This window comes from Chiloscyllium plagiosum, unplaced genomic scaffold (genome assembly GCF_037043375.1).
Source record: "Chiloscyllium plagiosum isolate Xiang-an unplaced genomic scaffold, Cpla_swu_hap1 HiC_scaffold_7, whole genome shotgun sequence".
NCBI lineage: Eukaryota > Metazoa > Chordata > Chondrichthyes > Orectolobiformes > Hemiscylliidae > Chiloscyllium > Chiloscyllium plagiosum.
Genome location: NW_028270145.1, coordinates 77830986 through 78888530, shown reverse-complemented (window position 1 = coordinate 78888530; position 1057545 = coordinate 77830986). Strand labels below are relative to the sequence as shown.

At 40.4% G+C, this 1057545-nt stretch overlaps 3 protein-coding genes, 3 long non-coding RNA genes and 1 pseudogene across 13 annotated transcripts; 3 read left to right on the top strand and 4 right to left on the bottom strand.

The window, feature by feature from the left end:
* Nucleotides 1-43642: 43642 nt before the first annotated feature.
* LOC148149644 (uncharacterized) lies at nucleotides 43643-64058 on the bottom strand. The gene is made up of 3 exons (XR_015757539.1): nucleotides 64018-64058; nucleotides 45894-45965; nucleotides 43643-43749 (listed from the first exon to the last, which is right to left on the bottom strand). It is a non-coding gene; the product is annotated as an uncharacterized LOC148149644 (long non-coding RNA).
* Nucleotides 57753-72071, top strand: LOC122552033 (uncharacterized). The gene is made up of 3 exons (XR_006312272.2): nucleotides 57753-57789; nucleotides 57993-58127; nucleotides 71348-72071. It is a non-coding gene; the product is annotated as an uncharacterized LOC122552033 (long non-coding RNA).
* A 188315-nt stretch (nucleotides 72072-260386) lies between these two features.
* Nucleotides 260387-903446, top strand: nckap5l (NCK-associated protein 5-like). 8 transcript variants are annotated; one of them, XM_043694058.2, is made up of 21 exons: nucleotides 260391-260410; nucleotides 379045-379118; nucleotides 448049-448112; nucleotides 503205-503338; nucleotides 581240-581330; nucleotides 633026-633169; nucleotides 715020-715088; nucleotides 717903-717941; nucleotides 719073-719192; nucleotides 792355-792459; nucleotides 807439-807618; nucleotides 809004-812878; nucleotides 816873-817050; nucleotides 818062-818205; nucleotides 822458-822502; nucleotides 828602-828689; nucleotides 842558-842875; nucleotides 843848-844002; nucleotides 862489-862618; nucleotides 863671-863843; nucleotides 901948-903446. In XM_043694058.2, the coding sequence occupies exons 2-21, from the start codon at nucleotides 379051-379053 to the stop codon at nucleotides 902230-902232; spliced, it is 6405 nt and encodes a 2134-aa protein (XP_043549993.2). In that variant the 5' UTR covers nucleotides 260391-260410; nucleotides 379045-379050; the 3' UTR covers nucleotides 902233-903446. The 8 variants fall into 8 exon arrangements, with proteins under 8 accessions (XP_087845322.1, XP_043549993.2, XP_043549997.2 ...); XM_087989196.1 differs by lacking the exon at nucleotides 822458-822502 and having other exon boundaries at nucleotides 260387-260410; XM_043694062.2 differs by lacking the exons at nucleotides 260391-260410; nucleotides 379045-379118 and adding an exon at nucleotides 411418-411767.
* On the bottom strand, nucleotides 691441-692392 carry LOC122551891 (DCN1-like protein 3 pseudogene; annotated as a pseudogene).
* A 315-nt stretch (nucleotides 903447-903761) lies between the features above and the next one.
* On the top strand, nucleotides 903762-956524 carry LOC122551935 (ly6/PLAUR domain-containing protein 1). The gene is made up of 4 exons (XM_043694507.2): nucleotides 903762-904171; nucleotides 904524-904692; nucleotides 905155-905292; nucleotides 956269-956524. Exons 2-4 carry the CDS (start codon nucleotides 904644-904646, stop codon nucleotides 956502-956504), a joined length of 423 nt encoding a protein of 140 aa, XP_043550442.1. The 5' UTR covers nucleotides 903762-904171; nucleotides 904524-904643; the 3' UTR covers nucleotides 956505-956524.
* LOC148149643 (uncharacterized) lies at nucleotides 933996-948336 on the bottom strand. Its single transcript, XR_015757711.1, has 3 exons — nucleotides 945011-948336; nucleotides 941382-941501; nucleotides 933996-935530 (listed from the first exon to the last, which is right to left on the bottom strand). It is a non-coding gene; the product is annotated as an uncharacterized LOC148149643 (long non-coding RNA).
* Nucleotides 956525-956670: 146 nt separating the features above from the next.
* gpr39 (G protein-coupled receptor 39) lies at nucleotides 956671-1057018 on the bottom strand. Its single transcript, XM_043694068.2, has 3 exons — nucleotides 1056882-1057018; nucleotides 1055895-1056762; nucleotides 956671-957371 (listed from the first exon to the last, which is right to left on the bottom strand). The coding sequence occupies exons 2-3, from the start codon at nucleotides 1056712-1056714 to the stop codon at nucleotides 956806-956808; spliced, it is 1386 nt and encodes a 461-aa protein (XP_043550003.1). The 5' UTR covers nucleotides 1056715-1056762; nucleotides 1056882-1057018; the 3' UTR covers nucleotides 956671-956805.
* Nucleotides 1057019-1057545: the final 527 nt, after the last annotated feature.

The window sequence follows — 1057545 nt, the reverse complement described above, 5'->3', positions numbered from 1 at the left end:
GATTGCATATTTAAGACAGAGATGAGGAGTAATTTCTTTTCTCAGAAGGTGGTAGATTTATGAGGAGAAAGTGAGGTCTGCAGATGCTGGAGATCAGAGCTGGAAATGTGTTGCTGGAAAAGCGCAGCAGGTCAGGCAGCATCCAGGGAACAGGAGAATCGACGTTTCGGGCATAAGCCCTTCTTCAGGAATGGATTTATGGAATTCCTGCAGAGGACTGTAGAGGCTAGGCTGTAGAGGCTAAGCTGATATAGACAGAATTTTAATCAGTAAGAGAATCAACAGTTATGGGGAAAAAGCATAAAAGTGGAGTTGAAATTATCCGATAAGCCATGATCTCAATTATTGGCCATGCAGATTTCATTGGACCAAATGGCATGCTTCTGTTCCTATTCCCTATGGTTTTTATAGCCATCTGTATAGCTATCCTGTATTTGCTTAACAGGCATCCAAAATTGTTGGACTCAAATCCTGACATGGGCCTTAAACTGCAACCTTCTAACTCAGAAGCAGGTGTGCTACCAACTGAATGATAGCTGACTAATGAGAAAAAGGATCTAAATGTGCGTTAAGTTCAAGGGACCCCTGCATTCGGTTTCTTCTGCCATTTGCACTCCCCTACATTCAACCTTCAATAATCTGTGTCATTTCTGCAGATATCTCAGCACATGGGTTAGGTATTCTGAACTCATTATGACAGGGTGTTACAGCGAGTTCTTGATATTGGTGTTATAAATAATATTACAGTGAACCTAGCATTGCATGTCTTGGATTCTTAATAAAAGACAATTTTGCAAGAATGGAAAATTTGAACTTATTGCTAGAGCTGCAGTATTATTTATTTACTAGTCAATTTTAGGACAACATCCTAGATACATTATAAATGAATGCAAGCAAAACTGAATCACTCCATGAAACAAACCGAAGAATGTCATGATGACATCATGGTACTTTAAATATGTCCCACGTTATGCTTTAGGTGGATCTATTCTATTTAACTTATTTCGCATTTATAACTTACTCTTGCTGTTGAGATAACTGTTGTTGCATTTCCAGTATTCTTCACATGGAAATGTACCATCCTTTGATTTTATGATTAATTTTGAGCAGGAGTATTTATCACCATTTAATGAGTTTCAGAACATATGTAATGTGTGACTCACGAATTGTTGCTAAAATATGCTTCCATTTTTACAATAATTTTCTCTGGCAGTTGAGAACATTTGATGTATTATTTTGTCAGCCAACTGTATGCTTTTGTACTACAATACACTAATTATTTGGTTTATTTGTAATGGGTTTTTTAAAGTTGTGTAAGATGTTGCTGAAACAATGAGATCATTCTTTATGGCGACCTTTATGAAAGTTGTATTGATCAGTGTAAAATATTCGATGGAATAATGCATTTACTAATATTGAGAATAGCATCAAGTTCCACTCCAGGCCTCAAGCAGTAAAATCAAGGCTGGTATTCTAGTGCAGTTCTGAGTGAGCATTGTATCATCAGAGGTGTCATCTTTCAGATGAGACATGAGACTGAGGCCCCATTTACCTCTGTAATCAGATGTAAAAGATTAATAGCACTATTTTGAAGAGAAGCACGATCATTCTCTGTGGTATCCTGGCCTGTACTTATACCTCAGTCAACCTCACAAAAAAATACAAATGATCCAGTTATTAGAGCTGTCTGTGGGAGTTTGCTGAGTGTAAATAGCTGCTAAATTTTCTACGTTATAACAGTGACTACTCTTCAATTGGCTGTAAAGTGCATTCAAATGTCATGTGGTAATGAAAAGTATGATATAAATACAGTGCTTTCTATCTTTCTTATCTTCCGTCATCTTAAGTACGCGCAGTCTAGGATTGTGGTCATTATAGTGTGTTATGGACAAGGCCAGACCCCTCAAAACATTTTTAAGCAGGTAGTCTAGATTATAACTTTGCTATTTATTTAGCACTCCCTCCGTGACTCCCTCGTCAGATCCACACCCCCCACCAACCCAACCTCCACTCCCGGCACCTTCCCCTGCAACCGCAGGAGGTGCAAGACTTGCGCCCACACCTCCCCCCTCACCTCCCTCCAAGGCCCAAAGGAAACTTCCATATCCGCCACAGATTCACCTGCACCTCCACACATATCATCTATTGCATCCACTGCACCCGATGTGGCCTCCTCTATATTGGGGAGACAGGCCGCCTACTTGCGGAACGTTTCAGAGAACACCTCTGGGACACCCGGACCAACCAACCCAACCACCCTGTAGCTCAACATTTCAATTCCCCCTCCCACTCCACCAAGGATATGCAGGTCTTTGGACTCCTCCATCGTCAGACCACAACAAAACGACGGTTGGAGGAAGAACGCCTCATCTTCCGGCTAGGAACCCTCCAACCACAAGGGAGAAACTCGGATTTCACCAGTTTCCTCATTTCCCCTCCCCCCACCCTGTCTCAGTCAAATCCATCAAATTCAGCACCGCCTTCCTAACCTGCAATCTTCTTCCCGACCTCTCCGCCCCCACCCCAGTCTGACCTATCACCCTCACCTTGACCTCTTTCCACCTATCACATTTCTGACGCCCCTCCCCCAAGTCCCTCCTCCCTACCTTTTATCTTAGCCTGCTGGACAAACTTTCCTCATTCCTGAAGAAGGGCTTATGCCCGAAACGTCGATTCTCCTGTTCCCTGGATGCTGCCTGACCTGCTGCGCTTTTCCAGCAACACATTTCCAGCTCTGATCTCCAGCATCTGCAGACCTCACTTTCTCCTATTTATTTAGTTAGGTGTATAGTAGATATTCCTGGAGTAAATTATCTGGCTCGACTGCCAAGTTTTAAACAAACAAAATTTATTTACAAAATTAAGGAATGAGACACAAAGAACAGAAAACAGAATACTGGATAACTTGTCCTATCCAAACCTGACTTAATGATGCTGTTCCAGAAATACTTGCAACAGTCCCAATACACACATCCCTTCATACAACAGTAAACAATGGCACACACAACTTACAGTTCGAAATCATATGGGCAGAAGGACAAAGAGAAGGCTTCCAATTTCCCCTGTGATTCTTACTCAACTCACTCCTGAACTGAATTGAACTGCACAGCTAGAGAGCTGGCCATGCCCCCTTGATTATGCCAGTTTTCTAAAAGACCTTTCAAGCTTTTGGCCTGAAGCACTATCTGTTAGGGTAAACAACAAGGCCCCAAAGAACCATTCAAACCTCAGACACAATGGACCCTGTCCAATTACCCCCTCTCTGAAAAAGAAATTCAAGGGCAAAGTAACCTTGTACCAGACCAACATTGTGACAAGTGGCATTAAAATTATACTCAGATCAAAAAGGTTACAGAGTCCTGGAGTTGAGGAGGAGAAGAAGAAAAGTTAGCGGTGGTGGTGGTGAAGATGGGCCAATTGGAGGGTGAGGGGAGGAAGGTGGTGAAGGGTGAGATGTTGTGAAGGATGAGATATTTGTTGCCCAAACTCTGGGAGAGCGAGAGAGTAGACCCAAGCCTGGTGCAGCATTATAGCCCTGTGCTTGGTTGAGGATGCAACTCTGAATCTGGGGGTTGTGGTCCCAAGCCTGGAGATGAGGGTAGAATTGTAACCCCAAGTCAAGGAATGTGTTTTAGTTCTGAGCCTGTGATAGGGAAGGGGCTGGTGGTGTTATGAGAATATGAGAAAGGATAAGGAGGGGCTGTTGTTGCACCAAGCCTGGGGGTGGGATGGTGAGAAATTGTTGTATCCCTGAGCTTAGGGCTGGGATTCCAAGAAGGCTTTGTAGCCCTGAGCCAGAGGATGGTGTGTGAGAGAGGGTATAGCCCCAGATGTGGGTGGTAGTGGGGGTCAAGCAACTCAATTTGATATGATTTCAGCAGACCTGAAGGTGCTAGCCTGAATCTTGAGTAGTCTCAATACGACATGAAGAGGAGAATTAGAGTGCCAGGAGGAATTTCAAGACTGTGTTCTGAAATACGTGAAAGGTAATATAAACTTTCTTTGAGCATTTTTATTTATAACATGATTTTACCTTTTTTTGTCTTGCCCCTTTAAGTGTAAAGTTTGCTGGGGATGTCAGATGGCCTTGAGCAGTACCACACACTGAGTGTTGGACAGAACAATGTCCAAAGTTTAAGGTTTGGAAGATACTGTTAAAGTCGCCTTGATGAGTTAGTAGATTTTATTTTTCCATTATATACTGTTAAATTTAATTCCATTGCATTTTATTTCTCCCAATGTTGCTGTATTTGTCTTGCTTGCCAAATGTTTATCGGCCCTCCCACTGAATATCCCTTGTTTTTAATCACAGAGTTAGTCACCCTAATGGAGTGGCCGAAGGTATTGGAGAATGATCAGAATGAAGAGTATCACAGAGGGATTGAGGAAAGCTGCTGTGAAAACATTTGAAAATACATGATACAATTTGTTTATTTTTGTTGATATTAGGTGCACCTCCCTGCAGTTATGATACCAATTTGCCTGCACACACATACAAGCTGTGATCACTTTGGAATGCTTGATTGTGGAATGATGATCAACCATGATCAGAACTTATTCTAAATGACACCATTTGATGTCAATTGATGCCTGCTGCAGTTTCAAGCACTTTAGAACACAACCAAACACTATTCTTTTGTTTTCTAGTAAGATGCTAAGTGGCTTGTCACAGAGATGCAGCAGAATCTTGTCAAACAAGGCAGGTAGATTCTCATTGGTGAGGTGTTACCATGGGAATGCAACAGAGATTAGCTCTCTTCATGACCCCTTTTCCCAATGAAACAGGTGTAATATAAGTATGAGTTACTTTTGCTGACAAAAAACAGAGTCTTGTGTGCCAAAATATGCAATTTCTAAAATGCACAAGTACAGTAGCGCCTCGACTTACGAACTTAATCCGTTCTGGGACCCGGTTTGCGAACTGAAAAGTTCGCAAACTGATTCAATTTTCCCATTGTTCGGATATCCAAAGCGCGCGTAGCAAAGCCGAACAATGACAATGAAACCACGGGCTTTTTGCGTTCGTACCTTCATTCCTACCTTGAATTTCGTACGTACGTTGAAGCAAAAGTTTACATTCAATCCTGTTCGTAAACCGATTTGTTCGTGAACAGGGTCGTTCGTATGTCGAGGCACTACTGTACATTACCTGTGAGACCAACTGATAAACTTAACCCGATTTCAACTGGAATTCTTAGTAGAGTCTGGATTATTTAATAAATGTGGTCCATTAGCAGAAACACATCTCATGTTGGGCATAATGTTCCAAATCAAAAATTGAAATATTAAAGGATGTGGGGAGCTTGCTTGATTCTACAATAATAGATACAAGAGCAGAAACGGTCCCAGGCAGTTTTTAGGTGCATTTCTGTGTGGGAACATTTCATTAATTTCTAATCTGTACACAAACCATTGAGATTATCTTCATCTGATTAATTTGAAAAAACAGCGATATTGGGTGGAGGATGGCTTAGATTTGCACAAGATATTATGCCATTATGAAGTTAAAAAAACAAATGTACCATTCAAAATTAAGCAAAAATGTTACAGAAAGTAATCTGGAATTTAAACTGAAGGCCAAATTACCAAAAGAATTAAAATAATGCTGCAAGTGAAAATTGAAACAAGTTGAACATTACCACCAGCAGTCAAAACGGAAATGAATTATCATATCAGACTTAAAAGAACAACAATGGTGTACAAGGACATGACCCAGAACTTGACTATCAATTACAAATGTATCCAAGCGTCCTGCTTCAGTAATCATTCTGTTTGCTCCACTAATCTTCAGATGCTGTGTGATTCTTGGTGTGCTAAAAGCTGAATTTGAACCTTTCCTGCAATCCTGCACAGGGTCAAAAGAATGAGTCTGACAGCAGGTCAGAAACCAAACCCAAGTCTTTATGTTACGTTTTGTTCTTTATTTAGATGTGGAATTTAATTACATTTCTGACTGTAGTTCTGAGATTTCATTACATTATAAGATTTGAATGAGTCCAATTTCCAGTATTGGCTGTGCCTACCAACCTGCTTTTGTGCTTTCATTTTAACTTCATTTAAACCAATTATAATTCCCAAACAGGGAAAATCTAAAGGATCATTCTACTTTGCCTGCCTCAAACACCTTCAGTTTGAAGAAAATTTGCCTCTCCACAACCTCTGCATGACCTATATATCTCTAAATTATAGACAATAAGCTCAAAAATCTATGGTGTTAGGGCGAACAAAATGTTTAACAAACTTGAAGACTGCTATCTAGAAATGGATTGGAAAGTAAAATAATTTGGTAAATTACTGTATCAGCCTAAAGACAGTGTAGAGAATTAATTGACATCTAAGAAAAATAAGCAATGCAATTTAATTCTTTAGTAGTCGCTTAATTAAAGTATTCGGGAGAGATTACTTTCCAGAATTTTATTGCCTTAAAATAGGTTCATTGAATATTTGCATCAAAGCCAATAACAATAAAGCCTGTAGTATCTATCCAGAATTGCCCGACTAAATTGAAATAATGCTTCAGACCTAGGGATAATAACAACATAATTCCTTTCTGTATCTTTCTAAGATGTACTGTAATGATATACCCTTTATTTCCTTTCTCCTCATTTAATATCAAATAGTAGAGTCATTGTGTCATACAGCATTGAAACAGATCTTTTGATCCAATTTATCCGCCTCAACCAGACTTCCTAATTTTACGTCATCCCATTTGCCACCATTTGGTACATATCTGTCTAAACCCTTCCTATTCATATTCTCATCCAAATATTCTTTAAATATTGCAATTATACCCATCTCCACTACTTCCTCTGGCAGTCGTTTCATTCATGTAACACCCTCTGCATGAAAAGGTTACCCTTCAGTTCCCTTTTATAGCTTTCCTTTCTCACCTTAAACTATGCTGTCTAGTTTTGGATTCTCCCAACTTTGGATCGAAACCTTGGCTATTCATTCTTTCCACGCCCCTCATGATTTTAGAACCTGCTATAAGGTCACCCTGTAGCCTCCAGGGAAGAAAGCCCAGCCTATTCAGCCTCTCCCTTTAACTCAAACATTTCAACCCTGACAACATCCTTGTAAATCTTTTTTGCAATCTCTCAAGTTTAACAATCTCTTTCCTATAAAAGGATAATCAGAATTGTTTGCAGTATTCTAAAAGTGGCCTTACCAATGTCCTGTACAGATGCAACATGACACCAAAGCATAATAAGTTAAATGCACATGAAACGACAGTGCAGCAAACTACATGGAGGAATGACCATCTGTTCCATTACAAAGTTAAAAAACTAAATGCCAATACAAAAATAAGCCAAAATCCTACTGAAAATTAGTATGGAATTTAAGCTTGATGTCAAATTTTTAAAAAAAATTTTAAAATGCTGTAAATGAAAACTAAAACAAATTGAATCTGACTGCCAGCAGTCTAAATTGAAAGTGATTAATTATATCAGATTAAAAGAATAACTATGGTGTACAAAGATATGACCCAGAACTTAACTAAGTTCAATTACAAATGTCACCATTGCCACTGCAATCTTTCCAGCCTACTGCTAGTTAGTTGTAACAATTGTCTGAGGTAGACAGCATTACCATTTAAAATATAAATCATGCTCCTACGATGTACAGAGGATAATTTTTATTATTTTGAAACAGTACAGGAAAAAGCATGTATTGCTCATACTTCACCCCATCTTAGTGGCAGCTATATCAATTTCTAATTATCTTAGTGGATCTGGGCGAAGCAGGTATAATTCCCTGCAGGGTGTTGAACTCACATGTTGGAGGACTGGGTTGGGGAATAGCAGTTTTGTGCTCTGTCGAAGATCTTAAAACCTGTAATGAAATATTCTCCTTAAGAATAGAGTAAAATCAAGTAAGATGTAAAATCAGTATTACAACTGTTCTCAACAATTTTAACAGACTGGGATCAGGTAATAAGGATCCTTGGCAATCAGCAAGCCAGAAAACCTGTTCCCAGGCTGATAGTTCATGCAGTGAGGGTAATGAAAATGCCTGGGATATGTTTGATGGAATGACCTACTATGCCAAGGGGCAGGGTTGGTTTTGTTGAGCTTGGAGAAGTATTTACCTCTTACAAAGTGTCATGACAATAGATCAGCATAAAGAAGTACTATGGACAATTTTATCATTTAAAAAAAGCACAGAATTTGGGATTGAAATAAGGACTACAGAAGACAGAAACACCATAGATGTAAATTCACTCATGTGGAGACCCCGTGGAATGTTGTAGAGTGTCAAGGAAACCTCAAGCAGGGAACAAGCGATATAACAGGAAGAGATAATTAGAGGGTATACTATCACCACCCTCTCAGCAGAAAGCCACCTCTTGCAGACATTTTTATTTTGCTTTTCTCCTCACCAAGGTCCTGTACCATGCAACATGCCATCAAAGCATAATAAGTTAGATTTTGAGCTACAACCCAATGCGCATGAAATGACAGTGCGGCATACTATATGGAGGAATGATCATCTGTTCCATTACGAAGTTACAAAAGTAAATGCCCATACAAAAATAAGCCAAAATCATACTGAAATTTAGTATGGAATTTAAGTTTGATGTCAAATTAAATTAAAATTAAATTTATCTGCAAATGAAAATGAAAACAAATTGAATGTGATTGCCAGCAGTCTAAATAGAAAGTGATTAATTATATAGATTAAAAGAATAACTATGGTGTACAAAGATATGACCCAGAATTTAACTAAGTATCAACTACAAATGTCACCGTGACCGCTGTAATCTTTCCAGCCTACTGCTGGTTAGCTGTAACAATAGTCTGAGATAGACTAAGGAAAGGATTTAAAAATAACACCAACTTTGGGTCTGTATGTGCTAGTGGAAGACGGCATGATAGTGAATTGAGCTTTATGTTTACTTGCACTAACGTGTGGTTAAATCCACAGTTGACCACTCACTGGTCATCCCTGCATTGTAGGCAAAATGACTTTTACGCTCTGAGTTTTAGATGCCAGTCAGCTTACCAGTCAGTTGAAACAAGATAGAACAGAGGACTTTCTAACTCTGAGTGCTCTCAGCTGACCACCACCAAAAGGAAACAGGACAAAAGAATTTTACCCAACCTGAAACCCAGAATTTATTGCTTAATGATCGATGTTTCAGTATCTACTCTTCATGAAAGGCCTAAAGAGACTAATCCATATTGCTTTAAACTTTTATCATTTATTGGACATATTTCGTTGTCCTAATCTGTGTGTACATATGATTTTTAAAAATTTAGACAATAATAATTTTTTTGCTTCTTTAAAGAAACCTCATTAAATTGACTTGCTGTAAACATAAATTCACTTGGTTTGGGGGAAACACTTTCACCAAGTAAGGATCCTTCCTAAATTAACTTTGTTGTGATCGACCAGGGAGGCAGATGTATAAAAAAGGGGGAGCTATTTCATTTCTCATCATTCAGGTGTTGAACAATTTGGGGTATGTGTCAAGAAGTACAATAGCTTGAGGAACCTCACCTGGGGTCAAATTACAATAATAACAAAAGGTCTCTTTTGTGGCAATTTGCAAAAGTTCCAAATTACTTTAGAGAAACAAAGAACAGTAAATGTTGAAACTGCTCAGCTGGTCTGGCTGCATTTGTGAAGAGAGAAGCAAAGTTTCAGGTCAGTAACCTTTCAGCTAAATTGGAAACTGTTAAAAGAATTAGCTTGAAGCAAATGCAAAGACAGGAAAAGAGTTATCAGGGAAATGATTATTGGTTGTTGGGTTGGTTGGGGGGGTGTTTGGAGGATTGGGGGCTGCTGGTGTTGTGAAGTGGAGGTAGACACTGAATGCAGCTGGCACAGAGGAAAGCTTTAGTTTGATTACAATGTGAGCTCAATAAGTGGGGAGGTATACCTTTGGTTTCTCCTAACCTTTTGGAGCATACCTGTTAAGCTGCTCAGAGCTAGCTTGTGCCCAGTGTGAAAAAATAGACTGAACAGGGATACTGGGTTATTGAATAGATCTATAGAGAAATAGTGTCAGACATTTAAAAACGATTTCAGAATACTCAGAACAAGAACATTTCTTTATCATAACTATACCTGAAGGTGGGGGCGCTGGCAGTCCACCATATTAAACTTAAGGAAAACATATAAAATTGTGTGAAGAATATAAAGAATGGCAGTGAATGAACTAAAACGTTAAGCAGGAAGAAGACATGAGAGAGTGAGAGGAAACTATCTAGAAAGGTACTCCACCTGATGAAGGGCCAATGCTCCAAAAGCCTGTGATTTCAAATAAACCTTTAGGACTATAACCTGGTGTCTACCTCCACTACACGACACCAGCAGCCCCCAATCCTCCAAACAACCCCCCAACCAACCCCACAACCAATAATCATTTCCCCGATAACTCTTTTCCTGTCTTTGCATTTGCTTCAAGCTAATTCTTTTAACAGTTTCCAATTTAGCTGAAAGGTTACTGACCTGAAACTTTGCTCCTCTCTTCACAAATGCAGCCAGACCAGCTGAGCAGTTTCAACATTTACTGTTCTTTGTTTCTCTAAAGTAATTTGGAACTTTTGCAAATTGCCACAAAAGAGACCTTTTGTTATTATTGTAATTTGACCCCAGGTGAGGTTCCTCAAGCTATTGTACTTCTTGACACATACCCCAAATTGTTCAACACCTGAATGATGAGAAATGAAATAGCTCCCCCTTTTTTATACACTTGCCTCCGTGGTCGGTCACAACAAAGTTAATTTAGGAAGGATCCTTACTTGGTGAAAGTGTTTCCCCCAAACCAAGTGAATTTACGTTTACAGCAAGTCAATTTAATGAGGTTTCTTTAAAGAAGCAAAAAAATTATTATTGTCTAAATTTTTAAAAATCATATGTACACACAGATTAGGACAAAGAAATAAGTCCAATAAATGATAAAAGTTTAAAGCAATATGGATTAGTCTCTTTAGGCCTTTCATGAAGAGTAGATACTGAAACATTGATCATTAAGCAATAAATTCTGGGTTTCAGGTCACTCCTACACCAGCTCCTCCACATCATAGAAAGGGAAAAATGGATAGCAAGAGTTTCTAAAAATATTTAAAGTAAAAAGAACAAGTGTGCACTAGTCCTCTACTGAGAGAGAATGGGGAGTTAATGATAGATAAGGGCAGATGGAATGAATAAACATTTTACTTTGGTCTTCACAATGGGAGATACAAAAACATTTCAGTTATAGCTGTAAACCAGGAAATGGATGGTAGAGAGGAATTAAAGTGTAGATTCCCTACAGTGTGGAAACAGGCCCTTCTGCCCAACAAGTCCACACCGACCCTCCGAAGAGTAACTCACCCCTAATGCACCTAGCACTATGGACAATTTAGCATGGCCAATTCACCTGACTTGCACATCTTTGGATTGTGGGAGGAAACTGGACGACCTGGAGGTAACCCACACAGACACAGGGAGAATGTGCAAACTCCACACAGACAGAATCAAACCTGGGACCCTGGTGCTGTGAGGCAGCAGTGCTAACCACTGAGCCACTGTGCTGCTCGAAGGGCAATCCCAATCTCTTCGGCCTTGATTGACCTCATCAGAGGATTTGAAAAAAGAAGGCGGGATGTGACGAGTAGAATCCTGACCTTATCAAAGGGCAAATTAATAAAAGTATTGAGAGGCAGCAAAACAAGTCAGCTGCTGACACTGATTGATCATTCAGTTTGTCTTCCAGGGGTGTTGGTGATGGAGAAATATGAATTGGAAATACACACAGAGATTACAAACCAGTCCCATTATTTAGAGTTCAGTTAAGGAATGACTGAATAATTGACAAAATTGTAATTAAAATCATACAAGAAAACCTTACAGACATGGTGTCTAGGGGCGGCACAATAGCTAGGGGGTGGCACGGTGGCTCTGTGGTTAGCACTGCTGCCTCACAGCACCAGGGAGCCAGCTATGATTTCAGCCTCAGGTGACAGTCTGTGTGGAGTTTGCACATTCTCCCTGTCTCTGCATGGGCTTCCTGCAAGTTCTCTAATTTCCTCCCACAGTCCAAAGGTATGCAGATTAGGTGGAGAGACCAGGCTAAATTGTCCATAGTGTCCAGGTGGATTAGCCATGGAAAATACAGGGTTACAGGGATGGGGTAAGAAGATGCAGAAAGTGAGGACTGCAGATGCTGCAGACCAGAGTTGAAAAATGTGGTGCTGGAAAAACACAGCAGGCCAGTCAGCATCCGAGGAACAGGAGAATCGATGTTTCAGACATAAGCCCGAAGAAGGGATGCTGCTTGGCCTGGGGTAGGAAGATGGGTCTGGGTGGGATGCTGTTTGGAGAACGGGTGTGAACTTGATGGACTGAATGGCCTGCTTCCACCCTGTAGGGATTTGTGATCTATTCTATGATCCATGTGTCTGTGTTGGGATCTTGGGTTTTATAACGTATGTCAATGACTTAGATTAGGGAAGTGAAAACATGGTACTGAGATTTATCAATGACACAGTTGTGTTATGTCTTCTGGTCAGTATATTTTTAAGAAACATGTTTTATCACTTTATTATGGCATGTTTCCTGAGGATGTGAAGGTCTCAGAAACCATTTCAGTTGGAGTAATTTGAAAATGACATGATTCATAGAGTCCTGGAGTTGCACAGCACAGAACCATACCCTTCAGTCCAACCTGCCAATGCTGACCAGATATCAATAGACAATAGACAATAGGTGCAGGAGTAGGCCATTCTGCCCTTCGAGCCTGCACCACCATTCAATATGATCATGGCTGATCATCCTTAATCAGTTACTGTTCCTGCCTTATCTCCATAACCCTTGATTCCACTATCCTTGAGAGCTCTATCCAACTCTTTCTTAAATGAATCCAGAGACTGGGCCTCCACTGCCCTCTTGGGCAGAGCATTCCACACAGGCACCACTCTCTGGGTGAAGAAGTTTCTCCTAATCTCTGTCATAAATGGTCTACCCCATATTTTTATGCTGTGTCCTCTGGTTCGGCACTCACCCATCAGCGGAAACATGTTTCCTGCCTCCAGAGTGTCCAATCCTTTAATAATCTTATATGTCTCAATCAGATCCCCTCTCAGTCTTCTAAACTCAAGGATATACAAGCCCAGTCACTCCAGTCTTTCAGCGTAAGGTAGTTGCACCATTCCAGGAATTGACCTCGTGAACCTACGATGCACTCCCTCAATAGCCAGAATGTTTTTCCTCCAATTTGGAGACCAGAACTGCACACAGTACTCCAGGTGTGATCTCACCAGGACCCTGTACAGCTGCAGAAGAACCTCTTTGTTTCTATACTCAATCCCCCTTGTTATGAAGGCCAGCATGCTATTAGCCTTCTTCACTACCTGCTGTACCTGCATGCTTACTTTCATTGACTGGTGTACAAGAACAGATCTCTCTGTACTGCCCCTTTACCTAAATTGATTCCATTGAGGTAGTAATCTGCCTTCCTGTTCTTGCCATCAAAGTGGATAACCATACATTTATCCACATTAAACTGCATCTGCCATGCATCTGACCACTCACCTAACCTGTCCAGGTCACCCTGTAATCTCCTAACATCCTCCTCACATTTCACCCTGCCACCCAGGTTAGTATCATCAGCAAATTTGCTAATGTTATTACTAATACCATCTTCTATATCATTAATATATATTGTAAAAAGCTGCGGTCCCAGCACTGATCCCTGCGGTACCCCACTGGTCACTGCCTGCCATTCTGAAATGGAGCCGTTTATCACTACTCTTTGTTTCCTGTCAGCCAACCAACTTTCAATCCAAGTTAGTACTTTGCCCCCAATACCATGCGCCCTAATTTTGCTCACTAACCTCCTATGTGGGACTTTATCAAAAGCTTTCTGAAAGTCCAGGTACACTACATCTACTCGATCTCCCTCATCTATCTTCAGAGTTACATCCTCAAAAAATTCCAGAAGATTAGTCAAGCATGATTTCCCCTTCATAAATCCATGCTGACTCTGACCTATCCTGTTACTACTATCCAGATGTGTCGTAATTTCATCCTTTATAATAGACTCCAGCATCTTTCCCACCACTGAGGTCAGACTATCTGGTCTATAATTTCCTGCTTTCTCTCTCCCACCTTTCTTAAAAGTGGTACAACATTCACCACCCTCCAATCCGCAGGAACTGATCCCGAATCTATCGAACTCTGGAAAATACTCACCAACGCATCCACGATTTCTCGAGCCACCTCCTTCAGTACCCTGGGATGTAGACCATCAGGCCCTGGGGACTTATCAACCTTCAGATCTAACAGTCTCTCCAACACCAATTCCTGGCAAATATAAATTACCTTAAGTTCAAGTCCTTCAGCCACCGTTACCTCAGGGAGATTGCTTGTGTCTTCCCCAGTGAACACAGATCTGAAGTACCAATTCAATTCTTCTGCCATTTCTTTGTTCCCCATTATATATTCCCCTGTTTCTGTCTTCAAGGACCCAATTTTAGTCTTAACCATTTTTTTTGCCTTTCACATACCTAAAAAAGCTTTTACTATCCTCCTTTATATTTTTGGCCAGTTTACCTTCGTACCTCATTTTTTCTCTGCGTATTTCCTTCTTAGTAATCCTCTGTTGTTTTTTCAAAGCTTCCCAGTCCTCCGTTTTCCCACTTATCTTTGCTATGTTATACTTTTTCTCTTTTAACTTTATATGTTTTTTAACTTCCCTTGTCAGCCACGGCCACCCATGCCTCCTCCTAGGATCTTTCTTCCTTTTTGGAATGAACCGATCCTGCATCTTCTGCACTATACACAGAAATATCTGCCATTGTTCCTCCACTGTCATCCCTGCTAAGGTATTGCACCATTGAACTTTGACCAGCTCCTCCCCCCATAGCTCCATAGTTCCCTTTATTCAACAGGAATATTGTCACTTCCGATTGTACCCTCTCCCTCTCAAATTGCAGATTGAGATATCATAAATTAACCTAGTTCCATTTGTCAGCATTTGGCCCATATCCCTTTAAACCCTTCCTATTCATGTGCCATCCATATGCTTTTTAAGTGTTGTACTTGTATCAGTCTCCACCGTTTCCTCTGGCAGCTCATTCCATGCATGCACCATGCTCCGCATGACAAGGTTTCCCCTTAGGTCCCTTTAAATCTTTTCCCTCTTAGCTTAAACATATGACCTCTAGTTTTGGACTCCACACCCTCTCATCTTAAACTTACGCCCTCTACTTTTGGACTCCACTAGCCCTGGAAACGAACCTTGTCTATTTACCCTACCCATGCCCCACGTGATTTTATAAATTTCTATAAGGTCATCCCTCAGCCCTTCACTTGTTACCCCTCAGCCTCCAATGCTCCAGGGAATTCAGCCTCTCCCTATTGCTTAAACCCTCCAATCCTGACAAAATCCTTGTGAATCTTTTCTGAACTGTTTCAAGTTTCACAAAATCCTAACAGGGGGATGAGAATTGAACTCAGTATTCAAAAGGTGACCTAAGCAATGTCTTGTACAGGCGCAGCATGGCCTCCCAACTTCTATACTCAATGCATTGCCCAAACAAGGCAAACCTGCCAAAGGCCTTCTTCACTACCTTTTCTGCGTGTGAGTACAGATAACCATATAGATCAATGGATAGTTATTGACCAGCTAGGAGATAGATTTTAATCAGGAAAAGTAATTTTAAGTTCCTTCAAGATAAATGAAATTTCCATGTGCCCCTTTCCTTTAAAATAAAATTCCAAAGTTACAGTACAACCAAACTAAATGCTCCAGACCTCTGCCAAAGAGTTGTCTGGCTGCCTGTCTGAAAAAAACCCAGTGCCTCAAGTTCCAAATTCAAATAAAATGGCAATTCATTGACCCTGATAATAGACTGAAAGTTACAAAGCTCTCTTAAAAGAAAATGCAGCACTTAAATAAGAACAAAGCAGCTTTCTTCATTAACAAGCCTTAACTCTGTCTAGAGATTGGTCAATTTCGCAATTTTCCATGCAATGCCATACAACTTACAACCAGCTATTTTTCTCCCTTTATTTACACATTTATCGAGCAAACAAACAAGGAACAAGGAGTAGGCCATTCAGCCCATGGTGCTTGCTTCACTATTCAATAAGATCATGTCTAATCTGACTTTAACCTGAACTCTATGTTCGTGCATCTCCTTAATGATTTTTCATTCCTTTGGTAATCAAGAGTCCATCTACCTCTGCCTTAAAAATATTTAAACATTTTGTATCCACTGCCTTTTGAGGAAGAGAATTCCAAAGACTCATAATCCTTTGAAAGAAAAAAATGTTTCCTCAATTCTGTTTTAAAAGGGTGCACCCATCCTCCTGACTTTTATGGGTTTTTTTAGGCTGTACGTTCTCCCACAAGGGGATACATCCTTTCAACATGCACCTGGTCAAGTCCCCTGAGGATCTTATATGTTTTAATAAAGTCAGCTCTGACTGTTTTAAATTCTGAAAGATACAGACCTAACATGTCTGGCATTTTTACACTGGCCAATCTGCTCGTTCTAGGTATTAATTGAGTAAAGTTTCTCTGAACTGCATTAACATCCTTTTATAAGTGTGGTGATGGGTTCTGTACACAATACTTAAGCAAGTATCAGCAGTCTCACCAATGCCCTGTATGAATGAGTTAAAAATCACACAACACTAGACAATAGACCAACAGGACTATTTGGAAGTACTAACTTTTGCAGCACTGCTCCTTCATCCGGTGGCCGTGGGGCAGGATCATAAGACACAGAATTTATAGCAAAAGATCACAGTGCCATGCATGCAACTGACTAATATGATATATCAAACAAACCTAGATTGCTATTAAGTCTTTCATCTTTTAGAATAGGGTGCAGGTTTCAGTTCATTAATTTGTAAATTCTGGAACTTTTTTCAAATTGCATTCTTGAGATAACTTAAAGTTTTATTAAAAAAAAGGTGACATCTCAGCTCAGACAATGCATTAAAGGTGTAAGGTTACAGTCTGTCTGTATCCCAATCTTGAGTCAGACTGGTTCTATTTCCAAAGTAAGAATTTATAAAAAGTTACATGGATTGACTGCTGGCATTGACTGCCTGCAAATCACTTGTTTTTGAACAAAATGGAGTGTATCTGCAATTACAATTCTGTAAGTGCAAATTCACTTCATAGACTTATATGTGTGTGTGTTAATGTAAGGGAGAGAGAAAAACAGTGTGTGTGTGTACGTACTGCAGTGCAGTGGGGTCACTTGTATTGTGACGTGAACCCTCGGTCCCGGTTGAGGTCATCCTCATGGGTACTGATGGACTTTGGCTCAATCTACCAACTTACTTTCTTCTATGTGTGAGCCTAGTCCTGCGTGTTCTTTTACATGAAGCAATAGGAGAAGATATTCGGTCTCACACCCTTAATTTATTTTAAACAGTAAGTGGATAAAGCATTCAGAGCTCTGGGTCTAAACCTTTTTGTCTCTGACAAACTACAAAGTGTGCCAGTTCAAAAAGTAAGACCCCGTTCTGTCCCTGACCCAGTCTTTTTATATAATAAAAAACGTCATACAATCACTGAGGTAGAATTATCTTCTGATTGGCTGTTGATCTGACTCCATTCTCCGCCTCCTCACATTCCCGGATGTCCGAACCCACGTGACCTTCTTTTGCCTGTGAAACGGAGCATCACGTGACCTCCTCGGCCCGCGAAACGGAGCATCACGTGACCTCTTCGCACTCTTCCGGGGCGCGAAACGGAGCATCACGTGACCTCCTCGCACTCTTCCGGGCCGCGAAACGGAACGTCACGTGACCGCCTTGCACTTTTCCGGGCGCGAAACGGAACGTCACGTGACCGCCTTCTGCGTGCGTTAAACAGCATCACCACAGGCTTCCGAATGCTGAATACATTTACACCCCAGCCTTCTATTTTACAAGTAAGCCATATATTTACAAGTTCCCCTTTTGGTCTCATAAAAATGAGACCAACTAACCAACCAGTTCTATACATCACATTCACTCTCCGTGCATAGTCTTCCCTTCTTGCCAAAGCCATGGTTTCGTCTCCATCTGTGAGGGCGGGGGAGCCTTCCCTTCAATTGCTGTGATAATTACCCCCTGTAGTCTGACCGCATGGGATGTCCCCTCCACGACCCTGTTAGGTCCTGTCCACCTTGGCTCCGACCACTTCCGTATGATCACCTTCAGCAGGACCCAGTCTGTGGTAGGTGACACTTGGCTCTGTTGGTCCCCCTTTTCCAATCCAACCTGGATAAAGCTGACACCAAAGCTGTTAGTTGATCATAATAAGGTTTGTACCTTATAGAGGCTCCTCCTCCCTCTAACATCTGTATTCCAGCTCCTGGTCCCGGGAACTGCTGCCCTGTTGTTAGCTCGTACGGGGTAAACCCTGTGATGGAGTTTACTGAACTTCTAATGGACAGTAAAGCTAAGGGTAGGGCCTCCGCTAATCTTTTCATATCTTTTTCATGTTTAATTGGGGTTTTTGCTGCTGTTAAGAATCCTGCCCTGATCCATTGACTGAGTTCTACTGTATAGCCCCTGCCACATATGCAGAGTCGGTGTAGATATTTACTCTTTTTCCCTCTGACCATTCTAACGCAGCAATCATTGCCTGTAGTTCAGCCAACTGGGCTGATTCTTTGCCTGTCACTTTTCCTGTCAACACTTCCTCAAATCCCTCACTTGTCTGTCGCACCACTGCATAGGCTGCTTTAAGTCCTTCAGTTGGATGTCTGTAACAGCAACCATCTGTGAACAACACTTCTTCTGGGTCTACTAATGGAATTGCCTGTAAATCTGCCCTAACTTTGGTATCTCTCTGTACCCTTTCCTCACAAGTGTGGCTCTCCTTCTCCCATGTTATCAGCCATGTTAATTCCTTCAGGTGTAAAAATTATATGTGGTGCATTCAAGATTTTCTCTAACCTGGTTTGCCGCAGTGACGTCATTGTAAAGGCTGTTGAGTTCACATAGGCCACTATACTATGTGTCGTCAGTGCTGTTAGTGAATGGCCCATGACTATATGTGCTACCTTGTGAAGAATTTTTGCTACCCCTGCTGCATGTCTTGTACATGGCGGGTGTTTGTCCTCTACTGGGTCAAGGGTAACACTTACATACATCAGCACCTGCCTGCCTCCCCCTTTTTTCTGAAAAAGAACACCATTTATTGTGTGTAATTTTTCAGAAATAAGGAGGAAAAATGGCTCTTTGTAATCCAGGACCGCTAAATCAGCAGCCCACGTTAAGGCCCGTTTAAGAGATATGAAACTTTCATCTGCCTCCGTAGTCCACTGCAAATGGGCCGACAAATTTCTCATACCTTGCTCATTTACCATGGCCCTGAGAGGGAAAGTGAGCTCCCCATATGATGCAATGAATTGTCGACTGTATCCTGCCAACCCAAGAAATGAGAGCATGTCTTTTACAGTGACTGGTTTGGTATGATGCAGAATGGAGGATCTAAGGGGCGGAGACACACCTGTTCCCTTAGCAGAAATAACTCTACCCAAAAAAGACACCGTTTGTCTGCAGCATTGCAATTTAACCCGTGAAACTTTGAAACTGACACTATACAGGTGAAGCAGCAACGACTTTGTGACTTCCAAACAAGAAACATGATCGGGTGCTGCCAAAAGAATGTCACCCACATACTGGATCAATACCACCCGCTTTGGGAGCGTCAGATCCTTCAGCTGCTGTTTCAGTACCTGATTAAACACCCCAGGTGACAAAATAAACCCTTGAGGGACCCTTGTATAACGTAGTTGTTGGCCTTTATAGGTAAATGAAAAAATGTCCCTCAAATGATCAGCTAAGGGCAAACAGAAGAACGCGTTGGCCAGATCAATGCACAAGAACCACTTATGGTCAGGGGTCAGCACAGACATCGCAGTGTAAGGGTTTGGAACTGGAACTGTTGGAGTAGAAACGACACTATTGATCCGTCTAAGATCATGCGCCATCCTATATTTACCTGTATTCTGCTTCTCTACATGTAAGATAGGGGTGTTCCAGGCTGACTGGGAGGGTTCTAGCACCCCTGCTGCTAACAATCCTTAAATTGTGTCGGCAATTGTGTCAGCCTCTGGTTTATGTGAGTATTGTCTCTGCCAAATCGGAGTGTGGTCTATTAAATCAAATGTGATTGGTGTGACGTGTTTACAGTAACCAACGACCGTTGAACTTGCTGACCACAAGGTATCTGGTAGAGTATCAAGCATCGCCGCAGCCTGTGGATGGTCTGTTTTTTCCCTGCTGTGAAACCTTTCAATCTGCCTATGTTCCAGCAGTACCTTGTTAGTTGTCCTGTACATAATTCTATAGGCTTCCTCTGATGGTGAATATTGTAAACCGGGTAACTGAGTCCACACCCAGTCCGTTAGCACCATCAAGCGTTTGGACATAGGTCCCAGATCCTTGGCCTGATATTCAGCATGCACGGCCAATGTGACATGAGGTATAGCTTCTTCAGACATCTCATACCATTCCAACTGTTCTGCAGTTAATTCAACAATACCCGCCACACCTTCTTTTCCGAGCAGAATGCAACTGGAGGAAATATCCCATTGAGTCCTTTCTAGATGCTGATAGAATGCATGCTGATAAATTTCATTATCATCTCTATCATAATATAAAGTAACATGAAGGGGATCTGCAGGAGGAGCATAGGGATGCAGCATCTGAACCCAGGGACGCCATTGGCTGTATAAAGACTGTATACCGTTGTTCTGCCTGCTTTCAGGTTCGAGTAGTCCCCAGTATATATTTGCCCACTGCCCTTCTGCCATTGGTGATGTGTCCGGTGATAACATCATTTGGGATCCAGAGTGAATCATTGTCATAGAACAGTTGACAGAATAGCCATTTGGAAAGGTCACTACCAGCCCGTCTAGTCCGCGCAGAACCGAGACCCCACATCTCACCAGCAAGTCACAACCCATCAGATTCATAGGGCATGCAGGTGATGAAATATACTGGTGACGAAAAGTCTGTCCGGCCACTGATGTGATCAGTGGCGATGTCAAAGGCAGAATTTCTGGTTTACCCGAGAACCCTACTAACTGGACACTAGAGGATGACATGCTTGACCGAGGTATATCACAAGTGATGGTAGAAAATCTTGCACCCGTGTCAACCAAAAAAGACAGGTTCTTGTCCATTACCCTCATTTGCATATAGGGGTCTGTCAACCCCACATGCCCCTGGATTCTCGGTCCCATCAATATTCGTATCCCTGCCCTTCCGGGATAGTCTGGGGGTACTGTCCTTGCACCGGGGCTGCAGCTACATTTGGGGCTTGGTAAGGTTGAGGAAGCTGTTGAAAAGGAGGCTGACTTGAGCGGACATACTGTCCTCGGATCAATCCCTGGCCTCCCTGGGTTCCCCACAACATGGGACAATTCCGTCTCCAATGCCCGGGCTGGCCACATTCAAAACAGGTGTTAAGTGGCTGACCTCTGAATCCTCCGCGGCTCCTTCCTCTACCACACATTCCTCCTGGAACACCTATAGGCCTGCCCCCATATTGGGGGTAGGGTGGCATCCAATCAGGTGTTGGGTCTAAACTCGACAGGTTATTTTGTGGCGACGGTCGCTGAACCATCTGATTAGTTGTCTTTTGGGGGGCCTTCTTTATATCATTAGCCTTCCTCCTAGCCTCATCGAGCTGTAACTTCAGCAACTGCACTTGAACTGACTCATTGCTCTGTTTGCCTTCATCCTGTTTTGTCCTGTAACGCTTCATTTGGTGCGTCAAATGTTTTTCCCACTGTTCTGTAGAACAACCTGGGATGTCAGGATTACTCTCCATTGCCTCTTTTACTTCCTTAGGCATCCCTGCCATAACGGCATTCCTAAATAATGTGGTCTGTAGCTGACCCGACCCTGGATGGCTCCCCGCAGTATCTGTCCACGTGTCCTTACACCTAGCCAAAAAGGCAGACATATCCTTACCCTCCTTCATTGTGAAGGTGAGTGAGTGCATCGCTCCCGGTGGAATCGGGAATCTCTCCCTCATTGCCCTTCCCACACAGGTGGCATGCTGCACAAACGGTTCCGAATCAGGTAGTAAGGTGGTCCCCGCAGACACTTCAATCTGCTGTATTTCCCACATATTCAATTGCTTGCCCAACAATGCTCTCCAATCACACATAGCTAACTTGTGCCCTAGTGTATATTGGCAAAATTTAGTCATCCAAGGCCCACCTCCCTCCATGGGTGGGGGCATTTTATCCAGGATGCAGTTCATGTCAGTAAATGTGAAGGGCTGATAAACATCCCCCAAATAAGAGCCTCTGTAAATTAATGGCATTTGGTGGTGCTGATACTGTACGGGTTGTCGTAATTTGTCTCTGTGACGCAGGTTGTAACTTGGTTCAGGTAGGGGCTTCAGTGGAGGGCTATGTTCGGTATGCATTGTGAGTGAGCCTTTCAAAGTGACATGGTAGGTGTTTGGATCATCGTCTGTCAGAGATTCTTCGTCCTCAATATCTATACTACTTTTAGACTCCTCCCCATCTAATTTCTCTCTATCCCGTTCTTCCCTCAAATCTCTCCTTCTTCTGCCTGAGAACCCATCATCCAATAACTGACCTGAATCATGTAATCTTCCCCTCTTTTCATTCTCAGCACTATACGGTGTTGAGTGAGCATCTGGCTCCTGCACTGATGAATATCTCCCCTGTTTTGGCTGTTCTTTGTTTCTGCTGTGCGTCATTATCACCCTGCTTGCTTCCTCCGCTTCCTTAACTCTCTGTTCAGCTTCTAGTGTTAGTTTTTCTACTTTTCTGATACTTTCTTCTACAGCTTCCGCCAATCTCTGTTTTACTACGTTGTACTCTCTTGTTCCTACTTCTTGCACGGAGAAAGTGAGGTCTGCAGATGCTGGAGATCAAAGTTGAAACTTTATTGCTGGAACAGCATCTACTACAAACCAACCGACTCCCACAGCTACCTGGACTACACCTCCTCCCATCCTGCCCCCTGTAAAAACGCCATCCCATTCTCCCAATTCCTTCGTCTCCGCCGCATCTGCTCCCAGGAGGACCAGTTCAAAATACGTACAACACAGATGGCCTCCTTCTTCAAGGACCGCAATTTCCCCCCCGACGTGGTCGACGGTGCCCTCCACCGCATCTCCTCCACTTCCCGCTCCTCCGCCCTTGAGCCCCGCCCCTCCAACCGCCACCAGGACAGAACCCCACTGGTCCTCACCTACCACCCCACCAATCTCCATGTACAGCGCATCATCCGCCGTCACTTCCGCCACCTCCAAACAGACCCCAGCACCAAGGATATATTTCCCTCCCCTCCCCTATCAGCTTTCCGTAGAGACCACTCCCTCCGCGACTCCCTTGTCAGATCCACACCCCCCACCGACCCAACCTCCACTCCCGGCACCTTCCCTTGCAACCGCAGGAGGTGCAACACTTGCGCCCACACCTCCCCCCTCACTTCTCTCCAAGGCCCCAAAGGAAACTTCCATATCCGCCACAGATTCACCTGCACCTCCACCCACATCATCTACTGCATCCGCTGCAGCCGGTGTGGCCTCCTCTATATTGGGGAGACAGGCCGCCTACTTGCGGAGCGATTCAGAGAGCACCTCTGGGCCACCCGGACGAACCAACCCAACCACCCTGTGGCACAGCATTTCAACTCCCCCTCCCACTCCACCGAGGATATGCAGGTCATTGGACTCATCCACCGCCAAACCACAACAACGCGACGGTCGGAGGAGGAGAGTCTTATCTTACGACTGGGAACCCTCCAACCACAGGGGATGAACTTGGACTTCACCAGTTTCTTCATCCCCCCTCCCCCCACCTTGTCTCAGCCGAATCCCTCCAGCCCGGCACCGCCTTCCTGACCTGCAGTCTTCTTCTTGACCTCTCCGCCTCCATCCTACTCCGACCTATCACCCTCACCTTGACCTCTTTCCACCTATCACATTTCCAACGCCCCTCCTCCAAGTCCCTCCTCCCTACCTTTTATCTTCTCCTGCTGAACACTCTCTGCTCATTCCTGAAGAAGGGCCTGTGCCTGAAACGTCGAATCTCCTGTTCCCTGGATGCTGCCTGACCTGCTGTGCTGTTCCAGCAATAAAGTTTCAACCTACTTCTTGCACATCTAACATCCCTTCTTGCACATACATAAGTGGCATTTGTATTACAGGATATGGAGGCGGTGATTGTACCACAGGCAATTTAGGATATAATGGCGCAGATGGTCCTGCATTTTCTGTCTCCTTTGTCAGTTCTATTGTAGAGGTACCACCTACTCCCTTTTGTAATGTTTCTACCGCCATACAGGCCAACGTCATGTTGTGCAGATGAATCCTCCTCTCTTCTTTCTCCCCGCCTTCTTTTGTCCACTTTCTTCTAACTAATATTGACCCTTTCTTTCCCTTCATGTGTTCTTCTACTTCTAATTTAGCTTGCTCTTCTGCTTTTCCTAAAATCAGTGACAATTTCTTCCTCTCCTTATCTTTAGGGACTTTGCCCTGTTTCTGTAATTCCTCCCAAATCTTATCATATTTCTCCATCATTGTTTTTTGTTTGTTCTTTGCAAGCCCACTGACTAACTGACTTCCGGCTTTACCCCACTGCTGTTTTACGGGCAACATTAAATCGGAAGAACATCCTCCGTATTCTTCACACTCTTTATCAAACTCCCCTTCCATTTTATGTATTTTTATTTTAATCCTCCCGTCCAGTAGTCAGTTGGTTTGGATATAAATATAACCGAGCAACCAACCCAATCAGAGACAAATCCGATGGGTAGTCAGTTTGGATGGAATACACCAGAGCAACTGACCCTTTCAGCGAGATTTATCAGCAGTTTCGTTGTCACCGTTAGGTTTCCACTACTGACTCTCTCTCACTGAAACACCACCGTCTCTGTCTTCAAAACGCTACTGGCTTTTCTACCACCCTCCGTACATTCCCCAATATAAGTTTTAAAACCTACAACACAATCATACACCACAATTTGTGAGCGTTGCTTTTATGAGATCCTGCTCAATGGACTTTAAACCTCCTCACATTTACGTACCTTGTTGCTTTTATGGGGACTCTAACCCCAAGGGACTTTAAACCCGTACGTACTATATCAATACTTTATCCACTTACTATTACTAGGACACTTGCAGTATAATGACAACAATCAATTTAGTATCTCCAATTGCAGAACTTCGATGTAAACAGGCATCTGTTCACCTTTTTTTATGCGGCGCCGCTTGTTGTTGTCATCAAACGTCAGTTGTCCGTTGTTTCTATTTTTCTCTCTTTCCGTCACTTCTCTGTCTTCATCACGTCGGGGTCACCAATTTGATGGACTTTGGCTCAATCTACCAACTTACTTTCTTCTATGTGTGAACCAAGTCCTGCGTGTTCTTTTAAATGAAGCAATAGAAGATATTCGGTCTCACACCCTTAATTTATTTTAAACAGTAAGTGGATAAAGCATTCAGAGCTCTGGGTCTAAACCTTTTTGTCTCTGACAAACTACAAAGTGTGCCAGTTCAAAAAGTAAGACCCCATTCTGTCCCTGACCCAGTCTTTTTATATAATAAAAAACGTCATACAATCACTGAGGTAGAATTATCTTCTGATTGGCTGTTGATCTGACTCCATTCTCCGCCTCCTTGCATTCCCGGATGTCCAACCCCACGTGACCTTCTTTTGCCCGCGAAACGGAGCATCATGAGACCTCCTCGGCCGCGAAACGGAGCATCACGTGACCTCCTCGCACTCTTCCGGGCGTGAAACGGAACGGCACGTGACCGCCCCACACTCTTCTGGGGCGCGAAACGGAATGTCACGTGACCGCCCCGCACTCTTCCGGGGTGTGAAACGGAACCGGCTTCCGAATGCTGAATACATTTACACTCGCAGCCAGCCTTCTATTTTACAAGTAAGCCATATATTTACAGTACTGAACTTGGCCATCAGCCTCTGCTCGGTCACTGTATTGTTGTGTGTCCCATAGTCAGCCTTGGAGGATGATCACCCAAAGGTCCGAAGCTGAATATCCCTGACCACTGAAGTGTTCCCAACTGGGATGGAACACCCCTGTCTGACGATTGTTGTGCGGTGTCTATTCATCTGTTGTTGTAGCATGCGCTTGGTCTTGCCAATGTACCATGCCTCGGGGCATCTTTGCCTGCAGTGTATGAGATAGATAGCATTGGCTGAGTCACCTGAGTACCTGCCACATAAATGGTGGGTGGTGTCCCCACGGGTAGTAGTGGTATCCTTGTCGATACTCTGAAACGTCTTGCAGTGGTTGCCCTGATAGAGTTGTATGGTGTTGTGGTCAATATTGTTCTGAAGTCTGGGAAATTTGCTGCGAACAAACTGTCTGTTTCAGGTTTGTTGGTTGTTTAAAAGCAAGATGTGCAGGCATAGGGCGAGGTGCTCATCCTCACTGATAATGTGTTGCAGACTGTGAAGAACATGGCGTAGTTTCTCCGCTCCTGGGAAGTACTGGACAATGAAGGGTACCCTATCGGTCACATGCCGTGTCTATCTCCTGAGGAGGTCATTACTGTTTCTCGCTGTTGCACGTTGGAACTGTCATTCGATGAATTGAACATTGTATCCGGTTCTTATGAGGACGTTCTTCAGCATCTCCTAGTGTCTGTCATGTTCCTCCTCATCTGAACAGATCCTATGTATGCATAGAGTTAGTCTATAGGGGATGGCTCTTTTAATATGTTACGGGTGGAAGCTAGAGAAGTGCAGCATTGTGAGGTTATCTATAAGTTTGTGATAGATTGCGGTACTGAGGTCCCCGTCCTTGTTGGAGATGTGCTTGTTCAAGAATGAGACAGATACTAAAGGGTCGTCCATGTTAAGTCTGATGATGGGATGAAACTTGTTGATATCACTGTGTAGTTGTTTCAGTGACTCCTCACCATGGGTCGAGAGGCAGAAAATGTTGCAACTATATATGGTGTCTAGTGCTGGTTGGAGGTCTTGTGCAGCAAAGAAGTCTTGTTCTAAGCTGTACATGAAAATTTTAACATACTGGGGTACAAATTTGGTCCTCATGGCTCTTCCATGTGTCTGGATGAAGAACTGGTTGTCAATGGTGAAAACGTTGTAGTCTAGGATGAAGTGGATGAGTTGTAGAATGGTGCTCGGAGATTGGCAGTTGTTGGGATTGAGTACTGAGCCCTTTGCCGCGATGCCGTCATTGTGGGGGATGCTGGTGTAGAGCACTGATACATCCAATGTGACGAGGAATGTTCCCAGTTTGACTAGTCCGTGGGTGCTGAGTTTCTGTAAGAAGTCTGTAGTATCGTGACAGACACTGGGGGTCCTCTGTAGATTGTTTCAAGATGCCTTCAACATAGCCAGAGAGGTTCTCACCCAGGGTTCCGTTGCCTGACACAATGGGACGAGCAGGTGTGTTGGCTTTGTGTTTCTTCAGACGGCAGTAGAAGTCCCCTCCACGAGAAGTACATGAGATGAGAGTACATAGGGAACTCTGTAGGACTGGATCAAAAGTCTTGATCAATGCGTTTATTTCAGGGGTATGTTCTTTGGTCAGATCGGCTGGTAATTGTCTGTGATGTTCCTGGTTGTTCAGTTGTCAGTACACCTCCTTGCAGAAATTCATTCTATTCAGAATGACAATCACCCCCCCATTATCTGTCGGTTTGATGACAATGTTGTGATTGGTTTTGAGAGCATGGATGGCATTGCATTGAGATTGGGTGATGTTTTGCTCTACCTTGTGGGTGCAGCTGATGAATCTGGCACTTACACATTTCCTGATGGCTTGAGCATGCGTATCAAGCACAGGGCATGTTGTCAAGGCCAGGGCAGGTCAAGCCATGTACTCATGTGACTCAGCCAGTGTTATTTATCTCATACGCTGCAGGCAAGGATGCCCCAAGGCATGGTACATTGGCGAGACCAAGCAGACACTATGACAACGGATGAATGGACACCACGTAACAATCACCAGACAGGGATGTTAGATCCCAGTCAGGAACACTTCAGCGGTCAGGGACATTCGGCCTTGGATCTTCACGTGACCATCCTCCAAGGTCGACTTCGGGATACGCAACAACACAGAGTGGCCGAGCAGAGGCTGATAGCCAGGTCTGGTGCCCATGAGGATGATGTCAACAACGACCTTGGGTTCACATCACACTACAGATTATCCCACTGCATTATACACACACAGTCTCATTCTCTCTCTCTCTCTCTCTCTCTCTCTCTCTCTCTCTCTCTATCTATCTCTCTCGCTCCCTCATGTGCACGCATGCACACGTATGAGTCTATGGAGTGAATTTGCATTGACACAATTGTGATTGCAGATACATTCAATTTTGTTCAAAAAGCACACAATCTGCAGGCAGTCAATACAGGCAGTCAATCCATGTACTATTTTATAAATTCTTCTTGGGAAATAGCACCAGCCTGACTCAAGGTGGGATACAGACAGACTCTAACCTCACACCTTGACTGCATTATCTGAGCTGAGATGTCACCTCTTTTTTAATAAAACTTAAGTTATTTCAAGAATGCGACTTGAAAGAGGTTCTGGGGTTTATATATTAATGAACTGAAACCTGCAACCCATTCTAAAAGATGAAAGAATTAACAGCAATCTAGATTTGTTTGATATATCATATCAGTTGCATGCAAGACACTGTGAGCTTTTGCTATGCATTCTGCATCTTATAATCCTGCTCCACAGCCACCTGATGAAGGAGCAGTGCTCTGAAAGCTTGTACTTCCAAATAAACCTGTTGGTCTATAACCTGGTGTGTGTTTTTTAACATTGTCCACTCCAGTCTGATACCAGAACCTCCCCATCCTGTATAACTGAAGCATAACCTACCTAGTTTTGCATTCAATTCCCCTTGCAATAAAACATAACATCCTAGTAACTTTCCTGATTACTTGCTGTACCTGTATACTAACTTTCCATGACTTATACAAAAGACACCCAGATTTCTCTGCATCTCAGACCTCTGCATCTTCTCACTGTTTTTATTCTTTCTGCCTAAATAGACAATTTTGCACTTTCCCACATTCTACTCATTGGCCAGACCTTTGCTCACTCACTTGATCTATCTATAATCCTTTATAGGCTCATTCTATCCTATGCACAGCTCACTTTCTTATCCATCCTTGTGTCATCAGCAAAATTAGCTAGAATACCTTCGATCCCTTCATCCAAATCATTTATGCCATGTAATAAGTTGTCCTTTGGAAGGCGGTGATGAGCTGCTTTTTTGAACCACTACAATCTATTGCACAATGCTATTAGAAAGAGAATTCCTAGATTTCGATACAGCAACACCAAAGAAGCAATGATATATTTCCAAGTCAAGATGGTGAGTGGCTCAGACTGAAATCTGCAGGTGGGTAGTGTTCCCATATAATTACTGCCTTTGTCCTTCTACATACTAATGGTCATGGATTTAGAAGATACCATCTAAGATGTCTTGATGATTTTCTGCAGTACCTTTTGTAGATGGTACACCCTGCTGCTACTGAGTGTTGCTGGTAGTAGAGTGAATATTTGTTGATGTGTTATCAATCAATGGACTACTTTGTCCCAGATGATGTTAAACATCTTGAGTGTTTTATCCACTTGAGGGATATGGGCATCACTGTCTGGGCCAGCATTTATTGCCTGCTCCTGGTTGCCCTTGCGAAGGTGGCACTGAATTGCCTTCTTGCACCGTTGCATTCCCTGTACCACAATGCCATTAAGGAGGTCATTCCAGGATTTTGACTGAGTGATGGTAAATGAATGGTGATATATTTCGAAGGCAGGATGGTGAGTGTGGCTTGGAAAGGAACTTAAGGTAGTAGCATTCTCATGTATCTGCTGCCTTTGTCCTTTGAGATGGTAGTGATAGTGAATTTGGATTAAACATTGCTGTCTAAGATGCTTCAGTGAGTTTTATTCAGTGCATCTTGTAGATGGTATGCACTGTTGCTTCTGAGCATCAGTGGTGGTGGGAAAACAGTTCTAGAAGCTTCACTCATTCATGCAAGTGGGGAAGTACTACATGGTATTCCTGACTTTGCCTTGTGGATGATGGACAGCCTTTTGGGAGACAGAAGATGAGATACTCACTGTAGAATTCTGAATTTATGACTTTTTGTTGTAGCCACAGAATTTATATTGCTAGTCAGTCTCTGGTCAATGGTAAACTCAAGAATGTTGACTCTGGAGTATTTAGTAATTGTAATATCACTGGATATCAAAGGGTGATGCTTGGATTCAATTTTGTTGGACTATTGACTAGCATTTGTGTGACGGAAATGTTACTAGCCACTTGACAGTCCAAGCCTGGATAATTGTCTTGGTCTTGCTGAATTTGGAAAATGAATTGCTTCAGTAACTGAAGAGTTGTAAACAGTGTTGAATTTTGTGCAATCATCAAGGAACACCCCTACTTCTGATCTTATGATGGAAGGAAGGTCATTGATGAAGCAGCTGAAGATGGTTGGGTCTAGGACACTACCCTGAGGAACTCCCGCAGAGATATCCTGGAACTGGGAAGATGTCCTGGAGCTCCAACAACCGTAAACGTCTTCCTATGTGCCAGCAGAGATTCCAATCGGATTTTTCCATCTGATTCAGATTTAATCCAGATTTTCTCGGATTATTTGATGTAAAAAACAGTCACATGCTACCTTGATTTCAAGGGCAATCATCTCACCTCTCCTCTGGAATTCAACCGTCTGTCCATGTTTGAACTGAGGCTGTAATGAGGTCAAAGTCAGAAGTTACACAATACCATGGAGTCATAAATGCATAGAGTTGTACAACCTGGAAACAGACCCTTCTGCACAACTCATACATACTGACCAGAAATCTAAATTAATCTAGTTCCATTTGCCATCATTTAGCCCCTATCCCTCTAAACCCTTCTTATTCGTATACCCATCCAGATACCTTTTAAATGTAATTGTATCAGCCTTCACCACTACCTCTGGCAGCTTGCTCCATACATGCTCCACCCTCTGCATGAAAAAGTTGCCCCTCAGGTCTCTTTTAAATCTTTCTCCTCCTACCTTATCCCTATGCCCAGCTATTTACCCTATCTATGCTCCTCATCATTCCGTAAACTTCTATAAGGTCACCCCTCAGCCTCTGACACTCCAAGGAAAATTGTTGCAGCCTATTCAGCCTCTCCAGATTGCTCAAACCACCCAACCCTGGCAACATCCTTGTAAATCTTTTCTGAACCCTTTCAAGTTTCACACTATCCTTCCTATAGCTGGGAGATGAGAATTGCACACAGTTTTCCAAAAGTGGCCTAAAAAATGTCTTACACATCTGCAACATGACATCCCAATGCCTGTACTCAATGCACTGACCAAAAAAGGCAAGCATACCAAATACCTTCTTCACTATCCTATCTACCTGCAACTCCACTTTCAAGGAGCTATGAACCTGCACTCCAAGGTCTTTTTGTTCAGCAACACTCCCCAGGACCTTACCATTAAGTGTATAAGTCCTGCTCTGATTTGCTTTTCCAAAATGCAGCACTTCACATTTATCTAAACTCCATCTGCCACTCCTTGGCCCATCAGCCCACCTGATCAAGATCCTGTTGTACTCTGAGGTAACCTTCTTCACTGTCCACTACACCTCCAATTTTGGTGTTATCTGCAAACTTACTAACCATATCTTCTACATTCATATCCAAATTATTTATATAAATGATGAAAGCAGTGGACCCAGCACCAATCCTTGTGGCACATACCTAAAGTGTGAAAAGCAACCCTCCACTATCACCCTCTATCTCCTACCTTTGAGCTAGTTTTGTATCCACTTGACTTCATTATGTGGAGGTGCCAGTGTTAGACTGGGATGGACAAAGTCATAAATCACATGACACCAGGTTATAGTTCAACAGGTTTACTTGAAATCACAAGCTTTTGGATCACTCCTCCTTTGTCAGGTGAAGTCTTGAACACAGGCGCAGAATATATAAATGTGGAGGTAATAGCAAGTCTTGTGATTTCAAATAAACCTGTTGGACCATAACCTGGTGTTGTGTGACTTCTGACTTTGCCCATCCCAGTCCAACATTGGACCTCCACGTAATTAAGTCATGTGCAGCATGGCTCTCGTGCAACTCAAATTGGGCACTACAGAGCAGTTTATCGCTGAGTAAAAGCTGCTTAATCTTGCTTTTCTGTTTCTCACTTCTGGAAAAAGGACTCTCCAGGAATTAAATTTAGATTCTGAGCACTTTCTTTGCTGTGGACAGGAATAATTCAGCTTCAACCATTCAGGCAGAATAGTTGCACTACTCTTGACGCAGCAAGAACTCTATTTCCTTCCCTGCCATGACAGCTGATCTATCAGAATGGTATCACTGTTAAAAAAGAATCTTCTTTGCAAATCACAAGGTTTTAAAGATGTTCCAACATGTAAGCTGGGGATGCAAACTGGTAACTGGAAGATCTGCTCAACTGCTACCCCAGCATCAAGACAGGTATCCAGCCTTAGACCTACAGAATGGGTCATCACCTTGTAGCAATCACATGCTTCAGTTCAATAAGTATAAGACAATTCCAATAAAGAAAATGCTTTCAATAATAAGGAAAAGTGCTCCTTGAACAAATGTAGATGGAGCAGGGCTACATTTGAACCTGTCAGTTTATATGGGCCATTTTAAGTGTTTCTACTATACATTGTGTGAGTTGTCAACCTTTCTGTGAAACAGTAATCAATGTTGGATCTGCAGTTTGCAAAGTCGCAAGAATACAAATAGAAAATCAATTTAAATCCAGTTTTTATGAGGAAGAATGATTGATTCTATAACATATTTATATTCACAGTGAAAAGAAATTGCAGGTGAAACTCAACAGGTCTGTCCGAAAGCAGAAAGAGTCCAGTGACTCTTTGTCAGAACTCAGTCTACCTTTCTATTTTATTATGGATCAACCTGCATTGCCTGTTTCCAGGTTTTGTATGTTTCTTTTCTCTATTTCTCTTAGAGCTGCCTGGTTTGATTTTTAAGGAGCTCCAATCTTCTTACTGGTGCTGTGGCTGGCCAGGCAGATATAAAATAATCCAGAAATTAGAAGTTCTTGAAATATAAAATTGAGATGAACCAGATACCTAATTTTCATGATTGCAAAGTGCATTGTCAAAGAATTATTATGGACTACATTTTACAGTGTGAATCAAAATGCTGTGTAACTAAATTGTACTGTAATGAGTTAAAAAATAATTCAATATTTTTAAAAATGTATAATCCATGTAGCATAATTTCAACTCCCTATAGGAACATGGTTTAAGCAAATGATGTTTTGATTGATATAACCATGATTCAGTGTTCTTCAGCATGGCTGAATCAAGATTTTGCTGGAACTTTGGCCTGAGTCACAGCTAGTTATCGAACACAAATCCTCAGCACCATATTTGAAATGAAGATCATAAAGCAAAATGCATTGAGAAATAAAGAAAAGAACAGGAATTAAGTTCTTCTTTTAAAAAAAAAGTCATTGGAATTCCTCAGAAGTAAGGGCCATGTATTATCTTCTCTGTTGTTGTGGTTCTGTTCGCCGAGCTGGAAATTTTTGTTGCAAACATTTCGTCCCCTGTCTAGGTGACATCCTCAGTGCTTGGGAGCCTCCTGTGAAGCGCTTCTGTAGTGTTTCCTCCGGCATTTATAGGGCAAGCCAAACAGAGAACAGCCAGGGAATTCCTAGAAGCATGGCACTCATCCACAAACTCCATCAACAAACACATCGACCTGGACCCAATATACCGGCCACTACAGCGGACAGCTGAAACTGACAACCGGAAGCGGCAGGTATAGGCCACTATAAATGCTGGAGGAAACACCACAGAAGTGCTTCACAGGAGGCTCCCAAGCACTGAGGATGTCACCTAGACAGGGGATGAAACATTTGCAACAAAAATTTCCAGCTCGGCGAACAGAACCACAACAACGAGCACCCGAGCTACAAATCTTCACCCAAACTTTATTATCTTCTCTCTTGATCTTCTGAGATTTGTAGTGGAAAAAAGAAATCCTTACAGTGAAATATTTTTATTTGTTCTTTTTCAGATCCTGGAGCATATTTCAAAAGAACACAAAGTGTAGGTCACGGTCCTTTTTGGAAACAGAGGCAAAAATAGTTAACTTATAAACATGCATTCTGTAACCATGGTCAGTCCAGTTTCATTCCTTTTGATCCTCGCGAATGGTTGATACAACTGAATTGCTCACTCAGCCATATCAGAGGGTAGTTAAGAGTGGGGGAGTTTATAGGAATGTCAATTTTATGAATTTATAGGAATAAGAAAGGACAGGGTTGAAGCATTTTCAGCTATCTTTAAATTGTGAACAACTCAATTCAACCAACAATATGTGAATATTGTTAAGTGCTGATTAGAAACAAACAGTATAGGCCCAGACAGTATTTTGATATAGTACTGAGGACTTGTACTCCATGACTAACTGTGACTCAAGAAAAGGTTCTAGTAGAACACTAATAATGTGGAAAAATTGCAATTCTGTGAAGTCCATAAAATGTAGGACTAATTCAAACTAACAAATTACCCACCCAATGACTCTACTTTTGAACACTGATAGAGGCTGTCATTGCTAGTGCTGTCAATTGCCCCTTTAACCTGCTGACTAACAGTTTGAGCTCCGTCAGGGCCACTCAGCATTGACCTTATTACAGCCATGGTCCAAGCACAGACAAAAGAAGGGAACTCAGGATATAAGAGTAACTGCCCTTGATATCAAAGCAACATTTGGCCACATGTAGCATCAAGGACCCCGAAGAAAATTGAGGCCAATTGGAATCTGGGTGAAGACTATCTGACTGAAATGACATCTGTCACAAAGGAAAAGGTTGTGGTTGTCGGAGGCTGATCTTTTGAATGACAAGAAATTCTTGGGGTTGTGCAATAATCCCAACCACCTTCAGTTACTTCACTAATGTTCCTCTTTCAATTGTGAACCTGAATTGGGCTTCGCTGATGGTTGCAAAGTGTTCAGTTTCATCTGTAAAGGCTCAGACAATGAAAGAATCTCTGGAGCAAGACCTGGGCCATAGTCATCCTTGGATTCATAAGAGACTGGTCTCATTCATGTCACACTAGTGCAAGGTGATGCCTATTCCCTATAAACATGAGTCTAACCAACACCTTTTGACATTCGATGCCATGACCATGCACTATTGATTGCAACATAATTTATATCCTGTGGAGTTATCACTGACCTCAATGAATCAACCAATCAGCTGGCTGCAAGTGTACGTCAGAGCCAATGTGCAAAAGGAGTGTTGAAGAGCATGGCAGAGCCTCATTTCTCGAAACGAAAGCCCTAATACAGATGTGTTTAATAATCATTGATATTTTACTTAAGATTTCAGGGTCAAATGGATACTGAAATCATAGAATAGAATAATGGAAAGATAATGTATTGATGGAGGCCATTTGGTGCATCTTCAGTAGCTAATCAGTTATTCCCACTTCACTGCTCTTTCCCCATAGCACTGTCATTTGTTTCCTTTCAAATATTTATCGAATCCACTTTTGGCAGGTACACTGAATCTTTTTCTACCAGCTCTTTGGGCAGTAGACCACAACAACATGCTGGTACTGTTCTAGTTAATTTTTAAAGAATTACTTTTTGATGTGATATGGATCATGAAATGTGGGAGTCATAAAGACATAGAAAACATACAAAACAGGAGCAGAAGTTGGCCATTTGACCCATCACTAATTGTCCTTGAAAAATTAGGGAGTTTCAGAGGGCAGTTAAAAGTCAGAAATATGGTTGCGCATCTGGAATCACATACAGGCTAAACCAGGTGAGAATAATCTATTTCCTTCCTTAAAGAGTATCAGTGAACTCAATTTTTAAACAATAACCAGCAGTCAACATTACTGAGACCAACTTTATAATGTCACATTTATCCATCAGTCGCCATATTTACAGTGCACTCACATTATCTCTGTGCTCAATACCTCAGACCATGTAATGCTTCCTAAAAGGAATTGAACATAAACACACCTGTTGATGATTTACAAATGTTTTATAAAAGTTTAGCATGGATTTCTTGTTTTTGTACTGTTTTATTAATAAAGCCAAGGATATTGTGTGATTTATTTTATAAACCGTTTTCTCAATACCTCCTGTCATTCTGAAAGATTTGATAGTATATGCTGTCCAGTTTCTCTGTTCCTGAACTCTGCTTCCTTGAAATTTTAACAAATTTTAATCGTAAAAACAGTAAATAGTTTTTGATATTCAATGTAATTTCTGTGGAAAGTTAAATTGCTGTCCGACAAATTGAGATTTGCTGCCACCTGGTGTATAAGTGTAGTATTTTAAATTTCTTTTTTAAATAATAAATGCTCCCAAAAGTCTGCAATTGCCTCATTTGTTTTATAAGATGAACAAAAGTAATGTGGTAATTCATAGACTTGCTCGCATTTCCTTTTTCCTTTGCTATTTGGAAGAATGTATTATTTGTTTTAATTAAACAATTTTTTTTGTAAAAACAAATCACATGATGAAAACAAGTAAAAGAACAACAAAGTATTCAATTTATTACTGATGGTCTCAGTAAGAAGATTTTCACCATAAGCCCTCTGTTTCTTCAATAATTTTATGGGAACTTGACATCCACCTGAACCAGCAGATGGAGCCTTGGTTTAGCAATCCAGTTCCTCCTATGCAAGTAGAATTAAAAACAACCTTCAAAACTGTTAACGATGCTGACATCACCGCATTTCATAGAAAAGCATAGAATAACAGAACAAAAATAAACTATTTAGCCCAACCAGCTACTCAATAAGATAAAAGCCCCTGGTTATAAGGGCAAGGTACTGCCATGGATAGAGGATTAGGCAAAAGTGAGGATTGCAGATGCTGGAAACCAGAGTTTAGATGAGAGTGGTGCTGGAAAAGCACACCAGGTCAGGCAGCATCCGAGGAGCAGGAAAATCGATGTTTCGGGCAAAAGCCCTTCATTAGGAATGCTGCATGGATAGAGGATTGGCTGAATGGCAGAAGACAAGGAGCAGGGATAAAGGGGTCTTTTTCAGGATGGCAGCCGGTGACTGGTGGCGTTCCGCAGGGATCAGTATTGAGGCCACACTATTCAGGTTATGATCTGGATGAAGAAACTGAGGACATTGTTGCTATGTTTCCAGATGTCACAGAGGTAGGAGGAGGGACAGGTAGTGTTGAAGAGGTTGGGAGACTGCAGAAGGACTTGGAAAAGCTAGGAGAGTAGACAAAAGTGGCAAATGGAATGCAAAGGGGGAAAGTGTAGGAATTATGGAAGCCCAGGCTATTTCCCAAATGTGAAAAGCTTTGGAATTCTGAAGCACAAAGAGACTATCAAGTTCTCAGTCAGGATTCTCGTAAAGTTAACATGTAGGTTTAATCGGCAGTTAAATCAGTTTCAAGTCAAATGTTGTGGGAGAAAATATGGGTCCTGGCTGTCCCGTGGCCCACAAAACAGACAACAAAAAATGTCTAGACTTAGCCACTAAGCCTACCCACAATACCTCAACTTGGCCCCAGACATCATACATACCTCAGGACATGACTCATCCAGCCCCAGACCAAGAAAATATACTTCTTCAGATTAACTGATAATGAGTCTCCCACTCCACAATAGCCCAGCGACCTCTGATGTTCTTAGGGCACAGCTGTTCCCACTGGGAGTCAAGCCTTCACAAAGGGTACCAGACAAGGAGGCACCAAAGGTACTTTGCTTGCCCCCTCAACAATACAAACACATTGATAATACCAGGATGAAACCCACTAACACCTACTCCAACCAAGGATCGGAATCTCCTGAGTCAATTAAGAAACTCATTGTCAGACACTGGCCACTTGAATCTTTTCAATGAATGAACTTTATTTTTCTTTGTTGTACAACTCACACCATTGTCTCATAACTCACACTTCATTGTTGTAAGGGTATAAAACTCCACTGTATTCTCTGTTCAGGGAAGATGCTGTGGTTCCTTCTGAACAGCCTGTTCAGTGACTATTTCAATGGTCTCTTCCACAATATCGCTGTTTGTTAGGTAAATCCTTGTCAGTTCTCAGGCCAATCTGTGTGTTTGTGATCTCTGATTAATTGAGCTAAAGTCTCCAACAATATAATGTTAATATTCATTTGAAGAAGGCTAGAATACAACAGCATAAATGCTCAGGATGTTTAATGTGCTGGTCAAACCGCATTTGGAATATTGTAAACATTTTTGAGCCCCATATCAAAGGAAGGATATGCTGGCATTGGAGGGGGTCCAGGGGAGGTTTACAAGGGATAAAGATCCTGTCAATTGAGGAGAGGTTGAGGACTTTGCGTCTGTACTTGACGCAGTTTACGAGGGGGGTTGGGGGCATATCATTGGAATTTACAGGGAGGTCTGGAGTGAAAATGATTAATAAGACCCAAGGACACAACCTCAGAGTGAAGGGATGATCCTTTAGAAGTGAGATGAGAAGGAATTTCTTTAGCCAGATTGTGGTTAATCTGTGGAAGACATTGATGTAGAAGGCTGTGGTAGACAAGTCTTTGGATGTATTTAAGACAGAGATAGATAAGTTCTTATTAGTAAAGGGATCAAGGGTTATGGGGAGAAGGCAGGAAAATGAGGTTGAGAAACATATCAGCCATGATCAAATGGCAAATCATATTCCATGGCCCTGGCCCAGTTCTGCTCCTGTACCTCTTGGTTTTATGACCTGCTTTGGTATCTGAGGGTTCATAAATGTTGCTGAACAATTTGAACCAATCAGTGAACAGCCCCCATTATGATGGAGAAAGATAATTAGATCATTAATGAAGAAGGTGAAGCTGGTTGGGGCGAGGACGTGACTCTTAGGAACTTTTGGAGTATTATTCTGGGAGAGTTAGATGACCTTCAATAACCACGAACATTTTGCTTTGTTGTGTAAGAGCCAGTGTTGGACTGGAGTGGACAAAGTTAAAAATCACACACCATCAGTTTATAGTCCAATAGGTTTATTTGGAAGCACTAGTTTTTGGAACACTACTCCTTCATTAGGTGGTTGTGAAGCAGGACCATAAAACACAAAATTTATAACAACAGATTACAGTGCCATGCAGCTGAAATGATATATTGAACAAACCTAGATTATTGTTAAGTCTTTCATTTCCAAATTGGAATTTACAAAATATTACATGGATTGACTGTTGGCATTGACTGCCTGCAGGGTGTGCATTTTTTTCAGCAAAATAGAATGTATTTGAAATATAATGCTGCAAATACAAATTCACCCTAGTGTGTGCACGTGAGAGAGAGTGCACGTGAGAGGGTGTGTGTTTGTGTGTGTAAGCTTGGTAAAATGTGTATGAGTGTGATGGAGTATAAGCCTGTGAGAGGGTGCATGCATGCATGTGAGGGTAGGGGATGTATGTGTGTGTGTATGAGAAAGTGTGTGTATGAGAGAGGGGCTGCGTGAGTCTGTGTTTTTCTCTCTCCCTTTCTTCTGTCTCTCTTTGCTCAGCCAAGAACCTTCTCTCTCTCTCTTTCCTCTTTATCTCTCTGTCTCTTTCTCTTTCTCTCTCCCTTTATTTATCTTCTAATTCCATTTTTCTTAATTGTAATTTAAGTTTTTCTACCTCTCCTGCACTTATCTGTTTCTCTGACACACCTAAGAGTTTCAGTAATTCACATACAATTTCAGCTTTACTTTTGTCCTTGGTTAAACCCAAATCTAACTTCTTTGCTAATTCTAAATGGATGGCTTTTTTCTTTCCTTCTAAACTTTCTTGCAAATGTGAAAATCATCTTCAAATCCCAGGATCTCTTTAACAATTTTACGAGCCATTTCTCTCACTTTTAATTTAATCAACCGTAAGTCACTGAAATTTAACAAATTGCCTCACCTACGTTTTATTTAAAGAATTAGGACACTAACCTGCAAATGTTTAAATCTGCTGGGATTTTTTTGTAACCTCACATCTATTCAAACCTGTCTAAACCAGTTCAAATCATGGACCATAGCCCTCAAACTGTTACAACATGGGGTAAACTCTCCTGCTTAATTTAAAACCAGCAACACAGAAACAATTATTCCCATGCGGTAATCTGTAAAAATTCGAGTGATCAAGAACCATGCAAAGTAAAAATTAATAACTTTATTTGTTAAAGTATAATAGAGAATAATTAACTAACCACTATTTACAATTTTTTCCTCAACTCCATCTTTTACCTTCCCTTCTATAATACTAGTCTGATAAAACTCCCAATTAAGATTTATAAAACAACACCTCTTATCTCAAAACCAGACAGTTTTAGATTCTTGCCTTTGGATCTTCCTGTGTCTTCTTTACTCCTTGTTAGGAATTTCTGGGTCACAGGTTACTGATTGAAAAGGTACTTTTAAGGGAGATTTTTTTCAAGCAGCCTGTTATATGCTAGGACTTGGCAGCTCTCCTCCCAACTGTTCAATTTCCCCCAGTCTTATACCCCAGAGCACCGGATTATGTCATTGGCTTTTAAGATAATCAATATACTAAATTCAAACTGGATTGGAGTTTGATATTTTTCAGGGTATAATTTAAACTGATTGGCTGAATGCAAATTTGTTTTTGTCTCCAGGCAATAAGCTAATCGAGTTGTTTGACCGAGAGTTACGTTGTTACCTTATTGGGAACACTTGGTGCTTTGTCCAGTAGTTCTGCTTTTAGCTCTCTTAAAGGTACACCCACATCTTCATAATATTTGGAAGGGCTCCTCGATGTCGCAGTCTGTCAAATGCTACCTTGATTTCAAAGGCAGTCACCCTCAAGTTCAACCTTTTTGCCTGTATTTGGCCTCAGACTATAATGAGGCTCAGAGCTGAGTAAGCCTGGGAGAACCCAAACTGAACATCAGAGATCAGGATGGCATGATCACTGTTTACTAACATAAATATTGCTAAAATGAGGTACAAAACTGAAGCTTTTCATCTTGTCCTTATCTCTCGATGAGACGTATAGTTTTATGTACTCCACCAGTCACTGGGATGTGGTACAATGTACAAATTTAGGGAAGGACCTATAGTTACCACTTCTGACTTGAATGGTGCCCAATTTACCTCAGATTAGCCCGGAAGGAGAAGCTGTCTCCTAAATCTGAACAACATGGAAAACTAGCTGTTTTATGCTGCTTTTTTATAGTAAGCACACTCATGGTTTTCTCCACTAACAAGATGTAAGATGACGTGAGTTGCAGTGTGACACCAGATATTTTAATCATCCATCCAAATAACTGGTCAGCTATAATAAACAACATGTCTCATCGACCAGTGACAGTGGGTAGTATTCCAATTGTGCTCAACCACCTCATGCCTGCAAACCTCAGAACTGCATGTCTAACATTTGATGTGATTCTACTATTGAACAATATTCACTAAATAATCTGGGCTAAACTAATAATTACAGTGGAAACCAATTAATGATTCTCAATTGGGCTCACAGTGAGATGCATTTGCATGTGCTAGGAGCTACATATGCAATACCCTGTTTTATGTTGGTAGAATAAATTTGTACATATGTGGCACCTTTTTCACTTGGAACTGGGTCACAAGAGCTGCCAACCTCTGCTGAATTCCCTATTACAGGTAGTTCTTCTATAATGCGATTGTTGCATTCTTGTGCGGTGCCGCATTACAGAAAGTTCACACTTTAGAAACTGCACTTAAAGTATTGGGGGATGTAATTGCATTGCAGCCAACACACATTTTAAAAGTTAGAGCATTTAGAAACAGTGTCCCCAATTCGTCAATCATGTCACAGCAATTTTGCGTAAACTAATCGTACATTATAGCAGAATGACCTGTATTCTATCCTGAGTAATCAGTCCGAATGCCCACCCAACAGTCACCCAGCCCCGACTAGACTGCACACCTAACTCCACACCTTTGACCATCCCAGGACTTGACACCTCCCCAAACTCACCCAACTGCCCACTCACCACTCACTCGTTCATTCATCCACTCAATTATTTATTCATTGCCCATTCACTTGCTCACTCACTCACCCACCCATCAATTCATTCATTCACTCACTATCAACTCATTAAATTACAGCCTTGCACAGAAAAGAGTTGAGACCTTTAAAGATTTGCCTGTGTACAACAGCGAGTGCCAGAAAAAAGAAAGTGTCCTCTCCTGCTTTCATCACCCCCACATTCACTAGGCTTATCCTGAAGAGCTAGACTATTTTTACTTCAGTCAGTATCAGACATCCCAGCTATAAATGGACAAATCCATTGGTGTGCAGCATGTTTTGTGAGCAGGAAGCTCTGGGGTATTTTATCCAGGAATATTTTGTATCCAGTTCTGCCTTCTTTTGAGGCAGGTCTCCATTGTCACCACAACATCATATTTGCATGTGGCTATCTGTGCCAACAGCTCATCGACCTTATTTATCATGCTCCTTGCATTTACGTCTTGGCACTATAAATGTGAACAATATTAAATATTCCCTCTTAATCTGACCTCACAGCTTGCCATTCCTTACTCTATTGCTATTGATTGCCCAATCTTTGTGCACCTTGATTTTTTTCTGATGTTTCATCTTGGTTCTGAACCCTCTGCAAAAGTAGTTGGATTGTCCGTCCCAAAAGCAATAGAAAGCAATCCAAAGAGAACATCACTCCCTGTACTGTTGAGGGGAAATCCATTTGAGTGTATATGACCTGTCTGCCCCATAATAGGCCCCAGTGCCAGGATTATAATGCCCTTTCTCCTGAAACACCTCTCCAAATATGCATCGACTTGTACTATCCTCCCATTTCTATACTACATGCCATGAGGAGTAAATTATAAGCGATTATTTCAAAGATCCTGCTTCTTATTCTCTTTTCCTAACGTCTATCCCTCTTCCTACCCATGTTGTTGCTAGCAATATGGGTCAACTTCTGGTTATTTGCTGTCAGTGACATCTTGGATCCAGAAATTAGGGAGGCAACATACCATCCTCTAGGCATATCTTCTCTTCCCATCAGCCCAATAAGGCAGCTGTTCCTCTAGGATACTGTGCAAATTGGCAGACCCTGATGTTTTTCTGGTCAGATGCTTTCTAAGTCTCAATTACAGATTTTTTCTCTTCCACCAGGGAAAGCCCTGCCTCACTGTAGAAGCTGTGTCTGGCTGGTGGATCCTTTGAAAAGAAAGTTGTTGCTACTTAGAGATTTGCTTTGTATTTGGAGAACATAGCACAATTATTGTGCACTTTCCCCAGTGAAATCAGCTGTACCTCTGGCATTTGGATAGCCTTATAAAAACACTCACAACTACAAAGGAAATTCTAAGGATAAAAGTTCTATCTAAATAAGTTGTGGACATTCTGATTTCACCCAAGTGACCACATAAAACAATCTGGGAGCCAGAGGAATCTGGTAGTTAAAGAAAAATATGTTTTACACTAAAATAGATTATCACTCAAGATATTAACAAGAAATAAAAGAGCAGAAAGTGTATCAGATACATTGATGACAACCTGGAGTTTTATTGTTTTATTGTTTGTTTTAAAACACTTACCTTGTTTAAATTTTGAGTCAGGCCACTTTTGATGGTCATGCTAAAGGACACTTGAAATTGATGTTTCACATCAGAGATTCTATCCAAATCCCATGAGCTCTATTTAATGTTGAGCACTGCAATTGTTGAAGAAGAAATTGCTTCACAGTTTCAGGCCGATTCAGTATCGAAAGACAACAGGCAGTTGGAATTCATAGTATTCAGAAATGGCCACTTCACACCAGCATCTTTTGATCGACCACCTGCGACATTTGGGAGTTTAGTTTTATTAAGTCATATAACCTATTGATTTAAAACTTCTTAAAAATTAAAACAAAATGGTTTTATCTATTTTATGTCACGAAAACAAACCAAAGAATAACTTGATTCTTTTGTTTGAGAAATGGAGAAATTGGACCCCAGAAGGGCTTCAACCACAATCCACAATGATTTTGTTGTCTTCATGTGGATGTCTAAGCCCCACTAATACCTGACTTCAATGGTGACAGGAAGGTTTTAAAGTGTCAGTAAAAATGCTCCCCAATGCTCTGCCTGATGAATAGTCACTTGTCCAAAAACTGCTCGTACAACTATACTGCTGGTGAGTCACCATTTTTGTCATTCACCTCATTGGGTTTGATTTGTGTAGGCATATCTTAAACCTCTGTGCAGCTTCAAATGATATCATCATAGAAAAATCAGTGTTGCTATACATTATGTCAAACTTGACTTCAAAGTAGATATCATCAAACTGAGTTTGCAGTTACAATCAAGCTGTCTTACAATATTCCCCATTCATACCGGACTTTTTCAATACAAGAGGCTCAACTTTGGAGTCAGTTCAGCAGCAGAGGTGTTTCAACATGTAAAACTCTGGTTAGACTTAAATTCAGTTCTGGCCACTAAACTTCAGGAATGATGTGGAAGAGGGTACAGAAAATTTACTAGAATGGTTTTCAGGATGAGATTAGTTTGGAAATGACAAGCTCAGGTAAGGTAGAAACAGAATAGCTCTCCTCACTAGCTATTGCTGCAAGAACTAGGGATGCATTTCAAATTTGGGCTAAAATTCAGGAGACTGTGAGGCTGTTGGAAGCAGAAATAACCAATGATTTCAAAAGGAGATTGGATGGTGACTTGCAAAAACTAAACAGGCTAAGTCTCAGTGGGTTATTTGGTCTCCTTTATAACAAATGACTACCTGGTTCTGTATGATAAAATGTTTTCAGAAGCACAACTTCCCTTCACCCTTAAATCCTGTTAGAAAATCAGTTGCTGAGGCATCTGTTGGCTAATTTTGACTAGCCAAAATCTGGCCAAATGTAAATCATTTTAAACGATGAAATGCAGTTTCACAGATTATTTTGTCAATATTATGAAAGAATGACACATTAATGGAGTAATCCCAGATTGCATGCAAAGGAACTTCTCAGACAGGATTGCCAAATCTTACTCACATCTTAATAACAAAAGCCTGATATGAATCATGACTCCAGGCTTGGGTGGTGATTTTTCTCAGAGTCTAATTTTGTTAATTTAGTCAGTTATTTGTTTTTTGAATTAATTTGAGTGCAGGGACCAGCAATGATAACAGATAAAGGGAGGAACGGAGGGACAGAGAGCTTATTTCATGAATAGATTACACTCCTTATGTTAATTATTTTTGAGCTAATTCCTATTTTCTTCTCTCACCCGAAGACTTCAGGCCCACCGTACTGTGATTTCATTGCCTTCCAACATCCTGTCTCCTGGTTAAAATCAGATTGATATTCTCCATTTCTTAAAAGAAGCAATAATGGAGTTTTATTGGTTCATGGTGAATGTCAGGAGTTGAGTGAGAGAAATGGGCTCAATTTTATTATCAAAGTCCCATTCCTCTAAGTTGAATCATTTTTGGCCCAAAAAGATCTTCTCCAAAGAACTTAGTCATTTGCATGTTGATGGAGGAACACAGTAATGGAAAGTGAGGGGCTGAGTTAGTCCTCCATCCTTGCTGATGTACCCCTCCCCCCTCCTGCAAACCCACTTCTCACTCTCATATACTTGTGGCCTAGGCCCTTTGCCAATGCTGAGCTACTGATAAGCATATATTGCAAGGAGCAGCCATTAATTTCAGTTGTGCTCCCTGCAATGAACACCTGCCATTTCCCATCCCAGATAGGGGCCAATGGGGAAATCACAAAGGCACACCACTGACCACTTACATGCCTGACCGGCAGCTAAAAGGCGAGCCTTACCCAAGGGAGATAACACAAGCTGCTTGTCAACTTTTTTGTGAGTAGAGGTTTATCTATGGTCATGACATTGGCATGAAATTCTTTTCAGATATATTTACATGATAGAATATTACTGCAACTGCTAAAACCAAGTCCTCATGACCAAACATCTTTGCTTCTTCAACACTCACGTTTAGGTGCCTGATATTCCAACTCAAGCATGCTCGAATTCCGACAATCTGCACTTATGAGCATTTATGTTCCTGGCATTCAGTAATATAAAAGAATGAAATATTAATAGATTAATTCAAGATTAATACAACATGACTTGTTAGGCCTATGCGCCAAAAGATAACCACAAATTTGGAACAAAAATCAAAAGTAAATCTGGACTCTAGGCTTGTTTCTCAAGAATACAATTTGAGTGTAAATCACTTCTTAAAAATGTGTTGCTGGAAAAGCGCAGCAGGTCAGGCAGCATCAAAGGAACAGGAGAATCGACGTTTCGGGCATAAGCCCTTCTTCAGGAGATCATTTGTCTAACAAGGAATTCATTGAAATATAAAGACCAACAAAGCAAAACCTCAAGAATGGAGCTGAGAGACAATGAGGTTTCTTCATAAACAAATTTGTTTTCCGGAATTTTCTTTCCCTATTTCCTTTGTACTCATGAAGATTTTGAAACACAGTGACGTTTTGTTCCACAGTCTCCAGGAATCCTCCAATACTTCACTCAAGTGTTGACCTGTATAATCACTGTAATGACTCCAACAGAGACCGATATCCCATCACCAAGTCACCCTTAATTTTCACAGGAACAGTCCTTGACGAGAGTATGCGTCATACAGGGTCAGGCACCAAAGTGTGAGTATGTCTGACAGTCAGCCTTTTTATATGTCAGTCGTGGCTTCCAGATTAACAGCTCAATTAGGGAACTCATATCCTATGAGGTTCAACTGCTGACCTCGCTACAATCACTACAATCACTGTCATCATACTATTGGAACATTCTGATATCTCTATCCAGCCTACATCAAAAATTACACACTTTTCATTATGATCACTTGTGGTGTACAGAAGCTCAATTTTACTTGCTTCCCTAAAATAATGCAAAAGGCCTCAATTCAAACACACCACAGGTAAAAAGAATTCTGGGTAAGCCAAGATGGAGGATGGGAAAGATTTCTGGCTGCAACAGCTGCTCCTTTTTTGAGGTATTTTTGGTGTTGGAGGTGATTTCCTTGTCTTCCAGGAACAGCAAATACTGTTTTATATGTTATTGCGTTGTTTTGGAACTTTGGAGAAATAAAAAGTCAAAACAACAGCAGTTTCAAAAGGGAAAAGAACAGACAAAGGAAGCACATGGTAAGGTCAGTGCAGGAGAGAGAGAGAGGGAGAAAAAAAAAAACCCACATTGCTAACTGACAGAGTTAGCAGCTACAGCCTTTATTGTTGAAATCATGTATCGCTGGACATCGAAGTGCGTCAGGGAAATTAAAAAACAGTGAAATTCACAACTGATCTTGGAGAAACCTGTTTGGGAAAGGTCACAGTATAGAAGCAGATAAGTGGATGTTAAGTACGGCCTTAAAAGAAATCTGCAGTAGTGAGTAGAGTGGGTTATTTCTTGTTTTATAGAGCTATGTCTCTTGATTAAACTTAAAATATAAGCCATAAGTATTAATTTAATCTGGAGTGTTTTGTAGAGGAATAAGACAGTGTTATTTTATGGGTCTGTAGGTTGAAAAAAGCAAAATTCGCCTTTACTGGAGTGATATGCTCTTCTTGTTGGATGTGGGAGTTTAGGGAGAATTTACGGGTTACTGAGGATTATATCTGCAATAAATGCTGTTGGTTGCAAATCCTATCAGATCGAATGGATTAGTTAAAGAGGCAGTTAGACGCAATAAGGAATTTACAAGAACATGGGGATGTGATGGATGGCAATTATAGGAAGGGGGGAAAGTCTCAGATATAGTCGTATAAGTGGGTTTAACTCCAAGAAAGGTAAGAGAGGTAGGCAGGTAGTGCAGGAGTCTTCTGTGGCTATCCTCATTTCAAACAAGTATGCTGTTTTGGAAAATATAGGGGGTAATGGACACTCAGGGGTATGTAGCATGAACAGCCAAGTTTCTGGTATTGAGACTGGCTCTAATGTAATGAGAGTCACGTCAGGTTCCAAGTGATCGATTGTGTTAGGAGACTCTCTAGTCTGAGCTACAGACAGATGTTTCTGTGACCAGCAGCAAAAAATCAGAATGGTATGTTGCTTCCCTGGTGCCAGGATCAAGGATGTCTCAGAGAGGGTGCAGAATGTTCGCGAGGGAGAGAGGGACCAGCAGGAGGTCATTGTACACATTGGAACCAACAACATAGGAAGGGAAAAGTTTGAGATTCTGAGGCGAAATTACAGAGAGTTAGGCAGAAATTTAAAAGGGAGGTCCTTGAGACTAGTAATATCTGGATTACTTCTGGTGCTATGAGCTAGTGAGGGCAGGATTAGGAGAATAGAGCAGATAAATGCATGACCGAGGAACTGGTGTACGAGAGAAGGATTCACATTTTTGGATCATTGGAAGCTGTTTTGGGGGAGAAGTGACCTGTACAAGAAGGACAGATTGCACATAAATTGGAAAGGGACTAATCTACTGGCAGGGAGATTTGCTAGAGCTGGTTGGGAGGATTTAAACTAGTAAGGTGGGGGGGTGGGACCCAGGGAGATAGTGGGGAAAGAGATCAATCTGAGACTGGTACAGTTGTGAATAAAGGCAAGTCAAACAGTCAGGGCAGGCATGGAAAAAACAGAGAACAAGATAAATTAAACAGCATTTATTTCAATGCAAGCGGCCTAACAGGGAAAGTAGATTAACTCAGGGCGTGATTATAAACATGGGACTGGGATGTCACAGCAATTGCAGAAACATGGCTCAGGGATGGACAGGACTGGCAGCTTAATGTTCCAGGATACAAATGCTACAGGAAGGACAGAAAGGGAGGAGGGAGAGTGGCATTTTTGATAAGAGATAGCATTACAGCTGTGCTGAGGGAGGACATTCCTGGAAATACATCCAGGGAAGTTATTTGGATGGAATTGAGAAATAGGAAAGGGATGATCACCTTATTGGGATTGTATTATAGACCCCCTAATAGCCAGAGGGAAATTGAGAAACAAATTTGTAAGGAGATCTTGGTTATCTGTAAGAATAATAAGGTGGTTATGGTAGGGGATTTTAACTTTCCAAACATAGACTGAGATTGTCATAGTGTTAAGCGTTTAGATGGAGAGGAATTTGTTAAGTGTGTACAAGAAAACTTTCTGATTCAGTATGTGGATGTACCTACTAGAAAAGGTGCAAACATTGACCTACTCTTGGGAAATAAGGCTGAGCAGGTGACTGAGGTGTCAGTGGGGGAGCACTTTGGGGCCAGCAACCAGAATTCTATTTGTTTTAAAATAGTGATGGAGAAAGATAGACCAGATCTAAAAGTTGAAATTCTAAATTGGAGGAAGGCCAATTTTGACGGTATTAGGCAAGAACTTTCAAAAGCTGACTGGGGGCAGATGCTCGCAGGTAAAGGGACTGCTGGAAAATGGGAAATGTTCAGAAATGAGGTAACGAGAGTCCAGAGAAAGTATATTCCTGTTAGGATGAAAGGAAAGGCTGGTAAGTATAGGAAATGCTGAATGACAAAAGAAATTGAGGGTTTGGTTAAGAAAAAGAAGGAAGCATATGTAAGGTATAGACAGGATAGACCGAGTGAATTGTTGGAAGAGTACAAAGGCAGTCGCAGTACACTTAAGAAAGAAATCAGGAGGGCAAAAAGGGGTCATGAGATAGCTTTGGCAAATAGAGTTACGGAGAATTCAAAGGGTTTTTACAAATATATTAAGGACAAAACGGTAACTAGGGAGAGAATAGGGCCCCTCAAAGATCAGCAAGGCGGCTTTGTATGGAGCCACTGGAGATGGGGCAGATACTAAACGAGTATTTTGCATCAGTACTTACTGTGGAAAAGGACATGGAAGATGTAAGGAGATCTCAGCTAACTGTAAGAATAATAGGGTAGTTATGGTAGGGGATTTTAACTTTCCAAACATCGACTGGGACTGCCATAGTGTTAAAGGTTTAGATGGAGAGGAATTTCTTAAGTGTGTACAAGACAATTTTCTGATTCAGTATGTGGATATACCTACTAGAGAAAGTGCAAAACTTGATCTACTCTTGGGAAATAAGGCAGGGCAGGCGACTGAGGTGTCAGTGGGGGAGCACTTTGGGGCCAGCGGCCATAATTCTATTCGTTTTAAAATAGTGATGGAAAAGGATAGACCAGATCTAAAAGTTGAAGTTCTAAATTGGAGAAAGGTCAATTTTGACGGTATTAGGCAAGAACTTTCGAAAGCTGATTGGAGGCAGATGTTCGCAGGTAAAGGGACGGCTGGATAAGGGGAAGCCTTCAGAAATGAGATAAGAATCCAGAGAAAGTATATTCCTGTCAGGGTGAAAGGGAAGGCTGGTAGGTATAGGAAATGCTGGATGACTAAAGAAATTGAGGGTTTGGTTAAGTAAAAGAAGGAAACATATGTCAGGTATAGACAGGATAAATTGAGTGAATCCTTAGAAGAGTATAAAGAAAGTAGGAGTATACTTAAGAGGGAAATCAGGAGGGCAAAACGGGGACATGAGATAGCTTTGGCAAATAGAATTAAGGAGAATCGAATGGGTTTTTACAAATATATTAAGGACAAAAGGGTAACTAGGGAGAGAATAGGGCCCCTCAAAGATTAGCAAGGCGGCCTTTGTGTGGAGCCACAGAAAATGGGGGAGATACTAAATGAATATTTTGCATCAGTATTTACTGTGCAAAAGGATATGGAAGATATAGACCGTAGGGAAATAGATGGTGACATCTTGCAAAATGTCTAGATTACAGAGGAGGAAGTGCTGGATATCTTGAAATGGGTAAAGGTGGATAAATCCCCAGGACCTGATCAGGTATACCCGAGAACTCTGTGGGAAGCCAGAGAAGTGATTGCTGGGCCTCTTGCTGAGATATTTGTATCATCAATAGTCACAGGTGAGGTGCCGGAAGACTGGAGGTTGGCAAATGTGGTGCCACTGTTTTCGAAGGGCAGTAAAGACAAGCCAGGGAACTATAGACCGGTGAGTCTGATGTCAGTGGTGGGCAAGTTGTTGGAGGGAATCCTGAGGGACAGGAAGTACATGTATTTGGAAAGGCAAGGACTGATTCGGGATAATCAACATGGCTTTGTGTGTGGGAAATCATGGTTCACAAACTTGATTGAATTTTTTGAAGAAGTAACAAAGAAGATTGATGAGGGCAGAGCAGTAGATGTGATCGATATGGACTTCAGTAAGGCGTTTGACAAGGTTCCCCATGAGACACTAATTAGCAAGGTTAGATCTCATGGAATACAGGGAGAACTAGCCATTTGGATACAGAACTGGCTCAAAGGTAGAAGACAGAGGGTGGTGGGGGAGGGTTATTTTTCAGACTGGAGGCCTGTGACCAGTGGAGTGCCACAAGAATCGGTGCTGTGCCCTCTACTTTTTGTCATTTACATAAATGATTTGGATGCGAGCATAAGAGGTACATTTAGTAAGTTTGCAGATGACACCAAAATTGGAGGTATAGTGGACAGCGAAGAGGGTTAGAGCTTAAAAATGTATTGCTGGAAAAGCGCAGCAGGTCAGGCAGCGTCAAAGGAGAAGAAGAATCGATGTTTCGGGCATAAGCCCTTCTTCAGGAATGAGGAGGGTGTGCCTAACAGGCTAAGATAAAAGAATTCAACACACGGCGAGACATCGAACAATTCTTCCGCCCAGCGGAAGCGAAGGCAGCGGAGGAATTGTTCAACGTGAGTTGAATTCGTTAATCTGGGAGCGTAGGGGAATGAAGGTGAGGTTACCTCAGATTACAACAGGATCTGGACCAGATGGGCCAATGGGCTGAGAAGTGGCAGATGGATTCAGATGGATCGCATTCAGATAAATGCGATGTGCTGCATTTTGGGAAAGCAAATCTTAGCAGGACTTATACACTTAATGGTAAGCTCCTAAGGACTGTTGCTGAACAGAGAGACCTTGGAGTGCAGGTTCATAGCTCCTTGAAAGTGGAGTCGCAGGTAGATAGGATAGTGAAGAAGGCGTTTGGTATGCTTTCCTTTATTGGTCAGAGTATTGAGTACAGGAGTTGGGAGGTCATGTTGCAGCTGTACAGGACTTTGGTTAGGCCACTGTTGGTATATTGCGTGCAATTCTGGTCTCCTTCCTATCAGAAAGATGTTTTGAAACTTGAAAGGGTTCAGAAAAGATTTACAAGGATGTTGCCAGGGTTGGAGGATTTGAGCTATAGGGAGAAATTGAATGGGCTAGGGTTGATTTCTCTGGAGTGTCGGAGGCTGAGGGGTGAACTTATCGAGGTTTATAAAATCATGAGGGACATGGATAGGATAAATAGGCAAAGTCTTTTTCCTGGGGTGGGGGAGTCAGAACTAGAGGGCATAGGTTTAGGGTGACAAGGGAAAGATGTAAAAGAGACCTAAGGATCAACTTGTTCACGCAGAGGATGGTACGTGTATGGAATGAGCTGCCAGAGGAATTGGTGGAGGCTAATACAATTGCAACATTTAAAAGGCATCTGAATGGGTATATGAATAGGAAGGGTTTGGAAGGGTATGGACCAGGTGCTGGCAGGTGGGACTAGATTGGGTTGGGATATCTGGTCGGCATGGACGAGTTGGACCGAAGGGTTTGTTTCGGTGCTGTACATCTCTTTGATTCCAGTGAAGGAAAGTATGTCTAAACGTATCAGATATTAAATGAACTCTTTGAACCAGTCCGTCTGCTGGATTTATTTATGATGTAAGTGTATTCTTCTAGCATAGGTCAAGATTTAACGAATACATGATGGAAGAAAGAAGGAGGAACTTGCATGGAGGAAAAGCAATTTACAAAGGAGTACATAGAGGGACTACAAAAGGATATAAAAATTGAAATTGCAGGAAAAACTCAGCAGGTTGCAGAATCTGTGGAGAGAAAACAGAGTTAATATTTCATGTCCATGTTTTGGACAAAGATCTGGCAAATGGAATATCATAGGAAAAATGTGAAATTGCCTATTTTAGCAGGAAGAATTAAAAATACGTATTATGTATGTTTGCGAGATTTCAGAGCTTAGGTGTAAGGGGTCCTCATGCATGAATCACAATATATTATTATGCAGATACAGCAACTAATTAGGCATATATTGTGAGGGGGAATTGAATACAAAAGTAGGGATGTTCTGCTTCAGTTATGCAAGGAACTAGTAAGATCACATCTGGAGTACTGGTATTTGTCACCTTATTTAAGGAAGAACATTAGTGCATCAGAAGCAGTTCAGAGATTTTCTATACTAATATCTGTGATTAGTTAGTTGTTAGAAGAGGAAAATAAGGGGTCACTCATTTGACATATGTATAAGATTAGGTAAGATAGGATTAGGGAAGAGTTTGTCCACATTAAGGAGGAGAAGGCATTGGATGTCTTGAATATCATTTAGATAGATAAATCCCCAGGACACGATGGAATCTATGGATGGATGGATGGATGCATGATGGATGCTGAGGGAGACAAGGGAAGAGATTGTTGGGATCTTGTTAGAGATCTTTGCATACTCATCAGCCATAGGTGAGGTCCCAGAAGACTAGAGAATAGCCAACATTGTTGCTTTCTTTAAGAAAGATAACAGGGCTCGTCCAGGAAATTATTGGCTAGTGAGCTTTACACCAGTGGCAGGGAAAGGATTGGAGAAGATTCTTAGGGAGGGGGTATGCTCACATTTGGAAAAAAGGTGGATTTATTAGGGATGGCCAGCATATCTATGTGCAGGGGAGATCTTGTCTCACAAACTTGATTGAGTTTTCTGAGAAAGTGATGAAGATGATTGATGATGGTAGAGCAGTGAATGTTGTGTACTTAATTAAAGCATTTAACATAGGTTTTACTGACGAACTTGACAAGATCACTGATGGTAGGCTGGTCCAGAAGGTTAAGTCATATGGGATCTATGGTAAGTTGGTTAATTGGCTTGGTCATAAAAGGTAGTTAGGCAAAAGTGAGGACTGCAGATGCTGGAAATCAGAGTCTAGATTAGAGTGGTGCTGGAAAAGCACAGCAGGTCAGGCAGCATCCGAGGAGCAGGAAAATCGACGTTTCGGACAAAAGCGTTCATCAGGACTTTCATAAAGGGTAGTTGTGGAGGGCTGTTTTTTAGTGACTAGAGGTGCTCCAGAAGGATCAGTGCTGGGACTTGTGTTGTTTGTGGTCTGTACACATGATTTACTTGAAAACGAAGGTGGTCTGATTAGTAAGTTTACAGACAACACAAAAATCAGTGGAGCTGTGGATAGTGAAGAATGATGTCAAAAGATAGGATATAGATCAGCTGGAAAGTTGGTTGGAGAAATGGCAGATGGAGTTTAATCTGGACTTTGTAAGGAAATGCATTTTGGGACATCAAATGCAAAAAGATAGCGTACAATAAATGATAGGACCCTTAGGAGAATTGGTATATAGCGGGATCTTGGGGTGCAAGGCCATAGCTCTCTGAAAGTGGCAACACAACTGGATAAGGTGGTAAAGAAGGCATGTGGCATGTTTACCTTCATTGGTCAGGGCATTGAGTAGAAAGTTGGCAAGTCATGATGCAGTTGTATAAAACTTTACTTAGAATGCTTTCGGAGCTCTGGTAACCACACTTTGCGAGGGATGTGGAGACTTTGGAGAGGGTGTATCAGTCATTGCCAGGATGTTAACTGGATTAGAGTGTACTAACTAAAAGGAAAGATTGGGCAAACTTGATTGTTTTTGCTGGAGTGCCAGAGGTTCAGGGATCACCTGATAGAAGTATATAAAATTATGAGAGGAATGGATGGGGTGGTTAGTCAGAGTCTTTCCCAGGGTGGGCATAGTTTTAAAGTGAGGGGAAGAAAATTTAAAGGAGATGTGTGAGGTAAGTGTTTTTTTGCTCAGAGGGTGGTAGATACCTGAAATGCACTACCAGGGGAGGTGGTGGAAACAGATACAATAGGACAGTTTAAGAAACATTTAGACAGACACATGAACAGGCAGGAATAGAGAGATACTGGCCATTTGCAGACAGGTGGAATTCATGGAGAGTGGCATCATGATTGAACAGACATGGTGGGGCGAAGGACCGGTTCTCGTATTGTACTGTTTGATGTTCTATAAGGGGAATTCTTTCCTCACAGAGCATCATGAAATTTTGCAATGTTCTTCCTCGAAATACAGTGGAAGCAAAATCATTGAATATTATTAAGGTAGAGGTAGATAGATACATGACAGGAAATGATGTGCAAGGTTAATGGTGTAGGTTGGAATATGGAGTAATCAGATCAGCAATGTTCTTCCTGAATGGCTGAGCAGGCTTGAAGGATACTGAGGCTTACTTCTTCTCCTAATTCATAAATACCTAACATTTTCATAACCTCAAGCTGATGCTTCCCATCATCTAAAGATTTTCATTCTCGTTTAAGAGTTTGCTTCACATTCTCTATAAATTGCACAAGCTGCTTTTAACTTGCTGAGAATTATTTATTTGATCATTTCTACTTGAAAAATTACAATATTTGAATTCTTTCAATTAACAACAGGGGAACAATCATTTCATTCAAGTACACAATCTCTTAAAACAGCAAGCATTGTAATTCATTCATTGCTCTAGATCTAACCACTTATAATTGCCTACGAACTTGTGAAATAGAAGGCATCCCACATTGACAATCGATAGTTGTAAAATATATTGTGTAGCAACCATCCAGTAGTCGACTCCATGGAGTGAAATAGCATGCAATCATTCCCTACTTGTCTTATTGACAAATTCTTTTTAATAGTTCTGTTGACGTTAATGGGTTTACACATTTTTTACACATATATGCCTACTTTTAATAATACTAAAGATCACCTTACCAACTCTGAAGGACCTTATCTCTACTGAAGACTAGCTTAACTCCACTAAGGGCAACCTACTGCCATCCACACCAACCCCCGCCTCCCCTCATCAAAGACATTCCAGTACCAGACCCGAAGCCTTTCCTCTTCAATGCCGTGCTGTGGTTATCCAAACCAATGCAGAACGTTCAGACCTGCTCGTACCAGGCCTAATCTGCACACTTTGGTTACATAGCCCAAAACTATGAAAATCCTAATTCAGTAAAGAAACTGATGTTTAAGTGGTTAGTTGCATCCATAAAATTCTCACTTACAATTCATGACCTGAATTCATTCATACCTTCATCAAAATGAGAAGAGTCATCTTTTGGGTTGGGATAACTCATGAATTCATCTGCCATTTTCCCATGATGGATAGGCTTTCTGTTATGGCAGAAATGCAGGCCATTAATGTTGTCTACATATTCTCATCCTTGCATTCAAGTTTCTTCATAACTTGCCTCTCCCTATCTCTGTAACCTGTTCCTACACCAAACTCTCTGAGATCTGCATGTTCCTACTAAGCTGTTTTCTCATATCAATTGCCCTTTTCATTGTTGACTTCAGCTATTTTGACTCTAAGAATCAGAGAATACATATAGTGTAGAAAAAGGCCATTCTGCCATTGAATCTGCCCCAATCCTGTGAAGAGCATCCCATCCAGACCCAGCCCTGTAACCCCAGAATTCTCACCTTGCCATATATCCTTGAACACTATGGAGAAATACACGTGGCCAATCTAACTAGCCTGCATATCTTTGGACAGTGGGAAGAACTGGAACACTTGGCAGAAACCCACTCAGACACAAGGAGAATGTGCAAACTTCACACAGAGTGTCACCCAAGGCTGAAATTGATCCCACGTTCCTAGTGCTGTGAGGCAGCAATGCTAATCACTGTGACACTGTGCTGCCCTACACTTAAGTCTATTTTTCACTTCTTTAACACACACCTTTAAAACCTTGATGAAGCTCTTGGTCTTTTCTCTGGATCAGTATCAATTTCTGTTTGATTATGCTCCTGTAAAATGCTTTAGAATCATAGAATAGTTTCCGGGCAGGAGATCATTCAACCCATCATGCAGGTGCCAGTCCTCTGCAAGAGGGAGTGACCTAATCCAATCAGCTCAAATTCATTTTCTTTGGTTTACAATCCTTCCACCAGTTCCTTCCTGTCTACTCAAATCAAATGCCTCAAGATTTTGAACACCTCTGTCAATTAACATCTCCCAAATCTCTCTTCTCCCAAGGCAAGCAGAATCAATAGACTGAATGCTACATTTTTTATCCAAATGCAAATTAGAATTGAATCTTTTGGAGGCACTCTTGCTTTGATTCCTAGGGAGATTTTATTCCCATATTATGTACCAAATGTGCTTCATTAACTATCTAACCCATCCCAAGGCATTCCTCATGTTGAGTCCTAGCCCCATTTAAACACACAGAATTCCACATCACTCAGCAGATATCCAACAATAAACTAGGATCCCTGGTACCTGGGCCATATTTAAAAAGCTGCTGGCCGCCCTGATGAGCACTGTCATTCTAAGGTTGCCCTGCTTGGTCAAGGCAGAGTCTAAATATGGAGGAGAAGTGAAAGATGGCACTGTAATTTTCCAACAGGGACTTCCAGGCCCCAGTTGAGGGGGTATTGCAAAGGAGAGGAGTCTTCTTCCCCGAAGGACTGGCAAAGGAGGCTACTCCTCCAGACCCTGGCAGCCTGGTCTAAGGTCGCCACCCGAGTCAGTACAGTCTCCATAGTACAGAGGAATAGCCAGTAATGTCATCAGGAGGTTAGTTAATAACTGTGGTATGGGAAGGTGAGCTCAAGTATTTTCACTTAACTCTTATTGGCTCCTTTAAAGCAGAGAGCATGCTGCTTTGTAGCCATACTATTACGTGCAGTCTATTAATAAATATTGTTTAAAAGTAACCTGGAAGTCCAGCCTAAGTCTGTATGATGACTCAAGTAATCAATCTGAGAGTCGTGAGGACAGGAACACAGCCAGACACAGGCAGCCCACAGACACCACATCAGATCCACTTCAGCCGCCACCCAGGCAGTATCATCAGTGGTAATGTGTTTGATTCAAAATATGGTTTTACTAATATATAATCTTCCATTGACATTGATGGGTCACTTTTATCAACAATTATTGCCCTCTAGACTTTTGCCATTCAAATTTTAAAAATAATCAGCAGACAGCCTTCAGTATTAGAAGAGTTTTGCCCAGGCCTCAAGCCTGCAAAATCAATGAAGCTCTGACCTGTTTTGCAGAAAATAATCCTGTTCCATAAATGGGCAGGCACCCGGAGGAATCGATCATGGCCTTGTTTGACATTCTGTTAAATCACAAGTACATCTGCTTTTGAGGTGTAGCAGAAATTAAAATTAACCATTAATAGTGTCCAGGTAAGCATGCCATGTAATGATTTGGTAATTGCTGTAGTTTTACAATTAATGATATGTACCCACCAATAATTGATATAAATTACTACCTTGCTTACTGACTTAATTATGCTATTGTTGAACCACTGTCAATAAATTTGACTAGCCTGTTAAATCCTTGCAGAGAAATCAGAAATACAATTATTATCATCTGGCAAGCTATTTTGAAGTCAAAGATTATCTGTCTGTGTTCAGATGAATCAGTAGCAGGCAGATAATGCATCCCTTTTTGTTTGTAGGAACAGTTTAGGTTTTAAGAGTGCATTCAAGCAAATGTCCACTTTGATGTGAAACAGGGAAATCATGTTAGAAAGCTTATTTTAAAAGATCTTTTTGAGGGTTGTAATGGTGTCATGGCGTAGAGGTGCCGGTGTTAGACTAGGGTGGACATGGTCAGAGGTCAGATGACAGCAGGTTATAGTCCAACAGGTTTATTTGAAATCATAAGTTTTTGGAGTGTTCCCCCTTTGTTAGGTGAAGTGAGAAAAAAACATACAGGCACAGAATTTATAGAGATGAATGGGCAGAGTGATCATAAGATCATACAAATGGTGTGAATGGAGTGTTGATAAGTTGAATAATAGATATCTGTAGGTCATCCTAAACATGTTAAAGAAGCCATTTCCTATGGACAAGCCCTGCATTTACATAGGATCTGCACAGATGAGAAGGAATGCAATAGACTCTTAAATATTTTGAAGGACGCCCTCATAAGAATGGGATATGATGCTCAACTCATCGATCACCAGTTCTGATGAGCCACAGCAAAAATCTCAATGACCTCCTCAGAAGACAGACACAGGGTACATCTAATAGAGTAGAGAAAATGAGGTCTGCAGATGCTGGAGATCAGAGATGGAAATGTGTTGCTGGAGAAGCGCAGCAGGTCAGGCAGCATCTAGGGAACAGGAGAACCGACGTTTCGGACATTAGCCCTTCTTCAGGAATGAGGAAAGTTTGTCCAGCAGGCTAAGATAAAAGGTAGGGAGGAGGGACTTGGGGGAGGGGCGTCGGAAATGTGATAGGTGGAAAAAGGTCAAGGTGAGGGTGATAGGACAGATTGGGGTGGGGGCGGAGAGGTCGGGAAGAAGATTGCAGGTTAGGGAGGCGGTGCTGAATTTGATGGATTTGACTGAGACAGGCTGGGGGGAGGGGAAATGAGGAAACTGGTGAAATCTGAGTTCATCCCTTGTGGTTGGAGGGTTCCTAGCCGGAAGATGAGGCGTTCTTCCTCCAACCGTCGTTTCGCTGTGGTCTGACGATGGAGGAGTCCAAAGACCTGCATATCCTTGGTGGAGTGGGAGGGGGAATTGAAATGTTGAGCTACAGGGTGGTTGGGTTGGTTGGTCCGGGTGTCCCAGAGGTGTTCTCTGAAACGCTCTGCAAGTAGGCGGCCTGTCTCCCCAATATAGAGGAGGCCACATCGTGTACAGAGGATGCAATAGATGATATGTGTGGAGGTACAGGTGAATCTGTGGCGGATATGGAAGTTTCCTTTGGGGCCTTGGAGGGAGGTGAGAGGGGAGGTGTGGGCGCAAGTCTTGCACCTCCTGCAGTTGCAGGGGAAGGTGCCGGGAGTGGAGGTTGGGTTGGTGGGGGGTGTGGATCTGACGAGGGAGTCACGGAGGGAGTGGTCTTTACGGAATGCTGATAGGGGAGGGGAGGGAAATATATCCTTGGTGGTGGGGTCCGTTTGGAGGTGGCGGAAATGACGGCGGATGATGCGCTGTACATGGAGGTTAGTGGGGTGGTAGGTGAGGACCAGTGGGGTTCTGTCCTGGTGGCGGTTGGAGGGGCGGGGTTCAAGGGCGGAGGATCGGGAAGTGGAAGAGATGCGGTGGAGGGCATCGTCGATCACGTCGGGGGGGAAATTGCGGTCCTTGAAGAAGGAGGCCATCTGGGATGTGCGTTTTTGGAATTGGTCCTCCTGGGAGCAGATGCGGCGGAGTCGAAGGAATTGGGAGAATGGGATGGCATTTTTGCAGGGGGCAGGATGGGAGGAGGTGTAGTCCAGGTAGCTGTGGGAGTCGGTCGGTTTGTAGTAGATGTCCGTGTTGATTCGGTCGCCTGAGATGGAAATAGAAAGGTCGAGGAAGGGGAGGGAGGAATCTGAGACTGTCCAGGTGAATTTGAGGTCGGGGTGGAAGGTGTTGGTGAAGTGGATGAACTGTTCCACCTCCTCGTGGGAGCACGAGGCGGCGCCGATACAGTCATCGATGTAGCGGAGGAAAAGGTGGGGGGTGGGGCCAGTGTAGTTGCGGAAGATGGATTGTTCCACATATCCTACGAAGAGGCAGGCATAGCTGGGGCCCATGCGGGTGCCCATGGCTACTCCTTTCATTTGGAGGAAGTGGGAGGATTGGAAAGAGAAGTTGTTCAGGGTGAGGACCAGTTCAGTCAGTCGAAGGAGGGTGTCAGTGGAAGGGTATGGTCGGTACGGCGGGAAAGGAAGAAGCGGAGGACTTTGAGTCCTTCGTGATGGGGGATGGAGGTGTACAGGGACTGGATGTCCATGGTGAAAATAAGGCGTTGGGGACCGGGGAAGCGAAAATCATGGAGCAGGTGGAGGGCGTGGGTGGTGTCCCGAACGTAGGTGGGGAGTTCCTGGACTAAGGGGGACAGGACGGTGTCAAGGTAGGCGGAGATGAGTTCGGTGGGGCAGGAGCAGGCGGAGACAATGGGTCGGCCGGGGCAGTTAGGTTTGTGGATTTTGGGCAGGAGGTAGAAGCGGGAGGTGCGGGGTTGTGGGACTATGAGGTTGGAGGCGGTGGATGGGAGATCCCCCGAGGTGATGAGGTTATGGACGATCTGGGAGATGATGGTTTGGTCTAATAGAGTACCATTCACTGAAGTGGAGAAAGTATGTCATGTTACTCAGCTGTTGACACTTTGCTCACACTGTCTGACACTCTTGAACACCTCCAAATACCTATTATTCGACCTGTCAACACTCCACTCAGACCATTTGTCTGATCTTTTAATCTCTCTGCCCAATGATCGCTCTTCCTATAATGTCTGTGGCTGTGTGCTTCTCTCTCATGTCACCCAATGAAGGGACAATGCTCTGAAAGTCTGTGATTTCAAATAAGCCTATTGAACTATAACCTGCTGTTATCTGACTTCTGACATGATGACTTGTGTAGTATCCCTACCAACGATCCAGGAGGCCTGGTTCAAGTCCCCTTGTTTAGAGATACATAATAAAATATTTTAGATAAGGTTCCCCAAAGTAGGCTATTGTACAAAATGCGGAGGAATGGGATTGTGGGAGATATAGCAGTTTGGATCAGTAATTGGCTTGCTAAAAGAAGACAGAGGATGGTGGCTGATGGGAAATGTTCATCCTGGAGTCCAGTTACTAGTGGTGTACCGCAAGGGTCGGTGTTGGGTCCACTGCTGTTTGTCATTTTTATAAACGACCTGGATGAGGGCATAGAAGGGCGGGTTAGTAAATTTGCAGACGACACTAAGGTCGGTGGAGTTGAGGATAGGGACGAAGGATGTTGTCGGTTACAGAGACACATGGATAAGCTGCAGAGCTGGACTGAGAGGTGGCAAATGGAGATTAATGCGGACAAGTGTGAGGTGATTCACTTTGGTCGGAGTAACCGGAATGCAAAGTACTGGGCTCATGGTAAGATTCTTGGTAGTGTAGATGAGCAGAGAGATCTCGGTGTCCAGGTACACAAATCCTTGAAAGTTGCCACCCAGGTTGACAGGGTTGTTAAGAAGGCATACAGTGTTTTAGCTTTTATTAATAGAGGGATTAAGTTCCGGAACCAGGAGGTTATGCTGCAGCTGTACAAAACTCTGGTGCGGCTGCACTTGGAGTATTGTGTACAGTTCTGGTCACTGCTTTAGAAGAAGGATGTGGAAGCTTTGGAAAGGGTGCAGAGGAGATTTACTAGGGTGTTGCCTGGTATGGAGGGAAGGTCTTGCAAGGAAAGGCTGAGGGACTTGAGGCTGTTTTCATTAGAGAGAAGACGGTTGAGAGGTGACTTAATAGAGACATATAAGATAATCAGAGGGTTAGATAGGATGGACAGGGAGAGCCTTTTTCCAAGTATGGGGACAGCGAGCATGAGGGGGTATTGCTTTAAATTGAGGGGTGATAGATAGAGGACAGATGTCAGAGGTAGTTTCTTTACTCAGAGAGTAGTAAGGGTATGGAATGCTTTGCCTGCAACGGTAGTAGATTCGCTAAGTTTAGGTACATTTAAGTCATCATTGGACAAGCATATGGACATACATGTAATCGTGTAGGTTAGATGGGCTTCAGATTGGTATGACAGGTCGGCACAACATCGAGGGCCGAAGGGCCTGTACTGCGCTGTAATGTTCTATGTTCTATATATTCTCCTTTTACAAATATTTACTGGGATGAGAATTGTTGATTTTTCTATTCTGCCCAACCAAGAATGTGCTGGTGACATGGACTCTGGTGATGCTAATTTCCTGACAGCTAGGATAGTAACAGTTCATTCATTGCTTTCTTTCTATTTCCGACGTTAGTAAAAAATAACTGGCCTCCATTCACACATCCCTTTAATATTATACCTGGTGTTGGATACACACTGGTGTGGGAAGTTTAGTTACTTAACCTGAAATTCAACTTCAACATGGCTAGAATGGATAAAGCAGAAAGTAGCAGTGCAGTGCAATTATTCAGTGTTTTGAAGTGGTGTCTTACAAGGTTTTGAGATTACTGTGCATATTTTGTCCTAGGCCTGGAGGGGAGTAGTGCCAAAATTCACAGATGATATAGCATATATAATTTGTTATTTAAAAGATCAAAGAAGACTGCAAAGGTATAATTATGAAATGAGGGACTGGTTTAAAAAGTAAATCAGCACAACCAGATGCATTTAGATTAATGAAAACAAGACTAATTACACTCTTAATGGAAGTAGCCTCAGTGCTGTGGAAGAGCAAAGGGTTTTGGGAGTACATGGATACAGATACTTAGGACATTTGAAGTTAATAAATTCCTAGCAAGGAGTAATGGAATTCTAAGTATCGGTGTATGGAAGTTAAATGCTAAGAGTCAATAAAGAACCTATATAAAACCTTCAGAGTACTGCATACATGAGCGAATTTAAGTGATGCATAGCATACATGAACTGATGTCAGCAGATGTGGCCATATTTTAATTGATTGAATAAAGGTCCTCTTTAGACTTAGTTGCGATCACATATTCTTCAGAAATTTAATAACTGTTCATGGATTGAAAGAAGCAGCAATAAATGAACTGTTGAGAGACAAGGACAAACTGTTATACAGGAATTTGAAAGCAATTAGCCATGCATGGGCGGAGAAGGAGTCAACGCTGCATGAACAAAACTGTTTTAACAACTGCTTGCTAAATGGCTGCCATAAGTGTAACTGATTCCCATGCAGAAGTGAACTGCATGATAGTTGTGTCTTTACACAGGCAGCTCGGCCAAATGTAACAAGAAACAGGGAACCTACTTCTGACAGGAGGGCTGGTCCAGAGATAATAGCACCAGAGGCAGAATCAATATTTTGGATGGAAAAATCTAATAGATCGTTAATAATGTTACACCATAAACTTAAATGAAAGTAAATTGTATAAGGATTCAACTCCAGCAGTACTTCAAAGAACAATAGTGCACAAGGATTGAACCTTGGACACCCAGAGACAGACACTGTTGTTTAGAATCATAGCTAACTCCCATAATTAATTAGGTTGTAGCTAAGCTGGATTGTGAATCTTAACTTGATCACTCAAAAGAGCTTACTTTGGTTGCTACATGCTGTTACTTTTAAATAATTGTTTCAGTAATTGTTTGTCTATGAGATTTCTTAATAAGTAGTTGAATTAAAGGTAGCTTACCCACAACATTGTGTAAGTTCTGCATATTTCCAAGGTGTAAAATAAACACACCTCATCCAGAATTATCACCCACTAGAAAGGAAATAAATAAATAAAAAATGTTAGTGCAAAGAAAGATAAAAATCCATTACTGAAACGATTGTTAGAATGAGTAAATTAGTGGTTGTTACTCATAGAATGTTCAAAAATTTGTTGATTTTTAGGAATATTTCACTATATTTTCCAACAGCAGCAAATATTGTAATATCTCATATTTTTAATTAGATGGTTTTTTGTAAAACTAATTATGTTTTCTAATAGAAATACCCAGTCATAAAAACATGGAAAGTAAGAGTGGCGTAGGCCATTTTGTCCATTAAGCCTCTCTAAGCCTCTTTCCATGTTTTTATGACTGGGTATTTCTATTAGAAAACATAATTAGTTTTACAAAAAACCATCTATTTAAAAATATGAGATATTACAATATTTGCTGCTGTTGGAAAATATAGTGAAATATTCCTAAAAATCAACAAAAAATGTTAGTGCAAAGAAAGATAAAAATCCATTACTGAAACGATTGTTAGATTTTCTGTCATAGCACCATAGTTTTGGCTCGATCTCTCAACACCCCTTGATGCCATTAGTGGCTAGAAATCAACTATTTTTTCCTTGAATATATTAATTGACTTAAGTGGAGCATTCCACAAGTTCGCCACACTCTGAGGGAAGAAATTTCTTCTCATCTCAGTCTTATTTGGTCTTATCCTGAGATGGCCATCCATGTTTGAGATCCCTTCAGACAGGTGAAACAGCATCCTGACATTTGGTCTCCACAGTCTGATCAGAATTTTATATGTTTCAATGAGTTCCCCTCTCTTCTAAACTCCAGTGTATACTGGCCTGGTCAACTCAATCTCCTCTCATATGATAATTGTGCTATCCCAGGAATCAAATGATTTTTCACTGTACTCCCTCTATGGCAAGTAAATATTTTCTTAGATAATGAAACCAAAACTACACATAGTGCTCCAAGTGTGGTCTCATCAAGGCCCTGTGCAGCAGCATTAGGGCATCCTTGTTCCTGCACTCAAAGTTTCTTGCAATAAATACTAACATACCATTTGTCTTCCTAACTGCTTATTGTACCTTGTTTGCCTGCTTTCAGTAACTGGCTACAAAGACACACATGTCACTTTGTATGTCAGTATTTCACATTTTAAATAATACTGTGGCATTCTGTATTTCTTACCAAAGTGGCTAACTTCACAGTTATCCACATTATATTGCATTCTGTCATGTATTTGCCCACCCACTCAGTTTTCCCAATTGTTGTGTAACCTTTTACATCTTTCTCACTATTCACAATCCTAACTAGTTTTTTTTTGGCACCAGTGAACTTGGAAACATTATATTTAATTCCTTCATCTAAATCATTGATATATATTGTGAGCAGCTGGAACCCAAGCACTGAATCCTACGAAACACTGTTAGTCACTACCTTTCGGTCTGGAAAAGACCCATTTATTTCCCCTTTCTTTCCTGTCTGCTAACAAATTCTCTGTCAGTATACTACCTCCAAACTCATGTGATTTAATTTTGTACGCTCGCCTCTTAAGGGGTTTTCAAAACCTTTCTAAAACTTCACATCCACTGGGTCTCGCTTAACTATTCTATTAGTTACGTACTCATAATACTTTAAAATAGAATAAAGAACTGCAGATGTTGGAGATCTGAAACAAAAACAGAAATTGCTGGTGAAATTCATCAACTGATGGATAACAGTTCTAAAGAAGAGTCACTGGACTCAGAATGCTAACTCTGCTTTCTTCCCACAGATGCTTACCCATCTGTGTTAGGGAAGTTACTTGAGAAGATTCTGAGGGATAAGATACACATGCATTTGGAAAGTCAGGGTTTGATTAGGCTTTGACAAAGAGTCAGTTAGACTCGAAACGTCAGCTCTTTTCTCTCCTTACAGATGCTGCAAGACTTGCTGAGATTTTCCAGCATTTTCTCTTTTTTGGTTTCAGATTCCAGCATCCGCAGTAATTTGCTTTTATTCTTTGATTAGGAATAGTTAGCCTGGCATTGTGAGTGGGAGATCATGCCTCACAAATTTATTATAGTTCTTTGATGAAGTGACCAGGAAGGTTGACGTGGGCAGGACGTTAGGCATAGTCAATATGGATTTCAGCAGAGTCTTTGATAAGATTCCATCATGGTAGGCTGCTCTGGAAGGTTAGATCACATGGACTCCAGGGTGAACTGGCAAATTGGATACACAAATGGCTTGATGGTAAGAAGTAGAGGGTAATAGTGGAAGGATGCTTGTCGGATTCGAGGCCTGTGACTAGTGGAGTGCCTCAGCGATGGGTGCTGGGTCCATGACTGTTTGTTATCTATATCAATGATTTAGATGAGAAAGTACAAGGTATGATTAGTAAGTTTGTTGATGATACAAAAATAGATGGTATCGTGGACAGTGAGGAAGGTTATCAGAACTTGCAGCAGGACTTTGATCAGCTGAGTAACTGGGCCAAGAAAGGGCAAATGGAGTTTAATATACATATATGTGATGTCTTGCATTTTGGAAAGTCAAATCAAGATAAGAGCTTCATGGTGAATGGTAGGGCCTCAAGGTATGTGGTAGAACAGAGGGATCTTGGAGTTCAGGTTCACAGTTCTCTGAAAGTGGAGTCACTGATAGACAGGGCAGCGAAGAAGGCTTTTGGTACACTGGCATTCTTCAGTCAGGGCATTGAGTATAGAAGTTGGGATGTTATGTTGCAGTTATGCAGGATATTGGTGAGTTTGCATTTGGAGCATTATGTTCAGTTTGGTTACCTTGCTATAGGAAGGATGGTATAAAACTGGAAAGAGTGCAAAAGAAATTTACAAGCATGTTGCTTGGACTCAACAGTCTAAGTTATGGAGAGAGGTTGGATAAACTAGGACATTTTTCGTTGGAGCCCGTAGAAGACTGAGGGGGTCTTTATAGAGGTATATAAGATCATTAGAGGCATGGATCAGGTGAAGCACTCAAGTCTTTTTCCTAGAATTGGGAATCGAGGACTAGAGGGCATTGATTTAAGGTTAGAGGAGAAAGAATAAAAGGGAACCTGAGGGGCAACGTTTTTACACAGAAGGTGGTACACATATGGAATGATCTGCCAGCAGAAATAGTTGAGGTGGTACATTAATAACATTTAAAAGGCATTTTAAGGATCGGAAAGAATGAGAAGAATATGGGCTAAGTAGAGGGAAATAAGATTAGCGTTGATGGACATTTTAGTCGGTGTGGACTAGTTTAGGCCAAAAGGACTGACTCCATGCTGTAGGACCCTTTGACTCTATGACTCTAAGCTGACAGACCTGTTGAACTTCACCAGCAATTTCTGCTTTTGTCTCAAAATACTCCAGTTAATTTGTCGAACATAACTTTTTGTCTAATCTCATTGATAATTCACATTATTTGATGTGGAGGTGCGAGTGGTGGACTGGAGTGGACAAGATTAAAAATCCCACAACACCATGTTATAGTCCGACAGGTTTATTTGGAAGTACAAGCTTTCAGAGCATTGCTCCTTCATCAGGTAGCTTGTAATTTAAAATAAACCTGTCAGCCTATATCTTGGTGTTGAAGATGATCACATTGTTTATAATAGACTCTACCACTTTCCTTTAAGGTTTAGGCAAGGCTGTCTTTAATGAGATGAGATAGAAACTGTCCACAGTAAACTGGGAAAATATGCTAATTGGTAAAACAACTGTGGAGGATGCGAAAAGGCTTACATAAATAAAAAAAAAGCAGCATAGGATAGAGACAAAAAGTAGCAAATGGCCTCAAAGCCATTTCTAAGAACTACTAAAAGGGATTATGGAAGGAAAATGCAAGAGACATCAAAATCAATACGAATGGGAAAATGGCAGATGTTGAATAATTACTCTGTCTCAGTATTTACAGTAGCAAAGAAAGATAGCGGCTGGATGTCCCACAGAAATTAATGGTGAATCTGGGACAGGTTATAAATTATTATAAGTGAAGTATCAATAATGAGAAAATTAATGGAAGTGACAAATACCCAGGACCTGACATTTTCCATCTGAGGGTAGTAAAGCAGCACATTATATGTGCCATAACTATCATCTTTCAGAGTTCCCTAGATACTGGAGTGGTCCTGCTGGATTGGAAAATTGCACATGTCAGTCCGCCCCTCCTTTTGAGAGGGTGACAGAGGAAAACCAGGGAATTACAGTCCTGTTGTAATCAAGAATGGGGTAACTGAAAACCTCAAAATTTTCAGTAATCAGGCAGAGAATCCATTTGGGATGGATTTATGACAAGTAGGTCATGCCTAGCAGACCTCATGAAAAGTTTTGAAGAGGTGACTAATGTAGTGGACAGAGAAATGTCTATCAATTTTGTTTGTACGGACTTCCAGAAGGCATTTGATAAAGTGCCACATAAGAGATTGTTAACTAAAGTAGAAGCCAATAGAAATGAGGGCAAATTGTTGACATGGCTGGGAAAATGGTTGTGTGACAAGTGACAGAAAGTAGGGAAATGGATAGCTGCTCAAATTAGCAAGATATGTCCCACAAGGATTTGTGTTATGGTCTCAGTTATTTACATTAGTTATTAATGACTTGGATGATGGCATAGAAAGTCATATGTCTAAGTTTGTTGATGACCCAAAGTTGGTCAATATTGTAGATTGTGATAGTGATAGTGATATTAATAGACTAGACGAATAAATGAAACTGTGGTAAATCGATTTCAATGTAAGCAACTTCAGGTACCAAGATCTTTAAAATACCATGAATAGGTGCAGAAAATAATCAAGAAAGTTAATGGAATGCTAGCCTTTATATCTCGACAATTAGCGTAAAATGATGCAAAAATTATGCTGCAGTTATGCAAAAGAGAAGCAGGAGGCTAGAAGATCAAAGCAAGCCAGGCAGCATTAGGAGGAAGAGAGGTCAATACTTTGGGTATAACCCTTATTAAGGACGAGGGTTGGGTGTAAGGGGAGTTGCAGATAAAGAGGGGAGGGGCATTGGGGATGAGTGGGGTGGTGAGGTGAGTTTAGATGAACACGGGTCGAAAGTACAACCTGGTTGGTTGATGGGAGGAATGAATCCAGTTTGTAGCTGGAAGGAAGGGTTGATCAGAGGAATGGAAGGGAGGGGCAGGGGCTGGGAAGGGAGTCAGGGGAAGGGAAGGAAAGGGAGGTTATTTGAAATTGAAAAACTAAATGTTTAATCCTCTGGGTTGTAGGCTGTCCAGGCAGAATTTGAATTGTTGTTCCTCCAATTTGCATATGATTCACTGTGGCAATGGAGAAAGCCAAGGATGGTCATGTTGGAAAGGGAGTGGAGAGGGGAATTAAAATGGGCAGTGACTGGGCGATCCGGTTGGCCCCTGCAGGCCCGGCTGAGACGCTCTGTGAAACGTGCTCTGAGTTTACATTTGGTGTCCCCGATGTAGAGAGGACAACATCGGGAGCACCATAAACTAAGTTGGAGGAGAGGCAGGTGAATCCCTGTCTCACCTGGAAGAACTGTTTAGGACCCTGGATGGAGGGGAGGTGGGGTGGTGTGCGGGCAGGTTTTGCATCTTTTCCGGTTCCAGGGGAAGGTTCGGGGGGTGGTAGGGGGGTGGAAGGGAACCAAGGATTGGTGAAGGGAATGGTCCTTCCGGAAGATGGTGGTGGTGGGGGGAGGGGAAGCTGTACTTGTGATGGGGTTGAATTAGAGTTGGCAGAAGCATGTAAGGATGATAAGTTGGTTGTGGAAACTGGTGGGGTGGTAAGTGAGGACAAGGGGAATCCTGTCTTTATTGCGTTTAGCATGGGGGAAGCATTTAGAGCAGTGGAGCAGTTATACAAAACCTGTTTAGACCCACTTAGAAGACAGAGAGCAGATCTGGTCACTACACCTTGAGTATAATGGAGGCTTCCAAGAATGATATCTGGACATTAGGGGTTAGGTTATGAGTAGAGATTATATAACTTAAACCAGCTTTCTCTAGAAATTAGAAGTTTAAGGGGTGATCTGATCAAAGTCTTCTATATATTAACAGGAAAAGACAGGCTAGATACAGATAAAATATTTCCAATGGTTGGGGGTTCTAGAACTTGGAGACAACATCTAAGAATTAGGGCAAGAGCATTCAGGAGAGATGTTATGAAGCATTTCTGCACACATAGGGTGATAGATGTTTGGAACTCACTTTCACAAATGGTACTTAATTCTATATCAGTTGTCATTTTAATTATGAAATACATAATGTTTTTATTAAACAAAGGGATTCAGAGATATGAACCAAAGGCAGCTATATGAAGATAGGCCACAGATTTAGCCATTGAATGGTGGAACATGTTGGAAGGACTGAATACCCTACTCCTGTTCCTACATTCTTATGTTTCCTACACTAATGTTGGGTTTAATTGATACTACATCTATAATTTCCAGTTTTCTCACTCCCTTCTCTTTTCAGTCCTAGAAAGCTTTTATCTTCTTGGATATAGGAACATGCTATCATAATTACTACAGCACAAGCCTTCTTCAGTTTGCTCTTGTCCTGGGTAATTGGGGAGTTCTACCAATATAAAATATAATTCACAGGATCCTTTTATTATACTGGTTTTGGCTGTTTCATCTATGAAAAAGGATTGGTAACACTAAAGGGCAGGTGCCTTTTATTTGTTAGCTCTGTCAGATGCCATGTCACCACTATCAGGTCAATCAAATAATGTTAAAGTTCATAAAAAATATAGCTTTCCTATTTTTGAGTACATCAAAGAACTTCTGGAAAGCAGAACCTCTGAATGAGGAAACAACTTTTCATATCTCTGAAGGTCAAGTTTCTGACAGGAGTTATGTTCAATCTAGAATGAAACTGGATCAGGCATAGGTACACTGCATTCTTTTTGTCTTCAAGGTGAGCTTTCATCACTATTTGATGTGAGCATTGTGATTAAATGTCTGCAAAGCCTAGGATTGTGACAGGTTTGCAAAGTGACCTCCAGTTTTAAGCTTATGTGAAAGATTACTGCAGTTGTTGGAGCAACTGGCCTAATACCATTTTAATCTATTTCTTCCTCAGGATTAATTATGCTTTCTTGAGATCTATTGTTCTTGTAAAAGTGAGAATTACATGTTCTCATAAATGAATGTTAATGCATTGTATGAAATCTGTTATAGGTGAAAATAAATTCAAAGGAAAAATTTAAAGGAAAATAACACAATTGCAGTATAAATTTGTTTTAGCAAACTATTTTGAATATTGGTATGTACTTCAGTGTAGAAAAAGGGACAAACTGATTATTCTTTATTGTTTTTCACACAGCAAATGTCATCAACAACCACTAACATGAAACAAATCGAAGAGTCAGTCCCATCACAGGAAGCAAAGTAGCTGACACCACATTGCCAAAGGCTTGGCATTTCCTCTATTAAAACAAACATTTTTTTTCTGCAGTGACCCTTCTGTGTTTTATATTCAGAGATTCCATACTGTGACTAAAGAAGATTATGCAGCATTCCAGTATTGCTTCCTGAAAGAAATGTAATTAAGATAAATTAGTTGAGTTTAATATAATAGCGGTTGAGTTAAAATGAAGGGTGCAGAACACATTTTTCAGCAACAATGTGCATACAATGCCTGAAAAATAACATTTGATGTTCAATATTTTGCTGTTAATAGTACTTTAATAATCTTACATTTTGTCTTTTTTGTTATCTAATTGCAAAAGCTTTGGATCATTACTGTTCCAATATGGCTTGAATCTGACACTTTGAAACACCAAATGCATTTAACTGTCTTAAAATAGAATTTGCAGTCTGAAAAGTGCTATTTCTCAAAGTTTAACATTGAGAACTAATATTTAGCTTCTTCCAAAATTGTCAGAAAATTAGCCCAGCTAATCTGGACTTTTGTTACAGCTGAAAAAGTGCAGAAATGATTTAATACCTTTGCATCAGTTGTTAATTTTGAAGCAAAGATAACAATGTTTATTCTCTGGAGTTTATGATAAGGTTTCAGTGCATAAGTGACAGTTCAGTTTGATCAGCACTCAAGGTTCTGCAAGTTTCAGAGATTCTGAAGACTACAGAGACAGGATAGAACAAAATCATGAAGATGTTTAAAGACGGTTTTTATAATATGTTGTGATTTTTATGGACTGAAAGCAATGCAGGTCATTAAGAAAAGAAAGTGAGCAGGAAATGTTCCAGGAGAGGTCAGGGCATCAGAAGTTTAAATCAGTAGAGAATGATTAAGACTGCTTTGAATCTGGAGGCAAAAAAGAGATGTTTGAGCATTTCAGTACCTGGTCTTATTGAGCAATACAGGCTCATCTGTGGATCAAATAGGATTGCAAGGTTACAAACAGTCTGATTTAGTGTGAGATAGGGACTGGCTAGTGGAATGGAATTCGTGCTACATGAAGAGAATTTGAGATAGCGGCTGAAGATAATGGATGTTGTTATTGGAAAATGGATGTCAAGCATAAATACAGACAGACTGAGGCAATGTCAGCATGAAATGAAGTGGTGGAAAGTAAATATCAGTGTATATGAATAAGCTGAACCTATGTCTGTGGATTATATTGCCAGATATCACACTGTAGATGCGGAACCAGAGTGAACAAAAACAGGTCCTTGAGGAATGAAATACTCCATGGAGGCTGATATCTCATCACCAAGTCACCCTTTATTTACACAAGCACAGTACACAGACTCTAACTAGTCAGCTCAGAGCCAGTTCCTAGAGTGGGGTGAATCCCTGACACTCCTGTTAATATCTGTCAGCCCGGACTCCCTGATTTGCCAAGGTTAACAGCCCCAATCTGTAACTCATACTCAATGAGTTCCACATGGCCAATCTCGTCCTAATCACTACAAGGAATTCCAGAGATTATGTAGTTGAGGGATAGCGAGGAAGAGAGGCCAGTGCTGTATTTAGTGTAGCCATCATCAGGAATGTAAGAACAGAATAAGGTGAGGGGCCTTTGTATTGATTTGACCAATGAAAGAAATGTGTACATAGAGGATGGTGCAATTGTCCAATAGAAATATCACAGACATGCTGAAGAGCACAGAAGTGAATATAAAGCTCTCAAGTCACAAGCACAGGAAATTGTGACTTTGTTTAAGCTAACCTCAAATGCTGTGGAAGGCATGAAGACCTGATTGGTCAGATTTAAACAGCTGAATGTGGGCAAAATAAGCACTAGTTTGAAGAGATGAATAATGATTGTGGTCTTGAAAGAGAGGTAATTAATCTGCCACAGAATGAAAATCATGCAAGTTATCTGTAGAAGGCTTATGCTGAAACAGACATTGGAAGTTTAAATTATCTAACTTAGAGAAATATTTAAATAATCACAATCTTTTTCTATATTCTTTTACAAACCTATGATGGCTATTATAACTGTATCCATTTTATAATTGACTTTAGCTAGTCTGTGGAGTGCCAATTTTCATTACAATAATCAGACTTTTAATTATTACACTGTATTGATTATCTCATCATCACAGCTCCCAATGGACAATTTCGCTTTTATTGAGTTTCTTTTTCACAGACCATACTTGTTGAGAAGTGACTAATAACAATAAAGTTAATAAACCTTTTTAGATGCACATATCAGTGTCTTTTTGTGCAGCTATAAATTAATGTAAAGCATAGTCATCCATACAGTTAAATAACAGGAATCTCGAACTGAAAGGGTGTTATGTTGAATTGAGATTTATACTTTAAGTTAGTAAACCACTTTGCAATTTAAATCTGGATAAAAATCTAAAATAAACATGATTCCTCTCAACAAAATACTTTCAGAAATGCAAGCAGTATCATATACACAATAATCTGGATTTTGAGAACTTCTTATGTTCAATATTTTGGAAATAGCGCAATGTCATAACACTCTTAAAAGTGAAGAGTATAATTGGATAATGTTCACTTTACTTGCTGTTGATTGATTATTTTTTATTTGAGTTAAGCATACCATGCTAATTTAAGTTCACATTGACTGTTTTAAGACTTACTGAACTACATTCCAAACATAAACCTCTATTCACATAAAATGTTACCTCGGTTATTTACTTGTCAAGATTCAGTTACAACATTGACAGGTTTTCAAAATTTTATCTACCATATTAGGGCGGATCTTAAACATTTTAGCTGTTATCGTGCACAAAAATGTCTCAATTATCTTCAAATTATTTCCTGTACCGTATACCCTAAATCCCTCTTGAATGCCTTATGACTGGGCCTGGGGGTAAGTCAGAGGTCATATCCTCCCCTCACTTGCTTTAATAGATTCCTAATCCACTTGACAGGATCTGCTTTTTCTGTAGCAGTTGCCAAAGGAAATCATTGTGGTAAGTTCTGTTCTCAGTAACTTTAACATATAGCTTAATGTGGAGAACTGATCCGCCAAAAAGGAGAAAACAATAGATAATCATGATGCATTTGAGCTATTGTTATTAACTGACAGTATTCTGCTGTTCATTGAATAGAGTCTTTCACTATTAAAAAGCAGTGCAGTGGATTTGGGAGACAAATCCTATTCTTTCATAAATGTAAATTCATTTTCTTTTTATTTTGTTAGTTTTTCATGTTGTAAATCATAGAAGTTAAATGGAGCAAGTATCAATTATTGATCAACTTTAAATAATGAGACAACTTTACAAGTAAACGTATCTCAATAAGCAAAAGATCGTGGGCAAGCTGTAGCATTTCATAACTTGTTCCTCATACATCTACAGAGAATATAATTTTAAATACATTCTTGCAGTGATTCAAGTAAGCATTATATCTTGCGAGATCACTTTACAATCTGACTGTGCTCAGTAATTAAATGAATGACTGTCAAGATATTCAAAACCTGCGACAAAAATCATAACTAATTTGCAGACACGCCAATGCTAAACTTATAACTAAAGTGTGTATCCCAAAGATTCAACTCAGTTTCAATTCGGTCAGCGAATAATGCACTTCTTTAAAATCGGCTAGTAACAAAAGAAAATTGATATAAATTGGCTTATAATCTGTGGACACAATAAGTTCAGCTCATAATACTTGTAACATCAGAATTTTTCAAAATACTTATTTGCATTCTTCTCTGTCAAACTTGTCATTTTATTGATTCCTTCATTTAAAGTGAGCATCACTGATCAGGCCAGCATTTATTGTCCATCCTAATTGCCCTTGAGAAGGTTAAAATGAGCTTCCTTCTTGAACTGCTGCAGTCTAGGTAGACCAACAATTAGAGAGTCATGAGGGGCAGAGGTCAGGTGAATGTCGAAGGCCTTTTCCTTGGGGTGATTTTAAAACTAGACGGAATATTTTAGGGTGAGAAGAGAAAGATTTAAAAGGGACCTGAGGGGCAACATTTTCACACAGAGGGTGGTTCGTGTGTGGAATGGACTGCCAGAAAGAAGTGGAAAATGCAAGTACAGTAACAACATTCAAAAAACATTTGGACAGGTACATGAATAGGAAAGGTTGGGAGGGATATGGGCCAAATGCAGGCAAGTGGGACGAGTTTAGTTTGGGAAAGTTGGTCAGCATGGATGAGTTGGACAGAAGGGTCTCTTTCCGTGCTGTATGACTCTATGGCTCTATGACACTATGTATGCCAGGATTTTGACCAAGCAACACTGAAGAAATGACAAAATATTTATAAGTATGGATGGTGTGTGGTTTGGAGGGGAATGTGCAGGTGGTGTCTTCCCATGCATCAGCTGTCCTTGTTGAATTGGAAACTAGGAATTCTTCTACAGATCCTTGCTTCCCAATTCAATAACTAATAGGTGTGACTAGTCTTTGACCTCTTCCTAGCTTACACTGCTCCTCCTACACTTTTTACTAGGTCTGAAATAAAGGTCTTAGCTTGGAGTATCATTTCTCCCTCACTGGTCTTTCACAAGTTCCTGCTTTTAAGTGCTTCAAACTATGTGAGTACTTCTTAAAGCAATAAAGTCTTTAAAGCTGTAAACTCATGTGGTCTTCTGTAAGTTTCTTTTCCTTAGTCCATTGGATTATTTTTTCCACAGTTGTACCTTGTAGTATTAAGCCATGGTGCCCACTATTGTTCATCATGTGGTATTTGCACATAGAAGGATGATGCCACCATTTCTCAAACAAGATTGGAGTAAAGGCTTATTTGATTTACCTTGGTAGAGGAACAGCCATTAGAGAATCTTAACAAAGAAGAAATTAAATGTAGTTAACATATGATAACAAGACACATTAGCTAGTTAGACATTGTTACAAAGACAATTAGGAGACATAAATGAAATAGATAAGCATTGATCTTATTCAAGGTCCAGAGTTATTCTCCCAATTTCTCTATTCAAGAATCTAGGACATCATTACTTTAGGTGAAGCAATGCAGACTCTAATATCAACTCTTTCAGAACCATTATCTTCTAAACAGAGGCATCTTGCTGATGGGTTGCTTGTGCCCGTACTGTCCTTTACGAATGCTCTTAAGCTGCAGTGCCAGTCAAAGGGCCCCAGTAATATCAGGCATACAGCACCACCTACAGAAGTGGATGATACTGAGGCAGGCAAGTGAGCACAGTCTTTCAACATGGAAGTACAATTGGAATCCCCTTAGATTGATGGGGCAAGCCCTCTGCAGGCATATTAACAAACCGTGTAGTGGCCTTTCATTCTTGTGATCCTGATGGTTGGGACATGGAATCTCTGGGTATGTGGGTGTACCTACTAGAGAAGGTGCAAACCTTGACCTACTCTTGGGAAATAAGGCAGGGCAGGTGACTGAGGTGTCAGTGGGGGAGCACTTTGGGGCCAGGGACCATAATTCCATTAGATTTAAAATAGTGATGGAAAAAGATAGACCAGATCCAACAGTTGAAGTTCTAAATTGGAGAAAGGCCAATTTTGACGGTATTAGGCAAGAACATTTGAAAGCTGATTGGAGGCAGATATTTGCAGGTAAAGGGACAGCTAGAAAGTGGGAAGCCTTCAGAAATGAGATAACGAGAATCCAGAGAAAATATATTGCTGTTAGGGTGAAAGGAAAGGCTGGTAGGTATAGGGAATGCTAGATGGCTAAAGAAATTGAGGGGTTGGCTAAGAAAAAGAAGGAAGCATATGTCAGGTATAGACAGGATAGATCCAGTGAATCCTGAGAAGAGGATAAAGGAAATAGGAGTATACTTAAGAGGGAAATCAGGAGGGCAAAATGGAGACATGAGATAGCTTTGGCAAATAGAATTAAGGAGAATCCAAAGGGTTTTTACAAATATATTAAGGACAAAAGGGTAACTAGGGAGAGAATAGGGCCCCTCAAAGATCAGCAAGGCGGCCTTTGTGTGGAGCCACAAGAAATGAGGGAGATACTAAATGAGTATTTTGCATCAGTATTTACTGTGGAAAAGGATATGGAAGATATAGACTGTAGGGAAATAGATGGTGACATTTTGCAAAATGTCCATATTACACAGGAGGAAGTGCTGGATGTCTTCAAACAGGTAAAGATGGAAAAATCCCCAGGTCCTGATCAAGTCTACCTGAGAACTCTGCAGGAAGCTAGAGAAATGATTGCTGGGTCTCTTGCTGAGATATTTGTATCATCAATAGTCACAGGTGAGGTGCCGGAAGATTGGAGATTGGCTAATGTGGTGCCACAGTTTAAGAAGGGTGCTAAGGACAAGCCAGGGAACTATAGACCAGTGAGCCTGATGTCGGTGGTGGGCAAGTTGTTGGAGGGAATCCTGAGGGATAGGATGTACATATATTTGGAAAGGCAAGGACTGATTAGGGACAGTCAACATGGCTTTGTGCGTGGGAAATCATGTCTCACAAACTTGATTGAGTTTTTTGAAGAAGTAACAAAGAGGATTGATGAGGGCAGAGCAGTAGATGTGACCTATATGGACTTCAGTAAGGCGTTCGACAAGGTTTCCCATGGGAGACTGATTAGCAAGGTTAGATCTCATGGACTACAGGGACAACTAGCCATTTGGATACAGAACTGGCTCAAAGGTAGAAGACAGAGGGTGGTGGTGGAGGGCTGTTTTTCAGACTGGAGGCCTGTGACCAATGGAGTGCCACAAGGATCGGTGCTGGGTCCTCTACTTTTTGTCATTTACAAAAAAGATTTGGATGCGAGCATAAGAGGTACATTTAGTAAGTTTGCAGATTACACCAAAATTTGAGGTGTAGTGGACAGCAAAGAAGGTTACCTCAGATTACAACAGGATCTTGACCAAATAGGCCAATGGGCTGAGAAGTGGCAGATGGAGTTTAATTCAGATAAATGTGAGGTGCTGCATTTTGGGAAAGCAAATCTTAGTAGGACTTATACACTTAATGGTAAGGTCCTAAGGAGCGTTGCTGAACAAAGAGACCTTGGAGCGAAGGTTCATAGCTTCTTGAAAGTGGAGTCACAGGGAGATAGGATATTGAAGAAGGCGTTTGGTATGCTTTCGTTTATTGGTCAGAGTATTGAGTACAGGAGTTGGGAGGTCATGTTGCGGCTCTACAGGACATTGGTTAGGCCACTGTTGGAATATTGCTTGCAATTCTGGTCTCCTTCCTATCGGAAAGATGTTGTGAAACTTGAAAGGGTTCAGAAAAGATTTACATGGATATTGCTAGGGTTGGAGGATTTGAGCTATAGGGAGAGGCTGAACAGTCTGGGGCTGTTTTCCCTGGAGCGTTGGAGGCTGAGGGGTGACCTTATAGAGGTTTACAAATTTATGAGGGGCATGGATAGGATAAATAGACAAAGTCTTTTACCTGGGGTCAGGGAGTCCAGAACCAGAGGGCATAGGTTTAGGGTGAGAGGGGCAAGATATAAAAGACACCTAAGGGGCAACTTTTTCACACAGAGGTTGGTATGTGTATGGAATGAGCTGCCAGAGGAATGGTGGAGGCTGGTACAATTGCAACATTTAAGAGGCATTTGGAAGGGTATATGAATAAGAAGGGTTTGGAGGGATATGGACCGGGTTCTGGCAGGTGGGAGTAGTTTGGGTTGGGATATCTGGTCAGCATGGACGGGTTGGACCAAAAGGTCTGTTTCCATGCTGTACATCTCAATGACTCTATGATTGCTCCATGGCCCACTGCCATGAAGACAATTTGTCTGGTTTGGTAATCTCAGCACACAGTGCCGATGCAAGGTAGCCCTCCTTTGTGGAATATTAAGTGCACAACTTGCATTACGCAATTTGAGGAAATTCACTTGGAAACAAGAATATGTGAGGGAAAAGTTCCAATGCACTTCGTAATTATTTCTCTGTCCAACTGCCCCTTTCATCTTAGCCAAGGAATCAGGAAACGTCAACCCATTAACTCTGTATTATCTCTACAGTTAGAGGCAAATCCACTGATTATTTTCAATGTTTTCGGTTTTAAAATCCAATACATGCTGAGCGTGTTGCAGTGATTGTCAATTACCATTAGCAAAAGGGAATCTGAAATATGTGTGTTATGAATATGCGTAATCTGTTTCTCTGGTTTCTCTTTTCCTATTTCAAATCACTTAGTTTCTTCTCTGACACATTGGCTTCATTCCAACAGTGTTTGTAACAGGTAAAGAATTATTTGAAGACATTAAACAGGGGTTTTATGCAATTCATCTATGAGAATATAATTGTAGGAATATTATATCCAAACTCCCACAACCCTTTGGGTGCAAATGCAAAGCCCATTAAGCTATTAAGAATCTGACACTGGAGTCATGAGTCATGGTTTCAGGTCATAATTTTGGTCAGATATGAAATCATAACAGATATTAAGATTTACGGTTCAAGTTTGATTTTGCAAGGGTGAGATATGAATTTGACCAATGTTGTTAAAATGCACATCCTTCGCATAATAGCTGCCTATTTATAGCATAAATACATTATGGTAAATCTATACGTGCTATGAATTCCCAGGACTTTAAAGATATACTTCATGGAACCTGAGATGTTTAAGGTTGTTTGCATTGATAATCAATATACACAATTACAACAAAATAAACCCCACAAAAGGCAGTGGTGATTTGAAAAGTAGTTTTCTATATTGCTGATTATTCTAACAATTATTTTAAAAATGCTAATGGCATGTTACTTCAATAGACACATGCATGGTATCAACAGGCAAAGTAGAAATGATTTGTTCCTGATAATTCAAATTCATTTTATGTAGGGCCTTATAACATTTTGTTAGTAAATATGAAAATTTTCTGCACAAAAACTTGATGCCTTAGTTGTCAAGATTTGTAAATTCTGAGAGGTGTAGAGTTTCTGAGAATTCTAACAAATTAATGTTGAAAGCAAAGATTCCAACCACTGAATGTTAAAGGAAGTACCTAATTTAAAGAGCAGACAGCTCTACCCTCCCTTTCTCTGTTAGGTTTCCTTACAATGGAATATCTGTTGCATGCAAAGAATTTTGAAATTGTATGAGTCAGGGAATACAAAGCAGTAAAAGGGAGTTATATTGTACCTGTGGAGCTGGCCAAAAATAATTTTGGCTGCTGCTCTCTAGGAGGTCTCGAGGCACTCATTCCATCTAGCCCCCACCCAACTCATCCTGCTCCCCAACCCCACCCTTAGCTGTTGGTAGCTTCAATCTGTTTTCTAGTAATCAATATAGTACATTTTAATAATTTAAAAATAAATGTGATTGTTGTGCCTTTGAACACAATGGGAATAAAAATCAGGTAAGAAGTAAAGTAGGCTTTTGACACACAATCCTGTCCATTGCATAAAGTTAAGATTCTGGTCACAAAAATTCACTGGGCATCACCAGCAGGTCAGCATTTATTGCATATCCCTAGTTGCCTTTGAGAAAGTGGTGGTGAGCTCTTTTTCCAAACCTCAGTGCTGTTTGGGAGAGAATTCCAGTACTTGTCTCACTGACAGTGAAGGAACAGCAATATATTTCAAAGTTCAGGTTAGTAAGTGACTTAGAGAGGAATGTGAGGTTGTGGTGTGCCCATGTATCTTCTGCCCCTGTCCTTTTAGATGGTAGTGGTCATGGGTTTGGAAGATGGTGTATATGGAGCCTTGGTAAATTTAGTGCTACCTGAAGTGAAGCATGGTATCATATTAAAGTGCCTTTTAAACGACTTGAATAGGAGCTAATGAACAGTGATAGTAAATTCAATAATGGAGTGAGAGATGTATGACCACGATCTCTGATTGAGAAGCAGCTGCTGTATAAATGTACTACTTGGCTCCTTGTCTTTTTGCCTGAGTGCTTATTAATACATGAAGCATAAATGCACTTTATAATAAATAGGATATAATGCATTATATCCTATATATAGGAAAAAATAAATGTTACTGTCAAGCAGTTTATAAAACCCTAATGATTGTAAGAATATGAACTTACTGTGCAAAGTACTTTCATATAGATGTGATATGAAACATCTTGAAAAACATTTGGCTATGAATCCAGAATCTGGCTTTTCTAATGATGCATTAGATTGATTGCTGATCTTTGTAGGCGGCATGATGACTCAGTGGCTAATGCTGCTGCCTCACAGCACCAGGGACCCAGGTTTGATTCCTGCCTCAGGCGACTGTCTGTGTGGAGTTTGCACACTCTCCCCATGCCTGCGTGTGTTTCCTCCCCCAGTCCAAAGATGTGTAGATCAGGTGAATTGGTCATGCTGAATTGCCCATAGTGTCAGATACATTAGTCAGGGGTAAATATCAGGTAGGGGAATGGGTCTGGCTGGGTTACTCTTTGGAGGGCCAAAGGACCTGTTTCCATACTGTAAGTAATCTAATCTTTGCAACCCTGATTAAGCATGTTGCATTTGGTAGTCCTGTATGTTAAAATTCAGAACCATTGTTGCACTGTTTTGTTAGCATTGGTGTATTACAATTAAACATGAAATATATGAAAACAGGTAATTATGAAAATGAAATACTGTTTATTATTGGGATGAGAAGGGATAGGGATGTGAGAAGCCATGAAAATATAGGGGTAATGTTTAACTGTATGGCAATTGACTAATTGAGCAGATTGGCTTGTTGTCTGAATATGCTGCGTGGAACATTTTGAGGGCTGTACCATACTAACATTAAGCATGAGGTTCTTGTAATGCAGTGGTAGTGTCCCTACCTCTGAGCTAGGGGGCTCAGGTTCATATCCCTTTGCTCCATAGGTGTGTATTAATATCTTTGAACAAGTTATTAGAAAATAACTATTAACATAAACATAGCTGGTTGTGGACACAGCTATTTTGGGAAATGTCTCGGAGGGATGCAGAGGAGGGATGGAGAGGGTGTGATACAATATTATAGATATACCTAATTTCAGATTGCATTCTAATAACATGTATTAATCACCACCCAAAGACAGGTCTGACCCATAGTAACATGTCTTCCACCACAATTTATATAAGATTAGATTCCCTACAGTGTGGAAACAGGCCTTTCAGCCCACACCGACCCTCTGAAGAGTAACCCACCCAGACCCATTTCCCTCTGACTAATGCACCTAACACTATGGGCAATTTAGCACGGCCAATTCACCTGACCTGCACATCTTTTGGACTGTGGGAGGAAACCGGAGCACCCAGAGGAAACCCACGCAGACACGAGGAGAATGTGCAAACTCCACACAGACAGTCGCCCGAGGCTGGAACTCAACCTGGGACCCTGGCGCTGTGAGGCAGTGGTGCTAACCACTGAGCCACTGTGCCTAAAGCAGCAGGTTCTGAATCCACCCTAGCTGGAGCAGGTTTGAACCTGTACTAGAAGCATTAATCTGATCCACTCCAGCCATTGAGCCAGTAGGTCACCCAAGGATTCTGAGTTGCTGTGGCAACTTACACTTTGAGAGGACCTGGTTAAGTAAGAACCCAAGACAGACAGTCAGCATCACTTGACTGAGCAGGTGAGAAAAGAGCCCTGAAGCAGGCATTCAAAGAAGAGATTGATTCATTCTAGTTGATCTTGCTGTACTACAAGGAAGGAGTTCATTTTTCATGAATCTCTGGAAAATGGTTAAGGTCTTGTCTGTTCTTTAGTTATAACATAGCCTACAAGACAACAGCCTGGTGGATGCAAGAGGAGGCCTCTGGTGACAGTGGCAGCAATGCTAGGATGAGTCAAACATGGGTCCACTCTATTCTGGGGCCTCCTGCCGAGCATGGAGCAGGTTCTGGGCTGACTCTACTGGCCCAGATTTGCAGGCTGAGCCAAGGCTTCAGATCTGCAGCTAGGCCTAGGTGCTGGAACGAGCGGAATCATCAGCAAAAAGGACAGTGGAGGACCCCAAGAACTGATGACCAGCAGCAGCTCCTGGAGGATAGAGAACAGGAGATACAGAACCCACGCATCCCCAGCTTGGACACATTATTGTGATTGTTGTGGCAGCGGTTGCAAGTAACCAAGATCCAAGGCCCAATTACAGAGACCCTGGCTGATGTCAAGCAGTGACTGGAGGAGCAGCAGAGGTGGAACAAGAAGAAGAGAGAAAGATGAACTCTATTGCAGTAAAATCTTGCATTATATCCATTACGTTCATTCAAGATGGCACCAGAATGTATCAACAATCTAAATCCAAAGTTGCCTGTACAATTTTTTAAAAAATTAATTATATAAATAATAAATGAAAAATTATTAAGGATGGCAGGACAGGTGATACATCAAGGCTGCAGCTTTAGGAAGTTTCTATATACCATTGTGATCCAGGAGTACCATGTCTGAAGTAAGCTTTCAAAGTTCAAGCAGTTTCAGTTCAAAGTTTATGAGCTATAAACGGAACTACAGACAAACCAATGAAAGACAGAGAGAGAAATTTACCTGGACTCTCTGTTAGGTGGTAGTTTTAATACTTAAGATAGAGTTTTTGATTTGGACAGTGGTTAGAGACAGGAGAGTGTGACTGTGCAGTAGATAAAAGGACTCAGAGGACAGTGGTGCAGGAATGTCAGCCTCTGCAACTGTCCAATAGCTTTAAGATTGTCTTCACTTGTTTGGACCAGAGTCAGGGATGCAGGGCAGATGGCTGAACCAACATTGGCACCATGCTACCAGAATCCATTCAAGAGTGTGCATCAATAGGAATTTAGGAGTTGTAAAGGATAGAATAATGAGCAGGAGCCCAGCTGACTGCATTGTTGTCAGGTGCCAGGATATGGAACATTTGCCTCGAGCTTGAGAGAACTTACAGTGGATGTAGGGTAATCCAGTGGTCATTGTCCACATGGGTACCAATAATTCCTGAAGAAGGGCTAATGCCCGAAACGTCGATTCTCCTGTTCCCTAGATGCTGCCTGACCTGCTGCGCTTCTCCAGCAACACATTTCCATCTCTGATCTCCAGCATCTGCAGACCTCATTTTCTCTACCAATAATGTAGGCAGAACTAGGAAAGCGGTTCTGCATAGAGAGTGTGAGGAACTGGGCACTAAATTAATAAGCAGAACCTCAAAGGATTTAATCTATTGATTACTAAGAATACATATGATGGTGTTAATTTTCCAAAATTTCTAAGTTTCAGCAAAGATTCCATCAGGCTGGACAATAGCAAATATAATGCTTCTATTAGAGATAGGAGGAAGGCAGCAAACAGGAAGCCTTAAGCCAGTCAGCTTGATGTCTGTCATGGGGAAGATGTTAGAATCAATTAACTATTAATCAGTTAGAATCAATTAATTTTGCATTTGAAGAATTCAAGATAATTGGAAAGAATAAACATACTTCATTAAATTGTGTTTAACTAATGCATTAGATATCTTTGAAGGAGTAACGTGCTGTGGATAACGAAAAATACAGTATTTGAATTTCCAGAATGGATTTGATAAGATGCCACATCAAAGGTAATTGTGGAAGATAAAATGGTGTAATACATTAGCAACAAGAGAAGATTTGCAGGCAAGCAGTAAACAGACTATGTGCAAATGGATCTTTTTTCTGTTTGGCACCAGCGAAATGCTGCAGGGGTCTGTTCTTGGGTCTCAGTTCTTCCAGCTTACATCAGTGACTTGGACAATGGCAATGGAAGTATTGTAGCTAAATGTACAGATGATTCAAAGATAACTTGGAAATTATGTTGTGAAGAAGACAAAGAAGAGATGGACATAAACAGCTTTAGTGAGTGGGCAAACATTTGGCACATGGGGTAAAAGCTGGAAAAATATAAAAGTTGTTGACATTGATAGGAAGATTATAAAGTAGAATATTACTTAAACTGAAAATGATTGCAGAATTGCAATATGCAGAACATTTATAAAATCATGAGGCATCCATACCATATTGGGTAAATAGACAAAGTTGTTTTCCTGGAGTGGGAGACTTTAAAGCGAGAGTGCATAGGTTTAAGGTGAGAGGGGAAAGATTTAAAAATGGACTTTTTCATGCATATGTTGGTTCCTGTATGGAATGGGAGAAATTGAGGACTGCAGATGCTGGAGACCAGAGTTGAAAAATGTGGTGCTGGAAAAACACAGCAGGCCAGGCAGCATCTGAGGAACAGGAGAATCAACGTTTCGGGCATAAGCCCTTCTTCAGGAATGAGGGCTTATGCCTGAAACGTTGATTCTCCTGCTCCTCGGACGCTGCCTGGCCTGCTGTGTTTTTCCAGCACCACATTTTTCAACTCCTATATGGAATGAGCTGCCAGAGGAAGTAATGGATGTGGTTACAGTTACAACATTGAAAAGGCATCTGTTTGGGCAAATGAATAAGAAGAGTTTAGAGAGATATGGGCAAAATGCTGGGACAAGGGATTAGATTGATTTAGGATATCTGGTTGACATGAACGAGTTGAACCAAAAGTTCTGTTTCTGTGCTGTATATCTCTATGACTCTATTTGAGATTGAATCTGTAAAAGGTAGTATGCAATTAAAGGAAGTAATCAAGAAGACTCGTTATTACAAAATGAGTTAGACATAAAAGTGAGGACATTATGCTTCAGTTATACAGGGCATTGATGAGACTGCATCTTGAATACTGATTGCAGTTTTGATCTCTTTATTGAAGGAAGGATGTAACTGTATTGGAGGCACTTCAGAAGAGGTTTATTAGATTGATACTTGGAATGAGTGGGTTGTCTTAAGTTGGATTGTTGGACTTGTTTCCACTGGAGTGTGACTCAAACTCTGAGACTCAAAATCTTAACTCTGTTTCCCTCTTCACAGTAGCTGCCAGACCTGTTGAATTTCTCCAAAGTTCTGTGTTTGTTTCGGATTTTCAACATCCTCAATATTTTGCCTTTATTATGGTACATAGATTCTTGTACAGCAAAGAAATCAAGGGTTATCACAGATGGAATGTAGAATTTGAAATAGAAATGGATCAACCATGATTTTATTGGATTATAAGCCAATGGTCTACTTCTGTTCCTCTTTTGTATGTAAATTTTAATCCGGACCTATGATTAGTCATGGTAATTTCTCCAATTTTCTTTTAATCTCTGGCCCATCCAGGAATCTTTGTTGCTGTTACTCCTGCCTTTGCTATGTATTGGAAAGGTTTCCAAGTTAATTCCCAACCAGTTTTGCTAAGTTATAAACATACTTTATTTCTGCTCAAAAATGACACATTGTGTCAATGCTTTTTGTCTTGAATTTATCAGGACATTTTACAAGAATACAAATTCAAGGAGAGAACCAATAGTTTGAAAGGAAAGGGTTGATTGTTTATCAAATGGTCTGTCATTAGTAGAGGTGTTACTATGGAGAATGCATTTGTTAGTCTTGATTGATAGTTACTAGGTAGGCTTTTTAAAATTTTAGACAAGACAGGTTAACACTGATTGGTTAGGATTTTGCCCTGAAAAATTAACCAGCAAATGAATACCTCCTTTTTTTGTTCAGCTGAAACATATGCAGTACATGCACAACTTCTTTTTGTCTGCAAAGAGTACAGCACTGTTTATTAATTTATATAGCTTCCAGAATATGCGTGTGTGCTGCTCTGTGAGCCTCACTTACAATTCTAAATTTATTATCAGTACTATTCCTGGCATATTCAGAATTATCCAGCAAATGTTGTTCAATTGTTGACTCACATCCAGTATTAGACAATATGTTGTGAAATTTGTGGTCACTTTCAATATTTCCTTATTGTTAGTGGTTCAATGATCATGCTGCTTTATGATCTATCGGTCTTTGGGACATATTCCTATATTCCTGGCATCACACTGATGCTGAAATTCATACACCAGATTATTCATTTGTGAGAGGCAGAATGTCTTTTTGGCTTGACAACAGTATCTTGTTAGGCGAAAGTGAGGACTGCAGAAGCTAAGATTAGAGTCGAGGGTGTGGTGCTGGAAAAGTACAGTAGGTCAGGCAGCATCCGAGGAGCAGGAGAAACGACATTTCAGGCAAAAGCCCTTCATCAGGACTGGGGCCATGAGTTGAGAGGATGGAGAGATAAATTGGAGGGGAGTGGGGCTCGGGGGAAGGTAGCTGAGAGTGCAATTGATAGATGGTGGGGGGGGGTGATGTTGATAGGTTAGAGAGGAGGATGGAGCAGATAGGTGAGAAGGAAGATGGACACTCAGCACAAGTCATAAAGGCAGTGCCAAGTTGGAAGGTTGAAACTGGGATAAGGTGGGGGAGAGGAAATGAGGAGGGGCATTTTTCAGGACCATGAGTGACCTGCTTAGAGCATTTTTTAGATTAGATTAGATGCCCTACAGTATGGAAACAGGCCCTTCAGCCCAACAAGTCCACACCGATCCTCCGAAGAGTAATGCACCCAGACCCATTCCCCTGCTGGATATTTACCCCTGACTGATGCACCTAACACTATAGGCAATTTAGCACGGCTAATTCACCTTACCTGCATATCTTTGGATTGTGGGAGGAAACTGGAGCACCCAGAGGAAACCCGCACAGACACGGGAAGAATGTGCAAATTCCACATAGACAATCATCTGAGGCTGGAATCAAACCCGGGTCCCTGGGGCTGTGAGGCAGCAGTGTTAACCACAGAGCCACCATGCTGTCCCCAATGATATTCAGTGAGAAATCATCTGTTCAGGATAATCACTATCACACAAAATAGCTTTGGTTCATTCTAATTCAGCATCAAGCTTGAGTGTTGAACAAATTATTCAGACCCTAATTTTGAAGGTAACTTACACATGCCCAGGACAATGTGCAAAACAGTTACTGGTAGGCCTTCAAGCAAACTCCTAACATTTCCTGGGGTTTAGATTAGAATCGTGCTGGAAAAGCACAGCAGGTCAGGCAGCATCTGAGGAGCAGGACCTTGGCCTTGTCAGAAATCCAACCACTATCAATCTCTTGGCATTTCACTCCCAACCCAAAGCTTCTTTGCAGTCAAAGAATTTGAATCCCAATAGAGAAGCAAGTGATTTGATGTGTTGTAGAATTCTGTAATTAATTATCTAAATTCCTGCATCTGCACACATTTGTAAGTCATTACTTGTTGCTTATTCTTGGGTTTTTGTCTTTAATTAATACATAAATTGCATTAGATACAATAATTTAATAGATAAAAATCAATTTTAATTTAAAAATTAAATTTTAGGGGCTAATTTATCCATATTACATGCTTTCTTGTGGGAAGTCTTTTATTAGCATGTTTTGTTTAGTAAGCTGCTTTTCAGAAACACATTATTCATGCTAAGGAAGTGATAGCTGTATTCTTACAAAGCCCAGAGGAAGCATACTCTTCCTAATCCAACAGAAATAATTTCACTCTGACCTTTTAGGAGCTCTTCTGCTAATTTGCCAGCTTTTACTAAACATACCTTCTATCCCAGACATGGTACTTAATAGACAGTTAAAATGGCACTCCTATGTCTGTCATTTCCCAATTTGCATCAACTAGTAATACTCCTGACTGTTCAGTGAAAGGTCTTGAATAAAATAGCAGTGGGGAAGAAACTGGGCAAAGTTTACCACCCCTCTTTTATCTATGGGCATTAGGTGATAAAATCTTTCTCCTAGAGTGTCACTAGGTTTCCCATCTACCAATTCAGAGGTATTGATTGTATCTGTTTGTCTATGCTGACATAATTTTCTACATACTCAGGACTTACGTTAGAGGCAGTGGGATCCAGATAGTAATGATATAGTGAAAACAGGAGAGTCGGAATCACAATGATAGATATGTTTCTTGCATCAGAGAAGGTGAATAATTCATTGCATGAACATGAACCTTTATTCTGATCTAGTACTCAGCTCAGCTGGGTTTCTACCCAATTTAGGTTCTGATCCATATATTGTACTGGGAAGGAGGAATGAATATTCCACCCATGTCAGCCAACATTGGGATCTTCATTTGACATCCTAAGAAATATGCCATCATGTCACCCAATAGCACCAGGAGAACCCACAGTAATGCATTGAAGAAAATTTCAATCCTCAAAAACATAGAACCACAGAAAATAGGAGCAGGATAGGCCATTTGGCCCTTTGTGACTGCTCTGCTAATCAGTATGATCATGGCTGATCATCCAACTCAGCACCCTCTTTTCACTTTCTATTCATTACCCTTTGATCCCTTTAGTCCTAAGAATTATAACCAACTCCTTGAAAATATCATGTTTTGATCTCAAAAGCAGCCCTGAAGAAAGATGGCTTGTTGCTGAAAGGATTGACCATTTTGATTTGGAACAAAGAGAATAGTTTTCCAGTGATTCATTTTGACCATGGAAAGTCCCTGAGAATACTAATGTTTCCAAATGTCCTTGCAGATCAAACAGCCTGCCTTGACAACTAAGGTAATACCCATTCTCAACAGTTATAAGGGAAAGTCTCCCATTGGCATTTCTGCAAATTGTTTGATAGTGTGAGAATGTAATACATATGTGACCTTCCAAGTACAGAAAAGGAAACTGCACTATGAATGACAAATATGGTATACTAGGTTGGACAATATAAACATACATTTCTGAGGCTTCAGAAGGAATAGTAGCTCTTGAACATAGTTGGGGAAAAGGTCAAGGAACAGATGGTGTAAGTATTGTAGATTGCAGAAGAAGGGCAGCTCAAAGCTAGAGTGGCAGAAGGATGAAAATGTTCATCTATGAGGAACACCCTTTTGGATAGCAACATTAGTTCTTAATTATCTGTCCTATTTTCCTACAGACAGGAAAATTGTTTTTGGCTGAATAAGGGTTCAGTTCTAAGTGTTTTTATGGGTGTGGATCTTTTGTGAAACAAAGTTGTTTTGTGTTTTGTGGGAAATAATGTAGTTCCAGTATTTCCAATTTCCTGCCTTTGTAGATTTTGTTCCTTTTCTCCATCCCATGCATTTTAATTGGTTTAGATAACTATTTTCATCCTATTGTTATTTGGTAAATCAAAACTTCAGTATTGATGAAAAAAGAAGTCACATTTTTTGTCTTGCACTCATTGGGACACTTTGCAAAAAATACCAAAAAAGGGGAAATCAAACATTATACTGTATCAGAGAATCCTGATTAGTTGGTAAAGTGCATCTGGGAGAGGTACTGTCAAACCTTTAGAGATATTGTCAATATTGTAGATAGGCCTGAGTTATTTATTCATCTTATCAGCTTAATGCAGAAATAGGGTACAAAAAGTCAACTGGCAGGATAATTCCTGATAAGATAAATTTTCACTCTATATATCAAGCAAACTCATAAATGGGACTAAAGTTATCACTTTAGTTCCTGAAAAGTGTCCAGTCTACCTCAGCGTATCATGGAATGATATCTAATCTCAAATGTTTGAACAACAGGTGAAGCTAGATATTTCATGCTGCTCCTCTACAGTAGTAACATGAGCAATGTTCACCACTAATAAAATGCTGCCTTCAAGACAAAATGACATCTGACTTGTCACACAAATGCGTAATATGGTACATTAATCTGTATGCTTGAATGATGTAGGTATGTAGCCATATTACACAGATGACTGGAGGATTGTATCAAGCAGCATGTTCATCTAGACATGGAGAATGTGCCAGTTAAAGATGACTGACAGATAACTGCCAAATCTTTGTTTCAATTTTAAACAAAGCATGTTGACTGGTGAAGGCATTGCCTTGAGAAGTTAGAAGGATAATGGCCGCTACCTATTTTTTTGAGTTGAAATAGGTGCAGTGTATGTACTTGTTCTCTCTGTCTGCAAAAAGCATGGTCTTATATTTTGCTAAATATAGCTTCCATTGCAAGTGCACCACACTGCAAGGTCAGCTGATGACATTAGTTGGTTGCCAAGACAATTCTTTGTACACTCACAATTATTTAGCAAACATTGTCCGATTGGGAAATCACACCTAGTGATAATTTCTGTGCCTTGAATTTTGCACGCATGTGTTGGTTGGGTACAGTCAGTAACCTGCTTGATGCAACAGTGAAAGGAATATCCCATTTAGTACAATCCTTTCTTCTCCAACACACCTGACAAAATTGGTTCATTGAAATTAAAGTACAAATTGTTGTTTCAAATACTCTAAGCAGAAATAAGAACTTGTCTTTTACCTCTTTCAATGCTCACACACCTTCTGTTGTTCCTGATGGACTTCTTTTCAAATTTTAAGCTTTCAAATAATTAGCTCTTTTTAACACATTGAATGTAACGAGAAAAGTGGAAGTGAAGCTGGTGCTAGCAAGCTGTTGAACATCATACTAACTACTAAATACAAAGTCCTGAGAGTATGGGAGGAGGCCTTTTCAGAGAATAATTGAATGTGAAAGAACTTCTGTCTGATTTTGTGGTGCATAAAAGGATTTTACATATAAGGTAATGGCTGTTGGACCTTGCCACAAGATAACTAGATCCTTACAGTCCTTGGAGCATATTTGTTTCAATTGATGGTTCTCTTGCTGTTATTCCAGGTTCAGCGTTGCAATTTCTGCATTGCCTAGATTGTTAAAATTAATATTTTAAATGTTGCATTCCCACAGACTTTTAGCATTGTTGGACTCACATAATACTAAAAGGCTGTAAATAACAGAAATACCTCATATGATGCACTTCCCTCATTTACATGACACATGGGAGCTGAGAAGGCACTGCAGATGTCTTGGATTCTCCTCGCCTTTAGATCATGTGAAAGCTGTCAAGAGAGTAGAGCCAGTAGCACACACCCTTTTGTTGATTATTATCAAATTCCTTAGCATAGATTCAGCTGTAAAAAGTGTGATCTTTGAAAGTGCTCACAGCCTGAACATTACATCTACAATTACATCTCTATATATCACCTCAGAAATGTGATCAGCAGCAAAGGAAATCTGAAAGTAGTTGTTGGGTCTAGCCCTAATTTTCATTCCAAGAAGGGAACAGTGGTTTTTCACCAGTAGTCCAACGAACTTCACAGTTTAAATATTTTCAGCCAAGCGTAAAGTGCAAGTTTTCAGGCACTAGTATAATCTCATCCAGTCTCAGAAAGTATTGGGGTGCTTGCTCAAATTGCTTGACTGGATTATATACATGTTTTAGACTGGGATGTCTGTCCACTTCCAACATTGTTTGCACTGAAGACAAAAATGACAATGCATTCACAACCTAACAATCCCTTCAATGGTCTTCAAACATTCCCTGTAACTACTGCAATTTGTCTATGAATTTACTTATTGCAATATATTTAAATATATTTAACAATATATATACAACAATGCATTGAATTGGTGACCAGTGTTTCATTCAGCATAGATGAGAATTACCTGTTTATTTTGATTGCTAGTTGATCCAATTATAGTGGCTATAGCAATGGGAGTATGACTATTATCTTTTGTTCTTTTGGCAAATTATACAAATAATCTATCTCTTTTTGTACCTTGCTGCAAAAGAAATTGCATTACAAGACAACATCAAATGTTTAGAAAGAATAGAAATTATTAATGTTTATGAACATTCTAAGTGCAGGTTAACATCAACTAGAAGAAAGTGAGGACTCCAGATGCTGGAGATCAAAATCGAGAGTGTGGTGCTGGAAAAGCACAGCAGGTCAGGCAGCATCTGAGGAGCAGGAGAATTGATGTTTCAGGCATGAGCCCTTCATTAGGCATTGATTCTCCTGCTCCTCAAATGCTGCCTGACCTGCTGTGCTTTTGCACCTCCACACTCTCGACCAACATTCTAAGTGCAATCAGGCCTTATTATCCCAGTTCATTCCTATTAGATACCAGCTATTGTGATTAATACTTCAGCTACAAATATAATGCGCTGCACAGCAACCAGAATCATGCAAATACCTTTATTACATGATAGAATTTATTACAACATTTATGAAAATTTTGTGTTGCTGGATGGATACTGCCATCATCTTTCAAGAGATTCAGTATACTTTTCATAGTTTCTTGAGATAATAACATTCTGTTAATTGCCAATGCTGGAGCAAATTATTCAGAAGAAGCTGATTAAGTTCACTTCATGCTTGGAATCTAATCCAGTATTTTTCTAAGCATTCAGCCAAGCAAATCCACCCAGAGTTGGATAGGAAATTGTGAACATACACAGTATTTAATAGATAATTGAAATAACTTGTATCTATCTTGATTTCATCAAATCAATTCAATTTACCAAGTGAATTGCCAAACTTGCAGATTAGGATTGATTCTTGCTCTCTGTAGAGTTAGCATATTTTAGATTTTTAAAAAATCAACCCCGTCAGACACATTTAGAGTGGGTGTGACTGGAACTTGGACGTACAGAGGTACAGGAATTGCCACTGCATCACAAGAGCCCTTGAAGTCAGTAATGCAGACAATTGTAACTGTGAGGGCAGCACGGTGGCACAGTGGTTAGCACTGCTGCCTCACAGTGGCAGAGATCCAGGTTCAATTCCCACCTCAGGCGACTGACTGTGTGGAGTTTGCACGTTCTCCCCGTGTCTGCGTGGGTTTCCTCCGGGTGATCCGGTTTGCTCCCACAGTCCAAAAGATGTGCAGGTCAGGTGAATTGACCATGCTAAATTGCCCGAAGTGTTAGGTTAGGGGTATGGATGCTTAGGCGCTTTGGCGGGGCAGTGTGGACTTGTTGGGCCGAAGGGCCTGTTTCCACACTGTAAGTAATCTAATCTAAAAAAAAATCTGCACAGAGAAACCATAAAGAATTTCAATCTTACGTCCTTAACAAATTGAGAACTGGTGTTGATATGATTTGAACAATTATGAGGAGACCACAATGAATTTTAGATACAAAGTCATAACTGCTCAGTCATAGCTATAGCACTGATGGTTGATTCTAACTATGTGACTTCTTTTGCAGGGGATAGTTGAACAGGTGTTCTATTCTTGATGGTAATCCAGTGATGTTTGTTGGAAGTACAGTACATATCTATGGACATTGGATGAGGATAGGCTTTGTCTTAGGTGTGATAATCCCAAAGTTGAATAACTTGCTCACTTCCACTATAATATTCCTCAAAAATCCTGTTAGTGGTAATCATGAGTCATAGAGTATATAGTTAGAAACAGATCCTTCGGTTCAACTCATCCATGCTGACCAGCTATCCTAAATAAATCTAGTCCCATTTGCCAGCATTTGGCCCATATACCCATCCAGATGCCTTTTAAATGTTTCAATTGTACCAGACTCCACCATTTCCCCTAACAGCTCATTCCATTCACGCACCATCCTCTGCATGAGAAAGCTGCCCCTTAGATCCCTTTTAAATCTTTCTCATTTTACTTAAACCTATGCCCCTAGCTTTGGATTCCCCTACCCAGGGAAAAGGCCCTGTCTATTTAACCTATCCACGCCCCTCATGATTTTATAAACCACTATAAGGTCACCCCTCAGCCTTCGATACACCAGTGAAAATAGCCCATGCCTGTTCACTCTCTCCCTATAACTTAAACTCTCCAACTTTGGCAACATCCTTGTAAATCTTTTCTGAACCCTTTCAAGTTTCACAACATATTTCCTGTAGAAGGGAGTGCAGAATTGCACACAGTATTCCAATAGTGCCCTAACCAATTATTCAAAGTTTACAAAAAGTGCCTAAATATCTTTTGAATTTTTAAAATGTTATTTATTCCATTTATAGAATTGTCAACAACTTATACTTTTTCTTAAATGCTTTTTTCTTTAATAATTTTTAAAAAGATATTTCAGACAGCAATCTCAAATTCCATTGTTTGAAGATCTTCATTTCTGAAACTTATTTACAGTACTTTCTAAGGCCTTGGGATCCTTTGCTAAGGATGACCCACAGAACTAGACAACACATTCTAGCTGAGGATCAGTCAATGATTAATGAATGGTCAACCGTAGAGTCATAGAGATGTACAGCACAGAAACAGACCCTTCAGTCCAACTCGTCCATGCTGACCAGATATCCCAACTCAATCTATTCCCACCTGCCAGCAACTGGCCCATATCCCTCCATCCCCTTCCTATTCATATAGCCATTCAGATGCCTTTTAAATGTTGCCTCCACCACTTCCTCTGGCAGCGCATTCCACACACACACACCACCCTCTGCATGAAAACGTGCCCCGAGGTCTCTTTTATATTTTTCCCCCTCACCCTAAACCTATGCCCTCTAGTTCTGCAATCCCCCACCCCAGTGAAAAGACCTCGTCTATTTACCCTATCTATGTCCCTCATGATTTTATAAACCTCTGTAAGGTCACCCCTCAGCCACCTACGCTCCAGAGAAGACAGCCCTAGCCTATTCAACCTCTCCCTGTAGCTCAAATCTTCTAATCCTGACAAAATCCTTGTAAATCTTTTCTGAACCCTTTCATGTATCACAACATCCTTCACAACACAGGAAGGAGACCAGAATTGCACACAATATTCCAACAGTGGCCTAACCAATGTTCTGTACAGCCACAACATGACCTCCCAACTCTTGCACTTAAAATTCTGACCAATAAAGGAAAGCATACCAAACGTCTTCTTCACTATGCTATCTACCTGCGACTCTACTTTCAAGGATCTTAAAACCTGCACTCCAAGGTCTCTTTGTTCAACAATACTCCCTATGACCTTACCATTGCCTTTCCAAATACATGTACATCCTATCCCTCGGGATTCCCTCCAACAACTTGCCCACCACTGACGTCAGGCTCACTGGTCTATAGTTCCCTGACTTGTCCTTACCACCTTTCTTAAACAGTGGCACGATGTTAGCCAACCTCCAGTCTTCTGGCACCTCACTTGTGACTATCGATGATACAAATATCTCAGCAAGAGGCCCAGCAATCACTTCCATAAGTTCCCAAAGAGTTCTACGGTACACCTGATCAGGTCCTGGGGATTTATCCACTTTTATGCACTTTAAGATGCCCAGCACATTCTCCTCTGTAATATGGACATTTTTCAAGATGTCACCATCAATTTCCCTATATTCTATATCTTCCCTGTATCCATCATAAACACTGATGCAAAATACTCATTTAGTATCTCCCCCATCTCCTGCGGCTCCGCACAAAGGCTGCCTTGCTGATCTTTGCAGGGCCCTATTCTCTCCCTAGTTACCCTTTTGTCCAACAACCTTTCTTTTGTACTCCAATGACACTTAATTATAAATTCAAGGAATTAAGTTTTAAATAGCTTTATCATCTTGTTCTGACATTTTCAATGGTTTGTGAATGTGAACTCCAAGATCTCTCGTTCCTATACCACTGTAAAAATGGTCTCTTTTATTTTACACTAGATTTCTGATCCCTCCTTCAAAAATGCTCAAATCCACACTTTTCAAGTGTGAGGGAGGTTTCTGATGAAAGGTTACACCCAAAACTTTGACGTCTCTACCTCCTGATGCCGCCTGACTTGCCATGTTCTTCCTGCTAAGATTTGCCAAAACTGAGTGCAGTACATTAGATGGGTTTTATTTGAATACATAAATATATGAATATGGAGCAGGCTATTAGGTTACTTAAGCCTACACTGCCATTCAATAAAATCATGGCTGCACTGATTATACAAAGCAAACCCACCCCAATGACCTTTCACTCTTCCCTATCAAGAATCTATTTATACACCTGTGTCTTAAAGAAATCCCCAAAGATCAGTGGCGTCCCCCAGAAATTTAATTAGATTCACATTAATACAATGGAACCACATCCATAAGCATCTACTCCTTCCACCACTGACATTTAGCAGTAGCAGTGTGTACCATTTACAAGATACACTGCAGAAATTCACCAAACATCCTTAGACAGCACTTTTCAAACCTACTTCCATCTAGAAGGACAAGGGCAGCAAATGCATGGGAACACTTTTACTTGCAAACTCCCCTCCAAGTAACTGACTTGGAAATAAATCACCATTCCTTCACTGTCGCTGTGTCAAAATCCTGGAATTCCTTTGCTAATACTATTGTGGGTTTACGAGGTAAAACCAATGACTGCAGAAGCTGGAAATCAGAGTCTAGATTAGAGTGGTGCTGGAAAAGCACAGCAGTTCAGGCAGCATCCGAAGAGCAGTAAAATCGCGTTTCGGACAAAAGCCCTTCATCAGGAATGATGATTCCTGATGAAGGGCTTTTGCCCAAAACATCAATTCTACTGCTCCTCGGATGCTGCCTGAACTGCTGAGCTTTTCCAGCACCACTCTAATCTAGACTATTGTGGGTTTACCTACAGTACACAGACTGCAGCAGTTCAAGAAGGCCGCTTTCCACCATCTTCTGAAGGGCAATTAGGGGTGGGCAATAAATGATTGTCCAGCCAATGGCATCCCATGAGTGAGCGGCACGGTGGCACAGTGGTTAGCACTGCTGCCTCACAGCACCAGAGACCCGGGTTCAATTCTCGCCTCAGGCGACTCTCTGTGTGGAGTTTGCACATTCTCCCCGTGTCTGCGTGGGTTTCCTCCAGGTGCTCCGATTTCCTCCCGCAATTCAAAAACAAAATGTGCGGGTTAGGTGAATTGGCCATTCTAAATTGCCCGTAGTGGGTTTGGGTGGGTTGTGCTTCAGTGGGTCGGTGTGGACTTGTTGGGCCGAAGGACCTGTTTCTACACTGTAGGTAATCTAATTTAATTTAAAATAAAAACCTCTGCCTCCACTTTCTTTTGAGGATGAAAATTCCAAAGACACTCATCTATTTGTAAGACAAAACAACCCCTATCTGCTGAGTCTTAAACAGTATTGTATAGTTTTAGAGTCTTGCACAGGAGAAAACAGCTTTTCCAGATGCAGTCTGTCAAGGCACTTCAGGATCTTACATGTGTTAATCAAGTTGCTTCTTATTCGCCTATGATCCAACAGATACAAGACTCTCCAACTTTTTCTCATAAGCCAACCTGTTCATTTCAGATGTTTGTCTAATAAAACTTCTCTGAACTGCTTCCAATGCATTTACATCCTTCCTTAAGTACAAGGGCTAATGCTGTACACAGTGCAGTAGATGTGGTCTAGATTAGAGTGGTGCTGGAAAAGCACAGCAGGTCAGGCAGCCGAGGAGCAGGCAAAATGACATTTTGGGCAAAAGCCCTTCATCAGGAATGAGGCAGGGAGCCTCCAGGGTGGAGAGATAAATGGGAGGCGGGGGGGGAGAAGGTGGCCAAGAGTACAATAGGTGGATGGAGGTGGGGATGAAGATGATAGGTCGGAGAGGAGGGTGGAGCGGATAGGTGGGAAGGACGATTGGCAGGTAGAACAGGTCATGAGGATGGTGCTGAGCTGGCAGGTTGGAACTGGGTTAAGGTGGGGGGAGGGGAAGGGGAAGCGGTTTCACTCGTGCCCTGTACAATTAAAAGCATAACTTCCAAACATCTGCATTCAATTCCCTCCCAATAAGTAGCAATATTCTATTGGCTTTCCTAATCACCTGCTGCACTTGCATATACAACTTTGTGATTAATGTACTTGGATTCCCAGATCCTTCTGTATCTCAGAACTTTGTAATCTTTCATCATTTAAATAACAACATTTCTTTTTTGACTTTTCCTGCCAAAAAGCAGAAACAATTGAAAGTTCGTTAATCTCAATTCCCACTTTCACTTTCCCACTATCATTCTTTCTTTGGCACGATAAATTTTTAACATTGTCACAACCTGCAATAATAAACCACTAAATAAACTGTTAAATAAATAGCAATCAATAATACTCTCTAAGCTACTAAATGATCAACTACTAATCCTCTTTAAGTTAGACTGTCCAGCTCCTTAATACCTGGGACAAATTATTGTGGATGTCCCATAAAAGCCACATCTATTCAACAGAGTAGAATGTAGAAACATATCCAAAGTGTGACACAGGCTAACAAAGCCATAAGAAAAAGAGAATCTAAGCACTAGGCTTTAGAGACAGAATTGGAAAGTAGGAAAGATATGCTAAACCTATCTCAGACCTGGTTTTGACCATATGTCGAATAATGTGCGCAGTTCTGTGCATCATGTTAGAAAAATGATATCAATGCTCTGCAGGGAAGATTTGATGATTTGGTGATAACAGAAATGGTATCAAGTGTAGGCAAATCAAGAAAGGACTGACAGGTTAAATCTCTACCGCCTTATAAAAAGAAGGCCTAGGCAGACTTAATTTAAGTTTATGAAACTATGAAAGGCTTTTTCTCCGGTGGGGAAGAGTATAACTAGAGGCCCTTAATGTAAAATAACCAAAAAAATCCAATAGAGAATTCAGCAGAAACTCCTTTACCCAAAAACTGTTGTTCATGAAACGTAACAACGCAGAGAATGGCTGAAGTGAGTCATATCAATGCTGTTAAGAGGAAACTAGACAAGCATATGAGGGAGAAAGGAATAGGAAATTGTAATCATTGGTTTAAATAAGAAGTGATTAAGGAGGCCTGAATGGGGCATCAACACACCTCATTCGTGATGAAGGGCTTTTACCCAAAACGTCAATTTTCCTGCTCCTTAGATGCTGCCTGAGCTGTTATGCTTTTCCAGCTCCACTCTAATCTTGACAGGCATGGACTGGTTGGGCCAAATGGCCTGTTTCTATGCACTCCTATGCACTCATGTAATCCTATGTAAATGCACATAGTGTAAGCATGTTTGTGCCAGGAAAATCTATTTACAAGATATTCTGGAAATTATAACATGTAGAAATCTGGTACCAATTAGGTGGCTGAGGTGTCCACTTCCTTTTCAACCACCAATTTCCTTTTAGACAAGAAATTGGCAGTCAGCAGGTGATAATTACAGCATCTTTCCCTTAGTGCCCAATAACCAGCAGTTCAAACATGTGGTAACTTTTCATATTTTAATGGACTTGAACCACTATATCTGAGTTCAGTAACAAAGTGTCTCATAAGTATGTTTCTCCAGTCCCAGTGCGAATATAAGTTGTGCCAGCTACACTCACAAAAGTGAGTTAACTGTTGTTTGTGTTGACTCATGGATTAATTCAGAGAAAGTGCTGGTCAAATTAAATACTTTTAGTTGTTATATTACCCTCCTGCTGCCCCTAACAGTCTTCTGTAAATATTTCATGTGGTTATGATTTAGCACAATGTACATTTGAAGTATTATATTATGCTTTTTGGAGAATACAAAGCAAATTTGTCAGCCAGATCTGGAAATCCCCAACACTCAAACCCCAGAAGGAAAGGAAGGCCTGTGTGAGGAGAAACTACTTGAACACATGTTGAACATTAAAATTACAATACAATACAGCACAAAACAGGTCCTTCTGCCCACCAAAGAAATCAGGATATGATTTTTTAATAGACATTCTAAGTTTTTAGGAAAATTAAGTGATTTTAAAAATATATATTTAGTCGTATATAATAACAAGAGTGAAGAAGGTAAATATCAACTGGTTTAACGCATGTTTGATTCTGATTGTATTTAGTTTCCCAAAGTACTCTTTATTTACAGTTTAATTCGTGCACACATTCTCTCAGCAGTAGGTCAGAACATTTGTTCCTTCCTGTTCTCTTCACTTAATCATGCCATTCTGACATCATTTCATCAGTACAGATTGTCATTAAATATCCTTCTGATGTTAATCCCACAACATTACAACAGCCCAAACGGAAAACCATTTCAGTGATTTCATTGTTTTGAATAGCTGCTGGTTGCAGATTGTAGGATTTCAGAAAAATTGGGTCAATTTTTTGTGTGATTTCCTTGGGTCTGTAAGTTATAAATACTAATATGTGTTGATTTGGCAATACTTTCATAGAGCAGGACAAAGTAAGTTCTGAAATTTAGAACGCAATACTCTCAGAAGAATTATAAGGGGGAGTTAAGCATTGAGAGGTGGAGTTTCCACCCAAGAGCTGAAACGTCAAAACAGGTGGCACATTATCTCGTGCTGGTAACAGAAAATAGAGAAATAAATACATCTAAAAATTGAAACATAAAGATTAGAACTAGAAATCCTACAGAAAAAAAAGGAGACAGAATTCCAGGAAAAAGGAAGAGAGACCAGAAAGGAAAACAAAAGGAGTGCATTCCAGGAAAGGGTAAAGGAGAAACTGAAACAGGAAAGAGGGAAAGACAGAGTTCCATTTGAGATTACTTAAACTGAGAAGGGAGAATAACACTGGTGAGAGAACTACACCAACTCAGACTTTATGACCAAATTTGAATACTTCAACCATTAATCCCAGAGTTTGATCAAGAAGAGGTGGACACTTATTTATATATTTGAAAGGTTAGCACAAGAGTTAAGGTGGCATGTTCAACAAGCAATGCTGGTATGACACGGCAGGCTGACAAGGGAAGCTCACAAATGTTGCTCCCTTCTGTCTGAGGAGAGTGCATTGACTATGAATAGCAAAGGGGGCTATTTTAAATGTGTACCAGTTAATGTCAGAGAAGAAAAGACAAAAATTCCATACCCTCGTATTGGAAGTGTGTTGAGGCATACCTGGACTTTAAACAGCTCAAGCAGCTTGCTTTTAACCATTGGGTATGGACACTTAAAACTGAGAACATCTGTGGAAACCTTTGTGAATTAATTCTCCCCAAAGAGCTGAAAAAGTTAGTGACCTCTCCAATCTGGATGTATGCAGAGAAATAAGGGGTAGCAGCACCTTGGTTGGCCGCCAATCTTGCTGACAGCCAACAATTAACATCCAGACCCATAATTTTAGGGATGCTAGGACCTGGAAATTGTCACAGACCAGAGAGTGATAAGGCCAAGATATATATCCCGAAGACAAGATGGACAGAAAAAGGACACCGGGCAATGAAAGTAGAATTGCCCCTGACCATTAGAAGGCAGGATCTTAATGGTAAACATATGGAAAATGACTCCCAGTGCAGGAATGTAGGGCATGTAAAGGAAAATTATTGGTTTTGGAATTCAATAAAATTTTAAGCTGCAAAAGCATTGTCTATAGCATTAATGGTGGTCAGTCTCTGCTCAGGCATAATAGTTGACAAGGACAGCTATTCAGAGTTTGTGTTTAAAGGAATGCCACTGGTTTAAACAGCCAGAGAGAGAAAATCAACAATCTTGACAAACTGTGCTACTGGGGCGAAAAGAAGATTTTCCATTTGAAAGTAAATTAAGTTCCAGCACACTGATAAAAGAACTCACAAGGAGACTATTGCTATGGTACTGGTTAAGTTTACTTGCAGGATAAAACTTGTTACAGGTTTTGTAACAGTGGGTGAATCTGAAGCTTTCTAATATCAAAAAGAAATTTTATTGGTAAACGTTTGGTTAGCAATATGATACGTCTGTCCAAATGGAAATTTAGAGAGGTTCGGAAGCCTAGAGAGAGCTTGTAAGCAGTAACAGAATGGCAGGGTACCGAAAGAGCTTTGGAAGCAATGGGACAGTAAATTCTTTGTGGGTTGAAGTGTCTCAGAAAGGGTCAATTGAATTAAATCAACAGGAACCAACAAAGAAGCTCAAGAAAATTCAGAAACAAAACTGAAGGTAGCAACGAAGTTGGGGTAGACCTGGAAGGAGATTAGAGTGGTGTTGGAAATGTGCAGCAGGTCAGGCAGCATCCCAGGAATAGGAAAATCGATGTTTCGGGCAGGGGCCCTTCATCAGAAATGAGGCTGGGAGCATTTGGGGTAAAGAGATGAATGGAGGGATGGGGCTGTGGAGAAGGTAACTGGGAGTGCAATAGGTGGATGGAGGAAGGGGTAAAGGTGATAGGTCAGAGAAGAGGGTGGAGCGGATAGGTGGGAAGGAAGATGGACAGGTTGGACAAGTCATGAGGAGGGTGCTGAGCTGGAAGTTTGGAACTGGGTAAGGTAGCGGGATGGAAAATGAGGAAACTGATGAAGTCCACATTGATGCCCTTGGGTTGAAGTTTTCCTAGGCAAAAGATGAGGTGTTCTTCCTCCAGGCATCTGGTGGTGAGAGAGTTGCCATGGAGGAGGCCCAGGACTTGCATGTCCTCAGCAGAGTGGGAGGGGGAGTTGAAATGTTTGGCCACTGGGTGGTGGGGTTGATTGGTGCAGGTGTCCCAGAGATGTTCTCTGAAGCGCTCCGCAAGAAGGCGTCCAGTCTCCTCGATGTAAAGGAGACTGCATCGGGAGCAATGGATACAATAAATGACATTAGTGGAAGTGCAGGTGAAACTTTGATGGATGTGGAAGGCTCAGAAGCCTTCAACCCCAAGGCATCAATGTGGACTTCACCAGTTTCCTCATTCCCCACTTACCCCAGTTCCAAAGTTCCAGCTCATCTTCCTGTCACACCTGTCAATCTTCCTTCCCACCTATCCGCTCCACCCTCCTCTCTGACCTATCACCTTTACACCTTCTTCCATCCACCTATTTTACTCCCAGTTACCTTCTCCCCAGCCCCACCCCCTCCCATTTATCTCTCCACCCCGGAGGCTCCCTGCCTCATTCCTGATGAAGGGCTCCTGCCCGAAACTTCGATTTTCCTGTTCCTCGGACGCGGTCTGACCTGCTGTACATTTCTAGCATCACTCTAATCTTGACTCTAATCTCCAGCATCTGTAGTCCTCACTCTCACGTAGTAGATCTGGAAGGGTCACTTGAATTAAACTGTGCTAAAGATAGGCCAGCTGAATCAGACAAGGTTAGGACATAACTCAAAGAGGCCAATGGCTTTAAAAGAAGACAAAAAAGAACCACAAAAGATAACAAGACAGAGTTAGAGATCTGATTAGCAAGATATTTCATGGTAAATTTAAAGGAAAACATAAGTAGTTCTCAGAGAGACAAGGAGAACATGAGGGAAAAACCTCACTAAGTGGAAGTGCCATGCGAGTATGTCAGAAGTTGAACATCCACCTGATGTAGCCGTTTTTCTACGTTATGTGGAACAGGTTAGAGGAAAATCCATTCCCAAAATGTAAGAACAAAAGGTGAGTGCAAAACCTACTGCAGAAAGCACTGATGGAGATTATCAGGGGCTTGCCAATGAGGTAAAAATAATGCCTCCCACCGAGAGTTCAAAGGAACAAAGTTTCAAACCTTGAAAAGTCCAATCATTTGGATGTAAATTGAAGACAACCTACAGTAGGTAAAGCCCAGATTATCACCCACCAATGTCCCAGAAATAAAATCTGTAAGAAATACCTAGATTTGAGACATGGATTATAGAAGTGGGCAGTGAAAGTTAAAAACTCAGAAACAATACAACTGAGGGATGAAGTTTGGTTGCCAACACAAAACCAAGTTTCAAACCCAGATTCAGATGAGGACAGTGAATGTTAAAAGTGGTTGTGCTGCACATCCCAAGTTTTGTCCTGTTAGGTACACTGACCTTCGTAGCGGAATGCTGACTATTAAGGCAAGGAAGAAATATTGTTCATGTTCATTTCTTGTGGTGGGATAGATGTTATGGTAGTGGTGAAATATGGGCTATCATTTACAAATCCAGTATCTGATTTCATTTCTGAGAAATCATGGATTTGAATGCTTTTTAACAAGGAAGAAATATGGACCTGAATTGGCTGCAGCAATCACCTGATGACAGATTCAGGTAAGCTCAGGAAACCAGTGTGGAATACAAGAAATCACCAGAAGTGAAATTGTTATTTTAAAACATGGAAACCATTCAATTGAGTCAGCCATCAAGATATTTGCAGCTCCTGATTTCATTTATGAGAAGGTGCACATTTTGGAAAAGGTTATGACTATCCAGCTTGGAAAGACAATAGAGCCATACTAAGAGGCATAAATGAATCATATTTCAGTTGCTTTGTGGAGAAGCAAACAGAGAGAAAGAAAATGGTTTGGTACCAGCAAGGACTGGAAGTTTTTCTCTGTCCTTATTTTCTCCCTATTATGTTGAAAGTCCACATCAGTAATCAGAGCAAATTAGAAAGAAAAACTCAAGGATTTTACTAATTTTTCTATTGTTGCGAATAGAAGATATCAACAAAATCAGTCATGGTCTCAGGTTCAAATACAATAACTCAAGGCCTCAAAGAATGCTTTAAATGGCATAATCTTCCTATTATACTAGACAGTCTTCCCTTTGAAAAATGTATAATTTTATTTGTGTGTATAAGGTTGGGAATAAGGTACCTATTTTGATTCATTCCGTTAGCTTCATCTCCTATATATTTGTTTAACATTGAATACCTTCATGAATATTATATCATTATACAATACATAAGAAGTGGAATTTCATGACCTTTTTCTTTCTATGCTCTTCTGGACATTAACTGTTCTCCATTGTGTAGGGTAATGGTCTGGGAGGGTTAATTTTGGAGACTGCATTAGGCTCCACTCAATCTGGTAATGTTACACAGTGTTTGGGTGAAGAAGAAAGAATCCAGCATGAGGTCTCCATGGAGACAGATGTTTTATCTCTGGTTCTTGATAATATTTGAAATTATATCAAAATAGTCCACGTAACTTGCACCTACAACTACCATGCAATAAATCACATCTTTTTGTGTGAAAAAAGTGCCCCTTCTCATTAAGAATCAATAATAATTTATTCTCGAGAACTGCAAATTAGATCAACCCTTAGATTCTACATAGAAAAAGGGTTTCACAGCAGCACTGTACTCCAAAGACAAGTCACCAGTGGCTTGTACTGCATCAAACCACACGCAATACTCTTTTATTGGTATCTGTTTCTTAACAGCATGATCCTTTTTGACATACAATCTATTTATTTAGGCATTGGATGTCATCAGTGTAGATTTCATATTTTATACAATTTTTTAAATAATATAATCATTTTATATTGTATATTAAAGAGCTTTACATAGCATATTTGTAATTGATAGTTTCAGAAACAATTTTTAAGCAATCATAAATCCAATAATAAAATCATTGACCCATTTTAATTAAAATTTGACTTGCTGGTTGATTTTAACTTGAATCAATTCAAATTAATGAGAAGTTCACAAGCTACATTAATCTACTATTTGCAGGTGGACATGCCTGGTTTGTGATAGTAAGCCACTTTGCTGTACTTTTCCATCTTGCATTCCATTTGTCAGTTACCTCACCTGTAATATGTTATAGCTGTACATATAGAACATGAATAGAACAGTACAGCACAGACACAGGCCCTTGGCTCACCATGCAGATGCTGGAAACCAGATTCTGGATTAGTGGTGCTGGAAGAGCACAGCAATTCAGGCAGCATCCGACAATCAGCAAAATCGATGTTTCGGGCAAAAGCCCTTCATCAGGAATAAAGGCAGAGAGCCTGAAGCGTGGAGAGATAAGCTAGAGGAGGGTGGGGGTGGGGAGAAAGTAGCATAGAGTACAATAGGTGAGTGGGGGAGGAGATGAAGGTGATAGGTCAGGGAGGAGAGGGTGGAGTGGATAGGTGGAGCGGAGGAAGAGGTGGGGAGTGGTGCCGGTGTAATTACGGAAGATCAACTGTTCTATGTAGCCAACAAAGAGACAGGCATAGCTGGGGCCCATACGTGTGCCCATGGCTACCCCTTTGGTCTGGAGGAAGTGGGAGGATTCAAAGGAGAAATTGTTAAGGGTGAGGACCAGTTCGGCCAAATGAATGAGAGTGTCGGTGGAAGGGTACTGTTGGGGACGTCTGGAGAGGAAAAAATGGAGGGCTTGGAGGCCCTGGTCATGGCGGATGGAGGTGTAGAGGGATTGGATATCCATGGTGAAGATGAGGCGTTGGGGACCGGGGAAACGGAAGTCTTGGAGGAGGTGGAGGGCGTGGGTGGTGTCTCAACCGTATGTGGGGAGTTCCTGGACGAGGGGGGATAGGACAGTGTCGAGGTAGGTAGAGATGAGTTCAGTGGGGCAGGAGCATGCTGAGACAATGGGTCGGCCAGGGTGGTCAGGCTTGTGGATCTTGGGAAGGAGGTAGAACCAGGCAGTGCGGGGTTCCCGGACTATGAGGTTGGAAGCTGTGGGTGGGAGATCTCCTGAGGTGATGAGGTTCTGTATGGTCTGGGAGATGATGGTTTGGTGATGGGGGGGTGGAGTCATGGTCGAGGGGGCAGTAGGATGAGGTGTCCTCGAGTTGGCGTTTGGCTTCAGCGGTGTAGAGGTCAGTGCGCCAGACTACCACTGTGCCCCTTTATCCGCTGGCTTAATGGTGAGGTTGGGATTAGAGCAGAGGGATTGGATGGCTGCGCGTTGTGAGGGTGAGAGGTTGGAGTGGGGGAGGGGGGTCGACAGGTTGAGGCGGTTAATGTCCCGGCGGCAGTTGGAAATGAAGAGGTCGAGGGCAGGTAATAGGCAGCGTGGGGTGTTCAGGTGGATACGGTGTGTTGGAGGTGGGTGAAGGGGTCCTCGGAAGGTGGACGGGAGTCCTGATTGTGAAAGTAAGCTCGGAGGCGGAGGCGACGGAAGAAGTGTTCGATGTCACGGCATGTATTAAATTCATTGATGCTTGGACAGAGGGGGATGAAGGTGAGTCCTTTGCTGAGGACTGATCGTTCATCCTCAGTGAGTGGGAGGTCTGGAGGGATGGTGAAAACTCGGCAGGGCTGGGACCTGGGATCTGGTTTGGGTGTGGAGCTGGGAGTGGGGTCGGAGCCAGTACCTGGAGTGGGTGTGATGGTGGGGGGAATGGGGGTGGAGGCATGAGCAGGGGTAGTGTTCCCCTCAGGGTTCTGGGGGGTGGGGATCGTGACAGTGGGGTCTGTGGGGGGCGTGTCAGCAGAATGCAGGTGAGTGGCGCTGGTGAGGTTGGAAGTGGTGGCAGACATGGCAGTAAGGGTGGCGGAAGTCACTGAGCGTGTGGCATCGGCGATGATGTGAGGGCCGGAAGTGGCTGTGGGAGTGGCCATGATAGGGGCAGAAGTGACATCATCAATCAGCGTGGGGGTGGTAGCTGCATCAGCCGCGTGGCTAATGGCTTTTCCGAAGCCAGGGGAATCTTCTGGAATGTTTGAGGAGCGCTGGTTATGGAGGTGGGTGTTGTTCTTACAGTTTTTGATGTTTGAGATGGAGTTGAAATACTGTTTGTTGAGAGTATGAATTCTCCTGAGGGTGTAGTACAGAGTGTGTCCTTTGCAATTCTGAGAGAGTGTGGCCCTCAGCTGAGGCATGGCAGACTGTAGAGAGGTTAGGTGCCGGCGCATTGCTGCAAGCGTGGAGTGGAGGATCTTGAAGGAGAACTGTTGCTGGTGTTTTTGAATCTGTAGTCTGTACTGTTTGTTCTGTTAGGGTCCGAACTCTGCTGGTTTAAAGGTGGTCCGGAGTCCGTGTGAGATGAGTTGGTTACGGAGGCAGGCACTGAGGAAGCAAATTGTTTGTTTCACGACATGGTTGAAGAGCTTCAGGGCAGAGGAAATGACCTGGGAGTTGCAGTGGGAGAGGGACTCCCTGAGATTCTTGTAGAGAGAAGAGGAAAACTTCTTTAAGGCAGGCATCCTTGCAAGAGGATTCGCAGTAGGGTTAAAATCAACGAGGTAAAAACTGCAGATGCTGGAAACCAGATTCTGGATTAGTGGTGCTGGAAGAGCACAGCAATTCAGGCAGCATCCGACGAGCAGCAAAATCGATGTTTCAGGCAAAAGCCCTACATCATGAATAAAGGCAGAGAGCCTGAAGCGTGGAGAGATAAGCTAGAGGAGGGTGGGGGTGGGGAGAAAGTAGCATAGAGTACAATAGGTGAGTGGGGGAGGAGATGAAGGTGATAGGTCAGGGAGGAGAGGGTGGAGTGGATAGGTGGAAAAGGAGCTAGGCAGGTCGGACAAGTCCGGACAGGTCAAGGGGACAGTGCGGGCTGGAAGTTTGAAACTAGGATGAGGTGGGGGAAGGGGAAATGAGGAAACTGTTGAAGTCCACATTGATGCCCCGGGGTTGAAGTGTTCCGAGGCGGAAGAGGGGGAGTTGAAATGTTGGGCCATGGGGCGATTTGGTTGATTGGTGCGGGTGTCTCGGAGATGTTCCCTAAAGCGCTCTGCTAGGAGGCGCCCAGTCTCCCCAATGTAGAGGAGACCGCATCAGGAGCAACGGATATCTGTGTCAATATGAAGCCATTCTAAATTAATCCCATCTGCCTGCACTTGGTTCATATCTCTCTATTCATACATCTGTCTAAATGCCTCTTAAATTATGCTAACATACCTGCTTCTATCACCTCCCCTGGCAACGTGTTCCAGGAAACCATCACTCTCTGTGTAAAAAACGTCCCTCACACGTCTCTATTAAACTTTTCCCCTCTCACTTTAAACCTATGCCCCATAGTATTTGACATTTCCATGCATGGAAAAAGACTCTGAATATCCACCCTATCCATGTCTGTCATAATTTTATATAAACTCCTTACTCCGACACTCCCAGTGAAAACATTCCAAGTTTGTCCAACCTCTCCTTATAGCCAATACACTCCAATCCAGGCAACATCCTGAAAAACCTCTTCTCCACCATCTTCAAATCCTTCACATCCTTCCTATATTGTAGTGATTAGAATGGAACAAAACACTAAACATGGTCGAACTAAGGTTCATCCATTTTCTCAAAATTGTAGAACTGGGTGTACAGAGTATAAGGAGAAAGTGAGGACTGCAGATGCTGGAGATCAGAGTCGAGAGTGTGGTGCTGGAAAAGCACAGCCTGTCAGGCAGCATCCGAGGAGCAGGAGAATCAATGTTACTGCTGAAGGGCTTATGCCCAAAAATGTTGATTCTCCTGCTCCTCGGATGCTGCCTGACCTGCTGTGCTTTCCCAGCACCACACTTGTGTACAAAGTATAAGTTATTCTAGCTCTAATGGATATATATTAGAAGATTGTGAACCTAAGGATGTTTGCTAAAGTCTTCCTAAATGCCTTTATTACTTGTGGGTCCAGGACAAGATGTTTTAAACCCTGATGGAAACATTTTATTTAACAAAGAGATCTGCGAGCAAACAGGTTCCTTTATGTTCTTAGAAAAGACAAGCTCGAAAAGATTGTTTTTGACTCGGGGCAATTGGTAATTCCCTAAGTGGAATCATCAGTTTCCAGAATGCAGCAGACTATAATAATATTTCTCTGCAATAAGAGATGCATGACCATGATGTCATTTGATGAAAATTACAGGTTTAGTTAATGGCAGGGGCTTGAATCACCAAATACCAAAGTTATTTGCACCAAGAAAGTCAATTTAACTGGAAGAAACATAAGAGTTGGATGTACCAATTGTGGAAAACTTATTGCTGTATGTGAGCTTATTGCTCAATCTTATTGCTACATATGATGACTTACTGCAACTAATTTGTACCAGCATAGCAACTCTCTAGGCACAAGTGTACACAGATGTTTGATGTTAAGGATATTGCCTCAGCTTCTATAAGAAGACTTTTTCCAACCTAAGTTTCCAATCTCCAAATCTCATGTGATATTTCACTTTAATTGTTTGGGGGTGTTGATAAGTTTCAGTTGTAATATGCTAACACCTCTTAGGATCAAAGTCTTCAGTGTTTCACAAAATATAAGACTGAAAGCAGCATATCTGCATACAATATTAAAAGGTATTCATCTCATTTACTTTATTTTATTACCTACAGAGTGACGACAGTGAGACTTGAATGCAGCTAGGAACAAAGATTGACTTGGGAATTTGCTGTAGGTGGGCTATATCTGGAAAGCTTTTCTTAAGTCATATTGAGATTCTAAGTTGAACTTTCATTTAGAAAATTAAAATTACAAGTCTGGTTTACTAGAAACTGCCTGGTAGTGGAAGTGATGTCAAGCAGTTAAGATTAGTTTGCTGAATAGTTATCAATTACAGTAGCAGGAAGTTGCCTTATCACTTGCATCTTGGGTGTGAGTTATCAGACCACTCTAAAACAGATAGGTCTTGCAGCTATACAAGGTGAGGATGACGAGGCCTGAGTGTGACAAGGAATAAATACTAACTTTGGGAATTTGGTGCAGGTGGGAATTCAGTGTTGAGGAGAAAGGAGGCAGAGCTTTTTATGCCTTTTATCAATCTCTGCCAACTGGTGAATTTTTAAAGACAATAATTAGTTTAGAAGGTAGGTGATTGTGGTGTTATTTGCCTGTGGTGATAACTGCTGGCAGCTTGTCATTGGGGTTCCTGCCACAAATTGACTTTTCCATACTGAGTCTAAGGATCTGTTTGGCTAACAATGATAGCAGATGAACCACTCATAAATCTTCACAAGAAGAGGCAATTGGTTTACCAACAAGATGCAATTTTTTGCAAGATAACAATATGTCAGATGAACTAAACTTGGAAGAATTGTAAACTGAAGAGGGGTGTGTGTAACTCCAAAAGAACATCGACAAGTTGGTAGAGTGGGTAAATAGTAGCAGACGAGATTCAATGCAAAGAAGTGTGAGTTAATGATTTTGGTTGAAAAAGTTCAATTCTAAAGGTGATGTTGGAGCAGAAGGTCCTGGGTATATAAGTGCACAGATCATTGAGGTGACAGAACAGGTGGAGAGAGCAATTAATAAGGCATATAGTGTTCTCTGCTTTATCATAATGGCGTAGAGTACAAGAGCAAGGTGATGATGTTGATATTTGCTTAAACCTCATCTGAAGTATTGTGTATAGTTGTGGGTGCCATATTTTAGGAAATATGTGAATGCGTTCGAGAGAGTGCAGAAGCAATTTACAAAAATATTTCCAGGAATGAGAAACTTCAGTTATGAGGATAGTTTGAAAAAATTAGGAACTTTCTCCTTGGAGAGAAGATTTGATGAATGTTTTCAAAATTCGGCTGGATAGAGTAGATAGGGAAAAGCTATTCTTGTTTCCAAGTGAAAAGAAAAGAGGGGTTGTACATTTAAAGTGATGAAGCAAGGGGAATGTGAGGGGGGAAAAACACCTTTTCATGGAGCTACCAGTTTGGGTATGGAATAGACTGCTGAAAATGTGGTTGAGGCAGCTTCAATTGAGCCATTCAAGAGAGTATTGAATAATTATTTGGAATCTAAATGGTGTGCTGAAATATGGAGAAAAGGCAATGGTTGGCCCCAGATAGTAGAACCAGTGTGGATATGATGACCTGACTGGCCTCCTGCACTGAAGTAATTCTGTGATTCTGCAAGGTTGTAGTTGCATCAATGAGTTAGGCATAATTTCAAGGAGTAGCAGGGGCAAGAGGTGGCATGTCAGACATTGTTGGTATCTCTGAATCTCCACCCAAGACTGTGTGATATCCCTAGATTGGTTTGAATGTATCTTCAAAGATTTGAGAGGGACAAATTGTGTTTTCGTTTATGGAGCATCGGCATTGGTACCAGGGAACAATGGAACTGTAGTGACAATCTTCTCTCAAAGCATGCAGTGAACAGTGACCTGGCAAATCATATAAGTAGGTCTGTAGAGAGGCTTTTAATCAAATAGTTGTGTTGGGGATTCCATAAGAAGAGACTTGAAGAATTAAAATGAAACGACAAAGCAGTAGTGCAGAATAGCATATGTGACGATCAAAGTTTTACTTGCACATCCACTAATATCATTTATTGTATCCGTTGCTCCCGATGTGGTCTCCTCTACATTGGGGAGACTGGACGTCTCCTCGCAGAGCGCTTTAGGGAACATCTCCGGGATACCCGCACCAATCAACCACACCGCCCCGTGGCCCAACATTTCAACTCCCCCTCCCACTCTGCCGAGGACATGGAGGTCCTGGGCCTCCTTCACCGCCGCTCCCTCACCACCAGACGCCTGGAGGAAGAACGCCTCATCTTCCGCCTCGGAACATTTCAACCCCAGGGCATCAATGTGGACTTCAACAGCTTCCTCATTTCCCCTTCCACCACCTATTCCTAGTTCCTAACTTCCAGCTCAGCACTGTCCCCATGACTTGTCCTACCTGCCTATCTCCTTTTCCACCTATCCACTCCACCCTCTCCTCCCTGACCTATCACCTTCATCCCCTCCCCCACTCACCTATTGTACTCCATGCTACTTTCTCCCCACCCCCACCCTCCTCTAGCTTGTCTCTCCATGCTTCAGGCTCACTGCCTTTATTCCTGATGAAGGGCTTTTGCCCGAAACATCGATTTCGAAGCTCCTTGGATGCTGCCTGAACTGCTGTGCTCTTCCAGCACCACTAATCCAGAATCTGGTTTCCAGCATCTGCAGTCATTGTTTTTACCTCCTGGAAAAGTATGACCAGAGCGCACAAATGTAAAAGTGCACCAGCAAATATGGTCAGAGAAGAGAAAGCTTATTTTAAGGTAACAAAGGATGAGGAAGATTCAGGTGAAAGGATTCTTAGAAATCCAAAGTTGATGCAAGAAGAAAGTATATCAACGTGGACAAAGTCAAATTGAGCAAAAAATTGTCAAATTAACCAGATCAGATACTCAAACTCCTCAGTGGATATTTTAGCTGGAGTAGTACTGAGAGTATCTGCTGGTGTGCACACCACTGCCATTTCTCCACAGCTGGTCAAGGAAGAAAGGCATTGGTTGTAGGTTCTGAGGAAGGGTCACTGGACTCGAAATGTTAACTCTGATTTCTCTTCACAGATGCTGCCAAATCTGCTGAGCATTTCCAGCAACTTCTGTTTTTGTTACTATTAGCACTGTGCTGCCTCTGGCAAGCAAGCATTGGACTGCCTCCAAGGGCAGGTTGGCAATTGGAGACAAGACGGTGCCAATAGATATCCAGGCAGAGGAGGAAACACATATAAACCGCCAAGAAGTCTCATCTCAGGACCCTCCTGAGGTGGCCAGGCCTTCCACCTCAACCTTCCTTGCTCCACTTAATTCAAGCCGTAATGGATTCACTTGCTTCTGGACAGGCCACATTCTGCATGACCGTACCCTTAAGATACAAATGCCTCCAGGGTTGACTACCCAAAGCTTTAAGGAGAATGGGCTTCATTCTCAGATCCCAGGACTGTACTGAAATGTAGTGAGAGGGGACACATAGGTGGCATGTGTGACACTTCATTGTATACGACTTATTGCACCTGTTAATAAATGTTCAGCTTTCTCCAACAACTGTGCGAAGGCATGTCTGCCCAGCTGCAACTACAAGAGCCTCACCATCTTGAGCACTGGACAATGTATGATAGTCCAAGCTGTGAATGAACAGTCCCCGTACCATGTACATAATGTGAGAACTTGAAAAGTGTTTGCAACTTTGCCAAATGCACATCACAGCTATGAGTGAATTTGATTCTTATTGCTGTATGATGTGATCAAGAGTGCTTTGGGTTAATTTTTGTAGTCTACCTAGGAGCTTAATGTCGAAGGTTCAGACAGCATATCATGTTCTCAGTTGCCTTTCACTTGCACTGTACTGTACTCCCCAAACTGTTTACAGTGGAGGATGTTTTCCCTGAATGGAGGAGTCTCGATCATGGGACACAGTTTCAGGACATGTTGTAGGGCTTTCAGAACTGGGATAGAGAAATATATTTCTTTTTAGGGTAGTCAATCTGTGGAATTCTCTACCTTGGAGGGCCATGAAGGCTTGATGACAGAATATATTCAAGAAAGGTTTGATAAATGTTGAGACATTTAAGGCATTAAGGGGTATGGAGAGAAAGCGGTAATATAGCATTGAGATAGAGGATCAGCTTTCGTGATATTGAATGATGGAGCAGACTCGAGGGGCCAAATAGCATATTCCTGCTCCTAGATTCTATGATCAATGATTGATGACAATCCCCCTTGATTTTACTGAGAACAATTTTCCTTAGAATTTGAGACGTGGCCACTGCTGTGTGTTTGCTGAGTGCAGGGCTGGCACATAGTATCAGTTTGAGATTGATGTAGCACAGTGAAATACAGCAATATGTCCACCCCTTTGAGTAATCACTGCTGGAAACCATGAAAAGCTACCTTGCTTTGTATCTGCACTAAATGACAAATCAAAATAGAAGTACTGTGAGCATTTAAGTTGCAGGTGAGAGGAAAGTGCAAAAATGCAAAGCAAGATAAGGGCATGGAGACAATGAACATTAATGTATGCACAATGTGAATGAGCGCTAGTAGAACAAGTATGCAGCCCTGAGATGCAGATGAGTCCAATCCATGACTTGGGTGCCTATCCCTGTATGTAAAATGTCCTTGTAGCAGCATTACAATGAAAGGTGCCAACGCACTCTAATGTGTACTATTCAAGAGCAGTACTCTTGAATACTGTAAGTGAACTAGTGGTGCACCATTATAATGGTCTGAGGAATGAACCCTGTGGCACTCCACTCCTCTCTGATTTCTGTTGGTTAGCCAGTCCTCTATCCATGCTAATAAATTACCCTTAACCCATATGATCTTACCTTGTGTCTTAAACTTTTTATGACACTTTAAAAAATTCCCTCTGGAAGTCCATTTAGGATCCTTTTTGCTTGTTACATCTTCAAAGAACTCTAGCAAATTAGTCAAACAAGATTTACCCTTCATAAAACTATCTTGATTCTGAAGGATTGTGTTTTGACATTTCATATGCTGGAGATAGACCCACAATTCTGTTAAGAAGGGAATTCCAGGAGTTTGACCTAACGACAGTGAAGGAGTGTGTCATGTTTCCAAGTCTGGATGGTAAGTGGCTTGGAGAGAAATTTGCAGGTGGTGGTATTCCCTTGTATCTGCTGCCCTTGTCCTTCTAGATGGAAGTGGTCATGTGTTTGGAGGATGCAGTCTAAAATTTTCTAGCAAATTTCTGAGTGCTGCTACTGAATGTTGGAGGGAGAGGATATTTGTTGTCACTTCCTTTAAGACCCCCGGGTGGAGGTCATCAGGCCATGGGCACTTGTCTGTCTTCAATCCCAATAGTTTGCTCAGTACTTTGCCCTTGTGATGATGATTGCTTTAAATTCCTCCCTTTATATAACCTCTGTACTACCTATTACTATTGGGATCATACTCATGTCTTCCACTGAGGCAAGTGGAAAACAAAGGCAAAATATTGATTAAGTGTCTCCACCACTAGATGATGCAAGTAACATACCAGAAATAGTGTGTGACCTTGGGTTTCAGAGATGTGAGGGTAGTGCTATGATGAAAGGCTGAATAAATTTAGTTTAAATTCTCTGGAGGTTAAAGGAACAAAAAAATGTTCTCATTGAAAGATGCAAGTTGGTGGAGTTGTGGATAGTGAGGAGGGCTGTTGTCGGCTGCAAAGAGACTTAGATATGATGCAGAGCTGGGCTGAGGAGTGGCAGATGGAGTTCAACCCTGTCAAGTGTGAGGTTGTCCATTTTGGAATGACAAATAAGAATGCGGAATACAGGGTTAACGGTAGGGTTCTTAGTAAGGTGGAGGAGCAGAGGGATCTTGGGGTCTATGTTCATAGACACATGTTCATAGACATGTTGACACTCAGGTGGATAGAGCTTGTAAGAAGGCCTATGGTGTATTAGCGTTCATTAGCAGAGGGATTGAATTCAAGAGTCGTGAAGTGATGTTGCAGCTGTACAGGACCTTGGTTAGGCCACATTTGGAGTACTGTGTGCAGTTCTGGTCGCCTCATTTTAGGAAAGATGTGGAAGCTTTGGAAAGAGTGCAGAGAAGATTTACCAGGATGTTGCCTAGAATGGAGAATAGGTCGTACGAGGATAGGTTGAGAGTGGTAGGCCTTTTCTCATTGGAACGGCGAAGGATGAGGGGTGACTTGATAGAAGTTTATAAGATGATCAGACGAATAGATAGAGTAGACAGTCAGAAACTTTTTCCCCAGGTACAACAGAGTGTTACAAGGGGACATAAATTTAAGGTGAAGGGTGGAAGGTATAGGGGGGATGTCAGGGGTAGGTTCTTTACCCAGAGAGTGGTGGGGGCATGGAATGCGCTGCCTGTGGGAGTGGCAGAGTCAGAATCATTGGCGACCTTTAAGCGGCAATTGGATAGGTACATGGATGGGTGCTTAAGCTAGGACAAATGTTCGGCACAACATCGTGGGCTGAAGGGCCTGTTCTGTGCTGTATTGTTCTATGTTCTATGTTCTATGTTCTATGTTCTATCATTAAGGGGCTTGACCAGATAGATGCTGAGATATTATTACCCTTTTATAGGAAATATAGACTGAAGAGATATGGTATCAGGATAAGATATGGTTTATTTAGGACTGAGATGAGGGAAATGTCTTCAATCAAAGGTTTGTGAATACAATTAAGGTCAGTGATACAGATTTTGTTCTCTTAGGAAATTGAGGAAAGTTTGAAGTGGACAAGAAAATGGAGTTGAAGCCCAAGATCAGATGTGATCACATTGAATGGCAGAGGAAGTTTGATATGCCATATGGTCCTCTCCTGTTCCCGTTTCTTATGTTCACTCAAAGCTTTATTTTGCACTGCTGAGGGATAGTAGTATAGACCGCCGAAGGGCCTATGTAAATATATTCCAGTATAGCTTTCTGAGCCTGACCATGCCGCCTGGAAGCAAGTGATAGGTTGGAAGATTCTTTCATACAGGAAGGAAAAAAAATTCCAAAATTCTTAAAGGCTAGTTGTGGAACACAAGATGTTTACCTGCCTATCTACTTGGCAGTAGGAAAGTTAATTGCCTGGTTTACAAGAAGAAACTCAGAGTCAATTACAAAAAAAAATACATTATAGAGGTTTGATTTTAACAGTCTAAGTTGAACTCACCCATCAATCATTTTTTAAAATTGTGCAAATGTTTTGAACACTGGCAGCACCTTAAAAGATTAAGACCTAAAAGCAAGACCGAATTATAAAAGACAGACATATTAATTTCTTGCTCAATGAAGCACTATAGTTTTGGTCAAGACTTTATGTGAATCTTTTCATGATCAGTTAAGTAAATGTAACACAGACTGCTTTTATAAACTCAATGGCCTTTTGAATAAAGCAGAGAGTGAATGAACAGTAGTTTCCTTGTTAATCCTTTCAAATTAAATGGGATATTTTGCATCTTGTACTGTTTCACCCTTATCTTTCAAGTGCAGGAGTGAGCAACATATTGTAAACTTATGGTAAATATATCTTGGGGTAACAGTAAGTTTTGAATATTTTCAGTTCAATGATTGAATTTGGCACACACCCTATAAATCAGCATAATATTCCCTTGAAGTTCCTTCACAAAATTGCTACCTTGTGAGCTTACTATTGACATTGGTCATGTTTACTTTTCCTGCTTTAGTTAACTTCTGATGGTTATTTTATATAAAGATTTTCTGCCGAAGTTTATGAACTTCAGAGTCAACAAGCAAATAATAATAAACTGCATTATTTGACGTTATATAAGTAAATAACTTTGGAACTTTTCAAGATCCTTTCAGCATGCTGGCATAATATACCCACTTGGCTAATGCTTTATGCAAGGCGAGGACAAAGCTTCTTTCCTTCCCAACATCCTTCAACCCATTGGCTTTGAAGTTGAATGCTGTAATCTTTAAACCTTCAATCATTTGTGGCGACAGCTTTTGAAGATGAAATTAGCTTTTCTTTCCGCTCATCATTCACAATATGCAAATCGATATTTAAAAGTTGCAATTTCCCATTTAGTGGAAATTAAATTTCTGAGGCTTATAATGAAATTAAAGGCTCAGAAGAAGCATCAAATAAAGTTGGATGCTTCCTAAAGGAAAGGAGAAAGGAAAGAAGAGTGCAAAAGCTCAGCATCTAGTCTGTAGTTGATCATCTGTAGTTTGCAAGTTAAAGAACAGTTGCCAGGGTAATGGATAGGTTGTGTTCACTTTCTCATGTAAAGAGACCATTGCAGCATACATTGGAGACTAGAATAAGGGCTTGCATTTTTTTAAAGAGGCAGTTTGTTATTTAGTATTTGCGAACTCTGTTAAAAGTTACAAGCCAGTCATCTCTTTTGTTTCATAAGACAGTTTGTGAGTCTCCAACATCAGCATACAATTAATAATTTCAGGTAAGAGTTGTCAAAAGTGTGTTTCAGTTATGTCGAAGAATGATTTACTTAACCTTTTGTGCATTAATAAACTCCAGTTTTTTGAAGAGTTAACATTCAAATGTACTTTAATTTATCATAATTTGATATCAAAATCATGGATACTAATTATGTTCCTTAACTATTTGTATAATTTTTTAACACATTTTTCTGAAAAATTTCCATATTAAGTACGGAGCATCAATTTTGTTGTCTAGTTAGCTTAACGTTTTGGACGTTTTATTTTGGGAACATTTCAAAAGTACAATTGTCAGCAAATATCATAATACCAGTTATCCTTCTGTAGATATTAATGTAACTCTTTGATTATATTCCTCATTATGTTAATTTATATTTTTACAAAGTAACTTTGTTTATATAAATTTGTTGCTTGGTGTGCTAAGCTAGTTTCTCTAAGCTGCTGCAAATGCAACAATAGTTTTCTTCATTCTTTCAGGAACTAATAAAAATGTATTTTTAGATTCTAGCAATCTAAACTGAAATTTTTTATTTATGTCTTAGATATAAATATGTACTTTACCAAGGGTTCCAAATGCACAGACTCCCTGAGACAAGTATTTCAAAAAAATGTATTTAATGAAAACCAAATGCTAAATAATTAGTTTATTGTCATGTCAAAATAAAGTTGTGTTAAATTCAAACAGGCAAGAAGAAAAATAAATGATGATTCCTATTTGTCAAATATAGAGTGTTCATTTGATTAACAAATCTAAAGGTAGGAGGAGGATAATAGGAGGTTTTCATGAATCACATAAATAAATATTGATTTCTGGTGGCATCAAAACTATATCCTGTGTGGATTCTCACACTGAGTTCATTTAAGAATGCCACACAGATAGTAGTCATCTGTGGTGCTGTCACCACTGCCAATCCACAAACAATTTTAACCCATTTATTGCTAAAGGCAACTCATTCATTTCTATGCTTTCTTAAAAATAAATAACATTTTCTATTTCCATTAACTATTATAAGAATGAATAGAGAATGCTAATGGGCTAAGTACATCATTTTTTTTCAAGTGATTTGAAAGTATTCAGTCATCTTCTGTTTATAAGGTTCCTGTTACTTTGTAACTGTCATTTAAAAATTGACATGAAATTGTACACCGGGTGCTAAAAGAGCAGTTAAGAACTTCAAAGTACATTTTGGTTTAATGGAAATATATTTCACTTTAATTAATTCATCCAGGGTCCTGTATTTTGCAACAGGAAAAAGCGGAATTGTGGATTAGCAATCCAACATGACATGAAATTAAATGTCATGAGGTTGACTCATAATCAAAACTGGTGATGTTAAGAAATGTTTCTCTTAATAAATGGAGATTTCAAACTTGTTGTACTCTCCGTTCGAAATTATTTTAATCCTTCATGTTTCAGTTTATCAGTGAGAGGAATTTGGTGAGGTCATAGTACATACAGATATGGGCTTCAGTATTTAAAAATAGCTGCATGCAAATTGGAACATCAGTGGACATACATGACTACTTGTTGGCAACTAGAGATGTTAAATTAGAAATAAATGTAAAATATGTAAATAAAAAGGTGGGGGGGGAGGGGGGGGGGAGGGTAGCTTGTTCCTTGCTGTCAGTAGACAAACATAGAATGGATATCCCTAATTATTAATATCATTTTACTTCTTAGTCTGTCCTTTACATTCTATATGGGAAGTCCCTGATACAACTGAAGGAATCAGAACCTTTTCTGGATAAGTGAACTAATGCACCAGATGCCACATCTCATTTGTATCTATCCCAGCATACCAGCTATCACAATTCTTGAGTTGAATATTCAATTGGTACAGAGGCTGAAACCACTGTTTCTTTTCAGCTCGAAGGAAGCAGGAATTATATTTTTTCAGAGTGACATATGTTCCTTGAATGACTATAGAACATGTTTGAGGTAAGGTGATTTGCCAAGTTGAAATTACATCTTTTGTTCCTGGGAGAAAGAAATGTATCAGATTGAGTGTAGTTAGGATTCCCTTCTCTGGCATTAGGCCAGGACATCATGTGGATCTACTGTCTACTGATGTGGTTGTGAAACTTTTGTTTGTGGAGGACTCATGAAACTCTGTATTATTGATACTCCTGTTAACTTCTTAAAGTGTGGCATTCAACCAAAAACATCAGTGTAATGAATACATAATAAATCCTACTCAACCAGCAAATCTAAAGATATGATTCCCTCGAGCTTATGAGATTCCCTTGTGCATACCATTGAATTCAACAATCTTAATGTGTCAATTTATTGATTGGATAGTTTGGTAATTATGGCTTTGTTAGCAATATAACCTAAAGGACATTGCTAGTACCCTATATTTGCAACAGGTATGAGGGAACCATAATTTCCCAGATATGTTATAAAAAAAGGACAAATCCACCTACACTTAATGTCGTTGAGACCTGTGGGAAAAGGAAAGGGCAGATCCTGTTGTGTGGTTCCCTGAGTAGATTGTCAAAACCATTTTGCAAAATGCCTCATCGCCAGAACTTGCCAACAAACATCAAGAGATTGCTTGGCTAGTGTTGAGAAGAGCACTACCCATCAGAATCTAGATGTACACCTGCAATCTCTCCACCACCAAATGTTGCCCTCGAAACAGCTACAGGGTGAGGGGCAGGTGGTGTTGAAATTGCCACACATCTCTTTCTGGAATGTACCTTTGCAAAGAAGGTCTGGAGTGAGATGCAATGTTTTTTGTTGAGGTTTGGCCTGAGCAACTACATGACGCAGGACTCTGCACTCTATGGACTATTCCCCAGATGTACACTGAGCCAAAACTCGACTGAGCCTGGAGGACCATTAATTCAGTGAAAGACACTCTTTGGTCTGAGTTGACATTGGCTGAACGTTGTAGACTGGTATATTCCAAAGTCCAGGACTATGTGCGGAGGGGAGCACTAAATCTCGGGGCAGCTGCTGCCATGGTGCAGTGGCGAAGAACCACCGTCTAGGGTCTTTCTGCCAAAGTGCAAGGAGAGTCCATCAAGATTGAAGATCCCCTCATTACCTTAAAAGGAATGTAAATAGTTTCCTGCTTAAGTCAAAAACACCTTTGTTTGCAACTGCAAGGATTCTCTGAGGCATGTTAAATTCCAAAGTGTTGTTGGTTTTCTGTGCAATGTTTATACAGAACTGTTTTAGGACCTTTTGTATGCACTTATAGATTTTTTTAGAATGTAATATATCTTTGTGATTTAAAAACATCCATCCCAACCAATTACTACACTATCAGTTTACTTTTTTCAATAACCTGTTCACTGATATTCAGTTTGGGTTCTGAGAGTGACACTCAGGTCCTGACCTCCTTAAAGCCTTCATTCAAACATGGATGAAAGAGGTGAATTCTGGGAGTAAGGCGAGAGTGAATGTCATCACGGCACATTTAACTGACCTTGACATTAAGGAGCCCGAACAAAACTGGCGTCAATGGGAATCAGACCGGGGTAAATCCTCCACTGGTTGGAGTCATACCTGGCATGCAGGAAGATGGTGGTCATCGGAGGTCAATCATCTCAGTTCCAGGACATCTCTGCAGGAGTTCATCTGGATATATCCTAGGCCCAACCATCTTCAACTGCTTTATCAATGACCGTCCCTTCATTATAAATTTAGAAGTTGGGAAGTTTGTCAATGATTGCAGAATGTTCAGCACCATTTGTGACTCTTCAGATACAGAAGCAGTTTGTGTCTAAATGCTGCAAGACCGTGACAATATCCAGGCTTGAGCTGACAAGTGACAAGTAACATTCATCTGATACAAATACCAAACAATCACTATTTTTCACAAAAGAGAATATAACCATCATCCCTTTGACATTCAATCTGGCATAACTATCCCTGAGAATGCCACCTTCAACATTGTGTATTTTACCATTGACCAGAAAATGAACTGGCTACAAGAGCAAGGCAGAGAAGAGGAATCCTGCACCAAGTAAGGCATCTCCTGTCTCCCCAAAGCCCGTCAACCACCGACTCGGCACAAATCAGTAATGTGTTGGAATACTGCCCAGTTTCCTGGATGGCTGCAGCTCCATCAAGACTCACAAAGCTCAACACCATTCAGGACAATGCAGCCTGTTTGAATGGCACACATCCATAAACATTCACTCTCTCCACCATTAATGTCTAGTAGCAGAAGTATGTACCATGCACAAGGTACACTGCAGAAACACAACAGGTTTCCTTGGCAGCACTAACATCGATAAAGACAATGAGAGTAATTGCATGGGAACACCGCCACTTGCAATCTGCTCTCCAAGCTATTCCCCATCCTTATTTGGGGTTGAAAAGTATGGTGCTGGAAAAATCAGCAGGTCAGGCAACATCTGAGGAGCAGGACAGCCGATGTTTCAGGCATAAGCCCTTCATCAGGAACGTGGAGGGGAAAGGGGGCTGAGAGATAAATAATGGTGTGATGACAGTCACTCTGACCTCATTCCTGGAATTCAGCTCTTTCATCCATGTTTGTGGGGGTGAGACGGGGAAGGGGAAGGGAGGTGGGAAGGTGATTGGTGGATGCAGATGGGGGTAATTGTGCTAGGTCAGTGGGGGGCAATGGAGTGGATAGCTGGGAAGGAAGATGGACAGGTAGGACAGTTCAAGAGGGCGGTGCTGAGTTGGAGGGTTGGATCTGGAATTAGTGGGGGAGGGAAGATGAGGAAACTGGTGAAGTCGACATTGAAACAGTGTGGTTGAAGGGTCTCAAGGCGGAAGATGAGGCGTTCTTCCTCCAGTTGTTAGGTGGCTTGGATTTAGCGGTGGAGGCAGACCAGGACTTGCATGTCCTTGGGGGAGTGGGAGGGGGAGGTGAATTGATCGGCCACTGGGCAGTGGGGTTGTTTGCTGTGTGCCGACCAGAGATGTTCTCTGAATCGCTCCACGCGTTAACGTCCTGTCTCCCTGGTGTACAAGAGACCACATCGATAGCAATGGACACAGTAGATGAGACGGGTGGATGTGCAGGAAAATCTTTGCTGGATTTGAAATTATCCTTTAGGGCCTTGGACGGAGGTGAGGGGGAAGGTGTGGGTGCAGGTTTTACATTTCATGCGGCAGCAAGGGTAGATGCCAGGTGTGAAGGGTGGGTTGGTGGAAGGAGCGTGGACCATCATTATTTGGAAATGTATTGCTGTTCCTTCACTGCTTATAATCCTGGAATTCCCTTCCTAAAGGCATTGTGGATCTACCTACAGCACATGGGCTACAATGGTTTAAGAAGGCAGCTTACTACCACCTTCTCAAGGGCAATTAGTGATGTGCAATGAATGCTGACCCAACACCCACACTCCATTGGTGAATTTTTAAAAATTATGAAAATATCATATCCAGAAGGATTTAAATGGGAGAAATCCTAGAATGAATTTTAGGTCTTTTGATCATCATCTCTTCATGACATTGACAGGATCTGTCATTGCTGTGACTTTAGAGAAATACAGTAAGGGATCAAAACTGAAAAGTCCTCTGAAAAATAAATAACATTTATAAAGGGAAATGCTCCATGTTCAAATGCAATCATTTTTAAATCTCTCCATGGCATCCCTCCTCTCTGATGTAAGGTCATGGACTAAAATATTACCCACAGTGCTTGTGGCCTCAGACCCCCAGGCTGAAATGGCAGGCCTTTTACCTGATCACATTCCTCCACAGCTATTTCATAGATGTCTGTCCACAATTATTTCATGTTTCGATCACAGGCCCATTTGCAAGGAAAACCCACTACAACATCTGGATAAAAACAAATTACTGTGGATGCTGGAATCTGAAACCAAAAGAGAAAATGCTGGAAAATCTCAGCAGATCTGGCAGCATCTGTAAGGAGAGAAAAGAGCTGACGTTTCAAGTCTAACTGACCATTTGTCAAAGCTTTGACAAAGGGTCAGTTAGACTCGAAACGTCAGCTCTTTTCTCTCCTTACAGATGCTGCCAGACCTGCTGAGATTATCCAGCATTTTCTCTTTTGGTTCCACTACAACATTTATCAGCCAATCAGTTCTTTAGTTATGGCGACACCATTGAGATTGATTGATGTGATTCCTTTTGTCAAACATCACTGCCAGTGTGATGTGGCCTGAGCGCTTCCCTACATGTTAGCTTGAGTAACATACACCAAAAATGTTGATACAGATGTCTTGAAGCTTATTAGCAGGATTTACGCTGTTATTTGAAGCTTACACATCATGGGGGGGGGGGGGGGGAGCGGGGGGGTGATTCTGTACTTGTTGACCAATTATACTGTTACATCATATATATAACACTGAACAAAAGACATTGACTTCATTGCATGAGCATGGAGTCATTGCGAGCTTGGTCCTTTATACTGGAGTATCACCAGTTATAATGTTATGTAGCTATCCTAAAGGTACACAGTTTCTCTGGGCTGGAACATATGTATCAGTAGCCAGTACTGGGATTGAAGTCTGTAAAGAAGAGATGCCATAAACCCTGACCTAAAAATAACTCCATCATACTGGTAACATTTTCGGGGCACCAGTTTCAGCTTCTCTGATTGCCCGTCTGTCCTTCGGAGGTGTAAAACTCTGCCTGCTAACTCTCTTTCTCTCCATAGATGCTGCCTGATATGCTGAATATTTCCTTTTCTCCCTGTTTTAATTTCAGATTTCCAACAGTAGTTTGTTTTTGAATACTTAGACTATTAGCTAACTGTAGAAGAAAAATTTGTGAATGGCACATGTTTGACTTGTTTTGTCAACCTCAGAAATGTGCTCCAGTATGACCAGTATGTTCATTTCCAACTATTCTTGCTTTATTTACTGGCTTTTCCTTCTATGCATACATTCAGAATACATGCTTTGGACTCTTGCCTAATCATTCCTGTCTGTCTGTTGATTATCTACATTCAGCTATTAATTTGTTTATGATAAACTGCGTTAAATAGATCTTTCCTGACCTAATTAAGTTTCACCATCTGTTTGTACTGTACATGCATATCTTCAGAAAACCAAATAGCAATGCATTCAAAATTTGAACTGTAAGATTTTGACAGGTCTTGAGTTATTTCTAAGTTCATGTCTAAGTTGATAATGCAATATATTATTATGTACTATTTAAAATATATTAAAAAAGCACTAAGTTACCCATGGATTTACAATAATTATAAATTCTATTACAGTGTTTTAGAAACAGCAGCTTCAAGTCTTAGGTTCAGCAAGCAGACATTTGCTCTTGCAAATGCTGAGGACAAGATTAGGCTGGTTAACTTATTCCAAAATGCAGGTGTTTCAGCACTGTTTATAATTGTCAATGTAATGCAATGTATCTTATTATCTCAATCTCAGCAAAGGTTTCTGGTTTCTACTGGCTTCTAAGACAACTGAGCCTTCAGTTTTTCCTTATTTCTGTGATTAGTTTGTGGAGGTCAGTTAGTTCAGTTGGCTTGTTTGCAATGCACAGTGATGCCTACAGTCTGATTTCAATTCCGGCAAAGGCTGAAGTTGCCATAAGGATTCTCCTTCTCAACTCTCCCTTTGCCTGCGGCATGATGACCCTCAGTTTCAATCATCACCAGTTGTCTCTCTCTAATGAGAGAGTAGCCCTATGATCTGGTAAGTGTTTAGTGATTTTTATCTCTGTGGTCTGTGTAGAAATGGATAAATGTTACAATTTACGTTCTTAGCTAGGTTCCCAGAGAAATGGAAACATCTCCCATCTTCCATACAGTATTAAACATTTCCCATCATGCTTCACAAAAGAGTCAATTCTAAACTGTTAGTGCATTTAAGTATCAAACTTAATCAGCTGTTTGACTTCAATTCAAAGAATGTTAAAACGTGGAAACTGAGTATTTGGTTCATCAAACCTGAGCTGATGCTGTTCTCCACATGGACCACATGGTTTCAACCAAGTGTGAAAATACTGCTCTTTAACATTAGGTTTTAACAACTGCATCAGTCAAAGTTGTACAGATGTAATTGAAAATGTCATGTGATTTTAGATGTACCATTGTTGAAATAGTCCAGAAGTAACTTTTCTCTTTAACCCTCTCCCATGCTTTACCAAGCAGCAATCGTTATTGACACTAGTTCATATAGCCATACTCTGTTTTTTTTCTGGCACAGTGCATAAAACCTTCTTGATTGAAGGTGTATGTGTGAAATATAATATTGACAAATGTCTCTCACTTCAGGAATCTGATACAATATTTTACAAAGTCTAGTCTGTGCTTAAATACAGATCTTCTATCAAAATGTCATTACCTGAATGAAACCTACAATGCCACTATAGTGACGCGCTGTAGACTGTCAATGCTTTTGTCTGTTAATGGAATCTTGTGTTAAACTGACTCAAAGTATTTGTTCCGTGGCTGTTGTAAATGTATACTGAAATAAAATCTGCCATTAGGACAGTAGTAATAGGGCTTATTCAGAAATTTCAATGGATCAACAATGTAAAGATTTCTTTTTCCTTACCTATTTCCTTTCCCCTAAGGGCACACTCCTGTTCATGGGAACATTGCTACTTATTTTGATTTGGACTGGATCGTCTGATATTGCTGGTGTCAGTTTGGAACTTGTTAATTAAACAGTTAAAGTCAAATTATTCCAGGGTTTGATGACATTTCATATCAAAGGTGATTTTCAAATAATTTCACCATTATGACTCAAGCAAAGCATCCAACTCTTTGTTCATGTTTGAGCTGTTTCACTTTAGTATTTTAGCATTTAAAGTTAAAAAAATGTAATGATGAAATATATTTGATGATATTATCTAATTCCAGTTCCTAAAAGGACCGGTTTGAAATGCCTTACGTTTCCTTTTTGCCATAGAGGAAGTGTAACAAGAAATCACCAATCTGATCTCTGGGAGGAGGGATTGTTTTGTGAGAAGAGATTGAGGAGACTGGGCCCACATTATCCAAGGTTTAGAAAAATGAGAAGCAATTTCAATGAAGAATATAAATTCTTATAGTGTTTGATAGAATTGGTGTAGAAAGGACATCTCTTCTCGCTGGAATATCTAGAATCGGGCATGTTTTCTCACATTAAGAGGTCCGCCATTTAAGAAGAACTGCATAACTGAGGCTGATGAATCATTACAATTTTCTATCCTACATTGCAAGGAGTATATTTAAAACAGACCAATTGATTTCTAGGTATTAAAGATTTAAGGGTTATGGAGATATTGAGGAAGAACAGCAAGCGAGAAAGAGGTGGAGAGGTGCTTCTGTTACTTAATGATGTTGTTGATATGATCGAGAGGGATATTCGAAGTTCAGGAAACCAAAATGTGGATACAGGTTAGGTGGAGATGGGGAGTGATAAAGGCAAAACGTCACTTGTGTGAGTGGTGTATAGCCCACTCACAGTAATCACACATTAAGAAAGGGGCATAAAGGAAGAAATAATATTGTTAGAAAGGTATGATGGTGATCATGGGTAACTTAAATCTACATATAAAACTTAGAGGCACAAGTGTAACCTAGATGAAGAGTTCATGGAATAGTTCCTTAGAACAGCATGTTTTCGAATCATTGAGAGTGCGGATTATATAGATCTGATATTATGCAACAAAATTGGATTAATTAATGATCTCATCATGAAGGCATCCCTAGGTAGCAGCAACTATAATACAGTTGAATTTTACATAGAGTTTAAGGGAGGGAAGATTGGACCTGAGACTAGTATTTCAAATGTTAATGTAGTGTTAATGAAGGCTTGAAAGCTGAGTTGGCTAAAGTAAATTGGCAAACTAGATTAAAGGATAGGTGAATAGAAATGCAGAGTTAGACATTTTGAAGGAATATTTTGGAATATGCAGAATGGATACATTTCAATGCGTAACAAAAATTACAAGGCCTAGATTTGCCAGCTGTGATTAATTAGAAAAGTTAAATATGGCACCACATAAAAAGAAAAATATATAACTGAGCAAAGTTGTGACTAAAATCCGGAAATTGGACAGAACATAAGAAAAAAGTAGAGTGACTGAAGGTTTAACAAGACAGGTATGGAAAATCCTCACCAGAAATCTCAAAACAGATAGTAATGTTTTGTAGAAATGCTTTGAAAAGAAAAGAGTTATCAAAGTGAGCACTGGTCCTATGGAAAGTAAGTTTGGAGAAATCATACTAAATAAAAAGATGGTGATAAATGATTCAAACAGATATTTTGTATCAGTCTTCCCACTGGGGGGACACAAGTAACATCACAGAAGTAGTTAACAATCAGGAAAAGGAAGGAAGGAACTAAGGAAAATCACAATTGTCAGTACAATGATTGTGAGTAAATTGTTGATCTTATAAATCTTCATGTTCTGACAGACTCTAGAAGGGTCTAATAAGTAGTGAAATTATTCATGCATTGGTTTTAATTTTCCAATATTTCATAGCTTTTGGGAAGATCCTATTAGATTGGAAAACAGTGAATGCAATTCTTTTATTCAAAAATGAGATAGGAAGCTAAAAACTCCAGGTCAGTTTATATTTATAAACATTTTTATGTTTATAGCTGGCTTTCTTTTGATCTCTAACTTTTCCAACTTTATTAATTGTTTGGTCATTCTTTCTTGATTTTATATTCTGCCCAAACCTCTGACTTGCTAAGTTTCTTGGTATAATGGTACACTTTTCCTTTTAATTTGATGTATCTTTAACATTTTAATTAACTGCAAATGGTGGATCACTCTCCTGGATTACTTTCTTTCTCAATGGAATGAATCTATTCTGTATATTCTGAAATGTACTCATAAGTGTCTGCCATGACCCATCCTTTAACATTATTTACCAGTTCACTTTAACCAGATTGGCCTTCATGCCCCCAAAATTCCCTTTATTTATTATTTTTTTTAAAAAGTCTCAGACTCACTTCACTCTCCCTCAAACTGAATGTAAAATGGTAAAATCTAATCATGTTATGGTTGCTACAACTTAGGGGACCTTTGCTATGAGATGATTAATTAATCCTATCTTACTGCACAAGACTAGGTCAAGACTAGCCTGTTCTCTTGTCAGCTCCAGAACATGCTGCTCTGAGGAGCTACCTTGAAAAAATATTATGAATTCCCAAGAATTTTGAAAATCTCCTCAAAGTAAAAATATAAAAATTCCAGTATTTAACAGATAAATATTTGAAGAAACTAATTGAAGATTAATAGGACAACAGAGAATTCAGACAAAGGGGGCATTTCATATCCTTCAGCAACTCACTTTCTGTGAGTACAGACAGCTGCACAGGTTTGTGGATAGGAAATTAACCAACAAGAAGTAAATGTTCTTTTGATTAGAATTTATGTTCTTTTGAGACAAAGAAATTTCTAAGATTGCTTTAATTAAGAAAAGGAAAAAAAGAGGCTGAAGTGCCCCTTTGAGCTGTAACACAGTGTATGGAATGAGCTGCCAGAGGAAGTGGTGGAGATATTTAAGACCATAAGACCATAAGATATAGGAGTGGAAGTAAGGCCATTCGGCCCATCGAGTCCACTCCGCCATTCAATCATGGCTGATGCGCATTTCAGCTCCACTTACCAGCGTTCTCCCCGTAGCCCTTAATTCCTCTAGACAACAAGAATCTATCAATCTCGGCCTTGAAGACATTTAGCGTCCCAGCTTCCACTGCACTCCATGGCAATGAAATCCACAGGCCCACTCTCTGGCTGAAGAAATGTCTCCTCATTTCTGTTCTGAAATGACCCCCTCTAATTCTAAGGCTGTGTCCACGGGTCCTAGTCTCCTCGTCTAACAGAAACAATTTCCTAGCATCCACCTTTTCCAAGCCATGTATTATTTTGTACGTCTCTATTAAGTCTCCCCTTAATCTTCTAAACTCCAACGAATACAATCCCAGTATCCTCAGCCGTTCCTCATATGTTAGACCTGTCATTCCAGGGATCATCCGCGTGAATCTCCGCTGGACACGTTCCAGTGCCAGTATGTCCTTCCTGAGGTGTGGGGACCAAAACTGGACACAATACTCCAAATGGGGCCTAACCAGAGCTTTATAAAGTCTTAGTAGTACATCTCTGCTTTTATATTCCAACCCCCTTGAGATAAGAGACAACATTGCATTCACTTTCTTAATCACGGACTCAACCTGCATGTTTACCTTTAGAGAATCCTCGACTAGCACTCCCAGATCCCTTTGTGCTTTGGCTTTATTAATTTTCTCACCATTTAGAAAGTAGTCTATGCTTTTATTATTTTTGCCAAAGTGCAAGACCTCGCACTTGCTCACGTTAAATTCCATCAGCCATTTCCTGGGCCACTCTCCCAACCGATCTAGATCCTTCTGTAGCCTCCTCACTTCCTCAGTACTACCTGCCTGTCCACCTAACTTCGTCCTTCAGGTTCATCAGTAGTTGTTTGTTTGTTGGTAGGTTTGTGGGCTACCATGGTGCCAAGGGGTCGGCGTAGTCTGGTAGTTGTCTGATGTCTTTTCATACATGATAGTGTGGGTAGAGTTTCTGAGCATGTTGTCTTCTTTGGGTTTGTTGTTTAAGAATCGGCTGACTGTGCTTATCGGGTATCAGTTGTTCTTGAACACGCTATGTACGAAATGTCGGAGAATAAACCTCCTCGCTCAGCGAGCAAACTTTAAACCTGGACCTCAACCTGAGCTACAAAAAAACGCTTTCTATCCCAAACATTTTGAAGTGAAAGTTTGAGTTATCAGATCTAAACTTGCAGAATTCATTTTGGGACATTTGACTGCCACCTGCAATTACTTAGCCTTCCTGTCTCAAAAGCACTTCTAAATTCAGGCGTACTCATAGAACGTTACAGCACAGTCTAGCCCTCTATTGCACCGACCTGTGAAAGTAATCTGCCCATCTAACTGACATTGTTCCATTTTTATCCATATGTATATTCAATGCCCATTTAAATTGCCTTCACTTCGGCTGGTTTACTACTGTTGCAGGCAGGCCGTCCCACCCCCCTACTACTGTGGAAAAAACTACCCCTAATATCCAGCCTAAATCGATGTCCCGTCGTGTTAGCCATCATCCAAGGGGGAAAAAGGATCTCGATGTCCACCCAATCTAACCCTCTGATTTATCTTGTGTCTCAATTAAGTCACCTTTCAACCTCCTTCTCTGCAACAAAAACAACCTCTGTTCCCTTAGCCTTTCCCCATAACACCACCTTTGCATATCAGGCAACATCCGAGTAAATCTCCTCTGAACTCTTTCCAAAGCTTCCACGTTCTTCCTATAATATGGTGACTGTAACTGCACGCAATAGTCTTGTACAGCTGAAGCATGACCTTGTGGATCCAAAACTCCATCCCCTACCAATAAACGCCAACACACCATGTGCCTTCTTGACAACACCTCAACCTGGGTGGTAACTTTCAGGGATTTATGCACCAAGACACTGAGATCTCTCTGCTCATCCAAACTTCCAAGAATTTTACCATTAGCCTAGTACATTGCATTACTGTGACTTCTTCCGAAGTAAATTACCTCACACTTTTCCGCATTAAACTCTGTTTGCCATTTCTCAGCCCAGCTCTGCATTTTATCTTCGTCCCTCTGTAACCCATCTGGATGGTTACATGAATAGGAGGGGTTTAGAGAGCTATGGGCGCCAAGTGCTGGCAAATGGGTCTAGATTAATTTAGTCGGCATGGACAGGTTGGACTGAAGGGTTTGTTTCCATGCTGTACATCTCAATGATTCCATGCGTTTAAGTGCACACAAAGCTGAAGAACATTCTGTTCCTTACAGTCAGCAACAGAGTAACTTTCTCATAACAACAGTTACAGAATCTGTGTTCTTAAGGTAGGAAAACTCTTCAATTTACACAAAGTCAAGGACATCTGGGTTAAGATGATACTATACAACATTTCTACACCAGAATGGTGAATATTAGAAACCTCATTTATGAACTGGGTATCCAGTGATATGTTGCTGACCTTCCTTCAATCAACATCAGAAGTGGAATGTATGCTGCCTGAACTGCTGTGTTTTTCCAGCACCACTCTAATCCAGAATCTGGTTTCCAGCATCTGCAAGGAGAAAGTGAGGACTGCAGATGCTGGAGATCAGAGCTGAAAATGTGTTGCTGGAAAAGCGCAGCAGGTCAGGCAGCATCCAAGGAGCAGGAGAATCGAAGTTTCGGGCATGAGCCCGAAGAAGGGCTCATGCCTGAAACATCGATTCTCCTGCTCCTTGGATGCTGCCTGACCTGCTGCGCTTTTCCAGCAACACATTTTCAGCTTCCAGCATCTGCAGTCATTGTTTTTACCTGTTCGCCAAGGATTGCACAATGTTCTGCATCATTGGCAACTCCTCAGAAACTAAAGTGGTCCATGTTCAAATGCAACATGATATGGACAATATCCAAGCATAAGCTGACAAGTGCAAATTCATGCCACACCAATGCCAAGCAATGATTATCTCCAATAAGAGACAATCTGACTATCGCCTCTTGATATTCAATGGCGTTACTATCATTGAATACCCCACTATCATTGAATATCCCACTATCAATATCCTGGGTTATGATTGACCAGAGACTCCACTGCACTTGCCACATAAACATAAGAGTTAGGAGAACAGGTTAGAGGCTAGGAATACAGCCCCTGATACCTCAACAAAGCCCACCATCAACAAAGCTTAAGTCAGGAGTGTGATGGAACACTCTCCACTTGCCTGGATGGATGCAGTTCCAACACTCAAGTAGCTTGTCATCAGATACACTGCAGAAATTTACCAAAGATCTTTAGTCAACACCTTCCAAACCCACGACCACTTTCATCTGGAAGGACAAGGGCAGAAGTTACATAGGAACACTACCACCTGCAAGTTTCCCTCCAAGCCACTCACCATCCTAACTTGGAAATATTTTGTTGTTCATTCACTGTTGCTGGGTCAAAATCCTGGAATTTTCTCCCTCAAGGCATTCTGGATCAACCTACAGTGCATGGACTGCAGTGGTTCAAGAAGGCAGCTCACCAGCACCTTCTCATGGGCAACAAGGGATTGGCAATAAATACTGGTCAGCCAGCCATGCCCAAATCCCACAAATGAATTTAACAAACCCTCTGTTGAAACAATGAATGCAATTCTATTTTATAGCTCAAGCGATAAATAATTCTGAGAAAAGAACTTTAGTAATATTGCTTGCTATAGGCAAGGAGAAGCATCACATAAACAACATATCTAATTATTTCATTGTTAATTGAGAAGATGCAGAAAAGATCTGGAAGGTTCTCAAAGATCAGCTTAATTAAAAAGTAACTTTGAGTTTAACTTTGAGCTGGTTGTCAACCACCTGATGAAGGAGCAGTGCTCTGAAAGCTAGAGCTTCCAAATAAGCCTGTTGGACTATAACCTGGTGTTGCATGATTTTTAACTATTCCTGATGAAGGGCTTTTGCCCAAAACATCGATTTTCCTGCTCCTCGGATGCTGCCTGACCTGTGCTTTTCCAGCACCACTCTGATCTAAACTCTGGTTTCCAGCATCTGCAGTCCTCACTTTTGCCTAGTTTATTTTTAACTTTGCTCACCCCAGTCCAACATGGGTATTTCCAAATCTTGAGTCAGACTGGTTCTATTTCCCAAGAGGAATTTATAAAGTGCTACATGGATTGACTGCCTGTATTGACTGCAGGCAGTCAATACAGGCAGTCAAAAATGGTCTGGCAGGTAGAAAAATCACTAAAGCTTCACCCTGGAGTATGAATTAGAAATACAATTACAAAAACTTGGATCCAAACAAAGATTTTACAAATATTCAACCAGGCTAGTTATTATTACTATTTATAGTGTTACATTGCCAAGGAAGAGATACGAACTCAGACACTTTTGGCATATGCATGAAGAAATACAAGAAAAAATACATTGACGATGATTGTGTGGTGATAATGAGTGACCGCAATCAACAGCAAGACCACTAAGTCATCAAACAAGTGTGTCAGAGAACAACATGTACCTCTCCTAACAGGTTAATAGTCTCAAAGTCAGAACATGTTACCAAACCTAAAAGCAATGCATTGAATTTGAAATGTAAGCCTTGTGAACTCTATGTTGCCTATTTCTTACATTACCAAATTGCCAATACAGGCCTATTAACAACCATATATATCTGTTTGGAATAAGTTTTTATCTTGGGAAAAAGGGGATGTTATGTTATGCCTCATTGTCAGCATGTTAGTTTTCCATCAAGAGGTATTCTTGTGATATTTTCACTGTATTAAAGCATCCAACCTGAGAGTAGAAAGATCTCATACTCTTTTTTACCTCAGATCTTTTGTGTCATAATCGACTGGAAGCATGCTCCTCTGTTGTAACATAATAGCTTAAAGTCTTGACATCTATGTGTCTGAGGAATGTAATATTTGTATGTCGTATTTTGTAATTATAGTAAGTATTGTTAGATTCTTTAATATCAGAATGCCGCCACCCAGCTTCTTATATTACAGGAGACAACATATGCATTGCTGCCTCAGGTCAAAACACTCTGCTGGAGTATCTCAATGGTTAGCACTGCTGCCTTACAACACCAGGGATCCAGGTTTGATTCCAACCTCGGGCAACTGTTTATGTGCCATTTGCATATTTGCCCTATGTCTGTGTGGGTTTCTTCTGGTTCCTCCCAGAGTCGAAAGGTGTGCAGGTAAGGTGAATTGGCCATGCTAAATTGTAGTGTCCAGGATGGTGCAGGCTAGGTGGACCAGCTAATGGTAAATGTAGGCTGACAGGGATAGGGAGGGGGCTGAGTCTGGATGGAATGCTCTTCAGAGAGTCAGTATGGACTTGATGGGCCAAATGGCCTCTTTCAGCATTGTAGCCATCCTATGATTCTGATTGACATTGGAGCACAGACAGTCTATATTTGACAGCAATGTTGAGAGGGTGTTAAGAAAATGGGCAGGCAATTTTATGTAGGAAGAGGGATTCAGGGAGGATATTGTCATTAGAGCCCTTAATCCATGAACTGCCATGTCTAGTTAAGTTTTAGAGCACTTTGAATTTCAAATAGCATGTTCCTTAAAATTAGTTGTGTTCTTTTTAGGATGTTCATGTAATGTTGCAAATATATTGTTGCTTCACTGCAACATCACAATGGCCAGGACAGTTCTGCAATGTTCACAAAGCATCCTTTAGCTCACTGAGTTAATCAAGATGCTTCAGGGGTGAGCTTTAGCTGCCACAGGCGTGCTTCAAATATAAATTACTGCAAATGAAAAAGTACATTCCTGCCCAATTAGAGTCCACACTTAAACATAGTTAGTGTTGTCTATGGGTTATCAGATTGTGCAAGAGATTAAATTAGAGGATTAGAAAAAGAATTTTCAGTTAGAGCAGGAAAATTCTGGGCTCTTCACATAACGTTGTCTGTGTCTTCATGTTAATACAAACATAGTGCATTCCTATTTAATTTTGAGAGGCCTGAGTGTAATGCTATATCACAGAAACAAAGGACGAATGTATTTGTTGGGGGTGTCAACTTTCCATACTTGCCTTTCTAAATCCTGGAAATTTGGCAGCTTGCCTGATGTGGTGGTGCATACAAATATTGACAGAACACTGTGGCATTTGTTATACCCCATTTAGAAAGCAAATTATTAAAGGTCTGCGAGAAGAACTTGAGTACTGTGCCTTTTTCAGTGCTGGCATGACAATTCACATAAAACTTATAGAAATCAGTTTCCCTTTACTAAATTAAGCTTCTCATTCATCAGTGGATTTAGGTAAGTGTGTGCTATTTTATGTTTTTTTAAATCCTATGCTATCATATTTATTTGTTGTTCTTCAGTGCTGTTGTGATGAATTGGTAGCTGTTATAGTGACACTAATTAGTGGTTATCAGCCCAATTAAATTTGCAGTGTAAAAGATAAATTCAAAAATGACATTCAAAATTGCTGAATGCAATTTCACCTTTGGGCATTGTAATTAACAATTACTGATTTGTGTGGTTTTAGCAACTTAGTTAAAAAAAAAAACATGATATGAAACAAAGAACAGATTCCATATAACCAATATACTGATTCATATTCTTGATCCAAGTTTTTTTGATTATGGATTATGCTCTGGCCAATAAATCAACAAATTTGAACAGACTTTTCATATATTCATACAACTGAAAAGTTACTCAAGATGTCTCTTCTCTTCATCATACTCTAATATTGCTCACGTGTCCAAATTGCGTCTAAGTGGTCCAAGATGCTGCAGGGCAGAAGGTAGCCCATGCTATTGTACATTAGATTATATTAATGCTCGCTCTTTTCCTTCTTGCATCAAATAAATCCTGCTTGACTTTCTGCAGTTATTTTGATCAGCAAATTGCAGTTGTGAAATATTATAGCCACAAGTTTTGATTACGAACTCTGTGTTAGATAAGGAAGTGCGTATTTGTACTTTATAGAGTTTTGCAATTGATAAGAATTAAATCACTTTCCCCAGCATATTTCAAAATGTAAATGAGCGAACAGGCTGTACAAGGAAGCCAGGCAATAGTAATTGATGTGGAAATTAGTAAAGATAAAGGGCCATTGTTTTGAGCACAAATTAAATTGTGCTGTGTTGGAGTATTAACATACTCAGAGAACTCAGATGACGTGTGAGCAAATGTGCATTGGCAATCTGTGTAAATGACTTATTAATTGAACCCTGGATTACAAGTGATGAACTTTAGTAGGCCACGTGATGTTTAAGGAACTCTAGTATTTGCTGCAGAAACTTGTTCTGGCAAAGAATTCTGTGATTAAAGTAGAATTCATGCTCCCCATTTTCAAGATCACATTTCAAAAGTCTAGAAAAGACAAATTTATTTTATTCAAAATCCTTTGCCTTATCAAGCTCTCTTAAAAAAAAACTAACAGGCGAAACTGATCTTCAGCAGCAGTTGAAAAAGGTGATTGTAAATCAGCAATCCATCATGCATGTTGCTCAGTAAGGACCCCCTTATGGCACAGTGATAGTGTCCCTACTCCTGGCCTGGGAGGCCCAGATTAAAGTCTCAAGTGCTCCTGAACAAATTGATTAGAAAAATAGGTTAAACAAAAAAAGTGTTCCTTAGTGGAACAGAGAAGAAGAATGCTATTAAATTGGAGAGAGTGCAGAAAAAATTTACAAGGATGTTTCTGGGACTGGAGAGTTTAAGTTACAGCGAGAGCCTGGTAAACTGGGATTTTTATCACTGGAATGTAGGAGGTTGAGGAGTGAGTAGAGGGCATAATTTTAAGATGAGAGGAGAAAGATTTAAAAGGGAGCTTTGCATATGGAATGAATTGCCAGAGAAAGTTATAAATGCAGGTACATTTATAACGTTTAAAAAACATGTAGATAGTGTGTAATGAACTTACAGACGAAGCGGTGGAAGCAAGTACAGTTATGATATTTAAAATACATTTGGATAATAGCATGAATAAGAAATGTTTGGAGAGATATGGGCCCAGCATAGGCAGCTGGGACTAGTTTAGTTTGGGATTATGGTTGACATAGACTGGTTGGACCAAAGGGTCTATTTCCATGCTGTATGACTCTATAACTCTAAACGGTACACCAAAATATGTATCTCGAGTCAGTGTAAAAATATTGCCCCTTATATCTTTTTAAAACCTTTCTCCTCTTGACTTAAAGATATGCCCCGTAGTGAAAAGACACCTGCTACTTACCTTATCTATACCCGCCATGGTTTTATAGACCTCTAGAGAGGTTGAAGGATGAACCTCCTACGCTCCACTGAAAGAAGTCCCAGCCTATCCAACCTCTCCTTATAACCCAAACCCTCTATTCCCAGCAACATCTGGGTAAATCTCTTCTGAACCCTCTCCAGCTTAATAATATCCTTCCTATAACACAGCAAGCAGAACTGGACACAGTACTCCTGAAGAGGCCTCACCGATGTCATGTACAGCCACAACATAATGTCCTAACTTATATTCTCAAAGGTCTGAGCAAAGATAGCAAGTGTGCTAAATGCCTTCTTAACCACCCTGTCTACATGTGATGCAAACTTCAAAGAATTATGTACATGAACTCCTAGGTCTCTGTTCTACATTGTTACCTAAGGCCTTACTTTGAATGAATAAATCCTGCCCTTATTTGTATTACCAAAATGCAAAACCCCGTATTTATCCAAATTAAACCCCATCTGCCATTTCTCAGCCCATTGACCTAATTAATCATGATCTCTTTGTAATCTTAGATAACCTTCTTCATTATCCACTGCACCACCAATCTTAGTGTCATGTGTAAACTTAATAACCATGTCTTCTATATTCTCATCTAAATCACTTATATAAATGATAAATTATTGGGGATGAGGTTTTGTTTCAGCTTAGATACAAAATTAGCAGAATAGTCAACGAAAGCCTGAATTTCTATGCAGAATATGTTACATGTCATGATACTAGAAATCAATTTTATTCAGTGGTCTGTAGAAAAGGTTAGGCAGAAGTGGGTACTGCAGATCCTGGAGATTACAGTCAAGATTAGAGTGGTGCTGGAAAAGCACAGCATATTAGGCAGCATCTGAGGAACAGGAAAATTGACATTTCGGGCAAAAGCCCTTCATCAGGAATGGGCTTATGCCTGAAACGTTGATTTTCCTGCTCCTCGGATGCTGCCTGACCTTCTGTGCTTTTCCAGCACCACTCCAATCTGTGCAAAAAAGGTTAGTTACACTGAATCAATATTGAAACATGAGTAAGATATTTTATGCTGTCCTGGGCATTTCAGTCATGATTTTGAGAGTGAAGAAGGGGTTAAGGTGATGTTGGATGTTGATGAATTGTAAAATAATTACAAATTGCTGACAGAGCAGCTGTTTGTGCAGCAGATTGGTGCAATAACACGTAGCAAGCTGTAAGCTTGTCTCTATAATTCCCTGACCAGTCATTTTCTCAGTTCAGCTGGTAGGTTGGCAGGCTGAAAAGCAGAAATGAACCATTGTCTCACATGGAGAGATGACAGGAATTAATCTTCCCAAATGCCTCGAGGTGGTTAGTCAGACAGCGATATTGGTACAAGCCTTGACCCCTCAGCTGGGGAATGTTGTTCAGTGAAGTCTGGGGATTTAAACAAGTGAAATTTTAAAATAAAATATCTAAACACTAATTTTAATTCCTGAAAACTGTTTCAATTCTATTTTGGAAGATCTGCCAGTTGACCTAGTGTTTTTTCATTTATTTTTTTCCAACCAGATGTTTATGGAGACTGATATTATGCATCTTCACTTTAGCATTTCAAAGTCACATCAATATAATTAGACATCATTACTTGACAGAATTTTTAAAATTCCCTTGTCATTTCTCTCACTGTTAAAGGAGATGTGCTTGCCTTTAAGAATGGGGTATTTGATCAAGTCAAAATTTTAATTCATGTTAACAGCGTGCTAAAAATGTGCCAGTACCAAGAATTCTGGAATGAATACAACTTGCAGGTGACCCATTAAATGTCTTGAGTAAATAGGCTAGATTTTATAAAAGGTGTGTGGAGGGATTAATAACAATCTGTTTTGGTTGATTGTCATTATCCCTTTGAAGCTGACAGCACTTCAGGATACTGGTCTTGCATGAATCAACATGGCAGTCCTGAATTTCCACTCTGTCCTTCTGAGCTCCGATACAGGCTGAGCCATGGTTGTTTTTTCTAGCCATACATCATTAAAATCAGTGAGAATGCCAACTTTCCAACTCCAACATAAACCCATAAGAATTTACACCTTGTTCAGTCTGGTGTTTCAGGGTTTTTAACAATGGTGTGATTAATAACATTCAATGAACATAACTGAACACAGCTTAAAGGAGGCAAGAAGCTGAAGCATTTCATGTTGCTTTCTTCACAACTCGGACACAAGAAGCAGACTTGAGAAAAGGGACACCAATGTATGCAACGTGCAAAGACAGTGCTGATTGGTTGAGACATCACTGACATGGAGATGCAGTGAGAATAGTTAACTGTCAATCTTCCTTTTCAGATTAGGCAGGCATTGTCTGATTGGCAGGATGTTGCCGTGGCAATGCAGCAGAGAGTGGCAGTCTCCATTATCCTTCTTTTTCCATGAAAGGGGTGCAAAGTACATGCTAATACCTTTATCATGGAATTAAAGGGGCCCTGGACGCTGTCCAAATGTTCTGGTTCTCTCAATGTATAATCAATCGTGTCTCTTTGAAGTTTGTAGTTTTCTGTTTGGAGCCTGTCAAAAAACCTTTAATGTGATTGGCTGTTTGGACAACTTGGTGTCCTCACTGCAGCTCAGTGTTGGTATTGCTCAGCTGTAGCAACATTGCATGATGAGATGTGTGAAAATAATCACTCAGAAAGAGTTCATTCATAGCCAGAGGTTTGTGCCCAACCTTTGCAACAGACCCAAAATCCAGCACGAAGTGATTTTACAACCACAAATATGGAACATTTTGGAAAGAGCAAACAGTGTCTCGCAACAATGTTATAGATTGCTCTAACCCATTACAGAACATTTGAGTGAAACTAAAAGGATGTTAAATTAAGCATTTTTCAGGGATTTCTGTAATGTTTTGGGGAAGTTGTAGTAGACCAGTGGGAGAAGCCCTGCAGAAATTCATAGAATCTTAGAATCCCTACAGTATGGAAGTAGGCCATCCAGCCCATCAGGTCCACACCGACACATTGAAGAGCATCTTGCCCAGATCCACACCCGATCCTATCCCTGTTACCTTGCATTTCCCATGGCTAATCCACCTCGCCTCTACATCCCTGGACACGATAGGCAAATTAGCATGGCCAATTCACCTAACCTGCTAATGCTTGAACATTAGTGAAAATACAATAACTGAATAGCATTGCCAATCAAATCTGTTTTTATTGTTTTTAATTAACTTCTATATTCATTTTTGAATCTTTGCTGCATGCTGCATTGCAGAAGGCAATGCAGAAACAACATTTTTGGAATAGACAGCTGGCTTAAACCTAAATCTTTTGTTTACATTTGAAAACTTAAACTGTCAATAGCAACTGGAGACTGGAACAAATTATTTTGAGGCTTACAGTGAAAATAGTATACCATTTAGTAATATTACTTCTCTACAATGAGAAAGTTCAAGCTGTAAGCATTTTATTTTCCCTCTCTCAGAGCATTGTGAATCTTTGGAATTCTTTTCCCCAGAGAAGAGTGGGAGCCATTCAATACTTTTACAGTAGAGTTAGAGAAATTCTTGACTAACAAGGGAGTCAAATGTTATCAACTCCATGGAAACATGGAGTTGGGGCTCAATTCCAGCCAGCCCATTATCTATACTGAATGATGTATCTGGTTTGAGAGTCTGAATGGCCCTGTTTCTAATTCATAGAACATAGAACATAGAACATTACAGCGCAATACAGGCTCTTCGGCCCTCGATGTTGTGCCGACCTGTCATACCAATCTGAAGCCCATCTAACCTACACTATTCCATGTATGTCCATATGCTTGTCCAATGATGACTTTTCCAATGACGAGGGAAAATAAAATGCTTACAGCTTGAGCTTTCTCATTGTAGAGAAGTAATGTTACTAAATAGCATACTATTTTCACTGTAAGCCTCAAAATAATTTGTTCCAGTCTCCAGTTGCTATTGACAGATTAAGTTTTCAAATGTAAACAAAAGATTTAGGTTTAAGCCAGCTGTCTATTCCAAAAATGTTGTTTCTGCATTGCCTTCTGCAATGCAGCATGCAGCAAAGATTCAAAAATGAATATAGAAGTTAATGAAAAACAATGAAAACAGATTTGATTGGCAATGCTATTCAGTTATTGTATTTTCACTAATGTTCAAGCATTAGCAAGTTAGGTGAATTGGCCATGCTAAATTGCCTATCGTGTACTTAAAGTTGGCGAATCTACCACTGTTGCAGGCAAAGCTTTCCATACCCTTACTACTCTCTGAGTATGAAACTACCTCTGTCATCTATCCTATATCTATCACCCCTCAATTTAAAGCTATGCCCCTTCGTGTTTGCCGTCCCCATACTTGGAAAAAGACTCTCCCTGTCCACCCTATCTAACCCTCTGATTATCTTATATGTCTCTATTAAGTCACCTCTCAATCTTCTTCTCTCCAACAAAAACAGCCTCAAGTCCCTCAGCCTTTCCTTGGAAGACCTTCCCTCCATACCAGGCAACATCCTAGTAAATTTCCTCTGCACCCTTTCCAAAGCTTCCACATCCTTCTTATAATGCGGTAACCAGAACTGTACACAATACTCCAAGTGCGGCCGCACCAGAGTTTTGTACAGCTGCAGCATAACCTCATGGTTCTGGAACTCGATCCCTCTATTAATAAAAGCTAAAACACCGTATGCCTTCTTAACAACCCTGTCAACGTGGGTGGCAACTTTCAAGGATCTGTGTACCTGGACACTGAGATCTTTCTGCTCATCTACACTACCAAGAATCTTACCATTAGCCCAGTACTTTGCATTCCGGTTACTCCGACCAAAGTGAATCACCTCACACTTATCCACATTAAACTCCATTTGTCACCTCTCAGCCCAGCTCTGCAGCTTATCTATGTCTCTCTGTAACCTACAACATTCTTCGTCACTATCCAGAACTCAACCGACCTTAGTGTCGTCTGCAAATTTACTAACCCACCTTTCTACACCCTCATCCAGGTTGTTTATAAAAATGACAAACAGCAGTGGATCCAACACCCACCCTTGCGGTACACTACTAGTAACTGGACTCCAGGATGAACATTTCCCATCAACCACCACCCTCTGTCTTCTTTCAGCAAGCCAATTACTGATCCAAACTGCTATATCTCCCACAAGCCCATTCTTCGCATTTTGTACAATAGCCTACTGTGGAGAACCTTATCGAACGCCTTGCTGAAATCCATATACACCACATCAACCAGTTTACTCTCATCTACCTGTTTGGTCACCTTCTCAAGGAACTCAAAAAGGTTTGTGAGGCACGACCTACCCTTCACAAAACCGTGCTGACTATCCCTCATCAAATTATTCTTTTCTAGATGATTATAAATCCTATCTCTTATAACCTTTTCCAACACTTTACCAACAACTGAAGTAAGGCTCACTGGTCTATAATTATCTGGGTTGTCTCTACACCCCTTCTTGAACAGGGGAACCACATTTGCTATCCTCCAATCTTCTGGCACTATTCCTGTAGACAATGACAATTTAACAATCAATGCCAAAGGCTCGGCAATCTCTTCCCTGGCTTCCCAGAGGATCCTAGGATAAATCCCAGCCGGCCCGGAGATTTATCTATTTTCACACTCTGCAGGATTCTAATACTTCTTCCTTGTGAACCTCAATCCCACCTAGTCTAGTAGCCTGTATCTCAGTATTCTCCTCGACAACATTGTCATTTTCTAGAGTGAATACTGTTGAAAAATATTCATTTAGTGCTTCCCCTATCTCCTCTGACTGCACACACAACTTCCCACTACTATCCTTGATTGGCCCTAATCTTATTCTCGTCATTCTTTTATTCCTTAAATACCTATAGAAAACCTTAGAGTTTACCTTGATCCTATCCCCCAACAACTTCTCATGTCTCCTCCTGGCTCTTCTGAGCTCTTGCTTTAGGTCTTTCCTGGCTACCTTGTAACCCTCAAGCGCCCTAACTGAGCCTTCACATCTCATCCTAACATAAGCCTTCTTCTTCCTCTTGCCCAGAGATTCCACTTCCTTTGTAAACCACAGCTCCCACGCTCTACAGCTTCCTCCCTGCCTGACAGGTACATACTTATCTAGGACACACAGGAGCTTTTCCTTGAATAAGCTCTATGTTTCTAATGTGCCCATCCCCTGCAATTTCCTTCCCCATCCTATGCTTCCTAAATCTTGCCTAATTGCATCTTAATTGCCTTTCCCCCAGCTGTAACTCTTGGCCAGTGGTATACACCTATCCTTTCTATGACTAAAGTAAACATAACATATACTCATATGTTCACATATAGAGAGTAAATGACAGACTATTTAGATTTGTTGAACAAGCCCATTTATGAGATAGGTTATTACCCATTTTACCCCAAAACACTTGATTAGTTTTTATTTCTGAGGAAAGGTCACTGGACCCAAAATATTAACTCTCATTTCTCTTCATAGGTACTGCCAGACCTGCTGGGCTTTTCCAGAAATTTCTGTTTCAGTTTCTGATTTACAGCATCCACAGTTCTTTCAGTTTTTGCTTAGTTTTCTATTTTATTTGGGGTGAATTTCCTTACATTTTCCCACATTCTATCCTTAGAAATTCACTCCATTGCTTTTGTAGTAGTGAAATGCATTGGAAAGGAAGTTAACTCGAATTGGAACCCAAGACAACTGAAATGAAACATCAATGTTATAGTTTAATTGTGTTAAAGGATGAGACTTTGTGAAAGTAATGAAAGGATTCTATTTTCACTATATTAAGTACTGTAATCTACCCAGCTTCCAATTTTCAGTGTTTAGGCAATTTAAAATGAAAAATAGAAAAAAAAAACCCTATTGGGTTACTATAGTGCCAACACCATTTTAATTCTGTTGGGAACTGGTTCGTTTAATTCCATTTTCCTATGGTTTTATTTATTTTATTCATGTGCTCTCCCTTGAAATGCCCTTAAATGTAATTTTAGTTGTAATTTTCACAAACCAAAGACTGACATGATCTACCCCAATTCTTCTTAGCATACTTTATGTATTGATGGTCTATTGATTAATTTTATGAATCCTGCACACATTACAAACTAATATGTTCTGCAAACAATATGGAGTTGGTCGACATAAATTCTCTGACTGGATGTCTGTTGGTATCAAGTCGACAGTCGTACACTGAATGCTGCTGATCGCATGTTCAATTTTTGACCAATTGTAATATTAGTGAAGAAATGATGTGCAGGATTTATTACCATTCCCCAAGGCAAGCAAATAATGCCAACTTTAAGGTCTCATCCTGTAGCCCCTGGTATTCAACCAGGGACAGGCAAAGTTCCCACACAGGAAGCCCAAGAAACAAGCTCTCTTAGGATTTGTCATGGCTTATGTTGAGAACCCTTTCTCAAAGATACTCAGTGCCTAATTGAGATACCTGTTATCACAAAGGGAAGGCCCACTGAAAACCATATCACTGCCCTAGCTTCTGACCGCTCCATTCCCAAATAACAGCCAGCTACCCAGTCCAAACCACCGTCCTGCTGATCCTGGGCCTCTGGATTGCTAGCAGCAACCACAGTGGTGTTGGCAGTGAGGATGGGACTTCTGTTCTGGATTCTGGGCCATTAATGACACTTAATATGGCAGAAATAACATGAGGCTCTGATCAGTGCTCCAGCCAGAAGGTAAAACCCCTTCAAAACTAGTGCCACTTGCCTGTGTTTGGCCCATGTCCCTCTAAACCATTCCCAGTTCATGTATCTGTCCAAATGTCTTTTAAATGTTGTAAATGTACTTGCATCTACCACTCTGGCAGTTCATTCCACATATGAACCACTGTCTGTGTAAAAAGGTTGCATCTTTATGTCCCTTTTAGATCTTTCTCCTCTCACCACAAAAACATAAACCCTAGTTTTGCACTCCCCTAACCTAGGGAAAAGACCTATTTGAGTCACCTTATCTATGCCTCTCATGCTTTTTAAAACCTCCATAAAGTCATCACTCAACCTCCTATTCTCTAGTGAAAAAAATCCCAATCTATCCAACCTCTCCTTATAATTCAAACCCTCCAGTTCTGGCAACATCCTGGTAAATCTTTTCTGAACCCTCTCCAATTTAATAATATTCTTCCTATAGCAGGGTGACCAGAACTGTACACAGAACTCCAAAAGTGGACTCATCAACCTCAACATGACATCCCAACTCCTATAGGATGAAGTGTCTGATGAAAAATTATCTAGGTTCAAAATATTAGTTTGCTCTCTCTCCATAGATGTTTTCAGTACAGATTCCAGCATCAGCAGTAATTTACTCCTGTGTTCAATGATCTGAACAATGAAGGTAACGATGCTAACCGTCTTCTGAACCATCTTGTCTACCTGCGATTCAACTTTCAAACAACAATGTTCCTGAATTTCTCAGTCTCTCTGTTTAACAACAGTACCCAGGGCCCTACTATTAATTGTATGGTAGTAAAAGCCCTGCCCCTGTTCACCTCACCAAAATCCAATACACTGCATTTATCCAGATTAAATTCCATCTTCCACTCCTCAGCTCATTGGCCCGATTGATCAAGATCCTTTGGTAATCTTAAAAAACCTTCTTCACTCTTGGCTCTACCACCAATTTTGGTGTCATCTACAAATTTATTAACCATACCTCCTAAGTTCTCATCCAAATATATAAATGACAAACAACAGTCATCCAGCGCCGAACCCTGCAGATCTGCAAGGTCGAACAGCAACGTCATATTTTCCACTTAGTGAGCCTGCAGTGTCTAGAACTTAACATCAAGTTCAATAACTTTTCAACCTGATCCCATCCTTCTGCATTTTTACCCACCCCACTCCAGACTCTAAAATGATATAGGTTGCTTTTAGTACAGTTATCCATTCTCACCTACTCCTAGGCATATTATCACATTCTGTGGGGTGTTTTCAGCACAACTTACTAATTTTCACCTACTCTTAGATCTTATTAAATGCACCTTTAAAATATTTTATCCAAAATCCAATATTTTATACAGGAGGAATTTAGGAACACAAGCAGTCCATTCAACTTTTTGAGTGGGTTCCATCAAGTGTATGAATGAACTCGTTTAACCATGTTTCTTCTCCTTTTCTGACAAAAAAAAACTGCCTTGAAAATGCTTTCAAGTGACCTAGCATCCAACATCACTTTAAAATTATGATTTGACATCCTGGGATAGTTTGTCTAAATCTATCCTGTATTACTTCTCTTCATAAATTTGAAGCTCTCAGTTAGATCACACTCAATCTTCTAAATTCAAGGGAATACAGAACAATTTCAGAAAGAAACTGCACACATAATTTAATTCATTAATTTCTAGTTTAATTCTGGTGAATCTTTCGTCTACCTTTTCCAAGGCTAAACAAAATTCCTGAAGCTCAGTGGCAAAAACAGAACAAGATTTAAGGGCAGAGCTCTAAATCCAAAACCACCATTTTTCACATTTGATTTCCAACATTCTTGAGATGAAGGCCAGAATTCCATTTGTCCTGTTGTTAAGTTCTTTGTATGACATGTTTTTAAAGCTAATTCTTTGTGCTGTGTTTACATGGACATCAAAATGCTGATGCTCCTCTGCAGCATCTGGACATTTGGCTTGAGGAAAGTATTGTGAATTGTTTGCTTCAAATCCAAAGTTGATGACCTCTGTCCTAAGTCAACACATGCTTCCACATTGTGACAGCAACCATGAAAATGTATTTATTCTTAAACTTGAGTAACAATACATGATCTGCTTCTACATATTCTGGTAAAACTAATTTGTCTCTGTTTATAGCAGCTTCTATGATGAACCACCCACACGACATTTACTTTGAATAAATAAATGCTCATTTCCAACATCCCTGATGAATTACAGCAATCAATGTAATTACATGTATTTTCAATCTTTTGTGTACATATTTACTTGCATATCCCTTGACTCCTGCTTCCCATTCCCTGAGGATAAGAAGCTATTGTTAACAAAGTTTTATGCATAGAAAGCTTTTGTGGTTTTGTTTAAAACCCCTTTCAATATATTTGTTATTCAGTTGGGCAGTTGATCCATTTATCCTTGCTTTCAATTCAAACCTTGCCTAGTTTATATGCATTTTAAATGACTAATTACAAATAGTGACTAACATAGACATTCTTAGAGGCTTCATCAAACCATTTGGGAAGTGAAAACAATATTAGAGACTCACATTCCAAAAATGTTGTCTCCTTTGCTCTCCTGAGGGAATGACTAAATGAGGTATAATTTCTTGAGACTGACTTTCCTTTCCAGCATCACAACTTACATGAGCTGGGATAATGTGCTTCCACATACTATTTTATCAAAGGATGTATCAGACATCAGACTCACCCTTTCCTTACTTTGTTTACAGACGTAAATTTTACCGGAGGCACTTGATAGCCATCAATAATTAAGAGCAGCAATCCTAGACAGTGAAGATGACACCATTTATACTGTCAATTTCATGCAATAAAATATCCCAATGTGTTTCAGATGGGAGAAATCAAGTTGAGCAATATTGGAAAAACTGACTAACTATAGTCAAGAAAATCATCCTGATATTTAAAGACAATGACCAAGTTTTGTGAAGATTTCTGATTCTAACCATTGATGACCCAAAACTCTGATTGAATTGAATAGTGATAGGGGAGGGAAATACATGAGAGAGTAATTTCATGCCTGGGACAGAGGGTTGGAGAACTGGAGGAATTTGTAAACAAGAACCAAGGTTTTGAGTCTTGTCAACTTAACCTTTCACAAGTCAATAAGATAGATCATATAAGGTCAACTGCCCATTATACACTCACTTGATATTTCTTTATGCTGGGGAATGAAATGTGCTTTGAATGCGATATTAACTATTTTATATTCCTTCTAAACTGAGGGATATGGAAGCCCTATCTAATATAAGATACATCAGTGGAGACAGTGATGAAAGCCAGGATTTTTCATTGTCATCTAAATCCTTGAATCGACCAACTATTAGGAGGGTATCCTTTCCCTCTCTCCATTCTACCTCTAAACAAAATAGTTTGGAGGTGCATTGAAACTGGGACATTGTTTTGTTGCGAGTGAGGCATTATAATCAGTCCATGATTCTTGGAACACAAATCTACTTTGGAAAAATACAGTGTACTGTGAACAAGAGCAAGAATAAATGTCTGAGGAACTGAAATTTAATCTTTGGCTTGTGTAGAATTCCATTCAGGGCATTCTTTAATCACCTTCACGCAAATAGATTAATAAGAAGCTTTCCTGGGGGTTCACTCACTGTTTATTAGATTTGATTCCCAATAGTATGGAAACAGGCCATTTGGTCCAACAAGTCCACACCGACCTTCCAAAGAGTAACCCGCCCAGACCCACTCACCTCCCTTATACTTTACCTCTGACTAATGCACCTAACACTATGGGCAATTCAGCACAGCCAATTCACCTGACCTGCACATCTTTGGATTGTGGGAGGAAACCAGAGCACCCAGAGGAAACCCATGCAGACACGGGGAGAATGTGCAAGCACCACACAGTCACCTGAGGTGGGAATTGAACCCAGGTCCCTGAAACTGTGAGGCAGCCACTGTGAGGCACCTCATAAACATTCTAGTTATTATAGAACAGTATAACACAGAAGATCATCACTCAGCCCATCAATTCTATGCTAACTCTTTCAAGGAACAATCTAGTAATTCCTGCTCCCAAGATCTTTCTTCATGTGCTTTCCATTTTATTTCCTTCAAATATTTATCCAAGTTATTGTTGAGGGCTACTGCCGAAACTGCAACCATCAACCCTATTCACAGCATTCCACTCATTTCAAATAAATTGCTGTACTCCTATTGCCTCTAGTAATTCCACCAATCATATCGGGACTGGATTAGATTATTTAGTCCCTTGAACTTGTACCGTTTTTCAATAAGATTATATTTGATCTGTGTTCAAATTCCATACACACATTTTCTTCAAAATGCCATAGTGTTTGTGGATACATAAATTCTATTGGTTTCAGATTTAAAAATAACAATCAACCTAGTTGTTTTTATATTATTATTCATTTGGAGGATGTGGGCATTGCTAGCTGACCCAGCATTTATAGCCTACCCCTAACTGCCCTTGAGAAAATGGTGGTGAGCTACCTTTTTGAATTGCTGCAATCCATTTGATGTAAATACACTAATAATGTTCTTAAGGAGGGTTTTCAAGGGTTTGACTCAGAGACACTGAAAAAATTGTAATATATTAAGTCAGCATGATGAATGACAATAGACAATAGACAATAGGTGCAGGAGTAGGCTATTCTGCCTTTCAAGCCTGCACCACCATTCAATATGATCATGGCTGATCATCCTTAATCAGTATCATGTTCCTGCCTTATCTCCATAACCCTTGATTCCGCTATCCTTGAAAGCTCTATCCAACTCTTTCTTAAATGAATCCAGAGACTGGGCCTCCACTACCTTTTGGGACAGAGCATTCCATACAGCCACCACTCTCTGGGTGAAGAAGTTTCTCCTCATCTCTGTCCTAAATGTTCTACCCCGTAATTTTAAGCTGTGTCCTCTGGTTCGGCACTCACCCATCAGCGGGTTTGAAGGCGAACTTGCAGGTGGTGGTGTTCTCATGTATCTCACACCATTTTCTTTCTATTAGTGGTGGGGGGAATGGAAGATGCTGTTTGAGGAGCCTTGAAATCGCCAGTTGAGGAAGAGTTCCAAACTTGTAACCCCTCTGTGTGTAGAAGTGTTTCCTCGGTTGTCATTTTGTCAACAGTTAGCCATTCCAATCAATACTATAATGGAATAATAACAAAATAGTGCTGGAGACACTGTATCAGCAGGTCTGACAGCAATCTGTGGAGAAAGAAACAGAGTTAATGTTATCAGTTCTGCATGACCACACTGAAGAAGACTCATGCTGGACTCCAAAATGTTAACTCTGTTTCTCTCTCCACAGATGCTTCCAGAATAGCTAAGTTTCTCCAGCAGTGTTTTTTTTTTGTTTTTATTACAGGTTTCTAGCACCTATAGTATCTTGCTTTTATTTTAATGTCACAACTAGAACTGTGCGCCACTTCTACTTTCTCTCTTTTTGCTGTTTCCCATTTGGATACAATTAAAATCTTTAGCACCAGAGGTGTGCTCGAAAAACATGTGGGATTCAGTGAAAGGATGAGATTTTCATTGGTGAAAGTCCCTGTCAGCTAACAATGCTGTATCTGTGGTTGGGTTATAATGGAGCTCCTGGTCAAACGGGGCTGTTCTGCACCGGGCCATAATCTAATTGTCCAATTTCATTGTCATGAACATAAACCTCAGAGCATGAAAGTATTTTCCAAATTTAAGACATATTTTTAAATATTTCACATTACACTGGTTTTACTTTATGCATGTGTGCAGCATCCTTTTATTTTGGACGAGATTAATCAGAGAGTTAAGCGTATTGGCATGTTTCATGGTTATCATGCATTGATGGTTACCTGGGAGCGGGGTACTTTTCTTTTACTATGGAGGAAACAATATTGTGTTTTATTGTTCACTCTAATTTTTAAATTATGCCCTTGTCTTTGATGTCCTAGCCAAGGAAACAAGTTTTCTCTATCTAAATTTCTGACCACAGTTACAGTTTACATTCAGCGGGGAGGAACCTTTAAGAAATAGCCTGCAGATGATAGAAATTCATGAAAGATCACCACAAATGTCTCCATTATTTCTTCAGCTATCTCCCTTGGAACTCTGGGATATTGTCCAGCTGGTCCAGTTTATTTACCCATTTAGTTTTTCGAGCAACTTCTCCTAATAAGCTCTGTCCCCTCGCTATCTTGAATTTTTTGGGATACTATTCCTGTCTTTCACTGTGAAATGAGACTTGAAATAATTGTTCAGTTTCTGAGCCATTATTTGTTCCCCATTACTATATCTCCAGTGTCGTATTCCACGACCAATGTCCATTTCTGCCTATCCTTTGCCCTTTACATATCTAAAGAAACTCTTATAGTCTTTTATATTACTGGCTAGCTTACCCTCATATTTAATCTTCTTCTTCCTATTTCTTATTTTGTTGCCCTCTATTGGTATTTGTAAGCTTCCAAATCCTCTGGTTTCCCACTGCCATTTGCCATGTTATCTGATTTCTCTTTTGCTTTTACGCTATCCCTAATTTTCCCTGTCAGCCATTGTTGCCTCATCCTCCCTATACCATGCTTCTTTTAGCTTGGGATGAGTCTCTGCTGTGTCTCCTGAATTACTCCCAGAAACTCCCGCCATTACTGTTCCACCGTCTTTCCTGCTAGCCTACTCTCTCAGTCAATTTAACCCAGTTCCTCCCTCATGCCTTTGTAGTTGCTTTTATTCAGCAGTAATATTATTAATTCTGATTCTATCTTCACCCTCTCAAATTGAAGAGTAGGTTAAATGATATTATGATCACTGCCTCATAAAGGTTTCTTTACCTTAAGTTCCCTTATCAAGTCTGCCTCATTGCACAACTCTAAATCTAGTATTGCCCGTTCCCTTGTTGCCTGCACCATAAGCTGCTCCAAAAAGCCATCTCGTAGACTTTCCACAAATTCCTTTCCTTGCAAACCACTGCCAACCTAATTTTCCCAGTCCAGCTGCATATTGAAATCCTCCCAATCACTGTAACTTTGCCTTTCCTACACATCTTTTCTACCTCCTGATGTGACATCTGACCCAGCTTCTAACTACGATTTGTAGACCTCTACATAACTCCAACTATGGTTTTTCACCTTTGCCGTTTCTCAATTCTAACCACACAGATTCTACACCATCTGTCCCTACTTTGAGTTTTGGGAACTGAGTGATGGGACTGCAAAACACTTTAGCATTGTCACAAGTTCATAGTTTAGATATTAATTAAAAATATTACATTGTCAATTCCACTGGAATGTGGCCACAATCTATTTTTTTGGCCAAATATTCTGTGTGTGCTATGGAAGAATGCAGACTTTTGAAACTGTTAGAAAAGCATCATATGAAGAAGACTTGAATTTATAAAGAGATTAAGGTGGGTCAAGTGAACAGAAAAATATTGTTGTATGGAGCATCATAGGATGTATTGTCTGTGCGCTCAAAGTTGTTGGCGGGTTGAATTGAAAGGCAGTGTATTATTTCAATGGAGAGATTGGCTTGAGGCACAGAAGAACCGGGCACCTGGATTACAAAATAAAAACTTCATGTGTGCATGAAGTTTTGAGGGAGCTAAGATAAATGTAGACATTTTCTGAAACAGAATACATTCAAAATTAGGGAAGATTTTCTACAGTTTTGCAGAGTAGTGGCGAGACCACATCGAGAGAACAATGGTCATACTGACATGCAAATCAGTCCAGAGAAGATTCACTCAACTGACTCTTGTGTGGAACATTTATTTCAGGTGGAAATCTTGAACTGATTGACTCTGGGTTTGCTGGAGTTTAGGTGAACAACATGTGATCTTGGTGACCCCAGAATATTCCAAGTATTCTTTTCAAGTTGAATTCTGAAACAGTATTTCAGCTTGTGTGAGAGATTACCAGGAGTGGATGGACTATGAAACTGAAGGTTATCTCAGTTAAGGAGATGTTGGATGTTTTAATCCTCTCAAAGTGTCGAGTATTTGTGAACTCTCTTCCCAGATAGCAATGGAGGATAAAACATTGAATATTCCTAAGGCAGAAGCAGTCAAATTCTTGACTAAGAATGATGCACTAACATTGTAAGGGCAAAGGAGGAATGTGTGATTGATGTCACAATCGATCATCCACGATCTTATCGCATGACGGAGCTGTATTGGTGACTTACTCCTGATGCTAGTTTATGCATTTCTGTTGACTTTAGATACTGAAAAAATTATGAGATGATTCTCATGAACATGAAGACATTTCCTTTCAGATTATTGGGCACAGTTTTCCATATGTGACTTTTAAACAGCACTCAAAAACACTCAGGGAAGTTTCATGGTATTGGAGAAAGGTCAGGAGCATAGGGCAAAGTGAAAGCCTGCCTTGAAACTGCTTTAGAAATCAGATTGGGTCGAATGGATAACTTTAATTCTGCTCATTCCTTTCAGTTCTTGTTGTGAGGTGAGTTTCATTAGCAAGGCCAGCATTTTGTTGCCTATATGTAATTTCTATTCAGAATATGGTGATAAATCTCAGGGATTCTTGTGGTGCAGGAACACTAACAGGTATGTTACAAAGAGAGAAATAGGGTTCTGAACCATTTAATAGTGAAGGCAGAATGATATAGCTTCAAGTCGGTGTGCTGTGTGACCTTGGAGATTGTATTCCTCACCACTTGATGCTCACAAACTATGGAAATAGTGAGACTACATTCTATTTTTTCAACAATTAAAGTGATAGTCATACAACATATAAACAGGCCCTTCAGCCCAATACAACTACGCCAGCCAGAAAACACCAACGTACATTATTCCCAGTTACCTGAAGACCTATAGCCTACTATGCCCTGGCCGTTTTTGCTTAAATGCTGCATTGTCTTCTTATATACTTAATGGTAAGGTCCTAGGGAATGTTGCTGAACAAAGAGTGCAAAGATACCTTGGAGTGCAGGTTCATAGCTCATTGAAAGTGGAGTCGCAGGTAGATAGGATAGTGAAGAAGGCGTTTGGTATACTTTCCTTTATTGGTCAGTGTATTGAGTACAGGAGTTGGGAGATCATGTTGTGGCTGTACAGGACATTGGCTAGGCCACTGTTGGAATATTGCATCCAATTCTGGTCTCTTTCCTATCGGAAAGATGTTGCGAAACGTTAAAGGGTTCAGAAAAGATTTACAAGGAGGTTGCCAGGGTTGGAGGTTCTGAGCTACAGGGAGAGGCTGAACAGACTGGGGCTTTTTCCCTGGAGCTTTGGAGGCTGAGGGGAGACCTTATAGAGGTTTACAAAATTATGAGGGGCCTGGATAGGGTAAATAGACAAAGACTTCTTTTCCCTGGAGTCGGGGAGCCGAGAACTAGAGGGCATAGGTTTAGGGTGAGAGGGGAAAGATATAAAAGAGACGTCAGGGGCAACTTTTTCACGCAGAGGGTGGTACGTGTATGGAATGAGCTGCCAGAGGAAGTGGTGGAGGCTGGTACAATTGCAACATTTAAGAGGCATTTGGATGGGTATATGAATAGGAAGGGTTTGGAGGGATATGGGCCGGGTGCTGGCAGGTGGGACTAGATTGGGTTGGGATATCTGGTCGGCATGGACAAGTTGGACCGAAGGGTCTGTTTCCATGCTGTACATCTCTATGACTCTATGACTCTATAACTGTTAGGAGAAAGTGAGGTCTGCAGATGCTGGAGATCAGAGCCGGAGATGTGTTGCTGGAAAAGCGCAGCAGGTCAGGCAGCATCCAGGGAACAGGAGAATCGACGTTTCGGGCATAAGCCCTTCTTCAGGCATGAGGAAAGTTTGTCCAGCAGGCTAAGATAAAAGGTAGGGAGGAGGGACTTGGGGGAGGGGCGTCAGAAATGTGATAGGCGGAAAGAGGTCAAGGTGAGGGTGATAGGTCAGACTGGGGTGGGGGCGGAGAGGTCGGGAAGAAGATCTCAGGTTAGGAAGGCGGTGCTGAATTTGATGAATTTGACTGAGACAGGGTGGGGGGAGGGGAAATGAGGAAACTGGTGAAATCCGAGTTCATCCCTTGTGGTTGGAGGGTTCCTAGCCGGAAGATGAGGCGTTCTTCCTCCAACCGTCGTTTTGTTGTGGTCTGACGATGGAGGAGTCCAAAGACCTGCATATCCTTGGTGGAGTGAGAGGGGGAATTGAAATGTTGAGCTACAGGGTGGTTGGGTTGGTTGGTCCGGGTGTCCCAGAGGTGTTCTCTGAAACACTCCGCAAGTAGCCGGCCTGTCTCCCCAATATAGAGCTTGAACCCCGCCCCTCCAACCGCCACCAGGACAGAACCCCACTGGTCCTCACCTACCACCCCACCAATCTCCATGTACAGCGCATCATCCGCCGTCATTTCCGCTACCTCCAAACGGACCCCACCAACCCAACCTCCACTCCCGGCACCTTCCCCTGCAACCGCAGGAGGTGCAAGACTTGCGCCCACACCTCCCCCCTCACCTCCCTCCAAGGCCCCAAAGGAAACTTCCATATCCGCCACAGATTCACCTGCACCTCCACACATATCATCTATTGCATCCGCTGCACCCGATGTGGCCTCCTCTATATTGGGGAGACAGGCCGGCTACTTGCGGAGCGTTTCAGAGAACACCTCTGGGACACCCGGACCAACCAACCCAACCACCCTGTAGCTCAACATTTCAATTCCCCCTCCCACTCCACCAAGGATATGCAGGTCTTTGGACTCCTCCATCGTCAGACCACAACAAAACGACGGTTGGAGGAAGAACGCCTCATCTTCCGGCTAGGAACCCTCCAACCACAAGGGATGAACTCGGATTTCACCAGTTTCCTCATTTCCCCTCCCCCCACCCTGTCTCAGTCAAATCCATCAAATTTAGCACCGCCTTCCTAACCTGCAATCATCTTCCCGACCTCTCCGCCCCCACCCCAGTCTGACCTATCACCCTCACCTTGACCTCTTTCCGCCTATCACATTTCTGACGCCCCTCCCCCAAGTCCCTCCTCCCTACCTTTTATCTTAGCCTGCTGGACAAACTTTCCTCTTTCCTGAAGAAGGGCTTATGCCCGAAACGTCGATTCTCCTGTTCCCTGGATGCTGCCTGACCTGCTGCGCTTTTCCAGCAACACATCTCCGGCTCTATAACTGTTACTTAGACAAACACAAACTTAACGAAAATGGATTTAAGGGTTTGATGCAAAGGATTGTATTGTCGTGATGAGGTAGCAAAGGGGATGGATGAGGGCAGTGAGGTACTTTTCACCCTTTAGCCCAGAATTGGATACAATATACCAACTAATGCCAAAATTATGTTTAATGAAATTCAGTACAATGTTCTGTCTTTGTACTCCTAGACAGTAATTCCATTTATAAAGCCTTGAATTGTGTGCTTTATTAGCTGGTTTGTTAACCTGTCCTTCCTCCTCATCTTTCTCCCCCTGCCTCCATTTTAAAATTGCAACATTTAGAATCTATTGTCTCTTCTTAGCCTTCTTAACAAAATGTATCAGCTCACATAATTTTGTATCAATTACCATTTGTCTGCCCCTTCCACCAACTCCTCAATATTATCTTCAAGTTTGCTAACATCTTCTTGACTGTTTCCTACATTTTGCAAGTTTTGTGTCATCACAAGATTTGGCAATTGTACCTTGTAAAAACTAGATCATTAAAGTCAGCAGTGATCCTAGAACTGAACTTAGCTGTGTTCTAATCTGAAAACAACCTTTCATCTCAACCATTTCCATTCCTTTAACTAATCTTGGATTTGTGCTGCTGCTGACTCTTTTATACTATCGGCTACAGTTTTGCAAACAAGCCTAATAGGTGTTTTTTATTTTAACAAACACCATTTGAAAGTCCATAAACATTAACTTCACTTCCCTCACCCACTCTCTCTGTTATTTCATCAAGAAAACACAATCCTGTGTGTCAAACTGTTAAATTCACTTTAAATACATGTTTGTCCAAGTGGCAGTTAATTTACTGTAGACTATTTCTTAAAGTTTCTCCACCACTGAATTTAAACTGTAATCGCTAAGGTCTAACATTAGTCACCAAGCTGTGACTAAATAAGTTAGATTGTTTCATATACTGACTTGTTCCAGGTGAGTGAAGGCTGCTTTTTGTACTCTCTGAGGAGTGCTACAACAACATTTATGACAAGGTCATGGCACCTTCATTTTAAGCAGATAGGAATTCATTCCAGTCAGGGAATTTAACAAGATTGCTAAGTTTTAACTACCATTACATACAAATATATATTATACATATGAATTAGGAGGAGCATTAGGCCATTGGGCCCATCAAGCCTGTTTTCCTCATAAGATAATTGCTGATCTTATGGCCTTACATTCCCACCTCCCCTCAAGAACCTTTCACCTTTTTGTTTATCAAGAATCTATCTTCTCTGTCTTAAAAATATTCAAGGGCTTTACTTCCATACATTGTGAGGAAGAGTTAATCCAAAGACTCACAGCTCCCTGAGTAAAAAACATCCTCATCTCTGTCTTAAATTGGCAATCCCTTTTTTAAAGAAGTGATCTTTAGTTTTAGTGTTCTTGTGGTTCTGTTCGCCGAGCTGGAAGTTTTTGTTGCAAACGTTTCGTCCCCTGGCTAGGCGACATCATCAGTGCTTGGGAGCCTCCTGCAAAGCGCTTCTTTGATGTTTCCTCCGGTGTTTATAGTGGTCTGTCCTGCCGCTTCTGGTTGTCAGTTTAGCTGTCCGCTGTAGTGGTTGGTATATTGGGTCCAGGTCGATGTGTTTGTTGATGGAGTTTGTGGATGAATGCCATGCCTCTAGGAATTCCCTGGCTGTTCTCTGTCTGGCTTGCCCTATGATAGTAGTGTTGTCCCAGTCGAATTCATGTTGCTTGTTGTCTGCGTGTGTGGCTACTAAGGATAGCTGGTCGTGTTGTTTTGTGGCTAGTTGATGTACATGTATGCGGATTGTTAGCTGTCTTCCTGTTTGTCCTATATAGTGTTTTGTGCAGTCCTTGCATGGTATTTTATACACTACATTCGTTTTGCTCATGTTGGGTATCGGGTCCTTCGTTCTGGTGAGTTGTTGTCTGAGCGTGGCTGTTGGTTTGTGTGCCGTTATGAGTCCTAGGGGTCGCAGAAGTCTGGCTGTCAGTTCTGAGATGCTCCTGATGTATGGTAGTGTGGCTAGTCCTTTTGGTTGTGGTATGTCCTCGTTCCGTGGTCTTTCTCTTAGGCATCTGTTGATGAAGTTGCGCGGGTATCCGTTTTTGGCGAATACCTTGTATAGGTGTTCCTCTTCTTTTTGCAGTTCTGGTGTACTGCAGTGTGTTGTGGCCCTTCTGAATAGTGTCCTGATGCAGCTTCATTTGTGTGTGTTGGGGTGGTTACTTTCATAGTTTAGGACTTGGTCTGTGTGTGTGGCTTTCCTGTATACCCTTGTAGTGAATTCTCCGTTTGGTGTTCTCTGTACCATCACGTCTAGGAATGGGAGTTGGCTATCCTTTTCTTCTTCTCTCGTGAATCGGATTCCTGTGAGTGTGGCATTGGTGATCCGGTGTGTTTTTTCTATTTCCGTGTTTTTAATGATTACAAACGTGTCATCGACATATCTGACCCAGAGTTTGGGTTGAATTTGTGGTAGGACTGTTTGTTCTAACCTTTGCATAACTGCCTCTGCTATGAGTCCCGAGATTGGTGATCCCATGGGTGTTCCGTTGATTTGTTGGTATATCTGGTTGTTGAATGTGAAGTGTGTTGTGAGGCACAAGTCCAGTAGTTTAAGTATGCCGTCTTTGTTGATAGGTTCAGCGTCCTGTTTTCTGTTCTGTATGTCCAGTAGGTTGGCTATTGTTTCTCTGGCTAGGGTTTTGTCAATCGAAGTGAACAGTGCCGTCACGTCGAATGATATCATGGTTTCTTCTTTGTCTATGTGTATATTTCTGATGATGTCCAAGAATTCCTGTGTTGATTGTATAGAGTGTTTGGATCCGCTGACCAGGTGTTTCAGTTTCTGTTGTAGTTCTTTGGCCAGTTTGTATGATGGTGTCCCTGGCAGTGATACTATGGGTCTGAATGGGATGTCTGGTTTGTGTACTTTAGGTAATCCATAGAATCTGGGGGTGTTGTTGCTTTCCGGTTTCATTCTTTGTAGGTCAGCTCTGGTTATCTGTCCGTTTTAGTGTTCCGCAGGAGGGATCATCCTTTCAATGTGTCAAGAACACTCAAGAATCTTTTATGTTTCAATCATGTTGACTCTAATTCCACAAAATTCCGGTGAATACATGCCTAGCCTGTCCAACCCTTCCTCCAGGACAACCAAGCCTCTTTAAACAGCTTCCAATGCATTTACGTTCTTCCTTGAATAAAGACACTAATACTCTACACAGTAATCTGGACATCATCCCACTGATGCTCAGAATCACTAAAGCATAGCCTCCCTATTTTTGAATTCAGTTTTCTCCTTCCTCAATGAACAATAACGGTCTATTAGCTTTCTTGATTACACATTGTACCTGAGTATTAAATATTTGTGATTCATGCACTAGAATAACAGATCCCCCTGCATCTTAGAGCTCTGCAATCTCTGACCATTGCGATAATATGCTTTTCTATATTTTTCTATACGATATTTCATTTGCCAGACCTTTGTCCAATCAGTTCACTTATTGATATTTTTGGGCCATAAGAACACTAGTAGTCCATTCAGCCTGCGACCATGCCTTCCCTTAAATGCCATTTTCCCACAACACCGCTACATCACTTAATGTCATTAGATTGGATTTGAACATGCTCAATGAATGAGCTTCCAAAATCCTCTGGGGCAGAGAATTCCAAAGGTCTACAAGCTTTTGGGTGAAGAGATTCCTCTACATCAAAATGACCTGCCCCTGACAAGGAGATTATGTGCATTGATTCAAGGCCTCTAGTTAGAGGGAGCCCCATATCTGTATCCATCCTGTCATATCCTATAAGAATGTTTTACATTTCAATGTGTTCACTTTCATTCTTTGAAACTCTAGAGAATACAGACCCAGTATATCTCCTCAAAACAATACCACCATCCCATGGATTAATGTAGTTATTGCAGTCCTTCTATGGCAAGTGTATCCTTCCTTTGGTACAGAGGCCAAAATTGTAAACAATAGTCTAGGTAGTCTCTCACCAAGGCTATGTACAACCAGCATAAGATATCTTTACTACTGTACTCAAATACATTGAAATGAACGTCAACATACCATTTGCCTTTGTAGTTTCTTGAGGCATCTACATGCTAGCTTATAGTGACAAGGACGCCCACATTCCTTTCAATCTCTCACCATTAAGAAATACTTTGCTTTTGTTTTCCTCCCAATGTGAGTAACGTCACATTCATTCACATTATGGACATGTTCCAACTGTCGACACAGACAGTTCAAGACTTCTTGAAGCCTCTTTGTACTTACCTGACAATTTACATTCCCAGTGGAAAAGTGTGATGCTGGAAAAGCACAGCAGACCAAGCAGCATCCGAGGAGCAGGAGAGTTGATGCTTCAGGCATAAGCCCTTCTTCAGGCACATGGAGGGGGAGTGGGGCTGAGAAATAAATAGGAGGGTGTGGGTGGTACTGGGGGGAAGGTAGCTGAAGGGCTTTTGCCCAAAACATGACTCTTCTGCTCCTCGGATGCTGCCTGACCTGCTGTGCTTTTCCAGCAGCACACTTTTTGTCTCTGATCTCCAGTATCTGCAGTCTTCACTTTCTCCCAATTTACATTGCCATCCAGCTGGCACTAACAACAACTTTGGAACTATTACAATTGGTTTCCAAGTCCAAAGCATTTTTACAGATAGTTAACAGCTGTGGACCTAGCACTGGCCTTTCCATAATCTCATTTGGCACAGCCTGCTGTCCTAAGAATTATCTGTTTATCCACAGCTCTGACTTGTATCTATTCTCAATCCATACTTGAATATTACCCCAGTCCCATACTCTCTAATTTTAATTACTAAACCTCTGTGTGGGACCTCATCAAAAGTCTTCTGAAGATTCCAAAAACACCACAACCACTGGTTTTCCTGTCTACGCTACAAGCATCATCTTTGAAAAACAGCAAAACGTTGTCAGACATTGATTTCCCTTTCAATGATCCATGTTAACTCTGTCCAATTTTACTATTCTTTCCTAATAATAGTTTTGCTAATAGAATCAAATATTGTCCCTAATATTGATGTCAAGTCAAGAGTTCTGTAGTTCTCCATTCTTCCCTTACTGTCTTGCTAAATGGTGGAAATACAGTTGTGGCCTTCCAGTCAGCAAGAGACTTTTCAGATTCTACAGATCTATGAACATTATCTATCTGTTAATTGACTATCTCAATTGCTACTACCTTCTACACTCTCGGATTAACTCATGTTTTCTGAGAGATTTTTCAAACCTCAATCTAGCCAATTTTTCAATTACTATATTTTTCCTGACACTAATTTATTTAGCTCTTCAGTTTCACAAGTCCCTCAGTTGCCTAGTGTTCCTGGGAGATTTTTTTGTATCTTCCTCCATGAACAAGTAACCATTTAGTTTCTCTGCCATTTCCCTGTTCTCCATTAAGACCAAAAGACCACAAGCTACAGCAGTAGAACTGGACCGTTTGGCCCATCAGGTCTGCTCCACCATTCGACCATGTCTGAAATAAATACTATAAATTCTACTGTCCACACTTGTATTGGCCCACGTATATCCTTGTTATTTTCTCCTTTTACACATCAATAGAAGCTTTACAGTCCACCCGTATATTTTTTGCTATCCAGCATTCATAATCACTTTTCCATTTTCTTATCAGTTTCTTGGTCTTCATTTGCTGGGTCCTAAATTTTTCTCAAATCTCAGGTTTACTACTGTTTATGGAATTTATATAAAGCAATTCCTTATATTAAATGCAAGCTTTAACTTCTTTCATTAGAATAACTTACTTTCCACCCTATCTTTATGGCATGAGCAATGATTTTAGGAGTCAACTTTTGGTCCTTTCATCCAAGTCATTTATAATAGAATCCCTACAGTGTGGAAACAGGCCATTTGACAGAATAAGTCCACACTGACCCTCCAGACAGTATCCACCCAGACCCATTCCCCAAACTGATGCAACTAGCCTACACATCCTTGAACACTACGGACAATTTAGCATAGCCAGTTCATCTAACCTGCACATCTCTGGATTGTGGGAGGAAACCAGAACACCCAGAGGAAACCTACGCAGACAGGGGGAGAACGTGGAAACATCACAGTCACCCGATGCTGGAATTGAACCTGGGTCCCTGGCGCTGTGAGGTAGCAGTGCTACCACTGAGCTACTGTGCTGTCCAAGCGGCCACCCAATATAAATTGCAATAAGTAGAGACCCCAGCCCTGGTTCTCTATAGTACACCACATATGATGTTACCAACCAGGGAATGACCCATTTATGACTCAGCTCTGTTCCTGTTAATCAGCCAATCTTTTGCCCATGCCAGTATGTTACCTTCTCACTGGAGTTTTTGTTTTCTTTAATAGCCTTTGATGTTATACCTTATCAATGCCTTTTAGAAATACAAGAACAGTGATCCACTAGTTCCTCTTGATCCACAGCACATGCTTCCTCAAAGAACTCCAGTAAATTGTTTCAACAAAACCAATTTTAAAAAAGGAAACTTTAAACATATATTTGAAGAATGCTAATTTTAATAACTGAACATGTGTACCTTCTTAACTTTCATGAATATTGTAGCAGACAGAGAAGATGGTTGAATCTTGTGTTTTCTTTGGCTAAGCCTGAGGTATGTTAAGCTTTTTGGTGGGTATATTTGCCTCCAGGCCTAGTGAATCCCTTCACCGTACCTTTACAAATGCTCCTTGTTAATTAACCTCTCTGACCCTGTGGTGTCAGTCATCACCAGTTGTGGACCCATATTACATTGTGTTGTTCTCAGAACAAGTCAGTGCATGCCTGTTGAAACATTGGTATTCCTTGCATCAGTGCCTTCTTTAAAAGACCGCTATGCATCTAAATGAGCAATGGCTCATTGATGGTAGAATTTGATCATGTTGGAGAAGAGGAAGTTGGCACTGTGATTCTCCACAGTGATCGGGAGGTGCCGGTGGACAGGGTGATACAAGGTAGGTGACTACTTTTCTCAGAGGACCAGCAGAGGAGGCCATGCCACCTGAACCTGGCAACCTGGTTTGAGGTCACCACTGGTTCACTGCAGTTTTCAGGGTGCAGAGGGATGGCTAGCAGTATCGAATGAGGGTCAAATGTCCCGTTCTTACAGAGACAGGGTGGTACGAAGAGGGACACATTCAGAGGAAGAGCCACACATAGACCTTCAGGTGTCTCCTCTCAGGACACTGCAGTGGTAACCTACCCTTTCACCTCCAACCTGCCTTGCAAACCCTCCTCAGTCCCCCCACCTCCCACCAACCCTTGTAATTTAAAACTAAGGAGGGTCAACTTGCCTCTGGCAAGAAGACTGTCCATGTATGTGGTCTGTCCAGACGCAAGATTAATTCAGGGTATCCAGAGGCCTGTGACCAGTGGAGTGCCACAAGGATCGGTGCTGGGTCCACTACTTTTCATCATTTATATAAATGATTTGGGTGTGAACAGGGGAGGTATAGTTAGTTGCAGATGAACACCAAAATTGGAGGTGTAGTGGACAGCAAAGAAGGTTACCTCAGTGTACAGTAAGATCTTGATCAAATGGGCAAATAGGCTGAGGAATCACATAGAGTTTAATTTAGATAAATGTGAGGTGCTGCATTTTGGAAAGATAAATCAGGGCAGGACTTATACACTTAATGGTAAGGTCCTGGGGAGTGTTGCTGAACAAACAGACCTTGGAGTGCAGGTTCATACTTCCTTGAAAGTGGAATCACAGGTAAATAGGACAGAGAAAAAGGCTTTTGGTATGCTTTCCTTTATTGATTAGTACATTGAGAATAGGAGTTTGGCCACCACTGGAATAATGTGTGCAATTCTGGTCTCCCTGCTATAGGAAGGACATTGTGGAACTTAAAAGGGTACAGAAAAGCTCTACAAGGATGATGCCAAGATTGGAGGTGTTGAGCTCTCGGGAGAGGTTGAATAGGCTAGGGCTGTTTTCCCTGGAGCGTTGGATGCTGAGAGGTGACATTATAGAGGGTTATAAAATCATGAAAGGCATGGATAGGGTAAGTAGACAAAGTCTTTTCACTGGTTTGGGGGAGTCCAAAACTAGATTTAGGTTAAGGGTGAGAGGGGAACGATTTAAAAGGGACCTAAAGGGCAACGTTTTCATGCAGAGGGTGGTGCGTGTATGGAATGAGCTGCTGAGGATGTGGTTGAGATTGGTAGAATTATAACATTTAAAAGGCATCTGGATTGGTACATGAACAGGAATGACTTAGAGGGATATGGGCCAAATGCTGGCAAATGGGACTAGATTAATTTCAGATATCTGGTCAGCATAGACGAGTTGGATCGAAAGGTCTTTTTCCGTGCTGTACTACTCTATGACTCTAAGTGCCCCAGGGTCACCCGACCAAACCTCCAGACCAACAGGCTCCACTCCTGAGCAGGCTCCCTCCAGGCTTCAACTCCAGAGAGTACTGAGGCATATTGGGAGGGAGAATAAAACATAATAAGGCCATCTTGGTGACACGGGTGATGAAGACTTGCACATAATTGTGAACTTTTGTATAAACGTATGTGCTTTAACCGTACATGTTTAGGTTAGTCTCCCTGTATAGTGGTGAATATCATTGCTTGAGCATCAGGCATCACTTCACAGCCACAGATGAGTTCTATGGATACAGGTCTGTGCTGAGAGACCACTGCATTCCCTGGAAGCAAGAGAATCAATACATAAACACTGACACCTTTGGCCCTCCTCATACAACAACCTTATTATTTTGTTGCCTGTGTTTAAAAGTGTAGCTGTCAATAGGTTGTCCAGTAGCATCTGTGGGAAGGTTTGAAGACAAAGAAGGAGACAATGGTTTAAGGTCGTCAGGGAATAGGGATTCCCAGGTCTGTGTCATGGGTCTGTGCACAAATTACTTTCTCTTTAAAAGCCCTATCACTGATGAGTGCTACAGGCCTCTCTCTCACAGGTAGAATCACTCACCCTGCCCAGTCTGACTGTGGCACAGTCACCTTATTCCCCATTGTGTATTTTCAATTCCCAACATGGAGAAAGGCAATAGTGAACACCTTTTTGCCAGGGGCTTCAGTCACCACCTGAATGTATCAGTGATTCTATGATCATCCAAACCCCTTCCTGCTAGCACCTGCCATAAATCCCACAGGCTTCAACCTTCCCAGGGTTCCCACCATCCAAACCGTTTACACACATACTGTCACCTGGCTACCTTTACTCCTCGGCCACCGGTATATGAGGTGACCATGGTAAGTGCAGTTATTCACTGTCTTCCACTTGAACGCAGAATGTTCCAGACCATGGACCATCTTCCCACTCACAATTCCCCTTTCCCAGCCATGCTTTACTCTATCTCCTCCTTTCCCAGCGTGCTTTACCATATTCCCCCTCGCAGATACTGTTGCCCCCTCCCACCCCCCCGTTCTAATTCTCCCTTCCTCAGAACCTGCAGCTCCTCGTAATGAAGGCCAACTTGCTGAGTCTAATTCAGACTACAATAGTCACTTTTACCCCCATCCTCCCAACCCTCTTTTTCCTTAGTTCCTTTTGACAGTGCCACTGGACTGACCATGGCTCATTCCCTTTGAGTGACTTAACTGGACAGCTCGATGAGAAGTATCCAGACCCCTGGAGGTCATTCATTTACCCAACTATTTCAGTCCTAAATCCAGACTGACCACTATGGAGCCACAGAACTGACTGTTATCCACCCTCTGGACTAGAGAGGCACCAATTCCCTGACTAGAATCACCTCGAACAGATACCTAACCTTGGCTAATTCCATGGACTGGTATGGGTGACTGCTTTTGTCTTACCAAACTGGCTCTCCCTGATTGAATAGTGCTTCCACTGATTTCAATGAGAATGAATCCGTAAGACTATGAGACATCCTTGCTGCAGTGTGTCTGCCGTGGGCACATGGTGTTTGTGTGAGGTTGATATAGCACATGCAGTCCAGCAGGGCAAGCTGCCTGGGTGTGTTACTTCAATAATTGGCAAGACAAGGCATGGATGCTGTGAGTATGCAGGTAGCTGTTAAGTAAGCAAGCGCTAAGAGAGCAAGTGAGCAGCCTGAGATGCTGCCTGGTCTGTTCCGTGAGCGAAGTGATAGCCCTTGTGAGCAAGGAGACCCTGCTGCAGCCTTTCAGTGCTTGTTGCTGCTCTACCCTGAAATCCGATGCTGTACCTCCAGACCCTGTGCTCTGCCGGTGTATCAGGGAGGTGCTATGACAATCATGAGGGATGGCAGATACCAATGTCTCCATGTATGAGGGAATGCATGTGGCTGGTGCTTATCGAACTTGCCTGGGCTTCAGCTTGGTCGTAGGTCATTTGGAGGTCATTCCAAGTCAGCATCAAGCTGAATCTGCCAAATATTTCCATGTTGTGTTTTCTTGACTAAATATTGATGAGGTGAGTTGGGCTTTCATCAAGGTGTTTAACAAGCAATAATCTGCTTTACTTGGCAACTCTTGGCTGTTGTAAAGAGAAACTTGCTGCAATGCTTGTGAAAAGCATGAAAGATAGACCGAGTTTCTCCCAGTGTCGAGGTCGGTGTCACAGAAGCTCTCATCCGATTCTGCCATAAATCTCATCGCAAACCATGTCATTCAGACTCCTATATGAAACCACCCAGTGTTATGAATGCTGTAGAAAGTTTTGTTGTGGTCACATAACACTTGTGCTTCTCAGGCCTCACAAATATCCTTCCTCAGTCAATCAAAATAAGTGTGAACTGCTCCCCAAGTATTCAAACCCACCACCTGTACAATCTATTAGCTAGAATTGTGAAGAGTTTTATTGTTCTTGAGTGACTACAAGCATTTAATCAAGAAATTTCTTCCTTTGCAGAAAGTGAAATAATGAACTTACATAAATGCAATTTAAATAACTGAACCATATTGTTTTATTCAAAAATGAAGGAACAGTACTGGATTTCCATAAACATTTAAGTTTGCATGAAAGAATAGAGCATGTGTTAGATTCATTCAGATTGTTTTCTGTCTTTGTTATGATTTGGAGGAGCCAGTATTGGACTGGAGTGGACAAAGTTAAAAATCACACAACACAGTTATCGGAAAAAAAGGTTTATTTGAAAAAGTGCTGCTTTTTCATTAGGTGGTCCACTTGATGAAGATGCAGCGCTATGAAAGCTAGTGCCTCCAAACAAACCAGTTGGACGATAACCTGGTGTTGTGCGATTTTTAATTTATTTTTGTGCTTGTGTGCCAGTTCTATCTTTTACCACTAGATGGCTCTATAATTTTACAATATCTTTGAAAGAGCCACCATTTCATTAGTGGGTGGCCCTGACTGGGAGCTGCAAGGGTGTAGCCTATTGGAACAGGTAAAAGAGATCTGCAGAAAGGTACGCAAGAGAAAGAAAGGGGAAAAGTTTATTATCAGGTATATTATCCAGATGCTTGTCCTTTCATCCTTTGATAAACCTTTCGTTATTTTTGTAATAGTTCGTGGCAGATTTATGTACTCTTCTACTGAATGCTAACTCTGTGCTGGCTGGCTTGAAGATCCTTTAATGTATCAAAGGCATTTAGCAGCAGTAAAACCTCAGAGTATAGGTCTGCACAGTGGCCTAGAGGTAGGGGTGGCGATGGTAGATGATAACAGGCTACTAAAGCTCTGACAGGTAAGAGTAGCTGGTGGAAAATAGCATACACAGAGAGGAGTGATTGCAGACAATGAATAGGGAAAAAGAGCTGCTGAAAAGTTAAAGGGAAACCTTTAAAGTCAGCAGAAGGAAAGGAGCTATTTAATGAGCAGCTGGTGAATGTTTGTTTAAATCTTATTTCTCTTAGTTACTTGTCTAATAAACAGAAGCAAAGCAAAGCAATTCAGTGCCATGAAATGCACATCCTACCCCATTTGGGAACTCTAGGATCTACCTGTGTCCTAGACATCACCATGAGTAGGAAACATCATCAGTTGGAGGATTTCAAACACTTTAGCAGCAACTGGTGCCACTGAGGTGCATTTGTGAGGCTGCGCACAATAATCACTAGCATACATGCCTGAAGCTGTTTACTATTGTATGTGTACATTACCTTTAAGAGGGATTTTGAGGGACTTCACGTGCTATGTGTATACAATGTTGTGACTCTGCCTGGTTGTTAGTCTATGGTGTGTTTGAAAGCCAAAGGGTCAGAAATCAATTGGTTTACTGTCTTTTACTGTTTTAAATAAACTAACCCATGGAGTTAATCAATACCTGATTGATTGTTAGTTCATTATCATTAATATGACATGGTGAGCATTGGTGGAAACTGGTGCTGATGAAGCCTTTTGTGCTTGAACAGATAACAATCAAGATAATCAACAGGTAGAACACGGTCAACAATCTTAAATTGTACTGTACTGTGCATGATGCTTTGCTTGTTACATAGGAGTGTGTTAAAAACACAACTTGCTCAGAAGCAGCATATCCCTCGTGAAAGGTATGTTTAATTGACTTGAGAAAGGCAAGTCGCTAGGAGTGTACTAAATTGATAGCAAGCAAGGGAATATCAAAGGCATATTGTCTGAACATTCATAAAATTCCATAGTTTTATTTGGGAAGCAATGGACCTCCTAACAGAATTTAAAACGTTTAAACAGATTCAGAGCTATCGTTTCAACATTTGGGTGTGTCAGTTGGAGAAAAGAAAATCATTAATATTTGCTCAACAATTGGGAACAAAGTCCTACCAACTTTAACATTTCAGAATTAACATTAAAAGAGCCAAAAGATCCCTCAAATATATGGACCACATTAGAAGACCAATTCAGAGCCACATTAAACTTCTGTCTTCACCAACTACAATTCAAATCACTTATCCCGAGGTTTACAGAATCTATAGATGACCTCATGAACAGATGTCGAGAAAAGGGCTAATAATGTCATTTTTCAGACTGAGAGCTAGAAACCAAAATTGTTGAGTAGATGGTCCACAGAATATTCCTGAAAAGATTTGCTAGACAGGCAGAAAATGTCCAAAGAACTATTGAAGAATGGGCAGAATTATATACTGATCATCGCAGGTCAATGAAGCTGACAAGTCCTAAGTATAAGCTTGATGGCTGACACAACTACTCGAACACCTAAACATAAAAACCTGTGGAAGGTGTGGCATTCTACATGCAGAAACCAATTTTGTAAGGAATGTGGCAAAAATGGAAAAGGCTGATGGTACAATGAGCAGTGCACCAACTCAAACTAAGAACAAGGAGTACCGACAAGCGACAATACAGACCACCTAGGATCCAGGCAGAGGTGTATTCGTGAAGTAATGACAATGCGGAATCTGACAATTTGCCCCACTCAACAAAGAGTGTTTATGCTGTCACTCTCATTGAAAAGCATGAATGTCACTGAACCATCCAAATGACCTATCTTCAGAAAATGTTTGACTATTCATTAGTGGCTAAGATTGACACAGTATTGAGTAGCAATATAAACCGCCCCTGTGAGTTTGAAAAAAATACAGCAACCACAGGCATGAGAAGCCATGTGAAAACCTACAAATGTAAAACTTTCAGCATACAAGAGTTTTCCAGTGCAATGTACAGGATCAATACCGATGGATTCCAAATACAATCAATCTCCTGAATGTCACAGATGTTGCACAGCTATTTGAACATACCATGATACCATGACCACGTACCAGTCACAGACCACGGAATCAGTAAGACATTGGTGGCACAACAGAAGCTGCAGCATCTATTCAAGAAATAGGGTGGCAAGGTGGCACAGTGGTTAGCCCTGCTGCCTCACAGCGCCAGAGACCCGGGTTCAATTCCCACCTCGGGCAACTGTCTGTGTGGAGTTTGCACATTCTCCCTGTGTCTGCATGGGTTTCCTTCGGGTGCTCCGGTTTCCTCCCACAGTCCAAAGATGTGCTGGTTAGGTGAATTGGCCATGCTAAATTGCCCGTAGTGTTAGGTGTAGGGGAGTGGGTCTGGGTGGGTTGCTCTTCAGAGGGTCAGTTTGGACTTGTTGGGCTGAAGGGCCTGTTTCCACACTGTAAGTAATCTAATCTAACTTGTAGAACTGGATTTGAAAGAAGAATGAAACACTTAGCCTTTTTCTGAATTAGTGGTGCTATAAGGTCAGCCCTCTGCTCTGATTGGTAAAAGCTATGTTGACAGCTCAGAGGAAATCTGAGATGATGAAGTCTTTAGAAGATCCCTCTGCTCATAGAGTCATAGATTTATACAGTGCAGAAAAGGCCCTTCGGCCCATTGAGTGTGTACCATTTTACCACTAAAGGTATGCTATTCCCAATTTCCTGCAATTGTCCCATATCCCTGAATGTTATAATATTTGAAATGTTAATCCAAATATTTTTTAAAGGTTTTAAGATTTTTGGCCTTCACTACCTTCCTAGGCAGTGTATTCCAGATTACGACCAGCCGCTGAGTGAAAATGTTGCCCTTCAGGTCCTTTTTAAATCTTTCCCATCTCACCTTAAACCTCTGCCCTCTAGTTTTGGACTCCCCCACCCCAGGAAAAAGACCTTGACTATTCACCCGATCTATGCCCCTCATGATTTTATAAACCTCTACATGGTCACCTCTCAGCCTCTAATGCTTCAGGGACAAAAAGCCTATTTTGCCTTCCCCTATAACTCAAACCCTGCAGTTCCAGCAACACCCCCATTAATCTTTTCTGCACCCTCGCAAGTTTAACAACATCCTTCCAATAGAAGGGTGACCAAAATTGTACACAGTATTTTAAAAATGGCCTCACCAATGTCCTATACATTTCCAATATGATGTTTCAACTCCGATACTCAATGTTCTGACCAATGAAAGCAAGCTTCCCGTTGCTATGAAGCAATCATCCCAACACCCAAAAATGAAGCTACATTAGAACATTATTTCAATGAGCCAACACACACAACACAGAGAAACTAGGCAGAGCAGAGGAAAATCACCGATACAGTGCATTCGAAAAGAATGGGTACCCAATGAACACAGTCTGCCAATTTCTCAGCAACAAACTCCAACAAGTAGACAAAACATGTCCGGAAACCCGAGCCACCCTCCCCTACATCAAAGACATCTCAGAAATGACTGCCAGACTACTCAGACCTCTTGGCATCATGGTAGCCCACAAACTCACCAATACATTAAAACAGCAGCTAATGAACTTGAAACACCCTGTGCAGACAACAAGCAAAATTAATGTCATGTACAAAATAGCTTGCAAGAACTGTACAAACACTACATTGGATAAACAGGCAGAAAACCCGCCACCAGGATACATGAACACCAACTAGCCACAAAATGACATGAGGTAAAAACAATGACTGCAGATGCTGGAAACCAGATTCTGGATTAGTGGTGCTGGAAGAGCACAGCAATTCAGGCAGCATCTGAGGACAGGCAAAATCCGAGCACAGGCAAAATTGACGTTTCGGGCAAAAGCCCTTCATCAGGAATAAAAGGACATGGCCCAGTCTCACTAGTATCCTTACATACAGATGAGGAAGGACACCACTTCGACTGGGACAACACATCCATCCTAGGAAGAGCAAAAGAGACATGCACGAGAATTCCTAGAAGCATGGCATTCCAGCCAGAACTCTATCAACAAACACATTGACTCAGATCCCATTTACCCCCCTGAGAAAAAGAACAGGAAATGACATCACCACAGAAATGGCGTCACCACAGGAAATGACATCCCTAACCCAAGGAAACCTAAACACATAAGTAGAAAGCGGGCCATGCCACCAGTGATTCATCTGGAGGCTCACTGAAGATGTTACCTAGGATGCTGATGAAACATCTGAAAACGAACCTTTCAGCTCAGTGAGCAAACATACATCCATAAAAAACAGTGAACCCAGCACCGATCATACAAGCCTCCACAATCCAAAAAGCAACCCTCTACCATCACCCTCTGACTCCTATCATCATACCAATTTTGTATCCAGTTGGCTAGCTTCCCCCTTGATCCCAAGTGGTCTAACCTTGCTAACCAGTTTACTATGTACAACCTTGTCAAATGCTTTGCTGAAGTCCATAAAGACAATGTCTACAGCTCTGTCCTCATCAATTTCCTTTGTTATCTCTCTAAAAAACTCAATCAAGTTAGTGAGACATGATTTGCCATACACAAAACCATGTTGACTATCCCGATTGAGTCCTAGCCTCTACAAATGTAAGGAAATCCTGTCACTCAGAATTCCCTCCAATAACATCCCTGTAGAGAATTCTGAGGGGTTCCTTCTGGTACTAATGATATAGGTAGAAAGTAGAATGAGTTCCTGCAGATCTTCGGGCCATAGAAATAAATAAACAGGATCTCAACAGTCACAATTTCCCGATTATTCCAAGTACTACTTAACAGTGAGAGTATAGAAATAGAGTGATACAACAGATGATGGAGTAGCTGCAGTGAAGATGCATGAGAGAGGTGGGACCTTGACAGAATGGATAGGTGCATCTCAATACTGCTAGGATACTGATCTTATGACTGGCTTGCTACTACTTGGGGAGAAACTTTTGGAAGGCAACAGAAGCATGCTCTAGGTTTTGAAAGAAGAAATAAGGCACCCAAGGATTAGGAGAAACAAAACCACAGTAAGCAATAGTAAGGCACAATGTGAATATCCAAAACAAGTGTAAATTAAGTTAACAGCAAGTATGTACTCCACAACTGGGATTGGGCTAGGGAGTTGCAAGCACTGACAGCAACTTGGGAGAATAGAACTCATCAATAATAGTTCAAAAAGAGAGTAAGTAGGCAGTAAATATTCCTGATAGAAGGTGATCAGGGCAGATAGGCTCCAAAAGAAAGGAGCAGAGGTGACAGTTTTGATTGGGAGAATGTTACAATAGACAATAGCTGCAGGAGTAGGCCATTTGGCCCTTCGAGCCAGCACCACCATTCATTATGATCATGGTTGATAATCCACAATAAGTATCCTGTTCCTGCCTTATCCCCATAACCCTTGATTCCATTATCTTTAAGAATTCTATCCATCTCTTTCTTGAAAGTATCCAGAGACTTGGCCTCGACAGCCTTCTGGAGCAGAGCATTCCATATGTCCACCACTCTCTGGATGAAAAAGTTTCTCTTCAACTCTGTTCTCAATACCCTTCTCCTTATTTTTAAATTGTGTCCTCTGGTTCTGGACTCACCCATCGGCGGAAACATGCTTCCTGTCTCCAGAGTATCCAATCCTTTAATAATCGTATATGTCACAATCAGATTCCCTCTCATCCTTTAAACTCAAGTGTATACAAGCCCAGTCGCTCCAATCTTTCAACATATGATAGTCCTGCCATTCCAGGAATTGACCTCGTGAACCTACGCTCCCACAAAAGCCAGAATGTCCTTCCTCAAATTTGGAGACCAAAACTGCATATGATACTCCAGGCGCGGTCTCACCAGGGCCCTCAACAGATGCAGAAGGGCTTCTCTGCTCCTATACTCAATTCCTCTTGTTATGAAGGCCAGCATGCTTTCTCCACTGCCTACTGTACCTGCATGCTTGCTTTCATTGACTGATGTACAATAACACCTAGATCTTACCCTTTACCTAACTTGACTCCATTTAGGTAGTAATCTGCCTTCCTGTTCTTGCCACCAAAGTGGACAACCACACATTTATCCACATTAAACTGCATCTGCCATGCATCTGTCCACTCACCTAGCCTGTCCAAGTCACCCTGTATTCTCATAACATCCTCCTCACATTTCACTTTGCCACCCAGCTTTGTGTCATCAGTAAATTTGCTAATATTACTTTTAATGCCTTCGTCTATATCATTGATGTATATTGTAAACAGCTGCAGTCCCACTGCCAAACCTTGTGGTACCCCACTGGTCACTGCCTGCTATTCCGAAAGGGACCTGTTTATCACTACTCTTTGCTTCCTGTCAGACAGCCAATTTCCAATCCAAATCAGTACCTTGCCCCCAATACCATGTGCCCTAACTTTGCTCACTTATCTCCTATGTCAAAGGCTTTCTGAAAGTCCAGGTACAATACATCCACTGGGTCTCCCTTGTCCATCTTCATAGTTACATCCTCAAACAATTTCAGAAGATTTGTCAAGCATAATTTCTTCTTTGTAAATCCATCTAGACTGACCTATCCTGTCACTGCTATCCAAATGAGTAGTAATTTCATCTTTTATAATTGACTCCAGCATCTTTCCCACCACTGACATCAGGCTAACCGGTGTATAATTCTCTGTTTTCTCTCTCCCTCCCTTCTTGAAAAGTGGGACAACATTAGCTATCCTCCAATCTGCAGGACCTGATCCTGAATCGATAGAACATTGGAAAATAATCACCAATGCGTCCATGATTTCTAGAGCCACCTCCTTCAGTGCCCTGGGATACAGACCATCAGGTTCCAGGGATTTATCAGCCTTCAGACCTAACAGTCTATTCAACACCATTTCCTGCCTAATATAAATTCCCTTCAGTTCATCCATTACCCTGGGTCCTTCAACCACTATTACATCTGGGAGATTGCTTGTGTCTTCCCCATTGAAGACAGATCCAAAGTACCTATTCAACTCTTCTGCCATTTCCTTGTTCCCATAATAAATTCACCTTTTTCTGTCTTCAAGGGCCCAATTTTAGTCTTGACCATTCTTTTTCTTTTCACATACCTAAAAAAGCTTTAATATTTTTGGCCAGTTTGCCTTCGTACCTCATTTTTTCTTCGCGTATTGCCTTTTTAGTTATCCTCTGTTGCTCTTTAAAAGTTTCCCAATCCTCCGGCTTCCCACTCAACTTTGCTATGTTATACTTCCCTTTTATCTTTATACACTCCTTAACTTCCCTCCATCAGCCACGGCTGCCCCTGCCTCCCCTTAGGATCTTTCTTCCTCTTTGGAATGAACCGATCCTGTATCTTCTGCATTATATCCAGAAATAACTGCCATCCCTACTAGGGTATTGAACCATTGAACTTTGGCCAGCTCCTCCCTCATAGCTCCATAGTTCTCTTTGTTCAACTGCAAACTGACACTTCTGATTCTCCCTTCTCCCTCTCAAATTGCAGATTAAAATTTATTATATTATGGTCAGTACCTCCTAATAGCTCCTTTACTTCGAGGTCCCTGATCAAATCCGGTTTGTTGCTCAACACCAGATCCAGAATTGCCTTCTCCCTGGTAAGCTCCAGTACAAGCTGTTCTAAGAATCCATCTCGGAGGTACTCCACAAACTCCCTTTCTTGGGCTCTGGTACCATCCTGATTCTCCCAGTCTACTTGCATGTTGAAATCCCCCATAACAACTGTAGTAGTACCTTTGCGACAGGCCAATTTCAACTCCTTATTCAATTTGCACCCTACATCCAGACTACTGTTTGGGGGCCTGTTGATAACTCCCATTAGGGTCTTTCTACCCTTAGAATTTCTCAGCTCTATCCATACTGACTTTGCATCTCCTGATTCCATGTCCCTCCTCGCAAGGGACTGAATATCATTCCTCACCAACAGGAGGAACCCACCCCCTCTGACCGTCAGTCTGTCCTTTCAATAGCACATAGAGCCTTGAATATTGATTTCCCAGGCCCTGTCCACTTGAAGCCACGTCTCAGTTATCCCCACAACATCGTACCTGCCAATTTCCAACTGAGCCTCAAGCTCATCCACCTTATTTCTTATGCTTTGTGCATTCATATATAATATTCTTAATTTGTTACTCCCCTCACCCTTCCTATCAATCCCTATTTCACTTGACCCTTCTTGAGTTTTCTGCACCATTGATTCTGTTGTCTTTCTTAAGGTGATAGAGTTGGTTGTAAAAGTTTTTTTAAAAATGTATGTGAGATTCTGGGCTTCAGAGACAGAATACAAAAGCAACGAAGCTATCATGAAGCTTATTATCACTAGTTTGGCCTCAACTGGAATTTTTTTGTCCTGTGGAGGATCCAAATGCTTTGGAGAGCACGCAGAAAAGATTTGGAAGAATAGTTGTGGTACATCAGTTATGTGGATGGATTGGAGAAACTGGGGTTTTCTTTCTTCGAGAAGTGAAAGTTAACAGGAGATTTAATAGAGGTATTCAAAATCATTGAGTAGACAGATGGAGAGAAACTGTTCACATTGGCACAAGCTTTGAGAACAAATGGATGCTAACTTTAAAGAGAATGGTGAAAGCTGATAAAGTGAAGATTTATTTAATGTAGTGAGTGGTTATCGTACAAAAAGCACTGCTTGAAAGGGTGGTGAAGGTAGATAAATGTAATTTTCAAAAGGGATTTGGATGTCCTCTGAAAGGAAAGAAAATTGCAAATCCATAGGGAATGACTGGGGAATGCGACAATTACTCTTGCACAAAGCCAGCCTGGACTGAAAGAGCCCAACTGCCTTCTTCAGTGCTGTAACCATTTGGTGATTTTTATCGAGTAAGAAGTTTGAAGTGGCTGACCAAGGTGATGCTGCATTATAGCGATCATTAGGTTGCTTTTAATTTTATAGCACACAGAATACAGGTCTTGATTATTTTTGTATACAACCTTGAAACATTTTTGGACATTTTTGCAATGACATTGTTTTTCTTCTAGCATGATTTAATAAATAACTGGTATTATATTATTTTATCTGCCAAACTATGATCATTCTTAATATTGGAATTGTTTTTACACTGGGGCAATTTAGCTTAAAATATTTAATGTGGCAATATAGTTAATCCCAGCTACAAATCCAAATTGATCATTCTCAGAGTGCTGTCTGTTAATAACTATGGCGTGCTTTACTTAAATGCAAAATCTTGGATGGATTAATCTGCTTATTGAGTACTGCTGCTTTGATCATTTCTTTATGCCTTGTCATAGCATGAAACCTATGTCATAGGTAAAAAGATTCCACGATGTGAACCTTATTCACTGTTGTGTAGGATTCTGAAGGACTCATTGAGACTATTTCCTTCTTTTTGATTTTGCTGTGTCACGAACTTGAGAGATTCTTTATCATAATCTACTGTGTATTTGAACTGTATATTAAATATTAACTGTGTTTTATGGTATTGTGGTAACATTCTGCCAAAGTTTTCAAGCTATTTTTAGGACATACTAATTGAAATATTGAACTTTCCAGGAACTTTTGGCAGATATGGGGATTAGATATGTGGAGCTGAAAATGTGTTGCTGGAAAAGTGCAGCAGGTCAGGCAGCATCCAACGAGCAGGAGAATCGACGTTTCGGGCATGAGCCTTTCTTCCTGAAGAAGGGCTCATGCCCGAAACGTCGATTCTCCTGCTCCTTGGATGCTGCCTGACCTGCTGCACTTTTCCAGCAACACATTTTCAGCTTTGATCTCCAGCAGCTGCAGTCCTCACTTTCTCCTATTAGATATGTGGAGGCAAGGTGACTAAGTAGAGTAAAGCTACACATTAGCTTTGACCTCTTTGAATGGTGGAACAGAGTTGAGGGACAAAATGGCACACTCATATTCCCAAGTGAGCTATGTCGCCATGCCATACATCTTGAAAAATGGCAAATATATGTCAAAAGAACTAAATAGTTGACAACTCTTGGTGCCAATATATTTATTTTTAAAACTTGATTGAGCAGAATAATGTTTTTAAACCACATCTGCCTTTAGACTGTGAATTTATAAACAAAACTCTTTTAAAAAATGTAATTTTCTCTTTGGCGCATAGTACAACCACTTGTTAATTTGTGAGTCTATCACACTGAAATTCTACTTCATTAGAAATCTTCTCTTGCTTTCCCACTAGACATGACATTTATTGGCAAAGAAAACATGAAATATGCAATTAGTGTGCAACTCACTGGCTCTTGTACTTCGGATGGCTGGCAACCGTAACAATCCATGTCTTAATTGATTTTGAAGTTCCTAACATGTTTGCATTATTTACTTAGAACTGAAGGATCTGAGAGTTTTCCTTTTATTTAGATCCAAATAATTCTTTGAGTTTTGCAGATTATTCTTTCATAACTTTCCTTCTGATTGGACTTGTGCCCACAAGATATAGAGAATAATTTTGCTTGTGAAAGCATGTGAGGAGTGGGCTGATTATGGTGGTTTGAAGAAAGAATACTTCAGTCTGTAGGAACAAATTACTGCAGATATTGAATCTGTACTGAAAACAACATGTGCTGAAGTCACCGCAGGTCAGGCAGCGTCCATGGAAAGAGAGCAAGCTAACGTTTTGAGTCTAGATAGCACTTCTTCAGAGCTGAACTGAAGTGTAGAGGGAGCAACATTTATGCTATAGTTTAGTGTGGTGGTGATGGGATGTGAGAATGACAGAACAATGGTGTGTCTCCTGCCAGATTTGAAAGGACAGTAAGTGGGATGGGGAAGGCGATGGAAAGCCACAGACTCCCATAGCTATCTTCACAAAGCCCTTCAAACCCCATGTCCTGCAAGGGCTCCATCTGATTCTCCGAATTCCTTTGCCTACATTGCATCTGTTTGGATGATACCACCTTCCAAAACAGCGCTGCTGACCTGACCCATCCCACTCACTGTTCTTTTGAGTCTGGCAGGTGACGTACCAGTATTCTGCCATTCTCACATTCCGATCACTTAATGTAAACTATGAGAAGATTTGTAGCTCGGGTGCTCGTTGTTGTGGTTCTGTTCGCCGAGCTGGGAATTTGTGTTGCAGACGTTTCGTCCCCTGTCTAGGTGACATCCTCAGTGCTAGGGAGCCTCCTGTGAAGCGCTTCTGTGATCTTTCCTCCAGCATTTGTAGTGGTTTGAATCTGCCGCTTCCGGTTGTCAGTTCCAGCTGTCCGCTGCAGTGGTCGGTATATTGGGTCCAGGTCGATGTGCTTATTGATTGAATCTGTGGATGAGTGCCATGCCTCTAGGAGTTCTCTGGCTGTTCTCGGTTTGGCTTGCCCTATAATAGTAGTGTTGTCCCAGTCGAATTCATGTTGCTTGTCATCTGCATGTGTGGCTACTAAGGATAGTTGTTTCGTGGCTAGTTGGTGTTCATGGATGCGGAACATTAGCCGTCTTCCTGTTTGTCCTATGTAATGTTTTGTGCAGTCCTTGCATGGGATTTTGTACACTACATTGGTTTTGCTCATGCTGGGTAAACTATTAACATCTTTTCTCCACTAGCACCCTACACCCATTGCCCATGCTACCATCCCCTCCCTGAACTATAGCACAAATGCTGTCATTCCACACTTCGTTTCAGCTCTGACGAAGAGTCATCTAGACTCGAAACATTAGCTTGTTGTCTCTCCATGTATGCTAGGATAAAATGAGGACTGCAGATGCTGGAGATCAGAGCTGAAAATGTGTTGCTGGAAAAGCGCAGCAGGTCAGGCAGCATCCAAGGAGCAGGAGAATCAACATTTCGGGCATGAGCCTTTCTTCAGGAATGAGGAAAGTGTGCCAAGCGGGCTAAGATAGAAGATAGCAAGGAGGGACTTGGGGGAGGGGTGTTGGAAATGCGATAGGTGGAAGGAGGTTAAGGTGAGGGTGATAGGCCGGAGTGGGGGTGGGGGCGGAGAGGTCAGGAAGAAGATTGCAGGTTAAGAAGGTGGTGCTGAGTTTGAGGGTTGGGACTGAGACAAGGTGGGGGGAGGGGAAATGAGTAAACTGGAGAAGTCTGAGTTTATCCCTTGTGGTTGGAGGGTTCCTAGGCGGAAGATGAGGCGCTCTTCCTCCAGCCGTCGTGTTGCTATGGTCTGGCGATGGAGGAGTCCAAGGACCTGCTGCCTGTATGCTCCATGTATGCTGCCTGACCTGCTGTGATCTCTAGCATTTGTTGTTGTGAATACTTCAGTCACATTAGCATCAGATTCAAATTACAGAAGTGAAATCAATGTTCCTATTTAATGTCCTATTCAGTTGCTTATTCAAATTCAGTTCAAATAAAATACAAGTTACAAAACTACTTGTTCATATTTATATGCATTTAAATATTATATTAATGTAGATGAACCATAGTTTCTAGTGCAGCAAAATTAAAGCAAGCATCAACACTACTTTACATTTTGAGACTGTTCCCAAAATATATCAAAGTTTTGCCATGCATTTAGGAAAGAATTTGTATTTACCTCATTACCTCAGCCAGTGACATAGTTTTGAAATGTAGTTGCTGTTGTACCTGTTGACCAAAAATGGAAAGGAAGGTGCTAAGGATGAGACAGGTCGCAAAAGAATGAAAATGCAATGAAAGGAAAAGGCCTTCAGGAAATTTTCGGAAGTGTGAAAAAATTGTGAGAAAGTGGAGATGTTGAGGGAGGTCTTAGTATCTACTTGAGAGTAAGAAGTAGGACAAATGCTAATGCTTGAGCAAAGGAGTTAATGAAAGAGGAGTAAATCAATTTTTGGAAGAGTAAAACATATGAAAATGGAGCAGGAGCTTAGGGAACAAAGTGAAGAACAATGATCTGAAATTCTATTTGTTGGCAACAGAAAACCAATAGAATACCATGAGGGGGAACATGTGACGAGGAAACTGAGGATATGTCCGTTGTGAAGCAAAGGGGCATATTATCATGCAATAGCATGAGTTGCATTGCAGTTCAGCATTATATTCCAATCAATATTTGTTTCCCACCTGTTTAGCTCATGCCCCATTACCTTCACTTCTTTAAAGATATTTATTCAGAAGCCAACATGCAGATTTCAGGATTGTTACAAAGTTTTACTAGAAAAATTTATAGTGTTCTGTATTGCATTATTTCTGACCTTTACAACTTGATTTTGTGGTTTTCTCAGTTATTCAGCAGAAAAGACGAATTTGGCATTTTTGTTCAAGAATTTTAGTAATTTCAGGAACTTTTAGCATAATGGAGTAAATGAGTACAAGTAGACTGCAGGTATTTTATATTCCCCATTCGTGCTGAGCTAGCAAACTGTATGTTTGTGCCGTCAGTAACAATCAAATACACTGCTGCTGATGTTGTGAGAGCTGAGGTGAACCTCCTGTTTGCTGTATGAAAGCTTGTTTCAGACCATGCCATCATTTGATTATATTTTTCTCCTGTCTACAGTAGTTTACTGCAGACCAAACCCGAAATAGATTTGAAATTGTTGTCAATAAAGAATTTGTTTTGTCAATTACTGAGATTTTGGCCACTGATACAGCAACTTTAATCCACAAGCCTGAATGAAGAATTTTTGCAGCTTGCATTGATCATGCTGACCTTGTATTGTAATGGCCACCAGTTCCAGCTGACTCCTTGCTTTAAGATTAAAACTGAGTACTAAATTCTTCCCGCTGATTGACAACTCCTTAAACTCAACTTCTATTATGCTAAGGGACGAGGCAAATACTGGAATATGACCATTTTTTCTTTGGAAGACAGTCTTTCTCTGTGAATGTCAAACTCGATCAATTCGATGCAGGGAGATGATGGAATGGAGCCAGCAGCAGTTCTCCACTCTCAGTCCGAATATTGGATAGGATTTTATGGCTGCAAACTGGTGTGGGGCAGTGGTGAGGCACACCCAGCTCACATGAATGGAAAATATGATGTTGGGTCAGCATATGGTCTGCAGACCAATCCTTGAAATTATGCAGTTGGAGCAAGCGCAGAAATTGGAAGCTCATCTGTTTTGAAATTGCAAATTAACCAGCTGTTGAACTTTTTAAGGACCCAATTACCTTCAATTTTTAATTTTACACTGCCTTTTTGAATGTCTGATGGGAAAGTGTTTGCGAAAGTGTTTCCTGCAGCTATGATCAAGTGACACAAAGGAAATGGCCACCAGCGGGACAATGGCAGCATGTAGCAGCAGATTCTGCTGGGGATCATGACAGCATCTATCTGATTCTTGATTCATTTACTGATAGTTATTTGACCTTTTCGCAAAGAGACAAAGACAAGGGGGTGGGGGGTGGGAAGTGGGAGGGGGGTGGGTGGGTGGGGATGGGTAGGGTGGTGGGGAGGGGAGTGGGGTCTTTTAAACTGATTGCCATGACTGACTTCCTACTTACGCCATAAACCCTCAGCCACGTGATATCCCAGCCTAGACTCCAAAATAGATGCAGTGCCCTTGCTTGCCCTGTCATTTGGCCACCTTTATGTTGAGCTGTCACTAATTTGATTTGCCAAATTATGATAATGGCGGTAGAGTGGATGCAAACAAACTATCACTTTCTGTTCAATCTCCCTGATCCCACTGTAAAGGGGAAATTGGGAAAATGGAAATAGTCCATTCAACTCAACTAGTCCAATAATGCTTCTTGTTCTTCTATATAGTCCTCAGCTTTCTTTTTATTCAACTACCTATCTTGTCTGTTATACATTCACATATATAGAAGACATAATGAAAATTTTCATTATGCATTTCAAAGCCTTGAAAGCTCATGTATTAAAAGAAGTTTCTCTTGCTCTGTTCCTGAATATTTTACGTTTAACCCTATTATGTCTCCTGGTTTTAGATCCCTTACTCATATATGTAGCCTGTTTCCACTTACTCTGCTCCATCCATTTGCAATGTTAAGAACTCTTATTACTTCACACGTTAGACTTTGGAGAAACATAGGTTTTATTTCATTTGGTGCACCTGTATCTAAAGTCCTGGATTTGGTGCTGATTTAGCTGGGGCAATGGGAACTCCTGGTGTTGTGTCCCCCTCCTTGTTACATCACCCCACAATGAAATTTGCAGTACCTGGTCCAACTGGAGCCATGGTGTTTCCCAGTGAGTTTGTCAATCTTCCATATTCAGACTTGAAATGCTAACTGTTTTCTCTACACTGCTGCTGTCAGATCTGCAGACTATCTCCAGCAATTCCTGTTTTTGTTCTGCTATTCCACCAGAGTATCAGTCTGATAAACATTTCTTGCACTCCCTCTGTAGTCAGAATCTCCTACCTCAGATAAAGAGACCAGAACTGCATACAATACTCCAGGTGTGGTCTCAGCAAGGTCCAGTACAATTGCAGCAAACCATCCCTGCTGCTGTACTCTCTTATGAAAGCCAACTTACCATTTGCCTTCTTCACCACCTGCTTTACCAGGATGCTTACTTTCAGCAAGCAATGTACAAGGACACTTTGGTCTTGTTACATTTCCCCCTTCTCCAATCCACAGTCATTCAGAAAATAATCTGCCTTCCTGTTTTTGCTACCAAAGTGAATAATCCACACTCATCCACATTATCCTTCATCTGCCATGCATTTGCCTACTCAGTCAACTTGTCTAAATCAAGCTGAAGCATCTCAGCATCCTCTACACAGTTCCCCCTCCCTTCCAATTTTATGTTGTCTGCAAATTAACAGATTCCACAGATTTAGGATAGCATACTTCTCAGTGACAAAGTTTTTTTGTAAAGGAAAGACTTGCTTCATTCCAATTTCATCTGACTGGGAGTTTACAAGCATCTATCAATTTGCAAACTGTGTCAACATCATTTCACAACTAATTGAATCACAATAATTAGACTTTGTAGCATTAAAACACCATTACTTGTTAAACACAGCTGGATTTTTGCAGCAAAACAATGCAATGTGCAATATATATTTTAAAAAATATGCAAAACATGCCATTTATAAAATTTCACATTAGCTGAGCATGATGGATCAGTTAGTTTTCTGCTGAAATGTAGCATGGATATTTGTTTACATCTGCTGTTGTTTAGTAGTGACACTGTCAAAATGTTATGGATTCAAACCCCATTCCAGAGACTTTAGCATCAACTTCAGTGCAGGACAGTTAGATTGTTCAGTGTCATCTTTAAACTGAGCATTGTGGCTGAATGTAAAATATTTCATTTTAATATTTGATGAGGAATATCAGAATTCTTCTGATGTCTTAATGAAAATTTATGTCTCACGTAACTTCCTTGAAACACATTATCTAAATAATTACCATATTGCTGTTTGAGGATCTTATTTTGTGTATAAATCAACTGCCAAGTTTCCTTTTATTATTGTGACGAAAGAAAATTCACTTCAATATCATAGACGATTGATTTAAATAAAATGCCTTTTCACAATGTCCCAGAATGCCTCACATACAATTAAGTATTTTTGAAATGTAGTCACTGATTATGTTGGCTTTACAACAGTGCTGTGAGTTCCTGGTAACTTAGGCTTGTACATTGGGGATGCCAAAGATAGACTAGGTTGTTGCTTTGTAGATCACTCCATTCAATTAGTAACCATGACCCTGGCTTTTAGTGGCTTTTCATTTTACGTTACTGCTTAACTTCCACTCTGATCTCATTGTCCTCACCCCTTCCACTATATTCTCTCAGAACTCAATAAAAGTTTGAGGAGGAGCAGCTCATCTTTTCATCAGGCTATTCAAAATCTTCTGGACTCAAATGACAGCAACAATTTCAGATCATGGTTTGTGATCATTCTACTGTGTCATTTGTTCCTCCTCTAGATTCATAGAACATAGGACAATACAGCACAGAACAGGCCCTCGATGTTGCGCCAACCTGTGAACTATTCCCAGCTAGTCCCCCTACACTATCCCATCATCATCCATGTGCTTATGTAAGGATTGTTTAAATCTCCCTAATGTGGTTGAGTTAACTACATTGGCAGGTAGGACATTCCACGCCCTTACCACTCTCTGAGTAAAGAACCTGCCTCTGACATCTGTCTTAAATCTATCACCCCTCAATTTGTACTTATGCCCCATCATACAAGTTGATGTCGTCATCCTAGGAAAAGGACTTTCACTGTCTACCCTATCTAATCCTCTGATCATCGTGTATGTCTCTATCAAATCTCCTCTTAGCCTTCTTCTTTCCAATGAGAACAGACCCAATTCTCTCAGCCTTTCCTCATAAGACCTTCCTTCTAGACCAGGCAACACCCTGGTAAATCTCCTCTACATCTTTTCCAATGCTTCCAATCCCTTCCAAAATATGGCGACCAGAGCTGTACACAGTATTCCAAGTGTGGCCGCACTAGCGTTTTGGATAGTTGCAGCATGATATTGCGGATCTGGAACTCAATCCTTTTACCAATGAAACCTAACACACCATACGCCTTCTTAAAAGCACTATCAACCTGGGTGGTAACTTTCAGGGATCTATATTAATGGACTCCAAGATCCCTCTGCACATCCACACTACCAAGAATCTTTCCATTAACCCAGTACTCTGCCTTCCTGTTATTCTTCCCAAAGTCAATCACCTCACATTTGGCTGCATTGAACTCCATTTGCCACCTCTCACCACAATTCTGCAGTTTATCCAAGTCCCCCTGCAACCTGTAACATTCTTCCAAACTGTCCACTACTCCACTGACTTTAGTGTCGTCTGCAAATTTACTAACCCATCCACCTGTGCCTTCATCAAATCATTTATAAAAATGACAAACAGCAGTGGTCCCAAAGCAGATCCTTGTGGTACACCACTAGTAACCGGACTCCAGGCTGAATATTTTCCATCAACCACCACTCACTGCCTTCTTTCAGAAAGCCAGTTTCTAATCCAAACTGCTAAATCACCCTCAATATCATGCTTCTGTATTTTCTCCAACAGCCTACCATTTGGAACCTTATCAAAGGTTTTACTGAAGTCCATGTATACCATGTCAACTGCCCTACCCTCATCTACATGCTTGGTCACCTTCTCAAAAACTCAATGAGGTTTGTGAGACATGACCTGCCCTTGACGAAATCCTGTTGGTTATCTGCAATCAAATTGTCACTTGCTAGATGATTATAAATCTTATCTCTTGTAATCCTTTCCAAAACCTTTCCTACAACGGAAGTAAGGCTCACTGGTCTATAATTACCTGGGTCATCTCTAGTGCCCTTCTTGAACAAGGGCACAACATTTGCAATACTCCAGTCCTCTGGTACTAAACCTGTAGACAATGACGACTCAAATATCAAAGCCAAAGGCTCTGCTATCTCTTCCCTGGCTTCCCAGAGAATCCTCAGATAAATCCCATCCGGCCCAGGGGACTTGTCTACTTTCACTCCTTCTAGAATTGATAACACCTGTTCGTAACTTACCTCGATCCTTTCTTGTCTAATATCTCGGACCTCATTCTTCTCCTCTACAATCTTTTGTTTTTTTTGCTTAAACCATCACCATCTTATTTTGCTTTGCACCATTATTCATTTTATCACATTATCTCTTCTGCCTTCTTCTTTATCGGAGAATTTCCCTTTCGTTCTTTCCTCCTCACCTCTTTTTCTTCCTTCTGTACTTGCTTTAAAATCTGTTGTATCTTTAACTTTTTCCAGTGAAACATAACTCTGTTTCTCTCTCCACAGATGCTGATTAATCTGCTGAATATTTTCAGTTTTTTCTGGCTTTGTTTCAGATTTCCAGCAGAGTTTTGAACTTCTCCCATCTTCCTTTGCCTCTCTCAAGATCTAGCTATGAGTTGGATTCACTTCAGAGCTAGACATTGTTATGATTGCCTGGACCTGTGAGCTATGTTGGGATGGTCAGTTGGCATTGGCAGCTTGGTAGTTTTTACAAAACTGAAGCTTGAGATGTAATCTGGAGCAAGTCATAAATGGATACTACACAAGCTCAAGGAAGGCTGAAAAGAAATCTTTGGATCAGCAAGAGCCAACACAACAGGTCATCAAACAAAGGCTACGGAGTGCTTTCTCAGTTTTCCCTTTGTCCCTGTTTATTTTCCCTATTTGTCTCTCACTGCATGTACTTAAGAGGAGTTTATAAGGGGACATTAGTTGTATTAGTAGTGTTATGTACCAGCGGTTTATAATTGTTTATCTGCAGCTAGAGTCGAATTACTTGTAATAAACAGTTACTCTTGTTAAGTACAGAAACCAGACTCCTGCTTTCTATCAACCTGACTCTGAAAATGAGGTAAATTGGGGAATCTTAGTGCATTTTTAAATAATCTTTAACTTTCGTGCTAATTCTGAAAATAGCAGATCTTGATTTTCAGGACACTATCCCAGTGAGTCATGACACAAGACCAAGTTTGGCAGATTTTTTGATCTAGAAGGGATCCAGGGGTTTGAGTATAAGGCAGTTCGCATCTGACGGAATTATTAACATGAGAAGATAATTTCTATCTGTCAAGATGTAAAGGGTTATTCCTGAGATGAGCTAACCAGAGTTGTGTGTGTTCTACGAATTCTCATATGTCCACTCAAGGTGTAGAGAGTACCGAATAATTGTTCTTAATGTTTACAGTGTGTGGCGAAAGCAGTAATGTACACTCAGTCTTAATTGGAGCCTGAGATCTCACAAGAGACAATAATCTATCATAGATGTAATTCAGTTAGCTACTAAATAATATATGACAAACTTTTGCTGCTTGACCAAGTTGGAACCTACCTTTTGACTAAAACATTGTGTGAACATCCTTCCCATATGGGATCAGTGGTCACAATTTTATGATTTTTGGCAAAGTCCAATTGCGTTGAGTTATTTTGAGGTATTTTGCCATGATACCTAGCCAGTTCCTTTGCCATACCCCCTACCAAACCTGCCTCATTATGACCTATCATGCCTCATAGGATCTCTCACATCTGATTTCCAGAGTAACTCACCACTCAACAGATATCCTGGAGTTCACCAGCATTCCTTGCCCTTGTGACGTGGATGCAGCTGAGCTGTCTGTCTAGAGCTGTCCTGCATGGTTGTGGACGTTTGCCTTGGACATGGGGATATTGGTGAGCTTGGACCTGGAGTACATGCTGATTAGGATTTCCACCCACCTCAGTTGCAGCAGTGGAAGCCATACCATCAGATCCATGTCAGTCCGATCTAAGGTTGTCACATGGGTTAAATCAGCCTGGAGGAATGCACAGCAGTGTAGCAAAAGGATCAATGATCTTCTCCACTTTACATTCAACCATCTTTTCTCTGAAACCTCATACTCATTCTGTCTCTGCCATTCTACCTCCCACCAAAACCTTTGCTCTATCATTTTCACTGTCGTCTGCAACATTTGACGAGCTCGCTGTGACCCACCCAATCCTTGATACCACTAATCCTGTGTGCTATCTGCACTGCCTAATCACTGGCTTGAGACCCCTTCCCACTTGCAGCAACAGTAGTGGCTGTGTCGCACACTTTAATCTCCTGTAATACCAAATCAGCTGACAGTAGGGCAGTGAGAGTCAAGACAGGTGATCTGCTGTTCATTTTTCAGCTTCTCACCTCTTATAAGGAGAAGGTCCTAACTCGGACTGCCCCTAGCAGGCCCTGGACTGGTATCGGATGCTGCTCTTGACTTACTATGCTGGAACACCTTAAGCGAAGGCCATCCCCTTTGACTTGACTGAAGACTGCTAACAGCTATACAAAGCTTCTTGGCTTTGTGACTGCACTAAATGGCATAGCAAGATATCATTAATATGAACCTGACCTCTCTGGATGAAGGTCAAAGTGCAAATATGGCAAGACAAGGATGTGAGCATTCAAGTGGGCTCAAAGTGAGTGAATGTTAATAGTCCAAGTGAAGAGCCCTGAGATGCAGCCGGTCCAATTCCAGAGATGGGTTTGTAATCCTGAGAGCACTGTGTCCTTGTAGCAGCATGATAATGATATTTTCTGGCACAGCCCAGAGATACACTATGGAGGGGTCTTAGAATCTGGTATGCGTTCAGTGCCAGTGTATGTGGACATGGTCAGTGTGTGTGGCTAGTGCCCTTGGAGCATGCCTTAAGATTTTGGTGCCCAGTTTCCAACATGAAAGCCATTTTGAAGAAGTGGCAAGCTGCTCCACCAGGTGCTCCCTTTGGGTTTCCAATTTGGTTTTTTCTCTGTCAAGTTTGTTGGTGAATTTGGGAGGATGAGAGACTGAATATTAATCAGGCGAATTGTGCTGTTAACAAGGCATTTGACGCACACTCACAGAATCATAGAATCCCTAGAGTGTGGAAACAGGCCCAATGAGTCTACACTGACCCTCCGAACAGTCTCTCACCCAGACCATCCCCTACATTATCTCTGGAATCCTGTGTTTCCCTTGGCTAACGCAGCTAACTTACACATCCCTGGACATTACGGGGTGATTCAGCATGGCTAATCCACCTAACTTGCACTTGGATTGTGGGAGCAAATCCACGCATAAACAGGAGAACATGCAAACTCCACACAGACAGTCGCCTGGGTGTGGAATCAAACCCGGGTTCCTGGTGCTATGAGGCAATGGTGATAATCACTGAGCCACCGCACTGCCCCATTTGAAAGTTTTCCACTGCCTAGTGAGAATCTCGATATGGAGTTTGTAAGGAGCGTAAAAGATGGTGGGAGTTGTTCCTGACAACGAGTTGGGCCTTGCTGAATTTGCCACCCAATTCTGCTACACATCTTGACATAATCCATGTCATTTGGACCCTTGTAAGATCCCACCCCGTAGCTCACTTAACACCAGCAGGAATCTGCACAAGATATCCCCGATGATTCTGGCAGAAAACAAGATTTACAATGGGCTGGCAGTGTTGCCACATAGCATTGCAATAAGGCATATGGGATTCAGATGGCTATCAGTTCAGCCATGACTGTATTGAACGGCAGAGGAGGTTCACATTGCACAATGCTTATATTCTGCTCTTATTTTTATCATGTGTTAGGGTGTACATTCCTTTCAAAGAACTTGAAACCCAAACTTTGCAAACAGATATATATGTGAAGTTGCACTTTTAAGTAACCGCAACAGAAATTAATTCTGCTAATTATAAATTTTGCTAGAAGCAACATACTTTTGCAGACATTGATTAAGTTAAGATTCCTCAGTTAACAGCTGCCTTTGTGATGCTGTTGGGGAGTTTCTCATTCATAGTTATTAATCCAGCAAAACATAACAGAGACCCACATGAGCACTACATTGGTGTGTCCTCTTCAGGATCAAAATGACATAGGAAATGTTACTTCTCTCAAAGTAAGTATTCCAGGACTATTTTCCTCAAGATTTATTTGGCTGATTGTATTAAGTTCCATGTGTCACAGTTGGATTGCATATGTAAAAGGATTCATTCATTTAATATTTTCTATTGTATTATATCGTGAAGAAGTAGATTTTCATCTAAGAGCAACAGGAAGTAAATCCTGAAACTTTGTTTTGAAAACTTTGCGTGATAGTTGTTTAAACGTTCAGCTAATGGTAGAAAAGTAAACAAATGTATGCATTGGTACAATAAACTTTTTAATCCTGAATGCGTGTTGCCTATGTTTTAAAAAAAAATGCTTAATTTTACCTTGTATTTTGAGCTTTTGTGCTATTTTGAAAGTAGAGATGATGTAGGACAGTGTTTCAGAGCTTTCTTAACATAAACTGCTTCCATTAATCTTACTGTTATGTAAGAATTAAGAGGTGGATTAGTCTGTTTATTCACATAATTGCAGCAACCGCATATAATTGTGTTTTGTGATAGTCTTTGCACACTGCCATTCTGGCATTGTTAATCCAGACATTGGTAATCAATTTACCTTGGTTGTCTGCTTGTCTGAACTATTTTCTAACAGCTAAATTTGCATTTTATAATTTGTTTGAAATACAACATAGATGTAAGGCATTTTTGTGATCTTACAACAATAGCAATTTTTGAGATTATAGAGATTTCTCTCACTGTTTATGGAGGAGGAATTCCCTTTTGAAATTCTGTTGCTTCCCTAAGAGCCCAGTGGTTATATTGCCACCCACTCAGGGAGGAATAAGCAAGTCACAGAAAGTAATAAGTACTTTGCCTAACTACTTCATACAATGCAAGTGAAAATGGAGAAGTTGGAGCAATTAGACAGAAATGCTCTTGATGAAAAAGTGATGCTGAACATGTTGGTGAAAAGGAACGTGCAAAAGCACCAGTTACTGAAGGCATACCTTCAAATGTCAAAAGAAGTTGGAGTACAACTAGCAGCTGATCTGACTGCAATTATTAAACATTCTTGAACATGGATGTTGGCAAAAGACTATTACAAAGGTTGATTACTTTGGTCTCACATTGATTTGTTGTCTGTCTCTTTTAAATCCAGTAACAAAAAAAAATGAAGTAGTTGAATTTTTCCAGAGGATAACCTGGAGATTTTTAGTTGGAGGTTTCTGGATTCCTGATGTATGTACTTTTTTCGGTCAATGATTTCATTCTTCCAGGAATTCAAGTGTGTACCATGAAAAAATCAGGACTAAGGGGTTTCAAAGATAGGTACAACTATGAGACTTATGAGGTGATCACAAACTACCAAGAGAGGAACAAAAGGCATAGCCAGCAAATTTGATGGTATTATTGGATAGTCAGATGCTTGCACAATTGCTCATAAATGTCAGTGTGAAACAGTGAAATGTGCCATATGATCAATGGTGATGTCGAGCATATGGGCAAGTGTTTGAAAGCCAGTTATTCTGCACATCCATCAAGTTTTACTAGGTCAGAATTCATTATCTCTTTGAAGTTGGCTTTATGAATTCAAGATTCAAGGTGGCAAATTCAATATTTTCGGGGCAGCAGCAATAAACTGCAACAGGATGTTCAGAAGGTACAGCTTGAGGAAGATCACCCACAAGGAAGGGTGTCAACATGAAGCAGCATTGTTGTTTTTCTTGCTGAGGGGATGGTTCCTGGGGACATCAGAAGAACATGTAGACATGGAGAAAAGTGGCTAAGGCAGTTAAATCTGACATTCCACACACCACATTTGCCATAGAATTGCCAGAGGAGATTTAATAATCTCTGAAGGACAGCCAGAGAACTGAATGTATAGTTGCTACTGCATTAACTGTGAGAATAATGATTCATCTCAATTACATGCCATGCCTTTGCTGTGACATTAATTGGTAAAAGAAAATTTGCTCTTTGGACCAGAAACTCTGAACCACCTTAGACATAATCATTGCTTCTCAAGCAGGGTTACACTGGATTAAAAGGAGAAGTGTTTGAATAGAGCCTGCACTTGAGAATGAAAGCAAACACCTAAGTGAAAATAAATGAAATTGTTCTTATTTGTAACTTTGTGCAGCTAAGCTATAGTAGATAATTGACAATGCAAGATAGATGAGCATGACATGCTTTGACAGTAGATGCCCTGATAGGAGTAGCTACCGAGCAGTAACTGTTTTCTTCTTGCATAAAAAAAAACTAGTTCAAACAAAGACAAAACACAAGCATGGAAGGAATAGTTATTTAAGTACATTTGGTCAAGGATGACATATAGAAAGTGCAGTGGGAGATGGGGATAATAGGATGTGAGCTGTCAAGTGATTGGTAAATAAATGTAGAGGGAACGGCATAATTGGTTTCTGCTTTCTGTATATCGATGGGCTGTTAGGTTCAGATGATTCTTTATCCAAAGGACATGTGCATGCGTGCAAAATGAAATCAAAGTTTATTTTTCTTGTATCCTTTAGGAAATCTCATAGCATTAACATTGGGGTTGAAAGCATACACTGTCACTCTCTGGTGTTACTATTACATTGGTCACAATATGTATTTAAATATTTTTCCCACATACCAATATGGCCAATTATACACTTTATCTGGAGTAAACAAATCCATCATGTAAATCTCTTGAATAATCAACAACATTATTAATTTATAATAAAATTAATTTGAAAAAATATGCAAAACTGATTAACACGTGCTTTAAAGTCTGAGAAATCTAAATAGTTACCTTTCTAAATAACTGTAAACATGTATGAGCATATACTGGTTAAAGAATAATAACAACACTTGCTTTGCTGATTAACTTTGGAGAAAATCACTTTCGGCGTGATGGTCATTATGTTTCATAAAATAAAAGAATAAAATATGAAATACATCAGATTGCCCTTAGTCTGGTGTCCTTGTCCAATGAGACAGGTGGTTGTTACTAGACACATGGAGTCATCCCTCTGGCATCTCTTTTAAGACAGTTCATTCAGGATATTGAAAGGAAGTCATCTTGAAGCCTTTCAAAGACAAAAGCTAAGCTAGGGATCTTTCTCCTCACAGGCTAGATGCTGACTGAGCTCCAAAACAATATTTAATCGCTGCACTCCTGACAGCCATAAACTCAGACATGTGACTTCCATTAAGTACAAGCTGTTAACTGAAATCATGTGACTCCCAGTAAATCCAAATCAGTTGACTAAAGTCATGTGATTTCCAGTAAACAAATTCAGTTAGCTTAAACCATGTGACTTCCAATAAATACCCTAAAAATGTTGAACCCCATGGTATCCTTTCAGTGACCCCCCTTAAGAAATATATGTCCCATTAATTCAATTGAATCTATTTACACAATCCTTTAGCTTTGAATCCTTAAATAGCAAAATAACTGTTCAAAAGGAAAGTGAATAAAAATATGTACAAAAAGTTTCAAAGAGAATGAGGCAAAAGCAGAACGCTGGACCCCTCAGAGAGGTTCTAGAGGGATAGTGGGACAATTGATTTCTTCTAGGCTGAGTCATGCAGACAAAGAATGCCCTGTATTTCATATCCAATTCATGTTGAATTTGCTGCTAAGTGCAAATTCAGCCAGAGTTTGTTGCTTTGGATCTTTGTCTAGAGCTGGCAGTAGAGGCATGAGTGTGTGTGGATATGGCAATTCAATCAGGATGGTGTTGATCTTCATCATCACCCGCAGGGTGTGAACCTCTGTGGAGGTTCTCCTGTGCCTTTATTGCAAAGTCAGTCAAAGAGCTGAAGAAATTCCTGAAATTGACATGAAAGGCATTTGCCATATCTGCTGGAAAAGCACAGCAGGTCAAGAAGCATCCAAGGAGCAAGATGCTCCGAGGCATCTCCTTTTCCTCGGATGCTGCCTGACCTGTTGTGCTTTTCCAGCTCTACCCTCCCGACTCTAATCAACAGAATCTGCAGTCCTCATTTTCTCCTAATTTACATAATTTGTCCCAGTTTTTCACAGCTCTCCTGTTGGAATTACAGCATTTAACTGGAGGAACCATATGGAAACATAAATGACAAATGATTGACCCTGATACAGATTGTTTTGAAGAGGTTATATTGCGCAGCCACAGCTTTTGTACTGAGACCTCCATATCTGCTTCGTTATGGTAAATAATCAAATTCTACTGTAGTGAATAAATGTGATAAAAAGTAGAATTGTTGACGTACTCATTGAGTACTTAGTGAGCCATGCAGAGGTACAGTACTTGGGATTTGTCCCATGCTTTTATGTCCTCTATTATTAAGACCATAAGACATAGGAGCGGAAGCAAGGCCATTCGGCCCATCGAGTCCACTCCGCTGGGCTGTCTGCTCAAATCTTACTTTTCTGTCAATAGCGGATACACCCTTGCTTGCAGGAAGGAAACTCCAACATATCATTAATTTATCTTACGATGGGCACTTTATGAAACATTTCAATTCTGTCCAATTCACCAACTGCATTTATATCATGGGATGAAGTAACCTGATTTCTTCATGACGTGGGTATCATTTCCCTGCATGGTGAACAGTGGGAGTCTTTTTCCTTAGATGGTGATAATTAGCGTGAGGGGACATAGCTTTACATTGAGAGATGATAGGTATAGGAGAAAGTGAGGACTGCAGATGCTGGAGATCAGAGCTGAAAATGTGTTGCTGGAAAAGCGCAGCAGGTCAGGAAGCATCCATGTAGAGGGAGGAAGAGAGCTTCTTCAAGGAAGGCATCCTTGCAGTAGGTTAAAATCTTCTAGGAGAAAGTGAGGACTGCAGATGCTGGAGATCAGAGCTGAAAATGTGTTGTTGGAAAAGCGCAGCAGGTCAGGCAGCATCCAAGGAGCAGGAGAATCGACATTTTGGGCATTCCTGAAGAAGGGCTTATGCCCGAAATGTTGACTCTACTGCTCCTTGGATGCTGCCTGACCTGCTGTGCTTTTCCAACAACACATTTTCAGCGGATGATAGGTATGGGACAGATGTCGGAGGTAATTTCTTCACTCAGAGAGTTTTAGGGGTATGGAATGCATTGCCTGCAGCAGTAGTAGACTCGCCAATTTTACAGGTGTTTAAATGGTCGTCGGATAATCATTTAGATGAGAATGGAATAGTATAGGATAGATAGGCTTCAGATTGGTTCCACAGGTTGGCGCAACATTGAGGGCTGAAGTGCCTGTACTGTGCTGTAATGTTTTATGTTCTATTAACTTCTGGAATAGTAAAAATAGAAAGACCAGTGTGAGATGGTATTCAGTGCCAAGGGAAGCTATATAATGTGCGACATCAACAAAAATATTCATCAATAGGTTGTGTTAAGTTCAATGATCAAACTTTCCAGTGCTTGGATGCACAACCAAACCACTTTTAAAAACGTCTTCAATGGGGATTCCACATCTAGCAGATAGCATCGAAAGCAAATGGGGTTTTTGGACTTCAGAGGTACAGTTTTTGGTTATGCAACAAAAATATTAGAGTTAATGTTTCCTAAACATGTGTTCATTCAATCCTGGAGTACACACGTTTTGTATGGGCTCCTTATGTAAATAAGGTTGAAGTGGTTCCATTGCATACTGCCATGAATCAATAATACACCAGAGTCACATTATTGATCAAAGATTTGGAGTGGGAATCACTGCAGCAAAGGAAGGAAAATTACTGACATACAATGTCCAAAAGGTGTGGAATCGGGACTGATGAGAATTGACAAAACCATGTAGCTGGGAATGAAAAAACGTGGAACCGAATTTTACCAAAAGTCAGCCTCGTGTCAATTCTGGGGAGTTTTGTGGAGGGCTTCTCTCTGTGAGTGATCTTACAGATTCTCTGTTGCTCACCATGTTATGTATGCATCACATTTCTATGCCACTACTCTTCTGCTATGAAGCACTGACCTCATTATGTATGCACCACATTTTTCTAGTGCTACTTTTGCATTATGACGCACTCACCCACAGTGCAAATGCTCAGTGTTGAAGGGTCCTTTCGGGATTCATGCCACTCGAACCATATTTGAACCCCAGCCTTGCACCACGTCAAATGTTGCCAACCAGGAACTGCCCTTTCTAATTGATATAGTGGGAGGGAAACCAAAAAGAAATATATCCAAGGGCACACAGGTGGTGCAGTTAACATTTTGTTGCAATGTATTGTTATTTTACATCACCACCTGTCTGATTGACTGTCATACTAATTGCAGTTACAAGAATTTAGCTATTCAGGTTACATGTACTTAGCAGCATAACATGTTAGAATCATGTCTAAAGGACCGCGACTCTTTCCCTAATGTCCAGTGAAGCAAAACATCTTGTCGTTATTGAACGTGGGAGCATCACATGTAACACTTCCCATTGTTAACATTGCTTTATTAAATGACAGGAAAAAAGAAGAAACCAAAAAAAGAAGCTTCCTTTGACTCTGTGACTAAAGAGGAGCTGCTTCCTTTGCAACCGACAACAATTTTACAGTCTATGAATGATGGCTTTAGCTAATTTATATCTGTTGGAAGCAAAGGTCAGTTCAATCCAAACTGGTTTGCGCCTAATATTGAACTGCCCTATCATGGTGATGTTCCTCCTGCTCAAGATTCTCACCTTCTTCCTTGGAGACTGTTCCCACTCTCCCAGTCCTTCAGTGTCCATCACATCCCAATGAAAACTATATTTTTATAGATGAACATATATTTTCCCAAGTGACTCTCCATTGTCCATACTGTTTAGAGGCTGAGAAGATTCAGCCAGCAAGGTCGTCATTTACACAAACTAAAAGGGCGTTTAGTTTGAGAGGCCTGTATTAGCAATCTTCTTTCCAAAAGATAATTTCAAGTTGCTGAAGGAGGTAATCGTAATTCTGTCACTTAAAATCTTCATGATCCAATTTTGGTTTATTTCCATGTAAAGGTTTTCAGTCACAGAAGCACTATTTTAGTAGGTCGTGACTGATTTAGTTCATGCTACTCACACAAATGTTAATGGAATATAGACCGTAAGTTGTGATGGCAAGTAGAAGATGGAAATGTGTTGCTGGAAAAGCGCAGCAGGTCAGGCAGCATCTAGGGAACAGGAGAATCGACGTTTCGGGCATTAGCCCTTCTTCAGCCCTTCAATCATTCCTGAAGAAGGGCTAATGCCCGAAACGTCGATTCTCCTGTTCCCTAGATGCTGCCTGACCTGCTGCGCTTTTCCAGCAACACATTTCCATCTCTGATCTCCAGCATCTGCAGACCTCACTTTCTCCCCATGGCAAGTAGAAGCCAGGATTGATTGCTAATAATCTGACCTTGAGTAATAATCTGACCTTGAGTAAAATTGACCAGTTTATCTATGATTTTTATGCTGCCTGTGTTTGAAGCAGTGTTCTCTGCACGAGTCATCTAATGCAGACTCTCCAAGCATTTTTGAACTGTTTAGTGATATCTAACCTTTTGCTAAGATTAAAACGTTGACTAATCTTTGATAAAGCTACTAAAATGTCTATGACAGTTTGAATCATTATAAATAAGTACATTGTTGTGCTGCTTCTTTTCATAATTATTCACTTTGTTTATTTGTAATAATGAAGGGGATACCTTGGTGAAAAATGAGAATTCATGAGCTATGGAAGTTTCTCTGTAAAGATTAAGAATCAGGAAACATTTATTGTTATTGGTATTTCTTGAGAGGGATTGTATTTGGATTTCATTTTCAAACTTGAAATAGATAGGTTGGCATACATGAAGGCATACATCATGGTTAAAAGCTATGCACAGAATTAGGTTAGATATCGAAAGTGTTTCTTTATACTGCGCTGTTCATATTTGTCACTGTACACATGTCCAGCTTGTACAATGAGACTGCACAATTTCTGAAAAGGGCTGGATGAGTTCATTGCTTTGGCAAATATTGGCAAGGTCCCTTTGTGATCTCCTGCAATTTGTTTAGATTGCCCTTGGGAGTTGAAAAAAATGTCTTCATGTTTTTTTTCCCTGAACAGTCCAAACTTTTTTCTTGCATTTCCATAGAGGTTACAAGATGCAAAATGCAAAGGAACTTTGAGAATCATGGAGCCAAATTTTCCCAATTGAGTGCAGTCCTAACATTTCTTTCATTCTTGGGTTAGTAACCCAAGAAATGGTCATGGTAAATGTCAGTAGTGAGGTACTTAAGGAGCAGCCTGTGGGCACTCTGTTCTATTAAAGATGGTCATGGAACAGAGAAGTGGAAGGTTCAATGTTAGAGTCTACAGCAATCTCCAGTTAGGAGGTCCACCAGAAGAGCTACACACTGCTGAGGCAGGTAGGAGACCATGTGACAATATTAAAATGGAGGTGATGTCATCATCCTTCACCAATTGGCCCATAAATAGGCCTATTTAATAATTCACCACTGCTAGACAGATAATCTCTGCTCTCCTGAATTCCTATGTCCAGTATTACCACTTGGGGGTGGAGAGCTATGGATAACAAACCAGCTTGCTTTTAAGGTCTGAGAAAATTTAGCCAATTACATTCAGTTGCAGGGTGACTGTTTATTTGAAATAGGCTTTGTAGACAGATATTATTTTCTTACCTCTCTTTTCACCATTTAGGATAACTCTCACTCAAACTCATTGCTACATCTTCCCAGTTTGATAAACAGATTATGTTACTTATAGCTTGTATTGGCCCTGCGCTATATAGGTGTTCAAAATCAGAATTACGTGTCTATACTCAATATTGACTGCTCTTCTAATCTCACCCAACTTAATTCATGTTCAGCATGACTCTGTCTTCTGTAAGTATTGGAAGGATAGATAATCTAGACAGTACCATCAGTGCACAAAGATGATTCAAGGTGAATATTAAAAATAAAATTAGTGTCAGTTTTGGGTGATGTCATTACTTAACAAAATGAACTAAGTGCTAATGAATAATGTCATTTGTATCAAGGTATAATATTAGTAATAATTCTTATTGGGAAATAGCAGCATAGTGGTAATTTTCCTGGACTAGGAGCAATGTTCCTTCTAAACAGTCTGCGCATGACATTTTATTGTTCCAGAAGTTCTTGCTATATCTAGGTCTCATGGGTTTCTGCAGCAAAATAAAAGTAGAGGAAGCATCGTCTCAGAGACCAGATCCCAAGGTAATGTTCTGGGGACATACATTCGACTTCCACTATAAATGTCAGTGAAATTTGAAGTCAATAAAATCTGGAGCTAAATTAATTGAGTCTAATGGTTAACCAGCAACCACTGCTGTCAAAACACAGTCAGTCCTTCAGGGTAGGATGTCTGATGTCCTTATCTGGTCTGGTCTACATGTGGCTCCAGACGTACAGCAATGGAGTTGATTCTCAACAACCCGCTAACATGACATTGAGAACCAATTAGTTTAAGGGCAATGAGGAATGGGCAGCAAGTGTCAGTCTTCGAACTGATGCCAGCATCTGATAGGAAAATAAAGCAAATAGTTCCCAAAAATAAACACACAGAATATATTTGATATAAAAAAGTTTAGAAGATTCCTAATATGCCTTTATACTTTAATGAATAGTGAGTAGATAGTGAAGATTTTCTGAATGCCAATATTGTGAGGCATATTATAATTAGAATCGTTAAAAGAAATGGATAGTGTTAAAAGTGGATAAATCCCCAGGACCTGATCAGGTGTACCCGAGGACTATGTGGGAAGTTAGGGAAGTGATTGCTGGGCCTCTGACTGAGATATTTGTATCATCAAAAGTCACAGGTGAGGTGCTGGAAGACTGGAGGTTGGTTAACGTGGTGCCACTGTTTACGAAAGGTGGTAAGGACAAGCCAGGGAACTATAGACCAGTGAGCCTGACGTCAGTGGTGGGCAAGTTGTTGGAGGGAATCCTGAGGGACAAGATGTATATGTATTTGGAAAGGCAAGGATTGATTCGGAATAGTCAACATGGCTTTGTGCATGGGAAATCATGTCTCACAAATTTGGTTGAGGTTTTTGAAGAAGTAACAAAGAGGGTTGACAAGGGCAGAGCAGTCGATGTGATCTATATGGACTTCACTAAGGCGTCCGACAAGGTTCCCCATGGGAGACTGGTTAGCAAGGTTATATCATGGAATACAGGGAGAACTAGCCATTTGGATACAGAACTGGCTCAAAGGAAGAAGACAGAGGGTGGTGGTGGAGGGTTGTTTTTCAGACTGGAGGCCTGTGACCAGTGGAATGCCACAAGGAGCAGTGCTGGGTCCACTACTTTTTGTCATTTATATAAATGATTTGGATATGAGCATAAGAAGTATGGTTAGTAAGTTTGCAGATGACACCAAAATTGAAGGGGTGGTGGGCAGCGAAGAGGGTTACCTCAGATTACACCGGATTCTTGATCAGATAGGCCAATGGGCTGAGAAGTGGCAGATGGAGTTTAATTTAGATAAATGCGAGGTGCTGCATTTTGGGAAAGCAAATCTTAGCAGCACCTATACGCTTAATAGTAAGGTGCTAGGGAGTGTTTCAGAACAAAGAGATCTTGGAATGCAGGTTCATAGCTCCTTGAAAGTGGAGTCGCAGGCAGATAGAATAGGGAAGAAGGCGTTTGGTATGCTTTCCTTTATTGGTCAGAGTATTGAGTACAGTAATTGGGAGGTCATGTTGCGGTTGGACAGGACATTGGTTAGGCCACTGTTGGAATATTGTGTGCAATCCTGGTCTCCTTCCAATCGAAAGGATGTTGTAAAACTTGAAAGGGTTCAGAAAAGATTTACAAGGATGTTGCCAGAGTTGCAGAATTTAAGCTATCGGGAGAGGTTGAATATGCTTGGGCTGTTTTCCCTGGAGCGCTGGAGGCTGAGGGGTGACCTCATAGAGGTTTATAAAATCATGAGGGGCATGGATAGGATAAATAGTCAAAGTTTTTTCCCTGGGGTGGGGGTGTCCAGAACTAGAGGGCAAAGGTTTAACGTGAGAGGGGAAAGGTATAAAAGAGACCTGGGGGGCAACTTTTTCACGCAGAGGGTAGTACATGTATGGAATGAGCTGCCAGAGGAAGTGGTGGAGGCTAATATAATTGCAATATTAAAAAGGCATCAGGATGGGTATATGAATAGGAACGGTTCGGAGGGAGATGGGCCGGGTGATGGCAGGTGAGACTAGATTGTGTTGGGATTTCTGGTCGGGATGGACAAGTTGGACCGAAGGGTCAATTTCCATGCTGTCCATCTCTATGACTCTATGTCTCTATACGATTTCTCTCAAATGTTTTTAACTGTGAATGTAAGTCAATTTGAGCCTGATTTGATATCAAAGATTAGCAGAAATAAAACCAAAAAGAAAGATATTTTTATCTCATTCTTGTGGTATTTGGAATGTTGTTATTTATTTCCCATTAAATTCAGTTTGCAAATATTATTTTAATTTAAAAACATGTTTAAGTTCATAAAATTTGAAATACAAGAATTATATTACATCCATTCAGAAATAAGAAGGATTATATTCAATTGTTTTAATCATTCTCCACACTGTGAACAGCAGTTAGACAGAAGATTGTGTTTATATCTCAGGTTGCCATGATGTAAGAAGGGAGAGTGTAGTGAAGCCACTGAGAAAGCTCAATAATATCAATGGCTTGTGGTGAACTCAAGCCTGTTATAGATCCCTTCTCAGGTTCAGTGGTGTCAGTCACTCCCTTAGGCAGCACTGAGTATCTTGGTACTTTGAGATTTTACTGCATACTGCCCTAATTATAAGGCAACATAATCCAAGAATGTATTTATAACATCCTTTGTGGTTTGGACCTTCACTTGTATTTCTTCAATTTCCCCAGTAGTCTGAGCCACAAGATGAAGTTAGGTTTGTTATGAAATGTTAAGTTGCATTGCTTCGCAGCAAGCTAAAGATATATGACAATCTTGGAATCACTTTCACTTCCTTCTTTTAACTATCTTTGTATAATATATAAATCATGAATATTCTCTGCTACCACTTAAGTTTTCAAGCTGTTTGAGCACGGAAACTGGATGAGCAAGGATGGAGTAATCTGAATTGAAGAAAATGAAGAAAAGTAATGATTTTTTTTGTGTGATAATGAGGGTTGGCAATGATTTGCCATGGCAGATTCGCTGCCGATGATTAGCCACTGCCGGTTCGCCACCAGCGTTTCTCCACTGGGGTCGTTTGACCTCTGGAGGCTATTCGCCACTGGAACTATATATATGTACTGATTGTTTTCCCTACCGCCTGTTCTTTCATACTTCTCAGTGCCCTTTATTTATACAACAACATAGTACATATTTATAAAAAAAGAGGAAAATAAATATTATTTTATTGGTTAATTCTAACTTCAGGAGAACATTCTCTCATAGCACTGATAGCTGCCTGCTCAAAGTCACAATGGATATACTGTGGTCTGGGATTAGGTACCAAGGACTTCACCATTTCAAACATGCATACATATGTTGAACGCTGCTTATTTGGTAGAAGTATGTACAATATTGGATGAACCCCATCAAGTCTTTTTGCTAAAATACAATATACAATATGTGGATCCATCCATTACATTGGCCCCTTTGTTCACATCGCCAAAACTTAATCCTTGAACCACTCTTGGATAGTTTATCAAAAATATATATAAAACCATTGTGGTAAAACTTCTTATTTCCACGTTTGCTAATAATTTCTTTTTCCTAATAAAAATTCCTGTTCCAAAAATACAAGCTTAAAAAAAACTCTCTTGTAATGAAAATAAGTTGTTACTGAAACAACGCAAACACTACCTTAGCCAATATAATGACAATTCTATATACCACCAATATTCAAAATATCCGACTTACTTGCTGTGGCAAATCGTGTTCAGTGGCCAATGGGCGGTGGCTAAGCATTCTCGGTGGTCAAAGGGCAGTGGTTAATTGTCGGCGGCGAATCTGCTGTGGTGAATGGCCCCATCCCGGATCATAAAGCTTGGTTAAAGATCAAGGAAGTAGCATTTGGAATCATTTCAACAATTTCTCAGGACTTTCAAAATTGTACTTCATGTGGCATTGACAGGTTGGAAGGATGAGGAGTGTATTGTTAAATGTTAGGATTTTATCCACGTATATTTTACAGCTTCAGGATTAGTGCAGAAGCAAATGTGGACTCATTGGGTTATTCCTCTGGCAACGTTGTTTGTCTCTGCTGCTGTTTCTTAATTCACATCAAGTTCTATTCATCTGTCACCATGTGCATGCTGACTTACATTAAATCCCAGCCAAGCAACATACTGGTTTTAAAATTCTCATCCTTCGTGACTTTGCCCTTTCATATATCTATAATGTTTACCAGCTCCTGAACCTTTCTAAGATATCTGCACTCCTCTAATTCTGGCAGGTTGAGCATTCTTGCAACATTTGCCTGCTTCCGTCTCTCTCACTTTACTCCTCTTAGACACCTTAAAACATATTTTTTGCTAAGCTTTTCACCATTTATCTTGATAGCTCCTTATGTTTCTGAGTATCATATTTCATTTATGTGCCTTTGTGAAGAGTTTTAGAGTATTTTGTTATGTTTAAGAAACAATAGTTTCAAAATAACCCTTTCAACATTTCTGAAATAATTCTTATAGGCATGAACTCAAATGATAAGCTACGTTTAACTAGTCAGTTTTGTTCAATATTTTAGACTATTAAAAAAGGTATTACTGCATCTTTACTGATGCAGAAGAACCAACAATAGCAGCATGAGTACTACTGATACCTGCCCAATTGATTAATATTAACTTGATTCTATAAAAGCAGATAGGTCAGGGATGTAGGTATAAATGGGCAGATGACCTACCCCATCCAATAACCTCTATGAAATTTGGATGAAAACCCACCCTTGTAAAATAATGAATCAGAAGATTTCAGAAGCAAAATTGGAGATTAGGTAATGGAAGATGCTGAAAAGCTAAGTTTAAAGTCTGGTTGTTTAGTTATTGTAACAAGCTATTGCAGTTGTAAGTAAGAAACAGAGAATATACTTGATGATCCAGAAAGAAAAGGTATATTGTGATGAATTTTGACATGGAAACAGTAGCAGGAAAATTTGTAATTACTTCAAAATGTTTGGGGAGTATGTGATTTTTGTCAAAAAGAACTTTGAAGACTTTGATGTATCACAAGGGGATCAATTATAATTTTTGAAAAAAGATAAAAGATCCAACCCTTGACCTGGGAGCTAGACAACAGGAATTAAGGTTTAAAAAAAAAACTGAAGCTGGTGTAGTAAGAAGACAGGAAGGGAAAGGAAGAACTGGAGACCAGAGTGGTCAGCATGCCAAGTCAGAGTGCTGGATTCCTGAGCCGTTAGGAAGCACATTTTGGATTGTTCTGGCTGTTTTTTATTGTCACTTCTGAATGTGAAATTAAAAGCAGTTATGGTATGTTCAGGCTATCATGTCTAAGAGAAGCTGAGAGCTGAGACGGTTTCAGAAACAATTTCACTATTGTGTAGAATAATTGCAATGGCAGTATCTAGTTGCCTTTGGAGAATTTGTTAGACCCTTGAAGGAAGGGACTGGAATTCTGCACAAGAAAAATCCAAACTGTGAAGAACTTTCAGGCTCACATTGGGGTCATAGAGGTAGAATGGACTGCCTAGTAAAAGTGGGAGATTTGTATATAATTTATATCATAATTATATACAATTCATATTTAGTACTCTTTGGTTGACTATTAGTGTGTGTTTAATTTATGTTGATTTGAATTTGTATTAAAGTAAAATATATAAAATATAGAAACTTGATCAGAAATTTCTTCTTTTGGGATCATTAAGTAAATGTGGTTCATTTGGTTTCCCGATTCTCTCAAGGATTTCACCATAATCATGAAATATTTATTAGCTTAACATTGATGAAAATGATAATGCAGGAAGAGAAAGATAGAATTAGATCATAAGGCGATTCCATCATTGTTCAGATGCTGCAATCAAGTGATTGTGCTGTTCTACAAATTGCAAAGAAACAATAATTTTCCAAAGAGATACAGGTGTCAATGAATATCACTGATTGCAAATATGCAATTCAAAATTTCCATGTGTGGAATTCAATGGATGGAAGTCCTGAGCATTATACCATTGAATTTATGATATGTGCCACCAAGTACATGGAATGTTATACCCTTAAGTCAGAAATGTTGAGATAACAGATGTTGAGGCCAATCATTCTTTGTGCCAGTATCAACTGTTATTGCCTGACATGTTTATACCTGAATAAAATTTGGATACTTGCCATTCTGGGCAGATTCTAATAATTCAAAAACAATTTTTGCCAATGAGTGTTTTTAGTAATGATTGCAAGAAAGAAATCATGCAACTGGTAATGTGCATGATAATATGTTTGGATCTGTAGGACACAATACTTTGTTGGGGAGGACATATAATACTTATAGCAAGATTATCTCCCAGGAGGTGCCTTCTCTTTCTCTGAGTGTGGGAAGGCAAACTGGTGGCATTTGAACCTTGGAGGTTGATAGAATCCATCAGTGCTAAGAAATACTATACAGAGCATTTTGAATCAGCCATGATACCTATTGTATAGTGGGTAGGCTCAAGAGCTGAATGATCTACTCCTGTTGCTATTTCTTGTTGTCTTATGGTCTAAAAATCTTTATTATCTCATTCAGTGGAGAAAGAATTGCAACATCATCCCATAAATATGGTTTACCCATACCTGTTACTGTTCTACACAAGATTGATGAGCTCTGAGTTGCTATTGTCCTTTGAAACAAAACTCGACAAGTTTCTGAGAGAAGGAAACATTTCCAGTTACAGGCGATAAGTTGCTATTTATGATTGTGATGAGTCATGAGTGTTCAAGGTTTCCCAGAATTGCATTGGAGAATGTCAGAGGAATTTTCCAGAGCCTTTCTTTGGATTAACCTGCAAGATGTTTTCCTTCATATTTTGACGCTTCCAATAGGTAGTGTGCTTAATGGGTGGGTGCATCATTTGTTAGGTTGCTCTGTTTGTAACATCAGACAAGTTTGTGCCTGCTGAATTAGCTCCTGGGTTAGTAACACCTCAATTCCAAAATTTCTCCTCTTTCTTATGTTCTTCTGTAGTCTTGCCACTCACTATTTGTGAAATCTCCCTTAAGCCTGCAACTATCCCAACCCTCAAGATCTCTGCATTTCTCTAACTCTGTCTTCTGGGTGTTCCAGCATTGGCCTCCCTAGCCTTCTCTGACTCTCTCTCTCTTTCAAGACGATCCTTTAAAACCTATATCTATTTTTGGTCATAGAGTCACATTTCTGTACACACAGAATAAGATCTTTTGGCTCATTGAATCTGTCCCAGTCAAAAACAATCAATTATATATTCTAATATCATTTTCTAACATTTGCCCATAGTCTTGTATGCCTTGATATCACAAGTGAACATCTAAATACTTTTTAAATGTTATGAGGGTTTCTGTCTCTACCAACCTTACAACTTGGACAGCTGTTTTTAATGCAGGTTGTCAAATTTTATTAATTTCTCTTGTGAAGTTCCAAGAGATGTTTTCTAATGTTGCAATTTCTACATAAATGCAAGTTTTTCTTCATTGATTTGAAGTTGCCTTTCTCTCATCCGAATCAATAAGGATGCCCAGGTATTTTTGAACACCAACACTTACTAATCTCTCACCATTTAAGAAATACGCTACACCTCCATTTCTCCATTTCTCCAATCAAAGTGTACACTATCTACATTCTATTTCATCTGCCACATCCTTGTTCAGTCGCTCAGCCTGTCTTTGAAGAGGCTATGCATCATTCTCACAATGCACATTCCTAGCCGAGTTTTGTCATCTATAATCTTGGACTTATTCCATTCGTTCCTGCATCCGTATCATTGTAATAGGTTGTGAACAGCTGAGGCCCAAACACTGATCATCCAATAGCCCATTACTCCCAGCTTTCCAACATGGGAATGACCCAATTATTCTTACTCTCTATTTTATTTCCATTAACTAATTCTCAATCCATGCTGCTATATTACCTTGCATCCCACGTATTCTAATTTGATTTACTAATCAGGAGGTTATTTCATCCATTCAGGCATAAACATTGTATTTCAGTTCTGAACTCAGAGGGTAATGAATCTTTGGAGTTCTGTAAACCAGGGGGCTGTGAAATCTCATTCATTGAGTGTTGAAGATAGAAATCAGCATATTCTGCCAGTGACATTAAGGGATATACACATAGCGAAAGAAAATGATATTGAGGTGGATGATCAGCTATGATCCAGAAAGACAGAGCTGACTTGAGGAACTGAATGGCTGACTCCTGCTGCTATTTTCCTATACTCACAAAGCTAAGTTTTATGTGCTATAGTCATGCATTTTTTTTCCATCCTTTATGTTGGTTGAGCAATTTTTGTATCGAAGAAAGAATTTTTATGTTTGATAAATTGTTCAATTATGAATTTTATTTACATGAAAATACACGGGGATTTTGGTATATTTGAACTGTTCACCATTTACTGACTTCTGTTGATTGATATCCCATATATTATATGTATAATAAGCATTTCATTCCTATTCACTGAGCAGGAAAATTTAAATATTTTCAACATCTGAGTGGGTCTGTCAAGTAATGTCAAAATAAGTGAAACATTGAAGGCAAAATTCAACTTGGACTTCAGTGGGAAGAAAAATCTGGGTCCACAAACAATGTTATAAGTATTTTAACGAAGGCAAAAATAAAATGCTAAAATATTATGCTTGAACAAAAGACTGATTTATGTTTTGTATCATTGATGCATTTTTCATCGATTGTGAAATTAGTATTATTTGAAGAGTTCTAGAAAAAAAGTTTTAAGTCATTTATAATGTTATGGCTTGTGATTAGAAAAAATTATAATTTCTCTTCGCCTAATTGTGTGTTTTAATATAAGTTAAGTTGATCTCGTACATTTATTGCTATCTTTTTCCGATGAATGTTCACGGAAATTGCAATTACAATATGACTGAGTGAGGACAAACTTGCTGATTAGCAATCCTTACGAGTCGGCATTTTTATTAAATTCTTTGTAGCTGAAAATTGAAATGAAATCATGATTAAAAAGAATTTGCCGTCATAGTTTGCAGAAGATTTATTTTACCTTGTTAATCACTTTTCATTCTCATTGCCCTTAATATAAAATACTCGATGCGACATCAGTTAGATTTTCTGAGGTGCTGGAAAGCAATTATATTTTTCACAATGCCAATATAAGATAAAAAATTGCAGTGCAACACTAATAAGACTGGAATTTATTTCACCATGAGGAAATTAAAATTATAATCTAATAAATCTGAAATATTTTATTGTTGAGAAAACTATTCTATTTAAATGAGCTGTGCATTTTGCAGTGCAAACTGTTTTCTTGCCTAATGTTAACAATTTTGCTTCCTTCCCTCAAGGGCTTGGTTTCTTTGGAAACAACAAATTCCTATGCATTCCAAAGTGAGCTCTGATTAGCTCATAACTGATATTTAGTATCATTTCATGCACCAAAGCAACAAACTTACAAAGAAATGAAATGTTGAAATGTTGGGACGATGCAATTGTACACTTTATTTTTGTTTCTACTCTGTTGATTATTGTTGAGATTAAATACATCTTTACCAAAGGTTGATGGGTTTAGCTTATAATATCTGAGAACAGATGTTGATTAGATATTACAACATCATGAAACTTTGCCCCAGGTTACAGTGCATTATGTGAAAGATACAAATTGCACTTGGCATATAGTATCTGTGTGGTGGCTCTATTTGGCTTGTAAGTATGACTTTGAAATCGAAAAGACAAAAGGAAGACCGAAGCATAAGAAAGTAATATAGATAACAGATGGCAAGTAACTTACTTGAGAATTATTCAATTTGTCTGCCACTATTTCTACATTGAATATTTGTTCAGTTTTGGCAAAAATCATGTTGGGACAATGCTGTTTGGATATTCTCTATGTTTGTAATGTCGTCCATTGAAAGTCTGATGTAAACATTTTCCAGTGGTCACTCTCATATTAAAAGTGACCATAAGTACCTGCTAGTCCTACTTATAGCTGCTGTATACATATGCCCACTCACTAAGCTGCTGATGATGAAGGTGTTTACATCATCCTCTTCAAGTGTAGGGAGCTACAAGGCTTGCTTGGTCTTGAGTGGTAGAGCTAAACAACTCCCTGGAATAATGAGAAAAGCTTCTTGAAATCAACAAGATATGCGTCCAGAAACTGCAACTAGCTGTTTCTGTATTATCGGCAAGAGTTGTGTGTCAGAACAAGAAAGCCTGTTGCAGCTCACTTCAATAAATTGCCTGGGAAATTGAGTACTTATCAAAATGGAATTTTCAATGTCCAAAAATGCTCCAAATCTTTTGCTTAATGTGTTGACAAGTTCAGTAGGGCACGACTAGCAGTTAGAGGCAAGGTAGGAGGATTTAAAACCTGCTTTAATGCCTACATAACCATTAAACTAAAGCTCTGGCTCATCAAGGGCTGCCCCCACACAGCCCCTGCCCCCAAATTACACCACATCACCCGATGAGACATAACCTAACTAGACCCCACTGCCGCTACCCACCTCAATGACACCACTGGACCTGACATCCACCAATCTCCATCCCTTCACTCCCACTTTACCCAACAGTGCCACCTGCCAGCCTCAACAAACTCCACACTCCATTGCCTGACTCAACACTGAGCCACTCTAACCACAACACTGTTGATCTGATTCCCACCATCACACGGAGCAGGAGAATCGACGTTTCGGGCATGAGCCCTTCTTCAGGAAGGAGGGCTCACGCCCGAAACGTTGATTCTCCTGCTTCTTGGATGCTGCCTGACCTGCTGCGCTTTTCCAGCAACACATTTTCAGCTCTGATCTCCAGCATCTGCAGTCCTCACTTTCTCCCACCATCACACCCCCACCAGACCTGACACCTGCCTCAACCACTGCCCTAGACAGCTGAAACCAGAATCCCACCCCACAGGACCAACATCGCCCCCCCAAACCAACCCAACACTGCTGTGCCTAACTCCTACTGCCATTACCCACATCAGACCAAGCATTCTCATGTCCTCCCCTAGCCAGAGCTGAGCTCTCCACTCATCCACTTACCTAGCATCCTAACCCTTAACTAACCGGTACTTTACTCCCACTGACCTGGCACCCTACTGAATATGCCCCTCACCAAACTGCTATACACTTACTTCACATAATTAGCCTTTCACAGTAGCTGTCAAAGTGGCTACTGGATGTTTAGACCACAGAATACAACATTTCCTGCAGCAAAGAATTTCTGAGGTATTATTTATTGCATGCTGGCAACTGCTTACCTGTTACATTGATATGATCAACATTGTTACAGAGACTTTGATGAGGACCAAATTTTAGGTCTCACTCCTTTGAAATCCCAAGTTGTTATGTCCACAAATACATATCACCTCATCATAATGGGTGATGTATGTAGCACTTCTCAATAGTTACGCCCTTTTAGACCCTTCCTGACTCATATTGTTGTTAAGCAAAGGTATTTAGGGATTTGAGCCAAAGGCAATTATATGGAGTTACCCACAGATCAGCCAAGATTTCAATGAATGGTGAAACAAGCTCAAGGAGCTGAATGACCTAATACTTATCCTGTTTTCCATATACAACAATAGACATTTCCAATATTACAATATATCCCAAAAGTGCTAGTCTTGCATGTTCACAAATCCTGGAAGGTAGTAGAGCTTCGAGCCAAGGTGTGGAATACTTGCCTTTGTAAATCCAGGAATAGATTACCAGAGCAGGGAGGTTATGCTCTAACTGCATGAAATGCTGCTAGAGCCACAAAAACAGGATTGCACACCAGTCTGGACACCACAATATAGAAGTGATGTAATTGCAATCAACAGGGGACAGAGGAGATTTGGCAGTGTGCCACCTGAGCTGGAGTGTCAAAGATAAGAGGAAAGATTGAATAGACTGGGGTTATTTTCCTTGGAGCAATGACAGTTGAGAGACCGGAGAAAGTTGTATAAGATTATGAGGGTGGAAAGGATGGAAAGGAAGGCACTTTTTCCATTAATGCCAGGCCAGGAACTAGGGGCATTGATTTAAGAGAAGAGAAAAATTTAATTGGTGAGTTGGAGAAATGTTTTCACTCAGACTGGTGGTATCTAGACACATTTCCCAAAAGGGTGGTTGAGTCAGAAACTCTCACAAAACTTAAATTTTGATTCTCATTTGTGCTCCTTATCCTCCAGGGCTATGGTCCAAAAGCTGGAATACAGCTAGTTCCTGCAGTAACACAATGTTATGTTCTTGTGCATCCCCACATTATAGAAAAATATTGCTTTAAAAACAGCGTTTAAAGTGTTGGCTCTGTAATCGCGTTACTGCCAATACACATTATAAAAGTCTGCACTTTAGAAACAGTGTCCTCAGTTTGTCAATCATGTTACAGTGAATTCGCATTAATGAAACACATGTTATGGTGGAACAACCTGTATTGGATTAATATAGATAGCTGTTTGTTGACTAGCACAGACATGATGGACTGAATGGCCTCCTCCTGTACCATAAAACATCTGTTAGAGAGGTGTTCAGTGTGCCCTTGTGATTGAATGTTGAAGAGCATGATAGTGCTGAGAGGACTGGGCTGGCAGGTGGCAGGTGTTCAGACAGATGGCAAGACAATAAGCTGTACTCAGCTTTCCTGCTGGGGTAATGCAACTTGCACTGGCCCTCACAGCCACCTCTATCCAAACTTGATGGATAATTACTCCGGGTATGCTCCTAGGAACGAGTAGTAACATGATCAGCCTCATCCTCGATCACCAGGACCTACAAGAAGTGATCAGATGGGTAGCCATCAACCTAACAAAACGAGACCTAGGAGCGAGGCTGCACGTCATTCAGGTGACAGACAGAAAAGACAGGAGACCTCCCTCCCCCGAGTTTAAAATCGGGGTTCTAATCTGATCCATTAAATCCCTTTGTTCCAATTGTACGACCTTAAACAGAGTGCCTCTGCTCACAGAAATCTGAATTGACGAGACTGCACATTAATATCGACACTCTTGATGGCCTGATTTAAAATGTCACATAAATTTCTTTAGCAGATCTGAAATAATGATTAAAGAGTCTGACTCTATCTCACATGCTTTGCTTCCCCTGGCACATTGTTACAGACCTTCCAGCTTGTTTCGTGTGGTCTACACATGGATGTTTGGAGAGGTCAGCAACAGGTTATATTGACAGAAAGAAGTCCCTTTCCTGATCAAATATCTTCTGTGACTTAGATTAGTTTTCATCTAGCTTAGAAAATCTTCTTTCACATCTCTGTTTTCTAGGGTATCTCCAGTATTCACTTCGCCGGCCTAATATCTGTTTATATTCATGAAGGTTTTTCCATTAATAGCATTAATAGCTGTGTACATGATACACAGAAAATCTGTCATAGTTGATGCAATTAAGTGTGTGATGGAGTTAGATTTTATTCAGGTCAATTTGTAGCTGTCTGAACTGATATTGAGTAACCATAATCACTTGTGGTTTTCAAACTACTTGGACTGAATGGGGAGATTATAAAATAAACCCTGATTCACAGTGATTGGACTGTGGCAACACTTGGAAACTATTTTCTGTTTAATGAAGTAGATGAAATAGATTGTGTTGAAAGCAGGTCAGTTTAGTTTTGGTTTGAGAGTTTCTGTCAAGATATGGATGGTGGAGTATTGAATGAATTGGAGTTGCTGCTGGGTAGTGCAACCTGGACAGTATGAGACAAATCAGATTAGTAAGTGACAAAGGCTGGAAGTGGCAAATATAGGGAATCCTGGAGGATGTTCATTTGTTTTGGTGGCAGATAGAGCAACAACAGCTGTCAGAGAATCAAAACATTGTTATAGAACATGAGGAAGCCATTCTGCCCAACATGTCTATTACTTTTCAATGCAGAAAAACATTCTAAAGTCCTTCACAGGGTCAATGTCAAATAAAATCTGACATCAAGGACACATAAGGAATTATGAAGAGAGGAGAGTTTTAAGGACCATTTGAAAGAAGTGGAGACATTTAAGGAAGGAATTTCAAAACTTTGATCATAGATACCTGAACTACGCCATCAGAAAATTAGGAATGCTCATGAGGCCAGAATTGGGGGAAAGCACTTTTAGAAGTTTCTAAGCGTGGAGGAAATTACAGGGAAAAGTTGGAGTTGTACCTTTGAGGAATTTCCAAACAATGAATCCGAACATGAAATTAAAATATTGCTGTTATGGGGTTCTGAGGTTCACATCAGGGTTAAACTGGTTAAGTAGTGAAATGTTCAGCCGGATAAGGTGGTGGAAAAATACAGTGCAGAGTTTCTGATAAAAGCTGAGACAGATGGTTTAATTCTTGCCAATGTTAAACAACAAAGAAGATGAGAAAAGCAGATTGTGTTGAAAGCCAAAGGGACAAAGGACTTTAAGGTTGTATTGTAAATAATTCACATTGATTTTTGATTGGGTGTATTAACTTACTGCAGTGGTAAATTAATATGTGGCGAATGGTAGAATTGACACCATTGTCACCTGAATCTGAGAACTTACATCACAAAGCTGCTTCAAAGAATCCGTTGGGGTTACCCTAAGAGAAGCAGTGTGATCTATCAGTATCGTAACCAACAATCATCCCTCAACCAATGCCAGAAACACATTTATTGCTCATACTTTCATTATCTGTGAGATTTGCTGCCATTTTGTTCTACACAAGTAGTGATTTCACTTGAATAAATTCACTTACTGGCCTATAAATACATTCTGAGGACTTGCTATATGAACACAAGTTCCTTCTTTCTTGCAATGCCTTCACAATAGGAAGTCAGGAGTTTGTTTTATTTGTTTTCAGACTGTTTTCTATATTTATTGCATGCATGTAGATTGTTAGCAGAATCCTAGGATGGTTGAAATTATATATATTGGAGATTTACATGAAAAATGCTTAGAAATCATTATCATAAAGTCTTTTCCTTGTCATGATTCCAAATTACTAATGCTAGACATTTATAATGTAGTTAACTGAGAAGCTTTAGTCTCATGGTCCATTTATTAAGCTGTAGGATTGAGGTATCCTATGTAAAATATATATATAGTAAGATATTGCACATCTTGAGTAATTGTGTAATTAAAGGTTTGCTGATTTGGCTGCAAGTGGGGCATTCACTTAACAATGAAGACTGCTGTTATAACAGATGTTAGAGGTCCCTTGAAAGGAAACTCCTCAGCATCTAATTATAGAGTGCACACAAGATTAACAGATGTTTTGTCTTCACTGTAGATTAAATTTAATGAATCATTTAATTTGCTTCTTTTCAGGCACTTAAATGTGACCTGTACATACAATTGAAATATGCACATATAATAACATTCACTTAAGACTGATTCTGAAAGGGCACAGGTTCTGCTTAAAGTGAATAAATGCGGATGAGGTGCAGTTTAGCCATCATGACATTGAAAATGAAACAAGCTTGAGGAACCTCTGTCCCTATTCTGTCAGTCAACATCCGTGCAAATGGATTTCCACTCTGCACTGATGCTGAACTTGCCAATGAAGATGCAGAGCATGGCTTGATTTCAGAGTGAAGTGGTATGAAATTCTTTGAAGGCAGCAGACTCAATATTTTTTCCCTCAAATAAAGGCAAAATACTGCAAATGCTGAAAATCTGAAACTAACAGCATGCTGGAGAAACTCAGCAGGTCTGGCAGCATCTTCTTCAGTTCTGTAGAAGAGTCAGACAGCTCTTGAAACATTTACTCTGTGTCTTTCTGCACAGATGCTGCCAGACCTGCCTGAGCTTTTCCAGCATCCTCCGTGTTTGTTTCAATATTTTTCTGTTGAAGTTGCTCTGTTATAATCAGAAGTGAATGCATGTCTTCAATCCCTCTGAAGATCAAAAGAAACAGCCACTTTGGATTGAATCTTACCAGAAATTGGCTAAGTGTCATTTTCATCAAGTTTCATGGTGGGTTTCTCTATGTGAGCCATAACAGGTTTTCTGGCACTATCTTCCTAAACTCATCTCATTAACTAGGTATTACAGGCCAATGGATTTTCCTCTTGTCCATTGATAGCCTGTTTCTCCCACTCTCTATCGGCAGAAATACTCATCATTGCTGGGACATCCCTGGGTGCCTGGTGCTGGCATCATATTTAAAAGGAAGGTGTGTACTTGATCAAAAGCTATGAGTATGGAATTGGCCTGCTTGAATTGTGACATTTGCCCCAGATGTGTCAGAGAAAGGAGATTCATGCCTAACTGTGTGGCAGGAACCCTGGAGACTCTGCTGGATCACATTGGTACAGAGGAGGGAATCATCCTCTTTCCTTAGGACTAGAAGAGGTGGACATGATGCCAGACACTACCAGCCTGATCTGAGTTTGCCATTCAGATTAGCGTGGTGTCAATCATCTGGAGGGACACCCACAATGTGGCAAGAAATTGAACTTTACCTCTCTGCCAGGGAATGTGCCACCATCTTCCCTCTGCTATATTACACTCCTTCTAGCTCTACTATTACACCCACCTCCCAGCAAGGGAAATGCTCTACCACTCTTATTGTTACATGCAACAGCTTCCCTCACTGATCCTTACCCACCAAATCTCCCAGTCTATTGACACCGCATGACCTCTGTCCTGTCTGTTTGTTCACACAGGAAACCTAACCATCTTTCCCTCACCAGCACCAGCACTAGCAACTGTGTCAGTTACTCTCATCTTATACAATCTCTACTTTTTTTTTCATTTCAGAAGAAAATAGCCCACAATCGGGCGAAAAGAGCCAAGATGAATGGTAGGATGCCTGCCATTCAGCTCTTCACATCTCATGAAGAAGGTTACCCCAGATTCCGTATTGATATTGGATAATGTCCTTGTCTTTACTATGGCTGGTCCCTTGACTGAACGCTGCCTCCTTTGTCTTGCCTGAGGATTACTCCCCTTTGGCTTTGAAACATGGCCATTTGTTTGAAACACATGCTGTAGTGCCTAGTTTGTGAACAGATGATACATGGTGTAGATTATTGTTGATGTTCGGTCCCTAGGCTAATTGATGCTGACTACCATGAGAAGCTGAAAAATGTGTTGCTGGAAAAGCGCAGCAGGTCAGGCAGCATCCAAGGAGCAGGAGAATTGATGTTTCGGGCATAAGCCCTTCTCCAGGAATGAGGAAGGTGTGCCAAGCAGGCTAAGATAAAAGGTAGGGAGGAGGGACTTGGGGGAGGAGTGTTGGGAATGCGATAGGTGGAAGGAGGTTAAGGTGAGGGTGATAGGCCGGAGAGGGGGTGGGGGCAGAGAGGTTAGGAAGAAGATTGCAGGTTAGGAAGGTGGTGCTGAGTTCGAGGGTTGGGACTGAGACAAGGTGGGGGGAGGGGAAATGAGGAAGCTGGAGAAATCTGCATTCATCCCTTGTGGTTGGAGGGTTCCAAGGCGGAAGATGAAGCGCTCTTCCTCCAGGCGTCGTGTTGCCATAGTCTGGCGATGGAGGAGGCCAAGGACCTGCATGTACTTGGCGGAGTGGGAGGGGGAGTTAAAGTGTTCAGCCACAGGGCGGTTGGGTTGGTTGGTTCGGGTGTCCCAGAGGTGTTCTCTGAAACGTTCCGCAAGTAAGCAGCCTGTTTCCCCAATGTAGAGGAGGCCACATCGGATGCAGCGGATGCAGTAAATGATGTGGGTGGAGGTGCAGGTGAATTTGTGATGGATATGGAAGGATCCCTTGGGGCCTTCCGGGGAGGTGTGGGCGCAAGTTTTGCATTTCTTGCGGTTGCAGGGGAAGGTGCCGGGAGTGGAGGTCGGGTTGGTGGGGGGTGTGGACCTGACGTGGGAGTCACGGAGGGAGTGGTCTTTCCGGAACACTGATTGGGGAGGGGAGGGAATTATATCCTTGGTGGTGGGGTCTGTTTGGAGGTGGCGGAAATGACGACGGATGATACGATGTATCTTGAGGTTGGTGGGGTGGTAGGTGAGGATCAGTGGGGTTCGGTCCTGGTGGCAATTGGAGGGGCGGGGTTCAAGGGCGGAGGAGCGGGAAGTGGAGGAGATGCAGTGGAGAGCATCATCAACCACGTCTGATGGGAAATTGCGGTCTTTGAAGAAGGAGGCCATCTGGGTTGTTCGGTATTGGAATTGGTCCTCCTGGGAGCAGATGCGGCAGAGGCGAAGCAATTGGGAATATTCCAGCCTCAACAAACTCCACATTCCATTGCCTGACTCAACACTGAGCCACTCCACCCACAACACTGTTGATCTGATTCCCACCATCACACGGAGCAGGAGAATCGACGATTTGGGCATGAGCCCTTCTTCAGGATGAAGGGGTCATGCCCGAAACGTCGATTCTCCTGCTTCTTGGATGCTGCCTGACCTGCTGCGCTTTTCCAGCAACACATTTTTCAGCTCTGATCTCCAGCATCTGCAGTCCTCACTTTCTCCTACCATGAGAAGCTGCCTGGCTTTGTAGCTGCACTAAAAGTCAAGTCAAGATCAAAGTAATGTAAGCCTGTTAGCCGTGGCTGAGAGGTAAAAGTGCAAAGAGAGAAGAAAAGGCAGGGATGCTGTGAACACTGAAGTAGGCACAAAGTGAATGACCATTCAAAGCTCAAGCAAGTAATCTCTGGGGTGCAACCTGGTCCAATCTGTGAGCTGTGCAGCCTATCCCTGTGCAAAATGTCTTGGTGGCAGCATTCAATGTGAGGGCCCAATGTGCTCCGGAGTGCAGCAATAAAGTGAAGAAGTGTGCGGTCAGTGGATTGGAGATGTGTCATGATGATGTGGTGGGGCTGGTAAGAGTCAGATGTCAACGTTCATGGATGAGGCCTGGTCACTATCCATGAAGTGTGCTCAGAGAAGCTGGTGCTAGCTGGCGATCTGAAAGGAGGAAGTGGCGAGCTGGTGTTGCCAAGTAACTGCTCCGGTTTTTATGTCAGGAACTCCTCACATTTAGTTATATCCAGTGGGTGAAAGAATGGGAAGCTGCATATTAATAAGGTGCAATTAGGTCATGATGAGGGTGATAATAAGTGGTAGTCAATGACCTTTTCCAGAATAAAAGAAATGTCCACCAGGCTTTTTTAATAAACTTTTAAAATCTAACTCATTTATTATATGCAAGACTTATTCTTCAAACAAGTGGGAAATATATTATTTAGAATTATTTAGAATTAGAGATGCCATTATTTAGAATTAAACTGGATCTCCTTGATCAGAAGGTCACACATTTGCACACAGATATGACACCACTGCTATACAAAGAGAATATTGGTTTGATAGAAGAAAGACAAAAGGGGAATAAAATGCCTGTAGGTCATCGTTACAAACTCAGAACATACAATAATTGACTACTTGCGGTTCTTCGATTTCCTGTCGATGAGATCAGAATGCTGACAGCAGCAAAATAATGCAAGATCTGCAGACCAGATTTCAGATTCAGATAGGCAACAGTTACGAACTCTGATATTTGAAATATTATTAGGTTTCAGATCTTTCAGTTGGTTTTACTTTGTCTCTCACCAACAGAAAGAGAGAGAGCTTTTTTTCCTTGAAAGCATTTATGACAACCTGGAGCATCGGAGGCTGAGGGGTGACCTTATAGAGGTTTACAAAATTATGAGGGGCATGGATAGGATAAATAGACAAAGTCTTTTCCCTGGAGTCGGGGAGTCCAGAACTAGAAGTCATAGGTTTAGGGTGAGAGGGAAAGATATAAAAGAGACCTAAGGGGCAACGTTTTCACGCAGAGGGTGGTACGTGTATGCAAGAGCTGCCAGAGGAAGTGGTGGAGGCTGGTACAATTGCAACATTTAAAAGGCATTTGGATGGGTATATGAATAGGAAGAGTTTGGAGGGATATGGGCTGGGTACTGGCAGGTGGGACTAGATTGGGTTGGCATGAATGGTCATATTTGCATCCAGATGTCTTTTAAATGCTGCAATTGAATGAGCCTCCTCCACTTCCTGTGGCAGCTCATTCCATACATGCACACCCTCTGCATGAAAAAGTTGCCTCATGGTCCCTTTTAAATTTTTCCCCTCTCACCCTAGACCTACGGCCTCTAGTTATGGACTCCCCCACCCCAAGGAAAAGACGTTATCTTTTTACACTATCCATGCCCCTCATGATTTTATAAACCTCTATAAGATCACCCTTCAGCCTCCGACGCTCCAGGAAAAACAGCTCCAGCCTATTCAGCCTCTTCCTACAGCTCACACCCTCCAACCCTGCTTGTATATCTTTTCTAAACCCTTTCAAGTTTCATAACATCCTTCCAATAGGAGGGAGATCGGAAATGCATACAGTATTCCAAAGTGCCTTAACCAATGTCCTGGACAGCCGCAACATGACCTCCCAATTCCTATTCTCGATGCTCTGACCAGTAAAGGAAAGCATACCAAATGCCTTCTTCACTATCCTATCTATCTGCAACTCTACTTTCAAGTAGCTATGAACCTGTACTCCAAGGTCTCTTTGTTCGTCTTTGCAAACACTCAACAACCTAGCAAGGTTGTTGCTAGGCAATGAACATCACAGGTTTGAGAGCTAAGACCATAAAATCCATATCTTATTTCTCTTAAAAGCTTTACTGAACACGTCACCCAATATTACATGCTTTTTCAGAAAATGGCAGATAATCCACAGTTCTTTTGAATTCCAGTTCCAAAAGAATTCCACAATAAACACTCTGGCCACACTGCTCTATATTCCTTTTTCTCATAGTTCATAAACAGATATGTTTTCTTAACAGCTTTACAGAGTGGCTGCAGAGAATCTATTTCCCTGGCTGGAAAGTCTACAAAAGAGGTTATAATCTCAGAAAATGTGGTTCAATATTTAAGAATGCGACAAAACTTTTTCAGTTCCAGGAGTGTGAATCTTTGGAATGATGTACCTCAAAGGGATTGAGGGACATGAGGACAGGACAGACATATTGCTGCAAAGGTTCAGCTTTTGATCTTAGTGAATAGCAATGCAGATGTGATGAGCTGTATGTTTTACATTTGCTCCTACTGCGTATGTTCTTGCATGTTGTTTGGAACTTAAAGAATTGATATACCAGCAACAATCAACACAAGTGATTGTTAGGTTTACAACAGATCCAAGTTATAACCTTTACTGATTTTAGTTTATTCCAAGTCTTCTGTTGCCTTCCAGTCTGATGATCACAATGTATTCCACATAACAGGAGTTATGCTATGCACATCTGGATTATGCTCAAAATGTTATTAATCCAAGTCTGTGCCAGTTTCTGGGCCAACTTTAGCAGTAATATTGCAAATAATTTTTTATTGGAATATGAATTGTGTTTTAGTTGTAGTACAATCAGATCTTGAAAAAAATATATTGAATAAAGCCAGCTGACAAATAAATTAACTCACAGTTAGTGAAGTAGAAATTCACTTCCATATTTGTAGTTTACAAGTATTCAGATTCATGCAAAAGATAAGTTATTTTTCTCTAACCATCCCAATTTAACCAAACCATAGTCACAACTATGTCAATGGACCTTAACTTTAAGTGAAGTGTAAAGCAAGGAACTGACATGAACCTGTCTGTTAGAAAAAGAAAGTGTTTCCTCCATGAATCAAAACTGAAAGGAATATAACTCAAGAGGGATAAGCATTTATAGAATCACTCAGAAAGGAAACAGAAAACCATTGTGTGATTTTTCTTTCACAACCTTGAGGTAAAGTGGAAGAATCTGGGGTAAAAGTCAGACACCATAAATACGTGTGCCCTTTAAGAAATTTAGGATACACTAAATTGACTTGTTAAAACCACTAATACAAGGCCTAATCCTTAGTGTACTGATTTACTGAACCTCAAGATTTGGCATGTCTGTGCAAACCGTATTGCATCATGTCCTAGCCTGTACCAAAAATAAATGTTCCCAGACCCATGGGTGGGTGGAATGTGAAGAAACTGGTTTTGAAACCACTATCGCATGCATTCATCTGAATCACATTCAACAAGAAGGGTGCAGGTATGTTTATGTAGGCTTTAAGTTCCAAAGTTGGTTTTGCCTTGGACAGTGGTACCTTTGCTGTTCCTCACCTCACCTAAAGGCACAAGTCTCTTTGTTGGGTATAATTCCATAGATCACTGTAGTATCTCTGTCAAACAACAATTATTATAATCTGAATTTAGATTGTGAACTGGCAAAGTGTATTTGTGCCAGCTCCTGATTTTATAGTCATGCTGTAAATGGAGTAAAACTGTTTCATATTTCAGAATAATCAAAAAGATGAAAATTCAAATGGGAAAGAGATGGACAACTGTGTAATTTTATTTATTTAATTTTTGAGAAGTGAGGCCTTAATCTACAGTTGCTTCAAGTTTGCAATCGTGTCTTTGCCGCTGTTTTCAGAGTCAGCTGCAAATTCTGTTCCTTAGCTGTAATCCCCATCTCTCTGCTTGCAGTTTCTGCAACTAAACTAGACCCTGAGATAAGATTACAACCATAAATTCACACCACTGTTAATGCCACCTATTTCTAGCTGTGTATCTGCCAGACCTCGTTCCCATCTCTGTTTATATGTTGCTGAAACCCTCATCAAATTCTACCTGCCATTGTGGTCAGCTGTTGGCTGTATCTTCCCTTGCTTATTTTCAAACTTCTCCTTGCCATGCTGAACCTCCATTTGCTCCTTCTTTATTAATTACTGCATATAAGCGAGTGCCCATTGGAATTCACATATCCTACAGTTCATTTGGAAGGGGCAAGTTATTCCCACAGGCACACTATCTCTCAAAGGTTTTGTTAAGCTTAGACTCTATCTCTGTCACAAGTTGAAATGCATTACAGCGGTAGAGAGTTTAAAAACTAAACAAACTTCAATTCCCATAGCACCCACTCTGGGAACAGGTTGATTACGCTTGAAAAAAGACTGTCTCCATAAGAACAAACGACTTATTGCAATAAACAGACAGCACTGTAAACTTTACTGCAATTACACTGTAGCTCCAGACAATTAAAAGAATATCAATTCCACCTTCTCCATCTTATTTCCACCTTCTCCATCTTATATTGTATCAATAATGTGGTCAGTCATCTCATTCTCAGTGCATGACTGCTGGAGTTCCTCAGGGCCCAAACATATTTAACTGCTTCATCAATGGTCTTCCTTCTATCATAAGATCAGAAATAAGGATTAAAAACAGAAATAGCTGGAGAAACTCAGTAGGTCAGGTTGTGTCTGTGGATAGAAAACAGGTTTAATGTTTTGAGTCCAGTGACCCTTCTTCAGAACCCAAAACTTCAATTCTGAAGGAGGATCACTGGACTCGAAACATTAACTCTTTTCTCTCCACAGGTGCTGCCAGACCTGCTGAGTTTCTCCAGCTATTTCTGGTTTTGCTTCAGATTTCCAGCATCCCCAGTCCTTTGTTTAATTTCAGAAGGAGGGATGTTCCATAATGGTTACACAATGGTCAGCATCATTTTCAACTCTTCATGCAATCTTTCCTCATTTGCAGCCAGACCTGTATTATATTCAGATTTCGACTAAAAGTGGCAAATAGCAATTGTACCACATAAGTGCCATCTAATAGCCATCTTCAAGAAGAAAGAATTGCCATTTAGTTGTAATATATGAACTATTAATCTTTAGATATTGAATTAGTTAATAGAATTAAACAAAAAAACTGAAAGATCTATGGTTGCTGGAACTCTGAAACATGAACATAAGTTGCTAGAACATCTCAGCCGGTTTAGCAGTATCTGTGGAGAGAAAGCAGAGTTAACATTTTGGGTCCAGTGACCTTTCTTCAGAAATGATGGTTGCTCGAAAAAGGATGGTGTTTATGCAGAAGTTAGGGTGGGAAGAGTAAATGATAGGTGGAGATAGAAACCAAAGAGAGAGAAAAACAGTTAGACAGACAAAGGAGTGGATAAAGACCAGTTTAGGAGAATGAATAGCTGCTAATGGGGACTATTAGTAGCTGTATGGAGCAGATATTGAGTCGGTATGGACTCGATATTGAGTCCAGAAGACTGCAGAGTTCCCAAGTGGAAAATGAGGTGCTGTTCTTCCCGCTTGCAATGAGCTTCACTGGAGCACTGCAGCAAGCCTGAGACAGAGATGTTGGCCAGAAAACATATCAATATCTCACCTACAGGAGAGGTCAAGTTTCTAAAAAGCTCTGCTATGAATTAACAGTACATAGGTCTGAGCAGTTCACCTGTGGAATTTTACACATACCATTGTCTATAGGATGGGAAAAGCTCAAGAACAAGGAGCAACAACCATTTCTTCTGTAGAAACTGCCAGAGACAAAGGAAAAGCCATTATACAAGATAGGCATTGAAGACTTCCCTTCTGTTTCAATGGCATCTTGATAGCCTTAACAATAGATGATCAAATCTCCTTCATTTAGTATGGATTCCTTCCAATGTGTACCAGTAGCCATGATCGATGCTCGACTTGGGAAGAACTAACATTATAAGTTTATTTGTTTGTCACAGAACGGCAATAAAATCAAAAAAGCAAGCAGAATGGAATAAAAAATATCTCTCTCAAAGGCTTTGTTAATTTGTGCAAGTTGAAATGCATCACAATGGGAGAAAATTTAAAAAACAAAGAAACTTCAAATGCCATAGCACCCATTCGGGAGCAAGTTGATTACACTTGTAAAGAGACTGCCTCGATAAGAACAAACAATTTGTTGCAGTAAACACAGAGGGCGCTGTCAAATCTATTGCACCTACACTGTCATTTCAGACAATTATAAGAATATCAGAACCATGAAATTCTTACTTTTTTTCCCAATTCCACCTTCCCCATCTTCTAGTTGTTACATTTACTTGATTGTAGCATATGTAATGATTGTGAGATTCAGGATAGATTTTACCGTTTATGTGATGTTTATACTTTAAATAGTGATTTGAAAAAAACAATGCAACAGACTCTTTACTCGCTATCTGAGAACTAGCTGGCTGATTTCTTCATAGTTTTATTTATGTTCTAGCACATACTGAACTGAAAAACATTTGAAATGAAACAGTCAAATGACCTCCCTGTGTTCAATGTTCTCATTGAGAAATTGGCCAGGGGTTTTCACTGAATATCTGTATAAACCTGTCTTCACTGGTTAGTGTACACATAAGGCTTTCTACAATTCCATGTGCTCGAAGTTAAAAATCACGCAACACCAGATTATAGTCCAACAGGTTTAATTGGAAGCACACTAGCTTTCGGAGCGGTGCTCCGAAAGCTAGTGTGCTTCCAATTAAACCTGTTGGACTATAACCTGGTGTTGTGTGATTTTTAACTTTGTACACCCCAGTCCAATACCGGCATCTCCAAATCATGCGCTCTAAGATTAGCCTTATTGACAATCTCACAGATATATCCCAAGGCATGTGTTCACTTCGCAAACCTGATGCTGAAGTAGGGCGTATCAATGCCATCCTGTCGAATAATGGCTGCCTTGGTCAGATTACTTCTCACTCTATGTCACACAAACTCCTTGAAGGCTCTATAGCTGTCACTATTGGTCCTAAAGAACGCTTTGTCTCTTCCAGGCTGAAGGCTAAAAGATCTCAAATATTTGAGCAATAGGTGAAGCCAGTTATTTCACTGCTACAATGCAGTAGCAACACAAGTAGTGTTCACCACTAACAGGATCTTGCCATCAAGCCCATCTCAGAAATAAGTAGTGTGGTACAGTAACAAAAATGGAAATGGCTGGTGAAACTCAGTAAGTCTGGCAGTATTTGTGGGAAGAAAGCAGAGTTAACATTTTGAGTTCATTGAGTCTTCATTAGAACTTGTTAATGTGGTACAGTGTTGGTATGATGCCAGGTGTATAGACCATATATCCAAAACCTTGTATCAAATGATATATCCTTTTGTTGTTTGCAATGAGCAAGGTACTGTCCATACCCAAGCTGCCCGCGCATGCACAACTCACTTTCATAATGGATGAAATTCGGAAATTCGATTACATTTGCCAAGTAATCTTGAATATATGAAGAATTATGCTGACAATCAATTTAGAATTGTTAGTTGGCCTCACAGTATGTCATATTTGAGTGTACTGAAAGTTACATTTTTAATACCTGTTTTCTGCAGAAAGAAAGAATTGCACATGGGTTGTGCCTGTTTCAGTTGAAAAACAACAGATGACAGCCATTCACTAGTTCATTTCTTAAGCCAATATGCTGATTAATCAGCATTAAACTGTTTGATTTAAACTTTAAACAAAACCTAGCTGTTAACTGTCAACCAGTATTAATGGGCTCTCACTCCATTACAAACCCCTCTCACCAATCTGAGTCCACTTGCCATTTACTTTCACTAATCAGCAGTCCCCGGTTATAGTATAAATGTTGGTTTTTCCTTTGAATTTGATTTCTTGTGAAATATTCTCAATACAGCAAAACAAAGAGCTTCCAAAAATATATTTTTTCTCAGCAATACTCAAATTCTGTACTACCAATGACTATCTTCACAAAAATCAAACTTTGTTATACCAACTTCAAAGTGCAAAGAGAGAAATTATCCAGCCCTCAAGACTTAGTCACAACAGAACCAAACTATCTCTCCTTGAGGTGCAAGGGTACTTGCAGCACTGAATTCCCCATTATCAATGTCCTGGGGTTTACTACTGACCATAAACACTGTGACAGCAGAGGCAGATAGAATCTAGGCATTCTGCACTGAGTAACTCATGCCCCGTAGCTTTGTGTAAGTCAGGACATAAGTCAGGAGTGTGCTGGAATAGTTTTGACTTACCTGGATGGCTGCAGCTTCAACAATACTCAAGAATCTTGACATCATCTAGACCAAGGAGAAAGTGAGGACTGCAGATGCTGGAGATTAGAGCTGAAAATGTGTTGCTGGAAAAGCGCAGCAGGTCAGGCAGAAGGGCTCATGCCCGAAACGTCGATTCTCCTGCTCCTTGGATGCTGCCTGACCTGCTGCGCTTTTCCAGCAACACGTTTTCAGCAGCGATCATCTAGACCAATACAACTCGTTTGATTGGCACCCTATTCACCAATCTAAACATTCATGCCCCACACCACTGAGATATAGTGGCAGCAATGTATACCATCTAAAAGGTGCAGTACAGATATTTACCAAGGCTCCTCCTTCCCCACCCAGGACCTCGAACACCTTAAAGGAAAAGGGCAGTTTATACATGAGAACACTTCCACGTAAAGTTTTCCTCCAAGTCTCTCCCCATGCTGACTGGAAATATATTGCCGCTCCTTCAGTGTCACTGGGTCAAAGTCCTGGAACTCCCTTTTGAACAGTAATGTGGGTGTCCGTATCATACCTGGATTGCCACTGTTCAATAAGGCAGTTCAAGAGCAATTAGAACATAGAACATAGAATGTTACAGCGCAGTACAGGCCCTTAGGCCCTCAATGTTGCGCTGACCTGTGAAAATAGTCTGATGCTCATCTAACCTAAACCATTCCATTATTATCCATATGTATGTCCAATGCCCATTTAAATGCCCTTAACGTTGGCGAATCTAATACTATTGCAGGCAGGCCATTCCACACCTCTACTACTCTCTGAGGAAACTACCCCGATACCTGTCCTAAATCTATCACCCCTCAATTTAAAGCTGTGTCCCTTTATGTTAGCCTTCACCATCTAAGGAAAAAGACTCTCACTGTCAATGCTATCTAACCTCTGATTATCTTATACATCTCGATTAAGTCACCTCTCAACCTTCTTCTCTCCAACGAAAACAGCCTCAGTTCCCTCAGCTTTTCCTCGTAAAAGCTTCCCCCCATACCAGGCAACATCCTAGTAAATCTCCTCTGAACCTTTTCCAAAGCTTCCACATCTTTCCTATAATGCGATGACCAGAACTGTATGCAATACTCCAGGTGCAGCCTTCCCAGTATCTTGTACAACTGAAACATGACCTCTGATACTCAATCACGCTACCAATAAACGCAAAAACACCATATTAACAACCCTATCAACCTAAGTGACAACTTTCAGGGATTTATGCACCTGGATACCGAGATCTCTCTGTTCGTCTACACTGCCAAGAATTTTACCATTAGCCCAGTACTATGCATTCCTGTTACTTATTCCGAAGAACTACCTCACACTTTTCCACGTTAAGCTCCATTTGCCACTTTTCAGCCCAGCTCTGCATCTTATCTATAACCTCTGTAACCCACACCATCCTTTGGCACTATCCATAACTCTGCCTACTCTGGTATCATCCACAAATTTACTAACCCAACCTTCTATGCCCACATCCAGATCATTTATAAAAATGACAAACAGCAGTGGCCCCTAAACAGATCCTTGCGGCACACCACTGGTAACTGAGCTCCAGGATGAACATTTCCCATCAACCACCACCCTCTGTCTTCTTTCAGCTAGCCAATTTCTGATCCAAACTGCTAAATCACCTTCAATCCCAAAACTCCGTATTTTGTGCAATAGCCTGCCATGTGGAACCTTATCAAATGCCTTACTGAAGTCCATATACACCACATCAACTGCTTTACCTTAATCTACCTGTTTTGTCACTTTCTCGACGAACTCAATAAGGTTAGTTAGGCACGTCCTACCCTTCACAAAACCATGTTGACTATCCCTAATCAAATCTGAGGCCCTCAAAGTTGTTAATGACAAATCCAGCTCATTGTGGAATAGTGTCTTAGTGTGGTCCTTTCAGGCTACATGCTTCAAAGTAAAACAGTACAAACAGTGTCAGCTCAAACTGGAAACATGTATGTCTATTTTATTTCCTTCTAAGTTACACTTGATGCAAGGGGAGGCAATAAGATTTGTGAATTCTCATTTTGTGCCCATATTAATTTATGCTAATAATCTCTGATTAGTATTACTAAATATATAAACGAGGCCTTGGATCAGTCTAGGAATTATACAGAGCATTAATCGGACAGACTGCTGGCGGAAACAAATCTTGCCTTGGTAACTTGTGGTCAGGTTTGACGTGCCCATATTAGCACATTATTTGTGCTTGTGGAGCTTCTAATCCTGAACATTTTCTTTGATTTATAATTTACAAAAAATACTTCCTTGTTTTAAAGAAATATATTCAAATCATTTTCCTAATTTTAAATTACGTTCCTGCTTTTTGAATCATTAATATTTTAAGGGATAACTATCGGTTATTATAATGAATCATACAGCAGGTTTTAATTTAAAAATCAGAGACATATAGATTGTATATGGTATTGCTCATAGTCATGTTCCAGCAATAGATGATTAACAAGTAGTGTCAAATGCTGCAGGCATAGTTGGAAGATGTAAATCGGAAGTCATAACAAATGGTAATAATGAGCCCAACCCATAGAATGATCTATTTACTCTCCACCTTACTTTTATTCATACTGACAAATCATTTTGCTCTTTGCTCTGTTACTTTTTCACATTTGGTGCATTTATTGCAACAAATGGTAAATGAATGAATGATGCGAAGTTAACAAATTCTTTTGGACCCTTAACTTCTTTTGTACATAAGTATGTACCTCAAATCCAGGAACATTGTCACGTGTTGATAAATTCCAATTTTAGTGCTAAATATTTTGCATCATACAATATATTTGTGCTCTTTTCACAAATTCTAAAAATATTTTATTAAAATTTTGGTAAATTAGGTTTTAATTTCATTTTTAATTAGCAAGAGGATGAAATTTCTGTTGTGTAGAAACAGTGAGAAAAGAATTTCACCTGCTAAATATTGTTTTACTGTGGGATAATGTGGACCCAGTGGTAGTGTCACTGGGCCTGAGTTTTTGATTGTAATGTTCCCCACCCAATACATTGTTACAGGTATGCCAATAATGTTTTCAGAAGTGATGTAGTACAGAAGATCAAATTCCAAAAGTGATAATTTTCTGATGTACCATGAATACTTCTAAAAGGTACAGCTGGAAAATTACACTTTGTACTTTAGCATTCACCAGCTGTAAATAAGTGATTGCCCAGTTACTGGAAGTGACGGGTTTGATAGTAGGTATGATTGGTGTAACAAACTTTTTTTTAACTCTACTGATGTCTGATTGGTTCCATACTGAGTTCATTTATCTATTAATTTCGCAACCTACAAGGAAAACAAAGACCGTAGCAAAGATAAAACAGAACTATATCAACATTCAGATTACATTCAGTGTAGTTATATTTCCTTTCCTATTTCTGGCATCCAAAATGGACACCAGCAGTCCACTAATCCATCAATAAATCAGTCCTTTAGAGAGATGTACCTTAGTCAGTAGAGAGAACATTATAACAATTTTCAGATGAAGCAAATCTCGTGAATGAATAATAATTCAACTATTTTAATGTGACTTTCCTGATTACTTCAGCAACAGAATAGAGAATGCAGAAGGCTGATAAGAAAGTAAATGAACTAATCCATTTCCAGAAGTGTACAAGGAGAAAGTAAGAAAGTGTGAAAGCATCTGTCTCATTGCAGCAGTATTCTGGTGAGTAACTAAAATTCCATTTTAAACATAACTATAAACCACATTAATGTCACTGTTGTTGCAAATATACTACATTTTAAAGTATTGAAAAAGCACTGTTCTAAATCTTTGAGTTATGCCCATCGTAAACGAATTAAGAACTTCATATTTTGACTTGTGAGTGACTGCGGGGCAATGGCAATTACTTCTAATATTTTGCTTTTGAGTTTTAATTTCTCTTTGGATAGGTTCTGATCATTATCATTATTGTTTAGTTTTGTCCAGCTAATTTAAAGCCCTACAAAGATTTTAATGTAGCCATTGAAATTATTCTGAATTCTTTTTAATGAAGATAACAGGAAGTCGATTAATTATTCCATACAACCTATAGGTATTTATGATACTGATGAAATGATTCATTTGCCCATTTCCTCTTTCAAGCTGAGAGATGGTTTAGATGGAAGCTATTCTAAACTGCTACCAGGGATGAGAGTTTGTACATCAATTTACTATTGTATATTGAGGTTAATGTGGTACAATGGTTGTGACTCTACCTCTGAGCTGCGAGAGTAAGGTTCAAGTCCCATGTTCTCCAGTGATGCATGATAACATCTCTGAACAGGTTGATTAGAGAATATTTAATCAATCTAGGATTGCTAATTAAGAGAGTATTACACATTGAGGCTCTTGATGTGCAGTGGTAGTCTCCTTACCTCTGAGCTAGGAGACCCCAATTCAAGTACCACTTGTTAGTTTTAATTTGTTGTTCTCCAACTGCCCCGGTGAATTATTAATTAATTAGTTTGTCAAAAGGGTGATTTGGTGGTGGGCTATTTCATAAAATATATTGAGGGGCTCTTGAGGTGCAGTGTTGGTGTCTGAATGGGTTGCTTTAAGAAAAGGTTGGACAAGACTTTGAATTGGAAGGTCAATAACTGCACTATAACATAGAAAGTGTTATTTTTGTTATAATTTATTCAATCTTCCCATTCATAGGTTTTTGTATCATTAAGCTTTTACTGGATAAAGCATAAAGAAGTGATTAATATTTAAATTGTTAACCATGTGGATTTCCAGTTCTGAGGAATAGAAAGGACTTGTTCTAACTCACATCTCAATTCTGCACCTTTTTTCAAGCATCATTTTTTGGTATAACTTCTGCATTCAGATAAAAGTTCAGCTAATCATTTTACTTTGTTAAGTTCACAGCTAATTTTGTGTTAAATCTTTTGGAGGAATGTTTTGTGCCATTGTTTCAGTCAGTCCAATTTAATCTTCATTGATCTTCTGGTTTTAAAACTTACTGATGCTCCACATCAAGTAACTCTCTTGTCTCTGTAATACCAATCACCAGGTGAAGTCTACAGTTTAACCAGGATTTTTCCATTCTCTAGCCTCTCCCGATTTGTGAAGGTGGAGCACTATCCTAAAATTCTGATTACTGAGACATTGGCTCGGGTACAATATTCAAATGAGAATGTTCATCATGTGTGTGAAGCTGCAGAGTAAGTTTTCCCAGGCTATGACAACATCAAATTAGAAAGGAGGTGGGATATCAGTGTCATAACTAAACCAAGATCGTGATCAATAATAGCATCTTTGTTCTTACTAATCAAACTGACAAGAATTAACTGAGCATTTAAACATGTGACTTTCTATAAGGTTCAGTTTTAGGATAAGGCTTAAATAGATTTTTTTTAAAAATTATGATTATCATTCTGATGTTAATGGTCAATTTTTAGACTTGCAGCGCAATTGAGATTTTTTTTGTTTCATAATACCCAACCCACCTCCCTCTGCCACCAATCCTATGATACAGATAAATTCCAGGCATCAAATGCTTTTCTTTATTAATTCATGAGATATGGGCAACACTGGCCAAGCCAGCATTCATTGCCCATACCTAATTGTCAGGAGGGCGGTTAAGAGTAATCACATTGCTGTGGGTCTGGAGTCACATATAGGCCAGACCAAGTAAAGATAGCAGATTTCCTTCCTTAAAGGATATTAGTGAACCAGATTTGATTTTCCTGACAAGCAATAATAGTTTCATAGTCATCATTGGACTCTTAATTCCAAATTTTCTATTGAAATTAAATTCCACCCTCTGCCATGATGGGATTCAAACCCAGATTCCCTGAACTTTACTTCAGAATAAGGATTAATAATCTAGCAATAATACCACTAGGCATCACTTGTAGCAGTTTTATACCTGAGCTGTGGTCCTTCCTAACCTATCTGTTGCAACACGTCTATCCACATGAACAGGAGCTAATTCATCAATTACTTAAAATCGTTAATCAAATATCTTGCAGTCTGCACAAAAATACTTGAACTTCTTCAATTATTTGAGATTATAACTAGTCAAATGGATAAGGGGCAAAAAGACAGTGTCTTTTTCAAAAAGGCACATATGGGAGAGGTACATGTTCAAGAAGAAGGTGCATGGAATTGGTGTTATAAATTAGTAAGATTTGAAGGATCATGCAGAAAAGGAATTGTGAGAATAAATGATTCATTTTCTTATTGGTAGACTATACTGGATTGATATTGCAAAGATCAGAGCTCCAGTATCCTCTATTTACAATTCGCGCAATACCTTAGAGGCAGCTGAGTTAACTGACAATACACAGTTAAGTGGAAAAGTAAGGTGTGAAGAGGTGCAAAGAGACTGTGAAAGGATTTACACAAATTAAGTGAATGGATAAGACCCTGGCAGATGGAATATAAGGTGGAATGTGAAATGATCCATTTTGACCAGGAAAATAAAAAAATCACAAACAAATTTTTGAGAGAAACAATAACTTGATTTTATAGGGTGCTTTTAATATGATTAAATTTCCCAAAGCATCCTACAGGGGTGGTTTCAAACTTGACACCAATCCACTGGAGATATATGGACAGAAGTTGGTCAAAAAGGAGGGTTTGAAGGAGCAACTAAAAGAAGGAAAATGAAGCAGAGAAACTTGAGAAAAAAAATTCTAGAATTTAGGGAGTTGGCATGAGATTAGAAAATAATGATGGATGTTGTTAAACCAATCACACCAAAGTAACATGTAAATACAGCAAGCAATTAAGAAAGCAAATGATATACCACTATTACTACAAATCGAATGCAGTAAAAAAAGTGAACCACTCTTAGCACAATTGTATTAAGAGCACACCTAGAGCACTATATATAGTTTTGATCTCCGTACCTAAGCACATGTCTCTTTATCTTAGAGGGAGTGGTTTCCAGAATATAGAGTTGGCTTATAGGGGAGATTGAGTACGCCAAGCTTATTTCTGTGATATTTTTAGGAATGGAAGTTGATTTTTTTGAACTGTTTATGATTCTTAAAAATCTTGACACAATAGATGCTTGGGAGACGTTTCCATGACTTGGGATATCTGGAACTGAGACAAAGCCTTAGAATGAGGGATTAGCCATTTAAAACAGACATCAGGAGAAACTCCTCCATGGTGGAAAGGCAAGGACAGGTGGAGTGTGTGATCTCACTGGAGTCTTACATTTCAGGTTTGTTGGTGAACAAAGGCAAACACTTCTTGTTTCTGAATGACATATCACTCAAAAGTGGGATAATACAGCCAATTCTTCTATTACGCTATGGTTCCATTCTTGTGCAACCTCGCATTATAGAAAAATCGCGCTTTAGAAACTGCAATTAAAATGTTGGCATTGTAATTGGTTACAGCCAACATACATTTTAAAAGTTCATACGTTGTAGAAACAGCGTCACCAATTTGTCAAATGCATTACAGTGAATTTGCGTTAATGAAACGCGGTTTATAACAGAACAACCTGCACTCTTTTTTCATGTCCTGTATTGGATAGTTCATTGCCATTAATCATTTTTTCTCTATGCCAAGTCTAGGGTCCACCTAATTGCCAGTAAAAGAGGGTAGACCGCTGATGAGACAAAACAGAAGAGGCACTTGTCTTGTGTAACAAGACAGTTCATTGCCTGAAAGAAATAAGTACAATTTATATTAATTTGCTTGGTTTAATTATTTAGGGCCAGCAGGAGGTCTCCATTAATTCCTCCCAAAGGCTTCACGACATCATCAAATTGGCTGTCGCTCAATCTAACCTGGACATTAACTTTATCAGCACCATTACCTTATATAATATCTGTTGGACCTCAATTACATGATGGATCCAAAAATGCATTTAATTCCTTCAGTGGGAAGCAGGCCATTCAGCCATTGAGTCCACACCAGCCTTCTGCAGAGCGTCCCATCGAGACCCATACCCCTATCCTATCCCTGTAACCCTGCGTTTCCCATGGCTAATCCACCAAGCCTGCATGTCCCTTGGATCTTATGGGGAATTTACCATGGCCAATTCAACTAACCTTCTAGAAGAAAGTGAGGACTGCAGATGCTAGAGATCAGAGCTGAAAATGTGTTGCTGGAAAAGCGCAGCAGGTCAGGCAGCACTCAAGGAGCAGGAGAATCGACGCCCCGGGCATGAGCCCCCCCCCAGGGCAACTGAAGAAGGGCTCATGCACGAAATGTCAACCCTCCCGCTCCCCGGATGCCGCCCGACCTGCTGCGCCCCCCCAGCAACACATCTTCAGCTCTTGAAATGCAGGACAACTAAATGCATCAAAGTTTACTAAGCGTCGATTCTCCTGCTCCTTGGATGCTGCCTGACCTGCTGCGCTTTTCCAGCAACACATTTTGAGCTCTGATCTCCAGCATCTGCAGTCCTCACTTTCTTCTGCATTTCAAGACCCATGTTTTAAAATGTTGCTCTTGAATTCCAGTTTTAAACTTGCAGTTTTACTAAAAAAAAGCATGCAACCAAACTTCAGTCAAGATGTTGCTAAGCAATCTGTCTCTTATTTATACCTATGTAAGTAAACTTTGATGCATTTAGTTGTCCTGTATTTCAAGAGCTGAAGATGTGTTGCTGGGGGGGGGGGGAGGGCGCAGCGGGTCGGGCGGCATCCGGGGAGCGGGAGGGTCGATGTTTCGGGCATGAGCCCATCTTCAGGAGCCCGGGGTGGGGGGGGCGGGGCTCATGCCTGGGGCGTCGATTCTCCTGCTCCTTGGGTGCTGCCTGACCTGCTGCGCTATTCCAGCAACACATTTTCAGCCCAATTCAACTAACCTACACATCTTTGGACTGTGGGAGGAAACCTGGAGTACCCAGAGATGTTCTGACAAATATGTCCTAAGGCCCCCCAAAGAGGTATTAAACAAAATATGACACCTAGCCAAATAGGAGATATTCAAACAAATGATCAAAGGCTTAGTCAAAGCGATAGGATTTATGCAATGTCTCAAAGAGAGAGGAAGGGAGTGAATTCCAGAGCTTAGGGCCTAGGCAGCTGAATATACAGCTACCAAAGTTGGAGCTGTTCAAAATGTAAAATGAATGCAGATATCTTCAAGGGTTGTGGGGCAGAGGAGGTGCATATAAAGGTGCACGGCAGATGGTGGAATTTGAATTCAATAAATATCTGTAATTAAGAATCTAGTGGTGACCATAAATCCATTATCGATTGTTGGGTAAAACCCATTTGGTTCACTAATGTCCTTTCAGGAAGGGAGCTGCCACCCTTACCTGGTCTGGCCTATATATGACTCCAGACCCACAGCAATGTGGATGACACTTAATTGATCGCTGCGCAATTAGGAATGGGCATTAAATGCTGCCTAGCCAATGACACCCTCATCCCGTGGATGAATAAATTTTATAAAAAAGGACAAGGAAGGATTTGAAAATGAAGACAAAATTTAAAATTAGGATGCTGCTTGACTGGGAGCTGATGTAAGTTAGCATGCATAGGCATGATCGGTGAATGGGACTTGCTATGAATTAGAAAATCAGCAGTGGTGATTTATTTAAATGACCTCAAGTTCACAGCAGGTTGAATGTGGGAAAGCAGTCAACAGAGAATTGGAATAGTTCATTTTTGAGGTAACAAAAGCATGGCTAACAGTTTCAGCTCTTAGGCGAGGAGAGACTGAAGTTAGAAGATGCTGCAGAGGTGCAAATGTACAATCTTAGTGATGGCAGAAATATGTGTTCAAAAACTCATTTCGGCAACACCTATGGCTTAGAGGTTGCAAAGAGTCAGCTTTTGCTCAGGGAGGCTAAAAAGAGATCAATTTTAAACATTCTCTGAGACACCGACAGCAGAGCAGAATCACATTTAAACATAAGAAAAATACAGACCCCTTTACTTCCATAGTGTTCAATTTATATCTTTCTTTGTTATGACCAGTTTTTGGGTGAGGTCTTCCAATTTTCTGACATTTCCATTTGGGATATTCCAAATCGTCTAGTTCCTCGGAGAGTGGGAATGAAGTGTCTCCCCTTCTTCATTCACCCACCCCCTTGGTTAGTTGCAGCAAGGTAATTTAACATGGATCCCTTCCCTTGTGATACCTTCTTCCCAGACCAAATGAATTGGTGATTTAAGAGGTGCCAATTTAGACTTTGTTAAGTTAGCAAAGGGTGCGTTTTCTAGTTCTTAAACATGCAAAAGCATAATATTAATAATATGACATGCATGCTCCCAGATTAGAAATCAAAAGTGATTCCTAAAGAAAGTTAAAAAGATATATGGATCAGTCTCTGAGTTGTTCTGAAGAGTGACTGTAGAATGTTGTGGCTGTTATAAATGGAACATTGATGTTGGAATTGATCAATCGATTTTGAGATTCTTGGTTTCATAAAATAGGTTTTATTGATTTTTGTTGGTTCTGCTTCCTTTCAATGATAGCTAGTTGGGAATTTGTTTAACCTTTCTTAACCTGCAGTGCAAGGATGTTTAATGACAGTTTTCAAGTTGTGAACTTCACAGCCTATTAGTATGTCAGAGCATGATCACATGCAGTCTAAAGTTCTAGTCATTTTTTAATCCCTTTTGTTTATGTTTCGCGGGAAGAGTGAAACACAAACTTGTCTGCAGGAGATGGCATTTTGTGAACAGAAAGGTGGGTAATCAGCCTCTGATTATCTTTTCCATTTTAGTCTTTCTCTTTGAAATTCCCCTGACTTTGTACAGTATGACCTTTCATGAGTCCACACAGAACTCAACCGATCACTGAATTCACAGTCAGCTTTTGACTTTAGCAACCCTTTTTTAAAAAGCATATGTTGGGATTAAAAGTGCAATATGTTCAAATAACTTTGACATTCTGATCTGTGGTCCTGACAATCCTCAAGCCCAATTTTCAAAATACTGCTCAAAGGTCTAATTCTTCCGAGGTATTGTAACCACCACCAGATTGCTACACTGTGCTAATTTTCTCTGTCATGCTGCAACTTCTTATTTCTGGCTCATACCTCAGATTCCATCTTCTCCACAACTGCATAGCAAACCTGAAATGCATCTTGCTTTTTCAGATCACTCGATCTTCAGCAGAATAGAAATTATAGCCCTTCTTTTAATGGTACCAGCTGCCATACCTTGGTAAGTATATTTAAATGTCCCAGTGTTTCTTTGGAAAGCTACCCAGGTGTGCAAGTTGGAATTCTCCAAAGTCTCTGAACCTACCCAGAGTTAAGACACTTTTGGAAGGTCCCAACAGTCGAGGGAATTACCCATCACGCTTCTTAGAAAATTTCTGTTGAGTCCTTGGATCAGGATTTCTGAGGTGTCCTGTACTGCAACTTCTGGGAAACCACCAGCATGTTTTCCATGATGTTTCTGGTCTCAGCTTCCAAGGGACACTATCGTCTGGCCACTCAATATGTGTGCTATTGTCATGATGTCAGTGCCTTTGTGCTGGTGCTCTTCCTGGAATATTTGAAAGAGCATAAGAAATAGGAGCAGGAGTAGGTCTTTGGCTCTGCAAGCATATCCCATAACTTCATGGATGAACTGATTATGCCCTTACCTCTACCTTTCTGTCTGTCCTCATAATCCTTCATTTCTTTATAGCTGTGGATTCAGAGCGGTGCCTAATCTTCATGGAACTCAGAATTAATGACACATTCAGCATCAGGATTTGCTCCTTCCATCTGAATATGCATCAATGAGCTGTCTCTGGATGAATCTTGAGATCACATCACAGAGTTTTTGGCCTCAACAAATTCCTCAACTGGATCAGTAGGTAGTGAGCACACTCATAGGCTCAGTGCATCCATCTTTGTCAATGACCTGTCTGCTAAATTTGGGATGGCAGTCCCTGGTCTGATGTAATGAATCTCTTCAATTTTGGGGTCTTTTGAGTACAGCTTCTGCATAATTGTGTATTGCTCTGAAATGTAAAAGCTTTTTGGGCATGCAGGATAGTGAGGGGACTGCTGGGAATAATGCCCCCTCCTTGGTAACTGAGTGACTGACACAATTGCCGACACCTTACATTATGGGGATGGAGCTGTTTTTCTATGTGATATAGAATTAGTTTAAGCAAGTTATTACTAATATTTTCATTTTGTTTTGGGTGAGTTCAATAGGAATACTTAAACACGTTTAGTCGCTGAGCATGCATGGTGAAGAGGCGAGTTTGTGAAGAGGGTAGCTACACTGGTTGAGAGCAGACCAAATGTTCTTCTGTCACCTAAGTAACATATAATTAAAGTTGACCCTAAATTTTTTGACATTAATTACATGTAATTACCTTTGTTTCTCTGGCTTTGATGCTTTCCTGCTGACATGGCAATCCATTCTTCATTTAATAACATGTCAGTGTATTTTTTTTGTGTGTTCCAAATTGCTTTCTTTATCTCCTGGCAAATAATGTGTTTGTAAGCTGTCAGTTCAGGTTTAATAACTTGGTAGAAAATGGAAGCTTGAAGTGACTGACTTCATTGAACAGGTATGCGTGATTGCATAATGTTAGAGCTATTTTGAAGTAAAACTTTGATCATAGGTGCATGTCTTAAATGATTACCAGGCAATATTTTTCTACTTCACCTTGATTACATATTAGTTGTGTTATGCACTAAAGACTGGGCTTATTACAGCTGCCATTTAAATGTCTGATAAACAGTATTAAATATTTGGGTGAATTAAGATTGTTTGGACAATACAGATTTTTGCCATGCCATCATCTTTATCTCTTCCATGATTCAAGGGCATCATTTGTGTGGTTGCATTTTTGCCTAACCTTGATTGCCCTTGAACTGAGTAGCTTGCTGGACCATTGCAGATTGCAGTTAAAAATGAACCATATGGAATGATTCACATGTATGCCAGACAGGGTAAGGATAGCAAATTTCCCTAAAGAACATTGGTGAACCAGATGGGTTTTTACAACAATTCACTGTAGTTTCATGGCCATTACTGAAACTAAGTGCGTTCAAGAAAATTTTCTTTAAGAGGTCTAAAAGGGGTCATGAAATATTTTTAGCAAACAAGGTTAAGGAAAATCCCAAAGCCTTTTATTTGTATATAAGGAGCAAGAGGGTAATGAGAGAAAGGGTTGACTCACTCAAGGACAACGGAGGAAAATTATCTGTGGAATCAGAGAAAATGGGTGAGATTCTTAATGAGTACTTTGCATCGATTGTCATCGAGGAGAAGGACATGACAGATGTTGAGGTTAGGGATAGATATTTGATTATTCTAGATCAAGGTGGCATAAGGAGGGAGGAAATGTTGGGTATTCTAAAAGGCATTAAGGTGGACAAGTCCCCAGGTCCGGATGGGATCTATCCAAGGTTATTGAGGGAAGCGAGAAAGAAAATAGCTGCAGCTTTAATAGATATCTTTGTAGCATCCTTGAACACGGGTGAAATCCCGGAGGACTGGAGACTTGCTAATGTTGTCCCTTTGTTTAGCAAGGGTTGCAGGGATAATCCAGGTAATTATAGACTGGTCAGCCTGACATCATTGGTAGGGAAACTGCTGGAGAAGATATTGAGAGATAGGATCTGTTTGCATTTGGAAGAAAATGAGCTTATCAGTGGTAGACAGCATGATTTTGTGCAGGGAAGGTCATGTTTTACTAACTTAATAGAATTCATGAGAAACTGACAAAGTTGATTGATGAGGGAATGGCTGTAGATGTCATATACATGGACTTCAGTAAGGCATTTGATAAGGTTCCCCATGGTAGGCTGATGGAGAAAGTGAAGTTGCATGGGGTGTACTTGCTCGATGGATAGAGAACTGGCTGGAACAGGAGACAGAAAGTAGTAGTGGTAGTAGAAGTAGGGAGTTTCTCAAAATGGACAACTGTGACCAGTGGTGTTTCACAGGGATCTGTGCTGGACTACTGTTGCTTGCAATATACATAAATGATCTGGAGGAAGGTATAGGTGGTCTGATTAGCAAGTTTGTAGATGACACTAAGATTGGTGGAGTAGCAGATAGTGAAGGGGACTGTCAGGGAATGCAACAGAATATAGATAGATTGGAGAGTTGGGTGGAGAAATGGCATATGGATTTCAATCCAGGTAAATGCGAGGTGATGCATTTTGGAAGACTCAATTCAAGAGCAAACTATATGGTAAATGGAAAAGCCCTGGGGAAAGCTGATGTACAGAGTGGCCTGGATGTTCAGGTCCATTTTACCCTGAAGGTGGTAAACGTAGGTCAATAGAGTGGTCAAGAAGGCATACGGCATGCTTTCCTTCATTGGACGGGATATTGAGTACAAGAGTTTGCAGGTCATGTTACAGTTGTATAGGACATTGGTTTGGCCACATTTGGAGTACTGTGGACAGTTCTGGTCGGCACATTACCAAAAGGATGCTTGGAGTTGTTGGAGGGAATTCTGAGAGACAGGATTGACATGCATTTGGAGAGGCAAGGACTGATTAGGGATAGCATGAATCTGTGAATGAGAATTCATGTCTCACTAACTTGATTACGTTTTTGAGGACATATAACCAAGAGGATGGATGAAAGCAGAGTGGTAGACGTTGTCTACATGGAGTTTAGATAGGCCTTTGACAAGGTTCCACATGGTCGACTGGTTAGTAAAGTTAGATCACATGGGATCCAGGGAGAGTTAGCTAATTGGATGCAAAATTGGCTTGATAGCAAGAGACAGAGAGTGGTAGAGGGTTCTTTCTCGGCCTGGAATCCTGTGACCAGCAGTGATCTGGAAGGATTGGTGCAGGGTCCACTGTTGTTTTGTCATTTACATTAACAATTTGGATGAGAATTTAGTAATTTAGTAAGTTTATAGATAACATGAAAATTCATGATACTGTGAACAGTGAAGAAGGTTATCTAAGAGTACACCTTGATTTGCTGGGCCAGTAGGTCAAGGAGTGAAGATGAATTTTGATAAATGCGAGGTGTTACACTTTGGTAAGATAAACCAAGACAGGTTTACACAGTTATTGGTAGGGCCCTGGGGAGTATTGTCGAACAGAGAGACCAAGGGGCTCAGGTGCATAGTTCCTTGAAATTGGTGTGACAGATAAACAGGATAGTAAAGAAGACATTTGGCACACTTGCCTTCATTAGTCAGAGCATTGAGTAGAGGGGTTGGGGTGTCATGTTGTGGCTGTATAGGTCATGGGTGAGGCCACTTTTGGTGTACTGCATAAAGGTCTAGTCACTCTCCAATAGGAAGGATGTTATTAAATTGGAATGCATGCAGAAAAGATTTACAAGGATGTAACTTAGACCGGATAAAAACAAATTACTGTGGATGCTGGAATCTGAAACCAAAAGAGAAAATGCTGGAAAATCTCAGCAGGTCTGGCAGCATCTGTAAGGAGAGAAAAGAGCTGACGTTTCGTGTCTTACTGACCCTTTGTCAAAGCTAGAGCTGCCAGACCTGCTGAGATTTTCCAGCATTTTCTCTTTTGGTGTAACTTAGTCTGAATGGTTTGAGTTATAAGAACAGGCCAGATAGGCTGGGACTTTTTTCCCTGGAGCAATGGAGGTTGAGGGGTGACCTTACAGAAATGTATAAAATCGTGAGAAACATCAAGAACATGAATAGCAAAGGTCTTTTCGCTATAGTAGGGGAGTTCAAAACTAGGGAGCGCAGGTTTAAGGTGAGAGGAGAAAGATTTAAAAGGGACCTGAAGGTCAACTTTTTCACACACAGGGAGCTGCATATATGGAGTGAACTGCCAGACGAAGTGGTAGATATAGGTGGTAGTTACAACATTTAAAAGCCTTTTGGACATCTGCATGCATAAGAAAGGTTTAGAGAGATTTCAGCCAAACGCAGGTGAATGTGACAAATTTAGTTTGGAAAACCTGGTCAGCTTGGACAAGTTGGACCAAAGGGCCTATTTTTATGCTGTGTGATTCTATGATTGTACAAATTTAAATTACACCAATGGCTGTGGTGAGACTTGAACTTGTGTCTTCAGTGCATTAGTTTGGATTCTTGGTTACTAGCCCACTGATATTACCACTTCTGCTTCACATTTCTTTTGCAACATCAATTCAGTGCTTTTCAGTGAGACCACCTCGAGGAGGAAGATCTTCGCCTTTGCATCCAGCTGGTCTCAGGTTTCAGAATTGAAATGAGTAAAACTTTACATGTTGGAATATTATTCTGCTGTTTTTGGAGTGCAGCCAGAAGGGCCTTGCAACAGGGATTCAAAGCTGCAGGCTATACCAATGATTAGTGTTCCATTAGATTACCTACAGTGTGGAAACAGGCCATTTGGCCCACCAAGTCCACACCGACCCTCTAAAGAGTAACCCACTCAGACCCATTCCCCTACATTTACCACAGACTAATGCCCCTAATACTATGGTCAATTTAGCATGGCCAATTCGTCTGGCCTGCATATCTTTGGATTTTGGGAGGAAACTGGAGCATCCAGAGGAAACCCACACAGACACGGGGACAATGAACAAACTCCACACAGACAATGGAATCGAACCCGGGTCCCTGACACTGTGAGGCAGCAGTGCTAACCACTGAGCAACCGTGCTGCTTTCTTTTCGTTGGGCATAAAATTCAGCCAAGGTTCAGCCTATACCTTTGGTGACCTGAATGTGCAAAGACAGGTTGGGTCAAATTATATGGAACCCAATTTGAGTGCATTGAACAGTGGGCTCAGGTTGAGGTTGGATGGGGGTCGGTTGGTGCAGAAAACCACCATAATTTTGGAAGAACGTACATACTTTGCTTTAAGGAACAGATGCATCTGATTCAAAGCAAATGCACTGGGTTGTGTATTTTGCAACACAATTTGACACAGCTTAAATGTTCTTCATGCAATCACTGTTAATCTCTCATGGTAATCAAATACATCATTGACTACATTATGAAACATGCTTTTTCTTCCTTCTTAAGATTAAAATAAGGTTTCCAATTTGGATAGTATCTTTTTACAAGGAATTAATTTGTGCATCAAATCCCTTCCCCTTACATGTCTTACAGTACAATAACAATATATCTGGTTTTAGCTTGCATTAAAGTAAAAAAATTGCCATCTGTTCAAGTGATAGAATATGCCCTTATAAGGCATTAGCCCTTTTTCAATCAGAAAGACTGTGATTATAAGACCATAAGACAGAGGAGTGGAAGTAAGGCCATTCGGCCCATCGAGTTCACTCCGCCATTCAATCATGCCTGATGGACATTTCAACTCCACTTACCTGCATTCTCCCCATAGCCCTTAATTCCTTGTGACATCAAGAATTTATCAATCTCTGCCTTGAAGACATTTAGCATCCCGGCCTCCACTGCACTCTGCGGCAATGAATTCCACAGGCCCACCACTCTCTGGCTGAAGAAATGTCTCCGCATTTCTGTTCTGAATTTACCCCCTCTAATTCTAAGGCTGTGTCCATGGGTCCTAGTCTTCTCGCCTAACGGAAACAATTTCCTCGCGCCCACCCTTTCCAAGCCACGTATTATCTTGTAAGTTTCTATTAGATCTCCCCTTAATCTTCTAAACTCCAATGAATACAATCCCAGGAACCTCAGCCATTCCTCGTATGCTAGACCTACCATTCCAGGGATCATCCGTGTGAATCTCCGCTGGACATACTCCAGTGCCAGTATGTCCTTCCTGAGGTGTGGGGACCAAAACTGGACACAGTACTCCAAATGGGGCCTAACCAGAGCTTTATAAAGTCTCAGTAGCACAACGGTGCTTTTATATTCCAACTCTCTTGAGATAAATGACAACATTGCATTCGCTTTCTTAATCACGGACTAGCACTCCCAGATCCCTTTGTACTTTGGCTTTATGAATTTTCTCACCGTTTAGAAAGTAGTCCATGCTTGTATTTTTTTTTCCAAAGTGCAAGACCTCGCATTTGCTCAGATTGAATTCCATCAGCCATTTCCTGGACCACTCTCCCAAACTGTCTAGATCCTTCTGCAGCCTTCCCACTTCCTCAGTACTACCTGCCTGCCCACCTAACTTTGTATCATTGGCAAACTTCGCTAGAATGCGCCCCGTCCTTTCATCCAGATCGTTAATATATAACGTGAACAGCTGCGGCCCCAATACTGAACCCTGCGGGACACCGCTTGTCACCGGCTGCCATTCTGAAAAAGAACCTTTTATCCCAACTCTCTGCCTTCTGTCAGACAGCCAATCCTCAATCCATACCAGTAGCTCACCTCGAACACCATGGGCCCTCACCTTACTCAGCAGCCTCCCGTGTGGCACCTTATCAAAGGCCTTTTAGAAGTCGAGATAGACCACATTCACTGGGTTTCCCTGGTCTAACCTACTTGTCACCTCTTCAGAGAATCCCAACAGGTTTGTCAGGCACGACCTCCCCTTACTAAATCCATGTTGACTTGTTCTAATCCGACCCTGCTCTTCCAAGAATTTAGAAACCTCATCCTTAATGATGGATTCTAGAATTTTACCAACAACCGAGGTTAGGCTAATTGGCCTATAATTTTCCATCTTTTGCCTTGATCCTTTCTTGAACAAGGGGGTTACAACAGCGATCTTCCAATCACCCGGGACTTTCCCTGACTCCAATGACTTTTGAAAGATCTCAACCAATGCCTCCGCTATTTCCTCAGCCACCTCCCTCAGAACTCTAGGATGTAGCCCATCGGGGCAAGGAGATTTTAAGACCTTTTAGCTTTTCTAGCACTTTCTCTTTTGTAATGGCAACCATACTCAACTCAGCCCCCTGACTCCCTTTAATTGTTGGGATATTACTCATGTCTTCCACTGTGAAGACTGACGCAAAGTACTTATTAAGTTCTCCAGCTATTTCCTTATCTCCCATCACTAGGCTTCCAGCATCAGTTTGAAGTGGCCCAATGTCTACTTTTGCCTCTCATTTGTTTCTTATGTATTGAAAGAAACTTTTACTATCATTTCTAATATTACTGGCTAGCCTATCTTCATGTTTGATCCTCTCCTTCCTTATTTCTCTCTTTGTTATCCTCTGTTTGTTTTTGTAGCCTTCTCAATCTTCTGATTTCCCAGTGCTCTTGGCCACTTTATAGGATCTCTCTTTTTCTTTAATACATTTCCTGACTTCCTTTGTCAGCCATGGCTGTCTAATCACTCCCCGGATAATCTTTCTTTTCTTGGGGACGAACCTCTGTACAGTGTCCTCAATTATACCCACAAACTCCTGCCATTTTTGTTCTACTGTCTTCCCTGCTAGGCTCTGCTTCCAGTCTATTTTCGTCAGTTCCTCTCTCATGCCCTCATAATTACCTTTTATTTAACTGTAACACCATTACATCCGATTTTGCCTTCTCTCTTTCAAACTGCAGACTGAACTCTACCATATTATGATCACTGCTTCCTAAGTGTTCCCTTACTTTAAGATTTTTTATAAAGTCTGGTTCATTACATAGCACTGGGTCCAGAATAGCCTGCTCCCTTGTGGGCTCCATGACAAGCTGTTCCAAAAAGCCATCCTGTAAGCATTCCATGAATTCCCTTTCTTTGGAACCACTGGCAACATTATTTACCCAGTCCACCTGCATATTGAAGTCTCCCATGATCACCGTGACCTTGCCTTTCTGACATGCCTTCTCTATTTCCTGGTACATGTTGCGCCCCTGGTCCTGACCACAGTTAGGAGGTCTGTACATAACTCCCATTATGGCTTTCCTTTGTGATCTGAATGTCAAATTGCTCTTTGCTGAGTCTCCTTTCTTCACAATCCAGTCACTACATGTGATTATCAAAGTCTATTTAGAGTTTGATTTAGTGTAATAAAGCTGTATTTTCTGGGCTATACAGATTATGTTTGGTTTCAACTTAAAATCAATGGAATTGAAAATTCTGCACTTTCTATATCAGGTGGATGATGCAACACGTTGATTTTCTTCCCAAGCAGTGAAATCAAAAAGATCACCAATATATTTTGAGCCATAAAGTCTGTTCCTGATTCTTCACCTGTACGACTTGTGTATGGCACTGAAAATTTCTGCTTCATTGTAAATTTCTGATTTTGCAAGAGAGGAATTTGTTCTGAACAATGGTGCTATGTGGAATTGATATGCCTGTTTTAAATTGGAAAAGAGTTATCCGTACTATGGGTGGAATCTTTTATAGGGGTGTCAAAGATATGGCTTTGGCAAGAATTGTGGCATAGTCCGTGAGAAATCCACCAAGGCCTATCAAATTTTCAGAAGCAACTCACTGCTTCTTTTATCTATGTTCTAGGAGTCAAGGCGAGATTCTTCTTGGGAGCTGCAAAAGTTGCTAATTAAAGGGAATTATTGCTTGTTAATGACCTTATTAACTGCACATCTTGCTTCTTTAACATGCAGCTTCCTCTCCTCCCACCTTCCTGAGCAATCTGGATGCCAAGAATTCTCATCATGTAAGTCAGAGTGGGTACATGGCGACTTCAGCTCAGTACTTGCTCCAGATGAGCTCTATGTTGGCCGCCACGCACCTCAGGCATATACTCCATGGACACAAGCCTCTGCCACCCTATGTCCACAGCCATTGGCAGCGGACATGTGTCAGCCTCTGAGAACCTTTGTGCAACATCTCCAATCCATCTACAGGATGATTCTGCACTTCAGTGTTGCAGCTCCTGGTGAAACGGCAACTTTCATTATATGCATTAAGGACAGTTTGTAATTCAGGGACCTGTACCAGCTCGTGGACTGGTCCAGACTGCATAGAGTCGTAGAGATGTACAGCACAGAAACAGACACTGCGATCAAACGTGTCCATGCCGACCAGATATGCTAAATTAATCTAGCCTCATTTACCAGCACTTGGCCCATATCCCTCAACCCTTCTTATTCATATGCCCATCCAGATGCCTTTTAAATGTTGTAGCTGCACCAGCCTCCACCACTTTCTTTGGCAGCTCATTCCTTCACATGCCACCCTTTGCATGAAAAATGTGCCCCTTAGGTCCCTTTTAAATCTTTCCCCTGTCACCTATCCCCTTGAGTTCTGGACTCCCCCACCCGGGGAAAAGACCTTGTCTATTTACCCATCTCTGGACTATTTGCTTGCTGGCTTAGTGTTCACTCAGTCTGTCACTTGTCGGATGCTCATACCAGCCTTGCCTTGCCCTGTGCTTTTGCACTGTGCCCCTCAGACAGATGTACCAAACTCACCATACTGCTGTATTACCATGCCATTTAGTACATATACAAAACCAGGAAGTTTGTTATTGTTGTCAGCAGTTTCCATTTAAGTCAAGGGAGACAGTCTTCTGTAAGGGAGTCCTGGCACAATAGGTCAAGAGCAAACAAAAACAGAAAATGCAAAAGAAACTCAGCTGAAGAGAGAAAACAGAGCTAATTTTTAAAGTTCACTGACTATTCTTCAGAACAGAGACACGGGCAGTTTCTGATGCCAGATCAGGGGCTTGCACATGGTCAGTCACAGGAGCATCTCTAAAAAAGGGATAAGGAGCTGAATCATAGGTAGCACACCACTATCCTGACTCTTTTGAGCCTATTGTGGGCCATTTGCCTCCTAGAATGAGAGGCAGGTTTTAAAGAGATGTAAAGTAAGTGACGCAGCTGATTGCTTTGGTGCAGGTGAGGAGGTGTCCTGAGCGAGTGAGTAGGCAACAGAGCTAGCATGCATCATTAATGGTGTCAGGGTTGGGATGTGTTACAGTGAGTGATGTTGCAAGCACCAGTGAGAGTGGTAGAGCATGAGGTCGGTGGGAGGTGGGTACAGGAATAATGATAGAGCAAGAGTGAGGTATTGGAGAGAAAATAGTGGCAGGATTGCTGGCAGAGTGGAGAATGTCAACCTTTTAACTTTGGACTAATATCCCTGGCCGCGAAGCAGGATATCAATTTCTCATTGTTTGCTATTTCTGGGGAAAATGTCAGAAATTGTGCAAGGCAGTGCCAGACTAAAAGTACTTGTCCAGATGCACAATGGCTTTTTAAAGATGGAACCAGTTCCAGAATGTCCCATCAATGCAGAGTTGTTCTGGCTATGGCAGGTGGTGGATTTAGGGCTAGAGTTGGGCGAGAGTGATGCTATAAGGATGAGGTTGACAGTTAATGAGGAGAGTTTGGTAAGATATGGCAAAAGATATATGCCACATGGCGAGAATCCCTCTGTGAAACTTGATGCTTAAAAGTAAATTCACCTGTACAGTGTTGATGAGTTATATGACAATTTGGTGTTTATGACAATTTGGAGAGCGACACAATCACTGATTTGTGTTAACATTGCCTGATGTTAAGCAGAACAGTGATTAAAAAATTAATTTGCTTTCAATTCTTGGTGACCTGTTGATATTACAACATTTCCAAGGGTGCTGCTATAGTCCTTCCTGAAGTTCTTTATTTTGATGGTCATTCTCTGTTTGGCTGTCAACTATCTTCTTGTACAAATACAATTTTATCAAAACATATTTAAAATGCAATTAAATACATATGGAAAATTGAAATAAAAAGTTTCTTACTCCAGAAATCATTATTTCTTGTTCAGACTTTTACGCATGTTTGCTTGGTGAATTCTTTGCCGATCTTTTCTCCCTTTATTAAAACATGACCAAATGTTGAAAAGATTAGCAGACTGATTGTTAACTTGTTGGGCCATGTACAGTACCTTTCATGGCCAACAAATCCTAGAGTGGGACTTGAATCCAGAACTACTGTCCCAGTACCTACTGAGCCAAAAAGCCTCCCGAACAGTATACCATGAGTAACTAATCAAAGACCTTGGGCGGAATCCGATAAAGGCCTGAACAGTGTGGGCTATGATAAGAAAAATGGGACAATTGAGAAGTTAGGCCAGGCCTTTCTCGATATTGGGAACATCTCCTATTTTCAAACAGAGCCCTTGGCATTGAGATGAGATTCTTGATAGGCAGCGGTGAGATGCCTATTAAGGGGCATTATTGCTTGTTAACAGCTTCATTAACAGTGAATCGCCCCTCATTAATATTCCTATTTTACCATCCACTGTCACTTACCTTTTACTGGAAGTGATCTGCAGCCACAAAATGCCTGGCTGAACAGAGTCACTCTCCATGTGATCAGCAAAAGCATGGACATCATTTACTCTAGATAGGAGCTATCATGCCATTGCAAAATGCTGCTACACTTCATTTACAATCATATCATTAAGCATGTGTAATGCATGTGGTCTGAAAATATTGCGCTGCAAATGTTGGTCACAGGCACTGTCCACCATGTCTTTGTAAATTTCACATAACAATCTCAATGCAGCAGATATTATCAACACTGACTTAAGAAGAGGTGGATATTTCTTATAATGTACACAGTACTAGCAAAGCTTCCAAGGGCATTGTAGGGCACAGAACTAATCCCCTCTATATGTGCTCTGTGAGTACAATGACATTCACTACTACATAAAGTGAACTTCCATGTTTGATGTGAGGATAGGATGGGAAGCATTCAGAACTCATGGAATGAGAGAGAGGTAATTTGAACATGAAAAGGAATGCATGAAGGACAGCCTGGAGAATGATTGGTGCTAATGGGGGCTACTAGTGGCTGACAGTGGATTGGTTGCGGTAGGAGCCTGGTGATGATAAGGCCTGGTATATGGGGTTTGGAGTAAGCACATGGGAGAAGGTGCTCAGGCCCTAAAATTATTGAATTTGATATTGAATGCTGAAAGCTGCAACATCCCCATCCAGAAAATGAAATGCTGCTCTCCCAGCTTGGGCTGAGCTTTGCTGGAGCACAGCAGCAAGCCTGAGACAGCGATGTAAGCCAGGGAACCTGACGGTGTGTTGAAGTAATGGGCAATGGGAAGCTCAGAGTTATTTTTGTCAAGAGAACATAGATAGTTTGCAAAACGATCACCCAGTCTTCATTTCATCTGCCCAGCGTGGACGAGACCACATTGTGAGTGTCAAATACAGGAGACTAGATTGAGTAAACTGCAGGTAAATTGTTGCTTCATCTGGAAGATACGTCTGGACTCTTGGATAGTGAAGAAGGAGAAAGTAAATGGGTAGGATTTACACATTCTGGAAATGCATGGGGACTTGCTATGAGGGTGTGGGGAGATGTTGGGAGTGGAGGGGAGTGGACCAAGGTGTCCTAGGAGGAACAGTCTCTGTGGAAGGCTGACAAGGTAGGGGAAGGAAATATGAGCCTGGGGGTGGCAATCTGCTGGTGGTGGTGGAAATGGTGGCTAATGTGGTTGTTGGTGGGGTAGTAAGTGATCCTATTGCTGTTCCGGGAGGGAAGAGAAGGAATGAGGGCTGCAGTGAGAGATGGGTCGGAGAACTGGCTGAGAGGCACTGTCAACTGCGGGAATCCTTGGTTGATGAAGAAAGTGAACATTTCAGAGGCCATTTTGTTGAAGTTGGCATCATCAGAACAGTTGTGAAGCAGACGGAGGAATTGGGAGAATTGAATGGAGACTTTATTAGAAGCAGGGTGTAAGGTTGTATAGTCAAGTAAACCATGAGAATTGATAGGATTGTAATGAATGTTGGTGGCCAGCTTATTCCCACTATCTTCTCCAAACCCACTGACTCCCATAGTTGTTCAGCATGGGCGGCACCGTGGCTCAGTGGTTAGTGCTGCTGCCTCACAGCACCAGGGACCCAGGTTCTATTCCAGCCTTGGGTGACTGTCTGCGTGGAGTTTGCGCATTCTCCCTGTGTCTGCATGGGTTTCCTCCCACAGTCCAAAGATGTGTAGGTTAGGTGAATTGGCCATGCCAAATTGCCTACAGTGTGCAGGTTAGGTTAATTGGGGTAAATGTATGGGAATGGGTCTGGGTGGGATACTCTTTGGAGGGTTGGTGTGGACTTGTTTGGCCAAATGGCCTGTTTCCACATTTCGGGACGCTATACCTGCTTTTCATTTATTCATTTAGTTTGTGGGTGAACTACAGCCTCGAATCATTTTGCTTATGTTCACTTTCAATGGCTGTAAATACAAACTCATTTTTGGAAATAGCTGAGTGTTTGACTGTCTATGACAATCCCCCACAGGACAATGATAGCTTGCAAGCCTGTAGTGAGCATTGGAGACAGAGTAGAGGTGACTTAGAGAGGATGGGAGGATGAGATGTGGCTAAGGGCAGGTAAACTGTGTGACCAAACAGTAATTGGGGCAAGAAAGAGGTGCTGCGTGTGGTAGAATGTGTCAGCTATGTGTCATGCACTGCAGCTCTTGGATTTGCTTTCTCATTAAATTACCAGTGAAGGGCATCTCCACAATACCTAAACTTGGCCATTTTTAGACTGGAGTTAAAGGTGGCCCTGGTGTCAGAGGTTCCAGTCTATTCTGGGATATCCAGTCAGTGGCGAGTTCTTCTGACTATGAGGAGTAGTAGATTTGGGCTAGCATTGTATGCAAAGTGTGCTGTAGAGGTGTGGTTGATAGTTATTGAAGTAAGTTTGGGATGATATAGTGAAAAACTCACTCGGCCTCATGGGAGAAAAGCGCTTTGTGAAACTCGACAAAATTAATATTTGGAGGGATATTGGTGAAGTGAAGGAATGTGGGACTAGTTTAGTTTGGGATTACGGCCAGCATGGACTGGTTGGACCAAGTATCTGTTTCCATACAATATGACTCTCTGAGTCTAAAATTGAGACTTAGCATACTATTTTGGATTTTCCATTCTAATTTATATTCTCCAATAATCTTTCATTATTGAATGAAGTATTCTGAGGTGAATGCAACCTAGAAGCTTCTTTACATTTTCATAAATCTTGTATAATTAGCTTGTTTTGCATATTTCACTTTTGCACAGTGGAAACAGAATTCAAATCATTCCAGGCTTTGGGAAAATGCAAGTTAGAATAACTCAGGCACTAGGAGAACAAGTTTAACTCTTCTTGTACACATATTTATATTAATATCACCTTATGCATGAATAAGAATATATTTATTAGTGATGATAAGGCTATTTACGCTTCAATGGATATTTGCTCATTAGATGAATTTTTCAGCTAAGGTTCAATAACTAAAGTTCAGTGAGGATTTCTTATTCCTGACCACTATCCAGTGAATCATAGGGCTCATTAAGGTACCCCAAGTTAGATGTCTGGTTAGAGGGATGTAGGTCTCTTTAACAAAAGGGACCTTAACAAAGGGGTCTACAGTGTATTCTAAAATGACTGTTTGAGGTCCATATTCTTAACTAATTATGTTAGAATTCAGCTGTTGATTGTCTATAAAGGCCATCATGTAGTTATACCATATACCAGAAAAGCCGATAGTAAATTCTCAATTTTTCATGTGTAAGCTATTCTTTTACAAAAGATGGATGCACTGATTCTACTGAGTATTTCTAGCGGAGGCGAGGGTTAAAATCTAATTGTTGAGTTTATCAATAGCACACATCAAAAGGCTAGTCGAAAAGGGGGAAGGCAACATATTCCTACATTTTTGTCTTTGAATTTGTCAATCAAGAAATTAATTTTGCAGTTAAGCTTCATTGCACTATTCATCTGCAAGATCACCATTTCTAACTTATATTTTTTATATACAGTGGTGTTATCGCTCTATTTGTAGCAGAAATCGGCTCCAATCTTTTCCCGCTTGAGAATATATGCAAATTTCTCATTTGTACTCACTCCTTCTTTTCACAAAATCAATTTGTTTCATATTTATTCATGGGATGTGGGCATTTCTGGTAAAATTATATCCCTAATGGCTGTTGGTCCTGATGGATGAGATGCTACGGTGAAACATCTTAGTAAGCCTCACAGGAGAGAAGCCCTCAGTGAAACTCAACAAAAATTAATGTTTGGAGGGATATAGGCCAAGTGTAGGCAGGTGGGACTAAGTCAGTTTGGAAGTATGGTTGGCATGAACTAGTTGGACCCTAAAGAGGAGAAAGAAAATTGTTGTGATTGAATCCTAGTCTTGGTGACCTGTGTCATGACCAGGTGAGAAGGTGAATTGGCTTTCTTCTTTTTAACTCACTCGGTTGGCTGTAATGAAGATTTTAATTCTTTTTAAGCATACAACAGTATCATATTTTGATGAAAACTCAGTATTAGTCAAGAGTAAGGAGCCAATGACAATATTTCTCTCAAGTGAAAACAAGAGTAATTCTATTACTTTCAGAAAAAATATAAAATATGTACATAAAGTTTAAAAAAAGAGAAGAGCATCTAGTATGAAAACATGTTTTTAACTGCATAAAATCTGTGTCCTTAGAGTTTTTGAGGTATTAGGTTTAACCTGACACCACAATTGTTTATTAGCGACTGGAATCTTCTTCAGTAGCAAACTTTGACTTCATACTGAATGGATGTTTTTCTGATGTGGCTTTCACAAGGTGTTTCTTCTAAGAGGCAGAGAGAGAGAGAGAAAGAGAGTAATCCCTTCAGATTTGCTGTTAAATCCACCAATCATCTCTCTGTTTTACCCAAAAACTGTTGTCTGAAGTACAGTTCAGTTTTGTAATTATGTATCTGGCTTTATTGTTATTTTAAGCTTGATAATCTGCAGTTAAATATTCCAACCCAACATTTGATATGTTCAGACAGTTGTAAATAAAACAGGAGATATAGATCTGAGTGACTGGTTTCAATCATATTGGTGACAAGTTAAGTTCAGACTGGGTCTTGTTTATTGATGATTTCATGAACGCACTCAACCCAAGTCAGGTGATTATAATGGCCATCTTGAGTTAGTGATTTCTCTTTTTAAAATCAGTTTAGTTCATGAAAAGTCAGAGACATTAATATCAGATGAGGGGAATCCAAATTTGATAAACTATTTCTATCACTATCATAAAACATATCATGCTATATTCTTATTTACATATTTTAAATGTTTAGTTAGACCATTTCAGAATCAACCACATTGACGTGGGTCTGACATCACACATAGTCAAGAAGACATAAGAGCACTGGATTGTTTCCCCAAATGATTGTATTATAACCTGTTATCACCAATTAGTTGGTTTTTGTGACAGTTTAGTTTCTTCAGTCAATTTTTTATTTTCAACATGGTCTGCACTTGCACTTTGAAATGACTAAGTTGTTTTAACATATTTGTTAACAAATATTAATCATGAAAACTATATTGAGTGTTAATATGATGGAATGGACACTTACCTCTCATTGAATTTGTAATTACATGCCTGAGTGCCAGTGAGAGTAACATAACCATAACGTACCACATAGATTTATCAATGCTGTTTGTTTGGAACCTATTTATTTTTGAACAATTTTGTATACAACCAGTTCAACATAGACTAACAAACATAAACCCACTTGGCACTTCATTCTATGTCATAATTAGGTCTATTCCATGCCACGTGTTTCAAAGCATTTCTTGTAGCTATAATAATAACCTTCTCACACTAAGCCTGATTATGAATTGCTCTATCATGAATACACTTAACTTGAACAGACAGGACCATTGATTGAATCCTTTCAACTTTTTTTTTGCATTTCTGCAAATTCTTTATCAAGTACTAAGTCAACCGCGAGAAAAGATATCTATCTCTTGCCTGGTAAATTCTTTATTTGTATTTTTTTCCCTTTATTTCTGACAGTATTCAAATAATGTTTTATAAGCTTCCTTATGGATTGATTCTCTGAAGGCAATCAGGCTGATTTAATGGTAATATGCATAACGTACCTTGAGGTGATGGGCTGTGCAGATATGGCACCGTCGCCTTACTGCTGTCGACACTGAATATGTAGGAGTGAATTCTATGGCCCAGTTGTGTGCAGTCCTAATGCTGGAATCCAGGATCGACCATGCCAGGAGTCAATGAAGTAGCCCTTTTGTGGGTTGTTTAGGACACAGGTCAGATAAATACCAGAAGCATGGAAATGAGAAATTATGGCTACACCGTGGAATTAAATCTGTCGAGTTCCAAGTTAAGAAGTTTGATATTGTATGTTGTTCTAATTAATTGCTTTAAGTTATTGAAATGAAAGCCTTGACTGAAGCTTCAATTAAAAAATAAAATAATTTTTCTTGATAGGAAGCCTTGACTACAATGCAATCCAAATGTATTTGTCTAAATTAAAATTTTGTTTTGTTCATGACTTTGTCTATGAACAAGTCATCAGTCATCAGATCCAAATTGTTTTGAGTGATTTTTCAGTTGGGTCTGTTTATTTTATACCTTTATTATTTAATAGGAATCCAGGCCAAACCACTCAGGCAACAAATAATTCATTGCGTCTGTTGAGTTTGTTATTATTCAATCCTCTGAAATATTAATTATAGACTAATTTGTAACATTGCATTTGTTGTTGCTGTCCAAGGAAAGTAAAAACCCTAAAACTTTTGGTGTTTGGCTGCTGGCAAGTGTAAAACTAGTGAGATTTTTCCTTGTCATATCAGTGTTGCTACCAAAGTTGTCTTTCATGACTTCTGCCATGTTTCACCCTTACTTTGGCTGAAGCCCATTCCTGGAACTTCTTCTTGGAAATTCTGTGATTGAATCTGACTTCCCTCAACTCATATTATTGTCATTTTCTTGCTTGAGCTTGGTTTTGGTTGAATGAAATATTTTTGAGCTGGCCATTAGATTAGATTAGATTAGATTACTTTAGATTAGATTAGATTAGATTAGATTACTTACAGTGTGGAAACAGGCCCTTCGGCCCAACAAGTCCACACCGCCCCGCCGAAGCACAACCCAGCCATACCCCTACATTTACCCCTTACCTAACACTACGGGCAATTTAGTATGGCCAATTCACCTGACCTGCACATCTTTGGACTGTGGGAGGAAACCGGAACACCCGGAGGAAACCCACGCAGACACAGGGAGAACGTGCAAACTCCACACAGTCAGTCGCCTGGCGCTGTGAGGCAGCAGTGCTAACCACTGGGTCACCGTGCCGCCCAGTTGTTTTGTTCCACTGGATTACATGTGAGAAAGAAGGATGTAGGAGTGCCTCTGTGCTTTTTCTAACATTGAATTTGAGGGTAAAATATTTGACCATTTTTTCATGTTGCACTTCTTACTGAAAATTGTTGCTTTTATAAATATTTTCTGGTGTAGAAACTTTTGAATAGCTATTGTATGATTTTCTTCATTTGTATTTTTGGTGTAGGCAGTGTCTTGGAGGAAGGTGAATCAGACTGGAAGTTGGAGCAGTCAGGAAAATTGGCGTCAAGGAAGACAGAGGTCAAGCTGTGTTTTGGTTGTATGGAGGAAAGGCAAGGAATGAGAAAGGGCTGAAAGGATACTTGGCAGGGAGGATCTAGGGCATTGATACAATGTATACTTGAACATTGTCAAAAGTCACATGACATCAGGTTATAGTCCAACAGGTTTATTTGAAATCACAAGCTTTTGGAACGCTGCTCCTTCATTGCACCTGACAAATGGGCAGCGCTATGAAAGCTTGTGATTTCGAATAAATGTGTTGGGCAATAACCTGATGTCATGTGACTTTTGACTATGTCCATCCCAGTCCAACACAGGCACCCCACATCATCACTTGGACATTAGTAGATAGAAGGACCAGAATGTTGTTAAGAAGATTAGTGGAGATAAAATAATCAAGACATTCTAAAATCATGGGTTTAGATCAGAGTGGTGCTGGAAAAACATAGCAGGTCAGGCAGCATCCGAGGAACAGAAAAATCGACGTTTCAGGCAAAAGCCCTTCATCAGGAATAGAGGCAGGAAGCCTCCAGGGTGGAGAGATATTCACTGAGATTCTTATGCAGAGAGGAGAACTTCTTCAAGGTAGGCATCCTTGCAAGAGGATTTTCAGTAAGGTTAAAATCAACTACTAAAATCATGTGCAAGTGGAAATTAACATGGCAAAAAAAAATCCAAACCGTTTTGGAAGGGGAATGAAATCTGGCATTAGGCATGGGAAATGCTGAGGGGAAGAAATGGCTGGAAATTGCTGAAGTACATAATCTCAGCATTGAGACTGAAGGAGTTATAGCTTTTCAGAAAATTAAATGATCTTCAAATAAAGATGTTGATGAAGGCTCAAAACATTCTTATGAACAGGTTTAATTGTGGGAATGTTTTGAGCCTTTTTTTTATCCATAAAGGTAAATATCCAAGTGGAGGTCCAAAGACATCAAAAGAATAGTTTGAGAAATTTCATTGTTTCAGTTCTTTGTTTTATTCTTGGTAAATTTTCATTACTGTTTACGGTCATCCCTTGAATCGTGAATCCAATTTAATGGAGAAGCATAATTGGATCTATGGTTGAGTTTCAAATGTCTATGGAATATACATCAGGCAAGTTGTACAATGGGCTATCAGTGAAGATGAAAGATTTCTTAAATTTGTTAAGATTGATTTATTCAGCCTTGGTTCTAGAAATATATTTACTGTCAGTGGAAAGTACTGTAGACATAGGGAGCAATCTGTCTATCTGAACAGATAGGCCTGATGCACACTTGATATTGGGCCTCATGTCTCAATTACATGATATCACTGAGTACAAGATGAGTTGGCTGCCTCCAGGCATTTCCCTGGCAGAGACAAAAAAAGGGAAAAATACAATTAAATGGATAACTGAGACATGCTGATCTGACTTGTCATTTCAAACAATATTCAAGAAGCTTGAAACCATCCAGGATAAAGCAGTATGCTTAATCATCAGTTGAAACTTTATTGCTGGAACAGCACAGCAGGTCAGGCAGCATCCAGGGAACAGGAGATTCGACGTTTCGGGCATCAGCACATCCACAAACATCCACTCCCTCCACCACCGATGCCTTGTAGCAGCAGCGTGTACCATCTACAAGGTATATTGCAGAAATTACCCAAAGATCCTTAGACAGCACTTTCCAAACCCATGATTACTAGTGTCTATAAAGACAAGGGCAGCAGATATATGGGAACACCATCACCTGCATATCCCCTTAGGCACTCAACACCCTAACTTAGAAATGTATTGCCATTCTTTCGTTGTTGCTGGGAATTCCCTCCTTAAGGGATTTGTGGGTCAACTTACAGAATGGGGACTGCAGCAGGTCAAGAAAGCAGCTCGCTGCCACATTCTCAAGAGCAACTCGGAGAGTGCAATGAATGTTCATTCATCCATAACCCATGAGTGAGTACTGTTTTTTTTAAAAATGGAGATCCATTAAAACCAGTACATTAAGTTCCCCTTAATACAGGCTTTTTACAGGTTTTCCCACCAGGCAATTGGGTGAGAGGGAAGAGGATAGGGGATAGAGATGCACTTGGGAAGTGGAGTCGTCTATGGTCATAACGCTGCCATGGACACAGGTTGAGGCATTCTCTGCTCCTGCCAGCTCCATATATAATCGGCATTTTATATATAATTTTCTTCGCGGTCTCTTTAACTTGATTAGTAAGGCCACTTGCAGATTATGTTTTCCTGAATGGATTTGTCTCACTATCAATTAGATTGGATGCAGGCAACACAAATTGTACAATGAAGACCTGAAAACAAACAAACAAACAAACACATGCATACACGCACCATGTCCATAAACCGTAAGGGGTATCTGACCGACAGGCTACAAAAAACAAATATATATGGGATACCTGAAAAGTAAAACAGGCTATAAAGGTCTTAAACCTCCTGAATCTTTCTGCCACTGAGCCACTACAACATCAGTGGAGGTGCAGGAGAAACTGCATATGCAGCAGCTGAAACAACAAATCCAGTGGTGCAATGGCAGAAATTCCAAAGAAACTAGGGCTATAACAGAGTAGTTAACAAAAAAAATATTGGCCCTCTCTCAAGACAATGTTTGCTGTTATTCAAACTACCTTAAGAATATATGTAATTTCTTCACAGTATCAATTACTATCATAGTAATGAAAATAGCATGAGAGGTGTTATAGGCTGCATCATGTTGATTTTAAACAAATAAGCTTCTTGGAAATATAATTTTTAGATATGTTTTAATCAAATAAATGGACAATGTTAGATTTTAGACCTGTCCTTTATTTTAGTAAATAGGCTCAGGGAAGACTAATGGTCTAGTCATCTGTTTTTATTTAGGTACAGCTCTTTTTTTAAGAGATGTTTGGAAAAAAGATAGCAAAACTGACAGATACTTGACTTCTGGATAATTTTTCAAGTTAAACTTATTCAATAAAGAAGTATCTCTTTCAATGAGTATAGATATTCCAGAAAAATATGATTTACTGAAAAAATTTTACAGAACACTGGGGCTTAGTTGCAAACAGTCAACACTGCCAGACTCTGTAATTTTGTTGACATTTGTAAGTAATAGTTTGACTCCTAAACAACACATGAAATGTGTTTTGAATTCACAAAGGGTGTATTTAGTGAAGTCATTCATGGTAGGGAGATGTTTACAGGTGAAACCAATAACTAATTGCGTGTATTACATTCCTGGGGATGCAGGAGAAAACATCTTGTGAAACCACCAACGTTTGGAGAAAATAATTTGTGTTCTTTGCCAGAAATGGGAGATAGAAGAAGTCAAGATTTCTTGCAAATGATTTATCTCCTATTTCAAATGAAGCATAAATAAGCACAAGAAGTCAACCATTTTGACAAAAAAAAAATCAAGCAATTGACTAGTCAACTATTCAAAACTACAACTTATTTACAAACACCCTAATGAATTTTTGTACTAAATCTGCCTTACTTCTGTTATGCCAACGTAATGCCAGTGGAAAATGCAAATTGTGGGCTGGGTTTGGGCCATTAAACTGTGGTTAATTCTTTGCAGTGTGACTGACTGAAGAATGTGTAAGTTATGAATCATTAGTGGGCAAATGAGAAAATACCAGTTTGTATACATTCTCGAGAATGCCACTCGGTAAAACACAGAGATTGGAGAAAGGATTTAAATCTATCTAGCTCCAGTCTTTTTCTTTATGGACAGGTGAGGTTTGTTAATTCACTTGCAACGCATTTGATCTGGATGTTGTTCTCAGAGCACTTTTTGTTTGAACAAAATGTAACTCTAGGCAATTCCTTTCAGTGCAGAGGTAAGTTTTCAATGTCATTTGTCGTCTCAAATATAGACAGTGTAAACATGTTATTCCTGTCTCTGATCTGAAGCAGACTGTCAAAAGTTAAACTCGCTTGTGGGATCAGAATATTGACATTTTGGTATCTGATAAAAGTAGTTCTTTAGTAGAAAGCTTGTAGGTTTGCCAACAGGTGGAATTACCTCCCTGACGCTAGTTGGCTCTCTTGTTTGTTTTTATCTATTTTGGGAAGAGGTAAGATATCTTCCAAATATTTGACTTAATATTTTTAATCAATAGATTTAGAAGTTTTATCCAAATGCCTTTTCTTATATATTTTTCATTTTACTGCAATAGTTTATTCTTTCATTTGAACCTACTGTTTTCTATGTGGAGGATATTAGCAATAAAAGTTGTGCAATTTAATATGGCTTTAGCAGACATCTCAAAATGTCTTTAAATTGTATAAGAAATACACATAGCTAAAAAATTGGATCTTAATTCTCTCCAAAGTATTTCAGAGTAATGAGATCTAGTCAAAGCGTTAGTTGTGGGCATTTCTTTTTCCTTTCACTTTGTGCAAGCTGCAGCTGCTTTTTCTTTTAATTTGTTTTAACTTTCTTTTAAGAAGTCTGCTGTGTTTCGGCTGTGTTGTGCCTCAGTCTTTTGTTATGGTGTCATGGTAAAATTGAAGAAGCAGCATGAAGAAGGTTACAAGGCAAACAAAGCGCAGATTTATGCCCATATTTGCAATGCAACAGCAAAGTTGCATGTGTTGTAAATTTGCAGCTGGCACATAGCACATTGGGTTTACAATTGTTTAACCTATTTGAAGTTCAACATGAAAACTTCTACATTTTATCACTTCATTTGTACTAAACTGTGCAACATGAGTTTAACCTTGTAGCAAAATTCCAATCTACTTGTGAGTCTAAACATTTGAAACAATGGTTTTGAAGTGACTCATTTTCTTTCCGATGTGTGCAGTTGCCAGGCAGATGCTGTACTTTGCACTTTGTACCGGATGTCTTTTCATTTACTCAGATTACTGACAATAAGTGATTTAAAGTTAATGATACATTAAACTTTGAGGCATAATTTAAATTAACATGAGACATTTCACTGATTTTCTTTCATCTCTAGATATAAAGAGTAGCAAACCGTTCTCGTTTTCAGTTCTCTTACCTTCTCCCACCAGCCTGGAAACACGCTTTCATTTATTTCATATTCATAGTGTCACATTCATGGTAACATATCACTTTCGTTAATATGTCATGATTTAATTGGTTCATGGGATGTGAGTTTTGCTGACAAAGTCAGTATTTAGTTCCAATACCTAATTGTCCTTGAGAAGATAGCAGTGAGCACTTTCTTGAACCACTGTGGACCTAATGAAGTAGGCATGCCCAGAATGTTATTCGGAGGGAACAAAATTTACACTTCTAGTGATAGTAGAAATCTAACTTTTGCGTGAAAGCAATGCTTGGAATTAAGAAAAAAACAAGTGTTTTCTTCTTTTGGAGATTGACAACGAATAATGAAAAATAAAGCACTGTACTCGAAAGTATGCAGTGCTGTCCTTCCAAGCCTTATACATTCAGGTAGAAATGTGAATGCACAATGCCTGGATCAATAAATGTTTCTTTCAGCCTTGGTATCTGGCTGTATCATTAAAAAGTGCTGAACAAACACGATGCTATTTGGGGTAATGTTGCTACACAGAAGCCATTTTATAGAAACAAATAGAACTAAAGTAGGAGCTGAATGTACCACCTCGTATTTTCTTTCTGATTAAATTTGAGGCACACAGGATGGTGTATTGCATGATAGACACAACTCTTGGTCTGAATGAAGGATTCTCTTGTATTAATTATGGTGTGAGCATTTTCCAAATTGCATCAAGTTCCACTCATTCTTCACCTCTGTACTTTGTGACTGACCTTAGCTCCAGATCCTGCAAAGCTCTTTGATTTTAACATTTTCATTCTTTTTTCTCAGATTCCTGCATGATCTGACCTCATCTATCTCTGTAATGTCCTCCATCTCTGTAACCCTTAGTGTCTATTCAATTCTGGCCTCTTAATTATCCTCATAATATTACTACTGGTTGTCATGCTTACAAATGCTTAGGCCCTGAACTCTGGCATTCTCTTTGTAAATTTCTCTCTCACTCACTTCCTCTTTCACTCTTCCCTCTTTAAGACACTTACTGAAACAAATCTCTTGGAGCAAATCTTTGGTAACCTGCCCAAATGCCACCTTACTTGACACAATGTCAAATTATTTTCCTAACTTGACTACGAAATGCTTTAGGATGCTTTAGGATGTTTAGGGTTGGCATGGTGGCTCAGTGGTGAGCATGCTGCCTCACAGCAACAGGGGCATGGGTGACTATCTGTATGGAGTTTGCACAATCTCACCATGTCTGTGTGGGTTTCCGCCAGGTGCTCTGGTATCCTCTCACAGCCCAAAGCTGTGCAAGGTAGGTGGATTGGCCAAGCTAAATTGCCCGTAGTGTCCAGGAATATGTAGGTTAGGAGGGTTGGTGCAGACTCAGTGAACCAAATAGCCTGTTTCTGCAGTGTAGTAATTCTATATTAAAGCTACAATGTAAATGCACGTTGAAATATAACTGCAAGACCAATTAACAATGTTCAGTGATGTCCAGTTTGGCTTCCATCAGGGCCATTCAGCTCTTGAACTCATTATAGTCTTGGTTCAAACACCGACAAAAGAGCTGAATTCCAGCTGTGAGGTAAAAGTGACACCGCATGGCATCAAGGCTGCATTCGACTGAGTGTGGCATCAGGGTATCTTGGCAAAGCTGGAATCAATGGGTATCGGGGCAGAGTTTCTGGTGGTTGGAGTTGTAACTGACACATAGGAAGATGGTCATGGTTGTTGAAGGTCAGTCATCTCAGGTCCAGGATATCTCTGCAGGAGTTCCTCAGGGTAGTAACGCAGGCCCAATGATGTTCAGCTGCTTCATCAATGATCTTCCTGACATCATAAGGTCAGAAGTGGGCATGTTTGCCAATGATTGCATTATGTTCAGCACAATTCATGATCCCTCAGATATTGAAGCAGTCTGTGTTTAAATGCAAGATGATCTGGGCAGTATCCAGGCTTGAGCTGACAAATGGCAAACAGCATTCATCCGTTTAAATGCCAGGCTATGACCATCACCAAAATGAGACAATCTCACTCCCTCCCCTTGACATTCAATTGGGTTACCATCACTGAATCCCCCACTATCGATATCCTGGGGATTACCATTGACCAGAAACTCAACTAGACTTGGCACATAAACACAGTGGCTGCAGCAGGTCAGAGGCTAGGAATACTGCAGCAAGTAACTCATCTCTTGACTCCCCAAAACCTATCTGTTGTCTACACGGCACAAGTCAGGTGTGATGGAATATTCCCAACTTGCCTGGATGATTGCAACCCCAGTAACACTCAAGAAGCTCAACACCATCTAGGACAAAGCAGTCTGCTTCATTGGCACCACATCCACAAGCATTTACTCCCTCCACCAGGGACACTCAGAAGCAGCAGTATGTACCATCTACAAGATTCACTGTAGAAATTCATGAAAGGTCCTTAGACAGCACCTTCCAAACCCTGACTCCTTCCATATAGAAGCACAAGGGAAACTTGTGCTCAGCAGGGGGTTGGGAACCTGTGGAGTAGTTCCAGTCCGCAGAAGGATGAGAGTAGGGAGGACAGGGACAGGATTTCACGGCCACAGGAATGTGCTGGCAGACAGCAATCTGGTTTGAAATGTGTCTACTTCAATGCCAGGAGTATTAAGAATAAGTTAGGTGGGCTTGCAGCATGGATAGGTACCTGGAACTTAGATGTTGTGGCCATTTCGGAGACATGGATAGTATTGGGTCATGAATGGATGTTGCAGTTTCCAGGGTTTAGGTCTTTCATCAAGATCAAGGAAGACAGTAAAAGAGGGGGAAGTGTGGCTTTGTTAGTCGAGGACAGTATAACAGTGGCTGAAAGAACTTTTCACGAGGACTTGTCTACTGAGGTGGTATGGGCTGAGGTTAGAAACAGGAGAGGAGAGGTCACACTGCTGGGAGTTTTTAAAAGGCCTTTGCAAAGTCCCAGGGATGTGGAGGAGAAGATTGGCAAAACAATTCTGGGCAGGAGTGAAAGGAACAGGATGGTCATTATGGGGGACTTTAACTTCCCCAACATTGACTGGAAATGTTATATGGTGGAGGTGGGTACTGCAAATGCTGGAGATTAGAGTCAAGATTAGAGTGGTGCTGGAAAAACACAGCAGGCAAGGCAGCATTCAAAGAGCAGGAAAATCAATGTATTGGGCAAAAGCCTTTCATTCCTGGTGAAGGGCTTTTGCCCAAAACATTGATTTTCCTGCTCCTGGGATGCTGCCTGGCCTGCTGTGCTTTTCCAACACCATTCTTATCTTGATTGGAAATGCTACAACTCTAGTAAGTTTGATGGATCAGTTTTTGTCCAGTGTGTGCAGAGGGTTTCCTGACACAGTATGTCGAAGGGCAGACAAGAAGGGAAGCCACACTGGATCTGAACTTGGTAATGAATCAGGCCAGGTGTTTGATTTAGTGGATTGGTGAGCACTTTGGAGAAACTGACCATAGTTCAGTTATGTTTAATTTAGCAATGGAAGGGGATAGATACATGCCACAGAGCAAGAGTTATAGATGGGGAAAGGGCAACTATAATGCGATTAGGCAAGATTTAGGACACATAGAATGGGGTGGCAAAATGCTGGGGATGGGTACAATCGAAATGTGGAGCTGGTTTAAGGAACAGATATTGCCTGTCCTTGATAGATATGTCCCTGTCAGGCAGGGAGGAAGTGATAAGGTAAGGGAGCCATGGTTTACTAAAGAAATTGTATCTCGTATTAAGCAGAAGAGGGAGGCTTATGTGACGTTGAGATGAGATGGTTCAGATGAGGCGATGGAGAGTTACAAATTAGCTAGGAAGGATTTAAAAAGAGAGTTAAGAAGAGCAAAGACGGGATATGAGCAGTCTTTAGCAGGTAGAATAAAGGAGAACCCTAAAGCTTTCTATATGTATTAGGAATAAAAGGATGACCAGGGTAGGAATAGGGCCAATCAAAGACAGAAGTGGGAAGCTGTGTGTGGACCCTGTGGAGATCAGACGGGTGCTAAATTAATATTTCTCATCTGTTTTCACTCAAATAAAGGAGAATATTCTAGAGGAGAAGACTGAGATATGGGATATTAGACTTGAAAGAACTGAAGTTAGTAAGGAGGAGGTGTTACCAATTCTAGAATGTATGTAAGTAGGTAAGTCCCCTGGGCCAGATGGGATTTATCTGAGGATTCTCTGGGAAGCTAGGGAGGAGATGGTGGAGTCTTTGGCCTTAATCTTTGAGTCATTATTGTCTACAGGTTTAGTACCTGAGGACTGGAGGATTGCAAATGTTGCACCCTTGTCCAAGAAGGGCAGCAGAGATGAGCCAGGTAATTATAGACAGTGAGCCTTATGTCTGTTGTAGGAAAGGTTTTGAAAAGGATTATAAGAGATAGGATTTATAATCATCTAGCAAGCAACAGTTTGATTGGAGATAGTGAACATCGTTTCGTCAAGGGCAGGTCGTGTCTCACAAACCTCATTGGTTTTTTGAGAAGGTGACCAAGCATGTGGATGAGGGTAGGGCAGTTGGCATGGTGTACATGGACTTCAGTAAAGCCTTTGATAAGGTTCCACATAGTAGGCTGTTGGAGAAAATGCAGACGCATGGGATTGAGGATGATTTAGCAGCTTGGATTAGAAACTGGCTTTCTGTCAGAAGACAATGAATAGTGGTTAATGGAAAATATTCAGCCTGGAGTCCAGTTACTAGTGGTGTGCCACAATGATCTGTTTTGGGACCACTGCTGTTTGTTATTTTTATAAATGACTTGGACGCAGGCAAAGTTGGATAGGTTAGTAAGTTTGCAAATGACACTAGGGGCAGCACGGTGGCTCAGTGGTCAGCACTGTTGCCTCATAGCACCAGGGTCCCAGGTTCGATTCCAGCCTCGGATGACTGTCTGTGTGGATTTTGCACATTCTCTCCATGTGGGCAGCACGGTGGCAGTGGGCAGCACGGTGGCACTGTGGTTAGCACTGCTGCCTCACAGCGCCAGAGACCCGAGTTCAATTCCCACCTCAGGCGTGGGGTTTGCACATTCTCCCCTTGTCTGTGTGGGTTTCCTCCGGGTGCCCCGGTTTCTTCCACAGTCCAAAAAATGTGCAGGTTAGGTGAATTGGCCATGTTAAATTGCCTATAGTGTTAAGTGAAGGGGTAAATGTAGGGAAATGGGTCTGGGTGGGTTGCTCTTCGGAGGGTCGGTGTGAACTTGTTGGGCTGAAGGGCCTGTTTCCACACTGTAAGTAATCTAATCTAATCTAATCAAATAAAGTCAGTGGAGTGGTGGACAGTGTGGAAGAATGTTGTAGGTTGCAGGTGGATTTGGATAAACTGCAGAATTGGGCTGAGAGGTAGCAAATGAAGTTCAATGCAGATAAATGTGACGTGATTCACTTGAGGAAGAATAACAGGAAGGCAGAATATTGGGTCAATGGAAAGATTCTTGGTAGTATGAATGTGCAGAGGGATAGTGGTGTCCATGTACATAGATGCCTGAATGTTGCCACCCAGGTTGGAAGTGCTGTTAAGAAGGCATAAAGTGTGTAAGGTTTTATTGGTAGAGGGATTGAGTTAAGGAGCGGTGATGTCATGCTGCAACTCTACAAAATGCGAGTGTGGCCTCTCTTGGAATATTGTATACAGTTCTGGTCGCCCTGTTACAGGAAGAATGTGGAACCATTGGTGCAGAGGAGATTTACCAGAATGTTGCCTGGACTGGAGCGAAGGTCTTATGAGGAAAGACTGAGGGACTTGGGTTTGTGCACATTGGAGAGAAGAAGGCTAAGAGGTTATTAAAAGACGCATACAAGATAATCAGAGGATTAGATAAGGAGGACAGTGAGAGTCTTTTTCCTAGGATGATTACATCAACTTGTACAAGGGGGCATAGCTACAAATTGAGGGGTGATAGATTTAAGACAGATGTCAGAGGCAGGTTCTTTACTCAGAGAGTGGTGAGGGTGTGGAATGCCCTGCCTGCCAACGTAGTTAACTTAGCCACATTAGGGGCATTTAAACAAACCTTGGGTAAGCACATGGATGACGATAGGATAGTGTAGGGGGATGGGCTTAGATTAGTTCACAGGTCGGTGCATAATTGAGGGCCGAAGGGCCTGCTTGCGCTGTATTGTTCTATGTTCTAAGCATGGCAACACCACCACCTGTAATTTCCCCTTCAAGTCACTCACCATTCTGACTTGGAAACATATCATAATTTTTTTCATTGTTGTTGGGTCAAAAACCTGGAATTCCCTCCCTAACGGTGTTGTGGATCTACCTACAGCAGGTGGACTGCAACGGTTCAAGAAGGCAGCTCACCACCACCTTCTCAAGGACAACTAGGGACAGGCAATAAATGCTGGTGAGCCACATTCCACAAAAAATGACATTATAAAAAAAGACTGAATAACAAAATTATTTTTTATGCAAGAAGATTTCAAACAACTGATCTAGCAGTAGGTAATAGATGATTAACGTTGAGAATGGACAGTCATTTATTTTTGAGGAACTTATATTGCAAATTAATTGATCTTAGCTATTGGCTGATGCCACACATATGTAATTCAACGGAACCACGAATAATCTTGAGCTCCAACTGCACTTTCTCACCCACTTATACTCTGAGAGGCTAAAAACCTGGCTGTCTGAGCCTGAAATGTATTCAACGATGAAGCATCCACAACGTATGTGGTTGTGAATTCCAAGGATTCACATTCTTTTGAGTGAATTTCTCCTTTTCTCAGTCCTAAATAATCGTACCCTATCCTAAACCTATGCCCTGTTTATAACTCCCCAACTCGGGGGAACAATCTCTGAGTCCACCCTATTGAGCCTCTTCAGAATTTTGTCTGTTTCGATGAAATAATTTCTCATTCCTCAAAGGTTGCCTCTAGGTGGTGTAAAGTGCACGCATGCTCAAAGAGGTCAAATGAATTATCTACCAGTCACCTTTATTATGACGGAGTGTGGAGGTTTAAGCACATTCACAAAGACTCATTTTCTGTGTTTCTCCCAGAAATCATGATTATGGTCTTTGAAAGTGTCCAGCAAAAATGTTACCACATACTGTACAGCCCTTATAACAATGATCGCCAGCCTGAGACATTCCCTTACCTTTGCTGCAACCCCCCACAACCTTAATGCAATTTCATTACCGAAGTGAATGTGACAAACACTGACAGTTAGTGGCACCATCTGTGCAGGTTCAGCAGGTGGTGGCCACTTTATTTCTGGCCATCTTGGTAATTGTAGCAAATAGCCCGTTCTTCTAAACACCAGAAAAAATAGGCTTATTTTTGTCAGCCTGTCATCATAAAACAATTCCCCCATCTCGGGAACCCGAGGTAATGAGCCTCCACTGTATTGCATTCAATGAAAATATTTCCTTTCTTAAATAGGGAGGCCAAACTGTACACAATAATCTATATGCAGTTTCAATCAAATTTCTATATAATTGTGGCAAGACTTCATTCTTCCTGTCCCCTTGCAATAAAAGCCAACATGCTATTTGCGTTTAATTGAACCCCCATGTTAATTTTCTGTTTCATGTACAAGCACATCAATTTGCTTTGAACTTCAAAACTTAGAAGTTTCACACTATTCAAAATATTTCTGCTTTTCTACTCTTATGAAAACTTCAAACTTCCACGCTTTGCTGAATGGGTCATATGAAGAGGGTAGGAAAGGTGTTAAATTTCACACATTGACTTTCATCATTTTCCTGGACAGCTCTCCTCATGACAGGATAGCTCACAGCTTCACTTATTCCTTTCCCTGAAGGCAACTCACATCCCATCTGAGGTTCTAACATTTTCTATTGTTCTCTCACTTTGTGCCATGCAGTCACTTCTTCCCCTTGTCAGAAGAGTTGCATTAGTGCTCCCATGCCATGGTAAAGCTTGGCATCAGTGCCATAAAGGTAAGTGAAGTGCGGGACAGATGAAGTGCCTTCAAACAGGTTGGAAATCATTTGTCAAGAAGCAATGGTACTCTCTGAAAGAAGAGGCATTTTTTGCAACAGCTTCTGAATGGATGTGCCTAGATCTCTTCAGTATAATGGATCAAAGCCCTCTGACAAACTACTGACAAGTGGAAAATGGACACAAATGGATACCCCCTCCCCCAACTCCCCACAGAGACCCTGAAGAGTGCAGTATGTCAGAAAGTGGACCCAATGTCACTTTTACAGGACTTTATTCTTTATGCAAATTGAAACCCACCTCCCTTCACCTGAAAACCAAACCACCCATCTCAATTTGCTATCAGTTGACCATTTCTTTCTATATCTATTATGAGCCTTTTATAGCCTCGTATTTTCAAACTTATACATCTTTTCAGCTATTAGAGGGAGCTTTCATTTCAATATATTCATGAAATGTTGTGTTCCACAATCAACTCCTGCATTAAAATGCCTAAAGGCCAACAACCAAAATGCAATCTCTTAAATTGTAATTGCAAATAAATCTGAGTTATAGACTGCAATTTAGCACAATGAATACTAGCTTGGTTTTAAAAAAATTATGAACTTGGTTGAAGCAATCAAAATGTGAATGGCAATTCTTGATTATAATGAGGAATAAAAGGAGTAGATTTGGAGCTAAGTCAGAACTAAAATGAAAACTGATCAGTACCAAACATGAATGTAAATATTCAAATTTACATAATATTCGTTAGCTTTTCAAATGCCAAGTTGAATTAAGGCATGCCTTTTTTATAACTGCTGCTTTCTTTGACATGATCCCAGAATGCAATTATTGATAAACTAAAATACACAATTATTTTTGCTTCCAGTTCTTCAATATAAATGAAGAGGAAAGGTGCATTTTGTGATAGCAAGGAACTTTCAGCAAATTCAGTTCTGAAAAGAAAAGCTTAGATTTAAAAACGAATAGTTTAAAAGCCAATTATTTTGGCTGCTGGACAAACCATACTCTGTGACAGATGTGATATCAATGATTCAAAAGTACATCTTAAGTCGGATCATTTGCTCTCTCTGGTGCAGAGGGTGGAGGAGGGAAGGGCATTTAATTAGGTGGGGTGATGGCATACCTGATTGCCATTACCTTCCTGCGTCTGCCTGAATTAAATTCTGGATGGAAAGGCTGACCTTCCATGTTCTTGAATCAGGTAATTTGCTGAATGTAGCTCAGGAGCTTTAATTAATGATCTAGAACTGTATTTGCTGATATGTTGGCTATTTAGAAAGATTTGTCAGATTTTATTAACCTAGTGTTAAAGGGTGAAATTGACCAGCAATGCTAAACAGGTTTGTACAGTCATTTTTATTTTTTATTTTCCATTGACTTTGAAATAAGGTGAACATTTAAAAAATTTTGACTGCCAATTCCTTATGAGTCAGCTCATGCTTCTGGAATTAACTAATTTGACTCACCTTAATGACCTGAATGTATCTTCCAGATTTTGTGATAACAGCACTTACTTCCAGAATACAAACAAAATATTGTAAATGATGGAAATCGGAAATAAAATCAGAAAATGTGAGAACTACTCAGTAGGTCTGATCGTGCTTTGTGGAGAAAAACAGTTACCATTTCAAGACAAATTATAACTTTTCCTCAGAAACCTTGAAAGGTTCTGATGAAGAGTTATATTCAGCTCAAAATGTTGAACATGATTTTCTACTTCCCGAGGTGGCAAAGATAATAGCGAATGCAAGCTAAGTGAGAGTGCAAAAATCAAAATTTCGCCTTTGAGGTAAACCTTTGCAATTAAGTCCTCCTCCTCACATGGTGAATTTTTTATTGTCAGCAGGAAGCGAAGAGCCTTTATATGTGCATTCACAGCTCATTAATTACACAACAGATTAGAATTAATTTCCCTTTCCCAATTGAGATACTTCATACATCAGAAGCATGACTCCATGCACTAAGTGCGTGCCCATCATCTTTTCTCATTGGCCTTCAGTCCGGTTAAGCATATCACTTTGTCTGCCTCTGATGCAAATGAATGAGAGGCAGTGTTGAAAGTGACTCAGAATGTCCCAGCCATCATGATCCACTTATGCCACTGCTGGATGCGGACCTATGGTAAAAAGACGTTTTCCACCATCCAGGCCGTTGGCACTACATCCACAATCATCCACTATCTCCGTCACCAATGTTCATTAGCAGCAGAGTGTACTGCAGAAATTTACTGAAGATCCTCAAACAGCATCTTCCAAACCCATGACCATTTCCACCTAGGACAAGGGCAACAGATACATGGGAACACCACCACCTCCAAGTTCTGCTCCAAGCCACTTACCATCCTGACTTGGAAATATATCATCATTCCTTCACTATCGCTGGGTTAAAATCCATCCCTAATGGCATTGTGGGTTAACCCACAGCAGGTGGACTCCAAGAAGGCAGTGCAGCAACACCTTCTTAAGGCCAACAAGGAACAGGCAATAAATGCTGGCCAGCCAGCAATGCCCACATCATATGAGTGAATTAAAAAAAGGCCCAGGTGGCAATCCCATCCTGATAGCCTAAGGTTAGCAGCTATCCTAAATTTCTTTGCCAGGCAATCATTTCAACGAGCTACTGGAATCTCTGTGGCATTTCCCATTCTCTGATGTTCTCTTTACATTTAGCTCATCCCTTGACATGGCTAGTCAAGCACAAGGGCATTTCGACTTTTGGGATTGTTCCACAGGAATGACCAAGATTCATATTGCACGATGGCACCTCTACAGGAATCAGAGGATGCTGCCATGAACCAGAAGTTTTCGTCAACTGAAAAGGATTCTGTTCACTTAATGTTGAAACCTTTCAGGATTAGAACAGCCAGATAATACAGGTCTGTGGTAAATGTCCAGGGAAATGTCACAACTCTCACATTCTTGATCACTCATAGGTACCAGACCCTTTCAAAGGCTTTGGCCATACAGAATGGTAGTTGGGTGACAAGTGATACACCCTTTATCCTGATGGCATCTCTAATAAATCCTGTGATCATCCTCCAAGGAGAAATGCAATGCCAGACACATGTCCTGTATCATAGTGGTGTGCTGCCCTCTCCATAGTCTTTGTTTCCAAAGTGGGGATGTGTTGGCTGGAGAGGAGATGCAAGAATAAGAGCAAGCTTCCAAAGAGGATGAGGAGATTGAAAATACTGAGATAGACCAGATGATTATCCTAGTCCCAGCAGTGCTACAGAATACAATGAGCCTTCACTGAACCTTGTAATGAAGAAGCATCCTTTGTGACTTTGCTACCAGTGCTAATAGTTATAAGTGTGGATATATTCCCTCAATTCAGTTCCACGTTTTCTCTGAGGACCTGAATAACCTACTTGCTGCTCCTAATTTATATGTTCAAATGTTCACCCTTCCAGTCAATTAACAGGTAAATTGGTCATTGTCCACCTCACAGATTTCAATGTTGTAATGTAGCTTTGAGAATCCCAAACATGAGTTCGACCATTTCCTCCCAAAGTCTGTGGACAAAAGATCGAATTCATCAATGCTCTCAGTAAGTGCATGTATAGAGTTCACTAATTGGACATTGAGGTTACTCTATCTTTTCCCTCTCACCAAGTCTAGGTATAAGCCTGACATCCGCAGCAGGGGTGGAGATAGCCTGCTAACTGGTACATCCTAGTGACTTTGAAGGCTATCATGGATGTTCTTTGAGTGCAGTGAAGGGCTGTGGCCTCCTGAGTGTTTCCTGCAAACAGATGCAGCCACACCCTTCTCGACCTGAATTGCTGGAGGCAGAGGGGTCATTGCTAGAGTGGAGGTGGAGAAGAACTGCTGGGGTGTGCATTTGTCACCCCTTCTCCCTGTGTGTGTCTGCAGGCAGCATTCTGTCACCTTGAGAAGATAGGCCACCTGTGTGAGGCTCAGGTATTTCACTCCCTTCCATATTACCATTAATGCTGAACAACCATGGCCAGAGGGCTTAATTGCAGGTCCAAGAGTATATCAGGCAGACACTAAGCACAGACACTCTACTGAACCTGGATCTCCAAGGTGGATGACTATTTTCCATGTAGGCAGCAAAACATTTGCATGCTCGAACCACCACACCACTGAAAGTATGGAAGGGCTCCTTATTTTGCTGTAGTCTGCCTGAGCCTCTAGCAATTTCCTTGATATTTCTCTATCCTTCTCTGCTGTTTCCCCATATGACTTATGGCCAAATACAGAGGCACATCTTCAGCATGAGGCTGAGGGGGTACTAGTTTGCCAACACTTCTCTGAGAGCCAGAGGCCTCCAGCATTCTAACCTCCACTGGCTGTGAAGACCTCAATGAAATGCTCGTCAGATTGTTGCTTGAGTCTAATTTAGACAGAGTACTCATCAAAGTAACAGCCTCTGTGCTGGTAAAGGATGCAGGTACATGCCATACAGGCCTAACCTCTGAAGGTTTGAAGGGCTTCCTTCTCTGAAATGCTGCTGATGTGGAGGATCTCAGGCTACAGTCTCTAATGCCATTTGAAGTCCTATGTGGCACTAGCCCCCACCGCTGAACAGACAAAATAGGGGCAGAATTTGACCTTTTGGCTTCTTGAGCCAGTTGCAATATCCCTTTGAATCCCTTGCTTGACCAGCAAGAATGTATACCTACCTCTGCCTCAAAAATATTTAATGACCCCCCCCCACCTCCACCACTTTCAGAGACAGAGTTCCAAAGCTACACAATGTTACACAAACATTCCCTCTCATTTCTGTCCTAATTTTAAAGCTGTATTCCCTACAAGAGGATACATCTTTTCCACATGTAGCTTGCGAAGACTATTCAGGATCTTACAAATTCAATCAAGTTGCTCCTCACTCTTCTAAATTCCAGTGGAAACAAGACCAGCCTGTCCAACTCTTTCTGGTGAGACAACGCATTCATAACAGGAACAAAAGCAGAAATTGCTAGAAAAACTCAGCGGGCCTGGCAGCATGTGTGGAGAGAAATCAATGTTAACATTTCAGGTCCAGTAATCATGAGACATTTATATCAGATGCTGAAAATGTGTTGCTGGAAAAGCGCAGCAGGTCAGGTAGCATCCAAGGAACAGGAGAATCGACGTTTCGGGCATAAGCCCTTCTTCAGGAATGAGGAAAGTGTGTCCAGCAGGCTAAAATAAAAGGTAGGGAGGAGGGACTTGGGGGAGGGGCTTTGGAAATGCGATAGGTGGAGGGAGGTCAAGGTGAGGGTGATAGGCCGGAGTGGGGTGGGGGCGGAGAGGTCAGGAAGATGATTGCAGGTTAGGAAGGCGGTGCTGAGTTCGAGGGATTTGACTGAGACAAGGTGGGGGGAGGGGAAATGAGGAAACTGGAGAAATTTGAGTTCATCCCTTGTGGTTGGAGGGTTCCCAGGCAGAAGATGAGGTGCTCTTCCTCTAACCGTCATGTTGCCATGGTCTGGCGATGGAGTATTCCAAGGACCTGCATGTCCTTGGTGGAGTGGGAGGGGGAGTTAAAGTGTTGGGCTACGGGGTGGTTGGGTTGGTTGGTCCGGGTGTTCCAGAGGTGTTCTCTGAAACGTTCCGCAAGTAGGCGGCCTGTCTCCCCAATATAGAGGAGGCCACATCGGGTGCAGCGGATGCAATAGATGATGTGTGTGGAGGTGCAGGTGAAATTGTGGCGGATGTGGAAGTGTTCCTTGGGGCCTTGGAGGGAAGTAAGGGGGGAGGTGTGGGCGCAAGTTTTGCATTTCTTGCGGTTGCAGGGGAAGGTGCCGGGAGTGGAGGTTGGGTTGGTGGGGGGGTGTGGACGTGACGAGGGAGTCACGGAGGGAGTGGTCTTTTCGGTACGCTGATAGGGGAGGGGAGAGAATATATCACTGGTGGTGGGGTCCGTTTGGAGGTGGCGGAAATGATGGCGGATGATACGTTGTACATGGAGGTTGGTGGGGTGGTAGGTGAGGACCAGTGGGGTTCTGTCCTGGTGGCAGTTGGAGGGGCGGGGCTCAAGGGCGGAGGAGGGGGAAGTGGAAGAGTTGCGGTGGAGGGCATCATCGACTACGTTTGGCGGGAAATTGCGGTCCTTGAAGAAGGAGGCCATCTGGGTTGTACGGTTTTGGAACTGGTCGTCCTGGGAGCAGATGCGGCGGAGACTAAGGAATTGGGAATATGGGATGGCGTTTTTACAGGGGGCAGGGTGGGAGGATGTGTAGTCTAAGTAGCTGTGGGAGTCGGTCAGTTTATAAATGTCCGTGTCGATTCGGTCACCCAAGATAGAAATGGAAAGGTCTAGGAAGGGGAGGGAGGAGTCTGAGACGGTCCAGGTGAATTTGAGGTCGGGGTGGAAGGTGTTGGTAAAATTTATATTTATATTATATGTCGCTACCACATTTATATCAGATGTCAATCTAGTAAATTTCCTCTGAAGCGTCTCCAATACATTCTTTCCTTAAGTAAGGAGACCAAAACTGCATGCAGTCTTCAAGATGTGCCCTCACTAATAGACTGTATAACCAAAGCAGAACGTGCCTTTATGTTCATTTGAAATAAAGAGTAGCATCCTATTAAGGTTTCTTGATTATGTGCTGTACCTGCATATTAACCTCTGGTGACTTGTGCACAAGAACACTTAAAATTCCTCTGCGTTCTTTCTCCAGGAGGGTAATACACCACTTTTATTTTGCCTGCAGTCAGAAAAGGACAAATTAATTGCTGAATGTTCAGAATATCTTTTGCAGACCATTATGATTATTCAGGAAAGAGCAGAGTGTAATGCTGCTCACTGGGTAGCTAACCTATTTGCAGCTCTCCATCAGTATAGGAACAGTCCTTGTCTTTCTGGGCCTTTCCTCAAAAATAGGTGAGGATCTGCATATCTGCCACCTTCCCACTAAATTTAATCTTCTCAGCATGGTTGTGTGCCAGCTTCTCATGCAGTGAGATGTAGAGAAGGATTGATTGTGATGGGGATGATTGCAGGAGCATTTTATGAACCTACATAACCATGTATGATGGTGAGCCATTCCCAGTAAGTGAGAAGGAAGTGCAGAGGGCATGAAGATTTAGTAACAAGGAGACAATAAGGAGTGCAGATGATGAAGGCCAGAGTCAATAGATGTGGAGCTGGAAAACACAACGGGTCAGTCAGCATCCGAGAAACAGAAGGTCAGTGTTTCAGGCCAAGCCTGAAACATTGACATTCCTGTTCCTAAGATGCTGCTCCGCATGCTTTTCCAGTTCCACATCTATTGGCACCTGAAGAGTAAGTAGCTTGAGAGGTTGAGGTGGATATGAGTCCTTGATTCCACAGAAGCATTGTTTTTAATTATGTACCACTTTACGTCATCCACCACTATTCTGTAATGAATGAAACAATATCTAATTGGCATTTGCAGTAAATATATTAGTCATGCCTAACATTTTTTTGCAATGATACAAATTAGCTTTTGTTTAGTAAAAGCAACTGTGCCTTTGTACTTTTCCCTGTTGGCAGAGCAAAAGAGATTTAAACGATCGTGTTTAACAATTTATTCAATTCTCAAGCTTGGTGGATGAGGAACAGTCAAGAGTTCCAGAAAGGTCCCCAGCTCCCTTCAGGCTGGAGCTTTTGTGCAGAATAATCTGACGTAGGTAATAGAATCTCATTTATAAATAAGATTAAAAAAAACACAGTATGCAACTGAATTACATCCAAGTGCAAGAATAGAATACCTATTCAGATGGCATTTTGGTGTTGCCTGCAAATGTTATGTTGCTTTAATATATATATAATTATATATATCTTTTACTGGTTGCAACCCCAATCTTCTGTGCTGCTTTATCCTACAAAGAATAATAATAGGGTTAGAACAGACAACTCCAGTTCAAGAACTAGCATCAGCTCATTCATTAGTGGTCACAGAGGCCTTTTTCAATGCTATACATTTAATACTGCTTTTGTGGAGTTTGAGCTATTGTACTGTCATATCAAATATAAAAAGAACACCTATATTTCACATTTCAGCAATGCCTGAAATAAGTTGCATTAGAATTTCACATTCACTAGAATAAATGGGGTACTGTATTTTAGGATTTGAAATCAAAGTGCTATTTTCTACATTTATCGTCATATATGCTCATGTCCTTTTCAATTTATTAAGTTCTGTACTCCTACCTGTGGATGGAAAGAATAGTAAAAATACTAAAGTTATGAACAGGGTAGGAAAGAAAGCACTTGCAAATTACAAAGAAGAGCAGCGTGTGAGGATTGAGTGCCAGTGTTATAGAGAGAGGATGTCATGGTTAGCTTGATTGTTTGCCTCCGTGTCAAAACACACAATGAGGTAGAGGGTCAAAGGAAAGTAGCTGTCAAAAGCCCCATTTATACTACAGCTGCGCTGGATGTGAATCATTACAATTTCACATGAAACCCTTCTACAAACAATAGTGACAAAACAGAATCCACAGCTGATGTGGAGAAAGAAACTTCCCTCTAAGTAAGGGGTTCTCTCTACCTTAGTAATTTGAATCAATCCTGAACTTTACTCCTCAAAGATCAAATGTTGGTAAAAATTCCAAGATGAGGTTTGAAATTAAACTGAGCATTTGTTCCTAATTTATAATAGCTTAGAAGGGCTCTTGTGGCACAGTGGTAATGTCCCTATCTCTGAACCAGGAGACATGGGTTCAAGTCCCATCTGCTCCAGTAGTATGTAATAACATCTCTAAACAGGTTGATTAGAAAGTATCATATTGTGATTTAGATGTCACTGATATCCTTGGATATTTTACAGTAAAGAATAACGGTAACAGAAAATGCACCAAAATAGTCTTTTTGTTAGGAAAATTCCCATACAGACTATTCTGAATATGCAGAGCTCGGTTGCTATGACAATTCCTGGCATAATATGACTTTTGGGTGAGCACAGCATACTTTATTCTTGGAATTCCTCCTTCTCCTAACTGATCTGCCAACACTCACCATCCCGATTCCTACATTGAGAAGATTAATTTCCATGAAATTCTTCAGAGCTTTTGGCATTACAGAGGAACATCGATTATCCAACATTCGATTATCTGAATATTGGATTATCGAGCAAGATCCCAAGGTCCTGATGCTTGGCTAAACTATGTTATTGGCATTGGATTATCCGGAATTCAATTAACCGAACAAAATACTCCCCACCTATGTCCTTTGGATAATCGAGGTTTCTCTGTAACTTGTGTCTGTGTCTTTATGATAGGAGATAAAAACAGAATGTAAGTAAGGATTGGTTGTATAGCTTCTTACACCTAATCTCCCATTCACTCAAATCAACTCAATTTTTTCACCATGTCTCTATATAACTTGATCCCTTAATAATCTTAGTCTTGAATATTGGTCGCAATTTGGGTTACAGAATTGCAAAGCCTCACAACCCTTTAATGGAGAAATTTCTCCTCATCTCAGTCCAAATGACTGATCCCTTATCCAGAGAAAACGCCCTCTAATTCTACGCTCTTCAGTCAGAGGAATAACCTCCCTGTAGTCAAGCCCTGCAAAATTTTATATATTTCATTAAAATCAATTTTCATACTTTTAAACTCTAAAGTGAATATATTCTTTCAATCTCTCCTTATATTAAAACCTTCTTATGCTAGGTGATTAAATTGTGAAAGTGTTTTGCATGGAAGGTATATTTTTCTTTTGGCTAAATAATTTTAACTGTACACAGTGCTCCAAGTGTGGTCTCATTAAAGCTCTGCAGCAGGATATCCTAATCCTTGTACTCCAACTCCAATAAAGGCTAACATACAATTTGCTTTCCTAATTATTTGCTGTACTTGCCAAGTTTACTTTGTGATTTATGAACAAGGAAACCCAACTTTGTCAGCATTCAACATTTACTAGTGTCTCACCATTCCTCCAAAGTGGATTATTTACATTTCCTTATTATAAATTCTATCTGCCTCCTTCATTCCCGATCACTTGGTTAACAATAGTTATGACTTATCATTCCATTAAAAATTCACTTTCATCTGAAAAGTACAGGTTCAAGTGTTATTTTTGCTAACTAGCAAATAGATATCTTTCTACTCAGGTCTTGTAGCCCAGAGGAAGGGGCACAAAAAGTACACCAGAAAAGCCCTATTTAATCCGTATAGATTTCTTTTTAAGTCAGCATCATTCAAGATGCTATTACATCTGGGAGGAATTGAAGACTGCAGATGCTGGAGAGTCAGAGTCAACATGTTTGGTGCTGGAAATGCATAGCAGGTTAGGCAGCATCCGAGGAGCAGGAGAGTCGATGTTACAGGCATAAGCCTTTCGTCAGGAATTCCTGATGAAGGACTTATTGCTCAAACATCGACTCTCCCGCTCCTCAGATGGTGCCTGACCTGCTATGCTCTTCCAGCACCACACTCTTTGTTCATGCTACTCCTTATAGTGAAGGTGAGACTTGTACTCAGGCCTGTTAGCCCAGAGATAGGGACATGACTAGTACATCACAAAATGCATTTGGTATTTAATTCAGCTGCACACTGGTTCAGCTCAACTTCAGGGAAGTCACTTCAAAGGAACAGCTCCATCTTTCAGCATGTTCTCACCCATGCATGTAAGTCTCCACTGTTTTTCTGACCATATTTTTCTGTACCATTAGCCCATGGTTCAGGCGGTAATCCAGCAATTGTAACCTTTGAAAGCATGGCAGTTTTGAAAATTTATGGCATAGCAGGAAGCAGTTTGGTCCTTTCGGTCTGTGCTGGCTAGAACAGAGCTATCTGGCCGAATTTTTCTGTTTCTTGCTCCATACAGCCCTCCACACCACCGCACTTCAAGTACATATCCAGGAACATTTTTGGAAATGCATTGAGGCTATCAGCCTCTATCACTCTTTCCTGCAGTGAATTCAACTATCTTCTAATCTTTCTATCAATCATTTTAAAGCTACGACTTTTGTTTATTGATCTCTTTGCTAAAGGAAATAGATCCTTCATGTCCCTCTGTAATTTTCTACATCTCGTTTAAATCTCACACCTGCATCCTCTGTTCCAAGAAAACAACTCCAGCCTATTCAATCTGCCCTCACAGCTAAACTTCTCCACTCCTGACAATATCCTATATATCTCGCTGGTGTGATTGCATGTTGCTTGTAAGAAAGCGATCTGTCAGCCATTTCAAGTGATTTTGACCTCATTTTGCTTCCAGCTTGCAAGTGCCCTTAGATCCCATAGGCTGCTATTTTTCTGACAAGTTTGCCATATGGGACCATGACAAAAATTGATCTAAAATCCATGCAGACTGCCTCATCCCATTACCCTCATTGACCTCCCTTGTTACCTCCTCAACAAATTCAGTCAGGCATGGTCAACCCTTGACAAATTCATGCTATGTCCTTGGCTTCAAAATGTTGGTTTTTACCCTTCCTTAGAATATGTTCCAGGAATTTGTTGGTTAGTTTGATCGTTGACAGTACTGCAAATCCTCAGTTTCTTCTTCTTTAAACAATAATGGAATATAGCAGTTCACTGCCACCACATTTACAGCTAGAATGGATTGGAAAATAATGGTTAAACTTAAGGCCCTCACTAGTTCCTCTGTAGCTTCTTATCACCAGATACATTTCATCCAGGACTGGTGGTTTACATCAAATTTACAGAATAGTGACAGCATTGAAAGAAGTCATTCAGCATGTCAAGTGAATTCAGACTCTTTCCAAGAACAATTTTGTTCATGCTCTTCCTCCACACATTTCTCAAAGCTTCATAATTCTTTTTCCCTTTAGGTGCTTATTCAATTCTTATTTTTAAACAGCAATTGAATTTGCCTCCACTTGTCTTCAATATTCTATTATTTTTCATTTGCAGCCGAGAAGAAAGGAAGTAGTAATAAGTAGTCTTAGCAATCTGTTCTTTGCCACTCTTATAATCACAATTCGGCAAAGCTTTAATGCGTAATTGTTAATTGGCAGCTGCATACGCATAAGATTTAATGTGGCAATATATACTGTTTTATGGATATTGCAGTTTCTGATTACTTTGAAGTCTGTGTGGTGCTGAAATCGCTCAATTCAGACGACATTTTATGGAATGCCTGCACATTTTGTTATCACATCCAAGTAAACACTGCTGCACTTTAATGCTCTTAAAACCCCAAAATAAACTTTAATCTTATCTGACAATTCTGATATGAACAAACTTTCTAGCTGTTAAACTGTTTATTGCATGTGGAAGCCCAAATTATGCATTCAGAAGTGAGCTCCAGCCTCATTCAAGAAGAAAATAGTTTCTCAGTGATTTGACAATTACACCATTACACACTCCAACTATGTGTTGTGTATTGAATGTTGCAATCGCTACAAACCAACTTGGCAGGAACTTGCTTTTCAGTTACTGCCCAAAACAAAGGATAATGAACTATGTGTCAGTACTTCACCCTCACAATCTTTTTCAACACTGAATGATTAGTATATCAACTTTTATTCCACTATCAATAAATTTCCTATTCCCCCATTTATTTTGTAGTTTGGCTTCATACTTCATTTCTTTTTCTGTCTTATGTTTATATAAGTAATGATATTTAGGACTAAATTTTCAATCCAGCATCAGGAATATTAAGGAATACTATTTCGGGCTCATGACATCCCACTGTGTCAGTGACTCAACAAGATTTTTGAAGGGAATTTGCTTGGATGATGACTTGGCTCCCATTTCAGGGCAGGTAGAGTGAGAACTAATTCTGGAGGGCTATTACAAAAGGCAAATTGCAAGCATAATTAGACTTGCCATGCCCTGGGGTAAGGGAGCAGTCAGGAGAGCAGAGAACCTGATGCCTCACGGTCCATATAAGTTTATATATGTTCACTCCTCAGTAGTCCTTAAACGTGTGTGCTCAAGAGACGACAATTGTTTGCTTTTGTTTGAGTGCCTCAGTTTGTTGTTCTTTTACAAAAATGAAACTTTATCAGCAGCCACAATCAATAATGGTTCTCTGATGTGCTCCTGACACCTGTGCACTACTGTACCCAGAACAGAAACTCTTCCTGTTACTAACTTTAAACATTTGATTCTGTTATACTCCAGCCTGACAATAAGCTCTTCAATGAGCCGAGCATGTTAATTAGAGATACAGGGGTAGCCAGCTCTCCCCAACATTTCCTTTAGTGATTATGATGAGGTGAGCCAGGTGGACTTCATAGAATATGAATTTCCTGATTGGGGCTGTTAAGCTAGTCCAATCAGAGGGCCCTGGCTGACAGATATAAACAAGAGTCTCAGAGGTTTCGTCCTCTCTGGCTTTGAGAAGTTAAGCCAGTGTCAAGTTCTATGCACATGTAAATAAAGGGTGACTTGATGATAGGATATAGGCCTCTGTGAAGTTATTTCACAGTACATGATGGATGCAGGTTTCACTATCGCATCACACTTTGGGTAAATAAGTTTCTTCTGAATTCTATTGCTATTCTTGGTGATTATCTCATTTTGATGGCCTCCAGTTATGCTTAGCAGTGCAAGGAAGCATTCTTTTTCTATCAAAACTTTGAACAGTTTTAAAAATCTTTATTAAGTCACTCCTTTTTGTGCAGCGGTAGTTTGTGAGGCATGTGTGTGACCATCTTGGAGAGGTATTATCATATTTAAATCAGGTTCCCATATGTAATAAATATCTATAAATGTTTGGAATGGTGCCAATAATTCATTAACAATGAAGCTAAATACAGATAAATGTGAGATAGTTTTTTTTGTTAGAAAAATTAGGAGGTAATAATTACTTGAAAGGTGTCAGCCTAGGTGGCTTAGAGGAGTAATGGGATCTAAAGTACATTACAGCAATGACAAAAGGTTGTACTACAACGTCTAGACCATAACAAACCGACTGAGAAATACTGAGTTTGGATTCTAAAGGGGTAAAATGGAAAAATCATAAATTGTACTAAATCTCTATTGGAGTACCGTGTGGCAGTTCTGGTCACCATATTAAGGAAACAGATGCACTGGAGAAAGTGCAGACAATTTTTACAAGGATAATCCTAGTGGATTTACATATCAGAAAAGTGTAGGGTGGCTCTTACCTCTTTCGAGAAAAGAAGGCCAAGAAAGACCCTAGTCCAAGGCTTCCTCTCTCCCACTTCAGAAGTTAAATATCAAGTCCATGCTATTACTCCTATGTCTCACTTAACCGAGAAAAAGAAGGACTTACATTTAAAGAATGCCTTTCATGACAATAGAATATTTCAAAGAATATAATATTGAAATATAGAATATTGAAATACTTCTGAAATTTGCACACTTGCAGTAGTTTATTTGTCTACAGCAAATCTCCTCATGACCAGATAACGTGTTTGTGTAATATTGACTGAGAAATAATAATTGGCCAAGTTACTAGGGATAACGCCTGTGGTCTTACTCCGAATAGTGCCATGGGACATTTTACATCCACTCAAGAGAGCAGCCAGAGCCTTGTCTCATCTGAAACACAACACAATAAATGTGAGGTGCTGCATTTTGGGGTTGCAAATCTTAGCAGGACTTATATACTTAATGGTAAGGTCCTAGGGAGTGTTGCTGAACAAAGAGACCTTGGAGTGCAGGTTCATAGCTCCTTGAAAGTGGAGTCACAGGTAGATAGGATAGTGAAGAAGGCATTTGGTATGCTTTCTTTTATTGGTCAGAGTATTGAGTACAGGAGTTGGGAGGTCATGTTGTGGCTGTACAGGACATTGGTTAGGCCACTGTTGGAATATTGTCTGAAAGATGTTGTGAAACTTGAAAGGGTTCAGAAAAGATTTACAAGGATGTTGCCAGGGTTAGAGGATTTGAGTTATAGGAAGAGACTGGACAGGTTGGGGCTGTTTTCCTTGGAGTGTCAGAGGCTGAGGGGTGACCTTATAGAGGTTTACAAAATTATGAGGAGCATGGATAGGGTAGATAGACAAAGTCTTTCCCCTGGGGTCGGGGAGTCCAGAACTAAAGGGCATAGGTTTAGGGTGAGAGGTGAAAGATATAAAAGAGACCAAAGGGGCAACGTTTTCACGCAGAGGGTGGTACATGTATGGAATGAGTTGCCAGAGGAAGTGGTGGAGGCTGGTACAATTGCAACATTTAAGAGGCATTTGGATGGGTATATGAATAGGAAGGGTTTGGAGGGATATGGGCTAGGTGCTGGCAGGTGGGACTAGATTGGGTTGGGATATCTGGTCGGCATGGACGGGTTGGACTGAAGGGTCTGTTTCCATGCTGTACATTTCTATGACTCTATGACCTCTGACAGTGTAGAAGCCCCTCTTCACTGTGCTGGAACATCAGGCTCTAATTTATGTGTGCAACCCGTTAGTGAGGTTTCAACTCAGGGCTTACTGACACAGAGGCATGAGAGCAATGAACTGAGTCCTGACTGAAAGATTGTGACTCCATAAGCAATGTTGGATAATCCTGGAATAAAAACATTTTCATACATTTATGAAGATCCGAGGTACCTTTGAGAATTATTGTGCTTGCTTGAAAAGCTGTTCATAATTTCTTTTAAATCTCAAAATGCATCACAAATATTACCTTGAACTACAGCAATTGTTATCATGTATACAGACACAATAACTGTTCTGCATAGAAACAATGACACAAAAAGCCAACTAAGTAGGTAGCAATGTTGAGGGAGGCTTGTGGTTGAAACTTGCAGAATGTACCAAATAATGTTTGAATGATCTTTTATGAGATCTTTAATGGCTGCAGAAACACGGAGATGATCTTCTCTGTCACACCATATCTGAAGGCATCTCTGACAAGGCAGCTTAAGAGTTGTGCTCAAGTCCTTGAATGGAGTATGACCCTGAATGCAATGCAAGAATGCAATCAAGGAACAAATTCTAACAAGTTGTCATGCAGGCAGAGCAGAGCAGAGAAATACCCTTTCTGCTTTTTATTACCATAATTTCTGGGCTCTAAAGGTTATCAAACAACACAGTTAGAATTCATAATATAGCTCAGGTTGCACATTTTTACGTTTTCTTTTAATAGTTCTGACTCTTAGTATTTCTTCATACTATAAACTTGTGTTTCGACCATAAAATGATTTCTTCCAAATGTATAATTGCTAAGTCACAGTACTTTCAACTTAATTTATGTTGTATGTATTAAGAATGCGCCTTTGTAGAAGGTTAACTAATACTGAAAACTTCATGCCATTTCAATAAGTGCAGCATACATTCTTCTAAGTGTAACTATTTTTACTGAATAGTTCAATGTGAAGTGAAGAAAATGAGTTTTGACCAGTGAATGCAATGTGTAGAATTAATATTGTGAAACGTTGTGTCTTGAGACCATGCATTTTCCTTCAAGATTAGTAGCTTATTCCCAAGAAAAATTGTCTTGTGAAAGTAATGAACTTACTTTCAATAATTATAGATTGAAATCACCACAAACAAATAATTGTAGCTTCTGTTTCCAGAAAACTCTTAGATATTTTATATAAATTGCACTTCAATTCTTGTGGGATTGTTGGAACTTAGAAACATGAATAGCTATTTCATCCTTTCAGTCAGTCCTGCCATTTGTTCTGATCCCTGCTGATGTTATTACTGAACAAATCAGATCCCAGACCAAAGTCTGACTTGATAGATCACTATTTTCTTTTGGTTTTCACGTGACAACCTCTCACTGAACATAAACATGCAATGTTGCAGAGTTGGTTTAAAAAATAAATCAGAAGTTTAATTCACAATAGAAAAGAAGATAAGATAGAAAATCCTAAACGTGATGCATGAATTTTGAGGCTTTGAAGTAGACAGTAAAACATAATCCCATTAACCACAAAAACACTCCTTTATAGATCTCAAGAAATGCTTTTGTACATTCCTGAAAACAATCCTCATACAGTACTCACAAGAGAAGAATCCCTTTCTCCAATTCCTTGATAGGTTTAATTTAACTGTGACTTCAACTCCAGTCTAGAAAATCTGATTACCTTCGCTGGAGCTTTCATACATCTGAGATTAAACTGTCCCAGCTTAAAATACCTCTTCAGGGTTTTATTTAAACAGTACTAGTCTGGAGATATATAATAAACTCCTTTCTTTAATGTAATGTATTTTCCCTTTAGGTCTGCTGCTTTATGCATCCATCTTCTCCCAAGGACTTCTGCAAAACTGTTCCAATTGAAACGGAGAATAAACCCCTGCCCCTGCCAACTTTTCCCATTGCTTCATCGTTAACTGTCTTATTCCATACAAAAACCCATCGCTCTAAAAGCTATCTCTTCATCAAGTTGTTTTACAAGAAATCATCGTGGCTACTGTAGTACTTAAAAAGCTAATCATTAAACACTACAGACATCCAGAAAAAAACAATTGTCACTTCAAAATTCAAATATTTTAAATTAAAATAAATGATACTAAATTGGGAGGTATGGTTAGTAATTTTGCAGATGCCGCCAAAATTGTGGTGCAGTGGACAGCAAAGAAGATTATCTTAGAATGTAAAGGAACCTTGATCAGATGGGCAAATGAGCCAAGGAGTGGCAGATGGAATTTAATCTAGATAAATATGAGGTGCTATATTTTGGTAGGGCAAATCAGGACAGGACCTATACACTTAATGGTAAGGTCTTCGGGAGTGTTGTTGAACAAAGAGACCTTGGAGTGCAGGTTCATAGTTCCTCGAAAGGGGAGTCACAGGTCAACAGGATAGTGAAGAAGGTGCTTGGTATGCTTGCCTTTGTTGGTCAGTGCATTGAGTATAGGAGTTGGGAGGTCATGTTGCTGTACAGGACAGTTAGGCCACTTTTGGAATACCGTGATCAATCCTGACTCCCTGCTATAGAAAAGATGTTAAACTTGTGAAGATTTTGAAAATAACGACAAGGAAGTTACCAGACTTGAAGGGATTGAGCTATAGGGAGAGGATGAATAGGCTGGGGCTATTTCTCCCTGGAGCATCAGAGGCTGAGGGATGACCGTATAGATGTTTATAAAATCGTGAGGGACATAGATAGAGTGAATAGACAAGGTCTTTTCTCAAGGTTAGGGGAGCCCAAAACTAGAGGGCATAGGTTTAGGATGAGCAGGGAAAGGTTTAAATGGGACCTAAGAGGCAACATTTTTATGCAGAAGGTGGTGCATGTATGGAATGAACTGCCAGAGGAGGTGATGGAGGATGGTACAATTGCAACACTTCAAAGGCTGCTGAGTGGGTTTATGAATAGGATTGGTTGAGAGGGATATGGACCAAATGCTGGCAAATATGGTATCATGTTGGCATGGACGAGTTGGATCAAAGGGTTTGTTTCCCTGCTGTACAGCTCTATGACTTTATAGCTCTCTGTATAAATCTCATCTAACCATTCAATTTACATCAGTTAATCAATGCAATCAAGGCTGGACTGTGATCTGACTTCATATGCTGTGTTTGCCTAATTGATAAAAATCTAGCAATTTCAGACTCAAGAATGCCAATTTTTCTGGTATTAATTGTAATTTTTCCAAAGAGGGTTCCAAACGTCTTCTACCCTTTGAGTATTGAACTGTTCCTAACTTCACTCTAGTGTGAATGAGAAAGATAAGGTGCCTTACGTTCAGGTGCATCACTGAGCTAATGTCCCAGCAATGGAGCCAATCTTTTCTCACCCACCCACCTCCATTTCCATCTTTGACCCCATTTCTGCAAGGGTTGACTTTTATTTCAGCCTTTCATCAACACCCGACCATGAAAATGAAATTGATGTGCACTTGTCAGGAAAAAGGTAGAGGTTGCAACACTTGGAAATGACTGTCTCATAATTTCTACCTCAAAGGAGAAAATTCAGCACTTTCTCTCTCTCTCTCTGTCAATTTGATCAAAACCTTTCATATATGCTCATTAGGACACCTTCCAGATTTCTTTTTGCCCATGAATCCTGCCCCTCCCATCTCTTTCATTCGTATTTGAAATGTATACCTTTGCTTTTCCGGTATTATCCAGATTGAATAACTTTTCACTCTGGTAATATATGATCTTGTTAAATCAGACTAAACTTGTGGTGGGCAGGCTACTTTACCAATGTGTTACTGTTTGATATGGATATGAAAACATCTTAATCAGTACAAATTGCCCCAATGGGATTTAGCTGACATAATTTGATCCAACTCAACAAAGTGATTAAATATTGATAAGAAGTGAAGTAATTGAGATAAGAGGAATTTCATGTCATGTCAAAGTATTAAACTAAAATATTTCTAAGGTAAATTGGTGATAATAACCACCTCAGCAGGTGCGTATTTAGGCAAATGGATCAATTACCCTCTCCAGATGCTGATGGTAAATGTCAAGTTATTTTTAGTAGCGCTTATTATTTATATGTTTCTTGGATCCTATTTGCTGTACTTTACTTGTCTGGCAAAGTAATTTAATTGAGCTAAGTAGTAATTATCAACAAATTGTTGGCCAGATTTGCCAACGCATGAAATTTGCATGTCAAACTTGGTTGCACAGACAAAAACAGACAGTACATGTATCTCATGAAGTGATGGAATATATGCACACATCCCACTCCAGAAGTGTTGAAATTTGGTAAAGGCAGAAAAAAAGATATTTTGGGTCTGCCTGAATTTCCAAAATGACTTCTCTCAATCAGCCTGCACTCACTCCCCTTCCACTGAACTCTATTCCAGCTGGGCACCAAGTTGCCTGGGGATGTTTAGAGGGAAACTACAGCTTGCTCATTTCAAGCAAATGAGGACTAATACTCAATAATTGATATGTTTCAGGTTTAGGAATCAATCTCTGTGCTCAGTTTGCCCTGGCTTGCAAACATAAACCAATCTCTCGACTTTGACCTTTTGCCACTATGGACTGAACCTTACTTTTTTTATGAAGTCTGAGTTGCGTCGAGTTCTTTAGAGGGATTTCTATCATGGTGCCTAGCAAGTTTTGTTGTGCATCTTTCCAAATTCACCTCATTAACTATCTACTCTGATTCTGTGGTGTCTCTCACCATTTGATTCCCACACCATCTTGCCATATGCCATTCCCAGAACAACTTGCCACTCAGAGAATATCCTCCATTTCATCAGCATCTCTTGCACTTTTGCCATCTTCAGAATATCCTTGTGCATCTAAGCATGGTTAACCATGGTCAGTCTGAAACTAGTTCCTGACATTTGCCCTGGACATGGCAGACATGGAAATTGTCCCCTGCTGCAGATAGGAATCCAGGCGAGCTGCTGGACAGGATGGTGCAGATGTGGGACTTCCCTTTCCCCAGGACCAGTAATAGAGGCCATATCTCCAGATCATGCCAGCCTTATTCAAGGTAGCCACCCAGGTTAAAGCAAACTCAACTATCTACAGGAAAGCATACCACTTTGGGAAGAAGATCAGTGCCCTACATACTATCAACTTAAGTGAGATCCATCTGTTTCTGATATCTCACATTCAATTTATCTCTGTCTTAAAACTCATTTCCCAATAAGGCTTATGCTCAACTACATGCAATATCTTGCCTTCCTAACTGTCATCCCAAAGCACCAGCACTATTGACCCTGCACACCTTTAACCCTGCCTATTCTTTCACTCCGGACAACGCCCCATCTGCACCAAAGCAACAATTGTGCCAATCATTTGGTCTTCCTTAATACTCATTCCCCTCTCATTCTAAAGGAAATCAGCCCATAATTGAGCAATCCAAAAGATGCACAGGTTAGGTGAATAGGCCATGCTAAATTGCCCATAGTGTTCAGGGACGCGTAGCAAAAGTAGAGTAATAGGGTAGGGGAATGGCGCTGGGTGGGATACTCTTTGGAGGGTTAGTGTGGATGTTTTGGTGAAAAATAATTAATTTTGAAGTGCTTTAATAAAACAGAATTTTATTTCAGGAATGAATAAAATTTAGTATTTCTTTTCAAAACAGCCCAGTTATGAAAATATTCTGACAGTAGATTTTCATTTATGAATGCAGAATGGCAATTCTCAACATTAACGCCTTGATATTCATGAAGTTACTTTACAATTTGCAAATAAATAATGGCAAATAACCATCAGCCTCACCAATGCTTTGGCAGCAAGAGCTGACCCATTGAGTAATTTCTTCAACTGAGTCCAATGAATCCTTGTACTAATCATAGATTGAAGCTGAACGTTTACGGTGAGGTACATGTAGCTTTAATGATCAATTGAGAGCATACTTTGAACACAAAACATAACTTCAAACCACCAATTACATTGCCAATTGTAAAGTAACTTCATGAATATCAAGGCGTTAACATTGAGAATTGCCATTCTGCATTCATAAACATTAGGAGATCATTACTTCAAATTATTAATTTGGTTTAAATGCTTGAGAGACCAAATTTCATTGATTATTGTTATAATATTGAGCTATTATTTGATGGTGCTTTAACTTAAATGATCAGGGTGAATACATTTAGAACAGTTATTTAGTTGGAGACACAAGCTGATTGAATTTGCTTAAGGATCATTTTAAAAATGCTTTTAAGGTCTATGCTTAATTGATTATACACACATGCTTGTAAACTAAAGGAGTCTTAACTACCTAACAATGGAGGCATTAGCAGAGAATCTAACAAATGATATACTGGTATATAAATCAAATTCACAGTGACAAGAGGCAGTTAGTGTTTAGATAATTTACACAGATAATGGATCCCTGCAATTATTTGCATGTTTTATTGCAATACGGAAGGAGACACTGCAGGTGGGACACTATATTGTCAACCAGCAGTGAGAGACATTGTGACCTTTTAATACATATACAACATGGTACTGGTCAGTAGGCTATGATGGCCCATCGTGACCTCCATCTGCTATGCCAGCTGGCCCTCAGACAGATGGAAGAGGACATTATAAGAATGGCTCCGAGACGAGGGCAATCTCAGTCGATGAATGTATCAAGAAGTTATTCAACCTGGTTGCTGAATGGCATGAGCCTTCATTTCCAGATGTCTTTTGTGAGATAATGTTCAGAAAAAGAAACTGCACAAGGTTAGAGTTGATGTCATTTCATGCAGTGCAAAATTGGACAAACTTGATAGATCTATAACTTTTTACATAATTTTGTGGTGTACTTTCATAGAACCAACAATGAGAAAAGCTTAAAATGGACAAATTGACAACTATTAAAACAATTGAATGTAATTCTTCTTGGAATGGCAAACTTGTGTAAAGTTGAGAGACAAATGTTGACAATACTGCGAGAGAATTCCCCTAGTCCCCCTCGATTCGTGCCATGGAATCTTACATGTTTACTGAAGGTAGACAGACCAACAGTAAACAGTCTGATCTGATTGATAGCAATAGATTCAACAATGCAGAATGACTAGAATTTTGTACTAAAGTGGTACCTCTTAAGATGTTCAAGTAAAATTTGATGTAAACTTAAGAGCACTACCACTTAGCCAAGATATCAATATTTTCAGAAATCTTGAGGACATGAAGCCATTATCAAAATATAAGCTTTGTCTAATCCATTACCTAATATCTCTAAGCAATGAAGAATTCACATTTAAATTGATTATTTGTATTGGTTAACAACATATTTAACTGTGATCTTAACATTATTAAAAATCACATGACACCAGGTTATAGTCCAGCAGGTTTATTTGGAAACATTATCTTTTGTAGGTACCTCATGAAGGAACAGCATTCCAAAAGCTAGTACTTCCAAATAAACCTGTTGGACTATAACCTGGAGTTGTGTGATTTTTAACTTTGCCCACTCCAGTCCAACACTGACTCCTCGTCAACCTGACATTATTAAGAATACTTAATCAGCTAAACTGGTTTGAGAAGTCAAAGGCATCAATTAAACAATAAAGTATGAGATATTGTAATGCAATTTACCACTATTTTATTCTTTTGACCATGGCACTTTGAACTGCATTGTCAAAACAAAAAAAAATTGTCAAGAATGTTATGGAGCAGACCACACCATTTCAAAATAATTCAAGGGGATAGCCTAGACCCTAACATTTATCTTATTTAAAGAAAATTATGAAGTACTCTGTTCCAGATGTGATTTGATTTGACCACAACTAGGCTTTAAGCAAACACACTTTATTCTTACAACACAGCTACAATACAAACAAAGCAAAGAAGAATTGGCATAACTTTAACTTTAATGAAATAATTAACAAAATAAGATATATGTTATTTAGTTACTGATGATCAACTGTTCTAATATAGCAGCATCCTATAACCACATCCTTAACAAAGGTAAATTCAACAAAACAGATTTTCTCTCGTACTATCTCCAGTCCAGGAGAAACGTACACTGAAAGAACAATCTAGCAGCAGAGAGAGAGCTCAAGCTTTTTGCTGCAACAGAGAGAGAGAGAGAGAGAGCGAGCTGATGTCTTTCAGCTTCACTTACAAAAACCCCATCTGAAAGCACAACTAAAACCCTCCATCCGTGTGAGCCTGATTCTACCGACTTATACTTCTTTTGTCTAATTCAAAAGCTCTTTATCCACTGCTTCTGAAGCAGACATTACAGCACCATGGTATCAATAACCTCTCTTCAAGAGAAATAGAACACAATAACTCTTAAAGGCACATATTGTCACAGGAACAAAATTAAAAATTGCTGGAAAGATTGAGCAGATCTGACTACATCTGTGAACTGAAAACAGAGTTAAAGTTTCAGGTCCAGTGATCTTTCTTTCGAACGGTCACTCGTTCTGAAGAAGAGTCATTGGACTTGAAACGTTAACTCTGCTTTCTCTCCGCAGATGCTACCAGATCTGTTGAGTTCTTCCAACAGCTTCTGATTTTGTTTCTGATTTCCAGCATCTGCAGTGCTTTGTAATTTTTTGTTTAATAATTGTCAGGATATTAGTATCACTGGAAAATTTTGCTGATTTGTACTATCATTCTTAGTTTTCCTGTGTAGATAGTGGTGGTGGGCCTATTTTCATGTTTGTGAGAATGCTCTCTCATTTGTAGAGCCACTTTTAAATAGAGATTCTTTGGCTATTCACATTGTTGTGACAATGGTTGAAACTCTAAAATACTAATGTATTATTAGCCATTAATTCTAAAATTTGTTTATAAAAAAGAGGTGCTACAAAGACAAAATAACTGGTGGTGTAAATTCAATGGCTAGCTGGTAGAAATTGTATGTGAGACTGATCAGCTGTAACACATAAATGTGTGAAAGAAATTTCAAAGAGATTGGACTGGGATGTTTTGTGACTACAGAGAAGTAGAGGGGCTAGCATCCCTCTCCAACAGCAAGCTATCCCTTGGAGATTATGTCACAAACTGTTTACGCATTTTGTGTTCTCCCTTTGAAGAATACACAAGGACCAAGATAAAAAGATACTTCCAACTCCACTGCAATGTGCTAATGTGTTCTTCTGTGTACTAACCTGAGTTTGAGTGTTACTGTGCTGTGAAGGTCTCCTCACCACTTCTGTGTTTCAGGTCAAGCTGATCTTTCATTCTGCTAGCCGTCAGTTAACTCGCAGCAATCCAAAAGGAAAACAGGACATCAAAAGGACTCACTCTCTCTTTTTCTCACTTTAAATGTTGATATTCAATGATTGTTGAAAGGAATCAGAATGACAGGAGCTCAACCAATCTGCAAAATTAAGGACCATAAAACCAATTGCTTTCAACTTCCAATGTCAATGCTATCGGTAATCTCTATAGAAATAGTGTGACGTTCAACTAACTTTTCAAGACCTATTGGAGACTGATCTCTACTTTTATTTGAGAACTTTTATCTTTTGAACTTGCATACAGATTGAAAATAAGGGTTATAAACAAAGCGTTGTCTTAATATTTCTTTTTGTACATAATAATTAATAATCTCACTCTTTTTATTAATTCAAGAAAGCCAGGTCAAATTGGGTCATTTTAAAACTTAAGTTCTTTAGAGTCATAGTGAAAAGGATCCACAAGAGAAAAGATCATATGTCCTTGTTGCAATCTATTAAGGGAGTGGGAGAAAACAGAATCGGAGCCAGATCATCCCTCATCACCCATGAGCTGAACAGTGTGAGGTGTCCTTTCTGGAATTGGGAACCTCAGCTGGAGCCAATTTATAATGTTAGTGATGTTGTGGTGCTGCCTCCACCTCTAACCTACCGAAGTCTTTGGTTGCAGACAAAAATCAATTATTGTGAGTTAAAAACCATGCCCTTTAAATGAAACGTATCTGAATTCAGGTTATCCAGTTGACATCCATAAATGTGTTACTACTACGTAGAGGGAATTAAAATCCAACATATGCATCAGCTAGAGGGCCTGAGAATGATTTTCAACTTGTATATTCTATCAATAATTAGATAATGGATTAGGATTTTCATGTTCTGTTTGGGCTTTCAACAAGGCATTTGTACAGCAATGACTGAACTGCAAATTAACTCTTTGTTAGTCAAACTTGGAGGAACAGAGAGAGGTAACAGTGTAATATTTAATCATATTTATTGCACTACAAGTTGAAGCCATCATACATTTTAGTCATGTTATTTACAAAATTATATTCTCCTAAAAATAACACATGCTTCTCCATAGAAACTAAATTATCATAAGTGTAATAATTTTTTTTATCAGAGAATGATAATTACTGTTATGATCTAAAGTCGTAGAACACTCAAAATCCATAAAAGCAAGATTGTTGTTAAAGTGATCTTCAATCGTCCATAGTTCAAAGTATGAATTATATGTTTCTAATGCCAATTATTTTTCTTGATCATAATGTACAGGTAACAGTTTAACTATGTCAACAAACAATTATCCCTGTCATCACCAATCTCATGTTTCACTTCAGCGGTATGTCTGTGGTAAATTCACCTGTGGTAGTTTTATTTTGCCTGATTCACTCAACTTCTAACCATCACTTTGCGTGTACTGGAAAATATTGAAATATGTCCCTCTTGTTAAGAACTGCAGTTTCTTTTGGTTTTTATATTGAGATGTCTCTGCTCAGTAAATAATGAGTGCTTTGAGAAATTGAGCTTCTAAGTAAATTATTTACACAGTCATTTGCACACTTCCTTTTTCTTTGAATGTAAAAAAAATTCCAAATGTTTATGTAAACTTTCCAAAATTGTTTCCTAATTTTTCTTTAAGTGTAATTAGGAGAAAAGTCAGCAGTCTATGATAGAGATGATATGTGCCTGGATGTTCTGTCGGATGACTAATGACAGGACAAAGCTATGAAAAGTGCCTAATCATGAGGCAGTGGCAAAAGAATGAAGTAAAATTGAGAGTGAGAGTATGGTGCAATTTATCTTGGTGAATAAGGTGAAATAGGAAAAGTAGCTGAGGCAGCCAAGGGGATGATCAATTATAATATCAAGATGGTCCATCAGTTCCTTAAAACTGATGAAGTCAAAAGTCATACAATATCAGGTTATAGTCCAGTTAGTTTATTTAAAATCACAAGCTTTCAGAGCTGACTTAACCTGATGAAGGAGCATTGCTCCAAAAGCTTGTGATTTTAAACAAACCTGTTAGACTATAAGCTGGTGTCATGTGACTTGTGACTTTGTCCACCCCAGTCCAACACCGGCATCCCACATCATTAAACTTGATGGAGGTGAGTATGGAGGGATCGGGGCTTGGAATTTAAACAAATAGTTGATAGTGAAAAACATAAATTAGGGTTATCTTTGCAATTGAGGTTGGGGCATGTTTGTTCCATTCACAAGGAGGCAGTCGCAGGTGCCTGAATGGATCCTTCACAGAAAATGGCAGTATAGCTATTGGCTTCTTTGAATAGGATTCAAGCCTCGGATATGATGGCAAATAGGAACCAAAGAAAAAGTGATAGGTTGCAGTTTGGATTAAGAGAGACAAATTACTCAGGACAGAATAAAGAAGAGGTGGCATATCTGAGTGAAAGGGATGATCCAAAGGAGGTCAAGTTAAATACAGGGAGATTAAAGCAATTGTTTCAGGTCTAGAACAGTCGCCAAAATGAGCACTCAGTGGGCACCATCTAATTCTAATATGAAGAGAATTGGTTACAACATCATGAATATGCCCCTGTTGCACAGAGAGCCTGCATTGTGTTTTTGCTGTACACCAATATATGCTCCGCAAACTCATGGGCAACAATCCTCTCATTATACTAATTATGTAGTTGCTTGACACCTAAGATACATGCTGAAAAATGTGTTGCTGGAAAAGCGCAGCAGGTCAGGTTAGGTCAGACCTAAGATACATGGTGGTTCCCCTGTTAGGTATCAGGATCCAGTTAAAAGTAAGTGCACATTAGTATAGGTTACATTGTCTTAACACTAGAACAACTCCAATCAAACATACAGGACATATGTACAATGCCATCTAGCCCCTTTCAGGAACAGTCCTGGAATGCTGATGGGTTCAGTTTATTTCAAAATATCAGGTAACCATTTCAGATAAAATTCTCTCTTGCTACATTCTTCTCTGCATGCTGTTAGCTTACATGTCAACAAAACTTTTTTGGCTTCAGTCACACAACTGAAGCAATGGAGAATGCATTGAAACAACTTTCTTCCTATTTAGGTCCCAACAATGGTAATACTCTGAAAGTCATGGTGTTGAATTCAATGGGCATTTTTCCTTCCAATCCAAGCCATCAGGGCAGCACTGTGGCTTAGTGGTTAGCAGCATCAGGGTTCAATTCCACCCCTGGCAACTGTGTGAAGTTTGCACATTCTCCCCGAGTCTGTTTGAGATTCCTCTGGGTGCTCTGGTTTCCTCCCACAGATGTGCCGATTAGGTGGATTGGTCATGCTAAATTGCCAATTGTGCCCAGGGATGTGCAGGCTAGATGGATTAGCCAGGGGAAAAGCAGGATTATAGGATAGGGTGGTGGATCTGTGTGGGATGCCCTTCAGAGGGTAGGTGTGGACTTGATGAGCCAAATGACCTATTTCCACACTGTAGGGATCCTATAATCAGCACTCCTGTCCATATGTTCAAAGAATAACTCAGTGCCTATCTATTTCAGGGATGATCCTTCATGTTCAACACCTGTTGTAAGCCACATCCAAACCCACTTCGATTTAGTAACGGGGCCATGGAGTTAAAATGAGTTTTTCATCTGATGGCTATGTTGCTTTACTTGTTCACCTTAAATAAAAAAAATTGCATACATTACTTCCAAGTACAATCTATTATGGATCCAACACCAAAACTGTTTAGTTGAAAAGATAAACCTGTGGCAAAAAAAGTATATGAGACTTGACATGTATAAATCTTTGACAATAAAACTCAACTTTGTAACTGAGCAGATAAAATAATTTTATATCATTCTTAAATGATAATTTAGATGATCAAGATACTTTGTACACATTTCTTTTAACATTGGGCTTTATATCACATTATTGATTTGTAAGAAAATATTCTAAAATTATTAACCTTCAAGACACATTGTGCAGCCAAAGTTGCATCATGCCAATGTTTAGAAGGCACATTCTTTATCTTGTAGAGAGATTTGACAGAGACTTTCAAACTTCACTGAAATCCCAATATTAAAATGGGACTGCACTATTGCATGCAACAGAAGATTTGCTATTCTGTAAGTTTAGTGAATAATGCATACACTTTACTTCAGCAATTGACAAAAAGAGTGAGATGCTGTGATGCTTGCTGTCACAGTGATATGGAAATCCATCAAGAGATTTGGTTGCTCACCAATGCACCTGCTCAATCTGACTAGCTTTATATTGCTGAAAATGTGTTGCTGGAAAAGCGCAGCAGGTCAGGCAGCATCCAAGGAACAGGAGAATCGACGTTTCGGGCATGAGCCCTTCTTCAGAAATGAGGAAAGTGTGTCCAGCAGGCTAAGATAAAAGGTAGGGAGGAGGGACTTGGGGGAGGGGCGTTGGAAATGCGATAGGTGGAGGGAGGTCAAGGTGAGGGCGATAGGCCGGAGTGGGGTGGGGGCGGAGAGGTCAGGAAGAAGATTGCAGGTTAGGAAGGCGGTGCTGAGTTCGAGAGATTTGACTGAGACAAGGTGGGGGGAGGGGAAATGAGGAAACAGGAGAAATCTGAGTTCATCCCTTGTGGTTGGAGGGTTCCCAGGCTCTTCCTCCAACCGTCATGTTGCCATGGTCTGGTGTTGAAGGAGTCCAGGGACCTGCTTGTCCTTGGTGGAGTGGGAGGGGGAGTTAAAGTGTTGGGCTACGGGGTGGTTGGGTTGGTTGGTCCGGGTGTCCCAGAGGTGTTCTCTGAAACGTTCCGCAAGTAGGCGGCCTGTCTCCCCAATGTAGAGGAGGCCACATCAGGTGCAGCGGATGCAATAGATGATGTGTGTGGAGGTGCAGGTAAATTTGTGGCGGATATGGAAGTGTTCCTTGGGGCCTTGGAGGGAAGTAAGGGGGGAGGTGTGGGTGCAAGTTTTGCATTTCTTGCGGTTGCAGGGGAAGGTGCCGGAAGTGGAGGTTGGATTGGTGGGGAGTGTGGACCTGACGAGGGAGTCACGGAGGGAGTGGTCTTTTCAGAACGCTGATAGGGGAGGGGAGGGAAATATATCCCTGGTGGTGGGGTCCGTTTGGAGGTGGCGGAAATGACGGCGGATGATACGTTGTACATGGAGGTTGGTGGGGTGGTAGGTGAGGACCAGTGGGGTTCTGTCCTGGTGGCGATTGGAGGGGCGGGGCTCAAGGGCGGAGGAGCGGGAAATGGAAGAGATGCGGTGGAGGGCATCGTCGACTACGTCTGGCGGGAAATTGCGGTCCTTGAAGAAGGAGGCCATCTGGGTTGTACGGTTTGGAACTGGTCCTCCTGGGAGCAGATGCGGCGGAGACGAAGGAATTGGGAATATGGGATGGCGTTTTTCGAGGGATTTGACTGAGACAAGGTGGGGGGAGGGGAAATGAGAAAACTGGAGAAATCTTTCGAGGGATTTGACTGAATAGCTTTATATTGCAGCAAGTTATGTTCATGGGAAAGCAATGGCAGTTGAGGTTTTCAAGAAACAAGTTCAGGATATGCATTTTGATTATTTTTATGTTGCTCAGATGATCAAGGCAGGTTAGTGAGGTACAACAGATTAAAGAGTGCAGCTGTTAAATACTCCCCTTGTTCTCCATCAGTGAGACAGAATGGCCCAAATGACAACCTATAAGTAGCAAACATTAGCGTTTCAGGGATCAGTCCACAGGGTCAGTCCATCAGTCCCACACTACTCTAAATGTTTCCAAATGACTGCAAAAGCCTGTGAACATAAATCTCACACAATAGTTGCAATGACAGCAAAATCGTTACAATGTTATTGGTGAAGTAATAAAATCCTGAAATCAATAATGTATAAATCTTCAGTGTTATTTTTATATTGTGGCAAAGGTGTTGTGCTGCAGACTATTCCTCAGGAGACTTGAGAAAAAATGAATTGAGTCAAGGCAATAACAGTTGTATTCAGCATCAAAAAAAAAACCTTTTAAATCAAAATAATTCTAGTCAAAAGTTCCTTCAGTGTTAACATTTAGTTTCTGGAATTTTATCTTTATTCAGGAAACATAGTTTAATTCAGGATCAACTTTTACCATCGATTGTAAAATTGCCAAGTGTAGTTAGGTGCATGATGCTGCTGCTTGAAACTTTCGCTGCCAGATTGCATTGATAAGAGAAACAGACTTGGCATGTTTGTTGCAATCAAGACATTTGAGATTGTTTATGTTTTGTTGAGATATAATTGGGAATTAAGGTTATTTACTAAATATTTGTACAATAAAATGATTAGAATCATAGAATCCCTATTGTGTGGAAACAGGCCATTTGGCCCAACGAGTCCACACCAACCCTCCAAAGAGTAACGCACCCAGACCCATTCTCCTACCCTATTACTCTACATTTACCCCTCAGTAATGCACTTAACCCACACATCCTGAACACTATGGGCAATTTAGCATGGCCAATTCACCTAACCTGCAATCTTTAGATTGTGGGAGGAAACCGGAGCACACGGAGGAAACCCACGCAGATTTGGGGAGAATGTGCAAACTCCACACAGATAGTCTTTCAGAGATATTTATTTTTCTCTCACTTAAATTCACTTAGTTTTAATAAGAGGACCATATCCCTGACCCCTCCTTTTGACTGTGTGGAATTGAAATTTACTGCCTTCTACAAGCAACATGTCAAGTAGAGAATAATTCTTTCGGATTCAATGTGATTTCAAGATATCAATGTGATTTTATATATACATATTTTGAAAATTACGTAACAGGAATAACTAACATGCACTGGTTTAATGCAAAGGAAAGAATAAGTATGAGGAAGTTCTATTTTCACAGTGACTAAGTACTGTGAGAACTGTTCTGATGACATAACTAATTGTACTGAAAATGTAGTAATACTTTTTGTGTGTTTATGCTTGTTATTCTCCTTTATGTGTATTACTTTTTATCTTGTTACAAAGTAGAATTTCAATGTAGTATCAGTTCAAGGTGTTGGAAGTATTAAATAATCTGCAATGGACAAGCTAATATGGAGATGCCACCAATGACTGTCAGTACTGCATAACTATTAGGGAATGTCACTCACTCTTATACCTCATTTATATGACATAATCTTACATCAAAAGCAGTTTTGCTACCTGACTTTAGAAATAAAAAGCAACAAGTCACAAATGTGTCCTTATTCTCACATGTGCCATTTCATTTTAATACATTTAGATAGAGCTCTTACCTTGCCCACTTATCAACAATGATATTTTCTCCTTGCTAACCTGACCAGAATGTTTCCCAAATGCTGTGAAAATCTGACATCGAAGTAAGGTGACCTTCACACTTTCTGAATAGCCATTCATGCACACACAAATGCATTGGTTATTGCTCATCTCCAAATCTGTGTTTCAACAGAAAGAGCAGAAAAATGTGTTGCTGGAAAAGTGCAGCAGGTCAGGCAGCATCCAAGGAGCAGGAGAATCGACGTTTCAGGCGGGAGGGAGCCCACTCCGCCAAGGACATGCAGGTCCTTGGCCGCCTCCATCGCCAGACCATGGCAACACGACGCCTGGAGGAAGAGCACCTCATCTTCCACCTAGGAACCCTCCAATCACAAGGGATGAATGCAGATTTCTCCAGCTTCCTCATTTCCCCTCCCCCCACCTTATCTCAGTCCCAACCCTCAGACTCAGCACCGCCTTCTTGACCTGCAATCTTCTTCCCGACCTCTCCGCCCCCACCCCCTCTCCAGCCTATCACCCTCACCTTAACCTCCTTCCACCTATCGCATTCCCAACACCCCTCCCCCAAGTCCCTCTTCCCTACCTTTTATCTTAGCCTGCTTGGCACACCCTCCTCATTCCTGAAGAAGGGCTTATGCACAAAACGTCGATTCTCCTGCTCCTTGGATGCTGCCTGACCTGCTGCGCTTTTCCAGCAACACATTTTTCAGCTCTGATCTCCAGCATCTGCAGTCCTCACTTTCAACATAAAGAGGGCAAATTCAAATTTCAAATACTTGTACCTGTACTGTATTGTGAAATTACTACTGTAAACTGTAATCCCATATAAAAGACGTAAGAAACCACAAGGTCGTCATTCTGCAATATCTTTTCTGATGTAGAAATCTCAATAAGGTTTAGTGTGGCCCAGGATACACTTGCAGTCTAACTTCATTGCCTGATGTGCATGCTGTTGTTTACATCTCTGAGCCCCTACAGTCCGTCAACTCTAGGATATAGTTGGAGCTTATAAATGCTGATATGACACAGATAATTAATGAGGAGAAAGTGAGGTCTGCAGATGCTGGAGATCAGAGCTGAAAATGTGTTGCTGGAAAAGCGCAGCAGGTCAGGCAGCATCCAGGGAACAGGAGAATCGACGTTTCGGGCATAAGCCCTTCTTTCCTGAAGAAGGGCTTATGCCCGAAACGTCGATTCTCCTGTTCCCTGGATGCTGCCTGACCTGCTGCGCTTTTCCAGCAACACATTTTCAGCACAGATAATTAATGGACAAATGATAGCATATAATGTCATAACAGTATAACAAATGGAGAATGTAGCCTGGTTGTAATGCTATTGGATACAAGAGTGTGGCTACTGAAGGTGGGATTGAAAGCAGTTGGAACTTAATCTTGTATCAGAACTAAGATGCAAATTGTACTGTGTGCGATAGACGCATGCCTTTCCTGCGTTTATATGTTGGGGCTGGTTATATGACACCCATTTCTGCAAACATCTGTTAGTCGGCAGAACTGGTGATAATCAACTAGGTGAAAGTGAGGACTGCAGATGCTGGAGATAGGGTCAGGCAGCATCCGAGGAGCAGGAGAATTGATGTTTCGGGCAAGAGCCCTTCATTAGGAATGAGGCTGGTGATAAGTTTGATTCCAGATCATCCAACCTGCAGGGAAAATGGGTGAACTTGGAAATTAGGTCCAAGCAGACTCCTCTGGTCTTGGCCCTAATAAGCCTATTGGAAATACAGAGACAAGTATGGAGAAATCTGGCAGAGATGCCAGAGACTGTGCAGAACGTTATGTGGTCAGTATAGTAGAGCATCTAGAACCTTGAGTTTTGTCATGGCTCTTGGCTGGCTGAGAAGAGAACAAGACCTTCCTCTTTTTGCCCATTTCCTCCGGGACACACCAAGAAGTTGGAGTGGTGTTAGCCAGCCGCGACAAAGCAGTAAACCCACAATCCCTTTGCCAGTGAACCCAGAGCCTCCAGTAAATGGAGACAAGAAGGATGTCCCGGAAGGAGACCCTTGGAATTCAAGGTTTTCAAGAATCTTTGCCAAAATCATGGCATGCAAATGGGTATTGCTCTGAGCAGGCCACTTCAGTGGATACTTATATTTGACACACACCAAGAAGTAGTGGTTGTAAATGAAAAGCTAAAGCAGCATAAAGACACAGTAGTATCTTGACACACTGTGAAATTCGATATATGAATATTTCACTTTATACTTTTGTTGTTTGATTATAATGCACATTAAGTGTATTATTCGGAATGTCCTCAATCAGAGGGAATATGCTTCATGAAGGTTACTGAAGGACATCTCATTTATAGGAAACGATATGGCAATGTTTTAGAAGTCAGTCAATTAGATGTCTGTGTGTGGAATGTGACATGGCTGAACATTCCATAAATATCATGCTGAGGGATTGACCGAGATTACTTACAAGCTTGAGAAGTGATGTGCTTCTCATGCTCTCATGGCCCTATTGCTATTAATACCTTCAACTGCTTATTTACAAGTATGATGTATTTTCTTATTCATTCATGGGATGTGGGTGGTGCTGACTGGGCCAACATTTATTGCCCATCTCTAGTTGCCTTTGAGAAGATGGTTGTGAGCTGGCTTTTTGAACCACTGCAGTCCATTTGGTATATGTATACCCATGATGCTGTTAGGGAGGAAGTTCCAGGATTTTGACCCAGTGACACTGAGGGAACGCTAATATATTTCCAAATCAGGATGTGAGTGGCTTGAAGGGGAATCTTCCAGATGGTTGTATTTGCGTGTATCTGCTGCGTTTGTCCTTCCAGATGGTTAGTGTTATGCTGTCTAAGGAGTCTTAGTGAATTTCTACAATGGATCTTGTAGATGTTGCATAGTGCTGCTATTGATCATCAGTAGTAGAAGGAATGAATGTTTGTGGATCTGGTGTCAGGAGGTGGAGAAGTCAACATTTCATGTGTAACCCTTCTTCAGGTTATACCCAAAACATTGACTTCTCCACCTCCTGATGCTGCTTGGCTTGCTGTGTTCTTCCAGACTCCTGCCTGTCCACTTTAAATTGCAGCAACAACAGTTTTTTTGTCTCAGTCCTGTCCTGGATACTGTCAAGCTTGAGTGATGTCAGAGTTGCACCCATCCAGGCAAATGGGAAGCATTCTATCACACTCCTGACTTGTGCCTTGCAGACGTTGGCCAGATTTTGGGTAGTCAGGAGATGTGGGATTCCTAGCCTCTGATTTGTTCTTATAGCCATCGTATTTAAATAGCTAGACCAGTTTAGTTTCTGGTCAGTAGTAGCCCCCAGGATGTTGGCAAGGAGTTACTCTATGTAGGGCCAGTCATGTCTTTCAATCTGTGCTAAAGTTCTGTTCCCTGTGATTGTTGGGGTTCGAGGATGTGGGTAGTGAGGTAGCTGTGAATGAAAGCTGTCAAAAGCTGCTGTACGTTAAGTGCAGGCAATGGCTTGCAAGTTTTGGTCACAGTGGTACCTCATTCCAAAGCAAGATGCTCAAAGATGAGCTTGTTTCTGTCAGCAGTGCCACATCTCTCTGTGGTCCAGGCATCTTAGAGTGGTGTCACTCTATCTGCCTTCTTCCCTGTATTCCACACTGTCATTGTCATCTGACGAGGCGTGCAATTCTTCCATGTCGTCAGTTGTGAATCTTCTTCGTTTTGCATTGCATATTTGGCTATTTGAGCAGATAGGTCAAGACATCGGAAGCTGATTTTCAGCGAGCCAGTGGTCAGTTTCCTGATTGGCCTGGCCAGTTTACGTCCTGCCTATTGACACTCCTCCATGGAGGCTGTAACGTCAGCAGCCCTGTCATCAGCAGGTAGCCCTTGTCACTCAAGATCAAACACTGCACTTGGCCAAGGGCCTCCAATAGCTGTGGGAACTGAACATTCTGTGAAGCAATGAGTCATGACAGCTCCCTGAGAAACAGGCACACTATTTTCGAGTGGTCACAATCCAGTTAAATATTAAGAAAGGTAAAACCTCCGCTGACTGAAAATGCATCTGGCTTCTGCCAGTAAGCTCTAATGGCTACTGGAGTGCAGTCAGTTACACTCTATACTCATGGGAATTACACAATGACTCCAAAGCTAAAACTGCTCTGGTGGCCTGGCTGTCAGCATCAATTGATTGGCCCTTCTGAACAGGTCATTGGTAAGCTCTATTTATTGCAGCCCGGGAGATGACACACATCTATTCCACATGGAGCCTTGGATATGCCATTAGTGGTAAAAATGTAGGACCACAGTAACATTGAGGATGACTGATATAGGATTCCTTCAAAATCCATAGGGTTGCATTCTTCTTGAAGAAGTGCACAGGTCAATGACCACTTCCTGGGAATACCTGAGCCATCCCTAGCATTGGACATCTGAAGGTAGTTGGTATCTGTTCTGAACAAATGCTTACATGCCAGTCCTCTTCGACAACAATGATGTCCCTGGTTGTCTATCTCGTGATCTCACACCCCCTCTCCTGGTACAAGTTTCTGGCCTTGTAGTCTATGTTGTTTTACATCTATGACCCTCTTCTGGCAGATCCACACCATCACTTCCTGAAGATGCAAAATTATTGGGTGTATGAGAGCCATTGTGAATCCACAAAGTGAACTTGAGAAGAAGGCAGTGACAGATATGACACCTCTGTTGACATGACCTTCCATCTTCAGAAAATGATCCAATGGAAGTACACGGCCATTCCATGACCACACTCAAAACCCCTTCCACCACACTGTGACCTCCTCCTACAAAACTGATCTCGTGTGAGCTCAAACTTCCTTGGTAGTCCTATTTGTCAATACGCACAGTGATGCTGCAACAGTAGCATCCACCTCCACCCTCCCTCTGATAGTCTACACCTCCTTCTGTTGTATTTCTGCACTGACCTCAGAAAGACTTCTGAGATAACTCGATAACATTACAATATTTGACAGCCTAATTGAAAATAATCAATTTTATTTTCCATACATTACACACACACTTAGACCAAATCATTCCTGATGACGGGCTTTTGCCTGAAACTTCGACTCTCCTGCTCCTCGGTTGCTGCCTGACCTGCTGTGCTTTTCCAGCACCACACTCTCGGCTCTAATAATACAAGTCAGCCTAGTAACCAAAATGAACAACTTTGCAATGTCACATTACTAAGTATAGTTAGCAGTTAGTAAACTTCCAGATATTGTCTCAATATGAACCCAGTCTCTATGGTATGTGCACATGTGCTAACTTGCAAGATACGATATCACATCACATCTGTTTGCCCTTGACCCACTAAACATCACACTGCTCCTTCCCTCATTATTTTGTAGCATCAATTCATCACCTTCACCCAGAGACAACAGCCTGTGCCTTCATCTCAACTCTCCCACTTTACCTACCTGCTGTCAATCTGGGGTTTACTCCTTCATCCTTGACTTGCCGGTAGTATCCACCTCTCAACGATCATGTAGCTACCCTCTCTCCAGCTGAATCAAACTTGCCTCAAGCTTAATATCTCTTCTCTGACTGTTAATGTGGTGTGTATGGTACATTTGGCTCCCTTGGACATACAACATCACATTGCTGCAATGATAGATGCCCTATGTAGGCCAGAGCTCCTTTTTGACATCTCCCCTCCCCCCACTCCCCATTGACACATGATAGTGCCATGTTATCATAATGTTTGAGGCCCTGAACACCACTTGGCAACCTAAATGCTTGCGCCATTTGAGGTCCTAACCACTACCACCGCAACCACCATCTTTTAAACCCCAACCCTTTCTTGCCATCAATAGACTGTCTAGCTTTCTATTCTCCCCTTCCCTGTTGCTCAATTGGCCAATGATGAAACTTAGCTTCAGAGTGCACAAGCTCATCTGGTGTACCTTCAGATTATGAGGAAGCAGATGGCACATGCTTCCTATGTGCGAATGACTTTGTGAGCATTTTGGTACCCAAATACATGATAAATAGGTTCCTGCCTCTGGGTGAGCTGTTGCCTGCTCTGCTGCTGATGTGCCATTGATTGAAATACTATTGTTCAACCTGATGCAGGAAACTGCGATTTTAATACCCTCGTGATGAATACATCGCCCCCACCCTCATTGCCAACCCTGTTTCCTGTTCTTACATGCTCTCATTAAGTAGCAGCCAGTGAGTAACTGAGCTGGATCATATGTGAATGAAACACAACCAGAAGATGAAATGGAAAAGTTAGATGTGTAATATTAAAAATTAGTTTGAACTTGTTTTATTGAATGTATTTATTTGTTGTTAAAAGAATGCAATGTATTGCATGTTGCACACAATTTGATACTAAGTAATTTGAAAACTGATTGTAACAAATAGCTTATCTTGGTGCGTAAGCTGGTGAAGAGGTATCTACAAAGTGTTGAATGATATAACAAGTATTAATAAAATGTAACAATTCTTGTCTAAAACAGTGCAAATGAAACATGAGAAAAAAATCACTCTATTAATGGCCCTGAAGTATCTTTGGTTTATACACAGAATAGATACTTGTGGAATCTGCCTCATGTCAGCAGTAAAAGAACAATTGGAGATTGTTAAGAAAAGACATGGGATAGCATTCTTATAAGGCTATAAGCGCAAATATTTGATACAGCATATGAGAACTTTGAAGCTGTATTTCAGCAATTTATTTGATAGCCCTGTCATCACTCATTCCATTTATTGTATTTTCTTTATAGATTTGGCAGTTATAAATCTGTTATCTTCAAGTACTGTGACTCCTGACTGTTTGCTGACTTCAGCTTCCTTAAATTTTACTTCATGACATTACTACTGCCTTTGAACAGTTTTGGGTCCCTTATCTAAGGGAAGACAGATGAGTATTGAAGATAGTCCAAAGATTGTTCACTCGGCTGATACTGGGTCAGAAGGACTATCCTGTGAGGAGAGGTTGAATAGATTGGGCTGTACTGATTGGAATATAGAAGAACGAGAGGAAACCTAATTGAAACATACAGGACTTGACAGGATAAATGCAGAAAGTTTGTTTCTCCTTGTGGCAAAGTCTAGAACCAGAGCATATAATCTCAGAATAAGGAGTTGCAAATTTAAGACAGAGATGAGAACATCTCTGGGACACACACACTGAACAACCCCATTGCCTTGTGGCTGAACATTTTAACTTTCCCTCCCACTTCACCAAGGACTTGCAAGTCCTTGGCCTCCTCCGCTATCAAACTCAAACCATCCGACACTTGGAGGAAGAATGCCTCATCTTCTGCCTTGGGATCATCCAACCACACAAGATCAATGTCGATTTCGCCAGTTTCCCATTTCCCCTGCCCCCACTTTATCCCAGATCAAACCCTCTAAGTCGCACCGCCCTCTTGAACTGTCCTACCTGTCCATCTCTCTTCCCACCTATCGCTCCACCCTCTTCTCCAACCTATCACCATTACCCCCCACCTTCATCTACCTACCTCAGCTACCTTCCCCATAGCTCCACCCCTTCCCATTTGTGTACCAGTCCCCTTGGCCCACAAGCTTCATTCCTGATGAGGAACTTATGCTTGAAACATCGATTCTCCTGCTCCTCAGATGCTGTCTGACTGGCTCTGCTTTTCCAGCACTACATGTTTCAATAGAGATGAGAAGAATGTCTTTTCTCTCAGAGTTCTGAATCTGTCGAATTCTTACCTGCAGATGGCTGTTGAAGCAGGGTCATTAAGTATATACATGGTTGAGATAGACAGATTTTTAATCAGTAGGGGAATCACAGGTAAGGGAGGAAAGTGGAATTGAGAATGATCAAATCAGCCATGATCTCATTGAATAGTAGAGCTGACTCAATGGGCTGATTGGCCTTCTACTGCTCCTATGCCACGTGGTCTTTAAGTTTTTGATGCAAATCTTTATATGGTATATATTTAAAGGGATGTAACATAGATACCTACAGGTGATGGCAAGACTATAATATGTTTCAAATGCCACAAGAAATCTTAAGACCAAAGCTCAAGTATTTTAAAATAACCTCAAATTATAATTAACCATTGTTGTCTGTTCATGGATGCTTGCATGGTCTTTACTTTCCACTCAGGATGCATACGCAAAAATCAGTTGATGGTTTGATATTACTTTTTATGCGTTGAAAAATGGCCTGCATTAATGGTTGTACAATTTTATAAGGTGCTACTGTTTTTGCTGCAGATTCTTGCACGATTCCTAGGAAGAAGCTTAGTGGCAGGCAAGTTAATTGTGCAGGACACTATAAATCAGCTTCCTGATGGCAGCACCAAACTACAGTATTCAATTCTTGGAAGTTTGGAGAATAGTAGACCCTTCCTGATGGCAAGCTTTGGAAAGCCCCTCTGCAAGCATCTTCATGTCAAGCATTCACATTAAAAGGCAACATCACCAGAATTGTGCATCTTTCTGATTATGTTATCCGTGAGTTAGCAATACATGCCTCAAGATTCCTAACTGCATATAAATGATGTACAGCACATGAGGTGATCTACCTGCTGGAGTTGGAGGGAGTAGAAACTGTTATTTCTTCTTTGGTGAGCATTGTTCAACAACAGGTGATGATTGGAATTGGATGGTGGCAATCAAAAGGCAATAGGGCAGGGTGCTCTGTGGGAGGAAGAAAGTCTGAGAGTTGGAGGCTGTCTGAGGCAGGGGATGGTGATTCCCAAAGTCCTGAGATTTCAGGGTAACTGTGGGCAGCTGAAGTATATTAGAGCAAGTGCTGAGGAGGATGGATAGCAGGTTGTGGTTTAGGAGGGGTTGGGGAGGTTGCCACTGTCCTGGTACCACTGATAGCTGGTCATGGCTGATTAGGGGATTGATAGAGCCTTAACTGAGATCAGGGCAAGGGTGTTGGACTAAGACATGTGCGTGATGGTGGGAAGTTCAATGTTAGAGGGATGGTCCACAGTTCACTGTCACTGTTTTCATTTCTAGGGTCACTGTTCCAGCATCCATGAACATGATACCAGTGAGAAGTGAGTTCAAGAGTGATCCTCCAGGATAGTAGTGATTGCTGAGCAGTGGGTGAAGAGCAGGGTGTTTCTGATGCTGAGTATAGCGTGTCCCATTGTGCTTAAATGCTCAGACAGGAAGGAAGGCCTTGATAATTGGTCATTTCTGGTAGCTCTGTGCAGCTGCAGAGAAACTAACCTTTACTGTGATCTCCATCCAAGTCACCTTGGTTTGCCAAGAGGGCTTTCTGCAGCACAGAATCTGCAGTGGGGTTTTGAATCTATGGCAGGATGCTAAGAACTGTGATGTGAGCACATGATGGCGACACAGTATGGGGAGGGAAGTGCGAACAGATGTGTTTTCCAAAAGCTCCTCACATAGTGGGAATGATACTTCTGATTTAGAGTCATAGAAATGTACAGCATGGAAACTGACCCTTCGGTCCAACCTATCCATGTCAACCAGATAACCCAACCCAATCTAGTCCCACCTGCCAGCACCCAGCCCATATCCCTCCAAACCCTTCCTATTCATATACCCATCCAAATGCCTCTTAAATGTTGCAATTGTACCAGCCTTCACTTCCTCTGGCAACTCATTCCATACCTGTACCACACTCTGGTGAAAAAATTGCACCTTAGATCTCTTCTATATCTTTCCCCTCTCACCCCAAACCTATGCCCTCTAGTTCTGGACTCCCCGACCCCAGGAAAAAGACTTTGCCTATTTACCCTATCCATGCCCCTCATAATTTTGTAAACCTCTATAAGATCACCCCTCAGCTTCCGATGCTCCAGGGAAAACAGCCCCAGCATGTTCAGCCTCTCTCTTGAACTCAAATCCTCCAACCTTGGCAACATCCTTGTAAATCTTTTCTGAACGCTTTCAAGTTTCACAACATCTTTCCGATAGGAAGGAGAATTGCACCTAATACTCCAACAGTGGCCTAACCAATGTCCTGTACAGCCGCAACATGACCTCCCAACTCCTGTACTCAATACTCTGACCAATATAGGAAATCATACCAAACGCCTTCTTCAATATCTTATCTACCTGTGACTCCACTTTCAAGGAACTATGAACCTGCACTCCAAGGTCTCTTGTTCAGCAACACTCCCTAGGACTTTACCATTAAGTGTATAAGTCCTGCTAAGATTGGCTTTCCCAAAATGCAGCAACTCGCATTTATCTGAATTAAACTCCACCTGCCACTTCTCAGCCCAATGGCCCATCTGATTAAAATCCTGTTGTAATCTGAGGCAGTCCTCTTCGTTGTCCACTACACCTCCAATTTTGATGTCATCTGCAAACTTACTAACTGTACCTCTTATGCTCTCATCCAAATCATTTATGTAAGTGACAAAACGTAGAGGACCCAGCACCGATCCTTGCGGCACTCCACTGGTCACAGGCCTCCAGTTTGAAAAACAACTCTCCACCACCACCCTCTCTCTTCTACCTTTGAGCCAGTTCTGTATCCAAATGGCTAGTTCTCCCTGTATTCCATGAGATCTAACCATGCTAATCAGTCTCCCATGGGGAACCTTGTCGAACGCCTTACTGAAGTCCATAGATCACATCTAGCACTCTGCCCTCATCAATCCTCTTTGTTACTTCTTCAAAAAACTCAATCAAGTTTCTGAGACATGATTTCCCTTTGTAAGGGATGAATGCCTACCTGGATGCTCGTTAAATGCAGTGCCCGACCTTTGATACTATGAGATCGAGGTGGGAGTGTGAACTTTCTGTCCATCCCTGCCTTTTGATTTTTTGCACTTCTTGCCCATAAATAACTAATTGAACAGCCACTCTATTTTCAGTTGTCCTACCGTGAAACAGAATAGTCTTTCACTTTCTGTCCTGCTGCCATGTGGCCTCACCATTATCAGAAATTTGCATTTATTATCTGTGTAAAATAGCTTCTGTTGAAAGATTTTAAGCTGATATTATCAAGATACTTTGAAGTGATCCCATATGACAGCATATAAATGTGGTCTACCAATTGGATGAACTTGTAAAAACTGCTGATTTTCATTGTAAAGGTTAAATCCTACCCAATGATTGCTTTTGTTTTCTTTCCCAGTTGAAAATAAATACACCTCTCCTTGAATCAAGTATTTTTACTTTGCTGATTCACAAGTTAATCACAACTGTTAGAAACTCACAAGACAGCAGAATAGTGTGCTTTTATTGAACTCGCTATCGATATTTTATAATTAATCTGTTCAGTGATGTTGTTGTACACCCCTGGAGCAGGTGGGACTTGGAGTAAGTGGAACTTGAACCCAGGTCTCCTGGCTCAGAGGTAAGGATATGCCTCGTGGTAGAGATCATATAACTACATCAAGGCAGAGGCACTTCTGCACTGTATTGCATTTCTGTCCCAAACAATATCCTGAAAATCTTGGAGGAGGCAGTATTGTGGCTAATGCTGCAAGTTTTCTTTTGTTCATGAAAAAATAGGACTGATGATTTTCTCCTAGATTTTCCCTGTTCTCCTTTTCATTAATGAATTCCTACGCCCTTCGTCCCTCAGCTCAGTAACTATTTTTTAACATGTGGATTAGTGCTTGTTGGCAACTATTCAATGCAGCTGAATCTGACATCATGTTCAGGTTGTATAGGACATTGGTGTGGCTTCTTCTGGAGTACTGTGTCCAGTTCTGGTCATCCAGGAAGGATATTATGAAGCTAGAGACACTTTAGAGGGTGTTGCTGGAAATGGAGGGTTTGAGTTATAAGGAGAGGCTGTATAGGCTGGGACTTTTGCACTGGAGCATGAGAGGTTGAGGGTGACCTTACAGATATTTATAAAATCATGGGGTGCATGGATAAGGTGAATAGCAGGTTTTTTTTTGCCTAGGGTTGGGAATTTCAAGATTAGAGTGCATACTTTTAATGTGAGAAGAGAAAGATTTTAAAAAGGATATGAGGGGCAACTTTTTCACATAGAGTTCATGTGTGGAATGAACTTCCAGAGAAAGTGGTGGATATGGGCACAGTTACAATGTTTAAAGAACATTTGGATAAATACATGAAAAAGAACTTTTTGGAAGCATATTGCCAAGCATAGACAGGTGGGACTAGTTTTGTTTGGGATTATGGTTGGCATGGATGGTTGGACTGAAGGGTCTGTTTCTGTGCCATATGACTCTATGACTGTATGATAACATAACAAAGTTGTGTCAGGATCTTCTTTACCTACTTTGTTTGGTATGGAAACACAAACAGTCCACATTATTAAAGAGTTACCTGGGTTTCTAGGCATATCTAACCATGTTTATTTCGAGCCTGCATTAAATTTCTGCAAATTGAATGACACGGTTCAATTTTTGTTGGCTACTAAAATGTGACAAGTAGCATCAGATGGATGTTTAGTAGCTTAATTAAACATTTTCTATGCAGTTGGAGGACTGCCAATTTAAACTGTAACTGTGTCAGTAGAGCTAAAAGTGGCCCATTTGGAAGCAGTGAGATCAGACCGGCCAGACAAGTTGCCAATTGCAAGTCTCTCCACTTTTTGTCTGTCCACCGTGTTAAATCACAGTTAATGATTTTCATTGTTTAGAAAATGTTGTAACTGTGCAGAAGCATGGATCTAGATTACATTCTCTTTACTTTGCATTTCTATTTTCTTGTGATATATTTTGCTTTAAAGACACCATGTTATTTGGTATACACATGTAATCTGATAAGTTAATCATTCAACGGCTATGATTGGTGTTAACCTAGATTGTCATCAGTCCGAGGTCAGAAATGGTCACTAATTAGTAAAAGTTAAACTCAACATGTTTCACATCACATTTATACTATTCTATCACAATGTCTTCCAAAAGATTAGTTAAGTCTTACTGAAACCATGTGGCTGAATTAAACCATAATCAGGTATTCACATTTCATTATTTGTCATTCAATAGCTCTTGCCTAAATGCCAAGTTGTATATATGGTTCTTTTGTATTGATGCTCAATGATGTGGCATAGCATCATATTTTCAAAATTGGAGCTGTAGTGGACAGCAAAGAGGGTTACCTCAGATTACAACAGGATCTGGATCGGATGAGCCAATGGGCTGAGAAGGGGCAGATGGAGTTTAATTCAGATAAATGCAAGGTGCTGCATTTTGTGAAAGCAAACCTTAGCAGGACTTATACATTTAATGGTAAGGTCCTAGGGAGTGTTGCTGAACAGAGAGACCTTGGAGTGCAGCTTCATAGCTCCTTGAAAGTGGAGTCGCAGGTAGATAGGATAGTGAAGAAGACGTTTGGTATATTTTCCTTTATTGGTCAGAGTATTGAGTACAGGAGTTGGGAGGTCATGTTGCGGCTGTACAGGACATTGGTTAGGCCACTTTTGGAGTATTGCATGCAATTCTGGTCTCCTTCCTATCGGAAAGATATTGTGAAACTTGAAAGCGTTCAGAAAAGATTGACAAGGATGTTGCCAGGGTGGGAGGATCTGAGCTACAGGGAGAGGCTGAACATGCTGGGGCTGTTTTCCCTGGAGCGTTGGAGGCTGAGGGGTGACCTTATAAAGATTTACAAAATTATGAGGGGCATGGATAGGACAAATAGACAAAGTCTTTTCCCTGGGGTCGGGGAGTCCAGAACTAGAGGGCATAGGTTTGGGGTGAGAGGGGAAAGATATAAAAGAGACCTAAGGGGCAACTTTTTCATGCAGAGGATGGTACGTGTATGGAATGAGTTGCCAGAGGATGTGGTGGAGGCTGGTACAATTGCAACATTTAAGAGGCATTTGGATGGGTATATGAATAGGAAGGGTTTGGAGAGATATGGGCTGGGTGCTGGCAGGTGGGACTAGATTGAGTTGGGATATCTGGTCGGCATGGACGTGTTGGACCGAAGGGTCTGTTTCCATGCTGTACATCTCTATGACTGTATGACTCTCTTTTCATTTTCTCTTGTTTATTCAGCATCAAGGAGCGTCCATTAAATAGTCAGTAAAATACTCCATTGTACCTTTATTCAATAATTTTTTTCACACAATTTTAGAAAGATATTGCTGCACATAAGAGTCAATTAATGTTTGTCTGAGCTGATGTGTTGATGCTTTTCACATTCTTGATCTAATCTAAGCACATTTGCCTGTGTCTGAACAACTGTGATGCAGACTTGATTTTAAAAATGTAAGCATCTCTATCGGTTCCATTAATCCAAGTTGATCTACAGCTATTCTGTCTTTAGAATGACTGCACCAAAAAATTAATACATTTATGCGGAATTGGATAACATATCAAAAGCTCAGTTTAACATAGAACCAAAAAACATTTATGACTGCTGTTCATTAATGCCCTCGAGCAAATAGCATATTTGCTTAGTGGGGTTACTTGGTTTAAAAAAAACATTGATTTCAATTCTAGAGTAACACATTCCATTTCTGTAGGTAACTATTTCAGACTTGTATATGAAATTCAAGTTAAAAAAATGCTATTATTTAAATACCTAATGGGTGATACATTCTACATCGCAAATCCTAAACTGTAACACATTTGGAGATTTTTTATGGTCCTTCCTGGTTTATCAATTCTAAAATTCTCTGTTTAGCATGCAATAATACAGAACATTCTTTTAATAGGTGCAATAAAATGTAGCAGCAAAGTCACATGCTACATATAAGAAGTCAAATAAAGTTTGCCACAGGAATGTTTTGTGGAAAATCGTGATGGAATTGCTGATGAATTGAAGAGATATGCTCCAAGGGATTTAAATGTGAGTCTGAGGTTTTGTGATTGACAGATGCCTCTCCCCATGTAAAATATGCAGCTCACATCAAACAGAAATCACTGGAGTACAGAAACCTTTTACCAAATATTTAAGGTCATTGAAAGTGCCAGTCTGTGTAAATACTTCTATTACAATGCTTAGAATGTCTAAAGACCTCTTTTAAATAGATTTTTGAGAACGTAATCTTGTGATCGACCTGTTCTATGCTTGATTGTTGAGGTTTGTTTTCATACTTTCACTGGCTGATGAGCATGAGAAAATGTTCAGCCTTAAAATCTGTAAATGCTCATGAGGTAAAACTGTAAACAAATCAGCTATCATATGATACTAACTGCTTTAATCCACGTTTATTTGAAAAATAACTCTGTCCTGTCTGTAAGAATATTGAGAAAAATGTTGACATTAGTGTAACAAGTGATGTAAGTGCTTCGATGACTATGATATTTATGTTTAGCACTGCTTTTACCCCAAATGGCCCATGAATAATGAGAGGAAAGAAATATGTTTCTCTTTCTTAGTTTTGTTACTGGCCAAACAGGGAAAAAAATGCAAAATTGTATAAAGCTCCAAGGAGAACTCCAGACTGAATTTTATACTCAGGTCAGGATTTTGAAGTAACATCATAACAGTAATAGAAACAACAGAATCCTGTTGAGGCAACTGAGGCTCAGCTTCCAGTTAGAGGGACTGTAAAACTCCCAACTGGCCTTTACTGAGGATGACACACTCATCTTGCACCACTCAGGCCAGCAATGGCTTGTTCTCATGCTCAAGGGTCTTGCTAATCAAGGATTGATTAAAATTGGTGATACGCAAGAGTCAATGGATTTGAAAGTTAACTCTGTTTTCTTTCCATAGATGTTAGCAGACCTGTCAATTTGGCCAGCAATTTCAGTTTCTGTTTCTGTTTCAGATTTCCAGTGTCCATAGTCCTTTGTTTTCATTTATTGTTTTCAATTCTGGTGTCTAGATCAATGCTGGATGATCCTGATACTTTCATTTCTTTTGTTTGATGGCGCAGTGGTTGAATACATTGAATGGCTTAGTAGACCATTTCAGAGGACATTTAAGAGTCAACCATATTGGTCAAACTGGTTTTGCATATAGGCCAGACCAGATGAGAGTACCCAATTTTCCTTCCTGAAGTGATATTACAAAATCAGATGGTTCTTTTATAACAATTGATAATGGTTTCATGGTCACTATTAAAGAAGATATTACTTCTAGATTCATTAATTGAATTCAGGTTTCACCGTCTACTGTGATGTGATTTGAACCCATGTCCAGAACATTAGCTTAGTTTTCTGGATTATGAGTCTAGTTTTTAAAATCTCTCTCTCTGCTTCTCTGTCCTTAATGAAAGCATATAACATCAACAAAGAGAAGAATATGGGGAAGTGTACTGGTGACAGAAAACAGCCTTGTTTGACTTCACTTTGCTACTTGAGGACTTTCCATGTTGCTGTGTTTAGCTGACCTTATTCCTCATTATAATAGAGGGGTAAGACAACCTCCATGATAACAAGTTCCTTACTTTGATGCTCACTTCTTAAGTTATAGAGCCATAGAGTTACACAGAATGGAAACAGACCCTTTCGTTCAACTCAGCCATGCTGATGAGATATCCCAAACTGATCTAGTCCCATTTGTCAATATTTGGCCCATATCCCTCTAAATCCTTTCTATTCATATACTCATCCGAATGCCTTTTAAGTTGTACTCGCCTCCATCACTTTCTCTGGCAGCTCTTTCCACACACATAGGAAAATACAGGGGGTGATGGATTCTCAGGGGAACGAGGCACGAACAGCCAAGTTTCTGGTATTGAGACTGGCTCTAATGCAACAAGGAGTACGTTAGCTTCCATCAGTTGTGTTAGGGGATTCTTTAGTCAGAGGTACAGACAGACGTTTCTGTGGCCAGCAGAGAAAAAGCAGATGGTGTGTTGTTTCCCTGGTGCCAAGATCAAGGATGTCTCAGAGAGGGTGCAGAATGTTCTGACGGGGGTGAGGGGCCAGCAGGAGGTCATTGTCCACATTGGAACCAACGACATTGGAAGGGAAAAGGTTGAGACTCTGAAGGGAGATTACAGAGAGTTAGGTAGAAATTTAAAAAGGAGGTCCTCAAGAGTAGTAATATCTGGATGACTCCCAGTGCTCCGAGCTAGTGAGGAATAGGAGGATAGAGCAGATGAATGCAAGGCTGAGGAGCTGGTGTATGGGAGAAGGATTCACATTTTTGGATCATTGGAATCTCATTTGGGGTAGAAGTGACCTGTACAAGAAGGACGGATTGCACCTAAATTGGAAGGGGACTAATATACTGGCAGGGAAATTTGCTAGAACTGCTTGGGAGGATTTAAACTATCAAGGTGGGGGGGACCAGGGAGATAGTGAGGAAAGAGATCGATCTGAGACGGGCACAGCTGAGAACAGAAGTGAGTCAAACAGTCAGGGAAGGCAGGGACAAGGTGGGACTAATAAATTAAACTGCATTTATTTCAATGCAAGGGGCCTAACAAGGAAGGCAGATGAACTCAGGGCACGGTTAGGAACATGGGACTGGGATAGCATAGCAATTACAGAAACATGGCTCAGGGATGGGCAGGACTGGCAGCTTAATGTTCCAGGACAGAAATGCTACAGAAAGGATAGAAAGAGAGGCAAGAGAGGAGGGGGAATGGCATTTTTGATAAGGGATAGCATTACAGCTGTGCTGAGGGAGGATATTCGCAGAAATACATCCAGGGAAGTTATTTGGGTGGAACTGAGAAATAAGAAAGGGATGATCACCTTATTGGGATTGTATTATAGACCCCCCCAATAGTCAGAGAGAAAATGAGAAACAAACTTGTAAGGAGATCTCAGCTATCTGTAAGAAAAATAGGGTAGTTATGGTAGGGGATTTTAACTTTCCAAACATAGACCGGGACTGCCATAGTGTTAAAGGTTTAGATGGAGAGGAATTTGTTCAGTGTGTACAAGACAATTTTCTGATTCAGTATGTGGATGTACCTACTAGAAAAGGTGCAAAACTTGGCCTACTCTTGTGAAATAAGGTAGGGCAGGCGACTGAGGTGTCAGTGGGGGAGCACTTTGGGGCCAGCGACTATAATTCTATTCGTTTTAAAATAGTGATGGAAAAGGATAGACCAGATCTAAAAGTTGAAGTCCTAAATTGGAGAAAGGCCAATTTTGACGGTATGAGGCAAGAACTTTCAAAAGCTGATTGGAGGCAGATGTTCGCAGGTAAAGGGACGGCTGAGGTTGGCTAATGTGGTGCCACTGTTTAAGAAGGGCGGTAAAGACAAGCCAGGGAACTATAGACCATTGAGCCTGACCTCAGTGGTGTGCAAGTTTTTGGAGGGAATCCTGAGGGATAGGATGTACATGTATTTGGAAAGGCAAGGACTGATTAGAAATAGTCAACATGGCTTTGTGCATGGGAAATCATGTCTCACAAACTTGATTGAATTTTTTGAAGAAGTAACAAAGAAGATTGATGAGGGCAGAGCAGTAGATGTGATCTATATGGACTTCAGTAAGGCGTTCGACAAGGTTCCCCATGGGAGACTGATTAGCAAGCTTAGATCACATGGAATACAGGGAGAACTAGCCATTTGGATACAGAACTGGGTCAAAGGTAGAAGACAGAGGGTGGTGGTGGAGGGTTGTTTTTCAGACTGGAGGCCTGTGACCAATGGAGTGCCGCAAGGATCGGTGCTGAGCTCTCTATTTTTTGTCATTTACATAAATGATTTGGATACGAGCATAAGAGGTACAGTTAGTAAGTTTGCAGATGACACCAAAATTGGAGGTGTAGTGGATAGCAAAGAAGGTTACCTCAGATTACAACAGGATCTGGACCAGATGGGCCAATGGGCTGAGAAGTAGCAGATGGAGTTTAATTCAGATAAATGTGAGGTGCTGCATTTTGGGAAAGCCAATCTTAGCAGGATTTATACACTTAATGGTAAGGTCCTCGGGAGTGTTGCTGAACAAAGAGACCTTGGAGTGCAGGTTCATAGTTCCTTGAAAGTGGAATCGCAGGTAGATAGGATAGTGAAGAAGGTGTTTGGTATGCTTTCCTTTATTGGTCAGAGAATTGAGTGCAGGAGTTGGGAGGTCATGTTGCGGCTGTACAGGACATTGGTTAGGCCACTGTTGGAATATTGCATGCAATTGTGTTCTCCTTCCTATTGGAAAGATATTGTGAAACTTGAAAGCGTTCAGAAAAGATTGACAAGGATGTTGCCAGGGTTGGAGGATCTGAGCTACAGGGAGAGGCTGAACAGGCTGGGGCTGTTTTCCCTGGAGAGTCGGAGGCTGAGGGGTGACTTTATAGAGGTTTACAAAATTAGGAGGAGCATAAATAGGATAAGTAGACAAAGTCTTTTCCCTGGGGTCGGAGGTCCAGAACTAGAGGGCATAGGTTTAGGGCGAGAGGGGAAAGATATAAAAGAGAACTAAGGGGCAACGTTTTCACGCAGAGAGTGGTACGTGTATGGAATGAGCTGCCAGAGGATGTGGTGTAGGCTGGTACAATTGCACATTTAAGAGGCATTTGGATGGGTATATAAATAGGAAGGGTTTGGAGGGATATGGGCCGGGTGCTGGCAGGTGGGACTAGATTGGGTTGGGATGTCTGGTCGGCATGGAAGGGTTGGACTGAAGGGTCTGTTTTCATGCTGTACATCTCTATGACTCTATGACTGTATATTGCCCTCTGCATGGAAAAAGTTGTCCGTCAGGTCCTTTTCAAATCTTTCCCTTCTCACTTAAACCTGGGCCTTCTAGATTACTTTACAGTGTGGAAACAGGCCCTTCAGCCCAACATGTCCACACCGACCCGCCGAAGCGAACCCACCCATAACCCTATATTTACCCCTTACCTAACACTACAGACAATTTAGCATGGCCAATTCACCTGACCTGCACATCTTTGGACTGTGGGAGGAAACCAGAGCACCCAGAGGAAACCCTCGCAGACACGGGGAGAATGTGCAAACTCCACACAGTCAGTCGCCTGAGGCAGGAATTGAACCTGGGTCTCTGGCGTTGTGAGGCAGCAGTGCTAACCACTGTGCCACCATGCTGCCCATAGTTTTGTACTCCCCTACCCTGGGAAAAAGACCTTGACTATTCACTCTATCCATGCTCCTCATGATTTTAGAAATCTCTATAAGGTCACCCCTCAGTCTCTGATACTCCAGGGAAAAAAGAACCAACCTACTCAGCCTCTCCCTATTAGCTCAAACTGTCTAATCCCGGCAATATGCTTGTGAATCTTTTCTGAACTTTTTCAAATTTAACAACATCAGTCATATAGCAAGGAGACCAGAATTGAATGCAGTATTCTAAAAGTGGCCTCATGGCTAGTTTTCAATGCAGCGTTATGCCAATAATGTGGGTTCAATTCTCGCATCGGCTGAGGTTAGCGTGAAGGGCTCTCCTTCTGAACCATTTGCCTGAGGTGTGGTGACCCTTAGCTTGAACCACCACCAGTTGACTCTCTTCAGTGAGAGACCAGCCTTATGGTAGGTCAGGACAATGCAAGTGAGAAGTTGGAACTTGTTAGTCCATGGTCAATTCCTCTATGTTGTTAACCTTTCTACCAAAATGCTTTTTTGTGCTTCTAATACAAAGAATCATGGATTTAACCAGATTCACATAGTACCTGGATTAGAAATTCTAGATCTCAAACACTGTGTGTCATAATGCTTTAAGAATAGTTATGTCCAGAAGTCTGGTGATAGTAACACCACAAAAAGAAACTCAACCTTAACTACAAGGAAGGAAATTTGACATTAATTGAAAATCATGAATATGAATGCTTTAAATTAAATCATATAACTTGGATATACAGACCAAGTTGTATTTTCTATTTTGGATACATTTATACCAGTTTTGAATACAAAACCTGTATTGTACCAGTATTGCAGAAAAAAATAATTGTGGGTGCTGAAAATCAGAAACAGGAGCATAAATTGCTAGAAAAACTCAGCAGGTCAGGCAGCATTTGTGGAGAGAAAGCAGAATGAATGTTTCATGTCTCGTGAGCCTTTTTCAGAATTGTTTGTAGTGAGGAGCAGGTTGGTAAACACGCTGAAGATGGGCTGGAGGGAGGGCGAAGGAATAAACGACAGATGCAGATGGAGCCCAGAGGGGGAAAAATCAATTGGACAGAAAGAAGGAATGAGTAATGGTCAGCCTGAGAGAATCAATAGCTGCTTACGGGGAACATCAATGAATTATTGGTTTGTTCTTAGCAACCCATGTGATGACAAGGTCTGGTGTGTGGGGTTTGGCTAAGGACCTGAATAAAGGTGCCCAGGCACCTTTATTGAACTTGACATTGAGTCCTAAATGCTGCAGACTTCCCAAGTGAAAATGAGGTGCTGCTCTTGCAGCTTGCACTGAATTTCGCTGCAGCAAGCCCAAAACAGAGATGTTGGCCAGGGAACATGGTGGTGTGTTGAAGAGGCAGGCAACAGGATGCTCAGGGTCATTTTTACAGACAGAATGTAGGTGTTCTGCAAAACGGTCACTTAGTCTGCATTTCACCTCCCGAAATTAGAGAAGACCACATTATGAGCAGCTAATAGAGTGGTCTAGATTGAATGAAGTGGACGTAAATACTTCATCTGGAAGGTGTATCTGGGGCCTTGGATAGTGACGAGGGAGAAAATAAACAGGCAGGTATTGCACCTCCTGTGATTGCTATGGAGCTGTGGGGAGGAATTAGGCGTGGAAGAGGTGTGGAGCAAGGTGTCCTGGAGGGAATGGTCAATGTAGAAGACTGACAAGGGAGGGGGAGGAATATGCGTCTGCTGGTGGCATCCTGCTGGGTGTGCGGAAAAGGCAGCTGATGATCCTTTGATTGTGGATATTGCTGGGACAGTAGTTGAGGAGGTGGGTGAACCCTATCATTGTGTGGGAAGGAAGAGAAGGAATGAGGGCTGAAGAACAGGAGATTGGTCGAACACAACCGAGGGCCCTGTCAACCACATTAATTGACGAAGAAGGTGGACATTTCAGAAGCCCCTTGTAGAAGTTGGCATCATTAAACCAGATGTGACAGAGATGGAGGAACTAGGGAAATGGAATAGAGTCTTTAAAGGTGTAGGGGGTGAGGATGTTGAGTGCAGTTAACAGTGGGAGTCAGTGAGTTTGTAGTGCACATTAATGGCCAGCCTATTCCCAGAAATGGAAACAAAGATGTCGAGGAAGGCAAGAGAGGAGTCAAAGATGGACAAGTGAAGATGAGAGCAGGAAATTGGAAGCAAAATTGATAAACCTTTCAAATTCTGGATGAATTTTGAAGTGATTGCGCCTTTTCTCTATTCTCTTTCATAAGATACCTATTTAAATATGCTTAATTTATAAATACATAATTAAATGCTAGTTTTCTAGGGGAAGAACTTATTATTATTGTTGTGGAAGAAGTAACACAACTGACTTACTGACTTAAGTGTTACTAATGTTGAGAGTGTGTTGTTGGAAAAGCACAGGAGGTCAGGCAGCATCCAAGGAGCAGGGGAAGCACTGTTTTGGGCATAAGCCCTTCATCAGGAATGAGGCTTGTGGGCCGGGGGCTGAATGATAAATGGGATGGAGGGTGGGGCTGGGTGCAACGTAGCTAAAAATGCAGTAGGTAGACTCACTGAGATCCTTGTAGAGAGAGGAGGAAAACTTCTTCAAGGAGGCTTCCTGGGAAGAGTCTTCACAATCAGGTTGAAATCAATAATGAGAAAGTGAAGACATCATATGCTGGAGATCAGAGTCGAGAGTGTGGTGCTGGAAAAGCACAACAGGTCAGGCAGCAACTGAAGAGCAGGAGAATCGACATTTTGGGCATAAGCCCCTTCATTCCCTTGTGGGCTGGGGGACTGGGAGATAAATGGGAGCAGGATGGGACTGGGGGGAAGGTAGCTGAGATTGCAACATTGAGAGCCTCATTCCTGATGAAGGACCTATTCCCGAAACATTGTTTCTCCTGCTTCTCGGATGCTGCTTGACTGTTGTGCTTTTCCAGCACCACACTCCCGACTCTGATCTCCAGCATCTGCAGTCCTCAGTTTCTCCCTGTTACCCATGTTGACTTGCACTGTGTCACTTCTAAACAAGTGTAGGTGTATCAAAAATGAGGTACAACAATCTCAAAACAAAAATAAAAACTATAGTACAGATGATTACTTTTGATTGATTTGCACTCCAGATAATAGAGAGCTTGGCCAAATATAATATTTGAGCTTCAGTTGTGGAAAGATTATGCAGGAAAATTTTTTGATGTGGACAAATTGCTGTTCAGTGAAGTAATGTTTGTTTTGATTGCTCTATATATTTATCTACCCAGCTTGCTTCCATTATATATTTGGTGAGTGGCATAATCATTCCAATTTTGAAATGTCTCAGCTTTTTCCAGAAAATTAATTTCAATCTATAAATTTTAAGTATTAAATGCAGAGTGAGACTTAAGTACTTAATTATACAGTAGGTTTAATTACAGTGTCTTGTCGATCTTAAGAAATCATCAAAGTCAGCTTTTAGCCACATTGAAGAATTCTGGTGTTTGATGTTTCAAACCCCAAAAATGATTGTCTTTACGGAACGATTGGTAGTCTTCAGAACCTTTTGACTTGACAATCATAAACAGCTTCCATACCAGCATGAAAGAACTGTTCATGCCATTCATTTGCAGTTTAAAAAAGATAAAAATGAGTCGAAAAAAAGGTTTAGTATAGATGAAAGACACAGGGTTAATGATGTTTTTGCAAAATCAATCCAAGTATAGTCTTATACTTTTAAGGATGAAACATGAAAGGGAGGAAGATTTCATATGAAGGGAAAATTATGCAGACAAAATGCATTCACAAGCAGTTAACTCTCAACAATTTAAATGGTTGTTGATAGGAGGAATAGACTAGGACAGCAGCTACAAACACTTGTGGGATGTGGGCATTGCTTGCTAGCCAGCATTTATTCCCTCTCCTGAGTTGCCCTGAGAAGGTAGAGGTGAAGTGCTTCTTTGAACGACTGCAGCCCACTTGCTGTGGGTTGACCCACAATGCCATTAGGGAGGGAATTCCAGGATTTTAACGCAGTGACAGTGAAGGAATGGCGATATATTTCCAAGTCAGGATGATGAGTGGATTGGAGGGAGCTTGCGGGTGGTGGTGTTCCCATGTATCGGTTACTCTTGTCCTTCTAGGTGGAAGTGGTTGTGGGTTTGGAAGGCACTGTTTGAGAATCTTTGGTGAATTTCTGCAGTGCATCTTGTAGATAGTACACACTGCTGCTACTGAGTGTCGGTGGTAGACGGAGTGGATTGTTGTGGATATGGTTCTGAATAAGCAGGCTGCTTTGTCCTGGATGGTGTCAAGCTTCTTGAGTGTTGTTGGAGCTGCGTCCATCCAGACAAATAGGGAGTATTCCATCACACTCCTGGCTTGCGTATTGCAAATGGTAGCCAGGCTTTGGGGAGTCAGAAGATGAGTTCCTTGACACAGTATTCAAGCTTCCGGCTTGCTCTTGTAGCCACTGTGTTTATTTCGCAAGTCCAGTTGAGTTTCTGGTTATTGATAACGCCCTAGGATGTTGACAGTGGGGGATTCAGTGATGGTAACATCACTGAACATCAAGGCAGCTCATCACCACCTTCTCAAGGACAAATCGGATTGGGCTATCATTGCTGGCCAGCCAGCAATGCGCAAGTCCCACAAATGAACCAAACAAAAGATCTGATCCGTTGGTTGTGGGATCGCTTAGCTCTTTCTATCATTTGCTGCTTATGCTGTTTAGTATGCAAGTAGTCTTGTTTATTCACATCACCAGGTTGACACTTCATCTTCAGAATGCCTAGTGCTGCTCCTGGCCCGCTCCCCTGCACTCTCCATTGAACTAGGGGATTGATCCCCTGGCTTGAGACTAATGGTTGAATGGGGTTCTGCCAGGCAAAGAGGTTGCAGATTGTGCTGGAGTACCATTCTGCTGCTGTTGGTGGCCCACAGCATCTCACAAATGCCCAATCTTGTGTTTCAAATCTGTTCAAAGTCTGTCCCATTTAGCAAGATGATAGCGCCACACAACGTGGTGGAGGTTATTTTCAATGTAAGGTGGGACTTCTCTCCACAAGGATTGTGCAGTAGTCACTCTTACCAATATTGTCATGGACAGATCCATCTGGAGCTGGCAGATTGGTAAAGATGAAGTCAAGTATGTTTTTCCCTCTTGTTGGTTCCCATCACCTGCTACAGATCCTGTCTAGCAGCTCAGTGGTCAGCACTATTGCTTCACAGTGCCAAGGACCTGGATTTGATTCCACCTTCTGGCTCCTGTCTGTGTAGAGTTTGCATATTCTCCTTGTGTCTGCTTGGGATTCTTCCAAGTGCTCCAGATTCCTCCAACAGTCCAAAGATGTGCAGGTTAGTGGATTCGTCATGCTAAATTGTCCATAGGATCCAGGGATGTGTAGGTTAGGTGGGTAAGCCTTGGTATATATAGGATAGAGGATCTGGGTCTGTGATGCTAGTTTGAGGGTCGGTGTGGACATTGAGTCTAGCAGCTATGTCATGACACTTCAGGAGGTCTGGAGTCAATGTTGAGGATTCCCAGGGCAACTCCCTCCCAACTGTATAACACTGTACCACCTCCTCTGCTGGGTCTGTCCTGCAGGTGGAACAGGACATATCCAGGGATGGTGATGGTGGTGTTTGGACATTATCTGTAAGGTCTGATTCCGTGAGTATGACTGTGTCAGACTGTTAGGAGAAAGTGAGGACTGCAGATGCTGGAGATCAGAGTCGAGAGTGTGGTGCTGCAAAAGGACAGCTGGTCAGGCAGCATCTGATGTGCAGGACAATCGACGTTTCAGGCATAAGCCGTTCATCAAAGCGGCCTGTGTCAGGCTGCTCCTTGACTCGTCTGTGAGACAGTTATCCCAATTTAGCACTAGCCCCAGATGCTAATGAGGAGGACTGTACAGGGTCAACAGGACTCTTTCTGCCATTGTCTTTTCCAGTGCCTAGGTTAAAGCCATCCATCTGGTCTATTATTCAGTATAATAAAAATGTCAAATGAATATGGCTAAATAGTAGTTGAGAACTTTTGTCCACAATTTCTGTAGCCAAAGGATTGAAAACAAAAAAAACCTTCCGTTTGTATTCATAGTTAGTGTTTTTGTGAGAAATATGTGATCTGGATGGTTTTATGTTACACATGTATTCTGTGTAGCACAATGATATAAGAATATGTCTAGAAGTCTGGTGCATTTAATATTGACAATTCATACATTAAAATTCATTTTCTGGAAAATGCCAAAACATTTCTAAGGTGGTACGGTGGCTCAGTGGTCAGCACTGCTGCTTCACAGCGCCAAGGACATGGATTTGATTCCACCCTCTGGTTCTTATCTGTGTGGAGTTTGCACATTCTCCTTGTGTCTGCTTGGGATTCCTCCAAGTGCTCCAGACTCCTCCCACAGTCCAAAGATATTCAGGTCAGTGGATTTGCCATGCTAAATTGTCCATAGAATCCAGGAATGTGTACGTTAGGTGGGTAAGCCTTGGTATATATAGGGTAGAGGTTCTGGGTCTGGGATACTATTTTGAGGGTCATTATGGACTCAATGGGCCAAATGGCCTGCTTCCACACTGTAGCAATTCTATGATTTCAATTTTTTTTATTAGAGTTCAGAAAAGCTAATCTACTGCCTAAAAACATACTGCAGCACACTCGCTGCTCACAATGTGGTCTCCATTACATTGGGGAAATGAAACATAGACTGCGTGGCTGCTTCGCAGAACACGTACATTCTGCCCACAAAGGTGACTCTGAGCTTTTGGTTCCTGCCACACCATCTGTTCCTTGGCCATGAATATACTTAATAACCTTGTCTGTACAGTCCTCTGTGATAAAGAATTCCACAGATTCACAAACCTCTAAGAGAAGGAATTTCAACTCATTTCTGTGTAAAATGGGTGACCAATTCATCTAAGATTATGTTTTTTTGGACCAGCTCTCCCACAAGGAGGAACAACCTCTGCATCTATCTTGTCAAGCTCCCTAAGAATCTCTCATTCATCTAAATTCCTTTGAGTACAGGCCTAATCTACTCAACCTCTACATAAGGAAATCCTCCGTACGTGGTATCAACCTAGTGAACTTTCACTGCTCTGCCTTGAATGACATTATACCTAAGCTTAGATAAAAGGATCAAAACTGTTCATGAATTCCAGGTTTGGTTTAACTCGTGCCTTGCATAATCTTAGCAAACCTCCCCTATTTTTAAACTCCATTGTCTTGAAATAAAGAAGGGCTTTTATTTACCTGCCCTATTACCTGCTGAACTTGGATGCTGGCACTTTGTGTTTCATGCACAAACACCCAGTTAAGTGATCTTATTTCTGTTTCATTATTCAAGAGTTGAAGCATGAAATGACCAAGAGTACCTTCTGGGCTGTGTATAATATTACACTGAAGCTGCAGTGCCTTATAAATAAGTGATAGTTTTGCTATCCCATGATCTAAATGGAAAGGCATGCAGACAGGATCTGCTGGTGGAGATAATGCTCCTATGTAGCTATCATTTGTAACTGATAATTGTGACTTCTGATTATGTGGAATTGTGGAATTGATAATAATTTTATAAAATTGTGTTAATTATCACAATATGTTTTGTCGTTCTCAGATAGCTTGGAGATAAATTTATCATAAAATCAGACTGTTTTGTCCATATGGAAATTAAGCAAGGTTCCTTTGACAGTACCTTCCTCTAATACGTAGAAGGGCCAGAGAAGGAGATGCATGGGCATACCACCACTTGCACAATTCCCTCCAATTCTGTCACTATGCTGACTTGGAACTATGGCCCAGATATTCAAATTGCCACAAAATCATTGAAACAGCACTGACATCGAGATGTTGGGCCAACACATCCATCCAAGGACAAACCAAACAGGGATACGCCTGAGAATTCCTAGAAGCATGGCATTCCAACCATTCAACTCTATCGACTTGGATCCCATTTACCACCCTCTGAGTAAAAGAACAGGAAATAACAACACCATAGCAAATAACATCATCACAGGAAATGACATCACCAACACAAGGAAACCTAAACACATAAATAAAAAGTGGGTCACTAACACCAGTGCTTCAGCGAAGGCTCACTGATGATGTTACCAAATGCAGCACACTCGATGAGAATTGCCCAACCAATTGAAGTTTCTGATGGAGAATTTGCCCATGTCTGGTACAAAAAAAAATCCCCTTAACATCAGAGAATTCAAAGTGTTCTGCTTCCATTAATTTAAATTGGAGTAGGGCCAATTTTGATTGTATTAGACAGGGACTTTCAAAAGTTGATGGGGGGGGTGCTATTCACAGGTAAAGGGAAGGTTAAGAAGTGGGAGGCCTTTAAAATGAGATGACGAGAGTTCAGAGACAGTATGTTCCTGTTAGTATGAAGAGCAAGGCTGATATATGTAGGGAATGCTGGATGACTAGTGAAATTGAGGCTCTGGTCAAGAAAAAGAAGGAGGCATATGTCAAGTTTAGACAGCTGGGGTTGAGTGCATCCCAGAAAGAGTATCAGAGCATTAAGAGTACATGTAAGAGGGAAATCAGGAGAGCAAAAAGGGGACATGAGATTGCTTTGGCAAATAAAGTTAAGGAGAATCCAAAAAGATTCTATAAGTTTCTTCAGAGCAAAAGAGTAACTAGGGAGAGAATACGGCCTCTTAAAGATCAACATGGCCAATATGTGTGGAACTCCAGCAAATGGATGAGATACTAAACAAATCATTCATGTCAGTATTTATTTTGGAGAAAGACATAGAAGCTAGGGAACTTGGGGAAATATGCAATGTTGTCTTGCAAAGAGTTCATATTACAGAAGAGGAGGTGTTAGAAGTCTTAAGATGCATAAAGATAGATAAATCCCTGGGAGCTGATCAGGTGTTTCCCAGAACTTTGTGGGAAGGTGGGAATGGATTGCTAGGCCCCTTGCTGAGATATTTGTATCGTCAAGGTGCCAGAAGGCTAGAGGTTGGCTAATGTGGTGCCAATATTTAAGAAAGTCTACAAGGAAAGGCCAGAGAACTGTAACATGTTCAGCCTTCCATCAGTGGTGGGTAAATTATTGGAGGGGACTCGAAGGGACACGATTGACATACATTTGGAAAGGCAAGGACTGAGTATGGATAGTCAGCATGGCTTTGTGCATGGGAAATTGTGTTTCACCAACTTGAGTCAGAGAGTGGAGGGAGAGGGTTGCTTGTCAGACTGGAGCCCTGTGACCAGCGCTGTGTCATAATGATCAGTGCTAGGTCTACTGCTTTTTATCATTTATATAAATGATTTGGATGTGAATAAAGGAGGCATGGTTTGTAAGTTTGGTGGATAGTGAAGAAGATTATCTCAGAGAATAGTAGAACAATGAGCTGAGGAGTGGCAAATGGAGTTTAATTTAGATAAATGTGAGGTGTTGCATTTTGGTAAGGCAAAACAGGACAGGACTTATACAGTTAGTGGTATGGACTTGGGGAGTGTTGCTGAACACAGAGACCTAGAAATGCAGGTGCATAGTTCCTTAAAAGTGAAGTTGTAGGCAGACAGGGTGGTGAAGAAGACATTTGGCACACTTACCTTCATGGGTCAGAGTATTGAATATAGGAATTAGGATGTCATGTTGTGGCTGTGCAGGACATTGGTGAGGCCACTTTTAGAATACTGTGTATAATACTGATCACCCTTTTATAGGAAGCATATTGTCAAACTTGAGAGGGTGCAGAAAAGATTTACAGGGGTGTTGCTGGAACTGGAGAGTTTGAGTTTTTGGGTTATAGGCTGAATAGGCTGGATCCTTTTTGCATGGAGTATCAGAGACTGAGAGGTGATCTTATAGAGGTTTATAAAATTGGGAAGGGCATGAATAGGGTGAATAGCCAAGGTCTTTCTCCTAGAGTGGGGGAGGTCATAACCAGGGGGCACAGGTTTAAGGTGAGAGGGGAAAGATATAAAAAAACTGAGAGTTAACCTTTTCATGCAGAGGGTTGTGTATGTATGGAATGAGCTGCCAGAGGAAGTCGTGGAGACAGGTACACTTACATTTAAAAGGCATCTGAATGGATATATGAATAAGAAGGGTTTAGAGAATTATGGGCCAAATACTAGCAAATGGGACTAGGTCAGATTGGGATGTCTAGTCTGTGCAAACGAGTTGGACTGAAGTGTTTGTTCTGTGCTATATAGTTCTGAAATAGTTACCTAGGAAAATAGTTACCCAGGATTCAGAGCAGTCTGAATCCTGGGTAACTATTAAACTTTGATCACTCCTCCGCTGCCTCTGAAATTCCAGTCTCCTGTCAGCCTCAATATGGTCCTTTCCACCTCAATATGACCCTTTCTCACCTGAATATGGCCCTTTCCCACCTCACTAACCTGAAGTCCCATGACCTGAACCACAGACAGCCCAGAAAGCTCCAACATACCTTGCATGGCTGATGGTTCCAATATTCCTCCCTACTGCCACTGGTAGCCCGAGCAATAACCCAACCATGAGGGTCTGAACTGCCAGGGTCTTACAGTCCCTTTGCCATCAGTCTGAACTCGTGGGACCTGACACTCCACCATGCTGTCGTTGAAATCTTCCCAGTGCTATGCCTGATGTATCATCTCCAATATTATCTCAGCATTTCATTACTGACCTGGCATGCTACTCACCTGATCCTCTGTTTAACTGATACCCTGGTGCGCTGCTTACACTTCAGAGAAGCTGTGGTTAGAAATCCCAGATAAAAGTGTGGAGCTCAGCAGTACCATAATGAACTATGAGCAGCAATCTGGCTGTGCTGGTCAGTTCCGGGAATATATGGCCCTGTGTCACTGTTCCCTCTGGATCAAATACCGGACCATCTTTTCTAAGAGCGGACTTAGTGCAAAATCATGATTGATTGTGATGAGTCAAGAAGACAGCTGACACACCATGAATGAATTAAAAATAGATTCTGTGCATTAGTTTTAATTAGTTGGGCACTGTTTCCACTGAGGCTTCCAGAAATCAATCCTGATGAAAGGCTTATACCCAAAACATTGATTCTCCTGTCATCAGATGCTGCCTGACCTGCTATGCTTTTCCTGCACCATGCTGTCGACTCTGATCTCCAGCATCTGCAGTCCACACTTTCTACTTCCAGAAATCAAGTCAGTGGGGGTTGCTACCAGACTTCATTATGGAGTTCAGGGCATTTATGTTAAATTTCACCCTGTATGTCTTTTACTGTACCTTTGGAATGAGCATGATTCCAATCCAATTGTTGAAACTGGTAAGAATTTGAAATGTGAGTTGTGGATTACAGGATAAGTGCAATGCCTATTGTAGAATTTAATTTCAGGTATGTCACTATTTGAATCACATGCATATTACACTAAGGGATAAAAGCATATAATGATTTCCTCTTGTCTGTGTGGCTACAAATGTATTCTGTTCAATATTAGAAACATTACCTCAGTGAGAAGCCAACAATTAAATCATTCTATTTTCCCATAATTTATGTAACTCTGGTAGGATTAATTTCTTACAATGCTTTTGTGTTCGATTACCTAACCAAAGCAAACTTAAAAGGTTGGATGATAATAAATATTGTTATGGCCCGTTTAATAGCTGTTCAAGAAACAATGAGCCCATTCATTCAGCTGTCAGTGCCACATTCCTCACTACCCATTGCTCACCAAGTCAACTTTACTCGGAGTTATTTTCTGCTTTCACACTTAAAATCTATTTCTCTCTTCTCTTCACTCGTGCTTCCCTGAGCTCATCTTGTCCATAATCCCATCCCACTGCTCTTCTCTCATTACACGATTGACCACTAACTTTCACTCCTGGCTAAATGACATTGAGGACTTTTCTCTCTCTTTAGATTTTGTTTCTTTCCCTTCATAGCTGGCATCATCAACTCACCCTTTAACCGTTTTTACCGTGTGAATGACTCTCCTTATCTTTAACATTCATTTTGTCTGAAGTCCTTGAATATATTTTCTTCTAATGTTGCTGTTTCCAGCAAATATACATTTGAACTTTTTCTGGATTTCCAACACTGAAACTCCCTTTACCAAATTCACAGCGGACACCTTCTATATTGTGGAAGTGGTTAAAAGATGACAATTGTTGACTTCCGTCATCTTATTTTTAATAGGACCTTTCAGAGATAAAATGGTTTTAAAAAAGAAAATAAAAAATAAAAACTCTGATGTAATTTGGCCACAATGATCACTTAACCACTGCTTAAAGTGGTTCATGAAACTATCAATTAATGAATCTGAACCAAAATTAACATGTCATTAAAATGATCAAATATTAGTCACTCAGACCCCCTTTGATGTCATTATCTAAAGGCATGGTATCAGTTCTTTCTGGACCCTAAAAGCGCTTGGCCTACTTTTTGTTTTGGAGATTATTATAGTTCCCATAATATTACATAGTGACCTTGATATTTTCCCATATCAATTATTGTTTGACATTTAATTAAATTACTAAATGCTATCTTTTCAAACAAGCAAAAGGCATAAAGCATGATGCAGTAAATCAATTATTATACAGTGTGATTTGATGAGGCCATGGTCCTGACTCCCTAAGGCTTGTGTATGTTTCTAGAATCATAGAATCACAGAATCCATACAGTGTGGAAGCAGGCCATTTATACAGTGATCAACTGAATAATGCAAGCTGGAAAGGTCTAATTCTGAGTTTACTTATTGGATCAGCATTATGTTTGTTACGATTGGTATACTTGCCTTAATTGGTCAATGCATTGAATAAAGGAGTTGGGAAGTCAGGTTGCAGCTGTACAGGACATTACTTAGGCCACTTTTGGAATACTGCATGTGATCCTGGTCTGCCTGCTATAGAAATGATGTTGTGAAAATTGAAAGGGTTCAGAAAAGATTTACAAAGATGTTGCCAGGGTTGGAGGGTTTGAGCTGCAGGGAGAGGCTGAATAGACTGGGGCTACTTTCCCTGGAGTATCCCTTATAAAAAATGTCTATAAAATCATGAGGGGCATGGATATACAAGATCTTTTCCCCAGGGTGGGGAATTCCAAAACTAGGGGGCTTAGATTTCTGATGAGAGTGGAAAGATTTAAAAGGAACTTAAGGGGCAACTTTTTCATGCAGGGGGTGGTGCGTGAATGGAATGAGCTGCCAGAGGGAGAAGGCTGGTATATTTACAATATTTAAAAGGGATCTGCATGGGTATATGAATAGGAAAAATTTAGAAGGATATGGGCCAAGTGCTAGCAAATGGGATTAGATTTATTTAGGATACCTGGTTGGCATGGACGATTGGATCGAAGGGTCTGTTTCCATGCTGTATATCTATGGGCGGCACGGTGGCACAGTGGTTAGCACTGCTGCCTCACAGCGCCAGAGACCCGGGTTCAATTCCCGACTCAGGCGACTGACTGTGTGGAGTTTGCACGTTCTCCCCGTGTCTGCGTGGGTTTCCTCCGGGTGCTCCGGTTTCCTCCCACAATCCAAAAAATGTGCGGGTCAGGTGAATTGGCCATGCTAAATTGCCCGTAGTGTTAGGTTAAAGGGGTAAATGTAGGGGTATGGGTGGGTTGCGCTTCGGCGGGTCGGTGTGGACTTGTTGGGCCGAAGGGCCTGTTTCCACACTGTAAGTAATCTAATCTAATCTAATCTAATCTAATCTCTATGACTCAAAGTGAAATAGGTTCTCCTGATTTAAGGAGCCAAAAATTAATTTTGACTGTGTACTGTTTTGACTTTCATGAGAAATAGTCTCTTTACTGAATTGAAAGAGTAGATTTGGTGCCTGAGGTCATGATACTTTGTATTAAAGTAAATCTACCACTGAGATTGCATATGATGGAATTATTTCTAAAGTAAAGCTAAGCAGTGTTTTGAAAAAGTAAAATAAATGAAAAAATGAGAGAACAGATTTCAACTCAGTATGGTTTTAAAACATAACTCATTAAATGTCATTTGGTACTGGCCTTAGTAATATGACTCAGAAAAAGCTGTCAATCTAAGACTTTTTAAATGAAAATGTGTTCTTTATTTATGTCAAGTTTTAATGATTTTCACACATAGCAAAATACACAGTAAATTATGGGTTCTACATAATAGTTTCATAAAAATGTACACTTTATCAACAAGATTACACTTTATCTGTACCTATGGTTATAGTTTTCCTTGTCGACTAGTAAGGCAGGAACTTTCAGGAAGTTGCCTGAAATAACAATTCAGGCTTTTGATCGGTTATCTCATGAATCTTACCATAACATAATATGTTGAACACTCTGTTCATTACTTTTGTAAGGAAATATTGGGGAGAATCCAATTTAAATGAAGGAAAATTCTAATGATTGCTTGATGAGAAACCACTGGTAGAAAAATTGACCAACTATGTATCAGAATGTTACAATAAAACAATATGTATTCCACAGCAAAAGGTTAAAGTACTGATCATGTTTACAGGAAAGTTGTACCATTAGAATGCCACAGTTCAATGAGCATTATTGTACTTACATAAATTTGCATGGTTAAAACCACAAAAATATATTTGTCCATGATTTTCAAATTTACTGAATTGAGTTGTGCATTTGGCTTCTTTAAGTGCCAGAATGTGGCAAAATATAGAACTTGGGCAGAATTTTATAAAACTCTGGTGGATTTCCTTGTGGGAGAGCCCATAATATCTTCTAAGTAGTGTTCCCACCATCTTCCTGTCCATGCTGTGCAATTTTGCATGGGACAGAGGCAAAATCTAGGACAATGGCTCATCTACTGGTTCTAACTCAAAAATAATGCCTTCAAGTTTTAATTTTGTTATTCATTCATGGGAGAGTGAAAGCTTCTTCAGGAAAGTGAGAGAATTATGTAATGTGACTAAATTTCAATACCATAGAGAGGGATGTCTGTGGGACAATGTAACCACAGTTGTAATTCTCTTCTGCATCAATGACATTCATTATAATGAACTTTCAGCAGCAGATGCTGCTGGTGAGGGAGATCAGCTGGAGCACTTGAATAGAACCTTTCTGGAAAAGTAAGGTTGTGGCTGGGGATGGAGATCTCATGGAAGAAGAGGCCTCCTGGAAGGAAAGTGCAGTCAAAATACTACAGGTTCCATTCCATGCAGATACCGTAACTGCTTCCACAAGTAACCTTAATTTCTTTTCAAGTTTTCAATGACCTGATGCCAATGGAATAAATAATTTCTGCTTGAACTGCCCATGTGTTCAAATCTGATGTTAGAATGACATGTAACATAACAAAGGTATAGAAGAAATCAGTCATTCTTACATTGGAAAACAAGGGTACCACTGGAATCAGTCCCTCAACCCCAGCTGTTCACAATGCAGATGAACCTCAATTATCCAAAGGGCACGGGTGGGAAGTATTTTGTTCAATTAATCGAATTCCAGATAATCAAATGTCAGATAACTTTGTTTAGCCAGACATCAGGAACTTACAATCTTGCCGGATAATCCAATGTTCAGATAATCCAATGCTGGATAATCGCGGTTCCACTGTATATGTCAGTGACTTGCAATTCAAGACCAAACTTAATATTTCCAAACTTACGAATGATTTTAAGCTAAGTGGAGATGTGTGTTGCGAACAAATATAGAATGGCTTCAGAACAATTTGGATAGGCTTAGTGAGTGGGCATCAGCTTTAGCTCTTCACTACCCACCAACCTCTCAATCTTTATCATCTTCCGTTAAAGGTTATGACTGATCTCGTGATTTGCTTTCACATATATGAATAGTTTGGCCCTTATCTATTTTGTATGCATACATACATGCAATGCTCTAAGAGCTCATAACAATGAGGCAAATTATTGCCAAAGCCGATCTTGCCCTTATCAGGCATCCATATGTAGATTAGTGGTACATGGACAATAATAACAAAGACCTTGAAAAGATTTACCTCATGAGGTCAGTAATTAGTACCATGGTTCTTCAGGTTGAGAAAAGAAAGTTTAACATTAACCATGTTGAACTTAAAATCCCCTTGATCTGTACCATTCAGTAACAAACCAGAGGATGGTTTTCTAACTTATTATTCACTGAGACTAAATAAGTGACAGTGTTTGATAATGTTCAGAAGGGAAGGCAAATCTTCCTGTAGCTTTATATTAGAGCAAAGGGACATATTCCTGGAACCAAAGTAAAATAGAGCAAACATGTGATTCTAACTCTCTTTACTCCCAAAAGCAATGTGAAAGCTAAAGGCTGGAAAGGAAAACAATTTAAGCTGAAGCCAGCATTATTGTCACGTGCAGACAAATTGACATTGTTCATTCCCCATGACCCTCTGACAAATGGTTTTAGTTCATCTTGAACAGGTAATGACTGCCCTCGCTAGGAACAATGCAGCTAAATCTCATATTTGAAATAGGTTCAAAGAACTTGTGTTTTACTTTGTGTATTATTATATAATTTGTCATCTGAATTATGTGAGGTTAGCACCGTAGTTATTATCCAACCTTTCAAGTGCTGACTTGGGTCATCTAATCATTAGGGAGTGGAATGCTTATATAAAGTAATAAGTTTATTAAGTTGATGCTTGGGGACAGGATGTAACAGTGGATTGAAGCAGGTGACATCATATGTGGTAAAAGTTAAACTCCTCTGAGATACTTTCAGGAATTTAACTCCTTTTTTTCATTTTACAAGGCTAAAAACTTTCACTTAAGGATGTTCATAAATAAAGGCAACAGATTTGCACCGTTTGCAATGCCTGCATAAAGTTTCATTCACATAGGATGACTAGGAAAATTTTAAAGTTCGTTATGCATTACTGGTGCCCATGCATATTTTTGCTGCTGTGAAAAACAGTCAGAATTAATCAAATAATCTGGAATAAAAGAATATTTTAGTCTGTAGAGTGTAATTCTACAAAAATAGATTAAGGTGGAAGAACATGAATGCTGGAAGATCAGGGTTAAAATTAAAACAAACTAAGTAGGCAAATAGGGTGGAACCTGCCAATCCTGAAAAGAGGGGTAAAAAGGCCAAAGCTGCAGAGAAGAGTTTGATTTCTGCCCAATTCAGAAAAAGCTGTCCTCTTCATCAATTATTTTCAGGTAATGTTTAAGAAAAGCTACATTGAGAATGTTTGTATTTTGCAGATACTTCATTTAAAACATACACTGAACAAAATGGTTGAGAAATCTATGGGAACTTTAATGGGGATCCATTATGGTGTCTCATGTTAGCCCAGCTGGATCAGTCTTAATGGCCATTGCAAAGGTTGACATTTACCTACAAATGTGATGCAATCAGGTCACTTAGTCTCCGGGATATGTACTGAAAGCACTAATTGCTTTTCCTTAACCAGCAGGTGATTGAGTTCTCCCAGTGAGTGAAAATAGGAATCTGTTGATGCATTGCTAATGTTGTAAACAGAATGCAGGAATACAAGAATTCTTCATTTACTGCATGAAAAATTGAATTGGTACTTATTATTTTTTCCTTGAGTAAGTTCTGATCCATATTTCTGTTGAGTGACTAGGCAGTTTTGTCTTCCCTTTTTCCTCTCTTTAAGCAAATGGTTGAATTATGTCTTTTAGTGCACGTTTTTCTCAATATGTTGATGATTACTATTTGCTTTGAGATGTCATCGATGGAATTCCTCCTTGGCTTGTTGTAATCCTCGTGATAATGGTGTACTCTTCATGGTTGATAGGGAATTCCAGGATTCTAACTCAGCAATGATGAAGAGAATCAGAAATAATTCAACAACTTGGAGGTGATTCTCCCAGACTATTGTTGCTTTTGTTTATCTCAATAGCAGACGTCAGACTGAAGAGATCTTGCTGTTTGTAACCTTGGTAAATTGCTGCAACTTATCCTGTAAATTGTGCATCCTGCAGACACGGTATGCCCTTGATTAAAGAACCTAGAAGGCAGGAGTATGAATAGAAAATTGCTTTCTCCTGGGTGTTGCCAAGTTTGTTGAGTGTCTCTCTGCCTATGTATTTCTAATTGCTGTCTTGATATGTTTGTCTAGTTAAGCTTCCTGCTAATGGTAGCCATAAAAATATTGATGGTGGGTGACTATGAAAGTAATGTGGTTGAAGGTCAGGGAAGATGGCTAGGATTTCGCTTGTTTGAGATTGTCATTAGTCAGAAGCTATTATGGAAGGAATGTGACCTGTTTCCTGTTAAAACAAACCTGGATGTTCCCCAGATATCTGCTGTAGGCTAGAAAACATTGCATTGCTATCAGAGGAGTTGTAAATAGATTTGAGCATTGTGAATTTTTTACCTTCATTCGAGATCTTATTATGGAGGGAAGGTCACTGATGAAGCAGCTAAGGGTTGTTAGGCTTAACCAAGAAATATTCCTTCTGTTGAGGATTAAAGCTTAAGCATTATTGCACCTCTCTGTACTTATCCTACTTAATGCACAAGGTAATTTAATTCATAAGAGCAAAAATTATTTCTAGATAAGTATAATTTGCTTTATACAAGCAATTCCTGGATTGTGAACAGATTCTGTTCTGAAATCTGTTTACAAGTTGACTTTTTACTCAAGTCAAACACAATGTAGGACAATGTAAAGTTGTGGTTCATAACTACAGAATGCATTTGTGTATAGGATATTTAAAATTACACGGTTGTATGGGATTCCGTTTCTAAGTGTGAATGTTTGTCAGTCAGACATTTGTAAATCAGGGACCCCTGTATTTACAATGATACGTATCATTTGGTCTGCATATTAAAAAAAAATCAGGGCAGTTAAAATGTAGAAAAGCTCAAATTTCTCAATTCTAGTTTATGTGAGAATCGAAGTGGTATGAGCAAATTTCACTATTTATCTTTGCTGAAGCAATTTAATGAGGTACAAAAGCTTAGTTGAAAACAAGTTGCTTAAATGCTGTCTTATATTTCAGTAATATAGTCAATTGCTTCCATGCTAAATATTTCAGCTAATTTGTAGAAATGGATGACACATTCAGTTCACCATTCATTATAAAAACAGGTCTGCAGGGATAAATGATTCTTAAGCCACTTGTGTTTTAAGTATAATAACTTCTAAGACATAACAGTCTATGCTTAAACATCAAAGCAAAATGAATGCACTGGGTTGTAAACCATTGCAAAAATTACATGTATAATATTCTATACTTTTTGAAGTAAAATGACTTAGCAGCATTCAATCTACTCTGATAGATTACAAACACACTCTTAAGCTTTTCACATCAGCCTGATTCATTAAAAGTTGATTAATAATGCAGACTTCAAAACAAAGGGTTCAAGGTCACCTTAAATCACAGGTGTGCTGTGGTTGGAATTTTAGAGAACCAAACAATTTGCAAAAAATAGTAAATTTAGTATTGGTGAATGATTTTTTTTTGTGTGTGGATCCGATGCTTATCTCCAAGCTATTCTTGATGATTGTTTGTAAGTCATTTTATTCTGGCCAGAAAGGCAGTGCATTTCATGACTTTGAGCGTTTCTAATACTGCTCATTCCAGTTGTCTCATTCTTGATTTGGATCACATGAAAACAAACTCTGCACACAAACTTAGAGTTTCTGCTCATTTATGACCAACAAACCCAGCACACAAGGTCATAGAATTTTAAGGACAACATTGCAATTTGAATTAAAATAAATCCATTAAGGCCAGTATCGCATCACCAAGTCACCCTTTATTTACATGTGCCTAGCATTTAACACTGATGCAGCTAGCACAGAAGCCAGCTTCTTGAGTGAGCAGAGCCTCTGTCGCTCTTGTTAATATCTGTCAGCCAGGACTCCTTGATTTGACCAGGTTAACAGCCCCAATCAGGGAACTCATATCCTATGAGGTCCACCTGGCTGACCTCCTTCCAAATACTGCATGAACCTCTTGAATTTCTACAATTTTTTTGTTTGGTTTAACAAACATCACACTCCAGACTGGCATTGGTTACACTTTGTAATCACTACTCTATAAACTGAATTGGTTCTTTCAAATGCAGGGGCTCTAATAGATTCATCTTAAGTGCTTCCAAGTATACATATTTATACTATATATGTATCAATAAACTGACTACTAAATCTCAACAAAATTTAGCAAATTATAATCTATATTTTGAAATGATGTGGAGGTGTTGGTGTTGGACCAGTTAAAAGTTAAAAATCACACAACACCACGTTATAGCCCAACAGGTTTATTTGGATGAAGAAGCTTTTGGAGCGTTGCTCTTTCATCAGGTAGCTAGTGGGGCAGGATCTTGGGACACAAATTTTATAGTAAAATATCAAAGTGTCATACAACTAATGTAAAGTATTGAACAAACCTAGATTGCTGTTAAGTCTTTAACTGGAAGAGGATTCTGGGTAATCCAAGTTGGAGGGCGGAAAAAATTTCTGGCTGTAACAGCTGCTCCTTTTTTGAGGTATTTTAGGTGCTGGAGGTGATTTCCTCGAATTCCAGGAGCAGCAATTACTGTTTTATATGCTGTTGCATTGTTTTGGAACTTTGGAAAAAAAAGTAAAAAAAACCCAGCAGTTTTAAAAGGGAGAAGAACAGACAAAGGAAGCACATGGTGAGGTCAGTGCAGGAGAGAGAGAGAAAGAAACTGGCACTGCCTTTGCTGTTTGAATTCATGAAACGCTGCACATTGGAGTGTGTCTGGGAAAATTAACAACCAATGAAATTCACAACTGATCTTGGAGGAACTGTTGGGCGAAGTTCACATCACAGAATCAGATAAGTGTACTGTTGTTTTAAGTGCGGCCTATAGAAAGTCTGCAGTAGTGAGTAGAGTGGGTTCTTTCTTGATTACATGTTTTTAGAGATACGTCTCTTGATCGAACTTAAAACATAAGTCATAACTATTAATTTAACCTGGGGCAGTGTTTGTAGAGGAATAAAACAATGTTATTTTTTGGGTCTGCAGATTGTGAAGGAGCAAAAATGGCCTTTAGTAGAGTGATATGTGCTTCTTGTCAGATGTGGGAGTTTAAAGAGAGTTAAGGGTTACTGCGGATTATATCTGCCATTAATGTTGTTGGTTGCAAATTTTATCAGATTGAATGGATCGGTTGGACAGACAGTTAGAAGCAATGAGGAATTTGCAACAGCAACAGTATGTGATGGATGGCAGTTGTAGGAAGGGGGTAAGTCTCAGATATAGTCACATAGATGGGTTAAATCCAGGAAAGGTAAGAGAGGTAGGCCGCTAATGCAGGAGTCTTTTGTGGTGATCCCCATTTCAAATAGGTATGCTGTTTTGGAAAATGTGATGGATTCTCAGGGGAATGTAGCACGAACAGCCAAGTTTCTGGTATTGAGATTAGCTCTAAAGCAACGAGGGGTATGTCGGGTTCCAAAAGATCAATTGTGTTAGGGGATTCTCTAGTCTGAGGTACAGACAGATGTTTCTGTGGCCAGCAGCAAAAAATCAGAATAGTGTATTGCTTGCCTGGTGCCAGGATCAAGGATGTCTCAGAGAATGTGCAGAATGTTCTCAAGTGGGAGAGGGGCCAGCAAGAGGTCATTGTCCACATTGGAACCAATGACATAGGAAGGGAAAATGTTGAGATTCTGAAAGGAGATTACAGAGAGTAAAAAGGCAGGAATTTAAAAAGGAGGTTCTTGAGAGTAGTAATATCTGGATTATTCCCGGTGCTACGAGCTAGTGAGGGCAGGAATAGGAGGATAGAGCAGATGAATGCATGGCTGAGGAGCTGGTGTATGGGAGAAGGATTCACATTTTTGGATCATTGGAATCTCTTTTGGGGTAGCAGTAGCCTGTACAAAAAGGACGGATTGCACCTAAATTGGAAGGGGACGAATATACTAGCAGGGAGATTTATTAGAACTGCTCGGGTGGATTTAAACTAGTAAGGTGGTATGTGGGGGTAGGGGGGAGGGGGAAGGGTGGGATCCAGGGAGATAGTGAGGAAAGAGATCGATCTGAGACTGGTACAGTTGAGAACAGAAGCTATTCAAACAGTCAGGGCAAGTAGGGACAAGGTAGGACTAATAAATTAAACAGCATTTATTTCAATGCAAGGGGCCTAACAGGGAAGGCAGATGAACTTAGGGCATTGTTAGGAACACGGGACTGGGATATCAAAGCAATTATAGAAACATGGCTCAAGGATGGGCAGGACTGGCAGCTTCATGTTCCAGGATACAAATGCTCCAAGAAGGATAGAAAGAGAGGCAAGAGAGGAAGAAGAGTGGCATTTTTGATAAGGGATAGCATTACAGCTGTGCTGAGGGAGGATATTCCCAGGAAATAAATCCAGGGAAATTATTTGGGTGGAACTGAGAAATACGAAAGGGATGATCACCTTATTGGGATTGTATTATAGACCCCCTAATAGCCAGAGGGAAATTGAGAAACAAACTTGTAAGAAGATCTCAGCTATCTGTAAGAATAATAGGGTAGTTATGGTAGGGGATTTTAACTTTCCAAACATCGACTGGGACTGCCATAGTGTTAAAGGTTTAGATGGAGAGGAATTTGTTCAGTGTGTACAAGAAAATTTTCTGATTCAGTATGTGGATGTACCTACTAGAGAAAGTGGAAAACTTGACCTACTCTTGGGAAATAAGGCAGGGTAGGTGACTGAGGTGTTAGTGGGGGAGCACTTTGGGGCCAGCGACCATAATGCTATTAGATTTAAAATAGTGATGGAAAAGGATAGACCAGATCTAAACATTGAAGTCCTAAGTTGGAGAAAGGCCAATTTTGACGGTATTAGGCAGGAACTTTCGAAAGCTGATTGGAGGCAGATGTTCGCTGGCAAAGGGACGGCTGGAAAATGGGAAGCCTTCAGAAATGAGATAACGAGAATCCAGAGAAAGTATATTCCTGTTAGGGTGAAAGGGAAGGCTGGTAGGTATAGGGAATGCTGGATGACTAAGTTGAGTGTTCGGATAAGAAAAAGAAGGAAGCGTATGTAAGGAATAGACAGGATAGATCAAATGAATCCTTAGAAGAGTATAAAGGCAGTAGGAGTGTACTTAAGAGGGAAATCAGGAGGACAAAAAGGTGACATGCGATAGCTTTGGCAAATAGAATTAAGGAGAATCCAAAGGGTTTTTACAAATACATTAAGACAAAAGGGTAACTAGGAAGAGAACAGGGCCCCTCAAAGATCAGCAAGGCAGCCTTTGTGTGGAGCAGCAGAATATGGGGGAGATACTAAACGAGTACTTTGCATCAGTATTTACTGTGAAAAAGGATATGGAAGACATAGACTGTAGGGAAATAGACATCTTGCAAATATTACAGAGGAGGAAGTGCTGGACGTCTTGAAACACATAAAGGTGGAAAAATCCCCAGGACCTGATCAGGTGTACCCTAGAACTCTGTGGGAAGCGAGAGATGTGATTGCTTGGCCTCTTGCTGAAATATTTGTATCATCGATAGTCACAGGTGAGGTGCTGGAAGAGTGAAGGTTGGCTAACATGGTGCCACTGTTTAAGAAGGGTGGTAAGGACAAGCCAGGGAACTATAGACCAGTGAGCCTGATGTCAGTGATGGGCAAGTTGTTGGAGGGAATCCTGAGGGACAGGATGTACATGTATTTGGAAAGGCAAGGACTGATTCGGGATAGTCAACATGGCTTTGTGCGTGGGAAATCATGTCTCACAAATTTGATTGAGTTTTTTGAAGAAGTAACAAAGAGGATTGATGAGGGCAGAGTGCTAGATGTGATCTAAATATACTTCAGTAAGGCGTTCGACAAGGTTCCCCATGGGAGACTGATTAGCAAGGTTAGATCTCTTGGAATACAGGGAGAACTAGCCATTTGGATACAGAACTGGGTCAAAGGTAGAAGACAGAGGGTGGTGGTGGAGGGTTGTTTTTCAGACTGGAAGCCTGTGACCAGTGGAGTGCCACAAGGATCGGTGCTGGGTCCTCTATTTTGTGTCATTTATTTAGAGGATTTGGATGCGAGCATAAGAGGTACAGTTAGTAAGTTGGCAGATGACACCAAAATTGGAAGTGTAGTGGACAGCGAAGAGGGTTACCTCAGATTACAACGGATTCTTGACCAGATGGGCCAATGGGCTGAGAAGTAGCAGGTAGAGTTTAATTTAGATAAATACGAGGTGGTGTATTTTGGGAAAGCAAATCTTAGCAGGACTTATACACTTAATGATAAAGTCCTCGGGAGTGTTGCTGAACAAAGAGACCTTGGAGTGCAGGTTCATAGCTCCTTGAAAGTGGAGTCGCAGGTAGAAAGGATAGTGAAGAAGGCGTTTGGTATGCTTTCTTTTATTGGTCAGAGTATTGAGTACAGGAGTTGGGAGGTCATGTTGCGGCTGTGCAGGACATTGGTTAGGCCACTGTTGGAATATTGCGTGCAATTGTGTTCTCCTTCCTATCGGAAAAATGTTGTGGAACTTGAAAGAGTTCAGAAAAGATTTACAAGGATGTTGCCAGCGTTGGAGGATTCGATGTATAGGGGGAGACTGGGGCTGTTTTCCCTGGAGTGTTGGAGGCTGAGGGGCGACCTTACAGAGGTTTACAAAATTATGAGGGACATGTATAGGGTAAATAGACAAAGTCTTTTCCTTGGGTCGAGGAGTCCAGAACTAGAGGGCATAGATTTAGGGTGAGATGGGAAAGATATAAAAAGGACAACTTTTTCACACAGAGAATGGTACATGTTTGGAATGAGCTGCTAGAGGAAGAGGTGAAGGTTGGTACAATTGCAACACTTAAGAGACATTTGGATGGGTATATGAATAGGAAGGGTTTGGAGGGATGTGGTCTGGGTACTAGCAGGTGGGGTTAGATTGGGTTGGGATATCTGGTCAGCATGGACAGGTTGAACCGAAGGGTCTGTTTTCATGCTGTACATCTCTATGACTCTGACACTTAGAATGGGGATGCAGGTTTCGAGTGATTAACATGTAAATCCCAGAACTTTTTTCAAGTCATAGTCCCGAGATAACTTAAGGTTATATTTTAAAAATGACATCACAGTTTGGACAATGCAATAAAGGAGTAAGGTTAGAGTCTGTCTGTATCCCAACCTTGTGTCAGATTGGTTCTATATCTAAAATAGGAATTTATAAAATGTCATATGGCTTGACTACCGACAGATTGTGTCCTTTTTGAACAAAATAGAATGATTCAGCAAATACACATCTGCAAATGCAAATTCACCCCATACATTTGCATGTGCATGAGTGTGACAGAGTATATGCCTTGAGAGTGTGTGCATGAGTGTGTGTGGTGTGTATGTGTCTGAGAGAGGAAGTATGAGAAAGGGCCTGTAAGAATGTGATTGTATGTAAGATTGTGTGTGTATATGTCCACGTGTGTGAGTGTGTGTGTGTGTGTGTGAGTATATCGTGTAGTGAGCTCATCTGTAGTATGACATGAACCCAAGATCCCGATTGAGGCCATCCTCATGGGTACCGAAGTTAGCTATCAGCCTCTGTTCGGTAACTCTGCGTTGTTGCATATCCCAAAGTCCACCTTGAAGGACTCCTCCAATAAATTCCTCTTTTGAAAATAGAACCAGTCTGACTCAAGGTTGGGATCAGATAGAATCTAACTTCACACCTTTACTGCATTGTCTGAGCTGAGATGTCATTTTTTTTCCATAAAACCTTAAGTTATCTCGGGATTGTGACTTGAAAGAAGTTCTGAGATTTACATATTAATCACTCGAAACTTGCATCCCCATTCTAAGTGATTAAAGACTTAACAGCAATCTCGATTTGTTCAATACATTGCATCAGTTGTATGACACTTTGATCTTTTACTATAATTTCTGTGTCCTAAGATCCAGCCCCACTGGCTAGCAGATGAAGGAGCAGAGCTTTGAAAGCTTGTAAATCCAAATAAACCTGGTGGATTATAACTTGGTGCTCTGTGATGATTAACTTGGTACATTTTGAAAGTCATTTTGGTTATTTATGGAACAATTATTCAAAGATGGTGGTCTGGACATTCTAACTGAAATGCTCACCCATTGTACTAAACTGGGCCCATTTTCAGCTGCTTTAATCAATGTATAGCAAGTTGCTACCCTAAAAAATATCACAGGATATTTTTCAGGGCACTGTTTACAAATTGTATGTTTGTCTGATATGGACCAGGCTAGAAACCCTCAAAACATTTCAGGAAAGTAGCCCGGACCCTAATTTTATCCGTTGTTTTAAACAGGTGCAAGATGGGTATTCCAGGAGGGATGCAGCTGGTCAAACCAAGTAGTTTTAAACATAATAGGATTTATTTACAAGATTACTGAATGAAACACAAACAAAAGAGAACAGAGTACAGAGTAACATAAACTTTCTGAAAACCCAACGGATTATCCCAGTTTAATGATGTTGTTCCAAATATTTGCAACAATCCCCATGAACGTCACTTGGCTCAAAATGTAAAATCAAACATGGGTCTTACAGGAGAGATGTCAGAGAGAGAGGATCAGCATGGACCTGCTTCTTTGTGTCCAACAGCTTTAAACACTACCCGACTGCTTTCAGTGAAGAGCCAGACTGCCAAAAACCAAATCAAACCAGAGAAAAGCTGAGCCGGGAGAACTGGCCACTCCCCTTTCATTGTATTTACATGTGTTTTTTTAAAACTTGAACGCCTTTTTCCTGAGGCAGTATCTGTTAACTATAATCAAATTGGCCTGAAAACCCATCCAAGCCCAGACTTTTTGGAACCAGTGTTTTTAATGATCTCCTGAAAAAAAGACAAGGCCAACCTAACCATGTTAAAGGAGTAGCATCATCACATGCCTGATGGCACTGGGCTTGACAGATATCCCATCAGCGGAGATGCAAAAATGTTTGAGCTGAAACCTGAAGGAAAGAAAACTCATCAAAACTGACAGAATATTTTCCCAGGTCACCAGTTATGTCCAAATTGAAACTCTATTCACACAACAAATGCCATCCTACACTATACCACCACCCTCCATCCATGTGGCTGAGATAATCTTCCTTATCCTGACACTAATCATAAGTTATCTTAAATATAGATAATCTACTCTGCTAATAGGACAAGGGGGCTACATTTAGAAATATAGAAACATAACACATGCAGTTGAAATTGCAATGATTGTCCGTAACATAAAAGCAATCTGTTAACAAAGACCATAGAACCGTTGTAAAACTGGAGTCATTGTGAGAAATGAAAAAGCTCTGAGTTATTGGAATCCTATCTTGCACAGAAGAGGTGAACGTGGTTGTTCGAGATCAATCACCTGAACCCAAGGATATTACTGCATGTTCCCCAGGATAGTATCCAAGGCCTATCTTCACCAACTTCATCAATTACCTCCACTTAATGATGAAGCATTCAGCTCCATTTATAATTCCTCTCCTAACTAAGTTTTCTAGGCCAAGATGCAACAAACCTGGACAAAATCTTACACTTACCTTGGAAGTGATGAGTACCAATATTACTCATCACTTAATAACTAATGTGTAAGAGTCTAATCAAAGCCTGGGACATGGGAGGGTGGGGTTGCATATCAGGGCCCAATAACTAGGGTCTCGGGCTCTAACAGCCTGCTGTACTCAGTTCAGGGGTGGAACCACTGTGCTTGGGTCAGTGGCCAGTGTACTGTGCCTTGGCAGTCCCAACCTCTTGGATTTCACCCTGCCTCTGAATCTAACCACGTTTCCGTGACATTCAATTGCATTACCATTGCCAAACCCACCACCATTAACATCCTGGAAGAGCCACTAAAGACCAGGAATGTAACTAAAACATTCACGTATGTTTTAAAAAATTCTCAAGGTCAGGTTCGTAGGAGAGTAGTCTGACACAGAACAAACGACCAAGAGGCGAGTCTGCTAGAATATGGGCATTTTATTCCCCGCAGCGTCGCCACAACGGGTCTGGCTTATACTCACTCTACATGTTACCGGAACTGGGAGCCGTCAGTTCTCGTAGAGCGGTTGCCAACAACCCACGCTCGGCGGTTAAACGTAACCCCGGAGCAGACTCACCGAACTGGAGACTTTTCCAGCTGATATACTCTTTTCCAGATATAAACATTCATGTGAACAGCAGAGCAAGGCTAAAAAACACATTCCATTCTGGTTACATACAGATAAGAAGATTCACACGGGGAGGTGTGTAATAAGATTCACACGGGACTAAGCAACACCTCCATTCCGGTTAGATTCACACATGTATTGGGACATAATTTTTAACCGTTTCACCACATTCCACTGCTTGGAATTTTACACCACATTCCACTGCTTGGCCCAATACATGTGTTACATTATGCTTAATTCAGTTCAATTCGTTTCAGTTAATTTCAGTTCAGTCAATTCAGTGTAGTTCAATTCAGCTCAGTTCAGGTCTGTTCAGTTCAATTCAATTGTGTTCAATTCAGTTCCGTCCATTTCAATTCAATTTAGCTCAGTTCCATTTTGTTCCGTTCAATTTGATTCACTTCAGTTCCACTCAGTTCAGTTCAGTTCAATCCCATTCAATTCTGTTAACTCCGCTTACATGCCCACATCCTCCGCTGTACCCCAGGCAAGGGGTTCTTCGGCAGGACTGGGATCCTCTCTCAAACAAACTGCCACGTACATGCCCACATCCATGCCATCCCGGGACGGTCGGGACCTCCACAGTTTGTTCTTCTGGTTTCTTAGTCTTTTTCCAAAACATTGTTCTGTATCAAAATCTCTCCTCAATTGCGATTGACCCTGCTCGACTACGCCAAATGTTTTAAAAAATTCTCAAGGTCAGGTTCGTAGGAGAGTAGTCTGACACAGAACAAACGACCAAGAGGCGAGTCTGCTAGAATATGGGCATTTTATTCCCCGCAGCGTCGCCACAACGGGTCTGGCTTATACTCACTCTACATGTTACCGGAACTGGGAGCCGTCAGTTCTCGTAGAGCGGTTGCCAACAACCCACGCTCGGCGGTTAAACGTAACCCCGGAGCAGACTCACCGAACTGGAGACTTTTCCAGCTGATATACTCTTTTCCAGATATAAACATTCATGTGAACAGCAGAGCAAGGCTAAAAAACACATTCCATTCTGGTTACATACAGATAAGAAGATTCACACGGGGAGGTGTGTAATAAGATTCACACGGGACTAAGCAACACCTCCATTCCGGTTAGATTCACACATGTATTGGGACATAATTTTTAACCGTTTCACCACATTCCACTGCTTGGAATTTTACACCACAACGTACTATGGTTACTTGAGAAGTTTGAGGCTGAGTATAATGTAGCAAATGACTTATTCTTCAAATTTGTGCATGCTGTATAAAAATAACCATTGATGGGGGTGCTACCATACATCAGGTCTTGCACAGATAACTTTGTTTATAAGTGGTAGGTGTGTTCTGAACCTTGCAAACAAAATAGGCTGTCATTTTGGAATTCTTCAAAGCAATGGCTCAAACTACCAATGCATTGACAATTCAGCATGGAATTGGGATAGCTAATCATTTAAAGGCTAACTTCAGCTCAAATGCATTTGAGTGCTGTTTCTGTTTCGGACTGCCAAATTCTGAACCACGCCAGTATGTTTTCCTGACACCTTTCTATGCAATATTATATCCACATGACAAGATGAAAGCAGTGAGTTTGCTTATTAATTTTGACTCCATATAGATGACAATTTCTCCATTAGACCAAGTTATAAGTAACCAAATTTATTTTTCTTTTGGTGTAATGCAGCAAAAACTTCGATAAAATGAATGCAAGGTGTGATTTCTAGGTGACTGGGTTATTTTCTGGACTTTGAGGTAAATTTTACAACTTAGTGGTTCTAGCATAGAACCACATTTGTCCAGAGGGCAGATCAGACAGTTGGGTTCTATTCGTGGCTGTACAGATTTTCTGGTAAATAAAATTAATAATTGAGGAGGCCATGACTGGGTATGCTGAATTCCATGCTTAATTGTGCAATCTGACCTTACCGTGCCAGATTCCATGCTGGGAGCATTAATTCTTGATATATGTCGTGATATTTTTCAATGCTGAATTTATTTTTCTCACTACTTCAGAGGAGTGCGATTGCCCACAGAGCAGAATGTCTCTTTCCAGATCATGTCGTTTTAGGTGGCTTGTTTGTTACATGTGCCTTTAACAAGATGGACATTTACTGTGGTTTGATTATGCAATGCAGACTCAGTTTTCTTCTTGATTCCTACTTTGAGGCATTTTTCATTCTATCAAACCTTCATGTATCAAGCTAAATGTGTTTTGAAGACTATCTCAGATTTACCTAATTTTGATTTCCCATAATAAGCATATCAATGAAATTGTAATGATAATGGGACTGTTATCTCTTTTTGTTTAAGAATAGGCTTATTTTAGTAAGTACAATGAAATTATTTATACCCCAACAGAAAAAAAAATCAAAGATTTTTTAAATTGAATTAGTATTGAATGTAGACTAATTTTAGAAAATAGTACTAAGGTGCAAAAGCAGTCCTGAATCTTATACTTTATGTGTTTGCCCTTAATTCATTGTTAGTTTCCCAGGATTGTTTACTGAAACAAAAATGTTTGGCTTCTATTTCAGTTAGAAAATATTTTAATCTTGAATTTGTTTGCCTTCCATCTTTTATGATTTTCATAAGCGGGATGGCAAGTTTCCCACAAGGTTGCAATGAGATGTTAATTGACTGGGATTAGTGCTTCTTGTTCAGCCTCCCATCTTAAAAAAATCTACCTAACCAGGTAGACATTGGAAAATCTTGACAAGACCAGAGTGCATGCCTAAAGGATTTAGTCCTCTGTTTGCTCTAAGCAGCCTCCATGTTGGAAATCAAGCATCTTGTGCACACTCCATTGGCACCGGCCACATGTCTACCAATGCTGGCATCCAACATGTGCCTGCCTCTATATACACTTATAGCACATCCCTGATCCATTTACGGGACACATCTGCACTTTAGTGTGAAATGTTTTTGTAATGCTACAATAAGGACACTTTGTACTCAGGGACACACCCTGGTTCAGTGACTAGACTAGACAAAGCATCTCTTTGCCTGTTGTCAAAATGCTCACTCACTCTGAGCCTACCTGGATGCTCACAACGTCCCTGCCTGGCATTGCCTTGCCTTTTTGTGCTTTGTCTCTCAGCCAGAGGTACCAGGTGCTCATATCACAATTGCCTTAGTCTAGTAAAGGACAATAGCCTTCAATCAGGGTTCCTGGCACAGTAAGCCAAGACTGCCTCCAGTATCAGTCCAGGGCCTGGTTGGTTGGTCAGATTCAGGAACCTGTCCTCGTTAGGGTTGAGAAGTGGAATGATGGGCAGCAAATCGCCTGCCTTCACCCTTTTTATACTATTGTGGACTGTTTTCCTCATAGCATGAAAAACAGGTAGATATTATTATACATGAAAGTTGTTGGCAGCAGCTTTCCCTCTAATTTTCTTACCAGCTGCATGGGCCTCTGAGATCCACATGTGACAGTGATGTTTTGGTTGTGATACCTTTTAAAGTTGTGAATTAATTACTGTATGCCCCCAGCAAGCAAGTGAAAGTACCTGAAGAGAGAGAGAGAGAAAAATGAACAGCGAGTCCTGACCAGCAAAATGATCATCTCACTTAATCTCATGGACAGGGACCATTGAAATGCCTTCTCAGTTTTTCCCTCTAACCATGACACCAATTTTTTTACATCTTCATGTGTGTCTATGTGTCTGTGTAGGGGTCTTTTATAAAGGGGTTAGAGTTTTAACTAGTAGTGTTCTATGTTAATGGTTTATAATTGCTCACCTATAATAAATAGTAGTAATTGTGAAGTAAAGAAGCTTTCTATTAACCTGGGACTAAAAGACAGGGAATTTTACATGCTTTTATAAATCTTTAACTTTTGTGATGACTCCAGGAATGGTGGGATGTGATTTCTAGTGCACTACTCCAGCGAGACATAACACTGGGAGACAATTTAGATTATTCTCTTCCAGAATGGAAGGTGTTGTACACAGGTAGGCTACCTGTGCTCTGAGCCTGTGCAACCAAGTATTGCCCAAAAATGGGGGTGGAAATCCATTTTTTTAATGGATTGAATTCCTTGTTTGAATTCCTAATAATCCATGTCTCAGTCTTGACACTTTATTGATTGTATCTCATCATTTTTAACAATCAAAGTAATGTATAAAAATCCAACTTATGAATGCTTGTGTGTACAAACATGATCCTCTGCAGAGGGTTAATTTTAAAGACCCTACATACGAACATTTCCTGTACTTACAAATAGCTACTTTACGTTGTTTGACATTGTGTTCTGACTTGTGTACAAATAGACTTGTGAATGGACTCCAGAACTGAACCCATTCGCAAACTGAGAACTGCCCATACTCACTTAATTTGACATTTCAGAGTATGTTTTCTTGTCAAAATGAAATGGAGAAACTCAGTTGTGTAGATTAATTATTAATATTTCTAATAGATATTGTTAATGATGTACTTTACTAACCTATATATCTAATGTTCTGAAAGTTAAAATTATCATGAATAAATTTTACTTACTTTTAAAATAACTGCTTAAAGGAAACTAGTAAAATTCTAACAGTCAATAAAAGCAGCATGACCCAAAAGTTGATTTATGCTCATGTCAACATTTCCACTGAAAGTTTTAGAGGAGAAGTTTCACCCTTGTTGGATTCTATTTTCAGATTGTTAGTCATCAGAGCAGTTTACAATAGTTGAGAAAGTAACTGCTTCCGACTAGTTACTGGCTGTAGTACATTAAGCTTTGCAGTTGAATGTTTCTTGAAAGCGACCAGATTTATTGCTTTTGAGTGAAACTGCACAAATGCATGAGACACATAGACGGTAGTAAAATCCAAGTAATTATTACCAGGAAGAAAACTGATTGAAAACCAAGTCTGGAATTCTACGTTCCCCATAGGAATGGCTCATAGCTGGGAGGGGAGCATGACATTGGATGGCAATGTGGGCACACCTTCTTTGATTTCAGCTGGAATTTTACCAATAGCCTATAATCCAACCTCACCTTGGATCAATGAGGCCTCTAGCCATTCAAGGGCTTCTTTTTTCCAGTGCAGGGGTATGGTGAGGCTGGCAAGAAAACTGCTGTCTTAAAGGTTGTTTGGGGTATGCCTACTCCTCACGCACCTTATGCCCAACACAGGACATTCTCATGACACTTTCATCCTTGCTTCCAAACAAAAACCATTGCCAGGCCATTGAATCCCTACAGTGCAGATAGAGACCATTTGGCCCATCGAGTCTGCACCGACCCTCTGAAGAGCATTTTACCCTCCCATCCTCCTCCATAAACCTGCTTTTACCATGGCAAACCCTACTAACCTGCATACTACATTGCAATTTAGCATGGCCAATCCACCTAACCTATATTTGTTTGGACTGTAGGAGGAAACTGGAGCACTGAGAGGAAACCCATGCAGACATGGGGAGTAAGTGCCACCACTGGTACTGAGGAGCTGCCAGTCATCTGATTGACATGTGCCTTTCTCTCTAATTGGAATTGAGGTCATCACCTTTTTATAGATTAGATTTGTTGTGGTTCTGTTTGCCGAGCTGGGAATTTGTGTTGCAGACGTTTCGTCCCCTGTCTAGGTGACATCCTCACTGCTTGGGAGCCTCCTGTGAAGCGCTTCTGTGTTGTTTCCTCCGGCATTTATAGTGATTTGTCTCTGCCGCTTCCGGTTGTCAGTTCCAGCTGTCCTCTGCAGTGGCCAGTATATTGGGTCCAGGTCGATATGCTTATTGATTGAATCTGTGAATGAGTGCCATGTCTCTAGGAATTCCCTGGCTGTTCTCTGTTTGGCTTGTACTATAATAGTAAAGTTGTCCCAGTCGAACTCATGTTGCTTGTCATCTGCGTGTGTGGCTACTAAGGATAGCTGGTAGTGTCGTTTCGTGGCTAGTTGGTGTTCATGGATGCGGTTCGTTAGCGGTCTTCCTGTTTGTCCTATGTAGTGTTGTGCAGTCCTTGCATGGGATTTTGTACACTACATTGGTTTTGCTCATGCTGGGTATTGGGTCCTTTGTCCTGGTGAGTTGTTGTCTGAGAGTGGCTGTTGGTTTGTGTGCTGTTATAAGTCCTAGTGGTTGTAGTAGTCTGGCTGTCAGTTCAGAAATGTTCTTGATGTATGGTAGTGTGGCTAGTCCTATGGGTTGTGGCATGTCCTCATTCCGTTGTCTTTCCCTTAGGCATCTGTTGATGAAATTGCGGGGGTATCCGTTTTTGCAAAAACTGCATACTCAAGCTACTGGACCTGTGCCTCACAACACGCTTCACATTCAACAACCAAATATATGAACAAATCAACGGCACACCCATGGGCTTACCCATCTCTGGACTCATAGCAGAAGCTGTAATGCAAAGATTAAAACAAACAGTCCTACCGCAAATTCAACCCAAACTCTGGATCAGATATGTGGATGACACCTTTATAATCATTAAAAACACAGAAAAAGAGAACACACACCGGATCATCAACGCCACACTCACAGGAATCCGATTCACGAGAGAGGAAGAAAAGGACAACCAACTCCCATTCCTAGATGTGACGGTACAGAGAACACCTAACGGAGAATTCACCACAAAGGTGTACAGGAAAGCCACACACACAGACAAGTCCTGAACTACGAAAGCAACCACCCCAACACACACAAAAGAAGTTGCATCAAGACACTTTTCAAAAGGGCAACAACACACTGCAGTACACCAGAACTGCAAAAAGAGGAAGAAGAATGCCTATACAATGTATTCGCCAAAAACGGATACCCCTGCAATTTCATCAACAGATGCCTAAGGAAAAGACAATGGAAATGAGGACATGCCACAACCCAAAAGACTAGCCACACTACGATACATCAAGAACATTTCTGAACTGACAGCCAGACTACTGCGACCACTAGGACTCGTAATAGCACACAAACCAACAGCCACTCTCAGACAACAACTCACCAGGACAAAGGACCCGATACCCAGCATGAGCAAAACCAATGTAGTATACAAAATCCCATGCAAGGACTGCACAAAACACTACATAGGGCAAACAGGAAGACAGCTAACGATCCATATCCATGAACACCAACTAGCCACGAAACGACACGACCAGCTATCCTTAGTAGCCACACACGCAGATGACAAGCAACATGTGTTCGCCTGGGACAACACTACTATTATAGTACAAGCCAAACAGAGAACAGCCAGGGAATTCCTAGAGACATGGCACTCATTCATAGATTCTATCAACAAACACATTGACCTGGACCCAACATACCGGCCACTGCAGAGGACAGCTGGAACTGACAACCGGAAGCGGCAGAGACAAACCATTATAAATGCCGGAGGAAACAACACAGAAGCGCTTCACAGGAGGCTCCCAAGCACTGAGGATGTCACCTAGACAGGGGACGAAATGTCTGCAATATAAATTCCCAGCTCGGCGAACAGAACCACAACAACGAGCACTTGAGCTTCAAATCTTCTCACAAACCTTAGATTAGATTTCCTACAAAATGGAAACAGGCCCTTCGGCCTAACAAGTCCACACTGACCTCGGAAGAGCAACCCACCCAGACCTATTTCCCTACATTTACCCCTGACTAATGTACCTAACACTATGGGCAATTTAGCATGGCCAATTCACCTAACCTGCACATCTTTGGAGTGTGGGAGGAAACCGGAGCACCCGGAGGAAACCCATGCAGACACAGGAAAAATGTGTCCCACGCAAATTCCACACAGACAGTCGCCCGAGGTGGGAATTGAACCCAGGTCCCTGGCGCTGTGAGGCAGCAGTGCTAAGCACTGAGCCACTGTGCTGCCCCCAGTTGACAGGCATCCAACTGTAAATTGGAAAGTTTTTTTTTCCGTTTTTAACCAGCTGTAAAAATTGGGAGAGGGCTTCCTGGCCACATGGAGATGGGTCCACCACAGATTTCTCAGCCAAATTGAGATCCTAGTGTTCTGCTCTTCCAACCAGCTGAAAAGGGGTTGTTCAGCTCCACTTTTTTTTAACTCCTTCAAAGGCCTAACAAAGATTTTACTGGCCCTAACAAAGATTTTCTTTTCTTTTTGGCACACTTTAATTAACACATAGTTCACTACTTCAAGTGGAGGAGTTAATTACAAGACTTTTTGAATGAAAGAAAGAGATGTTTTGTATACTTATTAATCCAGAGGGAAATCATAAAACATCAAAGACACACACATACCTAGATAAATATTTTGAAATAGGAGAGTGTCTCATAGAGTAAGGAAGACAAAACAAAATGCAATTTAAAAGTCTTTAGAATTCTTGAGTGTTAGATTTTAATCTGATATTATCACTAGTTCTTTAATTGATGTATATGTCCTCAGTAGTAGTGAAATTTTGTTGCTATCTTGGTGAATGCATTTTTTTCCAGTTTGCTCCATTACTGGGCATTGTCTTTTGAGCAGCTAAGAGAAAGTAAAAAGAGGGTGAAACTTTCAAGTTTGCTCTTGCAAATTCATTTCTCTTTATCTGTTCTGCCAATGTAGCTGCTTAAATCATTTATGCATTCCCATGTCTGGTTTATTATTTTTTTCAAGCTGGGTAATTCACAGGGCAGTCTTCTATCCCACAATATGTGAAACTTATCTATAAAGGTATAAATCAGGCAGGAGATACTGATTAGGTTTTCAATTTCTTTTGATAATAATGTTAATATCAACTCAGACTGATTCTTGTTCTTGATGGTTTCATAAGCTGCTGAAACTTGTGGTCAATTGAATGCTGCAGTCATTCTAAGTCATTTAAAAAAAAATTTAATCAAACTTTTTTAACCATGAAGATCCCTGCGTATTGAATCAGATGATGGAAGTTGAAAATTGATTTTCATGTTTTACCACTGTCATAGAGCGGCCCACGTTTCAATGAGGTGAAATTGTTTCGAACAGTTAATCGGTACAAAAAGTTGTAAACTCTTGTAATGGATAAAAAAGTCTACTCTCTCAGCCAAAAGGTTTAGCATCAAGAAATGAACCTTTATTTCAATTATTGCCAAAAATTAAATGGTGAAATGACATTTTCCATTGCTATCTTCAGTGGTCTAATGACATTATAGAAGCAGACAGTTGGGGAAAATAGTGCTTCCTGAAGAATTGGATTTCACATGGGATCAGTTTGGTGAAAATGTCAAAAATGATGAATCAGCAATAATGATTTCTGACATAACTCAAGAAAATGTTGATCTACTGAACAAATATAAATATTGAAGCATTCATTAAAGTAAATGTAGCAAGGTGGATTTAGTGACTTAATAATGCAGCGTCATGTAAGACAGGAATGAAATTCAGTTTGTGGTGTGGCAATACAGACAGTGTGCATACACAGTAAACTTCTAAACTAGTGAAAAGGTGACAAAGCATTCAAACTAATTAGCTTACATACAGGCAATTTTTAACCTAGAACATTTGAAAATAAGTAATCACACTGCAAGCAGGGCAATGTATGGCCTTGTAAATTAAACAGTTGGTGTTCCCTTATATTTGAAGAGGATTAGGAAAATGCAGTGGTATGATGAAAGGCTAAGTACTTGAGAGCCAAAGGAGTAAAGTGTTGTAGACATAAAATCTATTTTTTAGTCAGGTTAAGGGTATGTATTTCCATTGAAATTTTGATTTTTGGTGCTTTACTGGATGGTTTCCTGGTAATTTAGAATACACAATCACTGTTTCTATCAAAGGAAGAGACTTCAATGCAAGGTCAAAAACATATTTTAAAAGAGCATTAACAAAGCCAATGAGATTTTGAGTATTAATCATCAACATGATTTTGGTAATCTAAGGGTGGAGTTAAATTACTAATAAGACTCCAAGTTTCACTGATATTAACATATCATAAAATTATGAAAGGAAGAGGTAAAATGAAATAGAGTGCAAAATGAAGAAATTGTAAACAGGAAAGATTGAAAAAATGTAGCATTTTTACAGCAATAACAATGTACAAGGCTAATTGTCCATGGACATTATTAATGACCAAGGTTAGAGAACACTAAATCTAACATAGATGGCTGAGTGGTGAGTTAGATTACTAAGATTGCAGATGATGCTAAGATTAGTCGGTTGGTTAATAGTGAGGTTGAGTGCCTTGGGCTACAAGAAGATGTAAATGAGATGGTCAAATGGGCTGATAGTGGAAGATGGAATATATTGCTGAAAAGTGTGAGTTGATACACTTTGGAAGGAGTAATTTGACAACAAAGTATTCAATGAATGGCATGACATGAGGATGTTCTGTAGAATGAAGGGACTTTGGATTGTTTGCCAATAGATCTCTGAAACAGGAAGGCCATGCAACTTGGCTGGTGAAAAAGGCAAATGAGACACTTGCCTTTATCAATCAAGGCATAGATTACAAAAGCAGGGAAATCGTGTTGGAGTTGGATATAATTTTGGTGAGACCACAAGTAGCGTACTGTGCATAGTTCTAGTCACCACATTATAGGAAGGATGTGCACAGGAAGGAGTGCAGAGGAGATTCATCAGGATGCTACCTGGGACTGAAAATTTAAGTTATGAGGAAAGGTTGAAAAGGCTTGGGTTATTTTCATTAGAGGAGAGAAGACTGAAGGGTAATCTGATTGAGGTGTACAAGATTAGGAGGGGCATGGACAGAGTGGATAGGAGCAAATATTCCCCTTAGTTGAAGGGTGAGTCATGAGGGGACACAAGTTCAAGGTGAGGGAAAGAAGCTTTGGGAGATGTGAGGAAACATCATTTAACCCGAATAAATACTTAAGGCAAATAACTCTATGCTTTAATGAATTACCAAGTTACTTTCTTTCCTTCTTTGTAAATTTTCCCATGCCCTTCCAAAATATTGTCCAATCATAAATTGCAGACATATGCCAAATATGTTCTTTTGCTTTTCTTAAACAGTTTAAGGTTTAAAAAACTATTAGTAGTTAGAAAACTATTACCAATAGCTTTTGGAATTTAAGGGCTGAACTTTCCAGTTTATAAGCAAAGTGTTTTCTCAAGTAAGATTCGTGGCACTAGGTTCTCCATAGTTCATTGGTGACTTTTTAGATTAGATTCGATTAGATTCTCTACAGTGTGGAAACAGGCCCTTCGGCCCAACAAGTCCACACTGCCCCTCCGAAGAGAAATCCACCCAAACCCATTCCATTACCCTATATTTGCCTCTGACTAACGCACCTAACACTGTGGGCAATTTAGCATGCACAATTCACCTGACCTGCACATCTTTGGATTGTGGGAGGAAACCAGAGCCTCCAGAGGAAACCCACGCAGACACGAGGAGAATGTGCAAACTCCACACAGACAGGTGGGAATTGAACTCAGGACCCTGGTGCTCTGAGGCAGTAGTGCTAACCACTGAGCCACCGTGTCACCTACTCTTCATGTCATTTCCATTTATTTGCATCTTATTAACATCCCAACTCAATTTTGGTGCTGCTTCTAATTCTTCTTCACTGAGAAACGTGATGGTAAATTCCTAGCATGGAAATAACATAGTTGCTGCCCATTTGTGAGATTCTAAACTCACTGTTTAAACCTCGAGGGGGAGATCAGAATCTTTTTCTTGAGGTTGAGATTCTGAATTTTTCATTTTCACCATAGTTTCCCACGTTCCTTGTCATTGTCCCTGCCACTCAAGAAAATTCCATCGTATGACTTTCAATGATATTACGCTTTTCACAAATACAAAGGTGTTTTTTAGCCAAGGGTGTACTTGTGAAGTGTAGCCACAGACACTAATGTGATAACAACCTGATTTTCTATTTTTGAAATAATGATTGAGGGATAAATATTGAGTGGGACATCAGAAACAACTCCCTTGCTCTTCTTTAAAATATTGTCACAGGATCTGTCTTATCCACCAGAGAGGGCAGACAGAGCTTCATCTAATCTCATCTGAAAGGCAATGTTTCCAACAAGGTAACAGTATTTCACGGGAGTATCAGCTTGATTTTTGTTTAAGTGCCAGTGTACGATATGAGCAGACAACCTTGTGATTTACAGGCGAGAGCACTTCTAACCAACACTTCACTAAAAGATCAGGAGACACATATCAGAATATTTTCTTTATGATTACAATAGTGATGATACAAAATTAATTCAGTAGGCAATTAGAATGTTGACCATTCTCTCGGGAGTTTGAGATACCAATTATAGGGAGCAGTGTTTTAGTCATACAGAGCCTTGGTAATGCGGTGCTGCTGTTGACTGTAACATCATAACACCATGAGCTTATGCCTTCAGGAGAAGAAGGAAAGATATCCAGAAAATAGTCTTAATCAAATCTCTTTGGAAACTAGTTGATCTAGGAATTAATTTTGCACAATAACAATCGGCAAATAAAAAAATTATTTTTAGTGTTATGGTGTATAGCCAAGCTGGTGTATAAGAGTGGTCTCTATGGTAACAATAGAAAGCCTCTTTAAACAGTATTAAGGTTAAAGGAGAACTGCACAAGTGACAAAGGTGATCAGTTCATTTTTATTTGGTACTTCTGTTTTATCTTGAGTAGATTCTAAGAAACAAGTAAATGCGTGCACCCCTAGTCTGTGGACTGGTACAAACACATTGAGGTATCCAGGTAATTTGTCAAACTCACCTTTGATAAATTGCAATGTCCAAGTTGTCACTAAATTAAAAATGAATCTGGAGGATTCAGTTATATCCATCACAACCTTTTCTCTTTGCTGCAGAAATATTAAGGTTGATTCTGACTTTGTGTGATAGTGTGAAACGAGTGACAGGAAGAAGCAGACCGCTTCACACTTCTGTCAATTTTATTTCACTGGGTCAATGGAAATAAATATTGGAATAGAAATAAAACAGACTGTGAATTCAATTGCTCTCATTTTACATCATTGGACAAAATCCATTTACCGATCTGATGTATTTGGAAAATAGTCAAATGAGCCAGAGGTGCTCCATTAAAGACATGCATTTTAATCTTATGAATTCAGAAAATATATGAAATGGTCCGAAATGCTATTTTGGAAAAGTAGTTTGCGTGCCTATTTCTATTACTGATGAGGATTTGAGCACCTTTATTGAATTTAATCAATTTTATACAGTTTGCATTGAAACTGCAAAGATGTGATTATTTTCACAGCTTAAATGTAACAGCTGTTACCATAGAAACGGGCACAATTTAGAGCAGAAATTCTTGGTAACAATGATATTTCTAACTTGCCCTTAAATTTCGACATTGAATGGAATCATGCTGGAAATCAAGTGTAGTGGTCCCTTGCTACATTTGGAAGCTTTTTAGGTTATGTGCTTGTCAGGATAATATTCTATCTATGTTCATGTATCAATATAAGAACTAGAAGCAGGAGTAAGTAATTCAGCCCCTTAAGCCTGTTGCGTTATTTGATATGATCATGGCTGATCTCATCTAAGCCCCAACTCCACTTTCCTGCCAATGCTCCATTGTCAATGACTAATTAAGTATATGTCTATCTCCTCCTTAAATTTACTCAGTGCAAATGAACATAGAACTAGGAACAAGCTGTATTTATGTATGCCATGCAGTAATAAGTGATCAGTTTAAATTTATTTAGTGCTCCAATTTTCTCTCCAGTAAATAGAATTGATAGGAGCAGCGCATTCAAAATTCAGATTATTTGAATGACTTATAGCGGTCCAAAGCCTCAAACTGTGATCTATGGCAAAATGAAACAGAAATATAATTGCACATCAATATTACCCATTTTGTTTGATTCTGCACATATATGAAATAATCACCAGATATTTCAGTAGCCTTTCTAAGTCTCTTTTATTAGACTTTGGAAGTAAATGGAAGAAAGCCAAGCCAATTCCCAGCCAATATCTATAAAAAAAGGCATCCAATGTCAATCTAGTAGAGCTGCAAAATAAGGATTTCCTCACTCTGTCAAGAGTAATTTTACTTCCTTTTCGCCAAGGTATCATTGCTGTGTCTGTTTTTAATAGTTCCATGTTCTTCACCAATCTGAAAGCAACTGAATTGGTATTTTGGATGCAAAAATTATATCTGTGAAGTGAGTGCTCATCCAAGGAAATTATTAGCTGATGCTTTTCTTTTCAAAGGATCAAATTTGAAGCCTTCAGCTATTTCCATACACAGATCAAAGTTCTGTGCAAGGAATTACATGATCTTATTAATCACCCGAGTATTGATAGATTTATTGCTGCTTAAACACTTTCTTTTTTAGGGAATCCATTAGCAATGCACAAAGCAGGTATTCTATATTTCTAGATCCTCAGGGCTGAACAATTGAATATCTCTAGCTTGCAAGGAATATTTTTCTCATGTCACCTGAATTCTATCTAATGTTATTTTTGTTCCAACAGGACCATTACAGCTGTTTTGTACTGAAATCATTCTGAAGTAATTTTATCACAGTTTTCCTTCTCTGTCAATTAATTTAACTCTAAATATTATTTTCTCTGCTTTGGGTTTCAGCTTTCAGATTCTGTCAGAACTGAATGCTAATTATTTGCTTTTTACAAGTGAGTCCATAGGGGACAGTCATATGGAATATGTGGGAGTGGGAGAGATGTCTCCTAACCATTGTCACATGGATTACTTCAGTCCCACACCTTAAAATATCAAACTGCCAGCCCAGAGATTTCTGTGATTTACCACTGCCCATTCACAGCAGTCCTTTGGTTAATCAAGTGCAAACACCTTCCTTCCTTCATATATGGTTGAATATCAGATATTGATTCAGTTTTAACCATGACAAACTTTATTTAATAATGATACTTAAAACCCAGTAAATACAATGCAAAGTTAAACTCCAGCTTCCCAATGACTTTCAGAGCTTCACTCAGCATGTCAACATCAATGTAGACTGAATGTTACACTTGTATTTTAATATCAAAATTGTTTATCATAGTATCTTTCCATTTAATACAACTGTCTTAAATGTTCAGATTTTCAATATTTCTATTAGGCAAAAGAATAATGTACTTTTTCATTTTTCTTGGGTATCCCTAGTTTTAATCACTATTATTAGTGGCTGTCCCAAGGTATGAACTCTGCAGTTTTCACCTGAAACCTTTCAGACTATCTGCTTCTCTTTCCTCTATTCAGATGCTTGCTTGAAACAAATCTTAATGCTTGTTTGACCAAATCTTTTGACTCCTTCAGTGGGTTAGTATCAAATGTTGTTCACAACGATTTTGTGAATTCCTTGGAATTATTTACCTGTTCTGTTACTCTCCAAACAAAAACTGGCATAGTTTGATTAGGCTCAATGATCTTGTTGTGATAATAATGAGGTCAGCCAGGTGGACCTCATAGAGTATGGGTTCCCTGATTGAGGCTGTTAATGTGATCCAGTCATGGAGCCTTGGCTGACAGATTTAAACAGGAGTATCAGGGGTTCCATTCACTCTGAGAGCTGGCTCTGAGGGAACTGGATCAGTGTAAAGGACTTTCCAGCTGTAAATCAAGGATGACTTGGTGTTGGGAGTTATTTCAGACCTGTTTCTATGATGCAGATCCTATGTAATTTTTCAATATTAAATGTGTTATATAAGCACAGGATTTTGTTCAATGTTACTGTGTTTGATTATGGGCCAGTTTAGCTTGAAATGTTTATTCATCATTACTCTACATTTGTTTACCCATACATTTAATAAAATGATATGACTGATTTACAGTTTATAAATAAGCAAGTTTTAAATTAAAATCTGATATAGGATGTTTACTTCTGCTTATTTTGTGACTATAACATTGTTAAACAAATTTTGTCTTACAATGAAGACCAACATTTAATTACATTTATGCACCAATGTTAAATAACTATTTGAAGAAAAAAGCTGGAAAAACAATATAAATAATTCATATGTAAAAAGACTAAAATTTGATTTATAATAGCTTTTAATGTTTAGTATGTTCAACAGCTTCACATGATTCTTATCAATATGACTTTCCACTAGATAAGAAATTCTAGCAGGAATTGAAACTCTTATTATGCATTCACAAGTTTCAGCATAGAAGCAAACCACTGGTACTTAATAGAAACTAAGTCAACAAAAGAAAAATTAGAGGAAGACAGTAACCAAAAATTTAGTTAAACTTGGCTTTTAAATATAGCCGTCAAGAAGGGCAATGCAAGACCGCTGGGATTTAGGGTGTGCATTCCACAGATTGAGAATTAGGAACTAAGAGCACAGCTGCTATTGTGTAGGCAAAGGATGGAGTGATTGGCATAGGACTTGAAATCAGGCAAATGGTGAGTTGTAAGCGTCATGAAATGGTGAGATAGACGAGAAACTCAGACGGTTATTCTCAGAACTGAAGTGTGATTTTTCCAACTCCATTTCCTTTCCTCAGTCATATCTTCTGATGAACATTTCAACTCATCAGCTTAATAAAGGTTCATCTTTAAAGGATTTCATTGTGGTATATAAACCATAAGACTATAAGATATAGGAGCAGAATTATGCCATTCAGCCCATCAAATTTCCTCCACCATTCATTCATGACTGATATGTTTCTCAACCTTGTTGTCCTGTCTTCTCACTGTAACCCTTGATCCCTCTACTAATCAAGAACTCAACTATCTCTATCTTAAATACTCTTGGCCTCCGTAGTCTTCTGTGGCAATGAGTTTGAGAAATTCACCACATTCTGGCTGAAGATATTCCTCTTCATCTCAAAAAAAAGATATCCCTTCGCTCTGAGTCTGTGCCCTCAGTTCCAGTCTGTCTTTGTAATGAAACCATGTTCTCCACATCCACTGTATCCAGGTCTCTGAGTATTCTGTAAGTTTCAATGAGATCCCTCCTCATTCTTCTAAACTTCATTGAGTGTAGACCCAGAGTCCTAACCACTTCTCAAATTCCAAACCCTTCATCTCCAGGATTCATGTAGGCCTCTTCTGGACACCCTCCGAGGCCAGAACATCCATGAGCACAAAACTGCTCACAATATTCCAAATGTAGTCTGACCAGAACTTTATACAGCCTCAGCAGTAATCCCTGTTTTTTTTTATTCTAGACCTCTTGAAATGTATTCTAACATTGCATTTGCCCTACTTCTGGTACATCGTGCTGGCAACTCAGCAGAGGGTAAAGGTTTTTATAGAATCAGTAGTGCGGAAACAGACCATTTGGCACAACAAGTCCCTATGAACAGTAACCCACCCACACCCATTCATCTACATTATTATTCTACATTTCCCCTGACTATGCACCTAACCTACACATCCCTTAACACTATGGGCAATTTTTGCATTACCAATTCCCCTAACCTGCATATCTTTGGACTGTGGGAGGAAACCCATGCAGATACAGGGAGAATGTGCAAACTCCACACAGACAGTCACCCAAGGCTGGAATTGAATCCAGGTTCCTGGCGCTGTGAGGCAGCAGTGCTAACCACTAAGCCACCTGTTTCTTTGAGGTGGTTTCCTGCCACCAACCCATCTTTGTCTATACTGTGTCTAAGACCTGTCTAACTATCAGTGGTCAAGATTGACCTCTGGCAAATCTAAACAGAAGAGGCACCTGCTCCTTTTTCTACCCAAAATCTGTGGGCAAAATCGTTTAGAGGCCTGTGTGCCACAAGCTACGGTCATATTTGTGGCAGAAGTGCATGAGGATTCCGATGAGACCTTTGTCGATATCAGAAACAAATTATTTCATTTTCTATGCATTTGGTGAACAGTGTGGTGTTTCTTACTGGGCAGTGATGATTTTTTTGTGTGGCAGTGGGGTGAAAAACAGAGCAGCAAGTCAATAAGTGTAGAGACTGGGGAAGAGTTTGAGACTAAGGCAAACATAACTAAGAGGAAGGGCAGTTAGGGAGACATTGCTGAGCTCAGTGGAATTGGCGATTTGGACTGAATTTACTTCAATGCAAGAAGTTTAACAGGTTAGATGGATGAACTTAGAGCCTGGATTAATGCACGCAATTATGATATTGCTGTCACAAAGACGTGGTTGAAAAAGGGACAGGATTGGCAACATAACATTCCAGGATATCAATGTTTTAGACAAAACAGAGGAGGAAGCAAAAGAGGTGGGGAAGTTGTATTACTGGTTAGGGAGAAAGTGAGGTCTGCAGATGCTGGAGATCAGAGCTGAAAATGTGTTGCTGGAAAAGCGCAGCAGGTCAGGCAGCATCCAGGGAACAGGAGAATCGACGTTTCGGGCATAAGCCCTTCTTCAGGAATGAGGAAAGTTTGTCCAGCAGGCTAAGATAAAAGGTAGGGAGGAGGGACTTAGGGGAGGGGTGTCGGAAATGTGATAGGTGGAAAGAGGTCAAGGTGAGGGTGATGGGTCAGACTGGGGTGGGGGCGGAGAGGTCGGGAAGAAGATTGCAGGTTAGGAAGGCGGTGCTGAATTTGATGGATTAGACTGAGACAAGGTGGGAGGAGGGGAAATGAGGAAACTGGTGAAATCCGAGTTCATCCCTTGTGGTTGGAGGGTTCCTAGGCGGAAGATGAGGCGCTCTTCCTCCAACGGTCGTTTTGTTGTGGTCTGGCGATGGTGGAGTACAAAGACCTGCATATCCTTGGTGGAGTGGGAGGGGGAATTGAAATGTTGAGCCACAGGGTGGTTGGGTTGGTTGGTCCGGGTGTCCCAGAGGTGTTCTCTGAAACGCTCCGCAAGTAGCCGGCCTGTCTCCCCAATATAGAGGAGGCCACATCGGGTGCAGAGGATGCAATAGATGATATGTGTGGAGGTGCAGGTGAATCTGTGGTGGATATGGAAGTTTCCTTTGGGGCCTTGGAGGGAGGTGAGGGGGGAGGTGTGGGCGCAAGTCTTGCACCTCCTGCGGTTGCAGGGGAAGGTGCCGGGAGTGGAGGTTGGGTTGGTGGGGGGTGTGGACCTGACGAGGGAGTCACGGAGGGAGTGGTCTTTACGGAATGCTGATAGGGGAGGGGAGGGCCACCTCCAAACGGACCCCACCACCAAGGATATATTTCCCTCCCCTACACATCATCTATTGCATCCTCTGCACCCGATGTGGCCTCCTCTATATTGGGGAGACAGGCCAGCTACTTGCGGAGCGTTTCAGAGAACACCTCTGGGACACCCGGACCAACCAACCCAACCACCCTGTGGCTCAACATTTCAATTCCCCCTCCCACTCCACCAAGGATATGCAGGTCTTTGGACTCCTCCATCGCCAGACCACAACAAAACGACAGTTGGAGGAAGAGCGCCTCATCTTCCGCCTAGGAACCCTCCAACCACAAGGGATGAACTCGGATTTCACCAGTTTCCTCATTTCCCCTCCCCCCACCTTGTCTCAGTCTAATCCATCAAATTCAGCACCGCCTTCCTAACCTGCAATCTTCTTCCCGACCTCTCCGCCCCCACCCCAGTCTGACCTATCACCCTCACCTTGACCTCTTTCCACCTATCACTTTTCCAACGCCCTTCCCCTAAGTCCCTCCTCCCTACCTTTTATCTAAGCCTGCTGGACAAACTTTCCTCATTCCTGAAGAAGGGCTTATGCCCGAACTGTCGATTCTCCTGTTACTGGTTAGGGAGCCTATTGCAGCTGAGTTGAGGGAGGACACCCTGGAGAGCTCTTGCAGCAAGACATTATGGGTGGTTCTCAGAAATAGGAAGGGTGCAATCACAATGCAGGAATTGTACAACAGACCTACCAGCTACCAGCAGGAGATAAAGGAAGAAATATGTAGTCAGATTCTGGAATGATGCGAAAATAACAAAGCTGTTGTGGTAGGTGATTTTAACTTCCTTTATGTTAACTGGGACTACCTTAGTGACGGGGTTTGAATGGGTGCATTTTGTTAAGTGTGAGCAGGAGGGTTTTATGAAACAGTATGTGGATAGTCCAACAAGGTAGGGGGGCATACTAGACCTGGTATTGGGAAATGAGCCCAGCCAAGTGATCCAAGTATTTTGGGAATGGTGACCATAACTCCATAAATACTTGGATACTAATGGATAAGGACAAGTGTGAACCTCAGATGAAAGTGTTAAATTGGGGGAAGGTCAACTTTAACTGAATTAAGTAAGAATTATATAATGTGGATTGGGAGTGGCTGTTTGAGGGTAAATTCACATTTGACATATGGGAATCTTTTCAAGACCAGTTGATTTTCACAGGCATGTTCCTGTGAAGATGACGGATAGGAATGGCCGGATTCACGAACCTTGGATGACAGGGAAATGATCAGCTCATCAAAAAAAAGGAAGCATATCTCTGCTCTAGGCAATTAATAACAGATGAAGTCTTTGAAGAATACAGAGAAAATAGGAAGGAACTGAAATGGGGAATTAGGAGGGTTAATAGAGGCTATGAAATGTCCTTCGCCAGCAGGATTAAGGAGAATCCCAAGACATTTTGGTTATATATTAGGAGCAAGAGGGTAGCTGAGGAAAGAGTAGGCCCACTGAAGGATAAATGAGTGAGGTTATGTGTGGAACCACATGAAATGGGTGAGATTCTTAATGAGTACTTTACATCAGTTTTTACCAAAGAAAGGGACATGAGGGATGTTGAGGTTACGTAAAGGTGTATGAATACTGTTGGGCAAGTCAACATAATGAAGGAGGAAGTGTTGGATGTCTTGACATGGGTGGCACGGTGGTTCAGTGACTAGCACTGCTCCCTCACAGCACCAGGGACCCAGATTCAATTCCTGTCTTGGGCAACTGTCTGTGTGGAGTTTGCACATTCTCCCTGTGTCTGGGTTTCTGCTGGATGCTCTCATTTCCTCCCACAATCCAAAGATGTGCAGGTCAGGTGAATTGGCCATTCTAAATTGTCCATAGTGTTAAGTGCATTATTCAGGGGTAAGTATAGGGTCTGGGAGGGTTGCTCTTCGGAGGGTCGGTGTGGACTTGTTGGGCCGAGGGGCCTATTTCTATACTGTAGGGAATCTAATGAAAAATAAATGAAGGTAGACAAGTCTCCAGAGCCAGATGGGATCAATCCCAGGATATTGTTGGAGACAAGGAGGTGGAAGTAGCTGAAACCTTAACAGATATCCTCTTTGGCCTCAAGTGAGGTTCAAGAGGACTGGAAAATGGCCAGTGCTGTTCATTTCTTAAAGAAGGCAAACAGCAATAATCTAGGTAATACAAGCCAATGAGCCTGATGTCAGTGGTGGAAAAGCTTTCGAGAAGACACTGAGAGACAGGATTTATTCATATTTGGAAGTAAATGGATTTGTTAGTGATAGGCAGCATGGGTTTATGGGGGAAAGTCATCTTATTAATTTGATTGAGTGTTTTGAGGAGGTGACAAGAATGATTCATGAGGGAAGGGCAGTGATGTTGTCTACATGGACTTTAGCAAGGCATTTGATATGGCAGGCTGGTACAAAAGGTAGAGTCTCATGGAATCCAGGGTGAGCTCGCTTGATGGATTCAAAACTGGCTTGATCATAGAAGACTGAGAGAAGCACATTGTATGCTGTATGGGCAATCTGATCTTCACGAACATAGGTGTCAACATCTGACAGCCTCTAACAACTCTCATGGTACACCTCCAACACACTTCTGCATTTCAATGCTGTACCTTGTGTTGCATCAGTGAGTGTCTTTGTAATGCAGCAGCAAAGCCATTTTATGTTCAGGGACTTGCAACCAGCTCATGGACTGGATCTGGCTACGTCACCAGTCTATTTGCGAGCTGTCTTTCATTTTGAGCCTAGGATACTCGCAGCATCCCTGCTTGTCTTTTTGTGGTTTGTCCGCTCAGCCAGGAATTACTAGGCTCATAGTATTTCTGCATTATCATGCCATTTGGCACAGGTAAGAAGTCATGAAGCTTGTTGTAGTTTATCAGTAGTCCTGAGTCAGTTGGGGGAAACAGCCTTCACTCATGGGTCCCAGCTAGTATGTCAAGGGCATGCTCTGATACCAGTCAGTCAGCTGCTTTGGGCAGTCAGAGTCAGGATGCTCTCCACATAAAAGATAAGGGGCCAAATATTGGACAGCCCACTTCTCATCTTGGCAGAGTGGGTACTGCAGATGCTGGAGATTAGAATCAAGATTAGAGTGGTGTTGGAAAAGTGCAGCAGGTCAGGCAGCATCCGAGGAGCAGGAAAAATCAACATTTCGGGCAAAAACTCTTCAACAGAAATGAAAGACTTTTGCCCGAAACCTCGATTTTTCCTGCTCCTCGGATGCTGCCTGACCTGCTGTGCTTTTTCAGCACCACTCTAATCTTGACACTGCTCATCTTGATTCACTAAGTGGGCTGTTTTCCTCCTGAAATGGGACAGAAGCAAAATTAAGGAGGATGAAAATGGGTGGCACTGTTGTTATTTTGGGGGTAATGTCCTGAGTGAGTGAGTAGGTACACAGAAGGCATACGTAATGATGTTGGTTTTGAGGTGCATGAGAGCGAGCAAAGATGTTGAGGTAATAGTGAGACTGGTAGAATATGACCCTGGCTGGGGGATGGGTACAGTAGCAGAGATAGAGTGTATGTCAGGTATCAGAGAGAAGATGGCGGTACATAAGCTGATGGATTAGAGAAGGTAATTTACCATCTTTATATACTGTGATACATTCCTCAGATGGAGGAGTGTGCTTTAACCCAGGTGAAAATCTTGGACCAGATTGGCATGCTCTAGAGTCATGGTCTTCTCTGCTTGTCTTTGGGGAAAAGGACCTCTTGAGCATCCATCACATATTGTCCAGGCCTCTGTCCCTAAAGTGGCTGCCGAATATCCCTTTTTTGCCATACCTGGCGCAAATATCAGAAACTATGCAGGGCTCCTGACTGACGATACTTGTCCAGGTGCACAACAGCCTTTTAAGGATGGCAAGAGTGCCAGGGATGCTGATCAATTCCAGGTTATCGCAAGTGGCAAGATGTCTCAGGAACACCATGTGGTAAGATGGGGGTAGATGAGAGGGATGCCATAAGGTTTGAGTAAGTATTTATGAGATATGAAGTAAGTTTGATGAGATACAGCTCGGCGGGGTCCTTCATCCCATGGAATACTGCTGATGTAATCTCCTGAATTTAAAGAGCTTTGAAAAATTGATGCATCTGCAATTTGTTCCCCTTTATCTATTTTAATTCTCTCTGTTAGAAGCCATCGGGTCCTGAGATTTGTTTACTTTAAATCCCATTTGCTTTCCCATTGCCAATTCCTCACTTAAAGTTAATCCCACAAAAGCCTTCGCGATTCGTTTATATGTTTCTGGAATTGAACTTTGCCCTTAAAACATGTTTTCATAAAAGTCTTCTTTTCGCTCTTTTCTATTGAAAGCTCTAATCTTGTAGAGTTCCTATGGAATGCATTAATATATTGGTGCACTGAACCGTAATATAGTTCTTCAGTATGGTGAGTTTCTGAATGGAATAGTGCAAGCAGGGAGCAAGATTTCTTGTACGATTGAATAAAAATTACTAATTAGGTGAATCATAATTTCTCATGGTTCTTAAGAAACAGTTTGGAGCAGTACCAGCAAAAGACATGGGAGCATGCAACTCGTCTAAGTAGATTTACACAGAACTTACTGCTGAGTAGGCTTTTCAGACTACCATTCCAGTGATAGTGCTCTACACAAGTGTCTTCGGCTCTAGTTACTTCATCTGATCTTACCAACAAATCTTTCTAGACGTTGCTCCCTCATGTGTTCGCTAGTGCTGCATTGCATGGGATGGTGCAGGAGATTGGACCAAATAACTTTTAAATAACGAAACAAATGCGAGGCATTGAATGCTTCTTTGCCTCTTTTTTATTTATAGAAATTATTCAGGTGTATGATCATATTACTTCTGTGATAAAATTATTTTGACATTTAAGAGTGGGTGACGTTTTGTCAGCGGGAGATCGAAGGTCTGGAGCACTCAAGTGCTCATTTCACAAAAGACCTACAGACTTCAGAGTAAGCACTGTGCAAAACAACGGCCATTACCCAGGGATTGAAACACTCCTGGAAAGCTATAGAATTCAAGTGTATTTTTATTTGAAAAAGAGAAAACTCAGGCCACTTTATCAGCATTAGGAAATACCTAGGCAGGTCACAGTGTTACCTATGCTGGTTAGTGTTGACATTTTATTTTTAATGAAGGCTTTAAAGCTCTTGAGAATATTCTAAATGTCAAAAAAAAAATTCAAATTTTAAATATTTTCTTTTACCCATGATAATTTATGTCTGTTCCATTTTATAAAACATTGTAAATAAAGTTACGCTAATTAGTTTTCTTTCATAATAGATGCATCATAGTTTGATGATTCTTGCTCCTTATTTCTTTTTAACCAGTACGTACCCATAGTGTTTTTTTTTGCTGGTTTGTTCTTTCCCTTTTTGTCCTTTTTATTAAATACAAAACGGATAATTAACATAGCCACAAGAGCTGACAGAAGCTGTTGTTTTATTTTATTGATGCAATGCTGCTGTGATGTGAATCTGTATTATTATTACAATTTTACTTCACTAACTTAAGGCATCTGTATTGTTGATGCCCAGAGGTGATTACAGCATGACAATATGAATACGAAAAATACAGTTCATAATGTGAATTCATTTAATTTTTTTCCAGTTAGTTATTTGTCCGTGTTCAAAGAATTGTGCATATGAAGGGTCTCTTTTTAAATAAAGGCCACTGATCTTCATTTGAAAATCTTAAATGTTAAGGCCCTTCATCTTAGGAACAATTGTGTTTGTAATAAAATGTTTAACTGATTCTTGTTGAGTAAGATCAAAGCTAAAGACCCAAGTGCTATTTTTATAAGTTTTATTTATTTATTATCATGCATTTGTTGCAAAATACAGTAGAAAGTATTATGTAGCATTGTCACTCTCCAGATCCATCTTGAAACGCAGAAAATAAACCAAACTATAAAATATGAATGAGGAAAAATGAAGGAATAAAGAAATTATCCAACTTTACACTCCTTCTTGCTAAGTGTTCCATCATGGGCCATGGGCCTGGTGGCCAGGCATGAGGCCCCTTCTCTACGCTGCCACCGCTGGAATGAAAGTTGCCACTGTTCAGCGCCATCTTGCTTCCATTGATGTCCTTGCCACTATAGGTCCTCACTGGACCTTGGTAATGCAGACACGATTAATGCTGCTGGATACCGCTCTGGCCCAAACTCGACTCTGCCACTCCATGACTCTGCTTTGGTCCCACCTCACCAATGCAGCCATTGCTGATGCCACTGGGTCTCACACTGGGCCAAAACTCACCTCTGTCACTGCCTCCATGAATCTACACTGGATGCAGATGTCACCAGGAACCAAACTCACCTCCACCACAGGAGGTAAGAGTTGGTGCTAGGACTGCCTCAACGATGCAGAAGCCGACAGGAACCCAAACTGGCCTCCATCGTCACCACCATGAGTGCACTGATGAGCCCACTTACCGCTGCCGATACCATCACCATCACTGAGCTCTTCATCTAGAAGTGAGTAAAACAAAATAGAAGAGAAAAAAAGTGAAAGAAGAGGGAACAAAAAGAGAAAAGAAATGAAAAGAGAATTGCATGGCGCAGACAAGCCCAGCACTCAGAAATCCTACTCCACTGCCGTCTTACCAGAAATATTTTAGGAGCTTCTTATGAGAAGATTAAACTTGAGTTTATGTGATCTTGAATTTTTGAGTGTATGTGCATGGGCCAACTTCTGGGTAACCTCAGGAAGCTTAGTGGAGAACAGGGTTTCAATTTTGACCTGTAACCTTACCAGAGTTATTCCTGAGCAAGAGGGTTGGGGAAGGGAGGATGGTAGAAAACTTTGAGTAGGTGTCGAGAAAGGGAACAATCAGGAGGCTTGAAGTGATCAGGTAGAAGAAAATGATCTTGACAGGGGAAGTCAATGGAGTCGGAGAAATAGTTGGGATGGCATCAAGTGGTGGCCTGAAACAGTCTTCAGACATGCAATGAACTTCAATAGGCTCCTGTTCCTCCCAGACCATTTTTGATAAAGTTTCTAAAGCTTAATACCACAAACCCCTTAAGGACCATAAATCATAATACACATAGACCACATTTCCCTGGATGGAAACATATTCAGTGTAGTCATATTTTGAGAAGAGAAAGTCAAATTGTTACTCAGCTCCTCTTTACATTTGTAAATGGTCCAATCCTCCTTCAGTCTAGTTTCTTGGATCTTTGTGTCCCCCTGCGAGTTTGACTGGCGGCCCCATTTTTGGTGCATAATGAGCACATGTCGCTTGTTCACCATTTTGAGTGCCAAGATGGCCATTTTGCTACTGAAAACTGGTACAAAGTCAGCAAAGACTTCGAACTAGTAAAGTTTGGGAGACAATTTAAATCTGAGCATAGTTTCAAGAATTAAATTCATTTAAACATGTTCTAGAAATGAGAAATGGATATCAATTAAAGTGACTACGAAGCTCTTGACTTTTGTGAAAGCTGAGTTATTTTAGTAATATCATTATTGGAATCAAATGTCGAATTCTTACCTGATTTGGCCTGTTTGTGACTCCAAATTGGGCACCCATTAACTACCTTCTCTAATCACTACTCATTTGGACTCACACCACATTTGCAACACAACATGCAACGAGCAATAAGCTACTGTTTCCCAAACATGTCCCAGTGTGACCCAATTTTGATGCTGAGATTTTATATTATCTCAGGTTATAAATTGGGGCATAGTAAAGATGTTGAGGAGCATGAGGAGGGATCAGGCAGGAAGAATTTGATAGCAAGGTAGAAATTCTACAGTTAAAAATAAGCACACTCACCTATTCATAGATTTGCTTTGGCACAATTGGGCCTCAGCAATCAGTTCATTAGCCAATACTCACAATAACAATCCACAAACATTTAAAGGGGCTTTGTAGTTGTCAGAAATCAGATTGTGCTCGGTGGCAGCTATTGCTGCTTCTGACCTCATGACCCTAAAATCACATCTTGTGACTAATTGGATCACAACTCACAGTTTGGGAAGCCAAGTAATAAGCATTCATTTTACCAGAGACACGCACATCCCAAGAATGAATGAAAACAAGTGAAGTGCTGGTATGAGGACGGAATGAAAATGAGTTTGATGAGGAAAAATGAATAGGAGACATCCCTGAAAAGGAATTGCAGCCTTGGCTTGGACAGAGAGTGTTCTGCAATATGGACAAGGATGAACAATGTATTCTTCTGCAGCACTCCCTTTGATGCTGTGACAGTGATGAATGAATCAATGATCTTATAACTGTTTATTATGCTATGGGTCATGGGGAGAAATTTTCAGATGATTTCTCCTGTTTTAAAGAAGTGTTTTGACTCAATTGAGTTTTGTGACTCTAAAACACTGATGAAAGACGTTTTCTTAAAAGTTTAAAGTAAAAGAGAGAATAGATGTTTATTTCACAACAACCAATACCACCCACTCAGATATGTCAGACACACATGCAAATGAAGAAAGTGTTTTCAGCAGAGATAGCATTTCTAAATAGTCCAACGATTTACTGCTAAACTTGGATCTTTTAATAGAGGTTTGAAACATTGCAGGCCTACTAATTCACTTTAGTGCCATGTTAAGAAATAGGAGTGGAAGTGTCTAATGATGAAATTCAATGATTTATTGCTGTCAGTATGTTATTGGCTTTGCATCACTACAGGTACAGCCAAACTGCTATACTGAGGATCTGATTTGGTTCTTCACATTGGTTGGTAAAAAGTCATCCCACGTTTTAGCCTGTTAAGTGGATTTTAAGCAGGATTCTTTCTTTGCTGGATCATATGCCTGTGTATTGCGTCTTCTTGTCCTCCAGACTGAGAGGCTAATATGTGTTGTTAATATTGCTTTTATTACAATCAAACTGATTTTTTACAAGTAACCAGGTATCTGTTTTTCCAGGATCCATACAAATGATCCCTGATGCTTTGAGTGCTGTACAGAATAGGTCTTAAAATTCAGCCATGAATTGCTTTGTGATAGAATTAATTTCTTTATTCTTTTATTCGTTCACGGGATGTAGGTCTAGTTATTTGGGCATTTATTGTCAATCCCTAGTTGCCCTTGGGAAGGTAGTGAATTGCTGTAATCTATGTGCTGTAGGTTGACCTAATTGCCATTAGGATGGGAATTCCAGGATTACTGAAGGAACAATGATATATTTTAAAGTCAGGATGATGAGTTAGCTTGATGAGAACTTGCAGTGGTGGTGCCCTTGTCCCTTTATTTGATGGTAGTTGTGAGTTTAAAAGGTGCTGTCTAGAGATCCTTGCCAAATTCCTGCAGTGCATCTTATAGTTGGTACATTTTGCTGTGACTGTGCATGGATGATGGAAGGAGTGAATGTTTATGAATGTGGTGGCACATAAATAGGCTGCTTTTTTTTTCTGGATGATGCCAAGCTTCATGAGTATTGATGGGGCTGCAATCATCCAGAAAAGTGGGGAGTATTCCATCAAACTCCTGACTTGTGCCTTGTAGATGGTGGAGAGTCAGGAAGTGACTTACTCACTGCAATATTCCTAGCCTTTGACCTGGACTATTAGATATTTTGTTTCTATGGCTAGTCCAGTTCAGCTTTTGCTCAATGGTAACCCCCCAGCCTTCAGGATATTGGCAGAGTGGGGGCGGTTCAGCAAAAGCAATGCCATTGAATGTCAAGGAATGATGATTTGATTTTCTCTTCCCGGACATGGTCATTGTCTGTAAATTATATTGCACAAGTGCTACTTGCCACTTGTCAGCTAAAACCTGGATATTACCTTTAAAACCAGGTTTTAAAGTGTTTGTTTCAGTGTCTGAGGAAGCGCAAATTGAGTGTTGAACATTATGCAATCATCAGCGAACTAATCTTATGATGGAGGGAAGCCTGTTACAGATGAAGCAACAGAAGTTGATGGGCCGCGAACACTATCCTAAGGAAACTCATGCAGAGATGTCTTCGAGCTGAAATGACTGACCTCCAACAACCACAACTCACCTCCTTTCAACCAATGAAGTTGCCATATGAATTCCCATTTTGCTGCAGCTCTTTGATGGCACATTTGGCTAAATGTTGCCTTTGGTTATTTTTATTCACTTATGGGGTATGGGCATCACCAGCAAGACTGGGTACTTATTGCCTATCCCTAATTGTCTTTGAATTGTTTTGCTCCCCATAGCACTTCAGAGAGCGGGCAAAAGCCAACCACTTTGCTGCGAATTTGGAGTTGCTCGTCAGTAAAATCTCATAATGGACATTGATGTCAAGGGCAGTTACGATTGTGTCCCCTACTTTCAGTTCAAACATTTTTTTCTGAATTTAAATCTCTTGTGTACTCTGTTTTACCTTTATACCGATCAGTCTGGACTGTGTATATTTAGCAAATGCTTGTACAGAAGTTAGCGTGGTTATGCTGACATTTACTAATATCCCACTGAGCAAGATAGCTAACCATTCATTTTCAGAGGTCACTACCTTGTTTTTTAATGTTGTAGTGGTTTGCTGGAAGTTATATCATCACATAAACTCAAAGCAACTCAAAGTAAATGGTCATGTTCGTTGTTGTGATCTGTGTGGCACTCAAGTGATGGTCTAATCGACATAACATGTTGGATTTAATGAGTCTAGTTGAAAGGCCAAATTCAGAAAGAGAGGATCAGAGTTAATATTTAATCTTTCATGAGAACTGGAAATTCAATAGGATTTAAGGAAGTGGAAGTGGGGAGGATAGAAAGCAGAGCAAAAGGGAAGACGGAAGAGATTTAATGACAGAGCTGCAGGCTGAAAGAAGTGGCGATGAGGCAAACAAAGAAACAGGGGGAAGAGAAGATGCCGAGAAAACATCTTGCATGCTGCTGAAAAGCAAAAACAAGAGAAAAACTGAAACTTGCAAAGAAAGAGAAATACGATGTGGAGAGAACTTGTTCAACACAGCTTTACATCCAGAAGGCCATTAGTGTCTAATCGAAAGACGAGGTGCTATTCTTCGAATTTGCATTGGCCTTCATTGCAGGGAAACTATTGAGGGAGTATTGTAGAGAATGAAATTGTTGATATATTTTGAACATAGCCCATTTGTATTCATATTAAAATAATATCTTTACACTTCACCAAATCCTCAAGCCTGAACTATAATTTGCTGTATATTGCATCAAGTGAACTCAATCAACATTGTCCAGTTAATGAGTGTAAAGTAGCTATCTTGCAGGGAGACATTAATTTTACGCCTGTAATTAAAACAAGTTTCCAGCTATCTAATACATGAAGCACAGTTTAGGATGCTCCACCCCTCTTCCTGCTTGAAAGAGGATGTTATTGAGATGAATAATGAGGAATGAGAATCCATCAACTAAAGTTATTTATTGAAAATTATACTTTCATGATTTAAGAAAAAAATCTTTAAATTTTTATTTCAGGATCACATGGATTCAAATAAACATGTACAAGAGTTGCGTAAACAGTTGGAAGAATCACAAAAGAATGTTCAGAAGTAAGTAAGAGAATGATATTTGAAAACAACTGATATTTGTATAGTACAGATCACACACACAAAGTCTCTGAGCATTTCACAAGGATAATGTGTAAAGAGCAAAAAAATGAAGGTGCCCAGAGGGCAAGAAAGGAAATAAATGGTATGCAGAGAAACATAGATTTGGAACTGAGCAAGTGGGAAGCAAGGTAGTGATAGAATTTTGGTCACAATTCCGGAAGTCAGTGAAAATGAGTTATAATAGGACTTATGTTTTAATTTTATATGAGGCTGTAACATTCTGAACAATTTGAAGCTTGGGATAATGTAAATGCAGAAGCCAAAAAATATCATAAAAGACTGCCTGATGGGTGATTAAGCACATGCACAAGGTTTCAAAAGAGAAGAAGAGTAGAGAAGAAAATGGTGAATTATCTGGAATTAAATTTAAAAAACACTCTTGTTAGCAGGAGAAGCTGAGCTTAGAATTGGGAAGCACTCTATAGATGTTTCGCCTTGCCTAACATCTCATCATTTAAGTAAACTGTGTTGTGAATGAAGCATTTTACCACTCGCCCTCAGTTTGGATTCTCAGTCTCTCATGGAGCAGCTGTGATGCAGAGATTGACAGTTGAACATGGAATTGGCAGGAACAAAAATTTGGATATGCAAGGAATTTGAGGATGCACATGCAGCGGAGATTGAGTCCTTAATTTGGAGTATATCATGGTCTATTAGTACTTCATATTTGATGCCTTAAATAAGGATAAATGGAATGTGATTGAAAGAAAAAGTTTGTTGTGGAATAGAGAAATTCAGTACTCTGGATTCTCAGGTTGCTCTTTGAGTATTCTTAGGGATGAGTTTGAACTAAATGTGAGCACAAGATCCACTTTCTTGCACAATTTTTTTGATAGTCACTTGGTTGTATAGAAATTGAGTATTGTGAAAAAAAGACATGCTGTCAAAGGTTTTTGTCTTACAATCAACAGGAGAGATGTAGGAATACCAAATTTCTAAGGGAGCAATAATTTATATTGAGCCACAGAGTCATACAGCACAGAAAAGGCCCTTCAGCTCATTGAGTCTCCACCAACAAAAACTACAATAAAAGGTGTGCTAATCCCAATTTCCTGCACTTGTCCCATATCCTTGAATGTTATAACAGTTCAAGTGCTCATCCAAATATTTTTTAAAGGTTGTTAAGTTTCTAGCCTCCACAATGTTTCCAGGCAGTGCATCCCAGATTACCATCATCCTCTGAGTAAAACGGTTTTTCTTCCTATCCTCTCTGAATTTCCTGCCCCTTACCCTAAAACTATGCCCCTTCATGATTGACCCCACAACAAAGGGAAAGAGCACCTCGCTGCTCACCTTGTCCTTTCCCCTCTTAAACTTATACACCTCAATCATGATCCCCCCACTGCACCCAGTCTTTCTCTGCTTGAAAGAAACCAATCCTAGCTTATCGAGTCTATCATAGAGTCATAGAGATGTACAGCATGGAAACAGACCCTTCGGTCCAACACGTCAATGCCGACCAGATATCCCAACCCAATCTAGTCCCACCTGCCAGCACCCGGCCCATATCCCTCCAAACCCTTCCTATTCATATACCCATCCAAATGCCTCTTAAATGTTGCAAATGTACCAGCCTCCACCACATTCTCTGGCAGCTCATTCCATACACATACCACCCTCTGTGTGAAAACGTTGCCACATAGGTTTCTTTTATATCTTTCATCTCTCACCCTAAACCTATGCACTCTAGTTCTGGACTCCCCGATCCCAGGGAAAAGACTTTGTCTATTTCCCTATCCATGCCCTTCATGATTTTGTAAACCTCTATAAGGTCACTCATCAGCCTCCGATGCTCCAGGGAAAACAGCCCCAGCCTGTTCAGCCTCTCCCTATAACTCAAATCCTCCAATTCTGGCAACATCCTTGTAAATCTTTTCTGAACTCTTTCATGTTTCACAACATCTTTCCGATAGGAAGGAGACCAGAATTGCACGCAATGTTCCAACAGTGGCCTGACCAATGTCCTGTACAGCCACAACATGACCTCCCAACTCCTGTACTCAATACTCTGACCAATAAAGGAAAGCATACCAAACACCTTCTTCACTATCCTATCTACCTGTGACTGCACTTTCAAAGAGCAATGAACCTGCACTCCAAGGTCTCTTTGTTCAGCATTAAGTGTATAAGTCCTGCTAAGATTTGCTTTCCCAAAATCCAGCACCTCGCATTTATCTGATTTACACTCCATCTGCCACTTCTCAGCCCACTGGCCCAACTGGTCCAGATCCTGTTGTAATCTGAGGTAACCCTCTTCGTTGTCCACTACACCTCCAACTTTGGTGTTATCTGCAAACTTACTAACTGTACCTCTTATGCTCGCATCCAAATCATTTATGGTAAATGACAAAAAGTAGAGGACCCAGCACCGATCCTTGTGGCACTCCACTGATCACAGATCTCCAGTCTGAAAAACAACCCTCCACCACCACCCTTCTACCTTTGAGCCAGTTCTGTATCCAAATGGCTAGTTCTCCCTGTATTCCGTGAGATCTAAACTTGCTAACCAGTCTCCTATGGGGAACCTTGTCGAACTTACTGAAGTCCATACAAATCACATCTACTGCTCTGCCCTCATCAATCTTCTTTGTCACTTCGTCAGAAAACTCAATCAAATTTGTGAGACATGATTTCTCATGCACATCCCTAATCAGTCCTTGCTTTTCCAAATACATGTACATCCTGTCCCTCAGGATTCCCTCCAACAACTTGCCCACCACCGACGTCCGGCTCACTGGTCTATAATTCCCTGGCTTGTCCTTACCACCCTTTTTAAACAATGGCACCACATTAGCCAACCTACAGTCTTCTGGCACCTCACCTATGACTATCGGTGATACAAGTATCTCAGCATGAGGCCCAGCAACCACATTTCTAGCTTCCCACAGAGTTCTCAGGTACACCTGATCAGATCCTGGGGATTTATCCACCTTTACCCGTCTCAATACATCCAGCACTTTCTCCTCTGTAATATGGACATTTTTCAAGATGTCACCATCTATTTCCCTACAGTCTATATCATCCATTTCCTTTTCCACAGTAAATACTGATGCAAAATACTCATTTAGTATCTCCCCCATTTTCTGCGACTCCATAAAAGGCTGCCTTGCTGATCTTTGAGAGGCCCTATTCTGTCCTTAGTTACCCTTTTGTCCTTAATGTATGTGTAAAAACTCTTTGGATTCTCCTTAATTCTATTTGGCAATGCTATCTCATGTCCCCTTTTTGCCCTCCTGATTTCCTTCTTAAGTATACTCCGACTTCCTTTATACTGTTCTAAGGAGTCACTTGATCTATCCCATCTATACCTTACATATGCTTCCTTCTTTTTCTTAACCAAACCCTCAATTTCTTCAGTCTTCCAGCATTCCCTATACCTACCAGCCTTTCCTTTCATCCTGACAGGAATATACTTTCTCTGGATTCACGTTATTTCATTTCTGAAGGCTTCCCATTTTCCAGCCATCCCTTTACTTGCGAACATCTGCCCCCAATCAGCTTTTGAAAGTTCTTGCCTAATATCGTCAAAATTGGCCTTTCTCAAATTTAGAACTTTAGCTTTTAGATCTGGTCTATCCTTTTCCATCATTATTTTAAATCTAATAGAATTATGGTCGCTGGCCCCAAAGTTCTCCCCCACTGACAACACAGTCACCTGCCCTGCCTTATTTCCCAAGAGTAGGTCAAGTTTTACACCTTCTCTAGTACTGAATCAGAAAATTGTCTTGTACACACTTAACAAATTCCTCTCCATCTAAACCCTTAACACTATGGTAGTCCCAGTCTATGTTTGGAAAGTTAAAATCCCCTACCATCACCACCCTATTATTCTTACAGATAGCTGAGATGTCCTGACAAGTTTGTTTCTCAATTTCCCTCTGACTATTAGGAGGTCTGTAATACAATCCCAGTAAGGTTATCATCCCTTTCTTATTTCTCAGTTCTCCTTATAGTTCAATTGTTCCATTCATGGCAACATCATGGTGAACGTCCTCTGTACCTGTTCTAGTGCTATCACATCCTTCCTCTCGTGAGGTGACCAGAGCTGCACAGGGTATTCCAGCTGTGGCCTAACCAACTTTCTGCTCAGCTCCCGCATTACCTCCTTGCTTCTGTATTGTATCCATGACCAATGAAAGCAAGTATCCCATACACTTTTTAACTATCTTATTCAAACGCTCCTTTGACTTCAGGGATTTGTGAATAATTACCCCAAGATCCCTCTGTTCTTCTAATTATTCCCTCATCTTGTTTCTTCTTCCAAAATGCATCACCTCGCACTTATCAGAGTTCAATACCTTTTATCACTGCTCTGCCCATCTGATCAACCCATTGATATTTTCTTGCAAGCACACCCATCATCTTCCCTGTTAACCACCCTACCAATCTTGGTGTCATCTGCAAACTTGCTTAAGATTCCACCACATTTTCATCTATATCATTTATGTATATTATGACCAATAAGGTCCCAGTACTGATCTTTGTGGTACATCGCAGTACACTAGCCTCCAGTCACTCAATCAACCTTTTACCACAACCCCTTTTGTCCCCTTACAAAGCCAATTTCTAGGCCATCTCACCAAGTTTCCCTGAATTCCACCTGCGTTAACCTTTTCAATCAGTATTACAAATGGGACCTTGTCAAACGCTTTGCTAAAATCCAGGTAAAATACTTCCACTGAACTTCCCTCAACCCTCAATACCCCACAGTTTTGATCACGTTTTTGAAATATTCTAACAGATTTGTTTGGCATGACCTCCCTCTGATAAAGCTATGCTGACTACTCCTAATTCATTCATGCTTTTACAAATGGATATTAATTCTCTCTCCTTCAGAAGTTTCTCCAACAGTTTCCCAATCTTGGGTGAGAAGCAAAGGACTGATGAGTTGGCAGGTAGATGTTGTTTGATACATTACCATGGAGAATGCAGCAAGTTACAATGACTGTGAAGCTTTTGTTTAAATTCGAAAAAGGCAAATGCATCAGGGAGAGTGTTTCCCAAGCTTTTGTTTAATTGAGAAGGCACCAAGTCTGCACACTGTTTCATGGCATGGGCTGGGTTATTAGGTTAACAAAGGTTATTACAGAGGTATGAAGAAAGTGTTGTTTGAAATAGCTTGGGGAAAAAAAAGACGAAAGAGAAGGTCAGTAGATGAGCAGTGGCAGACATTTGAATTGATATTTCATAATGCTTAGCAAAACTTTATTCCAGTTTAAAATAAGAACTCAAACAAAAGAATGAACCAATAGTTATCAAGGGCACATAGGGATTGTATCCAATCAAAATTAAGGAGAAAATTGATTCTGAATGTAAATTGGCAAGAAATAGAAGGAAATAAAAACCTTCTTCAGATAAAGGACATAGAAACGTAGAAAATAGGAGCAGGTGTAGGCCATTTAGCCCTTTGAACCTGCTCCCCATTTGTTATGATCATGGTTGATCATCTAGCTCAATAGTCTGTTCCTCCTTTTCTCCCATAACCCTTGGTCTCTTTAGCCCCAAATGTTATTTCCAACTCCTTCTTGCAAACATACAATGTTTTGGCCTCGACTGATTCAGTGTAGTGAATTCCACAGGTTCACCACTGTCTGGGTGAAGGAATTCATTGTCATCTCAGCCCTAAACAGTCTACCCCGTATCTTTAGAGTGTGATCCCAGGTTCTGGGCTCCTCATCATTGGAACATCGTTCCTCTCTCCAGTCCTGTTAGAGTTTACCAGTTTCTATGAGATACCTCCTCAGTCCAGCAAATATAACCCTTACCAATTCAACCTCTTTTTTGTGCATCAATCCTGCCATCCCAGGAATCAATTTGGTAAAACCTCATTGCATCCCCTTTTTATCATGAATATCTTTCCTCAAACAGGGAGACCAAAACAGAACTCAATATTTCTGGATTTGGTCTCACCAAGGCCCTGTATAATTGCAGCAAGACATCCTGCTTCTGTACTCAAATCCTCTCTTTAAAAATGCCAACATACCATTTGCCTTCTTGACCACCAATCACATTTGTATCAGAGTCAAAAAGTGTGGTGCTGGAAAAGCATCCAAGAAGGAGGCAAGTTGACGTTCTGAGCATAAGCTCTTCATCAGGAATGTAGGGGGTGGAGAGGCAAAGGGGTCGAGAGATAAATGGGATGAGGGTGAGGCTGGGGGAAGGTAGCTAGGAAAGCAATAGGTAGATTGGGATGGGGGTGATGGTGATAGGTCGGGGTGGAGGGTGGACCATATAGGTGGGAAAGAAAGTGGACAAAGGACATTTCAAGAGGGGGTGTTGATTTGAAGGGTTGGATCTGGGATAAGGTAGGGGAAGGGAGATGAGGACATTGGTGAAATCAACATTGATTCCGTGTGGTTGGGGGGTTCCAAGGCGGAAGATGAGGTGTTCGACCTCCAGTTGTTGGGTGGCTAGGATTTGGCATTGGAGGAGGTCCCGGACTTGCATGTCGTTGGCGGACTGGGAGGGGGATTTGAAGTGGTCAGCCACGGGATGGTGGGGTTATTTGGTGTGTGTATCCCAGAGATGTTCTCTGAAACATTCTGCAAGTTGGCATCCTGTCTCCGCAGAGTAGAGGAGACCACATCAAAAGCAATGGATATGATAATTGAGGTGTTTGGATGTACAGGAAAATCTCTGCCAGATGTGGAAGGATCCTTTGAGACCTTGGATGGAGGTGAGGAAGGAGGTGTGGACGCATGTTTTACACCTCTTGTAGTGGCAAGGGACAGTGCCGGAGTGGAGGGTGAGTTGGTGGGGGATGTGGATCTAACAAGGGAGTCATGGACGGAATAGTCTCTGTGAAAGGCTGAAAGAGGTGGGGAGGCAAGTATATCTCTAGTGGTGGGGTCTGACTGTAGGTGGTGGAAATGGCATAAGATGATGCGATGTATACAGAGATTAGTGGGGTGGAAGGTGAGGACCGGGAGGTCTGTCCTTGTTGCGGTTGGAGGGGTGGGGTTCAAGGACAGAGGTGTAAGAAGTGAAGGAGTTGTACTGGAGGGTATTGTTTAGAACATGGGGAGGTAAATTGTGGTCCTTGAAGAAGGAGGCCATCTGGGATGTTCTAGGGTTGAAATGATCCTCTTGGGAGAGGATGCGGCAGAGGCGGAGGAATTGGGAGCAAGGGATAGCATTCTTACGGGTGTGGGGGGGTGTGTGTGGTGCGTTGAGGTAGTCTAGGTAACTGTGAGGGTTGGTGGGTTTGAAGTGGATGTCCATGTTGAGTCGGTTGCCGGAAATGGAGATGGAGAGGTCCAGGAAGGCGGGAGGGGGAGGGGGGTGTCCGAGATGGTGAACTTGATGTCAGGGTGGGAGGTGTCTGTGAAGTTGATGAACTGTTCAACCTCCTCATGGGAGCATTTCGTGGCGCCGACAGAGTCATCAACGTAGCGGAGGAAAAGGTAGGGAATGGTGCCTGTGTGACTGTGGAAGATGGACTGTTCCATGTACCCGATGAAGATGCAGGCATAGCTGGGACCCATGTGGATGCCCATGGCTACCATTTGGTACAAAGCATCTGCAGTCCTCACTTTCTCCCTGCTGCATTTGTATGCATACCTTTACCGACTGGTCTCCAAGGACACCCAAGTCTCACTACATATTTCCCTCTCTCAATTTATAGCTGTTCCGATAATAATTCACCTTCGTGCTTTTGCTCCCAAAATGGTTCAACTCACAATTATCCACAATATATTGCATCTGCCATGCATTTATTCACTCTCTAAGTTTGTCCCAATCAGTCTGAAATATCTTTGCATCTTCCTCACAGCCCATCTTCTAATCCAGCATTATACTGTCTGCAAGTTTCGAAATATAATACTTAGTTCCCTCATCCAAATCATTCATATATTGTGTATAGCTGAGGAGCTAGCACTGATCCCTATGCTTGCCATTCAGAAAAAGATCTGTTTATTCCCATTTTTTTGTTTTCTATTTGCCAGTTTTCTAACCATTACACCCAAACGCATGTTCTTTAAATATACATACTAATATTTTATATGGGACTTTTGTCGAAAGCTTTGTGAAAGTTGAAGTAAACATTGCTTGTCACATCCTTGAAGAATTCCATTAGATTTGTCAAGCATAATTTCCCTTTTGCAACCAAAGTAAAAATATTAAGTTTCTCACTCCACAAATGCTGCCAGTATTGCTGAGTTTTCCAGCATTCTCTCTGTTTGTTTCAGTCCTCCCATCATTAATCTGCACTGATTTTACATCAATGTGCCCTCAGTAATTTGTTGAAAATGTGGTGCTGGAAAAGCACAGCAGGTCAGGCAGCTTCTGAGGACCAGGAGAGTTGATGTTTCGGGCAAAAGCCCTTCATCAGGAATGAGGCTGTGAGCTGAGGGGGTGGAGAGATAAATGGGAGGGGGTTGGGGCTGGGGAGAAGATAGCTGAGATGTGATAGTTAGATGGAGCTGGGGCTAATGGTGATAGGTCAAAGAAGAGAGTGGAGTGGATAGGTGGGAAGGAAGATGGACAGGTAGGACAGGTCATGAGGGTGATGCTGAGTTGGAAGGTTGGATCTGGGATAAGGCGGAGGGAGGAAAATGAAGAAACTGATCAAATCCACATTGATGCCATGGGGTTGGAGGGTCCCGAAGCAGAAGATGAGGTGTTTTTCCTCCAGGTGTGGGGTGGTTAGGGAGTGGTGATGGAGGAGGCCCAGGACCTGCATTCCTTGGCAGAGTGGGAAGGGTAGTTGAAGTGGGGTTGGTTGGTGCAGGTGTCCTGGAGATGTTCTCTGAAATGCTCTGCGAGTCAGCATCCTGTCTCCCCAGTGTTGAGGAGACGCATCGGGAACAACGGATACAGTAAATGACATGTGTGGAAGTGCAGGCGAAACTTTGATGGATGTGGAAGGCTCCTTTGGGGAGTTGAGGGGGGAGGTGTGAGTGAAGGCTTTGCAATTCTTATGGCAGGGCAAGGTGCTGGGAGAGGAGGATGAGTTGGTGTGGGGGGGTGCATGAACCTGACAAGGTAGTCGTGGAGGGAATGGTCTTTGCGGAAAGTGGATAGGAGTGGGGAGAGAAATTTATCTCTGGTGGTAGAGTCCGTTTGTATGTAGCGGAAATGGCAGAGGTTGATGCGATGTATACGGAAATTGGTGGGGTGGAAGGTGAGGACCAGAGGAGTTCTGTCCTTGTTGCAGTTGGAGGGGTGGGGTTCGAGGGCAGAGGTGCAGGAAGTGGGTGAGATGCGCTGGAGGGCATCATCGACTACTTGGGAGGGGAAATTGCTGTCTTTGAAGAAAGAAGCCATCTGGTGTGTTCTGTAGTGGAACTGGTCCTCCTGAGCGCAGATGCAGCAGAGGCGAAGGAAGTGGGAATAAAGGATAGCATTTTTACAGGAAGCAGGGTGGGAGGAAGAGTAGTCCAGGTAGCTGTGGGAGTCAGTGGGTTTGTCGAAGGTATCAGTATTGAGTTAGTCAATGCTGATGGAGATGGAGAGGCCCAGGAAGGGGAGGGAGGTATGAGAGATAGTCCAGGTGAATTTTAGGTTGGGTGGAATGCGTTGGTGAAGTTGATGAACTGTTCAATCTCCTCGTGGGAGCAAGAGGTGGTGCCGATGCAGTCATCAATGTCGCAGAGGAAGAGGTCGGGAATGGTGCCGGTGTAACTATGGAAGATGGACTCTTCCACATAACTGACAAAGAGACAGGCATAGCTGAGGTCCATGCTGGTGCCCATGGCTACCCCTTTCGTCAGGAGGAAGTAGCAGGATTCAAAGGAGAAATTGTTGAGGGTGAAGACCAGTTCAGCCAAATGAATGAGTGTGTCAGTGGAAGGGTACTGGTGGGGATGTCAGGAGAGGAAGAAACGGAAAGCTTGGAGGCCTTCATCATGGTGGATGGAGGTGTATAGGGACTGGCTGTCCATGGTGAAGTTGAGGCATGGGGGGGCCAGGGAAACAAAGGTCTTGGATGAGGTAGAGGGCATGGGTGGTGTTCCGAACATATGTGGGATATTCTTGGATCAGGGTGGATAGGACAGAATTGAGGTATGTGGAGATGAGTTTGGTCTACCTATGGCACTCTCAGCTACCTTCCCCCAGCCCCAGCCCCCTCCCATTTATCTCACTACCCCCTCAGCTCACAGCCTCATTCCTGATGAATGGCTCTTGCTCAAAATGTCAACTCTCCTGCTGCTCAGATGCTGCCTGACCTGCTGTGCTTTCCCAGCACCACACTCTCAACTCCACAGCATCTGCAGTCCTCACTTTCGCCCAATTTGCTGAAAATATCTATCATGAACTTTGGCTTAATGTTGTATGAATTTGAGCATCTGGAATAATTGAAGGTATAAAGCTATAATTTTTAATTGAAATTAGATTTTCTTAACAAATGATCATTATGTAATGTATGTGATTATAATTTTATTTCTCATTGGCAATGAATGCATGTTTTTTCAGCCACAAACACAGCTCATAGTTCATTTTTGTTGTTTGATCTTATTTTGAATAATGTTCAGACATTTGAAGCCTGTAAATCAGTTATCATGGAATGAAGGGACAATTCATTTCAGATAGAATTATATGATAAGGCAAAATATTGCCACAATATATGAGAAATAAAAGGTGACAGTAACCTTGGTAAAGCAGTTACATATGAAACAATTCTAATTTATTTCTTCCACGTTGAGTAATGAAATGTCACCATTCACATCTTAACTTTTAATAAAGACAAATCAATCTCAAAAAGCTTTCGATGTTACATAATCGAGTGTTGGTTATTAAAACAACCCACTGAGGAATACATGCTTTACAAGTATATCAAAATTCTTAATACAGGGGTTTAAGCAACATATCATTGTTTAAATGTGAGCTGACAATATTCTGTAGAATAAAAACAGCATGTAATATAAATTATAACCACATATCTTTAAGAACAAAATCTCTTTTGGATATTTTGAGGCTTTTAAAATATTAGAAACATTTTGTTGTTGACTTTAATTAATGGCTTTTTTTGGAACAGGTTTTAGTTGAGCTCTGACTTTTACAGCTTTGGTCTTTTATTGCAATAATATTTTAACAAGAATAGTTTTATTTTCATTCCAGGAACAAAGGTTGTTTCATGCAATTTTCTCTTTTGGTTTACTTGTTCACATCCCTATACTTAAAAGAATAGGGTCCCTTTCAGCACAGCAATGTAAAACTGCTTACAAACCATTAACAAACATAAAAAGATATATGGCTGAAGGCCTCTAAGGAACATTGCAAAACACTACATATACAGGGGTGCTACTAGAATGTCTGTAGCCAGACAGATGTCCTGATAAATCAGCCCACAGTATTTCTCAGGCTTTATTATTCTGAGGATTTGTGGTTGGCTGATGATTGTAACCATTGGGTCATTGGTCATTGAACCTGACATTGAACGATAGGGTTGAGTTTGCTTTGAGCAAGCTAATAAAATCAAGAACACAAATCTTGAATGGTTAGCTTTGCAGGCATAATAGAAACCCATGTGGGTTTATAACAAGCACACAGAGCTAGCTATACCTCAAAATGAAGTCATAGTACAGGTAGAAAATGTTTATCTGATGCCACATTTCACTTAAAGAATGTCAAGTTTATTTTTTGAGAACGTAGGTACGTTCTTTTTTTCCCCGTGAAGTTACATCTGTTACGCAACATTGAAATTTACCATAGAATCCACAAGTAGGAGGGCTAATTATTTTATAGTATGTTTTTAGGACTTCGTTCAAATGGTTGGTCTGAATGAGTCTAGCCTTCAACTTGTGTCGTACATTGTAAGTATAGGTAATCGTTCACTTATTCAAAACCCATGTTACTTTAGCAGTACTAAGAATTTCTGATGTATTCCCATATTGATGAGATGAGAAAAGCCCAAGGGAACACAAAACATTTGCAGAATCTGAGCTACAGTGATCCAGTTTTTTCAACTATAACCCTTGGAAGTCTACATTTGTTTAGATCTAAATGTTCCCATGCCTTGATTTAAATAGGCACAGTACTCTGTGAGATTTCGGCTTTGTGGAGTTAAAGAATATTTTAATAATTGATTTAGGTGAATAGTTGCCTTTTAAAATGTTGTGAATGTATTATTTAATAGTCTATAGTTATTTTGACACCTAATTTTGGGGAAGTAATTTTTAGTTGATGAAATAAGCGCAGGTAAATACAAATTTTAAATGTACCAGTACATTTTTTTTCAGAAAAATGGTACTTAACGTGGTGAATGGCGCAAATAAAATTCATACATTACTGTTTAACAAATTATAAATGACTTTCAACATTTGTTCTCATTCATGTTATCTATCTTTTGTCTTAGAGCAGCTCACTTCCTTTCTATGTACGTCTTTAGCAGCATTCTCATTTTAAAAACCATCTGCTATAGTGCAACTTCTAGAAAATGTCTTCTTTAAAACAAGTTGTGTTCCATCAGAAAGCTTTACAAAAAGGTTTCTATTGAATTTAGAGTAAAGAGCTCTTAAAGAGAAATACTGATTGTGGTTCCAACTGATTATAGTCGAACTAAAATGAACTGTGACTATCTTGAAATATAGAATTTTATTTAATTGACCCATTAAAGGAATTTTAAAATGTTAATATATTCTAATTGTTGGACTTAAACATAGTAATACCTCACAACATCATAATGTGCTTTATCAAGTACAATGATGTGAAAAGACCACAAGATTGTTGATGTGAAATTGAATGAAATGTAGAGGGAGTTTATATGTTCAATTGTATTTTCATGGAGTTTTTTTTAATGTTGTCACAGAGATTGAGATATTTTCTTTAAAATAGAATGAATGTTCCACACTATTAGGTAATGCAATATTTTGAAGCAGGTAGACCGATCCCCAGTAGAGAAAGGACAATGTATGGGTCAAGATCATCCAACATTAAATTCTGACATTGATATAGAAGTGAATCAGAATTTCATTTAGAACAAAAAGGATGTAATGTATTAAATTGGAAGGCGGCCAGAAACCCAACAGAATAGTCTGCATGTAAATACGAGGCTGGAGACAGCATGTCGTGGCCTGGGCAGGAGAAGCAAGGCTGGCAAAGCCCAAACCTCCTTGCAGAGCCTGAGGGACATTGCTGCTCCTCCTAATCCACAAGACTATCACAGCAAATGTTACGCTTTCTTGGAATTTTCTCACAAATGTCTTCCATGTGAGTGTTCTTAGCAAAGTTAGAGCAAATGATGGAAATGTCTTGGGAAAACTGTACAATGCTTCATGCATTTCATTTGCCACACCTTTCTCATTAATCAGGGGATGTGGGGTGGGGAAACAGGCAAATTCAGTCCCACGTATTTTAAATAATAAATATTTATTTGGTGCATGGAAAAAATGGTCAATTAATATTTTATTCCCTAAAACTAACTTCAGACATGTACATCTTAAGACATGATTGATCTTCAGAGAAGTCACAACCTTCTTTTTCTTTCCTTGCTGAACCTTGGGAGGAGCACCGTCTTTGCTTCTCATTGAAGAAAATGAATCTACATGTAGCAGTCAAAGATTTCTCTGTGCAGAGGTGCTGGATGCTGGAGCATTTCCTGTGAGGTGCTGCCACTGATAGACTGTTATATATTCAAATCAGAGAAATACAATGGATATTGGTTCATGAGCATGAGTTTCTTATTGGTTATGGGAAAACCTTTTTTATCTCTTTTATCATTTTTATACACATTATTCATAGAAGTGGAATCTAGACCAGCTCCTTTTAAACTTCCCATTATTCTTACCACATAGCTAGCATCTTGTTTATCTATTGTCAACCTCTGTACTTTATTGTCAGACTAAGTTCTGATAGACCAAGTCAGCTTAACAATTGTGCATACTCTTGTTTGTCTAAAACATGAATAGTTATTTTGAAATGCAATAAGAAAATTCAAGTTATTCATGCTTATTGGATAGATTTTTAAAAATAATTTATTTGCCTCCTCAAAGAATTCCAGTGGACTTATGAGGCATGACCTATTGCTTCAAAAATACGCTGACTATCCCCTTATCGGTAATATACGCTTTAGATTAACACTAATTATATTCCATAATGGGCTCTCAGGCATTTCCTCCCCTACAGCTTTGTTGGAATAACTGGTCTGTAATTCCCTAATTCATCTCTCATTTTGTTCTTAAATGTTGGGTCTACATTTCTTTCAAATCGCCAATGTTTCTGCTGTATTCATAGATTTGCTAATGAAATAAAATGAAGAGTTTTCCTTATTTGGAAAACACTAAACCATTGTCATGAAAACAATGTTGACCAGAAAACCCAAATTTATTTTCTACGATGTCTCCATATTGTCCAAGTTCTCTGCCATATGTGATGTCTGTCTCCAGAGTGTTCAGCCTAGGTTTAGTACAGAGTTGCCTTCGGAAAACATCCTTAAAAAAACACACGCACATGCAACTATCCTGTCATCTGTTTCACTTTCAGCCTTTTGCCATTCTCTAGCCATCTGGCCAATATTATCAGTTTGTTCAGTGCCATGAGAGCTTTATGGTATGAACCTGGACCCACTAAGAAACTCTTAAGAAAGCAACATGTTTATCCCATTACAGTAGATTGAATTGAATTGAATTGAATTGGGGCCTCAGACTTGAAAGCAATTTTCAGCAACCAGTGTTTGTTCCATTTGTCAGTGGCTTTCCTGGTCATGCTTCAACAGAAACAGCAACAGTAGAGCTGAATGACAACACCACAACAAAACAAAAACAGATTTATAGCTAATATATCTGTTCAGTACAGAAATTTGAATCTCCAGGCATTGCACAAAAATGTAAAGAAAAATGGATGCAAGAAAAAGACAATATTGATGAGAGTGACAAAAAGAAACATGCTCGCTCTTGAGGATAGTCTTCAATGAGTTGAAATGGATAGAATGTTTTGGAATGATATCCAGTTTTGGGGTCTAGGTGGCTGCGGATGAACAGTCTTGAGGTGAATCTCTACGCTTTGGAAGCAAGTCATTCAGCCCATTCACAGAGCACTATAATCCTGCATTTCCCATGGTCAATCCACCCAGCCTGCACATCCCTGGACACGATGGGCAATTTGACATGGCCAATCCACCTAACCTGCACATCTTTGGACTGTGAAAGGAAACCAGAACACTTGATGGGAATCCACACAGACACAGGGAGAATATGTAAACTCTCACAGTCATCCCAGGCTGGAATTGAACCTTGGTCCCTGATGGTAAGAAGCAACCATGCTAACCACTGAGTCACCATGCCAAACAATACCATCTTACAGCAAGTTGCAGCATGGTTTAGAAGTCGACTGAAATACAAGAAATTGTAGGTAGATAAGTAGGGTAGATTTAGATGGGCATCTCACGGATTGGAGAAAAGTTGAAAGTGATGTTTCCCAGGAATTGATGTTGGGATTCTTGCTTTTTCTGATTTAAATAAACAATTTCAAATCGTGTGTTGAGGGCAAAATCTCTAAATTTGCAGATAATACTATGGTAGAAAGAATAGGCAACTGTGAGGATTATGCTGAGTGACTTCAGAGGGACATTGGCAAGTTGGCAAAATGGGCAGATGCCTGGCAAATTAATTTCAGTGCAACTGAAGGAAGCTATGATGGAATGTTGGTACTTCCAACTTTATAAGCTGGTCACGATGGTCTTTCAACTGGCAACAGACGGAGTGTCTGGTGCGATTACACAAGATTACAGAGAATGTCAAAATATGCATATTCTGGAAAATCTTTTCACACTAATGAAACACAAGGGTTATGTTCTACTTATGAACGAGAGTCCACAAGATTTTCCATCATTGGTTAGTGTTCCAGATGTACTGTCAGATCACTAACAGTAAATGTAGAAGTCCCTCTTTTTTTTTCATTCAGAATGCTCTGCAGTACCAATGGAAACGATCTCTCAGTTTCTGACTGCACATCTTCCCGTATAGCAATTGATCACTGAAGAGATTTTTGGTAGTCATCCATCATACTTGCAGGAGTCTTGTGAAGAAATGAATCTACACTTTGCAGTTTCCTGCTAATTTACTGCTTTCTTCATCCTAAACTTGAGAACAAAAAGCTAGAACTTCACAATGTCACAATGCTGTTATTGCAGTTTAATAGTGTTTCTTCAATGTGAGTACAGAAATATGAAGATAAGACATATAAGTCCTTGGCTGGAAAGATGGTACAAGAGGGAAGCTTCAGACTTAGAATCATGGAATTTTATGGTAAGAACAAGGGTAATTGACCCATTGTTTCTGTGTTGGCTCCCAAAAGACCTATCCAGCTAGTCCCGTTCCTTAGCCCTACCTCTGTATTCCTCCATATTAATCACATCTGAATATTTATCCAGCTTCTTTTGAAACCTTCTGTTGAATCTGCATCCACAATTTTCCCAGGCAGTGCATTCCTAATCTATCCGAGTAAAGAAGTTCCTTCTCATCTCATTCCAACCTCTCTTGCAGGCAATCTTGAAATTGTAATCATTAGTTACTGATATGCCAGCTTTGGAAACTGAATAGCCTTCTTTACCCGGTCAAAATTGAACACCTCAATAGCACTTCCTCTTAATCTTCTCTGCTCCAAGGAGAGTAAGTCAATATTCTTTAATCTTGTGGGTGCAGTTATGACGTTTAAAAGACATTTGGATAAATACATGATTAGGAAAGGTTTGTAGGATGGTGGGCCAAATGCAGACAGGTGGAACTAGTTTAGTTTTGGAACATGGTCGACATGGATGAGTTTGGACCAAAGGGTCTGTTTCAATACTGTATAACTATGACTGCATGACTGTATAACCAATAAAATGTTTCATGTCCAGGTCTTCTTCTTGTTCAATTTTCTGGATTCTCCTTTGTTCTGGAGATGATCTGTATGATTGATTTTTAAAAGATGATCATGCATTGCTAAACTGCTGAATGTGGCCCAGTTTGCCACAGTAAAGGAATTGAATAAATGTGCTGTACAATCTTGCTTCTTGTGATGTGTCTTTGCACCACAACATTGCCACTTCAGAACGAAAGTTCCCACCTTTTCCACTTTTTTGTCAGGCTTCTTGTTAGGTGAGGCAGACATCTTTGGGTTTAGTGAATTTACAGTCTCAAAATAAGCCTCAGAATTATATCAAATATCTTCCCAAGATTGCACTTTGTGCTTGGCCTGGCCTTTTCCAATGAATTGCCTGCTGTAGCATCAGGCCTAATGCAATAAAGTAGGGAGGATGCCATCAAGAGTTTGAACAAACATATCCATTACCATTGTATGACCACATGAAATAGCTGTCTTATGTAAATCCTCAAGGGACTGGGCATGGTTGATAACAAGCGGTATGAGAATTTGACATTTTGCCAGGTGCAAATTTTCAGAAAGTGTTGCAGACACAGAGAGGTATGAGAAGGCCTCACCATCATTCCAAATCTTGCACCTGCAGGTTTACTTACTCTGACTTAGATCTTTTGAAAAAGAACATGGGGTCTTATGATCCTCAAGAATAGTTTATTACTAAAACATTTGAACAAAGCACGATAGTCACTTAAGAAGTCAACACAGACACAGATCAGCCATCTTCCGGGACCAAGAAAGAGTTGATTTCAAAACAGAATTCCTCTTAAGACACTCCATACCATTAAGAAATTATCCTGGATAATCTTTGTCACAACTTGCCTTTTGGCTGTTCAACGTTGCCTTGTACTTATCCAGATTCTTCTCAGATAAACACTGCCTAACTTAGACTTTTGTTTTCACCCTAAACACCATGTTCTGAAATATTCTCATGTGGGGTCTTCGTGTATGCTCAGGACAGACTTTGTAGGTTAATTTTAAACAATGATTATTAACATACTGAACATGATGGCAAAATTACCTGTGCTGTGCTGTTCAGATTCCAAGTTTTAGCAGAATACTACCATGTAACTACTGAGGTCACAGCTACAATATAGCCTACCCCTCACCTCGTTAAACAATAGTAGTGATCTGAATGCTTTTCTGTTTATTAATTACTGTTTTAAACTGAGAATGACTGACACCCTTTGATGTTCAATCTTAACTTTATTCCGTTACCCACCAGAAGTGGTTCTTGACACCAAAACAACCCGGCTCCTGTCTTCCACCTCTGTGGTGAAAATCCAGCCTCATGCATTTCAAATTTGTTGGACAGGAACAATAAAGGAGAAACACTGGAGTTTTTTTTCTGACATGTAGACTCCAGTCCAGTCATGTGGACTGCATCATAGCTCACCCCACCTTCTCAAGGCCAATAAATGCTGTCCAGCCAGTGAAGCCCCCTTCCCACGAATGTCTAAAAAAAGGGAGAGATTGAAATGGAGTGAAGAGTCTGTAAGCTGCACATGAGCACATTTATAATATTTTTAATGTAATCTCAGGACAGTGAGCGGAATAGAAACAGAAATGAATGATGCAAGGAGCATGTGTAATGTTACATTTATGACTTTGAACAGAATACAAAATCTTTTCTTGAAAAGAAGACAAGAAATGGAATTGATTGTAAGTTCTTAACAAGGAAGTATAATGACATTTTTGAAAGTAGTGACTTTCAAATGTTAAAGAAGCAGTTTTCTTTTACAGCAAGCTTGGGGGCCTGTGGTTGATAATAAGGATCTTAGATGGGAAGGATGAGGGTTTGATGTCCATTTCAACGAAGAGTGTAGAAAGCAGAGAAAGTGAATGGATGAAGACTGGAAATTCAGGAGGATGGAAACACATAGAAAGATTAGAGCATGACCTTGATATTAAGGTAAAAAGAAATGCATTTGTTCTTTGTATTTGGTGTTTGGGGTGGTCGTGGAGCTTGTCATGGATGAACCTCAAACAGAACGATTACCAATGTAGAAACAAGGTGAAAATATTTACTGTAATAACAGTGTAAGAAGTGACGATGAAAAGGAATTAATGGGTGGTGATTTTCTATGAATGGTGACTATTAAGTTACTGGATTGTCATAAGAACCTGTCTGGTTCATTAAGGTCTTCAGAAAAAAGAAGTCTGCTTTTCTTAGCAAGTCAAGAAGCATCTGTGGCGAGAGACACAGAATGAACATTTCAAATCCAGATAATCTTTGGAACTGAAGAGATTGGGAAATGATGGTATTTATGCTGTTGACAAAGGGGAAACATGAATAAATGGACCAAATGTTGAGGTACCAAGAGCAAAAGATCATGCAAGTACTAATGTTGATAAATGAGGTATTGAGATGTAAAGTAGGTCTGAATGGTAAATTTAAGAGGACAAAATAGACCAAATCTGTTGAAAGCAATGCAAACATGGCACAAAAAATGTGGGAGGATTGGGGGCTAATGAAAATAGAAGAACATGTTCATGCTGTCAAGTGTTGAATTGGAGGACAGGACTCAACATTGAGTTCAACAACTTCAGAGCATGAACACTGTCCTCCATTTTGATTAACCCCCAACTCCACGTGCCCTGCCCATGTCTTACCAACAAGAGCAGTTGAGAATGACCACTGACTTCTCACCGAGCCTTATGATATTCATATTGCATGAATAAATAGGAAAAGTCTGCTAGTGAATAGCCTGATTGACGATTGCCTGAGCATTGTCATGCTTGTACTGTACTATGACTGTACTAGTGACAGTAGTAATCTGTTTCATAAAAAAAGTCTAGCATCTAAATGGGATGAGGGAACTAAATTTACAGTAAATGTGGCAGAGATTATAGAAGCTATCACTGTCCTCATGGGGAATAGGAAGATGAAGGGAAAAGCCACACTCTGTAAGGGATTGAAAAGTGAATTTCTTCCAGATGGACACATAATGAAAAGTCTTTTTTTCAGGAGGAGCACTGAATGATGAAGGAACTTGGTAAAGGCAGAAGAATGAAAATAAGCAAGTGATCAGACAGCTGTGTTAGTGATAGACAAGTATGTAAATCAGGTCTTTAATATGCAGAATGTTTTACAGGAAGTTTTGAAGATGTGGAATTAAATGAAGATACAAGTTGAGAATAAAACATTGTTCCATTCAGAAGCTGATGCTAACAGGGAGGAGATTTCATTGAGCAAGTAGTTTGGAGGACAGAGTAAAAACATAATTTGGAGTGGAAGGGGATTTTTGCTGGAATTTATAGTATGATATTGCTATGAAATTAGTTTTGTGTAATCACCAGCTCTCTGGAAAATTGTTTAAATAAATGAAGGGCTGAGACTGTATCCATATGTACAGACTTTTGAAATTAGAGTAGAAACAATCAGGAGAGAAGTGCATAAATTACATATGCATGGAACTGATTGAATGTCAGAGGTTTGCTTTTTGTAGAGGGTCATGGATGTTTAAGAAAAGTTGCTCATTTATGCAGTGAATGCACATTCTGTACAGTAATTTGAGAGGCACACAAGTTTCTAGATGAGGCTGATATCACATTGCCGAAGAAATAGTTGGGCATTGAATGTACTATAAGATGATCACTATAGTTATCTGAAGCTTAATTTAGAGATTACAGCATGTTTCCTCTGTTTTCTTCTTTCTTTCATCTCTCTCAGAAGTTTGTGTTGCTGTATGTTGGAGGATAATATGGTAGTCTGCGCTAGAGTACCTAGTTGCACATGACTGTGTGGGATATCCTCATTGGATCACTTTCTAATTTTATTTTGTATTTACAGCATTAGGGACAAATTAATTGGATAAAAGCAAAAGAGTGACAGCCCTTGACATCAAAGTCCCATTCGACTGAATGTGGCATCAAGCAGCCCCAGCAAAACTGGAATCAAGAGGTATCAGGGAAAAACTCTTCACTGGTTCAGACCTATCTGGCAAACATAAAGATGTTTATAGTTTTTTGGAAATCCAATTAATTCATTAATGAAGGAGAGTCACACTAAACTGAAAACATTAATTCTGTTTTCCTCTCTCTCTCCACGGATGTGGCCAGTCCTGCTGAGTACCTCCAGCACTTTTTTCAGTATATTCTTTTCATTCACCTGCGGGACATGGGCTTTGCTGGCTGGCCTCAGATGCTCTTGAGAAGGTGGTAGTGAGCTGGCTCTTGAACTACTGGGAGTGCTGCTGAAAAAAGAGACTTTGGAGTGCAGGTTTATTGCTCCTTGAAAGTGGAGTCGCAGGTAGATAGGATAGTGAAGAAGGCATTTGGTATGCTTTCCTTTATTGGTCAGAGTATTGAGTATTGTGTTGGGAGGTCATGTTGCAGTTGTACAGGTCATTGGTTAGGTCACTGTTGGAATATTGCATGCAATTCTGCTCTCCTTCCTATATTGGAAAGATCTACAAAGATGTTGCCAGGGTTGGGGGATTTGAGCTACAGGGAGAGCTTGAATAGGTTGGGGCTGTTTTCCTTGGAGCTTCAGAGGCTGAGGGGTGACATTATAGAGGTTTATAAAATCATGAGGGAAATGGTTAGGATAAATAGACAAAAGTGGGTGAATCCAGGACTAGAGGTCATAGGTTTAGGGTGAGAGGGGAAAGATGTAAAAGAGACCTAAGGGGCAACTTTTTCATTCAGAGGATGGTACATGTATGGAACAAGGAAGTGGTGGAGGCTAGTACAATTGTAACATTTAAAAGGCATCTGGACGGGTATATGAATAGAAAGGGTTTGGAGGGATATAGGCCAGGTGTTGGCAGGTAGGGCAAGATTGGGTTGGGATATCTGGTCAGCATGGACGAGTTGGACTGAAGGGTCTGTTTCTCTATGACTCTCTATGCTGTAGGTTGACCCAAATTGTCCTGAGGGAGGGAATGTCAGGATGATTTACACAATGACAGTGAAAGAATGTAATATATTAGATTCCCTACTATATGGAAACAGGCCCTTCAGCCCAACAAGTCCACACTGACCCTTCAAAGTGTAACCCACTCAGACCCATTCCCCCACCCTATATTTACCCCTGACTAATGCGCCTAAAACTATGGGCATTTAGCATAGCTAATTCACCTGACCTGCACATCTTTTGGATTGTGGGAGGAAACCAGAGAACCCAGAGGAAACCCATGGGGAGAATGTGCAAACTCCACATAGACAGTTGCTCGAGCTGGGAATCGAACATGTGTCCCTGGCACTGAGGCAGCAGTGCTAGCCACTGAGCCACCATGCCGCCTGTGTTCCAAGTCAGGATGGTGAGTGGCTTGGAAGGGAATTTGCACGGGGATAATGTTCCCACGTTTCTGCTGCCCTTACCCTTCTAGGTGGACAGATAGATTTGGAAGATGCTGTCTAAGAATCTTTGGTGAATTTCTGCAGTGCATCTTGTAGGTAGTACACACTGCTGCCAGTGAGTGTCAGTAGTGTCAGTAGTGGGGGGAGTGAATGCTTATGGATGTGATATGAAAGTGGCTGCTTTGTTCTGGATGTTAAGCTTTTTGAGTGTTGTTGGAGTTGCAGGCAAGTGGGGAGTATTCCATCACACTCCTGACTTGTGCCTTGTAGATGTTGGACAGGCTTTGGGAGTCAGGAGGTGAGTTACTCACCGCAGTATTCCTAACCTCTGACCTGCTCTTCTCGCCACTATATTTATATGGCGAGTCCATTTGAGTTTCTCTTCAATGGTAACTGTGAATGTCAATAGTCGGAATTCACTGATGGTAATACCATTGAATGTCAAGAGGCTGTAGTTAGATTGTCTCTAATTGGAGAAGGTCATTGTATGGCACACATGTTACTTGTCACTTGTCAGCCCAAAGCTGGGTAATGTCCAGATCTTGTAACATTTGAACATGGAGTGCTTCTGAGGAGTCACAAATGGTGCTGAACACTGTGCAATCAGCGAGCATCTCCACTTCAGATCTTATGATGGGGGAAATGTCATTGATAACGCAGCTGAAGATGGTTGGGTTGAGGACAATGAGGAACTCCTGCAAAGATGTCCTGGAGCTGAGATGACTGACCTCCAACTACCACAATCGTCTTCCTATATGTAGGTACAACTCCAACTTAGTGGAGTGTTTGCCCCCATACCCCCGACACATTGATTCCAGTTTTGCCAGGAGTCCTTGACGCCACATTTGGTCGAATGTGGCCCTGATGTCAAGGTCTGTCACTCTCACCTCACCTCTGGAATTCAGCTCTTTTGTCCATGTTTGAACCAAGCTTGTAATAAGGTTGTGAGCCGTGTGGTCCTAGTGAACCTCACGCTGGGCATCACTGAGCAGATTATTGCTGAGTAGGTGCTGCTTGATTGCATTGTTGTTGACACCTTCCATCACCTTAGTGATGATCAAGAGTAGACTGCCTGGGTTGGATTTATCCTGCTTTTCATGTACAGTACGTACCTGAGAATTTTTCCACATTGTTGGGTAGATGCCAGTGTTACAACTGTGCTGGAATAGCTTGGCCAGATGGGGCAGCAAATTCTGGAGAAGAAGGCTCCAATACTATTGCCACAATATTGTCAGGGCCCATAGCCTTTGCAGTACCCAGTTCCTCCAACCATGTCTTGATGTCACATGGAGTGAATCGAATTGGTTGAAGACTGGCAACAGTGATGCTGGGGACTACTCAAGGAGGTCAAGATGGATTATCCACTTGGCACTTTGTAAACATTTGTGTTTACCAGCATGCCATTATTAACTAATCTTTCCTTCTTTATATGTCATTTCCCATACTCCCACATGTCAGATGGAAACTACACATGAACAATACTGACATGAAAATCTGAGTGGATATCTGGCCACTCTAGGTCATATAAGTGATAGAAGAGAAGATCTGAAGAGCTGGGAGAGTGGTAGTAGTCTTCTCAGGAGGAAGATGAAGATGTTGAACTAGAGGAATTTCCCCTTCAGTGTGAAAGACTATTGTAACATCATGCACAGGAAATACAAACAGGATTTAGTTGATACCCGATTCCTGTAGATTGAGGTGAGTGCAGTGGTCACTCATTGATTATAAACTTGCAGCTGATCGAAAGGCAAACAGCCCTGTTTGTTCCCAGAGGCAAATGTACCTTCCATTTGTTTGTTTTTTTCCTTTGTTTTTGCTGTTGCTGAATAAAGGTGAAGGTTGTCAACCAGTTGAAGTGTTTTCATTATGCGGCGGTCGCACATGGAATTATGAAAAGATGTTAAACTACCCTGGGCACTTGAGAAAGATAGTATTCCCTTAGGCAGGGTTTGAGGATGTGATGAGGTTAAGGGTGGGTAAGCTGTGCAGCTTGGTTCTTAAATAGTGATAGATTTATAAGTGTACAGTTGCATTTGCAATGAGTTGAAGATGTGCTATTTATGTACATTGAGAACTGTTTCTTTTTTGTTCCCCTTCCATGATGGGGATAGTAGAAGATAACTCTTGGCTGGCATTGCTTGACCTGTTGAGGCAATAAAAATGGTGTCAGTGCCAGGAATTCCGGGAGCTGGCAGCAGGGGTGAATACTCTGTCACTGGGAAAAGGAAGGATATGAGGAGTGAGCTGTCATAAAGGCATGGTGCATAAGTATAGTGGGGTAACAAAGTTAAAAATCACACAACACCAGGTTATAGTCCAACAGGTTTAATTGGAAGCGACGCTCCTTCATCAGGCGGTAGTGGAGGGCTCAATCGTAACACGGAATTTTTAGCAAAAATTTACAGTGTGATGTACCTGAAATTATATATTGAAAAATTGATTGTCTGTGAAGCCTTTCATCTGTTAGAATACAGTGATAGTTTCACTTCTTTTATGTGTAAATCACAAAACCTTTCTTTAAAAAAGTTGCATTCTCGGGTTAGCTGTTAACAATGGTGATAGCTTGACAATATGTTGAAGGTGTTAGCCCCCTGTGTTCTCTGTCTATGCCATGATGCTTAGATTGATTCTAATCTAAAAAGTGAGATAACGGAGTTTTACATAAATTCATGCAGTTTTTGAGCTCAGAGTTCTCCATGAATGCATGCATTTTTTGAGCAAAGTACAATGTAACCCTGCAAGTACAAATTCACCCCACAAAATATATGTGTGCATGTGGGTCTTTGTCTGTCTGTGTGTGTGTCTGTCTGTCTGTCTGGGTTGGGGGTTGTGAGTGTGAGAAAGTGTATGTGTATGTGTGTGTGTGTAGTGAGTGCAGAGTGTCTTAAGTCTATAAGGGGGTGCATGTGTGAGTGTGGGAATGTGTATGTTTGTAAGGGTGTGTGTGGGTGTCTGTGTGCACATCTGTGTGTACGTGTGTCTGTGTGTACATGTGTCTGTGTGTATGTGAGAGTGTGTGTGTAGGAGTATCTGTGTGTGTGTATAGTGCAATGGTGGTCACCTGTAATGTGACATGAACCCAAGGTCCCGGTTGAGGCCCTTCCAATGGGCACCGAACTTAGCTATCAGCCTCTGCTCGGCTACTTTTCTCTGCTGCCTGTCCCGAAGTCCACCTTGGAGGATGGTCACCCGAAGGTCCGAGGCTGAATGTCCTGGACCACTGAAGTGTTCCCCAACTGGGAGGGAACCCTCCTGTCTGTTGATTGTTGTGCAGTGCCCATTCATCCATTGCATCTCCAAATCAAATAGTGGGGTAAGTTTTGGAAAAAATAAGGTGACAAATATCCTTAGAGTTCAGACAGGAACTTCCTCGAAAATCATTAAAATGAACATTTAGTCAATTTCTGATTGAATTCAGCTTTTAAGTTAATGTTTCAAATCAATGACATTTTATCAGAAATGGCAAACAGAACCTAATTTTGATGAATGATCATTGACCTGAAAAGTTAAATGTTTCTCTCTCCTGGGATGCTGCCAGACCTGCTGAGCATCAGTATTTAACAGTCTCAGCATGATGTTGAACTCTTCTTCCATCATCTTCACCTCCGCGCCCATTTCTTTGGACAAGATCCTTTCTCCGTCCCAACAGGTCTCTTCACCCAGCTCCAACACTCAGCCTCCATCTGGACCCATCCCTCTGGCCTTTTACCTGCACTCGACCTGCACATTGAGAACTGTCGTCGTGACATTGGCCTTGTTATCACACAGTCTGCCATTTCACACTACCTACTGTTAGCCACTAACAGTCTTCTTTAACAGCTATTCATCCTCCCAGCCAGATCGTTATTGATCCTTTGTCTGTCGAACTGTTCTTCTTTCTTTGGGCTCCATCCCCACGTACCATTTATCCCTTACTTCCTCCCTCCATCCCATCTTCTGCATATAAACCAACATTTTCCAAGCTACCATCAGTTCTGAGGAAGAGTCACTGGACTAGAATCATTAACTTTGATTTCTCTTCACAAATGCTGCCAGACCTGCTGAGCTTTTCCAGCAACTTCTGTTTTTGTATGTTTTTAACTCAAAATTATAGTATCTACAGTACTTTGCTTTTGTATGAGTGAAGATGTTTCTAGACATTCCAAAGCCCGATTGGAAAAAAAATGTCAATGTTAAGCATTCTGCCCAAATTGTCAGCATGATATTTTGATGGAGGGTTCCCACCGAATGCTTCAATTGACTTCTCCCCAGAGGTTCAGTGGATATTTCAGAGGTTAGGTGAAAACTTCACACACCTGCCATTGTACGTGCCTGAAATTCTGATGATATACACCAGAACCCATAATTTACAAAGCTGATGATATGTTAGTTGCAGGCACTTCAGGAGATTTTCAGAGTGTTTGGGAAAACATGATAGCACATGTTTAGAATGCAGCATGAAACAGAATATAATGGAGCTCGAAGTTCTCTCCATCTCAAATATGTGAGGTAAAGTTACATCGAACAATGAACCTTAAATGACATTAGATATTTAATTAAAATCTTTTTCAGGGAGAGTATATGACTTGATTGACATATGAATAATTATTATTGGATACTGGTTAGAAAGCACCATATTTTATTAATTTACTGTGCTTTAGCAAAACTCAGACTTGGGAGAGAAATAGATAAAAATGACCCAAATGTGCCCCCAGCTTCAGTTTTTTGTTCATTACTTTGCTTACAAATATATCAATAAAGGAAGGGGTTGGGAGAAAGCAGCTAGGTGGTTGTGAGGTTATCTTATCATGGACAGGTTCGGATAAGTTCATGAATAGGAAAAATTTGGAGAGATATGGGCCAAGCTAGGCAGGTGGGACTAGTTTAATTTGGGAACACCAGAGGGTCTGTTTTCGTGCTGTATGACTCTATCACTCTATGACAAGACTCAGATTTTTAAAGAAGAGTGATATCAGACACAAAATATTTTCTCTCCATTTGCAATCGGACCTGCTGAGTTTTCCAAACACTTTCTGTTATTATTTTAGGTTGCCAGCTTTACAATGTTTTGCATTTACTTTAAGGCTTCGCTGTGATGTTTCAGATGGACAAAATAACTTCAAGAATCACTGAACAGAAAAACTGTCAAAGTTGAAACCAGTCAGCAAGCCTGACATTCTCAGCGGAATAATAAAACTCAGTCAGTTAATGTTCTAATCTTGAAGAAGGCTGCTTTACCTATCTTTACCTGCTTTACCTAGGCATTCCTGATGAAGGGCTTATGCCCGAAATGTTGATTCTCCTGCTCCTCGGATGCTGCCTGCCCTGCTGTGCTTTTCCAGCACTATACTCTCGACTCTGATCTCCAGCATCTGCAGTCATCACTTTCTACTGCTTTACCTATCTGTAGAGGTTGCTACAACTAATAGACCTGTATTGCATGATAAGATAGAAAAGTGTACAAGAAAATATTAAAATAAAATATATTAACACATTAATAAGCCAGAAAATGTATGTGTTCTTGGCAAATGTGTTTCAATATAGATAAGTGTGAGATGGTACGTTATGGTAAAAAGATTATTGAAGCCATGTACTGCCTGGATAATAAGCGTAAAATTAATAGTCCAGCAAAGTGATGGAGTGTTCAAGATGAACAAAACACTAAAGGATAACAAGGCTGTTTTGAAAATAGATCAAATACTAGCAGATTTTAAAAAAGATAAAAATGAAATTTTATCTTAAACTTGTATAGAATCTTTGATCATGTGAAATATTGTGCACACTTTAACTAAACTATTTGTTCATGGAATGTGACCAGCTTCTTGCCCAAATGTTCTGTCAGCCTTATTCCCTGCTTTTTGCCCCATGGTGACAGATGCTAACGCCATTCGAAAACTGGAAACTGGGTACCTATTAGGTGAAAGTGAGGACTGCAGATGCTGGAGATCAGAGTCGAGATTAGAGTGGTGCTGGAAAAAACACAGCAGGTCAGGCTGTGTCATTCCTGAAGGGCTTTTGCCTGAAACGTCGATTTTCCTGCTCCTCGGATGCTACTTGATCTGCTGTGCTTTTCCAGCGCCACACTAATCTGAACTGGGTACCTATTGCCTGGTGATTATTGCTAGTGATGAGAATTTTGGCTTCCATGCCTATTATTTTGTCTTCAGTGAAACCTGATAATTCAGCTCCATGTTCTTCCCTTTAAATAAACGCAATTTAACTTATTGATTGCTGTTACCTATAACAAAAAGAAATGAAGTGGAGAGAAATGAAGTTAAATATAATGAAAGAAATGCTCCTTGATAATTTGATGGTGACATATTCGAAATTCCTCCCAGTTGCTGTCAGCTAATCTGCAAAAAGAGACATATTAATGATGTGTTTACATGTGACGTCAGTTTGAGTTGTCCTGTTATACACATTGATAATGCCACACAGAACAAGAAAGGAAAAAAATAAAAACAGAAAGTGCTGGAAATATTCAGCAGGTCTGGCAACATCTATGGAAACCGAGTTAACATTTTGAGTTGAAAGTAACTCTTTCATTTAATTCTGAAGAACATTTTCTATATTTATTTCTTATTTCCATCAAGCATTGTATTTTTCCTTTACCTTAGCAAGCTAAAAGGAGTTAATTGATTCTGGGGTTTCTCAGTGGTTAGCATTGCTACTTCACATTGGTAGGGATTTAGGTAGATTAGCCATGGGAAATGCAGGGGTAGAGCGGAGGAGCCTAGGTCTGGGTGGGATGCATTTCAGAGGGTTGGTGTTGACTTGATGGGTTGAATGGTCTGCTTCCATACTATATGATTCAAATGCTACTTACTCAATCAAATTTGTGAGTGAAGATCTCCCTTGCATAAATCCATGTTGACTATCCCTAATATGTTCATTCTTTTCCAAATGTGAGTAAATCGTGTTGCTAAGAATCTTCTCCAACAATTTCCTTCAACTGATGTAAGACTCACTGGCGTATAATTTCCTGCATTATCCATGTTTGCCCTTCTTAAACAAAGGAGCAACATTGGCTATTCGTGTGGGTCCTTGTTTGTGGCTAATGAGGTTACAAAGATAAAGTTATGGGATATGTTGACCCATATATGGGTGGGCACAAACTAACTGCATAATTACCATCATTTGCTTCTAGACATAAGGAGACTGGAAAACCAATGTCATTGAGGCCAGGCAGTGCAATGAATTATTTCACTAATACTTGTAACTCAAAAACTTGACTGGGTCAATGGTGTACCACTGTGGTGAGATGATGTTTCATCCCCCACTCTGCACTTTCAGTGGGATAGGTGGAAAATTATAAATCAGATGTAAATCTTCAGTTTCCAGGGTGAATTGGAATTTCACATCCAAGATATATCACTCCACATTATTTCTGTACAATACTAATTTAGTCCACTTTTACAGTACCACTGCAGTATTTGTATGAAGCAGTCATTGAAATTTTCTTAAAGTTGTTCTCTGTCATTACTTTATCTTACTGAAAGTGGATGCAATCTATCCATATTTACCTATTGCAAATTTAAATCTTTTTTATCTGCTCAACCTTCTCACTCCTCGTCGGAAAAAAAGCTTTTCTTTCACAAATCCTTCTTTATACCATCACCTCTGCTGATATATCAGTGAATCCATGTTGTATGCACCTTATTTTGTTTCTTTTTTTCTTTTTTTTTCTCTTCTTTCTTTTAACCCCCACACTACCACCTAACTGCGGTAGTGCTTATTTTTTCCCCAGCACCCATGGTGTGTGTGTGTGTGTGCAGGTGTGAGACACAAGGTGCACGAATCTTTATTCAATTTCCACCACCAGGAAGATAGGAAAACACCCGAGTGGCCAGTGACAAGCAGTGCCCTTCACAAAAGGCAATGCTGTGTGATCATGTATGCATCTTATATTGTACAAGTGGCAATTAATTCAATTTACACACAATATTCACAATCCATTGTGTAGATGACAGTGCAAGTTTTTATCTTAAAACATTAAAGCTGCTCTAATTATATCTGAAGCTCAGATGAAAGGCAATTTACAACAATTTATGTTGTCAGAATAATATAGGTACCACAGCTGTATGCGTTCTTAAAGGGAAAGGTAGCATCATCGATACTTGATTTTGTGTTTTTTTAAGAAAATGAATTCATATATAAATTCAGTTGAAATGAATACTGTTATTGTAAATTAATATTTATGAAGTCTTGAATTCAGAATGGCCCAGAAATGATTCCTGACCAACATGAAATAAAAACTAATCCACATCAGTATAAAAGACAATGGGCAGGATGGTGAGTATTAAATTCACTTAACTCCATCGCCTGCAATGATAGTGAACAGTATATACCATTTTTTTGTGGATGGGAATGATTTTTGTTTGTGTCCTGTGGTAAAAATGATGGCTGTGCCATAGTGGAATTAATTATAAAAGTTTGCATTACTCTTGCGCACACGTAACCAATTAAGACACTATAAAATTCTAGATGCTAAAGGCAGTAACTATTTTGGGATTTAGTCAATAAACATATTTTCAGCAAATCTTTTATCAATTTAGTTGCATAGATAAAGCTTACTTTGAAATGAGAAGTGGAGAGTGTAGCTGTAATACAAATTTCTTGACTTGAAGTAGTTGCAAACTTTATTTATCTCTGATTTATTTATGTTTTTAATAGCTGAGAAGAAACATAAACCAAAATAAAACTACAACAATGAAATCTTTCAGTTATCCATCACAGTTATTGAGATAGAATTGGTGGTATATGATTATCTTTTGTATCATGTAGAGGTCTGCAATTTCCCAGTGAACAGGTTTTAAGGTCACAATGTTATAGGGAATTAATGCCAAATTAGATCATTTCAGCTTTTATAAAAAAACATGTTATTCAATTTGGGTGGGTTTTCAAAGCACTGGAGATGAGGGGCTGGGGAATGGGTGGGCCCAACAAATTGGTCAGAATAAAAGAAATAATGTAGCTAAGGTCAGACTGAATGAGGAAAAATAAAGGAAAATATAAAATGGGAATCATTAGCACACAGCCAACTCTAGTTGGGAAATTACTAGCAAATGTAACCTTTCCTATGGTTTTAAAATAAGAGCAAGGATAATATTTTGCTTCGTTCTTTTTTAATATTTGGAAAGCTGGGAATATTTGGCTCACTTTAACACTAAAGTTTATGTTCTAGCTGTAAACAGACCTATGGAGATAAGGTAGAAATTGGACTGAGGTCTGATGTTTGAGGCTCATACCCTGCAAAGACACTTGAAAAAGATTGACTTGAAATCAGATGGGATGTTTTAAGGTTTATCAAATGGTCACAGAAAACAGGAATAGGTAAATTCGAGGCTTAAGCATGGTTTAAGCCGCCTTAAAATGACCAGAAAAATAAGCATATTTCCCATGAACTTTATCAAACTCTCACTCTCAAAATGATCACTGCCAATTGGAAAGCAAAGGTTAACATGGATAGACGTCGACTGCATTTCACTTTTCTAGATTTTTAAATATTTTACAACAATACAGTGCATGACTAGTTGCATGTGTATTCACATGTTGCTGAATAGCTTAATCTATAATTTACACACTTTGTGCTTTACTGAACACATAAACAGGCTGAGCAAATAAGGCAACAGATGAAGATTTGTGCAGCGCAGAGTTGAAATAATACTGATACTTTACGAAGAAAACAAAATGTGACATGGTGGAATCATGGAAAACAATAATGACTATTTTTTATTGATTACTGCCCGGGGTAGAATTTGTACTTGGTCAGAATGGTGCACAAAGTGATTGCTGGTCACCTGATACAACAATTTGATTCATATAAATTACCCTGGAGATACACATTTAGCTGCATCATGCTTCATGCTACAAATTGCTAATCCGATTAGAGTAATTGTTCATTTAGTTCATTAGTAACAAATGTTTGGCGATGGGGAATGGTTGTTGTCTTTAAAATGGATGGTATATGGAGCTTTTTAATTCCACTTCCCAAAGTGCCTTTCCATTCACAATAACCCGGTTTTCAGCAGACAAAAGAAACATAACCCTTCCCCCTGCACCAACTTCCCTAACCCCTGCTGCAGGCACAGATTTGTCAGAGCCATTCAGTTGAGACTGATTATGATGGCAGCAGATGGGCTTCACTCGACAGCAGATCCACGGTAGTTTCTTAGGGACAAGAATTAATAGGCCCAGTTGTAGGATCGCACACAGAGCATCAGCAGTACGCTCTTGATCTGCTGTAAGCTCCGCTCCCCGAGGAAACTGCCACCTTCAAAGCCAGCGGCCGTCCCTAAACACATGTTAAGTGCCCCTCTCCCTGAGAAATCAGTGAAGCACAACAAAGCAAAGGGAGAGATTGTTTTCACTGCTGTGGCAGGGTTTGGACTGCAAACTGGAGAGAAAGTTTATCAACTCTGGATCTTTGTTTGGTGCTGTTTGATTGCTTTGAGGATTACTCTGTTATGTGAAAGACCTCTGCTCTAAGGATGTTTTCTCATAGTCTGGGTAAGAAGCATAAACCTTGCAATATATTCTGGCACTATTGAATTTATGGTAAATGTTTAACAAGCTGTGTTTGTGTGGCATTTTACTGCAAGGTCTATGTTGAGGACAACTTAAGTTCTCAGTGGAAAAATCAGCTATGCTGTTATGCTGCACTGGATCAGAAAATCGAAGGCAGTACTTTCTTAAGATTGCATAATATAACTATCCTTCATTATTGAACTATACGAAATTGTGTGGATGTTGAGATTTTTGTTCTTCCTGGAAGGTAAACTGAGCTTTGCTTATATTAATGAATGTACATTTTTTAACTTAACTTGCAAGGTACGTATGATTTGATGACATGCAGCATTTTAAGTAGAATGTAACTGTTGTCACTATTTCTAAGAACGTCTGTCTGTGAAGCAGACGATAGGGCCAGCGAAAGACTCATTATTTGGCTGGAAAACACAATTGTGTGCCCAGTTGCTACTGGCAACTGCATGTGCTGAGTCGCTATCCAGCTGTAAGCTGCTTAATTCTGTACGATAGAAGAGAAATATGATCATTTTAGAGTATGAAAGCAGATATTGAAGCATTATTTCGCAGTCTGATTAAGGTTTTGTTTTGTGGATTAATCCAGTAACATCCCTCATGATCTTGTCTATTGAAGCGCATTCTGCATTAAATAATTGCACGGTTTAATTCCATTCCCCCTGCACGTACACTGCATCTGATAATCACAGCTATCCTCCTGACTTTGCTTTAATTCTTGATCATTGCAAGGAACTGTCCCGCAAGAGCTCTTCAGAAACACATGTGGAAAATGATGGATCTTAATAATGCTGAAATTCATTTTGGTGGACCTAGCATCTTTGTAGCATATAAATGAAACATGTGTGTGCCACACTTTTTTTTGCTGGGAATCTCTCGTGGGACTTCTCCAGTGGTGAATACCATAAGGCACCGTGGGAACTATTTTCGACACAGGACTCTTCCCTGTGTCCAGTATATCAACAATTATTACATTGTGTATAGAGAAATCTGTGTGTTGGCCTTGTACAATAATTTCAACTTCAGTTAGTAGATATTTGAAGAATGTAGATGATAACATTTTATGTTTTTTGAAATGTCTGGGATGACTCTTTTAAATGCTAATTTAGATAGGAAACATTTGACAACTTATCTAAATGTTGGAAGTAGTCCAGTGAAGGATGAATGTTTTAAATAATTAAGATAATGTATGCAAAAGGACATTTTCATGTTATCACCACACAACTATTTTGGCTGCATATATTTGGGTGGTTAAATTGGGAGCCTAAATGAACAGAAATATGTTCATTACTATGTGGCTGAAAGGTTTTAGTTTAACATTTAATTGTTCATTCTTTGGAATTTCTGTGGTGTCATCTTTATTTAAACATATAATGATACACCTATTGTAGATCTGATATTACTGACAAAATGTTCATGTACTTTCTCTCAACTCTCAGTTCTGATACTTCAATGGTCTTCAATGTTTGCATGATTACATTTTTAGAATCTCTTCATAAATTTTGTTTTTAAATTTGAACACTTTTGCTGAATGGTCTTCAAGATTGTAAAGTACTTCAAATGGCAACGTTACATGTTATGTCAAAAGTTTTAAATTAGGTAGTTTCTAATTTCAACCACATTTTTTTACACTGCAGTACAAGCTCGGTTTTACTTTTTGCTAATTAATGTCGTGATTACTTTCAAGTGAAGTGTACGATTGCAACTTCCATGCAGTTTACAGATTTGATGATGCTTTGTGTCAGAAAATTTGCTTGATATGAAAGGTCACGGCAGGTTGCATGCAAAATAAATATTGCAAAATGATCTCATATTGTTCAGAACTTGAAAATGAATGTTGTTTTTTGGGATTAATATGCTTGTCAGCAAAGCATAACACATGAGTAACTTTTTTTAATATGCTGGACTTGGACCGAAGCCAATTGGCCCCAGAAAAAAGTTTCCATGTGCTGCTACTGCACTTAGGCGAAACAAACTGCTGTTGCAGCAATATTTTTGTTTACCCACACACAGCAAGTAGTGGTTTAGGATTTCGTATCTTCTACTCTGCAGTAGTCTGTTACATTTTTTTAAACTAATGTAATTTGTTTTTCTTTATAAAGTTGCTACATGGACATATGAGGAGTCTGATTTGGAAAGAAGTCGCTCAGATTTAAGTTAAAATGTAAACTAATATTTTCCACCTCCAGTTGTATTACACCATTATTTGCTGAAATGTTACGATAGTACTGTTGATTCACCAATCTGCCTTTGATAAACTGATTATAATGCAAGATAAAAACAAAGGTTGTCAGCTGTTGTGATCTGCTCGGAAAGGTATGCTTTGTCCAGGCAAAGCCCACTAAAGACACTCGTTTACATCAATTATTGAACATCTCAAAGCTGGCTGTTGCTATCAACTGACTGAAAGTCATTTCTTTCCTGATCAGTTTTGGTCATGCAAATACGTTGATTTTGAAGGAATTATTAAGGCTAAAATTGTCAGTTAACCACTCAGCAATATGTTTTAATTGCAGATATATTTCATATGAAAGTTCATTTATTAAGCCAAATTGGCAATGAAGTTATATGTAGAAAATGCTGCACACAATGAATTAATACATAACCAATTAATAATACAAAAGAATGAATATAATGAGAAAGATTTTATTCAGATTTGTATTTTAAAATCAAGTCTTATTTAATGAAACACTTTTTCTTTATCTGGAAGATTACACTAATACTGGATCATCAGCATTACTTCAGTGTCTGACTACCTTATAAGCGTCTGACAATACATTAGAAGCTAAGCAAACTGACTTTCAGGTTAAATACCATTGCTATAACAATTTCTATACTAGAAATGTCTCTCAAAATGTTGGGAAATTCACCAGGCTCTTTTCATTTCAAATCCCTTTTGTTTTGGAAACAAGCCAAATTAGTATTACGTAGTTGTTTTGACTTTAATTAAAATTCAGCACCAATGTTGTTTTTTCTTAGCTTCATCCATTGCACTGCAGTAAAATATGTAGGATTTGTGAGCACTCCTCAAAGATATTTCAGACAGCTTTCTTTGTACAGCGCATACCTGTGCAGTTTTCCACATGTTTCAGTATATGCTAGTGTTGTAGAATATTGCCTTTCCTTTGGTGTTGCTGGGCCAACATCCTGGAATTCCCTCCCTAATAGCATTATGGTTGTACCTACACAAATGGACTGCAAAGGTCAAAGAAGGCAACTCACCTTCAGCTGATAACTTAAAGGGGATTTTAATAGTAATTAAAGGATATATTGCAATCTGGTCACCATATTTTAGAATATCATTTTGTATTTTTGTGTAGATATATTTACTCAATACTAGCAAGTATTTAGAACCATTCAGTTTTTCCTGTTTAAAAATTCTGTACTTTTGAGTAGACATGTTTGTTAAAGTAATCATTTTGTAACAAATTTGCTTTCCTAGTGCCTTCATTTAATTACACTACTGAGCCAAATATATTTTATTTGCCTCAGGCACCCCATGAAGATCATTTCATTTTAAACTTTACTACAAAAGTTTTTTGCCCTTGTAATATTATATTGATATTTAATAGGAGCTTTTGTTTTTTTCCATGCAACAACTTTTGTAGTTGTTACACACCAATCGCCGAAGAGCTCCCTTTTTTTGTTACAGAAAGTCACAGCATGTATGCCTGGGGAAGGAGCATAACAGAACAACCATTCACTGTTTTCCCAATGGTGTCACATGCCCCAGTATTTGGCAAACAGGAATGGTTTTCCAAATGGATTTTCTAAAGAACTGAACCTTTTTTAATATAATTGAAAAACCTATTGTTACTTTGGAAACATAAACTTATTTTGTTACAGCACACATATGTTAACTTATTCATCTTAAAAGTGCTGTTTACTGATTATGCAATGAGAAAGCTTACCTTTGTCAGTTTAGATTTACTTAGAAACCCAAGACAGTACTTTGCTTTGCTTACTTATCTAGTTGTTACTTTACAGTATTCAGCACATTATTATTTTTGTTTCTAGTTCAGGATGTGTGGCTTCTCTGATGTAATGTTCCCATAATTGTACCTGAAAATACTGTCTTATTTTCAAATCTGTGGTTATGTTTTGAGGAGTTACAAAACAAGACAAATGGTTGCTGCTGAATTTGATGAGAGATTAAAATTAGCAGTAGCATTCCTTTATTCTTCACTGCAAGGATCTTTTAAAGCTACATTCATGACTTCCTGACACTATTCAAAATGGCTGGCTCAGTGCTGGAAGGCAAGTGGAACATATAGTCTAAAAATTAAGTATTTTAGCACAAAATAAACAGTTTTTTGCACATAAAGAAAAATCAGTGTTAGCAATGGTAGTTTGCATTGCATGAAAATGTAAAATAATGCACCATTTTCTGTTCAGTATGCTGTTCCTATTAATTCCATTCACTGTGTTGAATAGCTGTCATTCAATACTATGTTTCTGAGCTTGAAAAGAGACTGAAACATTGTAGTTGTTATTAACTATGACACTAATCAATGCCTATAGTCTTACCACTATTTGATTCGGTGCAATAAGTGGTCCTGCTGTTGCAGCTTCTTCACAGTCTCAATGGATGAAAATCTCACTGGACGTCTATCCATTTTGACAACAATTCCTTATCCCTCCCCTTTTATAAAGATCTATAGAGATGCAGTGGGCCTGAGCTTGGTGTCTTCAGTTAATCATCTAATTTGTCAAAATATGCTGCTGCTCCTTCACTCTGTAGCAGCCTTGCAGTTCTGGTTACAATGAGGAGGTAAACAATAATGCCATTAGTTAGTAATTGATGTTTTAATGCTTTTGGGTGTATGAATATGGGTTCATAGTAAGTGACAGAGTAACTATTCACATTAAACTGCATCTCCTGCCTAATATTGGGAGTTCTCTTTCAAACTAGCTCATATTATTGGTGTAGCAAATGTGCAATATACATATGCACAACCATATACGTTTCTTTGACTTTTTCTTTGCTTATCAATGAGCAAAGAAAGTCAATGTTACATTGTAAAATGGGAGATAGGAAAATATTTTCTCTTGTGTGCGTCTCTACAATATTTTATAAAGTTATCAAATATGTCAGATTGTCAATTTATTTCAATGCGTACAATTGTTAAATAGTTATTGAAGCTGAGATTATATGCACTGTTGCAATGATAAGGATGAAGTTATCAATCTTCAAAATTTTCAAGTGTTTCCATTTACATTATGCAATCTGTAGAATGTATTGAGATTTAATTCTCAAGTAGAATTACATAAACTCTCCAGCATATGTTTCTCTTTATGGAAACTGATATCTTGTTTTATAAAGCATGTGAAATCCACATAATAAATGCTATCTTAAGACATGGAACCTTATGTTCCAAGAGTGTGAAAATCAGTTGTGTGACTTGAGTTTTATCTTCTATGTAAATCTGCTTTTATTTCGTAGTGTTGTGAAGAGGGATTCATTGTCATAGCCACATTTGATTTGAGATATTACAGATCTGTTGAATAAACTCAATTTTCTCCAAAATATCCAGTAATTTATCCATTGATTGTGAAGAATCCCATTTTACGAAGTAGGAGCAACAGCCCTTCTACAGATTACATATGAACAATAGTCCAAAGACCCACTCAGGTTTATTAACTCTATTTAAGAACATTCAGTGTAGCTGGTTTAGTGAGTACGTGTACTCTCACTTGCCACTAAATTTCAGCACAATGTAATAGCTAGGGCCAGATTTCCCTTTCCACTGTGTTGGCAGTAAAAGCTGACATCCATTGTGTTGTCAACCTGCAGCCAAATTGAATTGTAGCTTCAGTGAAAGGACCATTTAGTGTGATGTAGTTTCCCTTCTGGTGCCTTTAGTCTGCAGAGCCAGTGCCTTACATTTTCTAAGTGTGCAGTGGGCCTCAGTTAAAACAATTGGAAAAATCAGTTGCAGATGCAATATCTGCAGGTGATGTTACATCTGCTGCAACACAGATGTAATGCAATAATGATTTTACATTATCATGCTAATTGATATATTTGAACTGATAATCATGCATATCTCAATATCTGAATGCAATTTATGATGCAGACACCATAGCTGTGTTACCAATTATATCACTGTGGCCACATTTTTGAGGATAACAGCTTTTCTTTAAACGTTAATTGCTTCATTAACATGTCAGTAGCATCTGCATTGTTCAGCTTTGTATTGAATGGATCATAGAAACTTTCACTGATGCTAATGTTTGCACATCAGGAGAAATTCCAGTTTAGCAAAGTCTGGCAACTTGGCAGATTTATAAGCAATCTGACATAAAAATTACACTGCCCTTTACAAAATCACACTGCCCTTTAGTATGGAGAACTCTAGCCCCTGTTGAGCTGAAATTTAGAAGGACAGAATAGAAGTACTTCAGGAATACAAAATTGGGTATTGCTACTTTTGTATGATTTTCTGAAACCTACATGATACTTTTAGTCCTGCAATCTCACCATGTATTTTATCAAGAACAATATAATTCCTTCTTGTTAAAGGAACCATGCTTCCTGTTCAATAAACAAAGTAGTCTTTGATAAATGGGCTCTGGTGTGAAAATCTGTAGGGCTTTATCTAGGCTTCCATTAGGAAATTAACATAATGCTCTCCAAAGATTGTGCCATGTTCTTCTGACAGCTCATGCAAGGAGCATGTAACTAGGAAGGCATAGTTAGGACATTAGGACTCCCATGCTGAGACTTCCCACTAACATTGCTTATTTGGCAACACATTGTAATTCAGAGTCTGGCATACCTGATATGTCAAGTGAGTTAGTTGGTGGACTCTACAGGGGAATCCACAGCACATTTATTCATACATTCATGAATGCTACTTTTAGTATTAGTATTTAATGGAAACGGTCAGATATTACTTATGGACTATTTAACCAAAAGTACATCTTTCTGTTTCTTTTGGGTGCCACTTTCTCTTTCACTCTGTCTCTCTCTTGTGTGTATGTATATGTACATATTTCACTCACGCTCACTCTTTCTTTCTCTCTCAATCACTCAAGTGTTATGGTGCAAAAAGAGACCATTTGGCCTATTGTGTCTGCATCAGCTCCCCAAATGAGCATCATGTCTTTATGCAGGGATATGAAGGAAGGACAGGAGATTGGCACTTTTGCTTCTGTGCACATAATCAGTCAAAATCCTCCTTGAAGGCTTCAAATGAATCTCCCTTTTCCACATTTCCTGGCAGTGAATCCCAGATCTGAATCACTTGCTGTGTTTCTTAAGAACAAAGTATTTCCTCACCTAACATTTGCTCTTGCAAATCCCATCAGATCTGCGCCTGCTTGTTCTCAATCCTTTTACCAGCTGCAATAGTTTCTCCCTATCCAGTTTCCTCATGATGATAATTTCTATCAAATCTCCTTTTAGTCGCCTTCTCTTCAAAGAGAAAAGTCCCAACTGCTCTGATATATTTCTTCATGAAATTACTAAACTCAAGAACTATGCTCATAAATGTATTCTGCTCTCTCTCTAATGTGTTTATGTCCTTATAATATGTTGCCCATAACTTAGATAATTCTCTAGCCAAGGCCTATACATGTTCAGCATCACCTCCTTGCTGTTGTACTCCATGTTTCTATTAACAAAGACCAGATACTACATGCTTTATTAACTGCGTTCTCCACCTGTTCTCACACCATCTGTGCAGATACTTACCCAGGTTCCTCTGCATTTGCACCCCTTTTAAAATTGTCTTCCTTAAAAGCATGGAAATATAGTCACAGGAATAGGACTTTGGATGCCTTGATGAAGGGCTCCTGCCTGAAACGTCAGTTTTCCTGCTCCTCGGATGCTGCCTGACCTGCTGTGCTTTTCCAGCACCACTCTAATGTTGACTCTAAACTGCAGCATCTGCAGTCCTCACTTTCGCCCATTGGATGCCTTGAGCCTGCTCCACCATTCATTATGATTATGGTTGATCATTGAACTCAATGCCTTAATCCTGTCTTCCCCCCACCCCCCACACACATCCCTTGATTCTTTTAGCCACAAGCTATATCTGCCTCCTTCTTAAAAATAAATTGTTTTTGGCCTCAACCACTTTCTGTAGTGAATTCCACAGGTTTGCTACTTTCTGGGTGAAGATATTTCTCCTTATCCTGGTCCTTAAAGGTTTTATCCCCTTATCCTTAAACTGGTGCTGGACTCACCATTGTTGTGAGCATTTAATCTGTCTAATCCTGTTAGAATTTTATAGGCTTGTAATCAAGTCCATCCCTCCTCCCCTCGTCCGTCTAAACTCCTGTGAATACAATCCTAACCAACTCGATCTCTCCTCATACATCAGTCCTATCATCCTAGGAATCAATGTGCTGCTCTCCTCTATTACAAGAACAGTTTCCTCGGATAAGGAAACCAAAACTGCATAACATTTCAGATGTGGTCTCACCACTGCCTTATATAATTGCAGCAAAACATCTTTGTTCCTTTCCTCAAATCATACAGTTTGCCTTATTTGACTGCCTGCTGCACCTGCGTATGCGTTTGCAGTGACTGATGCACAAAGACACCCAGGTCACCCTTTTCTCATTTACAGCCATTCAAATAATCACCTTCCTATTTTTGTTATATTGCTTGTCCACGTTCATCCTACCAAAATGCATCACCTCACTTTTCTGCACAGAATATGATTTGCCACCTATCTGCCCATTTCACCAACTTTTCAATGTCCTTTTCAAGTTATTCACAGTTCTGAGTTTCCTATCATCCACAAATTTTTAAATTGGACCTGTACTCCATGGTCTAGATCTTTGTGTATCAGGAAAAGATGATTGTCCCAAAGTTGTCTTCAAGGGAAACTCCTTGACAAACCTTTGTCTTGCTCAAAAATAGATCCAATGGCCATTACACTTTTTCCTATCTCTCAGCCTGTTTGATTTGATGTATTTATTGTTGTGTGTATTTTGTCACAAAATACAGTGAAAAGTGTTGTGTAGTGTCGCCACTCTCCAGTGCCATCTTAAACCACAGAATAATAAATGAAAGCATAGAATATAAGGGCAGAAAAATGAAGGAAAAGTGTCCAACTTTTATAGTCCTTCTTGTTAAATGCTCCACCATGGGCCTGGTAGTCAGGTATGAGTCCCCTTCTCTGCGCTGCCATCACTGGAACAAAGGTCACCACTCAGGCGCCATCTTGCCTCCACTGATACCCTCACCACTATGAATCCTGTCTGGACCTCACCAATGTAGACACCATTGATGCTGCCAGGTACTGCACTTACCCAAACCTCAAGTTGCTGCCATGGGTCTATTTCAGGCCCAGTTCACCCTTGCAGCCACTGCTGATACCGCCAGGTCTCGTACTGGACCCAAACTCACCACTGCCTCTGCCGCCTCTGTGGATCTGCACTGGATGCAGACACAGCTGGAAACCCAGTCTTGCCTCTGCTGCAGCAGCCATGAGTCAACATTAGGACCACCTTGTCAATGACAATTCGCTGAGAATCCAAACTCTCCTCGGCCACTGCCACAAATCTGCTCTGGGCTCATAATTTAGATCCCTTTTTTAATGTCCTGATCCATAACTGTTCTCAAGTGTGTTAGCACTATATCAAGTGCCTTTTGGAAGTCCACGCACGCCCCATTAACAGCATTTGGTCACACTCTGTCATTTGTCCAAATCATCTCACATATTGAACAAAAGTGGTCGTCGCCAAAACACTGAATGAACACTCCTACCCACTTCCAACTACTTTGTTTTTAACTCTCTGGGCTACATTTCTTGACAGATATTCATGATGATCCCATCTGGAGTAACGGTTCTCCGGCCATTTGTTTTTTTTGATACTGTTTCCAGGTGGCCTCAGTATGAATGTTTGTTTGAATTCTCAACTCACTAATAATTAGTTCAGTAGTGGAGCTTAGCCTTTGCTTTTTATTTTGATGTTGATATGTTTATTTGGATTAGTTTAGAAGCAGTAAAGTGGAATATATTTTTGAAAATTCTTTTATTGAAACTAGTAGTGTTTGACAGACTCATTGAGTTGTTATCTCAACAGTTTTATTTTAAATTTCTAAATGGATTATTTTACATAACTTTTAAGACTCACTATTGTTTTCGTATAGCATATGGGTTTTATACATAAAGCACACTGAGTGAATGGATAGTGAGTGTATGGCTAAGTTTTGTAAAATATACCCTTCAACCGAAACTTGGGAACATTTTCAAATTTATGACTGCTCTGAGATGCCAAGAACCATGAACTAGAAGCTGACTAGATTAAAACTGTGGATGGTGGTGGCGAACAGTATGACATGCCCATCGTTGCACTGGAAACTGCTCGATCACAAGTTCAGGACATGGACTTGCCATTTGAACCTTTAATCTGTGCCAGAAAAAATTGCAATGATGGATCTGAGGTTGAAAATCCATGAGGATGTCCTCTTCCATTCTTAAAAACCTCTGAATCCAATCTTTGCAGTTCAGCCTTCAACACACTTATTTCCTTGAGACTGATTACTAAACGTAGTGGTCTCGGACTTAGCCCCACTCATCGAGTCATAGAGTCATAGAGATGTACAACATGGAAACATACCCTTCGGTCCAACCCGTCCATGCCGACCAGATACCCCAACCCAATCTAGCCCCACCTGCCAGCACCCGGCCCATATTCCTCCAAACCCTTCCTATTCATATACCCATCCAAATGCCTCTTAAATGTTGCAATTGTACCAGCCTCCACCACATCCTCTGGCAGCTCATTGCATACACCTACCACCCTCTGCGTGAAAACATTGCTCTTTAGGTCACTTTTATATCTTTCCCCTCTCACCCTAAACTGATGCCCTCTAGTTCTGGACTCCCCGACCCCAGGGAAAAGACTTTGTCTATTTATCCTATCCATGCCCCTCATAATTTTGTAAACTTCTATCAGGTCACCCCTCAGCCTCCGACACTCCAGGGAAAACAGTCGCAGCCTGTTCAGCCTCTCCCTGTAGCTCAAATCCTCCAACCTTGGCAACATCTTTGTAAATCTTTTCTGAACCTTTCAAGTTTCACAACATCTTTCCGATAGGAAAGAGACCTGAATTGCACGCAATATTCCAACAGTGGCCTAACCAATGTCCTGTGCAGCCGCAACATGACCTCCCAACTCCTGTACTCGATACTCTGACCAATAAAGGAAGCCACACCAAACACCTTCTTCACTATCCTTTCTACCTGCGACTCCACTTTCAAGGAGCCATGAACCTGCACTCCAAGGTCTCTTTGTTCAGCAAGACTCCCTAGGACCTCACCATTAAGTGTATATGTCCTACTCAGATTTGTTTTCCCAAAATGCAGCACCTCGCATTTATCGGAATTAAACTCCATCTGCCACTTAGCCCATCTGGTCCAGATCCTGTTGTAATCTGAGGTAACCCTCTTCGCTGTCTACTACACCTCCAATTTTGGTGTCATCTGCAAACTTACTAACTATACCTCTTATGCTCGCATCCAAATCATTTATGGTAAATGACAAAAAGTAGAGGAACCAGCACCGATCTTTGTGGCACTCCACTGGTCACAGGCCTCCAGTCTGAAAAACAACCCTCACTACCACCCTCTGTCTTCTACCTTGATCCAGTTCTGTATCCAAATGGCTAGTTCTCCCTGTATTCCATGAGATCTAACCTTGCTAATCAGTCTCCTATGGGAAACCTTATCGAACGCCTTACTGAAGTCCATATAGATCACATCTACTGCTCTGCCCTCATCAATCTTCTTTGTTACTAAACTCAATCAAGTTTGTGAGACATGATTTATCACGCACACTCTCTACAACTGGATCCTCCTTTTCCTGACCCACAAGCCACAATCAGTGAAGATTGGGAACAATATTTCATCCTCCCTAACACTCAACACTGGAGCCCCCCAGGGTTGTGTACTCAGCCCCCTACTGTACTCACTGTATACCCAAACATTTGGCGTCGCCAATTATCAGACTAATGCCATTTACAAGTTCACTGATGACACCACCATAGTCAGTCGAATCTCAAATGGCGATAAAACAGACTACAGACGGAAGGTGGAAGACCTAGAAAAATGGTGCACTGGCTCTCAATGCCGGCAAAACCAAGGAGCTTATTACTGACTTTCAGTGGGATGTTACTGATGCCCCCCTACACCTTTAACAGCACAAAGGTGGAATGAGTGGACAGTGTCAAGCTCTTGAGTGGTCATCCATATCAAGCTTTCTTGGACTCTTCATGTGGATGCACTGGTTACAAAGGCTCAACAACGTGTCTTCTTCCTCAGGAAATTTGGCATGATGGTGAATACCCTTGCCAACTTTTATAGGTGCGCCATCGAGCTCATTCTGTCTGTATGTATCACTACCTGGTATGGCAACTATACCATTCAAGATCGGAGACGGTTACAGAGAGTGGTGAACTTGGCCCGGACAATCACAAAGGCCAGCCTCCCATCTATAGAATCCATCTACCAGGCTCACTGCAAAGGAAAGGCTGCCAGCATTCTCAAACATCCATCCCACCCTGGCAATGTTTTTTTACAACCCCTATCATCGGGGAGAACGTATAGAAGCCTGAACATACACACCGGCCGGTTTTGAAACAGTTTCTACCCGACTGTTGTTCGAATACTGAATGGACTCTCAAACTCTTAACATTCGCCTGTACCTGTGTTTATGTTTTTGCTGCTGTTTACCTATTATTTACTTATCTATGCCACTTAGCTCTGTGACCGGCTTGTATTGCTCGCAAGACAAAGCTTTTCACTTTACCTCGGTACACGTGACAATTCAATTCAATTCAATTTAAACAGGTACAATACACTTCTTTGAATTTAATACCATTTATTCTGCTCATCGTACATTGTTACTGACATTCTGAGTCCATGCACACCACACTAGATGCATTTCCCCTCATAGTCATACTTTCTGAAGCAAGATCATCTTTGCAGAAATCTATGCTGATGCTTATAGTTATTGTCTATTCTCAGTATTTAGTTATTTCTTCCTTTAATTATAAATTCTAAAGTATTCTCATCATAGATGTTAATTTAGCTGACTTAAATGATCTGTCTTGGCTCTACCTTTAATTATTGTAATTGGAAATAAATAAGTAAATGCCCATGAACCTATTGTTTGCCAGAATGGAAATAGTCTAAAAGGATTTTGAAAATATTGCCAATTTTGATTACTATAGAAAGGCAAAAGTAACACAGTCCTATACTTCAATAAGAGTAAAGGTTATGGAATTCAATGAAGAGTGGTTTAAAGACTAACAGAGACTGAATTTAAATGCTTCTAAGAATGGGAGATGAGATCCTCATGGATTTTCTGTTTTAAAAAGTGATTTTGTTTTTAAGAGAAAGGTTATCTCTCTCTTCTACCTTTCCTCCACCCCACCCACCATTTGAAAAATCTGAAGTGCATCCCCTTGTGCAGCATCAATTATTCTTTGACAATCAGTTTCAATATTGAGGAAATACAAACATGCTGTGAATAATAAATATGTTGGTCCATTAGTGTAGCTGGAATGCAACATAAGAACATAGGCATATAGGAACAGGAGTAGGACAAGCTTGATGGGCTGAATAGCCCCCCATGTAATACAATCGTGGTTGATCTAACACTTGAATGCTTTTTACTCACCTCATCCCCATAACCCTGTATGCTACTAGTAATAACAAGTCATTCAATCTCCATCTTAAATACACTCGAAGACTGATCCTTCACACTCTTTTTGGTAGAGAGTTCCAACCCTTTGAGGAAATTAAGAAAATCTCCTAATTTTGGAGCTAAATGGCATCCCTTTTTTAAAAAAATTGTGTATCCTAGTTCTAGACTCCCTAACCAGAGAAAACAGCTTATTTGTATTCATCTTGTCTATATCCTTTAGGAATTTTGCAAGTTTCAATGAGGTTATGTAACATACTTCTAAATTTCAGTTGGCTAATTCTAACACCATAGGATAGTCCAGTTATCCTAGGAACAAGTCTGGTGAACCTTTGCTGCACTCTCGGAGGCTGGTACAATTGCAACATTTAAGAGGCATTTGGATCGGTATATGAATAGGAAGGGTTTGGAGGGATATGGGCTGGGTGCTGGCAGGTGGGACTAGACTGGGTTGGGATATCTGGTCACCATGGACGGGTTGGACCAAAGGGTCTGTTTCCATGCTGTACATCTCTATGACTCTGACTCTGCAGCAATAATGAATTTCCTGAGATAAGGAGATCCCCAGTGACCACAGTATTCCAGGTGCAGTCTAACCAAACTCCTCTACAACTGAAGCAAGACTTCACTACTTTTGTACTCAAATCCACTTACAATAAAGACTACCAGTCCATTTGCCATCCTAACAGCTTGCTGCACTTGTATGCTAACCTTCAGTGACTAGTTGACAAGGACATTTAGGTCCCTTTCATCTCTGTACTTGCCAGCCTCTCGCCATTTAAGAAATACTTTGGACATTTATTTAGTTATGCACAACAGAATGGTTTAATATGTACAGGGAGCCAAATATCCAATTCTTCATTGGTATATGTGGAGTGTTGGTCCATGCCAATGTGGCAGCAGGATGGTTGTAGTTCTGGTGTCAGAAATACCCTTTCTTCCCCCACCTTCTTTCTAGCATTTAAGCATAATAACTAAACAGCAAAGGATGTTGAATCTGACTAGTCTGCAAGAATCTCAAAGTTATAACAGTAAAGCACTAGACTTCTGAAGGATGCTTTCAAAACAGAAGGTCAATAAGATTGGAGCAGAAATAGGCCATTCAGCCCATCAAGACTGCTCTGCCATTCAATGAGATCCTGCGCATCTGATAATCATCAACTTTACTTTCCTGCCTTTACTCCAAAACCCTTGATTCCTTACTGTTTTAAAAATCTGTTTATTGGAGGATCTGTTTTTAATTTAGCTCCTGACTGTTCAAATTCCATCAGCAGAACCTTTTTAGACTTACAAATATTGTCGGTACCAACATGAACAACAACAATTGGATCCCTCTCCTTTCTTTTTAGGTTCTTCTCCAGCCTCAATGTCTTAAACCTGGCACCGAGCAGGCAACACAGCCTTTAAGAGTCTCTGACTCATGGCTGGAGAGGACAGCATCTGTCCCCTTATTTATACTGTACCCAACTCCTTCAAGAATTTTATTTTTCATCTTTGGTCATTGCTCAATGGGAATGTTTTGAAAACAGTTGAACCCAGGCAGATGCATTAATGAATTATAGCTGAGGCATGTTTCTCCTTTTAAACAGTTTCAAGAATGCTTACAATGAGATACAAAAGGCATCTATTGTTTTAGCTCTTTGGCAATTTTGAGATTATTTCTAAACTCTTCAGTGAACATGTTATGCACAGTCAACTTTGTGGTAGTGCCATACATTGAAAAGAGATGCAAAATGTTATAGCAGCTTTTAAAGTGTTTACGAGAAAAAAATATCCTCGCTGATCCAGAAAATGGAATATTTCCTGTCCCTATATCTTTTCACTTGCAGTAGCTGCTAAAAGGAGTAAACACCACCTCTACCTGTCATCAAAACAAACTTGTTAAAGTCTCAGTTCGTTATTTCAGGTAGTTCAACAGTTTCAAGTATAGGTTCGTATTGGCAGGTGAGAAACTAGATAAGTTTGAAGTGTTGTCATTCTCTTGAAATATGAAGAGCTCAGCCTTTCTAATCTGGATGTTGCTATTGCAATCTGCAATATTTGAGGATCATAATTCAATGTATTCACATTGCTTTTTTGCTGAATGTGGAGACCAACATCTCGACATTTCTGCTTTTTGATATACCCTCTGAGAAGGCTGGTAAAACCTGAAGATTGTTCAATCAACATCCCAGTCTCAAAAGAGATCTATTTTTCCCTTAAAAATACTGCTAATGTGCATCATTACTAATGAGATGATGGTGGATCTTTCTGCTTACTCCCATCAAGGCAAATTATAACACTTCCCCTGACAGATATGGATGAAACACTGCAGAAAATGGTTGATTAGATTAGATTACATTACAGTGTGGAACAGGCCCTTCGGCCCAGCAAGTCCACACCGACCTGCCAAAGCGCAACCCACCCATACCCTTACATTTACCCCTTACCTAACACTATGGGCAATTTAGCATGGCCAATTCACCTGACCTGCACATCTTTGGACTGTGGGAGGAAACCGGAGCACCCGGAAGAAACCCACACAGACACTGGGAGAATGTGCAGACTCCACACAGTCAGTCGCCTGAGGCGGGAATTGAACCCGGGTCTCAGGCGCTGCGAGGCAACAGTGCTAACCACTGTGCCACCGTGCCGCCCACTGCCACCGTGCCGCCCACGGGGGATGGGGATGAAAATTTTGAAAACATAAGGAGATGCTAAGTTTGAATAAACATGAAGAAAAAACTGGTGGAAGAAGAAAAAGGTCATCCAAATAAAAGGGGAAAGAAATGGACTGTGATATTGATAAATATGCCATGGTAGAAGTTGGAAAGAATATTAAAGTTCAAGCGAGGATAAGAAAAGAAGTTAGCATTCCACAGTTCTATAGACTTTTATCTGTGAATGTTTAATAGATATATATATATATATATCTCAATTAAACATTCAAATCAAACTTGTAAATATGGACATTTGTTTAATTTTGAAGATAAATGCTACATTTTCTATAAAGGAGTATTAGCTTCAATTTGGATAGACTTGGCATGTAATTAACTCAGTTATAACTCTCCTTTCAGACCATGAATATTTGTGCTGTAAAAGCACTGTGCTCAGTATGGAAATAGAGTATTTTCAGCACGTGGCAAAATGTTAAGCTTATAAGGTTTTAAACTGAACAGTATTTGAAGCCTAGTTCAGAACATCACTCTTTACATCAGGATAATTTGTCACAAAAATAGAAATCGCTAGAAAGGCTCAGCAGGCCTGGCAGCATCTGTGGAGAGAAAACAGTTAACGTTTCAGGTCGAGTGCCCCCTCCTCACAACAGATGCTGCCAGACCTGCTGAGCTTTTTCAATAATTTCTATTTATGTTTCTGATTTACAGCATCTGCAGTTCTTTTGGTTTTTATTTAGGATAGTTTGTCACTTGATTGGTAAGGGATTTCCAAATATGTACTTTCACTACTCCTGATAACTTCAGTTGCTTCCATTACACACAGGAATAGATTTAAAAAAATCCATCTTCCTCTTCCTTGTGACCACACAAAACACATTATTTTCATTAAATTGTATTACTATGTTATCGAACACCAAGATCTGCCCCATGTCAAACAGACAGCTTACCTATTGATTGCGATAGATTAACATTCAGATGTCTATTCAAATAATAGACATCACAGTAACCCTAAGGTAACTCTAAACCTGTCCATCTACAATAACTCTGAGAGATTTGCCTCTCGAAGAAATCTGAGAGCTTTGTGCTTGGTGTCATGATTTCAGTGTTGTCTGAACAGAATGATGGAATCTGAATTCTATCAGAATAAATGTGAGCAGTTATTTTAGTTTCTAATGCCTCAATACAAAGGGATCCAATGGTTTTATCTCAAACTGTCAAAGTTGATTAAAAATGAAAATCGTCATAAGCCAAACCTTCGTGTACCACATTGGAAGCCAATTATAAGGATGTTTTAAAAAAAAACTGTGCTGTATTATAGGTGCAAAGGATGCTTTGGCAAAGTGCAATTCTGGTCCTAGCAAGAAATATTTCAAAAATGGCATTGCAAAAAAAATTGTCATCAAGCTCCAGAAATCGCTCTGCTGATATTAGATAACTTTGTGCCATGCTGCAGTTCTATTTTCTACTCATGAATCCCTGCCAGTACGTTATTTATATTAAAAAAAATCCTTGAGCTTGTTTATGTGCAGGAGTTGTGGGTAGGGTTTGGCTGGTGTGGAGTTATGTAAATGCATAGCAAGCCCTTTTGCTTGGCTGATCTCAGAATTACTGCAAACAATTGAGGAAATCTGCATGCATCTGAACAACTCAAGTATGGCAAAAATTAATTTTGTAAATGTCTGCAGATGAGCAATGGTGCAGTTCTCACCCTTGTGTTGTAATTGTGCCAAACTTTCCAGGAAATTCCAGGCCAATTAAGTAAGTAGTTTGGAAAGCTATTGTTGAATTCATAAGGACAGTTGCATTAACGTATAAAGTCCTGCAGAAGAAATACAGTGCTGTGTGTCAACAAATGCCTCTTAACAAATAAGTTATTATTAAAATTAATCATTCATCTTTTGTCAGCGCAGCAACTAAATGTTGCTTTAGTAATTATTGACCAGTTGAAACTTTGGAAAAGGACAGATTTGAGATAGTGGATGCTGTTTTGCTTAGATTTGTTTATTCAAACTGTGCTGGACATAATAAGATGTATAACATTTAGACTGTCTTCTTTACTGCGAGGTAAAATGGAATATATTATAGAGCAGGATTTAACCTCCTAAGAAGGCTTCAGGAGATGAGCCCATTTTTGACTCAGTTATGACAAGGCAGAGACCTAAGTAAAAGCTTATGGAAAGTGCAATCCAAAATTCAATACCTGAACGCAAAGGAGGTGGTTGTGCTGCACATAAACAGAGAGATATTTTAGGAAGAAGCGATGTGAAGAAAAGGAATGTGTTTCTGTATTAATGATCAAGCGGACAGCTAATGGAGAAACTAACAGATCAGATGAAAGGAAAAGGATGGGTCGATCCAAGTATTAGGCAAAAGTGAGGACGGCAGATGCTTGAAACCAGAGTTTAGATCAGAGTGATGCTGGAAAAGCACAGCAGGTCAGGCAGCACCCGAGGAGCAGGAAAATCGATGTTTCGAGCCATTTCTGATGAAGGGCTTTTGCCCAAAATGTCAATTTTCCTGCTCCTCGGATGCTGCCTGACCTGTTGTGCTTTTCCTGCACCACTCCGATCCAAATACTAGTTTGTCATACAGCAAAATATAGTTTTGGGGTAAATGAAATACCAGTCAGGAATGTTTCCCTCTATCCCACTCTGCAGCATTGTTTGATAGGTTGAAGCTGCAGAATACCTATGTGGATATTCAGGTAATTTTCAAGCCAATTCTTAGTTCACAGGTGGTAGATAATTTGGGAAGTGCCAGAATTTCAAATACTGTTGATTTTCTTTGTCAGCATGGCTTTCTGTATCAAAGAATAAGTTTGCCAGTGTGATACGGTTTGTGTGCTGTCCTATATCTTCGTTTATGTGTCACACACACACCCACCCAGGTAGCTTTAAGTTTATCACAACACTAATTCACATTGCTATAATATCTTAAATTTGCACATAGTCTGGGCTTTGTAGTTACTGATGTTACTGAATATACACAACTGTGCACTGTACATTGACTCTTTTACACGGAGTCCCTGCTTGAAGATGAAGCAGGTACCTTTATTTTACACTGGAATATTAGTTTTGGCAGTTTTACTAGACTGACTCCAATTCTGTTTCAATAATATACTGTCTCTTTGTTTGGTTCTTAATACATGTGCTAAAATTAAGAGCAGCGTGGAGAGAGTCTTATTTATCAATATATTGACAGTCCAACTTAAATTTAAACAATGGCTTTGGAGAAAGAAGGGACACTTTTTTAAAAATGGAAATAGCTTTGACCAAAGTCCCTATATTGAAAGAATGGAGTTTGCAATCAGCACCTTAGTCTTCTAGTTAAATGAAGGAGCGGAATAAAATAATAAAATAATTTTAAAAAAATTCATTAGGCTGCTGCAAAGGTTACATTTTATGAAAAGCAAAGGTGCAGAATTTTAAAAATGTGTTGCTTTTTGTTAACAACTTCACAATGGATTTGTTTTCTGCTTAATAGGTGATTTTATGTTGCGATAATTAACTAATTCAGTTATATCTGAATAAGTAACATTTTGACTGAGTTCTGATTTTCACTGAGAATCATTGTACCTTGGTCGCAAGCTGAACTGAGCACAACCATCAAAATCATTTTCTCAATAGCAGGAAAACAATGCAGCTATGAAAACAATATTATTTCTTACTCGATTGTGCAGCTTTTATTACTTTTACATTCATAAAACCATTGTATTTAATTGCTGTGTGCACCTGTTCAGTTTTAATAGTTTTGGAAATATCCATCAGCAGATCTTCAGCTGTTAAAGCTGAGTGGATGTTACACTTGGTGCATCATTTACTCCATTTTCATCGAGACATCATGCAGTTGCCCTCTTTGGGATGCAAAGACTCTGTAAAGTTAAAAGTTGGGACATTTTGTGAAAGTGTACTTAGTAAAATTGAATATTTATCTATGATTCAAAGCTTTTCGACCAATTTTACACAAGCTATTATTATAGCTGAGAAATATAAATGCACACAGTTTAAATTCTGTATGTTTCCTAAATACTCCTAATAATGAACACCAACTAGCCATGAAACAACACGACCAGCTATCCTTAGTAGCCACACACTCAGATGATAAGCAACATGAGTTCAACTGGGATAACACTACTATTATAGGACAAGCCAAACAGAGAACAGCCAGGGAATTCCTAGAGTCATGGCACTCATCCACAGATTCAATCAATAAGCACATCGACCTGGACCCAATATACCGACCACTGCAACGGACAGCTGAAACTGACAACCGGAAGCGGCAGGTACAAATCACTATAAATGCCAGAGGAAACGTCACAGAAGCGCTTCACAGGAGGCTCCCAAGCACTGAGGATGTCACCTAGACAGGGGATGAAACATCTGCAACACAAATTCCCAGCTCGGCAAACAGAACCACAACAACTCCTAATAATGTCACAAAAATAAAATAGTGTAGATACTAGAAATGTGAAATAAAAAGAAAAAATACTGGAGGAACTCAGACCTGGCAGCATATTTAGAGAGAGAAAAACAATTAACATTTTGAAATAACTGGATAGAGGCTGTTAACCTACCACCAAGTCGCTCTTTATCGAAATGTACACAGTACATAGGCTCTGACCAGCCAGCTCAAAACCAGTCCCGAGATTGAAGAGACCTTCTGAATCTCCTGCTTTTTTTTTAAGCAGTGCTGTTCACAAGAGCTTTTTTTTTCTTTTTCTCTTTTTTTTTAACCCCCTCACACGACCGCCGAACTGCGGTAGTGCTTATTTTTTTCCCCAGCACCCATGGTGTGTGTGTGCAGGTGTGAGACACAGTGAAAGACACAAAGTGCATGAATCTTTATTCAATTTCCACCACCAGGAAGATAGGAAAAACACTCGGGTGGCCAGTGACAAACACTGCCCTTCACATCAAAGGGCAGTGCTGTGTGAAATCTCCTGCTTTTTTTTTTCTTTCTCTTCAATTTCAGGAAGCTTTTTTTTCTTCTTTTTTTTTTCCTTTTCTTTTAACCCCCACACTACCACCTAAGTGCGGTAGTGCTTATTTTTTCCCCAGCACCCATGGTGTGTGTGTGCAGGTGTGAGACACAGTGAAAGACACAAAGTGCACCAATCTTTATTCAATTTCCACCACCAGGAAGATAGGAAAACACCCGGGTGGCCAGTGACAAGCACTGCCCTTCACATCAAAGGGCAGTGCTGTGTGAATCTCCTGCTTATTTTTTTTTCTCTTTTTCTTTTGTTTTCTTTATTTACCACAGCTGCTTATTTTTTTTTAAAACCCCCACACTACCACCTAAGTGTGGTAGTGCTTATTCTTTTTCCCCAGCACCCATGGTGTGTGTGTGCAGGTGTGAGACACAGTGAAAGACACAAAGTGCACGAATATTTATTCAATTTCCACCACCAGGAAGATAGGAAAACACCCGAGTGGCCAGTGACAAACACTGCCCTTCACATCAAAGGGCAGTGCTGTGTGAAATCTCCTGCTTATATCTACCAGCCAGGTCTCCCTGATTGGTCCAGGTTAACAGCCGCAATCAAGGATCTCATTGTCAAAGATCCACTTGGTTCAAGTTCCAATCACTGTACATTGTAAGTCTGACATGATTTGTCTGAAGAACTGAGTTGTGTAGTCAGGCAGCAATTGTGCAGCCGTTGGCCTTCCTTTGGAATCATGATTCAAGGGGCAGTATTCTCATCTAACAAGAGCTAGCCAGATAGAGGCCACCAACTCTTTCTCTCAGTAATCTCATTAAGGAGGATGTGGCTGCTGCTGGAAGGATGGCCCCAGATTCCAGGATCGCCAGGCACTCGGGCCTCAAGTAAGGACTATGAGGGGGGGAAGGATGTTTCAGAAGCAAGGATGATGTGTTGACTCTTATCTGGCTCTCTTTTCCTTGTGTGCACACTCTCGATCATGCACTGATATGTCTTTCTTTCAAGAAAGCCCTCCACTGAGGCGATAAATGGCCTGCACCGTTTGACTTATTGTATACACTGCATGGCAAGTGTTCCACTTGTGGATGGGTTAATTCCAGCAGCAGCTGGATGAGGCCCTTAAGTTCTTAATTAGCCACTTAAGACTCAGTTGCGGTGGGAAGATCGACCATAGAAGTTGCTCACGATTTGGTTCTGGTGGAGTGAAGGTACTGAGATTGAAATGTAACACTACTCTGCCTACTTAAATGAACCTTCCTGTTTCTAAGCTTGTCATGAGCAAGTACAGAAGATTCTGCTGCAAGAGGTTACTTTCTTTGGGCAATCCAGAATGGGGGAACAGCATCACAAAATTAACGGTAGGCTAATTAGGAGTAAAATCCATGAACACATTTTATTTGATACAAAAGATAGTGAGAGCCTTGAATTCTCTGTCCCCATAGACTGACAGATACTGGTTTAATTAATGTTCAAGACTGAGTTTTTTTTGTTGGGCAAGCTGAGGAAGGGACTTTGGGATTCAGGTGACCCATAATCTAATGGAATAGTGCAACATGTCTCAGGGACTAATTTGAACCTTCCTTCCCACTGCACATATGTATTTATACTGGACATGTAGGTACAGTGCTCTCTATCTCTGCAGGTCTATCCCTGTGATTCTCGTTCTTTCTCTCTTTCCCTCCCCCACCACCTTGTCTGAAAGTTTAATAAGCCATTGGAGAAATGGTTGAGAACCAAAATATATTGACAAATTTCACAAGTCACCACTGAAACAGTGGTCATGGTCCAGGGTGAAAACTTAAAGCCTCCTTTTAAATTTTTATTCTTCTGATCTGTTGTAGACCTTTCCCCTTTTTTTAAAAAAAAAGATACCTGTGTTGTATTGTTAAATTTGTTGTATTATGTTTTGTGGTTAGTAAATAGTAAAATTCCCTCTTTCCCTCAAGAAAACCTTGTACTTGGCTTCTTCATTTTGATTGAGTGAAATATGTTCCATTTTGAAGCTGCACATGAAAAACAATTTAAATCATTGCTGCTAATAGAAGGTGGAGTTAAAAAGACTCTCCCCAACTGGTTGTAACATTAAATAGTAGGAACCGCAAATTAAATTTCACATGAATAATTTCTCAGATTAGTGAATTTGTATGCACCAGTACCATTGTTTGATTGTATACTCCTTTTATGGTGGGGGAGACAGGTAATGCTGAAATAAATTGCTGGGGTTTTTAAGATGAAATATTGAACAGGTGAGTTACTTGCTAATACTTCTAAAAAATGCTAATACTTAGAAACAACAGCAAACTATTGGTTCTATCATAATCAGCAAAACCAAGCATTCAGGTGTTTAGCATCACTGACAAACCAGACATGTCATTAATTGCCAGTATCAGAGACATGTCAAGTGATCCAGGAACAACCAGCTGTGGGTGAAAGCCACTTGGAGCAGCCAGCACTGAGAAAATGGTGGAATGAACAATGAGCCAATTAGCATCAAAATGGAACTCTTTAAAACAGAGAGCTGGCTTATGGTCTGCAGCACAGACCCCACCACTTAGATCGCCTGTGTTTATGGAGGACAGCTGCCTACATTGGACTTGTACTGCTAACTAGTTATCAGCACCAGCAGAATGATTTTTTTTGCCTCTGCTGTTTGCACCTGGTTTAAAGTGTAATTATGATTAAGTCTTTTCATGGTTCTCGGTGACCCTTTCACAAGTACATTATTTAAGGATGAGAGATGAAGTGACTGTAAATGGAACTGCTTGTACTCATTGAAATTTGCAACAAAGCCTCGCTGCCACCAGTGCGTCCCGGTACCTCTAGAGCTACTGGGAGCCCTTCCTGCTGGCTGTTTGAGCATCTCGTTTTCGCAATGGAAGGTACACCTCTCTCTGCCTGAGTCCCTATTCCTGACAGCCAGGATCTCAGCCTTAAAGTATTAGAGGATCCTAGCCCTGATGCATGTCTACCTGTTTTGGAAGGAAGCATTATAAAAGTGCTCTTTTTAAATCTCTTGGAAATCATATCCACCATGGAGAACAGGAAAATCACACAATCCCCAATGAACCTGACAGCGATGAGGAGAATAACATAGTGGCTGGCCCAAATGGATTAAACTTGTGTCGAGGTTTATCAATTTCTAATAAAGATCTATCAAAGAAATGCTGTTGTTAGATATGTTATTTCTTTACTCGGAGAGTAGTAAGGGTATGGAATGCTTTGCCTGCAATGGTAGTAGATTCACCAACTTAAAGTACATTTAAGTCATCATTGGACAAGCATATGGACGTACATGGAATAGTGTAGGTTAGATGGACTTCAGATTGGTATGACAGGTCGGCACAACATTGAGGGTCAAAGGGCCTGTACAGCGCTGTAATGTTCAATGTTCTCTGTTTTGCTTCTGTTTCTTTGGGTTTGAAAATGGGTGCAGCAATAACAGATTTAATGCATGCTCTTTGTGTGAGTTTGAACTACTGCTTGATCTATCAGAATCTTTCTTTCTTTCCAATGGTCTCAAACAGGTATTAGGGCTGTTACAACAATGGTAAACATGGATTATCAATTATAATTTGATTTTAATATCTGAGTCTTTCATGGATTCATGATTTTTAAGCAAACAAATATTGACTGAAAAAATGACTAGATTACTCTGATCACTTGACTACAGATTCGGGCAGATTCTGGGAGCCCTTATGGAATGCACTAATACATTTCTCATACACGCAGTCATTGTTAAGGCACTTGTGCCCTTATGCACACAGAAGTAAAAGGTCATAAGGGGATCATGTCCAGAATAGAAAGCAGAGTTGAGATAAGCGAGGGGGGAGGGAGCATTTTCAGAATGGCAACCTGCAACCTTCAGAGTGTTGCAGGGATCAATGCTCAGGTTTAATCGTTTACACAATATGCAAATGTCCAGAATAAGGACAGTGAATGTTCTATCGGCAAGTTTGCATATGACAGAAAAATAGGTGTGGTGGTGTAGACTGGTTAAGCAAGTGGCAGCTTAAATATAATATGGGAAAATGTGAGGCTATGTACTTTGACCGGATGAATAGAGGAACTGAATGTTATTTAAGTGGAGAAAAACTGTAAAATGATGCAGCGTATAGGAGTTTAGAAGTGCTTCCGCATAAATCAAAGGCTAACATACAAGTTCAGCAGGTAATGGGGAAGGCAAATGGAATATTGATCTTTATTTTAAATGGAAAGCGATATTAAAAAAAAGTCTTGCTAAATCTATACGCAGTACCAGTCAGACCAATGGTCTGTCTTATGCTGGAATACTTTGAACAGTTTTGGGCCCTGTATTGAAGGAAAGATACACAACCATTAGAGACAGTCCAAATGTGACAATACTATGGCTTTAAGAGCAAACAGCTTATGAGGCCTTGGGTTTTTTTTTAAAGAAGATGGAACAATAGAAGCAGCATGAATGGGTGGAGTCAGGCTCCCACAGAACCAGGTTTTAGTTTAGCTTTCAGTAGTTGCTGAGATTTTTGAAGCTGGTTGGTAAAGCTGCTACATCTTTCTGTCTGTTACAGCTAAAGGCATGGGTTCACCCTCAATGGCAGAATCTCATTTAAGAATTTTTTTTTACCGAATTTGCCTTTGCCAAGGTGTGTTTGTGGGATGTTACTATATTGAAACAATTTCTGTTTAGTAGTTAAATAATCAATTGCTTTGTTAAGTTTTCCAGTAGAGTCAACTTATTACAATTCTTTTTTCTTCTGTTCATATTTTTAACTGTAGGGTAAGAATAAAATGTATTTTGCTTAAAGCCAGCTAGTGTGACCTATCGAATTACATCTGGAATGTAGCATCTTACATTTTGCTTTTAATTAAGATAAAATTTAGCGTGTGGGCTGTCCTTTTTATTACATTTACAGTGCTTTTGGTCTGGTCCCTAACACATGGAAGGTTCACGCGCTGATATCATGTATGCTGGGACTATCTGAGAAGTTCAGTAGGTTAGAACAATACTCAACAGGGTTTAGAAAAATGAGAGTTGACCTTGAAATATATAATATTCTGAGCAGACTTGGCTGCATGTACATAAGTTGTGTCCCCTTGTGGGAGAGTCTAGGACCAAAATACCTTATCTCAGAATAAAGGTTCATTCATTTAAGAAACAGGTGTGTAATTTCTTCTCTGAAGGTCATGAATCTGTGGAATTCTTTACTGCAGAAGGCTGCTGAGTCTGGCTTACCAAGTATATTCAAAGCTGGGATAAACAAATCTTTAATCAGAAAGGGAATCAAGGTTTAAGGGGGAAAGGAAGAAAAGTTGTGTTGGAGTTTATTAGATGAACCATGATCTCAATCGATGATGAAGCAGACTGTTTGGTGGAATGGCCTGTTTCTGCTCCTCCATCTTGTGGTTATATGATTTAACATGAAGATTTTCAGTGTAAATAAATATTAAATGAAGCTTGTTAACATTTCCCATGGAGTCTGACTGATTTTTCTTGTCCTTGGAGATAATTTCAGTTTCAGTTCTGACCGTCCTCAGTCTAATTCATATCAATTTCCCTTTCCTAAAACTGTTACGATCAGTGAAAGTCTCAGATATTAAATCAGCTGATGAAATTCTCAGTATATAAATTCTCAGCTGGTGGTATTTTATATCATAACGATGTTCTCTATAAAACTCTTTACTGACGAGGAGTTCTCTTCTCTATTGTCTGAGCGGTATGTGCTTTGTGCACTAATGGTAACCAGTTTTACTTTTTCAGATTGAATTAAATGGATGTTCATGAGATTGTTGTCAGCTCAGACCTGCTAGCCAAGGGAGGTGAACCAGATAATGTTTTGGGATACTTTATTTTCTAGCTCCTTTCCTATAGCATACAGGAGGTGGCAGAGTACCCCTTGTCCTTCATTCTAGTGAAACTATGGACTAAGTCACTTGAGAAGGCTGTACAGTTCTTGGTGAATTTACACTTGCTGCTGTGTTGCTTGTCCATCACTGATGCACGGATGACAGATGATACAAAGATGAACATGACTTGCATGTAAGTTATATGATGGAGAATTGTGCATTCTTAACCTCATATCTTGGACCAGTGGCAAGGTGAGGCTGGATGACTGAAGATAGCCTGGATGCCGTGGAAGACCAGAATAGCTTCTGTTTCTTATCATGCTCTATAACATAGTGCTGACTCTCCTTCAAGATCATTAGACATTAGATTGGACTCATCCACACAGTCTACTGGCATCAATTTTGCATGCGAGGATAGACATATTCCTAAGTCAGTAGGGTTAGCAGACCCAATGGCTGCATTTGTCAGGTTTGGTCCATTTGTGTATCAGTTTGTCACAGTGTGTTGCATGCTAACAATTGCTTGGAACCACAGGTAACTGCAGAGTGAAGTTGAGGACCAGTACATTGTAAACCACTCCAAGAGATGCTGTGAGCCTGCTTTGTGAGAGATACTGCCCCTCCCGTTACACCCCAATAGTATACAATTTGTGGCTTAGTATAAATGATACCACAGAAACTTCCTGACTTGAGGATGACTGGGTGACTTATGGGGATATAGTGTAATCCATTCTAAAGGCCCTTGGCCAAACCTCTCCAGCATCAAAACTGATTTGATTTGACTCATTGTTGTCGCATGTACCTAAGTACAGTCAATTTTTTTTTGTTTTGCCTGCATTATAGGCAGATCGTAACATGCAATGGCATACGGGTCAGAGGGCATTTAGAAAGTGTGAGGCAGACAAGGTTACAGCTGACAAAAGCAAGATCACCATTAGTTTTGCATTTAGGGAGGTCCATTCAGCTGTCTAATAACAGCGAGGAAGAAGCTGTTCTTGAACCTGTTGGCTCGTGTGTTTAAGCTTTTGTATTTGCTGCCTGACAGAAGAAATTGAAAGAGTATAACCAGGGTGGGAGGGGTCTTTGCTTCAAAAAGGCAGCCAACATCATCACTGAAAAGTGTTGGTGGAGTCCATGGATGGGAGCTTGGCTTGTGAGATGACCTTGGCTTTGTTCACAAGTTTCTTACGGTCCTGCACAGAGAAGTTGCTGAACTAAGCTGTGATGTACCCAGATAGAATGTTTTATATGGTGCATCTGGGTCAGTGACATCAGTGAGGTAATTCTGAAGCTACTGGAAGGAGAATCATTGTCCCTGCCTGGCTTACCTCAATGATAAATCATTATAATCCAAGCATGGTCCCTCACAAGACATCTAAAGCACAGTCCAATGCAAACTCCAGAGATACAAGGCCCTTAGTTGAATCACAAAACTGATATATTTCAGTCAATGCAAACCACAAAACTGAAGTAGATTCTATGATGCTCTGAAATCTGCCACATGCCCCATTTAACTTGTTCATTACTGATCCTTGGTGTCAATGAGTTAACAACTGCATTTGGAACAGTGTGAGGAATGTTGGGCCCTGTATTCTAAAGAAGGATGTGCTGGCTTTGGAGAGGGTCCAGAGGAGGTGAACAAAAATGATCCAGGGAGGAAGAGCTTGTCATAGGAGGAGCAGTTGAGGACTTTGATCTGTACTTAGAGTTTAGAAGGATGAGTGAGGTGGGGTGGAGTTCTCATTAAGCTTAGAGAATACTGTGAGGCCTGGATAGAGTGGACATGGAGACATCCGTCAGGAGGCAAAGAAAGAGAGAGTCATATCTGCCTACCAAGCAGAGAGTCTATACAGCAATAATCCTCCATGCTCTGCTATCCATGTGCAAAACCTGAACTGCATATTAGATCATGTCGAGAAGCACAACTATTTTCACTTGAGTTGCCTTCTGAAGATCAGATGGTAGGACAAAATACCAGACAATTATTCACTCGAGCTGGCATCCCAAGCATTTACGCCACAAATCAGATTCGCAACTGAATTGGGCTGGTCATGCAGCCAGGATGCCTGACACTGTTATACCAAAGAAAAGTTTCCATGATGGAAGTGAATCTGGTTGTGCTCCTATTGTGGTCAAATGAAGCACAATAAGTGCACTGTGAAGACTTCACTTCCGAATTCCAATATCAAACCTCTTTTCCTGGGAGAAACTCACTCATGGACTGCATCTCATGCAAACAAATGAAAAATGTCACACTTTCTTCAAAAGCAATCACGAAGCAGAGAGAAAATATGAGGAGTTGAGATCCTGAACCAGAAACTCAACCAAAACTGAATCAGCTGTGATATCCTGTCTGTTTTGCAACAGAACCTTCTGGGTGCAGGCAGCCTTTAGAAGTCACCTACATAGACACTGGTGTCCAACGAATCTTCCCAATGGTGAACATGGCCATCTTTGTCTTGAAAGACCAGAAGTGAGAGTGTTCTGTTATACCTCATGGTCAGTATGTTAGTATAGCTTAGAAAAAATGTTATGATGACAACATTATAGCATCTTGACCTAAGGGTGTGAAGATTTCATAGTCAACCTTCACTCTCATCACTTGAAACATGGTTTGCTGCTGTGTGTAACTTAGCAGCTTATTGTAAGGCCAGATGCTGATGTACTGGTGAATGTAGTGTTTGTATGCAGTAGTGAGCTGTAATGAATGTTCACTTCTTCAATACCATGGTATTGAGCAAAAGCACTGCCACATCAGGTAAAATATCTGAATAAAAGCTAAAGTACGGCAGATGCTGGAGATCTGAAATAAAAGTGTACTTCAGAAGTTCAGTAGGTAAGGCTGCATTTGTGGAAAAGTTAATATACAGAGTCCGATATGATTCTCTTTTGTAAGATCCACTGCTTGAAGCAAAATCACACCATAAGCATGATTGAAGTAAAATAAGAACAAAAGAAAGGGTCACCAGACCTGAAACATTTAACTCTGGTTTTTCTCCACACATGCTGTGAGACCTGCTGAGTTTCTCGAGCTGTTTGTGTTTCTGTGTGAGGGAGGAATAACCTGGATTTCCTTTCTTTAGAAAAGAGAAAGCTGAGAGATAGGTAACCTTAGAGAACTTCTAGTACAGGAGTACAATAAAGTAGGGGAGAACATAACCAAAAACCTAAATATCAATCACTGATACATGTACTAGAGATTTCAAGAGTAGTAAGAATGTGGAATGTACTACTGGAATGATTGGTTGACACAGATAACACACATTTAAGAGGAATCTGGATAAACATGTGAGGGAGAAAGGAATAGAAAGGTATATTGACTCTGAGATGTGGAGTATGGGAGAAGGCTCATGTGAAACATAAGCTGAATAGCCAGTTCAGTATTGTAGACTTAATGGACACTTCTGTATGTCAATAACTTACTACACAACTTGCCAAAACTATGATAATAGTGGGGTTTGTTACAATTTGATCAAACTTTCAATTATTATTTAAATCACTACCTTATCATTTTGATGCTTGACAATATTAAAAGAAACTAAAATATGGAGATCCCATCTATCGCAATGTTAGTTAGAGTATTTCTTCATTTCTGCTTCACAAGAAAATGATTGAAATATTTCATAAAGAAATGCAATAGACATCACAGTGACTTTCAATACTAGCCCTCCACTACCTCTGGATCCTGTCCTTTTTCAAACTGATTAGAGATCAGCATCATTTCCACCATCTCCATCAGCCTTTCCTATGAAGTGAAGGGAGTTTGAGCTAAGTTAACTTATTCCAGTTCTTTGGCATGTTATCAACATAAAATTGTGCCTCCTATGGTACTTAGTGACAGTTAAATTTGTAAGTAACACTTTGAAAGATTACATGGATGGGCACTTGATGTTGCCAATGGGAAGTTCACAGTTATAGATTATACACATGCTGGTCTAAGCTTGGATCTTGGAAGCTTTTTTTGAGCTGGGTTTTAATCTTGACTGAAAATAGTGGGGCTTTAAACAATGAATCGAGAAGGCTGCTTCACTCCAAATGATAACAGGCAAATTTAAATCAGCTCATGTAAAGCTGGAAAATATACTTTGCAATCATCACTGTTGGAGCTGAAAGGGCAATATGCTCCTGAGGAGTGCCAGTTCATTTACCTTTCAATAAAATTGTTTTACTGACATAACAGCACTGAAACAAACCGCATGCTACTTCACACTAGATAGGTAGAACTCATGCTTTATGGAAAATATTACTGTAATAAATTTTTAGCACCTTGACATAAAAGTAAATAAGCTACATTAACTTTATCCTTGCTGTCAGAATCACTTAATATTTTTAACATCAGTCAGCCATTTCTTCCAGTATTGGTTGCTACTCCCCTGCTGAAATTAATCAACATTGGGTGAAAACATGAAACCTGACTGACATTTTTATTATTCATCCAGGTTAGATCACACAGGCATTATTAACTCAGTTCTTGGTGACTGTCATTTTGAGAATTTGTTCAATTTGTTGAGTTAAAATATAATTTCCTAGCTTGTAATTATAATGTATTCAAATTTGAATATGATCAATAATGCCATGGAAACATGGAAAATGTTCCAATCTCTAATGCTGACATCTATCCTTTTTGAATGCAAATTTCTTTCCTCCCAACTTATAAAGGAAAATGGAAACTATAAGACAGAATTTTGTGCCTTCCCTTGTGTGGAGGGGGCTTTTAATCAAATAGTTGGTAAAGGCCAACTTCCCACTTTCACCCCAGTGATTGTACTGCAGCAGTGTATGAAACTGCAGTACACTGTCTCCATGGCTATTAAGGACAATCACTAAATCATCATAGCTGGCAATGCCCACATCCTGTGAACTTTTTTTAAATACACGTCTGTGGCAGGAAGGCTTATAGACAGCTGTCTTTCCTGCCATCAGTTGAGGCTCTTGAGTGGGAAATCAGTGCCTTTGAAGGGCCTCCTCTTAGTCCTGTTGATATAAACCCAGTGACTGGGGGTGGGAATCATCAAGCGGGGATCATGAAAGCACACCCTTGTAGGGATGGCTGTTGGGGCCTCCAGAGGAAGATCCCTCACTTAAGGCACAGAGTGCCTGACTGAGGGATTTGGTATCAGAATATATGACCCATTGTGAGCCACACCCCTGCATTTACTACACGACCTTCATGACCACTTTCATGACCTCACGCTCAGTTATCTCTGTCCTAGGATTCGGCATGGTTATCAGGCCTTTGGTGGGTGTCGTACCAGTAGCACTCAGCGTCTCCTCAGTGCTGTTGCCCGAAGAGGCATCCAATTCTGAGTTAAGTGCCTGAGTGGAACAGTACAGCTATCCTATCTAAAATAGGTGATGCAGGCGGCACCTGAGTCTCTCACTGCCTCCACCAGCTTCTACTGAATGTGTCTCAAATTGCAAAGCAAACCTCTTCTTACTTGTGGGCATTACATTTAATTCATAATGTGGAATTTAACTCCTGAGGTTTGATACACATCCACGTTATGATGATCCCGACAGATGGGAACACCAAACAATTCAGATTCCATTGTAAAATCCAGTTTGAGAGACCATAAGTTGTTGTTTTGGCAATTTGATTGCTGTGATCCTCTGGCACAAAAGGCTGCCAATGTTCTTTATTAATGAAAGAATATCACTATTTATTACACACTCAAGGGAAACACATTTTTTCACTACACATGAAGTATTTGAAATGGTAACATTAATTTCCACCCTAATAACAAGCTTATAGGTACTCAAACTTCAACTGAGGCTCACCTTGTTTCAACTATAAAGTTCCTTATTCATTGAACATGGCTGTACTTGGTTTCTTTCTGGCAAACCTTTTAATTAACTTGACGTTATCATCATGAGATAACAACTCTTCATAACAACTTATTAAAATGCAAACACGGGTCACTTGTTGCTTTATGTTTCTGAAACACATGCATTCAGCAAACTTGTAGGATGCTTTCCTCTCTGACACCTTAAAGCCTGTTGTCTTTCCATATCCCTGTCTTGCTGTGTTATAGGATGCCTTGTTCGACAACCAACTCAATTTTTCTCTCCTCTGCTTTTGTTTTCTAAAGGTCTGAACTCTACACATCCAAGGTTTTGCTTTCAAAATCCTCATTTAAAAACATATGAACAGATTTACAAACGACCCTTTACCACTCTCCAAACTCGAAAATGAATCTGCACCTGTGGTGGTCTTAATACAAAATATTGATCAAACTTATAGCTATATGATTCTGTCTACTATTGAATTCAAACTTTCAAAGAGTAATAAATACATCATGAACCTTCATCATGTTAATTAATGGCAAGTTTCAGGAATTAATTATTAATTCTATCGCAGCACAATTGTTACACAGTGACATTGTCATCAATAACCATAAGAAAAAAATCTATTACATCAGTATTCCAACCACCTTCATGGTTCAATTTATTCTTTAGTTTTATTTGCCAGAAAAATTTTTAATTTTAAAAATTGTAATAGTTTAATTACTGTCTATACAATTGCAGGTATTAACAAAATGAGTTCATTGTGAAGATTTTTTAAAATCAAATTAGTTCATGGAGACATACAGTTTTTTAAATCAAATTATTTATGGAGACATACAGCAAGAAAACCCTTTGGTACAACTTGTCCATGCTGACCAGATATCCTAAATTAAACTGGTCCCATTTGACAGCACTTGTCCATGTCCCTCGAAATCCTTCCTATTCATGTACCCACCCAGATGCCTTTTTAAATGTTGTAATTGTACCAGCCTCCACCACTTCCTCTGGCAGCTCATTCCATACACACACTGCCCTCTGCATGAAAAAGTTGCCCCTAAGGTCCCTTTTAAATATTTCCCCTCTCACCCTAAGCCTGTGCCCTCTAGTTATGAACTCCTCCACCCCAGGAAAAATACCTTGTCTATTTAGCAGGAGAATCAACGTTTCAGGCAGAAGCCCTTCATCAGGAAAGCTGAAGGGCTTTTGCCTGAATCATCGATTCTCATGCTCCTTGGATGCTGCTTGACCTGCTGTGCTTTTCCAGCACAACTCTAATCTCCAGCATCTGCCATCTTTACTTTCATCTTGTCTATTTACTCTATCCATGCCCCTCATGATTTTGTAAACCTCTATAAGGTCACCACTCAGTATCTGACGCTCCAGGGAAAACAGCCCCAGCCAATTCAGCCTTTACGTCTAAGTCTGAAACACTAATAGTCCTAGAATCTGACTGTCAGGAAGCAGAAGTCTTACAGTGTGAATATTTGTGCAAAGTTTCTTGTTCTGAAAGTAGTACGAAAGGATCTGGAAGTAATGGACATAGTAATAAGCATGTAAATAGAATTAGGCTCTAGGCTGATCAAATTGTGAGTAGTTGTGGGATGACTGTGATGTAGGAGTAGTGTAAACAGAAGTGCAGATATGGAAATAATGTCAAGAGTCTTGCAGTTGAGCAGACTAGGATGGAGGACTGTGTGGCTGTGCAGGCCAAAATTGGATCATTGTTAGAGAAATCCTGAGATCTTGGAGTAAGTGGCAATTTGGAAAGTGGTTTAGAGTGTGTGAGAGTGTTGGATCATGTCTGTAACTATTGGGAAGGTGCCTGAGATGTGAAAAAGTTCTGGATGCTAGATCTGGCATCATTATAACGAGGAGTGGGGACTTCTAGGAAAAATGTATTTTTTACCTTCATTATTCTCTTGACCAAAAAACTGAAATAATGATTTCTCTATGTTGATCTGTGAATCCAGTGTTAAATGGTTAAAGTACTTAGTATAGTTGACAGTGTATTTGCTGAGATGAACATTGCGCAAGTGCTGAAGCTCACCTACTTTTGGTGATGCGTAGGCCTTACATACCCTGGATCATTACGTTCTTTAAACTATTAATTTGCAAGTTTGCTGTCATGAATGTGGCAAAGGTGAGGAAGATGTTGGGAAAAGGCATGCCTTATTGGTTTGGCAGCAAGATGAGGGACTGTTGGTGATTGCCGCAGGTAGATGGAGACACAAAGGGAAAAGGAAGCTGACAAATGTAAATGAACAGTAATAGTATATCTATCCTTGGGGTTTCAGTCAAAAATAATAGTGCTGGGCTGAGTGAAACAACATGTAAATTTAAAGCATTAATTTTTGGAGAACAAAGGCAAGTGTTACTATGATGAAACAAAAACAGAAATTGCAGGAAGAATTGAACTGTTCTGAAGAAGGGTCACTGGGCCTGAAACGTTAACTCTGTTTTCTGTCCACAGATGCTGCCAGACCTGCTGAGTTTTTCCTGCAATTTCTGATTTTGTTTCTGATTTTCAGTATCTGCAGTTCTTTAGTTTTTTTGGTAATGTGAAACATTCTGTTAACACAACTATTACAGCTATGTCACCGGTAAATATACATTTTAAGCATGACATGTAGGTATAATAGGAAAAGTATGGAAAGAAAATATTTCAGTGATTATTAGAGATTGCCCGCTTTTGCAGGGGAAAAAAAACTTGTTGGCATACAATCAAATATGATAGCTCAGAATGAATTTAAAAATTCTGTGTGTTTATGAACTGGCTGAAGAGCTGAGGTTATAGCTTAGTAGTAAGTCCAATAACTTTGAATGAAGAATTTTTTTTCAGAGCATAGGTGCTAATGTCATTAGTCTAATCTAAATCTTGACCAGTCCTGGAGCTGAGAGTAGAGTAATTAATTGCAATGTGCCATTCATTCTATTGGAAGGCTATATTGAATGAATGTATTATTTTCCAGTGCTTTTTACAATCAAATTGTGTCAGCTTTTTTGCCATTGAACCAGGACCAGTAAATCTGGTTAAATTGAAATATTAAATTGGTCTCATTTTGATTGCAGAATGGTTTCATGAAACTAAGCTGAATTTTTTTTCAGATCGCAACATGATTTAATGTATCATTAGTTTTCCACAATTGTGTTTTGGTTTAAGTCATACCTAAAACTGTGACAAATAACTCCTTTGAATACCATAGCTCAGTCCACTGGAACTTAGTGGAAAGCTACTACATTTATGAGTTAGTCATTGAAGTCTGTGTGCTGTAGATCTAACTGGGGAATTGCTGTGTTACTGCAACAAATGGGAAAGTTGCAAAGAGCACCTACAGCACCAAAGAAATCTGACCATCTCTTCATGTTTGTTTTCTTTGTAGAGAGAAATTGGCAGTGGCCCGGTTACAACGGGTAATTGCAAGAAGTGAAAGTCAAGGCACAATGGTATGGTATAAATGTCCCTTATTTATTTCTCTTGCTCACATGTTTAATGTCAGTACTAATGGTTTGTAGTGAGCAAAATATTCTATGTTGAAGACACCGTTGTTTTGTTACATTAAAATCCTTTACGTTATGGCTAGATCTGTTGGGCTGGAATGTTTTTTAGAATTTAGAATTCCTACAGTGTGGAAACAGGCCCTTCAGCTCAACAAGTCATGCTGTATAACTCTACAAGTCCACACCGACCCTCTGAAGAGTAATCCACCCAAACCCATTCCACTACCATATATTTATGCCTGACTAGTAACTTATACTATGAACAATTTAGCATGGCAATTCACCTAACCTGCACATCTTTGGATTGCAGGAGGAAACCCACATAGACACAGGGAGAATGTGCAAACTCCACATAGACAGACGCCTGAGGTGGGAATTGAACCCAGGTCCCTGGTACTGTAAGTTAGCAGTGCTAACCACTGAGCCACCATGCCACCCTGTTAAATGTTAAATCAATAACAAAATGGTTTTGGGAAGATAGTCAAATGACAGCAGATCGTTAAGGATAGCATTTACAGATTGTAAGGGAGAATTTTGCTAGTTATTTTCAGCATGGTTTGCATGTAGTTAAAAGTAATGGAAATACAAAAGCGCTCAAAACTCATACTGCTTCACTTCAATTCCAGAATGTAAGTTCTAGATGGTTGTGATTCAGTGGTGCAACCATTTAGAACCAGTTAATGTTTTTTAGAATATGCAAGTCTAACTAATTTGAAAAACTTGAAGGTTCTAAATTAAAGTAGATGGAATTTAATGCCCTGCCCACAGTGAATGAGATGGGTGAGGTAGGAGGATACAGTGGCAGGTGAGTAGTCGTGTCAGTTATAGAGTTGAGTTGTACAGCATGGAAACAGGCTCTTCAGCCCAACTTGTCTATGCTGACCAGTTTTCATAAACTGAACTAGTCCCATTTTTTTGTGTTTGGCCCACATTCCTATCCCTTGCCAATCCATGCACCTGTCCAAATGTCTTCTAAATGTTGTAATTGTACTTGCTTCTACTACTTCCTCAGGCAGCTTAGTCCATATATGAGCCGCTCTGCATGAAAACGTTGCCCCTTGGGGCCCCTATTAAATCTTTCTCCTCTCACTATAAACCTATGCCCTCTAGTTTTGGACTCCACTACCCTGGAGAAAAGACCTTGGCAATTCACCTTATCTATACCCCTCATGATTTTATAAAACTCAAAGGTCACCTCTCAGCTTCCTACAGCCCAGGAAAAATAAAGTCCCAGTCTATCCAGCCCCTCCTCAAGACTTCCAATCTTGGTAAAATGTTTATAAATCTTCTTTGCACCCTTTTCCAGTTTAATAATATCCTCCCTAAAGCAGGGTGACTAGAACACTATGCAGTACTCCATAACAGCCATAACATGACATCTCAACTCCTGTACTCAGAGCTCTAACTGATGAAGGCAAGCATGCCAAACACTTTCACCACCCTGTGGTGCCTCTTTCAAGGAACAAGGCACCCCTAGGTCTTCCTGTTCAACAACACACGCCAGGGCTTAACTGTGCAAGACCTGCCCTGCATTGTCTTAACAAATTGCAATACTTTGCAATTATCTGCATGAAATTCCATCTGCATTCCTCAGCCCATTGGCCCAGTTGATCAAGGTCCCATTGTACTCTTAGATGACCTTCATCGGTGTCCACCATGCAACCTATTTTGGTGTCATCTGCAAACCTACTAACCATGCCTCCTATATTCTGATCCGATATATGTTTATATAAATGACGAGAACAGTGGACCCAGTATTGCTCCTTGCAGCACATAGCTGGTCGGAGGCCTCCAGTCTTAACAAACTTCTACCGCCACCGTCTGTTTCCTACCATCAAGCCAATTTTGTATCAAATTGTCGAGCTCTCGAATTGTCTATGCCTTGTGATATAACCTTAATAGCCAGTCTACCATGCAGAACCTTGTTGAACGCTTTGCTGAAGTTCCCATAGGGTTGTCAGGAGGAGGCTTATCAGGTTGAACTCAGGAAGTCAGAGAGACGATTTTTGTAGTGGGGGTGTTGGGAGGTGTCTAGCCAGTGTGTTGGATCTAAGGGAATCCAACTATCCAGAGGTTTGGTGCTATACCCAGAGGGTCTGTGGTGCAGATGTTAGGTCTGGCAGGGTTGGGCTAAGGGATTGGAGTGCTGATGGTAGGTGGGTGTAAGGTCTGGTTGAGGGCCTGGTTCTCAGGGTTCCAAGAGTGTGTAATGGGTCAGTAGTTGCGGGAGTTGGTGGTGAGGCACATGCTCAGTTTAATAGTTGTTCAGCTGCTAAAATAGGTTTCAATGCTCTAGCATTAACCTTTCTTGGTAACTTTGAGATTTAACTAATAAGTAAATCTCTAGTTTCCTATTTGTGTGAAGCTTTTTTTTGGAAGAACTCAAATGCAAGGGAAATGCCCATGCAAAGTTGCAATGTCCTGAGTAATTCTCACAGAATCTGTTGAATTGACGATTCTGTGTGGTTTGAACACAGCTTTCATCTGTGCAGCTCCAGTGACTCTGGCTGTTGGAGTATCTTGGTCATTATCTTCTTGTACTCTAGCTGTAAGCACTTTAACCATTAATTACCAATGTATTCTTTGCTCTTCCATCCATTGAACCTTCATCATTGAGTTATTTTTTCCTAATGTTATCTACTTTTTTACTTCAAACTATTTACAGTTAGGTATGTGATTCGAAAAGTAAATATAAACCATGATATAAAATCCATAATTAGATTTGCTGTCCTAATAAATGCTACAAATGAGTAATACAATAATATAGCCAATGTACAAACAAAATTCCACAGATGAACGGTAATTTGTTTTATACACTGACTGTTTTCTAAATTATGTATTGATAACAGCAACCATACTCTCAGCAAAAGACGTTGTAGAATGTAGAAAATGATGTACAGCTGAGAAATGGAATTTGCCGTAGTGGGATCACACATGCTTCGCTGTAATTGGGCAAGGTCCCGAAATTTTTTAAGAGCAGCGTTTCCAATTTTGTGTTTTAATGCAACTCTTAAAGCTGCAGACTCTCATTCATTTCAAATAGACAAATGACAGATGTGCTAATGTCAGCAAATTGTGGAAGGAGGAAAGTTTAACACATGTTGAGGTCCAAAAAACCCCACTTTTTAAATAATTTTTAATTAGACAGTTCTGTATTTAGTTTGTTGATATTATAAGCAAATCAGATATAATGGCGGTTTTAAAAACATTTTTACTATTTTATACTTTTGGATATTTATAAATGTTTTCTGTAAGTACAAAACTAGATTAATATCTGCAGACAAATAATGAAGATTAAAAGAAACTATTTGATTAGAACACCTTGTAATTTTGGACTGAGATATTGCGTTCGCTAAATTTAGGACAGTTGGATGAAATATTTAACCATTGAAGACATCTTGTAGCATTTCTAAAACATTTTAGTTGCTAAATGAGACTTCAAAAGAAGAAAACAGATATTAAAAGAAATGTCCTTCAGGTAACAACTGTATTTAGTCAAATTAATAAAATTTCATCAAAGTAAGGCAAAGAAATGAGTTATCTTCATCTGCCAAGACCTGTATTGCTACAAATTATTCCTGCCATCTGCATAGAAATTAATTGAATATGATTTTCTTTTGACATGATGTGCCTCTAAAATGTGTTCTGACATTGAGCTTGGTTGAGCTGATTTACTGGAATAGTTAGGATGAAATATTTTTTATTCTTCTAACACAAGACGTAGGTTGGTTGGTTGGTTATCCAAGTAAGCCAAACTTTAAAACTGTAAAACTAACTTATGTTAACAATCAATATTATTGTCAGGAGAGCTACAAAACAACTTATTTCAAAAATTGTCAGTAATTTAAATATTCACATTCTCGAAACTTACAATAGACATAAAGGGTATGGGTATAATTCTTGCTGATGCAATATACTAATGGATAGACACTTACTTCAGTGGAAAAAAATTGTTCATTTAGATTATTTTTATCACATTGAGAGGGATAAGTTCTCTAACTTCATTTTGTTTTAAAGCTTTGTGCCTATCAAACTTGAATTTTAAGCAGCAGGTCCAACAGTATCTTAGCCTACCTGTTCCTGAAAATCTAACCCTTGCTTTAGTCATCTTTTAAATTCCACGGTGTGCTTTATGAACTTTAGAATGAATATAGATCAAAAAGAATAATTCCTTAAACACTTCAGAGTTTATTGCTTATTAAAGTTTGCAAGAAATTGCTATAGATAACCTATTAAGTTTTTAATTCTGCTTTGAGTATAATTTGTGGGAGTTATGAAGTGCGTCAATGACTTATTGCCCTTGTTGACCTATGTTATCACCAGCTATCTCAAAGTATTCAATTGAAAAAAATCATGATTTTGTTTTAATTTCTTCATAATCTTCATTCCCATGTATTTATATGTGTCCTACAACCAGGGGATTGATTTAGGTCAGTAGGCTGCACAGCTGGTTTGCTTTGCAGGGTGAGTTCAGTTCCCACACTGGCTGAGGTTACCATGAAGGATTCTCCTTCTCAACCCCTCTCCCCAGCTGATACACAGTGATCCTTAGGTTAAACCACCACCAATTTTCACTTTCTAATGACAGAGCAGCCCTGTTTTCCGGTAGGACTATGTTGACTCTATCTAAACCTACAACCTCTGCTGAGTCAGCCATTCCTCTGACTTTGTCCTCTTGTGCAACTTCCATTCATCTTCCTTGACCATCTCAGTCATTTATTCAGTTATGTCAGCCTTATAATTAATGGAAATCTCTTCTGAAAGTCTTCTGACCCTCCATCTTCCTTTTGTTTTGAAACACCTTAAAATTCACCTGTTTGAAAAACAAATGTGCTCATCTTTTCTCATAACAGCTTTATCTTTGGCATGGTGTCTCAATTTTGATTTTTTCTGGTTTGTTTTTGACCCTATGCAAAGCCTTTGGGAATTTCTTTGCATTTAGAAGTGTGTTACAACGCATGTTATTGTAGGTATTTTAATGACAAATGTACTTCATGCTATTGAGAAATAGTGGTAAATAGAATGATATCTATAAATATAGCTCTGAATATAAGAATTAATGATAGAAATTATTTCAGGTTATTTGAATTGTTTAAGATTCCTTTACAGTGTAGCTTTTTTATCCACAGTTTGTACTATTGCTGCCTTTTTTCTATTTGCCAAGCTCCACTCTCTGCCCATGAATGTGACTTCCCCGTATGCCTTGTAAACTTTAGAGTGAATGTAGATCCAAAATTAATAATTCCTTAAACTTGTCAGAGGTTTATTGCCAATTGAAATTCACAAGAAATCGCTGTAGATAATCTGTAAAGTTCAAAATTCTGCTTTGAGTATAAGTTGCTGGAGTTGTGAATTGCTGTTCTTATCAAGTAACTTACTTGTTCTTGATATCTGAAGGAGGCAAAAATACAAGAGAAGGACCGAGAACAGCTCTACTAAAAAGCCATCATTCCATATGATTGTGATTTCATTATCTCAAAAATAGGGTCAACATTGCTAAATTCTGCATGCCACGTTGTGGTTTCTGCAAAGGATATCAAAATATATGGCATGGACAACTTGTTATATAATTAAGACCATATTCTTCCTGTATAAGACGTTAGTTAGGTCATATTTGTCACACAATGTGTATTTAAAATCATAGACATAGTGGGTGATAGAGAAGCCTTGGGAAGGAGTGGTGCTGAAAGTGTTCCATTTGGCTTTATGAGTAGTGAATTTTTATTCCAGAATACACAAAATTGAAGATTCGTTGGGTGTATTTTAAGTGCATTTATATGATGTATTGTTTGAATTAAATAGATTTGGCAAAATGAGGATGAACATGGGAGTGTTAGATGTACCCTAGTTGACTTTATGTGGGAATGGTTCACCTCTGGAATATGGTGCCAGTGTGATTGGTATGTGCAACAGTTTATAAACTAGCAATGTAAATTCATCATTGTCAAATGTCACTTGTTAGAGATGGCATTGAGACTTGGACACTGACCTCATGGCTTTCCGAATTCCTGGAACTTGTTTGATCATTTCTTGAGGGTTGGAAGAATTTACTAGATATGTTTTCTCTGAATTGACTAGATTTTTAAACTGATTTCTCATTTGATTAGATGACTAATGTAATCTGGAATTTATGAAGATTCACTGTATCTTGACCATTTGGGACATGTGTAATGAACCACTTGATATTTTCTTGTTCACCCTTTTGTATGCAGGACCTGACTTCACATTTTAATTTCAAAGTCCATATTTTGTCAGGACTCTGATAAGAATGTTAATGTGCATGCTTTCTTTTGAAGTTTACAATAATTTTGTTTTTCAAAAATTTTGTTTCCTTTTAACATTTTTATGGAATATTTCCATTTTTTATCTGTATCTCTAGGGCTGAAACATCAACATCTAGTGTGGGCAAACGGCCTGCAGTTTTACGAAAGCCACCTTCTAATTTTCCATGTGGCATATCTTGTGGGGATCTCTGGAATTCATGTGTTTCCCAGCGTTGCTTGATTTTCTCAGATGATTTGTAGCATCTTGAAGGGTGTGGCACAGTTAGCCAACATCTGGGTAACTTGTGATGTTAATAGTTGGAGCCATATCACACATTTAGGGACCATGGTTAGAGTTAGCAGTCACTGACAAAATTGCTGAGCTATTTCTTTTACTGTTCAGATGGGGTTTGAGCAATTCTATGCCATCAGTATCTCCTCCAAGTTGAATTTTTGCACTAGTTAAGTCTTTACCATTTGTTTTCACAAAGAAAATCGCATGAAAAATCAATATTTTGATATTAATGTCAACATTTTATTTTGTTGGCATGTTTTAAAATATTTGGGAGCTAGAATTTATACATTTGCATTTTTGTCAATAAAAGATTAGTTTTTTAAATTGCTGTATTAAGGTCAAAAGGTTGACAAACTATTCATCCTGATTTCACAAAGCTAATTTCTCCAAATAAAGATAAGAATTTGAATATATGATAAAAAAATGGTTGCAGATTAGAAATGCATGCAGCATTTTGAATCTTTGCAACTAAATTACAAATGAAATTTCTATTCTACCTCTGATCAGGAACTTCTGAACTTTTTAAAGAGCAAAAATTGTCAAATAATGTGTGTGTCAATAGAGGTTTATAAATAGTTTTTAGACTGGTTTAATAGTACAGACTTGAGCAACAAGAGCTTGGAGTTTTACTTTGCTTCTCATGTTAAAGAGAACAAAGCAAGAGAGTCAACCAGGAGCAGAAAAGGGTTAAACAGAGAAAGCTAATATGAGTTACAGAAGGAGTAATCGAAGAGGATTTATAGGAGGTTTTGTAAATGAGGGAATTAGAAAAACCAAGGGAACTGGTTAGGGAGTACCACTGGCAGGACCATAGCAGCTAAATAAGCATTTGTTGATGAGTGAGCAAGGTACAAGGATAATATTCTGAGTTTTAGTAAGAACAGAGAAAATGGTAAAAGAGCGGGTGGTGTGGCACTGTTAGTCAAGGACAGTATTAAGTTTGCAGAAAGGATGTTTGAAGACTCCTCTACTGAGGTAGTGTGGGTTGAGATTAAAAACAGGAAAGAAGAGGTTATCCTGTTTGGAGTTTTCTATAGGTCTTCAAATAATTCTAGAAATGTAGAGGTTAGCGTAGCAAAGACAATCCTTGATAAGAGCAAGAGTGTCGGGGTATTTGTTATGGAATCTTTAACTTTCCAAATATCGACTGGGAATACTATAGTTCAGGTATGATGCATCAGTTTTTGTCCATTGTATGCAGGAGGGTTGCCTGACGCAATACGTAGACAAACCAACAAGAGACAAGGCCACATTGGATTTGGTACTGGGTAATGAACCTGGCCAGGTGTTAGATTGGAGGTAGGTGAGCATTTTGGTGATAGTGACCACAATTCAGTTATGTTTACTTTAGTGATGGAAAACGACAGGTATGTACCACAGGGCAAGAGTTATACTTGGGGGAAAGGCAATTAGAATGCGACTGGGCAAGATATAGGATGGGGAAGGAAACTGCAGGGGATGGGCACAATTGAAATGTGGAGTTTATTCAAGGACCAGCTACTGGGGGTCTTTGATAAGTATGTACGGTCAGACAGGGAAGCTGTTGTTGAGCGTGGGAGCTGTGGTTTCCAAAAGAAGTTGAATCTTTGTCAAGAGGAAGAAGAAGGCTTATGTTAGGATGAGATGTGATGGCTCAGTTAGGGTGCTTGAGTGTTACAGGCTAGCCAGGAAGGACCTCAAGAGAGAACTAAGAAGAGCCAGGAGGAGACATGAGAAGTCATTAGCAGATAGGATCAAGGAAAACCCTAAAGCTTTCTATCACTATTGCATCAATAAAAGAATGACGAGTAAGATTAGGGTCAATCAAGCTTTGTAGTGGAAAGTTGTGCATGGAGTCAGAGGCGATAGGGGAAGCACTAAATAGGTGTCAGCGTTCACACTGGAAAAGACAATGTGGTTGAGGAGAATACTGAGATACAGGCTACTAGACTAGATGGGATAGAAGTGCATAAGGAGGTGTTAGCAATTCTGGAATATGTAAAAATAGATAAGTCCACTGGGCCGGATGTGATTTATCCTAGGATTCTTTGGAAAACCAGGAAGGAGATTGCCAAGCCTTTGGCTTTGATCTTTCTGTCATCATTGTCTACAGGAATAGTTCCAGAAGATTGGAGGATAGCAAATGTTGTTACCTTTTTCAAGAAAGGGAGTAGAGACAACTCCGGAAATTATAGACCTATGAGCCTTACATTGGTTGTTGGTAAAGTGTTTGAAAGGGTATTAGAGATAGGATTTATAATCATCTAGAGAGGAATAAGTTGATTAGGGTAGGTTGTGCTTTACGAACTTTATTGAGTTCTTTGAGAAGGTGACCAAACAGGTGGATGAGGGTAAAGCGGTTGATATGGTGTATATGGATTTCAGTAAGGCATTTGATAAGGTTCTTCATGGTAGGCCATTGCACAAAATATGGAGGCATGGGACTGAGGGTGATTTAGTGGTTTGGATCAGAAATTAGCGAGCTGAAAGAAGACAGAGGGTGGTGGTTGATGGGAAATGTTCATGTCTTACTGGTGGGTACCGCATTGATCTATTTTGGATCCACTGTTGTTTGTCATTTATATAAATGACCTGGATGAGGGCATAGAAGAATGGGTTAGTAAATTTGCGGATGACAGTAAAGTCGGTAGAGTTGTGGTTAGTGACGAAGGATGTTGTAGATTGCAGAGAGACATAGATAAGCTGCAGAGCTGGGCTGAGAGGTGGCAAATGGAGTTTAATGCAGAAAAGTGTGAGGTGATTCACTTTGGAAGGAGTAACAGCATTGCAGAGTACTGGGCTAGTGGTATGATTCTTGGTCGTGTAGATGAGCAGAGAGATCTCTGTGTTCAGGTACATAGATCCTTGAAAGCTGCCACCCAGGTTGATAGGGTTGTTAAGAAGGCATACGGTGTGTTAGCTTTTATTAGTAGAGAGATTGCATTTCGGAACCATGAGATCATGCTGCAGCTGTACAAAACACTGGTGCAGCCACATTTGGAGTATTGCGTACAGTTTTGGTCACCATATTATCGGAAGGATGTGGAAGCTTTGGAAAGGGTCCAGAGGAGACTTACTAGGATGTTGCCTGGTATGGAGGGAAGGTCTTACGCAGGAAGGTTGAGGGACACAAGGCTATTTTTGTTACTGAGAACAAGGTTGAGAGGCGAGTTAATTGAGACATATAAGATAATCAGAAGGTTAGGTAGATTGGACAGTGAGAGCCTTTTTCCTCGGATTGTGATGGCTAGCATGAGGGGACATGGCTTTACATTGAGTGGTGATAGACATAGGTCAGATATTACAGGTAGTTTCTTTAACTCAGAGAGTAGTCGGAGTATGGAACGCTCTGCCTGCAACAATAGTAGGCTTGCCAACTTTAAGGGCATTTAAATGGTCATTGGATAGGCATATGGATGAAAGTGGAATAGTGTAGGTTCGATGGGCTTCAGATTGGTTTCACAGGTCGATGCAACATCAAGGGCCGAAGGACCTGTACTGTAATGTTCTATGTTCTAATTATACTATATATGAAGGGAATTGACAGTTTTGAAAACAAGGGCAAGAATTTTAAATCAAATTTTGCCAGGATGGAAAAAATTTGTATGATTTGGTGTCAGCATCAACACAGGCTGTAACATTTCACTTGAAGTTTTTGGAAGGTTAAACAAATCGAAACAGTGACCAAGGCATGGTCAAGCATTTAGGTGTTGAAGGCAGAGAAAATTCACAGAGGCAATGCAAGTAAGCCCTCATTAGATCACTAACGTTTCCTGGCACCAGGAAAGTTTGTCTCCCTAGGTTGATCTCATTCAAGTTAAGGGCTCTTGCTCTTGTTTTCTGTCTCCCTATAGAGCTCTGCTGTGGTTTTGAGTACATCTGCCCGATTCTCCATGTGAAGATAACTTTTAATATTGCTAGAAAACTTTCACTTAATTATTATAGCTGTCTGACGGACAGCTCGGTGAACCAAATGCTTACTTACTAATCCTGATGCTTTCTCTATCTGCTGCTGTGATTTGCCATACTTCGATTAAAAGCCGCCACTCCTATTTATAAGATCCGAATCCCTCCTCCATGCATTGCTGTTGAACTGAAATTATGCAACTGGTGTACCAATTGATTACTAATGAATGGATCTTTGCTTTGTGGATGTTCTAGCTCATCATGATCGGAAATTGAGGCTTGGAAGTGGTGCCCATAAAATCCAGTGGTTAGCTTTTTCTCTGCCGAGCTACTCTTCCTAACCTACCTGTAGTTTTACAGAAGGTGGCCATTTAAGCTTTTTGCCCCATCACCCACGAATATTTTACCTGCCGCAATGGGAGGCATATGCTACTCTGGAAGCCCAACACAAGCTGCTTTGCAGATTCCCTCTGTCCATTATAGGTACTTTCCCAGGTCATAAATCACTTTTGTTTTAACCTTCTTTAGCCTCTCAAACCTGTTGCCCCCTCATATTCCTCTTGCTTAGAACCCCATAGATCTATATAGGCTCTAGATCATGGTGGGACTGCTTCTAGTCTTAACAGTTGCTATTGCTTTTGGTGTTGCTGGGGATACAGAGCTGCTAGACATTTGATGTGGTGGGCCGTTCCTCAACTTGCTGACCATGGAGTTTTGGACAACTGTGTCTAATAAAAGCCAGCGCCAGATGCCATTTCTAAAAGGAGCACTTTGCATGCTTGCTGTGTATGATATGGATTAAAATTGGGATATTGGTAGAGAACTAAAGTTTCTAGTTTTCAGAGAATGAGTCAGAGTAGTGGTATTCAGTGCTAAAAGTATTGATTAAAAATCCCTGATTAACAATTATGAATAGAATTTGATTTATTTAATATTGTAAATAAGTGATCCTTGTGTTATGGTCTCTTGTTATAGATAATAATATTGTTGGTAAGTAACTATCATTGTGTGGCATGTTTGAGATAATGGATAATGGCTACTTAAAATATGGAATGCTGACTTTAAGGAGTTTCTCAGTTCTGAGTAATCAATTGTTGTGGTAAAATGATACACAATAAGGAATATGAAATTAATTGATCTACTTGGTGATCTGAATTGTCTAGAAACACGTGTATCTAATTTTTTCCTCAGCATTCTGCATTAGTAAGTCAGTTTTTGCTAAGACAAACTAAGACCTGATTCTAATCTAGTGAGTGGGCCTAACAGTCTAGACACTGAGAGAATATGAGAAACATGAGCCATCACAACCAAACTACATCTCGTTCCTGGAAATGATTCCGTTTTCAGATCATTTTGGGGTTATTTAATTATAATTCACTTTATCTGAAAAGAAATGCTATTTTTCAGGTCTGTGTTTCCAACTAGATATTGCTCACTTATCTTTAAAAATACAAAGAGGTCCTAAATGGCTGTCAAAGTATTAATTTGATAAGTACCACTTTTTAAAAGGGACTTTGACAATTCCATAATGAATAAAGACACATCAGGCCAAATTCAAGGATTTGCAAAACAAGGATTTGTTTGGATCACTTCAGATTTGGAGTTCATTTTGTAAATTGCTCTTGCATTCTTATGGTCAATTCAGAATTATTGAAAAAATTGAAACATTCCCTTATTGGGCTGTGTGCATCCTGAATTCAAAATGACAGACATCATGTTTTTCCCATCGTCATTTTCTTTCTTAAAATTATGGAAAAATTTGAACGAATTGGTTAACATCATATTGCATTACTTTTCACCATAATCAAAAGACTCAGAACACTGCATCTTAATGTAGTTAAAAATCACACAACACCAGGTTATAGTCCAACAGGTTTAATTGGAAGCACACTAGCTTTCGGAGCGACGCTCCTTCATCAGTGATTGTCACAATCACCTGATGAAGGAGCGTCGCTCCGAAAGCTAGTGTGCTTCCAATTAAACCTGTTGGACTATAACCTGGTGTTGTGTGATTTTTAACTTTGTACACCCCAGTCCAACACTGGCATCTCCGAATCATCTTAATGTAAGTTAACTTCTACTCGGGAGGAGACTTGCCAAGATGATCTGTAAACTACCATCTGTAATTTATTTCTGTGACCCATAGAAAGCAAAACTAATAAACCTGTCAGGTCTGTTTGTTTCAGTGTGCATACCCAATACAGTGTTCTTTACTGGGCTATTGATCACTTAAATTTCAGCTGACTAAAAATTATTAAACCAGAACCTTTAGGTTCAAGAATTATATGAGTTACACTTGAGCTGTAATTCTGATGGGGAATCATAACTTGCAATATAACCCATTTCCAATGTACTGATAGCCTTCTGCGGAAGGAGACTGGTTTAATGGTACTGACTGTGGACTCTGGTTGGAATCCCACCATGGTAGGTATTGAATTCAAATCTCACCAAATAACTGGAACTAAAAACTAGCCTCCTGTTGTAAAAACCTATATGGTTCATTAAAAGTCTTTCTCAACTGCTACAAAATCAAAACAAAAGATAAAATCAGTTGGACCATCTGGCATTGATCTAGGCACTAGGAATAAATACAGAAAATGTGGTCCTATCGACCCTCCAAATTTAATCATTACCAATGTCTGGAGGCATGTGCAAAATTCTGGAGATCTGTCACATGGACTTGCAACAACTTGACAGTCATACTTGTAGAATTATGTCTTTATAGGTAACGTTCCAGACACCACCACCACTGTTTCTGGTAATGTCCTGCCCCATTGGTAAACAAACCCAGAGGTGGTGGCATGTAGAATGTAGTTGGTAGGGATTCCCCAAGAGTCCTTCATTTTGACTCTTGACCCCATGAAGTCTTGTAGCATTAGATTAAATATGGACAAGGAAGCCATGTGCTGATCACCATACCCTGTACAGGGTTCTTCAATATCCATCTCTGTATTCTTGGTAGTATCTCTGCTGCTGAATCCTAAAGGGCATATGTGCGAGACATTATTGAATGGTGATTCTACCAAATTAAATGGGACAGATTTCTAATAGATCTAGCAACTCAAAATTGGTCATCCATGAGACACTGTGGGCCATTAGCAGCAGCAGAATTGTATTCAACTGTAATTTGCTACCTCATGGTACAGTATATTTTCAAGTGTAGCATTGCCTTCAGGATAGGATGAGATCAATAGTTCAATGAAGAATACAGGAGCAGCAACAGACATGTATAAATGAGGAATCAAACTAGTGAGGCTACAAACAGTAGAAGCAGCATGGAAGAGCTAAATGATCCAATAACCACTAAATCAGATCTAAGTCCTGCCTCATTCAGTTGTGAAATGTGATGGACAATGAAACAACAGACGGGGGGGCGGGGCTTCACAAATAGCATTAGACTCAATGGTAGGGGAGCCCAGCGCTTGTGCAAAAGTTAAAGTTGATGTATTTGCACCATCATTAGCCAGAAATATTGTGCGGATGATCTGCCTTAGCCTCCTCCTGAGCTCCTAAGTATCACAAATGCCAGTCTTAAACCAGTGCATTCCAATCCAGTTGATATCAAGAAACTACTGAAGACAGTGCATACTGCACAAGGTGTGGGCCCTGACAACATTTCAGTAATTTACTGAAGACTTGTGCTCCAAAATCGGACAGTCCAGCCAGTTACTTCCCTATTAGTGCACTCTCAATTAGCTGCAAAGTGGTGGAAGGGATTGTCAGCGGTGCTATTGAGGTATTTGCAAAAGAAAAACCCTGCTCACTGACACTCATGATTTGGAGATGCCGGTGTTGGACTGGGGTGTACAAAGTTAAAAATCACACAACACCAGGTTATAGTCCAACAGGTTTAATTGGAAGCACACTAGCTTTCGGAGCGACGCTCCTTCATCAGATGATAGTGGAGGGCTCGATCGTAACACAGAATTTATAGCAAAAATTTACAGTGTGATGTAACTGAAATTATACATTGAAAAATTGATTGTCTGTTAAGCCTTTCATCTGTTAGAATACAGTGATAGTTTCACTTCTTTCATGTGTAAATCACAAAACGTTTTTTTTAAAGTTGCATTCTTGGGTTAGCTGTTAACAATGGTGATAGCTAGACAATATGTTGAAGGTGTTAGCCCCCTGTGTTCTCTGTCTATGACCTGATGTTTAGATTGATTCTAATCTAAAAAGTGAGATAACAGAGTTTTACATAAATTCATGCAGTTTTTGAGCTCAGAGTTCTACATGAATGTATGTAGTTTTTGAGGAGAAAGTGAGGTCTGCAGATGCTGGAGATCAGAGCTGAAAATGTGTTGCTGGAAAAGCGCAGCAGGTCAGGCAGCATCCAGGGAACAGGAGAATCGACGTTTCGGGCATAAGCCATGAAGAAGGGCTTATACCAGAAACGTCGATTCTCCTGTTCCCTGGATGCTGCCTAACCTGCTGCGCTTTTCCAGCAACACATCTTCGGCTATGTAGTTTTTGAGCAAAGTGCAATGTAACTCTGCAAGTACAAATTCAGACAGGAGGGTTCCCTCCCAGTTGGGGAACACTTCAGTGGTCCAGGACCTTCAGGTGACCATCCTCCGAGGTGGACTTCGGGACAGGCAGCAGAGGAAAGTGGCCAAGCAGAGGCTGATAGCTAAATTCGGTACCCATAGGGAAGGCCTCAACCGGGACCTTGGGTTCATGTCACATTACAGGTGATCACCATTGCACTACACACACACACACACAGATATTCCTACACACACACACTCTCATATACACACGGACACAGGTACACACAGACATGCACACAGACACCCACACACACACTTATAGACACACACACCCCCACACTGACACATGCACCCCCTCACAGACTTAAGACACTCTGCACTCACTATACACACACACACACACACACTTACACTCACAACCCCCACCCCAGAAAGACACACACACACAGACAGACAAAGACCCACATGCACACATATATTTTGTGGGGTGAATTTGTACTTGCAGAGTTACATTGCACTTTGCTCAAAAACTGCATACATTCATGTAGAACTCTGAGCTCAAAAACTGCATGAATTTATGTAAAACTCTGTTATCTCACTTTTTAGATTAGAATCAATCTAAACATCAGGTCATAGACAGAGAACACAGGGGGCTAACACCTTCAACATATTGTCTAGCTATCACCATTGTTAACAGCTAACCCGAGAATGCAACTTTTAAAAAAAGGTTTTGTGATTTACACATGAAAGAAGTGAAACTATCACTGTATTCTAACAGATGAAAGGCTTAACAGACCATCAATTTTTCAATGTATAATTTCAGTTACATCACACTGCAAATTTTTGCTATAAATTCTGTGTTACGATCGAGCCCTCCACTATCACCTGATGAAGGAGCGTTGCTCCGAAAGCTAATGTGCTTCCAATTAAACCTGTTGGACTATAACCTGGTGTTGTGTTATTTTTAACACTGACACTCAGTTTGCTTTGCACCAGGGCTACTAGCCCCAAACCCATATTGCAGCATTTGGTCCAACATCTACAGAAGAGCTGAACTCCAGAGATGTGTGTGTGTGTCAGTTCTTTGATATCAAAGCAACATTTAACTGCATAGGGTATCAAGCAGCCCTAGCAAAACTAGAATCAATTTGAATTGGTGAGAAGAGGCTGTCCTTTCCCTGGAGTCATGTCTGGCAAAAAGAATGGTTGTGGTTGTTGGAGGTCAACCATCTCAGTTCAGAACATCTCTTCAGGAGTTCCTCAGGTTAGTGTCCTTGACCCAAGCATTCTGAGCTGCTTCAATTATCTTCATTTATTCTGCTGTTAGAAGTGGGATGCTTGCTGCTGATTGCCCCATTCACACCTCCAACATTGACGCAGAGTGGCAGCAATCCGTACTGTCTACAAGATGCACTGTCACAACTCACCAATGCTCTTTGGACAGCATCTTCCAAACCCATTCCCACTCCCAACAGAAACGTGGGTACATCACCATCTGCAAGTTTTCCTCCAAGTCAGTCATGAACTTGACTTCGAACTGTATTGCTGTTCCTTCAATACTATTGGATCAAAATTCTGGAACTCATCCCCCAAATAGCACTGTATGTGATCTTCCACTCCAAGTACTGTAGCACTAAGGGATAGCCACTCACCATAATCTAGTTAAGGATTAACAGTAAATGCTAATCAAGGCAGTGATGCCTACATTCCCTTAAATGAATAATAAAAAAGAACTCCCAGCAATCTTCCTCTTTGGTGATTCTTCTGCCCATTCCAGTTAAATAGAAAGTTTAAGAATATTTCTAGTTTTGTCAGAAGCTTGTCCTGTGTGCTGCAATTGGTTTTGCACAATGTATGTCCACTGGGAACAGGCATTGATGATTTTCTAGGTCTAGTCAAGATGTCTATATTGAAGAGAAAGCTAGTGATAGAACTGAAAACATCATTCATTGCTGTCTTCTAGATTACCTTGGGGCTATATAAATGTGGGCAACCTTGGACTCGACCTTTGCAACTGAGATGGTTAGTGTGGCAGGATGGGGTGAAAGCTAAGTCGGATTCATTAGAAGGCCCTCTTCAGTTGTTTGTGATTTTATTCCAGTTGTTTTAAAAGCTATTAGGTGCTTGACCCCCAAGCCCCTGCCTTGCCACATGCTGAGCATACATTATTGACTGACCTATGGGGCTATTTAGTGATGGCGGGGGGGGGGGGGGGGGGAGAAAGAATTGTACAACAAACTAATAAAAGTCACCCTCAAGCCTACTTCATTCAGAAAAAGGACAATTAATTCAGAAAATCCATTGAGAGATTTTTAAACCCCCTTGAATGGTTAATGGTTATTCAAAAACACATCAGGCAAGTTAATCTTTTAATAGCTCTTTAAAACTCAAAATACAAACTTCATCTTCCTGTTGTGATCAGTGCTTTTGAAGCTTAGCCGAACATTCATAATGGGCTCAGGTCAACTAAGAGGTCTCAGGAAATATAAATAATGAAGTCTATTGAACCTGCAAGGACAAATTGAAATGTTCAGTGCAAAGCTATACCAGATGGCCTGCCATTGAGGCAGGTCAAAAGACCTGTTTATTTTTACTCTGATAGCTGTAGTTGTTTTTCATCTTTGAAGGGCTGGCATTTAAATAGTGCCAGTTAATGACATTTAAATGGACATGATGCAATCTTCTAGATATTTACATCACCCCCCCATCATAAATTCATGACTCCCATAATTCAAGACCATTGGAAGAGAGAAAATTGCATGTTTGAAGTTATCACTAATTTTGACTCTGCCAAGTTGAGTTTTCCTGACTTCAATTCATACCTATATCCTGGGGATCTGCTGGACATGGAGTGAGGACTTTTTGATATAGGTTGCACTGGCCATTTGTCGCAGTCTCCAGAGTCATTCTGACCCATTGTCCATGGTCGGTTCCAGCTTTTAAGCTCCTCTCTTGGTCCAGGTCCTTCTATGTCCATGGGTGCTTGCTTCAGGTACTTAAATAGACTTAGTCCCAAGGTCATTGTGTAGGTATTGCAGTCAGTTAAACCAACAGGTGGTAGTTGTGTTCAGCCACTTTTCTGTTGGCACAATAGTATCTTGGAATTTCTACCTCTTCAAGTTAACTTAAGCGTGAAATGTAACAGTGTTTCACCTAAGACAGAGTACAAAGGCTATGCCTGCAATCCAAATTGCATGTTTGACTGTCTTGATTTGTTTATCATGGAAACTCAAACTTGAGCCAGCATTAAGGATTAGTTAAGGTCAGTGGCTATGCTTTAAACTTTATAAAATATTTGTTATGATATGGACTTATAGAAATAATATCAAGAAAAATGTTAATGATTCAGGAAGGTTAATATTGAAGCTCAGTTTTTTTTGTCATATATTGTATTGATAAAAAGATAATGGTATAAAAAGTAAGATACCCTTTATTGGGAGGGTCATGTGGCTTATTTTTCATTCATAGTGAGTTTAGAAGTAAGTCAGCTTTTGTTGAGTTATTTTGCTTTCCTGTGCAGTCTGAAAAATAAAGCAGTTTTGTAATTTTTCTAACCTTTTCTCGCTTTTCTTTTAAGATTGCCTTTGAAAAATTGAAGTAAAATATGAAGACAATCAGTTCCAGCATCATGTAATTACCTACCAAGCACATCCTTATTCTTAAGGGATTGAGAAGCACCATTGTTGTTGATAGCATAGTTAAAGGAGAATGAAAGTTGTATCAGGATCCCAAGATGACCTTTATTTCCCTTTCTAATAGATGCTGAAGACATTTGCAGCATCCATGAATGAGATTTTAAATCGCTCAAAATCCATTCAGATTAATAGAGTTAAAGTAGGATTCCCCACAATTCGAAGTCAGATTAGACAGTAAGTCTGAATTCTTCTTGGTTGGAATGGCCATTAAGAACTTCTAAGTAAGGAACGGGTCGATACTTTGCTTGCTTTCTCAGTGCTGCATGTTTTTCATTGTTCACTCATCGAATTTAGACATTTAAATAAAAGTAAATTGTAGTGACAACAACTGATTTGTATAGTGCATTAAGCATAGAAAACACTTAAAATCACTTCACTGAAATAATACAAGAACATTAGAACTAGGAAGCAGGAGAATGCCATTGGGCTCCAGTGGCTTGTCCTGCCATTCCATGAAGTCATGGACTCTTTTTGTTTTGCCAGCTTGACAAAGCCTGCAATTCACCACTATTTGAAAAATGTATTTACCCTCTCTTAACACTTTGTGACCAAACCTCCACATCTCCCTGAGGAAGAGAATTCCAGGCATTCAGTACCCACTGGGAGAAGAAATTCCTTGGGATTTATCAAAAGCTTTCTGAAGATTCAAATGTTTCACATTCACTGGTTCTTCCTCGTCTATTCTATTAATTATATCAAAAAGCTCTAATATGCTAATCAAAATGATTTCCTTTTCAAAACTCTGATGTTAAGTTTGTGTAATCCCATTGGTATTTCCTAACTGTCCCATTATCACATCCTTTCTAACAGACTTAAGCATTTTCCCTACTCCTAATGTTAGGATGATTAGTCTGGAATTTTTTACATTCTCCCTCCCTCCTTTTCTAAATAGTGAGGATATTGCTGGTCCTGTTCAGTTCCTGGTCAGTTCCAACCCAGGATTTTGATAGTGGAAGATTCGATGATGATAATGCCATTGAATGGCAAGGGATGATAGTTATATTCTTTTGAGTTGAAAATAGTCATAGCCTGATACTTCTGTGTTGTGGATGTTACTCACTATATATTAGCCCTGAACATTATCTGGATCTTGTTGCACTTTGGAACAGACTGCTCTGAGGAGTTGTAAATAGTCTGAAAGGTTAAACATTAAGAAATAATTAACAAGCAAATCTGGAAACTAATCTAATGTTCATCTTCCTAAACAATGACTCTATATCAGATACTTGGTACCATGAAGTGACATTCTATTACATGTACATGGTATGTGCTTGATTTATGCCCAGACTCCAAATTATTTGTTGAAAAATGTGCAATCAGGCAAGCATTGCTTGAATGACTGATTAAAATGCTATCTCTGTGATCTACTTTGTACTGGTTCACTGTTTATTGTACAAAATATAGATGTATCTAAGTGCTTATAGTTTCTTGTATTGATACTTGAAATATCTCATTAATAGATACTTCTATAGAGTTGTCTTGCTCAGTACTGAGTTGTCAGCTCAGATATAGAGCTGTCATTGTTATGAGTTTTTTGTTATGGAGTGTGCAAGTTTGAAGTACGTGGGATTGGGAGCAATACACTGACATAGTTAAAAATCACACCACATCAACTTATCGTCCAACACATTTATTTGGAAGTGTAAGCTTTCAGAGCTTGGTGTTAAGGATTTACATATTAATGAATCAAAACCTGCAATCTATTCCAAGTGATAAAGACTTAACACCAATCTAGATTTGTTCAATTCATCACATCAGTTGTATAACACTTTGATCTTTTACTATAAATTTTGTCTGCTATGATCCTGCCCCACGAGCTACCTGGCCAAGGAGCAGTGTTCTGAAAGCTTGTACTTCTGAATAAACCTGTTGGACTACAAACAGATGTTGTGTGATTTCTAACTTTGTCCACCCCAGTCCAACACCGGCATCTCCACATCATATATTGACATAGATTGAGAACTGAATAGGAGACAAGAAACAATGTGGGAAAAATTGGGTCTTTTCTAAGGTGACTGGCATTGATGAGAGGAATGTAACTGAAATTAGTGCTTGAGCCTCAGTTATTGACAACATGCATCACTGTTGGGATGAGGGAATCAAATGTAATCTTTCCAAGTTTGTTGACTGAAAGTGTATATAAAGAGCTTTCAAGACAATTTAAACAAGGTGAGTGAGTGGGCAAGTGCATGATAAATAGAATGTAAAGTGGATAAGTATGAAGTTTTCCATTCTGACAATAGGAGAAACAGGATGACAGAGTATTAATCAAATGCAGATCAGTTGGGAAGTGTTCATTTACAAAGGGATTTTTTTTGCTTGTAATTGAAAGCAAACATGCAGGTCTATCAAGCATTTTAGAAGCCAAATGGTATTTGGGTCTTCACTGCAAGAGATTTTGAGTATAGGACTTAAACCATACTGAAGTTGCACAGGGCCTTGTTGAGACCATATCTGGAATATTGGAGTGTGCAGCTTTTGGTTCCTACCCGATGAAAAGATGCATTTGCCGTGGAGGGAGTGCAACAAAGATTCATTTCATTTGATTAAAGGCAAAATCCTGCAGATGCTGGAAATCCGAAACAAGCACAGGGAATGCTGGAGAAACTCAGCAGTTCTGACAGCATCTGTGGAGAAAGAAACAACTCCTCTTGAGAACTAATGCATATCCCCCAAAGTTTAAGTATTACCTTAAGTGGGATGGCAGGTTTCACATATGAAGAGAGATTTGACTGACTGGAACTGTATTCACTGGAAATAGGAGAAACACAGGGATCTCATTGAAACATATAGCTGGATGCAGGGTGGTTATGTTTCCCCTGAAAAAAGGGAAAAAGGTGTCACAGTCTCAGGATAAGGGATAAGCTATTTTGGAGTGAGTCAAAACACAGTTTCTTTACTGAGGGTATTGCATACAGGGACAAAATCTTTGAGAGAAATGGACAGATTTTGAGAGTTAGACCATATGATATAGGAACAGGAGCAGGCCATTAGGTTCATCGAAAGTTTGAAAGTGGAGTCATAGGTAGATAGAATAGTGAATAAGGCATTTGGTATGCTTTCCTTTATTGGTCGGAGTATTGAGTACAGGAGTTGGAAGCTCATGCTGCGGCTGTACGGAACATTGGTTAGGCCACTGTTGGAATATTGCGTGCAATTCTGGTCTTCCTATCGGAAAGATGTTGTTCAACTTGAAAGGGTTCAGAAAATATTTACAAGGATGTTGCCAGGTTTGGAGGATTTGAGCTATAGGGAGAGGCTAAACAGGCTGGGGCTTTTTTCCCTGGAGCGTCAGAGGCTGAGGGGTGACCTTACAGAGGCTTACAAAATTATGAGGGACATTGATAGGATAAATAGGCAAAATCTTTTCCTTGGGGAGTCCAGAACTAGAGGGCATAGGTTTAGGGTGAGAGGGGAAAGATATAAAAGAGACCTAAGGGGCAACTTTTTCACGCAGAGGGTGGCACGTGTATGGAATGAGCTGCCAGAGGAAGTGGTGGAGGCTAGTACAATTGCAACATTTAAAAGTCATTTGGATGGGTATATGAATAGGAAGGGTTTGGAGGGGTATGGGCTGGGTGCTGGCAGGTGGGACTAGATTGGGTTGGGATGTCTGGTTGGCATGGACGTGTTGGACCGAGGGGTCTGTTTCCATGCTGTACATCTCTATGACTCTATGACTCAATGACTCTTCTCCACCATTCAATCATAGCTGCATTGTTTCTCAACCCGATCCTCCTAACTTCTCTCCATAACACTTTGATCCCCTTACTAATCAAGAAGCTGCAGAAGGGCTTGGATAGGCTAGAAGATCCAGGCTATCTAACAATTTGTTAAATGCACTCAATGACTTGACCTCCACATCCTTCTGCAGTAATAATTTCAACAGATTAATCATTCTCTGACTGAAGAAATTCCTCCTCCTCTCAGTTCTAAAGGAACTCCTCGTGTTCCAAACTCTCTGATGAGTGGAAACATCTTCTCCACATCCGCTATATCTTTGCCTCTCAGTGATCTGTAAGATTCAATGAGAGTCTCCCCCCACCTCACCCCCAGCATTCTTCTAAACTCCATCGAGTCCTCAACCTCTCCTCTTTTGACAACCCTTTAATTCCTGGGATCACTCCTGTAAATTTCCTGTGGACCTCCTCCAAAGCCAGCATGTCCATGTTTAAATACAAAGCCCAAAGCTGCCCAGAATATTCCAAGGTAAAATGTCACATGACACCAGGTTATAGTCCAATAGGTTTATTTGAAATCACAAACTTTCGGAGTGCTGTTCCTTCGCTAGGTGAAGTGTCACTCCACCTGACGAAGGAACAGTGCTCTGAATGCTTGTGATTTCAAATAAACCTGTTGGACTATGAACTGGTGTCATGAAACTACTGACCTTGTCTACCCCAGCCCACCCCAGCCCAAGGGCGGCATGGTGGCACAGTGGTTAGCATTGCTGCCTCACAGCGCCAGAGACCCGGGTTCATTTCCCACCTCAGGTGACTCTCTGTGTGGAGTTTACACATTCTCCCCGTGTCTGCGTGGGTTTCCTCCGGGTGCTCCGGTTTCCTCCCACAATCCAAAAATGTGCAGGTTAGGTGAATTGGCCGTGCTAAATTGCCCGTAGTGTTAGGTGAAGGGGTAAATGTAGGGGAATGGATCTGGGTGGGTTACGCTTCGGCGGATCGGTGTGGACTTGTTGGGCCGAAGGGGCTATTTCCACACTGTAAGTAATCTTAAAAAAAAAACCCAGCTCCCCCATATCACAATATTCCAAATGCAGTCTGACCAGAGAACATGGGACCACAGTACTGATTTAGATGATCAGCCATGTTTAGATCGAATGGCAGAGCAGGTTTGAAGGGCCGAATGGCCTATTTCTACTCCTATATGCTTCTAATACCAGAAATATGAAGTTAGGCCAACCATATGTATATTCCAGCCAAATTTCCAATGCAGTTTTTGTTGATATTGGTGAATCATTTTAGAGTCTAGCATTCTTCCATTAGTGCACGCTTAATGTAATGTAATCTGAAGATACTGAGGTAATGGACAATATGTTTTGCATGGACCCTCTATGATTGTGTGCATATAGTTTTGACTTTGCTGTGAATTAATAACATTCATTGTTGCAGAAATCCAAATTGCAATGGACAGAATGTCTTCTGCTTCTGTCTGATGACATCACCATAAGATTGATCAATTTTCATGGTAAACTGGACAGCTTTCCTTGAAGATGCTGTGGTGGATGAGGAGGGGGGACTTGAAGGGAATAACCATAAACAGGAAGATTATTGGGGAGCAGCCAGGAGAAGCATGTACTGTGAAAGCCATTCTTTGGAAGGCGAGTCATGTGAGATTGGAAATATTAACTCTATTTCACCCTCCGCTGATGCTGCCAGACCTTCTGAGTTTCATCATGTTTTTATTTCAAGTCTCCGGTTTCAGTGGTACTTTATATTTATTCTTTCACTAAAGATCGTCCTTGTGTTGGACCAGTCCAGCCCCCATCTAAGACTAGGGCATGCAAAGATTATATCAGACCAAGCTGGGAGACTAAATTGGCAAGCAGGTTTCTTTTTAAAAAAAAAGTTGACCTATTTCTATTCGAGGCGTGCTGGCAAATACAGCAGCGGGCAGATGATATTTCCTCCAGTGAAACCCAATGTCTCGAACATGATTTGTAATGTTTGCATTAAATCAGAACGCTGACAATGAAGTATTACATATTTCCACAAATTTGTGTGGCTATGTTAAATTGTTCAGTGCAGGAATTGGGTTGAAATGTCTTCAGGGACAGGTTTACTTCAGAAAATGTAATTCATTTGAAAGCACAGAAGCTCAATGGAATAATACTTTACAAAATTTTAAGAAATGTGTAGTTAAATTATAACATTTCTTCATTTTTTGCAGCTAGTCAAAATCAGTCATTGCAATAACAAGACATTTATGAAGCTTGAAATTGAGTTGTTACAGATTAATGCAGTTTTGGATGATGGAAAAGCCTGAGGCTTTTATTTACCATGTACACAACTGTGGATTCAGTCATAATGATCAATGCTTTCATTCCTTTCACACCTGCACCCTTTGCCACTAAGTCTCCATGCTAAATGACTATGATGTCCCTAAAGTATAGATTCCCTTCCTGTGGTAACAGGGGATGATTTATGACTATTGCAATTTTTTTTGTTGGCACTATTAGCACAATTTAATTTATAGTACACAATAGAGCAATTAATGTGTGGCCAGGACATGCTATTTGTTGGTTCAGGTGGTTTATTCTGTAGGAAAGATCTATATGGAGTTAAAATCTACCATTTAATGACAAGAACTATTATATCTGTGTCTTTCAAGTAAATCTGCAGCTAACCTTTGGTTAATCAGCCTCTAGTGTTAATTATGTTTTCCCCAATGCTGATTTGACAGTTTAATTTATCATTCCAACTGTAAGCTCAGCATTTACTTAGCTAAGTCATTAAATCTGCTGGGTTTGTTCGCCTCTGAGTTTGAACAGTTGTATTTACTGCAGTTGATTTTATTTTCAGCATCTTTGTTTAGATCAGGTTGAATGAAGATGTATTTATTCAATTTTCCTCTTAACCTTGAAATTATTCCATCATTTACATTTGACACTTAACCTGTTGAAAGTAAACTCTTTGTACTATAAACATAGAACAAAAACAGAAACTAGTGGAAATGTCCAGCAACATATCGATGAAGCTTTTGTGTGAGATCTTTTGTCAGAACACTGTATTGAACTTTCACATTTTGGATTGGGATTCAAAATAGTTGATGTCTGGGTCCAATTTAAGGGTTAAGTGTTCTCTCCAAGTTTTACCCCCGTTCCTTTGTACAATCAAATTCCAACTGAGTTTGTTTGTCATATTGTGCAACTTGGAAAATATGATATATTTATATTTTTATTCATTTGTCTCAGCAACACTGATGACCAATATTACTAATAGCAGTACTGGCAAGCGTAAATTATAAATAACTGGCTTCTCTTTTAAAAGTATTCAGTGTCTTACAGTTAGCAAACTGCACAATTCAACCTTTAATTCAATCAAAATCTTTGGCTAATCCAGCCAGAACATTTTCGTTGCAAAATATTACTACAAAACCGTTCTTTCTCTCCAAGCTTTACACTCGTCAATTCCATGAATGTTACTGAGCCATAAATTGAGTCGTTGGTATATCCTTGGGGCAGAAATAAATTTAGCTGACATTGTCTGGCACCCAAAAGGCTTTCTTCTCCCTCGTTTTTTTTTTAAAATTGACCTAGTTTCTATCACAGCATTCTCTCCTTTTGTTGAATATCCTACAAACACAGATAGCTGATGATCTTCGGGAAATCGTGAAAGCCCTGCCGAGTTTTCACCATCCCTCCAGACCTTCCCCTCACTGAAGACGAATGATCAGTCCTCAGCAAAGGACTCACCTTCATCCCCCTCCGTCCACGCATCAATGAATTTAATACACACCGTGACGTCGAACACTTCTTCCGCCGCCTCCGAGCTGACTTTCACAATCAGGACTCCCGCCCACCATCTGAGGACCCCTTCGCCCACCCCGCGCTGGCCTATTACCAGCCCTCGACCTCTTCATTTCCACTGCCGCCGGGACATTAACCGCCTCAACCTGTCTACCCCCCTCCCCCACTCCAACCTCTCACCCTCACAACGCGCAGCCCTCCAATCCCTCTGCTCCAATCCTGACCTCACCATCAAGCCAGCGGACAAAGGGGGCGCAGTGGTAGTCTGGCGCACTGACCTCTACATCGCTGAAGCCAAACGCCAACTCGAGGACACCTCTTCCTACCGCCCCATTGACCATGACCCCACCCCCCCATCACCAAACCATCATCTCCCAGACCATACAGAACCTCATCACCTCAGGAGATCTCCCACCCACAGCTTCGAACCTCATAGTCCGGGAACCCCGCACTGCCCGGTTCTACCTCCTTCCCAAGATCCACAAGCCTGACCACCCTGGCTGACCCTTTGTCTCAGCATGCTCCTGCCCCACTGAACTCATCTCTACCTACCTCGAACTGTCCTATCACCCCTAGTCCAGGAACTCCCCACATATGTTCGAGACACCACCAATGCCCACCACCTCCTCCAAGACTTCCGTTTCCCCGGCCCCCAACACCTCATCTTCACCATGGATATTCAATCCCTCTACACCTCCATCCGCCATGACCAGGGTCTCCAAGCCCTCCGTTTTTTCCTCTCCAGACGTCCCCAACAGTACCCTTCCACTGACACACTCATTTGTTTGGCCGAACTGGTCCTCACCCTTAACAATTTCTCCTTTGAATCCTCCCACTTCCTCCAGACCAAAGGGGTAGCCATGGACACATGTATGGGCCCCAGCTATGCCTGTCTCTTTGTTGGCTATGTAGAGCAGTTGATCTTCCATAATTACACCGGCACCACTCCCCACCTCTTCCTCCGCTACATTGATGACTGCATTGGCGCCACCTCGTGTTCCCGCGAGGAGGTTGAGCAATTCATCAACTTCACCAACACATTCCACCCTGACCTTAAATTTACCTGGACCATCTCTGACACCTCCCTCCCCTTCCTGGATCTCTCCATCTCTATTAATGACAACCGACTTGACACTGACATTTTTTACAAACCCACCGACTCCCACAGCTACCTGGATTACACCTCTTCCCACCCTACCTCTTGCAAAAATGCCATCCCGTATTCCCAATTCCTCCGCCTTCGCCGTATCTGCTCCCAGGAGGACCGGTTCCACCAAAGAACACACCAGATGGCCTCCTTCTTTAGAGACTGCAATTTCCCTTCCCACTTGGTTAAAGATGCCCTCCAACGCATCTCGTCCACATCCCGCACCTCCGCCCTCAGACCCCACCCCTCCAACCGTAACAAGAACAGAACGCCCCTGGTGCTCACCTTCCACCCTACCAACCTTTGCATAAACCAAATCATCCGCCGACATTTCCGCCACCTCCAAAAAGACCCCACCACCAGGGATATATTTCCCTCGCCACCCCTTTCCGCCCTCCGCAAAGACCGTTACCTCCGTGACTACCTGGTCAGGTCCACGCCCCCCCTACAACCCACCCTCCCATCCTGGCACTTTCCCCTGCCACCGCAGGAACTGTAAAACCTGCGCCCACACCTCCTCTCTCACCTCTATCCAAGGCCCTAAAGGAGCCTTCCACATTCTTCAACGTTTTACTTCACATCCACTAATATCATTTATTGTATCTGTTGCTCCCGATGTGGTCTCCTCTACATTGGGGAGACTGGGCGCCTCCTAGCAGAGCGCTTTAGGGAACATCTCCGGGACACCCGCACCAATCAACCAAACTGCCCCGTGGCCCAACATTTCAACTCCCCCTCCCACTCTGCCGAGGACATGGAGGTCCTGGGCCTCCTTCACCTCCGCTCCCTCACCACCAGACGCCTGGAGGAAGAATGCCTCATCTTCCACTTTGGAACACTTCAACCCCAGGGCATCAATGTGGACTTCAACAGTTTCCTCATTTCCCCTTCCCCCACCTCACCCCAATTCCAAACTTCCAGCTCAGCACTGTCCCCATGACTTGTCCTACTTGCCTATCTTCTTTTCCACCTATCCACTCCACCCTCCTCCCGCCCCGACCTATCACCTTTATCCCCTCCCCCACTCATCTATTGTACTCTATGCTACTTTCTCCCCACCCCCACCCTCTTCTAGCTTATCTCTCCACCCTTCAGGCTCACTGCCTTTATTCCTGATGAAGGGCTTTTGCCCGAAATGTCGATTTTACTGCTCCTCGGATGCTGCCTGAACTGCTGTGCTCTTCCAGCACCACTAATCCAGAATCTGGTTTCCAGCATCTGCAATCATTGTTTTTACCTTTAGTGGTTTGCCAGCAATTTTAAAATAATGCTTTTTAAATTTAAAGATGTGGCCTATTATATTGTTTGTGTCACATAAACTATACCTTGCTATTTTCTGATCCTGCTCATTTACATAAAAGACCAGTAAAATGATCAGATGCATACTTTTGAAAAAGCTATGGAAAATGTGAAGAAACAGTTTGGTGCTGTTAGTGGTGAAAAGATGAATAATGAATTTAAGTCTTGAAGACTGATGGTACGGGGGTCCCTGATTTTTGTGAGCACAGTCCAATACATGGTTGTAATTTTGAAGACCTGACCTACAAATATTTCCCATACTTCTGAACAGCTGCTTTTCGTTGTCCTGCATTGGGTTCCAATTTGTGTACAATTCGACTTGTGAATGGACTAGTGAACGGAACCCATTATGAATGCAGACACTGCCTGAAGTCTGCATTTTTATTTCCAAATGTCAAGCAAGTCAATGTTGTTGAAGTCAACATTTAAGCACTTGAAGTATATTATTGTCACTGAACAGGCTGAAGAAGTCAAATGTTTGAACTTTCTTTTAATATATATATTAAAAAATGTTTTAATGTAGCAAGATGTCTCAATTGAGGCACTTTATGGATGTGTCATTAAAAGTGACACTGAACCACATAGGAGATATCAGGTTTCATAGAATTAGGTTTTAAGGAGCATCTCAAAGGAAGAGTGAGAGATAGAGAATTTCTGAACTTGGGATCTGAGCATCTGGCCTCCCATGGTGAAGTAACTAAAACCTCAAAGCACCTGAGTTGGAGAAACACAGATCATTGAAGATTGCAGGACTGGAGAGGTCAAAGCGATGAGAAATGTGAAAAATTCAAATAAGATAGAGAATCTCAATAATTGAGGGCACTGATAGATCAAGAGTTAATGCAGATCAGCATCAGAGGGCTGAATGAAAATTGGGAGTTAGGAAATAGGCAGCAGAGTTTGAAGTTTAAATGAATGTAGGTTTATCGAGGTAGATGTGAAACCTGCTAGGAGAGAAATTGGAGTAGTCAAGTCTAGAAGTTTAAAAAAACATGATAAAGTTTTCACCAACAACCAATTTGTGCACAGCAAATATTACTGACCAGGTAACATGTTTTAAATGATTCTGAAGAAGGGTCACTGGATCCGAAACATTAACTCTGACTTCTGTACACAGTTGCTGCCAGACCTGCAGAGATTTTCCAGCAAATTGAGTTTTAAATGATGTTGATTGAAGGATAAATATTAGCCATTGCATCAGAGATAACTTTCCTGCTGTGCTCTTGTCACATTATGAGAAGAAAGGGCCTTGATTTTAATATCTCATTATTACAGATACAGGGTTTGGGAAACTAAGGTTTTGTTCTTTGAAAAAATTAAATACATTTTCAAATGGTGGGCACCAAGACAATGGTGGTCCAACATAATTACTGCCAGTGGTCATTGGCTGAATGGATTTTGCACAGCAGGTCCACAGCATCCGAGGAGCAGGGGAATTGACGTTTCAGGCATAAGCACTTCATCAGGAATGAGATTTGTGGGCTGGGGGTCTGAGAGATAAATGGGAGGGGGCTGGGTGGAGGGGCAAGGTAGCTGAGAATTCGAGTTATCTCTCCTCCCCTGGCCCACAAGCCTCATTCCTGATGAAGGAAGGGCTTATGCCCGAAATGTCAATTTTCCGGCATTTCAGATGCTGCCTGACCTGTTGTGCTTTTCCAGCACCACATTCTCGACTCTGATCTCCAGCATCTGCAGTCCTCACTTTCTCTTAGCTGAGTGGTTTTTGACAGTATAGATTGCCAGCACGCAAAATACGGTACTTCAACAGGGATAAGTGGAGATAGAGAGGGATGGTAGGCTTTGGCTCACAGCAAAGACATTTTCTCATTAGGAGAAAAGAAGGGATAAGCGAGGGAAGCTAAAGACAACACCATATTGAAAGCAAAAGATATTACATCAATGCAAAAATTAGTGGGAAGCCAGAGGATTGAGAGAGTTTCAAAAAACAACAACTATATGAGCAATACAGAGAGAAAATAACTTTTTAGAGCAGCTTGCAAGAAATATCAAAACAGCCAGCAAGAATTTCTTTGAATATATAAAAAGGAAGAGAGAAGCCAAAATTGAACAAAGGCCCCTTAGAGAGTGAGGCTGGAGAAATAATCACAATGAACCAGGAAATAGCAGAGGAGTTGAATAAATACTTTGCATCTGTCTTCATAGTAGAAGAACATTCCAATATTATTGAATATTTAGGGGACAAAAGGAAAGGAAATAAATGCCAAAATAATCATCAGAAACAAATGTGCTAGGGTAAATAATGGACTAAAGGCTAATAAGTCTCCTGGATGTGATTGGATTTATCCAAGGGTATTAAAGGAAGTAACTATGGAGAGAGTGGATGCAGCAGTAGAAATCTTTCAAGAACCATTTAATTTTGGAAAAATCCCAAAATTGACAATATAATAAATACCTCTATGAAAAAGGAAAACATTCAAAAACAGATCCTCAAAAAAGGCAGTTAGCTTAATATCTGACTTAAAGTTAGGCACATAGTAACCAAAAAAGCTGTGGGTTCACAAGCTGTCATTTGCCAAGAAAAAAATAATGCATTGTTTCCACATACTGGGCCTTGTCTTCAGCAGGATCAAACAAGTCAAGCTTCCCAAATAACGGCACGTTGCCAGAAATGATTTTCCCAACTCAAAGGCAACTGTTGCAAGTGAATTTCTTCAGGAGCATGCTTTTCTCTTGTCACCACTGAAATAACACCACAGAGAGGCCTGTATCCTGTCACCAAGTCACCCTTTACTTACACATGGAAAGTCCATGACACTGAGCCTCTCAGACTCAGCTCTGAGTGAACAGAACCTGTAACACCCCTGTTTATATCTGTCAGCCAGTGCATCAAGATTGGGGCTGTCAACCTGTTCCAATCAGGGAACTCATATTCCACGAGACTGAGCTTGTTACATTTACTACATCCGGTAATGTAACAATGTTAGGCTATTATAAATGATATAACAGCTGAGCATTTAGGAATGCATAATATGATCATGCAGGGTCAGCATGACTTTATGAAGAGGAAATCATACCTGATACATTTACTAAAATTATTTTGAGGTAACAAGCGAGATAGATCAAGAAGAAGCAATCGATGTAATATATGTGGATTTTCAGAAGGTGTTTGACAAGGTACCAAGTATTGGGCTGTTTAATAAGGTAAAAGCCCATGATCTTAGAGGTAGTATATTAGGATAGTTAGAGAATTGGCTAATTAATAAAAGACAGAAAGTTGGCATAAGGGGAGCATTTTCAGTATGGCAGCCTGTAACAGGTACAGTGCCATAGCGATCAATGCTGAGGCCACAGTTATTTATGCTTTATATATATGGCTTGGATGAGAAAATTGCATATAGTAGAGCCAAGTCTGAGGATTACACAAAAATAGTTAGAAAGGCAAGTGGTGAGGATCTCAAGTCTGCAAAGAGATATAGAGAGTTTAACTGAAATGGCAAAACTTGGCAGATGGAACGTAATGTGGAAAAGTATGAGGTTATGTACTTTGGCAGGAAAGATAACAAAACTGTGGAACAGAGGGATTTGGATAGTGGGGAAGACAAATGGACTTCTGGCCTTTATTTCAAAAGGAAGGGAGTATAAATATTGGGGAATTTTGCTAAAACTATGAAACTATATAAACTACAAGGCACTAATTGGATCACAGCTGGAATGCTGCGAATAGTTTTGATACCTTTTATCTATTGAAAAATATATTGGCATTGGAGTCATCCAAAGAAGGTTCACTAGTTTGATAACAGGTCTGGAGGCAGTGTTATACGTGGAAATGTTGAACAGATTGGACCAGTATTCATTGGAGTATAGAAAAATGAGAGGCGACCTTATCGAAATAAACAAGACATTTCGAGAACTTGACAGGGTAGATGTAAAAAAGCTTGCTTCCCTTGTGGAACAGCCTTGGACCAGAAGGCGTAATCTCAGAGTAAGGGCCAAACCTATAAGACACAGATGTATGGAACTTTTTTCAGGCTAGTGAATCATTGGAATTCTTTACTGCAGAGAGCTGTAGAGGCTGAGCAGTTTAAGGCTCAGAGAGACAGATTTTTAATTGGTCAAGGAATTAGGGGTTATAGGAAAAAGGCAGGAGCTGAGCAGATCAGCTATGGTGTCATTGACTGGCAGAGTAGACTCTATGGACTGAATGGCCTATATCTGTTGCTGTGTCTTATCGTCTTATTTGATTTGGCCAATGACATTGGAAACTCAGTTGTGTACAAAAGTTAATTAATGAATAAACTCCACTGTTGATTCCTCACCAGCAGTGCTCTACTAGATTTTTATTCCTTTCCTTCTTAATCTCAATTGATTGTGTATTCCCTACAAATGACTTCAACCTTACCATATTCATTTGCAAAGCTTTTCAGAACCTCACCACAACCTAACAAAGTAGCCAGACCAACATCCCAATGAAGGATATTCAGTGCTATTAACTTCCTACTTCACAACGTGTGAATACCTTATGAGTTTGATTTCCTATTTGCTTGTAGTCATCAACACTGCAGCTGTGTACTAAGATATACTCTTGGCTCAATTTTTAACCTGACAATCGAGAAAATAAATCAATGCCACAAAGATTGCTAGATCTTTGTGGTAATTTTTCTTGAAGTCAGCAGCAATTGTCTTCTCTTTCCTGCAGTTGCAAATACTTAGTGAAGCTTACTTTCCTAAAATAAATAGTAATGCAAATCATTTTCATAATTTAAGAACATCTTGGGCATATACATCAAAGACTCATAGAATTCCACGGAAAGATGTGAATGATCTTTTATGCTAATTGTATAAAACTACACATCCACTTTTCTAATGAACATATCAATGTGTGAGAGCATGGGGAAAAGACCGGAGAATGGCACAAAGTCATGATAGTCATCTGGTGAGCCACTGCTGGCAAGATGGGCTGAATGTTCCTGCTGCCTCATAATCACTTCTGTGATTCTGTGAGCATGTACGTTAATTTTTGAGTTTTCTCTTTTAGCAACATGCTGTAGTTAAGTGTAGATTTATGAAGTTGTATTCTCCATAAAAAGAAGGGATGGCAATGGTGTCTGAGCATTACATTCGTTTGAAACCATTTATTTATTTATTCATATGAACAGAATTTTTGATTGTTCCCAAAAGGAGTAGGTTTGACTTCAGCCTGATTAAGGTAGCTGTGTTCTAAATAATTGTTTACGGACTCTTGATAAATGAGGATTGAACCAGATGGGAAACAATATTTAGATATAATCTATGCAAAAAGACAGAAAATGAACAGCCAACATTAAGCCAGATATTGTGTCCCTGTGTTTGATAAAAAAAATCACCCACTGGATTCAGGAATTATGTACTGATTAAAATGGTGAATGTGGAATAATAATTAAATTAGCATGTAAACGTGGTAGATGAGATAAGATGCTCTGTAAAACAAGATTATAAACTTTGTGACAATACAGTAGAACAGAATGGAATCTGCTGGGAGTTATTAATATTCAGGCATTAAATCAAAATTTCTATAGCCTATAGATTTTCCATTCTACAATTGTATTGCAGTGTATCATAGATAATACCAGTTTTCATGCCGTAACTGTAGATAACTTTGAAATCTTTTGTAACAGTGCATCACTTTATCAAGTTGACAGATTAAGATGAATGACACATTGATTCCCATTCAATAATTCATCAGGTTCTAATATGCATTCAGTTATGCATTTATTACTTTGTATCTCATGCCAAACCTTTCCCTCGTTAGACAAATGAGAAAAATGTTAAGTAGAAATTCAGTGAATACAGTTCTACAAATTGTTGAAGAAAAATGGTTAGAGGAAGATCTGGACAAAAGAGGGTCAGAATTGGAAGCTCAATCCCTGAATAGAGTTTTCAGGCAGGATAGGTAGGCGCCAAGAAAGGTAGGGTGGGGAGAGTATTGGTTAAAGAATTGATTACAGTTGTGAGAAGGGATGATGTACTAAGCAGGTTAATGAATAACTCTTTATCACTGGAGCTTTGGGATAAAAGGGACAGTCACACTACTCTGAGTATACTACAGACCTCCAAACATTGGGAGCGAGACAGAAGAACGTGTATGTGGACAAATTTCTGCCTGTAGAAAAACGAGGATAATAATAGTAGGAGATTTTAAGTACCCCAATATCAACTGGGTTTTAAACAATATAAAGGACATTGAGGATGAAATATTCATGTACTGTGTCCAGGGAATGTTTTTATTAAACAATTTGTGACAAGCCCAATGAAATGAGACACAATTCTGGATTTAGTTTTGGGTAATGAAGATGGGCAAATAGCTGAAGTGATCACATTGGGGGTAGTGACCATGATTCAGTTAGATTTAGTAATATAATGGAAGAGAACAGAGATAAACCCAGAGTAAAACTTTTAAACTGGGGAAGGCAAATTTTACAAAACTGACTAGTGATTTAGCTGAGGTGAACTGGACAAGACTGGTCAAGGATAAATCAGTGATAAACCAGTGGGAGGAACTGAAAAGTAATATCCTTGGGGAACAAAACAGACATGCCCCCTCCAAACATAAGAAATAGTACTGCCAAGTCTAAACATCTTTTGTTGTCTCGAAAAATACAGAGGAAGATTAGACAGAAGAAAAGGTTATGATAGTCACAAGAAACTCAACACTCCAGGTAACCTAGAGGAGTTTAGAAAGTACAGAGATCAAATAAAAGAAAGAAATAAGAAAATCAAAGTGAGGGCATGAAAAAATACGAGAAAGCAAAATGAAGGAAAACCGAAAGATGTTTTACCAGTATATAAAGAGCAAAAGAATAGTTAAAGAATAAGTAGAACCTATCGGAGATGAAAGAAACTTGTGAAGCTGCAAAGGCTATGAAATAATTTGAATTGATTTTAAATGAAAGTTTAGTCTATATTCACAAAGGAAATGGATGATCTAGATATTGTAATCCAAGAAGGATGAAAACAGCCCCATAAAGGTAGAATAAGTCATGACAGGTGGGGGGGTTACCTGACATTTAACACCCCACTCCTTATGCGGAGAGCAATCTTACTCAGACTGCCCTGAGTGGCTGGCTGACTGACTACGTCCAAATCCTAGACTCCAATTGGAGACTGCCCTGGATCTAATGTGCCAGGACCTCCAATTGAATGCTATCTCCCTTGACTCGGCGAGGACTACAGATAATTATGATAAGCTTTTGTCTTTGTCTGAACTGAGCAGCAAGGCGAGGCAGAGATGCTGTGAATACCCAGAAAAGCTCAGAATAGGTGAGCATGATGATAGCAAGCAAAGAGCCCAGAGATGCACTCTGGTCCATGCACAGTATCCTTGCTACACCACTTTTACAATGATAGTTGCTGGTGCTGCACTGAAATGCAGAATCCTACTGGACATGGATTGGAGATGTTCCATGAGGGCTGTCAGACACAGGTTCATGTCAGATATCAATGTCTGTGGGCATGAGGTGTGTGTGACCTGTACCCATAGAGCATTCCCAACATGGAGATTGTTAAGAGCAAGCAGTGAACTGAAGTCACCAGGTACCAACCAGCTCTGACTTCTATGTCGAGCATTCCTGATGTTGAGCTTATTTGGCACGTTTGGTACAGTAGGAAGCCAATTATTAATAAGAAGTTGTCATGAAGAGTATTTAACAAGCTGTAATCTTAATTGGCAGCCCACTGCTACTAGCAGAACTCTCACTATGTCGCTCGGTCAGAGCATTAAAGGTGCAGACAGATACTCCTGACGTCAAAGTAAGCCTCACTGGATTTGTCATTCTATTCTGTCACAAATCTCATCATAATCCAGATTGCTTAGGCCCTCATAAGTTTGCACACAGAATCTTCATAACAATTGTAGCACAACTACAATATTTGGAAGCTTCTGATTTGTTTTGTCTGATTTATGTCAGTTTTGCATTGAATGCTACATGTTATTTTTTTTTGTCATTTGCAATATATTGATACTGCATTAGACCTAGCTTGAAGTGCTATCAATCTCAAGGGTATGGTGGCATAACAGTTTTCAGAAAAATACCCCTGCGCAACACATTTAAAATGGCCTTTTCAATGAGTGTAACCTTTTTTATGCTTATTACTGGAAGGAGAGCAGGAGCAAAGTGATAGCACCACAGCTGTAGGTAGTGACACAGTAAATTCACTAGCTCAGCAACAATGAAGTTACGATTACTTTTTTTTGTAATCAGTGTCAATGTATACATCATGTTTAAGCATAAATCAAGTGTAGGTTTGTTCCCAGTGAATTTTCTCAGCAGACAATGCCGCTTTGCATTTATGTTACAAAGAACCTTTCCAGATAAATTGTGCCACAATATCTGGCGAAAGTCAAAGTACATCTGGTAAAGATGTCAAACCTGAAGATGTACTGACACCAGCAGAAACCAGACAGAATAGGAATTATAATCCAACCAGTTAAGTTATTCCTCTTTTCCAAAGTTAAAAAAATCACACAACACCAGGTTATAGTCCAAGAGGTTTAATTGGAAGCACACTAGCTTTTGGAGCGACGCTCCTTCATCAGGTGATTGTGGAGGGCTCGATCGTAACACAAAATTTATAGCAAAAATTTGCAGAGTGATGTAACTGAGATTATACATTGAAGAATTGATTGTCTGTTCAGCCTTTCATCTGTTAGAATACAGTGATAGTTTCACTTCTTTCATGTGTAAATCACAAAACCCTTTTTTTAAAGTTGCATTCTCGGGTTAGCTGTTAACAATGGTGATAGCTTGACAATATGTTGAAGGTGTTAGCCCCCTGTGTTCTCTGTCTATGACCTGATGTTTAGATTGATTCTAATCTAAAAAGTGAGATAACAGAGTTTTACATAAATTCATGCAGTTTTTGAGCTCAGAGTTCTCCATGAATGTATGCAGTTTTTGAGCAAAGTGCAATGTAACTCTGCAAGTACAAATTCACCACACAAAATATATGTGTGCATGTGGGTCTTTGTCTGTCTGTGTGTGTGTCTGTCTGGGGTGGGGGTTGTGAGTGTGTGTCTGTGCGTGCGCGCACAGAGTGTCTCCATGTGATATTTTTATTATTGCTCTTTACTTGAGCACTGGTGGTTCCTTCCTGCCCCAGGCAGGAGTTTTATAAATTTATGGGATTCGAAGTCTATTTTAAGAAATGCTGTTAAACTGGGGCAGATACAAAATTTTACAACTTGATTTTGTGGAACTTAGATTGAATTTGCAGCCCTGGGCCACAATAAACAATGGTTGAGTTACTGTCTGTGGCTCTCTTCCACCACCATCTGGTAAAACCATCTTGAACACCTCTGTCTTAACATACGACACTCTAGTAGCTTCCCAATATCTCCAATGATGTTACTCTAGGGACTCATTTCAGTTTGGAGTGTACTATGCAGTTTAATGTTAATTATTCCCCGCTAAAATATCTCTGCCTTCACAACACACATCTTGGGCAGTTGTTCCCTTGAACATGAAGATTTTGTTGCCTCTGTTCAAATTTTTCATGGACCATTAGCTTTGTACTACCCAAACCTTTTCCCACTCTGACACCATTTCAGGGCTTCAAAATTGTCATAAATCAGTGTGGGAATGGAGAGAGTGCACGGGGTGACGGGGAAGCAATTCTACAAGGTTAGGAGGTGGGAGGAAGAAAAGCTGAGCATTGGAGGGAAGAAGGTATGGAGACTGGGGTTTGAGCACCTTGATGGCCATTTCTGTTGTGGAGTTCACAACACCAAACTTTCATCTGTGAGCCCAACTTGTGAAGCCCTGGAATAAAGTTTTTCCAAAGTGCCTTTTCCTTGATCGATTCTTGGGTGCTGTCATTTCAATTTGACAAAGTCAATTGATTTTTGGCTGGACCAGACTCTGATTGCTTCCAACTCATCACACACATTTCAACCAAAGAGAGAGAGTAAATTTATTTTCTGATACCATAGAGAGGGTTGATCTTTTCTTAAAAAAATTGAGCTGTTAATCATTTTATATAGAACAGATCAACCTAATGTCAGTTCATCATTGTCAAATAGAAATAGTTTTATTAAATCTATCTTATTTCTTTTATGGGCACTGATTATTCTTCCATGTCTAAATACTGGAAGAATCTATTGCCCTGACCTGTTAAAGAGTTCCTGTAAAAATATTAAACAATAACATGTAATTTGAAGGTAATAAAAATATATAATAAAACAAAAATCCATTTAGTTGAGGAGTCGATCTATTCACAAAGGGTTTGTGGACTGACAGTGAAGATAAAACTCCTTCACTGTTATCTTTTGGATTATTTAGTGTATTGATGTCATAAATTACAGTAAAAAAATCATTTTAAGCCAGTATAGTTTAATGTTACATGAATTTTTTGCAATACTTTTAATTTGATATAATGAACCCAGAACGCACTTGAATGTTAGTTATTTTCATAGATCTTGAAAGGACTTTATTTTTATGGTTTAAGTGGATATTTTAACAACCCACTTGGGACAGTGCACTGATAATCAAACTCCACTACTCCCAGAGTTATCACAAAAGCTAAAGGTTTCATAACATCACTCTCAAGGTCCTCAATTTCCCTGTCTGATAAACTCTCTTTAACAGAAAACACTAAGGTTATGTATTTAACAAGAAACTATTATTTAATATAAAGAAACCAATTAAAATCACAGACAAATGGAATTATGAATTTTCAGCATCACAGAATGGTAGAATTGTTACAGAAGACAAAGGTATTCAACCCATTGCATCTGCACCTGCTCTTCAAATGAGCATCATTACTGAGTGCCAGTCTCCTGCTTTTTCCTCATAACATAACATTCATTTTGTATCCAAATAATCATATTTTGTTGAGTACCTCAATTGAAACTGCCTTCATTTGAAATTTGCAGGCTGTGTATTCCATTCCCTAACTACTTGCTGAGTGGAAAGCTTTTTCCTCACTTCACTCTTGCTTTTTTTGCAGATCACTTTAAATCTATGCCCCCTTCTTACTGGATTGAGAACTTTTCTCCCCAACTATTCTATCCAGTCCACGAATTATTTTGAAACCTTGATCTACTCTCCTGTTAGTCATCTTCTCTTTAACGAGAACAGTCCTGACTTTTTCACTTGGTCCTTATAACTACAGATGCTCACCCCTGTTTAAATTCTTGTAAACTGCTTCTACACTTTTGTTCAATGTAGTCACATCCTTCCGATAATGTGGTGTCCAGAATGTACACAATAGCCAGCTGAAGCCTAACAAGTGATTTATACAAGTGACTCTTGCACTATAACTCTACAAGCTGAAACTCTGCTGAACTCCTACACGCTGATATAAACAAAAACAAACAAGTAAACAACGGATGTTATGAATAGAGTAAAAGAAATACTGAGAAATACAGTTCAATAGCAACACGCCACAGGATTTGATGAAGCACCCTGTTGCTTCCCAAGTTCTTCTGACCTCTGAACTTTTCATTTCTTTTTAACTTCTTTCAGTACTATACTGCAGAGATAGGGCAATTGGGGCATCAACTGTTCAGTTGGTTGGACACTGGTTAGAGCAAATGGTGGGTGAGAGTAGCTAGCTGTTTTCTAGATTTGGATTATTACACGATTATACAGAGAGAGAGAGAGAGAGAGAGACTTTTTCTGTTGTAGTCTGGAGACCTCTGTCCCTCTACTGTTTACTCTATTAACCTGCCCAGGAGCCAGTTAGACAAGTGTTGTTGTGCTGCTGACTCTTGGCCTTCACAATTGATTATGATTGCAAACAGCAGTCTCTGGCCAAAGTGCGCGCACACCAATGGTCTTCCGATATCTTAGACATCTTCCCAACTGCTTCAACAAAGCAACAACGTAACCAACTCTCGATGAGTTTGAACAAATTGTTTATAAAAGTGAAGCAACTCCTTCCATAGTCCTGTGTTCACAGCAGTATCCCATTCAATTTTGATCCATAATCCAAAGTTTTGTGCTTAGTTTAATAAGTGTTCAAGTTTTAGCACATTTTCTCATCCTTGCAAAAGCTTGTCCCTTTTGCACCAGTGTAAAAAGGAATGCTAAAACATTTCCAGTAATCTTCATTCAGCAGTGCCAAGTAGATGGTCTGTTCTTGACTTCCTCCTAGATATCCCAAGCATCATAGATGCCAGACATCAGCCAATTCAATTCACTCCATGTGATCCAAAAATAGCTGAAGGCATTGTATATTGCAAAGGCTATAGGTCCTGATAAGTTTCCAGCAATAATACTGAAGAAGTGCTTCAGAGTTTGCCATGCTTCTAGTCAAGTTCATAAGAGCTACAGCACTGGCATCCACACAGCATTTTGGCAATTTGGTTTGTCCTGTAAACATACAGCTGGTCAAATCCAACCTAACCAGTCTCAGTCCTATCTGTCCACTCTTGTTCATCAGTGAAATGCTGGAAGGTATTATCAGCAATGTTATCGAGTAGTATTTGCTTAGCAATAACCTGCTCAGTCATACCCAGTTTAGGCCGGCCAGAGTCACTTTGCCTCTGATTTCAATCTCGCGACGTTCAAACTGAAGAGATGAATTTGAAGTGAGATGAGGGTGACTGCATTTGACATCTAGGCTGCACTCAACTGAGTGTGGCATTGAGGAGCCCTAATAAAGCTGGAGTCAATGGGAATTGGGTGGGGGAGGGGAGAAATTTCCATAAGTTGGAGGCACTATGGAAAATGTTGGACGTCAGTCCTCTTAACTCAAGGATATCTCTGCATGAGTTCCTCAGGTACTGTCCTAGACCCAATTAACTTCAGCTGCTTCATTGATGAACTTTCCTCCATCATAAGGTTAATTGATGATTGCACAATGTTCAGCATCATTCACGACTCCTCAGATACTGAAACAGCGTATGTTTAAATGCAACAAGATCTGGACAATGTCCAGGTTTGGGCTGACAAGGAGCAATTAACATCTGCACAATGTAAGTACCAGGTAATGACCATCTCCAGGGATTGGCAACGAATGTGATGTGCGATGAGTGAATAAAACAAAATGAATAAAAGAAAATGAAGAAAAGTGTTTCCAGGAATGCTTGAAAATGGATTAGCCCTCTTCACCCCCTTGCAATTACATTGGTGGACACGTCTGAGTGGTGTACCCAAGGCTATTCTTAGTGGGTTCAACATTATGGTGCCTAATGCCAGTGGATTTGGGATAAGCAGAGCTTGAACCTGCTCCCTTTGAGATTCTTCAGCATCTCCTTGGGCGGCCATAAAAGATTTGCATGAGTATGGACAGCAGATTTCAGATGAGCTTAAGTTTTAAGAAAGTATAAGATGGAGGGTGGGCCAGGAAAGCTTTGAATTAGTAGAGTCTGGAGGTAATACTCCCATGGATAAGAGTTTTGGCTGTCGGTTCGGCTGAATCTCAAGGGAAGTGAATTGAATTGAATTGACTTTATTGCTAAGTGTACCGAGGCACAGTGAAGAGCTTTGTCTTGCGAACAATACAGGCAGATCACATGGTTAAGTAGCATAGATAAGTAAATAATCGGTAAACAGTGGCAAAAACAAAAACACAGGTACTCGCAAATGTTAAGAGTTTGTGAGTCCAATCAGTATTCAAGCAACAGTAGGGTAGAAACTGTGACAAAACCTGCTGGTGAGTGTGTTCAGGCTTCTGTACCTTCTCCCTGACAGTAGAGGTTGAAGGAAAGCATTGCCAGGGTGGGATGGGTCTTTGAGAATGCTGGCAGCCTTTCCTTTGCAGTGGGCCTGGTAGATGGATTCTTGTAGATGGGAGGTTGGCCTTTGTGATTGTCCAAGCCAAGCTCACCACTCTCTGTAACCATCTCCGATCTTGAATGGTATAGTTGCCATTCCAGGTATTGATACATCCAGACAGAATGCTCTTGATGGTGCACCTATATAAGTTGGCAACGGTATTCAACGTCATGCTGAATTTCCTTTGGCCTTTGTAATCAATGCGTCCACATGAAGAGTCCAAGAAAGCTTGTTGTGGATGACCCCTCCCAGAGCTTGACACTTTCCACTCATTCCACCTCTGTGCTGTTAATGTGTTGAGGCGCATGAGTAACATCCTGCCGAAAGTCAATAATGAGTTCCTTGGTTTTGCTGGCATTGAGAGCTAGGTTGTTCTCAGTGCACCATTTTTCCAGGTCTTACACCTTCTGTCTGTATCTGTTTCATCACCATCTGAGATTCGACTGACTACGGTGGTATCATCAGCGAACTTGAAAGTGGCAGAAGAGTGACATTACAGTGGTGAAAGTAGTTGATCTTTTCTAAGGTGAAGCAATTTGGGATTGGAAGCTGAGGTCAGTATTATCAGACCTGAGTTTGTGGACTGTTTGGTTGAACCTCCAGTAATGGCTTAGAAAAGAGCTTGTTCGCAAGAGCTGGGTGTGGACAATTACTGCGTTGTACGGAGACAGTGATGAATGCATTGGTACTGTGTAGGGGAAGGCTCAAGTAGCAATGAGCCCCTTTATAACTGGGGACAAAGGTCATGTAGTTAACAGCAGTCTAAAAGTAATCCCTTGGACTTGAACAGATATTCCTTACTTTAATCCTGTTTTCATTAATCTTTCCAGTGGACATTGGTTGCACATTCTGTAATGTTTTTCTAAGCGTTTTGGGTATTAATTAATTTTCTTGAGTTGAATGCTTGTGATACTACTGTCAGCCTGTCCAGACTAGAGACATTATTGAGGCCAAACAATCATAGGAGAGATAATTGGAATGGGAGAGCAGAAGAGGAGTGCATTGGAAATGAGAAGGCTGAAAGAAGATGCTGTAGTAGGAGGCTGGGCAAACTGAAATGGCAATGAAAGAGGTGGAAACTATCCTAGCCCGAGGACTCTGGAAAGTGAGGGTTGGAGAAGAGGACAAAAACTGTGAGAATGGGAAGAGGAGTGGAAACTGGGAAAGAGGAAGATATGATGGCTGGAGTGCGGAGATAGGTTCAGGTGTGGTGGACCAGTGCACTAGCAACATGCTCAACTGGAACTGTAGGTGATTATAGTGTCTAATCAGAAGGAGCAGTGTTTGATCTCAGCTAAATGGAATGAATGAGGAATGATGAATGAGCCTTTTATGGGTTGGAGGGAGAGAGAAGTCAGCTTTACATGTCCAAGTCGCAGCTAAGATAGTGTGGAGAGAGGCCAGTGCACTCTCCTCTAACTGTGCTATGTTTCAGTCACCAGGGAAGAGAAGCACGTTTGAGGGCTTTATGAAAGTTGATCAAGAACGTGATTCAGCATGTAAATAAAATGAGAGAAGTCAACAAAATCCATAGAGTTAATGAGTTACTGAGGCTAAATTTTCAGACTAGTGCAGTTAGTAATGGAGAGAGAATGTTAGAGACTGGAGGCAGACAGAAATGGGAAAACTGACAAAAGATAGTACGTTTAGATAGTTGAAATTAGGGGAAAATGTGACTATTAATTGGATATTTTCATCTGATTAAACATCTGGTATGGTCAAAATCCATCATAGCACCAGCATTCAAAGTTGTGAGGGTTTCACCCATTATCTATAACTTGGTTCCCTAACACTGTAATGATACTGTGCCTATAAAGGGGATTTGTTCTGTGATGCCTCTCTGGCAGAGAGGTGTTGAGAGTGGTGATGGAATGTCTGCTTCAGGAGCAGTGGATAAACAGTTAAACAAGCATGAGTAGGTGGAGTCAGGCTCATTCAGACCCAGGGTTTTGGTTTTGCTTTCAGTTGAAGTTGGAGTTTGATGCTGATAGATACAGCTCCTTTCTGTTGCAGCAAAAAGCTTGAGTTCTGTCTCTGCTGACAGATTGTTTCAATGTTCCTTTCTCTGGGACTGGAGATAGAAATACAGATTTTCCTCACGTGCTGAATTTGTCTTTGTCAAGGGTGTGTTTATGGGATGCTGCTATGTTGGAACAATTGATGACTAATAGTTAAACAATACATTATTTTATTAAGCATTTTAATAGAGTTAAAGTTATGCTTATCTTTTGTTTGTATTTTAACTGTGTTACTAGAATAAAGTGTGTTTTGCTTAAATCTTCGTAGTGTCATAGCGACGGAGTCATAGAGCCATGCAGAACATAATCTCAAACTAACCTGGTCCCATATCCCTTCAAACCTTTCCTATTCGTGTGATTATCCAAATGTGTTTTAAACATCGTAATTCTACTCACATCCACCACTTCCTCAGAAGTTCATTCCACGTTTGAACCATCCTTTGTATTAAAAAAAATTGTCCCTTTTTTTGTCTCTCCCTCCTCTCACCTTAAAAATACGACCCCCCGGGCCTTGAAATCATGCATATTAGGGAAAAGACAATTACTATTAACCTTATCTACACCCCTCATGATTATCTATGCCCCTCATCATTTTATAAACCACATCTGAACACAATACCTTCCCACTTGTTTTGAAATAAAAGTTGGGTCTGGACTGTCTCTTTGATATACTTTGAGAGAATTTGATCTGATTCCAAATAACATGGAAAGTTATTAATATATTCTGGAAAAATGTGCCTTAATTAAATGGGAAAATCCTTTTAAAATTATAATATTAGTGCCCAGATATGGTTAGATTAAAATGGAGAGCCCTTTAGGATCAGTGATCAGTTATAGGCCTCATTCAATTTAAATTTCAGTTGGAGTTTAATGATAATTGCTGCTTTCCTAGCCAAGCTGTTCCAAGACAGTTACAACACTGGCATCTACCCAGTAATGTGGAAGATTGCCTAGGTATGTCCTGTACACAAAATGCAGGACAAATACCATTTGGCCGATTGTCGATTTATCAGTCTGCTCTTAATCATCAGTCAAGTGATGGAAGGTGTCATCAATAGTGCAATCAGGCAACAATTGCTCAGCCTATTCATTGATGCCAGCTTGCATTCCACTAGGATCACTCAGGTCCTGACCTCATTACAGCCTTGCTTCAAACATGGACAAAAGAATTGATTTCCAGGGGTGAGGTGAGAGTGACAGGGTTTGGCATCAAGGCCTTATTCACTGAATACGATATCAAGGAGCCCGAGCAAAGCTGGAATTCATAGGAATCAAGATAGACTCTGCTAGTTGGAGTGATACCAGGCATAAAGGAAGATGGTCACCATTGGAAGTCATTCATCTCAGCTCTAGGACATCTCTGCAGGAGTTCCTAGACCCAGTCAACCTCAGCTGCTTCATCAAGCACCTTCCCCCCCCATCATTATGTCAGAAGTGGGGCTGTTCGCTGATGATTGCACAAGGATTTAGCACCAATCTCAGATACTGAAGCATCTATGTCCAAAATGTAACAAGATCTGGAGAGTATCCAGGCTTGGGTTGACAAATAACAAATTTTCTTTGGAGAAGTGAGATTCCCGAGCATGAAATTGATGGTAGGTAATACTTGTGCTCGTGTTTTGTGACCTCAAGTTGTCCTGTGAAGAAATTTTGATGTGTGATCACTTTTTAATGCCTTCATTAGTAATCTGAATTACTTTGTTCATTCCTATTTATTTCTGTTGAAATATGTGGAATCATTCACTTCTGTTGACACAAATTAATGGCAAGTTCACCTTATCGTCAAAAACAAGCCAAGGGATTTATTATCTGAATCACATCTACTCTCTGTAAGTTACGTTATTGACACAAAGAAAATGACATCAAGTATAACATGAAATGAAATCAAACTAAAACAAAATAAACTGACAACATATCAGAAATTCAATTATATTCTATTTAAAAGCCCTACAAATTAAATCGTTTAAAATACAATCTATAAACTGTTGATATTTATATTATCAAGTATTTACTCATTTCTTTGATAATTTTACTCATCATGAAATATTTTCTGAGAATTGATTTAATATTAACAATACTATTCATACAAGGAGTGCTTAAATTAATTGTTCAAGTTCACATGGGATCCATGGAGAGAGCCAATTGATTCAAGATTAGCTTAATGGTAGAAGAAAAGGTGGTGGTGGAGAATTGGAGGCCTGTGACCAGCAGTGTGTGTGCAAGGATCAGTTCTGAGTCCATTGTTGTCCATCATTTATATCAACGATTTGGATCAGAATATAGGAGGTCAGGTCAGTAAGTTTGCAGGTGACACCAAAATTGGTGGTGTAGTGGACAGTGAGGAAGGTTATCTGAGTACAGCAGGATCTTGATCAGAGGAGGACTTGTACAGTTAATGGGGAGTGTTATGGAATAGAGGGACCTGGGGGTGCAGGTATCTAGTTCTTTGAAAGGGGCATTGCAATTAAACAGGGTGGTGAAGAAGGCATTTGGACTGCTTGCCTTCATTGGTCAGGGCATTGAGTATAAGCATTGGGATGTCATGTTGTGATGTATAAGATATTGAAGCTACTTTTAGAATACTGCATTAAAATCTGGTTGTCCTACTATTGGAAGGATATTGTTTAAATGAGAAAGAGTACAGAAAAACATTTACAAGAATGTTGCTGGGACTGAAAGGGTTGAGTTATAAGGAGAAGCTGGATATGCTGGGGCTATTTTCCGTGGAGTGTTGGAGGCTGAGGGGTGACCTTATAGAGGTTTATAAAAATCGTAAGGGGCATGTATAGGGTGAATAGCCAAGGTATATTCCCTGGGGTGGCAGTCCAAAACTAGAGGGCATAGGTTTAAGGTGGGAGGGGAAAGATTTAAAAGGGACCTAAGGGGCAACTTTTTCATGCAGAGGATGGTGCATATATGGAATGAGCTGCTAGAGGAAATGATGGAAGCTAGTACAATTTCAACATGTAAAACATTGGGAGTGGTGCATGAATAGGAAAGGTTTAGAGGGATATGGGTCAACCACAAGCAAATTGGACTAGTTCAATTTATAAAACCTGGTTGGCCTGGATGAGTTGGACTGAAGGTTCTGTATCCATATTGTATGACTCTATGAATACGTTTTATGTGAAAGCCACCTTTAAACCATTATTTAATACAATCACAATGTTTTAAAAATATCCAGAAAGCAAAATGACAAAGTTGCAAAATGCCTAAGTCATCGATCTGTGTGACTATTTAAAGTTCAGAAGATCTGTTGAAATATTTTCCCTCCCAGGAAATGGCAGAAGGAGGTAGGGGTTTTAACTTTCCAAGCATAGACTGGAACTGCCATGGTGTGAAGGGTTTAGATGGAGAAGGATTTGCTACGCATGTACAAGAAAATTTTCTGATTCAGTATGTGGATGTACTCACTAGAGAAGGTGCAAAACTTGACCTACTCTTGGGAAAGAAGGGACGGCAGTTGACTAAGGTGTCAGTGGGGGAGCACTTTGGGGCCAGCAACCATAGATATAAAATAGTGATGGAAAAGGATAGACCAGATCTAAAAGTTGAAGTTCTAAATTGGAGACAGGCTAATTTTGACGGTATTAGGCATGAACTTTCAAAGGCTGATTGGGGGCAGATGTTCGCAGGTAAAGGGACGGCTGGAAATGAGCTAATGAGAGTCCAGAGAAAGTACTTTCCTGTTAGGGTGAAAGGAAAGGCTGGTAGGTGTAGGGAATGATGGATGACTGAAGAAATTGAGGTTTTGGTTAAGAAAAAGAAGGAAGCATATGTCAGGTACAGACAGGATAGGTCGAGTGAATCCTTAGAGTATAAAGAAAGTAGGAGTATATTTAAGAGGGAAATCAGGAGGGCAAAAAGGGGACATGAGATAGCTTTGGCAAATAGTGTTAAGGAGAATCCAAAGGGTTTTTACAAATACATTAAGGACAAAAGGGTAACTATGGAGAGAATAGAGCCCATCAAAGATCAGCAAGGCGGCCTTTGTGTGGAGCCACAGGAGATGGGGGAGATATTAAACTAGTATTTTGCATCAGTTTTGGATGTAGTTTTGCTTGCTGATCTTGAGGTTCATTCCTAGATGTTACGTCACTCTACTAGGTAACATCTTTAGTGGGCCTCAGGTGAAGCACTGCTGAAAATTCCTGCTTTCTATTTATATGTTTGGGGTTCTTTGGGTCAGTGATGTCATTTCCTGTGGTGATATTATTTCCTATGCTGAGGTCACTTCCGGTTCCTTTTCTCAGGGGGTGGGAGATGGGGTCTAAATCGATGTGTTTGCTGATAGAGTTCTGGTTGGAATGCCATGCTTTTAGGAATTCTCATGTGTATCTTAATTTGGCTTGTCATGGGATGGATGTGTTGTCCCAGTTGAAGTGGTGTCCTTCCTCATCTGTATGTAAGGATACTAGTGAGAGACGGTCATGTCTTTTTGTGGCCAGTTGGTGTTCATGTATCCTGGTGGCTAGTTTTCTCCCTGTTTGTCTAATGTAGTGTTTGTTACAATCCTTGCACGGTATTTTGTAAAAGACATAATTTCCGAGATATCTTTGATGTAGGGGAGAGTGGCTCGGGTTTCTGGACGTGTTTTGTCTGCTTGTTTGGGCTTGTTGCTGAGAAATGACTGTGTTCATTGGGTACCCCTTCTTTTTGAATAGGTGATCTTCCTCTGCTCTGCATAGTTCCTCTGTGCTGCAGTGTGTGTTGGCTCTTGAAAATACTGTTCTGTTGCAGCTTCGTTTGTGGGTGTTGGGATGATTGCTTCTGTAGTTCAATATTTGGCCCGTATGTGTTGTTTCCCTGAAGGCGCAGGTTTGAAGTTCCCCATTGGCTGTTCACTCTACTGTGACATCTAGGAATGGCGGTTCGTTGTTGTTTTCCTCCTCTTTAGTGAAATTTATGCCAGGAAGGATATTATTGATGGTCTTGAAGGTTTCCCCTAATTTATTTTGTTTAGTGATGACAAATGTGTCATCCACATAGCGGACCCAACATTTGGGCTGGATGGTTGGCAGAGCTGTTTGCTCAAGTCTCTGCATTACTACATCCGATATCAGGGACCCTAGCCACTCTCCCTGACATCAAAGTCATCTCTGAAATGACTGCCAGACTACTCAGACCCCTTGGTATCATGGTAGCCCACAAACATACCTACACACTAAAACAGCAACTAATGAACTTGAAAGACCCTATACAGACAACAAGCAAAACCAATGTCATTTACAAAATAATGTGCAAGGACCGTAACAAACACTACATTGGACAAACAGACAGAAACCTAGCCACCAGGATACATGAACTAGCCTATCTATGGATGATGGGGAACATGGATGGGCTCAGTGCTTTAACTACCCCTGTCCTTGCCTCCAACTTACCTGACCCTCCCTTTCCTGTGTACCTCACCCAACCCTGTTTAGATGCTGGGTAGCACTAATAAAGAAAGAGTGGAAAAATAAGTCAAATCCTTTCTTTGAGTTTCTAAACATGTAATTGATATTTGAGCAACACATATTGTTCAGCCAGGCACAAAACATCTTTCACCACATATTGATAAGTCACTGGAAAGGAAAATTTTATTATGTTGTGTGGAAAACAATTCTTTGCATAACAATTAATATGTTCTTTAAATTGTTGTGGTTCTGTTCGCCGAGCTGGGAATTTGTGTTGCAGACGTTTCGTCCCCTGTCAAGGTGACATCCTCAGTGCTTGGGAGCCTCCTGTAAAGCGCTTCTGTGACGTTTCCTCTGGCACTTATAGTGGTTTGTCTCTGCCGCTTCCGGTTGTCAGTTCCAGCTGTCCGTTGCAGTGGTCGATATATTGGGTCCAGGTCGATGTGCTTATTGATTGAATTTGTGGATGAGTGCCATGCCTCTAGGAGTTCCCTGGCTGTTCTCTGTTTGGCTTGTCCTATGGTAATAGTGTTGTCCCAGTCGAACTCATATTGCTTATCATCTGCGTGTGTGGCTACTATGGATAGCTGGTTGTGTCATTTCGTGGCTAGTTGGTGTTTATGGATGCGGATCGTTAGCTGTCTTCCTGTTTGTCCTATGTAGTGTTTTGTGCAGTCCTTGCATGGGAGTTTGTACACTACATTGGTTTTGCTCATGCTGGGTATCGGGTCCTTTGTTCTGGTGAGTTGTTGTCTGAGAGTGGCTGTTGGTTTGTGTGCTGTTATGAGTCCTAGTGGTCGTAGTAGTCTGGCTGTCAGTTCGGAAATGTTCTTGATGTATGGTAGTGTGGCTAGTCCTTTGGGTTGCGGCATGTCCTCGTTCTGTTGTCTTTCCCTTAGGCATCTGTTGATGAAATTGCGCGGGTATCCGTTTTTGGCTACATAGGACATAGGACACACTACATAGGACAAACAGGAAGACAGCTAACGATCCACATCCATGAACACCAACTAGCCACGAAACGATACGACTAGTAGCCACACACGCAGATGACAAGCAACATGAGTTCGACTGGGACAACACTATTATCATAGGACAAGCCAAACAGAGAACAACCAGGGAATTCCTAGAGGCATGGCACTCATTCACAGATTCAATCAGTAAACACATCGACCTGGACCCAAAATACCGACCACTACAACGGACAGCTGGAACTGACAACCGGAAACGGCAGAGGCAAACACTAAGGATGTCACCTAGACAGGGGACGAAACGTCTGCAACACAAATTCCCAACTCGGTGAACAGAACCACAACAACGAGCACCCAAGCTACAAATCTTCTCTCAAACTTTTAATGTTCTTTAAGTACTTGATGTGTGAAGGTCATCTTGGAAGTAAAGCAGCAAGTGTTTAAATTAATATCTTCTCCAAATCACTATTGATTATTTAAGTGATCTCTCGAGAAGGGTTTCATCTGTGATATGTTCAACATGTCAAATGTTATACAGACTACAGAAAACAAGCATTCTTATGAAATCAGATGCAGTCTCAGCAAGGAACTTCAACCCTAACAGCAAAATCTTCATTCATTTTGAAGCTTGTACTCAGCTTAATAATGAATAAATAAAAATTTAGCCAGTAACAATAATTACTTGAATACCTGAGATTTTCTGCAGTCTAGATTTAAACTGTATTGGATTATTTTAAAGCTATTATTGCTTTACAGTGTGTGATAAATAATTAAGGTATTCTTTTCCAGTCCCAAACACCAATTCAATACAAGTATTACCAATCTCGAATTTATATTGAGCCAGTTGTTTGACTGGAAATGGATGTAGAGAGTTAGTACTTTATATGCAAAGGAAGAAAACAAATGCTGCCCAGTTTCAAATGTGATTTTGGGCATTTCTAATCTGTACCGATAATAGATATCACGTAGGTGGTTGGTCACTGCGCCAAGTCATTTTCTGATTCACTTTTCATTTTTGTTCAGCTACTCAACTGCAGGTTTCAATGAGCACTGTCCTGTGACTTTCTAGTTTTGAAGGTTAGAAATCAATTGGCTTCTATTGTTTTTACTGATTATCAGCTCCCCAAATTTAGATTACTAATTCACACTCAGTTAATTCTTAACAGTCATCATCTGTCCACCTCATTCCATGAGGTTTCAAACATTCTTCAGATCATATTAACTTATAACTTTTGTATGGTATATAGGCAAATGTGGAGAACTGATCCTGCATTAGTGGAGGAATAAGATTTGAGCAAGAAGAGTTATGTTCATCCTAGCGCTGCAAATGTTTTTTTTAAATTAGGGTTTAGGATAATTTAACTAACTTGCACCAGTTCCTTTTAAGGTTGCTAGCTTGGTGCAACAGTATAATCAATAGATATGTCCTTAATAATTGCAATGGTCAAAGTGATGGGTCGAAAGGGGTGGAGCGGAAGGTCCAGTAACCAGCACAGGACTATGTTGTGGCTATAATTGTTGGATCCCCCATTTGATGGCCTGCGTGACAATTATTCAAGTTGCCCAACTGATTGTCCTCTTCCGTCCACTGGTGTTTAGGTGAGAAGGTTGTAAGTTATCTCTCACATATTCATGAGAAGTGTTGGAAGAAGGTAACTGACTTGGATAACATTATATCTCTGATCAGCCTTTGACAGTTGTACAATTATGTTGTCACCTAATAAATAACCATGATAGTAAACTGGTTGAATTGGTAAGAACATGATAACGTCTTAATCTCATGTAGGAATGGATTACTTAAATGGTTATTTGTGATTAACACATAATTATGGATTTTGTGAACCTGTCCAGAATAATGTTTGTTTTTATTGTTGTGTAGATCCTGCCTTAGAGCCATTGGGAAAAGAAATAATTAGCCTATCCAAATTGTTCTGCTTCAAAAAAAAAGAATGTTGAAGTAATTAAGCAGGATTTTATGCATCTGTTTGAGTAGATAATTCACTTCATATGAAGGAGAATACAATATGCTGAGGGTTAGATATGGATGATAACATTTGAAACGTTGTGAAGGCTAAATGTTGACTGCAAGACACAAAGAAAATTTATAATGCTATTAATGCAGCTTCTAAAGTTATATTCAGTTGCAAAACTGACAAAGACTCTGGAGTAATTTACCTGCTTGCATTGCTGACCAGGGAATTGGAAAATCTGAAGCATTCAGAAGGAAGAGATACTTCAGAAAAAAAAAGTTTAATACTTACCTGAATTTTTATTTGACCCACATTATCATGTACATTCTGATGTTTTATGCTGTAACTGGAACTGTGTTCATTTACATTGTTTTTATAGTTCTAATTCAAACTTTTCTCCTCAACTCCTATTTTGGAGTCTGACATCAGTCCTACTCTATTCTCACAGATTCCTATATGAGGGCCTGAATCACTTGATCTGCAGATATTTCCCTTGTGGACATCAATGTAGTAGTTTAAACCTGCCATAGGAGGCATTTTTCTTGAGGGTAAATCCTTGCGGTAGTGAATGGAAATTAATAGAGAATTATACCCTAGAGATGGGCATCTCCAGTCAGTATTACAGTTTAATATTGACTAAGACATTCCATGCTGAAAAAGAACAAGATTGCATGAAAAAGCAGCAGGGGATTAGAAAATAAATAACATTCTTGGATCAAAAAGTAAAATTTAGAGTGTGGTCAGTAATGCTATGATCAGACCCCAATGAAGTTCTCCAATTTGTTACAGTTCAAAATGCCTTAAATTGTGAAGTTCCTGGGTGTGGAGACATGAACTGTTTCCTGAAACCTTTCTCTCACACCTCTTTAAGGTTATGTTTTAAAAGGAGCCAATTAAACCAGACTTTGTCGAATCAACAAAAAGAATGAGCTTATTAATCATTAAATGTGAGAAGAATTTATAATCTTCCTGCATTTGGGGTGAGAATGAGTCCTCTTGTTGCCCTATATTTTTTTTTAAACTGATTCCCAGCTCTGAATGAGAGAGGGTCTTTACCTGCAACTCATAATTCAGGAATAGCTCTTCCACTGTGACCTTCACAGCATGCCAATTCTTGGTAACTGATTAGAATAGCCACTAATGGTGGAGTGATTAATACCATTTGGGCTGGTACACAGAAGAGCATTCAGTTCCCCAGTGTACTCCAGTAAAGTTGAAATGCATTTTTTAACGCCAGTCTCAAAACATTTGCCTGCAGTTTGGGACATAATATGTTAGGGTGGCTAGCTGTCAAACAGGGGTCATCAGTCCTCATTATATTTATAGTCATGAGATCATAGCCTCATCTCTTTTGACTTGCTTCTTCTTCCATTTGAAGAGCCATTGTTTGAATTTCTTATTTTATCCATAGGTGTGAGATTTCATGGGGTTCTTAATCTCTCTCTCTCAACCAGACAACCAATTAGTTTACATTGGTAGCCATTTTTGGCCATACCAACCCTCTTTCAAAAGCACATCTTGGAATAACAAGTTAAAAATGTCCACTTTACTCTGGTCATGACAGTGTTGATTTAGAATTGTCTTGTTGGTAAGAAATGTTAATTTTTTTAATCTCTCCGGTGCTTTATCTGTCTTCAAATGAGAAGAAAAAGGGTTGCTTAATTTTGTACAGATTGTATTCCCTTTGCTGCTGGTTACAACCTTGTATTATATTGATCAATTTTCCTATAATCTCATCTTGATTTAAAGTAGACATGAAGAGGAATTTCTTCTGAGGGTTGTTAATGTTTGGAATTCTCTTCCTGATTGAGTACTAGATACCACATTATTGATTGCATTCAAGGCCAAATTAGACAGATTTTAGATTAAGCGATATGGGTAAGCATGAAAGAAAGCTAAGCTCACAATCATGCATTGGTCTTAGTGAGTGCCGGAGCAGGTTTGAGAGACCAAATACCCTATTGCTGCTTTCAATTGTTATCTTCTTGTATTCTTATAATTGTTGCCCAGTAACATGCTCTGTATCCTTTGTGGTAAGGAAGAAGTTTAAACTTTCTCCACAGATTAATGCCTAATACTGGTTACGATTGATTCAAACCAAATACCTTTATTTGCAAACAATGAGCTGTGTGAGGATTTCTTCTTACCCTATATTACACTTTTGCTGTTTCTTACATCCATGAAGAACATCCCATTAACAGCACAGCACCTTTTGTGTGAATTCCTTCTAGAATTCTATTCAAGTCATACTAATAAAAGATATATATTAATTCTTTTATTTTTAAAATTGTAAAATCAATAATATCACTATAAATGTTCAGAGACAATCCTTTGGTTTTCTACATTTGTTTGTTAATTTTGGAACTTGCTTTTGACTAATTCCATGAAATTTCTGCTTTTTCCAGTGTGAAAAGCTGATGGATGAATTGGAGGAAGAACGATGTTTAAGGCTTGAGACTGAAAAGCGATTACATGAAGTTATCCTGGAGTCTGAAATTAGTACATCTCAGATGCAAGCTTTGCAGGAGCAATTTGCCAGGTAAGGGCAACCTGACATTGTTGCATTATAAAACCACTAAATAGTGAGGTGATCCACACTTTTTTTCCACAGCAATTTGTCAGAAGCCTGCATTTTAGCTGCTCTTATAAGTTCAAACATCGCATTTTTGTTTAAGAAATGAAAGTCGAAAGAGATCTAATAACTAGCAAAAACCAACATCTGATAACATTGCGTGAATTAAATTGATTTATTTCTGTTGACTTTAACCAGGACCACATTAGGGTGGATTTGATTCTGGGGTTGATTTGATTATACATCTATATACATTGGGTTCGTTTTAAAGACCACTTCCAATCTTATATCTCCACCTTGAAATTAACTTCATTAAATTCTTACTATTTTCTGCAAAATATTCTTGATTGCTTTAAAATTGGACCTTCTGGCCCAGAATGGGCACACCATGCTGTACCTCATAACCATACTCCCCACATGAGAAGCTAAAGGAGATAACTGTTTAGAGATTACCAACTCAAATTGAACTAATTTGAATGTTGACAGTTTGAATATATACAAAACAGTAATTGTGTATCCAATGAGATTTTAATGTGTTTGAAGACTTTGTTTGAAAATAATCAGTGGATTAATTTATTTGCACTTTTAATTTCTGATTCCATCAATGATGTGCTGAGTAGTTTAGATGTCTGCTCGATCCAATTCAATGGCATTATAATACTGAATCTTGATATTACACAGGAATTTGTGTTGGATAAGTTGAGCATTTGGTCTCATTGTCTGAGAAAGCTTGGGGCTACTCCCAAATTCTACCACAGGATTCTCTTCCCCTGCAAAATGTGAGCAGTCTTGGCGAGTGGTCCGAGGTGGTGTTTTCCACCTAAGGCTAGAAAGCATCTTCTAAAGATCTCGTAAGCCTTTACTGTAATTGTCTCTCAATTCACTTAGCTCAGTGGGATGGTACTGCTGCTTTAAGCTACAGTATCTGCTACTGGAAAGCACCCTCAGGCTTTTTAGAATTCGCATCCATCATGAATCTGTAGGGGGCTGACAAATAAGAGACCTGTCGTCCTTATTGAATTATGCTATCAATTTTCATTGTACATTCCTCTTGTTTTGAATTGCATGATTTCAAACACTGAATTATTCAGAATACATTGAATAGGAATATATATGGGCTTGGTGCATACCTGTGGGGGTGGGTGAAAGTTAGGTTGTGCTTCCATCACCCCCAGTTGATTTGTTGATTTGAGCTGCAGTCTTTCTGAATTTCATGTTTGTAGCGAGAATTTCCATCGATGGTACAAAGAACGAGCAATTAACATTTGCTAGAAGGGAAATTGAATAATTTATTCAGCAATCTAATAACAAAAAAACATTTTACTACATATTGAATTTAGCAGTTTAATCACATAGGTCTATCTGATGTATCTGTGCTTGTATATTTCCCACTATTAGGGGTTGGAGTCATTTCATGAAGATGTAGAACAGTGAATCACTAGGATAGCACTTATATTGGTTTTCCATTACATTTTTCAGAATTCTGTTGTTTCATACATAAATTACTATAAATTATATGGAAACTTTTGACAACACTAATTTGGCTAAGTAGCTATTTCCACAAAATACCCTTACTGGGAATTCAACTAATTCTGTTGATACATTATTTTGAAATTGACATGCTGGAATTAAGACCAGCATTTTTTTTTACCTAATTTTAATGAATGTTTTGCACAATTACAAGTTTAGTCCATTCTTTTGTAATCACTATGGAAATGAAGCAGTTTACATGTAGTGCTTTAAACTCTTGCTTGCTGTACTCAGACCTGTCTTTGTTTTTAAATTCCCATCTGACCGGATTGTCTGCAGTTCTCTGCATTCTAGTGCTTTCTCAAATTAGGGAATACTGTAATTTTTAAAGTCTTATTTGAGCAATGTCTGTTTGATTATATTCGCAAAGTAAAGGGAAAGGAGCATCAGTAAAATAGTGGAGTAACATCCACACACAAATGCCAGACAATCCAGTAAGAGGCAATCCAACTAGCAACCCTTTAAATTCAATGGTGTTACTATCACTGAATTCTCCACTATCAGCATCCTGGGGGTTACCATTAACCAGAAACTCAACTAGACTCGCCACGTTAACACAGTGGCTGTAAGAGCAAGTAGGAGGATGGGAATACTGCGGTGAGTAACACATCCTGACTCCTAAAGTCTGTCCACCATCTTCATGGCACAAGTCAGGAGTGTGATGGAATACTCTGCACTTGCCTGGATTTGTGCAGCTCCAACAACACTCAAGAAGCTTGACAGCATCCAAGACAAATCATCCTGCCAGATTGGTGCCACATCTGTTCCCTCCACCACTAATTCTCAGTAGCTTGAGTTTGTACGATATATAAGATGCAGTGCAGAAATTCACCAAAGACCTTTTAGACAGCACCTTCCAAACCCACAACCATTTCCATCTAAAATGACGTGGGCAGCAGATATTTGGGAACACCACCACCTACAAGTTCATCTCCAAGCCACTTGGAAATATATCACTGACTTGGAAATACATCACTGTTACTTCACTGTCTTTGGGTCAAAATCCTGGAACTCCCTCTTTATTGGCAATGTGGGTCAACCCACAGCATGTGAACTGCAGTGGGTCAAGAAGACAGCTCATCACCACCTTCTCAAAAGCACCTAGGAATAGGCAATAAATGCCAGCGATGCCTGCATCCTACAAGTGAATACATAAATAAATGGTAAAAATCCTATCACCTTCATCCCCTCCCCCACTGACCCATTGTACTCTATGCTACTTTCTCCCCACCCCCACCCTCCTCTAGCTTGTCTCTCCATGCTTCAGGCTCTCTGCCTTTATTCCTGATGAAGGGCTTTTGCCCGAAACGTCGATTTCGAAGCTCCTTGGATACTGCCTGAACTGCTGTGCTCTTCCAGCACCACTAATCCAGAATCTGGTTTCCAGCATCTGCAGTCATTGTTTTTACCTCGTTGATTTTAACCCTACTGTGAATCCTCTTGCAAGGATGCCTGCCTTGAAGAAGTTTTCCTCCTCTCTCTACAAGAATCTCAGGGAGTCCCTCTCCCACTGCAACTCCCAGGTCATTTCCTCTGCCCTGAAGCTCTTCAACCATGTCATGAAACAAACGCGCTACCACAGCCACATTTGCTTCCTCAATGCCTGCCTCCGTAACCAACTCATCCCACACGGACTCCGGACCACCTTTAAACCAGCAGAGTTCGGACCCGAACAGGACAAACAGTACAGACTACAGATTCAAAAACACCAGCAACAGTTCTCCTTCAAGATCCTCCGCTCCACGCTTGCAGCAATGCGCCGGCACCTAACCTCTCTACAGTCAGCCCTGCCTCAGCTGAGGGCCACACTCTCTCAGAATTGCAAAGGACCCACTCTGTACTACATCCTCAGGAGAATTCATACTCTCAACAAACAGTATTTCAATTCCGTCTCAAACATCAAAAACTGTAAGAACAACACCCACCTCCATAACCAGCGCTCCTCAAACATTCCAGAAGATTCCCCTGGCCTCGGAATCTACTCAGACGCCATTAGCCATGCAGCTGATGCAGCTGCCACCCCCACGCTGATTGATGATGTCACTTCCGCCCCATCATGGCCACTCCCACAACCACTTCCACCCCTCACAATTCCTCATGCATCACATAGGACATCACTTCCGTCCCTGACATCATTGCTGATGCCACATGCTCAGTGACTTCCGCCACCTCTACTGCCGTGGTCACCACCACTTCCGCCCCCACCAGCGCCACTCACCTGCATTCTGCTGACATGCCCCCCACAGACCCCACTGTCATTATCCCCACCCCCCAGAACCCCGAGGGGAACACTATCCCTACTCATGACTCCACCCCCGTTCACCCCACCATCACACCCACTCCAGTTACAGGTTCTGCCACCAGATCCCAGCTCCCAGCCCTGCTGAGTTTTCACCATCCCCCCAGACCTCCCCCTCACTGAGGACGAACGATCAGTCCTCAGCAAAGGACTCACCTTCATCCCCCTCCGTCCACGCATCAATGAATTTAATACACGCTGTGACATCGAACAATTCTTCCGCCGCCTCCGCCTCCAAGCTTACTTTCACAATCAGGATTCCCGCCCACCTTCCGAGGACCCCTTCGCCCACCTCCAACACACTGCATCCACCTGAACACCCCGTGCTGGCCTATTACCTGCCCTCGACCTCTTCATTTCCAACTGCCGCCGGGACATTAACCGCCTCAACCTGTCTACCCCCCTCCCCCACTCCAACCTCTCACCCTCACAACGCGCAGCCATCCAATCCCTCTGCTCCAATCCCAACCTCACCATCAAGCCAGCGGATAAAGGGGGTGCAGTGGTAGTCTGGCGCAGTGACCTCTACAGCGCTGAAGCCAAATGCCAACTCGAGGACACCTCTTCCAACTGCCCCTCGACCATGCCCCCACCCCCCCATCATCAAACCATCATCTCCCAGACCATACAGAACCTCATCACCTCAGGAGATCTCCCACCCACAGCTTCCAACCTCATAGTCCGGGAACCCCGCATTGCCCGGTTCTACCTCCTTCCCAAGATCCACAAGCCTGACCACCCTGGCCGACCCATTGTCTCAGCATGCTCCTACCCCACTGAACTCATCTCTACCTACCTCGACACTGTCCTATCCCCCCTAGTCCAGGAACTCCCCACATACGTTCAAGACACCACCCACGCCCTCCACCTCCTCCAAGACTTCCGTTTCCCCGGCCCCCAATGCCTCATCTTCACCATGGATATCCAATCCTTCTACACCTCCATCTGCATGACCAGGGCCTCCAAGCCCTCTGTTTTTTCCTCTCCAGACATCCCCAACAGTACCCTTCCACCGACACTCTCATTCGTTTAGCCGAACTGGTCCTCACCCTTAACAATTTCTCCTTTGAATCCTCCCACTTCCTCCAGACCAAAGGGGTAGCCATGGGCACATGTATGGGCCCCAGCTATGCCTGTCTCTTTGTTGGCTATGTAGAGCAGTTGATCTTCCGTAATTATTCTGGCACCACTCCCTACGTCTTCCTCCGCTACATTGATGACTGCATTGGCGCCAACTCATGCTCCCGCGAGGAGGTTGAGCAATTCATCAACTTCACCAACACATTCCACCCTGACCTTAAATTTACCTGGACCATCTCTGACACCTCCCTCCCCTTCCTGGACCTCTCCATCTCCAATAATGACGACCGACTTGACACTGACATTTTTTACAAACCCACCGACTCCCACAGCTACCTGGATTACACCTCTTCCCACCCTACCTCTTGCAAAAATGCTATCCCATATTCCCAATTCCTCCGCCCCTCCGTATCTGCTCCCAGGAGGACCAGTTCCACCACAGAACACACCAGATGGCCTCCTTCTTTAGAGACCGCAATTTCCCTTCCCACGTGGTTAAAGATGCCCTCCAACACTTCTCATCCACATCCCACACCTCCGCCCTCAGACCCCACCCCTCCAACCGTAACAAGGACAGAACGCCCCTGGTGCTCACCTTCCACCCTACCAACCTTTGTATAAACCAAATCATTCACTGACATTTCTGCCACCTCCAGGGATATATTTCCCTCCCCTCCCCTTTCCGCCTTCCGCAAAGACCGTTCCCTCCATGACTACCTGGTAAGGTCCACACCCCCCTACAACCCACCCTACCATCCTGGCACTTTCCCCTGCCACCGCAGGAACTGTAAAACCTGCGCCCACACCTCCTCCCTCACCTCTATCTAAGGCCCTAAAGGAGCCTTCCACATCCATCAAAGTTTTATTTGCAGATCCACTAATATCATTTATTGTATCTGTTGCTCCCGATGCGGTCTCCTCTACATTGGGGAGACTGGACGCCTCCTAGCAGAGCACTTTAGGGAACATCTCCGGGACACCCGCACCAATCAACCACACCGCCCCGTGGCCCAACATTTCAACTCTCCCTCCCACTCTGCTGAGGACATGGAGGTCCTGGGCCTCCTTCACCGCCGTTCCCTCACCACCAGATGCCTGGAGGAAGAACGTCTCATCTTCCGCCTCGGAACACTTCAACCCCAGGGCATCAATGTGGACTTCAACAGTTTCCTCATTTCCCCTTCCCCCACCTCACCCTAGTTCCAAACTTCCAGCTCAGCACTGTCCCCATGACTTGTCCGGACTTGTTCTACCTGCCTATCTCCTTTTCCACCTATCTACTCCACACTCTCCTCCCTGACCTATCACCTTCATCCCCTCCCCCACTCACCCATTGTACTCTATGCTACTTTCTCCCCACCCCCACCCTCCTCTAGCTTATCTCTCCACGCTTCAGGCTCACTGCCTTTATTCCTGATGAAGGGCTTTTGTCCAAAACGTCGATTTCGCTGCTCCTTGGATGCTGCCTGAACTGCTGTGCTCTTCCAGCACCACTGATCCAGAACATAAATAAATGTACCATTCAAAGAAAGTGCAGGAGTAAAACCCAATGAAAAGCGTCTTTTCATGAACTCATGACTTAAATCAGTGTGGATAGTGTCTTCTCTTTAAGTACCCTTGTCATGCTCTGTGAAGACACTTCATTCAAAGTAAAACATGGACGAAATTCTGATTAGAATTTTCTGGAAGTGCCATCTCTTTTGAAAATGGACACTAAACTGCCAACATGGCAGCTGATGGGTCAGGTGAATTTTTGTTTCAGCACCCACTACTTCACTTCATCAGAAGATTCACAACAAAATGACACGGGTGGGCTGTTCTGTTTATTGACATAGCAAGACAAAAAAACACTTGCGAATTCATACCTTCTGTTTGTGGACATATTCAAATCTCAATACTGATGAACTCCCAGACTCTGTCTTCAAACACAAAATAAAAGGAGCTGTAGAGAAACCAATTCATCATTGGTAAATGTGAATAGTCCTATCAATTCTCTGTTGGATAGCCATGGCTTCTAACTTCAAATCATTCTAGGTGGACAATAGGAGTATTGATCATGTGATTGAAATTGACTACACATAATGAATCTTTCTATGCTAGCACCTGCATAGATAGCAGCAGAAAGAGCAGTAACAATTAGTCCTTTCAAAAACGGGACACTACAATATCTTAAAGTCGCCATGCCTCTTCCTTTCCAAGGCTATTACTGTAGAAACTTCTTGTCCAGACAAGAACACTGCAGGTAACTAACTTTGAGACCTACTGAAGTTTCATCTCTTCAAAGGATTCCTGCTGTAATTCTAATATCTGATTCCTATTATTGAAAACACCCAAATTATCCTCCTGGAATGAAATTACTTTCTTCACCATACTATTCCTAAGATCAGTATCCTTGTGGAGGCAGGGTCATTGGGGACATTTAAGAGACTCCTCGACATAGATATGGTCACAGACATTTGAGGGTGCATACATGAGGATCAGTGGTCGGCACAACATCGTGGGCTGAAGGGCCTGTTCTGTTCTATCAGTCAAACATGTCAATTACAAACTCTCCTTTAGTTTATGACTTATAAAAATGCACTTTCCTCTTTAACTCTGTTTTTCTGATGTGTACATGTAAATACCAAGAATGAGCTGTGTTCTTCGACCTTTGCAATGAGTCTGTGAATATGTAATACTCTTTATTTAAACCTACAAGCTGGCAGCAATCACACCACCTTCCCATTTCCGCCTGAGTTAAGTTCTGAGCAGGAGTGTCCAAACTCCACCTTCCCAACCTCTGCCAAATGAGACTCCAAAGTGGTAAATCAGTGATGTCTGGTGGCTCTTATTGGGTGGGGAAATGCCCTCCACCCAACTGTTTGTTTGGAAGATGAAATGCCAGGCCTTGCTGTGAAGTGTCAGCTTGAATATCTTACCAGCTCAGTAAGCTAGCAAAAGCAGAAGTTACCACCATGGTATTGGGTGACATATTTTGATTTCCAGTTGTCTGCTTTTCCTGCTGGAAGAAAATTGACAATGTTGAAGACCATGGTAAATAATGGTAAGTGACATATTTGAGGATGTGGGCATCTGCAAAGTAGGAGATGGCTGAAGGAGCTGCACAAAATGGCTTCTGTTTGGCTAACTTGGTCTGTACTGAGCCAGGCAAATACTTGTGACTCAGATCAAACATGAAACCACAGACTCATATAGATCCGATAAAATACTCTAAGTTATATAACCTTAACCATTAAATGCAGAAGTAACAGTTTAACACTAACCACAGGACAGGACAAATACAATTCTGGGAACAAGAAATTGTGATAGGTTAAGGCACAAGTGCGGACCTCTGGGAATCTGATTGATTGTTATTATGCGATCATGTTCCATTTTTGACTATGAACAATGTACATAAGCCCTATGCAAACTCTAAGTCATTGGATTCTTTTGGTAGTCTAGCAGTACTCATACTTCTGGGCTGATCAGAGTCTACCGACCTGGCTGTATGAAAGAATGAATGATTGCTTGTGTAACTGATAAAGAGTCGTTTACAGGTGTGTTATTGACCGATCCCCCAAACCCAAAGACCAGGACAGTAGTCCGGATTCTCATGTTCACAATGTAAAATATCTTGTATTGCTGAAAAAAGACTGCACTCCTCGGGACTCAAAGGGAAAACCAATAGTTACTTGAGAGAAGAGTGTTGATTCCTTGGCAAGTGGACTGTGATAGAGGTGTGGAGAATGCTCCTGTTAATGCTGATTGGCAGTTAACTGCCAGGCTATGTTTAAATTTTAATTCAGGAAGTTCGATTAGTCAGGGAATAAATGAACCAGTGAATGGCTGTTGCCAATGTTGTTGAGTTGAAACTGATGTAGTGCACTTGCATGTTCTTTCTGTCTACAAAGATCAGGATGATGTCTTAATAAAAGCCAAGTATTCACGATACTTGAGATCCAAAATAGTAAAGTGTTGGATAAACTCAGCAGATCTGTCCTCATCTGTAGAGAGCGAAAGACTTAACACTTTAAATCTACTTTTAGTTCTGCTTCTGGAGCACTCCCTGTGTATTGATATATGCATATATGTTATTAAATGTATGTGTATTCATAGTTTGCACATTCTTCCATGTCTACATGAGTTTCCTTCAGATGGATTGCTCCAAAGCTAATTGAACCTCCCTTGGAAATTGGATAACCTGATCAATTTAGGAATCAGTATCACCTCTTTTCTCTTTGTAAAAAGTGTCCAACAATGAGGAACTTAAAACTGGTTACTTTTTATAAGGATGTTATAAGATTTGAGCTATATGGAGAGGCTGAATTGGCTGAGGTTATTTTCCCTGGAGGAAAATAGGGGTGACCTTATAGAGCTTTTAAAATTGAGGAGCATAGATAGGGTGTATAGCTAAGGTCTTTTCCCCCGGGTAAGGAAAACTGGAGGGAATAGGTTTAAGATGAGAGGGGGAAGATTTAAAAGGGACCTGAGGGGCAACTTTTTCATGCAGAGGGTGGTGCATGTATGGAATGAGCTGCCAGAGGAAGTGGTGGAGGCTGGTACAATTGCAACATTTAAAAGGCATCTGGATGGGTATATGAATAGGAATGATTTAGAGGGATATGGACCAAAAATAGGATGAGATTAATTTGGGATATCTTGTCGGCATGGAGTACTAGGTCCAAAGGGTCTGTTTCCGTGCTGTACAGCTCTCGGAGTCTGTATATGTGTCGTGATAAATCTTGCAGCTTAACAGAATATGTAGACACATTCCATCATGATTATCATAAAGGTTAACATCATTAGAAGACATTATACAATTTCAAAGTCTAGGTACCTTCGTTTCTGAGATGGTGCTGTGTGCCATGACATTGTATACTTTTTCTGTACTTCTAAACTTGAGTATACATGACATTAATGGTTAAATTTTAAAGCCACTGCAACAATCTAAGTCCCTTAGCATGTCAAAGATTGTATAATGCAGAAGATGCTGGATTTTGGCCTTATCCTTTACATATGAAGCTGCATCGTAACACTTTCCATAGTTTACTTTGCAATATGTTGAATGGAGTTTGCTACTTGGCTAAGCAAAGGTGAGGACTGCAGATGCTGGATTAGAGTGGTACTGGAAAAGCACAGCAGGTCAGGCAGCATCCGAGGAGCAGGAATATTGATATTTCAGTCAAAAGCCCTTCATTAGAAATGGAGGCCTCCATTCCTGAAGAAGGGCTTTTGCCCGAAACGTCATTTTTCTTTGCTACTTGGCTGTCATTCCTTACTGTTGAATATTTAACGATGTGGCTCATAATGGGTTTATCCACCTGACCATCTGCCTTGAACGTCCTATATTCCCACTTGACCTTTCCATTTGGACAGAAGCAATATCTGATTCAAATTCACTTCTCTCAAATTAGGAGGAAAGCCATACCTGTGATAGGTATTTGATAATTTGTGGGGTAAGTGAGGACTGCAGATGCAGGAGATCAGAGTTAAGAGTGTGTTGTTGGAAAAGCACAGCATTACATTGCTCCTTCCTCAGCTTCAGCAATGTGGAGGTCAGGTGGGCACGTTGAGTTGGTTGATGTCATCCGCCTCACCCACTCCAACCTCTCACCCTCACAACGCGCAGCCTTCCACTCCCTCTGCTCCAACCCCAACCTCACTATCAAATCCGCAGACAAGGGAAGCGCGATAGTATTGTGGCACACTGACCTCTACACTGGAAAAAGTGAGGACTGCAGATGCCGGAGATCAGAGCTGAAAAATGTGTGCTGGAAAAGCGCTTTTCCAGCAACACATCGTTTCAGCTCTACACTGTGAAGCCAGACGCCAACTCGCAGACACCTCCTCCCACTGCCCCCTTGATCATGATTTTACCTCCTTCCTCAGCTTCACAAACCTGACTATCCCAGATGACTCATTGTCTCAGCCTACGCCTATCTCACCGAACTCATCTCTTCCTACCTCAACATCGTCCTGTCCCCGTTAGTCCAGGAACTCCCCACCTACGTTCGTGACACCACCCATGCCCTTCACCACCTCCAAGATTTTTATTTCCCCGGCCCCCAATGCCTCATCTTCACCATGAACATCCAGTCCCTGTACACATCGATCCACCATGACGAAGGTCTCCAAGCCCTCTGTTTCTTCCTCTCATACGGTCCCAACCAGTACCCTTCCACCGACACCCTCCTCCGCCAGGCTGAACTGAACCTCACCCTCAACAACTTCTTCCAATCCTGCCACTTTCTCCAAACCAAAGGGGTAGCCATGGGCACCGCATGGGACTGAGCTATGCCTCCCTGTTTGTTGGATATGTGGAACGGTGCATCTTCCGCAGTTATACAGGCACCACCCTACACCTGTTCCTCCGCTACATCGATGACTGTATCACTGCCGCCTCGTGCTCCCATGAGGAGGTTGATCAGTTCATCAACTTGACCAACATCTTCCACCCGGACCTCAAATTCACCTGGACCATTTCGGAAACTTCCCTCCTCTTCCTGGACCTCTGGCAACTGACTAACCACAGACATCTACTACATGCTCACTGACTCCCACAGGTACCTAGACTACACCTCCTCCCACCCTATCTCCTGTAAAAATGCCATCTCTTATTCCCACTTCCTCCGCCTCCACCGCATCTATGCCCAGGATGATCAGTTCCACGTCAGAAAGTCCCAGGTGGCCTCCTTCTTCCATCATCCTTCCCACGTGGTTGATGATGCCCTCCTCCACTTCACACATCACCGCCCTTGAACCCCACCCTTCCCAACGCAACAAGAACACAACCCCCCGGTCCCCACCTTCCACCACACCAACCTCCACATCCATTGCATCATCCTCCGCAACTTCCACCACCTCCAATTGGACAGCAAAGATATATTTCCCTCCCCACCCCTATCAGTATTCCGGAAAGACCATTCCCTCCGCGACTCCCTTGTCAGGTCCACACCACCCACCAGCCCACACCATTCCCCTCACCTCCATTCAAGACACCAAGGGATCCCTCCACTTTTGTCAGATATTTACCTGTATCTCTACCAATGTCATCTACAGAATCCGTTGCAACTGGTGTGGTCTCCTCTACATCAGGGAGACAGGACGCCGCCTTGTGGATCGTTTCAGAGAACATCTCTGTGACACCCACACCCACCAACCCCACCACCCTGTGGCTGAGCACTTCAACCCCCCCCCCCTTGAAATGCGGATTTCAACAGCTTCCTCATTCCCCCTCTTCCCCCCCCCACACATTATTCCAGTCCCAAGCCTCCAACTTGGCACCGCCCTCTGGACCTGTCCATCACTCCCCCCTCTGACCTATCGCCTTCCCCCTCACCTTCATCCACCTATTGCTTTCCCACCTACCTTCTTCCCAACCCCAGCCTTTTATCTCTCAGCCCCGCCCCACAAGCCTCATTCCTGAAGAAGGACTTATGCCTGAAACGTCGATCCATGTGATAATTTTATCAATATATGAATTCTTGAAATCAGATGACACGGAAAAGTAACTTTCCCAAAATATTTGCTGAACACAGACATTATATTTGATCAGAATTAGAAGAACATTTTGCAGAAATGAATAGACTTCCTTTTGCTAAGTCTCTAGTCTGTGGGCTGGTGAAATTCCTGTCATAGTTACATTAATTACAGCTAACATTCAACACTCGTGTGTCCAATAGCAAAAATTACTTGCATGTTTAACATTTTTTCCACACCATAGGACCATGACTGGTTTGCAAAATGTTTTTTTTTTAAGAGGATTCTGGTGCTATACGTCTGTATATTTTTAGAACATCAACTAGCCATGGGTTTAGGTTTTACCAACTGATTGGAAGCAAATGAGGTGGGAGGAGTGGCTGTATTATGGCGAGAAGCATGAGAAGGCAAGCACATCCTCTTTTTTTCACTTTGTAACCTGCTATTACCAAAGCAAATTGGGCCAGGAGGTCATGCTGGCACATGGCAGGAAGATAATTAAGTCTAAAACGGGCAATTAACTGTACTTTAGCAGGACTTACTAAATTTTACACCAGTTGCATGGGAGCACTGGTGCTTCAGAGCATCCCCAGCTTAACCAGATGCATGGTGAGTGAGAGGTCCATGTTGGCTACGGTTTGGAAGCATGAATGGAGAGGGACTTGGCAGACAGGGCAGGATTGACTGTTATTTCTGCCGCCCAGTCAGCAGGCATAAATATGTCTAGCTTAGTGAGGATTGCCACATATCTGCCTATCTTCAACTTGGCACTTGTATGTGGAGAGCAAAGCAGGTGGAAGGTCCTGAAAATTAGTTGTAGCTATTTGCATGGGCATACTCACTCAGGCATTGGACCTCCAGTGACGAGGAATGCCAGGGATGGGGACAGCATCTGGAAATAATAACCAGAGATGCAATAGGAGAATGAGGCTGAAAGGTAAAGGGGCATGCATATGGTCACTTGCGTGCAGAAGAGGTTGCCCATCAAAGAATGCTTATCATCAGAGGCTTAACTTTCTACAAATTTCAGAGCAGCAGTTTCCAGGAAGAGGATCACCGAGCAGCTGTTGTGATGGATGATAAGCTGAGCTTTATGTGAAGTCGGAGGAGTTGGGATCAGTGGGTCTTTTTCTGGTTGGCAAGATGTAACTATAATGGAGTACCATAAGGTTTTGTCTGCAACCCTAACTGTTTACAATTTATATTAATGACCTGGATGCAGGGAGTATAGAAGATACTATAGTAAAATTTGCAGATGACACTAAAATAGGTGAGCAATTAAGTTGCAATAAAGAAATAAGAAATTTACAAATGAATAAATTAAGGGAATGGGCCAAAATTTGGCGGGTGGAGTTTAAGATGGATAAGAGTGAGGTTATCTATTTTGATTGGAGGAAGAAGAAAGCCATCTGTTTATCTAAGTGGAGAGGAACTTCAGAGTGCTTCAGTGCAGAGGGATCTGGGTGTCCTTGTCCATGAACCATAGAAACTTAATATTCAGGAACAGCAAGTAATAAAGAAGGTATATAGAATTTTGGCATTTATTGCTAAAGGAATGGAATAGAAATGTAGGGAAGTGTTGCTGCATTTGTGGGACTGCACCTGGAATATTGTGTACAGCTTATATCTCCTGACATTAGGAGGAATGGATTTGTGTTGGAAGTAGATCAGCGGAGTTTTACTAGATTGTTTCCAGAGGTGAAGGATTTGACTTAAGAGAGATTTGAGAAGTTTAGGCCTATGCTGTCTGGAGGAGAAAGTGAGGACGGCAGAGACTGGGGATTAGAGTCAAGGGATTAGTGCTGGAAAAGCACAGCAGATCTGAGGAGCAGGAAAATCAATGTTTCAGACAAAAACCCCTCATTAGGAATCTGGAGTCTAGAAGAATGAAAAGAGGTCTAATTGAGGTATCCAAGACACTGAAAGGATTTGACAAAGTAGATATAAAGAAGATATTTTCTCTTGTCAGGTAATTTAAAATGGGGGGGTCATAATATCAGGATCACGACTGGAAGATTTAAATGCAAAATGCGGAGAAATTACTTCTCTCAAAGGGTCTTGCATCTGTGCAATTCACTACTCCAGAGTTTGGTGGATGCCAGTTAGAATTAGTAACAGATTGATGGCTTATAAGGAGTGGGTAGGAAAATGGATTTTAGGCCAAGGTGGGATCAATCATAATTTGTTACAACACTCTCCTGCTTAATTTAAAACCAGCAACACAGAAATGATTTATCCTGTGCAGTAATCTGTAAAAATTCGAATGGCCAAGAACTATTTAAACTAAAAATTAACAACTTTATTTCTTAAAGTATAACAGAGAATAATTAACTAACGACTATTTACAATTCCTTACCATAACCTATGTTTTACCTTCCCTTTTATAATACTAGTCTGATAAAATTCCCAATTAAGATTTACAAAACAAAACCTCTTATCTCAAAACCAGGCAGCTTTCATACTTCTATTTGGATCTTCCTGTGTCTTCTTCTTTGGGATTTCTGCTTCACAGATTACTGAGTGAAAACAGTAGCTTAAAGAGAGCTATTTTTCAGGCAGGAGCAAGTGAGGACTGCAGATGCTGGAGATCAGAATCGAGAGTGTGTTGCTGGAAAAACACAGCAGGTCAGGCAGCATCCGAGGAGCAGGAGAATTGACATTTCGGGCATAAGCCCTTCATCAGAAATGAGGCTTGTGGGTGGGGCTGAGAGATAAATAGGAGGAGGTGTGGGGTTGGAGGGAAGGAAGCTGGGAAAGTGATAGGTGGATGAAGGTGAGGGAGAAGGTGATAGGCTAGAGAGGGGAGTGACGAACAGGTCTGGAGGGCATGCCAGGTTGGAGACTAGGGACAGGGATAATGTGGGCAGAGGGGAATTGAGGAAGCTGTTGAAATCCACGTTCATCCCGTGTGGTTGCAGGGTCCCTAGGTGGAATATGAGGCGTTCCTCATATTCCACCTAGGCATCGGGTGGTAACGGTTTGGCGGTGGAGGAGGCCCAGAACCTGCATGTCCTTGACTGAGTGGGAGGGGGAGTTGAAATGTTCAGCCACGGGCCGATGAGATTGGTGGGTCAGGTGTCCCAGAGATGTTCTCTGAAACAACTCACAAGAAGTTATCCTGACTCCCTGATGTAGAGGAGACCACACCGAGTGCAACGGGTGAAGTAGATGACGTTGGTAGAGGTATAGGGAAATTTCTGATGGATGTGAAAGGATCCCTTGGGGCCTTGGACTGAGGTGAGGGGACTGTTGTCGGCGCAGGTTTTGCAGTTCCTGTGGTGACAGGAAAAGATGCCAGGAGTGGGTGTGGGCTGGTGGGGTGTGCGTGAACCTGGTGAGGGAGTCGCGGAGGGAATGGTCTTTCTGGAACATTAATTGGGTTGGAGAGGGAAATATATCTTTGGTGGTAAGGTCCATTTGGAGCTGGTGGAAGTGGTGGATGATGATGCGATGTATGCAGAGGTTGGTGGGGTGGAAGGTGAGAACCAATGGGTTCTGTCCTTGTTGCATTAGGAGGGGTGGGGTTCAAGGGCGGTAATGCGTGAAGTCGAGGAGATGTCCTGGAGGGCATCATCAACCACATGGGAAGGGAAGTTGCAATCTTGGAAGAAGGAGGCCATTTGGCGCTTTCTGAGGTGGTTTTGGTCATCTTGGGTTCTGAAATAGAATTGGTCATCTGTCAGAAATTTACTTGTACCTCTACCAATGTCATCTACTGCATTTGTGGTACCTGATGTGGTCTCCTCTACATCAGGGAGATAGGACATCCTTTTGTGGATTGTTTCAGAGAACATCTCTGGAACACCTGACCCATCAACCCCACCGCTCCGTGGCTGAATGGTGGAGCTGGCTTGAGCAGCTAAATTGCTTACTACTGCCACTAGTTCTTCTGTTCAGTGATAGTGGCATGAAAAATCACTGATGCAAAATCTCTGTGCCTCGGCATCTTTGCAAGGATCTTATAAAGGCATATATCATCTCCCAATCTGTAGATCACAAGTGCATTAAAATGGACACAAATGTCATGTTTCAAGGGGCCAGCAAGTATCTTGTGCTTTTATATGCCAGCAGAATTTATAATGTTTGAGCTATTGCTGTGTTTTGCCAGGCTCTGGATGCAATCTGCTACACACATGGCCATCAAGGCTTTTGCAGACTAACTAAAGACTTTTGCCAACAGGAGTGGCTTTCAGTCACTTGGCACAAAATAGCCTAGGGCTACCTTCAAATCTGGGCAAGATTCTCTAGAATTTACCACCAGTATCTATAAACTGAGGCAGTCTTGCTGTATGCACACCATGTGCATTCATGGTTACTGATGTCTGCACAGCACCAAAACACAAATGCAGAGGAGAAGTACAACAGTGTAAACTCAAGCAATTATTGATCAGGCCATGGTGTTTCTGAAAGTGAGGTTCAGGTGCCAGAATAAATCTAATCGAACTTCAGTATTGCCCAGTTAGGCTGTTGTGCATTGTAGTTGTGTTGAGCTCTGCTTTAAATAATGAGGACATCCTATAGCTGATACCAGCTCAGTGTGAGGAGTTAGAGGACAATGCTGGCTTGATGGAGCAGAATGCAGTGGAGATTGAGGGTGCACAGGCAGGGGCTATACATTATCTGATAGGGAAATATGTGATGGGCTAATATAGGCATACTTGGTAAAATACTGCAATGTCTAGAAATCTGAAATAATAATGCTGGAAAGACAGACCATATTTGTGAAGAGAAAGAACATAGTTATTATTTTAGGTGTGAGAGTTATCAGGCAAAGCTCAGGCAAGTGGAAAACGTTATTAGGGTTGGTGGACCATTGTGAGAGAGTGAAAGCTCTTTCCATATAATAAGGCTGCAAAGCTAACCTTGTGTGCTGCTCTATGCTCTTGTAAGAGCTGGATAGCTGACATTGTTTGCTATTGTGTAAAGAAGATTGACAGAAGGTTTGGTGAAGGTATACAAAATTATGATCAGATAATTTAGATCAGGTCATTCAACTGCTGACACATATAGGAGCCCTTTATTCGTTCTCTATTTCTGATTTCTTTCCTTCAATGAAATGGATGAACCAGATGGTTTTTTTAGGACAATTGATGTTAGTTTGTAAATTGAGGTGACCAGACCTGGAGCAATACATTAGACATTTTACATTCTTTTATTCACTCATGGAATGTGGACATTGTTGCTGCACAGCATTTATTTCCCAATCCAGCAGTCCTTGAGAAGATGGTGGTGAGCTGCAGCCTATGCCCTGAGGCAATGAACTCCAGAATTGACAACTGTGAAGGAACAGCAATATATTTCCAAGTCAGGACGGTGAATGGCTTGGAGGGGCAATTGCAGGTGGACATGTTCCCATGTATCTGTCACCCTTGTTCTTCTTGATGGAAGTGGTCATGCTTTTGGAAGGTGCTATCTTTGGAGAATTTCTGCAGTCAATCTCGTAGATAGTAGACACCGCTGCTCCTGAGTGTTGGTGATTGAGAGACCGGATGCTTGCGGATGTGGCATCAATGGAGCAGGCTGCTTTGTCCTGGATGGTGACAAGCTTCTTTAGTGTTTTTGGAGCTGCACCCATCCAGAAAAGTGGAGCATATTGCATTACACTCTTGATTGTGCCTATAGAGGGTGGACAGGCTTTGGAGAGTCAGGAGGTGATTTACTCGCTGTAGTATTCCTAGCCTCTGACCTGCTGTTGTAGTCACTACGTTTGTGGTGAGTCCATTGAGTTTCTGGTCAATGGTAATTCCCAGAATATTGATAGTGGAGGATTCAGAGATGGTAACACTGTTGAATGTCAAGGACAATGGTTAGATCGTTTCTTATTGGAAATAGTGATTACCTGACATTTGTGTGACATGAATGTTACTTGCCACTTGTCAGCCCAAGCCTGGATACTGGCCAGATGATGATGCATTTGAACATGGACTGCTTCAATATCTGAGGAGTTGTGAGTGGTACTGAACATTGTCTGACAATCCGCGAGCATCCCCACTTCTGACCTTATGATGGAGGGAAGGTTATTGAAGCAATTTAAGATGGTTGGGTCTCAAACACTATCCTGAGGAACTTCTGCAGAGATGTCCTGAAATGATTGACCTGCAACAACTACTTCCTATGTGCCAGGCATGACTCTAATTAGCAGAGAGTTTGCTCCTTGATACTCATTGATACTGGTTTTGCTAAAGATCCTTGATGCCACAGTCAATTTGCATGTGGCTTTGATGTTAAGGGCTGTCACTCTCACCTCATCTCTGGAATTCAGCATTTTTATCCATATTAAAACCAAGACTGTAATGAGATCAGGAGCTTTAGTGATCCTGGTGGAACCCAAACTGGGCGTCACTGAGCAGATTATTGCTGAGCAGATGGCACTGTTGAAGGCACCTTCCATCACTTTGACTGATGGAGTAGTAATTGGCTGAGTTGGATTTGTCCTGCTTTTTGTGTACAGGACATACCTGGGCAATTTTCCACACTGCAGGATAAATGCCAGTATTTTAACTGTACCGGAACAGCTTGACTAGAGGAGCAGAAAGTTCTGGAGTGCAAGTGGATCATCTACTCTGCACTTCTGGCTGAAGATTGTTACAGCCTTGTGTCCTGCATTAATGGGCGTTTCCATTATTGAAGATGGGGATATTTGTTGAGCCTCCTTTTACAGTGAGTTGGATCATGACCTAACTAGACATTTAAAAGGTTCTGCAAAAGTTCTCTTCTGTTGTACTTAATACTTTGATATATAAAGTTTAAGGTCCCGTCGTTTTTCTATCTGCTCACTCAATATGTCCTATTACCTTCAATGATCAATTGTACATGAAATCCAAACCCCTCTGACCAACCGAGATTTGTCATCAATTCTGTTATGCGTTTGCCTGACTTTCAGCCACAAACAACATCTCACACTTCTTGTATTAAATTCCATTAGTCTTTACATTCTGATTTATCCTGTTGCAATCGACTGATATCATCCTTATTGTTCACCACAACACCCAAATCTGGTCTATGACCACGCATACGACCATATGACCTCGAAGCAGAAGTAGGTCTCTTGGTCCCTTGAGCATGTTCTACGATCAATTAGATCGTGGCTGAGCTGATGACTCCACATTCCTACCATCCCACAGTAACCTTTTCATTACCTTGCTCAAGAATCCATCTACATCTACCTTAAAAAGATTCAAGGCTGCCTTTTCTGTGCTTTTCAAAGAAGAGGTATCCAAAGATTGATCTTGTTTGTTTTTGTGCCCGTTATTTTTTGATTAAGAGCATTATGTTGACAGTTTTCCAGTGTTCTGGGACTTTTCCAGAATCCATGGATTCTGAGAACATTACCAGTAGTTCATCCATTACCTCTGAGCCTATTTCCTTTAATATCCTCGGATGCAACCCATTAATTATTATCAGACTTATTAGCCTTTAGGACCAATAGTTTCCCTAGTACTACTTCTCTTGTGACAGTTGTTATTATTTAGTTCCAAGATCATTTAGTATCTTTGGAATTCAATTCACGTTCTCTACAGTGAAGACTGATGCAAAATATTTATTGAACTTTTCTGCCATTTCCTGGTTCCCCATATTATTTCCTTGGGGGAATTGTCTAAAGGGCCGATACTCACTTTGCCCTCTTTCTTCATTTTTATATTGATATTACTTACAAGCTTACACTCAAAGTTTATTTTGTTTTTATTTATTTATTGGGTCATCTTACGTTGGTTTTAAAGAAGTTGACCTTCTCGTCACCCATGTCTTGAATCTTTTGTGTATTTGCATGTGACGCCGATAATAATCCAGAAATTATTACCGTTTGAATTTCTGCTGCATAATTTGTTGGCTAGTTCCACATATTGGCTATACAGAACCTCTTGCTTGCCCTGCCTGTCATTGACACCCATGTGGAACACGACAACTGGATTCTTCATCTCCCACTGCAAGTTCCTCATCAGCACTGAGCAGATCTCCGGAATCCTGGCACTTGTCAGGCAATGTGGTCTTCTGCTGCAGAAAGCAATGTCAATCTCCTTCACTACAGTATCTACTTTATCTAAAATTCCTTTTCACTGGCCCAACTTGAGAGATTTCCTGTATTATGGTGCTTTGGTCAATTAGCTCAATTACCTTCCAGTCCACAGTCTCATCCAAAGAACCTGAAAGACCCTCAATCCTCTTGTCCCATTGGAATAGTTGAGACTCCTGCACTCCTCCCTACCTTATTTGCATCCTTTGCAATTCCACCCTCTTTTCCCTGGTCAGTGACAAAATCAGAAGACTCTGTCTTACTAGAGGCATCTAGTTCCTGGTACAAAATATCTGAGTGAATTCCTTTCTTGATGTGTTATGATGTATACAAGTCAGCTTCCAGTTTGTTAACTCTGAATGGATCTGACGAAGCTATCACCACTTAGCATAGACATGGTTTCCCTGGATCATGCTGGCATCCAGGAGTCTGCAAATACTGTAACTACCATCCTTACTATGTTGTAATTAACTACTTTTTAAAAACTTTAAATGTATCATCGGCCAGTTTTGAAAATTTGCTCAGTATTTCAATATCCAAGCCAATTGATCATTTCTCCTTCAGTGTTTTACGCATCTGGAATAGGGATCAATCTCCATGCTGATGCTGCCAATCTAACCTACTTGCTGTCCAGTCAATAGAGGTAACTGCCCCACCCCAATTCGCCCAAAAAGATCCTGAGTTGCTGTAGAAACATGCATTTTAATGTACATGCATGTTGAAGCCTGGATCGATGGACATTGTTAGTAGGGGCTTCAATGTTCATTCCATCACATGGCTGACCAGTGATCTCCCCTGCTTTCTCATCATTGTCATTGGCATATGTTGAGGGATTTACAAGTTAATATGCAACCTGTTTTGTTTTTTGGCAGAGTGAATCCACTTTATTCAGCTACCAGGCTCTGGAGTGGAAATTGAACCTGGAGTTTCTGACTTAGGCAGGTTTCACAATGCATTGCAAGACCTCCCCAAGTCATTAATGTACTTCAAAAAAGTATTTTCAAACAGCATTTACTGCTCTAAACAGAATCTCTGAATCATGGAGTAATGCACAGATTTTGGATAGGAAATATTATGGCAGTCATATTGTTTAGATTAAGATTTGAGAGTCAGCTAACATTTTTATTTTATAATTTGTGCTTTCTCACAAAAACAGTTAAGACCTTTAAAAGCAGCACAGGTTTACAATGCAGACAGCTTGAGTGGCATGGCTGTTTGTTCAGTAAGGTTATTAATCATGTTTCTTAATAAAAAGTGACAAACCAGTTGACTCTGAAAGGTTGTCGTAATCTGAATGCACCAGGCATAGCTTTAAATATGATTTATCAAACACCATGAACAAAAGGCTTAAGAACTGATGTCAGTATGTATCTATCGCCGCATGAAAGCAGTGTGCTACAATTAGCATAATCACGTTGGCATACGGTATTCTTGAACTTCACTTCCTTACTAGGGTACATAAGTGAGGCCTTGACCTCAGTGTGTCTTGCAGGGAAAAAAGCAAAGTTTGCCCAAGGCTAGTTTAGATGCCTCTGGAACACTGACCATGTGGAAAACATTACAGTTTGCTCTCCATGGCCTGCCTTCTCTGTATTTCCTAGTCCACATTTATATTATGAACCTTTCGCTCCCTCTTAACTTGCATAAAAATGTGACTGTATATATAAACTGAAAATGTGAAGACTCAAATTTATGCAATGTGATCGCGTTAGCACACAAGTTATATACAGCTTTCTATTCTAGAAATTTTAATTTAAAACATTCTCAACAGTTCTAAATAAAGCTGAACTATTAATGTAAATATCTAATGCTGGAAACACATGCAAGGTTAGTGGACTTCTCAATAGAAAAAAATCATTTCACATTTGGGTCGAACCTTCCATTAGAATGTAATGAGTGTGACATGCAAAATTGAAGATTCTCCTTTACCTGCTTCAGTCAGAACTCTTACAAAAGAAAGAGCTCCATTATTGCGTAGGTGCCATCCAATTATTTTGGTTTATATGAATTGAATTCTGGCAACAAAGCTGTAACAATGGAAAAGCAAAATAAAATAATATGAATAGCTAACTGGGTGACAGACACATGAAAAACCTGAAAGAGCATAATTTATTAAAGCTGAGAATCAGCAAGACCACTATGTATTAACATTTAAAACTGTCAATTGTCAATTAGTTTGCTGATTATCATATGTCTTGGGAGACTCATGACAACATGACTATTTGTTTATGTATCGTTTGATTTGATCTTCTACTGAAATTCCAAAATCTTGGTCATCCAGAGTTTGCTTTTGAAGAAAGTATGGATTCGAGATTAAGGTTGCAGTGCTTTATAGGCAGCCTACCTTAATTTCCAATTGATGTAGCTTTCTCCTGCTATCTTGTCAGACACAGGACATTGCAAAAGTACGCTAATTTAGTGTTTTACAATGTTTAATATTTCTTACTTGTACTGTGTGAGATTATTCAACAAAGGAATGAACTTGGAGAATATTAAAAATACTTTTAAGGGTGTTTGTGATTTTTCTTGATCCAGTCAGTGCGGGTATTATTTTCAGTCTGCAATGAGTTAGTTGATGACAATCAGTAGGATGGGTGCAGTTGGTTTCAGTGTAGCAGTCTTATAACTCTTTACTTTAAAATATTTGTCTGTGGGTTTGATGAGAATGGGGTCAATTACAGCTCGGATGCACTCCCTTCATAAAATGGTCTTCCTTGACTGACTGTTATGGCTCACATGTAAAAAAACCTTTCGGTTGCTTGAAGTTCCAAAGTAATGCAAGTTCATAAATTGTTATTTTAGAGAAAGTTTAAAAAGAGCAGTTAGAAGAAAAGCCTACTTGTGTGGTTGATGCATTATACGACGTTTTTAGTGAAGTGTCATTACTTATACAAATACAGAACGGATAAGGCCTTGGGAAAAAAAATGCCCATGTCACGAGTGATGTGTGTGTGAGGAGTTATTAACTTGGTCGAGGATTGAACACTGGTAGTTTAATTGAGCTATCTGAGGGAGGGAGACAGCAATATTACTTCTTGTTAATATGAAATTTAATTGCAGTAATATGCTTGATTTCTATTGGCTTTAAGGCTACAACAACATAAACAGCAACTGACTTCTGTTTGGTGTTGCCATAACTGGAATATTGTCTGAGCTCCACGTCTAACAACAACAAGAAGATTACCTTGCATTTACATATTACCTTAAATATAACAAAATATCCTGAGAGACTTTGTATGAGCATTCTAAAACAAGATTGCACAGTGCCTCAAGGTGATATTAGAGCACATGGCCAAAAGCTTGGTTAAAGAGAAAAGTTTTAATAAATATCTTTAAGGAGAAAACCCAGCCAGAGAGACAGAAAATTTTAGAAAGGGAGTTCCAGAGCTTAGAAACCAAGCAGCTGAAGACATGGCTACCAGTGATAAAGCACTAGTGAATCACTCGAGGCCAGAATTAGAGCGCAGATATCTTGAAGAGTTGTTGGGCTGGAGGAGAGGACAGCTTTAGGGATGGATGAGGCCATGGGGAATTTGAAAACAAGAATGAGACTTTTAAAATTGAGATGTTACTTTACCAGGAGCTAGCGTATGTCAGCAAGCATGAGGTGATGTGTGAACGAGTTTTGGTGTAACTTAGGACAGTAGCAGATGACTTCATGTCTTTGTGAAAGGCTGACTAAGAGTACACAGAAATAATCAGGCCCAGAGGCAGCAAAAACATGGACGAAAGATTCAATTAAAGTTGAACTGAGGCAATGGTGGAATCTGACAACATCGAAGAGGTCAAAATTGGTGACCTTACTGGTTTATCTGATTTCTCACAGACGTGCCTGAGAGATTAAGTGTTCATTCCTAGAGATCCTGCATAATCCAGGAATGTTGGTGGCTCCAGTTGGTTCATTTTTATATGGGGTAAAACTCATCATTGTTTTTAATGACCCTTGTGAAGTGATTTTGAGGAATGTCAAGTAAAATTTTACTGTGTATGGATTTGTAGTGTAAGGTTGATGTCAATTTGGCAATAGCTTTCACCAAATGGATAGTGAGAAATGAGAACATGTTGCACTTGTTTGGTCAAGATCATCATCAACATTAAACACTGGCATATTTGCTTGCAGCCTCCCAAGAGTTGGGGAGAGATTGGTCCCTGGTCAAATGCCTGACCTGAAGAAGCTGGAATCAAGAGCCATGCCCTTTCTTTTGCTGTCAATTCACTAATCCTTTCCACTCCCCTTCCATGATTCCCTCTATTTCCTTCCTCTGTGATTCCTACACACAGCAACAGCAATAGCACTGCCTCCCCATGGCCACTGGCATTGTCATTCAATACAGCTACCAGTCTCTGGCAGGCCACTAGCTTTTGGTGGGTGGACCTTCTACGTTTAGGGTTTTGGATTCCTTGAAAACCCACTGTTGGCTGGTTAAGTGTCTGGCTCACAATGTGGTGTTTTCTGAAAAGGTGAGACCTGAGGCTTTTCTCTGCTCTTCAACTGAATAGTGAAGACCAGCTGTATCCACAAGATTTGGTTCTTAACTGAAAGTCACTGAAAATGCTTCTGACGATTCAACTCCAAGTAAGTGGGGGACAAAACCTACCAATTAGTGAATTGCTTTGTCTGTCTATTTTACTACTTTGATTTTGTGTAAGGTGATTTTCGCACGTGTTTAAATGACACATTGTTATTTTCTGTAATAGTTACTGTCTTGTTGATTGAGAAATCTGATTTGTGTGAAAGATGTGGGATTCTCCTGCTACTTTTCTCCCTTTCATAATCCCTGCTGATGTTACTTTGTTTCACAGTTTGAATTTTTTAAAAATTTTGCCTGCAGTAGTGTATTGAATCTGTGCAGCAAATTTTGTTTCCTGATTAGATTATATTTTTAAATATGTTATCACTCGCTGCATTATTAGGAAGTGGCTTTCATCCGAGATTATGTATCATGCAAAAGAAGGGAGGGTCCCCTTCCTCATCACATGATAACTTTCCTGTTTTAGGCAGGGCTCTGGGTTTCAGCGAGTAGTTATTTGGCAGTGGATTAAAGGGCGATTCTGTCTCCGTGATGATGTAGGTCAGATGCTTGCAAATGTTTGGCGAGAAAGAAATATCCTTCCCAGTAAAAGTGCAAAATACCACATGCTATGTAGCTGGAAGCAATCTGTCATACAAGAATGAAGGGGGCTGAAACTGTTGGTGTAGCTTAACCCATATGTTCTGCATAGAATTGAAATTTATGAGTAATGAAGGCTCCATGTGGACTAATTCAGAGTTGCACAGTGTGAGACCAGTCTAATGCTTTATATATATTATGTGTATATGAAAAAAATCAGTTCTTGTGCAGCTTTTGTAAGGACTCTCTCTCACCGGTCAGAGAGACAACGGTACTGATAATGTCTCAGAACCCATTCAAGAAGACAGTCTCGCTGATGTTCCTCACAGAAGAACCTGAGTTTAGGCTGATGCTGAGAGATGCTGTCTCCAGGTAGTAAGAGATTTCTAACAGTTACTTCAATAGTCATTTGTTTGTGTCAAAACATATTTTAATCTGAAATACTTTCAGCAGGTTTTGTTATAATGTCAGCTTTCCAATGTTTATTAAATACACTGTGATGATTTGTTGAAATGTTGTTAATCTCCTCTGAGAGCTCAGACTCTATATTTGGAGAATTCTCCCCTCACTAATGTTAGAATAATTTCTTAGTTAAAAATAACCAGGAGCTAACAATAAAAAGGCAGCAAATGAGACCACATCATCCAGATTGGTATTTTTAGAGACAAGCAACTAACCAAAGCTACAAGAGTAACATAGAAGAATTGTCGGAAAGCAAATGATTAAAAAAAAAATGCAATTGTGCTTTATTCAATTAATGGTACAAACTGAGTTTGATTACAGCATACAGCAGTTTGAAGTGAAATATTCTTCCTCATGCCTGCAACTTTTAATCTGAGCTTCCTGCTTTTGTGGAGAGCCAGACTTCCTATGTCAAACATGGTTAGTTTCAATGCTAAATCTTTTTTTGTTAAAGATGTTATACAATTCCTCAAAACATAACATGGTTACTGTTTGAGCTTGATTCATATAACTTTTCTCTTTGCATTTTTATCAAAAGTGTACCAACTCAATGTTGATCATCTGTTTCAAAAGTAGCTAAGTAATTGGTTTGTAGCTGCATAAAAAAAGTTTGCAATCTGGTGTTTCAAGCTTTGGCACTTTATGCGAAACACAATTGTTACAAAGACAAGAATTTTCATTTAAGACGCAGACTCCTGAACACTGTCATTTTATCTTTTCACAATGCAAAAATGATTTTTTAATTTTGATATTTTGATGGTCTCCTGTTTGCAGCTGTATGTTAAATAAATAATACTGTGTAAATTTATGTATATGTGCATGCATATGATTATCATAAGAATCTCAATGCCACTTGATTTGCCCTTAATTACTAAATACAGTTTGCTTAATTAGATTGTTTGTTTGGGGAAATGCATTTATACACTAGCGTGTACATTGAGTTGCCATAGCCATGTGGCATTCTAGGGATATAGGTACAGAAGTAGACCATTCAGCCTACTGAGCCTGTTTTGGCTATAATTAGATTACAGTTGATCATACCATTATGCCATTTTCCTGCACTATCTCTATACCCATATCAGTCTCCAGAAAAGCATTGATTTTTGTCTTAAATATGCTCAAAATTAAGCTTTTGTAGCTTTGGAATTTTTTACTCTAGTTCTGACTGGAGTCTAGTAACTGCCTAGTACAGAATAGTTATGAGTACTGATAAATCTGGAACATACATAATCCACTTTACTCATTGTAATAACCATGCTTCAAGCCCCTCTTTCCCATATGAATCTGATTCTCCACTCTATTTGTTATACACATCACTTGGGCTGTGTGTCCCTTACTGACCAGAAGGTTTGAAAAATCAGTCTTTTGTAGAGAGCCTTACTGAGTCACTAGCTAGTTTAGTTTCTTGGTATAATAGTTAAGATATTTTCTAATGAACCTGTTCAGAGCTATTTATGCACTTCTGGTACAGGTGGACTTTAACCTGGACCTTCTGGCCCAGAGGCAAGGACACTATTACTGCAACATGAGCCCCAGTACAGTAAGTAATTGACTTATTCAGAGATGTTGTTGCACCTCAGGAGTAGGTAGGACTTGAAGTCAGGCCTTCTATCTCAGGGGTACATGATTGCTGTACCATAGCATCCTTTTTGGAAAAATATGTTTCTATGCAACCTGTTATGACATGCCTCTAGAACAGGTGGGAACAAAACCTGGGCATCCTAGCTCAGAGTTATGGATGTTACTATTGTGTCACAAGAGGCCCGGTACTGTGATCAACATCAAATAAACAGATCACTTTCAGCTAGCTGACAGATAACTACCAGGCAGTTCTCTGTTTAACAGTGCAACCTAACTTAGTCGAATATCTATTCGAGAGACTGACTCTTAGCCAATATTTAAGCCTGGGAAGGAACTTAACTTATGACACTATTTCATTACACACTCAGTCTGTCCCTCATTCAGAAGCCACCACAGAATCCTGATCTAGTTGCTATCTGTACAGAGCAGGAGGCCAGCATTTGGAATGTCGTGTCAGAAGGGTGCAGCTGAAATATTTTTGGATTTTGAGAACTGTGGGAAAATCAGCTAGTGTAAGAAACAAAGGGCAGTAACTGGAACAAATAAATTTGTACTGCTAGGTGAGTCAGTATGGCTTTAATTTTCCAGTCCCTGCTCCTGTGGAACTGAGAAGTGATTTGAATCAAAATTGGACTTTCTTCCAGTTTAAATAGCAAAACAATGAGAGTTACACCAAGTGAAACAGAAGACTGATCAAATCAAATTAACAACTGTTTCAGTGCAGAGGGACATAGTGTTGCAAGCTGTTTTTACCTTTGACCTTACTGAGAAAAGAACAGCCAGACTGGAAAAATTATGAAAGCCTTAAAGACCTATTTGACCCCTTGACTAATGTTATTTATGACCAGTATATGTTTAACATCAGAGCTCAGGAAGAAAAGAAGAAATATTTCCAGGAGGGGAAGGAGAAAGATGAAGGCTGGACTACAAGATGTAAATATTTTGGGTAGCACCACATGACAGAAAAGGTCACACATTCAGCATCGGGAAATAGTGCTCTAACTGCAAAAATCTGACTCATTTGTACATGTCTTTGCTTGAAAAAATCTAAGCAAACCCAGAAAAATGGTTTTTGGTGAGATTTTGAATGTTCATTCTAACTAATCACTCTATCTGGAAAATCATAAGCTTAGCCGATATAAGAAGTGGCTCAAGCTGATAACCCTAAAATGAAGCCATCCAATGTAAGACTTTGATAGCATTATCACCATATGCACTGCACAAGTTAGATGATTGACAGTTAACTGCCCAGCTTGAAGTTTAAATTTTAAACCAAACAGATTGACTCTGACTTTGGTAAGATATCACCCTGAGGTATGAACCAGAGATTAGTTGGTGAATTTTCTATGGCTATGTATCTACCAATTGGAGATCATATCTCATCAATTTGATTGATTTATTTGAAGAGGTGTATAGGTGAGGGCAATACTAAGTGGACTTCAATGCTTTTGATAATATAGCTTTTGATAGCAGACAATATCAAAGGTAAGAGCCTATGGGATCCAAAGAAGTTTGGCTAATTAGATCAGAATTGCGTGAATGGCAGTAAGCAGAGGGTAATGGTTGTGGGATAGTGGAGGGATTAATGATGACAGAGGGAATGGTGGTGGTGGGGGGGAGAATCGGTGTAGTGTTAAGGTAAGGGACAGGAAGCTTAGAGGTGGTGATGTGAGGAAACCTTCTTCATCCAGAGGGTGGTGGGAATCTGGAACTCACTGCATGTAAGGATGATAGAGGCAGAAACTCTCATAACATGTAAGAATTATTTAAATGTATACATACGATGCTAAGGCACAGAAAGCTGTGTGGGCCAAGTGCTAGAAAATGGGATTGAGTGGTTAGGAATCTGTTTTTGACTGGTGCAGACTTGATGGACCGAAATTCCTTTTTCTGTCTTAAAGATTTGGCCCACTTGCCAACCAGTGAAACTTGTTTTCTGATTATGTTAATATTGCTTGCAAATAGTCCTGATGAGTTCAAGATGAAAAGCTTTAATTAATGTCTTTCTTTTTTAACAATAGTTTTCTACTTACTTAAAACCAAAGTGACACCCTTTACCTCGTGTTGAAACAGGTGTTACATTAAACAAGAAAAACAAAAAAATCTGCAGATGCTGGAAATCGGAAAACAAAGAAATTGCTGGAAAAGTCCAGTAGGAACAGCGGCATGTATGGAGAGAAAGTAGGGTTAATATTTAGGTCCAGTGATCCTCTTCAAAATGGTTCTGAATTCAACCATTAACTCCATTTTCCCTCCACAGAGGCTGCCAAATGGTGCTGAGTATTCCCAGCAATTTTTGCATGTGTGTTTGAAACAGGTGTTAGTTTGTTTTCAACCTGTGCTTGTTGTTTCAAGGAAAGTTAAATGCTAAACATCTCTTGTTAAGAGAAAGGTAATTACTGTCCTGCTTGCCTGCTCCCAAGGATCAAACCACCTTCTCCCTTGCTCACTGTCTTCCTCTTTCCTGACCACCAATTATGTAGCTTGTTGATACTGATGGCCCTGATTCCTTCCTGCCTTCAAGAAACCTGGCCTGTATTTTACTATAGATTGTTTAAACTTAAACAAACAGAAAAGAGGAAATGTCCACATATGTGCGCAATTCAAAAGGAGCCACTGGACAGCAGTAAAGATCAGGAATTCTTTCTTGTTGTTACCTTTCCAGTTCAATGCTCCATTTATAGGAATCAGTTGCCATCATGATTGAGAATAGTACACTCAACACAGACCAGTCACAGAACTTTTGTCTCGTTCTTTTAAAATATATATATTATATGAACTCTGGGGTTAAAAAATATTTCATTTAACATACTATTATAACTGTACAAATATGGCTTTCAGACACATCAAGGACATAAGGGATATACTTAGCTTGTTAAAACAAGGAACAGCTGTACCAGTGGGATGATATTGCCATGTAACAAAGATGATCAAATTGACAGAAGGAAGTTACAAAGTTTTGCCAAGCTGGTACAATTCACCTTTGGGTCACACACATTAACAGTTTTGTTGCAACAGTATTTTGAAACATTGTTCTTGGTTACAAATATATCAACATACAGCCATTCTGATTGCTGAGTGTCGCCATCAAATTAATGTGTCAATTTCCTTCCTTTTAAAATCTAACAATTCCTCTTTGTTTTGCGATTTATTTTCTCCATGACCTTCCTCCTCAGTAACCAGCATCCGATCTTGGCATCAGTAAGAATCAAAATCGTCACTTAGTTTGTGTTTTCTCTTGTTTTATTTTGATGAGCACCATTGAGTCAATTTCTGTTTTGCTCAGACTATTCCTTTTGCGAATTGGCTTTGTTAGTTGTGGCAACATCTAACCAATAATTATTACCTCAGATAAGCACCTTTTTTTTTATCTCCAGTTCATCTTTATTAGTCATTTCTGTTGTTGTGAGATTAGACACTCAGACTTTGGGAAAACTGAAACTGGTTGCAACTATATATAAGGTCACAGAGCATCACAGCTTAGAGAATGATCCTAGTGATGTGATACAAATTGAAGAAGATGGAGACTAAATCAAGAGATTCAATAGGCAAATACATAGATGCTGCAGCTGTTTCAGTTATTTGAAGATATCTTAGGTGTAGCTAGACCATAAGATGCAGGAGCAGGCCCATTGACTTGGCTGCCATTCAATCACGGCTGATAGTTTTTTTTAAACCCATTAACCTGCCTTCTGCCCATAACCCTTGATCCCCATACCAATCAAAAATCTATTTATCTCTGTCTTAAATAGACTCCATGACTTGGCCTGCACAGCCCTCTTTGAATAATGAATTCCACAGATTTACCACCCTCTGGCTGAAGAACATCCTCCTCATGTCATTTCTAAAGTGATGTCCCTTCACACTGAGGCATTGCCATTGGTTCCAGCCTCTCCAACTAGTTGAAGCATCTTCTCAACTTCCGCTCTATTCAGTGAGGTCCCACCTCATCCTTCTAAACTCCATTGAGTACAGATCCCAAATCTTCAACCACTTCTTCTATAACAAGCCCATCATCCCAGAATCATTCTCATAAACCTCCTCTGGACCCCTCCAAGGCCAGCATTATCTTTACCATATTGACAGTTGAGGTTTCTGCACGCATTTTGTTTTGACAGATGTTTCCATGATTATACCTTGAGTTTCATTCATGACTTTGGAGGCCTTAGAGTCAACAGTCTGTAAACTCCGAGACTACTGCCACTGACCCCAAGCATAAATACTTTTCACCACCTTCTTGGTATAACAATTGAAGTCTTCCATTGATCTCTTTGAATCAAACCACCCACACTTACTGCCAGGGAGACTTCAGAACACACCACGTGAATACTTTCATTTAGCCTAATTTAAAATTACAGTTTTGAATGATGTATTAAACATGATAGTTGCAATGACACCCAAAATGAGTTAATAAGTCAGTTTGTTGGCAAGTTAGACTTACTTCTCCCTATTTGTCCTTGTTTTAATCTACTGGTCATTTTCTGTATGTATTCTTGAAGGGTGTTATTACATTTATAACATTAACAGGATAAACAAGTGCCTTGGTTAGATACGAGCTACAGCATTGAATGTGGAGCTGAATGAACATTATTACAATCAAGCTAATTTTACCTTGTCAATGAGAGTGTAATTTTGAACAATGTATCTCTACACACCACTCTTCCCTATAAACCACCATTGATCTTTGTAAAGCTACTTGCAAGACCATTAGTAGTCAGCAATTTTCAACAGAAATATGCATGGACATAGACCTCATTTTCATTTCAATGCTTAATTAATTCAATGCTACTGATCTCTTAACATAGTGCAACTGATACAGCATTGGCTGCTTCGTGGGACAGAATTAATCCATTGAATCTTGCAGCAGCTTTAAAGAAATGGATTCCTGCTGCTGCCAGAATGAGATTCAGGGTGGATTGGAAGTACTGAGGATTTGGCATTTGCCATTAGCTGTGTTCTTTTTAGTTTAATATTCTCCCCAGTTATTGAAGCAGGTGTCTTCAGTGATTTGTGATTTTAATTGCTCCTAACTTCAGCATCCTCATATATTTAGGGTCAGCTAGTTTCTTCTTCATTTAATGGTTTCTGCTTTCACTTTTGAAACAAATATATTTACTTCAAAAGACTGATTGACTATAAAATATTTAACCCCTTCTGTTCAACAGATATTGCATTGACCCCACCTGTTATTAAGTTGATAGCTTTTTAATTCTGTTAAGAAAATGCACCAAACATTTGCCACATGGATAGGGAAATGCACCATCAATACAAGGGTGACCTCAAAACTTGGTGCAGTCAGCCACAATCTGAGTGATTTGAATTCTCACATTTGTCTTAGAATTTTGCAGACTGGTAATAGGACACCAATTGACATTTGTAGTGCACCTAATGACAGTTGGGAAAAGTGCCATGGACACGGAAGGGTAGACTGCTGAGGGAGGACACCTTGGAGAGCTCATCCAGTGAGGCCATAGGATTAGATCTCAGGTGTAAGAAGGATGCAATCACTTTGATATCATTATACTATCAACCTCCCAACAACCAACGAGTTATAGAGGAGCAGCTCTGTGGACAGATTATGAAAAAAATTTAAAAACAACACGGTTGTTGTTGTGGGTGATTTTAACTTTCTCTATATTAACTTTAATGTGCTAAGTTCCAGGGGCTTGAGTGGGGGAGAATTTAAGTGCATCGAATGTGACGTTTTGTTTTGAAGCAATATGCAAATAATCCACCTATGAAATGTGTCATACTAGCCCTGGTAGTGGGGAATGAGCCTGGTCAGTGATTGAAGTTTCCTTGTAGGTGCATTACAGGAGCAGTAACCATAATCCTGTAAGTTTTTAAAGTTGTTTATTGATAAGAATGAGAGTAGACCTCAGGTGAAAGTACTAAATCAGACAAAGCAATATCGCAGTATTATATAGGGAGTGGGAGCAGCTGATTGAGACAAATTCCACACCAGGCATGTGAAAATCTTTTAAAGGTCAGTTGGTTGGGGTTCAAGATTGGCATGTTCCTGTGAGAATGAAATATAAGGATGGTAGATTCAGGAACCTTGAATGACAAGTGAAATTGACAATGTAGACAAAAAGAAACAGGAGACATATGAAAGGTTGAGGAAACTGAAGATAGACAAAGCCCCTAAAGAATACAAAGATAACAGGAAAGAACTCCGACAAGGAATTAGGAATGCTACAAGCAGCCAGGAAATGTCTTTGGCAAACAAGATTAAGGAAAATCCCAAGTGTTTATACAAGGAACAAGTGGGTAGCTAGAGTAAGAGTAGGTCCATTTGAGGATAAAGGAGGAATTTATGATTAAAGCTGGAGGAAGCGGGTGAGGTCCTTGATAGATACTTTGCTTCAGTATTCACAAAGAAGAAGGGCATGGTGGGTGATGAGCCTTGGGAGGGGTATGTTGACATTCTAGGCCGTGTCAGTATTGTTACAACATGGGGTAAACTTCCTGCTTAATTTAAAACCAGCAACACAGAAAAGATTTATCCCGTGCAGTAATCAGTAAAGATTCGAGTGGCCAAGAACTATGTAAAGCAAAAATTAACTCTATTTCTTAAAGTATAACAGAGTATAATTAACTAAAACCTACCTTTTACCTTCCCTTCTATAATACTAGTCTGATAAAACTCCCAATTAAGATTTACAAAACAACACTTCTTAACTCAAATTCAGGCAGCTTTAGGTTCATGTCTTCGGATCTTCCTGTGTCTTCCATTCTCCTTGTTAGGAATTTCTGTGTCACACGTTACTGATTATAAAGGTACTTTTGAGAGAGACTTTTTTCCAAGCAGTCTGTTACATGCCAGGACTTGGCAGTTCTCCTCTCAACTGTTCAATTTCCCTCCTGTCTGATACTCCAGAGTATCAGATTGTGTCATTGGCTTTTAAGATTGTCAATATACTCAATTCAAACTTGATTGGAAATTGGTATTTTGTTGGGGTATCATTTAAACCGATTGGCCAAGTTCAAATTTGTTTTTGTCTCTAGACAACAAAGTAATCAACTTGTTCAACCCAGTGTTACATTGTTGCCTTATTGAGAACATGTGGTGCTGTGTCTGGTAGTTCTGCTGCTTTTAACTCTCTTAAAGGTACACCCACATCTTCATAATTGTGTACAAAAGGAGGAGCTGTTGGGTGTTTTGAAAAGCATAAGATAAACAAGTCCTCAGGAATTAATGGGATCTTCCCCAGAATTCTGAGGGAAGCAGGTGAGGAAATTGCTGGGGCTTTGTCACAAAAATAAAAGTCTTTGCATACTATTTCAACACAGAGGTCCTAGAAGACTGTAGAACTGCCAACGTTGCTCCTTTGTTTAAGAAGAGTAACAAGAATAATTCAGGAAATTACAAGTTGGTGAGCCTTACAACAGTGGTGTGGAAATTGTTGGAGAAGATTCTGAGGGTTGGGATTCACTCACATGGAAAAATACAGCTTAATGACAGGCTTCATACAGGGAAGGTTGTGTCGCATAAACTTGATTTGAGTTTTTTTGAGGAAGTGACAAAGATGATTGAGGGCAGGTGTTATCTAAATGGATGTTAACAAGGCCTTTGACAAGGTCCCTCAGAGCAGGCTGATACAAAAGGTGAAGTTACATGGTGTTCAAGATGAGATGATAAGATGGATAGAGAACTGGCTTAGTCTTAAGAGGTGGAAATGTGTTGCTGGAAAAGCGCAGCAGGTCAGGCAGCATCTAGGGAACAGGAGAATCGACGTTTTGGGCATTAGCCCTTCTTCAGGAATGAGGAAAGTTGATCCAGCAGGCTAAGATAAAAGATAGGGAGGAGGGACTTGGGGGAGGGGCGTTGGAAATGTGATAGGTGGAAAGAGGTCAAGGTGAGGGTGATAGGTCAGACTGGGGTGGGGGCGGAGAGGTCGGGAAGAAGATTGCAGGTTAGGAAGGCGGTGCTGAATTTGATGGATTTGACTGAGACAGGCTGGGGGGAGGGGAAATGAGGAAACTGGTGAAATCCGAGTTCATCTCTTGTGGTGGGAGGGTTCCTAGCCGGAAGATGAGGTGTTCTTCCTCCAACCGTCGTGTTGCTATGGTCTGGCAATGGAGGAGTCCAAAGACCTGCATATCCTTGGTGGAGTGGGAAGGGGAATTGAAATGTTGAGCTACAGGGTGGTTGGGTTGGTTGGTCCGGGTGTCCCAGAGGTGTTCCCTGAAACGCTCCGCAAGTAGGCGGCCCGTCTCCCCAATATAGAGGAGGCCACATCGGGTGCAAAGGATGCAATAGATGATATGTGTGGAGATGCAGGTGAATCTGTGGCGGATATGGAAGTTTCCTTTGGGGCCTTGGAGGGAGGTGAGGGGGGAGGTGTGGGCGCAAGTCTTGCACCTCCTGCGGTTGCAGGGGAAGGTGCCGGGAGTGGAGGTTGGGTTGGTGGGGGGTGTGGATCTGATGAGGGAGAGATAAAAGATAGGGAGGAGGGACTTGGGGGAGGGGCGTCGGAAATGTGATAGGTGGAAAGAGGTCAAGGTGAGGGTGATAGATCAGACTGGGGTGGGGGCGGAAAGGTCGGGAAGAAGATTGCAGGTTAGGAAGGCGGTGCTGAATTTGATGGATTTGACTGAGACAGGCTGGGGGGAGGGGAAATGAGGAAACTGGTGAAATCCGAGTTCATCCCTTGTGGTTGGAGGATTCCTAGCCGGAAGATGAGGCGTTCTTCCTCCAACCGTCGTTTCGCTGTGGTCTGACGATGGAGGAGTCCAAAGACCTGCATATCCTTGGTGGAGTGGGAGGGGGAATTGAAATGTTGAGCTACAGGGTGGTTGGGTTGGTTGGTCCGGGTGTCCCAGAGGTGTTCCCTGAAACGCTCCGCAAGTAGGCGGCCCGTCTCCCCAATATAGAGGAGGCCACATCGGGTGCAAAGGATGCAATAGATGATATGTGTGGAGGTACAGGTGAATCTGTGGCGGATATGGAAGTTTTACAGGTGAATCTGTGGCGGATATGGAAGTTTTACAGGTGAATCTGTGGCGGATATGGAAGTTTTTCCATATCCGCCACAGATCTGACTCCCTCGTCAGATCCACATCCCCCACCAACCCAACCTCCACTCCCGGCACCTTCCCCTGCAACCGCAGGAGGTGCAAGACTTGCGCCCACACCTCCCCCCTCGCCTCCCTCCAAGGCCCCAAAGGAAACTTCCATATCCGCCACAGATTCACCTGTACCTCCACACATATCATCTATTGCATCCTTTGCACCCGATGTGGCCTCCTCTATATTGGGGAGACGGGCCGCCTACTTGCGGAGCGTTTCAGGAACACCTCTGGGACACCCGGACCAACCAACCCAACCACCCTGTAGCTCAACATTTCAATTCCCCCTCCCACTCCACCAAGGATATGCAGGTCTTTGGACTCCTCCATCGTCAGACCACAGCGAAACGACGGTTGGAGGAAGAACGCCTCATCTTCCGGCTAGGAACCCTCCAACCACAAGGGATGAACTCGGATTTCACCAGTTTCCTCATTTCCCCTCCCCCCAGCCTGTCTCAGTCAAATCCATCAAATTCAGCACCGCCTTCCTAACCTGCAATCTTCTTCCCGACCTCTCCGTCCCCACCCCAGTCTGACCTATCACCCTCACCTTGACCTCTTTCCACCTATCACATTTCCGACGCCCCTCCCCCAAGTTCCTCCTCCCTATCTTTTATCTTAGCCTGCTGGACCAACTTTCCTCATTCCTGAAGAAGGGCTAATGCCCAAAACGTCGATTCTCCTGTTCCCTAGATGCTGCCTGACCTGCTGCGCTTTTCCAGCAACACATTTCCATCTCTGATCTCCAGCATCTGCAGACCTCACTTTCTCCTCTTAGTCTTAAGAGGACAGAATAGCAATAGAAGGGTGTTTTTCTTTATAGATCTGTGACCAGTGGTGTTCTGTGGGGATCAGTGCTAGGACTCCTGTTGTTTGGAAAACATATAAATGATTTAGAGGAGAATATAAGATGTCTGATTAGTAATTTTTTAGATGACACAATAATTGGGGGAGCTGTGGATAGTCAGGAAGATTGCCAGAAGATACAGCAGGAAATAGATAGGCTGGAGGCTTGGCCAGAGAAGTGGCAGATGGTGTTTAATCCGGATAAAGGTGAGGTGATACATTTTGGAAGACTTAATGTAGGAGGGAAGTATACAGTAAATGCCAGAACCTTAGTAGCATTAACACACAGAGGGATCTAGACGTACAGTGTGCCCAGTTCATTGAAAATGACAACACAAGTGAATAAGGTAGTCAAGAAGGGATATGGTATGCTGCCTTCATCAGTTGGGACATAGACTATTAAAAACTGGCAAGTTATGTTGCAGCTGTAAAGAACATTAGTTAGGCCAAGTTTGGAATATTGTGTATAGATCTGGTTGCCATACTACAAGAAGCTTTTGGAGGCTTTGGAGAGGGTACAGAAATTGTTTACCAGGATGTTGCCTGGTTTGGAGGATATTAGCTATGAGGAGAGATTGGTCAAGGGTTTGGTGCTGGAAAAGCACAGCAGATCAGGCAGCATCCAAGGAGCAGAATAATCGACGTTTTGGGCATACAGCCTTCATAAGGAATTCCTGATGCTGCCTGACCTGCTGTGCTTTTGCAGCACCACACTCTCCATTCTGATCTCCGGCATCTGCAGTCGTCGCTTTTCTCTGGTCAAATTTAGTGTGTTTTCATTTGAATGTCACAGGATCAACTGAGGGGTGACCTAATAGAATTTACAAAATTGAGAGGGCATGTATAGAATGGATAATCAGAGTCTTTTGTTCCAGGGTAGGAATGTCAATTACTGGGCTTAAGGTAAAAGAGAGGTAAGTTTAAAGGAGGTGTGAGGGGCAGGCATTCTACACAGAGGGTGTAAGGTGGTGGAGATGAATACAGTAGCAACATTTAGGAGTATTATTAACAGATCTATGAATAGACAGGCTATAAAGATATACGGACCATGTAGAGTGAAGATCTTTAGTTTAAAAAGGCATCATATGTTGGCACAGTTTTGGTGGGCTGAGGAGTCTGTTCCTGTGCTGGACTGTTCTTTGTTTTTTATAGAAAACTGAGGTCTCATATGGCCCCTCAGGTGATCATTAAAGAAAACTAATGACACTACTTGAAGTGAAGCAGGGCAGATATACTTGGCTAATATTTATCCCTTAATTTCATAGCAATAAACACATTATCTGATCAGGATCACGTTGCTGTGTCTGTGAGCTTGCTGGCTGTGTACATGTAGTTGTTACGTTTCCTGCATTACATAAGTAACAATGCTGCAAAAGTACTTAATTTCCTACAATGTGCTTTTTGATGGCTGTGAAAGGCACTTTACAGATGCAAATCTCTTTAAAGGGGTCTGCTCTCCTGGACACATATGTGCTCAAATTGAGAGGAGTTTTGATAAATTAGGCAGAATATGTTTCCATTGGTGGTGAATAAATAACCAGATTTAAGATATTTGGCAAAAGACCTAGAGGGGAGATGAGCAAATTTTTCTAATCATTGGGTTGCTGTCATCTGGAACACACTCCTTGAATAGATTGGAAGCAGATTCTACAGTAAACTTTGAAAAGAAAATATTTGCGTGTTTTAGGGAATGAGCAGTTGTGTGAAACTAATTGGATGTTTGTTTCAAAGAGCTGCCATAGGCATGATGGAATGAATGGCCCCTCTTCTTCACTGTAAGTTCAATGAAGCTCAGAAATCAATGTATGCTGAATATCACTGTTGATCATTTTTGTCAACCATCAATTTAATTAATACCAAAACTGATCTAGTAATTATCTGTCTCAAAATGTGAACACAATTCTGCTACTTTTATAGCCAGCTGAACTGTAAATGATATAATATGCTCATTGACTCAACTGTTTAACTGATAAGTGCATAATAATGTGCACATTTATTGTGGAACGTTTGTGGATAAAAATAGTCTTCCTACAGATATTGTTATGTGTGAGAGTTTTGTGTTGCTAACTGTGTTTGACAAGTTTTGCCTTCAGGGCTGCCCTTATGTATGCTGCACAGTCAGAAACCACAGTTGCACATACAGGATTTATGTGATCTGACAAAGATACATTATCCATGTTTACAAAGATCAACATTTAAAAGCCATAGATTCTTAAGTAGTTCAGCTGATTTCAATCCAGAGTTACACTTGAAATACTTTGTTTTTGGACATGTTTGCATTTACTATGCAAACTAGTTTTTGCAAAATTTTCTTCAATAATTTTCTTTCATTCCCTTACCTCTGTATTTTTTATTTACAAGGCAATGTGAAACATTGGAGCAACATTTCCATGGTGGCCCTGCTCTCTCTCTCTGGAAGTACGGAGAGTGGTCCACTAACCCGACATTTGTGCCCCTAACCTTAGTCCATCTTCCAGGATTGTTCAGCTCATTTAAGTATTTGGGGCAGGTCCACACACTATTTACAGTGAAGCGAGATGCCTGTTTCTGGCTGGTTATGCACTGTGAGGTGAGAAGAGGGCAATTTGTACATGCCACAATTTAAATTTGTCCATTTCCTTACTATGGGAATGTAAACGATGAAAACTCTAGGGAGAGGCTGAATAGGCTAGGACTATTTTCCCTGGAGCATCAGAGGCTGAGGGGTGACCTGAAAGAGGTTTATAAAATCCTTAGGAGCATGGATAGGATAAATAGACAAGGGTCTTTTACTGGGGTGGGGGAATCCAGAACTAGAGGGCATATGATTAGGGTGAGAGGAGAAAGATTTAAAAGGGAGTTTGGGGACAACTTTTTCACACAGAGGGTGGTGCGTATATGGAATGAGCTGTCAGAGGAAGTGGTGGAGGCTGGTACAATTACAGCATTTAAAAGGCATCTGGATGGATATATGAATAGGAAGGGTTTAAAGGGATATGGGCCAAGTGCTGGCAAGTGAGACTAGATTAGGTTAGGATATCTTGTCGGCATGGACTGGTTGGACCAAAGGGTCTGTTTCTGTTCTGTGCGTCTCTTTGACTCGATAACTAAACTGTTCACTTTCACCTCTGGCTTCAGTTGTGCTTGAAACCAGAAGAGAAAAATCATATGTACTAATCACTTGCCCTCTCAGTTCAAACAAAAGAATAGTTGGGAAAAAAAACAACAGGTATCAGTTTAAATAGTCCATGCTGGATTAAAGTGCCTTTTTGACAAGTTGTCTGTTAAATTTCAAACAATTATACCTATTCAACAAACAGTCTCCAGAAAATTGTTCATTCACCTGTCTTAATATTGTTGGATGCTTTTCAGCTAGATTGTTGAAAAAAAATTGACTAAGCAGCTTCTGAGTGATCAGAGAGAACAAAAGTTTCCATGGTGGTATCTTGCATAAGAGAAAGTGAAGCTAGAAATTATACTGAAATCGTCTCCTACTTTTCGGGAGCTTACTGGACTAAAAATTGAAATGCAAAGCAACCAATGGCAGGGTGTGTAGCAAGATAAATTGCCAGTTCTATCATGTGATCTGAACTGAGGCAAGCCATCTAAACCACTTGTTTAGTGAGTATTATTTGAAGTCGGGACAGACTTTAATTGTTGACTGCCAAAAGTAATTTAAATATCCTTGGGTTAACTGTGTGTTCAAACAGTATGTGCAGAAAGAATTATGGAATTAAATTAACATTTTAAAAACAAACTGTTCAGACATCGAAGCAATTCAGGTAAGCTTTGTTTTATATCAAGAATTAGTTGAGTTATGAAGAGAATATTTCTAATGTTTAAAAATTTATTGCAGGTTTTTTCTAAATCTCATGACCTAATTTACTGACAATAATTATTTTAATTTACATTTATGTTGACAACTACATAGTTAATAAAATGCATTGCAAGTTTATGTATTGATATATCAAATTAACAGTATTACATATTAAGTTAACAGTATTTCAGTGCTATGCCATTTAAATCATGACAGGGCTAAATCTCTACTGCTGATGTGTCTCACTGTGCGCACTAAAATATTACTCATGCTCAACCTTGTGAAAGTGATTCTGATGTGTTTTCAGGTGGTGTTTTTGTCTTGAGAGTAGGTGTAATGGGGTCAAAAACCACTGCTTCCTCTCCTTTTAGGAGGGATGTCTACTGACTGAGCAATTAATGTGGGTTGTCAACAGACAGAACTTAGTTTTCTGAATGCTAAGCACACCAAATGATATGGGGATAGTGGGCAAAGGTGGTGTAGTGAAGATAATGGACCATGACTTGTTTGAATGGCAAAAGTCTCACTGGGTTGATTGGCTTACTACTCTTTTTTACAGTGTTCCTATCTGTTTTTGGTTCAGCCTCTGAACAAAGTTGATGTTGGTAGACTGTCCATTCATGACCTTGCTATTAAACATGAGATTGAAAACTCTCCTTGCCATCCCTTGCCGTTCTGAACATCAATAAAATACTACGGTGATTGGTATCCAGTATTGAGATGATGATTACAGAAATTGCAATACTCTTGGCAGCAAAGTGAATTAGAGAGAACCTCATCAAAACACACAAGAAGTTAAATGAAAGCAGATGGTTAATCTTAAATAAAATGTTAACTTCTACCAAGTTCAGAATAGCAAACACAGAGTTATCATTTGACAGAATGATATGGGTAAGATCATTTTTTTAAACCATAGCGATAACAAAATAGGGATTGTAGGCTATAACTGGATTAATATGTTAAGTGGGAAGAGTATTATTATCTGTCATGTGCATAGAGATATAGTGTAATGAATATTGATCATGCCAGATATGATTGATATTGTAATTAAGAATAATTAAAATTCAGCATGGCTGTCCTGCTACCACTTGCACCTCCTGAGACAAATGTTTCAGATTCACTTTTGATTAGGGTGCAACCTAGGGTGCTATTTGATTGCAGGAATCTGGTGGCAGAAAGATTTTAAAAGCAAGCATGATGTTTGAGGTGACTTAAATCAAAGCTGCATAAGGTTTCTTCAGTTCTCAACGCCTTCCTGCTCCACAAACTGCATTCTTTCATCACCAATTCAATTTAACAATTAGGAGTTTATTGAGTATTGTGGAGGAACAGAGCAACCATGGGCAGTGTTCACAAATTCTTTAAGGATGCACGACAGTTTGAGGTGGGTCAGAAACCAAATGGCACGTTTTCCTTTTAATAGACGAGGCATGGAATACAAGACTAAGGGAGTAAAAATCACATAATGCCAGGTGGTAGTCCAGCAAGTTTATTTGGAAGAACTAGCTTTTAGAGTGCTGTTCCTTCATCAGGTGGTTGTGGAGGTTAAGATCATGGTCACAGAATGTATAGCCAAAGGAGTCCAGTGTCATGGAGAAATGATACAGTAAACAATCTTAGATTAAAACTTTCATCTTTTATAATGGGATATGCTTGTTTCTGTTCTTTGATATGTAAATCCCAGAACTACTTTTAAATTACATTTTCAAGATAGTTCAGCTTTTTAAAAAATAGGTGTGAAGTCTGTCTATGTCCCAATGTTACGTCAGACTGACAAACCCTCTGTATAGTTTTGCATGGACTTATGCAGTTTTTGAGCAAAATGAAATGTAATTCTGCAAAAACAAATTCATCCCATAAGCTTATATGTGTGTGCATGAAGAAGCGACAGATTGTGTGTGTGTGTGTGTGAAAGGGTGTGTGTGTGTGTTGGGATGAGTGCGGGGGTTGTATGTATGTGCATATGAGAGAGAGCTTGTGTATGAGGGAGGGTCTGCATGGGTGTGAGAGTATGCTGGAGTTTGTGTGTGTATGTGTGTGAGAATGAGTATATCATGCAGTGGGGTCACCTGTAGTGTGACATGAGTTTAAAAGTTCTGGGATTTACATAGCAAAGAACAGAAACCAGCATATCCCATTATAAAAGATGAACGTTTTAATCTAAGATTTTACTGTATCACATCTCCTTGACACTGGACTCCTTTGGCCATAAATTCTGTGACCATAATCTTAACCTCCACTATCACCTGATGAAGGAGCAGCACTCCAAAAGCCAGTGCTTCCAAATAAACCTGTTGGACTATAACCTGGTGTTGTGTGATTTTTAACTTTGTCTATCCCAGTCCAATACTGGCACCTCAAAGTCATGAAGACCAAGGAAGTTATGCTTGAGGTGTAGAAAACACTTGTTCGCTCAGAGTTTGAGGCCAGTCACCAGAATACAGAAAGGAATTTTTGCAATGAAAAGAGTCCAGAGGAGATTTACAAGGATTTTGCCAGTACTGGACAACTTCACCTCTGTGGAAAGGTTGATGTAGGGCTGTTTTTTTTGGAACAGAAGGAGCTAAGAATAGGCAGGCATAATTTATTTATTTTAGAGGGATCAAAATGGATGTGTGATGTGTAAAATTAAGGTAATTGGTTGGATAATTGTAGGGAAGCTTTTTCATCCAGAGGGTGACAGGGATCTGAACTCACTGCCTGAAAGGGCAGTGGAGGCAGAAATTCTCACTACATTTAAAAAGTACATAAATGTCTATGTGAAGAATTGTGCCTTCAGGGTGATGGGTGGGAAGGTTATCGTTGACTAGCCCAAACAGGTTGTGGTGAATGGCCCCTTCTGTGTGGTCAATTTTCTGATGCGGTTCGTTGTTCCACCAATAACTACCAGACTGTTTGCAACCTTGCTATCCGATCAGATCCTGACCCGAGTTTCCAACCATATTAGGGTTTTTTTATATTCATCTAAAGAATGGCGAGGCTAGCATTTATTTTCCACCCCAACCGCCCAGAGGAGAGTGAAGAGTCAATTATATTGTTGTGCATCTGGAGTCACATGTAGACCAGATCAGGTAAAGGTGGTTGTTCCCTTCCCTTAAGGATGTTATTGAACCAGATGGGCTTTTCTTGACATTCAACAAGTTTAATTCATCTCGTAACTCCAGATTTTTATTGAATTCAAATTCTACTATCTTCCATGGTGGGATTTGAACCCAGGTCCCCAGAACATTGCCAGGGTCTCTGGATTAACAGTCCCGCAAGAATACCACTAGGTGGTCATTAACTCTACCTGGATTTTCTCAGACGATCCAGGAATTTTGGCCTTTTATCCCATGCACCATGTCTGGTTTTCTCATGTTGTGTTCTGTTATAGATTTCTTTAGCCTTGTGCGTCCCTTCTCTTGTGCATGCACTGGATACTGCTGCTTACTGGCTCCGGCCTGTAACATTCACTTCAAGTGTCTATGCAGTTCAAAGGTTCCGTGACCTCAAGATGCCACATCGGCTTCCACTTCTGGAAGCTGCTAACACACATGGAGAGAATGTTGCCAGCCTGTGGGTATCAGTGTAGAATCTCTCAGCCAGCAGGTGGCACTATCTGAACTAAAGTAGATTGACAAGCACAGGACTGATGGGTCAATGGCATTTTGTATAAAGCAGGACAGTGGCTGTTGCTTTTTGAATGATCTCAAAGTTACGGAGGATAGAATCTGGAAGGTACCCAGTAGTGCAGGTTTTGAGGTAACAAAGGTTTGGGTGAGGCATTCTGCATCAGAATAATTGTCTGATTCACCCCTGTCTCAAGTTATGAAGGTGGTAAAGGGTGGTCTTGGTGATTGTATCTTGAGGTCACAAGCACATCTTGGCGTCAAATATGAACATTCTGATTTAATACCATTCTTTTGTCAGGGAGAAGGATGATGTTGGTAGGTGTGGTGAAAGTTGTCATTTATACATATTACAGCTTTCAGCAGTTGGGTTGTAAGTAGTGCTATGTGAATTTGGTCTGGGTGTATGAAGGGGGTTGAATAATTATCTTGTGTGAATTTCTGTGGCCATGATTTTGAAGCACTAAATACCTAAGTAGCTGACTGAGGCCCTCCTGAGTGATGAGCTGAAAATGTGTTGCTGGAAAAGCGCAGCAGGTCAGGCAGCATCCAAGGAGCAGGAGAATCGACGTTTCGGGCATGAGCCCTTCATTCCTGAAGAAGGGCTCATGCCCGAAACATCAATTCTCCTGCTCCTTGGATGCTGTCTGACCTGCGCTTTCCAGCAACACATTTTCAGCTCTGATCTCCAGCATCTGTAGTCCTCACTTTCTCCTCCTGAGTGACGATGTGACTTTGTTTGTAGGATGAGAGGTTTTATGATTTTACAAGGACATGGTAATGAGTTACAGCTGTGTATGTGTGAAAACAAATACTTCATTTGGATTATATCACGCAGGGCAGCATATGGATGAGAAACAGGGTGGGGGCAAGGATACTTATCTGGGTGAAACCAAAATTAATGTAGAGAGAAGCAGAAAGACAAACAATTTTAATGATATTCTGGCTATGGTTAGGTAGATGAAAATGCAACTAGGCAAGTGCAGTTCCACAAGAGGTGGTTGTACAAGGTTAGAGCTCATTCAACCATATGAATCAGGAGAAGGAGTAGGCCATTTTGCCCCTTGAGCTTATTCTGTCATGTGATCATGGCTCATCTGATTGACTTCAACTCTCATTGCCATCTACCTCCATCTACCTACCTACTTCCAATATTCCAGTCATGGGTTAGGAATAATATTGAGGATTAGGGAAACAGTTATAGTAAATAGTCTCTTCAGGTCAACAGGTTGAAACAAATGGGGTTATAAAATTTTAATGGAAATGACTTGGGTGCAATGTCCAATTTTGCTACTGATAGAAATCTAGGTGGGCAAGCAAGTGCAAGGAAAATGCAGAGAGGTTGCTAAAGGACTGGTTAAGTAGGTGGGAGGAAGTGAGACATGGAGTATAATGTGTGGAACATGTGAACAATTCACTTTGGTAGGAAAAATTGAAAAGTGGCTGCTATTTAAAATGTGAGGCAATAGGAAATGTTTACATGCAGAGAAATCGGAGTACCTTTCCATAGCAATCACAAAGTTAACGTGCAGAAAGATTAATAATACATTAGCATATATTACGATGGTCTTGAAATATGGGGTTAGGAAGGAGAAGCTTTAGAAACAACACCTCATTTTCCTTTTAGGCACTTAACCTCTACGACACTGTGTTGAGGTCTACAACTTGAGGGCATTGCGTCTATTTTATCCAAATCTCCACACACCCGTACACGCAAATGCATCCTACCAGCCTGTCTTGTCAACTTTGCTCTTAGCAGCAGAGCCATCTTCTTCTTTTCCACCTTCATTTTCACTTATTTTATATCTCTGTCTCCTTTACCACTATTCCCTCTGTCCTTTGCTCGGGGCAGCCTTAAGTCTGTTGCACTCCTCCTCCCCCTCTGTCAACAGCATAATATTCATCATTTTCCAGTCTCTTAAAGTTCTGAAGAAATCATATTGGAGTTGAATAATTGGCTTTACAACTTACTGATGCTTCTGTTTAATGTATTCCTTCAACCTTATGAACTGCACAATAGGCTTTTAAAGTTGTGGTCAGGTATTTCATTGCTTATTTGGATTAGTACATTAGTATTGAGTGACATGTTGCACTTCTTACAACACATTCTTGAATTAATACATTAATTAATATTGCAGACAGAGTATTAAATCTTTGATCTTTTACTTGATTTAAAACATTAAGATTTAAATTCGCTGTTTTTCAAAATTTCAGTGCACTATGGAGAGGAAAATAATTTGACCAGCCTGAAAATTCAAAGTGAAAATATGTTACTTGAGATTGATATTTGTAGCTTCTTTATATTCTAACCTTTTGTTTTCCACAAGGTTCTGTTTCTCCATTCCCCTTGTCCTATCTGTCTGCCATTCCTGTTGTCAGTTCAATTAATAGTTTCCACAGATACAAGAACATGGCTCGAAGATGACATTTTCCTTTGTTTATTGTTCTGCTTTATATTTTCCTCTGACTGCACAGCAGAAATCAGAAACTCACTGTGTGTGGGATTGTGATTATAATGAACATCTTAAAACTTTGAAACAATGTGTTGAAATTCCAACCCAATATACCACAATGCACAACATGTTGGGTGAGGTTGGCAGTGTCACTTGGGATTAGTAACAGTAATGAAGGGTGCACACCAAAAAAATGTCTTTTTGGAAAATGACGTATCAAAATTAGTTACATTTTAAAACCACAATCTGTGCTTATCATTCCTAAAAAGTGACAGTTGGTGAGTCTGAGCATGACTAGTAGCATAATCTTTTTTGTAAAAGATATTGAAGGAAGTCCCTCAAGGTCTTTGCTTCTTATGCTATCATGATCTGGCCAAATTAAAGCATTCTGGATAGGTCTGAAATGATACCCGGGATTCTTATCACAAGTTTAATAAAAACTCCTTTCAACTGAATGAGTAACTTATAAATGTAATGAAAGTAAGCAAAACATTGTAAATAATCGAGTAAAATGGAAATAGCATAATATGTATGTATTTAATTGTAAATAAGTTAAAAATAAATGGATTGTGATATAAATTTTCATCAGCTGACTAAATAACTCCTGAATTAGTGTTTTTTGTGAGTTATGTTCTGCTTATAAGTTGGAAGATTTATTTTATTGTCAACAAACATTAATTATTCTGTTTATTTCACATGCTTAAACTTTAGATTTAGCTGCTACATATTTCATTAGTGTAATTAATTTGAATTGGAATAATATTGACTTTAAAGTACATTAGCCCTCCTTCCAGTATGTGATATGAGTTGCCATTAACTACTCTCCAGAGGTGCCTGGCTGCTGTTTTGTGAATTCAGTTAAAAGGAATTAAGTGCTATATTCACTAGCCTGTCTCCATGACGAAGACAACTTGATTTGTTTAGTTACTGCAATTGTGGCTTTGTAACTAGGTATAAACATTCAGTAAGGTGGCATACAGGCAGTTAGACAACATTTGGGCTCATAATTCTTTATTAGCACGGCAATAAACATAATTTTTGATATGATGGGGTAACTGGAAGAGTGTTGTAAAAATTACTCATTTTAATCTGCACCCATGACTTAAATAACCTGACAGTGCAATATGTCCATGTTTGGAGGTTGCAAAACAACAAAGATTCATTAAGTGATTAAGTAATGAGTTGATAGATGGAGCTTAATGTGGACAGTACAAATCTATTAACCAGCCTGAGTCTTGGTATGGCAGGGATGACGCATGCGGAGAGTTTGAATCTGTTGGGATGATGTTTGCTGGAGTTCTGCAGAATGAGGGGAATCTCGTGAAAACTAAAAATCTGAACAAAATTAAACAGAATAGGTGCAGGAAGGATGTTCATGATGTTGGGGGAGTCCAGAACTACAGGTCACAGTCTGAGGGTACAGTGTAAACCATTTAGGACTGAATGGAGAAATTTCTTTACCTGGGGATTAGTGAGCCTGTGGAATTTGCTTTTACAGAAGCCTGTCATGGTCAAAATATTGGATGATTTCAAGAAGGAGTTGGATCTAGCACTTGGGGCTAAAGGGATCATAAGATATTGGGGGAAAGTAGGAATAGGCTTTTGAGTTGGATGATCTGCTACGATCAGAATAGGGGAGAAGGTTCCGAGGGCTGAATGGCCTACTCTTGCTCCTGTTTTCAACATTTCTATGTTATCCAACTTGGTATGGAGTTTGAAAATGCAAGATATTTCTTAGTTGAGTGCTTTGTTATCACATCTTTTCTATCACATCCTAGCACTTTTCCCCCCTTACTGGTGTTAGGCTAACTGATCTGTAATTCTGTTTTCTCTCCTTTTTTAAAAAATCTTGGGGTTGCGTTTGCATCTTTGAATGTGTAGGAACTGTTCCAGAGTTACAGAGCTAGGGAGTAAGAAGAGTGCAATTATATCACTGGGTGCAATATATAAACTCCAGCTAATGGGAGGGATATAAAGTAAAAGAAATCTGCAATGTGATTAAAGGTGTAAACATTGTACAGTAGATATAATGGGGAAAGTTATCCCAGTCGATATATGGATAATTAGTGATAGTTTGAAGCAGCAGTGAGGGCCAAGCATTCCTAGATTGTGTTCAAGGGAATTTCTTATTGCAGAATGAATGCAGGTAACAAGAAAGGAGGTGTTGCTGGATTTGGTTCCAGGAGAGGAATGACTCAGGCAGATGAAGTGAAAGTGGGGGAATATTTAAGGAACATGATCATCATTTTATAAGGTTTAGGATTGAAAATGACATTGGTCAATCCAGTATGAAAATAAACAACTGACAGAAAGCGAACATTAATGGAGCAAGAACAGAGCTGGGCTGGGCTGGTTAGACACTAAAGATTAGTGTGAAATATAACTGCTGGACAATGGGCTATTTTCAAAGAGGAGATGGTTTGGACACAGGCTAAATATGTTGTGTTAAAGGGAGATGTAGGATAAATAAATCTGGAGCTCCCTAGATGTCAAAGGAGATAGAAACTAAATAAAAGAAAAAAAAGTGTGCTGAGTAAATACACTTAGTTAACGTGATTGAGATCTAAACAGTATACAGCGGGTTCAGAAAGGAATTGATAAATCAAATCAAAGATGCAGAGAAGAGTTATGATAAAAAATGGCAGCTAATATAAAAGGAAATCCCAAAGATCTCTGCAAGCAATTGTAAAAGTGTGGTAAAAGGAGAAATAGAGCCAATTAGGGATGAGTAAGGGGATTTACAATTAGAGGCAAAAAGCACAGCTGAGATAGTAAATGATTACTTTGCATTTTATTTACCCATGAGGCAGATGTTTCCCAGGACATGGTGACAGAGGAGGAAACTCAGTCACTAAAAGGCTCAAAATAATAAAGAGGAGGGATAGGATAAGCTGTTATACTCAAAGTTGATAAAGCGCTTGGATTAGATGAAATGCATCCAAGGATGAAGGAAGAAAAGGTGAGGCACTGGCAATTATCATTTAATTTTCCCCAGATTCAGGATGGTGCTGGAAAATTGGAGAATTGTAACCATTATATCCTTGTTCATAAAACCAAAGAAGTTTGGTGCAGCAATTTCTTTTTAAAAATTCACTTCTGGGATCTGGGTATTGCTGGAATGGCCAGCATTTATTGCCTGTCCCTCATTGTCCTTAGGAAGGTCCTGCTGAGCTGCTGTCTTAAATTACTGCTCATCGTTTTATGTAGATATAACCACAGTGCTATTAGGGAGGAAGTTGCAGGGCACTGCAAGAATAGCAGTATGTTTCCATGTCAGGATGGTAAGTAGCTTTAGGAGGAACTCCAAAGTGGTGATCTTCTCCTGTTTCCAATTGCAGTTCAGTTCAACATGTGTAGTGGGGAAATATTTTGTCCCAGTTATTCAAAATAGAATCAACAGTCATGTGGAAAAATGTCAGTTTGATTTTGAAGAGTCAGCATGGATGTATTACTTGAAAATTAACTTGCTAGTCTTTTTTTTTTTAAGGCAATAAAGGGTTAAGGGGGAAAGCTGTTGATGTGGTGTTGCCTCAATTGCTATTCAATATTAAGCCCCCTGACCTTTCTTCCATTCCCTCAACACACCCCACACACTGTCCTTGCTCTCTCCAAACAAATCCATGCCCATCCACCCATCTTTGGATGGCACTTCATGTCCTCCATACCACCTCATGAGTACTTTCATGCCCAGCAAGCACTCTGCATAGCACCACTGAGTCCTAGGGGAACTATGGTGTGTGAGGAAAATGCATAACGAAAACCTTTCTGTTACGATATAATTCAGTAAAAGTTTTAACCTACCAGACTGAGAAAATATCAGCAGGAGAAACTATAAGTACTTGATATCTCCTTATTTTGTGCAAAAACCATTGAACAATTGATGAACTAGATCCAAGAAATAAGCTGTCAAACCATGTTTTCCCTTATGTAGACCTGTTCCAGCAGACTAATGGATGTTTAGGCACTCAGCCAAGCCTTGCTATGAATTTTAAATGGACATTTAACAATTTAATCCCGCGGTCATATTCAAAGATACATCATATTGAAAATAACTCTCAACCATAAACCCATATTTTAAAAATCCATGTAGATCCACTTAAGTCAAAACCTGTATTAAAAGTAAGTACTTATCCATTTATTAAATAATCCTTTCAAAAAATCTTAAAACTTTAATCAAAATGTGAACTAGCTGAGTGAAGTATTTCTGGATTTTTTAAATGAAACTTGGAGAAGCAATCATCATAGCTCTACCTATCAAAAACATTCCTGGGAAATGCCAATAATGGACTCCATTGAACTGAAACACCAGATGGACTTTTTACTGAGCTGCAGCTGCTGTCCCATTTCTATTTCAAAGCCGATTACCAGTCAATCAATGAATTGGTGCAAGTACCTAATTTTTAAAAAAAATGTTAAACAGCTGGGCTTTGTTTTAAAGCTAAACATTTTTGAACATTTAAATAACAGTACAAAACATGACAGGGAAGTTTCTCAGCAATTTTTCCTCCAGTGTTTAATGCATTGTGGCACTTTCTTCATTGGAAATAGTACTGTAATGCACATCAGTCATTGCATAGAGATGATCAATATAATGGTCAACTTGCATTTGCAGAATAGAATCCTAACAGTCATGACAGTAAAAATTCACAACTGACTTTACACCATCTGACTATTGAAACTGATTTAACATTTAATTTTTGGACTTCAAAGTCTGTTAACGAAAGAATTTCAAGAAAGCAAAGAGTTGTTATATGTTCCACATTTGGGGCTGAAATTCCCCTGTGGTTCATGACTCTTTTGATGTGTCTTCTCCTGCAAAACCTCACTCTCGTAATGAAATAAGCAAGGGTGCTGGGTGTGCACTCATGCCTTATCCCAAAGCCATCTACACCAATGAGGTAAGGATGAAATTGAATACAATCTACCAGGTTTAAATTATCATGGCTTGTCTGTTTGCAAAATTGTACTGAAGCATGAAAATTTAAGCTCAGGTCTCATTCTGGTAAACCGTCTCTGCACCTCCTCCAAACTTAACATAATATTTCTGAGCTAATTAGTTGATTAATTAATTAAACCAGTCAGGTTTTTCCTGATGCTGTGAGATACTGGGAGAAATTGTCTTTTTCTTTGACCAAGTAGAATTGAGAGGATAGAGCTAGTTTCAGTTTCATAATTTGTGTAAAAGACCGAATTTCCCAAAACGTCAGCCGCCACAGACTTAAACCTACAACTTTTGCACCAGTATCCCACAGTCAACATGGTACTGTCCCTCAACACAGGAAAACGCATTGCTTTCTTTTACATGTAATGCAGCTATGTTTCAATGAGGTATCTCTCTAAAGTGTTCCAGGCAAATGAGGAGAACACCTGTATTGGAGTTTCAGATTAAAATAGGCCATTTTTTTTGCACAGAAAAGAGAGCAAATCTGCTCTTGCTCAATTTTTTGCCATTGGAAGCAGTTTGGGATATTTCAGATCTATGAATACACTCTAAAGATCTCTCCTCTTCACAGTCCTTTACTTCCTATTCCATTATCATTGGAGAATCAGTAGTAAACATGGAGGCTGTGGAAGTAGCTTCTATGCAGATCAGTTGTTAAAAAAAAAATTGAGTTGGCCCTTTCCACTTCTGATACTCATTTCTTTAACCTTTCTCTCCTCCTCCATTTCAGTTTCTTACTTGTCCTTTTTTTTTACGATCACTTTTGGCACTGTTCTGTTTTATGTCACTTGCCTCCTTGTTTTTGAAACAGGCTGTTTATTTACCATCATGTTTATACAGTTGTTGATGAACTCAAAGGAGGCTCAGGAGAGGGGCTCATAAGCATCAAACAGAATGGTGGTTTTTTTGGCAGAATAGGCACAGAGAGCACTGTGGGAAAAGGCTGTTGAATTCTTTATTTCTTTTGTCATAGAGGTACTTGCCAACCTTGAGCACATCACTTTTCCTGATGAATACATTGGTGCAGCTTTGTTTTTATCATATACCGGGCAGGTATGTGGTCCCTAGAGGAGCATGTTGCTTTCAGATAGGGAATGAGAGGAGCATGACCGACTAAGATTGTTCACTAAAATAGTCCTTCCCAAACGTTTTGGCAGTCTGATCCTGTTTTAATGTCTCAGACATGGTGTGACGTTGGAGTGAAAATTTAGTGGGCTTCCCAGAGCTGTTGAGCAGCGGACTAAGTGGGGTGTTGGGGGAGTTGATGGGCGATGCAAGGTTTCTTAACAAAAAGAAAGCAAAGATTTTCACAGACTCTTTTTGCAGCAGCGATCAACCTCCTAGAAATGTGCCCTGTTAGGCTGCACTCACCAATAGGTTAAAAGAAGCAAGAATTTTGAGAGATCTCCTAGCTGTTAGAAATCAGTCCAAACTCCACAGCATCTATTTACTGTCTCCGAGCTCACAACCTGAAAATGTCTTGTGATTCTGCTCGAGATCATGAGCCAAAGTTTGGGAAAGTCTTGCAGCAAAATTAAGCATTAAGGAGCATCATGGCTAACATCTCCCAAGTTTACCATGTCCCAATAATGCCAAAGCTTCACACACATTCTATCTGCATTTTGAGAACAGTTGATATATGCTGGTACTTTTCTATAAATTTGTCTGATAGCAAACTCTAAGATAAATTTAGAACACAGAGCTAGTTAATTGGATCAGGCCTCCATTATTGGAGGGCCCATACCTTCCCCTTTGTCCTTGGCATGAGAGCAAGGCCTGCAATTGCCCAACCCCGGTTGTAGTTGAGAACGTTTATGAGTCACGTGCTGAACTGCACAATGTGGTGTAGGAACACCCACGATGCTGTTAGGAAGGAATCCTCAGGCTTTTGACACAGTGACAGTGAAGGAGTGAAGCCACAATTCCAAAACCAAACTGAGTGTGATTTTGAAGGAGAATTTGCAGGTGGTGGTGTTCCCAAGCATATTTTACTCATTTTTTTTCTAGATGATAGAGGTCATGTGTCTGAAATGTGTTTACAAAGCTTAGTGAGTTTGATTCACTATTTCTAGAAATGAAACTCCAAACATACCGTGACCTATTAATTCTAGCAAAAATACTAATTAAAAGTTAAATCCCTAAAAATAAGACTTGCTATTTGATAGCAATATACACTTGCATTTTTGTGCAGGGAATTCAGCCGGATTAAAACATTAAGCATACCCGATTGAGTGTTAAGCGATTGGACTGAAGATTTTTTGAACATGAGGACAAGTATTTTAGAACCAAAGTATTGCTACTGCAAAATTATGTAATTCATAGGGAGGAAGAATTTATATCAGAATGTCGAATAAGAATTGGTAAGGAAAAACAGAAGATTACTTTCAATTATACTTTCACAATTCAGGATATTTAATAAAAGATCTTTTTGTGCCTATAATTGTTTGAGTAAATTTTTTAAATCTCATTTTTAACTGTCTTACTTCAAGACAGATTTTTCAATTTGATAGCAATCAAAAATAGATTTTGCCTTTTGAAACCTAAGTTATATAGAGATCAGATGTTCAATAAGTGATCCATCAATTTGAGGAGTTCTTAGAATATCTGTTTGTCATAACTTGTAAGCAATTTTATAAATTGTGTTATATTTTTGAGTGAAAAACTACAGACTACTTTGTCGCTATTGCATGATGTGAATAACCAGATTTCTTGGCACCCTATAGTTTCATTGCAAGTACTAGTGTTTGCAGAAGAAAGTGAACTTGTGCAAGCTGTGAAAACAAATTGTGCATGGAGTCTAAATATCAAATTGTTAAAGTTGTAGTGATTTTACTTGCCAGAAAAATCTTATACAAGTTGCATAAAGTTGTTCCCAGTTAAAAAGAAACATACAACTCCAGATTCTGCTATTTTGATGCTCTCCAGACCAGCTCCTACTTTCTGTCCTCCAGAAATTTGAGCTTAAACAAAGCTGTACTGTCAATATCCTAACTTGCACAAGTTTCCATTCACTCTGCTTGCTGGCCTACATTGGTTTCTGAGCCAGTAATACTTTTTTAAAATTCTCATCCTTGTGTTCAAATTCCTCTAAGAGCCATCCCTCCTCCCCCCTCTCTCTGTAATATCATTCATAGAGGGATTTGCTAATGGAATTCGATGAAGAAGGATGTAGGAGGCCAGTGTGAAGAGTAAATACCTTATCAACTGGTTGGTTTGAATCACCTCTCTCTGCGTTGTGAACTCGATACAATGATGATAGCAAAAGCAAAGTCATTATAGTCAAAAAGATGGCATCGCTATCAAAATGAGGAAGGACATTCTGCACAAAAAAGAAGACTGTATATAAGACCGTGTGTGTGCCTGTGTGTCTGTGTGTCTGTGTGCCTGTGTGTCTGTGTGTCTGTGTGTGTGTGATATTTTGAATGTATTGTACCAAATACGTACAGCAAGTATAATTCTAGATTGTAGTGAAGAATACAACATTGGTAGATTGTTCAGGGTTTATTACAGTAGTGAGCATTATAACCTGAGATGTGTGAAATTGTTTTGAGCTGTAATAGCATTGGAGATAGAGAGGGTTAAAAGAACTTCTCCCAAATGGGGTAAGAAAAACATGGTGTTGTCCATGTTCTCAAAAGCAGTGTAAAGATGCCAGCTACCAATTGCATTTTGTATTCTGCAGCAAGATCACTGCTTTTCTTTGGTGTTCTTAAGTGTGATAGAATTCAATACTTCATCTGTTTAAATGATGTGGAGGAGCCGGTGTTGGACTGGGGTGGACAGAGTTAAAAATCTCACTAGGTTATAGTCCAACAGGTTTATATGGAACCACTAGATTTTGGAGGGCTGCTTATTTCTCAGGTAGTTGTGAAGCAGGGCCATAAGACACAATTTAGAATCAATTTTAGAATAAGTAACAGGTTCAAGTTCATTAATATTTAAATCCCAGAACTTCTTTTAAGTCATAGAGTCATAGAGATGTACAGCATGGAAACAGACCCTTCGGCACAACCAGTCCATGCTGACTAGATATTCCAACCCAATCTAGTCCCACCTGCCAGCACCTGGCCCATATCCCTCCGAACCCTTCCTATTCATATACCCATCCAAATGCCTTTTAAATGTTGGAATTGTACCAACCTCCACCACTTCTTCTGGCAGCTTACTCCGTGCACGTACCACCCTCTGCGTGAAAATGTTGCCCCTTAGGTCACTTTTATATCTTTCCCCTCTCACCCTAAACTCTCTAGTTCTGGACTCCTCACCCCAGGGAAAAGACTTTGAATATTTACCCTATCCATACCTCTCATAATTTTGTAAACATCTATAAGATCATCCCTCAGCCTCTGACGCTCCCGGGAAAACAGCCCCAGCCTGTTCAGCCTCTCCCTATAGCCCAAATCCTCCAACTCTGGCACCATCCTTGTAGATCTTTTCTGAACCCTTTCAAGTTTCACAGCATCTTTCCGAAATGAAGGAGACCAGAATTGCACGCAATATTCCAACAGTGGCCTAACCAATGTCCTGTACAGCTGCAACATGACCTCCCAACTCCTGTACTCAATACTCTGACCAATAAAGGAAAGCATACCAAATGCCTTCTTCACTATCCTATCTACCAGTGACTCCACTTGCAAGGAGCTATGAACCTGCACTCCAAGGTCTCTTTGTTCAGCAACACTCCCTAGGACCTTACCATTAAGTGTATAAGTCCTGCTAAGATTTGCTTTCTCAAAATGCAGCACCTCCCATTTATCTGAGTTATACTCCATCTGCTATTTCTCGGCCCATTGGCCCATCTGGTCCAGATCCTGTTGTAATCTGAGGTAACCCTGTTTGCTGTACGCTACACCTCCAATTTTGGTGTCATCTGCAAACTTACTAACCGTACCTCTTATGCTCGATTCCAAATCATTTATGTAAATAACAAAAAGTAGAGGACCCAACACCGATCCTTGTGGCACTCCACTGGTCACAGGCCTCCAGTCTGAAAAACAATGCTCCACCACCACCCTCTGTCTTCTACATTTGAACAAGTTCTGTATCCAAATGGCTAGTTCTCTCTTTATTCCGTGAAATCTAACCTTGCTAACCAGTCTGCCATGTGCACCCTTGTCGAACGCCTTACTGAAGTCCATATAGATCATATCTATCGCTCTGCCCTCATCAAACATCTTTGTTACTTCTTCAAAAAACTCAATCAAGTTTGTGAGACATGATTTCCCACACACAAAGCCATGTTGACTATCTCTAATTAGTCCTTGCCTTTCCAAATATATGTACATCCTGTCCCTCAGGATTCCCTCCAACACATCTACCCGAGAACTCTGTGGGAAGCTAGAGAAGTGATTGCTGGGCCTCTTGCTGAGATATTTGCATCATCGATCGTCACAGGTGAGGTGCTGGAAGACTGGAGGTTGGCAAACGTGGTGCCACTGTTTAAGAAGGGCAGTAAAGACAAGCCAGAAACTGTAGACCGGTGAGCCTGACCTCAGTGGTGGGCAAGGTGTTGGAGGGAATCCTGAGGGACAGGATGTACATGTATTTGGAAAAGCAAGGGCTGATTAGGGATAGTCAACATGGCTTTGTGCGTGGGAAATCATGTCTCACAAACTTGTTTGAGTTTTTTGAAGAAGTAACAAAAAAGGTTGATGAGGGCAAAGCAGTAGATGTGATCTATATGGATTTCAGTAAGGCATTCGACAAGGTTCCCCATGGGAGATTGATTAGCAAGTTTAGATCTCATGGAATACAGGGAGAACTAGCCATTTGGATACAGAACTGGCTCAAAGGTAGAAGACAGGGTGGTGGTGGAGGGTTGTTTTTCAGACTGGAAGCCTGTGACCAGTGGAGTGCCACAACGATCGGTGCTGGGTCCTCTACTTTTTGTCATTTCGATAAATGATTTGGATGCGAGCATAAGAGGTACAGTTAGTAAGTTTGCAGATGACACCAAAATTGGAGGTGTGGTGGACAGCGAAGAGGGTCACCTCAGATTACAACAGGATCTGGACCAGATGGGCCTTGTGTTCATGTTACACTACAGGGGACCCCACTACACTATACAGCCTCTCGCACACGCTCTTACATGTTCACACACTCATGCAGACCCTTTCTCACACACACACATACACGCTCCACACACTCTCACACACGCATGCACCCTGTCACAGGCTTATATACCAACCCACTCTCTCACACCTTACCACGCAGACACACACTCTCACATGCACACACACACACACACATGCTTGCTTGCACTCCTACACCCATACAAGTCTATGGGGTGAAGTTCTATTTGCAGAATTTGTATTTGCAGATACATTCTATTTTGCTCAAAAAAAATGGACACAAACTAGGCAGTCAATGCACGCAGTCAATTCATTTAATATTTTGTAAACTCCACTTTGAAAATAGAACCAGTCAGATGCAAAATTGGGATACAGACAGACTCTGACCTCACACCTTTAATTCATTGTCTGAGCTGAGATGTCACTTTTAAAAATATAAAGCCTTAAGTTATCTCAGGAATGTTACTTGAAAGAAGTTCTGTGACTTACATACTAATGAACTGAAACCTGTAACCCATTCTAAAAGATGAAAGACTTTACAACAATCTAGTTTTGTTAAATGAATCATTTTACTTGCATGACACTAATCTTTTGCTATAAATTCTGTATCTTATGGTCCTGCTTCACAACCACCTAAAGAATGAGCAGTGCTCTGAAAGCTATGCTTCCAAATAAATCTGTTGGATGATAACCTGGTGATGTGTGATTTTTTAACTTCATCATTTAAAAGCTTTGCACTGATTGCAGTGGAAAGACGCTCTGTAATAGGTTAAACTGCTATGTTATCCTAATTTATAACATTAAAAACATTGCACAAAAGTGATATTGCCACATTTTTGTACGTACTTCAGTTGTCTTAATTTGCTTTGAGAATTATGGACTGGTGACATCCCAGGAAGAGACCATGTGCTGGGTCTCTTGCAGAGCAGTTTATCTAGTCTGTGTCCCATGCTCTTGTTTGATAGTCCTGCATTTTCCTCCCTTCAAGTGTTTATCCAATGTCCTTTGAAAATCACAATTGAATTTAATTGTACCATCTTTGCAGGAAGAACCCGCTAAATCACAATCACTTGCTGAGAATGGAAATAGATTTTTACTTAGACTAAAAAGACGTTTGTGTGACTTGCTTTCAGTTTCAGATTCTTTATTCACCAAACCAATCACTAGCTCGTGCACAGAAAAAGGCAGGGATGAGTTTCTCTCCAGTGTTTGTTTCCATTCATTGGGCAGAACCATGTCATAATAATAATTAGGATGTGAATGCAGTGCTTGGCACATTGGCTCCTGATCAATTGTGCTGTACTGACTCTGCATTCAACAATGTAGCACTTAAATTATAGTTCCCATATCAGACAAAAAAAGTAATGCAGTGCTCCCTGATATTTGTTTTCTATTTGGAAATCTGGGACCAGGAATATAATTTTAAAATATTTTTTCACTTTTTTCCTTGTTCTTTATATGGAAGCAGAGACATTTATCAATGAAAGCCTTTGTGTTTATTTGGCAACAAGATAAACACATGCTGCACAGTTAATATATTGCATGTTTTTTCACCTGTGGTGATAAAATGTGGTGCTCAAATCGCACACAAGTTTAACAGCTGCACAACAAGAGATGCATCATACTGAACAATGCCAGGTTTGTTTCCCTCCTGGTCATTAAGAATGCACTTATTATATGTTGATGATTTAATGGTGTAAATGAGAATTAAGCCGAGTTGGGAGGATCTGTAAATCGGGTTAGCTAACTCATGACAGATTTAATAAAGGCATCAGCTGATTTTCTACCACACAATTACATAAGGTATTTGTGTGTTTAGGATCTTTGGAACTTTCTTGATGCTTTATTGAATTAGATTATTTCAGATTTTGACTTTTTTTTGTGTCAGCAAGTAGACTCTAGTTGAATTGATGCTTAAAGCAACAATTCTTGGAAGTATAGAATGTAAGCCAAATTTAACTGGAAGAGGAAATATAATAGACACGTCCTCTGTGTGCCTGTGTGGTCTGCAGCAGACTTGGAGGATGGTTCAACAGTGAACCAAAATATATGTGCACACATATATTTATGCATAAATAACGTAACTGGCTCACTTAGGCTTTAAGTTGTAACCTCACTAGCTCCCAAAGTATACAATAGTGATTTGTGAAACTGCAAGCTACTGTCAGTGTCGCATATATATTGGGGTCCTTGTATAACTGAATTAAATATTAAAGGCTGGAAATGGTATGTAATATGTTGGAACATTAGGAGGAAAAAGTGTAACATATCAAATACTTTAACAAATCATGATGTCTGCTGTTTATTATCTGGTTGGGATTATATTTTCAAATTTGCTCTGAGGATTTTGAGTTTGATCAAACTTTAAAATATCTGGGAAACCTGACAGCAATATCACCAACTTGGAAATGGGCGTCTTCAGAGCATAATACCTAATAAATATGAAACCTAAATTACCTAAACTTCAAAGCATATTTGTTTCCCTTATCACCTCTCAAAATGCGAAATTGTTTACATTTCAGATATCTGAACTTTTGTGTCGAATCCAGTTATTTTACAGATGTTTTCAAAGGTATTCTAAGCAGCTGGTTCTACAAAACAAATCTGTAAAGTTTCACTATTAATGGTATCCTAAGACTGCAGAGACAACACAACATAACCTCACATTTTGGTGTCATACAGTACTTTTAAAATGCTTTGAAATACATAATCATAGCATAAAAATTGACTATTCAGCCAGTGTTTAGTGCTTACCTTCCAATAGTCATGATCTCACTAACCCATCCTGTTTCCATATCAACTTTAATTCTTTAGCCACCTGTCCTGTATAGTCTTGATCATTGACAAAGTCACACCACCATCATTCCTTCAGAACTGGTAGTAACTTCTACTTTTCATTGAGGGGTGGCATGGTTATTGATCAAGAAATTTAACACTGTTTTGCTCCATAGATATTACCTTACAAGCTACATTTTAGCGGTATTTTCAAACTGTATATTAATTATTCCTTGAACCTCGATATGCAGAGTTCAAAACGGAAATCCAAATGTTATGGTCAGTGATTCTACACTTGTATAGTCACTCAGACTATAGTTGAATAATCATCATTCAACTGGTGAGAACTTGGAGTTTTCACCTTTATTTGTTGTATAATAGGCTATGCCTTCTTGAATGAGGTATAGTAGGTTTTTAAATAATGTATTAATAATGTTGTAGAAACGCTTGCTGGCCATAAATAAGCATATGTATATTTGTAGATTTTGTGTTTTCTATTGTAATAAAGTTCCACATGTCTAAAATATAACTTATTGTAAAAATGCTTCATGTTTCAGTAACTACCTTTATGCCATATTGATGTCCTAAGCATTTATTCCATTCTGTAAAATGTGGTTTAGCAAAAGTAAAGCAAAAACTGTCAGAAACACTCTGATCTTTCATCATCTCTGGGAAAGAAATAGAGCTCACATTTCAGGTGGAGTGACCTTTGAAAAACTATGCAACTTCCTGGTTTGATCTCTGAGATTACTTCAGTACTTACCCTGCTTGATGATATTCCTGTTGCTATATACCTGTAGAGTCCTTGATGTGTCAGATTCAAATCAGTGTCCATGTGACTTTTGTGTGCAGCTTTCTTGATGGCCAGTGTGAACACTGCCTCCACACTGTAGATCTCAAAATCTGAGCATTGGTTTCTGCCTGTAACTAATTCTGGAAGTGATTTCCACAATCATCTTGTTCTTGATGAAAAGCAGTTTCTCTTGCACTAAATCATTCATAATTGCATTTGATGGTCCTCATTCTTGACTTCTCAACTATGGAAGCAACAGCATTTGGCATGAACACTGTTGTGTTTGATATTCTCGAAAAAGTCTCGATTGTATTTGCTGCAATTTTGAATATGTAATAATTTTAAGTTATTGTCTCTGAATACTGAAATAACAAGTTAGTAAAAGAAATTCTGAACTTTAAAAATGTGTTATAAAAGTAGAGAAAGATATCAATAGGCATAGGATGGCAAAATATGCAAATATATACAACACACCACAAGTGCCACATATTATAACATATTAGTGGCACAACTGTCTAGATTTGTTGACTTTTTGCAGTGTTAAAGTTCAACACCACATTCAAAATCTCTTGCTTCCTGATACTATCTGTGAAACAACTTCCTGTGAACTTTAATTCTGACTTAAATACTCAGCAGCAGATTTCAAAACGTGCACCAACAGGGAGAATGTCATTTTTTGAACTGTTCCACATTATCTTCTGTTCAGCAGAGGAAAGCTGTGTTGATGTGCAAAGACTTCCAAAAATTGCCATTCGATGCTATACATTTTACATAATAATATATACTTGCAGAGGTAATCTATATGCTGTAAATTAGCTGTATGTCTTAACATGACATCTGTTTCCAATTCTTGGTGTTGTCCTTCTATTGGTAGATTGCACCTGCCTCAAAGAATTTTAAGAGGTAGGATGTTTCAGTCAGCAAAGAAGTGGTGAAAGCAGCATTATGTATATAGTACCTAATTAGAAGGAAGGTTGGCTGGTTGTATTTCAGCTATAAGAGATTCTCTGTAATTAATTCAGGTTTGTGAAGTTTAATATTTCATACTGTCACTATTAATTTACTTTAATATATTTGTTTCATTGTCATCTTACTCATATTCGACAAATGTACTTTATAATTCCTGTTACCAGAAATTAGTGGACTGCATGATATGTAAATTATTCTCTTCAGGGATCTCTAGCTTGTGTGGAAGAGATATGGCTAATGTTACAGTCATTAATACAATCAGTAATCTTTGTTTCAAAGTATCTTTGGGATATCAAATTAGATAGAAAAGAGGTCCCCAGAAGGTTCAACTCAGTCAGATATTTGCCTTCATATGCTGCTTGAATTTTAGTGGACAAGGAAATTGCCAAGTGGAACTACTACTTTAATCACTTTCAAAGCATTTCTCATAGAGTATCCTAAATGACTGAGGAACGAAAGTTGTCTGACTCATGGTCGGTGTCCACGCCAAGTTAGTGTCAATAATGATACCAGTAAAATAGCAGGTACAAAATAATGATGAATCATTACTTGAAATAACTGTAATAATTATCTTCTTAATGTCTATCAAAGAATCAGATAGCCAAATGTACCATGGAAAGGAAAAGTCACCATAGTCTTACCAGACTATAGTGATGCATTCTCTCAATATGCACTTTTTCTGCTTAATACAATGATTAATTCTAAAGTAGTGTATTTTGATAGAGACAGCTTTTATATTCCTCGTCTTGCGGCACTAATTCTGCATTTGAATGTGGATTATTATTGATGTTGAAGTGTTTAAAATTACTAAGAAGTAAAATCTTCTACTGTCTTGTCGTTGAAAATAGTACCAGGGCACTGATGTTCCAGTTTCTGTTGAGAAAATTCTCTCTGCCTAGGTATTTCTATGTAGAAAAAAAATGATGGTGTGATATTTCCCTCCCTGACGTGAGAATGATGAATTAATTGGGAGAGCGTCCAATAAGCATATTGTTGCTGTCAGAAAAGTCTCTTAGAATTACATTTTTCTTCCTGAGATGGGAAGATCAAAATTTCACCATCAGTTGGCAAGAAGGCTATTAGCATGTATTTGCATCTCATTAAGTTTCCAAGTTCCCTTAGCAATTATATCTTCAGGATGAACTTCTCAAATTGAAAAAGTCAGCGCATCAAAAATTCAACACAAAAATTAAACAAGTACTTGCTAGTTTGCCACCTCAATGACATATCCTGGTGAATTTACAGCTGCACTGGCCATTTCCCTTTACTTTAGAAGTAACTGGAGAGCAAAGGTAGAATGCCGGCCAGGCTGTGACAGGGGCCAGTATAAGTCTCCTGAAGATGAGGTTCTGGTGCAAGAACAGGTCAGACCCTGCTGTACAGTCCAATCAAGAGATGCCTCACTGTGGCGCATTTTTGCGGGGGTGCTGATGGACGGGGAAGAGGAGAGAGATGCAGAAACCTTCTGAGGATGAAAGTAAGGCTGAGAATTGTGAGGGAACCCTTTAGAAGGATTGAAGAGAGGACAATATGATCATGATATATAAAAGTAAAATACAATGGGTGCTGAGAAACTCAAGTCCATGCAGTGAAAGTAGAGTCAGCATTTTGATTCTGCTATGAATCATACTGGACTTAAAGCATTAACTCTTCCTCCATCTTCATAGATGCTGCCAGTTCTGCCGATTTTCTTGAGCAAATTTTATTTGTTTTATGATAATGAAAACTTACATTGGATTGCTGTGCTGGATATTGATGCTAATATGGTCATTTTGAATACTTTGAGAGATCAATCTCTTATCAGGACTGTCAGGTTGTCACTCATCCTGAGAATGCTCCTTTGAGAGGTTGTCCATTATAATCCGTTAAAGTGCTTCACATTGCAATTAGACTGCAACAATCCATTGCCATACCTCCTCATCCTATCTGATAATGCTCAGCTGTGATAGGCTGCAGTTTGTACATCTGTGTTGCAAATAGAAGTTAATGTGAGTTTGCTGTTGAGCATCTGAGTAGACTGTAACAGCATCCCTTTGAGAAGGGCAAAGGACCAACATTTTCCTTATGTAATTTGTGGAAGGATCACACATCCCACCATCTCTTCCGTAAGATGAGTGTGACAAATGATATACCAGGCGCTGGCTACTGTCCTGCGACATACCTTTATTCTTAGTATCCCATGAGGTTCATCTGTATCTACTAGACTAAAAATCCCAACTGGGAGAAAGTGAAGACTGCAGGTGCTGGAGATCACAGTTGTGTGTGGTGCTGGAAAAGCACAGTTGGTCAGGCAGCATCCGAGGAGCAGGGGAATCGATGTTTCGAGCTTAAGCTCTTCTTCAGGAATGAACCACATTCCTGATGAAGAGCTTATGCTCAAAACATTGATTCCCATGCTCCTCGGATGCTGCCTGACCAATGTGCTTTTCCAGTACCACTCTTTCATCTAAAAGTCCCAACTTGCAGGGCATATTTTCCTGATGGATAAGACTGCCAACTTTGTTGCTTCTAAGAGTAACCAAATACCTGTTGATTACAATGGCGAAAATACTTTTATTGGTTTAAAATACTCCACATCTTGCAAATGTTAGAATTTAATTTGGCCCTTCTAATACAGCAAGACTACAATCGATACTAGTACAGTGGATATGTATATATATTTACAAAACTAGTGTATTTACAAAACAAATTGAAAATCTGTGCCACCATTATGCACGGAGTTATTTTGCTTTGACTTCTTCCCACTCCTTCCAGGTGCAGGCCAACCACCGACAGCTGGGAGTGCAGGGAGCCTGCTCTGTGGTACACCTGATGACAAATTAAGACTTGAGTAGTTGTAACCTGGTGGTCTTTGGCCTGGGGGATCCAGGTCCGCTCAGACTCTCCTGCCTAAATGCAGACTCACCCTCTTTTGTCTTGGACTGCTGCAGCCATTAAGGTCATAAGCAGGGGCAGAAGAATGCCAGGGCACCTTTTGGACAGTGCTAAGAAAGTGTTGGGCTGTCTCCTCCTTGTGGATGCCAGCCGGCATCTCCTATCTCCTTGACAGGAAGGGGCACTCTGAGTGAGGAGCTGCGGTCTCTTACTCCACTCTCACTTTGTCATTGATGCTGACCATCCATGGCTAGAGTGATGGAGTGCAGGTCCAAGTGCATATCCGGCATGTCACTTAGCACTCTATTCGACCCTAGGTCTCTTTCCATGGAGACGGTCATGTGCTCATACGCTGACACCACCACAACCACCATTGAGAGAATATGGGCAGGGCTCTTTCAAATTTTGTTCCAGCCTACTGAAGGCTTCTAGCATACCTGCCGGATGTTCCTGTTCCTCTCTCTGGAGGTGGTCTTGGAGCCAAGTTGAGAGCAGGTCTCCTACATGGCCTGAGCAGGTGCCTAGTCTCTAGAAGTTCTTTGAGTGTCACAGACCTCAGACATTTCTTCCTCCAGTGACTCTCAACATTTTGACTGAAATAGACATTGCGTTGTGCTCCTGACTTTAGCTAGCATGCTAATCGAGGTGATTTGTCCCTGTTCTGGTGGAAAGTGTAGGTGACTGCCTTGTTCGATATACCTTCAGATTTCACAGACTTCCTCCTTCAGAAGTGGTGCTGGCTCAGAATCCTCAGGCTGTGATCTCCTTTCTGGCTGACACATCTGCATGCTGCCTGCAAAAGTGAAGGAAAAGAATTACTTGGTGAGGAGGAAGAGAAATTTATGTAGAACTTTAACAGATGTGTGGTACTAATCTTCCCCAGCCAAATGGATGGCTATTTCCTCAAACATTAATACTTTCTCTCTCCCCAGATTCTGTCAGACCTGTGGAGTTTCTCTGGCATGTTTTGGTTTTATTTCAGGTGATCAGCATCGGCAATATTTTGATTTTAGGTGAGCAGCTTGATGTCTACCATTCTCTCAACAGTCTTGCCTCCCTCATCGCAATATTGGCCCATGTTTTCTTGTAAAGAGGTAGAGAGAAGGATCCAGTGTGAGGGAAATGGTAACAGCAACAATTTATGAGCACAGATAAGTGTGAGGTACTGAGATGTCCTCAGTAAGTGATTGATTAGCAAGTGTAGAGTGTAGGGGAAGTCAGCAGTGTGGGCAAGATGAAGCAACTTGTCATGGTCGACATTGTTTAGTCATATTACCAAGTTACATGTCATCCTTTATATCAGACTTCTCTTTTCCATTGGGCAGTTGCCTAATTTATTTAATCAGTTGTCATAATCCAGCACTTTAATCATTCTGATTGATCTCTTGTGTATTCTGTCAATAGCTGCAATATCCTTTTAGTGTTGCGATGGTCAGAGCTGCAGAAAATATTGAGATTAGTTGCAGCAATAACTTATGGGAAATCATGCCTCACAAACTTGATTGCGTTTTTTGAAGAAGTAACAAAGAGGATTGATGAGGGCAGAGCGGTAAATGTGATCTATTTGGACTTCAGTAAGGTGTTCAACAAGGTTCCCCATGGGAGACTGGTTAGCAAGGTTAGATCTCATGGAATACAGGGACAACTAGCCATTTGGATACAGAACTGGCTCAAAGGTAGAAGACAGAGGGTGGTGGTGGAGGGTTGTTTTTCAGTCTGGAGGCCTGTGACCAGTGGAGTGCCACAAGGATCGGTGCTGGGTCCACTACTTTTCATCATTTATATAAATGATTTGGATGCGAGCATGAGGTACAGTTAGTAAGCTTGCAGATGACACCAAAATTGGAGGTGTAGTGGACAGTGAAGAAGGTTACCTCAGGTTACAACAGGATCTTGATCAGATGGGCCAATGGGCTGAGAAGTGGCAGATCGAGTATAATTTAGATAAATGTGAGGTGCTGCATTTTGGGAAAGCAAATCTTATCAGGACTTATGCACTTAATGGTAAGGTCCTTGCGACTATTGCTAAACAAAGAGATCTTGGAGTGCAGGTTCATAGCTCCTTGAAAGTGGAGTCACTGGTAGATAAGATAGTGAAGGCGGTGTTTGGTATGGCTTCCTTCATTGGTCAGAGTATTGAGTACAGGAGTTGAGAGGTCATGTTGCGGCTGTACAGGACGTTGCTTAGGCCACTGTTGGAATATTGAATGCAGTTCTGGTCTCCTTCATATCGGAAAGATGTTGTGATACTTGAAAGGGTTCAGAAAAGATTTACAAGGTGTTGCCAGAGTTGGAGGATTTGAGCTACAGGGAGAGGCTGAACAGGCTGGGACTGTTTTCCCTGAAGCGTCGGAGGCTGAGGGGTGACCTTATAGAGGTTTACAAAATCATGAGGGGCATGGATAGGATAAATAGACAAAGTATTTTCCCTGGGATCGGGGAGTCCGGAACTAGAGGGCATAGGTTTAGGGTGAGAGGGGAAAGATATAAAAGAGACCTAAGGGGCAACTTTTTCACGCAGAGTGTGGTACGTGTATGGAATGAGCTGCCAAAGGAAGTGGTGGAGGTTGGTGCAATTGCAACATTTAAAAGGGCATCTGGGTAGGTATATGAGTAGGAAGGGTTTGGAGAGATATGGGCCGGGTGCTGGCAGGTGGGACTAGATTGGGTTGGGATATCTGGTCAGCATGGACAAGTTGGATTGAAGGGTCTGTTTCTTGCTGTATATCTCTATGACTCTAAGTCCTGTGCAAACCAGTCCAGGCATTAGCAGCAAGTCTGCTAGGAAATTATAGAGAGATCAGGAATAGCACTGGTAACTCCTCACTTGGAGCTGACATTCAAATTCAGTCAGGGCTGTGAGCCATGCTGTACATCTCTACGACTCTATAAAGGGTCATGCCACTGTTTCAGCTCAAACTGTCTAAAATCTTGGCTAATTAGAAATGGTATAATGGCTGCAAGAATGGTATAGGAGGGAGGGCTTCAGGTATTTGGAAAATTGGACTGCATTCTGGGGAAGGTGGGACCTGTACAAGCAGGACGGGTTGCACCTGAACCAGAAGGGCACCAATATCCTGGGAGGTAGGTTTACTAGCACTCTTCGGGGGGGTTTAAACTAATTTGGCAGGGGGCTGGGATCCGGACTTGTAGTCCAGCAAGTAGGTTAGCTGTTTTTCAGGATGTCCAAGAATGTAGGGAGGCTGTGGAGAAGGTAGCACTGACAGGGAATACTTGCGGACACAGAGATGGGCTCAAGTGTGTATACTTCAACGCAAGGAGTATCAGAAATAAGGTGGGTGAACTTAAGGCGTGGATCGGTACTTGGGACTACGATGTTGTGGCCATCATGGAAACATTGATAGAAGAGGGATAGGAATGGTTGTTGGAGGTTCCTGGTTACAGATGTTTCAGTAAGATTAGGGGGTGGTGGTAAAAAAGGAGGGGGGTGGTGTTGCTAATTAGAAATGGTATAACGGCTGCAGAAAGGCAGTTCGAAGGGGATCTGCCTTTGGAGATAGTATGGGCTGAAGTCAGAAATAGGAAAGGAGCAGTCGCCTTGTTGGGTGTTCACTATAGGCCCCCCAATAGCAGCAGAGATGTGGAAAAACAGATTGGGAAACAGAATTTGGAAAGCTGCAGAAGCCACAGGGTAGTAGTCATGGGCGATTTCGACTTCCCAGATATTGACTGGAAGCTCTTTAGATCAAGTAGATTGGATGGGGCAGTGTTTGTGCAGGGTGTCCAGGAAGCTTTTCTAACTCAGTATGTAGGTTGTCCGATCAGAGGGGAGGCCATATTGGATTTGGTACTTGGTAACGAACCGGGACAAGTGATGGGCTTGTTAGTGGGTGAGCATTTTGGTGATGGTGACCACAATTCTGTGACTTTCACCTTGGTTATGGAGAGAGATAGGTGCGTGCAGGTTTTACAATTGGGGGAAGGGTAAATACGATGCTGCAAGACAGGATCTGAGGAGCATAAATTGGGAGCATAGGCTGTCAGAGAAGGATGTCGTTGAAATGTGGAACTTTTTCAAGGAACAGATACAACGTATCCTTGATATGTATGTACCTGTCAGGCAGGAAAGAGATGGTCGTGTGAGGGAACCTTGGTTGACGAGGGAGGTTGAATGTCTTGTAAGGAGGAAGAAGGAGGCTTACATAAGGTTGAGGAAACAAGGTTCAGACAGAGCGTTGGAGGGATACAGGATATCCAGGAGGGAGCTGAAGAGGGGGATTAGGAGAGCTAAGAGAGGGCATGAAAAATCTTTGGCGGGTAGGATCAAGGATAACCCCGAGGCCTTTTATGCGTATGTGAGAAACATGAGAATGACGAGAACGAGGGTAGGTCCAATCAAGGACAGTAGTGGGAGACTGTGTATTGAGTCGGAAGAGATAGGAGAGGTCTTGAACAAGTACTTCTCTTCAGTATTTACAAATGAGAGGGACTGTATTGTTGAAGAGGAGAGTATGAAATGGACGGGTAAGCTAGAGGAAGGAAGATGTGTTGGGCATTTTGAAAAACTTGAGGATAGACAAGTCCCCTGGGCCTGAAGGGATATATCCTAGGATTATGTGGGAAGCAAGAGAGGCTAAGATAAAAGATAGGGAGGAGGGACTTGGGGGAGGGGCATTGGAAATGCGATAGGTGGAAGGAGGTTAAGGTGAGGGTGATAGGCCAGAGTGGGGTGGGGGCGGAGAGGTCAGGAAGAAGATTGCAGGTTAGGAAGGCGGTGCTGAGTTCGAGGGATTTGACTGAGACAAGGTGGGGGGAGGGGAAATGAGGAAACTGGAGAAATCTGAGTTCATCCCTTGTGGTTGGAGGATTCCTAGGCGGAAGATGAGGCGTTCTTCCTCCAACCGTCGTGTTGCTATGGTCTGGCGATGGAGGAGTCCAAGGAGTGGGAGGGGGAGTTGAAGTGTTGAGCCACGGGGTGGTTGGGTTAGTTGGTCTGGGTGTCCCAGAGGTGTTCTCTGAAACGTTCTGCAAGTAGGCGGCCTGTCTCCCCAATATAGAGGAGGCCACATCGGGTGCAGCGGATGCAATAAATGATGTGTGTGGAGGTGCAGGTGAATTTGTGGTGGATATGGAAGGATCCCTTGGGGCCTTGGAGGGAAGTAAGGGGGGAGGTGTGGGTGCAAGTTTTGCATTTCTTGCGGTTGCAGGGGAAGGTGCTGGGAGTGGAGGTTGGGTTGGTGGGGGGTGTGGAACTGACGAGGGAGTCACGGAAGGAGTGGTCTTTTTGGAATTTCTTGGAAGGAGGTCAAGGTGAGGGTGATAGGCTGGAGTTTTCTTGGAAGGAGGTCAAGGTGAGGGTGATAGGCTGGAGTTTTCTTGGAAGGAGGTCAAGGTGAGAGTGATAGGCCATTTCCAACGCCCCTCCCCCAAGTCCCTCCTCCCTACCTTTTATCTTAGCCTGCTGGACACACTTTCCTCATTCCTGAAGAAGGGCTCATGCCCGAAATGTCGATTCTCCTGCTCCTTGGATGCTGCCTGACCTGCTGCGCTTTTCCAGCAACACATTTTCAGCTACATGGATTTTAATAAGGCATTTGATAAGGTTCCCCATGATAGGCTTATGCAGAAAGTCAGGAAGCATGGGATAGTGGGAAGTTTGGCCAGTTGGAGAGAGAACTGGCTAACCGGTCGAACTCAGAGAGTGGTGGTAGATGGTAAATATTCAGCCTGGAGCCCAGTTACAAGTGGAGTTCCGCAGGGATCAGTTCTGGGTCCTCTGCTGTTTGTAATATTTATTAATGACTTGGAAGAGGGAGTCGAAGGATGGGTCAATAAATTTGCAGACGTTTGAAGATTGGTGGAGTTGTGGATAGTGAAGAGGGCTGTTGTCGGCTGCAAAGGGACTTAGATATGATGCAGAGCTGGGCTGAGGAGTGGCAGATGGAGTTCAACCCTGCCAAGTGTGAGGTTGTCCATTTTGGAAGGACAAATAAGAATGTGGAATACAGGGTTAATGGTAGGGTTTTTACTGAGGTGGAGGAGCAGAGGGATCTTGGGATCTATGTTCATAGATCTTTGAAAGTTGCCACTCAGGTGGCTAGAGCTTGTAAGAAGGCCTATGGTGTATTAGCGTTCATTAGCAGGGGGATTGAATTCAAGAGTCGTGAGGTGATGTTACAGTTGTATAGGACCTTGCTAAGGCCACATTTGGAGCACTGTGTACAGTTCTGGTTGCCTCACTTTAGGAAAGATGTGGAAGCTTTGGAGAGGGTGCAGAGAAGATTTACCAGGATGTTGCCTGGAATGGAGAATAGGTCGTACGAGGATAGGTTGAGAGTGCTAGGCCTTTTCTCGTTGGAATGGCGAAGGATGAGGGGTGACTTGATAGAGGTTTATAAGATGATCAGAGGAATAGATAGAGTCGACAGTCAAAACCTTTTTCCCCAGGTACAACAGAGTGTTACAAGGGGACATAAATTTAAGGTGAAGGGTGGAAGGTATAGGGGAGATGTTAGGGGTAGGTTCTTTACCCAGAGAGTGGTGGGGGTATGGAACGCGCTGCCTGTGGGAGTGGCAGAGTCAGAATCATTGGTGACCTTTAAGCGGCAATTGGATAGGTACATGGATGGGTGCTTAAGCTAGGATAAATGTTCGGCACAACATCGTGGGCTGAAGGGCCTGTTCTGTGCTGTATTGTTCTATGTTCTATGTTGTGGTATTCTGAGCCACAGTGGTTAATTTATCATCTTACCACACAGCTCTCCTTTGAGAGAGAGAGAAATACACACTCATAATTAAACTAAGTTTCAGACAATGAACCAGTGAACATTGTTTACTATTAAACAGGTAACCAAAAACCTTTCAGTACCAGAAGTTATAATTGTAAAATTAATTAATAATTTTGTCAGGTGCTTCTGTATTTCTTGTGGGAGAATAGCAGGGCATATTGTAAAATGTCTGGTTACTCCTTTAAGGATTAAACACCAGTTTCCAATTTTCAGCTGACCTTGGAAAATATTAGAAGAAATCACAAGTTTTTAATTGAATTTCCTGAGATCTTATGTGCTTTGGGACTTTTCACTGTGTTGAAGGCAGATTAAATACAGGTGATTGTTAAAAATGTTTTTTCAGAAATTATAAACTTTGGAGGTAACTTTAATTATCAAACAAATTATTATAGTTAATTTGATTTTGTTATCTTCCTTTAATTAAATATTAACATTTAAAAATATCAATTAAAACACTTATTTCACCTTATCACTGAGAATGGCATAAATTGTAAATCAAATAATGCATTCAGTGTTGCATCATTAAATGTTTAAGGGTAACAATGTTCCTGGTGACAAAAATGGCCACTGCTGCGGAGGGGAATAGTTTTTTTAACTGTTGGCTTTTAGTGTTTCTACTTAATGTCTGGAAGTCTGAAATATAGTTATTGTATTTATGAAACTTTCACTGTTGTGTGTGTGTGTTGTGGTGCTGGAAGAAGAACTGCTGTGCTCTTCCAGCACCACTAATCCAGAATCTGGTGTCCAGCATCTGCAGTCATTGTTTTTACCGTGTGTGCGTTGTTTTGCTGTGTGGTTGATGTATTCTTGTCTCTGGATGGTTGGAGACCAGATGTATAATCAAGATATGTATCTGGGGGTCACAGAGGTCCTGACGCAGCAACCCTGTTGGAATTCCTTGGGAAGTTTGGTCATCTGATGGATTATATTCCCTGGGACACTTTGCAAAGGTCTCTGACTCTGACTCTGACTCTGACTTGAACCTGAGTCTGGGAGTTTGGACAGTTCCAACTTATTTAGTTAGATTGCTACCGGGCAATGTTGTAGACAAAATATTTGGTCTTGATTCTCGGTAAGTATATAACTTAATCACCTCCTTCATTCACACTGCGTCCTGAATGCACCAACAAATCTACTCCTCCAGACTTGATCTAACCAGACCAGCCAACTGCACTCCTGACCTGAACTAACTATCACTTGCTTGCTCCCCTGGCTAATCCTGAGTAGCCCTGTGATCTGACCACTCCCTGAAGTGAATGCCAAGCCTGAACCAACTCAATGATCTCCTGACTGGCCTACCCAGCTATCCACCTCCTGCATGGGTCACCTAAACCACCTACGCACCCGACCCACTCCTCATCCATCCCCCCATTCAAACTGAAAATTCAAACTAGCCTTGTGGAAACTAGTGTCATTAAAGGGAAGGCTTGCCCATTCTTTCCATGCAGTGTAATGAGACTCTCCAACTGTATTCCTGTTAAAGCCAAGCTGACAAGATCCAGCAACAAATATGAAGCAGCATTGGGGTACCAAGTTCAAGTCTTTTAGCATTTCCCTTAAAATTATAATGAAACATTTTCAAGTGTCAGCGGTGTTCTGAAGTGGGGATGCTGTTTAGCAATGAAAGCTGCCATCAGCTGATATTGCTTCTGCTAAGGGTAGGCTGTAAAACAGAGAGGTACTTTATTGCAGCCAAAGATTTCTTACACAACTACATTGCCAATAATATGAGGCTTATTCATTCCACAAAGTAGCATGGGTGGGTTTTCAAATTTCAATTTAATTGGCAATAGTTCATATTATATTGGCTTCACTTTATTTGTGTATGCGCATTGGTAATTGGTTGAGGGCAGTTTTGTAAATGTACTGCCAAACGTCATGATTGACAAGTATTGATGATACATTTCCTTTATTGTGGAAGAAGCATAGACCTGAATTTGAACAGAAATCAGCCGTGTGTCTTTTTCTTTAAGTTCATGGTAGATTTCTCACTGTAAGGCCGAACAAGATTTCTCTCTCAATTTTCTGAATCTCGCCTGACTGCTTGTGCATTATGCCCATGTGGGCCCCTGCTTGTTTTACCTCCTCCTTTGTTCTGGTGGAGGTATTTGCAAATGTCACGGCTTCCTAAAATTCCAGGGTTGGCATCATCTTGAAAGCCATGCACCTGGTCAAATGGTGCCAACTAGGGATTGGGGTTGGCATTTACCATGCACGCAGTGGGAGGGCAACCAAAAATGTTGTTAGGGCACATAGGCAGCATGGCTGACATTTCATTGTACGTACAGGTGCCAGTTTGTATATCTGTATTACTGAAGAGCAAAGCTACACAATTACCTGACTTTAGCCTCTTCTTATCTAATAATCCTGTCTAAGGGAGTGTTATGCTTTTTTAATGCCAAGAGTAGCCCAACATCATCTCATTGTTCAGTGTGGGACCATCACACACTAGAAAGTTGTGAAATAGTCTTCAATATTTACTTTTATTTGGCAACAGCAAAAGCAGCCAATAAAAGAATAAACTGAAGCTTCATTTCCCTCTGGGAACAGGTATGAGCTGTCTTTCTTTCAATCAAAGCAGAGTTAGTTAGTGGGTGATCATTGCACCCAGCTCATATCGACTGTAACTGGATGTTAATTAAGTCCTGTCTGGCTTGTTGTGCTTCATGCTGCAGTACTCAACATGTAGAAGGTGATCTACTCCCTGCACTATACATTCTTCTAATCCTCAGAAGACTGCTGCCACTCTCCCAGCTCATCAGTGCCCATCACATTGTCTCTCCTCTGGACCGATCTGAGCACCCAGAATCTCATCTTCAGCAGGCCTCTTGCCTGCTGCACATTAACCCTAGTTGAAGAATGGGCTGCATTGTACCTATGCTCAATCTCAGTCAGGAAGTTGTATAACTGCACCATCAGCCTTGGCTTCGAATAACCATCCTTGCAAGGCACCCAACCCCGAAATGTTTAGCATACTCCTGCGCACTTTGGGACTTGGAGGACTAGAAAGGGCATGGAATGCGTTACATGGACCTTTTGATATAGAAACCCTTACTCTGATGAATAAAGCAGTAGCCATCGCAAGTAAATTCAATAGAAGATTGAGTGCTGCACAATTACTGATATGTTGTCCTCCAATCATTCCCAAAAGGCAGCATTCCACATTGGTTAATGCCATTCAAAGTGAAAAGAAATCAGTTCTGTGCCCTTGTGTAGCCTATGACCTTTTGGACTTTGAATTGTGACCTGCAAATGCCACTTTTTAAGATTGCCTGTGATTAATTTGGCTCCGCAGATGTAACAGTGATCAATTTATAACAACCAGTGACATGGTCAACATTGCATTTGACCAGGATTTGTATCTCCCACAATTGGACACTGCATGCATTTCACATGCAGGGAGCTATAATTCCAGATGTCTTCAACCTGTACTGTGAAAGGCCTGATTAGTTCACTTGCCCTTTGAAGAGCTTTGTGTTGCTCACAAATGGAGCCTGTGTTCTCAGACAGGAAGAAAAACACATACTTTACCCCCCTACCCTAAACTCAATGTGCAGTCGCAGCCATTTTTCATTTCCAATGTTGCTTTACAAGCCGCATGAGTGTGGAAGGCAATGCTGGTCACGTTTGGTAATCAGGACCTCCTACATCACAACAGCAAGCAATTGCTTACTTGTTACTTTTTCTCTTCCCTCTCCACCAGTGACCTCCCAAGAATTATCCAGAATAAAGTGAGCATGTGCCACAGCTAACTCCCCCACCCTAATGTTCTGGAATATTTAGGAGGTCTTCCATCAGTTGAACAGATTTTTGGGAACAAAATCTTTCCTGTACGTGGTTGCTGGAATACTGTTTTCAAGAATTTTATCATCTCCTTTAAGATGCTATGTTTGTTTAAAGTGAAAATGTTTATAAATGTTTTCATTAATCTTACATTATTAAAAAAAATTGAGGACTGCATTCCATTAGATTTTTAATATATTGGATGCAAGAACATTGTTTAATTGAGAGTATAAATTTAACATTGTTTAATTTAGAGTATAAATTTAATTTTGTATTTCAACTCTGTTCAGCTATAAGGTGTCTTTATAGTTTGTGTATATATAGATATTTGTGGACTTGATTACGGTCAGATTCTGAGCAAAGATTATTCCACTCTGTCACATAAACCTATGAACTACTGTCTGAAGTGCAGATTAGATGTGGTTAATGCTGATTCACATTTGGCCAACAGATGGTGCAACTATTCATGTTGTGCACTGTTAATAAAAAAAATACTTGCACAGCAACTGGATAATTATAAGAAAATGGATGATGAGTTAATCTTGTTAACTCTCTAAATCCTACTGAAATACCACTGTGTAACCAAATCAATGTGCTGGTACATGTCTGCTTGCAGTGCAGATGTTTTTAAAAAAAACCTGTGCAATCGCACGATGGAAATTATTAGAAGTGTGTGTCTGTTATATCAAAGGTATGTTACTATGATTTTGTGTTTCATGTAAATGTTTAGTAATTTTATCATACAAGGGTATTTAAAACTAAAATTGCTTCTTTATTCTTTCACTGAATTTATTGATTATTAACCCCAGTATGTCCCTGAGAAACTGCAAGGATGTCAGCTGTGTGGCTCTCTATGCTATTTGTTGCAGTCACTTAATGACCATCCAGTAAAAAATGAACTTGCACCAATGCTGATTATTGTATCTTCCCCTCTTTTTCAAAGTGAAAGACTTGTGGCTTGGAAAGTTCAGTGTAGTATAATTATTTTATGCTGTTCCTTTCAAAGGAGCAAACATCATTGAATTGAGATGGCATTAAATGATGTTCTTTTACTTTCAGCTGTCAGATTGGATAGATCAAGACTCAACTTTCATATGACTGAGTATTCTAGGCTCTTAAATGTGTCCATGCCCTACATCACTTTGAACCTTGGATGAGGCTGGAAGTTCTAGGACATGTGGCTTGTTTTTATTGTACATGCTACCACTAAATCATCCTCTGTGGAGTCTCATGCAGTGCGCTTTATAAAGAAGTGAGTTCCACTGTGATGGCCAGTTGTTGCAGTGAGTTGCTATTGAGTGACATGATGTGGTCCACTGTAACCTGGCTATCTCTCACTGGTCTCCAGCTTGTCAACCAAAGCCTGGCAAGTCCTCACTGGCACAAAGTGAAAAGCAGAATAAGTCATACTTTGTTCAACCAATAATGTGCCTCTTAACAGCTACTCCAAAATAACATTTAGCAAACGTTGCTTACCTAGCTCTAAATAGCTCTGTGTCACAGAGACCTCTCACATCAAAAGTTAATCTTGGGGGGGAGAAAAGACACATCAGTGGGGGAAAAAAAAGAAATGCATGTAACAAATCCCTTACTTTGTTTCAGGATGGAAGAGACTGTAAGGAACCTACTCCAGAATCAAGGCACACTAGGGCAGAGTTCAGGAGCCACAGCTGACGTTTTAAAAGCACGCCAGGTATTGTTCCATTTGAACTGCAGTGTTTAGTTATTTTGAGCAAGCATATATATGACTCAGGATTTACAAATAATCTAGTTTGAAAAAAAATGCAATATTACAGCATTTGAAAATGAGACTTGCAAAGCTGAGTGCAACAATGAAGGGAATGGATTATTGAATCCTTAAGCTGTGTTTTAGGTCTTTGTTCTTATGGCCCTATAACTTCAAATATCCTCACTATTCTTCTCTCACTGCTGCTGATAACTAACCTTTTGGCCTTTGTAAGATCATCCTCCTCCATTCTTCACATCGTGCTGGCCTTAGTGACTTTTCTTTCTCAATAGACAGCTAGCATCCATTCCCTTATAGTGAGAAATCTCATTACTACTTGTGCAGCTGTTTTAATCTCTGCTTTACTGAACATGCCAAATCGAAAGTGACAAGAATAATCCAGAACAATATTTAATTTTTTTCATCCTGATCTCTTTCAGATCACACTTGTTTCGTTTCCATTGACTTAGCAGTTCCAACATTTTTTCCTCCATATTTTCAAATGTCCCAATCATACTTATAATTATCAAGTTAAAAATCTCACAACACCAGGTTATAGTCCAACAGATTTATTTGGAAGCATTATTCATCAGGTGGTTGTGGAGTATAAGATTGCAAGACACAGAATTTATTCATCAGGTGGTTGTGGAGTATAAGATTGCAAGACACAGAATTTGTAACAAAAGCTTACAGCGTGATGTAACTGAAATTATATATTGAAAAAGACCTGGATTGTTTGTTAAGTCTGTCACCTTTTAGAATGACCAGGTTGGTTTCAGTTCTTTAAATGTAAATCGCAAAACCTTTTTTAATCGTTACATTCTCAAGAGAACTTCAACTGTTTTCCTCTGTCTTGGGCTTTATCTCCACTATTGTTTACTCTTCCCCTCCCTCATCCTAACTTCAGCATAAATTACAGTCTTTTTCTAGTTACCATCAGTTCTGAATAAGGGTCACTGGACCTGAAACATTAACTCTGATTTCTGTCCACAGATGCTGCCAGATGTGTTCAGTTTTTCCAGCAATTTCAGTTTTTGTTTCTGACTTCCAGCATCCACAGTTCTTGTTTTTTTTTGTTTAGTGTGAATTCTGTGAGAATATATGAATTATTAGACAAAAACATAATGAAGTTATTCAAAAAAGTATTGATACAAACATAAACAATAGATGTGGGGAAGTCAATGCAATGCATTGGCATTGCTCGCCTGATATTTGCTTGAAGATTTTTAAGGTGAAAGGAATGAAGACTTGAAGTAAGAATTTAGCAGCTGCAGTAGTTTCTGTAGTTGATTTTGTGGAGGTTACCTTTAGAGATAGACAGGGGGACGATGAAACACTTTTGCCCAAAACGTCGATTTTCCTGCTTCTTGGGTATTGCCTGACCTGTTGATCTTTTCCAGCACTACTCTAATCTCCAGCATCTGCAGTACCCACTTTCGCCTTTAGTGATAGACATTCAAACCTACAAGTAGACACAAAGTAGAGAAGACTTTGAGACAGAGAGAGAGAGAGAGAGAGAGGTGGGGGGTGGAGGCGGTGTTTCTTGCATATTGCTAGTTCTGTGGTTTTGGCATTTTCTGATCGCCTGGATCTGATAGCAGAACTGTGCTGGATATCTGCAAAACCTTTATCTCCAGCTGTGGAGTCTATTCTCTGAGGATGTGCTCTCTGAAATCTTCCTGGGAGTTCTAGTTTAAAAATGATGGGTCACAGCCTGTACAAATCAAACTTTTGATGGTTACGATGTTAACCTTTTCTGAATCATTGTCCCACAAAGCAAAGGTCAATTACATTGGAATTCATTGTGTGAACTTGCTCCAGTCTTTTCTGTCTCAGAACTTTTGAATACTCACACGTTCAAGGACTGACTGTGTTGTCAGAGTGCTGAAATGGTCATTTTGCATCTTAGAGTGTCAATCTGAGAACCACTATGTTTGATGTGTATGTATGTCTAAATTTGGGTAGTTGAAAATAATGGGAGGATTGTGGCGGACAGGTGGACATAGACTGGTGAACTTGGCAGACATTGGCAGGTGCTGTGTCATCTAGAGAAATGTGAAATAATGCATTTTGTTGGAAGAATGAGGAGGGGGTAAGTTGAAGTAAATTATGTAATTTTAAAGAGGATACAGGAACAGTGAAGAAGGTTACCTCAAATTACAACAGGATTTTAATCAGATAGGCCATTGGGCTGAGAAGGGGCAGGTGGAGTTTAATTTAAATAAATATGAGGTGCTGCATTTTGGGAAAGCAAATCTTAGCAGGACTGATACGCTTACTGATAAGGTCCTAGGGAGTGTTGCTGAACAAAGAGACCTTGGAGTGCAGGTTCATAGCTCCTTGAAAGTGGAGTCGCAGGTAGATAGGATAGTGAAGAAGGCATTTGGTATGCTTTCTTTATTGATCAGAGTATTGAGTACAGGAGTAGGAAGATCATGTTACAGGACATTGGTTAGGCCACTGTTGGAATATTGCGTGAAATTCTGGTCTCCTTGCTATCGGAAAGATGTTTTGAAACTTGAAAGGGTTCAGAAAAGATTTACAAGGTTGTTGCCAGGGTTGGAGAATTTGAACTACAGGGAGAATAGGCTAGGGTTGTTTTCCCTGGAGCATCGAAGCTGAGGGGTGACCTGATAGAGGTTCATAAAATTATGAGAGGCATGATTAAGATAAGTAGACAAAGTCTCTTCCCCAGGGTGAGGGAGTCCCCGAACTAGAGGGCATAGGTTTTGGGTGAGAGAGGAAAGATATAAAAGAGACCTAATGTGCAACTTTTTCATGCAGAGGGTGGTGCGTGTGTGGAATGAGCTGCTTGAGGAAGTGGTGGAGGCTAGTACGATTGCAACATTTAAAAAGCATCTGGATGGGTATATGATCAGGAAGGGTTTGGAGAGATATGGGCCGGGTGCTGGCAAGTGGGACTAGATTGGGTTGGGATATCTGGTCAGCATGGATGGGTTGGACCGAAGGATCTGTTTCCGTGCTGTACATCTCTATGACTCTATAGCAGATACCAGAGCAGTATATACGTAAATATTCAGTGGCAGGACAAATTGAGGAAACTGTTAAAAATGCATATAGTATCCTTGGCTTTATAAACTGAGTAATAGAGTATAAAAACAATGAATTTATACAAATCCTCGATAAGCCCTGGCTAGAATGCCCTTGAAATATATGTATTTAATTCTTGATGCCATACTGAGGAAAGAGTTGTACACCTTCAGAGTGTGCAAAGATTTACTAGAATGGTAGCAGCAACGAAAAGACTTCAGTGTGTGTGGATGCACGAGAAGCTTGGAGTGCTCTTTAGGAAGGGAAGGACCAGAGGAGATATGATGAGTACCTTTAATGAAAGGTTTTGATAGAGTCAATAAGGGGAGACTGATTCCAGTGTCAGAAGTTTTAAGATGATTCTTAAAATAAACTACCGAAAAGGGTGATTTTCTTCTGCCTTTCAGAAGAGAATTGGATAAATATTTGAAGGGAAAAGCAAAAGAATGACCATGAGCTAACAACAGTGGAGTCAGCTTAGTTGGGAGGTTTTACCAAATCAGCTGAAACCCTGGCATCAAGAGACTATTGATCTCCTGTATTCCATTACTTAATTATATTCTTTATTATTTTTCTTCAAAGTAAGAGAAGATTTTCATTCTCCCTGTGCAAGACAGACTGTATGGAACAATGTTTCAAATGCTACACCTTGTAAGTGGTGTTAAAATGGCACCTCTGGTAAAAGTAACTGGTTTTATAAGCAAGAAAAGGAAATCCTGGATGGATACCAGCTGTGAAATGTTTTGTGATATTGCATTAGTGAAATATCATTTTCAGCTAAAGGAGTAGTTTGATCTTTCATTGAAATTGGTGTTAGATCCATTAGTTTCCTTAATGCTGCACACATAATATGGTAAGGAATTGAGTTCAATCTGCCCTTACTTAGACTTTCCCAACTCTTCAGCGCAATGTATTTTGGCCATAATGTTGCTACAAATGTGAACTGCTCAGTGGAGTGAGAGGACCAGGTTATCTCAAGCCTAAACCTACAAACTGTGTGTCTCCTTTAACATATGGGATTTAAGGGATAGGAAATAAACAACCAAGTGGCAACTAAATGGGCTGGTGTTTGTAGTGTCAAATCAGGCTGACAAAGAATAATAAGCAGTGAAAGAAATGTATAAAGCAAATTGATAAGGGAAAGGAAGAGAAAAGGATAAATTTAAAATTTGCCCTAATTTGTCCCTGAAAATTTTAAAACCTGAAGACCTCTGCACTTATGATAATTTATTGGCAGTTATTAACAACAATTAGATATTTAAGGCTCAGCATACAAGGGTTAGATCATAGTTGCAGCTCAGAGCAACAGCATAAAGTGCAATACATGACAATTTTCTGTTCAACTTTTCATCATGCCCTCTCCATGTTTATTTTCAGACCAGACTATACCATCAATCCTATTACCACTAAATTATTGACTACTCCATTTCCTGTCTTGACCCCATGTTAATCAGTCTTGTAAACCCTCAATCTCTTCAGGTGCAGTAGCTCTATCTCCTTTAAATCTGTAATCAACAGCATACTTCACCAGAAAAAAAACAAGCCCTTGATCTCACCATGTTTGCAACTCATCTCCACCCTATAGTTCCTGTTCCAAATCCTTGAATATTTTGCCTTTTAAATCCATTTGTATCTTTTTTTAGGAGCTCCATATTTGAAAGCCTTCCATCAGGGTTCAATCCCTGCTATAGTAACAAATCAGTTCATATTAAAATCACAAGTGTCATCCTATGGCACTGTGACAGAAGTAACCTTTCCCTCCATACCCTTTTAAATTTGTCTAAGCTTTTGATAACATTCATCACTTCATCCACCTCCAAATGCTCTCCACTGTTATCCAACTGGTTGCTTGATTTCATTCTCATGTGATGATACTGCTCCTTTAACAAGGTTATTCTGTCATAGAAACATAGAAATGCACAGCATGGAAACAGACCCTTCAGTCCAACTTGTCCATGCTGACCAGATATCCCAACCTAATCTAGTCCCACTTACCAGCACGCAGCCCATTTCCCTCCAAACCCTTCCTATTCATATACCCATCCAGATACCTTTTAAATGTTGCAACTGTACTAACCTCCACCACTTCCTCTGGCAGCTCATTCCATACACGTACCACCCTCTGCATGAAAACGTTGCCCTTTAGGTTTCTTTTCTATCTTTCCCCTCTCACCCTAAACCTATGCACTCTAGTTCTGGACTCCCCCACCTCAGGGAAAAGACTTTGTCTGTTCTAGCCAGGCCCCTCGTGATTTTATAAACCTCTATACCTTTTTTTTCCAGAGGGATCGTAAAGACACAGGTTCTGATGTGTCTGGTTTGGATGGGTTTGATGATAGTTAACAGATAGTGCCTCAGGCAAAAATTTAAAAAAGCACTTGTACGATGAAAGGGGTGTGGCCAGTTCTCCCAGCTCAGCTTTTCTCCGGTTTTAGTTTTAGCAGTCTGGCTGTTCAGAGCAACCAGTCAATGATTTGAGGCTGCTAGTCAAAGAATCAGTTCCATGCTGATCCTCCCCCTCTCTCTGACATTTCTCCGTAAGACTCTGTGTTTGATTTTACCTTTCTTGTTAAGGGGTATTTATGGGGATTGTTGCAGGAATTTGAAACAGCATCACTAACTTGGGATAGTCTGTTGGGTTTCCAGATAGGTTAAGTTATTCTGTCTTCTGTTCTGTTTTGTTTGTGTTTCATTTGGCACTCTGTAAATAAGTTCAGTTTTGAGGGGTTTTGACGAGCTGCATCACTCCTGGAATATCCACGTTACACCTGCTCAAAACAACTAGAAAAGTTAAGACCTGGGCTACCTTCTTGAAATGTTTTGAGGGGGTCTGGCCTGGTCCATAACACATATTTATGTTACAGTTCCTGATGAGACTGCTAAACTTATGTTATGATCTAGTTAGGGTCAGTAATATTTGGCATGATGTGGACAAAGATTACATTTCTAAGTAGTTAGTAAGAGAAGAAAGTCTCAAGATTCAGTATTGAACAAACAAGCTAAGTTTTCCAATTGTGCAAAGTTTTAAGAATCTACCATTTATATTTTTTTACAAATTTTATACTCCAATATTCAGAAATAACATGAGGTAAATGGGAATTAACAGCCAAACTGTGATTGAACATCCATTAGAATAAGTTAAACAGCAGATGCATTCAAGAGTGATCACATGGATATCTCAGCAATCTACTTAGATGCTAGTGACACTCTGGCCTTGGTGTTTTTTCCCAAATTGGAAAGTTTCTTAGTTGGGGGGAGGGGGTAAAAAAAATGTAGAATTGGCCTGAAATTCCAAATCCCGTCTTGAACATAGCACTTCCCATTTCCGAAAGGGTGTGAATAGAGTTAACTTGGGCTTCACACACAAATGGTTCCTCGAGGCATTTGGCCATTCAAATGGTCAACTGTCTTCGTCTAAATGCCGTTTTGGTACTTTTTATGCCCCCACTGGAACTTGCAGTTCACAGAATTAACCAACTCAGAGTGAATTTTTTTAAGATAACCAGGATACTTTTACGGAGAGGTGATGCACCTTAGTTGATAAAGTTCAAATACAGGAGTGAGGGTTAGGTGTTCTTTGTGGAAGCCAGGTTCCGTATCCTTTTATGGGTGGTTTCAGATATCCTTTGGTGGGTTGGTCGGCTACCCGTATCAGATTATTAACTTGCAGTAGAGATTGTGTGTAAAAGGTGCATAGATCTTGCAGAATTGTTAAATCTATTTAAAATAAAAACTGTCAAGAAGTGTCAAGGCTTGTATGCAACATATTTCTTAATTGTGTTCTACCCTTTGGCAAAAGGAATGTGCTAGTTTTCACATGTTCAATCACAGCACTAAGCTCCACCTTACAAATATCTCTCTCAACTCTTGCTGAACTGTCAGACTCCAATACTGGATGGACAGTGATTTCTTCCAACTAAATGTTAGGGTTGAACCCTGATGGAAGGTATTCAAATATGGAGTTTGCAAAAATGTGGGAATGGATTGCTTTTACGTCCAGCTCCATTTACTGACTACCATTCCCATCTCTTTCCTTGGCAACAATCTGAAAATAATGAGTCTATTCACAACATTTTGTGTCCTATTTGACCTTGCGATGACCTTCCATTCATCTATTTGCTTCATCACTTTGACCACGTATTTCCACCTCTATTATAGCTCATGATCCCTGTCACAGTTCACCTGCTGAAACATTGATCCTTTTGCTATCTCCAGACCTGATTGTTACAATGCATATTTGGAGGATACCCCACATTCTAACTTTATAAACCTGAGGTCATTGAAAACTTTGAATTGGCCCATTTCTGAACTGGTACCATTCATCTATCACTTCTATTCTCAATAACCTACATTGGTTCCCTGTCAGACAATGTTTGGTTTTAAAATGCTTATCATTGGTTTCAAACTCCTTCATTGTCTCATGTCTCTTCCCTGTTTGTATAATTATCTCTAATTCCACAACTGTCTGAGATACTTTACTCCTCTAACTGCAGCATCTTGAGCATCTCTGATCTTAATAGCTTCATCCATGACCACATCTTAAGTTGCCTAGGCCTTGACCACCATGGATATTTTCATTGAAAGATGTCATACAAGTTCCTATTCTTTGCAATCCATCTTCCCAGTGATGTATTCTTTAGGTGAAATGACAGCTAACCTGCGTGAGACACACAGCAAATGGTGCATATTGGCAGTAAGCCCTGCCTCTGCTCTTGGTAGGGAGGCAGTGGTAGTGCAGTGGCAATGCTTCTGGAGTAATAATCCAGTACTAATCCAGAACTTCATGCTAATTGGGATTTGGATTCAAATCCCACCATGGTAGAGGGTGGATGAACATTTGAATTCAATAAAAAATCTGGAATAACAAGGTAACTTAATGACAGCCCATGTAACTGCTGTTAATTGTCATAAGGCCTGATCTGGTTCCCTTGAGGGAAAGACATCTACTGACCTTGCCTGACCTGACTATTAACTGTCCTCGAGACTACTAGGCATGAGCACTAAATGGCCTAACCAGTGACATCCTCATTCTCTGAATGATTCTTAAAAAGAAATTGCTGTATCATTTATGAAAAAATTACTGCCTCACATTTCTTTTTGACAAAACATTCCGGGCTGTATGTAGCTGACATTGGAAGGGCGGAGCACGAGATCAATGCTCTCTTTAAAGCAGACTATATATGACTTGAAGAGGATGTAGGCCAGTTAACTGATTTGACAGAAGAATGATGCAGTTTGTAAGAGAAATATGAACCATAACATTTTGAAGCGAATAATAAGATGAAATGTTTGCTAACTGGTTAAAAACTTGAACAAGAGTAAGGGAAGCAGAAAGATGTGGGCAGTCATACACACCTACACCTACATACATACCCGAGAACTCTGTGGGAAGCTAGAGAAGTGATTGTCGGGTCTTTTGCTACGATATTTGTATCATCGATAGTCACAGGTGAGGTGCTGGAAGAGTGGAGGTTGGCTAACGTGGTGCCACTGTTTAAGAAGGGTGATAAGGACAAGCCAGGGAACTATAGACCAGTGAGCCTGATGTCAGTGATGGGCAAGTTGTTGGAGGGAATCCTGAGGGACAGGATGTACATGTATTTGGAAAGGCAAGGACTGATTAGGGATAGTCAACATGTGCGTGGGAAATCATATCTCATAAACTTGATTGAGTTTTTTGAAGAAGTAACAAAGAAGATTGATATAGGCAGAGCAGTAGATGTGATCTAAATGGACTTCAGTAAGGCGTTCGACAAAGTTCCCCATGGGAGACTGATTAGCAAGGTTAGATCTCATGGAATAAAGGGAGAACCAGCCATTTGGATACAGAACTGGCTCAAAGGTAGAAGACAGAGGATGGTGGTGGATGGTTGTTTTTCAGACTGGAGGCCTGTGACCAGTGGAGTGCCACAAGGATCGATGCTGGGTCCTCTACCTTTTGTCATTTACATAAATGATTTGGATGCGAGCATGAGATACAGTTAGTAAGTTTGCAGATGACACCAAAATTGGAGGTGTAGTGGACAGCGAAGAGGGTTACCTCAGATTACAACGGGATCTGGACCAGCTGAGAAGTGGCAGATGGAGTTTAATTCAGATAAATGCGAGGTGGTGCATTTTGGGAAAGCAAATCTTAGCAGGACGTACACACTTATTGGTAAGGTCCTAGGGAGTGTTGCTGAACAAAGACCTTGGAGTGCAGGTTCATAACTACTTGAAAGTGGAGTCGCAGTTAGATAGGATAGTGAAGGCGGCGTTTGGTATGCTTTCCTTTATTGGTCAGAGAATTTAGTACAGGAGTGGGGAGGTCATGTTGCGGCTGTACAGGACATTGGTTAGGCCACTGTTGGAATATTGCATGCAATTCTGGTCTCTTTCCTATTGGAAAGGTGTTGTGAAACTTGAAAGGGTTCAGAAAAGATTTACAAGGATGTTGCCAGGGTTGGAGGATCTGAGCTACAGGGAGAGGCTGAACAGGCTGCGGCTGTTTTACCTGGAGCGTCGGAGGCTGAGTGATGACCTTATGGAGGTTTACAAAATCATGAGGGGCATGGATAGGATAAATAGACAAATCTTTTCCCTGGAATCGGAGAGTCCAGAACTAAAGGGCATAGGTTTAAGGTGAGAGGGGAAAGATATAAAAGAGACCTAACGGGCAACCTTTTTCACGCAGAGTGTGGTACGTGTATGGAATGAGCTGCCAGAGGATGTGGTGGAGGCTGGTACAATTCCAACATTTAAGAGGCATTTGGATGGGTATATGAATAGGAAGGGTTTGGAGGAATATGGGCTGGGTGCTGGCAGGTGAGACTAGATTGGGTTTGGATATCTGGTCAGTGTGAACAGGTTGGACCGAAGAGTCTGTTTCCATGCTGTACATCTCTATGACTCTATGACCTGTAAAACCGAAAAAGCTACGGGGTTATAGATTTTTGCAAAAAGGTAGCATTGAGTTTATGAAAGTGAAAGTTCTGGCTTGTGGCAGACTTTTATCATTATTTCAAAGATGTGCTGTCAAACTTGGGATCATTTGAACAATTGTATCTGGCTGTCATTAGAAAGTCTCTGTAAAGCAGCTGAAGGGACCCTGAAGAATCTGCTGCAGCATCATGTAATATGTGTTCAGTTGTTGGCTGAAGAAATGTTTCATTCTTTTTTTTGAAAAAGCACAAAATTGCATTATGTGTATCAAAGTCTCAATTAATTGTTTTTTTCTGGGCCGCTTAAATGTTAAACTTCCTCTTTGCTATTGTTAGCAACAATGAATGCAAATTAAGGCATTTCTTGCATCCGGTGCAGGCATTTAATTGCCTGTATATTAATCCATGCATATATGTCATTATGTTTTCTATTCTCAACCGTCCCAGCATCTCTCAAAATGGTAGGAGTGCAGGAGAAGTAGACACTTGATGTGAGTACTGTGAACGTTTCTTGGGAAGAATGTAATGGATATGGATATGGATATGGATATGGATTTTATTGTTAACACACTGTGGATAAAAAAAAACTTTGGTTATAATGAGAGAGGCGAATGAGATTCATTTGGAAGAAAGTACACTAAGTAGTACCTGAGGTGGTGTTCAAAATGATAGATTTTTGTTAATTTAAATTGGGAAACATTGTTTCTGCTGAGCTAATTTGTATCCTCTATTTTCAATAAAGAATTTAAGTCGCATCAGAAAAACAAGGAGATTGTTTGTTAAAAAGATTACTTATACATAGAATTTTCAGACTAAACTAGCAATAGAAGCAAATTTTTTACAGGCTTTTACAAGGAGTGTAGATAAATATTTGAGAAGAAAATTGCACAACAGGTAAAGATTGGGGAGATGAGACTAATTGAATAGTTATTCTGGAGAGTTGGCAAGGGTTTAAAGAGCTGAAATACCTCTCCCTATACTGTACAACACTGAGAATAGAAAACAACAAAATGCAATCAATTCAAAATGTCTGGAAGAATAAACTGTGAAAATAATTGAGGCAGTAATTTTACTGAAGAATTCTGGTGACATCATGACCCACAAGGGCAGTTTGAGAATAGCAGTAGAAACTCCGAATTGATTTTCACCATTTAATTCCCTCAATAACATTTAAAATTATATATAATCTATACTGAATATAATTTTACTGATGTATGACAATAATCATGTATTATTGCTTCACTGTTCTCAGCATTGTAAGAACAATGTAAATAATAACTTGGTGCACTGTGCATAATTACAGCGGTTTACTGAATAATTATGTGTTTAGTAGTGAGGCTTGAAATGCATCATTACTAGGCTGTCCTCTGTTTTTGTGTACATAATGATTTCCAATAAATTAACAATTTACTGAAGAATTAGACTGCAAATTTAATGCAAAATAACATTTAGAGATAGTTACTAATTGATTTCAGTTCCTTCTGAAATATAGGAAAAATTAATGAGTTTACAAATTATTTATGCAAACATTAGGAGCTACTACTTGTTGTGATATCTCAGTTTTTGTTTCTTAGTGCAAGTTCAACATTGAATTTATGTAATTGGTACAAAGAAGCCAGCAAATCAACTGATGTAAGCACGTGATAGAATTAGCTTTCCAAAGTTTATACTACTACTGAGTAAACAACATATTAATTGACTTTCAAAACCTTGAATCTGTTAAATGATCGAACACTAAATTGAAGGTATCTGCCATCTCTTAAATGGATGAATGTAATGGCTGAATGTTACTCCTTCTCCAATTAGCTTTTTGATTTTGTGTTTATAGAAGATGGGAAAGTAGATGCCACACTAAAGGTGAAGGCATTCATCATGTTTAAATATTTTTTTTTTCCATTCCAGTCTTTCCATTTTAGTTGCCAATCAAACCAAGTCTTAGTTTTCTGAAGTCACCTTGCAGCAATTCGATGAAATCATCACAGTTTCAACTTTGGAACTAGAGGCACGGTCCTGTCACTGAGGCATATTTGATGTTTACCTCTTAGTCTCAACTGTGAGCCTGAGTCCTGATCACTGATCCTCATTAAGGAGGAACAAGAGATACTTTTCTTATCGTCACAAACCTTTTCAAGAAAATTTCAACTCCTCAAAATTGAAATTAATGTTCTCACTTAATGTAGTTTCTAAAGCTAACAAGCTAATATTAGGGTGGATTTATGTAATTGGTACAAAGAAGCCAGCAAATCAACTGATGTATGCACGTAATAGAATTAGCCATAGATAGGGTGGATAGTTAGAGGCTTTTTCCCAGTCAACTACACGAGGGCACAGGTTCAAGATGAGAGGAGGAATGGGGGAGAAGTGTGGGGAAGATTTTTCAGAGGGTGATGGGTGCCTCGAACACACTGCCATTGAGGTGGTAGAAGCAGGCATGTTAACAATGTTTGCGATGTGTTTTGATAGACTCATGAATGGGAAGCATACAGAGGGATAGAAACCACACATGGACAATAAGTAATGGGCCCAAAACAGGAATAGGAATTGGCACAGGATTGGAGGACCAAAGGGCCTGTTCCTGTGCTCTATTGTTCTTTGTTCTTATTCACGGGATATGAATGTGGCTGGCATGGACAGCATTAATTGCTCTGGAGAAGGTAGTGATGAGTTATGTTCCTGAATCAATGCAGTCCTTGAGCTGTTGGAGAGGAAGTTCTAGGTTTTTGATTAGCAGCAGTGAAGGAACAATGGTTTGGTTCCAAGGCAAGATGATTGATTTGGAAGGGAAGCTTGCAGGTGTTCCCATGTGCCTGCTCACCTTGTCCTTCTCGGTGTTAAAGTTCATGGATTTGGCAAGTGCTGTTAAAGAAAGTTTGGTGAGCAGCTGTCGTGCATCTTGCTGTTGTGTTACTCACTGCTACCACTCTGTGCTGGTGAAGGAGGAAGAGAACATTCAAGGTGACAGATGAGGATTCAGTCAAGTAGACTGCTTTATTGTGATGTTGAGCTTTCTGAAGTTGGTTAGGGCTTCACACAGCCTGGCAAATGGAGAGCATTCCATTATACTCGTGACTTGTGTAATTTCCCTAGAGTTTCCAAGGCTTTCTGCCAAAGTTCCAAAGAAGAGTAAGAGATCATTTGGAGAAATTCATCCACAAACCTTATACAAATTGCCTAGTGGATTCCTATAAAAACAAAAAGATGCTGTCGCTTTATTCTAATAACTTATCGGTTATCATTTGTTCCGTTTCTCTCAACTTTACTTTCACCCCTTATTCAATTATATCGTTCCATTTTCAAATAGTTGACTTTTTTTGGAAGTAGTTATGAAAGAAGATTAGAAGTTAATTGTTTGCTTTTGAATTACTGTCAAGGCTGAAATAAGTATTTTACTTGTTGGTTTATTGAGATCACAATTGATTAAACAATTCATGGCTAATTATTTGATTACACTTTAAATACTAAATTAACAAGAGTAGCGAGTAATGGTTATGTTGAAATCATGGTTTTAAACATCCCTGTGAATCTGGAATGTTATTTTGGTGGGATGGTGTTGAATATTATTACAGTTGTCCAAAATTCTCGTGTGCATGATTATTACAATTTAAAATTCATATTGAGGTCATGAAACATTGCATTTGAGCTTTGTACTGGCCAAATTAATTGGAAAGAAAACAATAATTATCTCTGTTCAATTTCCAGCAAACGATGATGCACAATTCCTCAGATGTTCACTAAAGTGTCAGTTTGAGCATAGTTTGCAGCATCTGGAAGTAATACATAATGAGCAAAAGATGTTACTTGAAAGTCAATTTTTTTGAAAATGAATTAAACAAGTGTCCACCAAATGGCTTATGAATCTGTTGGATAAAATAGGAAGTGCAGTAGTTTGTTTAACCTAGGAATTGATCTGACAATTACTATGCTTAGTTTTGTTGTGCAGTAAATAATGTGAAAAACTGTGAATCTTATGTTGTGTATTTTTTAATTATTTGAGCTAGCAACAATACAACTGTCTCCTTCAAGCTAAGTCATTAAAATGTGTTAGCTCGGTTGCTGAGATATCCCTGATTAACTGGTCACTCCACAGCTCTGAAATGTTCTGATATGCAAATGAATACATTAGTGACCTTGAAAATGAATTATGGATGAAAGTATATTCATGCAAATTATCAATAATTAGCTGGAATATTATTGAGCTTTTAACTCATGAGTTTGCTTCACATCGAACTGAAATTTTACTTTGAGGACATAACTTCTCAATCAACACAAAGGAGCATTTGATTGACAACACAGTTAGTGAGAAAAGCATTTTCAATGTAGCTTTGTGAAACTATCATTGAGACTAATGGATTTGGATTATTTAAATTTTTATGCACTTACTGAAGGGTGCCTTGTTTATGCATCAAAGTATGGAAATAATTGTTTTCAAAGCTACTTTTTTTTTGTTCATTTGCAGCCCTACTGGTGTCTGTGTCTTCATAATGGGTTTGTATTGTCTAGAGTTTCAATAAATGAGAGGTGATCTAATTGAAATGCACACATTCTTGGAGTTAGATGCAAATCCAACGTTTCCCCTGGCTGAGTAGAGGGGATGGGGAAATATCAGTCTTCGAATAAGGGGCAAGCCATTTAGAACTGTGATGAGGAGAAATTTCTCAATTCTCAGGGTAGTTTTGCAAAGTTGTCAAGCAAAAACATTAAGGCTTTTGGGCCAAAGGCAGGTTTACAGATAATGCCACAGATCAGCAATTACCTCATTGAATGGTGGAAAAGGCTGAAAGGACTGAATGGGCTTTTGCCCGAAACGTCGATTTCGCTGCTCGTTGGGTGCTGCCTGAACTGCTGTGCTCTTCCAGCACCACTGATCCAGAAAGGATTGAATGGCCTATTCCTGCTCCTAGTTCCTAATGGGTAATGAATCTTTGGAATTCTGTACCCTGTATGACTATACAAAATCAATAATTAAGCATGTTCAAGACAGTGATAGATTTCTAGATACTAATGATATATGGAGATTGTGAAGGAAAATGGCATTGAGATACGTGATCATTCTCAATCACATTAAATGGCAGAACAGGATCAAGGGGCTGAACAGCCTATTCCTGCTCTTACATTTCTGTTCCTATGCTCTAGTTAATTATTGAAGCCTTTGAAATAGTTTCCACTGGTGTACCAATCTGTTGAAATAACATTCTAACAAAAATGGATTCCTCCATTGCATTTCTCAGGACATGAGCAAACCATTTAAACGGAACTGTTTTTTATTTCTTTATTCATTCACGGGATAAGGACATCACTGGCTAGGCAGCATTTTTTGCCCATCCCTAATTGCTCAGAGGTCAGTTAAGAGTCGACCCACATTGCTGTGCTGTGGGTCAGGAATCACAAGTAGGCCAGACCAGGTAAGGATGGCAGTTTCCTTCCCGAAAGAATCAGATGGGCTTTTCCAACAATCAACAATAGATTCATGGTCATCAGTAGACTCTTAATTCCAGATATTTATTGAATTCAGATTCCACCATCTGCTATGGCAGGGTTTGAACCTGGGTTTCCTGAACATTATCTGGGTCTCTGGTTTAACAGTCCAGTGATGATACCGCTAGGCCATTGCCTCCCTCTATGTAGGGAAATAAAGGCATTAAATCAAAGGAAATGCTAGATTGCCTAACTAGATTGACAATCTGTTAATGCAAGTTCAGATGAAAAATGCATTATTGTGGAAATGCCAGATCTCATTATTAAGGTGTCACAAAAATCAGATGTAAAAGCTAAGGGAGAGCAGCACATTGTGTTTTTTACTTAACACAGCAATCCATGTGTAATTCACAAATGTGAAACAGCCACTAAGTGGATTAAAGCCCAACATACTTATGGGCATCTTAACATTTTCATTGTAGCATTTTTCATTAAAAAGACCACTGCTATAGCCAACAAGTGACTATGGATGTAAATTTAGTGACTGGTGGAACTAGAACTACTGCAGTCCATGTTTTTGGACACATGAATATTAGGAAAGCAGAAGAGAAGACATGAGAAGCAAAGCGAAAACGAATGGCAAAAATAAGACACAACAAATAAATAGACAAATTTACAGCTAAAATGAGGGTGTCAAAATTGATCTAACTGGGGGAAAATGATCTATTCAATTTGCAATTGAACAAGCACAATATCAGAATGTTACTTGCTGGGCATATGCTATGGCCAAAGAAATGTTGGGTTTATTAGAGCTCTGCTTTATTGTTCCACCTCTGAAGTTGCTGGACATAAGTTGGAGGTGCTGGTGTTGGACTGGGGTGGACAAAATTAAAAATCACAACATCAGGTTCTCATCCGACCGGTTTGTTTGGAGGCACTAGCTTTTGAAGCACTGCTTCTCCATCAGGTGGTTGTGAAGCAGTATCATACGACACAGGATTTATAGCAATAGAATTGCAGGATGTAATATTAATTTAGCTTGAGTCTTCCATCTTTTAGAATGATCATGTTAGTTTCAGTTCCTGGAGTTAGTCACTGGAGTTATCCTTCTGTGTTAAAGGCACTAAATGAATACAAACTGTTATTTTTAAGAGGGAGGCGCTGAGAGATTAGGAGAACATTGGAGAACCTGAAGCTCTGGAGGTTTAGCCTTTCAGGAAGACCTCTGTTATTTAAATTTCACCAAAATATTTATTATCTTGCATAAACTCTGAAGTAGAAGAGCTATTCTTTAAAGATGCATTCAAAAACAGTCATGCTGCAAATTGTTCATGTTCACTACACTTGTCACCTACTTGTATACTTTCATCTGTTATGCCAGCTTTGAGACAATGAGATGTCTTTCGGTATATTCCAGGGCAGTTAACGTGATGGTGCTAAAGGATTTTATTAATTGTAGCCATAGAGCTTTGGCTGATCTAGGAAATGCCACCAATCCTGCATTGGACATCAGTAGACGAAATATAAGCATGTAGAGATCACAGGATAGTCCTTGTTTTTGCCATCTTTCACTTATAAGAAAATCTGAGAGATAGAGGTTTTGAGTCAGAGGATGTTAAATGCCAGTTACCTTGGACGCATTTAACCTCAGTTGTGAGATTCCGCTCTGGACACTGGCATGGTTCCATAGCTTTTTGTTTTATACTTAGCCTTGTCACATTAAGATGCTTTTCAGTCTGCATTCCAGTAAGGCAGGAGAACCAACCCAACCACCCCGTGGCTCAACACTTCAACTCCCCCTCCCACTCCACCAAGGACATGCAGGTCCTTGGACTCCTCCATCGCCAGACCATAGCAACACGACGGTTGGAGGAAGAGCACCTTATCTTCCGCCTAGGAACCCTCCAACCACAAAAGATGAACTCAGATTACTCCAGTTTCCTCATTTCCCCTCCCCCCACCTTGTCTCAGTCAAATCCCTCGAACTCAGCACCGCCTTCCTAACCTGCAATCTTCTTCCTGACCTCTCCGCCCCCACCCCACTCCGGCCTATCACCCTCACCTTGACCTCCTTCCACCTATTGCATTTCCAACGCCCCTCCCCCAAGTCCCTCCTCCCTACCTTTTATCCTAGCATGCTGGACAAACTTTCCTCATTCCTGAAGAAGGGCTTATGCCCGAAACGTCGATTCTCCTGTTCCCTGGATGCTGCCTGACCTGCTGCGCTTTTCCAGCAACACATTTTCAGCTCTGATCTCCAGCATCTGCAGTCCTCACTTTCTCCTCGAAGATTTTAACCTGCTGCGAATCCTCTTACAAGGATGCCTTCCTTGAAGAAGCTCTCTTTCTCCCTCTACAAGGATTTCAGTGAGTCCCTCTCTCACTGCACACCCCAGGTCATCTCCTCTGCACAGAAGCTCTTCAGCCATGTTCTCAAACAGACTCGCTACCACAGCCACATTTCCTTCCTCAGCACCTGCCTACAGAACCGACTGACCCCGCACGGACTCCGGACTACGTTCAGACCAACAAAATTTGGACCCAACCAGGACAACCAGTACCTACAACAAATCCGAAGCCTCCAGCAACAGACCTCCCTCCGAATCCTCCGCTCCACACTTGCAGCCATGCGCCGCTACCTACATTCCCTGCAATTAGCCCTACCCCAGCTCAGGACAACACTCTCACAGACCTGTAAAGGACCTCTACTGTTCTTCATCCACAGAAGAATCCATACACTAAACAAACAGTTCTTCCTAGCCATATCGAAAATTAAAGACAGTAAGTACCAAAAACTTTCATGTACTTACCCCCACACTCTGGGTTCCTCAACTGTTCCAGAATCTTCCAACGGCCTCCGAAATCAGTCCGGCGCCATTAACCACGCGTCTGCTACAGCGCTCGCGGCAACAACCGCCGCCGGGGACCATGACGTCACTTCCGCCCCCACCGACCTCGCAGCCTCCGCGATCGCCGCCCAGACAACCGCCTCCACGAACGCCAGGAAGACCATCGCCGACAGATTCGCGGACTCCGCGGCTATCGGGAATAACACTGTTGCCACAGCCACTTCCACCCCCTGGGTTGCCATCGCCGCAGCCACTTCCGCCCCCAGTGACATCACTAACCTGCACGACCACAACGCCGCATGTGTCTCCGCCCCCACCCCGATCTCCATCACCACGCTTAACTCCACCCCAACGCTGATCTCCGTCCCCGCCCCCACGCCTAACCCCATCCCCACTCCCAGCTCCAGTCCCACCCCAGGTCCTAGCTCCCAGCCCTGCCGTGTTTTCACCATCCCTCCAGAACTACCCCTCTCTGAGGATGAAAGATCAGTCCTCAGCAGAGGCCTCACCTTCATTCCCCTACACTCTCGGATCAACGAGTTCAACACGCAGCGTGACATCGAACAATTCTTCCGCCGCCTTCGCCTCCGCGCCTACTTCTTCAACCAGGATTCTTGCCCACCCTCTGACGACCCCTTCTCCCGCCTCCAACACACCCCATCCACCTGGACACCCCGTGCTGGCCTCTTACCCGCCCTCGATCTCTTCATAGCCAACCGCCGCGACATTAACCGCCTCAACCTCTCCACCCCTCTCACCCACTCCAACCTCTCACCCTCGGAACGTGCAGCCCTCCACTCCCTCCGTTCCAACCCCAACCTCACTATCAAACCAGCAGACAAGGGAGGTGCGGTAGTAGTTTGGCGCACCGACCTTTACACCGCTGAGGCTAAACGCCAGCTCGCGGACACCTTTTCCTACTGCCCCCTTGATCATGACCCCACCTCCCACCACCAAACCATCATCTCCCAGACTGTCCATAACCTCATCACCTCAGGGGATCTCCCATCCACCGCCTCCAACCTCATAGTCCCACAACCCCGCATCGCCCGTTTCTACCTCATGCACAAAATCCACAAACCTGACTGCCCCGGACGACCCATCGTCTCAGCCTGCTCCTGCCCCACCGAACTCATCTCTGCATACCTCGCCACGGTCCTGTCCCCCTTAGTCCAAGAACTCCCCACCTACTTTCGGGACACCACCCATGCCCTCCACCTCCTCCATGATTTTTGCTTCCCCGGTCCCCAACGCCTTATCTTCACCCTGGACATTCAGTCCCTGTACACCTCCATCCCCCATCATGAAGGACTCAAAGCCCTCCTCTTCTTCCTTTCCCGCCGTACCAACCAGTACCCTTCCACTGACACCCTCCTTCGACTGACTGAACTGGTCCTCACCCTGAACAACTTCTCTTTCCAATCCTCCCACTTCCTCCAAACCAAAGGAGTAGCCATGGGCACCCGCATGGGCCCCAGCTATGCCTGCCTCTTCGTAGGATATGTGGAACAGTCCATCTTCCGCAGCTACACTGGCACCACCCCCACCTTTTCCTCCGCTACATCGATGACTGTATCGGCGCTGCCTCGTGCTCCCACGAGGAGGTTGAACAGTTCATCCACTTTTCCAACGCCTTCCACCCCGACCTCAAATTCACCTGGACCGTCTCAGACTCCTCCCTCCCCTTCCTAGACCTTTCCATTTCTATCTCGGGTGACCGAATCAACACGGACATTTACTATAAACCGACCGACTCCCACACCTACCTAGACTATACCTCCTCCCACTATGCCCCCTGTAAAAACGCCATCCCATATTCCCAATTCCTTCGTCTCCGCTGCATCTGCTCCCAGGAGGACCAGTTCCATATCCGTACAACCCAAATGGCCTCCTTCTTCAAAGACCGCAAATTCCCCCCAGACGTGGTTGACGATGCCCTCCACCGCATCTCTTCCACTTCCCGCTCCTCCGCCCTTGAGCCCCGCCCCTCCAACCGCCACCAGGACAGAACCCCACTGGTCCTCACCTACCAACCTCCATATACAGCGTATCATCCACCGTCATTTCCGCCACCTCCAAACGGACCCCACCACCAGGGATATATTTCTCTCCCCTCCCCTATCAGCATTCCAAAAAGACCACTCCCTCCGTGACTCCCTCGTCAGGTCCACAGCCCCCATCAACCCAACCTCCACCTTCAGCACCTTCCCCTGCAACCGCAAGAAATGCAAAATTTGCACCCTCACCTCCCCCCTTACTTCTCTCCAAGGCCCCAAGAGATCCTTCCATATCCGCCACAGATTCACCTGCACCTCCACACACATCATCTATTGCATCCGCTGCACCCGATGTGGCCTCCTCTATATTGGGGAGACAGGCCGCCTACTTGCGGAACGTTTCGGAGAACACCTCTGGGACACCCGGACCAACCAACCCAACCACACCGTGGCTCAACACTTCAACTCCCCCTCCCACTCCACCAAGGACGTGCACGACCTTGGACTTCTCCATCGCCAGACCATGGCAACACGACGGTTGGAGGAAGAACGCCTCATCTTCTGCCTGTGAACCCTCCAACCACAAGGGATGAACTCAGATTTCTCCAGTTTCCTCATTTCCCCTCTCCCCACCTTGTCTCAGTCAAATCCCTCGAACTCAGCACCGCCTTCCTAACCTGCAATTTTCTTCCTGAACTCTCTGCCCCCACCCCACTCCAGCCTATCACCCTCACCTTGACCTCCTTCCACCTATCGCATTTCCAACGCCCCTCCCCCAAGTCCCTCCTCCCTACCTTTTATCTTAGCCTGCTGGACAAACTTTCCTCATTCCTGAAGAAGGGCTTATGCCCGAAACGTCGATTCTCCTGTTCCCTGGATGCTGCTCTTTTCCAGCAACACATTTTCAGCGCAGGAGAATGTTTTTGGCAATGCATGCAAGATGTCTGGCATTTGCAACAATGGGTCTATGTTATGATCTCTGAATCATTTTTTAGATTAGATTAGATTACTTACAGTGTGGAAACAGGCCCTTCGGCCCAACAAGTCCACACCGACCCGCCGAAGCGCAACCCACCCAGACCCATTCCCCTACATTTATCCCTTCATCTAACACCATAGGCAATTTAGCATGGCCAATTCACCTAACCTGCACATTTTTGGACTGTGGGAGGAAACCAGAGCACCTGGAGGAAACCCACGCAGACACGGGGAGAATGTGCAAACTCCATGCAGACAGTTGCCTGAGGCGGGAATTGAACCCGGGTCTTTGGTGCTGTGAGGCAGCAGTGCTGACCACTGTGCCACCTCTTATCATTTAGTTCAATTTTGGATAATCAAGCTGCATTCATAATCATTAAATTCCTGTTTATTGGAGCTTTCTGTATGCAAATTGCTTGCCACATGTCCTGCATTCCAGCAGGACCACACTACAAAAAAAAACTTCATTTGCTTCAGTTTTTCAGGCATCCTGAACTCAGAAGCCACCCTAATAAAACAAGAAGGTCTACTTAGAAAATAAAGTGTTCATCCAATGTGCTGAATGTTTTTCCATAATAATTTTAGGAGTTTGGAAATCTCCTAAAATGTAGGTGTAGCTGATTACTTGTTGAATAAGATGAAATATATTTATGTTACTAAAGTTAGGAATTTATTGAAGGATAACAGTGCATGAAAATGATGCAAATATCTCACACATTGACTATAGACTGATGATCTTCAAACATTTCTGAATACTTTTATTCCTGTGAAATATCTTATTGCAAACAAATGATCATATCTTCGTGATTACAGAGAGTTATTGGAATTTGGAACTATTAACATGCCATGGATATATGTTTGAATTAGCTATTTAAAGTTGCTAGGTTTTATTGGCTCAGCATCTTTTCTGAAATGAATTGGGTCAAGATTGAAATGTTGTCTTATTACTTCTGACAAAGGAACTTGCATTGCTACACAGCTGCATCACAGCTTAACATATCCCAAACCACTTGGATTGTTCTTTGAAATGTAGTCACCACTGAATTATAGGAAAATGTAATGCAATTTGCAGATCGTCATGCCCACAATTAAGTAAATTAATGGCTTGATTGTTTTTAGGGACTGTTGAAGGAAGAATCATGTCCAGAGGTCCAGGAGAGTTTATTTCTCCATCTTTCAACCATAACCATGTTATTTCAGATTTCCAAAGTTTGTGGGTTTTGGAAAATACTTCTTGCTGACTCATTTTGTAAATTTGTGTAAAATATTGATTCACGTGCTTGTCCTTGTTCAAAAACTTGATCAGTCTTGTTTCCAAATTGTTAACCATAGCCTGCTTTCTGATTGAAGGGAACTTGTCATTTTTGTGGAATCAAACACATCCCTTGGAAATTTAGAAAAAAAGTTTCAAACCTGTAATGGCAAGGCTATATTTGGCTGAGCCAATGTATTTTTGAAGATTACTTGTCAGTAATCCTTTACCCCATTTGTCTTGTATTCTCTTTAGGCAATGCTTCTTAGCCAGACTTTCCCACAGAACCACAGAGATTTATAGCCCAACCATTCAGGCCATTGTGTCTGTGTTGGAACTTGTTTAGAGCAATCTAAAGCTAATCACATTTTTATGCTGCCCTTCTGTGTTTGCATCAAATGTATTTGTACTGTTCACTTAAAAGTTTCTCTGTCTGTCTGTCTATCTCTCTGTCTCTGTGTGTGTGTGTCTCTCTCTCTCTCTCTCTCTCTTTCTCTGTATTTCTCTCTCTCTCTCTCTCTTTCTGTATTTCTCTCTCTCTGTCTCTCTGTCTGTCTATCTGTCTGTCTGTCTCTCTCTGGCTGTCTGTCTGTTTCTCTTGCTCTCTCTCTATTATATCTGTCTTGCTGTCTATATATTTGTCTCTCTCTCTCTGTCTGTCTCTTTCTCTCTCTCTGTCTGTCTCTTTCTCTCTCTCTCTCTCTCTCTCTCTGCCTGTGTGTCTCTCTCTGTCTGTGTCTCTCTCTCTGTCTCTGTCTGTCAGTGTCTCTCTTTCCCTCACCCTCTGTCGCTCTCTGTCTGTCTGTCTCTCTGTCTTTATCTCTCCCCCTCCCTTTGTCTGTCTGTCTCTCCCTTTGTCTGTCTATCTCTCCCTTTGTCTATCTCTCCCTGTCTCTCTGTATGCCTCTCTCTCTGTCTGTCTCTGTCTCTCTCTCTATATGTCTGTCTGTCTCTCTGTGTCTCTCAATGTCTCTGTGTATCTCTCTCTCTCTTTGTCTCTCTGCCTGTCTTTCACTCTCTGTCTGTTTCTCTCTATCAATGTTTCTGTCTCTCTCTTTCTTTGTCTATGTGTCTCTATATATCTGTCTGTCTCTCTCTGTCTGTGTCTCTCTCTCTCTCTGTCTCTTTGTCCCTGTCTCTGTGTGTGTCTGTGTGTGTGTGTGTCTGCCTGCCTGTCGTCTATTTGTCTGTCTGTCTCTCTCTCTCTCAATAACTCTGTCTCTGTCTGTCTGTCTGTCTCTCTCTCTTTGCCTGTCTGTGTCTCTCTGTTTCTATATATCTGTGTCTGTCTGTCTGTGTGTGTGTCTCTCTCTCTATCTGTCTCTGTCTGTTTGTGTGTCTCTGTGTCTCTCACCTCTGTGTCTCTCTGTCTCTATATGTCTGTGTCTCTGACTTTGTCTCTCTGTCTCTGTCTCTGTCTCTCTCTTTGTTTCTCTCTCTCTCTGTCTCTGTCTCTCTTTGTCTCTGTCTGTCTCTCTTTCTCTCTATTAGTTGTCTCTCTCTCTCTCTCTCTATCTATCTATCTATATATATATATATGTCTGTCTGTCTTTCTCTCTCTCTCTGTCTTTTGTGCCTCAACTTTTCAATTTTTACTACTTTGTAGAGTAATTTCTCTTAACCTCTAAACTCATTCTTTTTTAAAATTTAAACTTCAACTGATGACTACTGTCACTATCTTGTCAAAAATGTATGTTTATATAGTGTGTTTAGGATAGCAAAATCATCGAGGAGAAAGTGAGGTCTGCAGATGCTGGAGATCAGAGCTGAAAATGTGTTGCTGGAAAAGCGCAGCAGGTCAGGCAGCATCCAGGGAACAGGAGAAGAAGGGCTTATGCCCGAAATGTCGATTCTCCTGTTCCCTGGATGCTGCCTGACCTGCTGCGCTTTTCCAGCAACACATTTTCAGCATAGCAAAATCATTCACAAGAGTGATGCACAAACAAAATTGACACCAAGCCACATGAGGAATTAAGATAGGTGACAAAAAACTAAGACATAGGCTTTAAGACTCTTCTGAAGGAAGACAGAGGTTTAGACATGGAGAATTCCAGAGCTTTGTGCCTAGGAAGCTGAAGGCATTGTCACAAATGAAAGTGATTAAAATCAAGACGTGTAAAAGGTTAGAGGTGAAGTAATAAAGATTTCTGAAGATGGTAGTGTTGACAAAAGTTAGAGTTAAAGAAAAGTGAGGCTGCTGAGGTATATGATGATGATGAAAAACTTAAAATCGAATTACTGCTGAACCAGGTGTTATAGTGTATCAATGACCACAGAGTGACGGGTGCACATGATTTGGTACAAGTTAAGATAAAAGCAACAGAGTTTTGAATTAGCCAAGGTTTCTAAGATGAGTTTGGCTAGGCAAGCACTGAGGAAATAATGGCATGGATGATGGTTTCAGCAGTCAATGAATTTAGACATGGCAAAGTTGGAAGATATTCTCCAATTAATCTAGGTGATCTTGGTGACGGAGTAGACATAGAGAAAAAATCAACAAGTATAAGGCTATTAGCTCTAACAAGCCTTCAACAAAATTATGACTGATCTGCTCCAGGCTTCCAGTCCTTGTGAGTTCATCATAGCCATCACCTCATATGTATTTCAAAGATCCAATTATTCTTTAACTATTTTCAGAGATCTGACCTCTACAAATCTAAGGTAGAGAATTTCAGACAATCCCTGCCCTCTGGGAAGAAACGTCTTTGCATCTCCATTTTAAATGATATCCCTTCCTTCTGTTACTGTGTCCTCTCGGTCACTATTCTCCCACCAGTGGAAATATTTTCTCAATATCTACCCTTCAGATCCCTCAGAATCTTGTATGTTTCCATAAGATCAGTTATTGGTAGAAGAGAACAGGAAATTGATTGACAAAGAATGGTTTCAGCAGTTCTCTGCCAAATACATCCAGACCTTGCCTTTACACTTAACAGAACTAGGATCATGACCCTATCTGTGACAACAAGCAGTGTGATAGAGTTAATGTTTTAAAGGGGTAGAAAGACATAGAAGGTGACCCACGACTATGACTAGGCACATTAGTAATTGCAGAATTCTTTGTTTTTATTCATTCATGGGATTTCGATATTGCAGATTTATTCAGCATTTATTGTCCGTCCCTAATTGGCCTGGTGACAGTGGGAGTGAGCTGCTGTTGTGAGCTGCTGCAAACCTTGAGCTATAGGAGTGTTATTCAGGAATTTTACCCAGTGACAGTGAAGGTGCAGCAGTATAATTCCAAGTGAGAATGATGTGTGGCTTGTCGGGGAACTTCCATAAGGTGTTGTATTCCCACGTTTCTGCTGTCTTTAACACTCTAGGTAGTAGAGGCAGCAGGATTGGAAAGTGTTGTCCAAGAGCTTGGTGATTTGTTTCACTGTATTCTGTTGATGGAACCGCTGCTGCCACTATTTGTCAAATGTGAAGGGAATGAATGTTGAAGGTATTAGATGGGGAACCAGTCAAGTGGATTGCTTTGTTCTAAATAGTGCTGAGCTTCTTGCATCTTTTTGGAGCGGCACTCCATATGTAGAGAGAATTCTGTCCCACCCTTGAGAGTGCATTCTTTATGATGGATAGGCTTTATGAATAAGGAGTTGCGTAACTCACCATTGAATTCCTAGCCTCTAAATTATGATTGTCACCACAGTATTTAGATGAGTGGTCTGTACATAATAGTAATTCCCAGGATATTGATAGTGGAGGACTTAGCAATGATAACATCATTGGATATCAAGGGGTGATGGATAGATTCTCTTGTTGGAGATGGTCATTCCTTGGCATTTGTGTGGCATGAGTGTTGATTGCTCCTTGTCAGCCCAATCCTGATTGAGGTCCAACTCTTACTACATTTAGACAAGGTTTAGTATTTGAGGAGTCACAAAATTGAACAATGTGCAATTGTCAGAACAAACCCACTTCGGACCTTGGCAGGGAAAGATGAAAGATCACTGAAGCTGCTGTCGAAGGTTCGGCCAAGAATACTGCCCAGAGGAACTCCTACAGAGATGTCCTTGAGCTGAGGTGATTGTAGCCTCTAATGACTATGACCATCTTGCTTTGTGCCAGGTATGACTCCAATCAAAGGAGAGTTCTCCCCTGATTCCCAATGAATCTTTTGCTCGGTAGTTTTGATGGCACATTCAGCCAACTGCAGCCTTGATATCAAGGGCAGTCATTCCCAACTCACTCGGAGCTCATCCCTTTTGTCTACGTTTGAAGCACGACTGTGATGACCCTGGCTGATTCCAAACTGTGTGCCAGTGGAATAGGTTATTTCTTTGCAAGGGCAATTTTAATACTATTGTTGATGACACTTCCATCACTTTACTGATCATAGAGAGCAGTATGATGGTCTTCTAATTGGCCAAGTTGGATTTAACTGGAATTTCTGTATACATGACATACTGGGCAATTTTAAGCACTCCTATGTGGATACCAATGTAGCTGTCCTGGAACAGCTATTACCTGGAATAGCTGGAACAGCTATTACCTGGAATAGCTGGAACAGGATAGCTGGGGACGAGGCAAGTTCTAAAACACAGTTTTTCAATGCTATTACCTGAGTGTTAGTCATCGCAGTATCCAGTGTCTTTAGTCATTTCTTTCCATCACACAGAATGAATAATATTGGCTGAAGAGTGGCATTTATAAAGCCAGGAACCTCAGGAGAATGCTGGCTGAAGATTCTTACAAATACTTTACCTATATCTTTTGCACTGATTTGGGGCCGTGCACCATTGAGGGTGGAGATATTTGTGAAACGTCCATCTCTAGTGAGCTGTTTGATTGTCCACCACCCAGCCAATAAGATGGTGGTGTTGTGGTATATAATTGGACTGGTAATCGAGGGGCCCAAGCTAGTGGTCTGAGGACACAGATTGAAATCCCACCACAGCGTCTGTTGTAATTTAAATTGAATTACTTTAACAACCTGAAAGTGGAGCTAGCTTCGATCATGGTGAGCACTACGTCTACTACCAATTGTCATTAAAATCCATTTGATGCGCTAACATCCTTTCAAAAGGAAATCTGTCTTCCTCACCTGATCTGGCCAACATGTAACATCAAACCCACAGCAATGAGGTTGACTTTCAACTCATGCCTGAAATGGCCGAGCAAGCCGTTGGATTCACAGGCAGTTAAGGATGAGAAATAAATGGTGATGCCCGTGCGGCAAGAAAGAATTTGCTTTGAAAATGACTGGATGTGTAAGGATTGCAGAGTTTAGGTCTGATCTGTTGGCTGTGGAACAGCTTAGTTCTGCCTATCACATGCTGCTTCCATTGTTTAGAACATTAATAAACCTGCTTTGCAGTTTCACCAGGTTGACACCTCATTGTTAAGTCTACCTGATGCTGCTCCAGGCATGCTCTCCTGAACTCATTATTGAACCAGTGTTCATCCCCTGGCTTGGTGGTCATGGTTGAGCGAGGGATATGCGGATGATGAGGTTTTAAATTGTGCTGGAATAGAATTCTGTAAATGGCCCACTGTGCCTCATTATGTCCAATCTTGAGTTGCTATATCTGTTTAAAATTTATCCCATTTAGCACACTGGTGGGGGGTTTTCCCAATGTGAAGTTGATATTTTGTCTTCATAAGGGCTATGACTATGATAATATTGCAGACAGATGCATCTGTAACAGGCAGATAGATGAGGTCAAGTATACTTTTCTGTTTTATTGATTCCCCACTTGCCGCAGGGCCAATCTATCCGTCCAACACAGTCAATAGGGGTACTATTGAACCATTCTCTGCAATGGATGTTACAGTCCCCGACCCAGTGTGTATTCCATTTTCTTGCCTCCCCGGTGCTCAACATTGAGGAGTATTGATTCATCAGCTGAGAAGGTGCTTTGGAGGTTTCCTACTCATGTTTGACCCAATGCCACCAGTGGGTTCAGCTTCCTCCTGACTTCAGACAACTATGTCACCATTTGTGATCGGTCTGTCCTTTTGGTGGGACAGAGCATACCCAGACATGGTGATGGCTGTGGATGGAGCAGTGTCAGTATGGAATAATTCCTTAAGAATGACAGGCTCCGTCAGGCTATTGCTTGACTAATCTGAGTGACAGCTCTCCCAGTTTTGGTACAGACACCTAGATGTTTGTCACAAGGTCTTTTCACGGTCAACTGGGATACATTGCCATTGTCATTTCAAGTGCCTTTCTCGAAGCCAGTGGTGCGTATAGTTTTGTTCATATGGTAAAAGCCAGCCGTTTGGCAGTGCGACATGTATTTATAAGTGAATAGGGAAAATGTTTTTTCTCTGACAATCAGACGAAAGATTTTCCATGATTGTTCTTTTTTGGTATTTTTGAAAGTTTTATTAAACAGCATCTTGGCACTCTCATGACCTCAGGTCTCTGCCAGTTGGTAAAATTAATATTTCCTGATATCATCTGGTTCTTCTAATTTCTATGCTCACTATGGCTATAATATCCTGCCTATAACAAAGTACCTAAACTGCTGACAGCAATTTATTTGTACCTTAATCCTTTCTTTATACATAAGTAGTTTTATAGTATTCCCCTATTCTGGAAATTTAAATTGTTATTGAACTTTACCTTCAGTCTCAGTTTTAAGGAATTATTTATTTGAATAATGTCCCTTAAATATATAGCACCATTCATTGCTTTACTTCCTGAAAAGGGCTCATTTAATGTTTTGACGCAGGAAATTGTAATGTCACCTATCTGCTCATGTGACTAATTTCTCAAAGCCCTCTTTATTTATTCCACTTCACTACTTCCCAAATTCCCTACTTTAAATCCATTGATTTTGATGCAGTGGGTGGACTTTCCCCTCACTGTGTGGTTTGAATAATGTCAAGTGGGAAAGTACAGCAAGAATAAAAAGATCTGATTTTAGACAGTACGCAAAATTTTCCCAATTTTTTTTAGGCTCAACGGTGAATTTGGAATCAGGCCATTGAGCAACGACTACCTTACCTCCATGTATTTGTATCTCATTAAACCCTAACTCACCTTAATTATTTGTACTTGCAATTATCCTCTCCATCATGAACAATTCCCAGCAGGTAAATCAGAACAGGTACCTGGCAGCTGCAGCTCAGCAAATGCTTATCCTGGCCACCATCCAACAACATCCCTCCATATTCCAAAGCCTCCATCCTCCTCAGCCCTTCATCCACACAAGTCCACGTCAGCAGATCACCAACCTGCTACATGTGCTGTGGGGCCAAAGCTCTTACCAATTCAAACATTCCAAATTGAATCAAAGAGGAAGGAGACCAGGATTCTGTACAGAACTCAACATATTTCAATTTCAGTGGATACGAGAGTGTATCCTCATTTTAAATGTGAGAAGTACAAAAATGAAATTGTTATTTTAAAGCTATCTATGAGCCGTAAACATCAGTATGGGTGACTTCAATTATGCTTTCAAGTATTTTCAGTCAGGGAAAAATCAGCACAATTGTATTGAATTACAATGTCACGGAATTCCTCAGTATTTTGTCATTGGCTCTCTGTGGCTTTGTGGTTAATGGTCAGTGCAGACAGTAGGTTTACATTATTCTTCTGCTTCAGACTTTTTTTATTGTTTTTTCTAATTGAATCCAGTGTTTCCTATTAGGAAGCTGAACAATGGCCAAATACCGAGGAGTGGGGTTTGTTGATGTAGTGTGATTAAGAGAACACCAGAGATTTACCGAACCTGCACTAAGTTGTTTTGATACTCACAAATATTCACATGCAATTCGATTTAATGCTATACATTTTCTGTGTTTAACCAAAACTTTAAGAGAATTGTTACTCGAGGATAGATAATAGAAATTGATTAGAGTGATGGGTTTATATATTCAGAATAACTTACAGATGAATACTGTCTTGGATTGTTTGTTTTAATGAAGAGGAAAGGAATTGGCGATGAACCATTGTACGATTGTGAGGAGACATGCTTGAATGTCTGATTAATGAGATGGGTTTTCAGCACACATTTTAAAGGTGAGGGAGGAAATAGAGAGAATTGGGGAAAACATTCCAGAGAGGAGGACAGAAACATGCAAAATATCTGCCATTAGCAGATGGAGGGTAAAGTGAAGGCAGCCAAAGTAACTGTTCCAGCTGACAGCCAGGCCGGTTTTTTTTTTGTTTGCTTCTCACACAGGAGCATATAGTCATTTCCCGCGCACCCAGATTACCAGACCCGACTTAGAAGAAAGTACCTTGCGCTGTTAGATTTTAATTCTAGGACTTATGGGCATGTGCAGAGATGGGGTCCTGTTGATAACTTGAGTCGTGCCCCCAATCCTCAGAAGAGCCCAATGTAAGCCACAGGGGATGGCAGGTGTGGAATTGTGCTGCTTAAAAGGATTGGTGATTCTCGACTTTGTCACTATTGTTTTTTTTGAAAAAGCACATCTCATCAACTACAGACTCTGTCCTTCATCCATGTCAGCCGATGCATCCTCATGCCAGTCCACCCAATCCCATCTGCACTTGATAGCTGTGATGCCAACGTAGTGTCAGTTCCTGATAAGACCCCTCCCACCATTTTTCCCTTTACACCCTGTGCCATTTCACCCAGAGTGCAAAAGGAGAAGACATGGATGTGTGCTAAGATGAAATAGAATTAATTGTCAAGTGTTTATGGATGAATTCATGATCCTTAAAACAAAGACACCAACAAATATCTATTCATTGAAAGTGACTTCATTTGCTACTTAATCTCTCAAAAGAAACAAGCATTTGGATTCTTGGCATTTCAAAAACTTTACAAATATTTAGAATAGTCAATCAAAACTGTAAACTAAGAATCAACCAGCTATGATAATGACATGTTGTAAAATCATACAGCTACTTGCGGAACGTCCCAGAGAACACCTCTGGGACACCCGGACCAACCAACCCAACCGCCCCGTTGCTGAGCACTTTAACTCCCCCTCCCACTCCTGCCAAGGACATGCAGGTCCTTGGCCTCCTCCATCGCCAGACCGTGGCAACACGACACCTGGAGGAAGAGCGCCTCATCTTCCGCCTAGGAACCCTCCAACCACAAGGGATGAATGCAGATTTCTCCAGCTTCCTCATTTCCCTGCCCCCACCTTTTCTCAGTCCCAACCCTCGGTCTCAGCACTGCCTTCTTGACCTGCAATCATCTTCCCAACCTCTCCGCCCCCCACCCCCTCTCCAGCCTATCACCCTCGCCTTAACTCCTTCCAACTATCGCATTCCCAACGCCCCTCCCCCATGTCCTCCTCCCTACCTTTTATCTTAGCCTACTTGGCACACCCTCCTCATCCCTGAAGAAGGGCTTATGCCCGAAACGTCAATTCTCCTGCTCCTTTGATGCTGACTGACCTGCTGCGCTTTTCCAGCAACACATTTTTCAGCTCTGATCTCCAGCATCTGCAGTCCTCACTTTATCCATGTTGTAAAATCAGTCATGCAACACAAATCCTTTAATTATGTCCCTCAGGCCTATGTCAACAGACAGCTGGGCTTTTTTTAAACTGCTGAAGGACCTCGGAAAAAAATTGAAGGCCCAAAGATTTAGATGTCTTGATAGCTTGGTAGTTTCATTGAAATATTGTAGATTCTTGGAGCTCTTATGATATTACCTATTGTTTATGCACAAACATGCCTATTTTCAATGATCCCAAAAGGTAATTTGGCCTCTTCCAAAGAGCATCTTACCTCTCCAAAGTGTGTTCCTGGATCTATCTAAAGGATGCTCTACACCTTCAAAGAAATTAATCAGATTTAGATTTCTCCTAAAAAGTCGAAAGCATCCTACCATTGAAATGTGGCCCTGACTAAGGACAGTTCCACTTTACCATGTGTAGCTGTCTATGTGAACCACAGAAATGAAAATTACAACCTCCCTCTGTTCTCTCAACTTCCACTCATTGGAAATGATGGGTGCCAATCCTAAACAGCAAACATGTTTATGATTGAGATGTTGTGGAATTGAGACACTGGCATCATTTTAACTAAGCCAGAGACTCTCTCCACTTTCACAAAAATTCAGGACTCAGTGCTTCAATCACAGATCAGGTTGTCAATACTTTGTGAGAAAAGTCAGTCGGGTGATTGTTAATATTAGCCAGTTTACAGAATCACCGAATTGTTGTGGTGCTGGAGGTAGCAATTTGGCATATCATGTCTGTGCTGGCTCGCCAAATGATCAGTATGACATGGTACCATTCCCCTGCCTTTTCCCTGTAACCATTCACACTAAGTCTTTGGGCTAATCATCGAACACCCTCTTGAATGCTCCATTGAAAGTGGCGTCTACCACTTATCCAGACTGTGCTTTTCAGATTCCTAATGATTCACTGTGTGAAAAGGATTTTTGAAATCGTGTTTTCTCCTTTAAGAATTCAATCTAAATTTGTCTATTCATTCATGACCCTTTTACAAGTGAGAGCATGTTTGTCTGTGCCCAGACTGCTCATGATTTTGAAAGCTTCTATTAATTAGTCCCAACTTTTCAAAGCTATCTTCATAACTGAGATTGGAATCATCCATGGAACCATTTCCTGGAAACAGAAGAGTTCTGTTCTGCTTTCTGTCCAATCTTTTTCACTTTCTTCCTGTATTGTTGTGCCCAGGACTGTGCCAACTAATGACTAGTTGATGTCTTATACTGTTCAGAATCACGTCCTTGAACTAGAGTTCTGTACCCCTCGAAGAGTCAGAGAGTCATAGAGATGTACAGCATGGAAACAGACCCTTCAGTCCATCCTGTCCATGCCGACCCGATATCCCAACCAATCTAGTCCCACCTGCCAGCACCCGGCCTATATCCCTCCCAAACACTTGCTGTTCATATACTCATCCAAATGTCTCTTAAATGTTGCAATTGTACCAACCTCCACCACTTCCTCTGGCAGCTCATACCATACACGTACCACCCTCTGTGTGAAAAGGTTGCCCCTTAGGTCTTTTCTATATCTTTCCCCTCTCACCCTAAACCTATGCCCTCTAGTTCTGGACTCCCTGACCCCAGGGAAAAGACTTTGTCTATTTATCCTACCCATGCCCCTCATAATTTTGTAAATCTCTATAAGGTCACCCCTCAGCCTCTGACGCTCCAGGGAAAACAGCCCCAGCCTGTTCAGCCTCTCCCTGTAGCTCAAATCCTCACACCCTTGCAACATCCTTGTAAATCTTTTCTGAAGCCTTTCAAGTTTCACCACAACTTTCCGATAGGAAGGAGACCAGAATTGCAAGCAATATTCCAATAGTGGCCTAACCAACTTCCTGTACAGTCGCAACATGACCTCCCAACTCCTGTACTCAATCCTCTGACCAATAAAAGAAAGCATACCAAACGCCTTCTTCACTATCCTTTCTACCTGCGACTCCACTTTCAAGGAGCTATGAACCTGCACTCCAAGGTCTCTTTGTTTAGTAACACTCCCTAGGACCTGACCATCAAGTGTATAAGTCCTGCTAAGATTTGCTTTCCCAAAATGCAGCACCTCGCATTTATCTGAATTAAACTCCATCTGCCACTTCTCAGCCCATTGGCCCATCTGGTTCAGATCCTGTTGTAATCTGAGGTAACCCTCTTCGCTGACCACTACACCTCCAATTTTGGTGTCATCTGCAAACTTACTAACTATACGTCTTATGATCACATCCAATTCATTTATGTAAATGACAAAAAGTAGAGGACCCAGCACCGATCCTTGTGGCACTCCACTGGTCACAGGCCTCCAGTCTGAAAAACAACCCTCCACCACCACCCTTTGTCTTCTACCTTTGAGCCAGTTCTGTATCCAAATGGCTAGTTCTCCCTGTATTCTGTGCGATCTAAACATGCTAATCCGTCTTCCATGGGGAACCTTGTTGAACGCCTTACTGAAGTCCATATAGATCACATCTACTGCTCTGCCCTCATCAATCCTCTTTGTTACTTCTTCAAAAAACTCAATCAAGTTTGTGAGACATGATTTCCCACGCACAAAGCCATGTTGACTATCCCTAATCAGTCCTTGCCTTTCCAAATATATGTACATCCTGTCCCTCAGGATTCCCTCCAACAACTTGGCCACCACGGAGGTCAGGCTCACTTGTCTATAGTTCCCTGGCTTGTCTTTACCGCCCTTCTTAAACAGTGGCATCACGTTTGCCAACCTCTAGTCTTCCGGCACCTCACCTGTGACTATCGATGATACAAATATCTCAGCAAGAGGCCCAACAATCACTTCTCTAGTTTTCCATAGAGTTCTAGGGTACACCTGATCAGGTCCTGGGGATTTATCCACCTTTATGCGTTTTAAGACATCCAGCACTTTCTCCTCTGTAATATGGACATTTTGCAAGGTGCCACCATCTATTTCCCTACATTCTATATCTTCCAAATCTTTTTCCACAGCAAAATACCCGTTTAGTATCTCCCCCATTTTCTGTGGCTCCACACAAAGGCTGCCTTGCTGATCTTTGAGGGGCCCTATTTTCTCCCTAGTTATCCTTTTGTCCTTAATGTATTTGTAAAAACCGTTTGGATTCTCCTTAATTCTTTTTGCCAAAGCTATCTCATGTCCCCTTTTTGCCCTCCTGATTTCTCTCTTAAGTGTACTCCCACTGCCTTTATACTCTTCTAAGGATTCACTCGATCTATTCTCCCTATACCTTGCATATGCTTCCTTCTTTTTCTTAACGAAACCCTCAATTTCTTTAGTCATCCAGCATTCCCGATACCTAGCAGCCTTCCCTTTCACCCTAACAGGAATATACTTTCTCTGGATTATTGTTATCTCATTTCTGAAGGCTTCCAATTTTCCAGCCATCCCTTTACTTGCGAACATCTGACCCTAGTCAGCTTTCAAAAGTTCTTGCCTAATTCCGTCAAAATTGGCCTTTCTCCAATTTACAACTTCAACTTTTAGATCTGGTCTATCCTTTTCCTTCACTATTTTAAATCTAATAGAATTATGGTTGCTGTCCCCAAAGTGCTCCTCCACTGACACTCCAGTCACCTGCCCTGCCTTATTTCCCAAAAGTACGTCAAGTTTTGCACCTTCTCTCGTAGGTACATCCATATACTGAATCAGAAAATTGTCTTGTACATGCTTAACAAATTCCTCACAATCTAAACCCTTAACACTATCGCAGTCCCAGTCTATGTTTGAAAAGCTGAATTCCTCTACCATAACCACACTATTGTTTTTAGATAGTTGAGATCTCCTTACAAGTTTGTTTCTCAATATCCCTCTGACTATTAGGAGGTCTATAATACAATCCCAATAAATTTATCATCCCTTTCTTGTTTCTCAGTTCCACCCAAATAACTTCCCTGGATGTATTTCTGGGAATATCCTCCCTCAGCACAGCTGTAATGCTATCCCTTATCAAAAACACCACTCCCCCTCCTCTCTTGCCTCCCTTTCTATCCTTCCTGTAGTACTTGTATCCTGGAACATTAAGCTGCCAGTCCTGCCCATCCCTGAGTCATGTTTCTGTAATTGCCATGATATCCCAGTCCCATCTTCCTAACCATGCCCTGAGTTCATCTGCCTTCCCTGTTAGGCCCCTTGCATTGAAATAAATGCAGTTTAGTTTATTACTCCTACCTTGTCCCTGCCTGCCCTGACTGTTTGACTCTCTTCTGCTCTCAACTGTACCCGTCTCAGATTCATCTCTTTCCTCACTATCTCCCTGGGTCCCAATCCCCCACCTTACTAGTTTAAATCCACCTGAACAGCTCCAGCAAATTTCCCTGCCAGTATATTAGTCCCTTCCAATTTAGGTGCAATCCGTTCTTCTTGTACAGGCTACTGCTACCCCAAAAGAGATTCCAATGATCCAAAAATGTGAATCCTTCTCCCATACACCAGCTCCTCAGCTATGCATTCATCTGCTCTATCCTCCTAGACCTGCCCTCACTAGCTTGTAGCACTGGGAGTAATTCAGATATTAGTACTCTCAAGGCCTTCCTTTTTAAGTTCCTGCCTAACTCTCTGTAATCTCTCTTCAGAATCACAATCTTTTCCCTTCCTATGTCGTTGGTTCCAATGTGGACAATGACCTCTTGCTGGCCCCTCTCCCACTTGAGAACATTCTGCACCCTCTCTGAGACATCCTTGATCCTGGCACCAGGGAAGCAACATACCATTCTGTTTTTTTCGCTGCTGGCCACAGATACGTCTGTCTGTACCTCTGATTAGAGAATCCCCTAACACAATTGATCTCTTGGAACCAGACATACCCCTCGTTGCATTCAAGCCAGTCTCAATACCAGAAACTTGGCTGTTCGTGCTATGCTCCCCTGAGAACCCATCACCCCCTACATTTTCCAAAACAGCATACCTGTTTGAAATGGGTATAGCCACAGAAGGCTCCTGCATTAGCTACCTACCTCTCTTACCTTTCCTGGAGTTAACCCATCTATGTGATTGGAGACTTGCCTCCCCTTCCTATAACTACCATCCATCGCATACTGTTGCTGTTGCAAATTCCTCATTGCTTCTAACTGTCTCTCCAACCAATCCACTCGATATGATTAGATTTGCAACCAACAACATTTATGGCTGATATAATCCTCAGTAACCCTTAAACTCTCTTTAAACTCCCACATCTGACAAGAAGCACATATCACTCTAATAAAGGCCATTTTTGCTCCTTCACAATCTACAGACCCAAAAAATATCACTGTTTTATTCCTCTACGAACACTGCCCCAGGTTAAATGAATAGTTATGGCTTATATTTTAAGTTTAATCAAGAGATATATCTCCAAAAACATATAATCAAGAAATAACCCACTCTACTCACTACTACAGACTTTCTGTAGTCCACTTAAAACAATTCATTTATCTGATTCTGTGCTTTACCCCACAGTTCCTCCAAGATCCGTTGTGAATTTCACTGTTTGTTAATTTTCCAAGACGCAGTCCGATATCCAGCGATACATGAATTCAAACAGCAAAGGCAGTGTCAGTTTTGTTAAAGTCAATATTACCTTATGCATTATTAATCGCTCTCACCATCTGCCCAGCTACCTTTCGTGACTTATGAAAATTGTACATGCAGGCTTCTCTACTCCTGCACACTCATTAGAATGCTAGCCTTTATTTTGTGTTTCCTCTCAGTTTTTCTTTTATCACCTATTCACTAAATGATAGGAATCAAATACCAATGTGTTAATGGATTTTTTTGGGCTGGAGGAAGATTTTAGTGGATTTACACCCTGCATATGGCTCTGCATTTAATCTAATCTTCCACACGTCTGCCCACTCTACCAAATTGTTCATGTCTTTTTGAAGCTCTATAGTGTTGTCCTCACTTCCAAATTTTGTATCATCTTCAACCATTGAAATTGTCTTGTGTATACTATGGTCTACATCTTTAATATATTACATGTCTTTAATTCTGCGATTGATATGTTTTATGGGAGGCTTGCTTGGAACACTAGCTCCTGGAGAACTAAGGCACCGTGTTTTCAAGAAGGAGTTAAATATATTTCTTGGCTAGAGGACTCTAAGGGCAGAAAGAGGGAACAGGGTACTGAGTTGAATGATTAATGGTGGAGCAGGCTCGAATGCTCAAGTAGCCTTCTCCTACTCTCTTTCTGTGTTTCTGTAAGGGATAGCAAGAGTCTGGTGATGAATGAAGTTTCACGACAAACCTTTCTCCAGCCCAAAAAATCCATTCACTATTGTCGTCTGATTCCTGTCACTTAGTGAATTTGGTATCCATGTTGCTACTGTCCCTGTTTTCCCTCAAGTCTATTGTGCAGCACTGTTTGAAATCCTTTTATAGACCATATACACTGCATCAATGGCATTACCCACACGAACTGTGTCTGTTATCTCTTCAAAGTATCCTAGTCATGGAAATCTTGAACACAATTGGAGCCTATTCGAACTAGACTGATTGGTAGGAAATGTCACTGAAGCTTCTTTCGATCCAAATTTGCAAAATGGTGGATGTTTTCTAGCTTTTTCTGTTGAGGTTTAGAAACTTAAAAGCATGTATGGTTGACAGACCACTTAAAAAACGCAAGTTAATGTTTGGATTAAACTCTTAACATCGATTAGTTTCAATTATTTTGTCTCATTATACCTCGCCAAAGCCTATTAACAATTAAAAATGTTTATTTAAAATTATTAAATTAACCCAAGTATAACCTCAATTCAGCTGATCCCTTTTCGCCCTGAGCCATGTAAGAGAGATGAATGTGAAAGAGAGGTAGTTTTGCTTTATGAATCGAAGAATTGATCCAAAATCCTACAAACCAACCAGGAAATAAACATCACCAGCAGGGGGCCAGCTGATCAGAGTGTTTCAGTACAATGTAGCACATAAGCTCTGAGTGATCGCATTGCGTCCAGCACCTGATTTGAATAGGTGGGATAATTATCTAAAAGACTTTAGATTACAATTAAATGTTCTGTTTTTGGTTTCAAAGGGTTTCAGTTCACAAATTAATCATTTCTTTGGGGTTGGATTTCCAGTGGATAATTAGAAACTTGCAAAATTGTGTTGAATTCTCTGAAATACATGAGCTTTCATGCGTGAAATATCCACATCATCCAGGAATAATAATATTTCCTTTCAAAGACACAAATGCAGCAGGTTTCAGAATAATGGAAATTAACCCTCATGCACATTTTCTGGAAAAGAGCCATTTTCCCTGAACATTCTGTTATTCACTTAAATGAACCACTCTGGTAAACTAGTGTACTTTAGCATGTCTTCCTTTCTCTTTAAAAATAAAACCCCTGGGAATGTCAGTTATGTTAACGTATACCATGGTTCTATGATTTAGGACTTAGTTGAGCAGGAACTTCTTCACCTAGAGGGTTGTGAATCTGTGGAATTCCTCATCCAGTGAAGCAGTTGAGGCTACCTCGTTGAATGTTTTTAAGGCCAGGATAGATTTTTGAACAATAAAAGATTTATAAGTTATGGTGAGTGGGCAGTTAAGTGGAGCTGAGTCCACATAAAGATCAGCCATGGTCTTAGGGAATGGTGAAGCAGGCTCGAGAAGCCAGATGGCCTACGTTGCTCCTATGTCTTACATTCTTATTTCTTGTGACACGGTATTTTTATGTCAATTACTTACTTAACAATACCATAGGAGACTCATTCAGAGGTGTCTTTTGAAAGATTGGCCTTTCTGGGTACTACATTTCTAAGCCTGACATTGTGTTTCAAAATGTAGGAATGTAGAAGTAGGTGTAGTGGTGTAGCATGGTGGCTCCGAGGTTAATACTGTTGCCTCACAGTACCAAGGAGCTGGGTTCGATTCCAGCCTCAGGTGACTGTGTGGAGTTTGCATGTTCTGACTCTGTCTGCGTGGGTTTCCTTTGGCTATACTGATTTCCTCCCACAGCCCAAAGTTTGCAGGTTAGGTGGATTGGCCATGCTAAATTGCCCATTGTGTCCACAGATGTGCAAGCTGGGTGGTTTAGTCATGGGAAATGCAGGGTTACAGGGATTGGGTGGGATGTTCTTCGGAGGGTCAGTATGGCCTCGACGGCTGAATGGCCTGCTTCCATATTGTAGGGATTCTATTTTATCATTCAGTCTCTTGAACCATTTTCACCATTTTAGATTATGGCTGATCACACCACAATACACATCCCCATGCAATCCCCATTTCCACTGATGTTATTAGTAACTCGAAATCCCTGTCTTGAACTTATCTAATGTCTGTACTTGAACAGCTGTCTGGGGAGAGAATTCCAAAAGTTCATCACTGAGTGAAGAGGTTCCTCCTCATATTAGTCTTAAATGACTTCAATTCTGAGATCATGTCCACTGGTTTGAGATCCTATAGCCAGGAGAAACCTCCCTTTTCTACTTCTGCATTGTCTACACCTTCAAGAATTTTGTACGTTTCTGAGATTGCCTCTCGTTCTTCTAAACTCCAGAAAATATAGGCATTGTCTCCTTATCTCTCCTCATAGGACTGTTCTACCATCTGAGAAATCGCTCAGATGAATCTCCACTAACCGCCTCTATGGAAGTACTTCCTAAACATTTTCCCATTGAGACCCCATGTGGTGCTTGCAACTTATCACAGCAGGGCGGCAATCGCATGCCTGGGCGAGTAAACGGAAATGCCTTTGGAGAGATTTGGAGTTGTGGGGAGCTGTTGAGAGCAGTAGGGAGAAAATTGCCTTGTGGTATTATCGCTGGCCTGCTAATCCAGATACCCAGATAATGTTCTGGGGACGCGGGTTCAAATCATGTCATGGCAGATGTTGGCAGTTGAATTCAATTTTAAAAAAACACCTAGAATTAAGAGTCTAATGAGGACCACATATCCATTGTTAATTTTTGGAAAAACCCATCTGGTTCACTAATGTCGTTTAGGAAAAGAAACTGCTATCCTTATCTGGTCAGGCGTACATGTGACTGCAACAGCTGCACCGATGTGGTTGACTCTTAATTGCCCTCAGGGCTATTAGGGATGGGAAATAAATGCTGTTGAGCCAGTCATACTCGCCTCCTGTGAAAGAATGAAGAAAAAAGTAAGCTGTTATTCTACAGGTTTTTTAATGAAAAGTGATAATTACCTATCTCCCAAGAAGTGTTTAAGGACAGGAATCAGGTCTCTACAATTGGGTAGTTAGGCCACAAACCATTTTTAAAAAAAACAGATTTAAAGGGGTCTTGCAATATTTGCTTTTGGTTGGAGCTCCATGGCAGGCATTTCTGCATTGAGTTTTGACCCCAAGGTTTTGGAGTTGGCCACTTACAATTTGGGAAGCCCTGTTATATTGCAAGTATATCCTCTCTCATGAAAGGGGGATATATACCTTAAGTGAGGGCTGACCAGTGTTCTATACAGTTGAAGCAAGATGATTTCTCTGTGTTCAAAAAGGCTGTTAACTTGCACCCGAACAGAATATTAATTAGAAATTTACACAAATTGGTTGTTACATGTAAAAGAGTGGACTACATGGATAACTGTTTAAACAGAATCTAATGCTCTAAAGTCTGCATAACTTTGGATCGAGTACTCGATAGGCAGATCCAAACTTGCTGACCTGTTGCAGTTAAAATAATATTTGGCAGAATCTGAGAATGAATACCCAGTTGTATTTAATTAATGTCAACACATTGATACAATTATGTAATCTCCAGTGTGCATCAGGGATTAAACTGAAAATGCCCAACAGCTGGGCAATTTCTGACTTTATCTCAGAGGTGTTGAGGGATTTTTGAAAGCTTGGCCATGTATAAGTGTCTTATCAAGATAAGGAGCGTGATGCAATGCTAAATGCTTCTTCTATGAGTCTCTCTCTTCCCTGGCCCAGGCTAAAGCTCAATGATCAGCATGAGGGTTTGATGCTTGTTGAGAATAATCTTTGACAAGAAAATATAATAGGCTGGTTGCTAGGAGTTTGCAATAACAAGCGCTTGTTATTTTTTGGATTGTCTAATGTCAAGTCAGTTTCTATTATTCAGATTCACTGAACAGTAGCAGTAATATTTTCCCAGCTGCCACTACCTTTGGAAACTTGAGGCGCAATCTCAACACAATTTAAAATTGTTGTCTTCTATTACAACTGAATCTTCATATCTACATTTATACCCATATCCATATCATAACAGAATTTGCACATACGTATTTTTAATCAGATCATACATTAATTGATGTAAGTGGTTTGCTTTACATCGAAACATCAAAAACAGGAGCAGAAGCAGAAGTTGGCCATTCGATCTCATGCACCTGGGTGGCATGATGGCTCAGTGGTTTGCACTGCTGACTCATAGCACCAGGGAGCTGGGTTCGATTCCAGCCTTAGGCGACTGTCTGTATGAAGTTTGCACATCCTCCCAGTGTCTCTGTGGGTTTCTCCTGTAACCTAAAGGTGTGCGGATTAGGTGAATTGGCCATGCTAAATTGCCCATAGTGTTCAGGGATGTGTAGGTTAGGTGTATTAGTCAGGGATGAATATAGAGTAGGGGAATGGGTCTGGGTGGGTTACTCTTTGGTGGGTCGGTGTAGGCTTGTTGGATCAAAGGGCCTGTTTCCATACTGTAGGGATTCTATGATTACACCTGCTTCACCATTCAATATATTACAGCTGATCACCGAGCTCATTATCTACTCCTGCCCTCCCCTCATTTCACTTGATTCCATTGATCACGAGAGCTTTATCTACTTCCTTGTTGAAAAGACCAATGTTTTGGCCTCAACCAGTTTCAGTCGTAATGAATTCCAAAGGCTCACCACTCTCTGGGTGAAGAAATTTCTCTCATCTCAGCCTTTATTCTTAAACTAGGACCCCTGGTTCTGGACTCTTCCTGCCATTTGGGAATGTCCTTTCTGCGTCTAATCCTGTTAGCAATTTCAATGACATCCTCCCTACTTATTCTTCTAAACTCCATTGAATACAATCCTAACCAACTTGATTTCTCCTCCGATTTTAGTTCTGCTATCCCAGAAATCAATTTGGTAAGCCTTTGATACAATCACTGTGTTACAAGAATATCTTTCCTCAAATAAGAAGATCAAAGCATACATAATATTCCAGGGGTAGCCTCACCAGTGCCATTTACATCCTTGTACAAAGATCAACTTAGTTTAAAAACTGAAAGAACTGGAGATTCTGTAAATCAGAAGCAAAAACAGAAGTTGCTGGAGAAGATTAGCAGGTCTAGTAGCATCTGTGAGTTAATGTTTCGGGTCCAGTGACCCTTCCTCAGATCTTGGTTGCCTTGTTTACTGCCTTTACTGCACCTGCACACTTACTTTCAGCGACTGATGCATAAGGACACACACAAGTCACATTGACCATTCTCCTCTTTCATTTTACATCCATTCCAATAATAATCTGTCATTATTTTTTCAGGTGTTGTGCCTTTTCTTCTGTAAATATTCTGTCTTCACAACACCATTCAAAAAAAAATCCTTGACCGCATCATCCTTGCAAACTAGTTTCTCATCTTCAATGCTGCTTTCCTCTTCAAATTCCTTAAATGAGTTGTTGCAGCTTAAGTTTGTTCACATTTTTCAAAGAAATTGATGTTTGAATCTCTCCATTTCCATCCTTGGCATAGCAGTGAAACAATTCTTGTTACAGTCACAAATGACATCCTGTGTGCCTGTGGCAAAAGTAACATTTTCCTCCTTATATTTCTTATCCTGTCTGCAGTCTTTGTGACAGTAGGTCATGCCATCCTCATCTGCCATTTCTCCACTGTTTTCCAACTGGATGGGATTGCTCTCATGTAGACTCCTTTTTATCTATCTAATCATAACTAGAGTATCTTTTGGAATCACCTCTCTTCCTGCTCCTGTACCATTACCTCAGGTATCCCCCAAGGATTGATCCTTGGTTTCCTCCTATTTCCTATCTTTGTGCTACCAATCAGTGATCTCGTACAGTGTAAACTTTCACACATGTACTGTAACCATCCAGCTCCAGCTCATCACTATCTCTTTTAACTTCTTGACTACTGCAATTTTCAGACTGCTTATCCAGACTGCAGTATCCAGTTCTACTTGAGCAAAATTTGCCTAAAATTAATTATTACAAAGACTGAAGCACTTCTCACTCCACACCCCATACCTTCTACCAAATCCATCCCTCTCCCTGGACAGTCTGACATTAAGCTAGCCTGTTCACAATGTTTTATCTGGTCCAGGCTGAGCTTTGAATCTCATTTGTGCTGTCACTAAGATTGTGTATTTCCATGTCCATAACATTGACTGACTTCAACTTGGTCTCAGTTCACCTGCTTCACCTGAAATCTTCATGTATGCCTTTGCAGTCTCTAGCCTTGACACTTTCTTTGCATACCTAGGTCTTGTAGCATTTGAGACTGCCTCACCTTGAGGTTACCTAAAACTCTGCTGCCTGTGCCTTAACTTGGATCAAGTCCCATTCCTCTATCATCCAAGTCAAGCACCCTCTTGGTTTGAAAATTTGTATCCTTGCTTCGAAATCCCTCTATCGGCTTACTCCTCCCGAATACTTTTATCTTCTCTGGCCCAACAACACTTGGATTTGCCCTCCCTTGATTTTAGTCAGTTATGCATCCCCAGTCGTAGTTCAGCTATAGTTGATGGCTGTGCCTTCACATTGCCTCGCCCTGAAGCTGTGGGATACCTTCCCTCCACATCTTTGTTCCCTTACATCACTTCCCACCTTAAACACTCTTTAAACTTTACTACCTTAGCTAATATCACCTGGTGTGACACTGTTGGACTTAATTTCATATTGCTGCCCTGAAGAACCTTGATATGTTTATTACAGTAAGTTGCTATTGTTGGTGATGGTGCTGATAGGTATGCTTCTGTTCTCGTGAAAGGCAGGGATATTAGTGACAGGGATTGGAGTGCTTCCCATTAATGTATCTACTGACACCATCCGTTGTCATCAGGTCAAGTAGAGCCTTTTTCTTACGACCCCTTCATTTTCCAGTTGCAGAACTGATCATTTGCGGTAGAATTTTGTTCCTGTGATATTTATTCCTTACACCCCTCCTTTGAAGAAGTCGTGTTGTAATTCTAATAGGAAAATATTCCTTATGTTGAGAATCTACATATTGTCACCTGACACCATTTGTTTTTACCTCTGTCGATTTGCAGATTGTTAACTCCAGTGCATTTCACAGTCTATACTATTCCACACTTCGTGCATTTCACCCAGCAGGCAGCGTTCAATTGCCAAATCCGTATTCAGCTGTTTTTTAAAATCAATTGGTTTTATTGGAGACTAAGTCTAATCTTTTAAGTCATCGCTCCAGTGTTTTAAACGTTTAAAACAGATTTTTGCAGATTTTATTATTTAATATACTGAATGTTATTAAAGCATAGATTTCCATCTTTTAAAATATATTCTTAGCTATTTCACGTTTTGAGGATTTGCATGTATTGTCTGTCAACAGTAAACAATAGGCTCAGTACATTTTAAAAATGTTGACCTAGATTTTACAAGTAATGAAAAGAGCTTGCTGTTCATGACAATTGCTGCTACATACAGAATTTTGTGTGTCTTTTAAGCAGTGACATATCAAAGTATGTTGGAAATAATGTGGCTCCCTCTATAGGGGGTCTGGCTTTTGAATAAATAGTGTGAGCAACAACCTGCATCCTTAATGAATCAGATTATAAATATCATTTCAATGAGCTGCAGTTTAAACTAGGAAGCATAAGTTCCACATCTAAATGGATAGAAGATCAAATGAAGAAAGTAAGATCAAAACGGGGAAGATAGATGATTTTGCGAGATTAGAGATGCAAAAAAAAAACCCAACAATAATTAAAATCTGAAAGAAAGCTACACAATATTTGTTAAAGTTTATTTTCAGTGCCAGAGAGGTTGTTTGTAAGTAATTTAAAGCTCAACTCATCATTTAAAATTCACTAATATCTTTTTCTGACATATCTAATAGGAACATACAAAATATTCATGCTCTGACAAAAATTGCCATGCAAAGTCTCTCACCAGGGTATCAGTGCAGTGCTGCTTGAAGAAATATCCAAAAGCTCAACAGGCATTTCTAGATTTTCATACTTAATCATGCATGTGTGGATAACCAGACGTTGTTGCTTCCAACCTAACAATGAGTGCTGTTATATTTACATTTCAGCTTAATTCAAAATAGGACTTTTTAAAGAGATACAATGTAATTACAAATTAATGTAAAAAGTCAGTGTTAATAATTTTATAATCCAGAAGATGAATCTGGTAAGTACTGTCACTTTAAACATAAACGAGCTCCGGTTTAGCTACAAATCTGGAGTGATATTAAATATTTAACTGTTGTCTATCAGTCGACACGGTTGAGTACATGAGAACTTAAGAGGCTGAGCGTATTATATTTTGAACAGTTTAAAGTTCTTGCTGACAAAAAAATGCATAATTTCAGAGCGTTCTTTCCAAAAAAAACACATCACCAATGGCTCATGGAACAGTCAAGCAAAACCCTGTTTCCCACAATGCATTAGTAATACTGCTGGTGAAAGATTGAGGATCTACAGGGCACGAAGCTCCATCAAGTGGTGGTATTGTGCAACTGTCAGTGTGAACAGAAGTGGAAATCCACTATCTAACTGATCTTTAACGAGATTAAAAACGTGCCAGCTTTCCAAATAAAGTGGTTAGTGCTTGAACCAGTTAAGCTTAACGACAAAAGTGTTTTGAATGACAATCTGAGAGAAAACAAGCTCTTGGTCATGAAAAAAGCAGATTCTGTGAAATGGGGAAGATGGTAGGAATACTCTGTAGAGTTGACGTCTGGAGAATAAATTACACAGAAGTTACTAGGATAGAAAACTCAGAGCAACAATGTTGGAAGTGTAGTAGTTATTCCACTTTTGCTATTCAGGATGAATATTGACAGAATTATCAGAGTAATGAAACTAAAAGATTGAATTAATCTTGCTGCTTTTCTAGAGCTCCATCACATTGTTGAAGCATGCAACTACAGGACTGACTGTGTGTCAATTGAACAGTGTCCCAATAAGACCTGCACACACAATGTATGTTATAGATATTCAGAAGATATTTTAAAGTGCATGTTATACTGAGAATTTCTCAGCTGGAGAGAGAAATCTCACAGAATCTATATTGTTTAAAGAATTGGCTATCCAACAGAAAGCAGAGAGTTGAGACTTTTTTTGGTTGGTGAGATGTAACTAGTGGAGTGCCACAGGGTTCAATCCTTGGACCCACAACTATTTACAATCTATATTAATGACTTGGATGCAAGGGTACAAGGTACTATAGCCAAATTTGCAGATGATACCAAAAGAGGTGGGAAAGCAAGTTCCAAAAAGAAATTTACAAACACTTCTAAAGTTTAGGTGAATGGGCCAAAATCTAGCAGATGAAATTTAATGTGGATACCCGTTTTGGATGGAAGAGTAGAAAGGCAACTTCTTATCTAAGTGGAGAGAAATATCAGAGTGCCTTTGTGCCAAGTGATCTGTGTGCCCTCCTGGATGAATTGTAGAAAATTATTCAAAGTTTGGGAGAAGATTTGTAGCTCGGGTGTTCATTGTTGTGGTTCTGTTCACCGAGCTGGGAATTTGTGTTGCAGACGTTTTGTCCCCTGTCTAGGTGACATCCTCAGTGCTTAGGAGCCTCCTGTGAAGCGCTTCTGTGAAGTTTCCTCTGGCATTTACAGTGATTTGTACCTGCCGCTTCCGGTTGTCAGTTCCAGCTGTCCGCTGCAGTGGCCGGTATATTGAGTCCAGGTCGATGTGCTTATCGACCTGGACCCAATATACCGGCCACTGCAGCGGACAGCTGGAGCTGACAACCAGAAGTGGCAGGTACAAATCACTGTAAATGCCAGAGGAAACTTCACAGAAGCGCTTCACAGGAGGCTCCCAAGCACTGAGGATGTCACCTAGACAGGGGACGAAATGTCTGCAACACAAATTCCAGCTTGGCGAACAGAACCACAACAGAAAATTATTATGCAGGTATAGCAGGAGATAAGGAAGGTAAATGGAATTCTTGCATCTACTGCAAAAGGATCAGAGAATAAAAGTAGGTAAGTGATGGTGCTGCTGTACAAGACATTTGTGGAGTAATGGATAGAGGTTTGGTCCCATTATTTGAGAGATGTGTTGGAGACACTTCAGAGGAAGTTCACTCAATTTATTCCAGAGGTAAAGGATTTGAACAGAGATTGAGAAGTTTAGGCCTGCACTGTCTAGACATGAGAAGACTGAGAAGAGATCTAATTGAGGTATATAAAATGCGAAAGGAGATTGACAAAGAAGATGGAGGAAGGATAATTTCTCTCCTGGGACAAACTATAATGAGAGGTCATAGTTTCAGGATAAAGGATAGCAGATTTAAAACAGATGAGGAGACATTACTTCTCTCAAAGAGTTGTAAATCTGTAGAATTCACTAAATTAGAATTATGTTGGATGCTAGACACTGAATAAATTTGAAGAGATAGATAGACATTAATCATTAAAGGGTGGAAGGGTTACAGAGCGAGGGCAGGAAAGTGGAGGTGAGACCTTGGTGAGATAAACCATGATTGTATTGAATGGTGGAGCTAGCTTGAGGGGTTGAATTGCCGACTTCTGCTCCCAGTTCTTATGTTCTTTTATATTGTCATCAAGCTGAGTTTGCCATATTAGCCTTTTGTGAAACCATTTGGTGAAACTCGTGGGAAGGTGAAGGAAAATATGCCATTTTCAGAGGACTTTTTTTCCCTAACCGTCATTTTCGGATTGATTTACACATTAACAGTATTGTGCAACACCTAATTACAGAAACCCTAAGTGCCACTTCTTTTACACCATTTTGACAAGATGGCTTATCCACAAATACAAACGACCTGCACTGCCTGCACCAGTGTGGTATTCATCCATTTCCCCTACAAGGCATTCTTTGACCTCTGTAAGTTAGATGCTAATTTAATATAAGGTTACTTTCATGCTGTAGTCTATGGTCAGTTGAAACATGATTTTAAATAACTCACAAATTACTAACATAAACACGTAAGGTTAAAATTTAATTTTAAAATATATTGTTGTCAATTGAAGTGAATGTTGTCTTGCAGGCACCTTTTTTTTATCACGTTTCCTGTGTCTGAAAACTGTATGTTATACTTGTTTCTGCTTTGTGTCAGAACATGGAGGGAAGAATTTTATATTTCATGTTCCTACACCTGGTGGCTCAGAGTATTTTGTAGAATGCCCAGTTTAAGTGGGCATTTTACATCATTCAGCCATAAATGTTGATGGAGACGTGAAATTATAAGTGTGGCAAAGGCAACAGGACTTCTGAGCCATTTGAGAATGACCGAGCCTATCTCCATAAACAATGAGAAAAGTTATCAGAATGAGGACTGAGGAAGAATAGAGCTGGAATGGATAAATTCAATGTCAAATCAGGTACTGAAAGTGAAACCAAGAACAAGATAAAAGGAGAAAGCCAAGTGAATTTTTTAAAATATAATTTTTCGCATTTATTAAATTCTATGGCAATATACTAGTTCATATAATCATTTTCTAGATGAAAGATGTTGATTGGCACTCATCATTAATTACCTTATTTATAAGGATGCTTACACTTAGTTATTAGTCCTAACTTATTGTGTCTAATGGACAATTAAACACAACAAGTTAGGACAATTTCCCATTTTGTCAAACTCGTGGGAAGGTAAAGGAAAATATGCCATTTTCACAGGACTTTTTTTTCCCAACTGTCATTTTCTGATTGATTTACACATTAGCAATATTGTGCATCAGTCACATTGGGCTGCATGTTGTACTTTTTTGGCTAAGTGCTAGGTACAGTGAGTTTTTTATGAAGTCTTGCACATTTTCTCACCATGTCTTTCCAAATTCTCCTCATTAACTACTTGAGCTGCCCCTATGGTGTCTCCCTCATTTGATTAAATCACCACTTTACCATGCCTTGGTCATGGAACGACACACCATTATTGGGAAGTCATGGAATTGATCAACATACCAGGTGCTAGTGTGCCAAGAGGGACTCTATCAATGTGGAGCAGCCCTGCACTGTTCATGCCTGGACCTGGCAGATCAGGAGTATTTGATGCTTTGTTTTGTACACAGGGGCCTGAATGTCCTGCTGGAAGGTGTGGTGCTCAGGGAGGACATCCTCTCCCCCAGGTTTAGAGGAGACCACAACACCAGACCATGCCAGCCTGGCCTGTGGCTACCACCAGAATCAATATCACTTTGAGTTTGTCTCTGCTACTGTACCACTTCCCACCAAGGCTCCTGCTCTACCACCCTCAATATTGGCTGCAATGTCTTCCTTCAATCACTGTCACCAATCACAATCACTGTCACAACTAATTCTATGTGCCATCTGTAATAACTACTCACTCACCCCTCCTCCTTCCCCACCAACACTGCAATAGCTGGACCACCTGCTCTCATCTCCCTTGATACCTGCTTCTTTGTTATTCCAGGAGGAAAACAGTTCCCCTTGGCCACGAGTAACAGGAAAAGTGGTTGGCTGCCAGGCATTCAGCTTCTCACCCATTATGTGGAGAGCATTGTGTGGAGGTTGGCTGACCGAGTCACCGAAAGCTACACTTGACTTACTTGTTGGGACCCACTGCGTGAAGACTATATCTCCCTTGCTTTGACTGAGGCCTGCTGACAACCATGACAAATTTCATGGCTTCCTGTATCAGTGATAATCAGCACAGCACTGTGGCAGTAATATAATCCTGTATCATTAGCTGAGGCTGCAAAACACAAAAAAAAAGGCATGGCAAGGCAGGGATAAGGTGAATATGCATTGAGTGAGCACTATGAGAGCGAGTGAACACCCTTGCGATGCAGCCTGGTCAGTCCATGAGCTAGATTCATTGCATCTGGAACAACATTCAGAAGCATGCTGCAAGTCGATCAGAGATGTGTCATGAGTGTTCTTAAAGGCTGGCACTTGTCAGATGTCAATGTCCATGTACTTGAGGTCCCTCTGGTTGGCACCCATGGAACATACCTTGACATGTTGGTGCTCAGTTTCCAAAACAAAGGTTCTTGCAAGCATGTGACAACCTGAAGTCGCCAGCTACCCCCTCTGGTTTACAGGTTGAGATTTCTTACTGTTGTTTAGATGAGAGTGGTTCTGGAAAAGCGCAGCAGGCCAGGCAGCATCTGAGGAGCAGGAAAATCGACGTTTCGGGCAAAAGCCCTTCATCAGGAATAGAGGCAGGAAGCCTCCAGGGTGGAGAGCTTTTGCCCGAAATGTCAATTTTGCTGCTCCTCGGATGCTGCCTGACCTGTGCTTTTCCAGCATCACTCTGATCTAAACTCTGGTTTTCAGCATCTGCAGTCCTCACTTTTGACCTGAGATTTCTTACTGTCCAGATGGTTCAGCGGGTTTGGTAAGTTAAGAAACTGGATATTAATGAGGCAAGTTTGTGGCACTAGAAAGGTATTTAAAAAGCTGCAGACTCCCTTACTTGGCAATTCATCGCTTTCTGGCCAGAGTTGGTAAAATGTGGAGCTGGAAAAAGCACAGCAGGTCAAGCAGCATCGGAAGAGCAGGAGAATTGATGCTTCAGGCATGAACCTTCATCAGGACCACATTGTTCAGGCCCCTATAAATACCATCTCTTTTATTTCAGTGAATTTTGGTCCGATATAGATGTAATTTTACCAAGTAGATTCCATGACAGAAATGCAAATGTTGTTGATCTGCTGAGCATTAAATTGAATCCGAGGGTAATATATTTGAATTGTTTGGTGTCCAGTGCTGAAACTTTATTTTAAATGTTTTTATTATTCTGATGTCTAGGGTAAACTGTCAGAAGAAGCAGCAGCTTGCAAGGAGACAGCAGCAGATATTAATGTAGCGACTGATCAGTATTCAAACAGTGCAAGTAGTACTGTGCAACAAGAAAGAACGGTGCACCTTTTGGAACGATTGCGAACACTAGAGGTAAGCAAATGGTGAAGTTTGTCTCCAGTAAGTTGGACCAAATGTCTCGCACCAATTGCTGATTTAGCACATGAGCAATTTTAAATGTCAAATGAAACGTACCTGTTACCACTTCTAACACCACTGTCTGATAAACCCCAATAAAAAAATTCTGCCAAGCTCCCCATGGCAGATTTACTCAAGACATGTGGGTGCATGTACAAATGTCCATTTATTTATTTTGACTATGCTTGAGTAATGGCTGTGGTAAAGTCAGTAACCAAGTAGCCAAGAACCCAAATGCTATGAAAATATTACTTGTTTGCACAGTCACTGATGTATTCTATCATTGTGCAGATGATCAAGAGAAAGCTAATGGGATGGTAATAGGCCAAATTAGATTTAGTCTGCTGTTTATGGGAAGGACATACTTGGTTAAATTCCCTCATTTGTTGGTAGATGTCAAAGTAGTAATTGTGCTGGAATAGCTTAGTTGAGAGTGCAGCTAATTCTGGAATTCAAGTCTTCATACTATTGCCAGAACGTTCCCAGGACTCATAATCTTTTAAGGAACCCAATGTCTTCAGCTGATTGTTGGAATCGTGTGAAATGAATTAATTTGATTGAAACTGGCAATTGTAGTGCTGCAGACATCAGAAGGTGGCACAGACCGATTAACATGACTGGATGAATATAATTGCCAATACTTCAGCCTGTCTTATGAACTGAAGTGTTGGAATCTCTCATTATTGAGAATGAAGATATTCTTCAGTGAGTTTTTCACGACCATTGGTGACATGATGTGGCAGGACTACAGAGCTTAGAAATGATTTGGTTGTAGGATCTTTTAGCTGTCTTTATGGTATGTTGCTTCCACTATTTAGCACACAAATATTCCTGTGTTATAGCTTTTCTGGTTGACACCACCTTTAGATACACAGTTCCTGCACTCTTTCTTGAACCAGGTTGATCAGTTCACTTGATAATTGATAATAACATAGAGTGGAATGTATGCTGGAATAGAAGATCATAAATTTGCTATTGACAGTGCCCAAAGCATCTGCTTAGTTTGAATTACCAGATTTGTTCTGAATCTATCCCTTTGAGTACAGTGATAGAGCTGTACAACATGATGACAATGTGTTCAGTGAAAAGATGGGACTTCACCTTTGCAAGAACTGTCCCTGTACTATCATTTACAGGACATTATTGAGGACCAAATCTAGTAGATTTTTTTTCCCCTTGTGGGTTCATTCCACACTGGTTGCACTCCCAGTCTGGCAGTCAAGTTTTTCGGTACTTTGTTGGTTCAAGCAGTAATGGTTTCCAGTGCCTAGTTTAGTGCTAGGCAGTTTGAGTGGTTTGATTGCCTAAATTGGGCTCTAGTTAAGCCACTCAACACCTCTCTTGCAACTGGTAAAATTGTGTCATGTGTGAAAGGTCTGGTGATGGGAGGCACAGTGCCTTGCTTTTTAAATTCACTCACCTGCTTTCTTGCCCATAAGTAGCAGTTCAGCCACTCTAGGTAATGTACAGTGTGGTTCCCCAATCCAAATAATTCTGTGCTCCTGTTGTTAACCTCTGGGCTTCTTCTAAGAGGTGTTCTATGTAGAGGAGTACTGATTCACTGGTTGAGGGGCAGGGCCATAAGTGATAATTAGTAGGTGTTTCCCTTGCCCTTGCCACAAGACCATGCAGTCTGGTGAGGACTTCCTGTGCCACTCCCTTCCGATCATGTAACTTTGTGTCACCTCGCATGGTCTTGCTGGTGACACAGGATGTATCCCTGAGACAGTGGTGTTCAAGCCTCTCGAAGGTGTGACATTGTGGGTAGGGCTGCCACTCTGTCACCTTACTAATCTGTGTAATTAGCTCTTTCAATTTTGGCACAAGTCCCCAGGTGTTACTAAAGAGGAGTCAAAGTGTGATGCTGGAAAACACAACAGGGATGTTCCTGAATGAAGGGCCTATGCCCGAAACATCGGCTCTCCTGCTCCTCAGATACTGCCTGACTGGCTGAGCTTTTCCAGCGCCACACTTTTCGACTCCAACTCTCCAGCGTTTGCAGTCCTCACTTTCTCTCAGTTACGAAGGAGGACTTTATGGAGTCAAAAGGGCTCGTCATTTCTGTTCACTGTGTCAATGTCAGATTGTCCATCCTGCTATATTAGATTAGAGTGGTGCTGAAAAAGCACAGCAGGTCAGGCAGCATCCGAGCAGCAGGAAAATTGACGTTTCGGGCAAAAGCCCTTCTATTCCTGATGAAGAGCTTTTGCCCAAAACGTTGATTTTCTTGCTCCTCGGGTGCTGCCTGACCTGCTGTGCTTTTCCAGCACCATTCTAATCTAAACTCTAGTTTCCAGCATCTGCAGTCCTCATGTTTGCCATCCTGCTCTGTTGTCCATTTTACAACCTCAATTTGGTCAAGGAAAGGCTGCTTAACAGATACTACCTACTCGATTAAAATTGCACTGAGGTTACTTGGGCCAGTGATGGACACATGCTGTTTATGATGTTTTATAGATCTACTTGCTTTCCTGCCTACAAATGAACAGTCTAATCCTGGTCAGTGTATACGTGAGCAAAACAAAGATAGATGTGCTATGATTTTAAAAACAAGAATTTAACATTTAACAGTATTCTGGCTATCATCCATAGTTTTTAAATTTGTTTCTGGATGTGGGTGTCCATTCCACACTGCCCTGGAAAAGGTTGTGGTGAGCCACTTTCTTGAATTGCTACAGTCCTTGAAGTGTAGGGACACCAATAGTACTATTAGGGGGAGGGAATTTAGGAAGTTGACCCTCTGACAAAGAACAATCAGTGTTATATTTCCAAGTCAGAATGCTGTGTGGCTTGTAAGGGAACTTGCTGGTAGTGGGATTTCCATGCATCTGCTGACCTTGTCCTCTTAGATTGTGGTATTGATTGCTAATGGGGAATGTAGAACATAGAGCAATACAGCACAGAACAGGCCCTTCGGCCCTTGATGTTGTGCCACGCTGTGAACTATTCTAAACGCATTCCCCTGCACTATCCCATCATCATCCATGTGCTTATCCCAGGATTGTTTAAATCTCCCTAATGTGGCAGAGTTAACTACATTATCAGGTAGGGCATTTCACACCCTTACCACTCTCTGAGTAAAGAACCTGCCTCTGACATCTGTCTTAAATCTATCACCCCACAATTTGTAGTTATGCCCCTTGTACAAGCTGATGTCATCATCCGAGGAAAAAGACTTCCACTATCCACCCAATCTAATCCTCTGATCATCTTGTATGTCTCTATCAAATCACCTCTTAGCCTTTTTTCCAATGAGAACAGACCCAAGTCTCTCAGCCTTTCCTCATAAGACTTTCCTTCTAGACCAGGCAACATCCTGGTAAATCTACTCTGCACCTTTTCCAATGCTTCCACATCCTTCCTGTAATGGGGTGACCAGAACTGTACACAATATTCCAAATGTGGCCACACCAGCGTTTTGTATAGTTGCAGCATGACACTACGGCTCTGGAACTCAATCCCGCTACCAATGAAACCTAACACACCGTATGTCGTCTTAACAGCACTATCAACCTGGGTGGCAACTTTCAGGGATTTATGTACATGGACTCCAAGGTCCCTTTGCACATCCACACTACCAAGAATCTTTCCACTGACCCAGTACTCTGCCTGCCTGTTATTCTTCCCGAAGTGAATCACCTCACATTTGGCTGCATTGAACTCCATTTGCCACCTCTCAGCCCAATTCTGCAGTTTATCAATATCTCCCTGCAAGCTGTAACATTCTTCCACACTGTCCATTACTCCACCGACTTTAGTGTCATCTGCAAACTTACTAACCCATCCACCTGTGCCTGCATCAAGTCATTTATAAAAATGACAAGCAGCAGTGGTCCCAAAACAGATCCTTGTGGCACACCACTAGTAACTGGACTCCAGGCTGAATATTTTCCACCACTCTCTGCCTTCTTTCAGAAAGGCAGTTTCTAATCCAAACTGCTAAATCACCCTCAATCCCATGCCTCTGCATTTTCTCCAATAGCCTACTATGTGGAACCTTATCAAACACTTTACTGAAGTCCATGTACACCACTCATCAACTGCCCTACCCTCATCACATGCTTGGTCACCTTCTCAAAAACTCAATGAGGTTTGTGAGACATGACCTGCCCTTGACGAAACCATGTTGACTATCTGAAATCAAATTGTTGCTTACTTGATGATTATAAATCCTATCTCTTATAATCCTTTCCAAAACATTTCCTAAAACAGAAGTAAGGCTCACTGGTCTATAATTAGCCTTGGTAAGTTACTGCGGTTCATCCTGTAGATGGTACATACTGTTATCACTGTATTCATGGCAAAAGATGTAGATAGTGAAGGTAGTGGATGTGGTGCCAAATAAGTGCACTGCTTTGTTTTGGATGTTGTCAAGCTTCTTAGTTTTGTTGGAACTGCTTTCATGCAGGCAAGTGAAGACTGTTCCCATCACATTCCTGACTTGTGTCTTGTAGATGGTGCACAGGCTTTTGAGAGTCAGGAAATTAATTACTCATTGCAGAACTCCTAGTTATTGATTTTGTAACTGCTGTGTTTGTATGCTAGCCCAGTTCATTAATGGAACAAAGGTAATTCCCAGAATGTTGAAATGGGAATTCAGTGATGCTAATGCCATTAAATGTCATTGCGATGGCTTAGATTCACTCTATTGGAGATGGTTGTTGCATGAAACATTTGTGGCGTGAATATTACTTGTCGTTTTCATGTAAAAAAAAATTCATGGCATTATTCAATTAACAGCAGGCATGTAATCATAATGTGCTACCTAGTGTTTATTTCTCAACCAGCAACACTAATGCAGATATTTTGATCATTAATCTCACTGTTTGCAAGAGTTTGCCAAGAAAAAAAACAGTTGCTGCATTGCCTTGCATTACATCAGTGATGATTGGTTAAATGTTCGTAATGGCTGTGAAGTGCCTTACAATATCCAGACGTAATGGAAGACACAATTTAATTGCAAATTCAGGCTTTATTGAAGTTAAACACAGCATTTTTTGTTGATCTGCATATCCAATTTCATTTATTCAAATACAATTACTTTCAGAAAGCAATATTTTGAGCTACTATATATGAGTGATCTGATTCATGCAATGCAATACATGAATTAGGTTTGAGAGAAATGAGGGAATTTGGACCTTAAACCTTTCATGACTGACACATTTTCTTCACTCTATCTGAATCAGTGGCAGGCTCAGTGATTGTTATAATTAATAATCAACACTGATATCATTGTACCAAACAACTGCCAAGATAATGGAGGAGAAATAATTGAATATAAAATTTACAGCATACGTGAGTAAAGTGACATAAAATTTCAACAAAATTGGATATTATCATGTACATGCAGTACACATATTTGATAAACATGACCACAATGCTTTGTATGAATAATTAAAGTTGTAATTGTAATCACTGCTGATTACATTTACATGAAGCCCCATAGATAGCATCCTTGTACTGATCTAGACCAACACATTGTGAGATCATGATAAACGTAATTAAGAATTCAAAGTTTGTGCGAAGGTTTGTAGCTCGGGTGCTCGTTGTTGTGGTTCTGTTCGCCGAGCTGGAAGTTTTTGTTGCAAACGTTTCGTCCCCTGGCTAGGCGACATCATCAGTGCTTGGGAGCCTCCTGCGAAGCGCTTCTTTGATGTTTCCTCCGGTGTTTATAGTGGTCTGTCCCTGCCGCTTCCGGTTGTCAGTTTCAGCTGTCCGCTGTAGTGGTTGGTATATTGGGTCCAGGTCGATGTGTTTGTTGATGGAGTTTGTGGATGAATGCCATGCCTCTAGGTGCATGGCATTCATCCACAAACTCCATCAACAAACACATCGACCTGGACCCAATATACCAACCACTACAGCAGACAGCTGAAACTGACAACCGGAAGCGGCAGGGACAGACCACTATAAACACCGGAGGAAACATCAAAGAAGCGCTTCGCAGGAGGCTCCCAAGCACTGATGATGTCGCCTAGCCAGGGGACGAAACGTTTGCAACAAAAACTTCCAGCTCGGCGAACAGAACCACAACAGTAATTGAGAATTTTATGTGGCCTATATTGGTCCATGTATCGCACAGCACCTCAACCATTGACGCACATGGTGGGGGGTGGGGGGGGCATAATTTTGTGTAGGGAATACATCTAGCGGTCTTTGACATCAGTTACACTCATTGTTACACAATTATCTGTTAAAACTATTTTGTGAGGCACATGCTTGAAAATCTAAGCTAATAACTGAAAACCTATTCAGTATGTGGATGTACCTATGAGAGAAGCAAAAATTGACCTTCTCTTGGGAAGTAAGGCAGGGCAAGTGACTGAGGTATCAGTGGGGGAGCACTTTGGAGCCAGTGATCATAATTCTATTAGTTTTAAAATAGTGATGGAAAATGATAGAGCTGATCTAAAAGTTATGGTTCTAAATTCGAGGAAGGCCAATTTTGATAGTATTGGACAAGAATTTTCAAAAGTTAATTGGGAGCAGGTATTTGCAGGTAAACAGGTGACTGGAAAGTGGGAAGCCTTCAAAAACAATATAACGAGAGTCCAGAGACAGTATGTTCCTGTAAATGTAATGGACAAGGCTGGTAATTGTGGGGAATGCTGGATAAGCAGAGAAATTGAGGCTCTGGTCAAGAAAAAGAAGGAAGCATAAGTCAGGTATAGACAGCAGGAATCAAATGAATCCCTAGAAGAATGTAAGGGCAGTAAGAGTATACTCAAGGGAAATCAGGAGGACAAAAAGGGGACATGAGACAGCTTTGGCAAGTAGGGTTAGGGAAAATTCAAAGGGATTCTACAGCTACATTTAAGGACAAAAGAGAAACTAAAGAAAGAATAGGGCCTCTTAAAGATCAGCAAGGTTGCCTATCTGAAACTGCAGGATATGGATGAGATACTAAATGAGTATTTTGCATTGGTGTTTACTGAGGAGAAGGATATGGAAGAAAGAGAGTGTAGGGAAATAAATAGTGATATCTTGAAAAGTGTCCTTATTACAGAGAAGGAGGCGTTGAATGTCTTAAAAAGCATAAAAGTGGATAAATCCCTGGGTCCTGATCAGGTACATCCTAGGCGCCAGGGAAGTGATTGCTGGGCTCCTTGCTGAAATATTTGTTTTATTGTAGCCACAAGGTGAGGTGCTGGAAGACTGGAGGTTGGCTAGCGTGATGCCGTTATTGAAGAAAGGTAGTAAGGAAAAAACTGGGAACTATAGACCGGTGATGTCAATAGCGGATAAGTTGTTGCAGGGGATTCTGGGCAACAGCGTGTACATGCATTTGGAAAGGCACGGACTGATTAGGGATAGTCAACATGTCTTTGTGCATGTAAATCATGTCTCACTAACGGTACTGAACATTTTTAAAGAAATGTAGAAGGTTTTTGAAGGCAGAGTGATGGGCATTGTCTATGTGGCCTTCATTGAGGCATTTGAAAAATTTCAGCATGATAGACTGGTTAGCAAGGTTTGATCATATGGAATACATGGAGAACTAGCCATTTGGATGCAAAATTACTTGGAGGGTGGAGGTGGAGAATTGCTTTTTGAACTGGTGGCCTGTGACTAGCGAAGTGACAGAAGGATTGGCGCTAGGTCCATTGCTTTTCATCATAAACGACTTGGATGTGAACACAGGAGGTATAGTTAGTTAATTAGCAGATGACACCAAAATTGGAGGTGTAGTGGACAGTGAATAAAGTTACTTCAGAGTACAATTGGACCTTGATCAGATGGACAAAAGAGCCGAGGAGTGACAGATGGAGTTCAATTTAGGGTATATGAATCGAAAGGGTTTGGAGGGATATGGGTCAGTTGCTGGCAGGCGGGACTAGATTGGCAGGGATATCTGGTCAGCATGGACGGGTTTCTGTACTGTACATCTCTATGACTGTAGATAAATATGAGGAGCTGCATTTTGGAAAGGCAATCAGGGCAGGACTTATGCACTTAATGGTAAGTTCCTGGGGACTGTTGCCGAACAAAGAGACCTTGGAGTGCAGGTTCATAGTTTCTTGTAAGTGTAGTTGCAGGTAGACAGGGTAATGAAGAAGGCATTTGGCACACTTGCTTTTATTGGTCAGTGCATTGAGTATAGGAATTGGGAGGTCATGTTGCGGCTGTGCAGGATGTTAGTTAGGTCATGTTAGAATACTGTGTTCAATTCTGGTCTCCCTGCTATAGGAAGGATGTTGTGAAAGAGTTTCAAAGTAGTTGCCAGGATTGGAGGGTTTGAATTATAGGGAGAGGCTGAATAGGCTGGGGCTGTTTTCCCTGGAGCGCCAGATGCTGAGGGGTAACCTTATAGAGGTTTATAAAGTCATAAGGGGCATGGATAGGGTAAATAGTCAAGGCTCTGGATTAGTGGTGCTGGAAGAGCACAGCAGTTCAGGCAGCATCCAAGGAGCAGCGAAATTGACGTTTCGGGCAAAAGCCCTTCATCAGGATTCCTGCACCACTAATCCAGAATCTGGTTTCCAGCATCTGCAGTCATTGTTTTTACCTAAATAGTCAAGGCCTTCTCCCCAGGGTAGAGAATTCCAAAACTAGAGGGCATAGGTTTAAGGTGAGAGGGGAACGATTGAAAAAGGACCTGAGCAACAACTTTTTCATGCAGAGGGTGGTGCGCGTATGGAATAAGCTGCCAGAGGAAGTGGTGGAGACTGGTACAATTATAACATTTAAAAGACATCTGGATAGGCATGTAATTAAGAAAAGTTAAGACAGATATGGGCCAAATGCTGGAAAATGGGACTAGATTAATTAGGGATATCTGGTCAGCATGAACAAGTTAGACTGAAGGGTCGGTTTCCATCTGTACATTTCTGTGACTGAATAACTGCATAGTGAATGAAATTGGGAACTCATAGCCTGAGTGACCAGGACAAGCAAGTGGGTATCTTTTTTAGCAAACAAAGCCAGAAATTACTGGAGAAGATCAGCAGGTTTGATAGCATCTGTGAAGAGCAAATTGTGTGAATATTCAGTTCTATTGAAGGATCACTGGACATGAAATATTTTCTCTCGCGGATGCTGCCAGACCTGCTGAGTTTCTCCAGCAATTTCTGTTTTCATTTTTTTCGGATCTCCAGCATCCACAGTTCTTTACTTTATTCATTTGGGTATCTTCTTTACTACTCAGACCCAACAGTGACAGGATTGAGGTTGGATGGATCCAATACAAAGTATGGTTCTGAGAGAGAAATAAACAAAACACCAAAAAGATTGAATTAATTACAAACGATACACAATGCAGAACATTTAACCGAGTGGTGCTGTCAGAATTCACATTTCTCCTTTCATTTCTCATCCATCAGCATAATGTTCCATTTACTTTTTCTCCATATGAATATTTAAACCCTGTTTTGATGCATATATAATGTGCCAACCACATCCTGTGGTTACAAATTCCACATTTTCACATGTTTTTCGATAAACCAGTTTCTTCTGAATTTTCTGCTATTAGCTAGGTGGCAATCCTATATCATTGCTCTTTACTTTTACTGATTCCCACAAGTGGAAGCTCCCTCAAACAAAAAGAGACTGAAACTCTTTGTCCTTTGCTGTTAGAAATAAAGGTAATTCCTGGTATCACCTAGAGGCTTTGAGAGCTAGGACAGGGGCCTGCTGGGAAGGTAAATTCCTTCTTTAAAAACTTGCCTCATGGAATCAGCGGCCTTCATTTTTGCAGCAGCAGAAGGAGCGGTGAGAGCAAGGAGGTAAATTAATCCTTTAATGACCTATCCCATATAAATAGACAGAGCATACGCTGAGCAGGAGAGGACAGGGGACTGCTGAGTAAGTGAGGTAATATATTTGGGTGGTTGCTTTACCAAAACACTGCTTAGGTAGTGTCTCCCACCCATCCTCCTCCTCTAAACAAAAAAAAAGGTTCTAAGTGCTGATTCGGTAAGGTTTCTACATTTTTCAATAGTCTCTTTGGGAATTCAGAACAGTGGGAATGGATGTTAGGGCAGTTGCATGCTCCTCCTATAGGATACGGGAGATAAGGATCATCACTAGTGTCCCAACTGATTTCATCTGTGGGAAGCGCAGCCAGCTCCAGCTCCTCCGAAACTGCGTTAGGGAACTGGAGCTGGATGAACTTCAGATCATTCGGGAGACGGGGGGGGGGGGGGGGGGGGAGGTGTGTAATAGAGAGGAGTTGCAGGGAGATTAGTGTCACCTCAGGTAGAGGAAAATGGTAGATGGATTACAGTCAGAGCTGGAAAGGGAACAAGCAGAAGATGTAGGGAACACTTTTTTTTGATTACTTACAGTGTGGAAACAGGCCCTTCGGCCCAACAAGTCCACACTGACCCTCCAAAGAGCGACCCACCCAGACCCATTCCACTACATTTACCCCTTCACCTAACACTATGGGCAATTTAGCATGGCCAATTCACCTAACCTGCACATCTTTGGACTGTGGGAGGAAACCGGAGCACCAGGAGGAAACCCACGCAGACACGGGGAGAATGTGCAAACTCCACACAGGCAGTAGCCCGAGGCAGGAATTGAACCCAGGTCCCTGGTGCTGTGAGGCAGCAGTGCTAACCTGTGGCTGTCCTGCTCAATAATAAGTATACCATTTTAGATACTGTTAGGGGGCATGGCCTACCAGCAGAAAGCCATCGTAGCCAGGTCTGTGGCTCAGAAGGGAAGGGGGAGAATAGAAAAGCAATAATGGTAGGAGACTCAGTAGTTAGAGGCACAGACAGGAAATTGTGGTCGCGAACAGGGCTCCTGGAAGTTATGATGCCTCCCAGATGCCAGGGTCTGGGGTGTCTCTGATCGAGTCGACCAGATTCTGAGGGTGAACAGCCAGAAGTTGTGGTCCACATTGGCACCAATGACATAGCCAAGAAAAGGGATGAAGATCTAAAAAGTGATTTGAGGGAGTTAGGTTGGAAGCTAAAAAGCTGGATAACTTTGTCCTGCTGAGACAGGCAAAGAATGGTAAGGTGAAGTAGCCTTGGATGACAAGAGAAGAGAAGGTTGTCTTCACGAGGAAGAAGGAAGCTTACTTAAGGTTGAGGAAGCAAGGATCTGGCACAGTTTTACAGGATTACAGGGTATCTAGGAAAGAACTCAAAAATGGACTGAGGACAGCTGGGAGGGGGCATGAAAAAGTCTTGGTAGGAAGGATTAGGGAAACCCAAAGGAGTTCTTACCATAAGGAATAAGAAAATGATCAGAGAGGGAGTAGGCTGATAAGGGACAGTGGAGGGAACTTGTGCCTGGAGTCTGAACAGGTAGGGGAGGCTCTAAATGAGTTTTTTGCTTCAGTGTTCGCTAGAGAGAGAGACCTTCTTGATAGTGAGAACACAGTGGACGTAATTGGCTTGAACAGATTGACATTAGGAAAGTGGATGTCCTGGAAATTCTGGGAAACATCAAGATAGGTAAGTCCCCAGGGCCGGACCAGAGAAATCCAAGGTTACTATGGGAAGCGAGGAATGAGATTGCAGCGCCTCTGGCGATGACCTTTGCATCCTCACTCTCCACGGGAGTAGTACTGACTGCTTGGAGGGAGGTGAATGTTGTTCCTCTGTTCAAGAAAGGCAATAGGGAAATCCCTGGTAATTACAGACCAGTCAGCCTTTCGTCTGTGGTAAGGAAGGTACTGGAAATAATTTAGAGAGACAGGATTTATAACTATTTGGAAACACATAGTTTGATTAAAGATAGTCAGCATGGCTTTTTGAGGGGCAGGTCATGCCTCTCAAGCCTTATTAAGCTCTTTGAGGTTGTGATGAGACAAGTTGACAAAAGTCGAACAGTGGATGTGGTGTATGTGGATTTTAGTAAGGCATTTCATAATGTTCCCCATGGTAGTCTCATTCAGAAAGTTAGGAGATATGGGATACAGGGAAATTTGGCTGTCTGGATACAGAATTGGCTGGCCGAGAAAAGACTGAGTGGTAGTGGATGGAAAGTATTCCGCCTGGAGATCAGTGGCCAGTGGTATCCCACAGGGATCTGTTCTTGGGTCTCTGCTCTTTGTAGTTTTTATAAATGATTTGAATAAAGAAGTGCAAGGGTGTCTTAGTAGGTTTGCTGATGACACAAAGGTTGGAGGTGTTGTAGATAATGTCGATGGCTGTTACAGACTAGAACAAGACATTGACATGATGCAGAGCAGGACTCAGAAGTAGCAAATGGAGTTCAACCTGAATAAATGTGAAGTGATTCATTTTGGAAGGTCAAATTTGAATTCTGAATACAGAGTTAAAGGCAAGATTCTGTCAATGAGGAGGAACAACAGGATCTTGCACCCAAGTTGATAGGGTTGTTAAGAAGGCGTATGGGGTTTTGGCTTTCATTAACAGAGGGATTAAGTTTAAGACCTGCGAGATTTTGCTGCAGTTCTGTAAAACCCTGGTGCGACCACACTTGGAATATTGTGTTTAGTTCTGGTCGCCTCATTATCGCAAGGATGTAGATGTTTTAGACAGGGTGCAGAGGAGATTTACCAGGATGCTGCCTGGATTGGAGGGCTTGCCTTATGAACAGAGGTTGAGTGAGCTTTAGCTTTTCACACTGGAGAGAAGAAGGAAGAGAGGTGACTTGATAGAGGTATACAGGGTAATGAGAGGCAGAGATAGAGTAGGTAGACAGAGACTTTTCCTCAGAGCAGAAATGGCTGTCATTCGGGGTCATAATTTTAAGGTGATTGGAGGAAGGTATAGGGGAGATGTCAGAGGTAGGTTCTTTACACAGTGTGGTGGGTGCGTGGAGTGCACTGCCAGCAGTGGTGGTAGAATCAGAGACATTAGGGACAATTAAGCAACTGCTGGATAAGCACATGGACGGATGTAAATTGAGGGGTGTGTAGGTTAGGTTGCTGTTAGATTAAGATAAATGCTCGCCACAACATTGTGGGCTGAAGGGTTGTGTTGTTCTATGCTCTATCATTGCTTGTGAGTGTTTTTTTGCACTTCTCTGGTACCCTGAAATCCATTTAATAATATGCACCCATGCACAATAACCAGGGTTTGATCAAGAACTGAAAGAACTGCTGATGCTGTATGAATCAGAAACAAACACAGGAATTACAAACACTGGAAAAGCTCAGCAGGTCTGGCAGCACGTGTGAAGAGAAATCAGAGTTCATGTTTCGGGTCAGGTGACCCTCAGTTCTCCAGGTTTTGATACAAATCTATCAAAGCCTGTCTATTTATCATTTTTATCTGCCTAGAAATAAACCCTTTGGTTTGGCTTAAGTTTGTGTTTTGAGTTTATTAGCTGTGTTTCTCCTTTGATTTGTATTTTGCATCAGATCCTTTAGTTCTTACCCATTTTTATTCTTATTTTGCTAGTTAATATGTGAGCTCCTTATTTGTCATCCTAAATGTTTTGTTTTGCACTTGAATTTCCTAAATCCATGCACATCCAGGTTTGTTGATGTTTTGTAACATTTTAGTATTCTCCTGTATTGACCAGCTCCTCACATCACTATCAACAGCCCTCTGTACCTTCCCAGAAAGATAAAACAGTATGGTATTTGTGCTCTCAGTCACACAAACACAAATACACTCAAGGCAAGAGCAGTTGGAAAGAATAATGCACTTCTGTGAGCTAGGGGAGAAAAAGAAATAGTTCATCATTCATATGACGTCTTGTTTTGGAAGAAGCACATTGCAGGCCTTGTGAAAGTTCTTCTTTATACCTGAAGTGCAGTTCAAGTTAGTTCAGCAGCTGAAGTCATATCCAGAAGCCACTTGCAGAATTTGTTTGAGTGATAGATTTTCTGAAGGTCATGAAGTCATTCTTTTATGGTCTCATTATCAAGGAACTTAGTTTGCGATGTTGTTGGCCTGAGGATTTTTGTATTCGAAACATAAGTGTTTTCATTTTTCTTTGTGCCTTCTGCAAACATTATTTCTCATTTGAAAATTGAAAAAGACAACTAGAGCTGCTTTATTTTGCAAACTCCTCAGAATTATGATTTCTTTACCAAATATTGTGGTGTTCTTTGCTTGAGCATCAACCTATTTTTTTTTTCTCTGGGTTACTCTCCCACCAATTTATAACATCCACTTTGAAAAGTTAAGGTAATTCCTTCTTATTTTTCAAAAAGATCTATTCAATTCCAGAATGTCTTCCAATGGTGTTTGAGGACATATATTATTAGTCTACAATGCACCTTTTTTGTCTGTCTTTAGCATATAACAAAAGCGTGAGATGTTACAAAGCCAGGTCTTCTGACCTCTGTGGCCAAATTGGAGCATTTTGTCACTTCAAAAGAAAGGCAGTTTAGAAGATTCCATAGTGAATAACATTTGACTATCAAAAATTGCTGCCTATTACCCATTTCTTTGAGAATGAGCTGATGAGTTGCCTTCTTCAATCAGAGCAGTCCATATGGTGTCAGTGCACCCACATTGCTCTCAGAAAGGGAGTGCCATGATTTTGACCAGTGATTCTGAGGGAACAATGATGTTTTTCCAAGTTATGTATTTCAAATTGTGTAGAAGGTTTATGATAATGGTAAACATGGATGATAAATTTTAATGACCATCCATCTGATAGTTATGCCTGAGATCTTTCATGGACTAAAATACTTCTGCAGACAGACAACTACTGACCAAAAATGGTTGTCATGATCATCTGTCCACAGATTAAGGTTTCATGAGACCCATGTGAAACAAAGGCATGAAACAAAGCAGCAGTATCATTCTCAAGGAATTCTTAATGTCGTGTTTTGATTCACACTTTTATGATAACTTTGTATTATCAAAGAACAAAGTTTCACTTGCTAATTTAGCCAGCTTGGAGTGATAATTGAACCAGACTTGGGGAAAACATACTGAACCATATTACAGCAGCTGCTTTTGAGCAGCAGAGCACAAGGAAAAAACATTGACTTCTCTCTCTCTCTCATGCTGTCTGTCTCTCTCGCGCAGTCTCTGTCTCTCTCTCATGCTGTCTGTCTCTCGCGCTGTTTCTCTCGTGCTCTCTCATGCAGCTCTCTCTCGCACTCACTCTCTCTCTCGCGCGCTCTCTCTCTCTCATGCTCTCTCTCACATTTTCTCTCTCTCTCGCACTGTCGCTCTCTTTCTCTGTGTCTCTCTCTCTCTTGTAATGGTACACTGAGGAAACAGCCATTCACTGAGAACCCAAATATAGCTACAACCTTCACTCTTGTGGAGGCTAGCAGTTAAGAATTAAGCAATGTTGTTCTCCGATTTAAAATCTAACTCTTCAAGGATTTTTAAATGACATAGTAATTCTTCTCCATTACAAGCTGTATTACAAGCCCTTTTAAACTTATTATTGATGTTTGTTGCTGTGTTTTTATTACTTCCTGACTTTGAGTAAAATGATATTCCTCTTTCTCTCACTCATGGAAATCTTATAAATAACATTTTTAATTCATATAGATGGCCACCGATTTACAAACATTCGACTTCTGAACACTCGTACTTGCAAATGCAATCTTGTATGGGGTGAAATTTTAAAGATCTGATCTCTGAACATTTCCTGTTCTTGTGAACAGCTCTTTTATTTCGTCCTGCATTGTATTCCGACCTGCTATCAGATCGAGTTGTGAGTGGATTCAGGAACTGAACCCATTTGCATTCTATATAATATAGTTGCATGCCAAAATAAATTTAAAAAAAAATTGTTGCAACTGAGGAAAAGGAGACCTAAAAGGGAATCTGATTCCTCTTCTTCTTCACCTGATCATAACAAATAGAAAAAGATATGCATGTCCTACAGTGTATAGTAATGAAGTGTAAGCCATGCTCCTAATGCGATGAGTTATTAGGGTGTCAGTCTTTACTCAGTGGTTCCATTCTTTACTGGGTCAGAAGGTTTGGGGTTTAGAATCACTTCAGAGATTTGAGCTCTATTTGAGATCTATGATTCAGCTCAGTATCAAGGGATGATTCTGGTATGCCATTGAGTAGCCTGCCAGAATGGTTGTATGCTCAGCTGGGGGTTCCGAAGAGCCTGCGGGGCTGAAATAGAATGGCAGTATAGGTTGAAAGGCCTCAGTTTCCGTTCTGCAGGCCTCAGCTTGAACTTGATGGAAAGGTTTTCTTTAAATCCACTCATGCGGCATTTATTTCCCATCCTTAGTTGTCCTTGAGACAGTGGTGGCGAGCTGTTTTCTTGAACTGCTGCAGTCTATATAGCTAGGTAGACCCATAATGCCATTAGGGAGGGAGTTCCACGATTTTGACCCAGTGACACAAAGGGAACAGTGATTCTGAACCTTTGACCTATTCTTCTAACCATTAAATTTGTGACTAGTTCAGTTCAGTTGGTCAATGATTACACGTTGACAGTGGAAAATTCAGTAGTGGTAATTTCATTGAATATAAAGGGTCAGTGGATAGATTCTGTCAAGTTAGAAATGGTCATTGTCTGGCATGTGAATGTTACTTGCCACTTTTCAGCTCCAACTGGATTTTGTCAGTGCATTTGGACATGGGCTGTCAGTATCTGAAATGTTCTGGATGGTGCTGAACACTGTGGAGTCATCAATGAGCATCCCCACTTCAGATCTTCTTATAGAGTGAAGGAGCTAAACTTGGTTTGTCTCTGATATTACCCAGAAGAACTTCTACAGAGATGTACTGGAGCTGAGATGCCCAATCTCCAATAGCCACAATTATCTTCCTATGTGCTGGATATGATTCCAATCAGTGGAGAGCTTTCCCCTGGTTCCCAGTGACTGTAGCTTTTCCAAGAATCCTCAACGTAACAGGGATATGCCTGTTGGCATCTCTTGCAGAAAGGGGGTTGAGGCAATGGATACCTGAAGAGATGGACCTTTTAACAACAGAATTAATATTAAATTATTTATGAGTGCTGCAGCTGAAGTTCAAACGTAGCCTCAGGACTCTCAGCTGGAGCTACAAATGAATGTAAAGGGCTTAAACTTTCCAATTGAGTTAAAACAGACTGTAGGAGTCTTCAAATTAAAAATTAAAACCTTTTTGTAACCTGGGATGTACATGAGCCCTCCAGTTGGTAGAGCAAGATACAGCCTTGCTGTGCTAAGACACTCAGCTAGTGTCTTAACCACCAGAACAGTAGACATTATCGACAACTAAAACTGCATTGCCTCAACACAGGAGTGGCAATAAATCCATTGTTCAAATGTATTCCCACATCAATTGCTTCTGAGGTTGAGAACTGATCCCAATGGGAAAAAAAATAACCTTGTTGATTTTTGAATTTTCTGAAAAGAGAGGTTTTGCTGAAGCTTTTCATCATACGCTCATCAGGACAAATGCAAGAATGTCACATCCCAATTAATGGGTCCTTGTGTATGGATTTGTCTCTTCCAGCAAGGAAGCATGTTAAGAGCATGCTTAGTTATCTAAAATTGGTTATTAGTATAATATAGGATTGGGCAGCATCAGATGTACAAACATGGAATCATATCTAATATTAAATATTTTATTTTGAGTTTGACAAGTGCAAATTAATTTAATTGCTTCATTGACTCCTAAAAAGACAATTCATACACAGCGATCTAGATTTAGTTTGAATTCAAGCTTGTTATCTACCAGGTTGGGATTTGAACCCATGCCTCCAGATCATGAGTAATTAGTAAATTACTAGTATTACCACAAACCACCATTTCCCCTAAATGATTGTTTGTTAAAGTTGCATAGGGCTTTAGTGAGACCACAATTGAAAATTCCACTGAGGTTTGGTCTCCAATTTAAGAAAGAATATGGGAAGTGTGTGGGAAAGTGGATCTGAAGTCAAAGATCAATTATGTTCATACTAAATGGCAGGGAAGAGATGAGGGGTCATCTCTTTTTGTTATCTTCTTCCATTATTATTTTACAGTGGAACCTCTTTTGAAGGAATTATTTTAGGTGTCACAACATACTTTAAAAAACCCTGGTTGGAAGTTAATTCCGTATAAATGTACATGCTATTTTTATTATATTCTTTCAGAAAAATGGAACTTGACATAAATCAGACATTTATTGGGAAATCAAGAAACAATCTATTTGTCTGAAGTTGTCAGATCTTTTATCTACACAATCTGTGCCCTGTACTTGCTTTTTACCATCTTGATTCACATTTGAAACATGACAATTTTCTGAAAAAAAATACAAGCACCTATAAATCCAAAATTGAAATTGGCTGAAAGTATGTTTAAAAATGAGGGAATTCTTCATCTGTGATCACCTGACAATATTGAGACCCTTGCTTTTGGACCACTGGATTTGTTTTTACAGAAAGTGGTGGCTGAAATGTTCTGCCTTGGTTTGCTAAAATAGTCAAAGGCTTTTTCTATGACATTGGTTCATTAATGGATAATAAATTAGACATGCTGTAGAATGAAAAGTTGGCACTTTACCTTCCATCCTTGTGGCACATTGGAGCTGAACAACCACATTTATGAAAATGAAAAATCATATAAGCAAAACTGCAGTGTCTTACAATTGTCCTGTCATTAATAAAAGATCTTGATGTGTCAGGATGTGCTTTGGAATATTTTCCTCTTATTACTATCCTTTAGAAAGGTTCTTTAAGTGGAGAAGACAGTTTCAAGATAACTCAGCTTGCTAGCTTTTCATCTTTGTTCCATATTTTAATGCTTTGTAAAGATGTAATGAGTTCAAAACAGATAAGAAAGAACAATGTACTTTTTAAAGCTGACTTCAGAGTAAGGAAATGTAATTGTTTTGGAAATGAGACCATGAATAAAATTGTTTTTGAAAGCATATACAATTCTAAAGTGCATTTCCTGGACAGATGCTGGGTATAGTGGTTTTTATTTTTGAACAATGCAGAAATTTGTGCTGCTAATCAGATGACTGTTATCGTTACTTCTTTTGCAATCTAACTGAAGTTGATATGACATTATCCTGCAGTGCTTTGAACACAACATTTTTAGTAATTTAGTGTTTTTTTTTAGTAATTTATCCCCCTGTGTGTTACAAATAGAATACTACTGAATGGCATGTTAATTCGACATTTATTCTTTCTGTTATGTAACAGTTTGCATTAATTGGTCTAAACACTTGCCTGATCCATTATTGAAGTGTCAGATGAGGGCAAGAACCCATCCCCATTACAAAGATCAAAACCTAAGATTCTCAAGAATTTTATTATCAGGATTGATTTTGAATTTTCAGAGCAACGTGTCATTATCTGTTATAACTCAAGGACAGATAGAATGCCCAATTATGTTTGTGCCATTTCTGCTAATCTAAATACAAAGAACCGCAATAACTCCCACTGTCACATCTCTGCTAATTCATGGGTCGTGAAGATTGCTGGCAAGACCAGTATTTGTTGTCCATTCCAAAATGCACTTGAAAAGATGGTCCTGAGCTGCCTTATTAAATGCTGCAGGCTTTGGAGTGTGGGTGCACCCACAGTGCTGTTAGAAAGGGAGCTGCAGGATTTTGACCCAACAACAGTGAATAAACAGAATATTTTTCCAAATCTGGATGGTGTCTGACTTCCAGGGTAACTAATTGGTAGTGATGTTCCCATGCATCTGCTGCTCTTATCCTTCTATGCAGGATAGGTCTATGAATTGTCAATGGGTTTCGAGGATTTAGAGGGATATGGGCCAAATGCTGGCAAATGGGACTAGATTAATTTAGGCTATCTGGTCAGCATGGTCAGTTGGATTAAAGAGTCTGCTTCTGTGCTGTACATCTCTATGACTGCAAGGGAGTCTGTTTTTGTTAAGTTTCCATGCTATGCTGTATCAAATGCTGCATTGATGACAAGGGCAGTCACTTTCACCTCACCTCTTGATTTGATTTGTTTTATTAACGCCGCATGTGCCAAAATATAAGGAAAAGTATTGTGTTGTGTGCTAAATCAGAGAAATCAAACCATACATAAGTTCAAAAGGGTAATAGAATGCAGAATGTAGTGTTACAGCTACAGAGAAGGTACAGAGAAAAATCAACTCTAATAGCAAGGTCTATTCATAAGTCCAATATTCCAAGTTGATAGTGTGCCTCCATCTGCCCCTCCCCATCCCAATTTTACTGGTGGTGTGGGGTGGCATCAGGCAGCCATCCTGCCAGTGGGCCATTGACATCCTGAAGTGGACACTTAATACTCACTTTAAGGGCCACATTTTGCTACTGGAACTTAACTGGCAGAGAAGGCCTACACTAAGTACCCAGCCCAAAAGGTTTCTCTGTATAGAGTGCTGGTATACAGGATGGGTTCCCTCCTCAACAAGTCCACTGGCTCTATCCTAGAGGGACTGCTGTGTTATTTCCCCACTCTGCTACTGCTCACACCATGGGGTGTCTCAAATTCTAATGCTCCTACCCATCCCCCGGCACTGGTGTCTTGAGCATTCAGGAGACTCCAGACCCTCCTGTTAGTGTGAATTCAGTGTATCTTAAGTCGTGAGCTCAATTTACATCCAGTGATTGCTGCTCCCATGGCTGCTGGAGAATGGGTGACGTCTGGCCAGCAGTTTTCTGAGGTGGGACATACTGATCCAGAAAGGCAAAAGTCTCATTGGCAGCTTATTAATGGCCAATGGGTTGCCATCAGGTAGTCGCATTTCCCCTCACGAGGTGTATGCAACCATCCCCCCTTCACCATCACCATCTCCAACATCTACAATTGACTCTTGGGCTTTGTCAGGAAATTTTCCTGTGTAATTCACCCCACTATTTTTAATATTGTGAATTTTTTTTTTTGGGTTCATAATGTTGTCCAGAATATTAACATTCAATCTTTGGTAACTACAGGAAAATATTAGCAGGTTTTGGTGACCATAAATGCAAATATAGTTGCCGTTTTGCATAATGGTCAGAAATGTGTGGTATAACTAGTTAAGAAATGCAATATTGGACTGAAAGGTGTCAGCAAAGTCCCATAGCAACATCTAGTGGTAAAACAATCAGACTTTAAGCTATCTGTCTTTTTTTTTTACAGCAACTATTTACAGAAATCTTAGTGTCTCTACTTGCATCTTGAAAATTTGGAATAGCAGATGTTCCTCTTTTTTGACAATATACATGGTGTTGTAGGTTTAGTAATAACAATTAAAATAAATGACAATCAAAACTACATTACAATACAACAGATGTGCTGCTTCCTACATTTAATAGAATGAATGCACTTCAGAAGTATTTAACAAACAGCTTTTGGGTGTCGCGAGTTTGTGAAATGAGGTTTTGTGTCCTGAGGATGTCTTGAAGTCTTTTCAACAGTCTCATTGACTCATAGATCTGAGACGTAGGGAGAAGATTTACGATGTGATTATTTTTTTCAGTTTCAATAAAATTGTTAGATTTTTTTTGATATAAACTTCACACTGAGCATGAATCAGATATATGGGAAGGATGAATTCTTAGTGTGTAATCTATGGACATGTGTTCTTTAGAACTGTGACATCTCAAAAGGGGTCACAAAAGGAGGAATGCAAGTAGCAGGTTTTAGGTTTGTACTCGTTTCTAATCACCTGGTACTTCGGATGCGTTAGATCCAAAATAGAAGCAGGTAACTATTTTAAAAATCTGCAGTATTGTACAATGTTTCCGAGTTCTTAATGTGACTGAGTCCTACCCATCAAAATGATCAGTAGCAGTTTCTTTTTCCAATGGACCATTATTTCAGAGGAGAAAATGCAACCCTAAAGGGACAGCTTTTCCAGAATAATCTCAAAGGGACAGCATAATTTCCTCAGCAAAAAAGAAGTGACACAGTTCCTTTGAATGTTTTTTTTTCTCTCACAGAATGATTTTGAAATAGAAAGTCTGCAGGGTTTAAGATTTCATTTTTGTTCTCAGTGGTTCATTCTTGAATTGCATGCCAAAACCCATTGGGTGCTTCTTTCAGATATTTCTCATAAAAATTACATTCTGCCATACAGCATTTTACAAGTTTCTGTGTTTCTTTTCTTTTAGTGGTCACGTGCTATGATAGTGTTTGGTATTAAGGGAAATCCTGACAAACCAGTACCTAATTGATGTTGTAATGAATTTTAAAATGTCAGAAGATCTAAAGGAATATTTTCTGACCATTAGGCCAGACCACACCAGTTAAACATGCAAGTTGCATTTTGCATGCTGCATTGTGAATTCACTGCTAATCCTCCAAGCTTACTAACAATATCTGTGGCAGGTATGTAGCTATGCTTGTGAACATGAGAAGAGAGATACGATGTGGTATGAGATTCTGTCCTGCTCTGGATCACTGGCAGTCCTGAAATATTGGCTGTTCTTTTGGACTGAACAATGATGGAAGAAAAATAAGTGATGGGAATCAGTTTAAGGTGGAGCAACAACAGGGCTTTCAGTGCAAGAAGATATTGCCTAATGCTGAATGTTGTGAGAGTAAATGAAAAGACAGACAAGAAGAGGAACACAATATTGGCAATAAGCAAAAAAAGAGTCAGCATTGATTTCTTTTCTGTGACTCCCTCCATGCATTAAAGATTTTCACTGGACGCCTTCTCCATTTTCATATATTTTCAGAGTGCTTCTCAATTTTAGATTAGTATTTTATTTGTGGATCATCTTGTTGCAGAAACAATTATCACAAACGCAATGGATTAAATTTACCAAGTGCCTTGGGGCCTCAATGTATGGGTGAAGAGTGATTCCTGACTTGCAATTGGTGACCGTGGTCTTGGCTTCACAATTTTCCCACAGGCAGACTCCCAATAGGCCACCTACAGGCCTGTCATCCAATTAAGGTTGGATACTCCTAATTTTGCCAAGCTTAGTCAAAATGTTAGCAGCTCGCAAGCCTTAGCAACAGCAGCAGCACCTGGAAAGGTAATTGCTGCTGGAGCAGGCAGGGCACCTCATGCCTCTGAAGGGAGTAGGTAAAAGATGAAACGTTCAGGGTACCAGTGGTTAAAAGAAAAAGCACTGTGTGTGATAGTTGAAGCAGATGGCTTCCTTGCCTATTGTCCCCTTTCAGGTCATTGACCTCTAACACTGGTGGCCCCTGGGCTGCTGAAGAGAAACTGTCTACATTGAGCTGATAGCCTCCTCACCTGTCATCAGTAAAATGTAAGAAATGGGCTAGTAAAATGGTCCTTAAGTGTACAAACAGACTGCCTGCCTCCTTGCAACATATTGTGCTCTCTGTTGAGATGAAAAAGAAATGATACAGAAACAAATCGTAAGCACTTCACAAAAATGGAAGACTTCATTTTTAAGAGTTGCAATGATCTAGAAATCTGATGATTAATTTTGTGTCTGGGAAACAGATGTCGTATTCCCTAGTATGGCAAACGGAGCTTCAGCATTTTCTAACTCAGGAGAGCATTGCCCACCATTTGGCAGGCCCTTCATGCTCCGTCAGTATCCTAACCCCTGCTACTGAGTGGGGTCATGCTCTACCAGAAATCCAAATTATCCTCAGTAAGCTACTGCAGAGAACCGACTGGTATACATAGATTGGTGGAACTTAAATGAGTTTGAATTATGGAACCACAGAAATGTTATAGCACAGGAAGAGGCTATCCAATCGATTCTAACTGGACCAGCTAAATAAGCCAGCCCCCAATTCTAGTCCCACTTACCAGCACCTGATCTGTAACTTTGCAGATGATGCTTCAGATGCAGATGCTTATACGTGAGTTGAGAGTTTCTGTCTCAACGACCAAACACCACAGTAAGTTCCAGACTGCCAACACCCTCTTGGTGGAAAATGTTTTCCTCCAGACCCCTCTAATCCTTTCTCTAGTCTCCTTAAATCTGGAATAATAGCACTGAGTGTTAGAATTGCTAATGTAGGCAGACCCCAGGCACACTTTTTTCTTTTATGGCAATCAGCTAGTAATGACTGAATAGTGCCTGCCTCACAAGGCCATTTAGATGAGGATCTAAAATACACAGGTTTGACCTACTTTCTTGAATCTTGGGAATATTGTCACACTAATTACAGGGGAAGTACACTTGTATGCATTGTTGAGGCCAAAGCTTTTCCAGTCCAAATCAACAGTGATCATTAACAGTTGAAACTTTATTGCTGGAACAGCACAGCAGGTCAGGCAGCATCCAGGGAACAGGAGATTCGACGTTTCGGGCACAGGCCCTTCAAGGGCCTGTGCCCGAAACGTCGAATCTCCTGTTCCCTGGATGCTGCCTGACCTGCTGTGCTGTTCCAGCAATAAAGTTTCAACTTTGATCTCCAGCATCTGCAGACCTCACTTTCTCCTCCGTGATCATTAACAGCACTTCAAGTTTCATTCCACACACACATCACCACTGATAGGCCAAATAGGCACACATATAATTAGAATATTGATTACATAAAAGGTAGCAAGTGTGGTATCAAGGAGTTCAAGCAAAAATGGAGTCAATAGGTATCTACTGGTTGGACTCACCTGTCTCAAAGGAAGATGGTGGTGGTTGTTGGAGTTCAGTTATCTCAGCTCCAGGATATCATTACAGGATTCCCTTAGGGTCGTGTTCTTCCCAACTATCTTCAACTGCTCCACCATCATAAAGTCAGAAGTGCAGATGTTCACTGATTATTGCACAATGTTCAGCACCATTCATGATATTTTACACGCTGAAGCAGTCCGTGTCTAAATGCAGCAAATCTGGGCAGGTTTGAGCTGATAAGTGGCAAAATACATTCTTTCAAAACAAATGCCAGGCAATTACCATCTTCAGCAACAGATAATGTAACCATTATCCTTGCTGTCTGTGCTAGACATGAATACTTTAGTTTTTAAAGTAAGAGAGTTGATCAGTACATATATAGATGATATGAAAATTGGAGTGGTAAATAATGAGGAGGATATTCTTAGATTACAGGAGGATATAGATGGGTTGGTCAGAAAGGCTAATCAGTGGCAAATGGAATTCAAACTGGATAAAATGATTTGGATGTGCACATAGGAGTTATGGTTAGTAAGTTTGCAGATGACACCAAAATTGGATGTGTAGTGGCCAACGAAGAAGGCCACTTCACATTACAATGGGATCTTGATCAGATGGCCTGATGGGCTGAGAAGTGGCGATGGAGTTTAATTTAAATAAATGTGAGGTGCTGCATTTTCGAAAGGCAAATCAGGACAGGACTTACACATGTAGTAGTAAGGTCCTGGGGAGTGTTGCTGAACAAATTGACCTTGGAGTGCAAGTTCATTGTTCCTTGAAAATGGAGTTGCAGGTAGATAGGATAGTGAAGAAGGCATTTGATATGCTTTCCTTCATTGGTCAGAGCATTGAGCATAGGAATTAGGAAGTCATGTTGCAGCTGTATAGGATATTGGTTCGGCCACTTTTGGAATACTGCATGCATTTCCGGATCTCCCTGCTTTGGAAAGAATGTTGTGAAACTTGAAAGGGTTCAGAAAATACTTACAAGGGTGTTTCCAATTTGAACGGTTTAAGCTATGGGGAGAGGCTGAATAGGCTGGGTCTATTTTCCCTGGAGTGTCGGAGACTGAGTGATGACCTTATAGAGATTTATAAAATCATGAGGGGCATGGATAGGGTGAATAGCCAAAGTCTTTTCCCCAGGGTAGGGGGATCCAAAACTAGAGGGGATAGGTTTTAAGGTGAGAGGGTAGAGATTTAAAAGGGATCTAAGGGGCAATTTATTTCCCGCAGAGTGTGGTGTGTTTATGGAATGAGCTGGCAGAGGAAGTGGTGGAGGCTGGTTCAATAACAATGTTCAAAATGCATCTGGATGGGTAGATGAACACAAATGGTTTAGAAGGATATGGATGAAATGATAGCAAACATGACTAGATTAATTTAGGATATCTGGTCGGGATGGAGGAGTTGAGCCAAAGGGTCTGTTTCCGTGCTGTACATCTCTATGACTAAGTATGTGATGATGGACTGAGGCAGGGCAAACAAGGCAAGGGGATGATGAACTGTGGAACACTAGAAAACGTCAAGGATCAGAAGGACCTTGGTGTGCTATCAACAGTTCCCTTAATGTAGCAGGATAGGTGGGATATTTGTGTTTATTAGTTGAGTATTGTGTGTACTTCTGGCATCCATATAATAGGAGGGATGTGATTGTCCTGGAGAGGGTGCAGAGCAATTGTGCCAGGATGTTTCCTGGGCTGGTCAGTTTGGGTTCGGAAGGGAGATTGGATGCACTAGTGTTGCTTTTCTTTGAGCAGGGGAGTGGTGGGGAGGGAGCTTTAATGAGTTATTATGATTGAAATATGCAAAATTATGGAGCATAGGGTAGGTAGGGGAAAAGTTCCTTCCTATGTGGAGGGATCAAAGAGTGAGGGGCCATAAACCTAAGGGAAGGGGCAGGAAGTTTACAGAGGATGTAAGGAAAATGTTTTCACCCAGAAGGGAATAGAATTTGGAACTCACTGCCCAATAGTAGTGCACTATTAAAGGCAGAATCACTCATAACATTGAATAATCTAGATGTGGGAAGTGCTGGTAAAAGGGATGAAGGCGTGGTGCTCCGAAAGCAAGTGCTTCCAATTAAACTTGTTGGACTATAACCTGGTGTTGTGTGATTTTTAACTTTGTATGTATTCTCAAAAGCAGCTAAGTATAGGAACCAAATACTGGCCTAGTCAGTGATGCTGACATCCCGTGAATGAATAGGACTTATGAAAATATTTGGGAGTAATTTCTACACATTATTGTAAAGATTGCTAACAAATATGATTGAGTTAAAAACCCAATTAGTTGTATTAATGAAATGTAATTGCTGCTGTAACATTGCTGTTTGTTCTGTTGTTCAGGAGTGTGCAGATGGGGAGAAATGGATATTACAGTATTACAGACAGAATTTATGCATTCTCTCCTTCCCATGGTCAGTATGTTTTGGTGAAAGATGAGGGTTTCACACACTTGCTCTCTCTCACATACTATATGTACTGTTATAAATAATAATTGCTGTGTCACATTTTTGATCTCTGGGTTTCCATATGGGAAGTTTGTTGTTTATTGGATGGTTTTGATGCTTTAGGTTGAAATAAGATACCTGAAAAGCGAATAATTTTTAGTAGGCTTTAGATTTCTTGTTGAATCTTGAAGATTGGTTTTCAGATAAGTTTTAACCTGGAACAAGTTTTGTACTCTGGATAGCTGATGTCAGTCAGTTTTGAGATTGTGTCATGTACTGACTGAAATAAACTGTACTTCACTGGCTTTTAATGGAACTGCTAATAACCAGCTTCCAGTTGACTCTATATGCAGAGCATGAAAACATATCTGCCTCATCACATGTCTCTTCATAAACTCTCGATGAGGTGATAGCATGTTTGTCATGTTACAGGACTAGGTCATAGGTTCAAATTCCACTATTGCAAATGGTGAAATTTGAGTTCAGTAACATCTGGAATTAAAAGCTATTCCAAAGCATCTGCATTATTATTGTTGATTGTTATAAAAAGCCAACTTGTTTACTAATAGTTTTTAAGGATAGTTTCAAGGTTCCTCTGTCTATACCTGCTGAGATCTACGTGTGACTGTACTCACAACAATGTGGTTGACTCTCAACTGCCCTTTGAAATGGCATAGCAAGTTAGTCAGTTCAAAGGCAATTAGGCATGTGCAATAAATACCAATCTTGCCAGTAATACCTGAATCTCATACTAAAGTGAAAAGAAAGGTTCCAAGTCTTTCCCAAATGAGGAGGTGGTGTTAATGTTGATTCGAACATCCGGTATTGTGGACTAATATCTCAAAATTTGATACAGTCAGTGGTCTTGTTTCAGAATGACACATTTGATGTGATTGGTTTCAGAGAATGTCACTTGCATAGATCAGTCTGAAATGTCCTTCTGTGTTGGTCAATTCTTAAACCAAGAGGTAGATGAATTCCTGAAAGGCTATGCATGTCCATGTTTTATTAGGTTTTTACATGTGACTTGGTACTCCCCAAAGTTTGCCTGCGACAGATCGCATGATTTGCCACAACAATTTTAATAGCTTGTTTGTGTCCTGTTTATTGCTTTTCAGCCCATTTACTAAACATGTTAATTTTGACTTGCATGCTTTTTCCTGAGCTGCTTCCCTTGTGTTGTTTGGTTATCGCATATAGTTTGGCACTCATGACCAGAAGGTTCAAATTCAGTCCTCATTCTTGGCAGGAAGGCTGTTTGTCTTTTAGGCATATATAACATTTAAGCACAGACATGAATGGCCAAATGATCTCCATCGTGCTATGACAATTCTATGATTATTTTCCAGTATTCAACATGATATATTGCATATTCAGTGTAAATCTAATCAAGAGGGGCCAAATACTGTGTGGGTACATTAAAAAAGTCATGTCTGAAGCTGCATAAGAAGAGAGAATTTTGTTCAAAATAAAACAAATTAATGTATGCTTTAATCAGCAAAACACATTAAACAAATTTCACACTAAACATCCCTTTCAGAATTTTTATGTAACTTTACAAAAGTTCTTCAGGGCTACTTAATCATTGAAAAATATATTTCATAAATTGTGGTTAAAAGGTAAACAAACAGTAGTCTGTTTATAGAATTTGTGTTGTCTGTTTTTTTTTAAAAGAAAAGAACCCTACAAGTTGTGATTGATCACATGGAAAAACATTGTGATGCAGCCTACAGCATAAAATGAAGCAGTCATTTCCAGCACACACAGACTATGCTAATAACTTGAGCATGGTAGTGTAAAAAAAATTGAAAACGCATAGAAATATTTTCTTTTTGTTTCTGTTGGGGGTTAATAACCAAAACCATGAACAGCTTGACTTTGCAGACTTCCAAATAAAGGCTTAATTCATGTGTGAAAATCTGATTGCTGCTGGGTGACGAGGAATCAATGAGGACTTGAGGAATGTATTTCACACTGACATTAGCTTCTGCATCAGTGTCTTCATTTAATAGCATATCTATGAATTCTATAAATAGACTATTGTTTACTTACCCTTTAAGTATGATGTATGAAAATGCGTTTTCCAATGATAAAGTGGCACTGAATAATTATTGCAAAGGTACATGCAAATTCTTCTGAATAGGATATTTGGTCCAAAATTTATTCAAGGAGAAAGTGAGGACTGCAGATGCTAGAGATCAGAGCTGAAAATGTATTGCTGGAAAAGCGCAGCAGGTCAGGCAGCATCCAAGGAGCAGGAGAATCGATGTTTCGGGCATGAGCCCTTCTTCAGGAATGAGGAAAGTGTGTCCAGCAGGCTAAGATAAAAGGTAGGGAGGAGGGACTTGGGGGAGGGGTGTTGGAAATATGATAGGTGGAAGGAGGTCAAGGTGAGGGTGATAGACTGGAGTGGGGGGTGGGGCGGAGAGGTTGGGAAGAAGATTGCAGGTTAGGAAGGCGGTGCTGAGTTCGAGGGATTTGACTGAGATAAGGTGGGGGGAGGGTAGCTGTGGGAGCCGGTCGGTTTATAGTAAATGTTCGTGTTGATTCGGTCGCCCGAGATAGAAATGGAAAGGTCTAGGAAGGGGAGGGAGGAGTCTGAGACGGTCCAGGTGGATTTGAGGTCGTGGTGGAAGGTGTTGGTAAAGTGGATGAACTGTTCAACCTCCTCGTGGGAGCACGAGGCAGCGCCGATACAGTCATCGATGTAGCGGAGAAAAAGGTGGGGTGTGGTGCCAGTGTAGCTGCGGAAGATGGGCGTTTCTATCTCGGGCCTCAGACTCCTCCCTCCCCTTCCTAGACCTTTCCATTTCTATCTCGGGCGACCGAATCAACACGGACATTTACTATAAAATGACTGACTCCCACAGCTACCTAGACTACACCTCCTCCCACCCTGCTCCCTGTAAAAACGCCATCCCATATTCCCAATTCCTTCGTCTCTGCCGCATCTGCTCCCAGGACGACCAGTTCTAATACCGTACAACCCAGATGGCCTCCTTCTTCAAAGACCGCAATTTCCCCCCAGATGTGAACGATGATGCCCTCCACCGCATCTCCTCCACTTCCCGCTCCTCCGCCCTTGAGCCCCGCCCCTCCAACCGCCACCAGGACAGAACCCCCCTCGTCCTCACCTACCACCCCACCAACCTCCATATACAGCGTATCATCCGCCGTCATTTCTGCCACCTCCAAACGGACCCCACCACCAGGAATATATTTCCCTCCCCTCCCCTATCAGCGTTCCAAAAAGACCACTCCCTCCGTGACTCCCTCGTCAGGTCCATACCCCCCACCAACCCAACCTCCACTCCCGGCACCTTCCCCTGCAACCGCAAGAAATGCAAAACTTGCGCCCACATCTACCCCCTTACTTCCCTCCGAGGCCCCAAGGGATCCTTCCATATCCGCCACAAATTCGCTTGCACCTCCACACACATCATTTATTGCATCCGCTGCACCCAATGTGGCCTCCTCTATGTTGGGGAGACAGGCCGCCTACTTGCGGAACGTTTCAGAGAACACCTCTGGGACACCCGGACCAACCAACCCAACCACCCCGTGGCTCAACACTTCAACTCCCCCTCCCACCCCACCAAGGACATGCAGGTCCTTGGACTCCTCCATTGCCAGACCATAGCAACACGACAGTTGGAGGAAGAACGCCTCATCTTCCACCTCGGAACCCTCCAACCACAAGGGATGAATTCAGATTTCTCCAGTTTCCTCATTTCCCCTCCCCCCCCCATCTTGTCTCAGTCAAATCCCTCGAACTCAGCACCGCCTTCCTAACCTGCAAACTTCTTCCTGACCTCTCTGCCCCCACCCCCACTCTGGCCTATCACCCTCACCTTGACCTCCTTCCACCTATCGCATTTCCAACGCCCCTCCCCCAAGTCCCTCCTCCCTACCTTTTATCTTAGCCTGCTGGACACACTTTCCTCATTCCTGAAGAAGTGCTTATGCCTGAAACGTCGATTCTCCTGCTCCTTGGATGCTGCCTGACCTGCTGCGCTTTTCCAGCAACACATTTTCAGCCAAAACTTATTCAATATGTTTTGTTAATTAAAGCATATGTTTATGATAAATTTACCCTCTCAAAGACTCTTAAATAGAACTTCTATGCAGTAGCATTTTAGTATTGAGAGCTATTGCTGTGATCTTTGAGTAGCACTTCTATATTATTAATGCTGAGCTACCTATGTATGTAGCCTTGTGAGAGAATCACAGAGTCATAGAGCTATACAGCACTTATCTCTCCACCCTTCAGGCTCTCTGCCTGTATTCCTGATGAAGGGCTTTTGCCCGAAACGTCGATTTTACTGCTCCTCGGATGCTGCCTGAACTGCTGTGCCCTTCCAGCACCACTGATCCAGAATCTGGTTTCCAGCATCTGCAGTCATTGTTTTTACCTATTCAGCATGGAAGCAGACTCTTCAGTCCAACTTGTCCATGCCTACCAGCAATCCCAAATTGATCTCATCCCATTTTCCAGCATTTGGCCTATATCTGTCTAAATCCTTCCTACTCATGTACCTATCCAGATGCCATTTTAAATATTGTAATTGTATCAGCCTCCAGCACTTCCTCTGGCAGCTCATTCCATACTATAAGTGAAAAGGTTGCTCCTTGGGTCCCTTTTAAATCATTTCCCTCTCACTTTAAACCCACAGCCTCTAGTTTTGGATTCCCCCACCCTGGGGAAAAACCTTGGCTATTCAACCTATCCATCCCTCTCATGATTTTATAAACGTCTATAAGGTCACCACTCAGCCTTTGATGCTCCAGGGAAAATAGCTCCAGCCTATTCAGCTTCTCCCAGTAGGTCAAACCTTCCAACATTGGAAATATCCTTGTAGATCTTTTGTGAACCCTTTCAAGTTTCACAGCATCCTTCCTATAGTAGGGGAACTAGCATTTCATGCAGTATTCCAATAGTGGCCTTATCAATTTCCTGTACAGCTGCAACATGACCCCCAACGCCTATTCTCAATGTACTGACCAACAAAAGTAAGCATAGCAAATGTTGTCTTCACTATGCTGTCTACCTGCAGCTCAACTTTCGAGGAGTTATGAATCTGCACTTTAAGGTCTCTTTGTTCAACAACACTCCCCAGGACCTTACCATTTTAGTGCATAAGTCCTGCCCTGATTTGCTTTTCCAAAATGCAGCACTTCACATTTATCTTAATTAGACTCCACTCCTCAGTCCATTGGCCCATCTGATCAAGATCCCATTGTACTTTCAGGTAACCTTTGCTGTCCCCTACACCTCCAATTTTGGTGTCATCTGCAAACTTACTAACTATATCTCCTATGTTCATATCCAAATCATTTTATGTAAAGTGATGAAAAGCAGTCGACCCAGCACCAATTATTGTGGCACACGGCAGGTCACAGGCTTCCAGTCTGAAAATCAACCCTCCACCACCACCCACTGTCTCCTACCTTCAAGCCAGTTCTCGCTGTATTCAATGAGCTCTAACCTTACTATCTATCCAGTCTACCACGAGGAACCTTGTTGAATGCCTTACTGAAGTCCATATAGACCATGTTCACCATTCTGCCCTCATCAGTCCTCTTTGTTACTTCTTCCAAAAAGTCAATCAAGTTAGTGAGACATGATTTTTCAAGCACAAAGCCATGCTGACTATTCCTAATCAGTCTTTGCCTTTCCAAATACATGTAAATCCTATCCCTCAGGATCCCATCCAACACTTGCCCAACACTGATATCAGGCTCACTGGTCTATAGTTTCCTTTTCCTTACCACCTTTCTTAAATACAGAAAGAAAGTACTTTATGGGTCTTTGGTTAGATTGCACTTGCATAGAAACAATCTTTACACATTAATATCGCTTTGGGACTTTGCAAGGCAAATTATTAATATCACACAGAAACACTGTTTGTGGGTGAATTGAAAAGGGAAAATTGGACTCTGAAGACATTGTTGAAGCAAATTGTTATGTCTTCAATAATACGAAAACGTTTTGTTTTAGTCCAGAACTCCGGGTATTTACTAAAAAATGAAAGTCCAAGGTTCAGGATTTAAAACAAATGAATATTAATCAAATAAATTGAAACTTAATACTGATAGTCCATTTTAAATACTCCGTTAAAGATTAGATTACTTACAGTGTGGAACCAGGCCCTTCGGCCCAACAAGTCCACACCGACCCGCCGAAGCGTATACCACCCAGACCCATACTCCTACACTTACCCCTTCATCTAACACTACGGACAATTTAGCATGGTCAATTCACTTAACCTGCACATTTTTGGATTGTGGGAGGAAACCGGAGCACCCGGAGGAAACCCACGCAGACACGGGGAGAATGTGCAAACTCCACACAGAGAGTCGCCTGAGGCGGGAATTGAACCCGGGTCTCTGGCGCTGTGAGGCAGCAGTGCTAACCACTGTGCCACCGTGCCGCCCATGCTGAAGATGTTGAAGGTACTATGAACTCAGATCCTTATAATCTCAACTAAACTTCTTGGATGGGCAATAAACATGGAGTAAAATAAATTAAAATAAAACAAACACTTTCAGTCAACACAAGACATTTCAAATGAACTCTTTATGAAAGGATTGTTTTCTCTTCTACAATCTGGTTGTTACAAAACCTAAAAAGTAAACTGTTTCAACATTGTATGACTGTCTGTAACATTCCTTTATAGTTAAGTTATTGACTCCTTTCCTTAATTGTTTAATTTCTAAGTACATTGGTCACAAGACCATTATTGATTAATTTTTGGCAATTAAAAAAACCGATTCAAGAGAAACCTTATTATTAAAGGGATCGTCATCCTAAAATAAAATGTAAGTTTTTTTTTTAATTGCAAAAGACATGGTGTCACTGGTTTACCTGACTCACTGGGTGAATAGGTTGTGTAATATTTCTAAGCTTTTTTTGGCCACAACTGCAGTATTGTATCCCGTTCTGGGTGCCACACTTCAGAAGAGATGTGGAAACTTGGAGAGGTTTCAGAAAAAAAATTACCAGAATAGTTCTTGGCATGATGATCATAAGTTGCTTAGATAGTCTGGGCAGGCTGGAAGGAAGAAGGCTGAAGTGAAATTAGTTGGAGGTGTTCAAAATTATGGATGGACTAGGTTAGAGAGAATTTGCCCAAGTGGCAGAGGGATTGAATCCAAATCAGAGAGATTTGTAGTGACTGACAAAAAAAACCAAAGGCAGCATGAAGATAAATGCTTTTTATGCAATGAGCCTTACGATCTGACATGTACTGTCTGGGTGGGGGCAGATTTAGTTGGACTTTAAAAAAGGAAATTGAATCAGGCCTGAAGAGAAAAAAATGCAGGACTATGGGAAAAGGATGGGAATAACTAAATTGCTCTGGCAAAAAGTCACCATAGATATGACAAAGTAAATGAGTCAACTTTTGTGCTTTAATTGTTGCATAATTTGATCTGACACATGGCAATCAGACCATCTCCGCATGCCTGTTACTTGGATTATCCTATGAGGAGAAATTAAGTGAACTAGGCGGAGATTGCATGATACTTAGAAGAATTGGAAACAAACCCTTTGAAATGAATAGTTAAGGGGCAAATATTTCCACTGGCTTTGGAATCTAGAACAGAGGTTCAGAGTTCCAGTACGGCTTGATGGTCTGAATTCTGAAGTCCTTCTAAGCTCTTGATTCTGTGGGTTGAATTTTACCAAAAATGACTAAGTCTCAATTTGGAGGTTTTCATAGGATTTCTCTGACTGAGCTGTGGTGAATTATCTCAAGTACTTTTACAGTACTCACCTCACAATGTACACACAACTCCTCTATGGGACTTGCTCTCACACTGTCATGCCCTTGTCAGCATTGGAAGTACACATTCTGGATTAATGGTGCTGGAAGAGCACATCAGTTTAGGCAGCATCCGAGGAGCAGTAAAATCAACGTTTCGGGCAAAAGCCCTTCATCAGGAACCACAGCCAGAACCTTCCGGAATTCCTGCTGTCATCAACATATTTAAAGCCCATTAGTGCATTATGTCAAACCCTGTAAGCCAGGAACTGCCCTTCACAGTTATCGCTTGGGAGGAATGGCTGATGAGGTAAATTGGCACTCTGATTTGCTCAGGAATACCATTGGAGACCACGGCACTCGAAACTGCCAGTCAGGTCTGTAGATACCACCCAGAGTCAGTGCATTGTCAGACAGAACATGCAGCAGTACAGGAAGAAGGTCGATGGCCTACTGCATTCTGCAAGAGTAAGTGCCATCATCTTCCTCTTTGCATCCCAATAAACTTACCCCAGTTTCTCCAAATGATTTCCCCAGAATTTCCATCATAGCATAGCTCTCTGATAATCCCTATCTGATGTTTAGAGAACAGAATCCAAGATTGACCATGGCTCACACCCCTGACTGATATTGGAATGTCAGCTCCAAGTGATGGGTTACCAGAGCTATTTCCTGATCTCTCTGTAGCTCCCTAACAGACTTGCTGCTGGACTGGTTGCACAGGACTTGCAGGGCTAATCATGGCCCACTCCCTAGATTGCAGTAATATAGACTCTGCCCTGAATGTTGCGAGTGACTGTTCGCCCAAGACCCTGGATTAATATTGGATGATGTACTTGACTTAATGTGCTGCTACCCCTATGACTGAAGACAGCCCCATGGACTTGACTGAAGACTGTTCAATTTGAGGTATGGTCATTTGGTTGATGTATGCTCAGAATATTTGCTATGTGAGTTGCTGGTACGTGCAGCATTGATGTAGTAAGGTGCCATACAGCACATTGTCCAGCCTTTTGACTAATTGTTGCTGGCAAACATTACGGCAAGTTGTCTGGCTTTGGCTATGTGTCTGCACTAAAAGGCAGGGAGAAACAGAAGTATGATTTTGAATGAGGCAGCGAAGCGCATAAAGGCAAGGCATAGCAAGACAAGGATGCTGTCACCATCCATGCATATGGGAAATGAGTGACTGCTAAGAAAGCAAGCAAAGAGCTTAAACACCAGTGAGAAGGCCAGTGATCAAGTCAATAGATTGAAAAGTCTGCTGTATATTGCTTTTTGTTTTTGAATGTACAGCTTATTCTCACTCTGAAAGGTTTAGTTAATATATAGTATTCATTAAACAATCCAAAGCATAATTAAAATAATATAGTTGAGTGGATACCAACAAAAAGAAACAAGTTGCTCTCTTTATTGTTATTGACAAAGTACAAATCTGTTGTTAATCCAGCAGAACAGTACAACCTTTTCTCCCACATGTCATTTTTCTAGTAAAGAAGTCATTGAACAAAGAGTATTTTAAGTATTTCCAACATTTTTGCATTTTTATTTCAGTCTCCAGCTTCTGTCGTATTTTACTTTCACTAATTACATATTACTTCATTACTTATTGAAGTATTTCCTCAGATAAGTTTTGAATTTAGCCACCCTTCCAGCACAAGCTGTGTTTTATTGTTCTGTTGTCGTGATGAGGTGAAATGTTGTTCTCAACTGCATTTTGTTTAGTCCCTTTAGAACTGTAAAAAAAAAACTCTCAATCGTCATGTAACAAGAATTTGCCCAATTTATTTAATCCATTGTCATAGTCCAATCTCTTTGTTATTTCAATCATTCTCTTTGTTGTCTTCAGGATTCTTTCACTAGCTCCAATATTCATTTTACAACCAACACAACTGCTACAGCATTCTTAGTACTGCCACATCAATGGCTTATAAAGTCTCACTGCTTTTTTTCAGTATTCACCTCATAATACTGACTAAAAGCTGACTTACATTACTGACTGCTACATATCATTGTTGTAATAACCTGAATTTATTGTCAGTCAGGTTTCCCTAGTCTCTTTCATTTAGCATATGCATTATTCTCTTGACATTAAGGAAATAATTCCTTTGTGAATTTTGGCCCCATGTGAATCAATTTGCATTTATTTTAATTGAATTTCACTTGCCACCTGTCTGTCAGCTCCCAACTCTATTCAAATAAACCAGCACTTATTCTATACCATTTTGATCATTACTAGTTATGTATCATCTGCCCATTTAACCACTGTACTCTTTCACGCTTGTTTCTTTTTCTCAATGTAACTAAAATATTTCACTTTTCTTGCCACATTCAATGTATTTTCTGTGCAGTTCAAATACTACTTTTAACCTTTGGGCTTTGTCTTGAATCTGTCCCATTTTCCTTCGTGGTCTCAAATGCCTCCTTTGTGAATTACTTGTAGCTCTGTTCAACCAGGCAGAAGTGTTCTTGAACCTCATTGCTTTGCTTTGTTTGGCTAGGTATTGATCCAATGCATTCACAATCCTTGTCTCAAAAGATTTCTGCAGTTCCCACCCACTTATATTCATTCAAAATAGACTTTTTAAACATGTACATTTATCATGAATGAAGGGCTTTTGCCCGAAACGTCGCTTTTCCTGCTCCTCGGATGCTGCCTGACCTGCTGTGCTTTTCCAGCACCTCTCTAATCTAGACTCTGACCTCCAACATCTGCAGTCTTCACTTTTGTCCAATCTGTAAAATTTGACAATTTTGTTTTATTTTTCACATCATTAATCCCTGCAATTCAAATGTCATCATGTTAGACTCACTGTTACTTAAAGCCAAAATTTGTGCTGGAAGTTTGATCATATTTATTCCTCTTAGCATTCCAAGGCCTGAGCTTGCACGCAACAAACAAAAGATAAAGTTGACATTCCAATACAGTACTGAGGGAGGGCTGTATTATTGAAAGTACCATCTTATGGATGAGACATTAGACTGAGGCCCCAAATGTGTGCTTAGTTGGATGTAAATGATCCAAAGAAGAACTGGGGAATAATTACCTTATCTCTTGGTCAATCAGCATCATCAATCAGCATCATAAAAACAGATTACCTGTTTTTTTTCATTTCATGGCCATTTCTGGGTGTTCACCACATGTAAGTTATTGATGCATTTCCTGTTTTTCATCACTAATGACATTTTGAAAGTGTTTTATTGACTGTCAGTTTTTTAACATGCCTGATGGTCAAGAAAAATGTGGTATGAATACAAGCTTTCTTTTAACAATAAAATCAAATCTTTTTCTCTCCTTGTTGGTTCTTCAACAAACTGATAAATAATCTTTTATGAAATATAGCAATCACTTTCTCTTTTCTGAGGCATTGTTATCCTTGGTGTCCTTGCCTTTATTGGTCAATGCATTGAGTATAGGAGTAGGCAGGTCATGTTACAGCTGTACAGAATATTGGTTAGGCCTCTTTTGGAATACTGCATAAAATTCTGGTCTCACTGCTGTGGGAAAAATGTTCTGAAACTTGAAAGGGTTCAGAAAAGATTTACAAGGATGTTGCCAGGGTGAGAGGGTTTGAGCTATTGGGAGAGGCTGAACAGACTGGGACTATTTTCCCTGGAGCGTTGGAACCTTGTAGAGGTTTGTAAAATCATGAGGGCCATGTATAGGCTAAATAGACAAGGTCTTTTCCCTAGGAAGGGGGAGTCCAAAACTAAAGGCTGTAGGTTTAAGGTGAGAGGGGAAAGATTTAGAAGATACGTCTAGGGCAACTTTTTCCAACACCATGTGTAGAATAAGCTGCCAGAGGAAGTGGTGGAGGCTGGTACAATTATAGCATTTAAAGGGCATCTGGATGGGTATATGAATAGGAAGGGTTTAGAAGGATATGGACCAAATGTTGGCACAAGGGATTAGGTTTATTTAGGATATCTGGTCGGCATGGACAAGTTGGACTGAAGGGTCTGTTTCCATGTTGTACAGCTCGATGATTCTATGACAGTAAATTTCTGGAAGGTTGAATTCTCTAACTATCATGTTTGATCATTTGTTGGTCATTGTCTTTATTTCAATTATTAGTGGCAAATCAAAACTTTGATTGAGGCTTGGAGCCAATACTCTTCCAATTCTTCACCTTTGTTATTATCTACAATTTTACCCAAATACCCTTAATTTAATATATTCAGAGCAATGGTACTTCTTTTGCACTTTAGCATTGAACAGCCTAAAAGTTATATTGAGCCACTTAGTCAAACTACCAACGTTAATATTTGGACTTAATTTGAAAATTGTTCTGATGACATCCATCAATGTTGATCTCATTTATCTTCAGTACATTGATCATGATGGTAAAGTTATGAATAAACTTTCAGAAATTCAAGTATATATTCAATTGGGGTTAATGCAATTATGAAAGCGATTGGAGTCATGAAAGCATTTAACCTACTCTCTAACCTCAGAATTATATTCTGAGAATGCCAATTCAGCCTTCTTTCACACCATATAATTTTATTTATTTTCCCTCCTTCCTTGATATCCTACCTAAAAAAAAGTTTGTTGATTGCAGTGTTGAATAATTAATTGACCCTGCACCTGTAGCATTTTGCATGAAATTAATTTAAATTGGTGCGATCAATTCCTAGCTCAAATTTTAGGGATTATGCTTCCTTATTCTGCAACAAAATTAAGCTGTACAAGAATTAACATGTCGTGGTTCAATTGTATAAAACTTTGAGACTGCACCTGGTACATTTTATACAGTTTTGCTCCCCTGAAGTAAGGTAGGGTACATTTTCCATAGAGGGAGTGCACCAGAATATTCCTGGAAAATCAGAATTGCCCAGTTGGAGAAATTGATGGGAATAGGCCTATATTTTTTAGAGTTTAAAAGAATGAGTGGTGATAATTCAAACTTCAAAAAATTCTATAGGACTAAAGGGGTGGATACATAACAGCTATCTCCACTCGCTAAGGTCTAGAACCAGGTAACACAGCCTGAGAAAAAGGGGAAAGCCATTTAGGACTGAAATGAAAAGGAATGTCTTCATTCCTAGATTTCTAGATACTAATGACATCAAGAGATAGAGGAATTGCAAAACAAAATGGTGTTCAGGTAACTGACCAGCCTAGAATCGAGAATGCTGAGCAGGCTGAAGGGGCTGAATAGCCTTTTCTGCTCTTGTATTCCCCTGTTTTTATCAATATGTATGCTTTTTGATTATATCACACCCTGAATTTGTCACAGAATACACACTTAATATATGCAATCTGCCTATCACTCATGAAGAATTGGTGAATTTGTGCTTTTCTCCCACTTGTGTTGGTATGTGCTTTCTGTGGTTTGCTGCCTCAGTGGTGATTGGGGGTTGGGAGGTGTGATGAGTTGTCCTGACCAAGGCTCTATATGGCTGAAGAATAACTTATTCACTTTTGATTGCCAACCACTTGAGATAAAGGTCACCATTCCATTAGCTTTTTTGATTATTTTTTGTACCTGTGCAGTTGACTTTAGTGATCTGTGCAGTATCCGTTAATAAAACAATTCACTGTTGAAGTTTATATCTTCAATTTATTTGGATTCTCTAAAGATACTGCACAATTTATCCTTTTTAAAGAAAGCGATGTGAATGAGAGTTCATCACGAGTTTGTTTAGTTTCACACACTTCAACAAATAGAATCAATAGACCTGTCTACAAAAAGAATGGTTTTGCACAAAAGACACGAAAATGTATGTAGCTGCTGTAACTCTAAAAAAGAGTGCTCGCTTCTGTTTTCCTATAGGATCATCATTTCAGGAACTGCAGTTTTGACCTTTTACTAATGATATCTCCAAAGAACTTGACTTTCAGTTGGACTGTATAACCTTTAACCTTCATCACCTTTTGTTTTGCACTCTTAGCTATATTTGAAAATCCATTTGTGAAACAAAATCTGTTCACTCATTCTGCAGTTATTTCTTTTTTTTGTTTAAAAAATAAAGAAGTTCATCTAATTTTACTTCTTTCTAAGAAGGCATCAAATCTGATTTGGTCATTCTATGAGCTGGGAAATTTGAGGTTGTATTTCGCAGGATAAATCAAAATTGTTTCCTTTGGAATATTTGTGATTTGAGAAGTTTCACCTCGGATCAATGTAAATGATTTGTTTTGGTCATTATGAAGTATAAGTGCAACCTCACTTTGACAGAGGGGTCTTAGAGCTTCGGAATATCATTCTTGAGATGGGGACACAGAATTGGCTAAAGTTTTAGCGCATCATACCCACCTTGAGAGTAAGTGCATTGTTTTATTGACCAGAGCAGACCCCCTCGAAATAGGTTAAAAAGGTAGCCTAAATCTTACCTTCTATTATTTTGAAAATAACTGTGAGGTAGTGAACCAGATGCAATTCAATTAGTCAGACTCCTCGACACGAAGTAAAACATATTTATTCAAACATTATTATTAAAATACAACCAAAGAAAGAGGAACTTGGAATAACTTAACTCAATTTGAAAACTTAATGGAATAATAGATTATTTTACTGTGAAACATTAACTCTTCCAATATAGAAACTTCCCATAAACACACCCTTGGCAAAAGGCAAATTCAGAAAATGAACTGTCTCACATGCCACACTAGCAGCCCAGGGGGCAAGTATCCAGAAAAACCAATGTAGCAGCCAGGAGATATTCACAGCCTTCCAATCCTGTTAAGACCCCAACAACAGCTGCTCAAAATCCCTGGTTCTGTGGAGCTCTACCCCACTAATTCAGGTTGTTTCTATTGTTCCAATCTTTTTAAAAAAAAAACCCAAGGCCTCACAAGCTGTTTACTCTAGTGATTTTGGTAGACTGCTTGTCACCTCTGCCTTAAGACACCTCTTCAAAAAAAAGGACAAAATATCCTCTTTAAGTCATAGCATCATCACACATGATGAGCAGAATCTTTGTCCAAGGGAGTTGGTGCACACCGGGTTCAGATACTGTTTGAAGGCAGAAATAGGTGTTGACAAGTACTTGACAGGTTTTTGAAAGTTCTTCACAGCTTCACCCAACACATCTCATTCAATATTAGGCCCTCTACACCTCACCCCATTTCTCCTATCTTTGATTCCACATTGATAAAATTACATTCAACACCCTGTAATCCTACCAAACAGCTAATTCTAATTTAAATAATCTTCATTTCACAACATTCACCCCACCTCCCTCTACCTCCAATCCTATGAAACAGATATATTCTGGGCATCAAGTTTTTTTTATTCATTCATAAGGTGTGGGCGTCACTAGCTAGGCCAGCATTCATTGCCCATTCCTACTTGCCCAGAAAGAGCAACCACATTTCTGTGGATCTGGAGTCATGCGTCAGCCAGATCAGGAAAGGATAGCAGATTTCCTTCCTTAAAGGATGTTAGTGAACCACATGGACTTTTCCTGATAATTGACAATGGTTTTCATCATTAGACATTTAATGCCAGATTTTTATGGAATTCAAATTTCACTATTTGCTGTGGTAGGATTCAAACCCAGGTCTCCAGAAAATTACCTGGGTCTCCAAATTACTATTTTTCTCTCCACTCTGCAAGAACCCTGCCTCTATTCCTGATGAAGGACTTTTGCACGAAACGTCGATTTTCCTGCTCCTCGGATGCTGCCTGACCTGCTGTGCTTTTCCAGCACCACTCTAATCTAGACCTCTCCAAATTACTAGTCCAGCGATAATACCATTAGGCCATTACCTCCCAACAATCATTTATGCCTAATTGAAAAAAAAAGTTATTCCTTGAGGAATAAGGATTTTGCTTCAGCTAAAAATAGGCTTTGTTTAAACTTGGCACAGAATTAACTCTGCTGGGTTCAGGTTTCACCACCACTGTATTTGAGTCATGTCCCATCTTGATTTCCCCTCCTGAGAAGATCAGATCAGTTTGAAATGGATGCAGGAATTCCAGACTGGATTCTGGTACCATTTTTGAATAGGACGTTGTATTTCCATGACTCCGTTTAGATTTTGGCCAGAGTCTGTGAAAGGCATTTAATTTATACTTTCCAAATGTAACTTGTTCTTTTACTTGTTTTCTTTTGGTGTCAAAGAAACTTTATATCACTAAATACTAGAATAAACCAAATCATTTAAGAAGAACAGCACATTGGAAATAATTGATTACATTTACAGCAAACTGAGTATGGTGGTTTTTATAAAACTGTTCTGCAGAATTATATATGAATCTCATGACTATAATTGAGCCATTTTAATCAGTAATACAAAAGATGATGCACATATTGTTTTCACATATCTTTATTTATAATTCCATAAAAGCAATTCCATGCACTTAGATTGTCTCTCATATAAAACAAAGCACCACTCTACAAATATCCCTATTAGAAAAATACATTAGAAATTCTTTGGTCTTGGTGTTCAATCTCTGCAAAATATGAATTGAGTAGCTGTCATAACTTTCTGATGATAACCATTCAAAGGAGGTGCAGGAATAATCAAGATTCATGTAACAATTTAATGTTTCTCAGTATTAAAATGGTGCAGGAAGGCTGGAGCCTATTTATAGATAATAAAGGCACAAGTAGTTTTCATGTTGGGTTTTTGAAATATTATCCATTGTAATACTCAAGGACTGGTCTCCACTCAATTGTGTCGTTTGTATATTTTATTGTGCCTGTTACCTTGAAACTGTATGGAAATTTATTTAAAGCTGTCTAGCATCTAAGTGCTTTGTCTTAGTAAATTTGTTCATTTGAAGTGTGGATGCATATCTCATCATGTTAAGTCATTTTGGAAGCCCATGGGCCTCCTGCAGCATTTCTCTAAATTGTGCAAGATGTTTTAAATTACTTGTTTATGGCAAGGTCGTCATTGATTGTTCTGAATTCGCCCTTGGAAAGTGATGTTGAGGCACATTCTTAAACTATATATGGTGCAGGTGCCGTCAACAGTATCATTAGAGAGGGAGTTCTAAGATTTTGACCCAGTCAAGATGAGAAATTTCCCAATCAGAGTGGTGTGTACCCTAGAGGGCAATTTTTAGGTAGTGGTGTTCTCAGATTCCAGAGCAACCTCTCACCAAATATTAATGTCTGAACACCCTGAGCGAAGGAGCTGCCAGAATGTTTCCAGCACCATCAGCAGTGTCATAATCCCACATGATGGGAACCTCAGGAGGAGGATGAGATAAGTCCATTTGTGGGTGCATCTGACCAAAGGTGATAAAATTGCTTCAGCTTTGACCTTTTTGTTATGTACTGAGATTCCCCATCAATGAGAATGATCATCAGGTGCTGCTTCCTGTTAGTTATTTAAGTATACATTACAATTTGGCATGCATGTAGTCTTACTAGTAGCTTCACCAGATTGGCACGCACTTGGGTATGCCTGATGCTGTTCCTGGATTGCCCTCTTGCACTTTGGCTTGAAGGTGATTATTGAATATGAAAACATGAGATTACAAAATTTTAAAATATTATTTCATTGATTTACGACTTGTTGACGAGGCTAATTCCTGATGGTGCTTCAGAATGTACTTCATGAACCACTGCAGTACCCATGATATTGGTGCACCTACAAGTTTGCAATAGGATAGGAAGTATGATATCTAAAGTTGAATGATTTGATTTCACTTATTGCTGTCATTTGTACTAAGATAATGTGCAAAGAGTTGTTTTGTGTGCTATACAGACTATATTATACAAAGTGCAACAGGGTAGCAGAATAGAGTGCAGCATTACAGCTGCAGAGAAGGTGCAGAGAGAGAAATCAACATGAACATTTGAGACATCCATTCAAAAGTCTGATAAGAGCAGGGAAGAAGCTGTTCTTGAATCTGTTCATACATGTACTGAAACGTTTATATCTTCTGTCCGATAGAAGTAGGCAGAAGATAATTTAACTGGAGTGGGAGTAATTTTTGATTATATTGGTTGCTCTCCCAAGGCAGAGGGAAGTATAGATGGAGTAAATGGATGAAAGGCTGGTTTGTGTAATGAAGGGATGAACGGGGCTATGTTCATGACTGTAGTTTCTTGTAGACTTGGGAAGAGCAGTAACCATACAGTGCTATGATGCACCCAGATAGGATGCTTTGGTAAGAGTCTTTGTGGACATGTCGAATATCCTTAGCTTCCTGAGGAAGTAGAGATGTTGTTGCGCTTTCTTGACCATTGCTTTGTTATGGGTTGACCAGGACAAATTATTTGTAATCATCATTCCCAGGAACTTGCTGCTGTCGACCATCTCCACCTCACACCACTGACCCAGACAGGAGTGTGCCCTCCACTCCACTTCCTGAAGTTGATGATAATCTCCTTCATTTTGCTAATGTTGATAAAGAGATTGCTATCTTCATATCATCCCACTAAGCAGTCAGTCTGTTTCCTGCATGGGGAAGACAGTGAACAATCTTCGATCATGCATTACAAGTTAACTTTAAAATATTAAGTGTATTCTCTTTTCCTTTTACAATCTTCCAGCGCTTTGTTTCACTTTCGATAAGCAGATGACACATTTTATTCAGTCAAACTCTGTGGCTATGATAACACTCAAGAACAAACTGAACAAAGCAAGTCATTGACCCAGCTGCACATTCAGGTGAAAGTAAAAGTTCCTACCATGCTGCATTGAAGAGCATTTGAGGTCTTCCAGTGTCCAAGCGAATATACATATTTCACCAACTAAAACATTAATTTGTCATTTTTTAAATATTTATTGGAATATTTTCCACAACTCTTGTGGAAGAACTATAAACCAAAATTACCAAACAATTCCTGAATGAGGATATTACCAATAAGATATAAATTTTGTAACATTTTTACTTTAACATGAATTAGGACAAATGGAAATTAAATAGAAATAAATTTAAGGACAAATCATATATCAATTAAAAAGGTAAACTTCACTTTAAATAATTGATACAAAAAAATCTTTAAAAAAAAAACAGGACTCAACACTCCATTCAGAAAATATGGTTTAAAACTCTAATTCAGCCTCTGCTATATGGAATCCCTCACTTTTTCCAACTCAATCAATTCAATCCCAAGTTGCATTTACTGGTAGCCATATTCCATCCCAGTTCCATGGAAATAGTGGTCATCTGAGCAATACATGTTCTTTTTTTTAAATTTGTTCAGGGACATGGGTGTCACTGGCTGGCCAGCATTTATTGCCCATCCCTAGTTGTCCTTGAGAAGGTGGTGATGAGCTGCCTTTTTAAAATACATGCTGTGGGCTGACCCTTAGCAAGAGAGTTCAAGGAAGTTTACTCAGTGACAGTGAAGGATCGGCAATATATTTCCAGGTAAAACAATGACTGCAGATACTGGAAACCAGATTCTGGATTAGTGGTGCTGGAAGAACACAGCAGTTCAGGCAGCATCTGAGGGGCAGTAAAATGGATGTTTCAGACAAAAGCCCTTCATCCTGATGAAGGGCTTTTGCCCAAAACGTCGATTTTACTGCTCCTCGGATGCTGCCTGAACTGCTGTGCTCTTCAAGCACCACTAATCCAGTTTATATTTCCAGGTCAGTCTGTGGAGTGATTTGCAAGGGGACTTAGAGGTCTTATTTGCTACCCATATCCTTCAAGATGAATGTGGCTGTGAGTTTGGAAGATACTGTTTTCGGATTTGTTCTGCAGTCCATCTTGTCGATAATACACAATGCGGTTACTGAGCATCAGTGGTGGATGTTTGTGGATGCGGTGCCAATTAAATGGGCTACGTTGTTCTATATGGTCTAGCAAATTGAAACAACAATGATAAAATTGTTCAATTATCCAATTGCAGTAACTTTGTCCTCAGGTTTCAGTTCTCATTAGCTGTATTACACTCTCTCAGAACCTTGTACATGTGCCTTCTCTGTTCTCCCCTCTGCTGCAGCTTTTCTTTGTGTCTGTAAGTCACCTCTTTTAGTTGTTAACTTCCTTCTTATTGGTACAACATCCAAAGTCAGAGTTCATGTCACATTGAGCCGTATGTCTTATCAGAAAAAAATGTAATTTCTTTAAAGTATCTGTGGAATTTGTGATCAGTTTTGAGGAAGTTTTTCCCTCGGGTGGGGGATTTCAAGACTATGGGGCACATTTTTAAGGTTGGAGCAGAGAGATTTTTTAAAAAGAGGCAATTTTATTAGGCAGGGGGTGGTTCATGTGTGGAATTAACTTCCTGAGAAAGTGGTGAATGTGGGTACAATTACAACATTTAAAAGACATTTGAATAGGCACCTGAACAGGAACAATTTGAAGGGAGATGGGCCAGGAGCAGGCAGACGGGATTGTATCATTTAGGATTATGTTCATCACGGACTGGTTGGACCGTAGGGTCTGTTTCTGTGCTGTATGTTTCTGTGACTATGATTCTATGACTTGAGTAACTTTTTAAAAAAACACTCAAATCAGATTGAGGAACAATATTGTATGTGCATCTTAATCTATATTTCTGACTTTGAATGTTGTTGATAACAATGAAACTTGACTTGAGAAGAATTATTTTGCTACTTGTTCCAGAATAATTTGCAAAGACTGAAAGAAGTTCAAAAAAGCTTTTTTTATTTGAGAAGCCAGGCATCAGTTTTTAGTCAGAAAGAATTATAAAGATATGATGGTAAATTCTGAACATGGTCTGTGAAGCTAATAACGTGATATGCATATACCAGCCCTTCCGTTGTGAAGTGAATCTCAATTTCTTTTTAGATTAGATTACTTACAGTGTGGAAACAGGCCCGTTAGCACAACAAGTCCACACCAACCCTCCAAAGAGCAACCCATCCAGACCTATTCCCCTACACCTAACACTACAGGCAGTTTAGCATGGCCAGTTCACCTAACCTGCACACTTTTGGACTGTGGGAAGAAACCGGAGTACCTGGAGGAAACCCATGCAGACACTGGGAGAATGTGCAAACTCCACACAGACAGTTGCCTGAGGCAGGAATTGAACCTGGGTCTCTGGTACTGTGAGGCAGCAGTGCTAACCACTGTGCCACTGTGCCACCCCTGTCAAAATACCCTAATTAGTACAAGTTCCTTCAAATGCAAATTTTCTTCACTCCATCCTGAAGAAGGCCAGAGGGAAATATTATACTCTAGAATCTCCTTGATTGGGTTTGGAAAATTCTTTATTTAAATAAATGTTAGGAATACTATGGTGAGTAACTCACCTCCTGACTGCTCAAAGCCTGTCCACCATCTCCAAGGCACAAGTCATGAGTATGATGGAATACTGTCGAGAGTGTAGTGCTGGAAACGCACAGTGTTCATCTTGAAAGATATGGGTTGCAAATACATGGGAACATCACGACCTGTAAGTTCCCTTCCAAATCACTCCCCAGACTGACCTGGAAATATATTGCCAACCCTTCACTGTCGCTGCGTAAACTTCCTTGAACTCTCTTGCTAAGGGTCAGCCCACAGCATGTATTTTAAAAAGGCAGCTCATCACCACCTTCTTAAGGACAACTAGGGATGGGCAATAAATGCTGGCCAGCCAGTGACACCCATGTCCCTGAACAAATAAAAAAAAAGAACATGTATTGCTCAGATGACCACTATTTCCATGGAACTGGGATGGAACATGGCTACCAGTAAATGCAACTTGGGATTGAATTGATTGAGTTGGAAAAAGTGAGGGATTCCATATAGCAGAGGCTGAATTAGAGTTTAAACCACATTTTCTGAACGTGATGGAATACTCCCCACTAGCCTGGATAAGTGCAAGTCCAACAACAAGCTTGTCATCATCCAGGACAAAGCTGTCACTTGATGGGAACTACATCCACAAGCGTCCACTCCCTCCACCACCATCACTCAGTAGCAGCAGTGTGTACTATCTACGAGATGGAGAAATTCACCAAAGATCCTCAGACAGCACCTTCCAAACCCATGACCACTTCCAACTGTAAGGACAAAGGCAACAGATATATGGGAATAACATCACCTTCAAGTTCCCCTTCAAGCCATTCAACATCCTGACTTAGAAATATATCGCCGTCTCTACACTGTTGGTGGATCAAAATCCTGGAATTCCCTCCCTAAAGGCATTGTGGGTCAACCCACAGCAAGTGGAATGCAGCAGTTCAAGAAGGCAGCTCACCACCACCTGCTCAAGGGCAACAAGGGACAGGCAATAAATGCTAGCTAGCCAGTGACAACTACATCACAAATGAATAATAAAAATAGCGAGATACTGCAGAGTAACTAATTTCATGGCTATTCTGGTTTGGAACTATAATAGTCAAATGCACTTTGTAACAGGTCACTATAATGAAGCCTTATTCTGACCCTTGTGATTGTTTTGTAACAAATATGGGCTCAGTCTTCTCATCTCTGAATTGTCAGACACAGGACTTATAATGCTTGTCAGAAAATTGTGGAAATCCTGATGAGTGAATATTTGTAGGAATTCCCTGGAAAGCTCCTCTGTTCCCAGTGCCCTCTGCATATGTCACTGGTTCTGAGATTTAGGGGAGGTCTGTGGTACTTACCTGCATAGTTATCTAAGAAATATCAGAGATATTAAAATCTTGTTTAATACCTGGGTAACTCCACCATCAATCTTCCCCAATCACCCAGCAGCCCCACCCGAATCATCGTCCCACTCTCATATTCATACATTCGACCTTTTACATGTACCATACAGCAACTTGAAGGGGGCATGCCCCGCCCTCTCCAATTCCCCTCAATTCTCCTCTGATCTGACACAGTTCCCTGAAGATGGCTTTTACTTTCTTTGAAGCTGGAAATGGAAAATCCTATAAGAAATGTACATTAGTGGGGCCTGGAGGGAACTCCTTGGGTGCACTGGCAATCTGCTCATCATGCTGCTGTTACGATGTTTCTTGCTAATGCTTTGGTATGTATAGGACCAGCACTAGTACGTCTTACATTGTGCATTGTGTGTTTTAAACTCTCGCTTTTATAATACAGCATGGAATTTGGATCCTATATAAAATAGATAGCAGTCTTGCTCCTAGTTAAGTCATGAGTTGTTATTGAGATATTAACAGAAGTGAATAACTGCTATTTTGAAAATTAATTTTCATAATGGGAAATATAATTGAAAGTTATTGTATGTTGTAACAGTGAATAATAAAGAATAGATAAGGCTTGATGTTCGTAGCTTCACACGATTGAGAGAATGCAGGGCACCTGTCAGGTGTATAGGGACTGGAAAACATATTTGTATTGACAAGACAGTATCATGTAAGACAAACCTTTTGATCTACAAGGGAATAAAAGGTTAGAGGAAACTGCAATGAAAGTAGAGTTATGGTCACAATGTAACCAGTCTTGATTTTATTGAATGGTGGAGCATGTTCAATAGACTGAATAGCCTACTCCTGCTCCTATTTTTAATGACCTAATGCTTATTGTTCTCCAACAAATTCCTGCAATTGGAAAGGCATTTGTTGATAGAATTCTTAATGTTCTGCAGGTATGGTTAATATTTCCATGACAATCAGACATTATGTAATAAAACAACTGCAAATTATTCCTTTCTCCCAATTTGCTCCTTTCACTGTTCATTTGAAATTCTTATTGGGGCATAGTTTCATTGGCATCAATACTTTACCATTCTCTAGATTGTTTTTGTGTCAGCTTTGATGTTGAGTACCAGAACCCAACTTAATCGGAAGACTATTAAACACAAGTCTGAATCCATGCACAAATGGACAATTGTAGCGACACCCTACCTGCATCTAGGCTGGAAGCAACTAATTCTCCATTATACCATGGGCCTTTAACATTAAAGAAGCATAATGGTTTGCACCAAAGCTGACCAATTTGGTCTGTTGTACTTGTTTTGGCTCCTTACCAGATAATTTAAAAATAATTCTAATATCTTGCACTCTTCTGATCTCAATATTCTTCTGCTTCAAATATTGATTCTTCATTCTTCAAATGAAACATTCCTCTTGTGGAACGGTTTCTTCTTTCCTCTTCTTTGTTTCCTTGTTTTTAAAGCAGAAGCCCAGGATGTGACTCAGTTGCTGGGTACTGTTGTCATGGTTGCAGCTGTTTCTCTGTTAGTGAAATCTGAAGGAGGAATTTGCTGTTAGTGACTGTAAATTCATTTCCATAGTGCAAGTTGTCATACATATTTTGATTTGTGTAACTGCACAGTAAATTTAACACACCTCGGTCACTGCTTCCAGTTTTTCTTCAGTGTGACCCCATTTTAACACTTGAAAATTAATATGACCCGAGATGTTAGCAGAAACAAAACAGCAGATTAGCATTCAGTATTTGGGCCCCTCTTGTGGCACACTGATAGTGTCTCTACTACCAGATCGAAAGGCCTGCATTCAGGTCCCATCTGCCCCAGAGGTATGTAATAACATCTCTGAGCAGGCTGATTAGAAAAATAGGTTAGGTATTGCATAGACCAATATATATTGCATCATATAATTCCAAAAATCTATATTTAAAGTGCACTGTAAAAATGTTATTTGCTTATGCACTTGTGTAGGTTTTAACCAAGCTGCCATGTTCCTTGGTGACAGAGAACTCTGTGAAACCCCTGTTCCATGACCACACACACTCTCATAATCTCCGTTCAATGCTCCTTCCCACATATACATCATCCCCTCCTCCCTTTCACCACACACCCCAAACTCACTCACTCTCCAACCTTTCTTCACAGCCTCCCCCCCCAAAATCTCACATCCTTTCTCAGTCGCCATCCCTTCTGGCCTAATAGCTTCTTGATCTGTTTTCCCATATCTGTGAAGTTGGCTCACTAATCTGGTATAATCTAAAACAGGCAGACAGCCATAGAGGCATGGTCATATTTGAAGCCATCACTCATCTTCCCAGTTCAGGGGCATGACTTCACATTTTTTTCTGAACATTGACAACACTCCAAACACAGACATCCTGGGCTGACTTCTGAAGTTAAAAAGCACTGCAGGCTTGCCGTTCATGCTGTGCTATTCAGTGGAATTGATCCATTTGTTCCAGGGTTGGCCTGCTAAAGCCTTCAGATTGAGTCATCGCTTCTCCTCAGTCATCATTGCTGCTTGAAGGGACACATCTTGTAACCGTGTTGCCCTAGTTCATGTAAAAACAATGCTTTACTCGCTGACAACAGCAAAATGCTTCATGCTGGAAAGCATCAAAGTAATTTATTTAAGCTAATGAATTCTTCACCTTGAGTCCCAACTGGAGAAAATTGTCTTTTTCTATTCAATCTAATAACATTCTTTATGAATTCAAATGGATTCTCCTCTAGATTTCTAAGGCCTAATCCAACTGCACAAATAGGAACTTAACATAGAATGAGGCGGGTAGTTTGGTCATAAAATAAGCTTGTATCTGTAGGATAGGGGATTTTATGGTCATTGTGTCAACATCACAAATCTCTTATCATACCAGCACTTTCATATTCCTAAGATTATGCTCGTCACTGTACAATGCAGCTTCTCCATTGGTCTTTCTTGACCTGTATGACTCAGAGCAATCCACTTGCACTTTGTTGCTTCCTTTGGAATGAAAGTAAGTGGAAGATTAGTTATTATCCATTATGAAACCACAACCACAGGAGGCGGCATGAATCCCATCCATATTGTTAACCTGCCATGATACAGAAAGCCATCCAGGTTGGGGGAAGCCAAAAGGAGTGTAGTGGTAATAGGGGGCAGCCCAGTTAGTGGTCAAACACTGCTCTTTGCAGCAAATGGCGTGAGTCCAGATAGAACATAGAAAAGTACAGCACAGAACAGGCCCTTCAGCCCAAGATGTTGGGCAATGGATTAATCCTACTGTAAAATAAAATAACTTAACCTATGCACCCGTCAATTCACTGCTATCCATGTGCACTTCCAGCAGTCGCTTAAATGTCCCAATGACTCTGCTTCCACCACCACTGCTAGCAACGTATTCCATGCATTCACAACTCTCTGCATAAAGAACCTTACTCTGACGTCCCCTCTATACCTTTCTCCTAATATCTTAAAACTATAATCCCTCATGCCAGTCAATCCTGCCCTGGGGAAAGGTCTCTGGCTATTTACTCTATCCATGCCTCTCATTATCTTGTACACCTCGATCAAGTCACCTCTCTTCCTCCTTCTCTCCCGAGAGAAAAGTCCAAGCTTAGTCAACCTCTCTTAATAAGGCAAGCCCTCCAGTCCAGGCAGCATCCTGGTAAACCTTCTTTGCACCCTTTTCAAAGCCTCTCTATCTTTTCTATAGTAGGGTGAGCAGAACTGGACACAATGTTCCAAGTGTGGTCTCACAAGAGACTTGTGGAGCTGTAACACAACTTCACGGCTCTTAAACTCAATCCCCCTTTAATGAAAGCCAAAATACCATATGCTTTCTTAACAACCCTATCCACTTGGGTGGCAACTTTAAGGGATCTATTTACTTGAACACCAAGATTCATCTGTTCCTCCACACTGCCAAGAATCCCGCCTTTAATCCTATATTCAGCATTCGAGTTCAACCTTCTAAAATGCATCACTTCACATTTATCCAGATTGAACTCCTTCTACCATTTCACAGCCCAGCTTTGCATCCTATGTTGTGCTGCAACCTGCAATAGCCCTCGATACGATCAACGGCATCTCCAACCTTTGCATCATCTGCAAATTTACTCACCCACCCCTCAACCTTCTCATCCAAGTCATTTATAAAAACTACGAAGAGCAGAGGCCCAAGAACAGAGCCCTACCAGACCCCACTCAACACTGACTCCAGGCAGAATACTTTCCATCTACAACCACTCTCTGCCTTTTGTCAGCCAACCAATTCTGAATCCAGATTCCTGACTTTGAATGAGCCTACTATGGGGAACCTTATCAAATGCCTTGCTGAAGTCCATATACACCACATCCACTGCTCGATCTTCGTTGACCTGTCTTGTCACCTCCTCAAAGAACTCAATAAGATTTGTTAGGCATTACCTGCCCCTCACAAAGCCATGCTGACTGCCTTTAATCACACTATGCTTTTCCAAGTAGTCATAAATCCTATCCCTCAGAATTCTTTCCAAAACTTTGATGACCACAGACGTAAGACTGACTGGTCTGTAATTGCCCGGGATTTCCCTATTATCCTTCTTGAAAAGAGGAACAACATTCGCCTCCTTCCAATCCTCCGGTATGACTCCCATGAATAGTGAGGAGATCTAGGCTTAGCAACCTCCTTTTTCACTTCCCAGAGCAGCCTAGGATAAATCTGGTCTTGCCCTGGGACTTAGCAATGTTAATGTTTGCCAAAACTTCCAGATAGTGCTGTTGCCTGCCTGTTTCAGGGTTTCTGGACTGGAGAGGAACTTGCAATGGAGGGGAGAATCCGGTTATCATTGTTGAACGAGGCAAGAGGTTCTACATAGCTAGTGTGAGGCAGTAAGAAACCCAATTAATAATCCAGGGATTATTACCTTTTGAGGTTATTACCTGAGCCATATGCAAATTGGCATACAGTAAACAAGGTTAGAGAGATGAAGGCATGTCTGAAAGACTGGTGTGTGAGAGGTAGTTTATAGTTTGTGGGACACTGGTACCAATACTGGGTGCCACAAAGCTGGTCCTTTTTTATAAAAGCTGTTCCTTTTTTCAAGGATACTGTGTCCTTTGTTTTGTTCAGAGGGATCGTAAAACACTCCGGGCTGTGAAATGGCTGGGTTTGGTACAGAGATAAAAGGGTATTGAGAGGCCTTTTTGTTTATACATAAACAGATGAGACTTTAAGCCAAAGCTTTTATGTTTAGAAGTGACCTGGATAATGAAAGGATAGTGGCCAGTCTTGGAAACAGAAGTTAAGTGAGGAGTTCAGCTGTGGGCTGTGTGGAAACAGGCTGCTAAACTCTCTCTTCTTCTGCCCTTTTAACTTCGACCTGTAAGCCTTTGTTTCATTTTTACTGTGATTAAGGGGTCTGCTTATTAGGACTATTGTGTATATTTGGAACAGCATAATTAAGTCTCGTTTGGATAACTGATTTCTGTTGAGGTACTTTATTCTATTTGTGTTTTATTGTGTAATTTTGTGAATAAATTTCTGACTGTTTTAAAACCTGGTAATCAAACTAGCTAACTTAATCTGGATAATTTTTATTGTACATCTACCAAAACAAATTGCAAAGTCATGGTCTGAGCTGCTTGCTTAAGAATGTTTTGAGTGGTTTGGCCTAGTCCATAACAGATTGGGGGCTCTTTGCAGGATTTTAAACAGCAAGTGGTAGGTGCTAGTGCCTTTATTTCGAGTGTTGATTTGGTTGGGCAGACAAAGCTTCGGATAGTAATGGCTTTTTCAGTCACCAAAACTTTTCTGGAAGTAAACGTGGTGACTTTGGAAGTTTGGCAAAAGATGAATAAGATCAAGCTGCAGGAATCAGCAGGTAAACTGGGATTGGAGCTTCCTCCTTCTGTGAGGAAAGGAGAGATGATTACAGCAGTAGCTCAGCATTTAAACTTGTTGGAAAAACCATCAGAATCTGTAGAGATGGCAAACTTCAATTGCAAATGAAGCAGCTTAAGTTAGAGGCAAGAGATAGGAAAAGGCAGCAGAAATGAAACAGTTTGAGTTACGGTTAAAAGCAGAAGAGAAAGAAAAAGAATGAAGGGCTTTAGCAGATGAGAAAGAAAAAGGGAGAGAGTTTGAACTTCAGAAAGTGACACTTAAAAAGGAAAGTAATCTTAAAAGGATGGAGATGAAGGCTGAAAGCAAGTCTAATGAGGAGGAAAGTGGGGATGAGCAAACCGATGGTGGACGAATACCCGATGAGAAACTGTTTAAGTGTGTTCAAGCATTGTCTATGTTTGATGAGAAGGCTGTGGAAGCCTTTTTCATCACATTTGAAAAAGTGGCTAAACAGATGCAGTGGATAGTGACCATGTGGGTTTGTGGATCCAAACAAAACTTGTAGGTAGGGTAGTAAGGTCTTTGCATCACTATCAGAGGAGGTATCTGGGAAGTATGAGGAGGTGAAAAAAGTCATCTTAAGTGCATATGAGCTTGTACCAGAAGCCTATAGGCAATGTTTCAGGAATCTAAGGAAGGACCCTGGTCAAACCTACATTGAGTTTGAAAGGATGAAAGAGTAATTTTGATAGATGGATAAGAGCTGTAAAACAAAACAAGTCTATGATGCCCTTAGAGAGGTTATTATTTTGGAGGAATTCAAAAATTCACTGCCTGAAGTAGTGCGAACTCATGTGGAAGAGCAGAGAGTTAAAAAGGCAAAATTAGCAGCTGAAGTGGCTGATGATTATGAGCTGGTCCATAAAACATGCTTTGGCTTCCAGAATCAATTCCAGTCCATGAGGGATAGAAATTGGGGCAAAGATGGAAAGGGAAAGGTAGATCTCGGTGAAGATCGTAAGGAGAACTTACCACAGGGTCAAAAGGAAACCCTTGAGGAGGACAAAGAAGTTTAAGAAGTTCCGGTGTTTTCATTGTAATAAAGTGGGCCAGTGTTGGTGGGCTAGGAGAAAGCCAAATGTTGCAAAACCGGACAAGCCTGGGAGTTTTGTTGGACTAGTAACAAGAAGTATACGGCAAGTTAGACCACTTCCTTAGAGTGTACAAGATGCTCAGAGATTGGTTAAGGAGGAAGCGTGAGATCTGCTTAAAGAATATACATGCAAGGGTAAAGTTTATTCACATAAGCCAGGAGTAGCAGGTAAAGAGGTTACAATATTAAGGGACACAGGATCCTCTCAGTCTGTAATGCTGAAGGATGAGGAGATATGTACTTCTTAGGGACTATTGCCAGAAAAGGTACTGGTAATAGGAATTCATGGCGAGACAAAAAGTGCTCAATTATGTAAAGTGAGGCTAGAGTGTCCAGAGAAGAATGGAGAATTTGTGGTAGGAGCACTGGACAAACTCTCAATTCCAGGGATACAATTTGTCCTTGCAAAGGATATAGTTGGTTCAGTGGTAGGTGTGCTGCCTACTCTAGTTGAAAGCCAGTGGAGACGCAGGCAACTGAAGAAATGCAGCATGTTTATTCAGGAATTTTCCCAGATTGTGTAGTAACAAGATCACAGAGGCACAAGTTGAACAGGAGAGATCAAAAGGCACAGACATAGCTTTATCAGGGACTTTTTTTATCAGATAAGTGGGACAGAGCAGGAACAAATAGGGTAAACATGCAAGTACCTTTAGCTCTGCTAAGCTGATTAACCGACAGCAGAAAGATGAGAATTTAAAACAGTTATATCAAATGGCATAAGCAGAGAAAGAGATTGAATTTGTTATTACTTAACAAATGATGTCTTAATGAGAAAGTTTGGGAGAAGATTTGTAGCTCGGGTGCTCGTTGTTGTGGTTCTGTTCGCAGAGCTGAGAATTTGTGTTGCAGACGTTTCGTCCCCTGTCTAGGTGACATCCTCAGTGCTTGGAAGCCTCCTGTGAAGTGCTTCTGTGATGTTTCCTCCGGCATTTATAGTGATTTGTATCTGCCGCTTCCAGTTGTCAGTTCCAGCTGTCCACTGCAGTGGCCGGTATATTGGGTCCAGGTCGATGTACTTATTGACTGAATCTGTGGATGAGTGCCATGCCTCTAGGCCAATTCACCTGACCTGCACATCTTTGGACTGTGGGCGGAAACTGGAGCACCTGGAGGAAACCCACACAGACACGGGGAGAATGTGCAAATCCACACAGATGGTTAGAACATAGAACAGTACAGCACAGAACAGGCCCTTCAGCCCACGATGTTGTGCCGACCATTGATCCTCATGTATGCACCCTCAAATTTCTGTGACCATATGCATGTCCAGCAGTCTCTTAAATGTCCCCAATGACCTTGCTTCCACAATTGTTGCTGGCAACGCTTTCCATGCTCTCACAACTCTCTGTGTAAAGAACCTGCCTCTGATATCCCCTCTATACTTTCCTACAACCAGCTTAAAACTATGACCCCTCATGTTAGCCATTTCTGCCCTGGAACTAGTTTTGGTTAATATCATCATGTGTGCAAACCAGTGGCACTATCTCAATTGTAACAATGGATTGTAAACTTAACGAGCTGAAACACAATGCTTTTAGCTAAAGATTCCAGATCACTGTGATTTTATTTCGTGGGGTGAGGGGCTTTGAAAGAACCCAGGTGCTTATCAAGTGCACAAGGAAACAAACTTTACAGATGTGAGTGTACATGTATTGCAAACCCTGGTAACCAGTACAGCATACAGCGTACATACAACAGCGTAGTGCTAACCCAGCTACCAGCTCAATGTACTGAAAAACTGCATGGCTGCTTGAAGAACTGCAGAAGTCCTGCAACTTTGAACGCCACAGCACCTCTCCAATTCTTGATCAGTAAACTGGTAAATGTTTAATACTGTCTTTCATTTTATACTGTTTCCACAGCTACAAACAGCATCATACACAGCAGCAGCTGCCACCCCTCCCTCGCTCATTCGTTCACTTTGTCAAAATGAGCTCTGGCACTACTCACCTTTTTAAACCAAGGAATTTCATGAAACACCACAATTATAGAAGCAAAGACAAAACTCTGCAGTAATGATGTCAAACTACTTCACACCCGTAATATTCAAAGGCTGAAACAGATGCTGTTTTTGTTAGGGCAAATAGTGAATTACTGCATACTTTTGTGAACAAGCATTTTAAAAAAGGTATTACCCAATTGCTTAAAAAGTGCCTATAAATTATTACAGCATCTTGGAGCCCTTTTAGCAACAAGGCAATTGAGGGTGGTGAGGAGCAGTAAACTACATACGCTGTCAGTTTCTGTTATTGCTCACTACTCATCATCTGTTACTTGGTAGTCTGTAGCAATTTGTCCTAACATTTCCACATTTGCAGCCTCTGTAACTAAGTGTAACGGTTTTTCAGCCAGCCCTTCTTTCCTTCGCCTCTCCATTTCCCACTCTACAAATGTGTCAAACAGGCTTGGCCAGGCCTCATCTTCGCTGTAGTTTGTAAGATCGGGACCTATCACCTGAATAAAATTCAAGAACATATTCCACGTATCTCGAGAGATTCCCTTTATTCCGGGTGGGTTTTCAGTTAAGAAGCTCAGCCACTCGTCCAGTATGAAAGGTACATTCTGTGTGAACACGTTTCCAAAGAGCAACAGCTATTTCCCTCCGTAGCGATCGCTGACCTTCCTCAGAGTCCATCCCAAACTGAAATGTAAATCGATACAAATGCTTGAACTTGTCTTCAACCTTGGCTTCATTCATAAGACTTGGGAATCTGGCACGGATTCCATCAATACTGTCTGCATTTAATGCCTTGCACCCCTCAACAAATTCTTTCCTGGTAAACTTGCACATAGTAGCTGCTTGAAATTTCCACGCTAACAACAACACTATGAACTCAGTGGGATCCACAGAAAGGTCATTGCAATACCACTCCATGCCCTCCTCTAAGATGGCATCCTCATGAGCGTCTTTATACCTGCTAAGCAATTCTTCCGCACGCTTAAGAGAGAACTCCTCATGATATGAAAACGATTCTTCTTTTTTACTGTCTCTAGAGTGAGCGAGTTGGGGCTGGGTTGATTCCACTACATCAGTTTTCTTTGTTCCATTGGCAAGTGTATCACCAGAAGCTTTTGCATACATCGAGCTAAATTCTTCACCAGGGCTGGCAGTTTTCTTTACATGTGATTTGCTCCCATATTCTTTATCTTCAGTTTTACTGCCCAGAGATGAAGGGGGGTTTCTGCACTTGGTGACACACGAGCCCATGTTTCTCAACTGCAGCTCTAAAGCAGTCCCCTTCCAGTGACACTCTGTTGCTGCTCCATACACTTCAACTTGGCATCAGGAATGCTGTTTACAAAGAAAAGAAATAAACACAGCAGTTACAGATGGCCCAAGGTGGGAATTGAACCCAGGTCCCTGGTGCTGTGAGGCAGCAGTGTTAACCACTGAGCCACTGTGTCACCCTTTTGAAGTGAGGAAAAGCAGGCTAACATACAAAGACATTTTTACTGGCTTGGACTACACAGGACATAGTTGAATTTTGCCAGACATGTCACACATGTCAGTTAATTACAGGCCATAATAAAACTTGCACCTTTTAATACATATTCCAGCTTTTGAGGAACCTTTCACAAGAGCCTTGATTGATTGTGTAGGTCCCCTACCTCAAACAAAAAGTGGGAATAAGTATTTATTAACAAGAATGGATGTGTCGACTAGATTTCCAGACCCAGTACCATTACGATTATCACAGCAAAAAGGATTGTAGAAGAATTACTCAATTTGTTAACTAGATAAAGACTACCAATTGCGATCCAGTCTGAGCAAGGATCAAACTGCACATCCAACCTATTCAAGGAGGTTATGGATAGCTTGGGAATAAAGCAATTCAACTCTACTGCTTACCATCCAGAATTGCTAGAAAGGTGGGATAAAACACTAAAGACCATGTTGAGAGCTTATTGTCAAAATTATCCAGATGATTGGGATAAGGGAGTTCCATTTGTACCTTTTACAATTAGAGATGCAACAAATGAATCAACAAAATTCAGTCCATTTGAATTAATTTTTGGGCATGAAATAAGAGAACTGTTAAAATTGATTAAGGAGAAATTAGTAAGTCTGAATTCAGAGACCACCCGTTTGGACTATGTGTCAAATTTTAGAGATTGATTAAATAGAGCTAGAGAGTTGGGTCGACAGCATTTAAAAGTATCACAGCATACAATGAAACAGGAAGCGGACAAGAAATCACAAAATTTGCAATTTTGCAATTGAGGATAAGGTAAGTGTTACTTCCACGAACAGGTCACCCTCTAAAAGCCAGGTTTAGTGGACCATATCAAATCAAGAGGAAATTGAGTGAGGTGAACTACTTGATAAGGACTCCAGACAGGAAGAAATCTGAGTGTGTCATGTGAATATGCTCAAAGGATATTTTGGCAGGGAAGGAAAGCAAGAGGAGAAGGTGGTAATGATTACAGTCCAGAAGGAATAACCAGGTTCAGAGGATTCTGAATTGGACATTCCTCAAATCAAATTGGCCAAAGAGGAAGTTGTCAAAAATTGGGATAAATTATTGAGTTACCTTCACAAGAAAATCAAAGTGACCTGAAAGAGTTATTTTTATCACATGGGGAGATATGCAGAAATGAACTAGGAAGTACTAACCTAATTGTGCATAACGTAGATATAGGAGATGCTGTTTCGATTAAGCAACATCCTTATAGACATAACCCTCTATAGTTGGCACAGGTTCAGAAGGAGATAGAGCGCATGCTCCAAGATGGCATAATCGAAGTGAGCTGCAGTGACTGGAGCTGACCCATAGTTATGGTGCCAAAGCCAGCTAGTACCCAACGGTTATGTGTGGACTATGGCAAAGTCAGTGCCATTACAAAGACTGATGCATATCCAATTCCATGGTTGGAGGACTGTGTCAAAAAGGTGGGACAAGCAACTTACATCTCTGAGTTGGACTTACTCAGAGGCTACTTGCAGATACCTCTGTCAGAGAGAGCAAAGGCAATTTCAACTTTCATTATGCCAAATAGACTATATCATATAAAAGTCATGCCATTTGGTATGAAAAACACTCTGGCCACATTTCAGAGATTGACTAATAAGGACATTGCTGGATTACCCAACTATGTTGTTTACTTTGATGATCTGGTGATTTTTAGTCACTCACGGAAGGAACATTTACAGCATTTATCGGACTTGTTCAATTGACTGCGGAAGGGAGGCTTGGTGGTAAATCTAGCTAAAAGTGAATTTGCCAAAGCTCAAGTCACCTTCCTGGGCCATGTTATTGGACTAGGAGAAAGTGAGGACTGCAGATGCTGGGGATCAGAGCTTAAAAATGTGTTGCTGGAAAAGCGCAGCAGGTCAGGCAGCATCCAAGGAGAAGGAGAATCGATATTTCAGGCATAAGCCCTTCTTCAGGAATGAGGAGGGTGTGCCAAGCAGGCTAAGATAAAAGGTAGGGAGGAGGGACTTGGGGGAGGGGCATTGGGAATGCGATAGGTGGAAGGAGGTTAAGGTGAGGGTGATAGGCCGGAGAGAGGGTGGGGGCGGAGAGGTCGGGAAGAAGATTGCAGGTCAAGAAGGCGGTGCTGAGTCTGAGGGCTGGGACTGAGAAAAGGTGAGGGGAGAGGAAATGAGGAAGCTGGAGAAATCCACATTCATCCCCTGTGGCTGGAGGGTTCCTAGGCGGAAGATGAGTCGCTCTTCCTCCAGGCGTCGTGTTGCCATGGTCTGGCGATGGAGGAGGTCAAGGACCTGCATGTCCTTAGTGGAGTGGGAGGGGGAGTTGAAGTGTTCAGCCACAGGGCGGTTGGTTGGTGCGGGTGTCCCAGAGGTGTTCTCTGAAACGTTCCGCAAGTAGGCAGCCTGTCTCCCCAATGTATAGGAGGCCACATCGGGTGCAGCAGATGCAGTAAATGATGTGGGTGGAGGTGCAGGTGAATTTCTGATGGATATTGAAGGATCCCTTGGGACTTTGGAGGGAAGTGAGGGGGTAAGTGTGGGCAGAAGTTTTGCATATTTTGCGGTTGCAGGGGAAGGTGCCGGGAGTGGAGGTTGGGTTGGTGGGGGTTGTGGACCTGACCAGGGAGTCACGGAGGGAGTGGTCTTTCCGGAACGCTGATAGGGGTGGGGAGGGAAATATATCCTTGTGGTGGGGTCTGTTTGGAGGTGGCGGAAATGACGAAGGATGATCCGATGTATTTGGAGGTTGGTGGGGTGGTAGGTGAGGACTAGTGGGGTTCTGTCCTGGTGGTGATTAGAGGGGCGGGATTCAAGGGCAGAGGAGCGGGAAATGGAGGAGATGCGGTGGAGAGCATCGTCAACCACGTCTGAGGGAAAATTGCGATCTTTGAAGATGGAGGCCATCTGGGTTGTTCGGTATTGGAATTGGTCCTCCTGGGAGCAGATGCGGCAAAGGCGAAGGAATTGGGAATATGGGATGGTATTTTTTACAGGGGGCAGGGTGGGAGGAGGTGTACTCTAGGTAGCTGTGGGAGTCAGTCGGTTTATAGTATACGTCCCAGTTGAGTCGATCGTCCGAGATAGAGATGGAGACGTCTAGGAAGGGGAGGGAGGAGTCTGAGACGGTCCAGGTAAATTTGAGGTTGGGGTGGAAGGTGTTAGTAAAGTGGATGAACTATTTAACCTCCTCGTGGGAGCACGAGGTAGCGCCGATACAGTCATCAGTGTAGCGAAGGAAAAGGTGGGGGGTGGTGCCAGTGTAGCTGCGGAAGATGGACTGTTCCACATATCCAACGAAGAGGCAGGCATAGCTAGGACCCATGCGGGTGCCCATGGCTACTCCTTTGGTTTGGAGGAAGTGGGAGGATTGGAAAGAGAAGTTGTTAAGAGTGAGGACCAGTTCAGTCAGTCAAGGGAGGGTGTCAATGGAAGGGTACTGGTTGGTTCGGCGGGAAAGGAAGAAGCGGAGGGCTTTGAAGCCTTCGTGATGGGGGATGGAGGTGTATAGGGACTGGATGTCCATGGTGAAGATAAGGCGTTGGGGGCCGGGGAAGCGAAAATCATGGAGGAGGTGGAGAGCGTGGGTGGTGTCCCGAACGTAGGTGGGGAGTTCTTGGACTAAGGGGGACAGGACCGTGTCAAGGTATGCAGAGATGAGTTCGGTGGGGCAGGAGAAGGCTGAGACAATGAGTCGGCCGGAGCAGTCAGGTTTGTGGATTTTGGGCAGGAGGTAGAAACGGGCGATGCGGGGTTGTGGGACTATGAGGTTGGAGGCGGTGGATGGGAGATCCCCTGAAGTGATGAGGTTATGGATGGTCTGGAAGATGATGGTTTGGTGGTGGGAGGTGGGGTCATGGTCAAGGAGGCAGTAGGAGGAGGTGTCCGCGAGCTGGCATTTAGCCTCAGCGGTGTAAAGGTCGGTGTGCCAAACTACTACCGCGTCTCCCTTGTCTGCCGGTTTGATGGTGAGGTTGGGGTTGGAGCGGAGGGAGTGGAGGGCTGCACGTTCCAAGGGTGAGAGGTTGGAGTGGGTGAGAGGGGTGGAGAGGTTGAGGCGGTCAATGTCACGGCGGCAGTTGGCTATGAAGAGATCGAGGGCGGGTAACAGGCCAGCACGGGGTGTCCAGGTGGATGGGGTGTGTTGGAGGCGGGAGAAGGGGTCATCAGAGGGTGGGCGCGGGAGTTCTGGTTGGTTATTCGAAACAGACAAATGGCCACACGGGATGCAAAAACGAAAGTAATTGGGGAATTTCCCCTACTGTTGAAGAAAGAAACAGAACTATGGTTCCTGGGATTGAATGGATTTTACTCCATGTTTGTGCTAAATTTTAGCAGTATGGCTGCTCCACTCACTGAATTGTTAAAAAAAGGGCAAGAGGTTTCAGTGGACAGCCAACTGTCAAAAAGGCATTTGACTGTCTTAAAACTGTGTTAACCTATCGCCCCAGTATTAGCCACACCTAATTACATGAAGCTATCAATGCCTGTGATGTAGGTGTTGGTGCAGTGCTCCTGCAGGAAGATGATGAGGGAATAGAAAGACCCATCGGGTATTTTTCCAGGAAGTTGAATGTTCATCAACAGAAATATTCAGTGGTAGAGAAAGAGACTTTGAGCTTGGTGTTGGCATTACAACATTTCAGTGTTTATATTACCAGCAATGCATCTGAGACAATCATATATACTAATCATAACCCATTGACATTTGTGGAAAAATTTAAGGACAAAAGTGCCGGACTGTTTAGATGGAGCTTGATGTTGCAGCCATTCAGTTTGACAATTGTGCAGGTGGCAGGTTGTGAAAAAGTGATTGTCGATGTGTTATCGAGACTCGAATGCGATACGGAGGCTTTCGGTGGCGAGTGTGCCACGGCCTAAATTCACATGTGGTTGTACATGTTTGTATGTGTATAGTTAGTATAGTGTATATGCGTGTTTTAGACTACTAACCAGTTTGTTTTTGAAGGGTTTTAAAAATGAATCCATCTTTTGATATTGATGGTTAAATCTTTAAGAGGGATGTGTCACAAATCTGGTCCTTTTTTCTAAAAGCTGTTCCTTTTCTCAAGGATACTGTGTCCTTTATTTTTTTCAGAGAGGTCATAAAACACTCCGGGCTCTGAAATGGCTGGGTTTGGTACAGAGATAAAAGGACATTGAGAGGTCTTTTTGTTTATACATAAACAGATGAGACTTTAGGCCAAAACTTTTATGTTTAGAAGTGACCTGTATAATGAAAAGGGGAGTGGTCAGTCCTGGAAACTGAAGTTAAGTGAGGAGTTCAGCTGTGGACTGTGTGAAGAAAAATTAAACTCTCTTCTTCTGCTTGTCTAACTTTCACCTATAAGTCTTTGTTCCATTTTTACTGTGTTTTAAGGGGTTTGCTTATTGGGACTGTTGTGTGTATTTGGAACAGCATAATTAAGTCTAGTTTGGATAGACTGGGTTCTGTAGGGGTTCTTTATTCTGTTCTTTGTGTTTCCTTGTGTAATTTTATGAATAAATCTTTGTCTGCTTTAAAACCTGGTCATCAACCCACTGTACACTTACTGAAACAAATTACACAGTTATGGTCTGGCTGCCTGCTTAAGAATGTTTTGAGTGGTCTGGCCTAGTCTATAACACTGGGACAGTGTGATCTGTACCTTTTGGGATAATCTACACCTGAACTGTAATGGGGCTGGTGTTCTTGTGAATCACAAAACGAGGGAAGTAGAGCAGGTTTTAAACTAAGCAATGGGGACAAGGGCCCCGATATGGGAACAAAAACAAACAACTGCAGAAGCACAAACAGAAAGTGCTGGAGAAAGTCAGTAAGTCTAGCAGTACCTGCAGAGAGAGAAACAGAGTTAACATTTTGAGTCCAGTGACCCTTTATCGGAAATATTAACTCAAATTTCAAAGGTTGTGGTAAATCAGTGTGGGGAAAATGTGAAATAAGAAAGAATTACTGTGGGAATTGTTAAACAGACAAAGAACAGGAAGGGAGAGAGAGTGCAGATCTAAGAGCAAATCAACAGAAGACTAATAGTTTCAAAAATTATCAAAGGACAAAACCTAAGGCATAATAGCATTCAAACAAAACAGATGAACCAGGAGTACAAACTGAGATAAATTACTACTGTCTAGTATCCATAACCAAGACATGATTGCAGGATAACATAGATTGGGACCAGAATATTGAAGGGTATGTGATATTTAGGAAGTAGTGGCGTGTAAAAAAGTGATGGAGGAATGGTTCTGTTTATTAACAATGAATAGAGAGTAGTGACCTAACTTCAGGTAGCTGTGATATAGAAGTAGGAGGAGAAAGTGAGGTCTGCAGATGCTGGAGATCAGAGTTGAAAATGTGTTGCTGGTAAAGCACAGTAGGTCAGGCAGCATCCAAGGAGCAGGAGAATCAATGTTTCGGGCATAAGCCCTTCATCAGGAATGAGGAAAGTGTGTCCAGCAGTCACATAGATGGGTTAACTCCAGGAAAGCTAGGAGGGGTAGTAGACAGGTAGTGCAGGAGTCTCCTGTGTCTATCCCCATCTGAAAGAAGTATGCTGTTTTGGAAAATACAGGGGATGATGGGCCCTCAGGGGAATGTAGCATGAAAGCCAAGTTTCTGGTACTGAGAATGGCTCTAGTGTAATGAGGAGTATGTCAGGTTCCAAGCGATGGATTGTGATAGGGGCCTCTCTAATCAGAAGCACAGACAGATGTGGCCAGCAGCGAAAAATTAGTATTTTGTGTTGCCTCCCTGGTGCCAAGATCAAGGATATCTCAGAGGGTGCAGAATGTTCTCAAAGGGGAGAGGGCCAGCAGGAGGTCATTGTACAAATTGGAACTAACATCAGAGGAAGGGAAAAGGATGGGGATTCTGAAGGGAGAATTAAGAAAGTTGGTCGGAATTTAAAAAGGAGGTCCTCGAGGATAATAATATCTGGATTACCTCCTGTGCTACGGGGTAGTGAGGGTAGGCATAAGAGGATAGAGCAGTGAATGAGTGGCTGAGGAGCTGGTGTATGGGAGAGGGATTCACATTTTTGGATCATTGGGATCTCTTCTGAGGTAGAAGTGACCTATACAAGAAGGACCTGAATTGGAAGGGGTCTAATATACTGGCAGGGAGTTTTGCTAGAGCTGCTGGGGAGGATTTAAACTGGTAAGATGGGGAGGTGGGACCCAGAGAAAAAACAAGGAAAGAGATCAATCTGACACTGGTACAGTTGGGAAAAGGAGTGAGTCAAATAGTCAGGGCAAGTAGGATCAAAGCAGAGAACAAGGTAGGACTGATGAATTAAACTGCATTTATTTCAATGCAAGAGGCTTAACAGGGAAGGCAGATGAACTCAGGGCATGGCTAGGAACATGGGACTGGGATATCATAGCAATTACAGAAACATGGCTCAGGGATGGACAGGACTGGCAGCTTAATGTTCCAGGATACAAATGCTACAGGAAGGATAGAAAGGGAGGCAAGAGAGGAGAGGGAGTGGCATTTTTGATCATTACTGCTGTACTGAGGGAGGATAATCCCGGAAATACAGCCAACCAAGTTATTTGGGTGGAAACTGAGAAATAAGAAAGGGGTGATCACCTTATTGTGATTGTATTGTAGACCTCTCCAACAGTCAGCAGGAAATTGAAAAACAAATCTGAAATTAGATTTCACTTATCTTTAAGAATGGTGGTTATGGTAGGGGATTTTAACTTTCCAAACATAGACTGCGACTGCCATAGTGTTAAGGATTTAGGTGGAGAGGAATTTGTAAAGTGTGTACAAGACAATTTTCTGATTCAGGATGTGGATGTACCTACTCGAGAAGCTGCAAAACTTGACCTAATCTTGGGAAATAAGGCAGGGCAGATCACTGAGGTGTCAGTTAAGAATCCAGTGGCTATAATTTTTAGTTTAAAATAGTGATGGAAAAGGATAGACCGTATTTAAAAGGTTAAAGTTCTAAATTGGAGGACAGACAATTTTGACGGTGTTAGACAAGAACTTTCAAAAGCTGATTGAAGGCAGATGTTCACAGATAAAGGGACGGCTCGAAAATGGGGAGCCTTCAAAAATGAAAAACATGAGTTCAGAGACAGTGTCTTCCTATTAAGGTGAAAGGCAAGGCTGGTAGGTGTAGGGAATGCGGGATGACTTGAGAAATTTGAGGTTTTGGTTAAGAAAATGAGGGAAGCATATAGACAGGAGCAATCGAGTGAATCCTTAGAAGAGTATAAAGGCTGTAGGAATATACTTAAGACGGAAATCAGGAGGGCAAAACAAGGACATGAGATAGCTTTGGCAAATAAGGTTAAGGAGAATCCAGAGGGATTTTGTAAATACATTTAAGGACAAAAGGGTAACTCTGGAGAGAATAGGCCCCCTTAAAGATCAGCAAGGCAGCCTATGTATGGAGCAGCAGGAGATGGGAGAGATTCTAAACAAGCATTTTGCATCAGTGTTTACTGTGGAGGAGGCTATGGAAGATATCCAATGTGAGGAAATTAGATTAGATTCTCTACAGTGTGGAAACAGGCCATTTGGCCCAACCGATCCTTCGAAGAGTAACCCACCCATTCCCCTACATTTAACACTGAGTAATGCACCTAACACTGTGGGCAATTTAGCATGGCCAATTCACCTGACCTGCGCATCTTTGATTTGTTGGAGGAAACCGGAGCAAACCCGCACAGATACAGTCCCGGGGTGGAATCAAACCTGGGTTCCCGGTGCTGTGAGGCAGCAGTGCTAACCATTAGATTAGATTAGATTAGATTACTTACAGTGTGGAAACAGGCCCTTCGGCCCAACAAGTCCACACCGACCCGCCGAAGCGCAAACCACCCATACCCCTACATTTACTCCTTACCTAACACTACAGGCAATTTAGAATAGCCAATTCACCTGACCTGCACATCTTTGGACTGTGGGAGGAAACCGGAGCACCCGGAGGAAACCCACGCAGACACGGGGAGAACGTGCAAACTCCACACAGTCAGTCGGGAATTGAACCCGGGTCTCTGGCGCGGTGAGGCAGCAGTGCTAACCACTGTGCCACCGTGCCGCCCATTGAGCCACCGTGCCACCCAATAGATAGTGAAATCTTGAAAAATGTCCATATTGCAGAGGAGAAGATACTGATGTCTTGAATTGCATAAAAGTGGATAAATCCACAGGACCTGCTCAGCTGTACCTTAGAACTCTATGGAAAACTAGGGAAATGATTGTTGGACTCCTTGCTGAGATATTTGTATCATTGAAAGTCACAAGTGAGGTGTCGGAAGACTGGAGGTTGGCTAACGTGGTGCCACTATTTAAGAAAGGTGGTAAGGAAAAGTCAGGGAACTATAGACCATTGGGCAAGTTGTTGGAGGGAATCCTGAGGGACAGGATTTACATGTATTTCGAAAGGCAAGGACTGATTAGGGATAGTCAGCATGGCTTTGTGTGTGGGAAATCAAGTCTCACGAACTTATTTGAGATTTTTGAAGTCATGTAGGGGATTAATAAGGACAGAGCAGTGGATACGATCTATATGGACTACAGTAAGGCATTCGACAAGGTTCTTCATGGTAGACTGAATTGAATTTATTGCCATCTGTACCGAGGCCCAGTGAAAAGCTTTGTCTTGCAAGCAATGCAGGCAGATCATGTAGTTAAGTATCATAGCTAGTAAATAATAGGTGAGCAGTGGCAAAACAAAAACACAGGTACAGGTGAATGCTACGAGTTTGAGAGTCCATTCAGTATTCTAATAACAGTAGGGTAGAAACGGTTTCAAAACTGGCTGGTGCGTGTGTTCAGGCTTCTGTACCTTCTCCCCGATGGTAGAGGTTGTAGAAAAGCATTGCTAGAGTGGGATGGATCTCTGAGAATGCTGGTGGCCTTTCCTTGACAGCGGGCCTGTTGGATGGATTCTGTAGATGGGAGGTTGGCCTTTGTGATTGTTCATGCTGAGTTCACCACACTCTGTAACCGTCTCCCATCTTGAATGGTACAATTGCCATATTAGGTAGTGATACATCCAGACAGAATGCTCTCAATGGCGCACCTATAAAAGTTGGTAAGGGTATTCGTCGTCATGCCAAATATTCTCAGCTGCCCGAGGGAGAAGAAACATTGTTGGGCCTTTGTAACCAATGTGTCCACATGAAGAGTCCAAGAAAACTTGTTGTAGATGACCACTCCCAGGAGCTTGACACTCTCTACTCGTTCCACCTCTGTGATGTTAATGTAGTAAGGTTAGTTCTCATGGAATACAGGGAGAACTAGCCATTTGGATACAGAACTGGCTCAAAGGTAGAAGACTGGAGGCCTGTGGCCAGTGGGGTGCCACAAGGATCGGTGCTGGGTCCACTGCTTTTTGTCATTTATACAAATGATATGGATGCAAACTTAGAGGTAGAGTTATAAGTTCACAGATGATACCAAATTGGAGATGTTTTGGACAGCGAAGAAGGTTACCTCAGATTACAACTGGAACTTGATCAGAGGGGCCAATGAGCTGAGGAGTGGCAGGTGGAGTTTAATTTAGATAAATATGAGGTGCTGCATTTTAGAAAGGCAAATCAAAGCAGGACTTATACACTTAATGGGAAGGTCCTGGAGAGTGTTGCTGAACAAAAAGACCTTGAAGTGTAAGTTCATAGTTCCTTGAAAGTGGAGTCACAGGTAGATAGGATAGTGAAGGAGGTGTTTGGTATGCTTTTCTTTCTTGATCACAGTATTGAGTGTAAGAGTGTAAGGTCATGTAGCGGCTGTACAGGACATTGATTAGGCCACTTTTAGAATACTGTCTGCAATTCTGGTCTTCCTCCTATCAGAAGCATGTTGTGAAACTTGAAAGGGTTCAAAAAAGATTTACAAGGATGTTGCCAGGGTTGGAGGGTTTGAGCTATACAGAGAGGCTGAATAAGCTGGGGATGTTTTCCCAGGGGCATTGGAGGCTGAGGGATGATCTTATAAAGGTTTATAAAATTATGAAGAGATTAGATTGAATAAATAGGGCTTTTCCCAGGTTGGTAGAATCCAAAACTAGAGGGCATAGGTTTAAGGTGAGAGGGGAAAGATTTCAAAGGGATCTAAGGGGCAACTTTTTCACACAGAGTGGTGTCTCTATAGAAAAAGTGGTGGAGGCTGGTACAATTACAATATTTAAAAGTGTGGGAAAAAGATCTGCCACCCTGCTTACCCACAGCATGGCCACATAAACACAGAAGCTGGCCTGCAAAACACAGACCGAAACTACCCAGAGTGCCCCAGTCTTGGCCAAACAGGCTAACATAGAAACCAGACATGGCCACATTACTCCCAGACCAGAGAATACACTTCCTAAAACAGTTTTCATAATCAGCTCCCAGCCCAGATTAGTACTGCAGTCGCAACACTGTAAGGGCAGGCTCCTTTCCCATTGAAACCGATATCGCAGAAACAAAGAGGCGGACCGAGAAACCCTGGAAGACTTCGCTCGCAGGAGGAACACAATGGACACATCTCAATGCCAGGAGAAGAGACAATGACACATACTCACACGGACGGGAAATACAATGAAGAATCCTCTAGAAGACATTCTCACCCACCCAGTGATTGGTGGAATCTCCTGTGTCAGTTACAAATGAATTGCTACTGCTGGATGCCTGATTAACTTCCATTCAGTTTTTCTTGTTTTAATCTCTTTACAATTTTCACCATTGTACTGTAACTACTTTACAATTATCACCTTTGTGTTGTACTCCTATAAAGCATGCTTGCACCTTCTGTTCTGGGAAGAGCATTCGAGCCATCTGTGCAGAGAATCAGTTCTGTTTCAGCCTGGTCAATTTCTCTTCTGCAATATCACTTGGTTTAATTAAACTGCTTGTCAGTTTCACCGCGATCCTCGTTTGTGGTCTCTCATTTATTGGGCTCAATTTCTCCGACAAAAAGGCATCCGAAAAGGAAGGGTTTAGAGGGATATGGGCCAAATACTGGCAAATGAGAGTAGATCAGTTTAGGATATCTGGTTGGCATGGATGAGTTGGACCGCAGGGTCTGTTTCAATGCTGTACATGTCTATGACTCTAAAGGAAAAGTTTCTACAGATATTTACAAAAGATGAGCGTTAAAGTAGGCATTGGTTCTATAAGAAATGAGTCTGGGGAATCAGTATCGGAGAATAAGAAGGTGGCAGATGATTGAACAAATATTTTCGTCAGAAGATACAAGTTGCATCTGGAAAAGACCCATTATTGTAAGTCCAATTCAATCTAATCTCTTCATGATTTTATAAACCTTTATAAGGTCATCCCTCAGCCTCCAATGCCCCTGGAAAAACAGTCCCAGCCTATTCAGCCTCTCTGTATAGCTGTAAATCAGTAATTGAAAGGTATGGAGGAACTCAAAATTATAATTACCAGGGAATTAGTACTGTTAATTGCTGAAACTAACAAATCCCCAGGGCCTGATGGATTTCAATCAAAGATCTTAAAGGAGTAATCAATGAGATAGGTGTTATCCCAGTTTAATTTTCAAAAAAACACATTAGACCAGGGAAGGTTCCTTTAGATGGGAAACTTGCTAATGTAACTCTTTCATGCAGAAGTTAGAGGACAGGGGTTCAGGGGAGGCAAGGCAGGAAGCAGGAAACTACAGGCCAGTTAGCTTAACATCTGTCTTGGGGTAAGTGTTAGAAGCCATTATTAAAAAACTTACAATTGGACACTTGGATAACTTTGAGGTAATTGGGCAGAGACAACATTGTTTTATCAAAAGGAAATCATATTTAATTAATTTATTGGAGTTCTTTGAAGAATTGACTTGTGCTATAGATAAAAGGAAACCAGTGGATGTTTTGTACTTAGATTTACAGAGGCATTTTGATAAATTGCCACATCACAGGTTATTGCAGAAAATAAAATCTCTTGGCTAACAGGAAGTAGGAATAATGGGTCTTTTTCAGGCTGGCAGGATGTCATGAGTGTTGTGTCACAGTGGTTGGCACGAGGGCCTCAACTCTTCACAATTTAAATAAATGATTTGGATGAAGAGAAAGAAGGTATCTGCAGATGATAAAGATAGGTAGGAAGTTGAGTTGTGAAGATCTGGCAAATCGAGGGCAATGTAGGAAAGTGTGAAATCGTCCTTTTTGGCAGAAAGAATAAAAAAGCATATCATCTAAATGATGAGAGGTTGCAGAGTTCTGAAATGCAGAGAGATTTGGATGTCCTGTGCATGAATCATGAAAGTTTAGTGTATGGTTACAATGTGTCATCAGGAAAGCCGATAGATTGCCAGCTTTTATTGCAAACAAAAGTAAATGCAGGACGAAGGAGATTATGCTTCAGTCATGCAGGGCATTGGTGATGTTGTATCTGGAGGACTGTGTACAGTACTGGTCACTGTACATTTGGAAGGATGTTAGTGCATTGAAACTGGTTCAGAGAAGGTTTACTAAACTAATACTGTACCTGGAATGAGAGGATTGCCTCTTGAGGAAGGACGAGAATCTAGATTAGGGGACTTGTTTAAAAATGCTTCTTTCTCTGCCATATTTTGGAAGCAGGAAACTGGTTTGAAACAAAAATAGGGATTGCTGGAAAAGCTCTGCAGGTCTGGCAGCATCTGTGGGGAAAAATCAGAGTTAATATTTTGGGTAGTGTGACCCTTCCTCAGAACTGATTTGAAATTTGGTTGCAGTGTCCAGCTGTTTTAGTTGAAGTTGTTTCTCTGAGTAATCTCATTGCAACTTGAAGGAAGATCTAAGTGACTGCAAACTTGTTTTCATTACGCAGACTGTGTTATATATTCAATTTATATGAATGCACAATCAATTTGCCACTCTTTTGCTCATGTTAGTGGCATCAATCAGAAACCACATGTTAAAAACTCAACTTTAATTTGGACCTTAACATAATGTGAATGTGGCATAATTGTCATAAAAGGTGCTTACCTCTGAAGAATAGAAAGTTGGACAAAATACCCAGCATATGTTGGTGATATCTGCAATATTTCTGTGGAACCAATGTGATAATTCCAGAAATATTTACTGTTGTATTGGAAATCCAAAAGTAGTATTGAAAATGAGCAAAATTACAATATGCAGAATTCCTTACAGAAGGATGATTTAACAACTATTTTCACGTATTGAGATTTTGATATCCCAGAAGCCAGCTGTAGCATTTATGCAGAATTTTCATTTGTGCTGTGTCACCATTGCTGAAAATTCAATCACATTTAATATTTCTTTTTAAATTGATACTTTTGCTTCATTTAACAGTCTGAAATGTTGGTCCACTAAGCTTTTGGTTTTGTTCTGGTCTGATTTATTGCAGACCAATCTGGCATGCTTTTCTGTGAAGCACCTTGGGATTTTATTCCACATTGAATCCTACAGCAAAACCTTGCATTTTAAAGTGTCAGACTTGGCGATTTACCTTCTCAACTAGTCTATCGTGTGTCCCTTCGGTCCACAAAATGTACTTGTTCTATTGTTCTCTGTTGAAGATAACATCAAATCTGGACTAAAAACTAACTTGAACATTTAGTCATAATGAAATTCAAAGCATAACTATATTTACCTATTTTGCATTTTAAAATGACATTTATTTTGTTTCAGTCTCTGCACAAATCTCATCAATATTATGAAGCCAAAACCTTTTTATTTGACATTATTGTTTGGAACTTCACGAACAGTCTCATCATAAATTTACAAAAAAAAATGTTCTCACCACTTAAATCCTTCATTAGATTTGTGTTCATTGCACAGGTTCTTTACCAGAAAAAATACAGACGTGTGAGCTTCTGTTTCAAAGGAGTACATTTTTCTTACTTTTTATTGAACTTTGGTATGGTAGACGTCCATCAACTTTTTATTACCTGGGACCTTTAATGGACTAAATTGGTTTGAAACTGACTTAAGATGGAACCAACGTAATTGAGTGATTTTTATGAAACCATCACTTAACAAACTAAAATGAATTAAAATCACCATTTCATCCAAGTATCATTTAATCACTCAAGTCTATATTTCTGGTTTGATTTAAACCCCTATGCATGTTTCATATATTGGCATTAAAGTAATTTACACATTACCAAGCTTGAAGATACAAGACATCAATTAAACAACTGTGATATCATGTTAAATCTAATATCTGAAGACTGTAAGGACACTGTTAAAGAAGAAAGCCAAATCTTCGTTGTCATATTTATGCTTGACAGTTCCATTATTAAACTTTGGGTTTTGTGTGCAGGTGTGTGTGTATGTTAGATGTTGCATTTTATTACTTTTCTTTGTAGTTATTAAGTAATGAAAGTGATCTTTTTTGAACTCAGTAAGACCATGTCACTGTCTTTCTATTTGATTCTGGTCAACTAGTGAATTATATTTTAATTGGAGTGTGGTAAAGCTGCTTATTAAAAAAAACTATATTATTTTTGCAGCCAACTTAGCTTTAAAAAAGGGGAACTAATTCATCCCTTGTTAACTGATCATAAAATCTTTGACATGAAGAATAATCTGCCATTTTTATCGATTCATGAAACCAAATAAAAGATCTTGACTTCCGATTATAACATGACCATTGTCTCCCTATTTAGAATTGTTTTTAAGTCAGCTTTTAAAGAAAAGCACAGAAAAGGCCCACAAATATGTGACAACGAGTTGGAGATCTGAGCATCAAATCCCTTAAACTGGGTTTGTGCTTTGAATAGTCTTGCATTGTTCACCATTTTCCTACCCTGAGCCATGTTCTCCCCTCACACAAATAAAAGTAGATACACATATTAATTGCATAAAAGTTGAAAAGAAAAGTTTTTTTTTAAACAGCCTTCATCTAATTGCAGTGTTTAAAGGACATTGTTGCCTCTAAATATAACAATTATGAAGACAGTGAGTTATTACTCTTTCAGGAGAATTGAATTACTCATTTTGAAGTAGGTTCTCATGGGATAGACTTGAGAAACCAATAACCTGAGCACACAAAAAGATGTATTAAAGTCATCTTGTGTCCATTATTCCAATTAATTTTTAGTATTTGTGTATTCTTTTCTTTGTTATTTTTTCACGGTCAAGATAGTAATAGGTTTGTTTACAAGTTTATCGTCACAAATTACTTTGTAGATTATAAATTAGTGCACATCTAGACTAAAAATATTCCACTAATGGAAACTAGATTGGTTTAAGATGCGCAATAAAATATTTGAGCTGGGATTTCCTGGAACATACTGAAATAGCTGTTACACTAAAATTCACATTTTCTTTTGTACTAATCTTACATAGAACTGTAATGTACAGAAACTGTAAGGTACTGCTCTTCAGTACAGCATCGTAGCAAATTAAACCAATCCCTTCTGCCTGCCCTTGGTCCATATCCCTCCATCCCTTGTATATTCATGTGCTGATCTAAACATCCCTTAAGCGTCCTTAACATATCTGTCTCCATCTCCCTGGCAGTGTATTCCAGATTCCTGCCATTCTCTGTGTAAAAGAAAAACAAGTTGCCCCTCACATCTTCTTGGAACTTTCCCCTCTCACCTTAAATGCATGCCCCCTAGTATTAGACATTTCAACTCTTAAGAAAAAGATTCTTACCATCAATCCTATCTATGCATCTCATAATTTTATAGACTTCTGTCAAGTCTCCCCTCAGCCTCCACAGCTCCAGAGAAGACAACCCGACTTCTTGTAGTATCTCCGTATAGCTTAGTCCCTCTAATCCAGACAGCATCCTAGTAAACCTCTTCTGCACCACCTCCAAAGCCTCCACTTCCTTCCTGTAATGTGGTGACCAGAATTGAATGCAATACTCTAAGTGCAGCCTAACCAATGTCTTTAAAGTTGCAAAGGGACATGACATGGTGACTGTTGTATTCAGTTGCCTGACCAATAATGGCAAGCATGCCATATGCCTCCTTCACCATCCTATCTACTTGAGTGACCAATTTCAGGGAGCTATGGATTTGAACTCCAAGATTCCTCTGTTCAGGGTCCTGGCATTAACTGTATACTTTTCCTTAATATCTGATCTCATAAAGTGCAGCACCTTACACTTAGCTGGATTGACCTCCATCTGCCATTTTTCCACCCATATCTGCAAGTGATCTATGTCCCGCTGTGTCCTTTAACAACCTTCTATGCTATCCATTTTCCTTTGATCTTTGTATCGTATGCAAACTTACTAACCCACCCATCTATATTTTCATCAAAATCATTTATTTATATATATTACAAACAGCAGAGGTTCCAGTACCAATCGCCTGTGGAATACCACTAGTCATGGACCTCCAACCAGAAAATCACCCTTCCACCATTACCCTCTGTCTTCCAAGGGCAAGCCAATTCTGAATCCATGCAGCCAAGTTACCAAGGATCCCATGCATTTTAATCTTCCAGATGAGTCTACCGTGAAGGACTTTGTTGAAAGCCTTACTAAAATCCATGTAGACAACATCCACTGCTGTACCCTCATCAATCATCTTCATCACCTCTATAAAGAATTCAATCAAGTTAGTGATGACCTGCCCTGCACAAAGTCATGCTAACTCTCCCTAATTAGGCCATGCTTTTCCAAATGCATGTAAATCCTATCCCTAAGAATTGTCTCCATTAGCTTCCCAATCCCCAATCTCTGGTCTATTGTTTCCTGGATTATCCCTATTTCTCTTCTTGAACTGAGGAACAACATTAACTAATCACCAGTCCTCCAGTGGCTAGCGAGGATACAAAGATCTTGGTCAAGGCCCCAGCAATCTCCTCTCTTGCCTTTCTCATTAACCTGGGGTAGATACCATCATGCCCTGGGGACTTCTTCAAGAACCCAACACCACTTCTTTCTTGATCTCAAAATGCCCTGCCATATTAGCATGCTCCACACCAATCTCACTATCCTCCATATCTTTCTACTAGGTGAATGCCGATGCAAAGTCCTCATTTAGGATCTCTCCCATTTCCTTTGCCTTCAAGCACAAGTGCCCTCCTTTTATCCTTAAGTGGCCTGACCTTCTCCCTAGTTATCCACTTACTTTTAACTCTACTTGTCAAGGTTATTTCATGGCCCCTTTTTGCTCTCCTAATTCTCTGCCAACAGAAGTTCAGCCCAAATTTTCTGTGGAGTCATTCATTTTAATGACGTGGAGTAAAAGCGACGCACAATCACAAAACATGCCCAACATTTTTAAAACTACTTAAATAAATCTTCATTTCTTACAAAACATTGTATTGTAAGGAATGCCTTCTTCAGGAACTTTTAACAGTTCCTTTGTGCATGTATTTTTTTTATTGTTGCTCTAATAGCCAAATGAGCTAAAGGTACTTTTAGCTTCATTCTTCCTATCTTTAATCCTCACATTGCATCTAAGCCTGCATCCAGTTGGACTATTTTGAAATCTAGTAACAAAATGTATTGTTCTATTCTTTGTGCCACTGAGGATTGTCTCAATAGTTCCATCATGGCTAAAGGTAATAACTGTTTATGTAGAATTTCTTAAGGTAAAGTCTTTCTCTCTGAAAACCTGACAACTATTTGAGAGGTGACATAAACATACAGGACACCTTAATGTCATCACTAACCTAGAAGTGCCTGAATTGAATTTTATTCATCTTTTAGAACATCTGTTAAAATTCAATTAAATGACTGTGTTTTCTATGATCACACCATAATTTGTAAGTGTTTAATACGTCACTATCTTTGTAGATTTCATCCAAGAACTTTAGCAGAAGATCCAAACCTCTATTATTATCCAATTGATGGGTATCTACATCAACAATTACTTTCTTTCTGATTTTACTTCTTGTAAGAAGCAATATAAGAGCATCTGTCTTTTGTTTCCTTTTGATAGGAGCATAATGCCTGTCCATATACTTATATTTTTCCTTTAGTCATAATGTTCAGATTCTGAGAATATTGGAATATATTCAGACACTGTCAATTTACAGTGCAAAATCTCTGCTATTTTCTACATTGGGCACCAGGATTGTAATTTTTCTCAATGGTTTTGCTTCATTTTCAGCCTGCAGTCAACCACTTCTGGTACCATATTATTTTGCACACAGCTAATTAGTGAAGGATCAAACTGGAACCAAAATGTACACGTTTGTAAGCATAACGATTCTTGCCTCCAGTAGCAGCAGAATCATAGAATCCGTAGAATCCCTACAGTGTGGAACAGTTCCAGTTTGTGTCAGTTTATTACTTTAATAAACCCATTTAGAGATGTTACTACCCACTTCTGGATCAGATAGGACTTGAGCTTGGGCCTCCTGGCTCAGAGGCAGAGGCATTACCACTGCACCATAAGAAGCCCAGTTTGTATCTGTGTGGGTGTTAATTTAATGTTCATTAATTGTGTATAATTAAACTTAATTAATATACAATTAGTAGTTATGCTTAGGGAGGTTATTCCAGCTGCAAATATATTTTTGAACACAGTGGGGTGAAGAATTCTCATACATTTCTGGTGTACTGAGATTGATATGGCCTTTATTAAGTATATTAGATGGGTGTAGACAACCTTAAAAAAAAACACTGGAAATCTTTGTTTTGGCAAATTCGGATGACTCCATACTGTTGCTGCACCAAACAGTTAGGGGAAGCTCCATCCCAATCTGTTGTTTGCACAAATATAGGAAAGTCATACAAACTTTGCAGGAAGGTGTATCTATGTAAATGAATAGCAGAGGATTTCAGTAAATGTATATAGGAAATAGTACAAGGAAGTTTCTGTATGGTAATATTTTGGTATAAATTGGGATAAATTGGTATAAATTGGGATAAATTGCATACACAATTCATTGGGGATTAAGTAATGTAACTTAGCCGCAGTTATATCTAAACTTCCTGGGAAGTCCAAACCACTCAAACCATAAAGGTTGAATGAAGAATATGAAGGTGAGAGACAATAGGGTACACTTTACAGCAGTCTTGCATGTTTTTCATGTTCACTGAACCACGCACAGTCTGTAAAGCTCCCAAAAGCAGTTTCCACTTGCATCCAGCTGTTTTTTGCTTCTTATTTGACCATTTTGTTTAGGAGCTGATGTTTTTAAAAGTATAATTTTTTCCTTTGTGTATAAAATATATTCAAGAACTTGGCAGCAACATTCAAGTTCATTAACAATGTTACGACTCAAAGTAGACTCAAAGTAGTTTAACGGAAATGCCCTCTAGTGGTTAAAATAAATCCTCTGGATTCCTCCTTTTCAAGTCAACCATACTAAATGTGGCTTTGATGACATAGATGCTTAACACACATTTAAGGTCTCAATTCACCTGATAATGAACGATCACAATATACACATTATTCATATAACTCTACAGTGTCCTGTATTGATGCGTTTAACTCTATTAATGTTTTCACACACTTTAGTCTATAAAAGTTGATCATTTTTAGGCTAAACTAGTGTGATTTCAAGAGTAGTTGGCTTAATTTTTAAATCCAAACTGCAAACCCCAGGGATTTTATTGCTGTCATCATGAGCAAGTGCTGCTCTATGTTTAAATATGTAAAAAATTGACCTTTTACTCACAAGTATTGTGTAGATTTTTTTTAATGTGGTGAATTCATGCCTAAGATAAAATACTGTATGGAAATCCTACTAATGTTTGAGAGTAGCAGTGATAGGTGGCATTCAGGCTCATTAGGCCAGCAGGTTCCAGGTTCAATCTACTTTCATAATTGTTGAACATGATTTCCAGATTTCCTATTTGGGTTGCTTGATAAAATAATTCTTTGGTTGGAAACAAGCAAAGTAATATTTTGAGTCGAAAACAGAAATTGCTGGAAAAACTTTAGCAGGTTTTGCAGCACCTGTGGAGGGAAATCAGGAGTTAACATGTTGGATCCAGTAACCCTTCTTCAGAACGGCTTCCTTCCTCTAGTAGAAGAGGATAATGTGATGAGGTTTTGCTGTGTTTTTCGTATACCACATTGTGCGTGTTATCATTCCAAAGAATTTGGATGACTAGTCAAGCTGTTCTTCACTACCATCAATTTGCTCATGATATTAATGTAGTTTATATATACCTCATCTTTTTCTCTTTAGGATTATCAAGTATTAATGATGCATTTTCATTTAAAATCATAATTATGTGAACATTATAAGAGTTAGATTTCAACTTTTTTTTGATATTTTGACAAAAGAATGTAAATGTTTGAGTACTTTACCTAGAATGCGATTCACATTCTGAAAGGTCACAAGCTCTATGTTGTCTCAATTCAGAATCTGAAATATCTTTGCACATCCCCTTTTATGCGTATTCGAGAGAATTTCTGAAACCTTAAATCATTGTTTGTTGATGTGCATTTAGTATTTGACTTGATCAGTTTTTATCTGTAGTTAAATGTGTTTAAAGCAAGTATATTATATACTGAGAAAAAACAAATTCCAAATTAGTCTTTTTCCATTGTATTTAACAAAATTGTCTGAAAAAATTGTTTTACAAAGATTCATAATTCACAATGACCTCATACGTTAATTTGAATGTTTGACATTTTTGGCTGTATCAGTCTTTCTTTGCAGAATACAGTTTTGTGCTGTTAATATATTTCCTGTACTGTAGTTTTGTAATAGTGCAGTTAACATGTCAAATTTGATTAAAATTTGTTGCTGCCTAACCTTTGCAAAGAGAATTAAAAACATTCCTTTATGATTTGAAAGGTATATTATAAATAACAGTTTAATGAAATTGTAATAGAATAATATAGTTCAATACTTCTGCTATGAGCAACATATCACTTATAGGTCATTCAGATATGATTAATTAGGTTTTTGATTTGTAAATTAAAAATGAGTAATAGGCACTGTAGTTTCAGCAAATGATCATGCATGTTCATATTCACCTGGTTTGTATTCATACTTTAACCCTTCATTTGTTTGTTGTTAAAATAGCAAGGTTAATAATAATGGTAGTGATTTTGGATCATTAAGTGGGCACTTTTTCTCGGTTAGTGCTAGTTTTCTAAAATAACATGTAATGCTAGTAAACGTGCACAGCAACAACATAACACAGCAGGGTGACAGAAAAATCAAAGCCAACCAAAGAATTCCAATGGAGCCATGGTAAAAGGTAGGCAGCACCCAACAGTGTCATAGATGGAGATCAATGACTGGTCTGGCACATCTTGTGCAAGATAATATTCTTGAATGAATTTGAAAGTACCACTCAACTGCTGGATGAAAATCTAGAAGTTGTGCTGTTTGGTTTCTGATCAGTTAATTCCAGGGTTCCATATTTTAGTGAAAGAGAAAAATTGGACAATTTGGCAAAATGGTAAATCTTAATTAAATAGACGTATGTAGTACATTTACCTGCATTTCAAATAATGGTGACTGCAGATAAAACATTGTCTTTGTACGAGTGCCTTTGGCTCCTCACTGATTTTTATGATGGATGACAGCCTGAGCTTGTATTGATGTGGATTCTTTTTTCAATTCAATTGCAGGCAGAGAACTCAGCCTTAGCCTTAGAAAATGAGCATCAGAGAGAACAGTATGAACGATGTCTTGATGAGGTAAGATGAGAGAGTTGCAGAATGTTTTGAGATTCTCTTTGCTTCTGTAAACCATTTTCTTTCAATAATTTGTATTTACAGAAATATTTCCCATTAGATAAATCTATGTATGTGATTTTAAAGCTATCAGCAACATCAGCTCCACCTCAAACAGGTGTGGTGCAGGTAAATACTTTTCTACAGTTTCTCCAAACAACATTCTTAATTTCAATCTCCGAAGAACTTCCTTTTTTTAATGTAACCTGTTTCCCATCTCATTTCTTTCTTCCATGTCTGTTGAGACCAGTAATTTAATCAGAACTTTGGGCAATTTTATGTAGTGAACTCTCAGTATCTCTAAACAGGCTGAGGCTGCTCAAATTTGATTAGAACCCTTGCAATTGTCAAAGAGGAATATTTCATCGAAGCAGGTTGACCTATATTTTAACTCCGATCTTACGGCAGAAAAAATGGTGCTGTATTTCAATGCTCTAGCCACTGTCTCACATGTTGTTTTACTATAATCATGCTTTCAACTATGAACAAAATGCTCTCATTTACTTTGATTTTGCATCTCATTTGATGCACAGTCCATTGTGTTGGAATTTCGCAATAATAAATTTTGACTTTTAATACTCACTGGGTACACAATGAAATTTGATGCATTCAAAATATGTTGCTTTTAATGCCTTGAAACTTATATTGTTGCTGATTTTAATGGAGTTAGTTATATTCTCTTTTTTTTGTTTTTGTTTCCAACTGCATCATTGCTACCAGTAAGCACTGAAACATGAATCCTGGATTGCTTTCTTTCTCACTAATCTAGGAACAGTGACACTATTCCCATCTTTTGCTGGTGAGATCTGTTAATCCAAATTAAACCAGACGTAGCTTAAGGCTTTCCTGGTCTATATTATCTGGTTCTTGCTGCTCTGTTCACCTGCTCGAAAGATCCACAAGAAAGTCTGAGTGAAGTATGAAATGCAAGAAAGACCCAATATCTGCACAACATAAAGATTTAGTGCATGGTGAAGTGGAACTTTGGAATAATTTCAGTATAGTATGCCAACAAACTTGGGTTAATGCTGCAGCATACATTTGTTACCTTGATATAAGACTGCAGTGTAAACTTCTGAAAGGTGAGATACAATACTTAAAATGTTACAAGGTCAGAAGTCAGATGACACCAGGTTATAGTCCAACAGGTTTATTTGAAATCTCGAGCTTTCGGAACATTGCCCCTTCATCAGGTGAAGTCAGGTGACCATCCCATTCCAACACCAGCACCTCCACATCATAAAATGTCACCTCATCCTTTTTGACTGCTTTTAGATTCTTTTCTAATGTTGTATCATTAATTACAAAGAATCTGATGGCGTGTTTCCCGAATACCAGCAATTTTACTTTGGTAGTCAGGTTAAGGTGGTAGTTTTTCAGTAATTAATCATTTGTAATTTGATTTTGTTAGTTATATTCTGTGGTCTGTATGTTCTAGTCAAAGAGCTCTTTACCATAACTGACGTATATTGCAATGTTTTAAAACAATTGGTTGCCTTTTTAGTACTAAGTTGGGACAATAGGACATCAATATTAATCAAGGAATATTTCACTGTCAAGAAACTAGCACTACAATTTGCTTCACTTTGCCATTTGGTTATTTTTTTGTTCAGGAAACCAAATGCAATGTTTGCATTGCACTAAGAGAATTACTGCTGAGTAAATATTGATCTGTACCTCATACATTAAATTAAAAGCATCTCAATGTACCTTGCAGATTAAATATTTTCTACATTTTAGAACTAATGAAAATTTATGACATTGAAGGCTGCCAATTGGTCAACTCATGTCTGCAAGCTTAAAAAAGAACCTATTCAGCCTAATACCATTTTCCAGCTCTGGATCTGTAGCCCTGTATGTTTGAATAATACATTAATATTTTTGAAAGGTGCATGTATACTTGAGAGACCAGGAGAAGAAAGATTTGAAGCAAGATGGTCAGCAGGAGTGGGAACATAAGAATTAAAAACAAGAGTAGGCCATTCAGTTCATTGAGCTTGAGCTACAGTTCAGAGATTATGGCTGGTCATCAAACCCACACCATTTTTCCCCATTATTCCAAATGATGTCATTAATATCCAGAATCTGTCAACTTGAGGACCTATGTACATACTCGACAATTGAGCTTCCGCAGCTTTCCTGGGGTAGATAACTCAAATCAATCACCACTCTGAGAGAAGAAATTGCTCCTCATCTCTGTGCTATATACTCTGTTTCTTGTTCTGAGACTGTCTACCCTGAATTCTGGATTCACTAGCCAGGGAAACACCTGTTCCACCACTACTCTGTCATATCCTGGAAGAATTGTTGAATGTTTCAATGAGGCCACCTCTCATTCTTTAAAATACTAGAGAATCCAGGCTCAGTTTCTGAATAATAATAAAGAGCAATCACTCTAAACTTCTGTTACACTCCCTTAATGGTCAGAACTGGTATGGTCTCACCAAAACTCTATACAGATGCAGCAAGGCCTCATTTGTCAAAAGCTGATCTGTTGAATTCAACTTTCATCATGTGGGTCTCCGGACTACTAATTCAATGATCTTACCACTTCAGCACCACTTCCCCATTGAAGTTGCTTGTCAAGGAGATGGTGTAAAGTGTGCTATAATAACAAAATTTTAGGTTAAAGCCAGCAATTTGCACAACTACTCAAAGATTGAATTGTATGAGCTTTTATGCCTAATTAATATAAAATGTAATATCATTGAAGAGTGGTAGTGATTTTTGAGAAATGTAACAAAATTGTTGCTGACAATGATTCTATTTCTTTCAAAGGTTGCCAATCAAGTTGTACAAGCATTGCTTACTCAAAAGGTAAATCTATTCACTAACTCCCCACATTGACCTATTCCTTTTGTTAAAAAAACCGATATATACAAGATTATCAAGTGAACTGCAAACTGAATGACTTACTGTTTCTCAAGAAGCAATGATAGTGAGGTTGAGAACAATACAAATGATGTTGTGGCACATCAGATGTACTTGCCATGACTCAGATTATGTCATTACTCCAACAGGAGCCTCTAGCAAATTCAGGCACAATGATTTTTTGAATTGGTACAATTTATTGTTGTAAATAATGTTCCACTGTCATTGCTTGCATTTTAACAGGCACTGGTTGCATTGGAAAAAGTCAGACTCTTTGTTAGTCACATATGTTCTCAAATCTTCCACAAATAGTCCTGACTGTACACAATGATGTGGCACATCTTTTGAAGGGAAGGAAAATTAAAGGAAGTCACACCAAATCCTTCTTAGGTTTTTATTCATTCGGGCACAATAAAAGATTAAACAAGGGGGGAATATTATTGGCTGTAGTGTCTTATATTAGAAATAAAAACAAAATGCAGTGCAATACTTATGTGGACATGTAAAAGATATCAACCATTATGTGGTATTGTCATCAGTATATGTTTCTGTGGTTTTTAATCTCTTTGTAAATTGTAAATTAAACCTGCAGGGAGCAAAACAACCCAGCAAGTTTAGGTCCTGTATGTCTGTGTCTTAATCATGTTATTTGATATTGAAAAAAACCTCTACTTTAGTGTTTTTGTTCCCTTATGTGGTGTGCATTACCCCTCTGCCAAAACAATGATGTTGATTAATCTGTTCATAATGGTGGTTAATACTCATATGAAATATTATGTAGATGCCAGGTACAGTGAATCTAGCCTTTTGCCTCCAAAAGTAAATGGCTGTTTTGCTTAATGCTCCTTTGTGAAGATGACAAAGTGTAATAATAGCCAAGCCTAAGACTGGGGATAAAGGGAACTCGGATTTCAACTCACTGGACAATATCACTAAAAATTTATAGCATCAATTGAACGCTTGATTGAAATTACATTTGTTTTCTCATCCTATTGTATTGATTGTCTGAAAAAAGATTAATAACAAAAATGAGCTATGTTCTTGAAATCCTCTCCTTCAATACAATTATACCTACAGGACTTAAGAGAAGAGTGCCTGAAATTGCGCACGAGGGTGTTTGATCTTGAACAACAGAATCGAGCATTAAGTGTTCTTTTCCAGCAAAGAGTTCGCCTAGCCTCTGATTCCCTTCTACAGGTATGTGCATTTACATTGGCATTTTTTTCTGCCAGTTTTTTCATGCTTAATATTAGTCGTCTTTCAAAAGACTTGACGTCAAATTAGATTAATTTGTCACCAGATTGAGATAAAGTAATTTTTTCTAGAAATTTCTAATATGATCCACACTTGTTGCAATCAAAGGGATTTCAATAAATGTACCTTTATCCTTTCATTTTCGCTACTTATAAACACTGACATTGACTGGAATGTAATAAATTGTGCAAGAATCAACTGGTCAATGTAAGGATCAGACACAAATAAAAATAAATGTCCTTATTAAAGTTCTCAGATTATATTGCTATAGTAGTTCAAACAGTTATTCAATGGAGAAAATGACTTCAGAAACAGTGATTCAGAAATTTATGTCATAAAATGTAACCTTAGTCTGTCATTCTGGAAATGCATTATGAAAATGAATATACTTGCTAATGTATGCTTGCCTCAATAACTGGTTCTTTAATTGCATTTTGTGATTTGAATACATAAAATTGCAAGCCTGTCTGATTGTAGTTAAACATTCTGTAGTCATGATAAAACACTTGAAAAGTCTAATTCACTAGTTACATTTTCAACTTCAATAAGAATATTTCATTGTGACTACTTTAGGAAAATGTTCAAATGATCTATAGGGCAGTTATGGCCAACTGTTGACCGAAGTATTAGAGACTAAGACTGTTGACAGATGCTGCAGTAACTTCAGGACAATAGTTTACCAATTACAATTTGTGAATTGCAATCTGTTTTCTGTCTTTTAAACCTGACATCTAGATTTTACTATTTAAATGCTGTCCTGGACAGCCTTCCATCTTTTACCTGCTAAACTTTACACCTCAAAACCCCTGTTAACCATTTATCAACTTGCTTCATATGGTGGGCATTTAACTGTCCTCTGAAATAGTCAGAGAGCCAAGCAGTTCAAGAGCAGTTAGGGCTGGGCAACAAATCTGACTGTGATAGTAATACCCAATACAAATAAAAACATAGACATACAGTGCTCTTAATATAGAATTACATTCCAAGGTAGTTCACAGAAATGTAAACAATTTGGGTGGATGCTCATAGAAGGATAGGAGTTGGTCATTCAGCAAATCACCAACCTTCAAGTCTGTTCTGCCAATAAATTCAATCATGGTTTATTTGTGTTTCAATTCTATTTGCTCATCTTTATTCCATATCTCGAATAATTGATCTATCAAAAAGCTGTTGACATAGCCTTGACAATTTATGGGAAAGTTTGAGACTTTTGTAACCATTAGTGTGATGAAGTGCTTCCTGACCCAATCCCTGAATGACGCTGCTCTAATTTTACAGTTATGCTCCTCGGTTCTGTAGTCTGTCACCAAAGAAAGAGATACAAAGAGGGATGACCTTTAACATTGTCAAAGAGGTGAGCTTTAAGGAGAGTTTTGGAAGAAGGAATTTCAGAACTGAGGCAGCTGAAGTCACAGCCACCAATGGTGGAGTGCTTAAGTTTGTAGATGTGCAATAGGCTAAAATTAGAGGAATGTTATAGGGCTGAAAAATATTAGAGGTAGAGGTGGGGTCTTTGAAAAGAAGAAAGAGATTTTTAAAATTATGCCTTTTCTTAATCATGAGCCAGTGTTAAATAGAGAACATGGGGCTGATGGATGAACTGAACTTGATGCAAGTGTGGGTACAGGAAGTAAAATTTTCGTTGAGGTTAAGTTCATGTGATTTAATAATTGAGAGTCAGCCAAATGTTTGGGATGGTCAAGTCTAGAGAGAATATTGAGGATTTGAGCTGCGGATGGAGTGACAAAAGTGTGCTGTTGGGTGATGTTATGGATGTGGAAACGGGCATTCTTTGTGTTGCGACAGTTGTATGGTCATCCAAAGAAATAGCTAAGTGAAAGCACTTGCCTTGGAAAGCCTGAAGGCAGATTTGACTTGATGAGAAGATGTTAAGAGTGGGGTTGTGTGCAGCGCTGAGGAGCAGGGGGCAGCAGAGAGAGCTTCAATGTAACTAATTACAAATAATTCATTATTCACATTTAATATTCACTTTTAATTTATATCTAGACAACCTCCCTACAATGCTGTTTGTATGACTGATATACAATTTCTCAAGTCTTGTTGCTTCCATTCAAAACATGTTATGTTTTGCTCCATTTGATAATGATGTGATTTGAAAGATCTGAAGGGTCACTGGACTAGAAACATTAATTCTGCTTTCTCTCCAAGGATACTGACAGACCTGCTGGATTTCTCAGTAATTTCTGCTATTGTTTCAGATTTCCAGGATCTGCAGGGTTCGTTATTTTATTTCCTGATTTGAAATGTTTGTTAAACTTTTTTTTGCTGTTGTGTTAGACGTAAAACCTAGACTGGAGTCATAAATTTGAACTTCCAGAAAAATTGGGCTTGCCGTTTGAAAATTTCCTGCAAGTGTCGGCATTGAAACGTGTTCTATTCTCTACAGAAAAAATTATTTGCCCTGCGTCAGGTTCAGGCTCTGTTTTATAGCATTCATCTTTATGGATTTTCTGGCAATAATTATACTTGAAAAATATGTAATAAAGAGCACATTTATTCCTCAGAAGATAACCCACCTTTTAGTTCTCAAAGGGTCAACAAAATCCGATCATCATTCAACAGATAATATAAAATCAAGATAAAGATTACATTTACAGATTTCTTTTCAGTTGATAGATTGAGGAGAAAGCCCAATAGGAAAAAGTCATAAAGTATTTGTAATAAAGGTTCTTATCTTGCCTTATAATTTGGTAAAACTGAAATCTAATCAAAACTGCAATTGATTGCCAGGCTCCCAGTCAAGTGATGAAAGAAAGGGTACTAAATAAAATTTGGACTTCTAAAATTGTTGCTGAATTTGCATGGAATGTGTACTCTGCAATTTCATATAGCCATTCCGTAAATTACCATACTGCAAACTGTATTACATTTGATAATTTTGCAAGCACCACAAAGATTGATTGACCCATTCTTGTAATTAACGTCACTTACATCTGAATTAGTATTTTGCATTAAAACATAAGGAAAATACTGAATGCTTATATTCTGAATCAAAAACAATGTGCTGGAGAAACTCAGTCAGTCCACCGGCATCTGTCGAGAGATACAAAGGGCTTTTTCTTCTGAGGAATGGCAATCATAGTTAGATTGCCACACTTCTCCTACTTTGTGCGGTTAAAGAAAGAGTTTTGGCAGGCGATTCAAATCATGACTCTTGCAGTAATGCAGAGATTACCTTAACGGCTCCTTCATACTTCAGGATAGTTGGAGGGTGTCAAGCCTATTCCCCTTTTACACAGTAGTTGCCATCATCTGAGATTTAAATGGTCCAGTCACACCGCCACTATGACACCTCCTATGAAAAGTTAAGTATAGAAGGTAAATTGGGCATTAGAGCACATGATTGGAAGAGTGCCAGGTAAGTTACCATTGGCACAGTGGTTAGCACCGCTGCCTCACAGCACCAGGGACCTGGATTAGATTCAAACTATGGGTAACTGTCTGTGAGGAGCTTGCACATTCTCCATGTGTCTAAGTGGGTTTCCTCCAAGTGCTCCGGTTTCCTCCCATAGTCCAAAGATGTGCAGGTTATGTAGATTAGTCATGCCTAAATTGCCCTGTAGTGTCCAGGGTAGTGTAGTTTCTGTGGATTAACAATGGTAAATGTGGGGTTATGAGAATAGGGTGTGATGCTGTTTGAAAGGGTCGGTGCAAACACAATGGACTAAACGGATTCTATCTGCATAGTAGCAATTCTGTGATTCTAAGTGATGGAGCATTAGTGGTCTGGAAGCATTGGACCCGGCAAAGGGGAGTTTCAGATTGTCTGGTCTAGCAGTGGGGTGGGTGTGGCAGGTCAGAAACAAAACGATGAAGACTGGGGTACATTAGTACTGTTGGGGAGGGAACCTACAGGTGCTGGGCTGTTGAGCTCAGTAATGGGGAGGGAGATGTAGCTGGGCCCAGAGACACTGTGTTAGTTTTAGCACTGCGGGAGAGTATTGGATCCTAAGAGGAGATGCTGTATTAGATCTTACTGGCCAGGGTGTTGTCACGTCCAGTGTTAAGGAAAGGGGTGTATTGGGATGCATGGGTGATGATGGTGGGACTCAAGTCACAGTGGGAAGAAGGGTGTCAGGCCTAGTGGTGGGAAAGGAGTGTTCAGTCATGGGTGCAAGGGGTGTTGTTGAAGTCCCTTGGGGGATGGGGAGTAGTGGGTCTGGCAATTGTTGGGATGTCTGATATCAGGTCAGGGTCTAGGTGTGTAAGATGTCAGGAGCACTGTAAGGGATTTAGGAGAAGTGTGTGTTGTAAGTTATGGTGTCAGCATTATAGTTCTCCAGGGTAAGACCTGTTTTTCATAGTCTAACCTTTCGTGGATAACTATTACTTATATTACAACAGAACCCTCTGAATTATCTAATTTAACTGGATACTTTTGGAAGGTTGCAGGCATAGGGGAAACATCCCAGTGAAATCCTGAAATTCTTGGCAATTTCCTCGGCATCTGCTACATTAGGAATTCTGCAGTGCCCATACATAATTCCCATCTGAACTGCAGAAATGATTGTCTTGGAAAATTCAACCAAGAGTTAACTGAAGTAAAAAAAGTGACGATTTTTTGAAATGATTTTAAAATCTGCTTTTATATTTATAGAGCTACCAAACTGACTGTGTAAAGCATCGCAGAAACAGCTGAAGTGAACAGTAGCAGAGCTACCATTAAATTTTCAGCTGAGATGAGAGATCTCAGGATTCAATTTCCTGCTATAATAATGGAGATTTGAATTATTTTTGTTTTGTCTATTAAATTTTAGCTGTAGTTTAAATATAATTATTGTTCTCGCAGTGCAGTTTATATGACATGACATGAAACAGTAAGATCACAGTGATCTTCAGGAGAGAGTGCAATTCCTTTGAAAACTGTTTTGAATTTTTGCATATAGGCAGTTAGAAAAGCACTTTATTTTGGAAAAGACTTGCATTGATCTATCATTCTCTGGATTCTTCATTACACCATACATGAAATTGTAATGATCCAGACATGCATTGAGAACAACAATGAGGCCATCAGCATTGCCATTATTAATTGGTCAGCTATTTTCAGTGATCACACATGCAAAGTTAGATTGTTCAGGTTGACATGTCCCACCAAAAGGTATGCTATACCAGGACTTCACCAAGAGATTCAGATACAACACAAACATAAATTTGGGTTACGTAATACAAATGCACTGTAAAAATATGCCAAAATATTTTGGGCATTCTCATTCAAGCCTAAATGAATTTTTAACAACATAAAAGTCTTAGTTACTATCAAATCATTTCACTGGCACTGAAGATTAACTTTTACAAATCTGGACTCCCATTTCTGCATGTTTTAATTATTGTTAAATTTACAGATTTTTTTCTCTCTCTCTCTTTTTTCAATAAATGCATGGGATGTTATCTTGCGAGCTAGACCAAATTTAATTGCCAATCCCTAATTGCCGAGAGGTAATTTAAGAGTGATTGCTTTGGGTCTGGTGAGACCAGGTTAGAATGGAGAACATGACTGAACCAGATGGGATTTTCTAATAGTCATAATTTCATAGTCATCATTAGACTCTTAATTCCTTATTTCTTATTGAATTCAAATTCCATAGTCTGCCATGACAGGATTTGAACCTAGATTCACAGAACATTACCGTGATAATGCCACTAGACCGTTGTTTCCCTTCAGCGGCATTTGCTTTCTCAACATGATTTTTACATTTTGATAATTTAACTTCTAAATTTTGGTTCAGACTTTGAGCTGGAATTCCTGGTCCAACAGAAGCAGGGAAGGAGGCAGAACTAGGCGCAAAATTGGAAAACAAAATCCCATTGGGTCAGCTTCACTTGTAGCTGCTGAGGCCAGAGTCATTATTTGAAGAGGCTACCTAAGAGTTTCCTGATGAAGGGCTCCTGCCCGAAACATCGAATTTCCTGATCATCGGATGCTGCCTGACCTGCTGTGCATTTCCAGCACCACTCGAATCTTGACTCTAATCTCCAGCATCTGCAGACCTCATTTCACCTACCTAAAAGACAGCCAGGTTGGGATAACTATCAATGTCTCCTTTCCAGCATCTCAGCATAGAACCCCTGGGATGTAATGGCTACAACTGGAGACTGTTCTGAGCAGGGCTACTCCCTCTGTACTAATGGCCTGACAATAGCAGCCACAAGGGCTTTTAAACTTTTTGTAAACTTGCAGGGACTGTCTCTGCTTTGAGCCCTGGTGGTCTCCTGTGTGTCTTAGCACTGTCCACCTCTCTTAGTTGGACTGCCAGCTGTATACTGCAGTGGACCCACTGACTGGATCTTCACTGGTCCGCCTGTACCCTTAATTGAACATGGCATCAGAGACTGCATCTTAATTGACTGCTTCTGTTCTGGCTATCAATAAAAGATTTAATTTATGCATGTAGTTCCAGACCAAAAGAACTTAAAACACAAGATGTAAACAGGAGAGTTCCTTAATAGGGTCAGCAATGCTTAGAGAGAGGTTTATAAAATTCCACGAGCAATATAAATTATTTATGTGTGTTGCAGAATCAAAGACCAGCAGCAGGTAAATTGATTTTTATATTTTTATTTAAGCATCCTAGAGCATGCCATGAGATGTGGGGTAAGGCCTTAATTTATTTAATTGCATTTTGCTATCAGAAACAGACGGTTCAGTTCACTTGGGGCTTCCTGAGGGAAGAATTACTGGATAAGTTGCCCTAGCTTGCATCTAGTGGAAGACGTCTGCAGTGACCCTCACAAGAGCAGAAACAGTCAACTTGATTAGTTCATGTAAAAAGAGCTATGCTGAAGCCATAGGAACAAACAGTAAGAAAGATGATTTGATAGCATGTCCAAGATAGAAAAATGAACTGAAGAGTAATGAGGTCTTTAAAGAAAGTTTGGTTTCACTTAATCAATAATGGAAGGATCGTCTTGTAATTTGGCATATTGAAGATTAAGTCAAATAATAAGACTTTCAAGTAAATTTTGGAGGGCTGTGGCATATCTTTTTATGTTGCTCTCAGGAAAATGAAGATTTCTTAAAGGTGTGGATGTGCCAGTGTTGGACGAGGGTGGACAAAGTTAAAAATTTCACAACACCAAGTTATAGACCAATGGGTTTATTTGGAAGTACAAGCTGTTGGAGCACTGCCCATTCGAATAACCTGTGGATTTCTAACCAAACAGTTCTGCTTTTGAAGCTGCAAAACCAACCTTTAAGTGACTGTTTTCCCTAAACTCTCTGATATTCCTTTATGGAGAGAAAACTAAACTTGCTTATGGTACTAATCAGGTCTCTGGTAAACCATCCTAAGAACATTCAGTCTCTAAATTAAAGTCAATCTTATTCTGAATTGAAAACATACTAATGACTTCCAGTGTTTACTTTACCTTTTGTAAGCCATCACAGTATAAACAATTTTCCATTAACACCAATGGAGTTCACAGTAACCTGCTTACTGAGCAATAGATACTGGATTAGATTATTGTTCCAGGATGACTTTTTAACAGTTTGTTAATAAAAAAAAACTAATCAAGACCCAGAAGTCAATATTTTAAAATCTCAGCTCCAAAACTGATATATAATGCATATCTTTCATCACAATATTATTTCATAATTATCCATATTAAATTACATTCTCCATTTAGCTGTTTATAGGCACCAACCAGCTGACTGTAATTTCTAATCATAAATACACACTAGTCAACCATAAACAAGGACAAGATGAAAAGAGATTGCTATTTCAAAGGATGATAAAGTTTTTACAATATGGAAAGGAGCCCTTCAGCACATCATATTGGCATCCATCATCAGACATCCATCTATTCTAATCCAATTTTCCAGCATTTTGCCCATATGCATGAATGCAACGCAGTTCAAGTGGCCATCTAAATAGTTCTTAAATGTCTTGATGGTTCCCATCTTTAATACCCTTTCGGACAGTCAAAGAAGAATGAATAAAGGACGAACATTATAGCACAGGAACAAACCCTTCAGTCCACCAAGACTTCACCAGCACGTGATGTCTTTCTAAACTTAAAAACCTTTTTGCCTCTACGCTGTCCATATCCCTCTATTCCCTGCCTATTCAAGATGCCACTTAAACATTGCTATTATATCTGGCTCCACCACCACCTCTGGCAGTGAATTCCATGCATTTAACACCTTCTGTATAAAAAAAACTACCTCTCGTAACTCATTTAAACTTACCCCTTTTACCATAAACCTGTGTCTTTTAATGATTGACATTTCTCCCCTGGGGGAAGAAAAACTCCGACTATCCATCCTACCCATGCCTCTCATCATTTTGTAAATTTCTATCAGGCCACATCTCATCCTTTAACATTCGAGTGAAAACAAACCCAGGTTCTCTAATCTCTCCTCATTCAGTTCTAACTATTCACACCCCTCTGGGTGAAAATTATTTTCCTCAAATCCCCTCGAAACCTCTTGCAGCTTGCCTTCAAACTGTGCTCCTAGTTATTCACCCTTGTGCTAAAAAGAGAGTTTTCTCCCTATCTAATCCTTTGTATACCTCAATCAGATCATACCCCTCCCCTTAGCCTTCTCTACTCTAAGAAATTTAACCCCACCCTATCTAGTCTCTCTTTTTAGCAGAATCACCCCAGCCCAGGCAGTATCCTGATGAATCTCTTCTGCACCCTCTCTACTGCAATTACACTCTTTCTATATTGTGCTGACCGGGACTGCACACAGGACTCCAGTTGTGGCCTAACTAATGCTATATACAGCTCCATCATGACCAATTTGCCCATGTATTCAGTATGAGTAAAGGCAAGTATCTCGTTATGTCGTCTGGTGCACCTTATCTACTTGTCCCACTGCCTTCACCGATCTATTGAATGTAGACTGAAGTCCGTTTGCTTCTCTGTACATCCTGGCATCCTTCCATTCAGTGCGTACGCCCTTGCCTTTTTAGTCCTCTCAAAATGCATCAATTCACATTTTCAGGATTACATTCCATTTGCCATTGTCCAGCCCATCTGTACTGTTCTTTATTTTAAAGCTTACATCCTCACCACTCCACCAATTTGCATATCACACCTCTACTTTGAAGGATTTCATCACTAACCTCCAAATTTTCACTTACCATATGATCCATATTTAGGATTGTGTTTGTGCTAACAATTTTTTTAAGTAGCTGATCAGCTTTTACTGATTTTTTTAGGTGAATAACCATGCATCCATTTAGCCGTTCTCTTAAAGATCCATCTTTCATGCCTACTTTTAATTAAAAGGCTGTTAATTTAAATTGTTGTTATGTCTCTAAACCATTAATAACTTCAATAAAGTTTTAATCTCTTTTATGCAAAGCTTTATTCTTTCAGACACTGTCTTATCAATTTACCAGAATCTATTTATTTTGTGCTGTATCCATCTTACCTTTCTGGACTTGCAGTTACTGTTCTGTTGACTTGTTTGTTAAATTTTCAGCTCAGTTAATTAAGGCCTGGTGCCTTTTTATCTTGCTGAACTTGCCTTTTTTTTCCCAATCCTGTAGCCTTATCTTTTACTCTCAATTATCTTCCTCTATTCTCACATTGAACCTAACTATATCCTGGTCACTATTTTCCAATTGTTTTTCTAGTTTCACATCAGCTGTGTGCCCCATTCTTTTCCAGGAACTAACTTAAGCAATGTTTCTTTCTTTGTTGAATTCAATATGTATCGATCAAAGAAGTAGTGCTGACTGCATTCTAAAAGACCATTTGTACTTTAACCACATGCATTACCTTCATTCTAGTGCATCTCGCAATAGTTGTAGTTCCTTATTTTTGTTGCCTCATATCACTTTCAATTGTACTATCACCACATTTATCTTATCACAACTATTCCTATTCAAAATTCTGGATGAATTCATTTCACACACTTCTACTGTGCTCTGCACTGATTAACATTTAAATATTTTCTTATTTCTTGGGCTGCAAACTGGAAACAATTGCCTCTAATTAGCTATACTGTTGATCTACTTTATAGAACTTATGCAGACTAAGATCAGGATTTTCAGTGCTACTGCAGGCGTTTTGCCCATGAAATAGCAATGTAAGAAAGTAGTTGGGTTTTTCCAAAACCAGAAAATCTCTTACTTTACACACCAGCCTTTGTCAACCTGAGACCTAAGTTGAACTTGTCAATAGGCGTAGTCTGTGAAAACACAAGCAAGTGAACAAGGAGCAGGAGTAAACTATTTGGCCCATTATTTCTAAACCATCATGGCTGATTATAACCTCAAATCCACATTGCTGCTCACCTCTGATAACCTGAAAACTCTTTGCTTAACAAGAATTTATTCGCCTGTATCTTAAACATAACAAATTGCAATTCTGCTTCCACCATCTTTCCACAAAGAGAGTCCATAAGACACTCAGCTCTCTGACAGGAAAAAGGTTCCATCTCCGATTTAAATGAACAACCCATTACTTCTAATCAGTGACTCCTAGTTCTAGATTCTTCCATAAGAGGGCATAACATCTCCACATTCACCCCTTCAGGACACCCTCAGAATTGTATTTATTTTAGTCAAGCCCCTCTTGCCCTTCTAAACTCCAGCAGAGGGAAGCCTAGATGATACAAGCCATTCCTCATGACAAGCCATTCATTCCTGTGAAAGTCTGGTAACCTTCCTCTGAACTGTGTGCAACACATTTATGTTTTTAAATAAGGTGACTAATGCTACTTTCCAGATGTGATCTTATCTGTATCCTGTATAAGTGAAAAATAACCTCCCAATTGTTATCTACTCCCCTCACAATAGATGATGATATTCTGTTAGCTTTCCTAATTAATTGTTGTACCTGTGTACCAGTATCTTAAGATTTATGCATGGAGAAACCAAAATCCTTCTGCATCTTAGGGCTTTGCAATCTCTTAATATAATATGTGTATACAGCGCAGAAGAGGCCCTTCAGCCTTCAATGTTGCACTGACCTGTGTAAACAATCTGAAGCCCATCTATCCTACACTATTCCATTTTCATCCATATGTCTACCAAATGACCATTTAAATGCCCTTGGCGGATTTACTATTAGTGCTGGCAGTGCATTCCATACTCTCTGAGCAAAGAGACTGCCTCTGACATCTATCCCATATCTATCACCCCTCAATTTAAAGCTATGTTCCCTCGTGTTAGCCATCACCATCCGAGGAAAAAGGCTTGCACTGTCTGCCCTATCTAACTCTCTGATTATCTTATATGTCTCAATTAAGTCACGTCTCAAACACCTCTCTAATAAAAACAGCCTCAAGTCCCTCAGCCTTTCCTCATTAGACCTTCCCTCCATACCAGGCAACATCCTAGTAAATCTTCTCTTCCCCCCCTCACAAGCTTCCACATCTTTCCTATAATGCAGTGACCAGAACTGGACACAATACTCCATATGTGGCCATACCAAAGTTTTGTACAGCTGTAGCATGACCTCGTGGCTCCGAAACTCAATCCCTCTACCAATAAAAGCTAACACACTGTTTGCCTTCTTAACAACCCTATCAACCCTGGTTGGCAACTTTCAAGGATCGATGTACATGGACACCAAGAATCATACGACTAGCCCAGTATTCGTTATTCCTGTTGCACCTTCCAAAGTGGATCGCCTCAAACTTTTCCACATTAAACTCCATTCGCTACCTCTCAGCCCAGCTCTCAGCTTATCTCTGTCCCTCAGTAACCTGCAACATTCTTCAGTACTATCCACAACTCCACCGACCTTTGAGTCATCCACAAATTTACTAACTCATCTTTCTATGCCCTCATCAAGGTCATGTATAAAAATGACAAAAAGCAGTGGCCCCAAAACAGATCCGTGTGGAATACCACTAGTAACTGAACTCCAGGATGAACATTTCCTATCAACCACTACCCTGTCTTTTTTCAGCTAGCCAACTTCTGATCCAAACCGCTAAATCACAATGAATCCCATGCCTCCATATTTTGTGTAATGGCCTACCGTAGGGAACCATATCAAAAACCTTATTGAAATCCATGTACATCACATCAACTGCTTTACCCTCATCTATCTGGTTGGTCACCTTCTCAAAGAACCCAGTAAGGTTTATAAGCCACAACCTACCCTTCACAAAACCGTGTTGACTATCCCTAATCAACTTATTTCTCTCTAGATGATTATAAATCCTATCTCTTATAACCTTTACCAACACTTTACCGGCAACTGAAGTAAGGCTCACAGGTCTATAATTACCAAGGTTGTCTCTACTCCCTTCTTGAACAAGGGAACAATATTTGCTATCCTCTGGTCTTCACACCACTCCTGTAGACAATGACGACATAAAGATCATAGCCATAGGCTCTGAACCCTCTTCCCTGGCTTTCCAGATAATCCTAGGATAAATCCCATCCCAACAGTATCCAAAACGGTATACTTGTTATTGAGGGGAATGGTCACAGGGAATCCTTGCACTGCCTGCCAGTTCCCTTTCTGTCATCTGACAGCGATCCATCTGCCTTTTTCTTGTGCCTGAAGTGTGACTCAATGGATATTGTTACTGAATCTCATTTTCAATTTTTTCATTAAGAAAAGTGCCATATTTACCACCTCAAAAAGAGAGTTTCTGCCACTAAGGCTTTTTTAAAACTAATATTCTGATCTTTTTAGCTTCCTTACCTAAGCGGAAACATTTATCTCCATCTCCCAAAAGAAAAATTAAAAACACTGTTACACTCAAGAACCCCTCTCAGAGTTTGCTTGAAAAACATCTCCAAAAACAAAGAGTTTCATGCTCCTAGTATCTCCCAATGATGGAAATGTTAAAACATTATTTTAATGTTTTCAATATTTTGTTTCCCTAAATAATAAATTCTCATTTGGGTGCCTAACCAATTCACCCACCCAATTAGCTTTCAAAATAAAGGGAGGCAATGGCTTAGTGTTATTATTGCTGAACTACTAGGCCAGAAACTCAGCTAATGTTCTGAGGACCTGGGTTCAAATTCTGCTGTGGCAGATGGTGGAATTTTAATTCAATAAAGAATATGGAATGAAGATTCTAATGATGGTCATGAAACCAATTCTGACCCTGTCACTTGGCCTGCAACATTAACTCTGTTTCCTCTGCACAGATGCTGCCAGACTTGCTGATCTTTTCCAGCAATTTCTATTTTTGATTTTGAAACTATTGTTGATTGTTGGAAAAACCAACCATCTGGTCGACTAATGTCCCTTTAGGAAAGAAACTTTGTCATCCTTACCTGATCTGGCTTGAATGTGACTCCAGGCTCACAGCAATGTGGCTGACTCTTAACTGCCTTCTGGGCAATTAGGGATTGGCAGTAACTGCTGGCCTGGCCATTAACACTAACATCCCATGAGTGAATTAAAAAAAACTAATTCCTCTGTTTCAGTTTTTGAAGCTGCTTCAATTTTTGTGAAGTCCTACTTTGACAAACTACAACGTCCTTACATTTTCAAAGTTAGATTGCTGATGCAAAGTAACTCGAATCGTTCTGCCTAATTTCTAATCCACTGGACTTAAAAGCCCCAAAGGCCTGCTTTCTGATTTTGAATTCTGTATTAAGCCTGCTTATGACGATGTTCTCAAATTCAATGCTCTCACCTCACAATAAATCATCGATGTGCATCATAGAGATGCCTGAAACTTCCGTCCCTGATTCATCTAGTAAACGATAACAAGGTCCTATTTTCAACTCAAGGCAGCACAATTTTAACAGAATGGACCTTGTTGAACATCTCAATTTTTAAATGGTCTTTTAATATCAATTGATTTGTACGCTTATATATTGTTGCAAAGAAAATCATCAAAATTGCTTTTTCTGCTATCGATAATTCTACTCTTTTATAAGTTATTAATCCCATCAGGAGACATACTTTCTGTGCAAAATAATCTATGTAATAGGGCCAGCTGGTCCTTTATCTGGTGCTTCTATGTATACTCTGAATTCTTTAGGCGTCCTTGTGCTGCATGGTAGGAGAAAGTGAGGACTGCAGATGCTGGAGATCAGAGTCAGATTGTGTGGTACTGGAAAAGCACAGCCAGTTAGGCAGCAGCCAAGGAGCAGGAGAATCAACATTTTGAGCATAAGCTCTTCATCAGGAATGTTGGGGGGAGGGGGGAGTTGGCGGGCAGGGGAGCTGAGAGATAAATGGGGGGGGGGGGGGGGCCGAGGGGGCTGAGAGATAACTGGGAGGGTGGGGCTGGGGAAAGTTAGTTGGAAATGCGATAGGTAGATGGAGATGGGGTATGATGGTGATAGGTCAGAGTGGAGGGTGGAATTGATAGGTGCGAAGGAAGATGGATAGGTAGGACAGTTCAAGAGGGCGGTGCCGAGTTGGAGGGTTGGATCTGGGATGCGGTCGGGAGAGAGGACATGAGGAAACTGGTGAAGTTGAATTGATCCTGTGTGGTTAGGGAGAAGGGGTGTGTGGTCCTAAGGCAGTAAATGAGGTGTTGTTTCTCCAAGCGTCGGGTGGTGGTGGAGGAGGCCCAGGACTTGCACGTCCATGGCGGAGTGAGGGGGAGTTAAAGTGTTTGGCCACAGGGTGGTGGGTTGGTTTAGTGTGTGTCCCCCAGAGATGTTCTCTGAAATGTTCTGCTAGTTGGCGTCCTGTCTTCCCAATGTAGCGGAGACCACAGTGAGAGCAACGGACACAGTAGATGACGTTTTTGGAGGTGCAGGAGAATCTCTGTCAGATGTGGAAAGATCCTTTGCCATCTTGGATTGAGGTAGGTGTGGGCACAGGGATGAGGGAGCAGGTTTGGACACGGGTGAGGGGGGAGATGTGGCCTATCACCATCACCCTCCAACTTCATCTACCAATGGCATTCCCAGCTACCTTCACCCCAGCCCCAACCCCTCCCATTTATCTCTCAGCTCCCTTGTCCCTCCCATCCCCTCCCCCACCCCCACATTCCTGATGAAGGATTTAAACCTGAAATGTTGACTCCCTTGCTTCTTGGATGCTGCCTGACCGGCTGTGCTTTTCGAACACCACACATTTTGACTCTGTGGTGGTAGTGTACCTATCTCTGAACCAGAAGGCTGGGTTCAAGTCCTGCCTGATCCAGAGTTGTGTCCTAACATTACTGATGAGGTTGATTAGAAAATATTTTACATCTCTTATTGTCTGAAATTTATAACTTGTTGTTTAGCATCTTTTATTAATGTGCCGTCTAAACTATTTGTTGCCATTTAGATTTTCTGTTCACATGGGCTTATCTTTCATTGATATTACTGGTCTGTGCTGTATTTCTTGGCCTTGTTTATGTGTGTGCCCTTTATATTGTCTTCTCTCTCTTTCTGGACCATTGCTGTTTCATCTCCTGCTGGTAGTATTAGGGTTTCTTTCAAAGGTTTGTGATCGTTTTTCAGGGATAGATTAGCTTCCACAGGCACCGTTCAAATTTATACTCTTTTCTTGCCTAACATATTTATTCTTCATGTTCCCAATTCATGGCCCTAACTTCCTGTCCCTCATCCTGTACATTCAACCAGCTATGTTTTCCAGTGGTTTTCCCTGCATTGCTTGTAATCACATTTCTCCATGAACTAGCTCTTTCTGGTAACTGTTTGAATGTACTGCTTTTTTCTTGGTCATAGCTCTTCGGAACTGATGGCCTCATTGTGATCATCAGAACTGATCTCTTCTGTATCATGATGTCAGCTCATGTTGTTACAAAACAAGTCAGATCCCAAACTGAAACCTGGCTTGATAGGTTTTTTTTCAAATTTAATAAGGTGGTCTTTCACTGAAGCATGAGCACATAATGAGACAAATTGGTACTTAACAATAAGACAGAAAATTATTATGCAAAACAAACGATGTTACAATAGATAAAAATCAAGCTATTTGATATACCACGACTTGGAAGAGTTCAAAGCAGAGAACAAAAATACAATCCTATTTTTTCCAACACTATCATGTATTGTACTCAAACACAGAGCGAGTTTGCTTCTGTGTCAGATTTAAAGGTTTAACTTAACGGTTTTTTAGCTTTGAGCGTTTGATAGTCTGTTCCTTGACTATTCACACAAGTAAGGTTAGACTTTGTTAACTTTGCATAGCCCCTTCAAAGTTCGAACCAAAGACATCTAACCTGGAACTTTCAAACTAAAATCCTTCCACAGCAACAACTGATTTCAAGCAGTTCTAAACTCTCAGCAGAAACTGATTCACACATTTAACTTCCACCAGAATTTATGTCAACTGAAAAAAAACGCTTTCTAAGCGTTTGCTTTTCTCCTAAGCAAAAAAAAAACCTGAACCTTCTAATCTGAAAGCAAATTAATGCTCCTTAATGTTCCCTCTGCACAGAACACTCTAGCAATACAAACATATTCCCATTATCATCCAAGGGACTCCCTCCATCATGCTGCTTCTAAAACAAAAGTCCTACCTCCACAAATACCAACAAGTTAACCATTAAGCTCCGCCATGCAGAAGAAAAACCGTCACGCTTCTCACTCAAAATCCAAACTCAAAAATAAATGATATTAAAAGATGTAAGTATCACCCAGCATACATCATGTTTTCATTCAACAAACTACCAATTGTAACAGCTGATCCTCATGCCTGTGTAAAATGCAGTCATCGGAATTACCTGATTTCTCGTTATTTTCTACAACTCCTTTCAAATCATATGTAGAGGCACGTTTCCAAATTCATCATGAGCGAATTCCCTCTCATTATCAGTGAGACATTCTGCCAATGGTCCAAGTCCAAACCCTATTCACTTTTCCACGTTTTTGTCCTTGATTATTTTCTCACCTTTGTTGTCACTGAATCTAATTGCCAAGTCCGCAAAATGTAAAATGACTTTTTTTTCCTCACCTCACACCTTTAAATTCATTGCTGCTACCTGGTTGAAATCCCTCCATAAAGCCAGCTTACTATAGGACATGATGAGTCCTTCGTATTTATTACAAATCTCACATCTATGACTTATCTCTTCTATAAGCCTGTTATATTGTTAATGTGTTATTCCTACGTTCTTCCCAAAATGTACAACCTTTTGGAGAATGAATAGGCAAATTGCCTGTGTAATTTCAACACAATTAACTTTTACCGTCTAAATTTCTCTCCCCAAATATCAATAATACAGCTTCAATTTTTTAGTGGAGAGGTTGTATTGCATTAAAGCAGTACGATTCTGAGAGCTGCAAATATGGTAAATTTGTCAATCTTCCATATCTGTCTTCATCTGCTCTTTTTCTCATCAATAATTTATTTAATAACAGTGAACTGTTATTACATCAGTAGTAATCAAATGATTGATTCTGCTAATTTGTAAGGAATGACTAGATTAGACTAGATTCCCTACAGTATGGAAATAGGCCTTTCGGCCAACAAGTCCATACCGACCCTCCGAAGAGTAACCCACCCAGACCCATTCCCCAACTTCACCCCTGACTATGGGCAATTTAACATAACCAATTCACCTGACCTGCACACCTTTGGATTGTGGGAGGAAACCGGAACATCTGGAGGCTACCCACATAGATATTGGGAGAATGTGCAAACTTCACAAAGTCATTTACCCAAGGCAGGAATCGAAGCTGGGTCCCTGGCGCTGTGAGGCAGCAGTGCTAACCACTGAGCCACTATGCCGCCCTAATCTTTTAAAATATTTTAGTAAGTTATCATTCCCATTTCTGAAACTGGTAGAATTCTGAAATCTGTTATTTTTGTTCTGATCCTTATTCTGGTATGATCCCAATTGATGTTGTTACTCGACAAGTCAGATATCAGGATGAAATCTGGCTTGATAAATCATGCTTTGCTTTTAATGTGATGGTCTTTCACTGAAACATAATGCACACAAGGCTATAGAGAAGCTTTAACCATAAAACAGTAGTTTATTACACAAAAGAAAAGCAATATAAAATATACCAAGCTGTGTGCATATAACACAGTTCAAACGGTTTTGAAACACACAGCAAAACAAAATCCCATCTAGTCCCCAATACCTCACTTCTTAGTTAATCAAAATTCGGAGATATTTTCTTCCCGATCTGTAGTTTGGCTTAACTCTTTCTTTTCAATTTTGGTCCTGTGAGCTGTGAAGGTACTCACACAACTGACGGTTTGGATTTTCTCAGTTTTTAAAATTTGCAACATTTTAACAAATACTCGTGGACTGGAAGTATCGCAAACTAAACTTGCTCAGTTAGGCTATTTCCTCACTTTATTTCCTTATCTGTTCTGAACGTACTACTTTTCAAGGAGAGATTTAATTGCACTGAACCCAACAGCTTTTGATCTCATTTTAAAAAAAAACTTGTGCATCCTAAACTCTGCTAAGCTAATGGCTTAATGCTTTCTCTCTCTTACCATAAACCCCTAGAATGTAAATAAACTTCCATTAACATTTCAGAGATCTTTCAGCCACCTTCTTTCTCTGATGCATACTAATTTCAAAGTCATCCACTAGTTTAAAATTCAAAACATACAATAGCATATATAAATCAAACATTTTTTCATCACATTACTCCGAATCTAGGTAGCATTTTTAGCCAGTCTATCCTACATGCTGTGGTCATGTGTTGGCTGTTTATTACTGTATAATTGATAGATTCTGCCACAACACATTCATCACAAACTTCTAGTGATCACCTAGCAACCTCTTTAAGATCCGTGTTTCCATTTTCTGAATCTTCTGTTTTGTATTTAGTTTTAAATACTCCATTGCATTATTTGGAACAATATGTGTGTGATCGTATCTTAAATCATATCTAAAAGATTGATTCATTACACTTGAACACTTCTGGAGTTCATTGCTGTATTCTAAGTCTCAAATTCTCTTTGATTTTCAAAATTGTGAAGTCCTTTTGTCCTTGCTACCCATGTTAAAATTGCTATTTTACACTGTAACCTATGACCTGTATCATTGTGGGTCCACTGACCCTTTAAATTATGTGTCCTCTAGTTTTTCTCTGATGCATCATGATCAATGGAATTTAGGCATTGAATTTCAAGATTCCTCTTGGTGCGTTTGAAGACAGGGACTTAGAAATTTCAAGTCCATCCTGCCACATTCCTGCCCACATCTGACCTGTCTCCCATATTGCGGGCCTGGGGAAGATGTCAGGCCACTGTTTGCCCTTTGGTCTACTAAGGTCCATAAGTGGTCAGTTCACTGTCACTTTAGGGACATAATCTGCCTCTCTGAGAGTTTTGTGGCCTGTGGAGACATGATGAACAGACCACAACTTTCACTGTATGGACTGCTGATAGGCACGAGGATGGGTGTATCTCCTTTTGAGAGGGTGGTTCCTTATGGCCAAGATGGAAACAACCCCACCCTCCCTCCAAGATGGTATCACCCATCTCTCCCTGATGACCTCTGCAGCCTGTGTCCCCAGTATGTTTGGATCAATTAATTAAGCTGTGTAAAACCCCCGAATTGATATCAAATACTGGAGACATCTCTTCTGCTTCTCTAGGGGCTATGTATAGTCACAGCAGGTGCCATTACATTCCTCTAGCACTGTGAGGATTACAGAGCTTGTCCAATTGGATTGGTTGGTAGCTCTCTAGAGAGGGAGTTCCTTCTTGATGGGGACAGAATCTGATTGTATTAAGGCCACCCCCGGTTTAAATTACAGTGGGGCAGCCAGATTCCTGGTCACTGAGGTGTCATAGCATCATAGAGATATACAATATGGAATCAGATCCTTCAATCCAATTTGTCCATGCCGACTAGATATCCTAAATTAATCTAGTCCCATTTGCCAGCATTTGTCCCAGATCCCATGAAACCTTTCCTATTCATATACCAATTCAGGTGCCTTTTAAATGTTGTAATTCCCTGTGCCTATTTATCCTATCCATGCCCCTCATGATTTTATAAACCTCTATAAGGTCAGCCCTCAGCCTCTGACAGTCTAGGGAAAATAGCCCCAGCCTATTCAGTCTCTCTCTATAGCTCAAATCCTCCAAGTCTGGCAACATCCTTGTAAATCTTTTCTGAACCCTTTTGACTGACTGATCATGTGTTGGTAAACCATCCCCTAGTGAAGTTCTCCACTTCGTTTTGCCGGCTGATCTTGATAACTAAAAGGCTCCCATTTCCAAACTGGGGTTGGTGCATTGAAAGGGCAAATTTGGCATGGCAGGGTGCAGCCCAAAATTGACCCCCATCCTTAATTTTACACCTTCTATATGGCCAAACTCTATTCAAAGATGTTTATGTGAACTGCTTATGCCAATATGTCTAAGATCATGAATCTTTAGAATGTGAAAGCATCCATTAAGATCTTTTTCAACATACCTCAACTGAGGTTTTGTTATTTATGCTAATTATCCTCCTGTCTCCATAGTTCCTGCACTTCAATTTTCTGTCAACATTTTAACATTTGTTCTCAGGATTTGGTCTTGAGAAGATACTGTTGGACTTCCTTCTTTAACCACTGTAGGCCATGTGATATTTTACAATGTTGCCCCAGCACTAATACTGTCTCAGTAAGCATTGATACCACTGATGTAATATTTGCCATGAGAGAGCTGAAGTGCATTATGGCGTAATCTAGTCATGATTGAAAGGAAAGTGAAAACTTAAAAAATGAAAATTTATTATAAGACCATGTTTCTTAAAATAGCTTTTCTAAAATGCAGACAAAAGGAATAAGTTAAAAACGCAACTAATTATATTGCCAGAGTTTAGTTAATTGGGTTTGCGTTCCTGAAAAAGCTAACAATTGCTTTAAGAAATTAAATTGAGTTCATTAAGTACTTAATTTACCCATGAAAGGCAATAATTATTTAAAATATTCTCAATAAAAAGACTGTGAACAATTAAAATAAATAAGTAAAATGAAAGCCATTCAAGGTTACCACATGTAAATGTCATAATGATTACTCGTGTGATGTGAGCAGTCACTGTTATCACATTTCATATGCTTCACTTATGCTTAATAATAACACAAACTAAAATATTGCAGTCAAATTCAGCGGGACCATGTGCATTCTGTTGTAAAACTATTTCAAATACTTCAGTCGCTGAATAATCAAAAGACATTGCAAAGGAAATTAGATTATGGACTGTCTGGATAGGTGCTTTGGAATTAAAATTACTGTGGAGATTAGACTGAGGGAGCCTGTATGTAATTCAGAATTATAGTTAGCAGAATGAGGTCATGAAAGGTTTGCCAGTTCAAGTCGTTGGAGCCTGAAATAAGCAATAATCATGTCCATTTTTGGGTATCAGGTTTTACATTATTTGTTTTCTCTCGGGGCTTCAGCAAGCAGCTTGAGTTTGAAGCTCAGCATCTTTAGTCTCCCTTCCAAGGGTTGTGACACTATTGACAGAATCAGCTAACTTTGCTGAGATTGCAAAATGCAGTTATCTCATGGTAAAAGCTGCACAAGGCTGCTCAAAGAACATCAGATGGGTTATGCAGTATACTGCCATCCTCCTTTTCTCAATGAATGAAGGACAATTCCTTTCATATACAGAAAAAATATTTATCTTAAAATCTTTAATGATAAAGGAACAGATTAATAAGCAAAAATTACTATAATCGTAACAAATATTCATTAGACTTTGGAAAATGTTATTTGACATTAATATTCAATTAACCTATCCCTGTCTGACAAACTATTTTTATTCTTTAATAACACCTTCATGCTGAAAGCAACCAGCACTGATCCAACTACAAAAGTGGAATTTTCCTTTCGGAATTTGGCGGCTGGGGTAAGGGTCAGAACTCCCAACACCTTCCTCCTCCGTTCTACTGAACTTTATGGCTTGAAGACCCATAGCCTCTCTTCTTGACTCTCAGCCAGCTTAGGTGCTTAAGTGGGCTATTTAAGGCCTCCTCCTGTTTCTGCTGCTACTATCCAAATGGTGTTCATGAGTTTCATCTTTCAAGGTGCACAATGAGCAAACCAGCAAGTGGAAAGGGATCCCTTCACTCAAGTTTATTTTGTGTGTAATGAGGGTCCAGGCATAGGGATGGAGAGAGCAACCCACTGTCCATCGTCCTCCACTTTGTGGCCCCCTCTTTTGCCATCACTCACCTGTGGCTGGGGATGCAGTGGTGATATCTAAGCCTTGCGTAGGTGTTGTGTTGGCAGCAATAGGAGTGTCCCTGTTCAATAGAGCTGCTCAGCCTCCAATTGGATAATATTGCTCAGTAGACAAGATCTTCACCCCTGAAACCAGCACTTTTACTTCCCTAAAAGTGGAGACACTTGTTCTTCGGTCAGTAAGTACGACCCCTATCACTTCCATAAATATCACCCAGCAGTGATTTTCTATTTTCAACTTCTGGCAAAGCAGATTCCAGTAGAGGGAGTGATCGCATGGGAACCCTGTCCATATTGTTGAAGTGAGATTGAAAATCAGCCAATCTAATTGTCAGATAAAGGGATGACTAGATTCTCTGGACCATTGAAATAGCAGTAGGATGGCACCTGAATAGAATGCTTCAACTGTTGATCTTCCATGTACTCTCTGCTATAGATACTTAATTGCAATCATTTCACAATAATATCAAGCAATGTTTAAAACAATACCTGAAATTTGGACAAATGTTCGGTAATGTTGCTAGAACCCGTGCAACAACGTGACCAATATGAAGGCTCCCACAGGGCATGAGATGTGATTGGCTGATAAATCAAACTATTTTACAGAAATCACTGCCACTCACCCATTCTGATGTTGTTGTTCCTTGCTGACTATTGTGCTAAATCTTGAACCAATTTGAACTAGTGCAGAAACTGCACCCAGAGGTGCAGGGTATTTGCAGTTAATGAGACCTCTTGGCTAAAGCAGCTTTAAGATATGCAAACCTAGGTCTCAGGGTGTGAAAGTCAAGTAAAACTCATTCTTCTGGATCTAAATTGAATAGACTTTATAAATACAGTATAGACATAAGATTGTTGCATTGATATCTACCTATGTGTTTTTATGAACCAATGAAGAGTTATTAACTATGGCTTTCATTTAATTGTGACTCTTACATTGAAACAAAATATAGAAGAGACAGCAGAGTATTTGTTCAGATTTTTACTTAAGCCTGATGCAGTTTTGGTATTTCATCCCTTTACAGTACAAGCAGTTGCCATGTTAGACATACGTATCTTACTGTTGTGCACACTGGTTCAAAGCACTGTTTGTCCACCCCTCCCCGTAGAATATACATCAAAAGCCATTGTCCTCTAGCATTAGATATCCTATTGCATTCAGCAATAATATCACAAATGATGCAATGTAATTAACTTGGTTTTAGCTTCATAGATTATAATTAGTGAATGAGTACAACCGAACTGAAATCAAATAGAATAGATAAGGAAATCAGCAATGGTCTAACTGTTTTGACAGAGAGAAATGAGTAGTTCAACCCCTAATTTACAATCTTGTCACAAAACTTATAATCTAAATCTGCTGGTAGATATGTAAAAGCTGAACTGTCAGGCTCTATTCATATTGCTCTCTAATGCTTTCGTCAGGACACTTCCTAGAATAGCAAAGCTGTCATTGTGCAATGCAAGATATCGATCTAGATTTCTTTCAATGTCTTCAGCAGTGCATTTAGTTTCCCTTCCAGGCACAAAGGCTAGAACTCAATAATGGTATTCATTTTCCAGACATCCATGCATCTTTTGATATCATTCAAAAGGTTCAAAATATATTCTGAATGTCAAAGTAGTGCCATAGGGCTAAAATATCATTGAGAATTATGGTTATTGCAACATTTAATGGCTACAATTGTGTTGTGCATTCAGTGACCCAGAAAGGACACTCCTAACTTGGTACTGCTCATTACTTCTTCCTTTTAAGAAAAGGATTCCTAAACATTTTTTTTTAAAGAGAGCAGTAGTCAAAATGCTGGATGTTCTCTTGTGAATTTATCCCACACAAGTGACTTTGATTATGGAATTTTTACTTTTCACTAAATTAAAAACTTAGCTAAGAGGAAGAAGCTTAGCTCATTTATATACACCTTAAGTTTACCTTTGGAAAAGCATTGTGGTGTAAAGTAAGTATGCAGAAGAAAGTTGGAGTCATTACTTAAAATAAGTAACCAAATAACAATGAATAAATAATGACTAAAATCAATAATACAATTTACACATGAAAAGCAAATAATTATGTTTTAATGCAATGTTATGAGACTAAAATCGATAATTATTTTCTAAGCTGTGGTTTTACCAGGGCTGTCTGTTCCCTGGGAGAGAAGGCATTCCCTGATTTTCAAGAAGCCTGTCACACAGATACTGTGTTAGAGGCAGACTTTCACCCCAAAGCCTGATACAGCAGCATGTTGAACAAACACAGCAGTGCCAGAACCTAATAATGGGTGAATCTGGAATGACAAAAGGGAGGAGGAGGCGATGAGGAGACCTGGACCCCTGTAGACAGGCAGGTCTAGGGTTTTAGCAAAGGGTGGAGAAAGAGAGAGAGATAAGAAAGTAGATTGGTAAGGTCCTGTGGAGTGATGCCAATCAAAGGAACCTTGGAGTGCAGGTTGATAGTTCCTTGAAAGTAGAGTCCCAGGTAGACAGGATAGTGAAAACGACGTTTGGTACGCTTGCCTTTATTGGTCAGTGCAATAAGTGCAGGAGTTGGGAGGTCATGTTGCGGGTGCACAGGACGTTGGTTAGGCTACTTTCGGAATATTGTGTGCAATTCTGGTGTCCTTTCTTCAATAAAGATGTTGTGAAACTTGAAAGGGTTCAGAAAAGAAATACAAGGATGTTGCCGGGGTTGGATGGTTTGAGCCACAGGAAGAGGCTGAATATGCTGGGCTGTTTTCCCTGGAGCATCTGAGGCTGAGGGGTGACCTTATAGAGGTATATAAAATCATGAGGGCATGGTTAGATGAATAGTCAAGGTCTTTTCCTCAGGGTAGGGGCATCCAGAACTAGAGGGCATAAGTTTAGAGTGAGAGGCGAAAGATTTAAAAGGGATCTAAGTGACAATTTTTTTATGCAGAGGGTGGTGCGTGTATGGAATGAGCTGTCAGAGGAAATGGTGGAGGTGGGTACAACTACAATATTTAAAAGGCGTCTGGATGGGTATATGAATATGAAGGGTTTAGAAGGATATGGCCAAATGCTGGCAAAGGTGTCTAGATTAATTTAGAATATCTGGTTGTCATGGATGAGTTGGACTGAAGAGTCTGTTTCCATGCTGTAGAGCTCTATGAGATGAAAGAAAAAAGGGAGTGCAGTAACATCTTGGGTCAGGGTTGGGGGGGTGGTTAGTAGCTATCCCAGTGCAGTTGCTGTTGATGTGCCCCTCCCTTCCCATTTTCTCAAAGAAGCACTTTCAAACATGACAACCTGGTCCACCTTTCGATCTTCAGTATTTTATGGCTGTACAGGTGGAATTTGGAAAGTAATTGCCAGTTAATTAGGGTTTTAAAGGCCTCAAAAGGTCTAAGCATGTGCTAGTTGGTGCCTCTGAGTTCTGTGGAACAAGTCAGATTGGGCAAAGGCTATGCACCTGACATATTTTATGTGCTACATCCTCCACCCAAAACACACCCAACAGCTGGCAGAGATATTCATCCCCTACTTCTTTTGCTTCAAAATGGAGAATATTTCAATCGAACAAATGAGGATCCAAAAGAGCTAATTTTGCTGCAAGTTTGATGGTATGTTACTGCATGCAAAAGGTACTTAAAAATATTCATTGTTCTTTGATTTGAACTGTATTCAGTTCATTTTATTAAGTATTATTTTAAAATCAAAGTATCAACTTCATTTGTCCAAAACATCAATTAGGCAGGTATTTTAATTGCATTATTTTACCAATGATCACTATAACAAGTTCATTCTTGCCTTTTGACATTTGTCACTGCAGTTTAGGTGAAATAAACTTGTATTCTGTTCATATTTTTGAATTTTAACAAGCAAGTATATCTAAGTTCTGGATTAGTGGTGCTGGAAGAGCACAGCAGTTCAGGCAGCATCCGAGGAGCAGTAAAAAGCAGTAAATTCCTGATGAAGGCCTTTATTCCTGATGAAGGGCTTTTGCCCGAAACGTTGATTTTACTGCTCCTCAGATGCTGCCTGAACTGCTGTGCTCTTCCAGCACCACTAATCCAGAATCTGGTTTCCAGTATCTGCAGTCATTGTTTTTACCTCGTTGATTTTAACCCTACTGCGAATCTTCTTGCAAGGATGCCTGCCTTGAAGAAGTTTTCCTCCTCTCTCTACAAGAATCTCAGGGAGTCCCTCTCCCACTGCAATTCCCAGGTCATTTCCTCTGCCCTGAAGCTCTTCCTCCCTGACCTATCACCTTCATCCCCTCCCCACTCACCCATTGTACACTATGCTACTTTCTCCCCACCCCCACCCTCCTCTAGCTTATCTCTCCACGCTTCAGGCTCACTACCTTTATTCCTGATGAAGGGCTTTTGCCCGAAACGTCGATTTCGAAGCTCCTTGGATGCTGCCTGAACTGCTGTGCTCTTCCAGCACCACTAATCCAGAATCTGGTTTCCAGTATCTGCAGTCATTGTTTTTACCTCTCACTGTCTGAACCTATTACAAATTTGATCCAAGCATAGAAAAGTGGGATGAACTTCAGAAGTGAGATGAGAGTGACTGTCCTTGACATCATGGCAGTATTTGGCCTGGTGCAGCATCAAAGGACACTAGCAAACTTGGGGTCACTGGCTGGAGGTATACCCAGGGGGCAGAAGAATAGGTGTGGTTGTTGGAGGCCACTCATTCTTGTCCTCAGATATCACCATGGGAGCTCCTCAGGATAGTGTCCAATGTCCAGCTATCTTAAGCTGCTTCATCAATGACCTTTTGCCCATCAGAAGGACAGAAGTAGGCCTGTTCACTGATGATTGCATAGTGTTTAGCTCCTTCTGTGACTCCTGAGATAGTGACTTAGTCCATGTCCCTGTGCGGCAAGATCTGTGCATGATCCAGTCTTAGGCTGGTAAGTGACAAGTAATATTCAGGTCACACAAGTCATATGTGATAGCCATTTATGACAAAAGCTATTTCCCCATGATAATCAATGGCATTACCATTACTGAATTCTCCTCTCTCAACATCCCTGGGGTTACCATTGACCAGAAACTGAACAGGAAAAAATGAATAAATCATGCAGTTACAAAAACAGGTCAGAGGCTAGGAATTCTGTAGCAAATAATTTGTCTTCTAACTTGTCAAATTCACAAGTCAGGCATATGATGAAAGGCTCTCCACTTGCCTAGAGAGTGCTCCTCACCAATATTCAGTTTGGAGCTCCATTAAGTATATTTTTATTTAATATGCATAGGGCCTCCTTACTTAAAGTTGTGGTCTTATATCTGAAAATTGGGAGTTTAAATTAAACAAATGTAAGTGAAGCATGGTTTTCTATACGAATCAGTATTAAAGTCAGAGTCTGGATGTCACTTGTCTAGAAAAACCAATATACTGCAGTGCTTTGTATTTAGCTGATGACTTGAAAACTAAACAAAGTCAATAAACATGAGAGATACCATATTAAATAAAGGGAAAGCATTGCAATTCACATGGTGGTTTTTAAAACAATCTTTTCAGGGAATTCAGTGGGCAGTTTTTTACCAAGTCAACATATCTTAATGATAAAGTAGTATTCATTGAACAATAAATTGGTAATCACAGTCCAACAAATACTACAACATCAATAAATAATATTAGAAACTAACACAGAAAATGCTGGAGATAATGAACAGGTCTGGCAGCATCTGTGGAGAGAGAAAAAGAGTTAATATTTTGAGTCTATTATGACTGTTCTTCAGAAGTATTCTCTCTCCATAGATGCTGTCAGATCGGTTGAGTTTTTCCAGCATTTTCTATGTTTTCTTCCTGATATTCTATCCAGTAATATTCCAGAAAGAGAGATTTGGTAAACAGAGCTCATCTTTCTTATTAATTCTCCATTTTATTGGTTTAGGTTGCTGATAGAAAACAATAGCCTATCTTGCATATTGACAAAAAAAACTCCTCAGTATTTAAGTGCATCCATATTTGACAGCATCATCTATGCTTCATACAAATTAACTAGAGAGACAATAGGGCCCCTTAAAGATCAACGAGGTCATCTGTGTGTGGAACTATAGGAAATAGAAGAGATACTAAACAAATATTTTGCATCAGTTTTTACTGTGGAGAAAGACATGGAAGTGAGGGAACTTGGGAGATAAATATTGATGTCTTGAAAACGGTCCACATTACAGAATCTGCTGGAGATCTTTGAAAAAACATAAAGGTTGATAAATCTCCGGGACCTGATAAAGCATAACCCAGGACGTTGTGGGAAGTTATGGAAGAACTTGCAGGGCAGCGAGTAGAGATATTTTCATCATCTGCATCCACGGATGAGATACCGTGTACTGCAGGGTGGCTAGTATTGTCTTTATTTAAGAAAGGCTGGGTACTATGGACCTATGAGTCTGACATGAATTGTGGGTATGTTATTGGAAAGGATTCTGAGAGATAGGATTTATATGTATTTGGAGAGGAAAAGATCAATTAGGGATCGTCAACATGACTTTGTGCATGGGACGTCATGTCTCACAAACTTGACTGAGCTTTTTGTGGACGTAATCAAAACAATTGATGAGGACGGAATGGTAGACGTTATATAGGTGACTTCATTAAAGCCTTTGACAAGGTTTAGTAAAGTTAGATCACCATGGGATTGAGGGAGAGCTTGCTAATTGGATCCAAATTTGGTTTGATAGTAGGAGACCAAAGGTGCTGGTAGAGGGTTGTTTGTCAGACTGGAGGCCTGTGACCAGCAGCATTCCACAGGGATCAGTGCAAAGTCCACTTTTGTTTGTAATTTATATAAATGGTATAGATGAGAGTTTAGGGAGGCATGGTTAGTAAGCTTGCAGATAACATCAATATTGTTTATATAGTCACAGTGAAGAAGGTTATCTAAGATTAGAAAGGGATCTTGATCAGTTGGGCCATGGGCCGAGGAGGAGCAGATGGAGTTTAATTTGAATAAATATGAGGTATTGCATTTTGGTAAAATGAACAAGAGCAGAACTTATACAGTTATTGGTAGGCAACTGGATAAGTTGAAACTTTATTGCTGGAACAGCACAGCAGGTCAGGCAGCATCCAGGGAACAGGAGATTCGACGTTTCGGGCACAGGCCCTTCTTCAGGAATGACAGAAGGGCCTGTGCCCGAAACGTCGAATCTCCTGTTCCCTGGATGCTGCCTGACCTGCTGTGCTGTTCCAGCAATAAAGTTTCAACTTTGATCTCCAGCATCTGCAGACCTCACTTTCTCCAGGCTCCTGGATAATACTGAACAGAGTAATCGCTGGATATAGGTTGATGGGGTGGTTAAGAAGGCATTTAGCATGCTTGCCTTCATTGCTCAGACCATTGAATATATAGGTGTTGAGATGTCATGTTGAGGTTGTACAGGACGCTGGTGGGGCCTCTTTTGGAGATCTGAATACAGTTCTGGTCAGCCTGTGATAGGTGGAATTTTATAAAACTGGGGAAGGTTCTGAAAAGATTTACCTGGATGCTGCCAGGAATAGAGGAGTTAGGTGATAAGGAGAGGCTGGATGTCCTGGAAGTTTTTTCATCAGAGCATGAGATTGAGGAGTGATGTTATTGAGGTTTATAAAATCATGAGGAGCACAGATAAGGTGAATAGCAAAGGTCTTTTCCCTCCAGTGGGCGAGTTCAAAACTAAGGAGTATCTTTTTAAGATGAGAAGGGAAAGATTTAAAAGGGACCTGAGGGGCAACCTTTTCAACAACACATGGTTCATTTGTGGAATGAATTATAAGAGAAAATGGTAGATGCAGATACAGTTACAACATTTAAAAGACACTTAGATAGGCACGTACGTGGGAAAGGTTTAGAGGAATATGGACCAAACACACGCAAATGGGACTGGTTTTGTTTGGGAAACTTGGTCGGCATGGACAAGTTGGAATGAAGGGTCTGTTTTCATGTTGTACAACTCTAATATTATACCTTTGACATTCGAGCGACAGATAAAAAGAAATAAGCTGACACTCAGTTGCAGAATCACTGACAAAATGTCATTTTCACAGAAGCAATCTGAGATTATTGTCAAGTTTCAGATTGTGCACTAATTTGTTTCTTTGGGCTAAATGCCAGCTTTTGCATCACACCTGCATGCTTATATAACTTCACTAACAAACATTTGAATGCATTGCTTCAAGTTATTTATTTTTAAAGATCATATGGATTATTTTCTTTCCTTTAAAACACCCTGGACCAATGCTGGTTTCAACAGAGAGATTGGGCAGGTGACATGCTCCCAAGTCTAAAACTATGCCCTGAAAATAGCTTTTGGGAGATATGCAAAAGCAGTCAGAGACAAATCTCTTTTTCTACTTCCCACCAATGCTATATCTCATCATATTGTCTCCTCCTTTTAATTGTTTTTCCAATTTTTACATAATGTTACCAGTATTACATAAAAGGTAGAGGTGAAATAAAATAACTGAAAATATTACGATAAAACAGCTTGTATCGATGTTGATATGCAGAGTCTTTGATTGGAGTGTGACTGCATTTGAACATAGATAAACTATTAGCTGAAGAGAAAGCAAGGAAAGCTAGCTGCAGGGGAAGTCATATCAATAGCATGGTATAAGGTGTGGTGTAGTCAGTAGAAAGTTGACTCCTTCAGTCAATCCATAGAAATGACATGGAAACAGGTGTTTTTAGCAATTGAACTAAGTTACAGGAGACTATGAATACAGAAATACAGAATATTCCTAGAAAGATGCTTAATGTTATACAAATACCAGGCAATTACCATCTTCGACATGGAAAAAAAATCTAAACATCTCCCCTTCAATAACATTGCCATCACAGAGTCCACCAGGACCAATATCCTGGGGCTTAGAATTGACCAGAAACTGAGCTGGAATGGCCATATAAGTACCATGGCTACAAGGACAAGTCACAGGCTAGAAATTCTGCAGAAAGAAACCACCAATTCCCCAATCCAACCACCATGATGGAATTATCTTTAGTTGCCGAATTGGGTGTAGCTCCAACACCAAAATGATTCGAAACCTATTCACCACTTTAAACATTCACACCCACTACAACAACACAATGATTGGAAACTCATTCACACCCTTCACCACCAGTGCACAGTGGCAGCAGTGTATCATCTGCCAATATTGAAAAATTGGAAGTTGTCCATTTAAAACGAAGATGAAGCAAAACTATTTCTTTGGAATGCTCTTCACAAAATGGTAGTGGGCATCGCATCCTTGAGTAGTCTTAAGACAAAGGTGGATAAATTCCTATTTAGCAAGAGGTGAAAGTTTATCAGGGTGGCCAGGAATGTGGATTTTAAGCTATAATCCAATCATTTGTCACCTTACTGAACTGGCAGAGTGGGCTTAAGGGCAGAATAGACTTCTTCTATTCTTACGTATGTATCTGAAAAATTTACTGCAGCAACTTTCCAATGCCGTTTTAATAGCACTTCCCAAAACTGTGGTGTCTGCCGTTAAGAGCAGGGCAGAAAACACTGGGGATTTCACAAATTGAATATTCCTCAAAGCCACGTATCATTCTCATTTGAAACTTTAACACTTCGTTCCTCCATTGCAGCAGTTCAACAAGGCAGTTCACCACTACCACTTCGAGAGAAACAAGGATTGGGCAATAACTGCTGATCGTGCTAGCATTCCAAGAACATTTTTTAAAATTTAAATTGCATCTGATCAGAATATCTCAGATTGAAGCTACTGTACATAATGGAAATAAAATACAAACTGCTGAAATGGATACTCCACAGAACGAACAGAAGTTACAATTGAAAGAGACCTAACCTAACTCTTCCATTATTGCATATAATCAAATGGAGTACTAGTAAACAAAATTAATATAATATTGGTTAATAATGCCAAATCATTTGAATTTATGTTCCAAAATGTCAAGCTAAAGCTGCACAGTGCTCACATCAAGCTATAGCTGAAGTGCTGCACTTGATTCCAGTATTTGCAATGTAAAGAACTGCGTTGTCAGTGCAGGCAGAGATCAATAAAACTGATCCCAAATGTCAGGCAAAACTCCTGCAGTAAACTTGTGGGAATCTGAAGACGCAACATTTTTGAAGAGGCACTGGCTATGATCTGATAGATAAAAGTAGAATCAAGAGAGGAAGAGTTTATTAACAAATTCTATTTCTTCAATCTATGTTATGTACAATGTTAAACATCTAAACTTTTCTCAAAAAAACATTCTTGCAGGAAACTGAGAAAGAAAGATAAGAGAAAGATAAGAGTGCTAAAAGGTGATGAGGGTGACACTTTTTGTAAGATATATTCTGCATCTTCACTTGTGAAGTATTGAAATATTTAGGACATCATATGTAATAATTTTGTTAAAATAAGATGCTATTAAATTCAAATAATCAGACAGAAGTAGAGGGACATAAGTATGAGGACTAAGTCTAATTGAAAGTAAAATAGACAAGAAAGAGTTCTAATTAAAGGAACTCAGCAGGTGCCAGAGCATGCAGTTTAAAGTTCATCCTTTTGCTATTGTCCACTCTCACTCAAGCCTCACAGTCACCCTCCTTTCTGCACAAGCCATGGTGAGGGAGTCCAGAATTAGAGGGCATAGATGCAAGGTGAGAGGGGAAAGATTTAAAGGGACCTAAGGGGCAACTTGTTCACCTAAAGGGTGGTGTGTGAATGGAACAAGCTGGCAGAGGAGGTGATGGAGGCAGGTCCGATTCCAACATTCAAAAGGCATCTGGATGGGTACATGAATAAGAAAGGTTTAGAGGGATATGGGCCCAATGTTGACAAAATAGGACTAGATCAGTTTAGGATATCTGGTCAGCATAGACGATTTTGACCAAAGGATCTGTTTCCTTGCTATACATCTCTACGACTATATAGGAGATGCACACTACATGCAAATTTTCCACATAATATATAGATATAAAGATCTTGTATATAGGAGTACTTTCACTTTACTAAACCTAGTTCCATTGTGTTTGTCATTATTATGGGCATTTTTAAAGTGGCCCCACAATATTAAAATATTACATTTATATTACACTGCAAATAAGAAGAGGGTGATAATCAGCTTCAGAATTTGATAATTTCAAAGGCCTAACCTATACATGACTGTTTATATAAAATTTAAAAGCTGAAGTGATAGTTACACGTTTTAAAAGTACTGTTGAAACTTTAATGCACCTCTGTTTTAATGCAATTTGAGTTAATTACAATGACTATTATGAGAAAACTACATTTTTTCCACTAGCAAGGCAAACTTAATAGTAATTGATAACTCCACCATGTTTGTAAAACTGATCATGGCGACGTCATGACAGAATCTAGTAAAGAAAGTGGCATAGTGATTTCACATTCCGTAGGATCTTTTAACTTGAAAGCGAAGGGCAAACCTCGAGCTGATGTTTGCATAAATCCTTTACTGGCAATACAGTTATTTATGGCTTAACAAAGAAGTGGAATGTGTTAAGATTTGCAAAGTAGAATTTGAAACTGGTCAAAAATCTTCATATCCATTTATATATTACAAGTTTTGAACCTTGTATATAAGTTGACCAGGATTTTAGCACTATATGAATAAATTATATAATTTTTATTTTAAAAACACATTTCCTTTTAGTTGATTGCAAAATTAGTGTGTAAAACTAACAAGAAAAAAAAATGATAAAGGAAAAATCATTTGTGAAATTCAGAAATTGCACAACTAATTTAAAGAATCACTTTGAAGCTCTAACAGGAAGTACATAGCGGTGGAAAAAGTTTTATGGAATCATAGAATCCTTACAGTGTGAAAGCAGGCCATTTGGCCCATCAAGTCCACACCAATCCTCCAAAGAGCATCCACCTAGACCCAGCCCCCATTCTATTCCTGCAAACCTGCATTTCCCATGGATAATTAACCTAGTCTGCACATCCCTGGACACTATGGACAATTTAGCATTGCCAGTCCACCTAACCTGCACATGTTTGGACTGTGGGGGAAAACCGGAGCACCTGGAGGAAACCCTGGCAGACGTGGGGAGAATGTGCAAACTCCACACAGACAGTCGCCTGAAGGTACAATTGAACCTAGGTACCTGGTGCTGTGAGGCAGCAGTGCTAACCACTGAACCACCATGCTGCCCAATTTAACACTAATTTATTTAATTGAATGGATCTTCAAAAGTATTTGACAAGCTATAAAATTTATGATTGTTGTTATTGTACATATTAATTACATATTAATTATTTCTAAATTGAATTACTGCTACTTGAAATTTGGCCAAGAAATCTTTCTTGGGAGGAAGGAGTGTGTTGTTAAAGGGATAGAATAGTAAAAACACCTTCCTTAATTTAAGCTAAAAGCACATCGCAAAAAAAACATGCAAGGAGATATTTTATTTGATATTCAATTTCGTTAGGCCATTTGATGTATAAAAGCACACTTAGGGGGAGGGCAGTAACTACAAACAGAACATAATACAAGACAATAAAATCGATTCATACCTGGACTACTACTAAGTTATTGGTGTCTCTTGGGGAATCTGTATTGTGTGCAGCAGCTTGCCGTAAAATATCCACTGTGTAACTGTCAAAAGTTATTGGGTGAGAATACTCTATATAATCCTTGAGTTATTAGAAGAGACATGATGTTGCTTTGAGTTTAATGGGAATGTTTCATACTTAGATGGAAAAAAATTTTGTTTCGGTTTAATAACCACCTTTGTGATGATTCTGGATAACTGAACACACATTTAACTCATAATATAAAGTCGCCATGTGAAAGAGGTGGTTGCCTATCTTGTACTAATTGAATATTAAATAACTGGAGGTTAGAGCTTTTCTGACTGTTATATGGAGAGTGTTAGATTTACAACTGATTTTTCCAATAGAAGACCAAAGATCCACAAATAATCCAAAGGTAATATGTTTCTCAACGAAGTTATTTGAGGTATGGAGCCATTTCCCTGAGTGAAAATAAACAAAATATGAGGCCATATATGTTATATGGGCCTGCCAGATCACACCATCGTATGAGCTGCTGCTTATGAATAAAGTTGCTGTCATCGTCATCATCTTTAAGTGTGGTAAACTACAGTGCTCAGCCTCATATAGAGGGAAACACTTCATGGTTTAACAGTAAAAGTGTTTTGTAGTAGACATGATTTTGGTCCATTGCATTTCAGTATCTTGTTGCAGGTCACACTGATATGATAAATAATGTCATGCAGATTTTAAGAGGGACCAGATGCTAGATTTCACTTTTCTCGATCCTAAGCTATTCTTCCAACAATCGAAGAGTGTGGCGCTGGAAAAGCACAGCCGGTCAGGCAGCATCCAAGGAGCAGGAGAGTTGACGTTTCGGGCATAAGCCCTTCATCAGGAATTAAGTCAAAACATCAATTCTCCTGCTCCTGCTGCCTGACCTGCATTGCTTTTTCAACACCACACTCTTTGACTCTGATCTCCAGCATCTGCAGTCCTTTCTTCTGTTTCTTTCTTCTGTTCTTTCAACAAGTTCACACGTCGTCATCATCGTAACAGCTGGTGCTTATGCTGTTACGCACACCTCTGTGTTGTAGCTGGATTAATTACTGAATTTCCAATTTATTGTCAGCTAAAGAGACCAGTGCTCAACCTGCAGTTCAACATCTTGCATTGCTCATAGCTTTTCCTCTGTCCAGAAAATGAAGTAATGATACTTCATTGCAGAGCAAAGTTTATTGTGAGATGAAGGGAATGAAAGAGCTTCATAAGTTATTAGAGTTCTGCACCATTGATCAGGATGTTTACTCCTCCAGTGCGTAGCATATCACAAGAGTAACAACCCCATCAAGCGGAAGAGCAGAGATTAGCTTTCATTCCTAATGAAGGGCTTTTGCCCGAAACATCGATTTTCCTGCTCCTCGGATGCTGCCTGACTGGCCGTGCTTTTCCAGCACCATTCTAATCTAGACTCTGATTTCCAGCATCAGCAGTCCTCACTTTTGCCCAGAGGTTAGCTGTTCTATCTATTTGGCTTCTGACCTGAGTTGAAAATGTGTTGCTGGAAAAGCGCAGAAGGGCTTATGCCCGAAACGTCGATTCTCCTGTTCCTTGGTTCATGCGTGACCTGCTGCACTTTTCCAGCAACACATTTTCAGCTCTGATCTCCAGCATCTGCAGTCCTCACTTTCTCCTGCTGATCTGAGTTGCACTGTCAAGGTTTTAATCAGTTCTCTGTGGACAGAGATAAATCTAGGATGCGTAAGCCCTCATGAGTAATAACTTCAGATGCCAAGGAAAGGATGACATCAAAGGTGATGAGCTAGAACTGAGATACTTGAAGCACAGCTGGCAGAGCAACAATCAGGGTAAAGTGCAGAAATGAAATGATTTACTGGGACTGGAGGTACATCAGCCTTTGAGTTGGCCGATATCATTGGCCATAGTTTTACAAAGGAAAGTAAATATGCTACAAACTGATATCGATGCTACTGCCGTCTGGATTGCCCCATTCTCTTCGCCTATTGCTAGTGATCAGAGGGAGCAAGGAATATTTTAAACATGCGAGTAGCCTAATTTTGCTGTTGTAACTAGTTGAAAAGTTTTGTGATTACTGCCTACTTTCACATTGCAAATGACAGAATATTCTTCCCTGCTGCACTACATTAGAAAGAATTTACAGATCTGCACACTATGAATAAATAATTTAAGTTTTAATATAACACATGGCTTGTCAATTTTCATTCAGACAACTGTGGAGATTTTCTATCTAGCAGTATCTTGATTTCCCCTTTGTAATGGAAAAGTAAGGAAATAACATGAACGAGCTGTGTGTGATTGTAATGCTGAAGACAGGGCTGCAAACAATGATCAATGAATCCTTGCCACTTCCCAGAAACTGGAAGCATTGATCAAGGCTGAGTTAAGATCAAAAGGATCAAAGAATATTGCTGAGCATGAAAGATCTAAGTTTCTTTGAAAATGAATAAAGCAGAAGAAACTCCTTAAGTGTAAATAAAATAAGGCATAGATATGCTAAAAGCACTTCTGCACTTTGCCAAAATATAATGAAACTGGTTTTCCTTTGCTTTGCATCCACATGTTTTCAAGTGCACAAAGCAAGGTAAAACTTGGGGGCAGAGGGCATCAGTCAACCCACTGTTGGCCTGCCTGTGTACTTCAGGCGTTGTTATGCTTTGAAGACATAATTGTTTAAACTGTGTGATAAGTGAGGCAAATTGATGCCAGAGTTGACTGCAGCAAACTTGCTTCATTTCAGGTTGCATTCTTTTTAAGCCAGGTATTGAGTTTCTTGCACTGGGTTTCAGAGGTTAATTGGGGAAGACTGACAATCTTTGACCAAATTAATTAGCAAACAGAGGGAGAAAGGAACAAAATAACTTACATCAATGAAGTAATTTTAACCACTTCAGGATGTTGCAGAAGCATTTCGCAGCCAAGATGGTACCATGACGTTATTAGAAATATAGGCAAATGTTCCTGTCAATTATACACAGAAAGAGCCCACATAAAGCAACAAAAAAACGAGGTCAACTAATTTGCTTTAATGGCTGCTGAGGGGGATATAGAGCCTTGAGAACTCCCTGACCTTGTCTCTGAAAATACAGCGTGAGATCTTTTTGTCTCGTTGAATATCAATTCATACAAAATATGGCCAGTTTCACAATGCAGCCCTCCCTCAAAATGACCCTCAACTGATGAGTTTGATTTTGTGCTCAAATTCCAACATGAGCCTACTACGTTCTAATTTAAAGTGTCTGGTGAACCAGATTGATACCAGATTAAACTGTACCCAAATAAACTGTGAATATGTTTGGACCATCCTGAACATTTAGTCGATGTGAAAGACAAATGCAATCTTTATTTTCCTCTTTTTTTAAAACCACTGAGTCCCAATAATCAATGTACCTTCCCAGACAAGCAGCTGATAAGCTGAACAACATCTTTGAGTCAGGTGCATTACCTGGATAACCTCCAACTTCTTCAGTTCATTTGTGACCTATGCATTATTCTGTGTGCTGCCTTCAAAAGTGATTACCTGAATTTCGTATCTTGGATGGAATTGTAATTGCAGTTGCTGTAAAGAGGGACAACAATAGAACTCCATGTGAGGTGTTGGATGGGACTCCTGGTGATGCCCACAACTGATTCTACTGTGAATCTACAGGGGCAAAAAAAAAATGAAGAACACTCTCAGAACATGATTTTGTGCAGCAGCCTTGGCTAAAGAGTGGGCATGGATACATGCTACACTTGCATAGCAAAAAGAAAGTGTTATTCAAGTCATAAGCTGGTGCAATGTCGTGCCTTCCATTTAACTTCGAAATGCAACCAGAAATGCACCCCACCCAGATAGACAACAAATCCAACAGCATAAATTCTTCCTTCCAACAATGGACAGAAACTCACTGTCAAATTGCTGCAATCGCTTGATGCAGACTCAGACTACATGTGGGTTAAACTATTTAATAAATAGTTACATTCAGATGTTTTAAGGTCAATCTGTGTACAGCTGTCTGAGGGATTCTTTTTTAGCTGTAGTGTACCTGCTGCCTGTGCAAAAGCATTTTTAATACAATTTTTAAAATCACTTTAACAATTCCATGTCAGATCACAGATCTTTCATGATGTCTGTAAAAAACCAGTCTGTAAGATGTAGCTCTTTAGTAACGTCAAATATTGCATCAGCATTTTCACAGTGATGAATAGAGATCGAGCACAAATGCTACTTATCCAACTTTAGAACCAAACACAGGTGGCTCCATAACTATAGAACTAAAGAACACATCAACAGAGAAGGTGGCCATTCAATCCATTACACAAACATAATGTTAGGAATAGGCCTTTTGGCCCCTCAAGCCTGTTGCACCATTTATTAAGATCATGACTGATCTCATTTTAATCTCAAATCCATATTCCTGGCTATCCCTGATAGTCATTGACTCCTTTGTTTACTAAGAATTTATCCACACCCGCTAAGAAAATATTCAAAAACTTTGCTTCTGTCACTTCTTGAATCCCAGATTCATGGCTGAGAGAAAAAATTCTCCACACCTCTGTCTTAAATGGGAAACTTCTCATTTTCAAGCAGCCATCCCAAGTTCTAGATTCTCCCACAGGAAGAAATATTCTTTCCACATTGAAGACTTCAGAGGGTGGTTGACAGGAGCAATCAAGTCACCTTCTGCTCTTCTCAACTCCAACAGGTACAAACCTAACTTGTTACACCTTTCCTCATCAGTCAATGTATCCATTCCAAGTATTAGTTGTCTGAACTGCTTCGGTGCATTTACACGTTTCCTTAACAGTGAGGCCCATTTCTGTCATAGCTGACCATGGGTTCCATCCTCGTTGTTTTAGCTTTCTGCTTCCCTGAAGCAAGATCGCTTGTGACTGAAGAGACCAATGCTGGAGTGACAGTCCTGGTCATAGAGGCCAATTCTGTATATGGTCGTTGATCTGCTAGAACTGCTGCACTTCTTCCTGTGTGCTCGCTTGTCTGCTGCAGTGCCCATCTGCTTCTATTCCCCTGTTTTGAGGTGTTGGTTCAGGATGCTTCTCCATCTCATGTGGTCAGCTACAAGCCTTTCCCAGGACTCCGTAACGATATCAAGTGCCTTCATGTCCCTTATACAGACATCCTTGTAATGCAGCTGGGGACACTGTGAGTTTCTTCCCGAATACAAGCTCTCCATAGAGGATATCCTTTGGGATGCAGCCCTCCTCCATGCGGTAGACGTGGCCCAGCCAGCACAGTCTCCGCTGCCTGAGCAGAGTGTACATGCTGGGAAGGTCTGCACGAGATAGGACCACTGCGTTGGACATTCTGTCTTGCCAGAATTGCCCAAGATATGGCAGATACTCCTCAAGTGGAAGGTGTTCAGTCTTCTCTCCGGTCTGGCATATGAAATCCATGTTTCACTGCTATACAGCAGTGTGCTTATGACGCAGGTGTTGTAGACTGACATTTTTGATTTCACTGTCAGTTTTGGATTTGTCCATACACGAGTCATGGGCAAGCAAAGGTTGAGGCTGCTTTCCTGATACTCTTGTCAATCTGTGTCCAAGGAGAGGTTATCAGTGATGGTAGATCCAAGGTAACTAAACTGATGGACCACATTGAGTTCGTAGTTATCGATGGTGATGACCAGCAGTGTCTCTGTGTCCTGTCCCAGGACGCCCGTTTTAGATTAGATTACATAGATTAGATTACATTACAGTGTGGAAACAGGCCCTTCGGCCCAACAAATCCACACCAACCCGCCAAAGCGCAACCCACCCATACCCCTACATTTACCCCTTACCTAACACTACGGGCAATTTGCATGGCCCATTCACCTAACCTGCACATTTTTGGACTGAGGGAGGAATCCGGAGCACCCAGAGGAAACCCACGCAGACACGGGGAGAATGTGCAAACTCCACACAGTCAGTCGCCTGAGGCGGGAATTGAACCCGGGTCTCAGGCGCTGTGAGGCAGCAGTGCTAACTACTGTGCCACCGTGCCGCCCATTAATAGTCAGCCCAACATCCTTGCAAGCATGAGAGAGGTGGTTTATCAGTAACTGGAGTTCCTGCTGGGTGGGCTTTGCATCTGCAGCATCATCGGCAAACAGCATGTCCCTGATGAATGCCGCACTCACTTTTGTCTTGGCTCTGAGGTGGGCCAGGTTGAAGAGCCTGCCATCTGATCTAGTGCGAGGGTAAATCCCCTCCGTTGCGGTGCCAAAGGCATATTTCAGGACCACAGCAAAAACATTCCCAAAGAGTGTGGCAGTGAGGGTGCAGCTTTATTTGATGCTGCTGCGGATGTCAAAGGCACTGTCCACTTTGTGTTACTGTGGAAGGATCCGACCATGCTCAGCAGTTTCGGTGGGCAGCTGATCTTCAGGAGAACCTTGAAAAGACCGTTTCTGCTGACCAAGTCAAACATTTTGGTGAGGTCGATGACAGCAACATACAGTGACATTTTCTGTTCTCTGCACTTCTCCTGCAGTTGACAAAGGGAGAAGATCATGTCTACTGTTGAACTTTTAGCTCGGAAGCCACACTGTGACTCTGGGCATAAACGTTCTGCCAGTTTCTGCAGGCGAGTCAAGATGACCCAAGCAAAGGCTTTGCCGATAGTGTTGAGGAGAGAGCGACGGTTGTTGCCGTCACTCTTCTCACCCTTGTTCTTGTAGACGGCAATAATTTTGGCATCCCTCATGGCCTGTGGTACAGCTCCTTTGTGCCAGCGCTGACAGAGGACTTCATTATATGGGAGCAGGAAGCTAGTCTTGCAGAATTTGATCAGATCAGGAGGAATCCCGTTGCTACCCGGGGTCTTACCTGAGGCCAGGCTGTCAATGGCCTTGTTGAGCTCTTCTACTGATGGCTCTGTGTCTAGCTCGTCCGTGGTCAGCAAGCAAGTGGTGGCATCAAGTGCTGAAGCAGACACAGCATACTCTCTGGAGTAGAGATCAGAGTAGTGTTCAACCCATTCCTCCATCTTTGTCTGTGATTAGTTCCCCAGTAGAGGATTTGAGGAGGACTGTCTTGCTCTGAGCTGGTCCTAGTGCCTTCTTGATGCCTTCATACATTGCCGTAATGTTCCCCATTACAGCGGCCGTCTGAATGACCTCTCTTAGCTGTGTCCAGTACTCGTTAGCGCACTACCTGGTGGTCTGCTGAACCTTCTTCCTGGCAGCCCTGAGAATCTGCACATTCTTCCCACTAGCTGACTGCTTGTCCTCAGCTAGGGCAACACACTTGGCTTCAGCGACAGGCGTCATCTTGGTTGCTTTAGCCTCAAACCAGTCATGCGTCTTGCATGTCTTCTTCCCAAAAATAGCCAGGGACGTGCGGTGCATGGTATCCTTAACAAAGGAAATTTGTTAAAGTTTACTTAATGTTTCCTTAACAAAGATGACCAATAGTGTGCACTGTGCTTCAGTTGTCTCACCAATGCCCTGAATAATTTAGACATAACCTCCCTAGTTTTGTATTCAGTTCTCCTCAGAATAAGCAATGACACTGTATTAGCTATGCTAATTACTTGCTTTAACTGCATACAAACCTTTCACGATTCATGCACTAGGACACTCAAATCTCTGAATTGCTGAGCTCTACAACTTGTTTTCTATCATGAAGACTTTTTTTAATCTAATGGATACTGACCCTCCTTTTCCATAAGCCTCAACTCGGTTAATTAGCCTTTTATGTGTTACTTTTCTGAATGCTTTCTTGACATTCATAAAGCCGACAGCCATCACATTACTTTCAACAACCTTTACCTCAATGGAAAAAAATCAAACTGCTTTTTCGAGATCCATATTGACTTTCCTTAATTAACTCAAAACTCTTTCAATGTTTGTTGCATTTTCCTCGTATGTGGATTTCACAACCTACCCACCACTAAACTAACTGGCTTGTAGTTGCAAGGACTGTGCGAGCATTTTTTTCTGAATAATGGTTTATTTGCTATTGTCCACTTTCCTGACAACTTCTCCACATGGAGGAATGATGAAGTAATTCAGGCTTTATCTCCACCCCTATTTAACAGCCTGGGATGCGAGTCTCCAGATCATGAGACTAATCTAACCCAGTCACAGCCACCTGTTCAAAAAGTGAGGTGCTGGAAAAGCACAGCTGGTCAGGCAGCATCCGAGAAGCAGGACAGTTGATGTTTCGAGCATAAGTTCTTCATCAGGAATCTTCACATTTCTGATGAAGAGCTTATGCTCGAACCATTGACTGTCCTGCTCCTCGGTTGGTGCCTGGCCAGCTGTGCTTTTCCAGCACCTCACTTTTTGACTCAGATCTCCAGCGTCTGCAGTCCTCGCTTTCTCCATAACGACCTATTCAGTATCATTTCCTTGTCAATTGTCATATGGTCTATGCCTCCGTCAACTTCCTTTCTTCTGATGTTTTGCCAGATAGCTCCTCCTTGGTAAACACCAATACAAAGAAACAAAACAGAAGTTGCTGGAAAAGCTCGGCAGGTCTGATGGCATTTGTGCAGAGAAATCAAAGTTAAGGTTTTGGGTCATTTATATATCCTATGCTACCCTGAGTCTCGAAGCATATATGAACTTCTTTATCATCAATGCAGGCCACTCTTACAACCTGTTTACTGTTTGATGCTATTAATGCTGGTAGAATATTTTTGGGTTCCTTTTCTGATGACTGCCATTATATTCTTATATGCTCTCGTGGAACAATGGGCAATATTTAAGGAAGTAATGTATTGTATACAGATTAAGTACGTTACATCAAGAATGAAAGGGCTGCTTGATGATCAATTTAAAGTCACATTTTTGTTATTATCACTGCAGTCTATTCCCACACTGCTATTTGTGCATGCAGCTCAGCAGTGTTACTCGTGACTCTGTGTATGTTTACACACATGCGTTGCAGTCCTCCTTTGTTTTGTTAGTAGTCTTTTTTAGTCTGTTCCTGTCTAATATCATACTATCTCATTCTCCAGGACAGTTCAGTACATTTACTTTATGCATCCTATTCCTCTTTTTAACTTCTTTCTGCTGTTGCCCAACCCCCTGCCAATTTTGTTAAATTCTTCACAACCAAACCAGGAATATTTCTCTGAATCCACTGATTCCCATTCTACTGAGCTGCAAAACATCCCTTTTAAACAGATGACTTCCAGCCCAGAATTAATTCCCTAGATTCTGAAGCCCTCCCTCCTGCATGTGCTTAAAGCAAACCATTGGTCCCTCTCTAACTTTCTGTTTAAACTTCAGCTCTCGTCTGCCACTGGATGTAATAAAGGTATTATAGTCTTCAAACTCCTACTTTTTAACTTATTCCCTAACTCCTTAAAATCTGAACTTTGGACCTACCCTCTCCAACTCCTTGGTATATTTATGTCACCTTTTTACTTGAGCAATACCATAGTCCTTTACCTTTCTCTCATTCTGTGATACTTTATTCTTGGCTGGTTTAAAATGTTCATATATTCTTCCTTTTAAAAGATACAGTTGTTCCTACCTTAACTGCAACTTATGAGAATGTTTATCTTCTAGCAACTCGATGTCAACAAATTATACATAGAGTCATAGAGGTGTACAGCATGGAAACAGACCCTTTGGTCCAACCCGTCCATGCTGACCAGATATTCCAACCCAATCTAGTCCCACCTGCCAGCACCCGGCCCATATCCCTCCAAACTCTTCCTATTCATACACACATTAAATGTTGCAATTGTACTAGCCTCCAACACTTCCTTTGGCAGCTCATTCCATACATGTACCACCCTCTGCATGAAAAAGTTGCCCCTCAGGTCTTTTTTATATCTTTCCCCTCTCAGCCTAACCCTATGCCCTCTAGTTTTAGACTCCCCCCAACCCCAGGGAAAATATTTTGTCTATTTATCCTATCCATGCCCCTCATAATTTTGTAAACCGCTATAAAGGTTACCCCTCAGCCTCCGACACTCCAGGGAAAACAGCCCCAGCCTGTTCAGCCTCTTCCTATAGTTCAAATCCTCCACCCCTGGCAACATCCTTGTAAATTTTTTTTGAACCCTTTCAAGTTTCACAACATCTTTCCAATAGGAAGGAGACCAGAATTGCACACAATATTCCAACAGTGGTCCAACCAATGTCCTGTTCAGCCGCAACATGACCTCCCAACTCCTGTACTCAATACTCTGACCGAAAAAGGAAAGCATAACAAATGCCTTCTTCACTATCTTATCTATCTGCGACTCCACTTCCAAGGAGCTATGAACCTGCACTCCAAGGTCTCTTTGTTCAGCAACACTCCCTAAGACCTTACCGTTAACTTTATAAGTCCTGCTAAGATTTGCTTTCCCAAAATTCAGCACCTCGCATTTATCTGAATTAAACTCCATCTGCCACTCCTCAGCCCGTTGGCCCATCTGATCAAGATCCTGTTGTAATCTGAGGTAACCTTCTTCGCTGTACACTACACCTCCAATTTTGGTGTCATCTGCAAGCTTACTACCTATACCTCTTATGCTCACATCCAAATAATTAATATAAATGACGAAATAACTTAGAACACAGATACTTGGGAGTTCAGGTACATAATTATTTAAAATTTGCATTACAGGTAGACAGGGTAGTTAGGAAGGTGTTTAGCATGCTTGCTTTCATTGCTCAGCTATTGAGTATAGGAGTTGGGGCATCATGTTGAGGTTGTACAGAATGTTGGTAAGGCCTCTTCTGGAGTATTGTGTGCATTTCTGGTTGTCTTGTTACAGCAATGATATTATTACATTGAAGAGGAATTCTGAAAAGATTTACCAGGATACTGCCAGGATTGGAGAGTTTGAGTTATGAAAATAGGCTGGGATGTTTCTCACTGGAGCGTTGGAGCTTGAGGGGTGACCTTATAGAGGTTTATAAAATCATGAGGGGCATAGCTGAGGTGACTAGCAAAGGTCTTGTCTCTTGGATGAAGGAGTTCCAAATTAGAGGCCCAAATTTTAAGGTTAAAATGGAAAGATTTAAAAAGGACACGAGGGGCAATGTTTTTACAGAGAGTGGTTCATATGTGGAATGAACTGCCGGAGGAAGTGGTGGATACAGGTACACATTTAAAAGACATTTGGATAAGTACATGAATAGGAATGATTTGGAGGAATATGGGCCAAATGCAGGCAAATGAGATTAGTTTAGTTAGGGACATGGTCAGTGTGGACTAGTTGGACCATAGGGTTTGTTTCCATTCTATATGACTCTGACTCCCAGTCCCTTAGTGACCTTTTTAAATTGATAACTCTTGGCACTGACTCAAGTTTTAAAAATCTCTGATAAATCTCTGGGCTTTCTCTATTGAATGAAAGTAGACCCATTATTAGTCTCTTTTATAACTATTGAATACTCTTTGTGGCTTTTATGCTTTTTCTATGACAGAGTGGGTCAAACTCCAAATGGTATTCTCACTTTTGATCTAGCCGTTTATATGAACTAATATTTATGATTTTTCTTTTGCATTCATTGTACCATTTCTAAACTCCAAAACGCTATGGTCACTTTTATCGGTTCATATGACTCCACTTGGTTTTTCAAAGAAATATGTATTTACTACTTTCAGCTTCCTTATTCATCCATGACCCTCGGAATTCAACTGGATATTCAGTCAAAAATATATCTGTGATTATTTGTGAATCTGGACAAACGTTTTTGTTTTTGTATGAAGCTTCGTAGATGTTGACTGCTTATTAGCCTTCTCCTGAAATCCTGACGAGCAGCAAATTCTTTTCATTCACCTTGTTTTCATAACACCACAACTGCCAACTCATCAGTATGCACATCATGGTGTATCAACATCACAAAGCATTTTGACATTCAGCATATGGATCGACATCTGCTCCTGCCACAAAAATTAACCAAAAACTGAGTCAAGCTAACTCCTAAAATTAACTATGTAAGTACTAAAAAGTTACAGCTATACTGTAGTTATTTTATGATAAACTGAACTGAGAATTCAAATCACTCGACCTTTACATATGTGCTATATAGCCTTGGCTAAGCTGTTCAATCAAATTACTTTCTTTTTGTTGATCCATTGTTCCCCGCTTAAAGCATGGTTAGTGGAGTGCAGTGTCTCTGAGTTGAGATTGGTCTTTTAAAATGAACTGTTTCTAACATCTCATAACTCTATATGTGATCGTGGGTGTCTCTAATGCCTTGCTCTGCACGTTAAGAACTGTGAGCTATTCTCAGTGTTTATCAGCCATTCACAACTCTAATTTAGTTTAATAAATGAGAACTGAGTAAATTATGTTGGGATAATGTCATAGAAAATCTAGGAATAGTGTGAGGATATTCAGCCTCTCAAGCTGTTTCTGCCACTCAGAGATGATCGTTGATATCTTGATACCACAGTATGACGAGGCTAACAAATGTTATGAATTACAGATGTCAAGTTATTTGTTGAGTGAACATCTACTTTTGGTGGGAGAAATCCACACACACACTACACTTTTGTTTGATAAAGTGTTTCCTGATTTTACAACTGAATGTTTTGGCTATAATTTGAAGTTGACAGACTCCCACCACAACAGAGAATGTCTGTGTATCTATTGTATCAATTCTTTTCAAAATCTTACAAATCTCAATCGACTCATTCCTTAATCTTCTATAATACAGGAATTATAAGCCTAATTTATGTGATTACTCATCATAACCCATTCTTCATGCTCAGGTAGCACCTAACAAGCGTTACAGTGTTGCAAACACTGCAAGAACAAAAACTGAGCAAACTGTCAATATTAACTAAACCATTTAAAGTACTTAACATCCTTGAATCACAGCACGTACGCGCATATATAAAACGGAGGGGCTGCACTGTGGAAGGAAGCAAAATGCTGTTGTTATGCAGTCCATGTTATTGTGGATAAACGTACGTGAAAGATAGGTCAGTTCCTGCTTTACCAGATGGGTGCTTACCAGATCAATATTGGTGTGAACTTCATGGATTTTATTCTAAATGAAACATATTGATGGCATTGAATTCAGGAGATCCAGATTTTATTTCGCACCATGATAAGGGAGAAGAGAAAACAATTGTATATTTTTAAATGGTTATGTATTCAGTGTTGCAAGAGTTGAGCCTGTTGCCTGTCAAGTCTTATTTAGTTCTTCAGCTGGACACTGGACAAAGTATCACAAGACTGTAAAATAGTATTAAAATTGCTTGAGAACAATAGAAATGTATCTTGCATTGCTGCAGCTAATCATGCAAATTTAGAGATTAGATTTATTTATTTTTATTGACTTTAGTTTATGAATGTCTCTCACCAGCATTTGTTGCCCATTCCGAATTGCCTTTGAGAAAGGCAGTGCGCTGCAGTGACACGGCTGATGAATTTGTTAAACTTGTTTTGGTTTAAGAAATTGTGACAATACTATGGCATTAAGAGGTGCATTTTGTCCTATTTTTTATGAAGAGAGGTTGCAACAAAGGTGAAAAGTTGTCTGTTCCAAGCTAATAGACTAAACAGCTTGTGAGGCCTTGGGGTTTTTTAATGTTGGAACAATAGAAGCAGCATGAAAGAATGGGGTCAAGCTTCTACAGTGCCAGGATTTTAGTTTAACCTTTGTAGGATCTTGAATCTAGATATTCCTCTCTCTGCTACAGCTAAAAGCTTTGGTTCTGTTCCTCCTGCTGGAATTGCACATGGGACAAACTATTTTACTGAATTTGCCTTTACAAGAGTGTGTTTATGGATCGTTACGATATTAGAACAATTGTTATTCAGAAGGTAAATTATTATTCTGCGAAATTTTCCAGTAGAATTAAGTTAGTCCAAATCTTCCTTTAGTTTGTATTTTAACTATGGTATCATAATAAACTGTTTTGCTTCAAGCCTAGTAGGTTGACCAATCAAATTGCTTCCAGAACACAATGCCTTACACTTGCCTTTAAAAAATAAGAAAAGTTGGGGTCTAGGCTGTCATCTTAATATATATTTTAATGGGTTTATTCTGATCCATAAACAACATCCTTTGTTTATTTTTCTTTCTCACTAATATTTCAGCCAACTGTTACTAATCCTGATTCAAGCTTCTCATTTGCAAATAGTAATATTGACATTTGCTAAACATGCATCCTGGATGATTGCAGTTTACACATGAGATCCACTGCAACTGCAGCTGTAATGCATTAATTCAAGTTTAATACAGCCGGCCATGCAGTTGCACAGTTAAAAGTGCTATCTTCCACCATCTATCCTTTGTCGTTCTCTCTCATGATACTACCTGCACCTAATTCTTTTCTGACCTCTCTCAATGTGGTTTGCATGTGTCCCAGGGTAGCTGCTCATCCTGTACCTGCATGACCACCTCCCAAGTTCTAAGGTTGTCCCCTTCTTAATCTCATTTGTATCTTTATGCTCAGCAAGCAATATTGCCTGCAACCAAGGATCAGCCATTAGATATAAAATATACACACATATTTGATGCACAGCTTTGCTTTTCTCACAACCACTTAAGCTCCATGACTTTTATTTTCTCTTGAGTGATCCAACAGTGTGATCATTGATCAGTTAAAAGTATTTTCTTTCTGAATATCAGTAAAATCAAAGTAATCTTTAACTTTCTGGGAGGTTATTTGTTCCCTCTTTTGTGAGGACTCAGGAGGCTACCAAACGTAGCAGCATCGCCACTTGAGTGGTAAGGTACTGCACCAGTTGCTGGTAGTTTGGTGCTTTTCGGCTCCAGGAACATATTCGGCTCTTTAATATTTCATTTCTGGCTCCTGATCTTTTGCATTTGGATTACAGTAACATGGAAAAAAGCCTTAAAAGATGAGCGTTGTGCATAGGGACCCTGCCGAAACTCCATTACAGCAGACTGGACAGTAACTGCTCAGCAAGTTGAAAAATGCACTGGGCAATTCTTTTGATCTTGCAAACCTCTGAAAGTATCCATGTAATTCATTAAATGTGGAGTGTTCCACTGCAGTTAAGGAAATAGTCACTCAGGAAAAGCTAGACTATTAAATCCCTCGTCTAACTCCTGAGTAATTATTCAACTGACCTCCAACTTATATAGTAACATAGGAACTGGGAGCAGGAACAAGCCCTTTGGCCCTTTTGAGCCTGTTATGTCCTCAGTATAACCATCGCTGATCCTCTATCTTGGTAGTTCCCAAACTTTTCAGCATCAAGACACACTTCAATGAGATAAAAAATTCCATGGCACGTATAATGAATCTCCGCAAATGCATGATGTCAGAAGTCTACTCTTGTGCTCTTCTGGAGGCTTGTGCATGCACAATTGATAGGGACATTTGATGTTAGCAGATTCTGCCATTAATAACAGACACCATGGCTCTGGAGGAGAGCGGAAGCTTGGATACAGGCTCAGTGCTCAGGACAATGCTTCTACTTCCTGAAACTAGCATAACACATTTCTCAGTGGTTGAAAACCACAACTCTATCTCAGTACCACATGCCTACCTTTGCCTCATTATGATGTTGCCTTTAAAATTTAAATGTTTACCTCTTTCTTAAATGTATTTAATTATTTGGCCTCCATAGCCTTTTGTGGTGGTGAACTCCAAGGGTTCTCAAAAGGGGCATATCACATTTGCGAGCTCTGCTGCCATGACTTCCCTTTAAATTAAGCATGCTTATTACTGACTTTAAAGAAGTATAATTATGGCATGGACTGCAAACACTCCCACTGCAATTCAAAGTCCTTTCCTTCATTTTTTGAGGCATAGCTTTAATTCTTGTCTTTGCTTCTCTAATGCTACTTTATTATCTTAGAACAGTGGCCCAAATTTTCTCAAATCATTTGTTTAAAAACATGTACCTTACCAATTTTACAGCCAGTTTTAGACGATCCCTAAAAAACAATTTCTTACTAACTAATTAACGTATAGGCTGCTCCCTCACAGGACCTGCTATCTGTTTGACTTCCAAAGTATGTGGTACAAACTTTGAGTCTCAGCCCCAGTTTATAGCCTCCCACTCCTAGCCACTCAATCACAGGTCCCACTGTCTCTCCAACTTTCAGTGTATGTGGTACAGACAAGAAGCCTCGGCCCTGATTTACAGCCTCTTGTTCTGAGCTGCTCCCTCACAGGTTCCAATCTCTCTGACTCGCAGAGTAAAGTTTTACACCAACCAGCTGCTTTCCCTGCACTGAGGACATGATATTTCTGTTGATTTCAGTGCAGGTAGACTTCTAGTTCTGCATTTTCTTTCCTTTTACATTCTAATCTCAGGCAACTGCCAGTATAAATAGGCTATTTTAAATTTCTTAACGACAGTTGATGCTAGGTGTGATTCTGACTTTCACTTTAATTGCAAAAGGCTTACTAATTAAAGTTCCACTTTGTCTCAAATTTCTAGTTACTCACACCATCACAGCCTCACATCTTTATGGCTTACTCTGACCAAGAATGAATTTTACTTAAATTGCAGCTGTTGGGATGGGATTTGAACCCAAACCATTAGATCTCATGGAATCCAGGGAGAACTAGCCATTTGGATACAGAATTGGCTTGAATGTAGAAGACAGAGGGTGGTGGTGGAAGCTTGCTTTTCAGACTGGAGACCTGTGACCAGGGGTGAGCCACAAGGCTCGCTGCTGGGTCCACTGTTTTTCATCATTTAGAGAAATGATTTGGATGTGAACATTGAAGGTATAGTTAGTAAGTTTGCAGAGGACACCAAATTTGGAGGTGTAGTGGACAGCGAAGAAGGTTACCTCAGGTACAATGGGATTTTGATTAGATGGACCAGTTGGCTGAAGAGTGGCAGATGGAGTCTAATTTAGATAAATGTGAAGTGATGCATTTTGGAAAAGCAAATCAGGGCAGGACTTATACACTTAATGGTAAGGTCCTAGAGCATGTTGCTGAACAAAGAGACCTTGGAGTGCAGGTTCATAACTCCTTGAAAGTGGAATCATAGGTAGACAGGATAGTGAAGAAGGCATTTGGTATGCATTCCTTTATTGGAAAGAGCATATAGTATAGGAGTTGGGAGGTCATGTTGCGGCTGTACAGGACATTGGTTAGGCCACTGTTGGAATATTGCATGCAATTCTGCTCTCCTTCCTATCAGAAAGATGTTGTGAAACTTGAAAGGGTTTGGAAAAGATTTACAAGGATGTTGCCATGGTTGAAGGATTTGAGCTATAGGGAGAGGCTGAATAGGGCTGTTTTCCCTGGAGCATCGGAGGCTAAGAGGTAACTTTATAGAGGTTTATAAAATCATGAGGGGCATGGATAGGATAAGTAAACAAGGTCTTTTCCCTGGAGTGGGGGAGACCAGAACTAGAAGGCATAGATTTAAGGTGAGAGAGGAAAAATTTGAAAGGGCCCTAAGGGGCAACTTTTTCACACACAGTGTGGTGCGTGTATGGAATGCACTGCCAAAGGAAATGGTGGAGGCTGGTACAATTACAATATTTAAAAGGCTTCTAGATGGATATATGAATAGGAATGATTTGGAGTGAAATGGACCAAGTGCTGGAAAATAGGACTAGATTAGGTTAGTATATCTGATCGGCATGGGTGGGTTGGACCGAATGGTCTATTTCTGTGCTGTACATCTCTATGACTCTCTTTATCTAGGCTTCTGGATGATATTTCCCACCATACCCTTTGCTACTATCCTTTACCACACATCCACCCTTAACTACATCTCCTCCAAATCCCTTACCGGATCCAGACCCTGTCCTGACAATCCCTCATTTCCCCCAAGACCCCAAACCAGCCCACTAGACCTGAGACTTGACTATACTCCCCACATTCCCCTCTTACTAACCCCAAACCCCCTACCATTCTCTGCTGTCACACCCAATTCTCCTTCCCAACTCCAAACATACCACTCCCTCAAACAACCTTCACCATCACCACAACCGAGCCTGCCTCTATTCCAGACTCTGCCCTCTCATTTCCTGCAATCTGGAAAAACTGCCAGACTCCAACTCTGCCCCTGCCAGACTCATTATCTTCCATCCACCGCAATGTACCCTGAACAGTCCATCACTTTGCTGACCCCCTAGCTACCTTGCAACCTGACATCCTGTGGGCGGCACGGTGGCACAGTGGTTAGCATTGCTGCCTATCAGTGCCAGAGGCCCAGGTTCAATTCCCACCTCAGGCGACGCTCTGTGTGGAGTTTGCACATTCTCCCCGTGTCTGCGTGGGTTTTCTCCGGATGCTCCGGTTTCCTCCCACAATCCAAAAATGTGCAGGTTAGGTGAATTGGCCATGCTAAATTGCCCATAGTGTTAGGTGAAGGGGTAAATGTAGGGGAATGGGACTGGGTGGGTTACGCTTCGGCGGGTCAGTGTGGACTTGTTGGGTCGATGGGCCTGTTTCCACACTGTAAGTAATCTAATCTAACTTCCCACTTTTTCAAAGGAGCTGTCAAAATGGCTATCTGTGATGTCAGACATTTAGCTCACAGAATCCATCAACTGAAGGTCATGACAAAGGAGGCATGGCTTGCCTTCCCTAACTTTTCTGAACTATGAGCAATCTGCAAGAAGAGAAGTGTGCCATCTCTGAAGGATTCTGATTGGAATCTCCTGTTAGAAATGTGGAACTCTTTCATTTTGTTTAAAAAGAAAGAAGCAGTGTGGCAGTCTACATGAGCTTGCCACTTCTTGGAAATCCTCAATTTCCCTGGGCCATCAATAGATCTAGAAAAGTAGGGATATGAAGCTTATCACTGCATATCATGGTTTCGAATGGTGACTTTAATTAAAAATAGCATCATGCTCTAAATGTACTTGTTTGAACAGTATAGCTACACCATGGTTATAGATGATGCTCTTGGTTCAAGGAGCAGGCTTTACGATTGCAACCATTATTGTTGTAAATGTAGCTGAGATAATAAATTATTCCAAATACACTAACAGAAGGTATTTCTTATCACAGGAATTAACAGCCAAACACATTGTAGGTTAGATTTAAACTGAATGAACCAACAAAAACTGAAAATAAAAGCCATGCAAAAAACATGATATAGTGTTAGGTCGATTTTAATTGTGTTCCTTTTCTATTCGTACACAATCAAGCATCTGTGTTTGGTGTAAAACTGTAAAAATGTTCAACCTGTGGCTTACAATAGTTTGTTTCAGGCAATTTCATTTTTATAAAAGCTTATTGAGTTTAAAGAAAAGGTTGTCAACCCCTGGAATAGGGTTTGAGCTGCCTTTCAATCCTGACAAAAGCTGCTTCATGAGGCATTCCAAAGGCTTTAATTGATTTTTATCCTTATATTTTGACTGTCGCCTTCAATTTTCCTCGTACTTTTGAATTTTACCTTCATTCAATTTTCTTCTCATCATATTCACTCAGTTCTGCATCAAGTTTCTGACATGCTAATCGACTGCCAGGAAGAATTGGATGAAAATAGCACATGTACTGTATCAAACCATTAAGGTCAAAACTGCAATTAGACCAGTTGTTGTTATGAAGGATTCCAGTTTGAATATATTTGTTTGAGGACTCCTCTGTAACTGTTTGTGAAAATCAGTTTATTTGGAATAGTGAGGGGATATCCCCTTCCTGAGGAACACATTTGAGAATTGCATATGAGAGCTGGAAATCAAACAGCTCCTCTCGTTGAAAGGTTTCTGGAGGCCTTTAGAACATAGAATATAAAACAGTTATCATAAAAGTTCACTGAATAAGCACTATGGGACATTTTGTTTTCTTGTGGAAGGCACTTACTGGAAGACCATAAGACAGGAGTAGAAATTAGGCCATTCGGCCCATCAAGTCTACTGTACCATTCAATCACGGCTGATAGGTTTTTCAATCCCATTTTCCGGCTTTCTCCCCATAACGTTTGATCCCCTTGGCAATCAAGAACTTATCTATCTCTGTTTTAAGAATACTTAATGACATTGCATGACAAGCTAAAAGAAAGACACAAAATTCTGGAGAAACTTAGCATGTCTGGCAGCATCTGGCAAGAGAAAAGCAGAGTTCATGTTCCGAGACTGGTATGTCTCCTCTTCAATGCTTTCCATAACTTCAGCAAATTGCTTGAGCTTGTTTGCTGCAAGTCACATCTTTAGCGAGCTGCTTAGACTGAGTGGAAGTCATATCTCTGAGCTTGTGCCTAATGTGTTTTGTGGCTGTTTTGATATTGTTAGGTACTGAGTTGGGGTACAGCCTGAGAAAAGAGTGAACCTTGAACTGGGTCTTTGCCCCCTTCCTGAGGAACACATTTGAGAATTGCATATGAGAGCTGGAAATCAAACAGGTACTCTTGTTGAAAGGTTTCTGGAGGCCTTTAGAACATAGAACATAAAACAGTACAGCACAGTACAGGGCCTTGGCCCTTGAAGTTGTGCCGACCTTTTATCCTCCTCTAAGATCAAACTAACCGACATACCCTTCATTTCACTATCATCCATGTGTCTATTCAAGAGTCGCTTAAATGTCTCCCATATATCTGACTCTACTACCACTGCTGGCATGCATTCCACGAACCCACTTTCTGTGTAAAGAAACTGCCTCTGACAGGTTAAAGGATCTTGTCTTTAACCCTGTAATCTGCATTCAAATTTGACCTTCCAAAATGTATCACTTCACACTTTTCCAGGTTGAGCTTCATCAGCCACTTCTTAGCCCGGCTCTACATCCTGTCAATGTCCTGTTGCAACCTACAACAGTCCTCCACACAATCCACAGCTCCACCAACCTTTGTGTCATTGGAAAACTTACTAATCCACCCTTCCAATTCCTCAACCAAGTCATTTATAAAAATCACAAAGAGCAGAAGTCCCAGAATGGCTTGCTAAAATCAATTTACATAGCATCCACAGCTTAACCTTCATCAATGTGTTTTGTCACATTCTCAAAGCATTCAGTAAGGTTTGTGAGTCAAGATCTGCCCTTCACAAAGCCCTGCTGACTATCTCTAATCAAATTGTGCTTTTCCAAATAATCATAAATCCTGTCTTTCAGAATCCTCTCCAATAATTTGCCCACCACTGACATAAGACTGGCTGGTCAGTAATTCCCACGATTACCCGTATTGCCTTTCTTGAACAAGGGAATAACATTTGTCACCCTCCAATCATCTAGTACTACTCCAGTGGAAAGTGAGGAGCACTTTGGTGAGGAGAACAAAGCTCATCACCAAAGGCACAGCAACCTCTTCCCTCACTTCCCGTAGTAACCTTGTATATATCCCATCTGGCCCAGGGTACTTATCCATCTTCATGTTTTTCAAAATCTTGAGCCTTTGCATTGACATTTCCCAAACGAACTGCATCTGAAGCAATCCCAATGCCAACCTCTGTGACTTGCCTACATGTACAGTAAGGGACACCATTGAAAGCAGAGTGGAATATTTTATCGTGTAGTCTTTTATTCCCTGAAAATTAATGAGTACTTAACCAAAGTATGATTTTATTTTCACCCAGAGTGAATCTCTGCAGAGAAAGTTGTAGTTTACTTTTAACTAGTATGTTTGTTTGACTGCACATGTGTTTGGGTTAATTAGAAGTTTAAATATTTATACTTATTTCAAAATCAGACTTTTTTGCCCACCCCCACACCCTGGTCCTGTCAGAACATGGGTTGCATTTATCACAGACAACCCATTCTCATGCAGTCTTAGCCCTATTATCACAATACATGTGCTGCTTTCAGCATAGCTTAACTATTCTGTCCTATTCTTAACTCTCGTTATCACTTATTCAGCTTCTGGCTATTAGCAATATTCCTTGGTCTACATACCCCTTTTATATCTCCCTCTTACTGGGCTCTGTCTCCACCTATGTGCTCACCTCCCCCGACCCCATCTTCACCACTCTTTTCTAACTGCTGTAAGTTCTGATGTAGAAAGTCACTGAACTTGAAACTTTAATTCTGTTTTCTCTCCACTGTTGCTGACAGATCTGCTGAGTTTCCCTAGCAATTTCTCTCTTTGTTTCAAATCTCCAGCATTAGCAGTTCTTTGTTTTAGTTTAGATAAAGCATAAAGTTGGCTATCTCGGTAACTGGGTAAAATATCTTGTGACCAGTGAGGTTTTGGCCTACAGAGACAGTGCTCTTTTCCAACCTCATTGTAACAGTGTTTACAGGTAACCAGTGGGAGGCTTTGGCCTAATGTTATTATTGCTGGACTGTAAATCCAGAGACCCAGGTAACAATCTTGGGACCTGAGTTTGATCTCTCCATGGTAGGTGGTGAAACTTGAATTCAGCAAAAATCTGAGATTAAGACTGATGATGATCATGAATCAGATTCTCAGGGGAAAAAAAACCATTTGGTACACTGATGTCCTTTATGCCTACATGTGACTCCAGACCCACAGCAATCTGGTTGACTTTAATGCTCAATAAATAGCCCTTAGCCAGTGACACCCTTATAAATAAATAAAATAATTTTTAAAAATTCTGTCAGTTAATAGAGATAAAAACTGAATGCCATTTCTGAAATTCATCACAAGAGCCATAAATGATACATTCCATTTATGTTGCGATGTTGCGTGCATTTATTTTACTGCCATTTAATTTATTTTTAAAACTGACAAATCACCTTTGTTGATTTTAGCTATTTTCTAATCAACCTGTTGATGTTATGACACACCTCTGGAGGAAGTGGGACTTGCATTTAGAAGATAACAGGCCAAGTTGTCCTATGACCATTTGTTCTTGCATGTTTAGAAGTTAAACATCTGTTTGTGGCAAGTTGCTTAAAATGCAAAATGACAGCGTTACAGGAAGGGAAACTGAGTATCTGGGAAATTAGGGAATGTGGCGAGAAACAGTCTTCTCAGTTATAAATTAGATTGAAGGATTATGAAGTTAACAGCACAAGGATTGATGAGGAAGAGTAGAGTGGATGAGTTGACAACATAGTAGAAATAAAGAAAAGTGAAGAAAATGTGATTGGAATGAAACTGATATATGAGAGTAAAATTATTTTCATAAAATATCCAATACCAATTAACACATTTTTTAAAAAAATGAGATTCTGTACTTGAGTTGCATATCTTCAGTGCTTGAGAGATTATTTGGCAGTAATTAACACTTATCACATAATTAGAATGGGAGATATACTTGAAATGATGATTTAACATTGTGGTGAGCTGAGACCATACTTAGTACTCGAATACTGTAGGCTCATGCCGGTCATTATGTTTCAATCATATGGCAATCAACAAGAAGTTGCCTCTGTGAAACTAACAGTGGAGTGGCCATCCTGGGCAGCAGACTTTGTCAATCATACCTGTCCTTTTGCTTGAAAATGCTATGATTCTTGCAGAGGATTTTGAGTGCCATTGACCTCAATTGTTTTGAAAAAAAAATTAAATACTTAAAAGCAATGATGATTGTGAGTGTTGTATAAGGGTCTGAAAGAGTCCAAAAAGATTCATACTACTAATGAATGACATAAACCTGACTGACCATTAGAATCCCGACAGTGTGGGAACAGGCCCTTCAGCCCAACAAGTCCACACCACCCCTCCCAAGAGTGTCCCATCCAGACCCATTACCCGACATTTCCCCTGACTAATGCACCTAACCTACACTTTCCTGAACATTATGGGCAATTTAGCTTGGCTAATTCACCTAACCTGCACATCTTTGGACCATTGGAAGAAAACAGAACACCCAAAGGAAACCCAGACAGACACATGGAGAATGTGCAGACTCCACACAGTCACCCGAGGCTGGAATCAAACCCGGGTCCCTGGCACTGTGAGGCAGCAGTGCTAGCCACTGATCCACCAGGCCGCCATGATATGGACTTGGAGGCAGAACAACTTAGGATCTTGATGGAGTAAGATCGAAGACTGAGCGCCTCATTATAGTCTCTGTAACAATATTTGTTATATCACTGTAACCTGTAACTAATTCTAACCAAACAAAACAATTTCCTGTTCAATAGAAGAGCCTCTCTCAGTTAGATCAGTTGAATGGATCAGTTGGAGCAACAGATAGAAGCAATGAGGAATTTACACAACCAAGGGGATGTGATGGATGGCAGTTATAGAACATAGAAAAGTACAGCATAGAACAGGCCCTTTGGCCCATGATGTTGTGCCCGGATTTAATCCTAATGTAAAATATAGTAACTTAACCTATGCACCCCTCAATTCAGTGCTATCCATGTGCATGTCCAGCAGTCGCTTAAGTGTCGCCAATGACTCTGCTTCCACCACCACAGCTGGCAACGCATTCCATGCATTCACAACTCTCTGCGTAAAGAACCTACCTCTGACATTTCCTTTATACCTTTCTCATAATATCTTCAAACTATGACTTCTCGTACCAGTCAATCCTGTCCTGGGGAAAAGTCTCTGGCTATTGACTCCATCTATTCTTCTCATAATTTTATACACTTCGATCAGGTCTCCTCTCTTCCTCCTTCTCTCCAGAGAGAAAAGTCCGAGCTTAGTCAACCTTCCTTCATAAGACAAGCCCTCCAGTCCAGGCAGAATCCTAGTAAACCTTCTTTGCACCCTCTCCAAAGTCTCCGTATCTTTCCTATAGTAGGGCAACCAGAACTGTACACAATATTCCAAGTGTGGTCTCACCAGGGACTTGTAGAGCTGCAGCAAAACCTCGTGGCTCTTAAACTCGATCCCCCTGTTAATGAAAGCCAAAACACCATATGCTTTCTTAACAGCCCTATCCACTTGGGTGGCAACTTTGAGGGACCTCTGTACTTGCACCCAGATCCCTCTGTTTCTCCACACTGCCAAGAATCCTGTCTTTAATCCTATGTTCAGAATTCAAGTTTGACCTTCCAAAATGCATCACTTCACATTTATCCAGGTAGAACTCCATGTTCCATTTCTCAGCCCAGCTCTGCATCCAGTCTGTGTCACGCTGCAGCCTGCAATAGCCGTCAATACTATCAACGGCACCTCCAACCTTTGTGTCGTCTGCAAATTTATTAACCCACCCCTCAACCTCTTTATCCAAGTCATTTATAAAACTACAAAGAGCAGAGGCCCAAGAACAGAGCCCTGCAGGAACCCACTCAACATTGTCCTCCAGGCAGAATACTTTCCATCTACAACCACTTTCTGCCTTCTGTTAGCCAACCAATTCTGAATCCAGATAGCCAAATCTCCCTGTATCCCATACTTCCTGACTTTATGAATGAGCCTACCATGGGGAACCGTATCACATGCTTTGCTGAAGTCCATATACACCACATCCACTGCTCGACCGTCGCCATTCTGTCTTGACACTTCCTCGAAGAACTCAATAAGATTTGTGAGGCATGACCTGCCCCTCACAAAGCCATGCTGACTGCCTTTAATCACACTATGCTTTGCCAAATAGTCATAATTCCTATCTCTCAGAATCCTTTCCAGACGTAAGACTGACTGGTCTGTAATTGCCAGGGATTTCCCTATTACCTTTCTTGAAAAGAGGAACAACATTTGCCTCCTTCCAATCCCTCGGTATGATTCCTGTGGAGAGTGAGGAGGCAAATATCCTCGCCAGCGGCTTAGCAACCTCATTTCTCGCTTCCCGGAGCAGCCTGGGATAAATCTGGTAATAGGAAGGGAGAAAAGTGGCAGATACAGTCACAAAGATGAGTTAACTCTGGGAAAGGTAAGAGAGGTAGGCAGTTAGTGCAGAAATTTTCTGTGGCTGTCCCCATTTCAAACAAGTATGCTGTTTTGGTAAATGTACGGGGTTATGCATTCTCAGGGGAACTTAGCATGAACAGCCAAGTTTCTGGTATTGAGACTGACTCCAATGTAATGTTGGGTTCCAAGAGATCAATTGTGTTCGGGGACTCTCTGAGGCACAGCCAGACGTTTACTGGCCAGCAAAAAGGGGATATGAGATAGCTTTGGCAAATAGGGTTAAGGAGAATCCAAAGGACTTTTACAAATATATTAAGGACAAAAGGGTGACTAGAGAGAGAATAGGGCTCCTCAATGATCAGCAAGGCAGCCTTTGTGTGAAGCCACAGGAGATCGGGGAGATACTAAATGAGTACTTTGCAGCAGTGTTTACTGTGGAGAAGAACATGAAAGATATAGAATGTAGGGAAATAGATGGTGACATCTTGAAAAAATGTTCGTATTACAGAGGAGGAAGTGCTGGATGTCTTGAAATGCATAAAAGTGGATAAATTGCGAGGACCTGATCAGGTGTACTCCAGAACTCTTGTGGGAAGCTAGAGAAGTGATTGCTAGGCCTCTTGCTGAGATATTTGTATCATCAATAGTTACAGGTGAGGTACCGAAAGACTGGAGGTTGGCTAACATGGTGCCACTGTTTAAGAAAGGTGGTAAGAACAAGCCAGGGAGCTATAGACTAGTGCCTGATGTCAGTGGTGGGCAGGTTGTTGGAGGGAATCCTGAGGGACAGGATGTACAGAGGAGCCTCGATTATCCAAACAAGATGGGTAGGCACTATTTTGTTTGGATAATTGATTATTTGGTTAATCGATACAATGCCTCTCCTCTGGGGCTCAACGTTTTCTGTTAAGTCTGCTCCCTGTTCAGGAGATTGCAACACACTGGCTCCCATCAGTCCAGACAGTTCTCTTCAGCATTTCAGTGAGCTGAGATTGCTTTTAATCATTGTAAACAAAAGACGTGATCAGGGTTGAAACACCTCTTTGATGTAATGTTTCTGTCGGGACCTTGAGATCCCCTACGGATATTCCGATATTCGGATAATTGATGTTCGGATAATCGAGGTTCCTCTGTACATGTATTTGGAAAACCAAGGACTGTTTAGGAATAGTTAACATGATTTTGTGCGTGCGAAATCATGTCTCATGAACTTGATTGAGTTTTTTGAAGAAGTAACAAAGAGGATTGATAAGGGCAGAGCGGTAGACATGATTTATATGGACTTCAGTAAGGCTTTTGACAAGGCTCTCCATAGGAGACTGGTTAGCAAGGTTAGATCTCATAGAATACAGGGAGATCTAGTCATTTGGATATAGAACTGGCTCAAAGTTGAAGACGGGATGGTGGTGGAGGGTTGCTTTTCAGACTGGAGGCGTATGACCAGTGGAGTGCCACAAGGATCAGTGCTGTTTCCAGTACTGTTCATCATTTATATAAATGATTTGCATGTGAGCATACGAGGCATAGTTAGTAAGTTTGCAGATGACACCAAAATTGGAGGTGCAATGGACAGTGAAGAAAATTACCTCAGATTACAATGGAATCTTGATCAGATGGGCTAATGGGCTGAGGAGTAGCAGATGGACTTTAATTTAGATAAATGCAAGGCGCTGCATTTTGTAAAAGCAAATCTTCGCAGGGCTTGTCCACTTAATGGTAAGATCCTGGGGAGCGTTGCTGACCAATGAAATCTTGAAGTGCAGGTTCATAGCTCCTTGAAAGTAGAGTCGCAGGCACATAGGATAGTGAAGAAGGCATTTGGTTTGGTATGCTTCCTTTATTGGTCAGAGCATTGAGTCTAGGAGATGGGAGATCATATTGTGGCTCTACAGGACATTGGTTAGGCCACTGTTGGAATATTGTGTGCAATTCTTGTCTCCTCCCTATTGGAAAGATGTTGTGAAACTTGAAAGGGTTCAGAAAAGATTTACAAGGATGTTGCAAGGGTTGGAGAATTGAAGCTACAAGAGAGAGAAGCTGAACAGGGTGGGGCTGTTTTCCCTTGAGGGGTGACCTTATAGAGGTTCATAAAATTATGAAGGTCATGGATAGAATAAATAGACAAAGTGTTTTCCCTGGGGTGGGAGAGTCCAGAACTAGAGGGCATAGGTTTAGGGTGAGAGGGGAAAGATATAAAAAAGATCTAAAGGGCAACCTTTTCACACAAAGGGTGGTATGTGTATGGAACGAGTTGCCAGAGGAAGTGGTGTTGGCTAGTGCAATTGCAACATTTAAAAGGTATCTGGATTGGTATTTGAATAGAAAGGGTTTGGAGAGAAATGGGTTGGGTGGTGGCAAGTGGGACTAGATTAGGTTGAGGTGTCTGGTCAGCATGGACGAGTTGGACAGAAGGGTCTGTTTCCGTGCTGCACATCTCTATGAGCATTAGTGTTATTTTTCTCTAAGACACTTGCCCAAATACATCCTGTACATCTCTCTCTCTCTCTCTTTCTCTCTCTCTCTCTCTCTCTCTCCACCCCCCACCCCACATAGTAAGTGCAGGACATGTTTTAGCTATACATGCAACATCGTGAGTGGCAGTGTGGATTTCATTTCGTTGTTTCATAATTGTCTATCCAACTTGGATAGAGACACAAAAGCACTGCAGATGCTGGAATCCAAAGTAGACAGGCAAGAGGCTGGTAGAATACAGCAAATCAGGCAACATCTGGAGGTGGAGAAGTCGATGTTTCGGGTGTAACCATTTTTAAGGACCCCCTCATACAACCTACTTGCAGTGGTTTGAAACGTTTTGAGCAAATTCAGGCTCAGCACAAATTTGCATGCTGTTTACAGACAGTCAGCAGCAAGGAAGAGCTGAACATTTAAGAACTGTGTAAAAAATACATTCGATTCAAGACCATAAGATGTAGGAGCAGAAATAGGCCATTCAGCCCATTAAGTTCTGCTGTGCCACTCAATAAGATCCTGCTGATCTGAATCCTTAACTCCACTTTCCTGACTTTTCCCTCTAATGCTTAATTTCTTTACTGATTTAAAAATCTGTCTTGAATATTCTTAAGAAGCCAGCCTCAGCAGCTCTCTGTGGTGTAAAAAAAAAAGCCACAGATTCACTGCCCTCTGAGAGAAGAAATTCCTCAGTCTTGTATGTATGACTCTTTATTCTGAGATTCTGCCGTCTGCTTCTACCTAGAGTCTCCCTAAAGAGAAAACAACCTTTCCTCATCTACCCTGGCAAATCTCTCATAATCTTGTAATTTCAATAAGATTGCTTCTCATTTTTCAAAATCCAAATGAGTACAGGCCCCACCTACTGAACCTCTTCTCAGTGGACAGTCCCTCCATACCAGGTATTAGCCTAGTGAACTTTCTCTCAACTCCTTCCAGTTCCAATATATCTTTCTTTAAATAGGGGCCCAAAACTCTTCATAGCTCTGATCCAACTAGTGTTTCATATAGTTGTAGCAAAACATGCCTGCTTTTATACTCCATTCCGTATGAAATAAAGACCCACATTCCACTTGACTACTCCATTAACCACTGAATTTGGATGCTTCTTATTTTTTACGTGGTTAATGGTTGAGGACTCCCAAAGGCCCTTTCTGTCACCTCCTGCAGTCTTTCTCTACTTAAATAATACTCAGCCCCTGTCAAAGTGCATAACTTGTCATTTTCACACATTGAATTTCATCTGCCAAGCTTTTTTCCCATTCCATTAACTTGCCCAGTACCTCTACAATCTCCTGTGTAGCCCTCAACATATGCTTCCCCATCAATTTTTGTTGGCCGTAGTACATTCACTTTTCTCATCCAAGCATTGATCCTGATGGCATTCCATCAGAGGGTCCAGGAGTATTAGGCAGCTGTACATCTCTATGACTCTGAGTAAAGATAAAATCCCTAGTGGGCAAGGAAAATTTTGAAAAGAGCTATGTTACAGGTTGGGGAGTGAAATGTAAAGAAAGTATTTAAAGCTCACATCAACCATAGTGAGGGGTCATGTAAGGCACTATATAGTAAATAAAATCAAGGCTCACAATTGTTAGTTTAACTGAGGTCACAGACCCAGGGATGTAGTAAAGTCAGAATTGAAGCATTGAAGGGTCAGATAATAAATCTCAATAGCCATTGTCCCATGGAAGAAGGACATTGAGTCTTGATTAAGGCTACAGAAAAAGTTAGTGTTCCTTCATTAAACCACTTTAAAGCAGGAAGTATTTATTTAAAACACAGGGAGCAAAGATCATCCTGAAAAACACCACGAAAGAACCAGGAATTGTCATTAGAGCCAAAGAAGTCAGGGATTTATTCAGAACAGAACAGTTAAAGAAGCGAGAATCAACACTTGAAGCTGCATATGTTGGATGTTACTTATTGAGTTAAAAATCACACAATACCAAGCTATGGTCCAATAGGTTTAATTGGAAGCTCTAGCTTTCGGAGTGGCGTTCCTTCATCAGGTGGTTTCACAACCACCTGATGAAGGAGCAATGCTCCGAAAGCTCGTGCTTCCAACTAAACCTGTTGGACTATAACCTGGTGTTGTGTGATTTTTAACTTTGTACACCCCAGTCCAACGCCAGTATCTCCAAGTCATTTATTGAAGCTATAAGCAGTTAAATTCATGCAGTAAAACCACTAAAGAAACAGGAATCATTCTATGAAGCTGGGGAAAATGCAGGTATCATTCATTTTAGTCACTAAAAGTGGCAGTTCTGCATTCAAGCCATGAACAATGGGAATCCTCCATTTTCACTGTAAAAAGGCAAGAATTCTGCATTTGGCTGCAAAATGCAAGGAAACATTACAGTACAAAAGCACAGAATGGCAGCATTGTGACTACTGCAAAATATCATTATAACAAAAGAAAACATTTAACCACATGGAGATCTGTCATCAGAAATAACAATGCCAGGAAGAATTAATTTCAGAGGTGGGCAAATAGAATGCAAATGTGGAGCAAACACTTATTAAGATTGAGAATACCTTCCCAGTTAGATACTAGATCACAAACAAGTACTACATGGGTATGGCTGATGATGATGTAGCTTAACGAAGGAGAAAAGCAACAGATACTCTCAAAGAGCTGCTGATAGCCTTTGACAATTACTTCAACCTCAACTAATAAATTTCATGAAACAGCAAGACTTAATGGAAGAGGGCAGTATCCAGGCATCTATAGATCATTTCATTAATGATTTCCACATATTAGTGGAAAATGTGACTATGGTGATTTAAAGTCGGAATTCACAAGAGGCAGAATGTTATCAGAATTATTGAGTCTTTGTCAGGTTGATTATAGTCAAAGGAAGATATGACTCTAGAGAAAGCCAGTCAGATGGAAGTGAAGCAGCATTACTGAAGTAAGACAGATCAATCCTAATAGAAGATGATCAGCTGCATAGGCAAGGAAAATCCATTCAGTTCTTGAGGCAAAAACTACAAAAGTCACATATGACACAGTACAGCGATTAGTACAGGCACTGGCACTATCAGTCCTGTCAGGCATGGTGGAGCAAAAAAATCCTTAAAGGCAGAGCCAGTGTCCAGTTATTAAAAGTGAATACTTTATCAGTCACACAGTAGCCTAAAGTAGGACATTATTTCAGAAAAGCAAGAAATCAAAGAGCTACCCACACAGAGGTTAATAAGAGAGAAACTTATCCATTAGAATTAAAATCTCAAGTATACAGCTGCAAATTGCAGATCTTATATTTTGACAAGGTGGTAGTGATATCAATGGTCATTTCAGAAATTTCAAGTTAGATACTAGGGCAAGTATCACTATATTATAGATAGTGATCCATGGTTAATTGTTGCAATGTTTCAAGCAATACTCAGGTTTAAGGATCCAAAAAGAGGAAGGCATTATTCTGCCATATTCATGTGGAGATACAGTCCAAGAGAGACAGTTCAATGAACAAAGGTTTCTTTATATTTTTATACATTTTGCACTACATTTGTCACCTAACCATGAGTGATGCAAGACGATTACAATTATCAGTGTTGAATTAGAAGGCTGGACAAGCCTCCAGTTATGATAAAGGCTTTACATTGTCAGACGAATCATATTGCTACTGCACCTGTGTCCAGTGACCATGACCCAGCAATTATCTCTCTAATGTCAACCATTTTCTCTACTTGTGCATACATTATCGTGGTTATTTCACTTGATTTATTTAAAAGTTTCATGTCTCCTCTGTTTGAGTAGTTCTGAATGAAGCTTGAAATTCATTGTTTTAACCCTGAAAGCCACGCCAAGTTTACCCTCCCCACTCCATGCACCTTTCAGCTTGCTAGATACCTCTGTACACTGTTACATATCTGTTTGTCTAACTAATTTCTGTATCTATTGAACACCCACAATTCTACACTTCTGGCGCATGGTCATTCCCAAGGAAGCTGCTACCAATTGGATTGTCCCTCCTTGCTCCCAGATTCCAGTCGTCAGTCATTAGATTAGATTTGAGATTTCCAATAAGCCTGTACAGCAATATCACCAACCTGCGCAGAAACTGAGGGTTACCTTCCTGCAAACTGTTGAGCATTGGTTTGCCAACACTCATCAGTGTCTACATCAAATATGATTAGTGATTCCAACCTGAATTACCAGCTGTACCACCATCAATACATGGGACACAATTCTAGTCCAGTAATGAGCAACTGTCCTGTTACTCCTGTTTGAAACTATCTGTCACCACTTGGATTGTCCAGTTTGCTGTTTACATCCTCTTCCAGTTGACTTGTCTGATACTGCTTCATTTCTATGCAGGTCTCTCTCCTCATCTTCTGGAGATGCTCTGTCTGCTGGGAGATTCTCTTCCCATGGGGAAGCAAGTCATCCATTAGATTATCAGTTATGTTAACCTGCTCCCTGCAGGGAGGCTGGTTGTTATTTATCTCCAAATGTCCAATTATCATTGTGGCTTGAGTGTGAAAACAGGAGTTTGAGTTACTCACTGGGCAGTGGAGATGACTACTGCTACTGACGCTTAAGAGTGCTCACATAGTATTTCACTTCTTCACTGCCTTAGTTTGTTTTGGGTACCAGAAATTTCAAGGCACAGTTTAGAGTGTTATTAAAACCATATATGCCTCTCATTCCTAGTGATACTGGTAGTGAACAGCTTGTGCCCTCACCCTATTTGAATTTGACTTCTAAATAGTATTGCATAAAGGTTTGCTATAGCTACCAGCTCAAATTCATTCATAAATACTGACTGGCAGTACACAATTATGTTGGTAATTCAACATTTAAAAAAAGAGATTTCAATTGAATTGGTCACTTTGGCACATTTCAGCTATGTGGTTATCCTATGTGATCACTTAGGGGAGCTCAGCAGCTTCCCTCATTCCAGCCGCAAGCACTGAATAGATGAGTTGAAATGTGAGTCTGCAATCAGCACACATTGGTTGGAATATTTGACAACAAATTAATTAAATAGTACTTAATTGGACTCAACTAGCTGCATACATCTACAGTTGGGAATTAAGTTTGGTTTACAGTGGATGATGCTGATGCTATATTATGCATGACAGCTTTAAGTCCAACAGAAACCTTCATAGCTATACTTTGTACCTTAATCCCTGCTGTTTCCCATTCCCAACTACCTGAAGCTACTCATGGGCATACCCAGTTAGTTAACACAAGTGCCATTGCTTGAGTTCTTATAGGACAGGACTGGTCAACCAGCTCGATGTCTTCTGCAGCTGTAGTTGCCAAGAATCAGTGTTGTGTCATGACTGACTGGGGAAGTGTGCTAGTAATAATTCCCCACTATTTCTGGAGTTATCACATTGTGAAAAAAATAGTTTAAAAGTTCCCAGTTTACTTGACTGACAAACCAAGTTTGGTAGAAAACATTCACCTGGTTTCTGTACTTAACAAGAAAACAGCTATTTATTGCAAATTATTTTTCTTATCTGATAACTGCAAATAAGAACAAGCTGAAAACTTATAATTATCAACAAAATCCTTATATATACAAAAGGTCACACCGAGACATGACAAGACACAAATATAAAATTCACTGAAGCACGCAATTCTGGTACTGGTCTGGATTATGGACAACAATGCAATGTTTTTCCTCTGTTCCTTTTGGTTCATATTGACTCTTGGATGAGAACATGAAAGTGTGGACACGCCAATTCTGAGTGTTTACCCTTTCAGCATCTTTGGTTTTGCCAGTTTCCCTTTCAGGAATCTACAAAGAGAGTAGAGTAGCCAGCTTCCCTGGATTTTCTTGCACTTTTCCACTTGAAAATGAGGTAGAGAAAGAAATTGAGAGAGATATGTAGGTGCTTTCTTTTTTCACAAGCTAGATGTTTCTTCAAACACAAAAACTGCAACGACTCACCCAGGAATCATTCAAGAAGTTTTTCGAATGTTGAGCAGTCCTGAACACACAGACACAACTGGCACAGGATGGAAAACTAGTCCAAGATCTGTCAGTGGACAAAACTGTTAGGAACACTTTCCCATGAAGCCAAGATGTCTAACATCCACTCCCTGTCCCCTACTACCTCCCACCCCTGTGCTTGAACAAGCCACCATTATAGATAGAACTCAAGATGAGTTTTGGTATCTCATTTTTGAAATTGCAGCATCTTCTTATCACAGTCCCCGGTTTAAACCACTATCTTTTGCCATTTTGAAGAAATAATGAAAAATAAAAGTTGTCTTTACAACTGTGATTTCCATGCACCTGTAAAAGATGACAATAGCAGACCCTCTATCGGAGAAAGTGAGGACTGCAGATGCTAGAGATCAGAGTCAAGAGTGTGGTGCTGGAAAAAGCACAGCAGGTCAGGCAGCATCCAAGGAGCAGGAGAATCGGGATTTCAGACATAAGCCCTTCATCAGGAATAACAAACCCTCTGCTTGTTTTCATCAATTGATCCTTATTATTCTTTGCATTACCATAGATTTGTGCCCTTTGTTTCCACCAGCCTTTACTTTCCAGGGTTTCAGTGTTGAGCTGTTCATCTTAAAGGTTTTTAAGAACCTCATTATATGAATGTAAACAAAACAAGTCTCCAGAGACCCCTCACCGCTCTCTGAACAAATCTACAGTGAAACTATAAAAGTGCTTTCTTAACATTTGAAAATCAAAATCAAGTAGTACGTTGCTCCTGCGCTTCAGAACCCAGGCTCTCAAACAATGTTATTTTATGGACTAATATACCATTAACCTAGAATGAGTTGCTAACAAGCCATAAACTACTTCCTCTATCACAGTTGACCAAAAAGGCCTGTAGATCCAGTCATAAGAAAATGCTGGAAACAAACCTACCACATGGTGAGGTTCAAACTCTTGTTTATCTGCATATGCAACAGTGAGAGGGGAAATGCCTCGCTCTCAGTTGCTGTATTTTTAGATAAACATGTTCTGTAATTATTGAATGGACCCATGCATTCTTTTACTGCTGAAATAGCTTTGAGTCACCAACATGCAAACATTAGGTACACCTTGGCTGTGGCTACTAAGAGCACTGGGAGGTGACAGTATAAAGAAGGGGTTAAGGATTGATATGTATGGAATTATTGTGATGATAGCTGGCATAGAAATAGCAAACAGTAGCAGACAGAAAAAGAGGCATCTGTCCGAATATTTATTTGTTCAATTCGAATCAACCTAGGCCTATTGACCTTGGGTCTTGGAGTGAGACACAAACCAGTAAATTTGCTATTATATATATGCAGACACATTTGGAATTTTCATTATGTTGGCATCTCCCAGGTAATGAAACATTTTATTGATTTTCTTTTTAGTTTAAAGGATTCAATGAGCTGCTGTGAATACAGTTGAAATTCTTTATCACAGATCTTTAGGAGGGCAAGTCTAGTAATAGCAGTGGAACACTTAGTGGCAGTAGTCAGTGATTGAACTGTAGGTGTGAATTGGTTTTCAAACTTCAAACTCATTCCAGGAATATGTGGAGAAAATGTAATTTTGACGGAATCTCTTAACGCTCAAAAAGTCACTGCCAAAAGAAGCCTCTGAAAAAACAAAATAAAAAACTCTAAATCCTTGAAAGTTGATGGTTTGAGGGAGAGTTTTGTGTAAATATATTGATCCTTTGAGAATCCTGACACCTAAAGATACAGCACACTGAGAGTTCAGTTGTTAGAGCTTAGGCTTAAAATTGTGATTAATGGTTAGGTTTAATGTTCAATTTTTATTTTTGTCTTGGTATCTCGATAATTATTTTCTCAATCAATTACTTATTCACTTCATTCATGCATTGCAGGTGTGTGATTAATATGAACTGGGGGAAAATAATTTTAAAATGTTAACTGAAAAAATGCTTGCTGTATGTTGGATGATCATACTTTGACTGCATCAATTTTCAAAATATCCTGATTCTAGCATAGTTTTTAAATGAAATAATTTCAAGATGCAACTCGCCCAAGGTATAGTGCAGTATCTCTCAATGCTTCACAGCAAAGCAAGATGTAGTCAAATGAAAATTGCTATGTTCATCATAAGCTTTGCCTGAAAACGTTGCTGAATATATTGGAAAAATCACTTTTGCTATTTCAATGATTCAATATTTCTGAGCCCCACACTTTAGAAACTTTGAAGACACTGAAAATAATACAGAAGAGATTTATAAGCATGGTTTCAAGGATAAGAAACTGTAAAGCTAAGAAGAGAGACTGGACATGTTGAAACTGTTTACCTTGGAGAGGAAAGGCTAAAAGGAAATGTAATTGGAGTTTTCAAAATCAGGATGGGTCGAGATAAAGTAGATAATGAGAAATTGTTCCCAGTCTTGAAAGGATTGAGTACATGGGGGGCACAGATTTAAGGTAATTTGCAGAAGATACATATGGTACAAAGAAAATGTTCCCACCCAACATGTAGTTAGAGCCTGGAATGCATTACCTGGTGGAAATCAATTCAGTTGAGTCATTCAGGAGATTATTAGATAATTATTTGTACAGCAACACCATGCAGGGTTCTGGGGAAAAGGCAGGAGAAAGACACTAAATCATAACATTCATTTGGAGAACCAGTGCAGAACACAATGGGCAAAATGGCCTCCCCCTGCACCAAATACGTTTCTGATTCTGTGATTGTTGGACAGCAGTTGATAAACTGCAGCGATTTTTTAAAGCAAATATCTTTGGTAAAAATAATGCTGTTCATGCAAAATTTCAAACCAACTAATTACAGTTTGCTGTCATATGCAGCAAAGCTAGTAATAAAACCCATAAAACCTGTTCAAGCATGTAGCTGTGCTGCAGTAATTCAATGTTTGTTCAGTACTGCAATATCAATATTTAGAAAAACCTTGCCTTTACTATAGCTAAAGTAACAAATATGTGGAAAAATACAGGCAGAAAACATTAGTAATTAGTACACAGATTACTAGTAGTAAATTAGCATTGGTTTACCAGCCCCTTGAGTGCTGTTGAACTGAGGAATTGAGTATATAATCAAATAACATGCAAATATTAATGCCCCAGATTCTGAGTCTCCAGATCCCAAGTGCAATTATTTTCTATTCATTTTAATTATCTTTAACGGATGACATTAATGACTTTGAGTTAGAACTCTTTAGAAGGAAACGCTATGAAGGAAGGTGATGTTCAAATTTGCCTGTGGGTCTGAAAATAACATTTATATATTGGTTCCTAAATTTAGTACTGTCAAGATTTTTCTGTATCATGTGAGTGGTGATCACATTAGTCACTCAAAATACTTTCATCGTTATTATTCATTTAATGTGTGTAAAATTTAAGTATTGTTTAAATTTGTATAGTGTAACTGAAAGCAAATTGGAAATTAACATTATATTGTATGAATGAAAAGGCTAGATTTATATTCCAGTCATTTATTTATTTCATCCCCATTTAGCAAAATTTTTCAAGCTATTAAACAATGTGAAAATGAAATATATAATAATTACAAGAATGTAGTCAAAAAGTGTTTAGGCAAAATTAGTCCTTTACACTTCACACATTGCACACTTACTCTTCTGTAATGATTTTTCCATAATAAACTAATGATAAGTCAGTCCTCTTTCTTCAACAATATTTTCCTTAAATAGTAATAATTTGATATGCATGATTTTAAAATATAATTTATAATTAATTTACTAATGTCTGGAAAAATATGTCTGTTGGAACTGTTGGAATATTGCGTGCAATTCTGGTCTCTGTCCTATTGGAAAGATGTTGTGAAACTTGAAAGATTTACAAGGATGTTGCCAGGTTTGGAGGATTTGAGCTATATGGAGAGGTTGAATCGGCTAGGGCTGCTTTCCCTGGAGCATCGGAGGCCGAGGGGTGACTTTATAGAGGCTTATAAAATCATGAGGGGCATGGATAGGAATAATAAACAAAGTATTTTCTCTGGGGTGGGGGAGTCCAGAAGAAGAGGGCATAGGTTTAGGGTGAGAAGGGAAAGATAATAAAAGAGACCGAAGGGGCAACTTTTTCACTCAGAAGGTGGTATGTGTATGGAATGAGCTGCCAGAGGAAATGCTGGAGGCTGGTACAATTGCAACATTTGAAAGGCATCTGGATGGGTATATGAATAGGAAGGGTTTGGAGGGATATGAGCCAGGTGCTGGCAGGTGGGACTAGACTGGGTTTGGATATCTGGTCGGCATGGACAATTTGGACCGAAGGGTCTATTTCCATGCTGTACATCTCTATGACTCTATGTCACAGTGACTTTACCAGTAATATTTGCCACTTGACCTTTGCTGTTTGAAACTCTATTTGAACTTTTTCACTTGTATAAATAGAAAGATGCATATAATGGCTGTAATAGGTTAGCAAACAATTTTGTTCAATAAACTGAACAAACAAAGAAATTTGGGCTTATCATCAAGCTTGCTGCCAACTTGCTAAAGTCAGGCAATAAAGCTAATTTAAAAAATACAAAGATTTTCTGACAAAATAGTACATATAATGAGAATTGATTCATCCCAAACCTTATTAATATTGTAATCATTTTTGATTTATCCAAGCAACTACCGTTTTATCATATGAACCACTGCAGTTATTCATTTGGAAGAAGAGTCAATTGGGAGTAATCCTAACATTTCTGTTTTTCGTTTTTGTCATCAACTGCTGTGTAAATTATTTTACAGAAACTTCACTCACGGATTGTAGATCTTTCATCTGGAGACCTCTTCTCTAATGCAGAGCGGAACAGAAGTCCTATCCAGTCAAGAATTACAGAGACTCAAATTCATGTAAGTTCTTTTCTTTCTTAGATTCTTTTGCATCCTGTGAAACAACCATCCTATTTTTGTGTCAAAGCTCTCTGTAGATGAAAAATAATGTTCATCCTTAAAAACATTATCAGAAGAGTATATTAAAAGGCACTCTCATTGTTCCACTCTAAAAATGTTTTCTGAAATTCAATATCATCTCCCCAATGTGTGTCACATTGTACAAAAAGGAATAAATCTCAGGTCATTTCCCTGAGACACTTTTTTCTAGTATTGATTACATCTCAGTCTCTCTGAGAAACGGGATGGAGCATTTTATTAAAGTCCATGTACCACATTACTCATCCTATATTTATAATATATTATGTATGAACTTTTAAAAATTCATGTGCTCTGCCTTTTCAGCAAAGGTTTGCAGACATGAAGAAACTTGTCAGTGAAGACTACGGTTTATACATCTCGTATACATCTATGTGTTGAGACATAAAGTAAATACAAACAAAGCCAATTTGCTAAATATCCTGTGAGAAGTTTTAGTTTATCAGCAGCAAAGTTAAATGCAGCATTTCTATTCATGAAGCTTGTAAGATTTTATAATGTTAGAATAATGATTCACTCTATTTAAAATCTACTGAAAGCGACAGACTAAATGTAATAGTTATGTTTTAAAATGTAAATAAAGGTAGTTAAGCTGACTATATCTTGGTAACAATAGAAGAACCATTATACTTTGTATTCTTGGAATTTCTGACCTTTCAAGCCTCATAAGTAATAACAGATTGCAGGACACAGGACCAAACAAAGCAGACCAGTCAACTATTTCAGAAATATTATGTTTTCATATCTTGTTTTATTGATCATTATCCATGAAATTATGTTGGTATAATTGAGAAGCCAAAAGCAATAGTTTACATTTTATTCCCACATGTATTTTATTGACTAAAGCCATTTTTATGTTGCATAATTTCTGCATTTGATAGAAGGAAGGAGGAAATAAACAAATCACATTTTTTTTCTTTGTAGTTGAGTTGTACTGAAATCTCACCAGCTGTAAGGTGATTGCTATCCCATTACTGACGGAAAATACAAAGTGTCAATGTGTATGATAACCAAGAAGGTGTAATTGTCTACAAGTGGCATGAAAATGAATGACACTATGCTGCATAACTTAGTTTAGGCAAAAGATTGACTAGATAGTAAACCTAATTTGCTTCTGTGATTTCTGTAGAAACATCAAACTGATTTGAGCTTTTTGCATTTTATGGTAAATCAATTGCTTCCATGATAAGCTGCAACCTGACAGTCATTTATGGTCAATATAATATACTTTTGAGAGCCACTAGAAAAAATTGTCACTTATGATTAAAGATTTTGACACAACTAGTAAATAATGCACTTTGTTATTCAAAATAGTGCACAGGGATTATCTACTAGCAATATTTGCACTTCTTTTGTGATTTAATTCTATTTCTGCATAATGAATGAATTATTTTCAGATATTTATTTAAAGTAAGAGTGCAAATTACATTGAGCAGCTTCTTAGTTATACTGTGGGTTGCTCTATTTACATGCTTGACAGGAGAGGGCTTGCTGTTTGCATCCTCATTTTTCATAATACTAAATGAGTGAGAATGAAGAGCAATAAATAAAAATTCAACACTAAATTCAAAATACCTAGATGATCCAATTGACTGAGTAATTTTTAAATCTCGTTTCACGCTTGACTGCATTTGTAGTCTACTGATATGAACCTCACATAGTGTGAAATAGTCTGATGGAGTGCATCTTCTGATGTATTAAGATTCAAAATGATTCCTCACCTATTTGTCAGAATTTCTCTTGAGTTCAGGTCTGAAATTTAGAACTATGTCGGAAATAGTGAATTATGTTAATAGTTTGATCTAGATTGCTCTAAACTGAAGCCTGAAATCCAAGTTTCCTTTTTCATTCTGTCTTAAATTACTAAACAATCTATATCAAGTTCAGATAAGAAAATTATGGATATTAAGGATTGTCAGTTGCTTTATAATCCCATTGAAAATCTTCCAAGTTATTCTGCCACCTGTTTGTGCACATCTCAAACTGAAAAGTAGTTTTACAGAATGAGTGCCAACATAAGTTGAGTATAATGATCTAGATTTTGCCGTAATAATAACAGAGGCTACGTTATTTTAGGAATAAATTGAAAAATAACATCTGCCAATCACTCATGCACAGTAAAAGTGGAAACCAAAGTTTTGTTGTCCAACTTGATCTGCCAATCCACTAGCATCAATAGACTGGTACTTCAGTGACATGCTCAACATTTATCTCTGTGAAACTGCCACTAAAATCACCCGTAAAAATTTAGGATTGTCGATTGACATGTAAGTGAATTTTTAAAGCCAGGTAAGTCTTGATATATAATTCTTAAAAATAAAACAGAGGAAAATAATTAACTTGAATAAATTTAAACATTCATCTGTGAGAACACAATTATTTCTACAAGCTGGAATAATTAAAAGTGCCACAATCTGAGGAGACTGAATCCCCTGCTGAAATTTTTGTTTGAAATGGATGAATGGCACTGAAAATCTCTGGATTCTTTTTTTTGCCCTTGTCTGCTTCCTGTCAAACATGCTTGACAAAATTTCGCATAACAACCACCTCTACAACTTGTTTTCACAACAGAATTCAGAAAGTAGATTTCTCTCATCAAGCAACATATCAAATTAAGGTTGCATTTGCACTGCAAGTTTGAAACTGGACTTTGCACTTTGGGTAGAAACATAGAGACTAGGAGCAGAACTAGGGTATTCAACCTTCAAGTCTGCTTTGCTAATCAATATCAATATGGCTAATCCTCAAACTCAAGGCTTTATCTCTCTCTCTCTTGATGCATTTAACATTTTTTAAAAAATGATCACTCTTTTTCTTGAATGCATTCATAGCCTTCACAACCTTCTGTAGGAGTGAATTCTGCTGGATGGCCACCTTCTGCGTGAAGCAATGTTTCCCCATCTCAGTCCAAAATGGTCACCCCCGATCCTGAACATGTGACTGTGGCCATGATTATCCTTGCCTGGCTCCTTTCGACCAAGTTTGTAACATTCTTAAACATTAGAATAAGGTCTGGGTCAGAGGTTTCACCAAACAGAAAAAGCATGTACGTCTTTAGATTGTGAAAAAAGAAAACTTAAATGAGACGTAGATGAACATACCAAATGCCTATGGCACTAGCGCTTCATGAATGAGCAGTAGATTTATACTGTACATGATGTGACACACTGTCTTCCCAGGAATCTCACTCTGCTTCCCTCAGGTCAGCAAATGCTCTGATTTTAGATTTATATGATGGGTTTAGCATCATTGGGAAGTGATTTCAGTTTTAAACTGCTGTTAAAATGGCAGTATAAATGCAGCTAAAACTGAAAGGATAAACAATTTATTGAAAAAAAAATTTGATTTTTCCACATTGACTGAACTTTCTTATTCTTTTGCCATCATGCTCATTTTGATAGGTTTTGAGGGACTTGAGAATGTACATGCAAATATTATAGTGCAGCAAATAGTTTGTGGCCTGTACATGAATACTAATTTCAAGGTAGCTAACAGAAATTAGAAATACAGGATTCAAATCTTGCGTGCATGAATCCTGACGGATCTAATTTTCTGTATCACAATTTAGGGAGAATTTAATCTGCACTACAAAGAGGTGCAGCCTGCATTTAAAGAGAATCATCAGTACAGTCAGAGATTAGATTCCAGATTGCATGCAATGACATGACAACTTGGAAGAATCTGTGAGCATGAAAACCTCATAGTGTGTTGAGGTTCTACCTACAGTAAGCACTTATTCATAAAAGATGGGTTGATCTGAATTTCTGAGGCTTGAGTAGGATTCATCTTAGAAAATCATAGGCTGATATAACACAGAAGCAGACCTTTTGGTCCAATTCATCCATGTCAACCAAGTTTCACAAACTAAGCTAATCCCACTTGCTGGCATTTGGCTCATATCCCTCTAAATCTTTCCTATCCATGTACCTGTCTAAATGTCTTGTAAATGTTGTAAATGTACCTGCATCTACCACTTCCTCTGGCAGATCATTCCATATGGGCACCACCTCCACGTGAAAAGGTTGCCCCTCAAGTCCCTTTTAATTCTTTCTCCTCTCACCTTTAAAAATATGCCTCCTAGTTTTGAATTCTGCCATCCTAGGGAGAAGAGCTTTGCTATTCATCTTATCTGTGTGCCTCATGGTTTTATAAACCTCTATAGGGTCCCTTGTCAACCTCCTATGCTCCAGTGAAAAAAATCCCAGCTTATCCAGCCCCTGCTTATAATACTAACTCTCCGGTCATGGCAACACCCTGGCAAATCCTTTGAGCCTGCTGTATTTTAATAATATCCTTCTAAAGTCCTGTAGTTTCAGTTACTAAATAGAAAATAAAGAATTGCTTATGCTGGAATTCTGAAACAAAACCAGAAATAGCTGGAGAAACATCTGTGGACTTCTGAAGAAGGGTTACTGGACCCAAAGTGTTAACTCTGGTTTCTTTCTGGATGCTGCCACTGCAGGCTGTGCTATAGGCAGTATTTGGAATAAAGTTGACTCTCATGCTAGTAGATCCTTTCAAGTTATCCCAAGGACACCTGTCACGTTACAGTGCTGCAATTCAGATATCAAGTAATTGTCAGATGTTATGTCTGAAAGAACCAACAGTGTGTTCACTTTCATGTTGATCCTGTTCAACATGCAGTTTCACCAAACCGACAAGGTGCGTTCAAGTGAAAAAAACATTCCAGATGACATCCCTGTAAGCATTTATGATTCCTACATCAACCTTCTGGCCTACATGAACAAAAATGCTTTGCACTCACGCATTGTGTATGATATGGTTTAGATGGCAGCTAGTCTCTGAAACATTAATCATGGTTTCGGATATTGCTAAGTAATCTTCCTACTACAATATACTTTCGTGCTACAATATACTTTCAAGCCATCCCAAGGACAGCAGTCATGTTAAACAGCCTGACCATAATGCAGCATATCACTTTTGAGAGAAAAACCATTGGGGTGATGACCAGTAATGGTAATAATAAAGAAATGTTTATATATCCATGGCTGTTGATTCAATTTTTTAAAAACTCTTAATATCAGAGGAGTGCCATGAGATGCAAGCACGACCAACTGTTTACGGGCTTCTCCGTCTTCACCACAACGAGGAGTGTACAGATCATTCTGCTGTAATGCTCCTTTCGTTAATGTGAATTCACTATAACGTGATTGCTGAACTGAAGATACTGTTTCCATAGCACTAACTTTCAAAGCATGTATCGATTCTAGCCTCATTAGTCTAAATGGAGATGCTATTATGTGATTTTCTTATAACACGGGATTGCACGAGAACGGAACTACCGTGTTGTAGCAGAACTGATTGTGTCCAGTTTTATCAAGATGAAAGATTGTTACATCCCATAGCTTTCACTTACTAATGCACTGCACTGAAAGTTCTTCTTATTACCAGCATATTGCTTCAGCCAGAATCTTGGTCAACTGCTTCCCTCCCACTGCTTATTGCACAAGTGATTTGAACAAAAAGAATCATAGAATGTTATAGTACAAAAAGAGGCCATTTGACTAATCATGTCTGTACTGGCTCCCACAAGAGCCACCCAGCTAGTTCTATTCTGTAGCCCTGTAAATGAATCACTTCCCATATATATATGAGCTCTCTTTTGAAACCTCATATAGAATCTGCCTCCACCATTCTCCCAAACGGCACATTTCAAAGCCGAAAGATTCTCTAAGTAAAGAGGTTTCTATTCATCTCACTCTGACCTCCCCTGCTGATGATCTTGAAATTGTGACCCGCCAGTTAATAACATATCAATTACTGGAAACAGAATATCTATCTTTACCCTGTCAAAATTCCAAGGCAAAGGTCCTAACAACATTCCCTGGGGAATACCACTATCAACTCCTCTCCAATCTGAGAAATACCCATCTATACTGACCCATTGTTTCCTGTCTTTTAGTTAATTTCTAATCCGTACTGGCTAGGACCCATCAATCCGAAGCACTTCTAATTTCCCAACCAACCTGCCATGTGGCGCCACATCAGATGCTTTCTGAAAGTCCAAATATGCAACATCCACAACACTCATTGCCTGTGTCACCTCATCAAAAAATTAGATCAAATTTGTCAGAAATGACCTGCCTTTGACCAAGCCATGTTTTCCAAGCATTTATCTATCATATTTCAGATTATGACGTCAGTTTTCACATTATTCTTATCAATGGTCTATGGTTTCCCAGATTATCCTTCGTCCCTTTCTTAAAGTCACATTTGCGAGGGAGATTCAAGATGGCGGTGACCCAGCAAGTCTGAGTCTGTAGTGCTCTGCCTAAGACTTGGGCAAAGTGGCGCACCCGCCTTCACCACACCTTTTAATTAATTTAAAATAGCTTTTTCCGAGCATACTTAGTCATTTTACATCAAACTTGAACAGTTTGGTGTTGTTCTTAAAATGATTAAGGGCAAAAATTCCCGAAGTTCACAACAGGCAGGGACCCCACCCCCTCCAGCAGCAGTAGAGAGGTCCAGGGCTGCCTCAGGGGACTTAACTGTGGAGGCAAGCCTGATCTCCGTGATCAGCAAGCTGCAGGAGAGGATCAATGCCTTCATCAAAGAATCCAGGAGCAGGTGGGAGTCGTTCTCAGTCGTGCTGCAGAAGCACGACCGAGAAATTGAAAAACTCGAACAATGTGTTGGAGGGGCGGAGCAAAAGGCCGCAACCTCGGAAGCTGCTGCCGAGTTGGCCGTGGGCCGGGTCCGGGCTCTCGAGCAGCGAGCCTGGACCTTGAAAGAGCACATTGATGACCTCGATAATCGGGGTCATCGAAAAAATATTCAGTTGCTCGACCTTCCCGAACAGGAAGAGGAAGTCCAGCTTGCAGTTTTTTTTGGAGCAATGGCTCTCTCAAGTATTAAAGTTGGAGTCCGGATCAGGCCAGGTACGGGTGGAGTGGGCCCACCGGGTTCCTGTACGCAGGCCCGGGCCGGCCAGCGCCCCCGCCCGGTTTTGTCCCAGCTCTAATGCTATAAAGAGAAGCAGATGCTCCTGGAAGCCTCCAGAGTCCTGAGGAAGGATCCCCAGGACATGATGCACAAGGGTTCCAGGATTATGTTATTCCAGGATTTTTCTCCAGCCATGGTCCGTAAGAGGAGGGCATTCGATGAGGCGAAGAAGCGCCTAAGAGACCTAAACATCCAACATTCATTGCGCTACCCAGCAACGCTGCGCTTCAGCCACGAAGGATCAGTGTACGACTTTGGATCACTGGAGAAGGCTAAAGAATATCTGGACTCTCTTAAATAGACTGTAAGATTCAAATCATATGGAGAACAATTTTGCTTTGTGACACCTTCCCCCCCCGGTTTACCCCTTCTTTCCTTCTCCATCCCTTTTTTGTTCATCTCCTTTTCCAGGGGGCAGGGAAGGAGCCTTTGTTGCTAATCATTATGCATATTTGATTTATGTGGGGGGGGTTTGTTTTGTCCTACTTTTTTTTAGAGCGGGGTTCTCTTCTTCTGTCATCTTACTTAGTTTTCTAATCATTGCTATGCTTGTAACCTTGTAGTTTTATATATTTATATTTTGTATTATGTTTGCTAAACGCACCTAGATGTTGGTGTGGAGTGGGGGGGGGGGGGGGGGGGGGGTCGTGGGTCACTCACTTATAACTTTTTGGTTTTATAGAACACTTGAATTTGTCTACTCCTTTTTATAATGCCTAGGTCGAGGGAGGGGCACTAGTTAGGAGAAGTTATGTTGGGGTTATTGATAGGTAGTTACACCCCCCTGGGAGCAAGGGGGAGAATCTCCTTTCAAATGTGTTTTGTGTTTTTTTTTACTTCGGAATAGTTATTAATTGTATTGGTGTAAATGTCTTGAAGAATTTTTGCTTTTGTGAATTCTTCATGGTCTTTACTCAAGGTGTTTTCGGTGGGGTACTTCCTCCTGGGGGGTCTTGGGCTTGCCTGAACGATCATGGCTAGCTATTCGCTTAGGTGGTGCACCTGGAATGTCAAGGGGAGTAATTCACCAATCAAAAGTAAGAAGATGCTGTCAAACCTTACAAAAGAAAGGGTTGATATAGCTCTTTTGCAGGAGATACATCTACTTGACAAAGAGCACTTAAAATTCCAACAGGATGGATATGACCAGGCCTTTTTCTCATCTTTTAGCTCAAAAAGTAGGGGAGCAGTCATTCTCATTCAGAAGAATCTTCCTTTTAAAATCTTAAGCCAGATAAAAGATGAATCTGGACGGTATATACTGATCAAAGCCCTAATAAATGGAGAGGAGTATAGGATTTTGAATCTTTATTGCCCCCCCCAGCACACCCCTTCAAATTTGTAACAGAAGCATTCTCCAAGTTGATGGCTTTTGGGGCCCGCCATTCAATTATAGGAGGAGATTTTAATTGTATTATGGACTCAGAGACAGATAGGATACCCAAGAGTACTATGGGTATATCTCTTGGATCCAGACAATTGGCGGATCTGAATAAGGAGCTAAGGCTAGTAGATGTTTGGAGGTGTCTTCACCCCCAGGGCAGAGACTTTATGTTCTACTCTAACACACACAAGTGTCATACTAGAATTAATACGTTTTTTGCTCCCTCGACCCTTTTGAATTCCATATTGTCCTGCAAAATAGATAACATAGCAATCTCTGATCATGCCGCAGTATAAATAGAAGTTAAGACTAGGGACGATGGGACAGGCCCCCAACATCGGTGTATGGATTCCTTTTTAATGAAGGATAGCAAATTTATAAAATATTTTTCTCGAGTTCAAAACCTTTCTGGAAATTAATTCAAGTACGGCCAGTAATCCATCGACGATGTGGGAGACCATCTCATATTCTGTGACTCAGAAAAGACAAAAGGGAGAACAACAGTGCCTATTTGAGGCCCGCTTGAAGGCAGCTGAGACAGCATATGTTGATAGGCCCTCTATTACTAAGCTACAAAGGATCACAGCCCTTAGGATAGCCTTGAATACTGCACTTACCCAAACAGCAAAGAGGGAAACGTTATTTGCAAAGCAAAGATTATATGAATTTGACAATAAGTCTGGCAGATATCTAGCGTATCTTACTAGGAAAAAAAAGGCTCCTCAAGCTATTATGTCCATTAGGGAAAGTGCTGGTACTCTGACTTGCGATTGTACAAGGATCAATACAGCCTTTAGAAAGTTCTATTTTGAACGGTATAAATCGCAGGACTGAGAGGATAGAACTAAGAAAATGGAGTCCTTCTTTAAAAACTTGGTCTTTCCAGATTTAACCTCAGAGCAGGTGTCGATCCTGAATGCTCCCCTGGTAACCCAGAAAGTACTTGATGCAATTAGCCAGTTTCAGAGTGGCAAGGCACCTGGACCAGATGGATTCCAGGTTGAATTTTATAGAGAATTCATAGGGGAACTGGCTGGTCCAGTTATAGACATGTATAATTACTACCATAGTCAGGGCTACCTCCTGCCTTCATTGAGAGAAGCAAATATTTCTCTCATTCTTAAAAAAGGAAAGACTCCAGAAGATTGCTCATCATCTAGACCAATATCCTTGCTAAATGGAGATTTTAAAATCCTTTCTAAAATGTTAGCATTAAGATTGGAGAGGGTCTTACCATATTTCATAAAAGCGGACCAGACGGGGTTTATCAGGGGCTGTAGATCATCTAACAACATTAGAAGGGTCTTAAATTTGATATAAGCCTGTCAACAGGAAAGAATACCGGGGATAGCTGACTCCTTGGATGCAGAGAAGGCATTTGACCGGGTTGAATGGTCATATCTTTTTTACACACTGGAAAGGTTTGGTGTTGGAGAGGTATTTTCTAAATGGGTCTCAATATTATACAATGACCCCAAAACAGCCGTGATTAACAATAGTTTAGGTTCGGAAAGCTTCAGTGTGGGTAGGGGCTGTCGTCAGGAATGTCCTCTCTCACCGTTATTATTCATGCTAATAATTGAACCACTAGCGGAAGCAATACGAACCGACTCTCACATAGTGGCTCCGAGGGTTGGTTGGGGTAAACATAAAATCATTCTCAATGCAGATGATGTCCTCCTGTTCTTAAGTAATCATTTGATATCTGTACCCCGCTTAAGTCAAGTAATTAATCTATTTAATATGTTCTCAGGCTACAAAATCAATTTTACGAAATCGGAGGCCATGCCGTTGGGTGGTCTCGTTAGTATATCCAATTTATCGGACGGACCTTGTTTTCCCTTTCAGTGGTCACTGGAAGGGTTTTCTACACTTAGGTATTTTTATCACCCCAGTATTTGGTCAGCTGTATAAAGCCAATTATATACACCTACTAGAGAAAATAAGACAGGACCTTCAATGCTGGGGAGATCTCCCAATATCCTGATTAGGCAGAGTAGCTCGAGTTAAAATCAATATTCTGCCTCATTTCTTATATCCTATGAGAATGCTCCCTTTGATGTTGCCGAGACTGATGTTACATAAACTACATGGTTCCTTTATTTGGAATCATAGACAGCCCCTTATCAAATTAGAGAAGCTGCAGCTTCCACTAGCAAGGGGAGGACTGGATTTTCCAGACTTTAGGAGGTATCAGTTGAGCTCTCTATTGGGCAATGTAGTTGATTGGGTCTCTTGTGATCCACTATCAATTTGGTTAGACATCAAGACCTCCCAAGCAAAGTGTCCCCTCACCAATCTTTCATTTTTAGATAAGATGAGAGCTATTATGGACTATTATAAAAACCCTATTGTATTAAATACAATTAAAGCCTGGAGGATAATGCGGCAAGGTGAGGGTAACTTACAAAAAACCTCTCCTTAAACTCCTATAGTGGGAGCATGGGGTTTTCAGCCAGGGCAGACAAATGCTACATTTAAAACCTGGAGGTCCAGAGGTGTCTCTTGCTTAGGGGACCTATACGATGGGGAGGTTATGATGTCTTTTGAGCAGCTGCACCAGAAGTTTGGACTGCCTAATGGAGGCCTTTTTTGGTCTTTCCAAATACGAGGTTATATACAGAAGAAGACCACATTATTAGACAGTCCCTACAAATTGGATAAGGAGAGAAGAGTACTATGGCTAATGACCCTCGATCAGTACTCTTTATCATTCATTACATAACGAGGTATCGAAAGACATGGAACGACTGTTTAAATTATGGAACCAGGAATTGGGGTTAGAGATTCCATCAGAAATGTGGGAGGACATCTGGGAAAATGCCAGAAAGATCTCTATTTGTAATAAAACTCAAGCTATTCAATTAAAGATACTTCATAGGGCTTATATAGCACCGGAACGACTGGCAAAACTTAGGGTAGGAACATCCCCAATGTGTCCTGAATGTAAAATAGAAGTGGGCGCTCTCACGCACTGTTTATGGACATGTCATAAGATTTGCAAATACTGGGAGCAGCGAATGCTCTGACAGAAATCTTGGGAACGAGATTGGATTTGATCCAGTGTCACTTCTCCTGGGCTTTTCAAATCTGCCCTCCCTGGATGTGCACGGGAGAAAACTATTCTCCATTCTCTTTCTGTGCAAGGAAAAATATCTTAGTTAATTGGGTAGCTGAGGGCCCTCCAGGACTTTCGAATTGGCATAGGCTAATCATGGAATATATCCCCCTTGACTTCCTCACAAATATGGTGCACCAAAAAACTGAATTATTCTATAAAATGTAGCAGCCCTTTCTGAACTGTATAGACACAGATATTTCGGCCATATTGTCAAGGGTTTTTGTCTAGCAGTGGTAGTGGTTTTGGCTGGTCCGGGCCCCCTGGGGGAGGAATCCCGTATAAATATGGATTTTATTATGACTTGATGTTAATCCATTTTGAGTACATACTTAATTATTTAATTATTACATTATGTCTTACCAGTACTGTAAGATTTTATGCTTTGGTTGTTCGTAGGATAGATTAGTAGTTAGCTGAATTTTTTTTTCTCTTTTTTTCTTTTCTTGTGTTTTCGTTATTATGTATTTCTTTTATATATATTTAATTGTATATTAGTGTTTATATTTGTTTGTATTACTTTGTAATTTTGTAAAAAAATGTTTAAAAACTCTTTTTTCCTTTCAATAAAAATACCAATAAAAAAAGTCACATTTGCAATCCTACAGTTCCCCATGGCTAATCTTGTGTTAAGAGTGGCATGAAAATCTGCCACACCAGGCAAAAATGAGGACTGCAGATGCTGGAGATCAGAGTCAAGTTTAGAGTGGTGCTGGAAAAGCACAGCAGGTCAGGCAGCATCCGAGAAGCAGGAAGATCGACGTTTCGGGCAAAAGCTTTTGATTTCCCTGCTCCTCGGATGCTGCCTGACCTGCTGTGTTTTTCCAGCACCAACCTAATCTTGAATCTGGTACACCACCAGATCTTATAGCTAAATATACAACAAGTAAGATTTTCTTGTATGCTGCTAGCCTATATAACTTAGGATGAAGGACAGCCATTGTCCAGCCTGTTAGATCTACTCCAGATTATTGTGTTTGCGGCACGGCCAGGTCAACATTAATTTTGTTATTTTGAGTTCTCATACTTAAAAGCAATATAAATCATGTGATCTGCACTATCTGGTCAATTCATTTCTCCCCACCTAAGGATATTTTTGACCTTTGCTGTGCTTTTTTAAAAAAATGAAAGTGCTTAGGCTCATTTCAGAAACAAGTTAGATAACATAAGCATTCAAATATTGTATTATCCAATCCAGCCTTTCCACATTTTTCTAAAGTTTCCCAGGAGATTAATGTATCAATACCATTCAACACCAGGCAATGAACTGCGATAAAATATCTTGCAGAAAAGCATGAAAACTATGATTGATAGATAATGCATGAAACTTGAAACCTCAATTATATGAAATTGGATACAAAGTAAGATTAGATTGAAAGTGCGTGAGAAGTCAGTCAACATCTGTGGTGAAGGACAGCAAGTCGAATATCCTACACAAAGAGACAACAAACGCAGCTAAGGGCTCAACTCCTAATTCCACCCACGCCCACTTGCCAGCATATCTAAGAATTAAGTACGAATGTGCTTTTCTCCCAGCGGGCATCAGCTGGTCCACCTCTTATTACCAATGTCCACAGATTCTGCTTCTGATGTTTGTGTTGAGCTTTGCGAGGGCTCCAGTAAAAACCAATGACAGCACAATCAAAGTGGGAATTGGATAAAGAAATGAAGTGACAAGATGCATAAAGTGGAGACCCTCACTTGTGGCCACAATGGAGATGTTGTCAAAGGAACCATTTAATCTGTATTTGGCTTTCTGTGTCTCACATTATTTTCCCACTGGGAGAACCAACCATGTGCCAACCAACCACACCTTCCTGTGGCTATCCACTTCAACACCCCCTCCCACTCCACTAAGGACATATCCATTTTCGGTGTCCTCCACCGCCTACACAAGGCCACTGGTAAAACGGAGTGGGAATACCTCATCTTCCACCTTGTGACCTACAACCACATGACATGAATGTTAAATTCACCACTTTCCAAATCTCCCCTCCCCCACCCCATACCAAATCTAACCCTCCGACTCAGATCCGTCCTCTTGACCTGACCTGACCTATATGTCCATCTCTGCAACTCATTGCTCCACCTTCTTATCACCATCACATCCTACCCATTTATTGCCATCCTACCCCACTTTCCCCTAGCTCCCCCAAACCCATTTATATCTCAGCCCCCATTCCCCTCCCCAGGTCTGAAGAAGGGTTATGCTCGAAACATCAACTCTTTTGCATCTCAGATGCTGCCTGACCCGCTGTGCTCTTTCCAGCGTCATGCTTTATCAACTCCAGCTAGGATGTCAAGCATCGAAACCAAACTCAGACATTCAGATTGAAGGACTGTTAACTGAAAGTTACAGTTGGATCAAATTCTGCTAGCCCAGCAGTGAATATGAGGTCCAGCAGCATTCCATCAAATCAGCTAGCCCTATTATACGTGATGTTCTGTAAATTCCGTATATAATCTTGAAATGAAACTCTGAATATCTTAACTTGTTTGTAATGTGCTCTGCATATGATTTCCCTAGAATCTATCAAGTTGGGCTGTACTGCAGTACCCGGATGATATCAAGTCAACTGAATCATAATTGTCTGCCTTATAAAAGAAAATGAAGCGATGCTTTGATTTGTAAAATGGGAACTTTGCATTTTATTTCCTCAGATTGGAGTAAAGACATTTTTAATTTTTTAAACATATATCACTTTGAAAGAATGGAAATCATTACCATTAGTAATACATTTATTTAAGGTTGAAACTGACTTGAGAGAATAGATTTTAATATAGAACCAATCATGTTTGTATCTTATTCTTGATATGGATCAAATTGAGATATTTTGCAACCAACAAACTAATCCCAGAAAATGAGGGAGAAAAATTATAACAGGCCAATGAAAATTGAAAAGATGGATTAAAGTTTTGTCAAAATTGAGACAAAATCTATGTACAAAACTTTAGTTTTTTTTAACCAGCTCCTGACAGATCTACTTGTTTCTAAAGTAGATAGATTTTTGCAATTTGTATGAATTACTTTCTTCTTGGGATCCTGTATCTTACTGCTATGTGGTGATGAACTTTGCTATCCATTATGTGGATTGATTTGACCTTTATTCCATAGGAGCACAGCAAAATAAGTTTGGAATAGGGCAACAACGGAAAAGTAGTCACATCAGCATTTCAAACAAAAACGTCATGAACTGGATTGAAATTGAAGGACAGAAATTACTTTTTGTTACATTTTTATATTCACTAGCCTCAGCATTCAAATGCAGTAATATAATGGGGATAGATATTTCAAAGACTTAAAGTGAAATAAAAATGTCTGTTTGTACATTTGAAGTGATATGTTAGCAGTGAATGAAGGGGCAGTTTCAAGTGGGGAGGAGCAATTCCAGTATGTGACAAGTATTCCCTCTTTTTTTATTATTATTAACAGGGAGCTCTGGAGAATGTACCAACTATTTTGAAGTGCCAGAGTCAATTAAATCTGGCAGTACCTACTCAACTCTATCCTAGGAGCAGCTGTAGCAGCAGTGAACTCTCTCTCTCAAGTGCCTGCAGTGAACATTCAAGTGGCTCCTTTACTTGGAATGAAGGAAAGACATGCAGTAAGAGGGTACAGTTTGAGTCCTATTGAATGAACTTCATTTGACAACCATGTTTCAAGAACATTAATGCAGTTGGCTGATAATAGCACTTCTTATTAAACAATTTTAAAAGTGTTAAGCCCAAAGTTCCTGGGAAGCACCTGTTGGCACAACAGCGGCAGAGTGGAACAGTTGTCTGCCCTATCCTTAGGCTGCAGCCATTGTCCTGAATCTAGGGAATGCGGTTATTTACAATGACGCATGGGTAGTATATTGCTGTAAGAGTACATCAGCGTCACTCAAGCTGAATGTCTGCTTGGTGTTACACCACTCTAACAGTGGAGAGGACTAACAACATCACAAAGAGTAGTTATCCTTCATAACCTCATGTACCTTGTTGATCAAAAGGCTTTTGAACCTCTTTGGAATCAAATGTATTTGGTTTTGATCTCCTTACTGGCATCAACTGGATGAATACCAGCTAATCCTTAGTTGCCAAGAATTCTAATGAAACCTGAGGGTTCAAAGGGGAAAAACTTTCTAGAGAGCCAAAGAAACTCCTATATACATCACCATAATAAAGGACTTTGGATTGAAAATTAATCTACTACATGCACAAGCAGAAAAAAAAGAATCCGAAGACAATTGTGATTGTCTCAAATACTGTCCATTGTTACTCATTCTTCAGCTTTGATTAAGACAGAGGTTAAGGACCTTTATGTCAAGAACAAATGATTTAACAAATTTTAAAAAAAGGCAGCACTACAAATAAGCAGGCATATAGAGAAGGCAATGGCTCAGCAGTACTATCACTGGGCTGCTAATCTAGACATCCAGGTAATGTTCTAGGGACCTGGGTTCAATTGCGTGACAGAAGTTGGAATTTGAATTCAATATTTTTTTTAAAAAATCTGGAATTAAGAGTCTCAGGTGACCACAAAACAATTGCCAGCTGTTGAGAAAAATCCATCTGGTTTGCTTATTTCCTGTCAGGAAAGAAACTGCCATCTTTACCTGGTCTAGCCTACATGTGACTCCTGACACACAGCAATGTGGTTGTCTCTTAATTGCCCTTTGGACCATTAGGGGTGGGTACTAAATTCTGGCCTAGCCAGTGATGCCCTCATCCTGTGAATGAATAATAAAAAATAACAACTACAACAGATTCCCATGTGTATACCCAATCTCAAATAACAAGAATGTGTGACTATGGTAGCCTGCTTCTTTCCCGAGGCTTTTGCCTGTTTACTTGTTCTTAACCATTTTCTATGAATAAAGAAATTATGACATATCCTTTTACCATTTATCATTTTGTAAGAATCAGTTACCAAATTGTTAGAAAATTGGGATCATTCATGATGCAAATATTTATCCGAGTTTGTTGATTGACTTAGTACTTTCGTTTCACTTATAGTCTTCTCTAAGCTGGGAAAAGAGACTCAGTATTGGCTCCTCACTTCCCAGCAACCTCTCCAGTCCTGCTGAAGAACTACCTCCAATTCGAGAGAAAGAAAACCACATCCTGGAAGGATTAAAGAAGCTACAAAAGAAAAAGCCTCTGTCAGAGCCATCCTCATTTGTGTCAAAATGGGCTTACAAGGATTGCATGAACTCAAATGAAGGGATTTACTCTCTTGGTCTAAAATGTCAGAATCACTACAAGAGTAAAAATCAAACACATCTTAAAGCTGTCGATAAAGACATGTGCCTAGAGCAAAGTAAAATATTTGGGTATGATTCTGACTCCCATGAAGATCCAGATGATGACTGTACAGCAATCCTAACCACCAAAATTGAGGTACCAAGTAAAGACTGCAAATCATTCCGCAACAAGCTAACGCACAGTGTTTCCGATAGTCTGTTCGGTTGGGATGGCAGTGTAAAATGTGTTTCAGAAAGGCTTACAAACACAAACTCAAGGGAAATGCCTGAAAAGTTGACTAGTTTTGTCAGTAGCTTTCAATCAAGTGAAAAACGATGTCCAAGCAACAAGTTACCTGCAAAGAAATTGCAATTCAATCTGACCAAACCACACAATAAAGATTTAACTATCCAGCTCTCTGACACTGAAGATATTGAAATGTTAGATGAAGTGCATCTGGAATGCAAGGAGGAAATAAATTCTTCTGATTTTGTAACAAGTTTATTGACTGACAAACGGTCAGCGAGTCATGCAAACTTACTCAGTTGCAAAAACACATTATTCTCATCTGCAGACAAAGATGAAGACCATTTTTCAAGTTGCTCTGACAAAAGACCAAAGACTTTGAACTTATTGAAAGAGAATTGTCAGTCCACCAAGTCTGTAAAAACATCATCTGCTGAATGCCTTACAATAGTGTTTGATGCTGAAGATGGCCAGCCAATTAAATTTAATTCCCAGCAGATAGCAAGTGTCACTGTGTCTTCAAATGACATTTCTAGTCCAATTGCTTTAGATGGGACTCACCAGCAAACTATTTTTGCTAAAGATGCTGCACTGATGCCTCAAGGGTTGATGGGTTGTCAAGGAGGAAGTGATGCAAAGAATTATACAGTTTTAGAGTCATTGCAAGGTCATGCCGAGCAAAAACAGTTAGAAGACCCAGATGTCAACAAGACAATATTTAGTTCGAGTCTTCATACAGATTCTGTAAATTCTGACAGGCCATTGACACCGCACATTTTTCAACAGGAAAAATTATTGAAGCCAACTTTTAATGCAGACTATAAATCAAACTGTGTATCTTCTGTATCTTCCCTGCAGATATATTCTACTCAAAAGCCACGTCTAAGCAAAATACCTAGCAGAGGCAAAAGCTCACCTCAGAAAGCCCGTAAAGTAAACATTGATCTTAGCAATACATTTTCAACATCTCCTCCTCTTACCCAAGACAAGTCGCAATCATTATCAAATGCAAAACTTGCCAAACATTTAAAAATGCCAAGTATTAGTATTAATCACTGTTTAAAAGGTGGATCTGTCAATCCAAAATGTAGCCCACAACTTTCTCAGAACTCTAAAATTACATTCCACTGTGAAACAGAAGACAACCGTACCAATATGATACAAGGATCTTTGTATTCCAGAAGACAGATGACAGATCACGGAGAACATCCCACACAGGATAAACATGATCATTTGGAACACAAAGAAATCAATTCTCCATCACCTCCAACTCCACCAGGGAGATCTAGTTCGTTACTATTTAGACCAAATTGTGAACATTCGCTGAATATAATGACAAAAAAGGAAGAACCGATTCTTGTTGACACAAACATGGATACATCTGCATCTTTAAACACACAAAGGATTACAAGTTCTGTGTCAACGTGTGTTAAATTGACTAAAGAAGTACAAAGTCAGCAACCACAGAACGCCCCAGATATGGCCTACATGTGCAGTTCCCAATACGAAAGAAACACATTTCAAAACTCAGTACAACAATCCCAAGAATCAAATGGAGTTGCTAAAGATTTGACAGTGGGCTCTTTTGAAAAAAGATTTCAGAAAGCAAATTGTTCAAATATTTCCACATCAGTCCACAGTCAACCTTGTCCTCAAACTGCTGGTAAAGCCATTAGAAGTTTAACATGCATTCATGCAAACCAAAAGCATCCATCTGCACAAAATACCTTCTCTGCCAAAGCAGTGCAATTATGTGAAAATGAGTTGATGCAACAATGCAAACCATCTAATGTTTTATCAACATCCTCACAGTGTCATGCCTCAGGTATAAATGAACCATCACCTCAGCCACAGCCTTCTGGTCTGTCATCTCCTTGTTCCAGTAATATTTATGATGAAAAAAACTTGAAAACTCGCATTCCTGTTGGACTGAAAGGATTTTTAAAATCTCCCCCATTACTGAGAAAAAGTTCAACTGTACCTGGGAAGCATGAGAAAGATACCATTAATATCTATTCTAAAGGAAATGCAATTCCAGTGAAATCTAGGCAGACTAATATATCAAAAAATACAAAATCTCTGGAACAAACAGCTTCATTAGTTGACTTCAAGGAAAGTGGTGACCTTCAAGATGACCTTATTGTTAAAATAGGTTTTCCTACAGACTTTGAGGATAAAATGAAACCTGACAGAAGCATAGCTGATGGGAGTGATGTTGACAGCATAGAAATTAAGGCATTTAAGAGGTCAGTTTCAGCTAATAGCAAACCAAACCTTAAACCAGCCCTGGGCATGAATGGTGCCAAAGCTCGAAGCCAGAGCTTTAGCAATCAGACTGGGGAGAAACCTTTTGTTTCAATGGTTGATGGGCCAGGAAAGGTACGAACACAGATAATTACAAACACAACAGAAAGAGGCAATTCACTGACAAGGCAGAACTCTACTGGTGCAACAGAAGCAATGCAAACAAAACCTGCCAATAGTTCATCAGCTACTCAAAGTCCTTCACATTCTCCAAGAATAGGGGATTTTTCCTATTCACGCCAAATGTCCTATGGAAGTGTAAGCAGCTCAAGCAGCCATCACAGCAGTCCTAGCAAGTTACCCTGTAGAACTCCACCAAAGGGAGATGGCCATCTTAGTTCTTTTAAGTGTGATGGCAACCAGTCACCACCTCAGAAAGAAGTCCGAAGTCTAGCTCTAACTGATAAATCCAGTGAGAAAAAATCAAAACAAACGCCTCAGAAAGGGAAAAATATACTACAGACAGGATATGAGTATCAGTCTTCATCACATTACTCTCCATTGGAAAATCTGAGCAAATTGCAAAGTCCCGCCAAAGTGAATATGGTAAAAAATGTCAAGAAACAAGAGAACCTTTCAAAAAGGCCTGAGACTTCAGACAAAGTATCCATTTCTACTTCCGCTTCTGGAACTCAATGTAGCATTGAAGCAAAAGTCATGTTGGGAATTCAACAAAATATGCAGAAGGTGCAAGGACAGGACAAGTTTCAGGTATCAGAGATAAAACAAAGGACTGGACCTTCAATAGCCAAATGGTTTGGGTTTCGAAAAAGCAAGTTACCAGCTCCGAATAACAAAAAGTCTGATACTTCAAAATCCAAAGATGAAAAGAAAGAAACCAAAAATGAAATCAAGCAAACAAAATTTGACAAAAGGAAAGACAAAAGAAAAAGTGAAAAAGCCTGTGAGGATAATGAAGTTATGATAAAAGATACCTATTTTAGTAAAAAATTAGATGGTGCTTCTCCAAGCAAATGTTGTGAGATCTCACTGCACGAAACACATAACAGTAGAAAAAGTAGCCTTGCATCAAAACACCATGGCCATAAGGATCATGATTCAACAAATGACCAGTTCATGAAGGAACTTCTACACAGGTAACAATCTTAATTATTTCATCTTAAGTATTGTTTCATGAGATTTGATACTTCAATTTGTCATGATAATATTGCACAATATAATGTTATTTATCAGCAGACATCCTTTATTCCAACTCTCTGTTCTTATAAAATAAAAAGCAAAAGAACTGCGGATGCTGTAAAATCAAAGAGAATAACAGAAATTGCTGGGAAAACTCAGCAGATCTGGCAGCAAGGATTTTGGATTAGTGGTGCTGGAAGAGCACAGCAGTTCAGGCGGCATCCAAGGAACTTCGAAATCGACGTTTCGGGCAAAAGCCCTTCATCAGGAATAAAGGCAGTGAGCCTGAGCATGGAGAGATAAGCTAGAGGAGGGTGGGGGTGGGGAGAAAGTGGCATAGAGTACAATGGGTGAGTGGGGGAGGGGATGAAGGTGATAGGTCAGGGAGGAGAGGGTGGAGTGGATAGGTGGAAAAGGAGATAGGCAGGTAGACAAGTCCGGACAAGTCATGGGGACAGTGCTGAGCTGGAAGTTTGGAACTAGGGTGAGGTGGGGGAAGGGGAAATGAGGAAACTGTTGAAGTCCACATTGATGCCCTAGGGTTGAAGTGTTCCGAGGTGGAAGATGAGGCGTTCTTCCTCCAGGCATCTGGTGGTGAGGGAGCGGCGGTGAAGGAGGCCCAGGACCTCCATGTCCTCGGCAGAGTGGGAGGGGGAGTTGAAATGTTGGGCCACGGGGCAATGTGGTTGATTGGTGCGGGTGTCCCGGAGATGTTCCCTAAAGCGCTCTGCTAGGAGGCGCCCAGTCTCCCCAATGTAGAGGAGACCGCATCAGGAGCAACGGATACAATAAATGATATTAGTGAATGTGCAAGTGAAACTTTGATGGATGTGGAAGGCTCCTTTACGGCCTTGGATAGAGGTGAGGAAGGAGGTGTGGGCACAGGTTTTACAGTTCCTGCGGTGGCAGGGGAAAGTGCCAGGATGGGAGGGTGGGTTGTAGGGGGGTGTGGACCTGACCAGGTAGTTACGGAGGGAACGGTCTTTGCGGAAGGTGGAAAGGGGTGGGGAGGGAAATATATTCCTGGTGGTGGGATCTGGCAGCAACTTTGGAGAGAAATCAGAGTTAATGTTTCAGGTTGAGTGACCCCTCCTTGACTTGAAATGTTAACTCAGATTTCTCCCAGAGATGCTGCCAGACCCCTTGAGCTTTTCCAGCAATTTCTATCCCTGTTCTTATAGCTCTATATAGTAAAAGAGAATAATTGCAGTTGAATTTCATATTTGATGCTTTGGTTTTTACTTTAATCCAAATGTCAGAAACATAAAGTTTAAATGTTTGTGTATTGATTGAAATTAAACACGATGGATGGAAATTGATTGTAGTCCACTTCAGGTTCACAACTGCAGTGCACCAACACTGTCCATCTCAAATGGAAGTCTAGAGGACACTTTGAAATTGAATCTCACATTTTATTTGCTTACTTTGGGTTTCTTATCTCACCTCCACAGGTAACCTGTTCCTCCTCCAAAGCTAAATGAAGGCTGCTTTTGGTGCTACCAACGATATTAGATAAATTTGAGGGGTTGTGTTAATGATAATTGGTAGGGAACAGGTGACTGTTTAAGCTCTTCTAGCAGTATAGCCAGGATCTTTGATACACTTGAAAAGAGAAATGAAGCTGCGTTTCTTTGGTGACTGCATGGATCACTGAAAAATGCAAAGTGGAATGGGTTCTATAGCTGTTTCAAAGATAGCTGATCAATTTTCACAAGATTAAGATCCTAATTTCCATATGTAAATAACCTAATGCTTCTTTTAGGCAGCTACATGAACTGCCTAATAATGAGTATAATAGTTTAACTGCCATACTTTCTCATCAAGATGTTCCTGAAATTAGTGTTCATTGTGTTGATTGTACGCCTATAAAATGATTCCCTTCCAAGAAATCTAATGACCATGTATGCCACAATTGCCTTTGAAATAATTTTAATTTGATATGCAAATGAAAGGTAAAACCCACCTGATAAAAATAAATCTTCCTTAACGCTAAGCAAACATTCAAGTCTTCACAGCAAGATTAATTCAGAAACAAATACTTTTTTACCAACTCTGTTGACCTTTGGCTTGTTGGCAGTTTCTGTATACCATAGTATAAAATAGAGATGGCATTAGTGTGTAAATGAGTTATTCCTGAAGCTCAGCTTTATAAATAGTAGGAGAAATTATTTCTCTATATCAATGAATGTTAACTCTGAGACTAGTATGCTTAAGTAATACCTTTTGATTTTATCAAATACATTTTTCATAATTCCATGTGTTGTTGTATTAATTGCATAATTCTCTTCATTGGCATTAAATGATTTGTTCACTATCTGCATCAGAGTTGCTACTGAGAGGTAACAGTCCAAAAATGTGCTGGTTAGATGGATTGGCCATGCTAAAATTGCTCGATGATGTCCAGGGATGTGCAAATTAGGTAGATAACCAAAAATGCGCAGGGCTACAGGGATAGATTGGGGTGGGTTTGCATGGGATACTCTTCAGAGGGTTGATGGGTTGAATGGCCTCCTTCTGGACTGCAGGGACTCTATGATATTTGACAGTTTCAGAAAGTACACATTTTGTAACTTATTGGTCCAGAATTTCCCATCAATCAATGAGTGGGGCTAATGGTCCTTGCTACATAATTGTACAACAACTTCACAAGACTCCTGAAGTGTAGTGGTAGTGTCCCTGTTATAGTTCACAAAGTCCATGTCCAAGTTCAAGTTCCATCTGCACTGGAGATATGTCCAAACAGATCGATTCAAAGTACTTGCAACTTCAGATGTGTGGCATATCTATAATTAAGTTTAAATATCCATAGGTTGCTGTCAAAGTTGTGCCATTTCACTATTAGTTTCACAAGAATAGCATCTTCCTGTATGCCTCACCATTGAATGCTGCGAAGTTCCTGTATTTTTGAGGTAGAAAGTTAAATCTTGTCTATTCCATTCTAAGTTCTCTTTTAACAATGTGATGACAAATAACTGCTCTGGGGTACTTAAAAATTACCAATACAAATCTGAAGGATCATTCCTGCAGGTTTTAAGTTGTGATTTTTATTTTTAGCTTTTCCATAATGTCTTTTTTTCTCTCTCCCTAATTGTACTTTGTTCTCTTTCCACCTGGTCTAATTTATACATCGTCCTTAGTCCTTATGCTGTTAATTACACAATCCATTAATCTGATTGATTCAGGTGATTAATTGTTGTTTGTCCTGTTCACTTCGGTCCCAGATGTTTGGTTTCCTTCAATGTATTATTATCAACTTGCAAATTCAGCAACTTAGCACCCAAAAAATTTAAAAACATAATGTTTAACAGTAATAACGTAAATCTCAAATTAGTGGTAAACAATGTTTGATTCCCATTATTGCAAAATCTTGGTTATCCAACATAAAATAACAGTTTTGCAAGATACGTCTTTCCCTTGAGATTTAGCATTTGACATCTTTGTCATCCTAAGACCTGATGTAACATATGATCTTACTGTAACAATGTACATGAGTAAATTTATAGAAGGTAAATTAATCTTAATTATATTTGTTTTTCTTAAAATAAATCAATTTATGCATTCATCTTTTGTTTATTATTGTCATTCTAACTGGGGACCATTTTTTTCAGATAATTTGTCCACATGGGTGTGTTATGTATATAGACAAATACTGAAAATTGTTGTGTGTATTATCATAAGTATAATGCCAGCATGGACAGTGACTGTGTATCAATGTGACTTATTCACTGGAGTTTCACAACAGACAAACTTTCAGACAGACGAGTTATGAATATTTTTAATGCAAATTGCAATGGGCAGATTATATCAAGGATAAGTCAGAAGCATTTATCATTCAAAGTTCTGGTGACAGAAAGATACAACAAGGTTACTTATAGCATTAAAGTAGAATGAGCAATTGACTGATTGAAGAAGGATGGTGCAATTCATCAGTGGAATCGCTTTTACCTGCAGAGTTGATAAGAAGGCTGTTCATCAGAAGGAAAATGGATCAAATCATGTTTCCTGCAGGAACATGTCTAAGGGCAACTCCCATGGCTCTGTATTTCCTAGCAACTCTATCAGTGCTCAGGCAAACCTCGGAATGAATTATAAAATGAAGCCAGCCACAGAGGTTCAAAATGAAATTCATGTAAGTTCAAACTCTTTTGACCTTATCTTTTAATGAAAGGACATTTGCTAATAATCTAACTCAGAATAATTAAAGATAAACTTACTAAATTTTATTCAGATATATTTGTGGTCTGCAATTGAGAAAGCATATGATAATCAAGCCATTTTGAAAGTAAGAAATTACCTTAAACCATGGCTATGGTACAATTACCTTGAAATTGGATAGAGACAGTTCTGCTAGCATAATTACAGTGTAGAAAAACACTCCTGTCTTCACAGCCTATCTTCTAGCTTCTTGATGAGACCACAAACCATTTCCCATAAATTGGGTAGGCCCTCATGACACAAGTGAGCAATTTGTTAAGATCAGAATGGGACCCAACTATTTTAACAGGGAGATGATGAGATTCAGAAAAAGATTTAAAAAAAAATAAGTGGAACTTCAGGGTCAATAGCTTTCGAGTAATTGTTAAATACTTCCAGAATATTCCGATTTTCTTGTATTTAAATAGTGCAGTTTTGGCCACCAATATTGCTTCATGAAACCATTTGGATATATCACTTATTTTTGATGTTTCACAGTATGTTATAATGTGCATCAGTTCATATAACTCATCAACTAAAATAACAATAACATTTTATAAATATTAAGTAGGTAATTTTCCTTTGCTATTCTGATTCACATAACTTGTCATATAAGACTCCCTTTTTTGTCAATTCTTGAATAACGTTAACTTTAATAGATAGAATACTCCTGTTGGCAAGTTGGGGCTTGTCTCTTGTATTATAAAATGCACATTTCAAATTACAAATGTTGATTTCACTTTTTGTTGTAGTATTACCTTTCAGTAAGATTAGACTGATACCAAAAAGCATACAACTGATAACTATCCGTGCATCGCATCTGTGCATAATATCAATAATGGCACAATTTCAGTAATATCTGAAAAAATATAATTTTATCCCGATATTACTTTTAGTCATATTTCTGCGTTCTCATAGTAAGATCATGAATATTCCTTAATTGCAGAAGGAGTCGCTAATTGATTCCGAAGGTGAAGGTGATTCAAATCCACATGAAAGTTATGTTGAGTTGTGGCAGCTGAATGATCCATCTTCAGGGAGCCCATCTAATTGGCAAGGTTTAAGTTATGACAACCAGGGGGACGTAAAGGTAAAATTAAGTGATCACATTCTTGTAGTTTTTGGCAACCTATTGTCATAAGTTTAAACCCAAGGCACAAGGTAGATTGTTCTGTTTAAAAACAAATGACAATTTGTGGAAACAATGACAAGATAAAACCAGTGTCAACTGTTCAGAAAATTGACACCAAATGTAGGCCTTTTGTTTTCTTTGCTAATTTGAGTAAAAAAAATTAAGAAGTATTGGTAAAATTGTTCACTGCTGCGCTGAAGATTTCTAACAGGCCCATTAGAGGTTGTATTACCATGCCTATGGTAGGCCAATAGTATGATTCAGCTATACCCTCTTTAGTAATGAAGGAGAAGAATTGTTATGAACCCTCCTCAACATCATCATAACCAGTTCGTAGTGAGTGCACCCAATCCTGTTTCAATATGGGATGCTAGCATTTGATACTGTGGGAAGTGATAATATGTGTATGGCCCTCGTAGATCACTGAGATTCACAGCAAGCGATAGTAGTGCATAAATGCACATCTTTATGTACTACAGTATTGTGCATCCTTTATGGGTGGATGATCTCAGAACATGCAAGTAATTCTGTACAATCTTCGAGTCAACTTAATCTTATTTATATGTCCTTCCTGAAACATTAACAATCTTGTTTGTTTTTAGTTACCCTGGTAGAAAATTATCCATTGCCAATTCTATACCCTTAATTTTGATGTTTACGGTGAGGATTTTCAGAGAGGGTTATTTTGTGCAAGAAGACTTACCATTGCAAAGAATTTTCTTCAGTATTCTTCAGAATTTTTAAATATAATTTGTATAGTCCAAGTACTTTCACTCCTTAAGCCATATTGCAATGTAAAATGGTTCACATTTATTTTGCAAGCACAGTTCTTTTTGTATATAACTTTAAAAAACTGCTTTCCCTCTAATTCTAAAATACAATAACAATATTCGTCTGTTTTGTGCTTGTCTCTTCTTCCAGATTTTCTGAATGTTTATCAGGTTTATCACTTGCTGCTTTTTTAGTGTATTTGCAGTCTCACACTTCTCACCAAAAATGTATCAACCGTACTGTACTCTAAGGATTAACTCTGTCTGTAGGTTTGAACATTTAGCTGTTCTCTGCTTTTCCTGGAAAAGTACTGCATACATTGATCGTCCTCTTTGTGAAAATGTTCCATCAGTTCTGCATCCATCTCTTTTAAATGTCTGTCCTATTTACTGCAATTAAGTTTAAAATAATAAAGTCTTCCAAAATTAACCTTTCCCTGCCTTAACTACATAGATTTTGAGAGATTAGCTCTTGGATATCTTTTTCATCACAGCATAGACCATGATTCTCCAATCGTTGTTCGGATTCAGTCCATTGACACAAAGGATGACTACAGTGGCTCAGTAGTTAGCACTGCTGCCTCACAGCGCCAGGGACCCGGGTTTGAATTCAGCCTCAGGCGACTGACTATATGGAGTTTGCACATTCTCCCCGTGTCTGCGTGGGTTTCCTCCCGGGTGCTCCGGTTTCCTCCCACAGTCCAAAGATGTGCAGGTCAGGTGAATTGGCCATGCTAAATTGCCCCATTAGTCAGAGGGAAAATGGGTTACTCTTCAGAGGAGTCAGTGTGGACTTGTTGGGCTGAAGGGCCTGTTTCTACACTCTAGGGAATCGAATTGAGTATTTGCTATAACGTGTTTTCTGTGTCGGTTGATAATTTGGTGACAGTATCCTGACAGGAACACTACACGCACAGAATTTCATTAATTTGCATTACATTGCTTTGGCCTTGTAATTCTATATTCTAATATGTTTTCTCACTTTGCATTGGTTGAACAGGTTAAATCTGCTAAGACTCTTAGGGGTCTTCCAAGTTCATCATTTGCTATTCTAATTCCATTCTTGGGTATCTGTTCCCATTATATTTCTTACCTGGCTGCCATATTTTATGATTCTCTGTATTAGAATTCCATTATTCTGTCCACTGATACTGACTATCTTGGAACTGACTCTTCCAGCTCTGTAAACCCTCCTGAGAATCATCTTGCCTTCTGAGCCAGGGGTGGTTTTATGAAACTTCGTAACATGAGGAATGACGAGATAAATAATTCCCAAACAATTATAAGGGATTACTTTTAATATTTCTATAACATTATCAAATAAAATGAGTTGAGAGAATGCTCTAAATTTCTTTTATTCAAGGTTTTGCTGTCAAATGTATACAAATATTTTTAAAAGCTCACAGTTCAATTTTGATATTTTTCAGTTCAATAAAATCTATCCTTTTTTTGACATTTTATTATAAACACCTCGGTGGGGGGGTGGAAAAGACAAATCATTTTTAAGAAAAGCTTTGTGTCGCCTTCTATTATGATTTGTTAAATGTCTAATGCTAATAAATCTTCCGTTACTGCTACAATGGTACTCAGGCACATAAGCATACCTAAAATTGACCTTGTACTGTCATCAAGAGGACAGTGCATTGGAAGTCGGGAAATGTGCATCTTGCAGGAAATTCAATCCTTCTGATCTAGAACTTTGATAGTGAGGTATAACCTCTTATCAGAGTCATTTAATTCAACCGCGGTTCACATAATATGAGGCTGGCAGACTAAAGTATGCCTTCTCTAAGCAAGCACTTAAAAGATGTATGTTGATTGTGATTTTTCTCTTATTTCAAAAACATCTTGTTCCATTTAGAGAAAATTTCTTCTGTTTTCCACCCATCTTTGTAGAAAAATTCTTTACTAACATATTATGTTAGCTTAACTAACATATTTTAAGTGTATAATTTGGATGGACTTTGCTGCATTATCTGAATATTATGATGTGAAAAGTGCTGAGATGCATTTGAATTATGTAAATGGAAACAGTTAAGGATATCTTATAATTCATTCTGAACTGTGTCAGGTTGTCTCCTTCATCTTGAAAAATCTATTCTGCCTGCCTCTGTCTTAGTGCATAAACACTTTAAAATTAGTTCTGTCCAACATTTTACCAAGAAGGAATGACAATCTGCATCTTGAAAGATCTTCATGGTACTCGGCCTCTTAAACGTTCAGCTGTAGTCAGGTGAGAAATTTGCAAGATTGAGAAATAATTATTAATTATTTTGACAAAGATTGAATTAAATGGGCATCAAATTAATGGAATTTTTAAAAAAGAAAATTGTTAATAAAAATTATTGTTTTCAGAAAATTAGCTTTTCGGTCTCATGAATCGATTCAAATCATTGGATACATTTTTTCCTTATTTGCTGCTAAATCACAAAGGATTGTCAGCCTAATAAATACTATAAATAATATTTATTATTGATTGATAGATATTATGATTTGGAGTTTCCCTTAATTGTATGACAAAGGTCATTAAAAGTATCTTCGTCTTTGCTATTACATTGGCCATTAATAATTGCAAATCAAGTCATTTTTGATCCATTACTTTTTTAACTATTCACTCATACAAAGGCCAATGCCTGTATATTTATTACAATTTCTTAAGCCTTACATTGATCTATGCTTTGTTAATTTGTGACTTCTTATAAACCGACAGTTTGTAGGATGTCAGCTTTAGCAGCTTTTGAAATGAGAGAGAAGCATTCATTTCATTGACTTTGTTCATGAGATTACTGAGGAGATGTAACATGAAATGCCTCTTCCCTGACTGTTTAAAACCAATCAAAACAACAGCATTGACCAGAGACTGCTTTGTTTTATAAAAACCTGGCTACTGAGAGAAAAACATTTTAAACAATGTCAGCTTAATTGGACTGACAACATGCAGTTATGCAAAGTATACCTGTATTTGTGTTGTGGGTTTGGATTTAAGTGGAACCCTAATGTTATTTTGGCCATTTAACACAGTTGCACATAGTTTATATTGATTTAGCAGCAGGCCATTTTTAGGCCTGAATAATAAGATTTATGCTAACAGGTCAGTGACTTCAGTATGCAGCATGACTTTGTGATGCAAATTCTGGAGTATTATGTCAGCTCCATCTGTTATTACAGAAATTCTAAAATGTTATTTCATTGCTGGATAATCAATGCGGATAAGTCTCAGTGGAGACAGCAAAGCCAAAAGAGGCAGGATCAGTAGCTCTGAGTAATGCTTAGTATAACAAAAATATAGACTGCCAACTTCCTTCACAAATGATTACAGTATATGGTGATTCAGTAGTGTTACCATGTTCCTTTTTGTGATACTTGTGAGCAAAAATATGCTTGTAGTGGAGTTATCTGTGTAATCTTTGATTTGTCTTGTTTTTCCTTGGTTTGCGTAGGCCAGCATTTATTGTCCATACTTAATCCCTCTGGAGAAGGAGGTGGTGAGTGTTTTTTAATTCATTCATGGGTTTTGGTATCACTAGTTTCCCCAGGATTTATTGCCCATTCCTAGTTGCCCTTGAGAACATTTTGATAAGCTGCCTCCTAGAAACACTACCTTACACCTGGTACAGGTAGTCTCTCAATGTGTTATGGAGAGTGTTCTGGGATTTTTTTCCCAGTGACACTGAAGGAAAAGTGATGTTTTCAAATCACGATGGTGAGTGGCCTGAAGGGGAATGGGCAGGTAGTGGTTTTCCAATGTATCTGTTGTCCTTGCCCTTCTAAGTAGTGGTGATTGTGGGTTTGGAAGGTGCTATCTAAGCAACCTTGATGAATCTCTGCAGTGCCTTTTTTAGATGACACACATTGCTGCTACCAAGTGTCTGTGATGGAGGGAGTAAATATTTGTGGATGTGCTTTCACTGGCACGTGTCAAGTGTCTTTGCATTATTGAAGCTGCACTCATCCAGGCAAGTGGGAAGTATTCCAACACACTCCTGATTGTGCTATGTAGATGGTTTTAGGAATCAAGACGTGAGTTACTCGCTGCAGCATTTCTAGCATCTGACCTTCTCTTGTAGCCACAGTAATTATATGGCTAGCCTAGTTGAGTTTCTGGGAGACAATGAGGTCTGCTGGTTGAGTTTCTGGCCAATCGTAATCCCCAGGGTGTTGACACTGGGATATTTGGTAATGGACATGCCATTGAATGTCAAAAGGCAATGGTTAGATTCAGTCTTGCTGAATGTGGTCATTGCATGGCATTTTTGGGGCATGAATGTTACTTTGCACTGGTCAGGCTAAATCTGGAATCTTGCTGCTCTTGGACTGCTTCATTATCTGAAGAGTTGCGAATGGTGTTGAACATCATGCAATCAATGATGAACATTCCCACTTCTGACCTTATGATGGAGAGTAGGTCATTGATGAAGCAGCTAAAGTTGCGTAGCTCAGTGGCTGGATGATTGGTTTGTAATACAGTTTGATGCTAACAGAATGGGTTCAATTCCTGCAATGGTTGAGGTTACGATGAAAGACTCTACTTCTCAATCTTGCCCCTTGACTGAGACACGGTGATCTTTAGGTGAACCCACCACCACTCGTCTCTGTCTCTGTGTTATGAGGGAGCTGACCTATGGAGCACTGGCAACTTTACATTTTTCTTTTATTATCATGGTTATGTGTCTGTGTACTTCCGCTCCTGTCTCCTCTAGGTCTGTGCATTTCAGAATTAATTTTATATCAATTAGGTTTTGTTTTAACCCTTGAAATGGCTTAGCCAAGTGTCACACATTCACCAAGCTCCCAGCCTGCTATATTCCTATATGTCCTTTTACATATCTATATATTTGTCTCATTTCTGTATCCGTGGGCATCCACAATAACTAAGGAAAGTCTAAGGTCAGGAAGTGGTGAAGTGAAAGCATCAAGAGGTTGAGGTGAACAAGAAATCAGCTGAACTTCTAAGACACACGATCTGGGAGATAGAACAGTGCAGTAAAAGGATGGGCCATTTGGTCCATTATGTCTGTGCTGACCATGATGCAATCCTAAATTAATCCCATCAGCCTGCACATGGTTCATATCCCTCTATTCCCTGTTTGTTCATGTGTCTAAGTGCCTCTTAAATGTTGCTATCGTATCTGCTTATTCCACGTCCAGTCATGTTCCAGTCACTTTCCATCCTCTGTAAAACACTTGCCTCACGCAACTCCTTTAAACTTCCCATGTTGCATTTGAAACAAATGTTCCCTAGTATTTGACATTTCCACCTTGGGAAAAACACTCTGACTTTCCATACTGTCCTCGCCTCTCTTAATGTTAAACTTCCATCAGGTTGACCCCTGAGCCTCTGAAGTTCTAACCATACTGATCCAAGTTGTCCAACCTCTCCTTATAGCTAATACACTCCAGTCCAGGCAACATCCTTTTGTGCACCCTCTTCAAAGCCTCCACATGCTTCCTATAGTATGGTAACCAGATTTTGATAATAGCGGAATTGTCCTAAGAGAAAACATCCAATACATTTAATCTATTTTCCTTGGTACATAACGAGATCACAGGTGACCTAATTGAAATATATAAAAGACCTAAGTGGCTTGACAGAATAGTTACTGGGAAGGTGTTTTGCTTTTCTGGGGAATCGAGAATGCTAGTTCTCAGTCTCTGGAAAAGGGGGTAGGCATTTTAGACAAACGAGAGATTTCTTCACACAAAGGATTGTGAATCTTCACATTTCTCTACTCTAGATATCAGTGACGGCTGGTGGTATATGGTGAAATTTGAATTCAATACAAAAAATAGAGTTAAAAGCTAGCCTAAAACCCATCATATAATCACTATTATTATACTTAAAAATGAGTGTTGAGTTAATTAATATTCTTCAGGGAAGGAAAGCTGTCTTCCTTACCTGGTCTGGCCTACATGTGATTTCAGATGTAGGTTGACTCTTAACTGCTGTCTGCTTGAGAAACTTGAGATGCCCACATCCTAAGAATGAATATAAAATAAATCTGAATATGCTCAGTTATTGTGTAAACTAAAGTCAACAGATGTTTCAGGAATGTGAATAATGTGGAAAGGGAAGCCAAAGTGGTAGATCAGCCAAGAGGTAATGAAGATTCAAAGGGCCACATTGCCAATTTTTATTTCACCTCCAGGCTCACATGAAGTACAATAAAAGGCGCATTTCAAGCTGACAAATGCAGCCAACAAATGACAAAATTAAAGCAGGCAATCTAAATTTACACTGTAGGAGATTGAATTAAATGTTTTAATGAAGTATCTCACCTCTTGACACACACAAAGCATGTTATGCATTGCTAAAGAAATGGGAAAGTCTGCCTGATATTTTAAGCCTGATCCACCGTTGAGGATTGATATTAATGCCAGTGTTTCCATAGGTTAACTTTGAAATTATCACCTTTTAAATGTAGTCTGTATCCTCTGGTTCAAATTTTCTGTATATGATAAAACAGGATCTCATGAATTGTGTCGCTTTAGCTAAACAGAGCAATCATTTATGTCCCAACCCCCTCTTTTGCAGTAACAACATGCCCAATTTTTGTAATCACTCGTGATAATTCAGTCATTTCATGCCTTCAATCATTCTGATTGTCCACTTCTGTATCTTTTCAAGAGCAGCAATATCTTCCGTGGCAACCAAGACTGCATATAGTATTGAAAGCGCTGTTGCAGCAATAATATGTAAGATGATGGGAGTACCTCACTATTTTTGCTCATTATTCTTTTTATTTCATCCCAACATGTGATTTGCCATACACAATACTGTCTAGCACTATTGTTTCAATTTATTGGCAACCAGGATAGTCATACCTCCTTCATTTTCCATCTATATTAAGTAATAGACTTTTTTTTTGATTATTTTTGTCTGCATGTGAAATGTTTTACATTTTTCAGTATGAAATTTCACCTGCCACCTCTCTGCCCAATTGCCAAGTATTTTCAAATCCTCCTGTAGTTTATCCTGTTCAGCTTTTCAATCTGCAGTCTATATTAGCATAATGTAATCTGCAAATTTAGCCTCTGTACTTGTGACTCCTCTCTCTGGGTAATTTCTTAAGGCCTTCAAAAAAAGTTTCCAAAAACCTTTTACTGATAACATTTTTGAAGTCTGATCAACTACACCATCAGGCTTTGAGGTCTATCAAACAGCCACATATACAATTGGGTATTCATTTTAAACATTCCTGCTTTCTGCGTGTTCAAAGCCAGCATGTGCAGGGGAAACTATGTGGGAATTCTTATACTTGGATGTTTCAATGGTGTACTAAGTGCCTGTTCAGGCTGTTCACATTTAAAATTCTGTCAGTTGGTAAGAAGAGATCTATATGGCGGCAAGTGTGCACCAAGCTCTTTCATTACTGGCTGTATTTTTTTCCCTCATTTGTGGGAATCTTTCCCTATATCTCATTGTTCCTTGGAGAGTTATAATGAACTGCTTTCTTGAGCCACTTCAGTTATTCTGATGAAACCATTCCCAAAGTATGGTGGAGAGTTGCAGGACATTGATCCAGCAATGTTGAAAGAATGGTGACATTCTTCCAAATCATTATGTTGCATGACTGAGACTGGAATTTGTCATGGTGTTTCCATTTGCCTATTGTCCTAGTGCTTGTACATATTAGTGTTTAAAGGATTGTGGGCTGCTGTTGAAGAAAGCTTTAGAAAGGCTTTGAGGGTAGAGGAGGTGAGCCTATTGCAGAATACGCGGTGTCTGAAATGCTGTTATAGATACAGTATTTATTTAACGGAGTGGGACCATTTTGGCGCAAGCGATTTGGCGCGGCCTGTTTGGCACAGCCCATTTTGCCGCAGACCCATTTAGGCGCAGAACTATTTTGGCGCAGCTCCTATTTATTCCTTTTCAGGCTTAGTTAAAAGCATTAATGAAAGCAATACAAATAATGTTTATTCTTTTTAGTAAAAATGTTAAAAAGAAAAAAAAGATATAAGTTACTTACGAAAAATCTAAAATATGATGTTTATTCAAAATTATGGGCAATCCCTGGTAAATACTCAACATCATTTCTGTCACTAAATCTTCTTACAAGTATTTGTATTCTAGCGTCTGCTTCCCTGAATTTCTTTAATTTCAATGCAATATCGTGCCCTGCTACGAGATGCTCATAGTTAATGTCCCTTCCTCTTTGAACTTTTTGTAAATTGTCAATAAATTTCCAAATAACTGGATGTTCCACTCCAAGTTCACATTGTAATCTCCTATGGGTAGCTTCTGCGTGATTGTTTGTTCTGTCCTCATTGTTTAAAGTTTTTTCACATAAATTCCACATTCCAACTAGCGGTGGATTATTGCTTTCATTAATGCTTTTAACTAAGCCTGAAAAGGAATAAATATGAGCTGTGCCGAAATGGGTCTGCAGCAAAATGGGCTGCGCCAAATTGCTCGCACCAAAATGGCTGCGCCGAATGGTCCTAAACTCTTTATTTAACTGGTCCAGTTAAGTTCATGGTCAGTATTATACTGGAGTTGCTAATGGCATTAAATTCAGCACTGACAGTGCCACTGAATATGGGGAGATTGTTAGACCTTCTTTCGTTGGAGCTGGTTATTAACCAGCACTTGATGGCATGTATGTTACTTGGAATTCAACATACAGCCACTGTGTAACTTAGATCTGCTTAACTGCATGTAATCCTTACAAATGCCAGCGTGAGACCCATATCTAATATAAAACAGTAACAGCACTGTAGAAATCAAATCTATTGTGTAAATGATCTGTTAGTTGGAGACATCAAAAACATTTGAGCAGGATTGGGTGCCATTTTATTTGTAAGATCTGCACAAAAATAATACTGTCGCATTACTGAACTATGTAATGGTGTCTACAGATCAACAAAGCTGTAAATATGATTCCTGATGAAACGTTGATTTTCCTGCTCCTCAGATGCTGCCTGACTTTCTGTGCATTTCCAGCACCACTCTAATCTTGACTCTAATCTCAAGCATCTGCAGACCTCACTTTCGCAAAGCTGTAAATGTGTATGAGACTTTGAAGTACTGCACAGAACATTTCCCTATCATTGCACAATGAATTCTGCAACATAAAATGCACACAGTTTCAAGTGAAGAAGAACTAACTCAATTACTGAACTAGTTAGAAACTTTCATTGGTGCAACAGTATAAAATAGATTAATACATGTCAGGTCTGGTATTCATACTTGGTTGCTTTGCTTACGTGACCAGTGGGTTTAGAATATGTTCTGCCATGATGATAAAAATTTGAAATCTGTTTTTAGTGACATGCTTATTGCCCAACATTGGTGAGTTCCAAACAAAACTCTCATGTTTGTCAGCCTGCATAGATATGAAATATTAAAGATAAGATTGGCAGGTAGGGAGCACACTACCTTTGGTTAATTTAGTTATAATTTATTGTGTTATGTTGTGTCTCACCAAAAGACACAGCCAAATTTAGTAAGGTTATGAAATTACTGTTGGCTGAATATTTGATTTAGAAAACAAATCTGTTTGTTTTGTTGTTAATTCATTGATGTCCACATTTTTCACAATGTATTCACCTGAAGTATTTCAATGCACCTGTGATTGCTGCAGATTATGAGTGTTCCGGAGAGAATAAATGTAGATCCAGATAACGCGAAGGAAGCTATCGCTGAATCCATAGGCCAAGATCAAATTATAGGTATGAAATGTATCTAAAGGAGATTATTGTTTTTTTAATAGTTGATTTATGTCTGGTGTGCTTAAAACTGAAACTTAAAATGAAGCATATATTAAGAAAGAATATAAAAATCTTTTCAGTACATTAGCTTAGAAAAATTGAAACATTTAAACATACTTTTCAGATTGTATTCATTAATCACTTTCAAAATTACCTGTTCTCCAAGGTGTCCTTTTAAAATTTAATTTAACATCTGTATTGCACCTTCATTGAGTAAGATTATAGTATCTGAAATCTGATAGGAAAGTACCAAAGCTGTTCTCTTTATTGTTTAGTGTTTGGTTATCTCCAGAATCTTATTCTGTACTGGACAAAAATCACAAGTACCCATTTTCAATATCACAGTTGTTCTCTTACAAAGGTATATGGTAGTCTTAGTTTTCTCTTTCTATTAAAATTGCTGGCAGATACAACATGGAACCTTGTAATAAAACTGTTATTTCATTCAGCTGCTTTGCAGTGTACATAAGTTCATGTGTTCTTGGGGACGGAGCTCCTGAGACCCATTTGTGAAGCAGATAATATAAGTCTCACTTCAGAAGGAAACAGTTAACGGTGAATTTTACAGAAATATAGTACTATTAATCTGTGTAAAAAAGACAACTATTAAGTTCATTTAAACCCGTTTGTACCACCATTTCAACCCAACCTACTTAATCTGTTGAAGGAAGGCCACTTAAAATTCTGAGTCATTGGACTAGAAATGTTAATTATGTTTCTCTCTCAATAGATACTGCCAGACCTGCTGAGTTTCTACAACATTTCTGCTTTTTTCATTCCATATCTCCAGCATCCACCTTTTTTTTTAGTTTGTGTGTTTCATATAATTTTATGACTTCCAAAATTATTGCAACTAAATTCTAAAACTTGTAAAGTTTTGATGATTATTGTATTCAACCATGGAACCACAGTAGATGTTTCCATTTGAAAATTTATTGCCCATACTATACAGAGCATTAGTTTTTGGTCATTAATATTGAAAATTATCTTTATTCTGCTCAACCTCAACTTTAACCATATTTTCATTCTGCTTTTTTTAAAAGGATTAAATCAACATTAATTATGATTGCTTAGACTTTGTACCAATTTATATTACAGATAGAAAAGTCTTCTAAAGTCACTGAATCATGTTAATATTGTACATATCTTCTAGTTCTATGCTCATAGTTGAATACCACACATAATCTTCATGCTGAAAACACCTTGTGTGTCACTATCTCATTGCTACATGAGATTTTTCACTATAACTCTTAACAACTCAAAACTAGTCTTCATGAGGCAATGTGGACATCAGGAAAAATATGGAATCATATTCAACTGTGATAAACAATCCCGTTGTCCAGCATGTGCTTTACTCAACTATTATGACCAAGATACACCACCAAGCTGGATTAAAAGGATTTTACAAGAGCATGTCAGGAGCAACACCAGGAATGTCTGAAAGTGAGATGCCAGTGAGGTGCTGTGCACATAAATTCTTGTATTTCTAAAATTCTGACAATCATTGAATTTAACCATAGGACCACAATTGGTGCTTCCATTTAAAGACACAGCACAGGACTACATGCCACTAGCTAAAGTCATACATAGCACGAAAGTGTTGGTTGAGACTAATCTCAGTCCCAGGACATGGACATTAGAGCAGAATTATGAAGGGCAGTATCCCAGACCAAACTGTTTTGAGTGGCGCCATCAATGGGCTGAGTTGCCCTTGTCATTCAGTTTGCAAGTGAGAAATGTTGTTGATTACTGTAGGAATCGCCTGAGAAAGCCTGTGCAGACAGAATGGGCTGAGTGGTCTCCTGCGCTGTAACAATGTTATAATTCTGTTATTGCACATTGTTCAGTTCCATTCTTAATTAATGAGGTAAATGAGATAAATGATCAGTTTGTACCCTGCCCCCCCCCCCCCTCCAAAAAAAGACATTGATGTGAATGCTTGGATTGTTACTATCTCGTGAATCTCCTCTCGTGTCACCACCACCTGAGCTATTTATGCTTGTATAATTCTGGCCTCATGAGGATCTTTGATACGAGTTGGCTATACATTGGACTTCCTCGGCCCCATGCTCTAGGGTTCTTTCCTTAAAACACATCACCACTCTATATCACCTTCTGCCTTTAAGATGCTCCTTAACTCCAAGCTCTTGGCATTCTGTCCAAATATCTTTTTCTGTGACTTGGTGTCTAATTCTGCTTCAAATGTTCCTGTGAAACGTTTTGGGGGAATTTATTATGCTAATGGAAATGTTGAGAAACAACTTGTTGAGCTGTTAAGCAGTGCACAAGTCACTCACATGAAAGGCAATGACAATGCCCAGCAAGAAAGATTATAACTATTGACTTGACATTAACTGACTTTACCAATGTTGAATCATCCACCATCAACATCTGAGGGGACACCATTGAGAGGCAACATGGCTAGACCAACTAGATAAATACTATGGATAGTTCAGTAGGTCGGAAATTGAATATTCTACAATGACTGATTTACTTACTGACTGCCTAATGATTTTCCACCATCTTTGTGATAAGGCATCATGTCTGCAATGGAAAGTGGTGAATGAGAGAGCCTGGAGGGATAACTTTATAAATGCAGTCTAGTTTTCTTTTAATTAAATAATTAAATAAGCTTTAAGCTATTTTGAAATAATATTAAGTTACGAGAAGTTACAACCCATGGGAGATTGGTTAGCAAGGTTAGATCTCACGGAATACAGGGAGAACTAGCCATTTGGATACAGAACTGGTTCAAAGATAGAAGACAGAGGGTGGTGATGGAGGGTTGTTTTTCAGACTAGTGGCCTGTGACCAGTGGAGTGTCACAAGGATCGGTGCTGGGTCCTCTACTTTTTGTCATTTATATAAATGATTTGGATGTGAGCATAAGAGGTACAGTTAGTAAGTTTGCAGATGACACCAAAATTGGAGGTGTGGTGGACAGCAAAGAGGGTTACCTCAGATTACAACGGGATCTTGATCAGATGGGCCAATGGGCAGAGAAGTGGCAGATGGAGTTTAATTTAGATAAATGCAAGGTGTTGCATTTTGCGAAAGCAAATCCTAGCAGGATGTATCCACTTAATGGTAAGGTCCAAGGGAGTGTTGCTGAACAAAGAGACTTTGGAGTGCAGGTTCATAGCTCCTTGAAAGTGGAGTCGCAGGTAGATAGGATAGTAAAGAAGGCATTTGGTATGCTTTCTTTTATTGGTCAGAGGATTGAGTACAGGAGTTGTGAGGTCATGTTGTGGCTGTACAGGACATTGCTTAGGCCACTGTTGGAGTATTGCGCGCAATTCTGGTCTCCTTCCTATCGGAAAGATGTTGTGACACTTGAAAGGGATCAGAAAAGATTTACAAGGATGTTGTCAAGGTTGGAGGATTTGAGCTATAGGGAGAGGCTGAACAGGCTGGAGCTGTTTCCCCTGGAGTGTTGGAGGCTGAGGGGTGACCTTAAAGAGGTTTGCAAAATTATGAGGGGCATGGATAGGATAAATAGACAAAGTCTTTTCCCTGGGGTGGGGGAGTCCAGAACTAAAGGGCATAGGTTTAGGATGAGAGGAGCAAGATATAAAAGAGACCTAAGGGGCAACTTTTTCACACAGTGTGGTACATGTATGGAATGAGCTGCCAGAGGAAGTGGTGGAGGCTGGTACAATTGCAACATTTAAGAGCCATTTGGATGGGTATATGAATAGGAAGGGTTTGGAGGGATACGGGCTGGGTGCTGGCAGGTGGGACTAGATTGGGTTGGGATATCTGGTCGACATGGACGGGTTGGACCGAAGGGTCTGTTTCCATGCTGTACGTCTCTATGACTCTACTTGCACCCTTAAATTGGGTATGCAAGCTCTGAGGAGAAAGTGAGGACTGCAGATGCTGGAGATCAGAGCTGAAAATGTGTTGCTGGAAAAGCGCAGTAGGTCAGGCAGCATCCAAGGAACAGGAGAATCGAAATTTCGGCCATGAGCCCTTCTTCAGGGCTCATGCAAGCTCTGAACAAAGTTGTATCTCGTTATTTAGTAGCTAGATTTATCTGCTTTTTTCTCTTGAAGCTTGAGTTAATTATTTGCAGGAATTGTGTATAGGGGTCTCCGTCAGTGCGTTCTTATCTTCACTGAGTGTTGCATTGATTATTCCAACTTCCTATGGTGATGAGGCTGATTTGAACATACAGTACTGGTAGGTCTTCTCCTTCTTTAATTGTAATACATAGTTTTTAAAGTTTAAAGATGGTATATCAGCTTGGTTAAATGAAATATACATCCTGGGCATAAATGGGATTCACAAAAAAGCCATGGATTCCCAAAAAAAAAATATTTGCAGGAAGTGCCATTAGATGCATGAGGTTGAACTTGAATTGTCAGTACTTCAGCAGCAGCTGGAATCACTGCTGTGCAACTGAGAGGCACAGATGTATGTGTGTGTCGTGTCTAGAGAAGTGGCCACATCACAGATTAAACGTGTATACAGGCAACAAGGGAATAAGTGACCACCAAGCTTAAGAGAACTAAGTCTAAGAGGTCGGCAGTAAAGGGCTGCCTCAAGTCTGTCTTCCTGGCTGATTGGTATTCCAGTTTATGTATTAGTGAGGATGATGGTTCCTCAAGAGAGTGCAGCCAGAGCCAATCGCTGGACACCACAGGCATTGCAGCTCTACAGTGGGGGTGGAAAGTGGGGGAGGAAAGTCTCTGGGTTAATAGGTCTGCTTCTGGGAAAGGTGGAACCTGTACAAGGCAGGTGGTCTACACCTGAACAGGAACAAGGTAAACATCCATGCAGGGAAATTTGCTAATGCTGTTTGGGAGGATTTGAACAAGATTGACAGAGGGTTAGGAAGCTGGTAGCAAATTCAGAGCAAGAACCTGGAGGCACAAAATTAATAATAATGAGAAACCAAAGAGGGAGAGATTAAAAAGTGTACAGGTTAGGAATTGGGCAGTATTAAAATGTACAATGTAAAGTGTAACAAGTATGACAAATCAAGTCAATTAGCTAAGGGCACAGATAGACACATGGCAGCAAGATAGCATTGCAATAATGAAAACTTAGCTTACTGTGAGGCAACAATTTATGGAGAGAAATTTCACCATCATAACACATGATTTAATGAGAGAGTTTTGAATATATTGCAGTCGAGCAGTTCAATAGCAAATATTCATCCTCCTCCATTTGAGAGATTTTCCCAGCATTAAGTGAGAAATCAGAGGGTGGCTATATCCTTATCAAATATGAAAACAACAGCAGCTCAATATCAATGGATATAGAGTTTTCAGCAGGGGATGTAAATGTAAGATGTATCATTTTTGGTTGAAAAATCAATTGTAACTGTGAGAAAGAATGATACAGTAAGTGAAGCATCAAATGAGGCCCTGTTGCGTGAGTTAAAAAAACACCAAATGGGCAGTCACACACTGGTAAATATATACTATCGATCTCCAAATAGTGGGAGAGTGTTTCAGGAGCAAATATATATGCAGATTTCGGAGTGCAAACATAATAGGGCAATATTGGTTGTGACTTCAGCTACCTAAGTATCAACTCTGATATGTACAGAATGGGGACACAATGTTCTTGAACTGCTTTCAAGGGAACATTTTTAGCCAGCATGCAATAAGCCCGATAAAAGAGGGCACAATTCTAAATTTTGTCTTAGAAAATGAAGTTAAACAAGTGGGTGAAGAAGCACCGGTGACTATTTTAGAGATGGTGATCACAGTAGTTAGATTTTGCACCATTATGGAAATGTTCAAAAATAGGGTAAATATTCTAATTTAGGGAAAGACAAGCTTTTCAAGGCTGAGAGGTGATCTGGTAAGAATGGACTGGTAACAACTACTTAAAGGAAAGCCAGGGACAAATCACTGCGAGGCGTTCAAAGCACAATTCTGTGGGCACAAACAAAAACAATGGAACTGCCAATTCTCGAGCCCCCTAGTTAAACAGATGAATACATGATAAGGTAAAGCAGAAAGTGCTTCTAAAAGCCATACCTTAGGAAGCTTAGAGGAATTTAGAAAGTAACAGAGGTGAAGTGGAATTGGTGTCCCTCCTGTCAGAACAATGTTGTGAAAGTTGAAAAGTTCCAGACAAAGTTTACAAGCACGTTGCCAGGGTTGGAGGATTTGAGGTATAGGAAGAGGCTGAACAAGCTGGGGTTATTTTCTCTGGAATGTTGGAGGCTGAGGAGTGACCTTACAGAGGTTCATAAAATCATGAGGGGCGTGGATAGAGTAAATCGACAACGTATTTTCCTTGGGGTAGGAGAGTCCAGAATAAGAGGACATAGGTTGAGGGTGAGAGCGGAAAGATTTAAAAGGAACTTTAGGGGCAATGTTTTCACTCAGAAGGTAATGTGTGTATGGAATGAGCTGCCAGAGGAAGTGGTGGAGGCTGGTACAATTACGACATTTAAAAGGCATCTGGATGGGTACAACAATAGGAAGGGATATCAATTTAGAGGGATATGGGCCACGTGCTGGCAAAAGGGACTAGATTGGTTAGGATATCTAGTCGGCATGGACGAGTTGGACCGAAGGGTCTGTTTCCATGGTGTACAGCTCTATGACTACAGAGAAGGTTGTGCATATCACTTGTAACTTGTGCACGGATGCAGAAACTGTGGATATGGTCAATCTGACTCTTGTGTGGCCAAATTACGAGACACAAAATTGAGAGATAAGATTAACCATTACATGGAAAAGCATAATTTAAATGTCGAGGGTCTGGAAAGTTTTGAGCAAGTAACAAAGAGAATTGATGAGAGTAGGGCAGAAATCCTGAAGAAGGGCTTATGCTCAAAACGTTGATTCTCCTGCTCCTTGGATGCTGCCTGACCTGCGCTTTTCCAGCAACACATTTTTCGGCTCTGATCTCCAGCATCTGCAGTCCTCACTTTCTCCTAGTTGTGTACATGGATTTCAGCAAAGCATATGACAAGATTGCACATTAGCAGATCAATCAGAAAAATAAAATCGGATGCAGGGGAATGTGGTGAATTGGATTCAAAATCGGATCAGTGACCGGAAGCAAAGGATCGTGGTCAACAGATGTTATTGCGAATGGAAAGCATTTCCAGTGTTTTTCCACAAGGCTCGATTTTAGGTCCCCTGCTGTTTGAGGTAAATGTTAATGCTTTAGACTTTACGCATAAAGTATGGTTCGGAAGTTTGCAGATGACAGAAAAATTGGCCAGGTGATTAACGATAGAGGGTGGCTTTCGACTGAAAGAAGATAGCAGTGGTTGGGTTGATTGGGCAGAAAAGTGGCAAATGGAATCAAGGGTTATGTTGAAAAAAACAGGAAAGTGGAGTTGAGGATTATCAAATCGGGCATGATCTCATTGAATGGCAGAGCAGATCAGCTGAATGGCCTATTTCTAGATCTCTGTCTTATGGTATTGAATACAAGAGCAGGGATATAATGTTGGAGCTATTGAAAATGCTGGTTAGGCCACATCTGGAGATGTGTACAGTTCTGGTCACCACAATATCGGAAGGGCGTTATGACGCCAAAGGTAGTATGGAAGAGATAAAGAATAATGTTGTCAGAGATTGAACATTGTAGCTATGAGGCAAGTATGGATTTCTTCCTTTGGACAGAGGAGGCTGGGACATACATAATTATGAAGGGTTTGTATAGAATGGACAGGGAAGACCTAGATCCCCTAGAGGAAATGTTAATTAGTAGGGAACACTGATTTAAGGGTAATTGGCAGAAGGCGTACAGGCAACCTGAAGAAAAATATTTTCCCCCAGATTTTGGTGGCTTATGGAAATAAATGCCCAGTTTGGTGGTTAAAGTTGAAGTCTTTAACTTGTTTAAAGGAACCTGGATCTGGATGTGGATGTGAAGTGCCATAACCTGGAAGGCTACTGACCAGGTGCTAGAATATGGGATTAGAATGACTGGCTAGTTTTTCAGCTGGCGCAGACATGATGGACCAAATGACCACTTTCTGTGCTGTAAATTTTCTATGGTTATGTGGGAAATGGTCACTACTTCAGAGCTCATAGTTTGGCAGAGAGGGGGGAGGCAATATATTCCCGTGGACAGAGGATTGGCCAACTAACAGGAAACTCTTTTTAGCTGTTGTCTTATCACATCCCATGAATGAACAATAATTAAATGAAAACAGCAACGACAGCCTTTTGGGGATGCAAGTTTTAGATTTCTAATATCAATTGTATGTTTCCTGATTTCAGACCTTATTGCTGGGATTTTAATTTTAGAAACTCTGCTGAGTAGTGCTGCATTCCTCCACAAGAGGAAATAGTTTTCCTGTATTTCTTCTAATGAATCTCTTTATTATTGAACAGATCACCCCAAACATTCTAAACACAAATGTGCAAACAAAGTTTATGCAACTTATTCCTGTAATTTAACCTATCAATTTGACATAATCTTTGTTCCACCCCATTACATTCAAAATGCCTTTCCTGTGATGTCCAAAACTGAATGCACTACTCCAGGTGAATTCTGATCAAGCCACTGACAACTGAAGCCCAACTTTCTTAGTTTTGTGTTACGACTCCCTTGAGATAAATTCTAGCATTCAATTTACAAATTTAATGACTTTTAACAATTTGTGTGCATGGACACTTAAATCCATTAGTTCCTGCGCAATGCTTCACTCTCACCATTTGGGATATTTTGCTGTCTTATTAGATGACAAAAAGGTCCCCAAATCAATTGCTGTTACTTTTAATACTATTGATAATGGAAGGAATAATGAAGTTAATCACTGGAGTTCGTTTGATTGGTTTTAACTATATTTCTAATATTGCTTTTCCTAATTGTGTAGAAATTTCACAAGAAAGATACAAATATCAGCATGTTTAATATTGAAGAAATATTAGGGATTTTCAGAAATGTTATTACACACCTCTCGAACAAGTGAAGCTTGAATCTGGTCCCCCTTGCTCAGAGGAAGGGACATTATTACTGCAACACATGAGTCCCAAAATAAATATTATCTTTTAAATGTAAAGTACAATAGACTATGGATCAACTACCAATTGTGTATTTGGTATGTATGTTTGACCTGAAGATAATTGATGGTTGATGTGACAATGGCATAAGGTTTAAATATAAGAGCCAAGAGCAGTAGGCAATTCAAACCCATCTTGACTTCACCTTCACTTTCCTGCCTGATATCCATCTACCTGTAACAATGCTGCTCTTAAGTATAAGATATGCATTATTTGGGGGCCTATTTACTGCACAGGTCTTGAAAACACTTGGGCTAATATATACAAAACTCAGGTTCCCAACACTTCACAAAGTACAGAACTGCAGCACCTTCTAAGATCTAGGAACTCTCTGGGTCAGCTGTACAGAATTTATTATCTAGCTGGCCCATTTTTCTGAGGAGACTGCTAATTCGACCTTGAGGAATCCATTTGTAAACTTACGGATATTATATCCCTTAACTTAGAGACACATGTTAGTGATCGTAATGAGGTCAGCCAGGTGAACTTCACTGAATATGAATTCCCTAATTTGAACTGTTTGTCTGGTCCAATCAGTGAGTCCTGGCTGACAGATAAGAAAAGGAGTGTCACACCATGGGTGCTGGGGAAAAAAAAATAAGCACTACCGCACTTAGGTGGTAGTGTGGGGGTTAAAAGAAAAAGTAAGAAAAAAAAGAGAGAAAAAAAAGCAGAGGAATGAAGGGCAGTGTTTGTCAAAAAAAAAGAAGAAAAGGAGTGTCGGGGTGGAGGGTGCTGCACGCAGCAGTCCCCTGCAACCGCAGGTTGCGGTGGTTCACGGACTCCCAGACCAACTGCTTGTTCTGTGGTGCTGTGGAGTCCGTGGACCATGTGTATATTGGGTGTGGGCGTTTGCACTCCCTTTTTGATTTTCTGAAAAACCTCCTCTGCTTTTGGTTGCACTTCAGTCCCACGCTCCTGATCTTCGGGCACCCCCGTACGGAGGAAGGAGGGCAGGTCTGAAGACCTCCTCGTGGGTTTGCTCCTGGGCCTGGCCAAACTGGCCATTAACAGGTCCAGGCAGTGGGCAGTGGAGGGGGTCATTAGGGCCGACTGCCTGCCCCTCTTCCGCGGTTACATTAGAGCCCGGGTGTCCTTGGAGAAGGAGCACGCGGTGTCGACCAACACCCTGGAGTTTTTCAGGGAGAGGTGGGTGCCGCAGGGAGTGGAGTGCATTATTTCTCCCTCCAACTCTATTTTGATTTAGTCCCTACCCTCCCCTTCACTGTTTTGATCACACAGCACTGCCCTTTGATGTGAAGGGCAGTGTTTGTCACTGACCACCCGGGTGTTTTCCTATCTTCCTGGTGGTAGAATTTGAATAAAGATTCGTGCACTTTGTGTCTTTCACTGTGTCTCACACTTACACACACACACACCATGGGTGCTGGGGGAAAAAATAAGCACTACCGCACTTAGGTGGTAGTGTGGGGGTTAAATTAAAAAAAAGAAAAGGAGTGTCATCGCAGAAAGGCGGCAGTGTGGGGAAAAAGAAAAAAAGAACAAAAAAAAAGCAGAGTGCCAGTGATTTTGTTCTCTGAGAGCTGGCTCTGAGGGAGCTGGAGCAGTTTCAAAGACTCTGTGTGTAACAAAATAGAGACTTGGTGACAGGATATTGGCCTCTGTGGAGTTATTTCAATGATGACCAGATTATTTTGATTATTTTGCATGGGATGTGACAATTGCTGATAAGGCTGTAATGTATAAAAAAAAGAAAAGGAGTGTCAGACATCCTGTTCATTCTGAGACCTGACTCTGAAGTAGCTGGATGAGTGTCAAGCTCCACAAATAAATAAAAAGTAACTTGGTGATGAGATACTGCAGAGTTACTTCAGCATGCTTACCTTCATTGGGCAGATCACCGAGTATAGGAGTTGGGACATAATGTTGCAGCTGTACAGGACTGTAATGAGGCTACTTGTGGAATACTATGAAAATTCTGGTAACCCTTCAATAGAAAGCATGTTGTTAACTTGAGAGGATGCAAAAAGGATTTACAAAGGTGTTCCCAGGATTGCAGGGTTTGAGTTATAGAGAGAGGCGAAATAAGTTTGGGCATTTTTTCCTGGAGTGTCGGAAGCTGAGGACTGACCATATGGAGATTTATAAAATCATGGAAGGCATAATTAGGGTGAATAGCCAAGGTTTTCTTCCGAGAGTGGGGGAGGCCAAATCTAGAGGACATAGTTTTAAGGTGAGAGGGAAAGATTTTAAAAAGGACCTGAGGGGTATCTTTTTCACACAGTGGGTGGTATGTGTATGGAACAAACTGCTAGAGAAAGTGGTGGAGTCAAGTACAATTACTTTTAAGAGTATATGAGTAGGAAGGGTTGAGGGATATGGGCTAACTGCTGATTAATGGGGTTAGGTCAGATGGGGATATATGATTTGGCGTAGACCAGTAGGACTGAAGGGTCTGTTTCTGTTGTATGATTCCATGATATCCTCAGCTACACCAGGCCCTAACATATTAGGTCACAAAAATAGAAGCTACTAGGATGTGGATTTGCTGCCCTTTACCCTGTCTCCTCTGATGCAAGGCACTCTGATTTGTGTGATAACAGTCATACTTGAAATACTTCAATTAGATACTGTTTATTTTAAATATGCAGTGTCGGTTTAAAACACTCCCATCTCTCTCTGAGCTTGCTAAGTTAGTGTAAATTAGTGACAAAAGTTTTGTTTAGAACTGGACTGTCACTGTCCTAACAAAAATAAGGTTTCAATGGAGATAGTTAGGTGAAGGAGTTTTGAGAACCAAAGGTCTATCGGCTCAGAGTTGGAAGGAAATAAATTAATGATCCAGGTATTTTCTTTATTACTTTTCACAAATATGAATTTTGTGATCGCTCTGCATTTCTAAGATTTCAACTTTTTTCAGTAGCAAATTGTGTTACTTCAGTCAAGGTCAGGACATTAAAAATGTGTATGTGGAAGAAGTATTGTAAACATTTTTGTTTGAAGTCTAATTTAACCATTGTACTTGGTATCTTAATGAATCATCATTGGGTGTAATGAGTAAACTGCTAGGAATAATTCATGAATTATATGAAATAGGTAGGATGTGCTTGAGCATATTATGTTGTTTGATAGATTTACTTTTCTGTATAACTGAAAAGCTTTATGTGCTTTTCTCCCACACTAGAATATTAAAATTAAAGAGATGATATAGAAAGACCAATTCAGATTAATAGAGGATTTTTGCTTATTTTTATCTGAATAAAGTTAAGGTGCCATTTCTATCCCAGAACATGCAGGAAAATCTTAACATATCAGGCAGCGTCATTAGAGAAAGAAAGTTTCAGGTTTTAATGTTTTAGGTCAATGAGCCTTTGTCAGGTAATAAACATTGATGTGGTCCAGTAGTGGCATCAAAGGCTAATGTACTGCAATTCTGTCAGCTGACTACTAGCTTGAACTCCTCCTCCTCAAATGCTGCCTGGCTCTCTCTGGCTCCAGTCCATACCACTCCTCCACCTCTTCCTGCTTGAAGTGGTATTTAAACTATGCTTAGTTGATTCTTAAAGCCTGCACCCTGGATGGGTGGAGGTAACCTAGATGTTCCATTCTAATGATCAGTGAGAAGCGAGTCAGTCTTTGAGAGTAGATCACCAAAAAAAAACAACGGTCATGCAAAAGCTGTGCTGAGCTGCAGGAATCGTGTTGAACATATTCAGAATATAAACTTCTAACTTCATCTGTCTCACACAATCCTGGCTTATTCTAACCAACCCAGAAATAATTGTGAATATAATGGTGGGAAACTGAGTTTTTAGCATCTGTAGTCTCATAAAGTTATTCCTACTTGGTGGAGAGGGGCAAAATGTGTAAGGGAATTTGGAGTGTCAACACCAGTAGAGAACACCAGTAGAGCAACAACATATTACACCATACTTCAGCAAATCAAGGTAAATTACTAACCTTAGTAGTGCTGTCGTGGTTTAACCAAATGCATAATTCCATTGCTCCTGATATTTGGTTGCAGACATAAGGAGGGACAAGGCAATGGCAGGATTTGAAAGCAAGGATTAGAATTTTAAAACACAGGTGTTGCTTATTTGGGAGCGAGTGCCGATTGACATCAAGTGATTGGTGAATATGACTTCATGCAACTTGGAATCAAAGCATCAGAATTTAGGATGGGCTTTGAATGGCCTCATGAGCATGCCCAGTTTGTAATTGTTCCACATTGGATGGCTGTGTCTTCACCCTGCAAAGACCAAAGCTCTGAAATTTTCTTCTTACAAATTTTTGCCTCTCCTTACTTTAAGACACTTCTCAAAACTTACCTCTTTTCTCAAATCTTTTCCCATGTGCTCTAGTGTTTCCTTACATAGATTAGTGTCATATTTGCTTTATAATATTCCAGTGAAGTGGCTGAAAACAAGGTAAAGGTGTTGTAGAATTGTGAATTGTTAGAGATTGTGGGGTTACGCACAGATTGGAAAAAGGTGGAGGTCAGCTAAAAATGCATGGGAATAGCCAAGTCAGGAGTAACATGGAAGAGGGTTTCAGAAGCAGCAGTTAGAACAAATGGCTTCAGGCATATATATCCATACAAATAAAGAAAGTGTCATGTGCTGTATGTTTGTGAAAGAGGTAAACATGAACAATACATTTCAAAACCAGAAACTTTGAGGAATCATTTATAATTTGCTTTGCAGAATTGCATTGTGAGAATGTTTGCATCAATATTGGGAAGAATTTTTCGTAATGTTAGTATTTATTCCTTTAGCAAATCTTTCCAAGTTGTTCTTCCCTGCAATCATGCATTTTATTGCCTGAAACTGTCAGTATTTCCAATTCCTCCAACCACTCATATTCTTCCTTTTAACTCAGGGTCCAGCTGTCAGATGAGAACATTGGACAGTGGAATTGGAACATTTCCCCTTCCCGATTCTACAAACCGGGTAACAGGAAGGCATGTTCCCAAAACAAGAACCTACCTTGAATGCGACCTTTCCTTATCCCTGCAGGAAGCACCCCATCTGATCAATGTTTCTCAAAAAGCAAAAACACTTGAACGAGAAGTGCCTTGCAGAACGGAATGCAGCACTCCTGGGCCAGACAAGATTGGCCATTCAACGTCCGATCCTACAGTGGCTGCCAAAGCTGTGCAGGCATTTCAAAGTTGCCTTCCTAAGCCATCTACAGCAGGTAAATGTCAAATATACTTTTAACAAGTCACATTTCCAAATCTCTTTGTACAGTGTGATAACAGGTCGTGGAATAAAGAGATTAATTAACTTAGAGAATATGAGTTCCTGCCAGAAAAGCATATCGATTTGAAGTCTACAAAGAGGCAACTGGCAGGATTTTTAATCTATTGGCATTTATGATATTCATATTAAAATTTTAAATGTAAAACCTCACATTAAACTCATGCAATATGAACAATTTCTAATAAAATAATTAGTGCATTAGTGATGGTTTTATCATATTATTCCATTGTACTTCATATTTGAAGGTTATACAGCATAATCATCATATAGCAATATAAATTGAACATTAGCATATAGTAATTTAAACAATATTCCTTTTGTCTCAAGTATTTGTGCTGAAACTGTATGTATTTGTGAGCAGCTCGTGTGAGAAACCTCAGCTATACATTATCTGCTGTGCAGCTCAGTGGTCACGTATGTGACCTTATTTCTGATATAGTGCAGGCTATGTGATTAAATACTGTCATTATAACAAATTGAATAGAATCCACGGGCAATGGATTGTTTTATGAAGACTGGGTAATAGGAAAAGTCTGCAGAGATCTCGTTGCACGACGTCACCATACTGACAATGGCAGAGTATGGTCTCTTAATTAACATGTCAAGATGTCAACATCGCAAGATATTGTAAACCAGATAGTCAGTGTGTCCATGTTTGCCACCTGATTACTTGCGAGCTGACTTTATTTTCTGTGCACATCTATAGAGAAAATTGCATGCATTCTTATATAACTATATTATTTATTATACAGTTATGAATTATTTTACCAAGAATAAAATATAAAAATAAATAAATTGATAGATAATTTCTGTTAAACTATGTTGAGCATTTGCCCTTATCAGAAAGAGTAACTTTGTTCATTTAAAGGGAAAGTTGAAGCAAATAAATGATACAATTCTATTCTAGGATTCCTGGTGCCTAAATATAAAGTACAAGATGATATGAACCAGCAACGTCTTCCTGCCCAACTTCCAAATATTTGTAAAAGTGAACACTCAGGCTTTCCAGAGAAAATGAAAGATTTGCCGCAGCCAAGTAGCTCTCGAGTGCTGAGTACACAGGTATGACATAGTTGAAGTGCTCCTTGTGTTTAAAGTTTTAAAAAACGATGTTTTAATTCAGGAGAAACCTTTAATGCCTCTCCAATACATTTTCTGGTTTAGAATATATGTTAGATACATATTGTCATGTTAGTCACTTCTTAATTAGTTTTTGTTAAGAAGATCACATCATTAAACTTTATGAAAGAGGCAACACATACAGAATAAATCTTGAGTAAATTTGCAAGCACAAACATTCTCAAAGTTGAATAAGTTCTTATTTAATATCTAAACAGGATGGGTGAGAAAAGACAGATGACTTGATGTGATTTTGATGCTGTAATCTAACTTGGTTTTCAGATGACAGCCATAAGTGCTTGACATTGCTTTCACTTTTTTGACATTTTTGAACCCTTGCTTATGTTATCACTTTGCAGTCACATTGATATCCATCATTCTCTAGACGCAAGCAGTGAAATTTTCCTGTATCAGTGAAATAAATCACAATATCATTGTCAGACATGAACCTTTAGCTAGAAAGAAAATGAGTATAGAAAACTACAAATCAAAGTATTGTAAAGTGTTTATATAAATTGCCCAGAAAAATATGAGCAAGTGTTTTTCCTTCTACAGGAATGTTGCAGAGTAGCAGTGATATTTATAAAGTGCTCAAGCTTTACCCTCACGTGGCTTTTACCCTTTAATGTCTTCCTTTCCTAAAGCAAAATGTAAAGTGTTATGCACTGTGTGTGACAAGATTATAAATGTGTCTGTGGATATGCTATATGTGTGCCAAATAATTACAGGTGAAAGGTATGATCACTTAAGCAAATAATTCCATTTCATGGGGCATTGGCATCAGTTTTGGAACCAGGGGGATCTGTACCGTTGGGATAGTCTCCACCTGAACCGATCAGGTACCAATGTTCTAGCGAAGAGGATAAATAGGGTGGTCAGTAGGACTTTAAACTTCTGATTTGGGGGGAAGGGAAAGTGAAAGCGACAGGGAGTATGGAGTTAAATGGAAAGATAAGAGGCTGGATAGCATGTGTGCAGGCGGATTTAAACTGGAGACAGACTGGGAATGCAGCAAAAAGGAAGGATAACTTAGGACATCTTATGACTTCCAATATCTCTCATGATAAGAAAGTTAGCATTAAGGCACTTTACCTGAATGCTCGTAGCATTCATAACAAAGCAGACGAACCAATGGCACAGATCATCGTGAATGATTATGATGTGGTAGGCATCACAGAGACGTGGTTACAGGGGGGTCAGGACTGGCAGTTAAACATCCAAGGGTTTTCAACTTATCGAAAAGACAGGGAGGTGGGCAGAGGGGGGCGGGGTTGCCTTGTTAGTTAAGAACAAAATTAAATCTATGGTGCTGAATGACATAGCGTCGGATGATGTGGAGTCTGTGTGGGTGGAATTGAGGAAACACAAAGGCAAAAAAACCATAGTGGGAGTTATGTACAGACCTCCTAACAGTGGTCAGGACCATGGGCACAACATGTACCGGGAAATAGAAAAGGCATGTCAGAAAGGCAAGGTCACAGTAATCATGGGAGACTTCAATATGCAGGTGGACTGGGTAAATAATGTTGCCAGTGGATCCAAAGAAAGGGAATTCATGAAATGCTTACAGGATGGCTTTTTGTAACAGCTTGTCTTGGAGCCCACAAGGGAGCAGGCTATTCTGGACCTAGTGCTATGTAATGAACCAGACTTTATAAAAGATCTTAAACTAAGGGAACACTTAGGAAGCAGCGATCATAATATGGTAGAGTTCAGTCTGCAGTTTGAAAGAGAGAAGGCAAAATCGGATGTAATGGTGTTACAGTTAAATAAAGGTAATTATGAGGGCATGAGAGAGGAACTGACGAAAATAGACTGGAAGCAGAGCCTAGCAGGGAAGACAGTAGAGCAAAAATGGCAGGAGTTTGTGGATAAAATTGAGGACACTGTACAGAGGTTCATCCCCAAGAAGAGAAAGATTATCCGGGGAGGGATTAGACAGCCATGGCTGACAAAGGAAGTCAGGAAATCTATCAAAGAAAAAGAGAGAGCCTATAAAGTGGCCAAGAGCACTGGGAAATCAGAAGATTGGGAAGGCTACAAAAACAAACAGAGGATAACAAAGAGAGAAATAAGGAAGGAGAGGATCAGATATGAAGGTAGGCTAGCCAGTAATATTAGAAATGATAGTAAAAGTTTCTTTCAATACATAAGAAACAAATGACAGGCAAGAGTAGACATTGGGCCACTTCAAACTGATGCTGGAAGCCTAATGATGGGAGATAAGGAAATAGCTGGAGAACTTACTAAGTACTTTGCGTCAATCTTCACAGTGGAAGACATGAGTAATATCCCAACAATTAAAGGGAGTCAGGGGGCTGAGTTGAGTATGGTTGCCATTACAAAAGATAAAGTGCTAGAAAAGCTAAAAGGTCTTAAAATTGATAAATCTCCTGGCCCTGATGGGTTACATCCTAGAGTTCTGAGGGAGGTGGCTGAGGAAATAGCGGAGGCGTTGGTTGAGATCTTTCAAAAGTCACTGGAGTCAGGGAAAGTCCCGGATGATTGGAAGATCGCTGACTTTATAAAGCTCTGGTTAGGCCCCATTTGGAGTACTGTGTCCAGTTTTGGTCCCCACACCTCAGGAAGGACATACTGGCACTGGAGCGTTTCCAGCGGAGATTCACACGATGATCCCTGGAATGGTAGGTCTAACATATGAGGAATGGCTGAGGATCCTGGGATTGTATTCATTGGAGTTTAGAAGATTAAGGGGAGATCTAATAGAAACTTACAAGATAATACATGGCTTGGAGAGGGTGGATGCTAGGAAATTGTTTCCGTTAGGCGAGGAGACTAGAACCCGTGGACACAGCCTTAGAATTAGAGGGGGTAAATTCAGAACAGAAATGCGGATACATTTCTTCAGCCAGAGAGTGGTGGGCCTGTGGAATTCATTGCCACAGAGTGCAGTGGAGGCTGGGACGCTAAATGTCTTCAACGCAGAAATTGATAAATTCTTGATGTCACAAGGAATTAAGGGCTACTGGGAGAATGCGGGTAAGTGGAGTTGAAATGCCCATCAGCCATGATTGAATGGCGGAGTGGACTCGATGGGCCGAATGGCCTTACTTCCACTCCTATGTCTTATGGTCTTATGGTCTTAAATACTGCATACATTATAATTGCATATATCACATCATTATCATTGAAAATACAATCAACATAGTAATATAAAAAGCATGAAAGACAATTTATTTGGGAGTTATTGATTACTGGACATTATAAATAGCTATGATTAACTTACTGAATTAATTCTATAATTAAGTTGTACAATGAAGCTTTTAAATTGCAAAAGCCTACAAAAAGTGCAAGTGTGAAAAGTAGCTGGGGATTTTTTTTTGCTGGAAGTGAAATCCAGGCCAATGTAGATTATGTTGCAGGCACTGACACATTGAGCGTAATAGGAATCTTAACAGCTTGAGCATTATTGCTTGTTTTTACAGTATCTTAGTGTCTTTCCATATTGTTGGCTTTTAGCACACTACAACCTTTGTTATTTTGTAATAAAATTATCACTTGGGTACAGTTACTTAAGTGATTTGGCTTCTGAACCCTGAGATGAGATTAATTTTATTTCCAAATTCTTTCTGTAGAATTGTGGGAAATAAGTTTTAGAGATGTTTGCATGTGATGGCATTTGCTTCTAAGTCTTACATGTTGGGGATCCAAAAAACCTGATTTTGAAAGACAAGTTGTAAAATATTTGCAGAAAGTGAATGTTTCGTGGTATCTAGGATTTAATTGCAGCATTTATTCAACTGCAAACCCATGAAGCCTGATGGTATCAGGGAAAGGAAACGACCTACTGATTACCACCTACTGCCATCATCCCCTCCCTATCCTTCCTGACAGACAAGTTGATATTCTTGCAACTGAACAACACTTGGACCAAGTACTGAAGATAACAAGGGTGCAGAATGTACTCTGGGTGACAGTCTGTCTAACATCATGAGTGGTTCAACAGCACTGCTACGGATCAAATTCTAAAGGACACAGATGCATCTGTCCATATCAGTTTAAGCAAGATCATCCATCACACAGTCCCTGTGGAGACAAAGCTCCATCGTCACATTGAGAATATCCTCCATTGATTTGTCTGGCATTATCAGTGTGTAGGATAGATTTCAAACAGATCTAGCAACTGAGCATCCATGAAATGTTTTGGGCCATCGGTAGCAGCAGAATGTATTCAACCATAATCTGCAACTTCATAGTCAACATACAGTTCCCAAAAATAAGTGTCACAAAGATGGTCCTTTTTCTAAAAGCTGTTCCTTTTCTCAAGGATACGTGTCTTTGGTTATTTTTTCAGAGGGGTCGTAAAATAGTCTGGGCTCCAAATCAACAGGTTTGGTACAGAGATGAAAGGGTTTATTGAGAGGCTTTTTGTTTATACGCAAACAGATGAGACTTTAGGCCAAAGCTTTTATGTTTTAGAAGTGACCCCTGTAATGAAAGAGGAGTGGTCAGTCCTGGAAACTGAAGTCTTGTTTGAGACAGTTCAGCAGTGGGTTGTGTGTGAAACAGGCTGCTGAACTCTCTCCCCTTCTGCCCTTCTAACATGTAACCCTTTGTTTCACTTTGCTCTGTGTTTAAGGGGTTTGATTATTGGGACTGTTGGGTATTTTTGGAATAGCATAATTAAGTCTAGTTTGGATAGACTGAGTTCTACGGGTATTCTATATTCTGTTCTTTGCATTTCATTCCATAATTTTGTGAATAAATTTTTCTGTTTTAAAACCTGGTAGTCAACCTAGCTAACTTACTCCAGATAATGTTCACTGTACACTTACCGAAACAAATAGCAAAGTTACGGTCTGGGCTGCCTGCTGAAGAATGTTTTGAGTGGTCTGGCCTAGTCCATAACTGAATAACCCCTCTATCTAATGATGTGGAGATGCCAGTGTTGAACTGGGGTGGGAGAAGTCAGAAGTCACATGACACCAGGTTATAGTCCAAAAGCTTGTGATTTGAAGTAAATCTCTTGCACTATAGCCTGGTGTCATGTGACTTTAAGAAGCGAGGCAGAGAGAAAACTGGGAATTATAGACTAGCCAGCCTCACGTTGCTAGTGAGGAAAATGCTAGAATCTATTATAGAAGTATTAATAGCTGAGCATTTGGAAAACGGTGGCAGGATTGTACGGAGTCAGTATGGATTTATAAAAGGGAGCTCATGCTTGACAAATGTACAGAACTTTGTTTAGGATATGACTAGCAAAGTTGATCAAGGAGATCCAGTGGATGCGGTTTATTTGGACTTTCAGAAGACATTCAATACAGTCCCACATGAGATTGGGAGTAGTTTGAGGTGTTTTTCTCTTTTAAAAAACAGGTTGGCAGGAAACAGGTGCAGGAATAATTGGGATTTTTTTTTTTCCAAATGGCTGGCAGTGACTAGTGGGGTATTGCAGGGATCACTGCTAGTACTCCAGCTATTTACAACTTATTAATGATTTGGATGAGGAAGCTAAATGCAATACCTCCAAATTTTCAATCGAGACAAAAATTGGGAGAGTGAGGCAGATGCAGTGTAGTGTAGATAACTGAGAGGCTATCCACTTTGGCAGTAAGAGTGGGAAAGTGGAATATTATCTAATTAGCTGTAAATTGAGAGAGGGAATGTGCAATGAGACCTGGGTGTCCACTGACCGTAAGCATGCAGGTGCAGCAGATGACAAAGAAAGCAAATAGTACACCGGCCTTCACAGAGAAAAGATTTGAATGCAGGAGCAGGGATATCTTGCAGTAATTATACAGGCCTTGATGAGACCACAACTGGAATATTGTGTTCAGTTCTGATCTCCCTATTGAGGAATGATGTTCTTACTATAGAGGGAGCTCAGTGAAGTTTTACTAAACTAATTTCTGGGATAGCAGGACTGATTCATGAACAGGGTGTTAAATTGGTTAGGATAATATTTGTTAGAGTTCAGAATAATGGGGTGGGCGGGGGGGGGGGGGGGGGGGGGGGGGTTGGTTCTCATAGAAACCCAAACATTCTAATACAATCAAGCAGGGTGAGGGTGATTGCAGGAAAGATGTTTCTGATGCAGGGATAGTCCAGAACCAGGGAGTCACCATCCAAGCATATTGGGCACACCATTTAGCACTGAGAGAGAGAGATTTCTTCTTGCAGAGAGTGTTGAGCCTATGGAATTTGCTACTTCAGAAAGCACTTGAAGCCAAAATATTGTATGATTTCAAGGAAGAGTTGAATATAGCAGTTGGGGTTAAAGGGATCAAAGTATTTGGTGGTGAATCAAGAACAGACTATTGAATTGTATGATCAGCCATGATCACAATGAATGGCTGAGCATCCTTGAAGGGCCAAATAGCCTATTGGTGCTCATATTTTCTATATTTCCATATTTCTACTTCTCTAATCTACCATTGCCATCAAGCTAGGGGATTAGACCTGGGTTTATGTAGAGTGCAGGACAGACCAGTGACAGCATTGGGCAGACCTCAGAATAATGGGTTTACCTCCTGAAGCTTCAACACAAGACTGCTTGTATACAAAATAGCATCAGCAGCAACTGATATTGAAAGCTAAGTGATCCCAGAATCATTGGATCATGTCTAAGCTCTGCAGTCCAGCTACATCAAGTTGTGAATTGTGGTGGACAATTAAACAACACACAGGAGGAGGATCCCCATCTTCAGTGATGGGAACCTGTACGTAAATGAATAAGATCAGGCTGAAGCACTTGCCGAATAAATAATCCACCTCCGCCGCCTCCTGATTTCCTGAGTATCACGGATGCCAGTTTTCAGCCAATTCAGTTCACTCCATTGGTATCATAAATGGGGCAGGCACTGGATAGTGCAAAATCTGTGCGTTCTGGCAGAGCAAAGATTTTGGGCCCTAATTTTGTCTCAAACCTGTGTGTATTTGTCACAGTGGTTTTGAGAGTTTGATGGATCCCTGTATTGATAGATGATACAAAGTTGATTTCAATTATTTTATACCCAAACTGCTAATGCTTTCCTGTAAAGGTTTTGACATAGAATCTGATCGGGATTCTAACTTTATGTTAATTGTTAGTCCATACCAAATAAAGAACTGTATTAACTTTTTCACTATTTACCCTAGCTGTAATTATCCTCAAAGGAATAGCTTTTGGGAATTGGGTTGTCCCATGCATTATTGTAGGGATCGACTGATGACGTGTGCTCATTTTCAGTAATGAACCTACACAATCCACTGATGTGTTTAACTGAATGGTTCTTTAAAAACTGGTATGGGTATCAAAGGTGCTCGTCTAATTACATGAAGTTTTCCTATTACCTTACAGACTATAAAGGGCTACACTATGTCTTTATTAAGTCGCAGCCAAGTAAAAAGCTTCATTATCGATGCTGTCATTTTCCATATTCTTATGTCCTGCCATCATAATTTCAGATGCCACTCACTGTCATCTTATGATACCAAGACTGTATCATGATTTGAAGAACATTTATCCATTCTTCATCCGCAGTTCTGTGAGGATGCCTCTACTACTTCATCAGAACTCTGTTTTTAGTTAATAACACTCTGGAACTCCTTCACCCTCAGCTTCGATGTAAATTGGCTATGCTAACTTACTTAACTCTGCTTCCTAAGCATCAATTAATGATATGTCAAACACATCTTCTGAGTTTACTTAATTCTCAAATAGAGTTTCAGCTAACCTCACATCAACTTACAGTATCATGGTGACCTCTGTTGCTGAATTATTTCAGCTCTGCTCACTACATATGATGGAATTAGAACTGCAAGAGAAAGATCAACTGAGGGAACATGAGCTTAAAGTGATGCAGTGGAATCAGAAGACATAGGCTCCAGAAGGGAGAACCTGAGTCATATTTGAAGTCCATTAACAAAATGGTTAAGTTTACACAAGCTTTACCAAACTTTTAAGAAAAGGACATGCAGGTGTTCTTCGTGTCATTTGAGAAATTGGTGAGACAAATGAAGTGAGAGACGAAAAAAGAAACACTGCAGATACTGGAATCCAAAGTAGACAAGCAGGAGGCTGAAAGAAGACAGCAAGCCAGGCAGCATCAGGAGGCGCAGATATCAACATTTTGGGTGTAACCCTTCTTCAGAAGAGGACTTAACACTACCTACCAATTTACACTGCATGAGTAAAGCACAGAGAATTTATGCTTCACTGTCAGATGAAATTGTCATGATTATAGAACATAGAACATTACAGCACAGTACAGACACTTTGGTCCTTGATGTTGCACCGACCTGTGGAAACAATCTGAAATGGAAATGTGTTGCTGGAAAAGCGCAGCAGGTCAGGCAGCATCTAGGGAAGAAGAGAATCGACGTTTCGGGCATTAGCCCTTCTTCAGGAATGAGGAAAGTTGGTCCAGCAGGCTAAGATAAAAGATACGGAGGAGGGACTTGGGGGAGGGGCGTCGGAAATGTGATAGGTGGAAAGAGGTCAAGGTGAGGGTGATAGGTCAGACTGGGGTGGGGGCGGAGAGGTCGGGAAGAAGATTGCAGGTTAGGAAGGCGGTGCTGAATTTGATGGATTTGACTGAGACAGGCTGGGGGGAGGGGAAATGAGGAAACTGGTGAAATCCGAGTTCATCGGATTTCACCAGTTTCCTCATTTCCCCTCCCCCCAGCCTGTCTCAGTCAAATCCATCAAATTCAGCACCGCCTTCCTAACCTGCAATCTTCTTCCCGACCTCTCCGCCCCCACCCCAGTCTGACCTATCACCCTCACCTTGACCTCTTTCCACCTATTACATTTCCGACGCCCCTCCCCCAAGTCCCTCCTCCCTATCTTTTATCTTAGCCAAGCCTCCAGAAACAATCTGAAGCCTATCCATCCTACACTACTCCATTTTCATGCATATGCCTATCCAATGACCATTTCAATGCCCTTAAAGTTGGCGAGTTTACTACTGTTACAGGCAGTGCGTTCCATCCTCTTACTACCTCTGAGGAAATTATTAGATTAGATTAGATTATTAGATTACTTACAGTGTGGAAACAGGCCCTTCGGCCCAACAAGTCCACACCGACCCGCCGAAGCGCACCCACCCAGACCCAATCCCCTACATTTACCCCTGCACCTAACACTACGGGCAATTTAGCATGGCCAATTCACCTAACCTGCACATTTTTGTACTGTGGGAGGAAACCGGAGCACCCGGAGGAAACCCACGCAGACTTGGGGAGAATGTGCAAACTCCACACAGTCAGTTGCCTGAGGCGGGAATTGAACCCGGGTCTCTGGCCCTATGAGGCAGCAGCACGAACCACTGTGCCACCGTGCCGCCCACAAAGAAAGAAACTACCTCTGACATCTAACCTATATCAATCACCCCTCAATTTAAAGCTATTGTCCCCTCATGCTCACTATCACCATCTGGGGAAAAAGGCTCTCACTGCCCACCCTATCTAACCCTCTAGTTACCTTGTATGTCTCAATTAAGTCACCTCTCAACCTTCTTCCTCAGAAAACAGCCTCAAGTCCTTCAGCCTTTCCTCATAAGATCTTCCCTCCATACCAGGCAACATCCTAGTAAATCTCCTCTAAACTCTTTCTAAAGCTTCCACATCCTTCCTATAATGCAATGACCAGAACTGTACACAATACTCCAAATGTAGCCACACCAGAGTTTTGTACAGCTGCAGCATAACCTTGTGACTCCAAAACTCAATCCCTCTACCAATAAGAACTAACATACCGTATGCCTTCATAACAACTCTATCAAGCTAGGTGGCAACTTTCAGGAATCTATGTACATGGACACAAAGATCGTTCTGCTCATTGACACTATCACGAATCTTACCATTAGCCCAGTACTCTGCATTCCTGTTGCTCCTTCCAAAATGAATCACTTCACACTTTTCCACATTAAACTCCATTTGCCAGCTCTTCAGCTTATCTATGTCCGTCTGTAACCTGCAACATCCTTCAGCACTATCCATAACTCTACTGACCTTGGTATCATCTGCAAATTTACTTACCCATCGTTCCACACCCTCATCTAGGTCATGTATAAAAATGACAAACAACAGTCCAACAGAACAGATCCTTACAGTATACCACTAGTAACTGAATTCCAGAATGAACATTTCCCGTTAACCACCACCATCATCTTTCAGCTAGCCAATTTCTGATCCAAACCACTTAATCACCCTCAATCCCATGCCTCTGTATTTTGTGCAATAGCCTACCATGGGGAACCTTTTCAAACACTTTATTGGGTTCCATATATACCACATCAACTGCTTTACCCTCATCCACCTATTTGGTCACCTTCTTGAAGAACTCAATAAGTTTTGTAAGGCACAACCTACCCTTCACAAAACTGTGTTGACTATCCCTAATCAACTCTTCAATCCTCTCTAGATTATTACAAATCCTAACCTTTTTCCAACACTTTACCCAAAATCAAAGTAAAGTTCTCACTGGTCTATGACTACCAGGGTTGTCTTTACTCACCTTGTTGTCCCCTTGTCAACATTTGCAATCCTCCAGTTTTCTGGCACTATTCCTGTAGATAATGATGACATAACGATCAAAGCCAAAGGCTTGACAATGTCCTCCATGACTTCCCAGAAAATTCTAAGATAAATCCCATCTGGCCCAGGAGACCCATCTATTTTCACACTTTCCAGAATTGCTATCACCACCTCCTTGTGAACCCCAATCCAGCCTAGTCTAATAGCCTGTATCTCAGTATTCCCCTTGAGAACATTGTGTGTTTTTCCAGTGTGAATACTGAATTATGATGCTGTAACAAAAATTATATTGGCTGCATAAGAGTTAGTGCCTGAGGCATACAGGCAAAAATTGCAGAATTTAAGGAAGCAGCCTGGGCAAATCAATATTGAATTCGAAACAGCTAAGCAATGGTGGATCTGAGCATTAGAAGCTGAAACCATGTATAAAGCTGTTTGAGAGGTTATTAGAGACATCGAGGCATAGAGATGTTCAGCAGGGAAACACCCTTTGGTCCAACCCGTCCATGCTAATGGACCTAATCTAGTCCCATTTTGCAGCACTTGGTCTGTTTCCCTCTAAATTCTTCCTATTCATATACCTATCCAGATGCCTTTTAAATGCTGTAATTATACCAGCATCCACCACTTCCTGTGGCAGCTCATTCCATACATTCACCACCCTCTGAGTGAAAAGGTTGCCCTTTAGGTCCCTTTTATATCTTTCCCCTCTCATCCTAAACCTACTCCCTCGAGTTCTGGACTCTTTCTTCCCCCCCAGGGCAAATACCTTGTCTATTTATCCTATCCATGCCCCTTATGATTTCTTAACCTCTATAAGACCTCAGCCTCTGACGCTCCAAGGAAAACAGCCCCAGCCTATTAAGCCTCTCCCTATAGCTCAAATCCTCCAACCCTGGCAACATCCTTGTAAATCTTTTCTGAACCCTTTCAAGTTTCACAACATCCTTCTGATAGTAGACCAGAATTGCACGCAATATTCCAAAAGTGACCGGATCAATGTCCTGTACAGCTGCAACATGACCTCCCAACTCCTATACTCAATGCTCTGACCAATAAAGGAAAGCATACCAAACACTTTCACTATCCTATCTACCTGAGACTCTACTTTCAAGGAACTGTGAACCTGCACTCCAAGATCTCTTTGTTCAGCAATACACCCCAGGAACTTTCCATTAAGTGTATAAGTCCTGCTTGTTCACATACAAATTATTTATATAAATGATAAAAAGCAGTGGACCCAGCACCGATCCTTATGGCACACCACTGGTCACAGGACTCCAGTCTGAAAAGCAACCCTCCACCACCACCCTCTATTGTCTACCTTTAAGCCAGTTCTGTATCCAAATGGCAAGTTTTCGCTGTGTTCCATGAGATCTAACCTTGCGAACCAGTCTATCATGAGGACCCTTGTCAAAAACCTTACTGAAGCCCAGAAAGATCATGTTTTTTGCTTTGCCCTCATCAATCCTCTTTGTTATTTCTTCAAAAAATTCAATCAAGTTCGTGATACATGATTTCCCACACACAAAGCCATGCTGACTATCCCTAATCAGTCCTTGCCTTTCCAAATACATGTACACCCTGTCCCTCAGGATTCCCCGCCAACAACTTGTCCACCACTGATGTTAGGCTCACCGGTCTATAGTTCCCTGGCTTTTTCTTACCACCTTTCTTAAATAGTGGCACCAAGTTAGCCAACTTCCAGTCTTCCAGCAACTCACCTGTGACTATTGATGATACAAATATCTCAGCAAAGGTCCCATCAATCACTTCCATAGCTTTCCACAGAGTTCTAAGTTACACTTGTTCAGGTCCTGGGTATTTATCCACATTTATGCTTTTCAAGACATTCAGCATTTCCTCCTCTGTGATGTGGACATTTTTCAAGATTTCACCGTCTATTTCCCTACATTCTCTATCTTCCATGTCCTTTTCCACAGTAAATACTGATGCAAAATACTCGTTTAATATCTCCCCCATCTCCTGTGGCTCCGCACATAGGATGCCTTGCTGATCTTTATGGGGATGAAAGTAAGGACTGCAGATGCTGGAGATGCCAGTGGTGCTGGAACGGCATAGCAGGTCAGGCAGCATCCAGTGAGCAGGAAAATCGACATTTCGGGCTAAAGCCCTTCATCAGGAATGATACCTAATACAGGGTCTTTGCCCGAAACGTCGATTTTCCTGCTCCTCAGATGCTGCCTGATCTGTGCTTTTCCAGTACCACTCTAATCTTGACTCTGATCTTCGAGGGGCCCTATTCTCTCCCTAGTTACCCTTTTTTTCCTTATACATTAATAAAATCCCTTTGAATTCTCCTTAATTCTATTTGCCAAAGCTATCTCATATCCCCTTTTTGTCCTCCTGATGTCCCTTTTAAGTATACTCCGACTGCCTTTATACTCTTCAAAGGATTCACTCGATCGCTCCTGTCCATACCTGACATAGCTTCCTTCTTTTTCTTAACCAAAACCTCAAATTCTCCAGTCATCCATCATTCCCTACACCTACCAGCCTTTCCTTTCACCCTAACAGGAATATACTGTCTGTGGACTCTCATCATCTCATTTCTGAAGGCTTCCCATTTTCCAGCCGTCCCTTTACCTGCGAACATCTGCACCCAAACAACTTTTGAAAGTTCTTGGCTAATACCATCAAAATTGGCCTTTCTCCAATTTAGAACTTCAACTTTTAGATCTGGTCTATCCTTTTCCATCACTATTTTAAAACTAATAGAATTATGGCCGCTGGCCCCAAAGTGCTCCCCCACTGACACCTCAGTCACCTGCCCTGCCTTAGTTCCCAAGAGTAGGTCAGGTTTTGCACCTTCTCTAGTAGGTACATCCACATATTGAATCAGAAAGTTTTCTTATACGCACTTAACACATTCCACTACTTCCAAACCCTTAACACTATGGCAGTCCCAGTCGATGTTTGGAAAGTTAAAATCCCCTGCCATAACCGCCCTATTATTCATACAGGTAACTGAAATATCCTTTCAAATTTGTTTCTCAATTTCCTGCTGACTATTGGGTTGGGGGGGGGGGTGCTGGAGGTCTATAAAACAATCTCAATAAGAACATCATCCCTTTCTTATTTCTCAGTTCCATCAAAATAACTTGCCTGGATGTATTCCCAGGAATATCCTCCCTGAGTACAGTAGTGAGGCTATCCCTTATCAAAACTGCCATTTCCCCTCCTCTCTCGCCTCCCTTTCTGTCCTTCCTGTAGCATTTGTATCCTGGAACATTAAGCTTCCAGTCCTGTCAATCCCTAAGCCGTGTTTCTGTAATTGCTATGATATCCCAGTCCCATGTTCCTAACCATGCCCTGAGTTCATCTGCCTTCCCTGTTAGGCATTTTGAAGTAAATGCAGTTTAATTTATCAGTCCCACCTTGCTCTCTGTTTTCTTCCTGACTGTTTGATTCACTCCTTTTCCCAACTGTACTAGTCTTGGATTGAACTCTTTCCTTGCTATTTCCCTGGGAAAGGGGATATTCTCCCTTTCGAATATCATCCTTTTCCCTTTCTGTGTTGTTATTTCCACTGTGTACAGTGACCTCCTAGAGCTCATTATCTTATGTAGCTCATTGATCAATGCTCTGAGTTCATCCACCTTGCCAGTCAAGCTCCTTACGTTAAAATTGATACAATTTTGCATTCTAGACCTCTAGAGTGTGCAGCCTTAGCCTGCACATATCTTTTCCAGCTACTAGACTACCCTAGCACTCCTCCCTCTATATCTGATTGAACCGTGCTCCTAATATATCTACCCTGTGTCCACCCTCTTCCCAAATTAGTTTAGAACTTCCAAGCAAGGAAATTGGATCCATTCCAATTCAAGTACAACCTGTCCAGCTTGTACAGGTGCCACCTAAATTTTGAATCCCAATGATTCAAAAATCTAAAGCCATCCCTCCTCCAACATCTCTTTACTGATCTATTTTCCTCTACCGATTCAGTAGTGCATGGCACTGGAAGTAATCTTGAGATTATAACCTTAGTCTTCCTCCTTAGTCTACTACCTAACTCTCTCAATTCCTGCTGCAGGATCTCATTTCCTTTTCAACCCATGCTAGTACTAACATGTACCACAACTGCTGACTGTTCTTCCTAGTTATCTTTTTTTTTTACAACTCCATTTCCCTTTCCTTCCCTTTTTGCTCATTCTTTGTCTTTTTCTGCAATCTCTAGTTTTTTTTTTTTGGCCTCTCCTCATGCTCGAGCTGCATTAATAGTAACTCAAAATCACCTGTCTGTTATGATTCCAAGGATTCTGACGATCTCACTCTCTCGTATGAGCTATTCCGCTACCTGGGAACCAGTCACATGGTGGTTGGCAGGCAGAAAGCTTATATCATCAACTGATCACCAGACATCAGTTAACTACTTGGTGCTGGCAAAATCTCTATGTGCACACTGTCTTGTGCCAGTTTGTCTGCGACTCAACGTTTCTGACTTGTTTCCGCTTTGTCATACTCTAGGCTCAGCATTTTCACAATGCATAACTACACATTTGTTGTGGTCTGTGTGCATTTTAGCAAGGGTTTTGATAAGGTTTCTAATGGCAGACTACTCAAGAAAGTAAGACCTAATGGAATCTGAGGCAATGCCATGTTGGATTCATAATTAGTGAAAATGCAGGAGGCAGAGGGTGATCCTGGAGGGGTGTTTCTGTGATTGAAATTCTGTTACCAGTGAGGAGCTGTTGGATGCTGAAGTCTTCAGTGTGGTGAATATTAATGATCTGGACTTAAATATTGGATGTATGAGCAAAACATTTTCAGACCACACAAAAATTGGTGGGATAATAAATAGTGAGGAGGATAGATGCAACCGACAGGAAGTTGTGAATGGACTGGTTGGGTAAGCAAAACGGTGGCAAATAGAATTCAATATGACAAAGTATGAGGTTAACGTAGCTGGTGAGAGCTAACAAGTGAGATTCAACTATGAATGGTCGGAGGACCCTGAATAGTACCAAAGATCAAAGGGACCTTGGTCCGTGTGTCCACACACCTCTGAAGGTATCAGGGCACTGGTTAAAAGGCATATGAAATACTCGCCTTTGGTAGCTCAGGCATAGTTAATAGTTTGCATCAATTATAAAATTATCAACTATAATTGTCTTTAAAGAAATAATGGTCCATTTGCCCTAGTGACCTTTGATGTAGAAGCAGTAACGATGGGAAGGAAGTTATAACAAAAAACTCTGTAGCTGGCAGACGTAAAAAAAGATCTACAAGCAGAGGGGGCTTGCAGGCAATGCACAGATACTGACACAAAAAGAAAGCAGACAGAGACAGAAAAGGAACACTCAAAACTCTTGTGAAGAGATGAAGCAAATTGCTATCTGGAAGAGATCAGCTTTGCTGGTTGGCAGAAAAGGAACAGAAGCTCCTACAGGCATTGTAAGTGGGCTAGAAGCATCTAAAACCTGAAAAGCTGTGTGAATAGCTTAGTGTTGCCAAAGAGCTGGATGTTTTCCCAGAAATGGCCAACCCGAAAACTGGTGTGTTATTGGTTGGTTGCTTGAAAAGGAACTCTGGAAAATTGTACCTCTGGTTCTATTAGGACCCGAGGGAGCAAAGGTTCATAGAGGTGTGCCTGACTGATGGTAAGCATACTTGTGAACACAAAGGTGAAAATTGTTGTCAGGTTGAACACCTCACTACATGAAGAAAATAGCATATTGGAGAACTGTGACTTTTCTGCCAAGGGGTAACGTGAATGCTGATGGTTACAGAAAAATGTATTTTTACTAGATCAAATGTTGAGGTGAAGTTTACCTTTCTAGTTGGAGTACCGTTTGTCTGTTATTTTATGTGTACATTGTGTTGGTTCTTGTTCATAATAAAGTAAAAGCTGCATAATTGGAATTTTGTCTTCATATTTTAGTTAGGAATTATTCAGTAAATTTGACTATGTTGGTTACAAAAAATGGTTCTAAACAATCTTTTTTATTAGAACATTAGCTTTCAATGGCTTTTGACTTTTCTATGGTTTAGTTCAAAACAGTGGCGTGCAACAGTTTATGAAACATGTTTTGATAGGCAATAGAATAATAACAGATCAATGTTAATGTATTATCTGAAAAAGCTGTGTCATAATGATGGTGGGGTTGCTAATTTTATCCCCTCTGACCTTTTAAGAAAATTTAATTTGGAAGCAGTTGCCTGCATGAGGGATGTTTTGAACCCAAAGTATTTGTTCTATTTTATAATTGGTTTCGGAGGTCATAAAGGTGTGAAATGGGCAATTGGTGTCTACGTCATATTCTCTCAGCCTCGATCTAACATTATACTATTAATGATATAATAAAGCTATCTCTAGTTTACTCCAGTATTTTTGAAACTCTGATCTCAAAATACATTTTTACTCAAACTTCAGAATTCCCACTCCATGTGATTTCTCTTTCCCCCAGTTTCCCAAATTAGCTATCCTTCCGGGCTCAGATCAGATTGCTCTTTTCATGATAGTACATTGTTGATTTACAGTCTAGAATTGAGTCCACTAGGAACTGCAGAAACCTTTTTTAAAAAATCTTAGATACAGGCAGTGAAGAGTGGAGACTCCCATCCTATTTGCTTTTAGTAAAACAGTCCTAGAACAGTGATAAAAGGATACAGTGAAATCCTTACATTTGGTGTCCATTTTTTAAATATATATTTTATATATAAAAATTGTGGTAATGTTTTATTAAAAGAATAATGAATCCAGAGAAATTAGGCCCTTATCTTCGCAAAGTTTGTCTAATAAATTCTACATTGGAGCATTACTCAAATAATGACTCATATCCATTTGCAGGCAAAGTTGGATTATGATCATAATTAACATGCACTACCTGACTAATCATTTAAATCATACCTTTTGTTTTCTGTAACTGAAAAAAGTTTGTTCTGACACATTGAAATGATGTAGCCTCAGAGGTGTTGATTTGAAATAAAGAGAAAATTGGGATCATTAATTTATCATCTATTTAAATAAATTTAAGAGTACATTTTCTAAGACTATGGAACCATGTAAAGGACTAATTACTGAAAGGCCATCAATGAATACCTCAGTGAATAAGATGTTTATTAGTCCACTTATTTTTTAAAAAAAGGTTAATTTCAGCTACATTTGTCTAGTTAATCTTGCAGTTTTTAAATTACCTGTGACTTTAAATTGATTATTCCTTCCTATGTGTCAAATAAGAACAAATCTGTTGGAGTCATGAACTCTCTATGCTTTTTTCCTAGCTAGAGAGGTGTATACCAAAGTAAGTGCTGTTGTTAGAAAACACAAAATATGGAATCATTTACTATGTATCAGATAAATGATTTGTCTTGCAAATAATTAATTACATTGAAGTGCAACTGCCTTTTTCATAAGTAAGTGTGCTTGCCAATGTACTTTGCATATTGTTCATTGCTAGCAGTTGAGTAAGGATTTTTGTGATGGCCTTGTTGTCCATCCCTATTGCCATTGAAGTTATGGTGGTGAGGTGGTGGTTGTGGTTGTTGTATCGCTGCTATAATCTGATTTTTAGAATTGTAGATAAATCCTATAGCCATGTTTTTAATTTATGCAAAACTCTGCTAAAATAGCATAATAGTCTATTGAAATATTGCCTTCTGTTACTACAAACAAAGGTTTTGAATTAGAGCATTTTACTTCTTTATCTGAACATACTTGACAAAAATACCTTTAAAAATAAAATTATATGAATCTATTTGCTTCACAATGCCAGTACCACCAAAACAAACGTGAGATAAATGTTTGCAGCAAAATACATCAATCCCATATATATCTGTCAACAAATTTCTTAAGAGGTAGTGTACTGGTTTTGAAATTTATATTTTTCTCCCTCAAATGCAAAATGGAAACCTTTTGGCAAAACGTAATAGAAGTATCTGAATGAAATGAATAGATATGTTCTAGCGGCTGTATGATTGTTTTTGCAGGAGCAAGCAATGCATCTCTGTTCATACTCAGCCAGTAGCAGTGACAATGAAACAGAAGCAGAATTTGGGACAAATGAGACTGGAACTGAGCGTAAGGAATTATTCAGCAAATTGAAAAACAGCAAGCATGGTAAAGTAATTTTAAAATCTTATATCTTAACCTTAAGCAGTTACTGGTTCCACAGCAACAAATGTTCTTTAGACACTGTAAATTCTCCTCATATCCCATGGCAGTTTACAGTCCTATTTTAGTACAAGTTTACTTTGGCTCATTTTCAAAACATAATAGTAAAAGCATCTATGACAATCACATAAATGATTTGGGTGTAACAAATATACTTGTAAAAATTAAAAGGGTTTTAATGTCCTGTGCATATAGCATGCAAATAATTTTGACCTTTTTTATCATTATGTTGATTAACCACTTTTAATTTATTTGCTTTTTTTGTTACACCCACTTTATTCAAACAAACTACAGTGGCAGCTACATTGCAGACAAAAAATGTTTTCCACCTCCTACTCACCCTTTTATTACATGCTCTCTGTGGATACAGCTTCTATTTAGTTGTTTATATTACTACATTTGTAGATTTCAGTAGCAAAGATGAGACTGTACTTTTCATTTACTTTAAAGAACATAGCCTTTAAATTCCTGTGGATGACTTTTCAATTAAGTCTCAATAAAATGAAACTTTTCCCCATCCTATGGATACACTGAAAGTGGCAGGTGAAAGAACCATCCACCTACATCGCCACTTTGCAAAATCCAAAGAGTCCTGACATCACTGGAGCAATATTGGTTCATTTAACCTTTCCTTTTTCTCAATTATAAGTGAGCCAAATTCATATTGGACATTAACTAACCTCAATACTTCCTTGTTAAACAGGCCATATTGTCCAATTTAGTGGGATAACGTAAAATATTAAGTTTTGCGGGCATAAAGTAATAAATATTAAAATGTTTTCACAGCTGCTGTGTTAGTGGCTTCACTGTTATGAGCAATATAGATTTTTGATGCCAAGTGGAGCCATGATCAATGTGTTTCTCAGTGGTGATTGACCAGACAACCCTGTTAATTTCCCCATAACTTAATCTTACATTGTATCACAGAACACTAAGGGTCAATGATTAAGTTCCATATTTGTGTTTTAGAAGCTTAATTTCTATTTACTTTCTTTCAGGAAATCAGCAACACCATAGTGACAAATACTCATGCTTTGGAAGTGCATCGACAGCTCTTAGCTTCTGCCAGCCAAATCTATACATGCATTATGGAAAGGAAATACAACAATTCGGTGTTACACAGCTACATAGTAACCTAAGTAACAATGGCAAGGTTGGTGATAATCCAAGTGTAAGTATATAATTTAATGTGTTTGTTTTTCGTTAGAATAGTTTCTTATATAAACAATGTAACACTTCTGTATTTTAATAATTGATCTTAATGATATTATGCGGATGTCTGAAACATTATTACTCTATCACACTCAACTGTGCATGATTTAGAGTTGCAAAAATAAATATCAAATAGTACAGATACTGGGAATCTGAAATATAAACATACAACACGAGAGAGAGTCAGGAGCCCAGGCAGTATCTGAAGAGAGAAACAGCATTAATGTTGATGACATTTCATCAAAATGCTGAAAGTAGGTCATGTATGTTTTACTGGTAATATTAGACACATGCAAGTAAAAATGCTGAGTTGGCACTTATAATCACTAATTTTATTTTAATTATCTATTTTTGTAATATCTGTCCAATACACTGTCCAATAAATCAATATATAATCATAAAATATAATGGTATTTTCCCTGTTATATCATTTCTATTGGCAGTTTAAGTATTTTGTCAATTGGTCCCTCCATCTGTTATGTTGAAACTACTGATCATCTAGATTTGATTTATTCTGAACCTTGGTTTACTTATTGTCACATGTATTTTGTTACAAGTGTTTTACAGTGTCCACTCCATGCTGCTCTAGATTTCCACTCTATTATTAATAGTTACAGCTAGTTAGGTACTAGTCCCCTCCCCTTTAATGTTACCATCTATTCCACCTTTGCAAAAGCAAAATAGCACCATAGACCTTTCTGAACTTGCAAACAACTATTGTCAGCACCTCCTCCTTCATCTGCAAAATCCTCAAAATTATTGTGCCTTCCAAATTCACACCCATCTCTCATGTAATTCCCTGCTTGAATCTTTCTAATCCATTCCATCTCAAGGTCTCAAAATGTCCCAAGCAATATTCAAAGTGACAAACTGCTTGTGATATAATTTCCCAAACTCATCAACTCATCAGCAATCTTAGGTACATCATACGTCTCTCCTTATAAATTTTATTCTCCATTGTTCGGCTCACTGGGACTGGATTAATTTAGATTTACTCTTTCTTGTCTGAATATCGCAATAGGATCTTAAGCAATCACTTCTGATCCTTCCCCTGTACCATTACTTCCAAAGATTTATCTTTCACCCCTTCCTTATGATCGCTGTGTCCCAAACAACCAAATTTTACATTTAAATTATAATACCCATCTCTTTTCTATACTTTTTCTTTTTTGAACTCCTCATATGCTATCATATTGGTTGCTCAACATTCAATCTTAAATCAGTTGTAATTTCCATTGACAGGAATTTAATTTCTTCCTTCAGGATCCAGGCAGAACCAGAATAATTTTCAGAAATCGCAGGTTGAAAAGCTGATTTTAAGCTTCCAGATATCAAATAAATGTTCCTGTTACTTTGTAAGCTGAACACATAAACAATACCTTATTTTTAAATCATTATCGAGTGGAAAGACTGGGTGAGAGGAAAGTGCACAGGCTTAGTGGAAGAGAATTTACAATTCCTAACTGGAATGCAAATATTTTAATGAGGCTGTGTACCTCAGGTTTTACTCGTGTTTTGACACAAATGCCGTGGGCTGTTTTCAAGTGTTTGGGAAATCTGGCAACTGAACGGGGACATAGACCACAAGATCTAACAACTTAGATCTTTTTCAGCTCTGTTCATTTGCCAGAAGGAACAGATGCTTCTCGAAAGCCCTCTCCCCACCATCCCCCACCCCCAATTTAGCCAGCTTTAGTTTTTTGCAATTATAACCACAAGCCCCAGTCTCAACCAGATATTTCTCATCTTACCCCAGCCTCCAATCTCAAACCTCCCTACCCAAGCTTTCTCCAATTGCTCTCCCTCAATACAGCATTCCCAATCTCCCTACTAAACCTACCTTTGACTTCTGATTTCAACATCACTTAGCAGATTTGGAAAGTCTCCAACTTGCCATTTGCACCTCAGGAGAAACTCAACTAATGAGTGGATTCTTCGCTATAGCTGGAAGAGTGGGAACAAGATAGCATTATTCCCATTTCCCCAGTTGAGAGCAATGATATGCACAGTGGTTGCTGAGGGCCACAGACAGACCGTTCAGAAGGCCCGGGGCCACCTCGGCTCTCTGGTACTTTGTCCCTGTTGTTTAATTATTAGGCCCTCCAGTCCTCAACACCTTACCCCTTTATCGCTCAGTCTATGTACAGCAGTGTTGCAAGGACAATGACCTCTGTGCTCCAAGGGAATTACCACCATATTCTCCCTGATACCTCATCCTCCTGCCAGCACCTGACTGTGTGCCAACATAATCCCATGGCACTTAATACTACCTTAGGCAAACCCATGCATTGCCCTTTGTCCTTTCATGTCAATGCACATGATCCACCCTAAAAATACTTCAGAAGCCATGTTCAAGTGAAATAAAGGTTCAAGTGTCTATTACAGTCTTTACTATATCAGTAAAATTACCATAAATCTATCATAGGGCTGCTCTCTCATTACACAGGGTGAGCTGACTGGTAATGACCCTCAGGTGAGGGGAGGGATTGAGAAGGAGAATCCTTCACAGTAACTTCAGCCACTGTGGGGCTGTTGGCATCACTCTGCATCACAAACCTATAGTCCAGCCGACTGAGCTATATAATATGCAAGATATACTCTCATTCATGAACTTTCGAGTACCTAATCCATCATAAATCTAACTTGTGCTTGTAAACCCATAACAAAGATAGCTAACTTTTTAATAACCGAACTAAGCCGTCAATCATTTGAGAACTTATTCGTGATTGTAGTGGGCCCTACCTATGCCTGCCTCTTCATGTACTTGGAACAGTCCATCTTCCACCATTACACTGATACTATTCCTCACTTCCTCACTCCCATCCCCACCCTCCTATTTATCTCTCAGCCACCCCCCCCCCCCACATTCTTGATGAAGGGCTTATGCCCGAAACGTCAATTCGCCTGCTCCTCGGATACTGCCTGACCTGCTATGCTTTTTCAGTGCCACAGTTTTCGACTTAGAATGAGGTCAGAATGCTGGAATGAGTTCCCTGATTGGAGTATTAATCTTGTCCAATCAGGGAGTCCTGGCTGACAGATATCAAGGGGGAGTGTAGCACGCGGTGTCCACCAACACCCTGGAGTTGTTCAGGGAAAGGTGGGCACTGCAGGGAGTGGAGTGCGTTATTTCCCCCTCCAACTCTATTTTGATTTAGTCCTCCCCTTCACTGTGATCACACAGCATTGCCCTTTTTTGTGAAGGGCACTGCTTGTCACTGGCCACTCGGCTGTTTTCCTATCTTCCTGGGGGTGGAAATTGAATAAAGATTTGTGTACTTTGTGTCTCTCACTGTGTCTCACACCTGCACACACACACACCATGGGCGCTGGGGAAAAAATAAGCACTACCGCAGAGAAAAAAATAAAAAATAAAATAAATAAAGGGGGAGTGTAGCACGCGGTGTCCACCAACACCCTGGAGTTGTTCAGGGAGAGGTGGGCGCCGCAGGGAGTGGAGTGCATTATTTCCCCCTCCAACTCTATTTTGATTTAGTCCCTGCCCTCCCCTTCACTCTTTGATCACACAGCATTGCCCTTTGATGTGAAGGGCACTGCTTGTCACTGGCCACCCAGGTGTTTTCCTATCTTCCTGGTGGTGGAAATCAAATAAAGATTTGTGCAATTTGTGTATAGGTGTGAGACACAGTGAGAGACACACACACCATGGGTGCTAGAGAAAAAATAAGCACTACCGCAGTTAGGCGGTAGTGTGGGGGTTAACTAAAAAGAAAAAAAAAGAACAGGAGGGTCAGAGGTTCTGCTCACCCTGAGAGCTGGCTCTGACGGAGCTGGATCAGTGTGTGCGCATGCAAGAGAAGAAAAATAAAGGGGTCTGTAGCACGCGGTGTCCACCAACATCCTGGAGTTGTTCAGGGAGAGGTGGGCGCCACAGGGAGTGGAGTGCATCATTTCCCCCTCCAACTCTATTTTGATTTAATCCCTGCCCTCCCCTTCACTGTGATCACACAGCACTGCCCTTTGATGTGAAGGGCACTGCTTGTCACTGGCCACTCGGGTGTTTCCTTTCTTCCTGGTGGTGAAAACTGAATAAAGATTCATGAAAAATAAGGGGAGTGTCAGGCATGCCGACACTCTGGTACCTGACACACTCTCAATGTGAACTTGTTTAAATCTACAGCCTTTTAAAAATAAAAAAAGTCAGTATGTGCATAAATATTAAATAAAAGATTCAAAATGCAAAGTTACTTAAAGCTAAGCCCTGTAAGTTAACTAAAAGTTGCCTGTGCCATTGAGAGTTGAAGAAAAATGTTCTTGGAGTAATAACCATTGTTTAATGATATAACCCAGGGATTATCAGGATTAATGCTTGGGCTGTTTTTCAGAAGCTATTATCTTAGCAGAACATCTTAAGTGAAATAACTCCGCAGTCCAAAACTCTGATTTAGCCATTGGTGAGAAAGTTGGGAGAATAGGAGAAGGTCAGCAATGATTAGATTTTCAATGTTGAGCACAAAATATCCAATTCTCCAACCGAGTATGGAACGGCAATATAAGAATCTCACTAGCGAACAGTGAGAGACCTATATGGATGCATTAGTATGCCATTATTACCTTATCTTTCCTCATTTATGAGCAGCTGTCCCTTCTCCCATTAACCAGACAGAGATCAGATAGTGACAGTGGTATCAGATAGTGATACCAGTGGCTTGAGACTGTAGCTCGTTGCTTGCTTCTCTAGCCCTCCATTTTGGACTAAAAGTAATCACTAATATTTCAGGCCACACTCCATGGGTGACAACCATTTGCAACCTAAATGTAACCTTCAGGTACATAGAGGTACACACTTCAATGCTGCAGTTTGAAGCCCATTTACAGGACACTGCAGAGAGAAAAACCCTCAACTCACGAATTGGACCAGGGTACATTCCAGGGTTTCTTAGTGCTCATGAACTTTACAGTATCTCTTCCCTGCCTTGCCTTGCTTTTTTGCTAATTTCCCCCTCAGCCAGAGCTTAAAGACTCTCAGTATGTTTGTCTTGACCTGCTGTTTAGCATGGACAAAGCCAGGCGTAGAACATAGAAAAGTACAGCACAGAACAAGCCCTCAGCCCATGATGTTGTGCCAAGGATTATTCCTAATCTAAAATAAAATAACCTAATTTATGGACCCCTCAATTCACTGCTGCCCATGTGCATGTCCATGTGACTGAAATGTCCTTAATGACACTGCTTTCACCACCAACGTTGGCAACACGTTCCATGCATTCACAACTCTGCTTAAAGAACCTACCTCTGATGTCTCCTCTATACCTTCCTCCTAATACCTTAAAACTATGACCCCTTGTGCCAGTCAATCCTGCCCTGGAGAAATGTCTCTGGCTATCGACTCTATCCATGCCTCTCATTACCTTGTATAAGCTGATCAGGTCACCTCTCTTCCTCCTTCTCTCCAGAGAGAAAAGTTCGAGCTTAGTCAACCTCTCTTTATAAGTCAAGCCCTCCAGGTCAGGCAGCATCCTGGCAAACCTTCTTTGCACCCACTCCAAAGCCTCTGTATCTTTCCAAAAATAGGACAATCAGAATTGGATACAATATTCCAAGTGTGGTCTCACCAGGATTTTGTAGAGCTGCAGCAAAACCTCGAGGCTCTTAAACTCGATCCTCCTGTTAATGAAAGACAAAACACCATATGCTTTCTTAACAACCCTGTCCACTTGGGTGGCACCTTTGAGGGATCGATGCACTGTTCCTCCATACTGCCAAGAATCCTGTCTTTAATCCTATATTCAGTAATCAAGTTTGACCTTCAAAAATGTATCACTTTGCATTTATTTTGGTTGAACTCTCTCTGCCATTTCTCAGCCCAGCTCTGCATCCTGTCTGTCGCGCTACAGCCTGCAATAGCCCTCGATACTATTAACGGTACCACTAACCTTTGTGTCATTGGCAAATTTACGTACCCACCCCTCAACCTCCTCATCCAAGTCATTTATAAAAACTACAAAGAGCAGAGGCCCTAGAACAGAGCCCTGCAGGACACCACTCAACACTGACCTCCAGGTAGAATACTTTCCATCTACAACTACTATCTGTCTTCTGTCGACTAATCAATTCTGAGTCCAGACAGCCAAGTCTCCCTGTATCCCATACTTCCTGACTTTATGAATGAGCCTACCATGGGGAACCATATCAAATGTCTTGCTGAAGTCCATAAACACCACATCCACTGTTCGACCGTCGCCGACCCATCTCGTCATTTCCTCAAAGAACTCAATAAGATTTGTAAGCATGACCTGCCCCTCACAAAGCCATGCTGACTGCCTTTAATCATGCCATGCTTTTCCAAATAGTCATAAATCCTATCTCTCAGCGTTCTTTCCAAAACCTTGCTGACCACAGACGTAAGACTGCCTGGTCTATAATTGCTAGGGATTTCCCTATTACCCTGTTTGAAAAGAGGAACAACATTCACCTCCCTCCAATCCTCTGGTACGACTCCCATGGAGAGTGAGGAAGCAAAGATCTTCACCAGCGCTTAGCAATCTCCTCTCTCGCTTCCCGGAGCAGTCTAGGATAAATCTGGTCTGGCTCTGGGGACTTCTCAACCTTAATGCTTGCCAAAATTTCCAGTACGTCAACTTCATCAATCTTGATCTGTTCAAGCCTATTTCCCAGCTGCTCAAACTTCTCATTTACAACAAGGTCCCTTTTCTTAGTGAAAACTAAAGCAAAAAAACCCATTTAGGGCTTCGCTTAAATCTGCTCAGACTCCACACATAAGTTCCCTACGCTATCCCTGACCCTACCTTCTCTGCCTTCATGTGTGAGGGAGCAAGAATGTAAGTGTGTGTGTGTGTAGGATGGAGTGTACATGTGTAGGGGGGGCAATGAGAGAGATTGTGTGCGCACATGTCAGTGTGGGGTTGTAGGAGGGGGTAAGTGAGAAAGTGAGTGTCCTGAAACTACTTGAACCAGAGATGCATATAGATGCCTACACCTTCTCTTCCCCTTTTCCTCAAAACTGTAACTGCAAAACAGATTGGGAAAGGAGGAAGGCCTAGGTAGGAAAGCAGCACACATGTGACCCTCTACTTTTGTATGAATTCCAACTCAGAATCTGTTCCAAAAGAGATAAATGCAAGATCAATGATTAAATGATTTGTAGGTTTGGAATGATGAATTATATTGAGTGAAAAATGAAAGTAACTTACTTGACTACGTTCACCTAACAATGGGTTAAATTAAATATTATTTTTGCCAAAGCTATAGTTTATATTTTCCTGATAATGCAGCCATTATAACACTAATGATGTGTAATAATGAATAGGAAGCAGTAACATTGTGTAAATGTATTACGTTATGATAAAATAGGCTTTATAAAGCTATGATCGAGTATGTTGGCTACAGTTCTGAGAATAATAAGTGTGTTGCACTGTTTAAAATACTGCAATAGATTTATGGCTTGTCTTGCAACACTCTAATATTCTGAAAATTTAAAGGTATGTTGAGCAGTGGAGAAGAAAATATGATCTTTATTAATGGTAATTAATATAAAACGCTATCCAATCCCCTCTACCTTTCATATACAAGATGCAGCAAAATTTATAAAAATTCATGGGAGAAATTAATGCAAATATTTACAAGATGAAACAAGCTGAGTAACAGCTATTGAGGGACATGTCCTATATAACTTCTCACCTATCAGAATTATTTCTCCAAAACGTCATTACAGTAAATAGAAGCTTTTTCTTTCCCCTTTTACCATGATTAGTGGGTTGAAACCATGAAAATCCATTCATAAGCCTGTATTGTTTTTTAAGACTTAAAGATTTCATGAGTTAGTTTTGCCACCTGATTGCATCACACAGTTTCCAGAAAAAATCTTGCTTGATTTAAAATTGGTCATTTTGTTAACAGTTGATATTGTCCTATAAAAAATGTACAATGAATTTTCAGCAGAATGCCAACCTTGACAGAATAGAAATGTACTGATCCTTACATTGAGAAATAATTGACAGTTTTATTTTAACTTGGCATTTCAAGTGGATGAGCACATTTTCTTTCTCGAGCCATTAGTTACTCATCTATTTACACAATTTTAGAAAAAAAATCTAAATATTCTTTCTAATGGAGTTGTTTCGGTAGTAATGAAGTAGCCACCAAAAATTAATTAATTATATGAACTTCATCTGTAATACACTAGTTCTGTAATACACAAGAGATTTGCCTATCAGTATTTAACTTTTCAGAATGACAAATGGGAGGCACTGACCATGAAAGTATATTGGCTCTGATGCCTTTGTATTTGGTCCAATCCTACAAATGTCCTCAGCAATAATTTGTTCACTACAGAAAGATCTATATGGTATTTAAATTGAACTTGCAGGATTCAGAACATTAGGTTTTTAAAAAAAGGATAATAATGGTTTGGTGATTGCAGCAGCAGTGTTTTTCCCTTGCTTGCAAGCTACATTCAAATGCAAGGTTTTTTTTAAACATCCAAAATGCATAACCTAAAAAGCAAGGGTGAATACCAGTTAACCATAATCTAATTTTTGACTATTATGCATTTAGGTGCAAAGTTAATTTCAGTATTTCTTGATACAGCTCATTATCAGAGAAGCAACAACATGATGTTAGCTATAGACTGCAGCAGAGTAAGATAACTTGGAGCTGCCCATATCTTTGGGATAAAATCCATTTTAGAGCTCCAAATTTCATTTTTGTGATCACAAATTTCATTTGTGTGTTGGATGCTTTAATTCAGCCAATCTTTTAGTTGTATAGGGCATGCAAATATAGCAGACGTTACTAGAAATCTCCTTTTGAGTTATTCCTGAATGTAAGGATCAATATATTTCCTTTCCAGCAATATTGGTATTCTGCTAGAAAATTCATCGTACACATTTTGCAGGACAAGGTGAGCTGCTTTTAAAAAAAAAACACTACAAATTTTACATCAAGTAATGACAGTTTTTAGGGAGTTACAATCAGGTTGTAAAACTGCCTTGTGAAATCTTTCTTGGCAGTGATACAGGCTCATTAATGCATTTCAATTGTCTCTTAATCCAGCATTAATCATGGTGAGAGGGAAAAACTAACTTCTATTGAAATTCAGTGACATTTTGGAAAACAAAATCGAATGGTTAAAGTATTACTGTCTTGCTGCTGTTGAGCTTGCAAATATTTATGCTGCATTTCACCCATGGGCTTTTACCAATTTTGAAACATTTGTAAAACTCATTTTGAATTTGAAAGAAAGAAGGAATTCAACATATTCTGGAATTAGTAGCCAAAACAATAGGATTTTCTTCTTGACTCTTTAACTATTAGGACTCCCTAATATGTAGTTTGTGATCCAAAGCCAATTCTAGGAAGCCAGACACAAAATCCATGTACAAATAGCAGGAGCTTGCACATCTATGCTCCATCTGTTGACCAAAGTGTTGAGTTGTTCAATTAGAAATCCTTAAAAGAGACTCCTGGAGACTACTCAACAAATAATCTGTTTTTATATTTCTCATTTTTGTGGAACCAGGAGAACTGAAGTATTCCTCCTGGTTGGTAAGATGAATCCAATCTCCTATCAGTGCAAAGATGCTCCTATTGATCAGCTGCATTTCCATCCCAGACCTGAGCTGCCAAATAGTTCAGCCAGTGACCAAAATCTCACACCCCAGGGCTGTTTCTGACCTAAGTATCTTGCCCCAAAACACCAACCTGGCACAACGAGCCCCCCAGAGCTTTGATTATTGGGCACTGATGTAACTCCTGCCTTGGATTTGGTGCAGATGTAAGCCAATTTTCAATCATCCTGACCACGCTGTTTTGAATACAAATTCAGTCTGTCAGCATATTTCTTAATGAAGTATTTTCCAAGCTGCTACTGCTAACTTCTCTGATTAGCTAATTAAGGACCATAGAAGTTAAGGAGGTTTTATACATCTGTAACTTGAAAGACCTTGAAAGAGAGGTGATCTTCACTTCTCTAATGCCCTGCGAATAGGGCAGCAGTTTTTAAAAATAGTGCTGCATTTTTGCCAGGAGGCAGTGAGTCCTTCTATTTGAAACCATCAGAACACTAACATTATTACATAGAAAGGTCCTACATTGCTTCAGGAAACCACATAAAATTTTGGTTTCCATCAGCTTTAATGTCATTCTACAGCCCCTCTACAATTATTAGGTGGTACAAATTGGGAAAGTGTTTTTTTCAATGATATCTAAATGAAAATCTGCTGTTAGGTAAATCATTAGAACACTTTTCTGACCTTGGTTGGGTAAATTTGAGCTACCAATCTGATTGTAGCATATTTTGCCATTGACTGTGGTTTTCACCATTTAAAAGATATTGTTATGGACCAGGCCCGACCCCTCAAAACATTTTTAAGCAGGTAGCCCAGGCCGTAACTTTGCTGTTTGTTTTAGGTAAGTGTATAGTGGATATTCCCAGAGTAAATTAGCAGGTCCGACTACCAAGTTTTAAACAAACAGAATTTATTTACAATATTACGGAATGAAACACAGAACAGAAAATAGAATCCCGGAATAGCTATATCGTAAGGCCAATCATGAGTCAATGACAGCTTCTAGTATAGTAGGCAATAGACACCACACACTAGTTAGACATTATTTAGGCAATGTGATTTTGAAAGATGATATATGTGCAGTGAATAGTGCCCTAAGTGAACATATCAACTTGTATAAACCTACAGCCTCACCTTATTGTTTCTATTTGTCCATGGAGCAATTTTCATGTGTTTTCTTTGAAAGACATGGCATGTGATGCAAGCATGGCCTGCAGACTGACAAATCTTATTGATATATCTTGTTGCAATATGGAAGCAGAAGAAGGGAACAAAATTCACAGCAGCAGTGATTTTGACTACAACAGACAAATGTTAGTTCTGGCAATTGACAGCTGGTCTTGCAATGAGAAATGATACTGGAATGCAAGCTCCTGTTTGCTCCTCTGATCATTAAAGGCATGAGAATTAAGGTGAATATACACTGGGATGAGAAGGCTTCAGATGAGCTATCAATGCTGACTGCCTTGAATTAGCTCATGTCCTTCATGATGCTTCCTTGTATTGTTGTATTGTTGATAAGGTTACTTTAAAATGCTTTTCAATCAGTGAAAGGAAGACATGCAGGTTTATAACGTGATGAACCATCTACTACTTTATAATTTTGAGTCCAGTCAGCTGACCAAAATGTCCTTGAGAAATTGTGCAATTGTTTGAGTTTCATAAACATCTATAACAAAACCGGTGGAGACAGAAGTCTCTCCGCTTCATGAATTTGTGGTGAGTACTTGTGCGTTTCTTTTTAATACATATACTCCTGATATATTAACGGCATATTTTACACTTTGCTTTGTTTGCACAACCAAATTTTCTTTCTGATCCCATTTTGGAGTCCTTATCTGTTTTTGGCTTTCCTCAGTTTATTTTTCTATTGATTCCCTTATCTTTTCCATTCTTCAACATTCAAACATGTGTTTTCATGGTTTCTCTTTCTTTCCAATTTGTTTCACAGCTTTTTCCAGAATCCAATATCTTCTTTCTTGTTCCTTCACTAACATTCTTATAATGTGGCTGCAGTGCGTATTTCCTACAAGATTCACCTCAGCAACTTTTATTGTAGCTTTTATTGTAGCACTTGCCAAACTGAAAGTTACCACCCCACAGAAGATGCATGGAAATACTACAACCTCTAAGGTCCCCTCCAAACTGCTGACCATTCTGATTTGAACACTTATCACCATTCCTCACTGTCACTGGATTAAATCCTGGTACTCTTTACCTTTTGACTCATTACACACAGTAGAGTGGTACGAGAATGCCAATATGTATCTTCTCAAGGGCACTTAAGAGATGGGCAGTAAATGCCAACCTTGCTAGAGTTCCCACATTATCAAGATTTGTCTTGAAACAAATAATCTTTCTCTTACATGCTGTTCATATTGTTTGTCAGCAATTTGTTTGCATCCAGAAATCTCCCTGATTAAAACTATACCATGGGTCTATCACATCTTTTCCCATTTTCTCCCATTTTATCACCTCATAATATTTCATATATTCTGTCCCACTCTAAAAAAATTGAGTTTGTTTAAACTCTGGTTGTTTAATTGGCTTCCTTTTATTTTCTACCCTCACCTCTAATGATGAAGGTCAGAATATAAATCCAGTAAATCCAAAATGGTTCTTTTCTTCTACTTTGCTTATTGTTCCCTTTTAATCTGTTAATACTAAATCAATGCTCCATTGATCCCTTGGGGGTTTCTTAAAATGTGGTTGTTGATCAAATAAATGTGTGCTCAAGAGAGTCAATTTTCTAAGCTCCCTCTATAGTTGACAACAGATAACTACTAGTTACCTGTTGATGTTACTAAATTCATGCCGTTGCACAATTTCATGGATTCTTCGAGTTTAATGATAGCCCAGTGTTTGTTAGGACATTATTTTGAATGCTTTTGTCATGCAAAGTTACCTTTCATCTTGGCTATGATTTTCTCTTTTCATCAGTCAGACTGTCAATTTCAAAGAAATCTATGCAATAGAACATTGGAAATAAACTCCATCCATTTGCCTTTATCACATTTCACATTTTTTTTCGAATGTTTGGTGATTAATACCAACTTCATTTGTGTTTGGAAACAAATATTTAAATCTTAATGTCCTTATTTCTCAGAGGCTAATAAATCATTCCTCTGGCTTTCTGTAATTCTGATGTGGCTTGAGTGAGCTGCTTGCCTTATCTCTTCTCTCGCATGTAGCAGTATAACTACTCAAAGTCACTTGAATATTGATCTATCCTTTCTTTCATCTCTGAAATTGAAACAAGTTGGGGTCAGGTGTTGGCATATCTCTTGTGTCAGGCCACCGTTTGCTTGTCGTTTTCACCTATTTCAGATGTTAACCTATTACACAAGCACCTTAAATACTATCATTCCTTTTTCAAACAGGAGTGAGGAATGTAGATTATTGATATTTTTCTAAAAACTTTTTCTGTTTTTGATTTTGGATCAATTAATATGACTACTCATTTATAATCTATCATACTGTGAGGAGTAGATATTTAACCTCATAGACAAAAACCTTAATGCATTAAATGTAGACAGTGATTGATTTTCCAACTTCAGAAGTATAAATCTATCTCTGAAGCCATATGATTTACTAATCCAAATATCTTCAAGTGGTTTGTGATAATATTGCACAGTACTTTACTTCGCAAAATTTACTGATTAAATCTCTGTAGACGAAAAGCAATGGCTAAGAGTTATTTTCCAATTTGAGCATAGTTTATTTCCATTTATTAGAGATCTTGAGACACAGGGCACAAGCTAATCTTCTTACATGTGGAATGTTCCTATTCATTCCTCAGAAGCAATAAGATGTTTAAAGGCATAGGCTACCCTTTCTTGCGTTTCATTATTCATAACCATCAGATCAATCAAACCATGAAGCTACATGTTTTTAATGCTGAACTATTATTGTTCTAGTGCATCAAAATTAATCTAGTGAACTTCATTCAGGCACTTGTCATTGAGTTAGCTCTATGGAAAGTCATACTATTTCTTCATTGGGAGCAATTATCTCCCCAAATCTGGGGAAAGCCTAGTGCAGATATTTAGTAGTTCTAGGAGTTTGGTATAAATCTAGTTTGTCAATGGATAGCACTTAAACACTGCTTTAACTATAGCTAGCCCTAAATTTAGTTCACATCCAGACTATTGGCTCAAGCATGATGCAGGCAGCTTGACCTCCTCTTTAGCCATATCATTCAGCACTACGTTTTATGTTGCACATCTTGGATTCCATTTATCCTTGTTCAGTTTGACATCTTTAGTTGGCATTTATTTTACTATAACTTCTGGATTTTAGTTATGATCTCATTCATAGCAGTATTTTAGTCTGAAGTATCATTTGACACAATAGTACTTTCTTTTTTGGGGGCGTGGACCAGGGGAACAAACTATTGTATTCAGAAGGCTAACCTCTCCTACAATGGAGGTAGGTAGCCATTGCTTCTGGTGGAATTTTCTGTAGCCATGTAGCAGCCAAAAAGGAATATTCCCTCTTGGGAGGCTACTTCAACATAGTTGGTGATCTCTACACACTGAAGTCCTTTCACATCTCTCAGCTCATATAATGGCTATTTATGAGCACTTATTCAGATTAAATGGCCACTATTTTCATTTGATGAATTCTCCAAGCACCCAGCCCAGCTGCAGAGGGCTGGTGAGATCATAGTTGGACAGTCTGAACTAATGCCTAAGACGGCAATGTATGTCTAATTATTTGTTTTTTCCAAATTGTCTTGAATGTACCATTAGCAGACTAATTTATTTATCTAGTACAGCAGACCAAAAATTAATTATTTGCTTCAAAATCAACTAATGGTTTTATTTTCAATAGTTCAGGCTAGATATTATCAATGGTGTAGATAGTAATTACATTTGAGGATATGGATCATTCGGGAGGCAGAGGGGGTTATTGAGAGGAGTTACAGGGAGGTAGTCACTCCTCAGGTTCAAGAAAATGGCAGATGGGTTACAGTCAGGGGACGGAAAGGGAACCGGCAGGCAGTGCGGGGATCCCCTGTGGCCATTCCCCTCAACGATAAATATACTGTTTTGGATACTGTTGGGGGGGGGGAAACGGACTTACCAGGGGAAAGCAGTGGGGCACAGGGCTCTGGCACAGAGTCTGTCCCTGCTGCTCAGAAGGGAAGGGGGAAGAGGAGCAGTGCAGTAGTCATTGGGGACTCCATAGTTAGGGGGACAGATAGGAGGTTTTGTGGGGACGAGAGAGACTCACGGTTGGTGTGTTGCCGCCCAGGTGCCAGGGGTTTGTGATGTCTCTGATAGTGTTTTTGGGGGAGGGGGAGCAGCCCCAAGTCTTGGTCCACATAGGCACCAACAACATAGGTAGGAAGAGAGATGGGGATTTAAGGCAGAAATTCAGGGAGCTAGGATGGAAGCTTAGAGCTAGGACGAACAGAGTGTTGTCTCTGGTTTGTTGCCCGTGCCATGTGCTAGTGAGGTGAGGAATAGGGAGAGACGAATAGGGAGAGTTGAACACGTTGCTACAGGGATGGTGCAGGAAGGAGGGTTTTGGGTTCTTGGATAATTTGGGCTCTTTCTGGAGTAGGTGGGACCTCTACAAGCAGGATGGTCTTCATCTGAACCAGAGGGGTACCAATATCCTGGGGGGGAGATTTGCTAAGGCTATTGGGGTGGGTTTAAACTAATCCAGCAGGGGAATGGGAACCAAAATTGTAGTTAGAGTATAGAAAAGGATGAGAGTAGGGAGGTCCGAAATCAAGTTTCAGGGACACAAGATGGCACCAGCAAGCAAGAAGTTGGTTTGAAGTGTGTCTACTTCAACGCCAGGAGCATCCGGAATAAGATGGGTGAACTTGCAGCATGGGTTGGTACCTGGGACTTCGATATTGTGGCCATTTCGGAGACATGGATTGAGCAGGGATAGGAATGGTTGTTGTAGGTTCCAGGATTTAGATGTTTCAGTAAGAACAGAGAAGATGGTAAAAGAGGGGAGGTGTGGCATTGTTAGTCAAGGACAGTATTACAGTTGCAGAAAGGATGTTTGGGCACTCGTCAACGGAGGTAAAATGGGCTGAGGTTAGAAACAGGAAAGGAGAGGTCACCCTGTTGGGAGTTTTGTATAGGCCTCCGAATACTTTCAGAGATGTAGAGGAAAGGATAGCAAAGATGATTCTCGATAGGAGTGAGAGAGACAGGGTAGTTGTCATGGGGGACTTCAAATATTGACTGGGAACACGATAGTACGAGTACTATAGATGGGTCAGTTTTTGTCCAGTGTGTGCAGGAGGACTTCCTGACCCAGTATGTAGACAGGCCAGTAAGGGGCGAAGCCACATTAGATTTGGTACTGGGTAATGAGCCCAGCCAGGTGTTAGGCTTGGAAGTAGGTGAGCACTTTGGTGATAACGATCACAATTGTGTTATGTTTACTTTAGTGATAGAAAGGGTTAGGTTTATACCACTGGGCAAGAGTTACAGCTGGGGGAAAGGCAATTATGATGCGATTAGGCAAGATTTAGGAAGCATAGGATGGAGAAGGAAACTGCAGGGGATGGGCACATTAGAAATGTGGAGCTTATTCAAGGAAAAGCTCTTGTGTGTCCTAGATAAGTGTGTACCTGTCAGGCAGAGAGGAAGCTGTAGAGCGCGGGAGCCGTGGTTTACGAAGGAAGTGGAATCTCTGGGCAAGAGGAAGAAGAAGGCTTATGTTAGGATGAGATGTGAAGGCTCAGGGTGCTTGAGGGTTACAAGGTAGCCAGGAAAGATCTAAAGAGAGAGCTCAGAAGAGCCAGGAGGAGACATGAGAAGTTGTTGGCGGATAGGATCAGGGTAAGCCCTAAGGCTTTCTATAGGTATTTAAGGAATAAAAGAATGATGGGAGTAAGATTAGGACCAAGCAAGGATAGTAGTGGGAAGTTGTGTGTCTGGAGACAGAGGAGGTAGGGGAAGCACTAAATGAATATTTTTCAACAGTATTCACTCTAGAAAACGACAATGTTGTCGAGGAGAATACTGAGATACAGGCTACTAGACTAGGTGGGATTGAGGTTCACAAGGTACAGGTTTAGAAATCCTGCAGAGTGTGAAAATAGATAAGTATCCTGGGCCGGCTGGGATTTATCCTAGGATCCTCTGGGAAGCCAGGGAGGAGATTGCCGAGCCTGTAGCATTGATCTTTAAATCGTCATTGTCTACAGGAATAGTGCCAGAAGACTGGAGGATAGCAAATGTGGTTCCCCTGCTCAAGAGGGGGAGTAGAGACAACCCTGGTAATTGTGGACCAGTGAGCCTTCAGTTCTTGGTAAAGTGTTGGAAAAAGTTATAAGAGATAGGATTTATAATAATCTAGAAAAGAATAATTTGATGAGGAATAGTCAGCATGGTTTTGTGAAGGGTACCGTAAGAGTCAGTGTTGGGTCCACTGCTGTTCGTCATTTTTATAAATGACCTGGATGAGGGCATAGAAGGGTGGGTTAGTAAATTTGCAGATGACACGAAGGTCAGTGGAATTGTGGATAGTGACGAAGGATGTTGTAGCTTACAGAGAGACATAGATAAGCTGCAGAGCTGGACTGAGAGGTGGCAAATGGAGTTTAATGTGGATAAGTGTGAGGTGATTCACTTTGGTCGGAGTAACCGGAATGCAAAGTACTGGGCTAATGGTAAGATTCTTGGTGGTGTAGATGAGCAGAGAGATCTCTGTGTCCATGAACACAGATCCTTGAAAGTTGCCACCCACGTTGATAGGGTTGTTAAGAAGGCTTACAGCGTTTTAGCTTTTATTAATAGAGGGATCGAGTTCCAGAACCATGAGGTTATGCTGCAGCTGTACAAAACTCTGGTGCGGCCGCACTTAGAGTATTGTGTACAGTTCTGGTCACCGCATTATAAGAAGGATGTGGAAGCTTTGGAAAAGGTGCAGAGGAGATTTACTAGGATGTTGCCTGGTATGGAGGAAAGGTCTTACGAGGAAAGGCTGAGGGACTTGAGGCTGTTTTCGTTGGAGAGAAGAAGGTTGAGAGGTGACTTAATAGAGACATATAAGATAATCAGAGGGTTAGATAGGGTGGACAGGGAGAGCGTTTTACCAAGTATGGTGACAGCGAGCACGAGGGGGCATAGCTTTAAATTGAGGGGTGATTGATATAGGACAGATGTCAGAGGTTGTTTCTTTACTCAGAGGGTATGGAATGCTTTGCCTGCCATGGTAATAGATTCGCCAACTTTAAGTACATTTAAGTACTCATTGGACATGCATATGGACGTATATGGAATAGTGTAGGTTAGATGGGCTTCAGATTGGTATGACAGGTTGGCGCAACACCGAGTGCCGAAGGGCCTGTACTGCACTGTAATGTTCCATGTTCTATAGTTAAGTGACTTTTAATTGAAGCAAATTATCACCTATTTACTGAAGAGACTCAATAAATCAACACTGACCATTTTAAGACTTTCCTTATTTATAAATGTGTTATTATTGCCTCTTTACAAATTAATTTCCAAACAGACACTTTTTTAGGTGCTGAAGAGCTTATGCTCGAAAGGTTGACTCTTTTGCTCTTCGGCTGCTGCCTGATTGGCTGTGCTTTTCCAGCACCACACTTTCCAACTCTGATTTCGCGTCTGCAATCCTCACTTTCTCCAACTTTTTATGTGAGACCTTGAGATCAATCTGTAAATATGAAGCAGCTTTCCTTTGAAGCCATTTTGTTACTCAGTCACCAATTATCAACTTTACAGAGTAGTTTGTTATCGATTATTCATAGAGCCTTATTTCCCACAGGTTAAGCAAAATTTAATGTGTTCTTTTTGAGATCAGTGTGTACTAGTTTTCAAAAATAATACAACAATGAGAGAATATAAGTGTAACAAAATGAAGTGTCTTTTTTTTTCAATGATGTATCATGATTATTTTTTTCTTTTTATCATGACTCATATGTCATGTGTCATGGTCAAAAGTTTGCTTTACTTGCTATGGACCCATAATTGATTTTGAAACTAATTTTAATAAGGTCACAAATAGAAATTGAGCAGCCAGGGGTTCTTGTAGTGCAGTGATAGTTTCCCTACCTCTGGATAGGATAGCCAATAATTGACCTTTTTAAGGGGCTGAATTGATGGCAATTTGAGAGGTTCTTAACCAGAGTTTAATTACTGAGGTGGCAAGAGGAGGAAGACCTCACAAGGACCAACAAGTCCTATTATGTCCTCACTACCTCCAGGAAAAGGAATTTTACACCCCTGTCAGGTTGAGTTCATCTTTCAGTATCATGGAGCAGATTCAGTAGTTATTTTCTACTTTTTGTGCAATAATGGTTAAACTCATAACTATTGTAAATCTAAAGTGTATTGTGGTTTGTTTGTTTATCCAGTTAATATTTAATAAACCTATTTGGTAAGTTATAACTTAAAGCACAGCCTTAGGTGAAGTCTTTATTTTAACCTCTTTCTGTAGTCAAGGAAGATGACTTAAGGCATGTTATTAAGCTTACTGAGTCCCTCAGCAAGTGTAAAGTGATCTAGATGCTGAGCGGAATTTTAAAAAAAACACACTCCGAGAAGAATTGGTAGACATCTAATGATGTAGCTTCCAAAGAAAAAAAGTGGAAACTCCAAAATACATCAGTAACCTTCATCCATGTCACTAAAGACCTTCCTGAATGTGTTGCTGGTTTTTTTTCTGCTTTCCTTTAATTTATGAACTTGGAGCATTTCACTCAGATGTCCTTATGCTCCAAGTGTATTACACTGCAAACCACTAGCAGCATAGCTTTTTTTAGAGTATTCAGTCTATTCCAACAGTTTTCAAATAGTGAGTTTTGAGAAGATTTGTAGCTCAGATTGTGGTTCTGCATGTAAGTTTGCTCGCTGAGCTGAAAGTTCATTTTCAGATGTTTCGTCACCATACTGGGTAACATCATTAGTGAGCCTCTGGTAAAGTACTTGTGTTAGTGACCGCTTTCCATTTGTTTTAGGTTTCCTTGGGTTGGTGATGTCACTTTCTGGTCTTAGGAACTGACATCACCAACCCAAGGAAATGTAAATACGCAAATAGAAAGCGGGTCCCTAACACCAATGCTTCACCGGAGGCTCATTGATGTTACCTCATATGGTGATGAAACATTTGAAAATGAACTTTCCAGCTCAGCGAGCAAACGTACTTATAGTTTTCAAATACTAATTGTTTTTTAAATGGGTTTAATTTTCTCCCTTTCCCTTGCTAAATGTTTAGGATTTCAACCTTATTAACATTCTGGATAACCAGGTTTCAGTAGCTAACTGCACATGATTCCTAATACTTCAAAACTGTCTTGTTTCCATTATTTTACTTGCAGTACCATAGGTCTCATTCGTTTCCTAACACAGAAATTAAAATATGAAAATTAATTAATAAAAACTGGGCAATTTTTAATACACAGAGCTTATCTTAATGTCCAGATTGCAATGATCTCCAGGTTCAGATCACAAGTTGAAAAGATCAGTGACAAATATTTTCATTGCCCCATTTGTTGGCAATCAATAGAGTAACAATGAGTGATATTGGTGATGTCTTGAATTTGATTTGGGTTTGTATTATCAGCTACTAAAACTATTTTGCTTGTTTGCTGATTGGTTACCATCATCTAGGTTTTCTTTTTCTGTGAAAGACCTTGCAGAGTGGTTGCACTTTCGGCAGTTAGCATTTACATTTTCATATTGAGTCATTTTGCAGCTACAGCAACACAGCACAGAAAGTTGGGAAAAAAGAAGCTGCGGTGTCAGTGCCACATTAATCACACCAAATAAGCACAGTATCTGAAGAGAATATAGATAAATGGAAGCTGAAATTTCAGCTTCACGCTATTCTTAGTTCTAGATGTATCTCCTACTGAAACAGGAGCAAATAGAGCAACAATAAATTACTTTGATTTCTGGCATCATTCAGGATTTGTTATTACCAGTTAATAAGCAGGGGGAAAAACATCCTAGCTGAATAAATAGGACCATAAGACCTTAAGAAATAGGAACAGGAGTAGGCTCAAATCTGCGCTGCCATTCAATTCGTCATAGAGATGTACAGCATGGAAACAGACCCTTCGGTCCAACCTGTCCATGCTGACAAGATGTCCCAACCCAACCTAGTCCCACCTGCCAGCACCCAGCCCATATCCCTCCAAAACCTTCCTATTCATATACCCATCCAAATACCTTTTTAAATGTTGCAATTGTACCAGCCTCCACCACTTCCTCTGCCAGCTCATTCCATACACATACCACTATCTGCATGAAAACGTTGCCCCTTAGGTCTCTTTTATATCTTTTCCCTCTCACCCTAAGCCTATACCCTCTAGTTCTGGACTCTCCCACCCCAGGAAAAAGACTTTGTCTATTTATCCTGTCCATGCCCTTCATAATCTTGTAAACCTCTAAGGTCACCCCTTCAGCCTCCGACACTCCAGGGAAAGCAGCCCCAGCCTGTTCAGGCTCTCCCTATCGTTCAAATCCTCCAACCCTGGCAACATCCTCTTAAATTTTTTTCAATTTGTAAAATTCCATTTATTTTTCTTTTAATTGATATGGGATTAGAAAGCATTGTGGTTCAGTAAGGTAGTGGCCATATATGAAGATGAAGATTTTGGCCTCCTTTGTACAGCTGCATTCAAATACACACCATCTTTTCAGATGAGTATGGTTCTGACATCTCATTGGAATCTCCAGTGAATTTATTTTTCTAATTAAGAGCACCATAGGAACTATTGCTTGTACTCAATAGATGAAGATTTATATCTGGTATCTGTTCAACCTCATTATTCAGATTAAGTAACCTTAAACCAAAAGAAGCACCAATAAATTCTTGTTGTTAATAGAGGACTGGATGTTATGGTGAGGATGAGTTTTATGCACCCCTGCACAAATTTTGGGGCCAGCCTTTCCCTGTCTTTGCTTAGCTGAACTATCCAGACTTACATTTGAGTGCTGACCCTTTAATGAGGATGAAGCAGGTCCTCCATCCATCTTCAAGGTGGTGTCCCACATAAGCTGAGATGATGCCCCTCTGGCGACCTGTAAAATTATGAAAGGGATTAAAATAGATGAAATGGCCATGGGTGAAAGCAGCTGATGGCACAGTGTTCATCTGATTCATCCATCTAATTGCTTTTTGCCTGTGCCTGGCACATAAAATTCGATCCATTAGATTTGTTTTAAATGATGATCGCATTTGCACTTCATATCCATAATCATTCCTAATTAAATAAATGAAACCTTGTATGATTTGCTACTTGCTTTCAAATACTAAAGTCTCCATTAATAAGAAGTATGGGCATAGCGATTTAGCACACTGTCCTGTTTACTTAGCAACCCGATGCAAAGTCTGTTCAGAGAAATGAACTGAAAGTGTTACTATTCCTAGCTCTTGAAGACCTTGTGTGAAACTAGATTAAAGATTCTTAACGATACTTGCATTGGATATTTGTTCCCAGCTGTTCAAAATTCCACATCAATTGGCATGTGAATTGGCAATCTCACTCAGTGCAAGTGAAAAGAAAGAAACTTGTCTTTAATTAACAACTCTCATATCCTCAGGCCTTGCCAAAGGCTTTGTAAACACTGCAGTACTATTTGAATATTGGGACATCCATTAGCTGATTTGTGCAAAATGAGATCTCGCAAACAGCAATGGGACAGCTGACTTGATGATGCTAGTTGAAGGATGAATATCAAGCAACACAATTTAAATTGAATGGAGTGTGTACCCAACACAGGAAACAGGATGCTACCTTTAAAGATGGCTACATGACCTGACTGTGCATATGCAGCTACACACACAATGCACTTTCAACAGCAAGTAACAGGAAGCCAATTTTGTTGTTCATTAGTATACCTCAAAAAAGCTGCAAAGCACAAGTGCATCAAATAACAGATGTTAAACAAAAGTTGATGGACTATAAAATACAATCATACTGATTTCCACCAAAATTAAAAATATGACAAAGATAGCTTCTAAATGCAAATCTGAGCTGGTAAAATATAGCAAAGTGTATGGTGTCTGTTAAAATACAGCGAACATGTACTGTACAGTTTTCCAAACCCCAATTCTAGAAACTGGGTTTACACTAGGTGGCTGGTTTTCAGTAGCGCAGGCACAATGTGCAAGCGGCCTCTTTTTATGCTGTAAACTTTGTAAAAAAAAACTTCTGCATTAAATTGAAGCACCTCTGCCAATGAACCTCTGAGTTAAACAAGAATTGTATTTCTTTGACATCATGGAAAGTGAAGTATATCTATGTTTCTGATGGCCTGGTTTTGTATCAGGAGTGCGATGTGAGATCGGCAGACTGAGCATTAGTTAGTTTCCCTATAAGTTAATCAATTTTGCTTGGGACTTGATTTTAGTGCTGACACCCTTGATTTATTCTTTCCACTTGATGCTGCAGCAGTCAATGTTGAGCCATGGCATCAACTGGACTCACCCGAGGGTACTTGGATCTTAACAGGATGCTGTTTAAGTACTAATTGAGTATGTTTGTTATTGCAGCTAGTACGGAATCGTGCAAACTGTAACCCAACCCCAGTTAAGTTGATTAGGTAGCCAAGAAAATTTTGCCTTAATGAAGTGTAAGCTACTGAGTGAACACCTGTTTCGGTTTCAAATGCAATGCATTTAATATACCAAATGGCAATTGTGCAATTGGCTATAATGGAAAAGGTAATGCTTAATGCTTTGTGTTTATTTTCTTACTTAGTGCTTTGTGACCAGTTTAAACAATTGTTCAATTTAAAGTTTAAGTTGTGGAGACTGTATTGTGGTGAGCAGGTTTGACAGATTAGATTTAGTATTAGCTAGGTAGCTAGTCATGTCATGAATGCAGCTGGTACACTTTTCATTTCTACTTAAACTGCATTTGTGGCTGCCACCACTGTGCATGCATGCCATAAAATTGGAATCTTACTCTTAATTGGCATCTTGCAGCAAAATACTGCATATTATAAGTTATTGTAAATCACGTCTCCAGGGCTAATGAGACACAAGTGCATTTGGGAGGGGATCTTGGCAGTAGTCTTTAAAGTGTTGGTGCCAAAGAAGTACAGTTTCTACTTGGCTTCTAGAGGTTCATTGGCAGGGGTATTTCTACTCAATCTTATCAATTTAATGTGGAAGTTTTAGAATGCATAGTTTGCAGTATTAAAAGAGGTCACTTGCCCATCATGCCTGTTCCAGCCAAAAAAAAGCCACCCAGCTTGAGACCCAGTTTCTAGAATTCCATCCATAGACTTTCAGGTTAAAGCACTTGAGATGTAAAAGCAGAAACATCTTAAGTGAGTCAAGGGTTTACGCCTCTACCACATTTTTCAGGCAGTGTTCTCGAGCCCACGGGTTGAAATTATTCCCCCTTTTATTTTTTCTGCCAGTCACCTTAAATCTACTCTTTAATCAATATGAAGGTAAAGAGGCTCTTTCAATCCATTTTGTCTGAGCCCCTCATAGTTTTGATTATCTCAATCAAATCATTCATTAGCCTCTTCTGCTCCAAGGAGAGTAGCCACAGCCTGACCAGTCTTTCCTCTCATTGCATTCTTCCAGTCTTGGTTACATCCTTGTAAGTCTCCTATGTACACTTTCCATTATAATTACATCCTTTCTGTTGAGGTGACCAGAACTATACACAGCTGAAGCTTGATGTGCTAATTTAACTTTTGGTATTAATTTATTTTTTTAATGAAATATGGTTTAAATTAAATTAATTGCATTGGATATAATCTTGTTTCATTTCTGAATAGCGATCTGTTGCAGTCTTGTTCAATGATAAAGGTCACACTCTTTTAAATAGTCCAGTGTTTCTCATGAGCAAATGGCATGGATGCAAAGTTATGCTGGATCAGTAGTCCTGAATTTAACAGATTCTGAAGATCAGTTCAATTGACCTAGTATAGACCATAAAAGCTGCTACTTTTTTTTTAAAAGTCAACTGTTCACAAATTATCTCACCTGGTATGCACATGGTGCTTGTTCTATTCCATAGGGCAACAAGGAATGGGCAGTAAATTCAACCTTGCTGATGTTACATACATCCCAAGAGCAAATTGTTTTTTTTAAACAAAGCCTGACTGCACCAAAGGTGCCAGGAGTACAAACCTTCAGCACTCTTCACATTTAATGTTTAATTTTCAACAGCATGAATAACAAACAAATAATAAATATTTTTCAGACAAGCTACAGGAAATATTTTGGATGAGAAAAAGTTTTCTTTTTAATTGCACCATTGTGCAAAAGCATTTTGTGAGTGGTGGTGAATCAGCTGTCTTTTTTGCACTCTGCATTTCTTTCCATTGAGAGCTGTTCATTTAAAACGCTCTCAAAAGGTCAGTCTTACATTCCATTTTGTAATGTCTTGAGTTACTTCTTTGTGAACTGAATAAAAATTAATTATGCAACATTTAGAAGTAAACTTATGTATTGAATGTTTCTTGCAACTGAGAATGGAGAAAAAAAATGTTGTACTGATATTTCTGTTTAATATTCAAGGTCAGCTTCAATTTCCAATGGGTTTCATTAAAACATTAATTGCAGAATGTCATATTTTCATCATGTGGATACAATTATGGTGCTAGTATTAGCCTGTAGCAGATTGTCATCAGAGTTGGAACAATGCATTTTAATTCCCCTGAGTAAGAAACATTTTGCCATGATTAGCAATGTAAAGTAGTATTTCTTTTCGTACACTAACTGAAGATACAGGCTCTTTACTGGTCATCATTGTCACTTGCTGTACATAGCTTATTCACCTAACTATTCTATTTCTCTGAATCTTCTCTGTGAGGCCTGGAATTTCTTTCAATTACCATCGCGTAAGCCTTGCTGCTTTTCTTCCCAAGGAAATTAATGCCTAATTTTAAAATAATAATTGAAAAGGACAAAAGATTTTTTTAAGGATACTTAACTGGACCAGGACTAATTTTACCAAGTTGTAAAGGGATGGATCGGGATAAAAGTAGGTAACCAGAACAGTGATTACACAATGGGCAACATTCAAAAAAAGAGATTCGGAATAGGTAGACTCATTCCTTTTATGGCGGGCAGGGAGGACACCCAAAGCTAGATTTAGCTGGATAACATAAGATGTAACAAATTAAAATGAAGTAGAAACATGAAACTTATGACAAATGTGTTTGATCACTATAGCATTGAAATCCAGGCTGAATGCTGAAAATTGAAGATAGAGTACGAAAGTAGTGGTTAACATAAAAGAGAATGCAAAACTATTTTATACACATGAATTGTAAAAGGGTGCTCAAAGTGAAAGTAAGACTGATAACAGACCAAATAGGAAACCTGGTTCCGGAGGCAGATGATATAACTGGGGTATTAAATGAGCATGTTATTTTTGATACATATTAATGAGCTGAACCTGAGGTTATAGGACATTATTTCAAAGTTTGCAGTTGCCATGATATTCAGAATTTACGGAGCAAGAGAGTTGACTTTTCGGGCATAACCCTTCATCAGGACTCGAGACTCTCCAGCGTCTTCAGTCCTCACTATCTCCTATTCAGAATTTATATTAAACAAATGTGGAGGGTGGTAACAGACAACTGAAAGACATAAACAGGTAGGTAAAATAGGACATCAAATGACAGATTAAGTTTAATGCTGAGAAACATGAAGCAATACATTTTGGTAAAAGGAATGAAGAGAAATAACAAAGTGAATGGTGCAAGTTTCAAAAAGGATGCTTGAATATAGAAACGAGTGTGGGTAAATACTTGAATCTTTAAATGTAGTGGGACAAGATGAGAAGACATTTTTAAAGGTGCATGTGGTAATTTGCAAGTGAGTTACTCCAAATCTTTATAGAACCGTTTATAAAACAGCTGGAGTATTGGATTTGGGCCCCATACTAAAGCAAATGTGTGGAAGCCTTGGAGAGGAGATAATGGAGGTTTATTAAAATGGTACTAAGGTTGATCAACTTACAAGAAGATAAAGATGATATTTGATATAGGTGTTTCAAATCCTGAAGGGTTTTGACAAAATAAGTAGAAGAATTTGTTTTCAGTGGCAGAAGGTAACCAAAGAATGGGTTTTGGGTGTTTATCAAAAGAATTAGAGGTGACACAAATAAACATTTTTATGCATCAGCATTTGTGCCACACAAGTGACTGCCAATGACCATCTCCATCAAAAAGGAACCTAATTGTTTTCCCATGACATTCAAGGAAATTTCAGTAGCCGTATCCCCACTATTAACATCCAATGGTTGCCGTTGACTAGAAACTGAACTGACCCGTTATCTTCATACTGTGGCTACAGGTGCGAAGTCTATGGTGAGATACTCATCCCCTGAATCCTCAAAAGCCTGTTCGCCATTTACAAGGCACAAGACAGAAGTATGATGGAAACACTTTCCATTTTCCTGGATAGATGCATCTCCAGCAACACCCAAAAAGTTTGACATTATCCAAGAAAAATTGATTGGCACCACACTGACCACCTGGCACATTCAGTCTCTTGACCATCAAATGACAGTAACAATGGACAGTATGTACCATTGTCAAGATGCACTGCACTAACTCAACAAGACTCTTTCAACTGTATCTTCTCAGATCTCTATCACGAGAAGAACAAGACCAGCAGATGTCAGAAGTACACAAGATTGCAAGTTCCCCTTCCTGTTGCGTATCTTCCTGTCTTGGAAATAAATGGCAGTTCTTTCGCTGTCACTGGGTCAAAATCCTGTAACACTCATCCAACAGAACTTTGGATGTTTCTATACCAAAGAAGTAGCTCACACCATCTTCTCCGGAGCAATTACAGATGGTCAATAAATTTTGGCCTAGCCAGTCAAATGTGTCTCCGCTGAATGAACAAAACAAAATACAGTAAGTTTTCATTTCGATTGTACTCCCTGGAAGAATAATGGAAGCTGATTCAACAATCAGTCTCGAAAGGGAATTGAGGAAATTCCTGATATCCAAATGTTTAGTTATTACCTATGAAAATGAGAATATGTTGAACCCATCTAATTAGTTCCACCTCCCTACTCTTTCTTCATATCTTTCCTATTATTATACAAAACAAAGCTATAACAAAAACAAGTGATTCTGACAGTGAGGCACCAGTGGCACAGGGTGCAAATAGAATGAACCCACCAACACAGTTTTGCAGTGACAGGAAAAACGCCTAGAATTTCTCCCGGTCCCTGGTATTAATTTGTTGAGAGTCCTTTTGACATATTGTTAGAGTGCCAGGTATTTCCTGCCCAATTTCAGTCCAAGATAACACGCTGTGGTAGGAATGTTAGTTTCAGAAAGTAAATTTGTATATTTCTGACTTTAACAATAGCTTTTTGAAAAATGCATAACAAAGGGAAGGTGTACAAACTATGTTTTTGTGACTCTGCATACTGATAGAATTGCTGTTCTGATTGAACTGTTCTGGTGAAAGAAATGAGAGACTGGATCAAGTATAAATTCATCTCCAATGGAACCCTGGTGATGAAATGTTGGGGAGCTTGACTGTAAGTTTGAGCAAATATTTAACGCTGATTCCTATTCTTTCCCATCATTATGCAAATTTTGTACATCCAAGAACATTAGATGATATAACATGTTCTTGAGCAACAAAGCGTTCCATTTTATCCTCCACACATTAAAGTTTCAGATTGATACTAAAGCAGGCCACAAAATAGCAGTATAGAGGCATTGCTATTTTATGTGGAGAGTACAATACTTTAAAAATATCTATATTTGCAACTAAACATTCTGTAGGTAAAAATTAATAACATAAGCATTCAGTATTGAAGCTAAGACTTCACTGAAGACACTCCATCTAGATCATTGAGCTTCTTCAGTAAGTATCTCATACATCTACAATATGTCTCAGAAGATAGGAATTTGATTTCTGATCTCTGCTTAGTTAATTGATCTCCATTTAGTGGGGCTAGAACTCCATGCTAATAGCATTGTATTGTCTCTAAAGTATTGTGAAAGGGTGAAGTATTGGTCTGGCTCTCTGTTCCTGACATTTTCTAAGAGCCTGTATTGGAAGGGTTCTTATGAATATTCTTTCAAGGGTTAAGTGAGGTTTGACTGAAACTCCTCATATGAGAATAACCCTTGGCTAACACTCTGGTCTCAAATTTCTTGGATTGAATTTATATAGAAATTTTGCCCATATTTATGCTGATAACACTGCCTGCCTTGCCAATATGTGTGGTATGCCAAATATCCTGCATCTAAACAAAAGGTACAAATTGACACAAGCAGAAATGTAGTACCGCCAATTTGTTGCCCAGAGTGGTGTTATACTCTTGCAGTGTTGATAATAATGTGCTTGTGACTTCATTACTCCCTTGTTTATGATTTTTTATTGTAACTAACCAAAATTAGACGACTTCCACAGCTTTATCAAGTCTAGTCTGAGCACATAACCCAGTTTAAACATCAGATTTTTCAAACTTCTGTGGACAACAATACTTGAAAGTAGTAGATTTTTCAAAACATAATTTCCCCAGTCACAGTAGTAATGTGATTGTTAAAACAAAATACCACCCATAGGCTAGTGAAAAAGGATGCCACCAGTTTGAGTTTAGTTTCAGGCATTCTTTAATAGCAGCAATTTTAAGGAGTTTCTACTCCAATGTTTGTTTTGAACATCTCTAATAACCTTTCACAGAATCCTGAGCGACTGATATAAACTCTTGTGGCATACATCACAGACCTGGAGGCCTGAACTGACCTCCATTTATCATTGAGACATTTCCTGACAGCACAGAACTTAGATAGGCTTCTTCCCTGTGTATTTTTCCATTCTTTTAACAGATGCTTAATAGAGATTGTTTGAAGACTGCAAAGAGGTTTTGAAAGGCAGCCTCTGCTATGAAGGGGCAAGGGCTTAACAAAAGATTCTCATTATTAAACACAGTAAATGAAATGATTACATTGCTAATTTTGAAAACAGCTCTAGCTCCTATATTTGGCATGCAGTGTCAACTAGCATTGAACTTTATTTTATTATTTGTAATTAAGGGTTGGAAGTAGTAAATTTAACAATTATCAGTCAACCTAAGGTTTTTACAGCTGTTGAACTAGAAAGGGAAGACCTCAAAAAAATCTGTTTTATTGTAAATATTTTGTAATTCACTAATCATCTTGCGATATAACTAGGTACATTGTACAGTCACTCTGGGAATATTATACAAACTGCCATCTTTCCACGATCTGGAGCTGTAGCAGCCGAAATGCCAAACCTTGTTTTCAGTAGTGAATAAGTAATAAGGCTGTCATCTGAATAGATGACCTACATAAAGCACATTAAGAAAGAATATTGCCTCATCATTGAGGCTGTGTTCAGAAAGTCATAAAATCAGCTCAGTTCTGGAATGTGAGTCCTTGCCACTGATTTGTGCCTTAACGTGATCTATATCAACTTTGACCAATGACCGATAATAGCAGTACAGAACTGAATTTCAGAACAAGTGAAAGCATGCCCACAAATTACCAATGCAGAAACACAATGATATTAAAATTTGGAGAACAAACATTATAAAATTAAATTTGTTTCATCCAACATTAATTAAAGATCTCAAACATTAATGTGCAACTAATAAAAGACAGAAGGGTACTGGAGTGCATGGTAGGCAATGTGCAGCACATTGAAAGAAGGGTACATGCAATGTAATGGTTGTGAACTTTAGGGTTTTGGAACAGTTGTGAAAGGTGTTGCATTTGGTAACATTCTATGATTTGGCAGTACTGCAGATGACAAACCTTGGAGAAGTTAAATGGATGGGCCACAGTTTCAGGAAGAGGAAATCTCAACATCTTCGAATTAGAGGCAAGCTCCATGATCTGTTATTTGGAGCAGAAGGTCTTGGGGTGTTGTGGCATGTATTGTGGTTTGTTCTGCAAATCCAAAATCAAAAGTTCTGTCTTTGCATTGGCAATATGTGGGCATACTTTCACTTGTTCTGAAATGGCCAGATCTGGTTACATTAAGAGCACACTATGTCACAAAGCTAGTCTCTTTTTTTTTCTAAAAGCTGTTCCTTGGCTCAAGGATACTCTACTTGATTTTTTTCAGAGGGGCAATAAACCACGCCAGGCTCCAATCAGGCGAAGGTGAGGACTGGAGATCGGAGTCAAAATTAGAGGGGTGCTGGAAAAGCACAGCAGGTCAGGCAGCATCCGAGCAGCAGGAAAATCAACATTTCGGGTAAAAGTCCTTCATCAGGAATGATGAAGGGCTTTTGCCTGAAACATTGATTTTCCTTCTCCTCAGATGCTGTCTGACCTGCTGTACTTTTCCAGCACCACTGTAATCCAGACTCTGATCAGTCTAGTTTGGTACAGAGATGAAAAGGATTTTGAGGCCCTTTGTTTATATGTAAACAGATGAGACTTCAGGCCGAAGTAGTCATGTTTTAGAAGTGGCCTGTATAAAGAAAGGGGTGTGGTCAGCTCTCTAGCAGAGCTGAGCAGTGTTAGTTCAGTCTTGAACTGATTGTAAGTTCAGCTCTCTCTCTCTCTCTCTCTCTGCATTCTAGCAGCATTGATTGAAAAAAACTGTAACTGGCCAAACTGTGATTAAGCCATTTTAAGGACAATTACTAGACTTATTCTTCTGTCTATTCTAGCCAGTAGGCACTGCTACATCATACTTCCATGAACTGCTCACTCCCTCTCTAGCTCTTCCATTGGGACAGGTTAATGCTCTCTCTTGCTCTGTTACTCTCTCTTGCTCTGTTACCCACTCTTCCATCTTTGCTCAACATCATCATGCCATGCTTTCTGCAATACAAAGTAGTAGCTATTGTTTAAAAGTTTAGTTGATATTGTCGTAAAATTGATCATCTAATTTGTATTCAAGTCACTCCTCTTGACAAGAATGCAATTTGATTTTTCTCAGTGACAACAGAAGTTACCACGTGTTTAATCAGTGCAATTTATCACTTTGATGTTAGTCTGTCTGTTTCTGACGTCTGTCTCAAGCAGGCAGCATCTGTTTTTTTTAAAGAAAGATCATTCAATATAAGCTTTATCTGAATCAGGCATTTTACATTTGTCCTCTAGCATTTTCTCAAATATCTTTGAAAACTAACCAAACTGAAAGTGTTTGGGACTACAGGGACGCATTGCATCCTTTAGCCAACTAAATGTTGCTGATGCATCCAGGGCAACTATGCAAACAGTGTATATTCTAATTGCAGTATGTACCTAACAGGGTGATAACTCTGGACGAGAATATTAAGTCCAAACATAGGCTTCTGAGAAACACTGAAGCTTTCAAGTAAAATAAAATCAATGAAGGTACCCAAGGACACAAAAGATGACTTTATACTTTAAGTCCAGTCAAGTTATTGTAAAACATGTGCTTTCGGTGTCTTTTTGATCTTAAATTCTGAATCTTAAATATTTCAGCTATTAACAAAAGACATTTTTCCACTTCCTTTATTGATGGATCCTCCTTACTGATAATTAAGGGGCGTCCTAAACAGTTTTTCTCATTGACAATTTTCTAGCTCCTTCTTATATATCTAGTTTGTACATGCTTTATCGTTAGTTTGGATTTGTTGATTAAGATAAAAGCTGGATTACTGAGACAATAGTTTTTTTCCCAATCTAATAGATAATACATTGCCGCAGATTAACACTCACTGATGCCTTGGTTGAGTTCAGGGTCTCATTATGTTGGGAAAATATAGCTATGATCTGGCATTCTACTTTTTGCAGCCTTTTTTAACAACATGCCATATTATATATTCTATTATAAGATTTTATATATCATGGCAATGTAATACATCATTAAGTTTTACTTTATGTAGGCAAATGTGAGTATACTTTGATTACATGTGGATGAATGTGCAGTCATAAAGTGAAAATAGTGAGCATTTAAAATACCCTACATGCTGAACTGAAATTAGAAAGTTCTGTCACATTGTCAAAATACTTTGATAGAAATTAATCTGAACTGTTTATTTGGGTCCATACTCAACCTTGTATGATCAATGTGGATTTGAAGAGACCCTAATAATCAACAGAAATTGACCTTATTGCCTGCCCACTCACTGGTGCCACATGATTTAAAGGCCATCTCAATCCGGATTAAGCTCTTCATATTTAAGTGGCTTGATCCCTGTTTAAAAAGTCATGCAGATTTAGAGTCGAGGTCAATGTCCATGTTTATTAGGGGCAGGACATTCCACTGCTGAAATAGTATGCTTTGTTACTCCCTCGGTTATTTTTATTCTACTCAGCTAACATTGTGTTCCTATTATGTTTAACTGATATTTTATTCATAATCAATTAGCAGTAAATCATCTTTTAGTAATTCTCAAACTCTATTCATTTCTCTTTCTCTATGTTTGGCACATTGAAGTTATTGACCATATGAAGACTTTTCAGCCCATAACAACCTATGTTCTACACTTCACGCATTCATTCTGCTCCTCATAACTACAATTTTTCACTGAGAGTAGTCAAGATATATCATCAGTATTAAATTGATGGGATTTCCCCACACTAACCTGACCACCCTTCCAATTTTTCTTGTTATTTTATAGGTCACACCAGCACAATTTCTGTCAATGCATAATTATTACTTATATTATTTCTATAATATGAAATATTGTAGACAAATGCATTTTTTAATCCTTCAAACTCAGTTTAAATTGATTTGTTATAATACCTAGTCATTGTAGACAAATAATTCGAAGATTAATTCAGTCCCATTGTAATGTCCTGTTATGTGATCAGATTACATTTAACAACTAGACAGCACCATTTTGCAATTATACCTGAGAAAGTTTGACTGTTATTCTAAGCCTATCAACCTCCAACACAAATCCGTAATCAAAATCAATGAACTTTTGTATCATTCATTCTAGCGACTTCCTGGTTGAGTTATTCACAGTGAAACATCATTAATTTACTGTATGTGGTTGAATGATATTGATACATGAAAGTATGAATCATTATTGACAATTTGAACACAGGCAAAGCTCTATTTAACACATACCAATAAACACCTATTTGTACATAAATGTGATGATCTTCTGTGGTTTATAAACAAAAAAAATTATTCAAGACTAGGCAAGTATTTAATGTATCTTTTTCCATCATGTCCTTAAAATACCAACTGATACTTAAACCTGTAGTTAATATCTGGTCACTGCTTAAAAATGTCACAATTTGCTACAATTTACAGGTTACCTGCAGGCTACCGTCTATTCTTTCTGACCCTTAATCAAAGCTCTGTATTCTAGCTTCTGTGATTTATTATTTTTGTTTCCCTTATGTCCTAATGCTATCTTGCCAATTTCTGTTCCAACTTCAATCCCAATAATCCGCCTACCATTGCTCAGTTACTTCCAACTATTCTAACCAAAAATCCGTAACGGTTTGAGCAACCTCAGTAATTTTACCACCACAGATCTTTGCCACCACAGATATGTTAAATCCAATGAAATAATATAAATTTACAGTGAACTGCCTTGGTTTCACTTTATGATGAGTAATTCCACAATCATTTATAGCATGTTATAAAACCTATCTACTGAGCCATAAATACAGCATTAATATCTGGGGAGACTTTTTCCATGAATCTTATGGACAACATAGCAATGTTTATGGATTTATGTACAGTTCATTTCTTGCCTTTAAGAGCCAACCTCTCCCTCTGTTAGCACTTTTGCCTCCCCATTTAGTTAGCACTACCATGCCTAACACTCCAGTGAATGTTCTCAGTCCTGCCAGGTTGAGGTTATGCACTTTGGTGAGGCATAGACAACGTTCCAAATGGAGAAAGTTTTGGAAATCTGAAGCACAAAGGGACTTGGGATTCCTAGTTCATGAATCTTTAGAGGTTAACATGTAGGTTCACTTGTCCATTAGGAAAGCAAATGCAATGTTAGTATTCATTTTGAGACAGCTAGAATACAAGGGACCAGAGATTACTGCTAAGGCTGTATAAAGCTGTTGTCATTTGGAATATTGTGAGCAGTATTGGGCCCCATATCTCAGGAAAGATATGCTCTCCTTGGAGGGATCCAGAGGAGGTTTACAAGAATGATCCTGAGGATGAAGGGATTGTCATACGAGGAGTGGTTGGGACTCTAGGTCTGTACTCAATGGGCTTTACAAGGATGGGGGAACAGAGGCGGGAAGGTCTCATTGAAACTTAGCGAATACTGAGAGACCTGGTTAGAGTGGACATGGAGAAGATGTTTCCACTAATAGGAGAGAGTAGTACGTGAGAGCACAGCCTCAGAGTGGAGGGACATCTCTTTAAAACTGAGATGAAGAGAACTTTCTTCCATCAGAGGGCGATTAATCTATGAAACTCATTTTTGCATAGGGCAGTGAAGGTCAAGTTATTGAGTGTATTCAAGAACTTATCTATCTCTGTCTTAATTAGAAAGGGGATCAAATGGAGATGGCAGGAGAATGGGGTTGAGAAACATTATCAATCATGATTGAATGGTGGAGTAGACTTACCTAATGGCCTAATTCTGCTCCTTTCTCTTATGGTCTTTATAATCTCTGAATGTAATCTCCGAATGTGCTAGATTAGATGCATTTTTTTCCTTCTGATTGAACTTTATACCCCTTTATGTTAAAATTAATAATCATCATTGATTCATTAACTTATTCTCTTGCAGGACTTTGAATCTATGCCATACTAGATTTCAATTATCTTCCAGCAATCCTCAGGATTTTAAAAATGAGTTTTTTTTTGTCGCAGAATCATTGCTTCTTGACTTATCTTATTTTGACCAATGATGGTGTACTGTTCTGTAGACTTTGGTTTTATTAATTTCTTAATAAAAAGATGATTAAGTTTTCAGTGCAGCAGGATAACATCATTATAGGATTACGTTTGTGTCATACAATACCACTAATCTGTTAACCAAGCATTCTTATTCCATTAAATAGACTGAAAATAAAGTAAAATTCTAACTAGAACTAAATGCATAACTGAAATCAAATGAAAATATCTTTTAATATTTTTGTTTTAATATTCTTGGTCAATCATTACAATATCCCCTCCTCTTCCATAGAAATGTTAATGCTTTTTGTTTTTAATCTGTCACCAGTTATATGAAAATAACATGATATGAGAAATTTAATTTCATTTTTTGATATTCATTGCCCACACAACCCACAATATCTGCAATAATGAATCTATAAATTAATGGTTTACGTTTTCATGATACTCCTTCCTAACTATCTTTTTGACTGTCCTTGATTCCTTGTTTCTGACATGGCATATCTTGGACACATTGCTTTTGTGCAACTGTTGCTGACATTGACCTATATACAGATGGCTTCACAACCACTCTTTCCTCTGACCTTTTCCTTGACTACAAAGTGCAGTACAAAAAACAGCTAATATAGGAGAAATGAATAAGACCCCCCGAATGATCTTTCTCACTTTCTGAGCTGAGTGGGTACAACTGCCTTTTGGATTTATTTTTTTCTCTCAGTTTGCAAGATGCCATTATTTCACATTCACAGCAGCTAAAGCAGGAATTACCAGATCTAGGAATAAATCATGCACTTTATCTTTTCAATTGGGAAATAAAGGGAAGAATAAATGGTAGTTTGGAATATCCAACTAAATAAGCACCACATTTCTTGTAATTGCTAACCAATGGATAATGATGGATCTAACATGATTTAATGCATGCTTGATAGATAATCATTGTACCATATTTTAGGTGGGCATTGATTTTCTTCTTGCACTAAGACTATCTCCTAAGTTGTAGACTGTTGTTTGCAGTATTTGTTCTATGCAGCCTGCACTTTGTTATGCCTGACTCCAATTGCATTTTTTTTTCTGTCTTAATATTAAAAGTATTAATACATTTTGACCTGAGGAATTCAAATATATCTCGTATGTTATTCAGTAAAGGAGTCATTCAAAAAACAAAGAAAATATGAATTTTTTGACCTTCATTTTCAAACTGTTTAAACAAAGTCTGTTACTGTTCCTTTAAAAGAAAGGTCTAAGGACAAGCAATGAGTTTCAGCAGAATATTGAACTATGGGGCCAAATGCAGTTGATGCCATCCAAGCCTGCTGCCTTTGTTTGGATTACATTTCAATTTGGATACAAAGACTTGTAAATTTATTGTGACTCTTAAGCCTGATTTTGACCTGGCAGCACGGACATTGTACAGTACAAATATACTTAGCTAATCCAGTTTGCAGATGACCCCAAAATTGGAGTTGTAGTGGACATTGAAAAAGGTTACAATGGAATCTTAATCAGATGGACGAATGGGCCGAGAAGTGGCAGATGGAGTTTAATTTTAGATAAATGTGAGGTGCTGCATTTTCCAAAGGCAAATCAGGACAGGACGTGTAGACTTAATGATAAGGTCCTGGAGAGTGTTGCTGAACAAAGAAACCCTGGAGTGCAGGTTCATAGTTCCTTGAAAGTGGAGTCATAGATAGGATAGTGAAGAAGGTGTTTGGTATGCTTCCTTTTATTGGTCAAAGCATTGAATATAGGAGTTGGTAGGTCATATTGTGGCTGTCCAGGACTTTGGTTGGGCCACTTTTGGAATATTGTGTGCAATTCTGGTCTATGTGCTATAGGAAGGATGTTGTGAAACTTGAAAGGGTTCAAAAAAGATTTACAAGGATATTCCGGTGCTGGAAGGTTTGAGCTGTAAGGAGAGGTTGAATAGGTTGGGGCTGTTTTCCCTGGGGCATCAGAGGCTGAGTGGTAACCTTCATAGAGGTTTATGAAATCATGAGGGAGATGGATAGGGTTAATAGACAAGGTATTTTCCCTTGGGTGGGAGGGCATAGGTTTAGGGCGAGAAAGAAGGATTTAAAAGAGACTAATAGGCAACTTTTTCACGCAAAGGGTAGTGTGTGTATGGGATGAGCAGCCGGAGGAAGTGGTGGAGGCTGGTTTAATTACAATACTTAAAAGGCACCTGATTGGGTATATGAATAGGAAGGATTTGGAGGGATGTGGGCCAAGTGCTGGCAAATGGGACTAGATTAATTTAGGATATCTGGTCAGCATAGATGAATTGGAGTAAAGAGTCTGTTTCCTTGTTGTATATCTGTATGAGGGTAAAAATAAAGAATTCATCATAAGCCAGGGTGCTGTTAGTTTGTTGCAAGATTACTGGGCATTGATGAAAATTAACTTGGCACATATGATGTAGAAAGAAATTTCTACTGACATGGTTTCAGATTCGTGAGGTGTTATCTTAAATGGAACATAATTATGCTCTGACCATCTCTGTAAAAGAACCTACCAGTTTTATTGACCATGCAAGTAGAAAATGAAGCGTGTGTCTCCAGTAAAGATGCAACATGAACCTCTCCCTCCCAACCCCCAGACCATGAGCTAGCTATATTCCAGAAATAGGATATTCAGTCTTTTGGTGAGGGATCCTGCACCTTTGCACCAGAATAAATTAATACCACTGCAAGGGCAGTATAATGTTATCGAAAACCACCCAACCTAAACCGTAAATTACCTATTGCTTTATAAGATTGTCATCTCCTCGAATTTGATTTATTACAGAATATCAAACACGTGAAGAAAGAGGCGCCAGACTCCAAGTTGTACAGTCTGCCAACCGTCTCGTTAGACACCCTCAACAGGATCAACTCCACCCGTCTGCACATCACAGAAGAGGAGAAAAACTGCCCTACCAAGCCCGAGGCTGAGAAAGAGAGCGTTGGAAAAAAGGAAGAGCCGTCAACAAGGTCGCCTGAAAAAAGCAGTGTGGACCAGCTGGAATCACTTAGCGACTCTTTGTACGACAGTTTCTCATCGTGCGCCAGTCAAGCGTCTAATGAGGTGTAGGAGTCAAAGGTAGAATAGGCCGCTAAGCAGCAAGGTTCGAATGGTACCGTAGCGAAATGAATGGTGTCGCCGGTTTCAACTGAAGGCGGACAAGACATTCTTCGGACAGTGGAATACAGTTAGAAATAAAACTGGGAAACGCTGCATGAATGAATGAACTTACTGTTTTTTTTTAAAAGGAAGACAATTTTGCACTGTATAAATGTAATTGTTACTTTCTGTAAATTAGAAAATGTATCTGTAGCAATAAATGGCAAACAGTGGTGCAATTTTTCCTTTGGCTCACATGTTCAGCTGGACAGTCTGAGATCACAAGTTCGAGTTGATTTATTTTTCTACATCTGTGTTTGCGGTTTATTTGAATTGAATACCAATAGGAAGGCACTATTCGTACTTTTGGAAACGTTAAATGCGGCGTTTCTAATAGTGCGCATTATCTCTAAGCAGTTTTTTTTTAAGACAAAACTTATCAACTGCAATATTTGTACGTAGGAAATAGACGGACTCAGTCCAGAAGATGCATTTGTAACTCTCAGGTGACGACATTTTTGAAGAAAATGGATAACTATTTCCCACCGCCTACGTGGTTTTGTCCATTTTCCTGTTTTATTTTTCAAAGCCATGTCAGGGATATTTGTAACATAACTGTATTGTGTTCATTTTAAATGTTGTACTCCATTAAGAGCACGTCTCCCGGAACGAGTCAGCCGAACCGCTCTGATCATTTTCAACTTCCCCTTTTTAATCGTTTGAACAACTTGGTCCTAAATCCCAGCTGCAGTTGCTGTGGGGAAACCGTCTTCTTCACAAGAAGATCCCGCTGCTCCGACTGGAGCTTCCCGCCTTTGGAGATATCCCCACCCCACCTTGTTTATTTACTGTGAGGCTTGTGTTCATAGGTGTGGGGAAGGGACCACATTTCAAATGGTGTGTATTTTTTCTAGCTGTGAGATATTTATATCTACTTTTGTACATGGAATTGTAAAGTAGTATATTTGATATTTTCTAGCATACTGTACACAAGTTTTTGAATTGGAACGGCTGATATAAAGTGTACCAAGTGTAAAAAAAAATCGAATTCTGGCGGTACCAACAGTGTTACTTCAGTATCCGGTGCAATCTTAGATGTTTATATTAGAAATTGGTGTCAGATGTTCACGCAAGGAGATTGCCAGAACAAATAAAAACAATGTTTTTTTGCTTTCAAACTTGGAGCAAGTGTTTTTGTCATTATGTTATAAATCGTGCACCTTGGTTCGTTATTTACCGCTTTACTCCCAACAATACAATGGGGAGGGGTGGAATCCGTTCAGACTGGCAGGGGACAGCGAAGTCACGGTTTCCAATTTGAAATGGCCTTTGCTTCCAATGAGAGCAAAGTAAATGAACCGTGTTCCTCCAGGCTTTGGATGGTGAGCCGAGCGAATTGCTAAATCCCGTCCCCACTCTGCCTGCCTGCTACTGGAAGCCCTACTTCGGGATCGATGGTGTTGTTGCAAGCTTGCAGCCTACCTGCGGTTATTTAATAATAAAGCACACTAGCGCCGATTGTAGACATTGTCAGTGTACTTTTATTCAAAGCAGGGATTTGACCAGTGAGCCGTGATCGCAATAATGGGAAAAAAAAGGACGAATGCAAACGCTTTCAAGCGTACAGGTAATCAGCCAGCGTTTCCGATAAGCCGCTCTAATACTGTTACAGTAACGTCTCATTGGCGTTAACTGTTTGAAGTCTGTAATTGGAGCTCCGTCAGCCGGCTGCAGTTTCAGAGAGAACCTTTCGTTTCTACCTCATCTGTTCCAGGTTAATGGAGAATTCAGCAATCTTCAACTGGATTTACAACTGGCTCAGTGCCCCTGAAAAAAAGAACCGCTGCCACAACATTCACTGGTCATTCTATCAAACTCACAAGAAATTGTTTGGGAAGGAAGAAAACAGGTATATTCCCCAACCCGTTCACTTGTTTCATTTATATTCAGGAACCTCCTTTCTCCTCTATGCCGACCCCCGTTTTCCTTAAGTCTTACAATATGCATGCATTCTCGCCCAATCAATACTTCGCGTCGTTCGCTTCTCCTTTCCCTGTCCCTCGGTTGTTTCTCACGCCTGCATTTCTTAGTTTTAACGTCTCAGTAAGTCTCTGTCTTCGCCCCTCCTCCCGCTGTGCAAATGTTAACGATGGATCTCTCCGAATGCCAAGTGAGAGATGACTGCTGTCACGTGGTGGGACTATTTGAATCCTCTGTCCGTTCCCAGTCCAGTCTCTCCTTCTCAAACTCACTTTCCTCAGGCTCCCAGCCGAGGGACCACTCTGCAGATATGGCTGGATCAAGGAAGCTCGCTTAAGACCCGCAATTGCTCGTTCACCCCTCCCTAATCTCGTCATTGTTCTGTACAGTGGCGGAACAGAATGGAGCTCTTCATTTACACAACTTTCTGCGGATTTTTAGCGTCCACAGGTAAGCTGACGACTCGCATTCCTTGCAACAAAGTCTATTTCACAGGATTCCGAAATTGTCCCCAAAACCAAACCAAAAGTGGCATGCATATCCTCTCCTGCGAGTTCCCCTGTTTGGTCCAACCAATTGCCAACAGTTTTTTTTAAATCAATGTCATTTCAGGCTTTTGTAGTTTATTAAGAATAAGTCAATATGTATGATCTGTTGGAGCGCTGGCAAGTTAATTAGTAACAATAAAAGTTAATAAGTACCATAAGTGAATCAGGAACGAATGATCAACGCTTGTATACAATCTTAGACTTAGAATTGGGTCCGTGATGAATCTGAGAATTTATTGCACTTATTTCACTCTGTACACCTTCACTGTCATCTCAAAGGCGAAGTCTTTAGATAAATAAACAGCTGAAATCTCGACTTTGCACAGTCGATCAATCCACACCATATCCATGTTAACTTTTCCAGGGCTCGGCTTTCAAATCCAGTGTTACCAATGTGAAGAATTCCGATTAAACGATGATTGTTCGTCCCCGGAGTTTATAGCAAACTGTACAGTCAACGTGCAAGACATGTGTCTGAAAGAAGTCATTGTCAAAAGTGACGGTAAGGAACCATTCCTGAGATCCATTGCGTTGGAGGATATTAATTCAAGTCCATGAGTTTTAATTTACCTCCGGCTGCGACGACTTTTGGCCACTGGCTGTAAACATAAATAAAAATGGATTATTTTGACACTGTAACCTTGTAATTAGAATTTCTTCCTCTCGACTAGATACAATAAACATCCCTAATTTAATTTTTATAGACCAGCCAATTTCTGCCCGAAGTGAAATATAGCCTCCATCAAGTGGTGGTGTTGGGATTCTTCTGAATGTAGGTCTCCGCTCATTGCAAAATAACTAAAATAAATCGTAGCAACATATAACGTGGTTTATCGATCTAGCTACCCATTCAATGTTTCTTCTGTTTCTCCTTGTCTGATGTTCCTCTGTATGGGAAAGAGATTAAATCTGGCACTGGCATGATTACACCAGGAAGAAAATAATCGCAAATTGAATTGTAAGATTTAAACTGTGCATGGATGTACAGGATAAACTGTGCACTCTTAAAACTTCAAGAAATCACTTTCCACTTCCAGGCTAATTTGGGTAAAGACCCATGCACCAAACCAGGTTGAAGTGAGTAAATTGTGAATTTTGCATTGAAAGTCTTTCAAAAGTTTGAATTCTGTTCAGATTGAAAACAATTGAGACTTTTTTGATTAAAATGTATGATATTTGAGAAAGAGGAAGTGACATTAAATTGATGAGGTCATGCCAAGCCATTGGCATACATTTTCAAAACTGTGAAAATGCTGAGCCAATTTCAAAGTTAGGAAAAGTCATAATTCATCAGATTCAGTCCTAGCTTGTCTACAATGATTATGTGACCACTTTTAGGATCTGCTAAAAACAAAACCTCTTTAATGTATATTAAAATACACTTATGGCTGACAAATATTATAGGGAGAATTGTAGGGGAAATATAAAGATTAGGATGGATTGTTTGAAGCCATGAATGACTTATATAGTGGAATGTATTTAAGATGCAACAATTACGTTGTGACTGATGTTTCTCACACGATAATTTATATTTTTTTGTGACATTACACTCATACAAATGATAATATGAGGAATGAAAAAAGTTAAATTTGTTCTGGTGCACAACAATCTTCATGTCTAAACCTTCCTTGAAATTTATGAAGTCATATCGCCATACAGCTGGAGATCTTTCACTCTAAGCTACTCATTGAAAAACAGAACAAAAGACGTTGCAGACACAATGTCCCCCAAAAGCTTCAGATATGCTTTGAAATACTGCAAATCCATTTTTTTCATAATCCCTGTCCTGAGAACAGGTGTTCACTAAGACTTCACTTTAATGTGGATTTGTTTCAATGGGTAACCTCCCATGACCATGGTATTGCAAAATTTATAAGAACTACCTCGCTATAGAATTTCACTGCAGCAATCACATGAAAATTATTTCTTGCTGACCTGCAATATTGATATCATAAAGAAATATTAATGCTTTCAACCAATAGCGTATTGCTCTGTCTGAGACTCTGAAAAAGCTCATATAAATAGGTGGCACTGACATTTTCTACAGCAACAATTAAAGCAATTATGCATTCCATGCGTGTGTATGGTAATTACATGTAATATGTGAAGGTCAGACATTCTTGGTAAACTATTTTGCTTTAGCACTTCTGACTGTGATGCTTAAATATATATGTAGAGATACATTTGTGGAATTGGGTGCACTACTGAATTCAATACTGTAATTAAACTTTATGGTTAACTTGGCATTTTATGAACTGAAATTTCACCATCATAACACATGATTTAATGAGAGACTTTTGGATATATTGCAGTTGAGCAATTCAATAGCAGGTATTCATCCTTCTCCATTTGGGAGATTTTCCCAACATTAAGTGAGAAGTCAGAGGGTGGATATATCCTTATCAAATATGAAAACAATGGTAGGGTAGTAAGATGAGTTTTGGATTGATTAGCAGAACCAACATAGGAGCAAAAGATAAGAGCTTCTATGTCGTAGACTCAAGAGTTTTGTGAGAAATTGGATTCTATACAGTGCTTTACTCGTACATAATTGTGAGGGACTGTTACGTAATGTCTGAAAATGTTTATTTGTCTTCTCTGGGGTGTGAATGTACTGAATTTACAAGAGCAGGAGGCATCCCATTCTCATAGCTGATAAGGATGACCAAGCAAAGACCTCAATTTTAATTTCCCTCTCTACTTAATTTTGCTAAGGATAAATTCCAAGACATCAAGGATGAGGACATGTATAGTATTATTGCAAATCTGGGATCTCCAGCAAAAACAAGCACCAGAGAAGTTAATAGGAGAAGGCTGTTGCACCTCTGTTTCAATGATCAATGGGATTGTGACTAACCTGAACACCAATTCTACCTCCCTGTCTCAGTTTCAATCCTTAATACCTTTGGAAGGCAGAAATCTATCAGTTTGAGCTAGAATCTTTTGCTTTTTGTGTTGGAGAGTTTTACACTTCTTTTGTCTGAAGAAATATTTCTTGCCTGGCCATCTGAATATCCTAGCCATAAGATTAGAGTCATGTTTGTTTGTTCCATACTTTCCCGGCAGTGTTAAACTATTTTCTCTACTGTTTGAATTCCTTTTAAAATAAATCTTAATCAAATTCTCCCTTAAACTTTGTATTTCAGGAAAACCATGCACAGATTCTGTCATTTCTCCTCAGAACTGAATGTCAGAATACTGGTAATGTTTTGGTTAGCCTGTGCTGCATTCATTCCTAAGCCAACATATCCTTTCAATGTGCAAAGTTCAGTGCCCAAGTATTGTTTAATCAGTGTTTTGTATTTATGTATCAAAACTTTATAAATTTTAACTCTCTATAATACTATATTTTTGATCACATTTATATCCTTTAGATTTTCATGGTCAGTGTTAATGGACTTCTAAATCTATCCGAACCATCACTATCCCTAGATTTTTGCCATTTAAAAAGTAATCCTTTTTGATCACCTCATAACTATCTCTGTTGAAATCCAACTGCCATTCTTTTGACTACTAATTTAATTTATCCATTTGTTTTCAGTTTGATGATCCTGCCTCCATTGCATACTATATCACTTATGATTGTGCCATTGGCAAACTTCGACAGAAGACCATAAGGTATAGGGACAGAATTAGGCCTTTTAACCCATCAAGTTTGGTCCTCCATTTGATCATGACTGATAAGGCACTCTGTTATGTTCTCTAAGTCATGAATATTTATAATGAATAATTTGAGGACCCCATAGCACAAATTCTTGTAGGGCCTTACTAATCATCTTCCTAATTGGTTCCAAATCTTTTTTTTATATTTGTTTTTGACTGTCTAACCATTTCAATCATTTGCATTCACTTCACTTAATTTTTGGTTTTAACGAATAGAAACTTACATGAAATCTTATTGAATGCCTTCAGGAAGTCCATATACACTATATTCATAAATACTCTCCAGTCGACTGCTTGCGTTGGTCCAAGACCTATATTTTGCAACCCTGTAATTTCTCTCTGATGAGCTCAAATCTTTCAAAGTGAGCAGTCACTTTATTTGACTAAATTTTACCAAAAGAAATTGCTAAGTGTCCATTTCGGGGTATTTTAAGGAGGCTTTGTCTCTGTGAGATTTAGCAATTTCTTTCAAACAATTTTCCACTGCTGACCTCTTAATAAATAAATTCCAACTGACACAATACAGCAGTGCTTCACAGGAGGTTCCACAGCACTGATGATGTCATCGGGAAAGGGGGACAAAATGTCAGCAAACCAAATTTCCAGCTCGGCGAGCATACCCACAACAACTGCAACTGGTACCTGAGCTACAAATCTTTACACAGACCTTGAAAATGCAACTCTTACCCTTTTATGTGCACATCCACTGCAGATGTACTCATCGCTGCCAAGACCCTCCAGGATTTGTGCCATCAGCATGATATTTAAAGCCCCAGGTGCACAAGGTCAATCGTTACCATTACAGCCACAGAGCCTTTCACAATATCTGTCGTGAAAGAGAAACAAAAAAGAAAAGTTTCTGAAGGCATATAGGTGTCATTTCATTGCAAATTGAATCTCACATTTATAACTTTATATTTACACTATCATCTGTCTGATCAACTGTCATAATAACTGCTGCTACAAGTATGAAGCTATATGGACTACCTGTCCTAAATACCAACCCATGTCAGAACCCTGGTTAAAGGAATACTATTCTTCCCTAAATGTTTGATATAGCATAAGATTTTGTTACTGTTCAATGTGGGATCATCACATGTTAGAAAGCCTTCAAACACTGGGAAAGTTTCTGGAGAAGGTACTGAGGGATAAAGTCTATTTATATTTGGAAAAGAATGGGCTTATCAGTGATAGGCACATGGTTTTATACGGGGGAGATTGTGCCTTACCAACTTAATAGAGTTCTTTGAGGAAGTGACCAAGTTGATGGATGAAGGAAGGGCTGTAGATATCATATACATGGACTTTAGTAAAGTGTTTGATAAGGTTCCCCATGATAAACTAATGGAGAAAGTGAAGTCACGTGGTGTGGAGATGTTCTAGCTAGGTGGATAAAGAATTAGTTGAGTGACAGGAGACAGAGAGTAGTAGTTGAAGGGAGTTTCTTGAAATGGAGAAAGGTGACCAGTGGTGTTCCACGGGGATTAGTGCTGGGGCCACTGTTGTTTGTGATATACATAAATGATCTGGAACAGGGCACTGTTGGTATGATCAGCAAGTTTGCAGACGACATGAAGATTGGTGGAGTAGCAGAAAGCATAGGGGACTGTCAAAGAATGCAGGAGAATATAGATACACTGGAGAGTTGGGTGGAAAAGTGGCAGATGGAGTTCAATCCAGGCAAATGTGATGTGATGCATTTTGGGAAGTCTAATTCGAGAGCGAATTATACAGCAAATGGAAGAGCCTTGGGAATAGTTGATGGGCAGAGAGATCTGGGAGGTCAGGTCCATTGTACCCTGAAGGTTGCTACACAGGTAGATAGAGTGGTCAAGAAGGCATATGGTATACTTGCCTTCTTCGGTCGGTGTATTGAGTATAAGAGCTGGCAGGTCATGTTAAAATTGTACAAGACATTGATTTGGCCGCATTTGGAATACTGTGTACAGTTTTGGTTGCCACATTACCAAAAGGATGTGGATGCTTTAGAGAGGGTGCAGAAAAGGTTTACGAGGATGTTGCCTGGTATAGAAGGTGTTAGCTATGAAGAGAGTTTGAATAAGTTAGGATTGCTTTCATTAGGGAAAAGGAGATTGAGGGGGGACCTAATTGAGGTTTTCAAAATCATGAAGTGCATAGACAGGGTAGATAGAGATATGCTTTTTCCCAGGGTGAAGGATTCAATAATGAGAGGTCACGCTTTCAAGGTGAGAGGTAAAAAGTTTAAGAGAGATACACACAGCAAGTATCTTACACAGAGGGTAGTAGGTTCCTGGAACACATTGCCAGCAGAGGTAGTGGAAGCAGGCACAGTAGATTTATTTAAGATGCATCTGGACAGATGCATGAGTAGGTGGGGTGCAGAGGGATACAGATGCTTAGGAACTGGGCGACAGGTTTAGACAGTGGATTTGGATCAGCTCAGGCTTGGTGGGCTGAAGGGCTTGTTCCTGGGCTATAAATTTTCTTTGTTCTTTGTTCTTTAAACAGGGTTGAAAGCACTAACTTTTATTGAACAACAGGGAAAATGAAGAAAGATATACGCACAAAAAGCCACATTAGTTTCTGGGAATAGACAAAGGCTGCTTACCTTTTGAGCAGCAACAAATTTATTGTCAACGGATGAGCACTTCAAATCTATTTGAAGTGAGTGTCATCTAATACCTGTCTGGTTTGTTGCACCTGCTATTGCACTCTGTCATGCTGAAGGTGATGTTTGTCCTGCTCAATTTCCTTCTCTTTTTCCTTGGAAGGCTGCTGTCACTCTCCAAGCACTTCAGCATCCATCACATCCCTCTTTGCTTGCTCCAGTTGAGCAGAACACAGCATACAAGGATTATATGACACACTCTGTCTGGACTGGACTGCAAGGTATCCCCAGACCAATCCGAGCATCTGAACCTCATCTTCAGGAGGTCTATCGTTTACTCCATTGTATCTACAGTCTGCCTCAATCAGAAGGGTGCATAATAGAGTCATCAAACATGGACATAGAGTGTAGCCCTCATATCCCAGTAACCATCCTTGTAAGGTACCTGTCCCTTCAAATCAACAGGATGTGAGATTTTTCAAGGATATGGATATCATTGTAGCTTCCACATTGCCAAGTGCAGACTTCGAGAATGTTATGCTGGTGACCAAATATGAATTGATCTTTCTCTATTGATGATATCAGCCATGTTATGACATGGTGCTGTCAATACAACATGTGTACAGTCTATAACACCCTGCACCTGGGTGAAGTTTGCAGTGTTAGCAAAGATTACTGCCTGAGTTGTAGCACTGACACCCCCACAGAGAAACAGTAGAAGTGGTGTGATTGGTCATAAATTGCATTGATAACAACTTTGATATATTTGTGGACTGAGGGTTGAGAGATTCCACACAGGCTCCTTAGAGTATCCATGGAAGTAACCAGTTCATAAAAATGTTATGCAGTCTCTTAAATGTCCATCAGGTCAGGATGGCCATCCCCCCATCTCTGCAGATCATTAGTCCTTTCCAGTAAATGACACAGTTCTGCAATGGTCTCCCAGGGCATCTTCAGTCTGTAGTGGCAATGTACCTCATTTATCTGAAGGAAATAACATTGAGGTCAATAGACTCCAGGCCTTCTGTACCTCCTTCACATCCCTGAGAGGAGGAGACCTTTAGCTGTGACTTCTTCCTGTGGATGTTGTTGAACAGCTGCTGGAGGTTACTACTGGTCCTTGGTTTGGCTACTGCATTTGTCCTCCTCATTTTCTTTGAGACTTTGTGACTTGTTGCGTCTGGCCACATAATCCCTGCTGTGGCTAAAGTCATTGGTCAGAGTTCGGATGAACCTGTGTAGGGAATATCAAAAACAGACCAGGGTTCTTAGTATCGTGAGCAGTCAGTATTCGCAACACACATAAATGACAGTTTAGGATGGTCTTCAATAGAGTGAAAAATGGTGGTCACCAACAGTAGGCCATGCAATGCCTATACAAGGAACTTTGACTTGGCAACCTTATTCTGTTGCATGCAGCAAAAGCCTTGTGAAGCTGAATAAACAATGGTATGTGCAGTGGTATTATTGATACCTTGTCACCTGACTCATCCCTCCACCTTCCAAGTAAAAATCAGCTTGGCACATAGGAGCAGATTGGAAAGTATAAATAATTCAGAATGAGAGGAAATCATCTCCTTGCTCTCGTGCAGCATGTGAGACCTTAGTTTCTCTTTGTGAATTATGGTCCGCAGGTGACAATTTTAAAGATGTCTGTAATTACTTCTGCTTCACAGACACAACTATGACCAATTTGTAATGGTCAAAAGACATGGCTTGAGCTAGGGTCTGCATTTGGCATAGCAGGCCAGTGCATGCATTTCATATGCAGAATTTTATAATTGCACATATCTGAAACTAGTCCTGGGTCAGTGCCTGATGAATGCAATTACCTATTGAGGAGACTCATGTCACTCACAAGTAAGATTCATGTCCTTAGACAGAAAAAAACAATTTCGGGCTCATGCCCGAAATGTTGATTCTCCAGCTCCTAGGATGCTGCCTGACCTGCTGCGCTTTTCCAGCAACACATTTTCAGCTCTGATCTCCAGCATCTGCAGTCCTCACTTTCTCCTAGAAAAAAACAATTGTCTAGATTAGAGTGGTGCTGGATAAGCACAGCAGGTCAGGCAGCATCCAAGGAGCAGGAAAATCGATGTTTCGGGCAAAAGCCCTTCATCCCTTTTTAATTTTTTTTTCACTAATGAAGAAATGATTTGTTTTTAGTGACTTCCATCGCAGAGGAAATTAATGCATTAACAATCATTTTGATTTTTGTACCAATAAAATAAAAAAAAGTTGGTCCATCTGCTCCAGGTATATGGAGGTGGGTACTGCAGATGCTGGAGATTAGAGTCTAGATTAGAGTGGTGCTGGAAAAGCACAGCAAGTCAGGCAACATCCGAGGAGCAGGAAGATTGATGTTTCGGGCAAAAGCCCTTCATCATTCCTGCTGCTTATTTTCCTGCTCCTCAGTTTCTGCCTGATCTGCTGTGCGTTTCCAGCACCACTGCTCCAGGTATGTGGCAATCATTTTTCCTTTTTAAAATTCAAATGAGGATGAAAGGCAATATAGGATGTACTTCAGAGAGTGAGGCACAGGCTCAGCCTGTTAATCTTGGTGAGCCAAATCTTCACATTCCTTTCTTGCACTTTCTGACCCTATTAGTTCTGTATTTCCACACATTCCTACCCAATACATTCATTGAAGTCTTCATCTCCCAGAAATACCCCTGAACAATTGGTTTATTCTTGCTAACAGTAACATTGAACTATCCTCCCAATGAGGTCACAGCAGAGTGCAGTGACTGTCGCTGATTCTGCCCCGCCCCTAACCTGCCATAGCAATCCACGTCCTCCACTGTGCTGTTATCTCCTACAATTGACTTGCTCCTACTACAATTATTATCTTCTCTGCATCCCAGCATGCTGCCTTCAATTCCTATAATTGACTTCCCCAATTTTTCAAGCATATTAGTAGAGCCTGATAACTCTCTTGACTCTTGTTGGATAGTCCTCCAGGACAACTATGGCCAACTCCACTGACCAACTTAGAACACCATCCCTGACTAATGAGTGGTCAGATTCCTGACTAGCTAAAGTCACCATAGTTCCAGAGAACCATAGGGCTGCTCTCTCATTTGAGCAGGATGACTGGTAGTGAATTTTTAACCTGAGGGTCACCATACATAGAACAGTACAGCACAGAACAGGCCCTTCAGCCCATGATGTTGTGCCGACCATTGATCCTCATGTATGCACCCTCAAATTTCTGTGACCATATGCATGTCCAGTAGTCTTTTAAATGTCCCCAATAACCTTGCTTCCACAACTGCTGCTGGCAACGCATTCCATGCTCTCACAACTCTCTGTGTAAAGAACCCGCCTCTGACATCCCCTCTATACTTTCCTCCAACCAGCTTAAAACTATGACCCCTCATGTTAGTCATTTCTGCCCTGGGAAATAGTCTCTGGCTATCAACTCTATCTAGGCCTCTCAATATCTTGTATACCTCAATCAGGTCCCCTCTCCTCCTCTTTTTCTCCAATGAAAAAAGTCCGAGCTCAGTCAAACTCTCTTCATAAGATAAGCCCTCCAGTCCAGGCAGCATCCTGGTAAACTTCCTCTGAACCCTCTCCAAAGCATCCACATCTTTCCTATAATAGGGTGACCAGAACTGGACGCAGTATTCCAAGTGCAGTCTAACCAAAGTTTAGAGAGCTGCAACAAGATCTCATGACTCTTAAACTCAATCCCCCTGTTAATGAAAGCCAAAACACCATATGCTTTCTTAACAACCCTGTCCATTTGGGTGGCCATTTTAAGGGATCTATGTACCTGCACACCAAGATCCCTCTGTTCCTCCACACTGCCAAGAATCCTATCCTTAATCCTGTACTCAGCTTTCAAATTCGACCTTCCAAAATGCATCACCTTGCATTTATCCAGGTTGAAGGGCAAGATCAAGAGGACAGGATTAGATTAGATTCCCTACAGTATGGAAACAGGCCATTTGGCCCAACAGACCTCCGAAGAGTAACCCACCCAGACCCATTCCCTAATCCTATATTTACCCCTGACTAATATACCTAACACTATGGAAAACTTACTTGACAAATCCACGTGACCTACACATCTTTGGATTGTGGGAGGAAACCTACACAGACATGGGGAGAATGTGCAAACTCTACACAGGCAGTCACCCAAGGTGAGAACTGAACCCGGGTCCCTGGCGCTATGGGGCAGCAGTGCTAATCCTTGAGCTATCATGCCATCGTGATCTTCATTAAGATCACTGTTGGCATAGGAATTGAACCCACACTCTTGGCGTCACTCTGCATCACAAACCAGCTGTCCAACCAACTTAGCTAACTGACCGCTCTGATATTTGTGTCGCTTCTTAACTAACTTACCACAACTTTCAGGACTAGTTGTGCTGAACCTACAGAACTGACTGTGGTCCATTACGCAGTCTGCAAAGTTTAACAAACCCCGGACCCCAACTATCCTATGTGGCCAACTGACTGTATCCAAACCTGTAAACTGAGATTGGACACTGCCTGTGCCTGTCTATGATAAGAATCCATGACTTACCACAGTCCCCAGTGACTTCACTGAATACTACACTTTTTCAACTTGGAGAAACACAGTTTAATGTGTTTGCCGTGTAACTACTGCCTTGCAACTGGTGTGAGATTGATGAAGCATGATACTGTACAGTAACAAGTGCATCCGCTCGACTGTTCACTAGTGGCAACCATAACAAGCTGCAGCTTTGTGTCTACTAACAGGTAAGGCAAAACAGAAGTACAATCAGTTATTGTAAATTCACTCGTGGGATGTGGGTATTGTTCTCTGGCTAGCACTTATTGCCTGTCGTTAGTTGCCCTAGAGAAGTGCTAATGAGATGTGTTCTTGGCCTGTTTGACCAGTCCATATGCTGTAGAGGCTGGTTCACAAAGCACTTACAGAAGGAATTCCCGGATTTTCAGACAACAACAGTGAAGGAAGGGTGATATGTTTCCAAGTCTGGATGATTAGTGACTTTAAAGGGGACTTGCAGATGGTGATGCTCCCATGTATCTTCTGCCCTTTCCTTTGAGATGGAAATGGTTGTGGGTTTGGAAGCTGAAGTCTAAGGATCTTTCATGAATTTCTGCAGTGTATCTTGTAGATAGTCTGCACTACTGCTACTGAGTATTGGTGGTGGAGGGAGTGGATGCTTGTGATCAGTCAAGTGGGTTGCTGTGTTTTGAATGGTGTTAAGCTTCTTGAATGTTGTTGGAGCTGCATCCATCCAGACAAGTGGGGAGTATTCCATCACACTCCTAAGTTATGCCTTGTAGATGGTGGACAGGCTTTGGGGAGTCAAAAGGCGGGTTATTCGCCTCAGTATTCATAGCCTCTGACCTGCTCTTGTGGTGACTGTATCAATGTAGAGAGTCCAGTTGAGTTTCTGGTCAATGGTTAAGCCCCCAGATGTTGACAGTGGGGGATTCAATGACGGTAACACCTTTGAATGTCAAGTGGTGCTGGTTAGTTTGTCACTTATTGGACATGGTCATTGCCTTGAATGTTTCTTGCACTTGTCACCCCAAACCTGGATACTGTCCAGATGTTGCTACGTTTAAAGATGGGCTGCTTTAAGTATCTGAAGATTCACAAATGTTTTGCAATCATCAGTGAACATCCCCACTTCTGATGGAGAGAAGGTCATTGATGAAGCAGTTAAAGATGGTTGATCTAGGAGACCAGCTGGAGCAACTTCTGCAGAGATGTCTTGGAGTTGAGATGACTGACCTTCAACAACCACAACCATCTTCCTATGTGCCATATATGACTCCAATGGGAATCCCTTGATTCCCATTGATTTCAGTTTTGCTAGCACTCCTTGTTGTTCAATTGTGGCCTTGATGTCAATTGATGTCACTGTCGCATCACCTCTGGAATTCAGCTCTTTTGTCCATTTTTGAACCAAGGCTGTAACAAGGTCAGGTGCTGAGTGGTCCTGGCAGAACTTAAACTGGGCATCACTGAGCAGATTATTGCTGAGCAGGTGCTGCTTGATTGCACTGTTGATGATAAGTTCCATCACTTTACTGATGATCAAGAGTGTACTAGCAGGTTGGTAATTGGCTAAGTTGAATTTGTCCTGCTTTTTATGTACTGGTGGCTAAGTTGAATTTGTCCTGCTTTTTATGTACTGGACATATTTGGGCAATTTTCCACATTGTTGAGTAGATGCCAGTGTTGTAACTGTACTGGAACAATTTGGCTAATCCACTACTTGCTGTCAAACAGAAAGAGTCAAGTTAGGTGGAGAGGTACCCGATGATTGACACCTCCTTGCTATGGGTAGTGGATCATAACCATAAACACCCTGAGCAGCTAATTCACCATGCCCAAGCTCCTGGACTAATATTAGATGACATCCTTGATTTACTATGTTATTACTACTTGCCTGAACAGTGTCTCTCTCTTGAATTGATTAAAGTTTACTCACCTTAGACTTCGAGACATGCCATTTGTTTGAAGCATGTGCAATGTGTTTGCTGTTTATGAGGCTGACACATGGCCAGGCGTGAGATTAATGTTACTGTACAGCAACATACCAATGCCTTGACTGATCACTGCTGATAACCATGACATACAGTCACAGAAATGTACAGCACAGAAACAGACCCTTCGGTCCAATTCGTCCATGCTGACCAGATATCCCAGCCAATCTAGTCCCACTTGCCAGCAACTGGTCCGTATCCCTCCAAACCCTTCCTATTCATATACCCACCTTTTAAATGTTGCAATTGTACCAGCCTTCATCACTTCCTCTGGCAGTCCATTCCATATATGTATCACCCTCTATGTGAAAAAGTTGCCCATTAGTCCCTTTTATATCGTTCCCCTCTCACCCTAAACCTATGCCCTCTATTTCTGGACCCACCCCAGGGAAAAGACTTTGTCTATCTATCCTATCCATGCCCTTCATGATCTTATAAACATTTATAAGGTCACCCCTCAGCCTTCGATGCTCCAGGGAAAACAGCTCCAGCCTGTACAACCTCTCCCTATAGCTCAAATCCTACAACCCTGGCAACATCCTTATAAATCTTTTCTGAACCCTTTCACATTTCACAGCATCCTTCCGCTTGGAAGAGACCAGAACTGTACACAGTATTCCAAAAGTGGCCTAACCAACATCCTGTACAGCTGCAGCATGACCTCCCAACTCCTGTACTCAGTACTCTGACTAATAAAGGAAAGCATACCAAACTCCTGTACTCAGTACTCTGACCAATAAAGGAAAGCATACCAAACACCTTCTTCACTATCCTGTGACTCTACTTTCAAGGAGCTATGAACCTGCACTCCAAGGTCTCTTTGTTCAGCAACAATCCCTAGGACCTTACCATTAAGTGTATAAGTCCTGCTAAGATTTGCTTTCCCAAAATGCAGCACCTCATATTTATCTGAATTAAACACCATCTGCCACTCCTCCGCCCACTGGCCCATCTGATCAAGATCCTGTTGTAATCTGAGGTAAACAGCTGCCTGGCTTTATAATTGTGATAAAAAAAAGTTAAGATTGAATCACTGTTATCACTGGCTGAAGTGTTTTTATTCACTCATGGATGTTAGCATCACTGGTTGGGTCAATATCTTTTGCCCATTCTTGGTAGCCCTTGAGAAGGTGGTAGTAAGCTGCCTTCTTGAACCACTGTTGTCCATGTGTTTTAGGTAGACCCACAGTGCCATTAGGGTAGGACTCCAAAATTTTGACCCAGCAAAACAGAAAGAATGGTGATATATTTCCAAGTCTGGATGGTGAGTGACTTGAAGAGGAACCTACAGGCAGTGGTGATCCCATGTATCTGCTTTCATTGTCTTTCTAGACAGAACTGGTTGTGAGGAGAAAGTGAGGACTGCAGATGCTGGAGATCAGATGCTGTGGTGCTGGAAAAGCACAGCCAGTCAGGCAGCATCGAGGTGCGGGAGAGTCGATATTTCGAGCATAAGCTCTCCTATTCCTGATGCAGAGCTTATGCTCAAAACATCAACTCTCTCCTGCTCCATGGATGCTGCCTGACCTGCTGTGATTTTCCAGCACCACACATTTTGGAACTGGTCGTGAGTTTGAAAGATGCTATATCAGGAGCCTTTGTGAATTTCTGCAGTGCATCTCGTAGATGGTATACACTGCTGCTATGAAGCATTGGTGACAGAAGGAGTGTATGTTTGTGGATATGATATCAGTCAAATGGGCTGCTTTGTCCTGGTTGATGTCAACAAAAAAAGAAAAACAAATCTTTGCCATTTAGCTAGAGCTAAAAGGGCAAGATGACAAGACAAAGGAAAGCAACACGAGGCAAGATAGGGATGCTATGAGCAGCAAAATAGGTGCAAAGTAATTGAGCAAGGGAATAGCCCTGAGAGACATCCTCACCCAATCCATGAAATGGATGCCTGTCCCTGTGTGCAGAGTATCCTGGAGCATCTTTGCAATGAGAGATGCTGATGCACTCCAGAGGGCAGCAATGAGGCAGAAAATTGTATTGTAAGTGAATTGGAGATTTACACATTGCTGGTATGCATTTGATGTTAATGTCCATGAATATGGGCTGTATGCAATCACTGACTATGAAGATGCCTCCATGAACATGGAGGTTGTCAGAAACAACTAGAGATGCTGCAGCATCCGGGTAACTGCTCTGACTTTCCTGCCGAGGATTCTCTTCCCAGTTTTACCCAGTGGGTTAGAAAATTAGAAACTGCATATTAATGAGGTAAAATTTAATCGAAATGAAGGTGAAATTGAGTGATAATCCATACAACTTGATTGCCACTCACTACTGAGAATCTTATCTCATCCACATGGTTGGAAGATGGGACTTTTTGTTATCACTGTTGAGAAGATTCTTGTTGGATATCTTACTTAACTTTTCCACTTTTTCCTTCATGGCCTATGTTAATCAGGGGCTTGGAAGTTTCTATTCAAGGTTCCAATTGTTTCTCCAACAAACCTTAGAAAACTATTTCCTGGTTTTACTTATTTACTTGCTTAAATAATTGTGATACAGTGTACTGTGAAAACTAAAATACATTTTTCAATGCCTGCCATTTCTTTATTTTCATTTAGAATATAGCTAGCATTTGTTTTTGAAAAGTCTGCATAGTACTTGATTTCCTTTTTTACTTCCAACAAAATTATAAATTATTTTTGACTTAATCTTGATATCCCTCATTTATTTTTAATTCCCTTCTGCATTTCTTGCTGTCTTGTTTTGATTTGGAAATTTCTTCCATTACACTGGATCTGCACAGTTCTTTGCATTTTTGTATGTTTTTGTTCATTAGCCTTGTAATATTGCTCACCTCTTTCATAAACGTAACTGTTTATTTTGTATCTAAAACATTTAGTACTTGGGACTAGAAATTGGTTTTGAATTAAACTCAAAATTTTTTGAATACCTCCCCACTGTTCACAAAAGCAGTTTTAGTGACTTGATGCTATGACTGTAGTTTGGATTCACTCCAATCTCTGCAGTACCATATTGCACATTGATCCTACTGCCAGGGAAAAAAACAAAGTGATCCAGAGCTTTCAAATGCTTATGACCACCAACTCGTTCAAAATTCCTAAAAGCTTTATTTTGCTGTGCCTGGAAGGATGATGTTAGGAAATGACCTCAGATGACTATTAGACAATACATGTTGCCATGTGAACTTGGTTGTTTACTGGCTCCTGACTTTAGTATCATTGCCTGCAGACTCTTGCATTGAGACCAAGATTGGATCTGATTAATCTTTTCCAAATGAAGTTCTTAAGTCTTTGTGTTAAAAATTCCACTTGTTTGGATGACTGTGTGGGCTGCAGGTTAGGTGAACCAACTTGCTACGGCACGCTGATAAAACAAGACATTCAAGGCGGATGTAAGAAGGAATATGGTCATAGTAGGAACAGCGTATTGAGGGGGTGTAACACTTTTCTGTGCAGGAAAGAATGTAAATAGAAGGGGAAAGATATTTCCCATTATGGTCTACATGCTCTCAAACAGTAACCATGATGGAAGAAGAAGTACTGAAGAAGAAATATTTGATGATGGTGATGAAAGCTGAGCAATAATAATGGGTAATTTTAAATCTATATTTAAACTAGAAAAATCAAATTGACAATAGTAGCATTAATGAAAAGTTTACAATATGGTTTGAGATAAATTCTTCAAGCAGTATGATCTAAAGCCACCTGAAAGCAGGTCATAATAGATTTGGTTTTGTACAATGTGACAGGATTAATTATAACACCATAGCAAAGACCCTCGAAGTTAGCACTGCTGCCTCACCGTACCAGGGACCCGGGTTCGATTCCAGCCTTGGGCGACTGTCTGTGTGGAGTTTGCACATTCTCCTCATGTCAGCGTGGGTTTCCTCTGGGTGCTCCGGTTTCCTCCCACAATCCAAAGATGTGCAGGTTAGGTGAATTGCCCATGCTAAATTGACCTTGGTGTTAGATGCATTAATTAGGGGTAAATATAGGGTATGGGAATGGGTCTAGGTGGGTTACTCTTCGGAGGGTTGGTGTGGACTTCATGGGCCGAAGGGCCTGTTTCCATACTGTAGGGAATCTAATCAGTCACAAAATAATTGAATTTTGCACTCAGTTTGAAAGGGAGAACATGGGTCAAAGGCTAATAGTTTAAACTTAAATAAGGGTGACAGTGGGCATAAAAACTGAGCTGGCTGAAATGAATTGGGATATTAGGCTAGGATATAGTTCAGTAGAAAATAGTGGCAGACATTTAAAGGGATATTTCATAATATTTAGAATAAATACATTCCCACTATAAAGAAAAATTCAAAGGGTTAGGCGCACCATCTGCATTTAAATGAAGAAGGAAGGAGTCAAATGTAAAGAAAATGTATAATATTGTGCAAAGCTGAGTTTCACCTATATGATTGGTCAAAATATAAAGAAAATGACTAAAAGATTAATCACTACAAGTGAATGCAGTGTCTACAAAAGCAGAAGCTGGGAACACTGCGGCGAGTAACCCATAAATTATGGCATAAAAGAAAGCTAGTTAAAAATATAAAAGCAGCTAGTAAGAGGTTCTATACATATGAATAAACATAAAGTATAAATAAAGTGAGTACTAATTCTCTATATAGTGAAAATGGAGTGTAAATAGTAGATAATAAATTACTGGCAGATTTAATGAATAAATATTTTGCTTTTGTCTTCTCTATAGAGGACATAAGAATATCCCAGAAGAGGAACTTAGCTAAATTAAAATCAGTAGTGTGGTTTGATAAGTCTTTTGATCCTAATGGACTTCATCCTAAGGTCTGAGAAGAGGGGTCAAGTAAAATAATGGATGTGTTGGTGTTAATTTTCCAAAATTCATCAGATTCAGAAAAGATTCCATCAGACTAGAAAGCAACACATGTACCTGTCTATTCAGGAAGAGAAAGATGCAGAAAATAGGAAACTCTAGCCCAGTTAGCTTGATGTTGGTCCGTGGAAAAGTATTAGAATTGACCATTAACAAGTTTGTAACTGGGGGGCAGGCACTTGAAAAAGCTCAAAGTAATTGGAAAGAGTCAGCATAGTTTTTAATTTTACTTATTCATTTTGTGGGATGTGGGCATTGCTGGTTGGCCAGCATGATTTGCCCATCCCTCGTTTTTTTTTAGATTAGATTAGATTAGATTTCCTACTGTATGGAAACAAACCATTTGGCCCAACAAGTCCACACCAACTCTCCGAAGAGTAATCCACCCAGATGCATTCCCCGACCCTATATTTACCCCTGACTAATGCACCTAACACTATGGGCAATTTAACATGATCAATTCATCTGACCTGCACATCTTTGGATTGTGGGAGGAAATCGGAGCACCCGGAGAAAACCCACGCAGACACAGGAAGAATATGCAAACTCCACACAGACAGTCGCCTGAGGCTGTCCTTGAGAAGGTGTTGGTGAGCTGCCTACTTGAACTGCTGCAGTCCACCTGCTGTGAGTTGACTCACAGTGCCATTAGGGAGGAAATTCCAAGAGTTTGACCCAGTGACAGTGAAGAAACAGTGTTATATTTCCAAGTCAGGTTGGTGAGTGACTTAGAGGGGAACTTGAAGGTTGTGGTGTTCCCATACATCTGCAGCCATTGTCTTCTAGATGGAAGTGGTCATACGTTTGGAAGGTGCTACCTGAGGATATTTGGTAAATTTCTCGAGCGCATCTTGTGGATAGTCCACAATGCTGCTACTGACTATCAGTGATGGAGAGAGTGGATGCTTGTGGATTAGGTGCCAATCAAGTTGGCTTCTTTGTCCTGGATGGTGTCAAGCTTCTTGAGTATTGTCAGGACTGCACTCATCCAGGCAACTGGGGAGTATTCTATCACACTCCTGTCTTGTGTTTTGTAGGTGGTGGATAGGCTTTGCGTAGTCAGGAGGTGGGTTACTCGCCGCAGTGTTCCTAGCTTCTGCTTTTGTAGACACTGCATTTATGTGGTGAGTCCAGTTGAGTTTCTGGTCAATGATAACCCTCAGGGCATTGATCATTGGGAATTCAGTGATAGTAATATCATTGAATACCAAGGGGCAGTGGTTAGTTTATCTCTTATTTGTGATTGTCGTAGCCCAGCATTTGTGTGGTGCGCATGTTACTTGCCACCTGTCAGCCAAAGCCTGGATATTGTCCATATCTTTTTGCATTTGAACATGGACAGCTTCGGTACCTGAGAAATCATGAGTTGTGCTGAACATTGTGCAATCATTGGCGAATATCCCCACTTCTGAACTTTTGATGGAGGGAAGGAGCTGAATATGGTTGAGCTGAGGACACTACCCTGAGGAACTCCTGCAGAGCTGTCCTGGAGCTGAGATGATTGACCGTCCACAACCACAACCATCTTCCTTTGTGCCAGGTATGACTCTAACTAGAGGAGTGTTTACCTCCTGATTCCCATTGATTCCAGTTTTGCCAGGGCTCCTTGATCCCTTATTCAGTCAAATGCAGCCTTGATGTCAAGGGCTATCACTCTCACCTCACCTCTGGAATTCAGCTTTTTATCCATTTTTGAACCAAGGCTGTAATGAGATCAGGAGCTGAGTGACCCTGGCAAAACCCAAACTGAGTGTCACTGAGCAGGTTGTCGCTGAGCAGGTGTTGCTTGATAGCACTGTTGATGACCCGTTCCATCACTTTACTGATGATGGAGAGTAGACTGAGTGGGTGGTAATTGGCTGGGTTGGATTTGTCCTGCTTTTTGTGTACAGGACATACCTGGGCAATTTTCTACATAGTCGGATAAATGCCAGTGTTGTAACTGTACTGGAAGAGCTTCAATAGGGGAGCGATAAGTTCTGGCATACTCATCTTCAATACTATTGCCGGAATGTTATCAGGGCCCATTGCCTTTGCAGTATTCAGTGCCTCCATTATATAATGTGGAGTGAATCGAATTGGCTGGAGACTGGTATCTGTGATGCTGGGGACCACTGGAGCGGCCCGAGATGGATCATCCACTCAGCACTTCATACTGAAGGTTGGTGCTTATGCATCAGCCTTATCGTTTGCACTGATGTGCTGGGCTCCTCCATCATTGAGGACGGGGATATTTGTGGAGCACCCTCCTCCAGTGAGTTGTTTAATTGTCCACCACCATTCACGACCGGATGTGGAAGGACTGCAGAGCTTAGATCTGATCCGTTGGTTGTGGGATAGTTTTGTTCTGTCTATTGCTTGCTTTTTATGCCATTTGACACACAAATAGTCCTGCTTGGTAGCTTCACCAGGTTGACATCTCATTTTCAGGTATGCCTGATGCTGCTCCTGGCATGCCCTCCTACACTCTCCATTGAACCCGGATTGATCCCCTGGCTTGATGGTAATGGTTGAGTGGGGGATAGGCCATGAGGTTACAGATTGTGCTGGAGTACAGTTCTGCTGCTGTTGATGACCCACAGTACCCCATGGATGCCCAGTCTTGAGCTGCTAGATCAGTTCGAAGTCTGTCCCATTTAGCACAATGTTAGTGCCACACAACACGATTATTTTATGACAGAGATGAGGACAGCTTTGTTTCTCAGAGAGTGTTGTCGGACTGTGGAACTCCTAGCCTCAGAAAGTGATGGAGATAAGGTTTTAAATATTTTTAAAGTAGAGGTAAATGTTTGACAAGCTACCGAATCAAAGGTTACTGAGGCTAGATGGGAATATGGCATTTGGAACACAAACAGATCAGCCAAGATCTTATTAAATGGCAGAACAGGCTTGAAAGGCTAACTGGCCTCTGTCTGCTCCTAATTAATGTTTGTATGTTCATACCACCAAGAGGTGCAATCTTGGATTCTTATCTCAAAAATGATCCATTTTGAGTGTCTTGTAAAACAGGTTTCAACTTGCAGCTGAAAAAAATCACAGTTTTGTGAGGTTTTGGAGTAACAAATTTGACAAAAGTATTATATTGTTTGGAGGATTTTAAATTATGAGCTAGTGAGGGCAGGAATAGGAGGATAGAGCAGATGAATGCATTGCTGACGAGCTGGTATATGGGAGAAGGATTCACATTTTTGGATCATTGGAATCTCTTTTGGGGTAGAAGTGACTTGTACAAGAAGGACAGATTGGACCTAAATTGGAAGGGGACTAATATACTGGCAGGGAAATTTGCTAGAACAGCTCGGGAGGATTTAAACTATTAAGGTTGGGAGGGTGTGACCCATGGAGATAGTGAGGAAAGAGATCAATCTGAGACGAGTACAGTTGAGAACAGAAGTGAGTCAAACAGTCAGGGAAGGCAGGGACAAGGTAGGACTAATAAATTAAACTGCATTTATTTCAATGCAAGGGGCCTAACAGGGAAGGCAGATGAACTCAGGGCATGGTTAGGAACATGGGACTGGGATATCATAGCAATTACAGAAACATGGCTCAGGGATGGGCAGGACTGGCAGCTTAATGTTCCAGGATACAAATGGTACAGGAAGGATAGAAAGGGAGACAAGAGAGGAGAGGGAGTGGCATTTTTGATAGGCTGTGCTGAGGGAGGATATTCCCGGAAATACATCCAGGGAAGTTATTTGGGTGGAACTGAGAAATAAGAAAGGGATGATCGCCTTATTGGGATTGTATTATAGACCCCCTAATAGTCAGAGGTTAATTGAGAAACAAACTTGTAAGGAGATCTCAGCTATCTGTAAGAATAATAGGGTGGTTATGGTAGGGGATTTTAACTTTCCAAACATAGACCGGGACTGCCATAGTGTAAAAGGTTTAGATGGAGAGGAATTTGTTAAGTGCGTACAAGACAATTTTCTGATTCAGTATGTGGATGTACTTACTAGAGAAGGTGCAAAACTTGACCTACTCTTGGGAAATAAGGCAGAACAGGTGACTGAGGTGTCAGTGGGGGAGCACTTTGGGGCCAGCGACCATAATTCTATTAGTTTTAAAATAATGATGGAAAAGGATAGACCAGGTCTAAAAGTTGAAGTTCTAAATTGGAGAAAGGCCAATTTTGACAGTATTAGCCAAGAACTTTTGAAAGCTGATTGGAGGGAGATGTTCACAGGTAAAGGGATGGCTGGAAAATGGGAAGCCTTCAGAAATGAGAAAACGAGAATCCAGAGAAAGTATATTTCTGTCAGGGTGAAAGGAAAGGCTGGTAGGTATAGGGAATGATGGATGACTACAGAAATTGAGAGTTTGTTTAAGAAAAGGAAGCATATGTCAGGTATAGACAGGATAGATCGAATGAATCCTTAGAAGAGTAGAAAGGAAGTAGGAGTATACTTAAGAGGGAAATCAGGAGGGCAAAGAGGAGACATGAGATAGCTTTGGCAAATAGAATTAAGGAGAATCCAAAGGGTTTTTACAAATATATTAAGGACAAAAGGATAACTAGGGAGAGAATAGGGCCACTCAAAGATCAGCAAGGCAGTCTTTGTGTGGAGCCGCAGAAAATGGGGGATATACTAAATGAGTATTTTGCATCAGTATTTACTGTGGAAAAGGATATGGAAGATATACACTGTAGGGAAATAGATGGTGACATCTTGTAAAATGTCCAGATTACAGAGGAGGAAGTGCTGGATGTCTTGAAACGGGTAAAGATGGAAAAATCCCCAGGACCTGATCAGGTGTACCTGAGAACTCTGTAGGAGCTAGAGAAGTGATTGCTGGGCCTCTTGCTGAGATATTTGTATCATCGATAGTCACAGGTGAGGTGCCGGAAGACTGGAGGTTGGCAAACGTGGTGCCACTGTTTAAGAAGGGCGGTAAGGACAAGCCAGAGAACAATAGACCGGTGAGCCTGGCCTCGGTGGTGGGCAAGTTGTTGGAGGGAATCCTGATGTATTTGGAAAGGCAAGGACTGATTAGGAATAGTCAACATGGCTTTGTGCATGGGAAATCATGTCTCACAAGCTTGATTGAGCTTTTTGATGAAGTAACAAAGAGGATTGATGAGGGCAGAGCAGTAGATGTGATCTACATGGACTTCAGTAAGGCGTTCAACAAAGTTCCCCATGGGAGACTGATTAGCAAGGTTAAATTTCATGGAATACAGGGAGAACTAGCCATTTGGATACAGAACTGGCTCAAAGGCAGAAGACAGAGGGTGGTGGTGGAGGGTTTTTTTTTAGACTGGAGGCCTGTGACCAGTGGAGTGCCACAAGGAACAGTGCTGGGTCCTCTACTTTTTGTCATTTACATAAATGATTTGGATGCAAGCGTAAGAGGTACAATTAGTAAGTTTGCAGATGACACCGAAATTGGAGGTGTCGTGGACAGCGAAGAGGGTTACCTCAGATTACAACAGGATCTGGACCAGATGGGCCAATGGGCTGAGAAGTGGCAGATGGAGTTTAATTCAGATAAATGCGAGCTGCTGCATTTTGGGAAAGCAAATCTTTGCAGGACTTATACACTTAATGGTAAGGTCCTAGGGAGTGTTGCTGAACAAAGAGACCTTGGAGTGCAGGTTCATAGCTCCTTGAAAGTGGAGTCACAGGTAGATAGGATATTGAAGAAGGCGTTTGGTATGCTTTCGTTTATTGGTCAGAGTATTGAGTACAGGAGTTGGGAGGTCATGTTGCGGCTCTACAGGACATTGGTTAGGCCACTGTTGGAATATTGCTTGCAATTCTGGTCTCCTTCCTATCGAAAAGATATTGCGAAACTTTAAAGGGCTCAGAAAAGATTTACAAGGACGTTGCCAGGGTTGGAGGATTTGAGCTATCGGGAGAGGCTGAACAGGCTGGGGCTATTTTCCCTGGAGTGTCGGAGGCTGAGGGGTAACCTTATAGAGGTTTACAAAATTATGAGGTGCATGGATAGGGTAAATAGGCAAAGTCTTTCCCTGGGGTCGGGGAGTCCAGAACCAGACGGCATAGGTTTAGGCTGAGAGGGGAAGGATATAAAAGAGACCAAAGGGGAAACCTTTTCACGCAGAGGGTGGTACGTGTATGGAATGAGCTGCCAGAGGAAGTGGTGGAGGCTGGTACAATTGCAACATTTAAAAGGCATTTGGATGGGTATATGAATAGGAAGGTTTTGGAGGGATATGGGCTGGGTGCTGGCAGGTGGGACTAGATTGGGTTGGAATATCTGGTCGGCATGGACGGAATGGAATGGAGCTTCTGTTTCCATGCTGTACATCTCTATGACTCTATGACTCTGATTGAACTTCGGAAATATAGAACACTAGCAAATTTAACTCACCAATGTGGTGGCTCAGTGGTTAGCACTGCTACCTCACAATGCCGATTCTACCTTCAGGAGACTGTGTGGAGTTTGCGTGTTCTCCTGATTTCTGCTGCGTTGTCCAGTTTCCTCCCACATTCCAGAGGTGTGCAGGTTAGCTTGATTGACCATGCTAATTTGCCCTGTATTGTCAAGGGCAGTGCAGATTATGTGGAAGATAGCCACAGTAAACTTGGGGATAAGAGTGGATGCTCTTCAGCAGATTGGTGAAACTCAATGGGCTGAATGGTGTCTTTCCGTACTGTAGGAATTCTGTGTGTCTAATATTTTATTAAGATCATAACACCAAAGGCAAATGTCATCTCAAATGTTTTGGTTTATTTCAAACAAATTAGTTTAGTTTAATTTATTTTTTAAAATGCCAGAGATCTTGCATGTGATGCCTTCCACAATAGATGTACCCATCATTAGGCACCAGTATATATATCATTAAGAATTGGTCCTTGGGCAAATACTGGATGATTGTCAATGCCAGTGAAACTGTACCCCTGCATATGTCAACATTGTAAGAGGAGGAGTTGAAGAATTGATAGTGAAGATCAGAGATAAAAGTTATTCATACACGCCCTCTCTTTAAAGGGTTTGAAAGTGAGAAGGCAATCAGGCCCTGCAATGGCAGGAACAGTAGAAGTAGAAAAATGGCATCAGTCAATAAAGAGCATTTTTTAATAAAAGAATATTATCAATTTACAGAAGTGGAAAAAAACAAGCTTTCAATATTTACAAAGGCCCAATTTGATGAAGAAAAGTTAAAAGGTGCTATGTGCAGGACAATTGATGATTTCCCTTGATCAAGTCAATATTTAATTGATCTCCGAAGGAAGTTTCCTAACCTTATAAAATGTTGACATTTCAGGCTATTTGAGATTCCTGGATTTGTATGAAATAACTTTCATACAATTTCACCGTAGGAAGGAATGCTAAATTAAAATTGAGATTATTCTTGAGTTTATTTATGGGATCTGACTTGTTAAAATTTTGAGGAGGTTACAATAACAACTGTGTGAATAACTGTTTATTTTTTGTTTGATCTGCTTGATATCACTTACATGGTGTTTGCAACAGAATTGTTTGTGTAAAATTACTTGCATTAATAATTTTCATCTGATTCTGTGTTTTTGATGCAATCATATAATGCAATTAATTGACCGGAAAGTTGTAAATATTCTTGTATCTGCCATAAAGTAATTGATATTTAGCAGAGTAAATTCAAAAAAAGGAGAATATAGATCAAAATTATATACTGGCCTCAAATGATTAACCATTTGTGTGCTTTACTAATAATAATAGAATATAACAAAAGAGTGTTTAATACTGGTTGACCTAATTTTCTGGATCCTTTTTAAGACTTTTATTGTGATTTCTTATTAAAACCATCTTTTAACAGAATGTAAGTTTGCCAATGGTTGATATTCTAAGTCCTTTTGAAATAAAGATAAATCTGTATCATTAATTTCAGAATAGTTCAAACAAAATTAAATAATATTTTTCAAAGGATCCTGAAAATATTGGTTACAAATTGTACTTGATGTTAATAATAATGAGAGGTTGGTGTAAACATTAATTAAAAAGAGATGTGATCATACTTAAGAAGAGAGGTGATAAATTTCCCTTGCACGCTTACTCAATCTTAGATGGGTGATTACTGGCAGATAAATTTTAAAGCTGAAAAATGTGTTGCTGGAAAAGTGCAGCAGGTCAGACAGCATCCTCCTTTGATGCTGCCTGACCTGCTGCACTTTTCCAGCAACACATTTTTCAGCTCTGATCTCCAGCATCGGCAGTCCTCACTTTCTCCTAGATAAATTTTAAAGACAAGCATGTGAGGGATCTGAATATGTATTGGCCTCTAACATCAAACAGTTACTGGCAACCTACTTGTAACCAAAATCAACAAATCATTTGGTCAGTTGGATTTTTATTTTTCTGAACACTACTTCTTTCCAACTACTTGACATTTAATGATGTATTTGATTATATTTGTACATTTGATAGCTTAAATAAGAGAGAGGTAAATCCTCAGTAAAGACTAAGCAGGAAACAATTCCAGTTTTATCATAGCTGAGAAGTCAGCAATGGTGCCATACAAGCTTCAGTTTTAGAGGTAGGCTCGGGTTGAAAGGGACAACAGTGCAGTCGTTCTATGTCACCACTCTCCACTGTATTCTGTTGTAATTAGACTGACAACTAATAACTTTACATGAGTGAATGATAGGGTTTGCCATTAGGAGTAGGATTAATAGCACCTAGAGTCATGCTCTCTTTAAATTCACCACTGATTATTTTGCACATGGGGCATCATACATCTCCACCATTTATTTCTCTACATTGAAACTGGGAACTGATTATTCCCCAGGCACAAATTGAAAGAAAATCATACCTATTATGTTTTAGCTCTTAAATGAGAATATTCTTGACACCATGCTATTCTTCAAATGGTAGCTCTTGTAGTTGTACTAAGACAGGCAGCATTGAAAGACTGGGAAAATAGTGTCTTGCCATTTGTGCTATAAAGGTATAATTTACTATTCTCCTCCATACTGTCTTGTTGCAGAATAGTACCATGTTACCAGAAATTAACCAGAAAAAAAAAGAAAATTATTATTGCTTCTGTGGCAAGAATATATTTTATTCTAATATATTAATGCCTGCATACCTTGTCACTGTTACTTTGAGAAGCAATTGTGCCTGATTTTACTGCGAAATTGTGCACATGAACTATTAAATGGGCAGTGCATAGCTGGAAGTGGTATTGAGGTCAGTCTGATTTTAGCTGCTGAACATGATTTCTAAAACATCAGTCAGATTATTCCCCCGCCTCATCAAAGCAATTTTGGCTTGAAGTCCTGGATTGTGTTTTAATCACCTCTTAGAGAGGTGCTGCAATCATTCAGGGAAAATAAATGGAAGTTGTTACAGGGAACTGCAATGATTTCAGGATGGCAGTCAAGGGTGAGAAAGTGACCCTAAGGTTTTTAACATCTCCTTAGAAGCTTTGCTGTCAGATGTAATGTTTAGGAAAGATATGTTATTTCTTCAAAGAGGAAGGGTAATACCTAACATTGCTCGGAAAGCATGTCTGAAGTTGATGCAAGAAGTGGTCAGAGGACTGGTAACTAATGCAGGAAAGTTTAAGTGGCCTGATTAAATTCAGAATGGTAAGTACAACTCCTCCTTTCCCCATTGCAGAGATCCACAGCTGCTGCATGCCTTCTCCATTACTCTGCCTCGGCCCCAAAGACGTATCTATTGGGGTGGACCGGCAACAAATGGTGAGAAAATTAAAAAGTCAGAAGAAACCTATTTGCACCGTTTCTCCTTGTCAGTGTTAGAAATGCAGGTACCTTTAAAGGGTAAACAGGATAGCTCTAGAATTGTCTGAGAGCAGATCATGCTCATCTTGATTAGAAAATATATCAAGAAAATGTTCTTTCTTAGAAAAAAGGAATAGTGTTCTTCTCCTGTGGGGACTTGGGTTCTAGACAGGGAACGTGTCCAGAGGAGAGAGAGGAAACTGATATTTGTTGTTGTGGTTCTGTTCGCCGAGCTGGACGTTTTTGTTGCAAACGTTTCGTCCCCTGGCTAGGCGACATCATCAGTGCTTGGGAGCCTCCTGCGAAGCGCTTCTTTGATGTTTCCTCCGGTGTTTATAGTGGTCTGTCCCTGCCGCTTCCGGTTGTCAGTTTCAGCTGTCTGCTGTAGTGGTTGGTATATTGGGTCCAGGTCGATGTGTTTGTTGATGGAGTTTGTGGATGAATGCCATGCCTCTAGGAATTCCCTGGCTGTTCTCTGTCTGGCTTGCCCTATGATAGTAGTGTTGTCCCAGTCAAATTCATGTTGCTTGTTGTCTGTGTGTGTGGCTACTAAGGATAGTTGGTCGTGTCGTTTCGTGGCTAGTTGATGTTCATGTATGCGGATTGTTAGCTGTCTTCCTGTTTGTCCTATATAGTGTTTTGTGCAGTCCTTGCATGGTATTTTGTACACTACATTAGTTTTTCGCAGGAGGCTCCCAAGCACTGATGATGTCGCCTAGCCAGGGGACGAAACGTTTGCAACAAAAACTTCCAGCTCGGCGAACAGAACCACAACAACGAGCATCCGAGCTACAAATCTTCGCACAAACTTTGAACTGATATTTGTACTAAACTATAGATTTACAAATTTAGAACAAAATCCTTGTAAAACTCTCAACATATTTTGATGTTTATTTCAACATATGGCCATCATTCTGTCAAGCATTCCTCACGAAAAGATGTGTTGCACAGTTTCTTCCAGATATTTAAAAAGGAAAAACTTAAGTAAAGTGACTTTGCTTTCTAGCGAGTTAATAGTAGATAATAAGCAAATGGCAGATGAAATAAAAAAGTATTTTGCTTTTGATCTCACTATAAAGGATATTTTTTAAAAATATCGTTGAAGCTTTAAATCAGGATGCTGAAGGAAGAGAGGAACTGGATGAAATTATAATCACTCAGTGAGTAGTAGTGAGTAAATTGATAGAGTTGTGGGTGGGGATGTCACCAGACAGTGATTGATTTCATCCTAAAAGAGGTGACTAATGAGTAACAGATGGATTTATGTACATTTTACAGATTCTGGAACATTTCCATCAGACTGGAAAGTAGAAACTTTAATCCTCTAATCAAGAAGGGAGTCAAAAACAAAAAAAAACCTTGTAGGCCAGTTAGCTTGGCACCCGTTTGGAAAAATGGAAGGTAATCGGGAATAGTCAGTATGGGATTCTGAGGCGAAGTCATGTTTCATCAATTAATGAAATTTGTTGGAAAAAAATGTGTGATATAGATAAAGGGGAACAGAATGTTGCAAACCAAATTTCAATTTCCAAGAGGCAATTGATAAGTTGCTACATAAAAGATTATTGCATAATGTAGATGAAGGGCTAAATATTAGCATGAATAGAATATTAGCTGCCCGTCAAAAAACTGACTGGAGGCATAAATCGATCATTTCAGATTGACAGACCATAAGACTGAAGAAACAGAAGTAGGTCATTCAGCCCATCAATGACACCATGATTACCTTCAACTCCACTTCTCTGCCTTTTTCCCATAATCCTTGCATCATTTACTGACTAACAATCTCTCTATATCTTATTCTTGAATATAATTAATGACCTAACCCTTTGCAGCAAAGAATTCCTCAGATTTATTACCCTTTGAGAGAAGAAATTCATCCTTATCACTATTTTAATTGTATGAGCCCTTATTCCGAGACTGATGCCTCTATGTTGTTTGCTAGATAAGGGGCCTAAAACTAATCACAGCATTCCAGCTCTGGTCTGACTAGTTTTAGCAAACCCTTCTTAGTTTTATGTTCCATTCCTTTTAAACAAAAAAACAACCTTGCACTTGTCTCCCCTTTAACCATTGAAATTAGTTCTCAATTTCTTTTTGTGACCCATGGATGAGGACTCCCAAATCTCTCTGTTCTGTAGCTTTCTGCAGTCTTTCCCCATATAAATATTGTTCAGCTCCTCTATTCTTCCTGCCAAATTGCATAACCTCACATTTCCCCACATTACATACCATCTGCTAAGTTTTTGCCCAGCCACTTTACCTGTCTGCATACTCTTGCAAACTCTTTGTGTCATTCTCACCATTTGCCTTCTACCTATTTTTATATCATCTGTAAATCTACATTCACTTTCCTGATCTAACTCATTAACTATATTGTAAATAATTGTGGGTCCAGCACTGATCTCTGTAGCACTCCACTAATTGCAGGTTATCAACCTGAACAAGTTCCCTCCTTATTCCAATCCTCTACCTTCTATTACTTAGCCCATCTCTATCTATGCTAATGTAATATTTCCATCACCATGAGTTCCTACCGTATTAAGTAGTGTTATGTGTGGTACCCTATTAAATACCTTTTGAAAATCCAAACATGTCACATTAACTGCTTCCTCTTTATTCCATTTGTTACCTTCTCAAAAAAATCAAGTAAGTTTGTCAAGCATGATTTTTCATTCATGAAGCCGTGCTGTTTCTATTTTATCATATTATGGATTTCTAAAATATTCTAATATTTTCTCAATGAATAATGTTAAGCTAACTGGCCTATTTTTCTCCTGTCTTTTTAAATAAAGGTGTTGTATTGACTCTTTTCCAATCCTGTAAAATGTTTCCAGAATCTAAGTATTCCTAGAAGATTACTGCAAATGTATCCATTATGTCTGTAGCTATTTCCTTTAATATCCTAGGATGCATCTCATCATGTCCCAGGACTTATCAATCATGAGCCCCATTAATGTTCCTACTTCTTTTTCGCTAGTGATCGTTATTGTATTTATTTTCTCTCTACTTTTGAATGTATCCTTGAATATTTAATAATTTGGAATGCTATTAGTGTCTTCTATAATGAAAATTTATGTAAATAAAGTATTCATTCAACTCCTCTGCTGTTTCTTTGCTGCCTTGTTCATTTTGGTTTCTCGTTTCTTTTTTATATATTTAGAGAAGGTCTTGCAGTCCATCTTGATATTACTTACATGTTTACCCTCAAAGCTTATTTTCTCCCTCTTTAATATGTTTGGTCATCATTTGTTAGGTTTAAAACTTTCCCAATCCTATGGTTTACTACTAATCTTTGCACACTTTTTTCTTTCAATTTGATGCTATCCTTAACCTCCTTGGGTTAATCATTGTTGTCTTATCCTCTTCCCAGAATCCTTCTTCCACACTGGAATATGTGTATGCTATGAGTCATGAGTTACTTGCTTCTGTCATTGTTCCTCAGCAGTTTTTGTCATCTTTCACTGAAATAGAAGTACACAATATTGCAGATTTAGTTTTAATCATAAAACAGAAGTTTATTTTGCACAAGAAATGAACATCAAAGTAGAATAAATAAACTATTCCCAGATAAAATAAATTTAAAGATTTCAAAATATATGGTAAAACACAAACCTGAGAACATTCCTTTACAATATAAAACACCAGAGAGAATCTGCTTTTCGAACACATTTGTAGGGCTTAATTTAATATGGCTTCAGTTCCACAGCTGTGAATCTGATGACGTCTTCATATACCTGTGCTTAGATTTTCTCAGCTTCAAATAATGCCTTCAGAGTTTTAACCCTTCTTACACATCCTGCTTTAGTCAAGACTTATGCAAAATTCCCAAACAGATACTAAAAAGTTATTTTTAAGCTATGGGTGTTTCATTTGGAAGTAGTTTAGAGGAGGTGTACAATATACATATCTAGAATGATTGGATTGTGTTATGAGGATAGATTGGATAAACTATTATATTTCACCTGGAGTTTAGAAGAGTGAGGGATACCTTGATTGAAGTGTGCAAGGTACTGAATGGTCTTGACAAGACGGTCATGGACAAATTGTTTCTTTTTGTGGTTGGGTCCAGAATCGAGATGCACTAATTTTGAAATTAGGGTTCCCACATTCTGGACAGAAATGAGGATTATTTTTTCCTTTGGAGGATTTTGAAATGTTGGAACTCTGGCTCAGATGGTTAGGGGGCAGGATCATTGAATATTTTTAGATGGAGCTAGATAGGGTCTTGTTTGGCAGGGGAATTAAAAGTTATAGTGGCTAGATGTGAATGTGGAATTCAATACACAAATAGATCAGCCATGACCCAGTTTAATAGTAAGAGTAGGCTTGAGGTACCAAATGGTCTACGTTTGTTCCTATTTCATATGTTCATATGTATGTGGATTTGCCCATGATGGTATTGGTGGGAATGACCAGTAGACAGTTCTGAAGAAAAAGTACCAACTTCACATTGAGGACATCCTTCATCATTTAGCACTTTCACCTGATAAATATGGTAGATTCAGAGCAGATATATTAACTGAAAACTAGCCATCAATGAGGTAGTGAGACTCATCAGCAACTTCAGAAAAAATATTAAATCATTAACTATAACTTCACAGCCTGGCATTTTCCTTACTCTACCATTTTCTGCAATCAGGGAATTAATCACAGTCAATTGAGTGTAGGAGATCATGACAGTAGCAGCATCAGATATACCTGAAAATGGGATGCCACCATTTTGAAGCTATAACATAGGACAACCTGCATACCAAACAGTGGAAGCAGAATATGACAGTCCAGGACTAAATGATTCCATAATTGACTGATGGGATCAAATATCTGCAATCTTGCCACATCCAGTCCTGAATGGTGGTAGACAGTCAGACAAATGATTTGAAGAAGCTTCACAAATATTTCCATTCTCAATGATGGCAGAGCCCAGCATAAGTGCACAATGTTGAAGCATCAGCAGTAGTCAGAAGTATTAAGTGAATGATTGATCTTTGCCTCCTTAGAGATACTTGGCATCACAGATACCAGAACTCAGCCAATCTGATTTATTCCACATGATAGCAAGAAATGGCTGAAAATACACATGAGATACTACAAAATCTATGGACCCTGACAATGTTCGAGCCAAAAATAGGACTGAAGACTAGTGTATCAGAATTAGCAGCATCCCTAGCTAAAATGTTTCAGTTTTTACCTCCCAATGTGGACAATTGCGCAAGTTTGTCCTGTCCACAAAAATCAAGACATATTCAACCCAGCTGCTCATTGTCTCAACAGTCTGCTATTAGTCATCAGAAGATGAGTATTGTTGATAATGCATTCAAGCAAGTCTTAATCAGCAATATCCTGCTCATTGACACTCAACCTGGGTTGCACTTGAGCAACTTGGCTCCATACCTCATTTGAGGCTTAGTCCAAAGAGCTGAATTGAAGACATGAGGTGAGAGTGATTGCACTTAACATCAAGGCAGCAATTGAACAAAGGTATCCTAACCAAACCCAAATGAATGGTAATCTTGGGAAAAACTCTATTGGTTGTAGATGACCTGAGCATAAGACCATAAGATATAGGAATAGAATTCGGCCATTCAATCATGGCTAATATGTTTCTCAACCCCATTTTCTTGCTTTCTCTCCATAACCTTTGATCCCCTTACCAGTCAACAACCTTTCTATCTCTGTCTTAAATACACTCAATGACAAGGCCACCACAGCCCTCTGAGCAATGAGTTCCACAGATTCAATGCCTTGTAGCTGAAGAAATTCCTCCTCCTTCTCTCAGTTCTAAAAGGCTATCCCTTCACTCTATGCTGTCAAGTCCTATTCTCTCCTATAGTGGAAACATCTTCTCCATGTTCATCCTATCCAGGTCTCTTAGTGTTCTGTAAGTTTCAATAAAATCTTTGCTCATCCTTTTAAACTCCATTGAGTACAGACCTAGAGTCCTCAATTGTACCTCTAATGACAAGCCCTTCATCTCCTGGATCATTCTTGTAAACTTCATTATGACTTCCTCCAAGGCCAGCACATTCTTTATTAAATACGGGGCCCAAAACTGCTCGAAAATTCCAAATGTGGTCTGACTAGAGCCTCGTACAGCCTCAGCAGTACATTTCTGCTCTTGTATTCTAACGCTCTTGAAATGAATGTCATCATTGCCTTCCTTACTGCCAACGTAACTTGCATGTTAACTTTAAGAGAATCCTGAGCTAGGACTCCCACGTTACTTTGTGCTTCATATTTCCAAAGCCTTTCCTCATTGGAAAGTAGCCTATCCCTCTATTCTTTCCACCAATGTGCACACACATTCCAACATTGTATTCCATCTGCCACTGCTTTGCCCACTCTCCTAGCCTGTCCAAATCTTTCTGCAGCCTCCCCCCCTCCTCAACACTGCCTGTCTCTCCACCTGTCTTTTTGTCACCTGTAAACTGAACAACTATGCCCTTAGTTCCTTCAGCCAGATCACACAAAGGCATATGGTTGTGCTGGTTAGAGGCTCATCATCTCAACCCCAGAATATCGATGGAGGAGTTCCTCAGGCTAGCAACCCAGGCCGTATCCTCTTCAGCAGCTTCATAATTGACTTTTCCTGCATTTTAAGAGGGGGGAGGGGGCGGAAGAGGGAGGTCACTGCTTGTTTCACAATTTGAACCATTATTCACAACTGCTCAGGCACTACAGGAACCTTTGGCCACATGCAGCAAGACTTTGTCAACATTCACACCTGAACAAATAAATCAAAGTAAAGTTTTTCCTTCACAAATACCAGATATTTTCCATCCTCAACAAGAGAGACTTTGCGATATCTCTATGGCTGCAGGTCAACTGTTGATTGTGTTCTGCTCAGGAGGTACCCAGCCATAGCAGCAAGGAACAGAATTTTTTTTTATTTTGGCTGCTTTTATCTATCCTAATTAAGATGCAGTGACTGACTGTCATAAATAGTGCATCTGTGACCTGTGTGATCAATTGTAGGTGGCTGACTGAGATACCCTTGGCTTGTTCCTACATGATAATCTGGAAATATCCTGAGGCATAAAGGTAGAGGAAGTTTTTCCAGTTACTGCACCGCTCAATAGTCACCTGCTCTCCTTCCAGGAGGCTGCAGCATTCAATGACTATCTGTCTGCCTAATTTCAGCCTCTTGAGGCACTGCTCCTCAGACAGGTTAAGAAAGTGACCTTTGGTATATGAAGTGGGAAAAACCTGTTGTGAGCATGCATTCTCCCCAGCTGTCTCCTCTGAAATCCTCTGCAGTGCCTACTCAGTATATTGATGCTGCTGGGCTTGCTGCTCTTCTTTCTTCATCTTCTGCCTCCTGCAACCAGCACAAGGTAGCAAAGGCAGTAACCAGGTTAAATATGGATGCCGAGAAAAAAACACATGAAAGTCCGACAAAATGTGCAATAATAAGCTTCCAGTTCAAAGTACTATACTCAGTTACAGGACCTGCAATTAAGCTGAGCTTACTGCATTTTCAGCATTCTACTGAGCAGCATTCTCTAAAAGGTAACATTCCTGCTTATCTGCAGTAAAAGCCTCACCCCTGCAGAAATTTGCTGATACAAAAATGGTAGCAGACTGAAACAGTGACTGTGGGACAGCATATACACTTGGCTCACATTAGCTTGGCTCTATTTCGTGAGCAACTGGGAGTTGGGGTTAAAAGGGGAGATTTGAATAGATTGCATTGCTTTTAATGGACTCCCACAGATTATAGAACTTTGGAGCCATTGAATTACATATGGTCCAGGGTAATTTTACAGAGTTTTACATTTTCTTGGAATTGCCCTGTATTTTTTGAAGTGTTTTAGCAGATTGCTGGGAGTCACTTCTGGCTGCAGCTTGTGTGTCTTTGTTTCATGTCTAACAGTGATGTGCTCTTGCTGTCAGGCACAAGGTGGAGTAGGTGCCCCAGGGGAATGGAACTAGAAGATTGCAGGTGTATAACGTACTTCTTTCTTTTATTGAGTTGATAGTTGTCAAAGAACCACTGCCCCACTCCACTTACATAGAAGAGCCCTTCCACATGTTCTGACACTAGGCCAACACTCTTATTTTATTTCCTATGGGTTGATCAAAGATTACAGGGAGAAAGCAGGAGAAAGGGGTTGAGAAAGGTATCAGCCGTGATTGAATGGCGGGGCCGTTTCAATGAGTCGAATGGCCTAATTTCTGCTGCTATGTCTTATGATCGCTCTGCAGTGCTCAGCAACGTAAGAAGAAATAGAATAAGTAGAAGGACCTTGGTCAGAATTTGTGTTTGGTCCTGACAAGTAGTTCCATTGAACTTAATTTTATGAAGTTGTGTCTCTAAGGTTTCTGAGTCTCCTTATTATGACAGGAGAGTAAAACCAATTATGCAAAACTTACAGGACCACAACAAAACATGTTTGGCGACATAATTTCCAGGATGTATAGAAATGGAAAAAAAGAGGGAGAATGATGGCCTTCCTAATAAATGGATGATTTTGCTTTTTGCTGTCCTTAACAATAAAATATACTTTGTCCCTTCTGACCCAATACTGCTTGTGTGTAAATAACAAGCAATGTACTATAATTCCTTATAGTTATTCCTTCATTTGAATTCCATTATGATGTTCATGCACCTTTTAGGCAGGTGTACTACATGCCATTTCCAGTGAAGAATTCTGTTAGTTGTGGAAAATTGCACAAATTTGCTCTCCGTCTGCTTAGCGGAACTGCACAATAAAATCAGCCATGTATGTGAAATCACTTATGCTTGGTGAGGCTCATACGAATCCCATCTGGCCAGAATTAAGACATTGAATAAGTGCTTATATTGAGACTGTATTGCAGGAATGTGACAAACATTGTAGTATTTTTGGATAATTTGACCAGTACCAAAATTGTAATAATGACTTTTACTTTTCCTAATTAAACTGTGATATGACTAATGTGTAAGGTCAAAATAGGACCAGATGGTAGACACTCCTGGCTGATGCCAGTATGAGAACTTTTCAAAATTCATAAGAGCTAAAAGTCAACGGCTCAGAAATATTACACCTCTTTCTATTTCAAAAGGGAAAAGGGATTTGTTAAATAATTATCAACTGGTTAACCCTACCTCAAATACTAAAATAACAACGAACAATAATTAAAGATATAACAAATTATTTCTTGGAAGATGTGTGACTAAATAAAGATGGTAAACATGGATTTATGAAAGGTAGGTCTTGTTTGACTTCATGGATGAGAATTTTTTTAGACCATGACATTATTTGAATAAATGCATTGACTCTGGAAAACATTTGACAAAAAACTGCATCAGAAAATGGTTGAGAAAATTAGTACCTGTGATATAAAGGCAGATTTCATATGGTTGTAAATAGATCTTCTTAGCCTTGGAGGAACAGGATGCTGTTTTAATCTTACAAGCCCTCAGCTGGGTCACTGTCTCGACCTGCATTATTGCTGCATGGAAATGAAAATCGAACAGTTATGGTATTAAACCTGTAACCCAGTGGACATTAATTCAAATGCCACCATGATCAATTATTAAAGTAAGTTCAATAAAGCTGTTTATTTGTGGGCTACTTCTGAAAAAAAAAATGCTTCTTGATTGTTATTAAAGCTCAATTGATTAATTAATATATTTTAGCAAATGAAAGGCAACCAGTTAGCCCGAACTAATTTGACTTTTATGTGACTCCAGACGATGCTATCTGTTTTATTTTTAGGTTAATGAATGATAAGAAATATCATTCATTAAAAAAAGACAAACCAACCTTTTGCAAATGCATTTTGTTGTTATATTAAGTTAGTGTGCTGTATGATAATAGACAATAGGAGCAGGAGTAGGCCATTCTGCCCTTCGAGCCTGCACCACCATTCGATATGATCATAGCTGATCATCCTTAATCAGTATCCTGTTTCTGCCTTATCTCCATAACCCTTGATTCCACAATCCCTGAGAGCTCTATCCAACTCTTTCTTAAATGAATCCAGAGACTGGGCCTCCACTGCCCTCTGGGGAAGAGCATTCCACACAGCCACCACTCTCTGGGTGAAGAAGTTTCTCTTCATCTCTGTCCTCAATGGTCTACCCCGTATTTTTAAGCTGTGTCCTCTGGTTCAGCACTCACCCATCAGCAGAAACATGTTTCCTGCTGCCAGAATGCACAATCCTTTCATGATCTTATATGTCTCAATCAGATCCCCTCTCAGTCTTCTAAACTCAAGGGTATACAAGTCCAGTCGCTCCAGTCTTTCAGTGTAAGGTAATCCCGCCATTCCAGGAATTGACCTCGTGAACCTATGCTGCAGTCCCTCAATAGCCAGAATGTCTTTCCTCAAATTTGGAGACCACACAATTCTCCAGGTGTGGTCTCACCAGGGCCCTGTACAGCTGCAGAAGAGCCTCTTTGCTTCTATACTCAATCCCTCTTGTTATGAAGGCCAGCATGCTATTAGCCTTCTTCACTACCTGCTGTATCTGCATGCTTACCTTCATTGACTGGTGTACAAGAACACCCAGATCTCTCTGTACTGCCCCTTTATCTAAATTGATTCCATTTAGGTAGTAAGCTGCCTTCCTGTTCTTGCCACCAAAGTGGATAACCATACATTTATCAACATTAAACTGCATCTGCCATGCATCTGACCACTCACCTAACTTGTCCAGGTCACCCTGTAATCTTCTAACATCCTCCTCACATTTCACCCTGCCACCCAGCTTAGTATCATCAGCAAATTTGCTAATGTTATTACTAATACCATCTTCTATATCATTAACATATATTGTAAAAAGCTGCGGTCCCAGTACTGATCTCTGTGGTACCCCACTGTGGGGTACTGCCTGCCATTCCGAAATGGAGCCGTTTATCACTACTCTTTGTTTCCTGTCAGCCAACCAACTTTCAATCCAAGTTAGTACTTTGCCCCCAATACCATGCGCCCTAATTTTGCTCACTAACCTCCTATGTGGGACTTTATCAAAAGCTTTCTGAAAGTCCAGGTACACTACATCTACTCGATCTCCCTCATCCATCTTCAGAGTTACATCCTCAAAAAATTCCATAAGATTAGTCAAGCATGATTTCCCCTTCATAAATCCATGCTGACTCTGACCTATCCTGTTACTACTATCCAGATGTGTCGTAATTTCATCTTTATAATAGACTCCAGCATCTTTCCCACCACTGAGGTCAGACTAACTGGTCTATAATTTCCTGCTTTCGCTCTCCCACCTTTCTTAAAACGTGGGACAACATTAGCCACCCTCCAATCTGCAGGAACTGATCCCGAATCTATCAATCTCTGGAAAATAATCACCAACGCATCCACGATTTCTCGAGCCAACTCCTTCAGTACGCTGGGATGTAGACCATCAGGCCCCGGGGACTTATCAACCTTCAGACCTAACAGTCTCTCCAACACCAATTCCTGGCAAATATAAATTCCCTTAAGTTCAGGTCCTTCAGCCACTGTTACCTCAGGGAGATTGCTTGTGTCTTCCCCAGTGAACACAGATCTGAAGTACCAATTCAATTCTTCTGTCATTTCTTTGTTCCCCATAATATATTCCCCTGTTTCTGTCTTCAAGGGCCTAATTTTCGTCTTAACCATTTTTTTGCCTTTCACATACCTAAAAAAATTTTTACTATCCTCCTTTATATTATTGGCCAGTTTACCTTCGTACCTCATTTTTTCTCTGCGTATTTCCTTCTTAGTAATCCTCTGTTGTTCTTTAAAAGCTTCCCAGTCCTCTGTTTTCACACTTATCTTTGCTGTTATACTTTTTCTATTTTAACTTTATATGTTTCTTAACTTCCCTCGTCAGCCACGGCCACCCATGCCTCCTCCTAGGATCTTTCTTCTTTTTTGGAATGAACTGATCCTGCATCTTCTGCATTATACACAGAAATATCTGCCATTGTTCCTCCACTGTCATCCCTGCTAAGGTATTGCACCATTGAACTTTGGCCAGCTCCTCCCTCATAGCTCCATAGTTCCCTTTATTCAACAGAAATATTGTCACTTCCGATTGTACCTCTCCCTCTCAAATTGCAGATTGAAGCTTATTGTATTATGGTCACTACTTCCCAATGGTTCCTTCACTTCGAGGTCTCTGACCAATTCTGGTTCGTTACACAATACCAGATCCAGAATTGCCTTCTCTCTGGGCGGCTGCAGCACCAGCTGTTCTAAGAATCCATCTCTGAGGCACTCCACAAAGTCTCTTTCTTGAGGTCCAATACCATCCTGATTCTTCCAGTCTACCTGCATGTTGAAATCCCCCATAACAACTGTAGTAACATCTTTGCGACAGGCCAATTTCAGCTCCTGATTTAACTTACATCCGACATCCAGACTACTGTTTGGGGGCCTGTAGATAACTCCCAAGAGGGTCATTTTACCCTTAGTATTTCTCAGCTCTATCCACACTGACTCTACATCGCCTGATTCTAGATCCCTCTGCCCAAGGGACTGAATATCATCCCTTACCAACATGGCCACCCCACCCCCTCTGCCTGTCAGTCTGTCCTTACAATAGCACGTATAGCCTTGAATATTCATTTCCCAGGCCCTGTCCCCTTGAAGCCACGTCTCAGTTATCCCCACAGTATCTGCCAATTTCCAAAAGAGCCTCAAGATCATCCATCTTATTTCTAATGCTTTGTGTATTCATGTATAGTATTTTTAATTTGTTACTGCCCTCACCCTTTCCATCAACTCCTATTTCACTCAACCTTACAGCATGATCCCTTTCTGAGTTTTCTGCCTCATTGATACAGTTGTCTTTCTTGACTTCCCTTGTTCTAACTTTCCCTTCAATTTCCTTCTTAAACATCCAGTTTGTCCCCTCCCCCCCGCTACTTAGTTTAAATGTAGCTGTGTTGCAGTAGCAAACCTGCCTGCTAGAATGCTGGTCCCTAATCTATTAAGATGCAAACCGTCTCTCTTGTAGAATTTATGCTTACCACAAAACATACCCCAGTGATCCAAGAATTTAAATCCTTGCTTCCTGCACCAATTCCCCAGCCACACGTTCAAGTCCATTATCTCCCTGTTTCTGGCCACACCAGCCCGAGGAACTGGAAGCAAACCGGAGATAACCACCTTGGATGTCCTGCTTTTCAGCCTTCTTCCTAGTTCTCCAAAGTCCCGCTGTAGTATGTTCCTCCTCTTCTTCCCGACATCATTTGTCCCGACATGTACCACCACCTCTGGATCTTCACCTTCGTCCTTGAGGATTTCCTGCACTCTATGTGTCTAGTATTCTCTTAATGCAACCTATTTAATGGAGAGTAAATAGAATTAATTGTTTTCATGGAACTAATTTAATGTGATATTTTATATTTTTGAGAGATAAAATGTGGTGACAATTTCACAGAAATTATAGTGATATTACACAATGAGGAGTGTCTGGCAAATTTCAGACAAGATGTGAATACATTGGCGAGAGTGCTGAACCACTTTACAAGAATGTTAAAAGGCATCTGGGTAGGTATATGAATAGAAATTGTTTAGAGGGAAATGGGCCAAATGCTGGCAAATGAGACTAGATTAATTTAGGATATCTGGTTGGCGTGGACAAGTTGGACCAAAGAGTCTGTAACAATGCTGTACAACTCTATGACTCTGTAATGGTTCCACAGATGAGAAGCTTCAGTTATGAGGATAAATTGAAGAAGTTAGGACTGTTTCTCTTGGCGAGCAGAAGGTTGACAGGAGATTTAATAGAGGTTTTCAAGACCATGAACAAGATAGATAGATTAGATAGATAGATAAGATAGATAGATAGAAACAAAGAAAACTGTTCCTGCTCATAAAAGGAACTAGAATGAGAGCACATAGATGTAACATGATGTCTGAAAGAAACAAGGAATCTGTGAGAAATAACATTTTTGTACTCAGCAAGTATTTAGGGAATGGATATCTGGAAATGTGGTGGAGGTAATTCAATTGTGGCAGTTAGGTGGGCATTGAGTAATTATTTGGATTAAAATAATGTGCAAGAGTATGAGGAAAGATGCAGAAGCTTGGCGGCAGATAATCATTTTTGTTTGAAGAGCTGAAGCCTGCATGATAGGCTGAATGGTCTCTTCCTGTGTTAGAAGATTTCTGTGATTAATTTTCAGGGTAAAATGAAAGAAATTAAGTTTAGCTTTTATAGGATTTTGATGTGAGGCTGCATAAATGAAACAATGTTTGCTATAGACTCAGAAAATGGCCTGAATTTGTGGCTACCCCAAAATGACATGATCTCAGTTCTACCGTGTAGAAACATGATTTTTCTTGTCACATATGAGGCAAGATTTTGGTATTTTGGTCAGGATACTGATGCGAGGTCCTGACCATGCTGTGTATAGAGAGCTGTTACCCAGTAGTGATTTTCCCTGAGAGGTTCTGTTAGTGGCCAAGTGATGATTAAGAACAGAAGACAAAGTCCCTAAGCTGGTGGGCCAAATAGTAGACCAAACAATTCAGAAGGAATGATCTCAGCTAAGTGAGGATGTCTGTCCCCTCTCAATACTTTAAAAATTTTCAATTAGAAAGTCACCTTGCTACCAGCCCTGGCAATGGACAGTCACTGGGGAGAGGTCCCCAAAGTCAGGATGGGATGTCCAGGTAGCTGGCCTATTGATATCATCAGGATGGGATCCAGAAGTCCAGCCAGCCTCTAACAACAGGCCTTAGTTGGGTATTGATTTACCGTAATTAGTTACTCACCACATATAGGTGGATGACCCTTCTACCCTGATCCTCCATTTGAGAAAATGGCCCAGCTGGAAAAATGCATAGCCAAACTGCCACGCCAGTTAGCGAGACAAATTTAGGTGTTGCTCACTGTTTTCCATTCTCATACCCATATAGGGGTGAAAATCAGCCTACAATGTTTCAGCAGTTGCTAATCTGTTTCAGGTATAAGGAAATATTAGAACTTATTGTTCTTTGTTGCTTATTTGCTAACTTTTGCAATCTTGCAAACAGCACTTTAAAACATAGACATCTTTTTACAGAAGTGCGAATTAGGTGAATAAAGTGCCTTTTGAGTACTTAGGATTTATCCTGCAATCAGAATAGCCAAACAGGCCAAAAGAACTAAAAACAGGAGTTAGAAAAGTTTTTGCAGATTCCAGCTCCCTAAGAATGTTAGTAGAAACTTACATGTCAAAGATCTCCTGATTTCTTCATTTTAAGGCAATCAGCTACCCCAATCTTATTAACAAAGAATGGCTTCTGGGGAGCTAAATGGATCCTCTATAGTTATAGCAACATGGCACCATACTATGAACCTTGGAAAGGAGCACAGCACAGATATAATGAAGCTCAAATTACAAGTAAATCATAGAGCAGGATTTCCACCAATCTCAAACATGTAGAGATGCAAGGAAAGGTTATTCCTTGCTGAATTGTTTCGCAGAATTTGTCAAAGCATTTTTTGACTGCTCTGTGGTTCATGCCTTCTCCTTACAAAGAACGCTATAGTACAGGTGAAGGAAGAGCAAGATAAAATGGCAACATGAAATTAATTATTGAGCCAGTGGATGAGTGATTTGTTCATGACCTTGACAATATGTTTTTCAGAATTGTATAATTCCTTAATGCTGTGATCTGTATTTGTAAATTAATGTGGCATGAAACATTGCATTTACACTGAAGTCATTCAAAGATCAAAATATTTTGCTGAGCTGTTCTATTATTCTAAATGACTGCAAATAAATATTCAGAAAAATATTAAAATTGAATCTATGCATTTGTTGTTATGTCTCAAAGATGGTTTTGTGGTTTACCACGTGTTTCCATTTTTGCTTGTACTTTAATTCTGATTTATAAAAAGTAATCTGCCAATTCATTCTCAGGTGGCAGGAGCAAGTGTGCTCATTAGCTCTGGAGTTACAGTAACAGGCTGCTGGGATTCTGATATCTCTAGAATGCCTTGTTATAGGCACTGTAAGGACCCAGCAGGTAAATCAGACATATTCAGTATCATTGTAACTCTCTGACATTTGATTGCCATGTCCATCCATGAACGTACAAAGTAGGCCACTTGGCCCTTTGAGTCTACACTGACATTCAATAAGATCTGATTTTAACTTTGACTCTACATTCCTGCACATCCCTGATAATCTTTCATTCTGTTGGTAATCAGGCTCATCCTTAAAAAATTTAAAGAGCCTGAAACAAAGTCAGAAGCTGCTGAAAAAGCTCAACAGGTCTGGCAGCATCTCTGGAAAGAAATTAGAGTTCACATTTCTCAGAACCCAGTTCTGAGGAATGGTCACTCGACCCAAAACGTTAACACTGATTTCTTTCCACAGAAAGATGCTGCCAGACCTGCTGAGCTTATCCAGCAAGTTCTGTTTTTGTTTTTGATTTACAAATTCCACAGTTCTTTCAGTTTTTAAAGGGTTTTGAGGAAGGGAAATCCAAAGACTCACCATTCTTTAAAGTGTCTTAAAATGTCTCTCTGTCTTGAATGTCTTAAAAACCCTTTATTTTTAAAGTATGATGTATGGAGACTTGATGTTCTGGTGAGGATTTAAATGAAGAAATAGCTACAACTACCTCAAAATCCAACTGCTGGGTACTCCTATAGTTTGTTTACTGATGTACAGTGGATAGCCAGGATGTCTGTGAATCTCTTGCTTTAAAGTTGTGCCCAGCTGAGCTCTTAGTTGGCCAAACAAGTGTCAGTACAATTGGAGCATTAGACCTCTATAGTACTGCGCTGAGCATCCTTGAGAGGTGATTGCCATAAGTCTTCAATTTCTACTACTGAGGGCTCCCTTGAAGATGACATGGAGGTGCTGGTGTTGCACTGGAGTGGACAAAGTTAGAAGTCACACAACACCAGGTTATAGTCCAACAGGTTTACTTGAAATCACAAGCTTTTTGGAGTGTTGCTCCTTTGTCAGGTGAAGTCACTTCACCCGTCAAAGGAGCAGTGCTTTGAAAGCTTGTGATTTTGAGTAAATGTGTTGGACTATAACCTGGTGTCATGTGACTTCTGACTTTGTCCTTTGAAGATGCTACAGGACATTCATTTGCTCCAAAATACAATGAATATATCAGTCATCATTTTTCAAACTTCCCACATTTCAGGAAATGTTCTTGCGGATTGGACAAACTTCAAATGTCAAAATTATTTAAGAAGAGAGGAAAGGAGAAATTGAATAGCTGCAGTCCTGTCATTTTGACATTAGTGTTCGGGTTAGCCCCACTCTAATGTCGAAAGATTCCTGGAATCTACCATCAATAATGCATTTGAGCGTATCGTCTAATCAAAGAGCGTGACATTGGATCTACAAAGGGTAGTTCATGCCTGATTATAAGGAGATCACTCACAAATGGTTATCTGAGTGCCTCATGCATGAATTGCAGAAAACTAGCATGTAGATACAGCAGGTAATAAGGAATGCAAAAAACAACTTTGGCATTTATTGTTAAAAAATAGAATAGAAAAGTACAGAAGTGTTGCTGCAGCTGTATAAGGTATTAGGGAGTCTGCATCTGGACAGTTGTGTACAATTTTGGTCCTTTTACTTGAGGATGCAGTTGAACTGGAGGTAATTCAGAGGAGGTTCACTAGATGGATTCAAGAGATGAGGGGTTTGTCTTATGAAGTGAGATGGAGCAGTTCAGGCCTATACACTTTGGAGTTTAGAAGAAGGAATGAAGATCTAATTGAAGTATAAAAGATGCTAAAGGAGTTTGACAAGGTAGACTGTAGAAAAGATGTTTCCTCAATCTGGAGTGAGAGATCATAGTTTTAGGGATAAGGGATAGCAGGTTTAAAAAAGATGACAAGAAATGATTTCTATTAATCTGTGGTATTCACTACTCTGGAGTGTGGTGGATGCTGGGATATAGAGAAAATTTAAGGTTGAGATAGAAACATTTTATGAGATTAGTCATGAGCGCATCAAGTGGCAGAGCAGGCTCAAGAGGCTAAATTGACCACTCTTGCTCCCAATTAGAGTCATAGAGTCATAGAGAGGTACAGCATGGAAACAGACCCTTCGGTCCAACCCGTCCATGACTTTAGATTAGATTAGATTACATTACATTACAGTGTGGAAACAGGCCCTTCGGCCCAACAAGTCCACACCGACATGCCGAAGCGAAACCCACCCATACCCCTACATTTACCCCTTACCTAACACTACGGGCAATTTAGCGTGGCCAATTCACCTGGCCCTGCACATCTTTGTGACTGTGGGAGGAAACCGGAGCACCCGGAGGAAACCCACGCAGACACGGGGAGAACGTGCAAACTCCACACAGTCAGTTGCCTGAGGCGGGAATTGAACCCGGGTCTCTGGCGCTGTGAGGCAGCAGTGCTAACCAATGTGCCACCGTGCCGCCCACCGTGACGACCAGATATCCCAACCCAATCTAGTCCCACCTGCCAGTGCCCGGCCCATATCCCTCCAAACCCTTCCTATTCATATAGCCATCCAAATGCCTCTTAAATGTTGCAATTTTACCAGCCTCCACCACTTCCTCTGGCAGCTCATTCCATACACGTACCACCCTCTGCGTGAAAAAGTTTCCCCTTTGGTCTCTTTTATATCTTTCCGCTCTCACCCTAAACCTATGCCCTCTAGTTCTGGACTCACCGACCCCAGGGAAAAGACTTTGTCTATTTATCCTATCCATGCCCCTCATAATTTTGTAAACCTCTATAAGGTCACCCCTCAGCCTCCAACGCTCCAGGGAAAACAGCCCCAGCCTGTTCAGCCTCTCCCTGTAGCTCAGATCCTCCAACCCTGGCAACATCCTTGTAAATCTTTTCTGAACCCTTTCAAGTTTCACAACGTCTTTCCAATAGGAAGGAGACCAGAATTGCACGCAATATTCCAACAGTGGACTAACCAATGTCCTGTAGAGCCGCAACATGACCTCCCAACTCCTGTACTCAATACTCTGACCAATAAACGAAAGCATACCAAACGCCTTCTTCACTAACCTATCTACCTGCGACTCCACTTCCAAGGAGAATGAACCTGCACTGCAAGGTCTCTTTGTTCAGCAACACGCCCTAGGATCTTACCATTAAGTGTATAAATCCTGCTAAGATTTGTTTTCCCAAAATGCAGCACCTCGCATTTATCTGAATTAAACTCCATCTGCCACTTCTCAGCCCATTGGCCCACCTGGTCCAGATCCTGTTGTAATCTGAGGTAACCCTCTTTACTGTCCACTGCACCTCCAATTTTGGTGTCATCTGCAAACTTACTAACTGTACCTCTTATGCTCGCATCCAAATCATTTATGTAAATGACAAAAAGTAGAGGGCCCAGCACCGACCCTTGTGGCACTCCACTGTCACAGGCATCCAGTCTGAAAAACAACCCTCCATCACCACTCTCTGTCTTCTACCTTTGAGTCAATTCTGTATCCAAATGGCTAGTTCTCCCTGTATTTCATGAGATCTAACCTTGCTAATCAGTCTCCCATGGGGAACCTTGTCGAACGCCTTACTGAAGTCCATATAGATCACATCTACTGCTCTGCCCTCATTAATCTTCTTTGTTACTTCTTCAAAAAACTCAATCAAGTTTGTGAGACATGATTTCCCACGCACAAAGCCATGTTGACTATCCCGAATCAGTCCTTGCCTTTCCAAATACATGTATCCATGTGAGCATTGAAAATAATAGTTCTGCACTAAGAATTATTAGCATAGATGAGAGTACACAATTGGAGGTAACCTTGTAAACATTCACTCCCTCCACAAAGTGCACTAACAGTAAGTGCACTGTTACAACCAATTTAACCAACCCGATATAGTACCTATTACTAATTAACTGTTCCAATACAGTAACATCCCATAAACACACCCCTTGGCAAAAAGGTGAATTCAAACACAGATTCTTACAGGCAGAAGGGTACAGCATCCAGAGAGAGATCGCAGAGGAAAGTCAAAGGAGTTCTTTCCTGCAACTTCCTTGCACTCAACAACTTACCAACGCTGCTTCAACAATACCTTCCAAACTGGTGTCTTCTACCACCTTACTTTATAACTTCAGAGCATGACCATTTACAAATCTTCTTCCAAACCAGGCACCATCCTGAATTGGAACGATATTGTCAATCCTTCACTGTCATTTGGTCTAGTTGTCGGTTAGGTCATTTGGTTTTACAGCTGGTATGGTTTGCACAGTGACACCAGCATAGTGACCTTCAATCAGACTTCCACAAATTGTCTCTGTCTAATGAAAGCAGCCGTATAATCTGGTAAGATTATGATGACTTTTCATGGGTCAAAATCCTGCGCTCCCTCACAGCACTCTAAATGTAAAAGAAAAAAAAAAGTGGCTTTGTAATTGAGTGGTAAGTGACAGTAACTAGGTATAATGGAGGGGATCTCTGCTGGTTAAGTTGTGAGGCCAGGTTGTATAAATTCTTTATATTCTATTGAGGATTGACCTGGTCATGGTCTTTAACATTATAATATGGATGCAATAGAGTTGATACAGAGAAACTATTTTCTCTGGTGGGAGAATCCAGAGCAAGAAATACCATCATAAAGTTAGGGCAAGGTCACTTGGAAGTGAATTCAAAAAACATTTTTCAAACTAAAGTTTAGGGAAATCTGGAGCAGTTTTCCCAACAGCCGACTGTGAATGCGAGATTAATCAAGACTTTCAAGACTGAAATTGCAAGATTTTTGTCAGGTTGAATTAATAATGATTTGGAACAATAGCAGAACTCTGGCGCCGTGTCAGGTCATTCATGATCTGATAGAATGCTGGAACAGGCTCAAGGCCAGAATTGGCATATCCTGTTCCTCTGTTTTTAACAGTCGAATTATAGAAAACACACCAAGTTGTGAGAATGTTCTGCACATATACAGATTTTAGGCATCTTTGTTTCTCTAAACCATATCAAGCTTCAAAGAATTATTGCTAGATAGGTTACATTTACCTATAACATTTATCCTATCAAATTTGAACAAAATTATTTTCCCTAGTTGTATTAAAGCAGCACTGATTCTGGGTAACCTAGTCCAATTGCTTAGCATTTACAATTATGAAACTGTAAGTTGTTAACACTTTATTATATATGTGCTTGAACCAGTGGCTAATCATATAGACCAGTGCTGCTGAGCTTATTACTGCAATGTTCTTTTAGTTCTGACATCTTCCTGAACTTTTCCTACTTTGTATTAGTACATCAGAAGCAGTACACTTTCTGCCAATTCCTTTTTGGCCTTCTGTGCTGGACACCTTAGGGAGGGGGGCATCATGCTGTGCTTCCGGAAGGACATCCAACTCTTTGGAGAATTGCAAACTTGGCTTTCCTAATTCTGATGTGCTCCACCAGCCAATGATTTTGCAAAGACAAGATTTACCTTGGCTACCCCTTTTAAATTTAATCTATAAATATCTCCTAATTTCAGTTGCCAAATGATTATGTGGCATTTAGTTTCTTTTATTTAACTGTCTGAGTGGGTGTTGAAGGAACCACCTTATTGTAAGCCACTTCTGTGATTCTTTAAATATATTCCTGCCGATGTGTCAGGTTGAAATACAGCACTTCACATAATAATAAAAATCAATGTTAACCCATAAATAAGACGTTGCCAACCAGTTTAGATCAGTTAGAGGGCTGGATTTCCTCACAAACTGAATAGGCATTTATTTTAAACAGGTTAAATTCTTTGTTAAATTAGCAGATAGAAATGGCATAGAAATATCTTTAAGAATTTGCTAATATTTCTAATTGTAGTTCATAACTTTGTGTTCTCAGGTTTAACAACAGTAAATATTTATACTGCACAGTGTATTGATTAACTTGTGTCAAGAAATCAAAAACATTTCTGTGTGATCCTTAACTAGAACTCCACTCTAAAGTTTTAACTATGATATGTACTCACTCATACTCCTCCCAAAGCTGATAAAATGCAAGAGTTATTTGTTTAACATTGTTGAATCAGTGAGCAGGTTTGGGTAATTAAATGTTTTGAAGTGAATACCTGTCAGAGTTCACTTTTGCTTTTAATGGAAGTGGGATTAGGGAACGACAAACTGCTTGCAGAATGTGGGCCACTCCTTGGAACATTTAAAGGAGATTTGCATGTCTCCATTTTAACATCATCATTATTCTTAACATTTACACACCAGCTTTCATGAGGATTGTGAAATCCAGTGACTAAAGGAAGATATGACAGAAATTGACTTTCTGCATTTATAGCACTGCTTGTGGGACCAAGAAAAGCAGGATTAGTTTACTATCGCTCAACAGATAGCATAAACTGTATAAATACTTTGTCCGTCCCCACATGACTGTCTGACCATCCATCATCCACAAATCCTTTAAAAGCAGATCCACTTTTAAATTCATAACAATCTCTATGAAACCCACAGGGCTGAATTTTATGCCAGGATATGTTGCTCAGTTCCCTATTATAAATTCAGTCTCGAGCAGACCAATTTAAAAAAAGAAGACTGGTCTGCAGCAATAACTTGCCTTAATGAACAGAAAGTGGGACTTCTGTCCCTCAGTGAGAGGAATCCCCTACCCAAAAGGTCCCGACAATCTGATTGGCCAGCATTTTTAGTAGTCTCAACAGCATTAATAGAGAGGACACGGCCACCAGACAGTAGCAGGCCAAGGCTTTTGAACAGGAAGGAGTTAGAGAGCATGAGAGGGAGGGGTATAAGGGACATGGAGTTGGTTGGATTATGGAGCCCATGTGTTTGGGCACCAACGGCAGAGGTACACCTTGGAGGTGATGCCACCCACTGCTCTCAAGCCATCCCCAAATATTGTATCCAGCCTTTTATCCCACCATTTCAAAGAAAAAGTTCACCCAGTCTGCGCGGTCAGCTTAATGGCTTGCTAACAAAGTTCAATTACCAATTAACGATTCAAAATTTCAGAGCAGGCTGCTGATTTCAGCAAAAACTCCAGTTCATACTTCCTGGCTTTCCAACTGTTAAATTACCTTGCCCTATTCTATTTTCATCTACATATTGTTATTGGACTCAATGAATCCCTGAGCCCTGCGATAGTTCATCTCTCTTTAGGATTGCCATGAGGTTCAGAATAGGGACAAATGTGATAATCAGGCATGCTTGATTTATGAATGTAGAATATGCTTCCAATTAATTTTCATATGCATCTAAAGAGTAAAGTGTTTCTGTTCACAAGTTAATGTTCTATTAAGAGAATGAAGTACATATATACAGTCATATTGATGTTCACACATTTATGTTCATATTTAAAATATCCACAATATTTCAAAAATATGTTTTGGTTAGCAGAATTAATGTAGCTCCAATTTCTGTGAAATGTCTCAAGTAAAGCATTTAAAATAAAAATGTTTCTTGAGGGAGCTATTCTGCACATCCGTCAAGACAATAAATCGTATATTTCAGCATTCAGAGTCTCCTGTAATAATTGCTAAATGCATTGCTACATATTTGTTACCCTTCGGCCTGGGAATTTCTTTGGAGCTGCTCCCATTCCTTTGCCATAAGTTTGCAAGAACAGCAGAGGTCCTCAAAGCTAAACTTGCAGTAGGGAAGGCTTGAAAACAGCTAAAGTCTAGTCACCAAGTATTCCATCCTACGGATAGCAGTAGCCTACAGGTTTTGCAACAATAAAGTGAAAAAAAATCTTGCCATTAGTTTTAACTGAACACAGTCCCAAAAGACTGATAGATTGAATTACAAAGACCTACAGATTATCTGGTTAATATTTGATGTGTTCTCATGGCGCTGCTGCTGTTTAAATGCAGCGATACTCCTTTCCAGACCGATCTCTTCACTTACACATTTGTCTCCTTAAAAGACAGGCTGAAGATTCCCCTTCAAATTCAATACGACTTCAAGGTCCAGGAAGCAATCCAAGACCACCACCCCAGCCCTTTTCAACGCAAAGGCTGGAATGTCTTTTCCTACTTTATGCACCAGGTTAAGAAGATATACAAATCTTTTTAAAACTTAGGGATCCTTTTCCAGTGACCAAATTCTCCATTACAATGTCCTTGTAAGGGCTGGTTGGAGGCTCAAAGCTTAATAAGTCTTCCAGAAACTCCCAGTCCAGATCAGATTCTAACTTATTATCCAACTCATTTGCCACACTGAGTGACAGCAGGAATGTGGCAGATGTGCTAAAGATTTTCAAACTCATTTATCTTTATATAACAGTAAATGATAGAATACAGAATAGTAGTGTAAAACTGAAATTCATCTTAACATTGCTGTTTTTCTACTTACAGGAGTTATGTATCGGAAGTCTTGCGCTGCTTCTACATCTTGCCTCATTACGTCTGCAGGCTATCAATCATTTTGTTCTCCAGGAAAGGTGGGATCTGTGTGCATCAGCTGTTGCAACACTCCACTCTGTAATGGACCCCGTCCCAGAAGAAGAGGAAGCTCAGCGATGTCTTCAAGAGCAAGCCTAAAACTTTTAGCTGCAGTTGGAATACTCACATCAGCAATTCTTCCAACATAAACATATAAAATGAAGGAAACTCAAGTGTCATTATTGATGTAGGAGTTTTGACATTTCCTACCTTGCTTTGCTGTCCACATTTCACATGCTGTGTAACAGCTTACATTACTAATAACTGAGAATCACCATCTAAAAGCATTAAAAGACCATATTCTTGACACAGAGACAATTGCCAATTCTGTGGTTGCTTTATTGAAATTTTACATGGTATTATAAAAATGACTTTTGGAAAAATCACTGACAGCACTTTGAAAAATTTCTGTGTGGTTTTTGCTTGATATATTTACATTTTATAAGAGCTTCATATCTCAGTTTCATTGACTCCATTTGGCCGCTGCGTTAGGTGTAGCTCAGATATGATTTCTGTGGAGGGAAGCTTAGGGTTAATGTTCAACAAGCTGGGCCCTGAAACTGAGTTGGCAGAGTTAAATCCATCTGGCTTTGTTGTTCGGGTCTGGCAGTTTTGATGTGACAATGGCTCAAGTTCAGCACCTGTGTTCGAAAGATCCTTATTGCTTTTCTGCCGTGAAGAGTTGTATTTGAGTGTGACATGGAGTAATGACCTTCTGGAGTGAGTGGTGCTGCCCTTAGTGGCATGGGTTCTCTTTAGTGTCTGCATGTTTACATGCTCTATAGGCTTACAGCGTAGTACCTGCATGAAAACTGCCCTGAACTGCTTAGAGGACAGATTATACAACAATGGATTTAATACTGAGCTGAGATAAAATAAAGTATCTGAAACAGGCAATAGGGTTATAAAAGCTCTGAAATATACCGTTGTCCACTGTGACTTTTCTTTGGATGCTGCCATGATACGACGTATTTGCAACGGAGTCCAACACACAGCTAGGGCAACCACAATGAGCACTGTAGAAAGAAAACAAAATGTTTCTGCAAAAGTCTTACAGTATCACCTCTGTTCATAAAGCATACATTCAAACAAGCCATTGAAGTGGTGACCTAAGGTTAGAAACTATCAGAAGCCAGTTCCATTTGTCATGCATCAGCTCTGAAATGGTGCAGAGAAGAATGCATGGGAAGTATTTGCAGTGCAGATACATGCTGAATATATATTTTAGTCCTGCTTCCGTGTACTGTGTACTTAATAACTAAAGTGACTTCTTAACATGATGATGTGAATAAATATCAGCAAGAACCAACTCTGATCTGAACTGTCATGTGAAACACAGTCTTCATATTATTGATGTGCTTTATTGAGCTCCAAGATAATAAGTTGAGTGATATTATCAGTTTGCCATCATAATAACAAATGAAGCCAGTCAATGAACAGTATCAATAATCAGTTTAGCATGTACTGTAAGCTTATTTTTTTCCTTACACAATGTGTTTATTAGCTGCATAAACATTTTGGTTTATGACACATTGACTCAATTTTCAGTGCATGTCAATGGAATGAGCAATCAGAATACCCACCTAATGCTATCTATGAGAGGTACAAACCATTTAGTAGTCAGGATTTGCTTGCAATGAATCGGCAAGCTGCCTGTACACGGACATTATGCTTTTCCATGTGTACGTTCAGAAAGAAACAGAGACATTTTATCATGGCTGGTTCCTATTTCAAAATTAAAGTTATTTTTGCTTTAAGTGGTAGAAATGAAAGGTTGTGGTTAGGGATAATAAGCTAGTTGGTGAGCAAGGTTGTATTAACTCCACTACACACACACACACATAGATAAATATATTATATATATATATATATATATATATATTAGATGTTGTACACCTTTATGGTTTTATATATATATATATATGTAATATATAGTCTTCACTTTGAGTCCCTGCAGTTACCAGAGAGAGGAGACATCCATTCTTGAAATTGATTTAAATTAAAATCCAGATATCAGAGGTCAAAGACAAGTGTGTAATTACACAGCACCATCTAAATTCCCCTGAGTGATTGCAGTTAAAAAACAACAACAAATTTTAAGTAAAATATATCATGTTGAATTTTGTAATGGAATTTTCACTTTGATTCACAAAGCTGACTAAAACCTGATCCTAAGTTATTACCTTTACGATATAATTAGTTGTATACTTTAGTAAAATAGTTCCTGTTTGTTTAATAGCCAGTACTGTACTATTACCATCATTCTTCAGGAATGATAGAATTACCTGTGGTGCTGATGAACAATATCTGCCCGAGGCAGTTATTTTACTGTGCAACATCTTCTAAAGCTTATTTCAGCACTTGTATTGGATTTTCTAACATCTCCATCGCAGCTTAACAGCTGCCATATTTTATACATTACGACATGAGAAGAAGATATTTAGAACTGTGAAATTTATCCAATTACAGAGATACAAAAGAACTAAAAAAACAAAAAAAGAAAGAATGCCACTGTAGCAGTAATAGATCTGGGCTGTCACTTCATAATGATACGTTCCTGCTTCTAATTCACTGCAATGAATAGGAAATCCAGTTTACTGACAGCCCAGTGAATCATTCACATTTATTAATTACAAACAATAACTTGCCAGAAAAGGTCTCTTTATCATTTTGCCTATTATTAAAACAGAATAGTGTATTAGTTAACAAAATATTTTACCACAAACCTATTTTACCATTCTTTCAAAATGAAATTCATTATTCCTATTTATCAATTGGTTTAATTTGTTACAATACTGTTCAAAAGATTTTGTCAAAAGTAGGAATATTGTGGAATTACCACTCCAAATTGTTGCTAGGACACTGCTATATATGAGAAAATTCTCAAAGCCTTTAAAACTTTTTATATTGTTAAATTTGATAGGCTTTGGTATACAAGCATGAAAAGTGTATGAACTAAGATAATTACTGATTTGATTGCATTGGTGTTATGCTCCTTTTTTTCTATATACGGGTGATATAAAATTTGGTTACTAAAAGAAGAAAACCCAGAATCACCTTAGGAGCAAGAAAACATTTTGACCATTGACATTTCTGATAATTTTATCGAATGAATACGTTGCTTTTTTAAAAAATAAAATCCTAGTCAAAATAAGTGCAAAAGTAGTATTTACAAAAACCTGTTTAATAAAACTTATTTTTCATATTAACTGATGAATTTTACAAATTCCATGCATAATTATATTTGAAAATTGAAATACAATAGAGTGAGGGAAGAAAGAAAAAGTAATGACTTAAAGCATTTTAAAGTGTACTTAAGTGGTATGGACGGATAATAAAGCACTAAGTGCTTTCTCCACATTTATGTGATTGCACAATTCAGTATAAATGGAAACCAATATAAGCAATCTGGCTTATTGAGTTTCATCCCAAATGCTGGTAAAGGATGCTGCACAATGCTCATAACTTACTTTCTGTCCCTGAGAAAGTCAAATTAGAGACTGCTACTTCTGCCTGTCTTGATCTGCCTCCTGTTGAGTGAACAATGGCATAGAAGCTTGGTACAAGTTTTCTTCAGTGACATTCCCTGCTGATAGCATTTGGAGGTGGCAGTATGAGATTGTAAAAGGCTGGAACTTCAAATTATGGTAAAAGCAATCACTGAGCACCAATTTGGCTCAGTTGGTAATAGTGTGTCACCTCATTTCAGCAGCTAACACTTTTGCCTTCTGAGTCAGGCTGTGGATTCAAGCCCCACTGTAAACCTGAGCACAAAGGCAGAAACGTCACTGCTGAACTGTTGGGAATGCTTTTCTTTGGATAAGTCATTAAATCAAATTCCTGTCTCCCTGCTCAGGGAAACAAAAGGTCCAGCAGAATAATTTGTGAAAAATGGAGTAACATATGCTTGCACTCTTTCAGCTAATATCACTAAAAGCAGGTTACCTATCTGGGTATTTACTGATCATGAGGTCCAGCTGTATGTGTCTGCACAGTAATTTCATCAATTCATTTAAAAACCATTTGGAACAAACTGAGGACATGATAAGGTGCTATCAAAATGGTCACTATTTTGTTCTGTCTTCATCTGGTAGGACATCTCAGTTTTTAATCTAAGTCTCCATCGTAAATTGTACTAAAATATTACATTAAAAATATAAAAGAAGAAAAATGGATAATTATTTATTGTATAAATATATATTAATACAGTGAACCCTGATTTTCAAAGATTTTTGTTTTTTTCTCAAATTGCCTCTTCAAAGTAGCAGCAAGCAAATTTCTTTTAATAAAAAACTAAAATAATTAAATTTGAATTTTCTAATTGATTGTATTGTTGACACTAAATAATTAGAAGTTTAAATCATTTTCAGAGGTTTCCCTCTCCAAAGATGTTGCCTGGACTTACTGAATTTTCCCAGAATTATCTGCTTTTCAGATCTACGGAATCCACAGTAGCTGCTTTCACAGCCTACTGTCATTATATGACATGCAATTAACTTACTTCCTCAGCCTACTACAGGTGTGATTCTTAAAGAAAGGTTATAAATTCAGTTTTCATGTGTAAGATAGAACTTCAGAAAGAAATTGCAGTTATATAACTCATTATAAAAATTGCTCAGAAATGTCACAAATTCTGCAATGATAGTGAATTATTTTGGCATGTTGTTATTTTATTTGGATGAATGCAGCAGTCATTTTGTGTACAAGGCCCAACAGTATTGAGATGTTTGACCAGTCAGTTTTGGTTGAAGGAGAAACAAAGACTACAGAGATTCAGTGATTAGCACTGCTGCCTCACAGCACTAGGGACCCAGGTTTGATTTCAGCCTTGGGAAACTGTCTATGTGGAGATTGCACATTCTCCCTGAGTCTCTGTGGATTTCCTTTGGGTGCTCCAGTTTCCAACCACAGACCAAAGGTATGCTGGTTAGGTGGATAGTCATGCTAAGTTACACATAGTGTCCAGGAATGTGCAGGCTACATGGATTAGCCATGGAAAATGCAGGGCTACAGAGATAGGGTAAGGTGTGAGTCTGGGTGGGATGCTCTTTGGAGAGTCAGTGTGGATTCAATGGGCTGAATGTCTGCTTCTGCACTGTAGGAATTCTGTGAACAAGATTTAGCATGTACCCGAGCCAACAAATCTGAAAGGGCACTGTCCCTTTTGAAGCTCTCTCCTCAAAATGGCATCCAAGCATTAATGTACATGTTCAAGTTATAGCACAGACCATTATTTTCCGACCAGAAGTAGACCTGTAGTTCCTAAAATCCAAATTTGTTTCTTCTAAACTCCAGACATGAAGAAATGTGCGAGGGCTAATAATTACTTCATGTACAGTAACTCCACATAAAAAATTTAACTGGTCTTTCATAATCAGTTCTCATCAACATAGCAAATATTACAAAAACAAAGGTCACACAGCAAAGCAACTGTTATGACATGGGGTAAACCCTCCTGCTAAATTTAAAACCAGCAACACAGAATGGATTTATTCCATGCAGTAATCTGTAATTAACAACTTTATTTCTTAAAGTATAACAGAGAATAATTAATTAACCACTATTTACAATTTCTTCCTTTAACCTATCTTTTACCTTCCCTTCTATAATACTAGTCTGATAAAACTCCCAATTAAGATTTACAAAACAATACTTCTTATCTCAAAACCAGGCAGCTTTCATACTTCTATTTGGATCTTCCTGTGTCTTCTTTTCATCTTAGGAATTTCTGCATCACAGGTTACTGATCAAAAACGTACTTTTAAGTGAGCTATTTTTCAAGCAGTTTGTTTACATTCTGGGCTTGGCAGTTTTCCTCTCAACTGTTCAATTTTCCCCAATCTTATACCCCATCAGATTGTGTCATTGGTTTTTAAGATTGCCAATATACTAAATTCAAACTGGATTGGAGTTTAATATTTTGGGGGGTATAATTTAAACTGATTGGCCAAATTTGAATTTGTTTTTGTCTCCAGGCAATGAGCTAATCAAATTGTTCATTCAAGTGGTATATTGTTGCCTTATTGAGAACATTTGGTGCTCTGTCTGGTAGTTCTGCTGCTTTTAACTCTCTTAAAGTACATCCACATCTTCATAACACAACTAATAACATAACTAACAGAAAGTGCTGGAGAAACTCAGTAGATCTGTTTGCATCTGTAGAGAGGAAAACAGAGTTAACATTTCAAATCCAATGGCCTCTGCTCGGTTATAAATAGAAACCTGAAGACAACAACCAAATATTAAGAATAAGGACAGACTTGCACTTATATTGCACCTTTCAGATCTGTAGAACAAAATGCTCAATTAGTTTTATTCTTTGAAGTCAATCACCACAGAACAATCTACTGACAGGAAGGTCCTACAGGCAGCAATGAGAAGAATAACCAGTTAAGTTGTTTTGGTGTCATTGAATTAAAGTTCAATATTGACCATTCTTTAAAAAGGCATACATTTTTTTATATCAGATAAGAAGTGATGAGGCAGGATTTGAGGATTCCTTAGTGATCACTCATCACATATAAAAGTAGACAAAATTCAGGCATAACATGTTCCATCTTAAGTTTTACCCAGATTTCCTGAATTTAAATCCTGCTCAGTTGCACTGTGGATAGACCAGAACAGAAGGTTTTCAGTTGAATATTGCTGATAAGAGAGTGTGTTGTCAAAGTATTTTTGTCTTGCACTCATCAGAATAACCACAATAATGCTAAGTTTCAAAGCATCATAACAGGAGCGAAAGGTGCTGGTTGGTGGGCAAATCAACTCTAATTGGCTGAGGCATTACCATGAAAAAAACAAAGAGGCATTTCAGGATCCCCACACACTTCTGGATCATTTAAATAAGCTTACAATGTTTAACCATGTTCCTTATGATTTCAGAGATTTTGTCATTGTGTATGAATGTCTGATGCTCTTAGCAAACATAAATGAACCACATTACAAACTTGACTGATTATCTAAATTGGTTGTTAACTAGATTGGCTCTGCAATCTCTCAAAGACATTCACATCTTTTCTAAAGTGCGGTGACCAGATCTGGATGCAATACTCTAGTTGGTATATAAAATTCATTATTATTTCAGGACTTTTGTATTTTGTGCCTCTATTTATGGAACTCAAAATCCCACATGATTGCTAACCATATTCTCAATATCCCCTTCTACCATCAAAGTTCAAATAAAACCTGTCATCAAGTTTCTGTTTATTGTTATATTTTTAAAATTACTTTATAACTTCAGAACAGATTTGGACAACAAAATTGAAAAATATAACGCATTGATAAATCTTCAATACCTTAAGGCAAGACGTTATAATGTCATATACAGTCCTATTAGCAATTGCTCAAACTCTGCAAACATGCATGTTCTGACAAGCAAAGGTGTAGAAATGTGTATATCCTTTTAAAATTTTGTTCACAGTTGTGCTCAATATTACATAGTATCTAAAATATGTTCCAATCCGCATAATGAATAAAGTTTCTGAAATAATCAAGTTGAAAAGACTCAAATGTTTGTTGGACAGGGGTATAAGAATAATGTTATTGAACTTTGGGTGGAAGCTTATAGGAATTTGAATGATGTGAGCTTTAAAGTGCGGTAAGGACTATCTTGACATTGAGATCATCTCACCTCATCTTTTACACTTTTTCATAAGTGGCATGGTGAGATTCTTGCCAGGCAGTGGCGAAATGATGATTGACAATGAGTAACGCTTGTTAGGATTCTTTCTGATGGCTCAACTTGTCTTATTAATATTCCAGGTGCAATCTTATCAAATTCACCCAACAAACTGGATGACAGAAAAACCCAACAAAGAAACTACGGCGGATGCTTGACAGTTTCAGATCCCCAATTGCTCTAAACGACCTCCATATTTGACACCAGGAATCAACACCTCAGCATATATTTCATGGGCACTAACCACAATCACTCCATATCCATGAACTTGGGCATCTGATGTGCGCCAGCCTCAAAGAACCCTCATGACACATCTCTGTTCCACTTACCAGTCCTGCATTTCACTGGCACACCTCGGGCTGTACTGGCAACTCTCATTATTTTGCTGTTGCAAGGATACTTTGCTCTGAGGGATGTGTACCCAGCATCTGGATTGGAACAGGTTCCTATCTGGGCTCTTTGTTAGCTGTAATATTGCTCTCTCGCTTTGAGCCTACCTGGATTCTCACAGCTTTCCTACCTTGCAAAGCCTTGCCTTTTTTGCACTTTGGGCCCACAGTCAGAGGTATCAGGCTTATGTTACTACTGTCTTGCTGAGCCATTTAGCACAGACACAAAGCCAGAAAGCTTGTCCTGATTGTCTACAAAGCTTGTCCTGATTGTCTGAATCAAGTCAAAGGAATAGAGTTCGCTCAGGGGTTCCCAGCACAGTAAATCAAGGAAAATCTCTGATACAAGTCCATCCCTTGCTCAGAAAAGTCAGAGTCAGGATGCTCTCCTCATAAGAGGTGAGTTGCTGAATGATGGTCAGCACACTACCCGTCTTGACTTTTCTGCAAGATTATGGACAGTTTGAATGAGAGAGAGGCTGACATTACAGAAGATAAAAGTGGGTCACCCACCTATTAGTATTAGTGTAGATAGGGAGGAGTCCTGGGGGAATGAATAGAGGGCCATGCAGGGTTAGAGATGTCATGGGTTGTGGTGAGTGAGGCTGGGTGGGGAAGGTATCGACAGTAATGAAAGTGGTAGAGCATAGTGCCCAGCTGGGAGCTCGGTACTGTAGATGAGATGGAGTGAGTGTGAGGTGTCGCAAAGAAGGTGGCGGGACTTAGCCTGACAAAGTGGAGAAGATCATTGATCTTCTTTCTTAAGTGCTAGATATTCCTCCAGATGGCTGAGACTGTTCTAACTTGGGAGGCAATCTTGGACTGGGCTGGCATAGACTGGTGTCTTGGCTTTCACTACTGGTCCTGGGGAAGAGGAAGTCCCATATTGGCACCAGCCCATCCAGCTGGTCATGAAAGCAGGTCCCCCTTTCTTCCCATACTGAGGGCAAATGTCAGGAACCTTGCGAGGCAGCTCTGACCGACAGTGCTTTCCTGGTTGTACCACCGCGTTTTGCAGATGCCATTTGTGCCAGGAATACCAGTCATTTCTAAGATGTCCAGTGAGTCAAGAGTTGCTCTGGGAATGGCACATAATAAGATGAGGTTGGGAACAGCAATTAATGTGACAAGTTTGAGAAGATTCTGCAAGAGGACTCACTTGGTTTTGTTGTGAGAATTCCAATAACAAACACACCGTGGCTTGCATTTAGCCAAAAAAGGCAAATTATTTCACCCAGGGCCTGAGACTACTCTGGAGATATGAATTTGAGTAATATATTGACAGATAGGGTAATGTTAATTTAATAAACTGATAAACCTGAAACAAAATGCAAGGAAATGCTGACTTGGAACTACTGGGTGGTATTAAAAGTCTATCATTTTTTGCCCTTGGCCATCAGGGGAGGAAATCTACTATCTTTAACTAGCGTAGATCACAAGGGACTTCAGATCAACATTATGGTGTGGCTAAACTGACCTTTAAAATGACTGAGCAAGTCACACACTGTTTTAAAACCAATACTTAATAGTAGATGTGTACCTATGAGCAAATGAAAATCATATTGAAACAAGTTGAGTGCCAAAACAAAATAACAATGCTTCATGTACATGAACGAAGTTATAACTGGTCTTCTCTCACTTTATGGCTTTATATTAGACCATTCCCACTATGACTTCCTCGTTAGGTCCACGCCTCTCAACCAACCCATCCTCCACTCCCTGTACCTTCTCTTGAAGCCACAAAAGATGTAGAAACTGCACCCACATTTCCTCACACATCTCTGTCCAAGGCCCCAAAGGATCTTTTTCACATCGGCAGAAAGTTTCTTGCACATCCAAACACCTCATCTATTGTGTCCATTGCTCTCAATCTGATCTGTTCTACAATAGGGAGAAAGGATGCCAACTCGCGGAATGCTTCAGGGAACATCTCTGGGACATACCCACCAAACAACCCCACCACCCTGTAGCTGAACACTCTATCTCCCCCTCCCACTCTACCAAGGACATGCAAGTCCTGGGCTTCCTCCACAACCAAACCCAATCCACCCAGCAACTGGAAAAAGAACACTTCATCTTCCGCCTCAAGACCCTTCAACCGCACTGCAACAAAAACAATTTCACTAGTTTACAAATCTCCCCTCCCACTCTACCTCATCCCAGATTGAACCCTTCAACTCAGCACCACCCTCTTGAACTGTCCTATCTATTCATCTTCCTTACCACCTATTCATTCCACCATCCATAAAGACCTATCACTATCACCCACCCCAGCTACATCTACCTATCACCTTCCCAGCTACCTTCCCCTCCCACCCCCACCCTTCTATTTATCTCCCAGCCCCCTTTTCCCATTCCTGATGAAGGGCTTATGCTTGATGTATTGATTCTCCTGCTCCTCAGATGCTGCCTGATCTGCTATGCTTTTCCAGTGCCACATTTTTCGACGTCCATGAGTCTTTCCTAAGTTTGATTGTTTGCAGTTCTATATTTAAGGAGGACAGCTGAGAGTCATTGAAGATGTATATATTATGTATATATTACAATATCTATTTACTGACTCAGTGTCAGGACTTGGCTATACAGTTGAATATAATGAATGGAAGGGATAGATTTAATGAGTAAAGTGACACTTCCTAATTCAACACTTTTACTTTTTTTAACATTCTGTGTGGGAACATACACAGATGCATATGTTCTGAGAAAATATTTGAAACTCAGATTTCTTCCAAACTGCTGTGTACCTCAGCTTAAAATTAACCGTCTGTTTTCCAGATATTGCTAGCTGCAATCCAAAATGTTAACCACAGATTAAAATTTCAACATTTTTTTATTCACTTGTGGAATGAAGGTGTCACTGGCTGGCCAGCAATTTTACTGTCCATCCCTAGCTGCCTTACAGACACCTTGATTGTACTTAAATCTGCATCACATAGTGATCTAATTGCATGATACAAGAGCAGGTCAGAGGCTGGGAACACTGTGGCGTGTAACTCGTCTCCTCGCTCCCCAAAGACTGGTCTACAATCTACAAGACACAAGTCAGGACTGTGATAAAATACTCCCCACTTGCTTGGATGCATTTCCAATAGTACTCAAGAGGCTTGACAACAGCCAAGACAAAGCTTGACTGGCGCAATGTCCACAAAGGGTGGGTCAATGGTTAGCACTGTTGTCTCATAGCGCCAGGGTCTTGGGTTCAATTCCAACTTCGGGCAAATGCCTGTATATAGTTTGCACATTCTCTCCATGTCTGCGTGGGTTTCCACCAAGTGTTCCAGTTTCTTCCTGCAGTCCAAAGACGTGCAAGTTAAGTGGATTGGCCAAGCTAATGTTCAGGCATGTGTAGGTTAGGTGGATTAAGCATGGGAAATGCAGTGCAGGGATAGGGTAGGGGGATGGGTCTGGATAGGATGCTCTTTGAAGGTTGGTGTGAACTAGTTGGGCCCAATGGCATGTTTCCATGCTGTGGGAATTCCATATTTTTAAAAAAAATCCACTCGCTCTATCACCAATGCTCAGCAGCAGTGTGTACTATCTACAAGATGCACTGCAGAAATTCACCAAGGATCCTAAGCATCTTCCAGACCCATGACCACTTCTATTTAGAAGGAAAAGGGCTGTAGATACATGGGAACACCACCATCTGCAAGTTCTCATCCAAGCCACACACCATCATGACTTGGAAATTTATTGTCTTACTGTTGCGGTTGCTGGGTCAAAATCTGGAATTCCCTCCCAAAGGACAATGTGAGTCAACCTTATGCCTATGGATTGGAGCAGTTCCAGTAGGCAGCTTGCCAGCAGCTTCACAAGGACAACTAGGACAGGCAACAAATGCTGGCCAGCCAGCAACACCCATGCTCCACAAATAAATAAAAAATAGTTCACATTTTAACCTGAGGTTAACATTTTGGATTAAAGTTGGAAAACAGGAGGTTAATTTTAAGTTGGGGCACACAGCTTAAAATCAGAATTTTCTCAGAATTTTCTCAGAACATACACATCTTTGCCTGTTCCCACATAGAATGTTTAAAAATATACAAAAGTATTGAATTAGAAAGTGTCACTTTACCCATTAAATCTATTCCTTTCATTCATCGTGTTCAACTGCTCTGTAAGTACTGCCTAAGCCCTGTCAACTCTAATTGAGCCATCTTCATGCTTCCAATATTCAAAACACAGGTCTATTAAATCATTCTTTAAACCTATATATTGTCTTTAATTTAATAGACTTTGCTTTTTGTTATGATTAAATAGCAAAACCTACCACATTCGAGGAAATAGCGAAATGGATAAGTTAGATCAGAGGAGTGAGTTCGTCATTTCAAATACATTCTGGGAGAAGCAAAACTGAGAAGCCAGACCGCATGACTAATGATAGGATAGGGTTATAGTGCGTCAAGGTTACATTGATAGTTTTCATAAAAAGCAGTAGTAGTGTCCCTACACAGGACCAGGGGGCCCAAATTCAAGTCCCACCTGATCCAGAGGTGTGCAATAACAACTCTGAACAGGTTGATTTGAAAAATAGGTTAAATAAGAAAAAACATAATGGAAATGTTGTCAGGAAGGGTGCACAGACATCCTAAAGGACTGTTGTTGTGAAAAGGAATTATCAATACTAGAAGGACATTATATAAGCCTATCTATTTGCATTCCTTCTGCTTTTCCAATCTCATCAAATATGCTCACTTGCACTGCTTCTTCTCTCATATTAACATACCCTGGTATTTTTTCTTTAAGGTTTTGTCTATTTACATTACTATCAGGCAGAAACACAATGTGAACTGTTGATGGCCCAATGCTGAGAAATTAAATTTCGCTATTATCAGTGAGCAGCAGCAACTTTTTTGTCCTACTGTTCCAATGACATCTTAAGAATATAAATTAGCTTAAAATTATAATTTGGGCATGTAATATAAATGCAATATGTCATGACCAGTGGTGAAATAAGACAAATAAGCAATGCTTGCAGCTCACCATTACTCATTCATGACACAACACTCACTGAAAGCCTTCCAAATACAAATCACTCCCTACAGGAAGTTAGCATTCTGTTAAATGCTCTAACACTAGTTTGTTAATGATTTAAAATTTCTGAAGGTTCAGCCAGAAGCCTTCAAAGCACAAATATAATATTTGTTAAAAGCTATTGCAGTTTGAGAAGGTTTGTAGCCATAGTAACATTCCTTACAAACTACTTTACCGTGCTTGCTTACAGAGAATGTTGTAATGACAAACAGTATGATGACTGTGTCACCAATATCACCTGCTGCTACAAATGGTCATTATTTTAGAAGAAGAAGGTAGGAATTTATATACTAGCATGTTGCAAAGTTTAAAATCTGATATCTAACAAAAGAGAGGTAGAACACAGAACATAGAAAAGTACAGCACAGAATAGGCCCTTTGACCCACCATGTTGTGCCGAGGATTAACCCTGATGTAAAATAAAATAACAACCTAAACACCCCTCAATTCATTGCTATACATGTGCATGTCCAGCAGTCACTTAAATGGCCCTAATGACTCTGCTTCCACTACACCACTGGCAACGTATTCCATGCATTCACAACTCACTGCATAAAGAACCTTCCTATGACGTCCCCTTATACCCTTCTCCTAATATCTTAAAACTATGACCCCTCGTGCCAGTCAATCCTGCCCTGGGGAAAAGTCTCTGGCTATTGACTCTACCCATGCCTTTTATCACCTTGTATACCTCAAACAGGTCACCTCTCTTCCTCATTCTCTCTCCAGAGAGAAAAATCCGGGGTTAGTCAACCTCTCCTCATAAGGCAAGCCCTCCAATCCAGGCAGCGTTCTGGTAAACCTTCTTTGCACCCACTCCAAAGCCCCTGTATATTTCCTATAGTAGGGTGACCAGAACTGGACACAATATTCCAAGTGAGGTCTCACCAAGGACTTGTAGAGCTGCAGCAAAACTTTGTGGCTCTTAAACACGACCCCCCTGTTAATGAAAGCCAAAACACCATATGCTTTCTTAACAACCCTATCCACTTGGGTGGCAACTTTGAGGGATCTATGTACTTGAACACCAAGATCCCTCTGTTCCTCCACACTGCCAAGAATCCTGTCTTTAATCCTATATTCAGCATTCGAGTTTGACCTTCCAAAATGCATCACTTCACATTTATCCAGTTGAACTCCATCTGCCATTTCTCAGCCCAGCTCTGCATCCTGTCTATGTCATGCTGCAGCCTGCAGTAGCCCTCTATACTATCAACGACACCTCCAACCTTTGTGTCATCTGCAAATTTACTAACCCACCCCTCAATCTCCTCATCCAAGTCATTTATAAAAACTACAAAGAGCAGAGGCCCAAGAACAGAGCCCTGTGGGACCCCACTCAACACTGACCTCCAGGCAGAATATTTTCCATCGACAACCACTCTCTGCCTTCTGTCAGCCAACCAATTCTGAATCCAGATAGCCAAATCTCCTTGTATCCCATATTTCCTGACTTTATGAATGAGCCTACCATGGGGAACCTTATCAAATGCCTTGCTGAAGTCCAAATACACCACAACCTTCGTCAACCTGTCTTGTCAACTCCTCAAAGAACTCAATAAGATTTGTGAGGCATGACCTGCCCCTCACAAAGCCATGTTGACTGCCTTTAATCATGCTATGCTTTTCCAAATAGCCATAAATCCTATCCCACAGAACTCTTTCCAAAACTTTGCTGACCACAGACGTAAGACTGACTGGTCTGTAATTGCCAGGGATTTCCCTATTACCCTTCTTGAAAAAAGAAACAACATTTGCCTCCTTCCAATCCCTCGGTACGACTCCCATGGAGAGTGAGGAAGCAAAGATCTTTGCCAGCGGCTTAGTAATCTCCTTTCTCACTTCTAGGATAAATCTGGTCTGGCCTTGGGGCCTTATTAATCTTAATGTTTGCCAAAATTTTCAGCACATCAACTTCATCAATCTTGATCTGGTCAAGACTGTATCCCAGCTCCTCAAAGTTATCATTTCACAACAAGGTCCCTTTCCTTAGTGAAAACCGAAGCAAAAAACTCACTTAGGGCTTCCCCTATCTGCTCAGACTCTACGCACTAATTCCCCACACTATTCCTGATCAGCCCGACCTTCTCCCTGATCATTCACTTATTCCTCACGTATGAGTAGAATGCCTTTCGGTTCTCCCTAATCCTTCTTACCAAGCCTTTTTTGGGCCCCCTCCTGGCTTTCCTCAATCCATATTTAAGCTCCTTTCTAGTAAGCCTGTAATCCTCTAAAGCTGTGCTAGATCCTTGCTTCCTCCACCTTACGTAAGCTGCCTTTTTCCTTTTGATGAGAAGCTCCTCTTTTCTCGTCATCCAAGGTTCCTTAATCTTATCCCTTCTTACCTGTCTCAGAGGAGCAAATTCGTGCATCACTAGCAACAACTGCTCCTTAAACAGTCTCCACATGTCTGCTGTGCCCTTTCTGTGGTACAATTGCTCCCAGTCTGTACTTCCCAACTCTTGACTAATAACGTCATAATTTCCTTTTCCCCAATTAAATACCTTCCCTTGGTGTAACTGCTCCTTTCTCTCTCCAAGGCTATGGTAAATGTGAGGCAGTTGTGATCACCAAGGTGTTCTCCCACTGCGAGATCTGACACCTGTCCTGAATCATTGCCGAGCACCAAATCCAAAATGGCCTCTCCCCTCGTCAGCCTGTCTACATACTGATTAAGGAAACCCTCCTGAACCCACCTGACAAAAATGGATTCATCCAAACCACCTGCACTAAGGAGATTCCAGTCGATATTGGAAAAGTTGAAATCACCCATAACAACAACTCTGCTACATCTGCATTTTACCAAAATCTGCCAGCCTATGAGTTCTTCTATCTCCCTACTGCTACTAGGGGGTCTGTAGAAAACCCTCAATGAGGTGGCTGCTCCCTTGCTGTTCCTAACTTCCACCCATACTGAATCAGTAGACAAACCTTCTTCAGCAACCTTCGTTTCTGTAGCCGTGATGCACTCTCTGATTAACAATGCTACACCCCCTCCTCTTTTTCCACCCTCCCTGTTCTTTTTAAACGTTCTAAACCCTGGAACATTAAGCAACCATTCCTGCCCCTATGAAACCCACGTCTCCGTTATGGCCGCAACATCATAGCCCCAAGTACTGATCCATGCTCTAAGTTTGTCACTCTTATTTCTGATGCTCCTTGCGTTAAAGCAGATACACTTTAACCAATCCCTTTGTTTCATTGTATGAGAAACCTTCCTGATAGATTCACTACATCCTGTCACTGCCTCATCTACAACTGCCCTCCTCTCAGATATATAACTCTGATTCCCACCCCCCTGCCAAACTAGTTTAAACCCTCCCAAACCACACAAGCAAATCTCCAACCCAGGACATTTATGCCCCTCCAGTTCAGGTGCAAGCTGTCCTTTATGTACAGGTCCCACCTTCCCCAGAAGGCATCCTAATGGTCTAGGTATCTGAAGCCCTCCCTCCTGCACCAGCCTCACAGCCATGTGTTATGCTGCATTCGCTGACTGTTACTCACCTCACTATCTTGTGGCACCGGTAGCAAACCCAGGTTCACTACTCTACTTGTCCTGCTCTTCAGCTTCCAACCTAGCTCTCTGTAGTCACGTTTCAGATCCTCAATCCCTTTCCTGGCTATATCATTGGTGCCAATATGTACCACGATTTCTGGCTGCTCACCCTCGCACTTCAGAATCCAGTAAACCTGATCGGTGACATCCTGGACCCTGGCATCAGGGAGGCAACATATCTTCCAGGAGTCCATGAAATTTACTTTTTCCTTTCACGAGATGCAATCCATCCAATTATGCACAATTCCTCAATAATTTGATCTTTTAAGAAAATACTCTTTCATCCTCAAAGATAGCGGTCAAAGCTCCAGAATATTTAGCAACCATTATCTTTCCAATATTCAATTCTGCTTTTTAGTGCCCCATGGAAAATATTTACCCTTGTCCCATTAGTGCTATGTGTTATGCAGGGTAATCAGTCATTTCAATTTGTGCCTATCCCAATAATTACCAACCTTGATCCCAAATGTATATTTGTCCATACATTTGTTAAAAAGGTATTTAATCATATTAGCTTCTGCTGTGAATTCATCCAGCTTATCATTTACATGTCAGTTGCCAAACCTCTAAGATTGCATCAGAATTTCCAAGAAGAGAAGCTTCATGTATTGGAATCTCATGTAAGCAATTCAAGAAGAAAATTATAAAGAAGTTAAAAAATGATTCTGTCTCATGTTTTTTGAAAACTTATTTATTAGTTGTTGAAATACTGGAAATGGTGGGGCGGGGGCGGAATGGTGATAAGACTGACTTTATAGAGCTGGTGGAGGTGGAGGAGGAGGAGGTCAGGAGGTCAGTGCATGTCTAAGAATATCATGTTAGCAAAATTCCTGACTTTGCAATAAAAAATATTTCAACCTAAGCCTTGTTTGGACTTGCTCATTTAAAAATATGCTTAGCTCTTTTGGATGCACAGTCTTTCAGATTATCTGCCTAAATGTGTCTCTCAAACAATATATTCTTAGCATGAATTCACACCACAACTGTGAGGTTGTTTTGCTTTGTGTCATTTATAGCTAAAATGATGCCAAAATCTGTTATATGGACTTAATCTGACATTCGAGTGAAGCAAATTGAGAGCCCTGAGAGGTGCAGTCTATTCCACTGCACAGACAGATTGAGTCAGGATACCCAATTTATCTTTCACGTGTTTAGTATTCAGTGCAAGCCGGAGGTATTGTGCAACTTCACTGTGTTGTGTAAATACTCTGTAAAAATTCTGAGATATAGCCTTTTCTTGACACCAACATGATGACATTGTGCAGGATCTTTAAGGCAATTGCATGATCCAGGAATTTTGAGTGAAATAAAACTTCCAAAATCAGCATTAATTGATAAAGAATTAGAATTTATTTCATGGACTTCTAATAACTATTTATGCTGTTGTTAGTTGCTTATTTACACTATTTTTTCCAGAAAACTGAAAAGGTGCAAGCATGCATGATCGAAACAGTTTCAAATAATTGAATTAATGCAGAGTTATGAAGGTTCTAGGGAGTGTTGCTGAACAAAGAGACCTCGGGGGTGCAGGTTCACAGTTCATTGAAAGTGAAGTCATGGGTAGCTAGGATAGTGAAGGAAGTGTTTGGCATGCTTGCTTTTATTGGTTAATGCATTGAGTTTTGGAGTTGGGAACTTGTATTGCAGGTACACAGCGCATTAGTTAAGCTACTTTGGAATACTGCATTCAGTTCTGGTCTGCCTGCTATAGGAAGGATGTTGTGAAACTTTTAAGTGTTTAGAAAAGATTTACAAGAATGTTGCCAGTGTTGGAGCGTTTTGAGCTTTAGAGAGGGGCTGAATAGGCTGGGGCTGTTTTCCCTGGAGTGTTGGAAGCTGAGGAATGACCTTACAGGTTTAGAAACTCATAAGGGGCATGGATGGGGTGAATAGCCAAGCTCTTTTCCCCAGGGTAGGGGATTGCAAAACTAGAGAGAATTGGTTTAAGGTGAAAGTGGAAAGATTTAGAAGGGATCTAAGGGGCAACTTTTTCATGCAGAGGGTGATGCTGCCAGAGGAGGTGGTGGAGCCTGGTACAATTACAAATTTAAAAGGCATCTGGATGAGTACATGAAAAGGAAGTGCTTGGAGGGATATGGGTCAAATGCTAGCAAATGGGACTAGATTAATTTAGGATATCTGGTCAGCATTGATGAGTTGGATAAAGGGTCTGTTTCCATGCTGTACATTTCTGTGACTCAATGGTACTGCAAAGCTGATCACAAATTTATTTCTGAACCAATATTCTACTAAGCAACATCATCAGAAATATCAATTTTACAACTGAGTGAACTTGCAATATGTGTAAACCCATCGATTCAACAATGTTTCAACCTTGATTCACTCATAACTTACAAGTCCATAGATAATGGCTGGCAAAACATGATTCAACCAGTCTCTCAAATTTTACCTTCATATAAATGTAGCAAAGTAATTAAGATTGCAATTTGTTTGCTCTGTGGAGATTATTCCTTGAAGAATGTGAGATGGCTTGATAAATTGGAATCTTTTCATTTAGAACCAGTCCTCAATTTTCAACACAGGTTTGTGAACTCAATATCTGGAGAAATTCAAGTTCTTTCTTTTTCGAGGGCAAGACTTCCCAAAGTTGTAAGGACCACATGAGCTGATATTTGGAGGGTGCAAACTCTGAGGCAGTAAGGGCCATCATGAATTCTGACTGAGTTTTTAGAACACTTTCTAACAGGCTCCCACTCTCTCAGTTCTCACTGAGCAGTCATGACAATTTTCAAGCCTCAACATACTGTCACAATTCAATACACAGTTTCAGAAACATTTCTCCTGAGCTCACCATCTCACACCACAATTTATAGCCTGTAATTAGAGGAAACTTTCAATGTTCATTCTGGGCGAAACGCAAAGACAGAGTTGAAATAACAGTATACCAAAGAACATGCCAACCCATTACAATACAACTTCTGAATCAGATAAGCTTTGTTTTGAAAGAAAAAATGGCAAAATTTCTTACATTTAATCACAAACAAAATTATTTACCTGGTCTGCTGAAAACAGTGCCAGTGGGAAATCCAGTTTAGAGCAATTCAGCTGCTCAAAAGAAACAGCCTTTTTTTTCTCTACTCAAACTTTTCTGCAGAATTATTCCTAGCAACATTATAACCGATTCTAACTTGCTGTTTTACTTTCTCATTCATTAGAACCTTGGGCCCAATAGGAAAATAAAGCCTTCCAAAACAAACATTGTTTTGTATAAAAATGCAAGTCGATGCTGCATTATCACTTATAATTATAAACTGTCTCTCACTTGCTGCAATGAATTTTGTTGTCCCTTTTTAATTTGATTTTCTTATCAGCTTCATAATCTGAAGCAAATAGATGAATTTTTCAAAAACTTTGAATTTGACATTCATGTGTCTTCAATACTCCATATCACCATTTTAAAACAAGAGGAGTCAACAGATATTTTAAAAATTGATTCAATTATCTATTCCTGCAATTCCAGAAAAATTGTGACTCTGCAACATCTCATCTCAAGTTCCACAATCTTTATCAATGGACCACAATATTATCAAATACAGCCTAAAAATGTTGGGCTGAATATTTGGACTGCTGTCTTAGTCAGATTGCCACTCTTGCTCCTTACTGACCTTGCTCTGTAGCTCCATATGTTTGGCACACACTTTTGAGGCAGGTCTGATATGGGAATCTTCCAGTGAACCATTGGATCAATGCTGAAGGCCAAGCCACTTCCACTTCTCACAGCAGTCACTGCAGTATTCCAAGTTCTAAAGGTTCAAAGCCTCTTTGAGACACTATTGACTGGTGTGTACAGTAGTTGGACTACTGAGCAATGTGGCAGGTAGATGCATGAGTAAGGGGATGGATAACAAAGGGATTTGGGAGTCCTCATCTATGAAATCACAAAAAATTAGCAACCAAGTAATAGGGAAGGCAAAGGCAATGTTGGCCTTTATTTTTGTTTTTTTGTTCACTCATGGGATGTGGATGTTGCTGGCTGAGCCAATATTTATTGCCCATCCCTAATTGCCCTTGCGAAGTTGCCTACTTGAACCGTTGCAGTCCACAAGCTGTAGTTTGAAACACAATGTCCTTAGGGAGGGAATTCCAATTCAAAGGGAACACAATATAAGAGAAGGGACATTTTAGCTAAAAATCATACAAAAAAAAGTCAGACAGGAAATACTGAATACTGGAATACTGTGAACAGTTTTGGGCCCCTTATCAAAAGAAAGACATATTGGCATTGGAGGCAGTCCACAGAATGCCAGGTATGGAGGATTTGTCTCATGAGGAGATGTTGATTAGAAGAGGCCTGCACTCATTGGAATATAGAAGAATGAGAGACAACCTTATTAAGACATACAAAATTCTTAGAGAATTTGACAGAGTAGATGCAGAAAGGTTATTTTCTCACATGGGGGAGTCTAGGACCAGAGGGCATAATCTCAGAAAAGGTCGTTGCATATATCAACACAGATGAGGAGAAATTTCTTCTCTCGGAGGATTGTGAACCTACAAATTCTTTACTACAGAGAACTGTTAAGTCTGGATCATTCAGTATATTCAAGGCTGAAATAGATAGATCTTCAGGTAGTAAGGGAATTAAGAGTTTTGAGGAAACAATAGGAAATCGTTGTTGAGAATTATTAATCAGACATGATTTCATTGTAAGACTTGATGGGCCAAATTACCTACTTTTGCTCCTTACTCTTATGGTTTTATGACAGGTGGGTGGGCAGGAGGTAAGAGGTAGGATGTCAGATGGCTAAGGTTATGGTGTGCCAGGTTAATGACCAAAGGGAATGTGGGCATGTGAAAGGTAAGATGATAGGGTGGAGATAAGGTACCAGATGGGTGAGAGAGGATGCAGGATGAGAGTTAGGCTATGGCACATAATTTGGTATGGGATCAGGTTGGCAAGTAGGCAGGCAGGAGATAGGGTGGAAGGTGGGTGAGGGTAGCCTTGCAGCAGGGTTGGAGATGGTAAGGTGGCAGGTGTGTGTGTGAAGGAATAGGTGCCAGCTATATGGGTAAAGAGATTGGGTGCCAGGTAAGTGGTGGACAGATGAGGGGTAGGCTGGTAGATGGGTAAGAGACAGAGTGGCAGCTGGGTTGCTGAGGGAGTAGGTAAGCCTGCAAAGGAGTAGGTGGGGGAATGCTGTGAAAACCAAATGATGAGGAGATAATTTGGCAGAGATTTGGTGAGGAGATAGGGTGGTAATAGGTGGGTGAGAGGTAGGGCATTAAGTAGCTGTTTAGTAGGCAGCAGTAAGTAGTGATTGTGGCAGTTAAGTACTTGAGGGTCCAGCATTGCAGGTGGGTAAAGGAATAGGGTGGCAAATGAGTGAGGGTTTGCCTGGCAGGTGGGTAAATGGGATTTTGGAGTGGGTCGGTCAGGGGATGTTAGGTCTTTTTGGGTTGGGCTTGTTGGGTCAGTGTGTGGCAATTTCAGGTCAGAGGTTTCTGAGTTAGATCAGATCATTAGGGGCTATGTAAGTTGTGGAGCTGTTCAGGATGGTTACTTATATAGTTACCCAGGAGGTACCATTTTCCTGGAAACCTATTCATTTGCAACACTCTGCAGTCTCTGATTCAGAATTGTTGACTTTTTATGTAGGTTCTGGATATAGGTTTGCTCGCTGAGCTAGAAGGTTCATTTTCAGACCAGGTAACATCTACCCAAGGAAACTCAAACACATAAATAGAAAGCGGGTTACACCACCAGTGCTTCATCCAGGGGCTCACTGAAGATGTTACCTAGTATGGTGACGAAATGTCTGAAAACGAACCTTCCAGCTCAGGAGCAAACCTACATCCAGTACCTCAACGTGAGCTACAAATCTTCTCAAAACTTTATATGTAGGTTTCTAGAAGCTAGGTAACTGCTCATCTGAGGTTTAATCTTCCCAGATAATTTTTGTAATTTTGTACAATTTGAAGCATTCTGATGCAAATCAGTGAGGTTATATTCATTCTGTGAAAAACTGGAGATTAGAGATTCTGTGACATTAAGTCAAGAAAAGTAACAAGTGTGTTTTTATATGGAGATAAAAAAACTAAATAAGATGTTGCAGTTTACAGTTTCAAATTACTATTTTAACACAAAACATTATCAATACTATTTGCCACGGGACTATGCCCACATCAGGAAATGATAAGAATTCATTTTTGTGTTTTAAACAGCAGTCGCAGCTTTAAACCCACAAAAACTCAGCAGCTGCCGGTCTGCCCACGTGACTGGGAGATAGGAGACAGAGGACAGATGGAATCCACACTAGACCAACATTACCCATGACTCATGGGCCAAAACTCCGGAATTAATTAAATATGGAAACCCATCTCCTAATCACATCAAGAGACTGACTGAAACACACACATACCCATCGATACGGAGCCATTCTGACATAAAGGACAGGCATCCACCAGACAGGTACGGACAGACCAATACACACCAACACCCCAAGGGAACAAAGGGGGGTGCTAGCCCCTGCCCTCACAGAGAGAGACAAGCAGATAATACCCGGACCCGTTTACATAAACCAATTAGCACCCTATTGTGCGTGCCCTGCAACTCCCCTGGGACGGCAGGAAACAGCCTATTCGCACCTACTCCAGTGATGATGGGGAACGATCATCCCATTCATCCTCAAATCCCACACATCCTGACAACTAAAAGTATATAATATGAAGCTGCGCGCGGGAACAGCAGAGCAGCCGAGATTCGTACCTCGGTTGACCTCCGCCGACGTTACTGCAGTAATAAACATTACCGATTGTTGAACCGCACTCTGGGCTCGGACTGATATCATTTCATCCACGCTAACACTATGGTTATGGTTAAAACCTTTGGTTTTGGTATCAGTTTTATGGTGATCATTTCAATGCATCTGATATGATAACTTCTCCTCCACATACTATTTGAAGCCAGTATTTACTCACAAAAGTAGCTGAAAACTTGTCTTAATTCTATACTGTTTAATTAAAGTTTAGCTGCTAACATGATGACGTAAAACCTAGAGTATTAATCTTTAAATCTCATTGACTAACTCAAAAGCTTTGGAATTTGGTTTGAGAGAAAAAGATTAAAAAGGAGCTTGATCACTGTAAAATAGAACCCTGACCTGAAGTGACCAGCTGAACAGGAATCTCCAAAAGAATGTTTCAGTAACATGCCTCATGTCCATGACACCATGAAAAGGCTAACCATAGAGAATTACATGGATATTAAAATTCATTATCTGGAATTTGTATTGCACACAATGAAGCCTCCAATTGGTCTCTGGGGAAAAGACCACTTGAAAAGGGGTCTTTTTGAAAGTAACACAATCCTCTACAACTTGTATGCAAAGAAGACTCTCTCACCCCCCTTCCACCCACAAATAATATAAATAGAATCTAACAATGGACACTAAAACTCTTTGCTAAAAATAGATGGCCTCATTGCAGACTATCATCGAGTATATACACATCAAAACGTCTGTCCTATGAGAAGACATGACTATGAACTCATGGTTTTGTTATTATAAAGCAACAAAATCTAATAACATCAAGAAGGACGACTTCTTGCAGAACGTAAAACCACTCCTACCTCATCGTCAAGCTGGGATCCTGTTTCTGCTAAAGTTTGGAATATACACAAATGAATTTAAAACTTAAAGGAGATTCAAGTGATCCAACTCCCATTCTGAAACTGTAAACTGCAACATCTTATTTAGTTTTATATTTCCATGTAAAAACACACTTGTTAATTTTCTTGACTTAATGTCACAGAATCTCCAATATCCAGATATTGGCAAAAAAAAAGAACTAAGTACATTTTAAATGATATTGTCTCCTGGATGACAACCAGTGTAGCACCTATGAGCACTTCAGGATCAATATCATAATCTATAACTTGGTCACCTAAGAATTTCCACTTCCTCCTGCCCTCATTTTGTTCTATTTTCTTACATATTATTGTGTTGTGGAACACACGATGGGTTTTCACCAGTTAAAAAAAACTTATCTCAATGAATTTGCAATAAGCTAACTCGCTAATTTTAGTTAACTTAAAGAGATCTGTCTGATGTGTTCTTCATAGTTTTATTGCATCCTCATGTGCATACTGAATTTGAAAAGGAGGGTATTTGTTTAAATTTTCATATCTGTTATACCATTCACTGTGCCTTGGTACACGTGACAATAAATTCAATTGGACTGAACAGTATGAATACAGCAGACAAACATACAACATAAATCATTTTATAGGTAGTACATAACATGTGTGTTGCTGAAAGAGACACATTATGCTTAAATAAAACAAAGCATGATGAAGAGTCACTGGACTCGAAATGCTATCTCTGCTTTCTCCCACAAATGCAGTCAGACCTGTTGAGGTAATTTCTGCTTTTGTTTCACATGTTGCTGAAGATTTTTGTATTTATTCATCAGGACAAATGAAAGGATGTCAAATTTTTAACAGTCACAACTATTTATGTGACAGGACAGACAGGTGCTCATTGATTGACAGGTCAATTCTGATTGGCTGAAGAAAGATGAAGAACAAAGTGGATAGCGAGATACTCGCAAGCTTTCCGGTATTTCAAAAAGGCATAAGGGGTGTAAACATTTCTTTTATTCATAGAGAATGGGTCCCTGTCTTTGAATGTATGGCAGATTTAGCAAGCATAAATGAATAATGTCATGAACTCAACTGATTGTTAATGCATACTCAGGACTGTTTAGCAAATGCTATCCAATCATAAAATCACATGCAACAGTGGATATTTGGATTCAAATGCTATATGATTGGTCTGATCAGCAATTGTATGAATTGGACCCTTCCCATTGGCTTATTTTTAAGTTTGATGCAGAAATAGAGCACATTAAAGCTTTCCAGGCAGTCAATGGGTGTTAATTCTGACCAGATGGTTGCTCATTATGTATTAAGCAAACTTAAAATGGTCAAAGGCTGCTACTTCTGGGTATTAAAATTACCTGGTTTACTTCAAAAAGAAAGGTAAAATATCTCAAAAAATTAATCATGGGTTATTCATTATTCCACATTATAGGAAGACTGTGATTGTACTAGAGAGAGTGCTGAGGAGATTTATCAGGCTCCTGCCTTGGCTGAGGTTGCAAGTGGGGAATATTTGTGTGGCATGACTTACTCACCCTTGGTCAGCCTCGGCCTAGATATTGTCCAGATCCTGTTGAATTTGAACATGGACTGCTTCAGTTTCTGAAGAGTTCTGAATGGTGCTGAACATTCTGTACTCATTGGCAACCATCCCACTTCTGACCTTATGATGGGGGGGATGGTCATAAAGCAGCTGAAGATAGTTGGGCTGAGGACAGTACGCTGAGGGACTCCCACAGCCACATCCTGGAGCTGAAACAACTGACCTCCAATCACCACAACCATCTTATGTGCCAGGTATGACTACAAACAATGTAGTGTTCTTCTCCCTGATTCCCATTGATTCTAGTTTTTCTAGGGCTCCATGATTCCATCTTGTCACACTTAGTCAAATGGAGCCTTGATGTCTAGGGCTGTCACTCTCACCTCACCTCTGGAAGTCAGCACTTTTGTCCATGTTTGAACCAAGTCCATAATAAGATCAGGAGCCAGTGATCCTAACGGAACCCAAACTGGGTGTCACTGAGCAGGTTATTGCTGTGCAGATGCTACTTGATAGTACTTTTGATGACACCTTCCATCACTTTACTAATGATCAAGAGTAGACTGATGGAATGGTAATTGGAGTGATGGATTTGTCCTGCGTTTTGTGTACAGGAACAAACCTAGTCACTTTTCCACAATGTTGGGGATATAGCAATGTTGTAACTGTACTGGAACAGCTAGTCTAGAAGTGCAGCAAGTTCTGGAGCACAGCACCATTGCCAGGGCCCATAGTCTTTGCAGTATCCAGTGTCTCCAACCATTTCTTGATATCATGGAAAGTGTATCAAATTGGCTGGAGACTGGTTTCTGTGATGCTGGGTACCTCTGGAGGAGGCTGAGATGAATCCTCCACTCAGCACTTCTGGCTGAAGATTGTTGTAAATGTTTCAGCCTTATCTTTTGCACTGATGTGTTGAGCTTTTCCACCATTGAGTATGGGAATATTTCTAGAGCTGGTTGAATGGTTTAATTGTCCACCAGCATGCATGGCTGGATGAGATAGGTTTGCAGAGTTTACATCTGATCCATTGGTTATGGGATTGCTTAGCTCTGTCTATCACTTGCTCATTATGCTGATTGGCATGCAAATAATCCTGTTTGGTAGCTTTGCCATGATGTCACCTCATTTTTAGGTACACCTGCTTCTGCTCTTGGCATGCACTTCTGCACTCTCCATTGAACCATAACCCCGAGCTTTATGTTAATAGTTGAATGCGAGATATACTGAGCCATGAGATTGGTGATTGTGCAGGAGTACTGTTCTGCTGCTGTTGATGACCCACAGCATCTTATGGATGCCCAATAGATCTATTTGAAGTCTATCCTATTTAGCACAGCGATAGTGCCACACAATGCAATGGAGGGTATTCTCATGTGAAGGACTTTGCAGTGGTCAATTTTACTGATACTGACATAGACAAGTGCATCTGCAGCCAACAAATTGATAAGGATGAGGTCAAGTATAAAAGGGTTCGGAAAAAATTTACAAGAATTTTGCCAGGGTTAAAAGACTTGAGCTACAGGGAGAAACTGAATAGGTTGGGCTTGTTTTCCCTGGAGAGTTGGATGCTGAGGGTTACTTGATAGAGGTTTATAAAATCATAAGGGGCATGGATGGAGTAAATAGACAAGGCCTTTTCCCTGGGTAGAGGGAGTCCAGAACTGAAGGGTATAGGTTTAAGGTGAGACGGGAAAGATTTCAAAGTGACCTAAGGGGCAATTTTTTATGCAGAGGGTGGTGCCTGTATGAAGTGAGCTGCCAGAAGAAGTGATGGATGCTGGTGCAATTACAACATTTTAAAACCCATCTGAATGGGTGCTAGAATAGGAAGGATTTAGAGTGATATGGGCCAAATACTGGCAAATGTGACTAGATTAATTTAGGATATCTGGTCAGCATGGACAAGTTGGACTGAAGGGTCTGTTTCGTGCTGTACATCTCTATGACTCTACGATTCAATGATTTTCCCTCTTGTTGGTTCCCTCATCTCCTGCCAAAGGGTTTGTGGATTAATAATCTAGTGATAATACCACTAGACCATTGACTTCCCTGCGGGAACAATAAGATTGAAGCATTTTAGAAAAATTCAGCTGGATGTGCCTAGTGGATAAATCCATCTCAGTCTCCTCCAGAGGTGCCCAGTGTCACAAATGCCAACCAATTCAAATTACTCCATAACTTACCACACCACTAGCCAAATTTTTCTCTTAGAGCTATCACATTGGTATTTACCCAGCGATGTGGAAAATTGCTCAAGTATGTCCTGTACTCAAAAAAGCAGATCAAATCCAACTTGACCAATTGCTTCCTATCAGTCTACTTTCAATGATGAGTAAAGTGATAAATATGTTAACCATAGTGCTATCAAACAGCACATGCTCAGAATAACCAGCTGAATGTCACTCAGTTTGGGCTATGGCAGGACCACTCAGCTCCTGATGACATTACAAACTTAGATCAAACAGGAGAAAAAGTGCTGAATTACAACGGTAAGTTGTAAGTGACTGCCATTGAAATTAAGGTTACATTTGATTGAATGTGACATCAAGGAGCCCTAGCAAAACCGTACACTTAGCAGACCATATCCAAATGTCTGGACAATATCCAGATTTCATCTGACAAGCAACAAGTAATAAACATAGAACATCGAACAGTACAGCACATGAACAGGCCCTTTGGCCCACCATGTATGTGCTGACCATGATGCCATTCTAAACTAAGTCCATCTGCCTACACATAATGTGTATTCCCTGCCTGCTCATGTGTCTGTCTAAATGCCTCTTAAAATTTGCTAACGTATTAGTTTCTACCTCCTCCCCTGATACTGCATTCCAGGCAGATACCACCCTCTGTGAAAAAAAAACTTACCTCACTCATCTCCCTCAAAAACCTTTCCCCTCTCAGCTTGAACCTATGCCACCTAATATTTGACATTTTCACTCTATCCATGCCTCTCGTAATTTTATATATTTCTATCAGATCACCCCTCAGCATCCATGCTCCAGTGAAACTGACCTCTCCTTATAACTAATACACTCCAATCCAGGCAACATCCTGGTTAACCTCTTTCCTTCTCCAAAGCTTCCACGTCCTACAAATAATACTCCAAATGTGGCCTAATTAAATTGATCCATACAAATGTCAGGTACTGACCATCTTCAGCAAAAGAGAATCTAACAATGAGCTCTTATAGTCAATAGCATAAATATCTTGGTGGTTACCATTGACCAGCAACTGAAGTAGACTAGCTATACAAATATAGTGACTACAGTAATATGCCAAAGACTAGGAATGCTGCAACATGTAATTCATCACCTGACTCCCCAAACCATGTCCACCATGTCAGGAGTCTGATGGGATAACCCCCACTTACCTGGATGAGTGTATATCTAACAATGCTCAGAAGCTTGACACCATCCAGGACAATGATTGGCACCACATCAAAAATATCCATCCCCTCCACCATCAACACTCAATCACAGCAGTGTGTATTATCTACAAGATGCATAGGATGTTACAAAACCACAACCACTATTTAGCTTGAAGGACAAGGACAGCAGGGACATGGGAACAACACCACCTGCAAGTTCCACTCCATGTTACTCAACATTCTAAGTTGGAAATATACTGCTGTTATTTCAGTGGCACTGGGACAAAATCCTGGTATTCCCTTCCTAGCAGTTTATCAGCCTATCAACATCAAATGGACTCTAGTGGTTCAAGAAGACAGCTCACCATTACCTTGATAAGGGAAACTATGGATGGGCAATAATTGTTGGTCTAGCCCACGTCCCAGGATTGAATGAAGAAAAAGCTAGCTTCTAGCACTCGTAACAGAATCCTTTTACCTGCAAGCCAGGACTAATGAGTTGTCATTTTCCTATGACGTTAACAGTACACTTGCACTCAAGCCCTGTCTAGTACATACAAATCAAAGTTCACTAGCATACCTTCTTCCACTCACATATATTGACCAGTGTTGCAGTTGGTCTTTATTCCTTTTCATGCATATACCTACAAGTGCAAATGGCACATAAAAAAATCCTGCAAGAGCTGTCCTTCTGTTGAAGTGAGGGCGAGGTCGTCAATAACCTATTTATATTTTCCTGTTATTTCTCTCTTTCTGTTTGAAATTTTCCTGACACTTTGTAGGTGTGTCATTCCATGGGTTTCACACAGACTGTTGCCAGACAGCACTGAATTAATGTCAGTAGTTTACCTTCTTTGCCTGCAACAATCCTCTTATAATGATACTTTCAGGAGTTAAGAGTTAAAACAATGTCTGTAGTATAGGAAGTCCCTAGGTTACAAATGTCCCGTAGTTATGAACTGAACTCTGGCTTCTCATTTTTAAAAATTATTTTTAAAAATCTGAGTTATATACAATGTTTCATCCTAATTAACGAACATACTAATTAGCCTGTCTTTGTTCCGACTAATACACAAATTTGACTTATGAACAGCAGAAAAAACACAACTTGCTCATTACCTGGGGACTTCCTGTTCTTCAGGGTTCTGAGAGGAACATATGAAAGTACAATCAAGGGAAAGGAATAGGCCACTCAGCCCTTCAGGCCTACACCACCATTCAATAAGATCATGGCTGATCTGATTTTAACCTCAACTCTACATTGCTGCCTGTCGCTGATATTCTTTCATCCTCGTGGTAATTAAGAATCTATCTATCTATCTCTCGCTAAAGATTTATTGTCTTTTGAGAAAGGGAATTCCAAAGATTCACAACCTTCTGAAAAAAAGAAAATGTTTCCTCATCTTTGTTTAATGATGCCCCCTTATTTTTAAACTATGATCCCATGTTCTAGGTTCTCCCTCAAAAGGAATCATCCATTCAACATCCACCCCCTCAGGATCTTATATGTTTCAATTAAGTGAACTGTGACTCTTCTAAACTCCAGACGATATCGTCTCATCTTTCCTCATGATGTATTCTGCTCATTCCAGGTATTAGTCTGGTAAACCTTCTCTGAACTATTTCAAATGCATTTACATCCTTTTGTAAGTAGTGACTGATACTGTGCACAGTACTCCAAATGCAGTCTCACTAATGCCCTTATCTGTTGTCATGACAAAACATAGTGTCTGCTATCATGTAGTCAGGTGGGCAACCTTGTGAGATGTACTTTATTACAGCTATACAAAATTCTGAGATATTTCTCTCCCACTCTTTATTGACTGATACTGAATTATATTGCATAAAGGTTCTCTGATTCTCAGAGGTTTTGTCGTGTAATTCTTCCTTGCTGTCTGTTTCCTTAGTACTGTCCCTTTTATGTTGCAGAGGAGTTTGTACAGCACCAGATGCATATGCACTTATCTTAATTGCATCATTTGTGTTTTTTTAAGCAACATATTATCTTTTCTAGAGAAGTGAAAGAACAATAGCAGCAAGAAGAAACCAGTCAACTTGTCATGTTTATAAAGGGCACGCATGACTACAACAGGCTATAACCACCAAGGGTGACAGAGTGATCTTCGTCACTTTTTTGCTGACTTACAGACTGGAAGCTTTCCCGTGGTTCCTTTGCTTCTTAGCCAGTGGCGAAAAAGACCAGAGAAGCATCAAATCATGCAGCACAGAGGAGACTATAATGCCTATACTGGCTGCTTAAAAGAACTATCCAATTAATCACACTCCTCTGCTCTTTCTCTGTGGACCAGAATGCAAATTTGTCCCAATCAAACATATTTTTAAAACTTTTATGAAATTTACTGTTAAATCTGTTCCTTCCACCCTTTCAAATAGTGCATTCAGAGCAATAAAATGCACATGAATAGTCTCTCTGGTCATTTTGCTAATTACTTAAATTTTGTCCTCTAGGCAGTAACCTGCTGTCAGTGCAAACGATTTACTCTATCACAAATACTCATAATTTTGAACACATCTATTACATCCCTGAACTCCCTTAATTTGCTCCAATCACTATATTCTCAGTTTCTCTAGTCACACCAAACAACTGCTACTATTCGAGTACATATAGAACATTTCTCCTGTACCCTGTTCAAGATTGTGACATTCTTCCCAAACCTAAATACTTCAGCTAAGGCCTAAGTAGTGATTTATAAAGGTTTAGCATACTTTCATTACTTTTATACACTACGTAGAAAATCAAGGTTACTGAATGAATTTTTACCGAACAGCCTCATCAACTTGTCCTGCCATTTTCAAAGATTGGGTTATGTAAACTTCAAGGTCTCACTGTTTCTGCACCTCACACAATCGTATGTCAAATGTAGGCCAGGATTTTGCAATAACAATGAAGGCAAAACTGCTAGCACTCACCATCATTTATCATCAGAAACGGTGGAGTTCATACATATCTAGTTAAATATGGTAGTCAATGCTGTCAGTTGTCTATACTTCTTCAAAGAATATACTTTTAAATTTCCTTCAGAATGTAATCAAGTTGAATTCACTGCCTTGATGAGGACTTGCCTTTTTATGCTCTTCGTTTTGTAAAAATTATAACCTTTTGAATTAGGTATATCATTAACTAGTGTAACTAAGTTAATTACTACTCAATAATCACAGTGTCCCTGAAAAATATGTTTGTATTGTAGAATGTCAAGTTTCCTCATTATGATGCAAATAATCACATTTTAAATCTATATCACAATTTCTATCATTACCCCACATTCAACAACTTGCTATTTCATTACTTTCACAAATTCTATTTGTTACAGACTTTTGAAAAATGTTTACTAAAACTTAAAAATTGAGCATATTTTGCTGTCATTAAAAATGCTCCAGTATGATTGCTTTATACCCTGTTGATGACATAATTATTGTCCAATGACTAAAATTCCTTGATTTGGCTCCCGGTTTAAAGAAGAGGGCAATCCTCCTCAGAGCGATCACCAGATCAGTGCCATATCTTTCTTTGAGTTTAATAACAAGCACCTTCACTATGTTGCTGAGTGCAAAATCTAAGCCATTTAGTCAATCAAGTGTCAAGCCAAATTCTCTGGAGAATTACATGAAGTAAAAAATTAACTATACCTTTACTCAAAGAATAGCTGCTGAGCGTATGTGTAATAAAACATGTCACAGCAAAAATCAATTAACTGAAATCTGAAACAATAGGGTTCTAAGAGATGTCCTGCCTTTTATACAGTTATGTTAAATGAAGCCTTTATACTTCTTTTTACATCCCTCATGTTCCTCTGGCTGTGTCTTTTTGTTTGTTTTAACTTGGCTCTCAACAGGGCAGACCAACTTTTTTTCTTTATACATGTAACATTTGCACCTATTTTATATATTTATCAGACCTCCGCCATGATTATCACCTCCTTTGCCTTTTGCTCTGGGTACGCACACAATGTGTCTTACTTGATCCTTTTCAACGTCTGTCCACAGAAACTAAATCCTGCCATTTTCCAGGTCGTGTCAGGTCTAAGGGGTCATTGCAGACTAAAAACATGTACTCTGTTTCTTCTCTCCACAGAAAGATCCAGACCTGTTAGGTTTCTCCAGAATTTTTCTGTTTTTTATCACAGTGATGCTAAACCCGCTGTACACTGCTCCCAACCTCCTCCACAGTGATACTGACCCGCCACACACTGCTCCCAGCCTGTTTCACAGTGATGCTGATCCACTGCACACTGCTCCCAGCCCGCTTCAGAGTGATGCTGACCTGCTGCACACTGCTCCCAACCTCCTTCAGTGATGCTGACCCACTGCACACTGCTCCAAGGCTGCTTCACAGTGATGCTGACCCACTACACACTGCCCCCAGCCTGTTTCACAGTGATGCTGACCCACTGCACACTGCCCCCAGCCTATTTCACAGTGATGATCCACTACACACTGCTCGCAGCCTATTTCACAGTGATGACCCACTACACACTGCTCGCAGACTGCTTCACAGTGATGCTGACCCGCTACACACTGCTCGCAGCCTGTTTCACAGTGATGCTGACCCACTACACACTGCTGAAAATGTGTTGCTGGAAAAGCGCAGCAGGTCAGGCAGCATCCAAGGAACAGGAGAATCGACGTTTCGGGCATAAGCCCTTCCTCAGTGATGCTGACCCACTACACACTGCTCGCAGCCTGTTTCACAGTGATGCTGACCCACTGCACACTGTTGCCAGCCTGCTTCACAGTGATGCTGTCCCACTGCACACTGCTCCAAACCTCCTTCACAGTGATGCTGACCCACTGCACACTGCTCCAAGCCTGCGTCACAGTGATGCTGACCCGCTGCACACTGCTCCCATCCTGCTTCTCAGTGATGCTGACTCAGTGCACACTGCTCCCAGCCTGTTTCATAGTGATGCTGACTCAGTGCACACTGCTCCCAGCTTTCTTCATAGTGATGCTGACTGAGCACACACTGCTCCTAGCCTGTTTCATAGTGATGCTAACCCGGTGCACACTGCTCACAACCTCCTTCATAGTGATGTTGACCCTCTACACACTGTCCCTAGCCTGTTACACACTGCTCCCAGCCTGCTTCACAGTGATGCTGACTCACTGCACACTGCTCACAAACTCCTTCACAGTGATGCTGACTCGCTATACACTGTTCCCACCCTGTTTCACACAGATGCTGACCCGCTGCACACTGCTCCCATCCTGTTTCTCAGTGATGCTGACCCGCTGCACACTGCTCCCAACCTCCTTCCGTGATGCTGACCTGCTACACACTGCTCCCAACCTCCTTCCGTGATGCTGACCTGCTACTCACTGCTCCCAACCTCCTTCAGCGATGCTGACCCGCTACACACTGCTCCCAGCCCGCTTTCCAGTGATGCTTACACGCTACACATTGGTTCCAGCCTGTTTCACAGTGATGCTGACCCACTGCACACTGTTCCCAGCCTGTTTCACAGTGATGCTGACCCACTGCACACTGTTCCCAGCCTGCTTCACAGTGATGCTGTCCCACTGCACACTGCTCCAAACGTCCTTCACAGTGATGCTGACCCACTGCACACTGCTCCAAGCCTGCGTCACAGTGATGCTGACCCACTGCACACTGCTCCAAACCTCCTTCACAGTGATGCTGACCCACTGCACACTGCTCCAAGCCTGCGTCACAGTGATGCTGACCCGCTGCACACTGCTCCCATGCTGCTTCTCAGTGATGCTGACCCGCTGCACACTGCTCCCAGCCTGTTTCATAGTGATGCTGACTCAGTGCACACTGCTCCCAGCTTTCTTCATAGTGATGCTGACTGAGCACACACTGCTCCTAGCCTGTTTCATAGTGATGCTAACCCGGTGCACACTGCTCACAACCTCCTTCATAGTGATCCTGACCCGCTACATGCTACTACCGACCTCCTTCAGTGATGCTGACCCACTACAAACTGTTCCCAGCCTGCTTCACAGTGATGCTGTCCCACTACACACTGCTCCAAACCTCCTTCACAGTGATGCTGACCCACTGCACACTGCTCCCATCCTGCTTCTCAGTGATGCTGACCTGCTGCACACTGCACCCAGCCTGTTTCATAGTGATGCTGACTGAGCACACACTGCTCCTAGCCTGTTTCATAGTGATGCTAACCCGGTGCACACTGCTCACAACCTCCTTCATAGTGATGCTGACCCTCTACACACTGTCCCTAGCCTGTTACACACTGCTCCCAGCCTGCTTCACAGTGATGCTGACTCACTGCACACTGCTCACAAACTCCTTCACAGTGATGCTGACTCGCTACACACTGTTCCCACCCTGTTTCACACAGATGCTGACCCGCTGCACACTGCTTCCAGCCTGCTTCACAGTGATGCTGACCCGCTGCACACTGCTCCCAACCTCCTTCCGTGATGCTGACCTGCTACACACTGCTCCCAACCTCCTTCAGTGATGCTGACCCGCTACACACTGCTCCCAGCCCGCTTTCCAGTGATGCTTACACGCTACACATTGCTTCCAGCCTGTTTCACAATGATGCTGACCCTCTGCACACTGTTCCCAGCCTGTTTCACAGTGATGCTGAACCACTGCACACTGTTCCCAGCCTGTTTTTTTTTATTATTTCAAAAATATACTTTATTCATAAAATAATTTGATGGTCTGTACAGTTGGTCATGCCATACATATGTAAACATGTACATACAGAGATCAGAATTTATCATTTTTATACAGGTCTGTACATTTTTCAATCATATACCCATATAATTAGCTGAGGCGTCAGCAGAGCCCAAATGACTGCATGGGCCCCCTGTTCTTCATTAGGCAGGCAGACTTTACACAGTGGTCTTTCCCCACCGCGCCTTGGCGGCAGCTGCCCCAAGCTTCAGTGCGTCCCTCAACACGTAGTCCTGGACCATGGAATGTGCCAGTCTGCAACACTCAGTCGGGGTCAACTCCTTCAGCTGGAAGATCAGCAGGTTTCAGACCACCCAGAGAGCGTCCTTCACCGAGTTGATGATCCTCCAGGCACAGTTGATGTTCGTCTCGGTGTGCGTCCGGGGAACAAGCCGTAGAGCTCGGAGTCCCGCGTCACGGCGCGCTCGGGACGAACCTCGACAAACACCACTGCATTCCTCTCCAGACTTCCTCTGCATCGGCACATTCCAGAAGGAGGTGTGTGACAGTCTCGTCCCCCCCGCAGCCGCTTCGAGGTCAGCGTGCGGTGCGGCTGAGAGTCCGGGCGTGCATAAAGGATCTCACAGGCAGAGCCCTTCTCACCACCAGCCAAGCCATGTCTTGGTGCTTGTTGGAAAGTTCTGGCGATGAGGCATTCTGCCAAATGGCTTTGACAGTCTGCTCAGGGAACCGCTCGATAAGATCCGCCCTCTCCTTTTCCTGAAGGGTCTCAAGGACACTACGTGCTGACCACTTCCTAATGGACTTGTGGTCAAAGGTGCTTTTCTTCATAAACCTCTCCATGAAGGACAGGTGATACGGAATGGTCCAACTACTCGGAGCGTTCCGCGGCAGCGAGGCCAGGCCCATCCTTCGCAACACCGGGGACAGGTAGAACCTCAGTACGTAGTGACACTTGGTGTTTGCGTACCGGGGATCCATGCACAGCTTGATGCAGCCACACACAAAGGTGGCCATCAAGGTGAGGGTGGCATTGGGTGTATTTTTTCCCCCGTTGCCCAGATCTTTGTACAGCGAGTCCCTTCGGACCCGGTCCATCTTTGACCTCCATATGAACTGGAAGATGGCCCGGGTGACTGCAGCGGCACAGGTTCTGGGAATAGGCCAGACCTGTGCCACGTATAACAGCAATGACAGTGCCTCACACCTGATGACCAGGTTTTTTCCCGCGATGGAGAGCGACTGTAGCTTCCATCTGCCCAGTTTCTGCCTCACTTTGCAGATACGCTCCTCCCAAGACTTGGCGCACGCCCCAGTCCCCCCCAAACCAAATACCCAGCACCTTCAGGTGGTCGGTCCTGACGGTGAAGGGGATCGAGGATTGGTCGGCCCAGTTCCCAAAGAGCATGGCCTCGCTCTTGCCTCGGTTTACCTTGGCCCCAAAGGCCCGTTTGAACTGGTCCCATATGCACATGAGTCTGCGCACGGACAGCGGATCCGAGCAGAAAACGGCGACGTCATCCATGTACAGGGAGGCCTTAACCTGCAGGGCCCCGCTGCCAGGAATAGTCACCCCTCTCAGGCTCGCATCCTTCCTGATGGACTTGGCAAATGGCTCTATGCAGCACACAAACAAGGCAGGAGAGAGAGGGCAGCCCTGCCTGACTCCAGATCTGACTGGGAAGCTATCTGATTCCCACCCATTGATTGAGACTGCACTGACAATGTTGGTGTAGCGCAGTCTGATCCAATTGCAGATTCTCTCCCCAAAGCCCATTTTGGAGAGAACATCTCTCATATACATGTGTGATATCCTGTCAAAGGCTTTCTCCTGGTCCAGGCTGATCAGGCAGGTGTCCAACCCTCTGTCCTGCACGTAGGCGATCGTATCCCTGAGGAGCGCGAGTCTCTCAGCGATCTTCCTGCCCGGCACAGCACAGGTTTGGTCAGGGTGAATCACCAACCCTAGAGCAGACCTGACCAGGTTGGCGATTACCTTTGACAGAATTTTGTAATCTGCATTCAATAGTGAGACTGGTCTCCAATTTTTGAGTTCCTCCCTCTCTCCCTTCCGCTTGTAGATGAGGGTGATGATGCCTTTCCTCATGGATTCACTCACGGTACCTGCCCAAAGCATACTGACACACACCTCCAGCAGGTCCTGGCCAATCAAGTCCCACAGAGCAGAATAGAGCTCGACCAGTAAGCCGTCGCTTCTGGGAGTTTTATTCTTTTCGAAGGACTCGAGGGCCTTGGTCAGCTCGTCCAGAGATAGCGGCTGGTCCAGCCTCTCCCGTGTTCTGTCGTCTAAGACCTCCGTGATAGAGGACAGGAACGACTGGGAGGCTGTGCTGTCGGTCGGCTTCGCGTCATGCAGACTGGCATAGAAGGATTTACTGATCCTCATGAGGTCAGCCTGAGATGACGTTATCGAGCCATCTTCTTCCTTCATGCTGCTGAGCACGGAGCTCTCTTTGTGTACCTTCTGGAAGAAGAAATGTGAGCATGTCTCGTCCTGCTCCACCGAGCGGACCCTGGACCGGAAGATTATCTTGGAGGCCTCCGAAGCAAAGAGCGAGGCTTGCTGGCCCTTCACCTCCTTGAGGTCCTCCGTGACATCCACCCCTATCGTCTGCAGCAGGAGCAGGTTCTGCATACTTTCCTGGAGCTGGGACAGTTTCCCCGCCTCTCTCTCGCCTCCTGAACACCTTTTGAGGATGAAGAACCTCTTGATGTTCCCTTTTACTGTTTCCCACCAGTCCGCTGGGGACTCAAAGAGGGGCTTCACGGTTCTCCAACCTGCGTAGTCCCTCTTGAGCTCTTTAATGTTTCCCAGGGTCAACAGCTTTGTGTTCAGCTTCCACATTCCCTTACCAGCCGCTGCTCATCCTGTAGGTGACAGTCGGCCAGCAGGAGGCAGTGGTCAGAGAAGAACACCGGCTTGACGTCGGTGGATCTGACCGAGAGCGTTCGGGATGCTGATCCGCTGCACACTGCTCGCAGCCTGTTTCACAGTGATGATGACCCACTACACACTGCTCGCTGCCTGCTGCACAATGATGCTGACCCACTACACACTGCTCGCAGCCTGTTTCACACTGATGCTGACATACTACACACTGCTCCTAGCCTGCTTCACAGTGATGCTGACCAGCGACACACTACCCCCAGCCTTCTTCACAGTGATGCTGACCCACTATACACTGCTCCAAACCTCCTTCACAGAGATACTGACCCACTGCACACTGCTCCCAACCTGCTTCACAGTGATGCTGACCCACTACACACTGCTCTCAGCCTGCGTCACAGGGATGCTGACTCACTGCACACTGCTCCCAGCCTGCTTCATAGTGATGCTGACCCACTACACACTGCTCACAAACTCCTTAACAGTGATGCTGACCCGCTGCACACTGCTCCCATCCTGCTTCTCAGTGATGCTGACCTGCTGCACACTGCACCCAGCCTGTTTCATAGTGATGCTGACTGAGTGCACACTGCTCCCAGCTTGCTTCATAGTGATGCTGACTCTGTGCACACTGCTCCTAGCCTATTTCATTAGTGATGCTGACCGACTGCACACTGCTCCTTGTCTGGTTCACAATGATGCTAACCCGGTGCACACTGCTCACAACCTCCTTTATAGTGATGCTGACCCTCTACACACTGTCCCTAGCCTGTTACACACTGCTCCCAGCCTGTTTCATAGTGATGCTGACCCACTGCACACTGCTCACAAACACCTTCACAGTGATGCTGACCCGCTACACACTGTTCCCAGCCTGTTTCACAGTGATGCTGACCCACTGCACACTGCTCCCAGCCTGCCTCACAGTGATGCTGACCGACTGCACACTGCTCCTTGTCTGGTTCACAATGACGCTAACACACTGCTCACAACCTCCTTCATAGTGATGCTGACCCTCTACACACTGTCCATAGCCTGCTACACACTGTTCCCAGCCTGTTGCACAGTGATGCTGACCCACTGCACACTGCTCCCAGCCTGTTGCACAGTGATGCTGACCCGCTGCACACTGCTCCCAACCTCCTTCAGTGATGCTGACCCGCTACACACTGCTCCCAGCCTGCTTTCCAATGATGCTTACACGCTATACATTGCTCCCAGCCTGTTTCACAGTGATGCTGACTGCTACACACTACTCACAGCCTGTTTCACAGTGATGCTGACCCACTGCACACTGCTCCCAGCCTGTTTCACAGTGATCCTGACCAACTACACACTGCTCCTAGCCTGTTTCATCGTGATGCGGACCCGCTACACAATGCTCACAACCTCCTTCACAGTGATGCTGACCAGCTACACACTGCTCCAAGCCTGCTTCACAGTGATGCTGACCTGCTGCACACTGCTCCCAGCTTGCTTCATAGTGATGCTGACTGAGTGCACACTGCTCCTAGCCTGTTTCATTTTTTTTTAATTTCAAAAATATACTTTATTCATAAAATAATTTGATGGTCTGTACAGTTGGTCATGCCATACATATGTAAACATGTACATACAGAGATCAGAATTTATCATTTTTATACAGGTCTGTACATTTTTCAATCATATGCCCATATAATTAGCTGAGGCGTCAGCAGAGCCCAAATGACTGCATGGGCCCCCTGTTCTTCATTAGGCAGGCAGACTTTACACAGTGGTCTTTCCCCACCGCGCCTTGGCGGCAGCTGCCCCAAGCTTCAGCGCATCCCTCAACACGTAGTCCTCGACCATGGAATGTGCCAGTCTGCAGCACTCAGTCGGGGTCAACTCCTTCAGCTGGAAGGTCAGCAGGTTTCAGACCACCCAGAGAGCGTCCTTCACCGGGTTGATGATCCTCCAGGCGCAGTTGATGTTCGTCTCGGTGTGCGTCCCGGGGAACAAGCCGTAGAGCACGGAGTCCCGTGTCACGGCGCTGCTCGGGACGAACCTCGACAAACACCACTGCATTCCTCTCCAGACTTCCTCTGCATAGGCACATTCCAGAAGGAGGTGTGTGACAGTCTCGTCCCCCCCGCAGCCGCTTCGAGGGCAGCGTGCGGTGCGGCTGAGAGTCCGGGCATGCATAAAGGATCTCACAGGCAGAGCCCTTCTCACCACCAGCCAAGCCATGTCTTGGTGCTTGTTGGAAAGTTCTGGCGCTGAGGCATTCTGCCAAATGGCTTTGACAATCTGCTCAGGGAACCGCTCGATAGGATCCGCTAGCTTGTTTCATAGTGATGCTGACCCACTGCACACAGCTCCTTGTCTGGTTCACAATGATGCTAACCCGGTGCACACTGCTCACAACCTCCTTCATAGTGATGCTGACCCTCTACACACTGTCCCTAGCCTGTTACACACTGCTCCCAGCCTGTTTCACAGTGATGCTGACCCACTGCATACTGCTCACAAACTCCTTCACAGTGATGCTGACCCACTACACATTGCTCCCAGCCTGCTTCACAGTGATGCTGACCCACTGCACACTGCTCACAAACTCCTTCACAGTGATGCTGACTCACTACACACTGCTCCCAGCCTGTTGAACAGTGATACTGACTCACTGCACACTGCTCCCAGCGTGCTTCACAGAGATGCTGACCCACTGCACACTGCTTCCAGCCAGCTTCACAGTGATGCTGACCCGCTACACATTGCTCCCAGCCCCCTTTTCAGTGATGCTTACATGCTATACATTGCTCCCAGCCTGTTTCACAGTGATGCTGACCCGCTACACATTGTTCCTAGCCTGCTTCATAGTGATGCTGACCTGCTGCACACTGCACCCAGCCTGCTTCACAGTGAACCTGACCCACTACCCACTGCTCCCAGCCTGTTTCACAGTGATGCTGACCTGCTGCACACTGCACCCAGCCTGCTTCAAAGTGAACCTGACCCACTACTCACTGCTCCCAGCCTGTTTCACAGTGATGCTGACCCGCTACACACTGCTCCCAGCCTGCTTCACAGTGATGCTGACTCAGTGCACACTGCTCCCAGCCTGTTTCACAGTGATACTGACCCGCTACACATTGCTCCCAGCCTGCGTCACAGTGATGCTGACCCACTGCACACTGTTCCCAGCCTGCTTCACAGTGATGCTGACTCAGTGCACACTGCTCCCAGCCTGTTTCACAGAGTTGCTGACCCACTACACACTGCTCACAGCCTGTTTCATAGTGATGCTGACCCGCTTGCACACTGCTCGAGGCTGTTTCACAGTGATGCTAACCCACTACACACTCCTCCCAGCCTGTTTCACAGTGATGCTGACTGCTACACACTACTCACAGCCTGTTTCACAGTGATGCTGACCCACTGCACACTGCTCCCAGCCTGTTTCACAGTGATCCTGACCAACTACACACTGCTCCTAGCCTGTTTCATCGTGATGCGGACCCGCTACACAATGCTCACAACCTCCTTCACAGTGATGCTGACCAGCTACACACTGCTCCAAGCCTGCTTCACAGTGATGCTGACCTGCTGCACACTGCTCCCAGCTTGCTTCATAGTGATGCTGACTGAGTGCACACTGCTCCTAGCCTGTTTCATTTTTTTTTAATTTCAAAAATATACTTTATTCATAAAATAATTTGATGGTCTGTACAGTTGGTCATGCCATACATATGTAAACATGTACATACAGAGATCAGAATTTATCATTTTTATACAGGTCTGTACATTTTTCAATCATATGCCCATATAATTAGCTGAGGCGTCAGCAGAGCCCAAATGACTGCATGGGCCCCCTGTTCTTCGTTAGGCAGGCAGACTTTACACAGTGGTCTTTCCCCACCGCGCCTTGGCGGCAGCTGCCCCAAGCTTCAGCGCATCCCTCAACACGTAGTCCTCGACCATGGAATGTGCCAGTCTGCAGCACTCAGTCGGGGTCAACTCCTTCAGCTGGAAGGTCAGCAGGTTTCAGACCACCCAGAGAGCGTCCTTCACCGGGTTGATGATCCTCCAGGCGCAGTTGATGTTCGTCTCGGTGTGCGTCCCGGGGAACAAGCCGTAGAGCACGGAGTCCCGTGTCACGGCGCTGCTCGGGACGAACCTCGACAAACACCACTGCATTCCTCTCCAGACTTCCTCTGCATAGGCACATTCCAGAAGGAGGTGTGTGACAGTCTCGTCCCCCCCGCAGCCGCTTCGAGGGCAGCGTGCGGTGCGGCTGAGAGTCCGGGCATGCATAAAGGATCTCACAGGCAGAGCCCTTCTCACCACCAGCCAAGCCATGTCTTGGTGCTTGTTGGAAAGTTCTGGCGATGAGGCATTCTGCCAAATGGCTTTGACAATCTGCTCAGGGAACCGCTCGATAGGATCCGCTAGCTTGTTTCATAGTGATGCTGACCCACTGCACACAGCTCCTTGTCTGGTTCACAATGATGCTAACCCGGTGCACACTGCTCACAACCTCCTTCATAGTGATGCTGACCCTCTACACACTGTCCCTAGCCTGTTACACACTGCTCCCAGCCTGTTTCACAGTGATGCTGACCCACTGCATACTGCTCACAAACTCCTTCACAGTGATGCTGACCCACTACACATTGCTCCCAGCCTGCTTCACAGTGATGCTGACCCACTGCACACTGCTCACAAACTCCTTCACAGTGATGCTGACTCACTACACACTGCTCCCAGCCTGTTGAACAGTGATACTGACTCACTGCACACTGCTCCCAGCGTGCTTCACAGAGATGCTGACCCACTGCACACTGCTTCCAGCCAGCTTCACAGTGATGCTGACCCGCTACACATTGCTCCCAGCCCCCTTTTCAGTGATGCTTACATGCTATACATTGCTCCCAGCCTGTTTCACAGTGATGCTGACCCGCTACACATTGTTCCTAGCCTGCTTCATAGTGATGCTGACCTGCTGCACACTGCACCCAGCCTGCTTCACAGTGAACCTGACCCACTACCCACTGCTCCCAGCCTGTTTCACAGTGATGCTGACCTGCTGCACACTGCACCCAGCCTGCTTCAAAGTGAACCTGACCCACTACTCACTGCTCCCAGCCTGTTTCACAGTGATGCTGACCCGCTACACACTGCTCCCAGCCTGCTTCACAGTGATGCTGACTCAGTGCACACTGCTCCCAGCCTGTTTCACAGTGATACTGACCCGCTACACATTGCTCCCAGCCTGCGTCACAGTGATGCTGACCCACTGCACACTGTTCCCAGCCTGCTTCACAGTGATGCTGACTCAGTGCACACTGCTCCCAGCCTGTTTCACAGAGTTGCTGACCCACTACACACTGCTCACAGCCTGTTTCATAGTGATGCTGACCCGCTTGCACACTGCTCGAGGCTGTTTCACAGTGATGCTAACCCACTACACACTCCTCCCAGCCTGTTTCACAGTGATGCTGACCCGCTACACACAGCTCCAAGCCTGTTTCACAGAGTTGCTGACCCTCTACACACTGCTCGCAGCCTGTCTCACTGTGATGGTGATCCATTGCACACTGCTCCCAGCCTCGTTCACAGTGATGTTGACCCGCTGCACACTGCTTACAGCCAGCTTCACAGTGATGCTGACCCACTGCACACTGCTCCCAGTCTGGTTCACAGCGATGCTGACTCACTGCACATTGCTCCCAGCCTGCTTCATAGTGATGCTGACCCACTGCACACTGATCCCAGTCTGGTTCACAGTGATGCTGACTCACTGCACACTGCTCCCAGCCTGCGTCACAGTGATGCTAACCCGCTACACACTGCTCCCAGCCTGCTTCATAGTGATGCTGACTCACTGCACACTGCTCCCAGCTTGTTTCTCAGTGATGCTGACCCACCACACACTGCTCCCAGCCTGCTTCATCGAGACGCAAACCTGCTGCAGTCTGCTCCTAGCTGCCTCACAATGATGCTGACCCACTGCACACTGCTCCTAGCTACCTTACAGTAATGCCGATCCGCTGCAGACTGCTTCACAGCAATGCCGATCTGTTGTACACTCCACCCAGCAAGATCATTGACTAGGTGATGGTTCATTATGGCAAATGGACCACGGCCTACACAGAAAGATCATTTTTATGGAGTTCCTTAATGAGAACAAAAGGTGGAGGAGATAGGGAGAGAATATCTAAGTTTGAGGCCTAGATACCTGAAGGCATGGCAAACAATAATCCAAGATAATCCAATTTGAAGGAATGAAGGAATATCCCAAACGTTTGTGTTCGATATTTTGCGAATATGTTTTGTGTGGTCTCATGGATAAATGTTTTGGTTGCTCATTGATCTGAAGGTGGGAAAGGGAAGGGTATTATATCCAAGAATTGAATCAGGCAGCAAAAATCTTGTGGGAAGGATTGAAAGATTATAATCTAAAAGCAATTGCATATTTTTTCCCCAAGTCTTGCTCCACCTTCCTTTGATGGCAATTTAAAATCTTTCCAATTTTGATGGAATTGGGCAGTTTTTGATTTGTACCACCAAGTAAGATTAGGCATTAGTCACAATCCAATGACAAAATGGGTACTTGTAAGGTTATAAATTAATCACCTGAACCAATGTGAACAAATTCTTGGGCCGCCAGGCTGTTTCTGGATAGAAGTCCATCTTAAAATGTGAGTTGTTGGTATTGCAAGTTGATTGATACGACTGCCATCTCATTGTTTTGGTTCTGTAATCTGCCAGTTTTTTTTGCACAAATCTCTGAACTGCCAAAATTTGCATGTGAATATATTATCCGTTTGGAATACTAAATGCTATTTAATTGACTGGTTAATGCAGTAAGAGATGTGCTGTCCCTTGATGTTTTAAATTTGGTAACTACGCAGGGACTCAGAATGAGATCCATTATTGTTCAAAATTACTAGTCAGTCGGAAACATTTGTTTGTACCTGACAGTTAAGCACTGCAATTACTACCTCTCATCTGGGATTTCTTTATTGTTCCCCAAGTATAGCAATCAAGGAGAAGCACTTCTCTACCTCATTAACCAGTCTATTAGAGAAAAGACAAGCAAATCAGAGGGAAGTGTCAAATTACCTGAGTCAAGAAACTAAAATCAATGGAAAATGTCAATAGCTCACAAGTGAGATACGGGCTTAAGTTACTGAGCCTAGATTCAAAATTATTGTGCCCATTTAAATGGCAGAAAATGGCTGCAACAATAACCAGTTTAACAAGATAGCTGCCCATTCCTGAGTTGCATGATCATTTAGGCCATGCTAAGTTAGTTAGTGCTTTTTTTTAATGTAACCTGGTGGCCACTGCAAACGAGTGCAGGATTTATTCAAATTAGTCCCTGCTTGGCTTGCTAAACTTGTTTTAATGTGAAGTTCAGATCTTCAGCTGCCCAACAAGCTGCCCTTAAAGAGTTTTCTAGAGGCTGCACAGAAAAAGACCCTCAACTAGATGTTTTCATTGTGGGGTCTGCTCTTCTTTGTGCCACAGGTCCCTTGTCCCCACACACTGCGAGCTCCTGCCTTGTGCATCTAAACTCCCTTATGGATCGTTCAACAATTGCTTGGCCCTGAGAGATGATATGTATCAGGGTACCTGATTGGCACATACATCTCATCTAAATATAATGAGGAGGCCTGAGGATAACAATACTTCAATCCCCTCGCCATTCTATTTTGACTGGTCACTGCTACTTTCCACTGAAATTAGGCTCAATTTGTAGCATCTGTTAGTTAAGATTGATTCAGATGTTTGGTGATATCTCACCCCAGCTTTACAGGTGTAAAATAGGAACCTGAACATTATAGACAGTAGACAAGGTCTTCCTGAGAGTCAACCCAATGAAAGCGATGGGCCTGAATGGAGTTTCCCAACTAAGCCCTCAGATCCTCTGTGGACTGGCTGGTGGAGGTATTCACCAACATCTTCAACCTCTCCCTCTTACAAGCCAAAGATTGCACTTGTTTCAAGAAGACCTCCATTATTCCTGTACCTAAGAAAGCTCATGCAACAAGCCTTAATGACTACCACCCAGTGGCTCTGCCCTCAATAATCATGAAAGGCTGGTCATGGCCCACATTAACTTGAGTCTCCCTGCCAGCGTCACTCCCCTACAATTTGCCTACCAATGTAATAGATCCACAGCGGATGCCATAACCCTAGCCCTGCACTCACCCCTGGAACGTCTGGGCAACAAGGACACCTATGTCAGAGTTCTGCTTATTGACTATTGCTCTGCCTTCAACACCATTATTCCCTCACACTGATCTCAAAACTTCATGAACTTGGTCTCGGTCCATCCTCTGCAACAGGATCCTCAATTTTCTGACCCACCGACTGCTATCAATGAAGTTAGGCAACTGCATCTCTTCCACAATAACACTCAAAATGGAGCCCCCCCAAATATGCATCCACAGTCCCCTACTGTACTCACTGTGCATCCACGACTGTGTTGTCAAATTTCTTATGAACGCCATCTACTAGTTTGCTCATGACACCACCGTAGTGGGACAGGTATCTAACAATGATGAGTCAAAATATAGAAGGGAGATAGAAGGCTTGGTGTGGTGGTGCAATGAGAACAAACCCTCTCTCAATGTCGGCAAAACTAAAGGACAGATCATTGACTTCAGAAAGAAAGGAAGAGAACACGCCCCCATCTACATCAATGGAAGTGAGGTTGAGAGGGTGGACAGCATCAAGTTTCTTAGAGTGACAATAACTGACAACCTGTCCTGGACCTCTATACGTGCAATGGTCAAAAAGGCATAACAATGCCTCTTCTTCTAGAGGCAGCTCAGGAAATTTGGCATGTTCATAAGGACCCTCACTGAATTTTACAGCTGTACCATTGAAAGCGTACTGTCCGAGTACATATTGGCCTGGTAAGAAACTACAGAAGGTGGTGTGCACAGCCCAGACTATCACAGAAACCAACCTTCTATCCACGGATTCCATATGCACAGCTCACTGCTATGGAAAGGCTGCCAACATCATCAAACACCCATTGCATCCCAGTAATTATCTTCTACAATAAGCTAAGAACATAATAAGCAGCAGTAGGCCATCTGGCTCTTCAAGCCTGCTCCACCATTCAATAAGATCGTGGCTGATCTTTTCATGACCTCAGCTCCACTTACCTGCACTCTCACCATAATCCTTAATTCCTTTATTGTTCAAAAAAATATCTAGCTTAGCTTTAAAAACAACACTGCTTCACTAGACATGGAATTCCACAGATTTACATCCCTGTGGGTGAAGCAGCTCCTTCTCAATTCAATCCTAAATCTGCTCCCCCTAATTTTGAGGCTATGCCATCTTGTCCTAGCTTCACCCTCCATTGGAAACATCCTCTCTACTTCTATCTTATCTATTCCCCTCATAATTTTATATGTTTCTATAATATCCCCCCTCAATTTTCTGAATTCCACTGAATATTACCCCAGTCTACTCAGTCTCTCCTCATAAGCCAACTCCCTCAACTCCAGAATCAACCTAGTGAACCTATTCTGCACCCACTCGAATGCCAGTACATCCTTTCTCAAGGAGACCAAAACTGCACACTGTACTCCAGGTGTGGCCTGACCAGCATCATGTACAGCTACAACATAACTTCCCTGCTTTTAATCTCAATCCCTTTAGCAATGAAGGACAAAATTCCATTTATCCTCTCAATTACATGTTGCACCTGCAGACTAACCTTCTGTGATTCATGCACAGGGACACCCAGATCCCTATGCACAGCGGCATGCTGCAACTTTTTACCATTCAAGTAATAATCCTTTTCACTGTTACTCCTACCAAAATGGATGACTTCACATTTATTAACATTGTATTCCATCTGCCAGACCTTTGCTCAGTCACTTAAAGTATCTATGTTCCTCTGCAAAGTTTCACAGTCCTCTGCACACTTCGCTCTGCCACTCATCTTAGTGTCATCTCCAAACTTTGACACAATACACGTGGTCCCTAACTCCAAATCATCTATATAAATTGTGAATAATTGTGGTCCCAAAACTGATCCCTGAGGCACACCACTACTTACTGATTCCCTACCAGAATAGCACTGATTTATCCCCATTCTTTGCTTCCTGTTAGTCAACCAATCCTCTGTCCATGCTAATACTTTACCCGTAAGACCATGCATCTTCATCTTATGCAGCAGCCTCTTGTACTGCACCTTGTCAAAGGCCTTGACCTAATCCAGGTACACCATATTCACTAGGTCCCTGTTGTCCACCTTGCTTGGAATGTCTTGATAGAATTCCAAAAGATTTGGAAAGCATGACCTGCCCTTCATGAACCCATGCTGCATCTCCTCAATGGGAAAATTTCTATCTGGATGCCTTGCTATTTCTTCCTTGATAATAGACTCAAACATCTTCCCCAGTATAGAGGTTAAGCTAACCGGTCTATAGTTCCCCATCGTTTGTCTATCTCCTGTTTTAAACAGTGGTGTCACATTTGCTGTTTTCCAGTCTGTTGGAAAAGCCCCAGAGTCCAATAAATTTTGGAAATTTCTTGCTTTTTCTCCCACCATTTCTTTTAGTACCCTGGGATGCATTCCATCAGGGCCAGGAGACTTGTCTATCCTTAGCTCCGTTAGCTTGCCCAACACTATCTCTTCGGTAATAATGATTGTTTCCAGGTCCTCACCTACCTTCATCTCTTTGTCAATTTCTGGCATGTTATTAATGTCCTCCACTGTGAAGACCGATACAAAATACCTGTTCAATGCCTCGGCCATTTCATCATATCCCATAACTAAATGCATCTTCTCATCCTCCAAAGGACCAATGTTTACTTTAGCCACTCTTTTTCATTTTATATATGTATGGAAAATTTTGCTGTCTGTCTTCATATTCTGTGCTAGTTTTTTTTCTCATATTCTACCTTACTTCTCTTTATAGCTCTTTTTGTGGCTTTCTGTTGGTCTTTAATGTTTTCCCAGTCTTCTAGTTCTTGGCTACTTTGTATGCTTTCTCTTTCAATTTGATAACCTCCCTTATTTCTTTAGAAACCCATGGCAGATTACACCTTTTTTTACAGTCTTTTCTTTTCACTAGGATGTACCTTTGCTGAGCACTTTGAAAAATTACTGTTAACTGTCCCACCATAAAATTTTTGTTCCCAGTCTACTTGGCTAAAGTCCTCACTCATCGTATTGTAGTCTCCTTTGTTTACGCACAGGACCCAGGTATTGGAATTAATCTCACACTCTCCATCTATATTCTAATCTCAACCATATTGTGATCGCTTCTTCCAAGATGATCTCCATCTATGAAGTTATTAATTATTCCTGTCCCATTACACAGGAGCAGAGCTAGGATAGCTTGCTCCCTCGTTGGTTCCATTTGATACTGTTCAAGAAAACTATCGCAGATACAATCAATGAACTCCTCCTCAAGGCTACCCTGACCAAGCTGGTTTGACCAATCAACATGTAGATTAAAATCCCCTGTGATGATTGCCATACCATTTTTACAGGCATTAGTTATTTCTTTGTTTATTGCCTGCCCCAATGTGATGTTATTATTTGGTGGCCTATAGACTATGCCTATCAGTGATTTTCCTTTAGAATTTCTAATTTCCCCCCAAATGGATTCAACCTTATTCTCCATAGAACCTATATCATCTCTCAGCACCGCCCTGATGTCGTCCTTGAATATCACCACCTCCCTTACCTTCCTGTCTCCTTCTGAATAGTTTGATACTCCTGGATATTTAACTCCCAGTTGTGACCATCCTGTAACCATGTCTCTGTAATGGCTTTGTTCAAATCATATTCATTCGCAATGATTTGTGCTGTTAACTTATTGACCTTGATATGAATGCTACGAACATTCAGATAAAGTTCCCTTATGTAGCTTTCATACCCCTCATAATTTCTAACATCTCTAATAATATCTCCTGAGTTACCTTTCCTTTTCATTTCTTTCATATCCTGCCTCGTACTTAAGCTCTCCTGCACACATGCTAACCTGCTGCTTAACTTTTTATTTACCATCATACTTGCTGTTGTTTTTCCTTTCCCTATAATCTGTATGCCTCTGTCTAAGTCTTTTTGATCTGTACATCATTTCTTACCATGGTCTGCTTGTACTGCTCGTAAACAAAGCTTTTTACTGTACCTCGGTACACGTGACAATAAATTAATCAATTGATCAATCAAATATTCATTCCAGGGTATAGATCTGTAATCTCCTGCACTATTAGCAGCTCTGACAAAGATGCCCAAACCTGGCAGAACAACCACAGGTTAAGTTCCTTGTATATGCACACAGGAGGTCACATACTTTACAAATCAGTTTGCAGCAGGTCTCACTATATTAATGTATATTGCAGTCAGTATTCTTAGACACAGTAGCAAGACCAGGAATTCTTACAGAGGTGATTAGAGGTTCATTTTAGAAAGGTTTATTTACGTTGTTTAAGCTGTCTGTGCCACAACTCTGCATGTACAGCTTTGGTGCCTGTGATGCTATTCGTAGCAATGTCCCAGGCAAGTGCCTGCATCAAAGATGGTGTGGCTCAAAACCTCCTGGGTGAAATGAAAATCACACCTTTAATTAGAGACTGCAAATTCTCATGAAAATAAACCTCCCTTTCAAAATAAAATTGGTCATTTTTTAAAACTAGATTGTGAATCAAATAATCCTTATACTAATTTGTGATGGTTCCTGAGATAACTGTTTCAGGACGTGACTGCAATTCTCCACAACATAGCACTTTTTATCCTGATGGGGGACAGCAGGTATTTTGGCAATTTAAATAGGCTGTAGTTTTATTCAATCTTAAATCCATGTATTACTTTTCCTCAGGAGTACAAGAGAGGACTTTGTTTAGGGCCAGCTACTCTGAGTCTAACCAGTTCTATGAGTGCAAAGAGATAGATGCCAATCAAGATCTTTAGTGAGAGGCCGTAAGTGTTCAGACAAAGGATGGTGATAAATCATTAGAGAGAAGTGAGTCCAGGCAGGATGTTTGTGGTGAACAGCAGGAGCAAGAGAATGAGAGGCGGTGAGTGAAGTAGCAAGGGCTCAGGTCAGCAGTGGCCAGGATGGTGCAAGCACAAAACAGTATTGCCACCAATGACAAAAGCATTGGGAAATGTTACTTGGCAGAGTACAAATAAATAAAAACGAGAAAAGAGATTTATTCCCAATATTATTCAACAATGTAAAACGTTCCTCTGTTGACTTAATCCAGGTGCTTCTTCACAAATTCTGGGCTTGTTATTCTTACTAATCTGACAGAGATGTATTCCAAATGTTGAACACTTATTCTGTTTGTCCTAAGGTTCGATATTGATAGTTTGAAACTGTGCACTTGCCCAATCCATATAGCTTATTTTAGATGTTTTCTAATTAACCTGTTCAGAGACAAAAATCACACAACACCAGGTTATAGTCAACAGGTTTATTTGGAAGCACTAGCTTTTAGAGTGCTGCTACTTTGTCAGGTAGCTAGTGGGGCAGGATCAAAAGACACAGAATTTATAGCAAAAGATCACAGTTTCATACAACTGATGCGATATATTGAACAAATCTAGATTGCTGTTAAGTCTTTGATCATATTCTAAAAGATGAAAGACTTAACAGCAATCTAGGCTTGTTCAATATATTGCATCGGTTATATGACCCTATGATCTTTTGCTCCAAATGTTGTGCCCTATGATCCTACTCCACTAGCTACCTGACAATGGAGCAATGTTCCGAAAGCTTGTACTTCCAAATAAACCTGTTGGACCATAACCTGGTGTTGTGTGACTTTTAACTTTTAACTTTGTCCACCCCAGTCCAACACTGACACCTCCACATCATGGGCCGGTTCAGAGGTGTCATTATTCACCTCCGGAGCAGGTGGGACTTGAACCCAGTTTTCTGATTCAGTATCTGGAAGTGGAGCACAAGTTGACCCACTCTTGGGAAATAAGGCAGAGCAGATGACTGAGGTGTCAGTGGGAGGGCACTTTGGGGCCAGTGACATTGTTCTATTTGTTTTAAAATAGTGATGGAAAAGAATAGACTGGATCGAAAAGATAAAGTTCTAAATTGAAGGATGGCAAACTTTGATGGTATTAGGCAAGAACTTTCAAAAGTTGGTTGAGAGTGGATGTTCAAAAGTAAAGGGATGGCTGGAAATTGGGAAACCTTCAAAAATGAGATAACAAGAGTCCAGAGACAACATGTTCTTGTTAGCGTGAAGGGCAAGGCTAGTAGGTGTAGGGACTGTTGGGTGATTAGAGAAATTGAGGTTTTGGTCAAGAATAAAAGTATGTCAGATATAGGCAGCAGGGATTGAGTGATTCCCTCAAACAGTATAAAAGCAGTAGGTGTATACTTAAGATGAAAATCAGGAGGACAAAAATGGAACATGAGATAGCTTTGACAAATACGGGATTGTACAAATATATTAAGGACAAAAGGATAACTAGAGAGAGAATAAGGTCCCTTAAAGATCAGCAAGGCCACCTATGTGTGGAACCGTAGGAGATAGGGGAGATACTAATCAAGTATTTTGTATCAGTGTTTACTGTGGAGAAGATATGGAAGATAGAGAACATGGTGAAATAAATAGTGATATCTTGAAAAATGTCCATATTACAGAGGAGAAGGTGCTGGATGTCTTAAAACACATGAAGCTGGATAAATCTCTGGGACCTGATCAGGTGTACCCTAGAACTTTGGGAAGCTGGGAAAGTGATTGCTGCGCCCCTAGCTGAGAAACTTATATCATCGATAGCCACAGGCGAGGTGCCAGAACTTTGAAAGTTGGCTAACATGGTGCCACTATTTAAGGAAGATGGTAGAGAAAAGCCAGGGAACTTCAGGCTGATGAGCCTGTTGGTGGGAAAGTTGCTGGAGGAACAGGAGGGACAGGATTTACATGTATTTGGAAAGGAAGGACTGATTAGGGATAGTCAAAATGGCTTTGTGTGTGGGAAATTGTGTCTCATGAACTTGTTTGAGGTTTTGAAGAAGAAACAAAAAGGATTGATGAGGGCAGAGTGGTGAACGTGATCTACATGGACTTCAGTACGGCTTTCGAGAAGGTTCCTCATGGTGGACTGGTTAGCAAGGTTAAATCACACGGAATAGAGGGAGAACTAATCATTTGGATACAGAACTGGCATGAATGTAGAAAACAGAGGGTGGTGGTGGAGGGTTGCTTTTCAGACTGGAGGCCTTTGACCAGTGGTGTGCCACAAGGATCTGTGCTCGGTCCACAGCTTTTTGTCTTTTATACGAATGATTTGGATGTGAACATAGGAGGTATAGTTAGTAAGTTTGCAGATGACACGAAAATTGGAGGTGTAGTGGACAGCGAAGAAGGTTACCTAGACTACAACGGGATCTTGATTAGATGGGCCAAAGAGCTGAGGAGTGGCTCATGGAGTTCAATTTAGATAAATGTGAAGTGCTGCATTTTTAAAAGGCAAATCAAGGCAGGACTTCTCCACTTAATGGTAAGGTCCTGGGGAGTGTTGCTGAACAAAGGGACCTTGGAGTGCAGGTTCATAGATCCTTGAAAGTAGAATCACATGTAGATAGGATAGTGAAGAAGGCCTTTATCGGTCAGAGCATTGAATTTAGGAGTTGGGAGGTCATGTTGTGGCTGCACTGGACATTGGGGTGGGCCATTATTGGAATATTGCATGCAATTTTAGTCTCCCTCCTATAGAAAGGACGCTATGAAACTTGAAATGATTCAGAAAAGAGTTACAAGGATTGCCAGGATTGGAGGATTTGAGCTTTAAGCGAGGCTGAATAGGCTGGGGCTATTTTTCCCTGGAGCATTGGCAGCTAAGGGGTGAACTTATAAAGGTTTATAAAACCATGAGGGGCATGAATAGGATAAATCTTTTACTGGGATGGGGGAGTCTAACATTAGAGGCCATCGGGTTTAAGGTGAGAGGGAAAAGATTTAAAAGGGACCTAAGGGGCAACTTCTTCGCACAGAGGGTGGTGAGTGTATGGAATGAGCTGCCAGAGGAAGTGGTGGAGGCTGGTGCAACTACAACATTTAAAAGACATCTGGATGGGTATATGAAGAAGAAGGGGTTAGAGGGAAATGGGTCAAGTGTTGGCAAATGTGGCTAGATTCATTTAGATTCTCTGGTCTGCATGGACGAGTTGGACCAAAGGGTCTTTTTCCATGCTGTATATCTCTATGACTCTGTGACTCCTGGCCCAGAGGAAGAGACCTTACCACTGTAGCTTAAGATACAGTTTACTTCAAAGTAGTATTTCGAATAAGTAACAGATGTATGTTACAATTAGCTCATCTAGTTGGGACTGAGAGTGTGGATCAGAATAACTTCAAAGTCACATTGAGGCGACCAGCTGCTGATGCTGTGAAGTCCTGCGTTGTACTATTGTCCTGTGAAAATAGCTGCTCGTTGATACAATCACAAGTTCAATTGATTTCCTGCCACTACTCCGCAGACTGCATACAATGAGGAGGGGTAAAAATTACATTGGCATTCGTTCTGCTACCAAAGTTGCAGATACTTCTGTTGTGTCAGTTAAACTCTAAGGATGGGCAAGAGAAGTAGTTTATGTGAGAAGATATTTTATGTTTGTCTTTAATTTAAGTCAGTCTTAGTGGCGCAGTCAGTCAGCACACCTATTTGCTAACCGTAAAGGTTACTAGTTTGAGACCATCCAGGAATGAAACCTTTATTGACAGAACTCTTGTAACAGAGCCTTAGTGTCTTTATCTTTGGGCCAGAAAGTCTGAGTTTAAGTCCCACCTACTCCAGACTGTTGATTTAAAAATATCTACACTGGTGTGACTGTTTGATGACATCTTTGGTAATTTTCCTGACTGCTGCCCCTTCCTCCACCCAGCAACTAACATCCTCCTCCATCCACCAGCCCCTTAGGGACTTGGTGAGTTTCCGCCCCACGTCCCCAAATTATTGATCCAGATTAGAAACTGCATGTGCCTCTACACTGTACCCTGGGATATCCAATGCCTGCTATCCATCCATTCAGACATTACCCTTTTAACAGGTACCAAATGTATTGTATAACCAATTTCTTAACCATGCACAAGTTTCCCTTTCAATCTCCACAGTCTTGATGTTAATTAGGGATCTTTCATGTGGAACTTCTGCAAATGCTTTCTGAAAGGTTAAGTATGCCACATCACAGTTGACTTCTCATTTCCTCTAGAAAAAAAACATTGTTATTTCCCGTCTACAGACTGTTGTTATCTAAGTTGTTGTGTTGATAATTGTCAATTTACCTGATAATTGATCTCATTATTAAGAATAATTAGATTGTACCTGCTGGTGCCTGTTTTATTATCAGTTTTTAAAAATGTGCATTACATTTGTTTATTTCCAATATCTTTTTGGCTAGTGACTCCTCCATAGCAATTTTCCATGCTTCATAAATGTCCTTGATGGTCTGTGTAAAATTCTGTGAAAAGTATCATCTAACAATGACAATGTGGTAAAGCTTTTACAACCAGCTTTGGATATCTGTCTCATTATATTGAAGTCTTATGAATTATGGTATTATGTACTCCTCTTATTTCTACAGAGTGTGGTGAATTGGGAAAGGCGTATTTTCAAGTCTGATCTTGTGAATATTCTCCAGATATAATCATGCAAAATGATGTAATGATCTGCTAAGGACAAGTACCCTGCTCATCTCACTATGCCATTTATTCTTTCACTTTCCTCCTCAGTTGCTCATTGGAGCCTCCAATTTTTAATTTCAATGAACAATGTGACTAGGGAAAAGAATACATGAGATGGTTTCCTATGTGTTGCTTCATTTGTGCTTAAAGAAAACACCCATCCACTTCCTGAAGAATCATAATGCAAAATGTTTAACCATTATATTCTTACTTATTCTTATCCTTTAACATTTTCTATTCGCTAATAGTCCACTTACTATTAAGGCATTTTTTTGTTTCATTTTTAGTACTTTGTCTCTGTGGCTATCCTGTTTCTCTCCTGAATTCACTGAGTACCCTTTTGGACTTGTTGTATGTTGTTCCAGTGTCATCATTGTGAGTCCTCCTTTTTGCTGTAAGATTTGTAAGGCTCATTTTTGCTTTCTGTTTCATTTTTCATTTGTTTATTAATCCATTTAGATTGTTCATTTTGCCTAGACTTGATATGATATTGCTGCTGTACAGCATCATTTTTTAAAATGGATTCCATTTGTCTTCCATTGAAATGTCAATAAACATCTTCATGTTCATTGCCTGTGTTTTAATAATGTTTTACAGAGCATCTGGGATTAATGTTGACTGAATTTGTTCTCCTTTTAATGTCCTGGAACAGTTCCTTGAATTTGCATCTCAAACCATGACAAATATGATTTGTCAATCATCTATGGATAAATCTAAACTGAACAATTGATTTCTTTAATTCAATTATCTTCGTAGATTTACTACATTTAAAGTACAAGACTTTCATTTGCATTTATGCATTCTAAACTCTCATAGCAAATCAAATTAAAAGCTGTTGAACTGATATTTCTCAAGATTATTTAGTAAATTGGTTGTCCAGATTATGAATGAGGTTATTTGTATTAACTATAGCAATTCATTACAAGTGTTTATTCTTAAAACTACAGATCGACTCTGATTACCTTTACTGGCCCCTCTAACACACATTAATTAATCCAATCCGACTGTTGTACGGAGAAGTTATTAAGTTGGTACTCCATCACGTTTTTTCATTTATAGGCACTTCAATCTCAATAATGTGTGTTTATTTTAATTGCAATAAGTGTTGATGGGATAACTAACAAATAGGAAATTAGATTGCTCTTACAAATTGAGATTACAGGCTCTTAAAAAATGCACCTTCGTAGGCACTCTTGGTACTGTAACACAATGAAAAAACTTTAGACTGGATTTTGTGGTAAAAATAACAGCAAAGCTATCACTGTTCATTGTTATTAAAGAATAAATTGGATAGTGACACTGAAATTACATATGCCCTGTTGCCCTTCTCCTCTAGAAATGTGACTGGAAGATTATTTTGACCATTCAAGTGTGAACAAATTAAGTCTTGTAGAATTTTTAATAAATGATAGATTATTGTTCGAGCATTGAAAATTAACTTTTACAAGTATAGAATTTTCTTTGTTCAAGTTTTAATTATTGTTGGAGATTTTCAAATAAGTTAATAAAATATTGATTTTTAAAAACTTTTTCTTTCTGATTCGTTAATCTCTCTTTCCTAACCCCCATCTTTGGGAATGACATTTTCTTAGCAATTAGGCCAGTGGAACCATCACCCAATTGAGTACAATGAACCAATCAGAGAGCCAGCAGCCTCAGTAACCCCATCACCAGCAGTGGCTATGTCGGAGCCTGCAGCTGCTCAGAGGAGGGCAGCTCAATGGTCAGGTACCCTTTCAGGGCTGTTCAGGTAGGCTAGGGGAAGCTGGGGACTGGTAACTTAGTGCCTATGATTAAGAAGGGGATTGGGAACATGGAGGCATCCCTTGAGTGCACCACAGCCATTTGGCTCTTTAATTACTGTAAGACGCAGCGCAAAAATTAGAAGTGTGACCAAATAGAAGTGAATGATTATTCATGCCTCAGAACAAAATATGGCCTATTCTATTCCAATCTATATAAATTCAAGCAAATTGTTCTCATATCATATTGTTCCACCATCTGTCACTGTTCTATGACAGAAAGAAGTGAGAGTCGATATCAGATTTCCAGCACTCCATTAATAGTTCTTTTAGAGAAACTATACGATGGTTCATGTTTTCATCACAGATTACTTTGTATATGTGCAGGGTTGAGGTGGGAGACTGTTCAGGGATTTGTACATAGAATCTGTTTTGTATATTAATGTACTGCATCATGGGCTCAACTTCCATTAAGATTTTCTTAATTACAGATCAGAAATAAGTTACATTGTGGCTTTGAAAAGCATCAAACCTATTGTTATACAAATAATTAAAAGCTTTGAAGCTGATCATTTGAACAATTTGTCTAATAATGAACACAACATTTAGCTTGGACAACAACACATAGAGAATATTAAATATTTATATCTGGCATGTATGGGGAGTACATGTGTGAAATAAAGTACTGGCATGCATATAAATAATTTTCATAAATTTAGTTGGGCTATTATTTGTCTTTTTAAGAAACTTTAGTATATTTTCCTCATCTCCTGATTTCTGCCATATTCACCAATGTTTCTTTTCAGCTGTACTTCCACATGGCCACACAACAAACTGCGCGGTGCTGTCCATTGAAATAAACATACATACACACAAAGAAAATTTGGAGACATCGTTGATCACCATCATGCATTTTTCTCCATTTATAACCCATAAGAACAAAAGATATAGGGGAATAATTACTCCATTCAGCTCATTAAGACTGCTCCGCCATTCAATCATGGCTGGTATATTTGTCAACCCCATTATCCTGCCTTCTCCTTGTAACCTTTGATCCCCTTACTAATCAAAACCCTATCTATCTCTGTCTTAAATACACTCAATGACTTGCCCTCAACAGCCTTCTGCTGCAATGAGTCCCACAGATTCACCACCCTCTGGCTGAATAAATTCCTCGTCATCTCAGTTCTGAAAGGTCGTCCTTTCACTCGGAGGATTTGTGGCCTTGGGTCGTAGTCTCTTCTACTAGAGGAAACATCTTCTTCACATCCACTCTATCCAGACCTCTCGGTATTCTGTAAGCTCCTCCCACATCCTTCTAAACTCCATTGAGTACAGCGCCAGAGTTCTTACCTGTTCTTTATATTACTAGCCCTTCATCTCTGGGATCATTCTTGTGAACCACCTTTGGATCCCTTCCAGGTCTAGCAAATCCTCCCTTAGATACGTGGCCCAAAACTGTTTACAATATTCCAAATGTGGTGTGACCAGAGCCTTAAACAACTGCAGTAGTACATTCCTGCTCTTGTATTCTAGCCCAGTCTGAAATGAATGCTGACATTGCATTTGCCTTCCAATTGCTGACTGCATCTCCATGTTAACCTTTATGGGGAGGTGATTGTCTCGTGGTATTATCACTGAACTATTAATCCAGAGACCCAACTGATGTTCTGGGGACTTAGGTTTGAAACCTACTATGGCAAAGAGTGGAATTTGTATTAAAAAACAAAACCTAGAAATAAGTGTCTAATAATGAATCCATTGTGGATTGGTGGAAAAACCCATCTGGTTCATTAATGACCTTCAGGGAAGGAAACTGCTATCCTTACCTGGTTTGGCCTGCACGTGAATCCAAACCCACAACAATGTGGTTGACACCTAACTACCCTCTGGGCAATGAGGTATGGGCAATAAATGCTGGCCTAACCACCAATGCCCTAATCCCGCGAATGGATAATTAAAAAGAGGGACACTTAAGAAAGTTTTCTCTCCAATCCACAATATCTGTTGTAAACAGAAAGGGAATGAATACTTGAAAAATGTATAAGGAAAGTACAAAAACATGACAGAAAGTGAATAATAGGATTTCTGGTCATGTTAGGGTGAATGCCTCATTAGGTTAAATAGAAATGATTCCTTCAGTCTTTTTGTGATCAGAATTTAGATAGGTTCAGCAGGGTGCAGTCAGAGCTGGTAGTAATGAGCTTTTGTGATAAATTATGGCATTTATTGCAAAGGTCCCTATTCTTCTCTGCTCCGGGTGTTTTCTTGTTGTATAACAATGCTGCATAATCAGGTCAATTGTGTAGTGAACAGCAGATAAATTAAGTCTGAAGTATCTGTTTATTACTTGAAGTGCACAGTAACAAACATGACATAGCATCAAAGCATATATTTTCTGTCTGTATCAAAATTGATCAAAACTTTTTCCTAAAGAAACCCATTATCAATTGTTTTTCACAAAGCACAAAGAACAATTATTAATCCTATTGAAATAATGGACAGTTCAGCAGCTCAAAGATGGGCAATCAAGCCAAGATGCTCCTCGCTGCTGCAAATCGGTTTCTGAAATTAAGGTAACTGGTGTAATTTGGTCTCTTTAAGAAAAACCAAATGTGCTCAATTTTAAAATAACAGTACTAATGACTTTGAAAAAATTAGAGAAGAAGAGGTTGATGGACTACAGTCAACAGTATAAAAGTGGTCGTACCATTTAGGATGTAGCACCTAATGATCTGTAAAAGAATGATTCTAATGCACTACGACCCAAGGTGGCACGGTGGCTCGGGGCGGCAAGGTGGCTTTGGGGCAGCACGGTGGCTCAGTGGTTAACACAGCATCAGGGTTCCAGGTTCGATTCCAGCCTTGGGTGCCTATCTGTGTGGAATTTGCACATTCTCCCCGTGTCTGCATGGGTTTCCTCCTATAGTCCAAAGATGTGCAGGTTAGGTGAATTGGCCATGCTAAATTGCCCATAGTGTTAGGTGCTTTAGTCAGAGGGAAGTGGGTATGGGTGGGTTGCTCTTCAGAGGGTCGGTGTGGACTGGTTGGGCCGAAGGGCCTGTTTCAACACTGCAAAGAATCTAATGTAATAAAAAAAAACCCTTTTTGCCTGGTTTAAGCAAGTCTCTGGGAAGTGAGAGAGTGATTAATTTTGCTGGCTACTTCTCTTTAAAAGAAGTTAAATTTGCAATTTTGAAACACTTGTTATGCTACTGTAAATGCTGTTGTGATTTCTTGTGTCTTATATGAGGTGGGGAATCAGTGGGGTTGAAAATACAGTCAGGGAAAGCAAATGTGTCAGATTCACCTTGGCGCTAAATTACAGAATTGAGCAGGGGTACAAATTTAGTGGAAACCCCATATCACCTGAGCAATTCCAAAGCTGCACTGTTTGCAATGCAACACTTGTTAGTTTATGTTCACTGATTCAGTAGTAGAACTGTTCCCATTAAGGCAGAGGTTGAGAGTTCTTATTGTGGTCTAGACACTTCAGCAAGAAATCCAGGTTGACACACTCTATGCTATATTGAGGAAATGCTGCACTACCTCCTCGATGAAAAGTTAAGGAAATGCCATGTCTGTCCTTGCAGGTGGGTGTAAAAGATCGTATGGCAATGTTTTTCAAAAAAAGTAGATTTCTCTGTAGTTGGACATGTATCTATTCTTCCCACCAAAACAAATTATTGGAAGTTATTGCACTGCTATTTGTGAGATCTTGCTGTGCATGAATTTGCTATCATGTTTTCAATGTGACAATGGTTGTTACAGTTTATAATAGCACTTCAGATGTCATAAAGTGCTTTGAGTGTCTTTCATTATGAAATCACAGAATTAGAAAATCACAGAAGTGTTACGGTGCAGAAAGAGGCTATTCAGCCCATCCAGTTTGCACATTAATAACATATCCCATTCTCTTGCTTTGTCCCTATGCCTTTGCACCTTTTTTTTTGTCCAAATGATCATCCGTTATCTACTCAATTGAGCCTGCCTCCATCATATTTCTAGGCAGTTCATTCCAAATCATTACTACTTCCCATAAAAAAAGTTTCTTCATTTCCTATTTATTTCTTTTCTACATCACTTTACATCTGTGCCATATGGTTCTTAATCCTTTTATAAGCATAAAACATCTTTCCTATCTACTCTATCCAATGCACTCACTTTTGAAGCCTCTGTTAAATCTCCTCTTAACTTTCTTCTATCCAGAAAAAGTCCCAATTTCTTCAATCTATCTTCTGTCCTGAAGTTCCACATCCCTGGAATCATGTTGTAAACTGCTTCTGCACTCCCTCTAATACACTGACGTTCTTCCTGTAACATGGCACACAATATTGTACACCATAGGGATTGAGATGCACAGATATTTCTTCATCCAGAGAGTTGGCGAGACTGTGCAATTTGCTGCCACTGAAAGCAGTTGAGGCCGAAACTTTTTTGGATTTCAAGAAGAAGTTGGATGTAGCCTAGGAGTCAAAGAGATTAAATGATATGCAGTAAAAGCGCTACAGACTATTGAGTTGGTTAATGAGTCATGATCATAATGACTAGTGGAACAGGTTCAAAAGGCTGAATGGCCTACTCCTGGTCCTATTTTCTTTGTTTCTGCTACTCCACCTGAGTTTAAAAATCTCTAGTATAAGTTCAACAACACCTCCTTGCTCTTGTTCTCTATTTCCCTATTAATAAAGCTGAGGATAGAGTGTGCTGTATTAATGACCCTCTAAACATGTCCTGTCACCTTTAGTAACCCATGTACACATACACCCAGGCACTCTACTACAAGGCCTTTCTTTCTTTCCATTGGTTTTCTGTCACCCAGTATATTGGTTTCAAAACAAAATCCTTATTTTGATCTCTTTTTGTTTGAGTTTAGTGTTTCTCTGCTCTTTCTTCAGCTCCACCATCAGTGAGTGAGATTGCAGTACACAAAAAAAGCCTTAATACCATCCAGAACAAAGTAACTGTCATGTTAAATATTCTTTTCCTCCACTAACAGTGCTCAGTGCCAGCAGTGTGCACCATCTGCAGCAATTCACCAATGCTTCTTTGACAACACTGTTGAAACCTATGGACATGGCTACCTAGAAAAAAAAAAGAGACAGCAAGCACATGGGAGCATCATGACCTTCACGTTTCCCTCTACACCTCACAATATTCTGACTTAGAAACATTTCAGGATTCCTTCATTGTCTTTGTTTCAAAATCCTGGAACACTTTCCCAACAGCACTGAGGATGTACCTATATTACATGGACTGCAACAGTTTGGGAATGTGGATCAAAAAATCATTTTCTTAAGAGCAATCAGGGCTGTGAAGTCAATTTTGCCTGCGCCTGCATTTCCCAAATTCCACAAGTCAATAAAAGAAACCAATCAAAACTCAATATTCTATTATTTTCTTCCCAAACTTGTCTGTCTTATCTAACTCATATCTGTCTCCAAAAGTCCTCCTGAAGTGACCTGTTTAACAACAAACTTAATGTATGTTCCCTAATTCTTTTTCTGGCCTTTTCTCAGTGGCAACAAGAAAGGTAGAGTATGGCAAAAACAATAAACAATTATTTGTTTGAATGTTAATTTTCTGATAGTTTGGGCTGTTTTACTAAAACTGTTCGACTGTTCAGAATCAAGATAATTGCTCAGTAAAGAACACATTTTATTGGATGTACAGCATAAAGGTCACATCTTTTCATCCAGTCTTAGCAATATATATCCTGAACATAGGTCATGGGCCAGATATATAGTGAAGCAGCAACTCCTAAGAGCATCCCAATACACTATTGACAATTGCTTCTCATTTTCCACATCAGTGCTCATAGTAGTCTCTGGGTGAGATTGCAAAATCAGTGCTAGTTTGTGCCAAACAATAGACTGTTTGATGTGCAACACCCATGTCCATTATAAATTAATTTTAATTTAGAAATTTTACATTTGAGAATGCAAACTATCATTCATTTGGATTGAACTGAAACCTAATTATTTCCAGAGATAAAAATACCCTTCACTAAACTTTTCACTACTATAATACTCTCTTTTTTCTCATTTTCCATGAAAAACATTCTCTAAAATTCAATACCAAGTGTAAAGTTCAGGTGAAGTGAAGACAGAGGGCAAGAATAATTGGATCTAGTTGCACAAACATAATTCAGTCCTCATTTTAAAATCATACATTTTATTTCTACTTTGATTTTATGCAATTATTTATAGCATAGCAAAAATGCTTATAGCAATTCAGGAAGCAGAGAAATAGATTTGTTTGGAACTCTTGAGTTTCGCTTCAGTGTGGGTTAAGGAGCTAGGTGGGTCAAAACTGAGTCACTAGAATGGTGGGAGGGCATTAATACTACTGTGACAAAGTTATTGAGGCAGCTTATTAACAAAGGAATGTGTCATGGAAAAGTTGGTGCAATAATGTGATCAAAGTAGTAGTAATATTTTAGAGAAAGGAAGTGTGAGTAAAAATGCTATTTTAACCTTGAGGAATGCTAATGAGATTGAAACTGAAAATAAGCTGGTTTCAAATATTAATGTTCAGAAAGGCTGCAATTATAATACTGAATCTCTTTTTGAGTTTGCTACTTCATAAAAGATCTCAAGGCCATTGAGTGAAAGTGCAAGAGGCTGAATAAGATGGGATGCAAGACTTTGAAGGGACATAAAGAAATCAAATCTTCTTTACAAAACAGAAAAACTTAAGATTTGTTAGTTATTTGTCAGTATGTTGACAATGGGCCGTGGAGCTTTATAATATCACAATATGGCTCTCACCAGAGTAATGCAATACATGCCAACAAAAGCAGAAGAAGATCTTGCAAAAGTCAAGGTCTGAATAAATGAATTATTTTCCAGTGGTATTTTAACTAGCAGCAGTGTGTTTCGGTCCACATACATCATGGATCAAGTCAGAAAAGGTCAAATTACTTTCAATGTTAAAAGTTTCCTGAGGTGCGTGGCCCAGGTTTAAGTCACACCTACTCCAGAATGTCTACAAAAGATCAGGGAAGTGCTCTTGTGCCTGAGGCAGTTGTAAAGCCTCTATCGTGCCGCCCTTATTGGTGGGCGGCACGGTGGCACAGTGGTTAGCACTGCTGCCTCACAGTGCCAGAGACCCGGGTTCATTTCCCGCCTCAGGCGACTGACTGTGTGGAGTTTGCACGTTCTCCCCGTGTCTGCGTGGGTTTCCTCCGGGTGCTCCGGTTTCCTCCCACAGTCCAAAGATGTGTAGGTCAGGTGAATTGGCCATGCTAAATTGCCCGTAGTGTTAGGTAAGGGGTAAATGTAAGGGTCTGGGTGGGTTGCGCTTCGGCGGGTCGGTGTGGACTTGTTGGGCCGAAGGCCTGTTTCCGCACTGTAATGTAATGTAATGTAATCTAATCTAATCTAATCTATGGGTGAGAAGGCGCACTGGCTCCTAGAAGTGTGTCCTAACAGCTTTGGCCGGGTTAATTAAAATGTATCAACATGGAAACAGGAGTTGGCCATTTAACATTTTACATTCATTTAATTGGTTAGTTTGTGATTTAATTGTGTATGACTTCACAATTTTCAGTACCATTTGTAACTCCTCAGATACTGAAGTAGTCCATGTCCAAATACAGCAAGACCTGAACAGTATCCAGATTTGGATTGAAAAATGGCAAGAATATTCATACCACCCAAGTACTAGACAATTACTTTCAACAAGTGAGAACCTAATCATTTCTTGAAATTCAACACCATTCCCATTGATGAATTTTCCACTATCAACAATCTGGCACTTACCATTAACCAGAAACTGGACTGAACTAGCCATATAAATACTGTAACTATGAGGACATGTCAAAGGCTAGGGATACTAGATTAGATTACTTCTAGTGTGGAAACAGGCCCTTCGGCCCAACAAGTCCACACCGACCCGCCGAAGCACAACCCACCCATGGTAAATGCCCCTACATTTACCCCTTACCTAACACTACGGGCAATTTAGCATGGCTAATTCACCTGACCTGCACATCTTTGGACTGTGGGAGGAAACCGGAGCACCCGGAGGAAACCCACGCAGACACGGGGAGAACGTGCAAACTCCACACAGTCAGTCACCTGAGGCGGGAATTGAACCCGGGTCTCTGGCGCTGTGAGGCAGTAGTGCTAACCACTATGCCACCGTGCCGCCCACAGTAGTGAGTAAGTCTTTGCTTAACTCCACAAAGTCTGTCCACTATCTACAAGGCACAGGTCAGGAATAAGATGGAATACTGCACACTTACTCGGATGAGTGCAGGTGAAACAATACTCAAGGAGCTTGACACAATCCAAAATAGGACAAAGCAGCGCACTTTATTGGCATCATATCCATAAATCTTCACTCCCTCCACCAACAATACTCAGTAGTAGCAGTGCATACCATCTGCAAGCTGCACTGCAAAAATTCTCAAAGACTCCTTAGATAGCACCATCTAAACACACAACCACAAGAGCAGCAGATACATGGAAACAACATCACCTGCAGAATTTCCCTCCAAGCCACCGCCATCTTGACTTGGAAATATATTGCTGTTCCTTCAGTCTTGCTGAGTCAACATTCTGGAACTCCCTCCCTAATGGCATTGTGGGGCTAACTACAATTAGCAGAACGCAGTGGTTCAAAAGACAGCTAGGCAGCACCTTCTCATGGGGAACTGGAGATAGGCAATAAATGCTGGTAGTGAGTAAATTTTAGTCATGCTACATTATGCAAAGACAATCATACTCGCTGATGATGTCAATGACATTGGTGTTGTGGTTGTTTTATTGAAAGATGACAAGATGGAGACTGAATGACCTGCCAGATATTTTTCAAAGAAGCTGACAATATGTCAATAAAATTGAAAAGGAGACATTAAGTCATTCATTGGCTAGGTATCATTTTGAAATATACATTGGTAACACCTGGAAATACTTAATAAGAAATGAAGAACTGTTGCTGCTGGAGATCAGAAACAAAATCAGAATTTGCTGGAAAAGCTCAGCAAGTCAGGCAGCATCTCTGGAGAGAAAGCGAAGTTAATGTTTCAAGTCTAGTAATTTCTGATTGTGTATCTGGAAGATACCAGTTTTTATATACTCCACAATCTTTTGATTTTCTTAGAAAAATTCTGGAGGAAGAATTTGCAATTATTTTGATTGAGCTTAATTCTCCAACTGTATATTTTGAATATTTTTCACATGCTTGGGAAAGAAAATGTTATATCAAGCAAACATGTGCAAGACATTGGGAGCTTTGGTAATAAGTAGCTTATGTAAAATATTGTTGTTTAATTCAAAGTATAGCTAATGTCAACTGTTATAGTTGTTAGTATGACACAAGAGTAATATTAAGGTAATTTTGATGAGCAATACATTTTAATTCTTCTTGGGGGTTAATTGTGATGTAGACCGTGTGATATATATATATATATATATATATATACCACAATTAACCCCACAATTATTTATATATATATAAGGTGCACATAATATAAATGCAATCTATTTTAAGTTTTTGATTTTCAAATTTTGAATAAGAATCATATGTTTTTATTGTGTGTGTTTGGGGTGGGGGGGGGTGGTGGAGGTAGGGGCTTGATGTATTTCTGTAGCCTTAATGATTTAAAATAATTTAGTAGAGATGTAGCTTTCAGAACAGATGCTGTCATTGTGTTCATCAGGAGAGATTTACATATGCACCAGATAAATACACTTCAGTTTTGCAATTGCATTTTATTTAAGATTAGGGTTAACACTCGCAGTTCAAAACAAGTTTTTTTTTAATTTTCAGTTTTGTGACAGTTCTGCAAAAGTTCTTGGATGAAGATGGAGGTATAAAGAACTGCTTCTGAGAAAGGAAAAAGATAATACAAAAACAAATCTTAGAGAAAGAAGTTTAGTAATTGTCTTAGATCACAAATGTTTAGATAGAACTCTGAAGAGGTTATTTGAAGCTGAGAATATTTAATCTCCGATGCAAGTTGGCTCCAAAAGGACGTTGTTAGGTTTCCCAGGCTGGGAGTTGTAGTCACAGTTAAATTAAATCTATTGAGGTGTTAGAGAAAAAAGATTTTTTCTGGTGTGAATATAGAACAAAGAGTGCTTTTGCAAACTGTACAGAGGTGATTTGGGGATTTATAAAAGAATATTTTCGGGATTAATGGGATTATGTTTTACCATGTGTTTCAAATCTCTAAACAGTTATGCGCAAGTAGTTAGATTTTATTCTAATTCATCTACATTCTTTTTGTGAAGTAACCTTTTGTTTTATTTTCGCAAAGCCAAATCTGCAAAATTGCATGCTTGTGTTTCTGAGACAAAGCCTTGTTATAACCAAACTAAAACAAACACTGATCTATCAAGCCGGATATCAGTATGGGACCTGATTAGTTCAGTAGTAACTTCAGCTAGGATGATAACATCATCTTATTGAAACAAAGATAAGATCTTGATGGGTCTAAATACGATAGATGCCAGAAGTATGGTTAGACTTGTGGAGGAGACAAAGACTATGCATGGCACCGTAAAAATGACTCCTCTCATTTAAGGCAGAGGTGAGGAGAAGTTTTTTTTCTCTCTCGCATTGTCATTAGATTGGGGAAAAACCTTCCCCAGAAGGAAGTAGAAGCTGGAACACTGAATATATTTCAGCTGAATTAGATAGATTTTTAATAAACAAGAGAATCAAGGATTATGGAGCGCAGACAGGAAAGTCGAGTGAAAACCAACCACTCCCAACACTTTCTTTTGCCACCTCAAGAGGTGTAAAACATGTGCCCACATCTACCCCCTCACCTCCGTCCAAGGCCCCAAAGGATCCTTCCATATCTGGCAGAGATTTTCCTGCACATCCAAACATGTCATTTACTGTGCCCATTGCTCTTGATATGGTCTCCTCTACACTGGGGAAGCAGGACGTCAATGTGCGCATCATTTCAGGAAACATCTCTGGGACACATACACCAAACAACCCCACCACTCTGTGGCTGACCACTTCAACTCCCCCTCCCACTCCACCAAGGACATGCAAGCCCTGGGCCTCCACCACCGCCAAATCCAAGCCAACACACCAGGACATCCCATCGCATCAGTCAATGGGACCCTGTGTGAGAACTCTCTGGCGATGTCGAAGGCAACTTGAAACCTATTGTTCAGGGGACCCCCAGCTTCTGTTGCCACACTACAAATTTCTTACAGAAACTCAGCACTCACGGACCAGTCAAACTGGGAACATTCCTTGTCACAGTGAATGATTCAGCACAATATACCAGCATCCCCCACAATGATGGCATCGAGGCAACACCCTCAGTACTCAACAGCAACAACTGCCAATCTCCGAGCACTGTCCTACAACTCATCTGCTTTATCCTCGACCATAACATTTTCACCTTTGACAACCAGTTCTTCATCCAGACACATGGTACAGCCACGGGGACCAAATTTGCACCCCATATGTCAACACTTTCATGCACAGGTATGAACAAGACTTCTTTCTCTAAGCAGGACCTCCAACCAACACTATACATCAGGTACATTGATGACGTTTTCTTCCTCTGGACCCACAGCGAGGAGTCACTGAAACAACTACACTGTGATATCAACGAGTTTCATCCCACCACCAAACTCACCATGGACTACTCTTGTCTATCTGTCTCATTCTTGAACACATGCATCTGATGGATGGGCATCTCACTCTACCGCAAACCCACCGATAACCTCACAATGCCACTGTTCTCCAGCTTCCACCCGAAACATATTAAAACAGCCATCCCCTTGGACAAGCCCTATGCATCCACAGGAACTGTTCAGATGAGGAGGAACGTGATGGGCACGTGGACGTACTCAGGGATTCCCTCATAAGAACAGGGTACGATGCTCAACTCATCGACTGCCAGTTCCAAAGTGCCACAGCAAGAAACCATAATGACCTCTGCAGGAGACAGATATGAGCTGCAACCAACAGGGTACCCTTCGTTGTCCAGTATAGAGTCATAGAGTCATAGAGATGTACAGCATGGAAACAGACCTTTCAGTCCAACCCGTCCATGCCAACCAGATATCCCAACCCAATCTAGTCCCACCTGCCAGCACCCAGCCCATATCCCTCCAAACCCTTCCTATTCATATACCCATCCAATTGCCTTTTAAATGTTGCAATTGTACCAGCCTCCACCACTTCCTCTGGCAGCTCATTCCATACATGCACCACCCTCTGCGTGAAAAAAGTTGCCCCTTAGGTCTCTTTTATATCTTTCCCCTTTCACCCTAAACCTATGCCCTCTAGTTCTGGGCTCCCCAAACACAGGGAAAAGACTTTGCCTATTTATCCTATCCATGCCCTTCATAATTTTGTAAACCTCTGTAAGGTCACCCCTCAGCCTCCAATGCTCCAGGGAAACAGCCCCAGCCTGTTCAGCCTCTCCCTGTAGCTTAGATCCCTCAACCCTGGCAACATCCTTGTAAATCTTTTCTGAACCCTTTCAAGTTTCACAACAACTTTCCGATAGGAAGGAGACCAGAATTGCATGCAATATTCCAGTGGCCTAACCAATGTCCTGTACAGCCGCAACATGACCTCCCAACTCCTGTACTCAATACTCTGACCAATAAACGAAAGCATACCAAACGCCTTCTTCACTATCCTATCTACCTGCGACTCCACTTTCAAGGAGCTATGAACCTGCACTGCAAGGTCTCTTTGTTCAGCAACACGCCCTAGGACCTTACCATTAAGTGTATAAGTCCTGCTAAGATTTGCTTTTGCAAAATGCAGCACCTCTCATTTATCTGAATTAAACTCCATCTGCCACTTCTCAGCCCATTGGCCCATCTGGTCCAGATCCTGTTGTAATCTGAGGTAACCCTCTTTACTGTCCACTACACCTCCAATTTTGGTGTCATCTGCAAACTTACTAACTGTACCTCTTATGCTCACATCCAAATCATTTATGTAAATGACAAAAAGGAGAGGGCCCAGCACCGATCCTTGTGGCACTCCACTGGTCACAGGCCTCCAGTCTGAAAAACGACCCTCCACCACCACCCTCGGTCTTCTACCTTTGAGCCAGTTCTGTATCCAAATGGCTAGTTCTCCCTGTATTCCATGAGATCTAACCTTGGTAATCAGTCTCCCATGGGGAACCTTGTCGAACGCCTTACTGAAGTCCATATAGATCACATCTACTGCTCTGCCCTCATCAATCTTCTTTGTTACTTCTTGAAAAAACTCAATCACGTTTGTGAGACATGATTTACCACGCACAAAGCCATATTGACTATCCCTAATCAGTCCTTGCCTTTCCAAATACATATACATCCCTGGAGCCGAAAAACTACGCCATGTTCTTTGCAGCCTGCCACACATTATCAATGAGGATGAGTGCCTCGCCAAAACCTTCCCCACACCTCCACCTATCGCTTTTAAACAACCACCAAACCTCAAACAGATCATTGTTCGTAGCAAACTGCCCGACTTTCAGGTCAACAGCATGCAACCTTGTCACGGTGGACGCTGCAAGATGTGTCAGAGTGTCGACATGGAAACCACCTTTACACGTGGGGACACCTCCCACCATGTACTTGACAGGTACTCATGCAACTCAGCCAATGTTGTCTATCTCATAGGCTGCAGGCAAGGATGCCCTGAGGCGTGGTACATTGGCGAGACAAAACAGAGACTATGGCAATGCACAACAATCAACAGACAGTTGGAGAACACTCCAGTGGCCTGGGACATTCAACATTAGACCTTGGGTGACCATCCTCCAAGGAGGACTTCGGGACAGGCAACAACAAAAAGTGGCTGAGCAGACGCTGATAGCCAAGTTCGGTACCCATGGGTATTGCCTCAACCAGGACCTTGGGTTCATGTCACACTACAAATGACCTCATTGCACTATACACACACCCAGACAGACGCACACACAGACACACACTCCTAAATACATGCACACACACACTCCTACAGACCCATACACTCATGCAGACCCTCTCTCATATGCTCACACATACACTCCCAAACACACACATGCACCCTGTCACAGACTTATACCCCTTTACACTCACACTCATAGACATATTCACACTGTCTCACAGACACTCATAACCTCACCCCTCACTGCCCAAACACACACCCACATGCACACATACACATATAAGTTCATGGGTGAATTGGTATTTGCAGAATTACATTTTACTTTTCTCAAAAACTGCATGAATCACACCAAGTCCTACCCACCTAACACCTGGAGGAAGAACGCCTCATCTTCTGCCTTTGGACCCACCAACCTCACAACATCAACGTTGATTTCACCAGTTTCCTCATCTCCCCTCCCCCCACCTCCCTCCAAATCCAACCCTCCAATTCAACACCACCCTTTTGAACTCTCCTACCTGAACATCTTCCGTCCCACCTATTCACTCCATCTTCCACTCTGACCAATCACCATCAGCCCCCACCTGCATCTACCTATGGCCTTCCTAGCTACCATCACCCCAGCTCCATCCCACCCCCACCTCTCCATTTATCTCAAGGTCAGCTGCAACATCCTAGAAGTAGTAGAAAAAGGACAGGGACTATATTTTGCTTTGTATTCAATAGGATGTGCAAACAATAAATTAATTTAAATGGAAAGATATATGAGCTAAACATTAGTATTCCCTAATGTTTAGTAATATTTATTGAGTAAAATCTCACGTGACTGAGTGGACGTTGTTTTGATCTTCTAGTACTAATGCCGATAAATAAATAATATGTCTTCTAAACCTTCATCTGATATAGGTTCCTACTGAAACTTCTGTTCCTCAGTCATACCTTCATTCAAGTTGCTTAACAGTCAACAAGACTGCATGGATAAAAGTCACAAAGTAACTCAATTTGTTCACAGCCCACATTAGTTATTTTAATCAACCCGTACTGACATGTTGTGACACATCTCTACACAGGTGGGACCTGAACCTTTTGATTCAGAGATAGGTACACTACCACTTTACCACAACAACACCACAACTTAGATTGGATATTTTCTAAGCCACAGAGAGATGCTATTTCTTTTTGGAGAAACACAGGAGCGGATGAGATTTGAACCCAGACCTCCTAACTCAGAGATAGGGTAGCTACCATTGTGCCAAAGATCACCATAGCCCTCTTTATTCTTTATTTTAAACCCAGAAGTGCTTTCACGTACAAGTGAATGTTTTTCTTTCCCACTATCACATCACCTGTGGCAATTCACTTACCATCCACTACCACCAAATCACCCATGTTTTCAATAAATCAATTTACATGCAAATGCAACTGCATGGGCAACGCAATATCACCAAAGGTGAAGGAAATGTAATGAGAGCGAGATGGGACTAAGTCAAAATACAGTTGGAGGAGGCAGTAAGGTACCCTACCCCCTGCAGTGCCCATATCACTCTCAAAGCATCGAGGGTATTGGTGGACCCTGCATGTTCCCTCTCTAAGGACATCTGGGCACAGACAAGAGCCATGGAAGAGACGCAGACTGTTGGCAACTATGGCTCCCTCTACTGCCCACTGCCTGGATCTGTTAATGGCCAACATGGCCAGGCACAGAAGAAGGTTTACTGACTTGTCCATACCCCTCTGTTCCAGATGTCCAAAGATCAGGAGAATGGGGCTGAAGTGCTGCCAAAAAGATGCCAAAGAGTTTTCAAATAAATGAAAAGGTGTATAATCATCCAAAAGCAATATATACTTGTTCCACAGATTTAAAGCCATGCAAAATAAAGAGTTAGCTGGGGGTCTGTGAGCCACCACAATCTACGATTGCACAGGAACAGCACAGTTTATTCTATTGACCTCAAGAAAGAGTGGTTAGTTTTCTCATCTTCAGGGATTTGAACGTGATTGGAATATTAGTATAGTGTAGCATTAGCTAGTTACGTGACCAGTGAATAGTCTTTTTTGCATTAACAATAAGGGTAATGAACTTTGGCTCAAACTCCTAAAATTTTCAAAAGAACAGTAGATGAATAAAGATATTGAGGCTCTGGTCAAGAATAAGAAGGAAGCAAATGTCAGGTATTAACAAGTGGGATCAAGTAAATCTCTTACGGGTATAAGGGGAGTATAAGAGGGAAATCAGAAGGATAAAAAGGGGATCTAAGATATCCTTGTTAGAGAGGCTTAAGGATAATCCAGAGATTTTACAAGTACACTAAGGGCAAAAGCTCAATTAGGGAAAGAATAGGGCCCTTTAAAGATCAACAAGATCATTTATGTGAGGAACCACAGGAAATGGGAGAGACATTGAACAAATAATTCACGTCAGTATTTACTGTGGAGAAAGACATGGAGACTAGGGAACTCATGGAAGTAAATATTGATGTCTTGAAAATAGTCTACATTACAGAAGACTGGATGATGGAAGTCTTTAAACACATAAAAGTGGATAAATCTCTGGGACCAGATCAGATGTATTCTGGGGTATTGTGGGAAGCTAGGGAAGAAATTGCAGGGCCCCTAGCAGAAAAAATTGTATTATCTACAGTCATGAGCGAGGTGCCAGAGGACTGGAGGGTGGTTAATGTTATGCCTTTATTTCAGAAAGGCTGCAAAGAGAAGCCTGGGAAATATAGACTGGTGAGTCTGACACTAGTGGTAAATACGTTGTTGGAAAGAATTCTGAGAGATAGGATGACATGCATTTGGAGAGGCAAGGAATATTTAGGGAGAGTCAGCATGCTTTGTGCATGAGAAATCATATCTCATAAACTTGATTGAGTTTTGCAAGGACATGACCAAGAAAATAGATGAGGGCAGAATGGTAGATGTTGTCTACATGACTTTAGTAAAGCTTTTGGCAAGGTCCCGCAATGGTAGACAGGTTAGTAAAGTTGGTTCACATGGGATTCAGGGAGAGCGTGCCAATAGGATACAAAATTGGCTTGATGGTAAGAGACAGAGGGTGGTGGTGGAGAGTTGTTATTCAGACTGGGCGCCTGTGATCAGCAGTGTTTCACAGGATTCAGTGCTGTGACCACTGTTGTTTGCTATTTATATAAACAATTTAGATGGGAATTTAGGAAGCATGGCTAGTAAGTTTGCAGATGATGCCAAACTTGGTGGTAGAATAGACAGTGGAGAAGGTTATCTAAGAATACAACAGGACCTTAATCAATTGGGCGAATGGGCCAAGGATTAGCAGATAGAGTTTAACTTGGATAGATATGAGGTGTGGCATTTTGGTAAAATGAACAAGGGCAGGACTTACGTAGTTAATGATAGGGCCCTGAGGAGTGTTGTTGAACAGAGACACCTAGGGGTTCAGGTACATAGTTCTTTAGAAGTTGTGTCACAGATAGACAGCTTGCCTTCATTGCTCAGACCATTGAGTATAGGAATGGGGAGGTCATGTTACGCTAGTATAGTACATTGGAAGGCCACTTTTGGAGTACTGTGTATGGTCTGGCCACCCTGCTCTGGAAAAGATGTTATTAAATTGGAGAGGGTGTAAAAAAGTTTTATCAGGATATTGCCAGACCTGGGAGGTTTGAGTTATAAGCATAGGCTGGGATATTTTTCCCTGGAGTGTAGAAGGTTGAGGGATGGACTTATAGAGATTTATAAAATCGTGAGGACATCGAGAAGTGTAGCAGAGTTCAGGACTAGATCGAATGGGTTTAAGGTGAGAGGGGAAAGATTTAAAAGGGACCTGAGGGGCATCTTTTTCACACAGAGGGTAGTTCAAATGTGGAATGAACTTCCAGAGGAAGTGGCAGATGCATGTCTAGTTACAACATTTAAAAGACATTTGGACAGATACATTAATAGGAAAAGTTTAGACGAACATGGGCCAAAGACAAGGAAGATGTGTGCAGATGTTAACTTAATTTCAGGCATTAGGATGGCAAAGTTATCTGCTTAGGTGGATGTAAAAGTTCCCATGTGGAGGAGCATAGTGTTTGCAGAAGAACATTGGTTTTGTCAGTATCCCAGCTTACCAATATCAGCAATCAATTCCATTCAATATGGATTAATTATTGATTATGCTGGGTGGAAATTGATTGCCACATACAAAACTTCAAAAGGAATTAAATTGTTGTGAAGTCCTTTGTAACTTCCTGAGGAAATGAAAGATATTTTTCCCATCTTACTAGCAGTGCTGCTACAATTTCAGCTTTTGGAAATCAAGCCCGATATGTTTATAATATACGAACATTTCAATTATGAACACTGAAACTGATTAATATTTGACAGGATGTGCACTGGGAAAGATTAAAGATAGGCCCCTGAAGGACTAAATAGATTGGAATTGCTCTTTGTGTGCCACGAGGTAATTACTCACATGGTAAATCCAATAAATTAGAGAACACCACAATATTAATCATTTGGCATTGAAATTTATTTTTAAAGTCACAGTAAATGAAGCATATTTATTATTTATATAATAAACTACTATTTACTTTGGACTTGCCTTCTATAAATGCAATGCACATTTTAATTCTGGTTTTTTTTATCAATAACTTAAATGAACTAGTGTAGTTCTTAAACTTCTAGCTATATGTATGTTTGGGGACAAAACAATTGATCCTGACTCATGAACTGTGTCATTTTCCTCACTCCAAGCTTAAAGGCAGCTGTCATTTTTAAGCTCCAGCCTCATTTACATTTTATCAGTGAGCTCTGTAATGACAAATAAGGCACTTGATGCAACTCATCAGATTTGGTTATTGGTAAATTAGTCATCAGTACATTTAGTGCAATGGGCTTGTTGTGGTTGCAAGAATTCACATGGAAATAATAGCCTAAATTAATTTTCTGGGAATTTGCTGGGGGACATAGGATGAACAGAAATTTGGCTGTCTGGATACAGAATTGGCTGGCCTATAGAAGACCAGCCAATGGTGGTAGATGGAAAGTATTCAGCCTGGAGCTTGGTGACCAGTGGTGTTCCACAGGGGTCAGTTCTGGGACCTCTGCTCTTTGTGAATTTTTATAAATGACTTGGATGAGGAAGTGGAAGGATGGGTTAGTAAGTTTCCTGATGACACGAAGGATGGTGGATTTGTGAATAGTGTGGAGGGCTGTTGTAGGTTGCAACAGGACATTGTCAGGATGCAGAGCTGGGGTGAGAAGCGGCCGATGGGATTCCACCTGGAAAAGTGTGAAGTGAATCATTTTGAAAGGTTGAATTTGAATACAGATTACAGGGTTATAGGCAGGATTCTTGGCCATGTGGAGGAGCAGAGGGACCTTCAGGTCCACGTTCATAGGTCCCTCAAAGTTACGACCCAAGTTGATGGGGTTGTTAAGAAAGCGTATGGTGTGTTGGCTTTCATTAGTAGGGGGATTGAGTTTAAGAGCTGTGAGGTTATGCTGCAGCTCTATAAGGCCCTGATTAGACCACACTTGGAACATTGTGTTCAGTTCTGGTTGCCCCATTATAGGAAGGATATGGAAACTTTAAAGAGGGTGGAGAGGAGATTTACCAGGATGTTGCTTAGACTGGAGGGTATGTCCTATGAAGAAAAATTGACAGAGCTAGGGCTTTTCTCATTGGAGTGAAGAAGAATGAGAGGTGACTTGATAGAGGAGTACAAGATGGTGAGAGGCACAGATAGAGTGAATAGTCAGAGACTTTTTCCCAAGACAGAAATGCCTATCATGAGGGGACATAATTTTTAAGTGATTGAAGGAAGGTTTAGGGTAGATGTCAGAGGTAGGTTCTTTACACAGAGAGTGGTGGGCGTGTGGAATGCACTACCAGCGGTGGTAGTAGAATCAGATATATTAGGGACATTTAAGTAACTATTGGAAAGGCACATGGATGACAGTAAAATGAAAGGTATGGAGATTAGTTTGATCTTAGTGTAGGATAAAAGGTTGGCACAACATCGAGGGCCAAAGGACCTATACTGTTCTATGTTCAATGAACTCATAGAATTGAATGACATTTAAAGTACAATGAAGGGCTTTTGCCCGAAATGTCGATTTTACTGCTCCTCGGATGCTGCCTGAACTGCTGTGACTTTTCCAGCACCACTCTAATCTAGACTCTGCAGTCATTGTTTTTACCTATTTACAGTACCAAGACTGGCCATTCAGGGTAATAGGTCTGTGCTCCACAGTAACCTTCTCCCAATTTATTTCACACTATCAACATCTCCTTTCCACCTCTGTGCACATAACTAACTTCTCCTTAATCAATGTTATGCTAATTGCCTCAACCACTCCATGAGACAGCAAATTCCAAATCTCATCCAATCTCTGGGCGGAGATCAGCTAGAAGGTGTGCAGTGGCTGTAGTTGGGAAACAGGGGTTTTATTTACTAAGGGATAGTGTTCTGATGGAGCGAGATGATCCTGAATACTTTCTAGGGTTAACACTTTTGCTCTTGGAGAAACAATGTACAACCTTAAAATGCCCCAAAGTTACAAGCAATTTTCCTACAGATGGTGAAGAAAACCTTCAGCAATTAAGTGTCTGAAGCAGACAGGGGAGAGAGGAGGCAGCTGAATACCCTGCCCTTTCAATTACAGCTGCTTTAAAGTGCCTGCTCCATCTTCTGCCTTACAATATTGGATTGGTTGCATCTGACTCAGAAAGAAGGGACAACAAAGGATTCAGGCTTTACTATGTTTGCATTACCAGGCAGTAAAAGAATGGCAGCTTTGTTGTGTTTGGGGAGGAAACTCTCATTTAGTTATGATTTTATGCAAGATCATGGAGGAAACACAATCATTTTATGTGTACCATAAGGACTTTCAATGATGAAGTTATTGAAGTTCAGACTGCCGTTTCATGTTGGCTAATATCAATTGTTTCCCATAGTAACAACCTCATCAAATTTCAGTATTTTTATTAATTATCTTATTAAAAGAAAGAAAATTAATAAAATAATAAAATCCAAGGGACCACTTTTGTTTTAAATAAGTTTCTATAAATTGCAGTGGTGATCACCAACTGTGATCTATGGCATATGTTGAAAATCATAGAATTTAGATGAGAAGCACAGCTAGTTTGTCAGAAATCTGATGCAGCTCAGAACATGTATGCTTTGAAATAAATAGATTCTGCAGCAAATTGTTGTGTCTTCTCTCATCCTTCATTTTTGTACTGAAGTGCTTTGATGGTTAGACTCTTAATTAGCTTTGCCATTTTTGTCACAAGCTCCATCATACTTTCTTGCTGTATGAGTACATCGATTAGATTTTAAAATGAATCTCTTCAGTTGTTGAGCTCTGTCCAGACTAATCAGCTACTAGTTGCTATAAGTGCATCAAAAAATCAGAAATTGTAACAATCCTATAAATTCACCAAATTCACATCATATTTATCCATAATCTGTTTGTGTGTCTGATAATGTAACAGGACAATTCCTGAAGGTCACAATGTCAGAAAACCATGAAGAGAGACAGATATCTACATGATATGTGCATCTATGAATTTATATATATGGAATTAGGATTAAAAAGATAACATTGCTCCAATTAATAAAATGGTGGACAGGCTCCATGCACCAGTCAGTCTGTAACAGTTTCAGCAGAAGCAGTATTATAAGTCAGTTTAATATATAGCTGGTAAAATGGTGAAACTGGGAGTGCTTTAGTTTTCTGGCTGTTGAATCCAGTTCTGGAATAGTAAGAACCTATACAGGATGTCATGGTTTGCAACTCAAGAGAACTGCATGCATTCAATGTCCTGTGAGGTTATCTTTAAACTAATTTGAGAGATGTTGGGCTTCAGGATGAAAAACAAAGATGAAATGAAATGTGCACAGAGGCATTCGCCTACCAATAGCAGTAGAATAAACAACAGTTCAGAATTAGAGGTGGTCAGACAAAGGGAATTATGGGATGGACTAAGATGGCTTCAGATTTAATATGTCTTAATGTCCTAAGTATAAACAAGATTGGTGGCTTCTCCAGTGGTGACATGAATAGAAAATTAGCAAAGGAACAGAAAGCAGAGCCCGACTGAGTAGATCTTAGAAAACAGGTTTAACTTTAACACAATTAGATGACATCACAAGACAAGATGTTCCAGTATAAAGACCCTCAGTGCAGTCAGTTATCTGTATAGCTATCACAGTCTGTCATATGAATTTTGAATTAGATTACTTACAGTGTGGAAACAGGCCCTTCGGCCCAACAAGTCCACACCGACCCACCGAAGCGCAACCCACCCAGACCCCTACATTTACCTCTTACCTAACACTATGGGCAATTTAGCATGGCCAATTCACCTGACCTGCACATCTTTGGACTGTGGGAGGAAACCGGAGCACCCGGAGGAAACCCACGCAGACACGGGGAGAACGTGCAAACTCCACACAGTCAGTCGCCTGAGGCGGGAATTGTACCCGGGTGTCTGGTGCTGTAAGGCAGCAGTGCTAACCACTGTGCCACCGTGCCGCCCATATGCAACATTACAGTCTTGTCCAGCTCACGGGATGCATTCAAGTTAGAGAAGGACCAAAGAAGCATTTCAAAGTCAGTCTGTCTGTAGGCTTCCCTCATGAAATACAACATAGGTGTCAATGCATGGGAGACCTTTAGTAAAGAAGAATCCAATTTGGAGGAAATTGATGCGTGAAGGTACACAATTCTCAGAGAATACCTGGCTGCAAGAGGAAGTATGGGTAAGGGTAAGGAACCGGTGAAAGGAATGGAAAAGATCTCAAGACCAATGACAAAATTGCCACCTCCTGGAAGCACCTGTCAAATGCGTGGTTGAAGTGCGGTTCCAGGAACACGCTCATTAGCCATGAAAGGACTCACAGAACCCAGGACCAGAGACATGGAATTTCCTGGGTGGACAATAATTCTCATTGGCAGGTGATTGCCATTGCTGATGACAATATCCATAACATCAGTAAGGACAGATGCAAAACTATGTGTAAATCTAACAACTTATAAGTGTGGAAACAGATAATTTTGTTCATCAATTTAAAAACATTTGTCTAAAACAAAAACCCAATCTTCATGGTATATGTTATATTGACTAACACACAGGGAAGCACTGAGACCATTATATAATGGCAGCCATGTTTGACCCAAGAAATCACATCATGCTTTGACAAAGGATTGTTTTTCAGAGTGGATCAAATGTAAAGGGGTTAGTGTTGGGTCCACTGGTCTCTACGATATATGGTAATGATCCTGAAATAATTTGAAAGCATGGAAATAACATGATTCTGAACTGGAATATATAGTGAAGAGGATATATCGATATTAGGACAACATCTAAGAAGTTTGGAGATATGTTGCAGATGGAATTTAATTCTGAAAAATGTGAAATGATTAATTTTGATGGGAAGAATAAAGAAAGGACTGCATGGGATAGTCAACATGGCTTTGTGCGTGGGAAATCACGTCTCATAAACTTGATTGAGTTTTTCAAGAAGTAACAAAGAGGATCAATGAGGGCAGCATGGTAGATGTGATCTATATGGACTTACGTAAGGCGTTCGACAAGGTTCCCCATGGGAGACTGATTAGCAAGGTTCGGTCTCACGGAATAAAGGGAGAACTAGCTATTTGGATTCAGAACTGGCTCAAAGGTAGAAGACAGAGGGTGGAGGGTTGTTTTTCAGACTGGAGGCCTGTGACCAGTGGAGTGCTACAAGGATCGGTGCTGGGCTCTCTCCTTTTTTTCATTTACATAAATGATTTGGATGCGAGCATAAGTGGTACAGTTAATAAATTTGCAAATGACACCAAAATTGGAGGTGTAGTGGACACCAAAGAAGGTTACCTCAGATTACAACAGGATCTGGACCAGATGGGTCAATGGGCTGAAAAGTGGCAGATTGAGTTTAATTCAGATAAATGCGAGGTGCTGCATTTTGGGAAAGCAAATCTTTGCAGGACTTATACACTTAATGGTAAGGTCTTAGGGAGTGTTGCTGAACAAAAAGACCTTGGAGTGCAGGTTCGTGGCTCTTTGAAAGTGAAGTCGTAGGTAGATAGGATAGTGAAGAAGACATTTGATATGCTTTCTTTTATTGGTCAGAGTACTGAGTTCAGGAGTTGGGAGGTCATGTTGCGGCTCTACAGGACATTGGTTAGTCCACTGTTGGAATATTGCGTGCAATTCTGGTCTCCTTCCTATTGGAAAGATGTTGTGAAACTTGAAAGGGATCAGAAAAGATTTACAAGGATGTTGCTAGGGTTGGAAGATTTGAGATATAGGGAGAGGCTAAACAGTCTGGGGCTGTTTTCCCTGGAGCGTCAGAGACTGAGGGTTGACCTTATAGAGGTTTACAAAATTATGAGGGGCATGGATAGGATAAATAGACAAAGTCTTTTCCCTGGGGTGGAGGAGTCCCAAACTAGAGGACATAGGTTTAGGGTGAGAGGGGAAAGATATAAAAGAGACTAAGGGGCAACCTTTTCACACAGAGGGTGGTACATGTATGGAATGAGCTGTCAGAGGATGTGGTGGATGCTGGTACAGTTGTAACATTTAAAAGGCATTTGGATGGGTATATGAATAGCAAGGGTTTGGAGGGATATGGTCCGGCTGCTGGCAGGTGGGACTAGATTGGGTTGGGATATCTGGTCGGCATGGGCAGGTTGGACCGAAGGGTTTGTTTCCATGTTGTACATCTCTATGACTCTATGATTCTAAATACTGTATAAAATTAAAAGTCATTAATCCAAAGGTTGTGTAGTAAACTAGAGACAAATATCTCTCCATACACATCTTTGAAAAACCTGGAAAATGTTCGGTTTTGTGCTGACAAGTAGCAAATAAAATTTGCACTACATAACTGCCAGGCAATGACTACCTCCAATACGGAAGGTTCAAATCAATATCTTTTGACTCAATTCATTAGATTACCATCACTGAATTCATACACTATCAAGAATCTAGAGGGTTACCATTGAACAGAAACTGAACTGAACTGGAGTAGCCATACAAATGTATTGGCTACAAGAACAGATCAGAGGAATATATTCTACTTACCTCCTGACACCCCAAAGCCTGTCCACCACCTTCAATCCACATGATAGGCTTGTATCAGAACAATCCCCACTTGCATGGGTAAATGCAACTCTAAGAACACTCAAAAAGCTTGACCTTATTAGTACGCTGTACAGCACCTTAAAAATTAACTTCTTTGATAACCAATACACAATGTGCATCATCTACATGATACATTATAGCAACTCACCAAGGTTCCTTTAAAAGTACTTTCCAAACGCTCAAGAAGAACGCCAAGAGCAAATGGTTTGAAACTCCAGTCAAGTCTCCCTCCAAGTCACACACATGTTAACTCTGTTGTCGTTCTTTCACTGTTGCTCGGTCAACATCCTGGAACCGAATATCCTTAATGGTTATTCCTAAAAGAACTGTGAGTGTATCCATACCATGTGGATTGCAACAATTCAAGAAGGTAGCTCACTACCATCTTAACAATGGCAATTACAGACAGGCAATAAATTGTGAGCTACCCAGTGTTGCCCACATCCCATGAATGTATTGAAAAGAAAACAGAGAACAAAGGTTGATGTAATTGACAAAAGAACCAGAGATGACATGAGGAAAACATAATATATGCTGAGATATTATGAACTGGTACATAATGAAACAAAAAGATGATGGAAATAGGTTCAAGGTTAACTTTCAAAAAGGAATTGAAAGATTTGCTATGCAGATAGGAAGGGCAGGGAAATGGAAAAGGTTTAGTTAGCTCAGTCAAAGAACTGCTATAGGCATGATGAATTAAATGATCTCTTTTTGTGCTACACTATTTTATGATTCTTCAATAACTTGCAATATGAGAAAACTTCACCAGTAAAATATGTGTCAAAATTTTCTCTAGTTATTAAATGTGTAAAATCAACTGATCAAATGAAGATTTTTGTTAACATAATTCTTACACTGGTGAACGTACCTGGAACTGTATCTTCCCGATACTGGATTTTATTTTTTTTTCAGATTGCATAATGAAATCCTGAAATAAACATTCCTATTGTAATAATAAGAATATTTAGATCCCAAGAATATTGTGCGAATAAATTCATTACGAATCATTATTTGAAAGTTTAAAATAAAATCCAATTGAGCAAAAATTATAATGAGAACATATTTAATAGAAGTTACATTTTAAACAGCTGTCTGGAATGCATTACTTCACAGCTGATCCTCTATCTGGAGATAAGGGAGCAAGTTTGAACATAAACTCAAGGAAAAGAAAATACTTTCTCAATGGGTCCCATTTTGAATGCAATTTGCTACCATTTTAACATACATGCTTGAAACAGAAACTCTTAGCTTGAATTTTGTTTCCCTATCTAAACCCTCCTATATATTTTTCTATTATGCGTTACTTACCATCATTTCTCATCCAGCATTTAAAATTAACAAAATACATTTCATTATCTTTAGATTCTACTACTTACTTTCTATGAGAAGCATGATGAAATGCATCAGAAACCTGATACTGAAAATCGGTTGCTGAGGATGTTCATTCCGCCAACCATGTTTGGAGTGGATGAAGATTGACAAGTTTTGAAATTTTGATACCATTTTTATGCTTCACGCATATGAGCATTTTCCCTTGACAAGGTATCTCATCTGCAGCACTCTAGCCTGTCCACAACAGGACAAATTAATCTACCAACAATTCTCCATGGATTAGTTCACACTTCAGTGACTCTGATTCAACAACCAATGACTGAATCTGTATTTGAACTTGCATTTAGAAGCAATGCACTTTGAGCAACACAGATAGGGAAAGAAATTAACGACAAGGGGAGCAGAACAAAAAGCTTTGTTGCTCGTATTTTGTGAGAACCTTTTGGATTCACTTAGGATGCAGCAAAATGATTGTTAAGTCATTCTTATGAGAAATTGTCAACCCATATTTAAAATAGGACATGATTGGTAAAATCTGCTTTTATCAAAATGAAGGAAATCATTTCCATTGAGAGATGGAGTCTCTACATTATGAATTTCACAGAGACATGACAGGCAAATTTTTTACAGAGAATGGTTTATGTGTAGAGTGAACTTCCTGAGGAAGTGGTGGGTGTGGGTATAATTAGAATGCTTAAAAGACATTTGAATAAGTACATGAATGGGAAAGGTTTGGAGGGATATGAGCCAGGAGCAGGGAGGTGGGACTGGTTTTGTTTGACATTCTGTTCGGCATGGATTGGTTCAACTGCAGGTTCTGTTTCTGTGCTATATGACTCTATGTGTATGCGTCCAGATTTTCAAAGGGTCACAAGGTTAGGACTTGCTGTAGATGGGATTTGAGAATCATGTGTACTCAGGAACAATGTCAGAGTCTTAATGAATCTAGTGCACTTTGTAGTTATCAAAAGCCAGAGAGAATGAACAGCAAATTCCACAGCTCCTTAAACTCAGACAGGGCTTGTTCAGAGAATTGTCTAATTCAGTCTTGAATTTCTAAAGTTTATCTTGGTGAACCTAAACAGTCTGATTCATGTCTGAACAGCTTGCGGGTTTGATGAAGGGCCTAATAAAGTTTAACTCTCAAAAAAGAACTGCAGATGCTGGAAATGAGAAACAAAAAAAAACAGAAATTGCTGGAAAAGCTCAGCAGATGTGGCAGCCTCTATGGAGAGAAAGCAGAATTAACATATCAGGTCCAGTGACCTTTTTCCAGAACTGATTGTAACTAAGAAAAGTATGGTATATATGTTGAAGATGGGTTGCTGGAAGGGGGGGGAGAAGTAAGCAATAGATAAGGATGGAGCCCAGAGTGAGACAGCAACAGTTGGACTAACAAAGAAATGGATAAGGGTCACAGCCTGGGAGAATCTAATTCCTGCTAATTGTGACCATTAGTAGCTGGCAATGAGATGGTTGTGGTAGCAGGCAATGTCTGGTGTGTGGGGTTGGGATAAGGACATGGGAGAAGGTGCTCAGACCCTAAAATTATTGAACTCAATATTGAGTCCCAAAGTTGCAGAGCCCCCTGTTTTTCCTTTACACTGAACTTTTCTGGAACACGGCAGCAAGCCGGAGACAGAAGTATTATCCAGGAAACATGGCCGTATGTTGAAGTGACAGGCAACAGGAAGCTCAGGATCACCTTTGCTATCTGAACATAGCTGTTCCGCGAAGCGGTTGCTCAGTCTGTGCTTCGTTTCCCCAGTGTAGAGGGGATCACATCGTGAGCAGCGAATACAGTGGAACGTATTGAATATATTTGTAATTGTTTTACATGGTGTTTTGGAGCCCTGCTTGTGCTGTTGTAAACATTGGACCTTCTTTTTTTGATAACTGGTTCTATCTTTTCCAACAATAATGACTGTCTGAGGAGCTTCCAGATCTCAGGAAGGCAGTGGCTGCCCCAAACATGGTTGCTACTTGCTCTTATCACTGTCACTGGGCAGGCAATTGTCGCCTGTTTGAAGTGTTTGGCATTAATAATCAAGTGCTTACCTGCTGCCCAACTTAATACATTTGAATTTAAAAATAACAATGCAGGAGTGACATTGTTAAGGTGTAGTATTAGCACCCAGAATTTACCTGGGTATTGGGTTTTCAACCCCACTTTGAAAATCCAATCCACGGTATAACCGTCATCTCAATAAATCACATTAACTGAGAGAAACTACATGTTATCTTCAAAGCAATAATGTTTGTTAAACATAAAATAAACTTAAGGTGTATAATTGCATAATTTATGAGCAGCTTTTTTTAGTAATGTTTGGAAACGTGAACGTTATGTATAAAGGATAATAGATAAGTACAGCACAGAAACAGGCCTTTCGGCCTACGATGTAATCTTTCATGGTTTGGAGCCTTGAGGGATGCAAAAGAACAATTTCCTTCAAGTCTACATGCTAGGCCCTGGAACAAGCTGTGAGTTGGGCCAATGACAAAGAGAAAGTATATTTTGAATGAGAATAGACACTGGCTGAGACTAATTTCAACATTCAAATGGGTCATTAGCTTCACTGGTTGCATGTGTTTTTGCCTCAAAAGATCAGTTAGAGACCTTGGTTGAAACAGTTGGTGACTTTTAAACCTGTGTTATAACTCTGGTTTTGTACATCTAAAACAGTTAGATGGCTAGGCTATTTATCATAAGTTGCCCTGCAGTGAGAGAGTGAACTCATCCATTCTAAGCATTAAAAAATTGTCATATAATTGATGAAGAGATTCATACGATATCAGCTGCTGAAGAATCTTTGCTGGCAGTGTTCAACAACCCCATAAACAAACTCAAGTATTGAGTAGTATCTACCTTGAATAAATTGCTAAAAACTAGCATTTTGTTCATCAAGTGCCTTACCTCTGAACCCATCTAATTACTGGTCATACGCTTTGGTATGATTTGCATTAGTGTTATAATCAAAAGGGCAGTGACAATTTTGTAGGAAATTGTCTTGCTTAAAATATGGTTTGAGAGGACATTGGCAACAAATCAGTAATAGAATGCTTATAAAGAAGCCAAAATCCCTGCTTCAAGGGGGCAAGTTTCGGACAAAGGCTTCTCCATCTATCCTGTTGAGGCCTAAAATCGCACAGACATTTATCTAGTTGTCAACTACTGGCAGGAAGAGGTAAACATGATCCCTTTAAGGTCAAGTTGGTAATGGAATATTGGAATCCAGTCAATCCCCTGTGACAGATTTGATAATAAAACACACCAAACAGGCAGCTCCACAGTACTCTAAACAGCCAGACCAGCAAATGGATGAGACTGGGATTCTTCCCAAGGAGTTTCAGACAACCTTGAAAGTACATGATGTATGGGAGTAATGTCTGATACACAAGCAGCAGGATACCCAGAGCATTCATTTTCAAAACATTGAAGCCTCACATGTGTCCTTCACACTTTGGGACTCTTAAACCTTACTTGTCCCTGAGTTACCTGACTTAAGCAAGTGTCAATGAGTTCCTACAAAGTAAATGTGTACTCCCCATTTGAAAAAAAAGCAGTGATTATGAATATAGGTTTCTCAGTAATTTGGTTTGGAAGCTGTTAAGGATGGTGATGAGTTTCTGTGCTGGTCAGACGCACACCTGATTAAAACTAATTGAGGATACATCATATAACTCATACATTTAATCAAATATTATGTATGTACCTTTAGTTTCAGTGTGTCCTAAATTAATTTCACTACATAATACATGCATCTCAATGTCTTGTTAAAGGGTAAAGCATTTAAAATTGTACCACATGGTGTGCTCTACTGATTTTGAAATTATATGTCCAATGACACCTCATAGAGCTTATAATGAGCTTTTAATGGATTTTCTAAAAGAATTCTTTTTAAGTCTATTAAAAACATATTCCAAGTATCACAAAGTAATGCTTTTCAAGTTTGAAATATTTTGCAGAGTTTGATGAGGTTTCTTAAATTTGATAATTCACAATGTAAGATGCTATGAAAGTTGGCAAAAAGCATAGAAGGTAAAGTAGTTCATGAAGTGACAATTGATTTGAAAAGCTTGAAGATTGTGGGTGAAAGAATAAATCTGAGGAAATAAAGAACATCATGGTTTCAAGATCCTGGGAAAGATAGAGTTAGAATGAGAAACTTTGAAAAGATTGCCAAAATCAATACAGTGGGGGATGTAGAAAATAAAACAGAATATGTCGAGCAACATCTTTGGAGCTTTGAAAGAGCAAGAAAGGAAATTCAAGTGTATTGTTCCAGTTTCTTTAATAAAATAAGGACTAGAAATGTTGTGACAGAGAGATAAATTATAGACCAAAAGCAACAAATGGACAGCCTGTCAAATGAAATGTTCTATTTACATATTGTAAATGTGTGAGGCAGGAGGATAGAATGCTTTATTCAAATATGGGGCAATATTCAAATGAGGTAGATTTTAGACTTATATGACTTAAGAGGTTTGAAAGCTTTTGGCATGAAAGGAAATTTGATGTTTGTAGGAAAAGGAGTAGAGAAGATATAGGAATTCTATTTGAGTTAATAATGTCTACATATAAAAGTATGTAACCATACTTTCAAGAAAGTGTCATGCATGACTGAAAGTCATCTGAATTAATACTCACTCTGATAAAATTCCAATGTAGTTCAGACATGTGATCATGTAAATTCTCTTCAATTGACTTAGTCTTCTGCTTTGTATGCATCCTTTCCTTTCTTCACCACTTTTTGGTGACTGTGTCTTTAGCTGCCCTGTTTTCTTGTCTGAAATTTCATTCCTTATCTCCTGTTTCACAACAATTTTCTCTTCTATCCATGTCCTGTTTGAAACCACCTCTGAGCAAACCAGTGGACATCATCCTCTGATTGCCTTCTTTGACTTTTCATATCTTGTTTTTTAAGTGTGTCCCTGCAAAGAGCCTTCTGGAAATTGCAATGGAAAATTACCCCACGTCTAAAAGCCACTGAAAAATCTCCTTTTGAAGTTGTGTTCTGACTCAATTAAGCTTAATACAGTTGTTAGCTAGGAAAGGTTAGGAGATAAAATACCTGTTCTAACTCTTGGGTAGCAAAGAACTGCCAATGTATCACTGACCACCACTGACTCAACCATATTCCTGACCTGACCTGACCTGACCTGACCTGATATCCCTACCTTCCTGTCGGATTAAATACCTCCTCCCCGACTGAACGTGACAACTCACATGACTGGGACGTGGCCCAACACCCCAGGTTTCAGCTTATCTTTGGGCTGCATCTCATGACATCGTGAAAGATTTACATTGTTCTACACCGACACACTTTGTGAAAAACCCTGCCAGTGGAAAATATGGCAGTGCCCAAATAAGCACAATGAATATAAGTGAATGGAATAGAATAAAGTCACTGGCAGTACTGGCAGGGTAACTGCGCTTTCACAATTTGCACATGCACACTGAGGTTGTTTTTGGGCTGTTAGCAAATATTCTCTTATCTTTTCTCCCCGCCTGTAACATTTGTTTTTAATTATGAACCTAACCATAATGAGATCAATGGTTCCGAATAAATGATTTCCACTTTTAAGCTGCTTACTAGGCTCATTTCATTACCCAGAATTATGTGAAGTAATTGAATCCTTCCTTGTTGAATTAGAAATATATAAACTGTGACTACAGTCCTGGACATACTGCAGAAACATTTTGCATTCTTCTCTATGAACATTTCTATGACACAATCCATTTTTCAATATTTAAAATATCCTACAGTTGTAGCTGTATTGTATACACGCTTCTAATTTTCTGCAAATTCAATTTTGGTTTGGATATGACAATTCTTTCACTCCCTTCATCAGTAAATGGACTTAGGTGACAGACAAAAGACGGATGTGTCAAAGTTAAAGACTGTTATTGGGGCTGACAAGTGGCAGCCAAATTAAACTGAGAAATGTTTGACTTGCTTATTCATTTAGAAATCAGAATAATTTGCAATGTGTTTTGAATCTTTATACTTATATTTTAGAACAACACACATATATGTTTTAAAATTATGCCGGAACACTGACTTTTCAAAACTTTCTATTCTTTTGCAGATGCTTAACAAAACCAATTGTTCTTACTACATTACAATAAAGTTTCAAAAGTGATTTATTTGGCACATTTGTTATATTAAATGGTAGTGAGATGAGCAATGATGCTATTATCTTCTGTTAGTAAGTAAATTAATGAAGTGATGTAGATTGAGTAACATCATCAATCAGGTTAACACACACTATCCATGCTGTGCTCTCACACGAAATGTGTATACATCATTTTTTGCAGATGTTAAAGTTAGCCACCATAGAGGTGTTCATTGAAATAATCTAGTTTAAATATATTTATAGAATAATGTGTTAATATCAGAATTTATTCTGAGAGTTTATATGCTCTGTAAATATACCTGCAATTCTTTATATGAAACTATCTCTTGCAATAAAACCAACAAACAGAAAACACATAATTATGAATGAATACCTTAAAAATACTTGCCAGTTTTGAAAGACCATTTCAAAATACTCTATGGAAAAATGGGTACATTGGAAAGGTCAGTGTAGTTGCAGTTTGACTCATATGCAAACAATAGTCAAAGGACAGCAAGTATGTTGATATTTGTTGACTGATAAAAGCATACTTATTGTTTCATTATAAATATTCCCAAAGCAAACAAAGAATGATAATTTTTTTCACTGATATATTGTAAAGAGGGAAAAGCTAAGTTCTTACTTTGGTTCTCAATATTATGGTCAACTTTCAAAATAAATGTATCAATATGATAAATTCCAACTGGAATTGAAGAAAAAATATGAACAAAGACAATTAATAAGGGGGTCAATTAACTTAAGTAAATTGCCATTTCCCAATGCTATTAAATCTTTAATTATCTATGACAAATCATGTTTGCTCCATATATGAATGTCACTAGCAAGCTTTAGTCAAGACTGTAAAATGGCACAGCACAGTTTCCATGTGAAATTACTCTCTGTATCATAAAGTTGCATAGAAGTAATCAGCTGTAGGTGAAATACTGCAGTTTCAACCAAAAAAAACACTATTACGTAATTATGTACATTTATCCCATAATTGCACAAATGTTAACAACACTCATCATGGACCTTTAGAGAGGTCCGACCGCAGTTGATAGTTGACTGGGAAGCAAATTTGCACATGCAAAAAGGAATTCTTCCCACTAAGCTCGAGCTAACGCTGCAAAATAATGACTTAATGGGTAAGGTAATCCTGAACAAGCAGCAGGAAGTACATCCTTAAAATACATTCATTTAGGTGGCTAAATTCTGGCTCTGATAGCATGCATCTAAAATCTCAGGATTAATCTAAGTGCCATATAGGGGGGAAAGAGTATAAACCATATGAGACAAATAACAAGATGAATGTTTATTGTCAGTCCTTTACAGGATGATGACTTGCTGCACCTATGAAGTCGTGTTATAAAGGAGTGGAATCATAATTTCAAGTTGAAATCATATTGGAGATGTCAGTCATTCATAAAATGATCAAAGAAAATTGCAAGGAGATATCAATGAGGTTGGGAAAATCCTATAGTGTGGCAGATAGAATTCAATGTCAGTCAGTATAAGGTAGTAATTTATGGTTAAAATGCTATCTATAATTATGTTTCAACTGGAAGGAAGCTCAGGACATTCAAAGAATCATGGCCTTTCTTCTCTTGCTGACCTGCATGATTAATATTTCCAGCCTTTTGTTCATTACTCTGTAAAATCTCTCTGCCTTGATGTTTCATTTCACAACTTTAAATTCCATCAGATTATTCAGTGGAACACCCTTTAAGAGGGACAGCACTGGTTTTAAGAAGAGCATATTGTCTGTAACAAGTTTGTTCACCACTGCTGAGTATACTGGAAAGCAGCAATGCAATGAGGATACCAGAAGCCAGCAACCCACTCAGTTTTGTACAACAGTCAGATAAATTGCTTGAGAATAGTAGTCAGCTTGCTGTCCACCTGTCGAATAGTTTTGAAATCATAAACCATGTGGCCGCAAAGCAAGACATTTGGTCCAAATGGTGACTGTAAATGAATGCTGCTTAGACACATAATGACTGGATGTGGTGTACTTTGTTTATGCTAAACTCAATTTTGTTCCCAGTATTTACGTACGATTTACATTGGCATTTAGAGAACGCCGTCTTGAAAATCTGTTTATGTCACAAATTTATGTTTTAGTCAACAGGAAATTATGTAAATGAATGCTAAGACAAAAAAGACTGTTTGAAATTAAGCCAGCAACTGTTCAACAAATTCTTTAAGTAACACTGCTGTGAATACTTTTTGCCAGGTGCTGAGTGATTTCAGAGTGTGATGAATATCAAGTACTGGACCATATCAAATCACTCATAGATCCTGCAAGTACAGGAAAACTATAATTTAAAAAATTTATTCAGCTTCTAATGTAATTTAGATCTGCAATCCAGATGCTGACTGAGTTTCTCTTCCCACGATATGGTAGGTGATGCACATCTGGCTTGCAATGACTATGCACTTTGGACTTGCCATAGGACATTGTGTCATGGATTTTCTAGGTATGTCTTGTAAAAACCAAGATGATCACATTGAGCCAAGAAGGAGCTGGTGGTAAAGTCTGTCATTCTATCTTAAAGTATTAAATTGATAGGCCTTTTAAGAGATGTCAAAGTAAATTGAAATACAGAGTCATGAATCTTTTTGGGAACAAAAGTGACCTCTGGCATAGCCAAAATAGGGCTAGAGCTCTGACTTTCTAACTCTGCTTGAAAACAGGCACCCAACATTTCTGTCAGAGGGGAATGGGAATGAGCTGTAAACACATCTGTGTTTCATAGAGGTGTCTCCATATGTGTAAAACTGCTGCTACCTTCAAACAGATCCAATTTTCATCAGTAAGATGCTTAAGGATTGATATGTGAGGTTTTGAGAATTTTGAACAGAAAGTCTGAAGCTTCCAGGGTTATTTGGAGAGGTAAGTACTCTTTTCCATAGGTTCAGGTTGACCCTTGAGGAAAGTACTTATTGTAGTGATTGTAATGAGGTCAACCAGCTGGTCCTCATGAAATATGAGTTCCCTGATTGGGGCTGTTAATGTTGTTCAATTACAAATCCTTGGATGACAGATAAAAAAGAGGAATGTCAGACATTCTGACACTCTGAGAGCTGACTCTGAAGAGATAGTACTAAAGCCAAAGACCCTTTGTGTAAGTATAGGATAATTTCATGACAGGATATTGGCCTCTGTGGAACTATTTCACATAACTTTGGGGGAGGTCAAGTGCCCTTTGGGATTGTTAAAAGTAGACATTCATCATAAAAGCTGATCCAACAATAGTGATTTTGCTATTAAGGAAAGTGGTCTGAATAACGATAAAGAATTTTTTTTTAACGAAACGAGGTTTTAAAAAATGATGGTACTTGGGTATTTTATATTTGGAGCTAATATGATAAAATAGGGATAATATTAAATGAGCCCTGGAAAGTTTATCAAGTAACTGGGCATGGTAACAGGGGTTTAGTTTTGTGTAAGACTAATGTTCAGCAGTAGAGGCTCCAATTACAATGAGCTCCATCTCAGCCATGGGTGAAAAAGCTAGACAGCCATTCCAGCCCTCCACTGGTTAGATGCTGCCCCGTCCAATTAAGTGCCACCTTCTCCTGTGTTATGGTCAAAGATGAAAACCTCACAATCTTGTGGATTTTATTTTAATTCCAGAAGTGTTTATTTTTAAATGAAGACTGATGGAAAATGGCTGCAGACAAAAATTAAGTGGCTGTCAGGAGAGACAGAGTGCTGGAAAGTAACACTTAAAGAGTTAAAGAAATTTCAAACAGACTGGATTCTGATCTCTTATAGCTACAAAGATAATGAGGGGTTGGTGACACTTGATCAACAGATTATGTCCCAGATGCAGACATATTTTGTTTTATTCCCTTTGAAGAATACACAAGAACATGGTTAAAAAGCCAGCTTTAACCTTACTGGTGAACTAGTGAGACTGAAGCCTGAGTTCAATTGCTAGTGTGCTATGAAGTTCTCAATTGATTAACAATGGCCTGTTTACCCCTATGTTGCAAGTAAAGACTCACACTCTGAATGTTGCAAACCAGTTAACAAAGGGAATAGGACAATACAGGAATTCTCTCTCATCCTGAATACTATTATTTAATCATGGTGGAAAAGATTTGGAGGTATCAGATCAAATCACAACCATTCTGAAAACTAAGGATTGTTCAACTATCAATACCAAGCTACTGGTAACCTCCACAAGGGAATAGGATCCTTTATAAATTAACCTTGTTGCAACTAACCAAAAAGGTGTGAATAAAAAATTGAACCAATTCATCCTTCCCCACCAAGGAGCTTAATAGTTTGAGGAATCCCATGCTGAACCATAATGAATTGGGAATCTCACATTAAAGAAGAGGAGGTGCTGGAGATCTTAAAATGCATAGCAGTAGATAAATCCCGGGACCTGATTAAATGTATGCCAGAAAATTGTGGGAAGCTAGGGAAGAAATTATGAGGGTCATGGTGGAGATAATTGCATCATTGACAGCCATGGGTGTGATGTTGGGAGACTGGAGGATAGCTAATGTTGTGCTTTTAATTAACAAAGACTGCAAGGTAAAGCCAGGGAAGTATAGACCAGTGAGTCTGATATCAGTGATGAATGAGTTGTTGGAGGGTTTTTGAGATACAGGACTTGCATGCATTTGGTGAGGCAAGGGATAGTCAGTATGGCTTTGTGCATGGGAAATCGTGCCTCAGAAATTTGATTAAGTTTGTTAAGAGGTGACCAAGAAGACAGGGAGGGCGGTGCAGTAGACATTGTCTCCATGGACTGTAGCAAGGCCTTCGACAAAGTACCGCAGTTAGAAAGGTTAGATCACATGGGATCCAAGGAGAGCAGGCCAGTTTGATACAAAATTGATTGATGGTAGGAGACAGAGCATGGTGGTAGACGGCTGTTTTTCAGACTGTAGGCCTGTGCTGTAAGGATTGATGCTGGGTCCACTGTTGTTTAAATGACATGGATGAGAATTTTGGAAGCATGGTTAGTAAGTTTGCAGATGACACCAAAATTGATGATATAGTGGACAGGGAAGAAGGTTATCGAAGAGTACAACAGGATCTTGATCAACTGGGCCAGTGGGCCAAGGAACGGCAATAGAGTTTAATGCAGATAAATGTGAGGTGTTGTATTTTGGTAAGATAAGCCAGGGCAGGACTTTCACAATTAATAGTATGGCCCTGGGTAGTGTTGTTGAATAGAGAGACCTAGGTACATGGTGCTGGTACATAGTTCCTTGAAAGTGGTATTACATGTAAGGAGTGGCACTTTGAAAGCTAGTGCTTCTAATTAAACCTGTTCGCTATAACCTGGTGTTGTGTGATTTTCAACACATTACACGCAGACAGGGTGGTGAAGAAGGCATTAGGCTTGCTTGCCTTTTTTTCTGTCAGAGCACTGAGTACAGGAGTTGGGATGTCATATTACAGATGCACAAGACATGGTAAGGCCATATTTAGAGTACTGCTTACAATTTGAGTCACCCTGCTATGGGAAGGATTTTATTACATTGGAAAGGGTACAAAAAAAAATTTACATAAATGTTACCAAGATTGGAAGATTTGAGTTACAAGGAGAAACTGGACATTCTGGGACGTTTTTCCCTGGAACATAGGAGGCTGAGGAGTGACCTTGTAGAGGCTCATAAAATCATGAAGGGCATAGGTAAGATGAATAGCCAAGATCTTTTCCCCAGGGTAGAGGAGTCCAAAACTAGAGGGCACAGGTTTTAAGTGAGTGGGGAAAGATTGAAAAGGGACTAAGGGGTAACCTTTTCACACAGAGGATTGTACTTACAGTATATGGAATGAGCTGCCAGAGGAAGTGGTAGAGGTCAGTATAATTACAACATTTAAAAGGTATTTGGACAGGTACATGGATAGGAAATATTTAGAGGGATATGTGCCAAATGCAGGCAAATAAGACTAGTTCAATTTAGAAGGACCTGTTCCCATGCTGTCTACCTCTACGACTCTATGACTCACCCAGAGTCTGGTCATAAGACCGACATGAGGGAGAGAAGTGAGGCAGTGAGTGTGATGCAATATGTTTCAGTGATATATTGTCATGGTTGAATTGCTGAGAAGAGTGTCCCAGCTAAGTGATGTAGGCGTGGGGTGTTAAGCTGTGCTCCAACTGAAGAGATTAAGGTGCAGCTATGAATATTGGGTTTGAGTTAAGATTGACAGGAATTGTTGGTGGGTGAGTGCTGTATGTTGAAGCAAACCAACATATTCACTATCAGTGACCATTGATGTGAAGACATAAAATTGCTACAACATTGCATTCAGATCCTTAGTACTGGCATTTATCATCTGCTTGTAATAGCTTTGATAAATTTTGTGTGTGATGACCCTCACTTCATGGGGATAGAACACATACTTTCTTCTCCTTTATCTCCTGCACCATCTTATTTGCTGCAACTTCAGAGAACTTTACAATATGTTCTCACCCCTGCTGTGTTATGTATCCTCACATCCTCATACCCGAACACTTTTCCACAAATGGCTAGGGCCTGCTTCAACCTTAAAGCACCTCCATGCTGAGAGGTGGGGACTGGCTTTAAATATGCAGGCTGGCGTTAGAGGTGAGCCTTGCTTGAACCTCCTACTCAGGCATGCAACCACTCAATGTACTGCAAGCAGCAATCATGCAAATAATAGGGAGCACAAAGATGGCATATCCACTGTATCAGAAGCAACAAATACAGTTTAATGACACATTACAATCCCTGTGTCTGTTTTCAATGATTATCAAAGTTCTGGAATAAAATCTTGGTGCTGCACATTATGGTGTGTTCCCCACATCCCAATGTAAAAGTAAGTGGTAGTCCAAATCTCCCTCATGCGGTGCTGATTCACTCCTCAGCGTTTTACCAGGGGTCACCTTGTCAAATAACTTAAGGCAGAGCTTCCAACATCTCCATCGCATCCCTTTTGAGGGAGGAAGGCGGGTTCTCCAAAACTTGTTAACCATTCAAATGAAAAGCATTTTTCTGGACCCAGCCACACCACTGGAAGCAGGTGGCCACTTCTGGAATTGCATTCAGTCCCTTATAGCTCATTGAGACGTTGGTGGTGAACTTTATAATGCAGAGATTCATAAAAGATAAATTTCCCCCTTGCCCAGCCTCAAGGCCAAGTGATGAAAGTTGCCAGGCTAAATACTTAGTGAAGGTCCCTCTTGCAAATGGGTTAAGTTTCAGTAGTGGCAAGGAAAGGGACTTTAACCTTAGTGGAGCCACAAGCAAGTTCATCTGTTTATGTTGATTAGATTTTGCTGGGAGCTTTTATGTCATGATGCCCAATTTTCATGTGCCCTTCCCCAGCTGCCAACTCACCCAAGGGACAATAAAATCCAGTCATCCATTTCACAAAATTCAAAATGTATCAATGCAGTGAGAAAACAGTTGAGATATAAAGGCCAGTTTCCATTATGTAAAGCTAGAGAAGGAATGAATGGAATTACTACCTCTTGCAAATTGCACATCTGCATTTAGGCTAGGAGAAAGTGAGGTCTGCAGATGCTGAAGATCAGAGCTGAAAATGTGTTGCTGGAAAAGCGCAGCAGGTCAGGCAGCATCCAGGGAACAGGAGAATCGACGTTTCGGGCATAAGCCCTTCTTCAGGAATGAGGAAAGTTTGTCCAGCAGGCTAAGATAAAAGGTAGGGAGGAGGGACTTGGGGGAGGGGCGTCGGAAATGTGATAGGAGGAAAGAGTTCAAGGTGAGGGTGATAGGTCAGACTGGGGTGGGGGCGGAGAGGTCAGGAAGAAGATTGCAGGTTAGGAAGGCGGTGCTGAATTCGATGGATTTGACTGAGACAAGGTGGGGGGAGGGGAAATGAGGAAACTGGTGAAATCCGAGTTCATCCCTTGTGGTTGGAGGGTTCCTAGGCGGAAGATGAGGCGCTCTTCCTCCAACCGTCGTGTTGTTGTGGTCTGGCGATGGAGGAGTCCAAAGACCTGCATATCCTTGGTGGAGTGGGAGGGGGAGTTGAAGTGTTGAGCCACAGGGTGGTTGGGTTGGTTGGTCCGGGTGTCCCAGAGGTGTTCTCTGAAACGCTTGCAAGTAGCCGGCCTGTCTCCCCAATATAGAGGAGGCCACATCGGGTGCAGAGGATGCAATAGATGATATGTGTGGAGGTGCAGGTGAATCTGTGGCGGATATGGAAGTTTCCTTTGGGGCCTGGAGGGAGGTGAGGGGGGAGGTGTGGGCGCAAGTCTTGCACCTCCTGGGGTGCAGCATTCCGTAAAGACCACTCCCTCCGTGACTCCCTCGTCAGATCCACACCCCCCACCAACCCAACCTCCACTCTCGGCACCTTCCCCTGCAACCGCAGGAGGTGCAACCCAACCACCCTGTGGCTCAACACTTCAACTCCCCCTCCCACTCCACCAAGGATATGCAGGTCTTTGGACTCCTCCATCGCCAGACCACAACAACACAACGGTTGGAGGAAGAGCGCCTCATCTTCCGCCTAGGAACCCTCCAACCACAAGGGATGAAATCGGATTTCACCAGTTTCCTCATTTCCCCTCCCCCCACCTTGTCTCAGTCAAATCCATCGAATTCAGCACCGCCTTCCTAACCTGCAATCTTCTTCCTGACCTCTCCGCCCCCACCCCAGTCTGACCTATCACCCTCACCTTGACCGCTTTCCACCTATCACATTTCCGACGCCCCTCCCCCAAGTCCCTCCTCCCTACCTTTTATCTTAGCCTGCTGGACAAACTTTCCTCATTCCTGAAGAAGGGCTTATGCCCGAAACGTCGATTCTCCTGTTCCCTGGATGCTGCCTGACCTGCTGCGCTTTTCCAGCAACACATTTTCAGCTCTGCATTTAGGCTAGCACAAACGTAATATACACTGATACAGTTTTCCCACGTCTTATTGTCTTTAAGAAATTTTAAAGCACAATTAAACCATACTACGCCATCAGAAAGCACTGAAGTTCTTACCTAAAAATATAATGCTCTGTTTTCTCGATGTTTTCATGGCTGCACTTGTAGGCTTCGGTTGATCTTTGTTTTTGCTAGCTGTGTTGTTAGACTTCATTCCAATTAAAGTATTCATCATCTTTTTGCACATGAATGCAACTGAGACCAGTATCACTACGTATACAATGAAAGCGCTGAAAATACTCAATTGGAACACAATCTGATGGGAGCTGAGGTTGGTGCAAATAGTCAGGTTTGATTTTCTAATGTCACAGTGATTGCGAGCACGGATGTGAGGATGGTCCTCATATGCCTCCAAGGGATCCTCTACCCCCATTGCAAAAAGGAGAGGCAAGGCTACCAAAAATGAAGTCAGCCAGACAAAGCAGATCAGCTTCACTGTTCTTGAACCAGAAAACGATTTATACTTGAAAGGGTGGCAAATTGCAACGTAACGCTCAAAACTCAAAGTAGCAACGTGCAATATTGTAGCATAACTGCAGGCTTCAAAGAGGAAATTATAGATTTTGCATGTTGCATCTCCAGATGTTGTGGAGAATGGATTCCATATCACGCTGTACAATTCTACGGGCATTCCCAGTAAAAGAACAAGTAAATCCGCACATGAAAGACTGATCATGTGATCTGCAACACTCTTCTGAAGATATCCTTTCCTTTGAAGAACGTGTGCAACTTTTATAGTTAGACTGTTTCCAATTATTCCAGCCACAAAAATAATACTGTACAATACTGTAAGGCCTATTTTAACCGATTTTTTCACGTCAAAATCAGGTACATGCTTGTGGTTGAAAAAGGCTTCACAATCAATATAACTTTCCATGATTAAAAGCAATGTAATAAAATGAAGTTAAATCTCCAAAACGCAGTACTGGAAGGAAAGAAAGAAGAAGAAGTCAGATACACCTCACGAAAAGCAAGCACATAAAGACAATCAATTCCGTAAATCTAAATCACAATTTGTTTCCATTTATAACAAATAAAGGTCACCTTCATAGATAATACGAGAAATCATATAAATTTTTCTTTTTGTTATCCGAAAGTTTAAAAAACTGAACTAGTTGATCCTGTTATAATTTTCTATTTGACTGAAAAATTTCCGGAAGTAACAAGCCTGCAAATAAAATCATTGAATGTGAACTTTGGTAGATTCAGTTAAATATTAATTGGTTAAGCTTGGTGTGACATAGTTGAAGCTATGGAGCAATCAGTACTGACTGCGCCTTTGAACAAGTCAGCATGATTGGATAAGAATGTATAAACAAAGGTGGGGTGTTCCAAAAAAATTGTGTCTTCTACTTCCAAAGCAAGTTCCAGCAAATGATTAGTTTAGAATAAATATTATTGTTTCTTCCCTCACAATTTACTTTTTGGGTTTCATCTAACTATCAAATCTTTTCCAGACATTCACTGACCTGTGGGTGAGTCAGTGTTTGTGTTTTCTGACTACTTTATAGAACTGTATGAATAAAATAACATTTCATAGAATTATATATAATCTCCAGCAATAAAATAGACAGATTGACTCATTAGTCTACATCAGTGTTTATTCTCCACACAGCCCCACTTTAACTCTTGCAAGCATGCTGAAGAAACTCCTCCACCTCTCACTCACAGTTTCAATGGGCATCTCTATCAATGTTCCCCTGTCTTT

Coding starts and splice junctions, on each gene's coding strand:
- nckap5l (XM_043694058.2), top strand. CDS start 379,051: ATGGATTCAAATAAACATGTACAAGAGTTGCGTAAACAGTTGGAAGAA. Junction 792,460..807,438: donor TTACAGAGACTCAAATTCAT/GTAAGTTCTTTT, acceptor TATTATTAACAG/GGAGCTCTGGAGAATGTACC. Junction 828,690..842,557: donor AGGCCAAGATCAAATTATAG/GTATGAAATGTA, acceptor CTTTTAACTCAG/GGTCCAGCTGTCAGATGAGA.
- LOC122551935 (XM_043694507.2), top strand. CDS start 904,644: ATGGAGCTCTTCATTTACACAACTTTCTGCGGATTTTTAGCGTCCACA. Junction 904,693..905,154: donor CGGATTTTTAGCGTCCACAG/GTAAGCTGACGA, acceptor TAACTTTTCCAG/GGCTCGGCTTTCAAATCCAG. Junction 905,293..956,268: donor AGTCATTGTCAAAAGTGACG/GTAAGGAACCAT, acceptor TTCTACTTACAG/GAGTTATGTATCGGAAGTCT.
- gpr39 (XM_043694068.2), bottom strand. CDS start 1,056,714: ATGGAAAGTTATATTGATTGTGAAGCCTTTTTCAACCACAAGCATGTA. Junction 957,372..1,055,894: donor ACAGAGCATTATATTTTTAG/GTAAGAACTTCA, acceptor TTCTTTCTACAG/TGCTCATTGTGGTTGCCCTA.